At 44.3% G+C, this 1,153,433-nt stretch overlaps 6 protein-coding genes, 3 long non-coding RNA genes, 2 other non-coding genes and 2 pseudogenes across 23 annotated transcripts; 11 read left to right on the top strand and 2 right to left on the bottom strand.

The window, feature by feature from the left end:
- Nucleotides 1-155,683: 155,683 nt before the first annotated feature.
- PODXL (podocalyxin like) lies at nucleotides 155,684-200,394 on the top strand. The gene is made up of 8 exons (XM_070423517.1): nucleotides 155,684-156,296; nucleotides 189,365-189,949; nucleotides 191,332-191,582; nucleotides 191,909-191,980; nucleotides 194,364-194,520; nucleotides 194,792-194,853; nucleotides 195,339-195,506; nucleotides 196,480-200,394. Exons 1-8 carry the CDS (start codon nucleotides 155,684-155,686, stop codon nucleotides 196,675-196,677), a joined length of 2,106 nt encoding a protein of 701 aa, XP_070279618.1. The 3' UTR covers nucleotides 196,678-200,394.
- An 11,534-nt stretch (nucleotides 200,395-211,928) lies between these two features.
- Nucleotides 211,929-535,270, bottom strand: MKLN1 (muskelin 1). 7 transcript variants are annotated; one of them, XM_070423908.1, is made up of 20 exons: nucleotides 535,149-535,270; nucleotides 510,624-510,747; nucleotides 409,844-409,980; nucleotides 341,307-341,376; nucleotides 328,750-328,892; nucleotides 326,226-326,314; nucleotides 319,849-319,958; nucleotides 316,951-317,143; nucleotides 300,441-300,518; nucleotides 295,522-295,587; nucleotides 284,200-284,312; nucleotides 273,042-273,254; nucleotides 266,514-266,735; nucleotides 263,046-263,175; nucleotides 243,878-244,025; nucleotides 242,847-242,961; nucleotides 240,130-240,269; nucleotides 232,877-232,979; nucleotides 225,062-225,116; nucleotides 211,929-216,314 (listed from the first exon to the last, which is right to left on the bottom strand). In XM_070423908.1, the coding sequence occupies exons 3-20, from the start codon at nucleotides 409,849-409,851 to the stop codon at nucleotides 216,193-216,195; spliced, it is 2,118 nt and encodes a 705-aa protein (XP_070280009.1). In that variant the 5' UTR covers nucleotides 409,852-409,980; nucleotides 510,624-510,747; nucleotides 535,149-535,270; the 3' UTR covers nucleotides 211,929-216,192. The 7 variants fall into 7 exon arrangements, with proteins under 7 accessions (XP_070280009.1, XP_070280008.1, XP_070280012.1 ...); XM_070423907.1 differs by lacking the exon at nucleotides 535,149-535,270 and adding an exon at nucleotides 512,694-512,770; XM_070423911.1 differs by lacking the exon at nucleotides 510,624-510,747.
- On the top strand, nucleotides 332,337-332,822 carry LOC139016204 (ATP synthase F(0) complex subunit C1, mitochondrial pseudogene; annotated as a pseudogene).
- Nucleotides 353,474-353,608, top strand: LOC139017092 (small nucleolar RNA SNORA72). Its single transcript, XR_011472772.1, has one exon. It is a non-coding gene; the product is annotated as a small nucleolar RNA SNORA72 (small nucleolar RNA).
- LOC139016206 (uncharacterized) lies at nucleotides 367,894-378,484 on the top strand. Its single transcript, XR_011472650.1, has 2 exons — nucleotides 367,894-368,243; nucleotides 376,403-378,484. It is a non-coding gene; the product is annotated as an uncharacterized lncRNA (long non-coding RNA).
- On the top strand, nucleotides 415,512-416,025 carry LOC139016866 (phospholipase A and acyltransferase 4 pseudogene; annotated as a pseudogene).
- Nucleotides 535,271-537,170: 1,900 nt separating the features above from the next.
- LOC139016202 (uncharacterized) lies at nucleotides 537,171-721,692 on the top strand. Of its 7 annotated transcripts, none has more exons than XR_011472648.1 (10): nucleotides 537,171-537,696; nucleotides 557,033-557,128; nucleotides 579,139-579,266; nucleotides 604,350-604,500; nucleotides 640,585-640,634; nucleotides 644,316-644,407; nucleotides 646,116-646,194; nucleotides 672,743-673,092; nucleotides 716,132-716,258; nucleotides 718,650-721,692. It is a non-coding gene; the product is annotated as an uncharacterized lncRNA (long non-coding RNA). The 7 variants fall into 7 exon arrangements; XR_011472645.1 differs by lacking the exon at nucleotides 644,316-644,407 and having other exon boundaries at nucleotides 640,585-640,652; nucleotides 718,650-719,696; nucleotides 720,564-721,692; XR_011472644.1 differs by lacking the exon at nucleotides 644,316-644,407 and having other exon boundaries at nucleotides 640,585-640,652; nucleotides 718,650-720,744; nucleotides 720,930-721,692.
- Nucleotides 721,693-723,111: 1,419 nt separating this feature from the next.
- On the top strand, nucleotides 723,112-726,976 carry LOC139016864 (uncharacterized). Its single transcript, XR_011472732.1, has 2 exons — nucleotides 723,112-723,547; nucleotides 724,315-726,976. It is a non-coding gene; the product is annotated as an uncharacterized lncRNA (long non-coding RNA).
- Nucleotides 726,977-832,416: 105,440 nt separating this feature from the next.
- KLF14 (KLF transcription factor 14) lies at nucleotides 832,417-833,403 on the top strand. The gene has a single exon (XM_070425049.1). It carries the CDS (start codon nucleotides 832,417-832,419, stop codon nucleotides 833,401-833,403), a length of 987 nt encoding a protein of 328 aa, XP_070281150.1.
- Nucleotides 833,404-875,402: 41,999 nt separating this feature from the next.
- Nucleotides 875,403-890,764, top strand: TSGA13 (testis specific 13). Its single transcript, XM_070425048.1, has 8 exons — nucleotides 875,403-875,425; nucleotides 875,940-876,044; nucleotides 877,104-877,179; nucleotides 881,637-881,708; nucleotides 882,634-882,837; nucleotides 888,596-888,732; nucleotides 889,300-889,427; nucleotides 890,595-890,764. Exons 1-8 carry the CDS (start codon nucleotides 875,403-875,405, stop codon nucleotides 890,762-890,764), a joined length of 915 nt encoding a protein of 304 aa, XP_070281149.1.
- A 376-nt stretch (nucleotides 890,765-891,140) lies between these two features.
- Nucleotides 891,141-1,111,291, top strand: COPG2 (COPI coat complex subunit gamma 2). Its single transcript, XM_070423904.1, has 24 exons — nucleotides 891,141-891,219; nucleotides 892,360-892,412; nucleotides 893,159-893,239; nucleotides 896,037-896,108; nucleotides 909,831-909,910; nucleotides 932,370-932,445; nucleotides 934,362-934,454; nucleotides 935,521-935,607; nucleotides 936,928-937,085; nucleotides 952,455-952,588; nucleotides 953,114-953,181; nucleotides 954,910-955,098; nucleotides 962,994-963,089; nucleotides 963,391-963,634; nucleotides 966,475-966,550; nucleotides 968,412-968,515; nucleotides 969,442-969,567; nucleotides 970,431-970,493; nucleotides 970,981-971,120; nucleotides 971,685-971,856; nucleotides 1,108,913-1,109,010; nucleotides 1,109,733-1,109,871; nucleotides 1,110,148-1,110,246; nucleotides 1,110,728-1,111,291. The coding sequence occupies exons 1-24, from the start codon at nucleotides 891,183-891,185 to the stop codon at nucleotides 1,110,856-1,110,858; spliced, it is 2,616 nt and encodes an 871-aa protein (XP_070280005.1). The 5' UTR covers nucleotides 891,141-891,182; the 3' UTR covers nucleotides 1,110,859-1,111,291.
- MEST (mesoderm specific transcript) lies at nucleotides 1,105,036-1,124,133 on the bottom strand. The gene is made up of 12 exons (XM_070423905.1): nucleotides 1,124,055-1,124,133; nucleotides 1,120,742-1,120,896; nucleotides 1,118,959-1,119,038; nucleotides 1,118,462-1,118,539; nucleotides 1,118,205-1,118,341; nucleotides 1,117,999-1,118,057; nucleotides 1,117,151-1,117,191; nucleotides 1,116,571-1,116,641; nucleotides 1,116,225-1,116,329; nucleotides 1,114,845-1,114,921; nucleotides 1,113,764-1,113,827; nucleotides 1,105,036-1,112,580 (listed from the first exon to the last, which is right to left on the bottom strand). The coding sequence occupies exons 1-12, from the start codon at nucleotides 1,124,078-1,124,080 to the stop codon at nucleotides 1,112,463-1,112,465; spliced, it is 1,011 nt and encodes a 336-aa protein (XP_070280006.1). The 5' UTR covers nucleotides 1,124,081-1,124,133; the 3' UTR covers nucleotides 1,105,036-1,112,462.
- Nucleotides 1,124,134-1,148,042: 23,909 nt separating this feature from the next.
- Nucleotides 1,148,043-1,148,147, top strand: LOC139017070 (U6 spliceosomal RNA). Its single transcript, XR_011472759.1, has one exon. It is a non-coding gene; the product is annotated as a U6 spliceosomal RNA (small nuclear RNA).
- Nucleotides 1,148,148-1,153,433: the final 5,286 nt, after the last annotated feature.

Below are 1,153,433 nucleotides of genomic sequence, written 5' to 3'. Positions count from 1 at the left end.
CATTGTCATCTGAAGTTGAAAGGAACACCAGAATTCACCACATGCAACCATCTACACATCTCAAATATTAGAGCACAGGTTGAAATGTTTGGCTATCATCTTGGGTTCTCTAAAATGAAGTCCTTCATGTTTGCATTTTTTACATCATTGCTGCTGCTGTTAGAACCAACCTCTCCTGTCCAGCTGGCCCCATGGCAGGCGTGGAACTGCTGCGCTAGAACTTGCCCACTGGGCTGGAGGAAACTGGTGCTTTGGACTAACCAGCTCTCCAGAATAGCTCCTTGGGTCAAGTCACCTTTTAAAATTTATTTTGAGGGGAACCTGGGTCTTATGCTTCAAAACAGCATTATTTAGGGGACCATGTATTCCTTATCGATTGCTGTGTAACAAATCACCCCCAAACTGAGTGGCTTAAGACAGTATGCCACAGTTTCGGAGGCTCAGGAATCCAGGTGTGGCTTAGCTGGGTGTTCCTGCCTCAAGCTGTCACCAGGGCTGAAGTCATCTCAAGGGCCAGATGGGGGATACCCCCCACTTCCCAAGTTGACTTACATGGTTGTTGGCTCATTTCCTCAAAGCTGTTGGACCAAAGGACTCCCCCAGTTTCTTGCTATATGGGCCACCCCACAGGACAGCTCACAACATGGCATATTGTCCATCAGAGGGAGCAAAAGAGTAAGAGAGAGCACTGAAGACAGGAGCCACAGATGGAAACCTAACTAGAAGTAGCCTAAATCCAGTCCACACTTAAGGGGGTGAATTACCCAAGGACATGAATCCCAGAAGACGGGGATCATTATGGGGTCACCGTAGAGGCTGCTTACCAACAGACTCTATGTTACTTTCTTCTTTTACTTGTCTCTATCATGACTATTGGCCAAAAAAACACAAAACTTCCAACGACAGCAGAAACCATATGCAGAAGGAGCCAAGAAAGACTTGAAAGAGATTATGTATAGAGAGATACAAGAACAAAAGCACATAAAGTGCGAGACAGAGACAGAAACTGCCTCCAGCCTTGCCTCTTCTTATTTTTTCTGTTTATTCAGTCCTTACAATGTACCTTCCCATCTTCCATTTCAGCTAGCTTAAGTGGGTTTGGTTTCTTTGCCATCAATCTCTGACTCAGCCAAGTCCTCCCCAGTCTATTTCTTCTTGGGAAAGTGGTTAATATCAGTTCAATTTCCCCCCAGAAAGTGACCTTTGAGATGTGAAATAATGTGTGGATTCCAGGCAGAGCACATTTTTGTTCAAAGCACAGATATGATTCAATTCATTTCCACAGGCCTGCATTGAGATGGGGTTAGTGTCGTCTCCATGAATCAAGGGAAAATGTAATTAAAGAAATGGAAATTTGACTTACCCTAAATCAAACTACACATTGGTCATTAAAACAGAACTAGAGGGTCAATTCACTTCGTCCTCTAAACCCACAGTGGCTTGGAATGTAAAAATATATGTTATCTACTCATACACATGGGCATTCCACACTCACATGCATACATGGCCACAATCACTTCACAGTCTGGGAGAACGAGGTCTCAAGCAAACAGCAACCTCTCCTCGCTTCTCTTGATGTGTCACAAAACAATGTGTGCCTCTTGCGTCAACTCCCACACGATCTGCTTCCCAGAGCACATTTTCTGAACATTCAACAGCATATCAACATAGAAGCCAGCTCCTAGAGTGGTTTACAGGACTCCCCCAGGCAGTTCCCATAAATATTGCAAACAGCAAGTTCACACTGCCAGCTCGTTGCAGAAACCCAGAAGAACACGATTTTACAAGTTCTCTTCCCAAAGGAAATCAGACTGAAAACACAGAGTGACAGTCAATGAGATGGTGCTGCCCCCCCTCAATATTGTGGTATGAAAAAATGCCCTTTTTTGTACACAAATAATTTTTTTAATTACAAAGTATGGAGACACTACTTTGGAGAATTTTGAAATTCCAAAAAGCACAGAAGAGAAGATAAAGCTACTTATAAAAGCTACCACTAAGAGACAACAAAGGTTGTGTTTGACATATTTTCTTTTGGTCTTTTTTTCCATATATATATATATATATATATATATATATGATATTATTCCAAATATATATGCAGTGATATATATATATATATATATATATATATATATATACCTTTTGTTTTGCTTTCTTTTTTAACCTAACATTTTATTGCATGGGAGTCATGGGGAGAAATGGCTAATGAATCCAAGATTTCTTTGAGTGTGAAATAAATATTCTAAAATTAGATTATGTTGATGGTTGCACAAATCTCTAAATATACTAAAAATCATCAAATTATATACTTTAAACAGGTGAACTTTATGGCATGTAAATTACATGTCAATAAAGCTGTTTTTAAACTATGTAATGAGATATCATTGCATAGTACTAGAATGACTAAAATTAAAAATAAGTACAAAATATATGATTTTTTAAAATGATTTTAAAAACATAACAATTCTAGCTCGGACTGTGTGGCTCAGTGGTTGAGCACCAACCCATGCAATAAGAGGTTACCGGTTCAATTCCCAGTCAGGGCACATGCCTGGGTTGCAGGCTCATTCCTCAGTAGAGGGCATGCAGGAGGCAGCCAATCAATGTTGATGTTTCTCTCTCTCTCTGCCTCTTCCTCTCCCTTCCTCTCTCTCTAAAATCAATAAAAACATATTAAAAAAGAAAAACCTTAAAATTCTAAATACTAAGAAGGATGTGAAAAAACTGGGATGCGGGTGGGAATGTAAAATGGTGCAGCCACTTTGGAAAAGAGTCCAGCAGTTTCTTACAAAGTTAAACAAACATCCAGCACACAGACCGACAAGCCTGCTCCTAGGTGTTTGCCCAGGAGAAATGAAAGCATATGTCCGCACAAACACCCGGACATGAGTGTTCTTAGCAGCTTCATTTGTGTTAACTCAAAACAAGTAACAACACTAATGTCCATCAACGGGAGAAGGAATAAACAAATTGGGAATATTTATTCAGTGGAATGCTATTGCCACGATATAAAAGAGCTACCAATATGGGCAACAACATAAGTCAGTGATGGCGAACCTATGACACGCGTGTCAGAGGTGACACGCGAACTCATTTTTTGGTTGATTTTTCTTTGTTAAATGGCATTTAAATATATAAAACAAATATAAAAATATAAGTCTTTGTTTTACTATGGTTGCAAATATCAAAAAATTTCTATATGTGACACGGCACCAGAGTTAAGTTAGGGTTTTTCAAAATGCTGACACGCCGAGCTCAAAAGGTTCGCCATCACTGACATAGATGAATCTCAGAACAATTATGCTGAGTAAAAGAAGCTATACAGAAAATACAAAATGCTGTATTGCTCCATCGATATGAAATGCTAGAAAAGAGAATCTAATCTATGGCGGTTGCCCAGCCTGACAGTGGAGAAAAGCCATAGGAAGCAAAGGAGCAGGAGAGCATCTGGGGAGCAACCGAAATCTTAGCTGTGGTGTTGGTTGCGTGATTGTGCACATTTTTCTAAATTCATCAAATTGTGTACTTAAAATTGGCCTGTTTATTGTATATAAATTATGCCTCAATGAAATTTATTAAAATAAAACTCATCAGACTGTACACTAAAGTAGGTGCATTTCTGCATGTAAATTGTACCTCCAAAAAGTAGAGTTTTTTTAATGGAAAAATATAAAATATATGATTGTCTAACCACTGTGCATACACCTGAAACTAATACAAAATAATACTGACTCAATTAAGGTGCTTACTATGGTGTTGTTAATAGAATATTAGATGTATTCAGTCTTGTACCAATTGGCTGTAATTGAAAAATTATTAAAATAAAATGGAAAAAATATATTATATTGTGCTTATTTTCACATTTTAAATAATTGTCAGAAGTACCTTAATTTGAGTATCATGCAGCTATATTAGTCAATGTTATAGATGTGACACAACTTAGCCAGTCTACAATAGCTGAGTACTTATGTTGTTTTCTTTTCTTTTGCCATTGAAATAACATTGCAGTGAACATCTGTGTGCATAAAACTGTCTATGCTTTAGATGCCTAGAGAAGAACAATTGGGCAGGAAAACTTTCAAGGTGCTTAGTAACACCTGACAGTTAGTCGCTTCCCTTTCACTGGGGTGGGAGGTCACAGGGATGGAAAGAGCGTGGTGGCTTCGACAGCCCTTCTGTTAGTGTGTTGAATGCTGCATGGATGCCCAGTGAGAGGAGCCTGGGCTAAGGAGGTCACGGGTCCCTGTCCTGGTCCCAGCACTTGCTGTGTAACCGTCAGTCATTTTCTTTCTTTGGATACTGTTTTTTTAACCTCCAAAATGAGAGTAGTAACTGTGGTAGGCAAATATTCCCTAAACGGGTCAGCAAAAGCACCGACTATAAAGTAAACCATTGATCCTTGAAAATAAAAACTTGTGTTCATCAAAGACATTATTAAAAGAAAAAAAAAAACCACACAAGGAAGAAGCTATTCACAAAACATACATTCAACTAAGGACTTGTATCCAGAATTCCTAAAAACAATGAGAAAAAAGTGGGCAATAGCCTTAGCAGGTTTGGCTTAGTGGATTTACTCCTTAAACGCTACCCAAAAAATGTCTTGGTGGCAAGCAATGCAAATTAGATAGGTTGGCTCTTAGCCGTTTTCCCTGGTGAGTTATCAGTTAATCAATTTTATGGGTTGTTTTAGTTGTATTTTAGAGCTTTTAAAAATGTTCTTGTTTTGAATTCATGGTGTTGTTAATAGAATATTAGATGTATTCAGTCTTGTACCAAAGATCTTTTATGGTGTGGTTTGTCCAGTTTATTGGCTGTAGAAGGAACAAAATTTGTATAAGAGTGTGTCGTTCTTGAGGAAAAATGTCTACATTTAGACACACACACACGCACACACACACACACACACACACACACACACACGAGGTGCCTTTTGATAGCAAGCAGAAGTCTGAAGGTGGAACAAGAGTCGTATATCACTATCTCACTAACCCAATTGCCTCCCCTCCATCATTGTTTTTGTATGGTAGGAGCAAGCAAAAATGGGATAGATTCCAAAGGAAACAACACTTAATTTTATAGTTTCCTATTTCTCATTCTTTTATCATTTCATTTAATTCATTTTTAAATCTTTTCCCTTCTCTGTACATTTGCATTGAATTGAAAAACAAAGTCTTTCATATTTTACAGAGGACAATAAATGTTCTCTAGCACATTAAATTGCCATTGAACCAGAAACCAAAGGAGAGGAAGCCACAGAGCGGCACCATTGTTTTCCTATTGGAATGAAGATACAGCTTTATTTCCATTTCCTCCTTGCAGATATTTCTGTAAGTTAATAAATTAAATGGATGTGTCCTATTAAAAAGTGCTTTATTCATACTTTGGCATAATTATGCAACTCTTGACCTTGAGCGACAGGGATCTGCCTCTGTGTATGCCTGTCTCTCCCAGCAGCCTTGCCTCTTGTGAGCAGAGACCAGACCCTGCTTCCTCCTGCATGGCTCCTGCCCACCACGGACTCTCAGATGGAGTCAATGCTCAACAATTGGGTGTGGACTTGAGCTTTCTGAAGCTGCCATGAGAAAGAAAAAACACAATGCAAATGGCAGAGAAGGAATGTGGGCAGGGCGTGGGCAGACATGGCGACCTGAGTGAAGGAGAGAATAAGAGCAGAGCAAGAAAATCTGAGGGAAATGGCTCTTTCCTCCAGGACAACTATCTCACCCAAAAGGACAAGTGCTGCCCAACTTACCTGGCTCCACCCTGGCGCTGGTACTCCTGGGAGACGAGACAGTGCAGGTGCCACCGCTGAAAACAAGAGCCAGGAAAGACAAAGGGGCCCTTGCGTCCCCACGCCCAGCCCAGCGCAGGAGCACGAGGACCTGTGGCTGGAGGCTTCGCTGCAGCGGCTGCCCGTCCTGAGGGACGGGTTGGCTCTCCTAACCCAGGGGCACACCAACCAGTTCTTTTTAAAAATGGGCAGAATGAAGTAGAAAGACAAATCCTTCCATGGTGTTGCCACCCCTGACAGAGAAATGATGGGGATTAAAGAAGAATGGGATGGTAAAGTCAATCTGAATCTCGATAAAATGCCCACGAGGCCTACGACTTCCAGGTGATGAAGAGTCAGCAAGCCCACACCAATCTCCCAGGGAAAGGAGGTTACAAAGTGAGAGTGAGGAGGGGAGAGCATTGAATGGCTTTTTATAGCCCCTAATATCTCTTCTGACATCAGCCTGCACGGCCTCCATGGGCCAGGGCAAGGGGAAGATGAATGGATTTGTCTTTCCATTAAATACCATTACCCGGAGCACGGGGGAGAATAAAAGATGGGTTGCTGATTCACCTCCCAGCTCCCATCTCTTTTCTCCTAATTAAGGAAAAAGCTACAAAAACAACTCCCACGTGTCCTCCCCAACCCAGCCCTACCATTTACAACATATATAACTCAGGGGAGATAGGTAGCCCAGTGAGCTGCAAAGTTCGCCTCCCAGCAGCAATGCCAGCACACAGCCGGTCCTAAGGAGAAGTTCAAATCCAGTCCACCAGCATGGTCAAGTCCTCACCTGGTCAGTAATATACTTCAAGATCCATTACTCTCCTTGCAGAGCCTGTCATCTTTAAAGCCTATGGCCTGAGAGGTCTCTTTACCACAGGTACAAATAAATGATTCTGCTTCTTCGTGAGATCAGTTGCTTGAATGATCTGAAACATCACATGCATCACAACAAAGAGAGAAAACAAATAAATGCAATTAGTGTGCAACTTCCAGCATGGTTCAAAATCAGAGTCTTCAGGCCAGTGGATCGCAGGCTGAGCTACATCGTTGAATCAACTAAGGTGCTTAAAAAATACGGGTGCCTGAGCAAAAAATAATCCAAAGAGAAACTATCAGTAGTGTTCTCCAACAAAATATGCTGAAGGATATGTTTAAAATGTGTGCAAGATCTGTACATTGAAAACTAAAAACACTTGTATAGATATCTCACGATAAGTAAAAAAAAACCTATATGTGAATTTTGCAAGGTATTAAATGTAAGCTTAGAACACAAAAATCAATTGTATTCTTTTGCATTGGCAGCAATCAATGAGAAAATAAATTTTTGAAATAATTCCGTGTACGATAACACCAAAAACAGAAAATACTAGAAATAAATCTAGTAAAAGTTAGCTAAGACTCCCCCACCCCCATCCCACACTGAAAATTATAAAGCATTGCTGAAACAAGACCCAAATAAGTGGAGATAACCTGTGTTTGGTTTGGAACACTCAATGTTGTTAAGATACCAGTTCTCCCCAATGTAATCTGTAACATCAATACAATCTCAATCACAATCCCAGCAGGTATATTTTGGGGAAATTAACAAGCCGATTCTAACATTCACATAAAAATACAAAGGATCTAAAATAGCTAAAATGATTTTGAAGAAGAAGAAAGAAGTTTTCCGCTGACTGATTTCAAGATTTCCCAAAAGACTACAATAATCAAGACAAGGCTTATTAATGGAGGAATAGATACACAGATCAATGAATAGCAAGTCCAGAAATAGATCCACATATATATGCTCAACCGACTTTTTAAAAGGTAACAACATAATCCAATAGAGAAAAGATAGTCTTTTCACTAATGGTTTGGGTCTTTCCTGGCCATCGTTTTCCCCCTGTCTGCTGCCAGGTCAGGGAGGAGGAAGCTCCAGTGTACATTTCTTAGAAGGCTCTCCTAGTGTCTCCTGGTCAATCTGTGTATTTGGGCAGCAGGGTTAATGTCTACATATACACCTCAGCCAGGCCCTGGAGTGACTCTTGCTTGGGTGCCTTGCTAGACAGATAAGGGATATTGAAGGCAATATCTGGCCTGGATCCATGCCATAGCATGCCCCAGTTCTGCAGAGCACTGTGTTCACTAGCAATTAACCAAAGGGGGCCACAGGTACTCTGGTGGTGGCCAGTGACAGTGGTGGGTGGTCTGTGACTTGCAGTAATGGCTTGTGTTCACATCAAGAGAGACAGTAGCCCGCGGGTGGTGTCCCAGGACACTCGGTCATTCGTTTTTAGTCCCTAGAGTAGTGGTTCTCAACTTTGGCGGTGTATTCGAATCATTGGGGAAAGTTGCAGAAATCTTGATATCAAGGACACTTCTCAGACCAATGAAATAATACGATTATTTTTAAATCTAAGTCATTAGGGTATAATTTACATGTAACCCACCCTTTTAAGTGTATGATTTGGTGAGTATTGATAAATATATACACCCGTGAAACCATCACCACTACACTCAAGTTCGAACATGTCCATCACCTCAAAAGAACTTCCATATTTCCTTGGCAAAGAGAGGTTGTGGGCTCCAGCATCCCCCTCCCTGACTCCCCAGAACCACAGGAGGTGAGGCACTAACGCTGTTGCTGGGATTGGTGCCCACCCTGCCACCACAAAGACCAGCCTTGCTTGTGACTGTGCGCAGAATTCCTACCCTCACCCATGTCCCCAAGGATGAGCTGATACGAAGGCTTTGATAAGCATTTGTTGACTTTCATCACTTGAATTAATTACCCAATAAATAAAAGGACAAAGATAAGACTAAAATCCAGTTGGTGACAAAAATGGTTTTTTTACCCATGTAACAGTGAAAGGACCAAGAAGAGGAGTCAACTGACCACAAGCTCCCAGAGGGGGCAGGAGTTAGCCAGAGGAGCATGCAGGGCTTTCAGCTCCCAGGTCCCTGCAGCCAAGCAAGAGCAACCCAGGTGAGGGTTGCAATGAACAGTGCAGAGAATGGGCAAAGCCCAGGACCAGGTGCAGCTAAAGGTCAGGTTCTCACACTGGTGACAGCAAAACTGAACAAGCCACTTGCTTTTTCCCAGTCTCTGTTCAAAGTCAAAATGAAGTTGAAGTTAAGGAACAGCAGCAGCAATCACATTATCTGGGTACAAACTCCACCTTTGCCATCTGCGAGCTGTGTGATCCTAGGAAAGTCACTCACCCTCTCTGTTGCCCAACTCTCTCATCTGTGAAAGGGGGATAGAATGTTAGCTCATAGGATCACCATGAGGAGTAAATAAGTCCTTACATGCAACGCACTTAGGTCAGTGCTGGCATAAAGGAAGTGCTCAGTAAATCACTCGCCCCTCTTATCTGTGAGATGCTAATAAAATCTCTCCCCACATACCCAGCAGAGTCGTTTCAAAAATACTTTTTAAATAATAATGATGCCATCGTGTATTTTGTTAACTGAAAATATTGTCATATTAATATCTCATTTGAACTTCTCACTAAACATATGAACTTGAGATAGCAGGTATCCCCAGGGAACATGGTGAAACACTGTACACGGTGGGGCAAAAGTTGCCTGACAGCTGTGAGTGCTCCAAACAGTTTACTCTTGTATTGTTATTTATTAATTATTGTGTTATTTTTCGTATGAACAACTGTAAGTCTACATTCGCCCCACACTGTATGTGAAAGTGCTTTGGAATTGTAGGATACTTGTCACTTCTAAGGAAAACTGGCTCAGACTTGCCTGTGGAGGCCTCTGAGTGAATTTCGTACCACCTGACCCCACTTCAATGCGCGAGAGCACAGTTGTCTAACTAAGTGATCCTGAGCTTCAATTTTCAGAGCTTCCCAGGGCAGGAGAGAACACAAGCCAGGGACTATACTTCATTGGAAAAAAAATTGCTCTAATATGAGACAGATTCTCTCTGAGTTCTCTATTCTATTCCATTGAACTGTATGTCTATTTTCACTAAGTCTCAAAATCGGGCACTTAATTCATTCAATTTTTTTTCAAAGTTTTTTGGCTAAGGTCTTTGCATTTCCACATGAATTTTAGAATCAGAAACAGGATAAAGTCAGATTATCAATGACCCAGGAAGATGAGAGCTGGGAATAAAAGGCTGAGTTGCAAAGGGGAGGGAAATGAATGCCGGGGCTATCCACTTAGTTGGTCTTGGTGTCTTCGGCCTGATACACGGGCTCTCGTGCTCTGTCCATATGGCAGAACATGGAGTGGAGAGCTGGCCTGGGAAATCTACGTTATCTCTTGTTTGGGAGGATGGCCCAGCCAGTAGCATGTGCTCAAGGCCGTTTTCCCAGTGAGTTCCCACCGCCCTCCACCTGGCTCTCCCTGAAGCCGTGATCCACATTCTGAATCCCAGAGCTCCAGAGGGGGCCTCACCTGAGAGACCACCCAGCCCGATTCCTCCATCGTGCAGATGGGAATCCGGAGGCTCAGAGCTGGCTGAACGCAAAGCCTGGACTTGAAATCAAGGACTCCAACTGCCTACTTTGAGTACAACACCCTGGAGACTTCTCAAACACAGAAATGTTTCTCCTTCAATTGAGGATCAATAGTCACTTTTCTCCTCTGGGCCAAATGTGTGGGTTTTTATTAAAAAGGAAGAAAATTCCGAGAGTTATAATTCACCTAGGCACGAGCTCCGAGGCTTCAGAACCACGACCTGGAAATAACCATCTCAGTCATCTCCAGACTTGATCGTGGGGCCTGCACAAGCCACTTCCTGAGAGAACTGATGGCACCTGATGGCCTCTGAAGTGTCATATGAATCAACGTGCACCCCACCATCTGGGATTGTTGTCTCCTGAATCAGGGAGCAACCTGGTTGGAGTTTTTAGGAAGGGACACGCAGGCCACTTTTCAAATGAATGACACAGCTTCTCTCCTGAACAACTCAGTTAAGAGGATCAGGACAGGAAAATGGGAAGAACAGTGAGCATGAAACCCTCATTGGTCCTGACCCAGGTCCTGGAAGGTATTGAGAAACCCCCTGCCCTTACCCCATGCACGCATCACCAAAGACCGGTCTGCCAGAAACACCAGAAGCTGAAAGGAGGCAAAAAGATGAGCTTCCAAAAAGAAAAATAATCATCCTCACCTCACATTTTATGGACGTGGAGTTATGCTTGCAAGGAATAATGTATGGAGATGATTATTTTATTTTTAAAAATGCACATGGCAAATAGCTAGCCAGACCGGCATTGACATGCATATGATACATGCTTACATATAGTTGCAAAGCACAGTGTAATGGAAATGGACATCGTACTTTGCATTTATATAGCAACCATTTCTCTAAGGACCTCAAAGGATTCGTACAGCCATTACTGGATTCACCCTTGTTACATGCTTGTAAAATGAAGGAGAGGCAAGGATTACTCAGCCCATTTTATTAAAGAGGAAGCAGACACCCCAAGAGAATATATGGATTGGCCAAGGGCATATTGTGCATCATTTATTTGCTCAAAACCATGTTGGACTGAAATGAGTCCAACATTGTACTTACATTTACTGGTTTTTATAGGGTGTCCCAAAATTCACGCAAGAAGTGATTTTGATAGAAAACACAGGTTTATAATTAAAAATTGTAAATTTTTTATTGATTCATAAAGTATACAGTATAGGGTTATATATGGAATAGCACATTGGGTATGCCAGCACATACACAAAGCTGTGGTCTTCATTGGTCTTCATTGTCCCTGCTCCTGGGCCATAATTGGTACTTGATAATGCTTATCAAATTGAAGGGATTGAAATCAAAGGGCAACAGATATTAGAATCTGATTCAATAAACCAAGTAAAATTAGGCTTTTATTTTTTTGTTGTTGTTGTTAATGCTCACACAAAACTCAAATCTTGCGTGAATTTTGGGACACCCTGTACATACAGATTTCTGAAAAGAAAATGATTCTGTTTTGCAGACTTGTGTCTGTGATTCAGAGTACCAGATGATCAGTGACCAGGATGGGATATGAACTGGGGATGTTGCCCATGTTCTCAAGTACAGACATGGGGTTCTTGACAACTAAAGGGGGAAAACTTTCCTGCCATTGGCACCTGAACCAAAAGACAGGCTCCTGTTAGTAACTGACATTTAATGACTGCCTACAATGCACATTTCCAGTGTGCACTTCAATACCCTTTGTCATTGATCTTACATCTGCTCTATGAGTTAGGTATTATTGCCTCGTAGAGGTAAGAAACAGGCCCAACGAGATTGGATCCTTGTCCCTGGTCACACAACTAACAAGTTTCTGCTCGGGATTTGAGTACATTTTGCTGATTTGAATAGCTGTGCATTTCTACCATATTTTACCAACATGACTTCACTCCCTGTCTAGTGGGGTTCCTAGAGTCATAGTCCAGCAAACTTTAGGAAAACTAGAGCCAATCTGGGGCTCCATGCACACGCCCCCCGCCCCCAAATATTCCAAATGACAGCTCAGGATAAGTGCTCATTCACCCTGGACAGATCCATTGGATAAGACCCTGCCTCAGGCCATTCTGAACCGCAGGCTAGTCTGAGCCTTCCTGGTCCCAGATTAACACCTTGTGTCTGACCCTGACCCGAGCTCATGGCAGAGCCGGCTGAGACCCATGAGCAGGGGAAGGGCAGGAAGACATCCCGGGAAGCTGCCCGAGTGCACCCTTCAACCACCTACACTGAGCAGCACTGGTTGGCCTGATTTCTGACCACCACTGGGAAGCACGTGCCTGTCTGATGGCCCTCACATTCCTCACAGAGAGAGAAAGCACGGCGCAGACTTGGCCCAACTTAGAAGGAATCCGAAAGTGAACAGGCAGCAGGCACTACTTCCCCTGCCATTTCCTCTACTTTAGATTTCAGTGCCTGGAACGTGATCGTGCAAGGGGTAGGAGAGCCATCCTCTGAAAACCAGGCTGAAGCGGGGGACCAATGGCTTCAATGGGACCTTACTCTGCTTGGAGTGCTTTACACACGACATCTCCTTTATCCCTACAGCACAGCTATGTGGGTGTTATTATTCCCTTTCTCCAGAGGAGGAGAGTGAAGCTGAGAGTTGAAGTAGCAGAGCTGATATGTAATAAAACCAGGATTGAGGCGTGGATCTGTGGGTCACCCCCCGTCCTTGAAGCCTCACTAGCCTCCAAAGAGTCTGATGGTGTGCCCTTCTCCTGAGGACAGCATCCCAGCGGTGGCAGGGAGGGCTGCTGGCTCATCACCGGAGGGATGTGTCGCAGACAAGGCCGAGCACAGGTGCAGTGCCCTTCCTGTGAGGCCCTGCAGTCCCTGGGCTGCAACTGACATGCAGGACTGGCACTCCCAAGCTTGGCTTTCCAACTGGTCACCAGTGGCAGGGAGCAAGGCTGTCCACAAATGCAAGTCACATGCATAATGTGAACTATATTGTCAGCCACATAGGTAATCTTAAAGTGCCGGGCAGTGACATGAAATAAGTAAAAACAAGCAGATCGAATTAATTATAATAATGTATTTTATTTAAACCAATACATCCGTTAGATTATCATGTCAACAGGTAATTGATATAAAAACATTAATGAGCCCTCTTACATTCTTTTTTACACTAGGTCCTTGAAACCCAGTGTAGTTTATACTCACAACACATCTCCTTTTAGACAGGCCCCATTTCAAGTGCTCAACATGGCTAGTGGCTACCATGTTCGATGGAGCAGGTCTAGAAGAGGAATGCATGAATGGGCTTGGAAAGCTGGGATGGTGGGGCCTGACTCTAACCAACTCCCAAGGTGACAGCATAGTGGTTGAGAGGTGGGACCCTGGAGCCAGACTTGCCTGCCTTTGAATTGCAGTTTCACTGCATGCCTGCTCGGTTGCCTCAGTTTCCCCATCTATAAAATGGAGATGACAACAACACCTGCCTTATAGAGTGTTGCAAGAATGAAATGAGGCACTGCTTAGAGCAGTAATGGGCACATAGTAAGCAGTAGGAAAACATTTGCTATTATTATTATTATTATTATTCCCACTGGGGCTCAGTTTACTTAATTGCACACTAAAGATGTTGAAAATAGATAATTATTAAGATTCCTTCTTGCCCTGTTATTTACTGGAATCCAATGCTAATGCTACATCTGCTCTCTGAGCATTGGTTCTGAAGTGTGCGTGGGGCAGGGCCTCAGATCCAGCTGTGTTCACAGAGGAGGCTGACGAGGGGTTCCATGGCTGGTGTAGGTGGAGTGTGAGAAACCTGTCCCCTTCATCCTGGGCTCATGTTGACTTGCTCCCTGGACAGCCCCCACATTCTCACGGGTGTCCTCCACAGACACTTACAAAGGCCTCAGAGATTTGAACCTCTGAGCCTTTACCCAGAGCCCACCCTGGAAAGAAATGTGCCAAAGAGTTGGGAATAAGAGGCCCAAAGAAATCCAAGCTGGGCTTGCTGTTTGGAGTAAAACCCATCCTATTCAAGTGCCTCCAGCACCAGCGAACAGAAAGGAATCCCCACAGAGGAGGGTGGCCCTGCAGCCTTGCCCACCAGCTACCCTTGGGGCTGAGAGATGAATGGGAAGCTGGTAATCAAAAGGCCAAACACTCCAAAAGCTATGAGTGAAGGTGTCAGAATTGTAGCAGTAGCAATCCCAGGGGCAGCAGCTCAGGAATCCTAGCTGGCTGGCTTCTTTCCTGTAGAGACCAAACTGGGGAGTTACAGAAATTCAAGGTGGAAACAAAGCATTGGGTTAGGCTCCTCATCTCTAAGGAGGCTGGGGAGGAGCCTCATCCCTAGGGACTCCCGTCTCTCTAGGAATGACTAAAGGCTGGAGCCCCTGCTGCTTCTCTCTGCTTCTCTCGCAGGACAGGAGTCTAACATGCTAGCAGCAGAACCTTCCCTCCCCACGAAACCAAACAGAAGGAGGACCAGGCTGCTCATCTCAGAAAAAGAAGCACAACAAAACCATGGCCCCTCCTACCAAGCAGCGGCTTCCTCCCAGCTGCTCAAGTTCATTCGCCAAGAGCTACCTTTGCCCTCATCAGCAAGCCTTTACCCAGAGCCCACCCTGGAAAGAAATGTGCCAAAGAATTGGGAATAAGAGGCCCAACCATGAGAAGGGACTCAACCAATCACTGGGCAATGTGACCAGGATGAAGCACCATCCTCTCCCCAGAGGTGGCAGGAGTAAACTCAGAGACCCTCCCACTCAGACCCTTTGGTATTGGGAGCAGGTCCTGAGTCCTCTTCTCTCTCCAGGTTGAGCTGATATTTCTGCACCTCCCAGACATACTGACTGAATCTGAAATATTTCAATGTTCTGGCCTGGTTGAGTGCCCTTAACGCCCATCGCTGAGGGGCCACATTCTCCCTTTGTGACCTGCCGAGAGCATCTTAGCAGCTAGGCTGTACCCACAAAGAACTTCAGAATCCCATCATCAAAATCAAAGAGGCTGGCTCTGAGCTAATGGAGTGGAGTTGCCACCATGCCTGTATCATTAATATCCCCATCCTACATCATCAACTTCACCCTGTTTCCAGTGGAAGTGGGCTATCTCGTTTTCCACTGAGTGCTGGGGGTGGTGTCCTTAAGGTATCTTGAGAAAAATAATTTTCTGAGACCCACACAGGAGGATGAGTGATTTTGATTTGCGTGGAATTATATCCCTGGGTTCCCCAAGTCCCATTTCCCTTAATCCAGTCCTGGAAAAGGTGTAGTTGGGGCTTCAGTAGAGCTAGAAACAACGGCAGTGTCCAAAGGGTGTGTTCCATATTACAGCTGGGTCCAGTTCAGCATCAGGCTAGTTGCAGTCCATTGGCCCATTGTGTATGTGGTCCACATAGCCCTGGGCCAGGTGGGCGAATGCAAGGGAGCCAAGAGATCGCTCCACCTGCAACAAGAGTCCCAAGAACACAAGAGGGCCAAGAGCAACCAAGAGAGGGAACTTCTTTGATCAGGAGTTTAAATATCTCAAGTCTTCCTGTGCTTGCAGTGGTCACCCCCATTCTGGCCAATGACCTGCTCCCAGGTGTGACTGACAGAAAGCACCTTCACTAGTCCCCCCCAACTTAACTGGGCATGTGTCTGTTCTCCTCCCTGTCTAGACCCTTCCCCGCTGGGGTCTATGGGGAATGGACTGGTGGCTCCCTGGGGAGTGTAAATAAAGCTTTAGCTTACTGGTGAAGCTATTCAAATAACATGCCAATAGTATTTGGCCTTCCCTGTGCTTCCTTTAAATTATTAATAACTAGGTTAATTATAACAGTATCAATCCCACCCACATATTCCATAGCATCATGAGCCAGAGATGCAGGTCTTCTTAACTACAGCAGCCAAACCATGTTACCCCAACCCAGGCAAGTCCCAACGGGGGTTCCCCGTCTGCCCCACGAAGAGAAATGCAGGTCCTATGGGACCTGGACCCAGGAGAACTGGAATGTGGAGATAGAGAATGGAATTTTTCCTCGATGCAGGAACGCAGAGTTTTCCACTCTGAGGCCACCTGCGGTCCCCAGTTTCAGTGCCTCTCCAGGCCTGTTCCTTCTGCTCATTAGGTAAATGTGCCAACAAAAGGAAAGAAATCAAGATCTGCTTAGCTGTCCCCACTGGCCCTGTCAGTCATTCTGAGGAAGACAGTTCCTGCCACACAGCTCAGGAAATGGCCCCCGTGGGCCAAGGAACAGCTCCATCCCGTAAATGTATTTACACAGCACAGTGCTTGTTCTTCACGTTTCGCCAGCAGCCCACCTCTCCTGAGCACCCTGGGGAGGTTTTATCGCCTGGGAGGGCTCCTGGCTGCTGCTCTCACCAAGTCCCTCCTTGATCATCAGGACAGATTGTGTGGCTGTGCAGAGACGTGGCCGCCCCCAGTGAGCCGTCTTGGTGGCTGACAGAAGGTTCTCCAGCGGCAGGAGCGGGCTGGGGCCGGCAGCCCTGCAGAACACCCTCTGGACACTGGCTGCACTCCCTGGCTGGGGCTGCTTCCTGGGACCATAACGAGATGCTCTTCTCAAGACAAAGGGAGCTGGCAGACGCTCAGATGCAGCATCTTTGACAAAGGCACCACTTGGGAATATGGGGTCAGGGTAGAGGTACAAGAACAAGCTCAGACAGACAAGACTGGAGAAAAAGGATGAGATACATTCCAATGAGGTCCTGGGCTGCAAAGGGAGTGAGCATCCTGCCTACCACCCATTGAACAGATGAGAAAACTGAGGTCCAGAGAAAATAAGACTATTACATAGTAGTTAAGAACAAGGTCTTTGGTTGTAACCCCAGCTCTAGCCACGTGCTTGTTCTATAATCTTACACTTAATCTCCATGAGTCTCTCATTTCTCATCTTGAAAATGCATATAATAAAACCTACCTCAAAAAAAATGGCTTGTGAATGGCTCACATGGGATAATGAAATAAATAAAGCACAGTAATTATATAACTATTACCACTAGTATTAAAATCACCCAGCAAAACCATCTCAGACAAAGGACTCAAATCCAGTGATTTCAGTTTCTACATCAGCGTTCATCTTCAGGTGACCCAACCAGCCTTCACAACTAAGTCACTTTCTGTGACAGTTAAGAATTTCATTCACCTACTAGTAACAGTGGCTTAAAGAAATGAGGGGTGTGTTCTCTCGGATAAGACCAAATGTAAGAAGCAGAGCACTGGTAAAGGGGTTCCATGAGCCAAACTCCCATTTTTCTGCCATCCTGAGATTTTAGTTTTCATCCTCAAGGTCACAAGATAGCTGCTGCAGCTCCAGCCATCAGAGGAAACCGAGTGGAAAAGGACAACGAGGCGCTCCTGCCTGTAAAGGCAGCTCCCTTTCAAAAGATTTCCTGTAAGCTTCATTCCGTGGCTTTTGCAACACCGCTGGCTGCAAGGAAAGTTGGACAACACCTGATAAAGCCAGGATTTTGTGCACAAAAAGGGGAGAGTGGATATTGCCAGGGTAATGAGCAATCTCAACCTTTTGGCCACAGTCTTTGAGACAACAGATTAAGTCATCTCTCCTATCTGCTTTGCATCCAGGACTTCTGAGAGAGTACCCGGATGTTTCCCATCTATGCCTGCAGCTGCCCCCAGGGCCCAGCATGGTCTAGGATGGGAATCTCGCCACCCCTCGGTGCCTGGCCTATGCCTTGATGCTAAGAGCTGACAAAGATTTTGTAGATGGGAAGAGTGAATAAAGGAAGGTCTGCTCTGGGTGGGCCCTGCATTGCCCACAACTCCCCTCAGTACCTGTAGTTTTAGCGGTTGGTTTCCTTTTCCTCGCTCTGAAGAGAGCAGATCTGAGCAACACTGAGATGACACCTTAGTAAGTCAATACAAAGTCAAATTATGTCTCTTCTGCTCCAAACCAGCCAAAGGTGCCCCATTTCTTTCATAGTAAAAAGCCAAAGTCCTTTATACTGAACTGCCAGGCCCTAGACAATCCCCCCCCGCCACCCCCAGGCACCTCTTTGTTTCACTTCCCTCACCCTTCCCCCCCTTATTCATCTCTACTCCTACCACAACAGCCTCCTTGCTGTTCCTCCAGCATGTCAGGTCCATTTCAACTCAGAGCCTTTGCACTTGCTGTTCTCCTGTCTGGAGTGCTCTTTCCCCGAGTATCCAAATGGCTCCTCCCTCACTCCTACAAGGCTTTGTGTAAATATCACCTTCTCTTCTATTCCTCCCTAGCTGCTTGAAGACTGGCCACCACCATGAATGACACAGTAACTGTCCAGACCAGGAAGTTCATGACCAACAGACTACTTCATCAGAAACAAATGGTCATTGACGTCCTTCACCATGAGAAGGCAACAGTACCTAAGACAGAAATTCAGGAAAAGTCTTCAAAATGTATAAGACCATACCAGATGTCATCTTTGTGTTTGGATTCAGAAGTCATTTTGGTGATGGCAAGACAGTTGACTTTGGCATGAATTATGATTCCTGAGGTTATGCAAAGAAAAATTAACCCAAACATAGACTCACAAGACATGGCCTGTATAAGAAGAAGACCTCGAGAGCTCAGAGAAAGGAAGCCAAGAACAGGATGAAGACAGTCAGGGGTCTGCAAAGGCCATCACTGGTGTTGCAGAAAGTGAGCTGGAGACTGGACAACAGGAGGAGTATAGATTCTTTTGACTTTCTCTGTGGTGACTGTGCAGATTTTTCATGAGAGGGTTAATAGACTAAGAACTTCCCAGTGAGGTTCACACTGACCACTCTATTGGAAATTGTAACCACCTTGGCATCCCCAGTCTTTCCATCCTCTTCTACCTTCAGATAGCACTCATCACCTAACTTACCGTTCACTTTATTTATTGATGATCATACTGCCACGCTATTTAGTCACTTCTTTTGTTCACCTATGTATTGTGAGGGCAGGGGTTGGGACCATTTTGTTCCCAGCTGCACCCTCAGCCCCTCGGACAGAGCCTGGCACAGACGCCATAAATATTTGTTGATTAAACGTACGTACTAATGTCGCTCTGTCTTGGGGTAAAGGAGAATTGCCAATTAGGAAAGGCAGTTGACAGGAGAGGAACCGGTAAGAGTCTGAAGGAAACACCAATAAAGGCAGAGCATCCATACAAAGTCAGATCAAGAAAACAGGCATTCTGAGAGAAGACAGGAAAGTAAAGATCTAGATGGGTGCTATACCTTTCCCGGCCAGATGAGGAAACCCACTCTCTGTTCTGTAGACAAGTGTTGCCATACCCATTCACTGGGTGACAAAAACGATTCCAGCACTGGTGAGTCCGGTCTCTCACATAGTCCAACTAAATGACTCAAAACTTAATGATTCAATGCCCTAACCGGTTTGGCTCGGTGGATAGAGCATCGGACTGCGGATTGAAGGGTCCCAGGTTCGATTCTGGTCAAGGGCATGTACCTTGGTTGTGGGCACATCCCCAGTGGGGAGTGTGCAGGAGGCAGCTGATCAATGTTTCTAACTCTCTATCCCTCTCCCTTCCTCTCTGTAAAAAATCAATAAAATATATATTTTTTAAAAAACTTAATGATTCAAAACCTTAGCCCTGGTGCAAGTTCCCACCGCCTAAAGCAGTGGTCGGCAAACTGCGGCTCTCGAGCCACATGCGGCTCTTTGGCCCTTGAATGTGGCCACGAAGTTTCAATCGCATTGTACGTGCACACCCACACGTGGTATTTTGTGGAAGAGCCACACTCAAGGGGCCAGTTTGCCGACCACTGGCCTAAAGGAAAGGAAGCTTGTTCTCCAAACCAGCCGCCACGGGGGTCATTGCTCATTTTCTCCCACCTACTGCTTCCTGTTGACTATGTCCCTCCTGCTGAGCTGCTCTGCGACTCTGTGGCTTTCAAAGCCCCCTTTCGCCTCAGGGTGGGTACTTTACAAAGTCAGACGGCTGTGCTGGTGAAAGCAGGAGAGAGGACTTCCTAGGAAAGTGACCAGTCAGGTCCACACAATGCTGCCTTCCGTTTATCCGCCTCAACACCCACACTCAGGGGATGCCTAGGTGACAAGACCATCAATCGACACTGTCCCTAAATTAGCTGGAGATTTTTTTTTCTTCTCCTGCTAAATAATTTGGAAATGATTTTGAAAATGCAATGCAGAGAAACAGCCTTTTTTTTCTGTCTTCTAGCCATGAAAACACACACTGCTTCCTAGAGCCTGATTAATGTTAAATGTGACCTTTTGCAAAGTTTCCTGGCAGGTTAATTTATGACGCTTCCGGAGTCTAATGTATCAGGCAGGGGCTGTTTATGTGCTTGATGAAGTATTCTTTGTCCGGACTTGATATGTCGTCCCAGATCTTCTGTAGTTCACTCCCCCTTTCAATCTCTCTTTTACTCTAACTTTGTGCTTGGGTATTTCATCAATCTTACCGGGAAGAAAGCATGAATATATTTATGAATTCTCAGTCCCTAAGTTGTCGTGCTCACTGTATTAGCTTATTACTGTATCTCCAAGATAATCCTCCCCTCTCATCTCGTTACATCTGTGCTTTTGAGTTCAGGGAGATCTCAGCTCGACCAAAATGACTTTTAATGTTTGGTTTGCCATGAGAGCTGCTTTGAGGGCCTCTATCTTGAACAGGTGTATCTTCTCCTTGCATTCTTATTGCCTTTGCCTTTGTTCTTCCCATTCCCAGAAAGAGAAATCTAATGAACTAGACTTGAGCCCCAAGAGGTTGTTTCAGCCTCAGAATATAACTAAGCTTAATGAGCATGCAGATATATTCATAGAGCAGAGGCCAACTAATGTGTATCGGGTATGTGGGGGACTTTGGAGGCCCTGCGCCCTGAGAAAGTGCTATGCAGAAGTCAACTATTACTTACATGGAAGTTTCAGGCTATCAAAGGTTTTAGCCTTGCTTCTCAGAGCCTGGCACAGTTTTTGGCCCACAGTGGGTGCCTGATTCTCATTTACAGAAAGAAGAAAGGTGAGATAGCAAGGGAGGCAAGACCGTACTCTCTAAAACAATGACCCTCAAATCCTTTATCAGAGGCATATGGACGAGAGTCTGAGCCCATAGGGTGATTTTTAGATTTTATAATAGAAGCCCAGGCAGCCGCCAGCACCCCCTTGACCACCACGACTTGAGAAACTGTTACAGGTGCTAAGAACACCTTCCCCCAGACCTGCAGCTCCCTCCCTGCTGTCACATAGGCATGTGCATTTGCACCACGCTGACTGTGTCAAGGATGGCTTCACAGCAACAGTGAAGACAGGAAGGAGCTGGTGGCCAGAGCAGAGCAAACCAGGTCACTGAGCTGCATTAAAGGCCCAGCAGAGGCCAGAGAACACAGGTTGTGCGGAGGCCACTCAGGAGAGCTCTGTGGTTTCTCCAGAAATATTCTGTTGCCCAGAGAAAAGGCCAGAGAAAGGGGATAGTTGAGTTTGTCCAATGTCAGCAATAAAGAAAGTGCAGCACGGGCTCATGAGGACAAGGAGTGGGTGGGGCCAAATCTCATGGCGTCCAGGCTAGGGACAGGGACTGTTTTCCACTTGGTCCATGAGTTTTATATTTGGGAATATGTAAATGATGGGTGGGATTTTTTAAAGCCATTTTGGCATCAGTTACATACATCTCAACTGTCTTTGTCCTCCCAAGGAGAAAATGGAATAAGCCAGGCAGCGCTCCCCTTTCATAGTACTCACCTCTAGAGGCTGCTTACGCTGTGAAACATTACATTCCTAGGTGCTTGAGTGGGTGAGCCTCACTAGTGAGAAAAAGAGACAGATGTCATCTGTACAGTGTAATCTGAAGGACAAAGGGAAAGCTGAGTGGCCTTCCTACCCCATGCCTCCTGTCAGCCTGCCAGAGAGCCTGAAACTTCCCTATTATTCACTGCTTGGGTTTACTGTACAGAAATACTAAGAAAGCACAAATTTTACCTGAAGTGAGTCATGCAGCTCAGGTGGCACAAAAAAAACAACACATGAGAATCATACCAAGCTGGGTTTAGATCCCGGCTCTCGTTGTAAGCAATGTGACACCTGGCAAATTACTAGAATCCCGGAGACTCTGATTCCTTATTTATAAACATGTGAATTCTACCAGCCTTGTAGGGTTATTATAAAAATGGACTAACTGACACATAGCACAGAGTTTGACACAGTGGGGACTCAAAAATTTTTCCTTCTTTTTACGTTTATTGCTATGAAGGTATAGTAGGAAAAGCACTGGACAAGAGTCAAGAGCCATGGGTTCTAGTCCCTGCCTCCCATTAATGAGCTATGTGACCTTTAAGGTCACTTTAACTCTCTGGTCTTCAGTTTCCAGAGAGACATGAACCGGATTCATTCATTCAACTGGTGCCATTGAGCTCTAATATGTGCCAGGTGCTATTCAACCACTTACATGATCAATAAATTAATAAGCATGTATGTGACATAGTGGCAAGTAATAAGCAGCTAATTAAAATGTAGTCTTATGATGGAGAGATATTGGATGGCCACTGTAGATTGAGTAGTCAGGGAAGACCTATGTGAGGAGGTGATCTTTATGCCAAAGCCTCCAACAACAGGAAGTACCAGCCATAGGATGAGCAAGGAGAGATGCCGTACAGGCAGAAAAAAAAAAAAAAACCTGAAAATGCAAAGGCTCAAAAAAATAAAATGCAAAGGCTCCGCCAAGGAAGCAGATGCAGATGGCTTCTAAAGTTCTTTCTCAGCTCAACAGTCTTTATCTTACGTTCTCCATGACTTCTGTGTATGACACTGGGGAAAGTCAAATAACAGTTCTCGGATGGGACGGTTGCTGTTATGAATTGGTGGAGAATGCTGTAGTTGGACTACTTCTGGTAGGGCCCAATTGAACAATGGGAAAAATAAGAATGAAAACTTGGAAGAGAACGTATGGCTAAAAGCTAAGAAATAATTGTGTGGTGGCCTCAAAGGGGCCTTGTGAAGACTGAGGCCAGCTTCCTTCCAAAGCAGCCAGCATATCCTTACCATAAGACCTGCAGAAACAATGACAGAAGCTGGTTGCTGGGACAGTTGGGTGTTTTTCTGAAGCCCCTTCACTAAAGCTGAAGAAAGGTAGAACTAAGTCAGGAAGAAACGTCTCGAATGAACATAGAAGAAGGGTCTATACAAATGGCCAACAGATATATGAAAATATGCTCAACATCACTAGCTACTAGGGAAATGTAAACCAAAACTACAATGAGATACCACCTCACACCTGTTAAAATGGCTGTTATGAGGAAGACAAGTAATAACAAGTATTGGAGAGGGTGTGGAGAAAAAGGAACCCTCCATTCACCACTGGTGGGAATGTAAACTGGTACAGCCACTATGGAAAACAGGATGGAGGTTTCTCAGAAACATTCTTTTACACATAGCCTTGCATATACCATTGAGACAGTGCTTTTCAAAGTAGTGCACCCTCATTCTGGGACTTGCTTAACATAAGACTATCCTTTTACTCTAGTTTCTCAGTAGCATTTTGAAGATGAACGTTTTTAGTTTGGACTGGAAATTATTGAGAATTCATGCAGAGAGTACGGTTATTTCTGTGTAAGTGTCATGGAAGTGTTTTTACACCCAAGTTGCATCTAACTCATTTTGACGCCAGCCACTCTCTATCTGCCTGGAGGAAACTGCCTCCAAGGGAGAAGAAGCTGCAACATGCAGACACCCTTAGGGCCCTGCATGGGCTGCCCTTCAAGTTCCCTCTGGCTTGGGGTTTATGCTGTTCCATCCAGGGCCTGGGGAAGCCCCTTGCAGGTTTGTGGCCTTCAGATTGCCTCCTAGCCACCTGGCCAGGGGGAATAACCACCCCAAGGTAAGGGTGGAATGAATGCCTTGCCCATTCTAGACATGTCAAGGGGGTGTTGCCATGGCAGACATTGCCAGTCAAGCACCATGTTCCTTGTAATGGAACTCAGACAATACCTGCCTCACTATCCTCACCCCTGGGCTCCAGGAAACCCCTGATGTTTATTCAGAGTTGGCACATACATAGAACCTGTTTGTCATCCCTGGCCTAAGGACACCTCAGGGTAATGGGGTCAGGGGCATAGCCCCAGCACAGACAGACATGGGTGCAGTCCAAGGGGAGGACCCAGGTTCCAGTGCCAGAGAGCCAGGGTCTTTGAGGGCCTGCATGCCCCCCCCCCCCCCCCCGCCCGGCATGAGGATCAGACTACATATGCCACTGGGAGAAATGGTCCCTGTCAACATAGATCTGAAAAAACAACAATTCAGAAGAGAAAAATCTAAGTGTTGGGTTTGGGGCTGTCATATGTGACCTGCAGAATAAAGCAAATCCAGTAATTTTTTAAAAGCATTACAAGCCAGGAAAATGACAGGCAAATATTACTCATGAGCGTAGATGTAAAAATATATAACAAGTATTAGAAAAGCAAATCTAACAATATATAAAAAGAATCATACACCATGATCAAATAGGATTTATCCCAGATAGGCAAGGCTGACCCAACATTCAAAAGTCAATTAATGTAATCAAATAATGTAAACATCAACAGGCTAAAGAAGAAAAAGTATATGATCATATCGATAGATGCAAAATAAAGCATTTGACAAAATCCAACACTGATTCAGAATAGAAATCCTCAGCAAACTAAGAATAGAGGACAAACTTCTTTAGCTTCATAAAGAACATCTACAAACTCTACAGCTAATATTATACTTTATAGTGAGAACTAGATGCATTTCTCCTATGATCTGGAACAAGAAAGGGATGTCTCCTTCCACCACTCTATTCAGAGTCATAATGGACAGCCTAGCTAACTAAATGAGACAAGAAAAGGACATCAAATTTTTATATAAAAAAAGGAAGAAATAAAACTGTTTTTGTTTGCAGATGACATGATTGTTTATGTAGAAAATCCCAAAGATGTGACCACACACACACACACACACACACACGCACCACACAAAACACAACTCTGGAACTAATAAGCAACTACTAAGGCTTAAGGATAACAGGTTAATATACAAAATTTAATTGCTTTCCTATATATCAGTGATGAACAATTGGAATTTGACATTTAAAACACAATATCATCTACAAAACAATTACGACACTTAGGTATAAATCTAACAAAGTGAGTACAGATATATAAGGAAGACAATAAAATTCTGGTGAAATAAATCAAATATCTAAATAGGTGGAGAAACATTCCATGTTTGTGAATAGAGAGATTCATTATAGCTAAGATGTCGATTTTTCCTAATTTGATCATAGATCTGAAACAATCTTAAAATCCTAGCCAGTTATTTGTAGATATCAACAAAATTCTTATCAACAAGATGATTCTAAAGTTTGTACAGAAAGGCAAAGACACAGAATAACCAACGCAATACTGAAGAAGAAGAACAATGTCAAAAGACTGATGTTACCTGACTTTAAGACTACTCTAAAGCTACAGTACTCAAGGCAGCGTGGTACTGGAGGAAAAATTGACAAATAGACCAATGGAATGTAACAGACTCCAGATATAGACCCACACAAATATAGGCCTCTGATCTTTGACAAAGGAGCAAAAGAAATTCAATAAAGAAATGATAGTCTTTTCAACAAATGGTACTGGAACAATTGGACATCCTTATGAAAATTTAATCTAAAAATTAAATCAAAATGGATCATAGACCAAAATGTAACAGGAAAATCTATAAAGCTTCTATAAGATAATGGAAGAAAATCTAGGTGACCTTGGGTTTGGAGATGAGTTTTCAGATACAACACCAAAAGTGCAATACATGAAAGAAAAAAAATTAAAATTAAGAAATATGATCTGCAAAAGACACTATTAGAAAGAAAAAGACAAGCCATAGTCAGGGAGATTATATTTGCAAAACACCATCTGATGAAGGCCTTGTATACCAAATGGGGGAAAAAAGCTCTTAAAAATCAACAATAAAAAAAATTAGAAAATAGGCCAAAGATCTAAACAGACATCTCACCAAAGAAGATACACAGACAACAAACAAGCATCTGAATAAGTGCTCAACATCATATGCCATTAGGGAATTTCAAGTTAAAACAACAATGAGATACCACTCCCTACCTATTAGAATGGCTAGAATCTGAAGGAGGCTGACAACACCAAATGCTGGAGAGGATGCAGACAACAAGAGCTCTCATTCACTGCTGGTGGGGATGTAAAATGGTACAGCCACTTTGAGTGACAGTTTGGCAGTTTCTTACACAGCTAAACATAGTTTTACTATACCATCCAGCAATTGCACTCCCAAGTATTTACTAAATTGAATTGAAAACGTATGTCCACACAAAACCTGCATAAGAATATATATGGCAGCTTTATCTACAATTGCCAAAAACTGGAAGCAACCAAAATGTCCTTCCATTGGTGAATGAATAAGCAGACTTCACTCCATAAAATGGAATATTAGTCAGTGATAAAAATATGTGAGCTATAGCCGAAACCGGTTTGGCTCAGTGGATAGAGCGTCGGCCTGCGGACTGAAAGGTCCCAGGTTCGATTCCGGTCAAGGGCATGTACCTGGATTGCGGGCACATTCCCAGTGGGAGATGTGCAGGAGGCAGCTGATCGATGTTTCTAACTCTCTATCTCTCTCCCTTCCTCTCTGTAAAAAATCAATAAAATATATTTTTAAAAAAATATGTGAGCTATAAAGTCATGAAGAGGCATAGAGGACACTTAGATGCATATCGCTAAGTGAAAAAAAGCTTGTTTGAAAAGGCTGCATACTGTATCATTCCAACTATATGACATTCTGTAAAAGGAAAAACCACAGAGACATTAAAAATACCATTGATTGCCATGGGTCTGGGGCTAGGGATAAATACTTGAAGCACATGATTTTTAGGGCAATACAACTATTCTGTATGATAGGGGTAATGATGGATGCATAACATGCATTTGTCAAAACCCATAAAACTGTACAATGCAAAGAGTGAATCTTAATGAGAAATTTGGACTTTAGTTAATAATAAGATATCAATATTGGTTCATTAATTGTAACAAATATACCACACTAACACATGATGTTAAGCATAGAGGAAGCTGAGCTGATCGGGGGGTGGTGGTGGTGGTGGTGGTATATGGAACTTTCTCAACTATCTTCTCAATCTCTAAATCTAAAACTGTGCTAAAAAAAAATAAAGTTGGTTGATTTTTTTAATATACCTACTGGCTTAAAACAATGATGGTTTCTTTGTCATTCAGACTCATGTCCATGTCAGGATGGCTGCCTTTTCCTCACTGGGGACAGCCTGCTTGATGGAGCTTCCCCATCTGAAATATCACCAGGCTCCCTGGCAGAAATAATGTAGAAAATCATCCAATGTCTCCAAAAGCTTTTCCCCAGAACGAATGCTTTGCTTCTGCTCACATTTCACTGTAAGCAAGTCATTTACCCACATCTACCTTTAAGGGGCAGGTAATGAACTGTATGTGCCGAGAAAAGAAAAAGCAAAATACCAGTCATTAGTCCTAATGACTACTGCTTCCTAGTTCATTCCCCGGCCCACGACCATCACAAGGACTCAGGGCAAGACAGTTGTGCACAGGGAACTGCGTCAGGAAACACTGCTGCTCGAAGACAGAGTCCCTATGAGCCCCCATATCCCTACGTGGCATTGCTCTACCTCAAGCAAGCTCCACCTGCTCAATTGCTTCATGCTAAACATCTTTCTGGAAAAACCTAGCTCTTTTATTAAGATCTGCCTTGGCTTCCTATCCTCAGTACCAATTTACAAAGAGGAAAGAAGTCCGAAGAAAGACAAAAGAAAGGCTGAGAAGAGTATGCATCCAAAAGCCTTTCTAGGTGAGAAGATCAAGGTGCTTGGCACCAGATTTCACTCCACTGAGCATTGCTCAGCGAGCTGCTTGACCCGTCTCTTCACCTGCTGCCACCAAAGCAGATGGCAGGGTACAAAAGGACACATGGGTTGTAAAGAATTAAAAAGTTTTGTTCTGTTCATGGCGCCCAAGAATGCCTTAATCAGTCTAATGCTGAGATAAGTGGAAGGAAAGGCATCACTAAGGACTACTTGAAGTGTGACAAAAATTTGACTCCAATCAGTTTAAACAAAAACAGAATGAGTTGGTCTGTATACCAGAAAGCCAAAGGGCTGGTCTCATTTCAGAAATGTCTGGATTCAGATATTTATTTAAACAACATCATCAGTTCTCTCTCTCTCTCTCTCTCTCTCTCGCTCTCTCTCTCTCTCTCTCTCTCTCTCTTGTCTTTGCTTTTCTATGTTGATCTCTTCTCAGGTGATTTTCCCCCATGTGCTACAAAACTGGCCACCTGGACCTATAAAGTTAGTAGAAGTTCAATTTCTCTCAGACCATTGTTTCCTGCAAGAAGAGAGACAGAGAATACTTCTGCCACTGGTTCCAACAAAAGTATGAGAAGGAGGCAGCTTGATCCAGCCTCGCTCCCATGGCCATCCTTGAACCAATGGCCATGATCACTGTATTCTGATCTTACTGGTTCTACACAGGACAGGCTTCTTGTTAGAAAGGTTGCTTGTTTCTGTAGGAGAAGAAAAGGGAAAGAGACTAACACTTCAGCCTACCAGAGCCTATCACAATGGGGAGACAGGCTCAAGCAAATACACACACACCAGCCCTTTTGTTCTCAAACTGCCCATCTTGAAAATGGGCTATGACTCCAGAATTGTCTAAGGCTGAAGAAGATAGAATCCCTCCTCCAGAGCTATAGTCCTTCTCCCATCCTCCATGAGGGAGGGACATTCTGTGGACACTTGTTCAGCCTCTTCTGGGTTGAACACCTTTACCTTAGTAATGATATTATTCCCCACCAGAGCCTGTGGGTATCTTAAAGAAAATGCTGGTGTGTGTTTTTCTTTGCCTCCTTCTATTATGAGATCCAGATAGTCACTCAGCCAGTGTTGGAGGGATGCCTGGATCTATGGATCCATGAACAGACAGGCTAGGAGTTTCTAAGAAAGTAAACATGATCCCTGAGTCCAGGATCCTTTTATTTTGTCAAGAAAAAAACAGAATGCCTTTTAACAGAACAGATTTACAAATAAAAGCAGGAACAAATATAAATCAATGCCATCTGATTTGACTCCAATAGTGATTAGAGGATGCCAAGTACCGAGTAAACAAAGTCAGGTTTCCACAGTTATGGAGTTCACTTAGTGACAGCTTTTGCTTCTTGTCATTTGTGCTCAGATCTTAATCACCCTCAGTAATGTGATCCTCAAATGGGAGGGACACATGGTAGATGCAGAGAGCAGCTTGGATTGGAAGGGCCCATGGCACTTTGATTAGTGCAGAGAAACAAGCCCTGGGGCTCTAATTCCTGCCCGGGTCTAGAACAGTCTAAGGCTGCATCCCTTCCAGGCCACTATGCCCCACTCATCTCAACCATCTTCCATCTGCGGGTAGGGGATTTCTCCATTTGCATAGAGCAGAAGTCCCTCCAATCCTTTCTCTCTGACATATGCAGACTGCACATTAGCATGGTAATGTCTCATGCCATTAGTGAGTAACGTGCTGAATAATTAGGCTATGAAAATCTAACGGCAGGGATTTTTGTTTTATTAGCAATTTTCCGTCCTATTGTGTTAATTTCATCTCATGTCAGCCGGCTTTCTAAGTAAACAATGATCACAGGCAGACATTATTTCCCAGTGTATTGTGCTGCCGTGGGTGACTTAGCAGACCAGAAAATGGCTTAAGTTGCCTTTTGTCTTGCAGTCTCTGCCTTCTGTTGATGTCACAATATCTGTAGTCCTTGGTTTCCCTATGTCCCTGGAATATTCATTTCCTGTCTGTTCTCGGTCTATCTCCAGGTTCATCCTGCTTTTCTTCTTCCTCTTTCTGCCATCTCCTCTCCCATACCTCTGTACACCTGCCTGTGATGATACTGTTGTTATCCAGAACCTTCGTCTATTCAAAGAATTTTCATGTCCATATTGCATTCTCTCCCCACCCCTTTCATTTTCCCCACACACTTTCTTTCATTTCTTTCACGTTCCTCCCCAACTTATCTGCTTTTCTTTCCACTCGACTATCTTCTCATCATTCCTTCCTTCTCCCCCTCCTTCCACTCCTCATTCTACCTAGCTCCTGAAATGCTATCTCACATCTCACCCCCCCACAACTCATTTCTCCTTCCTGTTCACTGAGATTTCTGGCTGACAGATGATTAATATTTGGTCCAACCATGTTGGAAAGTTTAATGCTTTTTCTGTGATATCCCCACAGTCATCAAACATCTGCAAGTTTCTCCCAGAGCTGAGAAAAAGTTCTGTTACTTTAGGATGTTGCTGCTGTCCAAGTTACAAAAGCAGCTGCCAAGTCCCTGAGAAAGATGGTGGGGACAGATATTTGGCAGCATTTTCTTGGGTCATCATGTGGGACAGTTCTGGTAGGGGAGGCGTCATGCTGACCAGTGGCCCTTCTTCCATTCTGCTCCTTTCTTTCTGACTCCAGGAGTCTATAAATCTGTATTCTTTCATGACTGGGTAGTGCTTACTCAAATATTCAGGCCAAAGAACTGGAACAATGAGGTAATATCTACTTTTTAAAAGATATGGCCAAATGCCAATAACTCAAGTGTTTTATCTAAGCATCCATAGAAGACCAATAGCCTGGCAGGCTGCCATCTTGGGCAGCAGGTTGAGACAAGCCAAAGCAAGCCATCGTTTTCATAATTAACCCACAAAGCTACTCTGCCTGCTAATGAGCATAAATACTACCCTTTTTATTTTACCCACCCTTGACTTCTCATTATTCAGCCACATTTCTCCACTGCTCCTCTATTATGCCCAATATGTACATGGCTATTTGACTTCTTTAAAATCAACAGCCTTAACAGATGAGATTTTAGTCCTACAAAGCCTGGCATGACTCTTGTGCAAAAGAGATCCAGGAAAGGTACAAGGAGTTTTGAAAAGCACCAAGACACAGAAGGATTTGATATTCTTGTGAATCTATTATGTACCTAAAACTGCACAGTGGTAAGTACAAAAGCATGAAGAATAACTTCTGTAACCTCAAGAAAATGTTGATGAAACAATAGTATAAGAGTAAGTGACTGTTAGATTGTGGGAAATGAGCTACACAGATCATTGTATTTTAAAAGAGAAATTGTCAATGTGGTTTCAGGGAGTCAATGGTGATTTAAGTCAGATTTTTAAACATTCCTGAATGGAGAAACAAACCAATCAAAGCACAAAGGCGGTTTGTGGTCACATGGTCTGGGTCATGGAAAAGGCGGCCTTGCTGATACGAACAGCAATCACTACTGGACAGTAGGAGGCTGCTGAGTGCTCACAGCTGTCATCTGGCACAGCCACCTAGCAAGCATCACCCCAGGATTGGACTACTTAGGCCCTTATGTTTATGGTTCACCATGGACCAGTCTTAGATTCAGAAATGGGCTAGCCAACCCTCGCTCCTGCCACACCTTCTTTATTTCAGCTCTCACTACCTGTCCACATCAATATCCTGCATCAGACACGCAAACACTCCCAACGCTGACTGCTGCACTAGCTAAAATCGCCAGCCACAGCCAACTTCTCCCAGCATTCCCCGCATCAGCATTCAGCACCACGGCCAGCGCCTGAGGCAGCGGGAAAGAACAGCCAGGAAAATATTCTCTCCGTATTCAGCCATGGGGTCCCTGGTTCTTTCTCTTGTTTCTGGTGACTCTTTCCTAGGGTCCACTCAAGGCTACTGTATCTGGGTGTCCATAAAGATAAACTGTGTTAAACTAACATATTCACCGATTCACCAGTAGCTGAAGAGAAAGGAAAGCACCCGATCCCTCTGCTACATATATGCATAGCCCCCTCCCCTCTCTAAGAAGCTGATCGCATTGGACAACAACTACAGACCCCCCACCCTCTGCTGTTTGGTGACTAAGAGAGCTTGGGACTGAAAGACCCGATTTAGTCATTAATATGTGGTGATCCCCTGGCCTCTGTATCCAAATCTGAAAAAAAGGAGCATTGTCAGTGAGGATAAGTGAAAATATGCCTTCTCTACCATCAGAGCCCCCTAAAGAAAGTATGCAAGGTTGTGTTAATTAATGACACATCCAGGTGTTTTCTATAGTTCGTAACTAGTATTAAAGGGTAATTGTTAACTGTTTCATCTCCTCAAGTCTACATCAAGCCTGGCATTAAAGGAGTGATCTGCTCTCATTTCTGTTTGGATTTTCACCATTTTCATTGGCTTCCTGATGGCAGGAGATATGTTAAGTCAGTTCGACCCAAGAATATAAATTTGCTTCCCTGTTTAGTTATACTCACTTGTTCACTTCTCTCTCTCTCTCTCTCTCTCTCTCCACCCTTCTCCTCCCCTCCAACTCTTTGTTGAGTTGATACAGGCAGCACCTCAACAGCTGTTGCCCCAATAGCCTCAGCAGCAGAAGCAAGCAGAGCAGCAGAAGCTTTCCCTTCTCTTCATTTCAGGACGTGAGAGAAGCTATGCCGAGTGACGGGGAGGGGCTGGCTGCTCCAGAATCTCAGCTCTCCTCCAAGAGCCTGGCACTGGGCACAAGAGTTGCCATGAGCACACATACCGACATGGCAGCTTCCCGCTGGCATGAGGAGCTACACTCTCTGCACTGTTGGGAAGAGCTGGGAAGGAAGGGACCAGAGCCAGGTCTAGATAGAGCTGAGATACAGCGTCTACCTAAGTGGGGGATCCCAATGCCATAAGGTGGCACCATGGAGTTGGACACAGTCTCTAGCAAGAAAACCCATCTGTCCTTGAGACTCACGGAGGGAGAATCCTTTCCTGAAGGTCACATGTGATGGAAAGAAAAGGCCAAACTTTTCCAAAGGACTCGGGCTCTGCCTCAGAAAGCTGGAGACAGAGACAGTCAGTAAATAAACACAAGACCCCAAAGTAGACAGATTCTCAGGCCTCTGGCCACTGCCACCCTGAGCCATGCTTCCAGACAAGGCACCCAACTAATAGCACATGTCCTCACAGTACATAATATTTGGATAATTATCAGATTTGGAAAAGCCTTCTAGAAAAGGCTTTGAGTGTTGGTACCTTTGCCCAAGATTGCAGACCCTGCTCCTCACTCAAGCACTTCTTATGCACACAATTCCCACCACTTCGCATCAGGCTGCTCCTCCGTGCCTTTTCCCAGCATCACATCCCTGGACTTTGAGCTCTAGGAGAGGGATCCCAGCCCCTCCCTTAACCTAAATCTGGCCAAGGTGTCCCCTTCACTCTCCCAGCAGGCACCAGAGCAAGGCACAGGAAGGAGAATATGAAAGTGCCTGATAAACAAGCAGGGGGCCAAGTCAGGCAGGGGTGAACAGTGAGCTCAGACCCGGGGTCCAAGAGCTGGCTCCATTCCTACCAGCTATGGGTTCTTGCACACATTATTTGACCTCTGTGCCTCAACTGCCCCGTCCACAAAACAGAGATGTAACCGCAGCACCAATGCCCCAGTAATGTCGAAGGGCTCACCTGAGAGCAGTGCCCAGCAGATGCCCTAGCAAAGATGCAGTAGCAAATAGTACTATCATGGGGGGAGTGCATTTTCACGGGCCCTTTGGAGGCCTGTGGTCAAGGTTGCGGTTTTGAACTGTAGAGGTATAGAGGACAAGCTCCTCTTATATCTCTGGGGAAATCTCCTACAAGGAAACATGCCTGTGGACACACAACCCCAGCTGACTCGGGACTCCGGTTCCCTTACTCTGAATGCCCCTCTTCCTCTGGTCACCTTTTCAAAAGTCTTCAAGTCGAAGGCCCGAGGGGCCCACGGGGTTTCCATAACCTTTGCGCTCCTTGGTGAAATCAGACTCTAAGAAAGCAGGCCCGAGAGGCGGGTGCTTCTCTCCTTGCCTATACTCCCCCGCCCTGTGACTCTGTGCAGAGCTGGCATCTTCCTCCCCCAGGTCCACAACACCTGTTGGGTTGAGCGTCGAGTCTTCTCCCGGGCCCAGCCCTCCCTCCAACCTGGGATCCCCCTCCCGAGCACGTCCCTGCACCTGTATTTGTTAATCAAGCCGAGGAGGACGCAGTAATTGCCCAGCAGAAAACACCGGTGCAGATGTTAGGGAGCGCTGGGGCAAAAGCGCTAAATGAGATTCTTGTTTTCCAAACAGAGCCCGAGACTTAATTACAGCCTTTCCAAGTGCTTATTAAAAACTCTTATTTTTTTCCTTATTGTTTTCCTGCACGGCGCATATTGAATCAGCCACTGCTGTTGTCTTGTGTTCTGAGCGTTCATAAAAAGAACCGATGTGGAAAATTGCAAACACCAATTGTACCCAAACAATATCTTCTCCCTTTGCTTTTCTTCCTGGTCCTTTTTCCTGCTGATAATAACATTGGAGATTGTATTCAGCGCACATCCGGGCTCTTTCCCAATAGCCCAAGGGGGTCTTTTGCCCAGGGAGGAACCTCCCCTCCACCTGCCCAAGAAAACAGTGTGGAGGCGATTAAGCTTCACTCTGAGGCCAGGAGGAGCGGAAAAACACATCCCGAGAGAAGGGGAGTGGACAGGTGATCAGCAGACCTGGAATCATAGAGCATCGGGCCAAGATGTCCCTCAGCAGACATGGCCATGACCTTCCCTGACAGGTGTGGGAACTGCTGGCCCAGGGAGGTGATGTGATGGAGCCTAGACAAAGGCAGTTCTCCTGTCCAACCAGACTGGAGAACGTTCCACTAAATTCACAGCCCCCTTCTGATGCTGGGGGACCCGTATCCAGAAATATCCATGGCTCTTCTTTTAGCCCATAAATTTCCTCATCAAAAAAAGGGGGCTCCCTGGCCAGTGTGGCTCAGTTGGTTGGAGTGTCATCCCACACATCAAATGGTGGTGGGTTTGATTCCCAGTCAGGGCACATGCCCAGGTTTCAGGTTTAATCCCCAGCCAGTCGGGGTGGGTGCACAAGGCAACGGGTCACAGCCAGATATGGTACCACCCAGGAGCTCAGTATTTGAATTGCCCACTTACCTCTGAATGGTGCTCCCTTTGGAAAACTGGCCTGTTTTCCAGGCCTTTCTCTGACAGTTTCTATGGGACACAGTCCTAAGGATGGACCTTGGGAAAGAGATAAGAGCCCTCCATGTACCCCTAGGTCTCCATCAGAGCCACCCTGCCAACCTCTCCTGCTCGCCCACTCACTGCCCCCATAGCCGCTGCTTGGTCTGGACCCAGCTTTTGAAGGAAAGGCAGCTCCTCACGCCTGGGCTCCTTCCTTCCTCCCCTCCCTGCTGCTCTACTGCCAGGAATGAGGAGGAGGCACAACTAGGGCCAGTTTAGAGCAGCGGTGCACACCTGGAGGAAGTTTCTCATTGACCAGTGTGTCAGATTCTACTCCCTTCTGTCGCCTGCCCCTCATAATCCCCCCCTCCCCCCACAACCAGCCTCCCAGCCTCCCAGCCTCCATTCCACTCATGATGCCACGCTGCCTTGTCAGGAAAGCATGGAAGAGCAGGGAATGGAGCTGGTCTCCTCTGTCCCACTCCAGGTCAGAACCCACTGAACTCAGTCCCTGTCCCGCAGGTCCCTTCCAGCTGAGGAGGGACCCTCTGTGCTTAAATAACGGGGCCCAGGCCTTGGCCATGTGACTCCAGAGAACTCTAGATTCCCTCCTAAGTTTCCTCCTGAATTTCTCTGTCTCCAAATCCCAGTTTTCAAGCCCCCATGAGGTTGGAGGGACCAGGAGAGAAAAGGCAATGGCAGATTCCCAGGACCCTCCATCCCCACAGAGTGGGCGACAGAAATAGAAATCGAGGCACATCCCAGCCCACTGCGCCCCTTCGGGGCTCTGGGCCACACAGGAGCCTGGTGAAGTGTGGCAAGACCAACAACTTTGAAAATGTGGTGTTGTCCCTGAAACTCCCCAGGGCTGTCTCCCCAGCAGAATCCTGGAACTTTGGAGAGAAAGACTGTGCCAGATCCTCAGAACGATTCTCCATTTTCATGTCGTCCTCTATCTCCAGCGCTGCAGAGCTAAAAGCCACACTTCCCAGACCACCTTGTGGCTCAGCTCGGGCTCTGCCAATCGGATGCATTTCTGCCAGATGTGGAGAGTGGCGCCGGGGACGCCAAGTCTCTGCAGAGGAACAGGGCCAGGCAGGTGCAAGTAGAGCTGGTGGCTGGGCTCTGGGGTCCATGGTCACATCACCAGCTTCAAGGGTGTGGGGCAGCCATGATGGTGACAGCAGAGGAAACTGTGACAGTAGAGGATGGTGACATGGGGTTTCCTGACCCCGTGGCCTTGGCTTCGTTCTTTGGGCTCTGCCAATGATTTTGTAAAGTCCTAATTCTCTGTATAAAATCCCTTTCTGCTTGAAATGCCTAGAGTGGTTGCTGTTTCCTGCCTCCAATGCTGACTGATACAGGGACTCCAGAGGTCTTTAGACCTATTTTGCAGATGAAGCTCAGAGAAGTGAAGTGACTTCCTCAAGGTCCCACAGCCGCTTAGAGGCAGACCTGGGACCAGACCCAACCTCCCTCACTGCAATCCAGAGCTCATGTCAGTGGCAGGTGATGAGGAAAGTCACTATCCCTTCAAACACCCTTTCCTTTCTCCCCAAGCCCTGCCCTCCCAGTCCCGCCCAGTCGGGGAGGGGGTGCCTGTGAGTGAGTGTGCAGATACGTGGACATAGCCATGTGTGTGCCCTGGCACACATTAGCACAGTACATGCCAATATTGAGGTCTCTTGTCCCTGGTGCCACCAAAAGTCCAAGTGGCCCGGCTGCCACCTTTGTGCTGTGCCTGTTAGAGTTCTTTCAGGGAACAAGCTTTCATTTCATGGACAATTCAGCATCTCCATTCAGAGGAAATGGATGTTTTGCCAAGCATTTTCCCACTTGAGAGATGGTCAGAACTCACAGTAAGAGCAGATAAAGGCAATGGAAGTCAGCGGCTTAGAACAACAAGAAAAACAGCTGAACCAATGAGGGAAATCTCTGAAGGTGACACAGCTAAGGAGGCTGTTAACAGGCTGTCACCCCGGGCCCAGAGGAGAGAGACCCGCCAGCCAAAGACAAACTTAGACACAAGGAATCCAGCGACTGGCTCCCAGGAGCTCTGGACGTGGGTCTCCAAGCTGGGCTCCATTGGCTTGCACAGAGCTTCCTTCCAGGAATGGAAAGCTTGGTCCACCTCAGGGGCGATGACAATGGCCATTGGGACAGCAGACAGTGGAAGGGTACATGGAGGAAGAGGGGGAAGGGAAGTAGGTCCAACCTGGGAGCAGTGTATTTGAACTTCAGGGGGTCCATGAGTGCTCGCCTCCTCCTCCAGTTCTCCTTTTCCGAGTCTAAGTGTATTAAAATCAACCTGGTCCCCCAGTGCCACCAGCCTCTGGGGCTGGGGCAGCCCATCTCGCAGCCCAAGGGGTGCCTTCCAAGTCATTTGTCCCCAAAGCCGATCTACAGCCCAGGCCTACCCCTGGGAACACTCTCATCAGAATGCATCAAAATGAAAAAACAAAAGGATAAAATTTAAAAAATGAAAGGATAATGCAGGACACGTTTAGGGGTGTGTGTGTGAGTGTGTGTGTGTGTGTGTGTGTGTGTGTGTGTGGTTGCCAACTGTCCTTTCTTGGAAAGAGCTATCCTTTATGCTAAGATTATTCCTTTCCTGGGAATAGTCCCTTTTTCATGTTAAAATATTGCTTCTTTTACAACTTGGTAATAATAGGAATGCTGACTACTCTTGTTGTTTTAAGGGGGTGTTTCTTCTTTTCTTTTTTAACTTTCCTACTTGAGGAAAGAAGTCAGCTCCCTGTGTCAGTCCCAGTTGGTTGGCTTGTTTGGTTTTTCACTGGTCTGTGCAGTGTAGAGGCCAACAATTCACCTCCCTCCCTGCCCTTCGCCTCAGCAAGGCTGATGCAGAGACCCAGGGTAGGTTCCACCCTCCTTCCCCCTCAGGGGCCCCCTTCCAATCCCTTTCCCACAACGCAGCAGAGGAACCAGAGCTAGGAGGCTACTGACCCTGCCACCTTCCTGAGAAAATGATGGGAAACTGAGACCCCTATCACACCCGGGGGCGGGGGGTCCCACCTTCTGCCTCCCTATACCATCTCCTTCCAGACATAAACCAACAGCTTTGGCGCAGCCCAGTGAAAGCCATGTTAGCTATTGCCCCAAGCAAGCTTCACATTGCTACAGAGGGCTGCTGGTGAGCGTGTGAGGTCTGAGTTCATCTCAAAACCAAGCTTGTCCTCTTTTTTTTTTTTTTTTTGGTTGTTGTTTTTTTTCAATCCTCACCAGAGAATGTTTTTTCTATTGAGAGAGGGTAGAAGGGAGGGAGGGAGAGAGAGAGGGAGAAACATCAATATGAGAGAGACACATTGATTGGTTGCCTCCTGCACACCCCCTGACTGGGCCAGGGAGCGAACCCACAACCCAGATACATGCCCTTGACCGGGAATGGAACCCAAGACCTTTCGGTCCCCAGGCCGCTGCTCTAACCACTGAGAAACACTGACCAGGGCAAGCTTGTCCTATCTTAAGAAGGTTCTGGCGCCAGACTCCCTTAGATCAGCAGATCAGCAGATACAGAACATGTATGACAGCCCTCATCTTTGCCTCTGCCCAAGCTCCCCACTGCCTGCAGGGTTCTTCTGCTGCTCCCATCTGCTCCAGCTTCCTCCCTGTTTGTAACTCAAATACGGAATCAGCCTAAGAGTGAGCCACTCTGTGAGCTGCTCCCTCCTAAAACCACCGATGCCCAAGACAGGCCCAGTGAGGTGTGAGCCGCAGCCCCAGTCTCCACAGGCTCCTCCCAGATCAGGCTCCTCCATCACCAGGCAACTCAAGGCTACAGGAATGGGCTCTCTAGATGGGTCCCTGCTAATTGAGTGAGATTTTCCCACACTCACTCAGCAACCAACCACACCAGCAGACTGCAGGGTCACCCAAGACATTCTTTTGTGCTACCTCAGGGGGTAAATTAGGTCTTCTGGCCCCAGTGCTTTATTTACTATCTATTATTATTACTATCTATTATTCATTTACTATCTATTATTATTACTCCCATTTTATAGCTAGGACATAGGCACAGAGAGATTAGGTAACTTGTCCAGCGTCACACAGCTGGTACATAGATAAGCCAGGATTTGAACCCTGTAGTCTGGCTCACAGTGCCACCTCTGTCCTTGGCACACAATGGGCCTTCTGGGGCCCAGAGGCTTGGACAAGGGTAGGACTTGAAGAGGCAGAGATCGAGGACGTATTTCATGCCACACTCCGTGCAGGTCCTGCCCAGCGACTTAGACTCTCAGGTCTGTGGAAGTGACTATGAAAATCTATGAAAGCTGTTAACCTGCTCCAGGAAGCAAGTGGGAGGCTCCTATTCATGTAGCAGAGACCAAATGAGGTCACCAAGGGATGAGCACAGGGAGAAGAGAAGGAGCATTGGTTGGGTGTCAGGAAGATGAAGAAGAATCAATGAGAGTCTGAAAAGCAGCTTCCAGCAAAGACGAGGCCCCAAAGGAAAGTCAAGTGTTTCAATGAGGAGGGCGTGGTCTGCGGTGCCAAAGGCTGCTGATCAGTCAAAATGACGAAGTCCAGGCCACGGGGCTCAGGCAACGCTCTGCCACTGCCTCCCGGCTGCTCCTGGATGAGTTCACTGAACGCTCCAGGCGCCATTCTCTCCATTTGTCCAATGGGGATAACAATACCTCTCTCATCAGGTGGCGTGATGAGCTACTGCACTGAGAACAGAAAGTAATTTCAAGTGCCTGGTACCGTGCCTGGTAATAGCAAGCACAATGATAGCAATGAATAAGCAGTGTTAGATACTCAGCTAGTTCCTCTCTTTTATTCTTCTCACGTCAATAGGAGGGGAAGGAGGAAGGAGGCGGTTCCCTGAGGGTAGGGAGTGGGTAGAGATTTGGAGGCCTTTGGGGGGTTCTAGCCAGTCTCAGCTTTTTTCCACATTGGAAGCCTTCTCAGCAGGATGCTACCAACGCCCTGGAGAGCCTGATGACCAGCAGGGGGCGAGGGGAGGATACCCGTGGGGAGGTGCCAGCAATGCCCTGGGCCTCACGAGCACTGGCTGTACTGGAGCAGAATCGTGAGTGAGAGTAAAGGAGACCTGGCGGGTGTGCAGGGAGGGGCAGGGAGGAGAGGTGCTCCTGGACTCTGTCCCGGAAGTTCACCACTGAGGCAGCAGATGGCATGAGGAGACCTCACAGAGCCCAGCTCAGGGTGGTACATGACACTCTCAGTGGGCAGCACTGGGATGTCCCTCATAAACTCTCCGGCCCCTCCCAGAAAACTCTCTCCTGGTCTCTCGTGACGATGGTCATCTGTCTGTCATCTGCCTGCTGCCTGCACCCTCCTGGTCCTTCAGACCCCAGATCGCAGGCCGCCATATATACCCCCCAGGTCTGGCAGGACCCAGGCCCATTCCATGGTGTCACACACTTCCGGTTTCCATGGTTACCACAACCCCTCCCCACAGCTCCCACCCTCCGGACTCAGACCTGACTTCTCCAGGGCTGCCTGGCCTCACTGCCCTGCCTGGTGGCGATGTTGCTAGGCTCACAGGAACAGCTCCCTCAGCTCAGGTTAGGGCAGGCTCCGAGCCAAAACACCTTTGCTCATCACGGCATTCCCCCCCTATCACCTCAAACCTGCCCGGCCAACCCCAACTTGCTCTGGGTTGCCATGGCAACTCTTTCCACAATCACTTACTAGTATGCCTTGACCCTAGAGCTGGAGCTGAGGGACTAGGGTGTGTGCTTTTAAATCCTTGGTGTGGCCTCCAATGAGGCCGTAGATGTGCTGTACACTGAGGCTAGAGCATTTTTCACTACTTCTACAATTTAAAAAATCAGTGTAATCAAACAAGAAACAAGAATTCTCTAGAATCTGCCCACTGTTCTCTGGTCCTGCTGGCACAAGCCCCATCCAGGCCACCAACCTCTCTCCCCTGGACCAGGCTAATGGCAGACAGGACCAGATTTTTCTCCTAACCTGCGTGACTGCAGGACCGGCTCCTACAATCCATTCTCCACCCACAGCCAGAGCTTGTGCTGTAACTGGAAACCGGGTTACATCAGCCCCTGCTGGACACTCTAGGAACTGCCTGTTGCCCTCAGGATAGAGTCCCCTCCTGAGGCCGGACCCTCATGATCAGGCTCTGGTCTCAGCTATGCCTTCATCCCTGAGCCCTCACACCCTGCCCTGCGCTCTATGATCCAGTCCCCCTGAACTTCCTGTGATTCCCAAATACCTTGCTCTGCTCTCTGGACCTTTGCACAAGCTGTTCGCTTTGCCTAGACTGCTCATCCTCTCTGTCTAGTTCATCTCTATTCAGCTTCAGGGCTCAGCTTGGGTATCATTTATTCCAGAAAGCCTTCCTTGATAACCGCCTCCCCCACCACCCAACTAAGCTGGGTGCCCCGCACGCTCTCCCACGCTTTATCCTGCCCCTCTTTGAGGATGCATCACATATATTAGCTGGCCTCCCTCCCATCCAACTCTAAGCTCCTGGGAGGCAAGGGTGACTGTCTTTATTCACATCTGTAATCCTAACACTAAGCCCATGCAGGACACAAGGGCTGGGGATTCAGTGAATGAATGAATGGAAAGAAGGTGGGAGGGAAAACTCCGCATGTGTGAAGGTGAGCATGTCACTTCAATTACAGGAAGTAATTGAAAGAGATTGCTGAATGATACCTCTCCACTTGCCTGGCTGGCAGAATCGCAGCTACGGCCCCCAACCTGAAAACACTGGGCATGAAGCCCTCCCTTCATTCTTACATTCCAGGAACTCATGAGAAGACCCGGTCTCCCCCGCCCCCTGCTGTCACAGCCCCCTCCCCAAACCCAGTACGTAAGCAGGAGACGGGAGAGAAGTCAAGATAATTTTCAGAAATGCAGAGTTGTAGACCCGGGGAGAGTAGTGTGGACTGTCCCTCCTTTCCCCACGGAAAATGCATTCCCAAAGCTGAGTCAAATGGGGGCAGCTCCGACAGAATCAACTGTAGAGACTGGAAGTGCCTGCGCGAAGGAGATGTGTTCTCACTCAGCCTCAGCAGCAGGAGGAGGGTCCAGTCTGGCTCTGATCTGTTTGGAAATCTCTTCCCCCCTCCCCCGCCCCACCACCCCAGGGTGCAGACAGCCTAGCACACACTCCCACTGCACTAAGTGAAAAGCCTCCAACAGTTACAAATAGCGCTTGGCTCTGGGTGGAGATGAATTGTAGGGGCCAGTGTTGGAATAGGGGAGACAATTAGGAGACTGCTCCCATGTTTTCCTGGTCCTGTCTGCCATGAGCCTAGTCCAGGGAGAGAAGTCCGGGCTGGACAGGACCAGAGAAAAGTAGGCAGATTCCAGAGCAGTCTCGTTTCTTATCTATCTGCTTACGTTGCTCCATGCCCAGCACCACCGCAGCCCCGCTCGGAAAGGAAGGCCTGGAGGAGTGCTGACGCGGATGGATGATGAGATATGAATTCCAAATCACACTAGACCAGGCTGCCTTTAATTCCTTAAAGGGGCAGAAAGCCAGGGCTGCCAGAGGCGTAATTAGAGATGGGAGGGACACACCCTGGTTTCTTTGTATCCCTCTCAGGGCAGACTATTCCATAAACCAGACCCATCAGGAGGGAGGACAACCTGAGCATCATTCGGGGCTGGAGAAACAAGGGCATCTGGGAGTATGACCACGAAAAGTTCTTCCCGAAGAGGTCTCCGGAAGAGCATTTCGGCTCCACCTCTTCTTCTCTCTGCCTCATGGTTCCCCCGCCCCATGTTATTTCGATTATAACATATTCAGCGTCTGGATGAAGGCTCAGTATGAAGGTCAGCCATGCAAATGCTGAATCCACACCACATGCTACCTGCAGATAAGCAGAGGAGAAGATGGAAAGGGTGCAACATCTGGCCAGGACGTTTCCCTCCATCATTTACTCAAAGGGTGCTCTGGCATCCTGAACGCACAGCACGCGCTCAAACGCAAAACAAGCCTGGTTAGCCAGCGCTCGGCACCCCCAGCCCTCCTCAGCTTTGGACAGCAACGCAGCTCACAGCCCTGAATTCTGAAATCGTATTCCTGCCCAAGCAGCCTCCACCGCCGGCCCTAATCTAAGAGGAAAATTTCATTCCCTTTTGCTTCCTAAAATGACCTGTTTTTCTCTCCCCTCTTCTCTGCTTCCAGCTCCTTGGGTCTAAGTATTTATGATGTCATGACTCATTAACATTCCTCCTAGGACATCTTTAATAAATATGCAGAGGGGGAAAGCCTCTGTTTGAATATTAAATATTAAATTTATAAGACATATAATCCTCCTAATTAAGTTGAATTTAGCCTTGTGTATTCGATTAAGCGAGAAGCAGTGGAAAAGGAAGCAGTAGCCACTAAAAAGCCCAGGGACCTGGCTGCAGAGCTCAGCCATTTTAAATTCCAGCAGTTTTATCCTCTGTTCCTTGGGACATCAGCCCTCCCAGCATCTCGGGGTCCAAAGCCAGGTAAGCAGGCAGGGCTCAGAAAGGATTCCTTCGTCCACTATCCCGTTCTCTGCACACAGGCCAGACTCCAGTGATTGATGTCCAGCCTGAGAAATGGGGCCTCTAGCATTTGGAGTATCTGGGGGCCTGGCCTTGTAACCCCCAGCCCAAAAGTGAGAGCCCCGGGCCAAGCCATCCTATCCCAGAGCCACCCTCCAAGACACTCGTTCTTGGGGTTCCCTGCCCACAGGCACCAGGTGTCCTTGAGTTTCTGTAGTTCTGGGTTGCAGTGTTTCACAATGGAATTTGCCCCAAGCATTTTCACTGTGGTTAAGGCCTGCTCCTCCCTGGCCTGTTTAATAACTTCTAAAATAGTGATTCTCAACCCTCCTAATGCCACGACCCTTAAAACAGTTCCTCATGTTGTGGTGACCCCCAACCATAAAATTATTTTCGTTGCTACTTCATAACTGTAATTTTGCTACTGTTATGAATCGTAATGTAAATATCTGATATGCAGGATGTATTTAGGCGACCCCTGTGAAAGGGCCGTTCGACCCCCAAGGGGGTCGCAACCCACAGGTTGAGAACCACTGTAAAGGAATGCCCCCACCCCCTCCCGCCCGGGTCCCTCGCCTTCCCACACCTTACAAGCATCTCCTGGGAAAGTAAGTGCCACCTCCTCTGCTTCCTGTATCATCACTGTCTTTTTTATCCAACTTGTATTTCCTGAGGCCCCACTATGTGCCCAGTCGCCTTTCAAATTCTACACGTAACAACACAATAAAATAGTTCCTGCCCGCTGAGAGCCAGCTGTCCACAGGCTTCCTCCAGAGTGGGGAAGAAGGGTGACCAGTAGACCAGGACTAAGGGCCACTGTGCCCTGTAGGAGGAGGAGGGATGAGAGAAGACTTCCGGAGCACAGGCCCAAAGCAGGGGCCCCGGATGTCTGGATGTAAGGGTGGTGCTGATGGAATTCGGAGCCAAGGGTCAGGAGGAGTTAGGAGAGCCGTGTAGGTGCAGGGAGAAGTTGAGCAGAGTGTGTATGGGTGGGTGGGACCTGGAGAGACAAAGGGGGCAGAGACATTCCAGACTGGTCAACCGATGCAAAGGGAGAAAACTTAAGCAGCTCACTCAGGGGTAAGTTCTAGTCCATGCTGGGACATGCATGGGGCCAAGTGGCAGGGTCGAAAGGACAGGAGCAGTCTTCCTTCTCCCATCTTCTCTGCTGGAGAAGGGATACCCTTCTCTGCAAAACAAAAAAATAAAAAAAAGTCCTTCCCACCCCAGCTAGTTTTGCTCAATGGATAGAGCATCAACCTGCAGACTGAAGCATCCTAGGTTAAATTCAGGTCAAGGGCACCTAACTTCAGTTGCAGGCTCAATCCCCGGCCCTGGTCTGGGCACGTGTGGGAGGCAGCCAATCAATGTGTCTTTCTCACGTAGATGTTTTTCTCTGTCTCGCCCCCTCCCTTCCACTCCCTCTGAAAATCAATGGAAGAATATCCTCAGGTGAGGACTAACAAAACAAACAAACAGATAAGTCCTTGCCCACCTATGCCCTTGTGACACTGCTGGTCTGGCAGCTGCTTTCCTGGGAATCGATGGGAAGTGGCTGCTGCACAAATGAGCTTCTACTGAGAACAGGAGAGTAAACAACCTCTGGCCCTTTCTGCAAAGGAGAAAAGCAGAAAAGTGCTCTGAATCCCAAATGGAAAACAGATCAAAAGGAGGGTGGGGCATTCCTGAGACAGAGGAGGGGGCGGTCAGCTGCCTCTGCTCCCTGGGATGTGGGATCCAGGAGGGTCCCTGCTGCTGAAGGCAGGTGGGCAGGCAACGCCACTGCGCCCAGAATCAACCAGGGAACAGAGGGGCTCCTGCTGTCTCAGGGCAGGTGGGTACAGGACAGCTCAGCTTGGATAAAGGCTCAAAGCTGATGAAACCCAAATAAAATACAGATTTGTCAGGGCAGCAGAGTAAGCGGGTCTGGTCTGGGATCACTGGCCTTGGGTAGCTGGACCCAGGCTCCAGGAGCCGAAGCTCCTGTGCCCAAGACTTGCAGAACGATGCTTCTTTCTCATGCATCTGACGCAGACTGGGTGTAGAGCGGAATCAACAGCAGTGCTTTATAAATATGCATGTGGAAAAACTGGAGGAAAAGGCACCTAAGTGTTTACAGTGGCTATCTGTAGGCCAGGGACATGTGGGTGATTTTGAGGTATCTTCCCCATCAACCCTCCCCCCTTAATTATGACTCGTAAGAGTCTGGATACTATAAATCCTTGAGCCTGCAGGCTCTTGCTGCATTTTAAATGACCAGCCTGAAAGCATGTTGTCAATATCGTCTGGGAGAGAGTCAGGAGCAGGCAGACACGGCTGCGACCGCAGGAAGCGGCCCCAGACAGACCCAGGAGAGACAGAGGCTGCTGGCTGGACACAGGGTTAGCTGGTCAATACCCTTGGATCTGGGCCCAGAGCTCTCTGTCTGGAAGATTATGGGGCGGAAATCAGGCCAAGAAAGGAAGACTTTGCAGCAAATGGGGAGGAACCAAGAAAGCAAAACATTGATCTCAAGAAATTCTACACAGGCCCAGCTGGTGTAGCTCAATGGTTGAATGTTGACCTATGAACCAGGAGGTGACTAGTTTTTTTTTGTTTTTTTTAAAATATATTTTATTGATTTTTTACAGAGAAGAAGGGAGAGGGCTAGAGAGTTAGAAACATCGATGAGAGAGAAACATTGATCAGCTGCCTCCTGCACACCTCCTACTGGGGATGTGCCCACAACCAAGATACATGCCCTCGGCTGTACTCAAACCTGGGACCTTTCAGTGCGCAGGTTGAAGCTCTATCCACTGAGCCAAACCGGTTAGGGCAGGAGGTCACCGTTTGATTCCAGGTTGTGGGCCCGATGCCCAGTAGGGGGCATGCAGGAGGCAGCCTTTCAATGATTCTCTTTCATCATTGATGTTTTTATCTCTCTCCCTTCCTCTCAGAAATCAATAAAAATATTTTTTAAAAGAAATTCCACTCTGTCTAGGAAGGGAATCTGACCTATGGGGGGACAAGCAGTAGGGTCCAGAATTAAAAGGGGACATTCAGAAGAATGGGGTACACCCGGACTTCAGGGGGTGGGGGACACAGCAATTAGCCCTGGGAAAGGAGAGCAGAAGAGGGGGTAAGACCGCCTGAGGCAGAGCCAAGCAAGCCTTTCTCGGGTTCATCTGCCAGGGACATGCTCATCTGAGCGGGGCTCCACGGGGAGCTGGCGAAGACACCCAGGCCTTCTGGCATTTCCCCCGACGTCTGCATCCATTATGTTTGCTGATGTTCTCTGGGAATTAGATTTTAGACTCCTGGGTAGGAAGGGACAGGATAACAGGATTACAGCACTTCCTGTGCCACACACACACACACACACACACACACACACACACAGAATCACAGCAGGAAGGGAGAGCCTGAAGGAGCAGTCTCTGAGCTTCTCCCAGTGACACTCCACAGGGTACACATTCCAAAGCTGTGGCCTCTGCAGTCACCCCACAGGGTCCTGACTCCTCTCAGCAGCGCTCCCTCACGTACAGCCCCAAGAAGCAGCAGGGCAGTGGGGGAAATGAGGAGATGATGCCCGAATTCTCCCTCACCACCCACCCCCACCTGTGAGCACAGGGCTGACTTGGCTGGATGAGTGGCACCCAAGTACACGAGCTTATCAACTACCCCTTCATCGTCAGAGATGGCACGGGCGGTGTAAAGCTTCGCATTCGTTCATACTGCAGCTTTTGGTTGAGTAGCTAGTGCTGGGCACGGACAAAAAGGTCACTGTTTTCACTGAGCTTACCTTCTAGTGGGAGACAGGAAAAAAAGAGCCCAAGATAAGCACAGAGGTGAACAAAATCTTACCTCCCCACCTTCTTAATGTTAGAGTGTCCCAGGCTCAGTCCTTGGACCTCTTCTCCGCTCTCCTCTCCTCCCCGCTCCTGTCCTGTCCTCTCTTCTCTTTCATCTACACACTGATGACTCCCACACGTGCATCTCTAGCCTGGGTGTCCCCCTGAACTCAAACTTACAACCAAATGTCTACTTACTCTCTCAACTGGCTGTGTGTGTATGCATGTGTATGTATATATGTAACACTTTAAATTTAACATATGCAAAACTGAACTCTAACCTTCCACTCCCCAACCACAAATTTGCTCCCACCTAAATCCCCCACCCAGTTCAGTACAACACAACCCTTCCAGTTGCCCAGGCCTACAACCTTGAAGTCATCCTTGACTACTCTTTCCAACACCCCATATCTGATTTGCCAAGAAGTCAAATTTGTCACAAAATCCCTACAGGACTTCTGTGGGCACTGCCTACAGAATACAATCAGAACCCAGCCTCTTCTCCCCACTTCACCAGATGAGTCACCACCTTCTCCCCCCTGGATCATTGCAATGACTCCCAAGAGATCTCTCTGCTTCCAACCCCGCTCCTACAGGCAGTTCTGAGCCCAGTAGCCAGAGGGACCTAGAGAGTGCGTGTCACCTCTCAGGAATTGCCCAGAATAAACGGTCACTTGTAAATTGCCAGGCAAACTGGGAGGGCCCAGGGTCTACCACTAAATTCATCTGATGGAGTAGAAGAGGCCCTGGAAAAAGTGCTCCTGCTTTAGAGATCAGCAGAAAGAGTCCTGTCTTCCCAACCCCTTTTCCCACACCCCACTCACTAAGCAAATTAAACAGGAATCCGGGGTGGAGCCACGAGAAAGGAGGCGAGCAGGAAAAGGAAGCTCAGGCTTGGAAACAGGGGGCCTAGACCCACCTGTGGTCTGCCTTGAATTCCTAGGACCTAGAGTTCTACACAGAGGTTTAGGGCCAAACCCCATCATAGTAACCAACAGTGCATATCTGTGAGTTATATAATCGTCACATATCTCCCCACAGCACCAGCAGGACAGGAACACATCATTTGGCATCTGGCTGGCTCCTCTCGGAGTTATGACTAATGCCTGCAATATAAGGCATGCTGGATGTTTGGCCTGCCTGCCTATCTAATTAGGAAAGTAGACGATGGGGAACAATCTGTGGTCTCTTAAGGTCTGACAGTCGTGCCACATCCATTTGCATTGGTTTAAGCTCCCCGCTGAAGCCCCAAATGCAAATATACACACACTGTACACCACAGCTCCCAGGTGTCTTTCTATCTCTGAGTTAGAAGGAGCCCCGCCCCCATGTCCACTCCCAACACCACCACAGAGAGGACTCTCTGTTGCTTTGCTCATAGTCTCAGCTCTAAGGTCACCCCCACCTTCCCACCTCACACCCCCAATCTCTCCATCCTCCAGTTGTTGCCCAGAGCAACGGTGTGTGGTCAATACCATATCATCCAGAAGCAGCCTTAAAATCATCTCCTGAGCATCCTGAAGATGCATGTGGGTAGGGGATTGTGACTGCTGGCTGCTCGCTCTGTTTTCTCTCACATCTCCACTCTAGCTGCCTTGGAAGTCTGAAGCTCCCATATGGTTGGCAATTAGTCAGTGAGGCCTGGCGAGCCTCAGTGCTGGAAGCTCTAGGATGCAGCCTCACTCTGTTTGGTGGGGGTGGGAACTCCTCGGAGGGGGCTGCAGGAGGGAAGGAATTTATTTGAGTGCCACTTCCCAAGGCCTTTGGTGCCCAGCAATGCCTTCCTTTGGAGCAAACATCTAAAGACAGCCATAATGAATTACCCAGAGTGCAGTGCATTGCTAACATGGCCTGTGTATGTGTGTGTTCCTGCATGTTCACAGTTGGGGGGGGGTGTGGAGTGTTGTTTTATGTTGTTGTTTTTTTAATATATTTTATTGATTTTTTATAGAGAGAAGGGAGGGGGACAGAGAGTTAGAAACATCGATGAGAGAGAAGAGAAACATCGATCAGCTGCCTCCTGCACACCCCGACCCTGGGGATGTGCCTGCAACCAAGGTACATGCCCCTGACTGGAATCGAACACAGGACCCTTCAGTCCACAGGCTGATGCTCTATCCACTGAGCCAAACCGGTCAGGGCTGGAGTGTTGTTTTTAATATTGTTTGATGCAATCATGCTGCATTGGGAGGCAATTAGTCCATAAATAATTGTGGAATAAAAATGTTCCCATGTAGCCCTAGCCAGTTTGGCTCAGTAGATAGAGCATCAGCTTACAGACCAAAGGGTCCCAGGTTCGATTCTGGTCAAGGGCATGTCCCAGGTTCAATTTTGGTTGCAGGCTCCTTCCCAGCCTGGGCCCTGGTCAGGGCTTCTGCAGGAGGCAATCAATCGATGTGCTTCTCTCACATCGATATTTCTCTCTGTCTTTCCCTCTCTCTTCCACTCTCTCTAGAATCAATGGAAAAATATCCTTGGATGAAGATTTAAAAAACAAAAATGTTCCCATGTAGCCTAGCCAGTGTGGCTCAGTGATTGAGTGTCGCCCTGTAAACCAAGAGGTCATTGGTTTGATTCCTGGTCAGGGCACATGTCCAGGTTTCAGGCTTGATCTCTGGTGGGGGGCAAGCGGGAGGCAGTCAATCGATGTTTCTCTCTTACTGATGTGTCTATCTCTCTATCCCTCTCCCTTCCCCTCTCTCTAAAGTCAATGAAAACATTTTTTATAAATGTCCCCATGTAGACTTGGCCCAGACAGAAGTCAGCCTTGCTAGCCACCAGGTTTTATCCTATATGCCAACATCAGTCTGAATGCAGAGAAAGGCTTACATAGTCACCACGTCAGGAGAAACTTCTGGACAAACAAAAGCACTCTAATCAGATGTCAGCTTGAGAACAGCTTTTAGATTGGCTGAGACATTTATTTATCGTTGTTTAGGATCGAGTGAAGACTTGAGAATAGAAACAATGTGCTCTAGATAAACTTCTTATTTCCTCGTTTTTTAAAACAATTATTGGTGTTTTATATCTAGGTATGAGAAATATAAAGATAAATGTGGATAGGTCCTTGCCTTCACTATTTTCAATCTTCAAAAACATCACTCAAAACTTTATAAAAATACATCTTCAAATCAGATATGGCAGACATGTAGATGTCTCCCTTAAAAATGAATGAATTGCCATCAATTTCCAGCAATGCAGTAGGTGAGATAGCTAAAAAACCACCTATTAACCAAATGCTTAGAAATGCTAGATAAAATAAAGCAAACATCCTTTAAATGCTTGGCTGATCTCATAAGAAAGCAAGGGAAATATCTAGAGACTAAAAAGTAGAGGAAATGGAAAACCAGGGTGGGAAGTGGTTCTGAGGCTGTGGCTGCACTTGGATCACTTGCTGGCCTTGATTAAAAGAGAACTAAGGAAGTTTGGGGCCCAGCTGGTGTTGCTCAGTGCTTGAGTGTCCAACCACGAACCAAGAGGTCACGGGTTCTATTCTCAGTCAGGGCACATGTCCAGATTTCGGGCTCAATCCCCAATATAAGGTGTGCAGGAGGCAGCCCATCAGTGATTTTTCTCTCTCATCGTAGCCAAAAAAAGTGTCTTAGGAATTTATAACTACAGGTCTGCCCTATACTGTCTGCATAGTCTCAGAGCCTCCTGACTGAGAAAGTAACATAGAAGTGGCCCCTCTGTTAGTGCCCAGAACACATGACAGACCAGTGTAAACATCTCTGAAAGAATACACTCTTAAGCACGTTGAACAGAATACCACTGAGAAAGCTCCAGCAAATAAAAGCCAATCAGCCCAACTTACAAAACACAAGACAAAGCAAGCAGGAGTAATCAGAAACAACAGTCAGCAAAATCTGACCCACAGGAGTTTTAGATCATAGAGGTATTTGATAGAGACTATAAAAACAAAAATTCAATTTCATTTATAATATAAAGGAAAGAGTCAAAACAAGAAAGCAACAAGACACTGAAAATAATCATCTGGAATTTCCATAAATAAATAACAGTAATTAGATTTGAAATTCTATGAAGTTTACTGTTTCTAGAAGAACTTGCAAAATAATTAGATAGATTTTTTTTCTTCTAAAAAAGAAAAAAAGTAAATGCTAGATAATTTTTTCTTTTTTTATTTCAGAGAGGAAGTAAGAGAGAGAGAGAGATAGAAACATCAATGATGAGAGAGAATCATTGATCGGCTGCCTCCTGCACGCCCCACACTGGGATCGAGCCCACAACCTGGGCATGTGCCCTTGACCAGAATTGAACCTAAGACCCTTCAGTCTGCAGGCCGACACTCTATCCACTGAGCCAAACCAGATAGGGCTTTTTTTATTTTCTTTAAAAATCTTGAAGAGCTGAACACTAAGGAATTATCAGGTCAAAATCTACTTTATGGAGAAAATCACGAATCCTGAAGTTACATTTGCCCTGAAGGCATTTGCCAAAATAAGAGAACTTGAACCTTAAGTTTACTTAGCCTCATGAGGCCCGGGAGATAAAAGACAAAGCCCAAGACCTGCCCAACCTGGGGAGTCCAATAGTGGAGCTCTTCCCATAAGGTTTAGAACCCAAAAGGCTGTACCCTCATGATAAGTATTCACAGAATACACTAAGCCCAGCCCATGCTCACACTCCCAGGGACCGTGCAAAACGTTGCTTTGGCACAGAGGAGAACAGGAGGAAAGACAACTCTACTACTGAAATATTGTAACCACAAGTCAGATTTGCAGCTCATTTGGATGGTTCAAATAACCTCAAACAATCAATTCTGCTTAAAGAGGCTAGTACCTGTATGGAAGAAGAAAATAAAACCCCCTCTGTTAAAAAAAAAAAAAAAAAAATGTGGCTTGTAGTAAAAAATAACCAAGCACACAAGGGAACAAAGCACCATGAATAAAAAGAAGCATCGACAACAAGTAGCAGGAACAGACCTGCTAAATAAATAAATAAATAAATAAATAAATAACAAGCTTGCAAAAATCTGCAGGCTAACAGATAACTATTTTCCAAATGACTAAGCAGATCTGAAAAAGACCCAAATTAGAATTCTAGAATTAATGGTAAATTAGGATTAAAAACTCAGTGGATGGATATAATAGCAGTTTGGAGAATCTGAAGAGAGAATTAGTAAAGTAGAAGATATATCAGAAGAAAGCAACTCCGTGGAACAATGAGATAGAGATGAGAACAATTTATAGAAAAAGAAATGGAGGGACTTCAGGCTTCTGCTTAGTATATAGAAAGTTGGAAAGAGCATCATTCTGCACTTACAATAGAAAGTCACCAAGGAACCTGAAAATTGACTATTTTGTTGAGCCCATCAGAGAGTTGACGTCACAGCGTCCTAGAGGCTGGGGTTATGAGGAGAGCCTGATAAAGATACACACTTTCAGTTACAAGATGAATAAAGTCTAAAGATCTATTGCATAACAGGATGACTAAATTGATAATGCTGTGTTGTATAACCAATATTTGCTAAGAGAGTAGAGCTTAAGTGTTCTCACACAAAAAAAGTAATTATGTAAGACAATGAATGTTAATTAACTCAAATGTAGAAATCCTTTCACAATGTACAAGTATATCAAATTGCCACATTATACACTTTACATATATTATACTTTCATTTGTCAACTATATTTCAATAAAGATAAAAAAGAAAATAGTTTTAAATAAAATAATTTTAAAGAAAAACATTTTGACAATGGGTATTCTACAAATCAAGATTGTAGAAACTATGTCAGAGGAACATTTCTAGTCTTTTTTTTTAATATATTTTATTGATTTTTTACAGAGAGGAAGGGAGAGAGATAGTTAGAAACATCGATGAGAGAGAAACATCAATCAGCTGCCTCCTGCACGCCCCCTACTGGGGATGTGCCCGCAACCAAGGTACATGCCCTTGACCGGAATCAAACCTGGGACCCTTCAGTCCACAGGCGGACACTCTATCCACTGAGCCAAACCGGTTTCAGCCATTTCTAGTCTTAAATGCATATATTATATAAGAAGAGGAGATAGAAACTTTATAACCACAAAATTAAAATAAAAAACTTTTTTAAATATGATTTTATTGATTTCAGAGTAAGGAAGGGAGAGGGAGAGAGAGATAGGAATATCTATAATAATAAAATGTAATATGCTAATTAGACCAGACATCCTTCTGGATGACCTTCCAGACGAAGCCAGGGCTGCAAGGGAAGCCGGGGTCCCGGGTGCCAGAGGGAAGCCAGTGCCGGCAGCTGGGGGAAGGAAGGCCTAATCCTGCATAAATTTCATGCATTGGGCCTCTAGTCAATGATAAGAGAGAATCATCAATCAACCACTTCCTGCACACCCTCTACTAGGAATCTAGCCCAAAACCTGGGCATGTGCCCTGACCAGGAGTTGAACCGTGACCTCCTGATTTATAGGTCAACACTCAACCACTGAGCCATACAAGCCAGGCAAAAATATGAACAATCTATATAATAAAAGCCTAAGCGACCATTACAGTGGAATGTCCAGAACAACCAGTCACTATGATGTGCACTGACCACCAGGAGCAGACGTTCAACACAGGAGCTGCCCCCTGGTGATCAGTGCACTCCCACAGCAGAAGTGCTGCTCAGGTGACAAACAGACAGCCAGGCCTCTCCCACAGACACTCTCCCTGCACTCCTCAGTGGTCATGGCAGGTGCCGCAGGGCTGAGATGGGGATGAGCAGGAGCAGTGCAGTGCCCAGCTCGGGTTCGGGCTCCTCCCTGGCTGCCTGCCACTTCGCACACTACTCCTGCTGTGCAGGATGAGCGGACTAGAGCCTGACTAGCTGGTGGGTAAGGCCAGGTTGTGGTGATGAGGAGGTTCACTGATCCCAGCAGGCCAGGCCAAGGGACCTCACCAGTGCACAAATCCATGCATCAGGCCTCTAGTTTTCTAATAAAGCTTATAAAAACTGACCCAATAAAAATGGAATATACACTAATTGTTAAAGTAATTAAATCAGTGCTTATAACTCATTAGAGGAAGTGGGTGAATCCTGGGCCAGATTTTTTATAAGCATATCCTATGAAACCCTCAAGAAAGAAATAATTTCAATCTTACTCAAAGGAATAAAAGTCATCAACTTATGAGGCTTCCAAAACTTTGATTCCAACGTCAAATGGGAATAATGTAAGGAGACTTTTTAGGCTAAACTCATTCATGAACAACAGATATAAAAATGTTAAATAAAATTTTAACAAACTGAATCAAATACTGTTTAAAACCATAATACATCACGACCATGTAAGATTTATCTCACAAAGCCCAGGAAAGTTCAAACTAGAATGCCTACCCTAACATCATAAAGTGCATTCAGAGGAAAAGATAGAAAACTACATAATCAACTCAATAGAGACAGAAAAATCTTTTGATTAAAAAAGCATTAAGGACTTTAAAGATCTTATCAAACTAGAACTAGAAGGGATCTCCTTAACAGCCCTCAAAAACTTTATCAAACATTGTACTTACAGTGAAATAGAAGTATTTCTTTTTAAAACCGGGAACAAGGTAAGAATACCACTTTCATTATCTCTATTGAGCATTTTACTACAAGTATAAATCTGTTATTATTCGCAAATAATATGACTTCCATATAGAAGTCCCAAGACTATTTTAAAATAATAAAAATTAATAAGAGAACTCAGCAAAGTTGTGTGTTATAAAGTATTATACAAAAATTAATCATAATTACATATAGCAACATCAAAAAATTAGAATATTTAATTTTAAAAATATAATTTAAGATAGAAAATAAAACTATAAGGTATTTTAAAATAAATCTAACAATAGCTATATATGATTTTTATAGATAAATTATAAAATACTACTTAATTTTTAGATGACCTAAAAATTCAAAGACGATTCAATGTTAAAGGATAGAAAGACTAAATATCATAAAGATATTGATTTTTCACCTTGGCCAGTATTCTCAGTGGTTAGAGCATCAGCCCATTCACCAAAGGGTCTCAGGTTTGATTCCTGATCAAGGGCATGAACCTGGGTTGCAGGTTTGATTTCCAGCCCTGGTCATGGTGCGTGCATATGTCTCTCTAACATTGATGTTCCTTTCTCTCCCCCACCCACCCCCTTTCCAATCTCTCTAAAAATCAACGGGAAAAATATCTTTGGGTGAGGATTAGCAAAAAAAATAAAATAAAAAATAAAAAAGATATTGATTTTCTCCAAACAAAAATATAATTTAGTGAAATTCCAATCAAAAGTCCATAAGGATTTTTTCATAGAAATTAATAACTCCTGTGGAAAAGTTAATGGCCAGGAATAACCAAGACAATCTGAGAACAAGAAATCAAGTGGGTAGACTTGCCCTCCCTGAAATCAAGACTACTTACTAAGGTTATAGTAATAAAAACGATGTGGTATTAGCATAGGGAGAGACATTAGATTAATCAGGGAGAATCCAGAGTCCAAAAGGGGATTTACACATATAAAAATAACTTGATGTGACAGATCAGGTGAAGTAAGGATGGAAGATTCAATAAATGATGCTGGCACAATTATCCACATGAAAATATAATTGATCTAGCTGCTACCTCACACCATATACAAAAAAATAATAATAATAATTGCAAGTGAATTAGGACCTATATGTGAAAAGCAAAACATTGAAACTTTAGAATATATTTAAACTATAAGAAAACATGTTATAACCCTTAGGCAGAAAAAAATTTTCTTAGCAAGACACTAAAAACACAGACTGTAAAAGAAAAGACTGATAAATTCAACCAGATTAAAATTGAAAATTTTAGGGTATCAAAAATCACAATAAACATGGTGAACATACAAGTCATAGACTTAGAGAAATTAGTTGAAATGCATAGAAACAATACAGAAGTTGTATCTATAATATGTAAGGAACTCCTACAAATAATAGGAAAAGACAAACTACTCAACATACAAATAGACAAAGAATATGAATAGAGATTCATTGAAGAATATACAAAAATGCTCTGAAAGCATATTTTTTAAATGCTCAACAACACCAGGGATAAGGATCACAAGTTTAAACCACAATATAAATCCATTTCATACCCATTAAATTGGCAAAAATTGTGAGACTACTGAATGCTGGCAATGATGGGGCACCACGGGAATTCTCTTTGGTGTCCAGAAAATCATTTTGAAGTGCAGTTGGAGCATACCCAGTAGCCCTGATAAGGCATCTAACCCATGGCCCAGCAACTCCACTCTGAAACAAATCCCATCAAACTCTTCTACACATGGCCAAGGAGTTTATGAAAATGATATTCCAGCATTGTTTAAAATAAGGAAAAATTGGGAATTCCCTAGATGTCCATCAAAGAAATTAATTGTTGTGACACATCAATTCAATGGAATACTACACTATTTAAGATGATTAAACTAAAGCAATGTGTATCAATTTGACAAATCTTCAAACTTAATTTTGAGTGAAAAAAAAGCAAGTTTTAGAAGGGTAAGCACAATTTGTTAGCATGATACCATTTATATAGCTTTAAAATGTGCAATCTACACTAATAAAAGACAAAGATGTTAATGAACTGTACCTTTGCTATGCCCATCAGTCGATCAGAAGAGTATGCAAATTGACCCAACAAAGATGGCCGTTAAATTTGCATACTGCAGGCTGGGCGGCACAGTGCAATCCGCCCGCCCCGCCACCAGCCGCCACATGCCCTGCCGCCCGCCAGGCCTGCCATCCACGTGCGCCGCCCGGTGGCCAGCAGAGGGGGCCTGGTGGATTTCGATCCGCCCGGCCCACGCCCCTCCCTGCCATGCCGCCCGCCAGGCCTGCCGTGTGCAGCGGGCAGCAGGGCGGGGCAGCGCGGCAGAGGGCCTGCCATCTGCAACCCAGCGCGAGATCCAGGCCTGCCATCTGCCACCCGGGGAACGGGCCCAAGCCAAGAGGTGGTTATTTCCCGAGGGGTCCCAGACTGTGAGAGGGCACAGGTCGGGCTGAGGGACACGTCCCCCCCCCTCCAGTGCACAAATTTTTGTGCACTGGGCCTCTAGTACATGATATAAGGATACATATGTTTATATTGGAGGTTTAAATATAAGGGTGATAAACACCAAAATCAGGATAATGGTTACTTGAAAAAAGTGAATGAAGGAGGGGAATGTGACCTGGGAGGTAGAGGGTGTACACAGTGATCTTTGTAATGTTTCTTTTTTTTTTCCTCTCTCTTTTTTTAAAGATTTTTTAAAATTGATTTTTTAGAGGGAGAAGGAGAGATACAAACACCAATGCAAGAGCGAAACATCTACAGCCTGCCTCCTGCACAGCACCCACCGGGAATTGAGCCTACAACCTGGGTATGTGCCCTGATTGGGAATCAAACCAGCAACCTTTCGGTGCATAGGACCATGCCCAACCAACTGAGCCACACCAGGCAGGGTTGTAATATTTGTTTGTTTTTCTCACACTGTGTGATGCTTTCTTGTACAGTATGTTTGTATTATTCTCTATATCTTTTGGTATGGCTAAAACATTTTTTAGTTTTGCTTTTCTTCAATTTTTAATTTTAAAATAATTGCAGATTCACAGGGAGTTGCAAACATGCTACAGAGTGGTCCTCTCTGTTGGACACTCAATGCCCCCAATGGTTACACATTACATAACTATAATACAATATCAAGTTAAGGGTATTGACATTGGTACATGTGTTACGGTTCTGTCAATTCTTCATGTGTAATTCACATAACCACCACTGCAATCAAGATACAGATCTATTTCATAAACACAAAGATCACCCTCACACTATCCCTTTATAATCACACCATCGCTCCCCTGCTAACCTCCACCATTCCTAACCCCTGGCAACCACTAATTTGTTCTCCAACTCTATCCTTCGTCACATTTAAATGTTATATAAATATATGTGACCTTTTGAGATTGGCTTTTTTTCAGTCAGAATAATACCCTTGAGATCCACCTAAGTTGTGTGCCTGAATGGTTCCTTTTCGTTTCTGAGTACTATTCCGTGGTATGTCTATACCACAGTCCATGTAACCACTAGGCTATTGTACTACATTTTGGTTGTTTCCAGTTGGAGACTGTCACAAACAAAGCTTCTATGAGCAATCAAGTAGAGAGTTTATGTGAACAAAAGTTTTTAATTCCTCCAAGATAAATGTCTAGCAGTATAATTGCTGGGTTATATGGTAAATGTGTATATATATATATATATTTTTAAAGAAATTGCCAAGTTATATTCCAGAGCAGTTGTACTGTTTTCCTTTTCCATCAGCAATGTGTAAGAGACCCAGCTTGTCCACGTCCTCACCAGCATTTGGTATTGTCATTATTTTTAAATTTAGCTGTTCTGATGGGTGTGTAGTGATCTCTCATCATGGTATTAATTGCATTTCCCTGACAACTAGGGATGTTGAACATGTTTTCGTGTGTTCGCTTGCCATCTCTATATCCTCATTGGTGACATGTCACTCCTTGTCTTGTGTCCATTTTCTAATTAGATTGTTTGGTTTTCTTAGTGTTGAGTTTTGAGAGTTCTTTATACAGTCTAGATGTAATTTCTTTGTCAGATATGCAGTTTACAAATATTTTCTCCCAGTCTATCACTTGTCCTTTCATTTCTCTTAACAGGGTCTCACACAGAGAAAGATTTTAATTTTGATGAAGTCCAATTGATCGATTTTTTCCCATGTATAGTGCTTTTGGTGTCATGTCTAAGAAGTCTTTGCAAAGTCCTATATTTTCTTATAAACATTTAAAGTTTTATCTTTTACATCTAAATCTATAATTTTAGTTCATATTTATATAAGGTGTAAGGTTAAGTCAAGGTTCTTTTTTGCCTATGGCTATCCAATTACCACTTGTTGGAAAGACTATACTTTCTCCATTTAATTATTTTTGCAACCTTGTCGAAAATCAGTTTGGCATACTTGTGTGGGGCTAGTTCTGAGTTCTCTGTTCTATTCCATTGATCTATGAGTCTATCCCTCTACCAATACTACATTGCCTTGCTATATGGCAAATCTATATAATTCAGTCTCTATATATGAAAGATTGCTTCAATATTTAAAAATCAATCACTATAATCCATATATCAACAGATTAAAGAAGAATCACATAATCATATAAGTTGACTCAGTAAAGGCATTTGACAAATTCAACACTTTTTATGATTTAAAACCTTCTGAAAACTAGGAATTTCCTCAAATTGATTAAAAAATTGACAAAAAAAAAATATATATATAGCTAACATCATACTTAATTGTGAAAGATTGAACGCTTCCCTTCAAAATCAGGAACAAAGCAAGTCTGTCCACTCTCACCACTGCCACGGCACTAAGGCAAGAAAATAAAATAAAAGGCATACAGACCAGAAAGAAAGACATTAAACTGTCCCTATTTGTGATGACATGATTTTCTGGGCAGAAAATTACAGAATCTATAAAAAAAAAAAAATACAAACTCCTAAAACTAATAGGTGAGTTCAGCAAAGTCAGAGAAAACAAGATCAACATATGAAAATCAATAGTGTTTCTATACACCAGCAATAAACGCATGGAAACCTAAATTACAAGGCCATTTCCAATCACTCAAACAGAAATGAAATACTTAGGTATAAATCTTTTTTTAATGTACAGAACTTAGAGCTGAAAACTACAAAGCACCAGTGAAAGGAATCACAGAGATCTAATTAAGTGGAAAGACATATTGTGTTCACGGATTGAGAGACTCAACACAGCAAAGGTTCAGTTCTCCGCAACTGAGAGGCAGGTTTAATAGAATTCCTAGCAAAATCCCAACAAGGCTTTTTGTCAGTGCTTTAGAATTTTACAAAGTTTCTTAGATCAACTAATTTTCATGGATTTCGACGGGAAGAACGACTGCCTGTGTGCATGTCATGTATGTGTATGTGTGTGTAAGATTAGGCCTTCATTTGATTCCATGAAATACAACCCATTGTTGTGCTTAGCTAATCGTGAGGGAGGATGTGAAAGTCTTCTCCCCAGTCCAGTTCAGGTTATATGAAATACAAAGTACAATCCCAGGTGAAACAAAGGAGGATGTGGGTGGCTGTGTGGCATCTTGTGTTCAAAACTGCTTTTACTTGGCCTTTTTTCCCTTCACCCTCACCGGAGGCCAGAATGGAAGATATTTCTTCCCCTCCCAGCCGCCTCTCAGCACAAAACTGAGCACAGAGGAGGTTCGCCATACATTCCAGAATTGACTCTTCATCTAGTTAAAATGACTTGCATCGTTTTCCTCTTGGCCTCTGCCAAACTAAGAGAGACCCAATGTCTACTTGGGTCGTTGTAGAGCCACATAGCACCCTTCCCTGCATCCTGCCCAGCCAGGAAGGCCATTTATTCTTTTATCTTCTTCAAACAGTTGTTCTCTGCCTCTGCACTCCCGCTGGCACACAGGTGTCCTGGTCTCATTATGGAACACTCATTAACATTCACCCTGGGCACCCTCGTGGGTGTCCTCTCTACCCACAGAGATGTCTAGACTTCCATGAGTATCAGCACAATGACAGCTGATTAAAAATCTGTGCTGAGTCAACAGGGAGGACAGAGAGCTCTGAGGTGGGTCCCAGAGCGAAGGGGCTGCGGGGGACATCTGGAATGCTTTGACTAATGCCACTCACAAGTCAGCTTGACAGGGGATCCTATGAGAAAGTCAATTAAACAACTTGTCTAGGTGGTGCTTGGGAATTTGGTTGGTTGACAACCCAAATATAACTCAGCTACCTTCACACTTCACACTTCAATCCAAAGGTCTTGATACTGTGTCTATAGAACCCTGGTTGGGTCCCACTGAGTTCAGCTCGGCTAAGTTCAGGGCCACTCGAAATGCTCTGCAATTGTTCACAGGGTACTCATGACCAAACACTGGCTCTGGCTTCCCTGCCAGTGGGGGATAGGATGAACTGTAATTCGTGCATCAATGAGTATTTACTACCTGAGTGCTCTCTGGGTGCCAGGTGTCACACCAAGCACACTGGTAGGTAAAGTGTCAACCAAGTTATGGGGCCTGCTCTCCAAGATCTTACAATCTGACGCAGAGGAGAGGTGCCCTCACATGAGAAACAATGGGGAACTCTTCACTCATGCACTGATGTCTACATTTGCAGGTCAGTTAAAAGAAGAATGATCAGAATAAATGTAAACGTCAAGACCCACTTCATGGTCACGGCAAGACTGTTGATGGGTCTTGCAGGATGGCTAGGGATCGGGAGGGTGAAGAGGAGAATAGAAGTTGTTGGAAGCAGAAGGAATTCACAAGCTCCACAGAGGGGAACAGTCCAACCAGCAGCTGTTCCCACATCCACGATGGGTTACCCTTCCACCGCGAAGGGAAAGCACACGGAAATGCAAGCCACTGCTGCTGATCCAGAGAGATCCCCACCTCACCAGTTCTCCCTGGCACTTAAGGGGACAAGCCACTGACACTTCAGAAAAGCACAACTTAGTGGGAGAAATGGACTTGGCAGTAAGACTCACTCAAGTTCAATGCATAGGTGACCTCGGGAAAAGCTACTCTTAACTCTCGTCTCAGTTTCCTTGTGTTCCAAATGGGGCTAATAATGGCACCAGATTCATAGGATTGTTGTGAAGAATAAAGAAAACAATGCTTGTACACGGCCTGGAACATCATACACACTGCATGAAGGGTAGCTCTTGCCACTGTTTTATGCAGTCAGTAAGTATTCACGGAGACTTGCTTATCTGCAGTCACCATCAGGTGGCGTTCCTCCCGCATGCTTCTGCTTCCATCTGTGACCCTTGTGCTTCTCCCTGAAGAATTGGATAGATCTGCTAGTGAAGAATCCTGCCATTTGCCCAAAAATGCTTAGGTTCACCTTCGCCATTGGAGGGTGTAGTATGTTAGATCAGCAATTCCTTTCTTAGCACTTCGAAGACACTGTGTTCTGGCCGCCATCATTCTGGTGAGAAGCCAGGAGTTGATCTTACTGCTGTTCGTTTGAAAGTAGTGCACGTTTCCCCCTCTTTGGCTGCCTTTCAGGTTGTTTCTCTTTGTCTTTTGTTTCTGGCCATTTTTCTATGATGGACTTAGATACATGGTTTTCTTTGTATTTATCCTGTTTGAGGTTCATGGGTCTTCTTGAACCCATAGCTTGATGCCGTTCATCACTTTTGTAAAATTCTTGGTTATTATTTCTTCAAAGGTTATTTCTCCCCATCGTCTCTCTCCCCTCTTTCCGGAATCCCTAATGCCTACATGTTAGACCTCTCTGCCTCTGATACTCTTTTCTGAAATTTACATGTTTTATTTAGTCTGGATGTTCCATTCTCACGGTTTTCCAGATCACCATGCTCTTCGGTGTGTCAAATCTACTGTTGAACCCATATCGTGGTGTATTTTTTCAGTTCTAGAAATTTCCTTTTTGTTTCTAGTCCAGTTCTCTGACATCCCTGGTTTCTAGAAGCACCAACCTGCCTGGCTCCCTTCATTGGGGAACTTGGACGATGCTGACACTCAGGCGGGGTGAGTGTTCTGGGAAAGCCCCAGCTGTGTGTGGGCGCCGGGGCTGCTCCAGCCCCAGCGCACGTCTGCTCTCCTGGGAGGGGCCACCCCTGTCCTGCAGCCACTGTGCCCCCTCCTCGCTTGCAGAGAAATTCTACTAATCAGGCAGAGAAATCAAGTCAGGCAAACAGGGACTTCGGCTAGACCCCGGGGCACTGCTCAATAGAAAACGCTACGTAAAACGAATCCGTGGAAATGTAGTGAAATAAATGTGGGGCCCGGGTAAATCAGAGGCTCAGTGTGGGTCAGACGGCCTCCTGGTGTCAGAATGTAAATGTGAACCAGAAATGTCACGCTTCTGCACTCCGCCGACCCTGTCATGTCTGCGATTTCACATTACCTTCTAAGGAGCTCTGAGAGACAATCTCCCGTCTAGAAGGTGGGGACCGGTGCTCCGGGAAGAAAAGATGGGTGCCTTCCAAGCCACGCAGCTCTGTGAGGCTGGAGGACAGCGCCCATGACTCAGCGAGCAGCAGTTTGCCCACCGGGGTGTCGGAAGCACAGGGGTGCGTGGCCGTGTGTCCAAAGGGCCTGAGGCCACAGGTGCGCATGGCATGTTTCCCCAGAGGACTGATTCTATCCCAAGGTTCACGGAAATTAAAGGCATTATTCTTATACTGAACAAATGTGGGTTTTATATCAAGCACAATGCAAATGTTTGCATGAATTATTAACAATGTTTAAATTAGACTTAAAAACAAGTTTCCATATTTACAGAAGTTAGCTTAGAGCTCTGTGGCATCCTCCCCTGACCCCTGCCAGGCTCTTATATGACTAGCTGTGTGATTTTGGGCAAGTTGCCTAACTTCTCTGAGCCTAATTTTTTCTGCCTGAAAAATGGGATAATAATCCCTTCCTCACAGGGTTATTGTCATGAACACTAAATTAAGATACATAGGAGAAGCCCTGAAAACAGCCTGACACAGAAAAAAAAAAATGAAAACATTTATTTCTTATCATTATTATGTTGGAATTTTTCAAACCTAACAGGAACCAAGAAACAATCACCCATTAAAATCCACAAAATCCTAATCTGTCCAGCTTAAGGTTTCACTTGAAAAGCAAGAACTGGAAAAGATTTGGAGAGTAGAAATTACAAACATGATTAAGGATTAAAGAGCAGATGCTTGCAGAAAGGTTAAAGGAGCCAGATTTTCTTGGAATTGAGAAAGTAAGAGCTGGAAGAGAGACTTAGAAACAACATTCACAAAATTTAAAAAAGGGCTTGGCTGGCCCGGCTGATGTGGCTTGGTGGGTTGAGCATCATCCCCTGCACCAGGAAGTCGCAGGCCTGATTCCCTGTCAGGGCACATGCCTGGGAATGTGCCCTGGACTTGATCCCCAGTAGGGAGTGTGCAGGAGGCAGCAATTGATGTTTCCCTCTCACATCAATGTTTCTCTCTCTCTCTTCCTTTCCCTGGAGTCAATAAAAACAAAATTTTTTTTTTAAAGTGCTTGACTGGCCTGACCTGCATGGCTCAGTGGTTGAGTGTTGACCTGTGGGCCAGGAGGTCATGGTTCTATTGCCCGGTCAGGGCACCTGCCTGGCTTTCGGGCTCGATCCCCAGTGTGGAGCATGCAGGAGGCAGCCAATCAATGATTCTGTCTCATCATTGATGTTTCTCTCTCTCTCCCCCCTCTCCCTTCCTCTCTGAAGGCAATAAAAATATTTTTAAATAAATAAAATAAAATAAAAAGTGCTCGGCTCTATGTCTACCTCCTTGGGGCTGGAAGGGGACGCCACCCTGACCTCAGCTGGGGAAGGGCGGACTCAGGAGGCCGGGGGGTGGGGGGCATTAGGACTCAGACCTGAGAGAAGAGTGGACCCGTTTCCCAGGAGATCTCCTGCAAAGCAGGAGACAGGTGCACAGCTCAGGAGGAGCTGGCCTTCGAAGCAGAGCGCTTGGCCATCTACTTGGTGAGGTTGGACGCACCACAAGTCCAGCTTTCCACGGTGTCTTCCCCTGGCCCTGCCAGGCTGCTTCGCCTCTCATGGCGTGGTGCTGAGCTACTTATGCTTTCAGAGGACACCGCTACCTGGAAGGCCTTATCCCTTGAGTCATTAATAGTCTTTAACACTGTAACTCATTAAAGAGTCCCTGTCAACCAGGGGGCTACACCGGAAAGGGACACAGACAAGTATGTTTTCAGGCTTAGACAAGAGGAAGGTGCAGGACACTGCCCAGCTGAGGCCCACTAGGGAGGGGGCTGCTGGGAGCAGGAGTCTGCTTTCGGCGGCCTCTGCCCACTCAGGGGAACTCTGGCGGCCTCTGTCCACTCAGGGGAGCTCCAGGAAGACAGGGACTTTGTCTTGACGACTTCACTCCCAGGGCCCAAAAGAGCTCTTTGTCACCGCCCCTCCCCCCAGCACACAGACCCACCCCTACACGGTCACACCCTAACACATGCTGCCAGCCACTCATGACATTACCTGCCGTGAGTCCCCTGTCCCCTCAAAATCTCCCTCTGGGCAAAACACAACAGAAACACGGAATTCGTGTCATTCCCTATTTCCTCAGGGGCTGTCAGCTTCATCCTGCAACCTCACCCTTCATCTGCCCAGATGTTGGGCGAGGGGGATACTGCTGTGAAGGGAGCCTGGGTCTGCCCAGCGAAGGGGAGATGACTGAGTGCAGGTAGTGGGACTTCCAAGAGCTGGGCCAGGAGGGGGCCAGGTCCATGTCAGGAGTGAAGGTTAAGGGCCGGGGTCTGTGCAAGGGTCAGGGGTCCAGGTGAGGGGACCTGGCTTGAGGCTCGCTGAGGAGGGTGCATCCTGGCTGCTGTCAGCACCAGGGCTCAGCGGGGTGCCCTGGAGGGCCTGGCCAGGGGAGGCCCCCCTGCCTGCTCCCGGATCCCGGTGCGGTGCTCATCTGAGCTGAATGGGGCCCCTCCCTTTGGGCAGGAGGCTCAATGGACATGAGCTACCCTGAGGGCGGCATTGGGGCCTCACCATTAGTCAGCATCATCCAGGACATGGACCCCTCGTCTTCTGCTCCCCAAAGTGAACCAGCACTTGTTGCCAGGCCTGGCTGTCAAGGTGGCCCTGCCACATGGCCCGTGGCTAACCCATTGCACCCAGCACAGGCCATTAAAACCTTCTCCACTTACCTGGGGCCCTACTGGTGTGGTGCAGAAGCACAGGGCCGGGGTCCAGGTGTGAGGTGCTACTGCCCCCTGCTGGCAACGTCCCGAATATTCCAGGCTGATATCAAGGAGAAAGCAGAGCCACTCACCCTCACAGCAGGGAGCATACCAGGTTGGTGGCTCCCACTGGGGCCAGCTTGCAACGAGGGGATGGGCAGCACGAAAGATGAGAGGGGGAAGGGGAGCAGAGGGAAGGGGCTCCCCAGCCTTCCCCCAAAATAACCGTAACAGCCCTTCCATTTACCTGGTCCTTCCCAGGACCAGGGAGTTCTCACATGCACTGAACGATCCCAAAAGACAGGGCAGGGCAGGGACGGGCCCCTTCTGTTTTGCAGATGAGAACGCGGTAGGCCCAGGGGTTTGTGTCCCTCTCCCGCAGTCACACAGCACAAAGTCTGCCCTGCCCTACCCAGGGCTCTGACGCTAAACTAGTGTCTGTGGGCCCCTGGGATGGGCCTCGGGACACCCACAGTCACAAGAACTTGTCCTGACAGAACACACACCTCCCCACCACAAGACCCGGCTTGTCATTTGACGACGGCCAGCATGGTTTGGGAGGGGCTGGATCTGTCTCTGTAAGAGGCTGAAAGCCACACTAAACAGAGAGGAGCAAAGGCCTGAGAAACAGAGCATCTCAGAGCAGGGAGACGCCCCTCCAGTGGGGCTTCCACACTGGGGTAGTCGCTGCAAGGCTGGAGTTCGGGTGGCCTGCTTGCTTGACAACCTTGCATCTCCCACCTCTACCCACCTCCTTCCCCATCCTCCCGGCTTTTGTCTCAACTCCTACAGCCTCTGCCAAGCCACTGCCCGTGCTGTCCTCCTCCTCCTCTTCCTGTCCCCTCCCCTCCCCAAGCAAGATTAAAATGATCGGAGAGAAGCAAGTCGGCACCAGCAATAGCAAAACGCGTCCCCTGCTCTGGACCAGGGAGCAGGTGACAAATGGGCACCTTGTTCTTCCTCTGGGTTTTACTTTACCACTTAGAGAGGAGAAGAGGAATATTTATTAGTACGGAAATGGGACTTGTCAGAGCCTGTGAACGCCCCCATACATGCCTGCTCTCAAGGAAGAAGAAAGACAAGTTAAGGAATCTAAGACCCTTGTGAGCTATGGAACAGTCTCTCCGGAAATAAAATGTGCATCCAAGCAGGGGCTCCAATCAGACACTTCCAGCAGCTGGAGAGGGAGCTGCTGGAGGAGAGATGAGCCCCGCTCCCACCACCCCCTCAGCCCGGCCTCACTGGGCTCCTTTCAAGCCCTAGCCTTGCACACCTGACCAAGCACCGCCAGCCCTGACCTCCCCTGCCCCCCGGGCCCAAGTGGGGTCACGGCAGCTGCAAATGAGCCAAGTCAGCTCCTGGAAGGTTTCCTGCAGGAGGCGCTACCTCAATGGGGACGCTGGGATCTTACACCCCACCCCAAACCCCACCCTCACCCTCAGAGCACCTGCGGTCTCAGGACAGGTCAGGCCTGGGCGGCTGCAGCCCTCGTGGCCTCATCCACCGCCCTGTCCTGCTCTGTCCTTTGCAGGAGCTGATGCCCATCTGGTCGGCACTTACCACCCTCTGACAGGGATCACCCCCCATCTGCCAGGACAGTCCTCGGCCCCATGGAGACAGGAGAAGATGAATAAGACCCTGCCCTGTCCTCACAGGACCTTTCATGCCTGAAGGGGAAGTTCAATGACGAAAACTCACATTTCTGAATCAGTTAACTGGCTGGAAGCGTGCTTATGCAATCATCTCATTTCAGATTCCTCACAGCCCCGGGCAAGTTTTCAAATCTCCACTTCACGGAAGAGGAGACTGAGTGTCATAGAGATACGGGGGTCCCAGCCGGAGCCTGACCCGAAAGCTCCAAGAGCTCAAAGCTCTTGCACTCTACCCCCCACGCTGGATGGCAAGACGGCATCCTCCTGCCGTTTCCAGGATGGGGAGGGGCTTGGTGATCCCTGAGACCCAGCCGTCACCAGTGACCATGGGGTGGGGTCCTCAGATATGAGGAGGCGGGACTTCCTGCCCACAGGAGCTTCTCCCACAACCTGATGTCCTCTCAGAAGACCAGGGAGAGGGAGCAGCACATCCCTGCCTCTGAAAGCTGGGCTAGAAGCAGCGTGGACAGGTGAGGAGGCCTCAACCAGAGTCCAGGGCCGACCGGGTCCTCACTGGTGCTGCCTGGAGTCGTCTGCATGCCCTCTGCAAGGGCAAACCCAGGCCACAGCCCAGGCTGGGAAATGCCCGGCTAGAGAACCTTTCTTGGGAAGAAGAAGAGTACTCAGGCCTAGCTTTTTCTCCTCACCCTCTCTGCTCCTTCCTGACCACCCAGCCCCCCAGCCAAGCAGGGAGTGACCTTCCCCAAGCTCTGCAGCCAGTGCCCTGGGAGCCTCTTGTGTGGGTCTCTCCTGCCCTCTGGTGGACAGCATGCAACAGTGCAACCACATCCTGGTGCCACCCAAGTGCAGAAGTCACCCTTCCTCCCACGGCCTCTCCAACCTTTGTTGTCTTTCCCACGGGATGCTGCACCTGGGCCCCACACCAGGGCCAGACTGACGGGAGTAGGGGGCTTTTCACTCCCGTCCCCCTTACCTCCTCCTGTACAGATGCAGACCCCTCCTTTCCGACCCCAGCACCCAGAGGCTGCCTGGCTTAGTGCCCCAGACGCTGGTAGGCCTTTCCTGCACCACGACCCCTTCTCCCCACGACCCCTTGCCTGGACCGAGTCTCTGCCATCTACCCGCCAATCTGGTCTCCTTGTCCACTGAAGACTCTGACCTCTGACCAGTCAAGGGCTGACGGGGCCCGGACATGCTGTGGCCACGGCTTCAGGGCTCTGCAAGGCGGCCTCTGGGCTCTGCTTCTCTGGGTCAGCTGGACTTGCTTCTTGGCCAGCTCAGCCCACCTCGGTTTCATCAACATGGACCTCTGCTTTGCCAGGCACCGTGCTAGGAGCCGCGGGAACCGCAGGGGTCAGTCCACCACAGGAGGTGGACATGGGTGAAAGCCGTCATGGTAAAGGCACTGGGATCTGGGCCCTAGCGGGAGGCTTCGTGAGGGAGGTGACCAGCGTCACGCCAGGAGGGTGAGCAGTTTCTCCTGAGGGGTTCTTAGTCCTGAAGTTACATTATTATCCAAGGTTTACAGATGACAGAGCCTCGGGGCAGGGGAGCAGCCTGCCCATATCCCACAGCTCAAGAGCTACAGGCACCTGGTCTTGTGTCCCTTGCACCATATCCTCTTGCTTCTCTGTGGGAAGGCAGAGCAGGAGCAGACGTGGAGGCATTGACGTGTGGGCACACTCAGGGGGGCTGCGACAGCTGCGTGGGCGTGGTTTGGGGGGGCCCACACTTTCAGAACTTTGCAGGTGGCAGGTGAAGATGGCAAGACCCCTTGTCACCTACCCCTCAATAACCCCTCTCTCCTTTGTCGGTAAATCCGGGACCCCTAGGTTTTTAACTTGGTTTTGGTCACTCTAAATAAAAACTCCATTTCCCAGCCCTCCTTGCCGAGAGCTATGACCACAGGGCTGGGAAGGGGTGGTGTGAGCGGAGCCTATGGAAGCGACGTGTAGGTGATGCTTCTGAAGGGAGGAGATGCCTTCCCTTCCTCTGCTGCCCTTTCGCACCGGCTGGGCTGCAGGTGAGCTCGTGAGATACCTGGGATCACAAAACAGGGCGACAGCGTAGGAACAGGAGAGCAAGGACACAGACAACACCTGCATCCCAGACCCCACAGATGACACCTGCCTGTCCCAGCAAAACTTGTGGCCAAGCTACTACTGAAGAAAAAGAAATAAAGATCTCTCATGGGTAAGCCATTGCTATTTGTGGTCTCCCTGTTGGAAGGAGGGATGGAGTCTGCGACCATGGCAGTGAGGATGAAGAGGAGGGGTGAGGAAGGTCCCAGAGACACTGGGGAGGTCATTCCAGCAGGACTGGGCATCTGGCTGAACGTGGGGTGTGCGGACGGAGCACCAGCATGGCATTCGGTTAATAGCAGAATGGAGGTGTTTGAGACCGTCCTTTTCTATCTTTGTCATTTCACCTCTACCTCTAACTTCCTCCCCATCCATCTTCTCTTCTCTCCTTTGCCTGCGTCCTAAGTCACTCTGCCAAGACCTCTCCTGTCTCCATCCCTCACATGTGCTTCTCTCGGCTGTAATACCACTTCCAGCCTGCACCACCTTTGCCTGGCTCACTCACAGCAACTCTATATATAAAACCCTAAACGACCAGTCAACCGTTTGGCTGGTCAACCATTTGACAGGTTGCTATGACGCACACTGATCATCAGGGGGCAGACGCTCAACACAGGAGCTGCCCCCTGGTGGTCAGTGCGCTCCCACAGCGGGAGCGCCACTCAGCTGACCAACGGGCACCAGATGCTGAGCTCATGGCTGGCAAGCGCAGCTGCGGCGGCATGAGCCTCTCCCGCTTCCACGGCAGCGTTACCAAGTGGCCACGGCAGGTGCAGCAGGGCCAGGATGAGTGGGAGCAGTGCCCAACCCCGAGCTTGGGCTCCTCCCCGGCCGCCTGTCGCTTCGTGCATTACTACATCCCTTGGGGGATGTCAGACTGCCGGTTTCAGCCTGATCCCTACTGCGGGGATCTGGCTGAATCTGACAGTCCGATATCCCCCAAGGGGTCCTGGATTGCGAGAGGGCACAGGCCAGGCTGAGGGACCCCATCAGTGCACAAATCCATGCACCGGGCCTCTAATCTTTCATAGACTAATGCAAACAGCGCCTCCTCCAGGAAACTTCCCGCCTCCTCCAGGAAACTTCCCGCCTCCTCCAGGAAACTTCCCTGCCGCCCTGCGCCCTGCTTTCACTGAACCCGGCCCTCCCTTCTGTGTCCCGGGACCTCTCGGTGCTGCAAGCATTTGCTTCCTGGTCCATTTCCCTCACTTAGCCAGGAGCTCTGTAGGGACAGAGACCATATTCATCTTTGCATTCTCACTGCCTGGTATAGTGCCTGGCATGAGATGGGTCTCCAAGAAACGCCATTGTACAGGGTTTTCCTTTATCCTTGTTCCCCCAAACCACCCTCTGGCTCCCCACTACCGTTCGCCCTCAGCAGGGTCCACCTTTGAATTGCGTGCCTTGGACGAAACTGAAGCAAACCAAGCCGGCCCAGGGGGCAGCTCCCAGCAGCCCCCCTCACAGGCTCTGACTCAGAACTGCCATTATCGAAAGGTGTCTGGTTTCTATCGCCTTCCTCCCCATCCGGGCAGAAAGCACCTGAAGCCGGTTTTCTCAAAGATGTTTAACTTGAAATCTTCCAGACCTTAAATTTTAGGTCTCCATTTCAGAAATGATTCAGCCTTAGATGAAAGGAGGCAAATGTCGCTATTTTTATGGAGAGGAAGTTATGAAACACCATGGACGTCAAATCTCCATATACCTTTCCTCCTAATGCAGCAAAATGACACCTTTATCACCTTCAATCACAGGCTCACCCAGTGCTGCGGGGAGATGGGGCCGGTCGCGGGATGTTTCTGGCGTCCCCTCACGCCAATCCAGGCTCAGCATCGCTGTTGTGAACACGTAAAGGTTCCTCGGTGTCACTCCCCACCGTCATCAGCCACAAAAGATATTTCCTGCCTGCCTGTTATATGCAGGGTGTTTTGTGAGACGCAGGGAAAGAAAACTTGAAATTTCCCAAAGATTTTGAAAAGGGGCACAGCTATACTTTAGACGTAAGTTACCTGTCTCTGAAATGCGTCTCAGAGTCATTTGTAAAAGGAGACAAATGCCGTAGCTTTTATGAAGAAAAATGGCCCAGACCAACACGCACTGTCAGATTGCTCTGCGTGCAATTTTTGCCGAACGCAGGAAAATGATGCCGTCATAATTATTCAACTGCACGGCAACAGCGTCGGCACAGAAAGTCTAAACCTCGGGCGGTGTGCCTCCCTCCCGCTCCTGCAGCCCTTGCTCCCGCTTCCCCCCGCCCCCCACCACCACTCCCCGCCAAAGCGATGGGCAAAACGTGTCCACAACGCCGTTCTGTGTCTGGGATCCAGAAATGTTTGGAGTCAAGGTCTGCACTTCTGGAAAGGACTCCCTCGCCCCAAAATGGGTCACACGGAGAATTTAAACAAATGCAATGGTTTGGGGGAGAAAAGGGCAGAGCTCTCAGAACACAAAATCGCCGCATGCTTTTTTCAATGAGTTCCAGGGAATGATAGCGACGTCATTGTCCTACAAACGTTCACTGAGTGGCCGGGTGATGGGAGGCCTTCATCGGGCATTTCTGAGCATTTCTTAACATCTCTTTCCACAGTCAAATCATTGAGCATCATTGTCAGCAAAATATTAACATTTACATGATTTTGCTCATTTGTGCAAGAGAACTTAAAGGCACATTCCTCAACGTTTTGAATGTTGGAGTTTTGTATATTTGACATACACCATTTCGGTATCAAATGCCTATGGACCAGTTTTGTTTAATGCAGAGAAAGGAGGCCTCTATTTCTGTCTAGAATGCAGAGCCGGAGACGGGCCGATGGGAGCCATGCTGTGCCGTGCGCAGCACACGGCCCTGGCACACTTGAGGGGACAATGGGAGCAAGGGGGTCTGTGCATTTTCCTTCTGCTGACTCTGCCTTGTAAGTGCCCTTTACCCACCCCTCCCCCAAGAGAAGTCTCCTTCTTAAGTAATGCTATGTGACATTGTGGAATGGGTACTCCCCCTGTTGCATAACAGTGGGCACCCAGTGGGCTCCCTGTGGTGACTCTTATAGGACCACCGTGTGCCATGCAGAGCCAGTAGGCAGCAATCATTGGGGAGAAAACCCAGATGCCCATCTCCCGATCTGCTACATTCTTATAACTTCACAATACTTGCACATAGATGATAGTGCACATGTAACCGTATTAGGGTTCTCCAGAGAAACAGAACCAACAAAGATATATACATGCATATAGATACAGATACAAGTAGATGATATATAGATGATATAGAGATAGAGATGGAGATGGAAAGAGAGAAAGGGGGGGTATCGGTATAGGTATAGGTGTGGGTGTGGGTGTGGGTGTAGGTGTGGGTGTAGGTATAGGTATAGGTATGGGTGTGGGTGTGGGTGTGGGTGTAGGTATAGGTATAGGTATAGGTATAGGTATAGGTGTGGGTGTGGGTGTAGGTGTAGGTGTAGGTATAGGTATAGGTATAGGTATAGGTATAGGTGTGGGTGTGGGTGTAGGTGTAGGTATAGGTATAGGTATAGGTATAGGTATAGGTATAGGTATAGGTATAGGTATGGGTGTGGGTGTGGGTGTAGGTGTAGGTGTAGGTATAGGTATAGGTGTAAAGATGTATTACAAAGATTGATCCATACAATCATGGACACTAAGAAAACCAAGATCTGCAGTCAGCATAGTGCAGACCCAGGAGCTCCACTGGTGTATGTTCCAGTCCAAAAGCCAACAGCTCTAGACCCAGTTCCAGTCTGAAGGCAGAAAAAGACCAATGTCCCAGCTCACAAGGCTGGGCAGAAGTTGCCTCTTACTCAGCCTTTCTGTTCCACTCAGACCTTCAACATAGTGGGTGAGGCCCACCCACCTGAGGGAGGGCAGTCTGCTTTGCGCTGCCTACCCACTCAAATGTAATCTCACCCAGAAACACCTTCCAGCCAGACCCAGAGATAATGTTTAACCAAATATCTGGGCACCCCGGCCTAGTCAAGATGACCCCTAAAATGAACCATCATGATTACAGACGTGGCAGCCATCTGTGGATAGCCTAGGGCAGGTTATTTCACACTACAAGTTCCCCAAGGGGCACACACACATATTGCCAGGGGCTCGTAGTCAGCTTTTAGAATACTCTCTTGAAAACCCCCCCATTCAAGAGACAGCTACCTATAAGCATTCCAACCAACTTAAGTTCTGATCAACACCACCACTTTTGTTAATTAGTATAATGGATGTTAGAAAATATTTTATTGCCGAGATAAATGCTATTCAACATGTACGAATTGGCTGAACACAGACCACAGGCATTCTACCCATGTGTGAATGGAGTGCAAGGATCCACCTGGCCCACTGGCCTGTGCCCTGGGGAATACACCCAGGCTTTATGATTCCTTCGTGTTTATAGAGGTTTGACACCTGGTCCCAGCTGGGAAGTTAGCTGAATCCTCTGCTCAAGCAGCCTCATCTACCCCAGTCAGTGTGCAAAGGGCTTAGAATGCCCACGGGACAGGGAGCAGGGTCACCATGGAGCTGGCAGTAGTGAGTTTTGTCATCCTTTTGTGCCTGTTTGCTAATAAACATGTGTGCGTGTAACGGAATTCGGTCTGAGACTTACTCTCTGATACATATGACCAGGTACGAGGTTTAGCAGGGGGGTGGGGAGAAACATCTCTAAGCAATAGAAGTGGCTGATATGAACCAAAAAGAACCTAAAATAGTGATGACCTAAACTGGCGTGGGCACGTTTGCAACACCATTAACTCAGCGCTCGTTCTCTGAAGCCATCCTACCCGCTTCGCCCATCCTGTTGCACTCTCCTCCTGAAATGAAGAAAATCAGGATTCAGAATCACTTGGACACGCCTAGAATACGGACTGCGGTCCTCGAGGTGAAATCTCACAGAGGTAGGAGTGACGTCCCATACTCAGGTTTACAAACTGCCCACTGCAAAATTGTTGGATGGGTGGGGCGATGAGGATTACTTCATAATCCGGGGATGGTGCCTTAACAGAAGTTTACAGAGTCAACAGTGAGGATGCTGGGGAAACTACAACGTGCTTGTGGGTGACACCAAGGGAAAGAGTGTGCAGCAGCGGTACCGGCTGTGAGATAGGCAGGAGGTATGGTCGCCACCATCATCATCACTCTCACTGTCCCCTTTCCCATTCTACAGTCAAGGCTACTAGAACTGGGAAACAATAGCCAACTAGCCCCACAGCATGTTGCTCATTTAAAAAGCCATTTCCGTCTTGACCGGTTTGGCTCAGTGGATAGAGCGTCAGCCTGCGGACTCAAGGGTCCCAGGTTCGATTCCGGTCAAGGGCATCTACCTTGGTTGTGGGCACATCCCCAGCAGGGAGTGTGCAGGAGGCAGCTGATCGATGTTTCTCTCTCATTGAAGTTTCTAACTCTCTATCCCTCTCTCTTCCTGTCTGTAAAAAATCAATAAAATATATTAAAAATAAATAAATAAATAAAAAGCCATTTCCAACACTACCTTTCTGTTCTTTTCAATGATGCAAGAAGCAACCTCCTTTCTTCCTGCCGGGAGGGGAGGGGAGTCAGGGGTTCACCCTGAGGTCTCTCTTTGTTGCTTGTTTCTTTTAGCAATTTATACCATCATGAGCTTTGATATTGGACCGACTCTTTGGGCCCAAACCCCAGATCTACCGCTCATACAACGTAGGGCCAAGATCAGGTGTGGGCAAACTTTTTGACTCGAGGGCCACAATGGGTTCTTAAACTGGACCGGAGGGCCGGAACAAAAGCATGGATGGAGTGTTTGTGTGAACTAATATAAATTCAAAGTAAACATCATTACATAAAAGGGTACGGTCTTTTTTTTTTTTTTTTTTTAGTTTTATTCATTTAAAACGGGCCGGATCCAGCCCGTGGGCCATAGTTTGCCCACGGCTGGCCAACACCCTGCTAGTCCTTAGCAACTCGCCTGTGAGACCGAGTTCGTGAGCATGAACTTCTCATGAAGTGTATTTGTGGACGGACTGGGCTAAGGCACACACAGCACCACTAAGGTAAACACAGCAAATGTTAGTTGATTGTTTCCACCTTGAACTTGCTGAGCACCCCCCTCCAATCCCCATCAATGTAAGGACAGTGCAAGCTGTGGTCCTTACCCACAGAGCTCATGGCCTAGCTGCCAAGGCTTGTTCTTCCAGGAAGCACCTCAAACAAGTGACTGAAGGTCCAAAAAAGTTTCCGGGAAGTGCTGAGAACTGGCGGTCTCAAAGGAAACCCATTTCCATTCCAAATACTCAACGTCCAAATATGCCCCACCCCTGAAACTGATCTCCCTGAAAACACCTGTCCTAGAGACTTCCCCCATGCGATTTCCCTTCTCCCACTTTGCAAAGGGAAGGCACACCCCCACCCACCCAGAATCGCACCGCGATGCTGTATTCCCAGATGCGTAAACCTCTGGGGGCACCAAACAAAAGGAGCAATTTTGAAACTGGATTGTGTGGTGAGAAAATGAGTGAATCCATTTACTTTTTGCAAGTCATGTAATTTTTCAGTTCTTCGCTTCCTACAAAATAGGACGAGAACCTCATCAACTTGTTAATTGATACAGATTGCTAACAATATTTTTTGATCATAGCTCACAATGCAGTTTTTTGGCTTAAAAACCAGAAGAAAGTTAAAGAATTGAATAATGGGTGGAACAAAACTTCTTCATTTCCATCCTCTCATTTATGTGAACAAAGTTGTTAAGTACTTTTCTCTACAAAAGTAAAAAATTAGTCCAGCCGGTGTGGCTCAGTGGTTGAGCGTCAATTATGAACCAGGAGGTCATGGTTCAATTTCTGGTCAGGGCACATGCCTGGGTTGCAGGCTCGATCCCCAGTGTGGGGTCGATCAATCAATGAGGCAGTCAATCAATGATTCTCTCTCACCATTGACTTTTTCTCTCTCCCTCTCCCTTCCTCTCTGAAATCAATATAAATACAATTAAAAAGAAAATAATAAGAGTGAAATATATTGAGTCCTGGCTCATTCAAGCAATAATGATACTGGCCCATGGATGCTTGACCGAATGTGTCAGTGCCATCCACCTCATAAAATATTTCCATTTTTAAAGTACTTAACTATTTATTTATCAGTTTCTATAATGTATGAATATATGTCATTTTGGTCAACAGCATACTAATAATAATTGCAAAATAACTCGATCCAGAAGAAATGTGTTCAACATTAAGGGACTTAGGATCATGAGAAATAAAATTTAACTTTATAAACATACTCGCATTTCTGAGAAATAGGAGAGGATGCCAACAAAATACTTTCAAAGGGAAAATATTACATCAGAATAAAATTGTTTAGGAGGATGTGGTACAGAAAAATGAGTTCAAAGAAAAATGATGTGAAGCTTCACACTTGTAAACGAGAAGCTGTATGTGCGTTTTTAAGTGAATGATGGTAGGTATCAAATCACTAACATTTTAAAAAGCAATCTAAGTTTTATTTTTAAATGAACATATTTCAAATAGGCTGAAAATTATTTCAACTTATTTGGAAGATGTTCCTAAGTGAACTTAAAAATGTGCTACAAGCCCTGGCCAGGTGGCTCAGTTGGTTGGCGTGTTGTCCTTTGCACCAAAAAGTTGCAGGTTCGATTCCCAGTCAGGGCACATGCCTAGGCAGGTCTGATCCCCGGTGGAGGCACATTCAGGAGGCAACTTACAGATGTTTCTCTTTCACATCGATGTTTCTCTCTCTCTCTCTCTCTCTCTCTCTCTCTCTCTCTCTTTCCCCTCCCCCTTCCTCTTTCCTCACTCTAATTCAATAAACATATCCTCGGTGAGGATTTTTTTAAATGTGCTACAGGACACAACACTTTTCACAATTCTTTTAAGTAAAAGAAGGTGAAGACCACAGAGGTAAGTGATATGCACCTGTTCCCAAGAGGCTATCCACAAGTTAACACAGCCCATTCTGGTCCTGGTCCCTTCTCCCTTCTTAAGCAAGAGGCATCATCCCTATTCAGTTGAAAGGAGGGGCTGAGAGATTCAGATTCTACCAAGATGGGAACTAAAAGAACCTAAATGTTCCTATATATTTTTGGAAAGTATAAAAAGTAGACACATCTTAGTGTAGCTGAGCTCATGAGAGAGTGAGGAGAAATCGGTGCCCGAAACCTGTGGGACCGAAGCCTGTGAGCCTGAACTGCTCAGCTCAGTAACCAGGGGCTGCCTACGTCCAGGAACAGGAAATGAGACGTTGTATACAGGACAAGGTGAGGAGTTGAAACCAAGATCCCAACCTAGAGCCAGAACTCGAAAAGGGATGCAATCTCAATAACGGGTGGACCACAACAATGCCTTCCCGTGCAGGGAGCCTGCAGAGAAACTGTCTGTGCCTTCCTGGTTGGTTTGAGAAGTCCACTGAGAACCCCAGGCATCAGGGTATGACTCACCGGGTCTGGGAGTTGAAATGGCGTCACCCGGGGACCTGGGAAGACCCAAGTAGAAAAATTGACAGTCAGCTGGTTCCCTGGCAAGAGATAACCCAGGAAGTCCAGAAAAAGCAATTGCAAAACTACTCTGAAGACACAGGCACCTAACCCACAGATGAAGCTCACAACGAAAATGACTATTCCCAATTAAATGCTCAGGGAACATCCCTCCTGAGCAGGAGCCAGCAGGCGAAACAAACACAAGAACTAGAAAACCACATTTTCAGACAGAGGGGGAAATGCTAGAAGCAATGAAACCAGAATATTTAAAATCCTGAGACAGCAAAGAACTCATTAAAAGTATAAAGGCGACACGCACCAGGAGAGAAGAATGAGCTGTTTTTGAAAAGACTTTTAAGGAAAGTCAGGCCCGAGTGATGCCCTCTGCTGGCCTCTGCAGGACCCCCAGTCGACGGGACCCCAGAGGGTCTAGGCAATGTCTAGCCAGGCCAGGCCAGCCACTGCGAGCCCGTCTGTGCCACATGGGTGTCGAGGTGCATGGAGGCTGCCCCAGGAGCACGTCCATCACCCTGCACCTTGGAGCGCAGCCCAGTTTCCTCAGATGACCTGCGAGTGTTTCCTCCTGGGTTACCTCTGCTGTTTGCAGAGTTAACAAGAAGAGCCGCTGATTGTTGTTTTGCCTTGTTTTTAAGATCAATTGTGGAGCACAAATTAGTTTTCAGCAGAGAGAGCCACAGTGCTGAGCCAGCAAAACACCGAGACTCAGAAACTTCTGCAGTGTAGAGTCTGGGAAGAAAAACGAACTCATCACACAGCCAGGCAGCAAGGGTTGTGGGGCTCATCTTCAACCTTTGTTTCCCACAAAAGGACACAGAGGCCCAGGGAAACACACAGTTGGCCTTGAAGAATGCAGGTTTAAACAGCGCGGGTTCTCTTATACAGAGATTTTTTTCAATAAACAGTCCGCCCTTCCCACCCCTGGGTTTCCTCCTGCACCTCACACAGCTCCTCAGCTAGCACCACAGCCAGCTGTTCTGTTATGGAACGCCCCACGCAGGTCCTCTATATCAGTCAGGATGGAAAGGTTATGCTGACTTAACAGAATAACCTAAATCATCTCAAGGTTTAGTTCTTCCTTGTGCTCCACATCCATCCACCGTGGGGTCGCTGAGGACTCAGTTCTCACTCCAAGAAGCTGGCTGGCAGAGGCTCGCTATCCAGAGCAATGCTGCTCCCTGAGGCAGCAGGAGAAGCGGGCAAGTCACAGGCCAGCTCTCAAAAGCGTCGCCTGTAAATGACATGCACCACATCTGTTTGTGTCTCATGGGCCAAAGAAGTCCTAGGTCTAACTTCCAGGGACAGGAAGTGCAATTCTGTCCTGTGCCCGCAGGAGAAAATGGAAGCCCTGCTGAGGTAAACAGTGCCGATGGCCACCACTCCATGCAGCCCATGCCCGTGAGAGACCCATCTGTGTGCGCAGGAAGGCTCAGCGACAAGCCTGCTGCTTCATGCATAGTTTGTAAAAACCTCCCCCAGAAAAGAGATGGGGGCACAACCTAAGTGTCCGTTATTGGGAGAATGGATATAAAAATTGTGGTATCCTATATAATAAAAGCCTAATATTCTAAGTGTCCAGTCATCAGGTCATCCATTCAACCAATCAAAGTGTAATATGCTAATGATATGCTAAGGCCACTTGCCTTAGACCAATTCCAGCATGACAGCAGGACTGCATCTGGGAATGGCTTGAAGGCATTTCCCCAAACCTGAATAGGATACATTAAATTGATTGTGGCTGCCAGACAGTTAAAGGGTATCTTAATCTACATGTTATTGCCTCCTACTGACCAAACACCTGAACAGCCATAGGCTGATTCCCCCATTCTGACGATGGACTTTGTACCAAACCCTGACCCTTTGAAGTGTATATCTCTGCCTCGCCTCAGAACAAGTTGTGTTCATAAAAACCATGGGGTCCTGGGGACGGAGAGAACCTAAGGCCTTAGACTTAAGACCTTAGAACTTAGCTCCTTTAGCTAAGCTCCTCTGACCCCCAATGCCTTTCAAAATTATATTTCATCTCCAGACTCTTTATTAGTCTCTGGATTCCTATGTCATCTACACACAGCCCCTTCTCCAGATTCCTGAACCCTTCTTGATGCTTGGACAAGAACACCGGCAGCCACTCAACCACTCGCTATGATGTGCACTGACCACCAGGGGGCAGATGCTCCAACCAGTAGGTTAGCTTGTTGCTGAAGTCTGGCCAATCAGGACTGAGCAAGACAGGCTGGACATGCCCTGGAGCCCTCCCATGGTCCCTCCCCAGCTGGCCAACCTCCCGTGTCCATCCCTGGCCCGATTGTGCACCGGTGGGGTCCCTTGGCCTGGCCTGCACCCTCTTGTAATCAGGTTGAGGGGACACCACCCCCCCCACCCCCCGAGTGCATGAATTTCATGCACCAGGCCTCTAGTATTCATATAATTAAATATTTTTCAACAATTTAAATAAAAAACTCAAACTATAAGCATCAACCTAGATAAAGCTCAAAAAGATAACATTGTCCTGGCTGGTTTGGCTCAGTGGATAGCACGTCAGCCTGCAGACTGAAGGGTCCTGGGTTCAATTCCCGTCAAGGGCACATGCCTGGGTTGTGGGCTTGATCCCCAATAGGGGTCATGCAGGAGGCGGCCAATTGATAATACTCTCTCATTATTGATGTCTTTATCTCTCCCTCTCCCTTCCTCTCTGAATCAATAGAAATATATTTTTTTAAAAAAACATAACATTGATTGAAAAGGGCAAATTGCAGAGTATGAAGTGATGTGATTTGTATAAATGTTTAACCATAGACAGCATTATTATACACTGCTAGTGGAAGTATATGTAACTCGAGTTGAACAAGCAGGGCCCATGGGTGTAATCAGAAAGCAACTGCATTGTTGCCTATTAATGTTCCTTTATTTTCATTTTGTGTGACACGTTTTCCCCCCTCCCCAGCATGAAACATAGGCGGTTCCAATCACTAAATAATGTCCTCTACTCAATAAATAATGTCTATCTTAGTGTAATCATCACAACTTTCCACTCTGTTCAGTCACTCCTTTTATCACTCAGCGATTGCCATTGTTCCCATGACTAATGCCACATAATAACCCACCCAGAGCTCAGTGGCACATGGAAATACAGAAGTACCTATTTCTAGCTCGTGAGTCTGGCGGCTCTGCTGACCTCAGCCGGGCGTGCTCCAGGCCACCAGCTCTGTTCAGGGCTGTTCTGTGTCTTTCCTTCTTTAGGAAACACACCCTCTGCCTGGGTCACGTTCTCCTGGTGACGACAAAAGTGGGAAAGGAAAGTCCTCGATGCGAGCATTTGGATGCTTTATTCACGTGACATCTGCTGACATCCCCCTGGCAAGTCACATGGCCACACCCAACACCAATGAGGAGATAGACTCTACCACCATGGGAGGAGGCAGAGGGAATATTTACAGAATCAAAAACCTCTCTTCTGGCCGAAACCGGTTTGGCTCAGTGGATAGAGCGTCGGCCTGCGGACTGAAGGGTCCCAGGTTCGATTCCGGTCAAGGGCATGTACCTGGGTTGCAGGCACATCCCCAGTGGGAGATGTGCAGGAGGCGGCTGGTCGATGTTTCTCTCTCATCGATGTTTCTAACTCTCTATCTCTCTCTCCCTTCCTCTCTGTAAAAAAAATCAATAAAATATATTTAAAAAAAAAAAAAAAAAAAAAAAAAAAAAAACCTCTCTTCTGCTGTGTAACTCAGGCCAGCTGCAGTGCAGCCATCCAGTGGGGAATGAGGCCAGCCTCTCCCCTCTCTCCCTCCCATCCTCCCTCCTTCCCTGTGCCCCCTCTGCCACCTTGTCAACGCTGGTCTCTGACCTCTCCAGCCCTGAGGGAGGTAAGGAAGAGAAGAAGGGCAGGAGACTCATGCTGGCATCACAGCCTCCGAGCCAGGAGGTGCTTCAAGGCCACTCTCATGAGCACGCCCACGGGTTCTCTTGAGGGACCTTCAGAGTTCTAAGTGGCGGCTTCCGGTTTGGGGGTGGGGGTGGTGCACGAGGCTCAGAGCTCACTAACAGCAGCTGCTGCTTCCATCCTCCTGGAATCTCGAATCTCTGCCTCATTTAGACTCTCATGAGGATGAGGGACCAAGGGTCTGCAGCTGGTTTTCCTTTGCAAATCCTCCTCCATGGCTTCACACCTGGTCGTTGTCTGGGCACCTCGGCTGAAACTGCCACTTTACCTGCCGGATTGTTGCACAAGCCTGTGTCGTAATCGGATGAAAACATGGGTGAGAAGGAAACGCACCAACTTCAGGACAGTTGCTCCACCCCTGGGGAGGGAAGGAGACAGAGGGGGTCTGGGATGGTGACATGTATATGTCACCTTGGCCAGGCCATGAGACCCAGACACTCTGTCAAACATTATTCTAGATCAGTGGTCGGCAAACTCATTAGTCAACAGAGCCAAATACCAACAGTACAACGATTGAGATTTCTTTTGAGAGCCAAATTTTTAAACTTAAACTATATAGGTAGGTACATTGTTATTAACTTAATTAGGGTGCTCCTAAGCTGGCCTTTGCTAAAAATGTCCTGAATCTGATTGAGGTACGTTCGCTGAGGTCAACCCCTTCCAACTCCCCCATCCACACTCGTCTTGTATACTTGTTTCGTCTGTCTCCTTTCCGAAAACCGACTTCTGCGCATGGGCCACGAAGTTTCAATCGCACTGTACGTGCGCCCCGCACGTGGTATTTTGTGGAAGAGCTACACTCAAGGGGCCAAAGAGCCGCATGTAGCTTACGAGTCGAGGTTTGCTGACCACTGTTCTAGATGTTTCTGTAAAGCTCTTTGTAGATGAGATTCGTGTTAAATCAATAGACGTTAAGGAAAAGCAGATTGCCCTCTGCCCTGTGGTGGGCCTCAACCAGTCAGTTGAGGACCTTAATAGAAAAAGACTGACCTCCCCCCAGGGAAGAGGGAATTCTGCAGGAAACAGCCTTTGGGTTGGAACGGCAGCATTGGCCCTCCCGTGGGTCCCCAGCCTGCTGGCTAACGATTCAGGGCTTGCGAAACCGCCACAATGGCAGAAGCCAATGTCTTAAAAGAAATATCAACACACACGTGCCTCCTGTTCTCCCTGTTTCTCCGGAGAAGCCTGACTGCTACGAGGCCTCCTCTGTGGATGGGCAAGGTGGGACGCGATGAGCATCAGAGCCCAGGGAAAGTTTTTGCTTCTGTTTTCTTTTTCTTTGAAAACCTGCCTGGGCAGTTCCTGCCTTTCGCCGCAGTGTGTTTTATCTCTGAGGCAGGTTGTGTTGCTTTTGGCCAAAGGCTGCAAGACAAATGCATTCCTGGAAACTACAGTGTAAATCCAATTGCCGTAGAGCACACTGTGCTTTCCCTGGGAAACAATGTCACACGGGGTAATAACAGGAGGAGTGATGCCCTGCGCTTGTCTGGAGCCCTGAGAGAGGCGGTCAGGGGCACCGCTGCACTGGTCCTGGCAGGTGGGCCGTGTGTTCTCTTGATTGCACAGATGAGGAAATGGAGGCTCAGAGACCACTTTGCTCAGGGTCACAATGATCAATAGTGCCTGAGCAGGGGTTCGATCCTAGTTCAGTGGCCTTGCCAATGTCTCCTTAACCAGGTTAGGTCTCAGCTTCAACGGAGACATACACACAGTGAAAAGCTCATCTAATGCAGAGACGCCAGAGCTCAAGCCTCCACGATTGCTTAAAACTGTAACATTTTGCTCTTAAGTCACATAAAACAGGCAAATGAGAACATTGATCACTTGAGAAACCCCTTAACTGTGAAGGCAGACATATAACACATGAATAATCATCACTACCCACCCTCAAAGCTACTTACCGAAAGCTACTGTGCTTCCGTCCACGTAGGTCCTTCAGGAGCAATCATTCCCTCCACCGAAGGAGACACGAAATTGCACCAGGGACTTCCTGCCTCTGTGTGATTTCCAGTCCCTTTTCATGCTTTGATCTTCTTGAAAACAAATTAAACGCCCGGAGAAGTTCGGGGTGGTCCATGCCAGCTTGTGCTAGGGTAGCCATGACCCTGATGGTCTGCATCTGGCCTCAGTGAGCCCCGGAGGCTGCCCTGGGGATGGTTGTGCAGCAAGAGCCCTTTGGGGGCTCTGAAGGGCTCTGTGCAGGTATGGGTGGCTCCTGATTGGAGAGAGCACATCCTGCCTCGGCCCCGAGCTGGGGAGGCAATAGCAGCTCAGACTTGGCCCTCCAGACCCTTTGTGCTGAGCGGCCTTGGGCTGGGATGAGGCCTCTATGCTGATGTTGTTGCTGTGCTGTAATAAATGGTAGATTTGCAAGCATCATCATTTCGGACCTCTGACCCTCCTTTAGTAACTAAACCTGATTAGCTGCATCCCCACTGTTATGGGTAAAAGTGTGTTCATTCAAAATTCATGAGTTGAAGTCCTAAACCCCCAGCACCACAGATGTGACTTTATTATACATAGGATCCATCAGAGAGGGTGTAATTAGTTAAAATGAGGTCATATCAGAGTAGCCTGGGCCCTAATCCAGGACTGACCTATATATAGATATAAAAACTGAAGTGACCGAACGACCGGTCAACCAGTCACTATGACATGCACTGACCACCAGGGGGCAGATGCTCAACACAGGGAGCTGCCCCCTGGTGGTCAGTGCACTCCCACAGGGGGAGCGCTGCTCAGCCAGAAGCTGGCCTCACTGCTGGCAAGTGCAGCGGCAGTGACAGGAGCCTCTCCCGCCTCTGCTGCAGGCGGGCGGTGAGGGACGAGGGTTCCCGGACTGTGAGAGGCCCGGACTGCGAGAGGGATGTCTGACTGCCAGCTTAGGCCTTATCCCCCGATCCCCGGGGGCGGGGGGTGGGAGGCGGGATCAGGCCTGAGCCAGCAGGCAGACATCCCCCGAGGCATCCCGGACTGAGAGAGGGTGCAAACCAGGCAGTGAGAAACCACCCCCACCCCGCCCAGTGCACAAATCTCCTGCACCGGGCCTCTAGTATCATTATAAAAGGGGAAATGTGAAGACAGCAGAACACTGTGTGGAGACTGGAGCTATGTTGCCCCCAACCATGGAGCTACCAAAAGCTGGGAGAATGGCCAGGAACAGGTCCTTCTCAGAGCCTTCAGAGGGAGGCGGCCCCTCAACTTGACCTCAGACTTCTGGCCTCCAAATAACTGTCTCCTGTTTAAGCCACTGGTTATGGCAGCCACTGCAAACAGGTGCACCCACAGAAGGCTTTACTCTCTCCCTCTCCCATCTGATCTGCGACAAATGCTGGCGTCTACGCGGGCGCCCCTCCATCTTCAGCCTCCATATGGGACCCTATGACTTTACCTGCCTTCTCCCCAGGCAACTGTGATCTCTTTGGCATAAACGTTGCTACCTACTCTCAAGGCACGAGGAATTTGCCCATAGTGTGGGGGAGTGTTTGCACGCAGCCACGCATACTCCGCTCTCCCCACAAGACCTGCGGGCCAGGCTCAGAATCCGTCTCAGACGAGGCAGGGGTGTCCACGCCTTGAAATTTACGGGTAAGTAAGATGAGGACAAGAAAACAGGATAATTTTTTGAGGGCTGCACACCTAGCTCATTAGTATGCCGGGTATGATAACAGCCCAGGAATTCTGCTGCTCCACCCAGTGCTGCTCAACCTCAGGTTTCTCCTCCAGGGTGACTTTTGTCGCCAGCTGCCCTAAAGTGTGTCTGTCTTGCTCATTAGAAGTTAATTGTGTTTAGAAGAGGGACTTTGATTGAGTCATCTCTGTAAACCCTGCAAGTCCTTCAGTGTGTAGGTGTTGAACAAATGTTTTGATAGGATCAACTGGAATGTCTCTTTCTGTTCAAAACCAGCAGATCCCCAAGGGAATAAGATGCCAAGCCAGTGTTTCTCAAAGTGTGCCCAGGGGACCCCTCGCACAGGCAGCACTGCTGACTTACTTTAAAGTGAAGCATCACCAGCTTCCACTGCAGACCACGCACGAGAATCTCTGGGGCTGAGGCCCAGAAAGCAGGCCTCAGATGACGCTTAATCCCCGTGAAAGCTGCAGTTCTCAGCTTTGGCCGCACGGAGGAGTCACCCACCTGGAGAGCTTGAAAAAAATACAGAAGCCTGGGTCCCACCCAAGAGTCTTATTTTTTACTTTTTTTATCCTCACCTGAGGGTATTTTTTTCATTGATTTTCAGAGAGAGTGGAATAGATGGGGGAAGGAGATAAAGAGAGAGAGGAAGAGAGAGAGAAACATCAATGTGGGAGAGACACATTGATTGGTTGCCTTCCACATGCACCCAGACCAGGGTCAGGGATCGAACCTGTAGCCCAGGCACATGCCCTTGACAGAATCGAGCCTGCCACCCTTTGGTGGTCAGGCCAGAACTCTTACCACTGAGCCACGCCAACCAGGGCCCGAGAGTCTAATTTAATCGGTCTGAGTGCAGCCTAGGCCTGGAGCTTTTCAGTAATTCACAGGTGATCCTCTGTGCAGGCAGGATCGTACCCACGGCACTAAAGCTTTGAGAGATTTGAGCATCCTGTGTTCAGAATCAGGTAACCACTTGTCCGTTTGCCTAGGACTTCCCCAGCTTTCAAACTCAAGTTCCTGCCCTGGCCAGTAGGGCTCAGTTGGTTGAGCATCGTCCCTTGCACCAAGAGGTCAACCGTTGGATTACTGGTCAGGGCACATGCCCTTGTTGCGGGCTCAGTCCCCAGTAGGGGGCATGCAGGAGGCAGCCGACTGATGTCTCTCTCTCATCCTCACCCTCATCCTCTCTCTCTCTCTCTAAAAAATCAATAAAAACTTTTTTAAAAAACACCTCAAATTTCATACCCACAGAAATTGGAAATACTGGGACTGTTGGTCACCCCAGTAAAGACTTGTATCTCTTTGCAGTTAAAGATCAAGGGGCACAGATATGCTGTGTTAGGAATGAAGCAAAGGACTGAGCCCAAGGCTTTCCCAGTGAGGAGCCCCCCAACCCTCCCCAGCTCCGGCTTCCTCCAGTTCCTCCATGGAGAAGGCTCAGGAGAATGGCCTTGTCCCTGTGGGGTGGTGGCTGCCCACACAGCCCCAGCCCTGATTTCCTGCTAATTCAGAAAGCGTTTCCACAGTGGCCCAAAGTTTCTGTTTCCTGTCCCCTCCCAGGCTATTTTTAGGTGCAGGGAACATTTCCTGCTCGGTCTGCCCCACCCACCTGGTGCCTCTCCCAGCCTCTGACATTCCACAGGGTGGGCCTGCACCATGAAGCATCTGATCCCTGGGGTCCGGCCCTGCTGTCCCGGGGAGCAGTGTCTCACCCAGCAGCCTCATGGCCAACTCTGGCTTGGCGGGGTCCCTCTAGGCTAGAGGGCTTCATTTTGTTTACCTTACAAGCTTCAGGATAGTATTTTCCCATTTCTATTGTGTTAGGCCTGGCTGTACCAAGATCCATATATCCTAAGGTGGAAAGTCCCACGTGATGGTGTGCTGGCCAGCTCAGCTGCTGACATCTGGGTGGACAGCCAAGTTCCAGGTCTGAAGGCCTGTCCTTTGCCTGTTTTACAAGCACCTCCTGTGTGTTAGGCTCGGTGCTTGTCTCATCAGACCTCACAGCAATCTCATGGGGCGGTGAGAATCTATTTCCAAGGTGAGGCACCTGAAGCTCAGAGAGGGACATGCTCTACCCCAAGGCCACACAGTGGCAGAGCTGTCGTCCAAACCCCACTGACTGGTTGGAAGTCTGTATGTCAGCATTTCTCAATCTTTTTTTTTTTTCATTATTACCCTTCTAAGGAGCTGTATTAGACATTTTCCCCCTAATCGCTCCCTCCCCCAGGAAGTTTTAATACCACAGATATACTATAAAACTGTTTGTGTACCATAGGGGGATATCTGTACATTGTACATAAAAAGAGTGAGATCTTTCTCACTCTTCAAGAGCCAACTTCATCCCCTTGCAGGTGATATCACTCCTGTTAAGAATATCAGCAGGGCCCTGGGCAGCTGACTCAGTGGGTTAGAGCATTGTCCAGTGCACCAAAAGATCACCGGTTCAATTCCTGGTCAGGACACATGCCTAGGTTTTGGATTCGATCCCCAGTTGGGGCATATATGGATAGTAACCAATTGATATTTCTCCCTCATATCTCTCTCTCTCTCTCTCTCACTCTCTCTCTCTCTCTCTCCTCTCTTAAGTCAATAAAAATATATTTTAAAAATAAATAAAATAAAATAAAAAAGAATGCCAACAGTGGCCCTGGCCTGTGTGGCTCAGTTGGTTGGAGCATCGCCCCATGCACTGAAAGGTCTCAGGTTTGATTCACAGTCAGGGTGTATATGAGATGCAACTGATTGATGTCTCTCTCTCCCCCTCTCTTTCTAAAAAATAAAATGAAACACATTTTTTAAGAAGAATGCCAACAGGCTGTGGGGTCTGACTGATTTGTTCTCTTTGCTTTGCATGCAGGTGAAGAGGAAGATGGGTAAAACCACACAGAAGTTTCTTCCAAGCGAATGTTCCCAGGACTTTCGTGTGGAGGGGGAGGCGGCTCCCAAGAAGAGCTCTGTGGCCAACAACAGGCGTGGGAAATGCTGAGCGCGACACCGCTCCACCTCCTGGAACATCTTCTCGGCAAAATCTGAGTAGCTACTTAAAAAAAACACAAAAATCTTTGTTTTTACACCAATATATCTTCGTTTAAGTTGACCACAAATTAATGTCTCTTCTCCCTTGCGCTGTCTTTCTCTCCCTGCATTTGAAACTAGCGTTTATGCATTCATGTTTGTAAATCACTCTGAATTCCTGTTTACAGAACATACTTTTGGAAATGCGGCCACAGGTACAGTGTCGCTTTCTCTCAAGAAGTGAGTCTCTCTGGTGATATTTGGCCAAGAAGGTGAGTAAACAGCTCTGCCATTCAGTCAAGCCGGCCAGCCAGACTGCAGGGTCCTGGCCAGCAGAGCCCACAGCGCAGACTCGGCCTCTGTGCTGTACTCCAGCCGGGCGCAGGCAGCAGGAAGACCTTAAGATCGTTCATTAAACCGTGTCTATTTAACACAAAGGTATGGTCCGCTTACTCGTGTCAGAGAACAGCCACCAGCCGTGCCATGTGCAGGCCGAGCCTCCCCGTCCGGGGCCAGGAGCAGAGGTCTCCTCTGAGAGGCAGGTGCCGGCTGCCCCCACAGCCACTGTCCCGAGGCCACCAGCACAGCCTGAAACCCACTGCCTCCCACACTGTCCAATCCCAGCCGCGCTCTGGAGAGCGGGTTCCGAGCCTGGCTTTGCAGTAGCTTTATAGAGTCTGACTCCTGGGTCCAACCCAACCCACTGAAGTAAAATCTCGGAGCATCAGCATGTGAGATGTTATGCAGATGAGTCTGGTAAGACCATGTTTGTGTATCATTGAGCTATTAAATCTTGAATGTCCCCCCACCCCATGCCAGACCTTTCCAGGACCACAGCTTTGGGACATACACACACACACACACACACACACACACACACACACACACACCTGTTACAGCCTCGTGGGAGCATTTATCCCGAAGTAGCCGCTTGAGGGCAGTGAGTGTTCTATTCAGCTTTTTGTGCCCCGTGCCTAGCTCAACGCAGGGCCTGTGCTGAGCAGCCGGTAAATGCTTGTGGCGCCAGTAACCAAATGCACAAGTGAGCGAAGGTCCCATCGCATGAGCAGGGCAGAGGCACCAAGCCACCTGGAAAGGGAGAGGGGTCAGTGGTTAAAGCCAGACAGCACCCCCAGCACGCTGCCACTAGTCCCGTGTTGCCTTTCATTGTTCAGGAAACCTGCGCTATGTGGTTTGTTCATTCCCTGTTTGTTTTTAAAGCCTTATTAGGAACAATAAGGCAGTTGTGAATTGCATGGAGCAGAAATATCTAAACCCAGTGACACCCCCGCCTCCACCAGTCCCCCCACCTGTCCTGGAGGGATGGGGATGTTCCACAGTCAGCCACCTGATTGGGGGCGGCTGCACACCGTGTCACACTGCTGCTGCATTCATGGAGGCCCGCAATCTACCAAGTCCTTCTACAGCCCCTCTTATCATCCATTTCACCCTCACACTCCCTGGGAGGCAGGCAGCTTTGGCGGTGTCACCCATTTGTGCTTGAAAAGTTGAGGACCCCAAGGAGAAACGGCCGGCCTTGGGTGCAAGGTGGGAGGAGAGCGTGGCAGGAGGTGCAGCAATGAGGCTGAGGGCAACAGAGACAAGAAAAGAAGAGAGGGAGACAGGACACTCTCAAAGAGAATGTGCCCAAACCCAGCCTTGGTGAGACGCCCGGTCACCTGCCCCCCTCGACCACCAGGTGGCAGGCCCTCACCACGGTGCCCAGGAGCAGCACCCAGAGGCGGCCTTGGGCAGAGATGGAGGGGAAGGGATGGGAAGGGGCTGAAGAGAACACACACCCCACACATCACACACATACACAACACACATCACACCACATACGTCATACACACACATCACTCACACACAAACAACACACCATCACAACATGTATATACACAACACACACATCACACACAAAACACCACACACCGCCTTCCACACACACAACACATACACGCATATCACACACCACACACAAAATACACGCCACACACAACACATACACACATATCACACACCACACACATCATACACACACACATCACTCACACACAAACAATACACCATCACAACATGCATCATACACAACACACACAACACACACCACCTTCCACACACACAACACATACACACATATCACACACACCACATACACCACACACACCACACACATACACCACACACATCATACACACATATCATTCACACACAAACAACACACCATCACAACATGCATCGTACACAACACACAGAAAACACCACACACCGCCTTCCACACACACAACACATACACGCATATCACACACCACACACGAAATACACACCACACACACAACATACACACATTACACAACCACACACCTCACACCACAAACACCACACACACACCACACACATGGCATACACACACCACACTCACACACCGTGCCTCACACCACTGTGGTAGCTGCTAGCATTTCCTTTTTCAGCTTTTCTACCCTCTTCCCCTCCCACTCTCTCCTCAGTATCAACAAATTCCAAACTTCTCTTCACCATCCCTTCCCAAACACTCCCTTGCCATGCCTTTCTCTCCCACCATCCTCTCCCCAAATATCAGCATTTTTCTTCGCTCCTCCATCCATTCCTCAGAAGTGAAAATAGAGCCTCCCACCAGCAGGACATTCCTGCTGCGGGAGGGCCTCCTTGCCCGCTTTCTCACTGACCGGCTCCGCAGTCCTGCAGGGCAGATGCCAGTGCTGCCCCTTTATAGAGAGGAAGCGAGACTCCGGAGGTTGCGTTCTTGCCCACGCACAGCACTGGAGGCCAGCTCTTCACACTCCCGGGGTGACTTGCCTGGGCCCCCAGTCCCTCAGCACCTGTCCCTCCCACAGCTGACACCCCCCTTAGTCTCAGCCATTACCCCCTCTCCATCCCCACATGTGATGTCTGCCACTCAGGTCTCCCTGAGAAAGGCAGAGAGGGGCAGGCTGCTTCTCCAGAAGTTTTCGCCTTCGAGAAAAGGGGCTTGTGGACAGAGCTAAGTTCCCCGGGGGTGTCAGGGGCAGAGGAGGCTGAGAACACCACTTGAAACTTAACAAACGGCTTCCTGTCCAAGTGTGTCCGAGTGCTTGTGACTCAGAACAGAGGCCGCAAAGCAGGTTCCAGAGCACCTTGGCCACACAGCGGGGCAGCGGGAGGCCCTGGGCCGAGGCCTCTGCCAGCTGCAACCCGGGGCCACTCCTGCCCAGGAACCCACAGCACCTGCAGGGGCTCCTCTAGGGGACACTGAGGAGCAGTGATCCAAACTGAGCGTGCCCAGCCGGTGTGGCTCCGTGGTTGAATATCGACCTACGAACCAGGAGGTCACAGTTTGATTCTGGTCAGGGCACATACCTGGGTTTCAGACTTGGTCCCCAGTAGGGGGTGTGCAGGAGGCAGCCAATCAATGACGAGAGTGAATCATTGATGTTTCTTTCTCTCCCTCTCCCTTTCTCTCTGAAATCAATAAAAATATTTTTTAAACGATTGAACAGTGGAGACAGAGACAGGCATAAAATGGGGATAACAGGTCAGACAGTGCAGGTCTCGGGGCTCTGCCCTCTTAGCCCAAACCCTGCTTTCCAGGAGCCCAGCCCCCAGGGACCTCACACTTCCAACCCCGAGCCCCTTGCAGGGTGAGCCCACTTCAGGGTGGATCTCAGACCAGCGGATGCAGATGGCTGCTCCTTGGGGAGACCTCTCTCAGGCTCAGCCTCCAGCCCAAGATGTAGGGGGTGCCCCTTCTGAGCGGGCACTCACCCTGGGCACCGCTCATCTCACCCCGGTCTCCTGAGCCCCTGCCCCTCAGCCCCCTTCACCTTCCCAACCTTTTTCCTGCCTTCATCCTCCTACTTCCCCAGAGTCTTAGTGTGTCTATTTCTCCATCTGAAAAACAGGGTCACAAATCGCACACAGTTGGTGCAATGACCATATGAGGTGAAGCTGATGTTTCCAAACCATTTTTTTAGCTACAAAAATCCATTTTTTGTTCTTTTCTAGTCTTTTTCATTTTTGAAATGCTTCTCAAAGCAGCACAGGTTTGCAGCTGAATCCTTGGTGAGACAGCAGGGCTCCCAGGGTCAGGAAGGTGGGCGAGAACAACGACCCTACTGTGTCACCTGCAGGGGGCACTCCTGGGAGTGTAAGAACCTCCACTGAATGATCATCTGAAGATGCTCCAATGGTCCTCCACACCCACTGGGCGATGGCTGGCCAGGCCAGAATCAGAATCCACCAGAGCTGAACACGACCCACAGGTGATGGATAAGCAGGATGTGGTATACGTGGCATAGCCATGCCATGTGCTTCAGCCTAGGAAAGGGTGTCCTGTCATATGCAACCACAAGGGCCAGCCTTGAGGACATTCTGCTTTGTGAAATGAGCCCGTCACTGTAAGACAAATGCTGTGTGCTTCCACACAGAAGAGCGTCAGGTCTGATCAAATAATCTAGTCAACACCCCTCCCCTGGGAACTGACCTTTAGATCACTTCACAACGGACATTCCCTTTCCCTTAGACCACATTCCACTTGCTAAGACCATTATCCTTCCCTTCCAGCCCCACCCAGAGAATGCTCTGCCCAGAAAACGCCCGCCTAGAGCCCTTTAAAACCTCTGACTGCCCATCCCTGGGTGCCGGTGCCATTTGGGGGCTCAGCCCATCTGGTCTCCAGATGACCTCATACATTTATAATCCCTCACCACTCTTGACCTTGAGTGTCTCTAACAAAGAGGTGCCTAGAGCAGTCAGGTTCATAGAGACAGAGTAGAATGGTGGCTCCCAGGGGCTGGGGGAGGCAGAAGGGGGAGTTACTGTTTAGTGGGGACAGGGTTCTGCAAGATGAAAAAGTGCTGGAGGTCTTTGCATGACAATGTGGATATACTTAAGTTAACACCACTAACTGGACCCTGAAAGATGGCTATGATGGTAAATTTGAGGTTGTGTGTTTCTTAAAAATTAAAGAATCTCACCCAGCCAGTGTGGCTCAGCAGTTGAGTGTGGACCCAGGAACCAAGAAGTCATGGGTTCCATTCCCGGTCAGGGCCCAGTAGGGACCGTGCTGGAGGCAGCTGATCGATGATGATTCTCTCTATCTCTCTCCCTTCCTCTCTCTCTCTCTCTCTAAAAATCAATTAAAAAATTTTTTAAAGTAAAGACTCTCTTGGGGGCCCGAGAGGGTTGGGTTTGCAATCTGAGATGTTGCAGCCAGTAGCATCTCCCCCTCCCCCACAGTTTCACCCAGCTGGTTGCAGAAACTAGCTTCAAAGGGGAAAGGAAGTCGGGAAGAGCACCAGGGCGGAGGTGGGAAGGAGTTTGCTCAGTGGTGCTTGGGGAGATGTATAGTTAATGGTCTATTGTGTAAGTTGAAGGCCACTTTAAGCCTGAGCTGAGCTCCTTAGGCACCTCAAACTGCAGGCACCAGCTCATCCCAATTCCCCATCCTGTGCAGGCCAGGGGCACACGGCCAGGGCTCCCCAAAACACAGTTCCAGAGCTCCCCCAGCAGCAGCATCTACTCAGGGAGATCCGGACTGTTGGCAGCCAGAGGTGCCCTTCGGTGACAGCCTGGCTTCTGCCTCTCCCACCGGAAGCTGGTCTCCTAAGGATAAGCATCCTCACCTGTGCTTTGGTGCAAGTGCCCTGGCAGGTGGGAGCAGGGTGGACCTATGGCTAAGGCACGGGGCAAGGGCAGCTCTGAGCCCTTGGGCAAAGGGCCTGTGCATGAACTTGAAGGGCAAGCCCACGAAGGTAGCCAGGGCATTGCCAATGGCTCTGACTCCACCTCTTCAGAAGAAAATGCCTGTGAGCGCGTGCTGTATGGCAGACATGTACACAAGTATCGCCCGTATTCCTCATAACACTCCCACAGGGAGGTCCCGATGCTCCCTCTCACAGAAACCGAGACTAAGTCTCTAAGATGCTGACAGACAGTCAAGGTAAGATGGAGGAGGGACTGAAGTCAAGTCTGCCTCTGAGGTCCCTAGCTGCCCGCCCTCCCTACTTCGCACTTGGGCAACCAGCCATGGAGGCCCAGGGTCAACACAGTGACCTCACCAACCTGGCTTTCCTGGCCAGCATAGGCTCAGCCCAGGAGGGGCATCCTCCACAAGAGGCCAAGTGTGCGCCTGTGAGAGGGCCACGCCCACACTCCCCAACGCCTGCCCCAAGCACCTGCTCCCCAATTCCCAGAGCGATGCCCAGAGGCCTGCAGGTACAAGCCTCCTCTGCCTCTCCAGCCTCAGCTCCGCCCCCTCCCCCCCCCCCCGCCCCCAGGGAAAATGACCCCACGCCTGCACCCCTGTTGGCCTGTCTCTTGTCTCCAGCTGATTCCCTGCACTCTCCCTCTTCCCTTCCTTCCCTGCTTCTCCTGAGCAACCCGGAGATCCATCCTGTCATTCTGCTCAGAATTTTACTACTCAGAACATATGTCTCCTCCTGAATCTCTCATTTTCACAGAAGAAACATGCAAAACAAAACAGCACAGCCGCCACCAACAGAAGCAGAAGCAGATCGTTTCTGAACCTGGGAGCAACCCTCCAGGGGTGGGCAGGGGCAGAGGCAAGCGGACACATTCCTGGGCCGGGACAGGGAGTCTCCTGTTATCTCTGAGCTGATTACATTTAGAAATGGCTGCTTCACTTCAAAGGGGCTTTTAGGGCTGCTGGGGGATCTGGCGAGCAGAGCCTGTCCTTCCGGGGCAGGCGGTAAACCTGTGAGAAGGAACAGAGCCAGAGCCCCTGCACGCACACAGACCCCAGGCTTCCAGGGCAGGTTTCAGAGCTGTTTACACTCATTCCTGTCCTCTCCCCTCTCCCCAGGGTGGCCTCTTTGGTGACAAAGGCAGAACCGCTGCAGAGGGCAGGTGGTGGCTGGTGCTCAGGGAGCAGGGAGAACTCTGGGGCACCCGGCCTACGTACGTCTGCTCTCCCCTCCACCCCACCAAGTGTCTTGCCTCGTTTAGGGGCTCCCACACCTCCCCAAATGCAGGGCACAGAGCTGAGCATCCAACAGGGACACCCAGCATCCGCAGTCCTTCCCACAGCCCCCTGGGGACCTGGCTGGGCCAGTTATCTAGAATAAATTAGACACTACAGTCAGCGAGGCCTCTACTGAGCACTTCCACAAGGATGTGACATACACTTTTCTCCTCCGAGCCTCCTAACCACTGTGAGATGGGTGACATGGGTGTGCTACACCCATTTAAAAATGAGGAACGTGTCTCCACATCACTCATAAGAGAGAAATGCCAGTCGAAGCCGCGAGGAGATACCACCTCACACCCGTTAGCACGGCTACTATCAAAAACAAGCAGAACAAGTATTGGCAAGGATGTGGAGACATTGGAACCCTTGGGCATCATTTGTGGGAATGTGAAATGGTGCGCCTGTCATGGGGGCTCCTCAAAAAACTGAACATAGAATGACCATGTAGTCCAGCAATCCCACTTCCGCGTACATGCCCAGATGAATTGAAAGCAGGGTCCGGAAGAGATATTTGTACACTATGTTCATAGCAGCATTGTTTGCAATAGCCAAAAGGTAGAAGCACCCCCAAGGGCCCACCAACAGATGAGTGGATAAACAAAATGTGGCCCATGCAGATAATCTAATATTATTCCACCATATAAAGGAAACTCAGACACGTGTTACAGCATGGATCAGCTTAGGACATTAGGCCAGTGACACAATCCAGTCACAAAAAGGGATACTGATAATACTGTGTGAGCCCATGTATATGAAGTACCTAGCTACAGGAGTCAAAGTCACAGAAACAGAAAGTAGCTGTGGCTGCCAGAGGCAGGGGAGCGGGTGGGGGGCAGGAAATGGGGAGTGATTGTTTAATAGGTGCAGAGTTTCAGTTTTGCAAGAAGAAAAAGTTCTGGGAGTTGGCTGCACCACCATGTACTATGTACTTAGACGTGTGAATTTACTTAGCATGACTGAACTGTACACGTCAGACGGTTCAAGTGGTGAATGTTATGTTTATTGTATGGCAACATTTTTTAAAGGAGGAAAGGGAAGGATTCAGAATTAAGAAACTCTCCCAAAGTTCAGAACTGAGATCTGAGCTCACATCTACCTGGAGCCAAAGCTTGTGCTTTGAAGCATCCAACCTGTCTCCCTCCGTCCCCCGACCCAAGGCTCTCTGTAGAGTTGGCCACTCTCCCTTGGTAACCACAGCACCCTTGTCCCAGGTGACCACCCAGCTCATGGCACGGTCAGGGTCAGGGCCTGTGCATCGTGTCTGGGCTGAGCGCCTGGGCCCCAGGCCCCGTGCTGGGCAGCAGGGCACAGTGAGGAGAAGAACAGTCCCTGTCCCCAGGCACTTACATTGCAGGGAGGTGAGCGGGTGATAGGCACATAGATAAATGCCTGAGGAAATTACAGGCAGGGAGGACTGGGAGGAAAATAAACCATGGATGTGAAGGAAAATAATGAAGGGCGGGCGGAAAGTACAGGTGGCTTCAGCTAGACTTGTCAGGGAAGGACCCTCAGAGGAGGGGACATCACAGTTGGGTCCCCCAGATTGACCTGGGGGGGGGGCGGTACTCCAACCAGAGGGTACAGTTCATACTTGAGCCAGGAACAAGCTTCTAAGTTGAGTGCCAGCAGAGTGGCTGGCACAGGGTCAGAGAGGTCGAGAGAGGAGAGAGATGGGGATGGGGGAGCGGGGGAGGGCAGGGGCGGCTGCACAGCTTGGATTATCTAAGGGCAGAGGGAAGCCTGGAGGGCTGCAAGAAGGAGGTGACATGATTCGATTTTTGCTTTAGAAAGTGCTCATGGGTGTGCGGGGTTTTCTATGTGAAGCTGACCTTTCCCTGATGTGTCATCAAACTACTCAGACCAGGACCTTTCAGGCCGACACTCTATCCACTGAGCCAAACCGGCTAGGGCCAGACCAGGACCTTTCAGAGGGAGGCCTGTGACGGCCACACTGCACAGGGTCTTCGGCACATCGGCTCACAGGGACGCCCTGACCCTCCACAGGGCCATCCTGGGGAAGAAGAGGGGCTGGGGCACAGCACCACCACCAGAGTCGCTGAGACATGCTCTGAGCCAGCTCCTGGGGCTGGGGTCCTGGTCTGTCTGCTCTGAGCCCCGCCTTCCTCCCACCCTAACGTGGAGTCAGTGCGACGAGCTCCCCAGATGGCTCGTCTCTCACGGCTCTGATTTAGGGAAGGACGCGGGCACTCATTTTCCTGAGTTACAAGCTGTTCTTTCTCTGTACTGGACAGTATTTTTAGCACCGTCAGCTCAGCCTCAGGAGAGGCGAGAGCTGTTTACACAGGAGACAGCTGAGGTGCAGAGATGAAGTCACTCATGACTGACAGAACCACAATGGGAGCCCAGGTGTCACGCTCCCCGGGGGTGCCGGCCTGGCCCCCTGTGCACCCAGGTGAAGACACGTGGTTCTTACACCTGCTGTCACCCAAGGCTGCCTGGGACCTCTGAACTCTATCGGCTCAGCCCTGACACAACAGCTCTCTCCATCGGCCCCAAATATCAGATCTCAATGGGGAGAATCGATGTTTCCCTTGACCACCGTGATGGTTTATATAAAACTGACCCGGTTTCAGTTTGGGAAACATCAGCGTGGACCAAGCTCCCTTTGTGCTCAAACTCCGGGCTAATCAACTGCTCTTCTCTGAGCTCAGTGACTACCTGCCCCCCCTAACTGGGCTTGTTTCTCTCTGAGCCCGAGTTGGGGTACTGAAGGCTCATTTTTCAGGCACTGGCGCTCTCACCCTATATTCCCCTGGGTTGTAACCCTCACTCCTCTGCTGATGGAGCCAGAGCCACACCCCTAGCCTTTATCTCCTACTCAGGGAAGGTCCCACCAACACCCCAAGCATAGTTTGACTGACATGAAGGAATTATTTCCTTCCCCAGACTGGCTCTTCCTCCTGTGTTCCCTATCTTTCTTGAAAGCCACACCAGATGGCAGCCAGGCATCCATCATCTTTGACTTCTCCCATGCTCACTTCCCATGAGAGGTCATAAGATGTTATCTGTTCAACTTTCAACATCTCTCCCCTGTATCCACTCCTCACCATCCCACACCCCCACCTCCCACCCCCGACCACGACCCTCACTCAGGTTTTCCTCATCTGGTGCCTAAATGATCACAGCATTTCTCAAATGGCAACCTAAACTTGCAAGCCCCCCAGCCCCCAATACATACCACCAGAGGTAATTTTCCCGAACATAGATCCGACCATGTTGCTCTCCTACTCCCAAATCTCTCATGGTTGCCCATAGCCCTCAAGGCCTTGCTAACCTGACTTCTACCACCTTGCAGTATCTGCTCTTATGACACCCCAGAACACCCTAGTCTTCAAGCAGGTCCATAGTAGTTGTTCCCGAAACATCCATGCACTTTTCTGTACTCTGTGCCTCTGCCTAGAACATTCTTCCCTCCTTTTCCCAATAGGCAGAATCTAGGCTCAATTCGAGGGCCATCTCCTCTGAGGTGCTTCTCTGACCCTCCCATGTCCATTCCGAGGTGGTTACTCCTTCCTCTGGACTCATCGCACTGTCGCTGCCTTTACGCACACTCAGTGTGGTCACTCTGTGGTGGCCTGCTCCGCCTGCCTGGAGCTTCTTTTTTTAAAATATATTTTTATTAATTTCAGAGAGGAAGAGAGAGGGAGAGAGAGAGATAGAAACATCAATGATGAGAGAGAATCATTGATTGTCTGCCTCCTGAACCAGGGATTGAGCCCACAACCTGGGCATGTGCCCTTGACTGGAATCGAACCCAGGACCCTTCAGTCCACAGGCCAAAGCTCTATCCACTGAGCTAGACTGACCAGGGCCTGCATGAAGCTTCTTAATAAGCTGGTCCCACCTCTGTCCCCTGCAGTTCTCTATATTCCCCTGGGTTGTAACATTGTGGTTCTGTCAGTCATGAGTGACTTCATCTCTGCACCTCAGCTGTCTCCTGTCGAACATCTGATGTTCAAACATTGACAGGATTAGACTCATTCATTCATGAATGCAGTCAATAAATATTCCTTTAAACCTTGCTCTATGCAAAGCATAATTTTAGATAAGGGACAGGGGGTGGAGGGCGCAAGGATGCTTGCGGGAATCTACTAGGGAGCTAGGATGTGTACATTCATACCTGTGCTACCGAACCACGTGTGAGAAGGGCCACGTGTCACAGAGCACAGGGGCTCCCTGGGGGGAAATGACCCAGGACAGTTGCTGCCTTGACCCTAACAATCCAAGTGGCCCACTGGGACCCTGGCCGGGAAGGGGATGACTGCTATGGCTGAATTCCAAGCCTCAGCTTCTGTTCAGTTCTTTGGACACCGCACTAGGAGCCTCGGAGTCATCTCAGTTCCCACCATCCTTCAAGGTCCCAGGTGCCATGACCTTCGTGAAGTCCTCCCTGCCTGCCCAGGCCACAGGGACCTTCAGTCCCTCCCCCAAACTCCTGCGCACTCACTCCTCCGCCTGTGCACAGTCTGCTCCTTTGGTTAGTTTCTATCGACAGGTCCTGCTATTTGTATCCGTCCGTGTCCCAGCAGGAAACAAAGAGCACACTCTCACCAGGATCCCTGTAGGAGAGTTTTTAGCATAAAGGGTCTATTTACAAAGGTGTGGACAGGGTAGAGAGGAACCAGAGGAGGGAGGGCTATAGCTCAGGCTGGTAACAGGACACCTGTCACACCCCTAGGACTGAGGGGTGAGAGGAAGCACACCCCTCTGGATGGGGAGGACTTTCCATCAACAGGCCCCCCAGGGAGGGACCTGCAGGAACAAATCCCCAATGAGTCATCTACTGCTCTCCTACCCCCGCTTCCCCAAAGCCAAACCCAGCTGGTAACCAGAGAGCAAGGGAGTCCTCGGTGTTTCTCTCTGGAGGGCAGAGAGACTGAGTGGGTGGGTCTACAGGGCAAACAGCTGATACCAGCAGGCTCTCCAAACAGAACGCGTGTCTCCCTGGGCCTGGCACTCCTCCTGGCTCGCGTTGTGCCCATGGATCATGGCGTTTTCCCTTAATTGACTAAAGTAACGATGCTGCTTCTCGCGTTTGCTCTAGGCCCCCATTGGGGACAGATCCATTCAAATCAAAGGAGACCTGCAGACAGGGGTGAAAGCCTGGGACTCTGGAGAGAGACAGCCTGAGCCAGGAGCCAGTTTGTGACGTTCGGCAAGTTACACAACTTCTCTGCGCTCCAATTACTTCGCCAGAAAAAAAAAAAAAAAGAAGAAGATTGTGATGAGGACAAAGAGGCAATTTATACAAAGCATTTAAGACAGTGCCAGCCACGTGGTGCTCAGTAAGCATAGTAAATTGTTGGTGGTGCTTAATCAATCTCTCCTGAGCCCTCTGGAGGAGTGGGGTGAGTAGGCCTAGCCCTCACGGGGTCCCACAGGCAGAGCTGGCTCTCCCAGCCAGCACCCCAAGCTCTTTGCCCACCTTCCCCTCATCGTCCCACCTCCATAGCTCCTGCCGGTCCCTCTCCTGCGCCTTTAGGGCCTGGGAGGTGACCAGGAACTAGAACTGCTCCCCGAAAATGCCAAGGCTGACTCAGACCCAGAGCTGATCTACAGGGGCCGAGCACCCGATGCCAAGACCCAGTGCCGGCCGCGCTCATGCACAAGCATTGAGAGCCTCGTCCCCCAACTCACACACACTCTGGGCCTCCCCCAGCTGCCCACCGCCTGCTGTGCACCACGGGGCCTGGCGTTCCCTTCTAGGGGTGCGATGCTTCCCTTTCCGGGAGAGAGAACATCGCCTGCCCTGTATGCGTCTAGAGAGGAGGCTGGGGAAAGGGACCCCAGAATTCCAGGGCTCCCTCCCAACACCCTTTGACATCACTCCCCGAGTTGTACCAGGAACGGGGGAGCCCATCAGTCTGCTTGAATTTTCTTTAAACAGCCGAGTCCTGGACAGGAGGCAGCTCCGGCACAGCCCCCACTCGAGAGCTGAAAAGGGGTGTGGGGCTTTGCCCTCCATCATCATGTCAGCCAGGCGAGAGCCCGACCTCGTCAGCACCATAATCAGGGCCCCGCGAAGGAGGGGGCAGAGGCGAGGGTGATGGACTGCTTTCTCTGCAGCAAGTCAATTAATAAGGAAGCTAAAAGGGCCATTGTGTTATTCCACTTATGAGAGGAATGTGACCTGGGGCCTTGGTTCCAGGTACCTGCTCTCAGCGCTCTGGTGTTGCTGCTGTGATAAGGGAGGCTCTGGGGGAGTAGGATCTGTCTGGTCTCCTGCGAGCGCTTACGCAGAGTGGCCTGCAGGGCCCACAGCGAGGAAACTGTGGTCAGCAGGTTCATCTGAGGCTCTTCCCAAACCCTCTGCTGTTCGCCCACAACCCCGGGCTGCCCTACAGGGCTCAGGCCTCCCTGGCACATCCCCGCCACCCCTCTCCCCGCCCCACTCCCGCCCCGGTCTCTGTTCTGCATCCTGTTCTCTGCCCTCTGAGATGTGGCCAAGCCGATCTGATTCCCAGCCTGTGCAGATGTGACATGTCAGGCATGAGGTTGGCATGGACAAGCTACCTTAAATTGGCATCAGGTCTCCTGCCAACATCATTACAAAAGCCTAGGATTGGGCAGATGCTTGAGGGCACCTAAGAAAGAACATTTTCACAACTGGCTGATGCCCAAAATTTCACCCTTAGACATTCACTCCTTTAACTTAATCTTCAGGAGTTCTCTGCACTAGGAGAGAGGAGTGGCCTTCAGCGGGCCACATGTTCATCCAATGGCATGTTTCCAGAGACGATGGCCTTGCCCTTGCCTGGAGCTCTGGCACAGAGTAGCTCATGGCCCGCTTGAGGAGATGCCGCTGTGGGCTGGCCCTTGGTTCAGACCAAATGGTTCAGTGGAAAGAGCAGTAGCCCGAGGACCAGCCACTGTGGGTCATAGGCAGTGTGAGCTGGAAAAGGTCACTTTCTCTCTCTGGGTCTCCGTTTCCCAACTCTAAAATGAGGCGGGTGAGTGGTCGCCAGGCTTCCTCCCAGTCCCAGTGCTCGGCTGTGCAGGGGCCCGATCCTCCAGGATAAGGAAGAGGCCTGGCCCGCAGGCCCTGTGGCTGGCAGGCTGAGGCAGCTCCCCGGTACATTCCCAGGTGAAAGAATCCCAATCCTGCTTCCAAGCTTCTCCCCTCCTTCTTCCCTCCAGTCCTTAGGCCCCCGCCGCCAGCCCAGCCCCAGGCTTCCATCTCTCCTCTGCACCACGCGGGTTTGGCCCTTGTCCACACCAATGGTCTTCCAGCCTTCTGGGTCATATAGAAGCAAGGTCTGTCCTTTGACTTGAGGTTGGAGCTGACCTTTCCCGGAGCCACCTCTAACCCCCGTGCAGAGCTGGCCCTGAGCCTCGTCCCAGATCTGGGCAACCAGAGCCACGGCTGGTCCTCCCTCAGCTCTACTCTCCTGCCTTTTCTCCAGCGTCTGCTTCTGGGCCCCTGGAACCCCCCTCATGTTCTGTGTGCCTCATCTCCAGCAACTCAGAACCCCATGCCTGGGGGTGTAAGACCATCACCTACGCTGGGCGGGAGCCCCACACCCCGCATGCTCCTTGGTGATCACCAGCTTCCCTTCTGGTGGTTCAAGACCACATTAGTCAGGACAGGGGCCAAGTCCAAACGATATGAAGTTTATTTTCATTCCGTTCAACAGCTGTGACAGCACTGGGTCCCCACCCCAGACTCACATCAGCTCCTGACTGACAGGAGAGACCGAGGCCAACGCGAAGCCATTCTCAACTCCCTGCATGAAAAGTCTCCACGAGAGTCCTGGGCAGGAGATCATCAAAGCACCCCGCCAGGGGCCGCTGCCATCAACCTCACACCCCAGGACACCCCGAGAGGAGCCACGACAGAGAAAACAAGTGAAAGCCAACACTTACCATTTCTCAAGCACACATGGCCCTGACCCTCAACACGCTTATATCTGTAATCACTTTGGCAGAGGAGGGGCCAGAGGGTGCTTTTTCTTAGATTATGCTGAGTTATGCGTCACTGGCAAACACACAAAATCATAACCATTTTCTGTTGGTGACATACCTGCACGCACAGGGATTTGGGGGGGCAGGGGGCACACCTGCACACACCATGTTGGGGGAAACACACCTGCAAAACATGTGCTGGGTTGATGTCCTGACCCTTTACCAAATACTGAGTGATGGGTGGAGGCCTGAGCAAGGCAGCTGACGTCTGTGAGTTTCTCTTCCAAGTTCAAGGACTGGGGGCAGACACTCAGATGACTGTGCAAGGGGGGTTGATGGCAGCGGGAGCGGGGAGGGAATGAAAATTCCCATCCTATCCTCCGCTCCCTCTTCCATGCAGTGGCTCACCCCAGTAATCGATACTCTGGCGGGACAGTTCCAGGAAGCTACAGAAACTGGTACTGAAAGTTTTAGATAAAATCATAGGGTCTGTCCACTGTGGGATATTAAGAGCAAAATGGAATCAGGGGGGCAAAATCCCTGATTGTAAGAGTGACATCAGAGAGAATGATCACCCACAAACCAGGACACGCCTTATCAGGGACACAGCCCTAGGGCACTGTGGCATCTCCTGTGCCCCCTTGGATACCAGAAACCCCCCCCCCCCCCCACACACACACACACCCATGCAGCCAGAAATTCCCTCTTCTGTCCATCTGCCAATAGCCTCTGCCCAGGCCCCATAGGCAGGCACGGGGGGAGGCATTTTTTAATTTTGCTGCTTTTCTGCCTCTTTGTTCTTCCCTGTGCCTCATTATCTTGAGATGTCTTTAATATCTGAGCAGGCTGGAACATTCCTCCTCCCCTTCTCCCACACGGCTCCTGCCATCCCAGCGAGGAGGAGGCTGCGGAGAAGGCGCGGGCTGGCCTGAGCGGCTCCTGCTGGGGCAGCTGGCGCGCAGCCCCGGGCCGGCACTGGGAAGAGGGTCCTGCAGCCTCCATGAAACCCATCATCCACAGGAAGTGGGGCTTTTTAAAAATATGTTTCTATTGATTTTAGAGAGAGAGGAAGGGAGGGGGAGAGAGACAAACACTAATACAAGAGAGAGAACCATTGATCAGCTGCCTCCCACACGCACCCCAACCAGGGATCAAGCCTGCAACCTGGGCAGGTGCCCCGATCAGGAATCGAACCAGCAACCTTCCCGTGCACAGGACACCATCCAACCAACTGAGCCACTTTGGCCAGGGCAGGAAATGAGACTTTAGCAGAAATGAAAGCCATCTGTCCCACCCTGTGTGTACACACACACACACACACACACACACACACTTGGACACCCCTGAGATCAGCAGCCAGCAATGCCGGAGTCATCATGTCCCACAAGCTGTTAGGTGAGGGGAGGGTTGAGGGGGAGGGTGGCATTCTAGGTTGGAACATGCCAAATCAGGTGTTTTCCTACAACTCAATATGATGCCAGGAACACACCCCCACGGACAGGATATTACTTATGCGAACAGTGAGTCCCCAGCTGGTCAACATTCAGTGACAATTATAGAACATTCCAGATCTCCCAAATGATTCCCAAACCATGAGGTTTCCTGTCAGTCCAGGTGGGGGAAAGGGAGGTTGGCATCCTCAGGTCCAGATGGTGCTGGGATGGAGGCACCAGGCGGACGCCGGTCCCCCACCGCAGGGGCTCCCACACTTTCAGCAGAGCCACGGCCATGCACAGCAGCTGCCAGCTGCGCATTAACAAACCAAACTCTGTGAGGGGATCAACTAGGGGCCGGGGCATCCCAGAATGGTGGCACTGAGCCAAGCCTTAAGCTCTGAATGGTGTCTGGGGTACCTTCCACACCAGGCGCCTGGGTGCGAGCCCCTGGTATGGGTGTGAGCCCCCAGTATGGGTGTGAGCCCCAGGTATGGGTGCGAGCCAGGGTGTGACAGATCTGTTTGGAAGCAGCTAGACTAGAGCATAGCTGCTTGGGAGCGGGTGGGGCAAGAGAAGCAAACAGGACCAGGGCATGGAGCACTTGAATGCTGTAATGAGAGCTTGGATCTCATTTGCTGTAGGAAAAGAGTTTCCAGAAAAGGTTTCCTAGTAAGTCCCACACCCCAGAGGCTGGCAGCCTGGGTTCAAGTCCCAGCTCTGCCGCTTTCTAGCTGCGTGGCCTTGAGACAGATGCCTTACCTCTCTGTGCCTCAGTTTAATCATCCGTTGAATGGGATGATGTATTTCATTACTTAGAGCAGTGGTTCTCAATCTTCCTAATGCCGCGACCCTTTAATACAGTTCCTCATGTTGTGGTGACCGCCAACCATAAAATTATTTTCGTTGCTACTTCATAACTGTAATTTTGCTACTGTTATGAATCATAATATAAATATCTGATATGCAGGATGTATTTTCATTGTTACAAATTGACCATAATTAAAGCATAGTGATTAATCACAAAAACAATATGTAATTATATATGTGTTTTCCAATGGTCGTGGGCGACCCCTGTGAAAGGGTCATTCGACCCTCAAAGGGGTCTCAACCCACAGGTTGAGAACTGCTGACTTAGAGGAAGCACGATTTCCCCCCACACATTTTAACATCTACAATCATCTTAGAATCATCAGCGAAGTGGCAACACTAATGCAGTTGTCATCAGCTGTGCACGCGTCGGTCATTCAGAAGAAAACCCAAGCTTCTACGAAACATTACATCACTTTTAATGGCATAGAAAATATAGTGTGTGTGTGTGGGGGGGGGGGGCGATCATACATACAGCTGATAACTCTGAGCTTCATAACAATGCAGAACGGTAGCACTCTGAGGGGAGGACACGGTGAGACGGCCTAAACTGATTTACTTCATGTATAAAATCCTTTCATGTGCACCAGATAAGTATATGATTTTGAAAATCCATTCTAAATAAGGCTAAAGGAGCTCTTTATATTTCGTTAAATATAAAATAAAACCTCTATGTGATAAAAAAAAAAAAAAGCATTGGGTCATAATTTTTCTTCTTAGTGCTACAGAAATCAGGTGCAACTTACAATGGATGACATCTTCAAGTCAATGAGATGTGGTTATAATCCTGCATGCCTCCTGAGATTGTTAGGAGGATAAAATGAGTTAATATTTATAAGGCACTTACGGTGTCTGGCACGTAATGATTGCAATACACACGCTGCCCAATCATCTGCTTTGTGCTTTAGCGACGCTCCTGGCGGGGCTCTGCGTTGAAAGAGGACACTGTGCCGCTGTCTGGGAGAGAGAAGGTGCGAGCCCATGTCCATCACAGCCACGTGGCAGACAGGAGTGACGGGCAGACGGGACAGAGTTGGGAGGTGGGTCCTCACCCGGCCGTCGCTGGACATGTTTATATGGGGAAGAGGCAGGAGCTGGAAACAACACCAGCGTTTCTGGTGGAGCCACAGAGCGAAGCTTTCGCCTGAGGTGGGGAATGCAGAGAAGCAGGTGTGGGAGGGAAAGAATGAGTTTAGTGTGAGACGTTGGTGGGACATCCAGGTGGAAGTATCTGGCAAGAAGCTTCCCAGAGATTAAGGTCCAATGCTCAACAGACACATCCAAACCTGAGGGAAGAATGAAGGCAGGGAGAGAGAGGAGAGGGGGAGGGAGAGAGGAGGGACAGAGGAAGGAAGGTGGGAAGAAGGAAGGGAGATGAGCCAGTTCCTGCCCACCCCACATAGCTCACGTCACTGTTGGAACCCCCACCCCATTCTCTTTAATGCGTCAATCGTTTATGTAGTTGTTAGTCTCTCCCACTAAACGGCGAGCTGAGGGCGGGGACCAGGATTCCTCACACGTGTAACTGGGGGCCGAGCCCAGAACCCAGCACATACGGAGCTATTCCATGAACGTCTGTGGGCCCCACACTCTTCACAGGTAGAAGCTTTGAAGCCTTATTTTCCGGTTCATTTGCTCTTCACTCTGCTCCCTCAGTCTGTGGTTGGTGACTACAAAACAAAACGTTTGGGACCAAATGGGTTAGGTCACAGCGGTTCTCAACCTGTGGGTCTCGACCCCTTGGGGGTCGAACGACCCTTTCACAGGGGTCGCCTAAGACCATCGGAAAACACATATATAATTACATATTGTTTTTGTGATTAATCACTATGGTTTAATTATGTTCAATTTGTAACAATGAAATTGGGGGTCACCACAACATGAGGAACTGTATTAAAGGGTCGCGGCATTAGGAAGGTTGAGAATCACTGGGTTAGGAGGAAAAATACAGGCTCCTGGCTAGCATTGATTCTCAATTGGATTGGAGGGGGGTAGGGGGAGCCATAAGAGAGGACAACACAAGATGAGATAAATGAGCACAGGAGAGAGAAATAAGAGCATCCCAGGGATCCATAGCTGTCCCCTGCTGTGACTTAGTGTCCCCCCGCCAGGAAACCCCACCCCATCAGGCTTCCCAGTTCAAGTTCATCACAGCCCCAGGCAGTGTCTGAAGGGACCAGGGGGGGAGCACAGCCTTGATCCCAGCAGCTTAGCTGCAGGGCCCTTGACCTCTCTCTGGCTGGACGATGGAGAGTCCAGCCCCTCACCTCAATGGGTGGGCCCCAGTTTCCTTATGTGCACTCTGAGGAGGAGGCTGGGGCTGAAAGCCGGCTCCTTCCTGACTAGCCTCTGACTCTCTCTGCCTCTCCTCTACCTCCCGGCAGCCCAGGAAGAGCTGGCTGCCTAACAGGAATGTGACTTCACGGTGCTCGGCCCCTGTTCTTAGGGACTTGCCGTCTCCCCCACCCACTGTGTCTCTATTTCTTTTGTTGCCACCACCCTCCTCCACGCTCTGCTCTGCTCTGCTCTGTCCCACACAGCAGCTCTCCATCATCAGGGTCAAACCTCTGACCTTTCCTGATGATCCTGTGGTCACGTCCGTTGTTGTTCTGGGTGAGTCACTGTCCAGTTGGAAGAGAAAGTCCACAAGGGAAGTTTGGAACCACCCCCCGGGGCACACCCTCTGCCAAAACGGCCTTTCTGAGGAGCCCCTACTCTCAGGGGCCAACCCAGTCCTGCCCTGCCTGCCCCCAGGCTCAGGTTGAGAAAATGGACAGAAAAGGGGCAGCCTCCAGCCAGCCGAGGGGCGGGTACTCAGCCCTGCACCCAGAGAGGCAAAGGAGCACACGCTGGATGAGATGGGGAAACGCCGGCCTGCCCTGCTCCTCGCCACCACACTGGCCATGGATGCCCGGGGAACCCGGCTCTGGCTTGGTCATTACCACCCTCTCCCGCCCCAGGCCCATCACAGAAATGCTGGGTCTCCCAGCCGAGGCCATGGCCTGCCTGGCCTGCGTTTCAGGGGTGCTCCACCCGGCACAGAACTGGGAGACTTCCCCAGACCCCATGGTGTGTTCCTCTGCCCTCTGCTCTTGCTCTGGCCCGGCTGCTGGGAGGGCACAAAGTCACCTTACTTCATCCGAGCTGGAGCGGGGGAGCCGGGACGCTGAGCAGGGGGGCGGGTTCCGGCAGCCAGTGGGAGGCCACAGAAAGTCGGGGTCTGATCAGCACGAGGTTGCACCTGGAAGATGCTGGCCGCCAGGGGCCATGACAGCCCCCAGAGCCTGAGGGGCTTTACAAGGAGACCCTGGAGCAGAATTGGAGCTGGGCCCGGCAGGGGGAGGGGTGTTCACAGGAGGAAGGAGTAGAGAATCCCACAGAGAGCTGCCGGAAGCCCAGTGTGACAGGTGGAGGGCATCTGAGGAGTGGAAACCCCCAAAGGCCCTGGGATGTGTGCAAGAAGGGGGTCCTCGGAGGGCAAAGGCTGGCTAGCGGCCCAGCGCCAGGTATGCGGAGTGAAAACCTTGGGAAGACCCAGCAGCAGCGAGAGAAAAACAGTCCAGACTTTGGGGATGGCCTTGCCTGGGTGAGTAGGGGCTGAGGGGTAGGCCGTGTGGCTTTAGCTCAGGGAGACAAATAGTGGGGCAAGTTGTTTTATCCACTTTCTGCCCTGCGCTTGGTTTACCCACTTGTCAAAGCTCCTGCTTCACCCAGCGCTCTGGACAGTCCACCGAGTGGGGTGTCCAGTGCAGGCTCCTTGCAGGCAGAGAACACCTTCGTCCGCCCTCGTTCCGGCATGTGATGCCCTGACGGTGTAAAGACGCTTCGGAACAGCCGTGAGCCAGCAGCCACCCCCACAGCTCCCAGCTGGGTTTGCACCCACACAGCTGCCCAGTCCAAGCCAATGCTCGTTGCTCTGACATGACTTGAGTGAGCACCAAGTTACTGAAGGGAAAATATCAGTCACTTTAGTCAAACAATGAGTTTGACTTGGGGACTGAGGTGACCTCTTCTCCCCATATCAGGGTCCTAACAAGTGCTCCTGGCTGGGTGAAGGGCACTGCCCGGCTGCCTGCTGTGTTCTGGGCACTGGCCAGCTGGTCCTAAGCCAGGGCTGGCCCGAGGGGAGCAGCTGGGCCCTGCTGTGTTGTCAGAACTCCAGATTGCCTCTGGCATCAGCAAATAGCACCAGAGAGTGGCATCACAAGCCAGGGGCAAAGTAAATAAATACGAGGAAGCCAGCGGCAGCTGCCAGCCAGCACCCTAATTTAAAAAAGTACACAGTCCACCATCGTCAGCTTTCTGCTGCCCCTGATGCCTCTACACACGTGTGAGCGTACACACACACACACACACACGCAAACACACACGCACCAACGGGCCACCTGCAAAGGCAGGCAGGCCACCGCCGGGAGAGAGCTCCTCCGTCCCAGTGTGGCCCCCACTCTGAGCTCCCATCACCTTCTCTCCCTTCCCCCACCTGTGTGCCCTTCATGTCCCTTCTGGAACCTGCCAAGCTGAGTCTACCTCGGGGCTTCCAACATGCTGTTGTCAATGGCTGGACAACTCTCCTGTCAGATCCTCAGCCCGCCCTCCGCCCTCCATCACTCCATCAAACCAGCTCAAAGATCTCCCCCGTCAAGCCCGGCTGGTGTGGCTCAGTGGTTGAGCGTTGACCCAGGAACCAAGAGGTTTTTGGTTCGGTTCTCAGGTCAGGGCCTATGCTGGGGTTGCAAGCTCAGTCCCCAGTGGGCATGCAGGAGGCAGCTGATCAATGATGTTCCTCTCTCACTGATGTTTCTATTCCTCTATACCTCTTCCTTCCTCTCTCTCTCTCTCAAAATCAATAAAAACATATTAAAAAAAACATCACCCCCTTCCAAAGGCCTTCCCCACACACTCTGACACAGCACCCATGCAGCCTGTCTCCATCTTGCCCTTCAACCATTTCCAGTTCCTTCCAAGTACTCATCTCTTTGTGAAGTTATGTTATATTCTTACATTTTGCTGGTGTGTGATGGGTTCTCCCTCCATCCCTTTCCCACGCCCATCCCCACAGCCCCCACCCCGCCCCAGCCATGCACATTCACACGCCCTGAGCACAGGGACTGTCCTTCTCCCTGTGGTCTCCCGAGCTGCTTGAACAGTGCCTGGTACCTAGTAAGCCTTCAATACAGATGTTTACTGAATGGATGAGTGTTATTCCTTTCATGCCGAGATGGCCCACCTGACTTCCCATCAGAACTTGAGTTGCTGTGTCCAGTAAAGGGCGAGGTGGGGACAGTCCCTATTCCCTCTTGTCACAAGGCCGCCTCCAGTTGGCAGCACAGGAATGACCATTCCCCTTGTTTCCTTGTGCCAGGCCCTCTGCTAGACTCTCTGCATGAACTACATCACTTATCCCTTAGGGTAACGGGCTTTCAGCACTCTTATCCCCCTTTAACAGGTAAGAAAGCCAGGGCTCGGAGAAGGAACTTTGTTCACCAACTCACTGAGTTCACCCATAATGGAGCCTGGACTTAAACTCAGACCTGTTTGAGCTTTTTCCTGGGACTACACCAGAGTGATTGCCATATGATCCAGCAACTCCACTTCTGGGTGTTTATCCAAATCAAACAAAAACACCGACTCCAAAAGCTATCTGTATTCCCCGTGTGCACAGCAGCATTACCTACAACAGCCAAGACATGGAAACAACCTAAGTGTCCATCAATGGATGAATGGATAAAGATAACGATGGAGTATTATTCAGCTGAGAGAAAGAGAGAGAGAGAGAGAATGAGTGCGCGAGTGAACACACCTGGTCAGTGTGGCTCAATGGTTGAATGTCAACCTATGAACCAGGAGGTCACATTTTGATTCCTGGTCAGGGCACATCCCCAGGTTGCAGGCTCAACCCCAGTAGGGGACGTGCAGGAGGCAGCCAATAGATGATTCTCTCTCATATTGATGTTTCTATCTTTCCCTCTCCCTTCCCCTCTGAAGTTAAAAAAATATATACTATATTTTTTAAAAAACCAAGCTCACAGATACAAAGACTAGATTAGGGGCTGCCAGGAGTGGGGGAAGGTCAGGGTATGGAAATGGATGAGGGAGATCAAAAGGTAAAATCTTCCCGTTATAAAATATAAGTCATGGGGATGTAATAATATACTGCATGGCAACTATCTATACTAATGAAAGGGTAATATGCTAATTAGATCAGATAGCCATGGTGGCAGGGGCTGAGGCAGAGGCAGTTAGGGGCAATCAGGCAGGCAGGCAAAGAGGTTAGGGCAGTGGTTCTCAACCTTGGCTGCATATTAGAATCACCTGGGAATCTTTTTAAAATCCTGATTTCTGGGCCTCATCCTTCAGAAATTCTGTTTCTTTGTTATGGGGTGGGGCCACAACATTAGTAACAAAGAAACAGAATTTCCGGAGGATGAGGCCCAGAAATCAGGATTTTAAAAAGATTCTCAGGTGATTCTAATGTGCAGCCAAGGTTGAGAACCACTGGGTTAGGTGCAATCAAGCAGGCAGGCAGAGGTGGTTAGGGGCAATCAGGCAAGCAGGCAGAGGCGATTAGGGGCAATCAGGCAAGCAAGGGAACAGTTAGGGGCATCAGGCAGGCAGGCAAAGTGGTTAGAGGCGATCAGGCAGGCAAAGGGGTTAAGGACGATCAGGCAGGAAGGCAGAGTGGTTGGGGGAGATCAGGCAGGCATGTAGGTGAGTGGTTAGGAGCCAGTGGTCCTGGATTGCAAGAGGGATGTCCTGGATTGGAGAAGGTGCAGGCTGGGCTAAGGAACTCCCCCCCACACACACACACAAATTTCATGCACCAGGCCTCTAGTAGTTAATAATGCTGTATTTGCATATTTGAAAGTTGCTAAGAGGGTAAGTCTTAAAAGTTCTCATCACAAGAAAATAGATTTATAACTATGTATGGTGATAGATGTTAACTAGCCTTATTGTGGTGATCATTTTGCAATGTATACAAATATCAAATCGTTATGTTATGCACCTGAAACAAATATAATGTCCTCCGTCTATTATACCCCAATTTGAAAGAAACAAAAACCTAGAGCAATTGCCTCATCCCTCCTGAAACCTCCCCTCCCCTCGTTCTGCATCAGGGGCCAGCCTGCCCAGGAAGGGCCCTTTCCACCTCCCCCACCCACAGCACTGAGAGAGGTGAAGGAGTTAATGAGGCTGCCCAGCCTCACACCCAGCTTCCGAGCTAATCATTCCAGCCTTTGAAGAGGATGGCAGGAGGAAGGGAGAGCATCACAGGGCCGGCAGTGAGGTTAAGGGACCTCCTTTCTAAGTCCTGTGTGCCAGATATGGAGGGGCGGCCAGGGGCTCCCTCAGACCCTCCACCCTTCCCCTGCACCGATAGGCATCTGCCGCAGCTGAAGGCAGCTGGGCCCAGGCCGCCTGGGACAATGGGGTGGGGTTTCCTGCAGGGACTGCCGCAAGGTGGGAGGCAGGGCCAGGCTGGCCAGCGGAAGGCAGGAACCCCGCCACCAGGCACCGGTGGGAGAGGATGGCAGGGACATGGAGGTCCAGGACCCCAGCTGCTGACTCACTGCCTGTCTCAGGGACAAGTCACTTCCGTGGGCACCTTTGTCTCACAAGGAGGGAGCCATGCCACACCCACCCTCAAGGGCTCTGAGGGAGAAGGAAGGGTGGCGCAGAGCGAGGGATCCTTCCAGGAAAAACGTGGTTTCTCAGCCTTAGGAAGTTTCCTGTGCACAGGGCTCTCGGGCCTTCGGAACACCTCGGCTTAACCTTCCCCACACCCTAGAAGTCGGTACTTTTCTTGTTCCCACTTCACAGTTGAGGAAACTAGAGCTCAAGGGGTTAAATAATTCGCCTGGTCACCTCTAGGCAGCATTTCTAATTTTAAAGCAGAATGAGTTCGGCTCTGCCATCGTCAGTCCTTTCCCTTTGCCATCAACACAACCAGAGGCCCAGAGCTCTCTGGGACCTCCCCAGGGGGAGTGAGGGTGTTTGTACTTCGGACCCCTCTGGCCCGGCCAGGAACATGCAGCCTGACACCAACAAACATACGGCAACATGGGAGCTGGGCTGTCCTGATTACACGCGTCCTGCTTTCCCAGTTCAGATCTCTGGGCACCGCCACAGCACTGCCCACACCCACTGCCTGGGGAGGACGGGCGGGGCACCCAGAGACCTGAACTTCAGGCTCAGCGCTGCTGCTCACCAGCACGTGGCCTCTCTCCCCGCTGAGGGGGGCTCAGTCTCGAGACCTCCCTCCCGGCCCGTGCTGAGAAGGTCAGCAGGCAGGTCATCCAGGATGTGAGGGAGGACACTGGCGACGTCAGCACTGGTTCAGGGCGGGCCTGCTGGGGACACTGAGGCAGGGCAAGTTCAGCAAGATGAGCTCACACAGGACGGGGGCCCTGAGATAGACCCAGGGCTCAGAAAGCACCCAGAACCTCCAGGACCGTTAACAGCAGAAGGAACAGGACCACCTCGCAAGACAACACCACCCTCAGGGCACCGCCCCTGCAGCGCCCTGAGCACAGATTCCAGGGAAGTGTTGGTGCTGAAACTTCAAGCTTGGAAGGGGCACTTGGCTGCATCCAGAGCAGAGATCCCGCTGACTTTTCCAGCTATAACCCAGTACCCCTGCAGACCCTCCGAGGTTCCTGTCCGCTCTATTTTTGTCCCTGTGTCTGGGAAAAATGACTAAATTTCCTTTTATTTGGAACCAAGCCCGACTCTGAAGTTGGGTGGATGTAGCCACACTTCCGCACCCAAGTTTCCGTAGGTTTGAAAACAACGCTGGGTGTTGCAGAAACAGCTGTGCTAACAAGCACAGCTCTTATCTGTCCAGGCCGAGTCCTGCCGGGGTGTCCTGGAGGGAGGGCCGTGACTGAAGAGTGGCCAGCCACACCCAGCGGGGCCCACGTCACCAAGAGGCTGATTCATCCGATAAGGAGCCTCATGGAAAACCCTGAGAAAGGGGTGTGAGGGACTCTCCCCCCAAACTGCCTCCAGAGCATCTTCCAGAAAGATGGCCTGCTGAGCCTCATGCCACCTGAATCACCACCTTCCTCAGCCCTTCCAGCACCCGTGTCTGCATTGGCACAGGCTAGACGTGGTGGGCACCACACTGAGGGGTCCCGCCTCGTTGAGCACAGGTGCTAGCTTTCTCATCGACTTTGTAACCAACCACAAGCCGGGTCCGGTGGCACCTGTGTGCTGTCATCTTCGTATCCTCTCCCACGGTGCAGGACGAGCAAATTCCCACCAGCCCCTCTGTCAATGCCGGGGCCGCAGCCTCTGTCCGCTGGAAATGCAGAAAAGGAAACAAAGAAAGCCAAAGTCACCCACCATCCACCTTCCCGAGACAACCACCATGCGCCCCACACAGGGGCCTCTCGCCCCCGCTGCTCAGGACGCCCACCTCATCTTCCTCTGCTGGGGCTGGCAGGCGCCCGCCCGCCTTGGTGAGCAGTCAGAGGAAAAGCCCCTGTGGTCCCGAAGCCTCCCCAGGTGACTTGCCATCACTCATTCGTCCAGAGGGGCTCGGGAGGGGCAGGACATCTTAGCCCCATTTGAAGAGAAAGGGAAAGTGAGTAACCAGTTTGGGACCGGACTTCCCTCAGGCACACTAAGTCAATCAGCAAACATTCCTGGAATGCAAGGAATGTGGGGGTACACACACCTGACACCCCAGGCTCTGCCCTTGAGGACCTCACTATACAGGTAAAGAAACCAGACAGACACTCCACACACACACACACACACACACACACACACACACACACACACAGAGATTAAATGAGTTAATATCTACAAAGTGCTTACAATAGTATGTAGAACATATTAACTGTTCTCTAAATGTTTGCTGATAGCCTTATTTTTATTACCCAAGACATTTGGCATGTATGTTCCAAGACAGTGATAAAGATCAAAGGGCTCTTTGTTTGGAGGGAGGAAAGATTGTGGGGACTTGGGGGAGGGGATGGATTCCCGGATTCTGAGAGTGGACAAAGACCCCAGTTCTGAGCTTTGCAAACAGCCGGGGGCAAAGTCCAGGGTGCACACACACACACACACAAACCCATGGGCAGAAGTTGCAACCAGATCTCTCTCTGCTTCAAAGTCTTCTTCCCTAGGAGAGGCGGGATGAAGCAGGTGGATGCCCCCTGGGCGGGACTCAGGGGCCACGGACAGGCCAGCACAGCTGTTTCAGGGCCCTGGTGGCTGAGCAGCCTCCGCTCTGTTTGCTGAGTGAACCCTGCAGCCTGCAGCTGAAGGGAAATCCTGAGGAGCCTGAGGGGCGGCCCTGGGAAAGGCCCCTTTACCTTGGAGAGCAGAGGGGTTTTTAGAGTCTGAGGGAGGAACCGCCCGAGGCGAGGCTGTCAGCCAGGCCAAGGAACAGGATGCAGAGGGGGCCAGGATGTCTCCAGGGCAGGGAAGTCTGCTCCGGAGTGCTGCTGGGCAATCGGTGAGTGAAGTGCCCCCTTCCTGACCTCCACAAAAACTCCAGGAAAACCCTCACTTCTCCCAGGACTGCGGCCTGGATCAGAGGCGGGAACAAAGTGCTGGCTGACCCCAAGCCTGGCCTGGGCAGCCGGGACCTTCCTGGGGCCTCACTGAGACTCAGGGAAGCTACTCTGATGTTCACACCCAAGATGTTTGTGCAAAGGACCTCACAAGGAAACACGACCCTCCCCCCATGTATGTACATTATCTGTCTTGTCGCCCCAACCACTGGGTGGTGGATCCTGGAAATAGTGGGGTAGGAGGTGGCCCGCAAGCAGTCCGCTGTGATCGGTCCTTATCTACCCATGACGGTGTGAGGCCCAGGGCTCCTGGCTCAGCCCCCGCCCCCGCCCCCCCCCCCCCCACCCACCCAGCGGGGCCAGGCCTATAATTCATAGGCTTCAGAGGGGCTTTGGTGGTGAAACCACAGTACTAGCTGGTACCAGCCGCACCCTCCCCCAGGCCCCAGGGATTAGGATGTGGGGGCTATTGCATTCCTCCTGACCACCTCTCCTCCACCCTCTGCCTCTGGGGCCTCTCGGGCATCTGTGGGCCAGGCCTCAAGGAAGGTCCTGCAGCATTTCAGGCGGAGAAATGAGGAAGTGAGATTGTTTCTCCCCAGGAACCCCAGGCCTTCCTCTGAGACAAGCCCTTTCCCATGGCATCCGCCTCACTGCCCATGAGTCAACCCCAGAGCCTGGAGCCAGGAAGCTCCCCCCTAGCGCCTGGCAGGCCTGGCTCCGCAGCTCCAGGAGAGAAAGAGCCAGACGGCAGCCCTGGGCAGGGGCCCCGCCCACTGCCCCATCCCCCTCCTCCCCCGAGTCCCAGCCCCCCCCCCCCCCCCCCCCGCAAGCCCCAGCCTTCTCTGCTCCCTAAGGAGGCAGGGTCCTCGCCCCCCCCTCCCAATAAGGCAATAAGGGCATCTGCTATACTCGCCACCACCCCCCCCCTCCTTCATCCAACCATCAGCTCTTTGAGGGCAGAGCTGTCTGTGCCTTTAGCTCCTTCATCCCAGGGCTTGGCATGGGTCACAGCTGAGAAGGGACAGGGGCACATCCCGAGGCTTCTCTGTGGTCAGGGCCTATCTCTGTCATTCGTCCTGTCTGCTCTCTGCATAGGCAGCCCCGTGTGGGAACCCCTCAGGTGGGGGGGGTGCAGGTGGAGGAAGGGGGGCCGGGCCCTCAGTTGGCCAACACTCCCCACACCTCCTGGAGGCTCCCTCCACCACTGCCAGGTCAGAAGCCCATGGAGACCTGGCCAACTCCACAGTCAAAGGGCTGTCTCCCTTGAAGCGCTTCCAGTTGTTTCCTCTCCAGAGGAGATAAACAAGCTGGTGACATCAGTGAGGCCACCCGGGGCTTAAAGCCAGGACGATGGTTCACAGAATCCGCTGAATTTGGGTTCATGTTTGAGGGCTATTGTCTCAGTATCTTCAACTCCCCTCCACACCAACCTCAAGAGGTGGGAGGACAGTTATTCCCGTCTCTCTCAGACCCAAGAGAAGACGGAGACAGAAAAGTTACGTGACGTGCCCGAGGTTTTGTAGCCACCACATGGCAGCTGAATTAACCTCCAGCTCCTGGCTCTTCCCTGTGAACTGTGCCCGGGGGAGCGAGGGTGTCCAGCACAGTCCTCTTCTCCGGCTCCCTGGGATGCTGGAGGCAGGAGGGAGAGAACAGCTCCTCAGTGAGAACCTGGAGGATGGGGGATGCACCTCCACACTCCACATCTCCCTGCAACAGCCAGCCATTCGCTCCTCATCAACTCACCTCCGTACCAAGCATCTACTTGGTACCAAGTACGGTGCTGGCAACAGGGATCCAGGACGTGTGAAAGGATTTCCACCTAAAATGGAACCGGGGGTGGGAAACGGAAGCTCTCACACAAGCGCCTGCAGAAGGACAGAACTTGAGGACAAACTGAGCCTGGCTGGGGTGTCTCCGCAGTTGAGTGTTGACCCAGGAACCGAGAGGCCACTGGCTGAATCCCTGGTCAAGGGTCAGGGCACAGGCCCAGGTTGCAGGAGGCAGCCATTGATGATGTTCCGCCCTCGTTGGTGTTCTATCTCTCTATCCCTCTCCCTTCCGCACACACTCTCTCTAAAAATCAATAAAAACATATTTTAAACAAATAAAGAAAGAATGTGCTGGGTTTTTTGTTTTTTTTAAAGAACAAGCTGAGAGGCTGATTTCCTGTAAGTGCCTGGTTTACAATAGACCAAGACTTACTTCCTGACCAAGGAACCTGCGCCAAAAATCTCTCCCCACCCCCCAGCCAAGGAGCTTGCTGCCTGGACACTATTTCCAGGATCTACCACCCATGCGTGTGGATGGTGGCGCTCCTGGCCCATACATACAGCCCGCCCCGAACCGCAACAGACTCACCGGTGGCCTGCTGCCGCATGCTTGGTCCAAATTATGACTCTTCTGCTGTTCTTGAATAAATTCAAGTTCTGGTCATGAGGGCTTCCTCAGTTTACCCCTTTGTTTAGGTTGGCAGTAGACGCCGACATTAAACAGCTGATGGCACTGAAGCCTGGACTGTGGGAGTCTAGTCGAGGAGCCAGGGGAGGGCTCTGGGAAGAAGTCCGTCTCAGGTGAGATCTGAGGGTGAGAGCTGCCTGGCCGAGAGGAAGAGTATAGTCCCCCATCAGCCAGGGGAGATCGCTAGCAGGATGTGAGCAGGGCTTAGGCTGCATGTGGAGACTGAAAATTATGGGTCTAGAGATAGATGTCCCAAATCCAACCACCTCCCCTAAGGAACAGACCCTAAGTAAGAGTAGCATGCAGTTCCTTAACAACTTTCCTATTTCCAGGTATAATCAGCTGACCCTACTTAGCCCTTTTCATATAGAAACTAGAGCCCCGGTGCACTAAATTCATGCACTGAGTAGAAGGGGGGTCCCCCAGCCTGGCCTGTGCCCTGTCACAGTGTCAGAGCCCCACAATTGATCACCCCAAAGAGGTAGACCGGAGCTGGGGTCCCACCTCCATGCCGCGTGGAGCCGGGAGGCAGGACCCCCAGGTCGCCCAGGCAGGCCTCACCATGCCGAGCCTGGGTACCCGCCTTCTCCCGACTCTGCATGTGGAGCTGGGAGGAGGTGGGATTCCCAGGCAGGCTCCATGCCACACACCCAGCTTCAAGCCCAGCCCCGCCCACCTGTGCACGCCCGCTGTGAACGCAGCCGTCTTGTGACGGCATGAAGACATCATGGCGTGATGACCACTTAGGCTTTTATTAGTAAGGATTATAGGCCCAGCGGCCCCTATCTAGAACATTCTGCCCAGAATTCACCTTCTCCCCAGTCGGCCCTTTTTCCCACCCCGACTGGGTTTGCCCTGTCTCCTCCACGCTGCCTGCCTCCTTCACACCAGGGCAAGGTCCTCCCATCAACGAGCATCATTTCCTCCTCCCTGTGGCTCCTTCGAGCAGACCTCTGGTTCTCTCCTTCCTTTTCTAAGCCAGGCACCTGCCGGTTGCTCTCACATCCCTTCCCTGCTCTACTCTGTGATGCAGGGGCACTGACTCCTGCAAGCTCCATCCCCCAGGGTCTGCGGAGACAGGGTTGTCCAGTGAAATTGGAGAACAGGAGAAAAACAAAGAAACCAGGGCATTTCTCCCCGCTCCTCTGTTCTGGGCAGGGTCTGCAGCAGGAGCTGTATCATTGAACTTTTTATCCTCCGTTACAATGAAACACATTGGTCTCTCTTGCATTTTGAATGAAGCTTTTATCTATGCCTGATTTTGCAATCTCATGCACTGGTCTTTTGAAAAATATTGGTTCATTAAATCATAGAAATCTTCCAAGTGTGGGCCCCTTTTATACGCTATCAAAAGCCGCATTCACTACTACCAACGCCAATCTCATCAGAAAAGTCTTTAAATATTAGGCAGCTGTCAAGCTCACAAAGGCAGATACAAGTTTTCCCAAGTTTTGATTTCTGCTTTAAAGCTGAAATTTTGTAATTGGCAACAAATCAGTTGTTTTCATTGAGGTGACAGTCTCACTTTGTTCATTATCCAGAATATCTGCAAAATATCCAAGTCTGATTAACACAGTTTGCCAGTCATCCTTTCTAGTAAAAAAATAATAAATAATAAGGTTCCACAAAGAGAGCCTCTAGTTCAGCTCACAGTGCAGAAAATAAACCAAACACATCCCATGCTTCTTCCTTAAGACAACCCTCATTTCAGCGCATTCTGCATGCTTCCTATATCATCACGCAGAAAAAATAAAAAGACTCAGAGGTTAAGATTTAATAAAATTAATACTTATTACAGCTTCATCAAAAACATTATGTGAAACTCGCTTTTTTTTTTTTTTTTTGCCTTGATTGGTGCTAAAGCACCAGGCTGACACAGGCATATTCTCATTTTTTTCTTTTTTAAGATTTTTTTAAATTGAAAATGTTTTTATTTTTTTGAGAGAGAGGAAGGGAGAGGGAGAGAGAGAGAAACATCAATGTGAGAATAAGACATCAATCAATCAGCTCCTCCCACATGCCCCTACTAGGGATTGGGCCTGCAACCTAGGCATGTGCCCTGACCCAGAACTTGCAACCTTTTGGTGTACTGAACAATGACCAACCCACTGAGCCACACCAGTCAGGTGAATACCCTCATTTGATTATTGCACTTTGCATATATTATGGGTTATTTTTTTTCACACATTGAAGGTTTACGGCAACCTTGTGTAGAACAAATCTATTGGCACCATTTTTCCAACAGCCTCAGATGATGGTTGGCATTTTTTAGCAACATGGTATTTTTTAATTAAGGTGTGTGCATTGTTTTTTAGACATAATGTAATTACACACTTAATAGGCCACACTATAGATGAACATAATTTTTATATGTACGTACTGGAAAAGCAAAGAAATTGTGAGAATCTCTTTATCGCCATATTAGCTTTGTTGCAGTAGTCTCGAATCAAACCCACCCTATTTCTCCAAGCCATGACTGTATAGCATTCTGACATTGTTTAAAATACATGTATTTATTTTTCTCCTTTTATTGAATTTATTGGGGTGACACTGATTAACAAAATTATACAAGTTTCCAGTGCCCAGTTCTACAAGACATCATCTGCTCACTGTATTGTGTGTTCACCACCCCAAGTCAAGTCTCTGTCCATCACCATTTATCCCCCCAAACCCTCCTCCACCTCCCTCCACCCTCCCCTCCCCTAGCAATCCCCACACTGTTGTCTGTGCCCATTGTTTAAAATTTTATTTATTAATTTTTTTTTAGAGAGAGAGAAACATCAATTTGTTGTTCCACTTATATTTTTTTTAAAAATATATTTTATTGATTTTTTACAGAGAGGAAGGGAGAGAGATAGAGAGCTAGAAACATCGATGAGAGAGAAACATCGATCAGCTGCCTCCTGCTCATCTCCTACTGGGGATGTGCCCGCAACCCAGGTACATGCCCTTGACCGGAATCGAACCTGGGACCTTTCAGTCCGCAGGCCGACGCTCTATCCACTGAGCTAAACCGGTTTCGGCTGTTCCACTTATTTATGCATTCATTTTTTGATTACTACATGTGCCCTGACCGGGGATCGACCCTGAAACCTTGGCGTTTCTGGACGGTGCTCTAACCAACTGAGCTACCTGGCCAGAGAAGCATTATGACATTTTGTAAAATGATTTACAAAACTTTCTTCTTCTTCACCGGTGGACTAGGTATTTCCCAGTTGCCCCTCCAGATCCTCTCTCCACCCTGAACCCCACCCGGGAGGCTGACATGTAGGAACTATATGAATACTTTCCCTCTGGCATCTGGGTGGGTTCAGCTATCGGGAAACTCCAAGGGATGGGAACATGGGAAGAGAGTGAGACTAGGATATTTGTTCCTTGGGCTCCCCCTCCCTCAGGTCACCATGGTTTGCCTGTGTGCCTGCCAGGCAGCCCTCTCCATACACCTGTCTCCCAGTTCTCTCTCTTTCCCGCCTCAAGCAGAGGAGTGGTAATGGCTCCCAGCTGTTGCTAACCGGGGTGAGGGTACTGTACCACCTCTGGGTTTCTTTCACCCTGCCCACCTGTTTTAAATAGTCTTTTTATTAACCTCTCTGCAGTGATCGTTGTGCACGGCATCATTTTCCTGCAGAGACCCCGACTGCCCCTCAGCTCCCCAGCTTCGTGGTCCAGGCTGCACTGCCTCTGGCCAGTCCTTCCTCCATCAACGGCTGTTCTTCCCTCACCTACCTGCAGGGACCCTGGATTTATTTATGGTCCATTTCTCCTTCCTTCACACACTCCTTTCCTCAGACACTTCTCCTCCTTCACCACTTCATTGGGTCATATGTATATGAGGAAAGGAATAGATAGAAAGATAGATAGATAGATAGATAGATAGATAGATAGATAGATAGATAGATGATTAGATAGATAGATAGATAGAGCAAATGATAGCATATAAAACACCATCTTGGTTTTTAAAATTTATTACATATTAGTTCTAGACCAATAACATAAAAATAACATTGTAACTACCGCATGCGAATGACCCAGCTTAATAAAGGGAATGTTGCCATGGCATCTGAAGCGCCTTTGTGCCCTCTTAGTCCACCCTTCTGCACCCTCCACCTGCAGCAGAGTAGTCTCCTGAATTATTTTATTCGTTTTAGTCTTGCTTTTCAGTGTACTTTCAATACTATGTACACATCCCTCAAAAACTCTTTTTAGAGAGTATGTTTTTGAAGTTGGTTACTTTTTTCTGTTTGCTAGGGGGTTTTTTTTGTCCACATATGGAGGCTATTCCAAACCATTAATGCCCATCTCAGCCAGTGAGCACCCGGGGGTTCTGCTCGGCACATCCAGGGGATCTCCAACTCGCAGGATGTCATCTTAAATATGTAATCAGAGGGAAAGGAGCATGGACAACACCACGTCACTTCTGCTCACATCCCAGTGGTCAGGACTCCTATCACCCAAAACTAGCTGCAAGGGTATCTGGGAAATGTAGTCTTGCTATGTGCTTAGGAAGAGAAAAATGAAGCTGGATTGGGTGAACACATTGCATTGTCTCTGCCTCTCCAACACAGAAATGTCCCCTGTGATGGAGGCTGTTTGCTCCTTAGAGGTCTGGGTCCTATTTAGTGTGACACTATTTCTCTCTTAGAAAGCTCTAAATGCATTGTAATAGACTCTTGTGGACCCACAGAAGAAATGAGGATTCCCTGTTTCTTCATGCTCCTGGCTGACTAGAGTTTAGGGATCGTCTTTCTTTCCCTGGAGCCTACAGAACTAAAAGAAGTGATTTTAGAACTGCAGGGGGCTCTTCCCAGCCCCGGGTTCAAGGCTGTGCCCCAGGAAACTTCCAAACACAGAGCCTGGGCGCTGCCCAGCAGTAAGCTGCGATAGGTTAGAGTGTATGGGACTGAATATTTGTCCTCATTCATCTACTCACTAATTACCACGTACCAAGCACTGTTCTAAGTGCTGGGGCGTAGTTAGGTGAATAAACTAGTCTCGGCCTTTATTCTAGTCAAGTCCAGGAGAGAAGCACAGCAGCAGGTGATGGAGTTCAGGGTGGCTGAGAGAGATCATTCACCCACCTGACCCTCTCCTGGGCTAAGACGTAGACTGCAGCTGGGGAGGGGAGCGGTGGGGCTAGACAGGGGAGAGTGGGGAGGAAAGAGAGGAAAGGGAGAAAATGGTTTGTCAAAGAGTGGGGGTGGGGGGAGCCATTGGGGCCAGCCCTTGCCTGGGGCTCACCTGGGGTTCATCTCCCCCACCTCTAGGCTTTTCTCCAGGGGGCCTCCTGCCCCAAGCTTGTCAGCTTAAGAGTCTGCTGGCTGCCTCGGAGGCCTGGGCTGGGCCCAAGGAGGCCTCTGAAGAAGAGAGATGGCTGAACGTGAACCCACCAGTGGCCCAAGGTGACCTGGGTTGTATCACTTGTTTCTTTCTGATAGAAGAGTGAAAACAGAACAGCATCTTCCCCGGAAATCAAGTGGCCCCCTGAGGCAGCTGTCACTTTGACAGGGCTGGCCATGCAAGGCCTAGGACTGCTCCCTGGGGCCTGCCTGTCAGTGAGCTCAGGAGAAAAACAAGTCCCAGGGAGCAGTGAGTCACCACTGCTGACAACATCAGCGACAGCCGCCCAGCCTGGGACTGAGAGCAGGCACCAAGGAGGGCTGACAGAGGGCTGCTCCGCAGGCAAGGGGCCGGGACAACAGGTCAGGAGTCACTCCGCCTTGACTCTACCTGGTGTCACACAGCTCATCCCAGAAGGCCACCACTCCATCTCCGCCTTGCCACACCCAACTCAACCTTTCAGGCCCCCTTGTCCATGATGTCTTCATTAATTCTCTCGCCTGAATGGGAAAAATTTGCTCATTCATTCACTTATCAGCAAACTTATATTGAGCCTTCCATGTAGTAATAAATACAGGAAAATAAAACAATTCTTCCTTTATGGGGATCACGTTCCACTGGAGCAGGTAAGGAACTAAGTGTGAAGAGTGTTGGATGTATGTGTCCAAATACAATTATGTACACATGTGTGTAAGCATGTATGTAGGGGTACATGTAAATACACCTCCCACATGAGGTGTGAGCACCTGGGAGGCCACTCACCAAGCCTGGGCTGTTGGGAGGGGTGGGTGGGACCTGCCAGGCAGAGTGGAAGAGCCCTCAAGAGTCCACAAGAGTGAAAATGAAGAAAGTAAGGCCATCGCCTCATCTAATTGCACTAAATAAACCATCAGCCATAACTTGCTTCTCCATTATGTTGTAACCAAGGGCATAGCCACATCCAATATCCCATTAACATGCTGGCCAGGGGCAGACAGAGGCCTACTATCCATCTGTTTTGCTTTCACTATCCATCTGATGATCAATATTTCAGTGAGGAAGGCCTGGGAAATAAGTATAAGGAATTTCAAATGTAGTAAAAGGTATGAAAGTAGGGTTACCCGCTGTCCCAGCTCCAAAAGGTCTGCATCTGGGGAAACCTTTTGTTCCCCAGTAAACCAGGATGGCTGATCACCCTAGAAAATAAGACAGAGGGAGAAGAGAGGAAGGCAGGGATCTGGCTAATGGATCAGTTAACCACCTTGGGAAGCTGAGGGCTGGCTGCAGGTGGGCAGAGAGAGGGGTCTATCTAGGGCAGTGGTTCTCAACCTTGGCTGCACATCAGAATCACCTGGGAATCTTTTTAAAATCCTGATTTCTGGGCCTCATCCTCCGGAAATTCTGTCTCTTTGTTATGGGGTGGGGCCACAACATTAGTAACAAAGAAACAGAATTTCTGAAGGATGAGGCCCAGAAATCAGGATTTTAAAAAGATTCCCAGGTGATTCTAATGTGAAGCCAAGGTTGAGAACCACTGATGTAGGGGAAGGAGGCTCTTCCTTTGGAAGCATTAAACCCACCCCCATTGTCACCCACTCACCCCCCACCCCCTCCTGATTGTCCCAAGCCATTGTCATCTGTCCCTGATTTGTAGCCCCGCCCAGCCCCCAGCCCCCAGCAAGGCTGCGGCTCATCCTCACCGCTCAGTGACCTTGGGGAGGGCACGCTGGGATTCTATCCTCTTCACACAGAGAGAGCACCTGGCATCCTCCCTTGTCTCACAACATAGGCCCCAGTGGAGCTGGGCTTTGGCGATGTTCAATGTTCGATGTTGCCAAGCAGCTGTCTTTAACCCGTTCCTGCCCAGCCCTCCAGCTTACTCCCTGCACACATCAACCCCTTCGTCCACTTTCTGTCCCCCATCTCCGGCCTTGAACACTGACCAAGGGGGTCGGGGCAGCTTAAGCTATGGACAATATGACTCTGCGAGTCTCCCCCTCTGAGAGGGACATCCAAGCCCCCCACCCCCCAGCCCTGCTGGCCAACGCAGGGTCAGGAGGAGTAGCAATGTTGTTCCACCAAGGCCATGCGTCTGCCGGACCCCACGTCGGCCCGCGAGCCACCAGTCACGCTCAATGCCGCCTCTGTGGCGAGGTGGCTTGTGAAAAGCCCCTGTGTTGTGGCTCCCGTCTCCAGTGAGGTCTTCGATACAAGGTCTCCATTCATGTCAGCTGGCCCTCCTCGGCCACACAGGCACCCCTGCTCCCTGAGAAAGCCGCCTGGGGTTCGGGTGGACCTTCCCCTCAGCCTCCACCAAGTGCCTGCTGCCGTGTTCCCTCCTCCACCAGCAGGGCCTTCTGTCTGCCTCCTGGGAGGTGCTGACCGGGGCTCAGAGCGGCAGGCCCTGGCATGCACACTGGCCCGCTGGTCTTTGGGGAGCCTGTACCTCTCTGTCAACCGCCACCCAAGGTCCTGGCTGCCACGAAATGTCAATGAGACAGGCACAATAAAGCACGCAGTAGGCAGTTTTCCTCTTCCGATGAGCTGAGGGGAAGAAAAAGCTGTCTGAAAGGCACCCACCTGGAGGGACCAGATGGACAGTCAATTCTGAGGAATGGGCTGCTGGCAGGGGCCTTATGGGTTAAGAGTCAGTTCGTTGGGTTTTGAAGTGCATGCATCTTGTCGAGTCCTAAACTATTCTGCAGAGCATGCATGCTCCCAGCAGCGGAATAGAGCTGCGGGTCTCAAACTTGACTGTGTACTGGAATCACCTGTGGAGCACAGACTGCGGGGCCCAGCCCCAGAGTCAGTGGTTCATTGGGAGGGCGGTGGGGCCCAGGAGTTTGCATTCCTACTCCATTCCCAGGTGATGCTGGTGCTGTGGTCAGAGGACCTCACTTTGAGAATCATCGAAGTAGGGTCCCCCCTGACCTCAAGGGAGATTACAAGTCACTTAACGCTACCAATACGCACCTGAATTCCCTAAAACACTTTCAAAGCAAAAACTGCCCACAAATGCAATGAATGTAGACTGAATACATCAGAATTGAGGGGATGTGAGGAAATACACAGCGGGAAAACATTTGTTGAGTGCTTACTTTTGATGCTCTCATCATCTCACATGACTGTCATCAAGGCCTGTGAGGTGAGTAATCACTTCCCTGCTTCACAGATGAGAAAAAAGTGGCTCAAAGGTCTGTCACTTCCCCAAGGGAAGTGATTACTTGGGGCCTGCCTGACATCAAAGAGGAGGTGGGGTTTGTCAGAGAAAAGCTTGCTAGAGGAAAAGTAGCTCAAGCTAGATGGTGAACAAGATGAGCATGAAGAGGAGTAGGGAGCTTGCGAAAGGCCATATCGAAATGGGGGAAGAGAAGGAGGAGGGGAGGAAGGGAGGTGTCCTCCGCGGTGGGTGGGATAAGAGTCAGGAAGGTGAGAACAGGGGAGGGGTGAGATAAGTGAGACCTTGGCAGGTGAAGGGCAGTAGAGGCTGGAAAGAGCGGATCCTGGACTGCTGCCCACACCGGGACCCCAGGGCCTGATCGGAGGCCAGAAGGTGCTGCTACAGAGTCTAAAGTTGGCAATGGCCTGACTCTTCTGGCAGCCAGATGGGAACCAGGAGAGCCTGAGGCAGAACTACCGAGTGGTAGGTCAAGGCGGTCCATGAGCAAGGCAATTTCCCTGGTACTGTCCTGTGGTAACTGAGTACTTCCACAGATTGTGTAACCCAACTGTTATCATTGCCAACCACTCCTCCAAAGGTTACTAGGGGTGGTCATCTTTTCTGTTTTTCCCCACTTTCTGAGGAGTCACAGTGATCCCCAAAAATCCAGATGCTTCAAAGAAGGGGGCGAGTGTCAAATAAACGTGACAGTGAGGGCTGACAGGGGTTTGTCCAGACTGCCAAAGGCTCCTTAAAGGTATCTTAAAATGAGCTCTCTCCCAGTCTCTACATGCCTATGCTGTCCTCGAAGCTTCGGCCCGTTTGTTCAGCCTCCAAAGCAGGAAACCTTAAGAATCCTGAGCCCAATGAGGGCTCTTCTTACAGGTCTCTGTCAGAAAGTCAAGATGGACCCACTGCCCTGGAGAAGGTGGGTGCATCCTGCTGCTCCACCCGCCATCAGGGCAGCTGCACTCAGAGAGGGTGGGGAGGGTGAGGGAGGGAGCGCATGGACTGCCCGGTGCAAACCAGCCCACCAAGTCCTGGGGCCCCCTCACCAGGCCCATCCGGGTTCACAGAAGTATCTTCTTACATGAGCACAAGAGCATGAGGCTGAGCAGGGAGATTCCTAACTTCATTTCTCCTTAGATACAAGCTTTTATCAAGTGGGCAGCAGGCCAGGCCCGACCCAGAGACGAAAGCGCCATTCGCATCCGCAGTGCCCTCGGAGTTGAGCCAGAGGGTGGGGGAGATGCCCTTTGAAGGAGCCTCTTTGGAAATTCCTCACATTTTTTGGCCTTTGTCTCTGGGCATTGAGATGGAGATCTCAGTTAAAACTCTGCGGAGAGCTCCCAGTCTCTCCTTTGCATTCAAAAGGAAGATCCCAGCAGAGAGCTGAAAGAATTTGGTGGCTGTTTTCTCATCTCCCTGGCCTACTGAGTCACTTGGGGTGCAGGGCACAGCGGGAAGATCGGGTTTCTTTTGCTTCACCGCATTTCCTTCTCTCACCTCTTGCCCCAGCCCCAGGCCTAAGTCACCAGTGATGTAGCTGCCATGCCCATGTCTAAGACGAGCTAGGGGTTCCCAGGGACCACCCAAGGCACCTGTGTGCTGGAAGGCACGACTGGGAGCCAGGACGCCTGGTCCTAATGGCTCTGGGAGACCTCAGGCAAACCTCAGTGGGCTTGGATGTCTCCTCCTGCCACCTCCCAACATGGAGAAGAGTTTGGCCTTGTTCTCCTACTTCCCATCCCCGGAAAGAGGGCACCAAAGGTGAGAGTCAGAGCATGTTCAGTGTAAGAACCTTCCCAAGGGACAGGGACACCGTGGCCGGAGCCCCCTTTGGCCAGTAATTTCACATTTCCACACACCTCTGTCCAGTAAGGCTTTGCAGTTGTTGTGACCGAGAGTCCCTCTGTCACCAATTTGAGATCCATGTCCCTTTGTTCCCCCTGAACAGGCACCCCTCCCAGCAGATACCACTTTGCATCCAAATCAACAGGTTCCCTAGTGGCTGGGGGAGGAGAGGAAGCGGGCCGCCTCCCTGCTGGGACTGGCGTCACCGCCTGCCCTGACCACCACCGGTTGAGTTTCTCTGCTCACTCCCTTCCTGATTCTGTCCAGATCACGTCTGCGCAGAAGGACTTGAGTCAGCGCATCCTTTTTGTGACCAAAATGAAGTCTTCATCGAGGTACAACTGGCCCAAAGGAGGGAAGACACTACAGACAAAACAAAGCAGAAACTTCTTTGACAGTTAGTCCCACAGTACTTTCCCAGCCATCCCTCTCAGAAACCCTTGTACCTGTTGCCAGGTTTTGGCCACACCAGCCCTGCCCCACAGGCCTGATCTCCCTCCAAGAGGTTAAAAAAAAAACTGACCTAAGCTAAGGCAGCAGCCATGGATAATGCCAGAAGAACCATTAACTCCCTGCATGATCTCAGGTGAATCGCTTAACCTCTGAGCTTCAGTTTTCTCCTCTGAAAAATTAAAGGGTTGTATGAGAAGGCCTCTACGGTCCCTCCTCCCAGATATGACAGCCTTAGGCTCGGGTGTGAGCTCCGCCTCTGACCACAGGAGCAACTCGTCCGTCCCTCCCTTCAGCGGTTCAGGTGCAGGACCTGGCCCACAGGACTGGCTGTGGCTGGAATCCAGCAGCCATTCCTTTATGGTCCCAATCCCCATGTGGGTGGCTGGAGGTCAGAACCACAGGCAGACAGCCACCCTTCTGTGCCACGTGGGCTCCAAAACCAGACTGGCCACTTCTCCAGGCACGGAGAGGTGTCACTGTGTCCCCAGAGCTGGGGACCCATCTGAGTGCTGGAACCACAGGCTACAGAGACACTCAGAACTCACCCGGGTTCTGGCAAGTTCTCCAACAGCAAGTCTACTCCTGTTCTCTTTCTCCTTCCTTTCACTTTTTAACTTCAAGGAGCATATTTCCCTATGAGAAGGGATTGTATTGAATGGGCTAGCCGTAGCATCTCCCCTCTCCTCTCCTGCAGATGAGCACAGCAGCTCCTGTACCAGGACAACCCAAACATCCAGAAAGATCCCCCTTTTCTTCTTCTCACGCCAAGCCCATCTCACCCTCCTGTATGAAGGGGTGGTGCAGTGTTCGTCCTCTTAAGCTGCCAGGTCTCTTCAGATCTCTGCTCCTTTCCTTGCCCGTGTGTGCTGTGTCCTGCTCTGTATGCATTCGTCTGGGTGTGTGTCTGTGGCCTTCTGTGTCTCTGGGAGCGCTCTCTTCTCTGTCTCTCACTGTGTCTGTCTAGGTGTGTGTGTGTGTGTGTGTGTGTGTGTGTGTGTGTGTGAGAGAGAGAGAGAGAGAGAGAAAGTCTGTCTCCCTGATACCTCTGCAAGGGTTTTTTTGGGTTAATGTATATGATTTTATTACTCCAGTAGAATTTTCTTATTTTCTCCTTCCATTCAAGGCCAAACTTCTCAAGGTTTTTCTGCAGATGACTGGTTGTAGCTGGGCCCCAGGGGCAGCCTTTGTTCTAAACCTGTGTCCTCCAGGAGTCAGCACAAGCCGATCTTCCAAAAACACAAGTCTAAGGCCAGAAGTGTTGTGAGCGATGTATATTTTATCACTGTCTCCATGGGATAATGGGGGAACCATTATGTCACACACCACATCACACCACAAAATTCAATCCATCTTCCTTGTTTTGCTCTCTCCTCAGAATTCTTCAGAAAGCATCACATTTTCATGAACTTTGCACTGGACGGATGAACAGGCATCGGAAGACCTGCCATATCTGCAGCCTCCTTTAAAGACTCGGTGCTACAGCAGGTAAGCAGCGGCTCATAGGCCATAGCCGATTGGGCCACAAGTGAGCACCTGACCTGGGGGCTGCCCCTCTATTGGTCAGCCAGCATCCTATGAAGTAGCCCAGCCTAGGAGGTAGTGAAGCTGAACCAATAAAATTAATCTGCTTAGGGAGTTTGGATGCAGCATTGGATGACAACCACATGGTAGTCAGTGAGACAATCAGAATGATGTAGAAAGAAAAGCCAGGGCAGCCCTGGCCTGGTAGCTCAGTTGGTTAGAGCATCCTCCCCATACGCCAAGGATGCGGGTTGGATCCCAGTCAAGGCACATGCCAGAATCAGCCAATGAATGCATAAATAAGTGGAACAACAACGTGATGTTTCTGTCTCGCGCTCTCTCTCCCCCCTTAAGTCAACAAATTTTTTAAAAAGCAAGGACAGGGAAATATTGTCCTGTGACAACAAAGCAAGGTAGGGTGAGAAGCTGCAGATCCAGGGCAGTGTAAGCCCCAGAGGCCCCTGTTAACCCTGCTTCCCAGACAGTCCGCTCGCAGGCCTCAGTGGGTGCTTGTTAAAGCTTGTTAAATGGGCCCGTCTGCACTCCTGAAGCACCTCCTTGCTCTGAGCTGCATCCCACTTGTTTTTGTGGAGGTTAGGTGTGCTGCTCACTGGGGTCTCTGGTACCCTTCCTAGAGTGACTCTGACACGCAGGCCCGGGGTTAAGTGTGGACCCATTCATCGCTTCCTGACCGGAGGCTGGGGGGATCCTCTCCAATCACGTCCTTCCCAGAGCCTCAGTGAGGAGTTATTGTCCAGTGCTCTGCCAGGAGAAATCCCAGATCTCTGTCTTTGGATGGTGAGTTCCATTCGCAAGCGCCCACTGTTTTGCTGGGTCCCATGAGCCCCCTCCGCCCAGTGTACTCCACTCTGGCTGGGCCACACAATGCCAGGGGAGTGAAACCGGAGAATGTGTGGAAGTTTGTGGCTTTCATCTCTTAAACAAATAGCAAATTCCTCAGGGCTGCCGCTGCTGGAATTAAACAATGATGTGTTCAGGGAGGCTCTAAGGCGTTACCTTAGCAACGCCCAGGCTGTTTTCAGGCGAGACCTAGTAAAAGAGGAAAAGAGAACAAAAATAATAAAGGGACGCGCCTGGATGGGGTCCAGGGACGGGGGTCTTTTGGCTGAATGTGTGTGTTGCATGTTCTGATGTGTTTGCAATCCGCCTTTCAGCTAAGCTTCCTCCCGCTCCCCTCGTGTGTTCCACCGCTGGCGCGTTCACCCCCTAGAATACTAATGGGCGGCTGAGAAAAGACAGCACGATGCATGGGGGACAGGTTAGACAGGGAAAGACGTCACAGCTGGGACCTCCTGAGTGGGACGTGACATACGTGACGCCTGCCAGGTGGCTCTTGAAGTCACTAAGGTCATGGGAGGAAGCAGGAGAGACTTTTAAATGTGACCAGGGCTGGGGCCGTAGGCCGGGCAAGGGCCGGTGTGGCTGACCGTGCGTGGGGACAGAAAAGATAAGTTTCCTCCCCCTTTCTAAATTCTCCGGGCGGGACTAATCAACAAGTTGGCACGAGACGTTCGCAGGAGGAAACAACGTTTAAGAACATGAGTACCTCCCGAATACAGTGTGGACGAACACGGGACTAGCTCAGTGGAGACCTGAGAGGCAGCCTTGCAAACTCGGAGACCTAAAGTAACCACAAAGGATGGTCTGAAATGAAAACGTTTCACTAAAAGCGGTTTGTGGCAGGTAGTCACGTCCTCGGCTGGACTGACAAAAGTCAATCTTTACCTTAACTGAGCCGCTCCATTGTCTTTTGCATCTAGGATAACACACCTTTGGAATGTCAGGGCGACTCCCCTTTGTTCCGGACCCCTCAGGGCCCAGCCAGTGCACCAGAGCTGAGACTACAATCCTTTCATCATTTTTATCTTGTTCATTGTTGACTGTTAACTATCCTGTACCCACCTGTGTAAAAGATGTATCATTTTACTTTTTATCCAATCACAAAGGCTCCTCCACTTTGCTCTCTCCCGCCTCCCTAATCTATCACCAATGCATTTCATGTAACCCACTTACACCTTCTCTTTTGATTGAAATGTATAAAATAAAGTGCCAAACTGCCATTCTCTGGAGCATTATCTCAATGCATTGAGATTTTGCTTCCTGGCAATTGTCAACAGTTCAGCTCGTATAAACGCACAACAATTCTTCAATGTTTTTTACATTGACATCAGGGAGAGGCCCAAGAAAGCAAAAGCCATTACCTTAAATACCCCCTTCAGCTAAAGACCAGAGATGTTTGGGGGTGGAGAATGGGTGGACGGAGGTCATCTGGAAAAGTAGAGTAAACAAGAATAAGATTGTTATGGAGATGTAAATCCTGCCTTCTCCCTTGCTGAAAGATTCTAGAGATTTGCATATCCTCTTTGGGGTATGGAGGGACACCTCACAAGTTAAGTGTCCTTTGACACAGGTTAACATCTACTTGGTTTTCAAAGCTTCTTCCTTGCCTGCAATTTCTTAAAATTAACTAAAATAATCAATATCCCACCCTAGCCAGTTTTGCTCAAAAGGTAGAGTGTTGGCCCATGGACTGAAGGGTCTGGGTTTGACTCCGGTCAAAGGCATATACCTCGGTTGCAGACTAGATTCCCGGCCCTTGTTGGGGTGCATGCAGGAGGCAACCAATCGATGTGTTTCTTTCACATGGATGTTTCTCTCTGTGTGTCTCTCCCCCTCCCTTCCAACTCTCTTAAAGATCAAAGGAAAAATATCCTCAGGTGAGGATTAACAGACAAACAAACAAACAAATAAATAATCAATATCCCAAAGAGGCATATTTGGGGGTGGCATACTCCGCTCTCCCTCACTTGCTACTTGATGCGGCCACCTTCTTTGTGTCCAAGTGGACTTAATGTAAGGTGGCGATCCCACACAAAAACAGACATGTCCAGTTTGCTGATGAAGCATTTTGGTGTGTTTGCTGATAAAGCATTTTGGTGTGTTTGCTTATTAGTTATTTTTCTATTTCCTGCCTCTTTTACTAGAATGTGAATTCTGGTCCCCAGAACAGAGCCTTGGCCACGCCAGTTTTGTGGTAAAGGGGAGGGAACCTGTTAAGTTCACAATGGCATGTGCAGAACTGACATGTTCAGCAGCCAGTGGGAAGAATGAGTTGGGTCCCTATGCAGTCCTTGGAAAGATGGCCCTGAGAGCAATTTGCATGGGGATGCACGTTTGCTCCTGGCGTGAATATATTTCACAAATACACACAGCTAATTACTGGCGTTGGCTACGTCTTGGAGGTGGGATTGGTGGGGTGTGTGGTGTGAGCCAGGACCAGGACCAGGCAAAAAGAAGCAGGACCAGTTGTTGCAGAGAGAGAATTTACCAAAGTCAGGAAAGGGACCCATAGGAGGGAGACCCCAGGACACATCCTAACAGATCCTACCTCTGTCCCCAAGGGCCAAGGGCTGACCAGGCCACAGGCCCAGGGACTCTCCGGTCCCTGCTCCCATTCCTGCCTCCAATGAAGTGAGAGAGCCTGGGGGGCTGGTGACTGGAGGGCATCCACAGGAGAGCAGCCCTTCGCCTACTATGTGACATCATGGACTCTTAGGCTCCTCGCTGACAACCAATAACAGCCGTGATGCCAGTGGGTGGAGCAGCCCCCTAGGCTGGGATGGAGGGTAGTCCGGGGGGTTGACATGGGAGGGAGAGTGTAACCAGGGGGACATGCTGGGTTCTGACCTTCAAGGACAGAGTTGCTTTCTGCCGTGGAGGGATGGCAGGGCCTTGCACAGAGAGGGAACCGCATCATCGGGCCCAGCGACAGGAAGATACTGGCCTGTCAGAGGAGACAGGAGGTGCCTGGAGGGCAAGGTGGGCAAGGGGGCCACAAAGGCCTCCGCGATGGCCTGAGGCATCAAGGCCACATTCTGAAGTACATGGGAGCCACAGCCACCCGGGACCACAGAGCAGTGACAGCTCAGCTCTGTTTTCAGGACAGTGGGGTTGGGAACTGGGCCAGGAGCCTGTCCTCCTGGTCATTCTGCTCCTTTCCTACTGTGACCACACCCCCCCCCCACACACACACACTGCATGTAAACATAATGCGCACACACACCACACATGTACACACAGCACTCACATGCACACATACATACACGCACTGCACACAAACACCCACACACACCACACATGCACACACTGCACCCACACATTCACACAGACACACATTTGCACATGCTATACCCACACACCACTTCCATACATCACACACATACACTCAGCGTCCACAATCTCCAGCCCCCACTGCACTGCACCCACACATACACATGCCCAGCACCCCGAACACTGTACACGGGGGTTGTGCCTCCTGTAAATATGAGCAGGTGACTGAGCATGAAACACCTGAGAGAATAAAGGGTAAAAAGCCTTCAGTCTCTGGGGCTGTTGTTGGGCATTCAGACCCCAACTAAGGTTTGGAGCTCCTGGATTTAGGGTGACTCCAGGGAACTCCCGCCTCCATCTCCCATCAGAATCTCCCCTTCCCAGCTGGAGCCATGGCCCTGGTCCTGCCCCTGCCCCTCCTTCTCTCCCTCTGACGCACTCTGGCACCTTCCTGTCTCCTAGGACCCTGCCCCCAGGCCCTTGCTGTGTCTGTGGCGTTCCTGGGATGAGGGCTAAGCACAGGTTATCTGTCCATCTGCTGGCCACTGGCCTGTTTATCTTCTTAGGGCTCTTTCCCGAAATAGCTCGGGGTTAGCTAAGCTGCTGGAGCCGCCTGACAGCTCCCCCTCCCAAGAAGAGTGGCGCTCATCACTGGCAGCTGTAAACGCCTTTAATCCAGGCCTGAATTCCACACATTATTAGGCCAACTGGAGACCTTCCTGGGGATGTGAGCACCTCCGCCCCAGCAGACCCCCAGCTGCTGCCCACGCCCGTGAGAGCACCAGGTAGCTTCTGCCCCCTCCTCCCCCAGCAAGGTGGTCTGTTTAGTGAGCTGGTCATGCTGCTGCCTTATTGTCTCACCCCAGGACCCAGCAGCTGGACACATCTCCTCTAAGTCCAGTCATCCCCTCAAAATCGGCAAACTCGAAGCCAACCTCATCTTCTGCCTTATTCCAAACCTCCTACCTCTCCCACATTTCCACCGTTCAGCCATGTCAAACCTTTCCTAGGCTCCCGGATTGAAATCTCAGTCACATTCCCGTGCCTTCCCATCCCTCAGTGCCCCTCCCTGGGACCATGGCCTGAGCCCGGCCCCTCAGCGTTCAAGCCTCCCACACAGATGCCGAGTACAGACTTAACCAGCGTCCCGAAGCCCCCCACTAGCAGGCTCTTTCGGGCCTCCATGCCTTTGTGCGAGCTGGCCTGCCCACCAGACACGCCCTGCAGTATCTCCTCCCCCTCACCAAGACCTCCTCTCCCTCCAGATCCCACTCTTATTAAGTCCTCATCCATGCTCCTCAGTCATTCATTTTTTCAGCCCATGTTAATTGAGCACTTGCGATGGGCCAGGCTCTCACTGACCAGCCACCCCTCTGAGCTCTCATGCCCGAGTAACTTCTGCCCCACGCTTTTGCATAGGATCCCTGAGGTCTTGTAAGGTGTCACCATCACAGGTGTGTGGGCCTCCACCCGGTCATAAGCTCCTTGAGGAGGACAACCCGCCAGCCTCCTGGCTTCTTCTGAGTGTCCCCTAGGGCTCCTACATCTTCGAACTTCACCTTGGGTGGTAGCGGTTTAGTTTTTGTTTGGCTTGCCAACTTTTTGTTTCATCAAATAAAGGCATTTTTCCATGACCGCGATGTTATAAACCAAAGCACATTTTGATACTGTGAAAGTAACACCAGGCAAGCAGGAAGGATAGAATCTCAGCATAAAGGACCATCCTTGGAGAAAAGTTCACATTTTTCTGTTTCTTCATTTCAGAACATAACCTCAGAATAAAAGGACAGTCCTTTTAATGGAATACATTTAACAAGTTGGAAAATTCTTTGTTCCTTTTCTTGTTCTTCCGTTCACAGGGGACCATCAACATCCCCACCCCCGTACCCCCATACCCCCCCCCCCCCCCCGCCCCGGTGTTTGGAGCCACTGCCTGTGAGTCCCTTGGTGAGCCCAGCTCTCGAGTGCCTGGACAGCTGCTTGGCTGTCTTTAGTTGTCGCCTGAAGAAGTCACCCTGAGCCTCCTTCCACAGGCCCAGCCTGGGTGCGAGGGACATGGCTGGCCGGGCAATGGTGACCCCATGCCCAGACTGCCATCCCTTCAGACTCTGGGACACATGGCCGCGTGTTTGACCCTCCACAGGCACACAGATACTCTTGACACTGATTACACCCTACTTTGGGGGCGTTGAAGTCCTGGAGCCTCTGGGGAGGCAGGTGGGATGGGAGCAGAAGCAGAAAACAATGGGTCCCGGAAACTGACCCCCACCCTATGGCCTCACGGCTCTGAGCCAGGCAGGAGCCGAGCTGGGTGAGACCCCAGAAACTCTGTCCCCACCCTGGATTTTGCCGTCTCCCATCCTTGTCGGCGCTGGCGTCTTCAGGAGAGAAATACACACGAAACTTTCCAGTGCTCAGCCCAGGCCCCCTCCAGCCGCTTCCATAAAAAGCTATGCCACTGGACAGGAGCAAGAGAGAGATTTTTCCAAAGGATGTATGTGTGTATTGTTGGGAGCAGCAAGCATCTCGGTGAACCCCGGGTCACGGCACAGCCTGACAAATGGCAGGAAGTTCAGGACTTGGGCCTGACATTTTTACACAAAGGCTGCACAGCCCAGCCAGGTGAGCTGGGCCTGGGGACTGACACGGCCACCGCCCGGCACTTCCTGCCCTTTGTTGGCCCATGTGCAGCCTTCCCAGCGCTCCAGCCTTTCTTTCGTGCCTGACTCCTGTTCGTTATTTATGGAGAGGAGCTCCTCAATATAGAAGTGGGTGGATCCGGCGTCCGCAGCAGGATGTGGAAAGGCAGACTGGCAGGGTGCCCACCACCCGGGGCGGGATTGACGAATTAAAATAATGTGGCCGTAGACTCCCAATAATAAGCCTGTCTGGTATTTATATACCTGAAGAGATGTTTCCCGTGCTCCCCTGGCCACGGTTCAGGGGCCCATAACCGTCCATCCATCAACCCTCGGCTGGCACCGCCCTCTGGCCCTCCTGGCCTGCTCTGCCCTCGCCTGACTGGGAGTGGACTGAGCGGACCAGCCTGGCTGGACCCTCAGTCAGTGTGGGCTCCTAGAAGCAAGGGGCCCTTAGGAAAACCTTTGTTGTCAGCTTCCTCGGGGTTCTTCTTTGCTTCCCGGGAGCTGGCATGCGGGTTTGTGGTGCACGTAGGACCTCTTTAAGTCCCCAATCTTTCTTCAGTATATCAGTTACAATGGCATAATTCTGTCTGAAAGGAGTCACGCCCATTCCTGATGCCTCCGATAGAAGACGTAGGCCGTATTGGAGGTTTTCTTGGCCACTCAGGATCTTGGTTAGGAGTCTTGTGTGAGCATAGAAAGCCCTGGAACCAGGTAGGACCAGGGGATCTGGATGCCATTCCTCACTCTGCCTGGCTAGCTGTGCAACTCTGAGCAAGTTCCTTCACCTCTCTGCTTCTCAGAAGTTGGCTCAACTTAGTTCTCATGATCTGTGGTTCCATGACTTGTCTTGTACCGAGTGGTCATGCAGTGATGGCAATACAGACGTCACTGTGGGGCCTACGGCCCTTTGCCTCACACCCTTAATCACAGCTGGCTCCGTTCTCATGTGGTTTTTGTTTTGTTTTTTGTTCTTTTCCTCTCTCCTACCTTGTCTTTAGGCTGATTCTAGACACTGGTTAATGCCTCCTTCATAATAGCAACTCTCTCTTTCAAGCATATGACTTCTTAATCTGCTGGAACTATATGTGCATGAAGAGTTAATAAGCCCAGAGTACGAGTGTGTGTGCTTTTATGTATGTGCTCGGTGCATATTTCTGCCTAATCAATGACTTTTCTTTCCTTCCTAGTTCTTGACGGTGTTCTAGCCAGAAGAGTTGTCAGAAAGATGAGATCTGGAACCGTGCGATACGACTGGACCTTTTCCATATATTCCAATGGTGCCTTTCAGAAGAATAGAAGAAATTTAATAAATCATTGTTGAACCAGACAGCCTTCCCTTCTACTTAAAATTCACCTTGACTGAAAGTCAGCCGCATCCAGAGTTTACTTCTGACCTAAGGTGCAGAGTGCAAACTGGCCAGGCCTGCATGCTTGTTTGACAAATCTCTGCCCTTCCTCCAGCTCCCTACAACAGTGTCCCCTCCCTTCCTCCTGGCTTCCTTCCCCCTCACCTGGAGCCGCCCCTTCACTTCCCCCACCCAGAGGGGCAGGAATGAGCACGATTAGATTTCCCCTCCTCAGAGATGTGGGAGCCCCGGACATTCTAGAGGCCACACCAAGGCACTCCAGGGAGGTGGAGCCCAAAAGAATAATTAACATTTGCGTAGACTTCCAGATATCCAGAGCACTTCCACATACTATATCTCACTTAGCCCTCCAGTCCTGAGATAGCACTGCCTGCACATGGCGGATTAACTAAGACCAGGTCCTGCTGAGTTGTTTGCCAGGATTAATTTGGGAGCCCAGGACTTTGCCCAGTGTATCCAACCATCTCAGCCAGAGGGGCTGCAGGGATGGTGAGAGCTGGCCTTGGGGGTCACCTTCTTCCGTGGGGGTAAAGACAGTTACCTTTAATAGGGAATGTGAGGAGGAGGCAGAAGGAGCAAGCACAGGGGCTGAAGTAAGACCAGAGCTTCCTGATGAGAACAAAGTCCTTTCTTGTAGATTCTGCTCACTTCAAGGTTGCTGGGAAGAAGCTGGGATTTGGGGTTAGAAAACCTGGGCTGATGCCCTGGCCGGGTAGCTCAGTTGGTTAGAGCATCATCCCGATATGCTAAGGTTGTGGGTTCGATTCCCAGTCAGGGAATACACAAGAATCCACCAATGAATGCATGAATAAATGGAACAACAAATCAATGATATCTCTCTCTCTTTCTCCCTCCCTTCCTCTCTCTCTCAAATCAATTAAAAAAAAAAAAGAAGAAGAAGAGATGGGCTGAACCTTGCGTTCTTCTGGTTCTGGGGAGAATTACACTCTGAGCTCCCTGTCAAATCCCTCATCTGCAAAAGAAGAATGATAACAATAACAACAGCAGTAATAGTAACCCCAGGGCGGCAGCAAGCACGCCTGCTCTGGTCCCTCCTCACCAGGAAAATGTGAGGACCAGTGAGTTGAGCAGATGCGGCTGTTCTTGTGACATAAACCAGAATACGCTGGCGGGTTGTCTTTGTTTTCATTCATTGCGAACATATTTATTGAACACCTGTCCCTCCACAGTCCTCTGCTTTGGTTCTGCTGGGCTGTGGAGCATTGTGGGTCAATTCTTTTATTTTTTGTTTTGTTTTTTATTGATTTGAGAGAAGAGAGGAGAGGATAGAGAAACATCAATTTTGTTGTTCCACCCAGTCATGCATTCACTGGTTGATTCTTGAGTGTGCCCTGACCAGGGGTATCAGGACGATGCTCTAACCAACTGAGCTACCAGGCCAGGCCAGGCCAGAATAGCAGGGCCAGTTCTCCAGGCATCCACGCCCTTATTTGGATAATTGTTATTGCAGGAATTAGGTGATGTCACTTGTATGGAGCATTTGCATCTAACATGACGCCTGTCACAGAGGGAGGAGCACTCTGCAATCCTTAGCTCTCTCTCCAAAAGCACCTTTAATGTCACACCCTCTCTGAACAGGAAGATTTGGGTCTTTGTGCCCTGAGCTTAGTCACTGGCTGAAAGCCTTCCCGCACCCCACCCCCAAGCCTGTCAATGCAGATGAATGCAGACCTCTGAACTCTGACGCATTCCTTCAGTCTCCGGGGGTGTTGCATGCGTGTGTTCTGGGTGCCTTATCTGTCCATTCACCACAGGCTCCTGGAAGGTAGGGGCCCACTCAGCTGGCCCAATTCCTCTCCGAGGGAGGCCACCAGGAGGGACGGGCAAGCTGTCTAGTCTCCCCAGGCCGGTGAGAAATCCCCAGCTCTAGTACTATCGATTTCCTCTCTGGCTCCGCACTGAAGTGTGAAGTGTTCTGACCTCCCAGCAAGGAGGTGTCAGGAAGTGCCTTTGACACTTCAGGTGAAGGGAGAATAATTTAGTAATCTGAGGAACACTGCTACTCTGTTTTCCCAGACACAGCCGGTCAGGGAATGAAAAGGGGCTACAAAGACTGTAAACTGGCCAGTATTTCCCTGGCTCCGGGCTCCCCAGCTCCACCCTCCTGGAGCCCAGCCTTTCATGGGGAGTGTGCCATGTAACACTGTTCTCCAGTCTGGCCACCAACATCCTGCCCTCCTGCCTGGTTCTGGCCCAGATGGTACCCATGGGCTGATTAGGACAGGCCCCGCCCCCTGACCCCCCCCCCCGCCGGGGCAGGCCACGCCCACTGCAGGGCTTCTCTCTCCATGGGCACAGCAGCCCACCAGGTTCCTGCAGAGATGGCTGCTGCTGCCGGCTGCCTGCAGTGCTGCTCCGCCCTGCACGGAGCTCCTGCCCTGCAGCCTGGCCCGTTGCTCTAACCTACGGATGGTGATGCTCTCGCTCTCCACCAGTGGGTTGCTGGACTCACCACGCCCTCCTGGAGACGCAGTCCAGCTTCATGTCGAGACCTCAGAGTCCTAGGGGTTTCAGTCTAATTCCCTCCCAAGCCTGAGGGGCCCCCTGTAGTGCCTCTCTTGAACCCCTTCCATGATAGGCCCTCCTGGGCCACCCATTTTATTTTTTAAATTGCTTTCACTGCTAGAAAATTCTTGCTATGGTTATTCAACAAATCGTTGTTGTTGTTGTTGACTTCAGAGAAGAAGGGAGAGAGAAATAGACACATCAAGGATGAGAGAGAATTATTGATCAGCAGCCTCCTGCAAGCCCCACACTGGGGATGGAGCCCAAAACCCGGCATGTGCCCTGCCTGGGGATTGAACTGTGACCTCCTGGTTCATAGGTCAATGTTCAACCACTGAGCCATGCTGGCCGGGCATTCAACAAATCTTTTTTTTTTTTTTAATATATTTTATTGATTTTTTACCGAGAGGAAGGGAGAGGGATAGAGAGTTAGAAACATCGATGAGAGAGAAACATCGATCAGCTGCCTCCTGCACACTCCCCACTGGGGATATGCTTACAACCAAGGTACATGCCCTTGACTGGAATCAAACCCCGGACCTTTCCGTCCGCAGGCCGACGCTCTATCCACTGAGCCAAACCGGTCAGGGCAACAAATCGTTTTTTTTAAATAAATATTTTTATTTTTTATTTTATTTTAAATATATTTTTATTGATTGCAGGGAGGAAGGGAGAGAAGGTTAGAAAAATCAATGATGATAGAGAATGATTGATTGGCTGCCTCCTGCATGCCCCCCACTGGGGATCGAGCCCGCAACCCAGGCATATGCCCTTGGCTGGAATTGAATCCGGGACCCTTCAGTCCACAGGTCAACGCTCTATCTATTGAGCCAAACCAGCTAGGGTTCAACAAATCTTTATAGAAACTATTTCTAAGTCCCAGTCCCAGACTTCAATCCTGGGGACAAGATAGACTGAGTCCCTGCTCACATGAAGCTCAAGTTTAGGTGCGGGGACAGATGATAAAGAGTATCTCATGGTAATGTGATGATTTCAACGAATAAAAAACATCAGGAAGAAAACAGTGTGACAATAAGGAAGGCTCTAGGAGGCTAAACGGGGAGCTTCTGGGGCCTCCCTGAGGACCAGAGGGGTTGGTCCTGGGATGGGGAGGCTCTGAGGGCAAAAGTGGGCCTAGGAAGGCTGGCAGGGTGGGACAGTTGCTGGGAATGAACCTTTGCCTCAACTATACCAAGGAGGTAGGAGAGGAGGAAAGAAAAAATTGGGGACTCAATCCTCACCTTACAAGGAAACCTTTTTAGGGCAAAAACTGCCACCACCTCCCCCAGCAACACAACCTTTCTGTATCACCCCATCTCCCTCATGTGCAGCCACTTCTTGCCTCCCACCTGCTGATCCTTTGGCCCCGTGTGTCCTCCCACCCCCACCTCCTCTTTCTTACCTCCCTATTCTCCACTCCCTGGCCCAGCCCAGCCCTAATTACTTGAAATAGGATGCATATCAATCCATCCAGAGTGGGAACTCTTTGCAGTCAGGTTCCCAGTTTTGTTACTTATTTTGTAATTGATTTTTAGCTAGAGAGGAAGGGAGGAGAGAGAAACATTGATGTGAGAGTGAAATGCCCATTGCCTGCCTCCTGCACACCCCACAGGGATCGAGCCTGAAAACCCAGCATGTGCCCTGACTGGGAATCAAACCAGCAACTTTTCAGTGCACGGGACGATGCCCAACCAACACAGCCATACTGGCCAGGACCCAGTTTCCTGTTATATTCATACTAGAGGTCCAGTGCACGAATTTGTGTACCAGTGGGGTCCTTTGGCCTGGCCTGTAGGATCGGGAGGGACACGGGAGGTTGGCCAGTCAGGGACAGACCTCGGGAGGGCTCCAGGGCATGTCCAGCCCATCTCGCTCAGTCCTGATCAGCCAGACCCCAGAGCAAGCTAACCTACCGGTCAGAGCGTCAGCCCCATGGTGGTCAGTACATTTCATAGCGAGCAGTTGAGCAGCCTTAGCATATCATCAGCATATTACACTTTGATTGGTTGAATGGACAACCAGACACTTAGCATATTAGGCCTTTATTATATAGGATTAGGGTCCAGTTTCTAACAAATGTTGAAATTTTAATTGATGACTTGTTATATTATTGCATATTCCTGACAATGCATATGTAACATGTATTACATATATAAACTACACTATATATAGCTAATATATGTACTACATTTTAGCTAAAACATGTTAGTTTTCTGGCATATGCATGAAGTATCTCTGGAAGAATAGCATTGGTTGTCTGCGTGAGGGGAATAAGTGCCTGGGGGACTGGGTGAGGAGAGCAGTCATTATATTCCATTTAGACTTTGGAATCATGTGAATTTCTACCTATTCCAAAATTAAGTTGATCTATGTCCATAACCAATACCTATATATGCATTTTTTTGCCCTTGTGATGTGCTGCTTCGTAAAGCCTTAGGCTCTGTACTGCAAATGTTCACACAAACTTCCCAGTTAGATTGTAAACTTCAAAAAGTCCAAACCACCCCTTTCATTTAGTTTCTATCCTCCAGGATTCCAACTAAGCTTGATGCTTAGTCCCCAGAATTCCTTTGACAGAATCCACTACCTTCATATTCATCTTTTTTTTTTTTTTTTAAATCCTCACCCGAAGATATTTTTCCATTGGTTTTTAAGGGAGAGTGGAAGGGAGAGGGAGAGAAAGAGAAACACCAATGTGAGAGAGACACATCAATTGGTTGCCTTCTGCACGTGGCCCTGGGGCAGGGAATCTGCAACTGAGGTAGGTGCCCTTGACCGGAATCGAACCTGGGACCCTTCAGTCTGTAGACGGACGCTCTATCCACTAAGCCAAACCAGCTAGGGTCTGCAGGCCGGCGCTCTATCCACTGAGCCAAACCAGCTAGGGTCTGCAGGCCGGCGCTCTATCCACTGAGCCAAATCAGCAAACATTGGTGGGGCTTCTTCTAGGACAGTGATGGCGAACCTATGACACGCGAAATCATTTTTTTTGGTTGATTTTTCTTTGTTAAATGGCATTTAAATATATAAAATAAATATCAAAAATATAAGTCTGTGTTTTACTATGGTTGCAAATATAAAAAAATTTCTATATGTGACACGGCACCAGAGTTAAGTTAGGGTTTTTCAAAATGCTGACATGCCGAGCTCAAAAGGTTCACCATCACTGGTCTAGGAGCTGGAGAGCCTGCAATGGATGTAAGGTGAGACCCCCCCTCTAAAGCAAGGGCAGAGGTGGGGGTGGGGGTGGGACAGACTCAGGTGCCACCATTTACCATAGAATGGCAAGAGCTCAAATGGCAATATGAATAAAATGTCACAAGGGAGAAAAACTCAGACTACAGGCTTCACAAAGGGGTGCTTTTGAGCTGATCCTTGAAGAACAGAGGATTCAAGAGGAAAATAGCTTTCACTTGAAGGGTGCATGTCTTCCAAACAGCTATGGCAGGCCGGTGAGGAGCATGCGCAGCTGACCGCCTGGGTTTTGAAACCCAGGTCGCCACTTACTAGCTGGAGGCCTCTAGGCAAGTTATTTAGATTGTTTCCTTGTCTGTGAATCGGAAGACAATAGTTCCTTCCTCACTGGGTGGTGGTGACAATTAAATAAGATAAAGCTTGCAAAGAGCTTCAAAGGGCCTGGCACAAAGTAAGTGCTCAGCAAACCTCAGCAATGATTATTAGAGGCACCTGATCCAGGAAGAAGAAAACGTCTTCAAGGACTGAGTCCCGGGTTAGAAATCTACACAGTTCCAGGCTCACTGACTGACGTTCGTGGCCTAAGGAGTCCCCATGGGTCTACTGCACTGCAGGCCCCAAGTAAAAACACGCTGCCTCGGGTGGATTTTGGGTTTCAAATGTGGAGAAGAAAATGCTGAGTCACTGGAGGACAAGGAGGAGGCTGAGTTTGCGGGTGGTCCTCAGTGTTGAGACCCGGGTTTGGGGATGTGGGGGCATCAGTCAGAAGGAGGGATGCCTAGGAGTCTGTGTCAGTGTAAATGCAACACCCGGCAGCTGCAGAGATGTGTGGTCTTTGGATCCAGTAGGAGGTGGTTGCTGCTAGAAAGGTCCCTTCAGCCATCAGAAGGTGAGGGCAGATGCTCTTTGTGGGGCTGGTCCGCAGGGAGACGTTCTGACCAACCTGGAGTCCAGGCTTCCTTTAAAGAGTCTGACCTATTTTACCCAGTGCGCTCATAGACTGAGTAGAGCACCTTGTTCACAGCAACTGTTAGATCCTCTCAGGAGGTGAAGGGAGCTGTGGATTCTCTCTCCTGGGTCTTGCTATGCAAGGAGGGGTGAGAGCTGCCTGCTGAGGACAGAGGAACCACCTCTGGGCCTGGACCCTCATCCCTCCTACACCTGTCACTCTCTCGGGGTCTTGTGGGTGGTTACAGGGCTCCCCTAAAAACAGCACAAAGGGCCCTGCCCAGTTTGGCTCAGTGGATAGAGCATCGGCCTGTGGACCAAAGGGTCCCAGGTTCGATTCCAGTCAAGGGCATGTGCCTTGGTTGCAGGCTCCTCCCCTGGTCAGGGCTCATGCAGGAGGCAACCAATCGATGTGTTTCTCTCACATCGATGTTTCTCTCTGTCTTTCCCTCCCTCTTCCACTCTATCTAAAAATCAATGGAAAAATATCCTCGGGTGAGGATTAACAAAAAGAAACAAAAACAAAAAAACAGCACAGAGGAAGCATCCATAAATTGTCCCCCAATGGTTTGAAGGCATAAAAAAGCAACAACCTTGAGGTGCTCCAGGATATAACGTAGTGTTCATTCCTGGAGCTGAAATGATTTGCCATGGCCAGTATTAGATACCAACCTGTGTGAAGTCCAGGAAAGTCTGATCAAATAGTAAATAATAATTACTGTAATAGCTACAAAGAGCAGGGTAGTTTTCAAAGCTCTTCAACAAGTTTTGCTTCCAGAGTTCCGAATCATCTTCGAAAAGGGCAGATGTTGCCCTAGCCGGTTTGGCTCAGTAGATAGAGCGTCGGCCTGCTGACTGAAGGGTCCTGGGTTCGATTCTGGTCAAGGGCACATGCGTGGGTTGTGGACTCCATCCCCAATGCGGGGCATGCTGGAGGCAGCCAATCAATGACTCTCTTCATTGGTGTTTCTATCTCTCTATCTCTCTCCCTTCTTCTCTGAAATCAATTTAAAAAAATCATTTTTTTTTTAAAAAAAGAAAAGGGCAGATGTTTTCCTCCATTTTGAACATAAAGAAACTAACACTTTGAGAGCGTCCTGATATCACTCGATGGTTGATGGTAGAACAAAGAATAGAAATATAACTTTTTGCTTTTCAGATTTCCTCTGGAGATCAATTCATTTACTCAACCAGTATTTCCTGAGCATCTACTATGGCCTCCCTGCAAGGTGCTAGGCCCCAGGGATGTAAGAGTGAACACAGAGACATGTCCTGCGGCCTCATGTGAGTGAGGTGGGGAGGCCAGAACTGCGTGCACAGAGAGATAAGCCCAGGGACCAGCCTGCTATGAAGGCAGAGGACTCAGGGGAGAAGCCCTTACCCTATCGGAGTCTCTGAACCTGGAATTTTATCTAAGCCCCTGAGCTACGTGGCTGTCAGGATTCTTTCCAATTTGAGAATTTGTGAATTCCCACGTGGCCTCTTGGAAAACCGCTCTGGTTGTGGGAGGCAAGAGGCTGGGTTTAGTCTCCAGCCCCGGCAGCCACCCTTGCACAGGCAGCCACCCTTACACAGGCAGCCCGCCCCAGCTGTGGGCTCCGCTCCGTCTCTACTGCTGCACAGAGGGAGGCGGATCGCACACCCCGGCTGTGCACTGCGTGTAAATGTTATCGAAAGGCCCTGGTGACGGGGAAGAACAATGCTTCAGAGGTTAATGAAGTCATGGGAACCTCAGTGCCAGATCCCAGCCCCGTCCCGGGGCTGCTGTTTGTGCATATCTGGGCCAGCTTGTTTATCTTCGCAGGTCTGCAGCTCTGCCCCCGTGGTCCCAGCAGGGCTGCAGTAGTTCGATTCACTCTGTAGCAAGGAAGAAGGACACCTGGGCTAGATACCTTTTCTGTAGATCTAAGCTCTCCCCCTGCCCCCGCCCGCCCCAGAGGAGTGTGTCCACCCGGTAGAGTGAATAAAAACCCTTAAAAATGCCAACCAATCAAGGCAGTTGGTTAGACCTTGGGAATGTGAGTGGGAGAGTTGGGAGCAGTGGTGCAGAAGCACGGGGTTGATTCTCATTCCTGATTTTGCAGATGGAGCAAGTGGCCTCGAGATGTGAAGGATCCAGTGGTGAAATGAATAGTCCTGTGTCTTCAACTTGCATGCATCCCATAGTCTACAGCTCCTGTCTATTGTTACGAAGTTTCAGCAACTGAAACAGTAAGGCTAAGCCCATGTCCATTTTTATTTGAATTGGGTGGGTTTTGGGGGGGATACAGGGAAGTGTGGGTTTTGAGAAATGTAGGAGGGGTTGTGTGGGTGAAGCAATCATTTCTTGAATTGAGAAAAACACTCGCAGTCTGCTTCCTCCATACCGTATGTTCTGGATTGCTCTGAGGGGCAGACATTTCATCTTAACCATGTTTATGAGACACTGCAGACAAAATTATAGTACAATGAATATCACTAGTCATTCACGCACCTATTCACCCTCTGAAGAGTGTGGTTTTAGGAATCAGGCTGCTGGGTTCGAATCCTTAACAGTTATGTGAACGTAGGCCAGCGGCCTAATTTCCATTAATGACTCAGTTTCCTTATTAATAAAATGGGATTAATGAACAGATCTCATGGAATTGCTGAAAAGACTAAATGAGACTTTGCATTGAATTACCTAGCTCAGTGCTAGCCCATATGGCATGGCAAGGATCAACAAACTCTAGACATTACTCACCTTATTTTTATTATCAGGTGCCAACTATTCAACCATGCTAAGGACGGGATCGACACACAAATAAAGTGAGGTCCTTTCCTTCAAAGAAAGAACTCGAGGTCTGTATGTGTATATAACTAACAACACACATTCGAAGTCAGACAATGAATTAAGGCACTACCCTAGGCAAGGGGACCCCAGCAGAGGACGTGGGGGCCAGATCGGAACAGGCTGCAGGATACTTGAGCCTTCAAACTCTATGACAGTGGAAAGTAGGTTAACTCCAGGCCCGGGGAGAAGCTCAGGCAAAGACTCAGGGGGAACATGTGTCATAGTTGAATCTGAAGCACCGTCTCTCTCTCAGTGGGACAAGAGACTTTCCTACTTCCTGTTGGGTCAGAATTTGGAGACCTTGAATGCCGTGTTTGAGCCAGTGAGGGATAGGATCACATCTGATTCTGAGAACACACTCTGGTGGCAGGTAGAGGGAAGGAGGGAGAGGAGAGAGGTGAGGGTGCAAGATGCAGAGTGGGTGTGGGCTGTCAACGGTTCAAACCAGATATAGCCCTTTTTCCTCAAGGAGCTCGGAGCTCACTGGGGAAACTGGACACAGGCGTGTCAGCATTCACGTAACAAAGCCATGTCTTCTACCCTCAGGTGGATGCCGGGGAAATGAAGTTTTCATTTTCTCATCTGCAAATTGAGTTAATGGGAATATATAGTATATAGTATTTACCTCTCCGGATCGTATGAGGATCAAACCATGTTAGGAAAGGAAAGTGTTTGGCACCTGCCCACAATATAGGCACAGCTCCATGCACTACCACTCAAGCACACAGCCAGCCCTGGGCAGCCTCCAGGGTGGAAGAAGCTAATTGCAAGCTGTGTTTATTGTCCCAGGCAGAGGAATGCGGGGGATGGTCAGGGGCTAAGTGGGAGATGAGATGGAAAGCAGGTTGAGGCTTAGGTGTCAGGAAGACTGAGCTGAAGCTGATGCCTCAGGCTTGTTTTACTTCAACTTAATTAGGAATTGACTCATATCTCCTTCCCTCACTTCCATCTCCCTGATCTCTTCCTTTGTCCTGCCCTGGGACCTGTAGCTTTTGAGTTGGGAGATGGACAAGTGCATAAGTATAGATAATCCTGATGGGGAGGCGATGGGTTATGTTAGAACAGTGGCTGGGTGAGCGAGACAAGTCAGCTCAACTCTCCTGGCCTCCTTTTCTTATCATGTGATGAGGCAGTGGGCCAACGATTTCTAATATCCACTGAGCCCCAGGCTCTCGCTGAATCTGAGGTGTCTGGAAATTCCAAGAGTAAAGATTAGGTGCTAGGTGGTGTCTTGAGGGCCCTGGTATAAGCAGTTCCATTACATCTGATAGTGAGGGACAAGCTGATTTTCCAAGATGGCTGCATACACCTCTTTATCTGCTGCCCTGGCCCAGCTGCTCTTGTGACCCTCTGACCCAGAATGCAAGGCTATCAGATACGGAAAATGCCTGGTGAAGAGCAGCAATGGTTAAGAGCACAGAGTAATGTCCCTGCTGCTTCTGGCTCATCACAGGAGTGTAAGTACTGGGAGGGTGTGGGCAGTGGCATTCTGCTGACACAAGAATATTACCTTCCAGTTATTCAGCTGGTCAACTAGGCATCATGCACTCCCTCACATGCTCACAGTGATTCTGCAAAATTGACGTTGTGATTTATTGTATAGGAGACTGCAGCTCAGAGAGGTTAAGTAAGAACCTGAGGTCACACAGCTACTAAATCGAAGAGCAAGGACTGAAATGCTGACTGCCTCGCTCCAAGGCCATTTCTCATTGGCCATAACAGATAGTGTCTCAACCTCATACCCTTAGCGATGAAGTTGCTTTTGCCTGAGATCAGTCCTTCTCTCCTCTCTACTTCACATCCTATTTCCGGTAACATCCTTCCTCCCCTTGGCCCTCAATCATGGATGCTTCTCCCACTTTGAAACAAACCAACACGCTCAAACCCTTCCCTCGACCAGATGTTTTCCCTCCTTCCTTTCACACCCACACCTGATGTTTCCATAACCTCGTCTTCATTCACTCCCCAAGTTACTGCACATCGCTAAAGTCACTCTGGGCCACATCCCAATGACCCTCTCAGGGTCGGGCTGTCATTAGAGTTCAGTCCTTGCAGCAGGTGACACTCTTGACCGCCTCCTTCTGATGAAAACTTTCTTCTCCCTCCATTTCCAAGGCTCCCTTCTCTCTTGGTTACCGCCTGTGCAGCTCCTCTCCCCTTCCTCAGCTCATTCTGTGAAGTTTGAAGGGCTCTGCCTCCAGCCTCTTGTCCACGGCAGGGTATTCCAGGCTTGTCACCTCCATTCATGGCTGTAACCCCGCCTGCACCTTGATGGCTCTCCAATTTCTATTTCCAGCCCTGACCTCAGGTCTGAGCTTCAGGGTCACAGATGTAACTTCTAGACGTGGCTCCTGAGTGCCCCAGGGGTCTTCAGAGTCAACATGTTCACAACTGGACTCATCATTTTCTTCTCCCCAACTTGCTTCTCTTCTTATGTCCTCTATCTCAGTTAGTGACATTGAGCCACGGCACTCGGGGAAACTTGGACTCCTAGACACACTGCCATGCCTCCCGCCCGCAACACACCATACACCACGTCCACATCCAATGGCCACTAAGTCCTATCAGTTCTGCCCCCCAGTACCTCTTCTTTCCAGCGTCACTGCTGCTCAGGCCCCTCAGTGCTGTGCTCACCTCCAGTCTTGCATCCTTCCATGCACTACGGCTAGAATGACGCTCATATGGAAAGCCGGTCTTGTCTCTTTCTGCTTGGGACCCTTCAGAGGTTCTCCACTGTCTAAGGATCTCACCCCTATTGGCCTCTCCAGCCTCTTCTTCTTTCACTCCCCACAAACCTTACACTCCTCAGGGCCCCTCTTCACTCCCACATGTTGTTCCACCTGCGTGAATGCCTTTCCTTTTGCTCTTCCCCTGGTGAAGTCTTACTCCTCCTCCAAACTCTGTTCCCGCTCAGGAGCCTTCCCTGACCTCCCCAGGCCCAGCTGAGCCTGTGTTGCTCTGCTTTCCACATGCCTGCTCACGACACTTGTTTCGGCCCCTACGTACGGCACTTTCGCTATGTCTGTGTTCAGGTGGTGCTTCTCCCGAGAGGGCAGGGGCTGTGCTGTCCCTGCCTGCACTCTCAGCACTGTGCACAGGCCTGGCATACTATGTTAGAGTAGATGTTGTTGAATAATAATACGTAAGTGCATGACTTTGGGGAGAGGTGCCCAACCTGAACCCCAGCTGATATTCATAGAATCATACAACCTGGCAGTAAGAGATAAAGCCCAACCGTGGAGATAAAACCCAAACGCGTCTTTATCTTTATCTGTTCAGCCCGTGTGCATTGACAACCTTTTTGGGGCTGGGCACCAATGTACTGGGCACTGAGATTCCAAAATGAAGGAAATGCCGCTCGAGGCGCCCAAGGAACTCCGAGGTCAGGGGTTAGAAAACCAAAGTGAGAGCGTCCCTGGCACCTTAAGCGCAGGTGCTGTGGCTTCAGGAGGAATAGCTGTGTGCTTTTGTCTTCTATCGGGGGTATGGCGGCTGGAGGCTCTGTCCCATCTCTCAGTGTAGATCCTGTGACTGGGGATTAATGTTATTTAGGGTGAGGATAAAGAGGACTTTACCAAACCTGCATACATCTAAGGATGCAGGCAGCAACGTCACGTGGGGTAAAGAATCATGACCCTGACTTTGATAGGGACCACGGGGAAAACCATTTTAAACCTCGTGCCATAGGTTCCTGTGTATTATCTCCCAGTTGGTATTCCTGTTTGCATTCAGTATCTCCATTTATAACTATGATGTGACTTGCTGTTCTGGGTGGTCTGAGGAAATAGAGGATTAATAAGAAAGACCCCACATGCCCTAGTCGGTTTGGCTCAGTGGATAGAGCGTCGGCCTGAGGACTCAAGGGTCCCAGGTTCAATTCCGGTCAAGGGCATGTACCTTGGTTGCGGGCACATCCCCAGTAGGGAGTGTGCAGGAAGCAGCTGATCGAATGTTTCTAACTCTCTATCCCTCTCCCTTCCTCTCTGTAAAAAATCAATGAAATATAATTAAAAAAAAAAAAATAAAGACCGCACATTAAGAAGGTTAAAATCCTCTAGGGGACCTAACTCATGCATTCATGTAAACAAAAGGTAATAAATCTCTAAAGGATTGTGGAATAGCATCTATAAAATGCTTTGAGTTTTGACTAGAAGCTGAGGTGTTCTGGGATATTGAGTTCGCTAGTGTGGGCAAGATGTTAAGTAGGGCCAAGGACATAGGCCGATTACCTGAGGACAGAGCTGCTCCCTGACCACAGGTGAACCCTACGCCCAGCCAGCCTCGGCCTCATTCCTGAAAGCCCATTGTGCACGAAGGGGGATGAGCTGTTGGATACTGGGGAGGGTCCAGAGCTAATTTTGAGTCTTTAGCTACAAAGAGTAGCCTGGTTTCCTAAGCCTGGATGTCTACTCTCATCTTATTTGGCACAATCTTGTAACAGGACCAATTCCAAATCCTGTGAATTTAAAATGCTGCAAGTTTTTTTGTTTTTATATTTTTACTGATTTCAGACAGGAAGGGCAAGGAAGAGAGAGGAAAAAACATCAATGATGAGAGACAATCATTGATCCGCTGCTTCCTGCACACCCCACCATGGGGATCCAGCCCGCAACCTGGGCATGTGCCCTGACAGGGAGTGGAACCGTGACCACCTGGTTCATAGGTCAACACTCAACCACTGAGCCATGCCAGCAGGGCACAAAATGCTCCAAGTTTTCAAATATATATAGTCTCCCTTTACAAAGTTAAAATGTTTTCCCGGGTTTTTCGAGAAATCGATTCGTTGAATGCAAAAACTGTTTAAATCAGACAGCATATCCGTCTTTTAAGAGTGCACTTGGTTTCTGACAAACAAACCTTTTGTTGACATGGATATTAGGGGAACAGTACTAAAAAATATCACAGGTAGTCACACACCCCACGGTTTTATAGGGAACACCCTCTGTCTTTCCCATATGCAGCCTGGAAAAAAGGGCCAGGACGATCCTGCAGAAACTTCCTGATGAAAACAGCCGGGTCAGCCGTTCCCAAGCTGCAGCCCGGCTGTGGCGCAACCGCAGCCCGAGCTCAGCGCTTCCTTGGCGACTCCAGAGATGCTGTGCCTCCGGGCAGCGCCTGCGCGCAGCTGGCCTGAGGGGCTCGAAGGAGGAGTATGGGGTCCTTGGCGCGGGGCTGGGTCCTGGGGACACCCCAGACCTATCTGGCTGAAAGACTCAATTATCTACCCAATAGTCACGTGGCCAAACCCGGGTTAATCACCCCTCCCGCTCCAGGTTCGCTTTCCGCCCCTGCGCGCACCCCCCCTCCCGCCCCCCGCACCTGCACTGCCTTTGCGCTTCCTCTGCAGGGAGCTACAGAATCTGCAGGCACCGCCGCCCTGCTTCCCCTCCACCCCCTTACCCGCCCCTTGCCCCCCACCCCACAACGCCTCGGCAGCTTTTGAAAAGAAAACAAGGAGGGGTGCTCTTTTGTTCTTTCACTGGGTTAACTTGGTTAATGGAATTCAACTCCCATTCCCATCCCAAATTTGCAAATTTCTCGCCAGGATGTCGAGCGCTGGCCACTTCATTGATGGAGATTTTCTGTGTTCCTGGCCCTGTGCTAAGTGCTGTTCCATCTCATCTTAGTCAAGCCTCAGAGCCACCCACCCTCTCAGGGTAGGTGTTGTTCTCGCTCTAACGCAGGTGGAAGAATCTTTGATGGATGGCGCGGCTGGGTTTGGAACCCAAGCCTGTCTTGACCTCAGAGCCCTAAATCTTTATTGCTGTTCTTTATTTAGCAAGATTAAGAATAATAGCTTTAAAAGAGAATAACAGCTAATACTTATTGAGAAACGACTACTCGCCAAATGCTGTGCAAAGTATTTTTCCAAACTGCTACCCTCAGAGGCAGGTCTGCCACTCACCAGTTACGTAATCCCGAGCAAGTTTCTTTTTTTTTTTTTTTTAAATATATTTTATTGATTTTTTTACAGAGAGGAAGGGAGAGAGATAGAGAGTTAGAAACATCGATGAGAGAGAAACATCGACCAGCCGCCTCCTGCACATCTCCTACTGGGGATGTGCCCGCAACCCAGGTACATGCCCTTGACCGGAATCGAACCCGGGACCTCTCAGTCCGCAGGCTGACGCTCTATCCACTGAGCCAAACCGGTTTCGGCCCGAGCAAGTTTCTTAACCTCTTTCTGACTCGATTCCCTGTCCGCAAAATGAGGCTAAAAATATGGATGTTGTGAAGAGCAAACGAGTTAATATATGCAAAGCTCTTTGACTGGCACATATTAATCCCTCAAAAAATGCGTCTTATTTATTTATTTTGACCATCACCTCCATTTCAAAAGTGCGGAGGGTAGGCTTGGAGAAAGTAAGCAACTACTTAGTCCAGATTGCCCAGTGCACGCTCGCTCTGCTGCACAGACCTGCCCTGAAGTCCTGCGAGGTGCGGGCCTGCCCGCAGGTGCGTTGCACCTGGCAGGTGGGAGACACGCTTCCTGGGCGATGCAGAGCGCGCCGCAGCCCGGAGGCCGCGACTGGTCCTGGGTGGACACAGCTGGGGGCTCGCCTAGCCCCGGATATGGGCGTGCGAAGGCCGGGGCGGGGCGGAGGTCCCGTCGGAACCCTCCAGCAGCCGGCCGAGAGCGGTCAGCGCGGAGGCCTGCCCCCCTCCCCCGCCCCGTCCCCCAACCCGCTCCCGCCGCGCTCTCCCTCCCGCCGCTCTCCAGGGCGGAGTTTCCTCCTCTGCTCATTGTTCGCGGCCCAGCGCCCGCCCAGCCCTGCCCCGCCCGGCACCGCCGCCGCCAGCGCGCTCCGGGGGGAGGGGGCGGCGCGGACTGGACGGAGTCGCAGAAGCCGCTACCCGGGCCGCAGCCGCGCAGACACCGCCCGCGACGCAGCCGCCCGCCGCTCCTCTGCCGCTTGGCTCCGAGCCCCAGCCCAGCTCTGCCGCAGCGGCCGCGAGGAGGGGCCGCCCGAGCGCCACTCGGGAGCACGGGTCACCGCCCGGCCGCCGCAGCCACCGCCAGGCCTCCGCGCGCGGCGCCCAAGCTCTCACGACCCCGGCGCTCGGACCCTCCGCCCACCGCGCAGCCACCTGCTCCGGGCCCGGGGCCAGGGCACGATGCGTTCCGCGCTGGCCCTCTCAGCGCTGCTGCTGCTGCTGCCTCCGCTGCCGGTGCTCTCCCAAGATGGTAAGTGGTGGCCCCGGCCCGCCGGGACCCCGGGACCCCGCCGTGCCCGTGCGCCCCGGCTGGGCGGGCCTGCGGTGGAGCCCGCCGAGCCTCCAGGCCGGCCGGTAGCAGCCTGCCGGGCCCCTCCGCCGACCTCCCGCTCGGGCCACACACCGAGTCCTGACCTTGCACCATCCACGCCCCTTCCAGCCCGAGAACGCGGCAGGTGCCGGCCCCAGCGTGGATCGTCTCAGGTCCCGGGTCGGGGGCAGTGGGCGAGGAATTGTGCCGGGGCGGACTGGGGCGTGCGGGCGCTGGACGGGATTTCGGGCAAAGAGAGCAGGAACTTAGGGCACCACGAGGCCCCAGGCTTTGGCGCGACCCTCAGGGTCTGATTACTCCTTTTCTCCGTGTTGGAAGGGGGCGGTGTTGTGTGGTCGTTGATCACTGGCATAGCGGCACTCCGGGCGCTCAGGAGAAAGTCCCCGAAGCCCGTGACAAGCCTCCGCTAATGGCCCACGCGGGCGATGTGTGACTGGTTCGCCAAGAGGTTTTCCCAAGCAGCGTGTGCAGGCTCAGCCCACCGAGCGGTGCTGGGGCAGGTGGAGGGGGAATAAATAGACCTTCCCCAGCCCCAGAACCACCTGAAGTCCCTGCCTCCTTGTCACCAAAGGAGCCCTTCTTAGCGTGTGGCCGGGACCCCTGCTCCACCCCCTTTGTATGAACAGGAGGAACTTTGCTCGTGCACCTTGGGCTGCACCTTAGAAACACACCCATTTTCCTTCTGAAGTAAAATGTTACCCTTTTGGGGGGACAGGCGGTGGCTGCAAACCCAATCAGAACGGTGTCCCACGGCCCCTAGGAACGGCTGGACTCTCAGCCCGAGACAGAGGTGCATCTCTTTTGTACCCACCTGAGCACGAGTCTGCAGTGAGGGCGAGTGATGTTCCCACCTGGGGTCAGGAGGGCCAGGGTGAGAGCCCGGCCAGGGAAGGACGCTGCTGCTCGCAGGTGCTGGCATTTGGGACTAAACTCAGCGGCAGGGTGGGCTGGGATGGCGGTACTGTATACATAGTCTCTGCATCAGCACCACTGGGAAGCTTCGGTGGTGCGGAGGGCCTGCGCTCAGCACACAGGCTCCACCAGCCTGGCCGGAGAGGGAAGGGCACTCCCAGTGAACAAAGGGTGTGCCCCGGAGGAGGGGGCGCAGTGTGAGGAATGGTGGGAGCAACTCTGAGGATGGCAGTCCCTGAAGATTTGTACAACCGCCAGGGCTGAGAAGATGTTAGAGAAAGTGCTCTGGCTACTCTCTCAGCCCTGCTCGCTGGGCAGCCGACTTCACTGTGGTCCTTGACAAGCACCCTTTCTGTGAGGGAGCCTCTTAGCCGCCACCAGAGGGAAATGGGCTCGTTAGTTCCCAGTGCTTCTGAGCTTGCAGAAGCTGAGCTTTGAGGAGTGGGTGAGGGTTTGGGGTCGAAACACCCATCCTCCTGCCCTAAGAGGAGGTGCCCTAGAGCCTCCTATGGGAAAGGCTGCAAGCCCAGCGCTGCTGGCTTCAAGGCTGGACTGTCTTCCCTGGCACCTGGGCACTGCCCTGAAGTGAAGCCCCGTCTCTTCTAGGAGGCCGTCCTCAAGCCTAGCACCGGGCATGGCACATGGCACATGGCAGGAGCTTGATAAGTGGTGAACACATGTAAACGAAAACCGGCCAGGACCTCCCTCCTGCCCCCTCAGCAAGTCACTTGGCTTCTCCGAGCTCCCCCAAGTGCAGTTATGAGAATATGCAGTGATAAAGGGAAATGCTTTACAAAGTGTAAGTCAGCAAGGGGTTATTCTTATTTGCATACATAGAGGCCTGGAAAGGCCAAGGGGGACAGGCTTGGAGGGAGTCGGACTGCTCCATCTCTGCCCTTCTGAAGGTGTGGCCACCTGGGGTTATCAGGGACCGTGTGACCCCAAGCTGCTGGAATCCTGTGATTCAGTGCTAAAAAAAACCCACACAGGCTTATAGTGAGTGAGTCTCCTTAGCAAAGGAATTATCCCTGGCCAAGGTCCCCTGGGAGCTTACCTCCTTAGACAGGCGGATCATGCAGCTTACAGCATAAGCACACTCAACCCAGGGTCCTGACCGTGCAGTACACTCCTCCCCAGTGCGTTTTGGTTTGATACCATGTGGTTGAATCACGAGTCGTATCTCTGAGCCTCAGTTTCCTTATCTATGAAATGATAACAAATCTCTAACGTGCCTGTCGTGCCGGAAAGATAACGAGCTTGACACTGTGCCCAACTCATGGTCAGAGCTCAATAAATCCTAACTGTTACGATGAATACAGCATATGGACTGAGCACGTGGTTGGCTTACGGTGCCCCAGCATCAGGATTCTGCTCGTGTTTGTGGGTGTCCGTCCATATGGACTAATAAAAACTGAGACGTAAAGTGCTACCTGGTGTGGGAAAGGTGGTGACTTGGGCCAAGCTTCCTGAAGAAGGTGGGGGTTTATCTGGGGATTTTAACATAAAAGGGCCGATGTGGGACAGGAGACCTTTTTCTAGGGTGGCTGAGGCTAAATGAATTGCAGGGTGCAGGGGACGCAGACTAGAGGCTGGGGGTCATGATGGGGGGTCCTCGATACGGTGTCAGTGAGCTGCAGGAAGGCTGTGGGAGGGATAGAATAGGGGGACAGCAGGTATTCCCAGCATGGCCCTACTTGGGCCTGGCTTTGAAGCAGGAGTGAACAAGACTTGAGGGGTGGAAGCAGACTAGTCTAAGCAGGTCTGAGGAGAGGAGAGGTAAGGGACAGACTGGGAAGAGATGAGAAATCTGGGGGTCACCAAGGCACCAGGTGGCAACTTGGCCAGAGCTGCCACCTAGGAAAGGGCAGAAGAGGGGAGATTGGCAAGTGTGGGCTGGCTCTCTGGGGCTGGCCCTGGGCCTAGAGAAGGCAAGGCTCAGAGGTGAGGAGAGGGGACAGCACGGAGGCTGCACCCCACCTGCCTTTTCCTCAAGGATCCACGTTTGAAGGCAGAGGAGGGCTCCTGCTGGGTTTGGGGGTGTTGATATCTGCTCTTTGGAAGCTGAAAGAGGAAGGGGACGCCTCCTGGCTTGAATTCCCCTGAGCAGGGAGGGCTGGAGGGATAACGCCTGTCCGTCCTCAGGTATCATCCTGCTGAGAAGCCTGCCCTGCCTTCCTAGGTGGAACCAGTCATGTTCCATGGTTTGTTGGGTGCCTCCCCCACCACAAAGTGACCCCTCAAGGGCGGGGATCTGCAGATACTCTTCTCCACCTCCAGGGACCAGCGCAGCACCAGGCACTGAGCAGCTGCCTGAGGTTTTATCTGGAGTGTTGAACTGAGGGAATGGCCCTAGCCCCCGGTTCTGGCTCTCTGGGAGGGAGCCAGGCCAGCTCGCATCCTGGGCAGTGATGACGGCCAATGGGCTCCTGCTGCAGCAGCCGGGGCTGGCGGGAGCAACTGCTGAGGGTCCAGGCTTCTGGGCTTGGGATCCCGCCCAGACCTGTGGCTGCTGTGAGGACAGCTTAGCGCTGAACTGGAGGCCCTCCACTCCTGAGGCAAGTGGGCAGAGCCCTCGGGGAAGCTCACTGCACCTCATGGGAGGGAGGCTGGGATTCGATGGCCCCTACCCTGCGAGAGGCCTGCTTCTTCACACCCTTCCCACGCCAGGGGCCCTCTGCAGGTCCGCCAGGTGCAAGCTCTCCCACATAACTGGGAAGAGGAGAACCAGCTTCCTCTGCTTGCCCCCTGCTCACCAGCTGGAGCCTGAGCCCGAGCGCCCCTGAGATTTCCTAACCCAGAGGCCTGGGAGCTCTGGGCTCACTTCCTATTTGTGCCCGCGGGGTGTGAAGCAGGGCAGGGAGCTCTGCGGGCGGGGGTGGGGGTGTTCCTGTCACGTCCCATCCCCAGGAACGTGGGTGAAGTTGCACGGGCCTCCCCTGTCACGTGTCCTGTCCACTGTGTGGGGCTGTTAGATCAGATGAGGTGGCAGATCTGAAACTGTGACTCTGGGGACACACAAGCCTCTTAACTGTAGATATTCTCTCAAGGACATCCTTCCAGAGAATCTACACACAAGGTCTTCACATTGGCAGTAGTGTTTACTGTAAGATTCCTTCAAGCAGGCGGTGCAAAGCAGAATTCAATTGGCAACGGTAATTTCAACACCACTAAGTAAACTAGAGAATCCTAGAACACAGAATTCCAGAGCTGGGAACCTTCTGGAAAACATCTACACCTGCTCTCTCTCTCTTTTCTTTTTTTATTTTTTTAATATTTTTATTGATTTTAGAGAGGAAGGGAGAGGGAGAGGGAGAGATAGAAACATGAAAGAGAATCATTGACCGGCTGCCTCCTGCATGCCCCATCCTGGGGATCGAGCCCACAACTCCGCATGTGCCCCTGACTGGGAATTGAACCTGGGACCCTTCTGTCTGCAGGCCAACGCTCTATCCACTGAGCCAAACCAGCTAGGGCTTTTTTAAAAAAAAATATTTTTTATTGGTTTCAGGGAGAGAGGGAGAGAGCGAGGGAGAGAAAGAGAGAGTGAGAGAGGAGAGAGAGAAACATTAATGATGAGAGAGAATCAATCATTGGTTGGCTGCCGCCTGCACGCCCTCTATTGGGGATTGAGCCTATACCTGGGGCATGTGCCCTGACCAGGAATCGAACTGTGACCTCCTGGTTCATAGGTTGACACTCAACCACTGAGCCAAACTGCCTGGGCGTCACCTGCTCATTTTTCTGATGCGGGCATGCAGACCAGGCTGTGAGGTCACTGTCCAAGTTCCCGGCGACTCCCAGGGGCGGCTTCCCGGGAACTGTGTGGACGTGTGTGCAGCCACAGAAACTGTCACTGGACCTTCCTCCTGGGCCCTGGAGGAACTCATTGGGACACTTTTCAGAAAGGAATGCATGATGTTGACAACTCTGTACCGTGCCCAGACTCTCTCCCCACCCCTTCGCCACTGGGGCAAGCTGAGGCTTGGAGCCACTTTGTTACTCAAGAGTTAGACTCTCAGAGGGCTCCCTGAGCACCATGTCCAGGGCTGGCCACCGTGTGTTATGACTGCATGTGTGGGGAAGAGGAGAACCAGCTTCCTCTGCTTGCCCTCTGCTCACCAGCTGGAGCCCGAGCCCGAGCGCCCCTGAGATTTCCTAACCCACAGTCCTGTCTTCCACTGCTGGGAGCCCCTGCCGTGCCCACAACAGCCAGCCAGGACCTGGAACAAACAGATGGTTAGAAGTGCTGGTTAGATGGCCGCTGCACGAAAGCCGAAATCGACTGCAGATTCAGGAGCATCCCCTCCCCACATTCTCCCACCTCAAGCTTTTGTATTGGCTCTGAGCCCTGCCACCTGCACCCCCCACCCCCTGACCACTGTAGCAGCGGCCAGCACAGACCCTCAGCTTAGCTTGGCCTCCTGGCCCATCCTCCGTCCCAACCCCTTTCCACCACCCTTTCTTCCTTTGTAGCCTTATTCCCCTCGGGTCAGCCACCTCCAACTTCCCTAGGGCCAGGGCGCAGGGTGGCACCCCGTCCGCCAATTGTCGTGGCCGGAAGGCTGTGTGCCTCAGCCCAAGGGGAAGAGAATTCTGAGGAGTGGCTGAGTGGGGCTTGCCATGCAGCCCCAGGTTGGGGGTGCAGGGGGCCCTCCTAGAGCCAGATCCCCGGAGATCTGTGGGATGACCAGCCCACAGCTGTCTGATCTCTAACCTTGCAACTCCCAGGTCAACATACAAGGGAGAGTGGGGAGGCAAGTCTTAAACATATCAGCTAGGTTCAGGGAGAGGCCAGCGCCGCTTCCCCTGAAATTCATGAATCTCTGTCCTGGGGTCCCTCCGCCCCCATCCAATCTGACTCCTTTGGGAACCTGCTCTGAACACACCGACTGGAGCTGGAGTCTCCAGCTGGGGTAGCACGAGGTTGGCGTTGGACAGCCGCTACCTCCCAGACCGTTCCAGAGGGGGGCAACTGAGGCCCAGACACCAAGGACTCACAGTAGTTCACACAACCAGCTCCTTCCCAAATACCCACATGCCTCATGGCCTCATTTCCATCAGCACTCTGCTTGAATGCCACCTTCTCAGGGGCCTTCTGGGACGCCTTGTATTACACACCCTTGTCCCCTTCCTCTGTTTGTCTTCTCCATAGCACTTGTCACCTAGTGCACTCACTTCTTTGTCTCTCCCCGGAGTAGACTGTAAGTTCCACGAGAGCAGCACCTAGACCAGTCAGTACCTGGCACATAGTAGATGCTCAATAAATATTTGCTGGATGAGTGAGTAGCAAGCTGGTTTAGAACCCAAAGGCTTGCCTGCCAGAGCTGAGATTTCCAACTGCAGGGCTTCTAACCTGTTTCCAGATGAAAGAGGCAGGTGGCAGGTGGGCTGGCCGTGGGTGTGGGGGGAACAGACAGATGGGGATGAGAGGGAGCAGGGACTCCTGGGAGGAGGAGAGCTGTGGGTGGTGCAGCAGCTAGGGTGTCTGTTTGTTAGAACTTGATTTGGCTGCTCAGAGCAGCTAAAAAGAAATAGTGCATTATACAAGGCAGAAATTCTATCTCTGTATATAATAGTTTCAGAGGGCTGGTGTGGTAGTTCTGTCACCATTAACACTGCTTCGCAGTCCAAGATGGCGACTTGGGCTCCAGATATCAGGAAAAGGGAACTAGAAGCCTGCCGCTCCTCTTCTGGGGATACCTGCCAGAAGCCACACACAGCACTTACCGTTACATTGCATGGGACTTAGTTCTGCGGCCACACCTAGCTGCAAGGGAAGCAGGAAAGAGTCCTTTCCTGAGGGATAGTAATTTTTATTTCAGGCACCCATATGCCTAACTGAAAATCAGTGGTCCCGTTACAAAGACGAAGCACAGAATGGGTATTGAAATGGATGTCCGGCAAATGTTGCCATAGACCTGGTCCCTGAAAACCACGGGTTTCTCCCCAGCTGCCCTCAGTCAGTCCTCGCCTTGCCTGCGTGAACAAAATGTAAGCAGTTGTCCTCAAGGGCCTGAGGCTTTGCTGCCTTCTGGCTGAGTCAGTTCTAGCCTAGCCCTTGTTTTTTTGTGTGGCTCCAGCCTTTTGGTACTGATGGAGCTGTTCTTCGTGATGCACCACAAAACCCAGCTTCCTCCCACTCAGGCCCCTCAGCCTTGAGCTACTCTAATGAGCAGAGGTGGCCTGGGGACACATTGACCAGGGCCTCCACCAGGGCAGGCAGAGGGGGGACCTGCTTTCCCCCACTAGCCTCTGGATGACAAGTATTTCTGCACCCCAACCTCAGTGGGGTGAGTACAGGACAGAGGGGGATACTATACTGTCTTAGGAGTTAGGGCCGGGAATGCAGCAACTGGAGGCCAGTGGCTTTCACTCCTGGTGGAGGTGTTCTGTGAGATGCCTTGGGGGCACCCAGAGCTTAGGGTGCACTCCTGGAGGGGAAAACTAAGAGTAGGCCAATTTGGGGGGTGGAATTTCAATCCCACCCATTCTGTGCAGCTTTGCTTTATCTGTTCTTGTAGGGACCTCCACATAAGAGTTTCTTGGAGAAAAAGTTCTGTCAAAGAGAAGAAAATGGAAATCTCTTGGCATATGCCCCAGGTTTTGGAGTTAGAAGCTTGGATTTTAGTCTGAGCTTTGGCACTTACTAGCCTTGTAACTTCAGACTTGTTCCTTGGACTCTGTTTCCCCAGCCATAAAATGGGTATGATGCCTTCCTCAGCAGTGAGGCTCCAGGGCAACCTCAGGTGGTGTGCCTGACACATTTTCGTTTTATTTCTTTTACTGGCCGCAGCTCTAGCCCAGCGTGAGGTGGATGAAAAAGACCCGGCTCCCGGACCCTGCCGGGCCAGGCTTTCCCTCTGTGGCTCTTGCCCAGGAACCAGCCCTTCCCCATTTAGTCACTGCCCCCCAGCCAGGCCACTCAGGGAGGGGGCCCCAGGTCTGGGGGCTTAGTTGCAGACCACAACCCCGGGTGAGGTGGCCAGGGTGCGCTTAGCTAAGGAGTTCTGATGGCCAGCCCCCTCGCCTTCCTGGTTCCCATGAGGTGCTTCTTACCCCCGCTCTAGGGGGCGCTGCCCATCACTTTGGGCTTCAAGTGAAAACAGCCTGTCCTGAAGCCACCCAGACCCTTGTCCTTACAGGTTCTGCCCCTCATACTGAAATGGGGTCTCACCTCCATAGCTGTTTTCCGCCTGGATAGATGGGATAGATGTACCTCAGCCACCCCTGCTCCACTGCCCCGGTCCAGCCGCCAGATCTGCGTCTCTCCCTCGTTCTTTCTCCTCAACCAACTCTACCCTCTCGCACCAAATTCCCAGTGACACCATCCAGTCCCGGCTGTGAAGCGTGCTGTTGGTCTTTCTACAGCCATCTCCATATTTTCCTTCTCCGAGAGGGGCGGGAAGGGGGAGGAGCATGGGGACCAGGGAGTGGACTGTTTCCTCACGAAGAAGTGGGAGGAAGGTAGGAACTTTCTGCACAATAAACCCATGGGGCGGTGTTCTTTTTCCTTTCATCACATGGATGACTCGGTGTACCCAGATGGTAAGTTGGGGCTAGCGTCATACGGTCTTTTAAGAAAACGTCTACAACTGTGTTAGAACAAGCTGTGTCCCAAACTGTGTCCACAGAGAACACTAGTAGCCCTCAAGATATTGATAGTTACGCTCTCTATGAATGATAAATGAATAAAAATTGTCTTCTGGGAAAAAGAGAACGATGGCCCACAATGTTTGGGAAATGTTCCCCTCCTCAGAAAATGAGTCTTATGATCTTACCTGCACTGAGCTGTCCCTTATTACAGGGGTCCTCAAAGTTTTTAAACAGGGGGCCAGTTCACTGTCCTCAGACCGTTGGAGGGCCGGACTATAGTTTAAAAAAAAACTATGAACAAATTCCTATGCACACTGCACATATCTTATTTTGAAGTAACAAAACAAAACGGGAACAAATACAATATTTGTATTCGCATGTGGCCCTCGGGCCGTAGTTTGAGGACCCCTGCCTTATTACCTCCATTTAATCTCGTTGAATCCAGTGTTCCCCGAACATGGGTTAACTGTGGAGCCTTCCCTTTTCTGCATCCTCTTTAGTGGACCATCTGTTAACATCGTGTGGGAAAATACTGATGTAAAGGTGGAGTTTGTTTGCCCGGGACAGAGGTATCCTGGGATGTGCGATGTTCGGTCCCATGAAAAGCCCTGGACTGGGCTGGGGGAACGTGGGAGGTGAAAGCACATGGGTGCGTGCGTGTCTGGGCTTTGCTAAGCAAGACCTTTGACATGGAGATGTGGCCTCAGCCGGCCCTCCTTCCGTAAGGCTTTCATAGATTCATAGGAAGCGCATGGACGGCTGGATGGGGCCACAATCCCGGGTCCCGTGTGCGGGAATGAGGTACCTTCCAGGCCCCTTCTGGGTGTTTAACGATGGTGCTGCTTCTCAGAAGTCGGAGGCGTTACTAAGAACGGTGGACATGTTGATGTTTGTTCTGCCCAGATGGAGCAAACATCATTGCTTCTGGCTGCTTCCGGTTGGGCCTCTGCCCCTGCTGCTCTGAGTTCCTGGTCCTGACAGCATCGGTGTAAGTGCAGCGCGAGTCCCTCATCCTGTCAGCCTGCCCCCGGGCTTGGAGAAGGGGCTTCCAGAGGACAAGCTGTCAGCCAGCACTGCCTCAGTGGCTCACCCGGGGCAGTGGTGCTGGGGCTTTCTCCCCGCTCTGGTGAAGCAGGGCTTGCTGAGGTGCGAGGATCTCATCCACCTTCAGGCTCTCATTTTTCCTGGGAGTCGGGAGCCACATGGCTGAAAGGGTGGGGAGAGCATCTTGTTTGCTGAGTCACTTGCTTGCATATGTTTTCCATGATGCTGCCAGCACCTAAAGGGCACCTAGCACCTAAGGCGCCCCTAGCACATAAGGCACCCCTCACAGGAAGGTCGCTGAGCTCAGCTCAGTTCAGCAAGCACAAGGAACCCCAGCTCAGGCAGATGCAGCTCTGCACGCCAGCCCTAGGGGGCGCTGCCGAGTAGTGTTGGCTGGGTCTCGGCCTGCTGCTCCCTTCCCCCAGCCCTGTGCTATCAGCCGACTCCCCAACGTATCCCCTCTTCCAGCCAGGCTGCATTCATCTGGAGACCCCAGAGCACCGCCCAGAGTGGCTTCTCACCCTGACAGCCACAGCTGGCCCTGTCACTAGGGGGCTTGTGCTGTGGACACCTGGCTCTCCTCCCCTTGGTATCCTGGGAGCTGGCGCTTGTGTGGAGAAACACTTTGGCTTTTACTCTCAGGCCCAGGGAGATCCTGGAAGTCTGGTCCTGACCACACAGAATCACATCTCTGAATTCCATGTGCTTTTTCAGGCAATCCTGTCACCCCCAACTGTAACTGCCCCGGGGCCTCCTGTTAATTAAGCTTTGTGTATTATGTGTGTGTGTGGTGGGGAGGGGATGGCAGGCATGGAGCAGATACTCAGGAGGGTCCATCTGAGTCGGGTGTCGACTAGAGAGCAGAGAGAAAACGAAAACAGATTTGCAAGAGGAAGATGCTGCAGCACTCGGGGCGAAGCGCCCCCTGCGGACCTCAGTTTCCTCATCAGAGAGGGGCTGGTCCAGGAGTTCTCGGGGACCCTCCTGTTCCCTATTTCTTGGTCATCTGGATGACTTGACCTGCCTGATGATTTTGGCCTCAGAACTGCTGGCATAGCGGGACTGGGTTCAAGTGTGTGGATGCACCTAGTGGGGCTGGGGGAGGGAGGCTGGGGGACCCTTGATTGGACAGCACTGAGGCTTTGTGTCCGTGGAGATGGCTGGAGGCGAGGGAAGCTGTCCCCACTGCAGCTGGCTGCTGGGGACAGCCAGCGAGCGACACCTTGAATTCCTGGATAATGTGAGGGAGGGCGTGCGTACATGTCCCCTGTTGTCCTGAGGTGCCCTTTCTCCTCGCCACCAGCCTCCCCATCCAGTGGCCAGGAGGGGGAGCAGGAGCAGGAGCAGGAGCTGGAGCAGGAGTATAAGGGCCTATGCGTCCTACTGCAGCGATGGGTGGTCACCGCTGTGCCGCAGGAATCTGTGTATATATACGTATGTTTATTTATTTAGAATAAACACCTTTATTACAGGAGCTAAGACAGGAGGGAAGAGGATGTATTTGCCTTTCCGGGCCTTGATTTCGTGCAATTAGAGCTCCAGCCCCTGGCCCTCCAGCACACAGCCACCTGCTCAGCCATGCTGGCCTGGTCTGGAGCGATGCAGGCAAGAAACCCGCCTGCTGGAGCTGCCCCTCGAGAAGACCGCTGATTTTGGCGTTCTTTTTCCTTTCATCAGATTTCTTCTGAATTTTCTTTAATCGTTTTCTGTCAAATTCTCTTCCTCATCAGGAGGAGCGTGGCCGAGGGGTGGTGCCTAGTGGGACTCGCACGACTGTGGGTACCGGGTGCCGTCAGTGAACACAGTGCAGTCCTTTTCGGGGGGCTTGCTGTGGACCAGCTCCTGTGGGGCGCACACAGACATCAATAATCCCTGTTTTGCGTGTACAGCACTTGGAGCCCCAGGAGGAGTTGCCCACCTCCTGGCACTCATTGCCTCCTGCACGTGGACCATGTGTGCAGCGGGAGCTGATCTCAGTGCTGGCAGCAGCACGTCCCAGCTCATGTTTCCACTTCTTGTGCTGGGGCTTTCTCTTGCTCCCTGTCTTGCAAGCGCTTGTACCAGTTGTTCTGAGAGATGCCCATGGCTCGGTGCCGGCTGGAAAGAGCCCGCAAGAACTTTTAAAACATGCAGTGCCTGACTCTTTAGTCAGGGGCACTGACCTCTTTTTCCTTAGATCGTCAGATTTTTAAAAAGGACAGTGGCCAACACAACAGTAGCCATCTGGTGTGAATGAATCAAAATTATACCTTTTTTTTTGTCAGATTGGCAAAATATGTCTTTTGCTGCAGAATTTAGTGCTTAGTTTCTGTGTGCCATGAGATGGAAAGGGTTGAAAATCACTATCACTGCCCACGAGTTCTAGAAGCCAAAGAAGGTGTGACCAGGTGCCCTGTATGTACTCTGCCCCTCTGCCCTTGTCAGCGTGGGAGTAAGTGATGTCCAGGGTCCCTTCAGTTCTGATGTTATGACGCAGGGATACAGAGGGAAGTGATGTCTGCGTGGCTCCCTGTCTCTCTGCCCTGCTTCCCCAGCCTGAGGGGTGAGCACCAGCCCCTCTCTGGCTGCAGCTGCAGGTGGGATGCCATCACTGTAAAAGCAAAGACCAGTGTGTGAGGGGAGATGAGAAAGGCAAATGCCCCTGGGCTCAGCATCTCTGAAATCACGGGCCCTGGGTTGTGCCACCCTCCAGAGCACCCGCTTTCCAGGTGGGACATGTGAGGCCGGAGGACAGTGGTGATTGGCCCAGAGTCATGTCTTGAGGCTCCGTAGCCCCTTCCAGGTTAGGTGCGCCTTCGTGCTCTGTGCGCAGAGGGGGCCAAATGAACTTGGCCTGGACGCCTGGGCTCTGCGCCCACCCGGCAGGGGAGCAAGACCAGAAACGCAGCGAGGAGAGTGGAGAAAGAAGTTGGATGGGGAGCGGGGGAGGCGTGGGGCAAGAGGCGGTGCCTCCCCTGCCACACCCCAGCCTAGCTTCAGTAGCAGTCACGCGTGATCCCAGAAAACCTGACCCCTGGCCTGCCCCAAGAACCTTCCCAGGGAAGCGTTTCTCTCTGCTCCCAGTTTCTTCTGAAAAGAGCGTTGAGCCCTAACCGGTTTGGCTCCTTGGATAGAGCTTCGACCTGCAAACTGAAAGGTCCCAGGTTCGATTCCGGTCAAGTGCATGTACCTTGATTGTGGGCACATCCCCAGTAGGAGGTGTGCAGGAAGCAGCTGATCGATGTGTCTCTCTCATCGATGTTTCTAACTCTCTCTTCCTCTCTGTAAAAAATCGATAAAATATATATTAAAAGAAAAGAAAAAGAAAAGAGCGGTGAGAGCACCCTGCGTGAGCGTGTGTGTTCACCTCGCAGTCTCCCTCTATGCCGTCGCTAAGCCTCGGTGACTTTGGGGGAGACATTTTCAGCTGTTTGGACACCTGGCTCCAACCAGGGCTGGCTCTGGGACCCTTGGTTCCCTTCCTTAGGCGGAGCCATAGGAAACCGCGCTTCCTTGACTGGCTCTGGGGGACAACTTGGCTTTGTTTAAAAGGAACCATGGTGGCTTTTAACTAATCCCCCCCTCCACCCCGCCCTTAGTGGGGTTGGGGGGAGGACTGTTCCTTGACGAAGTTTGTTCTTCTTAGGCAATACCCCTATGGGATCCCACTCACTCCCCTGGGGGAAGCTGAGGGCTCCCACCTTCAAGCACCAGAGAAAGCCAGATGCCCTCTCTGTGGGGAATTGCCTGCTTTCCCTACCTCCGGGGCCAAAGGCAGTCTGGCCTTTATTGAACCCACTGTGCCGAGTAAGGGGGCGCCTAAGGAGCCTGCTAGTTGAGCCTGAGCCCAGCACTGCAGACCTGCCCAGGGGACCGAGTGCTGATGTGGATTGTTGTGCAGAGAGGAGGATGCAGGTGTTATTCCTGGAAGGGGTGCACTCTCTCCAGGGCAGAAAAAGCGTTGGGAATTTGGAGAGCTCCCTGCGGCCTTAACCTTCCACGGGGCGGAAACCCGGCTGCCTGGGAACATCACAGGCCCCATTTCACAGAACCTTCTCACTGGCCCCAGAGGCCACTGTCCCATCTATGCTGGACTTCCCTCTGGCTCCTGGCCCTTGTTTGTTTTCACCGGGACTGGAGCCGGGTCCCTGGCGGAGGTTTCCAGGAGTGGCTCAGAAACCCTGCACATCTGGTTATTTTCATGGCTTCAGGAGGTGGCGTGGGAATGACAACGTGCTCTCTCCGAAAAGTAATTACCGAGGTTGTTTTTGAACTGACTGCTGAGGGAAGAGTCAGGTGCCAAATGCGTGCACTTTGGCTGTGGAAGTACGTGTGCGCCCGAGGACTCAACGCAGCAGGTGCGCCTGGGGCCGGACGGGGCCAGATGAGAAGTTGTGTGAGCCCTGTGCCGAGGTGGCCCCAGCCCTGTGCCATGGTGGCCCCAGCCATGTGCCGTGGTGGCCCTGCCCTGTGCCATGGTGGCCACCCAGCCATGTGCCGTGGTGGCCCCAGCCCTGTGCCGTGGTGGCCCAGCCCTGTGCTGGGTGGCCATGCCTTGTGCCGAGGTGGCTCACCCCTGTGCCGTGGTGGCCCCAGCCCTGTGCCGGGTGGCCGTTATGGGAGGCAGCAGAGTACTGTCCTCCACAGATGGCCTGCTCCCCCACTCTTGCAGGTCCTGTCTCCCCAGCGTCCTCCCCCCCCTCAGAGGGAGATGCAGACGGTATCACAAGTAGAGCTCTCGGCTCGGTGTCTGGCTGATATGATAAGGCCTTCATAAGTGCTAGTTGCATAAGTTGAAGAGTAATGATGATTCCCTGTTTTTGATGGATTTGTAGAAAATTCCGTCACACGAAGAGAGGAGGCATATGTGCACACCGGTGCCCCGCGGCGGCATCAGACCCTACAGGCAGCGCCCTGCCCTCCGGCCCCAGAACTCCAGGCACCGACAGGAAAATGCTTCCTATCCAGCCAGGCCTGCCGCTCTGTGGATTCGGAGTATTTTGACATTCCCCCCCCCAAAGCTTATACATGTTTTTAAAAGTTCATTTTGTTCCAAGACAGCTATTTCTCTCTCCGTTGACAGGCAAGGACCGAGGCCCCCGTGGGCCCAGCTCACACAGGCCCGTCCGTCTCCCACCCCCTCTGTGGAGGCTGCATGTGCAGCACGTCTGTGGTCCTTGACTGGAATATCTTAAAGGCGAGCTGAAGGGCACTCTGCCTCCTCTGGGTCCGGCCTGTGGTACTGACCTTTGTGCAGGGCCCTTCCTGGCAGGGCGGTCAGCTCAGTCAGCCGGACATCACCGGCCGGGGGGTTGGCAGCTCCTGGGCACGCCGCCCGGTCAGACAAATCAGGATTCCCATGGCCTGCAGCCGGCCAGGGGATTAGGAGGCCTTGAAAGGGTGTTGTTTGGAGGAGGTCAGTCTTCTCTCCAGCTCCGAAGCAGCCTGGCCCCTTCCCTGGGCAGGCTGGCCGGCTCTACTGGTACATGAAGCCTGACACACCTGAGCCAGCCTCCAGGGGTCAGCACCTGCACACCCTCCTGTTAGGACAGTGGCTACGGGTGGCAGAGGCAGGCCCAGGAGGGCCCTCCACGTGGGTGGGAGAGGAACCAGAGGGTGGTGGGGGCTCCACCACAGGCAGGGCAGGGCCGCACCCGTGGGTGGACAGCTGATTGGATTCCAAGCTCTTTTCTTACCTCTCTGCCTTCAGACACAGACTTAAAATAATAAGTAATCCCAAGAATGTGTTTAGAAGTTTCCCACTCAGGAGCTCTTTCCTGTTCCGGCTTGGGGGCGGGGCTCTGCCCTCTGACCCTCACCTGGAGAGCTTCTGATGGGGTGGGGTGGGGAGGGGTGGGGTGTGCAGCCAGCTCTGGCCTTTGATTGTCAGTAGGTCACTGAAGCCACCCCTCTGAATCCTGTGGAAGGAAGGCCTCTGAGCTGGCCTGCCAGGGAGGGAGTCGAGAGCAAAACCAGACCTCCCAGCTCCCTCGCTGCACCCACCACTCCAGCTCTCCTGGCCCCTGCACTAAAGCCCACATTTGATGATAACTGGCTCGCTTGGGGGGCAATGGGTGGTGGTGGTGGTGTCTGCATTGACAGAGCTGAGTGGAGCTGCCTGAGATTCTACGTGGGGGTGGCATCTGGGAGCGAGGGAGGAGCTCAGGCCTGGAGCCAGCCTGCCGGCCTGGCTCAGCTCCTGTCCATGCCCTGCTGGACCAGAAGCTCAGCCTCTTGAAGTGCAGACATCTGTCCCCCGGGGGCATGAGCTGTGGAGTTAGTAGCAGCCGAGCATTAGTGGCCGCCCTGCCCACAGTGGCCACGCACGGGAAGCCACACGGTGAGAATGAACAGTGTACAGCTCGGGAAGGATGCAGTGGCTCTCCTGGAGGGTGTGTCGCACAATTAAGATGCCCAGGGAATGCAGCCAGACCCAAGAGTCAGTGCTGTGCGATACCACTGATGTACATTCAAAAGCAGGCAGACCAACCCGAGGTGTTTAAGATAGAAGAGAGGTCGCCCTGGGGGTGGAGCGTGGCTTCAGGGGACACAGGATGGGCCTCTGAGATTCCGTGTCCCATTCTGGGATCTGGGTGCTGGTGACGTGTATTCCTGTGGCGTGTAATTCTCTGAATGTGACTCTTGGATAAAAACACTCTGTGAAGTGAATGAGGAAGGGGATGTTCTCTGAACACAGCAGGCGCTACTGGGAACCCAGGGCAGAGTCACTGAGCAGGTGGGCGGCCCAGGCCTGGGTGTCCTTCTCGGTGAAACCGAAGAGGAGAGAGGCCCTGGACCAGGGGCTGCCAGCCCCAGAGGAGAACAGACAAGGAGCCTAGTTAGGTGCACCAGCTGTCTACCCCAGCTTTATGTGTCGTTGGCCATTCCAGTGAGGGTCAGAGAGAGGGCAGCACCAGGCGGCCCCATCCCCAGGGGACACACTTAGTGTCCCCTGGGGATGGGGTTCTGTGCAGGTGCCAGCGATCCTCAGGGAGTGGCCACAGATCTTCCTCCAGGTGTGCCATTGCTGGTAAGTGGTCACAGCCACACAAGGAGGGGAAGCCGGCACCTATGCTCACCTCTCTGAGGGGTGAGTTATTGGAATGTGGTGCTCTGAGATTTTAAAATTCGAACTTGTTTGTGTGTGAAGAGTTGACAATGTAGGTGCTTCCCTTTGTCTGCGATGGGATTTGCAAATACTTCTTTCAGTTTCTAATAGGGGGCTAGTGCAGGTGGCTTTGGGTTCTTCAGGGAACCACAGGATTGGATCCACAGCGGGGTAAAAGCCTCGGCTCCCAGCCCCCGACAGGAGGGATCGTGTGCCTCAGGGGTGCACAAACTGGGGCTCAGCCACCTGTGTTTGTAAGTAAAATGCATGGGAACGCAGCGTGCTCATTGATGTGCATGCTGCCTGTGGCTGCTTTGGGGGTACAGTGAAGTTGAGTAGTTGCAACAGAGACTGTATAGCCCGCAAGGTCTACAATATTTACTCTCTGGCCCTTTACAGAAAAAGCTTGGCAGACCCTGTGAGACATTACTGTGTCCCAATGCCATTATCTACAAATGGGAGGCAAGGCCCATGAAACCTAAGTGGCTTGCCCGAGTAGTAGCCCCAGGCCGAAAACCAGCCCCCCACTCCTAGCTGATCCTCCTCAGGGCCCCAGGTGTGCGGAGAGAAAGCTGCCCCTCAGTCCCACTGCGCCCCGAGTTCCCACGTGCTGTGGGACTGAACAGGTCAGTTCATCTTTCTGCACTTCCGTGCATCTGTTTTAGCTTCTAGGTGTTGATTGATTTGAGAGAGCGAGAAACATGGATTTGTTGTCCCACCCATCCATGTCTTTACCAGTTGGTTCCCATACGTGCCCTGACCGGGGGTCAAACCAGCAACCCCGGCGAATCGGCCGGCACGGTGCTCCAACCAACTGAGCTACCCAGCCAGGGCATGCACTTCGGTTTCTGAATAGTGGAAACTTTTGGGGGTTTTCACCATTGAGAGGCCACACAAAAGCCGCCCTCCGTGGACGGCTAGTACATTTTAATCCATGAGCTCCCCGCCCTCTTCAGAGCCAGACTTATCAGACTTTCCTCTGCATCCCCACCGCCCAGGGTGGGCTGGGAAGGAGGCCCAGGCTGTAGCTGGCTTCTCGGGGGAGGAAACCCAGACCCGAGCAGGCCACGGGCACGCCCAGCGTACCCCTCCCCGCGGGGCCCCTGACACCAGGCACAGGTCCTTAAATAGCCCCCAAAAAGGAGGCCAGGCCGCAGAGCCTTTCCCTGAGACTGAGGTCTGGGGTCCATGTCAGGGGGCTGGCAGGAAAGCCCTCCCTCCTCACCCTGCTCTGACTCCCCAGGCTTCTCTGAGGAGGTGAGGAAGCTCTTCCTGGATCCAGGCCCCTCCCTGCTCACCCCCTTGTCCGGGAATTCGCTGGGCCATGGCCACCCTGGTGCTTCATCGCCCCCTCACCTCTCCCCTAAGTGGCCGTGCCTCACTGGGGAACCCGGGAAGGGCCCCGATGGGTGAGGAAGCCGTGTTGAGTCACGGCCTGTGCAGGCGTGGGCATCCCGGGAGGAGGAGCAGGCCTGTGACAGGAGGTGTGGGGGGCGTGACTCTGTGGGCCTGGGGTAGCATCACTGCACTTTCTATGTGCAGGCACTGCTGTCAGCACGTAAAGGTCTGACTCAGGCACTGTTCTTACCCTGTTCCCTGGTGACAGGGAAACTGAGGAGCAGAGTTAAGACACTTGCCTGGCACACGGCCTGTGTGTGGTAGAACAGGGACCTGAACCCAGATGGTCTGGCTCGAAGTGTGCTCTTAGCCTCTGTTTCTGGGGGGTGCAGGTGGGGAGAGAGGAGGGGCACACAGTGGGACTGGGCAGGGGTGTGTGCAGATTGGAGTGGATGCCCTTAGGCCAGCGGTTCTCAACCTGTGGGTCGCGACCCCTTTGGCGGTCGAACGACCCTTTCACAGGGGTCGCCTAAGACCATCCTGCATATCAGATATTTACATGACGATTCATAACAGTAACAACATTACAGTTATGAAGTAGCAACGAAAATAATTTTATGGTTGCGTCACAGCATGAACTGTATTTAAAGGGCCAGAAGGTTGAGAACCACTGCCTCAGGCTCTGGGCCACACCGCCAGGTGTAGGGGACAGGGAAGCAGGATGATTTGCTGGCTTGGGGCGGAAGAGGTGGGGTGAGGTCCCTGGCCTTGGAGCCCTCGCCCGCAGGGAAGGGGGTCCCCATTGCTGGGAGACGGCATGCCGGACAGGGGCTGCCCTCTCCCTCTCCTGCCCAGGGAAACTGCCAGACGAGGACCCACCCTGGGAGTAAGTGTCGGGCAGTCCAGCTGGAACAAGCTGATAAGGGCTGAACAATTCCAGATTTGAAGAATGCCCGGAATTATCTCCCCTGATGGGGCAGCTCTGGGCCCGGCGGGGAGAGGCGGTGCTGAGGAGCCAGGCCTGATCCCCCCTAGGGTGCTGTCCTGCTGTCCAGAGGCCCCAAGAGAACGGGGGAAGGGACAGGGCTGTGGGGAGGGGACCAGAACCTGTGGCCACGTTGACTCGGTCTGCCTGGCAGTGATGAAGGCAGGTTGGGACCCTGACCTTCCCCAGACATTGGAGCTGACCTTCCTGCTATTTTTATTCTCATTGTTAACCTCCACCCCAGCCCCTGTCCCTAGACAGCTTGGGCTGCTGCAAAACCCATAGCCTGGGTGGCCTAAACAATAGGAGGTTCCAGGGGCTGGCAATTCCAACGCAGAGTGGCAGCGTGGCAGATCCTGGAGACCCCCACTGGCTTGTAGACCGCCGCCCTCCTGTGTCCTGACATGGCAGAGACAGGAAGCTCTGGGGCCCTTCCTCTAGTCTGAGACACTAACCTTGGGCTTGGGGGGGGGGGCAGGCGGGTGTCTGCTCTCATGACCCCATGTGAACTTCCCAAAGGCCCCACATCCTAGTAGCATCACATTGCCGGGTAGGGCTTCAATGTATGAATTTCCGGGGACACCAAACATTCAGACCACAGCACCTCGTATGCCAGGGAAGTTGACCAGGTGCCTCTTTGGGGTCCTTGGCCCAAGCAAGGGGCTGTTTGGAGGGGTATAGAGAGGAGCCACAGAGCTCATTACCCTATTTTTCAGATGGGGACCTGTGCCAGGATGAAAAGTGTCCCCCTCTCCCAACATGTACATGTCAACCCTGAAGCCTGTGGTTGTCACCTTATGTGGACAAAGGGTCTGCGCAGATGTACTTAAGCTAAGAACATTGGGATGAGGTCACCTGGGTTGCCTGGGTGCTTGTTGACATGTTTCCTTATAAGAGACAGAGAGGAAGAGGTGGCAACGTGATCATGGCGACAGATTGGAATGATGCTGCGAGCCAAGGAATGCCAGCAGCTACCAGAAGAGGCAGGGAAGGTCCCCCCGTGGAGGTTCCGGGGGAGGCAGACCTGTCACTCATTGATTTCAGACTTCTGGCCTCCAGAACTCTGAGAATGAATTTCTGTTGCTTTAAGCCACCCAGTTTGTGGGAATTCGAATGACAGCCACAGGAAACTGATTCAGGACCCCATCTGTACAGAGAGGGTCTGGGCAGAGCTGGGAGATCACCACAGCTGGCTGATGACCACAGCTGGCTAGGAGAGGTGAGGAGAGGCCGCCTCCCTGCTCCCCTCCCTCAGCTCCTGGTCCAGAGCTCAGACCTTTGCCCATAAGCCCCTTCCTGGTGCTGTCCACCCAGGCCGGGCTCCCTCCCCCTCCCCGCCCCCACCAACCTGGTTAGGACTGTGTATGTATGGGCTGGGAGTAGTGGGGTTAGCCTTCTTAATGCCACAGAGGAGGAGTATTTATAAAGGGTGGGTACAAGCTATTGAGGTACCCAAGGCTGAACCCCAGGGCAGACACTAAGGACAGGCCCCGCACAGGGCAGAGAAGGGATGGAGAAGGGCGTCTTGGTGGGAGGCAGTGAGTACTCAGCTCAGCAAGAGGAGGTGGTGGGAAAGGATGGCCAACTCTGCCGAGGTGGGGACTTGTAAGGCCGCTGGAATCGGGGCGCTGCCTTATTTTATAAAACCCCGGAAGCACAGAGGTGGGGACCTCACCTGGGAGGGGGGTTGGATCACTTCTTTCAAAACAAGGGAGGAGAGTGAAGGGCACTGAATGCAGTGTAAAGAGAGGACATCTGACATATGGCGCTGGGGTGGGGTGGGGTGGGGGGTCCTGGCCAGGCCACCAGTGGGCGCCCAGGTCCCTTACTGACCCAGGAGTTTGGGGCCTGCATCCTTTCAAAGCCCCTATCCCACCAACCCCACTGTAATTTCCAGCTGCTACCTAGAAACCTGGCAATAAAGGAGTTGGGGTCTGAGGGGGGGCGAGGGTGTCCTAGAGAGCTGGGAGGGGCTGAGGCTCCAAGCAGATTGAACTGAGGCAGCAGCGCCACCCCCTCCCCTTCACTGGCAGTGCCTGGGGCGGGGGGCGGGGGGGAGAGGGAGAGGTTCACAAAGCAGATGTCAAGTGTTGGAAAAGCAGGTCAGGCAGTTCTCGGAAAGGGACAGCCAGGCCTCGGAAGTGGCTGGTTAGGATGGCTCTTGGTCACAGCAAAAGCAGACTCGTGAATGTGCACCGCGTCCAGCGTGGGGAAGCGCCCTCGCTTCCTCAGGGCCTGCAGAAAGCATCTGGCCCACTTCACAGATGTGTTTCTTACTCAGAGGCCAAGACCTCGCCCAAGGCCCCGGGCACCAGAGGCAGAACCAGGACGAGAAGGTGCAGGTCTCTGATTTCCCAGCCCGAGCGCTTTCCGCTGTCACACGAGACCTCAGCTTATCCTGCCTGGTCTCTGCCCTTTCACGGGGCCCCCTGGGAGCTCTCTGGTTTTATTTCCCTGGAGACAGCAGCCGCTGGGGGAGGTGAGCTGGGGTAACAAAGGAAGGAGAGGTGGACGCCGGTGTCCAGGCCAGGCCAGAGCCTCCCGGCTCTGCCTTCCTGCCCTCCTTCCACACACCCTCTTCCGGGGGTATTCTTTGGAGTTTCCTTTCCCGCTATTAATAGTGGAGAGTCAGTCCCAGGTCTGTCAGTAGCCAGGAGCAGGAGGAAACCGGCCCTCCCGAAGGCTCAGGGCAGCATTCTCCTCTCCCCAGGGGAGAAGACTAGGTCGGCGTCTCCTCCCACTCGCATCCACTCCCCACACGAGATAAGCATGTGGACCAACAGTCACGTCCCCGGTGCTGCCCCCTGCACCACACTCATTTCAACACAGCCTTCAGGACAGCTTCAGTGTCACCTCCGCCCTGCAGATGCCTTACCCCCTGCCCGGCGCTCCCCCTCCCTCCCCGAAGACGCCCTCCCTCCTCTCCATCTCAGTTGGGGAACAGGGACCTCAGCAGTCACCTGCATACGCAATGAAATGCCCCGGCCTCCCGTTTTCCGGAGCTTCCCCATCGCTACTTCACTCGGCCCTTCCGTTTCACACCCCGAATGCTGTCACCAACACAAGCTGCCCACCTCTGAAACGTGAGCATTTCATTCTCATTGCCTATCCACCCGTCTTTCTTTTAAAATATATTTTTATTGATTTCAGAGAGGAAAGGAGAGGGAGAAAGAGAGAGAAATACCAATGATGAGAGAGAATCATTGATTGGCTGCCTCCTGCAAGCCTTCCATGATCCCTCCCGCCCCCCTTACTGGGGATCGAGCCCACAACCTGGGTATGTGCCCTAACTGGGAATCAAACCCCGGACCTTTCAGTCCGCAGGCCGACACTCTATCCACTGAGCCAAACCGGCTAGGGCCCATCTGTCTTTGTCATCCTGTATTTCACAATCCATCGCAAACCACCCCTACCTTACAAATATCAAGTCCCTTGCACCCTCTTCCGCCATCATACTCACCTAGCAAACCCATTCCCACAGGAACCCTGACTCCATTTTTCCGTGCCTGTGCCAAAGTAGCGGGACACTGCTAAGGTAAAATCACACTCTAGCTGATTGGATTTATTTTATTATTTTTTAATATATTTTTTATTTCAGAGAGAAAGGGCGAGGGAAAGAGAGATGGAAACATCAATGATGAGAGAGAATCATTGATTGGCTGCCCCCTGCATGCCTCCCACTGGGGACTTAGCCAGCAACCCAGGCATGTGCCCTTGACCGGAATCGAACCCAGGACCCTTCAGTCCACGGGCCGACGCTCTATTCACTGAGCCAAACCAGCTAGGGCTGGATTCATTTTAAATTCATGATTCTGTGCCTCAATTTGGCACCAATAGTACGAGGCAGTCATGCTTTTTTTCTCTAGCACAGTGATCCTCAAAGCGTGGTCCTCTGCCCATTAGCATCAGAACCACTTGGGAACTTGCTAGAAATGCAAGTTCTCGTGCTCTATCCCAGGCCTGCTGAATCGGGAACTCTGGGGAACTCTGGGGCTGGAGTCTTGGGGCTGGGGTCTCTGGGGCTGGGGTCTCTGGGGTTGGGGTCTCTGGGGCTGGGGTCTCTGGGGCTGGGATCTCTGGGGCTGGGGTCTCTGGGGCTGGGTTGGCAGCTGGTGCTTTAACAAGGCCCCCAGCTGACCGATGCTACCACTGGAGAACCACTCTCCTCATCGGCTTACTTTCCCATTTCCAACATGAGTGTTCATACTTTTCCCTTCCTCATAACTCCTCCTCCTCTCTGATGTCCTTTATGTGAGTACAGCAGATTTCATCTAGCCTTGCTTGAGAAAACGGAAGCTGTCAAATGGAAATTTAGGTCTCACTACCCCAACTGCAAATGCACTTACCTGTCTCTGTGCATCTTCCCTCGGGTTTCAAAGGCGGAAGTGCCTGACCCTGTGATGAAGTCCGGTACTCCCTCCACCGGGGGCTCTGGATCAAACCCATGCCTCCTCTTCTGCATCTTAAAGACTTGATGAGACAATAGAGCTGGGACAAACCAAAAGGAGCATTTTTATCAGCTCTAGTGTCTCCTGCCTCCAAAAAAGCAAAGCTTGCTTTAGACCAGCTTCCTCCAGGGACTGCCACATTTCTCTGCTCCTCTTCATGCCTAACCTCTGATAAGTGATCTACACACACGAGCCCACTGCCCTACCACCCACTCACTGTCAGTCCGCTCCAGGCAGGCTCCCCCTGCACTGATCCCACTGAAAGTGTAAGTGATCCGATCACCAGGGACTTCTGTGTTGCTGATTTCATCAGTCAGCACAGATGTCTCCCTCTTTGCAAAAACAATCAAACCAATAAATCAGAAGGCCCTGTTGTATCTTCCTATTTTCCCCAGAAATAGCTGTTATCCTAAACTTAGTATTAAATTCTGTAAACTTCTAGTAATATTTTCTGTTCCTATCTCAAAAATTGTATGTCGTTTTGCCAATTTTTGAACCCTATAAATGTAACCATATAAGTATTCTTGTTCTTGCTTTTACCGGTCAGTATTATTTTTAGATTTACTCATGATAATATATGTGTTATATAATAAAAATATAATACAATACACATTCACTGATTTTGTTCAGTGTTGTTTAGTATATTCCATTATATGAATATATCATAACTTTTAAATCCATGTTACTGTTAATAAACATTTGCTTGTTACCTAAATGGAGCCAATACAAAAATCCTGTTAGGGGCATTCTTATGAACACATCCTGATGTACACATGTAGGCATTTTCCCAGGGTAAGTGCCTAATGGTACAAATGAAAACTAGATTGAAAGCTATGGGCGTGTTACACTTTACTGGGTAATGTCATACTATTTTCAACGTGCTTGTGCCAATTTACACCACTCTACTTTTGCTACCACTTGACAGTCTGGTGTGTATGAAGTGATAATTCTTATTTGATTTGACATTTCCTGAATTACTAACATTTCCACATGTTTATAGGCTATCAGTTCTGCTTTTTTTCTGTGAAATACCTGTTTGATTCTTTTGTCTATTTTCCTATTGGGTTGTTTTCTTACATATAGAAGTTTTTAAAAAATATTTTTTAGATACTAATCTTTTATGACTACAGATGTTGCAACTATTTTCTCCTGATTTCTTTTTTATTTCCCTTTTGGTCTCTCTCTTTTTTTTTTTCCTGCCCTGTGTTTTTAAATAATTGTAGATTTATAGAAAAATTGAAGTGATGATCCAGAGTTCATATACCTTTCCTTCAGCTTCTCCTAATGTTAACATCTTACATAACCACTGTACATTTATCAATACTAAAAAATTAACACTGGTACAATACTTTTAACTAAATAAACTACAGAGCATTCATATTTTACCAGTATTTTCACTAATGGTCTCTTTTGTTCCAGGATATGACATTGCATTTAATCATGTCTTTCTTTTAATGTGTGGCAGTTTCTTCGTCTGTCCTTAATTATTCCAAACCGTAGTAGTTTTGAAGAGTGCTGATTGGATATTTTGTGGAACGCCTTTTAATTTGGGCGTGTCTGGTGTTCTTTCATGGTTAGATTGGGGTTGTGTCTTTTCAGAAATAAGACCTTATCAGGGACCTGATGACTTATGGCTAGTCATGACTTACCATTGGTGATGTTAGCCTTGATCATTCGGTTAAGATGATGTGTCTTCCAGGTTTCTCCACTAAAATGTCACTAGTTTTCCCTTTCTGTCCTTCTTTAGAAGAGTCTAAGACTGGCCACATCCAGATGGAGGTGGTGAAGAGCGTTTTTCCTGCAGGAGGGAAGAGTATCGAGGTTTTGGAATTTTTCTGTAATGATGATTTATTTCTTCTGTCCCATTTCTTTTATCCAATCATTTATCAGCATGGGCTCATAGATAATTATCTTATTCTTCTGCTTCCAATGTAAATTTTTTTTATTTTGTTACTTAAATTGTTCTGGGTTTGGCCATTGGGAGCTCTTTGTCTTTTGGACTTGCCCACTCCCCCCAACCCCACCCCCAGCACTTACTTCTTGGCATTACAAGATGTCCCAGGCTCATCTGACATTTTCTCTCCATCAGCACTAGGATCAGGTCATTTCTCCAGGGAGCCCTGGCTCCTTTTGTGGGAGAATGACTGGGTTACACTTGATGCTACTGGTTGTCACTACTTTGAGACCCTCTCAGTGGACAGAGCTAGGAGATATATGTTTGTGGACTGATCCATGTACGCACACAGACCTATACATTTATCTACTTGTATGTATGTGTACTTATATAGGAACATGAGTTTGTACTGACTTCTCTGCCTCTAACATCGTATCTTCTCAGGGTTCATTCAGCTTCCTCCCCACCCGCCAGTTTACTTGTAGCTTCTCCTCTGACAGTGAAGAATCTGGCTCATGTTATTCATCATTTATTTACTGATTTGACCAACCCTGGTATACACATAAAGTAGATTTAAAGTTGATAATCCACACCCTTGTAAGAAACAAATTTACCACTTAGAGTGCACTGTTTTTATGTAGTCCTTGTCTTAGCTTTACGGTACCCATTCAGAATACCATTTCCAGTTGCTTTGGTCAACTTTCCCATCTCTCCAGCGAGGTTCTGTCACATGCATTTGTAACCTAACTAAAATTTATTTTCATAGCCTCCACTAAATCCTTGATCATTTGGTTAAGATGATGTGTCTTCCAGGGATTACATCCTGGGATTTCCTGAACATCCCAGGGTTTCCCCCCTCTAAATTTGCACTAACTAGAGTTAATTCTTTAAGGTGTACTGTCTTATGGGTTTCTGCAAATGCAGACTCTTGTATCCATCACCCCAATACCATCTATAACAGTTCCATTGTTCTGAAATTAATCCTCACCCTCCCTCAACCCCTGGTAACGACTGATCTGTTTTCTATCCCTACAGTTTTGCCTTTCCCATAATATCGTAAAAATGGAATAAAACATGTAGCCTTGACTTCTTTCATTTAAAATGTCTTTTTAAGATTCACCCATGTTACATTCATTGCTTTTTATTGCTAAGGAGGCATTGTATGGGTGTATGACGATTTGTTTATTCATTCACTTGTAGGACATCCTGGTTGTTTCCAGTTTTGGGTGTAAATAAATGAGACTGGAATTGCTGGGTCATATGGTAATTACTGGTACATGCTTAACTTTATTTATTTATTTTTTTAAATATATTTTATTGATTTTTTTTTACAGAGAGGAAAGGAGAGAGATAGAGAGTTAGAAACATCGATGAGAGAGAAACATCAATCAGCTGCCTCCTGCACATCTCCCACTGGGGATGTGCCCACAACCCAGGTACATGCCCCTGACCGGAATCGAACCTGGGACCCTTCAGTCCGCAGGCCGACGCTCTATCCACTGAGCCAAACCTGTTTTGGCCATGCTTAACTTTAAAATAGACTGCTAAGCTCTTTTTGCAGAGTGACAATACTATTTTGCATTCCCACTGGCAATGTGTGAGAGTTCTTGATGAATATTTGGTATGGTCAGTTGGTTTTTAGCAGTTCTAATAGGTGTGTAATGGTATTGCATCATAGCTTAATTTGTATTTACCTAATGACTAATGATGTTGAACATTTTTTCATGTTTGTCATCTGTATATCTTTTTTCTTTTTTAAAAAAAACTGATACTTAGAGAGAGGAAGGAAAAGGGGGAGAAACATCAATGAAATTGATCCGCTGCCTCCTGCACGCCCACTGCAGGACAGAGCCCACCGCCTGGCCATGTACCCTGACTGGCAATCAAGCCAGTGACCTCTCGGTGCATGGGACCACGCTCCACCAACTGAGCCACACCTGCCAAGGCTGTATATCTTTGGTGATTTCTTTTCCTTGTAGATTTTTTGCCCTCTTAAAGAATTGGGTTATTGCCCTGGCTGGTGTGGCTCAGTGATAGAGCGTCAGTCCATGTACTGAAGAGTCAGTGTTGATTCTGGTCAAGGGCACGTACCTGTGTTGTAGGTTCATTCCCTGGCCCCTGCAATGGAAAAAAATCAATGGGAAAAATATCCTCAGGTGAGGATTAACAACAACAAAAATTGAGTTATCTTTTTATTGTTGAATGTTGTGTGTGTGTTTTTAATGTGTGGCATTTTTTGTTTTGTTTTGTTTTAGAGAGAAAAGAAGGGAAGGGACAGAGATAGAGAGATAGAAACATCAATGATCAGCTGCCTCCTGCAGGCCCCCTACTGGGGTTTGATCCTGCAACCCAGCATATGCCCTGACTGGTAATCTAACCATGACCTCTTGGTTCCTAGTTGGATGCTCAACCACTGAGCCACACCGGCCAGGCTGTTGTTGAGTTTTAAGAGGTGAGTTTTCTCTTATTGAGCTGGGTAGGACTTCTCTTACAATGCTCAAAGGAGTGATGAGAGAGTGTAGACTTGCCTTGTTCCCAAATTTAAGGGCAAAGCATTCAGTCCCTCCACATTAATTATGATGTTGGCTGAAGGGTTACTTGGAGATATCATTTATCAGATTAGGAAAGTTTCCTTCTATTCCTGGTTTGCTGAGGTTTTTTTTATCATCCATGAATGATGAATTTTGTCAGGAATTTTGTGAATATAATAAGATGATATGATTTTTCTTATTTTATTGTCAATATGATGAATTGCATTGATTGGTTTTTAAATACTGAACTAGCCATGAGATGAACCTCCTTTGATCATGATGTATTAGCCTTTTTATATCTTGCTGGATTTTAGTGGGTCATTAGGGAAAATCAAATTAAAACCACAATGGGTGATACATTATAGTCCATTAAAATGGCTATAACAAAAAAGAAAGATGACAGCAATTGTTGGGGAGGATGTGGAGAAATTGGACCCCTCATATATATTGCTGGTGGGTATGTAATAAATATGGTGCGGCCACTTCGGAAAACAGTTTGGCAATTCCTCAAAATGCTAAATATAGACTTATCTTTTTTTTTTTTTTTTAATATATTTTATTGATTTTTCACAGAGAGGAAGGGAGAGAGAGAGAGAATTAGAAACATTGATCAGCTGCCTCTTGCACATCCCCCACCGGGGATGTGCCCGCAACCCAGGTACATGCCCTTGACCGGAATCAAACCCGGGACCTCTCAGTCTGCAGGCTGACGCTCTATCCACTGAGCCAAACCGGTTTCGGCAATATAGACTTACCTTAAGTAACCCAGAAATTCCACTGCTCGGTATACACCCAAGAGAAATGAAAACCTATGTCCACACATAAACTTGTGCACAAATGTGTAGCAGCATTATTCATAATAGCCGAAAAGTTGAAACAACCCAGATGTTCATCAGCTGATGAATGGATAAACAAATGTAGTATATCCATACAATGGAATAGCATTCAGCAATGAAAAGAAATAAAGAACTGACATGCTCATGGATAAACCAAAAACAAACGTTATACCGAGGGAAAGAAGCTAGTCATTAAATGAGTTGTACTCCCTGTGTGATTCCATCTGTGTGAAATGACTGGCATAGGCAAAGCCATGGAGACAGAGAGATTATCAGTGCCTCGCACATGGCTTTTCTTCTGCTATGTCTTCAGTGTGCAAGTTTGCGCTCCTCTAGGTAAGAAGTTGGGCGGGTTTAAGACTTGTTGCAGCAGAGGCTGCAAGTCCTGTGAATAGTACCGGTTCGTTTCCCTGCTTGGCTGTAGGTCTCCCTTTCTCTTGCTCCCGGGAGAGTCTCTCCCAGCTCCCTCCCGGCTCCACTTTTCACTGCACACTTGCTAGCATTTGCGTTAATGGTGGGGAAGAAGGACATCTGCCGATGCTCTGAGTAACGTCAGTCTTACACAGGCCCTGGAACCCGGGCTCGAGGGTGTGGCCTTCTTGCCTTTTCTAGAAGTGAAGCTGGACTTAGCACGCATTCCTGCCCTCTCCAGGGGTAGAGAGCGCTTTTATTTTCCTGTTCCCTTTCCCAGCTGCAACGGGTTTCCACCACTGCCTCCAGGTTATACTTCTCTGCCTTTCTCCTGCAGTTTAATTCTTTGATTTCCTAGCAGAAATAGAGAACATGAAATTGGGCAGCGTTTCATTGGTGGCTGTCGGTTTCCTCCCACCAGTGCCCTCAGGCTGTGAATTTTGTTGACTTCCACTGAAAAGTAAGGGTTTTTCCCCTCAGAGGAGATATCGGCCTACATGGAGTTTCAGCAGTGGCTCCTATTGACCTGCTCTAGCCAGCCCCCACAGGGGAGCTTTCTCAAGGTTCTTCCCAGTCTTCCTGATGAGCCTGCAGGTTTCCTGGGGGGAAACCCAAAAAGGGTTTGAACCTTTCAATGTCTGCAGCTCCCAGGGCTTCCCGCTTTCACACTAGCTCACATGCAGCCTTGACCAATTCATTAAAAAGGCTTAGTGTTCTTGCCTAACTTTGTCCTGGGTAGCGAATGCTCAGGTCCAATTTCTCCCCGCAGCTGCCTGTCCCCAACGTTCAGCTTTCAGGGTATCTGTTTGCTCATGACCTCAGTTCTCCCACAGGTTCAAGAAGAGTTGTTAGTTGTCTGTCTCTCCAGCTTTTTTCTTGTTGTAAGGGTAGGAGCGATGTTATTTTTTTGTTTGTTCGTTTTGTTGTTGTTGTTTTGTTTGTTTGTTTTTCCCCAGCTATCATTATTAGCTGAAACTGGAAGTCCTGTGGTTTCTTTTGATGAACATGGGTCCCTAATTCTGGTGAAGCCAAATGTGTCTCTTTTCTTGGTTTGTACTGTTAATGTTTTGTTGATTGACAACTGCATATGAATGAATTCTTTTTACAGACACACATATTAAGGCAAAACAAACTCTGCTATAGAAATTTCTTGTAAGGTTAGAATATTTGGCCCTTGCATTGAGGCTTGGAGTTTCTTTGTGAGAGAATTTTAACTACCAATTTAATTTCTTTGTGAATATAGGACAAATTATGATTTCTATTTCTTCTTGAGTTACTCTGGTAAGTTGTATTTTTCTTAGGAACTTGCCCATCTCATCTGCTTCAAATTTATCAGCATTTGCTCATAATGGCCAATACTATAAATAACTGTTATTCTAGTTCATATTTTGTATTTATGCCTTCTGGGTTATTTTCCTTTTGACCAACTTCACCAAAGTCTTTACTATTTTATTAGTTATTTAAAATATCTATTTTTGGCTTTGTTGATATTTGCTATTATTGTCTTTTGGTTTCTATTTCATTGATTTCTGCTTTTCCCTTTATTACTTCATTCCTACTATTTTTCTTTGGGTTTATTTTGCAACTTTCCATGATCAAGTTGGAGAGTCTATAAAGGACCAGACCTGAACCGGTCCTAAAACAGATATGTGTAAATTACAAGGTGGCCACACCCTCAGCCCGTCTGTTCCTGCCACACTGCCACCTTCCCTCAACTCATACCTGAAAGTCTCAAAGAAAAGTAGTTCCCCGTGATCAGTTGTCTGAGAAAGAGAAAGTTTTGTTGATGTATGTAATATGCTAGGACCTGGCAAGAGTGGACAGCTGTGGGATAAAGGCCCAATTTAGGGGAGACTCTGAAGGATAGTGTAAAAAGTTCTTCCAATGGGCAGGACTTTGAATAGTATATTTCATGGTTTGTTTGTTTTTTAATTGAAGGTAAGCTACACTGAGGTGAGGATCTGACCAAATTTATAGGTAATAACTAATGATTTTTTGATAGGTGTTTAGGAACTTAGGATAGTGAATGGAGGATTGGTGCAAGGAGTTTTACGGAAGAGTCATATGGGTGGACTTCTTGGGATAGAACTGGAGGATTTTTTTTTCTCACTCTCGATAATCAGGTGAACAAGATGACCCGTTGTGCCCCTCAGTAAGTTTCTTTCTGCCTCCACCTAATAATGATTGCTCTGTGGGCTCATGAACAAGTGGCCGTGATGTCTCTAAGCAGGAGAGAGTAGGGAGGCAGCTAAAACAGACACGTCTCAATCTGAGTATGTTTTCCCAGATGCCATGTTCTGTCAGCAACACGAGGCATGGACGTATAGAGTGCCTTAGTCACCATGATGATATTCCACAGAGCACACGGCGTCACCCAGGAATTCATTCAGGGCAAATTAGGAGCCTTAAACCTTACAAGGTGTATTCATCTTACTATGAATCCTACATGTGGTGACATAATGTAGCAGTGGGGAGAGTGGATGGAGCCCAGGGACCCCCTGTGGTGCCTCCCAGTATCTTAACACACAGGCATAACAGAAAATGAGGAAGCTCTCACTGATGGCATCCCTGAAGACTGAGCTCTCTCGTCGGTACCTAGCACTAATGGTGTCAGGGCTGCAAACTGAAGCCAGCCATGCTCAGTGCTGGTGGAAGTGGTGTCCTCACCAGCCACGTTCAGGAGAAGAGTTCTGGGTGCAGTTTCTGACTTAAGCCTCATTCTTCAGCCATCTCAAGTGGTTTCGTTAACTAACTCATTATCTTTTTAATAAATTCATTTTCTGCTTAAAGCAGAGTTGACTTCTAAGAACCCTGGTTTTTATAATGGAATAAGTGGGGTTGGGGGAGCAGATCAGAAGGTTCAATTGTGTTTGAGTCCTAATTCCCAATACCTGGTACCTGGGAATGTGACCTTATTTGGAAATAGCCTTTGCAGATGTAGTCAAGGTGGGCCTTCAATCCAATGACTGCCACTGGGTATACTTTCCTCCCATTTCCCCACACAGCCTTCTCCTTGTTATCCTTTGAGTCTCAGCTTAACAGTCACCTCTGAGCTCCTTTCCTTAGCGCTCTGTCTAAACAGCTCCGCCGCGTTCTCTGTATCATTTCCTTGTTCATGCCACAAGAATCCGAGATTCCGAAGTTCTGTCTACTTGTTTAATCGCTGCCTTATTCACTGGGATGGAAGCTTCCTGAGGCTATGGATTATGTTTTATTCATCGTTGCATCCCAGGGCCCAACAGAGAACCCGTCATCGAAGGGCTCCCTCAATAAATAATTTGTTAAACAAACAAGTAGAGGATCTTCATTCCCCGATCCCCTGACAAGGTTAAGCTACCGCGCTAAGCAGTCCACACACACTGCACTGTCCCTCCTTCTGGGTCTCATTGTTACTCTTCAGTAGTCATTTGTCATGTTCGCTTGATTGTCAGTTTCTCCCTCCAGATTGCACGGCCCTGAGAACAGGCATGTCTCTCTCCTGCTTAGAACAGGACCTTTCAACAAGCAGGAGTCTGTTGGGTCTCCTCAGGGTCATGTGCCTGGGAGCTGGGGAAGGAGGCCCAGTGACCCCGCGGCCTGGGTCTGTGGGGGCAGATTGAAAACTTCAAGGGCACGTGCATGGGGCCGATGGGGAGGGCAGGGAGTCCACGGTGGGCTCCACATGCAGCAGGACTAGCTGGCCCCGCCTTTCATTCGGCAGAGTTTCCCTTGACTTTGCTTCACTCTCTGTCTCTCCATGAGAGGCTTCTTGAACCTCAGAAAAATCTGGGCACGTCAAGGGCCAGGCCTTCAGGGAGGCAGATGGCAGAGACAGAGCAAGGCCCCTGGGTCCTGGGGAAGCTGGGGAAAAGGGCAGAGAACACTGCCAGCTAACACCCTAACTCGTTCTGTGTTGTCTTTGTGAACAGGCGCCACGACCACAGCCACACCTACAACCACAGGCAAGACAAGCCTGGTTGCAACCACAGTCACACAAAGCACAGCCAAAGCACCGGATCAGAGCACATCACCCAGTGGCTCAGGGGTGGCTCCAGCCCCAGCCACGCAAAGCGCAACAACAGCATCCAGTGGCGGAGATACGAAAGCAGACTCAGGCGGCACTACCACCCCCGCGGGTTCAGGCCAGACTGCACCTGTCCCAACGGCTGCCCCGACGATGAAGCCCAAGACAGAACCCACAAGCACCCCGAAAGAAATGAAAACTACAGCTCAAGCTGGGACCCCAAGTAGTGTTACTACGAACATCATGACCACGGAGAAAGGACTTCAGGCGACCACTCAACTTGCACATGTGGTTAGCACCACAGGTTCCACTTCTGCTGGTCCTTCCTTGACCACCTCAAGCACTCGACCACTGACCCCGGGCCCTGGGATTCAGTGTCCCCCAGGGAGCTCTCCTGAGGGGCCAAACAAAATGACGACGGCTCCCGGTAGCCCAGGCACCACACCGACGGGGGTTGCAGGCACATCTCAGGGGACACCTACCCCACCAGGTAAGTAATGCCTTTTATTTTCAAGCAAGAAGAAACTTTTATTTATTTTTCATTTTTTTAATTCTCAGCCGAGGATTTTTTTTTTTATTGGTTTTTAGAGAGAGAGGAAGGGGAGGGAGGGAGGCAGAGAAAGAGAGAGAGAGAAGGCCATCGACGAGAGAGAGAGAGAGAAACATAGATCAGTTGTCTCCGGTATGCACCCCAGTTGGGGATCGAACCTGCAACCTTTTGGTGTATGGGATGATGCTCCAACCTACTGAGCCATCCGGGCAGGGCAAGAGACTTAAATACTCAGAATCTATGCAGTTGCTCAGCTGGAAGATGGAGATCCATGCTCAGGGTTAAACATTGTTAAAGACATGCCACCTTCACTCAGCCCGGTGTGTTCTGAGCGTCGATGTTGTGCCCTGCCCGGCTGAGCACAGACACAAGCCAACCGTCTGCTCGTGGGCGAGACTCGTGGCTGGCAGTGGCGAGGTGTTAATAGAAATCCTCCAGAGCAGTCTTTCTCGTGTGTTTGACGGCAGTCTGTAAGGAATACATGTTGGTTTTACACCGCGATGCAGGGCACACACATGTAAAATGCATGTAATGCACACATAACTGATACAAGTTTTCACTAATCAGGGCTTATGCTTACCGGATGCACCACACCCTGATATTTCCTAGTTCATTCCATTTCCTCTTTCTTTTTCAGTGCTGGTCTTAACCCAGTAAATTAATTTTGGAACTCACTGATGGGTCATGAACCTCAAGGTCATGACATGTCAGAGGTATTGCATCAGAACTTCTGAGTGCAAGCCTCAGGATCTGCATTTTCAAGCTTCCCCCAGGTAGCCAGGTGCTTACCGAGGTGACAGACTGCCACGCCAGGAGAGGGTGGTCGAATCCTGCTGTAAGAGCAAGGGCTCTGCATCCGGTGCGGCTGGATTCAAATCCTGGCTCGGCCACTTGTTAGCATAGGACATTAGGCAAACCTCCGAGCTGGTAATCATGGTGCCTGCCTCCTAGCGTCGTTGTGAGGATCCACTAAGAAAGTACCTTTGAGGCACTTAGGACAGTCCCTCCAGGAAGTCAGCGCCTCAGTGCGTGTTAGCTGTTGCTGCTGATGTCACTGTCATTGTTGTTACTCCTTTCCTCTTGTTCTCACGCGGGCTCCTCCCGTCCAACCCACCCTGCACCAGGTTGCAGGAATTGCCCTCTGCTTTTTCTTCCTCCTGGTTTGCTTACTCCTGCTTGCAGTCCAGGTGGGCTGGGGGTGGGGTGGAGGTGGGGGGATAAGACCAAAGGACCCGATGAAACTAAGAACAAGAAAGGCTGGCCTTTTCTCTTAAAGGTACCACTCATCTTTTCTCACGACCTTTGTGTTTTCCCAATTACAGCTCCATTGGCTACCTCACAAGGAAAACAACCCATCTCCAGCAATGTGCCAGCCATCACGGGGACCCTTTCCTCCGTCGCTGGGCCCTCTCCTGGGGCCTCTACGTCTGAGCCCCTGCGGCCGGCAGCAGCTTCATCAGGACCCGCGGCCACGCCTCCTGGGGGACCCACAGGCTCCAGCACTCCGCTGGCTCCAACTGCCCCCCAAGACTCCAGCATCCCTTCTTCCCCCTCCGCTCCTGGGAATGAGAGGGTAAGTCCGGCAGGGATGGGCCGCAGAGAGCCCGGACCCGGGTGGGGAGACGGGGCTCTCTCCGGGAAGAGCATTTCTCCTCTTCCCTTCAGCCCCGGGCCCCTGGCTAGGGCAGCAGGAACAGCCATCCAATGGCCCTGCTCCCTCCTGGCTTTGCTAGGCGCTGGCTTAGACGGGCGGGACACACCTGGTTCTGACACTCTGGCCCAGCCACGCTCCCGGAGCCAGAACTCCTTGGTCTCACCCACCCAGGGGGAGGAGGGGAGGAGTCAAAGACGAGGTCCTGTCTGTCTCAGCCTGAACCTTAATCCAGTGGCTTCTTACAGGTAAAATGTGATCCTCCGGAAAGGCTGAATGAGAAGATGCTCATCCTGAACCTCACGAAAACCAGCCTCTGTGTGAGTGCCTCGCTAACCCGAGCCCACCCCGATTCTCACCCCCAAGTGCAGCTCAGCAGCAGCAGCAGGGTGAAGGGAGGTGGGAACGAAGTTCCTTCGGAAAAGGGGCTGAGACGTGTTCACTTTCCTGGCCTTGTTTTGTCCTGTTAGGAAGTAGCCCCATCCCGTCTTATAGCGGGAGGAAATGGGGTTCAGGTGCCGCTACGTGAAGCCCCACCCCCAGGGCTGCAGCAGGGCCAGGAGCACCAGGTGTCCTGGGCTTTCACTGCGCAGCTGTTCACATGCTCTGAGCATCGGGAAACCCCAGTCCTAGTTCTTGTTTGCCTCTAGCTCGGGTAACGGTTAGTCTATCTCTGTGGGCTTCAGAGGCCTCGAGTAAAAATGAGAAGCTTAGTCTGCTAACTCGCCTTGTTCCTATCGTCTGGTTTTCTGTTTCCTGGTCCATGGCCTCACAAAAACCAGAGAGAATCTTCCTCTAACCTGCGGAGCAGAGCTCCTGAGCATCAGAGAGCCATTGCCCAGTCGTTCTCCCACGCGGAGTGGTGCCTGTGTGCACTGGAGGCGGTGGCATGGAGGCCAGAGTGTAGCCTTGTGTGCCCTCAGGCCGCCAGTCTCTCCAAGGGTTTTACTCAGCACCGACCAGTAAGTGGCTGAGCCCTGCGAGTGCAGGTGATGGGTGGCTCACTGCTGCCCTCTCCTGGTCAGTGCTTGTTTTTGCGAACACCCCTAGGAACTAGGACAGAACATAATTTCTAAAGAACCGAGAACTTGGGTTCGCAGCACTTTAATAGCGCCTGTACTTTCTGCAGTTGTTTCCTTTTGGGCGCCCATTTTGCTGGCGATTTCCAAGTGAACTTTACAAAAGCTTTGTAATCCTTTAAGCAATAAAACAAAATTTAAAAAAATAAAACCAATAAAATAAAAAAAAGCATACATTCAGACGAGAGTTTAGAAAGGGGAGCAGTGTTCCCCTGAGGTTGGGCGTACAGGACCAGGCAGGAATCTCCTTGTTGGCAGGCTGTCTCTGGGTGTGAGAAGCATTTCCCCTCGTTGCTGTCAAAGGCAGGTGGAAAGCCTGGATCCTTACCTGGTGTCAGGCTGGGGAATTAGTAAGCCTAAGAAATTCCAGTCGAAACCCAGCAGTTGGTTTGGGGGTTCCTGAGGTAAGCCAAACCAAGAGTCCTTTCTTCATCTCGGTCCCTTATTCCAAAACCAGGTCAGAGAAACACCAGCTCAGTGCCTCTAGATGGCATGACAGGCCTGTGGGGCGCGGTTGCGGTGTTTGGCCAGGTTCAAGCTTCGGACTAATTAAAGGACAGGGTCCTCTCATTGCCACGTGCAAGTCCCAGCTGGAGGGCAGCGCCCTCCCAGCACAATCATAGCCAACGGCTGTGGTTGTAAGCTTGAATCTATGGTCCGAACACGTAGCCCCACGTGCCTTGTGGTAGAGTTCGGGTGCATGTAGTTGAGTGAGGTTGGAGCTCACGAGAATGCTGTAAACAACATGATCACGCCTTTGCTTTGCCTCGTGGCATCTGCTGTAAAATAAAGACACGGCTTGTGGGCGTTGTCTCCTCATCAGGGAGCAGCGTCCCACCGAGGCCCAGCTTTTATTCTCTTGTCTGTCTTTTCTCAATCCTTTCACCCCCCTACTCAGGGTCACTGAACCAGGCTGGGCTGGTGTGGCACATAGGGCGCCCTGGTGCTGAGTATGCCATGGCCGTGCCGGCTCCCCACACAGGACTGGGCAAAAGCTGCCACACTTTGCTTCTTCACCCTCTGCCCTAAGGCATGTCAGCCGGGCTGTCTCCCTAGGAATATAGAAAGCCCCCTTCCGAGATGTCCCCTTCTGCATCTTCAAGGTACTCCCCAGTTCCCTGTTCAGTGATGGCCCCGCCTTTCATGCTGTCAGCCTGCTGATGGCTCCAGAGGGTCTTAGCCCAGGGAATAGGCACATGTTTCAATTCTGGGGTAGATAACCCTGAACCTCATGAGAGCTATGGCTTCCTCTGCTGAGGTCTCTGAACTGGGCGTCAAGGCTGGAGAGAAGCTCAGAGAGAACTGGTCTTTCCCCCGGGGGGAGGAGTGGCCGTACCTCCTCTAGCCCCTTCTAAGGAGAGAGATGATGAAGGGCATTAGGGTGAAAGGCCTTGTTCCACATGGACAAGATAAACAGGGTGGGGGACTGGCGGCAGAGAGGTGCACGGGGCGTGGAGGGCAGGGTCTGTCCTGCCGAACAGCACAGATCTCCTAACTCCTGGCCGGCCGGGGAATGGCCCCAGTTGAGGCTGGAGAGGGAAACAGGTTTGTGCTTCCGAAGGGCAGCCCCACACCTGGGCTGCTGTAGGCTCCCTACGGACTCACCTGTGGTCTCCCACTCCAGGCGGGGGGCCCCGGGAGCCTTCTGGATGACAAGCTGGTTACACTTCTGTGCCGAGCAGCAAAGGCCACCTTCAACCCTGGTCAAGATCAGTGCCATATACATGTGGTGCCTGCTCTAGAAGTCCAGGCCGTGGCAATCAAAGACATCACTTTCCAGAGTGAGTTGGGGGCAAGGAGGGGCTGAGCCCTTTGTGGGTGGGGGATGGGGCAGGAGGGGTGACAGCTCAGGAGCCCTGGAGATGGGTCAGCGCCGGTGCTCCCTCAGTTCCTTAAGAATCGTCAAGCCGTCCCCCTCCCAGGCCGCCCCAGAGGTCCCCTCCCAGGCCGCTCAGGAGGTGGGGATACGGCATGTCCTCCTGGTGGGGCCCCGTCTGTCCCTCACCAGATCACTGAGCCAGACCACTGAGGCAGCATCTCTCCCCCCCACAGCCACTCTCCTGCCCAAGGACCTCTATGAGCTGCTGAAAGAAAGATGGGATGACCTGAAAGAGGTAAGTGGTCCTCCCACATGCTGGGACCGAGGGCCCAGGAGCCGGTCCCTCACAGCATCTCTCTCATTGTAGAGGCACCTCTAGTTTGCAAGCATCTAGAACAGTGATGGCGAACCTTTTGAGCTCGGCGTGTCAGCATTTTGAAAAACCCTAACTTAACTCTGGTGCCGTGTCACATATAGAAATTTTTTGATCTTTGCAACCATAGTAAAACAAAGACTTATATTTTTGATATTTATTTTATATATTTAAATACCATTTAACAAAGAAAAATCAACCACAAAAAATGAGTTCGCGTGTCACCTCTGACACGTGTGTCATAGGTTCGCCATCACTGATCTAGAAGACAGGAGGACGAGAGAGGGGTCAGCAGGGCGGTGTCTTAGGCCCCACCCTGAGCAGACGACCTCCTGAATGAGTGGGAATTCAGAGAGAGGAGGCCTGGGACCTGTTCTCTGCCACACACCTTCCTCTCTCCTGGCCAGGTGGGCGTCAGTGACATGCAGCTGGGGGGCCAAGGACCCCCGGAAGAGACGGAGGACCGGTTCAGCATGCCCCTCATCATCACCATCGTCTGCATGGCCTCCTTCCTGCTCCTCGTGGCAGCCCTGTACGGCTGCTGCCACCAGCGCCTCTCTCAGAGGAAGGACCAGGTGAGCACCCCTGCCCCTCGCCAGGGACGCTCACCCCACCGTTCCCGTAGCAGAGGTCAGTGAGTGGGCCGGGGACCCTGGCAGACACCAGCCCTTCTAGGAAATGGACACTTTCCTGGACAGTTGAAGCGGCAGCATGGTGGGAGGGAAGAAGGTGGGCTTTGGAGTCAGGAAGACTTGGTTTAAACCCTAGCTCTGTCGCTCTTGTCTGTGTGACCTCGAGCAAGTCATATAGTCTCAGCACCAGGTTTCTCATCTGCACAGTGGGGAGAAGACCCACCGTGCGGAGCCGCTCTGAGGGGTCACTGAAGTCGGGGGGTGTAGCACGCCTTTCGAGCCAGTTCTTCCACTCACCTCACTGGGATTCCCATCATTCCGCTTCCACCCGGACTCTGGTTCTCAGCCCTGGCTACGCACTGGGCGAGCTTTAAAACGATCCCCAAGCCCAGCTCCCCACACGGCATTTGAAACAATCTCTGGATCAGGTGACTCCACTGTGCACCCAGGGTGAATCTCGGGTCAGATGGAATAAGCTCTGGCTCCGGACGGCCACTGTCCGCAGCAGAGGTGGCTGTACGCTCTGCTGGGCCCACCTTGCTCCGCCTAGAGAGGTCCTCAGCCCCCGTCTGAATAAAGTGAGTTCCTTCCCAGTGCAGTGCAGTGCGGTGAGGCAGGCGCCTGGAGAGTAAGGTTTGTGGGGAGGGAACGGAGGAGAGACTTGGAGGACTTTGGAGAACCAAGTCCATTTCCACTCACACAAGTCAGCAGGGCGAAGGTGAGGTGAGCTGGGAACTTGAGGAAGCCCTTGTCCAGCTAGCCCTGAGGCAGGCCAGTCGTCAGGGTGGCCTCCAAGAGCACTTACTGCTCACACTAGCCCAATGGGGGTTCCTGGATTATAGGGGTACCTGTGTTACGTTAAGGGTAATAGCCCCCACAGATTACCTTTCTTCTTCACTCCTCTTCCCCACTCTAGCAACGACTCACAGAGGAGCTGCAGACGGTGGAGAATGGTTACCATGACAACCCAACGCTGGAAGTGATGGAGACCTCATCAGAGATGCAGGAGAAAAAGGTGGTCAACCTGAATGGGGAGCTGGGGGACAGCTGGATCGTCCCCCTGGACAACCTGATCAAGGATGACCTGGATGAGGAGGAGGACACACACCTCTAATCAGGTCTGCTGGCGCCGCCGACAGGGCACAGAGCTCCAGACTGAACCACCTCAAGTGCCAACTGGACAGGGGAGGAGAGTCCTCCCCACGTGAGGGAAAGACTGGGGGTGGGGGGTGAGCAGACTCAGAGGGACCCGCCCTCCAGTCCCCACAGAGCCTTAATATTTCCCTTTTCAAGCTGAACAAATCACATTCTGTCTAGATTCCTCTTGTAAAATAACCCACTAGTGCCTGAGCTCAGTGCTGCTGGAAGATGAGGAAGAGAAATAAAAGAAAAAGCCATCTGAGGGACCTTAGGGATCATCTGGTAGAATCCCTTCGTTTCGCAGACGAGATGACCGAGGCCTACGGAGGGTAAGGTCAAGATCACACAGCCACTTGGTGACAGAGTCAGGATGAAAACAGACTCCTTCAGCCCAGTGCTCATCCCCACCTTGCCACCTGCTCAGATCAGCGCCGCCCTCCCTTCGGAGCTGCTCTGCGCAGGGGTGAGGCTGCAGTCCACGGCTGGGGCAGAGGGGAGAGCAGGGCCAGGTCCTGTCTCAGTGGGATCTGATTACTTGAGAGTCTGTGTCCCCGGTGCAGGGTCCTACCCCAGCCTCGTCTGTCAGTGTTCCCATCCCGTTGCTCCTCCCCCTCCCTTCACTCCGTTTTTATCCCCACTCTGCCTTGGTGCCCGGGGACTCACAAGTCATTCATGACCTTGAACCTCTTGCTCTGAATTCTGGTTTCTTAGCCTTTGCTTAGCAGGTTGGGACGTAACCCACCCAGGACTCCCAGTGTGAGTGAAGTCTGCTAAGGGGTCTGCTACAGTGAGCAGCAGGGGAAGCCCTTCCTCCCGGGGTGGGTCCTGCCCATCACCACAGGCTCTAACTGTGTTCTTTTGGCCTCCCATGTCCACCTAGTTTGTTTACTGCTCATTAGATGGGGTGAGACCCAAGCTAGGGACCCCCTTTCCCTGAGATCCAGTGTGAATGAGCAGCTTCAGGAAGGACCTCCCGGGTCCCCAGCCAGCGGAGAGGTGTCCTCAAGAGACAATCGGGTGAAACAGCCAGGAGGATGGGCTTACTCTCTCTGTCATAGGAAACTCAGGGACTTTGCAAGTTGCTGAGCGTTTTGTTATTTTGATGTGTCTGTCGGTTTGATTTTCAGTCCAGCCCTCTACTGCCCAAGGCCAAAGCTCAATTTATAGGGAGACTCTCAGGCAGGTAATCTCACCGATTGGGAGTCTCCTGAGCCCCAGGGAATGTGCGGTGTGCGTTTTAAGGTGCGCAGGGGGCAGCCTGGGGGACCGGGCGTCTGTCTCTTCCCAGTGGCCTTGCTGTTCTGCCTAGGAACCGTGTCCTCTTCTCGGGTCCTAGGGGGCTGCCCAGTTGTCCTGCAGTTTCTGGCGGCATCTCAGGGAAGCAACATATTTCTCAGTGGAGGGATGTTGGGGGAGCTCAGCAGTTAGTGCCATGGAGACGGCGCCTGAGGACTGGGCAGAGTGAGGCTTAATCTGACTTTCCGAGAAGAGAGAATCCTGTGTGGAGTTTTGAACTTTGCCCAAGGTTTCTTGTTCCTGGGCCTAAATTCCCTGGAACCAGCCAGGAAGATGGGCAGAACTGTTCAGGAGAATGAGAAAAAGCCAGGACTCCAGAACCTAGAGGCAGGCCCTGCCATGGCTCTGCTTTGGGCTAGGTTCTTTGTTTTAAAGGGTAAGAGCTGAGGGGGAAGCTCTACGTCCTTCCCCGGCTGCCCGGTTCCTTCGTCATAGCCTTTAGCCCTTCGGCCTGGGGGTTCAAGTTGGGGCCCCAATGGCTTTCCCAAGAGCTAGAGAAATGCGAGGCCAACAAGGATCCCAGATCATCTGCCCTGATCCTCTAGTGTGTGGAGTTGGCAGGAGGGAGAACGATGCCGGTTTGGGGAAAAGAGGAAATCTTGTCATGCTGGGAAGAGACGTTTGCTTCCTTTCTGCCCCGTGTTTGGTTCTTCCTACCCAGCGGGTCTGTCATGGCCACTGTGGGAGGGGCCAGGATTCTCCTCCTTTGCCGATTCTGGGTCGTGTTTCCCCGGCCCGGCCTTCAGAGACAGCAAATATGTCTGAAAATTGGCCAAAGCCACTCCCCCAGGCCTGGGTGGGGGTGGGGAGCGATGAAGCTTGGCAAAGCTTGGTCCAGAGGAATGACTGGCTCTGCCCAAGAAGCTGAGACGCTTTGGGCTGGTCCAGAGGCTCCTTCGTTTGGTGCATCCAAAGTGTGTTCTCCAGCCTTTGGGGCAAATTCCAAGTCCAATCCCTTGCCTTGGCTTGCTCTTGCCACTAGACATCTATGTCAAGGCCACACGGCCGTGCACCCATAAAGGCCTTCCCGTCTCCTTCCTGGGCTCTGACTGCTGTCGGGAAGCCAGGTCCTGGGCTGAGGAGAGGAGCACGCTTACAGCTGACTGTAAGCAGGTGGTACCCACCGAGAGGTTATACACTCTTTCCTGCTGTGACACACTGGCTCCCCTGAGCCGAGTAAAAGGCCAGAAGCCTCGGATCTGACGATTGGACAAACCCCGTGAAAAGTGTGCTGCCATGAAAGCGAGAGAAGCGGCAAAGCTTTGGAAGGACGAACAGAATATTCTGGAATCGTGAGAGAGAATACGGGTTTAATCTAGACAGATTCCTTTCCCCCCTCTTGCCAGGAAAGCTGGCAGAAAGTTTATTTAAGCTACTTCTGAGCTTTATCCTTTTGGACAATATGCTGGAGAAACTTTGAAAAACGAGTTCAAGCTGATATAGATATTTCGGTAATGTATATAAAACGGCCACGTTAATTCACCCAGCACTGCTGTAAGTGAGTATTCTCTGGAAAAACATTTGTAAGAGCTGGCTTTTTTCTCTGAACAGGAATGTAGACGTCTGTTTTACTAGAAATGATGCCTCTTGAATGAAAAACGAAATAGAAGACAGGCTGATGACACAGTGTTTGTCTGGCTTTGGGCATTTTCATTTGAAACTCGATCCTCACACTCCCCACAGAGTCCAGCCTGTACAGTGAGGGCTACCCTGGCTGGGAAGTGACACACCAGTCACAGGAAGGGGGTTGTAGAGACCTAGTCCAATCTTGTTTTTATCTTAAACAGAAAACCTGGAGCCCAGTGATGTGGCCCAAGTCACATAGTTAGTGACAGAAACAGGATTAAAACCTGCGTTGGAAGCCTGCCCGATGCTGTGTGCCCCAGAGAGAACCCCTAAATTCAGGACTGCTAATCGAGCACAGGCCCTGCCCCCCTCCCCAAAGGACAGAATTCCCTTCTCCATCCTGCCCTGCAGCAAGGCAGCAATAGGAACCTTACTGGTCTTCTACACTTTCTCCTAGTTATTCAGGTCTAAGACTTAAATGAACAATCCTTTTGTCAAGAAAACAGCTTGGAATGAGCTGTTACATATGCACCTGCTACTAGCGGATCAAGGATCAAAGGGAACAAGACGAGGAAAGGCAGATTCACGCAGGCCTGGTGCAACCCCGACACTGAGGGAGAAGAGGGGGTCGCTATTGGATGTGGGTCTTTCTGTTACTAGTGGATGTTAAACCGTTTGCCCAGGAGGCTGTCTTGGTGGACAGGGGTCTGAAGTACACTGGAATTTACTGAGAAACTTCTTTGTAAAGGCTATACTTAATTATTGCCATTTTCTTACAAAAATATATTTTTGAAAACTGTATACTATCCATTAAAGTGCTTTTGTGTAAGCCGGTTTGGTCCCAGTGTTGTGCTCCGATTGGCTCGCCTTCTTCACTTGCGCACCTGCTGCAAGTGCAGAGACCCCGGCTGGGCATCTGGGCCCAGAGAGAGGAGGGGAGCTGACAGGGAGGGAGGGAAGCGAGGGGTCCTGGAGGGGACGGCGTCGCCGGCTGCTCTAGTCTCAGCAGGAAAGGCCTCTGCCCCTCACAGCACTGCTTTCTCACTTTCACCTCTTCCCTCAGCTTCTGCGGCAGACACAATTGTGAACCACCCAGCACCACACCCTGATCAGGTATGAAAACACCGATGGAGACAAAAGTATTTTAAAAAAATAAAATAAAATAAACAGGCCCTAACCGGTTTGGCTCAGTGGGTAGAGCGTTGGCCTGCGGACTGAAGGGTCCCAGGTTCGATTCCGGTCAAGAGCATGTACCTTGGTTGCGAGCACATCCCCAGTGGGAGATGTGCAGGAGGCAGCCGATCGATGTTTCTCTCTCATCGATGTTTCTGACTCTCTGTCCCTCTCCCTTCCTCTCTGTGAGAAATCGATAAAATATATTTAAAAAAAAATAAATAAAAAATAATAAAAAAATAAACAGAAGTTCTGCCCTGGTCCTGTTCCTGCCCACAAAAGGATCTATTGCAGTGGTTCTCAACCTTCCTAATGCCACGACCCTTTAATACAGTTCCTCATGTTGTGGTGACCCCCAATTTCATTGTTACAAATTGAACATAATTAAAGCCTAGTGATTAATCACAAAAACAATATGTAATTATATATGTGTTTTCTGATGGTCTTAGGCGACCCCTGTAAAAGGGTCCTTCAACCCCCAAAGGGGTCGCGACCCACAGGTTGAGAACCGCTGATCTATTGTCATAAGAAGCCTCTACCTGTCCTTCATCACTCGAAGATGCCTCGATTCTCTCCCTGTAGGTGGTGTGACCTACCTGTGTGTCCGTGCGGCAGGGAAGAACTATCAGTCCCAGCTTCCAGAGGGGAACGTGGATCTGGTCCACGTTCATACTTGCTATACAATCGCTCCCATTTGCCTAACATCTTACAGTTTACAACACTTTTACATCTCTTATTTAGGAACTATCACCACTACCAATAGGGAAATTAGGTACAGAGATTACGGATTCTCTCTGCGGTTTCACAGGCAGGTGTTTAAATGGCAGTGCTAGGCCTTGAATCTACAACTTTTCTCTCAGTCCTACATTCCTTTTTCAATACCACATGAATGCTTGAGCCCCAATAACAGAGTACATTTCTAGAATGCAACCGCGGCTACAATATGATTTTATGTGGGGGTTCTGAAAGGCAGTGAACACTCTTACGGGTGGACCAGAGTTGGGCCAGGGGTATTGTGAGGTTAACTTCAAGAGTGTGCCAAGGATACAGAAAGGAATACAAGTACCAGGACCTTGCCAAGCCCCTGGGCCATGCTGGAGGCACACTGTTCTAAGAAGAGGGTGACTCATAGTTTATTGCTGGCTGCAATTTAGACCTAAGACTCCATTCTCTTCCTGAATAGGTCCTTCACCCTCCTCTCTGCCCTGCCAACCCAGAGCCACTCTGTTGTCATTTCTTATTTGTTATGCCTCTTTGTTACTCAGTCTCCCCCATCCTTTCTTCTGGACCCCAAAGTGAAGAGTGAAGAATAGGACTGGCTATTATAGTTAACACTAGTGATGAATACTGACATAGCTTGTTTTTTTCAAGGACCTTGGCATGTTACAGATTAAAGAGTCAATGGGATCCTGGCAAACAAGATCTGCTGCCAACATATACTTAAGAGATGAGAAAGTGAGGCAGAGAAGTTGAGACTATGCCCGATCTGGAAATAAACCTCGGTTGCTGACTCCTGCCCTGGCTACCCATTCCCGTGGCCCACGGTCAGAGGGCAGCTGTACATTCGATGCAATAGACATCACCAGTGTCCTAATCTCCCCTCTTGGGGTTTGCCAACCATCAGAATTTAGCAGCACAGCAGGAGACTGGTCACCTCTTCCTACAGCTTGTCTCTTCCTCGGAAGAATATTTCTAGATAGAACTGATGGCTTTGCTTTTCCCAAGTGAAAGCCGAGGGAGGAAGTCCCTGGGAATATGAGAAGCTTCAGAGCAACGGCGATGGGCTAGTCCAAGCACCATGCTCTCCAGCCCACCTTCCCTAAGCCACAGAAAGCCGACTCTCCTCTTCCTTTTTGCAGGAAGCCACCCATTGTCTTCACTATCACAGAAGTGTAAACAAGGATCCCGGAAGGCTGGTGAACCTTGAGCCCCTGGCAAGGGCCAGAGCTATGCACCAATTGTTTAGTCCAGACAATGGGGGCTCAAGCTATTTCCTGACCAAATAGTCTCAGAGTAAATCTTTCTAATATTTACTGACCTTTAAGATAGCCTGTCTATTACCACAATTACCTAAGAGCTAGATGTGTATCCAAAATTGAATAAAAGGTTGGCTAGGCTTGGACACCAGTGGAAGTCTTTTCTCTTGCACTGGGCTTTCCGCCTGGCCCCCAATATTTCCAAATTACTTCTTGTCTCATCTCTTTCATTTGCATGCGGCCCCTTCTCCAGATCCCGAACCCTGAACCACGCGGTACGTGGGTCCACATATCTTCTCTCCTTCCAAGATATGTAAAAGGAAAGGAGAATGTGCATGCTGTGTGGTGCTGAAGAAAAGCAGGAATGTAACCAACTAGTATTTAAGGCTATGCCAGGACTATCGTGGGCTTCAGGATAGCCATCAGCCTTTCACACAGCACCCTCCAAATCGGAAGGGTTAGTGGTAAAAAAAATACTGCCTTCATCTACAGAAAAAAAAAAAATTCAAATTCCTATGAACTCTGTGGCTGCAGGGCACACACTGGCATTTCCCTAGTAGATGCCTGATCAGCTCCTCAGGTAACGAAGCTCCTGAGGTAGCACTTCCAATCCAGGTAGGTCTCCACCCCAAGGTGGGAGCAGCTGGTATCACACGGAATTCAACACAAAGCCCTCTTTGCTTATTGCTGACTTCCCACCAGAAGACAAATGTATTGAGAGGAGACTGTATCCCACATTTCCATCCTTTTGAGTTAATTTCTTGCCTGATCACCTCAGGTTTCCTGTTTTGAAAACAAATATCACCTACGACCCATGCTCAAAGCACACTCAAGAAATGAAAGTGAACGCTAGCCGGTTTGGCCCAGTGGATAGAGTGTTGGCCTGCAGACTGAAGGGTCCCAGGTTCGATTCCGGTCAAGGGCATGTACCTTGGTTGCGGTCACATCCCCAGTAGGGGGTGTGCGGGAGGCAGCTGATCGATGTTTCTAACTCTCTATCCCTCTCCCTTCCTCTCTTTAAAAAAATCAATAAAATGTATTTTTAAAAAAATGAAAGTGATAAAGCAAGATGGATTTGATGTGTAAATTGAGAAAATAAATTATTTTGAGTAAAATCAGTTGACCAACTAATTCACTGCAAAATGTAGGACTAAGCCAAGAAAATGTAAAACAGATCAGATGTAAAGGGCCAAGTGCATGCTTCCTTGTTCTTGAGATCCATTTCTTCGGCATAATTCTGAGTTTATTTTTTTCAAGGCTCAACCACTTTCACTGTGGACAGGGATCCAGAATTTTTCCAAACTTTGCAACACCTTCAGCTCTGTGGTTCTCTTTTGTTACTACTATCTTTTCTATCATTGATCTTCTATTTCAAGTCAGTTTTTTCTTCCAGTTCCTAACCTATACATGTGTTTCCCTTAAAGAAATATATAAAACATAAAATTGAACTGTTCATTAACAGATTAAAAAACCTCACTTGATGAATTTACAGTTCTTTAAAAATGAAAACCTCCCCAGAAACTTCGTGCCAAAGGCCCTTCTACACTGTGTATCATTATCCTCTTTGGAAGCCCGGATAAAACCTTTTTGAGGAAAAAAAATGTAACTGCAAAGTACATAAACATTTTACAAGTTGACTTCAAAAGTAGTCTTAGCAAACAAGAGACAACTTGTAGTGTCCATATATAACTTTTTATTAAGAAAATGAACAAAATACATTCTTTCTCCATATGTACATTACATACAACAATTCTACAATTGCAATTGTTCAGCAGATCACTATTCACAAAGCAGTGTTGAAAACATTCATCAAACCTGGGATCAGAAGATTACTGTACCAAAGAACGAAGCCTACAATGTCCACACAGACAGAGCGACAGAGGATCATGATGGGAATGGGAGACTGAGAACACTCCACTGGCGCAACAACGACTGGGAACAATGATGATGCTGGAAGAGACCTGGTGCCCCAAGCACTTCTGTTAACAGCCACAACCAGCTCAGGCCGGCTGCTCCTGAGCTCCCTCAGATTCCCATTTCTGGTTTAGGAACCTCAGGATAGAGCCCTAAGCCCCCAGTGCCACCAAAGAGGGTGAAGAAAAGAGCTGAGCCCTGACAGGCAGCAGTTACCGCCTTCACACGTCAAGAAAAGGAGTCTCAAATGAAATACAAAACTTCCGACTCTCAGCTGTGAGCAAAGAAATATACTTTTTGAAGAGACACTTGCTTATGCATGGTTAAGGGCATGCTTGTTTCAAGGACTCCTTATTTACGTTTATGTTCGTCCTGCCTGTTTTCCTTTCGCTTTGCTTTTCTCTGCTTTTCCTTTGGCTTTTGGAAAGTACATCCTTTTTGGGTGTGGGTTTAACTATGGTCATGTTAAAAAATACATGGAAACAGAAAGCTCTTCCTGGGTATGAAGATGCCCCAATGTGCATAGTGGTGCACAACGAGCTGAAGAATTGGAATGAGTCTTAGAAGTTTCCAATGATCTGAACAAGGCAGCTCTCTACAGCTTCTGGGTAACACACCCATCATTTAGGCTTAAAAGATACATATCAACAGAATCATTTCCAGACTGTCTAGGAAAGGACAATGTTTAAAGGAATAGAAGAGTAGGCACAAATGCTCGCATCCCAGTGCTCCACACCTGTGGTAAGACAATGAGAATGACTGTGTCAATTTTTAAAAAATAGTTTTTCAGTCCTCTAACATGTTGGGTTATGGAAGTCAGGAAAAAGAAAATGAGTTAAGTCCCATCAGCTAATATATAGTGGTTTTCCTTCTTTACAATTATGTCCTAAGTTTCGATAATAAACACTTACATAATCACACACATCAACAAATGTTATCATTTAAAAGTCTCATAAAAGATATTTAACAATTTCCAGCTTTCAGATGAGCAGGTTGCGGTGACACCGTGTTGCCGGTGCGGGAGACGCTGCGGCAGAGGGAAGGAGCTACCTATCACAGCGTTACTAAGCAGGCCCAGAAAGAGCAGCTCTGTTGGCCGTGGAAGGAGTCATATCTTCCTTCTCAATCTAACTTCCAGTCCAACTTTGGCTTTGAGGATCCATAAATGGAAGGATCTTAATTTCTGGCCATTGAGTACTTCTAATTTATAAAAGTAGTTAAAGAGTTGACTTAAAATCATGTTTAACACATGCCATTTTGAAAGATGGGATAATGTTTGTTACCAAGACGAAGACCAAGACAAGAAAAGGAGGGCCTCATCTTAGCTTTCCTGTACTCTTCTTCTGAGGCTGTAGACACAGCAGCATATAGATTTTGAAGTGGTAGCAGGGAAGAAATCTCTTTAAAAGAAAAATATACACAGCTGACCCTTGAACAAAATGGGGTGGGGGTTAGGGACCCTCAACACCTGCACTGTCGATATCCATTTCGAAAATCCACATACAACTTTTGACTCCCCCAAAACTTAATTACTTAATTACTAACAGCCTACTATTGACCAGAAGCCTTACCAATAAACACGCAGCCGATTAACTAACACATATTTTGTATGTTATATGTATCAGACACTGTATTCTTATAATAAGCTGAAGAAAATGTTATTAAGAAAATCATAAGGAAGAGAAAATATATTTACAGTATTTATTGAAAAGAATCCACATATAAGTAGACCCACGCAGTTCAAACCTGTGTTGTTCAAGGGCCAACTATTTAATATCCATATATATATATATCCATATACATATATCCATATATATATGTCCATATATATATATATATCTACAACAAAATCTGCTCATAGAAAAACACATTATGTTGCAATTTCTAAATTGAAGACTATAATAAAGGAAATTAATACTATACTATCTAATTTATACATTTCAAAAGACATTTTGCACAAGTCAAAAAAGCAAGCTGGCTTACAGAATAACACAATCACAGCACCTCTTGGCCAGGCTAAATGTAATGTTTAAGAAAGAAAGTCCACTTTTATTTCTCCAATAAAAAGAAATGGGTGGTATACAATTGAGGGAGAACACAGTTTACAACTGGCTAGTTACCAAAATAGTATTTCTGGGAAAGGACAAAAAAGAAAAGAAAACCAACACATGACTTAAATATATATATATATATCTTCCCCATAGACTATTCATACTTAAACTTTCAGACTTTCATATCCTACTATCAAACTTAGGGTTGGATAGACAACTACTTTAGTATATCTTATAATGTTGTATTCAGTGCTTTTACACATATAGCTAATGTGTATGTGTAAAGTTAAACTAAGCCTTTAAAAGATGAAAGTAGCCTAGGACTTCTAAAGTAGGCAATTAAAAAAGTGTAAAGCCCCCTTTTCCCCTTCGTCCCAAGAAAGTAAAGACAGTAATTCCCAAGCAACATGCTAGAACAGGCATCCGCAAACATCTGACAGCATGGCCCTGATGGCATTAAGATCCTCTCCTCTTGTTTTGTTGCAAAATAATCCTAAGACTCTGCCAGCAACAATAGCATTAGCCTTATTCTAGATACGTTCTCTAATTTAATTAACACTTTACTGATGTGGAGGCAACCTAAAGAATAAATCAGTTATTTAATACTTCTAATGCCAAGCCCAGAATTCATGTATGTATTTCTTGGCCAAGTAGAACAAACAGAGACCTTTGGGATTATGTAGAATTAATTTATTTTAAAACATGGAAACTAAATTGATGTCAGTTCAATTTTGTATGGGTTATAAGTTAAGCATGAAAGGACAATATTTTTCCTAAAGAGCTTGAAAAAAACACTAAACAAATGACACTAAACTGAACAAAGGCTTTCTTGAGGTTGGTTAACAAAGGAGAAATATAAAGCTCAAAATTGTCTACTTGAGCAACTCTTTAATCATGCACACAGGCCTGTTTAGTAGATGGTCAGTGTTTCCCTTCCTGCCAATTAACTTGGCATTCATTAAGCCCTGGATGAAACTGAAGAGTGGTGATCTCCTCAGGCCGGTGTACACGGGGCAGACAGCGCAGATACCCAAACTAACTAACCGCTGAATGCTAGCATCCCAGATGGTCAGAGCTGTTTCAGCAAGAGCTTCAACTCCATGCAAAGCAAGTCCCGGGGGAGCCCCAAACTGCCTGTTAAAATGTTTTAGTGCTGGCTTTCCCTCTGGACCCTTATCTAGGTACTAGCTGTACATAATAAACTGCTCACCTAGTTTAAGATCTAGGGCCCATTACATTGTGTTTTAAAAATATATTTTTATTGATTTCAGAGAGGAAGGGAGAGGGAGAGAGAGATAGAAATATCAATGATGAGAGAGAATCATTGATCGGCTGCCTCCTGCACCCCCCCGCCCCCCACCGGGGATCGACCCCACAACCTTGGGCATGTGCCCTGACTGGGAATCGAACCATGACCTCCTGGTTCATGGCCAACTCTCAACTGCTGAGCCACGCTGGCTGGATTACATTGGTTTTTTTCTTTCAAGATCACTAACAGCTATTTGGGAGAAGATGAAAAAAGAAACTAACCAAGAAATGCTGCTTTCCAACGACTATTCAGTATAACTGAGCTTTGATCCCTTTTGATAAGTCTTCTTTCCAGCACTGCATTAATAAAATTAATCTAGGGCTAGAAAGGAAGAGCTTTCTTCTTCGTTTAGATTTGTGGACCTTCAAATCCATAAGGAAAAAAAGAAGTTGCACTGGCTGGCATAGCTCAGTGGTTGAGCAGCATCCCATGAACCAGGAGGTCATGGTTGGATTCCTGGCTAGAGCACATGCCTGGATTGTGGGCTCAAACCCTAGTAGGGGGCATGCAGGAGGCACCCTATTGATGATTTTGATGTTTCTATCTCTCCCTCATCCTTCCTCTCTGAAATTAATATATTTTTTAAAAGTTCCTTTTTTCTTTTCTAACATATCCTCATTCTCTTCTCTAGCTCTGTTCCTAAGACTCAAGTGAAAATGCTACAGACAGGCAAAATAGAACACTGCACACATAAGTTTCATAGTTCATTCAGATGGTGTGAACAACAGACAAAAAGACAAACTGTTTCACAATTATAAATGATATCTTACAAATGGTCTAATTTCCTACTAAACATTTCTCCTTATTTTTGTTGTTGACCCTATAGCTCTTGGATAACATCCACATAACAAGCCAGGCAGTGTTTGAGGACTTGAAAGTATATTTGCAAACTTTATTTCCAAACAATGACTCTAATGTGAAAGAGAAACTAGAACTACCCTTTGGTTCTGGTGTTTTCAAGCTCTGAACTAGTTCAGGTCTATAACGTTAGGGTTCTACCGAACAAATAGACAGTGATATGCTTTCCCACAGGACACCTCTCTCTGCACCGTATTACTATAATCTCTCATGACTCCTCAAGGGCTATAGAATCTATTGTCAGAGGATTTTATCATTGGCTATGACTAGGAATAAGATTTAGTCATTTGGAATGTGAACTAAATTCACATAGTTGAGGGGAAGAGACGTGTCTAAGCCTGCATTACTTTTATTTAAGAAAAAATGAATACCAATCATTTCATGGCAATCAAAGCTATTACCAACGCTCAATTATATTGAAATTAAAAGTCAATTCTTAACACAAATTCCAATTTCAGCAGAAAATCAGTGCTACTCAGAGGAGTTGGAAGTAGGGGGAAAAGGCTAAAAAGTATAAAGAAAGGAAAGACAATAGGCAAATGGAAATGCTGGTGATGTGAATTCCATAAGCTCTGCTATGAAACTTGTACCTTATCAATAACTTTATGAGTAAACTTCCTAATGACAGGAAAAGAAGCCAACACTGGCTCCTCCATTAAAGCTGCCATAACCACATTACTATCCCCCATATGAAAATGATGAGCATTTTTATAGCAATATTTGAACATTAATTCTTTAATAATGTGCAAGTGTTAATTTCACTATTCTGTTGTCATAAACAAGGATAAATGATGTCTCAGAATGATTATGACATTTTTTTCACAAGCAGCACAACACCTGTAAGCAATGCCATATAAAACCTAGAAAGTCTAGGACTAAAAGAGCCAAGAATAGTCAGAAAAATGACAACACAACTCACAGTATTTAGTGGGTAGAAGGAAATCAAGGTTAAAATTATGGGGAGAATCGAAGATGGCGGCATAGGTAAAACACCGGAGACTGCCACCGTGGACAACCACTTCAAAAATACAACTAAAAGTCGGAGCGAACATCAACCAGAACCACGGGAAGGCTGGCTGAGGAGAGTCTCTTCAACCAGAAGCAAAAACAACAGCATTCCGATGCTCAGCGGAGGCGCAGTGTGGAAAATTTAAAGGTACGGCGGTGCGGTGGTGAGGGTGCGCGCGCAAAGCGGGCTGGCGGCTGAGGGTGCGATTGTCGTTTTCAATCAGGAGCGAATCTCAGACTCTGGGCTACAGATCCGGGTGAGTCTCTAGGGACCCAGACTCAAACGGGAGAAGCGGGACTGTCTGGCTACGGCCCCTCCGAGGTTTGCAGCGATTGCTGGGACAGAGAGGCAGAGACCCTGGGGACGGACTGAGAGCGGCCATAGCTGCTCCCTCCCCCCCGCCCTGTTGAGCCCGCCCCGCCCAAACCCTGCGCACAACCATTTGCCGACCGCCTCAGGCAAGGGCTGGACTAGCACCTCCCCTGAGGACTGAAGTTTTCCCACAGCTGATTTCCACCGCCAGTCGGCCTGTTGGTCAAATCCCTCTAGTGTTAACTACAACAATTAAGGCTTCGCTAGAACAAGACTGCGCACAGAGACCACAAGGGGGTGCACCAAGAAAGCATAAAAGATGCGGAGACAAAAAAACATGACAGAAATGGAGGATATGGAGCTAAGAATCGCAATTTTGAGGGCTTGCCATAAATTTGTGCAGAGCCTCACGAAAACTAATGAGACCCTCGATGCTACGATAAAGAAATTAGAAAGTAAGCATACACGGACTGAAATAAAGAATATTATACCCAATAGCAGACCAGAGGAGTGCAAGAATCAAACCAAAGATTCGACAAAAAACACCCAATTGGAAAAGCATAATGAAAAAAGAATCCGAAAATGTGAAGATAGTGTAAGGAGCCTCTGGGACAGCTTTAAGCGGACTAATATCAGAGTCATTGGAGTCCCAGAAGATGAGAGACAGCAAGATATTGAAAACCTATTTCAAGAAATAATGGCAGAAAACTTCCCCCACCTAGTGAAAGAAATGGACTTACAGGTCCAAGAAGCGAAGAGAACCCCAAACAAAAGGAATCCAAAGAGGACCACACCAAGACACATCATCATTAAAATGCCAAGAGCAAAAGACAAAGAGAAAATCTTAAAAGCAGCAAGAGAAAGAGGCTCAATTACCTACAAGGGAATACCCATACGACTGTCAGCTGATTTCTCAACAGAAACTTTGCAGGCCAGAAGGGAATGGCAAGAAATATTCAAAGTGCTGAATACCAAGAACCTACAACCAAGATTACTTTATCCAGCAAAGCTATCATTCAGAATTGAAGGTCAGATAAAGAGCTTCACAGATAAGGAAAAACTAAAGGAGTTCATCACCGCCAAACCAGTATTATATGAAATGCTGAAAGGTATCCTTTAAGAAGAGGAAGAAGAAAAAGGTAAAGATACAAATTATGAACAACAAATATGCATCTATCAACAAATGAATCTAAGAATCAAGTGAATAAATAACCTGATGTACAGAATGAACTGGTGACTATAATGAATCAGGGACATAGAAAGGGAATGGACTGACTATTCTTGGGGGGGAAAGGGGAATGGGAGATTCGGGAAGAGACTGGACAAAAATCATGCACCTATGGATGAACTCAGTGGGTGGGGAGTGAGGGTGGAGGGTGGGGTGGGAGCTGGAAGGAGGGGAGTTATGGGGGGAAAAAAGAGGAACAAATGTAATAATCTGAACAATAAAGATTTAAAAAAAAAAAAAGGTTAAAATTATGTATAAATAAAATCTCTAAGATAGTACTTTTTGAGAAAAATGAAAAGCACTTGAAGAAGAAATCCATAAATTGCAATGAGTCCTTCCTGCCAAAACAAATAATGACAACATCATTCAGCTGATCTAGTAGGCTAGTTACTTCAACAAACTTGGAAACTTCCCCCTTCAACTGACATACCTGCAGACTAGAAGTTTAAGATAGCCAAGTCATTTCAGCATGAATACAAATCACAGGGAGTCAGAGCCCACAGAGGGTGGGCGGGGGGGGGGGGGGGGGGGGGGAGATCACAAAAGAAGGATGCTATTTGACTAATTAGGACTATAAGAATTTTTGAGCCTTGGCTTTGCTCAGTGGATAGAGTGTGGGCCTGCGGACCGAAGGGTCTCAGGTTCTAGTCAGGGGCACATACCTCGGTTGCAGTCAGAGCTCGTGCAGGAGGCAACTAGTCAATGTGTTTATCTCACATCGATATTTCTCTCTCTTTCCCTCTCTCTTCCACTCTCTCTAAAAATCAATGGAAAAATATCCTCGGGTGAGGATTAAAAAAAGAAAATAATCTTTGAGTGAAAGAGCCCAAAAAATCTAATCCTCAAGCATTGCCATGTGCAGACCCTTTATGATACTTCTCCTATAAACCTCTTCTGAGGAAGCCTGCACATCCCAGATCAAGGCTATTTTAAGAGTTTAAAACTTTGTGAAAACGCAGGTCAGAATCTACAAAAGGATGACACTGCAGATGAACAATGATTTCTAAGAAAAGAAGGGTTATGAAGGGTGTATTTTTTATGTCTAGGTGACTGTTTGGAGTACACATTGTAAGGACACCCCAGCCCCCAGAGAATTCACTTGAATCCGTAATTCTCAACTGCTTTGCAACATCCAACCAGCTAAAGAATTAACACATTTACTCAGGAAATAATCAATGACCCACAATTACTCAATGAATTTCATATGGTGGTAGGAATAAGTACAGGGTAACTTCTCATGTAATTCTCATGAAACAGTATAATTCAGAGAATAAATCAGGAACATACTCCTAAGTGCTTTTTCATCCATTAAGCATCATTCTCCATTCCTCACTAAATGATTAAGTGCCTCAAACTAGCTTTTGTTTGCAGGTTAGATTTTAAAACTGTTTTATTGTAAAACTGATCATGTTTCTGTAAATAGCATTTATAAGGCAGATGTGAAAAGACCCACTGGAGGATAAACTGGCAACCACTTATATTCAACATACATATTTCACCCAAGAATAGTTTTACAATCTTAAGTAACTGAGCTCTGAACCCAACAAGCCCGTCTATGATAAACCAAAGAGTTAACTTTCTAATGTTCTCTATCAGTTTTTACTTATTAGACATGCATAGGACAATTTTAATGTAAATGAAAACCAGGTTTAAAAAGATGCTCTTGCTGCCTGGCTGGCGTTGCTCAGTGGTTGAGTGTCGACCTATGAACAGAAGGTCACAGTTCAATTCCCGGTCAGGGCACATGCCCGGATTGCAGGCTCGATCCCCAGTAGGGGGCGTGCAGGAGGCAGCCAATCAATGATTCTCTTTCATCATTGATGTTTCTATCTTTCTCTCCTTCTCCCTTCCTCTCTGAAATCAATAAAAATATATTTAAAAAATTATCTTGCTAAAGGTTAATACTGTCAGCTTTAGCACAAAGTTAGACATTCAAGTCTAAATTTATTTGCTTGAATAAGAGACTGATACATTTGAATTAATCAAGCTGGCCACATGAGGTCTCTGTCATTCCACAAAATGCAGATGAATTTTAGAAGTGCCTTGCAAGTCAGAGAATTTCTCATGAAGTATAAGCACTAAAAATGATGAAGATCTAGTTTACTTCTAGTTTAAATAAACTATTTCTAGTTTATTATTCTGGAACAATATATTTGGCTGGAAGAAAAGGGAAATGGGAATGAAGCTAAAGCTAGGGATAATAAAACTGAACAAACTGTAGTCCACTAACTAGCATAAACCAGGTGTTTCAATATGAGATTTACTAAACTAGAAAGATTTAAAAAATAGTAAAACAGCTACTTGGCTATCTAAATAATGTATCTAAATACCAAATTAGATTATTTAAATTAAATATACTGCTGGAATTCTTGGAAGTAAATGTAGTTACTCATTACATCTATAAGTAAATTTCAAAACAGTGATGTGAAATGTGAGCAATGTGTCACTTTTAGGCATGGATATAATGAAGCCCTACATTCTCCTACAATCATTACCAACAGTGTAAAGCCCCATGATACAAACTCTGATTTACCTAGTCAATAATCTCAACAGTTTCTCACTTAAGCAACATGAAAGTGTTTGCTATCATTCAACCCCATTTAAACATGTTTGCAAAAAAATAAAAAATCAAATCAGAAATAAAGAGGAAAAGTTCCACACCTAAATAAAGTAAAAGATAAAATTAAAATAAGCGGATGTAACAAAACAAAACTACTGGTACTATCAGGGAAAAACAAGAACAAAAAAGTCACTGAGTTCCCTCCAAATATGGAATCTAAATGAATGAAAAAAATGACAAAGCATTATAAAAATAAATCGTGGAGGGCAGCAGCACTTCATTTGGTTAATGTTTTTAAAGTGCCAGAATTCACAGAGAGCAAAATTCAGGTTTTAAATTTAGAAACTCTTATCAAGTTCAAGTTCTTCCCTATCAACTCTTTGATTTGTACTTGTTTTCACAAAATGAGATTCAATTGGCTACCATATTAGTGATATTAATATTTTATATTCTAGACTGTCACTCAGAAAAATCATTTTATGAAACTGTACAAGTATATAAGTAAATTCTATGTGCTCATCTGTAAAGTCAATTGGTTATTCTGAAGCTACACAAATTTTGGTACTTACTAAATTATATATTTTTCAGAAGGTAAGGTACAGATCTAATTGTTTAATAAATCACTATACTGATTGCTTTGGGAAGCTTGGAAAGCTAAGAAGCCCAAGATTCAAGCCTAGAGCTAGGAAAAATAGATTTCTGTCCATCCCCAAAAGAAGTAAAATCATGCAATACAGAGTGAAGATGGATCTCCAAGTCTCATTCCTATATATGAGACTTTTCGAAAGTGCAACTCAATTTCTTCTCTTTCTTTGGTGAGACCTAATCTTGCTACTCAAGTACATACTGAATTCCATAAAGTCATTCACTTTTAAGAGCCATTGGACTGATGAACATTCATTATACTTAGTCTGCTTTAAGCATGGCGGGTATCAGTTGCACACAGCACACTTTTTTTTTTTTAATACAACTTGTTTTTAACACAGCATACTTTTGAGCAAATGTAATAAGCACTGGTCAGGTGTAGGTTTCCTATATTGCATTCCATAGCACCTCATGGAACAATAAATATCTCCACCCCCCACAAAAAATAGACAAACCTATCTGCCTTTTTCTTTTTTAGTTTAATGAAAAAGTATTTGCACCATTTTTCTTTTCCTTCATTTAAAAAAGCCTAGTCTATGTGCTTAGTGAAATGCCTGTCAGTTGTATTCCACTGGACAACTACACTCCATCATTCTTTAAAATATCAGTATGCAGAAGTAGATGTGCGGAGCCAATGTGTCTGGATCAACAAAGCAGAGCTCTGGACACCATCCTCCCAAATGAAAATGCTACGGATTGATAGCACAGGAAGTAATGGAAGCCCTGAGTCTGTTCAGCTCTATCAGAGGGGAAAGCCATTTTCTTCCAAAACTGCCACAAAGATATCAATGAACATATTAATCACTTCTAGAATCCTCCTGCTGGTAACTTTTATAATGGCTCTTAAAGGTTCTGAATGATACTCTTAAGTTTCTGTGACTCAAAGCTTATAATATCCATCATAAAAACACTATAGACCAATCTCAGATAAGTGCCTGGACCAATCTTGGGTTTCATTTTTCAGTTCTATGAAGAGGAACATAAATTTGAGCCCTCTGTTTCTCCTATTGCTTAATGTAATACAAGACTCTAGTCAACAGAGACATATACACATCACTTTAACATACATCAGTTGCCCTATAGAACTATATACTGTTAAGAATGAAGAGGTAAACAAGTGACACCACCTACAAGCAGCTGTGTGATGCAAGGTAAAGTGAAATGGGAAGGGAGGAGAAAGAAGACGGTCACACAACCCAACAACACAATCCCAATTCTTATAGCACTGGGTCTGTTAATAGTGCTTACTTGCCCTAATTTTATAAAAATGAAATAAAAATCAGGAAAGGGTAAACTACCTGATTATTATTTTTTATACTCATTAATTTTTAAAAGTTAAAGTAAAAAATATATATATATTTAAATGGAAAGTATACCAATTTCACTTTATTATTAACTTAACTGAGGAATGGGATGAGGAGAATGGGGCTGAGGTCAGGTATGAAGAAAGAGGGTTAGAACTTGTGATGGTAAAGATCCCTTCGGGATTCTGGTGCAGTCCTCAGTCACTGCGGCCTGTCGGTCAGTAGAGTTGAAATCCAGAATACTGAAAGCAGATTCCTGGTCTCCATTTCTGTCCAGTGACTCTTCAGTTACAGTGTGATGAGGTCCACCAGGTTGCCTTTAGGAGGAGTCATGCTGTCAGGAAAGAAATTTACTAAGGTGTCAAAGAGTTGAGTTCTTTGAGCATAGGTATGATCCACATCTGAAAAGCCTGTGAAGGAGAGATACAAAGAAATTCATCCATTGTGTTTAAAACTCAACACATAACAGAAAAGCCGGCTGAGAAAAGCAGCAATGTATAATGGAAAAACCAAAACCAAAACCGGCTTTAAAACTAGAGCTATGGGTCCTGACCCCTTTCTGACTAGCTGGTAGCATTTTCAATGACTGATGTGAAAAGAACCTAGCCAAATAACCAGCACTTTAGTAACTATAGTGATTTAGTAACAATAGTGACTTCTCTTCCTTATCCTGTAAGCATTTTCCTCTTCTAGTCCACTGAGGATTATTTCACTCCTTTTCTGACTTTTATTTATTTGTATTAGTATGTATTCATGGATTCTTTCCTTGTTCAATGTTATATTCATTGGTATCATTTTAATACTCATGTGGTCCCAGATTTGTCCAGTGAGAACTCTTTCAAGCTCCTGTCTTTCTGAAATATCCCGGTTAATTTCTAGCACTTCCTTACTTTCTGGTAGATATCCAAGCTTATCTTTACACAGCTCTGGAGTTAGCTATTTTTCCATGGAGCTCTAATTCCTTTTAGTGGTGAAGGATATTTAAAAACCAGATCAGTTGTACTAATTACCAAGGGTTTTATTGTTTTCAGGCCTGTACATATATGTACACACATTATGGTGTATACATAGCATATTTTTTCTTTAACAGAATCATGAGTTCATGTTTTTATTGCTAATTCCAATTTTTTAAGAACCTCCACAGGATTCTTCCTTTCCTTATCCCATTCTATATTTATATCTCCTTTCTCCCACTAAGAAAACCAACTCCCAGCAACATCATCATATTTACTCATTTGATCAACCTAATACACACAAAAAATGTTCCAGAATTACTATACCCATACTACTACCAGCAAAAACTCAAACGATTCTTTGCTTTTGTCTTTAGAGTATATCTGCAAGTGTATAGTCTAAACACTGTACTAAAAAGATTTAATTTCCTCCCCTTTGCCCCTACTGCATGGTAATGTTACTAATTTGATAGACGGGCTTGTTTGTTTCTCTTTGAATTCAACATTAGGGTTTTTCCCTTGTTTTCTTTATTTGTGAAATGTTGTGGTATTGATTCTGTGACAGTACTCTAATGAAGTAATACCATTTTCATGAGATCAAATGATTTAGGAGGGAAGAAACACTAAGTTCCTACTGTGTACTAGGTGTTCCTGTATGACTGCATTGCATTGTCATAAAAAACAACGAAGCAGTTATCATAAACTCCACTTTCAAATAGGAAAACTTAGAGAAATTGAGTAATTTAATAAGGTCCCACAGCTGGTAAGGGAAGAGAATGGAATGTGAATCCATGTCTATCTGACTCCAAAGCCCATTTATTTTTATTAACTAACTAGAGGCCCAATGCACGAAAATTTGTGCAAAAGTAGGCCTTCCTTCCCCCGGCTGCCAGCACCAGCTTCCCTCTGGCACCCGGTACCCGGGCTGCTTTCCTCCTCCAGCTGCCCACAGGCACCCGGGACCCGGGCTGGCTTCCCTCGGCCCCAGCTTTGTCAGGAAGGACATCCGGAATGGCGTCCGGTCTAATTAGCATATTACCCTTTTATTATTATAGATTGAGTGCTTAAGTTGTAGGCAATGTGCTAAATTCATTTAATCCTCCGAGAATATCTTTTACTTTTTCACCCTTTACCAATGAGGAAATTGAAATTATTCTTCATTAGATGAATGGTTAAATTATGGTAGACCTTTATTATGGAATACTATGTGTCACTAATAAGAATATAATAGAGCTATTGCAGTTTCATGCAAACATCTCCAAGTTACATCATTAAATTTTAAATTTACAATGCAAAATACATTTTTTATATTATACAATAAAACCAGAACACCAAAACTATGCACCTACGCGTGTACATGAATATATACAGTCAATTGTCATTACTCAGATTCATATTTGTGTGCCTGCCTACAATCCCACAATCAATACTGGTAGCACTTCACAGAGATGCTCAGAGCAGCGAAAACTTGAGTCACCACACGCACACATTCTCAGCTGAGGTCAAACTGGGTGATGCACTGTCTTCTTGTTTCAGCTCTCATAAACAGTCTACTGGTGCCATGTTTTTTGCATTTTGTGCTTTTTTTTTGGGTGACATCACTGCTTACAATGGCCCCCAAGTGTAGTACTGAAGTGGTGTCTTGTGTTCCTAAAAGCAAGAAGGCCATGATATGCCTTATGGAAAAAATTTGTCTGTTAAATAAATAAGCTTTGTTTAAAAATGAGTTATTAATGCTGTTGGCTATGAGTTCAATGTTAATGAATCAACAATATAAACATATAAATAAGGTATCTTTCAACAGAAACACACATAAAGCAAGGTTATGTATTGCTAGGTTGACAAAAATGTTTTGAACAGAGCCTTGCACAAACATGTGTATGTCCCATAGGAGGAATGGTTCAGTATTCACTAACTCAGTGTTCCTGGGGACTTTATAGAATGTAACTTCTGCAAATAATGAGAATCAACTGTATCTTGATGTCTGTGTATACAGTTGTGTGTGTTTGTGTAGAGATCTGTCCAGTATGAGTGGTTACACTTGAGGAGTGGGGACATAGATTGAGGAAAGTTGTTCAAGGAGAATCTTAAGCTTTTATCTGTATTCAATTTTTTTTTTTTTAAATATATCAAAGAGGGGCAGGACACTAAGAAACTCATCAACAGTGACATGACTATTTAAATATCAGAGACAGGACAAAAAAAGGTTGTATTGATTCTAAATCTCATGTCTCATCCCAATCACTTTTTCTCACCACAGAATGAAATGAGGAACTAATTACTCAGAAGAGTGAAAACGGGTAAAGCTCAATGAAAGGTGGTATAGTTATTGGTTTAGGGAATGAGCTATGAACCGAAACCACTAAGGTTTGAATCCTGGTTTTCCCACTCACTAGCACTATTCCTGGACAAGTTACTTTTTGCCTCTCTGTGTCCTAGTTTCACTGAATATAAAAAGGGATCATAAGAGTAGCTACTTCATAAGGTTACTATGGAAATTAAATCAATTTTGTCATGTAAAGTGCTTAGAATAGTATGTGGTCCCATAGTAAGTGCTCAGTAAATACTAGCTATCACTCTATCACTATTACCATGACTGAAGATAATGACTGCTCTAAAAAGAAAGTGACCTATTAGGAATAATTTTTAAGTTAACATCTTACACAGACTAGGTAGTTTTTCCTATTTATGGTGAAGAAGTAGTAGTAGCAAAAATTCTCATTTTTTTCTGGATACAAGTTTCTTTATATACACTTCTTAGTTCTAATAATAAATGTATCCTATCTAATAATAGACAAACATGGTAATTAACCGTACCTCTGACACGCTTCCCATTGGCTAATCAGGGCGATATGCAAATTAACTGCCAACCAAGATGGCGGCCGGCAGCCAGGCAGCTGAAGCGAACAGGAGGCTTGCTTGCTCCAGTGAAGGAGGAAGCCAAGGTTCCCCACCTGCCTAGCCGGCCTCTGAACTGCTCTCTAAGAAACAATGTTGCAATTATAGAAGCTAAAAAAAACCCAGATACCTGCTTTCAGCAGTGAGAGCTGGAGCCAGCAGGACCGAAACAATGTTGCAATTATAGAACCCAAACAAACCCTAGATTCCTGCTTTCAGCAGCCGAGGCCTCAAGCTGGAGCCGGCCTCAGAGCTAAAGCCGGCTCTCTGCTCCAGTGACAGCCATAGAAGGTAAATAAATCCCAGAATAAAAGAAAAAAAGGAGAGGTTGGGAGCTTCAGTCACCCGCCAGCCTGAAAACGGCCCTCAGCCCCTCACCCAGACTGGCCAGGCACCCCAGTGGGGACCCCCACCCTGAAGGGGGTGTGACCAGCTGAAAACAGCCATCATCCCCTCATCCAGGCTGGGTAGGCACCCAAGTGGGGCCCCCACCCTGATCCGGGACATCCTTCAGGGCAAACTAGCCGGCCCCGACCCATGCACCAGGCCTCTATCCTATATAGTAAAAGGGTAATATGCCTCCCAGCACCGGGATCAGCGGAGCCGCGAGGCCTCCCAGCACTGGGATCAGCAGAGCCGCAAGGCCTCCCAGCACTGGGATCAGCAGAGCAGGGAGGCCTCACTGCCCCTGTGTCAAGCGGAGCCACGAGGCCTCCCAGCACTGGGATCAGCGGAGCCGCGAGGCCTCCTGGCCCCTGGAACAGTGTGACAGGGGGCAGAGCCCAAACCCCCTGATCGCCCTGCGGCTCTGTGTGTGACAGGGGGTGGGGCCACAACCTTCCTATCTGCCCTGCTCTGTTTGTGACAGGGGAAGGCGCCCCAACCCCCTGATTGGCCCTGCTCTATGCCTGATGGGGGGAGCTCCCCAACCTCCTGATCGGCCCTGCTCTGTGTGTGACAGGGTGCAGCGCCCCAACCCCCCCATGGGCCCTGCTCTGTGTGTGATGGGGTGGAGCCTCAACCTCCCCATCGGCCCTGCCCTGAGTGTGACGGGGGGAGTGCCCCAACCCCCTGATCCGCCCTGCTCTGTGTGTGACAGGGGGCGGTGCCCCAACTCCCCTATCGGCCCTACTCTGTGCGTGACAGGGGGGAGCTCCCCAACCCCCTGATCGGCCCTGCTCTGTGCGTGACAAGGGGTGGCACCGCAACCTCCCCATCGACCCTGCCTTGAGTGTGACAGGGGGTGGCGCCCCAACCCCCCTATCGGCCCTACCCTGACTGTGACTGGGGGTGGCATCGCAATCTCCCGATCTGCCCTGCTCTGTGCATGACAGGGGGCAGAACCCCAACTCCCCAATCGGCCCTGCTCTGAGCCCGACCAGGGGCTGCACCTAGGGACTGGGCCTGCCCTCTGCCACCCGGGAGCAGGCCTAAGTCAGCAGGTCGTTATCTCCCAAGGGGTCCCAGACTGTGAGAGGGCACAAGTGGGGCTGAGGGACAACCCCCCTGCCAGTGCACAAAGTTTTGTGCACCGGGCCTCTAGTTATTATATAAAAAGCACCTGTAAACATATGAGCTACAGACAAGAGATTGAAGCAAATATCTTGCTGAAATCTAAATTTGGTGGGCTAAAAGGACATAGCAAATTCTGTGAAATTGATAAGGCACCTTACTGACAAATGTCAGTGCCAAAAAGCACTAACTACTTACTGTATAAAATGTTTTAAATATTTATCTGAATTCATACTTGCACATCATATTTGGACTGTAAAACTTATAAAGAGAGGTATGGAGACCAAAAAGGCATTATGTTCTATAGACCAGATTTCTCCTGTCACATACATTGTTGAAAATACACTTAACTGATCCAAAGCATACTTTCTGGAAAGAAGACATTGCTCTTAAAATTAGCAAAATGTCTGAGTTAAAGCTTAAAAGTGCCCACAGCCACCAGAAGCTCTAAACTAACGATCCCTAGAGGTTATTCTTCCCTGAAGTAATTTTTCAAAACTAAGATAATGGAAGATACTTACTTATAAATCATTATCTTTTTAATTCTTTAAATTTTATATAACATTAACAAATATTTTTATTTAATTCTAAGAAATTAAGATAAACTAGATTAATTCTGAAGGGAGCCAGAAAGTTAGGCTGAAGCAAATTTCTTCTTAGAAGATTTAGAAAATGAAATATTTGTTTTATTTATCATTAAAGACACACACACACACACACACACACACACACACACACACTCTAGAGGCCCGGTGCATGAAATTCATGCACTTGGAGGGGGGGAGTCCCTCAGCTGGGCCTGAGCCCTCTTGTAGTCTGGGAACCCTTGGGGGATGTCCCACTGATGGCCTAAGCTGTCAGTTGGACATCCTTAGCGCTGCCGTGGAGGTGGGAGAGGCTCCCGCCACTGCCACTGCACTCGCCAGCTATGAGCGTGGCTGGCTGAGCAGCGCTCCCCCTGTGGATGTGTAATGACCACCAGGGGTCAGCTTCTGCGTTGGGCATCTGTCCCCCTGGTGGTCAGTGTGCATCATAGCGACCAGTTCTTCCATGGTTTGGTCAATTTGCATATTAGCCTTTTATTATATAGGATATATACACACACACACACACACACATCTGAACATGAAATAACCCATTTGATTTCAATTCTATGTGGAGTAAAGGTAAAACAATCGGACAGCAAGTGAATGAGAACAACAATCAGGAACTCTAAGTAGGAATGAAACCTATAAAAGGTACTTTTGTTCATCAATTTTTATGAAAAGTATTTTTCATTTTTAATATATCAGATTTCTCGTTATTAAAATTAGCATGCCATGTGAATTTGCTCCTCATCCAAATTCACCAATGATACAAAGACTATACATATATTTTTAAATTTTTTAAAAAATATATTTTCATTGATATCAGAGAGGAAGGGAGAGAGATAAAAACATCAATGATGAGAGAGAATCATTGATCAGCTTTCTCCTGCATGTTCCCTACTGGGGATTGAGCCCACAACCTGGGCATGTGCCCTTACCAGGAATCGAACTGTTGGACCTTCAACCACACCGCCCGGGCCAAAGATTATATTTTTAAGGGAGTTAATAACAGTACCCTAAAATGAGCACTTACTAAGTGTTTTATTTTGCTGTTTTCTATAATTATTTTACTTCTCTCAACAACATGAGGTAAGTACTCTCATTACCTCCATTTTATAGATGAATAAATTAATGATTAAGGTGACTTGTTCAAGGTCACTTTTAAAATTACCCAGTGACAGAGCTGATATCTAAACCTAGATTCTAACTCTGAACCACTATACTATGTTCTCATCTCTTAACTACTAAATATACTGCCTCCCTTTAGACAAAGTAGGAAACAAAACTCCACAGGAATTTTCTTTTTGTATTTTTTCTATTGTGTTTGTATTGTTCTCAGAGCATTTGAGGTTTATTTGAAAACCAAGTAAAACAAACTGTTTCTGACAAAATATATTAGCTGGCAGTGAACAGGGCAGAGACAGAAGAAAGGAGTTAAGCTAAAATATTTGCTGACAACAGCCTAACATATTTAAATAACTGGCAAGAAATTCTTGTTCTATAAGTCAGCCAGAGACATTTTAGTGCTGCCCATCAATAAAGTAAAAATAACAGCTCTGGACTGTACTATCTACATATAACAAGGCAAATATTCATTCAAACTGAATATCTATGTGCCAGGCTCCCAATTCATTTAGCTCTAAATCTGTTTCAAATGGTAAAATTCCTAAGGGCATGAATTTCTAAAATAATGCTTATACCTAAATTTTCCATCACAAGGTTGAGATTTCTTAACATCCTGAAAACATCTTTTTTAAAAGCCTTTATGTATCCCACCCACTGTATGGAATAGTTGCAAACAACTATCAACATTTTCAGAAGAACCTACTGGAGTCATACTTTACACAGCAGTCTCCCCAGTCTTGGCCTATGGAACCCGACATATTCGGGAACCAGACCTCCACACTGCAGTTGCCTTGATCAGTAGAGAAGCCTTGATTACCCATTGTGGAAAAACAAAAGGCAACACCCCAAGAAACAGTGCTATTTTTTCCCATCCCAGTGAAAAATACCAGAATCACATATGGTCTTTATTTTTTTTCCTTTGAGGTATGGTTCACCTTTAAGAGACAAAAGGACAAACAATAAAGAAAGTAAACTGATATCCCAAAGTGTTATTTTATTCCAGAGATAAAGAATTTATAATACATATACTAGAAAACTTCAATACTGTTGCTCAACTCTAAGGCACACAATAATAGCAGTGGCACCGATGAGATTAATATGCATTTACTGTGTGATTACATCTTATAATGACAAGAGAAAAGCTGGAAATTCCCATATTTCAAAAGGCTACTACCTTGCTGAAAAGTTAAGCTATAAAAATGACTTACAAAAAGATCTTTGAAAATTCACCTGACTTAAAGCTCTGGGTTCTGGAACTGCTACAAATTCCCCACTTTACTACAGTCTACTTTACTTTAATAATTTATTAATATTAAGTGAGAGTACTCTTAAATGAAGATGGATGTTTAAGATTCATCAGTCTTGGTTTCTTTAAGAAATACTGAGTTTTGTCCTGGCTGGTAACTAAGCTGGTTAGAGCATAGTCCCAACACACTAAGGTTGCAGGTTTGATCCCTAGTCAGGGCAAATACAAGAATCAACCAATGAATGTATAAATAAGTGGAACAACAAATCACTGTTTCTCCCTCTCCTTTTCTTTCACTCTAAAATCAATTTTAAAAAAAAGAAACATTTGAGTTTCAAGTAGAATTTGTCTTGAACAATCAAGATGCCAGCATACAAAAATTCCAATTTTCAGGAAAAAGATAATTTATTTTCTCTGCTCCCAAAAGATTTATTTCATTTCCTACCCTATCACCATTCTGTTGACACCACACACCACAAAGAACAAACTGAGAGGAAAAATCATTCAACCAACAAGTGTTATCTCATAGTAAGTACATCAATAATACAATCTGCATTCCAAAACAATGCTATACAAATTAATTTATCTTGATCATGCTTCTATTGTCATCTGTTTGTATAATAAGGAAGCAACTGGTGGAAAAGGAAAAGCAAACTGTTTTATGAACTGGTGACTGATAAATTTGCAGTAAGTTATCAGAAATTCTGCATTCTACCTTGAAGCTTGCTCCATTGCTTAGATGAACATTAGACCCCTGATGTTTCATTTAAAAACAACAACTCCAACCTCCTAGATGCGAGGGCACCAGGCTGAATAAACTACATGGCAATACTTACCTAGAGCTGTAAAATCCGAACCAGATTTGAATAGAGCTGAAGCAAGGAGCTGAAACTATAAAAGAAAAATAGAAGCAAATTAGCTAAGCACATTAGAGAAAAATAACTTCTCTAATTATGACTATTCATTAGCCACTGTATGCCTCTGCATTTAAGTCTATTTATCAAAGAGTGGCAAGAAGAACACCATATTTAGATAAAAGAATATACTGACTTTTCTACTGGATTGCTCATTATTTTCCAAAATACTGAACCAAGTTCTGGAATTATTTTATTTGAAAATTTTATTAAAATATGTATTTATTAACAAATAACTGGTCAACTGAAATAAAATAGAAAATTACTTTCTCCAATGTGAGATAGTCTATCACATATGGATAGACTGGTGTCCTGAACAGATACTAATTCTTAGTACATACACATTCTCATTTCAAAAATAAACACATGCTACTGTAAAACACTCTGCTGTGCAAATCGAACTCTGAGGGAAAAAAGCATGCTTATTTTGCATAGGCCATTCCTAAATTATAAGTTAGACTGTATTCCATGCCCATGTACCATCACAGTGTTATGAATTACAGCTGTAATACAAGTAAATAATCTACACTAATAAAAGAGAAACATGGTAATTGGCGTACGACCGCTACCCTTCCCATTGGCTAATCAGCGTAGCCTTATGCAAATTAACTGTCAGCCAAGATGGCGGCCGGCAGCCATGCACTGAAGCGAGCAGGGAGGCTCGCTTCCTCCAGGAACTGCAGACTCCAATGTTCCCCGCCTCACTTGCCGGACTCTCAACTGCAACTCTAAGCAACTATTACTATGTTGCAAATAAGAAGCTAAACAAAACCAGCTTTCAGTCAGCCCGGGACCACAACATTGTATCCATGTTTTCAGGAGCGAGGCCTCAGAGCTAAAGCTGGCCCAGAATAAAAAAAAAAGAAAACAAGGAGCGGTTGGGAGCTTTTAGTCAACTGCCAGCGGGAAAACAGCCCTCAGCCCCTCAGCCAGCCTGGCTAGGTACCCCAGTGGGGACCCCCACCCTGATCCAGGACACCCTTCAGGGCAAACCAGCCGGCCCCCACCCGTGCACCAGGCCTCTATTCTATATAGTAAAAGGGTAATATGCCTCCCAGCACCGGAATCAGCGGAGCCGTGAGGCCTCCTGGCACCGGATCAGCCTGACAGGGGGCAGCGCCCAAACCCCCTGATCAGCCCTGCTCTGTGCCTGATAGGGGGGGAGCTCCCCAATCCCCCGATTGCCCTGCTCTGTGTGTGACAGGGTGCAGCGCACCAACCCCCTGATCGGCCCTGCTCTGTGTGTGACAGGGTAGAGCCATAACCTCTCCATCGGCCCTGCCCTGAGTGTGACAGTGGCGGCGCCCCAACCCCCTGATTGGCCCTGCTCTGTGGGTGATAGAGGGTGGCACCCCAACCCCCCTCCACGGGCCTTGCTCTGTGTGTGACAGGGTAGAGCCATAACCTCCCCATTGGCCCTGCCCTGAGTGTGACAGGGTGCAGCGCCCCAACCCCCTGATCCGCCCTACTCTATGAGTGACAGGGGGGAGCTCCTCAACCCCCTGATGGGCCCTGCTCTGTGCGTGACAGGGGGGAGCTCCCCAACCCCCTGATCGGCCCTGCTCTGTGAGTGACAGGGGGCAGCGCCCCAACCCCCTGATTGGCCCTGCTCTGTGCGTGACAAGGGGTGGCACCGCAACCTCCCCATAGACCCTGCCTTGAGTGTAACAGGGGGCGGTGCCCCAACCCCCCAATCAGTCTACCCTGAGCGTGACTGAGGGTGGCACTGCAACCTCCCGATCCGCCCTGCTCTGTGCATGACGGGGCGGCACCCCAACTCCCCAATCAGCCCTGCTCTGAGCCTGACCAGGGGCTGCACTTAGGGATTGGGCCTGCCCTCTGCCACCCAGGAGCAGGCCTAAGCCAGTAGGTCGTTATCTCCCGAGGGGTCCCAGACTGTGAGAGGGCACAGGCCGGGCTGGAGGCCCCCTCCCCCCCCCCCCCCCCAGTGCACAAATTTTTGTGCACTGGGCCTCTAGTATAATAATAAATAAGAATAAATTGATTCACATACAACTGTAAACCTATGTTTGCCCACCCTATATATAGTTCTTTATATATGCTGGGTCTCAATCCTCTGTCAGAGATATCTACTGCAAACATTTAGTCTATGGCTTGCCCAGTTTTTTATAATGTCTTTGAGATTTTAATTTTGTTGAAGTCCAATTTATCAAGTTTTTTCTTTTATGATTAGTGGCTTTATGTCATGTCCAAGAAATCTTTGATCTATCTCAAGGTTGTGAAGATAGTCTAATTTCTTCTTGAAGTGTGTGTGTGTGTGTGTGTGTTGTGTGTGTATTGGTTTTTTTTTATTTCAGAGAGGAAGAGAGAGGGAGAGAGATAGAAACATCAATGATGAGAGAGAATCACCGACTGGCTGCCTCCTGTACGCCCCCTACTGGGAATCTAGCTCACAACCCAGGCATGTGCCCTTGATCGGAACCGAACCCGGGACCCTTCAGTCCACAGGTTGATGCTCTATCCACTGAGCCAAACCGGCAAGGGCTCTTCTTGAAGTTTTTATTGTTTTGAGTTTTATATTTAGATCTGTAATCCATCTTAATTTAAATTTTTACATAAAATATGAGATAGGGGTTGAGATATCAGCACATCTGTTAAAAAGACTTTCCTTTCCCCAATATACTTGGCACCCTGGTCAAAAAAATAAAAATAAAAACCAATGGATTCCATTGATGTGGGTCTATTTCTACACTCTATTCTGTTCTACTGATCTATCATAATACAGAGTTCTGAAATCAAGTAGTATGAGATCTCCAACTTTTTGTTTTTTTCAACATTGTTTTGGCTAGTGCAGGGCCTTTTTGAATTTCCAAATGAATTTTAGAATTAGTTTGTCGGTTTTAACGACGATGACAAAACCCAAACTTGCTGGCTTGTTTATAGGGTCCACATTAAATTAAAAACCAATATGGGGAGAATGAGCATCTTAATAATTTTTAGTCTTTCAATCCATAAATGTGATAGGTCTCTCCATTTTAGGTCTTATTTAACTTCTTACAACAGACTTATAACTACATATTTAATTATTTTTGATATTAATATAAACAGGTTTTTACATTTCCTCTTCTAATTGTTCATTGCTAAGAAATATAAGAATAATTCCTTATCCCCCTATACGCCTTGCATTCTGTAACCTAGCTAAATTCACTTAGTTATTATTTTTGCAGACTGCATGGGCTTTTCTATGTACACAAAATGTCATCTACAAGTGCAAACAATTTCACTTCTTCCTTTCCAATCTACATGCTGTTTATTTCTTTTTCTTACATGGCAAATAGAGGATGTCTGTTGACACGTTTTCCATAGATGCCCTTTATGAAACTTAGAAAGCTTCTTTTTATTTCTAGTTTGCTAAGAATTTTTATCATGAATGGGTTATCAATTTTGTCAAGTGCCCCTTTCTTCATTTATTGAGATGATCTATGGTTTTCTTCCTTTATTCTGTCAATGTGGTGAATGACTTATTTTCAAATGTGAAGCTAACCTGTGTCCTAGGATAAGCCCCTACTTGGTCATTGTGCATTAAACTTTTTATATATTGATAGATTCAAATAGCTAACATTTTATTAAGAATTTTGCATCTGTATTCATGAGAGGTATTGGTCTGTGATTTTCTTTGCTTGTAATATCTTTGTTTTTTAATCCTCACTCAATGGATACTTTTTCCATTGATTTTTTAGAGAGTGGAAGGGAGGGAAGGAGAAAGAGAAAGTGAGAGACAGAAAGAGGGAAACATCTATGTGAGAGAGATGCTCTAGCCACTGAACCACACTGGCCAGGGCTCTTTGTTGTGTTTTTATATCAGAGTTAAGCTGCTTCATAAAAGAATTTAGAAAGTATACTGTCTTTCTCTGGTTTCTGAGGGTCTGTGTGTAGAAATGGTGTTTTCTTGTAATTTAAATTGTTGATAGAATTGAATGATACAACAAAAGAGAATTTAGAAAGTATATTGTCTTCCTCTGGTTTCTGAGAGTCTATGTGTAGAAATGGTGTTTTCTTGTAATTTAAATTGTTGATAGAATTGAATGATACAGCCATTGAGGTGTAGTTTTCACTATTAGTCATTTTTCAATTACAAATTCAATCTCTAATTGACATGAAGTTCCTTTTAAGATTTTCTAATTCTTCTTGTATCTGCTTTGATAAATTGTGTTTTTTAAGGAATTTGTCCATTTCATCAATTAGCAACTTGTTGACAAAGTTATTAATAATGTTTCCTTATTACCTTTTAATGTGTGTAGGGTCTGTAATGATTTCCTCTTTTCATTTGTGATGTTGATAATTTATGTTTTCACTTTTTTCCCGTCTTCCCAGGGGTTTACCTATTTTATTCATTCACCTTTTCAAAAAGCCAACCTTTCACTTTAAAAATATTTTCTATTATTTGTTTCTATTTTACTAATTTCCTATCTTCTACTTATTTTGAGGGTTAATTCCCTTTTCTAACATCTAAGGTTTATTGGCTCTACATACAGAAGGATGGAAGGGGCGGGGGAAACCCTGTCGTTTAAATTATTGGTCTAGGATTTTAACAGGTACCAAGTGATATACAATCTGAGTAAATCCAGACCTCTCCTCCAAATTCAGACTTGAATATCTAACTACCATTTCAACATCTCAAGTTGGCTGTTGCATAGACATCTCAAACTGAACATACCCAACATTAAATTCCTGATCCCGGTCAGGAGTCCCCACCCACTACTACAAACCAGATCTACCCAGTGCATTTTCATTTGGTTGATAATAACTCCATTCACTCAGGTAAAAAACTTCGGAGTCATTTATTCCAAATCCTATGTCCAATCCATCATAAAATTCTGTTAGTTCTATTTTTAAATATATTGAGAATCCGATCTACTTCATTTCTCACTAATTCTACGAGTACTACTTGGGTCTGAGCTACAATAATCACTTGCTTAGATTTCTACAAACTCTTGCTTAGATTTCTACAATCTCCCCCATGAGTCTCTCTGCCTAAATCCTCATTCTCCTTCCTTCATCTATCCTCAATACAATAGAGTGATGTAAAATATAGAGCAGATTATATCACTCCTCTGTATAGTACTCTGAACTAGCTTTTTATTCATTCAGAGTAAAACCCAAAGTTCCAGCAATGGCTTACTAAATCATACACAATTTCCAATTCCTGCTCTTACCTCTCTGACCTCATCTCTGATCACTTACCCATCTCACCTCTACTACAGCCACAATGGCCTCCTTGCTGTTCTCCTAAACAAAGTCAGAATGCACTTAGCCTTGGTTCTTTGTTCTAGCCCTCCCTTAGCCAAATTATTGTCTTAGATCACTTCCTCATATCCTTCAAGTCTTTGTGAAAATCTCCTTTCTAAACGAGGTCTATTATAACCATCCTATTTAATACAGCAACTGCCCATTTCTCACCCCTTTGCATTCTGATCTCCCTTTACCTTTTTATTCCTCTTATGCCTAGAAGAATGCCTGGCATACTGAAGGGACTCAACACACATCTGTTAAATTAATGACACCAGTACTCTGGAATTTCAGCAGAAATTTTCTTAATAAATAATGTGCAATAACTAGCTAAAACTTGCTTTTCTTGCTTTTGTTTTTTTCTCTATTTTAGAATCCTCTGAATGATGGAATTAATTTAGGAATCCTTTCCTTGGGTCTTTCCTTGGGGGAGGGGAATGTCATTTTCATAATCTTTACTAGAAGCTCATCACTAATTTAGAACCATGTTCTGGAGACTGGACAAAAGCAACGAACCATTTGGTATATAACCACTATTTCCCCAATAACATGATGATCACCATCATGATGATAAACACCCCCCCAAAAGAAAATTCTAAAAACCACTTTTAGTTGCTGTATAACTTAATATAGTGAAAATTTTATAAAGTGTACATAGAGAACAAAAATAAACCTACTACATACAGAAAGTATTGGATAGCAATAAGGCCTTTCTTGATAAGTGGAATGATTTCTTAAAAGGAAAATGAAGATCTATATAGCTTACTAAAAATATTATAAGTGTATATACTAGAACCATCATCAAGAGATTTCTTTCTCCAAAACAAAATCCATTCACACATTAAAAAAAATAATAATCGCCCTAGCCGGTTTGGTTCAGTGGATAGAACGTCAGCCCGTGGACTGAAGGGTCCTGGGTCCGATTCTGGTCAAGGTCACATGCCTGGGTTGTGGGCTCTATCCCCAGTGGGGGGCATACAGGAGGCAGCCGATCAGTGGTTCTCTCTCATCATTGATGTTTCTATCTCTCCCTCTAACTTCTACTAGGGCTTAACAATTCTTAATAGATAAAACTTTTAAGAAATAGAGTGGAAGTCTGTGGCATACAAAATCGTCATTTGAGACTATTAAAGAAAGAAGACAAAGAGAAATCCACTACCAAAATTTTAAAAATTGCTCTGTTTGAATCTGGGATAACTCCCCGTCCTGGTTTTCCCAATAGCTTAGCATTAAGAACAAACTGTCCGTTTTCTTTGGCCTACTTGCAGCTGAAATTATTTACTTGGCAATATTTTGGTTTGGTTTTTTAAAAAATAGAGAAAAATTAATGTTTCCAGGTTCTAGCCATTTTAGACTATGGAGAAAACAGTATCATGAATTGACTGAAGACTCAAGGAAAAACAACTAGCTATCTTCCCTTGAGAACCCCCTAAAGTATGTCCTGATGATTCTCCATCTAGTGAAGGGTTGTAACCAATACTAAGAGAAATAGAAATTATTTTCACAGTAGGCAACTATGAAAGAGTATTTCTTTGTTTTGTTGCCAAGGACCGGTGGGCTCTACTGCTTGAAAGTACAATGAACCTGGTGCCTGAAAGTGATTCGATATTAAATCTGAAACCTGTGCTGAATAGAGAAAAGCACTGCTTGATGTTGCTTTTACAAAGCCAAAGCAAAGCAACAGCTAACAGAGAAATAGTTTAAGGGATAGAACTACATATAATTAGCACCAATTCTGTGAGTGGAAGATAAAACGGATATGGTTCAGATGTTACTAGATGAACTCTGAATAAGGACAGTCATCAAAAGGAAAATATGACAAAAAGAATCTCAGAAGCTAGTAGTAAAACAGGCTATAAAACCATGAAACTTGTTGCAGGTATATTCACACAAATAATAATATTAGATCTTTTGCTTCCATCCATGTTAGATTACAACAACAACAACCTGAAAAGTAATGATCTGCTATTAATTTCTCAAACTTAGGGACCACTGACAAGTGAAGTTAGTAGCTATAGTCAAGCTATCCTGATACAACATTTGCATAACTAACTATCAAGGCAGCAAGGATTCTACTCCCATCAACCTCTTTTCACCTTCTCCCTACATAAAGGGGAGTTTGTTTTCTTTCTTTCAGAGTATCAACAGAAAAGTCTATAATGAACCATTATGTAATCCCTGAGTAAAAGAAGCATGGGACTATGGGCGTAAAATTTCTATTTTCTTCCCAATGCATAAAACTAATATCTAAATTAAAACTTTGTACCTGTTAATCCTGTTCTAAATGGATCAAGGGTTTTGTGTGTGACTTGAATGTTATATCACATGAAAATAAGCCTATTTAATTTTTATTTCATCTGCTCTGTCACTTTTAATATTAGAACCATCATATTTTTCTTTAAACATCTAAGAGCAAAATCAGCAAATATAAGTTGGGAAAACTTTTTTTTTTTTAACTCAATTTCTGAAGTTTAATAACACCTTTACCTCTTTTGTCTCTTCTGGGTCTGAATGATCCACAGTTATATAAAGATCGTTTTGTAAATATTTCAGAGCACTAAGAGGATCCATTTGGGCCTTTTCTTCAAACCTAGAAAATGTAAAAAAAGAATAATAACTGTCTGGAGTTATAAGAAAACATCAGAAATGTCTTTCAGATCTAGGACACTGTATAGGAGGAGTTATTTGGATATCTAAAAACCCTGCATTTGGGAATCCAGAAATGAGAAGACTGTCACATAGATACTATAAGCTAAGATAAAATCAACGATAAAACAGTAAATATGTCAAATATTTTACATAAACTGGGGGGCGGGGGGAAGCCAAGTATGTTTCATAAAAAACAAATAGAGATAAAATAAAAATATTTTATTAGATTTGTGTAATATCCTTCTCCCCCCTCCCCCCCAATGGAGGTGCTTAACAGATACTTTAGAAATAGAAATGAGTATAGTTTCTTTTAATGAAATATCATTCATACTGATTAGATAATTCTAATAAAATTATTTCCATGCCTTAGTCAGTAATAACAATACCAACAAACTGCAGCAACTTCTCAGGCCTTTGTCATGTGCTAGACACTGTATCAAGCATATATCACCTTGTTTATCCTCACAATAATTTATATATATATATATATATATATATAGAGAGAGAGAGAGAGAGAGAGAGAGAGAGAGAGTCTAAGCAACCGGCCAACCAGCCGACCAGCCAGTAGTTATGATGCGCACTGACCACCAGGGGGCAGACGCTCAATGCAGGAGCTGCCGAGCGACAGCAACTTTGCAAAGTGCCCTCTTGCACTCCAGGACCCATAGGGGGTTGTTGGACTGCTGGTTTTGGCCCAATCCCCACAGGCCAGGCCAAGGGACCTCACCCGCTGGAGGGACCCCGCTCACTCTGCAGATAGATGCCCTTCGAGCCCCGCCGCTGCCCCAGGTGCTTCAGGCCAGGGAGGGACCTTGGGAGGTTGAATCCAGGGCATGTCTGGCCCATTTCACCTAGTCCCGCCCCGCCAACCACCTTCTAATTAATTTCCTTTCAATACGCACGAATCTATGCACCGGGCCTCTAGTAACTCTATGATGACAATAAGTATTATCATCATTTAAAAACAAAACAAAACAAAAAAAACAGATGAGAAACTGAGACCTGAGAATAAATTTGGCCAAGATAAGAGCTAGTAAGTGGCAGAAGCAGAATCTAACACAGGACTATCTGATTCCAAGCCTGAAAAGGAAAGAATGAGATCTCTCTTTCTTAAAAAAAATATATTTTGATTTTTTACAGAGAGGAAGGGAGAGGAATAGAGAGTTAGAAACATCGATGGGAGAGAAACATCGATCAGCTGCCTCCTGCACACCTCCTACTGGGGATGTGCCCACAACCAAGATACACGCCCTTGACTGGAATCGAACCTGGGACCTTTCAGTCCGCAGGCCAACGCTCTATCCACTGAGCCAAACTGGTTAGGGCATGATCTCTTAAAAAAAAAAGTCTGTTTGGGACTATCTATTTAAATAAGATAATGTCCTTTCATTATAGCATAACTATATATGGATTTACTTATAATAAATTTGTATGCTTTTTAAATGTTCAGAGAGAAAGAAAAGAAGACATTTAATTTCATTTGGAAATTGAAAATAATGAGCCATTCACAATGGTGTTCAGGCTGATGGCCTCAATAATTTCCTATCTTTAGAGCTAACCTTAGTGATAGCAGGCAGGGCAAAGACTATCAAAATATTACAGTTCTCTTGTACCAGACAGTACCATGACTGTCAGCTGGCCTTACGAACCTCAGAGGAGAGTTTCTTAGGCAGAGATCATGTAACTCTACCATCTTGTCCACAAGTTAGACCTGAATTTTGGCACCTGAGCCAAAAGCAATCACCTCAAGCTTAAAGAGCAGTTTAAAAGTGGCCTGGCAGAATTATTCCCAATAGGGATACTCTCATAGGGAACTCTCTCTAAGAAGATTCTCTCTCTCAGAGAATCAGAATGTGAGATACACAGGATACTTTATAAAAGGCAGACAAAACACAGAAGGTAGTTAACAGCAGACATGAGATAATAAATTCCTTCCCTCCCTACCTATCTACCTACTTATCAACTGAAGCCAAAGAGGTGAGTAGATAGTTATCTATCATCTATCTATCCGTCCGTCCGTCCGAAACATCCATTCATCCATTCATCCATCCATCCATCCATCCATCCATCCATCCATTTATTGAAGCCAGGAGGTTGAGGGGAAGCAGAGTCAGGAGTAATCAGTAGAACAAGAGAAGCAGGAAGAAAGAAGCAGAAAGAGAGAGGCTCAGTTACAAGAAACACTACTCTACTTAGCTACTAGCTACTAGAATTGGTCCAGTGTCCTAAACAATTCTCTCCATATGTCTTAGTGTTCAAATGCTGAGAAACTGCCTTAATTCTCATAATAAATTCTCTTTCAGTGAGGTCTCCTAAGCATGTCTTTCTCCTTTGCAACCTGAAATAACCTAACCAAAACACACCTACCATCCTATTAAATCCAGTAAAGAGATCAATTTTCCTGGAAGTTATGTTTTCTCTCTTCCTTTTCTAAGCTTTTTTTTGGCTTGCAAAAATTTATCACTGGGCTTGTGTTTGCAGTCTAGAATTATATTTCAGCCAACAATTCTGCCCTGTAAAAGGAACAGGAATTAACCCTATTAAATTTCTTTTCTTTTGCCTCCTTCTATGCCCCAATTCATAAACAATTTTGGAAACTGATGACTCACTAATGTAATAGTAAATAAAGCAGCACTTTATTTACTATATTACATGGTACCATTAAGAACCAGAAGACACTTTCTTGGCATACAATATACTTCTCTCCTTCCAAATTTATATTTTATTGAAATAGAAGAAATAGTTGTTTCCCATTAAGAACAACAAAAATAAATAAGCCAGCACAGCAGCACAGGGTAAGCTTTTATATAATGAAAGACCTGGTATCTAATTTAATATAAGATTTGAATTAAAAGGGTAATTTTCATGTTCAACTCAGAAATCAACTTCTATCTATTCCAATGTAATAATGTCCCTCAAACTCCAAGTCATTTTAAGAGGTGGTAGAAAAAAAGAGTCTATTTTTTTCAAATGTCTAAGATGGGCCTTTTATTTTCAGTTCAATTTAGTAGACAAGATTCTTAAGATGCTCTAGCACCATGGTTGGCAAACTGTGGCTCGAGAGCTACACTCGGCTCTTTGGCCCCTCGAGTGTGGCTCTTCCTAAGCCTTAGGAGTACCCTAATTAAGTTCATAACAATGTACCTATATAGTTTAAGTTTAAAAAATTTGACTCTCAAAAAAATTTCAATCGTTGTACTGTTGATATTTGGCTCTGTTGACTAATGAGTTTGCCGACCACTGCTCTAGCAGTTACCCTTAACTATTCTTTTTCTCATACCCATATCAAATCCATCGAGAAATTCAGTTGTTGCCACCTTCAAAGTTTATCCGGAATCTTACTGTACTTTCTGGATCTCTTTTATGGAGTATCCCTTCCTCTGCCTTCCCTTAAACAGTGGTGGTCCTCAGATAATGCCCTACATCCCTTTACTTTTCTCACTCTTCCTGAGCAAGCTCCTTTTCCTTACTGATGACTCACTAATGTAATACAGCCCATGCCTTTCCCCCAAATGCTAACAGATGATGTCCAGAACCTAAAGTGCATCAAACTGAACTACATAACTTGCTATTTCTGAAGTATTCCCCCGAGTAAAAATAGCCACAACCTTTTACCCAATTCTTCTGGAAGAAAATCCAGAATTCTTTTAAATAAAAGCTAAGTCTGAATGTGTCACTCCTCAACATAAAATCTTTCAATGCTACCCTTTCACTCAGAGTAAAAGCCAAAGGACCTTCACAATCTGACCCCTTTTGTATCTCTTACCTTGTCTCCTACCATAATCACTTCACTTATTCCACTTCTACCACACTGTTCTCAATTTATTTCTCAAATAATCCAGGCATATTTTTAACCTAAGAGCCTTGTCTATTACCTATCTGGAACACTTTCCCCCTCAAATATCTATATGATCCATTCTCTCATGTTCTTTAGGTCTCTACTCAAATATCTTCTTTACAGTGAGGTCTATCCTAATACTCTTATTTAAAAATCACACCCCCAGCTCCCTCACCTGTACAAAAATAGTTCTTAACCTGATTGAGTTTTTCTCATTAAGACTTACTATCTAAAATATAAATTCCTTATTAAGCTTACTGTTACCCTCCCTTCATTAAGAAGGAAACTCGAGGCTAGGAATTTTTGTATTCATCACTGACATATCCACAGAACTTAAGACCATATCTAGCACAGTGAAGGTGCTCAATAAATATTTCTTATATGAATAGTTTTATTGATGTTTATAAAAACCCTTAGATCAGTGGTTCTCAACCTGTGGGTCGCGACCCCTTTGGGGGTAGAACGACCCTTCACAGGGGTCGCCTAAGACCATTGGAAAACACATATATAATTACATATTGTTTTTGTGATTAATCACTATGCTTTAATTATGTTCAATTTGTAACAATGAAATTGGGGGTCACCACAACATGAGGAACTGTATTAAAGGGTCGCGGCATTAGGAAGGTTGAGAACCACTGGTTTAGATGGTTGCTTTGTCCATTTTACACATGAGCAAAGTAATCTCCAGAAAGATTAAGTCAGAAGGCTTGAATATCAATCCAAGGTTCAGGTATAATACTTTTCTAATATAACTATTAGCTACAGAACTAGGGGCAAAGAGTAGTCAAGATCAGAAAAGAAGAGTACTATGGTCCATATTATTATGCTATTATTACTCTACTGAAAATAATATATATAAATGTGTAATCTATATAAAAGGGTCTTTAAACATTCTTATATTCCCCTTCAAGAGCTTTTCTGAAGTTCTGAAATAAGCTAGCACACTTTCTCTCCCATAGTAGAAAATTTCCAATGTTGATTATTTGCCCAACCACACAAACTTACTGCCTTTCAATTTCAGTCATTTTATTTCATGATTTATTCTCATACAACATTTGTAAGACTCTTTCATCATATATTTAAGAGTCTAAATGATTTGTTACTGATTATTCTTTTATTGTTCATCCACTTTGACTCCTCACTCTACACCTTTACTAGAATTAAGTCACTTGCAATGATGACTGTACTTAAAACTTAAAGCATGCCCTAATACATAATATTTCAGATTCCCAAATTGTCATTTCACCTGCCCACTGATATATTTCTAAAGGAGAAAAACAACTTCCAAAGATAAAAAAGAATAACACTTCTGAGGATGACTGGGCTGTGGGAAGAAGGGCAAACGATAATTTCCCAATTCTACCACTATCCTACAGAATTTTTAGATAGAGGTGCATATAGAAATATATAATATTAACAATATTATTTAACTACAGTAATATTAACTATAGCAAATAAATTGAGAGTAAATATTCTATAAAAGATTAGTTAAGTGAATTACACATAAAGTAGAATGCTTGCAGCCATTACAATTATGATTTGTATTTGTATTTATTAACATGATAATGTTTATAATACATCATTCACTGAAAGAAATCAGATTCAAAACAATAGTGTGTACATATAATTAGAAGGATATACACCAAAATATTACTCCTGAATGGAGGGATGATAAGTGATTCAATTCTTTTGGTAGAGAGAGAAGACTTATTTTTTTCTTTATTATTACCCATGCAATACTTTTACAATTAAAAGCCAGAGGGAAGTATTTGTGAGTTCCAATTCTTTATATGAAGCATTAAACAATTTCCTTTCATCTCTAATGGACTTTTGGTCAGGAAACTTTTTTAAAAAGCTCACTCTAACATTCCAATGACCAGTTGTTATATTTAAGGTAGAGAAAGAGCTCTATAATTTCCCCATATTCTTATAAAAACAAAGTTTAATATTAAGTATCTTAAGTACATTAAGTACTAAAGAATAAAATTTAGCAATGTAAACATTAGCAAAGGTACCTCAAACTTAAATCTTGTTAATAAAACAGAATTTATTCTTGCCATCCAGACAATGTGAAGAATCAGACCCTTTCTCCTGTAGATTCTATAGAAAATATACTAATCATTCACAGTAAAGCCAAAGAAACAGAATTAGCTTCTGTTATTAATTTATCTCTCAAGTATAACTTGTGAAAAGCAACAATAAGTAAATATAATATGATAAAGGAATAGTCTAATTTATATCTACACAGACTTTCATGTATTTATATTTTATATAAAACATATTATATAATAAACATATAAGCATACGTGTGTATACATACTAGTATATTAATATGTGCCTCTGTGCGTGTGTGTGTGGTGGTGGTGGTGGAGGTGATGGTGATGAAATGGAGAATTCTGGAATCAGAATACTCAGGATCAAATCCTATCTGTCACTTATGGTTGAGTGACCTTAGATGGGTTATATAACCCATTTCTTCTTTTATAAAAAAGTGATAGCAATAGTTCTTCCTCCATTGGCTTATTGTGAGAATAATATACAAGATCTGGCACACAAAAATTGTTCAATAAATGGTAGCTGTTATCGTCATTAAAGGTTAACTTCTCCTTCCAAACTATAAATATTTATCATCTAACACTATCAGTAACCAAAAGGACAGATACACTTTTCTACATTTTTTTAGTAGCTTATCACCTGCTAGGGGTTTTTAAAAAGCAAACATGACTCAAGAGACATATATGAAAATGTTTAATTACATGATTTTATAATTAATTAGCAAAGTTAATGAAATAAAACTAATTCTATTTAAAGCTGTATTCTGAAACATCAAATTATAAAGATATTATTAATCAACTATATCATCACATTCACAGTTAAAGTTATCAACAGGTCAGGCATATGTCAATAATCTAGAACTGATGTAATTTGTAGTGGTTAGGCCTTAAGTTACTTGATGGTAAGTTAATCACCTTCACAGAAACTTTTTCCATTATTTTAACAGTTGCAAAATTTCCTTGTTCTATATTTTAAAAATTTAGCATCAGTATCTATTTTCACTTTGTGTCTTCCTTTGAAAGAAGAAACCAAAATCAGGAGAATAACAGGGCACCTATAAAAGTCATGACCTTCACAGTGTTTACACTTTCATGTTACTAACTTTCCAAAGACAAAGGCACATCTCCAGAGCTTAGGTAATACTAACAATAGCTGATAAAGTTAAATAAAAGTTTTCCATGAATTGTTTTTATACCTGTGTTTTCTTATGAGGTACTTGCAATGCCTCAGTAAGTAATCTTTTGAAGGCCTACACAACTTCAGTGACCAGAAGTCATCTAATCTCATTTTTGGGGAGCAAGATTTTCCTGGATTCCCACCAAATAAGTAATGAACCTGTAATAAACAAAACAAACCAGACTTTTAAAAACACATGCATACTTAAGAAACTATGTTAAGTCATAGTAAAACTTCTTCATTTTGCTAGTACTGTGTTACAGGTACCTTTCTTAGCCTTAATGATATAAAAAAAAAAATCAAAATATTATTGCTTCTCTTGATTTTTCTCAAGTTTCCACTTTACTTTTTAAATTACTGTGACTACTTCCTAAATTACATTTTATATTAAAATAAGTTCTATTACCACAATTACACTGACAATGGAAACATGAAACAAAAGCAATGATAGTGTAAAAATGAATAAAGAAAACCTCAACTAAAACTGAAGTTGGGATAGACTATAAAAGTCAATTACCTATCACTGGAAGTCAAATACCCCATATTGGAAGACATCAATTACCCCAACAGGAAGAGAGGCCCTGTCATTCCCAAATAGAAAGCACAACTGCTTTACCACCTCAGCAGGAGGAAGGAAGATTTTTTTTTTGGTCCAGCAAGAAGCCCAGCCAATTGAAACTCCACAGCTCACCCAATGAGAAGCCAGCGTTACCTGAACTCTTTACTTTCCTCCATGAACTTTCATTTCTCTCTTATTGATGACTTACTTGCCTCACCCTCTTTTCTATAAAAGACTTCCATCTTAAAAAGTTTTTTTAAACTTATTTTAGAGACAGGAAGGGGGGGGGAGGGGGAGGGAGAGAGGGGGAGGGAGAAATATTGATATGAGAAACATCAATCAGTTGCCTTCCAAACATGCCCTATGTCTTGACCAGGGATTGTACCCGCCATCTTTTGGTGAGCTAGATGCTCCAACCAACTGAGCCACACTGACCAGGGCAAGAATTAATCCCTCAGAGAATTTCTCTGCTTGCTAGATAAGATGCTGCTGAATTCATAAATGACTTAATAAAACCCAGTGTGACCTTCAAATTTGCTGTTATATTTTGTTTATTAACAATAGCAAGTAGCTAATCAAATATATAGTTTGAGGGCAATGAATAATGGGGATTATCAAGTTCATCAAGTGTTGATGATAATAAATTATATCTTTAAAAAGGACAGATGACAACCTGGCCGGCGTGCTTCAGTTGGTTGGACATCATCCCAAGCATCAAGAGATCGCTGGTTGGATTCGAGGTTAGGGCACATGCCCTGGTTTCAGGCTTGATCCCCAGTAGGGGGTGTACAGGAGGCAGTCAATCAATGTTACTCTCTCCCTCTTCTCTCTCTAAAATTAATAAAAAACATATTTTAAAAAACTATTAAAGAAAAGATGTCAAATCACTGAAGGTCAACAGCAATTAGAAACTTTTTAAAATTTTAGCATTTTAATTTAGCTTTAGCCTTAAGGTCAAATATTAAACGGCACATATAATTTGTGAAATAACTTTCAAAAATATTCCATTACTCAATTCGTACCAAAAAATAAATGTGAAAGGAATGCAATAGTAATTTCACTATTATATTATTTAGTTTTAGTGATATTCTGTACTTACACAAAGTGTTAAAAGCATTTTCTGAAATTTTAAAAACATTTATATTTAAGCCCTGGCCAGTGTGTTCAGTGGTTAGTGTTGGCCTTTGCACTGCAGAGTCTTGGGTTTGATTTCTAGTCAAGGGCACATACCTGGGTTGCAGGTTTAATCCCCAGCCCATTGGGGTGCATGCGGGAAGCAACCAATTGATGTGTCTCTCTCACAGTGATGTTTCTTTCTTTCTTTCTCTCTCTCTCTCTCTCTCTTTCTCTCTCTCTCTCCTTCCCTTCTTCCTTCTTTACCCCTTCCTCCCTTCCTCTCTTTCTAAAAATCCATGGAAAAAATATCCTCAAGTGAGGATTCATCAAAAAAATAAATTCATATTCAATAGTGTAATAGAATTCCAATATTATTTCTATCCTAAGGATGGAAATTCATTTACCCTTTAATTTGGGAGACACTAAGAGAAAGGGCTTTTATCCACTCCCATGGTATCTTTAACATGAAGGTCTCAAATGATATAAAGTTTAAATATTCATCTGTGACTTAAATGGAAAGAATACAGGTTAGTCAGTAGCTTACTATATAACCTGAGCCCAATCACTAAACTACATGTAAAGCTTAAGGGAGAAATAGTTAAAGAAACCATTCTGAACACTAACTGACACTTAAACTTCAAAATGCCATATTATTTCACAAAACAGATAGAAAAGATATGTCACTCATAGATAGGAAAAACAAAAAGATTTCTTACACAATGAAATCTAAAATCAGGAAGTCATATATACCTTTTCATATCATGAAACATGGAACCCACATGTGGAAAACTATACAATAGGCCATGCTATGTATCTGATCTATGAGTTAAGAAGCAGCCACTGACCATAATCAAAAGAGGAAAGTGCCAGGAGTCACCATCTATACAAAAATGTTTATTCTCTTAAGGAATTTTAGGGGAAAATAATATTGAACGCCTGCTACATACTATGTATTATAATTTTTTACTCAAATCTACTTAAAAAATAAAAAACATATATTTTTGGGGATTCTTTCAGATTGTAGGTCATGGAAAATTTACAGGTCAATGAAGTTAGGATACCTTGTGCAACTCATCATATACAAGCTGATGGGCAAATCTTGGACAGGGTTCTTCTTCTTGAAGACTTTTACTTGGATTATCCTTTGCAGCTTGATCATTTTTATAGACACAAGACCTGCAAGACATTGCTTTTAAGGCATGCTATCCTAGAAAATTAGCAGTATACATAATTCTATAGCATAAAAGGCTAATATGCAAATCGACCGAACGGTGGAACAACTGGTCACTATGATGTGCACTGACCACCAGGGGAGAGACGCTCAATGCAGGTGGTCAATGTGCTCCCATAGGGGGCACCACTCAGCCAGAAGCCCTGAGCCAGGCTCATGGCTGGAGAGCACAGTGGCTGTGGCGGGAGCCTCTCCCACCTCTGTGGCAGCACTAAGGATGTCTGACTGCCAGGTTAGGCCCGCTCCCCAGCTTAGGGCCTAAGCCATCAGTTGGACAACCCTCAAGGGCTCCTGGACTGCGAGAGGGCACAGGCCGGGCTGAGGGACCCCCCTCCCCCAAGTGCATGAATTTCGTGCACCGGGACTCTAGTGTTAATACAGTTGTAGACAGCAAATTAATTGCATGTCTAATTACCAACAAAACAATTATAAATTTGTTTACATCAAATCTTAAAGTTTTGGTCATTCCCATAAAATAATCTGATTTATTAGAACTGAGTTCTTAAGTTCTTTTAATGTCCATCAAAACCTCACTTAAGAACAACCTACCTCATGATATGAAACACAAATAGCATTTATGAAGGTTCAAAACAAAGGCTGAAAGAGCTAAAAACCCGTTTACTATTCACAATAAAACTATAGTACACTTTCATTTTTACTGTAAATAAATGCCGTATTTAGAAAGTAATAAATTCTTTAGTTGTTGAGCACTACCCTCCATTACTGAATGGAAGAAGTTCTCTTAAGTGCTCCTGTTTTGACATCACATATTAACACAAGTCCTCCAGTTTCCTCCTCTTTTGAATATACAACCCCAAGAAATATTAAATTGGAATTGCAGTACAGACAAGAGCTCCTTACCAACTATTCCTCACTATGTCATAAATCCAGAATGAATTTCTGACATTCTCTTCCCTCTTTTCCTTGTCCTTGCTGAGTCCAGATAAGACATGTATTTCATTCAGTTCTGGATCAATGGTTGCTCTCTGTGTGAATCCTGTCATTGGAACTATAAAATGAAAGAAAACAATAGGATGACAATGTTCACATAGACAGTGTTTCCTTAGATAATAGATTAGTGCTATTCTGTTAAAGATTAATACATCCTTATCGTACTCTGTAGGGTAAGGCCACAACTTATTTTTTTAACACACTACATAACTTTTATATTAAACAATAAACAGCCCTGGCCAGTGGCTCGGTTGATTGGAGCATAGTTTGGACCAAAAGGTTGCGTTTTGATTCCAGGTCAGGGCACATATCCAGGATGGGGGTTCTATCCCATGGGGCATGGTTGGAGCAGGTACCAGAGGCAACCAATGGATATTTCTCTCTCACATTGATGTTTCTCAACCTTCTTCTCTCTTAAAAAAAAAAATTCGAGTAAAGAAAAAAAGGTAAAATAAATATAAACAAACAAACAAACAATGGTTTATTGCTTTCTCTCCACTCCAGAATATAGGCTCTACAAGGGCCAAGATTATCTGGTTCACGATTTTGTTCCTAATGGCTGGCATACAATAGTTATCAACTATTTGTTGACAGACTAAATACATGATAACTACCAGAATGGAGCTAAAAAGAGGTAGAAGGAGGTACGCAATGTAATGATTTTGATTGAGAAAAAGGGCAATACTTTAACTGATTTATTATCTGGGTCAGCTCTAATTTAATAATAGAGATAAAATATTCAAATCTTGATTTGGAAAAAAACAAAATTTGACAAAAACTGAAACAGATTTGTTTAATATGGTCAGAAGCATTTAAAGTATTTGTCATGATGTAATATGAAATGACATAATTTCCAAGAAAAAAAATGTTGGTGTATAATATGCCCCAAATATATTTTCCTGAGTAGATCAAACTCCCCAGAGTTAAGGTTTTATTTTTTTTAAGAAATCCATTAAATAAATGATGGTCATTCTGTATTACCCAGAAATTTGTCAAACATTGATATGGCAAATGTAAATTGTTCTAATCACTGTTATTTGGAAATATTAGTTGAAATATAATTTTATATTAAACATAATTGCCATGTATCTAAAACAATGTATCGTTTCAACATTACATTTCTTTCTTTTTTTGTTTTGTTAATCCTCACCAAAGGACATTTTTCCATTGATTCTCAGAGAGTGAAAGGGGAGGGCAGGGAGAGAGAGAGAAAGAAAGAAAGAGAGGAAGAGAGAGAGAAACATCAATGTGAGAGAGACATATATATTGGTTGCCATCCTCACACACCCCAAGAGGGGCCCAGGATCGAACCTGCAACCCAGGTATATGCCCTTGACCGGAATAAAACCCATGACCCTCTGGTGCCCAGGCTGACAGTCTAACGCCTGAGCCACGCCAGCCAGGGCAACACTACATTTCTTATAGATAAACAATTATCATATGCTCAGAAAGCTAAACAAACATCAAACTAGAGAAAAATATCTCAATCAATTCAGAACAGTATGAGATGCTAGTCATACTGTATTTGTTTTCCCTAGTTTACCTTAAATCCATGTGTCCTCTTACATTGCTATTCAATAAATTTGAGATATTTTAGAGACTATCCAAATGTATTCCACAGTAAGTATATTTAAAGATTATTCACACAAAACACAATTTGTATGCATCCAAACACAAGTACATTTATATTCATTCAAACAGAGACCTAATCTTAACAAAAACCTCGACCCTCGTGCCATACTCCTTAGTGGTTATGTAAAGTCTGATATTTTCTTAATAAGGCTTGGTAAACTTTCAAAAGTGCCAAAATTTTGACTTCTATTCCAAAATAACCTTGGAAAAAAAGATAAAACTGTAAAGAAATGAAATCACTTTATAAAAATATACATATTTTTATTGATTTCAGAGAGGAAGGGAGAGGGGGAGAGAGAGAGAGAAACATCAATGATGAGAGAGAATCACTGACTGGCTGCCTCTTGCACCCCCCCTACTGGGGATGAGCCTGCAACCCGGGCATGTGCCCTCACTGAGAATCAAACTGCAACCTCCTGATTCAACCACTAAGTCACACCAGCCAGGTGAAAATGAAATAACTTTTTATTAGTGGTGGAAGGGGAGGACATAACTGTCTAAATTTATTGCACTTAAATTTCTTTGTTCCATTTTGTCTTAATACTGAGCCTTAAAATTAAGAAATCAATAATATGGATTGGCAAGCTATGGCTTGATCTGATCAGGGTCAAATGAGGCCTCATCAATTCATTTACATGGTGTCTTTGGCTATTTTCACCCTATAGTGTAGCAAGGCTGAGTAGCTGCAACAGAACACTTATGGCTGGCAAAACTCAAAATATAGGTTGGGTGACCCCAAAAATGTATCTATACTTTAACAGCTGATAACTCAATTTTCACTCCTTTCAGTTTAACTGATTTGAAATAATGGGTAAAGCCAGACTAAGCTCTGAACAAAGAAAATTTATCCTAATTATCCACTCGACTTTTCTTTTATGGGGATACATAAAAGAAAAAGTTTATAGTACAAAACTGCAAGAGTCAACGAATTGGGGGCACACAAATACCGAAGGAAATGATTCTTGATGTTTGTGATTCCACTGCTTTGTGTTATCAGCAGTGCCTGGACCAGAACGGTCATCAGTTTGAAAACAGGTATTGACAAAAAAATTTACTCATTTCTATAGATTCTTTTAAAATTTGAAAATGAACTGTATATTGGTAAGTACTGACTTTATAATCATTCAAAGTGAGTACACATTTTTGGAAGGACACCCCATACTTACATCTGGTTCATTATAGAAATAGTTTGTTGACCCTTGTTCTATAATCTTTTAAAATGTAAATATCAGAGATTATGAGTTAGAAACTAATGCAACAAACTGCTTACCTTAAATAAGAACCCACTGAGGAAATGGAAATTTTTGAGTGGAATGGAAATCAGTGGAGAAAGATATTTTGAATTCCATAAGTGGGGGTGGAGTCATCAAAGAGAGGGGATTAAAATAGTATTGGGCTGGGGAAGAAATGTAAGAACGTAGAAGAATGTAAGACCAAATTGTACATGCTTCCTTTTCCACATGGTCACATTTTGCCTAAAAGCACCTTAGTATCAGAAGAGAAAAATGACAAGGGTCGTTTAAGCAGTGGGCAGGTTTACAATACTCAGGGAGGTAAGACTACCATGTTTATAGAGATATATTTCACTATAAAATTCACCCATTTAAAGTGTACAGCTTGGTGTTTTTTATTATATCCACTGGAAGACCATCATCACAATCTAATTTTAGAACATTTTAATTACTCCAAAGGAAACCCTATATCCCTTAACAGTCACTCCCCATTCTCCCTTCCCAACTCCTCATGGAGTAGGCTGCATCATTTGACACCCCACCGGCCGGTGGCCTGGGCCTCTCTCTTTGGGGCGATTGATCACAGAACCCCCCATTGATCGCCCTGCAGAGGGTGGCCTGGGCCTCCCTCTGTGAGGTGATTGTGAAACGATGACGGGGCCTCCCGACCAATCACATCGAACATGCCTTGGCTGGCCTGGCGCCAGTGCATGTCATAGCATGGTTGTCTGGAAGGCCATCTGGACAGTCATTCTGCTGTTTGGTCATTCCGTCCGTCTATTTGCATATTACGGTTTTATTATTATAGATATCTCCTAGCTTTCTCACGGAGTCTTGCTTCCATATGGGTTTCCAATGTGGCAAATTTCCCGAGACAAATGCTCCTGAAAGTTTTTTATTTTACCCATACATTTGAAAGTTAGGAGGATATTACTTTCTTGGTTTGGAGTCATTTCCCTTGAGTACCTTTTAACTTAACTGTTTTCTGCCATTCACTTACTGCTGTTGAGCTGATATCTTTCTTGTTCCCTTGCAAGTCATCTGCTCTTCCTTTCTGAATTCTTTAAAAATTTTCCCTTTGTCTTTGATATTCTTAATTTTCCTTTAATATGTCTAGGAATGTGTTTCCCCTTATTTTTCCTGTTTGGCACGTTACAATCCCTTTCACCAATCTGAGGAATTTCATCTTTCCTGAATTCTAAAAAATTTATCTCCATTATTTCTTCATTCTCAACTTCTTAAATTTCTATTTTTCTCTCCTTTTGGAACTGCTGTTAAGATGTCGGTACCTGTGCAATTCTTCTCCATACCCTTTGGCTTTTCTTTTATATTTCTATCTCTTTACCTTTTCTTTTCTGTTTCCTCCTAGAAGAATATTCATGCTAATCTTTCAACTAATTAATTATTAATTCATATCCATCACATTTATAATATTTGTTGCATTCTTCATTTCAAATATATATTTCCTATCTAATATTTCTATTTGGTTCTGTTTTTATATTATATGTTATTGATATTACAAATGGGATCTCATATCTTTAAATACATTGATCATGCTTGTTTTAAAATTCTTGGTTCTTCTATCATAATAGATCATATATATTGTCTTATTGATTTCTAAACTGTCTAGTTACATTGGTCTGTGAAGTAATGCTTTTCAGGGTACCAGCTATTTTTCTGTTAAAGAAAAATGTATTAGGAGGGACCAAAGGCCAGGCCTTAGCTAGTATCAGCAGCAGTGAGTTTAAGAAAAATGAAGGAAGAGCCACAGGGTAGCAAAGCCTAGGCACAAAGAACAAATTTATCACTTCCATTTACTGTGATCTCCTCCCCTCTCCCCACCTACTCCATACAAGGGTTTCACACCATTTCATACCTTTAAACTCTTGGGGGAAGTAAAAGGCAGTCTCCCTTGACTAGAAGGGCATGGGAAGGGAGAAATGGATTACTGAGAATGGATGGTTATGAGGCAGGATAGTAAGAAGCTAGAAAAATTCCTTGTCAAGCGGAATGGGGAAACTGAGACAGATACTTAAAAGACTAAGCAATTTATAGCCTGATAATAAATCACAAGGTCTTACCTTTCCTAACCAAGGACACTTAGGATCAAATGGCTTATACATTCCAGATCAGTGCAGGGGCAGACCTGCCTTAGTCTGGTCCCACTTCAGTGACATTTTTTAAAGGGGAAACGGACCAGATAATGACCCTATACCCTCTAGCAGTGGTTCTCAAACTTCCTAATGCTGCAACCATTTAATACAGTTCCTCATGTTGTGGTGATCCCCAACCATAAAATTATTTTTGTTGCTACTTCATAACTGTAATTTTGCTCCTGTTATGAATCGTAATGTAAATATCTGATATACTGTATGTGTTTTCTGATGGTCACGAGCCACAGGTTGAGAACTGCTGCTCTACAGGCTCATTTTGACGAATCCGAATTTTAAAGGACACACCTGGAGATTATAAATATTCTATTGAGATCCTCTCCTGAGAACTCCCCTAAGATTCCCACTTCTAGAAAACAGATAAAAATACTTAAGACAAAGGACCCAGTATACACTCTCCCTGGAGCATGCTCACACCTTCACCCTTTTTTTCCTCAGGTATGTATCTTCGCTTTCTTTTTCCAAAGCTCTAATGGTTCTCAGGAAATGTGCAACCAGGGGAGCAGTGGGCAGCGGCAGCTAGGCCAGGGCTAACTAACCCCCTGAACCTATCTCCAAGAGCCCTCCTTTTGCTTTTGCCTCGGCAATTTGTTTCCTGCGTCGACGCAGCCCAACGGGCTCACTTCTTCTGCCGCTGTGACTTTCTTTCTAAAGGGTCAAGGCAGCCTTGCCTAGGCTCAACTCTTACGTTTCCAAAGGGCCAAGGCAGCTCCACCTAGTCTCACTCCTGTTGCTATGATCTTGCCTCTTCCATCTTAATCCCTTCCTTTGTTTCACTGTCCCCAGTTTGTTGTTGTTGTTGTTGTTAACCTCACCAGATATTTTTTCTATTGGTTTTTAGAGAGAATGGAAGGAAGAGAAGGAAGGGGGTGGAGGTGAGAGAAAGAAGAAGGGAGAAGGAGAGAGAGAGACATTAAAATGAGAGAGACACATTGTTTGGTTGCCTCCTGCACACGCCACAACTGGGGCCAGGAATCGAACCTACAACCCAGGTACTTGCCCTTGACCAGGAATCGAACCTCGACACTTCTGTGCACAGACCACTGCTCAAACCACTGACCCACACCAGCCAGGGCACACTGTTCCATTTTAATAAACATACTCTCAAAATCACCTGAACTTACATTGTGAAATCTTTCCTGCACAAAGTCAAGAACCCACACATTCACCCAGGGCCAGTTCAGGTGGAGCTCATCCTATCACCAAAAAGGTTCTGAGTTCGATTCCCAGTCAGGGCACATTGCTAGGTCATGGGTTTGATTGCCAGTGGGGGTGTGTATGGGAGGCAACCTATCAATGTTTCCACATCGATGTTTGCTTTTCTCTCTCCCTCTCTCAAAAAGAAAAAAAAAAAATCAGTAAAAATGTCCTTAGGTAAGGATTAAAAAAAAAAAAAAAAAGAACCCACACATTCCAGACAGTGACAGGGCAAACCCACCTCAGTCCCAGTCCCTTTCCTGTGAGAGTCAGTCCACATCTATTTTCATCAACTCTTAGCTGCCATAGGGTTTGTGCACTATCATAATGTTCTTTTGATTCTGGGACTAGTGGGATGGGTTACTCCTGCTAGTTTCTACAGTGAAGGAACAAGAACTGACTCAAGTTAATTTAGGGGAGAGGAAGTCTTCTATCTCATTTAAAGAATTTCTGAAGGCCAGTTGCCTCTCCTTATTTTTCCAGAGTTGATTTTAGGGAAGAGAATCAAGAGCCTGTGTTAGTTTGCTATTTTGGCAGAAATACTTTTTATTTCGTAGCTCTTTATGTTGTTGGAATTCTATTTAAAAAAATGTTTTATTGATTTTTAGAGCAAGAGGGAGAGGGATAGAGAGAGAGAAACATGGATGAGAGAGGAACATCATCTACTGACTGCCTCCTGCACACTCCCAAGTGCCATCAGTAGATGAGTGAATAAAAAAGCTGTGGTACATTTACACAATAGAATACTACACAGCTGTAAAAAAGAAGGAACTGTTACCCTTTTCAACAGCATGGATGGACCTGAAGAGTATTATGCTAAGTGAAATAATCCAGTCAGAGAGAGACAAATACCATATGATCTCACTTGTATGTGGAATCTAATGAACAAAATAAACTGATGACCAAAATAGAACCAGAGGCATGGAAGCATGCAACAGACTGACAGAGATCAGAGGGGAGGGAGGAGGGAGGTGGCCTGGATAAAAGAAGGTGAAGAGAGTAGCCAAACAACATATATACAAGAAAGAAAAAAAAAAAACACAGGAAAAACACAGGAAAAAATCCTATATAATAAAAGCCTAATATGCAAATCGACTGAATGGCAGAACGACCTGTCGCTATGATGCACACTGACCACCAGGGGGCAGACGGTCAACACAGGAGTGCCCCCAGGCCAGCCAAGGCGGGTGCCAGAGGAACTCCCCCCGACTGCCCTGCCGCGCAGAGGAAGGCGACCAATGGCGGCAGGGGACAGGGCTGGTGAGTGGGCGGCACCACATCAGCCAAGGTGGGTGCCAGCAGGGGTCCCCCAATTGCCCTGCCCGTCGCCCTGCAGAGGGAGGTGACTGGCAGTGGTGGCAGGGTGATTGGGGGGCAGGTCTGGCAGCGGGAAGTGGGGCCGGCAAGTGGGCAGTGCCAGGCCAGGTGCCAGTGGGGGGCCCCAAGATCACTCCACAGATCGGCCCTGATCGCCGGCCAGCCCTAGGGACCCTACCCATGCACAAATTTCATGCCCCGGGCTTCTAGTAAATATCTACACTAATAAAAGAGAAACATGCAAATTGGTGTCACTCTGCTACGCCCACCAGCCAATCAGATGAGTATGCAAATTAACCCAACAAAGATGGTGGTTAATTTGCATACACAGGTGCAGATCTAAGACTGAAGACAAGGTAGAAGGAAGCCAAGTGCTGCAGAAGGGAGCGAAGCTGCGGAGAAGCAAGCGGGGTGGTGGAGGCGGGAGCGAAGCTTCGCTCCAGCCACAGAAAGCTCTATTCTTTTTTTTTTTTTTTAATTTTTTTTTAAAATTTTTTCTAAAAGTATTACAAAGGGTATTACATAAGTGCCCTTTTTATCCCCCCCACCCTTGACAAACCCCTGCCCTCCCTTACCCCCCAGTGTCTTATGTCCATTAGTTATGCTTATATAGATGCATACAAGTCCTTCGGTTGATCTTACTCCCCTCCCTCCTGTCCCCCAACGAAAGCCCTATTCTTGCAGGAATCTTCCTGCAATGGGCCTCTAGTTCATATAATAAAAGGCTAATATGCAAATGGACCGAACGACGGAACGAATTGTCGCTATGATGTGCACTGACCATCAGGGGGCAAACGCTCAAGGGCAGGAGCTGCCCCTGGTGGTCAGTGCGCTCAGCCAGAAGCCGCTAAGGGAGTGGGCCTAAGCTGTCAGTCGGATATCCCCTGAGGGCTCCCGGACTGCAAGAGGGCGCAGGCTGGGCTGAAGGACATCCCCCCCACCCACCCCGCAGTGCATGAATCTTGTGCACTGGGCCTCTAGTATAAAAATAAAAACTAGTTGAACAAAAATGGTATTATCAAAAACCAAAAAGACCTAAAGATTAAAAGAAGCTTTCATTCTAACATGTTATAAGTACTAATACATCTTCTGTATTAATTTTCTTTCCAAGATGAAAATAAGGCTATCTTTTCAAGTTAACAGTTTTTAATGGGTAGTAGCAGGGGTAGGGGGAATGGATAGGAGATTTACAACAGGTAATATTTTAATAGCTTTCAGATTCAACTGCCAAAATGCTTGACTAAATGCCAAGAAACTTAACTAGTCTTTATAAAATGACTCACAAGGAAAAATTATTATAGAAGTAATGCAATGTGCATAATTTAAAAAGTAGAATTCAGCCCAGTCGTGACTCAGCAATTCAACTAAATCATGACGTTAGGTTAACATCCCTGTAATTCTCTGGTCCTTCCTCTCATTTTTGGAATCTTGCAAGTACCACCGCTAAGCATCACTTCCTTAGGGAGGATATTTTTCCCTAATGTCTTCCAGGAGACTTTCCTTATGTATCATTGGCCAGAACTCAGTCACATGGGAGGCATGGAAAGGGAATCTGGCAAAGGAACAACGACTGCTTGAGACTAATCATGATTCATCCCCTGGGGCTGGGCAACTTGCCATTAAACAAATCATGGTTTGGTTAAGAAGAAAGGCCAATGGCGACCAACAGCATCTGCCACCTTCTTATCTTCTAAATTAGGGATATTTTAAATGCTAAATGAGACCAAATTAAGCTCTATCAATGACTCTAGTTTAAAACTTCTATTATTTTACCTGAACCTGGGTTTCTCCCACTCATCATTTACTTTTTGTAAAATCCCAACTAACTTTTGACACTGGGCAATATAGTATTTATTTATCTATCTCAGTTATATTAAGCTACAAAGAATTCAACTCACTGAATACATCAACCATAATTTATTAACTGATTACTGACTGGTGGACAATTACAGTTGTTTCCAGATTTTTTTCACTCTCGCAAACAATACTGTAATAAATATCTCTGTATAAGTTATTTTTATGCATCTATACAAGTATATGACTAGGAAAAATTCCTGGGGAAATATGCTTACCCAAAGAGTATACATATTTTATATTTTAATAAATATCAATATTCAGTGAGCGATCTTTTAATTAAATGTATTGGCTATTTAAATTATTTTTTATTCTTTGAACTATATATTCATGTCATTTGCCATGTTCTACTAGAAACGTATTCCTTTTCATTGGTTTGTAAGAACTTTTTGTTTATAGTAGGATATTAACCTTTGTCTTAGTTGTTAGTTTATCATTCATTATTTGATATAAATATTTTTCCATATATTTTTTAATATGTAAAAAAATAAGTCTTTTTTTATAACTTCTGGGTTTTGTATCATATTTAGAAAGGTATTCTCCCAATCCTAAATTATTAAAAACAACCAGACTTATAATTTTATTTCTTAAGCATAAAATTTACAATAGCTAAGATTTGGAATCAGCCCAAGTGCCCATCAGTAGATGAGTGGATAAAAAAGCTATGGTACATTTACACAATGGGATACTAAAAAAAAAACTCTTACCCTTTGAGACAACATGGAGGAACCTGAAGAGTATTATGCTAAGTGAAATAAGCCAGTCAGAGGAAGACAAATATCATATGATCTCACTTATATGTAAAATCTAATGAACAAAATAAACTGACAAACAAAATAGATCCAGAAAGATGGAAGCTTGCAGCTGACTGATAATTCTCAGGGTGGCAGGTGGGAAGAGATTAACCAAAGAATGAATATGCATATATGCACAACCCATGCACACAGACAATAGTGCAGTGAAGGCTTGGGGAGGGGGTGGGAGTGGCGTGGAGGGTGTCAATTGGGGGGAAAAAGGGGACATCTGTAATACTTTCAACAATAAAGATTTAAAAAATTTTTAAAAAATCTATCTAGCATTTTTGTGATACATACTAATAGACATCAGAGACCCAGATTTTATTTTTAACCAATTCTAAGTGGCACCTAAATGTCATTTATTGCATAATTCATTTTCCTTCTCTGAGTGGAAATACCACTTGATCATATTCTAAATTCTCATATGTATTTGGAGATATCTTTATACGGTCTGGTCTATTCCATTTCATTAATCTGTATAAAGTTGTAGCTTTATAAATATAAATTGTTGTGTTAATACTACTTTATTACCTTTCATTTTCAAAATTGTCTTCAGTGTTCTTGCATGTTTGATGTTTGTTTTGAGGGGAACTTTAATTAACGTTATCTATCAAATGACAAATTTTATATTAAAAATATGAATACTGTACTTTCATGATGAGCTTGTAACTAAGAAAAACACTCCTGGGGAGAACTAAAGGGTGAAATTATGGAAAGTTATTATTTCCAATGATGTTGAAAGAAAAATGTACATAATCCAGTTTTATCAGAATGGCATACCAAATATAAAAGATGCTAAATCGAAAGCAATGAAATCAAGTTACATTGAAAATAAGTACTACCATTTTCTGGCTTGGTTAACTATCGATATTAACGACAGCAAATCACTAGCCTCATAATCTTCTCTGTACTGATGAATTGTCCTTATTTATTTAATTAATAAAAGCAGAAAAGGGTCAAAAACATTAAAAATTTATATGTTTAAAAACATAATGTCAATTAGCACAATAAAAGCATATTCCTAGGGCTGATATGACAGTAAGATTTTGCTTTTAAGGTTCATGAAAATATGTTTATAGATAAATAGGATCTTGCAGACATAACTAACATAGCACTTGTGTTAGTTTCACAGCCTGATTAACAGAAGGGTAGGAAATTTAACTGTCAAAATTTTGGAGTTAGATGAGGCCTTAAGATCAACTGTTTCATCCCCTCATTTTCAGATGAATAATCAGGTTCAGAGAAGTTATATAATTTTGCCAAAGCTGCAGAGGGATGAGTGGCAGACCCAGATGAAGAGACCAAGTTTTCTGATTCTCAGTTCACTATTCCTTCAATTATAACAATCTGCCACTATGGTTAGAAAAAAGAGTGGCAGATGTGGGAAAATAAAGTCAACCAAATTTAAGGAACAAAACAAGTAAACACAAAGCTATTATAGAATAGGAATTAGGTTGTAAGAGCTCTGTATCACCAAAGCTTGACTTAGCATCTGGCAAATGATGAAGACTCAATATGTTTCTTACCTTGCATTTACTAGTAATACAGCCATGAGAAAGTAATCTATATATAAAAGCCAAGTGACCGAAATGCTGGAACGACCAGAACGACTGGTAGCTATGACGCACACTGCTGCCGGCCAACTGGACTGATTGGGGGGTGCCTACTCCCCCCGATCAGGGGCGGGGCCAGCTGGCCAACCTCCCGGGTCCCCTCCCCGCACCGGCTGGGCGGGCCGGCTGGACCTCACCCATGCATGAATTCATGCACCAGGCCTCTAGTTCTATTATAATAGCAAACCATAGAGCTCTGTTGGTATGACAGACTATCTACTAAACATAATATTCAATTGCTGTTAAATAGAGAGTTTACATATGGAGAGTCTGTGAAACCCTTGTGTCCACAGATTTATTGCCAAAAGTTATTCAGAAATAAACCCAAATTTTATATGTGCTGAATTTTGATGTTAATTATGTATGTGTTAGACACAATGCTAATAAATCTCTTTTTTCTAAGCAGCTGCCAATCCACTCATTTAAATTATAATTTTCTCCTGAGGGGAGCATACAATTATTATACTCTGGTGAAAAAATAAGAGTTGAGGTTTCTTCAATCTTGAGATAATTCATTTAATTATAAAGAACAACAATGTAAGATTTTATAGTATCTACAAAATAAAAAATTATAACAAAGAGCAACCATTTTAGAATTAGATATATCATCTCTAATTGGTGACCTCAAAAGTTTAAACAAATTTCTATGATTTCAAACAATCCAATTGAAACTCACATCATAAATGCAGTTTTAATCAAATAACTCACATTACTGAATCATATGTAAACACAGTAATTATATGTTAAGTCCATCTCAAATTACAGTAATTAACTATAGTAAAAAAAAGCTTTCGAATAACAGTTAATAAATAGAATATTTAAATAAGCTACAGAACATCCATGTAATGGAATGAAATTAGTGTTTCTAAGAATATTAAATAATGTGGACATTTAAATAGTACCCTGCCTTATCTTTAAAAGGACTTTTCATGGCTTACAAAATAAGTAAGATAAAATTAAATTTAAATAAACTTTAAATAAGGTAAAAGTAATTCTATGGGAGTACAATACATTATACCAGTACTTTTCAACCAGTGTGGTGCAAGAATTTTTAAAACATGTAATACCTGACTATTTGGTTAGGGACACTGACCTCTTTTCCCTTAGATTGTAAAAAAAAAAAAAAAAAATGACAACAGCCAACACAACACTAGCTGTCTGTTGTGAATGAATCAAAAGTATAGCTTTTTTTGTAAGATCAGCAAAGAGTATAATATATTTGTAGGTGTTTTGCAGAATTTAATAATTAGTTTATGTGTGCCATGAGATGAAAAAGGTTGAAAATCACTGCATTATACCACAGTTCTCTCATGTGAGGTTTTCCAAATGGTCTAACTAAATCCAGTGAAAGATTTTTTTGATCTAGAGTACTAAAAAGACTAAATGCTCCTGAAGAAATCTTAAATAAAGTCTATGTATTTTAGCTGAGCCTTTCATAGGTTTTAAAAAGCACAGTCTACTAGTAGATTATGCTGCCAGGTGAATACCTAGAATTGTGTTAACAACTAAGGTTAGAACTATATGCTTCAATTTCTAACCTGGGCTTGAGGAGTTAGAGAATTTCAGGAGACGATGGTCAATAGGCTAAAATATGAAAGAGGAGCAGAAGTTAACTTTTGGAGGTAGAAGGGAAGAGTGATTCAGGTAGGAAGAACAGAATGAGCAAAAAACCGAAGGCAAGAAAAAGTATTCTATCTATAAAGAATTAATATTCAGTGGTCATGAGACAAAGAACTGGTGGCAAGGTGTGGGTGGATAGCAAGAATGGGGTTGGAACTAAGCTGGAGCATATTATTAAGGAAGCTGTGAGTCAGGCTGAGTTTATACTTAATCCTGAGGACAAAAAGAAACAAAGATTTTAAGCAGGGAAGGAAAACTATCAGGTCTATATTTTTAAAAGAGATTTTCTTACCTTAGTAGCAGTAATCAAAATGTAAGGTTGTCAGTCTACTTTTTTCTCCCTATGAGCAACTATAAGCTCCATAAAAATAGAGTCCTTAATTACAGTTATATCTCTAGTGCTTATCTAGCACCTAGGAGGTGACCAAAAAATATGTTGTATAAATGTTAAAGTGCATCTGGCCAGCATGGCTCAGTGGTTAAGCATTGACCTATGAACTAAGAGATCAGCGTTCAAATCCCCGTCAGGGCACATGCACAGGTTGTGGGCTCAATCCCCAGTAGGGGGCGTGCAGGAGGCAGCTGATCAATGATTCTCTCTCATCCTTGATGTTTCTAACTCTCTCCCTTTTCATTCCTCTCTGAAATCAATAAAAATATTTTTAAAAACGTTAAAGTGCATGGTTATGCACTTAACTGGTAACACAGAACAGCTATGTTCTTATAGTGTGAAGAATGGGTTGGGGAGAAGGACAGGGGACACAGAAAGAGGAATGCTAGAAACAGAGGCCAAATAGGTGGTGATAGCCTAAACCAGTGAGTAGCAATGGGAATACAGATAAGATGGAGGTAAAACTGACATGACTTGATTACTGGATAGTACTGACCTTAGGTAGTACTGACATACTCCTGTGAAAACTGAGGTACCCAAACTAACACCAGTTTAATCTAGAGGGTCAACCCATCTCTACCCTGCCATGAGCAGGGACACTATTTTCCTTGAAATGCAATTTTGGTCACTTACAGACATGCAAGCTAAGGCTGAGACATTAAGTAATTTACTCAAGGTTACTTTGACTAAGGACTGAGATAGGCTCTGAAGACAGTGGTTTTCAATCCTGGCCACATATCAAAAGCTCTTGGGGTGGGAGACAGGGAAACAGAGAGAGAAAGGGGGGAATGGGGAGGAAACTAAACGAGAAGGGAAAAATGAGAAGGAAGAGAGGCAAAGGAGGAGAGAGAGGGACAGGAAGATGGGAAGGAGGAAGAAAGGAAAGTATGGAAGGAGGAAAAGGAGAGAAGGGAGAAAGGAGGGATGGGATGGAGGAAAAGAGATGGGAAAAAATAAAAAGAGAATTTCAGTTTCCTAAATATGCCAACAGAACCATTAAGGTTCCACAATTCCAAGTATAACTGAAAAGTTTTAGTTGGGAAAATTTCCCAAGTACAGAAGTTCTAACTGACCAACTCTGCCATAAAAACATCAGTTAAGGCATCCATCATACATACAGCCTTTGGACAACTCAATTTATCAGCATACTGACAAAATTAACCATTCTGTATGTAGACAAAAGAGTGATATTTTCAAAACCTAAATTAGATCAAGACTCTGTAATTAAGCCTTTCAATAACTTCCTATTTTTAGAAAAAAAAATCTAAAGTTCTTGCATTTGTAAAAGGCCCTGAATAATCAGACTCAACTATTTCTTCAACGTCATTTCAGACCAACTTTTCCCACTCTCAATCTGCACCAGCCCCAACTGTTTCTAGAACATGCTACGTTCTTGCCTGCTTTGGGACCTTTAAACTTGCTTTTCTCTCAGTTCTTAACATGGTTCTTCCTAATTCTCTACTTTTTGTTTTAAATCTTAAAGATTGCTTCCTCAGAGATGATTTTTCAACCCACTCTACCTAAATGGGACTTCCCATGTTACTCATTATCATAACATTCAATTTTTTTACTTCACAGTACGTAGAAGGCAACTGCATGTTTCTCTCCACTACAATGTGAGTTCTTTTTGAGAAGGGATCTTATAACATACAATCCATAAAACACACCTGGCATATAAAGGCACTGAATTATGTTGGGAAGGAGGAATGGAGAGGGTCAAACTTAGATGCTAACAAAGGTTATTAAATTAATGAATTAATTTGTATGGTGGGATAATGCACCATAAATTAAAAATTAACGCATAGCAAAATTGGTGATTCTGATTTCACAAAAGTTGATTATAGTAGTAATTTAGAAAATGAATCTTCTTGTCTTTTCTACTAATATTCTAGTCCAGGATAATAAAATTACAATGATGGAAAAAAGTCAATTCAATGAAAATGTAAAAAGAGAATAAAATTGTACTAAATTTTGTAGAATAAAAAGAGTAGAAGGAACTACATAAAAATGTTAACAGATTACATCTGGATAGTTTGATATATTTTCTTTTTTGCATCTTCCTATATTTTCCAAATTATCTACAATGAGAATGTTACTTTTATAATCAAAACAAAATTAAACTAAAAAACAAAACAATTATTATACTCTGATGGCTCTAAGTTTAGTCATAACTATGAATGAAGCATTATACTATTTTTTTAAATCTTCAAATGACAGTCATTAAAGCCTACTTATGACAGTGAAATTTCTTATTTATTCTTTTACTAATTCTCTACCACTATTACTCTTTGCCACTTTTTTCTTTTAATCCTGGGAAACAGCTTACTTAGAATCAGGGGGAGGAAGGGGAAGAAGGGACGGGGATGATTTTATTTGCACTCAAACTTCAAATCCTCGCTCTTTATAATTTAAAAAATTTTTTAAATGGATTTTAAAGAGAGGAAGGGAGGAGGAGAGAAAAACATCAACCGGTTGCCTCCTGTATATACTCCAACCTGGGTTCAAACCTCTAACCTAGGTGTGTGCCCGGACCAGGTATCGAACTGGTGACCTTGCAGTACACTGGATGATGCTCAATCACTGAGCCACACCAGCCAGGGCAGATCTATCGTATTTTATTCTTGTGTGGCAGACACTTTTGATTGCCTGACCTAACAGCCATTTCCAAACCCTTTCCCCAGTGTACTACATAAATACAGGCTGGAGAAGCCAAATACTTGCTTTCCCAGACTCTCTTGAAGCCAGGTTTCACAGGGAGCTTTCTGGGCAAGTTTTGCTTTCTTTCCTTTTCTCCTATTTAAAATGAGGGCACTGTTTGAGGTGCATCAGTCAACTTACCACCATGAGACTATCATCATGTTAAGGATGGAAAACAGAACAATTTAAAAGAACCTGGGGGCCTTTAAGATATTGCTTGAGTCATTGCATCAGTCCAGATTATCTACCTTTGGACTTGTTATTCTGTGAGAGAAAAAATTCCCTATATGTTCAGGCCATGGTTCCCTAGGTTTTCTATTACTTGAGGCAATCACATTCTATTGATAAACCATACATATTTGAAAACAGTATTTCTTTCCTCTTGCTTCAATGGTGTTTTGGCTATAAAGTAGAAATCTAGATCATAATAATTTTCCCTCAGAATTTTAAGACCTTGTTTCCCCTTATCTTATAGTTTCCAATGTTGTTGAGAATTTCTATATCCACTCTAAGTCCTATTCCTTTGAACGTGACCTCATTTTACCCTAGAAATTTTTAAGATATTCTCCTTACCCTGATATGTGAAATTCCACAGTGAACAATGATGGTTTTTGTTTTGCTAAATTTGACGTACTGACTTCTGTAGGTGTTCATTTATAATCTGGAGCCAATGTTTAGAGAAATTTTCTGCTATTTCTTTATTTTATAATCTAGTCTCCTCCATTTTCCCTGTTCTCTATAGCTTGGGAAACTCTTATTAGTTCGATATTGGAACTCCTGGATTGATTTTCTAAGGTCCTTATTTTCCCTAATTTTCACCTCTGTCTTTTTGTCTATTTTTCAGATTTCTTATAACTTTTCTACTTTTTTATTCTAATAAAACTTATTTTTCAAAAGCTCTTTCTTAGTCTCTGAATTTTCATTGCATCCTATTACAGTTTTACGGATGCAGATCCTTTCTCTAAGAAAACTGGCCTTGATCATTATAATTTTCATTTACTTGTGTTCAGTGCATTACTCCAGATTTCTATTTTCAGGTTTGTTTTGTTTTTCTCTCTCTCTTCCATGGTAAAGGTTCTAATAAGGAAGATACTCAACTGACAGTTTAATAAGAGTGACAAAATAAAAAGTTAATTGAAAGTGTTATGTGTATCATGGGCAACACTATCATGGGACTAGGCTGTGAAAGTGGACCAGGCAGCGAGATTAGCCATTTTATTGGCGTGGGAGGTGCCCAAACAACAGTATCTGGAAATATTTTCTTTGAGGCCATACATTTCCTCCAGAAATGTGATTCCAGTCTTTTGTAAGAGGCATATGTCTGGCATTCTGGGAACAGGGATGTGGTTAGAAGTTCTACTATTCAGTTTATAGGCTTAATTGTCCTGTTTCCTGCTCTGTCCCCTTTGCCTCCACAGAGACTTTATCATTTCATTTCTCCCCAGAAAAAAGAGTGCTAGTAGGAAGTATGGGAGAAGGGTCTTGAGGGCAAACTACTTCATGTGTATTTTTTTTTACAATGATGCGATCTTTTGTTAAAAGAAAAAAAACCTTTTCATCCTAAATATGAACAACTATTACAACTTTAAAAATGTGTTTTTATAAGTAATAGCTAAAAGGAAAAGCAAGCTATTCTAATTCCTTAACCTATTACTCAAATCAGGCATTTTAAACCTCTGGGCCTTAAACAAAAATACCATTCTCCTGTGTATACTAATCACAGGCAAAGTGACTACTATGTAGAGCAGTGATAGTGAACCTTTTGAGCTCAGCATGTCCGAGTTTTGAAAAACCCTAACTTAACTCTGGTGCCGTGTCACATACAGAAATTTTTTGATATTTGCAACCATAGTAAAACAAAGACTTATATTTTTGATATTTATTTTATATATTTAAATGCCATTTAACAAAGAAAAATCAACCAAAAAAATGAGTTCGCGTGTCACCTCTGACACGCGTGTCATAGGTTCGCCATCACTGATGTAGGGTAACTGTGCATCATCTAAAATAGGATACTTTTGAGAGTGAATGGGGCAGTTTCATAAAACTGGGACTATCTTAGGCAAACCAATCACCCTATTACAAGGAGAATAACTTATTGGATGCTGAATTTGTAAACTTAAAAGGCATTACCATTTCATGTCCTCCTTCAGAACAAAGACAGACTCTACTATGCTAGTGCATAATATAAGTTACTGTACTGAAAGTAGAAGGTGGAAAGGATTAGCAAATATAGAATAATATAGATTTTAGGATATCAATTCTTGCCAACCCCCACCTCCCCAATAAGCACACAAAAAATTCCCATAGAGATTCATATACTATCTTTCTGCTCCAAGGAAATAATGATGATTAATATATTTTAAACAGATAGAATTGGATAATTTAGCTGGAAGAGAGAGACAAAAACAAGTTTTCTGACCTCTTAGTCAGATTTACTTCAATTAAAGAAATGGGGAAAGGGTGAGGAATGGATAGAAAGAAAAGAAAATGGGCTATAGTCGTCTACCTTATAAAGTATGTAAGACATGAGAGAAGAATCACTAAATGCCTTTACCCATTCCAGAGTCTTTCTTGGTGCCATCTGATATTATGTCTACATGATCAGAGTCCACATCATAACTAAAGAAATCATTCAAATAGGTCTTCGATCGCTGGCCACCAAATACATATAAGCAACGATTTTTCTGAAAAATAAGAAAAAAAATGGCAAAGAACAGAGAAAGTAGTTACTTTCATGAAAAATTCAGAATGACCTTTAATAAATTTAAACCTCTATAAAAGTAATTTTATGACAGATCCCATGCAGTGGAGTACTATGATGGTACAAAGAGAAATGAAGATGCTTTCTATATACTGCTAAGAGGTGACCTCCAGGATATCCTATTGAAGTAAAAAAGCAAGGTGCAGCCCAGTTGGTGTGACTCAGTTGGTTGAGCAGAGTTCTATGCACCAAGAGATTATTGGTTCGATTCCCGGTCAGGGCACATGCCTGGGTTGAGGAAGCCAATTGATCTCATGGATGTATCTATCTCTCCTTCTCCCTTCCTCTTGTTCTAAAAAAAAAATCAATAAAAACATTAAAAAAAAAAGCAAGGTGCAAAATAATGTATACGAAGTGCTCTTTTGTGCAAGAAAGGAGAAAAAGAAATGTGTTTGTTTCTTTCTCCAAAAAGAAACAAAGAAAGGAAACCAATAAAAGACAGTTACTTCTTGGAGAAGGGACAGAACAGGAAGACAACAAGGATTACACTAGATCTCTCTTAACATACCCAAACTTTTGGTTTTGCCTTTAGAACCAGGGGTATGTTTTAATTTAATTAGAAAACAAATTAACTCAAAAGAAAAAATCTCTGAAATTAGAAAAAAAATAAACATATCAGTACATAAAGATATGACCACAGAGAGAATATTTCTAGTGATTTTAATTCATGTTTTTGAATACCCTTTCTTAGTGGGTTATATACTAAACAGAAAAATAATAAGAAAGTAATTTTAAACAGCATTTGTGATTTTGCTGTTAGTTTTGCTATTCTGTAAACTATAAGACAGAATAATATACTACTGACATTAGAAAGGAGGATTTTAAACTTAAAAGATATACAAAATCAAAGATATTAATAATTACAATCTTTCATTTGAATTAGATATATCAGTATAAACTCATGATTTTTCTCTTACTAAAAAGGTATATATATATTACACACACACATATACACACATATACATGCGCGCGCGCACGCACACACACACACATATACACACACATACTAGGAGGGGGGCATGTCTACTGGCCAAAAATAGAGAAAATTTTGGGGCATCAAAAAAATTAATGGCCCTGGCTGGTGTGGCACTAATGGGTCACAGGTTTGATTCCAGGTAAAGGTCACGCATGTACCCAGGTTTCAGGTTCAATCCCTGGCCCAAGTTGGAACACTTGCAGGAGCAGCCAATGGATGTGTCTCTCACATTGATGTCCCCCACCCCCTTTTTCCCCCTCTGAAAATCAATGGGAAAAATATCCTCAGGTGAGGACAAAAGGAAAAAAAAGAAAGAAAGAAAGAGTAATGACATCATTGGATTAAACACATCAAATATATAAAAATCGATTAGTTCATAATAACACTTAAAAAAATCTATCGGTTAACTTTGGAGCCTCAACTCATTAATATAAAAGAGTGATAAAGGAAGAAAATCAATTTACATTACCTATTCTATGCAGTTTACATATCAGAGTAGCCACACAGTTAATGAGAGTAAGTTTTTAATAATATAATCAGTTAATAAATGCAGAAGAAATGACACAATTAGAAAAATCACCATTTGACAAATCCTAATGAAATCTAGGCAATGACTATCAATGGCTGCTAGAGCCAAGAGGTAAAATGTTGACAGGAAACTTTATAATTAATAATCAGGTTGATAGCACCTGAATTCACTGAACAATTTTAACACCACCAAAAGAATGACAACTACACATTAAATGCCTCTCGATATTTTGCAATCAGACCACCTATGAAGTATTCCTGCACCTTTCCTTTTGCGCTCCCCAAAAGGAGACTGAATCTAAAATCAAGCACTAGATTTATGAAGGTGATCACTTTGTAAGTTATATACATGTCTAATCACTTGGTTGTACATCTGAAACTAATATAATATGTCAATTGTAATTGAAAAGTTATTTTTTTTAAATGACTCTGGATTTAACTACCAGGAAATATGGATAAAAGATCACATTAAATGACATTATGAGAAAATAAAATCAGCTAAATCAAGAATACAAGAAATTCTAAAGCTCACATGATTCAGTTTCTTTAACAGATAAGTGGTATGTGGGGGAATAAAATAAGAGGGGTGAGTACTATTATGGATTAAATAAAATTAAGAGATCTAACAACCAAATATAATACTTGGACTTTTCTGAACCCTGACTTGAATAAACCAATTATGAAAAGGTATTTTATTTTTCGGTATTTTAGAAAAATTCTATGTATTAAATGTTGTTAAGAAATTGCTTTTACTTTGGTTGAATATTATAATAGTATTGTAATTATGTTTTTTTTAAATCTTTAACTGTTAGTGACACACTATAATATTTGTAGGTGTAATGATAAGAGTGTCTGGGATTTGCTTTAAAATACCCCAGCACTTAAAAAAATCAAACATTAAAAACAAAAAGAAATATAAATGGGGTAGATATATGAAAAACAGTGAAATATTGATAATTGTTGAAGCTAATGAGTACACAGGAATTTATCATACTCTTCTCCCCACTTTGGCATATGATTAAAATATTCCATAATACTTTTTTGAAGTTATATTCACAGAAAGAGGCCCAAGTTTCCCTGTAGCATCTGATAAGTTTAATTCAATGTCTGTATGTTGGTTTTGCTGATAAATTTTAATTCTATAATGTCAATTCTTAATTATTTGCACTTAATGAAGAATAGCAGAGGGAAAAATAAGAACAGATAAGAAAATTGATCTTGCAGTAAATAAATAAATAGAAATAAATCTATATAAGCAATGAAGTTAATAAAAAAAAAAACTATATTGCCAAAACCGGTTTGGCTCAGTGGATAGAGCGTCGGCCTGCAGACTGAAAGGTCCCGGGTTCAATTCCTGTCAAGGGCATGTACCTGGGTTGCGGGCACATCCCCCGTGGGAGATGTGCAGGAGGCAGCTGGTCGATGATTCTCTCCCATCGATGTTTCTAACTATCTATCTCTCTCCCTTCCTCTCTGTAAAAAATCAATAAAATAAAAAAATATATATATATATAAAAAAAAAAAACTATATTATTATTCAGGTGATAACTATTTAGTAATTACTAAGTTGATGGGAAAGAGCCTCAATTATAACAGTTCACTGTTAAAAAGTTTTATTTTTGTCTATTATTGCTAACACTAATCATTTATATCTAATGAAAAGTTTTGATCACTTACTGAGGAATTAGATTTCACCACTTTTCTTACTGAGATACACATGACAAAGTAACATAACACAATGTACAGAATATTCTTACTGAGTGAAATAGCATGCAGTGTCCTATCCGAGACTGGATATCCTCAGGCCCGGCATTGCAGGAGTCCTCTCGAAGAAGTTTCCAGGTTTGACATTGACAGTTGAAAGCAAACAACCCACTGAATTGTGGTTCACTGGCTCTGCTGTCGTCTACACTGCCATTACAAGTCAAAATTCTACCCCCAAAGGTGTAGATCATATGTTTTTCTGAGTCCATACACATCTATCAGAATAAAAAAATAGATTGAATAGTTTTAGATTGTTCCTGTCATATGTGTTAAAATGAAACCAATGTGTGTTGTTTTAGATTCTCAAAAAACCCTGAATTTTGTCTTAATAACACTACGTACCGCCCCTGATTATCATATGCACTTATTGTAATAATGCCAACCACCTGGCAGATGGATTTCTAAATACCTTTTCCAGTTTCAATTTTTCCCACTGAGAATAAAATATGTTGGGTTAAAGAGCTTTATGCTTTCTTGAAACTGCATAATTTTTACCACATCAACCAATAAATAATACATGAGGTGCTGATTTGCAAACCTAAGAACGAATACAGGTCATACTCTATGGGTAAAGAGTGATCACACACTCCTTGCAAGCATTCTATTAATCTTGCTACCATTAAATAAGAGAGCAGATATGTGAATGAGTGATGCAACTAAATTCATCTCTCTGCATTTATTTTAGAAAACTCTTCAAATTATGTTAAAAAAACAGTAAAACAAACAGACATTTGCAACAGTTTACAGACTGACTTCTACCGTGTGATGAATCTTGCCTTTTTTTAACACAATACTATAAATTTAATTTTCTTTGAGGTATGTTATGCAATTCAAGTTCAAAAGTCAAACTTAATTCTTTCAACTCAAGATGATAGTTTTTCATAAAAATATCTGATAAAAGTTATTTGTCGAAGATAACAAAAAAGAATTAAATTCTATTTCAAAGAATATATAAGTACAAGTTGGAAATTAAATATTGAACACAAGTGGCACTTATAATTTAAAAAAAATTGTGTACACAAAACATTATTTTGCTAAAGCACAAACACAGGCCATTGTATGTTCAATTCTCCCCTCCCATCAACTACTTCTGCTATTCATTTTTTGCAGTTTTTAATAAAAAGCTTTTATAATAATTATAAAATTTGGTTTTAAAACTAATATTAAAAAGATTCTAACCAATGTCACCCCAATAAATTTTAAAAAATTAAAATAAAAAAGAGACTCTAGCATCTCCTAATCTTTGCCTACCACTAAAAAGATCCACTCACTTGCCATTTCCCAGGTTTATGGCAGATTTTCATAAATTAAGATGAAAATCTACTATACCTCAAAGGTGAAATCTTAATGAATATGATTGCAAAACTGAGATAAAGTTTTCATGTCCCTGGCCTCCCAAAGAAAGTGTTCTCACTCTTTAATCTTCAATAATCCTATCATTAAAAGCAATACATACATTCCTGAAGATAACTAGTATGGCCCCATTCACCTACTACATATCTGACTGTCTAGGGCTGCATTGAAGCTGGGTCACATTACCCTGTCCTAAATACTTAAGGCTTAAGTCTCTCCAAACACCTGGGGATCATGCTGAAAATCCCGAGGGACACACATTACATAAGCCAATTATATTTTCATAAATTCAGAGTTATACTAATTTTGGCCAATCTCTGTTATCAGGTTTCCTATGGTTATCTAGCCCCTAAATTCTACTTCATATGGCTACAAAGGGATTTTCTCTTTCCTTTGGAGGACATTTAATTTTGATGTGCTTGTTCTCAGTTGTCTGCCTACAAAGGTAACCAGTTTTCTCTCTGAGGCTTTTAGAATTTTCTCTTAATCCTTAGTTATGAAATTTCATTAAGGAAGTATCTAGGCAGGGATATTCTTTTTCATTCATCCTGAACTGCACTTGGTGTTCCCTTCATTCTGCAAACTGTCTTTCTTCATCTTTAGGAGTTTTCTTCATTTTTACCTTGAGTTTGTTTTGGCCAGCATTCTCTTCTTCTAGAACTCCTATTAGATAATATTGGAACTTCAGGACCTTCTCTCTGTTTCTTAACTTTTCTCTCATAATTTCAGTTCATTCATTTAGTAACCATTTTGAGGTGAGTGTGTCCATTCTGCTTTTCAAATAATTTGCTGAGATTTAAAAAAACCTTTAATTTGTAACTTTTCTAGATGTCTTTTATGAATGCAATAGTTGCCTGAATTGCTCTAAAAATACCACTTAAACTTGCCCTCGCCGAAACTGGTTTGGCTCAGTGGATAGAGCGTCGGCCTGGGTACTGAGGGGTCCCGGGTTCGATTCCGGTCGGGGGCATGTACCTGGGTTGCAGGCACATTCCGGGTGGGGGATGTGCAGGAGGCAGCTGATCGATGTCATCCATGTTTCTGACTCTATCTCTCTCCCTTCCTCTCTGTAAAAAATCAATAAAATATATTTAAAAAAAAAAAAACTTGCCCTAAAGGCTTCTTTAGTTTATACTATTGTTTTTCTTTGTTAATTCTTAATTTGCTGACTTCAGCACCCATCTTATGGTATTAATTACATTAAAATATATGGATTTTTCTTGGTTGTTCTAGTCCTCTTTATATCTGAGAATCACTAGTCATTTGCCTGCTACATATACACTAGCCGGCCTAAAGGGACTGGGTGGGGAGAAATGAGATGTGATACTGTGAAGGGTTCCACAGCTGCTCTTCAGCTGCCCTTGGGAGTATTGCTCTACCTTTCCAGCTCCAATGCCCACAATCAACACTTGACCTATGGACAATATCACAGTTAAGTGCTACTCAAACTGAAGAATGCTTTGCTGTTCAGTCCCCCACTGATCATCTAATGTTTGCCGCAGCTCTATAAACTTTGTGGCTGCAATCTTACAGGCTCTAGTTTCTTCTGGTTGGATCTGGTCCTATCTGCTTTCTACCTTAAAAGAATTCTCCCCCGCTTCGCGCCCCCCGCCTCCCCCAAATATTTTTAAGTTCCCAAAGGACATTCTTTTTTGTTATCAATGCTATTATTAATGTATTCTATTGTCATTTCATAGGATATGGACAGGAGAACAGTAAAAGTATGTGTTCAGCCTGCCAATGATCCACACTGACCCAAGGAGAATGTCAATGAGCTGAGATCTCCAATCCTTGACTAAAGTTTCTCCTGCCAATTCTTGGCTAGCTCATATTCCTTTTTCTAGTAATTCCTTCAAAAGGTGGTCATACTTGATCGACAGTTTCTCTAGATATAAAATTCTTGACTCACATTGTCTTTTCCTACCTTCTGGATGTTGCTCTAATGTTTCCTGAATGTAGCTGTAGAGAAATCTGATACCAGTCTCATTTTATTCCTCTTATAGGGTGACTTGATCATTTTGCCTAGTTTCCCCCTAAAATGGCTTCTTTATATTTGAAATGCACTGTTACTAACATATGTCTTAGAATTGAATGCATAGGACAACATTTTTCCTTTCTGATTATAACACACCCTTTTGAAATGTGAAATAGTCTTCTTTGTTCAGGAAAGTCTTCTTGAATTTTATTATAAATATTTGTTTTTCCATTATTTTGGTTTCTGTAGTTAACGTCTCCAATTATATGTATGTTGGCTTATTTTGCCTGTCTTCTCTATCTATAATTTTCTGACTAATTCTTTTCTCAATCTTTATTTCTATATTACCTGCTCTTCTTATTTCTATACTATATAACCCTTACCTATTCTTCATTATGCTCTATGTAGATTAGTTTTCATTTCTGAAAATGCTACTATGTTTTCTTCAGTTTCTTTCCTGAATTTTACCAGGTCTCATTTCACCTGCTCCTCTTATTTGGTCATCTCATCTGCACAACTGAATTTATGCTTTGTAGTTTTCTTCAAAGTTTCAAGCTTCATTAAATCATTTATCTGTTCGGATACTGATATATAAATTTCATCTGCTATTGTGTGAAGGAAAGTTTTGCTGGTCTTCTTTTTATTAATTTTCTTTAGAGTACCTCTCTAAAAATTCTGTGTTTTAAACTTTTTAAATGTTCATATTTAAATTTGTTGAATTTCCCTGGGCCAGGTAACAGAAGGTTCCTATGAAAGGGTAATGTTCTTGCTCAAGGACTCCCTCTTCTGTTGCTACTGAATTAAATGGCTTCTTCAAAATGTAGTCCATCTGTGAAGCCTTGTCTTTCTTAAACTCTATGAACCCTCATCTGTATGTGTGTGTGTGTGTGTGTGTGTGTGTGTGTGTGTGTGTGTGGTGGTGGGGGGGAGGGGGGGGAGAGACTGTTTCTATCTCAAGACTTAAGGTCCTCCAGTTCCTTCACTAGATATTGCAAAAGGAGCACTGTTCACACTTGTCACGTTGTTTCCCATACTTTTAGAAGATGGTGCTTTCTGACATCTCCCCTTCTGGGCCATTCTGGGTGCTTTGCACATGTTATCTCACTAACTCCCCCAGAGGCTGCCCTGCTAAGATGTACCTCTGCTAGGCTCCCTCTACATTCCCAGTTCTCCCCTGTTACATTACTGTCAGCTTTAATACAGGTTCTGAATATTTCAGTTATTTTTGGCTAAACTTACAAGAAATTGGGAGCTGTGGGTTTTCTTTGGCTCCTGGTTTTGCTGAATATGTGACTTGTGTTTGTTTTTTTAATCTTTTTTTTTTTTTTTGGTTTGGCTCTCATTGTTCCTGAAAATCACACAAAGCAACAACATCGAAAGCTTCAGAACTAAGCTGCCACTATGTTCTTAATAAATTCAAAGCTTTAAATTTATTAACTGTTAAATTCAAAATTGCAAAGTAACTTTTTAAAGCATTTTCATGCCTCTAGCTTTCTCACATTCTAGAGCGTTAAGTGTCAAATCTTAAAGTGTCATGAACAGCCCTAAGTAATTTTAAAGTTCCAACTTATAGCTTTATTTACATGAAACAAAATAGAAACTAGAGGCTTATACAGATTACAAAAGGTCACAGAGCTCGTTATTAGCCTAATTAGCACTGAAATCCTCGTTTCTTCACACCTAGTGTTCTGTTATAACATCGAATCAGTTGAAAACCAAACATTTAACAGAACCTAGCTTCCAAGGAACATTTTATTTTATCAAAGTCAAGAGAATCAAAGACCATACATAAGGACAATATATTTGTACTTAGACTATCCCTAAGCTATTCTTTTTTCAACTTGTAAAAATAAAGACATAAACATCTTTTGTAAAAGAAATTTGTAACCAGTTGAAAGCAAGAAAATAAATAGTTTCCCTCCAAATGTTATCTGTTGATGTTTTGTTTTTAAAAGATCAGAACCAGCCAAACTTTTTTTGGAGCTCTTATTTTCCACATGAAAACACTGAAGATGTCACAGGGAAGTGCAAAGCTTTGCAAAGCTCAGTTATGTAGAGCCAGCAGAAGTTCCAAATTCAATCTGGGGAATACTTGAGGACTAATGTTTTTGATTTTCCACCCACCACTTACTTGATAGGCATATAACCCACTCCTCTTTTCCTTACCATTCTCCTATAACAACTAATTGTTAATATAAATATAGGATAAGAATACTTTTAAAGTAAGTAATTAACAAAAATATGTAATAAACAATAAATAAAGACTTGGTTTTAACTCATATAAGATAGGAGATAAGCTAGGTTTAAACTAGATTAGATCATAATTATAGCACCATCTCCTATTTCTCACGTACTAGACAATGCTATGTTCATCATTATAGTGTTAAAGATTTTTTGAAAGTTTTCTCTCCCCCACACTCCAAAAAAATCTTTGGACATGGTTTGAATCAAATAAAACTGCCTACAGAATTCAAAGTGGTTACTGTTTTGTTTGAGGTACTGAACTATACTGAACTGACTGACATGGAGTACATATTCAAATATAGAAAAAAATGATAATGACACTGATGGAGATGATGAGACTTACATGCATATTAATATATTAATATTAAAATGGCTTACAATATTGCTATGTGTAGTCTTGTCTACAACATCATTGTATGATTTTTTATTGGTGCTGATTTTAAATTTCATCTAGCTTATGTCAAATTTCTATCTGTTTTATAATGTTTGTGATTATATGAAAAGGTAAATATATTTCACACAAATTGGAAGAAAATATCTAGATTTCAAATTCCTGAATTCATTATAAGTAATTTAAAATTTCTTCCAGGAATGTAGAATAAGAAGTTTTAAAAGGGAAAACTGTTATTGTTATTATTCCTAGATATTTTTTATACAACTAAATTTGTTTTTCCTAATATGTACTGCTCCATCTACTATCTAAAGTTTTTATAAATTAACATTTGTGTTCTGAGATCTTAGTATTTTTCCTGCCCTATATAAGAGAAAAAAATTTTAAAGGATAACTTTACAACTACTGGCACAAGTTATTTTTATTTTCTGTCATAGGTATTTGAAATAGAAATCTAAGAGATAATTTAGATTATTAAGCATAACATGTGACATAAACGCTAACAGAAAGTTACCAAGCACTAATTAATTCTACCATATATTTATCTGTGCACCAAACCTGATGATCAAACACCAATTTCGGCCCTCCATCAGCAGCAGTATCCTCACTGAGTAACATCCATGTGTTAGTGTCAATGTCATAACGATAAAAGTCACTTTTCAGAGATTTGCTGTTCCTCACAGAGGAATCCAAATAACGGCCCAATGTGTAGATTTGCCTTCGTTGAATGTCAATGCACATTTTATGACATGATCTGGCACTGGGACCATTCTATAGAGAGAGAAAAAAAAGGAAGAAATTAAAAGAATAACAAAATAAAATTAAATGCCTCTTTTTGTTGACTTTCATTACAAGCTTTGTTCAGAAACTCATAGCAAGTCAGCTAATATAAGTCCAACACTAGGCTTAAATCTCTCAAGAAAAGCAAAAGAAGTAGTAGGAGATAAAAATCTTTCCTTAGAAATGCTTAATATCCACTAGGAAAGATGAGATGATCTACTCTGTACCCTATGGCATTCTGTTCATAACACTTATATGGCTTCTATTACATACTCCATTGCATTTTAGTCATTTGTGCACAGTTTAATTCTCTATTATATGTTGATCTACTTAAAGACACATTTAGTCCTTTAAAATATTTCTCATCAGAATTTCTCACCAGAATCTAGCATAGATAGGCATTCCAAGAATATCTAGAATCACTGAATTTCATAACTAAAAGGACATTTTATAAAATCTCTAGTTTAATGATCCCCTTTAAAGACAGGAACTAAAAGCCAAAAGATAAGAGGCATCCTCCTGAAAGCTAGTACACTAGTGACTTTTTCATCTACCCTTTATATTATATAAAAGTGACTTTCCTGACTGAATAAATAACACAACTAGGGGGAAAAAGGAAGAACAGTATATTACAAAAAAAAAAATCAATTAGTTGAGATAATTTGTATCACAGGACTGAATAAAAGGTAAAAATTATTATAGTACAAACTAAAAGTAGAGTTCATGAGGCGAAAAAAAAAAAACACCTTCAATTGGGCAGGACTGAATTAGTTAAAAGATGGAAAAGAAACCAGAACTAATATTTATTAAATATCTCCTAAATTCTGTCTATATTATTACTATGTGTGTGTGTATATTTCATTTAATCTACATAACAACTCTATAAAGAAATATCATCATTTCATAGAGTCTAAGTAATTTGTCCACGGTCACAAAACTAGAAAGTAAGATAGAGAATCTAAGCCCCAGGACAACCAAAGTAAAAACTATGTTCTTTCCACTATTCCAGATTTTTTTTTTCCAGAAGAGAAACAAAAGCAAAAATACACTTACTACAATGTGTATGGTTATGACTGAGATGAAGAATTCCTGCTGCAGAAACAAAAGAGTTGAAGTATAAGGCAGAAATAAGAAGCTTGGTGAATGTGACTGACAGAGGAGACTAGATAAAATCTTGTAAGCAATAAATAACTATTGTAAGTTTCTAGAGCAGGAAATAAAATAAATAAGTGGTACTATAGGAAGAGTAATCTAGCATTATTTAGATTACTTGAAGTAATAAAGGTATTCAGCATAAAGAAAAGTTTGACATTAATGTTATTAACCCATATATTAAGTTTATTTAAATCTGCATTTTAGCCTGGCTGGTGTTGGTCAGTGGTTGAATGTCGACCTATGAACCAGGAGCTCACGGTTCAATTCCCAGTCAGGGCACATACCCAGGTTGTAGGCCCGATCCCCAGTGTAGGGCGTGCAGGAGGCAGCCCATCAATGATTCTCTCTCATCTCTCTCTCTCACCCTCTCCCTTCCTCTCTGAAATCAATAAAAATATACTTAAATAAATCAATCTGCATTTTATTATTCATACTAATTATTATCCTAAAACTTATATTTAAAGATTTTTATCGAGAAAAATCTTCAATAGATAAGGTGAAAAGTTTTGAGAAAGAATTTCTTGTATAATGAAATAATCTCAAAAACAAAGATGGGGTAATATATAACGAATAAATCAATGCCATACTTCCTAGAATGTGAAATTTTATTAATAGAGTAACAACTTCTTGCTTCATCTTAATTAGCAAGAATGCTATTAAAATGTTGAGCAATTATAACCTAAGTTTAAAAAAAATAAGATAATAGGAATAAACAGAATAGGAAACAGAAAAAACCAACAAACTTGGTTCTTTGAAAGATTAATAGAATTATAAACCATTTGAAGACTAATTTTTTAAAAAGGAAAATACAAATTGCCAATATTATAAATGAAAACAGAAATATCACTACAAGTTCACTACAAATTAAAAAGAAATAAGGGCCTAATATAAAAAACAAGTAAAATCTGACAAAGTAGATAAAATAGACATAGTCCTTGAAAATTACTTACCAAAATTGACACAGGATAAAAGAAAAAAATCTGAAATCATTATGTCTATTGAAAAACTGCATTTATAATTTAAAGTCTTCCTACAAAGAGCACTAGTCCTATATATTTACACTGGTAAATTTTATCAAACACTTTAAGAAAAAATAATACCAAATTTACACAAAATTTTTCAGAAAAGGAAAAATAACCTCCATTTTAAATCTGTACTGTATTCCATTCCTAATTTACTTTATGAGGACAATATAACACTGAAACCAAGTAACAATATTACAAAGGAGGAGGAGGAGAAATAATATACAGGCAGTTAGTACAGAGACACAAAACTAATTTTTAACAAAATATTATCAAACAGAATGCAGCAAGACATAAAAAAGATATTTTGTAACTAAAGGGTTTATATCAGAAATGCAAAGTTGATTTTATATTTGAAAAGCAATCAAATTAATTCATCACATTAACGGAATTAAAGGGAAAAACATGATTGTATCAATACATATAGAAAAAGCATTTTTTCTCAGCATATTCATGAGGAAAAACTCACAGCAAACTAGGAATAGAAACTTCCTTAATCTAATAAGTAATGTATAAAAATCCAGAATCTAATTTTCACTTAATGGTGAAATACAGATCCTGCTAGGATCTGAAACAAGATAAAGATATCTAGCCTCACCTCTTCTATTGAACATTATACTGGAAATCCAAGTCAGTGCAATAAGCCATTAGTTTAAAAAACAAAATAGAAAGTTATGATAGAAAAAGAGAATGGAAAGAAGGTAAAACGATTCCTATTCATAGATGACATGACTATTTGATGAAAACAGCCAAAGAAATCAACAAAGAAACTTAGAAGTGGATTTAGAAAAGTAAGATATACAAAGGCAAAGTTAAAAAAAAACCAAAAAACTATTTACTTCTCTATATTAGCAGCTTGTTTGCTAATAAAAAATTTTGAAGTTCCATTTAAAATAGCATGAAAAATCAAAATATACTGGGATCAATTTAATAAAAAAAATATCCAAGACCTCTAACATGAAAATTCTAAGAATGCTGAGATATTAGAGAAAATTGAAATAAATGGAGATTTAACTATGTTCATAGATTCCAAGACTATTAATAAGACAGCAATTCTCTCCAAATTGCTTTATAGATTCATTACATTCCCAATAATCCCAACAGTTTTAAAAATGGACACTATTCTAAAATTTATATGCAAATGTAAAGGACCTAGAAGAATCTGAATAATTTTTAAAAAAGAATAAAGAGGTCCTACATTACCTGGCCTTAAGGAGTACCATATTGGTTTATGAACAGACCAAAAGATAATGGAGCAAAATAGAGTGTCCAAAAAGAGACATATACTTATATGGCCAACTGATTTTGACGAAGATCAATGGGGAAGAAGATAGGGAACAACAACAACTCTCAAACATTTTTGGCAAGAATATAAAATGGTACAACTACTTTGGGAAAGCTTCAACAGTTTCATCAATGGATGCTAAAATGAGTAACAGGATATTTTCATAATCTCAAAATTTATTAATTAATTATAGAATGGAAACATCCGGAGGGCACCTTCCTTGACCAACTGATCAAAGCTAATATCAGACAAATCTCTTGATAAAATACACTAAGGAAGACCAAATGTCATCTACACGGTATTCCTGCTAAAGATGTCTAACCTACATGCAATCTTAAGAAAACAGACAAACCCAATTGAGGGTCACTCTACAAAATAACTTCTTTGCATTCCAAAAATGTCAAGGTCAAGAAAAGGTTAAGGAATTATTCCAGACTGAAGGTGACTAAAGAAACATGACACTGAAATGCAATGCATGATTATGAACTGAGTTCTAGGTCAGGGATAGGGGTTGGGCTGACAGTGGGACACCTATAGAGGACATTACTAAAGAAATTATTGGGATGATTGTCTACCTCTGAATAGGGATTGTGGATTAAATTAAAGCAGCTATTCTCAGTGCAGTCTGAAGTCTTAAAAACACTTCAGGGAGTCCACAAAATCAATGTTATTTTCATAATACTAAGATAAAATTTATCTTTTCACTCTTATTCTCTTATGAATGTAGGTGAAGTTTTTCAGAGGCTACATGACTTTTGATATAGCAATATATTGAATGCAGAAGTGGATATGAATCCAGCTGCCTTCTATTAAGCCAAACACTAAAGAGATTTAGAAAACTATAAAACAATGCTTCTCGATGCATAATGGTTATCTCAAGAAAAAGCACCTATGTGATTGAGATGCAAGCTGACTTAGCTGCTTTCCCATGTAACACTGTATTTATTGGAAAGAAAACTAACAACCCAAGTATTGTTATTCAGACATTATGATATGGCTGACATTAAAAATAAATAAATAAAGTATGTCATTTTGAAGGAAAATAACTCACAAAATTAGTTGCCAGTGATAAAATGCACATTTTTAAATTGAGCAAAAATTAAAAATTTTGAAAACTCCTACCCACCAATGTGATCTTAACACTTCCTCACTATTCTAAAGACTTTTCTAATGACTTGATAGTGATATTAACAAATGTATCATTTTTGGATATCCTATATATTAAAAGCCTAATATGCTAAGTGTCTGTTCAACCAATCAAAGTGTAATATGCTAATGATATGCTAAGACCGCTCAACTGCTTGCTATGACGTGCACTGACCACAATGGGACAGTCAACTGATTGACCAGTCACTATGACATGCACTGACCACCAAGGGGCAGACAGTCAACCAGTCGACCAGTCGCTATGATGTGCACTCACCACCAGCGGGTAGACGCTCCAACCGGTAGGTTAGCTTGTTGCTGGGGTCTGGCCGATCTGTACTTAGCGACACAGGCCGGACACACCCTGGAGCCCTCCTGCGTCCCTCCCCAGCCCTGATCGTGCACCGGTGAGGTCCCTCAGCCTGGCCTGAGCCCTCTCACAATCCGCCTCGAGGGATGTCACAGATCTGGTTTTGGCCTGATCCCACAGGTCAGGCTGAGGGACCCCACCGGTGCACGAGTTTGTGCACCGGGCCTCTAGTTGTATAATAAAATGTCAACAATTGGAAGATATGTATAACTCAGGGAACCAATATTTTTCAAACACATGAGTAAAAAGCACCATGGATAAAAGGTCTATTCAAAGAGCAAGATAAATCAATGTAGCAGAAAATGAAATGTTAATTGATATGGCTTCAGAGTCTATAATGCAATTACCTTTAAGAAACAACCACTTGTTAATTTGGGATGAGATAAAAAAGGGTCATGTGCAATTATCTCAAAAGGCTATTAAAATACTACTCTCCTCTCCAAAAACATATCTATGTGAAATCCAATTTTCTTCATATATTCCACACAAAACACTATGTCATAGAGACTAAGTACAGCAGCACATATGAGAATCTGGCTGTCTTACACTAGGTAATACATTAAAGAGATTTATTAATATGCAAAACTAAACAAAAATATCTTGAACCTATAAAAACTTACTTGCATATCAATTTGCACATTTAAAATAATTATTCTTTTTAAAAGCTGGGCCATCCCATTCTTTCAATCTCTTAAATATTATTAGGTACATATTTAAGTAAATTAAATTAATTTTGCTTTTTAATTGTATATCATACTTTGAAAACACATGCCCTGGGGTATCATCAAACAATAACGTTGTACACACTGGTATAGAAAATAAAAATAGGTAATGAAATATTAACTTCAATTTTGGAAGGAATAAGTATTTATGCTAGAGCCATATATTACCATTCAATTCACAGATCAACCAAAGTTGTTTTGGTGTCTACAAGAAAGCAATGAACTATAATAAATCCAAACTCCAGCACTAGGTCACCACTTACTAGTAAATCTATTGACTTCAAAATAACAGAAACAGTAGTCTTGTCAAAATAATCTATTTTTCCAGTGTATGTTTTAAATAATTATAAATTGCATTCTAAATATTATTTGTAACATATAAATGGTATAAAAATAATAACCACGCCCAGCTTCAAAAATAAAAAATATTACCTTTGAAATCCTGTGTAAACCAACTCCTTGTCCTGCCAAACAGTCACTCTCCTGAATTTTGTATTTATCATTTCCTTTCTTTTCACCAGTATTAACTTTTCATTTAATTAATATTACCTAATTACTCACTAAAGAGTAAGTATATGATTTATGCCTTAAGGAATTCAGAGTCTGGGTAGGAACACAGGAATGCAAACAATCATTAAAATAACCCATTCAAAGAATATAAGGCATTAAATGAGCACATAAAGAAGAAAAAAAAAAAGCTGTTAATTCTGCATGGAGAAGACACGAACAATACACAGAGGAAGGTAAAAGCAGGGTGCATGGGAGGACAACCCTCTGTTAATTCCAAACAGAAAAAAAAACTATTGCCAAAGGACACAGATGAGAAAGTCGAATAATTCCAGAAACTATAGGTATGGCTAGCACACTAAGTCAGGAGATGAGGCTAGAAATGGTGACCAAATCCTGGTGAGAAATTTGAAGTTTTTACCCTAAGCAAAAAATACAAACAAAAGCGAGGTAGATAAATTGCTTTATCATTCTGATTATTGTTGTTGTTATTCCAACTTCCCTGTATCTATACCCTTTGATAGTACCCCTCACCTCACAGTGACTCTGGACTTGGTCACATGACTTTCTTTGGCCAATGGGACAACAGTAAATTTGGTGGCATATTCACGTCCACCTCATTCCTCTTGCAGACCTACCCCAGACATGAGAACAAGTCCCCAGCTAGCCAATAGGAAGGTAAGCAATTACTTAGAACAGAGCCAAATAGTCCCAGCTGAAGCTATCCCGCACTAGCTGACAGCCAGCTAAGTCCCAACACATTAGTGAGCCCAGCCAAAACCAAAAGAATGACCCAGCCAATCTTTAAACTTTTGAGTAAAATAATGCTTATTATTATTTGCCACTGAAGTTTTGTAAAGTTCAAAATGAAATAGAATGTAATAGATAACTGAAATGGATTGAAGCTAACCATGGGGTTTGAGCAGTGTCACATAGCCCAATATGTTTTCTAAAGACTGTGCTAATAAATGGAAAATAGATCTGGAGTCAACAATAGAGGTAAAAATTTTAAGAAAGAAAGTATAAAGTTGGAATTAATACCAAGAAGACAGAGAGGAAAAGACATGTGAAATGTAATACTGAGTGATAGAACTACTAGAATTTAGGCATTAATTAGATGCACTCTATGAAAAAGAAGGAGATTTTCTGAATAAATTCCAGATTTATTGCAAGAGTAATGACAAATGCAATCAACCTGCATTTAAAATAGTTGAAGATAAAAATCTTAGAAGAAACCATAGGCAGCAAAATCTCAGACATCTCTCGTAGCAATATGTTTACTGATACATCTCCTACTGCAAGGGAAACTAAGGAGAAAATAAACAAATGGGATTCCACCAAAATAAAAAGCTTCTGCAAAGCAAAAGAAGCCATCAACAAAATGAAAAGGGAGTCCACTGCATGGGAGCACATATTTGCCAATGATACATCTGATATGAGGTTAATTTCCAAAATATATAAGGAACTCATACAACTTAAGGAAGACAAACAACCCAATTGAAAAATGGGCAAAGGACCTAAATAGACACTTCTTTAAAGTAGACATACAGAAGGCCAAGAGACATGGAAAAATGCTCAAAGTCACTAATAATCTGAGAGATATGTATTAAAACAGCAATGAGGTATCTACCTAACACTTGTCAGAATGGCTATCATCAACAAATCAACAAATGACAAGTGCTGGCGAGGATGTGGAGAGAAGGGAACCCTAATATACTGTTTGTGGGAATGCAGACTGGTGCAGCCGCTGTGGAAAAGAGTATGGAGTTTTCTCAAAAAATTAAAAATCGAACTCCCATTTGACCCAGTGATCTCACTTCTGGGAATATATCCTAAGAAACACAAAACACCAATCAGAAAGAATATATGCATCCCTATGTTCATAGCAGCGCAATTTATAATACCTAAGATCTGGAAATAGCCAAAGTGCCTATCAGTAGATGAGTGGATAATAAAGCTGTGGTACATTTCACCATGGAATACTGTGCAGCTGTAAAAAAAAAAAAAAAAGGCTCTCTTACCCATTAAGGCAGCATGGAGTGACCTGGAGAATATTATGCTAAGCGAAATAAGCCAGTCAGAGAAAGATAAGTATCACATGATCTCACTCATATGTGGAATCTAATGAACAAAATAAAGTGATGAACAAAATAGATCCAGAGACATAGAAGCATAGAACAGACTGATGAATCTCAGAAGGAAGTGGGGGTGAGGAGGGGGAAGAGATTAACCAGAGAACTTATATGCATATACTAGAAGCTCGGTGCACGAAATCCGTGCATGGGTAGGATCCCTAGGCCTGGCTGGTGATCAGGACCTATCTGTGGGACGACTGGTTGGGCGATTGGGGGGAGGGGGGGTCGCTGGCACCACCATGGGGCCTGCGGGCAGCTCCTGGGTTGAGCGTCTGCCCCCTGATGGTCAGTGAGCAGCATATCGACCAGTCATTCTGCTGTTCAGTCGATTTGCATATTAGGTTTTATTATATACGATATTCATAGCCCACGATCACAGACAATAGTGTGGTAAAGGCCTGGGAGGGGCAGTTGTGGAATGGAGGGGATTTTGGGGTGGGGTGAGAAGAGGGACATCTTTAATACTTTCAACAATAAAGATAAATTTAAAATAATAAAATAGGGGACTCTTTCCCCCTCCCCACTTGGGAGTCTGTGCTGTGAGATTCTTTCCCTTTCTCCACGTGGGAATCTGTACTTGTACTTCAATAAATTTCCACCTTTGCTGTACCAAAAAAATAAAAATAAATAATAAAATAGTTGATGAGAAGAAAGGTATTTTTTTAGGTGTCTTTATTTTTGTTGAGGATAGAAATATCATTTCAGAAAATGGTACTTTAATATTGAAAACAAAGGCCATTTTTATATACTTTTACAGAGATAATAAATACAAATCGGAATTTTAAAACACCTTTGGAAAGAATGATTAATTAAATTATTAACCCAGGGAACACATGAGTACGCAAGAATCCAGTGTCCTAGGATTAAAGACACAGTATTCGATCTTTTTGAAATGGCCTTCTTACATGAAAATCAGTGGGTTTTAAATTAGGTCTTTTTCTCCCACTTTTCACTTGCAGCTCCTACTGTTTTGTTACAGTTTATTTTTAACCTCATAATCTGAAACATCTTAGACATAGGGTACAATAAAAAGTTCTGTAAAGATTTGAGCCCAGCAAGCCTGGTTCAGTGGTTGAGCATTGATCCCTGATCCAAGAGATCACCAGATAGATTCCTGGTTAGGGCACATGCCAGGGTTGTGGGCTCTATCCCCAGTAGGGGACATGCAGAAGGCAGCAGATAGATGTTTCTCTCTCATCGATGCTCCTATTTCTCTATCCCTCTCTTTTTCCCTCTTTCTAAAATAAATAAAAACATTAAAAAAAAAGATTTGGGGAAAAATGAATTAACTTTTGCTTTATACCAGCATATAATTATGTACTTATTTAATTCAAAGCCATAAATCAAGCCATCTTATTCACTACTGAAATGCTTGGTGGATACATATATCAGCAGGCACAAATATATACATGCAATTTTAGGTAAAAATAAAATGTTTCATTAGTAAAACTGATAGTTGTTAAATAGTAATGGGCCAAAATAGTGAGATAATGAAGCCATCCAAAGCACAATTTTCCAGAACTCAAAATAAGATGAATGCTTGAAATAAGAGTAGAGGTGACAGGAACATGAAAAATCAAGATAGTTACATAGTTACATTCCCAGGAAAGTAGTAAAAACTAAATGATCTATCATATATAATAATCCTATATAATAAAAGCCTAGGTGGTGTCACACTTTTGCACGACGCCCTCACATAATATTGTCACAAGATGGCTGCCACAAGATGGCCACGCGCACAGCGGAGGAGGGCACGGTGGCCGCTCCGCGCCATGAGGCCTGGGAGCCCTGCAGCTCTGCGCGGCACAGAGGAGGCCAGTCCTGGCGGAAGAGGCAGGTTGCGGCAGAGGAGGGCAGTTGTGGGTGATCGGGCCAGCAGGGGAGGGCAGTTGGGGGCGATCAGGCTGGCAGACAGAAGCGGTTAGGGGCAATCAGGCAGGCAGGTAGGCGAGCGGTTAGGAGCCAGCAGTCCTGGATTGTGAGAGGGATGTCCCAGATTGGAGAGAGTGCAGGCCGGGTTGAGGGACAACCCCGCCACCCCCAATCCCTGTGCACGAATTTTGTGCACCAGACCTCTAGTATATATACACAAAAGCCTAAGCGACCAAAGGACCAAATGACTGGTAGCTATGACACACAATGACCACCAGGGGGCACATGTTCAACATAGGAGCTGCCCACTGGTGGTCAGTGTGCTCCCACAGCCAACCTGCCATGGCTGGCCAACCTCCCACGGTCCCTCCCCCCAGCTGGTCAATGTCCTGCAGTCCCTCCCCCCAGACTGGGCGAGACGGCCTCGATTGCCAGCCAGGCCAAGGGACCCCACCCATGCACGAATTCGTGCACCATGCCTCTAGTATCAGATAACCACTGCTTTTTAATTCTGTAAGACAGATTTGTTCATATACAAGTAGTTGAAGAACCATGTATAGAAGCTGGAATGTAAAAGTACTTAAGCCAAACTTGTTCACCACAAATTCTTCTGCTATCACTGCTGACAGATATTAGAAAAGAATACAAATTATCCAGAAAAAAAGAAGTGTACACCCGCACCCCTACTGCAATACCAATGGATGAAAAGTGTGAGAACTTGCCTCTTTCTCAGTGTCTCTAGAGATACATGTCCACTGGTTCTCCTTCACACTGTACGCCCAGAAGTCAGCAAGATCTTGTGTTCCATCCCAGCCACCAAACAAATAAACGGTCTCTATGAAAATTAGAAAAATATGTGTAAAATGATATATTTAAGGACAAAATATAAGTCTAGGCATTCAGACTTACCCAGTTGTCTCTAAAACCATTTAAAAAGGTACATCTACATAAACATAAAATTTTTAAACTGGTAGCATTCCAAAATATTTCTAGACTAGTGTTTCCTAAACATGAGTATGTGGAAAAGCTGCTGCAGAACCACTATTTTGAGAGATTTATAAAAATACAGACAATGAGGAGGAATTCCCTAAGATTCTGCTTCCATAGGTATTTAGTAGGTAAAAAAGAATCTGTATTTTTAAAGTATCCATGGTGAATCTGATATTTAGCCAGTATAGGAGTTTCTGTGTTAGCCCACAAAAAATTTACATTTACCACCTTCTTAATAATGCAGCTTCAGACTGCAAAGAGAAAAAAGAGAAAGAAAGAAAAATACCAAAGAAATATATAATGTAAAATATAACATAAAGACATCTAGTTATTTCTGGAAAAAAAATCCCATTAAAACTGTTTTCTCTCGAATGTTAACACCCAAAACAATAATTAGCCGGAAGTTAAAGTTAGATATCTTAAGAATAAAGTGATGCATATGGCCTTGGTATTCCCATGGAAAATTGGGGAAATTTTTCCATATATACTGTGGTAGCTTTTAACTCCTCATAAGTGCACCTTTCAGTCATTTGTAGGTATCTTGAGAATTTGGTATCTTCTAACTCTAAAATATCTATTATATCCATAGACTTTATCCCTGTGACAAAACTGATTTCTTGCTCAGTGAAAAATGAAAATCTTTATACATAACAATGTGTATTATCCCATTCTTTTTATATAATAAGAGTGCCTTTCCTTTCTTCAAATACTTCCTCCCCTTTGTAAATAAATGTCTTATGTCTAATGGTTATACAAGCCCAGCAATTATTTTTTATAAATTTAATTAGACATCACAGGAAAACTGTAAAGCCATCTACTCTCTCAACTGACATGCCCTAGTCATATATATGAAGAGACTGCCATCTAAGTTATGCCCACCATAAAGGGATATAATTCAAAGTGCACTTGGAAATATTGTAATACCGTTTAAGAAGTGTCTTGCCATTCATAGAGTTGGGCTCTCTTCTAAGAGGTTTTTGCCATATTGTCATATAATTTCAAACTCTAAGTGAATTTTCTAAGTGAAACATCCCATTCTATGCCCTAAGAATCTTGGGAAATCAAAACAATACTTCTGGATAAGAACAGACCACTGGAACAGGACTGAGTTCTAGTGCTAACTCAGTGAAAGGTCACTTAACCTCACTGGTTATTACTTTTTTTATTTACAAAACTCTCAGTGTTGTGAAGTTCTTCAGATACAAGTTCATGAAAACATTCTGAAGGCTGTCAAGTATGAACAGCATTTCTACCTTTAAAACGCACAGAAATAAAAAATACTTGTGCCTGATTCCATGTCTAACTCAGTACCTGGAACACGTAGGCTCTGTACAAATGTGAACTACTATATCAGAACTACAACAATCCATTCCCATTAGTTAAGTAACATTCTGTTTCTGAAATGGCACACAGTAATGCCCAGATACATAGAATTTTACGGGAAAAAAATTAAAGAATTTTGATCTGGCTTAAAAATTATTTCCCAAGGCCTCACTGTAAAGGCAGTTAAAACCCTGTTAAAACTCTGAAGCCTAGAGAGGGCGGGGGTATATAACTAAAATAGCAATAGCAATTGACCTTTTGTTTTATAGTGTTTCTGGCACCCTCTGGATAAGGTTATCCTGGTTCGTTAACTTTAATAACCCTCCCTCTTGGACTCTGGGTTCTCAATGTTCTTTCTGAAAGCAGGTCTCTTTGTACACATAAATTCTCACAGCAAAGAAAACCCACATTTCCACAACAGCCTCATTGATAGCTGAGCAAAATAAAATCTGGCACAGAGCAAGCATCCCAATGGAATTAATCCAAGATGTCATTCTTGTCCATGAATACTTTGTGGTCCCAGTTGAAGTTTAATAGTAAAATTGAATAAATCAGAGAGAAACAGGACCTTTTGACATACCTGAATGACGCATAACAAAAATTTAATTAAATCATCTAATTATTTAATTCAAATCATTCAGAGATGAGATATTATCTAGAAACAAATGGCAGCAAAAGTATTATTTAATGGATAAATAATATAAGAAACTTTTAAAAAGTATAGAAATAATTGGAGAACTGTAGTGAGAAGTTAAGATAGTAGGAAAAAAAAACATTATTTGCAACAGGATAGTTTGGTTTACTGAATGTCCATTCTCAAGCTTAAAAATTATACAACAATTCATGTACATCCCTGGGACAGTACAATCGTCCTTAAGCAGCAGCCCTCTCTTTTTATTTTTTCTTAAAGGAGAACAGGCTATAGAAGTTATCCATTTCTCCCAGCACTCAGAGGCATGTCTGGTCAATATATTTTTTAATACTAATCTGAATTGGCAAGGTACATTAGAGAATAATTAAAAAAAAAAAAAAGACAAGGGAAGGAACTAAGATGGCAGTTTAGGTAAACACCTATACTCACCGCCTCCCAGAACCACATCAAAATTATAACTAAAATACAGAACCATCATTCAGAACCACCTGAAATCTAGCTGAATGGAAGTCCTACAACTAGAGAAGCAAAGAAGAAAGCACATTGAGACTGGTAGGAGGAGCAGAGACGTAGACTGAGCTAGTCCAATACCCACATGCTGCATTTTTTTAATCGGGAGGGATATATCCAAGGAAGTGAGGGTCCCAGCTGCTCACCAGACCCCCAGCCTAGGGTTCCAGAGTCCCTATAACTTCAGACTATAAAAACCAGCAGGGATTGCGGCTGAGTGACATAAAGGCTGCTGGAGACCCAGGTGTTCCTCTTAAAGGGCCCATGCAAGAGTTTACATGATCTTGCTTCCTCTGAGCTCCAGTACAGGACAGCAGCTTTAGGGGAATCCAGGTACATATGGGGAGAAATTGGACTGTATGGCAGAGGAATAGGAACTTGGGTGCAGCTTTCTCCCACAGGGGTGCTCCCAGGGGTCACTGTTCCTGTGGGACCTCCCCCCATCACAGAGCTGACTAGCAGTCATATCTGAGTTTCCATCAGCTTGGCCCACACTGTTCTCTCCACCCTGGTGATTGCCTGAGACCCCACCCAATCCAATTACAGCCCCAACCAAGTTGTTTGCAACTGCTTTTCCATATATGGTCTGTCCTGGCTCAGGCTTCAGACATTGCTAAAAACTCTTAAACAAGCAGCAGCTGGCATCACCATGCCCCAAACCAATTAATAAAAAGTCCAAGACCCGGCACGAACACCAGGACGCCTTGCTTCATAGCTGGGCCTCACCCAGGCACTTCTAAGCCCAATACAAGTAGTAGCCATCTGCAGATGTCACTGTAGTTCCTGCTAGTGGCCTTAGGCAGTGCCTGACTTTGCACCTCCTGGGAGGCCTCAGAGTCAGTGCACCCGATGGACAGCTTCAGACCATACCATATTACAACTCTATGCATCCACAAGCAACAGGGGCAGACTCAGTGAGCACCAAAGCCCAAATGAAGCAAGTCCTGCTCCAAGGCGTGTCTCCTGCACAGCAAGCAGCTCTTTTATTGTAGACACAGCTGGTCCTCACAGCCAATTCCTCCTAGCGACACCAATGGCAATCAAGTCTCAACTACAAGACTGTACACACAGCCCACACAGGGGCACACCTAGAGTGCCCAGCTCAGGTGACTCGGGAGACTGAGCCACTGGGCCTTACAGAACCCCTAATACAAACGCCACTCTACCAATTCCAGGAGACATAACAGCTCTACCTAATACATAGAAATAAACACAGGGAAGGAGCCAAAATGCAGAGACATGTTAAAAATGAAAGAAACGAAAGCAAGCAAAATACTGGATATAGAGTTCAAAACAATGGTTATAAGATTAGTCAAGAATCTTAATGAGAGCTTCAAGGATCTTAATGAGAGCTTCAGGGGACTTAATGAGAGCATCAAGGGTTTTAGTGAGACTTTTGATGATCTTAGTGAGAAAGTTATAAACATGAAAAAGGACCAGTCAGAAATTAAGCATACACTAACTGAAATAAAGAATAATTTACAGGGAATCAACAGTAGAATAGAGGATTCCAAGAATTAAATCAACGATTTGGAATATGAGAAAGCAAAAAACACCCAATCAGAAGAACAAAATGAAATAGGAAATAACCCCAAAACATGAAGATAGTAAGGAGCCTCTGGGACAACTTCAAGGATACCAATATTTACATTATGGGGTTGGAGACGAGAGAAAGCAAGATATTGAAAAGCTATTTAAAGAAATAATGACAGAAAACTTCCCCCACCTGGTGAAAGAAATAGACCAGGAAGCCCAGAGAGTCCCAAACAAGAGGAACCCAAAGAGGCCCAGGCATCATAATTAAAATGCCAAGGGTTAAAGACAAAGAGAGAACCTTAAAAGCAACAAGAGAAAAGCAGTTAGTTACCTACAAGGGAAGAGCCCATACGACTGTCAGCTGATTTCTCAACAGAAACATTGCAGGCCAGAAGGGAGTGGCAAGAAATATTCAAAATAATGAAAAGCAAGGACCTACAACCAAGCTACTCTACTGAGCAAAGCTATCATTTAGAATTGAAGAATACAAGGAATCGACAGTAGAGTAGAGGATTCCAAGAATTAAATCAACAATAAAGTGCTTTCCAAACAAAACAAAAAAAATAAAGGAGTTTATCACCACCAAATCAGTATTATATGAAATGTTAAAGGGTATTCTTTAGAAAGAAAAAAATAAAATATATGAATAAAATAGCAATAAATACGTATCTATCAGCAGTTGAATCTAAGAAACAAAATAAACAAACAAGCACTATAATAGACAAAACAAACTAATGAATCAGAGGCATGGAAACATGGAACAGACTAATGAATCTCAGAGGGAAGGAGATAGGGGTAGGGGAGAGAGGCGAGAAGAGATTAACCAAAGATCTTATATGCATATATGTATTACCTATGGACACAGACAATAGGGTGGTGAAGACCTGAGATGAGGTGGGAACCAGGTGGAAGGGAGCAATGGGGGAAAAAAGAGGGACATCTGTAATACTCTCAACAGTAAAGATTTTTAAAAAAAGAGTCCCTATCCTCCAGGAGCTTACACTCAAATCAACAATATAAAATAAGTATATAGCCCTGGCTGGTGTGGCTCAGTTGACTGAGCGTCATCCAATGCACTGAAAGGTTGCCAGTTCAATTCCTGGTCAGGGCGCATACCCAGGTTGCTTGTTCAATCCCCAATTGAGGCAAGTAGGGGAGGCAACCAATCAATGTTTCCCTCTCATATCAATGTTTATCTTGTTCCCTCTCTCTCTCTCTTTCTCTCGCTGTAAAAAAAAAAAAATCAATAAAAACGTATTTTTAAAACAAGTACATAAATCATCATGATTGCAGGGTAGATAAGTGCCATCAGAAAAGTTTCATGGTAAGACTGGTATTTGCATCACAAGGTGGCTTTGTTGACAGAATGGGGGACAAAAGAGAGGACATTTCAGCAGAGTAAAAAAATAAAGGTACAGAGACAGAAAAACATAAAAAGTGTTTTAAAAGACATGGACTCTTAAGTCAGACAGGTCTTAAACAGATTTGTAGCTGTGTGATCCCCACCAAGTTCCTTAACCACTGGTTTCCTCATCTATAAAGTGGCATCCAGTCCCTATCTCGTAAAGCAACTGTGAGACTTAACTAATGAATGCAAAGTGGTAAAAACTGTGTAATGAATAAGTGCACTGTTCAATTTAAAAGAAGAACACAGAAGGTAATGAGGTTAAAAAGACAGGCAGTGGCCAGAACATGGAAGGGTTTAAATGAAAATATAGAAACAAACTAAGAACTTGACGCCATAGACTTTGGAGTAGCTACAGAAGATTTTAGGCAGATTTAGCATGGTCAGATCACAACTTGCAGCATATGGGACTGACTAAAAATGAGGAGCCAATGAAAGAAAGGAATTGGATTTAAACTGACCAATAATAGCATAAGTTCAAAATTTTAAACCAATTTCATTCTAAGAGACTATAAATGATTCAATCATCAACCAATCAATAAATCTCTTATTACTTAGGCCATAAAACTAAAATTCAACCATATTCTTTGGTACAGGTCTTTTAGGTAGCAGTACTGAATAAACCCTACAGCTACCTAGTGCCAGGAGTACTAGTCTACGTTATCTTTATGTACACTAAAAATACAGTAGAGATGTTAACACGTCAGTGTCTTCACACCATTTTCATAAAGAAGCAGGCTTTTTATTTTAAGAGCCCGAATGCAATTATCTATCTTATTCTGATTTTTAATGGTAAAACAGACTGTGCTGATTGCATTATCCTCCACAAGATGGCACACTATTTTTGTAGTTAAATTCATTTTTCCTGTTTAAAACAGTACAGAATACATACACTATGGCACTAACACAGGATGAGCCCAATATTAGATAAAAATCTTGTGTCAGACAAAAGTAGAAGTGTTAACAGGCTAGTGAAGGAGGTTATCTTAATTCTGAGTTTAATATAGACACTGAGAGGGGGAAAAAATAAAGTGGAAAATGCAGTTTTAAGAAATGCAAATTATATTTAAAATAAAAATGAAACACTGTCAGAATATTTGGTTTAAAAGTTTAATCCTTTTAAAAATGCAATTAGGATGGACATGAGAAAATTTGAAGAGAGCAATAAAAAAGAAGGGGGAAGATGTTTTATAAGCTTCAGCCATTTCCTTGAACTCACAAGACCCAGCAGATTATCAACTGGATTCATCCACCTCCCCTTTTAAAACAAAGTTATGATTTAAGAACTATCTAGATGACACTGATCTTTTTAGCGAATTCAACACAGTTATTTTCCCAGCTAAAAGGTTGTATTTTCTGCCTATGACAGTAAACATTGTATTCTTAATTAGGCTATATTTCAGAACTCCTTTGTGATAACAGTATATATGTAGCTACAGATCTATAGCCTTATGAATATATTTGTAATTCACAACAAAAACCCATGTTCACCTACTTCCTTCAAAGGTTTCTTTAAGGAACATTAGGAAAACCAATTATGTGGCCCTGTGTGTAAAAAAAAGGCACTTGTATAGAATTAATACAGAATAGTCAAAGGTGCAGCTTTCCATAGAAGGGCTCTTCCAAGTGACAAGAATCACCCCCTCAAACTTCTTTTATAGATATCAAATACTGGGGTTTTGCCTGGGTCTTACTATCTATTCTGATTGAGAGAGAGAAAAAGGCAGGCATTATAGGTTCTCAAAATTTAGTGCAAGTTACATAACAAAGAAACTTCCTGGTAGAATGAACATTTAAATTTTCATCTGAACAGACTTGAACCCTGAAACAAAATAGACATGCCTTTTCTCTCTTTTTATTCACCTAATTTCCTCAGAGTTGAAACCCAATTCAGAGTTGAAGCATCTAATAAGTGGAGAGGTACAGGTACAGAGATTATAATAAATGAAACTGACATATACATCCAGTAGTAAAAATACTAGATTCCTTCTCTACCATGGTATAAATGATAGAATTCACTTAGGAAGAAAGGAAGGTTTGAAAATTAAATAGTAACATTTATGTCATTATGTACCTTTTTATTTTTTTTCTTCATCATCATGTACTTTTTAAAATGGTAACTCTAGTCCTAGAGCTGCAGCAAAATGGGAAAAAAAAACTATATACTAAAAAAGAAATAAAATTTAGGTATTATTAAGTATTTAATACTTAAGAAAACAAGATATATGAAATGCTGTGAAGCCACTTTAAAAAGATGTAATGAACTTTACGAAGTTTTACTCTAGTGCAGGTGTTCTTAATTTTTTGAGTCAAAAGTCCCTTTGATGATCAGAATTCATGGATTCTCTTCCCAGAAAAATATACATACAAACAAAATTTGTATATAACTTCAACAGATTAAGAGCCTTCATTCTGGAAACCTTCGGAATGCATACTTAAAATAACAACTGGGCTTCTCTACACTCTATTTTACTCCTTAGGTACCAACTTCATAAAGATGAAACTTCCAGGTTCTTCAAACTCTACTTGGGAAAATCATTCTTCATTACTAACCCTACCTACACATTATCAACAAAATTACTAAATGGGGTTTAATATTTTTTTTCTAAAAATCTTAAAAGTATTATGGCTTCCCTTACTTTCTAAAATTAGACAACATATATAAAAGATGAGACAAATATGCCAAAATAATACTGGGTGAGTTATTCTCACCTCCCCCCCAAAAAAACTGCTTTTCAAGTTATTTTAAATTGTTTTTCAAAATTTTTAGTTATTTAAAAGTATTTCCGCCGAAACCGGTTTGGCTCAGTGGATAGAGCGTCAGCCTGCGGACTGAAAGGTCCCAGGTTCGATTCCGGTCAAGGGCATGTACCTGGGTTGCGGGCACATCCCCCGTAGGAGATGTGCAGGAGGCAGCTGGTCGATGTTCCTCTCTCATCGATGTTTCTAACTCTCTATCTCTCTCCCTTCCTCTCTGTAAAAAAAAAAAATCAATAAAATATATTAAAAAAAAAAAAGTATTTCCACTGTGAGATTCTGTCAAAAACCACAGGACTAATTAGTATATTCTGCATATTAATATGCTGCATACAAATTACATAAATAACACATACTTTACATATAAAGTACATTATTTCTTATAATTCTCAGTATAGCTTAATTTATTATACCTATTTTTATCAAAATTATTATAACTCATTCAAGATCAAACAAAAAGTCAGTGGTAAAGTCAGGAGGATTCAAACCCAGATATGTCTAACACACACACACACACACACACACACACACACACACACGCCTTTCTTACAAACTCAATCCCCAAACACTATATTTGGTTGTTAAACAAGTAAGACTGGAATAGAAAAGGTTCTTTTAAATATTTACAAAAAATACAATCATTTTTAAGATGATTAAGATCAACCTGATTAAGCCCTGGCCGGTTTGGCTCAGTGGATAGAGCATCAGGCTATGGACTGAAGGGTGCCTGGTTGGAGGCAAGAACATGTACCTCGGTTGCAGGCTCGATCCCTGGCCCTGGTGCGGGAGACAACCAACTGATGTGTTCTGTGTGTCTTTCCCCCTCCCTTTCACTCTCCCTAAAAATCAATGGAAAATATCCTTACGTGAGGATTAACAAAAAAGAAAACACTAAAATACTAATAGGATACAGAATGGTGACAGAAAAGAATATAGACAGCAATGGTTAGCTGAAGGAAAAGACTGGGAATGCCAAGATATAAAAGTTAGTGGATTTTTCAAAAGTATTATTATTTTTTACTTTTGTTTTTTCTTGATCATAACCGATTCCTGGATTACCCAGACTCAGAACCAGATACCTGTTTAAACTTAACCTAAACCATAATTGCAGTCTTGTGAAAGTTCAAAAATCTTTCTCTGACCTGTCCTAGGGCATCTTTCCTTACATTTCTCTCTGCTTCCAGACAACTGAATTCTCAGAAACTGCACTCCTGCCCCACCTCACGCTAGACCCCAAACCTAATTGCACCACCAGTTCCTCCTCCTCAATCCACTGAACCACCCCCCACCCACCCACACACACACACACTCCCAACTCAATTTTATTAGAGAAAACTTTTAAGATTTTGGTGACAGAAGACTCATGTTACAAAGTGTGCATTCTGCCATTTGCTAGCTCCACTACCATTTAGCTCTATGTTTTTCCTTGTCCCCTTTCTCTGGTCTTAAAAGTTCTCATTGTACTGCAAAGAATAGTTCCTTCTATAATAGTTCTCCTAGGCATTTTAGGTTGTACCCCATGCACCTTCACAAATAATAATTCCTTTCTAAAAGGAATGCTGGTGAATAAAATTTTCTGCAACTGCATTTTAAAGTAGAAAATTTTAAACCACTAGGTAACTACCACCCAGACATAACAAAGGCATTATAAGTTCCATTATATTTTCAAAAGAGTTTGAAAAAAATCTACTGGAGACAATTTAAACACAAATTTTCATCAAGTATTTAATTGTTCTAGATTAAAAACCATTTGTACATAAATCTGATTCTTTAAGAAATAAGCATATGTATATTTACTGGATTCTCGGGTAGAAAAAAAGATGCCTAGATGCCTAAGATTCTACAACTGAGTCAAACCTATTTCTGTGGGAGGAAGAAGAGGGGCCAAGATCAGGAAAAAAAACTCCCTAGGCCTTGAAATGAACCTTTTCCAAAGAGACCTAATAATACTGCTAAACAAGTTCACAGGTTACTATATGAATTTAGCAGTTAATTTTAAATGAAATATATTTTCTCATCTTGTTATTTACAAAATATTTGTGAATATACATTAATGCCTAGATTATCTGCATTGAAATAATTTTTACTCTTAATTATTTTATGTCAACAAAAATAACTTATTTATTCCTAAAGTACTATGAGTGAATGAATATTGGCACTCTATGTAGTAAAGAGTTCTAAAATCAGATAATAAAGTCAAATTAAACTAAATTTTTGGTATTATTTGCTTTTCAATATGGTAATTTGAAACTTATTATAATTTTAGCATTAACCTCTAAATATGATGGTATTTAAGCGGTCCTAGCCTACAGTAACCTAAGAAAAAATTTCCATACCAAATTATAGAAAATTTAAGAGGAAGCAAAAAAGAATAAAGTAAATGATTCATAGGCTTGTGAACAGTGTTTGGCAATTAATGGATCCAACAATACTTAATTAGTCCAACAAGACTAATTTGATAGTCTCTCCTTCTAAAATATATCTTAAGTGTCTCCTTCATTACTATAATTCCCAGAGTATGACATTAAATTATAAATGCACTGAAAATCCAGAAATACATCAAAGTTTACTATGAAAATCAATACAAATACAAGCGCCCCCCCCCCCCCCCCAACACACACACAGCTATAAAAGGCTACACATTACATTTCTTTTAGGTTATTTAATTTCATTTGTTCAGCAGCCTCTCCTCTCATGGGTTACTACCTAGTTTAGATTATACCTGTGGCTAATGCCTATTTTCTTTGCTCCTTGGTATTGGCATTAACATTTAACCTTTGGAATGAATGGAAAGTAAATTCATGTTTACCTGATATTTAAAAATGCATAAATTTATTTTAAAATTTGCTTTCCACTGCAAGTATCCCTCACCTGTTTGAACATCAATAACCATCTGATGGCCTCCTCTCATTCCTGGTCGGTTATCTTCTCCATCACCTGAAGTAGAAATAATATTTCCTTTTAAAGGAAAAACAAAGAACAACCACAAACGCAAAGTAACTTTATTCATAAGCATGTAATGACTAGTGAAAATAACACACACTTATTCTTTTAACAGTAAGTAAAAAAGATTCAAAAGAAATAATATGACACATAGGTATGTTTATAATAATTATCTTGCTCTTTTTTCCAATTGCTTTCAGGCTATTATTGCAATTGGAAGCTATTTCCAATGTACTTATGGCCAATGTCATAAGTCAGCAATAATATAGGATATTCCACAAAAACCTCAGACAAGAAAACTCTAAACTCTGAAGTGACAAAGTGAAGTTGGAGACAATTACAGAATTACTAGTAGATATCTGGTCTATAATCCAGGCACAGCTTATAAACAGAAAGAGCAGTTTTAAAGTTCACAAAGCTACTGAAAATTAAGATTTTTATCAAGTTTTATACTCTTGATAATTTTCTTATTGTGTTAACTTTGTGCCAGTATTTCAGAAAATAATTCCTACATAAAAGACCACCAATTTTATATGAGCACTGACTGAGAATACTAAGATTTGCTTTTCTTTTATTGTTATTTCCATTACAAAGCTTAATAAGTATGCTTAAATATAATCAGTGAAACTTTTAAACTTTTGTAGGAGAAAACCAGTGCTAAACTTATATCTAATCTTACTTTATGCAAAATTTTATATAAATGAAGATATAACTTCATTGCAATGGTTCAATAGGTTACAGGATTCTAATATCTTACTTGATATATAAACCAGAGAACACAAAGTTTTCTTTATAACTCTCATATTAATGGAAATATATTACTTTGGCTAATAACTTTCCTTGTATTAGCTTCTGCCTATGTAAAATAGGAAACATGCAATTTTTTACTAATTTCACAGGGAGACTATGAAAAAGACTAAAATACCATTTGCAACAGCATGGATGGACCTGGAGAGCATTATGCTAAGCGAAATAAGCCAGTCAGAGAAAGATAAATATCACATGATCTCACTCATTTGTGGAATATAATGAAGAACAAAAACAGATCCAGAGACAGAGAAGCATTGATAAGACTGTCAAACCTCAGAGGGAAGGTAGGGGAGGGTGGGGGTAAGGGCATGAGTGGGAGGATGGGGGGCAAAAAAGGGATAAGGACACATATGTAATACCTTAATCAATAAAGAAAATTTTTAAAAAAAGAATGTTGCCAAAGAAGGAGACATATATGTAATACTTCAAACAATAAAAAATTAAAAAATAATAAAAACAATTAAAGAAGAATTAAGTAAATTTTTAAAAATGCATTTCTCTGTTTTTCTTATAGTTATATCTGAACATATATCTAAGTGGCCAATGCAATGTGATATTAGTGGAAATTAATTACTGGAGAATTCTAAAGAAAGGGGTGCTTCTCTCCCTTCTGCTACTTGTAATGTAGATACAATAGTACAGCTGTGAGAATAAATATTTCACCTTAGTGAAGACAAAGGGGAAATGTGGAAGTAGTTGTATTGTCTTAATTTACCATCTTTTGAGTATTTTTTTTACATGAGACAGAATTAAAACTCTACCTTGTTTAACCTTTTATTTCAGTGAATGGAAGGACAAAATGAATTCTAACTTACACTGACAAAAGAATAAAAATAAATAAAATGTCAGTTCTTATATAAAAAATAAAATGCAAAACTGAAGTTTTTCATTACTATGATACTCAAGAGCTAATCATTCAAAAGTTCTCTGCAAATTCTTTCTCCTTTCTAATAGTTAGGTTTAGATTTTGCAGCTCATTATCATTGAAGTTTTGTCCTTTTCTTTTTCACCCAGTCAGTAATGCCACTTGAAAGAACAGATTAAGAAAACATTGAAATAAATTTATTGTATGTTTGTACTTTATATATTTAATACATTAGTTTTCAAATACGCAATTATGTTTGCTGTAACATCTGCTTCTTTGAATAAAATTACCTCATATACAACTGATAAAAATAGGAGAACTAATACTCCTATAATGCAGAAATTATGGGTGCTCATAGCAATTTTCTCCAGTATATTAATGTTTAACACTATCAGAAGAAAGTTTTCTCATAGTTAAGAGAAGACCTTAGCAATCAATAAATGATGATCATAGGGAAAAGCTGAATATCTATGGAACTGCCTTCCTTCTTTTTTAAAAAATGTATTTTATTGATTTCAGAGAAGGGAGAAGGAGAGATAGAAACATCAAAGATGACAGAGAATCACTGATTGGCTGCCTCCTGCACACCCCCTACTGGGGTTTGAGCCTCCAACCCAGGCATGTGCCCTGTCCAGGAATCAAATCATGACCTCCTGGTTCATAGTTGACACTCAACCATTGAGCCACATCAACCAGACACAACTGCCTTCCTTTAATGCAAGTAGTTGCATTAGAGAATTGCTACACTTTCTACTATATTAACCATCTGGAAGAGTAATGAGTGCAGATGGGGTGACAATAACTTCCTCCACCTGAAAAAATAGGTTAATGAAGAAGACTACACCCTGAATCAGATTTCAAGTTTTGATTAAAACAGTCTTTATTAGAAACAAATGCTCTCTAGGTTCTACAGTTAGAAGGAGAAAGCATGAGCCCTAGGATTTAAGGCTCCAAACTCATTTTGATGCTCAATATAAGTGCCTGCAAAGATTTTACTACACTAATATTATTTATTTTTATTAGGATTACTATTCTCATTTTTATTAGTATCTGGTTATAAAGTTCCATAGATCTAGAATGGTATGACCCATTTCCATTTTTCTCATAAGCCCTATTAGCTTTAGTGAGCAATTTTACAGAACTTAAGGTTTTTCAGAAACATGTTTGGCATTACAACACAATGGTCTATAATTTTAGAGTCTCTATAAAAGTAATTTATGATGGTATTCTATGTAAAAACTGCCCAATCTTCTGTTATAGCAGTAAAACAAAAAGATTTAAAAGAAAAATCTACACTAATAAAAGAGAAACATGGTAATTAGTGTACAACCGCTACGCTTTTCATTGGCTAATCAGTGAGTACATGCAAATTAACTGACAACCAAGATGGCAGCCGGCAGCCATGCACTGAAGGGAACAGGGAGGCTTGCTTGCTCCAGTGACTGGCGGACTCCAACGTTCCCCGCCTGCCGCTGCCGGCCTCTGACCTGGCAGTTTGAAACATTGTAACAAATATAGAAGCTAAACAAAACCCCAGAAACCAGCTTTCAGGCCCTGGGATCTCAGAGCTGGAGTTATACATTGTTTCGATTATAGAACACAAACAAACCAGATACCAGCTTTCAGCAGCGGAAGCCTCAGAGCTAGAGTCAGAGCTAAAGCTGGCCCAGAATAAAAAAAAAAAAAAAAAAAAAAAGGAGTGGTTGGGAGCTTCAGAAAATTGCCAGCCTGAAAGCAGCCCTCAGCCCCTCACCCAGACTGGACAGACACCCCAGTGGGGACCCCCACCCTGAAGGGTGTGTGACCAGCTGCAAACAGCCATCATCCCCTCATCCAGGCTGACCAGGCACCCCAGTGGGTACCCCCACCCTGATCCAGGACACCCTTCAGGGCAAACCAGCCGGCCCCCAGGCCTCTATCCTATATAGTAAAAGGGTAATATGCCTCCCAGCACCGGGATCAGCAGAGCCGTGAGGCCTCCTGGCACCGGATCAGCGTGACAGGGGGCAGCGCCCAAACCCCCTCATCGCCCTGCGACTCTGTGTGTGACAGGGTGTGGCGCCCCAACCCCTCACCCCCCACAGGCCCTGCTCTGTGTGTGACAGGGTAGAGCCATAACCTCCCCATCGGCCCTGCCCTGAGTGTGACAGTGGCGGCGCCCCAACCCCCTGATCGGCCCTGCTCTGTGGGCGATAGAGGGCAGCGCCCCAACCCCGCCCCCCCCCCCCCATGGGCCCTGCTCTGTGTGTGATGGGGTAGAGCCATAACCTCCCCATTGGCCCTGCCCTGAGTGTGACAGTGGCGGCACCCCAACCCCCTGATCCGCCCTGCTCTGTGTGTGACAGGGGGCGGTGCCCTAATTCCCCTATTGGCCCTACTCTGTGAGTGACAGGGGGGAGCTCCTCAACCCCCTAATCGGCCCTGCTCTGTGCGTGACAGGGGGGAGTTCTCCAACCCCCTGATGGGCCCTGCTCTGTGCGTGACAGGGGGCAGCGCCCCAACCCCCTGATCGGCCCTGCTCTGTGCGTGACAGGGGGTGGCGCCGCAACCTCCCCATCAACCCTGCCTTGAGTGTGACAGGGGGCGGTGCCCCAACCACCCAATCGGCTCTACCCTGAGCGTGACTGAGGGTGGCATCGCAACCTCCCAATCCGCCCTGCTCTGTGCATGACAGGGGGCGGCGCCCCAACTCCCCAATCAGCCCTGCTCTGAGCCCAACCAGGGGCTGCACCTAGGGATTGGGCCTGCCCTCTGCCACCCAGGAGCAGGCCTAAGCCAGCAGGTCGTTATCTCCCAAGGGGTCCCAGACTGCGAGAGGGCACAGGCCCGGCTGAGGGACCCCCCTCTTCCCCCGAGTGCACAAATTTTTGTGCACTGGGCCTCTAGTTTAATATAATAAACTAAGTCTGCCACCTACTTAAGGAACCTACATCTTCTTTTATTATTATTTTTTAAATTAATTTCTTTTTTTATTGTTTAAAGTATTACATATATTTCCCCCCCACCCACCAACCCCTCCTTGGCCACTCCCACCCCGCAGGACAAGCCCCCACCGTCTTCTTTTAAACCCTGCTTTTCATTAACAGAGCACTTTGAAACTTGAGCTACCTAGGGAAAAAATGAAATCAAGACATTACAGCAAAAGCACCCACACCTAGAAGATAGGGCTAACCTTTGGTGCTTTTTGGAATGATCTGACTCCATCGTGGCTTATATTCCTGTTGACTGATGTACTGATTGAACAATCCATCTGTAATAACAAAGAATGAGAGAGAATTACAACTTAACCAGCTTACACTTTTTATTACAGCAAAAAAGACAAAAATGTAGAAGCCTAATATATCATTATTAGCACATTTTCATAAAATATATCACTGCAGTTTTCATGCTACCTCAAATATAAAAAGTATTGGTTGAGCCCTAACCGGTTTGGCTCAGTGGATAGAGGGTCAGCCTGTGGACTGAAGGGTCCCAGGTTCGATTCCGGTCAAGGGCATGTACCTTGGTTGCAGGCACATCCCCAGTAGGGAGTGTGCAGGAGACAGCTGATCAATGTTTCTCTCTCACCAATGTTTCTAACTCTCTATCCCTCTCCCTTTCTCTCTGTAAAAAAAATCAATAAAATATATTTTAAAAAAATCAATAAAATATATATTTTTTAAAAAAGTATTGGTTGACAAAATCATGTAAAGAAATTGTCTTGAGGGCAGTTCATATTAAACTTACTATGCTTTCCCATTTTGTCCCTACTATACAAGAAAACTAGAGAAGAAAATGGAAACTCCAACTACTTTGGTTTAGGCCCTATGTCTTCAGGAAAAAAACAAAACAAAACACTATTCCTTTGAAGTGAAAATTCCATTTGTATAGTTTTCTTTGAGTATAAAACTACATAGAGATCAAAGTACCAATAATAGTTATTAATATGTTTATTGAATACTTAATAAAATTAGAATTCATGCTATCTTACATACCTGATTTAATTCTAAAAACAACCTTATGAACAAGGCATTATTATCTCCATTTTACAGATGGGGAAATGGAGAAATTAAGAAATTTAACCAAAAGCACATCTTCTAACCTAGATCACATATGAATAAATTCTTAATTTACTTCTTAAGAGAAATTGTTACACTAGTTACTATAATGGTCATGGAGATTGAACTCCCCACATAAATATATCCTACCCCAAATAATTACCAATCCCTAATCCCATGCCTCTCAACAAAGATTAAGAAAGATAATACTAGCACTGAACCATGAGGATTTTTTGAGGGGACTTCTAGGAAATATTCCCTACATCTAAACAGACATACAGAGAAGAAAAATCTATTTTTTTTCTTCTAAAAATTTTCATATCTGTATGCAATGTACACAATTGCTACAGCCAATCTGTAGAGGTATGAAAATGAAGTCAGTTCTGATGATAATAATAAAGCAGACAGAGATAAAGAAACTGGATCACTGAATCGAACAACCATGAAACTTCCTATGGACTTCTTGTTATGTGATATAATAACAGTTCCTTACTTTTTAAACTACGATTTTCCTTTTCAGGAGCCCAAATAGGTTATAATTTATAAAGTTACCTTTACGATAAATTCTTTCATTTGACTCTGATTTCAATCTGAATAAAGATTTTCCCTTTTGCTTAGTCACTGAGAGTAAATACTTTCCCAAAGAACTTACAAGTAAAACTGTCCGTTCTCCATGATTTGTATACTCACAAGGGCTGTGTAATATACAGAAATCTCCCTAATTTCTTTTTCTGGCTAATCATGAAGCTGAATTGTAACCACACCATTACACTTTCAAGTCTTTCCAGATGGCTTTAATGGAAACTTCCATATATATACACTCAATTTTTTCTTTTTCTTTGCCTTTTGGACTTTTCAAAATTCCTCAAAAAAGAAAGCTCAAATATTCTTTCTTTCTTTTAAAATTAGTACTCATAAATTAGCATTTATATTTTGTCAAAGTAAGAGGAACAAGTAGATTCACAATTTATTTTAGTGAAAAAGTTTCTATAATATAATTTACTCCCCATAGCCTTTTCTGATAATTCTTGCCCCAGTGAGCCTATTTTAACCAATTCTCTTCCCTTATTACCAGAGCTGGATATCCTTTTTTCAGATAAAATGTTGTGGAACTCTTGATAATAGTGAAGATAAGATTATAGTAAAAATATTAATTGTAAATTTAAAATTATATGGAAATAAAACACAGTAATTAATTTTTTTTTCAGTTTTGAGAAAGGCACATAAAAGTTAAATACTCTGTCATCCAGGAAGGGGGACTGGATAAAAGAAGGTGAAGGGGTTAGCCAAAGAACATATATGCATAACCCATGGACATAGACAATAGTACACAGACAATAGCGTGATGATGGCCAGAGGGGGGTTGGGGGAGAAGCTGGGTGGAAGGGGACAAAGTAGGGAAAAATGGGGACATCTATAATAGTGTCAACAATAAAAAAATTTTTAAATACTCCTTTTAAACAGAGAAAATAAAATTATTCAATAAAGACAATGATTTTAAAATATACACTAATTCTATAATAGCTAATGAGGAGAGAGAAAAAGTAAAAGATGGGAATATAAAGAAATGAGTAGAAAAACTGAGGGAGATAAGCAAATTGCACACATGAAAAATACAAAGCAAAAAATAAAGAAAAGTATAAAAGTAATAAATTTCACATTATTTAAAAGTAACCAATTACCATATTATCTCCCATAATAGTTACACAACTTTAAATAAGTCAATTAAGTTCTTTATCTGAAAAAAATGGTGTTTAAGAGTTGGATAGAGCCAGAAGTTCCTTCCAAATGCAAGCATGTTAGAACTTTACCATTGTTAGAACCAATATACACTGAGTGGCTAGATTATTATGAGTGGCCAAATTATTATGACCACCCCATCAGTACTTCATTGGGCCACCTTTTGCCTTCAATACTGCAGCAATTCTTCTTGGCATTGACTCTACGAGATGTTGAAAGGTGATGCGAGGAATCTGACACCATGCCTGATGAACAGGCACTGTCCAGTTCTGTGAGATTTGATGGTTGTGGAACCAGCTGCCTGATGGCTCTTTTAACTTCGTCCCACAAATGCTCAATTGGATTGAGATCTGGTGATTGTGGTGGCCACCTAAGCAAGGTAAAGTCTCCCTCATGTTCTTGAAACCACTCCTGGACAATACGAGCACCGTGGCATGGCGCACTGTCTTGTTGGAAGAAACCATCTCCACTGGAATACGCCATCAACATGATAGGATGAACTTGATCAGCAACGATACTTAGGTATGTTGTGCTATTCAGACATTTATAATGATCTGGCCCTCTAGCAACTTCAGCATGAAATTATAGCTAATTTGCCTACAAATGTCAGGTGGTCATAATAATCTGGCCACTCAGTGTATTTATTGAAACTGTGTGTGTCTGGCTGGTTCTACCTTATGTTCATCTTAGGCAAGTCTCTATCTCCTTTTCCCCCTTATGCCTTCTATGACTACTCTGAGAGAGAAATCACAATCCCACTGAGGAAAATTCTGCAAACTCTCCAGAAGGAGTGACCACAGAAACAGCTCTCATCAGATGAAGGACCCCATCTCCAATCTTAAGTCATTCTGGACACTGCAGGTAAAATTCAATTCTCTAATTGCTTTTTCAAACAATCTTAGCCTCACTCTTAATGACTTGAAAAGCTTACAAATACTCTACCCATCAAGATCTTCATTCTATTTTTCTCCTATCAAAGACAACTGTCCTAAGAAAATATTGTCAGTATTTTCAAAGTAAAAAAAAGCAAACTCTCAAACATTATGTAACTTTTATAAAGTAATTTTTTAAATATACACACAACTCACAGATGGCAAAAATTCAACACTGACATACATCAAAAAGTTAAAAGTGATTTTGTTTGACAAGATTAGGGTGATTTTTGACTTAGGGGTTTCTTCTTTGTACTTTTAAGTTACCCCAATTTTTTTTATCAAACACTATAATTACCAGAAGGAAAGCCACAAAACAACCAGATATATGGAACTATTTTCTGAACCTTAGGAAAACTTTGTAACATAGTTATTACCAATATAAGTTATTTCACATCTTTTGTACCCCTGAAATGCCTATTCTTGCCAGTTCACTAGACACAGCTATGTTTCTACAAGCATTGCTTTGTACACTGACATGAGCTTTTTTGATTGTTTTAATCCTCACCAAAAGATATGTTTTTATTGAGTTTTTAGAGAGGGATGGAGAGGAAGATAGGCAGAGAGAGAGAGAGAGAGAGAGAGAGAGAAACATCAATTGGTTGCTTCTGATACACAGCCCGACAGGGGATTAAACTCACAACCTAGTTACATGTCCTGACAAGGAATGGAACCCGAAACCTTTTGGTACATGGGACGACACTCCAACCAAGCCACAGGGCCAGGGGACATTAGCTTGTTTAAACAAGGATAAAGTATATGCCCAAATATGCCCAAATGATTTACAATCTGGATTGCAGAAGATATTACTTTTAAAATTTATAATATTAAGCACCCCAAACAGAAAACATTAGAAATTATGATCTTACTCTAAGTCAATAAAATTAATGTTCTTCTGAATAATAGTTAATAGTGTATAACCAGAAATGCTCAGTATATTAAATGCTTAGAACAGAAAAAAAGGCAAGGGGTGGGAAAGTTTCCTAGCCACATGGTTGTCATTTCCTCTAAGTCATCTTAATGTTACTAAGTTCCTTACATTTAAACAATCTACTCATAAAAGTCCTCCTTTCAATAAAGCATATTCCTAGTACATAATGGCACCCTGACAAGTCATACCAATCCACACAAAATAGTCACGCAAACATTTAAAAATATTGTTTTGAAAACTTTTTAATTTGCCTCCCTCTTTCCCTAAACAAATCCCTTTTGTCTTCACTAAAGTCACACAATTTTCTTTGCTATCTCTTACTCTTCTGTGCAGATGATTAGAAAACTTGAAGAAAATTATGTAGATACTAAAGGCCCGGTGCATGAAAATTCGTGCACTTGGGGGGAGGGGGCTGGGGGGGTTTCTCAGCCTGCACCCTCTCGCAGTCCGGGGATCGGGCCTAAGCTGGCAGTCAGACATCCCTCTGGCAGCCTGGGAGCCCTCGAGGGATGTCCAACTAACGGCTTAGGCCTGGTCCTCTACACTGGCTTCTGGCTGAGTGGCACTCCCCCTGTGAAAGCACACTGACCACCAGGTGGCAGCTCCTGCATTGAGCGTCTGCCCCCTAGTGGTCAGTGCATGTCATGGCAACTAGTCATTCCCGGTTGTTCCTCCCTTAGGGTCAACTTGCATATTACCCTCTTCTTATATAGGATGGCACTATCAAATCTGGAAATAACTTTTAAAAAGACCTTAAAAGAAGAAATTACTTTTAATGAGTATCTACTGTGTGGAAGACACCACAAAGGTTTACTCATTTACTACTTAAAATAAACCTATTCGCCAAACCGGCTGGTTTGGCTCAGTGGATGGAGCGTTGGCCTGCGGACTGAAAAGTCCCGGGGTCGATTCCGGTCAAGGGCATGTACCTTGGTTGCGGGCACATCCCCAGTGGGGGGTGTGCAGGAGGCAGCTGGTCGATGTTTCTCTCTCATCGATGTTTCTGACTCTGTCCCTCTCCCTTCCTCTCTGTAAAAAATCAATAAAATATATTAAAAAAAAACAAAACCTATGCAATGGCCATTAATTACTACAAAGATTAGAAAATCAAGGTTTAGAGAAGTTAAATAACATGCCCAACAACTCTAAAGAAAACAGTATAAAGCCCCATTCCAAAGTCCAAAACCTTTTCAACTCTTCATAGACAGCATGTGAATATAGATAAACACACATATATAACAGACTAACACACATATAATAGACTAGTTTTTAAATTGAAATCTAACATAAAATACTATAATAATAGACATGGTATAATGAAAACACACACATAAGACTCTGGGGAAAAAAAACTCACCATACTAGATCATTCTATTACGATATTAAACAAATTCAACATAATAAAAGAATAATAAAACTAAAGAAGTTGAAATATATCACTTACAATTTAAAGGAAAAAATGCAATCTCTCTCTTAAGACACTGGCTACTATGGCTAAAGTTTACTTTTTATGTTTTGATTCTTCTCTGGAACATTGGTTTGCCATTACTCCAGAATACTTACTAACTTAACAGAAGCATTCCTGTTAGTTGGAAGTGGTTGTATATCAATGGCCAGTTTGTGAGCTAGCTGTTCTACCAAAAACAACAATAACAACAACAAAAATTATTTCTTCTTTTGGAGAAATCATGGCTTCACATAAGACACAAAAGCAAGAAACAGCCCTGGCCTTGTGTGGCTCAGTTGACTGGAGCATTGTCCTGTGAACTGAGTGGTCACAGGTTTGGTTCCCAGTCAGGGCACATAGCCATATTACGGTTCAATCCCTGGTTGATCAGAAGGAGTGCGAGAGGTAAAAATCACTGTTTCTCTCTCTCTCCTACCCTTCTCTGTTCCTTCCCCTCTCTCTAAAATCAATTGGGAAAAAACCACACACATAAATTACAGCCCTCTCACATCTCTTTACATTACAAATATCCCACTCTATTATTACCTTTCTGACATTTTCATTTTATATTAAATCATTCAACCACTGTGAATAAAAAATAATAGAGATAAAAAAAGAATGCTGACTTTTCAGAGTAACATGATAATGATGACTCTCATTTAAAGACATATTATTGCCCTTTGCCAGGGAAACTGGGTTATCGATAAATAGCCCTGATCAAATCTGGAGCAGCTTACATTTAGTCACTATTTCAATAAAATAACATACTTAAGAATCTTCTTTTACATTTCAAAAAGAGAAGGAGTAATACAAATGTTTATTAAGGCTTTGGTAAATAATAAATCCTGTTTCAAAACCATATGAGACATGCTAAAGAAACTTTATTTTTTAATAGAAAAAATTTAAGTTTTAGAAATCGAAGTCATAAGGTTGAAATTCTTTGAGGCAATCAATAAAAATGCTTCAAACATTAAAGCAGGGTAAAGATTTTTTTCAAAATACATTGCTTTCAGTACCTTGTTTTAATGTTTAAGAACTTCCTTTCAGGATCTAAAAACAAATGAGACGTTCACATGTCTATCCCAAATAATATTCCCTATATTTCTAATTCTTGAAAGGCCTTTTGTTTTGATATTCTATATAATTCAGCAAAAAAATTTAGGCTCTCTACTGAAACAATGACATTCTCATCTATAAAAATAACAAATGAAACAGTGAGGCATTTAAACATGCCTGTGAACTATCTACATTTTAAAAATGCTATTTTTAAAGAGGAAGCCAGGCAGTTGCTAATATTTCTATATATCTATTTTTGATAAAATCTAAAATAGGAAATCAGAAAAATGAAACTATAAAAAACAAATGGAAATATAAATTTGGAGAAAGCACACTATGACCTAGTTGCTAACAATTTTCAAACTATTTAAAGGCTCCAGTCCAAAACTACCTCATTTTCCCGTTATGATTATTATAAACTAGAGGCCCAGTGCACGAATTCATGCACCAGTGGGGTCCCTCGGCCTGGCCTGTGGGATCGGGCTGAAACCAGTTCTCCGACATCCCCCGAGGGGTCCCAGATTGCAAGAGGGCACAGGCCAGAACGAAGGACCCTACTGGTGCGCAATCAGGGCCGGGGAGGGGCTGGAGGAGGGCTCCAGGGCGTGTCCGGCCCCAATCGGCGGGACCCCAGCAGCAAGCTAAACTACTGGTCAGAGCGTCTGCCCCCTGCTGGTCAGTGCACGTCATAACGAGAGGTTGAGCAGCCTTAGCATGTCATTAGCATATTACGCTTTGATTGGTTGAATGGACGACCGGACACTTAACATATTAGGCTTTTATTATATATGATAAACACATTTCATATAGTCCAAACTAGTCACAAGCTGTTCGTGTCTCCAATAGTGTACACTATCTTAAAAAGTACATGCCAAAATATGAAACTTAGGAAGGAAGCTTTTATCAAAATAAAAAAATAATGTTCAAACCTCACCTAAGATCCCCCAATAAAGAGCAGAGATTATAGTACTGCTGCCTGATTTCTCATCAAACACAGATTACATTTTTTAAAAATTAAAAATTCATTTATAGGTAAATAATGTGTAGAGCATAAAAACCTTTTTGATAATTCAAGAGTAATGATGACTAGGTAAAAGATTTTAAAAAAATGTATTTCAGCAGTATGTTCAAATTCTGAAGAAAAATATGAATTAAGGCAGTTATAGTACAATAATAATGGGAAAACTGAACCTGTAAATATTTTCTAGGATAGTAAAGCATAGTATTAAAAAGTATGGATTCAAATCTTAGTTCTGCCACTTGCTAGCTTACACTGTATTAGGCAAATTACTTAATCATTCTCATTTATTAAATGAGGATAACAACAATACTTACCCTAGAACAGCCGTGGGCAAACTACGGCCCACGGGCCGGATCCGGCCCATTTGAAATGAATAAAACTTAAAAAAAAAAAAGACCGTACCCTTTTATGTAATGATGTTTACTTTGAATTTGTATTAGTTCACACAAACACTCCATCCATGCTTTTGTTCCGGCCCTCCGGTCCAGTTTAAGAACCCATTGTGGCCCTCAAGTCAAAAAGTTTGCCCACCCCTGCCCTAGAAAGTAGGTATGAGAATTAAACAAATTAATTCTTATACAGGGTTTCATACATTTAAAAAAAATTTTTTATTGATTGATTTTTAGAGAGAGAGGGAGGAAGGGAGGGAAAGAAGGCGAGAGAGTGAGAGAGAGAAACACTGAGATGTTGTTCCATTTGTTTACGCATTCATTGGTTGTTTCATATATGTGCCTTGACCAGGACTCGAACCATCAACCTTGGTGTATAGGGACATTGCTCTAACCAACTGAGCTACCCAGCCATGACTTTATGTAGAATTCAGAAGAGTAAATGGCACATTAACACCCTCAAGTTCATGTTAGTTATGACAATGATAATTATGTAAAATTTGGAACTATACTTGGCAGAAAACTAACAATCTTTTATGCACAAAATGAGAACTTCAACACAAAGGCTAAAAGGAGTTAAGAGAAGGGGAAGTGACTGGAGTACAGGAATAAGAAAAGAAGCTATCTTAAAAGAGCTGGCCTTGAAGAATGAGTTAAGAGTGAATAATGATATAAAGGAAAGTAATCGGTAAGGGAATACAGCATAAACAAAGGCACAAAGACATGAATGGGCAGGAATATGGAAAAAAGCCATGTTTCCAAAAGCAGCCTGGCAGTCAGGTGGGGGAAAAAAGATTTGGCATTTTGAGTACTGCTGAGAAGAAACAGTATCCTAAGGTGAAAAGCAAAAATCTTGCTATCCTAGAACACAACCCTAGCTACTGACCAATAAGAAACTCATCTCATTTAAAGATTCATAATACTAAATAAATAAATAAATAAATAAATAAATAAATAAATAAATAAATAAAAATAAACTCAAGAGCTATCCTATCTAATAATAGACAAACATGGCAATTAACCGTACCTCCGACACGCTTCCCATTGGCTAATCAGGGCGATATGCAAATTAACTGCCAACCAAGATGGTGGTTAACCACCAACGAAGATGGTGGCTAATTTGCATACTGCAGGCAGGACGGAACAGTGCCATCCTGCCTGCCCCGCTGCCATCCGGGCCTGCTATTTGCGACCGGGGCGGCAGGCGGCCCATATGGGAACAGACCCAGGGCTGGTGGTGGGACCGCAGCCACCGGCCACTGGCCACGCCCACAAACGGCCCTCCCACGGCGATCCCGGGCTGGCGGGTGCTAACGCATTGATTCGCCAGCAGCCACACCCAGAAACGTCCATCCCAAGGGGATCCGAGGCTGGTGGGTGCTAATGCACCCATCTGCCACTGGCCACGCCCACAAACGGCCCTCCAGGGGGATCCCTGGCTGACAGGTGCTAATGCACCCATCTGCCACTGGCCACGCCCACAAACGGCCCTCCAGGGGGATCCCTGGCTGACAGGTGCTAATGCACCGATCTGCCACTGACCACGCCCACAAACGGCCCTCCAGGGGGATCCCTGGCTGACAGGTGCTAATGCACCGATCTGCCACTGGCCACGCCCACAAACGGCCCTCCAGGGGGATCCCTGGCTGACAGGTGCTAATGCACCAATCTGCCACTCGCCACGCCAACAAACGGCCCTCCCGGTGGGATCCCCGACTGATAGGTGCTAATGCACTGATCTGCCAAAACGCACACCCAGGCTGCCTTTGCCCTAAGCGAATTATGCAGCTGGGAGAGGGGAGTGGGGCCACTGGGAGCAGGGCGGGAACTTCCGGGGGTTTGCGTCAGGCAGCCCAGAGCAGAGTGCGAAGTATCCCCGCCGGTAGCTGCTTGCTCATTCACTTACTTGCTCACTCATTCACTCATTCACTCACTCAGCAAACCCTCTCAGGTCCATGGTACCAGGCCAGGCACTGAAGTTGAAGCAGGATAAGACAGAGCTATGTCCTCAAGATGTTAGTAATTCAGTAGGGCGAAGCAGGCACATGAACGAGGCAGTTGTATGCACAGATGCAGTGTACTGGGTTCTGGGAGGGCTGTAACTAACGCCGACTTTGTTCTCTTGATAAAATGGGGCCTCGGGAGCCAGGCTGCCCAAGCCTGTAGGCCTGTGCCTAGACCAGGAGTGGCCGGGGTCCTGGAACATGACAGAGGGTGCAGGTCAGGCTGAGGGGTCTGACCCCACCTCTCACCCTCACCCCAAGTGCACAAATTTTTGTGCACTGGGCTACTAGTACAAAGATATAAAAAGGAAGAGAAAGAAAAAATTATTTTAAGTGGCAAATGAATCTGATTTAACAGAAAAATGCAGGCATGTAATAGATGAAAATGGTTAAATATTTTACCATGAATATAAAAAAGTTAAGTAAGCAACCCTCTCTATAAAATATAAGCACAAATTAAAGGTATAAACAGTTGAAAAGTAGAGATATATGAAAAAGATATGGTAAAGCAATAAGAGGAAATAAAATATGAATTGTTAGAACCGAAAGAAAAGAGAAAGAAAAAAATTAAAATATCACAGAAATGAAGGCCAAGGTGTAAGGAAATGAGATAAAGGATTTAGAGAAGCTTGAAGAATTCAGCATAAATGTGCTGTTAAAAAGAACAAAAGAGAAAATGAAAGAAATAATAGACAAAGGCAACATTAAAAGGAAACAAAATACACAAAGCTAACAGTGCTGCCACACTGGAGTTGCCCTGTTAATATAACTTTAAAATAATCTAAAACTAAAATAAAATACTTAAACAGCCATAGAAAAAAAATTTAAATTCAAAGGAGCAAGAGTTGAAAATTATAGTACACTCTTGATAGCAATAATAAAAACTGGCTAACAGCAGAATAATATCCAAAAAGGTATTTGAAGAAGATAACTGTCAACCTAAAATTCTATATCCAGCAAATATATTCAAGAAAAGAGATAAAATTGTCAAGCAAACAAAAACTGAGTTAATCTGCATTAGGAGAAATTGTAAAGGAAGTGTTTAAGGCAGAAGGAAGATGATCCTACTTATAAGATCAGCAATACAAACAGTAATGAAGAAATAAAACCTGTGTAAAATTAATGAACACTGGCTGTACAAAACAAGAACAGTACTATTTTATAAGGTCTTTGAATCAAATTTCAAATAAAGGACAATAGCATGAGTTGGAAGGCGAGTAGATGAGAGTTGAAAGTCTATACTAATAATATGGTAATGGTTGAAAGGGAAGAGGGAAAAGGAACTGATGAATTTTGTTAAGTATATATACTTGTCATAATCTCTAGACTAATCATAAATAAAACATACACAGAGTGCATTACTTCCAAATGAATAAAAATGAAAAGATTAAAAAGTAAAAACAAGAGACAACAACCAAAAAGAAGAACAGATATGACAAAGAATATAAAGTAAAATGGTAAGTTTAAATGTATATACTTATCAGTAATTCAAACATGTAAACAAATAGTTAAATCAAAAAAGGGCAAATTTGCCCTAGCCAGTCTGGCTCAGTGGACCGAGCATCAGCCTGCAGACCAAAGGGTCCCAGATTCAATTCCGGTCAAGGGCACATACCTTGGTTGCAGGCTCCTCCTCGGCCCAGGCCCTGGTCAGAGATTGTGCAGGAGGCAATCAGTGGATGTGTTTCTCTCACATCAATGTTTCTCTCTGTCTTTCCCACTCTCCCTAAAAAAAATTAATGGAAAAATATCCTTGGGTGAGGATTAACAAAAAATAAAAATAAAAAAGAAGGCAGATTTTAAGGAATCCAACTAAATTTCCAGCAGATACTTCTTTTAAAAAAGGGTACAGAACAAAAATAAAACATAGCATAACAAAATTTGGACTTAGAACTAAGACAATGCTTAAAGGGAAACTCTTGACATCAAATCCTACATTAGAAAAGAAGGATCTCAAGTTAATGGCCTCTGCTTTCATTTTATGAAAATAGAAAAGAGCAAATTAAAACAAAAGCATGTAGAAGGAAGGAAATAAAGACAAAATAAATCAATGAAATAGAAAGAGAGAAACATATATAGAGAGGGAAAAAGACAAAACAAAACCAAGAAACCAAGAAATGTTTTCTTAAAATAAAAGTATTAGATCTCTAGCTAGACTGCTAAGAAAAAAAAGACAAAAATTACCAGTATCAAAAATAAGAGATTATATAAAGGTATGAAGGGGATAACAAAATATTATGAACAACTTTATACCAATAAATTCACCAATTTAGATGAAATGCGCGTATTCCTCAAGTACACAAACCACCAACGCTCACTCAAGAAGAAATACAAAATATAAATAGTCCTAGAGCTATTGATAATACTAAATTTGCAGTTAAGAACCTTACCACAAAGGTAACTCTAACAAGATTTGAGATCTCACTTAAAAAAAAAACCACTGCATAAACCAAGGGGTGAGAAGGGACAGATTACAGAGAGAAAAAAAGAAGAGGAGGGAAAGAGGGAGTAAGAAGGAATAAAGGAGGTAAAAGGAGAGAGAGGAAAGAAGACCAAGACCTCAAGTTGAAACTTTAGGAAATTCAGACTAGTGAGCCTGTTGGGGTGCTATTTATGAAACTTTAATACACCCTTTTTTCACAAAAGTAAACTTTTATTTCAAAAAGAAATAAGATAAATACTGCAAAAAGAGGTTTTCTTTGATAATTTCCTGTTCCTAGGTGATTACTTTTGCCCATCATCACTGGATTCTTCCTTTTTCCCCTGGCATTGTCAGAAAGGAAGTGGCAATGATTGGTTCAGGAATCACCTTTAATGTAAAGATATTTCTAGGCAAATATAAAGCTAATTAGAGACACTTTCTTAAAATATAGACCATACTTGAAGAGTGTAGTAATATACTATATATATATATATATATATGGTAATTTTTGTTTCCCCCATTATAAGATGCTTTGGATTCTCTAGACTTTCCTATTTAGCAAGGAGGAACTTCTTGGCCTTTTCTGCTATGTTTTTAGTGGAACAGAAGCCAAAAAACTCTGCAATGTTTACTTCCTTATTTGTCCAACAAATTATCATCAGTGAAGTCAGAAGCAAACTGAACAACCCTGGAAAGAATGTTTATTAACTAAACACTGTTGCAAGCCAGTTGAGGAATACAAAAAATTTGACTTGGCTCTAAGTCTCAAGAATAGTTACTACCAATTTAACTTGGTTCCTTCCTAGAGCAGGAAAGATAAGTCTACATAGTATATGAGTTGGACATGATTTTAAGAAATTCTCTTAAATGTGTAAATAGCTAATCAGTTTTAAAATGTAACTGCTTTTAGCCTAAGAATTACAGAAAGTTGTCAGTAGTTCTTGTTGCTATTGTTGTTTACTTTACTTTAACAAAATATTACAGGACAAGAATTTGAAATAAAACAAAAACCTCATAAAATTACTTGTGTCTTTCTTATTCTGTAAGTTTAAAAACCATATAATTCATTCTCTGAAATGGCATACATGCATACACATATACTTTCACTAGTGGCAGTTTAATGGTTTGGGGAGGATTATCATATATATTTTATTTGTTTATATTCCAAAGTACATTCTATTTCATACATAATAATCACTTATTTGCAGGCATCATTACCAATTAAATAAGCAGTAACAATGTACAAGGCTGAGAGGCAGGTTTATTGTTGTAACTCAATGGAGCTAGAAGCACCTCAATTTAAGTTAACTTTAAATTTATAAAGAAGGCAGTACTAGTTCTGTTTCCTTCCTTTGTAAAATGCTACCAATATCTGATAAGTGAGTACCTAATAATATGAGATGATAACAGTGATAAGATTAAAATATATAAAAACATTGAGAAAGTCTATGGTTCTTTATTTCTTTCTATAAAAGATTCACCAAATTTTATTCCACAAGTGTTATATTGAGCATTAAGCAGCTTTTACTCACAATGCTTTTGACACCAAATGTATGGGGGTTTTTCTTACAGCAACCATTTCTCTAATTCTGACACCAACCAGGTATCCAACAATCAATTTAATGCTGACATTATCTATCTGGAGTTAAGCATCAGATTCCACAAATTAAACAGCTCAGTCCCACAAGATGATCCCCACTTCAGATGCCAACCACAAGTCCCAGAGGTCACAAATCAAGGCTTCCCACAACTCTCCTCAAAGTTCAATAACTCAGTGTGATCACATAATTCAGGAGAGTGATTTACTTACTATTATTATAAAGGATACAACTCAGGAATAGCCAAATGGAAAAAAGGCATAAGACAAGGTATTGGGAGCAAGTGTGTGTGTATAGCTTCCATGCCCTCCGTAGGCATACCACTCTCCCAGCACTCTGATGTGATCACCAAATTGAAAGCTCTTTGAGCCAAGTTGTTTAGGGCCTTTTTTGTTGAGGTTCCACTGGCTGTTGGTGACTAAACTCAATCTCTGACCCCTCTCCCCTCATTAGAAGTAGTGAGGGAGGTGCTACTGAAATTTCCAGCCTCTAATCACATGTTTTGGTCTTTCTGGAAATCTGAAGCTATCTAGGAACCCAGCCACCAGTCATCTCAGCAAGCAAGACACTCTTATCCCTCCACAGATTCCAAGGGTTATAGAAGCTGTGTGTGCCAGGACCTGTACAAAGACCAAATATATATATATTATTTCAGAAGCACCTATTCTGTTCTTTGTCACCATGGAAGTCATTGTGGGAAACTGTTTTAAAGGATGCCATTGTATAAAGCAGAGATTTTCAACTGGTATGCAATTTCAAAACATACAATACCTATTTTTTTTCATTGATTTCAGAGAGAAGGGAGGAGAGAGAGCTAGAAACACCAACGATGAGAGAGAATCATTCATTGACTAGCTGCCTCCTGCATGCCCCATACTGGGGATCGAGCCCACAACCCTGGCATGTGCCCTACTGGGAATGGAACTGTGACTTCCTAGTTCATAGGTCAACGCTTAACCACTGAGCAACACCACCCGGGCGCAATGCCTGGCTAGTTAGTCTAGGGCACTAACCTCTTTTCTCTTAGATTGTCAAATAAAAAAATGACAGCTGTTAACACAGCAATGGCTGTTCAATGTGAATAAATCAAAATTATATATTTTCTTTTGTCAGACCTGCAAAACATATATTTTGGTGTGCTGCAGAATTTTAGTAATTAGTTTATGTGTGCCATGGGATGAAAAAGATTGAAAACTGCTGCTATAAAACAACAACAGAGATCCTTTGTAAAATAACAAAACATATCAGACCTTAAATATTCAAGTGGGTGTCATCCTACAACAGTTACTTTGCGAGATTACATTATGTTCTAACATCCACATTTCTTTCAAAACCCAAGAATATCATCAATTATATAGCATTCACACCACACAGAAGATGTTTCTATTATAAATTTCCTCATTCATTATAACCGTCTATTAATGACGTTTTTGGCTCATCCAACCATCTCTTTCCTCAAATTACACTATTATTTTTTATTAAATATATTTTATTGATTTTTTTACAGAGAGGAAGGGAGAAAGATAGAGAGTTAGAAACATCAATGAGAGAGAAACATCCATTAGCTGCCTCCTGCACACTCCATACTGGGTATGTGCCTGCAATCAAGGTACATGCCCTTGACCAGAATCAAACCTGGGACCCTTCAGTCTGCAGGCCGACACTCCACTGAGCCAAACCGGTTAGGGCCAAATTACACTTTTAAACAATGACAATTTGCTACCAACAAAAATAACGTAAATAAATAGGCTACTAATACTGAGGATAACATTAAAAGCCTTTTCCAACATGGTTTAGTGCTAGTCAATGTTACCATTCATTTATAAGTGCATGGTTTCCCAAGAAGACAACTTAGATTTAGCTATGTGATTCAATGTGCTTCTTTTTTGTTTTTCAAGTTTCATTACATTGTAGACCTATCTTACTAAAAGAGGTTCCTAACCAAGGATCTAACAATCTTTACAGAGTAAAACACAAACAACAACAACAACAAAAATAAAATAAAGAAAACTAATAACTCACATAAGCGTACATTCTTTTTTAAAGTTTCTTGAATATATTTGAAATCACACTAATAACCAACTAAGTTTAATGTCAATAACATACCATTTACAGCTTTTTCAATCAGCTCTTCACAAGCATCAAAATCACCCTTCAACACCAGTTTATCATGCAGATCTGTTAACATAGGATGTTCCAGGGCAATCTTGGTTTTCTTCTGTAGTGATTCAAAGGCTTCTGTATAATTGTGTTGTCTAAAGTGTTTTAGGCAGAGACGAATGGCTTCCTGTTCACGGTACTACTGGAACACAAGAGAAAATATGAAAAGAAGAGATTTGCTTAGTTATTACTATAGGAATAATAAGTGACAACTAACAAACCTAAAGTGAGCATTTATTATGTGCTAACCCTATTCCTTATATCATTATTTTCACTTTTAAATGGCAAAACTGATGCTTAGTCAAGTATAATAACCTGTCAAAGGTCACAAAGTATGTAACAGAAAGATATGAATGAGATAAAGATATATGATATAGCTTTCATGAACATGAAAGATATGGATGAAACCAGACCTAATTCTAGAGCCTCAACTTTCAAGAAAAGCAGAAAAACTATTTATGAAAGCCCACTTAAGACTGCAAAAATTATAACTTCATGGCTTTTACTAATCAGATTATAATGTTGGTACTGAAAGCATAGAAACCATTAAATAATATACATAAATTATATTATGTTTTTTATTCTTGGTTCTTTAGTATTAAGTTATTATTTGAGTGACAAATATTATCAAATATTTATGTATTTTAAATTCACAAACAGGTTTTATGACTCAAAATCATGAGAAAGAGACTACTTAAATTGTATAATTTTTTCTAATCCTCGATTACTTCATCTATTTAAACAGCAATAAGTAAAAATCTCAATGAACTAGAATTCCAAAACAAGAATGTTTAATTTACTAAATCTTTCCTGAAATAGGATGAATGCCAAAAATACAAGCTCATATAAAGAATTTTTAAAGATAAACAGTAAGTTCAAGATTTCCAAATTTTCTAAATAAGAATGAACAAAACTAATGACACAGAAGCAATACATGATAATCAAACAAAAATATGATTTACTTGTAAGCAATATCTTTTAATAAAACAGGAAAATAAGATGCTACCTTTTAGGAAGCTTCCCAAGAAAAAAAAATCAGTTTGCTGATTTTTTTATTAATAAGAGGTTATCAAAAATACTTCCTTAAGCACTATAAGATTCTCCCTCATCAAATAATAAAAGAATGATTCTATACCCAAACTAATTTTACATTATTAGTTTCTTACTCTTTGCTTGTAAATAAAGATTTATCATAACTATCCAGAACCATATTAAACAGTAATACCTTCTTATTGTGTTGACCATAGGAGTCTGAATCATATCCCTATTTAAATTTTCTATCAGGTGGCATGTTAGATACATAGTAGAGGATTTATGAAATAATAGAATTTTAATGCTTCAAAAAAGGATTGACTCTCAGAGGGTAAAGACTTTAATTTTAATTTCTAGAGGTTCAGAGTAAATATAGAGAACTTGAAAAGTGAATGTGGTTGAACAATTTTAAGTTCTCAAATATAATCTTTCCACAGTGTTGGGGAAAGAGGTAAAATTTGCAACTTCCTGAAATATCAAGAGTTCATGTGAATGTATTAAAGAAAACACATATTCATTTCATAGACTAAAGGGAAAATTCAACTATCAGAAGAGCTAAATCTTTTTTACTTAAAGAAGCACCTTTCCAAAACTTACTATCTATTATGTGAGTTACACTGTAAAGGTGCTTTTTTAACGTTTAAAAATATCGTCTTTACCTTGAAAGAATATACAATATTGAGATCCAAAAATATACAGGAAAGTCAGCATCTATTTTAAATTGAATATAATCAAATGCCAAAAATAAATTAGTCAAAAATTTTTCAATTAAACTGACCAAAAAAGCTGAAATTCCATACAAAAATACTATATTGTTTCCCAATCTCCTATGAGTAAATCAGTTTACTCACAAATAAAAATATCAGGAACTAGTGAGTAGATTGACAAGAAAGAAGCCTTCCCCCAAATTAGCCAAGAGTCAAATAGACATTAAAAACAAAAATGAAGCATGGAAGATATTAAAAAAAAAAGCAGAACACCTAGTTCTCAATAATTTCAACTCACATTTCTCAGCCGAATCTATATAAAATGACTTATGAATAAAATCGTTAAATATGCCCAGCCAGGGTGGCTCAGTGGTTGAGCATCGACCTATGAACCAAGAGGTCACAACTCAAATCCCAGTGGGGGTACACAGGAGGCAGTTAATCAATGATTCTCTCTCATCACTGGTGTTTCTAGCTCTCTCTCCCACTCCCTTCCTCTCTAAAATCAAAAAAATATATATTTTTAAAAACTGTAAATTTTTCTTCTTGCTGTAAACACAAGATCATAATATTTATAGAAACTGTTTCAAATTCTTTAAAAGGAAAAGCAAAACTTCTTATAGAGGATTTCTTCATAGGAATGAAGGCATATATGATAAAAGCAATTTAGAACCAAAACTATCCCACTAAAAACTGTGTTTAAATATTTCAATCAATTTAGGTTAAAAACAAAATTAATGGTCAGATTATAATAATATAATGGCAGATTCTGGAGCCAGAATGCCCGAGTCTATATACTGGCTTAACCACTTTATAACTATGTGATCTTAGGCAAAATACTTAACCTCTCAGTGCTCCATTTCATCATCTATAAAATACAGATAATAACTATACTTGATCTCAGAGTGGTAATGATTTAATAAGTAATAAAGGCTGCTTAGAAGCTGAGAGAATATAAATGCGTAATACAATTAGTTGATTAATCATAATAATTACCATTATTCTCAGTATTGTAAATTATTCTCAATGAAGACAAAAGAGTAACACAATTCTCTCTTTACGTGCATTAGAAACATGATATAAGGATTTTAAAATACGGCCCTACCTTGCTGTACCAGTTGAGACAAGGTTGTACTACATCGGGATCATCAATGCCACTAAGTTCAACATACCAGATGCTAAAGTTAAAGCTGGGTCCCCAGGATAAGAGTGGAACTTTGAGGAGAACAAAAAAAAAAGGAAGAAAGAAAAATAAAAAAATTAACATAGTTTCAATAAAACTTTAGCAAAGTAAAATCACTATTCAAGCCTATTAGGAGTCATTCAACAAATTTTCTCTCAACACTTTCTTTGTGCCTGGCATTGTACTATTAAGTGCTGGGGCTACAAGAGCAAAATGAAACATGACTACCATCATGAGGTTTCTTTAATTATAAAAATACTAGAGGCCCTCTAGTATGCATATAAGATCTTTGGTTAATCTCTTCCCGTCCTTTCCCCCTCCCTCTGAGATTCATCAGTCTGTTCCATGTTTCCATGCCTGTGGTTTCTGCTCCTATGTTGAGTGTCTGCCTCCTGGTGGTCAGTGCACGTCATAGCTCCCGGTCAGCCAGTAGGTTGGCCGTTCGCTTAGGCTTTTATGTATATAGATTAGAGGCCCGGTGCACAAAAATTTGTGCACTGACGGGGGGGTATCCCTCAGCCACACTTGTGCCCTCTCACAGTCTGGGACCCCTCGGGAAATAACGACCTGCTGGCTTAGGCCCACTCCCGGGTGGCAGAGGGCAGGCCCAATTCCTAGGTGCCTGCCCTGGTCGGGCTAAGAACAAGGCCGATTGGGGAGTTGGGGCGCCATCCCCTGTCACACTCCAGGCAGGGTCGATGGGGAGGTTGCGGCACCACCCTGTCACACACAGAGCAGGGCGGATCAGGGGGTTGGGGCGCTGCCCCCAGTCACTCACAGAGCAGGGCCGATCAGGGGGTTGGGGAGCTCACCCCGTCACCCACAGAGCAGGGCCGATCAGGGGGTTGGGGCACTCCCCCCTGTCACACTCAGGGCAGGGCCGATGGGGAGGTTGCGGCTCCACCCCATCACACACAGAGCAGGGCCCATGGGGGGGTTGGGGCGCCGCACCCTGTCACACATAGAGCAGGGCCGATCAGGGGGTTGGGGTGCCTTCCTCTTTCACAAACAGAGCAGGGCGGATAGGGAGGTTGTGGCCCTGCCCCGTCACACACAGAGCCGCAGGGCGATCAGGGGGTTTGGGCGCTGCCCTGTCACGCTGCTCCAGGGGTCAGGAGGCCTCGCGGCTCCGCTGATCCCAGTGCTAGGAGGCCTCACTGCTCTGCAGATCCCGGTGCTGGGAGGCCTCGCGGCTCCGCTTGACACAGGGGCAGTGAGACCTCGCTGCTCCGCTGATCCCGGTGCTGGGAGGTCTCGCGGCTCTGCTTGACACAGGGGCAGTGAGGCCTCGCTGCTCGGCTGATCCCGGTGCTGGGAGGTCTCATGGCTCTGCTTAACACAGGGGCAGTGAGGCCTCGCTGATCCCGGTGCTGGGAGGCCTCGCGCTTCCGCTTGAATCAGGGGCAGTAAGGCTTCACTGCTCAGCTGATCCAGGTGCTAGGAGGCCTCGCGGCTCCGCTGGTCCTGGGTTCGGGAGGCCTTGTGGTTCCACTGATCCCAGGCCAGGAGGCCTCACTGCTCTGCTGATCCTGGTGCTGGGAGCCCTCGCTGCTCCGCTGATCCCGGTACTGGGAGGCATATTACCCTTTTACTATATAGGACAGAGGCCTGGTACACGGGTGGGGGCCGGCTGGTTTGCCCTGAAGGGTGTCCTGGATCAGGGTGGGGGTCCCGCTTGGGTGCCTGGCCAGCCTGGGTGAGGGGATGATGGCTGTTTGCAGCTGGTCACACCCCCTTCAGGGTGGAGGTCCCCACTGGGGTGCCTGGCCAGATTGGATGAGGGAATGATGGCTGTTTGCAGGTGGTCACACCCCCTTCAGGGTGGGGGTCCCCACTGGGGTGCCTGGCCAGATTGGATGAGGGGATAATGGCTGTTTGCAGCTGGTCACACCTCCTTCAGGGTGGGGGTCCCCACTGGGTGCCTGGCCAGTCTGGGTGAGGGGCTGAGGGCCGTTTTCAGGCTGGTGGGTGACTGAAGCTCCTCCCAACCTCTCCTTTTTTTTCTTTTTTTTTTATTCTGGGATTTATTTACCTTCTATGGCTGTCACTAGAGCTGAAAGACGGCTTTAGCTGTGAGACCTTGGCTGCTGAAAGCAGGTTTCTAGGCTTTGTTTACCTTCTGTATTTGAAACTTTGTTGCGACTCCAGCTCTGAGATCCCGGCTGACTGAAAGCAGGTTTCTGGGGTTTTGTTTAGCTTTTATATTTGCAACAATGTTTCTTAGAGAGCAGCTCAGAGCTGTGCTGCGGCAGGCGGGGAATGTTGGCTTCCTCCGTCACTGGAGCAAGCAAGCCTCATGTTCACTTCAGTTGCCTGGCTGCCGACCGCCATCTTGGCTGGCAGTTAATTTGCATATCGCCCTGATTAGCCAAAGGGAAGGGTAGCAAAGTTACAGCTAATTACCATGTTTCTCTTTTATTAGATAGGGTAGACTAGAGGGCCGGTGCATTCGTGCACCCGTGGGATCCCTTGGCCTGGCCTGTGGGGATAGGGCCAAAACTGGCTCTCCGACATCCACTTAGGGGTCTCAGATTGAGAAAGGGCAGTTCTCAGGTGATGCACCCTGGAATCGGGCTCCTTCCGCTCTGGTTCCGGATGTGTCACCCAAAAACCACAGCTGCCAAGTCACTGCAGCTTGGCAGCTCTTGCATTGAGCATCTGTCCCCTAGTGGTCAGTGTGCATCATAGCTACCAGTCGGACAGTCAAACGGTCATCTGGTCAGCCAGTCACTTAGGCTTTTATATATATAGATAGTAAGATATCATCAAAGTGGTGATTTACATATCCCCCAAAAAACAGGGTCAGGGCTAGATGATTTAAGCAAATTCTATCATACCCACAAGAAACAAAAAATTATGATGTAATTTAAAATATATCAGAAAGAGACTGAAAGTTCAATTACTTATCAAAGTGGCACAATCCTGAAAACAAATCTAAAAGAAATAAAATCTATGGCCAATCTCAACTATAAGGACATATTAAATAAAAAAAAATTTAAGTTGCAAAAAGTACTACCAGGTTTTCATTGTAACCATTGTAGAGTTCATTCTATGAATAAAAGAATGGTTAAATAATAGGAGCTATCTATATATATAAAAGCCTAAGTGACTGTTACGACCGAACAACCAGTTGAACAAGTCGCTATGATGCACACTGACCACCAGGGGGGCAGATGTTGCACACAGGAGCTGCCCCTGGTGGTCAGTATGCTCCCACAGCCTTGGGCTCTGCTCAAGGCTATAAAGTTTCAATTATAGAAATAAATCCCAGAAAAAAGGAAAAAAAAAAAAACGAAAAAAGGAGAAGCTGGTAGCTTGGGTCGCCAGGGGGCATGGCCAGCCTGAAAACAGCAACCAGCTCCTCACCCAGGCTGGCCAGGCACCCCAGCAGGACCCCCACCCTGATCTGGGACACCCTTCAGGGCAAACCAGCCAGCCCCCACCTGTGCACCAGGCCTCTATCCTATATAATAAAAGGGTAATATGCAAACTGACCCTAATTGCAGAAGGACTGGGAATGACTGGTCACTATGACACACACCACCAGGGGGCAGACGCTCAATGCAGGAGCTGCCCCCTGGTGGTCAGTATGCTTCCACAGGGTGAGCTCTGCTTAGCCACAAGCCAGGCTGATGGCTGCCAGCACAGCGGTGGTGGTGGGAGCCTCTCCCACCTCCTCAGCAACGCTAAGGATGTCCGACTGCAGCTTAGGCCTGCTCCCCGCTGGCAAGTGGACATCCCCCAAGGGCTCCCGGGCTGCCAGAGGGATGTCTGACTGCCAGCTTAGGCCCGATCCCCCCGGGGAGCAGGTGGACATCCCCCAAGGAGTCCGAGACTGCGAGAGGGCACAGGCCGGGCTGAGGAACCCGCTCCCTGCCCAAGTGCACAAATTTTTGTGCATGGGGCCTCTAGTAATAATAATAAAAACATATCATTGGGTGAGGATTAAAAATATATATACAGTTGACTCTTTAACAATATGAAGGCTGAGGTACTGGCTCATACACAGTTAAAAATCCATGTATAACTTTTGACCCCCAAAAACCCAGTTGTCCCTCAGCATCCACAGGGGAATGATTCTAGGACACCCTGCTAATAGCCACGTTGGCAGATACTCAAGTCCCTTATGTAAAATGGCGTAGAATAATGTATGAGCCAGCCTTCTGCATCTGTGGATTTGCAGCCCTGGATAGAAAATCTGGTTTTTGATCTGAATTTGGGTTAAGTCCGAGGATGTGAAACACAGATGTGAAGGGACAAGTCTATACAGTGTACTGAAAAAGTTCTGCATATAAGTGAACCCACACAGTTCAAACTCATGTTGTTCAAGGGTCAACTGTAGTTAATGTTTAAGACTGAAGAGATATATACAGAATGAACAGAATGAAGTACTCCCACTTCCAATTTTACCAATAATTTTTGGTGGTATTAACAACACTAATAATGCATATTAGACATACTATGTATTATATATCAGAAATCTAAATGTGAACTGGAGCTATAAGCACACATTCTCCAATGAAGCACACATGTTCTCCAATGAATAATGCCTTTGCTCCCACTTCAAATAAAAAGATAGAAACTCCTAACACACATTCCCAAGGCTAAAATTTTGTATCCTAGGATCCAACCACCAGTTTTTTCCCATGAGACAATCAGACAGAGATATAATCAGAATCAGTGCTTCTCATCCTTTTTCATAATAGCATGAGGAGAAAATGATAATATTTTAAAGGCACAATAGCATGAGGAGAAAATGATAATATTTTAAAGGCACAAGTGTAGGTCCTAGGTTGCAGGCTCATCTACTCCAGGAATAGGGGGCAGGGGGCCAACATCTCAACACAATGAAACATATCTGTGGCACAACATACTTTGGTAGTATCACTTGGAAAACTCTTGTCTACTAGGTGTATTGGTTAATAATGCGGATTTTTTTCAATAGATGGAGTTACACATATGTTGATATATAGATGCGATTTGATATGTATGCTATTTTGTTGTACTGACAACAAGCTTCAAAACCTCATATGTCAAATTTGCTGAAGGTATTAACATCATAGATATTTTTACACTTAAAAATGTTGAATTTCGTGTAAAAACTGGGTGGTCTACATGCTGAGAAAAGAATTATCCATTAACAAAAGAAGAGACAACCAAGAGTTAAATTTATTAAAAGAAAAACACAAAAAACTTTGCTTGTTCATAAATTCTCACAGGAAAACAGGACACAGGTTTTTATTTATAATTATTTACTATAACTGAAACTATAATTACAAAAAAAAACACCCCACAATACACTGGACAGCCCAACTATTTAAAAAAGTTTTCCCTCTATAGATAATCTTCATTAAGACCTCAGATATTCTTTTTGCACAACAGTACTATTTGACTTAATGAAATAAACAGGCTAACTTCTGATAGAATAGTAAAGAATGAGTATGAAGTATACTGCTTGTTCCAAAAGAGGAAATTGTCTTCCAAATCAAAACATGGGATTCTGGCTTTCATTATTCTTCTCTGAGGAGTCTGATTCACTTTAATCTCAATTTTACCATATTTCCAAAGGTATACAATATAGATAGAAATTAAAATATTCCAGTCCTTAACTTTTCTACCTTCTAAATAATAAATCTTAAAGAAAAATAAAACAACCCTAAAAGTATTAATTTTGAGGAGGCATTATAAGTATTTTCTCAAGCTAAAACACTTGGTAAATAAATACATGCCTTAAGTAGTACTTTTCAAACAATACTCTGCAATTTATTATGTAAGGTCATGAAATTAGTTTTATGTGTTTGAGCAACATTTCACTAAGTCAATGAAATACAAAAAGAACAGAATAGAGAATATAATAAACTGCCGTAAGAAATTCATCAGTATTTGATTGTAAAATGTTATAGCTTTAGAACTGATAAATCTTCAATAAAACAACCAAGACAATCAAATCACTGCATCTCATAAAATCTTCTAATAAACTTTCAAATGAGAAAATAATTGGAAATGGTTCCACTTCAAATAATTGTCAGTTATAGAGTTACAAAGTAAGGGTCAGAAAACTTTTCTTACAAAGTTTGAAACACTTGGGGCTTTGTGGGCTATGTGGTCTCTTGCAACTACTGAACTTTTACCTTGGTGGTGCAAAAACAGACATAGACATTATGTGAACAACCTGTGTGGCAATGTTTCCATAAAAGTTTAATTAAAAAAAACCAGGGCTCACAGGATTCAGCCAGGCGTAGTTTGCTGACCGATGGTATTATGAATTTATTTATACTTCAGAATGCTAAAAACCTTACCTATTTTGATGAATCGACAAGGAAACATCTGTTCATCAATTTTATGCTTCAAGGTGAATGTTTCTTTGTTATAATCATTTTTTAAGCCACTGTGGGAAAAAAAAAAGATTGTCAAATCTGACTTCATAATTTAGTAACTGCACTAAAACTCAGATTAGTACCACCCCCAGATTTTAAGGTTAAAATAATGCTAAAATATATGACCAAAGAAGTAGTTGAACATGAGAATATAGGTCAAAACTTCTACATTCGTATCATCTGCATTATTACGGTATTCTCTTAATTATGAGGGCTAGTGAAAAATGTTCAATATTAATTTAAAAAATGGAAATCTGTGATGACCTACATCCTTAATGTATAACTGAATATAACAAAATATTCAAGCAGTAAGAAGTAAAATAAAACAAAAACAATTCACCCTCATATCTTATCATTATTTATTTATTTTCTCTTTTTTTACTTATTGTCTATAGTTTTACATATGTCTCCTTTTTCCCCAATTGACCCTCCCACCGAGCCATTCCCACCCCAGGCAAGCCCCCACTGCCCTAGTGTCTGTGTCCATAGGTTATACTAATATGCATGCAAACAAGTCCTTTGGTTGCTCTCTAACCTTATATCTTATTTAAACAGGGCCAAAATTTGTCAAAGAATTCAGATATTTAATTAATGTAATGTAATTAGTATTAATGTAATCAGTACTAATGTAATATTTACTTATATAATCTATTGTGCTAATGGGACATACCATGTCACAAATATATTCTAAAACCTCATGGTTTTATTTGTCCATTCCACTGGCTATTTGATTTTTCATTATCTATGAGGTAAATTAACCCTTTCATTCCTAGAGGTCTATGTTGTTAAAACTCAAATTTACTGAGCTCTTTCCAAGTGGTAGGCACTGTGCCAGGTTCAGTCAGATACTTTTTCTCTTTTTAGTCTCCAATTTAGAGTAAATTCCCAGAATATTACTTTTGGATAGGGCAACCAATATTAATGTTTTGTATAAAACCTATATATTTTTATTTTTTATTACTGACAGTATTACAGATGTCTCCCATTTTCTCCCCTTTTGCCCCCCTCCACCCAACCCCACCCCACCCCAGGTCTTCCCCATGCTATTGTCTACGTCGATGCGCTATGCATATATGCATGTATGTTCTTTGGTTAATCTCTTCCTGTCCCCTCTCACTCCCCATTCCAGCACTGAGATCTGTTATTCTGTTCCATGCATCCATACAAAGAATCTACATTTTTTATAGCAAAGATTATAGCAAAGATTTGATTAAAGTTGAAAATATTTCTAAAGTCATTACAGTCCAAAAATAAGACTAAAAAATAAGTAGAAAGCCCTAGCCGGTTTGGCTCAGTGGATAGAGCGTCAGCCTGCGGACTCATGGGTCCCAGGTTCGATTCCAGTCAAAGGCATGTACCTTGGTTGCAGGCACCTCCCCAATAGGGGGTATGCAGGAGGCAGCTGATCGATGTTTCTCTCTCATGGATGTTTCTAACTCTCTATCTCTTTCCCTTCCTCTCTGTAAAAAATCAATAAAATATATTTTAAAAATAAATAGATAAAAATAAGTAGAAAAAGACAAAATTTTATGCTTTCTTGTTTGGTAACAATATTAACTGATACCGTTATAATTAACCCAGTTATTAATTAATTAACAGAAAAGGAGCAAAGGGAAGTCTAAACAACACAGGAATGCCATTTGTACAGTTTTGCCAGGAAACTGCAGTTGAACACTCTCCAGGTCTGTTCCCCACAGATCACTGGGGGAAGGGACTGGACAACAGACTCATGCCCAGTAAGATCTGGGTGACGTCGAAAGGTGCTTACCTGTCAGCCATATCTGAGAATAGACCATGGGCTAGAATAGGCATACCCACTGCAAGCACCGGAAGATTTAATATTTAAAATCCTGAACAAGGGAGTTCCCTCTTGCACTTCTAACTCCCGTGTTGCAGGGAGCAAGCCATGTGGACCCCACACACAATGGACTGATGGACTAAAATTAGCCTGGTCCTGTGCCCGATTCAACTTCACCATGGAACAGAAACTATGGACACTGGCTTTGCTTCTAGCTCTGCTGAAGCTCCACCTGCAACTTTTCCAGGACTGGTTTAAGGGAAATGGGACTTTGGAAACTGAGGGATGTAATTTCATGTAAATAAGCCTTTCTACCAAATCTCATTTTCCCATAGGAGTCTTAAAAAACTCCTTTTCTCAAGATATCATAAGAATCCCACTCCCACTAACATTGGAGGAATCCACCCATGCAATTCTCCAATAACATTAACTAGAATCTGGTGGGTTTTTATTTATTTATTTATTTTTTTATAAAAAAGCTAACTCAAGCCATAACACTAAAATAAGTCCCTAGAAATAGAATAGTGGAAATATTCTTTCCTCCCTTGAAAGAAAAATCAAACCATGCAGATTTAGATATAAAAAGACTAAACTAAGACTGTACCTTGTTTAGAAGACGACGACTTCCACCCCATAATCATAACTCACCTGGACAATAGCTCTGTCATATTTTCTTCATTCATTCCACCAAAGACTTTAAATTTCTTCAAATTACAGACATGTGTTTTCTCATATTTTCCAAATGTGATATTCTGGACTATAGCAGGCCTTTCAAGCTTCAGAACCAAGTACTAAAAAAAGGAATGACCAAATTATATCCTCCTCTTTTTAAAAGAAAGAGACAACTTTAAAAGTTAAAATTTGGGACAGATAAGGGAAGTACATATAAGGTCTATTCTGTCCATCCTGCACGGGTAGATTTTTATTTTAATGCTAAAGAATTGTATGCAATAGCCTTATATAGGCTACCATAACATACCACTTTTCCCCTGGAAAATACATCTGCAGATGGAGGAAAAAAGGACTAGTAGACAACTTATAATCAAGAAGTACCATTCAAGAAAAGATATAACAGACTATGAATAACCAAATAAAACAATATTAGAATGCAAAAATAACAATTACATTCTGATCGACTATAATAGCAAATTCAGTGTTCAAAATCAGTGATAAAATTTTAAACCTAGCACTACGGTGTCGGGTGAATTTCCCGCCAAAATATAAGATGGCGCGGGCAATTATTTAGGTTTCCCGCGCAAAATCAGGGATTTTTATGATACCTATTACCCCAATGGGTATGAAACGGTTCGCATACGCAGGTAGGTATCTTTGTGAACGGCAAACAAACAAATATTTGGTAATACGCAGTTACAATCGGCCCGAGTTTACACGTTTCCCGCACTCCACCGCAAATCTATATGAACCGAGTTAAGACGGCTCCCGCGGAGTACGCGCAATTCACGCGAGCCGACTTAACTCGTTTCCCGCACTCCAAGTGCTAGAAACAAACAGATTTACTAATCACTCCTGCAAATTTTATAAATTAAAACACCCAGACCTACTATAAATATGTCTAATGTAGCTCACATTTTTCTATTATACACAGAATAAAATGGGATTATTTTATCAGTTAATTAGGAAACACATTTTACATTATGCAGAATACTTTCAAATAACTATATAAAAGCCTAAGCGACCATCCAACTGGTAGCTATGATGCTCAATGACCACAAGGGGGCAGATGCTCAACACAGGAGCTGCAGAGCTGCAGTGACTTGGCAGCTGCGGTCCTCGGGTGACACACCCAGAACCAGAGAGGAGGGAGCCCGATTCCGGGGTGTGTCACTCGAGAATCGCCCTCTCTCAATCAGGGACCCCTCAGGGGATGTCAGAGAGCTGTTTTTAGCCTAAGCCCTGCAGTCCAGGCCGAGGGGCCTCTAGTAAAAATTAAAAAGGAAACTACCACTGACTGAATACATGGGGAAAAAGCTATACAGAAAAACAACTCATCATGCTGTAGTGGCTTCATGGTTCATATCAATGGGTAATATAGGCGATAAAGGTGATCAGAATGAAGTTGGTGGTCCTACTTCATTCCATATAGAAAAATTAACTCAAAATGAGTCAAATTAATCCAAATGGCTCCTCTAAGATCAAAGATCTAAATGTAAGAGCTAAAACCGTAAAGTTCTGAGATGAAAATATGAGTAAATCTCCATGACTTGAAATTTGACAATGAATTCTTAGATATTGACACCAAAAGTTCAAGCAACAAAATATAGAGAGACTTCATCAAAATTAAAGTTTTGTGTATGAAAGGACATTATTAAGAAATCGGAAAGACAACCTACAGAATAGAAATATTTGCAAATAATATATCTTATAAGGGTTTAGTATCTAGAATATATACAGAATCCTTATAGCCCAACAACAAAAAGATAGAAAACTGAATTTAAAAATGGGCAAAGGACCTCAATAACACTTTGACCAAAGAAAACAAATGGCCAATGGACAAGTTAAAAAATGTTCATTAGTCCTCAGGAAAATGCAAATCAAAACCACAATGCAATAAAACTTCACACCCACTAGGATAATCCTATATCATAAAAGCCTAATATGCTAAGTGTCTGGTTGGCCATACAGCCAATCAAAGCATAATATGCTAATGATATGCTAAGGCCATTCAACCGCTCGCTATGAAGTGCTCTGACCACCAGGGGCAGACAGTCAACTGGTTGACCAATCACTCTGACGTGCACTAATCACCGATGCTCTGACTGGTACGTTAGCTTGCTGCTGGGGTCCGGCTGATCGGGACTGAGCAAGATGAACCAGACACGCCCTGGAGCCCTCCCAAGCTGGCCAACTTCCGGCATCCCTCCCCAGCCCCGATCATGCCCAGGTGGGGTCTCTCTGCCTGGCCTGCACCCTCTCACAATCCGGGCTGAGGGACCCCTCCACCCTGAGTGCACGAATTTCGTGTACCCGGCCTCTATTACAAAAATAAAATAGTAAGCATCAGTGTAGTTGAAAAAAACTGTAACTCATACACTGCTGGTGGGAATGTAAAACAGTGAAGACAATGTAGAATATAGTTTGGCAGCTCCTCAAAAAGTTAAATATATAATTAATTACTATATGGCCCAGGAGTTCTACTTTTACATATATATAAAGTGAAAAAGCTATCCAAGCAAACTCTTGTACATAAATGCTAAGAGCAGCACTATTCACAATGGCCAAAAAATGCAAACAACCCAAATGTCCAACAACTGATAAGTGGATGAACAAAAGGGAATATTTCTATTATTCAGCCATAAAAAGGAATAGAGTACTGATATGTGCTACAATGTGGCACACCTCAAAAACATGCTAAGTGAAACAAGTAAAACACAAAGGTCATATACTGTATGGTACCATTTCCATAAAATATTCAGAACAGTTACATCCATTGAGGTAAGAAAGGAGATTAGTGGTTGCCAGGAGCTGGGTTAAGGGGAAAAGAAGAGTGCTTAATTGATACTAGATTTCTTTATGGGATGATGAAAATATTTTGGAACTAGATAGAAGTGATAGTTGTACAACACTGTGACTATACTAAATACTACTGAATTGTACACTTTAAAATGATTAATTTTAGGCTGTGTGAATTTCATCTCTAAAAAATAAAAGAATGAAGCTGGTGATGACATGAAAGATAAGATCAGAGCTAATACTTTGTGAGCAGTAAGTCTCTTGTCTGTCACACTGTTCAGATTTTAACATGCATTATCTCATTTTAGTAGGAGGAGGAACAGGAGTAGTATTGTAATAACAACAATTATCCTCTTCATCCTCATTTCACAGATGAAGAAACTGCGGCTTGGAAAGGCTAAATAACTTGACTATAGTTACACAGCTAATAAATGACAGAGCTGAGATTACACATCAGCCAATCGGACTCTGGTTGACACTGTTGGTTGGCTAACCCAACCTCCATTCTCAAGCCAGTTCTCCCTAGCCACGTTCCAGCCAAGAATAAATGTATGACAAATTCTTGTTCATTTATTTTGACTTTTAGATTCAATTCTTGATGGATATGTATTTATTGCCTTTTTATTGTTCATGTTTTTTATTTTTCCTTCTTTTTTTTTATTTGACCATGAACCATTTTTTTTATTTAATACTTATTAAGAGTACACAACTTGTGGGTAGGGGAGCTGAGCTCTGAAACCTAGAGCTAAAGCTGGGAGACGGGAAAGATGCAGACCACCGGGGCACTGCTCATCTATCTCTCCGGCTCTGATCCGCTGCTGCACCAGGGGTCTAATCAGGCCTGTGTCTGCCTCCTTCCCGAGTAGGCCAGAGATCCCATCGGAACAGCCTTCCTACAGCAGCTCCCCACTCCAGGTGGCCAGACGGGAGTTCCAAACCAGTGTTGTCTCCCGGGACATTGACACAGTGGCCAAGTTTATTGGTGCTGGGGCTGCCACAGTGGGTGTGGCTGGTTCAGGGGCCGGAACTGGAACAGTGTTTGGCAGTTTGATCATTGGCTATGCCAGGAACCCGTCTCTCAAGCAGCAGCTCTTCTCCTATGCCATTCTGGGCTTTGCCCTGAGGACATGGGGCTCTTCTGTTTGATGATCGCCTTCCTCATCCTCTTCGCCATGTGAGGCTCCATGGGGTCACCTACCCGTCCCTGCTGCTTCGATTCCAGGCCCGGTGCTGGAATGTGCCCATTAACCACCAGATTTCTCTTCGAGTCGCGCTGCTGGGGGTGGTCCGCGGGGAGGGCGCCGCTGGTAGTGGCCAAGGCTTTGGGCTCCGGATGGAGCAGGGCGCCCAGGTACACGGTCTGGGTCTCGGAAATATGGATGCTCGCTACGGAGCCCATGCTGGTGGCGGAGCCCATGCTGGCGGTGGCTGCTCTCCGGTCAGCAAACGGGCCCCCCGGCGCCTCGCGGACACCGCCAGCGCCGTGTCATCCCCGCCCTGGCGTGTCATTCCCCCCCCCCCCCCCCCCCCCCCCCCCGCCCGGGCGCGTAGGCGGGCGGGCGGATGGCGGGAACGCAGGTCTCACGTCAGGAAGCGTGGCCGCCGCTTTTATCACGGGTCAGCGGCGGCGCGGAGGGGGCGCTGGGGCGGGGCGCCGCGGACGCCCCCACCGAACATGCCCTCCCCAGGCGCCCGGCGGCCCTCAGCCCAGCAGCCCTCACATCGCCCACTCACCGGCCGCACTTCCGGGAAACTCTGGGGAGGAGATTCGCGCTCTCCCCGCAGGGAGTCCCGGAGTCCCGTGGCGCCCGACACCTCGCGGCTCCAACCACCGGGCCACCGGGCCACCGGCCCCGAAAGAAGCGCCTCTGCGGCCTCGCGGCGCCCACCCTGAGGCCCAGGCCTGAGGGGAGCCCGTCGGGCGGCCGGCGCCGAGAGGCAGGGAGCGCAGATCCAGGTGGCCCGGGCCGTAATGTCCGCAACGTCGCGGGTTTGGAGGCAGCGCCACGCCCAGCGCCAAAGGGCAGCCTCTTTTTCCTTCTTTTTAAAGAAGACACTTCAACATATCATGTAATATTGGTTTGGTGGTGGTGAACTCTTTAGCTTTTTCCTTGTATGCTAAGTTCTTTATCTGACCTTCAATTCTAAATGACAGCTTTGCTGGGTAATCTTGATTGTAGGTCTTTCTTATCACTTCGAATATTTCTTGCCACTCCCTTCTGGCATGCAAAGTTTCTGTTGAGAATTCAGCTGACAATTGAATGGGCGTTCCCTTGAAGGTAACTAACTACTTTTCTCTTGCTATTTTTAAGATTCTTTGTCTTTAACCTTTGCCATTTTAATTATGTGTCTTGGTATGTGCCTCTTCCTCCTGTTTGGGACTCTCTGCACTTGTTAAGTCTATTTCTTTCACCACATAGGGGAAGTTTTCTGTCATTATTTTTTCAAATACGTTTTCAATATCTTGCTCCCTCACCTCTCCTTCTGGAACTCCCATGATGGGAATGTGGGTACATCTGAAGTTGTCCCAGAGGCTCCTTATACTCTCTTCACACTTTGGGATTCTTTTTTCTTTTTGCTCTTCTGATTAGGTATTTTTGCTTCCTCATCTTCCAAATTGCTTGATTTGATTCTTGGTGTCCTCTACTCTACAACTGGTTCTCAGTAAATTATTCTTCATATCAGGTAGTACTAGTATATCCTTCATTTCTGACTGGTCCTTTTTTATTTTATTGATGTTCTCACAAAGTTCCTTGAAGTCCTCACTAAGGTTCTTGAAGTTCTTGTGAAGATCCTTGAGTAACCTGATAATCATGGTTTTGAACTCTGTATCCATTAGTTGGCTTGCTTCCATTTCTTTTTGCTCTTCTGATTGGGTGATTTTTGCTTCCTCATATTTCAAATTATTGATTTGATTCTCAGAATCCTCTACTCTACTGTTGAAACCCTGTAAATTATTCTTTACTTCAGTTAGTGTATGCTTAATTTCCGACTGGTCCTTTTTCATTGAAATTCTCACCAAGATTCTTCAAAGTCTCACAAAGTCCCTTGAAGCTCTCATTAAGATCCTTGAGCAACCTTATAACCACTGTTTTGAATGCTGTATCTAGTAGTTTGCTCCCTTCCATTTCATTTAGTTCTTTTTCTGGAGACTTCTGTTCTTTATGTACTAGGTAGAGCTGCTATGGCTCCTGCAATTGATAAGAGTGGCTTTGTGCAGTAGGTGTCCTGTAGGGCCCAGTGGCTCAGCCTCCCCAGTCACCTGAGCTGGGCACTCTAGGTGCACCCCTGTGTGGGCTGTGTGCACAGTCTTGTTGTAGTCGAGCTTTGATTGCTGTTGGCGTCACTGGGAGGAACGGACCATCTGTGTCTACATTGGAAGAGCTGCTGTGCAGAAGACACCCCTATGGAACAGGACTTGCTTCAGTGGGGCTTTGGTGCTCACTAAGTCTGTCCCCTTGAGTGTGTTGCTTGTGGATATGTAAAGGTGTAATATGGTATAGTCTGAAGCTGCCCACGGGGATACCTGGCTCTGGGGCCTCCAGGGAGGTGCAAGGTCAGCCATTGCCTATGGCAGTGGTCAGCAAACTCAGTCAACAAAGCCAAATATCAGCAGTACAACGATTGAAATTTCTTTTGAGAGCCAAATTTTTTAAACTTAAACTATATAGGTAGGTACATGGTTATTAACTTAATTAGGGTACTCCTAAGGCTTAGGAAGAGCCACACTCAAGGGGCCAAAGAGCCGCATGTGGCTCATGAGCCGCAGTTTGCAGACCACGGGCCTAGGGCCATTCAGCATGAGCTACAGAGCGAGCCATCTACAGATGGCTGCTACTTGAGTTGGATTTGGAAGTACCCAGGCAAGGCCAAGTTGTCCTGGGTCTCTTATTGATAGGCCTGAGGCACACTGACACCAGCTGCTGCTTGTTTGAAAGATATTAGGAAAGCCTAAAGCCTGAGCCAAGACAGGCCACTCAAATGGAAAAAAGCCACTGCAAACAGCTTGGGTGGGTCTGCAAACTGGATGGGAGGGGGTCTCAGGGAATCACCAGAGTGGAGAGAACAGAATGGGCAAAGGTGATAGAAACTCAGATATGGCTGCCAGTCAGCTCTGTGATGGGAGAGGTCTTAGCATAGGAAAATGACCCCTGAAAGCCACCCGTGAATTCTTGCTTTGATGCCAGACAATCCAGTTGCTTCCTGCATGTCCCTGGGTCTGCCCTCCCCCCAGCCATTGCCCCAGCACTGGAGCTCTGAGGAAGCAAGTCCATGTAAATTCATGCACTGGCCCTTTAAGAGAAACTGCCTGAGTCTCCAGCAGCCTCTGTGTTACTTAGCCACAATCTCCGCTGGTTTTTAAAGCCCAAAATTATGGGGACTTCTCTTCCCAGTTCTGGAACCCTGGGCTGGGGGTCTGGTGTGGGGCTGGGATCCCTTACTCCTCATGGCAGGCCTCTGCAGCCACGTTATGTCTCCTGATTAAAAAAACATCACACATGGGTATTGGACCAGCCTGTTCCAAGCCTCCGCCCCTCCTAGCAGTCTCTGAGTGCTTTCTTTTATACTTCTCTGGCTGTAGGCCTTCCATTCAGCCAGCCTTCAGAAAATTCTGAATGATAGTTGTTCTGTATTTTAACTGTAATTTTTTAAAATATGTTTTTATTGATTTTAGAGAGAGAGGAAAGGAGAAGGATAGAGAGACAAACATCATTAACCAGCTGCTTTCTGCACACCCACTAACTGGGCATCAAGCCTGCAATCTGGGCATGTGCCCTGACTGGGAATTGGACCAGCTGAGCTTAGTTGTAATTTTTAAAAAATATATTTTCTTATTGATTTTTTTATAGAGAGGAAGGGAAAGGGATAGAAACATCGATCAGCTGCCTCCTACACTGCAACCAAGGTACATGCCCTCAACCGGAATCGAACCAGGGACCTTTCAGTCCACAGCCCGACGCTCTATCCACAGAGCCAAACCAGTCAGGGCAACTTAATTGTAATTTTGATGTGGTTGTAGGAGGCTACCGGTACAGGCATTTACCTACGCTGTCATCTTGGTTCTTCATCTTAAATTGATGTTGAATTTTGTCAAATGCTTTTTCTGCATCTATTGAGATGCTCGTGTGATTTTTATCTTTGGTTTTGTTGATGTATCATATTAATTGTTTTGTGGATATTTAACCATTAAATGTTCTTATTATAGAAATTGAATTGGAAAATTGAGATAGCTATTCTTTAGTCATTAATCCTTTTTAACCATATAAGATAGCTGTGGTAATATGATCTTTAGTAATTCTAAGTTTACTGTATTTATTAATGGGAGGGAAAAGGAGGACCTATGTAAGACTTCCAACAATAAAGATTAAAAAGAAAAGAAAAAGAATACAACTGTCAGGTAGGCAAGAGAGCCTTCACATCTGTCTTTCTCATTAATGCACATGCCCTCCTCCCATCCTTTTCTCCTCCTTTCACCCTTTATTCATCATTTTAAGTCTTGGTTTAGATAGATGGCAGTTTTCCCTGACAAATGGTTAGCTGGGTACAGTGTTGTAACTACTAAAAAATTGGTGTTTATACAATCTGCTGTACACCATTCATCACTCCACATATGAAACCTCTAAATCCAATAGAAAATATCTTCATATATATATATATATATATATATATATATATATATATATACACACACATACTAGAGGCCCAGTATATATATACTAGAGGCCCAGTGCACAATCGGGGCTGGGGAGGGATGCAGGAGGTTGGCCAGCCAGGGAGGGACTGTGGGAGGGCTCCAGGGCGTGTCCGCACGTCTCACTCAGTCCTGGACCCCAGCAGCAAGCTAATCTACCGGTCAAACCGTCTGCCCCCTGGTGGTCAGCACCCATCATAGTGACTAGTCAACCGGTCAACTGTCTGCCCCCTGGTGGTCAGTGCACTTCACAGTGAGCAGTTGAGCGGCCTTAGCATATTATTAGCATATTACGCTTTGATTGGTTGAAAGGCCAACAGGACGACCGGTTACTTAGCATATTAGACTTTTATTATATAGGATAAAATTTTATTGACAACCAACTTAATAGAATTTCTGTTATTAAAAGGTTAATAGCCCTGCAGTTGTGGCTCTGTGGTTGAGTGTCAACCTATGAATGAGGAGGTCACAGTTTATACATCCTAGCACCAATGCATACATGTAAGTCCTTCCTCATTCTGGGCAAAGAAAGGAGTAACTAAGAGGTGTTGAGTTTGATTTCCACCCTTCTCTAGATAACCTGTACCACCATAAAGTTTCTTATCTACTTAAGGTGTATATACTAACATAATTAACATTTCTTACTGATAGAGTAAAGTACTATCAGAATCAAACAGTACACCCTAATAACAGTAATGCCTTAGATCTGTGAAATCTAATTCGTAGCCAATGGCCACCTGGGGCTATTTAATCTAAACTAATTAAAATTTAATAAAATTAAAAATTGCTTTTGTCAGTTGTACTAGCCTCATTTCACTTGCTCAGTAGCCACATGTAGCTGGCACCTACCATTTATACAGCATAAATTATAGAATATTTTCATCACTGCAGAAAGTTTACTAGATAACACTATCCTAGAGGCCACTAAAACATAGAATATTATTTATCCTTATACTAACAATGCCCTAAACGTTATATTTTTGTTTTTCTATTCATTACTGAGATTTTTCTGTCTTCTCCCTCATAACACTTGGTCAGTTGTGTACCACATGCACAAAGTGCTTCCAGTTGCTGAAACCTGATGAAATAATTAAACAAACAGAACAAAAGCATATCCAAAGTAGATTCTAGAAAAAGTCCTCAAGACCTAAAATTTCATCATGATGATTTTGATTTTTCAGAATCCTCTTTTCCTCTTCCTAATTCTCAAAGCTGTTCAAGTTAAGCTAAATTAACTGTTAGTTAGAGTATCGCCACTCTTCATTATTTATGGATTCCATATTTGTGAATTCACATACTCACTAAAATTTATTTTTATCACCCAACTCAATACCAACAGCACTTTCATAGTCATTCTGGATACACACAGAAGAGCAAAAAATTTCAGTCTCCTGATGCATGTTCTCCAAAATGAGGTCAAACAAGGGACACTGTACCTTCTTATTTTAGGTTTCATAATAAGTGTCCTTTTTCATGATTTATGCAATGCCATATTTTTTATATTTTTGTGCTTTCTGTTAGTGATTTCCCTATCTAAATTGGTCCCCAAGAATAGTGCTGACATGCTATGTAGTGTTTTTAAAAACAAGAAGACTGGGATGGGCCTTACAGAGAAAATGTGTTAAATGAGCTTCATTCAGGCATGAGTATAATGCTGCTGGCTATGAGTTCAATGCTAATGAATAAATAATATGTATAAAATAAAGTGTCTTTAAACAGAAACACACATAAAGTAAGGTTATGTATTGAGTGGCTGATGAAAATGTGACTAGAAGCTCACAGGAACTAACTCTGTGAGTTACTATGAAAAATCCACCAGACTGGCAAAATCTAAAACTCAGCCACAGAAAGATGGGGAGAATACAATGCATAGGTACTTTTATACACTGCCAGTGAGAATATAAATTATATAGCCATTTTGTAAAACAGTTTTACATTGCCTAATAAAAGTTGAACATAGTCCCTGGCCAGGTAGCTCTGTTGGTTTGGACATTGTCCTGATACAGCAAGGTTGCAGATTTGATCCCAGTCAGGGCACAGACAAGAAGCAAACAATGAATGCATAAAAGTGAAACAACAAATCAATGTGTCTCTCTCTCTCTCTCTCTCTCTCTCTCTGTTAAATTAAAAAAAAAAAATGTTGTACAGCCCTGACTGGGTTTGCTCAGTGGATAGAGCGTCTGCCCGCAGACTGAAAGGTCCCAGGTTCGATTCCAGTCAGGGGGTGTGCAGGAGGCAGCCGATCAGTGATTCTCTCTCATCATTGGTGTTTCTATCTATCTCTCTCTCTTCCTCTCCCTTCCTCTCTGAAATCAATAAAAATATATTTTAAAAAAGTTGTACATACATATACCCTATGATCCAGCAATTCTACTTCAAAGAAACTCTTCAAAGCTTAAATCATAGGATATTTATAAACATATACATATATATAATAGTACTGTACGAAAGTGTTTAACAAAATATGAAATAATAGTTATTGGAATGGAATTAGAAGATGGATAATAGATGGGGCTCATAGGAGGCTTCAAAGGGCTGTGGTCAATTTTCATTTCTAAAGACGGTTGATGAGTAAATGGGTATGTGTTTTATTATTTTTTATATTGTACTAGAGGCCCGCAGCACGAAGAGATTCGTGCAATAGGCTTTCCCTTCCCCTGGCTGCCAGCACCAGTTTTCCTCTGGCACCCGGGACCCAGGCCCTGCTCCAGCCGGAGCCTTCAGTCTTTGCTACTCTGGTCAAAGCCTTCAGTCTTCACTCCCCCACTTCGTGCCTGCGTATGCAAACTAATCACCATCTTTGTTGGGTTAATTTGCATACTCTACTGATTGGCTGGTGAGTGTAGCAGAGGGATGGTCAATTTACATGTTTGTCTATTAGGTAAGATATAAAAGCTACGTCTATTCTTTGGACACAAAAGAATGGTGTTTAAATGTTTCTTTGCAATGAAACATTTAAACACCAGGTGATTCAAAAGGTATGCAAATAGTAAAAAAAAATACAAAACATAAAAGAAAAAATAAGTACAGAGATTAGTTAAGAAAAAATAAGTACAGAGATTAGTTTCCAAGAATTACAGAATAAAAAAAGAGTAAGTTTTATTTATTCATGTTTTTCCTATGAGAACATTAATTCTTCCTCAAAGATATGGACATAATGTGTTAACAATGAAAATGTATAACAAAAAGAATACTTACCTTTAAATCCAGATGTCTAGACACCACTTATCAAGGAAAAAATTTAGCTCATGGTCCTGATGTCATCTAAATATGCTACTTCAGTAAAATAACAAACTATATTAAGTGTATTTTCCCCCTAAAGGTAGTCATTGAGTCACTGAGTCAAAGTTCATCTTACTAACATTTCCTTAAACATACACAGAATGACTTGAGATTCATTGCAGAAGTCCCAACCTCTGCTCAGATCAGTACTCCAATCAGTTTTACTGCTCAGAACAGTAACAGCACCTTAATCAGTTCTTTTTATTTATTTTTATTATATATACACATACACACAAATTATTGATTTCAGAAAGGAAGGGAAAGGGAAAGAGAGAGATAAAAACATCAATAATGAGAGGGAATCATTGATCAGCTGCCTCCTGCCTACTGGGGATCGAGCCTACAACCCGGGCATGTGCCCTGACAGGCAATGAACTGTGACCTCCTGGTTCATAGGTCGATGCTCAACAACTGAGCCACATGGGCAGGGCTTAACCAGTTCTTTTTAGTTAATATTTCCCTCAAAAGGATCAAGAAACTTAGTTTTATATCATTAGTAATCCAGAAAAAATATAAATTAGATTTTAAATGTTTCAGTAGACCGAAGTAAAAAGATTATGTTTCATCAAATCCCACACTGCATTTACCTATGAAATAAAAATCTTTCCAAAATTTAAACTAGCAAAAAAAGAGGAAATAAAAATTTACCTCATAAGTTCAAATATTGAATAAACTATTAATGAAATCCATATAAATATCAATCAAATACCTATTTAAATTTTTATTTCTAAATGGTATCTGAAGCTACACATAATCTTACCTGGGGAGGATAGTTGCTCTCTGAAGACCACCTTGAAGATTGGTCATTTGGTTTATCCACTAAAATATTCCTGAAATAAAAAGAATTATAGAAATTAACACTTGGATTGCGGGAAACGAGTTAAGTCGGCTCGCGTGAATTGCGCGTACTCTGCGGGAGCCGTCTTAACTCGGTTCATATAGATTTGCGGTGGAGTGCGGGAAACGTGTAAACTCGGGCCGATTGTAACTGCGTATTACCAAATATTTGTTTGTTTGCCGTTCACAAAGATACCTACCTGCGTATGCGAACCGTTTCATACCCATTGGGTTAATAGGTATCATAAAAATCCCTTGTAAGTAGAGAACACTTTATGGCGCTGGTCGAGTACAATACCGTTAGGGTACCAATGTATTGTTTTCTCATTTTATAACCGATATCCCTGGATATCTCACCATGCAAAGAGAATAGTTATTGAGAAATACTTCTTGTGTCCGGACGTCTTTAGTTTTGAGTTTTGTGAATATTATTACGTGTTTAAATATTTAAATATATTGTGATAAAGACATTCATATAGAATTTTTTAACCAAATAAAATAAAATCGTTCCGCAAAGTGTTCGCATAATAATTATTTTTTTATATCAGATATCTATCGGAGTACCGCTATTTTCAGTTAGTATTATTTTTATTTGCTTTAACCTAGAATGTCGCAGCATTCAGACTATAGTGATGATGAGTTTTGTGCAGACAAGTTGTCCAATTATTCTTGTGATAGCGATCTTGAAAATGCGAGTACAAGTGATGAAGATTCTAGTGATGATGAAGTAATGGTGCGTCCCAGGACACTGAGGCGACGAAGAATTTCGAGCTCCAGCTCTGACTCAGAGTCAGATATAGAAGGCGGGAGAGAAGAACGGTCGCATGTTGATAATCCACCGGTCTTAGAAGATTTTTTAGGGCATCAAGGATTAAACACAGATGCTGTTATAAATAATATAGAAGATGCCGTGAAATTATTTATCGGAGATGATTTTTTTGAATTTCTTGTAGAGGAGTCAAACAGGTATTATAATCAAAATAGGAATAATTTCAAACTTTCAAAAAAAAAGCCTAAAGTGGAAAGATATAACCCCTCAAGAGATGAAGAAGTTTTTAGGGTTAATTGTTCTCATGGGACAGGTGCGCAAAGATAGAAGAGATGACTATTGGACCACGGAGCCATGGACGGAGACGCCATATTTTGGTAAAACGATGACGAGAGACAGGTTCCGACAGATATGGAAAGCTTGGCACTTCAATAATAATGCGGATATCGTAAATGAATCAGATAGACTTTGCAAAGTGAGACCAGTACTAGATTATTTTGTGCCTAAATTTATAAATATTTACAAACCTCATCAGCAATTATCACTAGATGAAGGGATCGTACCTTGGAGGGGAAGATTATTCTTTAGGGTATATAATGCTGGCAAGATCGTTAAATATGGAATATTGGTTCGTTTGTTGTGCGAAAGTGATACAGGATATATCTGTAACATGGAAATTTATTGCGGCGAAGGAAAGCGATTATTGGAAACGATACAAACAGTAGTGTCTCCATACACTGATTCATGGTACCATATATATATGGACAATTATTATAATAGCGTCGCAAATTGTGAAGCACTTATGAAAAACAAATTCAGAATATGTGGAACAATCCGGAAAAATCGAGGTATACCTAAAGATTTTCAAACAATTTCTTTGAAAAAAGGTGAAACAAAATTTATAAGGAAAAATGATATATTGTTACAAGTGTGGCAATCAAAAAAGCCTGTATACCTGATTTCTTCGATTCATTCTGCGGAGATGGAAGAAAGTCAGAATATTGACAGAACATCAAAAAAGAAAATTGTCAAACCGAATGCACTCATTGACTACAATAAACATATGAAAGGTGTTGACCGGGCCGACCAATACCTTTCATATTATTCGATATTGCGGAGGACGGTCAAATGGACAAAAAGGTTGGCAATGTATATGATAAATTGCGCATTATTTAATTCTTATGCAGTTTACAAATCAGTGAGGCAAAGAAAAATGGGTTTTAAAATGTTTTTGAAACAAACAGCTATCCACTGGTTGACGGATGATATTCCAGAGGACATGGACATTGTTCCAGACCTTCAACCAGTACCGTCTACTTCTGGAATGCGGGCTAAACCACCTACATCTGATCCACCATGCAGGCTATCGATGGACATGAGAAAGCATACGTTACAGGCAATTGTCGGAAGTGGAAAAAAGAAAAACATTTTGAGAAGGTGTCGCGTATGTTCCGTTCATAAATTGCGCAGTGAGACACGCTACATGTGCAAATTTTGCAATATACCTCTACATAAAGGGGCGTGTTTTGAAAAATATCATACGCTAAAAAACTATTAATTTCTATTTGTTTTGATTTATTATGAAAATTTTATTTTAAACTTTAAAAATATGTGTCTATTTTTAGGTAATAAGTATTTTTTGGGTTTTTCGTATTTAGTTTATATATATCGAATTATTTATGTACTGAATAGATAAAAAAATGTCTGTGATTGAATAAATTTTCATTTTTTACACAAGAAACCGAAAATTTCATTTCAATCGAACCCATACTTCAAAAGATATAGGCATTTTAAACTAACTCTGATTTTGCGCGGGAAACCTAAATAATTGCCCGCGCCATCTTATATTTTGGCGGGAAATTCACCCGACACCGTAGTGTTAATTAAAAGAATAAGTGAACATAAATATGCAAAGAGATGAATAATCTACTAGATCAGTGATGGCGAACCTATGACATGCGTGTCAGAGGTGACACGCGAACTCTTTTTTGGTTGATTTTTCTTTGTTAAATGGCATTTAAATATATAAAATAAATAGCAAAAATATAAATCTTTGTTTTACTATGGTTGCAAATATCAAAAAATTTCTATATGTGACACGGCACCAGAGTTAAGTTAGGATTTTTCAAAATGCTGACACGCCGAGCTCAAAAGGTTCGCCATCACTGTACTAGATGCTAAAATTATTAGAAAGTTATATAATGTCTGGAACTTGAAAAAGAGGAGAAAATAAAATAGAAACAGAAAACATCTAGTATATATAATATTCTAAAATATGATAAAGATAGCATTTCAAAATTTTGAGAAAACCAAGAAAAACATAGTTCTATTTCATACCAAGTGACAATTAATGTATTTAATGTGTAGATGTATTTAGGAACTTAAGATAAAAACAAAGCAGTAAAATACCTAAAAATAAATAAAATACCACATACATATTATATTAGATACAATTATATTGTATTATTACATATTATATAATTATAATCAATCTATGGATCAAGGAAGTCTTTAGCCCATCATCAAAAGCAGAACTGCAGGTGGAAAAAAAAATTGATATAAACAACTTTGGAAAATGGTGCTTTCACTGGAAACTGTAAACTAAAGATAAATGGAACCATACAGAAAAACTGTACTTTATTTGGTAAACTTGTCTTTCACAGGAACATGGGTTAATTCTGAAACACTTTATATGTATATTTAGGTTGAACAAATAAATAAACAGATCGTAGATGATGGGAGCTAAGCTTCTCACATTGGAGTGGTAAGTGACAGAAAAGCAAGGGGTGGGAGGTTAGAAAGAACCAGTGGTATTGGATTAGAATCAAAGATATCAGTGTGAACTCATGTTTAGTTTAATATAAATAGGTTCACAAGTAATAATAGATATGTGTGTGTACACACACTAATCCTACTTCTGTTCACTAAGAGGGACTAGAAGCAGTGACACTTCAATGGCAATGAGCACACCCAGCACCCCTATCTTGGTTTTTACATACCACAGTCCAATAAAATAAATAGGGATTGTTGGGGAAGTGGTTGATTCTACAGTCAGGACAGGGAATTCAGAAGATTAAAGCCCAGAACATCATGTAATATTACCAACAACAAGAAAATAATTGGGGCATGCAAAAGGCGCAGAGAAATCAACATGAAAGAAGGATAAATGGCCAAAGCTGAAATAACATAAATAACAAAATAAATAATGTAGTATTAAATTATAATCGAAAGCGTAAAATAAATATCCATGGGTCCATACTAATAGTCCCCAGTCTAATGATCAGAAAAGCAACCTCAAATTAAAGAAATTTCCACAAAATACATGACCAGTAGTCTTAAAAACTCTAAATATAATGAAAAGCAAGGAAGACTGAAAAACTGTCACAGACCAGAGAAAAATAAGGAAACATGAAAACTAAAAGTAGTTGACTCTTGATTGTGTCTACTGAGATGAGGATGTTTTTCAATAAGTGTAATACTGTAACAGTATTTTTCTCTTTCTTATGATTTTCTTAACATATTTTCTCTAACTTAGTTTATTGAAAGAACACATTACATAAAACAAAGAATATATAAAATATGTATTAATCAACTGTTTATGTTCTTGGTAACTTGGGGGGAGGGGAGGATCAAAAGTTACATGCAGATTTTTTACAATGAGGGGTCAACACCCCTAACCATGTTGTTCAAGGGTCAATGGTATCTTGGATGGGATCCTAAATCAGAAAGTGGACATTAGTGGGAAACTAGTGAAATGCAAATAAAATGTGGATTTTAGGTAATAGTAATGCATCAATCAATGTTGGTACCTTAGTTGTGACAAATGTACCATCTATATATATAAAAGCCTAAGCAACTGGCTGACCGTACAACCATCCAACCAGTGGATGATACACACTGACCACCAGCGGGCAGATGCTCAACGCAGGAGCGAAAACCACAGGCATAGAAACATGGAACAGACAGATGAATCTCAGAGGGAAGGGGGGGAGGGCGGGAAGAGATTAACCAAAGATCGTATATGCATACTAGAGGCCCGGTGCACGGATTCATGCACCTGTGGGGTCCCTCGGCCTGGCCTACGTCCTCTCACAATCCGGAATCCCTTGGGGATGTCAGAGAGCCAGTTTCAGCCCAATACTCGCAGGCCAGGCCAAGGGACCCCGCACTGGGCCTTTAGTCCTATATAATAAAAGGCTAATATGCAAATCAACAAATGGCAGAGCAACCGGTCGCTATGATGTGCACTGACCACCAGGGTGCAGATGCTTAAAACAGGAGCTGCCCCCTGGTGGTCAGTGCGAAGCACCGCTCAGCCAGAAGCCCTGAGCCAGGCTCACAACTGGCAAGCAGTGGCGGTGGCGGAAGCCTCTCCCACCTCCGAGGCAGCGCTAAGGATGTCTGACTGCCGGCTTAGGCCCGCTCCCCACGGAGAGTGGGCCTAAATCATCAGTCGAACATCCCCCAAGGGCTCCCACACTGCGACAGGGCTCAGGCCAGGCTGAGGGACCCCCCACGAGTGCACATATTTCGTGCACCAGGCCTCTAGTCCTAATATATAAAAAGCCAGGGGCTGTCACAACCGAAACAACTGGACAGACCACTGAACATCAGGCTGCGTGGGGCAACCAGGCCAGCAGGGGGGTTAGTGAGGGACGACCAAACGACTGAACAACAGGCTGCGTGGGGCAACTAGGCTGGCAGGAGGGTTAGTGAGGGACGACCAAACGACTGAACAGCAGGCTGCATGGGGCGACCAGGCCAGCAGGGGGGGCAGGTGGGGGTGACCAGGCCGGCAGGAGGAGCAGTGAGGGGGCAACCAGGCCGACAGAGGGGGGGCAGTAAGGGGCGACCAGGCCGGCAGGGGGGCAGTTAGGGGCAACCAGGTTGGCAGGGGGGGGGGGCAGTTAGGGACAACCAGGCTGGCAGGGGGGGCATAAACCGGCAGTTAGACATCCTCTGAGGGGGTCCCAGATTGAAGAGGGTGCAGGCTGGGCTGAGTGGACCCCCCATGCACGAATTTTGGGCACCGGGCCTCTAATAGTAATATAAGATTTTAGCAAAGGGACAAACTAGGTGAGTGGCATATGGGAATTCTGTACTGCCTTTGCTACTCTTTTGTACTAGTATAGTAAGTCCTCCCTTAACACTGTCAATAGGTTCCGAGACTTCAAGTGAAATAATATATAATGAACCCAATTTTATCATAAGTTTAACCGATATAACAAAAGTTTCCTCAGCATTTCATCAATCTAATAAGGAAACAAGGTTATTTGAGGACCTGCTATAACTGTAAATTCATTCTCAAATAAAAAGTATACTTTCAAAAAGCTAGATCTCTACCTGGCATACAGAGGGTACTTAATAAATATCAAATAGAAGCGTGAATAAAAATCTTTAAAGGCAGAACTATACAGAAAATTACTTTTACATACACATCTCACAAAGGTAAAAATAAATACATAAAATGACCTCAAACAAAATTAAAAGGCAACCAACCAACTAGAAAAATAAAAGCAATGTAAAACACGAAAAGCTAACTTAAAAATTCAGAATCTATATTATAAAAGGCCAGTGGTCATAATGCCATAACGACCAAACAATCGGTCACCAGGAGGTGCATGGAGCACCTCTTAGGCCAGAGATGGCGAACCTATGACACGCGTGTCAGAGGTGACACACGAACTCATTTTTTTGGTTGATTTTTCTTTGTTAAATGGCATTTAAATGTATAAAATAAATATCAAAAATATAAATCTTTGTTTTACTATGGTTGCAAATATCAAAAAATTTCTATATGTGACACGGCACCAGAGTTAAGTTAGGGTTTTTCAAAATGCTGACACGCCGAGCTCAAAAGGTTCGCCATCACTGGATTAGATCCTTCCCCCACCCCCTGGGGCACCAGCAGTGTCGGCAGAGCATCAAGGGGTACCGCCAGCATCCGTGGAGCATGCAAGGCATCACAGGGGTGCGGAAATGGCTCTGATGGCAGGCGAGGCCTAGGGGACCCTACACAGGCATGAATTAATTATGCACTGGGCCTCTAGTCAATAATAACAAAAAATTGGAGATTAAAACAAAGACAGATTATCCCTATAATACTGTGCTCACACACCCCCCAAAAAAGAAAAAGAAAATAAAAAAGCATGCTTTAATTATAATCTCAGTTGTTGGCTAGAGCCAGTAAATAGTATTTCATATTCTGCTAGTAGGAATGCAAATTGACACAACTTTTTAGGAGAGAACTTTAATATAATACATATCAAAAACATTTTAAATGTACATATACTTTAAATAAAAATAATGATGCCAACCATGATGATACTAGCATCTAACATTTGTGAGCTTTTACTATATACCAGACACTGTTCTAAGTATTTTCCATACATAAGCTATTAAGAAACTGAGACAGATAAATTAATTTGCCTAAATATACACACCTACAAAGTAAGGACTGGAACCCAAGGCAATCTGATTCCAAAGTCAATGCTCTTAATCACCACACTATACAGCCTCAGTATTATTCCACTTCTTGGAACTTAACCTAAAAAATAATCTAGGAGATGTAAATCACCCACCTTCATCACAGCACAATTTATAACAGCCAAACTATAAACAACCTAGTTGTCTAACAATAAGGAATTCATTAAATAAATTATGACATACCTACGTTACAGAATACCATGTAATCATGATGTATTCTACAGCCTGACTTTAGTATAGTTGCAAATGTTCACTACATACTAAGTGAAGGGAAAAAGTAGTTTGCAGTACATACATGATTAATCAAGTGTTGTATGTAATAATAACATTCATGGAGAAAAGACAAAGAACATATACTACAATAGCTCTCAATGGTGAGATTAGAACCTTTTTGCCTTCTTTGTGCTTTTGTAGGGTGCCCTCTGCATCCCCACCTGTCACTGGTGGAAAAGGAGTTCTTGGGTGCCACAGGGAAAAGAATTTCCTGAGGCCCTCACAAGAGGATGAGGTATGGTGGAATGCTTTATTGATTAGGTAAAATTAAGGGGGTTCCCTTCCAAGGTCCCATCTCCCTCTGTCTTGCCATGGAAAAAGTTGAATTTTGTCTTCAGAAGGGCTAAGATTAAAGCCACTGACCAGAGTCTCCGCTCTATATTAAAGCACAGTCCAGTCCAGCATCTGGCTAGCTTAGTTTGTTTCCATCTGCAGTCCATTTGTGTAGAGAGTCTGCATGGCCATGAGTTCCCATCTGCAGTCCCTTTTTGTACAGGGTCTGCTTAAAGCCACACGGCGATGCCCAGCCAGTGTTGCTCAGTGGTTGAGTGTCAACCCATGAACCAGGTTTCAGGCTGGATCCTGAGTGGGGGGTGGACAAGAGGCAGCAACAAATGATTCTCTCTCATCATTGATGTTTCTATCTCTCCCTCTTCTTTCCTCTCTGAAATAAATAAAAATAGAAAAGATACTCAGGAATAAACTTAACCAAGGAGGTAAAATACTTGCACTCAGAAAACTACAGGACATTGAAAAAAGAAACAGAGGAAGATATAAACAAGTAAAGAATATACCATGTTCATGGATTAGTAGAATTAACATGGTTAAAATATCCATACTACCCAAAACAATCTATAGATTCAATGCAATCCCCATTAAAATACCAACAGCATATTTCACAATATGAACAAACACTTCAAAAACTTATATGGAACCAAAAAGACGCTGAATAACCACAGCAATCTTCAGAAAGAAGAATAAAGTTGGAGGGAATCCCATTACCAGATATCAAGTTATATTACAAAGCCACTGTAATCAAAACAGCCTGGTACTGGCACAAGACATATAGATCAATGGAACAGAACAGAGACTCCAGAAGTAGACCCAAGCTATTATGCTCAATTAATATTTGACAAAGGAAGCAAGAGCATACAATGGAGTCAAGACAGTCTCATCAATAAATGGTGTTGGGAAAATTGTAAGTAAACAAAGGGCAGAATCTAGGCAACAACTTTCAAGAAATAATCCTGTCAACAATCACATGAGCTTAAAAGCAGATTCTTCCCCACTCAAAACTCCAGATAAAACTCCATCCCTTACCAACACCTTGACTATAGCCCTGTAACAGATCTGAAGCAGAGGATACACCTAAACTATGCCCAAAATCCTGACCGTCATAAACTGTGAAATAATAAATGTGTACTGTTCAAAACTGCTGTTTGTGATAATTTGTTATAGAGCGATCAAAAACTAGCACAATGTCCTCTTCTTGATGCATATGGAAACATTTAAGAATGAAATAATCTTCTTTTTTTTTTTTTTTATAATATATTTTATTGATTTTTTTACAGAGAGGAAGGGAGAGGGATAGAGAGTTAGAAACATCGATGAGAGAGAAACATCGATCAGCCGCCTCCCGCACACCCCCCACTGGGGATGTGCCCGCAACCAAGGTACATGCCCCTGACCAGAATCGAACCTGGGACCCTTCAGTCCGCAGGCTGACGCTCTATCCACTGAGCCAAACCGGTTACGGCAAGAATGAAATAATCTTATATTCTTTTTATATTCATCTTAAACCATACCAGGAGAAAGAAAAGGAGGTGGGTGCAAATAGACTGTTTTATAAAAAGTCAGGCAAAATGCTGATAGTTGTTGAAGGTGGAATTATTAGTATGCATTTTTCTCTACTGGTGAGTATGCTTGGAAAATGTTCATTACAAGTTTCTGAATGAATGAATGAGTGAAGTAATGATGACAGCAAACACACAAGCTCTTAGAAGTTTAGCTGTGTAGGGAAACAGATAAATGGGACATGTGAGATTAAGGCACAGTTTTTTAAAGATTAATCAAAGTTGGTCCAATGGGCATTGAATGGGGGCAGAAGTAGAAAATGAGTGGTGGATAATGTAGGAAAAGAAGAGATAACTGAATGAACAAAATCGGAATAAGATCTAAAGTATAAGTGAAAGAACTAATCTAAAATGATCTCTCCCATTTTAACAGACAAAAAGATGGAGAAAATTAAGCACAGGTAAATTTCATAATGCTTAAGCGTATCCTGGACACACAATGATATCATTTTCATTGACAAAAAAGTTTATATTAATAAAATCTAAAATTTTTTCACACTGATAATATACTCTAGTCATGTACAGAATATGGATGAATTTACAGTATTAAGATGTGGACTCTAAACTCTGCTTCAATGCTTCCTTAATAAATGACCTTGGTTACACTCCTACTGGCCTAAGTTTCTGCATTTCAAAATTAATACCTACATTACACTCCGAAGAGTCACTGTTGAAAATTGCAGGATGTCAATGGCCTAACAAATAGTAGGCATCTGCTTATCAACACCCAGAGCAAAACTCAAGTCACCTTATTACCAAGCACTTGAAAATGTTTGAGCCTGTAGCAATTATCTCTAAGGATTCAAAGCACTCTGGGATCACATACTTTGATCACATACACATTCCACACAAGTAAAATGCAGCAACCACTGGGGAAAAGAGAATGGCAACAAAATAAACAAACATTCCCATACAGAATGGTAAAATAGGAAACTCACACTAGCACAAAATCAGAAAACTAGCTAATGTGGTTTAGGGGTCTCCAAACAACAGAAAAATCTGCTAAGACAGCCATATAAAAAATATTCCTAAGAAAGTTTGAATCATAATCTTTTCTGAAATTAAACTGGCCCTTCAGAATATATTTCAAAAGTTAAAATTGTCCTTTTCTATCTAAAGCAAAGACCATTAAAATTGGGCATGATATGGAAGAGATTTACTGCTTAATATGCACATCTCCAAACCTCAGACAAAATAACAATATATCTACAAAGAAATTAGAAATTTAAGATATCAAACTCTTTCCAAGCACCCTCAAAAGCTGCATTTACATGTAATTAATTACATGAAAATAATCGTAATCACCTTCTTACTAAATCAAGTTCTCAAAATATCTTTGTTGGGCAAATTAGCTTAATTTGAGTTACTAAATGTTTAATGGGGAAGGTACATTTATTTAAAAAACTATTCTGTAATATCAACATTTTGCTATTATCCTGTGCCAAAAAGGCCTTAATCTAATCCTCTCATTTTGTATAAAAATAAATAAAAGGCCAGAGAAACTAAATCAGGGGTCCTCAAACTTTTTAAACAGGGGGCCAGTTCACTGTCCCTCAGACCGTTGGAGGGCCGGACTATAGTTTAAAAAAAAACTATGAACAAATTCCTATGCACACTGCACATACCTTATTTTGAAGTAAAAAAACAAAACGGGAACAAATACAATATTTGTATTTGCATGTGGCCCGGGGGCCGTAGTTTGAGGACCCCTGAACTAAGTGATTGATCTAAAATTACCAATCAATTGGTGGCAGAACTGGAATTAGAGCCCAAGTCTCCTGTCCTTGTTCAGTGTTCTCTCTATGCTACACTGTTTAGATTTTTTCATGTTTTCCTTTGTACCAGATCTAACTCCTCCCCACAGCTTAATGCAATAATTCAAATTGTACTAATGGTGAGAGATTAAACCAATATTAACTAATCCAAATGCATTCATTTTGTGAGACTTATCCCCCTACCCTCTTAATCAAGCATGTCAAACTCTCGGCCCATGGGCCACATGTGGCCCACAATGAACATTTTTGGGGCCCAGCCAATATAACAGTATGTAAGAAACGTTTTAATAAAAATTTTGTAATTTTCACAATGTCCTATTATACATAATTATTAATAACGAACTACAACGTTCGCTAATGACTGATTACTATAATCATGTTGCATTCATTTCCCTTACAGGCACACCTTATCTCTCCACTAATACTAGCAGCGAGTATTTTAGCAGCCGATTACCACATCATTATTCTTGTACTGACTTGTTTGATGTGCGCAACAGGAAATATTTCGCTTTCAGAGAACAAGAAAAATAGGTTTATTTGCATTACGCTTATTAATTTGTGCAGTTGTTCAATGTCTGGTAAGTTAATGTTCAAGAAAAAAAATATTAATTTTTATTAAAATGTTCTATTATTTTATGTTAACAATGACTCATTTATTTCAGCCCTTTGTATTCAGCATGTCTCTATCGAAATAAACCTATGTTTCTATGAAAATTGAAGCTTTTGTTTTTTTGCAGCCCACATAAACTTAAACCTTGTTTATCTGGTCCGTGTTAGCCTTTTGAGTTTGACATGCTTGCTCTTAATAGATCTTTCACCTCTTAAGTCCTATGGCACAGCATTTTAAAAACTCTGTTCCTCAGAAATACTACAAAGGATCTATAAGCATTTGAAAAATACATTTAACTATTCTTAAACCTATTTTAAAAATTCACTGCAAACACTCCCACTGTTCTGATTTGGTAATAATCAGGGCAGGCTAAGCGTTTGCTATATTAAGACTATGCACATGTTGTCCCCAAACCTAGTTCTTTCCCTAGGTCTGATTTCATAAATGATGGTGATAAACTAAGAAAAAAAAATTTCAAAAGTACTTTAGACCAAATATTATCAAAATGGATATCACTCTCTATAAAAAAAACTTGTTTACTTTGCTTTTATGCTAACTTTGGAATAAAATTTCTCCTGAAATCTCTGTATCAATATAAACTTTTCAAAGTGTGTCACTGATTTATATGACTTTAATTGTATGCCAGTCTTTTAAAAATTTAGTTCTACATATGTCTGTTCATGTAAAATTCACACTTCACAACTATAACATAATTACTGGTTGGATAAGGCTCAGGACTGTTTGGTTTTAATGCTCTCCTCAAAGCTTAATAAGATATGTCACATGTTAAGTCACATTATAGATCACTGTAGCCCAGAATATAAATTTGAAGTGTTTTTCTGACTTTTTAAATTATTATATGGAATGTAAGCAGTGTGACGATAAAACTTTGAAAATAAGTTTATTACAGATGATAATCAATTCTCCTTATTCAACTTTCAGACAACATATATGTATCTTATTTGTTTAAAGCTCTCAGCCTTTCCTTTATCAAATTCAGAATGTTCATCAGTTGATAAACTAATAGTTTAAAATACTGTGCCAGTTAAGATCCTACATGCCAACATGCCCAACATGCCAGTCAACGTTTGTTTCCAAAGCACTCCCAGTGTCCATTTTTATAATTTTAAAAATATTTTATTGCAGTTCTATTATTTTATAAGAATGAATGGGAAATGAAAATTTAAAAGCCTACTGGTAATATTAATTCAACTAAAACAATACTGGGCATCATCAAGTGATCCAAAAAGCAAACTTAAGACACTAAATAGACTTAGCCAGCTTGAATATAAATGAAACACTGAGAAAGTTTAAAAGATCACATCAAAAGCTACAGTATAGGTATGCCAATTATGGACCTATTCACTCTCACCTCCAAATTCACCCTTTTTGCCTACTTTTTGAAAATGTATTTGGGCCCTTTAAGTAATTTTCCTTTGCCAGCTGGCAAAAGTTAAGCTTTGTCAGCAGAGGGGGCAGGAGAGTCACCTCAAGAAATGTCACCTCAAGAAATAAGAGTGATTTTGCTCCCTTGTTCGGGTACGCTTACCCAGAATACTCCTGCACTACAGATGTTTCTTCAGCATTCTGCTCCTGCAGCATATGTGGCTTCCTCAAAGTGTTCATGTGAGTAGCTCTTCTAGCACCAGGCTCCTACATCAGAATGTATACTTCTTGAGGGTATTTTTTTCAGTCTCTTGACATTTAGCAGGCCTTTTCAAATTAATGACTTCAATCTTTCTTCAACTCAGAAAAATTTTCCTCTATTTTAAAAATTTCAACCTTCTCCTTTTATTTTTATTTTTTTTCTGGTATCTTTCTAGACCTACTATCAGGTATAAAGTGCAGGGCTGCTATATACTGTTGCACAGGTTGTACTTTTTTGACAAGAAGAACCCACTAAGGAGTAAAAGCTGAAATCCAGCCTGTGTCCCACTTAACCTAGACCTATATCCTGGTCAAAAAGTATCATCTGTTCATTAAACCATGAAAATACAAAAGTGGACCTTCTGGATCAAGGCTAGCTACCATGTCTAAACTTTTCACTAATATTTTTCTTATCTTTTTCTTTTTGTTGTAGATTTCAGATCTTTTTCTATGTGTATGTATGTATGTAACTATAGATGTATATGTTCATAACTATAGAACTATTATTATTTTTGTGACAGCTAATTCACTAATTTGTTAATTTAATAAACATTATGCTGGACTAGAATGATATGAGGGGAGGGGGAAAATTTCCATAGTTCCTATGAAGCCTGTGGTCTAGTTGGAGGGATAGCTATTAATCAAGTAATCACACAAATAAATGCATAATTAAAATTGTATAAAGTGACATAGGAGGAAGGTATACATTTGTAATGAAAGCATTTAACTGTTGGAGCAGAGGAAGGGATGCCAGACACATTGGGGGGAGAGGGTAAAACAGGGTTTCCTGAGAAAGCAACATTTTAGCAACAGCTAAAGAATAAGTAGGAATTAGGTTTTATAGCTCTTCTCCTCAAACTACTTAAATCAGAAGGGAAAGGAAAAAGGGGACAATGAAAGGAAGGGAAAGGGTACATATCTAAGGATGCTGAAAATAATTTACTGTTGCTATTTATATAAAACAACATGCCTTAACAACAAATACATAAATGACGATTATAATAAATATCAGTCATACTAAAGGCATGTAAGGAAAGTTAAATAGTATTAAATGCTGACAATACTTACAAACCAACAACTTTACATTAGACCCAAGTATCTTCCTTCTAAACATTGTTTCACATAAATATAATATTCCCATAAAAATTCTAGTAAAAAGGTAGACCAATATAAAAATTACATTAACAGGAAAGGAAAATATATATTTCTGGCAAAGATTAAATTCTCAATTTCTGGACATCATAAACAAGTAAGTCTCAAGAGATTTACAAATCAACATAACCAAGAATAAAAATCTCATTTTAACTCCTAGTCAATAATAACTACTAGACTTAAAACAATTTTAAACAAATAATGTTATGTTTATTCCATAATTTTTCCCATCAGATATTAGTAATAAGCACGTGAAAGTGTCAAAAGGAAAAATTCAGAAAAACACTGAGCAAAAAAATATGGGGCTCAAGTGTCAGGTTATTACATTAATATTATTATGAGGAATTCATAACCTACAAGGTGTGAGTCTATTCCATAAGAACTAAACAAAGTTTTCTGCTTCTGGAATAGCCTGTGGCAGAAAAACATTCCCTTTTAGAACTAGAAAGGCTGTATAACACATAGGAGGAAAAAAGCTCTTAAGGTATCAGAGACCTTCTGAGGAACTAAGACTGGAATGCCAAAAAAAAACACAAAAAACCTATTGAAATGAGTCCCACCTTCTATAGGTATAGCTTTCCCTCTCTCAGTTCATTCCATCTATTTCTTTAATGGCACAGGGAAAGGGGCTGAGAAACCAGGAAAGGACAGCCACTAAAGGGCAGAAAAGTCAGCCGAGCTTTTAATAATTTCACAGGGCCAAAGGAACAAAACTTGGTAGTTGGATCTTGCCATGACACCCAGGATTCCATAATGAAGGGAGACACAGAAGAACAAAACCAACAATACTATGTACTGATTTTCCTCTTGAGGCATTTGTTGATTCTTACTAGTAAACTATACAGAGTAAGAAGCTAAAAATGACAGCAGAAAGCAACTGAAAAGCAAGGAAAAGCTTTTAGGACTCTCATGCTGCTGGAGAGACAAAAGCAGGAGAGGACCAATAAAAATCCAGTCTCTCAACTAGGTTCCCTGCAGGTTTACCAAAGTTGGGCAAATTAGAGGTTTACAAAACCTAAAACCCAACTTTAAGTCAGCTTAGTTCTTGACTGTTGATGTGATCTGCTTCTATTCTATCTGCCTACCAGAAGATGGGTGGATCCTCTCTAGAAAAATATATTAGGTTTGCAACTGTAATTGCGTTTAAATCTGCATATAATGTCTGGCATTCGATCAAAAGTTATCAATAATAATAAAAATTATAATAACTACTAGACCAACCAAGATACTTAAACAGAAGGGAAAAGATGAGAGAAATAGACCTGCGTGATCCAGATATTGAAGTTTACAGACACAGGTTTAAAGTAGTTTGACTGATATGTTCAAGAAAATATATGACAATATGGAGATTTTCACCAGAGAATTAGAATCTATTGTGAAGAGAGAAGGGGTAGAAGAGGGAATACCAACTGAAAATTCTAGCCAAAAAAACCAAACAAACACAAAACAAAAAAAACACACACTATAGTTGAAATCAAGAATAAAATAGATGGGGTTAAAATCAGACTGAGCATAGCTGAACAGATAATTAGTGAGCTGGAACACAGGCAAGTAAAACCTATCCAAAATGGAATAAGGAGAGAAAAAAATGATAGAAAGTGTAAGGGACAAATGGGACATGACAAAATATATAATATAGATTTAATTGGTGTCATAGAGGGAAGGAAAAAAAGAGTGGGGCAGAAACTACATCTGAAGAATCTTAATTTTTTTTCAGAATTGATGAAAGAGTCATGCTACAGATCCAAGACGTACCAGAAACCCTGGAGTAAATACAAAGAAAATTATTGTATTCTTAGGTACTAATAGCTACATCTCTAAAATTAAAATGATTTTTGAATGATTGAAATACAGCAAATTTACATCACCACAAATAGCTGAAATGTATCTTATCTACATGTAAAACATCACAAAGTACCTGTATTAGGCCCAAGAATCATTTATTAAAAATCCACTACATTTACCTAAAAGTTTATGCAAATAATAGAAGCATTTACCTATGAGCAAAAAAATATTTTAACATATATAAAATCTCCCAGCATTTGGTCAAGATAACAAGTACTGCATAAGGAAACTAAAGATGCTCAGAGAAGAATCATAACTTGCTAAGAGTCACAAAGTTCTACTTCCAGGAGCCAGTTCTGCAGCTTCAATCTCTAGACCTCCAACCACCTCATGATACTTTTTCTTTATCGTGGGAAACTTTATTTTTCTAAAGTTGTAAGATTACCAGACTGAGACTATCAGAACTTTCAGTGGCCAGTGAAGTTCCCAAACAAGGCCAGTACCTAATCTCAGTTTAGGGCAGGGGTCCTCAAACTACGGCCCGCAGGCCACATGCAAATACAAATATTGTATTTGTTCCCATTTTGTTTTTTTACTTCAAAATAAGATATGTGCAGTGTGCATAGGAATTTGTTCATAGTTTTTTTTTTAAACTATAGTCCGGCCCTCCAACGGTCTGAGGGACAGTGAACTAGCCCCCTGTTTAAAAAGTTTGAGGACCCCTGGTTTAGGGAAAGAAAGTCTGACAGTCCCCAACTCAATGGGTTGCAAGAGCCTATGGGATTGTAAGGAATCCTCAAACAATCATAGACCAAATAAATAATAAATCTCACAATACGTTCTATTTTTCAAATGTGATTAATAAAAATTCATTTAAAAGCTAAAATAAAAGGAAAAAATAAATTATTTGGAGCAAACATTTTGAATTATAAAGCATTCCCTATACATTTCTATGGACTTGTCTGATCAAAACCACACTCATAATCCCAACTTAGTAAGGATAATGTCAAACTAAAGCCAGGGTACACCAAACAGAAAGTTTCCTACACAGACAATAAGAAAGTAAACTGATAGCTTTAATCCAGCAATTTAATATCTAGGAACTCATCATAAATAATTTCAAGAATTGTTTCCGTAAAGCACACTGTCTCATTACTCATAACTGTCAAAGAACAACAACAAACAAAAACAAAAGAAGCCCAAAGCCTATATATCCAATAGGGGACCAATTAAATAAAATGCCAACACAGAGGGCTATTTAATAACATGAGGGCATATTTACTATATATTAAAGAGAAAAAAATACAGAACAGCAAAAAAAGCCAAAACAAAATTGAAATATACATATAGACACAACAAAATATTTGGAATAATATGTATCAAAGGGTGATGCGTTATCTTTGGGTGGTAGTACTGAGGGTAATTTATGTTGTTTCAGTGGGTCAATATTTTGCAAATATTCCACAAAAGACTTCTTAGGATGTTTTGCAATTAGAAAAAAATACAAATTCATTTTTAAATGTTAAATTTTAAAATAGTTGAAATAGGTTCACTTCCTATCCTAGTAGTCAAATCATATATATCACTTTTACTCTGAACCATATGTTAACAAAAGAAACAATTTTGATCAATGTTTGATTTTAAGAAATAAAGACTTATAGAAAAAAGGTAAACACACTTAATGATTCATCAAATGTTACTATCTATAAACTTATGTTGTCTTTAAATATGTAAACCCAAATCATTACAAATCAATGAAATTACCTAATATTTAAAAAATGCTTTCAATAGTCCTTCCAATTTTCATATTAATACATTAAAGCCATAAATGTAAAGATAAAATAGATCTAAATATCATTCCCTCTCTGTTCTAGCCTTATAGCATAGCATTTCTTATCTGTATTTCCAACTAGGCACATATTATAGTCAAGTAAAATAGTGAAGGAGCTTTGGTAATAGAAGTCAGAGGCCCAAGATCAGAATCCTATCTCCTACCCTTTCAACTCTTAGACCTGGCAAGTTAACTTACCTCTCAGTTTCCTTAGCTATTAAAAAAAAAAAAAAAAAAAAAAAGATAATATTTATCATAGAGTTTTTGTAAAAGACTAAATAAAAAACTACAAGTGGTAAGCATAGTGCCTGAAGACTAGAAGGTACTCAATAAGTGGTGGTTGTGAGTAGAGGCATGTGCCACAGTTTTTAAGTCACAGAACTTGCCAAGCCTCTTGAAACCTGTATGACCTTGGACAAGTTACTTAACCTTTATGGACCTCAGTTTCCTCATCTGCAAAACAGATATAATACCTATCTTGCAGGTTTGTACAATTAGGTAAAACTAGCCCTTTGCACTCCGCTGTCCCCTCTCAGGGGACATTGCAGTTTATTAGTGATTACGGGGAATTGAGTTATTTCAACGCAACTTTTTGAGACATGCATGTTTCCCTGAAGTTTTATCTTGAAATGGCACAAGAAATTAAATCAAAATATCGTAAAATTACTAAGATATATACAAGAAATGTCAGCGGGTTTTGTGTCGGATTAAACAATAAACTACATATTCCCGATGTGGGACAAAGAAAACGGGACTGCATTGTGTGTTCTAACAGGAAAACACCTGGTGGCAGGCGTCAAACCACTTATTACTGTCAAACATGCACTAATCAGCCTGCAATGCATATTGGGGAGTGTTACAAAACTTATCATACTGTACAAAATTATAAACAATAAAATATTGTTTTTTTTGCAAATATACATTCCTCGATGTCACCCAATTCATATAAGTCCAATATCATTATAATACGTTACTTGGTTCCAAAATTATACTAAATAATACGAGGGTCTGTAAATGCACGTTTCCGCCGCAAAGTAGCGTCGAGTAGCTGGTAGCCAATGTCCAGAATGGTTCGGAGTGCAAAGGGCTAGATATAAAAATCATATTGCATATAGTAGCTACTCAATAAATTGTGGTATCACTATTAGCTACAGCAATAAACATTTGAGTATAGGGATTAGCAGTTTTTAAAATATTCTTATATTTTAAAAGAGTACATGTAATTCTAAGAATTAGACATCATTTAAATAAGTGTATTTCTCTTAATTCCCAATTTAGGTGTAAATTTCAGAACAAAAGTAAAATACAGACCAAGTTTTCTTAAGCACACTAAAAAGATACAGGGCCACTTCACTAGTTTCAAAGTAAAAATATATTATCTATAACTAGATTTGCTTTAAAAAAAAAATTTAAGTCCAAATAAATCTAAAAGGGTCAGAAGGGGAAATGTTTGTTTCTTTCTGCAATTATAAGTCCTTAGGAAGAAAACAGAAACTTGAACTTTTCTATTTTTTTCATAATTTCACATCTACTATGTAAGTGCCTTGAATACAACAACTCTTTCAAATCTCCGATTTCCTGTCTCCACCTTTATGCAGAAGCAGAACAGTGCTACAGTTAAGATTATGGACTGTGGAGGCTGACTGTCTGGGTTCAAATCTTGCCTCCATCTAACAGTGTGACCTTAGTTTTAGGCATGGCTTAACCTCCCCATGCCTGTTTCCTGAAAAAATGTAGATTCCTCATACAATTGTTTTAAGGAGTAAACCTTTAAAGTGTTCATAAGAGAGCCTAGCATATTGAAGGCACGTTATGTTTCCCTTTGTTGTCATTACATTATTACCTCTCAAAATGCCTAGATCTGTGACTTGTAATTAATAAATATTTGCTACTCTGTAGAAAATTTCAACAAATGGATTTACTTAATATTAGACCTGCTTAGGAAGTATCTTAACATGACTGTCAAGGCCAGCAAAGATAGAGCAGTTGCTATTAGGATTTTACGGCAAATGTAAGGAAAGTCGATCCCTTCTTACACTTCCTATCATACAAAGCTGTAGCATTGTTACTTGCTAATAGAAATTCAGTACCAAAACAGTTTTACAATTTAGGTATGGCATACACCAATCCAGCAGACACAAAACTCTCAAACTCAAGCTCCATAATACTCAACTACATTCCTTCAAAGAAAAAAGTTCAGATCACTCTTCTATTATAATAGTTTAATGCTTTAAAATAAAAACTATATTGCTTAAGTCAACAGCCTATTATAGGCATTAAATAAGACACTGTAATTGAAAGTGTTTGAAAGTTAAATATACATTAAATATGAGCTTATGAATATATTTGAGAAAATCATAACAGATTTCTCCAATCAAACAGCTGCCTTCTAACCCCAAAACTAGTGCTCTGGGGCCAGGATAAAGAGACATACGTCAGTTAAGTTGCCATCCCACTAGGTCATTTCCTGATTGAAATGTACTCTTCCCTTATTACTGGTAACTCAGGTGGGATTTGTGACACTTGAGGACCAGGAAAATATCTTCACAGTTATTGGATCAAACAATGCCACCCAATCCCCAATTGTCTGAGATCCTAACCTGGGTGTAGAAAAATGATTATCTTCAGGTTCAAGAACCTGTTAGCCCTGAAAATCAGAAGTCAAGTACCTAGGGCCACATTTCCATTCCAGCTGAGGGCTAAGAATGTTTACCTGGCTCACCCTCAAATTAGAAGGTTCAATCAGCACCCATCAGGTCCCGGCCACACAGCAGCCATCAATAACTCACACAGGCCAGATCAGACCACAGGTCACTTGGCCCCATTCACGGAACCAGGTCCCACCGAAGGCCGGCCTGCCTGCCAACCCTTGGCCTGGCCAACAGGACAATGGCCTGGCAATCAAGAGTTAGATTCTCCTAGCCTTGACCAGTTTGGCTCGGTGGATAGAGCGTCGGCCTGCGGACTAAAGGGTCCTGGGTTCAATTCCGGTCAAGAGCATGTACCCTGGTTGTGGGCACATCCCCAGTAGGGAGTGTGCAGGAGGCAGCTGATCGATGTTTCTCTCTCATCGATGTTTCTAAGTCTCTATCCCTCTCCCTCTCTGTAAAAAAATCAATAAAATATATCTATTTTTAAAAAGAGTTAGATTCTTCTAGCCACCACTCTGTGTCAAGACTCTTGATGGAGTTGACTTGACAAATCAAATTTGATAAGATATGAAGAATTTTTGAAACACAGGTGGAAAACTTCTTGGAATGTGCCTCACAGATCTAGTCCCTTCATTTGTTCAGTAACATAAAAGTGTATGATCTGTAACGCGTTTTGTTTATAAAACCATTCTGGTCTTAAGGAGATGATGGTCCAGGTGGACACAACTGTCACTTTTCTTCAGGGTCTGCACGGGTCTTAAAAACTTTACTAAAATCAGTTCCTCTATCTGCATGTAAAACTGGAATGAGATCCGCTCCTTCTCTCAAAATAAGTTAAAGGTAAGTACATACTGCACGAAAGTACTCTCAGCATTTCAGAAGGAATTTTCTACAGAAAAACGGATGCAGTTAGGTATCACGTATGCAATGGCAGTGATGCAACTCTTTTTAACACCTAAATCGGAGATCCGGACCAAGACAGTGTGTTGGAAGTCCAGCTCATTCAAGTATGTCTTTTCTGTCCACCTTTGAGGTCCTAGGTTGGGAAACTGGTCTGTGTCTCTATAAATCCATGTTCTGGGCCATAATATAAATGCAACTCTTCTGTGAGGTCCCTCCTGCCCACTCCCTCTCTTTTTCAGAACTACGAGCGCGGCGGGGGGGGGGCGGAATGCGCCCTGCAAATCTCCCCACTTGCAAGGACTCGGCTGGGTTGTACAACTTTCCAGTCTCTGTGAGTTTCACCACTGCTTTGCTGTTAACCACTTTTAATGACACCCCCGCGCCTCCCCAAAACCCTCGTCTCAGCTTTACACTTTGCCCCGGCAGCACTCGACTGGACGGACTATATCGGTCCCCCGCCTCCCGCCAGCTCCGACGACCTCAAAAACATCCCCACCCGTGTGCCCGCCGCCCGGACCCCAAAAGCTGCGACTCCGGTCCCACCTGCCCGAGCCGCCCGCCCCGCAAGCCCTCAAGTCCCAAATCCCGGGTGCAGCATCCCCGGCTCCGAGGGGGGGAAAGTCCCAGGCCCGCCGCGGACCTCGCCCCTCCCCCGCAACCTCGCTCTCCCCGCTCTCAGTACCCTCCCGAGTCGGGGGCGGCCAACCTCTCGGCGGCTGGACTGACTCCGAGGCCGCGCGTCCCTTCACCAGGCCCCGACTGGGCCTCACGGCTCGGCGCCCTCGGCTGCCCGCCCGGCCCAGCCGAGCTGACGCCGAAGAGAAGGGTGGCAGCAGCCCAAGGCCCGGCACTTACTCAGGAAGGTAGGTGGAGGAGAAGGAGCTCCACTTGTGCAGCGCATAGGGCAGAAGCCGGCACTCGGGCGCCGCAGCAACAGCCCCGCCAGCCGCCATCTTGTCAGCACCAGAGCGGCCGCCACCGACCGCGGGCCGCACCGAGGAGGGGGGCGTGGCCTGGTCTTAAAGGGGCCGCGGCCCTCCCGGCCCTCCGCAGCCTGAGGCGCGCGCGGGTCCGCGATTCCCTCAGAGTTCCCGACGCCGAACCCTCCCTCTCTAATGACTTACCGCAACCGGGACGGGAGTGTGAGCCCCTGAGGGGCTCTCCTGTGGGGCTTGGAGGGAGTGGCGCAAAGGACTGTCTTACAGGCGGAGGTAAGGAAAAAGCCAAGAATATATGGTGGAAAGAAGGAGATGGGAACTGTGGGCCAGGGAGGGAGCAGGAGAAGACGAGCTAGCTTGGAGACGTCGGAAACCGCTGCCCTCTCCAGTTTGTAAGCCCTGTCTGGACACAGCATTGCAGGGAACTGGAGTCCATAGCAATGCCCTTCCCTCGGGAGCGGTGGTGGTTTTAAAGGCCCTGTGCCCGGTTCCGGAGGCGCACGGGGGTGTCTGCCCTTCAGGGTGGACATTGCTTGTGAGCCTCTCGCACGCACCTGTGGGCTTGGTTTGCTCAGGCAAGACATTCAGCTCCCACCCTCCACCCGCACCCCAGACCAGACCAAACCAGAAAAAACCTTCAAGCAGTTGGGGACGCTGTGTGGCCTTCATTTCCCAGTCGGCACATCTGCCCACTTTTAACTCGGACAGACATTCAGCCTAAAAGTTCAGAAAGAGTGAGAGACAGAGACATGTCAAGAGTCTAAAGAGCCCCGGGGGACTGACAGTCCGTGTGCCCCGAAGGCCCCAGGGGCACCATGCCAGCTGCTTTATCTACAAGGGAGCGCTTGCCCTGGACGCCTGGCGGCCTTGGGCAGGGCTCCCATCCGGCGCCTGGTGGTCAGGGGCCTGCATGTGGGTCCCTTGGCGGAGCCATGGTGGTCACCAGAGGCCAAGTCACTCCTTGTCTCAGAGGCCTTACCCTTGGAAGCCCGGACCGTGTCTCCGACTCCACCTGACGGATGGGAAATCTCATGCCAAGTCAGAACTCCTCGGTATTGGTATTCATCGTTCACCTGCCGCAGCTCCCTCAGATCTTCTCCTGAGTTTTTATTTCCACGGGGGGAAACTGCATAGTGGCCTCCACTAGCTGAACGGGCCACAGTGTGTCAGCCGTCAGGGTCACGTGCTCTGCAGGAGGTCGTAAAAGTGCTTTCCTCCGGGAATGCTGTAACCCCAGGGGCTCCAGCGGGGAGTCCAGAGACAGGGGTAGGACCAGAGGAGCTTGGCCCCAAGGCTGATGAGTGGTTATCTTTGGGGGGAAAATGAAGGTGGTGACCCAGTTCAATTCCTTGGGGGCTCCTCCTTTGCTAAGTATCCCTCTTACCTAATGTCATAGAGTCCTTGTTCTTTTGCAGACACAGAGATGGTTTATGAGTGATTTTTTTTTTTTTAATCTTCACCCAAGGATATGCTTTACTGATTTTAGAGAGAGGGAGGGGAAGGGAAAGAGAGAGAAACATCGATCGGTTACCTCCCTTACACGCCCAACCAGGGATCGAACCCACAACTGAGGTATGTGCCCTGCCTGGGAATCGGAGCGGCAACCTTTGGTGCTTGAGACGGCGTTCCAACCCACTGAGCCACACCGGCCAGGGCTATGAGTAATCTTTTTTTTAAAAAAGCACATGTAAGCCAGTTCTTCCCAAGTGACTTTCTGTGGCTTTCAGTGACTTTCTGTTCCCTTTGGGTAACATCAAAAGGCCTTGGCAGAGACCTTTCACATCCTGCCTTGACTACCTCTCCAGCCTCCTCTCTCTCTCTCTCCTTCCTCCAGCCACACTGGACTAACATAACACACTGGATCGGCGCCTGTAACTGTGTTCTCTCTGGCCTCCCTCAAGAGCTTAGTCTAAGCCAGTGGTCCTCAACCTTGGCTGCACATTAGCATCACCTGGGAATCTTTTTAAAATCCTGATTATGGAGTGAGGCCACAACATTAGTAACAAAGAAACAGAAATTCCGGAGGATGAGGCCCAGAAATCAGGATTTTAAAAAGATTCCCAGGGGATGCTAATGTGCAGCCAAGGTTGAGAACCACTGGTCTAAGCCAAGCCAGGAGTACCTTACCCCATTCTTCCCCTGTCTAACTCCTGCTCCTTTTCAGCCTATTCCATTCTGGAAAATCATTCCTCATCACTTATTTTGGGATTATGTGCCATTTTCTACATTTTCCTTGGCACCCTGAGTTTCCCTCCTTATATTTGCAAGCATTACAATATATTTTAATCTCTTTATTTCTCATTTTCTCTCTCCCTAAACTGTAATTCTCATAAAGGTAGGGATCATGCATATCATGTTCACAATTGTATCCTCAGTCCTGTTAGAGTGTCTAGCACATAATAGATGTTTAACCATATTTCTTGAGGAATGAATGGGTTGTGCTAAAAGCAATCATCTTTACTCATCTTGTAATCTCAGTATGGTCCTCATAGTAAATACTTCCTGGAGAGAGTAACTGATCATATTTGGTTTGTCACCTGCAAAAAAAGATTTATTGAAAGGCTGTGATGTGCCAGGCTCTGTTCTAGATGCTAAGGAGTCAGGATATACAAACAAGCCAGACAAGGACACTGCTTTCATGGAGCTTACATTCTGGTAGGGCAACATATAGTAAGTCACCTAGATAATTTTAGTGTGTGTATTTAGATGCCAAGAAGACACTAACTACACTGGAGTAATATTTAGATTGGACGGTAAAGGAAAGCTTCTCTAAGAAGGTAGTATTTGAGCTAATACCTGTATAATGAGAAAGTGCCAGCCATGCAGAAGCTGGATAGGAAACATTCTAGGCAGAGAGAATAAGCAAGTGCAATGGGCCTACAGCAGGAAAGTGCTTGGTGTGTTCAAAGAAGAGAAAGTGTGGCTGGAGCAAAGTGATGGAGGGGAGAGTGCAGTCAGAACAAATAAGTCTTGGTAAGAAGTCATGACATGGAAATGCAAAGGGGAGACCTGCGTAAGGATTCAAGCCAAGGAGTAGCAAAATTCACTTTACATTTTGTAAAGATCACCCTGAAAAAAAAAATTTTTTTTTAAGTTGGAGAGGCAAGATAGTTTGAAGTAAAGAAGAATTACAGGAGGTTATTATAGTAACCAGGCAAGAAATGACAGTGTCTTGGACTAGCAGAGAAGATAGAAATGGTTGACATATTTTGGAAGTAAAGCCCATTAGACTTGCTAATGAGTAAGGCAGGAAGAAAAGGAAAGAACTAAGGGTAACTCCTGGGTTTGGGGTTTGCACCACTATGTAGATATTGATGCTTTTATTGAGAAGGGAAAATTTGGGGATGAAACAGTTTTAGGTTGAAGGAATAAAGAATTCTAGCTTCAGTGGGATGCCTAATAGATAGCCAAGTGGAATTGCCAAGGATCCATTGTGGATCCAATGACCTGTATCGGTCAGAGTCTTATATCAAACCACCACGTAGGCATTTGGCCTTCTTCATATCTAACCAATCAAGAGTTGCTTTTTTTCTTTTGGCTTTGGCACAAGGTGAGTAAATTTTTCTCTGAGTAGCATGGTTACCATAGTTCCAGGTATAGCAGCTCTAGATAGAAGAAACCATCCGTGGCAGCCTTCTGCAGAAGGGGATGCACAAATACAAGAATAGTCTAGGGAAAGAAACCTAGGGTATATGTTGAAAATCTCAGTTTCAGTCCCAGTTCTGCTACTTTTCTAGCTATGAGACTGTGGAAAAGTCACAATTTCTCTGAGTCTCATTTTCCACCACTATAAAGTGAATTTAATAAAATGTATCTTTTCTATTTCACAAGGAGTTTTGAAGATCAGATGAAGGAAAAGTGCTTGTCTGCTATGATATAAGCTCTCATTTAATTCTCACAGAACCCTGAGAGATAAATATTATTATTCCCCCTTTCAAAAATGAAAAAAAATGAGACTCAGAAATGTCAAATAATTATTTGTCTTCTGTTTTCCACCGCACCAGATGTGCAGGAGGGAAGAAAGTGAGACTGGGTATTTGTTCCCCTGACTCCCTGCCTGTAAGACTCAGAGCTGACTGTCCTTTACAACCAGAAGTAACAAGCCCTCCTCCCAAGTGGCCTCTCCACAGTTCTCTCTGGTTCTGGGTTCCAGTAACGACCTACGTTTTGCTCCCTGTGATTTCCCGGTATGTTCTCACATCTTTATCAATAGTCCCTTTATTAAACTTCTCAAATTGCCCAATTGCAGAATGCCATCTGTTTCTAGCTAGGACCCTAACTGATAAAATAACTCATTCCGAAGAAATATAAGCTAGTCAGTGACAAGTCAGAATCTCTTTGGTTCAAAAACCCATACTTTTTTATTTCATCCGATTCTTCTAAGTGAAAAGAGACTTAGTAAACTGTAAAGTACTATTCAAATACAAGATATCGTCACATAATGAAGATCACCAGAGTTTAAAAGCAAAACATATACAGCTGATTTTATTTGTTTCTAGGCAAAGGAATATACTAATTGACTGAAAGGGAAAAGAAGGTGTTTTTAATTGTTAGTAATGGGTTTCATGGTTGTTATGGGAATTAAAGATTAAAACAAATACTCCAAATAGGCTGGAATAAACCCACAGCTCTGTACATGACTAGTTAAAACAATGCCCATACTTCATAGGCTGGATAGGGGGAGATCTTCACATAGATCCTGTAAGGGTCTTACTTTAACTTACTAGGGTTGTTCAAAGTTCATGGTTTCTTTAACAACTTTAGCTGGTTTGGAGAGTTGAAGCACAATACAGTAGTCAATGTCTTATCTCCTAGGCAAGCTGTGCTGTAAATGGAAGAATTTTTTTTAACAATGTTATTATGTAACAAATGAAGAGACTGATACCAAAATATGTTAGACATTATGCCTAAATTCACTTATACAACTGGTCTGTTTACAGATCTGAATCTAGAACCCAAGTGTCTAATTCGAAATCACTTTTTTTCCTAATTAATGGGAAATGTTTAGCTCTACACCTATGTTATTCTTTAAATCCTCTGTAACTAGCACATAGTAGATTCTCAAGAAATATTTCCTGAATTGAATCTCTTAGTCCCTCCTGAATTCTTTCTCACTAATTGTGTTAGTCAGTTGAGGTTGTTACAACAAAAATATGATAGACTGGATGGCTTAAACAACAAACATTTCTCACACTTCTGAAGGCTGGGAAGTGCAAGATAAGGTGCCAGTTTATTCAGTATCTGGTGAGAGCCTTCTTCCTGATTTGCAAACAGCCACCTTCTTGCTTCTGCCCCTGGCCCCTAAAATGGATGTTCTTACATACAAAATTCCATCCCAGCAACCCCAATAGCATCAACTCTAAAGTCTATAAAGTCTAAAGTCTTACCTGTCATCCAAATCAGATATGGGTGAGACTCACCCTGAAGCAAAATTCCTTTCCAGCTATGAGCCTGTGAAGCCAAACCTACAAAGGATAGACATCCCCATTCCAACAGGTGGAAGGAAGGACAGAAGCATGTTTAGTCCCAAGCATGCCTGAAACCTCTCAAGGCAAACTCCATGAGATCTCAAGGCTTGAGAATAAACCCCTTTCTCTTGATGCTCTGCCTTCTGGACACCTTCTTTCCCCCATCCCTCCCCCACTTTCTGAAGACCTCCCCCAACCCCTGCCCTGCAGCTCTACCAGGCCAGCACTCTACCTGGTGGTGGTCAAGGCTTTGGGTGAGGACTGACTGTTGTGATGCCCTTTTGAAACCATGGAGGCAGCCCAGATCTTTGAATTGTCCTCAGGGTCATCCTTCCCTAGTCTTGAAGAATAGCTTTGCTCTAACCAGGTCCTGTAAAATTCAAGAAGTCCAACAGTCTTTCTTCATTCCATCCCCTTCAGTTCAAACTAGGAATTCCTGCTGGGGAGGTGGTTAGGTCTGTGGTTCACATCCACACTGATCTCCTTATCAAGTGATCAGTTAACCACACACATGGGGTTCTTTTCCAAACACTGCTTTTTCATTTTTTTGTAATATGGACAAGCTGAGAAATTTCTGTATCTTTAAGTTCTGATTCCTTTCTCCTAACAGTTTCATTCTCAATTTATTTCTCTCTTTTTGCATTTTACTATAAGCAGTCAAATAGAACCAAGCTACTTCTTCAACACTTTGCATAGAAATTGCCTCTGCTTGATGTCCAGTTTCATCACTTGTAAGTTCTACCCTCCACAAAACACTAGAACACAAACACAGTTCATCCAAGTTCTTTGCCACTTTATAACAAGGATCACCTTTCCTCCAGTTTCCAATACCATGCTCCTCATCTCTGTGTAAGACAAGAATGTCCACATTTCTATCAACATTCTGTACATAATTATTTATGTATTCTCTAAGAAGATAGAAGCTTTCTCTCCAGCTCACCTCTTCTCTCTCTCTGAGCTTTCTCCAGAATCACCTTTAGGGATTCCTTCACAGCAATATTGACTTTTTCTAGCATGCACCCAGTGTAAGGTCTCTAATGCCATCATTAGGCTCCACCCCCATGACCTCATCTCAACCTAATTACTTCCCAAAGGCTCCATTTCCAAATAACATCACATAGGGGATTGGGGCTTCAGCATATGAAATTTAGGGAAACACAAACATTCAGTCCATAAGCACTAATTTATTATTATGTTTTTTTAAATAAAAGGAATTTGCTTAGGGGTCAAGACTAAAAGAATTATTTTATTCAATCTATTTTTTGGTCAGTAAATGAAGAACATCACCTTGGGAATTACAAGAGTGAATTTTCCCCAGTATAATTCCCATTGGACATTTCTTGCATGCCAGGAATTTACCTGCATTATTTGCATAATCTTCACAACAGTCTTGCAAATAAACTCAGTTTCTTGGAGGTTAAGATTCACCAAACTCATGTGTGCCCTCTTTATTATACAATTTTCAAATGTATGCATTCCTAACATCACCCCAGCATTCAGGATTCAGAAGACCAAGAGAAACAATCTATTGTATTCCTAAAGCTAACTGTTCCTTCTCAATCTTCTGTTCTCTCATGATTTCTATATTAACTCATTTCAACTTTGTTATTGTTGTTTGAAATCATTTCTTTGAGCACAGCACTACCAAAAGGAGCAGATGAAAAGCAAGTGCCAAAGTTTCATTTGAAGGGATATTCCCCTTTATTTTCTAAGACAAAGGAACTTCAGCCCCACCGGGGCCTTTGCACAGGTCTTAGGTGAACATTGAGACTAGCTCAAGTGTGAAGCTTGGGTCCACTTCTCCCAGGAGGTGGCAGCAGCAGCAGCCACAGCCTGCTAGAGAAATCAGACAGAATTCCTTTTGCCTATTGGCATCCAAACCTAGAAATTCCTGGTTCCAGCAACCACTAAATCCCTCCTTTCGTTTGCTGAGGTTGATTGGAGCCGGGGCACAGGAACTGGCAACAATTCCTCTCCTAAGTGCCTAGTTTTTATAAACACTTTGGTCTGAGGCGTGACCTTGAAGCATGTGTGAAGGTGGACCAGACATCTTTGGCCAAGGAAAAGAGCTTCAAAAAGAAACTGTAACTTGAACACTTCCATCCACACGGGCATAAATCCAGAGGACCCCAGCTCCCACTTCGGTGCTGCACCAAGAATACAGATTCTAGACCTAGCCACCCAGCTACCAGACAACTGACCTTGTCATTGAATCTGCAATTTCCTCAACCACCTAGGTGGACTAGGTGATCTTTAAGTGCCTGCTAATTCTTAAATTATGAGTTACTGAACTTTCATTTTTCTGGATTAAGTAAGGTTGGGCCTTCACCCTTTCAGAATTGAAAAAATCCCACACGCAACAAAGAACTACTGGTTCCAAGTTAATCCCAGGTGAGCACATATCCTGGTTTGGTGAACCCTGCCAGCTGCCTAGGAGGTGGGCAGGACTCCCAGGAAATGTCTGAACACCACACGGCTATGGATGAACTGTCTACTGCTGGGAGTTACTTTGCAAGTTACCACATCTAAATGAATCTGACAAAATAATATTCCAAAAAGCAATTAACACTGATTCCTAATGTATTTAGAACTAAAAGGTCTTTTGGGAAAAGTGAAATTGGCTCAGAAAAAAATTATCCAGCCCTCTGGGTAAAGAAATGTTTGAGGTTAAGAGGATTCTTAAGTCAGGATCTGTCAGTGCTTTTTGTCCCATCACCTGGTCTTTTGTGAAGGAGGACACAGAACTAGCTCCTCTCATTCCTCCATCCCATCCCACCCCACTTCATCTTGGCGCTATCACCTTCACTGGACTGCTTAAACGTTTATCTATTCATTCAGTAATCACTTATTGAGCACCTACTATGTGTCAGGTGCTGGGGATACACCTAACTATTAAGGAGCTCACAGTCAAGTAGTCAGATTATTAAATGGGCTAAAATAAAGAACTCAGAAAGGATTAGCATATAAAATATGAAGAAATGATAGCGGTCATAGTGGTGGTAGCATTATTTTCATAAAGACCACAGGCCAAATATATTTCCCAATTAAAGCTATCCCCCTAACATCGATATATTAATGTTAGGCCAAATATATTTCCCAATTAAAGCTATCCCCAGAACATAACGGAATCGTGTAAAGATAATTTCATTGTCCTATTGGCCCCTGTGGGTCTGTCAAGGCAACCCTCTTCCTATTTTCCATGAAAGTCATCATATTAGAATCCCATCCTGGGTCAGGAAGCTTTGGTCACAGAAGGCCACTATAAATGGAAATATGTGTCTGTTACCAGGCATGGGCTGAGAGGGGACAGCTTCCTCCTCTGCCTTTTCCTCCTGAGAATATTAGCACAGGTGTTACAGGTTTCAGTGTTCCTGAAACAGAAGGAACTGAGGGATGACAGAAATAGGAGAGCATGGTGATAGCAAATTTTAGGCTGGCTCCACACTAGAAAAGAGAGCCATATCCAATTTGGAGAGCAGGTCAGAGAATAAAGCAACACAGGGATGTCCAGTGGGACCACAAACAAGCAGAAGAGAAGCAAACCATCTGGTTCCCCCACATCTCAGATCAGTCTGAGGAGGTCAACTGAAGTTTTTCTTCTAAGAGATGCAAGATGCCCTCATATGTTGGAATCAGGTCAAATCATTTCTCAAATGCAAATCTTCATAGAGACCTTTCTTATCATATCGATAATTTTTATTTCCTCCTGTATATTTCCAAATAAGCTCAAAATGATCCCCTCCCCCTACCTTTACAGCCGCTTTTCAGCCATGCCATTTACTAAATATATAGCACAAGGGTTGAGAACCTTTGGCCTTTGACTTAACTTTATCCAGTTTAACGTAAGTCTTTAAATTTGCTCGCATAGCCCCAAACCCAGCATTGCAATGGGATTCTGGTGAGCACATTCAGAGAGAAGCGTCTAAGCCAGCAGTTCTCAACCTGTGGGTCTCGACCCCTTTGGGGGTCAAGACCATCGGAAAACACATATATAATTACATATTGTTTTTGTGATTAATCACTATGCTTTAATTATGTTCAATTTGTAACAATGAAATTACATCCTGCATATCAGATATTTATATTACGATTCATAACAGTAGCAAAATTACAGTTATGAAGTAGCAACGAAAATAATTTTATGGTTGGGGGTCACCACAACATGAGGAACTGTATTCAAGGGTCGCGGCATTAGGAAGGTTGAGAACCACTGGCTAAGCAGTGGCTCTCATGCTTGGCTGCATATTGGAAACACATGGGAAACTTTTTTAAATCCCCATACCACGTCCCAAATCAATTACATATTAGGTGTGGGACCTAGGCATCGATATATTAATGTTAAGTTCATGAAAAGATGTATATGTGCAGCCAAGGTTGAGAACTTTTCCCTTTATGTCTTAGGACAGTGACAGGCCAAAAGCCTGGTAACTGACGGGCAGGAAGGCGGTCAGCTGGTAACTGACACCTGAGCTCTCCTGCTTCCTTTGGAATTTCTCCTGAATATCTGCATGGAGAAACCAGATACGCCGATGGTGCTAGTTTGGACCTCCACTTTGTAAGGTTTCCACTTCAACTTTACCACCTTATTCACTAAGTCTACGTTTACTATTATTCCAGTACTTAAAGAGCTATCAACAGTGGTTAGTTAATCAGTTTGTCAAAGAGAATTGTAAACAAGTGAGGGTGGTATAAATGCCATGCTTTAGAAATCCCACATTCATCTTTAAAACAAACATAAATGTATTTTTTTAAATCCCCACCCTATTCAGTCTTTTCCCTCTCCTCCTTCTTTACCCATTTTTCTCTTCCCCTTCCTCTCTGCCTGTCTCCTTCCCCTGCTCTCCCAGGGGTAAGAGGGTGTCACTGTTACCCCTTGTTTATCTTTTATTACCCTCTGCCTCATAGCTTCTGCATCTGAATCCATTTTTTCACTCTATTCTCTTCCCCTACTCACAACATACATTGTTTCCTTTATATTTCATTATCTTTCACACTTACAGCTCCTCAATTAACTATACTGTAGAACAAAACCATTGTCAGATATTTATCATATTAAATAAGTTATTTTGTTGTTAATTTTAAAAACAGATGAGTTCTGAAAGTGCTATATTTCTCTCTCCAAGGAGAAAAAGTGCTATATTTCTCTCTCTTTGTCATAGTTAGCACTTCTTAAATACTAATTATTTTGATAACTTCCTGTATTGGCCCTAGATTACTTTTTTCCAAGTAGTTCAGTGACCCTCAATAGAAAAAAGTTCCTCTGTTCTTCAATAATCCCAACAACAGCAGCTGATATCAATGTAAAAGAGAAACTAAAAACAGCAATTGAGTGTATGCACCCTGAATTGCATATTCGGTTGCAAAGTCATCATCCTGATTATTATTGTAATTGCAGAGGGGAGGCATTTAAATAATTGTTCGAAGTGTCTTCTTAAGGAAATAACTAAAACAGGGCCAGTTGTCGCAAGCTAACCTACAATAATAATCTTGTATATACATCTTCAGTGTTCATAGCAACTCTACAATAATAAATTTGTGCATTCATCTAATGTCCTTACGCAACCTAGGAAATAACAAACAAACCTTGATCAGAGCCAGTGTCTCACTTGGTAGTTGACCTGTGTGTTTAAGCAGTGTCCCGGAACAACCTCAGAAGCATAAACCACCAAACAAAAATTGCACCATCAATTCAATGACAAACTGGGCTAGGTGACCCAGCACCCATCTGCTTTGTTATGGCAATAAATCTAGGTACAAGTAGCGTGGAAACCAGGTAGATAGGTCAGCACACAAACTAAAACATTTATGAGAATTATCCACAAAGATAGACAGGTTTTATTGACTTTAAATTTGTAAACAAAGAGGTACTGTGCGAAAAGAGGGAAGGCCTTGTTTTGAGTTTACTTGTGAAAGCCTAAAGCATTTGAGATTTTTCTCTTCCCAAGATACAGCTGTGAAATGACTAATAGGAATTAAGTGAGCCTGCATCAGGAACTGAATGTGCCACTTCACTGGGAACAGAAATTGTTCCCCTGATAGAGGCTGTCCTCTCAAGATTAGTACCTTGGGTGTTTTTTTAAAAAAAAGGATCAGCCAGACACGAATATGGTGCATTTATAAAGAGCAAGAATCATCCAAGCACCTTTGCAAATTTTCTTTATGTCTCAGTGCTTCTGAATCATGTTTATATCTTAACTTCGATGTTCCTGAAGAAACTCAGGAGAGAGGGAGGAGGAGGAAGATTTCCTATCACATTGTTTTTTCCTTGCTGGGCTTTCCAATAGGAGTCTTGCTGAGGGCTTGGTCTGAGCAATTTAAAAAGGGTGAATGACTCAAGACTGCTTTAATCATACTGGTCTGATTCAGTCTTCCTAAATTCTAAAAATCATACACCCAGTTGCAGTGGCTCAATATTATTTTCATATTTGCATCCCCAGCTGAAATCAATTTGCGTACACACATCCTTGTCCTGTTTCAGTAATTAAAATATTTTCTACAAAAGTATTAGAAGGGTCACTGATTGACATTTTGAAAATTGTTTCAAGGCACAATCTAGGTACAGCATTTCTTGAATAACATTGTCTTGTTCAAAATCCTTGCATTATAACGTTGATGAAATGCCTTAGCAACTTCACTTTCATTTATATCAATTAGCCTATGGTAAAATTGGTTTCATTTTACATCATTTTGCTCAAAGTTGCAGAACCTATTGATGATATTAAGTAAGGACTTACTATATTTTTTTCACTGTGAAAGTAAGACACCAACATAAAAATGTCAAACATCAAAAATGTTTAAAATGGAAAGGCAAATATCCTTCCCACTTTTATCTGAAAGTAAGCATCATTAACTATTTCTAGTGTATTCTTTCCACATAGCATATATAATATACACTGCGTGGCCAGATTATTATGACCACCCCATCAGTACTTCGTTGGGCCACCTTTTGCCTTCAATACTGCGGCGATTCTTCTTGGCATTGACTCTACGAGATGTTGAAAGGTGATGCGAGGAATCTGACACCATGCCTGATGAACAGCACTGTCCAATTCTGTGAGATTTGATGGTTGTGGAACCAGCTGCCTGATGGCCCTTTTAACTTCATCCCACAAATGCTCAATTGGATTGAGGTCTGGTGATTGTGGGGGCCACCTAAGCAAGGTAAAGTCTCCCTCATGTTCTTGAAACCATTCCTGCACAATACGAGCACCGTGGCATGGCGCATTGTCTTGCTGGAAGAAGCCATCTCCATTGGGATACACCATCAACATGATAGGATGAACTTGATCAGCAACGATACTTAGGTATGTTGTGCTATTCAGACGTTTATAATGATCTGGCCCTCTAGCAACTTTAGCGCAAAATTATAGCTAATTTGCCTACAAATGTCAGGTGGTCATAATAATCTGGCCACTCAGTGTGTATACCATTTTTACACAAAGCAGATTATATCATTTACAGTGTCCTCTTGTGAGATAATAGAAAATACTATATTGGTCTCTGCCTCTCATTGGCACAGAGCTAAAACCCTTGTAAAAATTCCTAAGTGTTAAGAGAACTAGGAGTATATTTTTGTCCTAATATTTAGTCTCCGCTTCCTAACACAGAGTTCCTAAACCCCTTTGAATTTCCTGGGTGATTGGAGTATCTTTTGTTCTAATGAGGTGGGCTCCTAAATGGCTCCTGGATGGGGGCTGGTCCCCAAACAGACCAAGCTATGATGAGAAGCTTGGAATTTCCAGACCCACCCCTCATCTTCCAAGGAGAGGACAAGGACTAGAAATGGAGTTAAAACTGATCACACCGATGTGGTGAAGCCTCCATAAAAATCCCAATAGTGTGGGATCCAGAGAGCTTCCAGAGCGGTGAACATCCACCTAACTGGAGGGTGAGGCAGCCCCGCATCACAGTGACAAAAGCTCCTGCACTAGGGTCCCTCCTAGATCTTGCCCAATGTTTCTCTCCATCTGGCTATTCATCTGTATCCTTTAAGTTGTTATTATGCAATAAACTGGTAAACATAACTCTGTTTCCCAGAGTTCTGTTAGCTGTTCTAGCAAATAATCAAATCCAAGGGGGGAAGGTGGTCACAGGAACCTCCGTTCGTAGCCAAGTCAGAAGTTGTGGGTAACCTGGGGACTTACTATTTGAGATTGGCATCTGAAGTGGAGAAGTTTCATAGGACTGAGCCCTTAACCTGTGGGATCTAACACTATCTCCAGGTAGTTTATATCAAATTTTAATTAAATTATAGGACACCCAGATGGTGTCACAGAGAATTGCTAGATGTCAGAAGTGTTGAAAGTGTGGTGGTAATGTGAGAGTGAAGGAGAGACACACAGGAGGAAGAGTGAGTTTTTCCTGAACACCTATTCCCTGCTTTATTCATTTAATAATATTTCAGAAATATTTCCATGTCAGCACATACAGATCTTACAAGATCTTTTAATCACTGGATGTGCCATAATTTATTTAACCATTGCCCCACTGATGAACATTCCAATCATATCCATTATTATTTTTATAAACAATGTTTCCATGAATATCCTTACACATATGTTATTGGGAACTTGTATGACTCTATCTGTAGGATAAATTCCTTGAAATAAAATTGCCAGGTCAAAATATGTGTACATTTAAGATTGGGTTAGATGTTCCCAAATTGTAACCCCTAAATTGTTCCAATATACCTTTTCATCAACAGTATAAGTTTATTTTTGCCCCTGCCAGACCTGAGTTTTATCAGACTTTCAACTTGTCAATCTGATGGGTAATAATAGTATCACATTACTGTGATTTGCACTTTTCTAAGCACTAATGAAGTTAAATGATTTTCAAGTAAATTTTTGGCTTTTTTATTTTCTTTATGTAGTATTTGTTCATATTCTTGGCCCATTTCTCTGTTCATTTTTTCCTTATAAAACTGTAAGATGATATAATAAAGAAGTATGTACATTTTCTCTTGAGTTGCAAATAATTTTTTCTCCTGTGCTATTTGTCTTTTGCTGTATTTACTGTGTAGCGGTAAAGTGGAAAGAAGTTAACTAGAAGAGGACGCTCTGCCATGAGAAGGCGTGAGCCTGCAAGCAGGCCGCGTCAGAACAAAGTCTTGCACGCGAGACTTATTGTTCCGAGGCAGAACTTTCCTTGACGTGATGAGTAGTCCATGAAGGCATAGAAAGTTCAGGGGAGGGTGCACTGCTGCAGGTGGAAAGAATCTTTATATAATATAGGAAATTAATAGTGTAATGTATAACTTAGCTTTGATGATTTCTTAAAGCATGTTTATTAATCATTGTCACTTGCTGTACCCCATTGTTAATCATTGTCACTTGCTGTACTCCATTGTTATTTGCTGTGCTCACCCCCAATAAAAGTCATGAGGGATCAGAGGATCTTGGCTATTCGCCTGAGCGAGCGGTAGCCCTCTGCTTCTCCATATCCTGTCGTCCGACTCATCTCTGCGCCTCCGTTCACCAAGAACATCAATATTACTGTATTTTCTTGTTGTCACTATATTCACTTTTACCATTTAAAAATTTTAAACGTTTTACATGAAAGCATTTATCAGCGTTTTCCTTTTTGGTTTCTGAGTTTTGTCTGTGTTTTAAATATTAGCTGTCTTGCAAGAAGAGTCTCTGGAGTTGCCACTTTAATGCACCAGTGTTTGATTTGAATTCTGCATCATATGATACAGGTTAAAAAACTAGGCTTTACTGTGGGAAGAGGAAACTTACAATGTCAAGGCCATTGAGAGAAGGGAGGGCACAGAGACCTCATCCTCTTATTGTCCCTGGCTGACCTGCTGGCCTTGCAGAAAGATTTGTATTCCAGGAAAGGGAACTTTGCCCCTCTTTTGGTCTCTGGTATGGAACAAGTATGAGAGGAGCCTTATCAGGGAATGGAAAAATCAGACTGTCTTGGCACCAGGCAGCCCAGATTTTGGTGCCAGCTGTTTACCAGAGTTGTCTGGGAAACACACACAAGCTGCTCTGCACCTAGACTTTCGGTCCTGTAGGATGTTACCCAAGAAAGGAAGCCAGTGGTCCCATGGAAGCTGAGCTTGTATAGAGTTTCTCAGGCTGAGAGCAGCCCTTTTCCTCAGCACCAGTGCCCCATACCTTGTCTGAGCCAGGTTATTGTCCAGGCGACAGAGAGGGAGCACCCAGATTCATTTAAAACAAGCCTGCTCCTTGTATGACATTAAATAAATAATGAATCAGGCAATGAAGATAAGATTCTTTTTAAAGGTACCCCAAACTTTCTATTTTGAAAAACTTCCAACCGCCAAAGGTTAAAAGAATGATACAATGAATACTCCTCACCTAGATTCACCAGTTGTTAACATTTTGTCACCATTGCTTTATCTCTTTCTAATCAATATATATTTCTATGCATTGAAGCATTTGGAAGTAGGTTGAATACTTTATGACAGTTCATTCAAAATAATTCAGTACACATCTCCCAAGAATAAAGGCATTTACTTACATAACGGCAATACAGTTTCTCAGACCTAGGAAAATTAACGCTTCAATATATTTAATTCCACATTCATATTTCTCTAATGTTCCAAATGTCTTTTATTACCATCTTTTTATGTTTGACCCAACATCTTAACAAAGTCCATACATTGCATTTGATTCTTTCTCTCTAATCCAGTATCCCAAAAGGACATTTAGCGTGACTGGAGATACTTTTGATCGTCACAACTGTGGGTGCTAATAGCACCTAGTAGATAGAAACCAAGGGAGGATGTCTGCTAAACATCTTACAGTACACAGGACAACCCCCCACAAAGAATTACTTGGTCCAAAATGTCAATTATTGCTGAGATTGAAAAACCTTGTCTATCTGAAATAGTCTCCTGACTTTTTGTTGCTTTTCATGACATTGACTTGTAGTATCCAGGCCAGCTGTAATGTGTAGAATATTCCACATTCTAGATTTTTCTGATTGTTTTCTCATGATTAGTTTCCATTTAAACATATTTGTCAGGAATATTGTATATATCATGCAACAGTTAGCTATTACTGCATAACAAACCATCCCAATACTCAGTGATATAATATTAACAGCCATTGGCTAAGTCATTCTGTTGACCTGGGCTGGGCTCTGCTGATTTTGGCTAGACTCATTCATGGATCTGCAGTCATTTGACAGATTGATTGCAATCTGGTGCTGGCTGATCTAGGATGACCTCGTGACTAGGTGCTGGCTGATCTAGGATGACCTCGGCTGGGATGACTTGTCTCAGCTCCATTTACCTCTCCCACTTAGCAGGCTATTCTCATGACGAGACAGAGGTCTGAAAGACAGTGGAAGAGTGCAAGATCTTTTGAAGTCTAAGCTTGGAACTGGCACTCTGTCACTTCCACGGCATTATGTTGGCTAAAGAAGGTATCAAAGCCAACCTAGATTCAAGTGGTAGAGAAATAAACTGTACCTCTTAATGGGAGTTGCTGCACAGTCATTGCAAGGGGTGTGGATGAGGGAGGTGCGAATCTGGGCCTATTGCAATCAGTCTATCAAAGTGATATTGCATATCTCTTAGCATCAGATCCGGAGATAAATAATGTCAAATTGGCCCACTATTACTGATGTTAAGTTTGAGGCTTGATTAAGTGGTAACGGACAAAGCTCGCCTTTGGGTCTATCTTTCATGTCTGTGCGTTGATGTTTTGAAACAGGGTGTCTATCCGGTTCACCACTGTGTTACTTTCCGAGGGCTGCTATAGCAAAGTACCCACAAGTTGGGAGGCTTAAATCAACAGAAATTTATTGTCTGGCAGTTCTGTAAACACCGTGTCAGCAGGGCTCCTTCTGAAACCTTCCTTGCCTCTTCCGGTGTCTGGTAGTCCCAGACATTCCTTGGCTTGCCGCTGCAGCACTTCAATCCCCCCTCCAGCTTTATATGACATTCTCCCTGTGTCTGTGTCTTCACAAGAACCTTTTCTTATAAGAACACCAGTCATATTGGATTAGGATCCCATCCTACTGGATTATGACCTCATCTTTACTAATTATGTCTGATACAACCCTATTTCAAAATAAGATCACATTCCAGGGTCCTGGGGGATAGGATTTCAACTTACCTCTTTTGGGGAACATAATTCAACCCATAACACCCATCAACTCTTCACTCAAAGGTTTTATCACTCATTGATAGTCCTTGATTGACTCAACTGTTCCATTGGGGATTGCACAGCAGTGTTTTTCTTAGGCCTCACCATTTCTTCAACATTTATTAGCTGGCATTCTTCTATAAAAAAGGTTTTGTTTTCCTGTTTCTTCCCCATCTCTTCCTTCTTCTCTCCCTCACTTTTTAGATCACTTTGAATTTTTGGCCTTTTCTTTTTATTACTTTCATACAACCATCTCATGATGTTTTATCCAATATCATATCAACCATCATTTTTGTACAATACAGAAAAAATTTTGGTGATCAAATTGTTTCACATTTGGCTAGATAGAGCCCATAAAGTCAACTCTTAATGAAGGAAAGTATAATAAATTTAAAATTTTTCTTTTTAAAATGTGACCACTCCTAATCTAGCCCATAGGATTTACTTATGAAGTCCAAATAAGTCAGAGCTCATAATTTTCTCCCTGGGGAGGCCATCTGATTATTCCCCATGGGGAAAAAAAATCTATCATTCCTACAGTATGACCATAAGAAAAAGCTGTCATTTATTGAGTAGTCTCTGCTTTACATGTTATTTTAATTGTCATAATAACTGCCTATGTAATGTTACTACATATTACAAATGAGAAATCTGAGGTTTAAAAAGTGAGAAACTGAAAGAACATGGATTTTGCAAACTGACAGTTTGAATCCTCTTAGGCATGTGATTTGGGCCTTGGTTTGTTTATCTCTACTATGGCAATGATGACATTTGCCTCATAGGTTTGAGCCCAGCAGCTTACCTAACCTAGAGTAGGTGTTTATTAGTTTTCTTCTTTCCATAGCCTGATGACAGGCCATGACTTCTAGGTCATGTTGGATAAATGACAGTGCCACAGAGTCCACTAGCAATTAATCAGGAGTTGATCTATTCAGAATATGCTCACTGGGAATTAAAGATAGTTTGACCTAAGTCTCAAGTAAAATCTATCTTTAATTATCTTTGGGGGGAAAAACAGTTTGATCATTTTTTAAACAATGTTGTGGGAAGGAGATCATATCTATTCAAATTAAGAGAACAACTTTTGGGGAGATCTTTTTCATTTTACATTCACATTAGGAAGTTCATTTATAAATCAGTCTTCAAAATAGGCTCAGCTTTGTTGCAAACAGTGCATTCATTCTTTCCATAAATTGTATTGAGTACCTACTATGTCGTATACAGTGTTCTAGGCACTTGGGAAGATAGGTGAAAGACAAATACATGTGCAAATTACACAGGATTAGAAGTAGGTAAGTACCAACGAGAAATATAAACTAAGCAGAGGTATAGAGGAGGGGATTGCAATTTCAAGTAGGGCTGTCATCATTTAAAGGTGATATTTGAGCAAAGACTTGAAGGAGGTGAGGAAATTGGTCACGTGGCCATCTGGGAGAACAACAAATACAAGGCCCTTGGGCAGGAGTGTGCTTGGCCTGCTAGAGGCACAACAAGGAGGCTAGTGTGGCTGGAGTGCAGTGAATGAGGGGAAGTGTTTTATTTATCCAACAAACACTTAAATAGCCCTCACTAGTGGTCATGCAGCGCCCCCTCTCTGGAGCACACCCCCACCACCACCTTTCGCCTTCTTTTCCCCTCAAGAGGCATACCTTTGCGCTCTCTCTCTCTCTCTCTCTCTCTCTCTCTCTCTCTCCCCTAAGCTCCAACTGCCCTTTGTAACTTGTTTCCTGAGCCCACGCAGCCCCAGCCCCATTGGCTCACTTTTTCTGCCTCTGTGTCTTTCTAAATAAACTTTCACTTGTACTTTGAAAAAAAAACAATAGCCGTCACAAGTAGCACTTGAAAATGTTAACTCATCTTCCCAATAACTATGGGAAGTGGATCCTGTTTTTCTTTTTTAGATGAGGAAACTGAGGCACAGGAAGATTAAATAACTTCCCCCAAGTCACATAACTATCAAGTTATAGAGCTGGGACTGTCTCAGGTGATCTGTCTCTAGAGACTTTTGGAGCTTTTAAGCACCCATGTTGCTGTACTGCCTCCTAATAGTAAGAGATGAGGTCTGATAACTGGGGACCAGATCCCATAACTCCTTAAAGGCCATTGGTAAGGATTTGAGTTTTTATTCTGAGTGATATTAGTTTTAAACAGAAGAGTGATATGTGTTTGTTTTGTTGTTCCAGAAATTTCCAAAGCAGTTATGTACTTAAGGTATGTATTGCTCTTGGCATTTAATATACTGGTATAAATTCAAAAAGATATCCATTTATGGGAACAAAGAAAATTTGATATGTATTATTTAGAGATGTTATCCTATCAGATATTATTTGTGTAAGGTTAATCTCTTCTATTTTTAAAGTCTTACAAGAACCTCTTTATTGTGAGGATCTAGAAATACTTATGTACTTGGCTATGCATTTTGGGAGGCACCGAGGCAAAGTTATGAGCAAAAAACTTTGTTTTCCTACTTTGAAGGGGGAAAAAGTTATAAGAGCAAATGGACTACTTAAGATATGTCCTAGCTACATACCAAAGGTGATGGGTCAGTGGTGCTGCCTTTTTGGGGCTTAATGTTTCAGCACCTCATGGGCCACACTCCTTCACTGGGGCTCCATGACCTCCAGTGCAGAGTGACCCAGAGGAACCTGCACTTGAGAGTATCGAAAGGACTCTGGCTCAAGCCATCCATCCTGCTCAAGGAGCATTCAGGAGCAGCACAGGCAGAGTCAGTCTGGAGAAGAGAAGGATGACATTAATGATCATCATAATTACCATAATATATTCAGCATTTACTGTAGGCCTAGCATCATGCGAAATGTTTTACAAGCATGAGCTATATAGTAAACTAAGGCTTAAAGAGATTCACTAAATTGTCCAAGAACATATACAGCTGTGACATAAGCACAGCTCTACTTGTCTCCAAAGCCCATATCCCTACGCATTTATTCTATACTGTCTAGGTCAGGAATAGAATTCTCTATGGCTATTTCTTCTGTAACCTTCAAGAACGTTAACAGTGACTCTCTGGAGGTGGTTCCAGTTCTGAGTTTCCAGCTGCCTGTCACACACAGGTGCAAGTTTCAGCCTTCACCTCTTTTGTACTGCTCAGTTTTTCAGACACAACTTACGTGCCTCATCAGATTTCTTATCATTTCCCAAATGCTCAGTTCCTTGTTCTGTCTCAGCCACCACAGCAGCTGACTTGCTTTTGTTTGGGTCCACATAGTCCTGCTACTGTAGTTGCCATTTTCCCAGCCTGCCCCTGCCCCCCTTGACTGCCACTGAAGAACCCGGCTCACCAGCTACATGCCATGAATTCTCTCTCTGCTCCCAATCATGATTAAAGGCGGTGCCCCAGAGCATTGGCCGTGGCTTGCTGAGAGGCTAACGATGGGAAAATATGACATAACCTAGAAGTATGAGGATAGTAACCGAAATAGGAGATGGGAGGGAACCACAAAGGGGGATTCGTTTTCCTGTCTCCCTCCCAAGAACTTACCTGAGCATGTTTTCACCATTTAGCATGTCTGGAGATATTCTGCTTGGACATGAAGGCATACCTCCTGTCTGCAGATTATCCAAGCATCATCTTGTATTACTTTCTCATCTTACCTCTGTTTCTCTTCCTTTTTTGTCTCACTCTTACTGCCCTGGGATTGCATCTCCTAAATAAAACATTAGCATTAATTCTTGGTTGGAGTTCTATTTTTCTAGAAAAAATAGGCTAAGATATCTAGACTCAATTTCGATCAATGATACCTCCACTTCCTAAATTCTCTTGACCCAAAGTCAAGCTTTCGAGAGATAGTAATAGCTAATAATATTGTCATTTTTATCAGTATACATGATAGAACTCATGTATTCCTCCACAAAGAAAATAAAAATAATTGAAAGGATCCTTAGTGGTGAAAAGATTCTGAACCAGTAGCTCAAAACTAGCATCAATCCTAAAACCACTCATACCCTCAGTATCTCACAACTAGCTTTTCCTCTCCTTTCCAACCAGGCTGTGGTTTGAATCCCCAGTATTCTTACTTGGACTGGACTATTGAACACCTTCCCAATTTGTCTTTCTATTCCCATATTCTCCTACTTCTGATCTAATCTGAATACCATTGCCATCAGATAAATAGTCCTAAAAGCTGATTTCATCTTGCTCCCCTATGTTGAAAAATGTTCAGTAACTTCTCACTACCCCTAGAATAATGTCTAAAGTTCCTTCTGAAACTAATCTTCACTCAAGGCCCTTTACAAACCGTGTGACCTACATTTCCAGCTTTACTACCAACTATAGTGTTTCTCTATGTGAATTACACCACCAGCTGTTCTGGGCTGCTTGCTTTTCCCAAACATGTTGCATTTTTTCTAAGACCACTATGCCTCCGCAATGGAACTGGACAACAGAAGTATTTGTAGGTTTGGGTACCGTCCCCCTCCACCCCCTCACTCCCTGCCCGCCCCTCCAGGGAAGTATCAGAATGCCTCCAACATCCATAACTACCTCCTAGGGGTTTTTAATAGGACACCAAATTATGTGTCCATTTATTCTGCCATTCCAAACAAAACCATTTAGTCTGGGAGCCAGAGCCTAACCTAGGGCCAATAAACCTATCTATGTGGATGTGATGGCTTATCAAAGAAGCTCCACCTAACAGCCTGCACTGGATGGTGAGCAGCCAACCTAGCCCGGCCCTTTGAGGAAGTTAATATGAAGTACAGGGACAGAGTCAGCAGTTACCAGTAGGGAGAAGCTAGAAGATACACAGAGGGAAAGAACAATGCAATCATGTGGCAGCAGAAACCAGGAAGCAATAGAAGCTGTGAGATAAAGAACTAGAAAGTACTTAGTAGCAAGGGCAGAGGAGCAGAGTCATAATAATAGCAGATAGAGAACAAAGCAACAGATATTACTGCTGAAGAACCCACAAGATAACCAGCTGTATTGTGTGCTGACTCATCTTCCAGTTCCCACTGGTCATTACTTAAACTTAGATTGAGGCAACCATGAGTCTCTCTCTGTTCTGGAAATTAAATTTTCGCCTCCGGTATCTCTATCAGTCAAGATTATAGCAGGAAACTAAAGGCAACTCAGCTGGGGTTTTGAAAATAATTGAAGACACTATTTACAAGGATGTAGGCAGGTTTGCGGGAAGGTAGGAGGAAAATTGAGGCGCCCAAAGGACTAGCAAGAGTGAAAATCCAGGGCAGAAGAGACAAGGGAAGGAAACTGTGGCAGTGTGATGGGAGTCTAGAAAGAGCTAGAGCCTGAAGGGGCATAACTGCTGCCAGAATCATGGTGCTAAAGCTGGGAGAAAAGCATATTAGTCTCTTTTTCCTCGTACCCTCTGATACTTGCTGATGCCTCTCACTGGCCAAACCCTACAGTAAGAAAGAAGGCAGTAGAGCCTGCTGGCGTAGCTCAGTGGTGGAGCTTTTACCTACAACCCAGGAGGTCACGGTTGGATTCCCAGACAGGATTGCGGGCTCGATCCCCAATGTGGGGTGTGCAGGAGGCAGCCGATTGATGATTCTCTGTTATCATTGACCAGAGGCCCAGCGCATGAAATCATGCGCAGGTAGGGTCCCTAGTCTTAGCCTGTGATCAGGGCCATCTTCTGGCCGCTTGCCATTCCGGAGTCCCACCCCGCCGCCACCACCCACGCTGCCAGTTCCCCATCTGGGGATCCATCGGAGCCTGCGGGCCAGGGGGAAGGACCAAGAGGTCTGCCTTCCACCTGCTCACCAGTCCCAGTCCCCCCCCTGCCACCACCCACCCAAGTTCCTTGGAGCCTGCGACCCAGGGGAGGGACCAAGAGGCCGGCCGTTCGGCCTGCTCCCCAGGCCCCAGTCCCACCCCAGTTCCCCGTGGTTCCCTGTTCACCATCTGGTGATAGGAGCCTGCGGGCCGGGATGGAGGGACCAAGAGGTGGTCAATGCACCTCATAGTAACTGTCTAGCAGTCATTCTGGTCGTTACACCATTATGGTTGCTGGGCTTTTATTATATAGGATGTTTCTATCTCTCCCTCTCCATTTCTCTCTGAAATCAATAAAAATATATTTAAAAGAAAGAAAGAAGGCAGTAGAGCCCAGGTGATGTCATTTGTGGATAACAACCTCATGAGGCACAGAACAGAGAGGGATGGGGGTGAGGGGGAGCTGTCATGGGCTGACTAGTGGCCTCACCAAGGGAAAAAAATAAATAAGTATGTCCATGCCCTAACATCCAGAACCTGAGAACACTACCTTACATAGCCAAAGATTTGCTTAAGTTCCTGAGTAGAGGAATTTATCCGAGTTTATTTTGGTGGGCACTAAATGCAATCATATGTCTCCTAATGAAAGAAAAGCAGGGGTAGTTTTGAAAAAGGAAAAGGCAATGTGACCTCAGAATCAGACATTGGAGTGAAGTGGCCACAAGCCAAGGAAAGCCTGGAGCCATCAGAAGAGGGAAGAGGCGAGGAGCAGACTCTCCCCAGAGCCTTCAAAGGGAGCATGGCCCTGCCACCATCTTGATTTGGGGTTTCTCGCCTCCAGAACTGTGAAAAGATAAAATTCTGGGCTTTTTGTTTGGTTTTTGTTTGTTTGTTTTTTGGCTTAAACAACAGAAATTTATTTTCTCACAGTTCTGGAGGGTAGAAGTCTGAGATCAAGGTGTCAGTAGGGTTGGTTTCTTCTGAGGCCTCTCTAAAATTCTGGTTTTTTTTAAGCCACCCAGTTTGTGGTAATTTGTTACAGCAGTCACAGGAAAGTCATACAGGGACCAGCCAAATGGAGAATTACCAGCATAAACTCTATTCAACTCTGAATGCCACATTGACCACAATAATGCCCTGATCACCTTTGCTGGGAATTCGTTTGCCTACCTTCTTCATTCATGTTGGTACTTCTTTTTGGACAACTCATATGACTCAAGTTAAATGCTCCCAAGTTACAGTTACTTTTGCATACAAATATCTTTTCATCCTAACCCGATGACCACATTCTTCTTGAGAACAAGAACCTTGTCTTGTACATCTTTGTAGGCCATGAAAATCCCAGCCCAGTACTTTGAGCAGAGTGGATATTCTGTAATTGGTAAATGAGAGAGAAAGCTTCCATTTGTCCATCTGTAAATGGAAAAATAACAATTTCCACTGACTTGCCTTTCAGAGATAATAGTGGCAGTGTTTCCCAGAAACAATTTCTGTACCTGTAACAAAATGATAGATCTGAAACACCCACTCCTGCTGGAGCAGTTCCTCAGAAAAGAATTACATTTTGTTGCAGCATGTCTTCCATTTCATGTGGAGCTGAAACTGCTTGTAGTCACCCCAAGGAAAGGGCAGGGCGTCCTTAAGAAAATGTAAGAGCTCAATATTGGTGTTCTCTCAGGAATTTTGATTCACCCCATAAATATTTATCAAAGGACTATTATGTTAAAGTGAATCCATAAATGCTGGAAAAACACAAACACACAGAATAAGGCATGGTCCCAAGTAATTGTGACACAATATGATGAATGCTTTTTAAAAGAACAAGATACTATGGAACCAGATTAAGTCTATGGATGAGAATTTCACCCTTCCCCTCCTCCCCAAAAAAAGTCACGTTCAAGCTAGTTTTTTAGGACTTTATCAGGCACAGGCGAAGTCAGAAGCACTGGGAACCAAGAGAAATAACTTTGCCAAGCAAACTACACCCTTAGCTCAGCCCTATTGTATCTGACCTTATTTTAATTCGTCGTCCTCATAGCTAGATAGTGAGAAAGGAAGGGAATGCAGACTGCTTCCCTACTTTGCATCTAGATTTGCATCAAAGAAAGGAGGGCATCAGGAGGAAAAGTAGAGGTTGCCCTCTTACAAGCTCAATAATGACAAGTCCAGATAGCAATAATGGGTTAATAAACACTCTTACCTTTCCTGCGCTTCTACCTCAATTCTGAAAACTGAGGTGGGCTATCCTGTGAGCCTGTGGGGTAGCAGGGCATGAATAACTCGGAGGAAAGCAGGCAAGGAATGAGGGCACCCCTTCGTCTCATTATCCCAAGCAGGGAGGCATTGCTTTGTGGCAAAGCCTCCTGGAAAGGGAATAATGGCTGAGGCCCTTTTTCCTGCCATAGACTGACCTTCAGATCACTCCTTGGGGAACTGCTGTGTCAGGGGCACCGCCCAACATCTCTCCCCAGTCAGCCCTCCTAGGCCTCTGAGACCAGAGTGGGAGGAGAAAACTCCTGGGAAAGCAGCCAGGAGAGAGGGAACGACTGACCTAACCCACCAAGGGCCAGAGGGTCCCCCCATCCTCACCCTGTAGCTTCCATTGGAAAACGAGGAAGCTGAGAAACCAGATTCCAGCCTCAAAGTACAGATCACTTGTCTTTGTTTTCTTAAGAAGCCTCTACCTCCCAGACCTTGCCAGGAAGCCGGCGGCATTTTCATGAAGCAGTAATAACAAGGACAGAGCGTTCTAGCCTGCCGGAGCCTGCTGGCTGGTCACTCTTTCCACTGCCTTTTGTTTTCATGCATCATTCCCTCACTTGCTTCTCAGATTCCTCAGGGCTTTGAAAAAGCCACAAATGCTCCACACAGTGACACCACCCAGAGGGCTGGCAGACATCACTGTCACGCACCCTGCCCTAAGCGATGGCACGTATGCAAGCCCTGACAACGGACACCCAGCCTTACACCTAGTAAGAGTCAAAATAGTGTCCAGAAAGGCAACCACCTTCCCCATCAGCTTTGCTGGTAAAGGTGGGACTTTAGATTAAGTATCACCCAGTGCACTAGTAAATCACAGACCCCTGTTTGAAGCATAATGCATCTGCAAGGTATGTTGGACCGTGGGACTTCTCTACCCTTTCTTCAAGGATCTAAATGAAGCCAACACAGCCCAGCTGGCATGCCTCAGTGGTTGAGCTTTGAACTAGGAGGTCACAGTTTGATTCCCCACCAGGGCCCATGTCCGGTTGTGGGCTTGATCCCCAGTGAGGGGCATGCAGGAGGCAGCCGATCAATGATTCTCTCTCATCATTGATGTTTCTCTCTCTCTCGCTCTCCCTTCCTCTCTGAAATAAATAAAAATATATTTATAAATAAATAAATGCAACCTGACCGGTTTGGCTCAGCGGATAGAGCATCGGCCTGCAGACCGAAGGGTCCCAGGTTCGATTCCGGTCAAGGACATGAACCTTGGTTGCGGCCACATCCCCAGTGGGGGGTGTGCAGGAGGCAGCTGATCGATGTTTCTCTCTCATCGATGTTTCTAACTCTCTATCCCTCTCTCTTCCTCTCTGTAAAAAATCAATAAAATATATATAAAAAAATAAAAACGAATAAATGCAGCGAAGACAGATGTTACCAACAAAGCAACAGAATGCTATCACTGTGCCAATTCACATATCAATATATTAGACTGTGTATATATACATACAGGGAGAAGAAGCTCTCAATGATATTTGTGTTCCTATGTCACCTGTGGCCTGTTTTAAACCACACTCCAGAGCTACCCTACCAAAATCTGAAAACAGGGCCTAGATATGTACATTTTTAAAAAAACTTGACAGTATTGGTTAGAATGTGGGAAAGAGAATTTCTCAGATATCATTGATGAGAGTAAAAATGAGTTCAGCTACTGTGGAGAGCAATCTTGTGAAGTTGAGAATGTGTCCCTAGAAAGTTCCTTTCCAGATATATTCTAGAAGAATTCTCACACCTGTGTCCAATGAAGTATACATAAGGACAGTAATTACATCATGATTTGAATTAGCTAAAAACTATCATAAATATCCATCCACAGAATAATTATTCTAGAACATTTATAGTATGGGACTATATTGCAGTATGATTTAGTATAATATTACTATATTATAAAGAAAGAACTAGCTTTACAGGTATCACATGGATAAATCTAAAAAACATGATGTTGAAAAACACAAGATCCAGAAGAATATGTACAATATTTATATACATCTTTAAACACCCAAAACATATATAGTATAGTAAAAACATAAAAACATGTGAGAAGGATTCCCACCATTTTTAAGAGATTAGTTACCTCTAGGTAGAGATGGGATGGAAGACCCTCTTTTGTAACTAAAACATTTTATTTGTTTTTTTGTTTGTTTATTTATTTATTTTTAATCTTAAGCAAATATGGCAAGCTGTTAAAATTTATAAAATCTCATTACTGGATATATGTCCCACAAGTGACTCTGAAGATCTTCCATAGCAGCAGGATCTTTCAAGATTTTTAGGATTCACAAATACTGAAAATAAAAGTTTGTTTACCGGGATAAGCCATTCCCATAAACACAGATGACACTACTCATCCCTCTTAGTAATGTAGGTATTTTGAGATGTTTTCATTAATGGTGGCGTTATTACACAGATTCACACACACTCTCCTACTCAGGTGTGCTTCTGACCTCCTGGATTTGTGAGCATTCTTAATAGAGTCAGAGGTGCAATGGAATGAAGCTACGGATCTATCCACATTTGGAGACCATTATTATAATGATCAGAGATTCTCAAATCTAGCTGAAAGTCATAATCACCAGATAAAAATTTTAATGCCATCGTCGACGCCCCAGCTTATGGAATATGATGTAGTAGTTCTGAGGTGAAACCAGGAATCTATACTGTCAAGAGATTCTGATAATCAGCCAGGTTTGAAAATGAGGATAAATAATCATGAGGCAGGATAGTAAGAAGTTAGGAAAATCCTTGGCAAGTGGAACGGGGAAACTGAGACAAATAGTTGATTCAAACTGACCCCATCCAGCACCCTGACTCACCTGCCTCCTTCTCCCTTGCATAACCATTCCCTTAAGCACTAAGTCCTCAGGACAAAGAGGTTCTGACCCACATCAAATAATTTTGGGAACAAAGCTTTGGGTCTGTTGACCACAGAGATAGAGTTTTGGTCAAACTAGAGATAATATCTAGGCCTCAAATGTCTCTAGTTTGAGATAAATGAGGATGGAAAAGCAGCAAAACCAGATGAAGCAACCTAATGACTGATATCAGGACCAGATGAAATGAATGATGATCCCCTACGCTAGCACCAACCAATCACTAGAAAACACAACCGTGAAAGAACACACTGTGGAAAGCTGATGAATATTATATTGAGATCCTCCCCCCCGCCAAATCCCCGCCTTTGGAAAACAGATAAAAACCCTTAAGATGAAGGACCCAGTGCATGCTTTCTTTCTTGGGCAGGGGTGGGAAGCGTCTGGCCCTCAGGCCGTATAAGACCTGAGAAATCATTTGGTCTAGCCCTGGCAAGACATTAGGGGTGAGTTAATTAAATGTTTGAGCAAATGTAGCAGGCTAATTTTTAAGTTGATAATTTTGTACGGCCCACGGATGATGCTATAAATATCCAAATGGCCCTTAGCAGAATAAAAGTTCCCCACCCCTGCTCTACAGCATGCCCATGACTCTCCACCTCCCTTTCTTTAAGGCGAGTATCTTTTCTTTCTTTCCCCTAAGCTCCAAGGAACCTCCTTTTGCCTCTGTAACTTGTTTCCTGAGTCCATGCAGCCTAGCTGGCTCACTTCTACCTCTGTGACTTTCTAAAAAAAACTTTCTCTTTGAGTAGAGTTCTTGGCTCTGAATTCTAGCCAAACTCAAAGATCGAGGTCTAACAGCACCACTAACAGCCATGATTATGTTTTATTAATGTTTTCAAAGAAGTTGGGATGGGAGAAAAAGAAGCAAGAAAATTAAAGGGGGGAAGAAGGAAGAAAGGGAGGGACAGTAAGCTTTCAAATCCTTCCTAATCTATTTTCACCCACTCTCCAACCTTGAATGTCTCTCCATCCTCTGAACTTTACTAGAGCTGTAATCATCTGTAAGTTCATTTTGTATATTGTAAGATCAATATACAAAAAACTATTGTATTTCTATACATTAGCAATGAGCAATTTGAAAATTAAATTCAATTCAGTCCGTACCCAGATCCCAGGTGTGTGTGTGTTTCAGAAATTGGCAAGCTGATCTGTAATTCATATGGAATTGTAACCCAGCATAGCCAAAGCACTCTTGAAGAGGAAAGACAAAGCTGGAAGATCCACATTTCCTGATTTCTAAACCTACAGCAAAACTACAATTATGAAGACAATTATACTTATTGGCATAAGTATACACATAGAGATCAATGGCATAGAATTGAGTGTCCACAAATAAACCCTCACATTTAAGGTCAATTGTTTTTTTGACAAAGGTGCCAAGACAAGTCAATAGTGAAATAATAATTTTTTTCCAATAAATGATGCTGGAACAACTGGATATCCACATGCAAAAGAGTATGTTGGGCTATACCTCACACCATACAAATAAATGAATTCAAAATAGATCATAGACCTAAATGTAAGAATTAAAACTATAAAACTCCTAGGAGAAAACACAGGAGTAAATCTTTATGACCTAAACTTGTCAGTGGTTTCTTAGATATGTCACCAAAAGCAGAGGCAACAAAAGAAAATAATAGATGAATTGGACTTCAAAATTAAAGACTTTTGTGCTCACAGAACACCATCCAAAAAGTAAGAGACAACCCACAGAATGAGAGAAAATCTTTGCTGAAAGTATATTTGACAAGAAATTTATATTCAGAATATATAAAAATCTATTACAACTCAATAGTGAAAAGCAAACCCCGTTAAAATATGGGCAAGCCCACAGCTACCAAGCTGTGGTATTTTGTTATGGCAGCTGTAGCAAACTAACACAGTGGTTCTTTTGAACATGTAACAATGACACCATGTATAAGAAAGGCCTATGTTTTGAATGATTGCATTTTGCAGGGTAGCATCTTTTGGTCACTTACGTCATCAATTGTTAGAAATGTGAGAACTCTCCAGAAGATCAAGTACTGTGCAGTAATTATCATGCACAGGCCCCAGAGAGCCCTGGCCTTTGAGAATGCCCTCTTCATCAACCCAAAAGAAGGTAAATACTTGGATCTCTCCAGGCCTTTGAGCTTTTCATAAATTGGTAGAGATTGATCCAAATGTGCTTGACACCTGGGAAAATGTCATTTAAAATGATGTTTAATTACTGAGAACTTTTAATAATATGGGGAAATGATTCTAATACTCTAATATTAAATAAAAAGTCAGCATGAAAATTTCATATGTATAGGTAGACTCATTTTATCTGTGTGGTGCTATGCATAGAAGAAAGACTGAATAGAAATATAGTCAAAGTTAACATTTTTTCTCTACAGTGAGACTATGTGTTAGTTTGGTTTTTTTCTTTATACTTCTCTATATTTCTGAATTTTCCAAAGTGAGCATGTATTATTTTTATAATCACAAAATATGCTTATATTTTAAAGATTAAAAACTGGGCAGAGCAAGCCCAGCCCGCTTGGCTCAGTGGTTGAACGTCGACCTATGAACCAAGAGGTCATGGTTTGATTCCTGGTCAGGGCATATGCCTGGGTTGCAGCTGAGCCCAGTATGGGGCGTGCAGGAGGCAGCCGATCAATGATTCTCTCTCATTGATGTTTCTATCTCTCCCTCTGCTTTCCTCTCTGAAATCAATAAAAAATATATATATTTTTAAAAACTGGGCAGAGCATATAGAACTAGTATTGAGAGTCATCTCCAGAAGACAAAGTTCTGGGACTCATAGGTCAGATGCAAGTGCTGCTAGAACCCTGCTGCCCACCTGTGCTCTTGGGATTGAGCCATTGGATGTTGCCCCATGCCTGGAAATTCTGATTATGCTCCTGCAGAGTCTTCCTGTCTAGAACAGGTCTCTGAACACTGATCCTCCTTTCAGACTGCTAACCCCTAATTCTGAAGTTAGGAACAACTCAACCCAACCTCTCCCTCCCTGTCCCACACTTCTCTTCCAACCATTTTGTACTCAAGGCTACCCACAGTGGCACATGGTTACCTGTGTCCCTCATAAGCGGAGCGGCTGAGAAGTAACAGGCACAAGATGATAGTATGAGGGCAAGAGAAGGGAAATATTGGGAGAAATGCTTCTGAGGTTTCCTTCCCTGTGGAGGTCTGTCCCTCTGTCTAGCTTCTTGTCTGTCCTCCTTAGAGGAGGGGCTTAATCTGATTGGGGAATTGTGAAGCCTACATAGGGCATGTTCAGTTTAGTTCCTCCTTTCTTCCTCTTAGGTACCTGCCTCCTACAGTGAGGATGCTCTGCTTCTCTGGGGCAAGATCCCCTTCCTACCCCAACTCTCATCCCCAGAATAAGAAGGCCTGTCATGCTCAAGTGTTACTTGTGACTGGGTGAATAAGTCTGCCTAAAGCTGAAACTCATTTAGTATTTAGTATCCCATTCTATCTCACAGAAAAAAGATATCAAGGTAATATTTTGGTCTCCATCTGCCCACTCTTTTGTCTCATTTCTCATCTTGATCTGAATCCTAAAATTTGGATTGGAGAAAAAGAATGCTACTTATGGTAACTTCTCAGGGGCCTGAAAGGTGTTTGTTAAGAGCCAACCACTTGCCCAGCATGAAGCTTTAGATATGTTCATTTATTTAATTCCACAACAACCCCCAGGAGTTCACAATATTTTCCTGTTTCCCATAAGAGGAAACTGGTGCTCAGAGAGGTTAGATACTTGCCAGAGGTCTCACAATGAATGAGTGACAGATGTCACTCTGACTTCAATGTCCAAGTACTATACACTGCATCAGACATTGTCCTTGGGTGCCACCAAGACACTCCTTAGGGACTGAGGTAGCAATCTCATCTGCATTTAATACTTCATCCTAATCAACTGAGCTATCAATTGAGCAACATGCAAGAGAGGCAAAGATGATACAACCAAAGGACAAGGAATGGGTGATTATATAACTCTAGAGTAGACCAAAGACATCAAGAACTATATTTTCCCCAGATTTCTTGGGAGCTTTTAGACAAATGACCTCCCCTGCTTCCCAATTAGTGCTCTGGCTTCCTGGTTGTAAAATAATTCTTAATATCCTGTCCTTCTTAAATCAGACCACATGCCATGCTTCCCTGAGACTGGCCTCAGCATAGTTGCCCTTTGCCCATTTAAAAATTGGGTGTCATACGGCCTTGGGTAGCACATGGAGTAAAATAATAACTATAATGAACAATGAATCAGCTTAACAATATATGAAAACAAGAAGTAGTGAAATGATGAGCAGAAAGTGCCAGCTATAGGGGCTGACCCTTTAAGTAGACAAGCTGAAGAAGATGTTTTGATCTCACCCCTGAAGGACAATCAGCTGGAGGGCTGAACCACAGTCGCTGAGAGAGCCAACCATGCTGCCAAGGTACCAGGCAGCATTTCCAGGGGCTCAAACCACGGCTAGTTTCTTCTCATCTTCCCAACAAATGCTCAGAAAGTGCAAGGGCACCCCGCAGGTCACTAAGCACATTCCCAATGGCCCTCCAGGGAAATTTGATGCTGAGAAATGGACCTTTTCCAAAGTAGTGGTTCAAGACAGATGAGGAATTACAGAGAAGACAGCCTTCCATGGAAAATACCCTGCCTCCAAATCCCCAACGCCTTCATTAGAGAACTGAAAGCACAGGCACACCAGCTGGTCTCCACGGCTTCGAAGCACTGCGGTGCAGTGGAAAGAGCAATGCTATAGGGCTCGTAAACAAGAGACTAGCCTTCTATCCCCATCTCTGCCAGATTTTAGCTGGGTGACCTTGGCATAGGTACTTGGCTTCTCTGGGCCTCACTTTCCTCGTTTGTTAAATGAGGTTTGACCAGACCATGATGTGTTCTGATTCTGAAATCCTCTATTTCAACTTTGAATTACCATTTTACATTTAAAGAAAATTAAAGTGAGCTCCTGAGTGTTGTTTCTCAGGGATCCTGTTATTCCAGGGATCATGCCTCAACCTTTTCAGCATTCTTCATTGGCTCCCCTCCTTCCACAAATCAAACCTAAATTCTTCAACATGGCATTCAAGGTTCTTTGTGATCCACCGTGCCTCTCCAGCCACCCTCCCTTTATACTCACCAATCATGTATTTTATACTCTGGCAATACTGGACTATTTGTATTTTCCTTTAATACTCTTACTGCAATATCAAATATTTATGAGTATGCACTCTGTGCTAGACACACCAGGAAGCTTTTGAACATACTGTTCACTTTGCTTGGACTGCCCTGTATTAACTAAACTAAAGCTTGCTGCTGTAACAAATAAGCTATATAGATTAACACAATAGAAAGTTATTTCTTAGTCATATAACAGTTCACTGTGACAAGCAGCCTTCCATCCAGAATCCTTCTATTTTGCAGCTTTGCCATCCTCCAAGCTTCAGTGTTTTACTTCCAGAGCTAACAGCTGGGAAGAAGAAGAAAGAAAAGGCACACCTGCTTCTTAACCCAGCCCAGAAATGATGCAATCACTTCTGCTCATGTCCCATTAATTAGAACTTGTCACTTGTCACTTGTAGATGGAATTGGAAATTAGTAGGGCCACTTTCCAGAACATTTTCATACTATGGAATGAGAAAGCACAAGTCTTTGATGATCAACCCGCCATCACATGCTCTTCCTTGACTTCTCTAATTAGCAAAGGCTTATTCACCCTTCAAATCCAAGTGCTACCTCCTTTGCGAAGTCTTCCCTGATCTATGCAGGCAGATTTAGGTCCTCCTTTCCTATCCCTCACTACACATTTTACATTTCTCCATTAGGACTATTATCATAATACTAGAGGCCTGGTGCATGAAATTGGTGCACAGGTAGGGTCCCTAGGCCTGGCTGGCAATCAGGGCCGATTTGTGGGGCGACCGGCAGGGCAATTGAGGGGCCCCCACTAGCACTCGCCTTAGCTGGCCTGGTGCCGGCCCTGCCCCCCACTGCTGCCACCGGTCGCCTCCCTCTGCAGGGTGACTGGCAGGGCGATCAGGGGGCCCCCACTGGCACCCACCTTGGCTGGCCTGGGGCCTGTGGGCTAGGAGCAGCTCCTGCATTGAGCGTCTGCTCCCTGGTGGTCAGTGCGCATCATAGCGACCGATCACTCCACCAGTCATTCTGCTGTTCAGTCAATTTGCATATTTGGCTTTTATTATATAAGATACTGTGTAGTTTGCATGCCAGTCTACTTAACTGAACTATGACACTTGAGGCAGGAATCTTGTCTTTTTGTTTTTGTATTTGGAAACCTTAGCATCATGCCCAGTAAATAGTAGTTTTATAATGATATTTAATGAATTAATGAATATTATCATTAAATCAAAGAATGAATGATTACCTTAAAGAAAAGAAGCTGGTTTTTACAGAGGAACAAAGAGCTCAGTGTAAAAAAACAAAACAGAACTTGTGGTGATTTGAGGTCATCTAAAATGCTAAAAAGAAAATAAGCTTCCCATGTAAATGCTACAATTGTAATTAATATTTTGCATTATCACTTATTTAGAATATGTCTCTCTCATAAACTCCACAAGGGTAGGGACCTTATATGTATTGTTCTTTGCTCTGATTCTAGCATCTAGCATACTGTCTGGCACATAGTAGATACTCAACAAATATTTCGGAAGGAATGAATGGATAAAGAAATGAATAAATACATGAATGAAGACTGCATCCTTAATTGCATGAGCCATATAATAAATGCTTAGCTTGGCTTATACAAGGAAAGTGTGGACAGGGCAGTAAAAACCTACCCCAACTAGAAAGACAGCCCAGAGTGCACACGAGGACTTTAACATCATTACCTTGCATAGCCCATGGCATCATCCCCTTTATGTAAGAGGATGAACAAACATTATTGGAGGAAGCTAAAATCTCAACGGGGATAGTAGCCGATGAGTAAATGAGGACAAATGGATGTCTCTAAAATGGTTGCACTATCAGATAACCTTTGTAAATTGGTTAATGAAAGAAGCAGGAAGCAAGAGTGCAGACAATTACAGAAGCATGACAACTGTGAAAAATACAGTGATCGAGAAAAGACAAAAATATGTTTTCATAGTTTTTGAAGAGGTATTGAGACAGTTCTTTAAATGTTTGTAACACATTTATTGTTCTCATAGCTCCCATGTGACAAAATTTGGTTTAGATATTAGATATGACTTTGTCAGGCAACTTCTAAACGGAACCTCTTCCCAGGCCTCGGTCCTGGTTATCTTGAACCTCTGGAAAGTCCTAAATATAATGGAGTAAATTTGCAGTGTGGACTCATTTGAGGTGGTAATGAGGTTGATGTTGATGTTGACAGATGGGCTTTTGCCAGGAGCTGACCAAGACATTAGTGGCAGGGCTAGGCATTAAGTGACCTGTAAATAGGACAGTACAGTTTTTTGCACACATTTGATAATATATAAGAACAGAAGAATGAATGGCATGCTTCAAAGAGCTCTGTCTTTCCTGTGAGTTGGGCACACAGCTGGACTATACTTCCTTGCTCTCTTCATGGAAGTTAGGCAGAGCCATGTGACTGAGTTAAGGCCACTAGAATGTGGATGGAAGTGGTGGGTGCCAATTCCAGGTCTGGCCCATAACAAGCCTCCTGTGCAGTGCTCAGTATACTCTTTCTCTACCCATTGGCTGGGTGGAGAGGATTCTGACCTAGAGGAACATAGAGTATAAGTTGGAAGAAGCCTAGGTCCCTGAATTACTGAATAGGAGATTGACCACCACATTCCAAGCACTTCTACCCCTACCAATCCATTTTGGACTGTGACAAGAGAATGGACAAAAAGAATACATTTTGTTGGGTCAAACCATTGAGATTTTAAAGTCACTTGTTATAACAATTAGCCTATTTTGAATAAAACAGCCCTTAAATTTCTGGACTCTCAAAGGATTGAGATAAAAGAAGGTAACAGAGAACATACCCAATATCAGTGGATATTGTATTTAATGGGATTCTGGAGTTCATTTTAAAGCTGTAGAAATTCCTACATAAGGGACGACCCCGGTGAGGTTGAAACGGCCCCGGTGAGGTAGGGACGACCCTGGTGAGGTTGAAACGGCCCCGGTGAGGTAGGGACAGCCCCGGTGAGGTTGAAACGGCCCCGGTGTGGTAGGGACGACCCCGGTGAGGTTGAAACGGCCCCGGTGAGGTCGGGACAGCCCCGGTGAGGTTGAAACGGCCCCGGTGAGGTAGGGACGGCCCCGGTGAGGCTGTAACGGCCATGGTGAGGCTCAGACGGCCCTGGTGAGGTTGAGACTACTCCAGTGAGTTTGGGACAAATAAAGGGGACCAGTATAGACTGATGAACAGGGGTAGATACAGAGGCAGAGCGACATTGAACAGAATGTCAAACTACAGTGGGAAGCCTGGGGAGGGTTTGGGGGGGATTAAGAAATCAACTGAAGGACTTATATGCATGCATATAAGATTAACCAATGGACACAGGACACGGGGCGGGGGGGGGGGGGGTGGGTAGGGGCCGGGGGAATGTCAAGGGGGGGAAAAAAAGGAGACATTATGTAATACTCTTTGTAATACTTTAAGAAATAAAAATTATTATTTAAAACAAAAACAAACAAACAAAAAAAAAAGAAATTCCTACATAGCCGAAGCCATGCCTGCTGGCCTCTGCTTATCTAATCAGTGCCTTCTGGACATTTTCATTCTCTCAGGAAAACAGTGAATAACCATCTCCCAACTACGTATCATATGTATCCCCCACACGGCCTATTTGATTTAATATATTTAGGGTCTAGTCAGATAATACCACATTTAAAACATGTCTTGCTTTTGCTTTTGTTTTTTGTTAAACATGGTGGTTAAAAAGAAGAAAAATAAATTAGTAAGTAACTTTGTGTTTGGAGGTATAGTTTTTAAATGATTGTACAAGGTTTGTTGAGCACAGTTCTAATGAATTATTATGGGAGAGCCAAGAAAGTTCTGTGGCAAAAATGAGGTCTTTCAGTGCTTGCCTGAAGATGTTATTGGAAAACTTTTGTTTACTTACTGGACTTTGAAAATTAAATCCTTCTTCAAGTAGCCTCCGGGTGTTAAGGACAGTAAATAAAGATGTGCTGATTGGAAACATTTTAAAAACAACTTGTTACAGCCATTAAAATAACAAGGGATAAATTCAACCCAAAACAGAATATTCCAAATTCATTTGGCCTGTCCAACAGAAAAAAACAAACTTAAAAGTTGGATTCCACAAGTCATCTCTCTAAAGATGCTCCACCAAATGAAATTTAGCAGAGACCTGGGACAGGCGCTCTCAAAAGTGCTAGCTTGCTTTTGGCTCTTACTTGTAAACCTAAGCCCATTAATGGAAAGGGGGCAGTTGATCTCCCTATCTTGGGAGTGCCTAGAGAAAGGGATGAACTGGGAAACAGTTAGGGCCTATGGGGAGGAAGAGGTAAGAAATTTAGGAGAAAGTTTCATTTTTTAGTAGAATCCCTGTGGGGCTGAGATGGAAGAAATGGATTTGGGACAGTACTTATCTCTTCAAGAAATAAATTCTGTTGCCCCGTTTTCAAGGGGTGCAAACTAAGCCATGATGATCCTTTAACTTTCTTCATCTCTTCCACAGACTTCATCTTCTATCCCCTTTCCCATGGCACTCCATTCCTTTTATGTCCCACTTAATATCCCAAGCTTCTATAAACAGGCAGCTAGGAGCAGACCTAGTACTTCTTAAAGCTCCTCACCAGAGCTATGTCAAAATACAGCACAGGAGCAGGTGGTTGTTAAGGATATGTTGTTACAATGATTAGTGAACTGACTGCCCCCCTCAAGTTAGGATTCATTCATCAATACAAAGGATGTGCAACCTCCTTATACATTCCCTAGTCAGAGCCCTCAGTACTTGGCAGGAGTTCTTAAGGGGATACTGGTGTTGCTATGTAGAGCTGTTATGTTAACGCTTCTCAGTCTCTTCTCTCAATAATCAGATTCTTTCTTTTCCCCAAGAGCTTTATTCTTTGAAAGATTTTAATCTCAAAGTCATTATATTTAGTAATGTATTACTAAATAAATCACATTTCTAAAGAAAACATCTACACTAATAAAAGAGAAAAATGGGAATTGGCGTACGACCGCTACCCTTCCCATTGGCTAATCAGCGTATCCTTATGCAAATTAACTGTCAGCCAAGATGGCGGCCGGCAGCCAGGCAGCTGGAAGCGAACATGAGGCTTGCTTGCTCCAGGGACTGCAGACTCCAGCGTTCCCCGCCTGACTTGCCCGACTCTGAGCTGGCAGTTTGAAACTTTGTAACAAATATAGCCGGCTGGGATCTCAGAGCTGAAGTTATACATTGTTTCGATTATAGAACGGCAAACAAACCAGCAGCGGAAGCCTCAGAGCTAGAGCCAGAGCTAAAGCTGGCCCAGAAGAAAAAAAAAAAAGAAAAAAAGGAGTGGTTGGGAGCTTCCCACCAGCCTGAAAGCAGTCAAAACCGCCAGCCTGAAAGCAGTCCTCAGCCCCTCACCCAGACTGGCCAGGCACCCCAGTGGGGACCCCCACCCTGATCCAGGACACCCTTCAGGGCAAACCAGCCGGCCCCCAGGCCTCTATCCTATATAGTAAAAGGGTAATATGCCTCCCAGCACCGGGATCAGTGGAGCCGCGAGGCCTCCTGGCACCAGATCAGCGTGACAGGGTGCAGCGCCCAAACCCCCTGATCGCTCTGTGGCTCTGTGTATGACAGGGTGTAGTGTCCCAACCCCCTGATCAGCCCTGCTCTGTGTGTGACAGGGGGTGGCGCCCCAACCCCCCCCCCCCCCCACGGGCCCTGCTCTGTGTGTGACGGGGTAGAGCCATAACCTCCCCATCGGCCCTGCCCTGAGTGTGACAGTGGCATCGCCCCAACCCCCTGATCGGCCCTGCTCTGTGGGCGATAGAGGGCGGCGCCCCAACCCCCTGATCCGCCCTGCTGTGTGTGTGACAGGGGGCGGTGCCCTAACTCCCCTATCGGCCCTACTCTGTGAGTGACAGGGGGGAGCTCCCCAACCCCCTGATGGGCCCTGCTCTGTACGTGACAGGGGGGGGGGCACTGCCCCAACCCCCTGATTGGCCCTGCTCTGTGTGTGACAGGGGGCAGCGCCCCAACCCCCTGATTGGCCCTGCTCTGTGCATCACAGGGGGTGGCGCCGCAACCTCCCCATTGACCCTGCCTTGAGTGTGATAGGGGGTGGTGCCCCAACCCCCCAATCAGCCCTATCCTGAGCATGACTGAGGGTGGCATTGCAACCTCCCAATCCGCCCTGCTGTGTGCATGACAGGGGGTGGCGCCCCAACTCCCCAATCAGCCCTGCTCTGAGCCCCACCAGGGGCTGCACCTAGGGATTGGGCCTGCCCTCTGCCACCCAGGAGCAGGCCTAAGCCAGCAGGTCGTTATCTCCTGAGGGGTCCCAGACTGCGAGAGGGCACAGGCCGGGCTGAGGGACCCCCCCCCCCCCCCCGAGTGCACAAATTTTTGTGCACCGGGCCTCTAGTCCTAAATAATAAAAGGCTAGTATGCAAATTGACCCAACAGCGGAACAACTGGTTGCTATGACATGAACTGAACACCAAGGGGCAGACGCTCAATGCAGGAGCTGCCCCCTGGTGGTCAGTGTGCTCCCACAGGGGGAGTGCCACTCAGCCAGAAGCCAGGCTCATGGCTGGCAAGCACAGTGTTGGTGGAGGGAGCCTCTCCCGCCTCCGTGGCAGTACTTTGATGTCCGACTCCCAGTGGGGAGTGGGCCTAAGATGGCAGTCATACATCCCCCAAGGGATCCTGGACTGCGAGAGGGTGCAGGCCAGGCTGAGGGCCCTCCCCCCCCCCGCCCCCCCCCCCCCCCCCCCGCCTCAAGTGCATGATTTTCCGTGCACTGCCCTCTAGTCCTATATAATAAAAGCATATGCAAATTGTCCCCTCGACCGGAGTTCTTCCAGGAGTTCGACCAAGGAGTGGGCCAGCCGGAGGAAGGGAGGGAGGTCCTGGCACTGGCAGGTGGCTGGGGGAAGAGAGGGAGGCCCTGGCCAGTGGCGGCAGCAGTGGCAGTGTTGGCAGGCAGCAGCAGGTGGCCAGGGGAAGGGAGGGAGTACCTGGCTGGCAGCTGGCAGCTGGCAGCCAGCAGCCACTAGGAACCCTACCAGTGCACGAGTTTTGTACATTGGGCCTAGTATTAAATATTTATTAGGTATTGTATTAATGAGTGCTTTATATACATTGTCTAAAAACTCTCAAGTAGTCTGAAAAAAATGGAAATTATTAGTCCCATTTTACAGATGAGTAAACTGAGGTTTGGAGATGTTAAATAAATAGTCTAAGTCTTATTGCTAGAAACTAAATTCTGATTGGCCTCACCTCTACACCCATATTCTTTCCACTATACTCTCTCTATCATATAGAAAACACATGGCCAAAGAGAACTCCTTCTTAGTAGGAACATACAGCCTTTGCAGGGAGTTAGTGTGGCTTAATATCCCCATCTCCCAGTTGCCCACTCCTCCAAAAATGAAAGAAGTTCTTCATTATTTAGTCAACCTGGTCCAGTTTGTTGTGACTACATATACAGTCTTTTAGGCTTTTTTGAAGTACTGGGCATGGTTCAAGTAATTCCATTATCCTATATAATAAAAGCCTAATATGCTAAGTCCCCGGTCGTCTGGTCAGCTGTTCAACTAATCAAAGCTGAATATGCTAATGATATACTAAGGCAGCTCAACCGCTCACTATGATGTGCACTGACTACCAGGGGGCAGACGCTCTGACCAGTAGGTTAGCTTGTTGCTGGGGTCCAGCCAACGGGACTGCGTGAGACAGGCTTGACATCCCCTGGAGCCCTCACACGGTCCCTCCCTGGCTGGCCAACCTCCCACCTCTCTCCCTGACACCGATGGGGTCCCTTAGCCAGGCCTGCACCCTCTCGAAATTCAGGACCCCTTGGGGGATTTCAGAGAGCCGGTTTTGGCTCGATCCGCCATAGGTTATCCTTGTAAAACACCAAGAGCCTAGAGAATCCAGACAGGAAACTAGAGCTGGCAGTTCAAAACAAATGGAAGTTGGGCAGAGGGAGTTCAGAATACAGGTTTAGGCACAGACCTCCTCCGCTGGATTCATTTTCTTCCTCCTTCAATTCTATTGAGTATTCAGTGATGTACCATGGACTGATGTGGGGAGGGGAATCCTTAGGGAATACAACATTTGATGGGAATAAGAGGAGTCATTGAAGAATGACAGCCTAGGATGAGTGACAATGAAGAGAAGAGAAAATACAGACTGGTCAGAGTGAGAGACAAACATTTGATGATTCGGGAGGCTCTGAGAGAAGCCAAGCCAGCTTTGTTGTGATTTGATTAAAAAAGAAAAGGGAAAGGATGGCTGACCCTTTCCACTGATTGGTTTTGTAATCTACTGGTGGGGTCTTCACCAAATGAAGTAAACCCCAATGGAAGGTGATGGGGAAGTGTTGCTAGGCCTTCTGGTAGTACTTTTGTTGCAGAACTCATTTATCAAAGGGACCTACACAACCTCCCCTACCCAGCTGGTAACTTTGAAGCCAGAATCTTTAAAAATTACAGAATAAATTATGAAAAAGGATATTACTAATTCCAGTAGTAAAATGAAAATTGTTCGTCCAGTATCCTATGGTTAAATTCTGTGCTGCTATGCAGAAAATTCACAACTCCCCTATCTTTGTGTTAGCTGAAAGACAAAATAATAAAAACAAACAAACACACTCAAAACAATAATAACCCAAAATCCCCTCTGGGTATCCAGAAATACTGGGCAACCTTGAGCAGAGCTTAACTGATTTAGATATTTAATTGCTGTAAAATAAAAGTGTTTACATGGAGATTAAAAATAACTAATTTTCCTTAGAAACCCAAATTTTTAGTTCAAATAATGAGATCTGTTAACCTACTTGCTTATATTTTCAATGGATCAGTTATTTAGTTTATAGTAGCTAAAAGACAAAAGGTAAACATCAAAGAAAGAGAGCAGATACATATTTTTCCTTACTTTAAAATTTAAACAGTACTCAAGAAACATCTAAAGATCTGTCTATTCTGCATTCAAAGAAAATGCCCTTCCTAAATATTTTATTCTAGAGTCTAAAGCAGCCGTGGGCAAACTATGGCCCGCGGGCCGGATCCAGCCCGTTTGAAATGAATAAAACTAAAAAAAAAAAAAGACCGTACCCTTTTATGTAATGATGTTTACTTTGAATTTATATTAGTTCACACAAACACTCCATCCATGCTTTTGTTCCGGCCCTCCGGTCCAGTTTAAGAACCCATTGTGGCCCTCGAGTCAAAAAGTTTGCCCACCCCTGGTCTAAAGTGTTATTGTTGTTGTTGTTTTTGTTTTGTTTTGTTTTGTTTGGCAGGGGTGGGGGAGTTGAAGGTGGATAGGGAATTATTGTAAAATGCCATAAAAAATTCTTCTGTATCTGAATTCCCAAAGTGATTTCACTGTCTTTAATAAGTGTTAGCAAAGAGATCTACTTATCCATGGTTAAATTCTGGCTAAAAATGAATTTCAGAGTATTTTCTTTTGAGCTCAGAGAAAAAGTAGTCTCTCCTGGACTTCATATTCCAAAAATTTCTGCCTTGATTGACCACCCTTAGCAATAAATTTGAAGACTTGTGTATCCTATATAATAAAACTCTAATATGCAAATCGACCAAACTGCAGAATGACCAGTGGAACACTGGTCACTATGATGCACATTGACCATCAGGGGGCAGATGGTCAATGCAAGAGAAGCCCCCTGGTGGTCATGCTCTACCACAGGGGGAGCACCACTCAGCCAGAAGCCAGGCTCACAGCTGGTGAGCGCAGTGGCGGTGGTGGGAGCCTCTCCCACCAGGGGGAGCACTGCTCAGCCAGAAGCTGGGCTCATGACTGGCGAGTGCAGCAGCAGTGGCAGGAGCCTCTACTGCCTCTGCTGCTGGAGGGTAGTAAGGAACGAGGGGTCCCAGACTATGGGAGCCCCAGACTGCAAGAAGGATCTCTGACTGCCAGCTTACAAACATCCCCCGAGGGCTCCCAGACTGCAAGAGGGCACAGGCCAGGCTGAGGGACACACCCTACCCAGTGCACGAATTTTATGCACCGGACCTCTAGTACTCCATAAAGAGCATAAAGCCTCAGTCTTAATCCTTTTATCCTTTATACTGATAAAGGCTGTCTCTTAGGTGCCAGGCAACATCTCAGAGTCCCTTTATCTGAACATTCAAAGTAGAGATAATCATTTGAAAACTATGCAAGTAGTTAAGAACCCATTTTTAAAAACCCATTTTTAAGAGGCTGCCATCCCCTTAACTCAGTGACCAATATTAGCCTCATCAATAAGGGGACAACCAGACATTATGTACAGCCTAATACGATGCAGAAGGAAGAATTCTTATCAAAAATTTTAACCTGATTCTTACCAAGCCTTTCTCCGAGCTTAAAAGAAATACAGAAGACAGAAGAACATGTTTAACAACACCATGAAAAAAAAAATCAGACAACTCCAGAAGGTGGGACATTCTACAGAACAATTGGCCAGAATTGTCAACAAGTCAATGTCATGAAAATAAAATGTATGTGAGTGTGGCAAGAGGAGGCAGTTCCGGATTAGAAATCTTAAGAAATACAACCACCAAATACGTGGAGCTTATTGAATTAACTATCTTTAAAAGATTGTTTGGAGTAACTGGGGAGTTATTCTTAAAGGGCATAGGATTCATTTGGGATAATGAAAATGTTCTGGAAATAGTGGTAGTGGTTGTATAACATTGTAAAGGTGTTTAGTGCTTCTGAATTGGACACTTTGTGGGCTCTATCCCCAGTAGGGGGCATGCAGGAGGAAGCCCATCAATGTTTCACTCTCATGTAAATGTTTCTCTCCTTCTCCCTTCCTCTCTCACTCTCTCTCAAAAAAAGTAAATTTTACAATAGGAAATATATGAATGTATTGAAAAATTATGTGAATCTTGTTAAATGTGACAACAGATTTTTGTTTACCTAACAAAGATATGTTAATTATTTATGGATGAATTTTGAAGTATTTAGGGGTGAAATATATATACCTATAACTTGCTTTAAATTACTGCAGCAAAAAAAAAGAAGAAGAAAAAGGAAAAATAAGGATTATATGGCAAATTTTTGCAATTGTTTGATCTAGGTGATAAATATTGGATGATCATCATAATATTCTGATTCTTTTTCTGTATGTACTAGAATTTTGAAAAGGAGAGGGGAACCCTGGACAAATTACCTCTCTGTACAACACCACAAACTTGTGATTGGAGTTCTGAAATAGAAACATGAGCTACCCTGAAGAGATGCTCTCTGGAAGGCCACACTTCCCAGGGGTAAGAAGACTTGGTGGTCATAGTCATGTGCATATCAAAAAGCCAGTCCTGGCCAGTGATTCAGTTGGTTGGAGCATCATCCCATTCACCAATAAGTTGAGGGTTTGATTCCTGGTCAGGGCACATGCCTCAGTTGCCAGTTCCATCCCCAATCGGGGCACGGACAGGAGGCAACCAATTTATGTTTCTCTCTCAGATCAATGTTTCTTTTTTTTTTTCTCCTTCCTCTCTCCTCCCCCCACCCCCCCACCCCTCTCTCTCAAAAAAAAAAAAAAAATCAATAGAACATATCCTTGGGTGAGAATTAAAATAATAAATAAATAAATAAATAAATAAATAAGTAGCCCAAAAGAAAGTTCAAAAGGGTGAAGACAACGTGTCACTCCAAAGCCAGAGCGCAGGAAGTCTGCACAAAGAGTCATTGCTATCAATGATAACTGGTTCCCCAGCTACCCCCACATCCTCCTTTGGGGTTTAGTATTTAATAGCACTGAAAGGTCAGACTGTTGCCGTTCTGGAAGTTAAACAGAGAGAACGAACTGTTTTCACCAAAGGCACCCTGTAGGTCACTTCTCTTTTACAAATCAATGCTCCAGAAAGCAAGTCACTAGGTTGTGTCTCTTCTAGATCATCATGAAGAAAAAAAATGATTCTTCTTCTTCATAAGTAGAACTTTAGCATGCCCCTACTAGAAGTGCACTCAGAAGAGAAGGGAAGAAGACTTTGAAAAAATAACCACTCAAGGCCCTTAATAAAGTAAAGCTCTGGGAACATAAATGGATGGCTTCCCCTGCCCACAATATCTTATAACATCTGCAAAGCACTTCATTTATACCAACAGTTGTGTCCTTGCAATAAAGCATAAATCACTTTAATAATTCTTCAATTTCCTTCCGGGTTAAAATCTTACAAATCTCAAAATAAGCAGCTTTCTCTTAAGGGTTTTTGATTTGCAAGGAACTGTTAGGTATTCTTTACTCACCAAGGCATTCTGCTCAGGTTTGGTTTGATCCTGTCTTCTCTGCTGCTTGCATCTCTACATCTCTGCCAGGAATCTTCCTCCAATTAAAGAGCATCTAGGAGAGGGAAACCGACCTTCTCCGCCCTCTCCTTCCTATTCTGCAAGAGGAGACAGTACTCTGATTGCAGATGTCAGATGTAGGGTCATATTTACAGTGAGTAGGGTAGCTCCCTTCCTCTCCTCAACCTTCTTCTCCCTCCCATCCCCTCCCCCGACTCCCCTTCTGCCCTTTGCCCTTTCCTAGCCTTTCTTCTGTATTTTTTTTTTCCCTTCTAGGTGGTCTCAGGAGGGCATTTCTCCCTCATGCAATGAAATTCAACCATTTGTTTCTCCTCTGTTCTTATAATATTCTTAAAAAAAATTTTTTTTTTTTACTTTTCAATTACAGTTAACATACAGTATTATATTAGTTTTAGGTGCACAACATTTATCTAACTTAAGACTTATCACCCTGATACGTCTAATACCCATTTGACACCATACGCTATTACTATGTTCTCCATGCTGTATTTTGCATCCCCGTGACTGTTTTTATTGCTGGTAATTTGTATGCCTTAATCCCGTCACCTTTTTTTTTACGACCCCAAATTCCCTCCCATCAGATAAGCATCAATTTATTTTCTGTATCTATGAGTTTATTTCTGTTTTGTTTATTTTGTTTTTTTAGATTCCACATTAAATGAAACCATATAGTATTTGTCTTTGGCTAAGTGACCTTCCAGTCATATATGTACCACATCTTCTTTATCCATTCATCTGTGGATGGGCACTTGGGTTGTTGCTTCTATATTTTGGCTATTGTAAATAGTATATGAACAGAACAGATGTTTTTTTTTCCAGCATCTGTTGAGATGTTCATGTGGTTTTTGACCTTTATTCTATTGATATGGTATATTGTATTAATTGATTTTTGACTGTAAAACCAACCTTGCCTTCCTGGGATAATTCTCACTTGGTCATTTCAGCTGTGGGCAAACTACGGCGTGAGGGCCGGATCCGGCCCGTTTGAAATGAATAAAACTAAAAAAAAAAAAAAAGACCGTTCCCTTTTATGTAATGATGTTTACTTTGAATTTATATTAGTTCACACAAACACTCCATCCATGCTTTTGTTCCGGCCCTCCGGTCCAGTTTAAGAACCCATTGTGGCCAAAGTTTGCCCACCCCTGTATAGTCTCCCTCTCCCCCCCACATTTTAAAAACTGTTTTAAAATACACATAACATAAAATTTACCACCTTAAACATTTTGAAGTATACAGTTCAGCAGTGTTAAATACATTCATAATGTTGTGCAACACCACCATCCATCTTTATAACTCTTTTCATATTATAATATTGAAAGTTTATTCTCATTAAACAATAAAATCCCATTTCTCCCTTCCCCCACCCCCTGGAAACCACCATTCTGTCTCTATGATGTTGACTACTCTAGCGACTTCATATTAGTGGAATCATATTGTATTTGCCATTTTGTTACTGGTTTATTTCACTTAGCATAATATTTTCAGGTTCCATGTTGTAGCATATAGCATATGTCAGAATTTCCTTACTTTTAAAGGCTGAATAACATTCCATTGTATGTATATACCACATTTTGCTTATCCATTCATCTGTCAATGGATATTTGGGTCGCTTCCATATTTTAACTATTGTGAAAATGCTGTGAATATAGGCATACAAATATCTCTTCAAGACCCTGCTTTCAATTATTTTGGGTATATATCTAGAAGAGAATTTGCTGCATCATATGGTAATTCCATTTTATTTTTATTTTATTTTATTTTTAAAATATATTTTATTGATTTTTTACAGAGAGGAAGGGAGAGAGATAGATAGTTAGAAACATCGATGGGAGAGAAACATCAATCAGCTGCCTCCTGCACACCTCCCACCGGGGATGTGCCCGCAACCCAGGTACATGCCCTTGACCGGAATCGAACCTGGGACCTTTCAGTCTGCAGGCCGACGCTCTATCCACTGAGCCAAACCGGTTTTGGCCCATTTTATTTTTTTAAAGAACTACCTTACTGTTTCCTCAGCTTCTGTACCATTTTACATTCTCACCAACAAGGCGCAAGAGTTCTAATTTCTCTACATTCTTACCACACTTGTTTTCTGTTTTTTAGGTTTTTTTTTTTTGGTTTTTTTTTACAGCAACCATTCTACTGGGTATGAGGTAGTCTAATTATAGTTTGACTTGCAGACCCCTAATGGTTAGGAATGTTGAGCATCTTTTCTTGTCCTTATTAGTCATTTGCATATCTTTGGAGAAATGTCTATTCAAGTCCTTTGCTCATTTTGAATTGGTTTGTTTGTGTTTTTGTTGAGTTTTAGGAGTTCTTTATATATTCTGGATATTAATCCTTTACCAAACATATGATTTGAAAATATTTTCTCCCATTCTATGTGTTGCCTTTTTACTCTGTGGATAGTGTCTTGATATACAAAAATGTTTAATTTTCATGAAGTTTAATGTTTATTTTTCCTTTTGTTACCTATGCCTTTGGTGTCATATCCAAGAAAGCATTGCCAAATTCAGTGTAATGAAGTTTTTGTCCCATGTTTTTTCCCCTAAGAGTGTATAGTCATATTTATATGTTGCTTTTTTCAAGTTCTAGCATAAATTCTTTGGATCTGCATTCATAAAGCAATATTATTCTGTACTTTTCTTGTGATGTCTGGTTTTGGTATAAGGATCATACTAACCTCAAAGAATGAGTTAGGAAGTGTTCCTTCCTCTTCTATTTTTTGGAAGAGTTTGTGAAGAATTTCTATTAATTCTTTATATTGTGGTAAAATTAAACAGTGAAGTCATATTAGACCTGGGCTTTGAACCAACTTCATTTTAAGTAACCAAAAATGAGAGTGCTTGGGTAAGATGAGACATAATTCTGGCTTAGAATTAGATCATGATCAGAAAATTCCAAGTGTTCCACTCCCCCTTTCTTTCACAAATTAAAACATTTAGTGAGGGAAGAGATAAACTTTTGTGACTTTATTTCCTCATCCAATAAGTTCAAAGTATTTAGAAAATGGTGATTATAGACCAAGGCTCAGCCTGGATTCACAGATCGAAAACAGCAATAACTTTTAATGTACAGACAGATACTTCCCAGATGCATGATGTCAGTCACAAGAGACAGCAGAGGGAAAAGGACCAGGGAAGATTTAGTGAAATCATTCCATCATAAACACAATCTACATTACATTCCCTATTCTGGGGACCAGTAGTGAGACAAATACTTTAACACAATATACTATTCCTGGGAACTAGAGCTCAGAGTATGCTGCCTGGGTTACTCATGGAAAACCAGCAAGAGAACTAAGAATTAGTACCTTTGTCACCTAATTCCTGGTTTAGTGCTTTATTTTGATCAATATCTTTGAGTGTTCTGTGCTTGGAATGCACAAGGGAGATGGTTCTCAGAGCCTCTCCATAAAGTTTTTATTTGGTCAGGAGTAATCTATCAGTACCTTTATCTCCAATTCACCTCCAATTTAGTCTTCATATTGCACTTATTTTCAATCAGAAACCAAATTCTGGGTAGAAGTTCATAAAATACTGTTAGCAGTTAAGAAAAGGTTTACTGCTATTAGGGGACAATTTCCAGAATGGTAGATAAGGAGCTCCAAAGACCCACGCTTCAACAAAATAACTATACTGGTGAAAATTACTTTTAAAACAACCATTTGAAGTTCTTGTCCCACAAAGGGAGATAAAAGCCAAGAAGACCAAAGGCTACTTGCTGCCACTCAGTGACCTGCTTAGAAAGCAGAGTTATCACTCCTAGAGAAGTGGTTGTTTTCCCTGTCCCCAGTTTGAGAGTAGAATCTCGGAGATATTGCCCAGGGGAAGAGGCAGGTGACAAGAACAGAGTGTTCTGAAGCTCTTGCCACAAGAGAACAGACTTTATTTGGAACAGAGTTTGGGGAAGTCAAGCTGAAGAGAGCTCTGGAAAACAATGGATATTTTGGCGATAAGCAATTAAGAGGAAGCTGGTTGCAACAGGCTAGACTGTAGGCTATCTAGTGTACCAGAAAGAACCAGAATAAAGGACATCTAAGAAGAGCCCTCCCTGGGTCAGAATAAATCTCAAAGTCTGGCCTCAAAAACTACCTCTGGATCAGATTGTGGAGCAATTTATGCTCCAGAGCATTGATGAAAACAATAGAGTGATTAGTTATCAACTAATGAAGCCTAACAGCTGGTGATCATACCAATAGAGACAGACAACTTAACAGAGAAATCAAGGATAGAGACAGTCCAAGAGAGTTGTGCTAAAATCACTGTCATCCCAGGATGATTGTGCACACGACCAAGCATGCATATTCAAAGGAGCAACATCAGAGGTTTCACACTGCAGGGAAATTGACTTTATTAAAATAATCTAGCTAAGTCACTAAACAAGCAAAAAAACAAACTATAACAATAAGTTCATAAGCTCAAAAATAAGCAATAAGGTTGAGGGAATCAATATCCAGAGTTGCTACACTACATTACCTAAAATTAGAGGCCCGGTGCACGGATTCATGCACCAGTGGGGTCCCTCAGCCTGGCCTGTGGGGATCAGGCCAAAACTGGCTCTCTGACATCCTCTGAGGGATCCTGGATTGGGAGAGGGAGGTTCTCAGGTGACACACCCCAGAAATGGGCTCCCTCCTCTCTGGTTCTGGGTGCATCACCCAAGAACCACAGCTGCCAAGTCACCGTAGCTCGGCAGCTTCTGCATTGAGCGTCTACCTCCTGGTGGTCAGTGCACGTCATAGCTACCAGTCGGATGGTCAAATGGTCGGCCAGTTGGCTGGTTGCTTAGGCTTTTATATATATATAGATGTCCAGTACATAACAAAAAAAAATTATTATATCTGCAAAGAAACAGAAAAGTGTTTTCTGACTTATACATGGGTGGAAAAAAGCAATCAACAGAAATTCCCTGTAAGAGGACCCAGGCCCTCAACTTAGCAAAAACTTCAAAGCAGCTATTATAAATATCTTCAATGAACTAAAGAAAACCATGCATAAAGAAGCCAAAGAAGCTCTGGCTGGATGGGTCAGTTTGTTGGAGCATCATCCCATACACCAAAAGGTTTCAGATTCAATTCCCAATCAGGGCACATACCTAGATTGCGGATTCAATCCCCAGTCAGGGTGTGCGTGGGAGGCATCTGATCTCTCTCTCTCTCTCTCTCTCTTTCTCTTTCTCTCGCTCTCTCTTCTTTTCTCTTTAGAATCGGTGGAAACATATCCTCAGGTGAGGATTTAAAAGGCACACAAAAGAAACCCAAGATGGTTTGGCTCAGTGGATGGAGCATCAGCCAGTGGACTGAAGGGTTCCAGGTTCCATTCTGGTCAAGGGCACATACCTCAGTTGCAGGCTTAATCCTTGGCCCTGGGCAGGGTGTATGTGGGAGGCAACCAATTGATGTGTCTTGCTTACATCGATGTTTCTCTCTCCCCTTTCCTTACATTCTCTCTAAAAATCAATGGAAAAATGTCCTCAGGTGTGGATTAACAAGGAAAAAAAAGAAGCAAAAGAAGGCATAATGACAATGTCTCATAAGGTAATTACTAAAGAGATATAATTTTTTTTAAAAAAAGAACCCAATGAGACCCTGCCCTGATGAACAATGGCTTCGTTTCCTGAAGAGCCCAAGCCTGGAGACCTGATTGAGATTTACCGAATTGGCTACTCGCACTGGGCCCTCTATGTGGGCGATGGTTATGTGATCCACCTGGCTTCCCCAAATGAGTACCCTGGGGCTGGCTCCTCCAGCCTCTTCTCTGTGCTGAGCAGCAGAGGGATGGTGAAAAGGGAGCTCCTGAGTGACGTGGTGGGGGGCTGCCGCTATCGGGTCAACAACCACTTGGACCACGAGTTCTCACCACTGCCCGTGAACAAGATTATCAGTTCTGCGGAGGAGATGGTCGGTAAGGAGTTGGCGTACAGTGTTCTGAGCAGGAACTGTGAGCACTTTGTCACCGATCTGAGATACGGCAAGGCCCGCAGCCCGCAGGCAGAAAAGTTTGTGACTGGAGCAAGTGTGACCCTTGGAGCTGCAGTTGTGGCTGCTCTCGCCTGTTCTGTCATGAAGAAGCGATCCCAACACCAGTGACAGCCTGAAGGGGCAGGAAACCCCGCATTAGAAGCCGCTGTAGAGACGACCTCTCACAGTCCTGTCCTCTTACCCGAGCTCTCGGGGAACCTGTTATTCTGTCTCTCACTGTCCCTCTCTCACTGGCTGAAGGATGGACTGATTGTGACCAGACTGAGGAATTCATACGTGAACCTACCTAACCTCCAGAGAGGGGTTCCGCTGCTTCTGTGGCGCCTAAAGCAGAACGGAAGCACCTGGGCACCTGGTGGGGACCCAGCGTTTTCTGTCCGTGTGACCTGGGGAAAGCTCTGGACTCTCAGAGCCTCAGTCCCTTCCTCTCCGAGCCGGGGAAGTGACCCGCTCGAAGGTCATCGTGAGGATCAGATAAGGTGGTGGGTGGAGGACCGCAGGCCCTGTCCGGCCTGTAGCAGGTGCTCCATGGATTGTCTCCTTGTTCTCTGTAGACTGACCACTGTGCTCAGCAGCCGTCATTCATTTACTCTCATGGTGCAAAAAGAAACACACGGTTACCTCCCGTGCAGTCCCACCCTCTGTCCTTGAATCGCCTGATGAGGCATAAACATCTCCCAGCATCTTTCCAGTGCCTCCTACTCCTTCAGCCAGCCCTCCTTTTTAGAAGTTTTGTTTTACTTTCATACTTTTTTTCAGAGAGGAAGGGAGAAGGAGAGAGAGAAACATCAGTAACGAGAGAAGATCATTGATCGGCTGCCTCCTGCACATCCCACACCAGGGATTGAGCTGCAACCTGGGCATATGCCCTGATGAGGAATTGAACTGTGACCTCCTGATTCATAGATCAACGCTCAACCACTGAGCCATGGGGCTTATTTTTCTTTTCTAACTCAAAGGTCAACTCCTCACCCATCTGTGACGACCACATAGAATTAAATCATCTTCCCGGGCCCAACTTGCCATGGCTCATGCTGCCCCTGGTTGAATATTGAAATGAGTCACCTCCACTTTGAGGGCAGTGAAACTCCTGTGTGACCCTGTAAGGATGGATACGTGTCATTATAATGTGTCCACATTTATAGAATGCACCACACCCAGAGCGAATCTTGGGCTAAACTAAGGTCGGTGGGTTGTTATGATGTGCTGATGTAGGTTCATCCGTTATAACAAAAATACACGCTCTGGACAGGGATGCGGATAATGGGGAGGCTCTGCGTGAGTGGGGGGTGGGGCATATGGGAAATCTCTGTACCTTCCTCTCAATGTCTCTATAAACCTAAAATTTCTCTAAAAATTAAATTAAGTCTTTAAAAAAAAAAAAAAAAAAAAGAACCCAATGAATACTGTGAACTTGAAAAATACAATGACAGAAAAAAAAATCCCTAGAAGGCTCAATAATATATCTGACCTGGCAGAAGAAAGAAGTGGCCAACTTGAAGACAGATAGATGGATGGATAGATAGATAGATAGATAGATGATAGATAGATAGATATTATTTGACCTTGAGAGCAGAGAGAAAGAATAATAATATGAACAGAACCTCAGAAAAATATGAGATACCATTAAGCACATTAACATATGCATAATGGAGTACCAGAAAAGGAAGAGAGAAGCCAAAACAATATCTGAAGAAATACTGGCTGAAAACTCGGTGAAATTTGGTGAAAAACATTAATCTACACATTCAAAAAGTTCAACTAACCTCAATAGATAAAATATAAAGCGATCCACATTTAGACACATCCTAGTAAAAATGTTAAATAAGAAGGTTGATATAACAAACTCTAAATGTAATTTACTTTTCTTTTTTTCTCAACTTCTTTAAGAGGTATAAAATTGTATTTTATAACAATGTATTATATAGTTTGTAACAAAACTATAAACCAACTAGACCTAACAGACATCTATCTATAAAATGCTCCAACCATCAACAGCAGAATATACATTCATCTCAGGTGAATATGGACTATTTTCCAGGTTAGGCAATATCCTAGGTTATAAAACAAATCCTAATAAATTTAAAAGATATGAAATTATGCAAAATATGACTTTTGACCACAATGGAAAGAAATTAGAATCAATAAGAGAAGGAAATTTGATAATTTCACAAATATGTGAATATTCATCTATAAACTCCTAAATAACCAATAGGTCAAAAAATTATAAGGGAAATTAGAAAATACTTTAAGATTAAAATGGAAGCAAAACACTAAAACTTGTGGAATGTATCAAAGCAGTTCTTAGAGGGGAAATTTATAGCTGTAGATAATTTTATTTTTAAAAAGAGAGAGATTTCAAATCAATAACTTATCATTTTACTTTAAGAAACTAGGAAAAGAAGAGCAAACTAAGCCTGAGTAAAGGAAATAGTAGATAATAGAGGAAATTGATAAAACAAAGAATGAGAAAAACAATAGAGAAAATGAAGAAACCCAAAAGTTGGTTCTTTAAAAAGATCAATAAAATATAGTAGGGCTTTAGCTAGACTGACCAAGAAAAAAAAAGAGAGAAGACTTAAAATACTAAAATCAGAAAGAAAAAAAAAGAAAGGAACATTACTACTGACTCCACAAAAATAAAAAAGATTAGACTTAAAAAGGGGGGATACTTAAAAAGAGTGTGTGTGGGGGGGGGAATACTATGAACAACTCTATGCCAATAAATTACATAACTTAGATAATATGGACCAATTATTTGAAAGACAAAGCCACCCAATATAATCATAATAAACCTATAACAAATAAAATTATTGAGTTATGAATATAAAACTTCCTACAAAGAAAAGCCTAGTCCCAAGGTGACTTCACTGTTGAATTTTACCAAAAAGTTTGAATTTTGGAACAAAGCTTGCCTCCAGTAGGATTTTTATGAGGACCTGTATCCCTCACGTAATTTTTACAGACTTCTTAATAAAGCACTGTCACAAGCCATTTGGATACCTTGGAGATCAAGGTTAATAAGTCTCATCAGTCATTAAAATCCCTCCAGAGATTAGGTTTAACAAATCCACCCACAGCACAAGGATTCTTTGGCCAAAAAACTCCAGGTTTGAATCAGAGCAACTGACCAAACAAAGATCAACACAGTTTGCTTATTTGCAGGAGCCAAACCATCGTCCTGCCTGGTAGGCAGAGTTATCACAGCATAATAAAGTTGTTTAAAACATTTTGGGCCCACCCTAATGGAAATTATTGCCTAATGGTTATAGAGTTTTTGTTTTGAATGATAAGTAAAGTTTTAGATATAGTTATGATAGTTGCATAATATTATGAAGAGACTCTAATGCCACTGAATTACACATTTAAAAATGGTCAAAACAGTAAAATTTATTATATATACTAGAGGCCTGATGCACAAAATTCCTGCAAGGGGCTCGGCCCTCGCAGCTGTGGCTTTGTCCGGAAGGTTGTCCAGAAGGACATCTGGAAGGTTGTTTGGCTGTCCAGTCTAATTAGTATATTATGCTTTCATTATTATAGATATTTTTTTGCTTTCTTAATCCTTGCCAAGGATATTTTCCCATTGATTTTTTTTTTTTTTTACAGAGAGTGGAAGGGAGGGGTGGAGGAATGGAGGGAGGGAAGAAGAGAGGGAGAGAGAGAGAAAGAGAGATCTGTGAGAGAGACACATCGATTGGTTGCCTCCTGCAGGTATGCTGCCCAGGGCCAGGGATGGAACCTGCAACCCAGGTACCTGCCCTTGTTTGGGAATCGATCCCATGACCTTTTGGTGTGCTGGATGATGCTCTAACCACTGAACCACCAGCCAGTGCTGTTATGTATATTTTAACACACACACACACACACACACACACACACACACGGGGCCCCACTGCTGCTTACTCTCTGTCCAGAATATTCCTCAAAATGTTTAACAATACCATCTAATCTAGGACTTTGCCAGCACCTGAGTTTCTTCAAAGAGCTCCCAAGGTTTCCTGAGTATTACTGCCATCAGCATGGCAAATAAAAAATATCTATAATAATAAAAGCGTAATATGCTAATTAGACCAGTCGTCCTTCCTTCTGGACAAAGCCATGGTGGGCAGGGGCCGAGGCAGAGGCGGCAGAGGTCCCCGGCCACCGCGGCAGAGGCCAAGGCCTTTGCACGCATTTCGTGCATTAGGCTTCTAGTATATATATATCCTATATAATAAAAGGCTAATATGCAAATCAACTGAATGGTAAAACAACCAGTTACTATGACGTGCACTGACCACCAGGGGGCAGATGCTTAATGCAGGAGCTGCCCCCTGGTGGTCAGTGTGCTCCCACAGGAGGAGTGCTGCTCAGCCAGAAGCCCTGAGCTGGGCTCATGGCTGGTGAGTGCAGCGGTGATGGTGGAAGCCTCTCCCGCCTCTGTGTCAGTTGGACATCCCCTGAGGGCACAGGCCGGGCTGAGGGGGACCCTCCCCCCCGCAGTGCATGAATTTGGTGCACTGAGCCTCTAATATATATATATAACTTCCTATGTCTCTGCCTGTTTCTCCAGAAACTTGACAATGATATGTAGCTACTTAGAGTTCAGGGATGCAGAAAGGCTTAAGATGGGTGTATAACATTTGGAGTTAGCCTGAGTTGGTATCCACTTCCCTGTGCCCTCATTAAGTGGTACCTAAAATAACCAGCAAGATCATTAAGTGGCTTACTCTAATCCTTCTAGATTGTTAGACTTAATCGAGAATTAGGACGATATAACCCCAATTAACTGCTGCTAGTTTGGAATATCCTTTTCTGATGAACTATGTCTTTTTCCTGTTTATCTGTTAGCCCGCCACAGCCTTCTGACCCCAGGCTCCAGAATGGATCAGCCCTCCTACTCACTCCCTCTTGCATACACCATGTCTCCATGGAAACTGCTTGTCAGACCCTGCTTGGCTGCAGGTTCTGAAGCCCTCTCATCTGCAGCCTCAGTCCTGCACAGATTCAGTCTTAATCAGCCAGGCTTCTTAGTAGGGGCCTGTGTTAGGAGCTCCATCCTCTCAGCTGGTGGGGTCTGGAATTGTTTTTCGGGCTCCTTTGGGGTACACCTGGAGAGTCCCCAGTGCCACTGAGCTGCCCTGAGCTTCCACCACTGATATTCAAGCCAATGGCAGGGTCACTGGCTCCGTTATAGTTCAGGCCCATGTTATTTCCTTCTTCAGTAATTGCAAGGTCCTCTTACTTCAACGCTCGCTTTCCTTGTATCCAATCTCCCCATTACAACCAGTGAGAAAATTTCCTTGAAAAGCAGGTCTGACATGTCCTTCCCCAACAGGGAGTCAGTTAGTGATTCCCATGGCCCTAAGACCCTCTTGCATGACACATAAGATTGTACCCGTATTATCTGACCCCTGCTCATCTCTTCAGGACTATCTCTTGCCCCTTCTGCTGCATAGTCTGATCTCAGCCACACCAAACCTCATTCCTTCTCCAATGAGCCACCTGTTCTCTCTTCTCTCTGACTTTGTACTGCTTCCTCCTCTACCTGAAGTGTCCTGCCTCCTCCCCCTCTATGTAAGTCTTTCACAAATTCTTGGGGAAACGTCCCTGCCTCTTGAATCTTAAGTCCCTCTTCTAAGTCCTCCTGCAGCTCCTTTGTTTACTCCCTTTCTGCTGAACTGTCAACTCCCAGAGGGCAGTGTGCCCACCTCTAGCTCAGTGCCTAGCATATTCACTCAAATGTCTGCTATACAAGTGAAAGGATGAAGAATAAGCTTCTGAAATAAAAAATGTCACCGCATGCTGATTATAAGCATATCCTTTCTCAGAGTCTTTCATTGTTGGGCACCATTCATCCCCAGATTGGATCATCTCTGAGTTTGCTACGCTGCCAGGACATTGTGACATGGACTGCTGGCCACTGTCCTTGGGGACACCTTTACAAACGGGACAGTTACCACAGCTCAGCTCTGCTAGTCCTGGTTGCTTCCTTTTTGTTAGTTACTGGGGAGGTCCCTGCTGGCCTCATGGCTAAACCCATGGGGCTGCGGTCAGCAGCTGGAGAGCCATACCTAACAGCTGAGACAGTGGGTCAGCCCTCCTCTCATTGTCCAGGGAAGATTCCTTTCTCACTGGTTATGCAACTTCACTCAGGCTGTTTTTCTTAGTGGAGTCCAAGATTTGGAACCATGGTAAGAGGAGAACATGGCAGATAATCTCAAGAGTAGATAAGGTCTATCATGTTCCTTCAGGAGGGTTTTGGGTTTTTTTTGCAGGGGTCAGGAACATGTGTTCATAGATAATGAACTAAATCAAAGGGGAAGTAGGATGTATAAGGACCCTTTCCCCAGAGATTTCAATGGAGTACCTGGGACAGAAGCCAGAAGAAGAAAGACCTCTCACAGAGGTAGGTGCTCACCCCTGTGGGTACTTAGAATGATGTACCTTCAGCTTTCGAACTTCAGCCCTGTTCCAGTCACTTTTTCCTAAACCAACACAGCTCTCATCCTCCAGAAATGAGAAACCAACCAACTTTTTGCATGAACCTGGATAAGATGAAAAAAGAATAAATTTTGCCTCAAACTCAGTTCCCTTGCTACCAGAGTAAGACTTATACAGACATGGAGGAGAAAGGACTCTAGTAGAGAAGGCAGCAAAGCAAGGGCACATCTAACTTTCTCCCCTGCAGTGAGAAAGCAAAAGATCCATTAGATGAGAAAATGTATATGAAAGCACTTAGCACTATGCTTGGCAAATGAATGGGATTCAATAGAATTGACTTTTTATTTTTTTAAATCTATGCTCAGTGTAGGAAATCATAGGGAAGTTTTGTGTATAGGAAGAATAGTGGAGGAATAGTATCTACCTGAATGAGAGTTAAAATTTTGCTACTAGAGTTTCTTTCCTTTGACTCCATTAAAAAACAATGAGAGGCAAAACACATTATTTTCATAACTTTCTATTTTACTATTAATGGTTGAATATACTATATAATAAAAGGCTGATATGCAAATTGTCCCCTCAACTGGGAGTTTGATAAGGAGTTCGACCGGGGGTGGGGGGGGGTGGCTGGCCAGCCAACTGCCCTTGGCCCCTCCCCCTTCCCAGTTCCACCCCCAATCAGCCTCTCCCCGACCCTGATTGGGGCAGGCTGGCTGGACCCCACCTATGCACGAATTCGTGCACCAGGCCTCTAGTAACATACAATTTTTAACAGGCAATGGAGAGAACTTAAAGGCATTAAACATATAGCTAGGGAAGAAAGTATAAATTTTCTATTTCTCAAAACTAGACAAACCTATCAGCCTAAATTGGAATACTATTATTCATAACATCTACCACATAAATAAATAATTTTAATAAGTATAAAATTCTAGTAGACATGAGAGAGCAAATATAGAAACCACCCAGCTGGTGTGGCTCAGGAGATCATGGTTCAATTCCCAGTCAGGGCACAAGCATTGTGGGCTTGAAACCCAGTAGGGAGCATGTAGGAGGCAGCCAATCAATCTTTCTCATCATTGATGTTTTTATCTCTCTCTCCCTATCCCTTCCTCTCTGAAATCAATAAAAAAAATATATATATTTTAAAAATGTAGAAACCAAGGAACAACCAGGTCATTTGCCTCAGTGTTGAGGAGGTTATTTATTTATTTATTTTGTTAATCCTCATCCAAGGATATTTTTTCCATTGACTTTTAGAGAGACTGAAAGGGAGAGAGAGAGAGAAACAGAGAAAGAGGAACATTGATGTGAGAGATACACATCAATTGGTTGCCTCCCACATGGGCCCCATCTAAGGCTGGGGATTGAACTTGCAACCCAGGTAGGTATGTGCCCTTGATTGGGAATCGAACCTGTGACCCTTTGGTACACTGGCCGACGCTCTAACCACTGAGTAACATCGTCCAGGGCATGAGGAGGTTTTTTACGTGGACATGTTAGGAGTGATAGGCGATTCATCTGGTGAAAGGGTAGTTGAGGAGGCAAAAGGAATATAGAAATCATAAGCACTTTTATGCATATAACTCTACTTTATATATGTTAATACTACCAAAACCTAGACCAGCATTCAAAGTTCTTAAAACAAAATGGGTACTTGTTTACACCAGTGAGCGGTGTCCCACTGTAGAGTCAATAACACTATCAGGTTAATATAAGCTCTGAAAACAAAGTACTCATGTCCTATATTTGCTGAGCACCGTCCCACATGTACTTTCTTTTTATGCTCAACAGTTCTCTGAGATATGTAGTCTTTACCGCCTCCATTTACAGGAAAGGAACCATATCTCAACAAGTAAGGGGCTTACTCAGATTAGCAAGAAAATTAATCTTAGACTAGAGTCTAAGGTTCCTAAGTCCAAAATTCACAGACAAAAGTAAAAGACTAAGAAGAATCTTTATTGGGGAAAAATATTTCCCTTAGTATTTAATAAAGCATTATTATAACTCAGTAAGTAAAATACAAAGACCTCCAACAGGAAAATTGGTGAAGGATATGAACTAACAACAAAAGGAGATCTCTGTAGCAATCAAAGAAAGGCTCTGTCTAAAATGTGAGTTCAGCGCTCCCTGGTAAAATGGCCTAGATTGGACTTCACAGCCAGGTTGAAGATAAATGAGCCTTTTTCCTTGACCTAATCCCAAACCTAAATCTTGCAATTTTACCACCCTCCACAGGGAGTGAAGATGTGAGAAAGCCAAGAGCATTGGGAAGAATAGGTCAGCATTGTCTGAGCTTCGTGGATAAAATATCAGCAGCTGAGGCAGAGGAATGCACAGGGCAGTATCACAGAGCCTGTAGGTCCCCTGATGTTCCCCTGGGACAGAGTCAAGCTTTGTCTGGCTCTGTACAGAGCCCCTGAAGTCTTGCTACTCAAAGGGTGGTTCGTGGCAGCACTGAGGACATCCCCAGGGAGCTTAGAGAAATGTAGATAGAACTCAAGCTCCCACCCCAGGCCTCTTGAACCAGAATCTGCATTTGAGCAAGCGCCCAGGTGATACGCATGCAGTGAAGCTTGGGGAACACTGCCCTAGGGGCCTGGCTCTGGGTGTGCTCATTGTAAGTGCTGGGTGAATGGTTGCTGATTGAAAGACAGGATGATCTCCGAGGTCCCTTTCAAAGACACTCATCTGACTTTCTGAAAACTAGTCACTATCCAGCCGAGATGAATGCATTAATAACAGTGCTTTGGTATTGATATTTTCCACAGTGAATTTAGTTTCTTATTAGTATCATTTCACCAGGCTTTCTAAATGCCCAGGAGGCACCAACGAGGCATAAATCCTTTTGTTTGTCCTTTCTGGTCCACCTCTCACAAAAGGGCAAGCATTGGGAATGTACAATAAAATGAGCAGAAATGAGAATAGCAAATCTGAAAAGGCTGGAGAAAGGAGTGCTCACCAGCGGAAGCACACTGCTCTTCACCAGCCTTTCCACAGAGAGCGGGTCTGTGAGCTTTCACCGTGGACCATGCAGGTGTGCGGTGTGGAGGGGGGACGGAGCGGGGTGGGGGGAAGAAGAGACAAGGAAGAGAAAGAAGGGCCCGAGAATTAAGGACCCCTTTGATGTCCTATAAGCTGACACAGGCAGACACACCAAATTGGGCCATTAAAATGCTTCTGAAGCAACTGTGTGCACCACCATCATCATTGTCATTATCGTCATCATCATTTTAATTCTATTTGCTGTCTGCCAACCTCTTTACTGACCAGATCATCTTAGTAAGGACCCAGCCCCAGCTTCAAGGTTGGCCTCAGACCTCAGGCTGCCAGGAAACTAGTTACAAGAAGGGAGACAAAAGGGACCCAGAGGACGGAGAGGCATTCTGAGTTCTGCTAATGAGTGAGGTGACTCACGGCTGACTCAGACAAAGGAAGAGAAGCCTGGGAGAGGGGAGGCGGTGGGGGGCAGACCTCAAAGGAGCCCTGCCGAAATGTACCAATGCGAGCTAGGAGTCCAGGGATGCGGTGTTATTTAGAGAACTGCCTGCAGCTCTGGCGTTGGAGGGAGGGCGGGGGGGATCCTGAAAACACAGGGAGAAAATTGTATTTGAGGCCAGAAACTGAGTTGTGAATCTGTAACCTTCTGTGCTTTCTGTGTAACATTCTCTGGTGACATTGCCCTGATCGTTGGCAAATCTCCAAATGCGAACTCAATGGGAATCCATTGTCATCAGGCCCGCCGAGAGGAGAGGTAGGAAAATCAGGCACCACCCTCTATTTTTTCTAAAGATCTCAATTAGAAAAATGAGCCTCTTTTGACTTTAGTATTTTACATTTGGAGAGCAGTGTGGTCCAACTTGTGCTTATAGATAGACCATTAAAATGTTTGAGTATATGACTGAGGCATCTTCTCTCAGACTAATGGCTAATTGAAGTTTTGAGTTTGAAGATTGCAGGGTCACACGTTCTTACGAAGGTTGGTAACGGCATTGTCCTACAGGGACTGCATCGAAATGATGAGACTGCTCCGTCACACACTGTACCTGGGCCCCCTGAAGAGCATGCGTTTGTGAGATGGCTAGGTGTCCGTATAGACTGCCTGTGTGAAACAGCTTTTCTCTGTGTGCTAAATAACCTACACGGAGATGAAACCCAGGACGTCAGCCTCGTTAAGACAATGCGAACCAACTGAGCTATCTAAAAATAATTTTGGTTGATTACATATTTATATGTGATTTGATGACTATCGTTACAAATTACTCACTGGGATGGCAGGCACCGGGCCGTGGAAAGACAGGGGCTCTTTCGTAGCTTATCCACCTGTGAACTTTCATTGAGATGAAAAATAATTTGCTCCCAAAGCAAAAGTGTTTCAACTTTGCCTGCCCCCAACAGACAGCAATAGCAGCTGGACAGTATTTTTTAGCCTTGGCCAACTGGTTTTATATTACTCGCAGGTTTGCTGTATTTAAGTTAGGGTGTTTCGCAGCATTATTAACCCGGGTGTGTCTGATCATTGCAAAAGCAATGAGAATGTTGAATGTGCTATTGAGAAGAGGCTTATGATTATGATGCGAATAAAAGAGATTCACAAGTTGAATGTGGTAAAAAAAAAAAAAAAAATCACCAGTGCTTCATGTGGGTAAGAGATGGGTGATTAGTCAAGAAGGTGATCCTGTAAGACAAAGTGAGATTCAAAACACGTGAAAAAATGCTGGCTATGCAATGGACGGCAATCAGCAAGAAATAAGGAAAAGTAATCCAAGAAATGGAAATAATTTGGAGTGTGTGATTAGAAAAATGGCATCGGCTTTGAATGCCTATAATCCAAACATTAATTGAGGGAAGGGCTAAAAAATACGTTCGAGCATTTAAAAGCCAGGTGTCGTAAAAGCTCTCATTCTGAAACCTTTGCTGAGCCACACTGATAGTTCCATAGATTCAAAGTCTGTCGGATCTATGCAACATTAAATTGCCTATGGGAGCTGCTGAGGGTTCTCTATGGGACCTGGCAAAGCCCACCAAGGGCTGCCCTGACCGATGTTCTATTTTTGATCAAGCAGCCCAGTAGAATGGATATCAGCAAGGAGGTGAGAATGCTATCTAGTTTTAAGGCTTTCTAGGACCATCAAACCCTTTTTTTGGTGGGAAATGTGTCTTTCTAAACTTAAGTCACTCTTAGCCAGCTTTGTCTAAGTTTTCAGACTGTAAGATGTATAAATGTACATATACATTTGTCTATATTTTCTTTGAGTCATGCTTTTTTATTTAACATTGGGTAGTGGAATTTTCCTTTAGCTTTTAGCTAATTCTTTTGCATGGTATTTTAATGGCAGCTTGGTATTCCACTTCCTTACTATGTTGTGCGATCCACCTTTAGCTGAATTCTTAAGAATGTTAATATTCACATTATTTAACATAAATTGTTATGTTTTTCTGGATATTTCATTTGGATAAATTGGAATGAAGTTGCTAGAACATGTTTAAAGTTTTAATATATTTCCAAACTTTCCTTCAGAAAGGTATTGCCAACTGAAATCCCTTCCCTTCCAGAAAAAAAATCAATGTTCCTATTTTCACGTACCTTTGTCAGTACTAGATACCATGATTTTTTTTTTAATCTCTGTTCATTTTTAGGAGAAAAAATATTTTTAATGCTTATTTGGTTATTATTGAGATCTCTTTCTGTGATTTTTTTTTTTGAGAGAGAGAGAGAAAAGAGAAGAGAAAGAGAAACAGCAATTTGTTGTTCCACTTATTTATGCATTTATTGGTTGATTCTTATATGTGCCCTGACAGGGGATAGAACCCTTGGCGTATTGAGATGATGCTCTTAACCAACTGAGCTACCTAGCCAGGGCCATTTCTATGATTTTTTAAATCTATAACTTTTGCCAATTTTTGTGTTGGAATATTTGCCTTTTACTAGTATTTATTTATTTGTAATGGCTCTTTATATATTAAGGACAGTCCTCCTTCCCCCAATTTTACATTAGCCTTTTAACTTTATTTATAGTGGCCATTTTTGTTTTTCATCTCTAAAGATAATACCAGCCCCAATGAATTCACATGGCTGATGAGAAACCTAAATAAGAAAATATTTATGAAAATGCTATAAAACATAAAGGATTTTTATCACATGCTTCCAATGTTGATACTACCCAGAAATGAAGAGGGTTGGTCCACAAGTCTAACATGAATTGTTGACAATTAAACTCCTATTCTTTTTTTTTTTTAAATATATTTTATTGATTTTTTACAGAGAGGAAGGGAGAGGGATAGAGAGTTAGAAACATCGATGAGAGAGAAACATCGACCAACTGCCTCCTGCACATCTCCCACTGGGGATGTGCCCGCAACCAACGTACATGCCCTTGACCGGAATCGAACCCGGGACCCTTCAGTCTGCAGGCCGACGCTCTATCCACTGAGCCAAACCGGTTTCGGCTAAACTCCTATTCTTGACTCTGACAGTATCTTACAAAACAAGAAATTAATTTAAACCTTTTGTATCATAGTTATTAAAACTATTATGAAAATAAACAAAAATGTAGGATATAAAAGCACTCTGAGACATTCAGATGTTTCTACATAAAACCAAGCATTATTATTCTTTTACTTTCTTTTGAAAAAACGAATGAATTCAGTACAGGCACATTAGAACAAGAAAAGCATCATATTTATCACTACTGTTACCTCAGGCTCATAAGTTATGCCCTGCTCACCTTCTCAAATAGTCCTTTTCTCAAGCGTCCCATTACTTGAAAACAAAAAGAGATCAGTCCATGAAAAAGTCTTCTTCAATAGAAATATTTTTTAAAACTACAGAGTTTTATATAATTAATTAAATAAACAATATTTGGAGGCAGACATGGAGAAGTCTTGCTCCCAGTGATGTCCCCATCCTCCCTCTCACCCCCACCCTAGTCCCTATGGTTTCTTGTGCATTCTTTTAGTGTTTTTTTATACATATGCAAGCAAATACAAATTATCGTTATTTTTACTCTTTTCACTCACAAAAGTGGCACACATTGTTCTCTATCTTGCTTTTTTTAAAAAAAAAAACACTAACAATATATATTGACTAGGAGACCTTCAACAGAAAGACATTTAATGAAAACCTAAGACATGATGACATTGGCATTAAACAAGAAAAATTTTAAATTTCTATCTTCGTTTTGTCACCATAATTGTAGAAGCTCAGAGTTGGGCACTGTGGTAAAAGACTCACCAGTCAGTCATCAAACCCGTTTCCTCTTTTTCCTGGACACAGGACTGCATTTTAAAGTCTCTCTTGCAGTTAGCTGTGGCCATGTGACTGAATTCCACTGGACAGAATGTGAGCAGAGTTTATGTGCGTCACTTCTAAGTCCATCCCATAAAAATCTCCCCACACAATCTCCGCATTCTTTCCCTGTCTGTCAGCAGGATGTCAGTGCCTAGAGCAACCTCATAAGCCACATGTTGAAGATGGCAGCATTACAAGATGGAAGAGCCTGGTTCCTTCAACTACCATGAGAGCCACCCACAACCAGGGACACCCATTTTAGATATTATCTGAGTGAGAAATAAATTTCCCATCATCTGAGCCACAACACAGTTTTAGGTTTGACATACAGATTTAACACAGCAGCTAGTATTGGCTTCATTAACACAGACGATAACCTTAAAGTCCCTCTAGTCCAAGAGTGGTATATGGCGGGTATTTGGATAAATGAATTGATGTGTTTGGATAAATTAATACTTGAACACCTTTGAAGATAAATAATTAATTCACTACCCCATTGGTAGTTTAATACATTTCAATCAGCTTGAATTATTGAAAAATTATGTATATGAAGCTAAAACCCATCACTCTTAACTTGTACCAACATGGCTGCCCTTCTCAGTCACACAAAATAAGTCTGATCCTTCTTCAAGATAGACTTTCATTTATTTGACAATACCTCATCCCATTCCTCCAAGACAAATCCCTTGGTCTCCAAGCTAAATAGCCTAATGTTTTTCATTGTTCTTTTTAGGTTATAGTTACTAAAACTCTTATCATCATCTTTACCCTCCTGTGGGCCATTTGAGTTTGTCATTGCTCCCTGTTCAATGGGTACTCAAGATAGAAGGGCATACTCTTGGTAACACTGACCAGCCATGAGGGTACCATTGCCCCTCTTAGTCAGGATTCCATACTTCAATTAACACAGCTTAGTATTTTAACAGTCTCTGAAGTGGTCATGTCACCTGGTAACTTGTTTCAAGCTTGTGGTCAACCTTCCTACCTCTTTTCTCTCCTCTCTCCCGCCCCCACCAGACACACTAATGGGTTATACTGTATGACCTTTACAAATGTCTTCTCGGAGACTCATTTCTCATGTGAAAAATGAGGTGGTTGGACCAGGTGATCTCTGAGTCCCCCGCTCCCCCTTCTAATATTCTTTGAGTCTAAAACAGGAAGTTCTGGGAGAGCTCACGTTGTACTTTTACGTAGAACCTTTCACCCATCACAGTTGGAGGGTGTAATTCTGCCTGGAAACATTAAGCTCACCGGACAACTTGAAAGTACTGCGAAGGTAATGTTTCTCAGCTGTATTAAGCTTCTATTCACAGATCTCTGGATAGATGACAGCTGAACGATAGTGGTCAGGAAGGAAAGAATAAGGCCCAGGCAGAAAACAAAACAAGACAGTGGGAGCATGAGAATCAGGGTGTGGTTTTCTCTGAAGGAATGCCCCATCGCTTTTTTAACCCAAGGGAGAGTGACCATGAAAAAAGGAGTTTGACCATAAAGCCTGGTTTGATGTCTCATCAATTTTTTCATTTCACTCCATATATTAAAAATCCCTCAGCCAATGGGCAAATAAATGCATTTGGTGTAGTGGCGAATTAACCCGTGTCTCCATACCCCTTGTCGTTGGTAAATTTCTTAAAACAGACATCTTACATGATTTTAGCTGAATTTCTCCTGGTATTTCTGCCTGACGGTTCTCCATCCCTGCCTACGAGCCCGGATCTACTTCCCACCCTAGACTGAGATTCTACGCATTATTATTTGACCTCTTTTGAAAAACTCATTGCCAGCTTCATAACCTGATCTGGGCACACTCCCCATTGGGGCCTGCATTTCCTGTGGATGATGCATTGGTTTCCTAGGTGACAGAATAGACCTGTTAGCTTGTGGTTTCCGACTCATTCACTGCAATGGACGTCACAAAAATCACGGCTGAACAAGTGGATACTGATAAAAAGCATGTGCTTAAGGGAGCAGCAGGGCACTAATGGTTAAAACCATCTCATTGTACCAGCTCTCCCTCCCACTAAGCAAGCCAACAGACTGACACAAATACCAGATGAGAAATAACAAGCACAGATTTGAAACCTCTCTGAATTACTAGTCATATAGAAGTGCACAGTGGAGTCCTATTTACAGCCCCAATATTTCGTTTCTTTCCCTGTTTAGAATTTCCTTTTCCCCCTGGAACGTGGAAGTACCAGGATTGTCTAATGAAATGTCAGAGGGAGACTGAAAAGGGAGGTGGAGACAAACCATAACCTCACCACGAGCTTGTTTGCTAAGGTGACACCTCCTTTTGATCTTTCGCATTTGTTCCCTGAGAGGGTACTGGCCAATGATCAGAGCCCAGGTGAAAAATACAGTCTGCCCAGCACTTAATCTTCAGAAAAGCTGGATTTCATGAAGCCTAGAGATAAAGACCCCCTCCTTCCCCCCTACCCCCTGCCTCCCCCCCCCCCCCACACACACAGGGAGGGAGGGAGGGAGGGAGGAAGGAAGGGAGAGAGAGAGAGAGAGAGAGAGAGAGAGAGACTTGCTAACTACTTCTTTTGCTATAACTGATCCCAGCTATGTACTGTAATAAAAACCACGAAGAGTTCCTTTGTCCTTCACATCTGGACAACTAAAGACTGAATGGATTCTTTAAATTCTTGAATTCTTTACATGACCAGCAAACCTAAAGGTTCCCTCCTGGAGATAATGCATCTTGTTTTCTACGGAGCCCTGAGGGATGCTTTAAATAGCATGAGCAAGCATCCCAACAAATTAGACAGCAAATGTAGGTTAGCTTTATTTAGACAGATAAAGACAAGCAGAGAAAGTTGTCTGGTTCAAGGGCAGTGCAGCCTGACACGAGAGCATTTCCCAGAGGAGGGGAAATTGCTTTGGGAGAGAGGGGTATTTCGGGCTAAGAAAGTTCCTTGGATCACAAGGGGAGGTGATGCTAAGTTCTTCAGTGCAGAGGAGCAGGAATTAAGAAGGGCCTGCCACTTGTTGAAGGAAAGGTCTATAGATTTAATGTAAAGGAGGACTTACCATCCCCCCGCGCGTGCACACACACACACACACACACACACACACACACACCTGTTTCCCATTCTTTGAGAAGCATCAGAAAGGACAGGCTTCCCAGAACAGAGGCTGGGGAGGGAGTTCATGAGGCTCCCCTGGAGTGGGGCTCGAGGTCCTCAGCAAGTTCTGAGTCAGGAAATATGTCCAGATGGAGAAGCCCATGAAGATGTGGAAGCTCAGAAAGCAGGGAAACTAGCCAATTCAGGAGCATTCACTCTTTAAACAAAAATGTGGATCCTTGGGAAAAAGTTACAGTCAATTATTTTGGTTTATTTTTTTCTCTCTCTTCCTCCAACCCTTAGATTATTTTCTGAAAACAAATGCCGAAGGGAAGGCAGTTGGTCTAGAAAACATTTTAACTTTCTGGTTTTGTTTGTTTGTTTTTACTGTAATGTTTATGGTTTCTTCCCTTTCTAATTTTTGTTGGTTTCTCCTCAATTGGCAAAAGCCAAATATTTGATGTCAGTTCATAGCCCCATTAGTAACTAGTTTTCAAAAGAAAAAAAACAATTTAATTAGTAAATTTATAATATTTGAATAAATTATATTTAAAATATGTAATGGCTTTGAGAAAACCAATTTATACCTAATACATTTTTATGTTCCAAAAGTGACACTGAATTTAGGCTTGTAAAAAAAAGAAATCTTCAGGTAATCTAAAAAATTTGCATAGATTTCTATTTCTCCCAAGACTAGATGTTTTCTGGTTAAGGGTCTCACAACTTCTAAAAAATTATATATCTTTATGTATTATCAAGGCAGCTATTATGGGCAAAATATTATAAACCTGTCATGAAGCAAAATTTAGTACCTACTGTATGCAAATAGAGTGAGCTTACTTGCTTGCTCCCACTCTCATTACTGGGTGCTTTTCTCTTCCTTGTCAAATTCTCTCCCCTCTGTCCACCCCAAGCCCATTCACTAGTTACCTGGCAAACTAGCATGTGGACTAATAATTTATTCAAATGAGAAGTGCTGTTTTGTACTTTAACTAAAATACACTGAACTTTCCTAGTTCACTGCCCAAAACTCAATATGCTTTTAACTATTTGTGAGTCTGGCAAGCCATTACATTTCCAACAAGGGATGGAAAGCCAATTCCTATGACTATATTTATAAAGCAATAGATTCAAAAGACTCATACGAGACCCTAATGCCAAGCTTATCCCAGTGTTTTATTAACTTTTTATAAAACCCCCTCACTTAAAGCTACTCCTATAAATGTTTTATTTGTGCAGTCACAAGAATCTAATCAAAAGGAAAACCACTCTTTTACTTCTTTTTGGTAAAGAGACTAACATTTCTACATAAATGGAAATGGAAAATCTTAATAACATCTTGGGATCTATATTTCTTGCTCTGACATTTCAATTGCTTCACTATTATTAGAGTATCTTTATTAAAAAGTTCAATTTGTGCTAATAATAAGGAGACCTTTAAAATGTTCTTCAGTAAGTCCATCTCAGAACGTGTTTTTAATATTTTTAAGTGCTGGAGAAAAACACTTTTATTTGGAGTTGAAAGCAAGTTATAATTAATCACTCATCCAAATAAATAAGATATGATGTATGTAAATTAAAAAATTATAGCAATTTTTTTGTTTGTGTTTGTCTGTGTTCTCCATGTTTGCTGCACTAAATATTATCTCAGTAATATTTACATGCTGCAAAGAAGAAAATACTGTAATAGTATTTGACTAGGTACAATAAGAGTCATACATTTTATTTTTATTTTGTAACATTTGTGGCTCTTCAGTATGACCTTGGCATTCTTCCTCTTCTGAGGCAACTTCCTTCTCTGCCTCATTCTGTTTTGGTTGAGGTTGTGTGAACCTCCCCCTTCTCTGAGCAGTCCTTCAGCTTGTCTGTGAGATCCTGGGCTGTCTCTTTGTTTTCTGAATATCCACTTCTATTTTCTGTGGCAACACCTGCAGATAAACATCTAGCCAGCCATTCACATGGACACACCCCCACAGCCTTCAGACTCACACCCATACACACAAAGGTGTGCATGCCCACGCATGCTCAACTCCTCCCCCTCCCCCAGGGAGCTCAAACCACGCCAGCTGTTTTCTGGCCTGGGCCACAAAAGCGGCCTCAGAGCTTCTTCCGTCAGTTCTCTGATCGAAACCAGCACTAATAATGTTGCCGCTGCCAAGGAAGGATTTAAGTCGCCTGAACCGAGGAGAAGACGGCTGCACAGCGTAAAGATGGCAGAGCCAGACGCTTCAGGCTGTGCGTGGCAATCAGACGGGAAGAAACAAGAGTGGGGTCCCTTTACCTGAAGTGCTTTGCCCCCCTTGTCTGTTGACAGCCATGTACTGATATTTCAAGACTCAGCTCAAGCATCACGTCTTTCCGAAGCTCTTCCTGACACATGGACTGTCCCCTTCTCTGTACCCCTATGATACTTGCTTAATTAGATGCTTATATTTCCCCCCAAACCCGTGAGATTCAAACTTTTAAAGGCACAGACCTTGGTTGCTTCATCTTTTATCTTAGTACCTGGAACATGGCAGGCATTTGATGTGTTAGATGGATGAGTGGAGTCCACCGCTTCCTCCCAGGGGTGAGAGTAGCACCTGACTTTTGTGGAGGGGGAAAGAGAAGAGTGTCATCTTTAAAGTGAACGGTGGGCGTGAAGAGGTCAGCGTGATGGTGTGAGGCTGACCCTCCACATGAGAGAATAGCTCAGCAACAAACAGAGCAGCTGCCTGGTCATCATGCCCATCACTGGGATTTCTTCAGGGATCAATAGATAAGTCCACTTACAAGATAATAAGCCTTTGCAAAAGTTGCAAGTGTGAATAAGAAGAGATTGTTGTTGCATCGAGGAAGGTTGCATTAGCCAACAGCAAATGTGGCACGTCTCTATTAAATCAATACAATTCATGTTCCAGGGGAAAATGCTTCAACATTTGAAATGTTTTAACATCAAGGGAGGGTAGGGGTAAGGCAGAACTGTGGTTGTTTCACTTGCAAGATCTCATTTTAATTCTCACAAAAACCTATCAAAGACATGTTATTGCCTTCATTGTACAAGTGAAGACGGCGAGGCTAGGAAATGATAAGAATTAGGAAGCCATCTTAGTGCTAATACTGACCCCAAATCTGACTCCAAAATACCATTTTCACTCCTCTGATTCCTCACAGGAGCCATTTTTAAATATTGACATCGAGTTTTCCGGGAGGTTGAAAAATAAAGATTGAATCTTTATTGAGTACTGACGATGGGCCACACAGAGGCAGGGCAATGTGGGCAGATATAATGAACCATCTTCCACTCAGGGAGCTAAGCAGCTAGTGCAGAAAGCTGACAGAGAAGCATCGATGATGAAATAAGGGCTGCCGTGAAGGGGGCCATCATGGGCTGCTTGAGAACTGAGGAAGGAGGGGTGGTTCCGGCTGCACCGAGAGAGCAGGAAAGTCTCACTGAGCGCAGGAAGATGGGATTTTGAGAAGGCTCTGAGGAGGCCAGGGGAGGGGTCCGCAGGCACGGGATCCTGCAGAGTAAGGAAGGGAACATGTTACAGGAGCTGGTGGAAAGTTTGGTGAGGTCAGTGTACGGTTGGAATAGTGGAGGTGAGGGTAGGGTAGAGCCAGACCACAGAAGGCTGTGAATAGGAGTCTGAGCTTGAAATGGGGAATTATTGAAGGTTTTTGAGTAGGGAAGGCAAGGACCCAATCAACTCGTTGACTAAAACATCTGAAATTATTGCTGAATCTATCCTGACACCAGATCACAAGTACATAAAGTACACAAAGCAGAAAAATATAGACAATCAATATTCTTAATCAAGACTCAAAAAAAAAAATGTGCTGCTTACTTCTGAGGAAACACAGCAAATGGAGGAACATATGCCTAATCACCAGCTCAAACCCCACCTGTCCTCTTCCTCCTTCACTGGCTGAGAGTGGTCCCACTCTCGTGATCCTAAGACAGCCTCACCAACCAGTAAAACCAATAAAACTCCTCCCCCAAGGAAAAAATTCCAGCAGGGAAATGACAACTCCTTTCACTTCCTTCCTCTCAGAAGCCAGCCCACAAAGATTGCTTAACTGTTTTCTCACCTCAGTACAGCAGACGGACATCCTAGAATAGGAACTGGATCCTGGCAGCTTAATTGAGTTAAAAGGAAAAGTGTGGATCCTCTAAAAGCCTCTCAATGGTTTGTGAGCAGCTTCCATGTCTCTGAGAGCCCAGTGGCGTTCTCAGTTGCTTGGTTAGGGAGGAGCTGAATGAATTTCCTAGCACACAATTCAAAAGCACTGGAAGTCAGCAGTTCTGAAAGACTGCAGAAATGGCTTGTTTACATTTTTCTCTTGGGCTGAAACCCATCTATTTAAACTTTAACCAGAGGCAATTATGCAACCATGGTGAGCCAGAGATGGCAGCCTGCGCAAGACAGGGAGACACATGCCAACAGTCTGGCATTGGAGGAGGAACGAGAGGGAATATTTTGAGAAAGGGGTCAAGGAAGAACGACAAAGGTTTTAGAAGCAAAAGGTGTCACCTAGGCAGCTGGTCTTCAAGAGAATATGGAGGGAAGTGGTGAGGGAGGGAAGAGGAGGGGAGGCTGGTGGGGTGGGCAGGAAAGACAGCAGCCTCTGATGGAGTGGGTGGGGCTGGGGCTGTCACCATCCCACCGGTTCAAAAGTCCCACCCAGTCACAGCGAACTGCTCTGTAGCTCTGCTGCTTGTATTGTACCTTTCTCCCTCCCTCCCCACCTCCTCCTCCTTGGATCAAAAGTACATTTACCCAGAGAATCAGTGGTTCTGGGTGGCCTGTCTGGAGCAGACACACCCAGCCAGGACACAGGCCTCTTCCCCGAAGGCCAAGCCTCCTCTTTAATTCAGGTTTTCCTGGCAAAGACCCACCTTGGAGCTGATGAGCAGTCCAGTGACGTCAGAGGAAATACCCCACTTGACAAAGGACTCCGCTCCAGTTGCAAACAAACTGAGCTCATTAGCATGCCCTGATCCGGGTCCCAGGATCTGGTGAGTCCTAACAGCAACTAAGAGAGAGAGAGAGAGAGCTGTTGCTCCCAAGTGAATGTTTTATTTTGGATTTGAGGGCGTTGTGGTCCTGACATTGATGCTAGGGCCAGGTTTAGATGCATATACACATCTACAGGAGACCAGACCCCCACATCTCTCTGTGTAAAGGCATAAAGGCACCTGACAGTAGCCCTAGATAATCATTCCTTTGAGTTTTTTAACTTCTTGCTTTTGAGTATTCATTCCTATTAAGAGGCACATGCAGTATATAGAGGATTGCCCTGCCTTGGACTTTATCGGGTAACTTCTTAGCAGGAAATCACTTTTTACCAGTTCCAGCCAGATCAGAACCAGGGCCCTGCAGGAGGAAGCAATTTGGTAATGGAGAATGGGCAGAGACCTTGAGGATTAGGAGTGGGAAGCTGGCAGGAGCCATGGAAGAGGCCTGTACAACAATGAAGCTCAGTCCCTCGTGTAGGCAGCAGAAAGCCAAGCTCCTCCTAACTTCCTGTGAAGCCTTCTTCTCTGCTAACCCAGCTCTAACCAGGGAAAGCCAACTGGGGCCCAGCCAGAAGGCATTGGGGAAGGTCAGAGGATCTGCATATATTCAGGGCCATGGCCATGGTCTTCCAGGGCAGAGGCCAAGGTCATGGGCTTCTCTCCAGACCAGCTTGCTGCTCTCACCGGAAGGTCTGTTTACAGCGTTGAACTGCACTCCCGAGTCCTGCCAGCCATCTAAAAAATTCATGATGCTGTTCACAAGGCCTGGGTGGAGAATGTGGGGTGGCTGCCTGCAAGCTCACCCTGCCTGGGGACGGATCCCGGCGTCATGCTGGGGACGGAGTGGGGCACACTGCATACGAGCAACAGAACAGAGTGTGACACTTTATTTTTATTTAAACATATGCTCCAATTCTATTTCTTAACGTTTGTATAAGTATACGTTGCTTTCTTGTGCCCTGATCCGGGAGTGAGAGAAGGTCTGACTCTGAGGGCTTCTGCAGGATAGAGCTGTGAACACAAAGCTGCTAGCAGATATCCTAAGAGCGGCATAGACCTTTCAGAGGGATACACACATTGCCCAGCACCCACCAGATTTTTCACAAACATCTTCTCGAAGATGACAAGCATGGATTCAGGAGCCAGGCTGTCTGGGTCCAGATCCTGGTGCTATCACCTATCAGCTATGTGACCTTGAGCAAGTTTAACTTCTCGGGGCCTCAGTTTCCTCATCCAGATCATTTAGACAAGAGTAGGTCCCAGTCCATAGGGTTGTTTGTAAGGGATACATGAGTTAATATTTAAAGGGTTAAATGAGTTAATATTTAAAAGCGTGTAGAACAGTGCCTGTAACAGCAAGAACTATATTTAAAAAGTGACATCATCAAGGAAACTCGGGTTGGTTCTACGATTGACCCTGCCTCTGAGAAGGCTTTCTCTGGTTCTGCTCTGCACTTCGCTTCCCACTTGCCCCGCATGAGAAGACAGGAGAGAGGCACCCCGACACTTTCTCCCCAGGCTGCCCTTGGAGCACTAGCAAGGCACTTCTGTTCTACTTCGAAGCCTAGCAACATGCAGGCCCAGGGCCAAGCCCAAGCCAGAACCAACAGCCAAGCCCAAGCCAGAACCAACAGCGGGAGCACTGGCCCAGGAGCGGAATTCCTCAGCAGCTCCCTCAGGCCCCGGGCAGCTCCATGCTTGCCCTTTCACCGAATGCTCACGTACTTGTCCTTCATGGATCCTGGGTACCAACCCAGGGTTAGAGAACACAAGGAAAAGCCCAAATCAAGAAAGGCAGGAGAAGCAGAGAAGCAATCCGGTGGCAGGAGAAAGGATCATGGCAAGAGGAAATCGAACACGTAAGAAAAAAGCAGAAGAGCTGAAATAAGTACAAGGGAACTTTTTTTTGTCTCTCTATTTTTGGCCGGGTGAAAAACACAAACACAAGAGAACAAACCAGGCAACTAGAAGGAGATGGCGCCGGGGAAGGCACGGAACAGGCTGCAGCCGGCAAACACGGGCCAGTCACCTCATCTTCCTCCTGTGCCCTGCAAGCCTGGCCCCAGAGCCGTTTGTACCCAGGCCTAATAATGATTTCATTTCAGACTTCCTTCCACATTTCTTTTTTCTTAACAAAGCCCATCACAACTCTGTTTTGGGAAGTGGAAGCAGTATCTATCTTTAGGAGATCTAAATGCCAAAGAAGCTCAGAGAGGCATAATTGAGAAGTAAAAGAATAGCTGGTGTGATCGGGACAAACATCAAATCGCAAATATTTGAAATTCTTCCCCTTCCGGGCCCTGAGGAGAGAAGTGCCTTTGTTTGCTGAATTGGCTCACAGGCGACTTGGCCTTGTTGTGTTGTGTAGGATGTTGGATGGGAAGGAGAAGCCAGAGGAAGGTCAAATATTTGTCAAGTACCTGCTATGTATCAGACGTCCTGCTTGACACTAGAAATGTAAGAGTGAACAAGAGAGGACCCTACTGTCGTGAAGCTAACACTTTCTGACTTATAAAAACATTGTGGAAAATTACACATAATGTAAAATGTAGCATTTTAACCATTTTAAGTGTAAAGTTTAATAGTGTTAGTATGTTTACACTGCTGTACAACCAATTTCTAGAACTTTTTCATCTTGTTCAACTGAAACCCTGTGACCATTAAACAACTACCATTTCCTCCTCCCTTCCCCCAGGCCCTGACAACCTCAGTTCTACTTTCTGTTTCAATACACTTGATTACTTTACATTCCTCATGTAAGTAGCCTTGGTCTTTTTGTGACTGATTTATTTCACTTGTATCCTTAGTAGTATTATCAGAATACCCTTTCTTTTTAAGTCAGAATAATATTCCATTGTATGTACATGCCGCATTTTGTTTATCCATTCATCTGATATACACTTGGAGTGCTTCCATCTCTTTGCTATTATGAATAATGCTGCTATGAACATGATGGTACAAATATATCTTTGAACTAACATTCTTTAAGAAGCTTATCCCATCATATTTCGATTATTTGTTTGCCCAATTAGATGGTTAGCTGCACAAGGACCTGTGTTATGTATCTTTGTATCCCACTTTCCTATACAGTCCTGGCACATAGTAGGAACTCAGTAAATATTTATTGAATAAAATAATTTATTTTTATACTTCTCAGTCACCACTGCTGCAGCTGACTGTTTTACATATTTTAACAAATAAGTTTTGCAATTTTAATGAATTCTATTTTGATTATATTTACATGCTAAGCTGTTTTACATAAGGGAACTCGTGTAAAAAATTCTAAATCTCAATAAAAATTCACTTCCTTGATGAAATGCCATTGACAATTCCTTCCCGCTCACTTTGCTTAAAATCAACTCTTGCAGCTCTTATCCCTCTCCTTCCTTCCCTTTCTTTTCCTCAAGTCATAGTCTTGCAGAGATCTTGACCTGATTACGGGTCTCCTCAACTCATGGGACATCCTGTTGAGTAAAGCTAGGCATGGGCTCAAACACCTTCACTGAGGGTCATTTGTACCAGGCACAGGACGAGCAAGGCCACCCAGCTCTACCTCTGGAGGAACGCTCAATCTGGTGGTTCTGCCTGATTATTCTTGGCCACAACTAAACAAGTGGATTCAGTTTCCTTGGGTATAGAAAATAGTATTTACTTCCATTCCCCATGACTCAAGATGCCAAACACAGATGTGACAGCATTTACAAAGCACGAGGAGCTGAAAGGCATTGGGAAGATTTTGAGTGGCATTGTATTTGACGATAATTGCTACGTGTAGTATCTGCAGTGGCAGAAGCTGGTTCTGTAACCGCTCACAAAACACACATTTGGAATTAGGATTTCTGGTCAATGTAACATTGTTGTACATAAAATTTTGAGGCACTCGCTCAGCTCCAAACACAAAGCAATGTGTTGTTGTTTTGTTGTTTTAAATATAAAAGAGAAATATTAAAGGACAGAGTTGGCCTCCAAAATAAACTTTTTTATGGAACAAATGGGCCCGTTGGGCTGCAGGTCTGAAAGGAGGCAGAAGACGCTGGATTGAGGCTTCTGCAGGGTAAGGGAGACTAACAGTGATCTGCAGGGGGTGAGGGAAGTAGGTGGGAACCCTAGCAGGTTCAGGACTTGAATCCATGGGCTGGACTGGGAACTCCCATCCTCATGGCTCCATGGTTGAGCATTGACATATGAAACTGATTCCTGGTCAGGGTATATGCCTGGGTTTCAAGCTTAATCCCCAGTGTGGGGCTTGCAGGAGACAATCAGTAACCCTCTCTAATCGTTGATGTTTCTATCTTTCTCTCCTTTCCTCTCTGAAATCAATTATATATACTGGGTTTTAAGTATAAAAGGGTTTTTTATGGAAAAGTTAACTAAGATTTGAAAAAAATGAAGACATATACCATATTCATGAATTGGACTATTCATTTCTCTGAAGATATCAGTTCTCCTAAAGTTAACATTTAATTTTGAGGCAAACCCAATTTTAATCTTTTTTAAAATATATTCTTTTTTTTTTTTTTTTTTCCACAGCAAACACTTAGTTTATTAAATGGTTGGAACATTTTAATCAAAATTGTGCCCGATTTAAATTACCATTATTCTCTTAGCTGGACACAGCTTTAGTTTTCTTTTTTTTATTTATTTATTTATTTATTTTTTTTTAATTTATTTTTTATTTTTTTTATTTTTCGCTAAAAGTATTACAAAGTGTATTACATAAGTGTCCTTTTTTCCCCCCCGCCCTTGACAGACCCCTGCCCTCCCTTACCCCCCAGTGTCTTATGTCCATTAGTTATGGTTATATGGATGCATACCAGTCCTTCGGTTGATCTCTTAATCCCCTCCCTCCTCCCCCCCAACCCTCCCTGGCCTTCCCACTGCAGTTTGACAATCAGTTTGAGGCAGCTCTGCCTCTGTATCTATTATTGTTCAAAAGTTTGTAATGGTCTTTATTATCCATGAATGAGTGAGATCATGTGGTATTTTTCCTTCATTGACTGGCTTATTTCACTTAGCATAATGCTCTCCAGTTCCATCCATGCTGTTGCAAATGGTAAGAATTCCTTCTTTTTTACAGCAGCATAGTATTCCATCGTGTAGATGTACCACAGCTTTCTAATCCATTCATCTACTGATGGGCACTTAGGCTGTTTCCAGATCTTAGCTATGGTGAATTGTGCTGCTATGAACATCGGGGTGCATATATCCTTTCTGATTGGTGTTTCTGGTTTCTTGGGATATATTCCTAGAAGTGGGATCACAGGGTCAAATGGGAGTTCCATTTCCAATTTTTTGAGGAACCTCCATACTGCCTTCCATAGTGGCTGCACCAGTCTGCATTCCCACCAGCAGTGCACAAGTGTTCCTTTTTCTCCACATCCTCTCCAGCACTTGTCGTTTGTTGATTTGTTGATGATGGCCATTCTGACAGGTGTGAGATGGTACCTCATTGTTGTTTTGATTTGCATCTCTCGGATGATTAGTGACTTTGAGCATGTTTTCATATGTCTCTTGGCTTTCTGAATGTCCTCTTTTGAAAGGTGTCTATTTAGATCCTTGGCCCATTTTTTGATTGGATTGTTTATCTTCTTTTTGTTAAGTTGTATGAGTTCCCTATAAATTTTGGAGATTAAGCCCTTATCAGATATGACGTTGGCAAATATGTTTTCCCACGAGGTGGGTTTTCTTGTTGTTTTGTTGATGGTTTCTTTTGCTGTGCATAAGCTTTTTATTTTGATGTAGTCCCATTTGTTCAGTTTCTCTTTAGTTTCAACTGCCCTAGGAGCTGTGTCAGTGAAGAAATTGTTTTGGCATAAGTCTGAGATTTTGTTGCCTTTGTATTCTTCTAGAATTTTTATGGTTTCCTGTCGTACATTTAAGTCCTTTATCCATTTTGAGTTTATTCTTGTGTATGGTGTAAGTTGGTGGTCTAGTTTCATTTTCTTGCATATATCTGTCCAATTTTCCCAACACCATTTATTGAAGAGACTATCTTGGCTCCATTGTATGTTCATGCCTCCTTTGTCAAAAATTAATTGAGCATATTGGTTCGGGCTAATTTCTGGACTCTCTATTCTATTCCACTGGTCTATATGTCTGTTCTTGTGCCAGTACCAGGCAGTTTTGAGAACAGTGGCTTTGTAATACAGCTTGATATCTGGCATTGAGATCCCACCTACTTTGTTTTTTCTCAGGATCGCTGCAGCTATTCGGGGTCTTTTTTTATTCCAGATGAATTTTTGGAGAGTTCGTTCTAGATCCTTGAAGAAGGCCATTGGTATTTTAATGGGAAGTGCGTTGAATTTATAGATTGCTTTGGGTAGTATGGACATTTTAATGATGTTGATTCTACCAATCCAAGAACATGGTATGTTCTTCCATCTGTTTATGTCTTCCTCTATCTCTTTTTTCAACGTCCTATAGTTTTCTGAGTAGAGGTCTTTTACCTCTTTAGTTAAGTTTATTCCTAGGTATCTTAATTTTTGGGGTGCGATGGTAAATGGGATTGTTTTTATAATCTCTCTTTCTGAAAGTTCACTATTGGTATATAGAAATGCCTCGGATTTCTTGGGGTTAATTTTGTATCCTGCTACATTGCCAAATTCATGTATTAAGTCTAGTAGTTTTTTGATGGAGTCTCTAGGGTTCTGTATGTATAATATCATGTCATCTGCAAATAAGGACAGTTTTACTTCCTCTTTTCCAATTTGGATGCCTTTTATTTCTTCTTCTTGTCTAATTGCAATGGCTAATACTTCCAGGACTATGTTGAACAGGAGTGGAGAGAGTGGACATCCCTGTCTTGTTCCTGTTCTTAGGGGAAATGGTGTTAGTTTTTGTCCATTGAGTATGATGTTGGCTGTGGGCCTGCCATATATGGCTTTTATTATGTTGAGGTATGATCCTTCTATTCCCACCTTGCTGAGAGTTTTTATCAAAAATGGGTGTTGGATTTTGTCAAATGCTTTTTCTGCATCAATTGATATGACCATGTGGTTTTTTTCTTTCAATTTGTTTATGTGATGTATCACGTTTATTGATTTACGGATGTTGTACCATCCTTGCATCCCTGGGATAAATCCTACTTGGTCATGGTGTATGATCCTTCTGATGTACTGCTGGATCCGATTTGCTAAGATTTTGTTGAGGATTTTGGCATCTATGTTCATGAGGGATATTGGCCTGTAATTCTCTTTCATTGTGTTGTCTTTACCTGGTTTTGGTATTAGGGTGATGCTAGCTTCATAAAATGTGTTTGGAAGTGTTCCATCCTCTTGGACTTTATGTAGTAATCTGAGGAGGATAGGTTTCAGTTCTTCCTTAAAACTCCCCTGAGAAGCCGTCTGGTCCTGGGCTTTTGTTTGCTGGAAGCTTTTTGATGACTGCTTCAATTTCTTCCATCGTTATTGGCCTATTGAGATTTTTAGATTCTTCCTGATTGAGTTTTGGAATGTTGTATTTTTCTAGGAATTTGTCCATTTCCTCCAGGTTGTCTAGTTTGTTGGAGTAGAGTTGTCCGTAGTATTGTTTAACAATCATTTGTATTTCTTTGGGGTCTGTTGTTATTTCGCCTCTATCATTTCTGATTTGGTTTATTTGGGACCTCTCTCTTTGCTTCTTGGTGAGCCTGGCTAGGGGTTTGTCAATCTTGTTTATCCTTTCAAAGAACCAGCTCTTGGTTTCATTGATTTTCTGTATTGTTTTTTTGGTCTCTATTTCATTGATTTCTGCTCTAATCTTTATTATCTCCTTCCTTCTGCTCACTCTGGGCTTTTCTTGTTGCTCTCTTTCTAATTCTTTGAGTTGTAGAGTTAGATGATTAACTACCATTTTTTCTTGTTTTTTGAGGTAGGCCTGTAGAGCTATAAACTTCCCTCTCAGGACTGCTTTCATTGTGTCCCAGAGGTTTTGGATTGTTGTGTTTTCATTGTCATTAGTGTCCAGGATGTTTTTAATTTCTTCTTTGATGTCATCGGTAACCCAATCAATATTTAATAACATGCTATTCAGCTTCCAAGTGTTTGAGTATTTTGGGTTGTTTTTATTGTGGTTTATTTCTAACATTATGCCATCGTGGTCTGAGAAGATGCTTTTTATGATTTCAATCTTCTTGAATTTGTGGAGACTTTGCTTGTGACCCAATATGTGGTCTATTTTTGAATATGTCCCATGAGCACCTGAGAGGAATGTATATTCCGCAGCTGTGGGGTGAAGTGTTCTGAAGATGTCAATTAAGTCCATCTGATCTAGTGAGTCATTTAGGATTGCTGTTTCTTTGCTGAGTTTTTGTCTAGCGGATTTATCCAGTGATGTTAGTGGTGTATTAAAGTCCCCTACTATAATTGTATTGTTGTCGATCTCTCCCCTGATACCTTCCAGGAGTTTTCTTATGTATGTGGGTGCTCCTGCATTGGGTGCATATATGTTTATCAGGGTTATATCCTCTTGTTGTATTGATCCCTTTAGTATTATGAAGTGGCCTTCCTTATCTCTGGTTATGGCCTTCACTTTGAGGTCTATTTTGTCGGATATAAGTATTGCTACCCCAGCTTTTTTTTCATTTCCATTTGCCTGAAAGATATTTTTCCATCCCTTCACTTTCAGTCTGTGTGAGTCCCTTCTAATGAGGTGGGTCTCTTGTAGACAGCAAATGTATGGGTCATGTTTTTTTATCCATTCAGCCACTCGATATCTTTTGATTGGACCATTTAGTCCATTTACATTTAAAGTTATTATTGAAAGGTACTTGTTTGTAGCCATTTCTATTTTTTTGTGGCTGCTTTCTTTCTGGGCTTTTTATTTCTTCTTTTTACACCAGTCCCTTTAGCATTTCTTGCATTGCTGGCTTGGTGGTGATGAACTCCCTTAGCCTTTTTTTGTCTGTGAAGCTTCTTATTTCCCCTTCAATTTTGAATGATAGCCTTGCTGGATAGAGTATTCTTGGATTCAGTCCTTTGCTTTGCATCACTTTGTAGATTTCCGTCCATTCTTTTCTGGCCTGATGTGTTTCTGTTGAGAAATCGTTTGATAATCTGATGGGGGACCCTTTGTAGGTAACTCTCTGTTTCTCTCTTGCAGCCTTTAAGATTCTCTCTTTGTCTTGTACATTTGCCATCGTTATTATGACGTGTCTTGGTGTCGGTCTTTTGGGGTTCATCTTGCCTGGGACTCTCTGTATTTGTGTAACTTTTTTCTTCCCCATATCTGGGAAGTTTTCTGTCATTATTTCTTCAAATAGATTTTCTAATCCTTGCTGCTCTTCTTGTCCTTCTTGCAGCCCTATTATGCGTATGTTACTTCGTTTCATGTTGTCCTGAAGCTCCCTTAGGCTCTCCTCCTGTTTTTTAATTCTTTTCTCCAGTTGCTGTTCAGATTGAGCTTGTTTCTCTGCCTTATCTTCTAACTCACTAATTCGGTCTTCTGCTTCTTCTAGTCTGCTGTTGAAACTTTCCATGGTGTTTTTGATTGTAGCTATATCACTTTTCATTTCTTCCTGATTCTTGCATAGGTTGTTGATTTTCTCATCCATCCGGTGAATGAATTGTACAACCATCATTCTGAATTCTTTTTCTGTCATGTTGCACGCTTCAGCTTCATTAATTTCCTTTCTTGGTGATTCTTCATTGTCTTTCCTCTGGGTATTGTGTCGTCTCTTCATTCTGATTATCTCCTGATGGTTCAAAGGTTGAGTTGCGTGGGCCTGGGCCGTGCGCAGTGGGAGGCTCCCACCACCCTAGTGTCACTGAAGAGCTCTGACACTAAGATGTGTGGTTGTTGTTGGTTGGTGGGAACCAGGCTCGCTCTGTGTCAGTGTTGCCAACACTCAATGTGGCCTCGCGCGTGCCCTTAGAATTAGGGACCCTGCCTGCACTGTGCTGAAATAGAGGCCCCCCTGACGCGTGTTTAGCACCAGAGCAGAGCCCCCTAGCTTGCGCCAGGAGTCAGAGTTCCCCAAGAGTTCAGTATCAGAGTCTCTGTTGCTTCGCGCAACCTCACCTTGAGAATCAGGGTCCCTGTGTGCCCTTGCACCAGGAATTGGATTCACTGGCTCTTAGTATGAATGCACAGGAAATCAGGATCTCAGGCGCAGGTGATAAGAAACACAGTCAAGTCACTGGTGCTTGGTGCTGCCTCCTGCCCTGAGAAACGGGGTTTCTGGGCCTGTGCTAGGCGGACAAACTCCCGTTCGCGCGATTGCTCCCAGCCCAGGGCTCTGATGCCAGCAGTGCGCACAGGATTAGTTCCTGGTGCTGTGCGCGTTTTTGCTCCCAGCCCAGGGCTCTGATGCCAGCAGTGCGCACAGGATTAGTTCCTGGTGCTGTGCGCGTTTTTGCTCCCAGCCCAGGGCTCTGATGCCAGCAGTGCGCACAGGATTAGTTCCTGGTGCTGTGCGCGTTTTTGCTCCCAGCCCAGGGCTCTGAAGCCCGAAGTGCGCATAGGATCAGTTCTAAGGTGCTCGCGCACTTTCAGGCCAAAGTTTCTGCAGCGCTGAGGCCCCGGCAAGGGGTAGGTCTATCAGTTAGTTACTCTGGCACTGCCCGCGATCCTGGGGGAAGGGGGGATGGGCTCTGCTACTCACGGATCTGCAGCAGGGATCTCTGAACTTTCCGTGTCTGCAGGTCTGTAGCTGTGGTCACAGGTCTCTGTCCCCAGTGGCTGCAGGGTCCTGGTATGCGTCTGAGATCAGACTGGGTGGTGCTGAGGCCAGGATCCTAGTCTCAAGCAGCTCTGTTTCCCAAGATGGTGTGGTCGCTGTGCCTCTGCTGGCCGCCCAGGAGTGTCCGCCCCTCCGTGGAGGGGCGCAGGCCTCCTCTGGGCTCCCGCAGTCGCGCTGCCCGCAAGTCGCCGCCTCCGGGTTAGTAGCCGCTGGGTTAGTAGCCGATCTCTGGATGCCGGTAGGTAACCGCTTCCCAAGATGGCGTGGTCTCGCCGCTGCGCTGGCGCCCAGGGGGAAGTTTCAGACTCAATCTCTAACCATCCGCATTTTTCAGGAGTTCTCTGTCTTTCCTGGCTGCAGACTGTCTCTCAGCTGAACCTCCCCAGCTTGATCGGGCTGGTTGTTACCCGTTTCAGCTGCTCGCCCCTATCTGCTCCGGGACGAAGGACCAACACGTCCGTCTAAGCCTCCGCCATTTTTTTCTCTCCCCTTAAAATATATTCTTTATTGATTTCAGAGAGGAAGGGAGAGGAGAGAGATAGAAACATCAGTGCTAAGAGAGAATCATTGATCGGCTGCCTCCTGCATGCCCCATGCTGTGGATTGAGCTCACAACCCGGGCATGTGCCCTGACAGGGAATTGAACCATGACCTCCTGGTTCATGGGTTGATGCTCAACCACTGAGCCACACCGGTCAGCTTTGAGGCAAACCCAATTTTTAAAATACCAACCTGATTATGTAACATGGAACAATGATCACAAATTCATGTTGAAAAGTAAAGGGTAAAAACATCCTATATAATAAAAGGCTAACATGCAAATTGTCGCCTCGACTGGGAGTTCGACTGGGAGTTCAACCAGGAGGCGGAGCCAGCCGGCCAACTGCCCGTGGCCCCTCCCCCATCCTATCAGCCCTGATCCGGACGGGCCGGCTGGACCCCACCTGTTCACAAATTTGTGCACCAGGCCTCTAGTATAATAGTAACTGGGGATGCCTTTGGTTGCAAATAAAAAAAGATATATAATTAAATTGGCTTAAACAATAACAGGTGTATTATTTCACATCACAGGATGTCCCGTGGAAGATGGTTTAGCATTGGTTAGTTCCACAGCATGATGACATCATGGGGACCTGGGCCCTTTTTATCTATCTGCTTAGCCATTCTCAGAGTGCTGGTCTCCAGCTTTTCTCCTCAGGGTGGCAAGATGGCTGCCACCGTTTCAGGCAATACATTTTCTCCAACTCTACAATTACAGGGAAGGCAAACCTTTTTCTTATGTACCTTCTCAAGTGATAAGGAGACTTACCTATCCTATCCCACCTTCACTCTGGCATAATTCCACATATCTCTCATTGGCAAGAGATGCAACACATGCCCATGGCCAAACCAATCCCCATGGAATAGGATGATTGTAGTGAGCTTAGACCAAGCACTGTAGACTCGGCTTCATGGACACCTGAAAACAATTTAGATTCAGTTGAAAGGAAAAGGAGATAATATCCCTTGGGCAGATAACCAACCACAACCCAAGGCAATTTTGAAAAAGAATAAAGTCAGGGGGTTTGCCCTATCAAATAACTAATATTTAAGACCAGAGGTGGCATAACAAACCAGGAGTGAAAGGATAACTTACTTAATAAATATGTGCTGGAATAATTATATATGTATTTCACATCACAAGTTTTGGTAAAGACCGAAATGTAAATAATCAAACTTTCTACTTCTAGGAAAAAATATGAGATTATCTTTACATCCTTAGGATAGGAAGAATTCAGTAAATAAGGCACAAAAGAATAAAACACAAAAGCAAAAACTGATTCACTTTACTGCTTTAAAATAAAAAGATATCATCAACAAAATGCGAAGACAGGCTTAGACTGACAGAAGATGTTTTCCCAGACATAAAACCATCAAGGTGTAAATGTTCAAAATTTATAAAGACTACTACAGGACAATAAGAGAAAGAAACAACCTCAAAAAATTGGTAAAGGATCTGAATAGGCAATTCACAGCAGAGAAACTCTAATGCCAATAAACATACAAGAAGATGCTCAATCTCACTAGAAATTAAGGGAAAACAAAATAATAAAAACTTACCATTTTGTACTCAGAGATAGGCAAACTTTTTAAATTCAGAAAATACCCAAAGTTGCAAGATATGGGGAAATAGGACTCTTAGAAAGCAAAACGACAATATATATTAATATAAACCCTAAGACCTGACAGTTCCTCTCTTAGGTATATTGCCTAGGCCAGTGGTTGGCAAACTCATTAGTCAACAGAGCCAAATATCAACAGTACAATGATTGAAATTTCTTTTGAGAACCAAATTTTTTTAACTTAAACTATATTGGTAGGTACATTGTTATTAACTTAATTAGGGTATTCCCAAGGCTTAGGAAGAGCCACACTCAAGGGGCCAAAGAGCCGCATGTGGCTTGCGAGCCACAGTTTGCTGACCACTGGCTAGGCTAATGGTTCTCAATAAGGGGTGATTTTGCCGCCCAGGCAACATCTGGAGACGTTTGATGCCCTTTCTGGTTGTCACGCCTGTGTGTGGGAGGGTGCTACTGGTTACTAGTAGAAGTGAGGGATACTGCTAAAACCCTATCCCACAACAAAAAGTTATCCAGGCCAAAACTTCAATAATGTCAACGTTGAGAAAGTCTGGCCCAGAAAAACTTTTATATGATGTGCACCAGGAGATGGGTTTTTAAATGTTAACTGCAGCACTGTTTCTTATAGCAAACAAAAGCAAACTGAAAAAAAAAACACTACTTGCCATAATGCAGCTGAAAGAATAAATAACTTGGCGTATATTCAAACAAGGGAATAATATGCAACAGTTATAATTAATGAATTAGTTCTTCAGGTTGCAACAGGAAATGAGTCTAAAAAGTAATGGTAACCAAAAAAAAGTATTGCAGAATGTTATGTACAGTATGTTACATGTTACAAACACAATGTAGATTTACATGTAACAAACACAAAGCAATACTATATATTGTTTCTGACTATATACATAAAATAAAAAGTATAAAAACATGCATGGGGATGATTTATAGGCACTTCAAGATAGTGATTCCTTTTGGGAAAAGAGGAAAGGAGAAAAATAGAGAAATAAATGGGTCAGGGATAAGCAATGGGTTTCAACTGTATTTGTAAGACATTTTACAACAAACACAAAATCCTAAAGCAGGTAAGTCAAATATTAAGCCTTTTTTAAGTGTTTTATACATAGATGTTTATTGAACTATTTTCTATATATTTCAGTTTCGTTGAAAAATTTATTTATAATGAAAGTATTTCAAAATATTTTAAGAGCTGCATTTGTAAGATTTTTTTAATGTGAATTGGGAGCATAGAGTTGGTGGAGGAAGCCCGTGTTTCCAGAAGAAACTGTTCTGTTCCAAAAGGAAATTAGAGAAGAGGAAAGTGACCCCTGAATAAAGAGAAGCCTATTCATTTAAAGACCCTCTCCCAGGGATTCTTGGCAGGAAGAGTTGGCTTTCCTGCAGCGCCAGCGATTGGTAGGCGATTCCTCTGTCCATGGTCCTATTCCTCTGCCTCAAACAACCTCACAAGAGCTCAAAGGGAGGTTCAAATTTTGCCTTGTAGTGTTCAGATGGAGCTGAGAAGCAGAGAGAAGAGGAAATATTGTGCACAGCAGGTCTTGAGTGTTTGGAAGAAGTTGTGTCTGCAGTAGATGCCACCAGCAGAAGGGGGACCATGCTGGACCACCGTTCTTTGTAGCAACATGAGCAGCATCTCTTGGTCAAGTGAGCCCCGGCTGCACTGAGACCTGCGTGGTAAGAACGATACCATCATCTCCCTAACATTTCATAGTTTTAATGAAAGGCGTTCTCATCCCTAATGCTTTTCATCATTTCTTTCCAACACTCCTATAACAGCAGTCGATATTCGCCTCCGCTTCCACAGAGATGAGAAGAGAGTAACAAAGATTCTCCAAAGACATCGGTTCTGTGAACCAATATTTTTACCTAAGCCACTGGGGATAAATAAACAGTGAGAGGAACTCAACTGAGAAAGACATTTTATGGGCATCCCAGAGTAATCACCTATCTTTTTTAAAAGAAACAACATTTCTTGAGATCCCAGGAGGAGTCTGGCACTACATAAAGTGATATGAGAATGAGAGTGCAGAACATAATGTTTGGGATCATCATGTTCCTCCAGGGACTTGAAAATTAATGTAGATCCAAAACTGTTTAAAAAAAATACAAGGGCTGTTGTAATAAATTATGGGAAAACAAAGTGAAAGGTGTAGGGGCAAAAAATCCCAAGCAGGGTGATAAACTATGGAACACAAAGGCAGAATGTGATGAGCCAATTAACCTCAGAGAACACAGACTCGTGGAATACAGTCAATTTTGCAGACTCAGTTACTTGCCTAGCCACATAAAATCAATAGCTGTTTCTGATGAGCCACTGGGAAAAACGTATTTACTGTTGTTTCCTATAGATGGAGTTGAAACCATTCAGCATACAATAAAGTAATTAGTGGGGAAATAAAATATGTGGGTTGGCAAACTTTTAGTCTACAAAATTGGAGATCTAGTCCTGGATGATAGCGCTAATGGTGTAATTGGATTTGTAGATGCTGATTTTTATCAGCAACCAGAAACTATGCTAAAAGCTCAATTTGGCTTACTTTAGGTTCCCTGGGTAAGGTGGTGGGGAAATTTTCATCAGGCAATTTGTTATATGTCAGAAGAGGAAATAAAGCAGTACATGAACACTGTGATATACGATAAGTAAGAAAGTATCTTAATAGAAAAATGTACTCTAGTCTAGGATGACACTTCCCCATCAACATGATGAAAAGTGCTTAGAAAGGTAGGGACCTAACCGGTCCTCAGACTGAGCTTTGGCCAGCGCCCCAGATTTTGTGTTTTAACAACTGCAACGTTGCCAACACACCAATGCTAGGAAAGTGGCTTTTACATCTTCTGTCTTGGGCTCCCTCATGGTCACTGCAACTTTGTTCACTTTTATATATACCTTTTCCTGTTTTCTAGTATTATAGTAATAAGGAAAGATAGAAATGTCGAGAAATCTTTATTCCACTGTGGAAGGGAATAAATGAGACAGTCAGTCCCATGTGGATATCCAATAGGGATGTCAAACTGAACATGGCCAAAGAACTCTCGATTCTCTCCCTTAACCTCTTGTATTAAATAACAAGAGGCTTAAGCAAATAGCTTTACTTTTCTCATAAACAAGATGCCTGGCAGTAAGCAGCTGCTGATGTTGGTCCAGCTGCGATTTCTAAATCATCAAGGACCCAGGCAATTTTTTTTCTACTTCACTATCTTTAACATGTTGGCCTTTAATCATCATGCCTTTAGTTTCGTAGTCACAGGATGGCTGCCATGACTCCAGGCACTGTGATCGTATTCCAGATAGCCACATCTATCACCAGAAGATTTTCACTTAGGTCTCATTAGCCATAAATGAAGCACCCTTAACTGCAAAGGAGATGGGGAAATTGGTTATCTAGCAAGAGAGAATGGGATTATTATGATTGAATAATACCAATCATGATTCATCATTTGGGGCTGGATATACTGTCATCCTCAACAAAGTCAAGACTCTGATAACAAGGAGGAAGAGAGTAATGGCTGTTGGGGAGGAAATGAACACAGTCTGTCACAATTCTCATTCCCAGCCTACCTGTCTCACTAAATAGCACCACCATCCGCCCAGTGTCCCAGCCAATAACAGAGGAGAGAGCTGTGATTCCTTTTTTCTCTAATGTCCTACATGCGAACCACCAGAAAGTTTTCTTGACTCCACCTCCCACATATATCCCAATCCACTCTATTCTCCCCATTTTCACTGCTACTCTCCTTGTTCATGTCACTATTGTTCACCTGAATGATTGCAATTGCCCCCTAAAGATCTCTGTACTTTCATTCTTGCTCTCTATAATTCATTGCCCAAACAGAAAATCACTTCTTTGCTTAAAACATCCTACTGGCTTCCCATCTCATCTAAAATTCCTTCCTATGATCTTCCATGCCTAAAAGATCTAGGCTTTGTCCTGTCCAACTTCATTTTGTACCATGTTTCCAATTGCCACTGAGCACTAGCCATCTAGGCCTTCTTTCTCTTCCTCAAACTCAAATTTGTTACCCTCACGGGGACCTCTGAACCATCTGTTCTCTCCATCTAGAATGCTCTTCATTCTGATCTTTTCTCGACCAGCTCCTCCTTGTCATTTAGATCACTGTTCAAACACCATCTCTTCAGAGAGGTATTACCTGCCACCCAACCCAAAGTAGCCACCTGGTCATCCTTCCATTTCACTCTATTTTATTTCTCTGTAGTGCACCTATCACTAAAATGATCTTGTTTACCCCTTTATGTATCATGTAATAAGTACAACTATTCCCATATTTTCCTCCACACTAGAATATAGGCCTCACTAGAGCAGAAACCTTGTCTGTTGTGTTCACTGCTGTATTCCTAGGACCTAGATCAAGGCATATGTCAGGCTCCCATCAAATATTTCTGAGTGAATGAATAAAGGAGAGGAAAGATTTTTAAGTAGGAACTTTAGCCATAAAAATAACATCTGTAACATATTATCAGCATCCTTAGAGTTATCCTTTATAGAGCAAAATCACTTGGTTAGTTAAAGAATGGAAATGTGTTATGCTTTAAAGACTTCACAATGAACACGCAACACTAATTTCTTCCACCCAGCCTCTTTCCACCTGTATCTTCCTTTCCAAAGCGAAACATCCCACAGACACTCTGAATCCTAGTTCTTTATTAGTGCAGTTATCGAATGCCTTCCCCACAGACTTCTTTCCTTTTGCTTAATAATATGATTACACCATTGCCCCCTGAAGATTGCACCATTTTCTAAAGGTCTGGGACAATTTAAAAGAAACATCTGGGAAACATCCTCTTTTTCATTATTTTCAGCCAGGATTTCAAGAAGGGGAAAACCCAGATGCTCTTGGAAGAAGAGAGAAAGACTTTGCATCTGAGATTTTCTGCCTTTCTCTAAGGCTTCCACATATCTATATGTGTTCTGCCCAAGACTAAAACTATTTCCACCAGAAATCCAGATTTTTCAACAGGCTGTCCTCCAGGTAAAAGGTTACAATCAGAGAGATCAAGCTGCAATCTTCCTTCACCTCTCTTTCCAGGATCCTCTCAGGCCTTCCTATACCTTCTCAATCCCAAGGTGACGTCCTGCAGCCCCAGGCTCTGGGTCAGTGGCCAGTGCAGGGCTGAGCCTGCACTCGAGCCTCCCGTGCATCTGGAAGGCCATGGCACCTTGAAATTGGGCAACAGGAACTTTGGGAAGTGCACATCCATGCTAGGGGCACAGAATCCTGGTGATGCTGACCCAGCATTACCCAGAATGCCCCTATGTGTAAGAATGTCCTCAAATACTGCTCATAAATTGCACACAAAGAAGCCCTGGTGTTTTGAACTTTGGGACTTGCCAACAGAAAATAACAAAAGATCATATCAAAGGTCTTCAGGGATTATGTTAAAAACAGAAATGAACTGTTTCTCTGTACTCACTACAATCTCAGCCCCTTCCCCTTCCTCATATGTCAGTACCACCTCCCCACCCCATGCACATACACAAACACATACATCCATGTTTAGCTTCACGCCTACACATTCCCTCTTGGACATTCACAGGGCCCTGAAACAGGGCATACAACAGCCTTGACAGTTTTGCTAATGCATCAGTAACACAGATGAAGTGTGCACCCCCAAAATATGCAGGTTTAATTTTTAAATGAAAAGGTAAAATGGATTTTCTGTAGGGAGCCTATTTCCAGAGCATATCATCATATCTCAGGTTAACTGGGTAATTCTATTCCCGTATGGTTATCAGAATTCTAAAGATAGCTCCCCAAGATTCCCATCTCCAGGTCATTCGGCCAAACACTAATCTAGGTACTGCTGTGAAGGGATTTTGCAAATGTAATTAAAGTCCCAACGTTAACTTGAAGATTTGGAGATTTTTCCAGCTGGGCCTGACCCAATCAGGTGAGCCCTTTATAAGAACAGTTTTCCTCAGTTGGTAGCAGAAGAGGAAGTATAAGAGATTCTAAACGTGAGAAAGACTGGACAGTGATTGCTGGCTTTGAAGATAGAGAAGATCAGCCCTGGCCAGCATAGTTCAGTGTTGAGCATTGGCCTGCCCACCGGAGGGTCTCTCAGGTTTGGTTCCCTATTAAGGGCACATACCTGGGTTGCAGGTCTGATCCCTGCCCCCAATCAGGGCTCATGTGGGAGACAACCTATCGATGTGTCTCTGCCATATCGATGTTTCTCTCTCTCTCTCTCTCTCTCTCTCCTTTTCCCCCCTCCATTCCACTATCTCTAGAATCAATAGAGAAAATATCCTCACTCCTCAAGTGAGGATTAAAGAAAAAAAAGGTAGAGAAGATCACGTGAGAAGGACTGTGTGTGGCTCCAGAAGCGATGGCTCTGGGCTGACAGCCAGAAAGAAAACGGGGACCTCAGTGCTGTAGACCGGGGAACTGGGTTCCACAGCGATGTGACTGAGCCTGACTGATCCGATAAGAGTCTGACTGATCCAGGTAAGAGCCTGACTGATCTGATACCTTGAGTTCTGCCTGTGGAACACCAAGCAGAGAACCCAGCCCAACCCACCCAGACTTCTCACCCACAGGACTGTGAGCTAATTAGTGAGACGTTGTCTTAATCCCCTACGTTTGTAGTAATTAGTTACACAGCAGCACAAAACTATTATACCCCTTTGATTTTTTCATCTCTAAATAAAGGTAATAATGTCTGGCTATGTCTAAGAAGCATTCTGAAAACAAATATTAACAAGATTTAATTAACTTGTTGTAAGTTCAACAGAGAAGAAATATATTAACTTATTTACAGGATGCTATGGTTTTTTAATTATATTACCCACTGAAGTTCAATCCAGGGCCATGAGACTCTTTAATCTCAGTTAGGTTTGTTTTCTCATATTTATGGCAGTTGCAGGTCAGGGCTAATGTTAGAAGCCACAACATATGGGTTTAGAGCATGAAATTCTTGCTTCAGCAGGGACATGACTTAACCTGCAACTTTTTCATTTCACAAAACAGTATTCTGCATTTTGTAGGTTCTCTACTGGATGCCACATCTGCATGTCAAATATAGGCGTTTTTTTCCCCTTAGCTATATTTCCTTCTCTGAAAAACTTGACCTATTCCTTCGAAAATATGTTGAAATTCAACAAACTATATTCTGATCTTGAGAAAATCATGAGAGAAGAGGCAAAAGATGACCATACCTGTTAAAATAAAATTGATCACTGAGATAAAAGAAAACCCAAAAGTGGGGCAAGATCATTCCGACTACATAATCATTCCCTTAGTAAACAGAGACATAAATGGTGCTAAGCTGCTAACCCAGATTTCTCCTCTTGAGAATGCTAGGTAACCATGGAGCTCTCGGATGAGCACAACCCCAAGACCAGACCTAGTTTAAACACAGACCTGGGGAAGAGGAAGAGGAAGGGAGTAGTTAAGTAAGCGAGAGGTTGTATGCAGGGTGAGCACATTCCAATTTAGGGAGGAGACTTTATACACAGATGCAAGAAGGATAGCTTAGTACTAAAAGCTACAGGACTCTAGGTAAGTTACTTAAATTCCCTGAGCCATGTGTCAGTCAGGATAATTTTTCAACCATCTTTGCACAGGGCCTAGGACTTGGAGTCCTCAATAAATGATGGTTGCATTAGGATCATGCAATCTCATCTCATCCTTCCGCCCTTTTCCAAGAATCCTGGATAATCATCTCTATTCTAATGGATGCTAATAGCCCTGCTGGCTAGTCTGAAGTATCATGTTCAAAGCAAAAGACTACAGGCCAGTGTCCGGGCCAGAAGTCTCACGCAAATACTCCCTTAGGGTAGGGAGGGACAGAGAGAGTAGGGCGGCAAGGGAAGCTGATTCCCCGGGCAAGAACAGGATATTTATTAGATCTACAGAAGGAAGGACCTGTAGTCAAAAGTCCACAATAAAAATCTCTTTCTAAAGCTATTCAATTTTCTGGCCCAATCAGTTGACGATGACATGGCCATTGAAGATCCTATTTTTCCAACATGGCCCATTTTCTTGGCTTTCCTCAGTCATTAATGATGACCATGTTTTCCCAAATGTGGAAATTCCCCTCGCACAGATGCTGCTGCTGGCCAGCCTTCCTTTCCTGAGAAGTCTCTACAGCACAAAAATATTTTTGTTTTCCCCAACTGCCCACAGGGAAAATTTCCTCATTCTTTTTTCCCCTCCTCCCTTAAAGCCCTTTGACAATTTCCAGGAATCTAAGTAAAACAGAATCACTTAGATCACTGGAGAGCCTTTTAGATGTTCCATTTCTAACAGAGCAAAAAAGAACCCTGCACTTTAAATTTAACACTTTTAAATCAATATTAAGGGTTCCTTTTAATAACCAAAGGCAATGCCACTAATATCAGCCATATTCTGCCCGAGACTTGGGAGCTTCAATTATACACAGAAGTGGCCAAAGTGATTCTCCCTGTGTCTGGAGCAAACGTCATTATGTGAAATGTGCTTCATCCATATTCAAGCCCGATACAAATGTAGGCATCTGGCACCAAATGGGTATACTGTGTCTAACTATGACATCTCACATCAAAGAAGTGAGGTGGCCACTTGATGAATTTAGGGAAGGATGAAGAAGTGTTTTGAAGTGTGGCCTTAACTCCTTTACATAGAATGTGGCTCCTGCTCTTTGTAGATGATAAAAGTAAAAAGAAGTAGCAGAGACATAAACTTGGTGCCCATTGCTTGATATGTATAAGTATAACTAGTAAAAGAATGGTTAAGAGTCACTCTCAATTAAGGACCAATTAAATTACAGCATATCAGTGGAAAAATATTAATTTACTAAAATTATTTATGCTTTTTTTCCCCCAGAAAAATGATCAGGTGGTCTGATGTTCTAGTGTTTATGAGATAAACACTATTATTGCACGAAATATCAGTACTTTTGATGAAGCAATTATGATATGCGGGTTACCAAGGAAACATTGGCTTTCTTCTCCCACCTACTTGACCTGCATTTCCTCAATGTAAGTTGGTGAGTAAGTCAGGAAATGGCATCTAACTTTGTATTAGCATTAGTCAAATGTAAGTAAATTCTATTTACAAATTTTAAATAGAAATACCTGGGATGATCTGCCAGTTGACTAGTCAGTATCAATCCATGCGTCCCGAATTTAACACAGATAATGGAGGCAATGATGTCCCTGATTTTTGCAACATAAGCGAGCAAAATTTCCTTTGAGTTTGAAAATTTCCAGTTAAGTCTTTGTACTACTGTGATTTTAATGAGGTATACTCAGGAGTGGGGGGGGGGGGGGTGTTACTCTTTTCTTTTCATAAAGAAACAAATAAATAAAAATCATTTCACTTCTGCAAGAGAAATGAATGGGGTTAAAATGACATACTTTAAAAAAATAAAAAATTATAAAATTAAGAGCATAAACCTTGCTCAGGGAAATATTTAGTATGCTCGGAGAAAGAGGACTAACCAGTAGAAATGGACCTTGATGAACCATATAATAAGCACTGGCACTGGCCAACCAAAATAGATGTCCAATAAAGCAGATTGGACACTTGAACATAAGCAACTGGAATGGCCAAACAAATATGTACCAGCTAGATAGCAACTCTGATGATTTTATATGGTCCCGAGAGTCAGTGTAAAGTTGATTTGTAAACCAAAAAGCATTATGAAAACATATTTTATTGTAATATGGTTTAGATGCAGCTGAATAGAGGGTATGATATGGATATGTAAACAAAAATAAAAATATCTGCTAATTTCTATTGAACTCCCATTCTTATAGTAGCTTATGAACTGAGAATTCTTCTTTTTACTTCCTTTCATCACTTTTCAGGTAAAATAGACATTTTAAAAAGTTGAGTTTTGGATCTCTGTAGACCAGAAGTGGGGAACCCTTTTTTCTGCCAAGGGCCATTTGGATATTCATAACATCATTTGTGGGCCATACAAAATTATCAACTTAAAAATTAGCCTGCTATATTTGATCAAGCATTTAATTAACTCACCCCTAATGCTGTGGCAGGGCCAAACCAAATGATTTCCTGGGCCTTATCAGGCCCTTGGGCTGGACATTCCACACCTCTAGATCAGGATCAAATAAGACCATGTTTAGATACCTGAATGCAAGTTGTTTTTTTAACAACTTATTTCCATGTCTGGAATGATATTCCATAAAAATCTATGAAGGTTATTTTTAGATGGTGGGATATGGAGTATTTTTGTTTGTTTTCTTCCTTATGTTCTTTTGTGCTGTTTGAATTTTTTCAATAGTTTTTTTTTTAACAATTCATTAAAATAATTAGTTTTTTAAAAAACCTCTCCCATTTCCTTAGCTGTATTATAGTTCCGTCTTCTATCCTCTCTATTAGATAATTAGTTTTCTGAATTTGCATCCCCCAAATTCAACACCACTTGCATTTTGAATTCATTTTAAAGAAGCTCCCATCTAGCCAAATTGGAAAGGCAGGATACTAACTGTTTCCACAGGGCACACCCTTTGAAGGATTTTCTTTTGTTATTTTTGTCCTTTGCGCAGTCATACCTCGTTGTTTCAGAATATTGCTGAACTGTCCAATTTCCTTTGAAAAGAATACCATCTGATGTACAATTTAAGTAACTTGGGAACACATTGCTCAGCCTAGGTAGTATTTGTAAATGTTGGAAAGATCCCTGGGTAAGATTCTCACAGAGATTTCTGTTTATTGTACAGATGTCACAGTGACAAAAGGAGATGAATTAGGAAGAGACTTAGAAAATACCGAGGTCTTGAGGTTTATACACAATTTCCCTTTTCAGGATCTGTTTCTCGGGGTGTGATGAACACCCCGAACCAGTGCGATTTCCAAAGTCTTTAAGCCAAATGGTTCAGCCTCTTAACATTCCCCATGGGCTCTAAAGCAGTGGTTCTCAACCTTCCTAATGCCGAGACCCTTTAATACAGTTCCTCATGTTGTGGTGACCCCCAACCATAAATTATTTTCGTTGCTACTTCATAACTGTAATTTTGCTACTGTTATGAATCATAATGTAAATATCTGATATGCAGGATGTATTTAGGCGACCCCTGTGAAAGATTCGTTCGACCCCCAAGGGGGTTGCGACCTACAGGTTGAGAAACGCTGCTCTAAAGGGGTTTATTTATTTATTTATTTATTAGGGGAGAGTAGAATTGAGAGGGAAAGACAGAAACATCAATGTGAGAGAAACACATTGATTGGCTGCCTTCTGCATGAGCCCAGACCAGGGCCAGGGCCACAGAGGAGCCTACAACCAAGGTACATGCCCTTGACCGGAATCGAACCCGGGACCCTTTGGTCTGCAGGTTGACGCTCTATCCACTGAGACAAACCGGTCAGGGCAGGGTTATATTTATTTAATACTGAGGGGGTCCTAGGTCAGTAACAGAAATTCAGAAATAGTTGATTTTGTGAAGGGTGGCAGGATTAAGAATAATCCATCTTTTTCTCTTTGGTATTGTCCACTTGATTGTGGTTTTAGTGCTGTTTGTTCTCTTTTTGTCTACCCAGCTGTCAGTATAAATGTGGAAAAGAGTAGGACTGTTTCCATCACTGAAAAATGTCAAGGTCAGGATGGATGACTGTCAGGTATATTCTAGAAGAGATACATACATTTAAAGAGAACTTGACTACAATGACCTTTCAAGTTTCTTTCATCTTTAGATTCTGTGCTCTGAAGTCTACCCTCTGCCGATGGTGGTGATGCACCATATTGAAGTGATAGGAGCCTCCTCTGGCCACCTTCTTCACTTGTCTTGAACCTGCATCTCTGCAGGGGTGGCAGTTCTGAGATTCAACAGATGGAGCGGGTGGGAAAGTATTCCTAGGTGACATGGAGCTGCCCAGCAGTCCAGGGAACTGCACACACTCTATTTAAATCCCAAGTAATGAGGCTTATGGCAGTTTGGAGCAGGGATTCAGCTATGTATACATGTATTCAGTATATGTACATGTATGTAGAAGTATAGGCTTACCCAACCCCAACCCAAGGAGATTTTTTCCTGTTTTCTTTATTGCTTTTCATTTAAAATGGGTCAATGGTCTTTTAAAATTGTGTAGGAAAACAGAAGGTAATAGTGTAAGGGCAAGATAGAAGAGTCACAGAGGAGGAAAGGCAAAAATAGTACAGGCTATTTACCCGGTATAAGCAACCTTTCAGCTTAATTTCAAGCTATTTAGGCAAACACACACGCACGCGCGCGCGCGTTCTATAAGTAGATGAGCTCATCTATAGCAGCTTCGTTATTTATATTTTGCAATCAGTAATATAGTCATCAGAAGACACAATTAAAACTGCATTTTTCAAATATTAGCTTACAAAGTCTTCCCAGAATATATATACCTAAAAAATTAAAATTTAAGTTAATTTGCCTTAAAAGGTTGCTCAGTCTTTTTCCCTCTGCAAGTGGCAGATGAATTCACTTTGAAGAATACCCACTTGATTGAAGTGCTGAAGAATAACATACAAATCTTTAAGCATGTTTATAATATTTTTATAAGTGAATGGATACCTAGCCCTCTTTTTCTTATATTTTCTTCTGAAAGGAGGAATCAATGTTTCCATAGACATCCTAGATTTGAAAAGAAAAGATTTTGGGGAAACATCTCAACCAGCTCCCAGGTGCTAGGCAATTATATAGTAACCAGTTTCATAGGTAAAACAACTAAATGTGGAGAGGCTAATTGCTCCATAGTAATTTTTAATGATTGTAAAATTTACAGAGTAATATATTCATTATAGAAAATTTGAGAAATACAAAAATATCCTAAAAAAAATCAAAATCAGAGGAGAAAACCAAGATGGCGGCATAGGTAAACACTGGAGTTTGCTGCCTCGCACAACCACTTCAAAAATACAACTAAAAGACGGAAAGGACATCACCCAGAACCACAGGAAGGCTGGCTGAGTGGAAATTCTACAACTAGAAGGAAAGAGAAAAGCATACCGAAACTCGGACCAGGTGCGGTGCGGAAGTAAAATACTAAGGTACAGAAGCGCACGCGGAGCGAGCTGGCGGCTGAGGGCACAGTTGTCTTTTTCAATTGGAAGGGAGTCTCAGGCTCTGAGCTCCAGTACCGGGTGAGTCTCTGGGGACCCAGACTCATACGGGAGAAACTGGACTGTCTGGCATCTGTCGGAACTCGAGGGCAGCTTTCTCTCTGGAGGTACTTGCAGCAATTGCCGGGACACTGAGAAGCTGGGCCTCTGAGGGCAGGACTGAGAGCAGCCCGCCCTGTTGATCCCCTGGGACCCGCCCCACCCAAGCCTTGCATGGAGGTGTTTGCTGGATAGCCTCAGGCAGAGGCTAGATTAGCACCTCCCTAGAGATCCAGGACAGAAGTTCTCCCACTGCAGACACAGCTGATTCTCACAGCCAATTGGCCTTGAGGTCAATCCCTCCCAGTGATACCTACAACAATCAAGGCTTAACTACAACAAGACTGTGCACAAAGACCACAAGGGGGTGCACCAAGAGTGTCCTCCTCAGGTAATTGGGGAGGCTGAACCACTGGGCCCTAGAGGACACTTAGCACAGAAAACCACTTTAGCAACACAGGGAAGCATAAAAATGCGGAGACAAAGAAACAGGACACAAATGACAGAAACGGAGGAAAGCAAACTACTGGATATAGAGTTCAAAACCACACTTTTAAGGTTTTTCAAGAACTTTCTAGAAGCTGCCGATAAATTTAGTAAGACCCTCAAAAAGACTGGTGAGACCGCCAATAAATGTAGTGAGATCCTCAAGAAATCTAGTCAGACCCTCGATGTTGTGATAAAGAACCAACTGGAAATTAAGCATACACTGACTGAAATGGAGGATATTATACAGACTCCCAACAGCAGACTAGAGGATCGCAAGAATCAAGTCAAAGATTTGAAATACGAAGAAGCAAAAAGCACCCAACCGGAAAAGCAAAATGAAAAAAGAATCCAAAAATACGAAGATAGTGTAAGGAGCCTCTGGGACAGCTTCAAGTGTACCAACATCCGAATTATAGGGATGCCAGAAGAAGAGAGAGAGAGCAAGATATTGAAAACCTATTTGAAGAAATAATGACAGAAAACTTCCCCTACCTGGTGAAAGAAATAGACTTACAAGTCCAGGAAGCGCAGAGAACCCCAAACAAAAGGAATCCAAAGAGGACCACACCAAGACACATCATCATTAAAATGCCAAGAGCAAAAGACAAAGAGAGGATCTTAAAAGCAGCAAGAGAAAGAAAATCAGTTACCTACAAGGGAATACCCATACGACTGTCAGCTGATTTCTCAACAGAAACTTTGCAGGCCAGAAGAGAGTGGCAAGAAATATTCAAAGTGATGAATGCCAAGAACCTACAACCAAGATTATCCAGCAAAGCTATCATTTAGAATTAAAGGTCAGATAAAGAGCTTCACAGATAAGGAAAAGCTAAAGGAGTTCATCACCACTAAACCAGTATTATATGAAATGCTGAAAGGTATCCTTTAAGAAGAGGAAGAAGAAGAAAAAGGTAAAGATACAAATTATGAACAACAAATACGCATCTATCAACAAGTGAATCTAAAAATCGAGTGAATAAATAATCTGATGAACAGAATGAACTGGTGATTACAATAGAATCAGGGGCATAGAAAGGGAATGGACTGACTATTCTTGGGGGGGAAAGGGGTGTGGGGGATGCGGGAAGAGACTGGACAAAAATCGTGCACCTATGGATGAACACAGTGGGTGGGGAGTGAGGGCGGAGGGAGGGGTGGGAGCTGGAAGGAGGGGAGTTATGGGGGGAAAAAAGAGGAACAAATGTAATAATCTGAACAATAAAGATTTAATTTAAAAAAATCAAAATTATCCTGGCCTAACTCTTATTCTGATGTTTACCTTCCTAAGTACACGTACGTGGTCACATACAAATTTCATGCTCAATATTTCTTCAAGACGATAAAAAAAGGGCCAAAATGAAACAGCTGTTGCTCTGTCTTATCCTAACCTGGAATCACTGCCCAAAAACTTTAACCATCTTCTTTAACTGTTTCCTCTACCCTTAGGCCCAATCTGACAATAAATTGCAAATGAGGTGCCAGATCTCCTATTTAGAAAACAACACTAGTGTTGTAGGCAATTCCTTACCTTTCTCTTCCTAATAGAGACCCAATAATTGATAAAGGAGATATGACAGTGCAAAAACGACTTTATTTTTGGGAGTTAACATTGGAGGTCCCCATGCTGACAGCTGCACAGGCAGTCAGTCATGTGCTTACAGAGCAACGAGCCCTACAAAAAAAGTTCACTTTAACTTTGAGAATCCTTTTATCCTCCATGATTTTGATGGCGTAAATTTGTCACCTGAATTTGATATTAACATAATCATCTACGTTCCAGCTAATGGATGCACCTGCTTCTAAGACTTTATTTTACCAGTTTTAATGAGCTCTTCAAAAGAGTTTTCCTGGACTTACTGCACTGCTAGAGAAATAGCAGCTGTAAGCAACTAACAACGCATTCAGTATTTGAATCGAGCTTTGTGAAGTCGTTAAACATGAGCAGGAGCATCTATCCATCTGTCTGGGAAATGAAGCTGAGGTGTAGCTGTGGCGTTTGGAAAGAGCGCCTGGGTAAGTGGGCTGGCCAGAGAAGGTTATTGCCTGCTTGGTCGAAATGTATGGAACCCAGGCAGTTCACTTACGCTCTCTAAATCCCAATTTCTCATCTATATAATAATAGTACTGGTAGGGGGTACTAATAATCTGATAGATAGACCACCTGAATTAATCTGAAAAATAATCATATTAGCTTAAGTCAGTGGTTCTCAACCTTGGCTGCTCATTAGAATCACCTGGGAACCTTTTTAAAATCCTGATTTCTGGGCCTCATACTCTGGAAATTCTGTTTCTTTGTTACTAATGTTGTGGCCCCACCCCATAACAAAGAAACAGAATTTCCAGAGGATGAGGCCCAGAAATCAGGATTTTAAAAAGATTCCCAGGTGATTCTAATGTGCAGCCAAGGTTGAGAACCACTGGCTTAAGTCTTAGAACACATAGACTTATGTGACTAGCGGGTTAAATTTCTTATATATGAATAGGGGGTTAAGTCTCCTTTTCAAGGCCTGTGTAAAATGATTGAGCAGGTGACTCAGCTGTGAGTCCGGCAAGCAGAACTGATAAGCAGGGTCAGGCTGCCCCAGCAGGAGTCAAAACATCATCTCATCAACATCATCTCATCACCTGATAACTGATGACAATAGCTGACATCTGCAGACCTCCAGGCCTGCATGTAGCTGCATTCTGTTTCCTAGCCCACTCCTCTTTATAATCCTGTCCCCTGGACCTTGCTGTTAGGACAGGATCTGAATGCTTGTAAGCACCTTTGGTTGGCTAGCCTGCCGATAAACGCCTAATATGCTTCAACCCTGCCTTCCTTATTGGACACAGCGACAGGCAGCCCGAGCCCAAGCGGAGGTTTCCCGGTAACAGTACCCATCTTATACACTTGTAAGGATTAAGCACCTCACCTGTTGTAAGTACCCTACAATGTTAAATCTTATAATTATTATGTTTATTATTAAAAAGGTGTGACTTTAGATGAATCAAGCAAATTCTATTTCATTGGTTGTAGGTTGTAAGATGGTTCTTAAATGAATAATTGCTCATTGAGATCTTTAGTAAGAAAAAGATCAAATTGATGTTTTTTAGTTAAATAATCAGGAAGTCTGTTTCAATGCTCAATCAGACTTTAAACCCACAGTGAAGATTTTTTGAAAAAGAAGGCATTAACCAATCTCCAGAAGTCCAAATCCTTAATCCTGTAAGCCATTTAGAATTGTTAAATATTATGTACATGTTAGAACATTAAGATAGTTATTTACTTTTAATATACTTTAATACTTTTTATATTATCAAATTTACTTTATGCTGTTACACTCTGATTTCAATATATTTTCATGCTGGTAATCTCTTTCCTCCTTTTACCCCATATGCTCCTCTGTATACTTTAATTTGAAAAGTACATTGCAATAACCCATCTAAAACTCAAACGAATGGAAAATGAAAAATAGGACACATGTTGCTTTAAAGATACACACAGCAGATACATTACAGATCAATTGGAGGTAACACCATGGAATAAAGACACTGCAGATTTTGACCTCTCTCTCTCTCTCTCTTCCTCTCTCTCTCAGTAAAATAGATAGCACAAAGGTTAAGAAAATGGAAAATTCTCCTATTCCCTTTTTATCTCAATGAAAGTGAGACAACTATCTTGGCTGAGATGGAAGAAATTTATTTTCCTTTTCTCCTTTACACTGTCCTGGCCAACAGTCTTCCCTCAATAATTGGAGCGATTTCATTGGTGCTTCACCCCACATGTCACAATACGAGACAGTTGCTCAGATTGAGAGAGGCCCAGCTTGGGGATCTCCATCAACTTGTTATACTAGGGGTTCCTCTGCAAAGCCATTGTGCTTTGGAAACCCAGCAATTTGACTCTGCCGCCATAGGCAGGCGTCTAGAAACCGCCTCCCCACATTTCAAAGGTTCCACTTTATCCAGAAGTGCATGGAGCATCTTTCCAGAAGACATTCAGTTCTACTCAGAGACCTCAGCTTTGTAACCTGGGAAAACAACCCCAAGGGAGCTCTCCTCCGGCTGCTCCCTGACTGTGTTTTACTATTGAAGGCACCTGGCCCCCTCATGAGGGGGACCTGTTGTTTATGGCCTGGCTGCTCACAGTGTGGGCCTCAGAGGGGCAGCACCAGCATCGGCGCCACCTGGGAGCCAGCTAGAAACAGAGTCTCAGGCTCCACCCCAGACCCACTGAATTAGAATCTACAGCTTAAGATTCCCAGGTGATTCGAGTGCACATTTAGGTTTAAGAAGTAGAGGTGGCCCTGGCCAGGTGGCTCAGTTGGTTGGAACATCATTCATACACCAAAAGGTTGCAGGTTCGATTCCCAGTCAGAGCACATATCCTGGCCGCGGGTTCCATCCCCAGTTGGGGCATGTATGGGAGGCAACTGGTTGATGTTTCTCTCTCAGATCAATGTTTCTCTCTCTGCTCCCTAAAGTAAATCAATAAAAAATATCCTTGGGTGAGGATTAAAAAAAAAAAGGCAGTGGTGTAAGGAATCTGCCCAAGATTGCTTTTCCCAGCAGCAGACCTCACCATCTCCTGTTCCTAAGCTGTATCCATCCACTTTCCACTTCTCTCTACATAGGTTTCCCTGCAGTGCTCCTGGGCAAACTCTCTCTCTTTTGGATGAGCTCCCAGCCCGTGGGTCTTGTTGTGATCTGCATTTCTATGGTTCAGGTGGTCAAACATATATATGGCATAGGCTCCAACTAGCTAAACCATATTCATTCCCTTCCAAGTCATCTTGCCCTCCCTATTCCCACAGCTGTAGTGTTACCATCTTCATAAATTATTGTGAAAGAAGAAAATTACCAAAAGAAAAAAAATAGTCTCAATAAACCTGCATAGTTTGGAGCTAAAGAATATGTTAAAATTTTCCATTGTGGAAATTTCCCAGCTCCTGGGCTCTTCAGATTTTTTTTTTTTTTTCAGAGCTGCAAGCAAAGAATGGAAATTTCCAATTGCAGCATCAAGGGCTGCTGTTCTGCTGACTGTCTTGCTCAGCTGGGGTCATCTGCTTCTCTAAAACATCAAGGAATGCCAAGGTAGATCTGAGGGAACACACACTTCCTCTGCAGGAAGGAGAGAATGTCTTTGTGCTGCCTCCACGCTGTGATGAGGAGAGGGGATGGAGAGGTGGTATGCCCTGCTCCACCCACCTGAGTGGGAATTTTGTTGACAGTTACCACATCAGCAGCTTATCCTAGCTGACATCTCTCCAATGGCAGCTGGCTGGCAGGTCGTGTGTGTGTGTGTGTGTGTGTGTGTGTGTGTGTGTGTGTGTGTGTTTAAGAAATCCCTGGGGTGGGGGAGCTAGAAGAAGGTAAAGGGGAGATAAATGGTGATGGAAGGAGACTTGACTTGGGGTGTTAAACACACAATACAATATACAGATGATGTATTGTAGAAGTGTATACCTGAAACCTGTATAATTTTATTAACCAATGTCATCCCAGTAAACTCAATTAAAAAATACACAGATGAAAAAGAAAAAAGAAAGAAAAGAAATCCCTAAGGTGAGTGGGAGATGAAGAGAGAGGAGAGGAACCAACATTTGTTAAAGTCTATCCTTCCGAGTTCTCTGGCAGGAATTTGATGTATATTATTTGACCTTTATGCGACCTGCCCAAAGGTCAACTCCTGATTTTCTACACCCAAAATCTGGAAGCTTCATTTGTTCTTCCTGACACAGCCCTATCTCCCCTGACCCTCCCAGAACCATGTCATCTGCACACCTCCTAAAGCTTTGTCTCTGCCTCTTCAGTGATATCAACAGCTCAGTTCCTTTTCACTGTATCTAAGTTGCAGTATGTTTTCATTCACAGCTGGTCATGATGTCTGAGGCAACAGGCGTCTAATAGTTCCCTAAACCCTGTCCTGTTCATCCCCATGCACTACCGCTGTCCCTGCAGAAGTCTGACGGTGGCACCTGACTGGCTCTAGGCCAGAGGGAATGTTCTCAAACTGAGGCTGTGTGGCTTGTCTGAGTGGTTTGGGAGTTTTGTTTTCATTTTTAGTGTTTTGCTTTTTTTTTTTTTTTTTTAATTTGGGGGATTCTGAATGACTTTAAGGCTCAAGGGTTACCTCTGTTTATTCTCTTCCTACTGACAGCCCACAGTACCAGGAAGACAATAGTTCAGGGAGATTTCTGAAATCACTGTTGCTATTTATTCTTAACATTATTTATTGAGGCAAGTTTGGTAATAAGGAAGGTACTCCAGCAATAAATTTAAAAAATATCATCACATGGCAAGTGATTTTTAATTTTTTATTTACTGATTTTGTGAGAGGAAGTGAGGAGAGAGATAGAGGGGAGGGAGGGAGAGAGAGAGAGAGAGAGAGAGAGAAACATTGATTTGTTGTTCTACTTATTTATGCTTTTATTGATTGGTTCTTGTATGCCTGACCCAGGATCAAACCCACAACCTTGGCATATTGGGATGATGCTCTAACCAATGAACTACCTGGCTAGGGCTGCAAGTGAATTTTAAAGAGTATTTATTCTTTGCCTTTTCAATCACATCCATCCATATCCATAGATAACAGTGTCATATTTGAATACAGTGAACAATTTTAATGCCACCTGATAATGAAACTAGAGAAAGTGGGAATGGTCAGCAAGAATGTTGTAGGCCCTGGCCGGTGATTCAGTTGCTTAGAGCATCATCCTGTACACCAAAGGGTTGTAGGTATGATTCCCAGTCAGGGCACATACCTGTGTTGTGGGTTCGATCCCTGGTCTGGGGTCCTATAGGGGGTAACTGATCGATGTTTCTATCAAATTGATCTCTCTCTCTCTCTCTCTCCCTCTCTTTCTCTCCCTCTCTCTCTTTTTCTCTCTCCCTTCCTGCCTTCCTTCCTCTCTCTCTCTAAAAATCAATAAACATATCCTTGGGTGAAGATAAAATAATAAAGAATGCTGTAGGTCTGTTTAGGCTTTAGTCTCAAAGGCTAACATGTATTTAGTCATTGGTAACTCCTGTGATAATGATTTCCTTATCCCTTCAATCCATTAAAACTGAGTCTAGTTCCATGAGGAATTCATCAAGATGGCATTTTAATAGGGTCTGCATCTCATATGATAGGCACCACATTTCTGACAGGCTTCTTTCCATTAATCTTCTGCATCTGTCATTAGCTAGAGGATATTGGTCCTCTTAGTTAAAGACAATGATGATTCATATCTGTGGGTGGGGCTGAATAGATGTATGATGACTGTTCCTTTGCACTTTAGACCACAGTGATGACTTTTAAAGAAAAATTTATGGTTGGAATACATGCTGTTTTAGATGCTGATTGATTTCAGCCATGGCCTCACTTCTCTCCCTCCTGTTTCCCTGCCCCTTGCAACGTGACTTTGCTGCTTCTCCCAGAGTTAGAGTCCATTTCCTCACCTAGGCCACTGAATCTAGGCTGGCCTTTTGACTTGTTCTGGCCACTAGATTGCAACAGAAGTAACAGTGGGCCAGTTCCAAGCCCTAGCCTCAAGTGTACACTTCCACTTGCTTTCTTGGAACCTGCCTTCCGGAAGGGGGGGGCGGGGGGGAGAGAGTGTGTGGAGTAGAAATGAGCTGAGATCATCGCAGCCTAGCCAGCACAGGGCTAACACACCAGCTGACCACAAATGCCTGAGCAAGCCCACCAAGATCAGCTGGGCCCAGCCCATGAGAAAGAGTAAATGGTAGCTGATGTAAGCCACTGACTTTTAAGGTGGTTTGTTATAAAGCAATAGGTAACTAATACGGATGACCAGTTCCTCCCCTTCCCTGCCTTTTTTTTTCTGACTGACAGGAAGCTCAGAGTCAAATCTGAAGGCCAGTCACAGAATCTGTGTTCATTCATTATTCATGTTTATTGCACCCTTTATGGCTAACATATTTGCAATCTTCTCTCTCCTTGGTAGTGAATTTTTAAAAATTTAATAACCTACTGTTTTCCACATTGGTTCTAAACCAAATCTATCCCTGGCCTTAAATATTTAGGTGGTTTTTACTTCTCATCAGATTAGAAGAGATGACTCTATAGCAGGATTGGCAAATGTTTTCTGTAAAGAGCCAGCTAGTAAATATTAGGCTTCGCAAGGCATACAGTCTCTGTCCTAACAGCTCAACTCTGCCATTGTTGGGAGAAAGCAGTGCTAGACCACATATTAACAAATGGGCATGGCTGTGTTCTAAGAAAACTTAATTATAAAATAGGCGGTGGACAGGATTTTGCCCTCAGGCCATAGTTTGCTAACTCTTGATCTAGAGAAATCTATGTTACTATGTCAAACACCTTCATCGATTGTCTGAGCCCATGAACTTTATTGTAATTCATCTCAATTACTTTGAAAAAACAGGTAAGTTAAGTGAATTTACTTCCTCTATCAGAAGACCAGAAGGGGCTGACCTCAGAGCAACAGCATTTGTACAGGGCAAGCAACATACCGAACAAGTTAAAATTCCCTAGTGACTTAGTCCATGGTTGGTTATTTAGTTAATGCTAAAAGCCAGGGGGACAACAGCGATGTCTCGTTTGTCTTGTTTCATTTCACAGCCTCTCATCTCAAACACGCTGTATGTCACAGTGAGGACGGAGCTCCCGTCTACTTGCCTACCCAGAGCTCCCTGAATGTATTGTGCTATTTCACGCCTCTCTAGCTCTGCACACAATGTTCCTTCTTCCTGGAACACACTTAGCCCTCTTCTCTTACTGGCTAACGCCCACTCGCTGATCAAAACGGAGCTGAATGATACTGCCTCTTGGAAGACTTTCCTGAGTGCACCTCCACCTCCTCACCCTGGACTTCCAGTCTGCACACTCCGTCCCCGCAATTATTCTACTAAATTAATAATTAACATAGATAATGCTTGTATGGTGCCAGGCACCTAATATGTGCCAGGCATTCTTAAATATATCATTTTAAATATATCAACTGAAATTATCAGTATATTTGTCTGTTTGCTTAGTGCAATCATGCATTCAAAACCACTTATTGAGTACATCCCAACTTGTGTTAGGTAAAAAAGATACATAAAACACAAGCCTAGAATATAGAGTGTAAGCCTACTAAGGACACATAGTATGTCTTACTTGTCTTTATTTCTCAATACCTAGCAGTCCAGACCAGAGATTTTAAAATTAACATTAGATGAATGAATGAATGAATGAATGAAAATATCTAACACTTGTACAATACATATGTGCCAGGCAATGTCCTAAGCTCTTTACATGTGTTAAGAAGAAACGATAGGCCCTGGCTGAGTAGCTCAGTTGGTTGCAGTGACGTTTCAATATGCCAAGGTTGAGGGTTTGATACCCCATCAGGGCACATGCAAGAAGCAACCAATGGATTGATTCTCTCTCATTTCCTCTCTCTCTGAAATCTATCGATCAATAAAAAGACAAACAAACAAAAAACAAACAAAAAAAACCAAAAAAACCCCCAACCAGATCCAAAATAGAGTTACTTGTGGTAACTCCACCAATACGTAATACCTAAATTAATTCAGTTATGACCTCTCCCAGGAGTAGACTTTTACAACAATCAGTCCAGAATTTCCCAGTCAGCACTAGTGAAGTAATCTGCTTGATAAGACCCCCTGCCTTTCCCTAAAATAACATGTCCTTGTCCTGGACAAGGACAAGTTAGTTGGAGCATTGTCCTGTACACCGAAAGGTTGCGGGTTCAGTCCCCAGTCAGGGCCTGTATGGGAGGCAACCAATGTTTCTCTCTCACATCGATGTTTCTCTCTCAAAACCAATAAATAAACAAACAAGACATATCCTTGGGTGAAGAATTTAAAAAGATTTCCTTGCCTGAGATAATTCACTCTTTTAATTTGTTTGTCCGAACCCATTTCAGCCTATAAAAGCCTTTCATTTTGTATAGTTCCTTGGAACATCTTTCTATTTACTGGATGGGATGCCACCTGATTCGTAAATCATTCAATAAAGCCAACGAGATCTTTACATTTACTTGGTTGAATTTTTGTTCTATAACACATGGCTAAACTCATTTACTCCTCATAAGAGTTTTATGGGGTAGCTGGTAGAATTATCACCACTTGACATTCGGGGAATCAGATTTGGAGAATTTTTTTTTTTTTAATATATTTTATTGATTTTTTACAGAGAGGAAGGGAGAGAGATAGAGAGTTAGAAACATCGATGAGAGAGAAACATCGATCAGCTGCCTCCTGCACATCTCCTACTGGGGATGTGCCCGCAACCCAGGTACATGCCCCTGACCGGAATCGAACCCGGGACCCCTCAGTCTGCAGGCTGACGCTCTATCCACCAAGCCAAACCGGTTTCGGCTGATTTGGAGAATTTTTAAGTAATGAACGTGCCCACAGCCACACAGATAGTACGTGCCAGAGCTGGTTCCAGAGTCCAAGCTCATAATCAATGGCTGAAATGAAAGCTGAGTGACTCAGCAGAAATCCATTGCCTCTCCTGGAAAAGCAATTCAAAGGATGTATCTACGCAGGCATGGGTAGCGATTATGTGCTTGGTTTTAGGAGTCAGAATTGTGTTTCTATTTGCACTCCAGTGCTCAGGGTAAGTGATTAATGGGGGTGGTGCTTCCAAAGGGCACCCCCACATTTACTCACAGCACGGTGTGCACAGTGTGGTTGCATTCTGAGCTCCACCCTGATTTCCCCCACTGCCCTCTCCTGCTCTCCGGTGGGCATGCACTGATGCTTGAGGAGCGCCTCCAGCACAGCTGCCAGCATGGGACTGCTGTTTTGACTCTTCCCTGGTAGCAAGCAGGATTCTACAGTAGATCCACCCATGCTGGCCTATTCCAATGGACACTTCAGCAAAGTAGCATTCGTTTATTTATTTATTTTTAATCTTCACATTCCATTGATTTCCAAAGAGAGTGGGAAGGAGGGAGTGGGGGGAAGATAGAGGGAGAAAGACCAGCATGAGAGAGACAAATTGATTGGTTGCCTCTCCCACATGCCTGGACCAACCGGGGCTGGGGTCCCTGCAACCGAGGTACATGCCCTTGATGGGGAATCAAACCCGCAACGCTCTGGTCTGCAGGCCGATGCTCTAACCACTGAGCAAACAGGTCAGAGCTTAAGAAGACTACATAGGAATGTCCATAATGCTGGTGAACCTGGTCAGCCTTGTGCTTTTTTTTTTTTTTTTTTTTTTTTTTTAGGATTGTTGCCAGTCACTCACTGATGGCTTTGGAAGTCCCTATGGGGCCTCTCAGGCAATATGCCACTCAGTGGGGAGGACACAGACAGGAAGAGACAGTGAGTGGCCTTCAGCTGTCACTGAGGACAGGCCTGCTCTGCTGAAAAAGAAAGAACAGATATTTCCAATAGAATTTCACCTGTGAAACAAACAGGGGTTTGAAACATTTTAGGTTTGAGCATTAGGACATCAGAAAATAAAAGTGATCACAGAGTCCCTGCAGACCTTTGAAGTCACAGTTCCTCTGAGTGTAGAACAAATGTGCACATTCTCCTGCCTCCAGGCAGTTTTCTTCAAAAAATTGGGCCAGCCCGGCTAGAGTGGCTCAGTGGTTGAGTGTCCACCTACTAACCAGGAGGTCGCGGTTCGATTCCTGGTGAAGGCACATGCCCAGGTTGTGGGCCTGATCCCCAGTAGGGCAAGTGCAGGAGGCAACCGATCAATGATTTTTCTCTCATCATTGATGTTTCTATTTCTCTCTCCCTCTCCCTTGCTCTCTGAAATCAATAAAAATATATTTACAAAACAATTGGACCAGACTTTTCATGGGGACATAAAGTACAGCATAGGGGAGATAGTCAATATATTATAATAACTACATATGATGTCAGATGGGTACAAGACTTTGTAGGTTTTATAAATGTCCCATCACTATGTTGTACACCTGAAACTAATATAATATTGTATGTCAACTGTAATTGAAAAATAAAATCCATTTTAATTGGAACTTTCCCCTTTACTCCTTTTGCGGTTAGGTGAATAGGAGGCTACAAAGAGGCAATTCGCTTGGTGGCCTCCACTGACGACTGAGAGGACCTAACAGGGACGGGCCAGGGTTAGGATGAGCTCCCACAAGCTTCCTGTTCTCGGCCTGAGGCACAACCGAGTCCAATTAGAGTTCGACGATTCAAGACTCAGCTCTTGCAAGCAATCATGTGTCCCTGCAGAGCTAGGCAAGATTATACCTGCAGGTACATGATAAGGCATGAGAAGTTACTCTTTCCCGTTCACCTCCGCAGGCTTTCCTCCTGGTCAGTTATTCATCACAGAACTTCTCAGGAGCACACCCGTTGCCTGGCTGGAAGACTTGAGGAACATTCAGTTGATCAGCGTTCTTGGGTACCTACAAACCTTTCTCAGGATTTGGACAGAATGTATAGCCCCTTATTTTCCAAGTAATGCAGATGTTATTGTATGTATAGCCCACTTCATACAGTTTAACACTTAATAATTCTCTGTTTGTTTCATTATGTAACATTTTTAAAATCTGGATCATAAACTCACTGGGCAGGGATCATGGCTTTACTTCATTTGAATCCTCCACAGACTAAACAGAAGGAAGGATCTCTATCCTGGGTGGTCAAGGGAACGTGACCACAGGCCAGTGTCTGGAGACCTGGGTGGTGTCTGAGCCCCCTGCCTGCTGCCGCTGGGAATAAGGCCTTCAGGAAGCACGTAAGTGTCAGATGCAATTTCCTCATCTTAAATTTGCCCCACGTACCTCACCAGTTTGTCAGGAAGATCAAAAAGAAAACATGTGAAAGTATTTTGTAAACCAGTATTTGCTAACTATTTGAATGTGAGAAGTCTTCGGAAGAGGCACATCGCAAATATCTGATTGATTTTTACTGATAAGTTATTGTGTTCCCCTTTCTGTACATTCAGTTCCTTTAGGGGTCTTACTTATCAGGATTTAATTTTATCTGAGTGGCACAGCCACTCCCCATCTTCTTAATACTGTGTGACATGTCCCCTGGTGCATTTCACCCTGCAGTACCTTAAAATTGGATCGAAATCTAAGCAAACCAACCAAAAAGTCACAAAGCATGCCATGGTTACATCTATCATACAAGGACTCCTCGGGATCAATGCTTTTGTCACCTACCAGAGTTTCAGAGCCTTGCTTGTGCTGCACCAACCCACTCGAATTGTACCCTAGGCAAGGAGTATGCATATTTCTAAATTCTAGCGCCTGTTTAATATGTGAGAGTGGTAGATCGTTGCTCTACATCCAGGCCAGCTGAGAAGATAATGAAAAACGTGGCCCTTTATATGGGAAATTTTATAAAGAGATGCCACTATGAAACACTTTTGGAATGATTCATATATTTATTGTCCTTATTTTCTATTTGTTCTTAGCAAAGAGACTGTCTCTCTGTAGAAACAGAATTCTATACTATCAATGGAAAAATCTCTCAAACATGGTTTTTCCTCAAAATGCTTCTGGAAGACATAGAGTTTAGTCTCAGGTGTTTTTTAATTCCTCATTTAACTGGAGAGAAAACATGGAGACACTAAGAGATAAAATACGTTGATATTCTAGGGATTGGCTTATATAGATTTCCCATCTAGTACTCTGAGTCCAACTAACATGGAAGTAAAATAACTAGAGAACTGATCACTTGTTTCTGGTAAGCATTATAATCTCTTACTGAAAATTTCCAATTTTAGTATTTTCAATTAATTCATGAAATCTATGTGATTCTATTTTTTTCCAAGTTCAATCATAGAATGTCAACTGTAGGGTTCAAACACTTTGTCAACATAGTGAATCCAGGCCAGATCTGAGCTCCATTGATAACTATTAATGATGCTGTTTTTATAGGACATAAAAAGAGGCACCTCTTTTTCAGCATTAACCAATCCAGAACTATCTTTGAAACCTCATTTATTTTCTTTTTCAAACTTTGCTTTATGGTAAGTTTCAAACATATACCCAGAGATAGAAAGAATAGTAAAAATGGACCCAACTTCCACCTTCATCATCTAGCTTCAGCATGTGGCCAGTCTTGTGAAGCCTCATTTTTAATAGGTATTAGTAGCCAGCAAAATTAAACTCATACTATATGCCAATACATTTTAATGTTCAAATCAGATAACATGCTTATTCATATATATTTTCTTTTCTTTTTTTTTTAATATATTTTATTGATTTTTTACAGAGAGGAAGGGAGAGGGATAGAGAGTTAGAAACATCGATGAGAGAGAAACATCGATCAGCTGCCTCCTGCACATCTCCTACTGGGGATGTGCCCGCAACCAACGTACATGCCCTTGACCGGAATCGAACCCGGGACCTTTCAGTCCGCAGGCCGACGCTCTATCCGCTGAGCCAAACCAGTTTTGGCCATATATATTTTCTTAAAATAACTTATTTTCATTAGTTTTCTTTCTCACTCTCAAATCTCCTCCACTTCTCCTGAGACTGAGAAGGAGCCAGCTCCTTTAATAATCAATGCCAGAGGAAAAATACCTAAGAAGAGGAGGAAGAGTAGATTTACAATATATTAATTATTCTCTTCCTATGACACCAAGCCTTTTTCTCTCTGCCTAACCATTGCAAGAAAATAGTGGTGATGGAAAGGGAGGCACTTCCAACAAAAGAACTAAACCCCCATAATATATGACAAGTGGTAGATATTGTTAGGAGATCACTCCATATTGATGCTAAAGGGAGAGAGAGCCCCAGGGACAAATATTACAACCTAAATGTTTCAGGGTATAGAATTTCTTATATATAATAGGTTCTTTATTTATTTGATTGATTTACATACATCAATAAAGAAGTTTGCAGAGTACAAACAGTTGGCACTTTAGAATTACTCTAAGATTTATCAAAATACCAGTATATATAAATTTGTAGCCAAATCATATTCATAGGGAATTTAAGATAATATTTTTTAAAAAGAAGTAAATTAGAATGATGGAGTTGGTAGAAGTTATATGACTTTAACATAACTTTGGGGGTTTTCTTTTATACTAGAGGCCCGGTGCACAAATTCATGCACGGGTGGGGTTCCTCTGGGTGGCCTGCAGGGATCAGGCCGAAACCTGCAGTCCAATGCCGCTGCAGCTCCTACCTGCTGCTCCTGCTCATCCCAGCCCCACTGTGCCTGCTGCGGGCTCGCACCCAATCAGTCCCGATCATGAGAGGCTCGTGCTGCCATAGTAGCACTCGCCAGCCATGAGCCCTATGTCTGACGCCCTCCCAAGGGGAGTGGCCTGCAGGATCAGGCTGAAACTGGCTCTCTGACATCCCCCGAGGGGTCCCAGATTGTGAGAGGGTGCAGGCCAGGCTGAGGGACCCCACCATTGCACAATCGGGCCAGGGAGGGACCGTGGGAGGGCTCCAGGACGTGTCCAGCTCATCTCGCTCAGTCCCAATCAGCTGGACCCCAGCAGCAAGCTAACCTACTAGTCGAAGCATCTACCTCCTGGTGGTCAGTGCGCATCATAGTGACTGGTCAACCAGTTGACTGTCTGTCCCCTGGTGGTCAGTGCATGTCATAGTGAGTGGTTGAGCAGCCTTAGCATATCATTAGCATATTATGCTTTGATTGGTTGTTCAATTGTTCTGCCATTTGGTCTATTTGATTATTACCCTTTTATTATATAGGATTGTTCCCCAATGGAAAAAACAGCAGAATTCCTACCTAGCTGGTAACACTTGTACCATTCACTTAATTGTAGGAGTCTTGATTGCTCTTTGGGAATGAGTATACTGCTGTGGCATGAAGTACGAGGTAAAATTTAAAGCCAGACAAGAGAAAAGGCTTCTTTCAGAAGTAATATAATCATGTCAATGTAAAAGTATTAAAAAAGGGCTTAATAATTTCACCAAGGAAGCTAAAGCTACATTTCCTATGCAAGTTCCTTACTGAACTACACTGAACTTTGTAGAACTCAAGCCTCCCATGGAAAACAGCTTTGAAACCAAACACAATGGGGATAGCAAGCCACAGGATGGGCTGCTGTGTTATTCAGGATTGTCATCTGCTTTATCCCCTGTAGTAACCTGCTTAGCACTCAGTAAAGACTTAGAGAATGAGCGCTTCTCAGACTCCACTCCTGTGTGACTTTTAGAATCGAGGGGAATAGCTCTCCTTTTTTCTTCATTAGTTACACTCAGAAGGGAACTGGAAGGTGCTGCTCAGAGGAGGGGTGCTCAGCCAACACTGGCTCCTTTCCTGCTCTGCTCAGGGGTGTGCTGCTGCCTGTGTGTGATGTTGAAGGATGTGAGGAACACAAGCTTCCTTCACTATTACATGGTGCCAATGACCTTCAATCCCAAAGAAACAAATTGCACTTCTTCCTCAGCACATTCACAATGAATCTCTGCGATACGGGCTACTCAGTCAGGAAGAAAAGCATTAATTTATTTAAGAGAAGTCAGAACTTCAAAGGAAAACTTTCAACTTAACAGAGGGAAAATAACTTTTTAAGAAGGATCAAGCTGCCAGGCTGGCTTGGCTCAGTGGTTGAGCATGGACCCATGAACCAGGAGGTTACAGTTTGATTTCTGGTCAGGGCACATGCCAGGGTTGTGGACTTGATCCCTGGCCAGGGCTATCTTTTATAACTATTACTAGAGGCTCAGTGCACAAAATTCATGCACTGGGGGAAGGGTGTGTGTGTGTGTGTGTGTGTGTGTGTGTGTCTCAGCCTGGCCTGCACCCTCTCCAATCCAGGACTCCTCAGGGGATGTCAGACTGCCTCTCGCAATCTGGGACCACTGGCTCCTAACCGCTCGCCTGCCTGCCTGCCTGCCTGATTGCCCCTAACTACCTCTGCCTGCCTGATCGCCTCTAACTGCTCCCCTACCAGCCTAATCACCCCTAACTGCTCCCCTGCTGGCCTGAGCACCCCTAACCACCTCTGCCTCGCCCCACACCCTGGACCCAAGACCCACGATTCCCTCCTCCGGCCAGTTGCAAGCACCCAGGACCTGGGCTTCTCTCCCTCTGGCCAGCCACAGACACCCAGGATCCAAGCCGGCTTTGCCTGGGCTGGCCGCAGCCGCAGGGGACCATGGATAGGCAGCTTGTCCCTCTCCCAGGCCACACCCCAAGCCGCTGGCACCCGGGACCGTGGAGACCGTGGGGTGTGTGGATTGTCCCTCTCCCAGGCCACAGGCGCAGGCACAGGAGCAGCCACTGGCACCCAGGATGCAGGGCAGGTGGCTTGTTCCTCTCCTAGGCCTCAACCTGGCTGGTCCCCATTCCTCTCTCGCAAGCTCATTTGTGCCTGGCTGGTCTCCTTTCCTTTCTCACAAGCTCATTTGTGCCTGGCTGGTCCCCATTTCTCTCTCCCCAGTGTTGAGTGTCTGAGCCGTTACAGCGTGATGGCATGAGGGCGTGATGACCATTTGCATAATAGCTCTGTATTATATAGGATTACCTCTCTCAGCCTAAAATTTTTCAGCTTGATGTCCATTTACCTACATAAAGCTGCTGATGCCACGTGTAACCAACTCCAGGTAGAGGTGCCAGGCCATCAGATGGCTGTCACTGTTTCACACTGGGAGGGTCAGCAGCAGGAGAGAAGGTGAACATTTCTCCAATTGGCCTCATCTGAACAGTCCACACAACACTGTCTAGCACAGGATTCAAGTGCACCGAAAGAATGTTAAATGGATGAATTGTTACTTGCAGGAAAAGAAACAGGCACCATGTTTCCAATTATTCTTCATTTCAGACAACAACTAGCTGTTTCCGCTGGCTGGCACAGCAGCTGAATGGGGAGCACTATTGAGTAAACTCCGCTGAAGAAGGATGAATGTGGACCAGTGAATTTTTTGACACAGTCCCAGCTTTATTTTTTCCTATTGCTGGCAAGCTACTACAGGGACATGAGGAAACAACAGACAAAACTTTGTAAATAAGGCTTAAAGGACAAGAAGTCCCTATAGCCCCCCCCGAATATAAGCATTTTATGCCAATAAGAGTCATCTGTGACATAAGACAGAAACTCTAAATTTAGCTGTTGATTAGAAAAAGAAAAAACACATAAATCTTTTTTAAAAACCCACAAAATAAATCATTTTTAATATCACTAAAGCAAAATATTAAAGTAATTAAACTATTTTAAAATAAAGAAAAGAGTATTTTCATGATAAAGTACCTTAATATACATAAATATGTGACTATTAAGAGTATTTATCATATAAGTAGATTATAAACATATAGACTATGTTATAAATTATACATATTCTAATATGTTTATATTTAGTAACATTAAATTTAAGACAAATGTTAGGTATATAAACAACTTAAAAGTTTTATCCCTGAACTTAGAGGGAAAGCAGAAATGAATGGATGATACTAACTTCCCCAACTCATTTTATGTCACAATTGATAAACTATCTGATGCCAACTGGGAATGAATGCGGTATTTGTTCCTTTGTTTTGGGGGATCTATAATAGGAGTAGAGTGATATTTGTGTGTTTCATCTCAAATATGTTGATGTATAAATAGATAAACTGAGGGTGGTTATTACTATTTTTTTGTCCAAAATATTTCCTAACTCACTAGGTGTTCCTACTTTCTCTTAGCATTATCTTTCCATATTAGTTCTTTCCCAATCCCTACTCCTTCCTCTCTTTAAAAAGTTTTGTGCAATTGCAAAACCAACTCTCATCTTTCTGCTTAAAATGACTTTCTCATTAACTTCTGTTCTCATGACTATCCTTTCTCAGCCTTTGCTCACTAGTAAGTTGTTGGCATTTATAGAAGCTCTATCTTTTTTCTATGTGCAGGAGAACATCAAACTCAAAAAGATTTCCCGCCTATGAGGTTTCAGACTTACTCAGATACAGTTAGATAATGTGTTGCTTCCCATATGAAGAGACATATAGGGTGCCCATTTATCAGAGAGGAAGGCAGGCCGGGGAGGAAAGACAGAGAGAATGAAGAGAGGGAAGAGGCAGAGAACAGACTTCCCCTGTCTGGCCTGTACTAAAAGCTGGGGCTGTACTTTTGTAACCCTGTTGATTGGCACAAAGCTATCAGGACTACATGATTTTTAAAAAAATCCAACTTGGCAGATAGTCCATATTTACTGAATTCAATTGATAAGACCACTGTGAAGAACTAAATTAAAATGATTCCAAGGTTTTTTTGTTCTGGTCCAGAAGATTTTTTTAAAGGTTCCTTTTTTGTTTCTTAATTCCAAAATTGTCTTGTTAAAGTTTGTGAGTCTGTCTAATGACTGAGGCCCAGAACCATCTTGCATTCCTGCCTTTTCCCAACACACAGAGGTCAGATGCCTCATGCTGTCTTTGTCCTCGTGATGGGAGGAGGTGCTGGAGAGTAATTTTAAAGGATAGAGAAGGATTAAGAGGAACAGAGAAGGCATTCTGAGGCAAATGCAAGATATGGAATTGGGAACCTCTTTCTCTGTAAAGCTTTTTTGGAATCTTTCTTGTCCCCTGTTACTTGTTCTCCCTTCACCAGGCAGGGAAACTCAGTTCTGCCTGTTAAGAATTTCATCTGCCTCTCTGAAAAAGGGAAGAAAGAGTAGGGTGGGGATGGTGAGGGGAGAAAGGGGGTTAAAGTCTTTAATGCTTGAAGAAGAAAGTTACAAGTGAAAACTAAATTTAATTGTCAGTTTCTTCTTCAAACATCACTGCTGTTTACAAGATAATTTGCAGTAGAGGAAGATCGTGTTTTTTTAAACCTAACTCACATCACCATCCTGGGACTCTGATGTGTCCTTCTTCCACTTTTTGATCAATAAAGAAATTCATCTTACCCAGCATCCAGTCATTTAAAATGAGTCACATGCATGACTCAAGATTCAACTAGCTACAGTATTTTTCCTCAGATTAGAGTGTTCCTTCAAGATTGGCTTGTAGGAGTATTACTTCCCCACTCCCGGTAGCTATAGGTTTTTGCCACACTGTGTTTATTGTATGAATATGTGTGTGGGTATGAATAAAATATAATTGTGCATAATCAATATTAAAAAAAATATTGATTCATCAATTCATCCAAGAAAGGGACAAATTAACTAAAACAAATACCATATTACGCAATGCATCTGATTTTCGTTTTTAAAATCAAGTAGTTTTTACTCAAATTTTACAAATTTGACTTAGTCATTTCTCTTATGCTAGGGATCGTAATCTCCCTCATACACGTGAATTATTTATCATAGATGTCAAACATTACATAAAGATTTATGGTGAAATTAATACCGTGGATCAAGTGTCAATGGCTGCTCCCCATTTGCATTTGACAGCATTTCTGTCTTTCTGTGGTTCCTGAAAAGTCTAACAACAGATTTGCGTAAGTTGGAGCCTTTCTTGCTGCAGTTACTATAGGAGACATTTCCATGGGTTTTCAATGTGGGCAAGATAGGCAGACTTCAATTCATATTATCTAACTTTGCTGGGTCTTTATGTATGCTCACCAATAAATTAATCCTTGTGCAGCTACAGCAATCAACCCTGAACCCAATCCTTCGGAGGCTCTTCAATGCTTCTGGTCAAAGGTGAAAGACCCACACTCCTCGGTCTTGCATTCACAGCCTTTCTCCACCTGGCCCCAGTCTACATTCCTACTGCATCCCTCCAGTGCTGGTCAGCATGTCAGTCCGCTCACTCCCTGTACCTTTCCATCTTTGGGCATTGACTCAAGCTCTTCTTCTCACCTGTAATATCTTCTTCATTTTGCTCTACAAACCCAAACTACTCATTCTTTTTGTAAAATTTGTATTTCTTAATTATACAAAATAATGCATGACTACATAATGTTTAGAAAAATATTTGAACAATATAGATTATAGAAGTATATGGATAGTAACAGCTGAGAGCCTCTCTGCATTCTAGCCCTTCCCTGGCCGCCTTCATCCCCCCACTGCACTCCCCTCCTCCGAATTCGCTAGGTATCCTTCCAATTCTTTCTCCCTGCATTTAATATACATATACATTTTTTAAATTTCATTTTTAGGTAAGTGGGGTTACTAGTAACTATATACTCTGTTCTGTGACTAGCTTCCTCCTGTTCAAGACCTATATTAAATTTCCTCTTTCCCCAAAGCCCCCCTCATTGCTTTAGAATTTAATGCTTCCTCCTCCATTACCGGTTGTGCCTTGAACATCTAACTTGTTATTCATGATACTCTATTGGCTTCAGAGCCATATTTTTACGACATTGGGTTGTTTAACATTGTTATATGTTCGCGTCTTATCAGTGGAATGTGAAGTCTTTGAGGGCAGAAACTTATCTTTATCTTTTGTGATGGTTAGAACTGTATTATGAACAAAGCAGGCATTCAAAAATATTGTTTTGAGTTCAGTGAACTTCAGGTTCCCCATTTCCCAACCTAAGGGGTTAAAGCACCACTTAAATGGAGAGAAAAATAAAAGTGTATCAGCCTGAAGTGCTTTGGAGTGTTCATGGCCTCTCCGAAGAATCCTCCCAATTTGTTCTACATGATGGGTGGGCAGACTCCTACACATCCACTGAGAAGCTCAGCAATGTTGTGAGAAGTCACAGGCCCCAGACAAAACTTATCTTTTCTGAACTCTCAGACCAAGGACAGCTCCACCAGTTAAAGAACCCTCAGAGATGAAAACATTCTTATATAGTGAAGGGAAATTTACAGTGCAGGGGGATGGAAAAAAGGGCTGTGAGGAAATTACAGTCCATTCACTCTTCACACTTTTTAGATCTAAAATTTCAACTTTCACTGACCTACTTCTCCAGTGGAATTAATCACTGGCCTCACAGCTACAGCAATTCAAAAAGCCTTTCACTTTTCCTTTTAACATAAAAGCTGTATAGTTGAACTGGACTTTACTTTTTAAAAAATGTTATTTTCTCAGATCACAGAGAAGGTGAAACAACCAATTCAACAAGTCATATCAAACAAGTTACTTAATCACTTCCTTGCCTCAGTTTCTTTATCCATAAAAAGGGGTATAACAATAGTGCCTACTTTATTGGATTCTGATCAATAAATGAGATCATCAAGGGTAGCATATAGCAAAGTCTGGCTCACAGTAAGTTCTCAAAAATGTTAGCTATGATGAGGATAATGGTGTTATGGCTTTTCATGTCTGTGTCAGGATCTGAAAGTGTTGTCTACATGGGAGTTTAGTCAAAGAAGGCACACAAGAAAGAACACTGTGCAGCTGTTCTAATGCTGAACATTATGAGTGATGTTTCTTAGAAAATTCTATCTAATGCCTTCAATCTTATTACAACACATTTGCTTAGAATTTTCCCTAAACTGACTATTGCTTGAAATAGATGGGTTATTAAATGGAAAATCTCTTTTCATTAGAAATTTGCTCTGAAATAGTATTAGTCATAACTGGATTTTCTATTTCTTTTGATATCCTACATATCTTCTATTAATAGTCTCAATTCTTAAGTCCAAATAACCCATTAAAAGACTCTAATTTAATATTTAATAACTAAGGATTTTATTTTACCAAAAAAGTTGCTGTTGGTCCCAAAAGAGCTAAATCCTTCAACCTGGGCCATTAATAAAAAAAAAAACAAAATTATTTTAGTTAAGGGCTAAATACTTAGAATGCTGCAGATAACCAAAATAGTTAAAATACTTCAAATTGATAATTTTAGGATCTCAAATAGTTGTTAAGATGCTGTGGACGTACACAGAAAACCTGAAGCAACTAACCGGTGAATCCAGACACAAAGACACTCGGCATCACCTGGTGGAGAGTTTCAGGTTGAGTTATTCAGTTATTCAGTTGTTTACTTTGCCTGGGTGATGTCTATGGAATAAATTAACATAGGCTACCTTGATAATTAATGTGTGTTCATTAATGTACAGGCCAAGAGCATAGGATTTGAGGTCAGAAAGATGAGAATTTAAATTCCAATTTGGTCATCTCCTAGGTCAGTCAGTGAACTTGAGCAAATTGTTTGACCTCTCTAAGACTCAGTTTCCTCATCTCTTAAATGGGAGAATCATGTATTTTGCTGGCTTGTAAGGATACAATGAGGTAACATCCTATATAATAAAAAAGTAATATGCAAATTGACCCTAATGGCAGAACCACAGGGAATGACCGGTTGCTATGATGCGCACTGACCACCAGCGGGGAGATGCTCAACACAGGAGTTTCCCCCTGGTGGTCAGTGCGCTGACAGGGGGAGCTCCACTCAGCCAAAAGCCAGGCTGACAGCTGCGAGTGCAGCGGGAGCCTCTTCCACCTCCTTGGCAGCACTAAGGATGTCTGACTGATGGCTTAGTCCCACACCCCACGGGGAGTGGGACTAAGCCATCAGTCAGACATCCCCTGAGGGCTCCCAGGCTGCCAGAGGGATGTCTGACTGCCAGCTTAGGCCTGATCCCCTGGCGAGCGGGGCTAAACCAGCAGGTGGACATCCCCTGAGGGGTCCCAGGCTATGAGAGGGCACAGGCTGGGCTGAGGGAACCCCCCGCAAGTGCATGTATTTTCATGCACAAGGCCTCTAGTACATATATAAAGAGCTTAACTGACAGTTAGTAGGTAGATGTTGGATTATTTCTTTTGTCTTTTTTTAACCACTTCAATATTTAACCCTTGATAATAAGCCATCAAATACAAAAATATATCAGATGATGATAAGCACTGTGAAGAGCAAAGTGGGAACCCTAAATGTCTACCAGTGTGGGGAGGGGTAGCTAAAGTAAGAAAAACCAGAAGGACAGACATGGATAAGGTGGCTTAGCCTCAGTTCAGACATAGACATTGTCAAGATGCACAAGGCCAGCTGTGCTCTTTCATGATCGTGACCATCGTGATCAGGCGGACACAGCCTAAGTTATGGCAGCAAGGGTAGAAGAAGTTGGGAATGAGGAGGTGGGGGAGCTGAGACTCGGGGGACTAATGACCTGTAGGGCCAGCCACTGGGATCAGTGGCCCTTAGTCCTAAATGCAGGTTCCATTGTCCTGGAAACTCATACTTCCCATAGATACCCGACATTTCAGTCCAGAGGGTGAGGTGAGTTGTAGTAGCAGCTTCTTTTGATTATTTAAAAATCTATATTATTTTAAAAATAAAATGCCCTGGCTGGTGTGGCTCAGTTGGTTGGGTGTCATCCCATGTACCTAGGGTTTACCAGTTCCACTCCAAGTCAGGCACGTGCCACGGTTGCCAACTCGATCCCTGGTAGGGGGCATGCAGGAGGCAGCCGATTGATGCTTCGTTCTTGCGTCGGTGTTTCTCTCTCTCTCCCTCTACAATCCAATAAAATATTTAAAAAAAATAAAATAACCACATTACAGCAAGAATATAACCTAAATATGGAAAATCTAAAAGATTTAGAAAAAATAAGCCACCTATGATCCCATTAGCCTAATGTATTTTATATGGGCATTTGGGTTAATTTCTTCTAGTCTTTTTTCATATGCATATTTAAAGATAAAACTCATACTGTAAAAATTGTGGGTTCTGTGCTGTTACATGTAACATTGTCTCACAAGCATTTTCCCTGTTGCTAACCAGCTTTAACAGCGAATAACATATCATTAAGTAAATGAACAGTAATTTACTTAATTTAACTATCTCCTTATATTGTTAGATGTTTAGAGTCTTTCTTATTTGTTAATATTAAAAATGTTATATCAGTATACATTTTCCTGCAGTTTTCTTTTCCATATTTTAGATTATCTTCTCAGAATTGATTTTCAGAATTTTCAAAACATTAAATGTTCCAGGACATCAACATTTTATGACTCTTCGTATTTACTGCCAAATTGCTTTTCAAAGGCATTATATCAACGTACAGTCCCAGTAATGGCGTGCGAGAGTAACAAACCTCATTGCATCCTTGAAAACATTGGGTTATTACATTATTAATTGTTTTGTTTTTTACAGCTTCAGTTTCCGGGCCATGATAATAAACAAGTAAATACATAGTATGTCAGACAATGATAAGCACAATGGTGAACAGCAAGTGGGGAGGGGGAAGTGGCAGGTGGGGCTGGTGCTGCTGTTTTGTATAGGATGATCAGGAAAGGCCTTTTTAAAGAGGTAGCTTTTGAGTAAGAGCTGAAGGAAGTAAGGGAGTAAGTTGTGAGAATTATCTGAAAAAAAAGAGGGCTTCAGGCAGAGAAAACACCAAGAAAGGGACCAAGCAGACTCCTGTTGGGCAGTCTGGAGGGACAGCAAGAGGGCCAGGGTGGCTCCTGTCCATTAAGAGGGGATGAGATACAAGGGAAAGAGGTGGCCAGACATGCCAGGCTTTATCGGCCACGGTAAGGCTTTTTCTTCTATTTTGAGTAGGATGGGAAGGCACTAACGGGTTTTAGAAAGAGGGGAGTCAGGAGTTGACTTGTATTTCAAATGACTGGCTGATGTGTTCAGAATAGGCTAATATGCCCCAAACCAAACTCAACATCTTTCTGAGTAAACCTTCTATGTTCCCAGCATCTCCTTTCTCTGACTCATCAATGCTCAAAACCTCAGTCATCCTTTGCATCTCAAAACCAGTCGTCACAAGCCCTGTCAATTCTCCTTCCAAAATGTCCCTCGTGTCTGCCTTTTCGATCCATTCCCATGGCCAGACCTACCGTAACAGTTTTCTAACTGATCTTCCGACCTCTGTGTTTCTGCTCACCCCATACCACTCAGCGCTGTGGCCACCATCCTAGCAAAGCGGATCATTCTCGGGTCTGTTCTTTAACTGTGCTGCCCTCCTTCCAGCGGTGAGGTCCAAATTCCTCAGAATGAAATTCAAGCTCTACCACAGTCTGATTCCAATCTCGGGGTCAAAACTTATCTCCTGTTATTATTCAGAATTAACTGTGCCTTCCTGTCTAACAAGTTTCCTGAACCAGCTCTGCACTTTCTTACCGTACACCTTTGCTTACATTGTCTTCCCCTCCCCTTCCCTTTCCTTCTAGCTCCACCCGGAAATCCTACCCATACTTCTGGGACCACCCCAAACATCACCTTCTTCACAAAGTCATCCCCAATCTCCATGGCTGGAATTAATCTTATTTCCTTCTGTGCCCCCATAAATTCTATTCCACTCCTGATACTTTCTACGCCATGTTATACCATAGTTTTGTGAATATGCTTTCTTTCCTTCTAAGTGATATGTTCCTGGAGGATCCATATCTTATTCTATAGCACTTATTACAATGCCTTAAACATAATAGGTGCCCAATAAATGTTTGTGGAATGTAAATTCCCCAAGGCCGTGTTGTTAATTTGTTGTTGAAACACAATTAGAGTTCAGGTTATCTGAATCCGAACTCCATCTACCTTTCCCAATACCATTCTATCTTTCTGACTTCTTTTTTTTAAAAATATATTTTATTGATTTTTTTACAGAGAGGAAGAGAGAGGGATAGAGAGTTAGAAATATCAATGAGAGAGAAACATCGATCAGCTGCCTCCTGCACACCCCCTACTGGGGATGTGCCGGCAACCAAGGTACATGCCCTTGACCAGAATCGAACCTGGGATTCCTCAGTCCGCAGGCCCACGCTCTATACACTGAGCCAAACCGGTTAGGGCTCTTTCTGACTTCTTTCTATGGTTCCCTGTCAGCTCATCTGAAGTGCATTTGAAACCGCTAAGGAATTTTAAGGAAGGATGACTAGACAAAAAGCAAATGCTGCAATTTATTGTCCATGTCGCTGTTTAAACCAAAGTGAAACTAATTTAGGGGCACTAAAATTTTGACTCTGAGTTTAAAAATAAAAAACATAGCACATGCACATCTAGAAATCTTTTCCCTTCCCAGAGTTTGACTTTTGAGCTGCACTTAAACTTTTCAAGGTCAGGTTGCCATGCTGCTTGGTAGTCTGTAAATTTGTAGTCTTGGGGGGGGGGGGGGGGGCGGGTGGAAGAATAATTGTGTGTGTGTGTGTGATTTTGCTTAACAACTGTCAGCAACATTTCTAGCCTCTAAGAATATTAGAGCATTTAAACATTTGGGATGAGAGCATAATTCCCAATTATCCCAATTCTCCCCATTTTGAAAAATAGCTCAAGGAACTAGTGTTCTAAACTGGGCCTCTGCTTTGGTATTTGAAATTAAATCATACTCATGATACATGTTATACGTAAGAATGTGTAAAAGGATAGTAGAATTGTTATAGTATTTAAAATATAGTAATAGCATTAATATGCACATATGAGAATTCTTGGTAATGACGCTGATGCCTTAGGAAAAGGAAGATGTGACTGAATTAGGACATGTATTTTAAAGAATGCTTTGAGGTAGCAGGGAAGAAAGGAAATGGGAAGACTCTTTCTCTCCTATCCAGTTCTGCCTTCTCTCCATTACAATGCAGATGAGGGCAGCATTGCTATGAAGAAGGTCCCATTGAGGTTTTCACACATTCAAATGAAATGGGATGAAATTAAAGCCTTACATTTTGTTGCTGCTAATCCTTACCTGAGGTTATTTTTTCCATTGATTTTCAGAGAGAGTGGAAAGGGGGAGTGGGGGAGAGAGAGAGAGAGAGAGAGAGAGAGAGAGAGAACAGAGAGAAACATCAATGTGAGAAAGACATTGACTGGTTGTATCCTGCACATGCCCTGACCAGGGCCGGGGATTGAACCTGCAACCCAGGTACCAGCTCTTGACTGGGAATTGAATCCGAGACCATTCAGTGTGTGAGCCAATGCTCTGACCACTGAACCATGACGGCCAGGGCAAAGCCTTACATTTTACATGGAAAAAAGGACGAAACTGAAGCACTAATTCATCTCACTCTACTCTGTCTCACTCTGAGTGTTACAGCAGCGACTGACCTGTGAATCTGACATGAATTGCAATACAGGATCATAGAAATGAAAGCAACCTTTGAAGTAGTTTCATCAGACTTCTATCCTTGGCAAGTAAGCCTAAAACCATTACAAAGGATTAGTATTTAAGAAACTTTCCCACAGGCAATTTTCCCCACTACAACCTAAATTCCACCTTACAGAACATGACACTTTCTCTTGTTCTCTACAATGGAGATATGGAAATAGCTTTGAGCCATAGCTAATGATCATAACCATTTCCCTATCACATGGGTTGTATTTCTGAGCTATGGGGAGACAGCATAGAGTAACGGGAAAGAATTCGGGTTTGGAGCAGACAGATTTGTTCTTAAGCCAGCGATGTATGATCACAGGCAATTTACTTAAGCTCTCTAAGCCTCAGTTTCCTCACCCATAATGTGAGAATGATAATACCGTCAAAGGATAATACTGATTAAATTACTGTGAAGAATAGTCTAGAGATGGTGAACCTTTTGAGCTCGGCGTGTCAGCATTTTGAAAAACCCTAACTTAACTCTGGTGCTGTGTCACATATAGAAATTTTTTGATATTTGCAACCATAGTAAAACAAAGACATATTTTTGATATTTATTTTATATATTTAAATGCCATTTAACAAAGAAAAATCAACCAAAAAAATGAGTTCGCGTGTCATAGGTTTGCCATCACTGGTCTAGAACAAGGGCTGTCCAATAGAAATATATAATGCAAGCTGCAAATGTGAGTCACATATGTAATTCAAAATTTTCTAGTAACCCCACTAAAGGTAAAAAGAAACAGAGGAAATTAATCTTAGTAATATATTTTATGTAACTCAACATATCCAAAATATCATTGCAACATCTATAATAATAAAAGTGTAATATGCTAATTAGACTGGACAGCCAAACGACCTTTCAGACGTCCTTCCAGATGACCTTCCGGACAAAGCCGGGGCTGCGAGGGCCGAGCCCCTTGCACGAATTTCATACATTGGGCCTCTTGTGTAAAAATATTAGTGAGATAGTTTGCATTCTTTTTTTTGCACTAAGTCTTTGATATCCAATGTGTATTTTACATACATGGTTTATCTCACAGCACACTAACCACACTGCAAGCACAAGGCCAGTGGCTACCGCATTGTCAAGGGCGGGTCTAGATAAAGGCTGTAAAGCTTTTGCCCATTATACTAGGCATACAGTGAATCCTGAAACACTAGGTATTCCATTGTTATCATTAATATTCTTCTTAGAGAACTGCGAAATTTTCTCAAAGCCTCCGCTTCTCCGACTGGCCCTGCCCATGGTGCTCTCAGGGGTACCCGAGAAACTGGGTTGCTCAAACCTGCGCCCTCCAGTTCCTTCAGGGGCAACTTCTCCTGATCACTCTCCATGTGTCTTACGCAGGGGGCTACAAAAAGTGGGATCTGCATGGAGACTATATCCCTGGAGTCCCAATGACCCATTAAACCCCAAGAAGCAGGCACCACCACTAATCTGCCACCTTCTCCTATAAATAGGACAGGATAGGGCATTTGCTCCAGCAACTGCTTGCTCCTATGTTTTTCCCCTTACAAGCAGCAAGATGCTGTGCAATACACTGTGCTCAAAAATTGATTTGATAAGTTAAACATAGTTACCAATGACCCAGCAATTCCACTAAGTATACTCAAGAGAATTGTTAAAACATAGGTTCACACAGAAACCTATACACAAATGTACAGAACAGCATTATCCATAATAGCCAAGAAATGGGAGCAACCTAAATGTCCATCAACTGACGAATGGATAAACACAATGTGGTCTATCCACTCAGGCACATAAAGGATTGGAGCTGGCACAAGTACAACCATGGATAAACCTGGAAAACGTTATGCAGTAAAAGAAGTCAGTCACCAAAGGCCACATGTTGCATGATTCCATTTGTATATGTCATGCAGTGAGCAAATGTCTACAGTGAGCAAATCCACAGGGACAAGAAATCGATTGGTGTTTCCGGGGTCTGGGTGGAGAGCGTTGAGAATAATTGCTGACAAGAACAGAGTTTCGTTCTGGGATTAGAGAATGGCAATGAGTCTACAATACTGTACATATACTAAAAACCTCCAAGTTGTTTCTTAAAAAGTTGATTTGTTGTTCCAGGAAAGCATAGTCAGATACACAAGTACTGCCAGAGCCCCCAGAATAGGGATTATTTATAAGGCTTTAAAAATAGATCACCCATGCCCAAAGTATTATTTGATAGGATATCATCTTTAACTAAAGCATATATAAATCCAGTCTTTCCTTCCCATAAATTAAGGTTGTTTTACACTTTAATAGTAAACATATTAACTACTAAGAAGGCACAAACCTCAAGGACACACATGCATATAGATGTACCCATAAACATCAATGCACGTAAATGTGCCAGAATTTCCTGAAAGAACGGACCTCTCATTCCTCGATACCTGTCTCCCAACGTGCCCGTCTCACCCTCAGGGTGGCCCCTCACCTCTCCAGGGCCACCTGCCTTCTGTGTTAAGCCTGGGCCAGCCAGCCAGCCCGGGTCAATCCGGGCCTCGCTGCTCACTTGTTTTATTATTGTAAACAATTCCCTAACTCTTTGTGCCTCGGTTTCCCTTTACAACAGGGATGACAAGGGTACCTGGGCTTATTGCAAGGATTAAGTTAACACACATGAAGAGAAACCAAGATGGCGGCATAGGTTAACACCGGAGTTTGCTGCCTCGAACGACCACTTCAAAAATACAACTAAAAGACGGAACGGACATCATCCAGAACCACAGGAAGGCTGGCTGAATGGAAGTTCTACAACTAGGAGGAACCAAGAATCAGAGGAGGCGCAGTGCTGAAGTAAAATACTAAGGTGCGGAGTGCGCGCGGCTCGGGCTGGTGGCTGAGGGCGTGGTTGTCTGTTTCAACCCGGAGGGAGCCTCAGACTCAGAGCTCCAGATCCGGGCGAGTCTCTAGGGACCCAGACTCAAACGGGAGAAGCAGGACTGTCTGGCTACGGTCCCTCTGAGGTTTGCAGCTGTTGCTGGGACAGAGAGGCAGAGCCCCTGGGGACGGACTGAGAGCAGCCATAACTGCTCCCTCCTTCGCCCTGTTGATCCCGTGGGACCCGCCCCGCCCAAGCCCTGCACAGAGGAATTTGCCGGATAGCCTCAGGCAAAGGCTAGATTAGCACCTCCCTAGAGGACACAAGTTCTTCCACTGCAGACACAGCTGATTATCACAGCCAGTCGGCCTGGAGGTCAAATCCCTCTAGTATTTACTATAACAATCAAGGCTTAACTACAACAAGACTGCGCACAAAGACCACCAGGGGGTGTACCAAGAAAGCATAAAAAATGCGGAGACAAAGAAACAGGACAAAACTATCAAGGGAGGATATTGAGTTCAGAACCACACTTTTGAGGTCTCTCAAGAGGCTTCTAGAGTCTGTCGATAAACTTGATGAGATGTACAGGAAATCTAATGAGACCCTCGATGGTGTGATAAAGGACCATCTAGAAAGTAAGCATACACTGACTGAAATAAAGAATATTATACAGACTCCCAACAGCAGACCAGAGGAGCGCAAGAATCAAGTCAAAGATTTGAAATGTGAAGAAGCGAGAAACACCCAACCAGAAAAGCAAAATGAAAAAAGAACCCAAAAATACGAAGATAGTGTAAGGAGCCTCTGGGACAGCTTCAAACGTACCAACATCAGAATTATAGGGGTACCAGAAGAAGAGAGAGGGCAAGATATTGAAAACCTATTTGAAGAAATAATGACAGAAAACTTCCCCCACCTGGTGAAAGAAATAGACTTACAGGTCCAGGAAGCGCAGAGAACCCCAAACAAAAGGAATCCAAAGAGGACCACACCAAGACACATCATAATTAAAATGCCAAGAGCAAAAGACAAAGAGAGAATCTTAAAAGCAGCAAGAGAAAGAAAATCAGTTACCTACAAGGGAATACCCACACGACTGTCAGCTGATTTCTCAACAGAAACTTTGCAGGCCAGAAGGGAGTGGCAAGAAATATTCAAAGTGATGAATAGCAAGAACCTACAACCAAGATTACTTTATCCAGCAAAGCTATCATTTAGAATTGAAGGTCAGATAAACAGCTTCACAGATAAGGAAAAGCTAAAGGAGTTCATCACCACCAAACCAGTATTATATGAAATGCTGAAAGGTATCCTTTAAGAAGAGGAAGAAGAAGAAAAAGGTAAAGATACAAATTATGAACAACAAATATGCATCTATCAACAAATGCATCTAAGAATCAAGTGAATAAATAACCTGATGTACAGAATGGACTGGTGATTATAATAGAATCAGGGACATAGAAAGGGAATGGACTGACTATTCTTGGGGGGAAAAGGGGTGTGGGAGATGCGGGAAGAGACTGGACAAAAACCGTGCACCTATGGATGAACACAGTGGGTGGGGAGTAAGGGTGAAGGGTGGGGTGGGAGCTGGAAGGAGGGGATTTATGGGGGGGAAAAAGAGGAACAAATGTAATAATCTGAACAATAAAGATTTAATTAAAAAAATAAATAAATAAATTGGTTAATTTGGGAAAAAAAAAAAAAAAAGCACACATGAAGTGCTTAGAGAATGCTTGGCCTGTAGTAGATACTATGTGTTTTCTAAATACAAACAGTCATTGAAACCCTGTCTCCCCAGCCTGCCAACCTTACTTGTACACGCTTTCCTTCTTCCCGGCACATCCTTTCTCCGTGTCAGCTCCTCTCCTCTCTTCCCTCGGCACTTTGTTCAGCTGCCACCTCAGCAGCCCTGATTATTCTACCCCACGCCTTTGTCGCTCGCTTCTGTTTGTAGCATGTATCACCTAGGTCAGTGGTTCCCAACGTGGGCACATGCCCCACAGGGAGGCAATCTGATTTTGAAGGGGGGCGATTTGAGAAAGAGTTATTCACAGTGAACTTTTTGCATTTCTTATGGTTCTAGGGGCCTCATATACAGTATATAAATATCTATTGTGACATATTTATGCATTTCAGTTCTGTTATATGTTTTAAAACTTTATTTGCTATTTTTTCATATCACTTCATATTATTATTTTTTAACAATTTCTGGGTTATTTCTTCCTCAGTACTTCAACTGTCCTTTCGTTCTTTTATTTTTCTCCTTCATGCACGGCATGTTCTTCGGAAGCTTGTTTAGACCAAGTTAATGGCCTTTTAGGCTTCCTCCACATGAATCGGAGTTCACTTTTTTGAATAATAAGAACTGTGTGTCACAGGGTGGGGGGGGCATCAGGATTTTAGGGATGCTTAAGCAGGGCACGGCCAAAAAAAGGTTGGGACCCACTGACCTATAATCATGTGCTTATGTATCTTGTTTGTGACCCATCAGTTCCAACTGGAAGGCAGGGATCTTCCCTGTCTGTCTGCTACTCAGCCCTAAGCACTGGGCCGTGGCTGTGGCAGAGAAGGCAGCCCCTTGTGGTTCCTGAATGAACAGACAGGGGCTACTTCTGGGCCCAGGGGCACTGGAGGTCAGGGTGGGAGTGAGATGGATCTTTCACTGACTACCCTTCTGCACCACTTTCTATTTTACCACACACGTAAGTTCTTTTCACAGCAAGGTGAAGTGAGAAATAAAATAGTGGAAATAAAATTGGACGTGGACCTGAGATTGAAGCAGGCAGCATAACACAGGAAGACTTCGGGCACTCGTGACCAGAGAAGGGGCTAGGAGAAAGGCCACCTTTAGACAACACCCCTGAGAAAAAGTGGCATGAGTGCTCAGAAATGGCACCCGGCCCTGGTGTTGAAGCACAGCGTGTACACAGGTCAGCGAGGAGTCTTAAGGAGACTCCTTTCGTGTTGTGCAATTTGTGTCCTGTGCCTATGGGCACAATGAGAAATTTTTCCATGGCAAAACGCCTATTTCCAGGCATAGTAAACAGAAGTGTTTGCGCAGGGCGGTTTGCCCACTTCCACCACTGCAGCGTGGACAGGCGGGTGGCCTCGGGGCCTGGGCGTCCTTGGGCAGACACAGATGATCTGTGTCCAAGCCGCCTGCACACAGCAGCCTTCCTCATTCCCTAACGGGCCCTCTGGAACCCTGATAAAGACGACAGGATCCCACATAAGAGAACTGGACTTCAAATGGATTGTTCTGTAAACTTATCCCAACTAGTTTGGAGTAAAACTCTGCTCTAAGTTTCTTTGGGCAGCCCCCCCCCCCCCCCCTTGCCCCTGCCCAACTTCTCTTTTCAGTATCTCCCTTTCCTTCCTCATGCTTTACTACCTCTTTGCTCTCTCCTGTTAGAACAACTGATGATGAGTCACTAGCCCCTTAGGACAGCGGTTCTCAACCTGTGGGTCGCGACCACTTTGGGGGTCGAACGACCCTTTCACAGGGGTCACCTAAGACCATCGGAAAACACATATATAATTACATATTGTTTTTGTGATTAATCACTGTGCTTTAATTATGTTCAATTTGTAACAATGAAAATACATCCTGCATATCAGATATTTACATTATGATTCATAACAGTAGCAAAATTACAGTTATGAAGTAGCAACAAAAATAATGTTATGGTTGGGGGTCACCACAACATGAGGAACTGTATTAGAGGGTCGCTGCATTAGGAAGGTTGAGAACCACTGCCCTAGGATAATGTATTACCTCTTCTACATGTTTTTACCTTTAAAAAATGGCTAATAGGAAAGAATTGATGATGATGTTGATAATGATAATGATGATGATGATGACCATCACAGCTGAGGGTAGCAGTTATTGTTTATTGAATTTTCTCTGTGTCAGGTATTCTACTAAACAGGGATGCAATTTATCTTATTTGATCTGCCAATAATCTAATGAGATAGATATTATCATACCCATGTTATAGGTGAGGAATGAAAAGACACATAGCAAATGGCAGGTGAGGGGTTCTGAAGAACTGTCTCTAAGATTTTTTACTCTAAGAAATAGTATCAAATTATTTAAATAAATGAACTTATAAGGTGGAAACTTTTTTTTTTACTTTTTAAACTGTTACATTTATCCCCCCCCCCCCCCCCGCAAAAAGAAAGGAAGAAAGAAAGAAAGAAAGAAAGAAAGAAAGAAAGAAAGAAAGAAAGAAAGAAAGAAAATGTATTCTCTAAAGGCATGTTTTCCTTCAAATCTGTACTTATTATCTTTTCCTTCTACTAGGTTATAAGTTTCCTTGAGTGCATGTTATTTTGTCATAAGGTGGAAACTTCAACCTTGTAGAGAGAGAGTTGGGGAGAGTCAGTCACAGCAACCTTCAGTAGCAATGAAATGGACCATCGAAGCTTGAAACTTCAAAACAAACCACTGTGTCTAATGACTGTCTAGGTTCAATCCTGACTGACATGCATGAGATTACCTGGGGCAAGTCACATGACCTCTCCTGCTTGAGATTATTGTTAAATGTAATGAGATCATGCCAAGAAAGTGCTTGCAATGGTGTGTGTGCAGATGCTGTACACTTTGGTTGCTATAAATCCCTATTATTAGAACAATTTATTTCTAGCTTCTACATAACAGAAGTGCTCTTTCACCAGATTTTATAATGTAGCTATTGATCCATTTTCTATAGGTTTTCATTGAAAAGGTAACATAACAATAACATTTCCAAGGGAAACACCCCAAGTCCAATTTCCCTAACAACATTTATTTTTATTTTTGTATATAGCCTTTAAGTCTTGTTAATAACTGAGAAGTTACACGAAGAGGACACTGTATTGAGTCATTTGGGATTTCGATCCCACTCATCACAAATCAGCTGTAGGGCCTCAGGGAAGTCACAGTTTGACTTCGTTTCCCGGAGGATAAAGTGAAGAGGAAGAAGCAGATGATCTCAAAGATCTCTCTAGCTCAGTGGTTCTCAACCTTGGCTGCGCATTAGAATCACCTGGGAATCCTGTTAAAATCCTGATTTCTGGGCCTCATCCTCCGGGAATTCTGTTTCTTTGTTATGGGGTGGGGCCACAACATTAGTAACAAAGAAACAGAATTTCCGGAGGATGAGGCCCAGAAATCAGGATTTTAAAAAGATTCCCAGGTGATTCTAATGTGCAGCCAAGGTTGAGAACCACTGCTCTAGTTTAAGATCTCTCTAGTTTTGACAGTCCATGATTTCTATCTATAATCTACTTTCTTTGTTGCTTTCATGATATTTAAGATACATGTAAGAAATGTTTACAAAATTAGTGACCATTTATGTCCAGGAAATAAAGTTTCATATAATGAGGTCTGCAACTGCAAGGTTATAATGAAAACCCCCAAGAGTTTCAAAAGTAGCTGCCAAATTACCGAAAAGCTATAAAAGTTAATGTGATACATTCATGATGTATATGTTTGCAACTGAAGTATTGGCAATTCCATTAATTATAAGTAATGCATTTAGTTTGAGAGGCCATTCTAATCTTTGTTGATATGCAGTTATTTATTCAGAACGTAAACACAAAAATGTTCCTTCAATGTAGTTTTTCCATGTGGTATTTTCAATCTTTAAAGTTTCTCTACAAGAATATCAGGAAGGGAAAACACAGAGAAGGAGGAAAGGAGGGACTTTACCTGACGTAGTTCATATTGGCACAAACGTGTTAAGCTAAATGTCCAAAATGTCTGTAACGATGAACGGGATGAAGCAGTCACTCTCCTGCACGGCCGCTTGGCGTGTAACCTGTCATTACCTTTCTAGAGGCGATTGGGCGATACTAATCAAGAGCTTAAACATGTTCCTACCCTCTGACCAGGTGATCTCACTTATAGGAATGTATACTCAAAAAATAATAAGTGCACAATGCTTTGTTGCAGTATTACATATAACTGTAAAGATTTGGAAATAATCTAAGTACCCAGAAATAGAAGAATGGCTAAGCAACTGATGTTGCACAGAGTATATTAAATATGTATATATATGAATATATACACATTTATCATATATGTGTATATGTGTGTGGCATCTTTCCTGACTCAGTCAGATCATTGCATAGGGTGTTTATTGCTACTGGCTTAGTCACTGTTTCTAGGTCTTTTTAGTGAACAGAAGAGATAGGAAATATATCTATACATACACATATGCATCATAAGTTTATGTCACTAACTTCTAATTCAAATGCAGAACATCAGGGTTTTTAACCTCTTCTCTTTTTCATCTATATTTTCTTCCTCCCATGCTGAGGATCCCGATTCTCCAGGACACGGAGCATGATAGAATTAGAATATCTCATAATTGATATTTGCTTCTCCCATATTCCCCAGAATAGCAATAGCAACACTACCACCAACAATATGATGACCAAAAACTGTTAAAAAGTGTTTTGCAGTTCTTTTTGTTTTTAGGGTATATCCCACTACATGTGGGATGATCTTGAAATGATTTAAAATAATTCTCTGTATGCCACCATGTGGATACACAATTAGGCTTTTAAAAAATATTAGAAGTTGCATTTTAAAATTAGTATTTTTATAATTATGTAATATATTTATATGATTCCAAAGTCAGATCTATAAAACAAGGTAAATTCAAAGAAGTCTAATTTCTATCACTATCCCTTCCACTTCTTTTCTTTCTACCTCTTATAGGTAACTATTATTTTGTGATGTATATCCTTCCATTGTTTGTTCTTTAACATAAGCATATATATATGTGTGTGTGTGTATATATATATATATATACTCATATATGTGCAGATATAAATGTATGTAAATATATATTTATATCCATTCTTACATAAATTATAGTATCCTGGACTACTTTTCTCTCCATTGTGGTTTTACTTGCAATATAACCTAGAGATCAACCCATATAAGTATATCTGAAGATTCTTAATCCTATCTAATAAAAGGGTAATATGCAAATTAACCATCACTCCATCACAAAGATGGCAGTGCCCATAGCCACAAGATGGCGGCACCCAGTCCTCTCAGCCCCGCCAGAGTCCCGGGGGGGGGTTGGGGGGGGAGGGGGTGATAGGGGATGCTTGTGTCATCACCCGGCAATGAGGCAAGCATTCTGTGCCTGGCTGCGGATGGGCCTCTGGGCCCCCGAGAGCCTGTGGGCAGTGGGCACAGAGCGGCCAGGCCCCACAGAGAGCCACTGGTGCACGAATTCATGCACAGGGCTACTAGTTCATATATAACTGCACAGAACTCTACTGTGTAGCTGTACCATACTTTGTTCAATCAGTCCTCTGTTAATAGATATGTGGTTGTTTCCAGTCTGTGGCTGATATAGTTTCTATCCTATGGTTTTGTATTATATTTATATGTACTTAATTCTTAAATATAAATAGACATTTTACTGTGTGTGACTATTTAAGATGAGCCTGGACCATCTTATCATATCAAATAGCAGGGGAGCTATCAAAGACTACTAGGGTCATGTCAAAAGAATTCAGGAGCTAATTTGAAGAGGCTACCATGGGCCTATTACAGATAATTTCAGCATTAATAAGAATAATAAATAAGACCTATTGCATTAAAATATTTCAATTAATGAGCTGAAAGGATAATTAAGAAAACAAAAGCAAAGAAACAAAACACCTTTTGGGCACCTTTGGCACATGCCAGAAAATCAACTCAAGGAATAATAGGATTAACATATCACTATTTTACAATCCTTAATAGACTAATAAACCTAGATAACATCATAAAAGAAGATATTATTACACATTATGCACTTCCCAATGACAAAACACACTGTGAAGCAGTCTTGCAAAAAAAAGAGAAATCTGAATCTGATAAAGCTAATAGATAGGTTTAAGAAACACAGAAGACAAAAAAACATGTTAAACTATATATATATATATATATATATATATATATAGTTTATATATATATATATAGTTTATATATACACATGTAGCTTATATACAGTATATATAAACTATATACAGTATATTAGAGTAGAAACCCATATGTGTTTAAAAAGATTTAACAGATATATCTACCAAGCTCATTACTGTATGTGAATCTTATTTGGATCCTTTTTCAAACAAACCATAATATAATTTATAGCATTTATGTGATGAGTGAAATTTGAAAGAGGCTGAATATTTCATCTTATTGAAGTATTACTATTAATTAGTTCAGATGTAATAAAAGTTATGTTTTTAAGAGTTCTTATCTTTTACAGAACCATATTGAAATATTTATGGTGAGATGACACAATTTCTGGAATTTGCTTTAAAATAAATTGAGTGAGGAAGAGGAAGGTAGTATTGATGGGTTTGCCATCATAGGTTGATGGCTACATGGATTCATCATGCTCCCTGTCTACTTTTGTCTGTGTCTTAAATTTTCTATAATAAAATATTAATATTTATATATAACGAGCATGTGTGTGTGTGTGTGTGTGTGTGTGTGTGTGTATGTGTAAACACCCAGTATAAGAAAATACAACAAAATGTTAATGGTGATTATCTCTGGGTGATAGATAGAATTATGAATGATTTGGTGATTTTTATCTTCTTGTCTTTACTCTACTGTATTTCTATATCTTTCGGACTACACATATATTCCTTTTTTTTATGAGCCTTTTCTGAACTAGAGAGTCCTCTAAAGATTCCAGGGTGGCCTGAGATTCCACATTTCTTTTTTTTAATTTAAAAACAATTTTTATTCCCCTTCCCTCACCCCCTCCCCTTTGGCGACCATTTAGCTTGTTCTCTATATCTATGGGTCTGTTTCTGTTTTGTTTTGTTTATTCATTTACTTTGGGGTTTTTTAGATCCCTCATTTAAGTGGAATCATATCCTTTTTAAAAACATTTTAAAAATATATATATATTTGTATTGAATTCAGAGAGGAAGGGAGAGAGAGAGAGAGAGAGAGAGAAACATCAATGATGAGAGAGAATCATTGATTGACTGTCTTCTGCCCCACACTGGAGATCAAGCCCACAACCGGGACATGTGCCTGACTCGGAATTGAACTGTGACCTTCAGGTTCAGAGGTTGATGCTCAACCATTGAGCCACGCCAGCTGGGCTGGAATCATATTCTTTATAATCAGGAAAAATTATTTAAAAAGAAAAATATTTTAGCTGTTTAACAATACCATTTTCACAATTCAACTAGAATTCACTTCTGACACAGTGAACAAAATTACTTTGTATGCTTTAAATATAATTGGGCAAGGTAAATTATTTAATATTTAATTATATTTAGTTTTGCTTAGGTACAGATACTAGTTCATGAAACTGTAACTCTAAAGCAAAGTTTGAGGCTTGGAAATTCTGTCATTCAGTGTAATAGAATAATCTTAAAATTAGAGCTTAGGAGTAAACAGTTAATTTTTTTCTCCTCCTTACATAACACAAAAACAACTGATCCAGTTTGGCACAAACTTTCTCCTCCAAAGTCACCTTTGTACTAAAATTCAGCACCTCAGGTTTCAGTCAAATAACTTGTAGAAGAGGCAAGGTTTCTTAACACAATTTTCTTGTAATTTTACTACAGTGTTAGTTCCTGGCAACTTGGGAGAGTCCTTTTTTTCAGTTAACTGGGTCGGGTGAACGCTTCTGTCTCTCTAATATGCAGAGAGAACACAGAGTTTAAACAACTCTCTTTGTATCGCTGAAATAAATGCAAGGCCATGACAGTAGATGCAATTAAAGAAAAAATATTTAATGGGTATTTTTAACATATTAATAGTTAATACTGGTACTGCAGGGTTTGCCATTCAATTATGAGAAAAGTAGTCCTTTAAGGTCAGTAAAAACTTAAAACCAAGTTATAAAAACATGTCTTCCCCCCCGCCCCCATTGATTTTTAGAGAGAGTGGAAGAAAGAGGGGGGGAGAAAGAGAGAGAGAAACATCAATGTGAGGGAGACACATTGATTGGTTGCCTCCTGAATATGCCTGATGGGGTCAGGGAATTGAACCAACAACCCTCTGGTGTACAGGCTGATGCTCTAACCATTGAGCACCACCAGCCAGGCAAAAACAAGTACTGTATGTTTTATAATTACATATGGTATATAATTATGCCATCATGGGAATTATCTTTAATCAGATAACCATCCCTTCTTCATTTATTTTGAAATAAAGACATTTCATTTATCCAATTTTCCTTCTGTATTCACATGCAATTTTCTCCTAAAGAAACCGTAGTCAGCTGTTGTTGTGAAATATGTTAGCAGATTATCATAAAAGTAACATTTTGTTCTGAATGTAGACTTTAAAACAAAGTTATTGATATATGTAGTTATTTGTTTGGAAGTGACATTTTTTAATTTAGAAAAATGGCTGAAGGCAGATAATGATTTGGGTCCATTTGAGATTCCATGGATTGTTATACACTTCCCATAAATTCAATCCCCACTTGCAACGATATGCCAGGCTTTTCCTAAGTATTTTCATCTACAGTCTCAATTATTGATTACAAACAATAACCCTGAGAAATAGTTATTTTGGAGAGAGGTTAAGGTGCTTGTTCAAGGTCACACAATGAGCTAGTTGATTGCAAATCTTGTGTCCCCACTTCGGTATATGAGCATTGATGATTGAGAGCGTGTGTAGAAGTTCTTGGTGCCTAACAAGCTTTGCACCAGAAAGTACGTGAAGTCAGTTCAAAGGCAGACAGTCATCCGTCTAATTGTAAAGTCTCCGCCTCCCCTACACTCTGGATGTACTCGAGTGCAATGTGCTTCCTATCGCAGCCACAATGGCTCAGCTGGGAGGGAGCCTCTCTCATCAAGGAGAAGGGACAGTCAATCTGCTCTTCACAGCAGCGAAGCAGAGCTAGCTTTCTGCCTTGATCTTATAACAAAGTGTAGAAGGTCCAGACATCTGTAAGCCCGGGCATAAACAGTGTTTCGATTTGGTGACCAGCAAACAAAAAGTCAACCTGAGAAAGTTGATTCTTGACATATTTCCACCAAGGGTCACTTGTTTCATCCCGACGGACTCAAAGCTAAGAATTAAAAACCCCAACTTTAGTAAATTATATGTTTGAAATACGGAGAGTTCTAATTAGACGTACATCCCAAATGCCAGTAGGGCCCACTCTATTCATTTACTCATAACTTCATGAAAAACTGTTTGTTTGGGATGTGGTTTCTAAAAAGCAATTTACCTTCAGGCTGAGTTAAAGACTGGAACATGTGAGAAAAGAGTTTTCCAGCTTTTGTTGACTCAGTGATGGAAAGGAAAAATATGTTTATAAGAATTTGGCTGCTTGGTAACTCAAAAATAATTGATCTAAAGAAACTTGAAACTTCACATGTTAAATGCTAAGTCCAGTTATAAATCCCAAACATAATTTTCCAATGCATACCCTTGTTCTTGCTTCTCATGCTACAGACTCGTTCTGATGGGCATCAACTAGGCATCAAATCATTAACTATTCCTATAAAGTTGTGCTAGAAGTGACTACTGGAATATTTTACTTGTGGAGATGTAAATACAGTTACACAATACTTTGGAAGTAGACTTGAACTAAAGGATCTCAAAAATAAATAGGAACAACAAAAATAAAACATGACTAACTCTCCTGCCACCTTCAAAACAAATGTTTCCGAGGACCTGAAGCCAAGAAAACAGAAACCCATAAACACAAAGGCCACGGTAATCAGTTGAAGCTACCAGGTCTCTATACATGGACAAAACTCTAAAAACCAAACAAAACCAAAACACCCCACGTGCTCTGAAGGAAAGAAGGCCAAAGAACATTGACCTTTTCTGCCTCTCCACCTAACACAGAAACCCCAGCTTGCAGTTGATTTTTAAATGCCCGGATCTCCAACATTTATGGGAGGTGGATGTCTTAAAAAAGCAGTAGGTTTGATCGCATAGGTCATGTCCACATTAGCTGAAGTTGTAACTGCTGAGGGAAGGGTAATCCAGTTCATTCATTTGAATAGCAATTCTTTCTGAGATCTGCCACAGAGCCAACGCAGCTTAATTATTAAGACACAGTAATATTAGATTGAGTATTTTTCAATCCAAGAATTTTTATTACGGAGAGAAAGCTGGGACAATTTAAGCAATTATGTGCCTCGTTTCTCCTTTTCTGTATCTCTGTTCTTGCTTATATATAAGGTATTGAATTTAACTTGTTTCATTCTTAATGTTTTACATCTTGTTTTCTTCTTTTAGAAAAATTTAAACTAGATTTTAAAAGGCCTCGGGGCAAGTGTTGGTGGCTTGTTCCCATGAGTAACAAATCATAGTCCCTGGAGCCCAGACCGCCGATCTGGAGAACAACAGGCCACGTTCTGGCTGCCCTGAGAAACCCTGCATACACAACTGATGTGTCATCCCGATTTTACCCGTGCCCCTCCCGGTCACTTCCAGGGATGCCTCACCTACGCACTCTCTGCTTGTATCCACACACACACACCCCATTTCTTTTCATCTGGATGCAATATTGCTAAAGAGCAAGGTCACTGGAAAGGAAGCTGAACTTGGAGTCAGAATCTAAGTGTGAGTTCCACCTCTTCAGGGCACAAGTTAAAGGCAATGTAATGCAGTGGGTAAATGTGTGCCTGTCAAAGCCACTTTCTAGCTATGGGACTCTAGGCAAGTTACTTAAATCTCGTGCCTCGGTTCTCTCATTTGTAAAATGGTGATGATATCAATAACACCTCACTGAATTGTTGTGAAGATTAAATGTCTTAACAGGGCTTAGCACAGACCTCAGGTATCCTAAGCACTCAGTTAATGTCTGCAATTATTGCCACTAGCTGCATGACCTCGGGGAATTCACCTCACCTCTTCTTCTGTACAAAAAGGGGTCACAACTTCCCATGGTCATAAACTCATATAATGCATGTGGCAGTCATTCAAAAAACATAATCAAGTATGAAACAACTCTTTCAACTTAGTAGAATTAGTTAGTTCCTTTCTGCTCTATGCTTCTATAATACTTAAATCATGCCCATACAGATCTCTCTCTCTCTCTCTCTCTCTCTCTCTCTCTCTCTCTCTCTCTCACACACACACACACACACACACACACACACCTGCTATAGCACTCGTCACATTGTATCATAAGAATTTGCTTACTCGTCCATCTCCCCCACTAACGCTGCATCTTCTGATTCACCTCTTCACCCTCAGCACATTGCACATACCTGGTACAGGACAGGTACTCAATAAATGTTTGCTTAAATGAATGTTGTCCAAACGCCTGAGCAGGAATTCTCACGGCTTTGCCAAGAATGATGGATTATCATTTTCTGCCAAGTGTCCTCAGTAGATCACCCCAAAAGGTACTTGTTTTTCTTCAGCCACAACATAATTGAGATTCTGTCATTTCGAATGCAGCTTGTGTGGTTGCATCCACTCCTTCTTTCTACTTAATACATAATCACTGAGCACGTATTGTGTGCCAGGTCCTATGCTGGGCTCCACATAGTGTACCACAAGTGGCAAATGCCCCGTCTAATTTAATTCCCACATACTGTATTGGAGGGACCTACTTACTTATAGAATTATTTACAACTAGAGATTATAAGCTCCTTGGTTTGATTACTACAAACAGAACCTCAGGGTGGGAACAAATGGTGTTTTAGAAGTGGGAGCCCCTTACAGAATAATAAAGGTCAGGGATCTAACTGCCTAAATTCAAATTCTTGCTCTGTTTTTACAAAGTGTAAGAACTTGGACAAGTTACCTAACCTCTTTAAACCTCACTTTTCTCATACATAAGATGGAGCTAGTAGGATTGACGTGAGCATTAAAAATAGCAACCCACATTAATTACTTTTTATAGTACCTGCCAAGTAATAAGCACTCATGTGCTTGCTATTGTGGTGAACACAATCCAAACACCCCAGTGTTTGAACTTCCATCACAAGTGTATTCAGTGAGTGGGGTGTGAATGAATGCCCAGCTTCTGCTTGAATACCACCACGGTCAGGGAACTTACAACCTCTAGAAATTGTCCACTTGAATGCTGGGAAAATATAATTGTTGAATATTCTAGTGGGTTATGATATACATGCTTACACCTTTCACTCATGGGTCTCGATCTGTCATTTGGGATTACCCGGAAGAAATCTAGTCTCTCCTGTGCAGGATGGCCCTGGCTATCACCCTCCTCCTCACACACCCACACACAAACTTAGCTCTTTTAATCGTCCCCAATATGACACTGATTACCAGGTGCCTTGTTATCCCTTTTTAATCTTCTTGAAAAACCTTTCACTTATCAATGTCTCCTTTAAAGGCTGAAGATCAGAATTCATAAAACAGAACAAATGTGGCCTGATCACCAGTGAGCACTAGAGAGCCTTTCCTACTTGAACACTATATTTCTATTAACACAAAAAAAGATTGATTTTTTTGGTAAGTTCCATCACACTGTGTTGATTCATCCTTTACTCATAATCAATAGGAGATTAAACCTTCCTATGTGAGCAATTGTAGGTCATCTCACCCTTTATCTGTACTTGTATAATTAAATTTTGGGATCTTTGAGTACTTTATATTTGTCCCCATTGACTTTATAGTGAAATTAGATACCTGGTGCATGAAATTCATGCATGGATAGGGTCCCTAGGCCTGGCCGGCGATTAGGGCCAATTGGGGCTTTCTGGCTGCCAGCCAAGGCCTCCCTTCCCTGGCTGCTGGCTGCTGGCCTGGGACTTCCTTCGTTCCATGCTGCCCCTGGTGGTCAGCGCACGTATAGTGAGCAATCGAACTCCGGTCTCTCAGTCGAACTCCCGGGGGGACACTTTGCATATTAGCCTTTTATATGTATAGATGTGATTCATTGACACTTTGCAGGGGAGGGGAATCCAGATTGTATCATCCATCTTATTTGTTATTCTTTCTAGTTGTGTGTCATCTCTAGGCTTGTTCAGCATGACATCAATGTTATCATCTTCATCATCAATAAAACATTAAGGGCGACGAGGCTGCAAACCAGACTTGCACAGATCCCTGGAGATCTAGATGTGCATCAGCCACTTCAAAATTATAAAAAGACATCATTTATTTAATCAACAAATATTTATTGAGTGCCTACTATGTACCAAATGCTAAGCACATAGTGGTAAACACACATACAATCCCTGACCTCATGAAGCTTACATTCTAGTAGAATAGATAAAGAATAAACAAATAAGCCCTAGCTGGTTTGGCTAAGTGGATAGAGCGTCGGCCTGTGGACCAGAAGGTCCAGGGTTCGATTCCGGTCAAGGACACATGCATGGGTTGCGGGCTCGATCCCCAGCAGTGGGCGTGCAGGAGGCAGTCCATTAATGATTCTCTCTCATCATTGATGTTTCTATCTAACTTTCCCTCTCCATTCCTCTCTGAAGTCAATAAAAATTTTTTTTTAAATAAATAAAGAAGAAGATCAATACATAATGCTAAGGTTGTTTTGTTTTTTTTTTTAAATGAAAAACTAAAGCAGGTAAGGGGCTAGAGAAGGTTAATTGTGGGGGTGGATTGTGGGGCTGTCCATAGACAGTACGGATAATGCAGAGCTGTTTTGAAGTTTGATTGCCCTGCTCATGTCTTGCATTCTGAGCGTGCATCTAGCCCAGAAGGTGTCCCAGAGTGGGCAGCAAGTCTTTCTGATTCCTCAAAACTCACTTTTCTCTATGTGTAGTTATACTGGGGAAAAATCGAGATTAATGATGAAGAATTTAAATAGTCATGAAATACAAAAATTCAAAAGGACATAATTCCTCAAGAGACTTCACAACATTTCTTCACGTGCATAGGATATTCAAACCTTGTGAGACCAGCGAGGCTAGCAGGGAAGGAGTCACACCTCCTGATGAGGACTCGAGAGAGAGAATTTTAGAATTATTGTTATACAAGTATACTATATGGTTGGAGACTAAAATAATAGGGAGGGAAATAATAGAAAAACTAACTCTTACCTTATTCCAAGCCCCATGTTCTCAAGTATGGACTGTGTTATGAGTCCAATCGTTTATGGAGAGTCAAGAGGATGGAGTGCTTGGGTGGCCCCAGACACGGCTCCCAGGGCCTGGACTCTGACTTCTGGAAAAGAAGCCCATAAGGGACCGATTTGAAATCTACCTCTATCAGCTACTCTCTGCTCATGATTCTAACATTAATAAATCCTTCTAAAGAGCTTTAATCTTCTAGTCCTTTTCATGTTAGAGAGACTTGTTAAATCTTTGTTTAGTAAAATCCTAATTGCACCCTATGATTGGAAATTGATTTTGTATTCTCACAGTAAGATTTTTTCCAATTACAGTTGACATTCAATATTATTTTACATTAGTTTCAGGTGTAGAGCATAGTGGTTAAACATTTATATAATTTACAAAGTGATCCCCCCGATAAGTCTAGTACCCACTGGGAATCATATAGTTATTACAATATTATTGACTACATTCCCTTTGCTGTAGTTTATATCCCCGTGACTATTTTGTGACTACCAATTTTTACTTCTGAATCCTTCAGCTTTTTCATCCAGCTTCCCCAATCCATCCCCCATCCGGCAACCATTAGTTTGTTCTTTGCACCTATGAGTCTGTTTCTGTTTTGTTTGTTCATTTATTTTGTTTTTTAGATTCCACATATAAGTGAAATTATATGGTATTTGTCTTTCTCTGACTAACTTATTTCACTTAGCATAACACTCTCTAGGTCCATGTTGTCACAAATGGTAAGATTTCATTCATTTTTATGGTTGAGTAATATTCCATTGTATAACATGTACCACATCTTCTTTATCCAGTCATCTACTGATGGGCACTTAGGTTGCTTCCATATAGTGACAGTTTTAACATTTATATTCATTCATCTCTGCTGAGCATCTATTTTGTACCAAATGCTTTGTTGGTGTTAGGAATGCAAAGGTGAATGGGGACAGTATGGTCCCTGCTTACAGGGACCTTACAGTAGCCAGAAAAGGCAGCTCTGAGAAAGCAGTGTGTTATGAAGAGAAAAGCACCCAGAGCTATAACTTTGGGGGAATTGGAAGTGAGTGCTTTCTACACAAAGATTTACAAGGTGTGAAGGAGTCTGTCCAGTAGCGAGGGGAGGCAGGTCTCTTTCTGAGGATGCAAGTTCTGAAGGGGACAGATGCATGCTGTGCATGCTGAGCATCTGAGCACTGAAAATTGCCCGGCACAGCTGAGGCAGAGCAGTCAGACATGAGCCAGGAAAGTCTGTGGGACCAAATTACTCATAACCTTACAAGCCACGTCACAGAGGAGGAAGATTCTTCTGAAACTGTGATTGCTAGAATGTTTGAGTTTTAAAGGGAAGAAAGACAAGACTGCAGCTCAGATTTTTGACTTGAACAGCTGTGTGGACAATGCTATCACTGAGACAGCGAAAATACAAATACAAAACAGAGGAGATTTGGGGGAGAACGGGACAAGTTCAGCCTTGGTCATGTTTGGTTCCTGGGGAATATTTTCAGGGTAGCAGTAGGCAGTTTGATCTAAAAGTCTGAGGATACAGGTTTAGGAATCACCAGTACGTAACAGGCAACAATAGAATCCAAAGGGATGAAGGAGATGCCCTGGGTGAATGTTGGGGGAGAGGATGGGGCTCAGGGGAGAACCCAGAGGAACACCAAAGCTTAAAGGTGGGCAGAGAAGGATCCCTGGAAGAGAGAGTGAGAGGGGCAGCCGGAGGGTTAGGAGGGAAACCAGGAATGTGAAGTATCACAGAGGACAAGAGAAAGCACGTTTCCAACAGATTGTGGTCAACAAAGGCAGGTGCTGTCAAGAAATCAGATGAGAAAAAGGCGGAGAAGTGCCATGGGTGAGCACCTGCTGGCCAGAAGCAGGGCCAGTGGAGGCAGGAGCCAGGTCATAGTGAGTTGAACAAATGGAACCAATGAATGGTGACAACTGTTTTTAAAAGTTTGCCTTAAATGTGGAAGACACCATCCCTGGGTTTTCTTCTCAAGGATAGGGAAATGGGGCCACCGTGAAGGCTCCCTCACCACCTTTCCATTAACTCACCGGACCACATGGAGATGTTCTTGGGAGGCGTGGCCTGGGTGATGGACAGGCATCTCACAACCAGTGCGGGATGCGGCTAAAACTGTGGAGTAAACCAGGTCTGCCTTTCATGCTCTCTTCCTAAGTCTTCTTCCACACGCATCCCTTCACTAGATCCCTCAGGTCCACGCAGGCTTCCAGGACCTAAGGCCCATGTGGTGCATGAATGGGCACCTGAGCAGCCCACGGATGAAATGATCGTCACAGGTGAAACCTGGTCAGAAGCACTTGTTGCGTTGTCACCGTCGCTCACCTATTGCCGTAGCTCATGCACTGGGCCAGTTACAGGGAGGGAGGAGGAGTTTGGTCACCTTGGAGACGGGAGCAGGCAGCTGGCCCCACAGCTGGCCAGACAACTATCCAGTCAGGCAGGGGTTCTCTGTGAGCAAAATCCAGAAGCCAAAATAAATGGGTCAGGTGGAAAACAGATGACCACAAGTGCAAGTAATGCTGAAGGTTAGTCCTCAGGACTGAAGGTGAGCCAAGACATAACGGATGAACACTGTAAGGGGTCTGGCCGAGGGGGAGGAGCTGGGACAGTCAAGTGCAGGGACCAAGAACTAGAAATGGGCTGACGCTATTACGCACACAGAGGCCAGGTGCAATTATGCTGGCCAGGGGTGTATACCCCACCAGCTCTGTAATCCTGAATCCTTCCATGGTACTGTTTTCATTCTCATGCCTTCATCACACAAAGTAAAGTTTCTGGCATTCACAACATTTCCCCAAACCTTATTTTCACAAGCCCTCTCCTGCCTTCATAACAGAAGATAGCACGGAAGCGTCAGCAGCAACTCATTGAAAGGGTTCCCAAGCTTAAGAACCAGGAGTTGAAGTAAAGGCCTGACAGTGTTCATTTAGGCCCTGAGTCAATCACACAACTAGCTGCATGGCTTGATTAGTTGAAACATTATTTCTAACTTGTAATCATTTCAGGATATTTATGTTCTCTAAAATGCACACTATGACTGAACTGACAGGCTTAACCGTCTTCAGTTTGTGATTAGAGCACAAAGAGGAGATAGAGGATAGTGGTAAACATCATAGATAAATACAATAATTTTGCCTTGTGCGTGGACTAGCTAAGCTGCACCAACTGAGTTTACAGCTGAAGTGTTTTGTGTTGTGTTTGTTTTTTTTTCATTTCACTCAAGTCAATAATCATTTACCCACTGGATAGTGCTTGAAGGGGAGTTTCCATCTAATTCTCATTTAATGAGATCAAAAAGGAAAAACTAAATAATAATACCTCATTTGTGTATAGTGCTTAGCTTTCAAAGAAGACATCATAACCCATTTTATACGATCTAATTTACAGTAACAACACTTTTATCATGTGAATACTAGTAAGGGCTGTCATCATTTTACAAATTTGCATGAAAGAAACTGAGGCATGTGGGAATAAAATAACAGGTTCAATGTAACTTCCATTTTAGAAGCGTAATAGCTGTCTTCTTTCTTTCTTTCTTTCTTTCTTTCTTTCTTTCTTTCTTTCTTTCTTTCTTTCCAATGAAGCCATGCTTTAGATAAACATGTCTATTAAGGTGTATCTTACCCTTAAATTTTAAAATGAAATAACTTTGCTTAAGAGAAATAACTAAAACCAAAATGTTCATGTGCTCAACAAATCTAGATCAAAAGCAATTAATTCCTATCCTCGAACTCTGATTTTAATCAGCACCATTCTCATCATCTTGTGCCACACATATTATCAGCCGATGTGTGTATCACTCTCCTCTTCTTATGCATTATGTATGCTGCCAAGGTCTCACCATCTCAATAGGATTTGGAAAGTACCATTAGATGCATAAATTCTGCATACATGTAAAGTCATTGACACTTTTATGCTTGTATTAGCTTCCATTTGGGGGTTAACATTTTTCTGATCTTTTCATATACCCATTCATTCCATTCATTCATTCACTCACTTACTCATTCATTCATTCATTCATTCACACTCTTAAGCATTCATGCATCTACTCAACAAACATTGCTTGTGTGCCCAAAATGCACAACACTATTCTTGAAGCTAAAGATAAAAATAGGAAGAAGACAAAATCACTGACTTCAGGAAACTCACAGTTGAATGAGGGAGCCAGAAGAGTAAACAACTGTAGCTCAGTGTGGGTAGGTGTGGAGATGGAGCCGCACAGGGAAATGGTTTGGGGAGCAAGGAGAGGGGATTGGCCTCTGTCGGAGAGTGCGAGGAAGACCTAGAGAAGGTGTTCCCAGAGCTGAGCATGCTAGGAAGAAGGGCAGTTGTGTATTTCAGGCATCAATGTGCCTTCTGAAACTGTATTTGAGGAATGTCACAGCACACAATCAAACAGCACACAATCAAAGGCAGGGTCTGGTCTACCCAAGGTCTGTATTCTTTATATTTCATAGCTGTTCTACTCTAGGGGATGACAGGTAAGAACAGCCTACCTACTTATCAAATGAAGGTGATCACTTAGCCCATCTCTGTTATTATTTCAGTATAAAAATTTTATATAGAAATCCTTCCAAATACAACATTTTCAAATGCAGTGTGTTGGATGGATCCGATTTATCCTGTTCACCTCTTTCTAACCATTCATACTTGGTGCTGCACAGACTCAAAATAATGAGAACCAGCCTTATAGGCTTCTTAGCACCCCCACAAACTAGCAAGAGATGTTCTGAAATAGGCTCTGAAAATCCTCCACCAAGTCCCTGAAGGGACAGCTCTTCCCTGAAGCCTCTGAGAAGTTCTGCATGAAGGCCTTTAGGAAGTGGGTCCCAGGATAAAATGCAACCGCTAGAGAACTCATACAGAACTTTCTCCCAGACTAACCCTACTGCCTCGAAATTCTTTTAATTTCCTTGTCTCTTAAGAAAAGCTTTGCGCCCTGGCCAGGTAGCTCAGTTGGTTAGTGAGTCATCCAGATATGCCAAGGTTGCATGTTTGATCCCTGGTCAGGGAACATGCAAGAAGTAACCAATGAACGCATAAACAGGTGGGACAACAAATCAATGTTTCTCTCTCCCTTCCTCTCTCTCTTTCTAAAGTCAATTAAAAAAAAAAGTTTGCATCACTAAATCCCAATTTCTATCTGGAAAAATTTCAGAGTTCAAAATTCTAATATTTCAAAATAGCTCACCTGTTTTGGTGCCTAATTATGAAATCCTAAGACATCATATCTTTTCTTTTTTTATGCTCTCATTTAATTAATTAATTTTTAAAATCTTTATTGTTGAAAGTATTACATAGGTCCTCCTTTTCCCCCCATTCACCTCTTCCAGCCTGCTCCCGTCCTCCCCAGCCCCTGCCACTCCCAGGCCCTCACCACCCCATTGTCTATGTCCACAGGATATGCATATATGCATACAAATTCATTGTTTGATCTCTTCCCACCCACCCTGCCCTGTCTTCCCTCTGAGGTTAAGACATCATTTCTTCAATTATCCAATACTTCACCCATTCAAGAAACATCAACATTCTCATTACTGACTCTCCTGAAGCCAACCCAATCAGCTTTGTGCTCCACCCCCTGACTTCACTGAAAACATGCCTGTGAAGGTTGCAATGACCTCTATGTTGTCAAATCCAGTGATCAATTATCCATCCTCATCTTATTGCCCTTTCAGCAGCTTTGTGGCACCAATGGTCACTCCCTTCTTATTGAAACATTTTCCTCATTTGGCTACTTCATACCACCCGGCTTCTCTCCTACCTCATTGTCTGTTCCTTTTATGTCTCTTTTGCTGGGTCCTTCCTGATTTCTGAATGTTGGGGGCCCCCTTGGGCATGGTCATCTACGATTGCCCACCCAGTCCATTGCTTTAAATATCATATCTCTTGCCCGAAGTCTGACTTGGAAGCTGAAGAAGATTCTTTTCCTAAAGTGCTGAAATTTGGATTGGGCACTGTAGGAGGAGATGAGTTGGTCAAGGGGAGAAGATTCTTAGGGGAATAAGATGAGAAAAAGCACAAAGGTATGAAAAGGCCAACTGTGTTCAAGAAAAGAGGGAAAATGTGGTGCAGGCTAAAAATGACAGACAAGGTAAGTTATAACCATATTGAAGGGAACCTTGATTTACAGCTAAGGTAGTAAGTAATTATAAGATAGTAAGTAATTATAAGAGACTAGAGGCCCGGCGAAACCAACTCGGTGCACGGATTTGTCCCGGGATGTCCGACTCCATCTCGCCCAGTCCCAATTGGAGCCAATCAGGGCCAGGGAGGGACCGTGGGAGGGCTCCACGGCATGTCCAGCCCAACTCACCCAGTCTCGATCAGCTAGGCCCCAGCAGCAAGCTAAACTAACAGTCAGAGCGTCTGCCCCCTGTGGTCATTGTGCATCATAGTGACTGGTCAAATGGTCACACTGTTGGACACTTAGCATGTCAGGCTTTTATTATATAAGATTCTTACATAGGAGGGAGTTGTGATGATTCATATTAAAAAAAATAAAACTTTTGCAGCAGGCTGAACTGGACTAAGGGGAGACTCCAGCGAGGAAACCCACTTAGAAGGCCACTGTAACAGACTGAGGAAGAGATTAAGGTCTGAATCACCATAGCAGTAGTGGGATGAAAAGTAGTCCAAGGGAGATTTAGAAGTAGCACTGATGACATCTTCTATATATATAAAAGCCTAAGCGACCGTTGGACTGTTTGACCTTTGGAACAGTAGCTATGATGTGCACTGACCACCAGGGGGCAGATGCTCAATGCACAGGCATGGAAACATGGAACAGACTGATGAATCTCAGAGGGAAGGGCAGAGGGGAGAGGACGGGAAGAGATTAACCAAAGATCTTATATGCATACTAGAGGTCCACTGCAGGAATCGGGCCTGCAAGGATCAGACCGAAACCGGCAGCCGGTTTGCAAGAGTCCTGGATTTGCAAGATTCCTGGACTGCAAGAGTCCCAAGGATCCTGGATTGCAAGAGAGCACAGGCCAGCCTAAGGGACCCCACTGGTGCACGAATTTGTGCACCAGGCTTCTAGTATTTATTGATTAGACAGGGGTCTGGCAGTAAGGGAAAGAGATAAGATTGAAGTGTAATGACATTAACTAAGATCAACAGGGAAGATGAGTAGCCAGTCTATTATGGTTATAGGAGATCTAGGTGTGAATGAAAGACAGGGCTGCAGATCAGGAGAGACGTTTGGACTGAATACAGAGGTTCAGAAGTCAGTGCCCAGTGGTAGCTAAGTGCTCAGAATGGGTGGGATATCCCGAGGAGGGCAAACAGTGAGAGGAATGCCAAGAACAAGACCCTGGAAAAAAGCACGCAGGTGGCTCTCAGAGGAGGAAGAGTCAGGGGAGGAGACTGGGCAAGAGCAGTCAGAGAGGTAGCAGGAGACAGGGGCAGAGTGAGGTCTGAAAGTAAAAGGAGATGAGACCTTCAAAGAAGACATGGCCAGCACTTCTCCCTGGAGTAGGATGAGTGATAAGATTGGGTTTGGTCATTAAGTCTGAAGAGCACTGTTTCTAGAGTTGGAAATCAGGCAGGAATGGATTGAGTGAAGACTCCTCTTTGAAGTTTGGCTGTGGGAAATGCAGGTAATAGCTTGGAAGAAGGTAGGGTTGGGCAACGTGTCAGCATTGTTTTTAATGAGATGGGGGTCTTTAAGACAACACCTAGCTTTTGCTCAAACATCTCTTGGGAGCTTACTACCCCACAAGACAATGGTGTTGCATTTTTGAATAACAACTGAACATCTTATTCAGTTCAACATATATTTGTTGAGTACCTGCTATGTCTGAAGCATTGGGCTTGGCTTTTCAGTGCCTAAAATGATATGCAAGACACATTTATATTTTGGTTTTTCATTTATTGGCCAAAAATCTGCTTCCCTCTAACCACAGTTCTCTATCCTCTATCCTACAGTTCTTATACAATATAAGAATCTCTTCCATCTAGCAGCCCTTCAGCTAACTGAAGATGTTTTTCAGCTACTTCTTGGGTTTTCTCACTTGTTTAACTTTTGTGAAATAATCCAATCTTTATGTACTAGTATGTATACCTGCATGTATGTATGTATATATTTTGTTATTAGCTGGCTGCTCTCCTCTGGAGATCCATAGCCTAGTCTGTCCCTTTTACAATGAGGCCCTCAGAATTAATCACAATTCTCATCTGGTACAAGCAGTACACACACCAGTAGGAGCATTCTCACCCTTTTCCGGGACACAGTTCTTCTGTTTATGCCATCTGAGACTGTATGAGTGTTCTGACAGTAATACCACTGACTCATGGTGCTTCACAATCAACCCAGATCTTCAGACCTTTTGCACTTGAAATGTTGACTAGATCTCCCACTTCTTATATTTATAACATTGACTTTTTAAAGCCAATTGCAGGATTTTGCATTTTCTCCCACTAAATACTATATGTTTACATTTGATTTTTATTGGCCAATAGTCTTGGGAGTCAGACAGATGTAAATGAAACAGTATTTGATTTTGTTATGTAGCCCAGTGACCTTGGACACGTCAGGATCTCTTCCCAGCTCAACTTGCTTATCAGTGAAAAGAGAGATAATCATATTTACATTACAAAGTGTAAGGACATGAAAGGAGGCTGAAAGGAGGGCAGCACAGTACGTACTAGTAATGCGTTAGGAGAGCTCACTAAATGTTGCTTAACTTGCCTTCCTTTTCTTCTGCTCTCTCTGCTTTGTATTCTTAGCAGAAATATGGGTTTTACATCATTACTAAGGATCAATACACTTTCCTTTTAATAAAAGAGGAAAAAAAAAACCAAGTTGAGCAGAACAGGAGCCAAGGGCCACGTTAGTATAATAGTTAAACATATCGGCTCTTTAAATAACAGACTTTCTATAACAAATCTCACCTTTCCTCCTTACGAGCTGTTTAATCAGAAGCAAGTTCATTAGCCATCCCGAGCCTTGGTTTTCTTGTCTATAAATGGGGACGGTAACAGTGCCTGTTTCTGTTGGGGAAGATTAACTGAAGTGACAGAAAGTACTTTTGCAGAGAACTTTGCATATCACGAGTACTCAATAGGTGAGAAGGTATTATCACCACTAGAAACCTCCAGGTAAACAACGCTCTTTTAATCCACACTTTTGGGTATAATCATTTCATCTACTAAAAATTCTGTATAATATCCTGTTCCATGTTCCATGATGTCACATACAAGGATCCCATGAAAACCTCTGTCCAGTGTCAGGATTGAGCAATATGTCTGTAATCTTTCAAACAGGACCTTGGGCAAGTCACAGCTCTGGCCTCAGCTCAGCTTCAGTATAAAGGGACTAATAATAGTCAGAGTCTGGGGTGAGGATCACATGCTGTAGGGCATATGGGGGACATGGAGGATGAGTGTAGTTTGGAAGGATTTACGTGAACCCATGCTGCCTCCTGTTGATACCAACTCTGTTTTCCTAAGTAAATTAAGCTTGTCAGTGTGGGTTCTGGAACCCTTTTCCTTTTCTAATAATAGGTATATTCATCTAATTCCAGCCATATGATACTTCTCCTCCTCATAGCATGTCTCTGATAATATCTGGAAACTCTTTTTCTACCACAGGATGTAGTTTATATGGATCAGAAGGTTTGAAACTCGTTTAAAAATAAGAAGTTCTCTCTTCTCCCTCCTCATTCACCTTGGGCTTCCTTTTTGGCTTAAATTTCTTTTTTATCCTGACTTAAAGAGCAACATTTGTTTATTGAGTGGGTTTAAAATATTCAAAACTCACCAAGAAGAACATGAATTGTAATGCCACTACCAAGATATCATCATTATTAATGTGTCTCTGTGTAACTGTCCAGTCTTCTTTCTGAGCAAATATATTTAATAATAAATGACCAACATTTTCTGCTGTAAGGACACTTTCCCATAATCTGCTTTTTACTGGATGAATAAATTTCATCATCGGAATTCATTATAATTTATGCAATACTCCCCTTTGGACACTTATAGTAGGTTATCTCCGAGTGTTCAATATTGTAAAGAATAGTATACTAAGTATTCTTTTACATTACATTTTGTGAGTGATTCTGGTTTGTTTCCTTAAGATAAAGCCTTAAAATGAAGTTACCGTGTTAAATAGTTTGCACATGTTAAGGTTTTTTATATACAATGCCAATTGCTCTCCAGAATGCATGACCAATTTAAATGACCAAGATTATATGAGGGTGCTTATTCCCAGCATCTTTACCCATGCAAGGTATCATTTTAAATTTCCTGACATTTTACTAGGCACAAAGACTTTTGGTTTTATTTTAATTTGCATTTATTCAATTACTAGTAAGACTGGACCTTTTTCATTTTAATCGAATCCCTTTTTCTCTTTTTGCCTTTTCAAGTTTTTACCCATTCTTCTTTTGAGATGTCTTTTTCTTAGAAGCCTTTAAGCTCTCTTTATATATTAAGGACACTATTACATATATATTTTTATGATCTAGAATATCTCCTTTAGCTTTTTATTTTGTTTGTGGTACAGATTCACTGGTTGGCTTAGCCTGGACCTCATGCCCTACCTCCTGAGATAAAGGAGGAGTCTGCTTTCCCAGAGCTACACGACGAGCTGGGAAAGGAGATGCATATGAGAAGACAACTAAGGTAAGGACTATATCTTTAAATATCAAGATAATTGTTTTTAATAGAAAATGACAAATACTCAGCCATTTGAAAACTCATTTATTTTACCACTATTAACATGGTAGAAACTAGAGTTAAAATCATGAAAAGACATAGTCCCTCCTTAGGTACTAATCTCTTTATATTAAAGCTACATAGGGGCCACCTGAGTGTACCAGTTTCTAAAGGTCTAATCAAATGTGGTTGGAACATTTTTCTCATGGCCTACTGATCTTTAGGTTCTCTAAATTCCTTTTTTCTTTTTAATCCTCCCCTGAGAATACATTTTCATTGATTTTAGAGAGGAAGGGAGACAGAGAAACAATGATGTGAGAGAGAAACATCCATCAGGTTGCCTACCGTATGTGCCCTGATCAGGGATCAAACCCGCAACTTTTTGGTGTATGGAACGACACTCCAACCATCTGAGCCACCCTGCCAGGGCTAAATTCCTTCTTTAACATAGGTTTCAGAGATCCAGTAGGCTTAGACCACACTTCTACTCTCCCCTGAGTTTATTCTGGTAAAGTCTCTATCTTTTGGCTACTTTGTTCTCTGGTTACTTATTTGGACTTTTTTTTTTTTTTTTTAAACTCAGGATCTTACCACTTTGTCATTTGGTAATGTTTTTTCCTGGTTTGTGACCCCAGACCCATATCCTGATTTAAACATATTCTCAGAGGAGCCCTCCCTGGGTCAACTGGAGCTAACCAAGGTGGACCCTGGAGCCCTGGGGCTTTAAGTCAATCACCACAGTGATTCAGAAGAGGCAAGGCCCAGTCCTATCCACATACCACATGTTAGTCAAGTTCAAAATGTTCTGCCTCGCCCACGCCATTATCCACTGACCCCCTCTTCCATATTGTTCCTGAGTATCTTCGTAGCAGTTATTTTATCCTTCCCTGCATCTTGACCATGCCTGGTTTTTTCAACACACATCCCCTCTCTCTATCTGCTATTCATGGAACATTTGTGTGCCCTCTCCCCCCGCCCCCACCCCTTCATATGTTGAACTCTAATCCCAATACGATGATATTTGGAGGTGGGGCTTTGGGGAGTTAATTAGGTGGAGCCCCCATGAATGGGATTAGTATCCTTATAAGAAGACACACCAGAGACACGATCTCTGTCTTCATGTATGGAGGCAGCAAGAAGGTCCTTTTCTGCAAACCTGGAAGTGGGCTCCCAGCAGACACTGAATCTGCTGGCACCGTGGTGGTGAACTTCCCAGCCTCCGGAACTACGAGAAGTAAACATTTTGGTTTAAGTCACCCAGTCTATGGTATTTGTTACAGCAACTCAAACTGACTAAGACACCTTCCCCATGCCTTCTGTGACAGTGACTTGGCTTCTGCAAGTCAGCCATGGTCTCTTTGTTACCCTTTCTTAGAGGTTTGACCACAGTATTCCTTTCCTGTTTCAGTCCTGTCTCTAGCATCTGCAACTCTTCCATTCTTCAGTAGTGCTCATCCACCCTTTCCTGCTCCCTCCACGGGCATCACACTTCTGACTGTGGCCTCCAAATTCCTTTCTGACTCTTTCTTACCTTTGGTGGCCCCTGACAGCACTGCCACTTTTAGGACACAAAGTGGGATTAATACTAGAAGAGCCGAGTGAAAAGAATTCCATATACCCTCTATTCTAAAGATGCTATATAATAAAAGGGTAATATGCAAATTGTCCCCTCGACCCAGTTCCACCAGAGTTCGACCAGGGGGCAGGGTCAGCCCGCCAACTGCTTGGGTACCCTCCCCCCAGCCGGCCCAGGCAGCAGGACCTCACCTGTGCACAAATTTGTGCACTGGGCCTCTAGTTATTATATAATGCATCACCATTTAATTACTATTTTTAGAGCCCTCCTCTCCACAAGTACTGCCACATAACTCTCAAGCATATCTATTGAAGATATTCTCTGGCCCAGGCCAGTTTGGCTCAGTGGATAGAGCATCAGCCTGTGGACTGAAGGGTCTCTGGTTCAATTCCAGTCAAGAGCACATGCCCAGGTTGTGGGCTCAATCCCCAATAGAGGGAGTGCAGGAGGTAGCCGATCAATGATTCTCTCTCATCATTGATGCTTCTATTTCTCTCTCCCTCTCCCTTCCTCTCTGAAATCAATAAAACTATATTTTAAAAAAAGATATTTTTTTATTTTAAAACTATAAAAAATATGAGGAAAAAAGCTTGATTCTTAGAATCTAGAAAATGCTATAATGGAATGGTTCTGGTTTTCAGTTAATGATTAACATTGAATAGCACTACCTCATCTTCATAATATTCTTACTATACTCATAAGCAAAAACAAACACACAAAAAACCATGAATTGTCTTCAGTACTTTCCATAGATCCTAGCTCAACCTCCTTTTGAGGTTGGCGTGCCAGCATTTTGAAAAACCCTAACTTAACTCTGGTGCCGTGTCACATACAGAAATTTTTTGATATTTGCAACCATAGTAAAACAAAGACTTATATTTTTGATATTTATTTTATATATTTAAATGCCATTTAACAAAGAAAAATCAACCAAAAAAATGAGTTCGCGTGTCATAGGTTCGCCATCACTGTCCTAGCTGTCTCTTGATGTTAGCCCTCTGGCATTCTTTTCACAGATTTGAGCCCTTCTTTCGAGGTTTGTTTTATACCCTAACTGCTACCTTTTGTACATATCCTTTAAAAATTCAAGCTTGGCCCTGGTCATGTGACTCTATTAGAGCACTGTCCTATACAAAAAGGTGGCATGTTCAATTCCCAGTCAGGGCACATACCTAGGTTGCCGGATCAATCCCCAGTTGGGGCACTTATGGAGGCAACCGATACACATTTCTCTCCCACACTGATGTCTCTCTCTCTCTCTCTCTCTCTCTCTCTCTCTCTCTCAAATAATTGTAAACATATCCTCGGGTGAGGATAAAATAAATAAATAAAAATACGAACTTATCAGAACACTTCTTGAGCAGTCACATTGATCTTTACCAGATGCTCCCTATTCTTCATGAAAATTACTGGCTTTATAAGAATTTAAGTTTTAAGTCATTTTACTCCTTTTGAGAGCACTTTCCTAGTTTCTGGCCAGACAGAGCCCCATGTCCATATTTTGTCTCAACTTATTCAAGTCTTCCTTGGGTCATATTGGAATGTACAGAATTGCCTCTCTGGCTATAACCAATTCAAGGATGCCGTGGTCATTTAAGTTAAGTTGTTTGTCACTTGTACCTCACCAACACATTCTTCTTAGCTGGCTAGAATTAAGCACAGAAGAGTTGTACCTATTCAAAGAGCAATTAGTTTATTTTTATTTATTTTTAATATATTTTTATTGCTTTTTAGAGAGGGTTCCTAGGAAGGGAGAGGGAGAAAGAGAAAAACATCAATGTGAGAGTGAAACATCAATCAGCAGCCTCCTGCACATCCCCTACCAGGAATTGAGCCCGCAACCCAAGCACGCATCTCGACCAGGAACCCAACTGCCAACCCTGTGGTGTACAGGGCAAGGCCCAACCAACAGAGACACATCACCCAGAGCTAAGCAATTAGTTTAAATTGAAGTCATGCTAACTTTATTTGATGCTCATTTTCCACAGAATGATTTTGTCCGTAGATGTTAAAAGTTCTCCATTACCTCTAAATTGTGGCCCTGTGCCAGTAATTTTGTCATTTGAATTGGGAAAGCATTCCTGACGTTGCCATAACAGGATCACAAGTCTTGCTAGGACTAGTTGACAACACATGGCCAGTGGTTGAGAGCATGAGCCAGGACTGGTGTGGGGAGTACTCCCAGGGCAGGGGTCGTGAATACAGAAGCTGGCTTGGATTAAGGCAGTCGAGCTGTGCAAGACTTGATATCTCATACCAAGATCAAGTTCAGGAAGTCTTTAATACTGAACAGTCCAGTATGAAGGGTAAGCCACCTGTGTACCATAGTTTAAGGGGATTACAACAGGGGTGTGGGCAGTAGCACACAACCCTCTGGGGAAGAGGACTGGTTAGAGATAAGCTAAATAAGATGTCAGAGTCATGGTGAAGTAGGCCAGGGTTCAGGACAGGGTCCCAAATCTACCGGGAGGGACTGTCATACAAGGCAGAATGACCAGAGACTGAAGTGTGGAGGTCAAGGTGGAAACCCAGAATTGGATAAACATAGTAGCGGGAGGCATAGTAGCAGGGAGCTACAGGTGTCTGAGGCTCACAGCTACCTAACTGGAAGGAAGCAAGATGCTGGGGTTTGTACTGATACACTTTCTCCCCATTAGAACTGGAAGTTAAGTATTGGGGAGGTTGGAGAGCCAGACCTACAAGTGTAGCTCCTGAGACAATCCAGCAGCTGGTTACTAGGGAAGCAAAGGCAAGACAACTGTCTGGGCTGCCTGATGTATGTTCCTGTGATCATGTCACTTCTGCTTTCACTTTCACCCCAACCTTCTCTACCAGGCATCAATCCTCAGGTTTGTGTTCATAAGTTCTTGACTCACAAGGTCACTGTGCTTTGCTTTTGATCGTGGATGTTTCTTTTGAACAAATTATGTACCTCCGTGTTGGTTAACACAACAACAACTCCCGTTTACTGATGACTTACCATATACTGGGTACCACGCTACCTAGTAGGCACGGTCTCATTTAATCCCTACAACCTCGTTGAGAAATAGGTTTTTTATCCCCATTCTAAAAATCAGAAACTGAAGCTTATGTGGTCACACATCTGGGACACAAAAGAGCTCAGATTTAAACATAGTTTTGTATAACAGCCTATCTGTTGCTTAAGTGACTACATTTATATTATGCTACATCCAAACAATTCTCACTGACACCTATCAGCCTCTAGATTTCTATCTATCTATCTATCTATCTATCTATCTATCTATCTATCTATCTTTTATCTATCTATCAATCTACCTATCATCCTCTGTCCTCTTTTAGCTCTAACTCTGTAACACTCAGTACTGCACTATTAAAGAGGTAGCATTAATGAGTACTTATTGAAGGAATTTAATGCAGTTTTTAAATGTTATTAAAACTCCTAAGTCCTCTCTTGGTGTGGGTATTTATAAAGTCAAGTAGTAAGAATTTTTCAGTTTGCTCTGTAAAAATACTACATTCCTGCACATTCATTCATCACAAGGAGAGAAGGAGCAAAGTGTTATATAATACTGAACTGAGGAGATATACTTTATTTCCAGATAAGTCAGATGTGGGAAAATGTGTTTATATGTTCAAATAAACTTGAGAAGTTAAAATAAAGAGGTTTATAGGGGTGGGCAGTTGTTCGTATGGAAAAAGACATGCAGGTTATGATTATTATAATGACTTTATTAACGCTGTGTTTCGCATACTCACAACTGTAAACCTACTTTTGCCAATCCCTGTATATGAACAGGTTATTTTCTTCACAAGTTATGATTCTGAACATCTTTCTCATGACATGATCTTTATGTTTGCTAAATCACTACGTCCACTGGCCAAATTCAACCCACCCCATATTTCTGTATGGCCTAAGAGCTAAGAATGATTTTCAAATTTTTAAGTAGCTAAAAAAGATCAAAAGAAGACTAACATTTCAGACATGTGAGAGATACATGAAATGCAAGTCTCGGTGCCCATAAATAAAGTTTTAATTGGAACACAGCCATGCTCATTCATTTACTCATTGTCTGTGACTGCTTTCTCACTACAGTGGCAAGTTAAGTAGCTGGCCCACAAAGCCTAAAAAATTTCCCATCTGGCCCTTTCCATAACACTTCTGCTAACCCTTGCTCTAACTACATAATACAGGATGTCATAACATTTTCAATATTGTTTAAACGACATCTATTATTTTAGTTTCAAATTCAAGGACACTGCACCAAAAGGTCATGACATCTCTGTGGCTATGCAGGTTTCCATGTGCTCAGGACAGGGTAGGAACCTTTTCTCCTTTGGAATCCTGTCCATTCTCTCCTAATAGCTCCTCTCTGCAGAAACAGTAACAGATTGAGAAGCTGGAGGTTTCTCTAAGAGGCGATACCTCTCTCCCTGCCAAGAGCCATCTTTCCCTTTGATGGGAAGCTAGGGCTGGGCATCCTGGTGAGGGGTTACAGTTATTACAGAACTGTAGTGGCACCAGAATGGATCCTCCAGGCTCCATCAACTCATTCAAGGTGGTAGGATAGAGTCAGATAGACGAGAAAAAGCCAATTGCCCTTTTGTCATCACTCAGAAGCTAAATAAAGACAAAAATGACTCAGAATGACCAGACCCAGGTGAAAGCGACTCATCAAGATGTTTTCGGGGGGCATTTAACATCGCAACGATATGGCACTGTGAGAGCTCAATCAATGTGTCGTCACAGAGTAAAATCGGGGAGCAGAACCTCCCTGCTTTTCTAAGATCAGGTTTGATTTGCAGCAAAGTTCAAGGGAATATGTCTTATTTATTTTTTGAGGCCCAAAGGTGCATTCTGCTATCTTTCAGTATCTCTGCCTGTCTGTCTCTCGGTGTCATTGTCTCTCTTTTCAATTTAATGAAATTTTAGTGATTATTTATTATGTGTGAGACACAGGGCAAGCCCCGAGGATACAAAAATAAATAAAATAATCCCAACTCTCGGGAAGCTTAGGGTTTATGAGAGAAACAAGTTATAATGACCTTCTTGGACATTTTGGCAACATTTAACATGATCCTCGTTAACGTATTGTTCTCTTGGTTTCTTTGGCCCCGTAATTTCCTGGTTTTATTTTTCTGGTTTCTGATTCTCAGTCTCCATTGCCAGCTCTTTCCTTTTATCCAATCCCTAAATGAGCAGAGCTTAGTCCCGAGCCTATTATTCTTTTGATTCTATCTTCCCTCTTTAAGCAATCTTCTCCCAAATTTATACACCCAGTTCCAGCAGCTCTTCTGACTTAAGGCCTGTATCCTAAGTCTGCAGTAGACATCACCACTTTCTGTTTGCCAGGCTGGGAAGAGGGTGAACATTGTCAATAGGAGTGAAAGTTGGTACAACCTCTGTGGAGGGCAATCCGGCAGTATGTATCACATTTTTAAATGTACAAAGCCTTTGACCTAGCAATTCTACTTTTATATATTTATCCAATGGGTACATTCACACATGTATTGAAGGATGATTCTTTTAGCCTCTTCACTGACAGATGTTAGAAGAGCCATCCTGGGAACTCTGTTATTATCTCAGGATTCTCCATCTTGGTGATTGACACTGTACTCATGCCTCTGATCTCGGAGGAATTCTCAAGTCAACCATGACACGACCTCCCTCTCCATTTAAATGGACACGTTTTAAAAAATAACTCTTAACACTCATCAGTTCTCTTCCTGTACATGCCACCACCCGAGTCCGGGAAACCAGCATCTCTGACTTGAGTTGCTGAAATACCTTCTCAGCTGGTCTCCCCACATCTGCTCTTACCCGGCTCTATTTTCCCTTCTCACAGATGTTTCTCAGACCAAGAAAAAAAAAAGTTAATAGTCTTTAAAAAGAAATACAATACTAGCAAAATACATGTTGTTCTTCATCTTTTTTTTAAATGTAGCAATGTATCGTGAAGATCTTTTCAGATCAGTACACTAAACCACTTCACAATTTTTAAACAGCTGCCTACCTTCACTTATATAACTGTACCCTAATTTATTTAACCACATCTCTACTGATAGACATGTAGGTTGTTTTCCATCTTTAGCATAAATAGTCAGTGAAGACCCTAGAAGAGTCATCCTTTAATAGATGTGTGAATGTATCTATTGGATAAATATATAAAAGTGGAATGGCTAGGTCAAAGGCTTGTACATTTAAAATTTTCATAAATACTGCTAGGTTGCCCTCCACAGAGGTTTCACTCCTACTGACAATGTTCACCCTCTTCCCAGCCTGGCAAACAAAGTATGCTATTAAACTTTTGTTGTTGTTGTTAATCCTCACCTGAAGATATTTTTTTTTCTATTGCTTTTTAGAGAGAGTAGAAGGAAAGGAGGGAGGGAGAGAAACATCGATGTGAGAGAGAAACATCAACTGGTTGCCTCCTGCACGTGCCCAGAGCCTCTAACAGGGTCAAGAAGCAAACCTACAACTCAGGTATGTGCCCTTCACTAGGATTCGAACCCACGACTCTTCAAGTGTGCAGACCGACTGTCTAACCACTGAGCAACACTGGCCAGGGAGCTACTAAACATTTTTATTTGTGCCAACCTGATATGTAAAATCCACATCTTATTGCATTGTAATTTGTATATCTGTTGTTATGAGAAAGGGTGAGCTTTTTTTTACATATTTAACAGATCCATTTGTATTTCTTTAACTATAATCTGTCAAACTCTTTGCCCAATCTCCCAGGGTTTTCGCTGCTTTTCTTATTAATTTGTAGGAGTGCTTTGGTTTCGTCTTAAGTAATCTAATATCCAGGTTCTTTTAGGTATCCTGATTTTTTTTTAAGTCACAACTTAGCCATTTTTCCCTAATAAAAAAAAATCATCAAATGTTAACTCCTGCCGAACCGGTTTGGCTCAGTGGATAGAGCGTCGGCCTGCGGACTCAGGGGTTCCAGGTTCGATTCCGGTCAAGGGCATGTACCTTGGTTGCGGGCACATCCCCAGTAGGGGGCGTGCAGGAGGCAGCTGATCGACCTCTCTCATTGATGTTTCTAACTCTCTGTCCCTCTTCCTTCTTCTCTGTAAAAAATCAATAAAATATATTAAAAAAAAATGTTAACTCCATTACAGGGGAGCTCACATGAAGTGTTCACGTGCAGAGGTTATAAATTGCTTTGCAGAAGTCCTGATTTCCTGATAATAGCTTGACAAGACTGCTTTATACCTATCGCTATACTATTTAATTTTTCTAATAGCCCTGTGATGTACATGTTATTATTAATCACAATGTGAACCTCAGAGAATATGAATGCCCAATGTCACACAGCTAGTAACTCTCCCACTCCTGGAATCTTAAAAGCCTAGTAATCCATCATCACTGGCCATCCCTCAACCACACCAGGCTCTGATCCTTCATGCCTCTCATTTCTAATAATCAATGTCTCCTCTCTTTTTCCTTCTATAAACATCCAATGAACATTTTTAAGTGCCTAATATGTGCCAGAAATCCTCTTAGGGTTTAAACAATAAAAACAAATAGTAATAAAGTTTTACTACTCTGAAAAAAGTACATGGGATGGTTGGGAAGGTAGACAGAGAAGGATACGTTAGTAAGGCAGCCAGGACCGGCCTCTTTGAGGAGGTGACATTTAAACAGAGATTAGAATGATCAAAAGACTATTCCAGGAAAAAGGAAATATCTGGGGTGAGTCCTTTAAAATAAGAGCAAATCCAATGTGATTGAGGAATATCCAAAGGGCCAGTGTGATTGGAGTTGGGTGGGGGGGGGGGGGGGAGAGAGACAGCGGTGGGAGAGGAGACTGAAGAGGAGTCTGGGATGCCACAGGGTTTTGTAGGCCAGCAAAGGAGTCCGGACTTTATTCCAAGTGCAATCAGAAGACATGGAGGGATTGTAAAAGGAGGAGAAATAAGATCTGATTTATGTTTTATGCTTTATGTCACTCTGGCTGTGCTGGGGAGTGTAGGAGCAAGAGTGGAAGTAAGAAGACCAATTAAAACGCTATTACAGCAGCCCAGAAGATGGTTCTTATATTAGTGTGGTAGCAGTAGAGATAGAAATAGATTGTGAAAGTGTTTTGGAGGGAGGGTTGAGCTGAATTCCTCATGGATTGGATGTGAGGACTGAGGAAAAGAGAAGAATCATGTACATGTGTTTTTCAACTTGAGCAATTGGTGGATGGTGAAGCCATTTAATTTGAAGGAGAGGGCTTCACAGAATAAAAAGTTTGGTATTGCTGTATTATTTCCTTCTTTTCCTATGCAGCCTTAACAGACCATGCTTTTATTCTCTTCCCAATACCTTTATTTCTCCCTTCTACTTGCCCTTTAGTCCTTCTTACCCAGAAGAACTTCCTCTATCTACCTCCTCTACTCCTCAATCCACTGCAATCTGGTTACTACCCCAATAAACTCCTTCTTGCCAAACACAACAATGACCTCCTTGTTACTAAGTCCGAGGACTTTCAGTCCTCATTTTTCTTGACCTTTCTCTAGCATTTAATACTGTTGCCAATTCCTCCCTTGGCTTCTCTGAAACTACTTGTTCCTGGTTCTGCTACCTCTCTGGATGTTCTTCCTTCGTATGCTTGTTTTCTCACCTTTTAAATGTTGTAATTTCCATAAGTTCCCAGAGTAGTTCCTCTTCTCTTTTCATGCTATCCCTTTTCTGTTGGGTATGTCATCTACTTTCATAAACCATCACATTATCACATTCTGATGATTCCTGCATAGATCTCTCTCCTGAGTTCTAGACTTCCCTGTTCAATTACATAATAGAAAGCTTCACTTTGATATCCCACGGACACTTCAAACTCAACATGTTTCAAATTAAACTCATTACCTTCCCTCCTAAACCTATGTTTCCTCCTGAAGTCTCCATCTCGGCAAAAGGTACCACTATCCTGCCATTTACCTAAGTCATAAATCTACTTCTATTCCTAATCCTGCAGATAAAATCAATAATAAAATTCAGTTGGTTCTATTATCTTAAATATGTCTTGAATCCTTCTGCTCTCTCCATTTCCATTCTTGCTGCCTTAGTTTAGATGTCCATCATTTGCTGCTTATAATGCTAATGTCCTAACTAGTCTGTTTGTTTTACAGTGTTAATCACACTAATAAATTCTTCAAATTGTAATGATCTTTCTAAAATGAACATACTCCTTAAAATTTATCAGTGGTTCTCCATCAGCCTTAGGATAAACTGAAACTTCTCAGGAAGACATACAAGACCTTACTGATCTTTCTAGGCGTATCCTTCACAACTGACGTGCATCCACACAATGTATTAACTGAGCATCTACTGCTTTCCTGGGCACTGTCCTTCCCTCCCAACTCTCTGGGTAACCTTTTCACCTCCAGGACTTCACACATAGTACTTTTTTTTTTTTTAACTTGAAATACATTTCTCTTTAACTTGCCCACTTGTCTGTATTACTTCTACTTATCTTTCAGAACTCGTCTTCATCTTCTATGGTTAGGGACCTTGGCTATGGCCAGCCATGGTTGGGTACCCCTCTGAGCTCTCTTGTTGGTATCATCTCACTGTTGTGTGATCAACTGTGTACTTATCTGTCTCCTCATTATACTATAAGTTCCTTTGAAGCAGACTATCTTATTTGTCTTTGTATTCCCAGTGTCTAGCATAGTACCTGACACAGAGCAGGCACTCAATAATGAATAAATCAACTGGCAGAGTGGGGTTTCAAAGTTGGGTTTTTTCTCTCTGGCACAAGTCTCACATTTCTTCATGCTGCTTCTTAATATCTTGAATCTGAAAATTTCAAAAATCTGTGCTAGGTATATTTTTGCCTATCAGTATTTAAAATACTGGTAAATAGGTATTAGCTCCATGAGGATTCAGTTGATTATTTATTTCTTGTGTAGCTCTTTTTCATCATTCCACTGTTTTGCTCATCCAAGTATTTTGGGTTAACTAAATCTAACATGACTTAAAGCCCTTCCCATACAATTTTATATCCTTTCTGTTGCTGCTACAACATCACTACACAAGCAGAGTAAGTACATTGAGAGTAAGATCAATTTCATTTGATTGTCTGAAAACTGACAATGATGTATCAACAGCAACTCATTTCCCATTACAATTTCCTCCAAGGTCACTATGGATAGGTATTACAGTTTCAGTGTCAAAATGTAACATGGCAAAATCCAGCTAAAATTGAAATTCAATATAATCACAGAATTTTGTAAATGGAAGGAAACTTAGACATCTTTGAGTCCAGCACTGTTGTTAAGCTTCCATGAGGAAATTGACAGGAGAAGAAAGACCTGGACTGGCTCGCCCAAGGTCATCTGGTCTATAGAAATGGGAGCCAATTTCCTAACTTTCAGTCAGCTGACCTTTCCTCAATGCCAAATACATCTTATATTTTCCATCTAAACAAATTATCTACATCAGGACCCACCAAACTGTTTACATAGTGCTTATCTTTATGATATTGCTTTTGTGATATCCTTGTTATAAAGAGGAAGGAACTGGGGGAAAAAGCAAGGGACACAGGGGATTGGTAAGAGACAAATAGTCCTCAGAGTGATGGGCTCCTATTTGTCGTGTAGCCTTTTGATCACACTGTGTTCTCTGAGTCCCAGTGCTAACCCTGTGCTCCCGGGGCCTGGATTCCACTCAATTCTGTGCCTTATTTGGCCTAAATGAGTTCCCCAGCTTCAATGTGTATTTTTTTGGGCTTCATTTTAGAAATATCATCCTAAATCTACTCTCTACTCGAGTTTGTTTTACTTCTAATGCTGAGGAATGAAGATTCTGGGTAAAAGAAAATAAAGATGATGGGTTTTCCTAGGACCTAGGCTTTCCATTTCAAGAATGGGTTCCTCATGGCAAACGGGCAGTCTACTTTATTCCTCAAATGATGACATGTTCCACGCAAATTAGTATTTAATTGGACTAATTTGTTTTCACAGAAAGCACGAATTTCTTTTTAAGAGGATCAGTTTGATAATGTTTTACCAGCTAGTGCTAGGAGACCAAATATAGACCAGTTCTGAGAAACAGGAAGTGAACCTGACTGGTCTAGTCTGCTGTCCCTGGCAGTGACGCAAATACAGAAATCAAATTAGGAAAACAAGATACGTGGGTGTGAGGCCATTGACGATCCTGCAGGATGCTACAACACAGGCAGGAACGCTTCTAACCGAACGCCATTCATTGTAATAACACCCTGAGAAATGTGACTGGCACAGAACACGCTGGTGATTGGAAAGCAGGAGCCCGAGTTCCCTTAGCAACAGCATGTGCTTCGGAGACAGTCATTAGCCTTTCCGTGAATCCCACCAACCCCTTACTTTTCTAAACATATGACTGGCATTAAAATAAAAAAAAAAGATGTTTCAGAAAACACTTTTAAAATTTCCAGGAGTGAATGGAAAGGAATAAAATAATAATAATAATAATAATAATAATAATAAAAGGTTTTCCTGAGAACTGCACTCAGGTAAAAGCAATAATGTCCATATGTGCCCAGCCTGTCCCTACACCCACTGGCTCTCAGTTCTGTGTTTCTGAAGCCCCTCTGGTAAAGGGCAGTGGAGATGAAATTGTTCAGAGGTGAAGGCCGTCCCCTCATCATGGTCAGAGAGCACGTAAGTAGTGGGGTCGGCAGCTTGTGTGGGGCGGAGGCCGATGGGGATGGAGACGAGGGACCACAAGCGCACAGTCTTGTTCTCCTTTCAGCAGGACAAATGACTCTGGTGGAGGGAGGGTGGTGCAGGGAACGAAGCTGTTCCTCCTATCGATTGTTTAATTGCTCCAGTGGCTGTTTGTCTGAGGCCACTGGCCAAGAGCATTATTATTTTCGTGGCTAAAGTGAGGTTGGGCAGGTTTCCATACCGTTCCCTACTTTTAAACAGGTCAGCTCCTCGCGCTCAGCCAGGCTGTGGGAATAGGGTGCATGTTGACTTTGACTACTCAGCTCTCCCCTGAAGAACCAGTGCTGGTGGGATGATGGGTCTCAAACCCCGAATGATCGCCTCTAGCTCTCTCCTGGGTTGGGGACGCGCAACTCCTCTGGAGCCTGAGTCAACTGCGGGCCGTTATTCGAATGGTAATTATGGCTGCGTTTTCCTGGTCACCCTTATTCTGGCCTAGGTCCCTCTCAGCTGGCCACTGGGCTCCTTCGGTTTGGCCCGGGTGACTCCTAGTTCTCCCCACCTCCCCGCCTAACCCCCCTGCGCGCTCCCTTCCCAAGGCGACCACCTGCGCCGCCCCACTTACCATCTGCCCGCGGGGAGGGCCCCCCGAGGTAGCGGAGCCCTCCCTGCTCCAGGGAGGCTCGGGGGAGCTCGGTGTTAGCCTCCAGCCCTTCGCTACCGGAGAGATCAGGTTCCTCCCCTCCTCCCCCTCCAGCGCCGGCCGCCCTCTTCTTGCATGACACAGCAGAACCGCAGCTGCTGCAGCGAGTCCCAACCATCCGCCCAGGAAGCGCCGCAACCCGGGCTCCAGAGAGGCGGAGGGGGGCGAGGCGGGGAGCCACCGCCGAGGGGGTTCTTGCCCCCACTTTCACTCTTTTCCCAGCCCAGGGGCACGGACCCCAAATGAGGCTAAAGCCGACCAGGCCGAGCTGTTGAGGAATGCAGGGGTTTGGCGGCAGAAAGGATGGGACCAGAGAAGCGGGGGTGTGAAGGAGACCCCAGGAGGGGCAGGGCTTTGCAGGCAGAAGGGGAAGAAGAGGCCAAGAAGTCAAAGGCCAGGCTGTGAAGGAGAATAAAGGAGGTCAAAGAGAGGTAAGGAGGTAGAGTTGCTGAGAAAGGAGACCGAGCTGGAAGAGGGGGGAGGGGTTGGGGGAGGTTGGGGGTGGGGGGGTGGGGGGGGGCTGGGATGGGAGGGAGCTGCAGGGGAAGGAGGACTGGGAGGGAGTATTTGGGGAGGCCTGAGCCAAGTACCCTGGCAGCATGGGGGCTGAATTGGGAGGCAAGGGAAGGAAAGAGGAGAGGGAAGGAAGAATTACGCATTGGATAAGAAGGTAAAAATTGGGGGACATACTATGGAATTATTAGAAGGGATGTCTGGGAGCTCATTCATCATGGCTGATGAGGTAAACTGATGAGGTGGAAAGAGATAGTTAATTGAGGCAAAACCAAAAGAAAGGGTGATCTACACCCCACTCTTAGTTGTATGCCAAGTTTTTAATAATTCTGCCAATCCAAACAGGGACTTTTCCTTATACATGGAAAAGCATGAACTGAAACATAGAAATACCTATTTAGCTTAGATTTACGGGATAAAATCTCCATGGTCCACACAAACTTTAAGGCAGGTATTTGGGATTTAAGTCATCAGTCCATAAAGGGGTTGTGATTCAATAATATCAAAGGCACTCAAAACTGATGTTACAGTATCCACAGATAGCTGGACTTTTAAGTATTTCATAGTGGTTATTAAATGTTAGCAAGGATGACAAAATTACCGGTTCAAAATATTAAAATGTTCACCTCTCTCTCTCTCTCTCTCTCTCACACACACACACACACACCTATAATTTCTAGTGTCTAGCATGTAAAGTATGATGAAAGGAAGAGCGTGTTTCCCTGATAATTTTATTTCCCACCAGCACTCTATGCATTTTACAGCAGACCAGCTGCTCCTCACCATTTCAAAGAATGTGGTCAGAAAGTAATACAGATACTGCCACTCTGGTTTTGTCTGTACCTTCCAGGTCATATCTTCGTGCCTCACTTCCTGACACAAACAAGTTTTCACTGTTGTCAGCAACAAAGCCCTGATACAGCTGCGGGAAGAAAACGGCATCGCATTTTGTCTCCTGCAAGCATCATCCACAGTTACGGGAGGAATGTAATTCCAGAAAGCTTTAAAGCTGGTGGTGATGGTAATTATGTATCAAATGCCCGATTCTATTTCTGTTATTATTGTTCTGTCATTTCTGTTCTACCCAAGAGCTGGCTGAACTCGCAGAGGTACAAATCCGGTTTTTCTTTTTTTGATCTGGTAACATGTCATCAGACCTGATGGAGAACTCACTGCTCTTGGGGGAAAATAAAGTGGGAGCCACGAAATGTCATTTTCACAGAGCGTGGGTTTGGTGACTGTAGGGAAGGATTTAAGGACGCTCCTTCTGTTCGCTTTTCTCTGTGATGAGCCAAGGCTGCTCGCGCACACAGACGCCGCGGCTCCCGGATGCTGCGGCTCCCTTATCTGGGCTCGGGCAGCGCCAGGAGCCCCTCCAGGACGCTGCGAGGGGCTCGCGGTGGGTGGTGGCGCGAGTGCCGCGGCCGCCAGTCCTGCTGCTGTTGTTGCTGCTGCTGCTGCAGTCACGTGGGAGCCCCTTTAAGTTTCCATAGAGAAGCCTCTCCGGTGTCACATGATGGACATGATATAATGAAACAACACCGTGGAGAGGAAAGCATTAGGGGAGCCCACGGCTACGAAAACAAGTGAGTGAGAAGAGGTGGGAGGAAGAGAAACTACGCCACCTCCCCTGCAACCGAGCCGCCCGCAGCAGCAGCGGGCGAGGAGAAGGGGGCGACGCCGGGGGAAGGCGGGAGGCTGGGAGACCGGGTCCTCCGCCCCGGCCCGGCGACCCCGCCGCCCACCGCCCACCGCGGAGAGAACAACTTTGAGCCGGCAGCCTCGGCCCGCCTGCACCTGTCTCGGGAGCCTCCCTCGCTCCCCGGCATGATCAGAGGGAAATGCGAGGAGAATCTGCTCTACAAATATTACATGCGCATCGTTTTCCCCTGTGCGCCTCGCTCCGGAGGAAGGAGAGAGAAAGGGATTGAAGCGGCCGCTGGTGTTCAGCCCCAAGGTAAGCGCTGGAGGGTGGGGAGAGCCGGCCCCACCGGCAGGACCGCGGGCTGGGGATTTTGTTCTCCGTTTAGACCCCTCGGGAGGGGGACGAGGCGGCCCCCGGCTGCTGGCGACGCGGATGGGTCCGATGGTCCAGCAGAAACATTGCCACTGTGGACTCTGCCGTTTCCTCTTTCGCACGCCCCGAGCTCCCACCCTCCGAGTCCCCGGGGGTCCCCTGCCCGCCCCCGGGAGGGGGCCGCAGGTCGCGGCCGGGGCGTTGGGAGCCGGGTGCGGGAAGGTAGGGGTCCTGGCAATGCCGGGGCCATTTCGCCATGTTTGTGTTGCTAAGATCACTTTTCCCCCCTTTGAGGTGGCTAGATGCCACTTGCTCCTCCGGAGCTGCTGCCGGGTGGAGAGTTTTTTTTTTTTTTTTTTTCAATGTCCGCATTCCAACTAATGTTGCGCAGATAAAATTCAAACTTGAGGTAAACAGAGGAGGAGGGGGAGGAGGGGGAGGAGAAGGAGGAGAGGGAAGGAGGGAGGGAGGGAGGCTGTTTCCATTTCGAGATCCCACCTCTTCACTCTGCGTAGACCGACATCCCGAACCTCCCGAGCGCTCGCTCGTGCCCCCCGCCCACCCCGCCTTTGATGTCAGTGTCCACCAGAAATAAGGCGGCGGAGCAAAAGGGGGGGGGGGCGTTGCTTGTAGAAGACGCGGCGCCTGGGTTCCCGAAGGGAGAAGCACTCCTGTCCCTCGGGCCCCTGGCTACTCCCTCCTTTCGCCGGGAGGGACGTTGGGTGCCCGGGTTTGCTTGGGAGCTGGGGGGCCGGAGGACGCGCTCCCGGGCTGGGCGGGGCGGGGGGATGCCTGCCCCTCTCCCTGACTTGAGGGAAGGGACGGGATTGCGCCCGCCCCGCCTCGGCCCGGCCCGGGAGGCGGGCTGGGTGGGTCCCAGGTGTCCAGCGGGCAGGTGGCGTGGCAGGTGTGCGGTGGGCACGGCTGTTTGTAAGTTGCCCCGGGTGGGACGGCGAGGGAAGTCTGAAGGCGAGTGGATGGGCAGAGCTGCGTCTTGTTTTCTGGTGGATTAAGGAGAAAACTCAGTACGTTCCCACCCTACCCCTACCCCTACCCCTACCCCTACCCCCATCCCCACCTTAAATGTCGGATTCGGCTGGAAGCTAGGCTGAAGGGGAGAGGGGATGGCTAAGGGCGAGAGTGAGCTTCGTCATGCGGGGAGCTGGGTTCTGACAGCTGGGAGGCATGCCCCCCCCGCCCCCGGGCTGGAGGGGCGGGCTGGGTGGTCCGCTAGGGGCGACGCCCCGGGGGTGGGAGTTGGCGGGGGGGTCCCTAGGGCTCGGGGTCCGCAGCCCGGGTGGCGGGGAGCGCGGTGGCAGGAGGAGCGGCCACGTGAGGGGTCTGCGGAAGCGCTGCGCGGAGGGAGGCGGGCGAAGTGCGCAGCGGAGTCGTGACGGCGCTGACACGGGGCCGCCGCGGGCGGGGGGCCGCCTCGCGCGGGCCCGACCCCAGGCCCGTGGCGACGGTTTTACCCCGAACGGTGGGTGCGCACGCCGGGGCTCTCCCCGGGGAGGCCGTTTCCTGGCGGGGTCCCCGCCCCGAGCGAGGCTGTAAACAGGGTGGCGCCCTCTGCCCTCCGGCCCCGGGGCTGCCGGGGCTGCCGGGGCGCGCGGCCGGCGGCGCCCGGGGTGACGGAGGCGCGGCCACGGCGCCGGGCAGTGGCGGCGGGGACGCGCCCGCTCCCCGCTCCCCGCCGCCCCCGCCGCCGCCCGGCCGCCTCTGTTTTTGTTTTGATGGAGCCCGCGTGCAGCTGGCGCGTGTCGAGTCACGTGCCGTGGGCGGGAGGGGCCGGGGCGCGGGAGCGGAGGGCGCCGTGACGCACCGGTCCCGGGGCCGGGCGGCCGCGGGGGGGCGGCGGGGGAAGGGGCGAGGGGGCGTGTGCCCTGGCAGGTCCGGATCGTGCCCGGGGTCGGTCGGGTCGTGGAAGTTGGTCCTCCGTGGGCCGCCTTCGGACGTGGGTGTCAATGCCGAGTTCGTCGCCACAGCAACCACCCGGGGTGCGGGGCCGGCCTGCGCGCTGATTCGGTCAGGTCAGAAATCAACAGATTTTACCGGCGCGTGGATTCCTGGGCACGTAGATACCGACCTGTAATTTGTCCTTCATCCTGCTGCACATTATAAGCATCTAGAGAGCTTTAGTGAACATTGCGATGCTCTACCCAATTCAGGACCAATGGAACCCAAATTCAAGTAGGGCGTGGACAGCATGTATTTAACCCCCCCCCCTCCCCCAGCGCTTTTGATGTAGAGTGAGGGGTGACAGTTTTTAGAGAGAACCAGCTTGAGGAAATAGTTGTGAAACTATTCATCTTTAGGAATGAAATGATAAAAATAGCTAAAGTAGCTAACATTTATTCATCAGTCACTACGTGGAGGGTCACAGTGTGCTGGCCTGGTGCCTACGCAGACATGGATGTACTTACTTGATGAAACATTGTTTACCCATTTCACGGTTGGGGAAACTGAAGCTCCGGAGGTTAAAATTGGTCAGTGATGATCCTCGCATGGTACCCAGGTAGGCTGACTTCAGAGCCCATCCTCAGCCATTCCATATGCTGCATTGGGAAATACACCTTCACTGACGGGCCACATGTCTGTGTGACGAGGACTGGTTATATGTTTGCCTAGGGGCCAGCGAGTTGATATACATGCGTTTATATAATTAGGTATTTTTATCTGGAAAGTTTTGCTTGTTATTAAAGAGAGGAGACTCACTCGTGAGTCAAGAAAGGCCTATGGGCTACCAGTATTTCCAAGAGTTTCTTCTGAAGAGAAGAGTGAGGGTATCCCAGTAATTCGAAGAAAACCCACTCCGTGGGAGTTTTTTGTTTTGAGAATGGAACACACGTGTAAAGTGAAGGGAAGAGTCCAGAAGATGCAGATATTTTCCAGGGATTTACATGAGCAGCCACGGAAGCCCTTTAGGTTGCTGGGCATGATGTAGTTTTGGTGGTCACATGCTGGCGGTAGCCCAAAGCACAAGGCAGTGTACTGAGTGGCATAAGTTCTGCCATGAAAATTTTGGAGGAAAACGACTACTTTGGTCTGGAGTACAGTAGCATAACTTCTATAGCCCCGTTCTCCCTTGGATTTCTTTCACTTGTCTCCTGGTCAGATAAACTCAGTGGGAATATTTAGCTGTGGAGGTAACCCATTTGTTTTGAAAATGTGTTCATTGATATATTTTCCAAGGGTATTCCAAATAAACCTACAAGAAACACAGATTTCCTGAAAACAGGGTTGCAGTTAAGATGTTTTTGTATTAAATATGTATTACTAAATGGTACTGTGTCACCAAAAAAAAAAAAAGTCTTGGTGTTCCTACTAACAATTGCCATCTAATATTGTTAGCTGTGTGGTAGGCATACCAGTGGGCATAGTACTTGTCAAGTTGTAGGGCTTGGTTTTCATGTTGCCTGCAAGTTTTGCTGAGGAGAGTTTACAGACACCTACCAAGGCAAGCTTGACATCATCCTCAGTGGTGTCATGTTGAGGTCCGGCATGGAAATAGCTCCCCAGCCCCACGACCTTCTCTCATTCTCATCCCCTTCCCTGTTAACCACCAAGGACACTTTCCTCCAGCATTGCCAAACCACTGTGGCTCCTTTGCACAGCCCTGCCCAGGTTTCTCTTCTGCAGCGCACCCCCTTCAGGAAATGTCCCCCGGTTTCGTCTCAGAAAACGCTCTATAAATGCCCTCTGTGTCACCTCTATGTCTGGTACACACGTGCCTCACTGCGTGTGTCACAATGTATCCTATTGTTTTTGTTTACAAGTTTGGCACCCCCACTAAATTGAGCTCATGAAAGGTGGGAATGGTGATTATTTACCTCCGTGTGTCACCGACACATAGTAGGCACTTCTTAAGTTGATTGCATCGGCCCGGATTGACTTTGAGTTGCATTATTAGTGTCACCCATCTTCATTCTTAACTGCCCTCACCAGCTCTGCTGCTGTGTACTGGGCTAAAGCACATCCATGTACAGAGAATACTAGTACAAAATACTACCAACACGTTCTTATGAAAGGAATAGGAGGGACGGGGCAAAATGTAATCAATTTTTCACTTGTTTCTTAATTTTCACTCTCAGTTGACCAGCTGGCCAGCACGACTTTCCTTGGTTACATGTGTACACTGGGAGAGATGCTCAACATGCTCACTTTTCAGTTTATTTAGGAAGAAATGGTACTCCATTGCTGAAGGACATACTTTTATGTGCCATAGCTGAGTACAGGTGCTTCATCCCATCTTATTATGCTGTAACTTTCAGGTTTAGTATTATCAGAGGTATTTGCAGAGCAGCACTGTCCCCTAGAGCTTTCTGAGATGATAGAAGAATGATTATAATGATATATTTTTAATGACTTAGAAGTGATAGTCACTAGCCACTTGAGGTGATTGAGCACTTTTAAGTTTGGGTAGTGTTACATAGGAACTGAATTTCTAATCGACTTAAATATAACTAGTCACAAGTGCCTAGTAGCTACTCGATTGAACGGTGCAATTATAGAGTATTTGACAGGTAAACATTTAGGCTAAGGTATTAAAATCTTGAATCATTTTTCAGGGCTTCACACTATGCTTCCCGTTACAAGCTGTTACTGGATGATGTTTTTGAGGCCTTCCTATTATAGAACATTTGTCTGTGTGTTCTGTGAGCCTTTCATGTAGTTCACGGTCTCCCTTTTTTTTAGGAGCAGAGTGAAGTGATGATGAGTAATTATTTACAAATACAATGGATTTGAGCCCTTGGTGTATAAAACTAAGTGGAAGTCCCGTGAGCTAATCAATATTTCTCTAAGAGGAATTGTTAAGAGCAGGCAGTTTATTAGTCCTGCTGGCCATTGTATCCCCCAGTGCCTGGTACAGTACCTGACACATTGTGAGTGCTCATAAATATTTGTTGAAGGAGTGAATGATCAGATAATTTAACCCCTCTAAGTTAGCTTTCCAGGGGTAGATTGTGGAGCTGAAGAGGAGGTCGAGGACCAGTAACTACACTGAATTTACAGTTCTTCCAAGGAATGCCATCTCCCCAGAGGAATTACTGTTAACTCAGTGACTGATTTCTTTCTTGTACGATAAGTAGCAGGCATTGTTACCTTTCTTTGACGACGGATTGAAAAACAAAGTCACAAGAAGATGTGGTGCTCAGGTTGTAGAGAGTTGGAAGTGTAAATCGAGTCGAGTAGTTAGTTTGTTTCTGTTGCCTTGTTCACTCAACCATGAATATTCTTCAGAGAAATAAAATCAGGCACCGAACTATGTTAGTTAGAAAGTTTGGTTTGTAAAAATCAAAGGTAGTAATATATGCTAATGGAGTCTGAAAAGAGGACTGAAATACCTCTTGGATGGCATGCCATTGAGTAAACAGCTTTATATGAGAAACAGGACTGGAAACATTTCTTAAACCTCTAAATCCCAGCCTGTGGTAATCCTAACACCCAAGTTTTAAACTCAAAGAGAATATTTGAAACGCAAATGGAAACAGATGTTTAGTTGTGCAGATAACCAACGCTAGGCTTTGAAATACTTATATAAAAAGGTATGAGAGACATCAAACATGTTTAGAACGAGAGCCTTAAGGCTGGAAATTGTAGATTTCATTTCATGTGGTCGATGCAGTATGTGGTGTAGAGCATGTGGAAGGTGCTGTGCAGCCAACTCCCCGTGCTGTGCATCAGGCTTACATACTCGTGGTGCTGTGTGGCTGGCTTACAGGCCTGTCCTTGTTCCTAGTTCACAGGCTACCTTCTCATCATTCTGCCACTAAGTGCCCCAAATGAAAACTGATTTTATACTAGAGTAAATAAAACATAAAATACAGATCGGTTTTTAAAAAAAATCATACTGTGTATTCCAAGATAAAACGTGAAGTTTTCTTTTTTGGGGGTGTGTGTGTGTGTGTTACTTTCTCTTTTAGCAATTTCTGGCCTCTTAGTCCTTAATGATTGATTACTCTTTTACTTTCTCTTTTAGCAATTTCTATCCTCTTAGTCTGTTATGATTGCTCTTCTGACACCTTTGGTGTGAACTCTTTTGGTTGGGGGTAGAAGCCCACAAACCAAAAACAAACCATCAACCATATGCTCCGTAAATGACTGCTGTTGCCCTCAAAACTGAACCAAAACACAACCATAAAAAGACAAAACCCACCACTGCTATCAGCAACACAGTTAACCCAGGCAACCAAACAAGTAAGGCCTATGAGATTTGAGTTGTTGCTTTGGTGGCAAGGTCAGTAATATGAAGTCTCTTTGTAGGTATGAAATGTAAATTACATATGACAAACTATTGTATATTTTGCCTGTCTAACTATGTAGCAGTGATAAAAGAATCCACACTGCACTGTAGATCTCTATCTGTTTGGCCTAGAAGACCCTATTGGGCAACTTGGGTTCAGGTGTATAATTTAAGAATCATTTTGAAAGTTTATTGAGAACTGTCTCTCATGATTTGGTCACTAACTTGATATAAGAATTGAAGGAAGTAACTGGCTTCCTATCTTTCTCTTCAGTGGAGTGGTTGGGTTGGATCAATGGTTCTCAGACTCAAGTGCGCATTTGAATCACTGAGGGCTTGTTAACGCCCAGCTGGGCCCCACCCCCGAGTTTCTGACTCAGTCGGAGTAGGGTGGGCCTAGTAATCTGCCTTGCTCACAGGGTCCCAGGGGATGCTGCTGCATTTTGAGGGCCAGTGGATTAAATAATCTAAAGTTTGTGATTCTATGCCTGTCCCCCCCCACCCCCCATTTCAAGTTGCAGCACCTGTTCTTTGATTTCTGCAACGTTACGGCATTTAAAGAATGCTGTCTGGCAAACTGAGTTTTTAAACGTTTGAAATGGGTTAAATTTTATTTTGAGAGTTTTTGAGAATTCTCGAAAACTTTGCAGAAACTTTGGGTCTCGGATTAGGTATACTTGCCCAATAGTAGGTAGATTCTCCAGTTAAAATATATTGAGATATTTCTGATGTTATTCAATGACAAAACTATTTGCTGCTCCTTAAACCTAAATGTAGTATCAAATCTAATCACGTACCTTTTAATACACAGCGCCAGGGCACGATGGGGGCACAATTCATAATTGTGGGCTCACTAAGTACAGTGGCTTTTGCAGGACAGTTCTTGTCCTCGTTCTCTTGGTTTGGGCCCACGGTTGACTCTGGTAGCATTAACCTGGGTGTCCTCTGAAGATCACTGCCTCGTAGATGGGTCATGGCTGCAGGAGGGAGATGCCCGTCAGGGGGATGAAGAGTAAGCCAGGGCACAGCCATCCCCTATTTTGAGGACTTTGGGGAACAGTGGAGGCTCTGCAGTCTCTAAATGAAGGAGGCAGAGATATCAGGAGGCATAGTAAAGCTGCACTGTTCTTACTTATCCAGAGTGTATGGGGGGAGGGCACGAAGGAGAGGTTCATGGAGATTCCAAGACCTCACAGGTGGTGCCCTGGAAGCGGTCCCGATTTCAGTAGCCCCCAGGTAATCTGGAGTCAGGTGGGCTTGAGGTTTGAGGTGAGTTGAAGTGAAGCTTGACATCTTATCTGAGAAAAGGAAAATAAAAAATAAGAAATGGGTGAGGAGTAGGCAATGGGAAGGTAAAAATGAAAGGTTTGTAAGTTTTTAAATGTTCTAAAACTTTGGTAAGACTAGGCTAGTTAATAGCATAGGTTTCTTTGTTAGAAAATAAATTAATGAGTTTTTCTTTTCATTTCTGCTGAATACTTGAGAATATCACCAGATGCTGTTATTTGACTTGAATCAGATGCCTTTCAAAGTCATGAGTAGGATTCAACCAGTGCTTACCTTTTAAGACTGTTTTAGGATCGTTAACTAGTTTTAAATCAAATTCCTGGAAGGTACGTGCGATCCCTATTACTGGGTGTGTTTTATGGATTAGGAAACAAATCATTTGTGTAGCACAGGCCACAACGCTGTGCTACAGCCAGGAGATCTCACTGCTTTTTATATCTACTAGTTTTAATTTTATCTTAAAATTCTGTTTTCTATCTGCTTTTATAAAATGGCTGAACCTTAAATCTTAGAGTTGATCTAGCATCCATATTATTGATTTTAAATTATATTTCATGGATACAGCCTTGGATTTTGAGCTACTATTTATTTTTTTGAGAAGAATGACGTGTGTTATGCAGTCATTTCTTGACTGAAATATCTGTGACATAATCTGTGAAACTGTTGTGACTTGGTTAGACTTCACAGTTTGACGGTAGGGTTGGCAGTCTACATGACGAGTGCTGGGCATGGCCCATGGCATCAGAGGGAGGGAGGTTTTTGTGTGATGCTCTCTCTCTCTCTCTCTCTCTCTCTCTATATATATATATATATTTAGTATTTTTTTATTGATTTCAGAGAGGAAGGGAGAGGGAGAGAGATAATAGAAATATTGTGATGAGAGAGAGAGAGCCATTGATTGCTGCCTCCTGCCCACCCCCTACTGGGGATGGAGCCTGCAACCCAGGCATGTGCCCTGACTGGGAATCGAACCGTGACCTCCTGGTTCATTGGTTGATGCTCAACCACTGAGCCACTCCAGCCGGGCTCCCCCCATCTTTTTTAAAGCTTCTCCCCCACCTCTTCCTCTCAGGACCTTTTAAAAGCCTCCCGTGTCTTGGAGAGTTAAGACCCTTTTCTTCAATGTAATCACACTAGCACTAGGCAACATCTGCCGTCGGCGGCGTCCACATCTCCTGAGGGTTCTCTCTTCCGACTCCTGACATTTCTGTTTGTCTCGCACCAGCCTTCTGGCCTCCGGCGAGCCGGACCTCCCTGTGCATTTCCTTCACGGTCCTGCCTCTGCATCTTCTTCTTCCTTTCTCTGCCAGAAGTTCTCTTTCTGTGCTGTGGCTGGTCTTCCTTGGGCTGGTGGAAAGAGGACCGAAGTAGAACAGTATTTGTACTGATGATTCGTGGGTACCTGCCACTGGGTACTGTGCTAGCGCTTTACATTCTTTCCACTGATTGCAGCTCCCACCAGCTCCTGGGTCGTGGAAGAGTGTCGCAGTCTCTGCCAGAGGCTCCTGGTCTGTAGAATGAGGGGTTAGTGAGTTTCTGGCCCTAAAGGGTTGTGATTGAGTTTATTCACATCTCATTGTGAACCCTTATAAGAGTACTTTCGCTTTTTGAAAGATACCTGTTAAAAAGACCGGGCTCAGTGTAGAGTGATGCTTGAGCACAGGACCAGGAGATCCAGGATTCCTTAGCTAGACTGTCCGCAGTGTGGCTGGCTGCTTTTTCCTTCAGGAGTTAGGGATGGGCCTCAGGCCTCTCTCTTCTCTACCCTTGTACTATCTGCATCGAAGATCTGAAAGTTGAACCTGAGCGCTCCACTTGGGGAAGGCTTGTTGACCTGATACTTGGGAGATTCTGCTGCTTCTCATCTCCATGGTGAAAGAGCTGGGCTTCTGAAGCATCCTTCTGCCGATGGTATTTACACAATGGGGGGAGTTTCTGGGAACCTGCTGAATACTTCTATTTATTCTTACGCAACTCATAAAAAATGCTACCTCAGATCTTTCTCTCGCAGACTTGTACATGGCCTGTGACCTTGAGTGCGTGTGTCCTATTTCTAGGGGGATTGTTGTTAGTACGGAGTCTTCCTGTAACGCTCACATGGACACCAAGCTACTTATCTGTTCATTGCCAAGGTCACTGACAGTTGTTTTGTTTTCTGCGATTATACTGGAGTAACGTGTTCAGTGCACATACTGTCCATTTTCTAAAAATCTATAATTATATTTTTTGTTTATGTTCCAGAGAGAGTAATTATTTCTTGATCTTTTCCTATTTTTTTTAGCATTTCAAAATCGTATAATACCTATACTTATTGACTCTATCCCAAAAGATTTTGTGATGACTTTTCAGTTTTTAGCAATTATTGTCTGAAATGCAAGTCCTTGATAACAAGTGAACAGTATTTTTAAATAAAATGCCATTCATAGCTTTTCTTTGGATTTTAACTTTGAAATCTGTTTTCCATTTCATGCCTTTTAGTTCATTTGTGTAAGGTTACTGTGCTTGCTATGTTTGTAGGCTTCTATTTTCATGGCAAAAGACATAAAAATCCTCCTTTTCTTCCACTTTTAAAGGCTTTGGAATTAAGATTCCTTCTGCTACTAATCTAATTATTTTGAAAAGGCACATAGGAGTTTGCTCTTTGCCATGTATATGTCTGTATATATATGTGTGTGTGTGTGTGTGTGTATATATATATATATATATATATTTTTTTTTTTGTCATACGAGGACTTTATATTATAGACTTAATGAATCAACACCTTATTTAGTCAATTTATATTATCTGTAGAATGAAGATCATTTGAGATTCTGAGCAATAGAAATATCCCAACAATAGATTTGCCTTTTTTTAAAAAATGTATTTTTGTTTTTTGTTAATCCTTACCTGAGGATATTTTTCCTTTGATTTTTAGAGAGTGTGGGAGGTGGAGAGACACAGAGAGAGAAACATCAATGTGAGAGAGGCACATTAATTGGTTGCCTCCTACACATGCCCCAACCAGGGCCGGGGATTGAGCCTGCAACCAAAGTACATGCCCTTGACTAGAATCGAACCTGGGACCTCAGTCGTCGGGCCGACACTCTATCCACTGAGCTAAACCGTCTAGGGCAGCAGGTTTGCTTTTAAAAGATTAAAAAAATTATTATCCATGTAATAGCTGAAGAGCCTTATAATAATTGAAGAGCATTTGCTCTCATGTGAGGTACTTGAGGGTAGCAAGATGTCCTGGGCTCATTCTGGGCCAGTGGTCCCCACCCCTTGATGGAGGAGGGGCCCGCGTTGAAGCAGCGATGCCCTGGGAATATGAGTGGAAATGCCCGCTTCTGATTGTGTTTTGTTGTTGGTTTTGGAGAGTACCAGTTGTTTGAAAGCACTGAATTGCAGTTTTACGAATACACATATTACTTGCTAAAACATCTTTTTGGATCACTGTGCTCTTCTGGAGTTCAGAGTTCCAAGTTCTGGGAAGATTACTCATCAGGAACATGTCAGGTCCTGGACATGCCAGGTAAACAGCCCAGTGTGCTCGGATTGCACACTGTGTTACTTTTCACACATTGGAATCCTCGTAATTCTCCACAGGGAGTCTAAGAACAGGAACAAGTAAACATGTCCTATCTGGGCAGACTTTCTGTCCAAAACTAAACAAAAGAAAACAAACAAAAGCGCTTAAACGGCTGGTGGGATGCTGGCGCACCCTGGCCCGGGGTACTGGCACACCATTTCTGGCCATTCCTCTCCTGCTTGTTTATTCTCTTTTCTTTCCATGTTCTTTACTCTCTTGATGTCCCCCCCGCCCCTTTTTTTTCTTTTTGGGTCTTTTCTGTTACCTCTGTTCTTCATCTTTACTCTTTTGCTTTTTTCCCATTCCTGGTATGGACAGCCTCGTAACATCCTGACTAATGGCAGACCAGAGCTTAAGAGAAGTTTTACTCTGACATGTTACTCTGACTGTAGTCTGTAAAATTCCATGCCAGTGCAAACTATTTCTAAAGAGTTTAATGCATTTATATAGCACTAGAGGCCTGGTGGACGAATTCGTGCACCAGTGGGGTCCCTCGGCCTGGCCTGCAGGATTGGGTCGAAACCAGTTCTCCAACATCCCCGGAGGGTTCCCAGATTGTGAGAGGGCACAGGCCAGGCTGAGGGACCCCACCCATGCACGATCGGAGCCGGGGAGGGATGCGGGAAGTTGGCCAGACAGGGAGGGACCACAAGAGGGCTCTAGGGCGTGTCTGGCCCTTTTTGCTCAGTTCTGACCAGCCAGACCCCAGTAGCAAGCTAATCTACCAGTCGGAGCATCTGCCCCCTGGTGGTCAGTGCACGTCATAGCGAGCGGTTGAGTGGCCTTAGCATATCATTAGCATATTACGCTTTGATTAGTTGAATGGACGACCGGATGACCGGGCACTTAGCATATCAGGCTTTTATTATATAGAATTTTTCATGTTAAATGGAAAAGATATGTGAAATGTAAAACTTACCAAACTCTTTGGGATATATAAATAGGCATTCAGTGGGTTTCAGATTGAAGTTAAATTTTGTGCAAAAGGACATTCTAAAATTTAGGTAATAGTAATCAGGATTGTTTTTCAGGATTCTTTTTACTTATGAAATTTTTGATAAACAGATATTGTTTGGGTTAAAATAATGTGTTTAAATGGCCTAATCTATAACAAAGTTTTGTATAAAAAATGTGACAGCATCAAGTGTGTTTTAAATACCCTACTATTACTTATGCCACTATCAAGGATTGGAGTATATTAGAGCTCTAAGAGGCTTTGAAGCTAGTTTAATTCAATCTAAATTTATAGATGAGACAATTTACTGAATTTACACACGTGGTTAGTGGCATAGTTGACCACAGGTAGGTCTTTTACTTCCCTGTCCACTCTGCTTTTTTGGACAGAAAATTAAATTTATGAAATTTTAGAGGTAAAATGGGCAGGGAAGCCTGAGAAAAGTATCTGAGTTCTAAACCTAGCTTGACTTCATTAGTTCTGAGGTGTTGGACTAGGTGTTCAACCTCTCTCATCTCAGTCTTGGGAGGGTTGGACTTTAAGGCCCCTTGCAGGCCTGTGACTGTACTCAGGGGAGGAAATTGACATAGATATAGATTCTTCCTATTGTACATTTGTGTAGTTTCAATATGAGTCTTATTTCAAGTAAATATTGTTCCTATTTTTTAGTAGGTGTCACTGGTATTTTTTGTTTGTGAATCAACTTTTCCGAAGCGTACTGTTGTGAATCACAGGTTTTTGTCAGCATCATGGTTGCCTCTGTGTTCAGGTGCCTCTAGCATTACCTTGACTAACTGACGTAAACACATTCAGAGGCAGGTGTCCCCTAGCTTCAAACTGGTGAAAGGGTACCGCAAAGCAATGCCCCATAGACAGGTAATTGAGAAGTGCTTCTTTCATGATGTTTCTCACAGTATTTCTCTCTCTGTGTCTCTCTCTGTCTGTCTCCCTCTCAAAAAAGAATAGCTAAAGAACTGATTTTAATTTTATTTTGGGAGAGTGCAAGGGATGTGGTTGGGCTGTGTTAGGACATCGGCTTGGGAGTTGGGAAATGACCATTGTATGTTTTAAGGTGGCAAATAAGGTACTACCTTATGGTAGTAGAGCCTTTTTTATACGGAAAATTTTAAATCTGTAGAAAAATTGTACTCTGAACACATACGCTGTTCTTCTGGATTAATTGTTAACTTTATAGCCGTACTTGCCCCCATGCTCCATGTATGTATGTATGTTTTGAGTCAAATGTGGTATGTATATTTGTATTACTTTCTTAACCACTTGAATATAAGTTGCAGAAACCATGACATTTCACTTTTAAGTACCTGCTGAAGAGGACTTTCCTTAGTATAAACACAATACATTATCATACCCACGAAGTTTAGGATTGATATAATAACATGGTCAAATACATAGAAAACATTTAAATTTGGGGGTAGAAAGTGTATTTATTTGTTTTTTTAAATCAAGTAGATTTGTCTGGCACAATGCGTGTTGAGTGAATTGGTGGAACAAGAAACTAGAGCACATATTTAACAAGTCAGATACAGCCATCAAAATAGAAAGAGAAAGCTTATTAATATTCTGATATGCTGTATTCTTAAAGCTACAATCTTAAATAAAGACAAGGCATAGAAGAGTGTAGAAGAGTGTAAAAAATTTGTAAACTGTGTGTGTGTGTGTCTGGAAGGATAAAAAATGAATGAACATTTTATGCCTTTCAGAGAAGGAGGCAGGGAGCTGGAAGACAGGGAGACTTTTCCCTGAATACCCTCTTTTACCTTTAAACTATTTGAATATATTACTTATTCAAAAGTAAATAGTAAATAAGCAAGCATAGACTTATGTTGATACTATTATTAGCTTTGTAGCAGGTAGGATAATACTTCTCTTTATGTCCTAACGAAATTTGGAGAATGGGACCTGAAACAAAAGGTGGAGGAAAATACTCTTATTTAATTTTGAAGGAAGATTTGCTTTTTTTGTGCCACTTATTGAAAAAGAATGTTCATGATGTAAGAAGATATTTTTTCAGGAGCGCTGATGTGGAGAGGAGGGACTTGATGGGGGCCTGATATTCAGGAAGGCTGGGAATTTCACTGAGAAAAGCAGAAAGGAAGATGGTGTAGGACAGTGTTTGGCAAACTGTGGCTCGCGAGCCACATGCGGCTCTTTGGCTCCTTGAGTGTGGCTCTTCCACAAAATACCACGTGTGGGCGCGCACGTACAGTGCGATTGAAACTTCGTGGCCCATGCACAGAAGTCGGTATTTTGTAGAAGAGCCACACTCAAGGGGCCAAAGAGCCGCATGTGGCTCGCGAGCCGCAGTTTGCTGACCACTGGTGTAGGAGATTATATATTCCTCTTGGAGTAGAGCAGCGACTTTCAATCTTTTTCATCTCATGGCATACATAAGCTAATCACTAAAATTCTGTGGCACACCAAAATATTTGTTGCCAATCTGACAAAAAATTGGCATAATTTTGATTGACTTACCAAAAAATAGTAATTACTCTTTCTACTCCAAAGTGACTTAAAAAAAAAATCAGGTACTTATACTTGTATATAAGAATTTCTGGTACCAAGAATTAACCAATCAGATGCAACCTTATTATGTGATGTGACCAATAAGATGCAACTCTTATCATGTGACCTATATATTTATGGTTCAAGATGGCATTCGCACTGGATGGCTATTGTTGTGTTGGCTGTTGTCATCTTTTTATTGACTAAACTAGAGTCCTGGTGCATGAAATTTTGTGCACTGGGAGGGGCTCTCAGCCTGGCCTGCACCCTCTTACAGTCCAGGAGCCCTTGAGGGATGTCCGCCTGCCATGAAGGCAGGAGAAGCTCCCGCCACCACCACTGCACTTGCCAGCAGTGAGCCCAGCTTCTGGCTGAGTGGTGCTCCCCCTGTGGGAACGCATTGACCACCAGGGGGCAGCTCCTGCATTGAGTGTCTTCCCCCTGGTGGTCAGTGCACGTAATAGCGACCAATCTTTCTGCCAATAGGTCGATTAGCCTTTTACTATATAGGATTATATAGGATAGTCAGGTATTGCAAGTTTTAAAAATTGTGCAATACTAGTTGAAAATCATGGAATAAAGGATAATATTTTTCTCCTCTAAGACAGAAACAAGAATAGAATTTTGTAGTTTCAGTAGAAAAGTACAGAAGATGGCAAATGGGACTCAGAATTTACACTTCATATATATTTATAATACCTTTGATGATAAAAGATAAGAATGTTTAAAAAGCTGCTAAAAGAAAATTAATAGTTAGGAGTAATGACTGGCTATTTTCTTTATTTTTAAAAAGACAGATTCTTGGGTTTTATATGAAAGATTATATGGAAGTTAAAAGAAAACCTCAAGTAAATATTAGTAAATTATTTCCATTTGATAGCTATTTGATTATTTTGTATGGTGGTTCTTATATAATTATATGGTGAACTTATGATACTTATCCTTAAAAATTGATATTTTGCAGTGTTTCGAAATATGTTGCATTAATTTCGGAGTTAAGTCAGACACAGTTTATTTTCTGTTTTCATAAGATTAACACAAAGTTATTGATTAGTACTTAGTGCCTTTTCTCTTGAAAGCCAAAGTTTATTAATCAGTGAGTGTTGAATTGCTCCCAGTGTCTGTTAGGCATCCTTGGGTTAATGGAGACAGATGATCTGCCCTTGACAGATGCTTCTGGAAACGTAACATTTCAACAGTGGAGTTAAATTCCTGTCAGGGAGGGAAGCCACTGACTGCTCAGGCAGGTAGGCAGGCAGGCCTTTAGGAGACAGAGGAATTCTGCACTGTTTGATCAGGTGTCCAGGATGGGACTTTGCAGGTGAAGAAATTTGATTTTATCAGTTCATTCAGAGTTGATGGGGATTGTGAAACTAAATGAAGCTAACCAAGCTAAGCAAGCTTACAGTCAGAGAAAGACAAATATCACATGATCTCACTTATATGTGGAATCTAGTGAACAAAATAGATCTAGAGACATGAAAGCATACAACAGACTGAAGATTCGTAAAGGGAAGGGGAGGGGGTGGGAAGAGATTAACCAAAGAACTTATATGCATATCTCCATGACCCATGGGAACGGACAGTAGTGTGGTGAAGGCCTGGGGAGGAGGTGGGAGTCAGGGATAGGTGGTCAGTGGGGAAAGAAAAGGCGACTTCTGTAATACAACAATAAAGATAAATTTAAAAAATTAAAAAGTTGCAAAAAACTATGAGGATAATGCAAAGAACAACTATTTTTACTTAGATTCACTTATTAACATTTTCCCCATTTACTTTATCATTTATGCATATTTTCTTGCTCTATATTTATGTATGTATATGTATATATATTTTTTGAATCATTGAATATATGTGTGTGTGTGTGTGTGTGTTTGTGTGTATCATGGTCCTTTACCCCTAAATATTTCAGTGTGTATTTCCTAAGAATAAGAATATTTGTATTTATATTCTTAAAATATTTTCATCTAATCTACTATCTGTATCACAGCTTTGTCGGTTGAGGTAAAAAAGTCCTTTATTCTTTGTCTTTTATCAGATTGATATTTTGGAAGACGAGTCTTTTTTTTTATATTAGAAAGTTTCTCAATTTGTGTTTGTCTGATGTTTCCTCATTGTTAGATTCACAGTATGAATTCTTGGCCAGAACTTACTCCCCCCCTAATTTTTTAAGTTTATTCTTTTTCTAAATTAGGAAGTTAACACGGATGCAATAATATTATCTAAATACAGAGTCCATCTATTATTTCAAAATGGTTTTTTTTTAAATATCTTTTTATTGATTTCAGAGAGGAAGGGAGAGGGAGAGAGAGATAGAAACATCAATGATGCGAGAGAATCACCGATGGGCTGCTTCCTGCACATCCCTCACTGGGGACTGAGCCCACAACCCGGGTATGTGCCCTTGACCAGAATAGAATCCAGGACCCTTCAGTCTGCAGGCTTATACATCAATGATGAGGAAGAATCATTGGTTGGCTGCCTCTTGCACATCCCACACTGGGGATCTAGCCCACAACTGGGCATTTGCTATATATTTTTTGATGTCTTATTCTGTACCCAAATAAGAAATGTCTATTTGCTAAAATCTTCATTTGTGCCTTTTTAAGAATGTTTTAAAAGTTTTTCTCAGATGGGTTTTACATAGTTGTTGTTAAATATTTTATTTTCTTTGTGAAACTTGCTTTTATCATTTATTATATCATGGAGATCTGGCCTGTACATGCAGGTCAGTACATGCAAACCTATTTAGTTCTTAAAATGGATCCATGGTCAACCAATGAACTTGTATGCATATATGTATAACCTGTGGACACAGACAACGGGGTGGTGAGGGCCTGAGGGAGCGGGAGGACAGGAGCAGGCTGTAAGAGACTTATGGGGAGAAAGGAGGACCTATGTAATATTTTCAACAATAAAGATTTAAAAAAAAATAAATAAAATGGATCCATAATAATCCATTGTGCCCTAATTTAATTTTCTCCGCAGATGTATTTTATGTTGCTTCTGATTTATCCCTGTTATGCCCAGTACTGAGGAAAATACCCTTGTACCTATATTCTTGCTTGTGTTACTGTATCTGTAAAATAGATTCCTGGAAATGGAATTGCTTAGTCATAGACCATGTATATATATCTTTGGTGACATATTCTACCAAGTTATCCTCTCAAAACTATTTGACGCTTTTAAAATCAAGTAAACTTTATTGTATATGTTCGTTGTTAAAAGACATTCAAAATTTTGTTTGAAAGAAGCCTCATGAAAGTTAATTCTAAACAAAAAGTGTATATCTATTTGTCCATTGATATGGGGAATCTAACGAGAGCAAAAGCATGATTTACACCTTACCTAACTTCAATACAGTTTTGGAAATCAGATATATATTTACTTATATGTATTCAACAACAGAAAAACTTCACTGGTCAGTAGACTTTGAATTTAGACTAAAAGTATTGAGTGTAGGTTAGGGGAGAGAGTCAAGAAGGACATTTCCTGGGAGATCGGCGTGGGCTGACGTCGAGGCAGAGTTTCACCGTGTCATGTGGGCCCTCAGACTGAAGCAGTGTGCCTGTACTCAGAGATAAAGTACGGACAGTTAGTGGCAGACCTGGAGTTCCGTAAACGTGTGGATTTGGTCCCCTCGGCGGCAGAGGGCTCTTCTGATTTAGTACTCCATTGCTGGGTAGCAATTGACCCCCACATTCAGTGCTTAGAACACCCATACACATGTATGATCTCTTAGCAGTTTCTATGGGGCAGGGACTTGGGCGCAGGCAGCACTATTGACACCTTCTGTTCCTTAGAAGCAAGCCAGTGCGTTCAGCCCACATTCAAGGGGAGGGCACCGGGTTCCTCCTTTCAAGGAGGGGGTGTCGGGGTCTGGGAACACATTTTAAAACGACCACACTGGGTTCTGAAGGAGAGGCTTGATGGTACGATTTTGAAAAGGGAAAAAGCATGGTGTCCAGCAGAAGATTAATCTGATAGCAGTGTCAAAGATGACCTGAAGAAAGGGGGACATGGGAGGGAGGGCTGGTGAGGCAATCCAGCAGTGAGGTAGTGATGGAGTCGTCCAGGGAGATGCGAGAGGGACAAGGCAGGGCACATGAGGGATGCAGCGGAATGGGAGAGAGGGAATGAGAGGCGGAAATCGTCTCAAGGCTTCCAGGTCTGAAGAACGAACGACCAGGCATGTAATGACTGGAAAGAGAAACCAGTTTTTGGTTTTAGACATTTAAGGGGGAAATTCCCAAGCAGTTGAAACTATAGAACCAAGGGCTCCAGTTGAAATGTCGAGCCAAAGAGAGAAAGTTCACATTTGTCATCCAAAAATTTTTGTGGGATGAGTCCGCAGAGAGGCCGGAGCACGGAGGCCCCGGCCTTTGGGGGAAGCCGTGGTCTGGAGCATGATGAGCAGGAGCTAGATCTGTGTTCCTGGCAGGAAGGAGGAGGTGGACCGATGCCGAGCGTCACGTGTTACAGAATCTGAAGAGAATGATGTTTGAAATGCATGCATTTGCCTGTCAGATTATTAGAGGTGACAGCGCTTTAAGTGGAGTAGAACAATTTTGGAAATTGGATTATAACATTTAATGTGATGATTCACTTTCTAAAAAGTGCTCGAGGTGGGAGGATGAGTGGCTGGCACGCCTTCCATCACAGCTTTTGAGATCTTACACCCATCTCGCTTCCTTTTAGCACCACCAAGCCTCCCTGGAATGGCACTGCTACTCCGTTCTCAGCTGGAGGGAAGAAGTAGGATTTTGCCTCTTGTTTTCAGGGAGTCATTTAACAGTAAGTGAAATTAACTGGATAATTTTTTTTAACTTCACCTGTTGCTATTAATTACTCTTACCTGTACTCTCCCCCTAACTCTGTTATATGACTGTTCCAGATCAGATATCAGATGAGGGATCACCTATTTTTTTCTCTCCCTTACCTCCCAATTTCAAGCATACTTCGATTATTTATATGCTTTGTTAATTGAACTTGTAGGGATGCAATTAGTATTTAGTAAATATTGAAGTTAGCAACTGGCAAATCTAAAATAGTAACTGACAGATGGATTTTATCTTTTGTATCTATACATGTATTTAATCAGTTTTCAATGAGTAAAATAATTGTCAGGAAGATGTAGCAAAAACAAGAAAATAGTTTAAAAAATCACTTTATATGGCCTAGTATATTTCAAACTTTCTATAAGAATTTGAGATTAAATGGGCCAAAGGATTATGTAGTGAAACACTGACAAAACCAGAAATTAAATCTTGAGTGTCCTCTGCTACATGGTTAGATGGTGGTGTTTTTTTCTGACAGGTTATTTTCCTTTAAGAAAAAAAACTTTAGGTCCACCAAAGACTTAAAGAAATGAAATCAGCGTAACAACAGTAACTGTGGTTTCAAATTAAAGGGTAAAACTCTATGCTGGAAAAAAAGAGCTGCTGTTATCAGTTCTTTTTAGCACAAAAAGATATGCTTGTTCTTGGCAACCTCATCTTTGAATAAATAGGGGCCTTGCTTGCTGTCGCTTAGTTCTGCAGTGTGCCTGGGGGAGCTCTGGCCCAGGTGAAAGGGGTCAGAGGGCGGTGGGAAGGGAGAAGGGGCGTGAGGAAAGGCTGAGAGGTTCGGCTCGGATAGCACAGAGGTAAGTGAAGGTGGCATGACCAAGAGCGTCGCTGACTCTACACATGTCGGTACAGCCATGGAGGCTCTCACGTGCGGTTTTCATTACACATGTTAAGCCTTTTCTTTCTGTCAGTAGGTGTGAGAGGGAGGAACAGAAAAAAGAGTGAGAAAGGGTGTCTCGGGAGATCACTGATTGTGGTGTTTGTTTTCACAACTCAGGAGCTGGATGTATTTGCAAAAATTACAGCATGACTTTTACTTGTCTGTGGGCATCTGACAAAAACTTAATGTGGTTAATTGGCGTTTTTTCCTTTTCCTGTTTCCCACCCATCCGGTCCTGTCCTCTTTCCCTTACATTCTCTGGAACTCACTTCAGGCACCGTCAGTCCCAGAAGCTCCCTCCAGTGGCCTCTTCTGTTCCCAGTGCCCGACACTGGCTGGATTAATTGTCCTCCTCCCCGCCTCTCTGTCTCCAGAATGGCCTGGAATCACTATCACTGGGCTTCCACAACTTGTCATGTGAACGTGTTTATGAGCTTGTTTGCCCTACTACACTGTGAGTTCCTCAGTAGGTGGGGCCAAGTCTTACTCATCTGGGCATCCCACATCTAATAAATGTTGAATAAACAGACGAGTGCTTTCCCTGTGCCTTGTGGTAGACACACCACGGTCCGTCAGTGTGGCAGTGAAGTCACCGAGCTTTGATGGCTAGGAGATCTGTGACTAGAGAGAGATACCATACGAGCCTTGAAGAATGGGGGGTGGACTGCAATGAGGAAGGCACAGATTCTGGTCTCCAGGTGCTCCACTGAGTAGGTCCGTGAGGGCTGGGCTGCAAGAAGCCAGTCAGCGGTGCAGTGTGGTGAGTGTTGCCGCAGAGGCCTCTCGTACAAGCGCCCGGGAAGCATGGGATGCATTTGACCTGGGGGGGCCTGGGAAGGCCTGGGAAGACTGGCCTTTGAGTTGAGTCTTCAACTACTTACGTAGTTGCTCACCTTTCGGAGAAAAAGGAGGAGCATCTGGCAAGCTGTAGAGGTATGAGGATCCTTTTTTGAAAAGCTGAGAAGGAACATTTGAAGTTCATGAGTGTTGAGGAGTGAGGAAATGAGATGGGAAGGAGCCGCTCGCGCTCGTGTGCGCGCGCGCGCGTGTGTGTGTGTGTGTGTGTGTGTGTGTGTAAAGCTGGCAGCTGGTCTTTGCCCCGGTGGCTGTGAGGAACCATTGGCAGTTTTAAAATCGGAGGAATGGCACAGATTCACATTTTAGTAAAATGTCTCGGAACAGTGTAAAAATTGGACTGGAAGGGAATAAACTAAAGAGAATAGACTGGTTAGGAGACCAGTGCAACAACAGTCCAGATGAGTGCGGTGAAGGGCCTGGATTGAGGGAATGGAGATGTGGAAGAGAAGAGAAAGTGTAGAGTATGATTTTTGTGGGTAGAATTTGTGAGACTCAGTGACTGGAGCTACGTAGAGCAGTTGTGAGAGAAACAGGAGGACAGAAAATGTTTGTAGATTCTTCTATCCTCTAACCACTGGATGGGAGAGTAGAAAGGAAGCCTTGGGTTTGGTTTGGACATTTGAAAATGGAGCCTCCCTCTGCAGGAGGCGACCAGGCAGATCAGGGGAAGACGCCACCCCAATCACCCTGCTGCTGCTGCCACTGCTGGTCGCCGTGGCTGCCTGCCCTCGGCCCTCGCAGCCTCTGCGGCTTTGTCTGGAAGGACGTCGGAAGATGTCCGATCTATCTGGTCTAATTAGCATATTACCCTTTTATTAGTATAGATGTGTCTGGGAATTTGACTATTCTGGGAACCTGATATAAGAGGAATCATACAATATATATTTTTTAATATATTTTATTGATTTTTTACAGAGAGGAGGGGAGAGGGATAGAGAGTTAGAAACATCGATGAGAGAGAAACATCGGTCAGCTGCCTCTTGCACGCTCCCTACTGGGGATGTGCCCGCAACCAAGGTACATGCTCCTGACAGGAATCGAACCTGGGACCCTTGAGTCTGCAGGCTGATGCTCTATCCGCTGAGCCAAACCGGTTAGGGCGAATCATACAATATTTGTTTGCCCTTTTGTGATTGGCATATTTCACTTAGCATAGTGTCTTCGAGCTTCATCCATGTTGTAGGATGTGTCACAATTTCCTTCAGTGTTCTTAGAGTGCGATTTAAACACACTTCTTTTTGTTAAGAATACAGCTATTCCACAACCATTGTTAAGTTCTCAAGTTCTGCCACATTAGTTCTACACAGGGAAAGGGGAGATAGAAGACAGGAATTCACTGTTAGTACCTATATCCCATTTACCACAGGTCAGGCGCTGAGTTAGTTGCAAATGCTGCAGTTGACTCAGTCTTCACAACAGCTCTGTGAGGTGGAGATTACGGTTTTCCTCATTCTAGAACTGTAAGGAGAGTTAAGTAGCTTGTACAAGGTCACACCACTTGCAACTTAACTGAGCCAGGATTCCAGTCCTGATCATCCCGATACCAAGGCTCCCCGTGCTTTTCATGACCCTTCGGTTCTCTAATTCTGTTACTCTAAAGGAGTCAAATCTCTTTTCTAGTCATTTATAGAGCGGTTATTTCTAGAACTCAGGACCTGCATGGAAGTCAGCCAGTGGGCCTTGGAGGCGTTAGAAGGCTGTGCTTATCTCTGCATCTTTGTTCCGTGTTGTGCTTTGAAAGCTTTGAGAGCACTACTGAGTTTTTTAGTTTCATCTCCATTCTGTGACCAATTGTTGGAGAGACCCAAAGTCTGAAGTTTGTGTTGACTTTAGATAATCATCCTCTGAGGCTCATTTCTGGAATGAGTTTAAAGAAGAAGAGTACCAGCAGCCAGGTTCAGTCTTAGAGTGGGTGCTTGGAAAAGGATAAGTGGTTTTCTGGGGTCATTAGAGTGGATCAGATTACCTTCTAAAGTAATGATGGAAACAAAGAATAAATCAGAGAAACTGTGAAACACCCTGCATTCTTCCTTCAGGCAAGTAATACCATATCTTCGATGACAGATAATTATTTTCTCTCGAATACTGACAGAATTAGAAAATTTCCAGTGGTACATTTAAGCCAGTGGTTCTCAACCTTCCTAATGCCGCGACCCTTTAATACAGTTCCTCAAGTTGTGGTGACCCCCAACCATAAAATTATTTTTGTTGCTACTTCATAACTGTAATTTTGTTACTGTTATGAATCGTAATGTAAATATCTGATATGCAGAATGTATTTTCATTGTTACAAATTGAACATAATTAAAGCATAGTGATTAATCACAAAAAAATATGTGATTATATATGTGTTTTTCGATGGTCTTAGGCAACCCCTGTGAAAGGGTCATTTGACCCCCAGATTGAGAACCGCTGATTTAAGTGGTTTAGTGTCTGGGTGATTAGGAAGTATAGAATCTCTTCTGCTTTATTTCAGGGCTCTTCTCTTGTTCTCACTGCATCCATTTAAGAGCAACTAATTAATGGTCAGTGAAAAATTCCTCATTGTAAAGGTCATGGACAAAGCACATGCCCGGTTGCATTTGCCTACTTAGAGTCGGGGACTTAAACTGTAATCAGATGTTCAGCTTTATTGTTTTCTTCAAGTGTAAAGGAAAGAACAATGCTCAAGACACAGCTAAGGTATTTTTAAAGCATGCAATTTGTGTGACTCTTGCTGAGTCAGGTGAGTGGGTGATGCTGGCAGAGTTGTAGAAAAAGAACTGACTTCTAGCAAGGAATGAGAACCCACGCTCAACAGAACAGGAGTAGGGCTGAGAATATGCTGAAGGAGAAGGAAGACTGAGTGGTTCGATGTGGGTCAGGTGCCTGAAGAGTGACTCAAAGTGACTAGCTCTGGGGCTCAAAGGGAAATGGACTTGCTCTCTTTACCCGTGGCCTTGAGAGAAGAGCCCAGCCGCGTCTGGGAGTGGAGATAGGGTGGCTTGACAGAACGGACTGACTCCAAAGAATTGCCAGTCGGGGGAAAATAATATTGTGGACGACCTAGGAGAGTCCTCTTGATGTTCTAGACCTACCATGAAATTGCGTACGGCGAGATGATTGTGCTTAAAAACATAGTCTAAATGGATAGCATTTCTATTCCCAAGGTGCACAGTGGTAAAGTCTCGGTGTGTTTGAACAAACTCTCAGTCTGTTATTCGTTAGAAGTGCCCAGTAGGGGGTTCTTGCTGGCAGACAAGAGAGTCAGGATATGATGTCTTCACAGGACAAAACTCTGATGCATTTAATTCAACGACAAAACTCAAGTGCCAAATCTCAGGGTGGGACAGGGAGCACTGGCAGAAAAGTACCCTTTTTTTTAACACAACATTTGATCCTTAAAGTTATTCTCTAATTGTCATCACTCAGTTTATAAGTGCAGAAAATGGCTCCTTTAACCGCAATTGGTTCAGGAGGGGCAGAGACCTGGAGTTTATTTATTCATTTGAGAAGAAAGCCCAGGAGAGGCAAAAGAATGTAGTGTCTGAAGATACGGTAATGTTATGTGATTGTCCTGTAATGTAGTTGGAATCCTAAAGACTAGGATAGATTTGAGGTATAGAGGTTACATGACTCTAGTTTAATTGTCCTCTGGTTTTTGTCTTTATTATCTTCACTGTTAAGTTGTATGAAACTTAGTACCGTGTTCTCTAGTTTAAATTGAAGCTGGAATTATTCCTTGATATGAGGCAATATCTCAGCAGCTTTCTCACTCTGATGACTGATATATAGTCATCAGATAACTGTTGACACCTACTAAATACAAGTGCATTGCATGCTTTAAGCAGATACTAAAATGAATCAGAGATAGACATTTATTTTTCAAGTTGTCTGTCTGTTGAATGATGGTTGGGAACTTGCATTCTGCAGTCAGATCCAACCCAAGTTCAGATCCTGGTTTTGACATGAACTATATATAAAACCTTGGAAAAGCTACTCAATCTCTCTAAACCTTATTAGGCTATATATCTAGTACAAGTCAACACCTTGATCTCCATAATAGCACCTATCTCATAGGAGTGCAGAAGGCCTCAGGAGATAATGGTTGTAAAGGACTTGGAATGTAGGAATTCCTCCATAAAATTAAGCAACACACACAGATGAAGAGAATTGCCCTGTGGGCCCACGGCATTATGCCTTTGCTGGAAGTTCAGTGTTATAGAGATACGACTTGGGGTGTTACCTGTATGGAAGGAATCACCTGGACTGTATGACACTGAATGACATTCCCAAAGGCAAACACAAGAAATAACAGGACAGAACCAAAAAATATTTTCTTAATCCACAAAAGTGGTCTAGTAATTATATTTCTTATTTTCTTTGATGTTTTGTTTGTATTAATTCCTGGTAACTCAGATATTAAAGGAGTTGAATCAGACTAATACCAATATGAAGATAATGCATCAATTCTTTTGATACATGATTAGGGAGCCTGTTATGTTCACCTCCCATGAGTTCTAGCACTAGATCTAGTTTATCAGTGCTGAAAACGTAGGAGGTTAAGGAGCCATTCTGATGTCTGGCTCTCAAACTCAGGCATTTGGCTGATTATTAAAGATAGGTGGCTATAAATGTTTGAGGATTTTCAGGCAAAATGGATGGAACTACTAAATAATCCTATATAATAAAAGGTTAATATGCAAATTGTCCCCTCAACCAGGAGTTTGACCAGGGGGTGGGGCGGGGCCGGTGGGCCCCTCCCCCAGGCTGGCCCAGCCCAATTGCCCTGATCAGAGCTGGCCAGGGCACCGGGCCTCTAGTTTGGTAAATAATAAAGTGGCAAAGTTGGATTTCTTAGCTCACTATTTCCTCAGACATCTCAACTTAAATTCCAAATATTTAATATCACTGATTACCCTGTAAAGTGATTTATTCTTTAAAAAGTTATATAATATTTGATATGTGCAAAAGGTTACATAATTCTGTAAATTAATAGTACATTACCAGTATATTAAAGCTACTGTGTGACGAGGAGCTTAAATTGTTTACTGTGTTGTTATAGCTTAGTATGCATTGCTTAGTCATTAAATATTTCTTGAATGCCAAATGTCTGGTGATGGGCCTGGGGTCCTTGTGGCTCAGTAGGTCCAGTATTTGAGGAAAAGAGCTGAACACAGACCAAAGGGGTGTGAGGATGAGCTGGCCCCAGCAGAGTCCGTGTCTGTCACCACGTCTAACTTGAAGCGAGGGATGAATTCAGAGGGCAGCAACTGCTGCTGTAGTTCCTCCTTTCAAATCTCAAGTAAATTCCTCTTTTGGCCAACTCTGACCCAGAAACACTTATAGAAGGGAATTCTGGGAAATAGTTCCAACGTACCCAAGTTACTACAGTTCAAACCACATGTGCTCTTATACTTATTTGTTGTTTTGTAAACAAGAGAGACATTCAGAATTCTTTCTTCTTAGAATATATCAGGATATTTGAGATATCAGAATAGTTAAAAAAATAAAATTTAACCTGATTATACAATTATTTTCTTTTCCATTAAACCATATGTTTATTTTTAAAGCCATGAAATAACTTAAAAAAGAGTAATATAATCTTCCTTCTTCTGTTGCAAGAAAGCATTCTTTTAATTTGCTAAGTTGGATCTTGTGCTAAAAGTTTTTTTTTTTTTTTTAAATTGTCTAGTACAGTGCCATCTAGCGATAAATAATTTATTTTCTGGTTTTGGATAAATAGTTCACTGTCACATTTTACTTCTTGATAAATCAAGAACTTTATTTTTAATCATTCCTAACTCATAAGACATAGGGAGCTATTTTTATTTTTATTTTTTAATATATTTTTATTGAGTCCAGAGAGGAAGGGAGAGAGAGAGGGAGAGGGAGAGAGCGAAACATCAATAATGAGAGAGAATCCTGTACGCCCCACACTGGCGATCAGGCCTGCAACCCAGGCATGTGTCCTCACCAGGAATTGAACAGCAACCTCCTGGTCGATAGGTCTACGCTCGACCACTGAGCCACGCTGGCTGGGCAGGAGCTATTTTTAAGTAAATCAAATATTTATAAATAATGAGAAAAATAAAAAGCTGGAAAAGATTTTTTTTTTATCCTTACTAGTAGGTTCTATTTACTTTCTCACCTATAATCCATAATGAATCACTATTTGTCCGTTTACTGGATTCCATTTGTATCCAGGAATAAAATAATTGTTTTGTTTATGAAAAGAATAGGATTATTTTAGAAATGTGATGTAGCGGAATGAGTATGGGCTTTAAAATCAGGCAGGCACGGGTTTGTCTTTTGGCCTTATTTTTCTTTGATTTTGGCAAGCACTCTTCCAAGAACTTTATATGAGCGGAATCATTAAATATTCACAAAAACCTAATGAGGCATGTTGTAGCAAATGAGGAAACCAAGGCTGGCCGAACAGTTGTGTTAGGGTGCTTACCTCATTGCTTTTTGGTTACTTGTGTGTTACCTGTTTTTCTAATACAGAGTGACCCTCTGCAAGGAAGGTCTTGTTCATGTTTTCCCAGCACCTAGTGCAGATTCTAACATCCCCAATCCAGTTGATGACTATTTGTGGGGTTTTTTTCTTCCATGAAGAGCCACAAGAACAATAGAAAAGTAAACTATTAGGTAAAATATCAGTGTTTTCTCTATATTTTATTTGAGTGAAAAATAGATAATTAAAAAAGGGTGTGTGTTATACAGTCAGAAACTCTAGGTTCTATTCTCTGATTGGCCACTTAATGTATTTTAATCTCAGTTACACAAGCACAGAACGCCAGGAATCCAGGAGTTGTACGAGGCTGGTTGTAAAACTCAGCAGTCTCCCAACTCTCCCCCACCCCCCAGGCCCTACCCTTGGGAGTTCAGCTCTAAGACCTGGTTCTTATTATTTACTTCCAAATCTCTAGATAGCCTGCTGCTCTTTCCAATTTTTAATGTTTCAGTCTTGGGCAATACCTTTGCCTTCTCATGATAGATGAAGAGATTTATCTTTCTTATGCGCCCTTACCCTATGTGAAGAGCCCTCATTCATGCTCATTAGAATTAAATTTTGAATAACAATCAGTGGTTACATTAGCAAAAGTATAAAAACTTTCACAGCTGAGGCATATAATCCATGGTTACTTATTCTTTCCAACACAATTATTTTTGTTTCCCTTGGTATTAATTGCCTTTTTGGAAAAGAGTTTGCTTAGATTTTATGTATTTATCACTTATTCATTCCTAAGCTATTCCCCAGATGTCTAAATATAGTTAGGATATGTGACCAGTTTAGCTCTTCTAATAAAATATTTTGTCATTTATAGAATGAAGGGTCCAGATGACATGAAGACTTAGGCTACTTGTATCTCAAACTTTATGGTTCCATGGAACAGAAACCTGGATGTTTTGTGCTGTCATGTCATTAGTGGACAACATTGCCAGCTCATACACAGCCTTCCTCTCGGACCTACTGGTCTTAGTTTAGTTGGAGCCTCTCTGCTGCCTCCCAGAGGGGCTGGGGGACTCAGGGTCTGGCTGGAAGTGGAGCCACATTTGTGTGTGATCAAGACTGCTTGTCTGCAAGAGTTCTGCCAAGTACAAATAATGAGCTAGAAATACCCCAGGTCCGGCCAGAAGACCAGAGATTCTTTGGTTAGGGAGAGTTACTTGAGTCTTTTGACAGGTATAGAGTACTCACCTTTTATAGTGAATAATCACGGAGAAGCAGAGTGGATAAATAAAGTTGCCAGGGATGAAATAAAGACTAAATGGCATATGATATATGAGTAAACAATGATTAAAATCTTGTTTAAAACAATAAAAACAAAACAGAAAGATCCCTAGCAGGAGCTTCTCACAGATAGTTGTAGGAAATAATGCTGGAGGCGTTAAGTGTGAATGACCTAGTGACGCTTAGCTTTGCAGGTATTTTGTTTACTTTTATCATAGGTTAGTGTGCTTGTGAATACTGTCTGAGATGTTATTTTGGGGGATGTCATTACTTTAAGTAAATATAGAAGAAACACTAGAGGACAGAATGAATCTGTATAGGCATACCGGTTCCAGACAACCACAGAAAGCGAATATTGTAATACAGTGAGCCACATGCATTTTTTGGTTCCCCAGTGCATATAAAAGTTACGTTGATACTATACTGTGGTCTATTAAGTCTGCGATAGCATTATGTCTAAAAAACAATGTACATATCTTAATTAAAAAACTCCTTATTGCTAAAAAAGTACTAACCATTATCTGAGCCTAAATTTATACATTTTTTTTTGCTGGTGGGGAGGGTCTTACCTTCAATTTGTAGAAAGTACAGTATCTGCAAAGCGCAATAAAAGCAAAATGTGATAAAATGAGGTATGCCCGTGCAATTTTTTAAAAAAATATATATTTTATTGATTTTTCACAGAGAGGAAGGGAGAGGGATAGAGAGTCAGAAACATAGATGAGAGAGAGACATCGATCAGCCGCCTCCTGCACACCCCCCACTGGGATGTGCCCGCGACCAAGGTACATGCCCTTGACCGGAATCGAACCCGGGACCTTTCAGTCCGAAGGCCGACGCTCTATCCACTGAGCCAAACCGGTCAGGGCATGCCCGTACAATTTTAATATTTGCTACAGAAGCTGTCATTCTGGATGGCTAGCACTAGGAGGCCACAGAGACCACGATTCTAATGGACTTGGGTTTAGTCATGCATCTTTCCTGTTGGTGTTGAAAAGGAAACCTCGGGTAGAAAGCCCAGACGAAGTGCAGTAAAAACTTCTTCAAATGCAGGATCACTTAAAATAATGAAAGATTAGTCATCCTATTTGTCATAATGCAGTAAAAAATGAATCTAAAATAGGCAACACTACTTCTTTCTATGTTTGTGACCTTGTAAATAAGTGACGTCTGAATAATCACCTCTTTTTGAAATTGTCATTCTGGTGTTTAGTTCTTGAATCCCTGGATCCAGGCCCTGATTGCTTTATGCCTGGATGATTTCAGTAGCTTCCCAATAGATTACACTTTGGCCTCGTTTTCTTCCAGTCGATTCTTGTTCAAAACAATAGTTTTCCATCAGAAATAGTTTTGATCATATGTGTCCTCTGATTAGAAACTTTTGGTAGTTTCCAGTCAAATAGTGTTCAAATCCAAACCTATCCATTCACTCACTCATTCATCACATAGGTATGAGTTCCTTTATGCAACAAGACAGTCACTTGTGGGTGTTATATTTGCCCATGCATTTTCTCAGTATTCTCCACAGAGTCTCTGTTACAGCTAAATAAATATATCTGTTCATCCCTAAATTTGTACCTTTCTGCTTTTAACATAAACCAGCCTCTTGGTCATTTCATAATTCTCTTCTTTCAGAGCTGCTGGTTATTCAAACCTGATCTCCCTCAGTGACTGTGCAATCTCTCAGCCTTTGTGGTACTTAGTTTATACCAGGGGTGGGCAAACTTTTTGACTCGAGGGCCACAATGGGTTCTTAAACTGGACCGGAGGGCCGGAACAAAAGCATGGATGGAGTGTTTGTGTGAACTAATATAAATTCAAAGTAAACATCATTACATAAAAGGGTACGGTCTTTTTTTTTTTTTTTTAGTTTTATTCATTTCAGATGGGCCAGATCCGGCCCGCGGGCCGTAGTTTGCCCACGGCTGGTTTATACTCAGTTAGATTCATTTATTTTTAGCTTTTCTCTGTTAAAATTTAAATTTGTATGTGTGGTTGCTTAAGAATAAGGTGGTCTTTTTTTCTTTTTATTTCCTCTTAGTGCCAAATATAATAAAAGGGGAACACATACTTCCGGTAGCTTTCCCTGCAGCCTTTGTCCACTCTCTTCTTTTCTAACAGAAACTTGGTTTTGTTCAAGAATCCTCTCTTCTCTGTATGTCCATGTACTTTGAGGAAGGTGGGCTGGGGCCTCAGACTCCACATCATGAAGGTTCCATTCTTGCCATTCGTGGGACAGGAAGTTGGCTGGGGCAGGGGTGGGGACTTTGCTGGTACGATGGAGGGGAAAGTGCATCAGAATCATGTGGGGGAGTTTTTTTAAATGAAAAATATACTTTCCACCCCCCAGATTCTGACCTGCTCTTATTACTCTCATATTCCTTCATGATTTGTGATTTGTTTGTTTTGTGGCCCAAAAGGAGGTGAGCACCCTACCCTGGCAGCCTGCCCTGTGTGGATCCCCTCTGTAGCCTTTCCTATTAAAGTTAGTGATGGGACCATTCGTCCTGACACCTGATCCAAGGCTGCCGCGTCAGTGTTTAGTTCCTCTCCAACTGATTCTTCTACCATTGCTTATGGTAACTACACATGAACTATAAATTCTTGTGTTTACTGACATGGATTTAGTGGGATTTGTTAAAGAATTGTTTTTTAAGTTATTAATAGCTTGTCTTTTTTTTCAGAGAAGGTTTGAGGGAATTCTACAGCAAAGATATGTAAAATGAAATAACATGTAAACAGAAAATCAGAACTAAGGGAAAGTTTACAAATATATTGATTGATTTTGATTCAGATTTGGTTCTGGTGTTTTGTTTTTATTGAAATATAATTTATATACAGCATTATATTAGTTTCAGGTGTACAACATAAATGATCTCCACAATAAGCTTAGTTAACATCTGTCACCATATACAGTTACAGATTTTTTTTTGTGATGAGAACTTTTAAGATTCACTCTCCTAGCTAATTTCAAGTATGTAATGCAGTATTATTAACTACTAGAGGCCTGGTGCACCAATACATGCACAGGTGAGATCCCTTGGCCTGGCTGATCAGGGTGTCTCACCCAGTCCCGATCGGGGTTGGCTGATGGGGAGGGGCCACCGGAGGTTCTGATCGGGGCTGGCCAGCTGGGGGGAGGGCCCGCAGTGGGTTGGCCGGCTGGTGGGGGTGGGGAAGGAGCTGCATGAGATTGGCTGTGGGAGCATTGAGCATCTGCCTCCTGGTGGTCAGTGCATATCATAGCGACTGGTTGACAGTCATAAGGGTTGCTTAGGCTTTTATATATATAGATAATCACCACACTGTATATTATATCCCCATAACTTCCTCATTTTATAACTGGAAATTTGTACATTTTGACCCCATTTACCCATTTTGTCCACCCTCCCACTTTCTCCGTGCGCTCAGGGTTCTTTTTGTTTAGTTTTTGTCTTGCTTTTTTAAGTTGCTATTTTAAGTAGAAGCTTTTTCTATTAAAATTATTAAAAGTGTTTTTGGCTTTTAGATATTATACTATTCTCTGCATGTTAACCTTAAATATATCAACATTGATGAACTTATTGTTATTAGTTTTAATAGCTTTCCTTTATAATTCTCTATAGAAATAAAGTGTTTTCTACAGTTGTCACTTGTAGATACAGACAATTTTGTCACTTCATTAAAATTTTTATATCTCAGATCATTTCTTTTATTACATTACTAGGATCTCTACCTTTTTGAATAGAAGTGATGGTTGTAGTCACCATGGTCTCATTTCCTGGTTTTTAAAGGAAATCCTTTTATTAATTAGTCATTAAGCATGATTTTGTTTTAGGATTTTATTAAGGAAGTTCTTTTCTATTCTTGATATGCTAGAATTACTTTTCAAAATCATGAGTGGTGGTAAAAGAATTAACGAAACCATTTCTCATCCTCTAAGGACAAATCTGACCTTGGATGAACTTTTTATTCATTTCCTCTAAATCCTGATAAAAGTGGAAAGTCAACCATGTTACTAGGCAACATTGCTTATGGTAAAAGGGATCTTTATTTGGTAGATGTATTAGCATTGGGAGGAACTACACATGAACCCTAAATTCTTGGTTAGAAACAATAGCTTTGAGCATCCCTGGGAGCACATTTCAGAGATGGGTGTAAACTTGGGCCACTGAGGTGTATTGGGTCCTGTTTGGGACAAAAGGCTTCTAAGCTAGCATGACTCTGCACCCACCCTGTGATTCTCATTTCCTTGCACCTGAGCTCTCATCTGAATGCCAAAGAGAGGCCCTGTGGACTCCTGGAAAATCTCTTCCCATGAAGAGAAACACTTGAGACTGCCCTGCCAGGATGCTGTGTTTTCTTACGCTGAGTTGATGGCTGCTGTGTGTGGCCTTTGGTAATTGGCTAGCTCAGAATGTGCAGTGAGAAGTCCCATGTGGGCATTGCACCGTGCATTCAATCAAAATACAGAAATCAAGTGTTTACTGGGGCTGATCAAAGTTTATAACTCTCCCTTATAACCTTTAATTTCTAATTTTTATTTATTGGAAAATTCATATTCTCTAACTATAAATTAATATTATAAATTCAAACTTATAAAAATAAATATACACAATATACCTTTCTTTTTTGTTAGAATCTGTATATGTTTGCCAACCCAAAAATACGTTTGCTACTAAAAAGTGTTTGATAGCTAATGTTTTAGACCTGTGTGGTCCAATGGGTAGATATTTGTTCTCCTAATATAGCTATTAAATGAAATGTGATTAAAAATTCAATTTCATGGTTGCACTACTAGCCTCATTTCAAGTGCTCAATAGCCACAGGCAACTAGTGGCTACCATATTGGACAGGATAGATGTAGAACATTGTCATCATTGCAGAAAGTTCTGTTGGACACTTTCTAGGTTTTATTGTTTATTCATCCAGATTACCAGAGAGCTTTATATTTTTTACTATATATGTTACATACTATAAGAAACTGCTGGATGAACCAATTATGATCTCTCTCAGGGACAGTATTGAAGACCCTAGTGTATTATTTACAAAATAATTTGCTAGATTTGCATACCAGAACAAATTCTGTTTCTCCTGAGATTCACCAATCCATCATGGCCAGTGTGAATTTGCAATTGTTTTTCTCTTTCTGCTTTATCAACTAGACAGTGTAGGGCCAAATTTATGGCTAAATTTAAGAAACCTCTGGCTTACATAATTGCATGCTTATTTTTTCTTCCTCTGAAGTTTTATATTTATAAAATAGGACTTTAATGTCTGAATTTTTATAGGCTGTCTCAAATGCTTTGTTGAAAGGAGGCAAAGTATCTACAATAATAAAAGTGTAATATGCTTATTAGACCGGACAGCCGAACGACCTTCTGGACGTCATTCCAGATGTCCTTCTGGACAAAGCCACGGTGGTGGGGGCTGAGGCAGAGGCGGTTAGGGGCGATCAGGCAGGCAGGCGAGCGGTTAGGGGAGATCAGGCAGGCAGGTGAGTGGTTAGGGACAATCAGGCAGAATGGTTAGGGGCAATCAGGCAGGCAGGCAGGCAAGTGGTTAGGAGCCAGTGGTCCCGGATTGCAAGAGGGTGCAGGCCAGGCTGAAGGGACCCACCCCCTGTGCACAAATTTTGTGCACTGGGCCCTCTGGTATAGTAATAAATAAATAGCTTCAAGATTTTGATGGATACTTTTGTTACTTATTACTTTAGTCACTTATTAGGAGCCACTTACTGCTGAACATCAGTCCTGAGAAGGGGGTGAAGGAGCTAAAAACAGTTCTTGGCTGATGAGGATTACAAGCCCCACACATGGAATCCGACTGCTTTCCAAGTGAAGTGACTCACTGTGTTCACCTGCCATGTTCAGTTTTATTCAGTTTTCTAAAATGTTTAGAATTTTCCAAAATAACGTTTGAAGAACTCTCTTATTTAAAGTAGTTTGTAAAGTTTTCAGGCATTTTTTGTATTGGGAGGAAAATTCAACTAAGAGCGTTGAGTATTTGAGCTGGTGAACCAGGAGTTTAAATAAATTAAATAAGCCGGGGAGAATGCTGTTTTGTTTCTCTACGGAAACTTACTTCTTTGGGATAGCAGAAAATTTAATTCTGGGCATTTATACCTGTTCTCAGTATAAAAACACCACAGTGCTTATCTCCTTTTTTCCATTTTATTCTGGAACTTATAAGCAGGTCAACATGATATATGTCTTTTACATTTTTATAGCTTTTCTTGGTTCTGAAAACAGTTAAAGCAATATATATATATTGCTTAGGAGGTTTAGAAGTCTAGCAATATATATATATATATATAGCCAAAAGGTAAAACAATTTTATAAAAGAATAAAACCAACCTCATCAAAAAGAAGCTGAAAGATTAAATACTCCCATTTGTCAGTGCTCAGGAGGTTTGGATCATATTTTTGATTTGACTTTTTCTGCTTGCTCAAGTGAGAAAAAGCAGCACAGAATCATATCGTTTTCATGTACTGACAACCGGAAGCTTATAAACATCTGCAGAAACCAAACATTTCCTGGAACTAAGCTCGAGCAGAAATTTATCACGTGAATCTTTGTTTAAAGAACCCAGTGAAAAATATCTTCAACCACAGTTATGTAAAAGACCCAGGGGTGCCGTCCACGTGGATTCGTTCTCCAGAGGCAGAGTCGAGGAGTCTGCAGAACATGCTTGAGGTGCGTGTGCTGGCTGCACGGGGCCGGGTGCAGGGCCTGGCGCGCAGGGCCGGTGCGGAGGGCTCGGGGCCCAGCACCCGCAGCCTCTGCTGGTTTGAAGCCATACTCAGGAAAGGGGCTTAGAAAGTCACGATTATTCATAGGATTTATCGATTGTTTTCTTCTCTAAAATGGTAGGCGTTGTCAGTGTGTTTTTGGTGTGGGTGCCGATTTTATTCTGTTCATCTCAAGGCAAACACCTGCAGTTGGAGATACTTTATTTTGGAGATTCATGTGAAGCTTTTAAGCTTCGAAGGAAGCAAGCCACCTTTTTCCTGGAATTTTAAGGGTTGGGCTTCTAGTTTTGCCCTTTCAGAAGTCTAGTTCACTTCCGAGTGAAGAACAGTGGAATCTATTTTTTCAAGGAGCTTGTGCTCAATTTAAGTTTCCCTAACAGAAAGTAATGTGAGACTTCACAACTTAGGTGACGTGGAAGAAACAACTTTCACCTGAAATATTTGAGGGACAGATAACAACAAACTATCTATCTTTTGAAAACCTGAACTGAAAAACTTGAGTTTGGTCATCATAGTGCAGTTTCTTTGAAGAATGTTTGTATCCCTTGAGCCTGCTGGGCTGAGTTAACCGAAGCACTGTAAAACACTAGCCTGTCAATAGGTTTAAAATAGATCTTTCCATGTTTACTATATACCAGTACAACAGTTCTGTTATAGGTGTTAAATATTAGCTCCTTATTCTGGTGAAAACTGACCAGTTTTTGCTTCTTAAGACTGAGTCACACCGAGCCAATATGTAAAAGGGTGCACTGGTGGGATTTAGGAAGGTGTCTTAGGAGGTTTAGAAGTCTAGTGCTGTCTATCTACCATACAAGGCTATTACAGGATTACATATATGTGGATAAAATACCTGGCACATAGTAGGTACTCAGTTAATGTTGCTTTTTCATTCTCTCATGTCATTGATGATGGCCATAGACACAGTTCTAGAATTTTTATTCTAGGTCATACACATTTAGGCATGTTGGGATTGATCCTGATTTTAGCAGAGTTCTTTTATATTGACACTTAAGAGCACTAATAGCATGTGTTGAAAGTGTGGTTTCTATTCGATAAATTATAGGCTGATAATAACTCAGGAAATAATGCAAATGGTTTGGAATTTCTTGATGGAACGAGACAAGATTTAACAGTGTTCAAGAGTCAAATAATTGTATCAGAATTCAACTTTTCCCCAGCTTTATCCGTTCCGCACATAAAGACATGTTGCACCAATAAAGCACTCCTATGTGGAATCCACTGAGAACCAGGTGGAGCCCTGGAGTCGGAGGATTAGAAGTGTGCAGACTGGTGCAGCCAGTGAGAGTCGTGGAAGACAGGCTTACTCATGAAAAGGACCTTGAAATCATTGGCTATCGGCGGAGAAATGCCTTTGGGAGCAGGAAGGCAGTTATGATACACCCGAGAAGTTTAAAGAAGAACTTGGTGAAAAGAGAGCAGCCACAACCAGGCTCTCGGGCACTGTTCTTCCAACCACCCAGGTTAAGCCTGTGCATGGCTACAAGGTCTCCCTACAGGCCGTGCAGCAAATAATATAATGCTGAGAGCTCCAGAGGGACCCTGTGAGGACAGCGCTAATGAGTAAACATACATCTCCCCAAAGGAGGAAGCGATCGAGTGGTTGCAGTGTGATTTGAGGGAGCTGGTATTGATACTTGCGACCCACATGTCATATTTTAAAATATTCTACTTAACTCTTAAAGTTAGCAGCATTTGTGTGACATAGGGAAACTAAAATGTCAAATCAGAAATGTTATGAATGATAAAATTATATGAAGACTGCAAATTAATGTGCAAAATTTGATTCCAACTATATGGCCCCTGCTCTCCAAGAGTATGCTATTAAGAACAGTGGTGCCTGGAGATTTAGTTAAATTACCTACGTACTATATTTTCAACCATTCGTTCGATTCATTAAATATATATATAGAAGACGTGTTACCCCCAGGCATTTTCTCGCCATTGGAGGAATATGAAACAATAACTTCTTCCCTTCTGAAGCTTATATAGAGGGAAGATAGAAAAAGGTGGAGGTACCAAGTGGGGGTGATACGGATGAATGAGTGGATGACTGAATGAATATAAACAAAAGTAAGTCAGGGGAAATGGATAGAAAGTGTAATGGTGGTGATGAGCTGACGGTTTGGCACTTGAGTAAAGGCCTGAAGTCAGTGGGGAGCGTGCCATGCAGGTGTCTGTGAAGAGGGAACAGCAAGTGCAAAACCCCTGGCAGGAGTGTGTTCACATCCTGGAGGAGCATCCGAGAGAGCAGTGGGGTAAGAGTGGGATGAGCAAGGGAGAGAATGGTAGCTGATGAAGGAGAGATGGTACCTGGGGCCAGATAGGACCTTGTAAAAGGCCTTTGTGATGCTTTTTACTCTGAATGAGAGGGAAACAATTGGTGGGTCTTATGCAGAGGAGGGGCACTGCTGTCATTTTATTAATATGACTCTGGCCTTTTGTTTTGAAAACAGTGTGCATTAGGCAAGGGAAGAAGCAGCTGGCAGGCTATTCAGTCATCCAGATGGAGTGATGGAGGCTCAGATGGTGGAGTAGGGAGAAGAAGTTAGAATTTAGATATGTATATGCAGTATTTTAAGGTAGAGCCAACAGGATTTGCTGATGGATTGGAGCCTGGGTGTGAGGAAAAGAGAAAAGTCAGGGATGACTTGGAGGATGGAATTATCATTTAAAGAGATGGGGAATCCTAGAGAAGTATCAGTCTTAGAGGGGAAACATCTTAGAGGGGAGTTTGGCCTGGGGCACGTGAAGTGTGAAATGTCTATTACACATTGAAGGGACGATGTCAAGTAGGCAGCTGAAAATATGAGTCTTGAGTTCAGGGGAGCTCTTATCGTTGGTATTTTAAATGATAAGACCCATTGAGATGGCCAAAGGGGAGGGAGTTTAGATAAAAAATAAGTTTGAGAACTGAGACCTTGGGTCACTCTAGCATTAAGAGGGTGGGATAATGAGAAACCTAAGAAGAGATGGCCAGTGAAGCAGTGGGAGAGCCAGGAGAGTGTGATGTCCTGGAAACCCAGCAAAGAAAACATGTTTAAAGAAAGGGTTGTAATCAGTTCTGTCAGATACCACTGACAAGTCCAGGATGATGAAAACTGATCATTACATGTAGTAAAAATTGTCTCTGATGCTTTTTACCCAAATGGCCTTGAATGAATTACCTGCCTCGTAGGGTGGTGGTGGTGAACTGTTTAAGAAGCGTCTGCCTCACTCCCTGTCTGTTGGATAGTTTAAGGTGCATGTCATCGGCGACTTTAACAAGAGTAGTTTTCAGGGGATCCATGGGCACAAAAGCCTGATGGGAATGGTGGGTTCGAGTGAGAATGGGAAGGAAGAATGGGAGACAGCAGGTAGAGAAATGGGATGTTTATCCATGGGAATGTGGGGTCAAGAGAAAGTTGTTTTTTTTCTCTTTCTCTGTCTATGGTTAGGAGAAAGTACACAGTTTACTTGCTGATGAGAACCATCCAGTATAGAGGCTAAATCAGAGGTCCTCAAACTTTTTAAACAGGGGGCCAGTTCACTGTCCCTCAGACCGTTGGAGGGCCGGACTATAGTTTAAAAAAACACTATGAACAAATTCCTATGCACACTGCACATATCTTATTTTGAAGTAAAAAAACAAAACGGGAACAAATACAATATTTGTATTTGCATGTGGCCCACGGGCCGTAGTTTGAGGACCCCTGGGCTAAATTGATGATGTAGTTGGATAAGGATTGTGAGGTATTGTGAGATAACAAGTTGACTGAAATAACGAGATTTGTCCTTTGTTTTCTGCCCTCTCCTTCTCAGTCTTTCATTCATTTGTTTATCAAATAGTTATTAATGGTTCACAAGGTGCCAAGGTCTGAAGTAAGTTCTGGGTAGAGAATGATGATTAAGGGACGAATTAAATAGGAATGATCTCTACACTCTCATGAAGCTTTTAAATATATTTTTATTGATTTCAGAGAGAAAGGGAGAGGGAGAGAGAAAGAGAAACATCAGTGATGAGAGAGAATCATTGATCGACTGCCTCCTGTGCACCCCACACTGGGGATCGAGCCCACAACCTGGACATGTGGCCTTGACCGGAATTGAACCGTGACTTCCTGGTTCAAAGGTTGATGCTCAACCACTGAACCATGCCTGCCGGGCTCTCATGAAGCTTTTATTGTCTGATGGTGTTACGCTTTCTAAAAATACCAATAAGTAAATAAAGACTGTGATTAAAGCTTAGCAGGAAAAGTACAGAGTATTTTTCAGAGAAAGAATACCATGGTGTGATTTAGACTGGAAGCATTAGGAGGCCTCCGAGCTATAAACGGTGGCCATGATTGAGAGGAAGGGTGTTCCATGTAGAGGGAATAGAATATGCAGAAGCTCTGGGGCAGGGGACAACTGGTGCTTTTGAGGATTTTAGAGGTGGCCAGTGTGGCCTAAGGGGTAGGCAGGAGCCAGGTCTAGCAGAGCTTTTTCTTGGCCATGAAGATTTTAGATTATATCCTAGGAGCAATGGGAAACCATTGAAACGTTTTAATGTAGGAAATGACATGATTCGATTTGCATTGGGGAAAAAAACTATCTGTGTTGCTGTGTCATGGTCAATGGATCAGTGGGGGCAACAGTGGAGAAAAAAGAATACCAACTTAGGCAAATTATAGTATCTGTGGAAACATGTAGATTGAAATAGTTTTTCTATGAAAAAAATAGAATTGAGAATATCCTTCTTTTAGCAGAATTGGCTTTGAGTTTACCAGGTTTCTCAGCAGCTGTGAAGAGTATTTTCTTGTTAAAAATAATACCAATACAGAAGAGTCAGATGAAAATATCAGTGATTTCAGATTATTTAACAAAAAGATGAAAAGATTATTTACCAAAAATTGTTGTAACTTTGTGAAAAATTAAAAATAGTAAGACCATATTAATCTTTTTGTCCAGAAAAACTACTAGTGACACAATATTAGAGATAGAACCTAATAAGAAAACAGTAGAGTACATGAATATGTACCAAGAATAATTAATCTGTTTATATTTTAGATGTTCATACACTATTAAGAAACCTTAAAATTTTTGCACTGATGTAGTGGATGTACATTATTTTCACTTTTAAAAAATATATATTTTATTGATTTTTTACAGAGAGAAAGAGAGAAGGATAGAGAGTTAGAAACATCGATGAGAGAGAAACATCGATTAGCTGCCTCCTGCACACTCCCCACTGGGGATGTGCCCGCAACCAAGGTACATGCCCTTGACCGGAATCGAACCTGGGACCCTTGAGTCCGCAGGCCGATGCTCTATCCACTGAGCCAAACCGGTTAGGGCTATTTTCATTTTTTAAAATAAAGTAAATGTAATAATAGTTTATTGGTTAATAAATATTTCAAAAGTTCCCTTTTCCACTTTCAAAAGTGTCTTAGTTTGCATGATAAATTATATGGTTAGAGATGGAGGATCTTTACCAGTTGAGGGTCAGACTGGTAAAAAAGTGGTCGTTTTAGAACCGGATGCATAATTTATTGTGCTCATTTAGGCTTTTCCCCGAAGAGATTTCTTAAAGCAGAAGAGCAGTTTTAATACCAAGTACTGCTATCTCAGGTCACCCACAACTCCAGGGTCATGAATTAACTTGTTCTGAGAACTCAAAAAAAAAGAAGAAGAAGAAAGAAAAAAATAGAAGAAACAGAAGTTATTCCCTGTCTAGACAGTCTACTCGGGAGCATTCTGTCTTGGTTGTAATCCCAGTTTTCTTTCTCACACAGGCATTTATTAATGCTCTTCAGAGTCGGAAGAGGCAGGCCATCTTACCATCTGGAGTGTCTGCGCCTGGCTGACCTAAACTTAACCTGCCAGTTTACGGGAGATGATAGACAATACCCAGAACGGCTGAGTAAGTAGATGCTGCTGTGCTTTGCTTTACAGCTTTAATAAAAAAAGTAAAATTTTTATAACTTAAAAGTTTAAAATATTATGCATTTTAATTCGGTTCTTTAAATTTTTGTTGCTGAATAATGATGGCAAGTATTATAATTCCAATAAGTAAATATTTATATGTAATGGGATCCTGGAAGAAATCCCCTAATGAATAAAAAATTAATGAAAACATTTCCATACATAATACTTCAGCTATCAAGAGACATAGTGAGAATTTAAATGCATATATGAAAATCTAAAAGCATTCTCCTTAGTGCTTTATTTTACTTTTATGTAATGAAATGCAAAATTATTGGTAAGGCAACTGTTCTGAATTTTGTAAATGCAACTCTCTATACAAAAAAATAATTTTTTAACACAGAATGTATTTTGGTTAACTTTAAGTAAATACTGTGGGGTTTTTTTAGTAGAGATTGAATTTTAATAGTTCTATTTGGAAATAATGATTCCCCCCCACCCCTAATGTAGATAAGATCACAGACTCTCTGATTTAGCTTTATTTCTGAATTGAAGACACTAGGGAAGAAGGACATTCATTCTTTCTAATCAAAACATCTCTCTGAAATCTAAAGAATTGAACCAGTTGTCTTGATATAAATTGTTTCTCAGAATGGAAGTGATTATTACTCTTGTTATACCCATCAAAACTGTTTGGACGAAACTAGGAAACCATGAGGCTGTACCAGGATCTTGTTTTGGAATGCTAAGTTTAAAAACAATAAATACAGAAGATGTTTCCCACAACAGGGCTATTTGATTTTGGCTTGTATCTGTGCTGTCCAGTAGGGCAGTCGCTGGCCACATGTAGCTGTTGACATTTGATATGTGGCTAGTCCCAAGTGAGATGTGCTGTGCATAAAATACGACATTTCAGAGACTTTGTAGAAAAGGACTAATACTTTATTCATAATTTTTATGTGAATCACATATTAAAGGAATAATATTTTGGATATATGGGATTAAATAAAACATTAAAATTAATTTTACTTTTTTATATGACTAGCAGAAAGTTTAAAAATACTTGAGGCTTACATTATATTTCTAATGGACAGAACTGGTCTGTATCATCATAGATAATCAACATTCGTAGTCCTTCATTACTCAGCATTCTGTAGGCCTTAAACCTTCTCGTCTGCGTATGGGTCAATTACTATAAATCTGCATTGTTTTAAGAAAGGATTCTTTGATTCATCAAATATTTACTGAGTACCTACGATGTGCCAGACAGTATTTTAGGCACTGCGATTCAGTAGTGAACAAAGTAAACAAAACTCTCTGCTTTTATGGAGTTGACATTCTATTGGAGAGACTAAAAATAAGTAAATAAGTGAGATATATAATCTATTAGAAGGCAATAAGTTTTTTTGCAGAAAATAAAAGAGAGAAGTTTAATTATATATAGGATACTCAGGGAAGGCCTCACTGAAAAGGTAATATTTGAGTAAAGACTTGAAAAAGGTGAGAGAAAGAGCCTTATAGCTATTTAGGGAAGAGTATTCTAGGCAGAGGAAATAGCAAACGCAAAGATCTTGAGGCAGGCTTGTGTCTGTCTTGTTGGGATGGTAGAAGGAGGCTTGCCGTGAGTGATGGGTAGAGAAGAAGAAAGGAAATGAGAGCCGTGGTTATTGTAAGGATTTGGGCTTTGAGTGAGATGAAAGGAAATTGGTGGGGTTTGAGAAAAGAAGTGAGATGGTTTTCTGTTGGTGCTGCTGTGATTCTAATGCTCTGAGGTAAGGGTGGGAGATTGCAAGAATGCAGCAGAGAGGCCCAGCTCAGGGCTGCTGCAGTGACCCAGTTGAGAGGTGGTGGTTCCTGAGGCCATAACCAAAGGAAGTGATGGAATTCTAGGTAGAGGCTGTTGTGAAATTACATATGGGATGAGAGAGAAAGAGTTGTGTCACTGTTGACTCTGCTTTTGGCCTGAACAACTGAAGAATGGAGTGCCTTTTATTGAATTGGGGAGGATTGTGGGAGCAATAGATTTGAAGTAGCACCAGGAGCTCAGTTTGGGGCACATTAAATTTGAGATGACTCCTCAGACATCTTAAGTGGGGAGGTCAAGGAATTCAGTGAGATAGAAGTCAAAGTCATTAGCATTTAAAACTCTGATAAGATTTGAGATCACCAACGGAGTGAGAGTAGATAGAAAAAAGGAGAGCCAGGGACCACTGCAACATTCGGAGATGGGGAGATTCGACAAAGGTGACTGAGGAACGGGCCATAGGGTGAGAACTGGGATGTTGTAGTCACCAAGGAAACAGTGTTTCAGGGAAGCAGGAATACTCAGCCTTGTCAAATGCTGCTGGTAGGTTAGGTAAGATGGGAGTTGAAAACTGATCATTGGATTTAGCAACGAGGAGGTTACTAGTGACCTGGACAAGTGTTTCAGTGAAGTGGCGGAGACAGAAGCCTGAGTAGAATAGATTCAAGGGAGAATGGAAGGAAATGAACAGAAGAGGGTGAATATAGAGACTCTCTTTTCAGGAACTGTGGAGTCACGAGGGGTCAAGGAAATTTTTGGTTTTAGTTTTTTCAACGAGAGAAATTAACCCATATTTTCTCAATGGCATGTATTAGAAAGATTTGAAGATCTTCTGAAATGACCCACCAGATTTGTGACACTTAAGACCTATGTGGGAAGGGTTAGTGTTTCCCTCCTAAGAGGATTTCATAGAATTGAGTTTTGTAAAGAATCTGTGTGTGTATGTGTGGGTAGGTTGGCATTGATTGTGTTAAAAGTTGCTTTTGTAATTGTTATGAAATTTGGCTTCATTTCTTCTTGCTCAGGGTCTGTATTCACATTCTGATAAAAACTTTAAGGAAGCAAATGTTAAACTATTTCACCTCAACTGGAAGAGTTGAGAAAACTAGTGTATGGGGGTAATTTATTTTCCTTTCCTTAAAGGAAGTTGCCAGAAGCATTGGGAGAAATTGAGGCAGAGACATGACCAAGGTCACAAGACAAAACATAGCCAGAATAACTGGGTCTTAGAGCTGATTCCCTAGCTGTGTGGAACACTTAATCTCTGCATTTCAGTTCCAATTGGTAAAAAAGGAGGATAATATGTGTTCTACCTACTACACGAGGTTTTTATGAGGATCAAATGGGATAGTTGGTGAAAGAGCTTCCTCAGCTATAAAGCATTCTATACATATTAAGTGTTAAAAGCAAGTTAGGCTTAAGGATATTGTGACAGTTTTTGTAATAACTAGAGATAAATGGAATGTAACGAAATCTGGGTTGAGAATAACTACAATACATAATACTAGTAGAGTCTTCCAAGAATTTGCCTTTTATGTATGTCAAGCTTTGTTAACAACACCACAGAGTCGATCATATTTGGGTCATCATAGAGTTTTGTGGTTAAGAGCCATGGAGGAGAGCCAAACAATCAATCAGTTTATCCCCTAGGAGCCTCAGAATTACTGAACATCTGATTATTTTGGCACATTAATGTTAGTTTGCTGAAACTCTGTGGAATAGCCGCTCTCTTAATGGAAAATACTCAAGTTATGATGATAAATTTTATGTCAAACTTGAGAGCATTTCTATATTTGATACTTGAAGTGAAACTATAGTCATACTTTATTTTCATAAGAGATTGTTATGGGAAATTGAGAAATTTAAAATAGGTAGCCAAGGTCACTCCCATTAAAGATGATGTGAAGATGATGAGTGATATAAAACAAGTATAAAACTGGACAAAATTGACAAAAATAATCATTTTTGGGCACCGGGAAGGCAGATAATAATTATGCTGGTGCTTGGGTAGAAGAGTGTTCCCCCAAAACTGTTCCCCCAATCCCAACTCAATTGGTAGGAGCTGCAGTTTTGTCAGCTTACACTTTTTACCAGAAGTGAGGAACTTTGTAGTGGAGGCTGGAGTTGTGGGTGAATACCCCACAGCTTTGCTGGCTAAAACTGGCATACTCAGTTTACAATGGATAAGAAAAACCTCCAGCTTTGCTATATCACGTTTGCAGTCCTGTTTTGGGGCCACCAGGCAGAAATTGAACGGAGAGAGCCTGGAAATGAGAGAACCGTAGAAGCATTGTGATGAGCTCTCCACACATCTGTGGCAACTGCTAAATGTTGCATATCCAGGGGGGACAATCACACAACAAGTGAAAGCCAAGGGAGGCCCCTCAAAAGCTTGGGTGCGCCCTAGCCGGTTTGGCTCAGTGGATAGAGTGTTGGCCTCTGGACTGAAGGGTCCTGGGTTCGATTCCAGTCCAGGGCACGTATCTCGGTTGCAGGCTCCTGGCCTTGGTCAGGGGCATGGGCCCTGGTTGGGGGCATGTGGGAGGCAACCAATCGATGTGTCTCTCTGTCTTTCCCTCTCCCTTTCATTCTCTCTAAAAGTCAATGGAAAAAATATCCTTGGGTGAGGATTAAAAAAAAAAAAAGCTTGGGTGCAACTTTCAAAAAATCCATAAACAACTCCATCAGTGAAGCGGGGAACCCTTACAAGTACAAAGTGTTTGGGCACAACCCCTGCTCACATCTCTGGCTGACCATGAAACTAGGCAGACAGAGGTAACATGTAGGGAACTGGGTCAGAAACTATAAATCTGACTTTTAAAAACTCAGCAAAGTCATCAGGGACTATATGTCATGAAAGAGACAGATTCTATACTTTAAGTTCAAACAAATTATTAAAATGACCATCAACCCTTAGAATATTGAGATTTATCAACTGATGAGTGGATGGATAAAATGTGGTATATCCATGCAATGGAATACTATTTGTGAATGAAAAGGAATGAAGTGCTGATACGTGCTACCACATGGATGGACTTTGAAAACATTATGCTCAGTAAAAGAAGACCATCACAGAAGTCTGATTATATGATTTCATTGATATGAAATGTCAAGAATATATATCCATTCATATTAACATAAAAAAGACCAGAATACTTAGGAATAAATTTAACAAGAGAACTATAAGTCCTCCACCCTGAAAACTACAACATTTTTTCTGCAATTAAAGTATATCTAAATAAGGGGGAATATAATATGTACTGTGTTTATTGGTTGAAAGACTCAATATTGTTAATGTGGCAGCTTTCCCCAAATTGACCTATAGATTCAATGAAGTCATTGTCAAAATTTCAGAAAGGATTTTTGTAGAAGAATATTTATAAAATTGGCAAACAGATTGTAAAAATTAAGTGGAAATGCAGAATATCTAGAATAGTCAAAATAACTTTGAAAAAGAAGAATAAAGTTAGAGGACTTAAACTACCTGATTTCAAAACTTACCATAGAGCTGCAGTAGTAAAAACAGCATGGTATCTTCCATGCGGATAGACAACCAGATCCATGGAACAGAATATCCAGAAATAGATATGTACCAGTAAGGGGTCATTCACTAAAGTAATTCAATAGGAAAAGCTCTTTGTAACAAATAGGGCTGCAACAGTGAAAATCCGTGTGAGGTAAAATGGACCTCTACTTTTACCCTACAGCACACACACAAATGAACTTAAAATGGGTCATAGACCAAAGTGTGAAGAAAGCAGGAAGTCTTTGTCTCTTTGGCTAGGTAAAGATTTAGTAATAGGATGTAGAAAGTGTGAAGTATCAAAGAAAAAAATGATAAATTGGACTTAATAAAAATTAAAGTTTTGGTTTTCAAAAGACGACACCTGTTAAGAAAGTGAAAAGCCGCCCTGGCCAGTGTGGATCAGTTGAGCTTCACCCGTGAACAGAAACAGGATCTCTAGTCAGGGTGCATACAGGAGGCAACTGGTTGATGTTTTACTCTCTCCCCCTTGCCCTTCCTCTCTCTCTCTCTCAAATCAGTTTTTTTAAAAAGAGAAAAGTCAAGCCAGGTACTAGGAGATAATATGTATACAATATATGTTTGATACAGGATTTTTATCTAGAAAAACTCAATCATAAGAGAGCAACCCCATTTAAATATGTGCAAAAGATTTGGATAGATATTTTACTGAAGAAGGTACATGAATGGCAGATAAGCACAGGAAGAGTTTCAACATGTCATTTGGGAAATGCAAATTAAAGCCAATAATAAGATACTACTTTACACTCACTCTAATGGATATGATTAAAAAGACTATAATCCATATGTTTGTTGGCAAGAATGTGGAAACACCAGAATCCTCACACATTGCTGGTAGGAATATAATATGATGTAGCCATGTTGGAAAACAGTTTTGCAATTTCTTTAAAAGTTCAACATATATTTAAGCAATTCCATTCCTAGATATGCTGTAATAAAAGATAACAGAATATGCCCAGAAAAAGAATGTTCATAGCAGCTTTATTTGCGACTAGAGGCCCGGTGCACGAAATTCATGCACAGGTAGGGTCCCTAGGCCTGGCCGGCGATCAGGGCTGATCTGGCTGCAGGCTGGGGCCTTCCTTTGTTTTGTGTCGCCCCCTGGTGGTTCAGCACACATCATAGCGAGGGATCGAACTCCTGGTCTCCTGAACTCCCAGGGGGACACTTTGCGTATTAGCCTTTTATATATATAGATAGATTGCTCAGCAATGAAAAGGAGTGGACTATTGATATATATATCAATATGTTGAGATTTACAACAACATGGGTAAATCTCAAAATAATTATGTTGCATGAAAAACTCAGACTTCCCACCCCATCCCCACCTCCTGCCTTTCCAGGGACCATACTGTCTGGTTCCATTTAGGTGAGATTCTAGAAAATGCCAACTAATATATGGTGAGAGAGAGCACATCAGTGGTTGATAGCTTAGGAGAGGAGGAAGAAGAGGATTCCAAGGAGGGCACATGAAACACGGGATGATATATATATTCATTTTCTTGGTTATGCATGATAGTTTCATGGGTATATATACATGTCTAATTGTATATTTTAAATATGTGCAATTTACTGTAAAACAATTACACCTTAATGAAGTTATTTTAAAGATTGTTCCCATTCAAAAACCAGCAAACAAAAAAGTTCACAGCAGCATTATTCACAATAGATAAAAACTAGAAGCAATCCAACTTCATCAACTGGTGAATGAATAAAACACACAATGGAATAATATTCAGCCACGGAAAAGATGAAGTCCTAATTCATCCTACTCATACATATGACAACATGGATGAACCTCAAAAACATTATACCATATGAGAGAAGCAGAAACAAAAGACTGTATATTGCATGATACTGTTTTATATGAAATTTTAGAAAAGGCAAAACCAAAGATCAGGTCAGTGGTCCCTGGGGCCAGAGGTGGGAGCAGAGATTGGCTGTAAATAGGTACAAGGAAACTGTTGGAGTGGTAGAAGTGTTCTTGGTCATAGTTGTGCAGTTGTGTAAATTTACTAAAAGTCACCTAAATAGTTGACTTTCATGGCATATAAATTATATTTCAATAAAGCTGTTAAAAATGGACGGCCACTAAAAAATTTAAATTATCTTTAACATAACATAACTTGCTGAACATATTGCTTTGGAATACTTTGATGAGACCTGTTGAATTAATGTTCTCTGGATTTTTTAAAAGTTGAATTTATTGGGGTGACATTGGTTAATAAAATTATGTAGGTTTCAAGTGTACAATTCTATAATATATCATCTGTATATTGTATGGTGTGATCACCACCCTAAGTCACATCTCCTTCTGTCACCATATATTTGACCCCCTTTACCCTTCACTACCTTCCCTCCACCCTGCTTCCCTCTGGCAACCACCATACTGTTGTCTCTATCTATGAGATTTTTGTCTGTCTTGTTTGCTCATTTGTTGCTTTCAGGTTTATGCTCCTACTAATAGTAAAATGGGAATATTTATTAGTCATCTTTCCCAGAATTTTGTATCTCCCTTGCACATGCATATTGGTTTAGAATGATGGTTTTATGTTTAATAGCTATTAACACTCCCTTCTGGAAGAAATGGTAGTTTCTTATATTAATATTCTGTCCGTGTAAAGTAGTTCAGATGTGTAGTGGTAGGTTGCCTTCACCTTTCAGTTCTTCAGGGAGGAAATTGAGGAGAGCTTAACAGCTTTGTATCTTTTAGGGACAAAAAAGACACATCCTTCTAGGCCTGGGGGGTCCACTCACCTGTCCCAACCCCATATATGTGAAGGCATCAGGGAATCTGGGCATAGAGTGCAACCAAGAGAAAGTAACCCTTCTGGGGCACTTTCCAACTGGCGCCGGCTGTGTTCCACACTCGACCAGGAGTCAGGCTCTCTGGGGTTAGTGACTTCGTGCCTTTGCTCCGGCGTGTCCTCATATATAAAATAGGAGATTGAATTTAACTTCCTTAGGTAAAAACAAGTATCTTCAGGTCGAAAATTAACAGTACTGAATTTTAATGGAAAAAAAAATTAACCACCTAGAACATTTTGCTCACAATTCTACCCAAGTTCATGCAAATACATACACAAATTTATTTCAGAAACCAATTTCTTGACTGAAATTCATCAAGCCATTTTTCCCAAATAAGGTACCAGCTATTTAACCAAATTCTACTTTTTCTTCTTTCCCCTTTTCCCAGTGCAAATTTTTTATTCAACAAAGACTTATGGAACAATCATATATATCAGTCATTCTGCAAAGAAGACATACATACCTGCAAGAATAAATGAAGTATGGGCTATGACATAAGCATGACATATGCTTGGGGATAAATGAAGGCGACAATTTACTATTTTGGAAATTCTAATTATTTCTGCCTTGTCTTTTTGAAAGAAGTACTTCAGTAACAAGTGATCCATGGTGCACAAAATAATAACCTGTTTTTTTGGTACTTTTTGAGAATATTGAAAAATAATTTGGACAATAACTCCTCTTTCTTATGGAAAGTTTTGCCCACTATTCACTTTCCTGTTTTGTTTTTAATGATCATGAATATGTAAACCAAAATCACTACCTAAACTGTTGCTTTGAAACTACATCAAAACAATAGGAGTTAAAAAATAGGTTCTACCTACTGCTTCAGACTTATCCTTTAGTCCAGCCGTTTGAAATGAATAAAACTAAAAAAAAAAAAAAAAGACCGTACCCTTTTATGTAATGATGTTTACTTTGAATTTATATTAGTTCACACAGACACTCCATCCATGCTTTTGTTCCGGCCCTCCGGTCCAGTTTAAGAACCCATTGTGGCCCTCGAGTCAAAAAGTTTGCCCACCCCTGCTTTCGTCACTAAAGGATAGTTAGATACGGGGTCTGATCCTGCTTTAAATGTATTCTTGGTTGAGCTACCCTGAGGGAGTAAGTTGCTGAAGACAAGGAAGTACCTACCCACTCCAGTGCTGTGAAACTCAGAAATAACTTCTTGGGCTTGTGTGCCAGCAACGGCAGTTTCCTTTTGTGCCACAAGAGGGAGTGCCTACGTTGTCGCTAATCTGAATTGAGGTCTGAATTTCCTTCTAAAATGCGCCTGAAAAGTTAGGATCCAGTGGGTTGCTGGGAAAATGTGAAAGAAAAAGGTTGTTGTTGTTTTTTTGACTGTGTCAAGGAAAAGAGGCACTTGAAACATAAAGGGATGAAAAGGAAGAGCTTGTGACTGAAATTCCTTTAAGATAGGAAAGCTTTTGCTGAACATAGATCACTGCAGATTTTATTCCAGGTAAAACAACCTTGTTTTTGGCCTGTATTTGAGAACTTTGATTTTTTAATTTTGTTTTTCCCCTTCTTTACAACTGTCTGTAAATCTTTTATAGAACACAAAATTTAATGGTTTTTTAATTCTCACCTAAGGATATGTTTATTGGTTTTAGAAAGAGAGAAAGAGAGAGAGAAACATCAACATCAATTGGTTGTCTCCCATATGTGCCTGACTAGGGTTCAAGCCCACAACCCGAAACCTAGGTATGTCCCCTGACAGGGAATCGAACCCACAACCTTTGGTGTACAGGATGGCACTCCAGACAACTGAGCCACCTGGCCAGGGACAAAGTTTAGTTCCTTAGTACTAGTCCTGAATGATTAATATTGGTTAAAGAAAAATTGGATTGTTTGTGCTCTTGATGCCTGGGATCTGTACAAAACCTTTTTACCTTAAATTAGTAAGTTAGGAAATCTTTGAGTTTTTTCTTCCTGGCCCCTCCCTACACTTTTTTCCCCTTTGTTTCAGCTTCTGAATTCTTTTATCTGATGTTTTATTGTCATGCACTACGCAGAAGGTTGGGTGAGAACATGGAAAGACATTGTTTCTGTCAAGTAGGGACATGGAATAATTTTAATATACTTTGAAATTTGAGATGATGATCAGAGCTAAACAGAGTGAAGTTGGCACTAGTGGAATTATTCTAATTTAGGGAAATAGTTTTAAGTCAGCTATGTGAATGATTCATGTCAATGTGTTGTTTTATTTAAATTATCTAGGACATCTTTTTATTTTGCTAGCATTTGTATACAAAAATCATGAGCACATTGTGTTTTACCTAATTAAAATTATTCTTTAGCATATTTTTGTGTTGGAAAACGTTGGAATTTAGAAAGAACAATCCTAGGCATCCTTGTTTACTCTGAATCCTACTTTCAGAAATTTTCTCTGAGGCGTGTTCCTGGTTCACAATCAGATTGCCTTAATTCAAATTATGGCGCCACTATGTTTGAAACTTGACAAAAGCGAAGTTATCCATGTAATCTTACTCTTGTTCCTTTAAAATCTGGTAATTTCTTAAGCAGGAGAAAGTGAACTAGAATTGCTATAGAAATGACACAGGATTTTATCTATGTAGTAGCCAATTTAAAATGATCATTGCTGGTACGCTGTAAGGAGTTACCAGCCTGTAAATACTTTTGAGATCACAACATTAAAAAAAGGAAGAATATAAAAGAGAAAGGAACTCCGTAGCTCTATTTTCTTTTTTTGCTTCTACCACGAAATTTGTTCTTATTTCAAAATGTGATGACATCATGATAATCTGTTGTCCATATGAATGCCTCCCATCCTGCTTATTGTGATAAAAAGAAGGTAGAGAGTAGATGATATAGGGGCAAGTTGTTCCTTTCTTTAAAGTTCCTTTTTAAAATTATGGATTACTCCAGGCATATGAAGAAAGCATAAGGAAGATTATGGAATTAAGATGTTATGTGGTTATTAAAACATTATGTGTATTCTTCCACCAGCCTGTCCCTTTCCTACTGTACAGAGGTAACTATCCTGTGTTTGGTGTCTTTACACTTTTACTAAGTACATACAGATGTATTCCTAAACATAAACAGAACGGCAATACATTTTTTTTTTTACCTTCTTAAATTTCTAAGTGTACAGTACATTATTGTTAAGTCTAAGCACAGTGTTGTACAGCAGATCTAGAACTCTTTCATCTTGCATGACTGAAACTATACACTCATTCCCCCTGACAGCGATCATTCCACTTTGAGCTTCTATGGGTTTGACTATTGTAGCTACCTCATGTAAATGGAAATCATGCAATATTTGTTCTTCTGTGATAGGCTGGCTTATTTCACTTAGCATAATGTCCTCAAGGTCCATTCGGGTTGTCAAATATAACAGGATTTCCTTCTTTTTAAAGGCTGATTAATATTCATTGTATTCATGTGCCACATTTTCTTTATCCGTTCATTCATGGATAGACATCTAGGTTGTTTCCACGTCTTGGCTAATACGAATAATGCTGCAATGAACATGGGGTGCAAATATCTCTGAGACCCTGCTTTCAATTCTTTTGGATTGAATATACCCAAAAGTAGAATTGCTGGATTATAATAGTTCTATTTTTAATATTTTAAGGAACACCCATATTGTTTCCACTAGTAGCTGTACCATTTTACCTTTCCTCCAACAATGCATAAGGATTCTGATTTCTTCACAACCTTGCCAACACTTGTTATTTGTTTACTCATTTATTTTGAATAATAGCCATTCTAACAGGTGAAACGATATCTCATTGTGGTTTTGATTTGCATTTCCCTGATGATTCTGAGCATCTTTTTATATACTTTTGGCCATATGTATATTTTGGTCTATTCAAGTCCTTTGCCCATTTTTAAATCATTTTGTTTACTTACTATTGAATTGAATTGTAGGGGTCTTTATGTATTATTGTTGTTAACATGGCCATAATTATATAGTCATATGTAGTTTGCATATATTTTCTCCCATTCTGTGGATTTTCTTTTCAGTCTGTGTTGACTGTTTCCTTTGCCATGCAAAAGTTTTTTAGTTGTATGTAGTCCCTCTTGTTTAGTTTAGTGTTTTTTTTTTAATGTCTCAGAATTTTTTTTAAATTTATTGTCTCAAGTTTTACATATGTCTCCTTTTTCCCTGCTACACCTCCTTCCCCCCGGCCATTCCCACCCCGGGCAAGCCCCCACCGCCCCAGTGTCTGTGTCCATTGGTTATGCTAATATGCACGCATACAAGTCCTTTGGTTGATCTCTAACCGCCCCCTCCCCTGCCATTTGTTTCTGGATCTATTCTTGTTCATCAAATTACGTTGATCATTATATCCCACATATGAGTGAGATCATGTGATATTTATCTTCCTCCGACTGGCTTATTTCACTTAGCATAATGCTCTCCAGGTCCATCCATGCTGTTGTAAATGGTAAAAATTCCTTCTTTTTTATAGTGGAGTAGTATTCCATTGTGTAGATGTACCACCGTTTTTTAATCCACTCATCTGATGATGGGCACTTAGGCTGTTTCCAAATCTTAGCTATCGTAAATTGTGCTGCTATGAACATAGGGGTGCATATATCCTTTCCAATTGGTGTTTCAAGCTATATTACCAAGCCACGGTTCTCAAAACTGCCTGGTACTGGCTCAAGAACAGACATATAGACCAGTAGAACAGAACAGAGAACCCGGAAATTGAGCCAAGCCATTATGCTCAATTAATATTTGACAAAGGAGGCAAGAGCATACAATGGAGTCAAGACAGTCTCTTCAATAAATGGTGTTGGGAAATTTGGTAAGATACATGCAAAAAAAATGAAACTAGATCACCAACTTACACCATACACAAAAACAAACTCAAAATGGCTAAAGGACTTAAATGTAAAATGGGAAACCATAAAAATCCTACAAGACTTTATAGGCAGCAAAATAGCAGACATATGTTGTAGCAATATCTTTACGGACACAGCTCCTAGGGTAATGGAGACTAAGGAGAAAATAAACAAATGGGACTACATCAAAATATCAACAAAACAACAAGAATGCCCACTGCATAGGAGAACATATTTGCCAATGATATTTCAAATAAGGGTTTAAATCTCCAAAATTTACAGAGAACTCATACAACTTAACAAAAGGAAAATAAATGATCCAATCAAAAAATGGGCAAAGGACCTAAATAGACACTTTTCGAAAGAGGACATGCAGAAGGCCGAGAGACACATGAAAACATGCTCAAAGTCACTAATCATCCGAGAGATGCAAATCAAAATGACAATGAGGTACCATCTCACACCAGTCAGAATGGCTATTGTCAACAAATCAACAAACGACAAGTGCTGGAGAGGATGTGGAGAAAAAGGAACCCTCCTGCACTGCTGATGAGAATGCAGACTGGGGCAGCCACTGTGGATGGCAGTATGGAGTTTCCTCCAAAAATAGTTTTTGTTGCAAGATCAATCCCCATAAAACTTTCCCGTTATGTTTTCTGCTAGGAGTCTTATACTAGTTTCAAGTCTTAACGTTTAAATCTTGGACCCATTTTGGGTTGACGGTTGTGTATGTTATACAAGAAGAGTCCAATTTCATTCTTACGCATGTATGTGAATATCCAGTTTTTCTTATTGAAGTTGGATGTCCGTTCCCCTTTGTGTATTCTTGGTGCCCTTATTCAAGATGAGTTGACTGCATAGGCGTGGGTTTATTTCTGGGCTCTCTGTTCTTTCCGTTGGTCTCCATGTCTCCCCTCTGCCTGTACCGATTTCAGAAGAGTAGCTTTAATACTACTTGGAGTATTTGCGGGAATTCACCAGCGAAGTCATTGGCTCTGGGCTTTTCTTTGTTGGGAAGTTTTACTGATTCATCCTACTTATTAGTTGTAGATTTGTTCTCATTTTCTATTTCTTCGTGATTCTGTCTTGGTTAGTTGTATGTTTGTAGGAATTTATTTCTTCTAGGTTACCCAATTTGTTGGTATGTATCTATTTATTATCTTTTTTTTTTTATTTCTGCGGCATTAGTTATTATATCTGCTCTTTCATTTCTGACTTTATTGAGTCCTCTCTTTTTACGTAGTCATTGTCAAAGTTTGTCAATTTTGTTGATCTTTTCAAGAAAACAACTTAGTTTTGTTGATTTTTTCCTGTTGTCTTCCTACTCTACTTCATTTATTTCTCCTCTGATGTTTATTATTTCCTTCCTTTTGCTAACTTCAGGCTTAGTTTATTCTTCCTTTTCTAGTTCATTGCATAAAGTTAGCTTGTTTATTTGGGGTCTTTCTTTTTTTTTATTGTAGGTATTTACTACTATAAACTTCTCTCTCAGTATTGCTTTGTTGCATACCATAAACTTTGGTATGTTGTGTTTGTTTTCGTTTCTCCAAAACTATTTTCTGATTTCCCTTTTGATTTCATCTGTGACCTATTGGTAGTTCAAGAGTGTGTTGTTTATTTCCCAAATGTTGTGAATTTTCCAGTTTTTCTTCTGCTACTCATTTCCAGTTTCATTCCATTGTGGTTGGAAAAGATACTTGGTATGCTTTTAATCTTCTTAAATTTGTGCAGTATATGTTTTCAAACAAGATATAAATCACATTTGTTGAAAGTTTATAAGTTCTGGAACTTTTGAGTAAAATAAGACAAATGCCAAGATTCCTTTTTTTTAAATTAAAATTCAAGGCAATTAAACAGAAATATACTACACGTGTATTCTATGAAGACAATGTTTTCTTTGTCGAGCAGCACTTCATAGTCAACATGGCTAGCATGGTACCTGACTGAGCAGATTCTTGAAAATAGTCATTATCTGTACCCCTACTTTTTCTCTGATTTACCTTTTTTATGGTAAAAAAAAAAAAGTACACAAAGCTTGTCGGGTATGAAGGAAAGTCTGCATGGCTCTTTCACGTCTGGGTGGATTCTGGCAGTGGTATTTGCTAAGTGAAGAATGAAGGCTGGCTTGTCATGTGCTTTCACAGAACACCCAGGGCTCCAGGCCAAACCATTTAGCCTTTGTCTTTTTTCTTGCATAAGACTGCCTATTTTTCACTTCAAATGGAAGTGTTAGGCACTTCAGAGATGTTTGTTTTGTCACATGCATGCCATCTGTGGTCTCTTGGCATCTTCCGACAGGTTCCCAAATGGACCAGAGTGTCTGTTGGTCAGCGTCCAGAACGGCCAGGATCCTAGCCTGTGTGTGTGGGGTAACCAGTGCTGCAGCACACACTTAAAAGTCCCCTACGTGGTGCCGTGGGCTCAGTTTTTAAAAGTTTAAATAAACCCTTTATTTAAAATAATTTTTGAATTGAAGAAAAGTTGCCAAGGTGGTAGAGGATTCTCATATGTTCCTCACCCAGTTACTCCAACCGCTGACTCTTACATTGTTATATTTGTCAAAATTAAGGAACAAACATTGGTACATTGCTATGAACTAAAATCTAGACTTCACGCAGGTTTCACTGATTTTTTCCCTAATGTCCTTTTTCTGTTCCAGGATCTACCTGGCATATCACATTACATTTTGTCATCGTGTCGCCTTAATTTCCTCTGGCCTGTGACAGTTTCTCAGACTTGCTTTGTTTTTGATGACCTTGCTGGTGTTGAGCAATGCTGGTAGAATGCCCCTCAGTTTGGAGTTTTCTTACGTTTTTCTGATTATTAGGTTGGGGTTTTTGAGAGGAAGGTCACCGAGGTGAAGTGACATTCTCATCCCACTGTGTGAAGGGAACTTGAGATCGACATGACTTACCTCTGATGATGTGACCTTGGTCACCTGGCCAAGGGAGTGTTTGCCAGGTTCCTCCACCGTCACTGTATCCCTACCCCCTTTCCCTACTCTACTCTTTGGAAGTAAGTCACTGAGCACAGTGTAGACTCAATTTAAGACTTTTTTTGAAAGTATATTTTAAAAATTGATTTCCGAGAGGAAGGGAGAGAGAGATAGAAACATCAATGATGAGATAGAGTAATTGATAGGCTGCCTCCTGCATGCCCCACACTGGGGCGGGGTGGGTGTCTAGCCCACAACCTGGTCCTGGGCCTTGGCTGGGAATCAAACTGTGACCTCCTGGTGCTCAACCACTGAGCCACGCCCATCAGGCATCAATTTAAGAATTTCGTTCATTGTTCGTTCTATCTGTATCCTGTTGTATTTGAACCATGGCTATAATTTATTTCTGTACTCTGTATAAATTTTGTATTTAAAGCCTTAGGAATTGATAAAAATTGCCTAGGGCCCAAGAAGGATTTGACATAGTTAGCTGTGTTGAATCTTTCCTCCAGTCCTTATATATTTGGTTTATTGGCTTTACTTTAGAATCTCCACACCCTGCACACTGCATCCTTGTGCCTCTGGCTCACTCTGTCCTGCTCAGGTGGCTGCAGCTGGTGCATTATTCTTCTAGCATAAGGAAGCCTCATCTTTCTTTACTGTTGGGGAAGGAAGTTTAGCATAAGAACATTCTATCCATACTGAAGCTTATCTAATCAATATACCAAAATAGGTTTATTCTAATGAATTTCATGGAAGTTTTTCTCTGTATGAAATGACCTTAAAGATTTATGAGTTTTTTAATGCTTTCTGACACATATCCTGACATCATAGCAGGTGGTTTGGCCCTCCACACACCTCTGCTACCTATAAAGTAGCTGAACCTTAGAAGTTCAGATTACAGATTGCTCATTGTTTTTGTATTTTTAATGAGGTGACATTCTCAATGAATTTTATTATTTTTGGCTGATTACTCTTTTGTGCTAACTCAAATGACATGATTTGCATTTTCACTTCTAGTCCATTGCTAAATAAGAAAGAAAGAATAAATTACTGTTTTAGCATATAATAAGAATGTTCTTGAAATTATAAATATAGCTAGAGGTCTGGTGCACGGATTTGTGCACTGGTGGGGTACCTCGGCCTGGCCTATAGGGATCGGGCTGAAACCGGCTCTCTGACATCCCCCGATGAGTCCTGGATTGCGAGAGGGTGGTTTGCGGGTGACACACCCTGAAATCGGGCTCCCTCTTCTCTGGTTCTGGGTGAGTCACCTGAGAACCGCTGCTGCCAAGTCACCATAGCTCAGCAGCTCCTGCGTTGAGCGTCTGCCCCCTGGTGGTCATTGCGCGTCATAGCTACCGGCCAGTCGGCCGGTCATGTAGGCTTTTAAATATATAGATGTTGAATCATCATCTTATGTGCTCTAAGGTAACTTACTGTTTCAAAAAAAAAAACCTAATAAAGTTTATGATGCCAAAAATGACCAATTTTGCAAAGCCACATTTGCAGACATTTAATTTCATCCGTAGTTGCCAACATTTCATTAAGGTGGACCAGTTAAGGTATATTTCCAAAACGTTAGAACATCATGTTCCTTCTCATTATTGTGAACTTATTTAAGAAATTATTTTGCATGAGACAGAGTATTTTGTCTTTGTCAGTGTTAGAATCCAGTACTGGGGGAAAAGTCCCCCCCCCCCCCCCAAAAGAAAAATACATTCAGAGGGCTCATTTCATGGTTTCTTGGTATGACGACTCAAAAACAGAATAGTGCTTTTAATCAGCCACAGGGGAAATCCTTCCCCTGGCCCCTCATTTCTGCTTTCAGTCACTCAACAGATTCTTAAACTCATCTTGGGGATTCCCACATGTGCTAAAAGAAGCCGCCTGTAAAGTTTTCATATATGTGAAGAAAGTCGCGTGGTGTTAGTGCTGCACACGTCCAATAACCCCGTTGTAAGGGCCGTCCAGTGTCCTGTTAGTTTTGACATTACTCATTCTTTTTTCTAAGTGTGCACGTGCGAGATTGGGAGAGGCCGAGCATGGTGAAACGAAGTATAAAAAATCTATTTGTTCTCAGGTAGGTTAAAGGCCTGTGAAGCATCAGCCCTCTGGCTGTTTCCTGGCTCTTTTTTCTGCAGCGAGCAAAGAAAACGACGGGGCTTCTGAGGCAGGAGGCCTGTACCTGCCCTTTCTGCATCGGGGTGCCCTCCCGGGGAGCTGCAGGCCCCGTGCCGCACGCGCGGAGTCGGCATGTTTTCACTGCTGGGACCTGGCAGGGGTGCTTCCCCGCAGCCACTGTTCATTCGGTTTCTTGAAGTGATCTTTAACAAGGCGATAAAGGTTGAGCCGTGTTGGAGGAAATATCCTGGGGTGAAGAGCCATGGCCTGTCGTGTGGAAGTACCAGTAGAATCCTCGGAGAAAGTCCGTCAAAAACCATCTGTGTGGACCACCTGTGCCGGGCCTGGACCTTCCTGAGCTGCTGGGAGAGGATTCGTGGCTTCTGTGGGGACAAGGTTACATGGACACGCCTGTTGGCTCAGGCTCCCTGTCCCCCCAGGAACATGGGGGAACCCCAGCAGCAAACCCCTGCCACCCACTCACTGTACGGCCCTGCAAGCCCACTTGCAAAGTTTAGTACCAAATGGAAGTCTTCTTAAGTGACAGGAAGGCTGGTAACTGGTAGAGAGAAAGCAGAGTCCCTGGGTGTCTGCCTGGCCTCCTTGCAGCGTGATGCCGGGCGTCAGTGGGGGTGCTCCTTAGGACAGTGCAACAGAGATAGGACCGATGGCGGGAAAGGGCAGGAGCGAGGCTGTGTTTCCCTCCAGGCATCGAGAAGTCCTCCAACCCCCATCCACAGCCAACACACAAACAGAAGATAGTTTCTCTTGAATTTGCCTGGTTCTCGCAGGCCTTTACATCTAAAAAAGCACTTAATGTATCTTCATGAAAAAACTGATTTTTTATGTTCTTATGCCAAGAAGATTCAGCGATGTAAGGATGCTTTAAAATTGTTGTCCTGCTTTTATTTCCCCCCTTTGAATTTTGCTTCTTCTCTAAAATCCCCTGTATTTTTCCTCTGGTTGTAAAATTTCCAGAAATTTTACATTGAAACCACTGCCTGTTTGCCTGTCTGTGCTTTTCAGTGGACTCGAGCCAGTCCTCGCGTCCCTGCTCTGTGCTGGTTGCAGGAGCGCCCCATGGGCTGCCTCATGGATCCCAGTCCACCCTGTCCTGAGGGAGGCTGTCTGCAGAACCAGACTGCGTCTTAGGGATGGTTTCTGGGCTGCACAGGGATTATCTGTTCCAGTACTGTTTTTGTTTTTTTCCAGCTTTGTCTCTCTTTCTAACACTATGATCCAGAAATCACAATCTTAATATCAAGCTATCTTATCTGTTTAGTCCAAACTCAGAGCATCTAGAAGTGGGGTTGACTCCTACCCTAAGTTAACATTAATTCTTTAAACAAACATTTGTTACATGCACATTTCTTAAAAATGTGTTTTCATTGACGAGAGAGAGAAGGGAGAAAGAGAGAGAGAAACATTGATGTGAGAAAGGCATTGATTGGTTGCCTCCTGTACACACCTCAATCGCGGATGGAATTCACAACCTGGCTGGGAATCGAACCCACAACCTTTTGTTGTAGGGGACAGTGCTTCAGCCAACTGAGCCACCCAGCCAGGACTATTACGTGCTCACTTTGAGCCAGGTTCTGTGATGAGATGGGGGTACAGAGATAAAAAGGCCAGTGCCGTCTTCAGTAAGCTTCCAGTCTCCTGAGATACAGGGCGTGCAGTGGGGGTGCCGCTCGCATCTCGAAGCAGCTGGGAGGGCCTGCAGCCCTGACACTCAAGGCCAATCGTTCCAGAGGAACTGACAGGACCAACTTGAGGTTACGGTTTGTTAAAGAAAATTTCTCTAACAGTTTAGTTATGAATATGTGTCAACGTTTTAGTACAGTTTTTGCAGTGCAAGGAAGAGGCCCCTGGTGGATCACTCTGGGTAGGGACATATTATAGGAGAAAAGAATGATGAAATCATCATTAAAAGTCTTTAGACTCTAACTTAGAGTTGACAGCCAGCTGGGTGGATGGTAATGAGTTCTCCGGAACAAGTCTTAATCTTCTTAAAGTTCATTAGAAAACTGCCTTAGAAAAAAACAACACACATTTCATCTGGGATGCTGTCGATTTCTTCCCACTAGGGTAGCATGAATTAGAGAGCAGGCAACTGGCTTCTCTGCTCCAGACCAGGATCCGGCCAGTTTTCCTCTTACAGGTTCAAGATCACAGTGGAGTGCAGTGAAGTTTCCGGGGGTCCATGGCGGGAGGTCTTCGTAACCTCAGCCGAGAGAGTTTGGAGATTTTATCCTGAGGGCACTGGGACCCGCCGAGGCGGGGTTTTAAAGCTCATCCCTCAGCATGGGTCGTGCACTAGCGGCAGTGAGGTTGGAGCCGCAGGGAAAGAGGGTGGCAGAGTAGTGTCCTTGTCCCCAGAAAAGGGATGCGGGCTCTGAGTGCAGCCTGTCTCTTCCTCTGCCTCCTGTCTTCCCTCCCCCTCCCTGGTGGGAGCTGGAGTGGAGTGTTATAATTTAGATGACGACTATTCTTACCACAGTAAAAGAGAGATTAAGTTCTTAAGAGGATGATGAAAAGAAGGTAGAGGAAGCAGCCACACTGAGAGAGCTCAGAGAAAGGAGTCAGGGCCCTTGGTGGGGGGAGAGGGAGGCGGGCTCTGCCTCCGCCCTGGGCCCAGGTGCCCCGCCCCCTCCATCTCCAGCTGGTTCCATCTGCGTCCTGAGGTCCCAGAGGCAGTTTCAGAAAGCAGGTGCTGCAGGGTCCCTTCCTGTCGGCTCAGAACCTGCTCCAAGCCACCTTCTCCCCATTTTGTTCCTCTAAGCAGGCCCAGGACCAGCCCAGGTTCGAAGGAGTGGAGCAACAGATTTCACCTTGTGATGGGAGGGGACAGTCCCTGTCTCATTGCAAAGGAGTGTGGACAAAGGGAGGCATTTAAAAAACACACAAGCAGTTTAAGAACCGTGGAATCACCTGACCCCAGCTTTGGCCTTGAGGCTGTTGTCCGTCATTCCTGCTCTAATTTACTGCTAATTACGTACGATTCTGCCCTTCTTCAGAAATCTGCCCGGCTGAATCCACTGCAGCCTTGGTCAGTGCATGAGCGGTGGTTAAAACAGACCCTTCCGGGGGGCCCTTGCCCCAGGTTGCACACCTGTTGGCATGTGGTGACCTGTGCTGCTTTCCCTGTCCCGGTTACGGGTTCGGGGGCAGAGGTGTAACCAGGTTGCAAGAAACGTGAGGAAGCCTGACCTCAGGGTGGGTCTGCAGAGGCTGGGGAGGTACGTCCTTCAGTTTGCCTTCCGTGTCCCTGGGGTCTCAGCGTTCCGACGTCTCCTCTGTCCTCCTTTATTGTAACGTTTAGTCACTGTCACGTCAACATACTGCCCTAAAAGCAACACTCCACCATGATCTGACATAGATTATACGGGCATATTGGAGAATATGCATTTCTCTCCTGCGCTCAGTGTGAATAGATCATTGTCTTCAACTTTTATTCCAGTTAGAAACCTACATTCCAAATGAATAATTACTCTCGTTTTGCTTTTCTAATATCGTGTAGGTTGCAAAAATATCTGCCTCTAAGAACTCAGGAGGACTTGCTTGTGGGAGCAAAGGTAGTGAGTCATATCTGCAGGCTGGGAAATGAGAGTTCATTTGAGCCTCCTCATCCAGTCAGGAGGTTTCCTAGGCAACCATTTATGCAGTATTAAAAGATGAGGAACTGAGAGGTATGTACGTGGATGTTTTAATCCTCAGATGCAATCCCCCTTGTCAGATTGAGATCTCAGTGTTCTTTTTTCATTTAAAATAAGTAAATAAAAAGCTTAACACTTAATTGTAGAAAAACGCTATTAATTACGGCGTGTGTGTTGTGCTTTATCCTTACCTTCTGAATACTCTTTCTCTGATGGGAATGTTCCTGTACATTAATGCTGGTTCATTTGGGAAAGCAGGAAAGAAATTCCTGCTCCAAGTGATTTCGTTTGGCTGCGAAGTTATTTGGAAAAGCAGATCATCTTTTTGGGAGCCTGCATGAGTTTGTCCTCATCAGTGGACATTCCAGGATGTGGAGAAGTTTATTAACCGTTCGTTTGTTCTCTCAGTGCTCAAGTTTATACTTACCTGCCCCAGTGCTTTAGTCATTTTCTTCCATCTTAGATGGCTGACATTGCCTTGTAGGCTGGCCGGCCATGAGTTTGCTGAAGGTTTTCGTCGAACTCTTCCCTCCCGTCCTTTTTATATGGGCTTCTGCTTGGATGTCAGCAAGGACATGACATCCATTTCTATCCTGTGAAACACTAACACTCCCAGACTTTGTGTAACATGGACTTGCCTGAAATTCTACTTTAATGAGGAAGGTGGCTTTTTTTTCATGCACCAGGGAAAGAGGAGAGTCCTACTAGTTCTCTGACAGAATCGTTGTCAGTGGTGCTAGAAATAATCTGAAAGAACCGGAATATTAAAATATTAGCAGTGCTACTGTTACAGAGAGTTACCTAACGACCCTAGGTCAGGTGATGGGAAGAAATGTGAAACACAAGATGAAATATGGAAAACAGCCAGCTCCCTGCCCTGAGCCCCTGGGGGCTTTAGGAGCATTTGGGGCTTGTAGCCCCAATTATTGGAATTTTCTTTTGAGCGCCCCCATTGACCCCTTCTACCGCCAACAACTTTGAGACTCTCCTGCGGACATGTGGCAGACTAAGTGGGTGACTTTGCCTTTCAGTTTTGTCCCCCTCCGCGCGCCCGCCCTCCCCCGCCACTCGCTGATCTGAGGAAGAAATGATGGGAGCAAATCCTGTTCTGGAGCCAAGGCTCTGGATGCTGTTTTCTGTAGAAAAGTGAAAAGTGTTTGATTCTTAGACTTGATGTATGTAAGTGCACTTAATTCTAAAGGAGGCCATTTTGACACCGACAGTTTAGTGATATTGATGGTGCAGTTCTACCCTTAATTCTAACTTGTTTCATTTAATTACATATTTGAAATGCCAGGCTATAATTTATGAACGGTCATAAGTTATTTTTAAACAAGGTGGATTATAAACAGGGTAATACTTTGGTTTTATCATTTTATTTTTGCTAATCCTCAATCCAGGATATCCACCGCCCCCCCCCCCACATTGATATTTAGAGAGAGTGGAAGAGAGGGGGGAGAGGGAGAGAGAGAGAGAAAAAAACAACAACAACATCGATATGAGAGAGGGACATTGATTGGTTGCCTCCTGCACAGGTCCCCATCAGGGCAGGGATCCATCCTGCAACCCAGGTACATTTCCTTGACCCAGAATTGAACCTGAGACCCTTTGTGAGGGCCAATGCTCTAACCACTGAGATCAGTGGCCAGGGTGACATCATTTTTAATACCTACACTTTTGTGAGATAAAAAATGATTTGTTAATGGACTTGTGATGTGCTCATTCACTGAGTTTCTCCCATTTGCCAGTCACTGTACGAGGCATTGGGGATACAGAGATTAAGATCTTGTCTGTTTTAAAGATGCTGACAAGTCCAAAAGGAGAGACAGTCAAATAAATATTGTCATGAGAATAGAAAAAACATGTGTAATACTTACCATACATGCCAGGCACTGTTCTAAGTGCCTTCTAGACATTAATTTTAACTTGTGAATGGATACAAAAGCCCTGTAGGTTGCTACTATTATTTTCTCTATTTTCCATATGAATAACTTTAGGCCCAGGGAAGCTAAGTGCTTGTCTAAGGTCATAAAGCTTGTTTGGTTGACAAGCAAATGTATTAAGTGCATTAACAGCTGTTCAGGGAGTACTCCGGCAGAATAGGGAGCATCCATCTGGGAAAATGGGGACTAGAAGGGTGGCTATCAATGCCGTTTTCCCAAAGGAGACAATACCTGAGCGAGTCTATTCAGAAGAGTAGAAGAGCCATAAAGTACTTATTTAGCAACACAAAATGCTGCGTCGTAAGGGGATTCATTGGTTGAATCGGTGACAAAATACTGGGCGACGGGGAGAGTAAAAAATATACCAGATCCCTGAGTTTTTAATATAAAAGACAAGGAAAATAGATTCCCATTTAAAGTCAAACCTTTGGTTCCAGTTGGTGTAAAGTATGATAGAAACTTGGCACTTAAAGATTCTAACAGAAATGATTAAGTTACTTATAATCTGGAAGCATGTGGGTAAACCGTGACCCATTTGAAAGGTATTAAGGTGAGTTTCCCAATCACTGAAGATTTTATCTTTGGAAACCTGTCGCAATCTATAGAAATAATCTACTAGTATTTATTTTGTTTAAATGGAGGGGAAAGATTTATTTACATCATTCAGATTAAAAATTGGCAGGAACCTATCAGGTAGGTTAGCTTTATCATTACAGAGAAACAAAATTACTCAGAAGTTAGAATTGGTGGTGCCCAACTTCCACAACCCTGTAACAAGGAAGGTGCTCTTTCCAGCATCAGCCATGCCCATAACCATCCTTTGCCCCTGCCGGCTTTCTCATTACTCCCACTGCCCACTGACACCTGTTCTCCACCTGACCCACTTCATTGGATGAGCCACTTATTTCCCTGACTGCGTGAGTTTTGGGCTTCTCATCACCTATGACCTTCTCCGTAGCTCCCCACTCCCTAGACATTGTCTACTCACGGCTCAGATCAGTCAGGCAGAAATTGCCTGTTAGATCTCACCCACCTGTCCCTCCTCCTCATCCCTCAGAGTTATACCCCACCTCTCCTTTGATTTCACCAAGACTGCTTGGTCTGCTGACTCCTTTGCGCTGTACCTACCCATCAGTTCTTTCCTGTCTTCATATCCCTCCAACTTAGACTCCATGGGCCAGATTTTAAATCACTCTTTTGCCAAAATCGTACACATCCTGACCAGATTGTTTCTTTTCTTGCACCTGGGCTGCTGAGCAGAGTTGGAGAAAATCATACAACTGAGCAAGCTGGTACCTGTTTGCATAAGTACGGGGATTGCCAGCACTGGGCAGTCGTTGCACCATGTTACTTGGATTGCTGTCATTCCGATTGTTCATAGTGACCGTTGCTAAGCTAATTCACTCCTCAAATGTATGATGCTCTCCTCCCCCTTACTCTTGTCAGATGGATTCCTGCAGCAGGGCTCCATCCCACCTGCCACTGAGCCTCCTCTGTCCCCTGGCAACCACCCGATGACCTCCTGGTTTTTCTTCCTTCGCACTGCCTGAGTCATCTTTGCTGGTTTCACCTCTGTCAAACTGACTTTCGTCAAAAGGCAAGTACTGATGTCTGTTTTCTCTTTAAGTGCAGTGAAACGTTTTTTTGCTTCTGTCCTTTACCCGCTGCTGGAGGAAAGCTGGGATTTATTACAGGGTGCCAGGGCCCCCGGCTCTCCCGTGCTGTGCGCGAGCGTGCACGGGCCTCCCTCTGCATCTTAGCTGGATGCTATGCCAACCCGTGCCCAGCAACCATGTTCCTTGCTGCTGAGTCGTTTTGCACTCTGCAGAAATAGTCCCTAGAGGGAAAGGTTTGATTGGCATCTTTCAGATTAGAAGTGGGCAGGAATTTCCCAGATAGATCAGTTTTATTATTACTGTGTTCTAAAGTGGTGCCTTTGCGGATTCTGGGTTCCCTCCTGCCAAGTCAGCCTCAGATGTGCTCAGTTCCCTGCCTCCGTGTTCTCACTCTGCGATGCTGGTGGCGGCTTGCTGCCCACTGTCCTGTTGTCCTTGTAAATGCCGCCCCCCCCCCCCCCCCCCCGACCTGCTGCCGTGCGAGGCTCTATATTCCTTTCAGGTTTTTTCCATCTTCTCTCCTTTTGCCACATCTCTTTGGTTGGCTTTCACATAAAAAGATGGATATTTAGTAGACATTATTCACTGACTTATTAACTCTTCTGATCCAGAGCTGGACACTTGGGGATGCCGATTGTGAGAATGACACTCTTCTGGTGAGCATAAGAAACATCAAATGGTTATAGTAATTCCAACACATTATCATACGTACTATTCAAGTCCATACCGAGCATTTCATATATGTAATTTTATATAATCTTTTAAAAACCCTGTAAGATTGTTGATTGTATCCAATACAACAGAGGAGGAAACGGAGGCTCTGAGATGGGAAGGCATTTGCTCGGTCTCTTAAACAGCAGGCACACAGTGGGACCACAGTTACCGTGTGGGCTGCAGAGCTCATGCGCTTCACTGCGGTGAACAGTTTTTCTGCTCCCCCACGTCTTTCAGAGGGCGGGCCACAAATAACAGAATTCAAGACATAGAATGGACTGTCACATGGACTATTAGCCTCAGTGAGGCGTTGGAGAATTAACTCGGTAATAGTTACGTGATGGGGTGTTTTTATTCCTCCATTGGTGTCAGTGTGATTGCTGGAAGGCGGTATCTTTCTTCTGCCTGAAAATTATGCTGCCTTTATTCAGTTTATAGTGCGTTTGTTTGCACCGTGAGTCTCCTGTGTGACATATTCTCACCAAGTGACTGTATTTGCCCCTCTGTTACCTTCTTAAGAGCCAACTTCAAGTTTACACCTTAAAATACTTCACCGTGGGTTTCACATTTTAAGTGCCTTGTATCTGAAAGAGGACGATGGGAACTACTTTCTAGATCACTGGGAATAGTAGTTTAACTTTAATGGCCCGGTTAGGTTATACCTGTCACCGTTAGCTGGGACCCGCACCTCCGCTTTCCCCCGAGGAACAGGCGCTGCTCAGGCCCGCTGGCCTGGCCCTGCCTTGTGGCCCGGCTTCCGTTCTGTTTGGAGAGCTCAGTTTCCCGTGCTCTGCTCATAAGGGTTCCTACCCTCTCCCACTTCGGCTCCTTTTGTTTTTATTGTTTTATTCTAGACAGAAAATTCACAGATTATTTTGAGAGACTATTTTGAGAACTATTTATTTATTCAGTAAATATTTATTAAGCTTTCCTCCCAGCCAGGCACCATTCTGCCGGCTGAGGATAGGGCAGGGCACAACACCGCCTCTCTGCCATGTCGAGCATTTGTTCGGAGCGGGAGGCACCCAGTCAACGTGACCCGGTGCCAGATGATAGGAAACGCTGTGAAGAAAAGTGCAGCCGAGGAAAGGGATAGGGAGAGATGGGAAGGGAAGGGCTTGTGGCTGTTTCGGCTAAGTCATCAGGGCTTTCTGAGCAGGTGAACTTGTGCTGCCAGGACAGAAATACCGTAGGCTGGGAGGCCTAACAACAGACATTTGTTTCTCACAGTCCTGGAGGCTGGAGGTTGGGCGGGTCCTTGGTGAGCGCCTCTTCCAGGTCTCAGGTGGCTGCCCTCTTGTGTCCATCTGTCTCCTGTCTCTTCATAAGGGCACTAATCCCAGTAACGAGGGCTCCATGCTCATGACCTAATCGCCCCCAGAGGCTCCACCTCCAAATTCATCACCTTGGGTGTTTGTGCTTTCATATATAATCCTGGGAGAACACAACATGCAGTCCGCAGCACCGAGTGCAGTGCAGAGATTCCCGGCACAGGGAATTGCAACTCGGAGGCCCTGAGCTGAGCCTGCGCTTGGCACGTCCGAGGAACAGCTCTGTGGCCCCCGCGTTGTTGCCGGAGCAGATGGGCAATGGAGGAGAGAGCATTTGGAAGTGAAGTTGGAGGAGGAGTTCAGAGTCCCTGTAAGGCCCTAAACTGGTGGCCAGTTTAGATTTGATTCCCCGGGCATGGGGAGCCTTTCTGAGCAGGGGAAAGTTGTGTCAGGAGTTTTAATTTTAGATAGACACTTTGGATGCTGGGGGAGGGGGCCGAGGTGGAAGCGTGGTGTGGTCTAGCTGAGGGGAGGGGTTGGTGGCTGAGACCTGGTTGGTTGGTAGCAGTAGGGGTTGGAAGAGGTGGTTAGATTGGGACTTTGACAGTGGAGTTGGTACAGTTTGCTAATAGATCATTTGTGGAGTATGAAAGAAAGAAGAGCCAAGCATAATTCCGTGATTTTTAGACTGAGCAACCAGGTGAAGGAAGGTGCCATTTCCTGAGATGGGGGAAGAGCAGGATGAGTGGCGTCAGTAGGGGAAGATGTTCGTAGGTGTTTCATGAAATGGATTTTATAGTCAAACTAGTGATCCAGTGCACGGATTCGTGCACATTGAACGGAAATTAATTAGAAGGTGGCCTGAGGGGCGGACTGGGTGAGATGGGCTGGACACCCCCTGGAGCCAAACTCCCGTGGTCCCTCCCCACCCTCTGGCAGGTGGGGTCCCTTAGCCTGGCCTGCGGAGATCCGGCAGAAACCGGCTCTCTGACATCCCCCCGGGGTCCCAGAGTGCGAGAGGGCACTCTGCAAAGTTGCTGTCGTACAGGGTGTGGAACGCAAATGCAAGTGTGCAGTAAACCAGATTCTGGGCTGACAATGCCCCAGCAACAACATAACCCACGGCCGAAGGTGGAATCATGAGGGCTCCCTCCTCTCTGGTTTTGGGGTATGTCACCCAAGAACCACTGCTGCCAAGTCACTGCATCTAGGCAGCTCTTGTGTTGAGTGTCTGTCCCCTAGTGGTCAGTGAATGTCATAGAGACTGGTTGGATGGTCAGACACTTAGCATATTTAGCCTTTTATATAGAGAGATCATATATATATAGATATGTTTTGGAGACATGGTTCTAGAGCAGGGGTGGGCAAACTTTTTGACTCAAGGGCCACAGTGGGTTCTTAAACTGGACCGGAGGGCCGGAACAAAAAGCATGGATGGAGTGTTTGTGTGAACTAATATAAATTCAAAGTAAACATCATTACATAAAAGGGTACGGTCTTTTTTTTTAGTTTTATTCATTTCAAACGGGCCCGATCTGGCCCGAGGGCCGTAGTTTGCCCACGGCTGTTCTAGAGCATGATCTGGACTGCTGGAGTAGACGTGACCGGATATGGGGAGAGGGTTAAAGAAAACCATTTTCCTTCATCCCTCTGTTTTTATCATCTATAAAGAAAACTCTGCATCCAGTAAGTAGTCACTTTCAGTTTCGCCCTTCTCCCAACCTGGCAAGCACCTTAACCTTTTTATGGGGTACAAGAAAGCAGCTTTGATTGTGGGTGAATTTTCACCTTAAGAGGTAAAAATACTATCAGTATTCCCATCAAGGGCTCCTGTATGATGGTGTAATACATTAGCAATGTCAGCTAATTAATTTAGTCCAACCAGTTGTCAGTTTAGTCAAACAATTGGTCTATCATTTCACTTGATCGGACTGGTTGTTCAAATAGAGTCAACCACAGTGGCTGGGTGAAGCCAGAGCCATCAAGGGTGCATTCAGTTTCCTGAGGAATTTTCTCGCCGCTGTGGACAAGGAACGTGGCAGTTCCCCACAGTGCTGAAGGCCAGTAGAATGTCCAGAGAGAGCTCCTTAGGGACTAGGGTAGGAAACCGCAGAACAAGATGACAAAATATTGACAGAGAACAACTGAAGAGCAACAGGTTTTACGGTGTCAGTCAGCACGGGCAAAGATGACTTTGTTAGGGAAAGGGAGCTCGGTGGGTTGAGAACAGGAAGATGGGGTGAGGGTGCCGGGCCATTGTACTGTGTTTGAGTATTAGAATGTTGCCCCCCCACCTTTTTCAAAAATATTTTTGGGGGACTTTTTAAAAATAGATGTTTATTGATTTTAGGGAGAGGGATAGAGAGATAGAAACATTGATGAGAGAGAGACATCATTGATCAGCTGCCTCCTGCACGCCTCCCACTTGGGATCAAGCCCACAACCCGGGTATGGCTCTGATTGGAAATCAAACCGTGACCTCCTGGTTCATGGGCCAATGCTCAATCATTTGGCCACACCGGCTGGGCTTGGTCTTTTTTTTTTTTTAGGCAAAATTCATATAACATAAAATTAGCCATTTTCAAGGGAACAATTCAATGGCATTTAATACGTTAACCATGTGCAACTACACCTCTGTCTAGTTCCAAACATTTTTATCACCCGAACAGAAAACTCCGCATCTATTAAGCAGTCACTCCCTATTCCCCCTCCTCCTGGCCCTGGCAAGCACCTTAACCTTTTTATGGGGTACAAGAAAGCAACTTTGATTGTGAGTGAATGTGCAGGCTGCCTAGCACCAAGGAGGCCTGTTTTGGGGATGCTAGCTTACAGGCACTGTGGAGCCTTTGGGAGATAATCAGGTTTAGATGAGGTCGTGAGGGTGGGGTACTCATGATGGGATTAGTTCCTTGTAAGAAGAGAAAGAGGGATGGAACTCGCCCCCCTCCCCCATATAAGGACCCATGGAGAAGACAGCTGTCTGCAAGCCAGGAAGGGAGCCCTCACCAGAATTGGACATGCTGGCACCTTGATCTTGGGTGTACAGCTCCAGAACTGTAAGAAATGCATTTCTGTTGTTTAAGTCACCTATGTCTATGGTAATTTGTTAAAGCAGTCTGGTTGACTATAACAGCTTTTTAAAAAAATATTTTTTTTATTGATTTCAGAGAGGAAGGGAGAGGGAGAGAGAGACAGAAACATCAATGATGAGAGAGAATCATTGATCGGCTGCCTCCTGCACACCCTCTACTGGGAACTGAGCCTGCCATCTGGGCATGTGCCCTTAACTGGAATCAAACCCGGGACCCTTCAGTCTGTAGGCCGACGCTCTATCCACTGAGCCAAACCATCCAGGGCACAACTTTCCTTCTTATTTATTTGTTTTATGAGTGATCCATGCCCATTATACAAAACTAAATGATGAAATCGAAGCAATATAGTGGTGCATACAATTTAAGTAAAAATTTATCTTCTTCCCTCTAATTGTAATCCCTCTGAGGTAGCTGTTTTAACAATTTGAGATTTGTTCTTCTAGACCTGTCCCATCTAATAAGGTAGCCATTTGCTGCTTCTGGTGATTTAACTTTAAACTAATTGAAATTACACTGGAATACGTATTCAGTGCCTCAGTCAGATGAGCCCTTTCAAGGTGCAGTAGCCGTGTGTGACTAGTTGCTATCCTGCTGGACAGTATAGACGCAGAGCATGTCCATCACTGCAGCACGTGCTGTTGCACAGCACTGTTTTAGATGAATCCTGTTCATATCCAAACATACATATGCATGTGCACACATGTATGCGCAGCTGCCATAATACTGTATATACTCTCCCAAAGTTTGTTTTTTCATCTAACAGAGTCACTGCTAATTTAGTGTGATCCACAGGCAACATCATGCCAGGAAATATTTTAAACAGAGTGCCTAATCAAACAGAGTTTTAGTAAATTAAAACTATTTTAATTTCAGATTGTAGAGGTAATGGCAACATATCTTTAATGCTTGTTCCAACTTTAAACACATTATTTTTGGAAATAGTCCACTCAGCCTTGGGTATGTTAAGAAAGAAGATTCAGAGATCTTGAGCTTAATTTACTATGCTTACCATACATATTCAGACACACATATTTTTATTGTTTTTGTATTTTATAACAGGGCTTTTAATTTTTTTTTTTATCTACCCATTATTCAGTAGACCAGCACTAGTAGTCACCAGCACATGTGGTTATTTAAATGATGATTAAGTTAAATTAAAAACTCAGTTCCTCAGTTGTACTGGCCAGTTTCAGGTGCTCATTAGCCACAGGTGGGGGGCGGGTGTGCTGTGGGGCAGCGTGGCTGTGAGCGTTGCCATTTGAAGAGGGTTCTCTCGCACAGCACTGCTCTGAGAGCTGTCTCCACACACATTCTCACTAAACGCAGGGCGCTTTCCACAGGTGAGGTGAGGGTGGGGGCTCAGCGGAGGAGCACGTGCCAGAATCCCTGGGAGTGGGTGGAGAGCTGCTCCTTCATGCCCTCCCCACTCCAGGTTCTGATCCTTCCCTTGGAAGATGCATGTCGTATGTTGAGGATTAATGTTCCACAGGAAGTTAATCACGGGAAAGAAAAATGGCTCCGGTAGCTTTTCAAGGATAGAATGTTACTTGAAGTGATAATTGGTGATGCGCACGTACCTGTCTATAACGGCAGATGTTACTGCTCAATGTGGAATAGGAAGTGTTCAGTAACTTAAGTTACAATGAGTGCTGACAAAAAATTAAAATGACAAAATAATAGAACATTGGAAATGCATCTTTTTGTGCAAAACAGGATGTTATTTATGTTAGTACATAATCTGCACGAATTTACGAGAAACAGTAGGAGTCGTTCTGTGTGGAAGGGAATAGTGTGAGAGGGAGATATGGGTAGAACAGAGAATGATTTTTTCACTGAACAGCCTTTTCTTTATGTACCTTGTAACTATGTGTTTGTATTACTTAGTAAAAAAAAAATCAATCAATAAAATAATGAAGGGAAAAATAAAACACATCCTTAAAATGTGTGCAGGATGCAGAATAGCTTGTTTAGAAGGTAAAGGTCCCTTGGGACAGAAATAATTATCCAGTTGAATAAGAGCCCAGGGCTGGCCGAGGTGTCATGTGACCACCAGATGACTCCTCAGCAGGCCACCTGGTACGCCAGGATGGAGGTAAGCACACCATTTCTTAGGGGCTTGTTATTTTGCAGCCATTAAAGCTATTTAAAACCGTTTTATACGTATAATACATTTAGAAGAAAAATATTCCTAGTACGTATTTTTTTTCTTTTTACTTTTTTTTTATTGGTTTTCGGATTCTTTTTTTTCCATGCAAACTTATCACAGCTCAGGAAATGCCGATTTAAACTCTAGGACAGGGGTGGGGAATGTCTGGCCCATGGGCCATATAAGGCCCACAGAATCATGTGGTCTGGCCCCGCCAAGGCATGAGGGGTGAGTTAATTATATGTATGAGCAAATGCTAGCAGGTTAATTTTTAAGTTGATCATTTTGTATGGCCTGCAAATGATGTTATAAATAGCCCTTGGCAGATAAAATGTTCCCCACTCCTGCTCTAGGAGATAATTAGCCCAGAAAGATGAGGTTGGAAAGAAATTGTTGTAGGTCTGGGGCACCCTGCTTCAGTTCGTCTTTCGAAAAGATGAATACTGGTATTAATTGAGCGTAATTTGAGTGGCGACGCACCACAGCTCACTCAGCACAGACTGCCCACATGTGAGTCTCATGGGCACTGAGTATGGGCTTCATAGTCCACACTGTCCCTTCTCCTCCCCATCCTTGCCTCACAGTGACCGAGAGGTGGGGAGGCCCAGCAGTGTGGGCGCTGGGCTGTGGGGACAGAGCTGCTTTCTCCCACCATCAAGGCTTTGTATTTCAGCTTCGGAGACCACAACCTCAGAAATGGAGTGCCTGTGCAGGAAGAGTGAAGTCTTCCTTAGTTTTTGAAAACAGAACCCGTGATTCCACAAAATTGGTTTTTTCCTATGAAAGCAAGTTGCTAGGATCTGTACTTTTTCAGGAAAGAAAACTAAGGGGAGAAACTATGTCCTAAACCAGTGATGGTGAACCTGTGACACGCGTGTCAGAGGTGACACGCGAACTCATTTTTTTGGTTGATTTTTCTTTGTTTAAATGGCAATGAAATATATAAAATAAATATCAAAAATATAAGTCTGTTTCACTATGGTTGCAAATATCAAAAAATTTCTATATGTGACACGGCACCAGAGTACACGCCGAGCTCAAAAGGTTCACCATCACTGTCCTAAACTGTGTATATTACAAAGGAAATCTTTTTTGTTGTGGACATTTAAGGCAGCACTTTGCAAAGGCAAGGGTAATTTTTAAAAAAATGTTTTTATTGAGAGAGAGGAAGGGAAGAATCATCGATTGGCTGCCTTCTGCTGCATGCCCCCTACTGGGGATCAAACCCACAACCAGGCATGGCCCTGACTGGGAATCGAACCCTGACCTCCTGGTTCATAGGTCGGTGCTCAACCACTGAGCCATACTGGCCAGGCAAGGGTAATTTTGAAAATATTTAACCCGTGCAACAGAGGAACCCAGACCTTGGGAATGGATGACAGCCTTAAATACTGCTGTGGCTGCCCCTTCCCCATTTTGCTTTCTGGAATGTGGGTGCCACCCTCTTGGACCATGAAGTTGAGGTCCCTCGTGGTAGAGCAACAAAACAGATGGAAGTGACACTCACCTCCCTGGGCTTTTTCCTGAGAAAGAAAGGAACTTCTCTTGTTGAAGCCACTGGTACTTGGGGCTTCCTGTCACTCTCAGCCAAACCTAGCTCTCACTAATAGGTCCCTAATCTGCTAGGCAAATTCAGTTTCATCTTATTTCCAACTCTCAGCATCCTGTGAGCCAGGTATTCCTGTTCCAATTTAATGGATTAGGAGACTGAGGTTAAATACAAGTTAAGTGCTAACTCGCCCAAATACACCCAGTAGAGCCAGCGTTGGAACCCATGTCTGATCTTTCTGACTGCACATGGCCCAAAGCTCAGTGCTCGCGTTAGCCAGTCACACGGAGCATAAAGAAGGCATGTGCCACATGGTTTTGTAACATTCATGCTTTGGCAGAGTCCCAATTTTGTGGATTTTTAAAAAAGACGTTGGGTTTTTCAGAGAAATTCATTTGTGGCTTTTTGAAAGTGACAAACATGTTAACTGCTTTTCAGTCAATAATATTTATCAGAAAACCCTTTTTTTTTAATTCAAAGAAACCTGTGTTGTTCCTCTAATTTCCAGTATTTGCGTGTCATTTCCTAATTGGGACATTCTGTGAAGAAAAGAATAGTTCAAGGAGAGGTTTTGTCGTTCTTTTTCTTCAGTTACATCTACATTAGAGAAAATTTGGGATTTTCTTTTTTTTTTTTTTTAGAATTCTTCTTACTGTGCAACAAATTCAGAATATTTCCCATATTCATTATTTAATACTATAGGAATTAGGATGGTGGTGGAATGAGGGTCATAAGTTACTTGGATTGTCACTGGAGGGCAGCCTCTGCAGCCAGCATTTCTGCAAAATTTAGACATGGAACCTGAGGTGGCTGCTGCATGCCCTGCTGCTCTGGGCCTGGGGGGCGGGCAGGCTGGCAGCTGCTGCCTGGGGGCAGGTGGGGCCCCGCAGGGCTGGGGAGGCTGGCAAACTGGGTCCAGTGCGAACCACTACTTGGCAGCAGAACCTGCAGTAGACACGGGATCCTGACCTGCGGCCGGGGTTCCTGTTGGTGCCCTGGGTGATGCTTTTCCAATTCATTCCTTTTTGTCATCTTAGACATTTTATTGTCTGAGCATCTCCCTGGGGACACTGGGTCTGTAGGATTTTGCTGTATAAAAAAGGATTCTATGGCAAATAAGTTTGGGAAAGTGCTGGGTTCTAATTTTTTTCTGGAAACCTACAGTGCACACTTAGCCTTTTAAGTCTCAGGTATTAAGAAACTTGTTTAACCTCATTTAGCACAGGTCCTGAAACTTAACTTGAAGATGGAAATTCTGTCTTTTAAAATTTAACCTTCTGTGGAACTACTGCATGATTCTTTGTACAAGCAGTTAATGATGAAATGGTCTTGGAAGTTACTCTCTGTGTAGGTTGAATTCCTAAGAGAATTCAGGCTTTGAATCTCATTGTAAACGTGGGGCTTTCTTGGTGTCCTGTGTGCTCTTATTTGCCGGGCCACCTTCTCTAAAGGTCAGTGCCTCTCTGCTCGTGTACGTCTCAGAGAAGCAACATGTCAGTGCTGGAAAGGCCCTGTGAGGTCAGCTCATCCTGCCTCCTCATTTGCTGGTTGGAGAAATGGAGATTGAGAAAGGTCAAGTCACTTGCCAAAGCCAAACAGCTAAGAAGCCCAGATGCCAGGGCCACAGTCTCTTAGTCAGTGTGCGTCTGGTCGGGTCTTAGTAGGAGTTAACTGAGTTTGTTCCTTACGTTTAAGATTTTTTGTGATCTCTTCAGATGGGGCTGGGACAGGAGCAAAACTGTTGATAATTGATTTTCTGCAAAGGGTTGGGGGAGGCAAAATGAGCCCAAACAGGAGTACCTGAGGGGACAGCCATGGTGCCCAATACAGGGAGTGCTGCCCAGGAAGCCAAGAGCCCAGGTCAGGAATGTTCTGGAAAGTCATGTTATTTGTGTATCTAACAATGACTTAAAATAAGCTCTTCGTAAGAGAATGCAGAAAGCGAGTTACTTCCAGGTGGCTCCTAAGCAGTGAATAAATTAACAAGTCAATAGACTGTATTGTAGGCCTTGCCTTACTCTATGGGGTGGCACCTGCCTTGGGCCCACCCGGAAGTGCTCATGTGCTCTCAGAAGTAACCTTTGTCTGTTTTTTTTTAATGGAGTTAAGGATTAGGAAAGTGGTTCTGCGCATGTATTACAAGACCCAAGGGGTTGACACCATTAAAGTCCAGATTATTTTAATTTAGATTTTCTCTCTTTGGTGGTGAAGTAAGACCGCCAGTCAACTTCCTTGTTCATTGATGCTGTATGAGACTGGGTCCTCTTACTGTGTGAGGTTCTTTTTCTGTTTCATTTATTAAGTGGCAGAATATCACCTGTCATAAATGTTTGTGAAGTTAATACCTTGAGTATTTTTTCTTATGTTTTTATAAAACACTGTTTTTATAAAATAATATACCCTTATAATGGAGCAACACTACGTATGTGTTATAACCAAAGCCTTCTCTTGGTGTCCCTGTTGGTGGTGCTGCATTCAAGTTAAAGCTGTACATTTGACCTAAGAATGTCAGGTTACTACGTTTTCTTCTGACAGCCAGGAAGAAGAAGGGCAAATACAAGGTTGTAGTATTGCCCTGTTTCTATTGAATACGTCAGGAAAATTTCTAGAATGCCAAACTGTGGCAACTTTCCAAAGTCTCTAGTCTCTGTAGCAGCCTATGTAAAGAGTTAAAAAAAAAAAAAAAAAAAAGATTTGTCTCAGGGAGCTAGGGATAGTAGCAATCAATGTCTATTGAAATTCTGAGAATAAGTTTAAATTAAACGAAACGTGCAGAAGATGACAGAGTAAGTCTTAATTTTAAGAGAAGGGAGTGTTTTCCACTTACTATAGTAAGTAGTAATGAACATTTATGATTATAAAATATATATATATGAATTTATGGTTTAGAGCAGTTAGGTTCACAGCCAAATTGAGAGACAGGTACAGAGATTTCTTACATACCCTTGCCCCCCACCCCCACCTCAGGTCTGGCCTCCCCCACTATCAGCATCCCCTACCAGGGTGGTCCATTCGCTACAGTTGGTGAATCTGCATTGGCACATGATAATCACTCAAAGTCTTGGTGTTGTACATCCTTAGGGTTTGGACAAATGAAAAAATGCTGTGTACGTGTCCGTATAGTATCATATAGAGTATTTAACTGCCCTACAAATCCTCTGGGCTCTACCTGTTCATCACCCCTCCCCCCAAGTCCCCTCACAACCTTGGCAACCACTGATCTGTTAACTGAATCCGTAGTTTTCCAGAAGATCCATAGCTGGAATCATAGGACATATAGCCTCGAAACTGTATTTCGAGTCAGATCATTTTCCTCTTATTTATGCTATAAGGGTATTGCATGAGAGCCCAGCATTTTGGAGGCTTTTTCTGAGGCAGAAAACTTCTCTAATTTTTATAAAGTACATAGTTCTTGTGAGGATGCTACAGTTGGGAGAGAAGGTAATTTTTTGCATACCACTATTACTTCTGTTGAACCAGAGCCAGGGAGAGCTGAAGGTACAGCTGCTTTTCCTGTGTCTGGGATGCTCCTCCTCCTGGAATGCTCACCAGCTCCTTTAGGCAATTTCAAAACCTGGTTTACACAGCACCTGTTTGGTGAAACCTCACATGATTCTTTTCCGTACAGTCAGCCCTCGGCAGAGACGCAGCGAAGGGCCAGCCGTGAGGCCCAGGGATGTGGGTGGGGGCAGGGGGCATCCACTGCAGGCCCAGCGGTGGGGTTGCTTGTCTGACGGGTTAGTTTTTGTCCTACGAATCATGAACGACCCAGAGAGATTTTTTTTGAACAGATTTCAAATTTAAGGAAAAGTAAGCACAGCACAGTATTTTCTTCTATTTGAACTAGGACGATTCTTCCGATGGAAGGGAGAAAGTTTATAAAAGATCATTTGGATTGAGTAGGCTTTACGACCCCCTACTTCATCGTTGGTCCCTAACTGCTCCTTTTGCCTTTGAATTGCTATAATTATCACAAAGTTATTTCTTAAACAGAGTGGACATCTGCCTTATGGTGACTTTGGCCTCTGTTCCTGGTTTTATCCTCTTAATCCCTGTTGAGGGAGCAAGGCACAAAACTCCCCATTATGCATTCATGTTTTGTACATTCGCAGTTTTCCTAACAAGCCTGGCAGGTTGGTGTCTGTCTCTGTCTGTCTGTCTGTCTGTCTGTCTCTCTCTCTCGCTTTTTTTTTTTGGGGGGGGGGGGGTTTAATCCTCATCTGAGGATACTTTTTTCCATTGATTCTGAGCGAGAGAGAGAAATATTGATGTGAGAGAGACCCATCGATTGGTTACCTCCTGTATACACCCCGACCAGGGTGGGGAATCTGAAATGCAGGTATATGCTGTTGACCTGGGATTGAACCCGTGACTCTTTGGTGCATGGGCCAATGTTCTAAACCACTGAGCTGCACCAGCCAGGGCCAGTTCAGACTCCTTTACTTCCCTTTTACGATAAGGTGACTGAGATCCAGAGACTAAAGATTCTAAGTGTTTTTAGAAACGAAATGTTTTGCCAAAGGTCACGATGTAAGTAATGGCTGACTCTGTCTACAGTGGCCCTTCAGCGTGAAAAGGGAACAGAATGACACTCCATAGAACAAAATCTAGGATCCTCACTGCTACTCAGAAAAACCTCTTTAGCTCCCTACATCCAGCCTCTGCCTTGAAATCAGGTGGGTGGTAGGGCAGGACGTTGCCTACTTGTCTTGTGCACACCTGCTCCCTTCCTCCACTCACCTGGAGATGTCACCAGACTCATGGCAACTGGTTGATTGTAACCTGTCCCTTGGAGGCCTCTTGCTGAGTCTGTGTATGGAACTCATTAAGTCTATATAGGGAAAGCAAATGATATTTAGACTCTACAGATACATGCTCTGTGCATTGCACTGTAAAGACTCAATAAATATTGGTTGACTTTTTAAAAATACATATTTTATTGATTTTTTACAGAGAGGAAGGGAGAGGGACTTAGAAACATCGATCAGCTGCCTCCTGCACACTCCCTACTGGGTAGGTGCCCACAACCAAGGTACATGCCCTTGGCCGGAATCGAACCTGGGACCTTTGAGTCCTCAGGCCGATGCTCCATCCACTGAGCCAAACCAGTTAGGGCTATTTGTTGACTCTTGAAGCATCAAGTTGTGGCCTTTGAATTGGGAGCTGGAGGTGCCATCCACACACCATGCACAAATGGGCCCTGAGGCTGGGCTGGTTGAGGCAGCACAGCTAAAGTGGTACCTAAGTGAGGGAGACACAAGACTTGGTTGGAAAGTCTGTAAGGAGGAATCTCTGAAAGGTCAAGGGCCACTGGGGGACCTTGCTGAAGGCGGCAGCCCCTGCCTTGACTTTTCCAAACAAGTCTGAGCCCCCGGGTGTTTTGCTGGAATCTTTATGTTTAGCCTTCAAAACATCCTTGCTTAAAGGACATATGTTTTCTCAAGGCTGCTTACCCGGCTGATAGTATCTAATAGTTAATTTTAGTTTAAGATGTTGTTACAGTAAAAGCCTAAGGAGGCAGGCAAACGAGGCTACTTGGTGGCTATAGTCAAGTAGTCCCTTAGCCCTCTCTTTCACAGAAATATGTGTCAGAGTAATCATTCATCCTGTTCAGGGTCTGCCGGTCAGTCCCCTCACCTAAGGAACTTTCATCACAGGGGGAGGCAAAGCCGTGCGGTAAAAGCTGGGCTGAGTGTCAAGGGCAAAACTATAAGTGGATTAGAAACCAACAGGAATTGGGATTAAGAGTAGATTCCAACTCAAGAAGCTGTTCTGGGTGAGTGATGTAGGAGTGAGGTTGTATAGTAAAGTTTAATCTGAGCAAACCCTACATCCAACCTCTCCACTCCCAGGTATATGGTCTAGAGAAACTTTGGAACATGAGCATAAACAGACAAGTTCAGGAAGACACCACCATTTAACTTTTATGGTTGCAGAAGTAAGTATAAAAATTTAGAAACATCACGGGATTGATGAACATTAAATTCAGAATAGTGGTTTGAGCTGAGACCATTTTTTTTCTTTTTGAAGCATATAATCCTAAATTGTCCTTAGAGATGACACTGTCTAAATTTTATTCTCGGTTAATAAACGTTGTGTGTGCATGTGCATGTGTGTATTTAATGGCAAATGGAGTTGATAGAAAGTCAGGACTTTGGGAGAACATCAGGCTTCTCCCTTTGTAGAGGATGAGCTGAGAGGCAGGGGTGAAAATCCAGGTTGCCAGTGTTAGGACTGGGACTAAGAATCAGGTTTTTCTGATGGCTAGTTCAGTGCGCTACGTCACACGTGTGTCTGCTCATAAAGAAGGATCTTTGCCGAAACCGGTTTGGCTCAGTGGATAGAGCGTCAGCCTGCGGACTGAAGGGTCCCAGGTTCGATTCTGGTCAAGGGCATGTACCTGGGTTGCGGGCACGTCCCCAGTGGGAGGTGTGCAGGAGGCAGCTGATCGATGTTTCTCTCTCATCGATGTTTCTGGCTCTCTATCTCTCTCCCTTCCTCTCTGTAAAAATTCAATAAAATATATATATATATATATATAAAAGAAGGATCTTTTCTGTAAATGTTTGTGACTGGAACCATGCCCTTCAACCTTTGAGACACCCTCCATTAGAACAATTTAAATGGCTCGGTGCATGAAGGCCTACTTTTCTGCAGCGTGGCAGTTGCATAGATCACCAAGCCCCGAGTGTATTTTTCTTCTGTGAAGATATGCTAGGTTCTATCCACATTTGAAAAAATTCCCGAGATGTTTTATAAGTGGGCCCCAGCATTACATGGATCATTTATTCCTGAAAAAGCTTTGTAGGACAGGTTCTTAAAAGTCATCAGTAATTAAATAATTCCAATGGGAAAAATTTTAATGATCCTGAGCCTTCAACCTGACATCTATTTGTACTAACACAGCACCACATTCACTTAGAAATGTGACATAATTGCTTCAAGGAGTGGCATAGTCACCGTAGCATGACCTAAGAAGACATTATGTTCTCTAGAGCACGGCTCTTCGTCCACTTTTTTATTTTTTTAATTTTTTTTTAGCTCTTTTGCAGCTATCCCACACCAAGAGTTTTAAGACCATAATTATAAACAAAACATCATAATTAGGTAACAAAATACAAACCTTAAATCTATTTAAAACAATCAAATAGTGTATAGACAGAATAAAGCAAGGAAAACAATGTCTTTTTGTAGGTTAAATGCCCGAGAGTATGAGTGTGGTAAACCAGCAAGCCTCGGGTAGTGTGAAGTAAGAACTTCCGGGCACCCTCTCCAGCTCTGAAACACGTGGCGTGCACTGGAGGCTGTACCCTTTAGGTGCTCCACATACAAACAGTATAAGCTCATAATAAGATTTCATGCCTTTTCTGTAATACAGAATGAGTGATAGTGAAGCTTGGCTAGCTTGCAATCAGTAGTAATGGCCAATATCCTATTTGTGGATAATAAAGATCAAACTAATTAGGGGCACAGTTTTTTTGAAGATCAAAAAAAAAAAAAAAGCAACATTTGGATTATAAAGGATCATCATCCTTTAAAGTATTCTGTCATCTTCTCCTGTCCCAGGTTTGTTCAAACCTTAGATGACTGCTTCTAGCCAAAGAAATCAGCCCTTAGTGGGCTCTGCCTGGCTCCGCTGAAAGATATTACTGGGATATTTCAGTTTCATTCAGTGTAATACTACTCTAATGCCTAAAATAGTCTGCACTTGGAGAATGGTGGTCTCTAATTCTTGATTTAGTAGTAATATTAGTTTTCAGGACATGAAATATACAAAAGTTAAAAACTTATTCCACATATTTCCATAGTAAAACTATTTCATGAGGATTAATGAAAAGCTGATTTATAGCGTTTCTGCAAACACATAGGAAGTGGTGCTCACCTCAGATTTTTTCCTTCTCCCTTTTGTCAGCAGGTGGCGTCTGCTTCTCTTTTCTGCTTTCTTTGCCTTTTTATTCCTTCTGCCCCCACCAGTGGCAAACATTTGTCACGAGAATGGATGCTGTTATTTAAAAAGTCTCACTGTGACAGGTTGTCTTTTCAAAAGAACAACCAGGAAAGGAGGAAAACGGTTTCGTCGCTCAAGGTTTCTACAGCTGGCTCATTTTGTCTGCTAACACATTTATCAGAGGAGCACTGTTTTCCTGTAGAAGTGGATCCGATGCATTGTCACACAAAGCTATTTTCCAAAGAAAACTCACTTGGTGTGCAGATAAATAGATTAAAATACATTTGTACTTAGTTTTGGGAAGCAAACTGGTATGACAGTGATGTGGGAGTGATGTGGGCTGGTATGATAGTACTTTGGGCTGGTAGAGAGCACAAACCACCTCATGAATGCTTGTTCATGACCGTTATAAAACCAGCCTGGGGAACAGTATGCTTGAGTGAAGTGTTCTGAGGAATACTACAAACCCCACACCCCTTTTCCTGTTCTTTCTTCATCATTAAATATTTATTGAATGCTTCCAGAATTAATATTAAAGCATAAAAAAACAAGTATATGAATCTGTCAAGGATACAATGTTATCGAATGTAATTCGTTAGTTTGCTTTTCTGCTTTAGGGAGACTGTTAGGGTGAGTCCAGTTTAACCTTTAACATTATTAACTCGTTTTCATGATTATTTTAATTCTACTCTCAATCTCTCCACTCACCCACCCATCTCCAAAAAAAAAAGGTGATGTCATACTTCTCTGAACATCCTTAGCATTTATACAAACTCTTGTCTTGGACTTGTCACTACTTTGTATTATAGTTGTTGAATTTAAAGCATTCTCTTTCCCAGTAGCTCCTCAGTACAGTCCTTGCATAGAATTGCTGTTCACTAAATGATTTATTGAATATTAAATGATATTGGCTTTTAGACTCAGACCTGGCTTTATAATTTAAAATTCAGTTCTGCGATTTACTAGCTTTGTAAGTTTGGCCAAGCCATAACCCCTCTAAATTTCAGTTTTCTAATCTGAAAAATGGGGGTGGTACTTGATAGAGATGTTGTAAAGATAAAAAGCAGTAGTGTAGGTAAAACACAGTGCCTAGTGCATAATAACTGCTCCGTAAATCTTGGTACGTATCCATATGCCCTCCCAGGACACACATACGTGTTGTATGTGCAAGATGCTAGGCTAAAGGAAAGACAAAACCACACAGTTCCTGTACTCATGGTGCTTAAAGAAGAAATACAACCATACAAGGTAGAAAAGGACGGTGCTGGCGGGGCAATCGAGATAGAGTGCCATGGGAGTGCACTTCTTTCTCCCAGAGAAAGAATTAATTTGTTTGTTTGTTTTTTTTTGGAAATTTTGATGCAAAAGGTGGCAGTTGTGCAGAAAGTAGAATAATGGGTAGGGCTTGACTGGGTGGAGCTGGAGGCTAGAGAGGCAGATAAATATTTTTAAAGATTTGTTGGTCTTTTTAAAAAATGACCTTATTGTACAATAGAAGTTTCTGATCAAAGATTGAGATTGGAGATGGGTAATCCTCTGATCTGCCACTAGTTACTTTAGAGACTTGCCAAGTGCCTGTGTATGTTCTCAGGTGGCCTAGTCTTTGTGGTCCAAGTGTGGTAGTTGCCACCAGGGATGTTGGAAATGATAGAATAATTTGGCAACAACCTCAGCAGCTCTCCATTTGCAGAGATGGTCTGTAGCACTGGGTTGGGTGTGTCTCCGTGGATGTGGAGAAAGGGGAAAATCAACCTGGTAACCATCCCTAAAGATATGTCAGCTAGAAGATTTTCAACCGAATGGTGAAACAATCAAACACAGAAACAACCTTTCTGTATACAGATTTTGCTAAGTGCTTTGAAGTACATAGGGAATAAGAGAAAGCAAATAACATTAGACCGTCCCCAAAAACTGTTGTATGCGTGTTGGGCATTATACCATCCAAATTCGAGTGTGGACTTAATCTCCAGTCTGCACCCTGTAAAATTCACATTAGTGATGCCAATTGGAACTAAGACCTAGGCTCAGGCTGCCGGATTAATAATGGAATAAGGTGTATACTCCACTCAGAGGTTGGAAACCTTCACTGTGAGGAGAGCCACTGAGCCAACACTCAGGAATATTCTAAAGTCCTTCAGAGAAGTGCTGAGGGTGGTTGGAGCACAGTTGAGTTGTCCATCCCTCTCCTTGCCTGAGCCACGGTTAGCTCTGCTGCTCCCGGGAGGACCTGTGGAAGCTGGGTAGGGGCACAAGAGAGGACGCTACGCCGGTCTACACTAGAGCCGTGAAATAGATGATAAATTCTGTATAGAAGCAGAGTTAACAGAAATTGCATTCCAAGTTAGGAACTTTGGAATTGGTGGGTATCTGGTATATCTTACATGAATGAGGTTCCAGTAGCCACATTACTGATGCTGTGGGCAGGGAGGGGCTGGTCTTCTCTGGCCATTCATCTTTCTTTCCTCCACCTTCATATGCCTCCCCATTTCTTGCCCTGTTTAAACAGGAAACTGGGAAGAAATTGTTTCCCTCTGGCTCCGCAGTCCTATTTTGGTTATAAAGAGAGTCATAGACAGAGTTGAGTGCTGTGACCTCTGAAGTTCTGTTGGTGGACCTGTCAGTCACTAATTTGTAATCTTAGGTCACTCAGTGTCTGATTTTACTAGAGAACATATATTCCTAACATGTAATTCATAGATGGTCTTCCCTAAAACTATATGTGTAGTTCTGTGTTTCTGGGGCCCTTACTTTTTTTGTTTTGTTGTTATTCTTAAAGTGGTCTGTGAACTTCCTCCTCTCAAATTAAGCACCTCTGCCTTAGCCCTGGCCGGTATGGCTCAGTTGATTGAGCCGTGTCCTGAGTGCTCCGGAAGGTCACCGGTTCAATTCCTGGTCAGGACACCTGCGCAGGTTGTGGGTTCAGTCCAGGTCTGGGTATGAACGTTAGAAAGTTAGGTAACCAATCAATGTTTCTCTCACATTGATGTTTCTCTGTCTGTCTCTCTTAATAAAAAAAGATCTCTGCCTTAAAAGTTACTGTGAGTTTGATAAAAGATAATAAATACAAAATTATTCAATAATGTGAAAGACAGCATTGTTTCAGGTAGATTATAATCATTCCCTCTATTTAATTCATATTTCAACTCTTTTGGAACTCCCAGATGAACACATTTTCTGGTTTTGCAGGACCTCCTTCCCTCCCTCCATCCTCTCATCTCTTCCTTCTTTCCAGTTGCAGAAGATCTGGAATAGAAACCTGAGTATAATTTTCTGGGCTCAAGTAGATATCAAGCCTTTAGCACAATTCTAGGTTTACTTTACCTGATTGTGGAATGTTTCTAACTTCTATGCTTTAAATGCTTTTAGCATTTAAAACTGACTTTGATTTCAATGATATTCTTGTTGCTTTTGCCTTAGTGGTATTTCATTCCCACTTCTATATTTATAGAGAAAAGACTAAGTTTTTTTTATCAGTAAGACCATTTATTCAATCATTTGACACTTTCTACCTGAATTTACTAAATGTTCTTTTAAATATGAGCTTATCTTTTGTAACTCTGTGACAGAAAGCAGAAAATAAATAGGTCTCTTGCATTCTAAACCAGCTATAGTTCTTAGTAGTTTTTTTTTTTTTTAGTTAACCTATTACTATGTAACAAACCATCTGACAACTTATTGGATTAACACAACTCTCCTTTTATTTGCTCATGAGTCTGTGAGTTGGCTGGGGCTCAGCTGGGTGGCTCTCCTGCTGTTCTCTCTGCTTATCTAGAGTGGTTGCAGCAAGATGGTGGCTGGGGCTGGGATATCCAAGATAGCTTCACTCTTACGCCCATCACCTTGATGAGGTCAGCTGACAGTTTTGATCTCTCTTTCTACCTGGCTTGCTCGGTCCTCCATATATGGCAGCTGAATATCAATAGATGTTCGGAAAGTCCAATATGCAAGTGCTTATCAGGCTTCTGCTAGCATCATGCCTGCTAACATCCCATGGGTCCAGCCCAGAATTGGTGTGGGAGGGCATGACACAGGTTGTGACTACCAGAGGCACATTCACCGGGACCACGCTGGCATATAGGAATACACAAATATTTTCATTGAATGAGTGATTTAAGTATTTAATGCAGAACAGTTCACAATGCTTCACTGATGTAACTACTTTTTAAGGTTAATTTGCATTCAAATGATTCCCTTACTGTTTTTGTAATCTTCATTTACTTATTTACATTTTTATTTATTTTGATAATTCACTTGGTCTCCCCAATCTGTACACACTCAAACATGATTGAAAATTAGTTTTAAACTTGGAAGAAAAGAAATTCCTGTAATTCAGGCCTTCTTAACTTTTGTTTTGATAACGTATATTGATTATTTTTGCAGGTATCTATATAAGTATTACCTAAATTATGAACCATAGGTATTCTTCCCTTCCCTTGTAGCCTCCCTGAGTGAGTGACACTGGAGAAAATAAAATTCATCCTTTGCCCTAAGGAAGATCAGGCTCAGAAATAGAAATTAAACCACAGATGAATTGAAAGAAACTTGAGACAATTTAAGAGGATGTGATTTTGTTTTGCAAATTGTAGTCTACAACTCCCCATTAATAAATTTAAGAATTAGCACACTATTAATGAATTGCTACAGAGGAGAAAGGACGGTAAGAGGTAAAAAGGAATTTTTAAAATTGTCCTTTTTTCCAGTTTAGATTTTATAAAGTCCTAGGAGTTGCTGTCATTTGAGGACAATTAGAAACAAAAATGAAAACAAAGCGTCATCAAGAAAAACATTGGACGTGGCACACGCATGTGGAGGTCAGGCCTTTACAGATGGGTGAATATCATCATTTCCAAGGCGTGGAATAGCCTTTCTCTTGACATATTTAAGGAACATTTTAATTTGTGGGAAAGATCTGATAGATGATTACAGTTACAGAACCGATAATTGCACTTAGGTGTAGCCTTCTGATTGTACTTAGGTGCGGCACTTCCCAGACTTGAACGTGCAGGCAGATCCTGGGGGTCTTATTAACCTGCAGGTTCTGATTCAGTGGCTCTGGGATGGTGCCTAGGGCTCTTCTTTTGTGACAAGCTCCCGGTGATGGGTGATGCCTGATGCTGGTCTCCAACCAGCTCTAGGAAACTTAACCCTTCTGTGGTCTCCATCCTCACTAAGCCTCTGAGGTAAACCTGCTTAATTCCCACACAGCCTGGTACGTGGATTTTCACTTCTGCCATTGACCATCAGCAGGACAAATAGAAATACTTTTGGCATCTTTTCACATATGCTCAAGCCATGTATTTCACAACTAGGAAATACGTTAATTTAAACTGTTTCCTTTGGTATATGGCATAAAGTCATTTGTGTAAATCTGGTCTCTGCTAGTGGTTCTGTGAGAGGGGACAAGGGTCTCAAGGTCTGGGCCATTCTTATGAACGCCATTCTTGATAAATGTTAACCTGGAGCACAGTAGCACAATATTTTGGAGACCAGCTGCAAACAGGCTGAGATCGACAGGAACCCAGCCTGGTAAGTGTAGCCAGCTGTGAAGAAGAAATCCGCATGTAATGAACCAAAGGGTGTGCACCAGCAATAGCTGAGCCTCCCTGCTGGGAGAAAGAGCTTAGAGAGGAGTCCTCGTCTCCTTCACTTGCTGCAAGACTACCTCGAGGCAACCATGTCTCATTTTTCAGTAGAACATCTTGAATTCACTAACAGTATAACTTGAAAACCAAAGAGTTATTTGGGTTACATCAAATTCATTAATCTATCAGAGATGTCTTATCCTTATCAAACCCCTCATATCTGGCTATCGACCAGGACTTCTGCTTATATCAGATCCTCCTTCAAAGTCCAGGTATATGGAGGGCCAGACGCTCTGTTCTTCCAGCTGTTTGCCACGTTGTTGGGAACAGTGTGTCTCTACCAACATAACTGACTGGCTGCCCGCGCCACCCCCAGGACTGGATCGGAACCAGGGAAACTTTCTTAACTTTACTCTGGTGCATTCATTTCTCTAGGCCTCTGTTTCTCATTCTGGGTTTAAACATACCTCTAGAAACCCGACGTGCATTGCTTTTTATGCAGGTTTTTCACAGTATATTCTTTCTTCCAATCTCCCTTTGCAGAGGGAAGCATAGTAAGTGCAGCCCCGTAGATCCAGGCCATTTGGGCAGCCCTACCAAAAAAAATTGTTTTTCTGTTAGACAGTATATTTGATTGGGAAATTAGGTGCTAATCTCCACCTAAGAAGACAGAGTCTGTGGAACCCCGTGGAACTCAGGTTTTGAACGGGCAGTGTGGGTAACAGGAGTGAGGGCTTTGGGATCAGACACAGCAACTTGGATTTGAATCCAAGCTGTGTAACCTGAGGCTGAACCTGATGGAAATCATTTTTCTAAATCAGATGAAATCTGGTGAGGATTCCTCCTTCTCGGGGGGTGGGAAATTTATTCTTTGTCATTGTTGGCACTCCTCGCCTCCCGGGAGGAAAGTGTGCTCCTGAGGGAGGCTCGGTCAGCGGCTCTGCCCCACTATGGCCAGCTCACCCAGGGGTCTTAGCAGAATTCCCCGAGACCAGGTGTCCACCAGCATCCCCAGGAGAAGCTGCCAGCCACCTGCAGCGGGTCCCAACCCCGGCAGCTGTGAGGGTCAGGGCTTTGCCCTTCATGGGCCAGCAGCCCTTCCCCTCTCAGTGTTGGGGAAATCAGCCCCAGGGGTTGAGTAACTCCCATTTTCAAGGCCACAACCTTCACACCCATAGCTCTGAGGGCTCCCAGCACCTTCACTCCTTTGGTCTCCACCATGAACACTCAGAGGTCTGCAGGTTGGTCCACCCCAGACCCAGTGAATTCTCTTCTGTTCTAAAACACCAGCAAGAAACAAAGCTATATGTAACTACTGCTGACGTGTGTTGCGTGCTTACTTGGAGTCAGATACCATTCTGGAAGACCATTAAGTATCTTCATTTTAATTTGCATAACCATTCACATAACATAGTCCATTTTTACTTATAAGGACGTGGTGGTTCATGGGGTCTGGCCCAGAGCCTGCAGTGAGGGAGTGGAAGAATCTGCATGTGAACTCAGATTAGCTGGCTCTTTGTAACCAAACCCTGGAAATGTGGTTGCTGAGCTCTCACATGGCCAACGACGGTTCCACCTTGACGATGTTTCTTCCATGTGTTTCCCTTACCTGAAAAAATCAGCGTGGAGTAGTTGTATTCCACCTTCCATGTCAAAAATCCGTGCTTCTGCTCAACTGCTGTTCTACTTCCAGTCTTTTTAAGCAAGAAAAAAACCATTTTTTTTTTTTTTATTGAAAAGAGTGCAGACCTGCAGCCACCCCCCTGGAAGTGTAGCTGAGTGTGGGGAGATACCCAGTGACTGCTGGTCGAAAGGAATGGTTCTCAAACCCTCCAGTTTGCTGAAGGAGCTTGCAAATTACTCTCTCCAAAGACCCCCAATGCCGACTCCCTTTGAAAAATCACGTAGAACTTAAAAGGGGTGCAATACAGGAGAAAAACAACCTTTGTCCAAATTTTAAATAAAGCAAGAGATTCTGGGAGCCAAGTGCTCTCTGGAGAGAAATGTTCAGTAGGTTGTTTCTGAACTATTAGAAAAGTATATGGGATAGGCCCAACGAGAGTTCACTAGAGGACAAAATGCAAAACTAATGTTTCCTTTTGTGAAGAGTTCACACATGAAGGGTATGTTGTCGGCAGGTTTTGTCTTGATTTTATCAAAAGCATTTGACCAAGAATTCTCTGAAGATGGTGATGTTGATTAGATCAGTGGTTTCCTTTACTTTGTTTAGTTGTTGTTTTTTAATCCTAAAGCCAGATTCTAAACCTCCATCCCATGTCTATCGGAAAGGAATTACTGAGAAAGGGGCCCAGGAATCCATGTTACTAAAGCTCACCTGGGGCCAGTGCAGCTGGTCCATACACTGGTATTCATAAACCAGAGACTGGTTTCAGACTTTTGGGGGACAGGAAATCCTTTCATCAAGTGAAATCTTGGATGAAATCTACCATATAAAACAGATACAGTAACATTTTACTTGTATAAAATGTTTGAAGTTTACATTTATAATGCTTACTGAAGAATAAGAACAATGAGACAGTTACAAAGACACTAAAATCTTAAATCAGGTGTTGATAGTAACTCTAATAGCTATATTCATATTACTTGCTTCTGTGTTTAATAAAATTATATACTTTGCCTTAAATACATCATATTTTAAAGCCCAATGTAGGTAATTACTTGGAAATGGTAACAAGAGTTTTAGTTTTAGTTTTGTTTTTAAGAAAGTTGCCTTAGAATCCCAGGATATTTCTCAGTGCAGCCAGTCTAAGGGAGGGAATATTTGTTTCAAAACGGTAACCCTGTAACTAACCTTATGGAAACAATTGCTCACATTCCTTATCATAAATCTAGACTCATACAGGAAATATCTAATTCTTAGAATAAATATTTACCCTCTCTCAAGTAGGATATTATCACAAAGGACTTTCTACTGTGATGAAAGCAAGGCCATCCAGATGCCCCCGAGCCTCGCCTAGCACTCAGTGGGAGCCCTCTCAGGAGCGGCCTGGTATCCGTGTGCTTGCTTGACCGACCTCACGAGAGCAGACCGTGCACACCAGTATTTTTCACAGGCTGAGGCGGGGCTGCCGCTTCCCTTCAGTATCGCACTTATAAGAAGTCCAAGAGGTGCAGAATGAGTCCACCGTGGGGACTGCCTAGATCTCCCAGACTGAGTCGTTGGCACCGGGTACACAGTATCTGCAACAGGTGGGAAGTTTGCACATATGCCATTTCGGTGTCATTTATAAAATAATTACAGTTTATAAAAATATCTCAAATACATTTAAACATTAGAAACAGATGGTGGTGGTATCCTTGGAGTACTTCCAATACGAGTCTTTTTAAAAACAGTAGTCTAATATTGACTGGATGCTTGATTTGTGTTAGGAAAAATGTTTGGTTTCCTGGGGAATACAGAGATACATTTGGGGACAACTCGGTAGTGTAGATGAGGAAAAAATGATAACTCAGAAAGTGAGTTCATGTGCACAAAGAAAGGACAGGCTACCTTTGAGTACAGATGGAGGAGTGACCTCTTCTGGACAGAAAATCCGGGAGGACTTCCTGGAAGAGGAGACTTACCTGGGGCGGTCCTGCAGACATAGAGGGCTTGGATATGAGACTCTTAGGGAGAAGAAGTGATGTTCTAGGCCACTTTAGCTTTTGAGAGCGTATACTTTTAGGGAAAAATAATGTAGCTGACACTATTCTCTTAAGCAGATTACCTTCTTCATTAATAAATGAGCTCTATATGCATTTTAAAAAGTACTTCATTAATCTCTAAAAGGGACAATTCTCAAATATTTAAACATGCCTGAGGTTTTTTTTTTTTTTTTTCAGACTTACTTCCAGCAGACAGCGATTTAACTTGCTCAGATTTAGGCCTTTCCAGCGATATTTTGCCTAACTTGGCTGCCCCTTTAATACCTACGTGCATCATAAATTTACCCTAAGCCTGGGCTCTGTAAGAATGATAGCCACTCATTTCTCAGGTGTCCACCCACGCGGGCATACTGAGCACCTGGTTGCCAGCCAGGTCCTGGAGAGTTCGAGGCACCCAGCAGGGGAGCAAGTCAGAACTGGACAGGTGAATCGAGTACCTGGAAACCCCCTACAGGTCTTATCATTAAACTGTATTTTAAAAAGATAACAGTGTAACTTTCCCTACAAACTGATAACAGCATTCAGTGTGCACCTCCCAGAGCTCGTACGTTTCAACAGGGATCAAAGCTTTTCCTAGAACTGCCTCTCTAATCACCGTGTGTGAGGGGAATTGTGGTTTGAGCCTTGGGAATTTTCCAGCTTATATGGCCTTTTAAGCAGCAGGGTTGGTACTGTCCTATCTGTACTTTGTGGTGGGGACTGGCTCTGATAATACTCTCCCCAGGAAAGTGGCTTAAAGAAAACTCTACTGTACAGGGAAAATCAATTAGATATCCTGTAACAGAAAAGAGCTCTTGTTGCAATTTTGCTTTTCTAAGCCCAGAGAGGGGGTGCTGCATAGTGCAGATACAGGCTGCTGGGTGCTGTTGGTCAGTGGGCAAGTCACTTAACCTCTCTGCGTATCTGTAAATAGAGATGATTTCATGTAATAATAGTACCCACCTCAAAGGATTACTGAGGGGTCAAACAAGTTAATATGTAATATAGAGTATTTAGAATGGTGCCTGCCACAGAGTAAGCATTAGATTACAAGTAGCTATTAGTGTTTTTCCAGTTTGTCAGTTTTTCTGAGAATATGTAGTAGATATAAAGTAAGAGTGGGTAAGAAGCTAGATTTTTTTTAAAAAAGGATGCCTAATTCCTCTCCCCCCTCCTCACACTCCCCACCCTCCTGCCCCACAGACCCCAGAGTTATTTATTTTGTAAGGCTAGAACACCATATTTGAATGTCTGACCTTGAACATTTCTGATTAAGTAGTTCTGGGCAACGCTTTAATAGTTGGAAAATAAATCAGGCCTCCCACACATACCTGCTCAGCCAAGAATTTGTTTGCCCCAGGATCTGTGGGTGGGCGGGAGTGGAGGCAAGCACACGCCCAGGCCCATGTGCACTCTCCGTGCTTGCAGGAAGGAGGCTGTGCTGGCCAGTGTCTCCCCGTCGTTTCTTTCCTTTCTCCTTCTAGAGAAACAATATTTTCACTTTAAAAAAATGCTTATTCTCTCTCCTTTTCCCGACCCCAGGGGGATACCCCCCCCCCCCTTCCCACTTGTTCCTTTGTTTTCTAAAGTTTGGCCCTTTATTTGTCCCTTGGCATTGCACTGGGCAGGCTTCTCCCAGGCCCAGCGTGGCAGCACACGGGATGCGATGATGAGCCACAGGCTGCCTGCATGGATCACAAGTTCCAAAGTCTGTGGCAAGGCCTCGGGAAATGTCCTGGGGTTGCTGTGGTTCTTGTAGTGGGGACTCGAGGAGACCCCTGCCCCTTGGCCCCCGCCTTTGTACGGGGTGTGCTACAGGTGTGCGTCCTGAGGAGGTGTGTGAGGGTGGCTCAGTATACCCTGCAGAGAGGCCTAGTGTCCTGTACACGCCAGCCGCGTCAGGACACGTGGTCATTGTGGCTTTCGGTTCCTGGTTCCTGGCTTGTTTCATGTTTTTCTTTTCAGCCTATTGAACATTTAATCCCACTGTCCTGGTTAAGTCCTCTCGTGAGAGCAGGTGTGTTCTGAGTGTGAGAACAGGCGTGTGTCGGGTCCATCCTGTGGGAAGCGGCCTGGGGTGGGTGGAGAGAGGGCTTCGCAGCCCAGGGACACATCCTCGGCCAGAGGTAAGCTTAAAGGTCACTTGACTCCCTTCAGTTTCCACCGGCCCCTCGGGGTGCCCTGCAGGCGAGCTCTCGGGGACACGCCTTTCCCTCTGCTTCCTTCTCCGATTAGGGAAAGACTGGGGACGCCAGGCTGGTGGGTGTTGGGTGCGTTCTTTGTAGGAAGTGGCCTGGCTTCCAGGTGGGAGGCTGGTATTTGGGGGCCTTTGCTCTGGAGTTAGAATCTGGATGGGGCTTTCCCAAGAAGCCGCCTTCGCCCTCCTGGCCGACGGGAACTTTGGAGGCAGCAGAACTCACTGCTCAAATACATGGAAGAACTGGCAAGATTAAAAGGAAAGAAGATTTTGTTTTGAAAATTATACAAACAGCCTCTGATCGAGGGTAACCACCAGACATCCTGTTCTCAGCATGTTTGCTGCTTGTCCTGTGCAGCTCCGTGTGGCTGTGCTCAGGGCCTCGTGATGTGAAATACAGACCTCCCTTAACTCCCAGGCTCTACCCGTTTCGTCATGGAGGAGAGCCACTGTGCTCCCCTCTGTAATAGGGAAGGGGGTGGCAGGTTTATATGCAAAAGGCCCCACCACCCTCTGCCCCGAGGCTGTGGCCTCTTGGTCAGGCCTCCCCCACAGCCACCTGGGTGGGCAGTGCCACCTGCAGGGCCCAGAAAGCACCTTGTCACCACCAGGGCTGCAGTTCGGAGAGACAGTGGGACCGCAGGAAGCAGGCTATGGGAGGTGTCTGTAGGGTGGGAATGTGTTCACAGTCATCCGTGAGGGGCAGGGGGAGGACGCTCAAACTTATTTGGGGAAATTACTTTTATTATTAAACAACATGTGCATATATGTGTATTTATATACATAAAACGAAATATTTTGGGACTATTTTCAAAGCAGTTAGCTGTTAACAATAGATTGTTACATACATAAAATGATCCCTAAAACACACATAAGATGATAAACCCTAATGAAGGCCACAGTAATTCTTACCTTTCTGCATAGAGTACATTCATTCAAACTAACTTCTTCCCAGTATTGGAATTCCTTCTACCGTATACACAGGCGATAATCCAGGCATCATCTCTCCCTTCACTTCCCTCCTCCCCTCTGCCTGCACTTACAAGTACCCCCTGACCCTGCCCTCACACAGGCCTCGCAGTCAGAGCATGTGCAGCAGAGGAAGGCGGCACGGGCAGCGGGGTGTGAAGTGACCCGGAAGAGGAGCAGGCTCTAACCTGCCCCGAAGGAGGGAGACGGGTCACAGAGGACCCTCCAGGCCCAGTGCTCAGGAGCGGAGCGCCATGGGACCCTCCTCGGGGAATGGCACGCGGCTAGTGTGGGTGCGAGGTACAGAGGCTGGCGAGGGCAGGGTAGGAGGCGGCAATCTCAGCAGGGATGGTGCTCACTGCTTGGTTAAAAAAAGTACTTCTGTGGCTAAGAAGTATATTTTGTTAGAAAGTGATTACTTGCATTATGGCAAATCCTTCTCCTTTTCTACGTGACCTCTGGGTTCAAGTCAGAAGAGCAGCACAGAACGTGCCTGTCTGCTCCCTGCCATGTGCCTTCATAGGTAGCTCGTCTGTCAATTCCTGACACCTTGCCCCAGGCGGTGTATACCTTTATCCTTCTCAGTAGATTTACTCTAGTCTGCCAACAGGGGAGTGTGGTCTCCTAGACTGAGCTCGTACATCTCCTCTCCAAAGCAGTTATTGCCACTGCACCCTCGTCTCTTCTTTTCTGCTGGGTCCTCCCTCTGGTTTTACAGGATCCCGAGGGAAGCAGTCTGGGAATTAGTCCAGCTGCCTTCCCACCATACCATCTCTTTCCGGTCATCTTAGGGTCCTGGAGAAAGGAGAAGTAGGCCTTTCTCACACATGCCCTGGGATCCTTGTTCTAGAGAAATAGTGTTTTGTTTGTTTGTTTGTTTTTAACAATCTCACCACTTTGCTTCTTACACTTTGGAAGCAAACTAAGAAAGAAGTACATACCTGTTATAAAAATGAATTGGGATGAACTAAAATCGCTCAGAAGTTAAGGGTCGAGAGGGGAATTTTATAACGCAAGTTCCATTTTCATGTGAATTATCTGTAGTTAGAGAATGTCAGTTATATATTCTGCAGGAGCGATTCGGTCGTATGTGTAATGTGAGAGCCCTCTGCCTGAGAGTGGAGGGATTGGGCCCTGGAGAGGAATTCCCAGGGGCTGCTTGTTACAGAAGCCGGCACCGCGAGTAATCCCTGATAAAATATCCTTACTTTCCTGGCCAAGCCAGGGTTGCCTGTGGATTAGCCTCTTTACAAAAAGAAAAAAGAAAAAAGGTTGCGATGGAAAATGTTCAGTAATTTTGGAATTACTCACCTCATGTAGAAGCCAGAAGCTTTCCTGTTAGCAGTGGTCCTTTGCAGGGACTTCTGCCTACGTGGGAGTGGATCAGTGAAGGAAAGGGAGGATAAAAGGAGGAGAACATTACGCGGTTGTTCAAGTAGAAGTTTCCGATCTGATCAGCTAGCTGAGGACACCCAGAGAAGACTCTCTGCTGATGGCTGGGGTTTAATTATCTGACAATGGAGGGCAAAGTCTTGTTTTCCGTAAAAAGAGTGTCTTGGATTCTGTTGTTTCGGCCTCTGTCAGTGGGCCTTGCAAGGGAACCCAAGGGAGAGGGGAAGGAGAGAGTAAGTGTTTACCACTGTGTACTCAGCCTGCAGTCCGTGGACAGCACGCCAGTGTCGCTGACGAGCCTCCTAGAAACGCAGTCAGGCTCAGACCAGAACCCCTGGACCAGAACCTGCATTTGCACAGGACCCACGGGCAATTCCTGTGCACATTGACGGTTCAAAGCACCGCCCTAGCGGGTGACGACAGAGCCTGATTCACACGGTGATCTGCCTGCCTGGACACAGTGAGAAAAGCTGAACAAGAAAGGCATATCGGCCCTGAGTGTGGCATGTCAGGAACCAGCGCAGCTTTGTTTCCAGCTGGAGCCCAGGCCTCCGATGGTGTTTGCTTCAACAGCAGAGTTCTGTTCAGGGAGGACGGGTGTTTGCCGCACAGAGGACTTGCTCCGTGGCCTGATGTCTCAGGAGGAGCTGCCTCCCTGCCCCGGAGCTTTCCAACGGTTGCCGTGATGGCAGTTACAGGCAGTGGTCTCCCCTAGTGAAAGCTTTCTTTCCTTTCCATTTTTATCTGTGCTTTACTTTGTTATACTTTTAAAAAATACATGTTTTTATTGATGTTTTAGAAAGAGAGGAAGGGAGAGAGAGAGAGAGAAACATCGATCAGCTGCCTCCTGCACACCCCCTGCTGGGGATCAAGCCCACAGCCCCGGCATGTGCCCTGACCCGGATCGAACTGGTGACCTCTTGGTTCATAGGTCGATGCTCCTGAGCCACACCAGCCGGGCTGTTTTGTTTCTAAAGTACGGTTGACAGTCAGTATTACTTCGTTTTCATTTCAGGTGTACACATAGTGGTTAGACAGTCACACACTTCCTCCCCCCGGCAGTTCCAGTACCCACCAGGCACCTCACAGAGTTACTACAGTATTGTTGTCTGTATTCCCTGTGCTGCACTTTACAGCCCTGGACTGTTTTCATGGCTCAGTATTTGTACCCCTAAATCCCTTTACCTTTCTCTGTCCTCTCAACCCCCTCCTGTCTGATGAGCAACAATTTGTTCTCTATATAAATTTATTTCTGTGTGTGTTTGTTTTGTTTTTTAGATTCCACATATAAATGAAATCATATAGCATTTGTCTTTCTCTGTCTGACTTCCTTCTCTTAGCATAATACCTCTAGGTCCATCCATACTCCCCCCCCCATTAACCATAGAGCAGAGAATAAAAAGGGAACTTTAATTTCCTCTTTAGACTTCAATCATGGCCCTTCTTCACTTGACATCGTGTTACCCTCATGGGTTTTTTCAAGGAAAAGGGTCTGTGCAGGAAAGTGTTGCTTCCTCCGTGATGTGCCAGGAAGGAACCTTCTGGGCTCAGCCCCGACGGGCACTGCGGACAGAGGCGAGGACTAGACCGGACTGGCCGGGGCCTGTTGGAATAGCAACACCTGTGGGTTTATCCTGTTGTACATCAGTAGACCGTCAAGTGGGAAACCTTTTGTTAAATAAGCCGTTAACTATCACAGTCACACGTATAGGATGATGTTTCTCCTTACTTAGGGGAGCCTTTTATTTTCAGAGTAAACAAAAAATGCTGATATAATATATCATAACAAATACTTAACCATTAGCACAAATTCTCACGTGTTCAGTTCTTTGATAATGTGATGCAAAGATTTTTGGGTCTGTTTGACCTTTTCCACTACCTGTGGTGATCAGCTATTACTCTGTAGTAGATAAAAATCCACTAGGTTTTCTTCTTTAAAAGTAACAATTAAAAAACAACAACAACATCTTTTAGTGGTAAAAGGGATTAAGACTATAAGGGCATTTCCTTCAAGTTCCATGAAGACTCCATTAGCTTTTTAGAGGCTCTGCTACATTCTAGTTGGAGCCACTGCGATCTCATTGCCTGGATTGTTCAGTCAGTAGCCCAATACCTGGACTTGCTGTTGCTCCCTTGCCTTCTGTTTAGTCTTGTCTCAACATAGCAGCCAGATCATACTTGCGTCTGCCCACATCATCTCAGTTGTGTTCGATGGCTCTCGGAATAAAAGCCAAAGGCCCATAGTGCCTAGAATCCCACTACATGTCCCAGTCAGACAGGCCACACTTCTGCCTCAGGGCCTTGGCACTTCCTGATGTCAGCCTGGAACCATCTGAAGATGTCTACGCGACTCGTCCCCAAACTTCCTTCAGGTCTGTGCTCATGTGCCAGTTTCTCAGGGAGGCTTTCCTTGACCATCCTGTTTAAAATGTAACGCCCTCCTCCACACACACACACACACACACACACACCCCTGACATATCTTACATTTTACTTAATAAATGTTATTGTCTGTCTTCTCTAAGAATGTTACCTCTTTGAGAAGAAGAGGTTTTGTCTTGTTGAGTGTGTGCCTCCTGCCCTTGGAACAAGCCTGGCTTAGTCAAGGTGCATACTGTTTGTTGAATGAATGAGTGTAGCTGGCCCTCTTCAACCTCATGACTAGATATGAATTTAGAGCTGAAAGCACTGTGGGTCTTCTTCCTACCAGTTTTGTCCTCACCCTCATTGCACAAAAGGACTGAAATATCAGGAAAACATCTTTAAAATATTAACCGCAGCTGTGAGCCATTTAAATCATTCTACATGGTAAGTTAGGGAATGCCAATTGTTGATTTGTAAGGCAAATAGGAGGACACAGTTGGTACACAGCAGGTCTCCTGTGTGCCAAGCATGCAGAGTCGGGCCTGGGGACAGGAGGAGGTGCCTCCTTCAGCGATCTTCACACTTGCCCGCTGTCAGCCCCTTGGTTGTGGCAGCATCCCACAGCAACTCGGTCCCCATGCCCCCTCCTCCGAGGACTACTGCTTTGGGCGCGCCTGCCTGCATGTGTATTTGTTTGCCAGTGTTGTCTCACCAAGGACTTCCTTTGGCTGCAACTTATGTTTTCCTTTTTGTTTATAGTGTTTCTTAGTAACCCCCTGCCACAAGTCTCTCTGCAGAGTTGCTCTCCAAATGTATCTTGAACTTTGTGCTCTGTTTCTCGTTTAGCATGGCAAGATTTACGTTGGCCATGGAAGTCTAGAAAACAAAGGTTACAGAAGTGAATGTGGCTGGTGCTCATCTAGTTTCTGGCACCCCAGACGTGGGAGTGTCCATTGCGGAGGATGGAGCCCACCCATGGGAGCCATGTGGTCTGCCTGGTGGAATTATCCCTGTCGTGGCGATAGATGCAACAGATTCTAATAGCCCAGAGCCATCACTCATTCACTACACTATCTCTTGAATCTCCACTCTTCTGCAGCGTGCTAACAGAATAGCAGTGTCCTCCCGCATGGAGCCTCTGATGGTCTAGTGAGAGAGAGAAATGTAGATTAAATAACCACAGAAATGTGGGATTATAAACGGTGGCAGGTGCTATGAAGGAGAAGGTGAAGGTGCTGTAGGAGCTTTGTCTTAGTCTTGAGGTCATGTGGCCTTTGAGCTTGGACCTGCAGGTTACTAGGCATATGTGCAAGTTGGAGGGAGGGGGCAGAGTGTGTGCATTCACTTCAGGCAGAGGAAACGGAGGTGTGCACCATCTCCAGGGTGTTGAGGGGTCTTGTGCATTCCAGGGAGTAGAAGGAGACCAGAGTGGCTGAAGTGTGAGATGGCGGGAGAGTGGTGCATGGAGGGGCCAGAGAGGAGAGCAGGGCCAGAGCGAGGCCTGACGTCCACTGCTGGGTGTTAATCACAAGACCGACGCAGAGCATTACAGGGGTTTTGGTAGGGCAGAGGTGTGGTCTGTTTTCTATTTTTAAAGGATTGCTCTGGGCGCGTTGTGGGAGGTAGGGAGAGCGGGAGCTGGGAAACCACTAGAGTTGTTTTGTGTTCGTCCAGAAGGATGGTGGCAGCTGGTCTGGAGAGAATGTCGGAGGACGTTGGCATCCAGCTTGTGATGGCTCCAGTGGGCTCACTGAACAGCCTTCTCTAGTTTGGCTTGATCTTTGACCTGCCAGTGAGGTGCCTAGACCTGGGATTTTAGGAGTATTTGTTGACTAGAGAAATGTGATACATTAGTCAAACTGGGGGGAGCTAATGTCCAGGCTGTCTGACAATTATGTTTCCTTGTAAATGAGTACATAGGCATTATGGCTTTCTGTGTGGGTCGGTCTGTTGTGAGCTCTGTTGGCATGAGGCAGTATTGATAAGCATGATCATTTCTGGAAACAGTGAGTTTTGGAACCAGCAGAGTTGAGGCACAGAATGTAGACATCATGAATTCTCCGATGTCACCTGGTGGAGACTTTCTGAAAAACTATCTTTCCTAGGCAATATTTTCCCTTTAATGATGCTTTTCCATGATCATTTACAAAAAGTTTAAGTAACTCTATAATAGCTACATCCACCAAATGTTTCTATCTTTAGAACATCAATTACTTCACCAGTGGGGAAAGGTGCTGCCCACCTAAAGAAGATCTTCAGAGGGCATGTAGTTTGAAAAGGCAAATTAAATGCAGAAGGATTCAGAGTCAAGGAGGATCTTATTATAAACTAGAGGCCTGATGCATGAAATTCATGCAAGAGTAGGCCTTCCTTCCCCTGGCTGCCGGCACCGGCTTCCCTCTGGCACACCCGGCTGACGCCTTCCTCCAGAAGGTCATTCAGTCTAATTAGCATATTACACTTCTATTGTTACAGACTAGAGGCCCAGTGCATAAAATTCGTGCACGGGGGGTGGGGGGTTGAGTCCCTCAGCCCGGCCTGTGCCGCCTTGCAGTCTGGGACCCCTCGGGGAATGTCCTCCTGCCTGCTTAGACCTGCTCCCTACAGGAAGCAGGTCTAAGCTGGCAGTCAGACATCCCTCTCACAGTCCAGGAATCCTCGCTCCTTACCGCCCGCCTGCTTGCTGCTCCTTAGTGCTCCCACCACTGCAGCTCCCACCACCGAAACTCCCACCACCACTGCTGCACTCGCCAGCTGTGAGCCTGGCTTCTAGCTCAGCAGCGCTCCCCCGTGGGAGTGCACTGACCACCAGGGGGCAGCTCCTGCATTTAGCATCTGCCCCCTAGTGGTCAGTGAGCATCACAGCGACCGGTGGTTCTGGTCGTTCCGCTGTAATGGTTGTTCAGCTTTTATTATATGGCTTGGTTCTCTGTGCATCTAACTTTTTATTATGTGTGTTGATTTCTTTAGAGACTATGAGGTATTTTTTTGTCAAATATCCTGTTATCTCTACATATAATGATACTGTCTTAATGTTCTGTTTAGGAACTGAGTCAAGGTAGGCAGCTGGACTAATTGGCTGAAGTTTAATGAAGCCCTTTTGGTACTCTCAAGTTCAGAAGATATAAAACAGTGATATGAAATGCATTATGCATTTGTGAATACTCACCAACAGTGTTTTCCTCATCTTTTGCAGGAGAAAAATGGAAGAAACATACTTTTAATGGAATGGGATCAACCGAACAGGTAACCGAAGTTAGCAGGGTATGTATATGCATTAGTCAAATTTTTGCGAGTTAGTATTTGTGAAGTCCTCAGAGAGTACCTGGCACATAGTAAATACTGTCTGTATAAATGTTTGCTGTTACTAAGTTCTTAAATGTACCTGAGCCCAAAAGAAATCAGTCGTATAACCAAAAACTATCCAACAAAAACGAACCCTTTGCACCTAAAGAAGTTGTGAGCATCGTTGGTACGTTCTGGCCTGCTTTCTGTGTGACCCGTTATAGGGCCTGAGAAGCGGGATTTCTTAATCCTGGAGCACCGTGAGCACATGAACTCCCATTTGTCTTGCTTCTGAGCACTCATTCAAAATGACCTTGTAAGTGTTAGATCCATTTCAATTTTGAAACAAAACACGTTTCTTTAACATTCTTGAAGTGATAGTTCTTTATCATCGGGGGAAATGGCTCAGTTTGCAGACAGTCGCTGCAGTGGCTTCTGGAGAGCAAGAGAGGACGACATTCAGGACAACCTCACCTTCTCTGGTGGTAGCAGTGATAACTTGGAATAGGAAGGTTCAAACTCTTGACCCTGCCTGGCACTGACTCATGTCATAAAACTATTGGTGCTGCTGAGACCTGCTAGCACGTTCACCGGACAGTGACAAGGGCCGTATGATGTGCCAGGCTCTGGGCTTGGTGTTGAGATTGCAGAGTCAAACCTGTCACCTCTCTCCTCACTGTCCCCATCTGTCTGCATCTGCACCAGCACCAGTTCCTGCCTTTTTTACCTCACTGCGGGGAGACGTGGGTCTGCAGGCCGGAGTGATGCTGGCCGTCCCACCTTCCCTCTCCTCTTTGACTCTTCCGTCTCCCAGGCTCTTTCTCATCACATGAGCACGCTGTACTCCAGTTGGGAGAAGACGCCAGATAGGGGATGGGGCCCAAGGTCCGATTTCATAGAGTTGGACATTACCCTACTTGGCATTCAGATTGTATCTCCCTTCCCCCGACTCCTGTTTCACAGTATACCGAGTTCATTTTAAACGCTCTGTCGTCTTCTGTTTTGCCATGTTTTTCTTCTGGGATTTTGGAAGTCACCTTTCTTTCTGGTGGCATTACAGATGACATTATTAACTTGAGAGAGGTGGGCACTGGTGGTGCCGCAGGGTGTCAGTGGCCTTCAAACCTGTTTGTTGGTGCCCACGGGAAGAATCCGTGTTACATCGGGACCCAGTAAACATGTTCGTACATGTGGATGTATGGTTTCCCCTAATAATACCTCTACTATATTCGAGTTGGGATAGAATTTTCTAGTCTATTGTGTTCTGTCACTTTTTCTTTTTTGTCTTTTTTCTCTCTTCTTTTTTAAAATATTTTTTTATTTTTTAATCACAGTTGATATACATTATATTAGTTTCAGGTGTACAGCATAATGATTAGATATTTATATAACTTATGAAGTGATCACCCCGAAAAGTCTAGTACCTATCTGACACCATACATAGTTGTTATAATATCATTGACTGTATTCCTTATGCTGTACTTTATACCACCATGACTATCCTCTCTTCTTTTTAATGCAACTCAAAATAGGTTTCAGAACCTACTAGACGGTTGTACTTCGACAATCTTGCAATATTTTCATGCTGTGGTATGGAGAGGAATATGCCTTCCTCTCCATATTCAGTAGTAATGTGTGCAAGTCTCTTTTATGCCTAAAATCCCCTCAGACTTGCCTTAACTTAATTCTTATGCTCAGGCTTTCCCCTTTTCTAACTGAGCTGCTGTTTCTATTTTATCACATACCATTCACTCCTCAACACTTTTTCTGTTTGACATTTGACATATCTCTCCTGACTATTGGCCAGGACTCATTTTATTTACCATTTTGAATGAAATAGATTTCTCTGTACTATTATATCTTGCATATTAAATAATATTAAACAAAGTAGCACACTTATTTTTCACTAATTCCTTTACTTATTTGGATCCTGCATATTCAATTTCTCAGAAACATAACTAATCTTATAGTCCGATCTCACAACTCATGCCCTTACTGGTCCAGGGGTCACAGACTCTCAGTAATGGGAGGGTATCTTCCATACCTTGTGTTTTGGTTGGTGTCATGAGCTTCAGAGAGACATCTGCTGGCCCAAATGTAGTGTTGCATCATTTTTCTATCTTGAAGTCAATCATATTGTCCATTTTAGGACCTTAAACTTTCATAGGGTGCAGGTAAGCTTGTGTATTGGAATGCACTGAAGTCACTCACCTCATCTCCTCAAGCATTTTTAGGATTTCCAGCTCAACATTCGAGGACTGAAATGTAGTCATACCATATCACCCTGTAAGCAGCTGATGTCTAATGGGGGAAAGGGTTTCATAGTGAAACTGGATTTCTTATCTTTGTGTGTACTTTTTTTGGTTAATCCTCACCCAAGGATAGTTTTTCCATTGATTTTTAGAGGGAGGTGGGAGGGGGAGAGAGAGAGACATCAGTTGGTTGCCTGACAAAGACCAGGTAGGGATGAAACCTGTAAACAGGTCAGAAAGCTGATATGTTGTCTCATTTACTGTCTATAAAACCTTAGAAATACTCTTCAAGGACAGGTGGGTATTAGTTTAGTTTTGTTTAAAAGAACCATTTAGCCCTAGCCAGTGTGGTTCAGTGGATAGAGCGTCAGCCATGGACTGAAAGGTTCGGGTTCTATTCTGATCGAGGGCACAGTAACCCAGTGCAGGATGACACTGTAACCACTGAGCCATGCCAGCCAGGGCCCTTGATGTGTTCTTAATGGGGCTACAAAATGATAATTTAGTAAGGCATCTAACAAACCAGGATCCACTGAACACTTCTGAAAATGATAATAATTCATTCTTCCAAGATACTAGTAAGTTAAGAACTTAGGTTTTAAACGGCATAGACTTGCAGCCTGGTTTGTTATATGAGTTACATTTGGTTCTAGTTACAAGTCTAGTGCTGAAGAAAACAAGAATCTAAAATTTATTGCTTATTTATTTTGAAGCCCTAATTAACATATCATCGTGACTTTTATACAATGTTTATTTTAGCAAAATCTTCGTTGATTTCAGAGGCAAGTTTATCTATCAAGGAAACATAATTATATACACTTAAGATTACTCAGTGCATACAACAAAACTTAAGATTATAATGTGCAAAATGGTTCTATTTATTTATTTAGGTTAATCCTCATCCAAGATATTTTCCCATTGATTTTTAGAGGTGGGGGCGGGGAGAGAAACATGGATGTGAGAGAGACACATTGACTGGTTGCCTCCCGCACATGCCCCTACCAGGGCCAGGGATCAAGCCTGCAATTGAGGTATGTGCCCTTGATCAGAATAGAACCCGAACCTTTCAGTCCATGGCTGACGCTCTATCCACTGAACCACACTGGCTAGGGCTAAATGGTTCTTTTAAACAAAACTAAACTAATACCCACCTGTCCTTGAAGAGTATTTCTAAGGTTTTATAGACAGTAAATGAGACAACATATCAGCTTTCTGACTTGTTTACTCCTAGGCCACGGTGCCTGCCTGAAAGCCAGTAGAAAAACATTAGAATGTGTGTGACAGTCCCTCTAAGCACGGCTTTGGGAGTATACGGGAGAGGGAGCTAATCCCAGCCCCTGCCATGGTCCACTCCATCCGCATTTGTCTCTTCCTCCCTTCATTTCAAAAGATGAACGAAGTGTCATAGGACAAGACTGGACCAAACCAGAGGAGGACAGAACTGAAAAGGATATTGTTAATGGTTCAAGGGGACAAATGAAAGTAAAAACCTAAACAGTATTTGGAAACATAAAATACTGTTTTTGAGTTTAATAACCCCAAATAAGAAGAACAACTTGTTCAAAGTATTTCATACATGTCCAATTTTTCTGGCCATTTTCCGAGAGGGGAAACTGAAGTGAAAATAGAAACTATTATTCCTTTCATCAAGGCACTTGGATTGATAATGAAAGGTGTGAGAAGTCACAGCAGGCAGCCAGGCACTTCTTTTAAAAGTGTGAGTAAAAGGGTAGGACAGTAAGAAAGATTGGAGACAGCAAGTGTGTTGTGGGTTGCCGGTTCTGAGCTTCAGTGCGGAACAGTCCTAAAGTCTCAGCGTTTGTGTTGTCGTGAAATAAGGTAAACAGAATGCTCGGTTCATTGAAGCACTCAGTCCGTGGCAGCTGCTGCTGTTGGCGTGAACAAAAAACACTCCAGGTCACTCTCAGTGCATCGTTTTAGTTGTGTTTCTTACAGTTAGGGGTGGATTTGTTTGGATCTGTCTCCGTTTTTGTAATAATTTGGGTGGCAGAAAAAACGATGGCGTGAACAGCATTTATTGTGTCCTGAGTGCTGAGCATTGGGTGCATAGCGTGAGGGAAGAGGGGAGAAAGCTGAGCTCACTTCGTGTGCAAAGAGCTCGGTATCTAACTCCTGGTGGGAATCAGCGATTGCCATAGTCTCCACAGAACCACGCGCTAGTTGGTTCTGAATTATGTTGTCACAACATTTAAAGCTTAAAGAAAAATCTTTCGGTTTTACCTTGTTGATTACCTATGATTGCCACACAAGGAAAATACTGCTTATTCAAAGAGCAGGTTGTGATAGAATATAAAAATAACTAAGATTTCCCTAAGTTTGGATCATTACTTTAATAATCTTGATGTTTAAGATTTTTAAGTAAATATTTTCAGTTTACAGTCTATTGGTCAGTCCTCAGGGACAGAATAGTGTAATTTTTTTTAAAAAAAAACAACACATTGAAAGTAGCATTCCCTTTTAAAATCTGTGTACCCCAACATGACTGTCTGAATTTATTTCCTGAATATCTGGCATTTCCAGTTGCACACAATATATCTTGCGATTGCAGTAGGCAACAGACCATTTAGGCAGATAGATTCCAAAGGGTCTCAGTATTTTGGGTATGTCTACATCGGTAATGGGAAGAAAATGAATCCAGCACTTCCGACTGAAGGGGCAAAGAACTGTATTTGTGCCCTCGGTTTTCAGTTTGCCCCCGCAGTGGGAAGGAACAGCATGGGCGACTGAAGGTCTCCCTCACAGTGACTGACTTCCTGTGGACTCTTGGCTTTGGGTTGTGTTCAGGGCTGCACAGCTACGTGCAACGAATGGGTTGGGGAGTGGCCTGATACATATTTGTGAAAGGGGAATATTTCTGTAATTTAAACTGTGTTGCCAATATTGCCAAAAGTTAGAATTAATACATAGGGAGTTGACTACATTTGCCCATTCTTAAAAAATGAATGTCCAGGGCTAAGCAGACAGTTGATGCTTGAATCTGTCTTGACAAGCTCTCCTGTCTCCCCCACTCTCCATGCCCCCCCTCCTTTATGGTGAAATTAAGTGTAGGATTCGGATCAAAGATATTTGAAGGGGAAAATAAGTCACAGAATAATTTAAATTTCAGCATTTGAATTTGGAATTCAAAGGAAGGTTAGCGGAGATTTACCTTAACCTTTTCAATTTACAGATAAGGAGACCGGGTTTCTGAAAGCGGCTGGAACTGGCAGAAGGTCAGAGCCTTCAAGAGGCACAACCGATAGCAACAGGTAAAGAGTAACTTACTCAACTGGAAGTTTTCATGACTTTTTCAGCGTCATTGAAGTATAATTGACAGATAATATTGCAAAATATTTAAAGTGTACAACATGACAATTTGATATACATATGCATTATGAAAGGGCTCCCCTCACTTTTCGTTATTTTCAGAAATGAATATTAAACTTCAGGTTTTTAGTCTTTTTTTATTATTATTATTTTGTTTATTTTTAACACACTACTTGGAAAGTGTGTGTCTTAGCAAAATGCAGTGGAAGGCGGGCCTGCTCCTACCCGGCATTGTTTTCTCCGCCCCACTATGTGGGGGGCAGCCTGCCACGTGCACAGACAGGAAAAAAAACCTGCCTCGATGACAATGAAGGTTTTATGGGATATTTTTTAAACCCGAACCACTTCCTTTTCTAACAGTAGTTGCTCCCTGAGAAGTTCCATGTCTTTCTCAGCTGTGGGTACCCCTGTTCAACCCAGCGAAGAGCACCCCTAGTTCCTATATTTGAGAGGCCTCTGACAGATTGCCTCCATAACTAAAATTCTCCTGTTGAGAAGGTTATTATATGCATGTTTGTTTTTTGTTGGTAGAGAAGCAGTTTTAGTGTTGGCCATTAACTTACAATGTTAGTGCCTGGGCCTGCTGAGGCTACAGTTTCACATTTGACTCCCTTGCCCCTGCCCCATAAGTCACGTAGCGCCCAATTTTAAAAAACCTCCTTCCCACAACCAGCTACAACTCTCATATGAACGTCTGTTTTGAAAATGAGTGCTCTTGGTTGCAAATGTAGTTAATGAAACGGGGCAAATGGGGCAGGAAAACAAGCATCATCACCAAAAAAGTCCCAGCATGTACCAGTAATACCACTAGTCAAGAGTGTCATATTTGTAAAGTGCAGACATTACTGTTCTTTCATCCAAAAGCCGTCTGTTTCTTAGAAGCTGACCAACTAGGTTGGTGCATATGTGAAGCACCGTTTTTTTGTTTTTAACTGCCAAAAATGTACCCCCTGACCTATGGGAAAAGTATTGGTGCAGACACAATGAATACCTGGTAGAAATAGAAATAAGTAGTTTCATCTGACCTGGAAAAGAAGTAGCCTAAATATACCTAGAAAAAAACAACAACAAACCCCTAAAAGTTATGATAGTGATAAATGGTAGAATTGTTTTCTGGCTTCTGGTGTGACATTGACACTGGCATGTACACAGTGATTATTCAGTTAAAAATGTTTTGACAGCACTCTACCTTATATGTATTTTTTAAAAATATATTTCTTTATTGATTTCAGAGAGTAAGGGAGAAGGAGAGGTAGAAACATCAATGATGAGAGAGAATCATTGATTGGATGCCTCCTGCACGCCCCCTTCTGGGGATTGAGCCCACAACCCGGGCATGTGCCCTTGGCTGGAATCGAACCCAGGACCCTTCAGTCCGCAGGCCGATGCTCTATCCACTGAGCCAAACCAGCTAGGGCTTATATGTATTTTTTAAAAGGTGTGTTGAACCATTGCCTTACTTTTAGCAGATGACTTGGAGAATGTATATACAAGCCAAGTATGGTCAAGTATTTGTCACAAATATACTTCTCAGATTTTGTCTGTTATCTGAGTCTTTCATTGTACTTTGAAAGAATCCTGAAGTATTCTAATAATTTAATTTTCCAAAACAAAATGTACAATTCATCATTATACATTAATTTTTTAACATTAGAAAGATAGTATGTTTGTTGGGCCAGAGGTGATTTCATGCGAAAAGTTTCAAATTATGTGGCCCAGTTGTGGTGGTCAGATGAAGACATAAAATACTATTTCCCTTTTGTTCCAGGATTCATTCGCACTGGTTGTTTTAATTCAGATATCATATATGTAAGAAGGGGAATAGCACGCCCTTCTCATTTCAATATGTAGAAGCACACCGTGGCGACTCAGTGTTTAAATAGCTAGGTTCTCACTCACAGGCCTGGGAGCTGGGAAAGGTGACCATGCTACCAACAATAGTGTTATTTTTATTTGAATAGGCCCTGTCTGGGGGGCTTACTATAGAACCTGAGGACAAGGGTGGGCAGATTATCTTTGGCATATAAATCTTTCAGGTTTTTCTAAAACATGACAGGACACTTGTCACAGTGTATATTGACCTGTGATTTCTTTGGATCCTGTTTATAACCAGTGAGGAGAGTAACACAAGTGGGTGCAAAGAAAGAGGTCCCCCTACAAGCTCTGTGCCACCCAGGCTGGCAGGATTCGCTGTGGCTGCCGGAGTCACTGGTTTGTGGAGATAAGACATGGGAGATGTGTCCGACGTGATTGGCTCATGGGAAAGTTGAAGTACCAGCACCTGAGAATGAATTATTTTAACGTTTGTTTGTTTGCTTGCTTATTTTTAAATTTCACCCATCGACCTCCCCTTTGGCAACCATCAGCTCGTTCTCTATATTTATGGGTGTGTTTCTATATTTTATTTCACAGATAAGTGAAATCATTCGGTATTTGTCTTGGACCTATTTCACTTAGCATATACTCTCCAGGTCCATCAAAGTTGTCACAAAGGGCAGAATTTCTCTCTTTTTTATTGCTGAGTAATATTCCATTGTGTTTATATTGCCACATCTTCTTTATCCATTCATCTATCGATGGACAGAATAAATGAATAATAAATGATATAATAAATAAACAAATAGAGGAGTCATATTCATTACAGAAAATTAGGGGCCCACTCAACCACATTCTTACACGTTTTCTAGGGAGAGAAGAAAGAGATGGCATTTGAACTGATTTGCTGGGAAGCTTGTTCAGAATGCATCCAGGGTATCGAAGTGTCACAGGAGCTAGCTGTCTCTGGGCAGACTGCACTTTGCCCCCAGGAAGAATTAGGGGAGACAGCAAGCCTGGTGGTGTTAATAGCATCAGTTTGCCTTTGGGGTTCCAGTCTCCCTTATGTGTCTGTTCCCCCCTTTCTCCTTCCCAGTGTCGTGTCTGACTCTCAGTGATGAGTGATTGTGGTACTAACTGATACATTAGGAGTGAAGGCTCTGGATTCAGACTTAATACATCAGATACTGTCTCTGCCTCTTAGGCAACTGACTTGATTTCTTAGATGCTTCATCTGTAAAACAGGGATAATATTAGTATTTACCTTTATGGGGTTATTGAGAGGATCAGATGACTTACTGACCCGTATAAAGGGCTTGGAATTCCATCAGACACACTCAGTATGTGTTAGCTATTATTATACTACCTGACCCTATTTAATTAAAAAATTTTAATCTCTCCGTAACTTCTATGTAGAGGGAATAGACACTGCACTGGTTGAATGAGTGAATAATGATGTGCATGTTATCTTTAGAATTGTTGATTAGTAATGTTAAATGCATCTTTGTGATTCGTTTACAAGATAAGGCCAATGAAATTAAATCCACACAAGATCCTCCCACCTCATTTCAAACATTCTCTTTAATCTTCTTTCCTAATAAGCCGTTTTCTTTCCTGGGTTTCAGGGAAAGGATTATGCTCTACACCACGAAAAACTACATGCAACACACACACTTAAATGAAGCAACCATTTTATGAAACAATAGTTACACTAAGTGTGATGAACTCTTGCTTTCTATCTATTCTATTTTCTTCATTTTTGTAAAAATGCTGCTTGCAATGCATGGAATTCATTTTACAGCTCGTTAATGGATCATCCTGAGGTTTGAAAAACACTGCATTAGTTCACTTTGACTTGTCCAGAGCAAAAGGTGGGTAGGGGGATACTTTTGATTATAACCAATATTCCTCCCCTTTATTTTCAGTCTCTTTCTTAACTTCTCCTGATAGTAGGGCTGGAATTCACTAGCTTTACACACACACACACACACACACACACACTTTTTGCCACCAATCTGTTTAGTGAAGCCAAAGTTTGTGTTGTCATTTTAAAGGCCTTTCCATGTCACTGTAACTTGAGGTTCACTTTTAGCACATTGGGAACATTAAAAATGCAAAAAATGCCTATCACTGTAAGATTGGGTCCAATAGTCATTTTCAGATTAGGTATGATAATAGTAACAGATTTTTCAGATTGTGATACCTAATTTCTACTGTACCCGCCCCTCCCCAGTTACATAAGGAACTAAGTATCATGCAGGAAAATGATGTACTGTTAGGACGGGCCTCTGGAGAACCGGGGCTTTGGCCTGAGCCGTCAGTGGGCTTTGGTCCGCCCCTCCTTGGCCGCACCCTGTGTTTGGGAGCTGACTGCTCGGAGCTGTTCGTGCTCTGTGACTGTGACCCTCATTGAACACACACCACTGTCCCGTGCTGACTCCTGACTGTTCTCACCAACTGAGTCACCAGCCAGACGAATAACTGCTCCTTAGAAAGATCACCAGCCAGATTCTTACCAAGTTCACCCCACAAGGCCTTCCCAGGTTATAAACCCCTGCTTTGCACTCATTCGTCACGCAGGTGACCGACCAGCCACACATCGCCTGGGTCAGCCGCCCACCCCCAGCTCCACACAGCGTGCAGCCTGCCCTGGCTCGGTGGATGTCTAATCCAACACCTTTCCCTCTCACTTGGAATGCTGAATATTGCATTCTCTCCTTTTCCTCTTTCCTTTCCAGGTCATAGTCTGTCAATTCCATGCATATGTTTATGTCGTATTCTTCTATATTTCATGTAAATCTCTTTCTTAGCTTTTTTCTTTCTTCTCTCTGTTTAATTTTGGAGAGCCCCCAATGATACTAGTCAGAGCTCATAAACTCATCATCAAGAGAAAAGAACACTATATGTGGAGGTAAAATAAAGATTATAACTAGTGTCATCAGCTTTCAAATTTCTCAAGTGTCCTAGTCTGGTTCGTGCTCTTCTGTTTAAGCCTTCTTACACATTGCATGCAGAAAAATAAAAACTCTTCTTAGTCTGTTTATTTTCTTCCTGATGTAATTACTAGTGCAACACAGTGATGATAGACATTTGGTTTCAGATATAGAATTACAGACATATTGTGAGTGAAATACGTTTTTGAGGAATGACCAGGCTTCTAGCTGTCATAACAGCACCATTTTTGAACAGAAGTAGTTCCAGTCCTCAATCGGCAACAGACACACATTTGGGGAGCATACCAGTTACTGGAGGACTACTTAACGTCATCATTTCTCTTCACCATGCTTTGTGCCTGGAGAGAAGATGACTGTTTAAAATCATCTAAGTGCCACTCGTGCGCTTCCATAGTTATATTCACTAATAAATTAAAATAGAAATTCTGAGAATTCTGAGAATAAGAATATGGTTAAGCATGGCTTTTGAAATGACAGCTCACTCTTTTCCTTCTATGTGTGAGGGTGTTTATGACACTCACTTGGACATAAAGTTTGCTACTTTTGAGCACGTTGTTTATTCTGAGGGACAGTTGACTAGAGAACATTGGAGCCTTTCCCTGACCACGTGGTGCTTCTGGGTGACCCAGGACAGCCTGTCCTCGGCCACTTTCTCACATGTGCACTTGAAATGCCATGCCTCTGCCTGATGAGACATTCCCTTTTTTAAAACTGGGGTGGGAGGGAGTCATACAACTGTTTTAATAGTAAAAGAAAGGCTATTACATTTTCTTTTAACAGAATTTTAAGTGTTCACTCTTCAAGAGGGCATTTCAGTTTTTGTTCTCTGTGCTGACCTGGTATTAACCTTGTTTTGATAATGATTAATAGTAACACTTTAAATTTGTTTAGCATTTTAAATCTCAGGGCATATCTTTTTTTTTTTTTTTTTTTTGGCTTGAGTTTAGTATATAATCTGAAACTTATTGTACCATAAGTAGCAACCTAATGGCCATGGATGAAGGTGAAATCACGGCAGGAAGTCTTATGTATTGAGATGATTATCAATACAGTCATTTATAATGTACTAGAGGCCCAATGCACAAAATTCGTGCAAAGGGCTCAGCCCTTGCAGCCCCAGGCCCCCCCACCCACCCACTGGTTGTTCCAGAAGGTTGTTCCAGAAGGTCGTTCTGCCATCCAGTCTAATTAGCATAGTAGCTCTTTATTATATAGGATTATCTTGACAAAATTTTGTTTTTATAAAGTGAGCTTGACTTGCAAATATGCTAAGGGTTTTGTTGCCAAAGGATCCAAATAGAGATTATAATTTTTATGTTAGGGTCCATACAAGCCAAATATGTAACAGAACTCCTAAGCTTAATGTAGTAGGCAGCATTTGAAATATGACTTGACACAACTTAAAACAAATTTAATGTCTAAGTTTAGACACAAAGACGTACATATCATAAAATGAAAAAGTAGGAATTTTTAAGAATCATCGAGGTGTGTGACAAGGTAAAATAGAGCCTTCGGGTTTCGGCAGTGTTGCCTCAGTACCCACCCTGGGGATGAGGTGGGTAAGCCGCCCAGATGAGGAGCGACTTTGTGCCCGCGGGCCCAGCACATCACTAAGGGTGCCCTGCCTTCATCTGGGGTATTGTGTTGGGCTCTCACCTGAGATTTCATTTAGGGAATAATACAGCGTTTGAGAACTATTGCCCTGGCAGATGCAAGTTTTATCTGTTAGGCCAGATGCCTGGAACACCACATGCACTAGGTCGACTCACAGTGAAAGGTGGAAGGTACACAGTCCCGCCTGCGTTCGGATGTCACAGAGCGTCATCTGCTCCATCCTGCTACACGGAGGGAGCAGTTGGAGGAGCTTGTTTTCTCAGTTTCCTTAGAAACTTCGTGCACATCGGAGGAAAATATAAATTCCTTTTTATTAAAGTAAAACATACATTACATACTTGGTGATGTTCAAATAACGTCCTATTTGTAATATAATGGGGTCACTCCACCCCCAGCACTTGGGACTGAAGTTCACACAATCTCAGGTTGGAAAAAGAGTGAGAACTGTGGAAAGATGGTATTGCACATACATTTCTGACGGTGTTTCTCCATTTCCGTTTCCTTAATCCCGGGTGTTTAGGAGAGTGGGTGGGAGGTGGGCACAGTAAGGAAGTAGAGCAGGCACTGCTGGCGGCCCCTGCTGTTAGGTGTAGACTCCAGCGTTTGCGTGGTCACACGCTCCTGAAGAAGCAATTTCTTGGTGAGACTTTTTCTGGCAAAGAAAAGTGTCTCAAGTCCTTGCGGTGGCGCCTGGAATGTGGTGAGCAGTCAGCCAACAGCAGTGCCCTCCTGCCCGCGTGTCTTCCTCTTGCCTTTTCCCTCTTGCCCGCGTGTCTTCCTCTTGCCTTTTCCCTCCTGCCCGCATGTCTTCCTCTTGCCTTTTCCCTCCCGCCCGCATGTCTTCCTCTTGCCTTTTCCCTCCTGCCCGCGTGTCTTCCTCTTGCCTTTTAGCAGCGTGGTTTGGGTTTTCCAGGGGTAGCATCTTTCAATGTAATGTTCACACTCACCCTCACGCATTGCACTTTTCAGGTTTTGAGCTGAGCTTTTCTCTGTCAGTGGAGCGATAGAGATGGGGGAGGGAGGTCAGGCAGACCCAGCCTGGCTCTTTTCCTGGAGGGGAAGCCGCTCCTGGCCCCGAGGAGGTGGCAGCTGCTTACTGCTCCTGACCTGAGCAGGAACCAGGGACAAGCGGATAATAAAGGAAGGTGGCAGTAGTCGTCAGCTGTTACGTTCCATTGACAGGAAGAGTGGCCCTCAGACTTTCTAAAGGGGCCGGAATAACCCGGGGCATGCCAGTCAGCTCGCCGATGCCTGGGTTCCACCCCAGGGATTCCAAGTCCAGTCTCCGGTTGCCCCGATGCAGCCGGTCCAAGGACTGCATGTTGAAAACCTCTAATTCTAGGAAGGTCAGTCACACCCTTGCACCAGTGTTCTTGCTTTTAATTTCTTGGTTGATCATCACAACCAAGCAACAAAGATTAAATTTAAGAATTTTTACCGCTTGGTAATTCTGAGCCCCCAAACCATGGCTCAGACTTCTTGGCTGAAAACTGTGCGGACCGTGCCTATACCAGTGTGTAACGTTTAGGCGGTCATAACACACAAGAACTTGGGCAGTGGTGTGAGAGTCATTTGTAAATTTCCAGTGGCAACCTCATAGTTCTTTTTGCATTGACTGCCTGGTGAAGGAGTCAGATCTCACTGTGGTTTGCTCTCGTGGTTTCCGTCGTGTTGGGGAGAATGCTGCAGAAACACTAACCCTGTTTGTAGTTTTGAGTCACTCGGGAGCGGGGTACCGTTTGTCTCTCGGAGATGGGATATAAGAGGCATCTGACCTCCGGGGCAGATCACGCTTCCACACGCTTCGCCTTCATGTAGCCAATGGCTGGCTCAGGACGTGCGTGTCAGGATGTGCGGTTCCAGTCCTCAGGGACCTCAGCCTCCACAGCAGAGAGCTTTGGGCTTTGCGCCGGCTCCTCCGTGGAAACGGGAGGTGCCCTCGCCTTGAGGAGAACCAAGGGTAACCGGGTAAGGACGTATTGAAGAGATCACTCCTTTTTCCTTTGGGGTGGACTTGGGATTTTAGGAAAACTAGTCCTCTCTTTGAGAGGGACTCAGAACTACAGATCTTCGGTTTTTCCCTCTGAATTGTTTCATGGGGTTACCCAGTACATCATCCTTTTGATGGGAAATTCACCCCCTTCAAAACGTAGTTTCATTTTCAAATATTAAAAAAATTCAGGAGTCCATTTTTCTTTCTGTGCATGAAAATTTTAAAATGCAATATCTGTAGTTGCTAAGATACTAATTATGCGTAAGTTCCTGGTTTAGAACTGAAATCTTGTATTTTTAGGAAGTATGCTTTAAAAGTTGGGCAGAGGTGAAATTGATGTTTGAGCTTGGTTTATGAAATGATGTTACGTATATGCCAGACTTTTCTCTGTATTAAAGACCAGATTTTTGAGAGGTGCTGCTTAATCATGGGCTCCCTCCTCCCTTCTCCCCCCTCCCCACCCCCGCCACTCCTCTCTCCATCTGTTGCCTCGTGGTGGGATCAGCTCCGCTTCTCCTCAGGCATGTGGTCCAGTCTGTGTACATTCAGTGCAGTGGCATTTCTCTCGAAGAAGTGACTCAGGCTTCTTGGATGAATCCTCTCTTTGAAAGAGGAGGTAGAATTGCATCAGAAAGACATTGACAGTAAATGGCTCCCCCTCCTTCCTGTAATGACCACATGTGAAAGAATGCATTAATTCTTATTTTGAGGAAATGAGAGTTGTAGCATTCTATAAAAAAATTCCTTTCTTATCATTAATTAGCCAGACTTGAATGCCAAAAATCAGAATCACTTTTTGCGATCTAGACAAGTGTTACAAAGACACAGCTTTTCACTCCATGTTCTATCTGGAGTAACCAATTATCTTGAATTAAAAAAGAGGAAATAGTGCTGAATATGGATACAGTTAATGGTGTTAGCCTAAACCAGTGATGGCGAACCTATGACACGTGTGTCAGAGCTGACACGCGAACTCGTTTTTTTGGTTGATTTTTCCTTGTTAAATGGCATTTAAATATATAAAATAAATATCAAAAATATAAATCTTCGTTTTACTATGGTTGCAAATATCAAAAAAATTCTATATGTGACACGGCACCAGAGTTAAGTTAGGGTTTTTCAAAATGCTGACACGCCGAGCTCAAAAGGTTTGCCATCACTGGCCTAAACTGATTTCTTCATAGTACTGTCCATATTAAATTAATATACTTCTTAGCTAGGCTGCTGATGAATCCTTCAGGGTGTGGTTCTTAGTGGGACAGACTATGAAGGCTGGAAGGGAAACCTCATCGGCCATCCAGCCAGGGTCCCCCTGGAACCGTACCACAGAGTAGACATTGGGAGGCTATTTGTCTCGACAGTGAAGGGCATTTAATGTGCCAGCGTCAGAGGGTTTGGATGTCCCACAGTGGGAAGGACAGAAGGGGGACAGCCCTGTACCCCACATGACTTCCAGCCGCCCCTGTTGCCTGTTCACGCCGTGAAAAATGTGTTTATAACTACCGGAGCCTGCATCTAATTCCATTCACATAAAAGCCCACGGTCACTTTTGCATACTTTTAATCTGTACACATTATACTCCTTCTTATCCTGTTGTCCACCTGTTCCTCCCCTCTTACTTCCTGTACTTTTAAATACGGAAGGCTTCTGATTTGACCTCTTATAGTCCAAACTTACTCTTTATCGGTAAGTTATAAGCACTTATTTTATTATATAGTTCACTGGACCTGAAACATTTTTGCATACTGAAATACGTAGTTTTATAATACATTTCTTTTCTTTTAGTTTCTCTTTAATATTACACTTAGGATATTGATATTTAAAAATTATATGTATACTTAGTTAATACACATCCATGAATTTTCTCTCAGAGTAGTAAAGAGGGCGTTAGGAATTTTGGGTTATAGAAAGGGCTTTGGGAGTAGTATGGTTTTGAACCAATGATGCAGCCGCTCTCTCTACTGTCCGGAAGGACAGCAGGCCAATCACCCAGGGGGAGGGATGTTTATCTTCTCTGTGACGTTCTCAGGGATTTCACACGTACCTTATTAATAGGTTGTAATGTCTTGAAGTCTTCACATTCAGCTAGTTCTTCCTTATTAGCCCTTTCCAGGAGTGTGTGTTACGTCACTGTAAAAACCGAGCTCCGGCTTCTCCCTGGCTGTCGGGAAGGGCAGGCCGGTAGGAGAGCAGCTTACGGGCCACCCTGAAAGCTAGCGGAGCAGTTCAGACCAGACTCAGGCTTCGGTGAACAATGGGGCGTTGTGTCCTGGTCTCCATGCCGTGAACATGTTCTACACGTGCCATTCAAAGCTATGACTGTGCTGTTAATAGAGCACGTTGTCGGTCAGGTACTGTCTGTGTCAGAGAATTAAGTCACCAGAGTCGCAGCTGCGCGGGGAGGGTGCCCGGCACACGTGCCTGGCGCTCCGGGTGGATACCTGTGGTTTGCGGCTCACCTTTTTACGTTCATAAACCTTTTTCTCGGGTTGTTACTTCTCGTGGGGGTTGTTTGCTTTGTGGATGTAATGATTGCTTCTCATTCAGGTATTTGTAGGGACACTGTTAAAAGTTGTTTTTTGGGTTCCTTATAGAATATCTTCGCTCATTTCAATTTTCTGTTCCTTCTAGGATCTTTTGTTGTTTATCTTGGTTTTCCACTCTCATGTTGCAGGTTTCCTTTACATGTATATTTCTCCTTGACGGGTCACTCACATGAAGGTGAGGTGGCGTTAAGGTGACGGGCTCTGCGTGTGTGGGTGCGTCTGGCAGGTTCCGCTCGAGGTGCAGAGCCAGCACTCGTGTGGGGGAGCCGCTAAGTGCGGGAGTCAGGAGGGCTTGGCTCTGGGGTGCTCAGAGCCACACTAGCCATTTAGTCCTCCCCAGACATTGTGTTTAATTTCTTTAGAGAATCATCTTCCTTTTAATATTTTTAGTTTTTGCCTGAGGGCCTATAGCGTTTGTTGCTTTTTATAAAGACAGGAATTAGGCCTGGAAGGGACCATTGTTGGTACTTGGACTTTTCTACTGCTCTCCCCTCGGCCCTCCTACTCACTTCCGCCCCACAGTGTACTTGGCGTTTTCCGAGTCTGGGGCCTCTCTGGGGGGGTCCCTGGGTCAGTCGGTTGTCTCCTTCCTGAGCAGCAACCCTCTCAGAGAATCTCCTGGGCTGTGAGCGGCCCTGCTCAACTTCGTCAGTCAGCACTTCATCATTTTCTGGCTTCCAGACCTTTGTTGAAATCTCTCAGGCCCTTGATAGTCTTTTTATTGTGGTGGGTGTACATACTTCTTTATAACTGTAATGGGATCTTGAGTGCTCTGACCACTGTTTTGAAATCATGTCTTAGTCATTTTAGGCCACATAACAAAGTGCGGTAGACCCGAGGCTTATGAACAACAGGAATTTATCCTCCCGTTCTGGAACCTGGCTCTTAGACGGCCATCTTCCTGCTGTGTCCTCACACGGCGGGAGGGACAAGGGGTCCTCTGGGGCCCCTTTTCTCAGGGCACTAATCTCACTCATGAGGGCCCCACCCTCATGACCTCATCACCCCAAAGGCCTCACCTCCTAAGACCATCACCTTGGGGGTCAGGATTTCAACATGCACAACTGGGGAGGACACACACTTCCAGTCCAAGGCAAATAGAAGCCCTTCCGTTTCCTGATTTGTTGGAAGTGCACCAGGAGAATGAAATCTGAAATGCCTTGAGCCAGGCATTTAGCAGGGTCAGGATTAGATGGGGTCACAGTAACTGCAGTGGGTCACTGGGGTTTGGGAAAACGAACCCTCAGAATAACTTGGCTGGGCTGAAGCAATGAGCTGACATAATTGTACAGATGCACGCTTTCCAGCCATGGAGGCTGCAGTCGTTAATCTCAGAGCCCCACTAGGACGCGATAGTTCTGGCGTTGTTGCTAGAAGAAAAGACGCTGCTTGTAAAACATCCAGCTTGGTCATTAAAAAAATCAGTGGAGCTGGTGGTAGTTGCTCCTGATTTTTAATACGAGTATAAATGTGGATGCGCTTACTTTTTAATTTCTTCTCCGCCCTTGGGCGTAGGAGTCTGTGAAAGAACCACCTGTTCCTTCATTTAAATAACTTCAAGTCCTTGGGAAATAAACCCGCATATTTCTCCCCTTTCTTTTAAGATGCATCTCATAGTCTCCCTTCCCATTTTGTTAAAAAAAAAACAAACCCACACACAGTGCCCCAAATTCTTATTGATCATCCCTTTTCTCGTATTTGTTGTGTAGTTCCTGAAAATGTGTAGAAGACACTGTGAAGATGGGAAAAAGTGGACCTTAACAAATTAGTCCTTTAACTTCCCCGACACAAGTGGCATCCATTTGTGTCTCAGAAGAAACTCTGAATTGATGTTTGCAATTTTGGTGTTGCCTCATTTTACTTAGAAAACATAGCTGTTTCCCTGAGGGAAAAACATCACTGGCGACCTTTCCCAGAGGTCGGCCCAGTTAAAGCCCGTTGCCCAGCGCGATCGAGCCCAGGCAGAATCTCCCTGGGCCTGTCCTGATCTCTAGGCTAATGCTGGGAGCCCAGGTCTGTCTAGAATTTGCAGAATCGTACTGTTGATATGAATTATCCTTCCTGTGACAGCTTAGAGGCAACTGAAGAAAGAGAAGATCCTGTGGTGTCTGACCTCTGTATCCTGTAAGTTTTTTACCAGCTTAGAGCCATCAGGACACTTCTAGATCAAAGGCTCTTTGAGGCCATGCCCCCGGGAGCAGAGTGGGAGAGCAATGAAATGTCCTGAGCTCGGAGGATGTGAGCTTCCGGGCAAGCAGAACATGCTAGAAATTTTATTTCTGGCCAGAACAAACATCATCAGCCCTCTTCCCAAACCCACTTTTCTCCCGTAACCTGCTAGGGGTGAGGAATGTGTGGAGTAGAGGGTGCCCGTTGTCTATTGAAAAACAATGGGCCTGAGAAGGATACTCTGACTGCAAGAATTGAGAATATCCTCCACTGGTTCCAGCACCTGGAATATTGCTTGACTATCACTGTTAGATGAGAAAACCAGCAAGTCCCTTTTTACTTCTGGGAGAAATACCTTGTGGTGATGATTACAAAGAAATGAGACAGCCGTGATCGTCATCAAACTGAAAGCAATTCAAGTAGAGTCCCCATTTGATGGGGTCGACAAATGCAAATCCAGTCACATTCTTAAGGAGGACCTGAGGATGTCAAGGCAGGAAACTGTCTTGGTAACTGATGTTATAGTTACTGCTAAGATGTTAAATATACTTACAACGAAACCCCAGGTAGCATGTAGGACATTTCTGTCACCCAGGTTTTCTCACGCCCCCATCCAATCAATACAATCAATCTCCACCCCCAATGGCAAGCCCTTCCTTCCTTCCTTCCTTCCTTCCTTCCTTCCTTCCTTCCTTCCTTCCTTCCTTATCTTCATTGTTGAAACTATTACATATTGTTCCCTTTTCCCCCAGTGACCTCTTCTAGCTCACCCCTATCTCCCATCCCAGGCAAACACTTTCTGATTTCTCTCACTATAGAATGTTTTTTTTCCTGTTCTTGAACTTGATCTAAATGAAATCATAGAGCAAGTACTCTTGCATATCTGGACTTCTTTCATGCACAGTTGTATGTTGTGTGTATCACCGGTTCATTCTTCTTTGATTGCCCAGTAGTATTCTGTTACACTGATTCATTTATTTTTTTTTATTGATGAACATTTGGATTGTTTTCACCTTTGTGGCTATTACTAATATTAAGCTGCTGTGAACAAGTCTTGTCGTACTCTCATTTCTGTTTTAGATTGAGGCCTAATTGCTGGGGCATACAATAGCTCTATGTTTATCTTTATAAGAAACATCCAAGGAGTTTTCCCAGGCGATTGTACCATTTTAAGCTCCAGCCAGCAGTGGGTGAGTCCCAGGTGCTCCAGTCCTTCTCACATTGTATATTGCTGGTTTTTCTAATTTTAGCCATTCTAGCAGATATGAAGTGGTCTCTCAATGTGGTTTTTAATTTGCATTTCCTTGATGACTAACATGTTCCTATTTGCCATTTGTATATCTCCCTTTTTGAAGTATCTGTTTAATCTTTTGCCCATTTTTAATTTTCTTCAGACATTTTTAAATTGGATTGTTTATCTTATTATTATTGATTGGTAGACTGTATGTATGTGTGTGTGTGTGTGTGTGTAAGCCAAGGCCCCACTGTACTTTTTGTTTTCTGAGTAACCTGCCTCTCCAAGGCTGTGAAGATATTCTTCTGTGTTTTCTTTCAGGAGCCTATAGTTTTAGATTTTATGCTTTGGCCTGTGATCCATCTCCAATTACTTTTTGTGTAGAGTTCAAGGTTCAGGTTTTGCCTGTTTTCCCCATGGTTCTAGCATGGTTTGTTGAAAAGACTTGTCTTTCCTCATTGAGTTGCTTTGGTGCCTTTGTTGAAAACCAGTTGTCCGCGTTTATGTGGGTCTGTTCCACAGGAAGCTGAGGAATGTGTGTGCAGGCCACGTGCGGCATGCCCTCGCGTCTAGGAGATGACAGTTCACACTGGTCAGTCTTCATAAGCCTCACGGGCCTGGTGGTCTTGAACTTCTATATCGTGGAACATTTGCGCCAAAGATCACGACAGAGCTGTGTGGGGCCATTTTTCGCTTGTTTTATAAAGCTAACAGCAGCCGAGGCCGCCAGAAGTTCCAGCATTCCCACATGAAGTGTAATATTTTTCTCTGCACCGAAATATACTATCAAAGCTGTGAGAGCCAGCTCAAGCCTGCAGGCAACTTCGAAGAGAACTAAGGATGTGAACTCAGTTTTCTTGTTTGAAAGGGTGGACGTGTGTGGATTCGAAGTATCTGCTTTGGAACTTAATTAAGTGAAGGTCAGACAGAAACATTCCTCTGAAGAAGGACAATCTTCATAACGTGAAGAAGCTCGTGAATACAAGTTGTTTTAATAACTTCTGCATAGTGCGCACAAAAACAGGTCTGCTGGCTCTTAACCCTCTGTGAGGAGACTCTCTACCGAGAAGGTTTTTGTAAATAGTTTCACTTGAATTTAGTAAGAAACTATTTTCTCTTAAAGGATGTTTTAAATTTGAAAAGTGAAGGATGAATAGAGTAGGAAACACACCAGAATTATTCTCGTAGAAGGGTAGGATGGACGGTGATTATCCTTGACACCATCGATTTTGGAATTCGTGTTTTCGTGGCGGTGCAGCGAAGTGTCCAGCGCAGGACCGAGGCCGGGCTGCCATCTCGGCTGGTCCACACGGCGAAGGACTGAGCCCCCGCCCCCCCCTTGTCCCCCACTCCGTGCTTCTCTAAAACCAGGAGAATGAGCGTGCCTGCCACAGGTTTAGAGGAGGCGAAAGATTAGAGCTGTGCCTGGGTCCCGGTGAGCACCATCCAGCTGTAGTGATTATTATAACAAAAGCATACAGAAAAGGGAAATTTTTCTTGAAAAAGAAGAACCTAAAAAGCAAAAGTATATTACCCTGTCCTATGATTCAGCTCTTTCCCTCTTCACAGCAGACACCCCAGTTGGTTGACTTGGTCGGCTGTTACTGTTCACTCCCATTCTCTCCCCCAGAGGATGTAGCATTAGAGGTTTTCCTTTTGAGTTCCCTGGAGACATGTGCCCTGAAAATAGATATTATTCATATTATTTACTAGAACTGCATTGTCTCTACCAAAAGGTTCAGCGCCATCTGTTCTAACTCCACGGTGTGAGAGCTGTGTGACCCTTCGGTGCCTCAGTTTCCTCACCTTTAAAACCCCCAAAGAAGACACCACAGCCGCTCACCGGAAACGCCGCCTGTGTTTGGACTGGTACGGTTGTGCTCAGCTCCTGGCCCCGTTTTGCTTTCTCTGGTTTCCTGGCCAGAGCGGGAACGAGAGCCGAGTCTGACCGTGACGGCCTCTTTCCCACTGGTGCCCTGGTGCCACTCTGGAAGGAGGGGCGTGCCTGCCCCTCCCTGTACGCCTGTGTGCACAGTTAGCAGGGTTAGCGATAAGACGAAAGCACAATCCAGCTCAGAGCAAACGCAAAGCCTGTCCCTGCGCTATTAGTGGTGTCGTTCCAGGGGAAATGTGGTGTTTTGGTTACACAGACCAACCAGGTTGCACAACAGGCTGAAGTGTGAGCTTTTCTGCCCATTGTCGCAAGATGGTCATTGTGTTCCCCCTGAAGCGTTTGTCTTTGTTGTGCACATGCGGTTACGTGTTCTTCGGTAAATGCTGCAGATGCACAGAGTAGTGGCATACGGCTCTCACGATTTGACATGAGGGAGAAACATTCCACAAGGTCACTTTCTCCTGTGTGGTGGCTGCTCCCTGCCATCCCCAGCAGCTCCCGCTCACACTGCTCATTCTCTGCCTCACTTCTTACTCTCTGTAGCTGGCCACCCCTCCCATGTCGCAGACCTTACACATTGCCAGGGCCAACCTCCCTGGAGGAATTGTGTGTATTTGCTGCCTCCATTTCCTCCCTCCTGCTCCCTCCTCAGCCTACTCCAGTCTGGCTTCGCCCCTGTGACCTGGCTGATACAGCTCTGGCCACGGCTGGCACTTGCCTTCCTATCCTTCCTACCACCTCCAGTAGGTGTACTGGATTCTTACCTCCCTTGACCCCTCAGCGGTGACAGTGTTTGCTCGCCCTCCTCTGGGCCTCCAGACGCGCCCTGCACTCTGGCTTTTTCTCCTCGTTGCCCTGTGCGGGTTCCTTCCCTCCATCTCTAAGCTCCAGGCTTCGTGTCCAGATGCCAACCGGACATTTCCACTTTGATATCTTGCTGGAACCTCATATCCAACAGATTCAAACTTACCAAATTGCACAAGCTCGAAACCTGTTCTCACTGACCCTTCTATCTCCTTATCTTCCAAATCCACAAAGAAACCAGGTCTGGTCAAAATTCTGCATATCGGCTGTTCTCAAGGCCATCTGTGCTGTCTCCAGTATGTCCTTCTCTCACCTAAATTCCTGCATTAGCAACCCTCTCCTGCTCCTAGTATTTTCCCCAGTTTATTCTCCTGATTTCATTCAGGGTGATGCTTCTAAAAGCATCCTCTTAATGTCACTTCTCCACTTAACCCTTTGAGTGCCAACCAATATCCTAGGAACTATGCTAAAATTGCCAAGGCAGTTTAGGAAAAAAATTATGAATCGCAAGTAAATGAAGTTACATATTCAAAAACTTAAGGAAACCTTTACTACATAAGTAATCTGCACTTAGGTGCCATCTGTCAATAAAGAGTGAACTACTAGCATCTAATAGTGACACTGCAGGAGCGCGATCGCGCTCCCCAGCACTCTAGGGGTTAAACTCCTCCCCATTTCTGTAATATCCTGTACCCAGCCTGCTGGGGGCCTCTTCAGAGCAGGTGTTCTCACCTGCATACACAGGTACGAAAGCACCAGTGTTCATGGGGAGATGGAGAAGGGAGTCATTCCCTCTCCGCACAGCAGGACTTAATGACTGTCCCACCTGCACATCACTCACTCCTGCCCTCCAAAGTTCCTGATCCTGGCTCCTGTCCCTCCCGGCGCTTCCGTCCTTCCCCACTCACACCTCTTGACCTGTTCCCGCGCCCCAGCCCCTGCCTCTCGCATCTGTTGAACTTCTATTTACCCCCCCCCCCCTCACCACCACCCTTCTTATTCAGAGTAACTCGATGCTTTGCTAAATGTTATAATCCCTAAATTTCATCCCTGTCTTGTCTTAGTTTGGGTTCCCCTTGAAGCAGATTCTGAATAAGGATGCTCTCGGTTCTGACTCGACTGTGTGAGAGCTGTGTGACCTTCTGTGCCTCAGTTTTCTCATCTTTAAAGCTCCGCTTTATAAGATTGTAGTGGAAATTAAGTTTCGTGGCATGGAAAGTACTTAAAACTCTGCCTGACCTGTAGTAGTAGTCAATCAAGCTTGCTATGATGGCAGTAATATCTATTATTAAAAATGTAACTTCTCACAGGTTTCCGTCCTCGGCCTGTGTGGAACAGGTTAGAGCCCCTTATTTCTGTGCCCCAGCAGCACCCTGTGTCTCCTTTAAATGGTAATTGCTGGTTCGATGAGGGGGGAGGATGACATCATCCTGCTCACCATTCAGTGCCTAGCCCAGTGCCTGGAACATGGTATATAGTGTGTACTATGTACTCAATAAATACTTCTTGAACAGAATTAGTCAAATGACTTGTATAAAGAACATTTCAATTATGCCATGTTTCTTACCCATTTAAAAAATAAAACATAGCAAACAAAGAATGACTGTGTTCCAGGGGGTTGTCTTTAAGCCCCACATTGCCGAGGGAGCCTGGGCAAGCTCTCCCTGGTTACGGGCCTTTGTCCAGCCCCCAGATTCTTGCATGATGTGCTAATAGTGTGTAATGAGGATAGGGGACAGTTTTAGGACGCTCAGGGCTTCCCTCGTCATTGTGTGTTTTTCCTGTTAGCTGATGAGAAAATGTCATCATTTGCTTGGGCTTGCAGGTTCTTTCCTAGTTATGGGGAATTTTTCAAGCTGACTATAATGAGAAGGTCTCAAAAACCACAGAGAGGTCTGGTATGTTCTCTTCAAGTTAAACATAATGTCCCTTCTTATTTTCACTTTTGATCATCTGTGTTTGTGAGATGACTTCTCTAAGTATATTGATAGAACCTAGCATCAGAAATAGGGTCTGTTTTATTTTGATGTTTGCCCCTTGACATTCTTTAAACTCTCATGTCAAATCAGAAGCCTTCTTCAGGACTTCTAATTTCCCTTTCCTTTTTCCTTCCTTCCTTCTTTCTTCTCTTTCCTCCTTCCTTTTTTCCTTCTTTCCCTCCTTCCTTCCTTCATTTATTTCAGTATATTCAATACACACACACACACACACACACACACACAATCCTATATAATAAAAGCGTAATATGCAAATGGACCGAACGGCCAAACAGTGGAATGGCCATCCGTGATCACACTATGACACCCACTGGCAGCAGGCCAGCCAAGGAGGTGCAGTGCAATTGGTTAGGTCCCAGCCATCACCCCAGGATCACCCCACCGAGTGAGGCCCAGGCCACCAGCCGGGGGGGGCGATCATTTGGGGGGCTCCACAATCGCCCCAAAGAGGGAGGCCCAGGCCACCGACTGGCAGGCTGTGGCGGGTGAGCGGGGCCTCCCTCTGTGAGTGAAGCCCGGCTCCCAGGTGCCAGCAGCCAGAGGGAAGCCCAGGTCCCAGGTGCCAGCAGCCGGTGGGAAGGAAGGCCTACTTCTGCACTAATTTTGTGCATTGGGCCTCTAGTATATATATATAATATATATAACCCTATATAATAAAAGGCTAACATGCAAATCAACCGAACAGCGGAACAACTGGTTGCTATGACGTGCACTGACCACCAGGGGAACACTCTCAACGCAGGAGCTGCCCCCTGATGGTCAGTGCCCTCCCACAGGGGGAGCACTGCTCAGCCAGAAGCCCTGAACTGGGCTGGCGAGTGCAGCGGCGGTGGCCGGAGCCTCTCCTACCTCTGCAGCAACGCTAAGGATGTCTGATTGCTAGCTTAGGCCCGCTCCCTGCTGTCAGTCAGATGTCCCCTGAGGGCTCCTGGACACTGAGAGGGTGCAGGCCAGACTGAGGGACCCCCCTCCCCCGAGTGAATGATTTTCATGCACCAGACCTCTAATAATATATATATATATATATATATATATATATATATATATATAACATGTATAATTATTAATTATGGTAAAATACATACAGAATAAAATGTACTATCTTAACTATTTTTAAGTGTATGGTTCGGTGGCAGTAAGTATGTCCACATTATTGAACTGCCAGCCATCACCACCATTCATCTCAGAGCTCTTTCTTCTTGCAAAACTGAAACTCCATACCCATTGAACACTAATTCCCCGTTCCCCATCTCCCCAGCCTCTGGCAACCACAATTCTGCTTTCTGTCTCTATGAATCTGACTACTCTAGGGACCTCATATCAGTGGCAGACTCGTAGCATTTGTCTTTTTCTTTCTGCCTTACTTCACTTCGCATCATGTCCTCTAGGTTCATCCATGTTGTAGCTTGTGTCAGAATTTTCCTTCTTTTTAAGGCTGAATAGCATGGCATTATATATTTTGTTCAGCATCTTTCCCTTTTAATAGTAACTTTTAACAGGTTATAATCTTAGAAGTTTATAAAAATGGGGGGGGGATTCAAGTGTTTAACTACCCTTCCAATGAGGCATTAAAAAAATAGTGACCTTTGAACAAGTTTGGGACAGTGCACATGAGAGGGAAAACGTTTCTGAGACATTTATTTCGAATTTTTTTAATCCACCCGTGCTCAAAATCCAATATTCAGAGTGGTAAGCGTCAAAATGTTTCGCCTTCCGTAGGGTTGATCAGGGCTTTGTATTCACATTTGTTTATCCATCACCCATGGTGGGCATTCTGTTGCTTCCAGTTTTTAGCTATTGTGAATAACGCTACTATGAACACATGTACACAAATGTCTCTGATCCCCAGTAGGGGGCGTACAGGAGGCAGCCAATCAATGATTCTCATCATTGATGTTTCTCGCTCTCTCTCCCTCTCCCTTCCTCTCTGAAGTCAATAAAAATATATTTTTAAAAAATCAGGCAGATTTTTGTGGCTATAGATATTCTGTATTTTGAAATTTAACTGTTAATAATAGCATCATCTTTTGAAACATATTTTTATTGATTTGCCCACTACTGGGGATCAAGCCCGTAATCTGGGCATGTGCCCTGATTGAGAATCATACCGTGACCTCCTGGTTCATAGGTCAACCACTGAGCCACATCGGCTGGGCAATAATAGCATCTTCTTGATGTATGAGTCCTATTATTGTGATACTAGTATTTATTCTTTCTCATCAAAACAACATATGACAATCATAGAAAATTTGTAAGGAATAGCAAAAATACTACAGACAATCACACTACCTAATGGAAACCATTATTAACATCTTGCTGCATATCCTTCTGGTGTTTATAATGTGAGCTTTTATATATTTAAGGTCATATTGTTTTATACTTCTTTCTTGTACTTAATAAAGTATAAGCATTCTCTTTTTTAAATGGGCTTTGTAAACATTTTAATTATTTTGTATGACCAAGAAATAGTTATTGGATATACATTAGCCTCAATAACATTTTTCCAACTCAATGTTTCTCATAGAGGTCAAATAATATTATAAAGAATTAATGAAAAATCTTAATTCTCTACCCCTTCTTAAGCTTTTTTTAAAAAAATATGTCTTTACTGATTTTTTAGAGACAAAAGGGAAGGGAGAGGGAGGGAGAGAGAGAGAGAAACATCAATGAGAGAGAAACATCAATTGGCCACCTCCTCCTGCACACCCCCTACCTGGGCATGTGCCCTGACCTGGAATCAAACCGGCGACCTCTAGGTTCATGGGATGACGCTCAACCAACTGGGCCACAATGGCCAGGGCAAACTTTTTAAATATATTCTTTTCTGTTTTCCTTTTGAGATCAGCTTCTCTTACCCCCACCATTTGCTTGTCCCCCCTCCCCCCTCTTTCTAACTTCCTATATCTGGCAACATTTCACCTAACATCATATTTCATAATTTGCAGTGTCATTAAGTATTCTCCAAAAACCATTATTTAAACATATGAGTTTATTATAATTTATTTAGTCACATGCTCCACTCCACTTTAGGATGTTTACATTGTTCTCAACATTATGTTATTGTAAGGATGTCCTTGTACAACTATCTTCCTGTGTATCCGTGATTGTTTCTTTCGGAGATATTTATAGACATGTTATGAGTCAAAACAGTTTGTTGGCTTATAGAAAGGTATTGCAGATTTCCTGAAATGATTGTCTCACCTCACTTCACTAGCTTTATTCTCTTCTTTTAAATCCTCACCCAAGAATATGTTTATTGATTTTGAGAGGAGAAGGGGAGAAGGAGAAGCATCGATGCAGTTGCCTTCCATATGCACCCTGACAGGGCACTGAACCAACAATTTAACTTTACTCTTATTGTTGTCCACCTTTGTGAATTTGATTGGTGAAAACTTGGTGTTTGCTAGTGAAATTCAACACTTTTTCATGTTACTTGGCCTTTTATATTTTGGGGTGAAGAGTCTATTAGTATTATTTACCTTTTACAATGATCTATAATAATAAAAGCATAATATGCTAATTAGACCAGACGTCCTTCCAGATGAAGCCAGGGCTGCGAGGGAAGCCCGGGTCCCAGCTGCCTGCTGGTGGCCGGAGGGAAGCCCAGGTCCTGGGTGCCAGAGGGAGGCCAGTGCCGGCAGCTGGGGGAAGGAAGGCCTACTCTTGCACAAAATTCATGCATCGGGCCTCTAGTAATCATATAAAGTCTATTACCATGTTGCAAGTATCTTATTTTTTGTTTACCTTTCAGTTTTGTCTGCTGCTCTTGGACATACAGGAATTTTACATGTTAATGTAGGGAAGATGGATTCAGTTATGCTTTTTGTTACTTTCCTCATTGCTTTTATAAAGCTAAGACTTCCTATCTCAAATTCATAAATATTTTCCTAATTTTTTTCTTTTTTCCCCTCTTATATTTAACTTTTGACTCTCTACACTATTAAATTTGGTGAAGATTATAAAGTAGGAGATACATTATTTTTCCTAGAATATCATCAGGTTCTCATGTTTGTCCAAAATCCCAGGAAAGCTGTGATATGAACCAAAACAAGTGCTTTTTCTTATTTCGGTGCCTTGATTGTCCCACTGTAGAAAATGAGGAGGCTGTGGTAGCCCTGTGGAGGGCAGGAGCCGGGAAGACGGAAGGGGACCCCCTCGGAAGCTTTCCCCCTCAGCCCAGAACTTCCCTGGTATTTCTGGGTAACTGGTTCATCTTTCCTTAAGTTAGTCAACCAGTGTGACAGCAAGTTGAGTAAGAGGATTACAGTGCCATTTAATACTCTGTACCTTGGACAATTTGTGCTTCTTACCTTTGCTAACTGTTCTTAACCTACCTCAGGCTTCCCTTCTGAAAGGCTTCTGTCTTTTCCTAATAATTTCTCCCTTTGCCCAGCTACCTCTTGTGTTTCAGAATTAAAGAAGGATGAGCTAGTTCAAGAAATACCCAGAAATGGTTGCTGGCCCTGACCTGGCCCTGCCCCTTGCCCAGAGCTGTGACATAAATTTGTTGTAAAGGTTGACATAAAAATAGGGAAAGCATTTTGAAAAATGGGAGACACTGAAGTGATAAAAGTAATAGCTTGAGATATAAATACCTGCTCTCAACCTTGTGTATTATCAGGATTAACAAATTATTATCAACATATTAGTAACAGAAATGGCATTGAGAAACAAAACAGCCACAGGCCACACCTTTTGAGTTTCAAATACGTTCATGTTAACATCTTCCGTAGCACAGAGAATATGTCTTCAGGCATTTTTGTACAATAAAGTCACCTATCAGTCGACCCATGATTCTTATTAAAGCGTTTTAACATTCATCCTCACTTTCTGATTTTGACTGAGTGAGCGTGGTCTGCGGCGTAACTTACATCACACACAAGGAGGATTCAGGTACTATGTGATGGTGACCCTATTACCAGCTTTCATGCCTCAGATGAAAACTGTGTGGATCTGACATTTCCTTCTTGAGAACGTATTTGCTGTAATAAATACAGTGATTGCTTGTAATCTGTAGAACTTGCGTGGAGTCTGGCTAAACCGAAACCATTTTCTTCTCTGCTCCGGGAACACACAGCCCTACATATCAAATAAAGCATAAGTACTTGTACACAGCTGCAGCCGATGTTTTGTTTGCTCACACTTATGGATGGCCTGATCTTTAAATAACATTGAAAAATCGCCTCTACGTAGTCTTTGAGTGGGTACGATTGTCAGAGAAACAGTTCCTTTATTAATTAAACTTTCATTTCTCACTGCACTGCTTTGATCTCGTAACATTTTTTTAAATGCCCTGAAGGATTACTCTCAAAGCTTCCAAATAAATTATGATTTCTCAAAAGCCACAGTATGCTCATGGCTCGATGAGTCCCACAGACAGTATTCGTAAACCCCTGTTGAGTTTTTCTTCGTGTGCTTGTCTGCTGCATAATTTCCTCTGCTGTTGGGTCACATGATTCCTCCCCTCCATGATACACGCACTTAAAATTTTTACTTCCTGATTGAGCCATCGAGATTATGTAAAATGTAAATCCATCTAAATACCTAACAACAGGAATTTTAAGAGAAAAATGCTGTCTTCTTTTTCTGTTTCATTATTGACGCCTGAAAAAATCCGAGTGCTTCCCTGTTTGTATTTGGAAACACGAGACTGTTAGGGATTGTTTTTGTCCCTTCCCTTTCAGATTGAGTCAGAGTTTGCTTTCATTATAAAAATAATGTACCGGGGAGAGAGACCGTGGGAGTGGTATGGTGGCAGGACTGAAACCATCAAAATGGTTCCGATCACACACAGAGCCGTTCGCTTACCTGTTAGTCTTTCCGGTCGGCATGAAGAGTGCAGCATCTCTCAGAAGGTAACCATTTGATATTTCAGAATCGTAAATGGCCACTCAGCCCTTCTGTCGCCTCCTATAAATTGCAGTAATTCCTAGCAGGCTGGGTGACACTTGTTCTATCATGGATCTTAAAATCCCTCACATTTTCTCAAAGCAGTTCTGAAGTTGTCATAGTAACAGCATGGTGTTTGGAGGGGTTTTTTAGTAGTTCTTTAGCTAGAGTAAATTAATTTTATGAACTCTGGATGTTTTTGTTTTCACTCCTCTGACAAACAAGGGCCATCGTTGCTCACATATGTATTTCGTGTTCGTTATTTCTTGGTGACTAGTTAAAGGACTTGGTGTGTGTGTGTGTTTTTAAGTTTCAGGAAAGGAACAAGAATGTTATCGGTTGATTTCACATAGGTTAAACTTGGATTTTTAGTTACTTCTCTATAAAATCGTACTACCATTGTAGGACCAGAATTCAGTTTTATTATGGGTTATGAGAGATGTTCCCCCAAATTTAATGACTTATGTCCAGGTGTTTCAACTACCCTTTGCTTTGATTCTGATCTATTTGGAATAAGAACTGAGGGACACGGGAGGGAAATCTGTCAGACTTACAGGAGAAAATTACTTCTTTAAAAATGCAGGACTCATCCAACAGCACAAGCATGTTCCACCAAAGGGAGTGGGGGTGGTGGGGGGGGGCGGGGAGGATACGTCTGGCTTTGTCAAAATTAAAACTTCAATACTCCTTGCAACTAAAAAAATACAGTGAAGTAAATTATCCTCTAGGAAAGTCTGCAGGAATATTTTATGGGGAGAAAGTAGGTCAGGATCTCCTATTAGCAAGCCTCTGTGGCAGAAATTCTTGCCAATATGGCCATCGGGGAGCGAGGGAGCCTCCCTCTTGGGCAGGGAGAGGGTCAGAAGAAAGAATGGTCTGTGCTAGGTCTGGACGCTGAGACTTTAAAAAGTGTCACATGTTTGATGCTTTTGTGTTCTTGTGAAAGTGATCAGAGATGGGACACTTACAGCGGCTGTCATGTGAGTTCCGTGGGTTTAATGCTCACGCCAGTATCCTCTCGGCTCTGGGGCGTGTTGGTCCAGCCGGGGCGGCAGGAAGGTGCAGCCAGCAGCGATGAAGGTGCTAATGCCGGGCCGGTGATGTCAGGAGGGACCAGACAGCGCTTTCAAAACACAGCAGTAAACAAGGTGAAAGTGTCCCTCTTTGCTGGAAGGAGGTTTGTTTTTGTGAGCTGGACAGGACTCGGATGAAGTATTTTCAAAACAAACATCCAATCTGTATGCTTTGTTTGTTTGTTTATTTTTTGGATTTTAAAAAATGAACCCGATGAGATTTAGTGAGGGCTGCATTTTTAAGCAGACTTATCCTGTTTTCCTGTTCTTTTTAAAATTGATTCTTTCAAAAATCTTGAGTTTTCACAGAGAAATGAAAATACTCCTGATCTTAAATGCAGGTTTAGTGAGCAAGATGGGACCCAGTACAGGGCCAATGCCGATCACAGTCACCAGTAAAATATGCCTTCTAATTTTGTACCTTTTGCTCCTTTTTAAATGTGCGTTGAGTGTGAGAAAGTGAGTGGTGCAGAATACTGCTGACGGCGTGGTTCTCGTCTTCATACAGTTTCCAACCTTGAACCTGAGAATGTCAGAGGCTGGCGTCTCTGGACACTCATCTGAGCAGTTATCTGCCGGTGCCCGGCTCCTGAGCGAACGCGTGGGTGTCCCGGGCGTGTGTGGTAACAGCAGTGGTGACACGGAGCGCCCAGAGGTCGCCTCGCTCTCTCCTGGGGATCCCTGGTCCTTGCTGCCTCTGATGAACTGTGAACTTGGGGCGTCCTGGCAAGCGCAGGCGTTTGGGAGTCCACGGCAAACCTGGACGTCGCATAAGCCCGGCTTTTAAAGTGAAAGCAGGGCCTTGGGGAAGGACCGCCTCGCCTCCTTCCCGACTCGCCTACTGCGCTGGAAAACAAAGTAAGTGCTGTTTGTTTCTTCCTGAGTCACTCCTCTGCGTGTGTTCTCTTGCTCGCACTGTTAGACAGCCAGTATCTGACAAACGCCGGGTGTAACCCTTCACTGGGAAGGAGGGTATGAAGTCTGTTCAGTCGTTCATTGCTGCTTTGATCTTTTCTGTCCTCCTGTATCTAGCCTGCTGCCTTGCTTGTTAGAGATAGCCAGAGACGGAAAGGTCTTCTTATTCATGAGAAAACAAGTTGTTGTTGGGTTTTAATGGTTCAAGAACTGTGCCATTAATTAAATGACAGTGACACAGACGAGGCTTTTTACGTGCCAGGAGCACATCGAGCAAAACAGCCCCAGTTCACTGCCCCTGTTCTCGCTGGGAAGCAGGAAGAGGTATGTGTACAAGACAAATACAGCGTCCCCGTATGGGGACTGCAGAAATTAGGTAGGAATGGCCTCCGGACAAGGGGCTGCAATTTAAAAACCAGATGGGTAGTTACAGAATAGTCACTGGGTGTAAAGTACAGCACGGAATATAATCAATAATATTGTAACAACTATGTATGGTGTCAGGCGGGTACTAGAATGATCAGGGGAACACTTTATAAAGTACATGATTGTGTAACCACTATGCTGCACAACTGAAACTAATACACAGTAACGCTCAATGTAAACGTAATGGAAAAATAACAACAAAAGAGAAAGAGAGAGAGAGAGAGAGAGAGAGAGAGAGAGAAAGAAAAGAAAAGAAAAGAAAAAAAGAAAAGACAAGACAAGACAAGAGAAAAGAAAAGAAAAGAGAAAAGAAAGAAAGTCAGTCGGACAGGGAATGGAAAGGAACTGAGAAATAGAAACTGTTTAATGATGTTGGGAAAAAAAACAGATTTAATATAAAAATGGGGTAAAGTGTATAAAGAACTTAACCTTGTCAACAGAAACTGAACTTGTCCTTCATGTTAGAAAGTTTCATAGGAAATGGGTTTAATGCCTTTTAGAAAATAATTAAGAATCTTCATCACCTAGACCCCAGGGGTGGGGAATCTTTTTTCTGCTAACGGCCACTTGGATATTTATAACATCATTTGAAGTCTGTACAAAATTATCAACTAAAAAATCAGCCCACTGTATTTGGTCAGACATTTAATTAACTCACCCTTAATGCCAGACCCGATGAGTTCTCCGGCCTTATATGGCCTGTGGGCGAGACGTTCCCCACCCCCTACCTGTACAGAAGATTCTGTGACTCCAGCCGAATTCTAACGCTTGGCCCTGCCTTCCATTTGTGCTTGTTTCTTATGCTGGTCCTGCCGCCACAGATGTTGCAAGGCTTGATACATTTTTAATACCAAGTTCTGTGGTTTTGGAAGTACAAAACAAATGTAATTGCAGAGTGTTTTATGATCTATAGTGAAATTCGCCTTCCTTATAGAACGGACTGTTTTTATTGTAGAATTTTCTTGACTTAAACGGTAACACTTTGAAGGTAGAAGGAGCCAGGAACGCAGAGAGGCAATGGAAGCAGAATCGGGGTCTAGTACCGAGTCTAAATCTCGCTCCAAATGCTGTGTGAATCTGGTAGGGCCTCGGGGCCAGGAGAATTCACATTTTGTCTCGAAGTGGTGATCATAGGACTTGGGGTGTCAGTATTTCATCTGAAACACTTTAAGCTCCTTCTCTGAATGGATGTCTGTGAATTAATCCAGCAAACATCTTTAGGTGCCTCTGTCATATATAGCATTGGTCTCAGAGCTTTAGTTTTTCACAGTTTCAACTTTACAGAGATTTGGTTTATAAGTTAAAGATCGAGAGCAGTTTGAAACGAGGGTGAATGAGCCGAGCATTGCCATCGAAGCGATTGGGTAAGGTTGGTGCCAAGTGAGCAGGGCTGTCCCCGTCTGAGCTGCCCTCCTAATTAAAGGGAAGGTGGCTGCCATCTGTCTTCTTTCACTCGAGGCTGCAGGGGACCGGGTGTGGAGGGAAGCACCCCCTCCCCTTTACTCCCCGCCCCCCCACTCTTTTTTATAGGCCGCTTTCTCCCCAGTCAGTGACCCAGAAGGTCATTGATGATCTGTCTCTCTCAGGATGAATAGTATTGTAAGCATGCAAGGCACTTGCAAAGAAAGTTTACAACACCCACTGATGCGTTCAGAATGCTGCTTGAATTACGTCTGAGAGTATTGTAATCTCTGCTCTGGTGTCTTTGACCCTTCGTTATGGAGGGCATTTCTGGCAGGAAAAGTGGGGAGTTTTACTTTTATTGATTCTGCTTTTACATGAAAAAAAATTTTACACTCCACTGGGCATAATCAGAAGATGGCAGCACATAGCTCTCCAGTGGGGATGTAGGAATATTATTCTTATCCAAGTCAAGGGCACGTGTAAGTTGTGATGTACACGTGCCATCTCAAGGGAAATGGTGGACGAGGATGTTGACAGATGTCTAAGTTGGTCTGCGGCTGCTTCTTGGACCAATTATTGAAATAATTCACACTGTTTATTCTTCAGTGGAGCAATAATAAGCCTTCTGGGAGAATTAAGTTAGTTTGAGCTCATGGCTTAATCTGAAAGTCCTCTTAACAAAATGACAGCGCTTTCTTGCCTCAGTTTCCAACTCTTTAAGTGGATGAGATGTGTGCTGGTTTTAGATGTATTTAAGAAAATAAGAAATAATAGTTTCTGTTTTCGATAAAAAACATTTATTACAAATGGAACATTCTGAAGTATTTGGTTATTTTAGTTTTTATATACTCAAGCAGAGTGTCCGTGTCATCTAAAAAGATCTGGCCCTTACGCACACTATCTGCGCCCCCCCCTCCCACCCCCAGGAAGTAGATATGGACTTCCCAGAATATGCTGGTTTTTACAATTCTTTATGACATGGAAATGTGGTGTTTCTGAAACCCACACAGTAGGTTTGGAAAGCCCACATGTGAGAGTCATGTCTGCAATTTTATTTAGAGTTCTTTCAGTTTTGTCATCAACTTGTGATGAGCTTTGTTGGAAACGCAGATGTGCTGCTGTTGTTGAGTCTGGGGCAAGCGGAGTGCAGGTTCTGGAGACGCTGACATCACTTTCTGTGATTGGGTAACACCAGGAGAGTGGATCGCTTCCCAACCACTGAAGGGTACACAGTGACATTGTTGAGTTAATTCAGCAATTAATTAACAGGCAGGTGTTTTTGGCTTTTTCATGCACTAATTTTAGATAGTCTACTGCAGGGATCCTCAAACTTTTTAAACAGGGGGCCAGTTCACTGTCCCTCAGACCGTTGGAGGGCCGGACTATAGTTTAAAAAAACACTATGAACAAATTCCTATGCACACTGCACATATCTTATTTTGAAGTAAAAAAACAAAACGGGAACAAATACAATATTTGTATTTGCATGTGGCCCTCGGGCCGTAGTTTGAGGACCCCTGGTGTACTGGGTGCTTCCATAACAACCCTTTTAAGGTGATTTAAACTAATTCGGTTTTACCCACCAGTATTTACTAAGTAAGCGAATTAAATGAAGCACATCTCAAAAGTGTGACTGCAGTGTTGACACAGCCAGGTGGTTTCGTTGGTTGGAGCGTTGTCCCTACACCAAAAGGTTTCGGGTTTGATTCCAGGGAAGGGCACCTACCTAGCTTGTGGGTTCATTCCCCAGTTGGGGCACATGTGGGAGGCAACCAATTGATATCTCTCTCTCTCTCTCTCTCCAATCAATAAAAACATATCCTTGTTTGAGGATTTTTTAAAAAGTGGGGCTCTGATGTAATATGATCAGTTTTAGCTCACACAGCAGAAGACACACAGACATGCAAGTGAAGGTGGCCTCCTTGAAGTGCCCTGTGAGCTGGGAAGGTCTGCATTTCCCGCTGCAGTGACGCTGTTGTTTGCCAAGGACACTTTAGAACTTCCAGTTTGCTGTCGCCCTCGGAGCCTCCCATCCTGTTTATATTGTCCGCAGGAGCAGAAATTCTCTAATCTGTGAAGGTGGGGAGGAGTCCGTAGTGAGGTCTGATGAATAGGATTATGATCAAATAACTGATTTGAGTCACTGATTCCCGTAAACATTTACTGAGCCACGCATTGCATTCTAGTGTAAGTACCGCAGATTCGAAAATGAGCTCATCATGGACCTGGCCCTTCAGGAAGACACAGTGGGGCGGGACCAGCGACATATGAAGAGGTGACATTACAGACTGACAAGTGCAGTAACAAGTACACGTGGTGCTCCTAGAGCCCAGAGGGGAGTTAAAATAAAATTTAATGGAAAACGAGCATTGTTACATACATGATTTATAAAGTGGCTTACGTAATAGAATTTGGGAAATGAAAGCCCTGAGAAATCTCTTCTATTTTAAGAATGAGGAGATTGGAATTTATTTCTGAAATTCTTTCATTCTCAGCCAGTTTAAAGCCTTATGAGAAAAAGCATTCATTCTAATGGACGTCTTTTTTTTTTTTTTTTAAGCCAAAAGAAGTTGTGGCTATATAAAAGGTGAGGTCTAAGAAAGGTTTGGGACTTTATTAGAAAACTGTTCTCTCCAAAGGATATTTTTGAAGAGCGATTCTTATTTCTGTGTTAAAATTGAGTACTTTGCCCGTCCTAAATACACCAAAGTGTCCTGTTTATTGCTGAGAACAGCAGTGTAGCTCATAGGAGACAGCGGACTTGAAGCTGGCCTGCGTCTGCACGTTGACGGTGGGCGAGAAAAGGCTCCTCCACATCCCCTTCCCGGTTTTATTTCACAGGGACAGCATTTCTGTCCCGGAGCCGTGGAGGATCTCCCTTGTGGATGAGTTCATTGAACGTGATCTGTGAAATGGCCCTCGGTGCCGGCCACTGCTCTCAGAGCCGCCCAGAAGCCAGGCTGAGTGGCTGCAGAGCCTGGGCACTGCGCTCCTCAGTAGGACCCTGTCGTTATGCACAGTCACAGCACCATTTCCTGGTGCTTTCCCCGAGCACGGCAGGGAAGGCCTGGCCAGGAGGCTGCCCTCAGGGAGCGTGGAGCTAAGGGTCTGTGCACAGATGAAACAGGATAAACGTCGAGACAGAAAATGTATTAACACGGCGAGAAATACAACAAACACACTGCATGTTTGTAGAAAAGAAAGGATTTCCGTGGCGGGGGCGGTGAAGAGTGTTTTGTAGATTAAGGAGCATCTGAGCCAGACATTGCAAGAAAGGTCGTGTTGACCATGAGGACGTGGAGGGAGTGTCCCAGGCCAAGGAAAGTGAGCAGAGGCCGAGGTAGGGATGGGAAATATCGGTGTACAGAGTGGGCAGGAACCGATTTGCTGTTGCCGGGCAACAGTGTGTATCAACGTGACGGCTGAGAAGATAAGGGTAGCAGAGGTCTGTTGAGGCCAGATCCGGGAGGGCCTTGAATGTCATGTGACTAAACATTGAAACTCAACCCTGAGTCCCTGGGCGCAGTGGAGGAATTTGGTCAGGAGAGTGACAGTGGGTCTTCCCTGCAGAAGCCGGGTGACTTGGGCAGTGAGAAAGCTGGAGCCGGGAGCCCTTCAGGGCCGTCACGATTGTCCAGGCAGGAGGGCCTGAATGAGGGGCGACAGAAAACTAGACAGATTCAAGAAGGGGAGTTTAGGGGCTGCCTGGATAATGGGGGCTGGCTCGGGGCGGCAGGGAGTGGGAGGGGAGATGGAAGCAAAAATAATTCATAGATTTTTGAACCCAGTACCATTTACTACTTCTCTGCCATTTACCAGCATTTCACACACATTATCTCACTCAGTCTTACCCTCATCCTGTAAGGTTGGTATGTTTGTCTTTATTTCAGAGATGAGAAAGCTAAGGCTCAGAGAAAGATGTGTCTAAAGTTGTAGAGCTAACAGGCTGACGAACGGGGCTTGCGGGCATCCGGTTTCCCCGCCTGTGCTCTTCCTGCTGTACTAGGTTTGGAAGAGAGAGAAGATGACCTCTGTCCATTCGGTACACATTCCGTTTAGGTGCCGGAAGCTGTCCGTCTGGACTGGAGACGTGGAACCCAAATCTCAAGGGCAAACTTAGGATTGGAGACAGGGGCTTAAGAATCAACTGCTTGTTCATTTATTCAGCCAATCCTTGCCGAGTGTCCTTAAGGCCCGCACGGCTGTGGCAGCACAGTGTGAAGGAGAGGGCTGCAGTCTGGCGTCACAGACCTACCCCTGGGGAGGGCGCTCCGTGCTGTTGGTGAGTGTGACGCAGGGGGAGGTGCCGGTTTGCTATAGAAACACCTGCCTGGGGCACCCAGCCAAGTCTGGGGACAGGGACATCTCCGAAGGAAGCTGTAGGACCTCACAAGGCACTCAGATGATGAGACGGGGGAGATGTAGTAAGACGCAGAGGCAGGAGAGCAGCCGGGTAGATCTGGGCACTCGTAATGCTGTGGCCGGGGTGGAGGGACCGTCGCTAAGCAGGGAGACGAGGCTAAGCAGCGATTTTCAGCCGGTGGGCCGCAAGCATTGTTAGAACATGCAAACCTGACTGTTTAGTTAGGGGTGCTGACCTCTTTGCCCTTAGACTGCCAAATTAAAAATGACAACGGCCAGCACAATAGCCATCCAATGTGAATGAATCGAAATCATACCTAGTTTTTTGTCAGGTTAGCAAAAAATATAACATGTTGTTTGGTGTGCCGCAGAATGTTGGTAATTAGTTTGTGTGCCATGGAATGGAAAAGGTCGAAGATGGCTGGGCTGGAGAGGTAGGCGGCAGCTACCCGGGGCAGGCCCCAGGAGCCGTGTTGGGGCATCTGGCCATTTCCTTCAGGACATGGGGAGGCTTTAGTGAACTGTAACCGTTGGGCCGCATGATTAGACTTGCTTTTGGAAAGGATGTAGATGTGTTGGCATTTGGGGATTTGTTGGATGTGGAAGATGAGGGGGAGAGAGGAGTAAAAGGTAACGTGAATGTTTCTGACTGGGTTGCTGCTGCTCCTTCACTAGGGGACACAGTGGAAGTTGGAGTTTGGGGTTTATTGGGGTTATTGGTTTGGGCTGCCCTGAATAACTGGTATCCTAAGTAATTGGTAAAGGGAGCTGAGGGGTAGGGTTGCAGTCAGAGGGAGGAGGTGCCAAGTTCATGGCTGCGGAAGTGCCGTGGTCACACGGCCAAGAGAGGACCAGGCACTGGGAGTGGCGAGAGAGGAGGAGGGGACAGGCTGGCCATGGGGCTTTCCAGCCCAGTGACTCTGGTGGCCGTCTCATTTGCCAAAAGTCATGTAGCAGCGTGACCAAGTAGTGTTGTGTGTCAGTTCCTTGTCCAATAGTTCGGGGTGTGTTCTGGGGAAGAAGGGAGCGAACCTCTTTGTGTACGTCCCTTTGTTCTCCGAGGGAATAACCAGAAAAGCTGCCATTTCCCGGGCCTCACATGTGCCTGGGACTTTGGTTTAAGTGCTTTACAAACATAATCTCATGGGGCCTTCTCAGCGTTATCATCCCATGTCACGTGTAAGGAAAGCAGTGATTGGAGAGTTAGATAATGTTGCCAAGGTAAGTGGCAGAGCAGGGTTTAAACCTCATCTTAATGACGCCCGCAGGTGCTCTCAGTCACTCTGCTGTGCCTGTGCGGTGCCTCCCTGGGCCCCCCACTCTTCCCAGCGAGACTACAAGCTCTGGGAGGACAGGAACTTTTCCCCTTCATCAACATATTTCAGGACCTACTAAGGGCAGGACCTGACACATAGTAGGTGCTTAATGCATATGTGTTGAGTGACTGACAGGTTCAGTGAGCTCTTTGTGATCGCTATCAGGTAGCAGGGGGGCCAGCGAGAGAGGGCGCCAACCTGCGAGGGTACGTTGGACTCCGGTGGCTTAGCCTGCAGGCATCTGCCTTTCTTTGCCATACTCCAGGACAAGCATATCGGCCTGGCTTCAGGCAGGTGCTGTGTGGCTCCGTCAGTAAATTCCATCCCCAGAAACACCCAGGGGTGTGCATCCCTGTGATTAGTGCCCAGGGCTGGTCTGTTATAGCTTGGACTCCACACTGGTCTAGGACAGCATCTAAACCAGTGGTTCTCAACCTTCCTAATGCCGCGACCCTTTAATACAGTTCCTCATGTTGTGGTGACCCCCAATTTCATTGTTACAAATTGAATATAATTAAAGCATATTGATTAATCACAAAAACAATATGTAATTATATATTTGTTTTCCAATGGTCTTAGGCGACCCCTGTGAAAGGGTCGTTCCACCCCCAAAGGGGTTGCGACCCACAGGTTGAGAACCGCTAATCTAAAAAATACTGGATGTTTTTAAGGAAACATCCAGTGATGTATTGTAAAAACATTCCTAAAGTTTTCTGTTTCTTCCATTATTCCATCTCCTCTTTGTTCCTCTCTGTGTGTCTTTCTCTCTAATTTTCTCTCTCTCTCCATACGCATGTGCACACCCCCCCCTTTAGTTTGTCACCTGTCTTATAAATATTATCTCATTTCTTTCTTAATGAAATACATGGTGGTACATGAAAAGCCAGTTTGTAAACTGAAACTGTTTTATTTATATTTATACTAGAGGCCCTTGGTGTGGCCTGCAGGGATTGGGCTGCAGCCGCAGTCCAATGCCACCTGCTGCTCCAGCCTGCCGCTCCTGCTCAATCTGGCCCCACTGCACCTGCTGTGAGCTCACGCCCAGTGAGTCCTGATCGATGGAGAGCCCTGCGTCTAGCGCCCTTAGTTGAGCTGAGCAGCATTCCAGCTGTGGAAGCGCACTGACCACCAGGGGGCAGCTCCTGTGTTGAGCATCTGCCCCCTGGTGGTCAGTGTGCATCATAGCAACTGGCCATCCAGTCATTTGGTTGCCTAGGCTTTCAGATAGATAGATAGATAGATAGATAGATAGATAGATAGATAGATGGATGATAGATTAGATAGATATAGATATAGATATAGGTATAGATTTTGCCTCATTTTTGTCAAAGTTTAATTCATTTCATTTGATTCTCATAATTGGAAACAAGATATTCAGCACCATTATATAAACTTATTTTTCCTGTTGGAAATAGTAAATTATGATGACTTGGACCAAAAAACAGAAATCGGAGCTCTTCGGTGTTCAGTGCCTAGCCTTATAGTCTTGCCTTTAATTGTGAAGATATATGATGATCTCTGAAGACCTAAAGTAAATAGCATGTGCTTTCTTTTCTTTCTTTGTAAAATAGATGGTATGTTCTAGAAGAGTCACCTCTGGGCTTGTAGTGTTTCATAAAATACACAGGTCTGTGTACATACTTATTCTGTGAGCCAAAGTCTATGCCTTTTCTAATATTTTTCACCTACGAAAATCTTGAATAGCTAGAAGCTCCGTTATTGTTGGTGTGTAATAAGCCCTAGAATTTATATCCAAATTCAGGCCATGCAGGAGCTCAGAGCCACTCAGTAAAACTCATTAACAACCTGCTTTGTGGCAGACAGCATCCTCTTCGTTTTGGAAAACCTCAGGGTAGGGCGGTTTATGTTTGGGAACGACCAGTCAAAATAGCAAGACAGATAGAGGCAAGAATGTCATTTTTCAAAATGTAAACGGGGAGGAATGGCGCATACGTCAAAACAGAGCACAGGTGGAGGTGGATGGGGATCGGTGATAGTATCAAAGACAAAACAAAACAGCACAATCTTACCTTTGTGGAGCTACAAAATTAATAAATACCTTTGGAAAATGTCCTCACCGTCTTAAACTCAGGATTTTTGCTCTTGCAGATGACACTGGAATGTGTCATGGCACTCCTTTTTTTGACTATTTTGAACTGTTTGTTCATTTTTCTAGTAAGAAGGAAGAAAAAGTTCTCCTTGAAGAGTTCATTGGAAATTAAGAAAATTTATTTTTAGGATGTGGTGGAGACTGATCTGAAAGCGCAGTGGTTAGTGTGATTGGCCATGGTGCGGCCAGGTGGCAGCCTTGGGCAGTAGTCCTGGCCAGCACGTCTTCACCATGATGGAGAAACGGTGTTGCGTTCATTGTAATTCTTTCATTCCCTTCCTTGCCAAACCCCATGGCTTCTGTTGTAACATGTGGCGACTTCTCCCCTGGAGACTAACTCAGTCCAAGTTACCATAATATTTAGGACCAACTACAAAGGCATTTCTTTCCCTAAGCCCATGCCAAATCTCAACCCAACTAGCTTCTCCTCCCTGGCCACTCCAATAGAACCAGCTCTTCTTTGAAAAGGACAAGGAGTGCCCAGGCCTCTTTGTTTTATGCCTGTTCAAGCAGATTAATACACAAGGCACCTCATGCCTACGGTTGCTTTGAGCTCTTCACTTGCTTCCAGAGTAGTCTGTGATAGTCTGTTAATTTTAGGAGTGGCATCTTAGATGTTCTAGAAAGAGGAAAGGAGATTCTGAGTCTACCTACAACAGACTGTCTGCTGTCAGTGCTGATGGAGAAAGGAAGAGTGACGCTAAGACCACAGGCCTTCCCGCTGCGGCTCTGAGCTTCCGGGCAAGCCTGGGCTCTCTAGCGGCCTTGGATCTTCTACCTGCTAAAGACATCACATAAAACAAGTAACATCAATCCTTAAGAAAGAACGCCTAGCAAAATAGGAAAAGGGTTCCTAATAAATTTGTTCTGACCTGTAAATCTGGCCACTTTCCGCTTGGCATTTGATCCATGTACCACATACCTGTTTCATTCATCCTTGTTATATAATTACTTGTTAAAGTAATTATATCCCGTGACCAGCTTTGTTAGTATGCATTAATTTGTTCATATTTTTTTAGCAAGATTTACTTCCCTTCACTGCTTAGTTTATTGGTTTGAAGTCTGACTTTCAACACAATTCATTTTTATGGGTTGTATTTCTGTCTTTTTAATTTGTTGATTATGTGCTACATACAGAAGGGTATATCTAACATATAAGTAAGCACTAAAGCACAATCAAAACAAACCGTGCTCTAGTGAGCCACCACCCAGTTGAACAGTTAGGCCATTACCATACTTGTGGATTTCTCTGTAGGACTTCGTTCCCGTCGTTCTCCGGCTTCCTCACAATTCTGAAATTGTGTTTATAATTCTCTTGATTTTTCAAACAAATATATTTTATCACATAAATGTGCATTGTTAAAGGTATTTTTGTTTATTTTATTTTTAATACTCACTGGAGGATATTTTTTTCCATTGATTTCTAGAGAGAGTGGAAGGGAGGGAGGGAGGAGGGGGAGAGAAAGAGAAAGACACATCAATGGGTTGCCTCCTGCACGTGCCCCTACCAGGGCTGGGGGACCTGCAACCGAGGTCAGTGCCCTTGACTGGGATTCGAACCTGAGACTCTCTCGTCTTCAGGCTGATGCTCCAACCACTGAGCCAAACCGGCCAGGGTGTTAAAAGTATTTTTAGACAGATAAAATTTGTGTCACACTTTATGTGGCTTTCTGCAGCTTACGTTTTTCCTTCATGTTATGATTGTAAATTGCACCCACGTGTTTGGGGGTATAACTGCACTTCCTTTGCATATGTTGCTATAATACTCCAGTCGTGTGTGAATATATCACAGTTCCCCGTTATCTTGTTTATGGGGCAGGGAGGAAGCCGTTCTGCCTTAGACATGCGATGCTGAGACGTCTGTTAGGGCTCAGTGCAGGCATTGAGCCGACAGGTGGCCATGCAAGCCTGCTGTTCAGGAGAGAGGTCCGGGATGGAGATGGCGGCATGTGGACCACATCTAAAGCATCGTTTCTCCAGCCGCTTCTAGAATGCTATTTCACCCAGCCACTGAGATACTTATTTTAAAAATACATTTTAGCCAAAACCAGTTTGGCTCAGTGGATAGAGCGTCGGCCTGGGGACTGAAAGGTCGCAGGTTCGATTCCGGTCAAGGGCATGTACCTTGGTTGCGGGCACATCCCCAGTAGGAGGTGTGCAGGAGGCGGCTGATGGACGTTTCTCTCTCATTGATGTTTCTAACTCTCTATCTCTCTCCCTTTCTCTCTGTAAAAAATCAATAAAATATATTTTTTAAAAAAATAAAAATACATTTTATTTCTTAAAGTTCTGTCTTTGTTTTTCCAACTCACCTGGTCACTTGCTGAAGTGTGACTTGTAAAAGAATAAGTGACAAGAATATGAGCTTCCTAGAAAATAAGGGAAGGTATTTTGTAAACCCTTAAAGGCTGTAAAAAGGTTAAGTGGTATTATGTTAGTAACTCTCTCTGGGATTTTCATGAGGTCCAAATAAAACTGTATATATAAATTAAAAATAAAAACAGGTACACTCAATTATCATATTGGGTTTTAATACCTGGTTAACTTTTAGCTCATAGCTAATGTTCACCTGGTGCTTACTTTACATGTATTCACGCTTCTAATCTTCACAACAGCCTGTGACTGGTAGCTACTACTTACTCATATTTTACAGACAAGAAAACTAAAAGGCATACGCGGTAGACCCAGGACTTCAATCCACCGAGTTGGCTTCTATAAAAGCTGTGCTCTTAGCTGCTCTGTGGATCTTCCCCTCTTAACTGACGGGTCTCGCCCAGTGCCTGCCACTTCAAGATTCCAAAAATGTGAGGGCCACCTTGAACCCACTCACAAAACAGCACTCCAGGCACTGGGCCCTGGCAAAGGGCCTTGTCTCTACTGACTTAGTTTCACCACTGAACCCGTCCTCAGACCTCACAGGGCACTGACCTCCCACCCAGTGCCCACTCTGTACTCGTTGAGAATGTCGTCTCCTTGATGTAAGTATTTGCCTGAAGCCACCCAATGAGTCAGTAGCGGGCCAGGGACTGGAATCTGGGTCTCTTGCCTTTCAAACACCACATGTGTTTGGTGTGAATAAAACCGTATTTCTCCAGGGGATCTGGCAAAAATTTGAAAGTGCTTAACTTTACTGCAGTATTAAAGCAAAGAAGCCAAGCCCCAGCCCGGGAAAACACAATTTGTCCTGAGGGCCTTCGACAAGCTCACTTTGGCACCAGGATCCGATCCTAGATGGGTCCGCCTCGCTTGGTTCCAACTCCTGCTGGGGCTGCTGGAAGCCTCAGCGAGACCTGGAAATACTCCTGCGGATGACACTGGAATGTGTCGCTCCTACCCACAGTCAGCAGGTCCCAGCTGATTGTCCTCACATTCCCGGGACACTGGTGACACAGGTCAGGACCCAGGTGAACGAGCCAGGCTGTCAGAATCGACACCTCTCTGCCTGCTTGGCTGTGTGACGTGCCGTGCAGTTAGCCTCCTGTGTTTGTGAATGTGCCTTATTTCCCGAGCCACGCCAGCCGAGGGGAAGATGCAGGCGTGCAGGAGAAGGGGGGAGAAAATAGAGTCATGGACGGCTTGCGTGCAGGGAGTGGCTTATTACTTTGTCATCAGAATAAATCTGGGCATGTTGTGGACCCTCGGCTAACAACGTGATTAGGAAACAGATTCATTGAGCAAAATGTTTTGGAAAGCCGCGTTTCCGAGGTCGATCTGATTGTGCTCAGGCCGGAGCTGGGTTTGAATGTCTTTTACAGGAGGCAGGTTGTCACGGGAGACCCGTATTAAGGCGCACAAGGGCACGCTTTGTTCCTTTTAATTCTCACAGTTCCCAGGGCAGCCACGGACGATGGAAGTTCATGTCCAGCTCTACCTTGACAGACGGGCTTCAGGCAAAAGCCAGTTGTGACAAACACGGACCACCTGGGGGCTGCACTCAGCTCAGCAGGTTAAGCTTCATGTCAGGAACCGTCCCTAGACAAGATGCTTCAAAACCACAAGGGTCTCTCTGGTCTCTTCGTCCCATAGAAGGAGTCTGTGTTCCCACTTTCTCTGCGGTGCGCAAGACAGCTGCAGAGACGGAGGCCCAGGGCCAGGGCCAGGGCCAGGCCAGGCGGCCACCAGCCCGTGAGCGCTGGTCTGCGGTGCAGCTCTGTCAGCCATGGGCTGCGTGAGCAGGGCAAGTCCTCCTCTGCCCTGTGTGGGTGGCGATGCCCATCGTAGGATATGTTGCGCGAGGAAGAGCACCTTGATGCTCCCCCTACAGCCAGGCAATCACGGACCCTCTTAGTGACACGCCTTCCTTCGTAGTCGTCAGCTCTGAGGTCATCCTCCGCCCCCAGTGACTTCGTCATCAGGAAGCTGCATGCCGACCTGGGTGGTCATGAGAAGAATTGCCTGAGTGAGAACTAGCTCTTCTTTCCCACATGTATACCCACGGTTAAAATCGAGGCTCTGTGTCTCTAGGACACGAAGAAATAGAAATACCAGACCTTTATCACAGTTCTTAAACTTAGAGAGACGTAGCCCTGTTCTTCCACACAGATAAGGTGGAAGGTCAGTGTCAGGAGTGCCTGCTTGCGTGGCAGGCGTATAGATAAAACTGAAAGATCAAGGAACAATTATCCTCGTTGCCCTGCCTCTGTGTCATAAATAATCATTTTAATTTAATGTTAAAAGATTGCTGGGGGTTATCTTGAGATCTATGAGATCATGGTTACAAAGAATTTTCAGTTCTGTGCATGAGTATTCTGATGAAACTCTGAAAGTACTCTTTCCATTCACTAAAACTAGTGTAGGTGTTGCTGCAACACTTTTTCCTTCCCTTCCTCCTCTTACTACTTGTCTCTTCCCTCCACTCCCCTCTCCTGCCCTCCTTCCAACCATCCATCCATCCCACAGTGTTTACACAGGGATAACCCAGACATCAGTCCTTCCTCTGTGGCACCGGCAGACGAGTGGGAGAACAGGGCAGCGTGCAAAGGCTAGGATGTGCTACAGGGAAAAGAACGTGTACAGCAAAGAATCCGAATCAAACCCGGTGTTAACTCCGTGTGTACATATTCAGAAACGAAGGGTAACGACAGAGGGTGGATTCTTGAGCATACAGACTTTGGTTTTGATAAAGCTGTCTAGTACAGAATCACTCTTGGAGACGAGTGTGATGAGCTTGTTTTCACATAGGTAAAGGGTAGGTCGGTCGGAGGGAGGGAGGGGTTTTCCTAACAGGCTGAAATGCCGATCTGTAAAAGCTAATTTCTCACATGTGTATTTTAGGGTTGGTGGTGACTGTTGGCTGAGATGTGATAAACCAGAGGAGAAAACTCTTTATGTTATTTTTCATAAAGAAGGTGAGAACTAGGATATACATATTCTCTTAGAAGAAGTTTGTGTTTCCATTTTCAGAAGAACTAGAAAAGGGAGAGCTCATTTCTGTGTTGACAGTAGCTCTCTGTTCCTAAAGGAAATGTACGGAAAAGTCCCCTCACTGTCCTCACACCGAAAACAGGAATCAGGCCGTCTGTTTGTGCAACACTCGGCGGACCGGAGAGCGCGGATGTAAGGAGGGCCACCGTCCCTGCTGAGGATGGCCCCTGGCTGGCCGGTCTGCCCGCGCAGGCATGGCTGCAACCCCGGGTGCCCCTGCACGGCTGGGAGCCGCTGGGCCCGGCGTGTCCCCGGTTTCCTGTCCCCTGGAAAGAGGGCTGTGGATCTCGGCTCTCTGGTCCTCACCACCAAATCAGGCAAACACAATGCCTTCTGTTCAGGGAACGTGGCTGGTGTCTCAGGTCCCAGGATCTGTCTCGAGTCCCTGGGGGACAAATCTTGTCTCTTGTTTTTTGGCCCTTCTGACTAAAAGCAGCCAGGGACTTTAAACAGAGGAGAAAATTCAAGCAGAAATCTGCCACAGCTGGAAATTATCTTTAAAATGACCTTTCCTTATTAGAACACTAGTTCATTGAAAGTTTGTTCACATTTGCGCCTGATCCAATGTTTAAGTGATTTAAAAATAAAGAACTCACTTTAATGTTAACAGTTCACTCCACTGTCATATCCATGGAGTTCTAGGTCTTTGTGAACAAATTAAGTACGGTGCCTTCTTTATGACATAATTAAATCTAGATCCCAGTAATGTTTGGCACCTACTAAATACCCAGATGGGCACAGCGTCCGCCTTGAAGTGAAGACGTGCATAGAGTTTTAATCACATCATGATTTATTTTTGCTCTTTTAAATACCACCTTTTCATTAGTTGCTTCTGAATGAATGACTGATTATTTACTGTGGTTTATAACTAGGAATTTGAACATTAAAAAATTCTAATCAAGATCCAAATGGGAAAAAATTCTCTCTTCTTCTCTCATCCCTTACATTAGAATAAAAACAAATTGTCTTCTTTTGAAAACTTAACAGTTTGAAAAGTCCCATCATTCTCATCTTGAAAAGTTTAAGAAATCAGTTCAGAGGAAACTTAATTATAGTTCTTAAAACTATAAAAAAGCTCCTATAAAATAAAAACAAGGGTAGGGCTAGAATACGTTTCACCTCTTGAGTATAACCCCCCTTTTTTTTGGGGGGGGGATGTAGTTACGAAGTAATTTTTGCTGTATCCTCTCCATTGTATAATCAGTAAACATACTTGGGTTCTTTTAAAAGCACAAAGGAGACACAGTGCTTGTTCCCTTCCCAGGGAAGGTCATGTGAGAGCAAAGGCCAGATCCCACCACAGGCCTTGGACGGAGCACAGCCTGAAGGCAGGAGGGCCGTGCTCCACTGTCGGGTCTTGTGTGAGAGTTCTGGATCCGAATTTTATCCTCCTTAATCTTTGGAAGTGAGTACGTCTTCATAGCGGCTCTGGCCAGACACCACACACACACACGCACGCACGCACGCACGCATGCACCCCTCAGAGATGACCCTCAGCCCCTGGTTTTCCAGCGTCAGCTGTCCCAATGGGCCATGAGGACTGTGGCTGAGGCTGGGGTTTGGTGAAAGCTGTTGGTGCTCCCGACAGAGGACTGAACTCGGGGCAGACATGGGGCAACAGGAAGCTGTCCGGGGTCCGTGCAGCGGGTGGCCCCAGGCTGTCAGATCCTGCCCGCAGACTGCCCGGTGTGTCTGTAGTGAGCACGGCATGTGCGTTGGATGTATGTGTTCTGACACTCGCATAGCTAAATATAATCTATAATTTTGAAGTGAGGTTGAAGCATGAAAGATCATGCTTTTCCAACTGCTCTGTGACTTCCACCCTTTTTTGATGATGGTGACTGAAGCCTGCCGGCATTTGAACATTTTCCACCCATTTGTTCAAACACCTGCAGTTGGGTGCCAGTACTGATATTTAATTGTTTGAAGGTAAAGTATAAAACGCTGCAGAGGCTGTTTTCACCCTGGAAAATAAGATGGGTCTCTTACAAACACTGGCTGCCTGCTCCTCGCCTGTCCTAGGACTTAGGTGCCGGCCCCCCTTGGGGGAGATAGCCACCAGCTCCCGGCACTCCCTGGGGAGTCCGTCTGTCAGGAGCAGAGTTACTTCAGGAGCTACAGCTCATCCTGGATTCTGAAGACAATGACTGGCTGAGTCAAAGGTCGGTTTTATCAGCCCGAAGACTTCCTTTATTTTTAAGTTTGCTCACTCACCTCTGCTCCTGTGGACACTCTGCAGCCACAGAAGATACCAGAACGAGATTAAAACAGCCCTGCAGTGGAGCCAGGGCGCTCTTGGCTCGTGCCTTGTTATTTGTCCCTCCAGCGGTTCCTCGCAGTTGTGACGTCAAGGCTGCCATTCAAAGCTGAGAAAACGGAAACCCTGGCCTCTCTCCGCATCAGTGGCCCGGACAAGCTGTTGTTTCTCAGGCATCCAACACGCCCTGTGTCTGGCAGAGCTGTGCATTCCAGGCCTGGGTGACCTGGTTAAACGGAGGAAACCAAATGCCGTCCGTCCGCTGCACGCTCTCCAGCGCGAGCGCCCCAAGCTCCCGAAGCCGGGCCCCACCGCTGAGGCCTGGACGGGGGGCTGTAGCACGCCCCACGCTATCCGCACACACACGGCTTCTGTGTAGAGTCTTAGAATGTCATTATCAGTGGCCCTCATTAATATGCAAAGCAGCCACATCGTTATGCTGTCCTTGGGGTCAGTGCCACAAACTCCTCTTTGGAAAACCAGTGCTGTGTTAAACATCTTCTGGAATCGTAGTTCAAAACCACTGAACTGCCACCTCTCCCTTCCATCCCACCTCTGCTCACCTCATTCCCCAGGTCAGACTCTGGATCTCGAAAAGCCCCTGTGTGCACTTCCATGTTAATTTTGCACTGAGCGTTATTGAGTGTGGATATCCTTTGCATGTGTCCGAAGAAAGCCTGGACTCGAATGTGTAGGTCGCAGGCTCTGGATGGTTCTGAATGAAGAGCGCCTTTCGTTTTCAGAGGCAAGGAGCTGTTTGAGAGTATCGCAGCACTGTTGTCGCTTTAGGAACAGGCCAAGATCCCCACAGCAAACAACAGTCTTGCAAGGCCAAAGCTCACTTGGTGTTCTGATGGCTTACAGCACTTCCCAGCTTAGACGCAGTCCTCTTTCTGGCGTAGGTGACATTATTTTCTTAGATACCGGGAGGTGGACATAACAGTAGGAAAAGTGCAACAACCACACTTTGTATTCCAGGGTCATGTTGGTTACTAGTAAGTCCATACGCATTTGAGGTTTTATGTTACAAATCCCACTAAATCTTTCTCAAAATAGCCCTTCTCTGAACCTTTGATTGAAGGATATGCAGACACAAAAACCATTTAGTTTTATACACAAGTGTATTTACAGATTTTATATCAGGAAGAATCTTGACACGGTTGGGCCTTTTTAAAGTAAATTATTATAAGACAAGATTCTTCCAGAGTATAAACTCCTGTCTTTGGGGAAGGAAGTCAAAACCTTGAGGAAGCTTGGTAAAGATGGAATGGATGGAGTGTATCTTGTAAAGTTAGGATTTACACTGAGAGTCGCCTAGACTGCAGTCGAGTTTTGCCTGGACAACAGACCTGCCCAGGGGCCAGCTCAGCACCACATGGCTAAATGCCCCGTCGCTGCCACCATAGATGCAGCAGTGGGCATGGATGTGGAGCTCAGGAGCATGCGTGCTTTGGACTAGGTGAGCCTGAGACTCTTGAAATGGGTGGAACGCTAGGACATTACTTTCCATTTGTGGACTGGAGGATTGGTCCCTTTTTGCTGACTGCTGTTTGCATTTCGGTCATCCTTTTATTCTTCCTTTTTCCGTCACGATCATTTCTAGAAGTCCTTATCTGAAGATAATGGTCTAGAAAACTGTGACTTTTTAAGAGAATCAACTTAAAACTGAGTCATGCATTTAAAACACACAGTAACATTATTTTTAATCCTCACCCAAGGATATGTTTATTGATTTTAGAGAGAAGAAGGAAAAGAGAAAGAGAAACATTTTTTTAAGTATTTTATTGGGACTAACTTATTGGGAAAAGTTTTAAAAATGGAATCTAAGTTTGTTTTACATTATATATCAGAAATTTGGTATATGGAGCAACAGTATATTATTTCTTAGAGCAAAGATTGAATGTTGACGTCTGTGATAGAATCATAACCTAAAGAGGGTGCCTACGCATTCAAATGTTCCCAAGGGCCGCTCTTAGTCTTTTGCTATACAGACCATTCTCTCAAAGAGTCTACCTCTCATGTAATCATTTCTGTTGACTTTTTCTTACTCAGTTAGCAACTGTTCAAACTCTCTTTGACCCTTATTTGTCCACGACCATGTGTGACAAAAGCGCGGGCAGTTCTCTAGGGTCATTCTTGTCAACCTCATGTGAAACGTGCAGTTTCACATTACAAGTGAACTGTATTGTGTTTGCATTTTTACTCTGTGATGCTAACCAGCCAAGAAAGTGAGCAGGAATAGATGCTGATGTTAATGCGGTCTACACATTGAGTGATAACTTTGTCAATATTTTTATATTATGACCTGTGCTTCCTTATGCAGCCCGGTAACCACAGGGAGTCAGCGAATGATTACTCAAGTTATTAATGACACCCCCCCCCCCCCCCTGCCGTATCATGTTATAGGTAAAGCACTCTGTTTGGCTTAGTGGGCTTTATAATCAACCACATAGATTTGTATGCCATTCTTGGCATTTAACTAGGTTGTAAAACTTTGGGTGAGTTATTCACAGAACCTCAAATTCTTGATCTGTAATGTAGAGTAATAAAACCCACTCATAGCGTGGTATAGGGACTGGAGCCCACATATATAAAACTCCTGGGTAGTACATAGTGCATGCAGCTCAAGAAATGATTCCTAGCCCAGCCAGCATGGCTCAGTGGTTGAGCATCAACCTACGAACCAGGAGGTCACACAGTTCAATTCCTGGTCAGGGCACGTGCGTGGGTTGCGGGGTCGATCCCCCGTGTGGGGCGTGCAGGAGGCAGTTGACCAATGGTTCTCTCTCATCATTGATGTTTCTCTCTCTCTCTCTCCCTTCCTCTCTGAAATCAATAAAAAATATTGTTTAAAAAAATGATTTCTATTAGAGTTGCTATTGTATTTCTGTGGTGCCTTTCATTTCATATGAGACGTTCCCATTAAATTCAGGCTGAAGAACTTAAATTTTAGCCAAGTCACTGAAGCTTTTTAAGGTGTGCAGTGACCCAAGGAAACTAAATTTCAGAAGATTATGTTTGGTGATTATGTACTCCATGGATTAGATCACACAATTTGATAGCTGTTCTCTTCATGCTATAGATGAGAACACTGAGACCCAAGAAAATTACATAACTGCCTCTGGATCACGTGGTTTGTGTCTGGCAGAGCCGAGTCCCTGTGTTTTTCCACACACAGTTGCTCACTGGCAAGTAGACCAATTAAAAAGGCCATCATACTCGTCTGGGAACAGTGATAAAGGCCCACCGTGTTTACTGGAGGCAGGAGTGGGAGGGAGAGGACAGAGGCGGCTGTCACTGAACAAGGTGCTGATCAGATTGGTGATGACTGACTCAGCTCTGTTCAGTGAGGAAGGGAGTCAGGGGTCCCAACTCTCAATCCTGGTCAGGTGGCCATACAATTAATTAAACTAAAATAAGTAGACTGTGTTGATGTTTTTTGTCTCCTAATGAGTTTAAATGACCTCACTGTCCATTTGGAAATACTACTATGAAGGATTAACAGTAGAAGATGCCAGTGCTGAATAAATAAATTTGACATTCTAATGCAGAGGAGGGGTGTTGAAGCCACTGTACTATACGTGTGTGTGTGTGTGTGTGTGTGTGTGTATGAGAGAGAGAGAGAGAGAGAGAGAGAGAGAGAGAGACTGGACTTCGCAGCATACTCCAAATTCAAGACTGAGTTGGGTTTATACATTGTACCTTCTGCCCAGATATAATCACAGCCCCTTATACCTTGTCAGAAAGAAGCGCTACTTCCATAGATTCTGTGTTTGCGTGTTTGTTTTGTTGGATGGGTCCTGCTGTGCACTGGGAGACAGACTTTGCTAGGCTCTGCTTTGCAAACAAATCTGTTCACGCACACTTTCCTCTCACTGTATGTTACCCTGGCTCAGCTTTCCCAGCAGACACACGGAAGCCTGGGAGTGTAGAGGCTTGTTTTCTTCCAGACGTGTGCAGGCACCAGAGGCAAACGCCCACATGCATTTACAATGAGCCCCTCTACCCTGTGTCAGTTTCTGAATCTTCACAATTTCATCCCTGGGCCGTGAACTCTGTAGATACATTGCAGCTCAGTTACATACACAGGCCCCCAGGGAGGCACCCTGGAAGCTGCCACCAAACCACGGATCGTGCTCAGTAAACGCAGAAAGCTCTTGTTGCCCTTCAGCGCATTCTGTAGGCCATAAGTGGAGTTAGTCACCCGAGTTGATAAAGCATAATACTGGTTTCTCCAAAAAGGGATGGTTTGTCCCTTTCTCAGATTGGAATATGAACTTAAAACAATGCATATCCATACAGTCACTTCCTCCCTAGAGCTTTTTGCAACTTATCTTTAATATTCCAGCCAAGTTCAGGTTTTTATGACAGGAAGTATGAATGGTCATGACAAGAGTAAATAACTTTTGCTTTTATGATTATGGTACAGGAAGTAACTTCTCACGCCAAATAAATCTTTGGGGAGGAAAAAAGAGCCGGCTTATAAATTTAACGTACATCAGTTTCCTAGAATCTTTGCTCTCTTAAGTGGAAATAAAACCAGAATGTGGTCCTATTTCTTTCTCTGCTTAACTGTTGTTGTCAACAAATGTCTTTGTTTGGGGAAGAGATATTTTCAGGTATGTTGGTGTGACCCAATGTTATATAGAACCATTAAAAAAAACCTCAAGTGAAACTAGTAAGGCCAGACTTTATAGAATGAATAGCATGAAAAGCTTGAAGACCCTACAGAGGAAATTACTTCTTCCTTGAAGACTCAGTTGGCCAGCTCTAGCTGGTGCGGCTCAGTTTGTTGTAGTGTCATTCTGTACACCAAAAGGTTGCCTGTTCGATTCCTGACCAGGGCACATGCCTGGGTTGGGGGTATGCAGGAAGAAGCTGATATCTCTCTCTCTCTCTCTCTCTCTCCCTCTCTCTCTCTCAAAATGCACATCATCATTCAGCCTCAAAACTGAGGAGTGCCCAGCCAGCATGGCTCAGTGGTTGAGTGTCAACGTATGAACCAGGAGGTCGTGGTTCATAAGCATGTCAGGGCACGTGCTTAGGTTGTGGGCTCCCTGCCCGGTGTTGGGGCGTGCAGGAGGCAGCCAGTCAATGATTCTCTCTCATCATTGATGTTTCCATCTCTCTCTCCCTCTCCCTTCCTCTCTGATACCAATAAAAATATATTTTAAAAAAACCTGAGGAGTCCCCCAACTTCCAGTTACTCTGATAGCCACGTTCAATAAGCAAGTGGTGTCAGCTACACCTTAATAAAAATGAATGGATGAATGACTAATAAGCACACAGGAAAGACAGTTTGTTTAACGTCACAGAGTTTGCATATCAGCAAGTTTAAAGAAAAAGGAAAGAATTGGGTAGAACTTGAGTTATGTTCATCATAACCAGAACTTTAGAATCTTTGTTTTTCCCTAATTTAAAAAAGAAAAAAAATGGGAAGAAAGGTTTTCCCCTCATCTGTCTTCTTAAAGCCAGAGGAACTTGAAGTGAGAGGAGGGTGTGTAAGAGACCATCATTTTGAGGACTAATGTTTCACACGCATGCAATACATGAATGGCTGGAGGCCTGACAGTCACATTAGATCGCCTGAGGAACGTCCCGCAGTTCCAGGTGCACTCGCAGCCACTGTGAGGATGTGAGGCTGTGGGCTCAGCATTTCCCTGGGAGCTACAGGTTAAAGGTTCAAATGTAACTCTGACCTTGAGCCTCACTTAACCACACTGCCTGTAAACAAGATCCCCCCTACCTCTAAAACTCAGTATCAGGTTTTGCAAAGAAGCAGTTTGCAAATTATGGGAAGCTGTTTTCAGAAAACAAACTAATGTGTTAGCATTATACGTGCTTAGTTATCATTAACTTTCTCTAAATTCTGCAGAGAATGTATTTGTGTCTGGCATGATTAAAATCCTGCCTCGTGTGTGTGTTTTTTAAAATATGTTTTTACTTATTTCAGAGAGGGAGGGAGGGGGGGGAGAGAGGGAGAGAGAGAGAGAGAGAGAGAGATCAAAGATGAGGGAGAATCGTTGATCAGCTGCCTCCTACATGCCCCCCACTGGGGATTGAGTCCCTCAACCTGGGCATGTGCCCTGACCAGGAATCAAACTGTCACCTCCTGGTTCATAGGTTGACTGTCAGCCACTGAGCCACACCAGCTGGGCTCATGTGTGGTTTTCAAGGCAGTTTCCTATGTGCTGTTTAACTTACTAGGCACCCCAGCCGGGTGAGACGGGCGCACCTGCTCGTGGAAGGCTGTGGGAAGGATGTTCAAGGTCAAGGTCTCTGGCTTTGTGTGCTGGCTCCACCACCTACTGATTGTGTGTCCCTGGTCAAGTCCTTAAACTCCCAGGGGCTCAGTTTCCTTGTCTGTGGGATGGGGAGAAGAGTAGAATTGAGCCGGTAGGGCTGCTGAGAGGGTCAAATAGGTAGATAGGTGTATGGCTCTTGTCAGGGCCTGAGCCAGCCCTGAATGTCAGTCTGTTTATCACTGATGGTTGGAGCGGCTCAGCCAACGGAGGGCCTCCCTCCAGCTTCCCGCTTCCGTGTGAGGCCACTCCCCTTCCTGTCTGTAAAAGTGCCACTGAGCAGCGCACCCCTTTTCACAGTTTAAAAGAAAACTGAGTAAACATTAAACATGGAGAACATTTGTCACAGGGTTTTACTTTGTTGGGGGCGCGAGGAGAGTGTGTGGAGCCGGTGGGCCCTGGGTCTGGAAAGCAAACACCGATTCGGTAAACTTGGCCTTGGGTGGTGTCCCCAGCACACCAGGCTCCCGCAGGACCTGGGTAGTCTCCCTTGCTTAGTCCTATTCTAAACACCCAGCCTCCGAAATTACCTCTCTTAGCCCCAAATCGGCAGGAATTCCCAGAGGGCAGTAGCTTCTAGCCGTGGCCACTCCTGTTGGGTTTCCCCCCAGGCCTGTCTGCCATGACCTTTATTATCTTGCTCGACTTTGCCTTTCTCTTCTGAAATCCTCTGCACTGGCCGTCCAGGCCCTGAAAGGAACTTTCCTGTGAAGCAGCGTCTGAAATGGGAACCAGTTGCATTGAGTCTTGGAACGCTCTGAGCACATGTGTGGTATGTGTGTGTGTGGTGTGTGTGTGTGTGTGTGATGGTGACCCAGCCGAGACGGAGCCCTCGTGCGCAGCAAGTGAGGAAAGCAGATACTCTAACAGTGGGGTAGTTGTCGGGCCTCTAATCGCTGCTTTTTAAAAAATTTTTTCTTACCAAGCTCCGTATCCATATGATTGTTTAAAAGTGTAGATACTTACCGTCGATCTCCCAGTAAAGGGCCCTGGTCTTAACGTTGGACAGGAAGTTCCTCTTCCCGTCGAGGAGGGTCGTAGGTCTCGGGAGTGAGGGCGAGGGTGACAGTGTGCAGTGCAGCTGCTGTAACTGAAATTCCTGCTGCCAGTTCTGGGTGCTATTTTACTGCTCAGTGTGAAGATTATTTTCATGCCACCCTCGTGGCTTCCATGCTCTCCTTTTTAAAATACCATTTGGTAAATATTACAAGAACAAAGCGCATTAGTGAAAGTTTCCTTCCAGAGGATGAAGCCGGATGGTGGTGGTACATTCCTCATGTTTGTCCTGAGTACTCGCAAGGAGAGGAATCAGGGCACAGCTGGCAGCGCGTCCCGTGACAGACCTGAGGGACCAGTGGTGGGTGTAAGTGGTGGGAGCTGGAGTGTCCCTCCTCACTTTGTGAGGGGCGCCCTCCCACCATCCCACCCGGGTGGAGGCACAGCCCCAAGCCCAAATGAAGGACAGGCTTTTTTTAAAGCTCCTTTTTTTTTTTTTTTTTTTTTAGCAAAATGTCTCTCAGTCCCTTCAGAAAATGAGCTCTGGCACCTTCCATACCCTTTCAGGTGGGATAAAAGCAGTTTTTCTTACTCATTTTGCCCAGCTGTCAAGAAATTCTACTCTTCTCTCATGTAAATGATCAGGTGCGGCTAACGCCGAGAGAAATCCGAAAGGTCACCTTTTAGTTCTTCACGGCCAGTTTTCAAAGCGTGCTTCGGTGTGAAAGCCACATGGCCACTCTGTTAATGTGACAGGGTCTTAGCAGTAGTGTTATTTTGTGCCCGCCCACCACAGGGAGATCTGGACCAGGTCTTCTCACAGCCTGCACCCCCCCCCCCAACACACACCCCCCCCCACACCCTTGGGCGGCGCTCAGCACCTGTGTCTTGCGTGTCTCGGTGCCCAGCAGGGAAGGTGATTTCCATCTTTGAAATTTGGGGACAAACAAGAGTCACTCTTTTTCTCTCCTTGAAGGGTTAACCCTCGAACCAGCTTCAGATTGGTTCACTTGAATCTTAAAATTACTTTTCTGGTCACGCGCTCTGAAGGTCTAAGCATTTGTGAAATGTCTTTTTTCCCCCTTTCTCCTGGTGCTGTCTCCTTTGGCTGTCTTAATTACACGGGGCTGAGAAACCAAATTAAAATCAGGCGTGGCCGGTGAGCAGTGAGCACGTTGCATGCTTTTAGCTTTGCTTGTTTGGGAGTTACTTTCCTCGCTGTGTTGCTTTCCCTCCCCACTCCCCCCGCCCCCTCCCAAGAGGAAATATCATAAGCTCTTTTAGAAATACTCACAGGAAGTGAGTATCCATATGCTGGTTACTCGCCAGTAACCGAGCGTTGACAGGTGGAGAACAGGGCTGCAGCTCCCCGCCCCCCCCCCCCCCGATTTATCTGAACATTCCCCCCAGAGGATTTAATCAAGGATGAAGGGACCAAGGGTTTTTGTACCGAGGGAGTCAGAGGAAATGGGTCACTGTGTGTCATCTTGAGACTGGGTGATTCAGGAGCCCTGATGGGGTCCGAAGGCACGTGGCTGCCACCGTGGAGGGTTTTGCTCACTTCTCAGAGGCCAGGCTGCCTTCTAAAAATTAATGCTCGCCCCGCCGCCAACAACGATTCTTTTGCAATGAATCACTTCCAGAAATGAATAGCCACAGTTTTTTGGAATGACTGTTGTGAAATCCCTCGTTTATAATGGCAGGTTTTCAGTTGGTGGTTTTATCAGAGAGAATTTCTCAAGATCAAAACGAAACCTCCTCTTTAAAAAGAAAGAAAGTGCTGGCTATACAGAAAGCAAAAGTGCTTGCAGCCTCCTGCCGAGGAGCTGTCACGGAGGATCTCTGGACCTTTATTGAGAGATACGTGCCCACGTATTTGCCGGAATGTGTGCGTTCTTGGAATGATGGATTCATTGCTGGTAGCCGGTCATTTCCTGTGCAGAAGGTCACTCACTACAAGAAACGCTCCACGCGGTGAGTGGGAGGTAGAGTCCGAAGATGATTGCTAACCTGGCAGGTTCATCGTCTTGAGCTGTGGATTCCAAGGACTGCTGGCAAGCTCCTGAGTATTCTGCTTTGCATGATTCGATGATGGAACTGCAGGACTCACAGAAGCCCGGGAAGGGATTTTCAGAAGGTGGATTAATTGAATAGTCCTGGAATCTTTTGGATATATACTAGTCCTTTTGAGGAGGGAAGGATCTTTTACGGAAGGAAGCCCTTGGGGGGCGGGGGCAGGGCTTTTACAAGTACAGTTGCTGCTCTTCTATGCTTCAGTATCATTCTCTCCCCTTGTGTGAAAGAAAGAAGTGACTGCATGGTCTCAACAAAAAAAAGTTATGCCAACTCTTTAGATGAAGAAACTTCCATCTGGATGATTCCCCCTTCTGCACCTTCACGAGGAAGTCTCCTGAAGAAGACTGACCTGGTGGGACCTGCCCTGGGTCTCATGCAGACCCCAGGGGGCTGGGTTGTGGGCAGCACGTCCTCCAGGGGCCCAAGGAAGGAGCAGTTACTGGAAACAGTGAGTGCAGCTTCGGGATTGTTCTCTCCAGAGTGGAGAAGCTGCTTGACCTCCTGACTCATTTCATAGGAATTGAGAAAACAACCTAGTGTGGTTTTCATTGTTAGTCCTGGAGGATTCCGAAATCTGTGTGTCTGCAGATAGGATGAGCTGGAGACCGGCGGTGTGGCCACTCGCTGTCTCTACTTGCCTGTTCTCCGAATGAACCCACTCCTTCCTCCCAGGGCCAGTCCGGCCTGCGCCTGGGCACCCTTTGTGTGGCTCTCGGTGGTGAGTATGGATGGCAGCAATTTCTGATTTTCACTGGTTCTTGCTTCTGAATGTCTGTAAATGGCATTTCATCAAAAGAAAGCTTTAAAGGACATTTTCTATTTAACTGTGTAAAATAAAATACTCTGGGCGTGGTGATAATTATAAAAGACAACATAACACATAGACAGCCATGGAAGTGAAGGGTTAAGATATGTTTTGCTATTTTTTGGCAGCGTGTTGACGCGAAGGCAGCTTTGATTTTGACGTTTATAGTAAGTGATTTTGTATAATGTTATTTAAAACACAAGTATGGAAGGTAACAGTATATTCTAACAAAAATAATATGATTACTAGTAGTTAAATGAAAGGCATATGTGTGGGGCTCATAATATTTATGTATAGAGGGACTGTGGATTCATAATGTTTTGGTTTTAAATCACTGTTATCAAATAAGCTACAGGTATGGAAAGAGGTCAAAGAAAAATACATTGAATCTGGCTAAAAGTAGACACTAAGATATTTGAAGTGATTGATTGCTATTTGAAGTGTTACATTATTGCCCCCGGTATAATTTTATATTTGCTGGATCCCCCAGACCGCCCCTCAAGTTACATTCTTCGTTAATGCAAAAGGTGTTTCGTGTGTAATGATCACAGGGCTGCCCATGCTCTGGGAGATGACTGAGTAGAAAGGGTCAGGCCCCTGTGAGATTGTGCGAAGCCACCCTCAGACACAGACATTCGCCTGTGCGTTAGGCATTTGCAGCCCTGGGTTAGGGACTCCAGCCTAAACCGAGACTGTACCCTGATTGTGCTTTCCTTTAGGGTCCCAGGAAACACTGATCTGAAAGGGAGGGGAGGAGTCCAAGTCAGAAAGAAGTATTCTCTGCGGTTGCTAGGTTGGGAGTACAGAGCCGGAGACAAGGAGGAAGGGTGAAGACACGTGACTAACCTGAAATAGAGATAGTAGCTGATATCACCAGAACCTCCAAACGGACCCCAGGATCCCTAAACATGCAGCCATGTGTACTGGTCAAGTACCTTGTGAAGTCCCCCGAGGCCTACGGACCCGGTGTTCAGCAGCTGGGAGTTCTCCTCTGTGCATAATGAACCCGCTTCTCTGCCTTGTTTCTTTTCCATTGTGTATGTTACCAGATTAGGTAGGACAGCAAGTCATCTGAACTCCAGAAATATAATGTATAAAAACTGGGAAAACGATTCTCCATTAGCAGAAGAAATTGGGTGGGAGTAGATACATCTATTGAGTATTAAAAACAAGAACAACCCACACTGTTTTTAAAAACGGTTGCTCTTAATGCCCTTCAACTAGTTTAAGTCAATACTGTAATGCTGTTGTGGAAAAAATATATACATGATTTTGGGTGTATTGAAAGGAATATGACATAAAAGGGTAAGAAAATCAGACTTGCATTAGTCAGGCTCATTATTGTGTCCGCTTTGAGTCACATTTGAAAAAAGATGTGGGGCCCTTGGAGGCTGACAGGCAAGCACAGAAGTCGCACAAGAGGGCTGTTGGCTGCAGAACGCTAACAGGTTCCTTCCTGCTGGCCTTTCGGTCGTCACAGTCTGAGTTGTCCTTCTATTCCTGGGCCCACCACAGGGCCTGCCTTCACCCAGTGGGTTGTGATACTTTATTTTTTCCTTTTTATTGGCTTTATTGGGGGTGACACTGGTTAACAATATTATAAAAGTTTCAGGTACACAATTCTACACACACCATCTGCCCGCTGTACTGTGTGTTTACCGCCCCAAGTCAAGTCTCCATCCATCGCCATTTATCTCCCCTATTACCTCCCCTCACCCCCCCGTTGTCTGCAACAACACACTGTTGTCTGTTGCAATACTGTAAATGCCCAACGCGTGTGGGGACCTTAGTGACACTTCTGTGATGGGCTCAGCAGGAGTAAATAGATTCAGGTAGAACTGGAGGACATAAGGGACACAATAAATAAGTTTATTGGCTGAGTAATAGATAGGAAAGACCATCTCAATTACCAAGGCGATAAAATAGATGAGTGGCTGCTGGCTGAGGGAAGTGATGAAATCTTTGGTTGGGGTCTCTTTCAGGACAAGACCAGGTAGTTCTGTTTGGGATGGCAGAAACGTTTGTTGATTCGTTCAGCAGACACGGAGGAGGCCCGCTTTGCTAGGCGCTCACAATATGGTAGAGGAGGCAGGATGCACCACAAGGTCACACGTATGATCAGTGCCACGGGCGCGTAGGAACAGCACGCCGGGGGACCTCGGCACTCCGAGCGGCCATCCAAGAGGCTTCCTGATGGAGGTGATGTCCGCACTGACGCCCAAAGGCCAGCGCTCGCTCAAGGAGTCAGCGAGACAGGGGAGGCAAGCACTGTGCTGAGGGGCCAGGCAAAGGAACAGCGTATGCAGAGGCTCAGAGTGTGAGGGTGGACGAGGGTGTGGGGAAAGGGATGACGGGACACGAGGAAGCGGAGGGGTCATTGATAACGGAGGCCTAACGCCCCAGCTTGTTTGCCTGGAGATGTCTCCCTGGGAAGCCAAGGTGGTAGGATGTACACTTAGAAAGATCAGTGCAGTGAGGAGAATAAATGGGGGTAGGGGTGGATGAGGGGACAGGTCAGGCCAGATAAGGAGACCAGATAAAGAAAGCGGCTCCAGTCACACACAGTGGAGAAATGATGGGGACACCTTTGGAAGTGGACTCGAGAGGTTAGCACCCTGGCCAGGTAGCTCAGCTGGTTAGGGCGTCAACCAGATACCCCAAGGTTTCAGGTTTGATCCCAGGGCACATCCAGTGGTCAGTCAGTGAATGCATGGATGGCTGGAACAGCAGGTCGATCTCTCTCCCTCCGCCTCCGCCCCTCCCTCCCTCCTTCCTTCCTTCCCTCCCTCTCCATGACCCTCTTTCTCTAAAATCAATGAATAAAAAACTAAAAAAAATAATTTTAAAAAGATATTAGTGGGGTAGAAGGGGAAAGGTGAAGTAAGGATGGTGGCCTAGGTTATTAAACAGTATCATTAGCCATGAAATGCAAGAGGAAAACCAGGTTTGGGTGGAGGTGAGGCGGCATCTGGACCCGTTAGCGAGTGTATAGACGGAGTAAGCAGAGATGTGAGAGGCCGGGTGAGTGGAAAGGCGGGTTATGTGGATTTGGACTTTAATTTAGATTAGCAACAACAGTTCAGAGTCGTTACCTTTGGTGGTACCTGCTTGTGTGGAACCTATGTCTAAAGCAGTAGATCACTCTTCCAAGTTTTTTATATGGTATTTTTAATTTTTTTTTCTAACTCATTTGTAGGAACACTACTTTTAAAATATAGAATAATAGAAAGAAGAAATAAAAATTATATCTGATCCCATCACTCAAAGCCCTGTTAATGTTTATGTATATTTCCTTCCAATATTTTCCTGCCCACATGCACACACACACACACACACACACACAAGCACACAAACGTGTGCGTGTGTGCGCGCGCATGCGCAGAATCAGCATCATTCTATATAGGCACCTTTGTATCCTGCTTTTTTTTTTTAAATATATTTTATTGATTTTTTACAGAGAGGAAGGGAGAGAGATAGTTAGAAACATCAATGAGAGAGAAACATCAATTAGCTGCCTCCTGCACATCTCCCACTGGGGATGTGCCCGCAACCCAGGTACGTGCCCTTGACCGGAATCGAACCCGGGACCTTTCAGTCCGCAGGCCAACGCTCTATCCACTGAGCCAAACCGGTTTCGGCATGTATCCTGCTTTTTAAATGTGCATTTTCTCCACCTGCTTACAAATGCTTCAAAAACATTTTTAATATTCTCTAATTTGGGAATGTTTAGTTTGCTTCCTTTTTAAATAACTTCCTGAGGATAGATTATTTTCAGTGACTTCGTTAAGTCAAAAGAGCTTAACTTTTTAAAGATTCTTGATACTCTTTGCCACATTGCTTTCTGCAAAATTTATACCAAATTATCCACATTCTATAGCAATGTATGAAATGCCCATCTCACCATATCTTCATCAGTATTGAATATTATCTTTTAAAAAAATCTTCAGACAAAAATGTTACATTCTTTTTGGTTCATTTATTTTAAAACTATTTAATTAATACCCACTCTGTGCCAGGCATGTGGCTTTTTTTAAAAATCCTCACCTGAGAATATTTTTCCATTGGTTTTTAGAGAGAGTGGAAGAGAGACAGACAGGCAGGCAGACAGAGGAATATCAGTGTGAGAGAAGCACATTGATTGGTTGCCTCCTGCACAAGCCCTCTTCAGGGCCCAGGCCAGGGAAGAGCCTGCAACCGAGGTACATGCCCTTGATCGGAATCGAACCTGGGATGCATGGTCTGCAGGCTAATGCTCTGTCCACTGAGCCAAATTGGCTAGGGCCAGGCATGTGGCGTTTTATAATTGTTACTAGTAAAGTTTAGCTTTCTAATATGTTTATTACCCATTGTTTCCTTTTGAAAATGTTCGGTTCATGTCCATTATATGCTCTTCTATTGGGGTGTGTCTATTTCTATAATTTATTTGAGGTGTGTGAGTATGCATGTTTGTGAGTGAGATATTTTTCTCAATGTCTAATTTTTGCTTATGGTTTTTTGAAATCTAGAATCTTTACATTTTATTTAGTTGGATAAATGACCTTTGTCTTTTTTTCCTTTGGGACTTACTGTGTTACCTTGGGCTTAGGAATTCCTTCCCACCCAGAAGTTAGGAAATACTCTTCTAATTTTAGAAAAAGGTGTGTGTGTGTGTATGTATGTATGTACGTATACACACATACATATATATACATATGTGTATATGTATATATCCACTCACCAAATTAAAAGTAAGGTGTGAGGGAAAAAATCCAGTGGGCTTTTTAGTAAATCCCCCAACGTTGTGCATTGAGTCATGTCTCTCCCCACTTAATTTTGGTGCTTTTTATATTTCAAGACCTCTTGCTGCTGTATCTTGCTCATTCCATGAATTTTGGGGACTATTAGTACCAAATGAAGGATGTCATCATGCTTTCTTCCAACATTGTATTATGAAAAGTCTCAAGAAAACAGTAAAGTTGAAATTTTTTTTAGTGATTCTACAATTAATATTTCACCACTTTCTTTTATCTGCTCGTGTGATAATTTTCAAACCTCCCTAATCATTATTTGAACTCAGAAGTAGAATATCAAAGACATTTTTCCTAGTTCCCTTTTTCTCTAATTTGCAGGTTTGATCTCCAGGAAACTTTTAGCAATTTATGTTAGTATAGTAAGATAGTGAACACCATCACAAATACCAAGAGAAACTGCTCCCAGAATGTGTTTCTGTCTTTGAATTGTATGAATAGGATTTGATTTTTAAGGGTTATGAGGGCTATTCACATAGGATGAGTTTATTTTTCAAAAATAAATCCCTGTTAAGGTCCCTGTGTCCTCCAGTACAGTTCAGTTGCTTTCTGTTCTCTGGCTGGAACTTGGAAGAAAAGGATAGCGAGGCCGCACGGTAGGCACTGGGTGCCGTGGAGTTGGGGGCGGTGCGCCTTGTCTGAGCAGGGGCTGCCTGCAGGGCCACAGTGGGCTTGGAAAGGAGACCTGCCACTCAGGCGGCTTTCCCGGGTGGCCGCCATCACGCTGCCCCGGAGCCCTGAGCATAAAGGCTGCTTTGCGTGGGGCGGCCTGTCACCCCGACCAGCCTGCGACGTTTGTCGTTGAGGGGCCCTGGTTCACGGTGAGTGATTCGGTCGAATGAACCTGAGGTACGGAGTTCAGTTACCTTTTTCCAGCCTAAGTGACGAGCACCTGGGAGTCCCATGGCCTCCCAGCTCAGAGGTGGGTTTGCAGCTGTCTTAACAGACCAGCTGCTGGTGCCCGGAGCCGCCACAGCCAGCCCCGGGGAACAGCACGACGCACCTTCCACTCGCCTTGGGCTGCCACCAGGAGTTAACGGTGGTTCGGTGTCCTGCACCGCGCCCCTCTCCGAGCCTCCGTTCCCGTCTGTAAAGCCAGCTGGTCGTAGTAGATCATGTGGAAGGTTTTTCCTTACCCCAGGTCTGTGATTGTGATCTAGAGCACAGCGTGTAGGTCAGTGCCCACCCCTCCTCGGAAGCTGGGCAGGCAGTGTTTTCCCGCTCCTCTGAACAGGCTTCCCAGGAAGTGGCAACCACTGAAGTTCGCGGGACTCTGGGCCTGGGGCTGGCATTGCAAAGCCATTAGCGCCCGCGAGGGCATCCCGAGGCCTTCGGCAGGAAGCCTTACTCACAGGACGCTTAGCTGACCAGCTGCTGACGGGGCACATTCCCGCCTGGACCTCTGGGACTCACGCTGCGGTCCCGTGTCACCTTTGGCTGCGACAGTGAGGGGTGCTGTGGATGTTAGAGGTCTGGCCAGCAAGCGCTTTGAAATTTGAGAGTAGCTACACTAAAGAAATAATAATAATAATAATAATAATGATAATAACGCAGCCTAAACTGATGTTCTAGTAACATCAATAATCAGAAGAGGCATCCTATTTGAATGAATGATTTTCAGGTAAAAAATTAAATAGCCAGAGTTTTCCTCTTGCCACTGTCCCTCTCACTTTTATGCCCCAGCAAGAGGCAGCAGCGTGTTGCTCCCCAAATCCGCTGTGCTGTTTGCTGTTCCTCTGCCTCTGAAAACAGCACCCCATCCTCACCCGCCGTCCACCTCCCAGCACCAGCCAGTGGGCAGGGAGCTCAGAGGTGCCCACGCTCACCTCTCCCAGACACGAAAGCACCACAGGATGGAGTTTATTTGGCTTTCAGTGATTTACCAGGAGCCGGGGTGGAGGGGGGTGGGGGTTTAGAAAGCACGGCTCTAACCCCCTAAGCTCCTGTCTTCCCTGCTGTTAAAGCGTCAAGAGGACCCAGGTAGGAGCCCACCCTTCCCACCAGCCGTCGCCATGCTGGGCCTCGGGTTCGTGAATCATCCCCTAAACCCACAGCTGTTTAAATAAGGAAAATGCGATTGCGAGGTCATAAACGCTGTGCAGGGTGTGAGGTTCTTTTCCAAACCCCGTGATGTTGGCGCTGGGAATCCTGAGGAAGGTGTCATTAGGAATGTGAGTCACCTGCGTGGAGCCTGGTCTCTCCAGAGGTGACTCAGGCCAGGAACAGAAATAGCTTTCAAACGAGTTTGAATTCAAACATAACACAGCCTTTGGGTATAGTCACAGGCAGAGGGATTATGTAACAGGTTCGCAAGGAAAGGAAGAGATCCTTGAGGTACATCTTTAACTTTTAAGATCGGTATCGTGAAGAGAAAGCCCTAGGGAAATACTCAGTGGTGTTACTCAGGGATTAAAAACCAACAGAAGGCACTGAAAACCAGGGTTTAATGTCCGTCATGGAGATTTCCAGTTGCTCATATGAGACTGAGATGTCACCGCTGTGAGGACAGTGCCCTGAGCTGCGACCCGCCGCGTGCCGGTCAAGACTGACACCCGGAGCTCCAGCTCACCGCGGCCGCCTTTCCTGCAGCCCCCGTGCTCAGGGTCTGGGTCAACAAGGGTAATCCCTTCTGTGTTCATTCACGCACACCGAGGCGAGAAGGGACCTGGCCCAGCCCAGGGGCAGGAGGGAGGTAGTAATGATCGCAGCAGTAGCTGCCGCCTTAGCCGAGCACCGTGTGCCAGGCGCTGCGCCAAGTTCTTCACCTGGTTACCTGTTGTAATAAACAGCCCCGTGTGGCAGGTGCTATTGTTAAACCCATTTTACAGGGAGAGCGAAGGATCAGAGAGGCCGGTCATTTTCCCCAACATCAGACAGCTGGCTCCTCAGCCCAAGGCTTCCGCTTGTATCCTGTTCTGTTTTCATAAATGACTCCTATTTTGGGGGGGGATATTGTTACCCTTTGCGGCCACTCAGTTTCTTTTGGTAAGTTACCTTTTTTTTTAATTTTAAAGAATCATTTATTGATTTTTAGAGAGGAGGGAAAAACATCGATGTGAGAGTGCACCATCAGTTGGCTGCCCCCTGCACGCCCCCTACCGGGGATCCAGCCCGCCACCTGGGCGTGTGCCCAACTGGGAATCGAACTGGCAACCTCCTGGTGCACATGATGATGCCCAAGCAACTGAGCCACACCAGCCAGGGCTGGTAAATTACCTTTTTTTTTTTTGCGATGGTTTTCACGTCTTAGGGAAGAACGGATTCAGCCCCCAAAGCTGGGCATTTTTGTGCCATGCCTTGATCACCTGGTTGTAGCTTGTTATTAATGGTGCATATCATCATGACCCGCCCATGACTCCAGCCAATGCACTGTTGGTTATAAGAGAGGATCCCCAAAAAAAGGTAATTAACAAAGAAAGCAACAAAAACACAACGGGGCCCGTGATGGAATTCCTTTCTCTTGTTATTGGACATGAATAGGAACTCGTTACTGGTGTGCCTTCCAGTCAGTGTGGGCCCATAACTGAGGTGTGCTGTCCGGCTCCGGAATCCGTCCCGCGGCAGTAGTGTTGCTGCTCGGCTGGCTACAGAAGGCCTCCGTCCGGGGAAGCTGGTTCCACTGAGCGCAGTGGGAGGGGCCTCCGTGCCCTGGTCTCATTGGCATTCCCCCATCCTGACCGCCATTTGATGGTCTCTGTTCCCGCCGAATGCAGCTGGCCATGCTTCTCTCTGCATGGAAGCTCTTTCCTCTCTTCCTTTCCTAGCCAGCCACCACTGTCCCCTCATCTGACACCTCCTCCAGGCAGCCTTCCCTGACTGCTCAGGGTCCCTCATGCTCCGCTTACCCTACTGTGTGCATGCATCATACGAGGTCCTCACTTCCCGTTTCTTACATGTCTTCCCTGACGCGCATTGGCCTGGGAAGAGCCAGGATTGGCATCGTTGGCGTTTGGATAAACACCCTGACACACGTTTGGGAGAGAGACAGTGGTAGAAACGACGTGGAAACTGGCAATACAGTGTCTGGTGTCGGCCGTTTAGGAGGCACTTTCATGTGCAGCACCTTAGAGTCCTCACAGCAGCTCTGGGAGATGGAGTCTGGATTCCAGGGCACCGACATGCCAACAGCAGCTCGCCCGGTGCACGTACGGTTAAGGGGTAAAGCCAGGACTTGAGCGTAGGTCTTCTGACCCAGTCCTGTGCTCTCAGAGCCTGAGAACAGGCCAAGGCCAGTCTGTAAAAGGCCATCACAAAAGCGTGTCATTCTTGTCCTGACCAACTAGAGCCAGCGGAAGAACGGGCAGATCTTCATTTCTCGCCCCTTCCTCCCCAACACTCCCCTCCCCCACGTTTCCAGGGAAAGCCTCACGCTGGCACGCAGTGGGCCCTCTCCACGTTCCAGATTGTTGACAGGGTGAACCTTTTATACCCACCCAGGCTGCCTGCTGCCCTTCCTGTTTGGGGGGTAGAGCTTTTGGGAAAGTGGAGAACCGGGCAGTTCAGGTAAAGTCCCTGAGAAGATTGAATAAGGAAGATCTTGGTGCGTTAGGGGAGTTGGAGGTGGGAGGTGTGTGTGTCGCGCGTGAGGGTGTGAGTGGGGGGCCGTCCGGGTTGGCCAGTCAGAGGCTGTGGAGAGGGTGTTGGCCGGGAAGGCGGAAAGGGCCGTGCAATTAAGCAGTTGAACAGATGTTGATAACAGAGTGGGGTGTTCTCCCCAGCCCTGGGTGGGGGGTGGGAGGAAGTGAGCCAGCAGCACACTCAGAGCTGCATATGAACAACTGCCTGTATGGGGGGCCCGCATCCTTTCCACAAGCCGCTGACCCAAGGAATATAGTGTCATTAGAGGACGGAGAGCGAGATTTGGGGCAGCATTTCCTAAACTTTAAAAATTCAGAGTTTAATACTCAGCCCTGCTCTGTTCTAGGTACTCCTGGCAACGTTGTCAAAGGGAGGAATTTTAGATAGATAAATTGATTGATTGATTTCAGAGAGGAATAGAGAGGGAGAGGGAGAGAGAGAGAGAGAGAAACATCAGTGATGAGAGAGAATCATTGACCGGCTGCCTCCTTCACGCCTCCTACTGGGGATCAAGCCCACAACCTGGGCATGCCGTTGGCCGGAGTCAAACCCAGGACCCTTTAGTCCGAAGGCTGACGCTCTGTCCGTGAGCCAAACCGGCTAGGGCTCGAAGGGAGGAATTTTTAATTTCAGAAAGAAGTTAATTATGCTACCACAATAGAATCTTAGACTGGGTTCTCAGATCCCTCCAGTGAATCAAGTGTCAGTTATCTGCACCTGGTTGTTTGCAGTAAGACGATATACCAGCATTTATTATGGTTTTATTGGCTGGGGTCAAGGTCAGGAAGAGATGCAGATGTGATTAGAGGTGCCTCCCACAGGACATTCAGAGGTCAGATCAACTCAGGGAGGTCCACCTAGGCCAGTGGTCGGCAAACCGAGGCTCACGAGCCACACGCGGCTCTCTGGCCCCGTGGCATGGGCCACGAAGTTTCAATCGCCCTGTACGTGCGCGCCTGCGCGTGGTATTTTGTGGAAGAGCCACACTCAAGGGGCCAGTTTGCCGACCACTGACCTAAGCTAATGTCATTGTTCATTCATTCACTCAGCATACATTTCTTGAGCACCTACTGTGTGCCACGCACTGGTTAGCACTGAGATGATGATGATACTGATGAAAAAACAGACATGACCTCTGTCATCACGGAACAGCTGGTGAGAAGTTGGGGTATGAACGGTGAGGGAGGAGGTGCCCTGGGGTAAGCGGCCTTCCTCCCGAGAGGTTCGCTGAGGGGTGATTCCCAGGGTGAGAGCTGCAGGATGAGGAGAAACTGTCGGAGGAGGAGTTGGGGGTGAGGGTTCTCTACATAGACAGCAGCACATTAAAAGGCTCTGGGCTGGGCCAGTGTGGCTCAGCAGTTGAGCGTCGACTCATGAATCTGGAGATTCCCGGTCAGGGCACATGCCAGGGTTGTGGGCTCGATCCCCAGCAGGGGGCGTGCAGGAGGCAAGCGATCTATTGGTGATTCTCTCTCATCATTGATGTTTCCATCTCCCTCTCCCTCTCCCTCCCTCTCTCTGGAATCAGTAGAAACATTGTAAAGAATGGCTCTGGATGGGGGATGAGGTCGGCTTTGAGGATGGAGGAGGCCGGTGTGGCCCAGGATGTGGGAGCAGCAAGCAGGTGTGGCCCTCCCAGGCCGTCAGTTGGTCCTGTGAGCATCCCCAGCTGAGGGCGTCCCAGAGGCCGCCTGCCCCTTCCCTCTTCCTGTTGTCACCTGTGGAGGGAACAAACAAGGAGAGAGGATGAAAGCAAGCCTCAGTGAACCTGTAGCCAGTCGTCATTTCAGGTACCAGAAAGCTTGCAGACACGCCCCAGGGGCTGTACAGTGGCTCTGGTTCGAGTGGCTTTAAAGCAGACGCCTGCTCGCTCTGCGTGGGCCACTCAGACCGCCCTGGAGCCAAAGGATGGCGGTGAGCACAGGGCGTCGGATTGAAAAACAAAAATCTCGGTTGATGCTGAAAAGTGAACCTGGGTTGTTGGGCCCGGGAGGTTCTGGAAGGTCCTCCACTGCGTGAAGTGGACCTGCCCCCAGGGGGCGTCCTCAGCTCTTTCTGATGTCAGGACCCCTCAAGGTTGGGAAGGCAAAGGAGCCGGCAAGGTGGCCGCAGGCTGTGTCCCGCTGGGACCGGACATGGCGGGGGCAAGCTGTGGAGCCAGCATGTCCCCCCTCTTTCCCTGCACTCCCCGGGCACCACCTCTCCCCTCGTTTTAGAAATGAACTTCGAACGTAGAAGGAAGAGAGCTCTTGATGTTGTGTACACAGCGTGGTCAGAAGGATCGCCTTCTAATCTTTTACTGCCCTGGGGGGCAGGTGGTGCGGGAAGTGCTGGCAGGAGGGGTTGTTTTTTCAGGGCTGGTTGTGCAATGAGACTATGTTTGAAGCTGCAGGAGGCCCGAGCGGCTTGCCCACAGGCATGTTACGCAGAAGTCTCCCTCCATGCCATCTTGCTGGGTGTCATTGGAGTGTTGTGCCCACAGTTCGCTGGAGCTCTGGGCTGCACAGTTATGCCCATTCTGTAGTTAAAGTATCGCTTTTTCTAAAAAGGACTCTACTGCCCTGGCCGGGTGGCCCAGCTGGTTGGAGCGTCGTCCCGGACACCAAAAGGCTGTGGGCTTGATTCCCGCTCAGGGAGCCTTTGGGAGACAACCAGTTGATGTTTCTCTCTCACCTTGATCTCTCTCTCTCTCTCTCCTCTTTCTCTCTCTCTTTCTCTCTCTTTCCCTCTCCCTCCCTTCCTCTCTCTAAAATCAATAAAAAAAAATATCCTCGGTGAGGATTAAACATTTTTTTAATACAAAAAGGACTCTACTGTCAAAGTTCTCCTGAGATGCCATCTGAAGTAGTTCCTTTCAGCAGCTGTTTGTGAATAGGTTGCTGTTGTAGCCTAACGGTGACTCGTGTCTGTGGAGAAGAGACAAGGGGATGCTCTGTCTCTCTCCAGTGGTGACGTGGAGGTACACAGCGACTGAACAGGTGCTGGGGACCGGGCTGTGCTGAGCTTGCGTCTGGGGCCGTGACCAGACGTGACCAGACGGTGAAAGGAGAAGTGAGGGTATTTTTAGCCGTCAGGACTGCTCGGAAACGTTGGTTTTCCCCGACCCAGCGGCTCCCAGGGAGAGGCAGCTGTACGCTCATTTGCTCCAAGTCAGTGTCGACACATTTTGCTTCTGAATGATACTTCAGCATACTCGCGGGGACTGGTGAGCAGCTGATTTGATGGAGTAGCTCTGAAACCCACATAGTTCAGCTCACATGCGTGGGGTTCCCATGAGGGCCTCCGAGAGGGCCCCTTGGCCCTGGGACCACCCTTCCCCTCGGCTCGTTTCCCTGGAAAGGGGGTTGAGGACACCCTTCACTGCGTCCTTTCCTGTATTCGGGGATCCAGGCGTGCACAGAAGCTCTGCTGTTGAGAACCACGTGACCTCTGCAGTTAGGGTCTCACCATTCTGGGTGCACCAGTTTAAACCACTACCCATGTTAAGTCAGCTGAGGACTTGGGTACAATTTTAGAGACGTGGTAAAGGGAAGGGAGTCGGCCTGGGCTGGGTCAGCTGTCTCTAGACCTGCCTTTGCAGGCCGAGGGAGAGCACTAAGTCACTGGTACACAAGGGCTTTACCCCCTCTGGCCACTTCTGGTTTCCTGGTCATGGTTGTGTTTGAAGTGCCGGCAGGCCGTCCAAGCCAGTGTTGCCAACCCCGGGGTTGGGAGGCCAGCCTCTTGGCTCTGAGTCCCAGCTGGGCCGCTCACTGGCTGTGAGCCTCTGGGCACATTAAAGTCACTTCCCGCCTTTGTGCTTCAGTTTCCTCATCCGTGGGATGGGAATGATGGCGGTACCCTCAGGGCTGCGCCCGGCCCGAATGGGTTAATCCCTGTGAAACGCCCGCCAGGGGATTGGCCTTTCCTGGGATGAATCACAACCTGCATTCCAGGTGACAGTCTGTTACCCTTTCTCCTACCTCGCGGGCGGCTTTGCCTCCGAGTGGCAAACACGAAACGGCCAACGTGTGCACAGTCAGTCAGAGTGCGTGGAAGGACCAGGGGAGCTGAGGGGTCGGGATGGGTTTGCGAGGCCCTTCCGACTGGGCAGCGGGGCTCCGGGGCCCCTCCCGATGCTTGCACGGCAGTCCTGGCCTCCCCAGAGAAAGCGGCCGCCCTGGGCCCCGCGTGGAACCCGTGCCCAGCATCTCCCCGGGATGGCTGCGTGGTGGACACGCCTCAGGTAGGCAGCTCGCTGGCCCGGAGTCGGCCTCCCAGGCAGCACCGGCCAGTTCTCCTGCACTTTCGGGGGCCTGTCAGACTCTCCCTGACAAACACTCTCATTGGGACTTCCACTCAACCTGCACTGGCTCAAGCTCTCCCCACTCGTGTGGAAATAGCCTGGAGAGGTAGGGACACTGGTGTCGCGCTGTGTCCCCCTCCCCCCCAACACACACACACACACACACACACACACACACACACACACACACGGGCTGGTATCTCATGCCTTCCGTGGAGAAACGCGCGTTTGTCGGGGAGAGCTGTCTCCTCCTCAGAATCTGCTCGGCGGTTCTGACCTGCTGGCGGAGAGCTCCCTTCTCTGAGGTTGGTGTGGTTCCCGCCAGTCTCCTACAGAGAATCGCACCTTTAAAGCAGCGTTTCTCAACCTGTGGGTCGCCAGCCTGTGGGTCTCGACCCCTTTGGGGGTCGAACGACCCTTTCACAGGGGTCGCCTAAGACCATCGAAAAACACATATATAATTACATATTGTTTTTGTGATTAATCACGATGCTTTAATTATGTTCAATTTGTAACAATGAAAATACATCCTGCATATCAGATGTTTACATGACGATTCATAACAGTAGCAAAATTACAGTGATGACGTAGCAACGAAATAATTTTATGGTTGGGGGTCACCACAACATGAGGAACTGTACTAAAGGGTTGCGGCATTAGGAAGGTTGAGAACCACTGCCTTTAAAGGCTGCCAGCCACCTGGGGAGTGGGCAGGTAAGGGGCATCTACAGCTCTGGGGCTAAACTGGTGAGCAGTCTGGGAGTAGGAAGCCAGGGTGAGGGCAGGCCAAGTGGTGCTCATTATCTTGCAAGTCACAAACCCGAACTTGTGAGAGAGTTCTGTGAGTTAAAAGGGGGAACCACCTTGAATAGATAAAATGTCTTACATCAATTTTACAATGAACTAGACTGTGAGAATGGTAAATGTCCTTTATCACTCAGCATTGTTAGTTCAGAAAACTAGAAAAGGCCAGCAGCCCCTTCTGTGGTCAAAACCAAGGGTTCCCAGTGTTTTTCAAACAAACCTGGAAATTCTTTCCCTGACCTGGTAGGGCTGGGCCGCTGGAATGGCTGTGTGAGGCTGCCACCTTGTGGCCAGTGCCAGGCAGTGCATGTGTGACCTGTTGCTGGATCCTCTCTGTGAACTATATATATATTGTTTTTAAATATATTTTTATTTATTTTACAGAGGAAGGGACAGGGGGAGAGAGATGGAAACATCAGTGATGAAGGAATCATTGATTGGCTGCCTCCTCCACGCCCCCTACAGGGGATCGAGCCCACAACCCGGGCATGTGCCCTGACTGGAACGAACCCGGGACCCTTCAGTCCGCAGGTCGACGCTCTATCCACTGAGCAAAACTGGCTAGGGCTGAACTATGTTTTTAAAGGTCTTTTACAAAGACTTTCCTCAGCCGCTCTCACCACACATGTAATTCCATCTCCGGGGCTTTGGTTCTGTCTAAGCCAGTGATGGCGAACCTATGACACGCGTATCAGAGGTGACACTCGAACTCATTTTTTTTGGTTGATTTTTTTTTGTTAAATGGCATTTAAATATATAAAATAAATATCAAATAAAAATATAAGTCTTTGTTTTACTATGGTTGCAAATATCAAAAAATTTCTATATGTGACACGGTACCAGAGTTACGTTAGGGTTTTTCAAAATGCTGACACGCCGAGCTCAAAAGGTTCGCCATCACTGGTCTAATCTGTACTCTGCCCTCTTTGGACTTGAGTGACCGCCTCCCAACAAGCTTCCCTGGCGGCCTCTGGACTGACTTTCTAGCATGTAGATCAGATCTGATCGTCTTCCTTACGTGCAGCCGTCTAATGGCCCTTCCTTTTCCAGGTTCCAGCGCCACCCCGGGAAGACCCCGAGGCCAGTCCCCTGCCCGGACGGCATCTCCACAGACACGCATCTCTCTCTTCCTCGCCTGCCCCCTGCCGACACCTGCTGGCTCTCCGCCTCATCTCAGGTATCGCCCCCAGGAAGCCCTCTGGGTTGAATGAGATCGTGTGATGTCATAACATAATGTGACAGGAAAGAGGAAATGTGAGGGGACGTGACACACTGTGTCGTAACCAGCCTCTCCTTCCTCTCCCACAAGACTGGTGACCTGAGAGAGGGGACTTTTACCTCCGGGCGCAGCGTCTGGCACGGAACGGCCGCTCACTGACTGTGAGGAGGAGTGGGGGGGGGGGGAGAAAAAAGCCAGGCAAAGGCCGGTATCTCCAGGTTTCCCCCTAGGGATGCGCGGCCCTCGGACGTAGGAGCTGTCACTCGGCGAGCAACGCTCAGTCACTCTCCTTTGCACTGTTGTCTCCGCTCAGCCATCCCACTGGCAAGTGAATCTTTTTAAAAACGCGCTTCAGTGGTACCACCTCCTCACTCCGAACTCCGTTACAAGAGAGTCAGGTCCTCCAGCCTGCAGGCCGGGGCCTCCTCACACCACCCAGCCACCGGCTCACACGGCTTTCTAGATCAGCGGTTCTCAACCTGTGGGTCGCGACCCCTTTGGCGGTCGAACGACTCTTTCACAGGAGTCACCTAAGACCATCCTGCATGTCAGATATTTACATGACGATTCATAACAGTAGCAACATTACAGTTATGAAGTAGCAACGAAAATAATGTTATGGTTGGGTCACAACATGAGGAACTGTATTTAAAGGGCCAGGAAGTTGAGAACCACTGCCCTAGATGCCCTGAGTACCATTTGTGTTCTAGAACGCAGGGATTATCTTGCTGGTGAATGGAGTTATTTAAGAGGCCGCGTGGCAGCTAAGACCTGTGACACCTGTGGGTCCCCGTGAAGCCGTCCAAGAAGAGGGCCTTGCCTTGTGCCTGCTGGGAGCTGACGGTCCGGCTGGGTGCAGCATGGGAGGTCACGAGAGAGCAGGAATGAGCCCGTCTCCAGGCAGCGTGTGATCGTGACCACAAAAGGGCCCGAGAACGGGATGGGGATTAAACAGGAGGATGCGTGTGAACGTGCCTCGCGCCTCCACACCTCCTGGCCCAGGCGGACCTGCTGTCGGCTCTCACACAGGACTGAGCTCCACTTCCTGCTCCCCAGGGGCTCGCCCCTTGAGAGAAGGCCTGGCCACCCCCCAGCCTCACGTGCCCACCCCACTGGGGAGCCCAGCTGCTGAGAGAGTGAGGGGGACGCGCCGTGAGGTTTAGTTAGCACCCAGGGTCCCCGAAACACTCCCCGTCTCCCTCCCAGGTCTCACCTGTTCCTCCTTTAAGCCTCTTCTCTTCCTTCACAATTCAGCCCAGGCTGGCTTGCCGCTCCCTCGTTAAAGGGTTTGTACATGTGAAATGGGCAGAGAGAGTCCCCGGTGGAGCAGCCGGGAGCCGGTGACTGCTGGCACCTGGGCCCTTCTCTCCAGCAGAGCAGGGCAGTGAGGGGTGCACGGTGGCTGGAGCTACGGGCGTGTTGCAGGGTGGAGGGAAGGCCCTCAGAGCTCGGAGCTCCCTGCAGGGGAGGCCTCACAGGCACTCATGTGTCTTGTGGGCAGTGGGCTCCTTTCCTTACTTTTGAAAACTATGGTGACGTGATCAAGAGGTGTCGAAAGGGGGAGCTGCCCTCCGGCCCCTGCTGTCCCTGTACCCCACGGCCCGGGGCTCCCAGGGTGACCCAGGCGCGCGGAGCCCGTGCCAGCGAGGCCCTTCCTACACCTCCTGCCTGCCCCGCCTGTGAGCAAGGCCCTTTCTTCGGGCTGCCCTGGCCCTGGCCCTGAGCTGTGAGTCCTTCGGGTCCGTGCAGTTCTGTTCTGTTCTGTTCTGTGCCTCTGCCCTCGCGACTGGTGGTGACCCGGGAGGTGGCAGCACCCGCGCAGCAGGTGGCCGCCAGAGCTGAGTCACTGCCCTGGGAACCGTGCCCTGGTGAGGCTGACTCGGGAGCCCTCGGTGCCCGCCCGCGGCGAGAGCAAAGGGCTGGGGCTCTTCCTGCACCGAGGGGGCCACCGGGCTGATGAGGAAGGGAAGTGAAGCCACTTGAGGAGCCGAGAAGGAAGGTGCCCCAGCGGCAGGCTCCGGCTGATGGCGGTGGCCAAGCACAGAGCGTCTGCTCTCGCAATTATAGTGATGGCCGTGGCTGTTGTATTTAAACCCTCCAAAACCACCCATTTAGGGATAGCTTTAAAAATGGGGCGAAGAGGCTCTCAATGCTTCAAGGTTCTCTCTGGCCTGTGAATTAAGGGAGTGTAAGCAATAAAATGATAGAGAGATGTCTAAACTGTTGATACTCTAGGAAAATGAGCAACTGAGGTTGAGGGTTTTAAAAAACGTAAAAGTTTTTTACTATTCATAGGTGCTCTGATGGGTGCTGTGTTTAAAAATAATGCTGCTTGTATTTCATTTCCAGAAGACAGACATGTGGTGTTGCTTTTGAAAGGAGGTTTTTAAAAGGAAAAGGAGAGCCTGGTTTGTTGACTACACCGGGGAACAAGAGGTGACCTCAGTCTGGAAAACCAGCTGGCCCCCACCTCGCCGTGCCCCTCAAAACAAGCCCTTTGTCAAGCAGCAAAAGGCGGGCCAGTCTGAGCAGCAAGTCATCGTTTCAGCTGACCAGGATTCTTCAAGAAAACAAAGCAAGAGGCGCCCTGCATTTTCACAGCTGAACAGAGCTCTTAGGAAACGCCGCCAGCTCACTCAGCGCCCACGAGGCCATGAGAGCGTCTGGTGACCATTAGTCAGGGGCCTGAACGCAGAGGCTGGGGGTGGGTTAGCCGTGCCGCCACCGCGGCCAGCTTGCAGGACTGGAGAGAATAGAATCACGGCTCTTGCTTTTTGAGCACGGAATTTTTTAACTTAAAAAAAGTTTAGCCCTAGCTGGTTTGGCTCAGTGGATAGGGCATCAGCCCTCTGGCTGAAGGGTCCCGGGTTCGATTCCAGTAAAGGGCACGCACCTCGGTTGCAGGCTCAATGGGGCCCATGCAGGAGACAGCCAGTCAATGTGTGTGTCTCACATGGTTGTCTCTCCCCCTCCCTGCCACTCCCTCTAAAATCCCCTGTGAGGATTAACAACATCAACAAAAGGGTTTTTTTACACATTATGTGCCCAGTTAATTCTGTGGAGCTGAGGAATCCCCGGAGGCAGAGGTAACCGCCCGCGCTCTGGGTGTGTGCCCTGTGACCACCCGGGGCCGGGGAGGTTGCCTTAGGTCGGGGGAACTGTGAGTTGTCAGATACGCTGTGACCTTTCTCCTTCCGCTTCCTGTTTGCTTCTCAGGAGCACTGTAGGGATGAAAAGTCAGCCACACAGAAATACGGACGGTCAAAACGTGTCCTGGTGTTTCTGGGGCATAAGAACGGAGGCAGATTCTACCAGAAACCAGACCATTTCGGGGCCCTGCATCTATGTGATTCCAGATCAGTGAGGCCTGAATCGAGATGCATTTGGCAGTCTGAGGTCAGTTGGTTCTAGAAGCCATGCCAGCCCAGAGACTCACTGGGATTTGGGAGGGCAGTTTGGAGAGAGGATCTTAAGAAGAGGGAAGCTTTCGTCTTTGTTTTTTGACTGGTGTGGGGTAGGAGAGCTGACCTGCTTTTGGATAGAATTGGCAAATAAGTCAATCCCGGTGACCCTCCGGAGAGGTCACAGCCGGTTGAATACGCCCGGCCTTTAGGGAAGTGCACGAACAGTACCGTGGTGCCGGCACCAAACACCGGGCAGCAGGCGGCGGCGAGAGCTCCGCCCTCCGCCCGGGCGCGGTGTTTATCCTGCCCTCTGAAGTCGGAGCCAACATTCTCGCTGGTCTTGAATGATTGAGAATGTTTCCCTCTCGGCCGGTCGCCGTCCGCACACGGGCTGGTGACTAGAACCCCTCAGGTGAGGTCCGAGCAGAAAGCAGCCCGACGCCCCAGTCGTGTTTGTTTTAGATCAAAGGCGCAGCCGTGAAACACAGCTCGCTCGTTCCAGGGGTGAAGAGCCGGACCTGGGGGCCCGGGGCTGCCAGACACCCGGGTGGGAGGGGAGGCCTGTCGCCCAGGCCCCTCTGGCCGCCCGGCCCCTTGTCCAAACCTCGGGAGGGGGTTCCGAGGGGCCCTCGGCCTCCAGGCTGCGAGGCCACCTGCCCTTTGAGGAATGTTAATGACGTGGGTCAGAGGGAGACCGTCACTTACCCAGAAGGAAACCAGCCAGTTAGGTACTTGTCGCAGTGGCTTCTTCCACACGCCTGGGTCGGTGCGGTGACCTAGCTCCGGGCACCAACAGGAGCAATAGCATTTCTGTGTTTGCCCGGTCTCAGGGTTTGGTGCCCTCCCTCTCTCTCTCCAGATGGGAGCCACACCGGTTCTTAAACAAGCTGAACCCTTCCCGCAGGAGGGAGAGTTGAGCAATGTTCTGAGAACACGCTGTTCTGGGCCTGAGGAAATGCTGTCTCTAGAAGATGCTCTAGACGTGAAGGGGGCAGGGAAAGCCCGGGACAGGGAAGCGGGCAGAGCCTTCGGGACAGTAGGTGCCCGCCCTCTTCCTGCCCGGCTGCGGCCTGGAGGGGGCTGGGCCCCCCTCCCCCTCCCCCTCCCCCTCCCCCCTCTCCCCCCTCTCCCCCCTCCCCCTATCCCCCTCCCCTCTCCCCCCCTCCACACACATACAGTCCTGATGGTTCTTCTCTGGACCCCACGCCATCTCCACTGTCCACAGGGGCCAGACAGAGGGGCACGCAGGGCGCCACAGCCCCAGCCAGCGCCCGCCCAGCCGCTTCCCAGGCCTCTAGGGAGACGGTGTTGCCTCAATGGCACCAGGAGATGACGTCGTTCACCTGAGGAGGGGAAGCCCATCCAGGAAAGAGGCTTTGCCCAGATCCTGCCCGGGGAGCGGGCCTGCGTTCTCCTGCCCAGGTGCCCAGGTGCCCGGGCAGCCGGCCTGAGCTTCATTACGGTGGCGACACAGTGGTCACACAGCGTTTCCCCCAAGAGCGTAAGTATCCAGGGAAGTATCTCCGGGGATCTCCTGGGAGGACTGTCCCTCGTCCTGGGAGAAGCAGCGGCACGGCCCCCGCTCCCGCCCCCGTGGAGGCAGAATCACCTGTGTTTACCAGCGACGCGGGTTTGGAGATAAGGAGCCGCGTGTCCGCCCGTCACCGTCACCGGCCGCCTCCTCCAAGGCAAGCATGGGTTCTAGGAAGAGCTGAGGAGGAGGACTGCCGGCCGCCCCCAGGCCCCTCTTCCCGGGCAGGGGCCGCAGGCCGTGGTTCCCACGCATCACAAGAGCGAACACCCCGGCTCTGCCTGGTGAGATGGGGGCCTCGGTGTTGGGGGGGGGATCATTTAAACCCGCCTCTGCTTGGAAAGATTCTGCTTTGTTCCGTGTGTGTGCTTACTGTTCTAATCTAGCAAATGTTTCCCATTTAAGTCTCGGGTAAAAGTTTACTAACAGAAAATTACACAGAAAGCTGGAAAGTGAACTAGAAAGCGTGTGTTGTTTTCTTCTTCAGCACGGCCCTCCCCCTCGGCGGCTCCTTTCCCGGCCTTCCCGTGGGGGGGGGGGGGGGGGGGGGCGTGGGAGCCCCGCGTTCTCCTGCTCAGGCTGGGCCTGCTGTGCACTCGCCGTCGCGTGGGAACATCTTCGTGCTGTGCACGTGACAGTCGTGTCAGTCCCCGGGGGCCTGCCAGCCCCTGTGGCCTCAGAGGCGTTGGGGTTTGGGAAGGGGCTCTTGTTGGGCACTTTTCTCTGTCCCAGTCCAATGGGCACCTGTGCACACTAGTCCCCAAGGCACCTGAGAAAGGGCTCCCAGCCCCTCGGGACCAGAAGGAACTGCCCACCCCGCTTGGTCTGCTTGCCCACCCGCTGTGGGTGGTGGGGAGGAGGCCCTTGCCCACCCCCATTGGTCGACTTGCCCACCCGCTGTGGGTGGAGGGAGGAGCCCTTGGGAAAGCTGTTCCTGACCCCAGAGGTGCCTCACAGGTGGGCCCCGTGGCCTCTAGAGTTTCCCCTCCTAGGGTCTGCCCCGTTGTCATAGTAACATCTGTTTACTTGTCTTTCCCCCGATGCCCTGCCCTGCCCGCTCCGTGTGGACTGGTGCCCTGTCTTGCTCACCTTAGTGACCCCAGCACATGGCTTCCCACGTACGAGGTCTTGGCAGATGTTTCTCATCTCCTGCCGTCCTGGTCTCAGCTTTCCCTGGGTGTGTGTGTGTGTGGCGGGGTATACGTGCGTGAGCTCTGTTACACACACACACTCCTTCTGCAGTCTTGTTATTCAACCTCCCAAAAGTCCCATTTGCCAAATTCAGTGGCTTTCCCCCCATTCTTACTGAGCTGCACCTGCCTGCTACATTCCACACGATGTCACTGTCCCCTCCCTGCCCTCCTCCCCTTTTGCCACCTGCCCAGGCCACCCCTGTGGAGCCCAGCTCAGGCCCCATCCTCTGCAAAGCTCCCCCCCGCACCACCACCTAGTCAGCCTGCCCCACGCTCACCTGGCCATGAATGGCCGTCATCTTTCGGTCAGAGTGAGGCCCTCCACCCACAGTGGGTGGACTTGCTCCTGTGTACTAGACGCCACCCCACCGTTAGATTGTACGGCCACACGCAGGTGTGTCCACACCCTCTACGCACGCGTTTCCGGCAGCTCCCAGCTCAGCGCTGGCTCCAGGGGCAGTCGGTGGATGTGAGTGTGAGTGTGAGCCGACTCATTGAGAGGACGTCGTCAGTAGCGTGGAGACGTGGCTGTGCGGACGCACAAGGCCGGGCTGCGTGCTGTCTACCCGCGGAGCCTGGGTCCGCTCTGTGTGTGTGTCACTCCCGCCTTGCTTGCTCTGTGCCCTCCGAGCCCTGTCTGCCCGCCTCGTCGTGAACTCTGCTTCAGGGGTGGGGAAGCAAAGAGAAACGGTTGGGACCTCCTCACCCGTTTCAGAGCCCGTTTGTCCCTCTGCAGACGCTTGTCTCTGTGTTGGAACGCCTGTGGCTTATGTGCCACCCGCACCCTCCAGAGCAGCCCAGACCCAGCCTCTGGGCACCGACGCCCAGCGTTCGTCTCTCACACCAACTTTAACATCTTGGTTGTACATGCTCTCAACACTGCTGTCCCGAGAGGGGGAGGTGGGCGGGGCCGACAGTGACTGCAGTCACCTTTGCACCGCGTGTTGTGAGGGAGTTCGGTGCCATGTCACAGCCTGAGGATCCTTATTCCCACATGGTCAACAAGGAAACTGCGAGGCTGCGTGACAAGTGACGGGGGACCTTGGGATCCAGGTCTCTCTGATCCCAATGCGTATCCGTGCTGCTGTCTCTCTGTTCCGTCTGCACGTGCCACTGACGGTAGGTCACTGCATAGCCCTTGGCGTTAACAAGGCAGCACCCAGTAAGCACAGGAGCCCAGACATGCGGGCGCTCAGGGGAAAGGCGAAGGGAAGGGGGAGCTGTGATCGGTAGGTTTGATCCCCAGCAGCGGTTGACGGGCAGCTTCCGTGGCCTTGGTGGCTCTGGAGGCTGGTGGGCGCCTGAGCCTCCTTCGGCGGGAGGGGCGCTGCTCTGTGACGGGCTCTCCTGCTGAGGGTTGGCCTGGACGCCTCCAAAGCAGAGGCTCCCCAGGGCAGCGGGCCCACTGGCTGCCGCGCTCTGCCCGGGAGATGGGTCGGGCACAGGCCACGTCCTGCGCTTGGACGGCAGGAGGCTCGGCTCCAGGGCGAGGCAGGGATGTTCACGGGAAGCTGAACGTGTACTCCTCAAACTCACACCCACCCAGTGGAGAAACCTGACCACGAGCTCGCTGTTTTCTGGACCGAACCCTTCGCAGCAGCCTGAGTGACCCGCTCCGAGTACTTGTCCAAATGCTGCAAAGCCCCCAGGAGACGGCGCCCTCTCCGACTCCCAGGCCCTCTCCTCGTCCTCGGGGTCAGACAGTCTTGGAAACGAGCTATTGTTTTATAACAGTCTCTAAGTATTCCAGAATCGTGGCTTGAATGTTACGTTTACCCTGATAGGTCTCCCTTCCCGTTGTACGTCTCAGCTAGACCACGATAGATGTGTTTTTCTGTTGTAAGACACGATGGACTCTAACCATGGCTTTTCTCTTCCTGCTCAAGATCCTGCTGAATTTCAACCTTGACCCTCCAGACTCTTCCCAACAAGGTACGTCCCTGCTCTGGTGGAGCCCTGACGTGTGTGAGCGTCGCCACGGCAGCACACGCTGGGTCGCGCTGGGCTGAAAGGTCACACCTGTGAGCACAGTTTGTTCTGGGTCACATATCGGCATGGCCAGCCCGTGTGCTGATAACGTGGCCTTTCAGTCCCTCCGCGGCGCTATAATCATTAACTGAGAAATCGCAGTCGGCGGTAACTTGCCAGGACAGACTTACCTTCATGGCACAGTTGAGTTGCTCAGCCTCCTTGAGCTCTAAGCCCCTCGGCACTGTAGCGCAGGGACTCCGTGGCTGTGGCAGGTCACCTGTGCGGGAGACGACAGCGTTCCCTGGAACCATCAGTTTTGAAACAAAGACCTGACAGGCCCGTCTTATGCGCGGTGGTGGAAGGTGGATCGCAGCTCCACGTGAGCCCGTGCAGGGAACCGCGCCTGTGGTTGCAGCTTCAACTGCCCTCCGCCTGGTTCCCAGGGCGGAAGAGGAGCTGTGCTTGCGGGCCAGGGCTGCCCTCTGCTGGCCCTCCGGCGCCAGTGCTGCGGCAGCAGGAGGCTGCAAAACCCATTTTGAAAACAGGAACTCCCTCCTACCTTCTGCGCAGGCTGCTTTCATGCCCGTCTTCTGCGGTTGGAGCTGTAGGTGATGCCATGTTTCATTTCACCGTCCTCTTGCCGATCAAATCTTTGATGCCTGTGAAATGCACAGCCTCGTCCTCTTGCCGATCAAATCTTTGATGCCTGTGAAATGCACAGCCTCGTCTGGGCCTAGGTCTTCCTCAGCCACGGCCTCCCCAGCGCAGAGCACGCCAGCACCTGAGGCCTGAGCCGCGCACACACAGGGACTTCCCCAACTCGTGTCTTAAGCAGGGAAGAGAAGGTGCTTCTTGTTTGTCATTTTTTTTTTAAATCCCTGTCTTTATGACGCCGGTACAGCAACCGGAGGAAAAGATGACTTTTATTTCCTCTGTTGCTCGGCTGGTTTCCTAAGGGGCTCACCTGTCATTTCCGTTCCCGGTGCCGGTCTCTTAGCAAAGGCCCCCGAGGTCCCTGTGCTGGAGATGCCTGCCAGCGGGTTGCCTGCCTTCACACCCCTGCCTGGTAGAGGCTTGTGCTCCTAAGTCAACCTCAAGGGAGCTGGGTTTTATTTTGTCCCAGGAAATGTTTTTTCAAATGGCCATCATGTTTGGTCTCTGTTCCTTTTCTCTTAAGCGCTCAACTCCCAACTCAACATCCGAAGAAGGCACAGCACGGACTGCCGCCTGGCGCGGTGAGGGGGACAGGCAGGACTCTGGCCGCCGTAGCCACCACTTACCGACTGTTTACGTTGTGCCGTTTCTAGTTCAAGCTGCTGCCGTTAATTTTCACACCGACTCTGTGTGATAGGTACTGTCATTACCTGATATTACAGATGAGGAGACTGAGACGCCGAGAGCTAGAGGAACGTGCCCAAGGTTGTACAGGGTTGACCAGGAGTCTGCCCTGGACCGCCTTGCCACCTGGCGGCGTAGAAACGGGAAGCAGCAGGCCAGCCCGCTGGGCTGTCTTGGAGACAGTATTGCAGCCTTGTCCTAGTCTGTGTTCTTGAGCTCTGGATATGCTCTTGATTGGAGCCTCCTTAAGATGAGTAGGGAAACGAGGCCTTGGAGAAGGGGTGACTTGCTCAAGGTCACCCTGCAGGTCAGACGTGTAACTGAGGGTCCCCTCAGGGCCAGCAACACCCTCCTCGCTTCCCAGTTTCTCCTTCCTCCTGTCTGTGCTGACCAGGACCAGCGCTGGAGTGATGGTTTGCTCGTGTGCTAACAGCGAGACCCTGAAACTCGAGCCAGGGTGGGCTCGGAGTTCCACGTGGCCACGGGCAGGTTGCTTGTTAGTCTCTTTAAAGCACCGAGCGGCAGGTACGACGGCTCCGGGCCCGGGCTCGGAGTCAGGCCAGCGGGGGTTTGCATGCTGGCCATGCCTTTCACGACTTTTGTGACCAACGGCAAGAACAGTGATTTCCCTTCCGTGTTAACTTGGCAGCCAGTTTCCTCGTGCAGATCGGCCTCTTGCTTTAGGAGCTGATGTGGAAACGGGCCCAGGCTCAGGATCTCTGTTCAGCGTCTTCTGTTTATTTCACTTCACGGTCACGTACCAACTGGGCACCTCAGTTTCCCCCCAAGAGCTTAAAAGCCGCAGGGAAGTGTAGGCAGTGGTCCCTCTGTCATGCCTGTCGGACGGGGCTCACAGGAAGGGACACTGATGCAAAAGGATGCTCCCACCTTCGCTCCTCCCTCTATGGATCGTTCAGAGCATGTTTGCAGGATGAGACGGGCAATGTGCCGTGTCCGCTTGTGTCTGAGGGAGCGCAGCAGTGTGGTTGTGTGTATAGGTGGGTGTGCGTGTGCGTGTGTGTGTGTGCGCGCGTGTGTGTGCGTGTGTGTGTGTGCGCGTGCACATATGGGCGTGACATACATTCAATGTATGAGATATGAAGGATCTTACCAGATAAAAGTAAAAGAAATCCATCCTTTTGGAAATTTTTTTCCTCATAACTGAAGTGTCTGTCATTTGGGAAAAAACTTCTAAGTGGCAAAAAGCTGTGACTCGTCACTTATAAAAAATAAGCAGACCTTTTCGTTGTGGATTTTAGATTTCTTAACGGATGCGAACACTCTGGCTCCATCTTGCAGACGTGGTCACTGGTATGACGATACAGTAGCCCACGCTGTGGACTGCGAAATTAACCACGGAATCAGTGACCTAGTTACGTGAGAGTTCCAGTGTCCCTCTGGCCTGGCCCTGTTTCCGGTTTAAATGCTTCCATTTACTGTGAAAGGGTAACCACTGTCACGTCACACGTGTGTGCGCTTCGGTGCGGCCGCTGGCCGCTGCGTCTCCGAGGACGTGACTGGCACACCGCTCTGCGGCCACGAGTCCCGTCCCCTCGTTCCAGCGATGAAAAGCTGGCCGGGCAGCGGCAGGCCTGCGCAGGGGGCGCTGTTCCATCATGAAGGGCGAGTTTGTGCTGCCCCCCACACCGCCCCCCTCCCCGTCCCTCTCCCTCCCGGCTTACCAGCATCCTCTGAACCCACCTGAAATCAGCCACAGGCACCGGTAATGGGATGTTCTTCCCACACTCAGATCCGGAGTGCAAGTGAGGGTGAGGTGTGAGGAAAGGCGAAAGGAGGAACTAAGTTTGGTTAATTTATTTAAACCTGGAGCCCACTTTCACGGGTGACGCTGTCACGATAGACACTGGGCAGGGGAGTGTTTCGGCTGAAAGAGACCAAAGAGTCTGCGTGCGTCAGCCTTGATGGGATCTCGGTTTGCAAACAAACAAAAAACTCTAAAGTATATGTTTTTGAGAAATGGGCTCGCTTTTCAGGACGGCCTCATTTTGTAGACATGCTCGAGAAGGTAGGAGTCTCCAAGGGTCAGGGTGGTTGTCAATTTTGTTTCAAATGATTCAGCAAAACACAAACTTACCTTACGTATAGATGGCACAGCTAAAGCAAAGCTGGCAGACATGAACCACGGTTGAACTTGGGTGGTATGAGTGTAAGATTTCATTTCATCATCACTCAAATGTGATGTATACCTAAGACGGTTCATAGTTTAAAAAGAAAGGCACATGCCTTTAGCAGGGTGTCCCAGATGCATTCAGTAACTTCTTGGATCCCTAGAACATTAAAGGGAATGGCAGTAGGCTGCCTAATAAGATGCTGTTGAGAACTGCAGTGGGAAGGGGGGAAATTGTAGCAAGACTGATTGTCAAGGAGAATGAGAGTAGGAAGCCTTACCTTTGCGGGGGGCGGGGTGGGGGGGCGGGGAGGGAGGGAAGGGGGGAGGACAATAACAAAACCCTTGACGCAGGATGCAGTGGAAGGAGTTCCTCCTGGAAAAACACCGGGATCTCGTTAGCATCAACACGTTACCTTGCCTCCGAACTCGCCCACTGTCCTCCTCTGCCCTGAAATCACAGTTTTCCTTTGAACCAAAGTTACCTCCAAGTGAAAGTGGGAGTTCAGGAAAGGGTTTTCTTCTACTCCTGCCAGAGCGTCTGCTCACTGTGCGCACCTCTGTGAGCGTGAGGCTCTTCAGCGCCACCTCTGGCTGTCCTGTGCCCAGGTGTTCTGACCCCAGGATGGCCTCTGGCCGTCCTGCCCCCAGGTGTTCTGACCCCAGGATGGCCTCTGGCCGTCCTGCCCCCAGGTGTTCTGACCCCAGGATGGCCTCTGGCTGTCCTGAGCCCAGGTGTTCTGACCCCAGCATGACCTCTGGCTGTCCTGTGCCCAGGTGTTCTGACCCCAGGATGGCCTCTGGCTGTCTTGTGCCCAGGTGTTCTGACCCCAGGATGGCCTCTGGCTGTCCTGTGCCCAGGTGTTCTGACCCCACGGTGACCTCTGGCTGTTCTGACCCCACGGTGACCTCTGGCTGTCCTGTGCCCAGGTGTTCTGACCCCAGCATGACCTCTGGCTGTCCTGCGCCCAGGTGTTCTGACCCCAGCATGACCTCTGGCTGTCCTGTGCCCAGGTGTTCTGACCCCAGGATGACCTCTGGCTGTCTTGTGCCCAGGTGTTCTGTCCCCACGGTGACCTCTGGCCATCCTGTGCCCAGGTGTTCTGACCCCACGGTGACCTCTGGCTGTCCTGTGCCCAGGTGTTCTGACCCCAGCATGACCTCTGGCTCCTTTACCAGGTGGAGGGTTTCCCTTGGCTCCCCAGGAGCGAAGAGGCTGGTGCGGGTGGTAACCCGGCCTTTGCTGGGCACCCCGCCCCCAGTTGGGGGATGTCAGCGTCTGCAGGGATGAGATCTGCTGAAGCTCTGTTTAGAGCACACACGGTAACAGCTCACAGCCAGGCTCTCGTTTTCCTTTCTAGGTTCTCGTACGTGCACCACATTCCAAAGGCCACAGAACGATCACAAAGCTTCCTCAGGAAGCTGGTTTCATATGGTGGTTTAGATTTAAATAGTGATTGTCTAGCACCATTTGAAATCAGTGTTCTTGGGGAAGACCATCCGCCGGGCCAGCAGCAGAGGAATGACCGGCAGCCCGGAGGCAGGGACGAGCCGCGTGAGAGCCCGCCCCACGCAGCCCACCCGACGGTTACAGGGGACTAGTTAGTGACGCAGGACGTCTCATGGTGAGGCCCTCATACCCACCTGTGTAATGAACCTCCCTTAGTGCTTTTCCTGTAATACAAGCTCCGTGCACGCGGGTTGAAGGGCTGAATTACGGGAGATTGACTCATCTTCGTCCTGCCACCCCGCGTCCTCCTGTGACCCCTTAGAGGATGACTGATTTCTTTTGGTGTTCAGAGTCAATAGAATTTTCTAGCACCATCTGAAATCGGTTATAATGACTGGGGAAGAGCACCGAGCAGCCGATCCGCCAGAGAATATGCCTGGGTGACCTCTGTGACTTCTGGGGTCATGAATTAGAAGCAAGAAAGCCGACCTACCAGGGTGATTTTTCTTTTTTGTCAGCTTTTAAGTTGTTTCATTGCCCCGAATCACGTGTAATGACGCTAATAAATGGTTAACTATGAACAATGGTTATTGGTTATGTTCCACAGAATTTGTGGGGATGTTGGTTTTAACGACAGATACCTAGAAAAAACTGGGTAAACTCAGTGACTGCCTCGGATCCTTGGGAAGGATGGTGGGGATGGTTCTGCTCGGTTGCATGGCCTCACCCTCAAACACTCCCCCGTGCCCGGCTGGGCTCACCCGTGTGGACCATCGTTGTCTGTGAGGCTGTGCGGCTCAGGGGCTGGGTGCAGTCTGTCACAGCCCATGAGGAAAAGCTGACCCAGAAACTAGGCTCTGTGTCCAGGACAGAACCACGTTGACACGGGTCAGTCCAGTTTAGAAAGCGAGGTGAGAAAAACGGGAGGTTATACTCAACTGTCATCCTGAGTTACTGCAGAGGGGGCGTCGTTCTGTTGAAAACAACCCTGAGTTTCCTAGGGCCAAACGGGGGCTGAAAGCTTCAGAGAGAATTGTCTCGGCCTCCCCACCTCCCAGGTCCCGGTGCTGGGTCTGCCCACAGGTACTGCCTTCGCCCAAGGCCAGCCTGCTGCCACCGCCCACCGTCTCCCGTCCCCTGGCGACATCCTGGAGAACAGAAGGGGCACTCGAGGAATTCAGGCTTGTCCTTCCCTTTCCTCTCTGACCGGGAGAAGTGACGGCCTAAAGTCGGTGATACCACCTGCTTGACCACGCACAGGCCTCACCCCTCCCCTGCCCCCGCCCCTGCCCTCCGACCCTCCTGCTCAGTGCCCGGAAAAGCCCTTTGCACCTCACGGCTCTGACTCGAAATTTGTCACCAACAATTCTGTCTCCCCCGCCCACCAGGTGAGAGTTAGGGTTATTCCCCCCCCACCCCCCTCCCCCGACTCTGCCTTCTGCTGTCACAGCTGCTGCTCCCCAGTAACCTTACCCCTGGTTCCGAGCACTCTGCCATGTGCTCACGCCCCCCAAACTAGAGCTCTGCCCGCAGCATAGGCAGCAGGCCCTTTATTTCTGTGTTGGCAGCGGCTCCTCGGTAGTGTCCCCGGCTGTTCTAAACCTGTCTCCATATACTAGGCCCAAACCGTGCCTGCTGCCTTTCCACAAAGCCAGTTCTCCCTGCTCTGCCCCTGGTTAAAGCTGAACCCCTTCAATGGTGACTCTTCCTCCTCCCGAGCCCTCTGCCACGTCCACACTCACCACGCCTTGTTGCTGCTCTTTAACTGCCTCCCTCGGGTCCATCCTGCCTCTGCGCCCTCATCGCAGTCTCCTTGACTTTCTGGCCCCGCCTCTCACTTCCAGGCCAGCTTTTGTGTTGCCACCAATTCTTCCTAAAACACACGCACGTGGGACTCTTCCTTCTCCGTCCTGCCCGATTCCCCAGCCACACCCCTCAGGCCTGTTTTCTGAGCTCACACAGCTGCCTGCTGCTGCCCACAGTCCGGAAACCTGCGTGGGAACAGCTTCCTCTGCCCAGGCCTCCCCTCTGCCCCTGGCCTGGCGCTGCAGCCAGCTCTTCACCCGGCCCGCTGTGTGCTTCCTGTCTGGGCCCTTCCCGCTGCTGCCCCCCTACCCCCCCCCCCCCCCCCCCCCCCCCCGCCAAGCACTGGTGGTTGCTCTCTGCACTGCCCCCTCAGGACCTAGGACACTCACGTTGTCCTGTGGGTGCTCACTTTCCGCTCTTCTCTGCTGGGACGTAAGATCCTGGGGCTCAGAGGGACAGGAGGTCACAACAGCACCTGCTACGCACCTTCGGTTCCTGCCAGGCCCCCCGGAGGTGTCCTCCGTGCAGTGTCGGTGGCAGGGTTCGCCCAGGCCGCTGCGTCCACGTTCCAGCCAATCGGCTTCTCTCTGTTTTCACTGGGGAAGGGAAACGACTTCCGACGGTGACCTGAATTAGATACGAGAAAGTGAATCTGCTCAGAGCCCCTGCCCCGTTCTAACGTTCGCGTGTGCTTTCTGTGTGCCTCCCACTGGGGAGGATCCCAGGTCTTCTCTTCTTCCGTGGGCACAGCTAGGAAGTGGCATGCCTGGTGAGTTAGAAAGCCGTAATTGTCACCGAGGGATTGTCCCCATTTAGAAAAGAGTAAACAAAGGCACAACAGAGACGCCCTAATGCAAAACGCAGCGAATTTATGCTCAGCAGAGCGAACCCATTAAAAATAGTCACTGTCAGCCACTGAGGTGGGTGGTAGTTTCCCACGTTACCGTGAGAAAATGGAAGCACAGAGAAAACACGTTACCTTGCCTGGGATCGCACAGCTTGTCGGCACTGGAGTCTGCGTTCCAATCAGGTAATGAACAGACGTGATGGTGATGACAGTGGTTGGTAGCTGGCACCGAGCTTCACTCTGTGCCAGGCACTTAACGTGCGTTACCGCCTGTCATCTGACTTTCAAAGTTGTCCTACGACGTAGGTGTTCTTACTGGCATTCCCATTTTGCAGATGAGAAAACAAACTGGGAGGAATGACATAATTTGTGGCTACAAGGTTTCCGTGCAGGAGTCTGAACCCGGACCTCCTGATGGCAGGGCCTACGCGCTCAGGACTGTTCTTTCTGTTGTGGAGGACGTACAAGTGGCCCTGCTCGCCTGGTGGGCAGCCTCCCAACGGCCCCTTTGATCCCACCTACTGTGCGCAGGCCTGTGTGAGCCTCTCCCTCTGCGTGTGGGCCGGTCCTGGCGACTGACCTCTCACGACAGAACTCATCAGAGATGACAGGATGTCACTTCTGAGACTAGGTTACAGATTGGGGTCCTGGCGTGCTCTTGCATGTGTGCGTGCACTCCCGTGCTGTCTGTCTGTCTGTTTCTCTCTCTCTGTATCTATCACTAGTTTTCCCACAATGTCCTTTTTCTCTTCCAGGATTGGTGTCATATTTTTATAGCCTAATAGGTACCACACCTCATAACTTGTGTGTGTATGTGTGTGTGTGTACAGAAAGAGAAAAAAATATATGCATATATATATTTGCTAAAATTTGGGATATCTACCCATAGATAATAAAGGAACATTAGCAAAGTGTTTAATTAGGGGTCTTGTTTATAATTATTTGGAAAAATAACAATTACATTAATTTAACCGAAAACTTCTATTATGTGAAATTACTTAAGGAGGTAGGAGTGGATCCAGATTAAAAAATGGTAATACCTTAACAAGTCACAAATACTTATAAAAAGTCAGGTGACTTTTTAATGTTTTAATAAACTAAAACATTATTTTCATAGCCTAAGGTGTTTTTTATTTTCATTTATTAATGAGTATCAAATATAGGCAGATTTGCAAATGGTTATTTGATGTTATGATATTAATTTTATATAATATAGAAATATTTAATTTTCTTTTTAAAAAATTTTTATTGATTTTTTAAGAGGGGGGGGAAAGAGAGAGAGAGAAGCATAGATTTGTCATTCCACTTATTTATGCGTTCATTGGTTGATTCTTGTATGTGCCCTGACTGGGGATTGAATCCACAACCTTGGCGTATCAGGACAACGTTCTAACCAACTGAGTTACCCAGCCAAGGCTAATACTTAATTTTCTTGTAATTATTTAAGTGGAAACTGAAAGTACTAATTTCCTTTTTTCATAATTCCTGTGCAGTGCGATTCTGGCCAAGTCACTTAGACTTTCCGGGTTTGCTTTCTTTAGTATCAATTTATGCTACTAAATTTTACAGGGAATTAACCATGTACCGCAATCACTACAAAAGTCTGTGTAACGGCTGATAGAACTTCATATTCCCTGATTGCTTAAATATTTAGCTGTATGATTTTGCAGCATTTCCAAGTGATCCTTAGAATCCATATAAAAGTGAACAGAGTTTTTTTAAATAGCATATATTAATGAGAAAATGCAGTGACTTAGGAGAAAATGACAGTAGCTAAGCTTTGGATAAATCCTAAAAAGCTGTTACATGAGACAAGACTTAAAAAAATCTTGGTGACCTAACAAAATACAAACAAACAAGGAAACAAACCACACACACACACCAACAACAACAACAACAACAACAGAAACAAATTTGGACCCTAAAAATAATGTACCCAGGAGAGCCTGCGTCTTGGTGACCCAGGTGTGCTTCTTGGCTTGACTGAGGGGGTCTTCTTTGAAGCCAGCATGACTCGCCTCATGTTCCATAATTGACTGCTGAGAAATATAGACAGACAATAGGAGATATTGAAGAAGGAGAGGGTGCCAAAGGAGAGAGAGATGGAATATAATGAGGGGAAAAAGCAGAACACAATAACCTCATTCTCAGCACATTCCTTCCAAGAACTCTGCATTCATTACATCTTCTGCACGTCTCTACTTTGAAATGAAAGTGTCAGATGATGAGAAAGCAAGCTGCTAAGTTTACTGAAGAACCGCATGCATACAGATTTCTAATATTATATGTTGAGGTTAGTACATAATTCATTTCTGTCTGGTGTGCCTAAAATATAACCCTATCTATTCAGAGTGACAACTGATCCTCAGATGCTGTGGAAAACATAAATCATTGGAGGCTTTAATTTTATTCATCACCCTGTACTTATTAAAGCCAGAAGAATGTAGAAATGCGTTGCAGAGACTTTGTAAACAACTCTCCGCCAAAAATAAAATAAAATCTGAACACTATGTAGACAGAACCCATTATATAGTGTTCTTGAATTTGTTTTATTATTGAGGTGAAATGTACGTAGCATAACATTCACCATTTTAAAGTTTACAGTTCAGTAGCTTTTAGTACATTGACGATGTGCAACCATCAACATTATCTAATTCCAGATAATTGGATCATCCCCAAAAGAAACTGCATCGCCATTAAATAGACCTGCCTTATCCCCTGCCCCTTGAGCTCTTGACAACCACTAATCCACTTTGGATGTCCCTGTTCTGGACATCCTATATAATAAAAGGGTAATATGCAAATTGACCCTAACAGCAGAACAACTGGGAATGACTGGTCACTATGACACACACTGACAACCAGGGGGCAGATGCTCAATGCAGGAGCTGCCCCCTGGTGGTCAGTGTGCTCCCACAGGGGGAGTTCTGATCAGCCACAAGCCAGGCTTCGGCTGCCTGCACAGGGGTGGTGGCGGGAGCCTCTCCCGCCTCCTCAGCAGTGCTAAGGATGTCCGACTGCAGCTTAGGCCTGCTCCCCGCTGGCAAGTGGACATCCCCCAAGGGCTCCCGGGCTGCCAGAGGGATTTCTGACTGCCAGCTTAGGCCTGATCCCCCGGGGAGTGGGCCTAAGCCAGCAGGTGGACATCCCCCGAGGGGTCCCAGACTGCGAGAGGGCACAGGCCAGGCTGAGGGACCCCCCCTCCCCCACGAGTGCACAAATTTTTGTGCACTGGGCCTCTAGTTTCATATAAATGGAGTCACAGGATATGTGGCCTTTTGTGTCTGTCAGTCTGTCACTTAGCATCATGTTTTCAAGGCTCATCCATGTTGTAGCATGCATCTAGACTTCATGCTTTTTTATGACTGAGTCATAGTCCACTCTATGGGCTTCACCATTCATCAGTTTGATGGGCATTTGGGTGGTGGGTCTTTGCATTTACATGTTTATTCCTATCACTGTCATACCTGTCCATGGACCAACGGGTCAGACAGCACTGAGTCCTACAACCACTTTCATCCCATTTATCTGTTTCTTCTGATTCTTTTCTTCCATTTAAAATGCTTGTTGCTATTTCTTCGTTTTGATTTTATTTTTTACTTTTTCTATGGGAAAAAGTAAACCACCTCTCACACACATCCTACTCCGTTTGCCTTCACACTTCAGTTGTAGCACAGTTCCTGGTCAAATCAAGAATTGGTGTTGAAGGGGGAAAACGAGGGACATCTGTAATACTTTCAACAGTAAAGATAAACTTTAAAAAAGGAATTAGTGTTAAGCACTGGCTGGTGTGGCTCAGTGGTTGGAGTGTCAGCCCACCCACATAAGGGTTGTGGATTCAATCCCCACCCTGGTTGGGGTGCATGCGGAAGGCAACCAATCACTGTGTCTCTCTTACGTAGATGTTTCTCCTCTTTCTCTCCCCCACCCCTCTCCCCTGCCACTCTCTCTAAAATTCAATGGAAAAAAATATTCTCAGGTGAGGATCAACAAAAAAAAAGTGTTGATAATATAGAAAGACTGTTGACAGCATAGCCACATAGCTACATTAGCTTACAAAGGCTTTTAAATTCTAAAAATAATCTTACCATTTTTATTTGCTTACTTTTCCATGTACTTGATTCGCAGCCTTTACCCCATAGCTGCACCGCCATCTCAGCACCAGGGGCGTCTTTTCCTGAGCCAGCATCCAGCGGTGACCCGGGCGGGGCGCTGGGCCGGGCTCTGGGAGGCTGCTCTCTGCACCTGGTTCCCAGGCATCCGGGGGCTTCACCTCACTGTGGTCCTGGAAGTTCCTCTACTCTCTCCCGTTGGATTCCCCACCCTGGGTCCCAGGACCTTGCTTGCTTGACGTTTAACTCTCATCCTGTCCCCTTACTGTTGTGTGCACATCCTTCAGTAGTTTCCTGAGGATGACAGGAGGTCACTGTTTGGGCCTTTTCATTTCAATCCTATATTGTATTGATGATCTGGCTGCTTGCGGCATTCCTGCTTGGAAAAACGTTCCCCTTGGACGTTTATTTTCTAGCTCCCAGTGTTGCTGAGAAGTCTGATATGATGCTGATTTCTGCCCCCTTTTCTCTGGAAGTTTTTAAGAGACTCTGTTTATTCCCAATGCTGCATAAACTCCATAATTAGGCACCGTGGTAGAGGCCTTTATACGTTTGTCTGGCCAGGCCTTTAATGTCCCTTTCGTTCTGGAGGTCTGTCTGTCGACTACCGAAAATGCTCCTCTGCTATTTCTTAGGTAATTTCCTCTCCCCTTCACATTCTTTCTTCCCAGAGCTATCATTTTTCAGACGTGGGACCTCCTGGACTAACCCTTGATTTTTCTTATTTTTTTCCTTTCCAGTGCCCATATTTTTGGACTTGTTCTACTTTATGTGAAAATTCCCACCTGTAGTCCCAATACTTAATAATGAATTCTTTCTTAAATATGTTTTTACTGATTTTTTTTTTTTAGAGAGGGGAAGGGAAAAGAAGGGAGGGAGGGAAGGAAAGTGGGAGGGAGGAAGAAGAGAGAGAGAGAGAGAGAGAGAGAGAGAGATTGCTTCCCATACCCACTGGACCAGGGACTGAACCCGCAACCTGGGCAGGTGCTCTGACCGGGAATTGAACTGGCGACCTTTTGGTGCACAGGATGTTGCTCAACCAACTGAGCCACATCTGCCAGGGCTAGTACTGAATTCTTATTTCTGCTAACATATTTTTAATATCTGAGCGTTTTTGGCTTTATTTTTTGTGGTTTTTTTTTCTGTTTTGTGGACTCACAAATGTTGCTGAGGATGTTAAATGGGGTTTGTTTTTCTTTTCCTTTTTAAAATTCTCTGCCCCTGAATCGTCTCATTGGGTTTCCATTTTGGGTTTTGTCTTTGGAGAAAAATGCTCAACTGTCTGGCATTCAGTGATTCTTAACCATCCGTTTCTGTTTAAGGACAGAGCCTTACAACTGCTGACGGTCTTGCTTTGTTGGCAGGACTTACGCAGCTGGTGGGTCCCTCTTAGGGCATGTGGTTGGCAGAATAATGACACACACACACCCAAAGATGACCATGTCCTAACCCCCAGGTTCTGTGAAAATGTTACCTCCGTGGCAAAAGGGACTTGGCACATGTGATCCGGGTTAAGGCCCAAGGTGGGGGGCGTGGCCTGAGTGAGCCAGGTGGGATCAGCCTCCACGTGAGTCCGCACAGGCCAGAACCTTCCCCAGCTGTGTCCCAGGGAGACGTGCCTGGGGCAGAAAGGTCAGGGAGATGCAGCGTTGCTGGCTGGGAAGAGGGAGGAAGAGGCCGAGCCGAGGGATTCCGGTAGTTCCTAGAAGCTGGAAAAGGCAAGAAAACAGCCTCCAGAGGGAACGCAGCCCTGCGGACACTGGTTGTCCCCCCGCGGGCCTGCGGCAGACAGCTGGCCTCCAGGCGGCAGGAGGATATACGTGTGTGGGTGAAACCACGAGTCTGCAATGCTTGGTAACAGCAGCAGTAGGAAACCAGTTCAGGTGATTGCAAGGGCCTGGGCTGCTTCACCCAGAGACCAGTGTCTTTATCTGTAAGGTTGGGGCGGGGGGTGTGGAGGTTCGCTCTTGGTCTGGCTGGTTTCCTCAGAGATGAACCCTTCGGTCTGCTGCTGGGGGTTGTACCAGGGAGGCTCACTCGGAGTCCCTACACGTTTCACCAGAATCAAACAGTTGCATGTCGGCCTTAGGGGCTCCACAAATGCGGGTGGAGGGAGTGACGGTCTGAAAAGTTGCAGCCAGAGAACGCACTCAGTTGTCCCTAAAGATGACCTGCAGCCCCAGAGCCCAAGCCAGTGTCTACCCCCCGGCGGGGCCAGGGGCCGCGAGCCCACCTCACTGAGCGCTGGGACATGGCGCTCACCCCACTGGGCATCCCGCTTCTTACACAGGCTCCTCTCTCTGGCAAACTGGAACCTGGAGCCGCACAGGGAAAGGGTCCCAGTCTTCGCCGGGCGGGGTGGCAGCGGCACTGACAGTGCACAGCCCGGCCCAGAGGGCAGCCCGGATGCCAGGCTCCGAAAGCTGAACTGAGGAAGGGGCCGGAGTCTCCTCAGGGTGTGGTTGAGATGGAACCCTCTTTAGCAAGTCACTTAATCCTCCCTCGGCTGCTGCGCGAATATGCCTCAGTCCAGAGCTTCTCCGGGTCAGGTTCTTAGAGACCGGAGACCTGAGTGACTCACGGCTCCCCGCCTTCAGAGGTGCCTGCACCCCGACTCCTGGCCTTTCCACCACGCCGCCCGGGGCCGACTGCTGCCATGGGCTCTGTCCTCTGGCATCTTGGTTTCGGCCTTTGTGCTGTGCTGAGTTTGTTACCACATTTCTGTCCTCTAAGACCTGCTGGCTGCTCTCACCGCTGCTGGCCACTCACATTCTCTGTGTCCTTATTGGCACTTCAGTCCCGGGTCTCCTGTTAGTGGGATTCAAGAGGACACTGGCAAGCCCATGTGTTCACCCTGTTCAACTGAACGTCTATAAGGTTTTTAAGCTCAATCGGCCCTGGCTGGTTGGGCTCAGTGGCTAGAGCGTCAGCCTGCGGACTGAAGAGTCCCAGGTTCAATTCCAGTCAAGGGCGCATGCCCGGGTTTGCCAGCTCAATACTCAGTGGGGGTCATGCAGGAGGCAGCCGATCAATTTTTCTCTCTCAGCATTGATGTTTCTATCTCTTTTCCTCTCCCTTTCTCTCTGAAATCAATAAAAAGTATATTTTATAAGATTTCTAAGCTCAGTCGTATGATACAGTGCAAAGAGCTCGAAGTCAGGTGACCTGGGTCTGGTTCCGGCATCTACCACTTCGCTTGCAAGGAACCCCGTGTTCTCATCTCAGAAACAAGCTGGTCCCATCAAAGTCCTTTCTTAAGACTCTAATGAAAGCTGGGGCCCCTCCCTTAAAAAAGGATGCAATGCGCGCACACACACACACACACAAAACCGAGTGTAACATTTTAGAGGCCAAAGGCGCCCAAGGCCTCCCACGAACGCCCCAGAAGCATTCACCCCAAGGTCAGAACCCCGGGCTTACTGGCAGAGCATCTCTGAGGTCACATTTAGACCTGACGCTCTGTAAGACTCTAATATGACAGAGTTCAAAGATGACGTTTTACGCTGACCTTCTTGAGAGTTAATGAAATGGTGTCCAATGTACTATTTATCAGGACACCAAAGAGCTGGAGTGCAAGAAGTAGTCTGAGTTCAGTTCAGAGAGGCCAAGGGCCTGAGAGATGGCAGTGGCTTGGATGGCTAATCAGCATGGCTGGCGAGGAATGACCAGAGATCAGAGAAAATCTCATTTGCTCACCATGAAAAATGCAGCGGAATTGTGGCCAAAAATCTCAACGGAGGCCTGGCCAACAGGCGCTGAGTATCATCCAGGGGACATTAGAGCAGCCTCCACGGCAGTGCTCTCTCACAGCGGGTGCTTTTCAATAACAATGTCAGGAAAACAGGCTGCACCAAACTACAAGTGAGGTAACAGCATCCCTGTGTACCCAGGATCCTGAATTATTTGGTCTCTATTTCCAGCTTCAGGGCCTGAGGGCAGCACAGCGCCTGGGACCCGTGCGTGTCTCAGTGTCTGCATAAGGAGCAAGAGGACTTGTTTGGGGCTGCAGGTGAGTGGCTGTGGCTGAGGAAGGTGAGTGGAGCGAGGAGCACAGGTTTTTGCCTTGGTCAGGAGGCACTCAACTAACCTAGGGGAAGACTCGCTACTAACCTGCCTCCAAGAAACTGGAGCAGCATTCCAGTTGCAGTGTTTTTTCCCTGGGCCTGGCGTGAACGAAGGCCAGCCCTCGGATGCTAATTGCCTTCATCTGGCATCTGGCTGTGGCGCCTTGGCCCCCAGGTGCCCTGCAGGATGGGATTATTAGTGGTTTTGGCCACGCCCGGTAACCTGGGCACCATCTCCCTTTGCCTTAGGAACTAGGTTCACACTCTTCTTTCTGTTGTATGCTTTGTCTCTTTCGAGAGTTGAGTCTGCCGAGTGAAAGTAATGCTTGATTATTTGATTATTTCATATTGGATGTAGTGAGAGAAGTAGTTCCACCAGCCAATCATTCCTTTGAACACACATACACACACACACACACTCACACTCTTTGGGTTTTTATGGCCTCTGCCCCCATTCTGCAGCCGGTAAAGTGGAGGCATCAGAAGGGAGAACTGCTGTCTCGCTTGCTACCTACATCGTGGGTCAGGAGGGCTGGGGAGAGGCTCCAGTGTCTTTTCGGTTCTTCCCCATCCGGGCATCATGGCCACCCTGCCACGGGTTTTGCTTTTTCTGAGAATGGAGTGTAAAACCCTGTAGAAATTGTGCTTTGTTAGTAAGTTCACTGAAGGATTTGTTCACCTCGATTTTTAATTCCCATGATCTGCTTCTAGAGAAGTTCTGGGCTCCACACCCCTCCTTGACTCTGTCCCTAGGGCCAGGGGACAGCCTTTAGCTGCCTGCGTGGAGCCACCCTGCTCTGAAAAGGCTTGTCCCACCCAGGTGGCCTTCGTGCCCAGTGGCCAATCCTGCCCGCTGCGTGGAAACAATAGAGAGCTGCCTGAGCGGGCACCGCCCTGGTATGTGGGTGCGGCCAGGGAGCTTTGGGCCAAACTATGCAGACTTGCTGCTGCAGGATTCGCACTTTCTAAAAGCCAGAGAGGAGCTGGGGGCAGTAGGCACATTACTCTTCCTCCTGGGAGGTGAGAGGGGTCCTTGGAACAGGGTGCTTATCCATCAAAAGCCAAAGAGGAAGAGGGAGGGAGGATGCTTCTGCTGCTTCTACAAATCCTGTCTCCGTGGAAACGAGAAGTTCTCCACGAGATTATGGCCCAGGACCAATCTGCATGAGCCCCGAACATGTTGGCCACCACCCGCTGTGGGCTGGGCAGGAATGGGACAAGCCTGGCAAAGGTTCAGTAGCCATCCTGTGCCAAAGGCTTGATGTGGCAGGAGGTGACAGGACAAAGTATTGGCATGTGCCAGTTGGGCGCCAGCCCTCTTAGCTGTCAGAACTGGTCTTGGAAAAAAACCACAGCCCTTGGGTATACTTTGGTAGGAGGCATTTTTACTGTGAAAACAGCTGCCTCTCCCTTCAGGCTTCCTTCCTCTGACTGAACACGCCAGAGGGGAAGGTCAAGGGCAGGCAGGAGAACAAGGACAAAGGAATAAGGTGTGGATGGTACATAGAGCCATGTTCTAATCCTAGCTCACTTACTAACTTCCTGCATAGACAAAACAAACAACATAACAAGAGGAGAGGGAAAAAAGCTGGAAGAAATGCAAGTGAACGGAGCTTCAATAACAAAACAATGAACAGACATAAGATTCTTGGGGGGACCTTGCCTGTGAATGGATATATATATATATATATAATCTTCACCCAAGGATATGTTTTTATGGAGTTTCAGAGAGAGAGGGAGAGAGAGACTTTGATCGGTTGCCTCCTGCACACACCCCAATAGGGTATTGTACCCACAACCTAGGTATGTGCTCTGACCAGGGGTCAAACCTGCAACTTCTGGGGGGATGGGTTGATGTTCCAACCAACTGAGCCACCAGGCCAGGGCCTGTGAATGACTTTGGAAAGGGTCCTGATTCACACTGTGTATGAAAAAACACTAGGCTCCTTTTTCCCACCTAAAAGCTAGGGTCAGCAGCAACATCACATTGAGATGTCCGGAAAGTGAAAGTGACTGTTCATAAAGAGAAAAAGGGGGATGTGGACATGTATGTTGGCATTTTTTTAACTGAAGATGATGTGGCCGGTGGAGATGGGCTAGACACTGGGTCTCTGGGTGACCTTTCCTGAGCTCATGCCTCCCCTCCCAGAGTAGGAGTCCCTCGTGCTGTAGAGTGTGAGGCTCCTGGCCTGCTGAGGTGTAGAAGTGTAAACATACCCCTACCAGAACACACGGCCAGTTCCTCTTTGCCTTCTGAAGTACAACATAGGCCCTAGGCAGCTGTCCCCTATTCCTTTGATACCTTAGCAATGATTTGGCTAAACAGTTGAGCACCTACTATGTTCCAGGCACTATCTAGGTACTGAGAGGGGGCTTCCCTGTAACATGCCCATGACTGTGCTCCTCAGGCCATTTCCACCTGAAGTATTGGTACACTGATTGCAGGTGCCATCTTTTCATGCTATAAAACACCCATGTTCTCCTGGACCAGGGGTGGGGAATCTTCCTTCTGCCAAGGGTCATTTGGATTCATAATGTTACTCACAGGCCATACAAGATTTCCAACTTAAAAACTAGCCTGCTCTATTTGGTCAAACATTTAATTAACTCACCCCTCATGCCTTGACAGGACCAGACCAAATGATTTCCCCGATGGCCAGGTGTTCCCCATCCCTCTCCTAGATAAAGTTGACATCCCAACACACCACAGCTTTCTCTCGGAAGCACTTTTTAAGTTCCGAGAAAGGGAACCCAGGAGGGAAACCCCGATGTTTAGATGAAGGACACTCTGGCCCTGGTGCTGATGAATGTCCTTCCAACACATTCCTGTGGATCCTTTGTTGGCACCACCTCCGCGCACTAATCTCTGCCTTGTCCAGGCGCGAGAGCTGGTGGTGGAGCTACAGTTTATGTTGAGGGAACAGATTAATACCATTTGCCCCAACCTGCCTGTGACTGCCCCTCTGGTTGGCAGTACTCAGAGGAAAAATCTCAATCTACCCAAGCTCCCCAGTAAGCAGGAGTCCCAAGAATCATGCCAGGATCTCATACCAAAGTGGAACCCATCTATTACAGCCCCCTGGACTTCCTCAGTTCAGCCCCTGACTTGAAATGGAAGGTGAGTGGGATGTCAAGATCAGAGCTCAGGACTCTGGAGGCCTCTCTCTGGCTAGGTTCCAGATCAGAATGAATCACTGTCCCATCACAGTTCTTCTAACACAGCGGTTCTCAACCTGTGGGTCGCGACCCCTTTGGCGGTGGAACGACCCTTTCACAGGGGTCACCTAAGACCATCCTGCATATCAGATATTTACATTACGATTCATAACAGTAGCAACATTACAGTTATGAAGTAGCAACGAAAATAATTTTATGGTTGGGTCACAACATGAGGAACTGTATTTAAAGGGCCAGAAGGTTGAGAACCACTGTTCTAACATGTGGCATCTCCATTAAAGCACACAGTCCATTCATTCTGCCTCGCACGGGAGTCTAGTAGACTGGGCGCTGTGTGATGTCAGGGTCCACGTCTCCAGCACACGGCCCTCTGTGTTGAGTTGGCATGAAAAGTGCTATTTCCCATATACAAGTTTGTCCTGTCTTTAGAGGATTAACCCATGATAAAGCTTTATGTGAACACAAATTTGCTGGATGTCAGCAAGGCAGTACCACACTGAGGTCGGGAACCCCCACTCTGAGATGGATAAGCCTCCTTGTGGTCATTGCCTTGGGAACTATGGCATAGCTATTATCATTTCTTAGACATTGAGGGGGTAAAATATCGGGCTCGACCTGCATTCATTTACTTTGGTGCCAGTTGATTTTTCTGACTATCTAAAAACCTACTCACATTCAGATGGGATTTGGGAACTGGGAGCATCCTAATCTGTAAATTTTAGCCAAAAAAAATTTTCTCCCCAACTCTTATTCCTCAGAAGGAGCTCAAGGGAGCAGATAAATTCTGTAGCTTAAATACATGGTTAGTAGAATTTATAGAAAGAAGGACAGGCAAACATTCTTCTCTGTGTCACTTTTAACACATCTCGCAACTGTGAGAGTTTGTTTTATTTTTTTATTATTTTCTTATTTTATCCTCACCCCAAGGATATATTTCATTGATGAGAGAGAAAGATCGATAGAGAGAGAGAGAGAGAGAGAGAGAGAGAGAGAGAGAGAGATCAATTGGTTGCCTCCCATATACATCCCGATTGGGGACCGAATCCAGAACCCAGGTATGTGCCCTGATCAGGAATTGATCCCACAGCCTTTTGGTGTACAGGACAACACTCCAACCAACTGAGTCACTCTGTTAGGGCCCCACACTGTGAGTATGAATCTATTGCCATTGTAAGGGTTGAATTTTCAAGATCAGAGGCTTCAGCACCATGGTCAGAGCCAGAGATAACAAATTTGGGCCTGAAGTAAATGCTCTCTGTAGGAGCAAAATAAGGGGAATCTTTACCTGAAGAATTCTCCTTCTAAACAACAACAAGATACCACTATGCGCCTATTAGAATGGCCAAAATTCAGGACACTGACAACACCAAATGCTGATGAAAATGTAGAGCAACAGTATCTCTCATTTATTGCTGGTAGAAATGCAAAATAGTACCAACACAGTTTGGCAGTTTCTTACAAAACTAAACATACCCCTACCATATGGTCCACCAATTACACTTCTTGGTATTTATACAAAGGAGTTGAAAAGTTACCTCCACACAGAAACCTGCACATGATGCTTATAGCAGCTTTATGTATAACTAGAGGCCTGGTGCATGACATTCGTGCACTGGACGGGGGGGATTCTTCAGCCCGGACTGCACCCTCTCACAGTCCAGGACCCCTCGGGGGATTTCCACCTGCCAGCATTCGGACATCCCCCCGAGGGGTCCTTAGCATAGCCGCAGAGGCGGGAGAGGCTCCCACCACCACTGCTGGGCTCACCAGCTGTAAGCCTGGCTTCTGGCTGAGTGGTGCTCCCCCTGTGGGAGCACACTCACCACCAGGGGGCAGCTTCTGTGTTGAGCGTCTGCCCCCTGGTGGTCAATGCGTGCCATAGCAACCGGTTGTTCTGCTGTTTGGTCCATTTGCATATTAGCCTTTTATTATATAAGATTGCCAAAATTTGGAGGCAGCCAAGATGTCTTTCAGTAGATGAGTGAATAAATAATCTGTCGTATGTCCAGACAATGGAATACTATTCGGCACCAAAGACATGAGGTACCAAGTCATGAAAAGATATGGAGGAAACTTAAATACATATTAGTTAGTGAAAGAAACCAATCTGAAAAGGCTACATACTGTGTGATTCCAACTATAGGACATTCTGGAAAAGGCAAAACTATGGAGACACTAAAAAGATGAGTGGTTGCCAAAAGCTAGTGGGGAGGAAGGGAAGAATAGGCAGAGCACAAAGGATTTGTAGGGCAGTGAAATTACTCTGCATGATATTGCAGTGATGGATACATGTCATTATACACTTGTCCAAACTGATGGAATGTCCAACACCAAGAGCAAACACCGATGTAAATGGTGGACTCTGTAGGTCCATTAATTGTAACAAATATACCACTCTGGGGGTGGCTATTGATAACAAGAGAAGCTATGGATGTGTGAGGTCAGGGGGTTATGGGACACCTCTGAACCCCCCCCCCCCTCACTTTTGCTGTAAATCTAAAACTGCTCTAAAGAAATAGTCTCAGGTCAGCCAGAGAAAGGACCCTAGAACCCCCAACTCCAGTCTATGATAGGTACCCCTCTGTCTTCAGCTGATGCTTTACCTAGGACCCAGATCCACAACCCTGTGTCTCAATATGAACTTATGCCATCAAGTGTCTTTTTTACTTTGGAGGTAAGCGCTTTCCTGCTATTGATTCTTGGTTTCTGCTACTCTGTGAAATGAAAAGAGTCCTGGTGTCCCTTAGCTGTGTCAACCGAAATGTCTGAGAGCTCCTACAAGACGAAGGTAGGGGACTGGCCTCAAGGGCCCTGAAGGAAGATCTCCTGGTCCCAGAATCACTCCTGTGCCCCTCCCAGTGGCTCTTCTAAAATGAAAAGCTAAACCTATGCAAGTATGGACAAACAGGATGCAGGTGGTCCTGGAGGGCAAGTGGGGAAAAGAACTAACATCTCCTGAGCATCCCTTATGTGCCAAGTGTGAACTGCCTCGTGCCATCCCCACAGCAGCCTGAATGCAGATAAGAATTGCTCTCTGGCTCCCTTTCACAAGAACATGTGCACAGACATGGATGCGCCGCTCAGGCATGGTGAAGGAAACCTTTGTTGCTAATGCTCTGCGTGCCTCACGTCCCATAATTCACCCATTTCCCAAGAGGTGCGTGCATCAAGTTTCACATATACACGGTGTTGTCTCGGATCAGAGAGCACATCACTCAAGGTTTTGTTTTTCTTATTTCAAAAAGTTTAGAATCCAGCCCTAGCCGGTTTGGCTCAGTGGATGGAGCGTTGGCCTGCAGACTGAAGGGTCCTGGGTTCGGTTCCAGTCAAGGGCACACGCCTAGGTTGTGGGCTCGATCCCCAGTGGGGGGCGTGCGGGAGGTAGCTGATCAATGGTTCTCTCTCATCATTGATGTTTCTATCTCTCTCTCCCTCTCCTTTCCTCTCTGAAATCAATAAAAATATATATTTTAAAAAAGTTTAGAATCCAGCAAAGTGAGAAGTAAAAGGATCACTTGGTCATCGATGACTAACTGCTTCTCTGATGTGTACCTGAAGCATGTATGAAATTGAAACTGCAGTAAATATTACAAAGTGACAGGAACACACATATGCACACCCACCCTCTTTATGCCCCAGTGGGGATACACGGCAGGTGCAGTCTCTGGAACAGGGTGTCCCTGGGGACAGATCAATTATTACATTCTACAGCTCAGGACTATTAGCTAATTCCTGATAGCTGAGTGCCTAGGTACTTTCTTCAAGATACCTTTCAAATCCCTCCTTTTAATTTCTCTTGAAAGTTCCAAAACTAGATGCTTCTTTTATGGAGCAGTCTCATTGCTGTGGAATCCAATGTATGTGCTACTTTCAGGTCCAAATATCCTCCTTCCTGTTTAATTTGCAACATTCCCATGACTCATCTTTCGGTTAGGACACCACACCTTTTTTGGTCCCACCCACACATAGTGCTAAGTGTCTTCAACTTTGGGAAAAAAAGGATTCATGAGTTATATTAATAATATGAGGCACTAACAGCTATTTGTCCTACAAACACAAAGCAATAAATGAAACGTTAGTTTGTTTAAGCCCCGAGTGCTTCTCTCCCATTCCTTGCAGCCTATACTTAAAATTTTTTTCTGCACTTTTATGGCATGAGGCATGCTGGAAAACTCATCATAAAATAGCATGTGCCTAGTTAAATATTTGTTGGTTCTCCCATTTTCAATTCTTTTTGAATTAGTAAAAAGGGACAAAGAGAAGTGAAACCTAGATAGTGAGTACTGTAAAATGAACGAAACAGTGATAAAGCAATGAAATAAGGAAACTCTGTATCCATGTTTTTCTGCATGTGCTGTGTGTTTTTCAGGTTTTTTTTCTTGTCATCCTATATAATAAAAGCCTAATATGCTAAGTGTCCAGTCATCCATTCAACCAATCAAAGAGTAATATGCTAATGATATGCTAAGGCCACTCAACTGCTCGCTATGACATGCACTGACCACCAGAGGGCAGATGCTCTGACCTGTAGGTTAGCTTGCTGCTGGGGTCTGGCCAATCGGAATTGAGCGAGACAGGCCGAACACGCCATGGAGCCCTCCCATGGTCCCTCCCTGGCTGGTCAACCTCCTGCGTCCCTCCCTGGCCCGATCATGCACGGTGGGGTCCCTCGGCCTGGCTTGCGCCCTCTTGCAATCCAGGACCCCTTGGGGGATGTCGGAGAGCTGGTTTCAGCCCAATCCCGCAGGCCTGGACCAGGGACCCCACTGGTGCACAAATTCATTCACCAGGCCTCTAGTTGGTTTATAATTTCATACCATGGTGGTTGGAAAGATGCTTGATATGATTTCAGTCTTCTTAAATTTATTGAGGTTTGTTTTGTAGCCTAGCATGGGGTCTATCCTGGAAAAATGTTCCATGTGCACTTGAAAAGAACATATATTCTGCTGCTTTGGGCTGAAATGCTCTGAAAACATCAATTAAATCCATCTGGTCTAGTGTGTCATTTAAGGCTGTTGTTTCCTTATTAACTTTCTATCTGGAAGATCATTCCATTGATGTCAATGGGATGTTAAAGTCCTCTACTATATTACTGTCAACCTCTCCCTTTATGTCTATCAATATTTGCTTTACATATTTAGGTGATCCTATGTTGGGTGCATAAATGTTTACAGGGGTTATATCCTCTTGTTGGGTTGATCCCTTTATGTAATGTCTTTCTTCGTCTCTTATTATAGCCTTTGTTTTAAAGTCTATTTTGTCTGGTTTAAGGTATTGCTACTTCTGCTTATTTTCATGTCCATTTGCATGAAATATCTTGTTCATCCCTTTACGTTCAGTCTGTGCGTGTCTTTCTATCTGAAGTGGGTCTCTTGTATATGGTATATATATATATATATATATATATATATATATATATATATATGTCTTGTTTTCTTATCCATTCAGGTACCCCATCTTTTGATTGGAACATTTAATCCATTTACATTAAAGTGATTATTGATAAGTATGTATTTATTGCCATTTCACTATACACATTTAGGTACCTCTATTTTTCTTCTTTCTTCTTCTTAAAGAAGTCCCTTTAACATATCTTGTAATACTGTTTTGGTGGTGGTGAACTTCTTTAGCTTTTGCTTGTGTGGAAAGCTTTTGATTTTTTCAATTTTAAACAACAGCTTTGCTGGGTAGAGTAGTCTTGATTGTAGGTCCTTGCTTTTCATCACTTAGAATATTTTGTACCAGTACCTTCTGGCCTGAAGTGTTTCTGTTGAGAAAACAGCTGACAATCTTATGGTGCTTGCTGTAGGTAACTGTCTTTCTCTTGCTGCTTCTAAGGTTCTTTCTTTGTCTTTAATCTTTGCCATTTTATTTTATTTTATTATTTTCTTAATTCTCACCCAACGATATTTTTCCATTGATTTTTAGAGAGAGTGGAAGAGAGGGTAAGACAGAGAGAAATATTGATGTGAGAGAAATGCATTGATTGGTTGTCTCCTGTATGAGCCCCAACCAGAGCCCAGGCTGGGGAGGAGCCTGCTCTTGACCAGAATCAAACCTGGGACCCTTCGGTCTGCAAGCCAATGCTCTATCCACTGTGCCAAACCAGCTAGGGCGTAACCTTTGCAATTTTAATTATGATGTGTCTTAGTGTAGTTTTTGGGGGGTTCATCTTGCTTAGGACTCTGCCTTTCCTGGACTTGCGTGTCCTTTTCCTTCACAAAGTTAGGGAAGTTTTCAGCCATTATTTCTTCAAATAGGTTCTCATCCCCTGTCGTCGTCGTCGTCGTCTCCTCCTCCTCCTCCTCCTCCTCCTCCTCCTCCTCCTCCTCCTTCTTCTCCTCCTCCTTCTCCTTCTCCTTCTCCTTCTCCTTCTCCTTCTCCTTCTCCTTCTCCTTCTCCTTCTCCTTCTCCTTCTTCTTCTTCTTCCTCCTCCTCCTCCTCCTCCTCCTCCTCCTCCCATGATGTGAATGTTATTATGCTTCATGTTGTCCAAGAGGCCCCTTTTTTCTTTTCCTCCTCTGATTGGTTGTTTTCTGCTACCTTGTCTTCCAAACCACTGATTCAATCCTCTGCTTCATCTAGTCTACTGTTGGTTCCTTCTAGTGTACTCTCCATTCCAGATATTGTATTCTTCATTTTTGTTTTTTTGTTTGTTTTGTTAATCCTCACCTGAGGATATTTTTCCATTGATTTTTAGGGAGAGTGGAAGAGAGAGGGAAAGACAGAAAAAAACATTGATGTGAGAGAGACACATCGATTGGTTGCCTCCTGCATATGCCCTGTCCAGGGCCTGGTCAGGGAGAAGCCTGCAACTGAGGTAAATGACCTTGACCGGAATCAAACCCAGGACCCTTTGGTCTGCAGTCCGAAGCTCTATCCACTGAGAAAAACTGGCTAGGGCTCTGACTGTTTTTTAATGGTTTCTCTGTACTTCTTTATGCTTACTATCTCTTTAAGTTCTCACTGAGTTTATCCATTCTTCTCTGAAGTTCCTTGAACATTCTTATAACCATTGTTTTAAATTCTATCTCATAGATTGCTTGCCTCTATTTCATTTAGTTCTTTTTCTGGAAATTTCTCCTGTTCTTTCATTTGGGGCATGTTTCTTTATCTCCCCATTTTGATTGTCTCTCTGTATTTGTCTCTGTGTTTTAGGTAGATCTGCTCCATCTTCCAGTCTTGGTATGGTGGCCTTGTGTAGTAGGTGGCCTGCAGGGCTCAGTAACACAGTCTTATGTTTTTCTGGATAGTAGAAGTTTCTGAAATAGTTCCCAGCATTCACCCAAATTGATGCTACTATAAAAAATAATGTACATAAAATCCACATGAAAATAATTCTTGTGGCAAATATCTCCCTCTTTTCCCAGCCTCACAGAGTAGCAATTTCATTGAGAGGATAAGAAAAAATATGTCCCCACTAAAAATATTTATCTAACACATGAGATGACCCTTGACAGTTCTGGTCAATGATCCTAACAAAAGTCTTCTGGATATTTATGTGGAAAGCTCTTGTGTTCCTGAAATAGGCACTGTTTCTTCTTTCTGCCTTGAGTGTTGATGCAAAGCCTGGCACTACAGCAGTCATCTTGCAACCATGAGGGGATGAGCATGAGAATAACAGCCTACAGGCTAAAGATAACAGAGAAATGTGGTGGAAATCTGGATCTAGGGCAGCATATGCCTCCTTCACCAGCCCTGGACTTCTTATTGCTTGAAATAAACATCTACCACACTTGTTTAAGGCACTGTTTATGTGATTCTTGGGTGCTTGCAGCCAAATGCAATAATAATCAATACAACCTTGTACACATCTTAGCTTCTGTTTCTAAATCCCCAAATTAAAGGATACATTTCTCTTAAATTCAGAGAGAAGCTAAGTAGCCACATTTCCTAATTTTGGGTTTAGACTTTGAAGCTCTACAATAAACTGTTGTACTCATTGCAATCAACTAGAGATAAATGCCAGAGTTCATGTAAAAAAATGAAACAAATATGTAAGTAGTTACATATAAATGGTTGCTGGGTCTCATAAGGAAAGATAATTATGTTTAAAAATCAATGGGCCCTAGCCAGTTTGGCTCAGTAGATAGAGTGTCAGCCCGAAAACTGAAGGGTCCCGGATTTGATTCCATTCAAGGGCACATACTGCTGTTGCAGGCTCGATCCCTGGTCCTGGTTGGGGTGCATGTGGGAGGCAATCAATTAATGTGTCTCTCTCACATTGATGTTTCTCTCTCTGTGTCTCTCCCTCTCCTTTCTACTCTCTGTAAAAATCAATGGAAAAATATCCCCACGTGAGGAATAACAACAATAACAACAAAAATCAACGGACTTATGCCCTTTACATTGGCAAAAAATCATTGTTTGACAACACCAGTGTCAGCGAGGTTGTGGGGAAATGGGATCGCGCACATACCACTGCTGAGTGGGTGACCCAGTGCAACTACTTACTTTGGAAAGCAGTTGTCCACATCTAGTCATGACCCAGAAAGTCTTACACATGTGCCCGAGATATATGCAGACGAATGTTTGCCGTGGCACTGTTTCATGACAATGAAAACTTGGAAATAATGTAGATAAATGGATAAAACATGGTGATTCTATCTTATGATATTAAAATGAAAAAACAAAAGCAAAACCCAGATCTACACATCAAAATGCATAGATTTAGTGCTATGCTACATCCAATCAAAAGTTGATTGTTAACATTTCAGAAATTTTCAAGCTGACTGATGGTGCATCAGTAGCTTGAGATCAGCCATGTGAGAAGTGTTTACAATGTGGAAATGAGTAAGAGCCACATATCACTTCCCTCTTCCCATCCCCCAACAAGAGCTGGTAGGTCAATATTTGCCAGCTCATGCCTGGATAGATTTCAAAAAGAGTGTTTATTTAAAGAGGCCAGTTCTAGAATAATAACCATATAGTAGCATATATTTAAAGCTGAAAATGTAAAGAAATGTATACATTTATAATATTTATCAATAATAATAAAATATAGTCTAGAAGGACAAATGCCAAATTTTTTATAATAGGTGTGGTAAAGGGGTAAGAGGGCTTGAACTTTTTATCTGTTATGCTCTATTTTTATTTTAAAGTATTGAAAGCCACAAAAGAAAAATGTTAATTTTTGTCAATTATGGGTAGTAAGTATAAAAATATTTATTCTCTGTTGATTGCTATTGGATGGGTAGAAACAAAAGATGGATAGGAAGTGTTGGTGAGAATATGGAGGACTCAGAACCCCAGTGCATTGCTGGTGGGGATGCAAATGGTACAGCCACTCTGGAAAATAGTTTGGTAGTTCCTCCAAAAGTTAAACATAAAGTGACCGTATGACCCAGAAATTCCACCTGGCAGTCTATAGACAAGAGAAATGAGAGCACATATCCTCAGAAAAGATTGTACGTGAATATTCATAGCAGCATATTCATATAGCCAAAAAGCAACAATAAACCATGAACCATCTGATGAAAGGATACCAAACTGTGCTATGTCCAAACAATGGGGTATTATTCAGCCACAAAAAGAAATGAAGAACTGTTGTATACTATAACATGGACAAACTTTGACAACATTGTACTACGAAAATAAAGCAAACACAAAAGGCCACATGTTGTATGCTTCCAGTTACACAGACTGAATACTTGCTTCCAGATCCACCCCAGGGCACTTGCGAATGATAAAACTGAACTCAGCATTCCTCCCTCCACGCAGTGCAGAGCCACGCCCACCCCTGAGCTGTCTCATGTTTTCCACTGCTATGGGCTCAATTGTGCCCCACCCCACCCCTCACACACACAAATATGTTGGAATCCCAAATCCCAATACCCCAAATTGTGACTGGAGATAGAGCATTTAAAGAGGAAATTAAGATGAGGTCATTAGGGTGGTCCTAATCTAATATGACTGGTGTCCTTGTGAGGAGAGGAGATTAGGAGGACTCAGCCAGGAACAGAGGGAAGACAGTCATCTACAAGCCAAGGAGCGTGGCCTCAGAAGAAACCAACCCAACTGACACCTGACAACTTGATCTCAGACTTGTAGCCTCCAGAATTGTGGGAAGATAAATTTCTGTTGTTTAAGTGCCTCAGTTTGTAGTACTTATGGTAGCCCTAGATGTTGGGTGATTCTGTTTGTTAATTTTTTTAAAAAATGTGTTTTTATTGATTTTAGAGAGGAAGGGAGAGGGAAAGGGAGAGAAACATAGATGTGAGAAACATTGATCGGCTGCCTCCTGCATGCCCCCTATTGGGGACTGAACCTGGAAACCTGGGCATGTGCCTGACAGGGAATCAAACCAGTGACCTTTTGGTGCTTGAGATGATGCCCAGCCAACTAAGCCACATCCGCCAGGGCTCTGCTCATTAATTTTATGTGGTCACTGGGCTAGGCTATGATGCCTCGTTGTTGGATCAAACATAAGGCTGGATGTGCTGTGAAGGTATTTTTTATATGTGATTGACATTTAAATCAATAGACTTTGAGTAAAGCAGATTACCCTCTCTTATGTGGCTGGGTCTCATCCTACCTGTTCACAACCTTAAAAGATAAAGAAGAAAGTCTGACTCTAGACTGTCTTTGAACTCAAGACTGCACCAGAATTTCCAGCCTGCCTTCCCTGCAGACACCAGACTTGCCCACAATCACATGAGCCGATTCCTTAAACTAAATCCACACACACACCCTCATACACCTATGCACATCCTATTGGTGCTGATTCTCTGGAGAACTGACTAACACAGTAACTAAGGACTGATATTCCTGTACTTAACTCCTTATTCTTACACTTGTTCTGTGCAAACTATGTATTTACTTATTGCTAAATTTGTGAATGGGAAAGTTAGTCAAATACTTGCCAATCAGTCCATCAGTGTTCTGTTCATTCGTGCTTTAATGATGACATTGAGCTTTGCTAGATGTCAGTAGAGAGCAGGGAGGAATGAAGAGACATCACTCATCCAGATGCCTCACAATTCACACCCACGGTGCATTGACAGCCAGTAAATCCCAATAGAATGACAAATTACGGTTATAAGTTTAAAGCTCTCGTTGTTATGAGCATCCTGCTTTTGCCTTTTGATCCTGCCTAATCTTGTTCTACCCTGTCACTTACTGCCTCACTTCTTTCCTCAGAAATGGCAAGTTTTCTTTCTGCTCTGTTAAGTATATACCCTGAGCTGCTAATCCAGCGAGCGGTCCACTACAGATGTGGAGGATTTGGCCAGGACGAGAAACAAAGACGAGAGACAGGAAAGCGTCAGGGAAGTCTGGGGAATGTCGGGAGCAGGAGTGCCTGGAGGGTGGGCAGGTGGCAGGGAATGACCCCCTGCTCACCCATAACCAGGAGCACTTACCTGTAAGTCCAGCTGACAGAAGGTAGCTGGGTGACCTGACGGATCAAGAATTAAAGCCAACGGAGCTACACAGGTTGCGCTTGAGATTGGCTTTCTGGTCGCCTCACCAGAAAAGCAGTTGCCCACACGTTTTCCTTCCCTAAAACCCCTGTGAATTTCTCCATTTGAAGAGGCTTCCTGTGGAGGTGGCCTGAATGTGGAGACAAACAAGAGGTGTCCCAGCCCTGACGAAGAGTGTCCTGCGTGGTGGGGCAGAACCAACGAGGGGCTGGAGGCAGCCCACAAGGTGGACTCCAGAGCACTGTTCCCCACAGCACGGAGAAGCAGCACTGTCCAATAGGACTTCTGCAGTGGGGGAAGTATTTCACATCTACCCCATCCAGCATGGTAGCAACGAGTCACCTGTGGCCACTCGGCACTTGAAATGTTGCCAGTGAGATAAGCAACTGAATTTTGAATTTAATGTGATTAAAATGTCCAACCTCACATGTGGCTAGTGGCTCCCACATTGGACCACGCGGCCACGTGATCTTCCTGACACAAAGCTTGATGTGTCTCCCAACATTTGGGAACTCACCGGTCCTCTTGCTACTGACTGCTCCATATTTAAATTATTAGCAATCTGAAGAGTTGGGTGAGAATGATGGCACCTCCTAAAGACCTAGTGGGGAGCTCACCTGCTGAGCAAGAGCTAATCTGGTAAACGGTGGATTAGAATGCGTTTTTCAGGAAACACTATTTTTTATCTTCGCCAAGTGTGCATAACTCAAGAAACAGAGTTAAGACTTAAAAAAAAATTTACTTGAATTTTTGGTAGATTTGGAAGAAAAAGACATCCCCCCCCCCCCCAGCAACGCCCCCCCCCCCCAAGCTGTTAGGGAGCTTTCTACATAGGAGAAAAATAACATTTATTGAGCTTGTCTTAGAAGAATTTCTGTTCAAGTGATTAGAAATGAGATGAACTTGGAGTGCAGAAATATCCCATATTTGACATGATGGCAGGAGAATTTTGAGCAAGTAAATCATTTGTCATTTGGTCCCCAGCCTGCGTGTGCACATGCAACCCCATCAACTCATATTAGAAGGGGTATGTTCTTTGCTGGGAAATGTCCTGGGCTAAACCATAAACTCAGGTTCTGGGGCAGGAACTCTGCTGCCCTCCTGAATGACTAGGCACCACTCAGCCTTGGTCGGTCTATTCTCTTTCATCTATGTGGCTGGCGGGGGGTGGGTGGGGGGTGGGAATGCTTTCTTGGGGTTTCTTTGAGGAAAAAGACTATAACCATTCTAAACATTATAAATTATTTCAACAAATGCAAAGTATCCATCAATGTAAATGAGAACAAAGATGTTGCTTATCGATTTCCATTTTGAGGGTGGAATTAAGCATTATTTGAGTATGGAGGTGGTTCAATAGTGCCATTATAACTGGGTCTTTAAAAGAGTAAAGGAGAGAGCAGGTGAACTGCTGCTCCCATTCTGCTGCCATTATTGGAATATCCTCTCCTATATGAGTTTTAAAAAAGAGTAAGGGAATTCACAAAATGATATCAAGGCAAGAAAGTACTGTTCAGTTTCACTTACCAGCTTTTAAGAGCATTATTACAGACTGAGAGGGAAGTGAGTGGCTGCAGTATACACTGTGACCAGCTTTCAGGTAATACTTGTGACCTGAGTCATTTCTGAGAAATAAGTAAACAAATTCTTTTACTTTGACTGTTGGATTCTATTGATCAAGTCCATCTGCTTTTACCCACTGGAAGAGATGGTCACCCTGAGTCAGCCTGAGTAATCAGAGTTAATGTGTTTGATGTCCTTCCCATTTGTTTTCACTTCATCCTCTGTATCTACCCCAATTTTTTCTCCTTCCCTCAGAGCTGCTTGAGCCCATGAGTACCAGCCTTAATCCTAAAAGCAAGAAGGAAATTTCCATGTTAGGAGAGAAACTTCACTAAGAATAAGGAGCAATAATTTATTGCTCAAATTGAGATGTTAGAGAGTGAAAGGGGATCCTTTTTTGTTGTTGTGAATCCTTACCCAAATATACATTTTCCATTGATTGTTTTTTTCTAGAGAGAGTGGAAGGGACAGGGTAAAGGGAGAGACAGAGAGAGAAACATCAGTCTGAGAGAGACACATTGATTTGTTGCCTCCCACACGTCCCAACTGGGACTGGGAATCAAACCTGCGGACCTTCGGTGTATGGGCTGATGTACTAACCACTGAGAAACACAAGCTAGGGCTAAAGGGGACCCTTTTAATAATGGTGCTGGGGAAACAAGTATGTACTGATCACCCTAACGAAATAAACAAAAAATGTAAAGGCAGTCAACCTCATTAGTTATCAATGCAAAAACAAAATGAGACCATCATACATCCACCAGATAGGCAGACACAAAAAAGAACAATGATACCACATGTTGGTAGAGACATGGAACAACTGGGACTCTTACTGTTGGGAGTACAATTTACAATCACTTTAGAAACCATTTGAGGGAGGAACCAAGATGGCAGCATTGGTAAACGTGGTACTCGAATCCTCCTACAACTATAGCAACATTACAACTAAAATACAGAATAAGCATCATTCAGACCACCTGAAACCTGGCTGAATGGAAGAGCTACTGATAGGAGGCGAGGAACAGGCGGATCCAACACCCACATGTGGCATGTTTTTAATTTGGAGGGATATTCTGGCTGAGGAGGCCTCCCATGAGGAGCAAGGGGTCCCAGCCCCACACCAGAACTGTCAGCCCAGTGTTTCAGTGCCGGGAAGAGAAGCCCCTATAACTTTAGGCTATAAAAACCAATGAAGATTTTTGGCTAGGTGACACAGAGGCAGTCAGAGACCTAGGCAATTCCTCTTAAAAAACCCATGCACGGACTTACTCAGACTCACTCCCTCTGAGCTCCCACACTGGGACATACAGGGAGGAACTAAATTGTCTGGTATCAGGGCAAAGACTGGGAGGCAGCTTTCTCCCAGACAAACGTGCTGGCAGAGGTCATTATTTCTCTGCTGAGATCTCCTCCCCACGTCACACACCTCACAGAGCTGACTAACAGGCACCATATCAGAGTCTCCATCAACCTTGCCCACACTGTATGCCATGTCCTGTTGATTCTCTGAGATCCTGCCCCAGCCCTGCCTGCACCAATTTGCAGTCCCACCCAAGCTATTTGTAGTGGCTATTCCATATGAATGGCCTATCCTGATTCAGGATTCCTAAAATCTCTCAAACAAGTAGCAGCTGGCCTCAACATACCCCATACTTCTTGATAAGTGGCCCCAGGCCCGGCACAAGCAGCAGCTTGCCAATGTTCACAGCTTGGCCTCTCCTAGGCACCTTCAAGCTCAACACAAATAGCAGCCATCTGCAGATTGCTCTGTAGCTTGTGCCAGGTGGCCCCAGGCAGTGGATGACTTGTACTTCCTGAGATGCCCCAGAGCCTGTACACCTGGTGGACAGATTCAGACCATGACAGATTACAACTCTACCACATCTATGAGTGACACACTCAAGGGGTGGACTAAGTGAGCCCCAAGTCTCACTGAAGCAAGTGCTGCTTCATAGCAATGTCTCCTGCACAGCAGCTCTTCTGCTGTAGTCACAACTGGTCCTCAAAGCAAATTGACCTGGGGGTCAATTCCTCCCAGTGACGCCAGCAGCAATTAAGGCTCAACTACAAAAGGATAGTGCACACAACCCACACAGGGATGCACCTAGAGTGCCAAGCTCAGGTAACTGGGGAGGCTGAACCACTGGGCCCTACAGGACACTTACTATACATAGGCCACTCCACCAATTCAGGAGAAATATCAGCTCTACTTAATACATAGGAACAAACATGGGGAAGCTGCCAAAATGCAGAGACAAAGAAACATGTCACAAAAGAAAGAATAGATGAAAACTCCAGAAAAGGAACTAAATGAAATGGAAGCAAGCAAACTACCAGATACAGAGTTCAAAACAATGGTGATAAGGATGCTCAGAGAGCTTAATGAGAGCTTCAAAAAACTTAATGAGAATGTCAAGGAACTTAGTGAGAATTTCAAGGAACTTAGTGCAAATATCAACGACATGAAAAAGGACCAGTCAGAAATGAAGGATACACTAACTGAAATGAAGAATAATTTACAGGGATTAAACAGTAGAGTAGAGGATGCTGAGAATCAAATTGGCAATTTGGAATATGAGGAAGCAAAAAACACCCAATCAGAAGAGAGAAAAAAGAATCCAAAAATATGAAAATTGTGTAAGAAGTATCTGGGGAAACTTCAAGTGTACAAACATTTACATCATGTGGGTACCAGAAGGAGAAAAAAAGGAGCAAAAAAATTGAAAACCTATTTGAAGAAATAATGTCATAAAACTTCCCCTACCTAGTGAAAGAAATAGACTTACAAGTCCTGGAAGCACAGAGAGTTCCAAACAAGATGAACCCAAAGAGGCCCATTCCAAGATACATCATAATTAAAATGCCAAAGGTTAAAGACAGAGAATGATAAAAGCAGCAAGAGCAAAGCAGTTAATTACCTACAAGGGAATGCTCATACAACAGTCAGCTGATTTCTCAACAGAAACTTTGTAGGCCAGAATTGAGTGGCAAGAAATATTCAAGTGATGAAAAGCAAGGACCTACAACCAAGATTACCCAGCAAAGCTTTCATTTACAATTGAAGGTCAAATAAAGAGCGTCCCAGGCAAGAAAAAGCTAAAGGAGTTCATCACCACCAAACCAGTATTACATGAAATGTTGAAGGGTCTTCTTTAAAAAGAAGAAGAAAATAAACAAGATAAAAAATATGAACAGTAAAATGGCAAAGTGTACATATCTATCAATAATGGAACCTAAAAATCAAAATAAACAAACAAGGAATCTAATGAACAAAATAAACTGATGAATAAAATAGAACCAGAGGCAAGGAAACATGGAACAGACTGATGAATCTCAGAGGGATGAGAGGGGTGTGGGGGAGATTAACCAAAGATCTTATATGCATATATGCATTACTTATAGACACAGACAATAGGATGGTGAAGGCTGGGATGGGGTGGGATCTGGGTAAAAGAGGGCAATTTGCTAGTTGCTTTCAGATGTGGTGTTCTATTTTATGGTGGTGTTATCTGGGATTTTATCTGTCTTAGTATTGGAAAAGAGGGGACATCTGCAATACTTTCAACAATAAAGATTTAAAAATAGAAACCATTTGACATTATCTAATGAAGGTGAATACACAGGTATCCTACAATTCAGCAATTTCACACCCACAAGATATGTACTAGAAGATTCATAGAAACATTGCTTTTAAAAGCCTAAACCTGGAAACAACACAAATATATCTCAACAAATATACCTTCTTTATCCATTCATCCATTGGTGGACACTTAAGTTGTCTCCATATCTTGGCTACTGTGAATAAGGCTGCAATGAACATGGAGGCGCATATCTCTTTTCAGATTAGTGTTTTGGTCAGATTAAATACAGTCATGCATGACAGCATTTTGGTCAACAATTAACTATGTCATACACCAAAGTGGTCTCGAGATGATAACTTTCTGCTCCCTTCTCTCTCTCTTCTCCTTCTGGAAACCCAGTTATTCTAATATTTGTCTTTTTGATGGAATCCCATAGATTATGTAGGCTTTCTTTGTTCTTTTTTTCTTTATTTGCCTCTACCTGGGTTATTTCAAAATTCCTAGCCTCTAACTCACTCGGTCTATCTTCTATTTGCTCTACTCTTGTATTCTCTCTTGCATTTTTCGGTTCATTCTCTGAGTTTTTCAGCTCCAGAATCTCACTTTGGTGTACACACACACACACACACACACACACTAGGGGCCCAGTGCACGAATTCGTGCACCTTGAAAGGAACTGTGGCCCACGAAGCTGTGGTGGACACAGGGGCCCATCCTCCATGCCCCTGCCTGGCTCCTCCCACCACAGCCACCGGTCTCCTGTCTGCTGGCAGCCCTGATCCTGCCTCCACCACTCACACCCATTGATGATGCGGAGCGATTGGGGCTGGTGCTGTCAGTGGGTGTGAGCAGCGGCTGCTGCCCCAATCGCCCATCAGGAGCAGGGGGAGGTGGAGAAGCCCTGAGGGGTGATTGGGGTTGGCACTGGGCGCCAGCTGCGGGTGTGAGTGGGGCCAGCACCAGCAGCAGGTGTGACCACCAAGCGGGACCATGGCACATGGGAGCAAAGAATTTTCAGTAACCACCAGATGCTCGCCCCGATGACAGCGACTGACACCCCGCCTTGATCTGGCTCCCCTGCTCACCTGCTCCACTTATTAAAGCCTTTTATTATATAGGATATATATTTTGTATTGATTTCAGAGAGGAAAGGAGAGGGAGAGAGAGAAACATCAATGATGAGAGAGAACCATCAATGGGCTGCCTCCTACATGCCCCCTACTGGGGATTGAGCCCGCAACCTGGGCATGTGCCCCTGACTGGAACCAAACCCAGGACTCCTCAGTCTGCAGGCCAATGCTCTATCCACTGAGCCAAACCAGCTAGGGCTTTGGTTCTTTTTTTTTTTAATGATTTCTATCTTTTGTGGGAAATTTTCATTTTGATCTTTTTTTTTTCCTTTAAATTTTGACGTCTTGGTTTTATGAGGGTTCGTGTGGCTTGTTGAGTTTCTTTAAAACTTTCATTTTGAATCCCACTAGATCACAAAACCCCATGCCCGTGAGCTTGGTTACTGAAGAATTGTTATTTTGTGAAGGCAGGCATGTTTCCTTGTTGGTCATGTTCCTGGTAGTTTTGCATTGTTGCTTTTGCATTTGAAGAAGCAGATGCCTCAAGTCTTTGCTAGTTCCTTTCAGATGTGGTGTTCTGTTTGATGGGGTTGTAATCTGGGCTTTTTTCTGTCTTAGTACTGGTACACCTGTTTCACTCTTCTTGCTTCCTCGTGTGGCAGGATTCTTTAGCTTGTATGTCTCCTCTAGTTCTTACTGGCTACTAGAAACCTTTCCAGCAGGTGGTGCTGGCTCGAGTTTGTGGTTTCTCCCTTGCAGACACCGTGGCTGCTTTCTGAGTGTCAGAGGCTTGCTTTCATCACTGCGTCTGGAGTGCACACAGAGGTCTCAGTGGAGTTGGGGAGGTGTGGGTTTAGCACTTGAGGCACTGCGGGAGCCTACGAATCTGGTGGTGAGGTCCCCGAGTGTGGTACTCTCAGAGGCTCCTGGGGGGACTTGCTGTGAGTGCAATCAGCAAGAAAGGTGTCCCTTACCTGCCTCTTTCCTGATTTCCCACAGTCGTGGAGGTCCCACCTCAGTACTCTGGATACTGTTGGAGAGAAATGGGTTTGTCCCACACACCTGGCATAACCGGATACTCCCTGCTACCCTTTTCCCTTGAAGGAGATGTTGCCATCACTGGGTAGATCAGCCCGGTGCAGTATTTCTTTGCAGGGAGGGTGGTGGAGCTGGGAAAGTTTCTCTTACTGCCTCCTTCTGTTGCTACCAAACTTTTTCTTTTAATTTCCTAGAACGGCATGCTGCTACCTCCGCAGGAAGGCTGGACTTCTGCAAGGCCTCTCTCATGCATGGGTATCAGCACTGTCCAGTTTTTTCCCTCCAACCCCAGCAAGTTGGTTCCTGCCTCCCCTGGTTCTACAGTCCAAGCCGAGGTCTGTCTGCCTGTTACTGATGCACAGGTAGGTGCGATTCCCCCTGGGTCCTCTGGTGTGTAATGCTGGAGCCCACAGCTCCCACAATGGCATTTTTGTTCATGGATGGATATCTATTGTGTTCTTACAAAGGGGATAAAAGCGAGGGATGTCTTATGCCACCATGATTCAGGCATCACTGCCCCATTCTTTATGTTTCATAACTAAGAACACATGGTGTAAACAAAATAGTGTGAGGATAGCTGTTACAGCTGCTCCCCTCCTGGGCACATAGTAGGACTGTACTTCCTGGCTTTTTGTGGGTTGGGTGGGGGCCAGAGCATGTCCAAGTTGTAGAACGAATGTGGCACAGAACTTAGAGTTTGTTAAGAGGCAGCCATGGGTGGGTTTAGGACAATGACATGATATGGGTCACCTTTTAAAGGGATAATTTTTGGTGCTGTGTGGAGGATGTATTGTTGAGGGCAAGCGTGGAACCTCAGAGTCCAATTAGAGAGCTAGTCATGGTGAGTGATGATGGTGACATGAACTTCAGTGGTAACAGGCAAAATAGATACAAGTGGGAGTTTCTGGAGTGCGTTTTGTAGGCGCATCCGAAAGGACGTTCAGAAGGGTGGAAAATGGGTTGAAGGAGAGAGGGATGGCAGATGACCCTGACAGTTTTGGTTGAACAACTGAATATATGGTGTCGCTATTTACTGATATTGGGCAAATGAAGAAGTAACAAGTTTGAAAAGAGGGAATGGAGCTAATTTTTTCTATATTAGCTTTAGGTATCCATGCACATGTTAAATAAGCCACTAGATAGACAACCCCATCGGGAATACCCAAAGCTGGAGATGTATATTTTGGGGAGTCACTAGCATATAAATGATATTTAATTCAGAGGACTAGATTAGATCTTCTAGAGCAGTGGTTCTCAACCTTCTGGCCCTTTAAATTACAGTTCCTCATGTTGTGACCCAACCATAAAATCATTTTCGTTGCTACTTCATAACTGTAATGTTGCTATTGTTATGAATCATAATGTAAATATCTGAAATGCAGGATGGTCTTAGACGACCCCTGTGAAAGGGTCGTTCAACCGCCAAAGGGGTCGCGACCCACAGGTTGAGAACCGCTGATCTAGAGAAAACACAGATAGAAAAAAGATGTGGAGATAGGAGATAAACCAGGCAAGTATGTGATCATTGAAGTCAAAAGAAGAAAGTGTGTTTTGAATGCTGTTGAGGGATTGAATGAAATATTGATAATTCAAAAGAATCAATAAACTGTTATAATTAACTAGAGGCCCGGTGTATGAAATTCATGCACTTGTGGGAGGGGAGTCCCTCAGCCCAGCCTGTGCCCTCTTGCAGTCCGGGAGCCCTCAGGGGATGTCTGCCTGCCGGCTTAGGCCCACTCCCCTAAGCTGGCAGTCAGACACCTTTAACGCTGCTGCAGAGGCGGGAGAGGCTTCTGCCACTGCCTCTGCACTCGCCAGCCGTGAGCCCGGCTTCTGGCTGAGCGGCGCTCCTCCTGTGGGAGCACACAGACCACCAGGGGGCAGTTGCTGTGTTGAGTGGGATCAGGCCAAACTGGCTCTCTGTTATCCCCTGAGGGGTTGCAGATTGCTAGAGGATGCAGGCCAGGTGAGGGACTCCACCAGTGCATGATCAGGGCCGGGGAGGGACACAGGAGGTTGGCAAGCCAGGGAGGGACCCCGGGAGGGCTCCAAGGCATGTGTGGCCCATCCCGCTCAGTCCCGATCAGCTGGACCCCAGCAGCAAGCTAACCTACCAGTCAGAGCATCTGCCCCCTGGTGGTCAGTGCATGTCATAGCGAGCAGTTGAGCAGCCTTAGTGTATCTTTAGCATATTAGTCTTTGATTGGTTGAACAAATGACCGGACAAGCGGACACTTAGCATATTAGGCTTTTTCAATATAGGATAAGTGCATTAGCAAGGTCACTCAATGCAAGATCAATATGAAAAAATCAATTGCACTTTTCCACACCATCAACAAAAATTTAGACAATGGAGTTTTTGTTGTTGTTATTAAACCTCACCCAAGGATATTTTTTCCACTGATTTTTAGAGAGAGTGGAAGGGAGGGGCAGAGACGATGAGAACATCGATGTGAGAGAGACACATCGATTGATTGCCTCCTGCATGCATGGGGCCAGGGATCAAGCCTGCAACCAAGGCTGGACTTGAACCTGGAACTCTTCAGTTTATGGGCTCTATCCACTGAGCCAAACTGGCTAGGGCTAGACAATGGAATTTTAAAAATCCAGGCTGGCTTCCTATTCTGCCACAATATGAGATATCAGAAAATCAGGGAACATTGTCTAACTAGTTTTGAGGGATATGTTCGTGATCTGGCAAATTTTCTTCGTCTTTGAAGCAACAGAGAGACATTCTTAGACATGCAAGGCTGTGCTAGTTTTAATGGTGAAACTAAGCAGAGTGCTCCTTCATTGTGGCTCTTTTCCACTAGAAATTATTTGGTGTTGGGCTTCAGCTGCCTGCCAGATGAGTCAAGATGAAGAATTCACAAATGATAAAGGCATAGTTTGAAAAAACTGGCAGTGAGCATCAAGCGATTTGCGAACAAGTAGCTGTAAGATACTATTAAGTGTATTTATAAAATACACTTTTTTAGGCATATGTACAAAGTATAATTTTAGAATAATAAGTGGATAAAAATAGTAGGTAGGTCATTCTCAAATGTAACATCACTTCATTCTTGAGGTTAGTCATTAGAGAATACTAGGCTTAAGTATATTTTCATGTTTTATTGAAGTACTAGAGGCCCAGCGCGCACAAAATCATGCACAAGTAGCTTGCTTCCGCTTGCCTCAGCTGGCCGCCCTGCCCATCGCCGCTTGGAGCTCATGCCCCACCCTTCGCCGATCATAGCTCTCCACCGCTAGTAGATCGCCCCCGCCCCGTCCCGCCCGCTGGGAGAGCCGCTGCTCATTTGGTCGTGACGGCGTTACGGCATCACGACCACGGGCCTTTTATTAATATAGATAATATCTATAATAATAAAAGCATAATATGCAAATCAGCCAAACAGCGGAATGACCCTCTGGACGACCTTCCGGACGAAGCCGGGGCTGTGAGGGCCAAGGCAGCAGCCAGGGCAGTGGCTGTGAGGGCCAAGGCAGCAGCCGGGGTGGCGGCTGCAAGGGCTGAGGCAGCTGGGGCTGTGAGGGCCTACCCTTGCACGGATTTCAATTTCGTGCATTGGGCCTCTAGTGCATATAAACACACACATATCGTAAGTGTACAGCTTACTGAATCGTCTCTAAGTCAACACACCTTTGAAACCATCACAGACATCAAGAAATAAGAAACAAAACATGATTAGCACCCCAGGAAGTTAAGCATATTTTTTAAAATTAAAAGCAATAATTAGAATAAAATCAAAGATACTAACCTATCCCCCTACCAATATTATTAAATAAACTACAGTTTTCCAAATCAACAGAAGAGGGCGCTCATGAACTGTGAAATATAGTAAGCTTTCTAAATTCCTATTATTGCTAGTCCAAGAAAAAACAGGACATTTCTAAATGAATGGGAAATTGCAGGTAGCATCCAAACAAAGCCAGTATATAAAAGGAACATAAAGATAAAAGCACTTCAGCCGATAAAAATTTCCTCCCAAAAATGAAGCAGAAGGAAATGGATGCACAATAACCAATCTGAATTAAACATAAACTTTTGCAGATATGAAAAACACCAATGTCACAAATTCAAAACTCATAACATAAATATACGCCCCCCCCCCCCAAAAAAAAAGAAACAAAGAAAGAAAACCAAGGTGATCTGAAATGAGACTCTCACAGTAATGGAGCAAGAGCTTCTGTGGACCAACCCTCCTGCGTATAACCACCATCAAGTCTCATCCAAATATAAAAACAACAACAACAGGAAGCAGACATTGGAGGGGATTGGCAGTTACGAGAAGAGACCAGTACTGAGTACATTTTCTATGCTGATGGCTTTTAGCCTGAGGGCAGCCCGCAGCCCTTTTCCCTGGGTGACAAAAACTTGGATAGGAGCCCACAATCTTACCATCGTGGGTTTCTATTCAAGAATCAAAGGGCAGAATCTGAGGCAGACATAAAGATGGGACTTGTTATGTGTGGAGTTGTGTCTCCCCGAGTCTTTATGTTGAAGTCCTCACCCCCCAAGTACCTCAAAATGTCCCCTTATTTGGAAACAGGGGTGTTCAGATAGACCGAGTGAAGACAAAGTCATAACTGGAGTGGAGGGGAGTCCCCATCCAACAGGACCAGCATCCTATTGAAGGGGAAACATGGACACAGACATGCACACAAGGACAGCATCATGTGAAGATTGGAAGTTAGTTAACAGAACAAATTTTCAAACATTTCCAGGAAGAAAAGAACATTTTAAATGAGTGAGGAATGCACACCACACAGAGAAAGAAATATATTAGAAAACAAAATGCACAGTAAAAATAACATTAAAATAGATATTAAATCAAGCCTGTCCCTCATTTCAGTACATGCAAGTGGAAACTCGCTTATGAAAAGAGATTTTCAGGTTGATGCACACAGCTGTGCTGTATCCAGGAGGTACACCCACATCAAAGTGGTTCAGGAGGAACAAAATCGAGAGATTAGAAAAGATAGCCAGCAAATGAAGTAATAGGAAAGCAGAGATTGTGATATGATTCAGAACACGGAGTGTGGACAAAAGGCCTTCAGTGAGACAGCAGGATACTTGATAATGCCAGGAGCCACAATGCACAGCGATAATCCATCAGTTGTGAATGTGGAGTGTGTGATACACATAACAAAGAAGCCACCTTTATAAATCAGAAGCGTAAGGATAAACACGAAGGAATAAACAAAACTAAACAAAAGCCACAAGACATCACTTTTAGTCCAACACAGGACACATCAAAAGGACAAAAAATAGGAAAGATTATAGAAAAGCTAACCAGCATAATCAATACATAGAAAGAATATTTATATATTCATACTAACAGAGTCTGCCTGAAAGGCATGCTTCTGCTTTCCATCTGAGGGTCAGAATGCCACTGAGCCTGCTGTCATAAGCTAAATGTTGGTGTGTCGTCCCCGCCCCCTCCCCGCCCCCAAATTCATAGGTTAAAGCCCAAACCTCCTTGCGATGGTATTCAGAGAGGAAGCCTTCAGAGGCGATTAGGTTGAGATGAGATGATGGAATTAGGGTCCTTCTTCTAAGGGGTGTTCAGATCTCTCTCTCTCTCTCTCTCTCTCTCTCTCTCTCTCTCTCAAGACAGGAAGAGGGAGCTCATCAGAATCACAGCACCAACCCTGCCGGCACTCTGATCTCCGACTCTGGACCTCAGGACTGTGAGAGAATAAATGTGTTGAAGCCGCTGGCCTGTCGTGCTTTGTTACGGCAGCCTCAGCTAACCAGTGACAGACTCTGGTACCAGAAGCCGGTGCTTCTGCAACAAATACCTACAAATGTGGAAGTGGCTTTGGAACTGGGAGGTGGGTAGAGGCTGGGAGAGTTTTGAGGTGCCCGCTAGAAATACGGGTGTTAGGGACACTTCTGGTGAGGACTCAGGTGCAAATGAGAAACACGTTATGGGAAAGTGGCAGAGAACTCGGCTGAACCGTGTCCCAGCGTTTTGTGGAAGGCAGAACGGCGAGCAATGAAGTTGGCTATTTAGCTGAGAAAAGAACATTTTAAATGGTTGAGTGTTGAAGGAGCAGCTTGCTCCCTCCTGACTGCTTGCCACATCGATTTTCACCTGTTTCATCTGATGGCACACAAACCAATTACTAAAATTCTGCGGCACGCCAAAAATATAGTTTTTTGCCCATCTGACAAAGCAAAAGGTATCATTTCGATTCATTCATACCAGACGGCTCTTCTTGTGATGGCGGTTGTCATTTTTTAATTTGACAATTTTAAGGGTGAAGAGGTCAGTGCCCCCGACTAAATGGCCAGGTATTGCATGTTTTAGAAGTTCTCGCAGCACCCCGGTTGAAATAGCTGGCTTAGAGTCAAATGAGAGGAGAGACAAATTGAAGAAATTGTTAAACATAAAGGAGCCATGCTGGAGATCTGGAGAATTCTCAGTCTGTCTATATTGCAAAAAAAAAAAAATGAGAACGCTTGTTTTGAAAAGAATACTAAGCTGAACAACTGCTTAGTAAAGAGACCCTGGGTGCAGCTCATCGCCATCTCCATGGAAGTCAGAAACAGAGATGGTTACACCTGCAGAGATATTGTCAGGTTAAACTAAAGGGGAAGAGAAAGCCAAACAGGGTGAAGGAAGGTGGTTGGATTTCTTAGATTCTGTAAGACAGGTTCATAGAGCCATTTGGCTGCAAACCTCCATGTTTGTGGACAAGATAAGATATAACTTTAGAGGAAGCCAGGTGAAGGCTTTCAGGAACCCTACTGTTGTTACAATGCCTTTGTAACTCTAAAAGTATTAAAAAATAAAAAGTTTTTAAAAAGTCAATGAAGACAGGCCACAGAGTAGGAGAAAATGTCATATATGTAAAGGGCTTGTATCCAGCATTTATGAAGAACTCCTACAATCCTATATAATAACGAGGTAATATGCAAATTGACCATTGCACCCTTGCACAAGATGTCCACCCCCATGTGGGCACAAAATGGCCACCACGAGATGGCCAGCAAGGAGGGCAGTTGGGGGCGACCAGGCCTGCAGGGGAGGGAAGTTAGGGGCAACCAGGCTGGCAGGAGAGGGCAGTTGGGGGCAACTGGGCCGGCAGGGGAGGGCAGCTGGGGGTGATCGAGCAGGCAGGGGAGGGCAGTTGGGGGCAATCAGGCCAGTAGGAGAGCAGTTAGGCATCGATCAGGCTGGCAGGGGAGTGGTTAGGGGGTGATCAGGCTGGCAGGCAGAAGCAGTTAGGGGCAATCAGGCAAGCAGGTAGGTGAGTGGTTGGGAGCCAGCAGTCCCGGGTTGTGGGAGCCAGCAGTCCCACAGGGATCGGGCCTAAACTGGCAGTCAGACATCCCCCTAGGGGTCCCAGATTGGAGAGGGTGCAGGCTGGGCTGAGAGACCACCCCCTCATGCACGAATTTCATGCACTGGACCTCTAGTTCCATAATAAAAGACCAAGACTCCAAATAAAAAGGATACATTATTTGGAAGCACCTTCAGAAAGGAAGAGAGAAATGGCTAGGAAACACATGAAAGGGTACTCAGCATCATCACTCACCAGGAAATGTAAGTGGAAGCCACAGCAAGACACCACTTGACACCAATTAGAACCCTGGTGAGCATCCAAAACAAGGGGTACTCTCATTAATCGCCCATGGATGTGCCAAACCATACAACCTCTCGGGGAAACGTGTGGCGGTTTCTTATAAAGTTCAATATCTGCCTCGTATAGGACCCCGCAGTCCCATACCTAAATCCATCCCCAAGATAAATGAGAATCTATCCTCACAAAATGACTTAGACACAAATACCTACAGCAGCTTTAGTCACAATTCCCCAAATCTGAAACGAACCCAAACGCCTAGCAGGAGAATGGATAAACTGTGATGTGGCCGCACAGGGGACTACTACTCAGCAATAAAAAGGAAGAGGCTACTGATGCCACAAGAGCATGGGTGAGTCTCAGACACGTGCTAAATACATACTTAATGAAACTCGAAAGCAGCCATCTAATCTCTGGTAATCCTATATAATAAAAGGGTAATATGCAAATTGACCCTAACGGCAGAACAACCGGTCGCTATGACTCGCACTGACCACCAGGGGGCAGACGCTCAATGCAGGAGCTGCCCCCTGGTGGTCAGTGTGCTCCCACAGGGGGAGCACCGCTCAGCCACAGCCAGGCTGACGGCTGCGAGTGCAGCAGCGGAGCCTCTCTCACCTCCGTGGCAGTCGGACATTCCCTAAGGGCTCCTGGACTGCAAGAGGGCGCAGGCTGGGCTGAGGGACCTCCCCCAACCCCAGAGCATGAATTTTCGTGCACCAGGCCTCTAGTAAAATCATAACAGCAGCTGCCTCTGGCAGGGAAGGGTGTGCTGGGAAGTGGGAATTTGGGGGATGATGAAAATGTTTTCCATCTCCATTTGGGTGTTTGTTTCCTAGGTTTGGACTGAGTAGGGAAGAGGCCAGCCTCGGGCTCCTGGCTTCCTCCTGTGTGTCTTTCTGCTCTCACACTCTTCCCACATTCACACAGAACACTTGACTCCTGACACTTCTGGGAACAAAAGTGGGGGAGAATTCCCCACACCAGGCAATTCTCTGGGACACCAGCTGGGGCTTTACAGTTTAACTCCATTCTGACACTACCAGATCCCACTGGTTCTGCGAGGCTGTTCCCACCCCATTGCCCGTGCCAGTCGCAAGGAGTGGGTCCCCAGGTCGTCCACACTCTGTCGGGCGTGGCTGCACACGGGAGGTTCCCCCAGCCCCTTCTCTGGATTGGTTAATTGGCTAGAGCGGCTCAGAGCACTCTGGGAACACGTACTTGCGTTTACCAGTGCATTAGGATAAGGTAAAGGATACAGGTGGACAGGCAGGTAGGAGATGCATTGGGTGTGGTCTGGGAGAGTCCTGAGCACAGGAATTCTGTCCCCGTGGAGTTGGTCTGTGTCACCCTTCCCGGTGTGGATGTGTTTACCAAGCTGGAATGTCTCCGAACCCCATGCAATTGGGGTTTTTACGGAGGCTTCCTCATGCAGCATAATCAATAACTCCCTTCATTCCCAGGCCCTGCCCCTTCTCTGGAGGATGGGATGGGTGGGGCTGAATATTCCAAGCTTCTAATCATGGCTTGGTCTCTCTGATGACCAGCCCCCATCTACTGAGAGTCACCTCAATAGGGCAAAAGATGCTCCTAGTGCTCTTATCACTTAGGAAATTACAAGGTTTTCAGGAGCCCTGTGTTAGGAACTGGGAGCAGAAACCAATATATATGCATATATATGCATTCTGTTATCTCATATATACTTTTGGCAGAAGTTATTGAAAGATATCACTAATATCTCTGCATATGACTCTATATAAACTATATCTCAGTAAAAATGAGTAAAAAGCCATGGTGGTTTTGGCTCAGTGGTTAGAGTGTTGGCCCATGGACTGAAGGGTCTTGGATTCGATTCCTGCCTCAGTTGCAGTCTCGATCCCTGGCCCAGGACAGGGTGTGCGTGGGAGGGAACCAATCAATGTTTCTCTCTCTCACATTGATGTTTCTCTCTCTCTTTCTCTCTCTCTCTTTCTCTCTCTCTCTTCCCTCTCTTTTTTCCCTCCTTCCTTCCTCACTTCCACTCTCTCTAAAAATCAATGGAAAAATATCCTCAGGTGAGGATTTTTAAACAATGAGTAAAAAAAGCAAATTCATAGAACTGAAACTTAAATGCCAAAATAATTTCTCTGATTATTAAATAAGCCCAAGTTTTAAATATGTTTTCTCTCGGCTGCCCTTCTGCTCTGGTTATCAGAGAGAGCATCTCCAATCAGCCACCTATCTGGGTCCTTGGGGCCTGAAATGTATGTCAATTTGGAGTTCTATTGTGACCCAGAGAACATAAATTCACCAATGTAAAATTAGATGGGAGTGAGAATATTTATTTTAAATGTTAAAATATGTAGGGTGCGGCTATAGGGTTAAGCCTTGGACTGACCTGTTGGCAAAGCCACAAACAAGTCCCAGCTTAAAGGGCATAGTCCTCTTAGCATAATTAGGCTTGACCTTATGACACTCCCTAGATCTTTCCTGGGTAGCTAATGGGCTGTGGGAGATGAAGCAAGTGCTGCCAAAACAAGTGAAACTCACAAGAACATTGTAACTATGGTGACCACTACCTTGTTTACCTCTGGCTATAAAATAAAGGCTCAGCTTGCCTCTGGATCTCTCTCTGTGGCCTCAGCCAGGCACAGGAAGATCCACCTAGACTAGACCCAGCTCATTCTCTGTCATTTCTTCATCCTTTCACCGCCCTCACTCAGGCTTTCAAACCCTTGGCTGAGCTGGCTCGGCACAAAAATACCCAGAGCAAATTTTTAAATTTTAAAAAGCTGACAAATACCACAAGCACTGCAAATCTAATCTAATATTTTAATTAATTTATTGCCTGGCAAGCCTCTATGATAATTTTCCATTCATATGTTTTCCATTCATCTGCATACTCTTTGATTGCCTGTTTATATGACAGTTATTTTGTAATATCATGTTCTATATAAAGAAAAGAAAGATATTTCACTGTTGTAGCATGTTTTTATATGTTCATTATATGTATTGTGTTTATTATATACTAGAAGCCTGGTGCACGAAATTCATGGATGGGTAGGGTCCCTAGGCCTGGCCGGTGATCAGGGCTGATTGGGGCCTTCCTTCATTCCACACTGCCCCCTGGTGGTCAGCACACATCATAGTGAGAGATCGAACTCCTGGTCTCCTGGTCAAACTCCCATGGGGACAATTTACACATTAGACTTTTATATATATAGATGTATATTTTATTACTGTTTTTAGGGATGCAGAAAGGTGCAACTTTGTCCACAGAAGTTTGGAGTTGTAGGTTCATGCTCTGGAAATATTCTTTTGTGTGATTCCCATATAAATGTACAATATGTTTATAGTTAGGTACACTGCATTATCAAATATATTTCTGATTAAAGAGCAGTTCTGTTTTGACTAGGCATCTTGGAAAACCAAATCCTGCACTATAGTGCCCCACAGTGCAAAAATCCCCTGTGGCCCAGCCTCTGCTTCCATACATCCCAGACCTTGTTCTTCCACCACAACCGACATAGTTGGGTGCCGGGTGTGCATTGCTATTGCAGTAGGATCACTGGCCCCACCTTCCTGTTCAGTTGGGTGAGTGGGCTCCTCAGGTGACAGTGTTCTCGGAAGTGAGTCCAGGAGTCCAGTAATAACTTAACCCACAGGAATGACTGTGAATCACATAGAGAGGTTCTATTAACCCCAAACTAAACGTATCCCCAGCTCCACCTTTCCTTAGCCAGATCCAAGTCATGCTAGGGCCACCCAGCAGGGCTGGATCTGAGGAGGCAGATGACCAAGGGAACGTTGACTGTGGTTAAAATCATGCATTTTGCCAATTTTACAGAAACATATGACCATTTGGACACAGTGCTGGGCCTCTTCCTGGGAACTGGGGAAGGGCTATGCGAGTGGGTGGTCCTAAAGCTTAGTTTTCATTAACTTTGTTCATGTAAATCAGTTTCCACTTATAATTCTTTGCTAGTTGGACACATCTTGAGAACCCTGTCTCATTCTAATTATGCAGAAACCTCAGCTGTTTACTTTTCCTCCAAAAAAAGTCATATTTTTGTGTTTGATTTCTGTTTGATGAGCAAGTTGTCCAGTTTCTACACAAGATGATCCTAAATTTAAACAGCAATTCATCAATCAGAGGATATCAAAGGAAGAAAGCCCAACTGGAACTCTGGCGAATGCACTAACTTGAACCACAGCGCCCCCTGGGGGAACTGGGAATCTAACCATTTTGATGGCATTGTTTTGTTCACTATCTCCCATTATGGTGAGACTCAAAAAGGTGAAATAACTAGACAGAAACTTCAGAAGGTATATTGAGAAGGATACAGGGACAGAAGCTGGAAAAATTCACCCAGACTTTCTGTGAAAAATCCAGATGAAAGACTGGAGTCAGCTACTTTCTCCAAGAGAAAGATAACTTAGTTGTATCCTCATGGGTAGAGAATTTAGACCCTCTGGCCCATTCAAATCCTTTTCTGGAACAAAGATATAATAGATATGTACACAAATTAATGAATAATACATAAATAAAAATCTGAAACCCTCCCTCAGTTCTACTCAGCTCTATTCTACTCTGAGAGGTGGCATGTTATAATGAAAAGTATACGAGGTGTCGAACCTGGGGACTAGTCTCTGCTCTGTCGCTCACTATCTTTGTGACTTTGGGTTAGCCAGTTAACTTCTCCGAGTCTCAGTGTCTCATTTGTAAAATATTAGTTATAGGTCTACCCCATCAGGTTGTGATAATTAAGTGAGATAATCCATGGGGAGCTGTGGAATAATGCCTGATACATAAATGTTCAATATATGTTAACTGTTATGGTGGTTGCTGTTAGATGGTTTAAAATCCTTGTTCTGTCACTTACTAGCTGTGAAACCGTGAGCAGTTATGTAACTTTTCCAAGACTCGGTGTCCTCATGAATTATATGCAATGCTATAGGATTTCTACTAAAATTGGAGATAATGTATCTGTGTTTAATATAGTTGAGATTCTTAAAAGTGGAAACTGTTATACTTGTGAGCAGACAGCTCAGTAAGAAATAATGGTGTATTAGAAAAGGATTTCCAAACCACATCACTCTTGTTCAAATAGAACATCATTTAGAATGGAAAAGGAGCTGTGCAATGTAGCCTGCAGGGGCCAGTGAAAGGAGGTACGTGCACAGATGTTAGCAGCTGCATCTACTTAAAGGTATTTGACATGGGAGAAGATGGAGAGAGTAATAGGACACACGTTTTTGAAGTCATATGTGATAGCCAGCCTCCAAGAGAGCCCCCGAATGCTCTGTCTCCTGGTATTCACACCCTTGTGTCCCTTCCCACACGTTGGTCTCTGTAACCAATAGAATATGGCAGAAGTATGTCACTTTTTATATTGAGATATAATGCACATTTATAAAAGTCATCCATTTAAAGTGTGTGATCAATGGGCAGAGAAGGGAGTTACTATGCTGGCCGGGGTGGTCGATTCTGACTATTGGGAAATTGGACTACTATTACCCAGTGAAGGTGAGGAAGAGAATGTCTAAAACACAGGAACTCTCCTAGGGCATATCTTAGTATCACCATGCCCTGTGGTTAAGGTCAATGGAAACTAAACAGCCCATTCCAAGCAGGACTACTAATGGTCCAGACCTTCAGGAATGAAGGTTTGAGTCATCCCTCCAAGGAAGGAACCATGGGTAGCTGAGGTGCTTGCAGGAGCAGAGGGCATACAGAAGGGCAGATAGAAATACTAGCTATGAACACATAGCAGTTACAGAAATGAGTATTTCGTTCTTGTTTTGTTGTGAATATGTTTGTGTGCTTGTGTATCATGTAACATAAGAAGGATATGATGGATATATTGATTTTATGTCATAGTATTTAAGCATTTTTTTCTGAAAAAAATCCCAGCTTTATTGACATACTAGTGAGAATGACCTAGAACACTGTGTGAGTCAAGCATTGTTAACTTCACATCACAGTATTTAAGTTAGGGGTATCAAGGAGGAGAGAAACATCATCCAAGGAGTCTCTGTCCTCTGGGAGAAAGTGAGTGTGTTTTCAGTTGTACACAGGATAATTGTACCATTTTAGGCAGAAATATGACCTTGTTGTTCTATTTATTGGCGACTAAGTGTGTTTTAAGGAGGTGAAGGGTGGATTTGTGATGGTTAATTTCATATGTCTCTTAGTCTGGGTCATGGTGACCCGAGATTTGGCCAAACATTATTCTGAATGTTGCTGTGAGGGTGTTTTGGGGTGAGATTAACAGTTAAATCAGTAGACTTTGAAGAAAGCAGCTTAATCTCCATAATGTGAGTGCCTTTATCCAATCAGTTGAATACCTTCTTAGGACAAAGTCTGACCTCCCCTCCGCGAGAAGAAATTCTGCCAGCAGGAGGACTTTGGGCTTGAACTACAATATTGGCTCTTCCCTGGGTCTCCAGCCTGCTGGCCCACCCTACGAATTTTGGACTTATCAGCCCCCATAGCTTTGTGAGCCAATTCCTTAAAATCAGTCTCTCTCTCTCTCTTATGCAACTATCACCACTACATAATTCCAGAACACCCGCTCCCCCGCAAGAAGCCCTGTACCCATTAACAATCTCTTCCCATTTGCTGGTCTCCCCAGCCCCCCGGCACCACTAATTTACTTTCTAGCCATTAGAGGGATGTACCACATTTTGTGTATCCACTCATCAGCTGGTAGACACATGGGTCATTCCTACCTTTCAGCTAATATACATAGGGCTGCTATGAACTTAATTTGTTTTTATTCTTTGTTGTTCATCTACTACTAGCCAGCAGTATTCTGCTACAATTGGAAGCTGTAGGATTGCTATTTTCACTGGGGATTGAGGTTTCCTTTGTGGCCGGCTATGCGATTCATTTTAGAAAACTGTTACTAGCCCCTGAAAACAAGGTCCATGCTTGGCGTGCAGTTTTATATGTCTCAATTAGGCACGCCTAATTAGTTCTCTTACTGACTTTCTTTAATGATCCGAGCTGTATTTGACTGAAAGCAGAGGTTAGGTAAGTCTCAAGTTGGCAGTTTCAGGGTCAAGAATGGGAATACCCAGGAGCGTGGGTATTGGTTTGTTTTTGTAAATATATAATTAAATGGCATTTTTATTATCGTACCGACTTATGCAAATTCGGCTGTCTAATTTTAGCATATACCCATCAGCCCAAAAAGTTCCCTTGCGCCTCCTTGCAGTAAATCCTCACTTCTACTAAACCGTGTTCAGTCTCCACAGAATTGCCTTTTCTCGACACTTCATTTAAATGGAATCATAAACACGTTATCCATTGTGTCAGTGTTTTTTCACTTTGCAGAATGTTTTTGAGATTTTTAGATTAACCATGTTGTGGCATTTATCCGTAGTTCGTTCCCTTCCTGAAGAATGTAAGAATATACTACATTTGGTGCATCTATTCACCAGTGGATTGATGTTTGGATTGTTCCCAGATTTTGTCTACTGTGAATCATGCTGCTGTGAGCGTTCACTTAAAAATCTTTGTGTGGACATATATTTCCATTGATTGTGAATAGATAGCTAGGAGTAGAGCTGCTCCACTGTATGTTAAGTTTATACCTAACTTTTTAAGAAACTGTTTTCCAAAGTGGCTATACCATTTTACATTCCCTCTGGCTAGCAAGGTGTGAGTATGTCACCCACATCCCCACTGACACTTGGTATTGTTTTATTTGTCAATGATGGTATTCTAGGTGTGTCGTAGTAGTCTTACTGTGTTGTTTTTTTTTTTAATATATTTTATTGATTTTTTACAGAGAGGAAGGGAGAGGGATAGAGAGTTAGAAACATCGATCAGCTGCCTCCTGCACATCTCCCACTGGGGATGTGCCCACAACCCAGGTACATGCCCTTGACCGGAATCGAACCCGGGACCCTTCAGTCCCCAGGCCGACGCTCTATCCACTGAGCCAAACCGGTTTCGGCCTTACTGTGGTTTTAATTTCCACTTCCCTAAGGTTCTGGGCATGTCTTCATGGGCTTATTAGCCAGTCATATGTCTTCTTTGGTGATATATGAATACAAATCTAATGCCTAGTATTTAATTTTACTGTTTGTCTTATTACTGAGCCATAGGAGTTCTTTATCTATTCTGGATACAGGCCCTTTGTCAGATGTGCAAATGTATTTCCCAGTTTATGTTTTGATTTTTCATTTTATTAATGCTATCTGTTGAAGAGCAAGAGTTTTAAGTTTTGATAAATCAGTTTGATTAATTTGTTATGTTACAGGTCATGGTTGGGTATCATGTTTAAGAAATCCTTGCTTAATCCAGGTCACAAAGATTTTCTTCAATATGTTCTTCCAGAATTTTATAATTTTAACTCTTACATTTAAGTTTATGATCTATTTCAAGCTGACTTTTGTGTGCTGTGGGTTAAGGATATGCACCTCCCCCACCCAGGACCGTTTGTTGTTGAAAAGACTTCTTCCCCACGTTGAACTGCCAGGACCGCTTGTTGAAAACGAATTGGCCTAAATATAAGGATTTAGTTCTTAATTCCAACTCTCAATTCGGCCGCATTGATATCTATATACTTACACTATGACATCTATGTACTTACACTATGACATCTATGTACTTACCCTATGACATCTATGTACTTACACTATGACATCTATGTACTTACCCTATGACATCTATGTACTTACCCTATGACATCTATGTACTTACCCTAAAATGACCCAAGCTGCACCTCTATAGTCAGTTTTAAAATCAGGTACACAAAATCCTGCACTGTCCTTACTTCTCAAAATTGTTTTGGTTACTTCAGATCCTTCACATTCCAAGTATATTTTGGGAACAACTTGTCAATTTCTGTTAGAATGCATGCTGGGATTTAAATATGGATTACATTGAACCTATAGATTATTTGGGGGATAATCGCCACCTGTTAATATTAAGTCTTCCAATCACGAGCATGGAATGTCTTCCCACTTACTTCGCTCTGCCTTAACAATGCTTTCTAATGTTTGGTGTACTTGTCCTTTTTGTTTGTTTGCTTTTTGTTAATCCTCACCCAAGGATATTTTTCCCATTGATTTTTAGAGAGTAGGAGGGAAGAGAGAGAGAGAGAAAGAGAGAGAGAGAGAGAGAGAGAGAGAGAGAGAGAGAGATGAGAGAGACACATCGATTGGTTGCCTCCCCCATGAGCCAGATGGAACCTGCAACCCAGGCACATGCTTTTGACTGAGTGGAAATTGAACCCAAGACCCTTTGGTGCCTGGGCAGATGCTCTAACCACTTAACACACTGGCCAGGGCCGTGTACTTGTCTTATTAATTACATTTGCTTCTAAGCATTTTGTTCACTTTAATGCTATGATGAAAAGAATTATTTTCTTGATTTCATTTTTGGATTGTTTGTTGCTGATATATAGAAAGAAATACAATTGATTTTTATCTTTATCTTCTATCCTGCAAACATGCTAAACTCATTTATTAATTCTAGTAGTTTTTCTGTTGACTCTTCAGAACTTCTCCACACACCATCCTGTATCCCAGCTTGTACCATCTGGGGGAAAGACTAACTTCTTCCTCGGCCTGTCTGCCTTTATTTTGCTGGCCTTCCTGCATCTCTCCAGTGCAGTGTTGAATGGGGGTGGTGAGAGCAGTTATCCTCGTCTTCTTGTTATTCGAGGGAAACAGGCTTTCATCATTACGAATAACGTTGGCTGTGGGTTTTTGTAGATGCCTGTTTCACAAAGTTGAGGAAGTTCCCTTCTATTTCTACTTTGTTGAGAGTTTTTACCACGAACAGTTTTGGGCTGTTGTCAAATGCTTTTTCTGTTTCTATTAAGAGGATTATGTGGGCTTTATCCTTTATTCTATTAGTATGGTGTATTACATTAATTGGTTTTTGAATGTTAAATCAACCGTGCATACTTGGGATAAATCACACCTGGTCGTGGTGTATAATCCTTTTTACAGGTGGTTGGATTTGATGTGCTAATATTTTGTTAAGGATTTTTGTGTTTGTGTTCATTAGGGATATGACCTATAGTTTTCTTTCCTTCACATGTTTGGTGCTTGTTTTTAGCTTTGTTATTGAAGTAATACCAGACTAAGAGTGAGTTGGAAAGTGCTCCTTCTCCTCTCTTTGCGGAAAGTGTTTATGTGGGATTGACATTATTTTTTCTTTAGACAGTTGATAAAATACCCACTGAAGCTATCTACGCCTGAGCTTTTCTCTGTAGAATTTTAACTACAGATTATTATCTTTATTATAGAGCTCTTTAGACCATTTATTTTTTAGTCAATTTTGGTAATTTGTGTCTTTCTAGGAATTTATCCATTTCATCTAAGTTCTAGTTGTTGGTACAAAGTTGTCCATAGCATTCCCTTATATTCCTTATTATTTTTGTAGGGTGTGTACTGATGCTCTCTTTTTTATTTATGATATTGGTAATTTTTGTCTTTTTTCCTTTTTTCTTGGTCAATCTAGCTAAAGTTTATCAATTTTATTGAGCTTTTCAAAGAACTTTGTATCTACTGATTTTTTCTATTATTTTTCTGTTTTCTATTTCACTGAGATCTTTATTGTATTCTTCCTTATGCTTGCTTTAGGTTTGCTTTCTTCTTTTTTTACTTATTAAAATGGAAACATAGATTATTGATTTGAGGTTTTCCTTTTTAATATAAGTGCCTAGAGCTAAAGATTTTTCTCTAAGCACTGCTTTACATATGTCCCATCTATATATATAAAACCTAAGCGACCAGTCGACTGGTTGACCATTTGACCTGTCGCTATGATGCGCACTGACCACCAGGGGGCAGACGCTCAACACAGGAGCTGCCTCCTGGTGGTCAGTGTGCTCCCACAGTGGGAGCGCCGCTCAGCTGCCCAATGGGCTCCAGATGCCAGGCTCATGGCTGGCTGCCTTTGAGGCAGTGCTGTGAGCTGTGGCAGCAGGCACAGTGGGGCTAGGATGAGCGGGAGCTGTGTGGTGTACGCCCGGGCTCGGGCTCCTCCCAGGCTGCCTGCCACTTTGCACACTACTACATCCCCTGATGGGTCCTGGATTGCGAGAGGGTGCAGGCAAGGCTAAGGGACCCCACCAGTGCATGAATCCATGCACTGGGCCTCTAGTGTTAATATGCTTTCATGTTCATCAAGTTCAAAATATTTTTGAATTCCAATCGTGAGTTCTTCTTTGACCCATGGGTTATTTAGAAGTGTTTTGCTTACATTCCAATGATTTTGGTACTTCCCCAATTTTTTTCTCTTGATTTCTAATTTAGCTCCATTGTAATCAGGTATACTTTGAATGATTGAAATCTTTTTAAATCTATTGAGATTATTTTAGGACTAGTATAATAGCTAGGCTGAAGAATATCCCATGTGTCTTGAAAGAATGTGTTTTCTGTTCTTGCAGGGTGGAGTGTTACATAAAATGTTAGAGTAAGTTGGTTAATAGTGTTGTTAAAGTCTTCTATATGCTGGCTAATTTTCTGTTTAGTTGTTCTATCAATTAATTGAGAGGTGAGTAATGAAGTTCAATTTATAATTGTTAAACTATCCATTGCTCCTTTTAATTCTGTCAACTTTTGCCTCAATATTTTGGGGCTCTGTCTTATATACATATATTTTTATAATTGTTATATCTTCCTAATGGTTGGGTCTTTTTACCATTATAAAATTTCCCTTTTGGTTTCTAGCAATATTTGGAGTCTTATCATCCATGTTCTGTGATGTTAATATGCTATTCCAGTTTTCTTGTGATGACTATTTGCATACTACAGTGGTCCCCCCGTATCTACAGGGGTGCGTTCCAAGGCCCTGCAGTGGATGGCCAAAACTGCGGATAGCACCAAACCCTATATATACTATGTTTTTTTTTATACATACATACCTATGATAAAGTTCAATTTATAAATTAGGTGCAGTAAGAAATTAACAACAATAACTAATAATAAAATAGAACAATTATAATAGTATACTAGAATAAAAGGTATGTGATCATGGTCTCTCTCACTTGCTCTCATTCTCTCTCAGAATATCTTATTGTGCTGTGCTCACCCTTGTGTAATGATGTGAGGTGATAAAAATCCTCTGTGGTGCGTTGGTGTGAGGGGAATGAGACACGGTGAAGTAAAAGAAGGGTGACGAACGCTAGCACTTTGATTCCGCGACAGTCCATCTGATAAAGAGCAGGCTAGTAAGTGACTAACAGGAGGGAGCATCTACTGTGCAGAGACGCTGGACAAAGGGATGAGTCAAAGCAGGGCAAGGCAGGATGCATGAGATTTCATCACGCTACTTAGAACGGCACGCAATTTAAAACGTATTGTTCATTTCTGAAACTGCATTTAATAGTTTCAGACGACAGCTGATCTCAGGTAGTGGAAACTGTGGAAAGTAAAACTGCGGGTGATGGGAGACTACTGTATATCGTTTTCCATTACTTTCCTTTAAACACATGTGTGTCTTTGAATCTTGAAATGTGGTTTTGTAGTCAGAGCACGATTGGATCTTGTTTTTTTATCCATTCTGACAATATCTACCTTTTTAATGTATTTTAAAATTTTTTTTCACCTGAGGGTATTTTTCTCCATTGATATTTGAAGAGAATGGAAGGAAGGGGCAGAGAAAGAGAAACATCCATGTGCGATACACACATTGATTGATTGCCTCCCCAACGTGCCCCTGTGAACCTGCAACCCAAGTATGTGCTCTTGACCAAATCAAACCCGTGATACCCTTAGGTACTCCGGCCAGCACACTAACTGCTGAGCCAAACCGGCCAGGCAATATCTGCCTTTTGGTTGAAATGTTTAGTTCATTCACACTCAGTATAATTATTGATATGGTTGGATTCACACCTGATATTTTTGTATCTGTTTTCTGTCTAAATTATTTTGTTACTCCGTTCCTTATTGTCTTCTTAAATGTTAAACAAAAATTTTAGTCACCATTTAAATTGCTCTGTTGATTGCTTTAACTAATACATTTTGAATTGTCTTCTTAGTGTTTTTTTCTAGGGTTGGCAATATTCATCTGAATTGATCACTGCTTACTTCAGATTAATCCTCATGAAATTCTGGAAAAACACAGAAACTTTATTACACTATAGCTCCATTTCCCATTCCCTCCTCCCAACTGTACATCCATAGTTGCCATTTATATATTTATATTTAATATGTTTATATAGCTTATATAGAGAGATAGCATATAAATGTGCTATTACATCTATGTATGTGATAAACCCAACAATGCAGTATTAATTTTTGCTTTAACCAATGTTATATCTTTTAAATAAGGGAAGAAAGAAAAAATTATTTATAGTCATCCACAGATTAATCACTTTTTGTGGTCTTCATTCCCTTCTTTGGGTTTGAACTTCTGCCTAATATCATTTCTTTTTAGCATGAAGGACTTCTTTTAATATTAGTGTAAGGTGGGTCTAAGATAAATTCTCTTAACCTCTGTATATCTGGGAATCTCACTATATTTCATTTTCATTTTTTGGACAGTGTGATGGTTAATTTTGAGTCAGCTTGACAGTGACATTGTGTGCCCAGAATAAATATTACTTCTGGGTCTGTTTGTGAGGGTGTTTCCAGATGAAATTAGCCCTTGAATCCACAGAATCAGTAAGATAGATTGCCCTCCCAGTGTGGGTGGGCCTCATCCAATCCGCTGAGAGCCGGAATGGAGCGAAAGGCAGAGGAAGGAAGAGCTCACCCCTCAGTTTTCCTGTCTGCCTGCTGAGCTGGGACATGGATTTTCTCCTGCCCGGGGCAGAGCCTTACACCATCAGCTCCCCTGGTTCTGAGGCCTTTGGATTCAGACCGGAATTATCCCACTGGCTCTCCTGGGCCTCTGTCTTGCAGAGGGTAGATTGTAGGACTTCTCAGCCTCCATAATTGAGTGAGCTAGTTTCTCATAATAAATCTCTTGCTAGATAGATAGATACTCTCCCTTCTTTTCCCCTACACACACACACACACACACACACACGCACACCCCATGTACAATGTACCATTTCAATAAGTTCCTTTCATATCTAGTACCCAAATGGAATGATTGTGCTTACCAGAAACTAACAGGACTATCAGAATCCACCAATACAACTTAAACATAAAACAAGCACAGAGTGGTATTTTTTTTTTTTAAAAGGATCGTATAGTACAAGTGGCTATCGCAGTAGCTAAGTTCTTTTCACTAGACAGACCCATTTAGACCTTTTCAAAACAGCACCTCTTTTTCTTGGTATTGCCAGCTGAGATGTGTAGTGGGGAAAATTTCTTGACTAGAGAACTGGCTGGCCTGGCTCAGTGGTGAGAGCATTGGCCAGCGCACCAAAGGGTCAGGGGTTCAATTTCTGGTCAAGGACACGTACCTGGGTTTTGGGTTTAGTCCCAGCCCCAGTCATCCAGTCAGGGTGCCTGCGGGAGGCAACCAGTTGTTGTGTATCTCTCACATCAGTGTTTCTCTCTCTCTCTCTCTCTTGTCCCCTTACCCCTCCCTTCCACTCTCTCTAAAAATAATGGCATATAAAAACAATTCAAATCCATGGACATAGACAACTGTGTGGTGAAGGCCTGGGGTGGGGCAGAAACCAGGTGGAGGGGGACAATGGGGGTAATCTGTTATACCCTCAACAATAGGGATAAATAATGGTTTTTTAAAAATATATATTTTATTGATTTTTTACAGAGAGGAAGGGAGAGGGCTAGAGAGTTAGAAACATCAATGTGAGAGAAACATCCATCGATCAGCTGCCTCCTGCACACCCCCTACTGGGGGTGTGCCTGCAACCAAGGTATATGCCCTTGACCAGAATCAAACCTGGGACCCTTCAGTCCACAGGCCGACGCTCTATCCAATGAGCCAAACAGGTTAAGGCAAGATAAATAATGTTGTTTTTTAAAAAAATCAATGGAAAAATAGCCTCAGGCGAGGGAATTAACAGCATAGAAAAATAATTGAAGAGTTGGTCTGGTACTGATGTAACAGAAACCATACTGCCCTCCGATTTACAGATATATTATTAAAAATTTACTTAAAAGACCTGGGAAATACTTTCTTTTAGGGCAAAGATTCCAAATATATGTTTCATGCATAATCCTATGTTTTCTGAATGTTGACATCAGTGTACTTTAAGGTTCAAAACTTCATGTAAACATTGCCAGATAGCAAAGCTGGGTGATGTCGACTTGACTTTTAGACACCAGCAAAGTGCCTGCATTCAGATCGTACCAATTCAAACGCAACCTTGAGTCCACGTATTTCATAAACTCGCTCTGCCTGATATAAATAGAATGCCAGGCAGCAGTGAAATTTCTCTATTATTTTTCCTCTTTTTGTTTCATTTACAGAGAGAGACTTTTTTTTTTTCTGTAGGCACATGCTTTTAAGTGTTTTGCTCAGCAAGGGAAGCTCACGCTGCCAGCGTGAGTGTATTTCAAATCTGCAGGCAGATGCTTTTATATGTGTAGGAAGGAATTAGCTAATAATCACATCAAGGAAGAGAATCTGGGTAGATGTGTCCGGACTGACTGTGAGCACAGTTGCAGCCTGAAAAGCACCAGGGCTCTTCATAGGTAAGGAAGAAATCTCATTATCTCAAGTCAAATTGTAGCGGAAGCAATTTGGAGGAGTATTGTTTCCAGTAAAAAGTGCCTTAGCTGCCTGGCTGGTGTGGCTCAGTGGCTTATACTACCTGGTTTCAACTTTAGGACTCCCTCTCCACCTGCCAATGGCCACCATGATGGCGATTTAAAGCAATATTTTTTTTAAAATATATTTTTATTGATGTCAGAGAGGAAGGGAGAGGGAGAGAGAGAAAGAGAGAGAGAGAAAAACATCAATGATGAGAGAGAATCATTGATTGGCTGCCTCCTGCATGCCCCACACCAGGGATGAAGCCAGCAACCCATGCAAGACCTCCTGGTTCCCAGGTCAATGCTCAACCACTGAGCCACACCGGCGGCAAATGCCGTATTTTTTCATTAGCTCAAATAAATCTAATTCCAAGCAGTCTGACTAGAACACCTCTGAGACACATGTCCTAATTCATCTAGGTTGGTCCATGGGCCAGGCTGTGGAAATTTAACCCATTTCTAAGGTGGAATAATCTGAGTCAGGTTGAGAACCTGGTTCCCTTCCTAGTCTCCTCTGACTGTGAGCTGACTTCAAATGTAAACACCCCTTAAGGGTTTGTGATTTGTTAAAATGTATGAGTTATTTCTTTGCTTCGGTTTTTTTTTCTTCTTAATTTTCTAATATGTTCAAGAATAACTACAATGTGGTGTTAAACCCAGTTATATTAGAATAGTAAAGTATTTTCCCAATGAAAATAAGTGAGGAGATAGAAAGAGAGGGCTAGGCAGTCGGTCAGGGACTGGCCCACGGGGTAGGGCAAAGGAAGGGAAGTAGAGCTTTGCAGACAGGGAGACAAACAAAAGGACTTAGAACTAGACTCAGGCAGGCAGCAACCGGCTGGGCGGGGAACCCTAGATGCGGCTAGGTGGGAACAGTGATGTCACCTTGGACCTGGGGCCTGATGTGGCAGTTCTCAATCAGGTCCTCCCGCGGGCGGGAACTGGAACTTTGAAATAATTGGATATTGCCAGAATTCCTTGAAGGGACCAATCAGAAGCTAGCAAGGTATGTGAATACCCCTAGACAAAGAGCTTCAGTGGTAACCGCTTTGGGCTCCCTTCCTGCTGCCCCCTTGTGGCAGGAAGTCTTCTTATCTCTCAAAACACTTTGTTTCCACCAACCATTTTTGTCCGTGAATCCATTTTTCAGTTTTGTGAGGCAAAGAACTCGGACCCTATCATTAAATTTTGGTTTCAGAAGCCTCCAGATTTTTTTAATTTTCTGTTTTTGTGGGGTTTGTGTTTTTTTGAAGCCTCCAGATTGATGGGTATCTTGCTTTGATATAAGTCCATCTACTGTTGTAACAGCATAGCCAGTTTTATTTGAAATATGTCTTTTCTTAGTTCCTCCTGCACTTTGAGAGTGGTAAGGAAGTATGAAAGCTGCTAAACACTAAAACTTATTTATTTGATTTACTGCCTCATCCATTCTCTCTGACAATGGAAATAGACCATCTCCAGTAGGGAACTGGGTTGCTGAGATTTGTTTTTGTACATACAAACCAATTAGCTCTTTATAAGAATTTGCATCTATATATCTGGAAAGTATATGTAATCACTACTTTGTGAAATTGAATAAAACCCATTTTAAAGGTTTAGGAAAGGGCCTAAGAGTCCCACAACTGGCTTCCCAGGATTCTTTACATTGTGAACACAAAATAAGGCATGCAAGACACAAGTTTTTAGAAAGGTGCTTAATATTGAAGGCAAACAAATGTTTTTGGCTGAATTATTATCTCTCCTTTTCTCACCACCAGCAAAGAGCACCCATATAAGATGTAAAATAGAGAAGGATAATCTGAAAGGCCACCAGACCTCCGTCTGTCCTCTGATCAGACCATTTACTATTCTGGTTCTCAAAGCGTGGTCCCTGGACCAGCAGCATCAACATCACCCGGGAACTTGTTAGAAATGCAAACACCTCGTACCTACTTCTGGTGTGTTTTCCAACACTGACAAACAATTCTCCAATTCTCAGTGGACACTGACTGTGTGTCCTATACATTTTAACTGAATTCTAACACCATCTACTGAGGTTAAGAGCGAAATCCCATGCAACTGCCCCCATTTCAGATACCAATCACAAGTCTAGGTTGTTAACTGTGCTTCTGACCAATCAGGGTTCCCAGAACCCCCTCCTTAGGTTTGATAATTCACTAGAATGGCTCACGGAGCTGAGGGAAACATTTACTTACAGTTACTAATTTATTATGAAGGATGTTATGAAGGGTAGAGACGAAGAGCCAGATGAAGAGGTACAGAGGCAGAGCCATGTGGAAGCTTCTGTCCCCATAGAGTTGGGGTGCACCCCCCCCCCCCAGCATATGGATGAGTTCACCTACCCAGAAGCTCCTCAAATTTTGTTGAACAGTTTGTTTTAAGCCTAGTCTCCACCTGCCCCATTTCCCATGGCTTGGTGGGTGGATATGAACATTCCAACCATCTAATCTCTTGGTCTTCCTGATGACCAGCCCCATTCTGAGGTCATATAGAGGCCCCATCTTGTCGCCTCATTAGCAAACCTCTGGTGTGCGTAAAGGGGGCTCCTTTTGAATAATAAAAGATGCTACTATCACTCAGGAAATTTCAAGGTTTGGGGAAGCTCTGCACTAGGAACCGGGGACAAAGACAAAAGTATTTCTTATTATACTACATACTGAATCAGAAACTCTGGGGACAGGACCCAGCAGTGCCTGTCCTAACACGTTCCCTAGGGCAACCATGATATACATTAAGGTTCAAGTACCACCGCTTTATGATACTTTTTTGCTGATTCTGGGACCTGGTATTTGCCACATCTCAAAGAGAGAGCAGTGGGAAAAGCAGGTTCAATAAGAAAACCATTTAAAGAGAGGAAATAACAAAAGAAATAAAGAATTGAAGGCCATTGCCTTGGCTACAGAATCAGCTAATGCGTTTTATTTTCAGATCTCATCAGTTATTTTTTTATTTATTTCTTTTTAATCCCAATATCATGGGATTAGATGTTGTGCAGAAAAGGGCTAATACCCATAATGCAATAGAACAGCACACCAGCAGGCATCTGGGCTGACGGGCTGGTGCCCATGTTGTGCAAGGCTTTAAATCCATCTCGCCCAAGGGGTGTGGTAGAGAACACAACATACAGAGCAACTGCTGCCTTCGTTTCACTCACAGTTAATGAAAAATCCGGATGAAAGATACAATATGAAAGTATCAGGGCAGGATCCCAGTAGAACGAAGGATGTACTCCAAATGGTTCCAATGAAGAGACCCGAGTGAGGGGGCAATTTCAGAAGTTTGGGCAGAGTTGAGGAAACAAAGGAAGCAGGGCCAGCGACTCAGAGACCAGCAAGTGCACAGAGCCACTAAAATCCCTGGGCTAGAAGAGACAAGGAGAGAAAATAGTGTCGCTGGGGAAGAAGTTCACCAATAAGAATTATTTCTATGGAAGGATCCAGGTGTGCTGTTAAAGAACAAAATTCAACATAATAAATTTGAAGATCTAATGGCTTTATTTGTTAATATATATTTTTAATTGATTTCAGAGAGAGGAAGGGAGAGGGAGAGGGAGAGGGAGATAGAAACATCAACGATGAGAAAGAACCATTGAGCAGCTACCTCCTGCACGCCCACCACTGGGGATGGAGCCCACAACTCAGACATGTGCCCTGACCAGGAATCAAACTGGGACTGTCTGGTTTGTGGGTTGACATTCAACCACTGTGCCACATCGGCAGGGCTCTAAAGGCATTATTAAGTGATTCACAAGTCCAGTGGCATCCCATCTGGCAACTAGAAGGGCCTCCAAAGGGTTGTACAAAATGGAGGAATTTTTATAGGCAGAAGGTTGTGGCAGGTAAGTTTTTAGCAAAAGAAAAGAAAGGATTATTTCTAGGCCAGGCCATATTTCAGGGGGAAAGGGATGGCAGGAGTTATATCATGCAGATTACTAGGTACCTCACTAGTATTGATCAGCAAATTCCAGGCTGAGTGGTTTAAAATTCCACTCCTGGAAGAGGCTGAGACTGTTACCATCATAATTAGCTAGTTATTAATTTTAATAGTAGGAACGAAGCAAAGAGGAAGCCAGACATTATAAGCATGGTCAGCTGGGCAGCTTCATCGGGAAGCTGCAATTTCCCACTCCCCAGGGAATCACCGGTCCATTCCGTGCAGATCACTGAGGCCAGGGGTCCAACAAAGGGAGAAATGGATGCATGTACAGTGAAGCTGGGATGACGTAGGGGAAGTGCTGGCCTGTCAGTCTAGCCTGGGGAGCCGTGGATTGCCTAGAGGGGTGGAGCCACTGCAAGTGTGAGAAATCCTGAAGGATTCATTGTTAAGCTCCTAGTTAAAATCCCCAAACACAGAATTCTCTCTCTCTTGTTCCTCTTGCTTCACTCCTGCTTCCTACCACTCACCCATACTTCCTCCATAGTCATGAGGCCCTAGAAGCTGCATGGCCCACAGCCATGCAGACTCCACACACAATAGGCTGCAACTGGGACCACCAGCGAAGCTAGCCAGATGCTGGGCAGGACTGTGCAAATAGGGAAGAGGGGCTCTGGGCAGTGGCTTTAATCCCAGCTCTGCTGAAGGCAACATGGGACCTTTTCCTTGGAGGGACGGAGAGAGATTGGACCTCAGAAACCCAGGGGTTTAATTCCACAGAAAGAAGGTTTCCTCACCCTCCCATGGGGGCCTCAGGAAATTCTTTTCCCCGTGCACCCTAAGAAGCCCACTTCCACCAGCAACAGGTGGGATGGGGAGAGTACCCCATCAATAACAAAATGACAGTTAGGTTAGTTATTCAGTTTTGGTTTGGTGATGTGGCTTAGCAAAAGTGACTCTGTTCGACCTCTTGTTTTTTTAATTCCAAAGCATGGAAGGATTTATCTCTCCTGTTCGCCAATCTCCTGCCTCTTATATGCTAAACTCAGCCAGAAGCCAATAGCAAGAGAGCTTGTTGATGAAAACCACAGAGTCCAGCTCAGCTCATGGCAAAACAGAGGACAGTGGGAATGAGTGGGTGGGGTGAGGTAATAGAGAATAATGAGGGTAACAGACAAATTGGGACTTTGAAGCTTTGACTCTCATTTGACTCTATTTTTATTCTCTTTAAAAGAATTTCTTTTTCACATATATTTTTATTGATTTCAGAGAGCAAGGGAGAGGGAGAGGGAGATAGAAATATCAATGATGAGAGAGAATCATTGATCAGCTGCCTTCTGCATGCCCCACACTGGGGATAGAGCCCGCAACCTGGGCATGTGCCCTGACTGGGAATTGAACCGTGACCTCCCGGTTCATAGGTCAATGATCAACCACTGAGCCATGCTGGCTGGGTCATTATTTCTTTTTTATGATAGTTAATGTCATTATTGAGCTCCATTTTTATAAGACCTTTACATAAATATTTATTGCTCCTTTCCTATTATTAAAATTATTACATATTTATTTATTGTGTTGTATTAACTGTAAAGATATCAGGAACTATGACCAAATTAATAACAGTAAATTTCAGAGATTTTTATAATTTTGATCCAGTAATGTCATTGGAACAATTTATGTAGGTAAATAGTTTTAAAACATTGTTTATAGTCTACAAGAACATTCAAAAAACATTAGCATATTTTAATTAACACATTTTAGTAGCATAATTATCTTTAAATTATATTTTGTTATCCTACTAATAGCTTTACAAGTAATTTTCAGACACATTTGAAATTCTGCCCAGAGGATTTGATTAGATATGCAACAACCAAAGAATTTAGCAACATCTATAGAACGTTTTGTGTAAATATCCAAATTTCTAAAGCACATTAAGCTCCAGTTTTGGATTCTGTGGGTGAATGCGTAATCAGTGGAGAAGGAGGAACACAAAGTCACCTTATGATAGTTACCTGGGCTTTATGGATAAGAACTAGTGGTGTGCAGGGGCTGGCTTACAGTGAACCATGGCAGCCATTCTGTGCACCTCCCACCTCCACATGCCGTGATTTCACACTGATAATTGGGAATCTGCCATGATGGGCGTATTTTATAATGAGACACAATTTATCACTCTGACTCTGGTCTTGCCCTCCCTCTGTGGAATTGTCTCCATCCCTCACAGAAATCAATGGAGGTACAAATAAGGCCGGCCTTCCTTCCTTCCTTCCTTCCTTCCTTCCTTCCTTCCTTCCTTCCTGCCTGCCTGCCTCTCTCCCCCATCCACCCTCCTTCCCATGCTTTCCTCCTTTCTCATTTACTTATTTATTTGAGGAGTCACTGAGGTCTATCAGGCATTCAGCTTCTCTCTTGGACCTGGTTGAGGCCTATAATTTAGGTTTTGCTGTCTGTGATCTGCTGGTGATAGCACTTGCCCATATGGTTCTCAGGATGTAACTATTACAAATTGACTTTTTATTTAGGGCTCATAATGCTGGAAGTTTTCATCTTGGCTATACAGTTAGCATCTGCATGGTGGTGGGGGAGAGACCGCCTTCTGGGGCCCGCAGGGTGCTCTACTCCAGGCCTTTACACTGCCCGCCTCAGGGACAAGAGGCCTCTTTGAGGACTCCTCCTCCTCTCGCTTTCAGCACAGCTGTTTCACCCACCTTCTCCCTGTCCCTTACAGCTTGCCTAGGCCTCTCCGGGGTCCTGGTGCCCACTGTCCTGATTTTTCTCATTGTAATAGTATGAACTTTTCCTTTGATTATTGTGATACCTTTACCTTCTCCTTATGTGTCCCACATGCCATTGAGTTGGCTCCAATTCCTATGAATGAGTGAGGCCCACAATGCCCTGTCCTCAACAGCCCTGCTCAGCTCCTGCAGACTCAGGTCTAGGGTTCTTTTATGGAGTCGGTCTATCTGGTATTCGGTCCTCCTCTCTCCCTGCTGCCTCCTCCTCCCCCAGCATCAGTGTCTTTTCCAAAGACCCCTGCCTTCTCGTGATGTGCCCGACGTAGGACAGCTTCTGTCTTGTCATTTTGCTTCAGGTTTAATTTACTCTGGGACCCACTTGTTTGTCTTTCTGGCGGTTCAGGGTGTCCACAGAGGTCTCCTCCAAGACTATAGTTTAAATGAGTCCATTTTTTTTTCTGTCAGTTGTCTTCACTACTCAACTCACATCTGTACATAGTCGTTGGGACCACGAGGGCGGGGATGATCTTAGCCTTGGTCTCCAGCGACACCTCTTTGCTCTTCCCCTTACATAGTCCTTGTGTTAACAGAAGGAGGTGGAACAATCCCCCTCCCCCTCCCTCTCCCCCTCCCCGTCCCCTCAATCGCTCAGTTCAGAAGCTATATAAATGGGTGGCAACCAGCCAAGATCACAAGTTAACCTAAACCATAATTTTTCTCCTAATACTTGAAGCCTTGGCAAGTTCTGGGCATCACGCCAGATGCTTTTCATCCCAGGCTATGAAGGCCATCTCCAAGTAAATACAAGTGTGCCTGAAATAGAAAAGTCTGCTCTTTAAATCTTTAATGACATTTTCTTTATGCCATTATAATTTACCAACCCTGGTAGCTATAGAGCACCTTGACAATGATGATGTTTGTATTCAACACTTTTTAATTCACATTTAACCCAAATATTATGCTGTTTTACCAGACTCAGCAGGCACACAGGAGTTTCAAGAATAAATCACTCTCTGTACACCTAGCCCAGAGGAGGTCTGTGTCAATCTGAGCAAGCCCCCTTCTCTGCAGGTTAGTTTCCCTGTTTGCAAAATGGGAACCACAGTGGCGCTCACCAGCAAGGCTCAGATTAGACCCAAAATAAAGGTTTTACAGAACAAGCATCCACACATATCAATCATCAGCCTCATTATTATTGTCAGTGTGGAAGTCCTTAGTCTCCTTTCATCTCAATTGTTTTTAATCCTCATCCAAGGATATGTTTTTATTAATTTTTAGAGAGAAAGTGAGAGAGATTGAGAGAGAGAGAGAAACATAGATGTGAGAAAGAAACATCTATCAGTTTCCTCCTGTAGTGCCCCAACCAGGAATCAAATCCAAAACCTAGGTATGTGCCCTGATCAGGAATCAAACCTGAAACTTTTTGGTGTTTGGGATGATGCTCCAACCAACTGAACCACCGGGCCAGGGCTCATCTCAACGTTAACTTCCTTTGAGTAATAGGATCTTTCTGAGAGTTCAAACTAGAACTCAATTATTAATCTCATTTTAAAAATTTTCTGCCTTTCCTAGTCTAGATTTTTGTTTTGTTTTGCCTTTGTCAAGAAAAAGAACATAAAGGGACAAGACAAGTTATTAAAGGTACCATTCTTTTCGTATGACTGTGCAGTGCAGGGCTAGCATGAATGTGAAAAGTTGCTTTGGGGCACTGTCCATTCTGCTTTTTCTAGGTAGAATTCCAAACATATTGAAGAAATTTCCATCTGAGAGGACCGGGGGAGACCTGTGGGACCAAGGTGGGATTGAGAGAAACAGAGCCACGGAAAGGATTGCATAATGAGACACAATTTATCACTCTGGCTTTGGTCTCGCCCTCCCTCTGCGGAACTGTCTCCATTCCTTACAGCAAAATAATGTAAAAGGTCTGGTGTAATCAGAACTTTCAAAGCAGAATGTACAGGGACGGGGGAGGGAGGGCGTTGCTCTAACAGGGGAATGCAGGTTATTAGTGATACTTCATCCAATATCCATTTTGTTATCCTGCAAAATGTAGCAGATTATGTTATAAATATTTAAAATTCCTCTAAGGGTTCATTTACTTAACAACAAATAAGAAAAACAAATTAATATGAAGAGTTTCCCCAGGCATTTAAGCATTGATTGCAACTTAAATTTTTCAGATGTAATAGATTGGATTCTTGTAAATGCTTTAAAGCCTCGTGAGAGTAGACACGGAGCAACACAATCATTTAAAACAGATGGGTACAGGTACGCTGCCACTGGTTAGAAACGTGTTAATGCCACGACTTAGAATTTCCTTGATCTTTTTTATTCCAACTGGGAGATTTGTATCATTAAGGCCTGGAGTGTTTCTCACCTAAACGCTCATCCTCTCAGATCTAAAACTTTGGCATTCATCCAATTTCACTTGCCAGGTTAGGGTTCTTAATCACTTTAGGCCTTTTTCTGCTTTACGCTGAGATGAGGATTACTAGTTCATCTATATTTTTGTTGTAAGTAATGCATGTGGTTACAGAGTAATGGAAGGTCTGGGCTTCCTAAGCCTTTCAGATAGAAGGAGATTTGCCTGAATCTAATAATCCAGGTAAGGAGAGTTATAATTTAGAATGATCCCGGATAAAGAAATACCAATTAGCCAAGTCTAAATTGCAGCGTGATTGTGCCGGTGTCTCATACTTAAGGCCCTTATTCTGCTTCTTTCCTTAATCTTTCCCCCTCCCCAAATCAAACTCTATTAAGTATGTAATTCCTGACCCTGAGCGTGATTAGACTATAAAGGTGTTGGAGCGTGCTATGGAACAACTTCCTCACGTCACCACAAAGACTGGGCTGCAAAGTCACCATGTTACCGTTCTTGTTCCTGGAAAGGACCGACACTCTTGGGAAATTTGGGCATTCATGTACCTGTCTTGAGCCTATAGAGATTACCTTGCCGGACTCAAATGCAATGGCCTATTTGAAGCAGAGGGGATTCTCCAGAATGCAAATGAGCCAGGTATGCCTCTCAGAAACTATCAAAACAACCAGAGACTAAAAATGACCGGGATTGCAGGGTCTGGATGGACGCTGGTGCCGGACACGTCCCTCTGTCTGTCTGACCCAGACAGAGCCAACTGCTGACCATGAGTGTGTGGTGAACTTCTCAGCACCAGCTGCTGGAGTTCAGACTGCACTCAATCTGGGGTTTTTACAAGGAGCAGTTGATTGATGTGTTATTCTTACATGGAGGTTTCTCTCTCTCTGCCTCTCCCCTCCTCTCTAAAATCAATAACAAATTTAAAAAAAACAAAAAGTCAATGATATGGAACATGTGAACAGAAAACCAGTAACAGGTGTTGAATGTGTTAGGGAGGCCCAAAGTATCTGAACAGTATTCTAAAGACAGAGACCAGAGAAGATGGAGGAAGGAAATTCTTAAAAACCACCAAACAAACACAACAGGAAATAACTTCCCAGGACAGAGGCTGTCAGGCTTCATATTGGAAGGGCTCACCAGGTGCCCACGTGCTTACCACGAAAATAGGACCCAGTCCGAACAGGGAATTAATCTAACCTGGCATCCCCTTAGGGAATATAGTCAATCATATTGAAATAACTATGTACGGCACCAGGTGGGTCCTAGACTTGCCAAGTACCTATATATTTATATAACTTAACAAGTTATATAAATGTCTAACCACTATGCTGTATACTTGATGCTAATATCATATTAAATGTCAACTGTAATAAAAAAAATAAAAATAAATAAACTGGCATCCCTTACTCTGTCCTTCCTCTCCAGACTCTATGGCCTCTCTGGGTTTTCAAAATAATCTCCCAGCACACACAGGAAGTCAAACAATAAAGACAATATTTTCAAATTATCCCAAAACTCTACTGCTGCCCCATTGAAAGATGCCTTTGAAACACTGATAGACTAGTTCAGTTTCCTTTGAAAAACAGCAAATTCATAATGAAATGAGATGTTAGGTAGATAGATGGATAGACAGACGGAAGCCTTGAAAATATACGCAGAAGATGGTGGGAACAGAACTGAGGGCATATGTGGCTGAAATCCAGATACACTTTTGTTGACTTAGCCATGCAGAGGGAAGCACCAGAGAAAACCAATCACCAACATACCAACTACTGGAACAGAGGCTGGAGAACTGGGCATTTCTGAAATAAAGCCTGTGGCTACTTTAAACTTTTCCACCACAAGTATACTCTCATCACGGCTCCAAGATGTTCTCAGAAGTCGCTATTACTGAAACCTATCACACTGGCTTAATATTTGCATCATAGTTATTACTGTCTGGCATTTCCTGTTTATTGCTTGTTTCCTTGGGTGGTGTTGTGGGGTCCACACAAGCTGAGACTTGGTGTGTTCTGTCCATCTCTCAACTCTTACTGCCTAAAACTATGCCTGGCACGTGATAGGTGCACTGCTAATGTTGAATGAATCAATCAATGAATGAGTCAAGGAATCAATGAACAAATGAGCGAAACTTCCTTCAGTGCAGTTTGTGCCTGTCGCAGTTGATGTTGATAATCAGGCCTCTCCAGGATGCCGATCCTCAGCCCAGATTCACGGTGAACTTCTAAAGCAGGGGTTCTCAACCTTCCTAATGCCGCGACCCTTTAATACAGTTCCTCATGTTGTGGTGACCCCCAACCATAAAATTATTTTCGTTGCTACTTCATAACTGTAATTCTGCTACTGTTATGAATCGAAATGTAAATATCTGATATGCAGGATGTATTTAGGCTACCCCTGTGAAAGGGTCGTTCAACCCCCAAAGGGGTCGTGACCCACAGGTTGAGAACCGCTGTAAAGAGAGGTTCAACAGAGTGCGGAACCTCAGGGGGGAGGCGGGGGAGGGCGGGAACTGATCAACGGAAGACCTTGCATGCAAACCCATGGACACAATCAATAGGGTGATGAAGGTGAGGAGCGGGGAGGGAGCGCTTGGTGGGCTAAAAGGGGTCAATGGGGAAACAAAAGGGATATATGTAATACTTTCAAAAATAAAGATTAAAAATAAAAAGAAACAGATAATTTTATCAAAGAAAAATAAATAAAGAGGGCTTCTTTCCAACGAAGTTGTTCCTATTGTTGGCAACTGCATTAGCACAGGTGTAGAAAGTGAATGTGGGCAGCCCGGCCAGAGTGGCTCAGTTGGTTGAGCATCGTCCTGTGCACTGAAAGGTTGCCAATTCCCAGTTAGGGGACATACCTGGGTTGCAGGTTTGATCCCCAGTTGGCCAATGTTTCTTTCACTCACTCTCCCTTCCTCTCTCTAAGCATGTCCTTGGGTGAAGATTAAAAAAAGAAAAGAGCCTGGCTGGTTTGGCTCACTGGATAGAGCGTCGGCCTGGGGACTGAAGGGTCCCAGGTTCGATTCCGGTCAAGGGCATGTACCTTGGTTGCTGGCGCACCCCCAGTGGGGGATGTGCAGGAGGCAGCTGATCGACGCTTCTCTCTCATCGATGTTTCTGACTCTCTATCCCTCTCCCTTCCTCTCTGTAGAAAATCAATAAAATATATTAAAAAAAAAAAAAAAGAAAAGAAAGAGGAAAAGAGGGCAAATTGTTTGCTGTGATAAAACAGAAATGTCCTTCAGTGGAGAATGGAAAAATGCGAGGACTTGAGGAGGCGAAAAATGATCCTGTTCTCTTTCCCTCTGGAGAGGGAATTTTTTTTCTTTTTAAGGAAAAATCACAATTTAAAGTCCATATCGAGCTTCACTAGAGAATGCGACTGAAATGTGAGGCCACAGGTGGGCTTTCTCCTTCTGCCCTCTGCTCTCCAAGTGGCCCACCTGGGGCTTCCGCCTCCCTCTGGCAGCAGCAGAGGCCCCTGGGGGTTACTGCTGGCAGCCGGCCAAATGCTGGCATCCCCAGGGCCAGCCACGCTGACCAGAGGGGTGTGGCCATTTGTGTCCAGCTTCTTCTCCTCTCATCAGTCAGTTAAATGGCTCCTACCCAGGGGATGAAACCATTCATCCTGTCACACTCTGGGAGTGGAAATTCCCTTCTGAAACATGAGGGAGGGGAATTCGATTTCTCACCAGATAAATCCTTTGCGGAACACCCAATGTAATAGCACGCATCCACTTACAAGAACAGCGTCTGACCTACTCATACCGACACAAATGCTCCAAAGGATATTAAAAGTGGAGGGAGAATTGCAATGTTACTTTATTTTTGTAAAAATATATGATTAATTCTAGTACATGTTAGCACAAGAGTAAACAGGGCAAAAAGAAGGACTATGCATCAAACTCAGTGATGGTTATCTTTTGGGGAGAACCACAGGGGATGTTTATTTGTATATTATGGTTGTGATAATATCTGAGGTTTATATAATGGGAAGGCATTTCTTCTATAATCAAAATAGTAATAATAATGAGTAGCAAAAGGGAATTAAATTGAAAAGAAGATTTTTCTTTTTTTTTCTCCCTAAAATTGCCTTAGAGACAAAGAGTAAGAGTCAAACCACATAGGAACCAGCACACAGGGCAGTGATGGCGAACCCATGACACGCATGTCAGAGGTGACACGCGAACTCATTTTTTTGGTTGATTTTTCTTTGTTAAATGGCATTTAAATATATAAAATAAATATCAAAAATATACATCTTTGTTTTACTATGGTTGCAAATATCAAAAAATTTCTATATGTGACACGGCACCAGAGTTAAGTTAGGGTTTTTCAAAATGCTGACACGCCGAGCTCAAAAGGTTCGCCATCACTGACACAGGGTGAGAGTGGGGGGTCCTGGCCACCTTGGGCTTTGGCACCAGGAGGACCAAGGCCCAAATACCAGTGCTGCCTTGTCCTCAGTGTCTGAATTTGGGCAAATTACTCAATCACTGAACTTTGTCAAAACTCATAAACTGCACAGTCAAAATGAGTGCCTTTTATTATATACTGGAGGCCTGGTGCACGAAATTCATGCGGGTGGGGGTTGGGGGCTTCCCTCAGCCTGGCCTGCACACTCTCCAATCCAGGACCCCTTGGGGGATGTCCAACTGCTGGTTTAGGCCCAATCCTGCAGGCAGTCTGACAGCCCTCTTACAATCCGGGACCACTGGTTCCTAACCTCTCACCTGTCTGCCTGCCTGCCTGCCTGATCACCCCTAACCCCTCTGCCTGCCCACCTGATCACCTCTAATGGCCTCTGCCTGCCTGCCTGCTGGATCACCCCTAACCGCTCTCCCCTGCTGGGCTGATTGCCCCTAACCACCTCTGCCTTAGCCCTGCCACTGTGGCTTTGTCCAAATGGATGTCCAGAAGATGTCCGGTCTTTCCAGTCTAATTAGCATATTACCCTTTTTATTAGTATAGATAAATTCCGTCTCTATAAAGTTGATTTTATTTAAAAAAACAAAAAAAAACAAAGGAAGTCAAATCACATCACTCTTCCACTCAAAACCTTGCCATGATCTTCATTTCACTCAGAGTAAAAGCCTGCAAGGCCCTTCACAGCCTGCACCTTCCTTGTTACCGTCTGACCTCATTTCCCATCACAACCATCAGCGCTTCAACCATGGTAGCCTCCTCAGTGTTCCCCAAACAAACCAGCATGCCACCTCAGAGGCTTTGCACTGGCTGTTCCTTCTGCCTGGAATGCTGTCCCCCAGGAGCCACATATACCCTATTCTCCTTATTTCTGTGAGCAAATTCCACCTTCTCAGTGAGATCCATCCTGATACTCCTATTTAAAATTGCAGCCCTTTCCATCCTGGACATCTTTTATTCATTTTCATCAATGTGCTGATCATTGCCTAACTGCTGGTGGGATTACAAATTGATTTAGCCACTTGGAGGGACAATTTGGCATTGGGCTTGTCCTACAACTCAGTCACTACACTCCTCTGTTTTGTCCTGGAGAAACACCTGCACATGTGCACGAGGAGGTATGTATTAGGATGTTCATTGCAGTGGAGTCTAAAATAGTGAAAAGTGGAAATAATTTAAAAGTCCATCAGTGAGAAGCTGGATAAATATATCAAGATGTATTTGTACTATGACCCTAGCCAGTTTTTCTCAGTGGTTAAAGCACCAGCCCTCTGACTAAAGGCTCTCAGGTTCAATTCCCATCAAAGGCACATGCCTCGGTTGCAGGCTGTCCTGGTAGGGGTGCATGCGGGAGGCAACCATTCGATGTGTCTCTCTCACATCGATGTTTCTCTCTCTGCTTCTCCCCCCACCTCCTTCCCCTCTCTCTAAAAATCACTGGGAAAAGTATCCTTGGGTGAGGATTAACAAAAAAAATGATGTATTTGTACCATGAAGTACTGTACTGTTCAGCATTTAAGTAGAATTAAGTATATGTACTAACAGAGCTGGATCTCAAAGACATACTGTTGAGTGGAGGAAATTAAAAATTTTATCTAAAAAACAAAGAAGAATGGGTATGCCTATAAAGTGTAACACCAGGGAGCTCTGTGGTGATGGAACAGTTCTGTATCTGGATTGTAATGGTGATTAGAAGATTACACATGTGATACAATTACCTGAACTACACACACATGCGCACCTGAGTGCATGTAAAACTGATGAAATCTGAGTAAATTCTGTGGATTCTACCAATGTAAGGTGCTGGAGGTTTTTTAAATATATATATATTTTTATTGATTTCAGAAGGGAAGGGAGAGGGAGAGAGAGATAAAAAACATCAGTGATGAGAGAGAATCATCAATTGGCTGCCTCCCACACACCCCTTACTAGGGATCAAGCCTGCAACCTGGGCAAGTGCCCTGACTGGGAGTCAAATTGTGACCTTCTGGTTCATAGGTAAATCCCTGAGCCACACTGGCCAGGCAGTGTCCTGGTTTTGATAGTGTACTAAAGTTATATGAGATACTACCTCTGAGAGATGCTGGGCAAAGGGTATTCAAGGTCTCTTGTATTATTTGTGCGACTTCCTGTGAATCTATAATTACTTTAAAACAAAAAATGTTATAAGATATAAAACATAAATGTTGATGTATTGGAAGACTCAATTCGATGATATCAATTGTCCCTAAATTGGCTAGTTAATGCAATCTCAAAAATTTTTTAAAAAGTAACTTGACAGCCCTAGCCTGTTTAGCTCAGTAGATAGAGCATCGGCCTGCAGATTAAAGGGTCCCAGGTTCGACTCCAGCCAAGGGCACATGCCCAGATTGCGGGCTTGATCCCCTCCAGTAGGGGGCGTGCAGGAGGCAGCCAATCAATGATCTGTCTATCTATCTCTCTCCCTTCCTCTCTGAAATCAATAATATATATATATAAAGTAACTTGACAAACTGGTTTCACAATTTACATGGAAATTCATAAAAACAAGAATCACAAAAACATTCTTGAAGAAGAACAAAGGAGGAGAACTTGCTCTACCAGACATTAAGATTTATTACGACTATGGTAAAAAGAAAGTATGGTATTGCCACAAGAATAAGAAAAGTGACCAATGGAACAGAAAGAGCTTCCAGGGGTAGGGGTAGGGACCCATGAAGGGAAGCACACTTGACTAATGACTATGCTCTGTAAAATAGAGGGAAAAGGTGGGCTTTTCAATAAAAGGTGCTGGAAAACCTGGGTATTTGTATATAATAAAACTGGATCTTTATCACACACCTAACACAAAGATCAACAGAACCATCATAAAATGTTTCAGTGAGCAATTAGGGACACATTGAAAGCAAATGAAAAAAAAACAGGCTCAGAAAAATATATAAAGAAGAATTAAATGCCAATTTTATGACAGAAAAATACAATAACCTAAAATTTAAAATTCAGTGGATGGGCTTAATAGCAGAATGGAAAAAAAATGAAGGGAAAAATCAGTGAAATTGAAACAGAGAATTCAACCAAATGTTTAAAAAAGAATTAGCACTAATTCTACAAGTATCCTCCAGGAAATAGAAGAGGAGGATGTTTTTCTCAACTCAAATTATGAGGCCACTATTACCTGATATCAAACCTTCACAGACAGCATGCACACATAAATGTACTAGTACACAGAAAGCTACAAACTAATATCACCCATAAAAATAGGTGCAATTTATTAAACAATATATTAGCAAATAGAATTATATGCCATGACCAATTGGGGCTTATTCCAAGGGGCTGGTTTAATAATTGAAAATCAATCAATGTATCCCACCATATTAATAGGCTAAAGAAAATTCACATAATCATATCAATTGACACAGAAAAATATTTGATAAAATTCAATACCCACCCATGGTAAAAACTCTCAGAAAGCTAGAAATGGAGGAAAATTTCCTTGACTTGATAAAGGTCATATACAAAAAAATACCTATAGATGACATTATACTTAACTAGAGGCCCCGTGCACAAAATTCATGCACTCAGAGGCAGGGGGCCCTCAGCTGGGCCTGCGCCCTCTCATAGTCTGGGAGCCCTTGGGGGATGTCTGACTGACGGCCTAAGCTGTCAGTTGGACATCCTTACCGATGCCGTGGAGGCAGGAGAGGCTCTTGCCACCACTGCTGCACTCGCTAGCCATGAGTGCAGCTTCTGGCTGAGCAGCGCTCCCCCTATGGGTGCATACTGACCACCAGGGGTCAGCTTCTGCATTGAGATCTGCCCACTGGTGGTCAGTGTGTGTCATAGCGAACAGTCGTTCCACTGTTTGGTCGATTTGCATATTAGCCTTTTATTATATAGGACGGTAAAAGACTGAATGTTTTTTCACTAAGGTCAGAACAAGGCAAGGAAGCCCACTCTCACTACTATCCCTCAGCATAACACTGGAAGTCCTGGCCAGAGCAATGAAGTCAGACAAGGAAATAAAAGGAATATGGATTGGAAAAGAGAAAATAAAACTGTTCCTATTGCAGATGACATAATTATCTACATAGAAAATTCCAAGGACCCTACAGAAAAACCCTCCAAGAACTAATAAGTGAGTTCAGCAAGGTTGCAGGACACAAGATTGACATACAAAGATCAATTGTACTTCTACATTCTAGCAATGACCACATAGAAACCAAAAAGGATACAATATGAAGATGTCAATTCTCCTCAGATTGATAGACAGATCTAATGCAATTCCTATTAAAATCCCAGAAATATTTTTTTGTAAGATAGACAAAAATATCCCAAAATTTATATGGAAAGTCAAAGGAACTAGAATAGCTAAAACAATTTGGAAAAGAAGAATAAGGTGAGGAGAATTAATATACTCCATTTTAAGACACTGTTGGGAAAGGCAATCTTGTGATCCAGTCTTTCAGGCCCTAGGGTGCCTGGCCAGCCTGGATGAGGGGATGATGGCTGTTTGCAGCTGGTCATACCCCCTTCAGGGTGGGAGTCCCCACTGGGGTACCTGGCTAGGCTGGGTGAGGAGATGATGGCTGTTTGCAGTTGGTCACACCCCTTTCAGGGTGGGGGTCCCCACTGGGGTGCCTGGCCAGGCTGGATGAGGGGCTGAGGGCCGTTTTCAGGCTGGCGGGTTACTGAAGCTCCCAACCTCTCCTTTTTTCTTTTTTCTTTTTTTTTATTCTGGGGTTTATTTACCTTCTATGGCTGTCACTGGAACTGAGAGCCGGCTTTAGGTCTGAGGCTCGGCTCCAGCTCTGAGACCTCGGCTACTGAAAGCAGGTATCTGGGTTTGTTTGGGTTCTATAATTGAAACACTGTTGCAACTCCAGCTCGGCCAGCTGGCTGAAAGCATGGGGTTTGTTTAGCTTCTATATTTGAAACATAGTTGCTTAGAGTGCAGCTCAGAGGTTGGCAGCGGCAGGCGGGGAACCTTGGCTTCCTCCATCACTGGAGCAAGCAAGCCTCCTGTTTGCTTCAGCTGCCTGGCTGCCAGCCGCCATCTTGATTGGCAGTTAATTTGCATATCTCACTGATTAGCCAATGGGAAGGGAGGCAAAGTTACGGTTAATTACCATGTTTCTCTATTATTAGATAGGATGATCTAACAGGCAAAATAGTGTCAGCCTCATAGATAGCAAGCAGGCTGACAGCTGCTGGGGGTGAGGACTGGGGTTGGGGGGTTGGGAGGATCGAGCAAAAGAAGAAGAAACTTGATAAAAGAACTAAAATAAATACATTGCCCTAACCGGTTTGGCTCAGTGGATAGAGCATTGGCCTGAGGACTGAAGGGTCCCAGGTTCGATTCCGGTCAAGGGTATCTACCTTGATTGCGGACACATCCCCAGTAGGGGGTGTGCAGGAGGCAGCTAGTCAATGTTTCTCTCTCATCGATGTTGCTAGCTCTCTATTCCTCTCCCTTCCTCTCTCTAAAAAATCAATAAAATATATTTTAAAAAATAAAATAAATACATTAATTAAATAAAGTAAACTGAATGGCCCTAGCTGGGTAGCTCAGTTGGTTAGAGCATCATCCCAATACGCCAAAGTTGTGGGTGGAAGCAACCAATGAATGCATAAATAAGTGGAATAGCAAATCGATGTTTCTCTCTCTTCCCCACCCCTTCCTCCTCTCTCAAATCAATAAACACAAACGTTTTAAAAAGTAAACTGATTATGGACTTACAAAGGGAAATAATACCCAGAATATATAAAGAAATTCTAAAACTCAAAAACAAAAATAAAAATAGGCAAAGGACTTGGATAAATTTCCTCCAAAGAAGAAATACAAATGGCCAATAAATGCACAAAGAATGCTCAACATCGTTAATCATTGGGGAAACACAAATAAAGCTACAATGAGATACCACCTCACACTCATCAGGATGATTGTTATCAAAAACACACACTCAGCAGAAAAGAAGTGTTGGCAACAGTGTGGAGAAATCAGGGCCCTTGCGCACTGTTGGTGGGAATGTGAAATGGTACAACTGCTATGGAAAACACTATGGTGGTTCCTCAAAAAAATAAAATTAGAATTACCATCTGATTCAGTCATTCTACTTCTGGGTGAATACCCCAAAAACCTGAAAGCAGGGTCTCACAGAGATATTTGTACATCCATGTTCGCTGCAGAATGCATTATTCACAATAGCTAAAATGTGGAAACAACGCAAGTGTCCATCAGTGAATGAATGGACAAACAAATGTGGTATATACATACAACGGAATATTATTGTCTTAAAAAGGAAGGGAATTCTGCAATATGCTACAACATAGATGAACCTTGAGGATATTATGCTAAATAAGCCAGTCACAAAATGATAAACGCTGTATGATTCCACTTATAAGAAATACTTACACTTTTTAATTTAGAGTAGTCAAAATCATAGAGACAGAAAGTAGAATTGTGGTTGCCGGGGTCTTTAGGGTGGGGGGAAATGGGCAGTTGTTGTTTAATGGGTATAGAGTTTGATGAACAAAGAGTTATGGAGATGGATAGTGGTGATGGTTTTACATTATGAATGTATTTGATACCACTGAAGTGTACACGAAAAAATAGTTAATATGATAAATTTTAGGTTATGTGCATTGTACCACAATGAAAAAATTGAAAACAGAAAACCAAATCATTCAATTAGCAAAAGGCTCACAGTTTAGAGTGGTCTAATTAAAGTGGTTCAGAGAAATAAAGGGCACCATCAGATACTTTCAAAAACAACAACAGCAACAATGCTACACTTAAAGGTGAAAAAAGTAAAGAACAAGACAAGGATCCCGATATTACTGAATATAGCTATGGATGTTCCTCCCAATACAATCAGAAAATTAAAAGAGAATTATTTATTGGGAAGGTGGTAGTAAAATAATCATGATTTCAGATGCGATTGCCCATATAAAAACCCAAAGGAACCAGCTAAAATAAAAGATTAAAATGCAGACATCAATAAGATTGCAAAATATTTAAAAATCAGTTGCTTTTCTATGCCCACGCCCATAATAATTCATTAGAAAAATAATGAGTTGAGAAAGACCCAATTGCTAATTCAATAAAACTATAAAATACCTAGAAATAAACCTTTAAATTGAAGTGCTGGACACAAAGGAAAATTATAACATTCGATTGAAGATTATAACATTTAAAAGAAGATCCAAACAAATGGAGAGACCTACAATATTTCTAGATGGACTTTTAACTTTATATTATAAATCTATAAACTCTCCCCAAATAAATCTCTATGTTTCCCACAATTTAAATACCAATTAGTTTTTTAAACTGAACAAAATTATTCTAGAGTTCTTCTGGGGAAAAAAAGTAAGTGGGAAAATAGTCAATACTATTTTGAAAAAAGAGTAATGTTGCATTAGTAAAAATAACTTCAAAATACATTAACTTCTTTAGTGGCAGATTACAAATGGCAATTACATTTGCACTGTGGCAGATTACAATCGCTGTTAAAAAATAAATTATGCATTAAAAGGGGCTTGGAGTAGCTCTAGTAAATATTGTCCCTGGCTGATGGCATAATGGGTAATTCTTTTTAGCTCATTTGCATCTTATAAATTTATTATAATAAACATATATTAATAGTGCAAAGAGGAGAAAAAGCAATGTTTATTTTATGAAAACTAAATCACATCTTTACTTTTAACCCCATCCTTCCTGATTGAGGCTAGATGACTACACTTGGTTACTTCTATTATTGCAGATATAGCATATCATAATTTTTTGATTTTCTCTTCCAGCCTTGTGAGCTTTTTGTAAATGAGGCTGTGTCTTTTATCTCCACATTTCTAATAAAAATCCTCAATACACCTTTGTTGACAATGAATACTGTATATAAATAAGAAAGTTTGCAACTCTGTCTATCACCACTAGAGGGTACTACATCCCCACCAAGATAATGCTGGGATTTATGGATTTTTTTTTTTTTTTAACAAGGCAGTTCAAAGCTGAGGAACCTTCCAAAAGGCATTATCCAATTTAAAGCATTACTAACAGTGAGGTATTTATTCTGTAATATCCCAGCTTATCCAAACTCATTGTACTTAATATCCGCTCCATTCAGTCTGACACTGATCAGAAGTGGTTTTATTGCTTATCAGGTTTTAGCCTGTGCCTGCGTCTTGCCTCCACAAGAGCGTAAGCTCGTGTTTAAGCTAATTTCTCTCTCATTAGGCAGCTCAGTTCTAATCAGTCAAGGTGTACAAAAATATTTATTTAATTGAATTAAACGCTTCACGTTCTCCCATGAATCAGGTGCCGCTCGAAGAAAATCTAATAAGCACAATTTCAAACGTACAGAACACAAAAATCATGTGATGGTTATAAGAACAGTCTCAGATGTGCAGGTTTCAACACAAAGTTACAATAGAAAGCCTCTCCGACTGCACTGGAAATACGGTCTTGCTTTTAGAATTAAGATGGTAGCCCCTTTTACAAGGGACAGTGATGATGTAAGTAACGACAGGCTGTTAGATGAGACTTGAGGGGTGTTCAGAGAGGGGTGTGGCTGGAATGTGTTTGATGTTTAAAAAGGGGGGAGCGCTGGGGGAATCTACCTCGTTGCTGAGCCGCTGTGTTACAGGGGCTGTCCCACGGCCGGGGCGTAGAAAGAAAGGCAGGAACGGGCAGGAGCTTCTCAGTGGGTCTCCAGCAGAGTCCATGAGAGACATGACGGCTGCTAGAGCTCAAACCCCAGCTCCCCACTTGCTCATTGTGTGACCTTGCATATGTGACTCAGCCTCTCAATGCCTCTGTTGCTCCGTATGCAAAATGGCGATGATAATTAGAACCTATTGCATAGGAGTCTTATGAGGATTAAATGAGATATCAAAGGAAAAGTGCTTGGAATAGTGCCTGGTACACAGTAAGTGAGCAAAACATTCGCTAGACCTCATAAGCTCATTCAACAAATTGCACGGAAAAACTTCAACAAATTGTGGGCGGCAGAGAGTAGTTACTCTGTAAGTGCATGCTATTCCTGTTATGTGAGAGAAGAGACCCAGACAGTGTGTGTGTGTGTGTGTGTGTGTATGTATATATATGTGTGTATATATATATATATATATACACACACACACACACATATATATATATGTGTATATATATATATATATAAATCCCCATGGAAGGTATGTTCCCAGCCCATGTGTGTGGTCAGGAGACTGCCTAGAGCTTGATAACACCAGCTATGCTGATGACCCTGGGTCCTTTATTCTGATTCACTTCAATATGTCACCTTTGAGAGTAAACATTTTGCTAAAGAGAAAATGTACTGGTGAGTTGGTGCTGTTATGACTAACAGGCTACACTTTATTAATTTAAGATACAGAATAAGGTCACATTTCCTTTAGTGTTCAATTTGGAGAGCCTTTAAGCCCTTCCTGAACAGATTAATAGAAATTAAGACTTTCCTGGGGTCTCTCATAAATATTCTTAAGGAAACAGCGTTCACCCAATTCAATCCACAGGCACTTATGAAGCCCCCGCTATGTGCTGGGCACTGTTCAAGGCATTATAGTTAAAGCAGGTAAGGGGGAGGGGGTGTAATTTTACTGATATGTTATTGTGTTTTAGTTCCCCTTCCCTCACCCCCTCCCCTTTGGCAACCATCAGCACTAAATCTTTGGTTCTGTTTCTGTTTTGTATTGTTTATTTATTTATTTAGGGTTTTTTTAGATCCCACATATGAGTGAGATCATATATTTGTCTTCCTCTGTCTGATATATTTCACTTAGCATAATACTCTCTAGGTCCGTGGTTGGCAAACTGAGGCTCGCGAGCCACATGTGGCTCTTTGGCCCCTTGAGTGTGGCTCTTCCACAAAATACCACGTGCAGGCGTGCATGTACAGTGCGATTGAAACTTCATGGCCCATGTGCAGAAGTCGGTATTTTGTGGAAGAGCCACACTCAAGGGGCCAAAGAGCCGCACGTGGCTCACGAGCCGCAGTTTGCTGACCACTGCTCTAGGTCCAACCATGTTGTCACAAATGGCAAGAGTTCATTCTTTCTTTTTTTATTGCTAAAAAATATTTCAGTGTGTGTATGTGTGTATAACATCTTTGCTATCCATTCATCTGTTGATAGACATCTAGGTTGCTTCTATATCTCAGCTTTTATTAGCAATGTTGCAGTGAACATAGGGTGCATACATCTTTCTGAATTAGTGCTTTTGTTTTCTTCAGATAAATACCCAGAAGTGGAATTGCTGGATCATGGGGAAGCCCTAGTTTTAATTTTTTGACAAGTCTATACTGTTTTCTACAGTGGTTGAAGGTGATGTGAGTTTAAATAGAGACCAGGAAACCCCAGTCCTGAAGGAGATGGGAGTGGCATCTGTTGGTCTAAGAGCCAATTAAATATTAATATAACCTGTGACTCATCCACTGTGACTTTTAGGGATTCAAATGTTCCCCGATCGATTGGGTCAATCTCCACAGCTGCTGACCCCAGGCCATCTCCCCTGATGAACTCACGGGCATCAGGAATACACCTCCGCTGGCTGCCTGGACCACCTCTTTCACGGGCAGGTGCACCCTCCTAACCTGGGAGTCCAGGAACGCCCCCATCCCTGCTGCTGTTGCCTCTGACAAAGACCATGGAGGCCAGCGGCTCTCTGGCCTCCCCACACCTCTGAGTGGGCCCACAATCACAGACGAGGCCTCCCTCTCTTGTTCACAACCACAGAAATAGCTGCATCCTAAAATGACAGGCAGAAAGGTCTTCATGGCCCTTATTGACAAGCTCCAGATAAAACAGTCCAACGCCAGTCCAGTTCCTGGGTCTGCAGTATTCCCTCCCAGCCACAGCACCTGCTCGCCAGGGCGTTCGGATCCAGAGGTCAGCCAGCTTTTTCTCTAAAGGGCCAGTTACTGAACCTTTTAGGTTTGTCAGCCACATAGGTTTCTGTCCCATAGTCTTCTTTTGTTTTACAACCCGTTAAAAGACCTTTTTTTTAAAAGTTCCTTGCCCGTGGGCTGTACAAAACAGGCCACAGTTCATAGTTTGGTGACTCCCGTTCCATTCCATTTGTCAGTTACCACATTAAAATGAATGTCTGTTGGCTCATTTAGCATTAATAGGATACAGTTAGCTACTGCATCAGATATCGTATCATTTGCAAGACCTGATGCATAGTGGGCACTCAATTTGCTGCAGGGTGAAAAAAAATGTTATTTGAACAGCAGGCGCCCAGTTCCTCTTCTGGAGGGAACTGTCCGCCCTGAAGAGACCGTGACAGACCCTCTGGGATGCGGAGGTGACTCCGCCGGGGGCATGGCTGGGAGGGAGACGGTGACGCAGGGGGTGACCGTGCTCGGCAGGAGCCGTTCATGAACAGATGGACGCTGGGAAAAGAGTAGAAGGGAGGAAGAGCGGAGGGTGACACCATGCTGGTGACTGAAGCCATAGGAATTGTGGGCAGAGACACAGTCCTGTGGCAGAGTGACCAAAGCCTTAAAAAAAAAAAAAAACCAGCACGGCTCTCTAATATTCCATTTCTAGGCATTTGTCTTGCTGTAACATAAACACCTTCTAAAACCCAAACCTCCTGTTTGTGGCTTCTTTTTTCTTCACAAGGAAGAGTGTGGCTAGCTTCAAGCAGCAGGAATTATTGGGAGATGGGGACCAGATCAACGAAGTGAAGGAAATGTCACAGAGCCAGGCTGGGAGACCAGCACTGCTGACCTAGCTAGTCTGTCCCTCCCGCGTGCAGAGCGGCCCCTCCACTCCAGAGGACCGGCTGGCTTGGCCAGGTGCCCACTGCATCTGCTTCCATGAGGGGAGGGGGAGCTCCCCAAAGCAGATCAGGGTGCTGTGACCAGGACAAGGGTCAGTTGGACAGGCAAAACAACACATGTCTGCTACCTCAGCTGCACACAGCATTTCCTGTGAGTGGTATTTGGGGAATGGGGAGCGGGGGCAGGGCCCCGCATTCTGGTCTGTGCAGTAGACAGAAGAAAACAGCTGCGGAAGGTGAGAGCTCGGCGGAGACGGGAGCTCAGAACCAAAGGTGACCCTGCGAAGGGAGCCCCCAGAAACCCACATGTATCTCAGGGAGGTCATTGGAATTTCCCCAGGATGCTGGAAGGGGCTTGAAGCAACTTGATGAAAAATCTAGATTATTTCCACTGTTTCCCTCGCTCCATCCCATAACCTGTGGCTCTACTGAACTTGCATGATTTAAGGATCAGACCTGACGTATGGGGCAGGGGGACAGGGACAACACCTCCGAGCTAACTGCCTGAGCAGAGCAGCCAGCCAACTTCTTCCCTTTAAAACAAAAAGGGCCCCATTATCTAACAACCCTTGCATCGGAAAGTCCTTCAATATATGGAGCCTAGGGTTTTGGAATAAAGTGTCTTTTGAGAGTCACCTTTCACTGACTCATCTCCCTGCCCATAGGGGTTCTACGCCAGAGGCTCTCAAGGTGTGGTCCCAGACCAGCAGCAGCATCAACCTGGGAACTTGTTAAAAATGCTAATTATTTAAGGCCACACTCCCAACCTACTGGGAAAGAAATTGGGGTGGGAGGTGGGAGGTGGCAGGGAAGGAGCCCTCTAGGTAATTCTAGTGCAAGTTCACCTTTGAGATCTATGGGATTTACCTAAAGTTACTGATAGCGGAAGAACTAAGAGATTTCCAGCCCAGGTGTCTTCATGTCTCATTCGAATCTCTCTACTGGAACTTGGTCATTCCCTTCCTGTGTGCACGAAGTAACCCTGCATCTGTGCCCCAGAGGTGTATATTCCTACACTCTGGCCCCAGAGCTACGCCACTGTTGCAAAGACTTACTTTTCCTGTTTCCACAAAGTCAACCCTGACTCTAGTTTAGTCTTTCCCAGTTACTTCCTCTGAAGGTCTGAGGGCATCATCAGCCAGTGTCCAATTTCTTCCTCAACCATTCTCTTGCCAATAACTTCAATTCCCCTGTCCTTACTGGTACCCGTTCTAGGACATCTCTTAAATGCCGGTGCTTCAAGGTCATTCAGAGAAGGACGTAAGGACATTTTCTGACCACGTGACGCTGTCCAGAATTGTGGAAGCAGCAAGGATCCACCTCAAGCTCAGTCCAAAAGAGCACATGTTGACCACAGATTATATAAATGGAGCCACTTCTTCCCCTGCAACATTTTCTCAATTTCCTCCTAGTTTATTCCCTTCCCAGCACCGTAACAAACCAATCCCCACGAGAATCTGTGAAGGTGTGATAGGAGAGACAGAAAGAGTAAGCCTTCCCATGGGGCCTCCAAGACCAGAGGAATCCATGGCCTTATTCTTCTCATTGGATTTGGCCACCTTGTGACCTTCAGGACTTCCCCATGATCACCTACATGCTTCTAGGTCAGTGATGGCGAACCTTTTGAGCTCGGCGTGTCAGCATTTTGAAAAACCCGAACTTAACTCTGGTGCCATGTCACATATAGAAATTTTTTGATATTTGCAACCATAGTAAAACAAAAATTTATATTTTTGATATTTATTTTATACTAGAGGCCTGGTGCACAAAAAATTTGTGCACTCAGGGGGATTCCTCAGCCCAGCCTGTGCACTCTCACAGTCTGGGACCCCTCAGGGATGTCCACCTGCTGGCTTAGGCCCGCTCCCTGGGGGATTGGGCCTAAGCTGGCAGTCAGACATCCCTCTGGCAGCCTGGGAGCCCTTGGGGGATGTCCACTTGCCAGCAGGGAGCAGGCCTAAGCTGCAGTTGGACATCCTTAGCGTTGCTGAGGAGGCGGGAGAGGCTCCTGCCACCACCACTGTGCTGGCAGCTGGCAGCCTGGCTTGTGGCTGAGCAGAGCTCCCCCTGTGGGAGCGCACTGACATTGAGCTCCTGCATTGAGCGTCTGCCCTCTGTGGTCAGTGTGTGTCATAGTGACCAGTCATTCCCAGTTGTTCTGTTGTTAGGGTCAATTTGCATATTACCCTTTTATTATATAAGATATTTAAATGCCATTTAACAAGGAAAAATCAACCAAAAAAAATGAGTTCACGTGTCAGAGGTTCGCCATCACTGCTCTAGGCCAATCGGGGGCCCTCCTAATATCTTGGAACTCCTCATGGGCTATCCCACAACATCAATAATAGGGCCAAATACTAAAATCACATCAACCATAAGAGAAGAGTGCAGGCTCACTATGGTAGATGCCTGTCTCAGGAGAAATGATTATGAGCTATCACCAAGCAGCCCTGCTAAGGGAATCTTGAAATCGAGGCTGTTAGAGGCTGAGGAACCGGGGGGGGGGGGGGGGGGGGGGGGAGGGCAGCCAAAGCTGGTTTAAAGGTAGAGCTGTCCAGCGCTCAGGCTGAGTGCCCAATGCCGTGTCCTTGCATGTGGTCAGGGTCCTGTTGTAGGACAGCTTCTGTATGTTTGTCCTTCCTCCACCACACACTCACAGGGACAGCCCTGATACTGTGATCCTCCCAGCCATTTTTATATGTAAAAATTTAAAACAAAATTAAGATCATATCATATATGTAATATATAATGATTTTCCTTTCAGAATTTATCTGTTAACATATTTTCATCTCATTGTATATTTTTCTACATTTGGCAATTTATTGCCCACATGGGGTTGCATAGGAAAGAAGTAGGTATCATAATAGAACCAGCTAGTTCTCTATTTGGAGGCAGTTATGTTCTCGACTATAGGGCCTTCATTGTGCATTCTGTCTTTGAGCAATATAAAATAATTCTGTGTGGTCCGTTTAATATTCTGGTCCTGGATTCTATTTGCATAATGTTAATATTAGCACATAGGATGGGTTCCCTTGGCTTGTATTTGTCTCTGAGACTTCTGCCCCTCCCATTGCTTTTCAACCTTCTCTGTCATCTTCATTTCATGTTTTACACACACACACACACACACACACACACTCATTTTATAAACAGCTTGTGGCTAATTTTTTTACACTTAATCGGAGATTCTTTTGTCTTTTGATAGTGATGTTAAAGCCACTCATTTCTGTGTTACAAAAATTATACCTAGTTTTTGTTTTGTCCATTTGTTCTATTTTTAATGCTTCTACTTTTTTTTCCTTACTATAGTAATCAAGTTTACTCTTTCTTTTTCCCACTTATGATTTGGAAATTACATACCTTTTTTTCTATCTGGGTTTACTTAATCTAAAATGTATAGCTATATTTCAACTATACTTCTTATTTCTTTCTCTTTTTTTCAATTTGAAACGTGCTGGCTTTTTATAATTAAACTGATGCTGCATCCTTCTCACTGGATACATTAGGAGATATAGAATGGCAATATGCCTTTTTCTTTATCCTCACCTGAGGATATTTTTTATTAATTTTAGAAAGAGAGGAAAGGAGAGAGAGAGAGAGAGAGAGAGAGAGAGAGAGAGAGAGAGAGAGAGAGAGACTGGGATTAGAATCGGCACCCTAGGTATGTGCCCTGACCAGAATGGAACCTGCTACCTATTTTGTGTAGGGAAGGATGCTCAACCAACCAACTGAGCCACCTGGTGGGCTGTATTATGTCTTTATTCCCTGCGATATTAACTTTGCTTACAGAAAAGATGATGTTATTTCTTTAATTTTAAAAAATTATACAAGTAAAACATAAATATGACTACATTTTAAAAGTTTAAATAAGACCAAAGGATGCAAAATGATGAAAAGTGACAGTTTCCCCAATCTCATTGCTCACCCCATGGAGAACTATCGCCATAACATTGATGTGTATTTATCCAGACCTACGCACGTATGTGTGTTTGTGTGTGTAGATTTGCAGGTTTTAAAAGGCACAAATAGGATCAATATGCATTACTACATGCTCTTTTCATTTAATAATGTGTTTCTTTGTATAAATAGATGCAGTATTTAATCACTACTTACCCCTGTGTCATTTGTCATAATAGCCCATGATGTGAATTTGCCTAATTTATTTAACCAACCCTCTGCTCACAGATGTTCCAATTGGTTCCCATTTTTCACAACTAGAAGCAATGCTCTAATAAAAAGTTCTTTTATGTACATATCCGTGCACCTGCGCAAGTACTGATATAGTATTAATACCAAGGAGTGAAATTACTGAGTCAAAAAAAGATACACATTTACATTTTTATAGCTATGGCCAAATTATCCTTCAAACCTTGTATCATTAGACACTCCCAAAACTCAGTGGGAGTACCTGTAGTCTCACGTTTTTACTAATGCCGGGCTTTAACAATCTTTACAATTTTGCCTATCTGATGGCTGAAAATGATAGTATAGTATTAGTATTGCTTTAATTCATAGCTCACCGAATGACAAGAGGCTGTGAATTTTTTCATGTTCATTGATCATTTGGGTCTTTCTGTGAATCCCCTGTATTTTACCCTGCACTTCATATACTTTGCCCATTTGTCTGTTATATTATTTATCTCTCTTCATATTAATCTGCAGGCACTTTGTATTATGGGTCTTAATCTTTGGTCTGTTATATATGCTGAAAATATATATTCACCTAGTCTGTGGCCTGATTTTTAAATTTGTTTAAGGTAATGTTTGTCCTACAAAAGTTAATATTTTGTAATGATCACTTCTTTTCCTTCATAGTTCTGGGTGTCATGTCTTTCTTCCCTACTGCACCATTATCTTTACAGTTATTTTTAATTCACATTTTAATATTTATATACAGTAAAATTCTCTCCTTGTAGTGTACCACTCTGAGTTTTAGCAAATTCACGTGGCCATGTAACTACCACTACAAACAAGATATGAAACAGTTCGATAAACTCCCAAATCCATTCATGCTCTTCTTCCCACACAAACCCATAGCAAAATTTTCAAAATTTTCTCATATAAATTGAATCATAAAGTGTGCAGCATTTTATCGGAGGCCTTTCACTTAGCACAGTGGTCGGCAAACTGCGGCTCGCGAGCCACATGCGGCTCTTTGGCCCCTTGAGTGTGGCTCTTCCACAAAATACCACGTGCGGGCACGCATGTACAGTGCGATTGAAACTTCGTGGCCCATGCGCAGAAGTCGGTATTTTGTGGAAGAGCCACACTCAAGGGGCCAAAGAGCCGCATGTGGCTCGCGAGCCGCAGTTTGCCGACCACTGACTTAGCATAATGCATACGGCCCTCATCCATGCTGTGCATATCAGCAGTTCTTTTTACTGCTGGGTAGTATTCCAGTGCAGGGAAGTAACAGTTTATTGATCTATTCATCAGCCGAAGGCACTTGGGTTGTTTCTAATTTTTGGCTATAACGAATAAAAACCTTATGAACATTCACATAAAAATGAATATAAGTTCTCCTCGCTCTTGGCTAAATACCTAGGAGAGGGAATGCTGAATCATATAGTGTGTGTGTGTTTAACTTTATAAGCTATCAATCTGTCTTTCAAAGTGACTGTACTATTTTGTTTTCCTACTCGCAATGTATTAGAGTTCCAGCTGTTCTGCACTTAATGTTGTCAGGTTTTTAAAAAACATTCTAATCAGTGTATAGTGGTACCACATTGTAGTTTTAATTTGCATTTCCCTAGCAACTAATGATGTTGAGCACCTTTTGGCGCACTTATTTGCCATTGTTTGTCTTCTTTGGTGAAGTGTCTGTTCACATCTTTTGTCTGTTTTTTTTAAATTGAGTTCTTTATTTTTTAGTATTGAATTTGAAAAGTGCTTTTATTTCTTCGATAGAAATCCTTTGTCAGATATGTAATATGCAAATATACCTCCTGGTCTGTGGCTTAGTTACTCACTCTTGAATTTTTTTATTTTTCAATTGCATTTTACATTCAATATTATATTTGTTTCAGGTGTACAGCGTAGTGGTTAGACATTTATATAACTTGTGAAGTGATTCCTTGATAAGTCTAGTACCTGACACCACAATTTCTCATTTTTTAACAGTGTCATTTGCAGAGAAATTTTCAATTTTGATGTTCAACTCACAATTTTTTTCTGTTTTAGATCATGCTGTTGATATCATATCTAAGAAATCTTTGCCTCACCTACCCAACTTCACAAAGTTTTTTTTTTCTAGAAGTTTTATAGTTTTAGGTTTTACATTTAGGTCTATGGTTCATTTTGAGTTAATTTACATAAGATGAAAGGTATAAATTGAGGTTCAATTTTTTACATATGGGCATCCAATTGTTTGAGCACCATCCATTGAAAATACTATCCTTTGTCCATTGAATTGTGTTTGCAACTTTGTCAAAAGCTAATTTGCTATTTTGATCTATTTCTTGAATCTCTCTTCTATTGCATTAATCCTGTGTCTATCTTTTATCAGTACCACACTGTTCTTATCACTAGTTTTTAACTTTTGAAATAAGATAGTATGACTTCCCCAACTTTGTTCTTCTTTCCCAAAATTGTTTTAGTTACTTTAGTTCCTTGGTCTTCTATCTATTTTAGATATGCTACCTAATAAAAAAATAACAATCCCAAAAAAATAAAATTACAATCCTACCGAGATTTTTTATTAAGATTGCATTGAATCTATATATCAGTTTTGGGAGAACTGACACCTTCCCAATATTGAATCTTTCAACCCATGGAGACCTTTTGTCTCTGCATTTATTTAGGTATTTGCTGCCTTTCATCAGGGATTTATAGTTTTAAGTACAAAGAAAATGCATATTTTGTTAAACTTATACTAAATATTTCATTTTGGGGTACTGTTTTTTATGGTAATACTGTTTTTGATGGTAATACTGTTCTTAAATTTTGATTCCTATTTGTTCATTGTTAGTGTGTAGAAATTCTATTGATTACTGTATCCTGCAACCTTATTAAAATTACTCTTTCGTTCTGGTAACATTTTGGTATTTGTTAAAATTTTCTAAATAGATAATCTTGTTTGAGAAGAATCTTGTTTTTTCCTTTCTAAGTTGCATGCCCTTTTTTGCCTTATTGCCCTCGCTAAAAACCTTCAGGACAGCATAATACTGAATAGATGTGGGAGCGTGAACATCCTTGGCTTGCTTACAGTCTTAGGAAAATAATTTGGCCCTTTCATCATTGAGTATAATAAAGGCTTTTTTTTTTTTTGTAGATGTCCATTCTCAAATTAAGGACATTCCTTTCTATTGCTAGTTTACTAGGTGTTTTTAATCATGAGTAATCTTGAATTTTGTCAAATATGTATTCTATATTTATTGAGATGATTATCCCAGTACTTTAAATTTTACTTTTGTAATAATTCACCAAAAATTTACTTTTTACATTGTATGTGGAAATGATGGAACTTTATTCCCCCCAATGATTAATTGTTGAAACCTTTTAATAAATTGTCTACCATTTCCCCACTGATTTGAGATGTCACTTTTGTAATATATTGAACTCCCACAAATATGTCTGTTTCTGTACCGGGTTTTTTGTTCCATCACTTTATTGATCTATTCTTATGCCAGAGTACACTGAATCAATTAGTAAGGCTTAATAATATGTTTTAATTTGCTAAAAAATATTATTCCTGCTATTTTTCTCTCCCAGATGAATTTGAGTCAGCTTAACAAATTCTATACAGAAATTTGTTGATATATTGTTTGGGGTAGCATTAAATTTATAAATTTGGGGGAATAATTGTCATTTGACAGCACTGAGCTTTTCTGTTAGAAAACAGTATATATTTTTCCATGCATTCAGGCCTTTATTTGTGAATTTCAATTCCATTGCATACTTTCCTTCATGACGATCTTTATACAGGGTGGACAAAAGTAGGTTTACAGTTATAATACAAATAAATAGTACAATAATTAATAGATAATAATGCAAGAATAAACCGTTTCATGCACTCATGACTATAAACCTACTTTTGCCCACCCCTGTATAGTCACCTTATCAATATCTTACTAGTTCTAAAGTTTCTCAGACACTTTTCCTGAATTTTTTTCCAGGTAGATGGAACTATCACCTGCCCAAAGTGACAGTTTTGTATCTTTTTCTCTAATATTTATATATCTTATTTATTGCCACCCTTTTTTTTCATTATTTGCATTGAATGGGGTATCTATTTCAATGCTAAATGGTAGTGGCAGAGTGTACCATGGTATTGTTCCTAATTCTAATGGGAATGCTTCAAATCTTTCATGACTAAGTATTTGTGTTTATAGTAGATTTTTGATGGGGACATCTTTTCAAATGTAGGACACTTTCTTCTATGACCTGTTTACTAAGATTTTCTTTCTAAATTTGTTCTTTGCATTTCATTAACTATCTTGGGGGGCACATATTGAGATCAGCATCATTTTTCTCTTCAGAGAACACAATGAATCTATCAATGGTATTTTTCTACTTTCCAACTACTCTTCCTTTCCTGGGATAGCTCATTCTGGGCATGATGCAGTATTTTTTTTAATACCCTGCTAGATTTGATAGATTAACAATTTATTTGGAAATTTTGTATTTATATTCATAAGAGAGATTAATTCTTCTTTTGAGTCCTATGTTAGTTTAATTTCAGAACTAGGGTCATTGTTACTGCTTAGATAAACTGGAAAGCTTTCAATCTGCTCTATAGACTAGAAACCACTTATATAACATGGGAAATATCTGCTCCTTAGTTTTGGTAGATCCAGATTGCAAAAGTACTTAGGTCTGGTGCTTTGTTTTTTTAGATTTTAAATTATTTTTCCATTTATTTTTAGATAATGGTCCATAGTATTTCTCCTTCTTATTGAATCAACTTTGGTGATTTGTACTTTTATGGATCAGACATTTCATCCTAAATTTTAATTGCATTTATTTGAAGTTAAACATAGAAATCATTCAGCTTTTCCCACTATTCTTGTTCCTTACATTGTTTTTTTTTATTGATTTGAGGGATGGAGGGAAGGAAGGAGGGAGGGAAGAAGAGAGAGAAAGAGCGAGAGCGAGAGAGCCAGAGAGAGAGACATCAGTATGTTGTTCCACTTATATATGCATTCATTGGTTGATTCTTTTGTGTGCCCTAACTGGAGATTGAATCCACACCTTGGCATACTGGGACCATGCTCTACCCGCTTAGCTACCTGGTGAGGGCCATTCCTTACATTACTTATAACTCCTTTGTTTCTTAATCTGATTCACCAAGAATTCATCCATTTTATTCTTCTTGACAAAGAAGTAGTTCAGTAATTGGTTTTAGTAATGAAGCCCAACTTTTTTTTTTTATCTCATTGATTTCTACTTTTATTCTTATTCTCCTCCTTTTATTTTTGGGGGGGTTTATTTTTCTGGTTCTTTTTCTAGTTCTAAGTCAAATGCTTGTTTATTTTCACAATTTCTGTTTTCTACAAGCACTTAAAGCTATAAATCTTTCCATTTGTACCACTTTGGCAGCACTCACAGATCTTAAAATGTAGGGTGCTCATTTGTTCATTTCTAAGGAGTTTGTAATTTCAATTTTAATTCCTCTTGAATCCAAGTTAATTAGAAGTGTGCTTTCTCGTTTTCAAGAGGATCAAGAGGTTTTTTTGTCTGTAATTTTTCTATTTTTTGTTGTTAAATAATAATTTTATGTACGTGGTCAGTGAATGGAAGTTGTATAATTTCTACTTTATAGGATCTGTTGAATTCTCCTTTGTAAATATCCCATGTAGATTTAAAATATGTAAACATATACGTATATATACTATCCATTGTTTCTTGAGAATAAACCTTACCAATGTTAATTAATTCTTCTATATCCTTATATTTTTGTACTTGAAATGTTCATTTGGTTTTCTTTGTTACATCTGTTTCTATTACTTAATTTTAAATTCCTGGGTCATTTTGTTTTAAATGTTTTAGGTAAACAGCATAGAGCTCTTATGGTTTGGGGTCTTTCTTTTTCAAGGCGCTCGGGCTGTCATTTCACTGGGTTAGTAAATCCATTCACATTGTGATTACTGACACTTTGCACTCATTCTTGCATCATATTTTGTGTATTCCGTTTACTGTGTTACCGTTTCTCCTTTCCCATTGTGTTGAATTAATGACAGTTTCCTATTTAACTTTTTTTCTTGGAATGGTTAGTTAGTTACACATTCTATTTCCATGTTTCCAGTGGTTCCTCTAACTTCAAGTGCGTGCTTAGCCTTGTCTTACAGAATCAATATCTCCCACTACTGACCATAACCGGCTTCTCTCTGAACAAGTCAAGAACCTTCACATGCTTTTGCTTTTTTCCTTTAGCCCTGCTACTTCCCAAGTAATGATCTCTGGGGATTTTACCTCTCTCTCTCTCTCTCTCTCTCTCGCTCTCTCGCTCTCCTTTCTCTCTCTCCCCACTCTCCTCAGTCAATAACAATTTTAAATTTCACCATGAGTTTTGCTGCTTTGTCACCAGATTTTGTGTCCCTCATGCCTTCCTCCTGGATTCGTTTTCCATTTTCCTGAAATACGTTGTTTAGTTATTCCTCCTGAGAGGGTGCTTGAATGGCATCTTTTCTGAACCCTCACATTTCTGAGAGCATTTTTATTTTGCTCTCACACTTGAATGATACGTTCGCCTGGGTACAGAACTCTAAGTTGAAAATAATTTTCGCTCAGAACCTTGAAAGCCATTGTCTCCCTGATTCCACTGCTGCTGAAGAGGACCTTCCCCTCCTACCGCTGCACACCCCACTGCTCTCCTGGTCGGGCCCAGGAGCAGAACAGACAGGAAGCCCACCTGCACATTCCTACGGCTGTGTCCTCATTCCATGCCACTTCTTCATCACGCGTTCATTTAAGAAATATTTTTTTGTGCATGTACTGTTCCAGGCTCTGTACTGAGATTTTTTTTTAAGAAAGAACAAATTTCATACACAAAGAAAAGTGTAGAGAATGACAGAGCACACAGGAGTGCAGTCACCACCCGTATTGACAAATCTTATCTTTTGCCTTATTTGCTTCAGGATTTTAAAAAAGAAGTAAAACACCAAAGAATCTGTTGAAATCCCATCCTTTTTCCTCCCACACCAGAGATAACTGCTGAACAAAATGTGGTGCTTATCACACTCCTGAACGGAGTAGACTTTCAATATATAGATATGCTAGGCTATATGTGGATGAATACTATCTGGACAAACAATACAGAACAACGAATACAGTGCTCACTACATGCCAAACGCGCTCTCATCGCATCGCATATGTTAACGGTTCTCACTGAACCCACTATGATTGTTCCCTTTTTCTACGTGAGGAGACGTGACGTAATCAAGGTCGCGTAGCCGGGGACTCACCCATTGATGGCACCCGAACTGGGCACCTGGCTGCTTAGTTTGCGCTGTTAACAACGATAATGTGCTAACCTAGTACTAATCCCCGTGTATCTAAACTTCATGTAAATGGTATCGTGTTTGACACATTTTTCTAAAATCTTGGACTTCTTTTTTCTGCTCTATTTTATTGAGCAGAAAACATCCATGCCTCGTCCTTTATTTTTACTCCTGTATAGTAATGCCTTGTGTTTTTATGAATATTTAGATTGCTTTAAAAATTTGCAGCAAATATTGCACTGAACACATTTGTAGCTGTCTCCTCCTGGGGCCAAGGACAAGAATTTCTCAAAGATATACACTAAGGCGTGAAATTTCTGAATCACAGGGTACGTACATCATCATCTTTGCAAATTATTCAAATGGCTGCATCAATTTATATTCCCTTCACGTGAAACGTGAGGGGCTTATGTCTCGTGCTGGGATTTGGATCTGGCTGGTTGGACTCCACACATATTGCTGAACTACTGGGCCATGATACCGCAGAAGTTTCTGTCACCCACGCTTTCTGTCTTCATACAGACACCTCAGTGAAGCCTTTGCTCTCCGTCTCATTATGTAAAAATATATGTTTACTGATTATATACTATGTGCTCATTCTTCCTGTCAATGGTTATTTTTTAAAGCCACAACACTGCACACACTGAAAGGTATTTTAAATTAGTCAAGTAAAGGCTTGCCTGCTTTTCATAAGGTCCGTTTACTTAGCCTTGGAAATTAACATGAGACTGAGTGTAACGTGGAAGAAGTTCAGCTGGATCTAAAAAAACCTGACCACTAAGAACACAGGAGTTTTTATCAAGAATTGAATCTAAAGCATTAGATTTAAGTTATTAGATTAGTTTTAAAAATACTTAGATACTACCTTATTATCATTATACTAAAAATTATTAAATGATTATATATAACATTTTGAGGAACTCTACCAAGAGTTAGAATTCCTGTCCTCCAGGAACATACATGTAAAAACATATAGTTCTGTCAGGGATGTAGGTCAACTTCAAACTGTAAAAGCTTCAGACTCATAGATCCCACGGCCTATACAGCATCTCCACCTAGGTGTCTGAAATACACCTTAAAGCAGTGGTTCTGAACCTTCCTAATGCCGCGACCCTTTAATACAGTTCCTCATGTTGTGGTGACCCCCAACCATAAAATTATCTTCGTTGCTACTTCATAACTGTAATTTTGCTACTGTTATGAATTGTAATGTAAATATCTGATGTACAGGCTGTATTTTCATTGTTACAAATTGAACATAATTAAAGCATAGTGATTAATCACAAAAACAATATGTAATTATATATGTGTTTTCCGATGGTCTTAGGCAACCTCTGTGAAAGGGTTGTTCGACCCCCAAAGGGGTCGCAACCCACGGGTTGAAACCGCTGCCTTAAAGTGTCTAAAACCAAACTCCCACTTTCCACCACCTATATCTTGCTTCTTCTAAAGTCTTTCTTATCTTGCCCTAGCCAGTTTGGCTCAGTGGATCGAGCATTGGCCTGTAGACTGAATGGTCACAGGTTCGATTCCGGTCAAGGGCACATACAGTGGTTGCAGACTCAATCCCCAGCCCAGATAGGGGTGCGTGCAGGAGACAACCAATTGATGTTTCTCTCTCTGTGTCTCTCCCTCTCCCTTCTACTCTCTCTAAAAATCAACAGAGAAGTATCCTCAGGTAAGGATTAACAGAAAACAAAACAAAACAAACAAAATAATAAAGTCTTTCTTATCTCGAAGTAAAAAGTATATTCTTCCAGTGGTTGGGTTGAACTTCTTGGAGAAATTCATGACTCCTCACCTTCTCTTCTGCCTCACGTGCAACACATCAGCAAGCAGATACCTCACTTCACTGCATAGGAAACCCAGACCTGACCACTTCACACCGCCTTCGTTGCTACCACAATCATCTGTCACTGCACCATCACCTTTTGTTTGGACTCCGCAGTGGCTAACTAACTGGTCTGCTTCTGCTCTTGCCCATGCTCCAGTCCATTTGCCACACAGCAATCGGGTGAACCTCTAAAAAGTAATTCAGATCATGCCACAGCTCAAATCCTCCCTAACACTTCCCATTTCACTCTGTACATTGGTTTACAAAACCCTACATGACCTGCCTCCCACTGGCTCAGATCCCCGAATCCATTCATCTGTTTCCATTCATTTACTCTGTGTTAGCCTGTGTTGGCCGGAAAATGGCTCGCCAAAGATGTCCACATCATAATACCCAGAATTCATGAAGATGTTACATTATTACAGTAGTTTTGATGAAGAGATGGTGGTGGTTTGGGTTAGGGCATTAGCAGGGAAAATGAGAAAAGTGAGTGGTCAAGATATAACTTAAAGGTAGAATTAACCAACCAGGAAGATGAATTAAGTCTGGGGGCTGATGGAGAGGGAGCTGTCAAGAATGATACCCCGTTTGCTGGCTTGAGCAGCAGGATGAGTGAAAAGTGTTATTTACCGAGACAGAAAGAATGTAGATTTGGGGTTAACAACCAAGAATTTGGCTTTTGAATATATTAAGTTTGAGATATCTATGAGACATCCCAGGAAGAGTGGGGTGTTACCAGCTAGTCAGATGGATAAGACTACCTGGCCTCTCTGGAAAATAGATCTAGAGGGAAAAATTATCATTTCATAAGCTGTTAGTATAGAGGTGTACTGAAGCCATGGAAATGTTAAAAATTACCTAGAGAGACTGGGTAGAATTGAGAGAAGAGGCATTGTGTAGAATTCCATAGAACTTTACATTTGAAAGGTCAAAGAAGGAAAAATGAGCAATTAAAACTGAGAAGGAACAATGAAAAAGATGAAAGAAAGCCCCCAAAGAATGCAGTATTACAGAAGCCAAATAAAGAGAATGTTTCAAGGATTACTGGACTGCTTTGAGAGTGCTAGTAATTGGAGGACTGGATTAGGCAATATGATCAATGTGATCTTTCTTTTCTTTTGAAGAAATTGTTTTATTGTGGTAAAAATACCTACCATAAAACTTACAATTTTAACCATTTTGGGGTGTGTAGTTCAGTGGCATTAAGTACATTCACAGTGTTGTGCATCAATGTTGATCTTAACAAGAAGAATCTCTGTAGCAAAGTGAGAGCTAAATATTGGAACAATTTTATTAATTCATGGGAGTAAGGAAGTGGCACTGGAGGATACAGAACATATTCAGCCTTTGAGAAATTTGGCTTGAAGGGGGAATATGGCTATATATCAGTAGCTAGAGGAAAATGTACGATAGAGAGGTTTTTTAAAAAAAATATTGGTGATATTAGTCCATTATTAAATGTTGATTTAAATTATTCTAGAGGGGAGGAGAGAAAGGAGAGCCTGGAGAGAGCGGAGATATGTTGTGGATTGTGTACCCTGAGAAAGCAGGAAGTAATGGGGCTAGAACTCATGAGAATGGACTGGTCTTTGCCAAAAGCTGGGAGGGAGATTGGCAGAGGTGCAAACAGGTTTGCAGTATTTCTGGGAATGCTGAATGTCTATTTGAGAGTAATCATGAGTAAACACTGATCCTAATCTGTCCGTTTACATATTCCTGTCCATTTATTCTATATACATTAATGGAATGCCTACTGCATGACTCATTCGAATCACTTTTGACCAAAGGGGATGGACAGGTCAGCCTCTCCAGGCCTCCAGGAACATCTCTTCGATGCCGCTCCGTAAGCTTCCGAATGAGCTTGGGAGAAATGTTATTTCTGTAACATTTACTTCAAGGCCACTGTACGCACTGCATTGAGAAATCACCCTTATTCTTTCCATTATGCCTCCAGAGCTGATTCCTGAGCGATTACACAATGTGCACTGGTTACAGAATAGCTCAGGTGATAGAACACCAGCTGTACAGAGACCCCAAAGCCTCCTCACCAACTTGAACAACTGACGCCCAGTCCGTTATCCAGTGAAGTCCTCGATCTCCCCCCAAACAATAAACAATAAGAAAACCCCCTCCCTTTCCAGAGAAACTACCGACAGATGAGGTGTCTCCTCTGCCATGTCCTCCAATTCTGCTTCTCAGCCAGGGGGCCTCTCAGGAGGCCCTCTCAGCAGTGGGACGGGGTGTCTTCCACGGGCACAGGAACCGCTCCTTCAACAACCTGCAAACCAGCATTTGTGTTCCAGCCTCAGGCCCCTCCTTTGCACAGCTTTTCCAAAATTCAAGAGAACCATCGGATGGTGGTCTTAGACTATTTGCAACATCAGCACCACATCCACAAATTAAGAAAAACGTAAAGTAATTCCTACACTATGGTCTAAACTCCATGAGAACAGGAAGTTGTTTTCTTTTTTGTTCACTAATGTCATCCCTGCTGCCTGGAAGAGTGCTTGGTATACGGAAGGCCATCGGTGTGAATTGGCGGAATGAATGAAATATTTAGAACCATATGCCAACTCTATGGCAGAACATTAGCAACATAAAGTTTCCAGATCCTCCTAACATGGCTTGGAAATTGCTTGTTTCTTGGTAGCATGTACCTTAAACCTCCTTTACTTCAGAAAGAGCTTCCCGTAGGTAATTATCTACACAAAGGTAAATATTATCTTTTCTGCACTGTTGATAGGAAGGATCCCGTCATCCAGAGAAAAGACCCTTCTGAAAATTCCGTGTTTAAGAAATCACGGTGGAATTATGAAGTATTTAGAACTGAATGACAACAAAAGCACTATTTTGAAAACTTGATACAGATAAAGAAGGGAAATTTCTCTTCAAAATAAATGTATAGCCCTATATTATCTTTTAAAAAAATAAGAAAGATTGGGAAGGATTTAACTTGAAAAGCTTTTTTTAAAAAACACACACGAATAAATGCTCAACTCAGTATAAGTGTGAGAGATTAATGAAAATAAATACAGAAATTAAACATACATATTTAAAAAGAAACAAAGATGCTCTACAAAAGCTGGCTATTTGAAAAGACTATAGACAAACCTCTGTTAAAACAAAAAAGACAAAATAGAGAATTTACATGTAAAATACAAAGAATGAGAAGTAGGATATAATTATAGATGCCGTAGATAATTTCTAAATAATAAGAGAATGCTATGAACTATATACCAAAATTTTAAAGGCTTAAATATAATATTTAATTTGTAACGAAAAATGTAAATTATCAAAATTTACCCCAAAAGAAATACAAAACACAAGTAAATGAATAACCATGAGAGAAACTGAATTGAATTTTCAAAATATGATCATTTCACAGATGAGATTTACCAACATTAAGAAACAAATCATACAAACTTTTATAGAATATAGAAAAAGGGAACTTTCCAAGTGTATTTTATGAGGGTAACATATACAAAAATCTGGGCTAGCCTCAGAGAAACGAGGGGTAAAACTTGGTGGAAGAAATATCAATAACTTAATATATGCAGATGACACTATCTTACTGGCAGAAAATAGCAACGATTTGAAACAATTTTTGATGAAACTAAAAGAAGAAAGTGCCAAAGCAGAACTGCATTTGAATATCAAGAAGACAAGAATCATGAAACAAAGACACTGAAATTGTTAGAGATTTTGCTTGCCCTGGTTCAGTCATCATTTCCAATGGTGACTGCAACCAAGAAAACAAGAGAAGGCGGAGGCCCAGAAGGGCAGCAATGCAATAATTTGGAAAGATCAAAGAGGTATCATTCGCGACGAAGGGCTAAGATCATCCACACCCTCAGAGTTCCAATTACTATGCGCGGATGAGAAAGTTAGACAGCAAAGAAGGCTGGTAAGGAAAAAAAATGGATTCAGTTCAAATGTGGTCTTGGAGGAGAGCTCTAAGAGACTCTGGACTGCTAGAAAGATGAACAAGTGGGTCCTACACCTGGAACATCACTGGACGCAAAACGACAAAACGGAAGCTGTCCTACTTCGGGCACATGGCGAGAAGGCAGGGTTCTTTGGAAAAGACACCAATGCTGGCGAAAATAAAAGGCAGCAGGAAAAGAGGAGGACCCCATAGGAAATGGACTGACTCCATAAAAGAAGCCACAGGCATGAGTGTACAGGAGCTGAGCAGGGCTGTTGAGGACAGGACAGTGTGGGCACCACTTCTTCACAGTGTCGACGTCGACTCAATGGCACTTAACAACAACAATAACCTTGATACTAAACATGCACAAAAGCAGTGCAAGAAAAGAATATTATAGGCCAATATCATTTATGAAATAGACGCTAAAAATAGGAAGCATTCACAAACTGCCTGAAGCCTTGTATTAAAAATAAACATACAAACAGCAAACAAGATTTATCTCAGAATCCGAGGATATAGCCACATTGGAAAAAAAAATCTATCAAAGTGACCCATTACATTAACACATCAAAGACAAAACCTATAATCATCTCAATACTTTTAGAAAAAGCTCTTAATTAAATTCCTTATTCATTTCATGATTTTTTAAAAAAAATATTTTATTGATTTTTTTACAGAGAGGAATAAAGAGTTAGAAACATCGATCAGCTGCCTCCTGCACACCCCCTACTGGGGATGTGCCTGCAACCAAGGTACATGCCCTTGACTGGAATTGAACCTGGGACCCTTCAGTCCGCAGGCCGACGCTCTATCCACTGAGCCAAACAGGTTAGGGCCATTTCATGATTTTAAAATACTCCTACTTTAAACTCAACTGGGATAGAAGGGAATTCCTTAACCTGATAAAGGGTTTCTACCAAAACTTTACAACAATAATCATAAATAATGATACCACATTAGAAGCATTCTCAATGAGCTAGAAATAGGAAAACAATGCTTGGTCTCACCCTTAATATTGAATGTTATATTGGAGGTCCCAGCCCATCCATTGAGATAAGAAAGGGGAAAAGTATCAAGAGTGTCATTTACAGATGGTATGATTATCCACATGAAAATACAAAGGAATCTGCAAATAAATTATTTAGCATGTTTGCTAAAGCAAGATTATTCCAAAATCAATAAATTTCCAAATAACAAAAATAATCATTTAAAAACTTTAAAAAGAATCCAACTTATAGCAACAAAAGCTATAAGGGAACTAGGAATAAATCTAACAAAGAAGCACAAGAGTTTCATTAACAAATCATAAAATGTTACTGAAGGACATGAAGAAATCTATTAATGTATTGAATGATAATTCTATAAAGATGTCACATCTCCCCAAATTTAACCCTATAAGTGTAACTCAATAAAATACCAAAGACGTTTTTCAGTGGGAGTTGAAAAATTGATGCTAAAGTTAGTATGGAAGAGTAGAAGTCCAAATATAGCCAATACAATTTTTTTAAATGAACAAAAGAGGAAAATGACCTCCCAGACATGAAGACCTGTTATAAAGCCATAATAATTCAAACAGTGTGGTATTGGTTCAGAATTGATTTGCTTGGTGGAGAAGGATAAAGTAGAAACATGTCCACAAATATGTAGAAATTTAATTTTTAGTCGTGGTGGCATTACACATTAATGTGGGAGTGAAAGGCTGTTCAGTAAATTGAGGCAGAACAATAGGTTTTCCATGTGGGGGAGAGAAGCAGTAAAAGTAATTCCTATTTTACACCACTGGAAAAAAAAAAAAGTCCCAGATGGATCAACTTTACAAGTGTAGAAAGCAAAACTTTACAGTACTAAGGGGGGAAAAAAATAGGAGGCTCTCTTCATGGCATCAGGTACAGAAGAGAGTTCTTTAATAAGACACACAAGTGACACAAACTATAAAGAAAGAGATCAGTGACTATGACTACATTTTAAATTTTCTATAGTGCAAAACACATCAAAAGCAGTTAAAAGAGGAGTCACAGACTGAGGCAATATAATGTTTATATGCATGAACCCCTACAACTCAAGAGAAAAAAAGATGAAAATATTCACAGCCCATTGGAAAAATGGGTGACTGTGAGAAAGCAAATCACAGACTCGGAAACCTTAATAGCCAATAAAATGCTCAAGTCACTAGCAGTGAGGGAAATTCAAATAAAACAATGAAATACTGAGTCTTTAAAAAATCAAATTGTCAGAAATAAGAAAACTTTGAATCTAGAAAGTATTGAAGGTCAGGTGAGGGAAACAGTTCACATACACTGCTGATGGGTGTATAGATTCAAAAAAACATTTGGCAGTCTCTAATAAAACTGAAAATGTGTGAGCAGGCTAGCAATTCCCCATCTAGACTCCCCACAGAGAAACCTTCACATATGTGTATGGGACACATGCACACATATGTTCATACTAGCATTGCCCATGATACCAAAATATTGGCAGCAGCTTAAATATTCATCAATAGGGGAATGAATGAACAGGGCACATTCATATGCATGGACTTATAATATAGCAATTAAAATGAATGGATTGGATGTGCATTTATCACCATGGAGAGAAAAAACAGAAACATACCATGAAGGGGAAAAAAAGTCACAGAATAGGTACAGTCTAACACCACACACGTGCATTTTAAAAAATCAAACAAAGCAATGTTCTGTGTTTTCATGGGTTAATTTGTTGTAAAAATGTAAAAGCTAGATTGTAAAGTTATATACCAAATTCAGGATAGTGTTCACCTTTGGAGTAAAGGGTGGAGAATGATTTTGGAGAGGAGTACTGAGAGATTTCAATTTTATCAGAAATGTTAAATAGCTCCATTTAAAAAATAGACCTGAAACAGATATGGCAAAATGTTAACGATTACCAATTTTATGAGATAGGTAAATGGGTGCTTGTAATATTCTCTCTGCATTTTAAAATACCTTTACATTTTTCTAAATAATAAAATTAAAAGAAAAGCAGCTAGTAAAGAATTCTGTCTCTGATAGAATTTTTCTATGTGTAGATTAAGAGTTAACTGTCCACAATTTTAAGACAAGCAACTTTACAATAATCTGTTTCAGAGGGGAATATCCACAAAAAATAATAAAGCTGACAATAATATAAAACTACTGAAATGAATAGATTCTATAGGTATCAATATGGATAGTTCTCAAAATCATGCTGAGGGGGAAAAAGTAAGTTGCAAAATAATATGTACACTCCTGTAGCATTTATAAAGAAAATTTAAAATGCATAAGCATAGATATAGATTTACATATAAATATATATAGGTAATTAGGTAATAAAGTATAATAACAAATGCTGGAAGAATACACACATTATAATACTGATTACCTAGGGAAGGAGGGAGAATGGTGAATGGGACTGAGGAGGGAAATAAAGTGACATTCAACCCTGTCTTCTTTAATATAAATAAAAAACCTGAAGCAAATATGACAATTACTTCACATTTGATTATTCTAGGAAGTAAATACATAAAGCTATATTATTCTTGATGTATATGTATTTTAATTGTCAAAGGAAAAAGCACGGAAGAATTGCAAACAAAATGCACATAATTCAATGTATCAGTAAAGCTTGTGTACGTTTAAATCCCTGCTATGACCATTTTTAGAAATCATCCTGTTTGCCTTTCTATGTTTTTTCAATTTTTAAATATCAGAGAAGGAAAATAAATGAAAGCAGTGAATAAATATAAGAATATCTATAACCTGTGTCTGATTATATTAAAAAGAAAAGCCTCCACGATCACAAAACACCATATGAGCAATTCTATACCATTTGCTGCATTTTCTTATTTTTAATTTTTGCCAAAAAGAAAAATAAAAGATGTTGTCTAATTAGAAACGTGTCTTTCTATTACTAAAATTGTGGGAGTCCATTTTAATGTGTTTATCTCGTTCCTAGTCTGTAATTTATATTTCAGCGTGGAAATCTGTTCCTATGCCTGTGACAGGTTAATGCAGTTTAAACATGCATTTTTCTTTCGTTGGCTGAATAGTTAAATCGTTACTCAAAGGATTCTAAGTTTCAATTTCAACCATGAGAGGCTTCTTTGCTTTTTCAAGGTTAAAAATGTTTCTGATTCAAAACGCTATCAATTAATGGCTACGCGGTGGATCTATTTGGGGATTTGGTACCGACCCGGGATTAACAGCGGGACTGTTAAATGAGAAAACTTTTTTGATGCAGACTTCGGGAGATTTTAAATCTGGTCTGACAGCGGTGGACGGAACTGAAATGCAATTCCAGCCCGCTTCGCTAACGATCGTCATTATGCATCGAAAGACAGGTCAGGTATTAGCATTTTTTCCCTTAAAAAAATAAAAAAAAAAAAACTTTCGCGGACTCCGCCGGACACCCAGCTGGCGGAGGACCAGCGGGCGCGGGGGGGCGAAGCCGGCAGGCTGCCCAGAAGTTACGATCGGAGAGTTTTCTCTTTATGAAAATTACCTGGCTCGCCAGCAGAGGCAAGAACGCGAAGACAAGATAATTTCCTAGGCTGTTAAAAAGGACTCGGGCCGGTGGGCCGCGCGCTCCGAGGGGGTGTCCTGCGGACCGGGGCGGGTCCCGCCGCCCCCGCGGGCTCCGGTGCGTCAGGGGCGCGTCAAGCGGGGCGGGCTCCGCGCGGGCGGCAGCGGCGGCGGCGGGCGGCGGGCGGCGGGCGGCGCGCACCGGGCCTCCTGCTTCTCGCTCCGAGGCTGCGGGACGGACGCTTCGGAGAACTCGCTCGCTCGCAGCCGGCTGCGCTCAGACCGCGCTCGCCGGCGGCCCGGCGGTGCCAGCATGTCAGCAGCCGTGGCGTGTCTGGACTACTTCGCTGCCGAATGCTTGGTGTCCATGTCCGCGGGCGCCGTGGTCCACCGCCGCCCGCAGGACCCCGAGGGCGCGGGAGAAGCCGCCGGCTCGGAGGTGGGTGCGGCGGCGCCGCCGGAGTCCTCTCTGCCGGGTGCGGGACCACCGGGACCCGCGTCGGTCCCCCTGCTTCCCCAGGTCCCCGCCCCCAGCCCCGGCGCGTGCGGCGCCGCGCCCCACCTGCTGGCTGCCAGCGTCTTGGCTGACTTGAGCGGCGGCGCCGGGGAGGGCTTCGGGGAGAGCTCGGGGGAAGCTCTGCGCGCCTCGTCGGGCTCCTGCGGCCCCACCCCGTGCTCGGGGCCCCCCCTGTGCCTCGAGCCGGATCTGGCCGCCGACCCGGCCGAAGTTTCCTGGCCCGAGCACTTCTCCGGCGCGCTCGAGGTCCCCGAAGCACCTGACGGCTCCGGAGCGCCTGCCGGCCTGGATGCCGGCTCCGGCGCGACCCCTGGCGTGGGACCGGCCCCTGCCACGGGTCCAGGGCCCCGTCGGAGGCCAGTCACACCTGCTGCCAAGCGCCACCGCTGCCCGTTCCCGGGCTGCAACAAAGCCTATTACAAGTCGTCACACCTGAAGTCCCACCAGCGCACCCACACGGGGGAGCGCCCCTTCTCCTGCGACTGGCTCGACTGCGACAAGAAGTTCACGCGCTCCGACGAGCTTGCCCGCCACTACCGGACACACACGGGCGAGAAGCGCTTCTCCTGCCCGCTCTGCCCCAAGCAGTTCTCCCGGAGCGACCACTTGACCAAGCACGCCCGCCGCCACCCGGCCTATCATCCCGACATGATCGAGTACCGGGGGCGCCGTCGCACACCCCGCGTCCACGCGCAACCTGCCAGCCTGGTGGACAGCTCCGGCTCCGTCCCCGACCAGGCGTCCAGCCTTACCGCCAGCCTGTCTGACAGTCATTGCTGCTAGTCGTCCCCCGCCAGGACGACCCCCCAGCCATACTACCCCTGCCTTCTTTCTGCCCAACCTTCTTCCCCCCCGTGTCGTGCTACCAAGGCACAGACTGGTTCCTCCGCTCTGAGGGTGGGTCCAGACTGGCATGCTGGACCCTGGGGAGGGACTGGGGGCCTGAAAAGAGCAGGAATTTCTACACCACGTAGATCATCCTGAAAGGGGGAGGGTTGCCTGCAGGCAACCCCTGGGAACTGATGAGAAGGGATGAACCCCCCAGTACTCTCCAGAGTCCTGAAGATTCTCCCTTCCCTGGAAGCAGAGATGTGAAACTGGAATTCTCAGGTGCCTGAGGAGCTCCCGGTCTGGAAGGACTCTGGTGTCTTACCCACCCACCAGGGCGGACCTTGAAGCGTGTATCAGGGGTGGCAGTCTTGGCAGTGTCCAGGACTGGGATGGTGAGAGGCCTTTGGAAACAGAAATGATTTCTATTTCTGTAAACAGCAATGTTTACTAATTTATTTTTAGTATCTTTTACACAGGGATCCCAGGTTGATGGGAGGTTGAAGTCCTCCACTCCCCAGTTGCCCCAGCGACCTCTGCTAGGAGAGGCCATGCTAGAGTCCATGTGGATGTGTGGCTGGGGGATGCTTCTTGGTGTCTGGGGAATGGCGCGCGCCCGCTTTGCAGGTCCTGTTGCTTGGTTTAGAACCCTGCACTTTCGTGGTAGCCTTTCTTCCCATTTGGATTCCTCGGTGGGGAGGGTAACTTCTTGGCTCACGCTCATGTGAGATTGGTTTAAAATTTGGGGAAGCGACCAGAAAAGCACCAGAAATCAAGGGGTGGTCCAGGCTAGTGCCCCCTTCTCCCAGAGGGTGAACCCAAATGACTTTGGGTGATATAGATCCACAACAACGTTCAGGGAAATAGGGCATGTGGTTCTGGCTGCCCACTCCAAGTAATCTCAGGTGTTGTGGTAGATTCCGTTTATTTCTTAATGGCTAACTAGGGGGTTCTTTCTTTTGAGATCTGTACATGTTTGTTTCAGCAACAGGTGAGTTGGTAGTTTGAGGAGGGGAAGGTGAGAGTGGCTTCTTCCAAAGAGCTGGCTGCCCTGGATTTGGGGAAGGAAAAGCCAGGTGAAAGCTATTATCAAATAAAAGGACCCTTTCCCCCCACCCCCCAACCCTTGGAATCCCTCCAAGTTACACCCTCAGGACCCCTCTTTCCTAGTGCAGACGTGAGCATCAACAGTATTTATTTTTTCTATGTGTATCTCTGCTGCTATGATGAAATTGTCTGCCACTTTGCTTCTGTGTGTGTGTGTGAATGTGTATACGTGTGACCCTTTCGTTAGAGATGGGGCTGGAAGGCATTTCCTGCTCTGGTAAGGTTCTCCTCGGCCCCCTCCTGAAAGTCTTGTAATAGTCTGTCAGTCACGCTTGTGGAGGATGCCATAATCTCAAAGAGCTATAACAGGCATCTAGTTAAACTGCTTTCCGCTGTTTTGCAGATGAAGACACTGAAACCTAGATAAGCTCAAAGTCACGTGCTAAATTGCTGGCAAAAGCCATGGCTAGACGTTAGGTACCTGCTTTCTAAGTGATTCCCTCACGCTTGGTTATCCTACCTGCTTTCTCTCTGGGCCCTCAGTCAAAGGACCCCTCTCTCCTTTCCTGCCACCAGATCCCCACCCTCCCTATTCTCTATCACTTCTGTGTTCCTTCAAATGTTTGGTCCCTGCTGAATCCTTTGCTTGTTGTGTTTAACCTGAAAGCCCTTTTCTTAGCAGGTTGAGTTCATTTCCTCCTTCCACATCATGTGGACTTAAAGTGGGAATGACTCTGGCATCTTGGGAGATATTTTGTCTGTTGACTTGGCAGGTTAATTTTCAATGCCAATTCTATTCTCTTTCTGGTTCTGGGTGTTCCCGCTCCCTTGAGAGAGTGAGTGATATGAACCTGACATGGGGACTCTCCTAAGTGCTCCTGTACTAAATGAGGGGGAAGTCCTTAAGAAGGACCCAAAGGCTGTGGCCTGTGACTCTGAAGATGTTTATTGTTTCCTGATGTGGACTAAGCAGGAAAGGTGGCTCTCTCCTTGGGTTACGAATGGGAAAAGGAGGCTCCCAACTGCGGAGGTGGGTTTTGGTGGTGGGAAGAGTCCTTGCTTTGCTCTGTTTGTCTCCTCAGCTGGAACTGGATAGGAAGGGCACTCCAGACCCCCTGGAGGACTGTGATGTTCCCTTTCAGTAGAAGATCTGCTGTTGGGTAGGTGGACCGATGAAGCTAACAGGAGAGACTCCCGCTGACTGTTCTGGAATCTGGCTCAAAAAGTTTGGCTTTTCCAACTACCCTTTGATAAATAACTTTTCATTCTCAAGCTCCCAAGTAGTGTCCTTTTTTGGGGGTTTCTTTCTTGGGGGCTTTTGTCTGGGGATGGCTTCTCACAATCTAAACGCGGCATGTCTGTCTTTGGTCATATCATCCTGGACGCACCCAATCTCGTCTAAATGTGGCATGTCTTTCAGAGACTTCTCCTAGGACTTGCAGTGGCAGAGAAGAAAATACCCAGAACACTACAGTAGCCACACAATGGAGGCAAGATTCATAGGCTGGTCTTTCTTAGTTTGGGGTATTGCTGTAACCCTTTTCACACCAGTGGCCAAACAGTTCTTGAGGAGCAGTTATTAGTAAAATGACCTGGAATGGGTTTCCTAGTTTTAGTGGTGTTTCTATTGCTTCTTTTTGTTAATCAGATGGAGTTTAGCGAGTGAATGTATCTGGGGATTGGTTGGGGTCAGCCTGAACCTCTGGGCCCTTATTCTACCTCTGCCATCCTAAGTTCTAATGTAGGGATGACCTAGTAGCAGAATGTATTAATAACACTCTTCTTGATATCTAGGTTGGGAACTGGGAATGAATTCCAGGTCATACCGAGGGTGTGAAAGAATTGGATCCCCTATCGTTGTTGGGAGGGGGTGAAAGGTACAGGCCTTCTCCCACCCATGGAGACAAGAATCTGTCATTTGCCCCCATTTCCCCTTTTTTCTCCAAGTAGGGAACCATATTGGAATATCACTCATGGCCTCTGTCTCTACCTCTTATTCATTTCTCCCAAAGGAATATTGTGTTCTCTGGCGGAGACATAGGAAAGAGAGTCATTGTACACACACACACACACACACACACACACACACACACACAACACACACACATACTCTTGGCTCTCTTCTCTCTTTTGCACCCTTTTGCCTGTAATGTGTATGCATTCCACTCAGATCCAGCTTTTATATGCACCTGCTGAGGCCCAGGCCTACCTTCCAGAGGCAGGTGTGAAGAGCACCTCTCTCTGTCTCCACTTTTGGAGCAACCACACCCCTTTGCAGCTCTCCAGGTAAGTGTTTCCTTCGTTTATTCTCCTTGGGGTGGGTAATCCCAATACCAGGAATGGGGAAGGGTGGGAGAGGCATTGGTGGGATGGTATTAGAAAGCCCAATTTTGTTTATAGATACAGATTCATCCGCAAAATACTGATATGTTAATACTTGTTTGTCTGATTCCTCTATTTATTATTCAGTTGGTTGAGAACCTAGAGGGGGATGGAATATGATTAACTTTCTCTCGTAAGCCCCAACACATGCAAATATGCATTGGCTATGAATTCCTGAGGAAATAGGCACTCTGGCTGGAATTAGGAGACCAAGATGAGATGGATGAGGATGGGATATACTAGATGTCCCAGCTTTAGTGATCTTGAGCCTTTTAGTTCTTTGGCCTTTCCAAGTTATAGCAGCTTACAGTAGCTAGTGTACACAAGTCACTATTTGTAGAGGTACTGGACATAGGACTTTGCAAAAGTAGGCTACATAGGCTACTCTGGCTGATCTTGGTTCATATGATTTAGTTGAGACAGGTTTGCTACAGAAGGGAAAGGTGCTAGTGAATGGGAAATTTGTGCTGCCTTTATTCTCAGGCAGAATGATAGACAAGGACTTTTAAGGTGCAATGGCACAAGTTTCACGTGTACTTTGCAAGTTTGTGAGCCTCTAGCCCTTCTACTGTGCTGGGGATGAGCAGGTGGCATTAGATCAGTCATACCCAATTGGTTCCCTTTTGTCTTCATTTGAATTGCTTCCTTTTATAAGGCCAATGAGAGACCTATGGGAGGGGCTAAGTTCCTTAATTCACATGGGTTATCAGAGTCACCTTCTATTTACACTGAGTGGCCAGATTATTATGACCACCCCATCAGTATAATGAAGTGAATTAGTTATGCAAATAATAATAATAATAATAATAATAATAAAACCTTGAGAGTATTTGCTTAGGAAGTTTTCAATATCCAGTATTTTTGGAAGTGTCAATGAAGCACTGATGGGGTGGTCATAATAATCTGGCCACTCAGTGTATATGCCACATTGGTGCCAGATGTGTTGACTATATAAGACTCCCAGTGGAATTTCAGGGACTCGGGCTGTGTGTTTAATTTCAGAGGAGTGGTTGATTTTAATCCTAACTAGAATATGAGAGATGCAAATATTTGTTATATTGGAGTTTGAGGTAGAGAGAAGCAACACTATTAAAATCCCCAAAGCTAAGAAGAGTATTTAAAAGGGTTGTGTCTGGATTCTTCTTTCCCTACAAATCAGGTCTATTCAGGAAATCAAGTAGCAGCCATATTTGTTCCAAATATACATTTAGATTTTGAAGTCAAAATGGAAGCAGTGGGAAGGTGAAAAATGAGTAAAGGAAGACAGGCTGATTAAGCTGAAGAAAGAGAAGGATTTCTTTAGAAGAACGGTTGTATTCTTAAATGACAGAATTGATAATACAAATGGGAAAATAAGAAAGACCAGGAGCCAACCAATCCTAAAGATGAGCTTATAATAGAGAGTGGTGGTTTAGTCATTACATAGTTAGAGGAGGTGATTGAAACCCAAAGAGATATAACAGGAGAATGGGAGCAAACTCTCATATAGAAAACAAATGCCCACCTTCACCAGGGACCTCAGATCCAAGGAAATATAGAGAGGTACCTACCTGAATCTGCATAGAACACAGCGGAAAATCATCCCTTTATCGTTGAGCTAGGTAAACTAGAAGGTTACAGAAAATGTAGAGGCACTTGCAACATTTTAGCTTAGTCTCACTGATATGACCATTGTAAATGGGAATATCAATATGGCTTGGAGAATGTACAGTTAGGTCGCTACGGGAAAGCACAGGTAGATGAGACATGTAAAATATATCAGAGTAATTAATCAAATTAATAGAAATTAGGAAGAAAGCATGGTCAACTCAACTGGTTCCAAAATATGTACAGATGCTCCTCTACTTACGATGGGGTTACATCCCAATAAACCCATTATAACTTGAAAATATTGTCAGTCGAAAATGCATTAATACACCCAAACTACCAAATATCATAGCTTAGCCCAGCCTAACTTAAATTTTCTAGGAACAGTTAAATTAGCCTACAGTTGGGCAAAATCATCTAACACAAAGCCTATTTTATAATAAAGTGTTGAATATCTGATATAATTTATGTATTTAGGGCTTGCCATCTTCATGCTGGGTAATTATGCTGTTTCATTTCAAGAGTAATTGTCTTCCTCTCCTTTTTCTCACCAGAAGCAGGAGACACAGATGGTCATTTTATAGGCATGGATATAAAAACATAAAACAATACCCAAAAAATGCTGGCAACACAGTCTATGTAGAGTATTGGTTGTTTACCCTCATGATCAAGTGGCTGACAGGGAGCTGTGGCTCATTGCCACTGCCCAGCATCACGAGAAAGTATTGTACTGCATATCGCTAGTCCTGAAAAAGATCAAAATTCAAAGTACAGTTGCTATTTAATGTGTGTCACTTTTGTACCAACATAAAATCATAAGTAGAATCACTGTAAGTTGGGGACCATCTGTATTTGTTAAAACTCAGCACCAATTTGTGATTTAATTTAAAAACACTTTAGCAAACTAATAACAGTCTCAACAAACTCCAGGCAGGAAGTTACATAAAAATACAACAAAAACAGAACCCAAAATCCATGCATTGGGTAATGTAAAAGCAAATCTCTACATCATCAAATTAAAGGGACAATGACAAAAATTTAGAACTGAATGAAAACCAAAAGCACTACATAACAAAACGTTTGTGATGCAAGCAAATGGGACTGGGTAAGGAAGTGGAGTTTATAGCCTTAAAATTTTTATTTTTTTTAAAAATGGAAGTGAATGAACTAAGTTTCAACTCCAGAAGAAAAGGAAGATGAAAGAAAGCAGGAAGAAGTATTACCATAGACCGTGCATTTTCTTAGGGAAGATCTTGCCAAGGGAGTAAAAATTGGTTCTTAATGATTTTTTTAAAATGTTAGATATCACAACGGCTGTGGCCCTCCAAAAGGGCCTGCTTATACTACATAAACAGATAGACACTTATATGTGTGGTTTAAGATTCTGGAAGGGGTGGGGCGAGAGGGGTAGTGATTAGCTGGAAAAAAAAGTTGAAAAAGGCACCTAAAGGGGAGATAATAAAAAAGGTTAAAAAACACTGCCATGGAAAAAAAGAGAAATTAGAGAAAGAGGAAAATAAAATAGAGTTAGTCAAAACTTTTAAAAAGCCTAATAAAAATAGATTGTTTTAGCAAATATGATTAAGAAGAACAAGAGAAGGCACAAAAAAAGTTATCAGAAATAAAAAAGGACATAAACTCTTAACACTTGATCAGTTCTTTAAATTATAAAAGAATAATACAAACTACTTTATATCAGTAGAATTGAAAAAGATATGGATAATTTTATAGGAAAATATAAAATTTCAAAATGCTCTAAGAAGATGTAGAAAATCTGAATGGACATTGTAGTCAAAGAACTATCCCCGCAAAAGGCACTAGGCAGTTATATAGGCAAGTTCTCTAAACTTTCAAGAAAGAGGTAACATTCATCTTTTATAAGTTGTATCAAATCATATAAAAGATAAAAAATTAACCAATTTATATTATATAGTTAAGTTAACCTTAATACCAAAACAAAAGGAAAAAAATATAGCACTTTTATCTATAAAGATGCGTGTAAAAAATCCCAAGTAAAATATTAGAAATTTTAATTCCGCAGTGAATAAGAAGAATAATTAATCATGATCATGTGAAGTTTATCTCAGGAATGCAAGATTAATTCAATAATAGAGATCTGTCTATATAACTCATTGTATTAACCAAAGAAAGAAGAAAATCAATTACTTTCTTATCTACCATCAATCAGAAATTGTAATAGACTGATTCCATATAGAGTAGCAATAAAAAGTAAAGGAGCTTTATAGATGAAACTATAAAACTTCTATTAAATGACCAAAAAAGAAAATGTGACTAAGTGGCGATAAATAATATGTCTGTGGATGATAAAGCTCAATACTATAAAGATATCCATCCTTTTCTCAAATTTATATATTTAATGAAATGAAAACTGAAAACCTCCACAATTTTCCAATGCAACCCCCCCCCCAAAAAAATATTTCTAATGAAACTTTAGAAAATATTACAGAAGGTCAAGGGCAGGGTGGGGGTGAACAGGAGGGAAGAAGGGGGGATGACTTTACCAGAGAGCAAATATTACAAAGCTATTGTCATTAAAATGGTGTGGCAGAGTGCAGAGATAAACAAATAGGTATATGGAATTGAATAAAGACCTGATAAATAGACCTATGAATACAGAAGAATTTGGCATATAAGAGAGATGGCACTTTACATCATTGGGGGGGAGTCAGACTAGAAAAGATATACTATTGAGACAATTGGCTTTCATGAGAAAACAAAGCAACAAAATAAAACAGCATTTCTATGTCAATTCTTTCAGAAAAAAATAAATTCCATATAGTAAATACTAAAACATTTTTAAGCTATAAAAAGTATTAGTAAAAAGAAATCTGGAAAATCTATTATCATTGGATAAGAAAGACATTCTTGTTTAGGATACAAACATTTTTAAAATAAAATTTTAAAGATGAAAAAAACAGATTTGACTGCACCAAAATTATAAAATGCTTTACATCTGAAAACGTAAACAAAATTAAATATCAAGCTACACTCTGAAAAAAATATCTAACAGACATAAAGTTAATATCCAGAATATATAGAGAACCAAAAATTAAAGAGGTAAGGAACAATGAAAGTGGTCGAATGATAGTAACAGGCAATTTAAAGAAAGAATTGAGAGATAGTGGATCTTTATACATATATAAAGCCTTCATGTATATATTCATACATTGATGGTGTGAGTTTAAAAATATTTTAAAATATTTTAAAGGATGGGTAAATAATATTGATTAAAAAACAAAAGCAGGTGGTAGGGTAGGACATGATATACCAGGCAAAAGTTAATTAAAGCAAGCAGGTGTGACAAAGTTCATATCAGAGTCAAAATAAAATTCAAAGTAAAAACACATTAGTGGGACAAACATTGATTATTGTATATGGAGAAAATGTATAGAACACAAAGAATCTAAAATGATCAAGAACCCAATTTTTGCCCATATACAGGGTGGGCAAAAGTAGGTTTACAGTTATGAGTATGAGAAAGTTCATTTTTGCATTATTATTTATTAATTATCATGTTATTTTTCCATATGAACAACTGTAAGCCCACTTTTGCCCCATCCTGTATTTGGGATGTGCTCAGGAGCTCTAGTGCCTATTTCTGGACTTGGGCTGGTGTTCCTTCCCCTATCCCTTACTAGAAACTCAGAGACTGATTCCGATTTTCTAAGCTCATTGTAGGAGGTAGGGGTGGGTGTGCAAACAAACGTTAAACCACACAGGAACCTAGCTCATTGAAATTCCCTCTGGATAATCTCCCCCACCCCCACCTCCCCAAGCCCTTCCTTCTCTCTCCTCCTTCAACTTACTCTTTTTTTCCAAGTAGCTCTTGATGATCAAGAGCTTGACTCAGAATGCTAGTTCCCTTTCAAAATAGTTTACTGAAGGAGAAGAAAAGAAAAATAGTCAAAAATGTATGAACACTTACAGGATGGTAGCATCCTGTACCACCTGTTGCTAATTGCATCTTATTAACAAGCTCCCACTCCTGTTAATGGCAGAGGAAAAATTTAAATGTGTCCACTCTCTCCCAGGGCTTCCTTCTCCCAAGGGTCTCCTATTCCTTCCCACTCGGCTTCCAAACGCCAAGAGCTTACATATCCTCGTGATGGCAGCCAGGGAAGCCATCTCAGGGCTGTGTGCTGTGCTGTCCTCTGGGTCTTCACTCATTTTCCACGCGGTGCAGCTGTTTTGGGGATCTCTGGGCACATAGTGTTCGCACCCAGTGAGATGCAGCAGGTCCTGTCTGGTTCTTTTGCCTGCCTTTCTCATGCTCAACGCTGGAGCCTGTGGTCCTCCCATAGCCTCTCGTTATGCGTTCTCTGCTGAATGTGACTTTCTCACCCCAAACGCAGACCTATTCTGGACCTTGGGTTCCCTCAGCACAGCTCTATCCTCTTACCAAGGGATGAAAACTATTCTGTTTCCCTCCATACCACACCAAGGCCACGGGGATCTGGGTGCAGACACAGGTCCATCTACCGAGGCACCTCAACTGTCTCAGAATTACTTTTTGAATGGCACCGGCTGAGCACGGAGTGGAAGTGGAGGACCAGCCCAGAAGTTCCAGGTTCTACCTCAACTTATCTGGGGTTCCTGATGTCCGGTCCATCTTACCCTTCTGAGTCAGTCCCAACGAATGAGGGTCTTGACGTGTTCCTTCTCGGGGATCTAAGCACCAGGTAGGTCTAGTGTCTAACCCCTCTGGCCATACCCCTATCCTTGGCTTTTCCAACTGGAAGAACACTTCCCTTCCTCCCTCAGTAGGTGGCAACTTCCACCATTGTCTCCAAGTTTGTTCTGCCTGTTAATGATAGTAAAACTTTGTGTCCAGGCTACATGCCTTGCTCTTAATATTTTAGCGGGCTTGGAAATGAGAGCTTTCTTTACTTTCCCAACGAAGCTTTCGAGACTGTTATTTAGTTCAAGGTTTCAGAGCTGCACTAGAGTCATTATTTACCTTTGCACTCCTGCTGCAACAGTGATGGTGTTCTCTGAGGCAAATGGGTGCCTCTGGTTAAAAAGGGAATAGTCACATGGAGGAAAATAGGAAAAAATCACATTAATGTTTTTCAAAATATATCTCTCTCACACCAATTTTTAGTCTGGTTAAAAATTAAGTTGTTAGTTTGAAGGTAGAACTAAGAGCAGGTTCCTCCCCCCCCCCCCCCCCCCCCCCAATTAATTGGGTCCTTACAAGAGAACACTCTTATCAGATGAAACTAAAACAAAAGGGAACTTTTGCAGACCTCTAGAAACAGGAAAAGACCAAGGAAAAGGAAAGATTACAGCTACTACTGCTCCAAGAAGATGGCAGAGAGGGTATCAGCAGCACTGTCACCCTGCTAAGTCCCCAAGGAGTTCTAGGTCCACTAATTCCGTCAAGGGAGGGACGACGACTCAGCCAATGGGTTCCAGCAGGGTTCAGCAATGGGTTGGACTGAAGTGCATCTACCAGCACAGAGGCGGTGCTAGAGGCTTTCCTCCCAGGGCCATGTGTCCTCATGGCTTTTACCTGTAAGAACCAGGTTTCATGGGCCAGGACATAGATTTCAGCAAATATTTATTGAGCGCTTACAATGTGTCAGGCACTGTTACTGGTACTTGGGATACATAAGTGAATAAAACAGAGATCCCTGCCCTTCTGATTTTATATACCAACAGAAGGGACCTAGAAAATAATAAGTAAATTATATAGTATGTTAGGTAATAAAAGATGGAATTAATAGAAAGTAGAGCAGGTTAAGTGGGATCAGGAGTGCTAGGTGGAGGTATGGGTTAGATTGAGGTAACAAATAGGGTGATCTGGATAGGTTTCATTGTGCAAATAAGGTCTGAAGAAAGACTGGAAGGAGGTGAAGAAATTAGCCAGGAGATACCTGGGGGAAAGTGTTTAGGCAGAGGGAACAACTAAAGAAACAACCCTATCAGATGAGATCAAGATACAAAAAGGAGACCACCATGGCTGGAGCAGAATTATGAAGGAAGTGGGGATGCCAGATCAGATGGACCTTATATGCCATTGTAATGATGTTGGCTCTTTATCTGGGTAAAATGGAGAGTGACTTAGGATTTTGAGCAGAAGTATATGATCTACCTTATGTTTAAGTTCTGACTGCTATGTTTGAGGGGTTTAAACAAGGAGCTATGTTAGGAGGTAATTTTATTAATCTAGTAAGAGATGATGGTGGCTTATACCAGATGGATGGTGACGGGGTTGGCTATGGTGAGTGAGAGAATAAGAGTCAACGTGACTTAGAATTCTTTGGCCTGAGCAGCTGGGAGGATGGAGTTGCCATTGACTGGGATAAGGAAGGCTATAAGTGGGGGCAGGTTTGTAGGGGAAGATCAAGTGTCCAATTTTGGACATGTTGAATTTTAGTTATATGTTAGACATCCCAGTGAAAAATTTTAGTAGACAGTGAGATAGGTCTGGAATTTGGGAGAGACATCTGGGCTAGAGATAAAAATGTGGGAATATATTTAAAGCTCAAAGTCTGAATCAGACCAACAAGAAAGAGAATGAAGAAGAAGAAGGAGAAGAAAAGCTAGTGATTCTTTGGGCACTCCTACATGAAGAACGAGGGGTCTGAAGAGGAACCAGAAAAGGAGACTGAGAAGGTGTGACTAAGGAAGGAAGAAAGTGAAGAATGATGTCTTAGCTATAGCCGGTTTGACTCAGTGGATAGAGCATTGGCCTGCAGACTAAAGAGTCCCAGATTCGATTCCAGTCAAGGGCACGTACCTTGATTGCAGGCTCCTCCCCAGCCCGGGCCCTGGTCAGAGCTCATGCAGGAGGCAACCAATTGATGTGTTTCTCTCACATCGATGTTTCTCTCTGTCTTTCCCTCTCTCTTCCACTCTCTAAAAATCAATGGAAAAATATCCTCGGGTGAGGATTAAAAAAAAAAAAAAGAGCATTATGTTTTAGCAGCCTAGTAAGGAAAGAATTCAAAAAGAGAATGGTCCACTTTGTCAGACTCTCATGTTGAGTCAAATAAGGATGAAGGCTGGGGAGCTGGCCATTGACTCTAGCCACTCAGCAATCATTGGTGACTTTGATAAGAGCAATCGTAGTGGAGTGATAGGAGTAAATCGCAATGGATTTAGGAAAGAACAGTTAGAAAGAACCCAGAGACTATGAGTATAGGGCACATTTTTATTTATTTATTTATTTTAAGAAAGAGAGAGTGAGAGAGAAACATCAATTTGTAGTTCCACTTATTTTTGAATTTATTGGTTGATTCTTGTATATGCCCTGACTGGGGATTGAATAGAGTACATTTTGAGACATTCTTCTGCAAGTGGGAGCCAAAAAAAATTAAAAATGGAATGGAAATTGATATGGGAAAAAAATGGGGTCCGGAAAAAGTGATTGCTTTTTATTTTAAGATAGGAAAAAACAGCCTGTTTTATATGCTAGTGAAAATTATCCAAGAGGGAGTAACAATCTGCTAATTCAAGACAGAGATGGGGGAGAATTGCAGGTGTGAGATCCTTGAGGGGGCAAGGGCAGTAGGATCTAGTGCAGAAGTAGAGGGATTGATTTTTAGCTAGGGGCATGGCTATTTCGTCTGTGGAGCAGTTGGAGTCTCAGATCTCTTCCCCTGTAAGATCTGCTCCACATTGTAATGGCCCCTTAGTTACTGAATTACTAGTACAAAATCTATGATGGGGTACTTGCTTCCCTGATAAATTTCTAGGTTGGGAAGTTAAAGGGAAACATTTACCGAGAGATTTGAGGTATTCAATTCTGAGTTTCAAATCATATCTATTTACCTTTTTCCTTGGATTGCTAATATCTCAGAATTTTCCAGCACCATTTTTAAGGCTGAATGGGGCATTTTTATCTCCTTTATAACTGGAATGACTGAGACAAACAGGGTCTTCTGGTCCATTTGGGCAACACGTTGACCATCAGCTATATACTCATGTCCTTTCATCAGGCAACCTTGCCTTATTGCCCAGGAGGCCCTGCCCATGAATGCAGTCCTAGGCGGAGTCTGCGATCAGGGTCTGGCCCATCCTGAGGTAGTTGCTCTGTTAGACAGGTAGTGTTGTCCTGGAGTCCTAGGAAATAGACCTCCTTCCCATCTCCCCAAGTGTGTCTACAGCTCACACAGGATGCTTTTCTCAGACAGCCATCAGCCTAATGGGTTTTGGGTCATAGACGATGTCACAGTGATATTCCCTGGAGTATTTATGTGATTCCTTCTTCTTCACTGTAGCTGTTTTAGCGATAGCATTTAAAGGGTCTCAGCATCTGCTCTATATTTTGATGCAGACATAAAGCACTTCATTGCCGAAGGAGTAGTAGGTCAGCCTTCCTGATATTGCCCAGAATACCAAATGTAGTTAAACAAGAGCTGAAAGTTGCTTTTTGCCAGGGCTGTAATTAGGCTGACGGTGCCAATATGCATATCCAGAGGTTCGGAGACCATTTCTCCCATTTCTCTCTCTCTCTCTCTCTCTCTCTCTCTCTCTCTCTCTCTCTCTCTCTCTCACACACACACACACACACACACACACACACACACACCCTCCACATTCTGTGAGAGCTCTAGGAGGCACGTCACCTAACCAGGAAGCCTTCAGGGACAGAGGCCAGTCAGGGTAATGGAGACCTCAAGCCCAGAATGATAGTACCTTTCCTGTGTACTGACGTTAGTGCTTCTGCTTCTCGGATTTCCCACTTGAGAATGCCCCAAGGTAGAAGTCTGATGGGTGACTAAGTTGATAAACTGAAATGAGATGCTGGTAACTAGATAAAGCACTGATTCTCCTTCTTGGAAAAAAGGCACCTTCAGGGGAAAATCCATCTGACCAAAGACATTTAATGCTCAGGAGTCAGAAAGGGCACCGAGACCCTGGAGCTGGATTGCGCAAATACCTCTAAATGGGCTCCCGATAGAAACGTCATTGATACAATTCTGCAAGAAATTCTGAGGGCGAAGGAAACACCAAGGGCAAGGTCTTGCCACCCCACAAAGTGTTACAAGTCAGGAGAGTTCAGGCAACCGTAGTTAAGTATGCTGCGAGTGTGCTGCTTAGCATCACGAGGGGAGAGGGTGCTGCTGGTTGGTGGACAGAGATCTAAAGGAAAGCACTGGCCGCAGCAGTGGCAGCAAATAACGGTGGTGGATGCTATATCTGAGCCAAGTTCAAGAACCACACAACATCTCTGAGAGTCATCTGTGGCCAATCACTTTTTAAGAGAACATATGGGAGAATTAAAGTGATACGTGGTAGGAAAATGACCTCTCCTGAAGGCTCTGAGGCATAGTTGATGGATTTTCCTTTAGAGCCACACAGCAGCAGACATTGCCATGTCATTTAGGGTCCCAGCAAGAAACAGGTGGCATTCAAATTGGGTAAATAGAGGAGAGTTTCATAAAGGCACTACCTTCTACAGTGTGAGTAGAGATTAAGCAAGGGATAGTTCACTATCCTGCAGCTAGTAACTTGGGGTGCCATTACCATTCCTAGACTTGAAGGGCAAGGAGAGGGGCTTAGCAACAGGTTACCAGAGCCTGAAGGGAGAGCCACGTGGAGAGGATGACAGGTGCAATGTTCTAGTTAAGGGATAAAGCCAGCTTGTAGAAAACCTTCTTGAGGGAGTCAAGAAAAAATTACCTGGGTCTCATTCTCCTCCTTCCCACATTTTTTTCTTCTTTGCTCATCATTGTCCAAAAGTGCGCTCAATGGTTAGAGTGTCAGCCCAGGAACCGAAGGGTTGAAGGTTTAATGCCTGGTCCAGGGAATGTACCTGGGTGTGTTTTGCTCCCCGTCCTGGGTCAGGGTGCATGCGGGAGGCAACCAGTCAATGTGTTTCTCTCACATTGATGTCTCTGTCTCTCTGTCTCTCTCTGTCTCTGTCTCTATCTCCCCTTACTCCCTTCCACTCTCTCTGAAAAGCAATGGGAAAAATATCCTCATGTGAAGATTAACAGCACAAAAACAGAGTATCTTGACTGTGTCCGTCTTCTGAGGATGAAAAGGAGGAGAGAAAGGTAGAGAGTGGATATTGAGGGATAGCAGAAGATATCCAGGAAAACATCAATAGTTTTGGAGGACTGGAGGAATGCCAATTGTCCTTTTTCATATAAAAATATAATTTCAAACTTTTTCAGATTACAGAACAAAATATCTGCTATTCGCTCAAAACAAGAGACTACATGTGATGTCTATATCTAAGTTACATTCCCCAAGAAGAGCAATAAGTGTTGTGGGGTTAGCCTGGCCAATAAGATCAATTTAAGATTTTAATGCTCTTTTAATCTTATGATAGAGCAAGAGCAATAAACGTCCACTGTAGAACATTTAGAAACAGATAAACCAAAAGGAGAGAATAAAACTGTCTTGTAATCCCACATTCTAGTGCTAATCACTGCTAATATCATGGGATGTATTTTGTTAAATTCCTTAGTCATATATTTCATACACATTTGTATATATTTAACTTTTTATTTTGTCATAATTTTAGGCTATACACGAAATTGCCACATGCCCTTCCCAGTGATCCTCCAAATGTTAACTTTTCACCACATTTTCTTTATTCATATCCCTCTGTATATATGTGTGTGTATACACACACACATAAATATTACATGCACAAATATAATTTTTATCTTTTTCCTAAATCATTTGATAGTACTCAACTTTAAATTTTAACAGAGATAGTTATATAAACCATGAATATTCCCAAGTATAATAGGAAATCCTCAAAGTTAATAAGAGCGTAATAACGATAACAGAACCTTTATCAAGGGATTTCTGTCAGAGCAGAACAGAGTTAGCTAGCAACTGATCATCCTCAGACCTTTGTAAGAACCTTGGGGGCTTATTGCAATCCCGAGACCTTCTGTGAAGGGTCCTGGGTGACAGAAGCCTACCCATGATCCTGAGGCCCTTTCAACTGGGCTAGCCTAGGAGATCAGGTGGCCATTAAAAAACTCAGAAAGGCATATCAGAAAGTCACCAATAAGGGGATGTCTTGAGACACTGAGCCAGATAATGGGCAGCCAAGCAACTAAGGCTCCATTCCAAAGGCATTGTGGCTTGGCTTCCCGTCTCATTTAGAGTGCAGATTACCAGTATTATTGTGGAGAAGTCAATTCCAAGTGTCCAGTGGAGATGCTTAGAATACAAGGCATAGAATTAGTCATCCCAGCCAGCGTATAAACAATCTCTCCCACAGTGGAATCACTAGGGAGTGAAGAGAAATTAAGGCCTTCTGTTACCTGTCAGGTGTTGATTTTAGCAGAATAATGTGTTGGGCTGGATTTAATCGTTTTTGCAGCGTAACACATCACCTTAAGTCTTGGCATAAAATAAAGCCAGATGCTAAAATGCCTTCCTAGATTGTTTTCCAAGTTGAGTTGGTTCCCCTGAGGTGTGCAGTGGAAAATATCAGATTGTCCATGCTTCTAAAAGCTAAACAGCAAGAGGCTTAGCCACAGGGCCAAGCCCTGCCGAGCGGCATTGAGCTGGATGTCAGTAGACAGGAGCCAAGAAAGTCCAATTCAGGCTGATCAAGGCGCAGGGCACCCCTCTCCAGACTCGGCCTTGTTTTAAAAGCGCAATTGCATGATTTTCCTTAGAAACGGAGACTTACGGGTTTCAATTAATTTAGAGACTGTCTCCTGACCAAAAAGAGAAAGAGCCATTTTAACACGGCACTTCCCGGCAGAGTGATTTTCTTGAGGATTCCTACAATATCCTGTGAGGGAGGCTGGCAGTTGTCACGCCAGGTGAATGTCTTTGTAACCAACGCACCAGCAAGGGATGTGCCCTGTGCTTTGAGATCAGAGGAGAAAATGGAGGAGAGATGGCATGGTGAGGGCTTCCAAGGAAGAGAGGAGGCCAGGACTCCTCCCTCACCCAGTCCCCAGTTCCTAAAAGGAACAGCAAGTGGGTCCTCCAAATGCCTTGGGGCCCAAGAATTAGCTGAGGGGGCCGAAACCGGTTTGGCTCAGTGGATACAGCGTCGGCCTGCGGACTGAAAGGTCCCAGGTTCGATTCCGGTCAAGGGCATGTACCTGGGTTGCGGGCACATCCCCAGTAGGAGATGTGCAGGAGGCAGCTGGTCGTTGTTCCTCTCTCATCGATGTTTCTAACTCTCTATCTCTCTCCCTTCCTCTCTGTAAAAAATCAATAAAATATATTAAAAAAAAAAAAAGAATTAGCTGAGGGGGGTGGATGAGACTGGGGACGTCAGTCTTGCCAGGACAGCACCTGCTTCCCACTGTGCCATGGACAGTGAGCCAAAGAGAGACATAGACAACCTCTTCGTGGGCAACCCAGAAGGTTTCTACCTTTGCTATTCCTCCTCCCTCTCCATCAGCAGGGAGAGAGACTGACTCCCTCCACATTAAAACACAATAAACTAGGGGTGAATAAGGGGTTTAAGGAAGACTTTAAAACCAAATATAGCATTTAAAATTTGGGATGAGCATTAAGGACTTCATAATGAACTGAAAATGACTGTTCAAGTAGATGAATCACTAGACATCTCTATGAAGGAAGTTTGAAAAGAGAACAGATAATGGCAGTCATTAAAGAAAAATTTTCATTTCATACCTAACAGTTAAGATTCTTCTCTAAGATAATTACATTACACTCATCTCCTCCCTTTCCTAAGACCTCTGGGTTCTAGCCATACTACTCTGATTTTGCCCCCTTAGTAGAGTAACAAACTTATCAAGGATTAAATGCACACCAGCCAGTATTATAACCTTTTAAATCTACAGGGTGTCCCAAAAGATGTATACACACTTTAACAGCTGATAGCTCAATTTTGAAAATGAAATGTATTTTAACAAATGCTGCCATTATAATTATTCAACATATGTATATACATTTGGGGGAGGGGACACCCTATATTTTCCCAGTGGCATGAGGAGCCCCAAATGGCCAGGAGGTGGTCTCAGACTCTAATTCAGTGGGACCACTATGGATCTCTTGGTGGAAACACTCCTCCCGTTGGTATTGGGAGCTTTTATAAGCAAAGCACAACCTGGCCAGTGTGGCTCAGTGGTTGAGCGTCAACCTATGAATCAGGAGGTCATGGTTCAATTCCCGGTCAGGGCACATGCCTGGGTTGCAAGCTCTATCCCCAGAGAGTGGTGTGCAGGGGGCAGCCAATCAATGATTCTCTCTCATCATTGATGTTTCTGTCTCTCCCTCCCTCTCCCTTCTTCTCTGAAGTCAATAAAAATATGTTTTTAAAAATAAGCAAAGCACAAAGCAGTAGAGAGGGACATAAAAACTTCGCAAGTGATAGACGAATCCCACGTCAACATTTACTCTGACCCACACATTCTGGCTTTGGAAGAAATGGACCATGTATAGTCCTGGTTGCCCTAGTAAGCATCCCATCTTGCAAGTGTTGTCTCTCAGCTGATACCGAAGTTGAGTCTTCGAAAGCCTTTCTTTCAAGTGACTTCTGAGTGATGCAGTATAAGGTAAAACCAGCGGGTCCCATGGACATACAGTAATCAACTTTTGCTCTGTTTCTTTTATGAAAGAGAGAATTTCTTGGTCAAAAACAATGTTTTATGATATATTGTGTTTGTGAAACAACACTAAATCCCAAAATGATGCTTATGGTAGAGAAAGGACAGGGAGAAAAACAAACTTTTATCCGAGTGTTTATTCCAAGTGGGGAAAAAGCAGTCCCATCCATGATTGAAGGGACTTGGTATCACTCATCCACCACCATTCACCTGACTCTGAGGGTTCAGGGGTCCTTACTGCTCACAGGTTGATAACCTGAGAAAGAAAGAAAAAATCCATGTTATTGAACCTGTGCATAAACTCCAAATCTTCCACTATTTCACTTTGTTCATGGGCCAGTGAAACAAGCAGTGCTGGGAAAGAGACCAGTTCACATCTATAGGATAGATCATGTTATCGGCCTGGTAACTCAGCCTTCTCAGCAATAGGAGCCTTTTGGTGAGCAGCCACAGGGCACACATTCTTACACTGGGTTTACTCTGAGCAGGTCATTCATTCATTCTCCTTCACTCAGGGTCCCAGCAGAAAGATATGGTACACACAAATTAAGATGGTTCATGAAGGAAAAGAGGGCTGTTTACAAAGGTGTAGGCAGCACGTAGGGAAACCACAAAGGACACTTCTAAGACCCTAGTGCTGTTACCACACCTGGACCCAAAAAACAGGACCCCTTGAGGAAAGCTGTAACATTCATTTGAGATAACCCAATCAGGAGTCAGGGGAATACATAATTTTACTTCAGTCTCCTCCTTCCTTCTCATCTCCTGCTGGGGTTCCTTTACCAAACCCAGCCAGAAGCCAGAAGACAAAGGATGCAGACAAGCAGCTCAGCCTCCCAGGGCTGAGAACAGGAAATGGACACCAGTGAAGAATGGGCCCAGAGAGGCACACAACAGTTACCCAGCACACATTTCTTTAAAAATAGTGCTCCTACTATGTGACAAACGCTATTCCAGATTTTGGGGACAGAGCAATACACCCCCCCCCCCAAAAAAAATGCTTAACTTCATGGAGCTCATAAAATACATACATAGTATACATAGTATATATATATGTCTAGTATAAATATGTAGTATATTACATATTTACAAATAATAATGAGAAGTTAAAGCAGGGAAGGAATATAGAAAATATTGGCTGACAAGGACTAATCACATTCTTAAATAAGATGACAGAGGAGGCTTCAGAGAAAACCTGAGGGAGGTCAGGAAGTGAGACTGTAGATATCTGGGAAAAGCAAACCATGCACAGGGAATCGCAAGTGGAGAGGCTCTGAGATGTGAGTATACAGCGTATTTGAGGAACAGAGAGAAGGCTATTGGGTGAAGTAGAATGAACAAGAGGGATGGTATTAAGAGATAATATCGCCCTGACCGGTTTGGCTCAGTGGATAGAGCATCGGCCTGCGGACTGAAAGGTCCCAGGTTCAATTCCGGTCAAGGGCATGTACCTTGGTTGCGGGCACATCCCCAGTAGCAGGTGTGCAGGAGGCAGCTGATCGATGTTTCTCTCTCATCGAAGTTTCTAACTCTCTATCCCTCTCCCTTCCTCTCTGTAAAAAATCAATAAAGTATATTAAAAAAAGAGAGAGAGGTAATATCAGAGAGGTGAAAGAGGGAGGCAGGGTGGAGGCCACACCACCCTATAAGACTTTGGAGGGCATTTCTGAAATTTGGCTTTTACTCTGAGTGAGATGGGAACCCTTTGGAGGATTTGAACAGAGGAGCAGCATGACCTGACATGTTGTTGCCCCATTATTCTGGCTTTTGTGTTGAGATAGACTGACATGGAAAGGAGGATCCAGGTTAAGAGAATGGGACCAGTTAGGACGATATGGCAATAATCCAGGCAAGGGACAATGATGCCTTAGACCAGCGGTTCTCAATCTGTGGGTCGCAACCTCTTTGGGGGTCGAATGACCCATTCACAGGGGTCGCCTAAGACCATCGGAAAACACGTATATAATTACATATTGTTTTTGTGATTAATCACTATGCTTTAATTATGTTCAATTTGTAACAATGAAAATACATCCTGCACATCAGATATTTACATGACGATTCATAACAGTAGCAAAATTACAGTTATGAAGTAGCAACGAAAATAATTTTATGGTTGGGGGTCACCACAACATGAGGAACTGTACTAAAGGGTTGCGGCATTAGGAAGGTTGAGAACCACTGCCTTAGACCATGATGGTAGCAGGGATAGTGGATGGAAAAGGTGGCAGGGTTTGCTGAAGGATTGGATGTGGATGTGAGACAAAGGGAGAAGGCTGATGCCACGTTTTTTGGCTATTGGGAAGAAAGTAATTGCTATTTACTGAGATAGGACAGACTGCAAGAAGTCTACATTTGCTGGATGGAGGAGCTCAGTTTTGGACATGTTGTTTGACATCCAAGTACAGATGTGAAGGTAATAGGTAGAAATGAGTCAGGATTTGAGGAGAGAGGGGGAGATTTAAATATGCATTGGGCAGTGTAGTGACATGGGAACCAAGGAGATGTGATCAGCCATGACAAGTGCTACTGATAGTGTAAATAAGATTTGACCTAAAATTACCGTTGAAGCCCTAGCTGGTTTGGCTCAGTGGATAGAGCATCGGCCTGTGGACTGAAGGGTTCCGGGTTCAATTCTGGTCAAGGGCACATGCCTCAGTTGCAGGCTTGATCACCAGCCATGGTTGGAGCACATGTGGAAGGCAGCCAAATGATGTGTCACTCTCACATCAATGTTTCTCTCTCTCTCTCTCCCTCTCTCTTCCACTCTCTCTAAAAATCAATAGAAAAAATATCCTCGGGTGAGGATTAACAAAATAATAGTAATAAAATTACCATCGGAAGAAGCAATGCAGAAATTTTGGAGATGGTAAGTATAGACAAACCTTTCCAGTAATTTTGCTATAAAGATAAGGAGAGAGAAGTGGGGTCATAATAAGGTTTTAAAGACAGAAGATACTAAAAATCTTATTCCCAAGCCTCATTGTCCCTAATACTTCAATCTTGAACAATTAAAATGTATCTCAGAAATTGAAGTCTGAGCCTATATTAAAAAATCTATCAACAAAATTCAGAACTAAAATCAAAGAAAATCCAAATAAACAGAATTTTATCCTCTTAAGTGGTACACCATGAAAGTATACTTATTTTGGGAAAAATCTAATAAAAGATATAAAGAGGATCTAAATAGATAAAATTGTCAGGCTTTGTATAGTACAACTTTATAGTACAATAATGTTTTCCTAAATTGAACTATAATTTTAAGTAATCCAATTGAAAATTCCAGTTGGACATTTTGAGGAAGATGATAACTTAACTCTTAAATATGAATAAAAGTCACTTTAAAAACATTAAACCTTAAAAAAAAAGAATGTATAGAGGTGGACTCTGCCCTAATTGATATTAACAGAATATTGGCTCTTTATACCTGATATTAACAAGTTTTTGCTCAAGAACAAACAAATAGGCAGTGGAATAGAGAAGTTAGAGACAACATTTATGTATCAGAACTTTAAAAAAAAATTTATTTATTGTTAATTCTCACCAGAGGATATTTTTTCCATTACTTTTTCGAGAGAGTGGAAAGGAGGAAGAAGTGGGAGAGGAGAGAGAGAGACATTGATGTGAGAGAGACACATCAACTGGTTGCCTCCCACATGACCGGTTCAGGGATCGACTGAACCTGCAACCCTTTGGGGCATGGACCAGCACTAACCACTGAGCACATTGGCCAGGCCATGTATCAGAATTTAACACATACTAAAGCAGGCACCAAAAATTCATTGAAAAGTAAAGATTGAATGATTGATTAGTAGATGATGTTGAGGAAACTGGCTCACTATGTGGATTATTATCTAATCCTATCTAATAATAGAAAAACATGGTAATTAACCATACCTCCAACACGCTTCCCATTGGCTAATCAGGGCGATATGCAAATTAACTGCCAACCAAGATGGCGGCTGGCAGCCAGGCAGCTGAAGTGAACAGGAGGCTTGCTTGCTCCAGTGACGGAGGAAGCCAAGGTTCCCCGCCTGCGCTGCTGGGCTCTGAGCTGCTCTCTAAGAAACAATGTTGCAATTATAGAAGCTAAAAAAAACCCAGATACCTGCTTTCAGCCATCAGAGCTGGAGCGAGCAGGACCGAAACAATGTTGCAATTATAGAACCCAAACAAACCCTAGATTTCTGCTTTCAGCAGCTGAGGCCTCAAGCTGGAGCCGGCCTCAGAGCTAAAGCCGGCTCTCAGCTCCAGTGACAGCCATAGAAGGTAAATAAATCCCAGAATAAAAGAAATAAAGAAAAAAAGGAGAGGTTGGGAGCTTCAGTCGCCCGCCAGCCTGAAAATGGCCCTTAGCCCCTCACTCAGACTGGCCAGGCACCCCAGTGGGGACCCCCAGCCTGAAGGGGGTGTGACCAGCTGCAAACAGCCATCATCCCCTCATCCAGGCTGGCCAGGCACCCAAGCGGGACTCCCACCCTGATCTGGGACACCCTTCAGGGCAAACCAGCCGGCCCCCACCCGTGCACCAGGCCTCTATCCTATATAGTAAAAGGTTAATATGCCTCCCAGCACCGGGATCAGCGAAGCCGCGAGGCCTCCCGAACCCGGGATCAGTGGAGTCTCGAGGCCTCATGCCCCAGGATCAGCGCAGCCACAAGGCCTCCCAGCACCGGGATCAGCGGAGCCACGAGGCCTGCTGGCCCCTGGAGCAGCGTGACAGGGCAGCGCCCAAACCTCCTGATCGCCCTGCGGCTCTGTGTGTGACAGGGGGCGGGGCCACAACCTCCCTCTCCGCCCTGCTCTGTTCCTGACAGGGGAAGGCGCACCAACCCCCTGATCGGCCCTGCTCTGTGCGTGACGGGGGGAGCTCCCCAACCCCCCTGATTGGCCTTGCTCTGTGCATGACAGGGGGTGGCGCCACAACCTCCCCATCGACCCTGCCTTGAGTGTGACGGGGTGGCGCCCCAACCCCCCAATCGGCCCTACCCTGAGCGTGACAGGGGGTGGCATCGCAACCTCCTGATCCACCCTGCTCTGTGCATGACAGGGGGTGGAGCCCCATCTCCCCAATCGGCCCTGCTCTGAGCCCAACCAGGGGCTGCACCTAGGGATTGGGCCTGCCCTCTGCCACCCGGGAGTGGGCCTAAGCCAGCAGGTCGTTATCTCCCAAGGGGTCCCAGACTGTGAGAGGGCACAAGCGGGGCTGAGGGACACCCCCCCCCCCCCCGCCAGTGCACAAATTTTTGTGCACCAGGCCTCTAGTCCTATATAATAAAACCCTAATATGCAAATTGACTGAACAGCTGAACAACTGGTCGCTGTGACATGCACTGACCACCAGGGGGCAGATGCTCAATGCAGGAGCTGCCCCCTGGTAGTCAGTGTGCTCTCACAGGGGGAGCGCCGCTCAGCCAGAAGCCAGGCTCACGGCTGGTGAGCACAGCGGCAGTGGCGGGAGCCTTTCTGCCTCCTCTGCAGGTGGGCATTAAGGAATGAGGGGTCCAGGACTGGGAGAGCCCAGAACTGCAAGAGGGATGTCTGACTTCTGGCTTAGGTGGACATCCCCCAAGGGGTCTCATACTGCAAGAGGGCGCAGGCTGGGCTGAGGGGAACCCCCCACCCCCCATGCATGAATTTCATGCATCGGGCCTCTAATAATACAATAATACAATATAACATCATCACTATATTGAGAAATACAAATCCTTACCTAACATCAAATACAGAGGGAGATTCTAGATGGATTAAAGATTTAAATTTGGTGGGGGGAGACTTACAGAAGAAAAATTAAGAGAATATTTTTGTCTGAGGAGTAGGAATGGCATTTAAAAACAAACAACTTAGGAAGCATACACTATAATGCAAAATGTTGATGAATTTGATTATATCAAAATTAAATCTTTTCAAAACCATAATGAGGTACTACTTCACACCCACTGGAATGGCTCCAATTTTTTTTAAAAAGGAAAAGAACAAGTTTTGGCAAGGATGTGGAGAACATTAAAACCCTGGAGAACATTGAAACCCTTGTACATTGCTGTTGGTTCAGCTACTATGGAAAACAGTTTGGTGGTTCTTTAAAAAGTTGAACATGCCTGGCCGGTGTTGAGCATCAACCTATAAACCAGGAGGTCATGGTTCGATTCCCAATCAGGGCACATATCCAGGTTGAGGGCTCAATCCCCAGTGGGGGAGTGGGGGAGGTGCAGGAAACAGCCGATCAATGATTCTCATTATTGAGGTTTCTATCTCTCTCTCTCCCTCTACCTTCCTCTCTGAAATTAATAAAAATATTTTTTTAAAGTTAAACATAGAATTAACATATGATCCCACAATTCCACTCCTATGTACATACCCCAAATATTTAAAAATAGTTTCTCAAACAAGTACATGTACACACATGTTTATAGCAACACTATTCATAATAGCCAAAGGTGGAAACAGCACAAATGTCCATTGATGGAAGAATGGATAAACAAATTGTGGTATACCCATACAGTGGAATATTATTCAGCCATAAAAATGGAATAATGGTACATGCTATAACAGGGATGGACCTCCAAAACATTATGCTAAGTGAAAGAAGCCAGATACATATTTTATGATTCCATTTATATAAAACTAGAGGCCCGGTGCATGAAATTCATGCATGGGTGGGGGGTTCCCTCAGCCCAGCCTGCACCCTCTCCAATCCGGGACCCCTTGGGAGATGTCTGACTGCGATCGGGCCTAAACTGGCAGTCGGACATCCTTCTCACAATCTGGAACCACTGGCTCCTAACTGCTCACACCTGCCTGCCTGCCTGGTCGTCCCTAACTTCCCCTGAGCCAGCCTGGTCACTCCTAACTGCCTCCCCCGCCAGCCTGGTGGCCTCTTACTGCCCCCTTCCCCGCCAGCCCAGTCACCCCAACTGCCCCCCACCAGCCTGGTCGCCCCTCACTGCCCCCCCTCTGCCAGCCTGGTTGTCCCTCACTGCCCCTCCTGCTGGCCTGGTCACCCCCAACTGCCCCCCCTGCCAGCATGGTCGTCCCACGCAGCCTGCTGCTCAGTCATTTGGTTGGCCCTCACTAACCCCCCTGCTGGCCTGGTTGCCTCACGCAGCCTGTTGGGTCATCCATTTGGTTGTTTCATTTTCGACGGTTGCTTAGGCTTTTATATATATAGATATCCAGAATAGAAAAATACATAGAGGTGGAATAGATTGATGGTTGCCAAGGGCTGGCGGGTAGAGAGGTTGGGGAGAAACTGCTTTATGTGGAAGGGGTTTTATTTTGGAATGATGGAAATGTTTTGGAACTAGACAGGGTGGTAATAGTACAATACTGAGAATGAACTACATGTCACTGAATTGCTCACTTTTAAATGATTAATGAAAAAGTACTAAAAAAAGAAAAAGAAAAAAAAAAGCTTTCAATCCCGGGGAAAAAATTAATAGACATATAATAGAATTAAAGAAAATTACTTGTACAATTTAAAATTGAGGATTGATATTTGGAATATACAAAAGATATTTGCAAATTTACAAGAAAAAGACAGCATCAAAGCAATACCCAATAAAACAGTGGGCAAAAGATATAAACCAGCATTTGTAGAAGAAACCAAAAGTTGAAATAGATATGAAGAAATGCTCACCCTCGTTAATAATCAGAGAAACTCAAATTAAAACAATAGCAAGATATTAATTTACATCCATTAGATAGGAAATAACTAAAAGTTAAGTGATACTAAGTGTGGTGGCAGGGATGGGGGGATGTATCTAAAATCATGTTCTCCTGAGATGTGGATTCATTTGCAAGTTATTTATTAAGGAAGTCATCCCAGAATAGGGTGGTAAGAGAGTGGGGGACATAGGACAGAAAACCAGAGGAAACCAAACAAAGATGTATTTCAGGCAGAGTCCTAGCATCAACTGGCTCCTGTGGGGGGAAATTACACCTCAGTCTGAACCATTTTAAGGTGTCAACATAAGAAACATCCAAACCTGTAGGGAAATTTTGAGTTTATTTGAGCCAAACTGATAATTGCCAGGAAGCAAAATCTCAATGGATTGAGAAAATGCTCCAGAATGGCAATTTTTGCAATTTATACATTACAATTAAAAGGAGAGTTCCATGAAATTCATTGGTGTTAGATTAGGGAGGTGGGAGAAAGCAAAGGGGCGGGGGGAGAAATTGGATATAGGGAAAAATGGAGAGAAATATTTATTTTACATTGGTGGGTACAGGATAATTAATGATGAACGTTTATAGCACATAGAGATGGTATGCAGGAAGGAGAGAACAATGAGGGGTTGTGTGGTCTCAGGCTCTGGTGGGAGACTGTGCCCCAAGGGGTCTAGAAAAGGAGATTGCTGTCATTCCAAAGGTCTGTTTCATTGATGCAAAAAGACAATAGACAGGCTGAGTTAAGATGAAGACTGACCTTGGTCAGGGAAGATACTGGCTTAGGACATGACTGCCTGCCATGACTGGCTTTTAGTTAGGAAGTTTTCATTTCAGACTATCCTCTGCGTTACTTTAGGTCACCCATTGCCTGCAGGATGCCCTGGAGGAGCCTAAACCCCCAGGCACTTCCTATTCGCTGGGCTAAGTTGTTCCAACAGCCCAAGGGCAATCCTCTAAAGAAGATTTTAGGGCTGGCCAGAAGCAAATCCTACAGAAACTGGGAGATGAGTCCACAGGGGCAGAAAAAGAGATCTGTGAAATGGGCAGAGCAAGAATAGGGTCTGCAACTTGGCGTGAGCGCACAGGAACCTCCGGGAACTACTGGTGGGAAGAGGGACTGAGGACGCCATTGTGGAGGTCAACGTTTCTTAGACAGATGTTATTAGACAGACATATGCATATCATATGACTCAGTATTTTTGGAAATATTCACAAAGAAATTGTAACATGGGTTCATAAGAAGAATAGTTACTTGCATATGTCCACAAAGACATGGCTTTTTTTTTTTTTTCAAAACCAGAGGAGTCACTAATGTGATCCTATTAACAAGATGTCACTCAGGCTCCTTCCATCATCCTTACCTTTGAGCATCATTGTCTCTCCTGAATCCTAAGAACCAAGTGACAGAACTGCTTGTTTGCAGCATAAAGAAACATTTTGCTTTGGGATCCACTCACATTTGGCAGTTTTTCAAGAGTTACCTGTTGAATTTGTCAAGACACCACACTCATATGGGTGATTTGTCGCCTCCAGGTATTGTGCCTTTTTCTTGGTATAAGGCAGATCAGTCCTTTACTTAGGAGGAGATGTCCTCATATACTCTCACATTGGATCCCTTAGACCAGCGGTTCTCAACCTGTGAGTCGGGACCCCTTTGGCAGTCGAACGACCCTTTCACAGGGGTCGCCTAAGACCATCCTGCATATCAGATATTTACATTATGATTCATAACAGTCGCAACATTACAGTTATGAAGTAGCAACGAAAATAATTTTATGGTTGGGTCACAACATGAGGAACTGTATTTAAAGGGCCAGAAGGTTGAGAACCACTGCCTTAGAAGATATATTGATGTAAAATCCCTCAGATTTCCCACTTCCTGGCACCCATGTATTTTACCAAGGCTTTTAGGCTACTTCCTGGATAAGCATAATTTTCTTTGGTGAGAGGGTCAGGATCCTTTTATGAGGCAGGGTTCCATCTGAAATGTGGGAACCATGCTTGGTGTTTCAAACAAAGGGTATTTGATAAAGGTAGTTGGTTACTTAATTGTTGAAACACTAAATAAGCTAATGATGAGAGGTTGAGGTAACTCAGAGATTAATATCTTTAGGAAGAAGCTACCACCCCTAGAGGTAGGGGAACAAAATAGAAGACATGATGTTACCAGAACCTAGAGAAGAGGACACTTTGCCACTAGTGTGTAGAAAGCTGAGGGAGTGTATATAGCCAGATCACTTGAGCAGTGGTTCTCAACCTTCCTAATGCCGCGACCCTTTAATACAGTTCCTCATGTTGTGGTGACCCCAACCATAAAATTGTTTTCCTTGCTACTTCATAACTGTAATTTTGCTACTCTAAACAATATGTAATTATATATGTGTTTTCCAATGGTCTTAGGCGACCCCTGTGAAAGGGTCATTCGACCCCCAAAGGGGTCGCGACCCACAGGTTGAGAACCACTGACTTAGAGTATGGTGGGCTTGGCTGCTCCTTGTATCTTGATGCGGCGTGGTGAAGCTATTACAGGGAATTCTCTCCTTTCTTTCTTTCTTTCTTTCTTTCTTTCTTTCTTTCTTTCTTTCTTTCTTTTTCTTTCTTTCTCTCTCTCTCTCTCTCTCTCTCTCTCTCTCAGCTATTGCAGGGAATTCTCTCTTTCTTTCTTTCTTTCTCTCTCTCTCTCTCTCTCTCTCTCTCTCTCTCTCTCTCTCTTTCTTTCTTTCTTTCTCTCCTTCTTTTGTTAATCCTCACCTGAGGAAATTTTTTCCATTGATTTTTAGAGAGTGGAAGGGGCAGAGGGGGTGAGGGGGAGGAGGGAGAGAAACAGAGATAGAGAAAGAGAAATAGAGAGAGATAAACATCCATGTGAGATACATTGCCTCCCACAGGTGCCCTGACGGGGGCCTGAGATCAAACCTGCAACCCAGGCACATGCCTTCGACTGGGAATAAAACCTGAGACCCTTCCTTGCCAGGCCTACGCTCTAACCACTGGAGAAACACTGGCCAGGGCATTGCTGGGAATTCTTGAAGAAGCTGGAGGTTGTAGCTGGCGGATATGCAAACTCAAACTGGAAAGTGAAAGAGACTTCCCTTCTCCTCCTGAAAGTGCCTCTAATTGGCAGAGCCTAACCAGAAGCTATTTAGCAAAGGAACCTGGAAAATCAAGTTTGTAGAGTCCAGTCCCAGCATCATAGGTAAATGCCTGACACACTTGCAGCAGGATGTTGAGGGCGCATGGCTGGCCCTGCCAGATGAAAGCAAACAGGTTCTAGTATTTTGTATCCTTGCCAAGGTAACCCAGTACCTGCCTCCATCCACCTGGGCAGCTCTAAGCTGCTGTTATTGGCTCTACTTTACAGGCAGACTCTTGGCCATCACCTATAACAGAGAGATATGATGGCATAGGAGGCAAAGTACATAGAGGTGGAGGAGATTTAAAAAGAGAAAAAAGAAAGTGAGCAGGACACTCTCTTCTTTCTCCTGCACCCCTGTGTTTACAGCCATTATGTGCTTTTACATTTTAGGTCTAGATCAGCCGTGGGCAAACTACGGCCCGCGGGCTGGCCGGATCCGGACCGTTTGAAATGAATAAAACTAAAAAAAAAAAGACCGTACCCTTTTATGTAATGATGTTTACTTTGAATTTATATTAGTTCACACAAACACTCCATGCATGCTTTTGTTCCGGCCCTCCGGTCCAGTTTAAGAACCCATTGTGGCCCTCGAGTCAAAAAGTTTGCCCACCCCTGGTCTAGATGAACAGTACATGGCTGGATTTTAAAAATCCAACCCGAGATTGTCTCATAAGTGAGCTTTCTCTATTTATATTTATTCCGAATATTGTTTTATTTTCCCTTATTTCTACTATTTTATTTTGTATTTTCAATTTACTATGTTTTTGTTTTCACTTTTACTCTTCTTCCCGTATTGACTTATATTGCCTCAATTTTTCTCTATTCCCTTCTTTTTATTTGAAAATTTTAAATTTATTTTAGGGCATCTTCCACTTAAATCAATAATCCTTTCCTGAAAACCAGATGTTCTGTAGAAAAAAGTTAAGCAGGAGTATTTCCTATCATTTTAAATGGAAATATTATAATAGGTTATATGTCAACAAAATTCTCCCAATCAAGTTCTTAAAACATAACTAAAACACCTATCATTAACAAATCATTATGATAGAAAGAAAAATGCTTAGAAATTGCTTTCTGATCAGAAGTAATCAATATAATTGTTAACAGTTGGTTTGATGCAATAATGTGGTCTCTGAGCACCAGCAACATCTGTAATGCATATTATTTTGCCAATACTTGTGCTTTATAAAATGGCTACATATGATTTCAGCATTCTGCTAATTGTATTTGGAATGTAAATCAAGCTATTACTTGCATACCTTTAAAATACATATTTTTAAGTTGTATTGGGTTTTGTGGGCATGAATATATAAATTTTTCTTAGATAAATAATGGGTGGAAAACATTTGTATTGAGGTATATACTGCTATAAAACTGTTATTTAAAAGCAAAGAAACATTCACATTATTAATAAGCAAGATATTGTGTAGGATAGATCTACATATCCTTCTAGAAATTACCCTTAAATTTTTAACATGGAATTTTTATAAAATTAAAAAATCTATTATACTTTTGAACAGATGGAGTTAAAAAGGAAGACTATTTATCTCTAAATTCTCCTCTACCATTTTCCCTACTATTGACCAGTATTTTGGTTCCATCTTGTTTTCTTGGTAACTATTCATTTTGATAGAATTTAAAGCTTAGGGAAAAGTTGCAAGAATAGTATTTACCCTTAACCCAGACTAAACAATTGTGTACATTTTGCCCCATTTGCTTTACCACTGGTTTTCAGAAATTTGAGCATAATATGTATGCCTCAGTGCTGGTTTTTGTTGTTGTTGTTTGTTTATCCTACTTTGGGTTTGTTGAGCCTCTTGAATCTGTTGATTGATCATTTTTTTCAAATTTGGAAACTTTGGGGCCATTGTCTCTTCAACTATCCACCCCTGTTCCCTTAACCACAGCCTCCAATTACACATAGGTTAGATCATTTGATATTGTCCTACAAACCACTGTGGCTTTATTCATTTTTCATAGCCATTTTTCTCTTTATGCTTTAGTTTGGATAGTTTCTTTTATTATGTCAAAATATTACTTACATTTTCGTCCTCAGTGTCTATTCTGCTATTAAGCCCTTCAGTGAAATTAGATATTGTATTTTTTTCTATAAAACATGTTAGACTCACTAATGAGGTCATAAAAAGGCATACAAGGGTTTCCAAATATTAAAACAGTAATGTCACTGAATGTTTGAATTGTGTGAATTGAAGTATCTAACTAAAGAGTTTTTAAAGAGGATGATGTATTTCTCTTCCATGTTCGGATATTCCCCCATATTTATTGAGGTTTTGATTTGGTTAAGGTTTTAATCTGATATAGTGCACGTCTATATTTTTTTCTTTTTATATGTTGAGTTATGAAACTTCCTAGGAGAATTTCCAAAGTGTTTATTGACCAACATAAACTCTCTTAGATCTCCTGAATAGTATTTGTAGACCAAGTCTAGGAACTTGTCAAATGGACTCTCTCCCCAGAGGATAAAGTCTCAGGTGAAGATTAAAGTCTGTCTGTGTTGAGGAGCTGCCTAAGGCTATGTAGTAAGAAAGAAGGAGGAGGACTACTCTCTATCCCAACCTCCAGCATATTACTAACACTCAGAGATGTCTGGACATATACAGGATAAAGAGGGCAACTGTTAGCGAAATGACTGGACTCCTTGTAGATTCAATTATATAAAGCTCAAATGTTGAGTTAGTCACTATTTAGAGGTTATTTTTTTATATTCTAAATTATGAATTTGAACATCCAAAATATGTGCAATAATGTAATAACTATTAATTTGGCCAGCTTTCCAATACCTATTTAGCTATACTGCTTCCCTCAAATCCAAATCAATATACTTTTCCTTTTAGCTCATGTTTAAACTGGCCTTAAAACTCAAAATTTTTCTGTATCTGCTTATGGATTCCTGAGTTATCCTTTCCCAAAGCTTTTACTCTTATAATCATGGAAGATGGTATTGTTTCATTCTTATACGCAGAGAAGTCCCTCAATTGTTCTTATTAAGGACTTTCTATCAGTTACCATCAGAGGGCGACTTTCAGTAATTTCCTGGGTCAAGGCTCCCTCTTGGGGTGTAATTACAAATTGCTCCCTAATTTTATTCCTTTCCTCTTCCATTAAATCTCTCTGGGACCCAGTCATTTTCCCAGACCTACTGTCATTAACACATCTCCCCATCCCTTTCCTAGCCTCGTTTCCAAATGTAAAAGCGGTTAGGCCCAGATATAAAAGCAGAGGAACATTCTTCTTTTCTTCAATAGAAGACTAGTTTTGACATTTCGGATCTCGTATCTTCCCCTGAGTATCAATCTCTCGTCATTCATCTGTGATACATCCCTAGTTTGCCTTGTCATTTTTAAAGCTAACATTCTCAAGTCCTAGTTGTCTCTTCATTTGAAATACCCAGTAGGTTGGCCTTACCTGCTGATCAGGGCCCTCCCACTGTTTCTGGGACAGACTGACTTCCTCAGTAGGGGCACACCAGATGCAGGTTCTCTATAGCGAATTTTCACCTTTTGAGATGGTATTGTTTCATTCTTCTTATAAGCAGAGGCTTCTTTCTCTTTGCACAGTCATTGCTACAATGCTATGGCATTCACAAACGTGATTGGGTCCTAACTAATGGACATATTGGGGCCAAACTGAGAGCACAGAGCAGAAGGTGGGTAGGTAGGAAATTGCCTCAGAGAGGCTGTGGATAAGCCATATAAGTCCCTTGAGAATGGTTCCACACTGATTTTCCCTTGCACTTAGTATTTCCCCTTTAAGAATATTATCAAAAAGGAAGAAAACTTGGGATGGCTATCTAGCATCAGCAACAATGCCTAGCACTAATAAATTAAACCTAAAAACCGCACATAGTCTACATGGACCTCTTCAGTTATTCATTCAATCAACAAACATTTGCTGGGTGTCTACCAAGTACTGCTGTTCCAGGCACTGGGGATATATAGCGGTGAACAAAGCATGAAAAATCCTTGCCATGTTGGAACATATATTCTCATGAAGGAGATGGATAATAAATAAATAAATTCAGGTCAATCTAAGGGCTTTGAAGAATAATCGAGCATAAAAAGAGGTAGAATGTGACTGAGAGAGAGTACTTATTTGAGGTGGCTCTGGAAGTTCTTTCTTATACGGTGACAGTTGCCCAGAGAAATGAAAGAAGTGAGGAAGGAAGCTGTAGGAATTCTTGGTGAAGTATATTCAGGACAATGGATTTAACAAAAGCCCTGAAAGGACTTCTTGCTATTCCCTGAACCTTAGCATGTTAAGGAATAGCAAGAGTCTCTGATGTGATGGAGAGACTGGCAGGCAATAAAGTTAGGGAGGGGCAGGGAGAACCACACGGGCCCTCGTATAGTAAGAAAGGAGTTTGAATTTTATTCTAAATGACATAGGAAGGTATTGACAGGTTTTGAGCAGGAAAATTCTGTGACTTCTTTTTTTATACTAAAAATATTTATCTACAGAATACATTTGCCTCTTTCTCTCCCTTCCTGTGTGACATTTTCACTGTCTCTGGGCCTAATTAGGTGTTCACGAAAAGCAGGCCCAGCTTGCAAACTCGGGGAGATGGCGTACTTAGGCTATAATTCACAGACTCTTCTGAAGGACCAGCGAAAGATCATTTAGTATTCTTTCTGATAAAAATGCCTATCATTTCGTAGGGGAAATAGAGCTGATAAGAACTGCCAACGTGCAGTCTAATCTCTGCCTGACATATTATTGTTCCTTCCTTAATATTATTTCCCGTTTTCCCCTCACCCACAAAGATGAGTTCGCTCAAAGAAAGCTACAGTTGTGTTTAGGCAGCCCCAAGTGGAAGCAAGTTTGGCTTGGGCCAGGGTGGTTGAGAAGCAGTCACATTTGAAATAAATTTGGAAGATGGAATCTATAGGACTTGACGATGGACAAGTTGGATGTGTAGTTGAGGGGACGAGAGAAATCAAGGATAATGCCAAAGTTTTTTGTCTGAAAAACAATATTAACAGCAATGCCACTTACTGATGATAGGAAAGACTGAAGGAGGAATGGACTTGAAGGGGAGGGAGAATCAAGAATTATTTTTTACTTGTCAAGTCTGAGATGCCTGTTGGACATCCGGAAGCAGATACAGACCACAGTTGTATATCCTCCAACCCAAATGTAAGCTGCAAGAGGACAGGGCTTTCTGTCTGTTTTATTTATATCTGTATCCTGGAACCTGGAAGAAGCCCCAGCAGGTGTTGAATAAACATTTGCTGAATGAATGAACAAATACGTGAATAAATACAAGCCCGAGGCTTTTGTTGTTTGAAATCCTGGCCTGTAGCCCTTGTTGAGGAGGATGATAAAAAGCAAACTGTGGCAAAAACAAACAACACACACAAAAAAACACCACACCATTTGTAAATGCCTAAAACACTGAGAGAAGCAGGGTTCGAAGAGATCTTCCCTCTGTCAGGACTCAAACCCAAATTTCTAGATTGACCTGCCACATGGAAGAAAGAAGAACAAAGATACTAGAAGGCCAGAGCCTGAACAGAGGAGTGAGCCAAACCCATTTATGGGGCCCTTTCATTTATAGGATCTCCCCAAGGATCAAAGAAACCCAAAAAGGGATATAAATTTCCTTCCTGAGGGGAAGCAAAGTGGGAAGGAAGAAAGGAAGAGGCTACCTCAAGAGCATCCTCCCCACCCCCAATCCCCATTCCCCTAAACCTACGAATATTGATGTTTGTAAAGCTCCGACTGGCATTGAAATTCAGTATGTGGTTTGGTATGATAAGGTAAAGCATAAAAAGATAAGTATAGTTTGGTACGAGTATGCATTACCCTATGTCGCTGTTGCTGGCTTTCACAACAGGCAAAGACTGGTGATCTGTAGAAATGGAAGGACCAAGAAATTTTACAAAGTGAGAGAGTGAGGGAAGCTTCTTGGTTTCAGCCTCTCCGAGATGCTAGTTGCCCGTAGTCTACCTTTCGTGGGTGGACTAAATTGTGACACTCGATGTCTCCATTGTGACACTATGTGTCCCACATCAGGTGGAATTCTATAATATTACAAATCTTCTTTCTTGGAGAGAGGCATCCAGAATTGATCTATTTCCTAAACCATTTTCTTACAGTAGGGTCTTTGATGCTTGGACTTAAAAACTAAGAATCTGTGACCTTGTTCTCTGGTTTCATTAAGCGAGATCAGGGGCAAGGCTCTCTAGGGAGACGAGAGAATGAAACCTGTCACCGGGGGCTGAGGAGGTGCCGTGAACGGAAAGCACATCTTTTCTCCTTCATGTCTCCTCCCATCATATTTATATATTTAAACCAAGCATGTCAAACTCAAAGGCTAACACGGGCCATATAAACAAGGTTTAAGTTTATGCGGGCCGCAAAAAAACCCAAAAGCTTCACTTTTCATAGAAAGATAGTTTTATTTTGATAGAGACATGCTGAATACAAAGGGCTGGAATAAATGAGTAATCATTAACATAAAATAATAGAACAGAACATTTCAATAAAAATTAATATTTTTTCTTGGACATTAACTTACCAGACACTGAATAACTGCACAAATTCATAAGCGTAACGCAAATAAACCTATTTTTCTTGTTCTCCGAAAGCAAAATATTTCCAGTTGCGCACACCAAACAAGTCAGTCCAAGACTAATGGCGTGGCCATCGGCTGCTAAAATGTTTGCTGCTGGTATTAGTGGAGAGAAACGGTGCACCTGCACGTAAGGCACATAAGGGAAATGAATGCAACATGTTTATAGTAATCAGTCATTAGCGAATGTTGTAGTTCCTTATTAATAATTATGTACAACAGGATATTGTAAAAAGTAAGTTATGAAATTTTTATTAAAACGTTTCTTCCATACCATTATATTCACTGGGCTGCAAAAATATCCATTGTTGGCCGCTTGCGGCCCGTGGGCCAAGAGTTTGACATGCTTGATTTCAACATTTGCTGTGGTGGGCATCTCCAGTCCCCTGGTTTTTCCTGAGGCTGCTTTCCATCCCTTCCTGTCCATTTTGTGTGTTTAAAAACCTTAATCTATTTTCCTTTTTGTTTCTCCTTTAGTCCCCATATTCCTGACCCTTCCAGTGCTAAACCTGCTAAGTTCGGCATTGAGAGACAGCTTCCATTCTTTCTTGTGAACAGATATCTCCATGTTTTTAACAGACAGATTGACAAACAAATTTTGTGGCCTTGAATTTCCCAGCTTTCCAATCTCCTGCTCTTTCTTATATTTATCTATTTCTGGCAGTCTTTCTAAGCTCTCTATTTATGCCAGAGTGGCTATTACTTATGCTACATTCATTAGCTCTGAAAATCAATTTCTATTCATTCATTGCTGAATAATGCTAGTTCTGTTCAGATTTGGTGTTGTCAACAGATGAGATAAATGAATCTATAAATCCTGGCCCCACTCTGCCCACGGATGGCAGGCAGGTTACTAGCAAAGCTCTCTTCTCAGTCTCCAGTTTCTAGCAAGCTTTCATTTTTGCTCTGCTAAGGGAATAACTTTCTTAACCCCCCCTTTCCTGGTCTCTGGTGTCTGAACCAATATAGAACATTAGCTATAGCTGCAGCTAGGACGTTGAAGGATTTGAGGTACCAAACATATCTCCTCCCCCTACAGGTTCTGAAGCAAATAATAAAACCATTCAAGAATCAGATAAGTTCAAAATATCAAGGGTTGTTTGTTTTTTGTTGTTGTTAGAAGTTGGTTTGGAGACTGTGGCTGGGGCCTGAATATAAATGTGGCTTCCTAATACATCCCCCCAGTCACTGATAAACAATAGGCCGCCTCCCCCCCCCCCCCCCCCCCAAAGGAAGAGCCTCCCCAGATAACTTACCACATGCTGCTGACAGGCGGTTTGAGAAAGGAAGAGCCCAAATGGGATAAGTTGCCTTGCCCAGCACTCTATGCCACCACTTTTTCATTGCAGAAGGAAAGAAGGGAGCACACCAATGCTGCCAATAGGGCAGAAGTTTCTATTTCATATAGAAGTTTCTACTTCCAAAGTCAGCGATAAAGGGAGAAAGTGACTCCACACAGAGTTCTTCCTGCTTTGTGCCCTCACTTACTGCTCTTGCTTCTAAGGTCACATTTCCCAGAATGCACTGTGCCACCACTAGCACCGCATCCTTCCCACCCAGCTGTTACCTGGGGTATAAGGTCTCCATCTGGACATGGAAAGTTGTGGAAGTGAAGGGATGAGGGAAAACCATTCACAAGTCCTATCGTAGATCAGAATCCAAAAGGGAGTAGAAAGTGATGATCAATCTAGTTTTGGCTGATGTAGCGTCCACCCGCCACCCCCACGTCAAAAATGAAGACAGTCAGTGAGTGAGTGATGCATTCATATTGCCTTACCAGATGGTCTATGTTCAAGCAAATCTTGGCTCTGCCATGAACTTAAGCCTAGTTGGTTTTTTCATTCTAGTTGCATTTGCCTTAGAGTTGGTTGCGCTGGATTGTTTAAGAAGCTTTGGTAACTTGTGTGAGTTTATAAAAATCTTTTTCTATGCTTTCAAAAGTTGCAGTTTAGATGCTTTAAGGCAGAGGCTCTCCCCCCTTTTCCATGCTACTGTCCTGTGATTTCTGTGGCTGCTTTCTCCTGGTTCTCCTTTACCCTCTGGCCACTCCTTTCCAGTGTTCTTCATACCATCCACTCACGACGCTCTTCCTTTGGCGTCTGCAACCTCTGGGGACCTATGCTATGCCTTGGCCCCTGTTCAGCTCACTCTTTCTCCTGCTTGATCTCATCTACATCAATGGCTTCAACTAGCATATATTCCTGAGGTGGACTTCCAATACATAATTCTATCCCAAACCTCTCTCTTGAGCATATTTTAAACCATTTACTAGACAGTGTTCCCATCTGCACCTCACACTCAACCAACCAAAACAAAAATCTTTTATCCCCCAAACTTGGTCCATCTCCTTTATTCTCTCATTTGGTAAATTACACCTCCATTCTCTCAGGTAACCAAACTTTAAAAAAAGTGGCTATAGCCCTGACTGGTTTGGCTCAGTGGACAGAGCATCGGCCTGCGGACGCAAGGGTCCCAGGTTTGATTCAGGCCAAGGGCATGTACCTTGGTTGCAGGCACATCCCTAATAGGGGGTGTGCAGGAGGCAGCTGATCGATGTTTCTCTCTCATCGATGTTTCTAACTCTCTATCCCTCTCCCTTCCTCTCTGTAAAAAATCAATAAACTATTTTAAAAAGTGGTTATAATCATTAGTCCATGGATCTAATTGATTACCAAGTCTTATTCATTATGACAACTTTCAAACATCCCTTTTTAAACCTCTCCTTACTGCCAACACCTTGTGTTGGAGCCTATATCAGTTTAAAATTTTTTGTTGTTGCAAACAATAGAAATGAACTCTGACTAATTTAAAGCGGAAAAAATGGAGGTGGATTTATTTGAAAGGATATTGGGAAAGCTCACAGAATTGAAGGGAAAACTGAATGACCATGCTTCAGGGTAGATGAGATCTGGGGCAACTCTGGGGACCTCAGTGGGTTGAGCTCAGTCTTTATGCCTGAGATACTACATGTGGTAACTTGGCTACAATCATCTTTCATCTCTGTGTGTCTTTGTCAAACTTCCAAATTCTTAGTAGAGAGAATTTGCTTGACCATCTTTGAATAAGCCATCCAGGACTAGGTGACTGGGACGAGTGGCACAAGTGTATAAGCATTGGAGGTCCTTATAGTTTCTCAATCCTTTCTCAGTTTTGCCATAGCCTTCTCAAAGGCCTCTGCACCTTTCCAATCTATACTTCTTGCATCTTCCCAATCTATATATTTCTAAAATATTTAGTGTTCACTGTATCTCCTTAGTTAAAATTCCTTGATAGCTTTTCATTCCTCATAGAATAACTTATAAGCTTCTATCAGGAATTTCACTCTTAGATTTGAACCCTAGCTATCTCTCCAGCCTCATCTCTTGCTACCGTTCTGTTAAATCTTATGTTCCAAGCATACTGCAGTTATTTGCAATTCCCCTAAACAAGCCATGCTTTATTCTAGTCTCATGTTTTTGCTCCCTCTTTCTTAAATACCCACTTTCTCTTCTCTTTACCTGGTTAACTCACACTCATCTTTCAAGGCTCAGTTTAGGCATTAGTTCCAAATCTCTTCTAGTCTCTTCTCATCTGGGCTAAGTGCTCTTCCTCTGTGCTCTGATAGCATCCTGAATTTATCTCTAACACTGGAGGCCTGATGCACGAAATTCGTGCAAGGAGCTCAGCCCTCGCAGCCCCAGCTGCCTCAGCTGGCCCTCGCAGCCCCTCACAGCCTTGGCTGGCCCTCACAGGCCTGGCTTCATCCGGAAGGTCATCCAGATGGTCGTCTGGAAGGTCATCTGGGTGGTCATTCTGCTGTTTGGTCTAATTAGCATATTAGCTCTTTATTATATAGGATAGGCATTGCAATCTGTTCCATTCTATTCTTCCCTTGTCCCTCTTCCTGGCTAAACTGTGAGATCTTGGAGGTCAGTGACCATATCCAATTTATGTTTGGTTTCTATTAGCTAGGGTGGACTTTAATGCATCATAAATGTTCTGTTCAATATATTGAAATAAGCAAATACTGGTTTTTGAATGCCTAGTACACAAATATATATATTTGACATTTCTACTTTTAAGGAGCTTACTCCTAGGAGGTAAACAGTACCTATACATAAGAAAAGTATAGGTAGAACTACAAGATACTGTATCATTTCATGCACACACACAAAAAAAATGACTGTAAGCTAGAATTTTGTATTTAATTGATCTGGAAAGTCTTCTCTAAAGAGGAAAGACCTGAGTAGTAACATAAGAAAGAAGAAAGAAAGAAAGAAAGAAAGAAAGAAAGAAAGAAAGAAAGAAAGAGAAGATTCAAATTCTTTGAAGAGGGTGGGAGAGTGTTTTAAGTATGGGGAGGAAGAGAAAAAGGCTCACTATGTTTAAGGAACAGGGTGAAAACATTGTCCTAGGTAGAGGTTGATTAAGATATGGTGAAAAGAGCCCTGGCCAGTTGAGGAATGCTTAGAGCATCGGGGTGGGGCTGAAGAGTTGAGGTTCGATTCCCAGTCAAGGGCATGTACCTCAATTGCAGGTTACCCAGAGGGCTGGAGAGATGGGGGAGGCAACCAATTGATGTGTCTCTCTTACAGTGATGTCTCTCTCTCTCTCTCTCTCTCTCTCTCTCTTCTCTCTCTCTCTCCTCCACTCCTTCCTTTCCACTCTCTAGAAATCAATGAGAAAAATATATCCTCAGGTGAGGATTAAAAAAAGAAGAAGATATGGTGAAAAGGTCAGTGTGTGTGTGTGCGTGTGTGTGTGTGTGTGTTTGTGAAAGTCAGAGGTTAGGAGAAAAAAATTGGAGCAGATTTTGTTTGTCTTTGTGCTTTTCATCTTCTGATTCCAACATAGAACACCTCAGCATTCTAGATTGCCTGTTCATCAGAAATTCCCAGTGTCTCCTCCAGAATCAAGAAAAGAATAATTCAGATATTTTCAAAATAGAAAGTTTCCATATCAAGGCTTTCCCCCCCTCCTCCCTGAAGTAAGATTTCCTGGTGTCATTTGAGGTATTGTACACCACATCTTCCCATTCTTATTTTTGACATAGTTTCTGTGATTTTTTCCTCATACCCTGAGTTGCAGACAAGCAGCACAAGATTTGTGCCCTCCAATTTGATGGCTCCTATTTATTTTCATTTTAATGTAAACGTGAACTGGAAAAACTAAATGTGAGTAAAGGGTGAAAAGCTCATTAGCCTATTTCCCTCGAAGTTTCACAGTTTAGCTCAGTCTAGTCATAAACTTTAGCCAATCATTTTTAGGGTTTCTGTCTAGATGATCAAACTAGATATAACCCCAGATAATCACCTTTGACACTATCAACACTAACATAGATCTTTCCTCCAAACCCATAGACTTTCTAGGAGCTTCAGTTGATAGTTCTACTTAATTGTCAAGGCCCCCAAATTTGATCCCATCCTACCTAAAACAAGAAAAACAAGTAATTTCCCAGTTAGGCTACTTCACAAACCATCCTGCAAGGCCCAGCTCAATCTCCATATCCTTTCAGAAACATCTTCCCCCTAGGCACCCTCTCTTTTCTCTAAATGGTGGGTTCTAAATCCTCAACTCTTTCCTTCCATTTGTAATTATCAAAATGTGGCAACTCCCTGGACAAACATGGTTGTATTGAAAGGGGATGTCTGCTCCTCCAACTCTCCCCCATTACTGACACATGAATTAATTTTATTTCAGGTCTTTATGTAGATAAATCTCACCAACATCATAGAATTGGAATGTCACCTTGACAGCATTTGGTTAACTCTCTCCACTTTTATAGCTGGGGAAGTTGAAGCCCCGAGAGATTTTTCATTCCTGTTTCAGATTTAACCATCACTTCCTCCTCCCATCAGTCTTCTCTTGTTTCCCATACAGGATCAAGAATGGGGCTGGCACACAGTGTGTGCTAAGGAAACAGTGTTTGTGTTGAATTGAACCCCTACAGAACGTGGACCATTCAGAGGCACAGAGTTTGGCGTCTGGGTGATTAATTACTTTGGGTTGGCCCATTCAGCAGTGAACAGCAATGAACCAAAGAAGACTTACCAAGTGTGTGGTCTTGTTTGCCCAACTAAGTTATAAATACCATCTTATAGGAACTTATTTTGTAGCTGATAGCACTGCGAACAGTTCTAGCCACACAGTAAACCTTCATTAAAAATGCTTCAATTGACTGACTGTCCTCAAATAGGAAAACCAGATCTTGGTCTGGGTTTCATGCAGCAACTGGAGTAGCTTTGCCAAAAGAAAAGCACCAGGCTGTCCCAGATAGACACGGCTGGGCCAAGGAAGCATTTTTCATGCAGCTCTATGCCTTAAATTGTCCTTGAAGAAAAGTATCTGGAATTCAGTGCTACCTTTTAGACACCAAAGATTTATTTTTAAAGTGGTACAATAAAAATTGTAATATATTATTAGGTAACTTAGGGAAATAGGACACATCAAAAGGGCACAAACTTTAAGATATTAAGTGTGGATGAATGTATTTTGGTCCGACCACAAGGTATCATCTGCTCTCCTTAAGACTATTTTTTTAAAATATATGTATTTTTCTTGATTTCAGAGAAGAAGGGAGAAGGAGAGAGAAAGAGAGAAGCATCGATAAGAAGGAATCATTGTTTGGCAGTTTCCCGCACACCCCACGCCTGGGATGCAGCCTGAAACCCAGGTATGTGCCCTGATCTGGAACCAAACCATGACTTCCTGGTTCATGGATCACGCTCAGCCATTGAGCCACATTGGCTTGAGGTGGAAGGAAGCCATCCTGAATGGGATTGATCCTGGATTTGGGTTTATTTGTACCATGCTATAGTCAGTTGACCCACCAACAACATAGCTTGACTATTTCTACTTTTCTTATTTGGCCCTTACTCTACTACCTTCATTTTTAAAGGAGAGAGGTCTAGTTGAAGTAGTTGTAGGATCCTACTTAATTTGAACTAGATAACCCCCCAAATGGAACTGTCTCCAAGAAGGGAACCATCTACTTATTTTGGTTATTAACCCAATCTTACTGCTGAGCATCTTTTACTATGTTCAGGAAGTAATGGGTTTAATAGGAATCAGTCAAGGAATAAAGGCGGGTGGTATCTGTGTACGTGAAAGAGCAGAGTATGAGAATGTTTACTATTGATTATTATTTTTACTACCCCACTCCTAGGAAGAGAAACTTAGATATGGTTAGGAACATAAGGGAGCCCATAATCTAAGCTTGATCATTAAAAATTGGAAATTTATTTGTGAAGTTCCACTAACTAGATTCCTTCTTATGGAATCATTGGCTAATCATTGGTGCAGGCAGAACCATTTCCATGGAGAGAGGCAAGTAGGCCTTCAAAATTGAAGTAGGTCATCTTCAAGGGTATGCTGAGGGTCCAGCCACCTAAAAGAAGTTCCTTAACCAGTCTACTAGAGCACTTCCTTTAGTGATCTAAAACTCCTATTTTAGAAGAAATTAACTCATCAGATGTCTCCAAGAGGTCCCACCTGCTTAACTCTTCAATCTGAGATTCTGTTTCTTCTCCTCCAACCCATCCACCCCACCCCCACCTCCTCCCTTTGGGACACAAGCTGGATAATGAATCCTATTCTTTACTATCCATAGGTTTTTCAGTTAGTGATCACCTAAATTGGGCTCTTCTAAGTCAGGCTCCCAACTTTGTTAAGGAGATTGAAAACATGCAGAGACCAGGCCTCTGAGCAACTGGATGTTCTGCTTCTTTTTCAGCTCCTCATATGAAAAATCAAAGGCTCCAGGAACTAATGCAGTTAAATCTGAGAAAGGAAATGCGGATGGTGATGAGGTAAGGAAGAGAATTCGCAAATGTTCATTTGTAATCTTTCTTTAGAGTAGCTTAGAATATTTTATAAGCTGTGTCTTACAAAATTCCTGTTGAAAAGCAAAAAAAAAAAAGGGTCAAGAGTCATATAGCAAGGTTAATTGATCCAATTTTATGCGAGGTAAACAGAGACATAGAAAAGAGAAGAGATAGGACACAACAGCAATAAATCAGGGCACCAAACCAGGGATCTTAGGGCGTGAGTGTTAAACCCCAATTTACCTAGAATTCATGGCCACTTCCTTTTTTTTTAAATACAGTGGGGCCTTGACTTACAAGCTCCCGACTAACGAGTTTTTTGAGATACCAGCTGTCTCTCCGCAGATTTTTTGCATTGAGTTGATAGAGTAATTTGAGTTAATGAACTCCTTAACGAGCTCGGTCTCAGAACGAATTAAACTCGTAAGTCAAGGCGCCACTGTATATACACTGAGTGGCCAGATTATTATGACCACCTGACGTTTGTAGGCAAACTAGCTATAATTTCACGTTGAAGTTGCTAGAGGGCCAGACCATTATAAATAGGAAAGCAGGTTGTTTACCACGACAGTAGAAGTGATTTTTTTTCCTGAAGATATGAGTAAACACTGCGATTTAACAGCCTTTGAACGTGGGAGATAAACACACACATACATACACACACACACACACACACACACACATACACTGAGTGGCCAGATTATTATGACCACCTGACGTTTGTAGGCAAATTAGCCATACACTGCATCGTATGGAAGCCAAAGGCCTGTTCAAACACCTTTGTTGTCTGCAGTTACCAAGATAAAACGTCTCCAATTCGCATCGGAACTCAAGGATTGGACAGTTGAGCATTGGAAAAAAGTCATGTGGTCCGATGAATCACGTTTCCAGTTGCATCATGCAGATGGCTGAGTGAGAATTTGGGGAAACAGCATGAAAGCATGCACCCCACATGCATGAGTACAACCCTTCAAGCTGGTGGGGGCAGTGTTATGGTTTGGGGCATGTTTTCCTGGCATGATTTGGGTCCTTTAATTCATGTGGAACAAGGTCTGAATAGCACAACATACCTAAGTATCGTTGCTGATCAGGTTCATCCTATCATGTTGATGGCATATCCCAATGGAGATGGCTTCTTCCAACAAGACAATGTGCCATGCCACGGTGCTCGTATTGTGCAGGAGTGGTTTCAAGAACATGAGGGAGACTTTACCTTGCTTAGGTGGCCCCCACAATCACCAGATCTCAATCCAACTGAGCATTTGTGGGACGAAGTTAAAAGAGCCATCAGGCAGCTGGTTCCACAACCATCAAATCTCACAGAACTGGACAGTGCTATTCATCAGGCATGGTGTCAGATTCCTTGCATCACCTTTCAACATCTCATGGAGTCAATGCCAAGAAGAATCGCCACAGTATTGAAGGCAAAAGGGGGCCCAACGAAGTACTGATGGGGTGGTCATAATAATCTGGCCACTCAGTGTGTGTGTGTGTGTGTGTGTATATATATATATATATATCCCATGTTCAAAGGCTGTTAAATCGCATTGTTCACCCATATCTTCAGGAAAAAAATCACTTCTACTGTTGTGGTAAACAACCTGCTTCCCTATTTATACTGGTCTGGCCCTCTAGCAACTTCAGTGCGAAATTATAGCTAATTTGCCTACAAACGTCAGGTGGTCATAATAATCTGGCCACTCAGTATGTATGTGTGTGTGTGTGTATATATATATATTTTATTGATTTCAGAGAAGAAAGGAGAGGGAGAGATAGAAACATCAATGATGAGAGGGAATCATTGACTGACTGCCCTCTGCATCTCCTACAATGGGGATCGAGTCTGCAACCCAGGCATGTGCCCTGACCAGAAATTGAACCATGACCTCCTGGTTCATAGGTTGGTGCTCAACCACTGAGCCATGCTGGCTGGGTACATGACCACCTCTTGCAGCAAAAGTTTGGTTGCATCCCCAGGTTTATTCTATTTAAGTGATTTTTTCAGGGCAACTTTATTTTATTGGCCAGAGATACTGTTATTCAACATAAAACTAAAACATATTCCAATTTGGACACGCTTGTGGGTTTTGTGAACTGGAGACTAATTTGGAACAGAGATGCACTATCTCAGAAAAATTCAGGAGTGAAAACATATTTTTAAAAATTTATTTATTTGAGAGAAAGAGAGAGAGAAAGGGAGAGAGAGAGAGAGAGAGAGAGAGAGACTTCAATTTGTTGTCCCAGTTATTAATTCATTCATTGGTTGATTGTTGTATATACCCTGACTGGGGATTGAACCCACGACTTTGGTGTATCCAGACAATGCTTTAACCAACTGAGATACTCAGCCAGGGCTAAACCATCTTGCCCAGAGACCTTCCCCACTATAATTCATTTTCCCCCCCATTTATTTATTTATTTATTTAGAGAGGGAGTGGAAGGGAGGGAGAGAGGGAGGAGGAGAGAGAGAAAAACATCGATGTGAAAGAGACATTGGTTGGTTGCCTGCAGCCCAGGTATGTGCCCTTGACTGGGAATCAAGCCCATGTCCCTTCAGAGCGTGGGTTGATGCTCTAAACCAGGGGTCCTCAAACTTTTTAAACAGGGGGCCAGTTCACTGTCCCTCAGACCGTTGGAGGGCCGGACTATAGTTTAAAAAAAAAACTATGAACAAATTCCTATGCACACTGCACATATCTTATTTTGAAGTAAAAAAACAAAACGGGAACAAATACAATATTTGTATTTGCATGTGGCCCACGGGCCGTAGTTTGAGGACCCCTGCTAAACACTGAGCAACATCAGCCAGGACTATAACTCATTTTTTAAAAAAACCTTTACATCTTCCCCCGAAAACAAGCCTTTACATCTTCTCCCGAAATACATTTTTCTGAGACTTCTATTTGATTCTAAGTATGTATTTTATATAGCATATCTGTGAAGCAGGTTTTTCACAATATGCTTTTGTTTCGAACCAAGGGACTTCAGTTTTCCAAAAGGTAATAAATTAAATTATTGCATCTTTGTATTTGTCCCATGTTTCACCCCACCCTCCCAAAGCGATGTGTGGAGTGACTCTGCGAGAACTCCGCCCTGTCCTTCCCAACTCCCTGCAATTGCCAGCTCCTGACATTTTCTTTCTGGCGCATAGTAATGGCCTGTCCTCATCCCACATCGGCCCCATTCTTACTACTTTCCTCTTCTCTGTTCACCTGATTGCTTTATTCGCCCTTTCAAGTGCGTGTTCCCTTTCTTCTGTACCCCATCTTACCACATCACCTTCTTGGGGACGTGGCAATCTTTAGGGCCCAAATACAGGATTATGTTCTCTCCCTCTTGTTCTGATTTCTGATTTTGCTAAGCCTGAAGGAGGGAACTCAGCTTTTTTCGCTTTGGATTCTCATCCTGTTGATTTACTCATCCTTAGGTAACTTAAGGCTCAGCTTGAGGCTGGGCAACCACCAGGCAGGACACGCAATCTGCCCATCACCAGCACTACCACCAGCCGAAAAATACTAAGTGGTAGACAGAAGTCTTACCGAACGTTCAGTTATTTTTGGTAACATTTTGGGAAGAATTACATGCCACAGAAACATTCAGAAATGCAAAATGTTTCTCCCTTCCTCTGTGAGCCTGTCGGCTCCCAGCTCAGTTGGCAGCAATCCCCAGGGCTCCTTTCATTCACAACCTGTAAGCCAGCGGTTCTCAACCTGTGGGTCGAGACCCCTTTGGGGGTCGAACGACCCTTTCACAGGGGTCGCCTAAGACCATCGGAAAACATATATAATCGGAAAACACATATTGTTTTTGTGATTAATCACTATGTTTTAATTATGTTCAATTTGTAACAATGAAAATACAGCCTGCATATCAGATATTTACATTACGATTCATAACAGTAGCAAAATTACAGTTATGAAGTAGCAACGAAAATAATTTTATGGTTGGGGGTCACCACAACATGAGGAACTGTATTAAAGGGTCGCGGCATTAGGAAGGTTGAGAACCACGGCCTTAAGCTATCGCCCTTTTGTGACTTCCTTTTCTCCTTAAAGAGGTGGAAAGCAAGTTACATGTTGATTTTCACCTGATTTCACTCCCATAGAAATGAAAAGGCAGAAGAAGGAGGTGTGATCCCGTGGAGTGACTGGTCCCGGTCTTCCCTTTAATGCTGCCTTTGTCGACTTCACCTCCTAACAGCTTGACCTGCCATTTCATAAATCTGGTCCCCATGTCCATGGACAAGCTTCCCGGTCAGGCTGTCTCAGAACGCAGCTCTCCACGCTGTGGCTCTCATTCCAGAAACCCAGGGTGCAAACCACGAAGCACAGTGTTCCCTTTCGTTCATCTGAAGCAGCGGCCACATTTTAGTGAGAGTCAGGAATGGAATATTGTTTAGGATCCTGCCACTAGAAACCACTAATTTCGATTACTGTCTCTAGGTTTCCTATGCAACCGGGCAATCAAAATTTGTTCCAGAGAACCTTAAGTATTACACAGTCCATCCACAATTGGTAGGTGGAAAAGCTTTCCCCTGTGCCTATCCCCTCTTCCCTCCCCCGCCCCCCCCGCCCACCCCCGAGATCCCTAAGAGCAAGTCTCAGCAGTGGGGTGCAAGCTGGAGACAGAATATCCATAGGCCTTTAAGTGCTGCCACCTCTGTGACTGCACAGGCTGTGGGGTCAGGGAGGCAGAGCTGCCCTGGGACACTGGCTAGAGCAGTGCAGAGAAAGGCCACGGCGAGGGAGGGGGAAGGTACTGGGAAGAAGGTGGTCCCTGTAGCTGAAATAGACTTTTTAAGTTATTAATAATCAGAAGGTGTTTCATTCTTTCCTTCTCCCTTCCTCCCTGTCCCCCTGTTGATGGAAAAGCAAATTTAGTGGAACTGCCTCTGCCCCCACCCACATCTTAAGTGACATGCTGTCTTTTGTGACTGCTTTTCCTTTTAAAACGTTGTGCTTATTATGCACGGTAATGCGGTTGCGCCCGTGGGAAAACGTTAGTGAGTGAGAACGTTGGTGTTGCCCCCAGCCTCCAAACGCCTCGACAAGGAGATTTGGTCCCTGGTTTCTAGCCTCTGCCTCTCAGAGAGCTAGAGAAGACCAGCGAGATCTAACGGAGAAACCTCTCTGCCCCACTGTATTGAACAGATTCTGTTACACCTTTTCAGAAGAATTGAGTCGTCTTTCTTGACTGTGGAAAGCTTTTCATGTCATTTCCCCAGCCCCTCGGGCAATGTGTGGGGAATACTCTGAGGGCAGAAAGGGCCAGTGAGCGCCAGACGTTTTCTGATAAACTTATTTCAGAGCAGATTTGTCCAGCCCCTGTCCAGCCTCTGTCCCTACCCCACAGAGGCAGAAGATTAGCCAATGGATTTATTAACCTTCTCTTGATCTAATCCCTTTGTCTCTCTGGAAACCTTTCTGTCTGTCTGCTCAGAGCCGGTACTATGAGCCTTTGAAGCCCACCACACTGCAGAAATTTGTGACTCGAAACAGGAAAATGTTAAGCTTCATGCTCAAAGTCACAGAGTATGATCAAGATAAGACCATACTTATAATGACCAACAACCCACTTCCCTCAATAGAGCAACAAGGAAAGGACACCGAACCACATTACTTTTCCAAGGAGGTACTGCTCAAGGTAATGGCACCTGCAGAAGTTTCCTGGCACCCTAAGTAAGGGCCCTGGAGAATGAGGCATTAGCTTGAAGAAGGAAGCTAACGTCACATGGTATTCAGGAGCCAACCTCTTCCCTCTATTTCTTTGTCATGTGCTTCACCAAACAGAATCTGTAGCGCCTGGAAATACTGAGAGAAAGATCTGGACTAGTTTGGGTCATGAAACTTCATTGCCCAGAGAAAGGAGAATCTTAATTTGAGATTGTTTCTCCTTAGCCAAAGATATTTAGTTTGTCGTTCACAAAGTGTAAATTAGCCATTGGCTTTCAAGTTGAATATAAAATAGCAAAGGATAAACTGAACAGTGAAGACTAAGGAACAGGAATGAATACCTAAATGGGAAAGGAGCCAAGGGTTATACTTTCTACCTGTTGCTTGTGGGTGTCAGGAGAAGGGAAGAGGAACAGAGCAGGGAATTCACTATCACAGTATCCAGACATTTGGGACTCTCTTATATACCAAAAAAGTTCAAATCCAATCTGGTAACCAATCAGTGAACATACACTAATCTAAGAACTAAAATATAAAGATGATTACTGTATAGGGCAGTTTCTATTTTGAAGGAACTTGGAGTCTAACAGGAGAGACAGATCAGTAAATGAGTAATTATAATATACCAAGATATATGAATCATAAGAGAATATACAAGCTACAGAACTCACAGTAGTTCTGTTGAGAGAAAAGGAGTAATCAGAGAGGCTTTACAGAAGAGATGACCCCTGACAAAGAACAGGAGAATACTCCAATCAGAGGGAAGGGCAAAGCCATGGAGACATGAGCAAGCGAGGCACATTTAGGGAGTTGTAAGAGAGTAAATGGCAGAAGATAAAAGGATATAATCAAATATCCTTTTTTTTTGAGGTTGGGAGAAAGAGACAAAAATCAGAAAAATTAGTTATGATGTTACTACAATCACCAAGGTAAGAGATGCTGAGGAATTGAACTAAATCAACAGCAGAAGAAGTGAAGAAAATCAGTTTAAGGAATCAGGATCTAAAAAAGATCATGATAGCCCTGGCTAGGTAGCTCAGTTGGTTAGAGTGTCCCGATATACCAAGGTTGTGGGTTCGGTCCCATGTCAGGGCACATACAAGAAGCAACCAATGAATGCATAAATAAGTGTAACAACAAATCATTGTCTTTCTTTCTCTAAAATAAATTAATAAAAACAAATCTTGATAGTCTTGAGAGAGGGCCTAATAGAACAAGAAGAAATTAAATGAAATAAATGAAAGTACAAACAAAAGAATATAGTTAAATTTGAAGCTGGGGGTGGAATTACCCAAGACAGATTCTTATAATAGAGTGTAGTGAATGTGGAATTAGTATTTCCTTAGTTGCTACATGAATGGCAGTGAGAGATTTCTTTTCAAATAGAAGATAAAATACTAGTATCCAAAGTTATATGCTGACAAAGGAGTTAATTAACTAATATCTTGCCTATGGTGTCTCTTGCTCTTTTTAAAAATTTTATTTATTTGTTTATTTATTTTTAAATTACCAGGAATCAAACCCACCACCTTTGTTGTGGCCCCACCCCATAACAAAGAAACAGAATTTCCGGAGGATTAGGCCCAGAAATCAGGAATTTAAAAAGATTCCCAGGTGATTCTAATGTGCAGCCAAGGTTGAGAACCACTGCCCTAAGAGGTCTTATTTTGTGTAACTAGACTTGGTCCTCTACTCCTAGCTAGGACCAGAAAAGCACACCAGACGCAGGAAATTAAAATTCATAATAGTGACCTGTGGTGGTCACTACCAAAAAAAAAATCAACCAAAAATGAAACCAACCAACTTACCAATAACCCAAATCCCTCAGTTATTCAGATTTTTGTTTGCAGGCATCTGAACTAGAAAAGGAAAATATTGAGGCAGTGGGAATGGAAGCTGAAAGGACACAGAGAAGCCATAAAGAAGATAGTCTAGCCCAGCCAGCATGGCTCAGTGATTGAGTGTTGACCTATGAACCAGGAGATCATAGTTCGATTCCATTCCCAGTCAGGGCACATGCCCAAGTTGTGGGCTGAATCCTCAGTGGGGAACATGCAGGAGGCAACCAGTCAATGATACTCTGTCATCATTGATGTTTCTCTCTCTCTCTCTCACCCTCTCCCTTCCTCTCTGAAATCAATTTAAAAAAATTAAAGCCCTAGCTGGTTTGGCTCAGTGGATAGAGTGCCGGCCTGTGAACTGAAGGGTCCCAGGTTTGATTCTAGTCAAGGGCACATGCCTGGGTTTCAGGCTCGATCCCCAGTAGGGATTGTGCAGGAGGCAGCCAATCAATGATTCTCTTTCATTATTGATGTTTCTATTTCTCTTTTCCTCTCCCTTCCTCTCTGAAATCAATAAAAAAAAAAACATTTTAAACAATTAAGAAATAAAGAAGATAGTATAGAGACAATAAGAATAGAAAAGGGGCAGGTTGAAATCATAGGGGAATATAAATGAACTAGAGGCCTGGTGCACAAAATATGTGCATGGGAAGGGTCCCTAGTCCTGGTCATAGATCAGGGCTGATTGGGGCCTTCCAGCTGCTGGCTGGGGCCTTCCTTCCCTGGCTGCCAGCTGGGGCCTTCCTTCATTCTGTGCCGACCCCTGGTGGTCAGTGCATGTCATAGCGAGTGATCGAACTCCCGGTCATCCGGTTGAACTCCCAAGGGGACAATTTGCATATTAGACTTATATAATATATATTAGGGGCCCGGTGCACGAAATTCATGCATGGTGGGGGAGGGGGGTTCCTCAGCCTGGCCTGCACCATCTCCAATCCAGGACCCCTCGAGGGATGTCCGACCAGCAGTTGGACATCCCTCTCGCAATCTGGGACTGCTGGCTCCTAACCATTCACCTGCCTGCCTGCCTGATCGCTCCTAACTGCTCTGCCTGCTGGCCTGCTCTCTCCTAACTACTCTTGCCTGCCAGCCTGATTGCCCCTAACTGTTCTCCCCTGCCAGCCTGATCACCCCTAACTGCTTTCCCCTGCCAACCTGATCACCCCTAACTGCTCTCCCTTGCTGGCCTGATCGCCCCTAACTGCTTTTCCCTGCCAGCCTGATTGTACCTAACTACTCTCCCCTGCCTGCCTGATCGCCCCTAACCACCTCTGCCTTGGCCCCACCACCGTGGCTTTGTCCGGAAGGATGTCCGGTCTATCCAGTCTAATTAGCATATTACCCTTTTATTAGAATAGATATGCAGAAGCTATAGATAGAAAAAAGGTATACAGGGTAAGGAGTGAACAGAGAGGAGGAAGCAGGCAGGAAGAAGTAGGAAAGACATTAATAATATGATGTAGAATCAAGATACATCAACTCAATGTAGTGGTGTTACTTAACTAGTGCTATCTGGGATTCAAAATAACTTCTTCATTCTTGTTTTTCTGCTATGAGATCTAACTCTGTTCGGGTTCTGCTCTTTTTGTGGCCAAATTGTTAGCTATGTCTTACTTCCTAGGCACATGTGCTCTTACAATAAAACTCCTATTAGGCGAGGTAACTTGAATGGATGGATGCCTGTTCCTCAAAACTAGAGATGGTATTTGAGAACTAGAGGCCTGGTGCATGAAATTTGTGCATGGATGTGGTCCCTAGACCTGGCCGGCAATCAAAGCACGAGTGTCTGTCGTGGAAGGGCAGGTCCCAGCTAACCTCTGGGCCCTGGACAGCATCTCGGCCCCTGGGTGCTCCCCTCTGCCTGAGTCATCAGGCCCCTGCCTGGCTCTCTCAGTGCCTGGGAGCTAGGTGGCAGCCCCGCCCCCTGCTGCCACTGATCGCTGTCTGTGAGGTGATCAGTGGGGCGATCAGGCCCCTGCCCAGCTCCCTCAGTGCCTGGAAGCCAGGTGGTGGCCCAGCCCCCGCCCCACCACCACTGTTCGCTGTCTGCAGGGCGACTGGCAGGGCGATCAGGCCCTGCTCACACCCACCTTGGCCTGGCGCTGCCTGATCACCTGCTCCACCATCCTGCCACAGTCCCGCTGTCATCAGGGCCCATCAGGGCCCGTAGCACCTCCACTTTTGCCTGCTGCCAGCACCACATTGCCAACACCCTCTATGTTTCTCGCTGCCCCCTGGTGGTCAGCACATGTCATAGCAAGCGATTGAACTCCCCATCGAACACCTGGTAGAGAGGACAATTTGTGTATTAGGCTTTTATTATATAGAATGAGTACAGAATTAAAAGGACATGTTCAGCACCAAGTATTAAAAAAAAGAGGTTTTAAAATTCTGAAAGAAAAAGTTCAATATATATCAGTTAAGTAGTTTGGTCATTCATTCATTTTTTTCATTCATTCAACAAATATTTGTTGAGCACCTACTATGTGCCAAGCACTGTTATGGGTAATAAGGATATATCAGTGACTAAAGTAAAGTTCACCCAAATGAAGTTTAATTCTAGTGAGGTAGACACACAGATCATAAGCAATCATACAGTTAATGTAAACATGTGATAAATGCCAAGACAAAGCAGGATAAAGGAACTGAGCAGAATGGGTGTGAGTGGTGATTTTAGATAGTGTAGTTTAGATAGTAATTTGAATAGTAGGCTCTTAGAAGAGTTGATGACATCTGACACTTTATTGGGGTGATGGGATGTGTCCTGCAATTGTGACATCTCACATATTGTTTTCATTTCAGATTACTGCACATTGGGAAGAATATTAATTGTAACTTTCCCAAATGAGTTATAGTGAGATAAATCAGGAGAATAGGAACCCCAAGCCATGTCATATAAAGAAAATTTCAAAATATTGGCAATGTTGAGCCTAGATGAGACAGAGAGACAGCTTAGGAGAAACTTGATGGATTTTTTCAAATTCTTTAAGAACTCTGTGGAAGAGACACTGCATTTGTTCTATTAGGACTATAAGTTAGAAGTTACAGCTATCAGCTAATCAAAGATGAAATAGGTTGGGTTTTTAAAAAATATACTTTTATTGATTTCAGAGAGGAAGGAAGAGGGGGAGATAGAAACATCAATGATTAGAAAGAATCATTGATTGGCTGTCTCCTGCATGCCCCTACTGGGGATCAAGCCCATAATCCAGGCATGTGCCCTGACCAGGAATCAAACCATGACCTCCTGGTTCCTAGGTTGATGCTCAACCATTGAGCCATAACTGGCAGGCTAGGTTGGTGTTTTAGGTATAGAAAGATTGACCACTTGATAGAGATAGTGTGTAGGTGAAATGAGTGTCAGATAAATTGTTAGACTAGGTGACTTTTACTATCCTTTCTGAAAGTCTTTGACTCTGACCTTTAAGAATGATGACATTATTACATCACAAAACATTGCATTTTGTGGCCTCTTCACTTCAGAGAATAGAATGTGAATGAGGTAGCCATTTCTGAGAAAGGAAGGTAGAGTCCTATGAATTTTTTTTCCCAACTTATTGTCAAATGTTTGATTTACTAAGCAATTCACTAATTGAATCCTTCTCAAAACCGGGTAAATTCTTCCACCACTTTCTTCTAAGGACCAGGGGGCAAGTTCAATCAAGTACTAAGGAAACTGGCAAAGCGTTGAACAAGTCATCTGGCAAGGAAACAGACATGCGTTAGCCCACTGGGAACTGCTTCCTCTTTTTTTGGTTTCTGAGTGCCTGCTTCCTTCTCTCACAGGTTTGGTCAGATCATGTTGGGGGACTGGAACTTAGTCCCAGAACTTTAAGTGCCAAGGTCCTTGGTTGACTCCCTTACTCTCTCTTCTTTCCTCTGCTGCAGGAAAGTTATCAGCACAAACCCACTGAGACCTACGTACCCCCGTTGCCTCAGAAAAAAAGGTTAAGACCTAAGCTGACACCAGTCTTCCCTGTGACGCTGTTGAAGGATGCGAAATCCAAACAAGAACAACTGTTTAGGTGAACTCCTGGCCGCTCTTGTTCTCTTTTTCTTTCCCATCACTTCCTTATTATGTTACCATGTCTTTTCAATATGATTTAATACTTTTTTTGCTTGTTAGGGTATAGAAAGGTACAACAGTATGTTAATAACACCCAATCCCCAGTATCTTTTACACCCTAAGAGAAACTCCTTCAGAGCTAAGGTTTTTCACTAAGAAGGATTTTCAAGAGTGAAGAAAAAAATAGCCAAAGGTCTATGATTTGAGGAAACAGGAAAAAATCTGCCCCCGCCCCCCTCAGCGCATGGTAAGGGCTATAGCATAGGAACACTGTGCTATGAGATTTTATTTGAAACTAGTTCTATGAGCAGCCTATATCCCATTTGGAGAGGAGAGAAGAGATTGAGCTTCCTTAGCAGGTTTACAGGCTAGGTTCTAGAAGCCTCCCTTTCATGAACAATAGTCCCACCCTGTACCAAGGAACACCTGTCGTCACCTGCTCTCCTCCCCTGGAATCTGAGAGCGTAGTGACTGGTTCCACTAACACCCAACCCTGGGATTTACTAAATGAACTTTCTTTGTTAAGGTTTTCCACCAAGAATGATTTCAAGAGTGAAGGGAAGTATTCAACCGTCTGCACTTTGAGGGAGCAGAAAAATATGTTCCCTCAGCTCGCCTTTGCTAAAGTCTATGGAAGAGATAAGAAGGAAGATGGTAAGCACCTCTTTTTCAAAGCAGTGGCCTACAGGATTGAGATGTGGGCAGGAGGGGCAACCCATGGAGATGAGATTTAAGGGCAAATCGCCATCTCTCATGGAGGTTCTGGAGACTATTTTTCCTTGTAGCACAGAAGCTAAGAACTGATAGAGGCTCAAGGGTGCTAGGCTTTGAATTCTGCTTACATCTTCAAATTTCAAGACGCCATAGCACAGTGCTTCCCAAACTGCCTCACCTACCGCTTTAAAAGTTCTGGTATATAAGTTATTTGCCCTATTATTTATTGAATGATTTTTTTTCTTGTCCTAATTAATACCATATCATTAACATGGGTTTGATATACTAATTACATGGGTTTTTTCTCTGACATTTAATCAAATTCATAATAATTAAAATTTTAAATGTTTATGTATCACCTAAAACTACCCAAGAGTATGCATATCATACGTGAGAAAAACTGTTCTAGAAGGGCCAAAGGATAAGTCAGTCTGTCAGTCTGTCAGTCTGAGAGGTCCAGGAGTGTCTTCCTGAATGAGGCAGGACATTGGGGGGGGGGGGGGGGGCGGGATTGGAGGGGATGGGGGGAGGTTGAGATAAGGTTGCATGGAATGGAGGAAGGTATAAGGAGAATGCTCCTTACAAATGATCATTCATTTAAGAACGTTTATGGGACCGCTAGTAAGTGTTAAACACTTAATCAAGCACCAATAATAGCACTCAATGTCTGAGATAGATGGGCCAAGTCATGAAGGGCCTGGGTTATATGAAGGGCTTGGGTTTTCTCCACTAGGCAGCTGGGACCCATTGAAGAATTTCAGAGCACTCAATAATAGACAGTTGAGACTCAAAACCAACACACTTCGGGAAAAGGCTAAGAGGTATAAGAATATACAAGTGACTGTACCTTATAAGAATTACATGAATATCAATGTGGTTGTGGATGGAATCATTTGAGAGGGGCGAGGCTAAACGGGGAAGACCCTAAACGGGGCAGTGCTTTAAACTAGGTTTTGAGGGAGGTAAGGAATGGTAGTCCGTGCTCTTACTAAGAGTAAAGACCACTTGACTCTCCCTCCCAGTGGGTCGATGTCATGCCTCATGTCCAGTGTCCTTCTGGACCCTCGGGAGAGCCACACTCACAAGGTACCCTGTGTTTTGTTGCAGTCTCCAAGAAGTCGGAAAGGGCCATGCGGACCGGGAAGGAGGACTGGGAGCCGCTAACCCTTGCATCGCTCCTGGACATGAAGCCCACCAAAACCGCGCCCGGGCAGAGTGCCTTCCGCAACGGAAGGGTCAAGCAGTGGTTTCTAAACCAGACCTTTGTCATTAAGTAAAAATAAATCCTTCGGGCCGCTCGCCTCGGTCTCCGGGGACCGAGAGGCCAAAGAAGACGCTGTCCAGGGCATGTCAACCCAATAAAACCACATGCTGCCCACTGCGGGCATGGGCTGCCTGGTCGCTGAAAGGTGGGCCGGGGGTTCCAACCCGTCCGGGCAGCAGCGCCCACCACGCGGCCGGGACCCGGCGCCTGGCCCCGCCCCCGCCGGCGGGGGGAAGACGAGAGGGCGTGGCCACGGCCCCAGGGGACCCGAGCGGTCGCGGCAGCCGGGGAGGGCGGGCCTTCTCCCCGAGTGACGCGTCGGCGGCCCAACCCGCGCCAGAGCGCGGGGCCCGCCTTCCTGCAGCCTCTTCCGCTCGGCTGCGGCGCCTGGGAAGGTTGCGGTGGGTCTGGGCGCTGGGAAGTCGTCCAAGATGCTTAAAAAATTCGACAAGAAGGACGAGGAGTCTGGTACGCGCTGGGCTTCTGACGCCCACCCCCCGCCGCGGGGGGTCCCTTCCCCCGCCCGTCCGCCGCACCTGCTCGGGGGACTGCAGACCGGGGGCGTGGGCGCCGGTGCGCCGGGGGCCGTTCCAGCGGGGCCGGCCCCTAGCCCCTCCCCCGGCGCCGGACCCTCCCCCAGCCCGGCCGCGCAGGCGCCCCCGCGCCGCACCAGCCGGCTCGGCGGCCCCGCCCACGCCCCCTCCCCTCCGCCCCGCCCCCGCCCCCTCCCCTCCTCCGGGCGCCGCTCCTCGCAGCCGGCTCCGCCCCGCCCGCCTCGGGTGGGCTGCTCGCTGCGGCGGCGGGAGCCGGGGAGGTGGCGGAGGGAGGGGATGTGTGTGCAAGAGTAAGAGGCGAGGGGTGCTGGGCGTGCGAGGCCCAGAGCGAGTCTCGGGTCCCCCGGAGCGTGTGTGTGTGTGTGTGTGTGTGTGTACGTGAACTTGGAGGTGCCTTGAGCCTCACAGTCTTCCCGGGGGTCTTTACACGGTCTGCTTCCCAGAGGTCCTACCTGGCGCATGGTACATAGACCTTTTCATGCGTCCCAAAGTGAGTTGGCCCTGATACCGTGGCCCAGAGCAGAAGAGGAAGGTCCTTAAGCCACCTTACAAACAAAACAAAACAAAACTCGGTGTTTGATAGCTGCTCTCATAGAGGGTTGGGTTAGTGAAACCTCCGTGGCCCCTTCCACCTTTCAGTGTATATGATTAGCTGCTAGACTCTTCTGCCTCACAATGAATGTTAGAAACACATACAGTCGTGCTTGCCTTTAGGGCACTCCAAAGGGCCCTACCATGATCTCATTAACCTTGGTCGTGTGGACCTGACAGATACTTGTATAATATTCATATAAGAAGAGGGCAGGGCAAAGAAGACACTCATTTTGGGCAGGGTTCCTGCAGAAGTACAAGATCTTACAAGAAAGCAGTGACAGGCATCGTTTCCGAATAAAAATGATTATATTTAGTTTATATGCATAGTAGTGATGATGATCACTGTGATATAGCCAAGTGGTCACTTCACTTAGGTGAGAGATCCCAAACATTCAGTATCTGGCAGAAAGTAAGTTTGTGCAGGGCAGCTATTAAAGATATGTTTTGTTTTATACTATAGGTAGTGGCTCCAACCCTTTTCGGCATCTGGAGAAGAGTACTGTCTTACAGGAGGTATGGCTCGGAAATATATGGTGTTTCTTCTTTTCCATTCCATTTTAGAATGGTGGGCAGAGAGCCCCTGGAATGTTGAGATCCAAAATAAGAATTAAGGACTATAACTGAGTTCAGAGAATATAGACTTGAGGGAAAAGGAAAAGGGTTTGCTTGTCAGAGGAGAGAGAAATGTAAAAAACATTCAGACTGTGCTACATGTTGAGAATTATGTATTTAATCTTCATGGAGGATGTGTTCATTGATTTTTAGAGAGAGAAAGAAAGAGAGAAACATTGATGTGAGAAACATCGTTCGGTTGCCTCCTGTACAGGCCCCACTGGGAATCGGAAACCACAACCTTTTGGTGTACAGGATGACACGCCAACCAACGTAGCCACCTGGCTAGGGCCACATGTTGAGAATTTTAAATAAAATGCCAGAAGAGGTATTTAGTGCAAGGTTATTGAAGGAAGTTATAGATATTAAACTCATTATATTCAGGTGATGTCAGTAAATATTGTGATTCTTAACAGTGCTTACAAAGTTGAAGCAGAATATCTAAGGGAAAGACAGTATAAAATGGAAAATCAAGGTCACATTTAATAAGTTATATATCATTATAAGTGGAAAACTATTGTTAGTTAACATTATTTGTATATTGTTATTAATATACATAATAGTCTTTATTTTATTAAGGTTGATTTTCTGTAATCTGAGATAGAAAAGTAGAAAATATATATAACTGATTTTTTTTTTGTTTCCAGGCTCGTCTATTCAATGAAACACCCATTAATCCAAGAAGATGTTTGCATATTCTTACAAAGATTATCTACTTACTGAACCAGGTAAATTATTTTAATTTTCTTCAGAGTTGTGGCCTAGAATAGAAATACATAACATATAGTAAAGTACTTTCTGGTAAGTATAATTGTTTTTTAAAAATTCACTTATTTAAAAAATGAACAATGTTTGATTAATAAAATAATATGTAAAACTTCTTGAGGACAGGGTCTGTGACATATACTTTTATGCATGAAGTACTAAGTCAGCTAAGCACATAGTAGATTCTCAACATTGATTTGAATGTATCAAGTGTTAGTTAATGTTAAAACATGTTGTTTAGAATGGTCCAGAGGTCTTTATGTTCCTCTAAAAACATAGCGCAGAACCTTAGACATATTCTAAATAGATATTGTACCCTTTTGGGGGTCTGGGTGGGTATATTGTGATGTTTTAAAGCTTTGCTTTTAATATTCAAATTTTATATTTATTATCCCTACTCCACCATTACAATAATATGATTCTTCCTTAATGTCCTTTTCTATAAATGGGGATTATGATAATATCTGTTTTATGAAGTTGTAGTGATTCACTGAGATAATAAATATAAAGCATTGAGAATAGTCCTGGATACATAGTAAGCATTCAGGAATAGTTTTCATTCAGTCATTCAGCAAATGCTTATTACTAATCTGCTGTCCTGTGCACTGTTTTAGACACTGGGATATAACCGACAAAACCAACAAAAATATTTGCCCTAAATGAAATAGCTTCTATTTGCCATTATTATTACTAATTTAAGTTTTTAAATGTATTTATTTTTTTGTTCTTGTTGACTTAAAACATTTCATAAAATTTCTGGGGCCTTAGAAAATGTGATTTTGTTTCTTACACACACACACACACACACACACACACATACACATACACACACCCTCACACTCTCAGATGGTTTACGTATAGTGCTAAGAAGACTGTGGTTTCCAATTTCAATTCCATGAGAATATTTTATCTTTGCTTCATGACTGAAGACTTCATCTAGAGACATAATAAAGTTTTGTAGTATGCAAATGGAAATTGAGCAAGGAGTACATACTTTTTTTGTTGTTGTTAATCCTCACCTGAAGATATTTTTTCCATTGATTGTAGAGAGAGTGGAAGTGAATATATTATTTTTCATTGATTTTTTTTTTTTTAAAGAGAGTGGAAGGAAAGGGAAAGAAAGGGGGGAGAGAGAGAGAAAGAGAGAGAGACATTGATGTGAGAGAGACACATTGATTGGTTGCCCCCTGCACACGCCCCAGCTGGGGCTGGGGATGTAACCCGCAACCCAGGTACCTGCTCTTGACTGAGAATCAAACCCAGGACCCTTTGGTGCGCGGGCTGATCCTCTAACCACTGAGTCAAACCAGCCAGGGCCAAGTACATACTTTTAAATAAAGTTCAAAAAGCCATATCCCACTGTGGTATCATACTGGGAACATTTAAGGCACAGTTAGTTTGATTTAACTTTTCAAAGCACACGTTGTGTTCAAGTTACCTAAATCCATTATATAAGCAGAGCTTTGAGTGGTTGGTGTTGGTTCAGAGTAGCATACACTTTTGTATTGGGCAATAGCTCTTTGATGGGCAACTCATGTTGAAACACTTAATTATCTTGATAAGGAACTTATCAAGCACAGGCTGATACATAAACAGGTTTGGGAATCTTAGTTTTTTCTTTTGCCTAGATCTTGGGGGAGCTTGGTGGAAAAATACTTTTAAATTTCTACCAGAGTTAACATATTTATATGTTTTCTGAGTTTTAAGTCAAGTAGGCACTCAAGTTTTACCAATATGACTGAAGAGTACCTGGCCTTCTAGGTATTCAGGAAGCAGTTATGAAAGTAAGAGGGAAAATCTCTTGCTGATGAGAAGAAGTTGGATATTTTGATTAAAGCGATTGCAAACTATTACACTTTGTCTTTCATCCTAAGCTTTCAAAGTGTTTCATCAAAATTGGCTTATTCTTAGACTCATGACAAATAGAGTGAAGATTACTTACATTCTGTGTAAAATTTAAAGTTCTGAAAGTGATTGGGCCTGACATTTTATTGGATTGCTTTAATGAAGATATTACATTGAAATGGTAATGTTTCAGGTAGCCTGTGATCTGCAGTGTTTTGACTATAAGTGAAATAGGTTATTTAATACCTTGTTACACACAAAAAATGTGGTTCTCTTTTATTTTTTTAAATATGTTTTGATTGATTTCAGAGAGGACAAGAGAGGGAGAGAGAGAGATAGAAACATCAATGATGAGAGAGAACCATTGATTGGCTGCCTCCTGCACTCCCCCCACTGGGGATCGAGCCCGCAACTTGGGCATATGCCCTGGAGCGGAGTCGAACCTGGGACCCTTCAGTCTGCAGTCCGATCCTCTATCCGTTGAGCCAAACTAGCTAGGGCCGTAATAGTTTTTTACAGTCCAATATTTATTATGTTCCAATGAGAATGACAGGCTTTGTGATGGGCATTGGATTATAGAAAGGTATTGGGTATGATCTCTGCTTGTAGGAAGTGTAATAATAACATTGCAATCTGATTAGGGACTCAATTTGCCATCATCTCTACCTCCTTGTAAATCACAGTTCTTCAGGGGTATTAAAACAGTTCCTGCTGTAAAGTTAGAGACCACTATTCTAGAACTTTTATAGCACGCTGTGTGATACTGAGTTATTTTAACTAAGGAGCAGATAAATGGCTAAGTCAGGAAAAGCAAAAAGGCCATTGTTTACAAACAGATTTTTTTTCCTGCATTCTAAAAGAATTTTGCAGAAATAAAGAGAAAAACCTTTAATTATTGTTTTCGATTTTACTTAGGGGGAACACTTTGGAACTATAGAAGCCACAGAAGCCTTCTTTGCCATGACTCGATTGTTTCAATCTAACGATGTAAGTCCTTTTATTTTATCCTTTTAGGCTGAAAAGCTGCTTTTATTTGTTTTCCTTAGGGAACTCAGAGTGCTACAAATTAGGGAGGTTGCTTGAAATGTTTAAAATTACTTTAAAATTGTTTATTTTCCTAAAATGTTCACGAAAGGACCTATAAAAATGAAAGAATGAAGCCTATAGTATAAAGCTGCTCACCCACGGGTCTACCATGCAGTCATAAAGGCTGTCACTACCCAGCTTCTGGCATGACACTGCCGAAGTGGACTGACTGGCATGGGAGTCAGAGACAGAGCTTCCACAGCTGTGCGTTCTCAGTCAAGTTTCTGGTGGGCCTGGGGTTGCCGTTGGTTAGCAAGGCTGGCAGTTGAGAAGAGCTGGGTGCAGAGTGGGAAAGAGGACATGGAGTGGGCGGAAAGAAGAGTGAGGACAAACGAGAGCTGCCAGAGCCTCCGCATCTGTCTCTCATTACCCTAGACCACCCCGACTTTCAGAGCACAGGGGCTGCTGCTCTTCTCCTGTCTTCTGTGGCACATATTTCTCTTTGCCCAGCTCTAGCTCAGAACCCTACAGGGAACGGGATTTTGGAATATGTTTCTGCCACCTTTCTGTTGACATAAATTGTCCAAATCTTGGCAGTCCATTTGGGAGGTATTGCATATCATCACTGGCCACGTTTTTTGTCTGACCCCCAGGACCTTCTGGGATGTGAGGCTGGTTGTATGTCTAGATGATGAGAAGTTTTGGGGTGGGTCCTCAGGAACATCAGCAGTCCCTTTAAGGCAGCTGTCTCAGGGGAGGCCACTACACATTCTTCAGGCAAAGGGAGATGATTTTCCTGAGACAGAGGATGGAGAACTACTTGGACTTGCAAAGGAGGCTTGGTGGAATTTAGGGGTTCAGGGTATTTAACTGCATCAGAGTCTGCCCATATGTCTCCATTCTAATTTTCAGGGCCCCAACTCCTTCCCAGTCACGGTCCTGACTTTAACATAAGATGCCCCACAAGGGTGTGAATTGAATTTGCATTGTAACTCAGCCTGCAGAGTATGCCTTTCGGCAATCTCAACCCTGTGTGCACATGACATAGGCTTCTTATTAAAGCAACATAGAACATTTCTAGTCACTTACCCAGACCTTGAGCTGTGAATTTAAAACTCGGAGCTCATTTTCTTTTACCAAGTTCTCCAGTGTACTTAGAAGCAACTAACCCATTATACAACTCATTTTTACAAAAATGTTCTATGGCAACAACTACTGGGTCAAAGCCTTGTCTTTTATAGGTTCTTTGTTATGCTTGTCTGAGGTGGTAATTTAAGTATTTTGCCACTGCATGCCATAGACTGCTAGTGTCCCCTTTACCACTGGAAACAGGGTCATTAATGGCTTTTATCAACTCAGAGAAGCAATTTAAGGTTCATATCCTTAAGGTCCTATTTCCCTTTAACCACTCCCTGTACCAAAAATTCAGTGTTTAATCAGGAAAGCAGAACTACCATGACTATTATAGAACTAGTGGCCTGGTGCATGGGGTCGGGGGGAGGGTGTCCCTCAACCCGGTCTGCACCCTCTCCAGTCTGGGACCCCTCGGGAGATGTCTGACTGCCGGTTTAGGACATCCCTCTCGCAATCCAGGACCGCTGGCTCCTAACCGCTCACCTGCCTGCCGGCCTGCTTGCCCCCAACTGCCCCCCCACCAGTCTGCTCACCCCCAACTGCCCTCCCCCTGCCAGACTGATTGCCCCCAACTGCCCCCCCCCCTTGCTGGCCTGCTTGGCCCCAACTGCCCCCCCACCAGCCTGCTCACCCCCAACTGCCCCCCCCCCCCCGCCGTCCTGATCGTCCCCAGCTGTCCCCCTGCCAGCCTACTTGCCCCCAACTGCCCCTCCACCAGCCTGCTAGCCCCCAACTGCCCCTCCACCAGCCTGCTAGCCCCCAACTGCCCCTCCACCAGCCTGCTAGCCCCCTCGCCAGTTTGATTGCCTCCAACTGCCCTCCCCCGCCAGCCTGCTCACCCCCAACTGCCCCCCCCACACCAGCCTGCTTGCCCCCAACTGCCCTCCCCTCCTGGCCTGATTGCCCCTAACCGGCCTGCTTGCCCCCAACTGCCCTCCCCTCCTGGCCTGATTGCCCCTAACCGCCTCTGCCTCAGCCCTGCCACCATGGCTTTGTCTAGAAGGACATCCGGAAGGTCTCCTGGAAGCTCTCCCAGTCTAATTAGCATATTACCCTTTTATTAGTATAGATTATTATTAGAGGAATTATATTAGAATGCTAGGCATTTCAAGCTATTGGAGTAGAGCCAAGGAGAAGGTCTATTATAAAAGTTACGGAAAAAGAACCCACTGAATGGATGAACATATTTGCCATTGATACCTCTGATAAGGGGTAAATACCCAAATTTATAAAGAACTTATAAAGCTCAACACCAAAAAACCCAAACAATCCAATTTAAAAATGGGCAAAAGACGTGAATAAACACTTCTCCAATGAGGACATACAGATGGCCAGTAGGCATATGAAAAGATGTTCAACATCACTAATCATCAGAGAGATGCAAATTAAAACTGCAATGAGATATCACCTCACACCTGTTAGAATGGCTATCATTAATAAATCAACAAACAACAAATGTTGACCAGGATGTGAGGATGTGGAGAAAAGGGAACCCTTGTGCACTGTTAGTGGGAATGCAAATTGGTGCTGTGAACAGTATGAGTTTCCTTAAAAAATTAAAAATGGAACTGCCTTTTGACTCAGTGTTCCCACTGCTGGGAATATATCCTAAGAATCCTGCAACAACAATGAGAAAAAATATATGCACCCCTATGTTCATTGCAGCATTATTTACAATAGCCAAGATTTGGAAGCAGCCCAACTGTCCTTGAGTAGATGAGTGGATAAAAAAGCTGTGGTACATTTACACAATGGAATACTACTCTGCAGTAAAAAGGAAGAAAATTTTAATCTTTGCAACAGCATGGATGGATCTGGACAACTTTATGCTAAGTGAAATAAGGCAGTCAGAGAAAGACAAGTACTGTATGATTTCACTCATTTGTGGAATCTAATGAACAAACTGGACTACCAAGCAAAATAGAGACAAACTCACAGATAGAGAGCAGACAGACAGCTCTGGTGTGTGAGGAGGTGCTGGGCGGGGGTCGGGGGGGGCGGGGGGCGGGGAATGTGGAGAGGGAGGTGGAGCGATTGAACAAAAAAGAAAGAGAGAGAACTCATGGACATGGACTACAGTGTAGTGAATGGGGTGGAGGGAGTGGAGGTGGAAGAGGGCAGAGAGGGAATAAAAGGTGGTGAAAAAATAAAATAAAAATAAACAATTATAAATAACCCCCCCAAAAAGGTATGGAGGACCGTTGCTTCTTTGTGGCTGTGAATGTGTAGGGCAAGTATCTGGTGGTGGGCCTGTGGTTGCTGTTGCTCAGAAGATGGGCAGTTGGGAGGAGGAGCTGGATATGGAACAGGGAAGAGGATGCAGAGCAGGGAAGAAACAGAGTGAGGACAAACTTGAAGCCTCTAGCACAGAGGTTGTATTAAAAAAGAAGGCATGACATAGTGTTCTAGGAAATGAATTGCGGAAATGTAGGATTGTTTGACAGGACAGATGGCCCTTGAAGTTAGTGGTCATGAGTTTAAAGTATTACCAGGTAGCATGGTGAATTTTTTCTCCAGTTAGAGGCTTCAGGTTAAGGCATGGAATGGTTAGGGTTGGGATTTTGCCAAGTTAGTAAAGAGAGAGAGGTGCAAAAAAGTTGAGTAATTGAAGTATTGACTATGGAATCTGTGTTTTGTTAGGAGGCAAGTAAGAACTGGGGCTGATTGAAATAGTAAAACGTTGATAGGATCAGGATGTAGGTCCTGATGGAATGAAAAGAGTTGTTGAAGTCAGGAGTGGTGATTGGAGAGTGAAATACTTGGAAATGAAATTATGAAAGGGATAACCTTATTGATAAAGTCTATGACAATAGAAGTGGGTGATGGCAATAGGAAGAAGGACAGGATATTGGAGAAGAGGAGATCAATTCCAAAGAGTGAGCAGAGTTTTAATATTGTCTGTATTGGTATTAAATTCACCAATAATTATTAGTGGGGTAATATTGGAGATAGTGATAGTGAACAAGGTAATAATATTTTTTCAATGTAAGGGAAGTAACCAGCATCTATATATGCAACCAGGAATGGTGGGAGGTGATAAAGTCCAATAGCATAAGCTTTGAAGCCAGAGCTTTTAAGGGGAAGGATTTACAGTGAAAGAAGGCAATACAGTAATTTTGAAAAGGCAGTGAGGATCGACCTGGACAGCTTCCCCACCCCTAGGTGTGGTGGGTGAGGGTTATAGGAGAGAAAACTACCGTTTGAGAGGGCTGCAGGGGAATCTCAGGGGAGAGCCAGGTTTTAGAGAAAAGATGGGACGCTTCAGAGAAGAGTTAGGATGGAAGGAATTTTGCTGGAGAACATGGTGGAGGGGTTTGGGATTTGTGGAAGAGTAGAAGCTGGACTCAGATCAGGTGCTGTACCCAAATGCATGGTGGTGAGTAATGACCAGGATATTTTAGGGTTTTTTTTGGGTAGTGCCTGAGGTAAATAATCATTGATTTAGAAGAATGTGAGCCCTAGCCCCGTGGTCGGCAAACTGTGGCTCGTGCGCCACATGCGGCTCTTTGGCCCCTTGAGTGTGGCTCTTCCTAAGTCTTAGGAGTCCCCTAATTAAGTTAATAACAATATACCTACCTATATAGTTTAAGTTAAAAAAATTTGGCTCTCAAAAGAAATTTCAATCGTTGTCCTGTTGGCTCTGTTGACTAATGAGTTTGCCGACCACTGCCCTAGCCAGTTTGGCTAGGTGGTTAGAGCATCAGCCCATGGACTGAAGGGTCACTGTTTCCAGTCCATTCAAGGTCACATACCTCAGTTGTAGGCTCCATCCCCGCTTGGGGGAGGAAGCAGTCGAGACACACTGATGTTTCTCTCTCTCAATCTCTCTAAAGATCAGTGGGGAAAAAGTTCTCGGGTGAGGGTTAACAAAAAACAAACAACAAAAAACAAAAAAGAAGAAAAATAGAAGAATGTGAAATGGCATCTCTTTGTGGTTTTAATTTACATTTTCATGATGACTATTAAATTTGAAACTCTTTTCATATGTTTAGTGACTATTTTATTTTCCTTCTCTGTGAATTATCTGTTCATATTCTTTGCTTATTTATAATCCTTCTATTGTTTTGTAAGTTTAAAATTTATTTTTATATTAAAAAATCAGTTTATTGAGTATAACTTGTATACAATTTTAAGTGTACAATTCAGTGAGTTTGGACCAATGTATAGAGTCATGGGACCATCACCACAGTCATGATATAGAAACGTTTCATCACCCCAGAGTGTGGCCCCAGATCCCTTAGTTGTCTCTCTTCTCCCTCACTCAACCCCTAGCACCTGGCAATCACTGATTGACTTTCTGACAACATAGTTTTGCATTTTCTAGACTTTTGTTTAATTTAATCATATAGTGTATAGTCTTTTATGTCTTGGTTATTGTTTTTGCTTAGCTTATGAATTTTGAGATTAATTCAAGTTTTTGTGTGTTTCAGTAGTTTGTTCATTTTTATTGCTGAGTAGTATTCCATTGTATGGAGGTACTCTAATTTATCCATTCACGAGTTAATGGGTTGTTTCAGTTTATGGATATTACAAACAAAGCTGCTAAAACATTCAAGTACAAGTCTTTGTGTGGATGGGCCTGTGCTTTTATTTTGTTTGGTTAATATCTAGAAGTGGCATTGTTGGATTGGCATTAATTATGAAAGTAGTAAGCATGTATATGTTTAGTGGCCATTTTACTTTCCTTCTCTGTGAATTGTGTTCATATTCTTTTCTTATTTATATTCCTCCTATTGATTTGTAAGTTTAAAATTTATTAAGCATGTATTAAGCAAATGCATGTTTTTCGCCACCTTTATATCTTCTTGGGTGAAGTGTCTGTTCAAATCTTTTAATCAGGTTGTTTGTTTTCTTATTGGGTTGTACAGTTCTTTATACTCTGGATAAAAGGCCTTTATCAGGTGTTTTGTAAGTATTTTCTTCCTGTGTGTGGCTTGCCTTTTGACTCACTTATCACTGTAGTTTTATTTTTTTAAAGTATAATTTATATATAGTAAAATTCACCCTTTTTAGGATGAAGTTTTATGAGTTTTTACAAATGCATACAATAGCATTTCCACCACCACAATCAAGATTTAGAACATTTTCATCACTCTAACAAGTTCCCTCCTGCCTCTTTGTATATCTGTTATTCCTCTTATCCTCAGCCCTGGGCAACCAGTAATATCTCTTCTTTACTTAAAGTTTTTTCCCTTTCTAGGAAGTCATGAGAATGATGTCATACTGTGTGATGCTTTTTGAGTCTTCTTTTCAGTCACTTAGCATTAATGAATTTGAGATTGATCCATTATTTGTATCAGTAGTTTACTCCTTTTTATTTCATTGTAGTATTTTGTACCTAAGTTTATCTGTTTACCAATTGAAGGATCTTTGGTTTGTTACCAGTTTTTGTTACCAGGTTATGAATAAAGTTGCTATAAACATTCATATACAAGTTTTTGAACATAAGTTTTTATTTCTCTTGGGTAATACATAGGAGTAGGATTGCTGGGTCAGATAATAGGTATAAGTATATTTAACTTTGTAAGAAAGTACTAACCCATTTTCCAAAGTGATTGCCATTCCCACCATGACTGTATAGTAAGTTCTAGTTGCTCTGCATTCTGGCCAGCACTTGGTATTATCTTTTTTTGTTTTGTTTTTAATCTCAGCCATTCTCAGAGTTGTGTAGTGGTACCTCATTGTAGTTTTATTTTGAATTTTCCTAATGACCCCCAAGCATATTTTCATGTGCTTTATTTGTCTTCATATATATTCCATCGTGAAGGATCTGTGCATATCTTTTGCCCATTTTTAATAATCTGGTTGTATATTTTCTTATTATTGAATTTTGAGAGGTCAGATTTCATTGTATGGATGTACCTAAGTTTATCTGTTTATCAGTTGAAGAATCTTTGGTTTGTTACCAGTTTTTGTTACTAGGTTATGAATAGAACTTGAGGCCCAGTGCATGAAATTTGTGCACGGGTATGGTCCCTAGGCTCTGCTAGTTTGTATCTTGGAATTTTTTCATTTCATCTAAATTGCTGAACTTTTTTGGCATAAAATTGTTCAAAATATGTATTCCCGTACTCTTTTGATGTTTGTATGATTTATAGTGATATCTCTTCTTTCATTCTGATATTGGTAAATTGTATCTACTCTCTTTTACTTTTGGAAAATTTGTCTATAGGTTTATAAACTTATTGGTTTCTTAACAGAACCAGCTTTTGTTTCATTGATTTGTCTCTGTTGTTTTTCTCTTCCAAGCTAAGTGTGCAAAAAACTAGAATGCTAAAAAATCAAACCAGAGGAAGGGGAAAAAAAAGAAAAGTACAAATCATGTAATAGATGGTAGATAGATCATCATTATCTATATTAAATGTAAATGAAGAACACAAAAATATTTTTAAAAATCTATATTGAGTCATAAAGCAAGATAACACATTTCAAAGGAATGAAATTATATAGACTGTGTTCTATAATTACTTTGGATTAGTGTTGGACATCATAAAGGAGTAACGAGGTAATTCACCATATTTGGTATGGTTTTTTTTTTCGTTGTTTTTTTTTTTTTTACCATATGTTTTGATATTAGGAACACATTTCTGTTCTGTTTCCAGCCGTGATGAAGTAGAGGGTCTAGATTTACCCTGCTATCATTAATACCTAGAAAATCAAACAAAATATATTAACCGGTAGTTTTCAGGCATTGAATTAATAGGTATCCCAGGACTGCAATTAAAGAAAAAGGAAAATAAGGTGAGCCCTTGGAGTACAGTAGCTCACTGCCCAGGGGCAGGTTACGGGCCTCAAGTCAGGAAGAGCATACCCAGTTGAGAAGACGTGGAGTTGGAGAGGCTAAGAAAGCTCAAATTTGAAGGGCAGAGTAAGAGAGAAGAGGGAGGGAGGGAAGAAAGAAAGGCAGGAGATAGTTTCAGCAATTTACTGAGGGCCCTCCTTTATTTTTTGGATAAGAACTGATCTGTGCATATGTAAAAGGAAACTACTCAAGGCCAAAGGAAGAATCACCAGAATACCAGGCTAAGAATAGTTCATATTCCCCCCCAGTGAAAGTGGAAAGACCTTGTCATCTGGTATAGTTCTCAGGAAGATATCACCTCCGTAATCTATCTATATATATAAAAGGCTAATATGCAAAGTGTCCCTACGGGAGTTCGACCAGGAGACCGGGAGTTTGATCGCTCGCTATGACGTGCACTGATGACCAGGGGGTGGCGTGGAACGAAGCAAGTCCCCGGCCAGCAGCTGGCAACCAGGGAAGGGAGGCCCTGGCGGCAGCTGGAAGGCCCTGATCAGCCCTGATCACTGGCCAGGCCTCGGGACCCTACCAGTGCATGAATTTCATGCACCAGGACTCTAGTGGGAATATATTAGCCTCAGACTAAAGCTTTAAACCTCTTACAAGCCTGAAACGTGAAAAACTGATCTCAGGTAACTTAATTTCATGATAGAGTAAACAATATATACAATATTATGTAAAATATACAGCAAAATTCAGCGCCTAACAACATAAACTTCACAATGTATAGCATGCAATAAAAAATTATTCATAATCTGGAGAAAAATGCATTAACACACACGAACCCAGAAATAATAAAGACGATGGATGTGCAGGTAATGACGTTAAAATAGCTATTCTAGATATGGTCTAGATCAGCGGTTGCCAACCTTTCGGACCTCACGGACCACCAGTGGTCCACGGACCACCGGTTAGTGACTGCTGGTCTAGATGCTTAAGAATGTTTAGAAAGACATAACAAGAATGAGAAGCAAAATAAGACATCTAGAGACACTCAGAAATTTTTAAAAAGCTATCTACCTATTTATCATTGGGTTAAATACACTGCATTGGGTTAATAGCAGATTAAAGACTACAGGAGGAAAAATCAGTGAATTTGAAGATAGAAACTATCCAAAATGAAACAGAAAAGAGACTGAATAAAAATAAACAGAACAGCAGCAACAACATGTGGAATAATAGTTTCGAAGTTCTATTTAGTGTTTAGCCTAGAAATTGCAACATGGACTTTTGACTTATCAAAAGTCTAATATTCATCTTTACCTTTTACCTGTTCGTGGACATTTGAGAACCTTAGGATGCTTCGTACTTAATATATGTGTGAGTATATAAACGGTGTGTGTCATAACCTCGGTTTCTATTCATGCACATTTACTCATGTCTTTACCACTTTTCAATAAAGGATTTTATTTTATTTTTTAGCAGTTATAGGTTCACAGCAAAATTAAGAGGAAGGTACAGAGATTTTCCATATACTCCCTGTCCCCTCACATGCACAGCCTCCCCATTATCAACATTTCCCAAAGTGGTACATTTGTTACAATTGACTAACCTACGTTGATACAGTAATACCTCTATCTAACAGACTAATTTGGGAGAGGGGGGTGTCCATTAAAGCCGAAAGTCTGATATATAATAAAGTAGGTTTTCTGAATGCATATGTTAAAAAATTAACAAATTAGTTTACCTGTTTTTTACTTATGTAGATATGTTCGTGTAATTAAAATTATGAATGAAAAGTTTAATTTCACAGAAGTTTTCTGTATGTATTACTGTAATACATATATGAGTTTTCCATATGTATTACTGTTTAACTTTATACTGAATAGGTCTAGCAAATGCATGCATTCACCAGTCACCGAGAGTAAACAAGTGCACACGCCTGGGCATGGCTTAGCGCATGTGGGAACATCAGCCCACACGTGTTAATAAAACTGCTGCAGAAAGTCCCACCAGGGAACAACAGGACCAGTTACTGAGTGCAGTGCGGTGTGGTCACATGCTTATCACTCACCTGAACATTGTTTATGAGCAATGACACTTGAATTTAAATATGTATGTAGACTAGAGTTGTCAATACGTAATACTTATTTATGTTGGTGAAATTACCACAGTGTTTTTTCCAACATATGGCCTATTCACTAAAATTTGTTAAAAGTAACAGTGAATTAATAATAAAAAATAACCTGTTAATTTAGTTATAAGCAAATCTTGGTTAAAAGCATTTAAAAATTGACAGGGTGTTCATTTTTACATAGGACATACAGACTAGAAATTTTATCCATTAAATCTGAAGTCCGTTAAATTGAGGTCTGCAAAATTAAGGGTTTACTGTACCTCATAGTGACCCAGAGTCCATAGTTTATGTTGATGTTCAGTCCTGGTGTATGTATATTCTATGGGTTTTGACATCCACAGAATGTATAATGATATCCATTCATTATGAAAATATCACACAGTATTTTCACTACCCTAAAAATCCTTTGTACTCCACTTAACTTCCCCCTAACTTCATTCCCTCCCCATTAATACCCAGCAATTATGGATCTTTTTACTGTCTTCCATAAGTTTGCCTTTTTTAGAATACCATATAGTTGGACTTATACAACATACAGTATAGCCTTTTCAGATTGGCTTCTTTCACTTGTTAATTAATATGCATTTAAGTTTCCTCCATATCTTTTCATGGCTTGATAGCTCATTTATTTTTAATGCTGAATCATATTCTATTGTCAGGATCAGGGGTCCTCAAACTTTTTAAACAGAGGGCCAGTTCACTGTCCCTCAGACCGTTGGAGGGCCGGACTATGGTTTAAAAAAAAACTATGAACAAATTCCTATGCACACAGCGGCGGCAAAAACACCCGGTGGGCCGGATAAGTGTTTTCAGCGGGCTGCATGTGGCCCGCGGGCCGTAGTTTGAGGACCCCTGGTCTGGATGTACCACAGTTTATCCATTCATCTACTAAAGGACATTGGTTCCTTTCAACTTCTGGCAGGTATGAATGTAAAGTCGCTGTAAACATCCTGGTGCAGATTTTTATGTGGACATAAGTTTTCAACTCTTTTGGGTAAATATCAAGGGGCACTATTGCTGGATCATATGGTAATAGTATACTTAGTTTGTAAGAAACCACCAAAACATCTTCTAAAGTGACTGTACTATTTTTGTGTCCACCCTCAGTGAACGAGAGTTCTTGTTGTCATTTGCTGTTGTCAGTGCTCTGGATTCTGGCCATTCTATTAGGAGTATTAGTGGTATCTCATTTTAATTTGCCTTTCCCTGATGACATATGTGGAGCATCTTTTTATATATTTACTTACCACCCATATATCTTCCTAAGTGAGGTGTCTGTTAAGATCTTTGGTCCATTTTTAAATCAGGTTGCTTTCTTATTTTTGACTTGTAAGATTTTTAAAAATATATATTTTTATTGATTTCAGAGAGGAAAGAAGAGAAAGAGAGAGAAAAACATCAATGATGAGAGAGAATAATTGATTGGCTGCCTCTTGCACATCCCCCACTGGGGATCTAGCCTGCAAGCCGGGCATGTGCCCTGACTGGGAATTGAACTGTTGTGACTTCTGGTTCATAGGTCAATGCTCAAGCACTGAGCTATGCCGGGGCAGGCTAAGATTTTTTTTAAATATGTTTTGGATAACAGTCCCTTCTCTGATATGTGTTCTGAAAGTATTTTCTTCCAGTCTGTGGCTTGTTCGTACTCTTGAATACTGTCTTTTGCACAAAAGTTTTTAATTTTAATAAAGGCCAGCTTATCAATTATTTCTATTATGATCATTCCTTGAGTATTATACTGGTATTTAAAAAGTCATCTCCATACCCAGAGTTATCTAGGTTTTCTTCTAAGTTTTACAGTTTTGCATTTTATATTTAGGTCTGTGATCCATTTGAAGTTAATTTTTGTGAATGGTGTAAGGTTAGTCTAGATTTAATTTTTTGCATGTGGATGTCCAGTTATTTCAGTACCATTTGTTGAAGAGTTTGTCTTTGTGCCAATGTATGGCCTTTTCTCTTAAGCCAAAGATCTGTTGACTATATTTATGTGGGTGTATCTCTGGGTGGTCTATTCTATTCCATTGATCAATTTGTCTATTCTTTTGCCAATACCACACTGTCTTGTTACTATTTACCACTTTTTCTTTCTACTCTTCATTTCTTGCTATATTTCTGAATTATTATCTAGAATAATTTTCCCTGTGCCTGAAGAATATACCTTCTTAGACTTTATTCTATGCCAGTAGGACCCTGGCCTTGTATTTCTGTAGCTAGGAGTTGTTTGTTTTTCCATTTTTGGCACCTATAAATTGCCCTTTATTTTGTCCTTGGCTACATATTTAAAATTTTTGTTCCTCTTTTATTTAGCATCTCTGTATATTTGTTTAGGCAATATGTTTTAGTAGGTATGAGCCCAACTTTGTCAATATTTTATATTGTCACTTAAAAAATTTTAGTCATTTTGTTGGGTATTTGAAATGTGGTTTTAATTTTTTTGTATCTTCAGTTTTATTCTCCTTCATGGATTTTTATTTTTATATTCAGCTCTGAAGTTTTTATTCTTATTTTCTGTTTTCTTCTCCTAGTAGTTTCACATGGAGATATCTGCCTTGTACTGGCTTTCTCTTTTTAGGAGGTTTTATTTGTGTGTGTGTTTAATCACCGTGAGAACCCTCACACTCTTGTTCCTTTTTCTTATTGGGCTCAGTAGTCTCCACTAGATTCTTTCTATAGCTTAGACTCTGAGGCTGGGTCTGATGTATTTGAGTTTCACTACTTATAGACATTTGAAGTTACTTGGTAGAGAATGAGACTAGTCAGGCCAGAGGAACCAGTGCTCATAGTGTATGGATAAACCAGAGATCTAAGTGAGGAGAAAGGGTAGACAAAACTTTATTATTGGTAGCTTAACATGTATTTTAGATCCAGGTATCTAGAAATGTTAATCGTTGAAAATGAGAGTTAGTTATACAACCACGGATACTTTAAGGAAAACATCTGTATATGATGAACTAAGGAAAATGCAGAGTCTGCCCATCCCTTTATATTTTTATTTTTAAAGAATTTTAAAAATACACTTTCCGGGACAAGTCTTTAACAGGTGAAATAAGCCACTCAGAGAAAGACAAGTACCACATAATCTCACTTATATGAGGAATCTAAAGAACAGAATAAACTGATGAACAAAATAGGACCAGAGGCATGGATACATGGAACAGACTGACAGATCTCAGAGGGGAAGAGGTTGAGGAGGACGGGAATTGATCAACCAAAGAATTTATCTGTGTATATGTATAACCATGGACACAGACAATAGTGTGGTGAAGACCCAGGGGGTTGGGGGGCGGGGGCAGGATGGAGGAAGGCAAAAGGGGGGAGGATGGGGACACATGCAATAGAGTCAACGATAAAAAGAAAATCTTAAGTCTTTGGACTCACACTGCCCAAGTCCAACTTTGGGTCTCTTTACATAAAAATCCAGATAATTAACTGAAATTTTGAGTTTTCATCTAGGTGTTTTCCAGTGTCAGTGCAGCAATTACTTGTGTTTAGGAAATAGTTGTATTCTGAGTATTTTCTTATCCAGATATTTTTGAAAGGACTTTTTTGGGTGGATGAGAATCTTTTTGAGAAAAACTTTCTAAATATATCTACTTGGTGTTCTCATTTCAAACATTTTAGAAAGCTATTTTCTTAGGAATAACCTGTTGCCTTTTATAAATAATTTCAGCAAATATTGAGAAGAATGTGCTACCTTACCATCAAAGAAATGGCTAACATCTCTGAGGATGTCATCATTGTCACAAGCAGGTAGGTGAATGGTCAAAACCTACGGTGGAATACTTATTTATTTAGTGGGAATGCTTGTTGTTCTCTTGATATTAGTTTTACTTGTTTGACTATAAGAAAGTCAATAGGAATTTAGAAGAATATAATATCTCAAAGCATTCTTTTCTGAAATGTGTTGTCATGTAAAAACCATCCCTATCTGATAACATGATAGATATGATTAAATTTTAAATGTTTTAAAATATATGTAAACAAAACTAGAGTTGTGTTACACTGAAATAAAATATTTACATCAGAATATTTACAATAGAAAGAACTCCTCTACTTGAAAAAATTCCAAGTGATAATTCATAAAATAACCAATATAAAGGTTCAAAATATCTTTAGTCGTTTTCAGAAAATGTAACCAGAAAATGTAAATTAACTCGAGAATGAGTTATGATATTTTTACTCCTCAAATTGGCAAAAGAAAAAAAGACAGTCATTACTTGTAAGGGAGACTATTTTGTATATAGAAAGAAGGTAGAAAAATAAATTGATTCAGTTTCTCTAAAAAGCAGTTTGGCAGCTTTTGTTGAATGTTTGAGAGGGTTTATCCCTTTGACCCATTAATTGCCACATCTATGCAACAATGTTCAGGAAATAATCAGAGAGAGCACCGAAAGACTTGTATACAGTGATGTTCACTGCAACACTGTTTACATTGGCAAAAAGGATAAAACAACTTAAGTGCCTACCATTGTTAATGATTACTTAATCATATTTCATAATCTGATTTTTAATTTTTTGAAAATATTTTGAAACATCCTTTTTTTTTTTATTTCAGAGAGGAAGGGAGAGAGAGAGATAGATTGAAACATCAATGATGAGAAAGAATCATTGATCGGCCTCCTCCTGCACGCCCCACACTGGGCATCGAGCCCACAACTCGGGCATGTGCCTTTACTGGGAATCGAACCATGGCCTCCTGGTCCATTGGTTGATGCTCAACCACTGAGCCACGCCAGCTGGGCTGAAATATCTTTAGTGATGTGGAAAAGTCCTCAATATAGGGCTGGATGAGAGTTGGATTCAAGTCTACGTATTCCATATAGTCTCACTTTAAAAAATATATTTTATGTATGTACATAAAACATGTGGATGGAAATGCACTGATATATTATCAGGAGGTTATTTCTGGATATTTGGGGTTGTGGCTAGTTATTTTCTTTAAACTTTTGATCATTTCCAAATGTCCTAGAATGAGTATGTATAATTTAGAGTTCTAAAATATGTAACAGATGCTATTTAAAAAATAATTGCCTTCTTAATTATAACTCACTGAAGTGAATATGGCTTTGGTAAAACAAAATAAATTTTGGAGGAGGGTGCTTATGTTTAACCAGCAGTTGTGTTGAATGTAGTTTCAATTTCCAGAGCTTTCAGCTGGAAGCTGAAAGGCAGTGTAAATAGTCACTGAAACAAAATAGGCTAGAGTAGCTGGTGTTGGTTCAGTAGTTCGACAGTGGCAGGGCTGGTGTCTCTTGAATTCTCGTGGATATTCTCACATTATTGCAAAATAGATACCTGAATTACTGGAAGTGCACCATTCAAGATGGGTGGGGTACTGGGAAGGGGGCCAGGGAGGGCAGCACCATCTGGATGCCTCTTTTATCAGTTTTATGCAATAGCTTTTCCCAAGGCAATTTTTAGATTTCATTTGGCACAGCTGTATTATATGACCATCCTTAGGCGTTCGGGAAAGTGAGTATTTAGTTTTTATAGCCCAAGTATTAGGGGCAGGCAAGGAAGAACGGGTTGGAAATAGGTATTGGGTTAGCCAATGAACAGTGTCTGCCACAAGAAAGACATAGAAAATCTTCACTAGATCAGCTAGCTTCACTAAATATTGGAAAAATTGAAAATAGATTAGTCAACTATTGATTGAGAGTTTTTTGTTTGTTTAATTGCTAATATTCCCTCTGAATCTTATTAGGCTGCCTTAAATTATGGTTGGTTTTTTGTTCATTTTAAGTGATTAGTAAATGTGGTAGGTAGAATAATAATGCCCCTCCCTGCCTCAAAGATATCCCCGTCCTGATTCCCAAAACCTGTGACTATGTTACATCACGTGGCCGAAGGGAGAGAAAGCTGCTGATCAGCAGGTAGGGAGAGTATCTTGGATTATCCAGATGGGCCCAATATCAGGCTAAGGGTCCTTAAAAGGGGAAGAGGGAGGCAGGAGGAAGGGTCCTAGGGAGATGTGTTGACGGAAGCCACGCCAGAGAGATGCAATCTTGCTGGATTTGGAGATGGAGGAAGGGGGCTGTGAGCCAAGGACTTTTGTTTGGGATGGAAAAGGTAAGGAAATGGACTCACCCCTACAGCCTTCAGAGAGGAATGCAGCCCTGCTGACACCTTGATTTTAGCCCAGTGCGACCTGTTTTGGACTTCTAACTTACAGAGCTGAAAGATAAAGAAATGAATGTCTTAAGCCCTTAAGTTTGTGGTAATTTGTTACAGCAGCAATAGAAAACCAGTAGGGTCTTGCAGTATAGAAGTGTATCAAGTGAATATGTTGTGTACCTTAAACTTACATAATGTTATATGTCAATTATATCTCAAAGCTAGAAAAATAAGAACAGAAAACGAATAGAGATTTTGGTACCTGGAAGTGCTGCTTATTAGATAATAAATATCTAAAAATGTAGAAGTGGCTTTGGAATTGAGCAGTGAGCAGCTGCTGGAGATATTTTGAAGAGCATGATAGAAAAAGCCTGTATTGACTTGAACAGACCGTTACTAGAAATGTGAATGTCAAAGACTCTGCTACAGAGAAGTGACTGTCCATGTAAATATGGGCCTTGCCCTGGCTGGTGAACAGTGGTTAGAGCATTGGCCCACATACCCAAGGGTTTTGGGTTTGGTTCTGGCAAGGGCATGTACCTGGGTTGCCGTTCATTCCTTGCCCCAGTGGGGTGCATGTGGGAGGCAACCAATCGATGTGTCTCTTTCACATCGATGTTTTTTCTCTCTCTTCCACCTCCCCTTCCCCTCTCTTCCACTCTAAAAGGAATGGAAAAATATCCTCTTGTGAGGATTAAAAAATAATAAAATAAAATATGGGCCTTAAAGGTGCTGCTAGTGAAAACTCAGAAGAAAATGGGGAAGATGATAGAAACTGGAGGAAAGGGGATCTTTGTTATGTAGTGACAGAAAGTTGGTGGAATTGTGTCCTGCAGTTATGTGGCAAGCAGGACTTCTAATCAATGAAACTGAGATTTCTAAACAGTGTTGAGGTGCGGCCTGGTTTTTTTTGTGACAGTAAATTTGGGAGTAGAGAAATAAATTTAAGAGAGACCTGTTAAACAAGAACCAGGAGTTCTTTACAAAAATAAAATAATTGTATTATACAGTAAACCCTCAATTTTGTGGACCTTGATTTAATGGACTTTGAATTTAACGGTCAAAATTTCTGGTCCGTGTGTCATATGTGAAAAGTAACACCCTTTTAATTTTTTGTTGCTGTTGTTAATCCTCACCCAAGGATATTTTTTTCATTGATTTTTAGAGAGGGGAAGGGAGGCGAGGAGGAGGGAGGAAGGAAACAGGGAGGAAGTAGGCCGGGATCAAACCTACAACCCAGGTACATGCCCTTGACTTGGAATCGAACCCGAGACCCTTTGTGTGTGGACTGACACTGTAACCATGGAGCAACACCGGCCAGGGCCACCCTGTTAATTATAAAATGCTGTTAACCAAGATTTGCTTATAATTAGGTTAACAGGTTAGTTTGTTATTAATTCACTGTTACATTTTTAAAATTCACTGTTATTTTTAACAAATTTTAGCGAATAGGCCATATGCTGGAAAAAAAAAACTAGTAATTTTGCTGACAAAAATAAATATTACATATCTCCCCCTCTAATCTACAAATTGAAATCCAAGAGTCACTGCTCACAAACAATGTTTGGCGAACGATTAGCACGAGATCACTGCATCGGGGGCGGTGATTGGGCCTGTTGTTCCCTGGGGTGACTTTCTGCAGCATTTTTAACACGTGTGAGCCGATGTTCCACGTGCGCTAAGCCACGCCCCAGCCGTGTGCACCTGTTGACTCTCGATGTGAATGCATGCATTTGCTAGACCTACTCAGTATAAAGTTAAAATGACTGTAATATAGCAAACCTTTCTGTGAAATTAAACTTTTCATACATACTTAAATTTTAATTACACAGTCATGTCATGTCTAGATAAGTGAAAACAGGTAAATGAACTAATTGGTCAATTTTTTAACATACACATTTGGAAAACCTACTTTTTTATATAACGGACTTTCGGCTTTAACGGACACCTCCTTGCCTGAGTCTGTTATATCGAGGTTTTGTACACCTGAAACTAACACAATGTTATATGTCAATTATACCTTTTAAGAAAAAGGAACTAGGAGTTCTTAATTTTGGAAATTCTTAGCCTAGCAAAATGGCAAAGGATATTAAAATAAAGATCCAGTAGGAAAACATGCTGTAGAGGAAAAGTCGAAGGGGTTACTCTATAGTCTTTTGCTAAAACCTCAGAAAGATTGAAAGGTCAGAGTACTCACTTACACAAAACACTCTGAAGAGATCAAGGGTGGGACTCAGATTCCTTCAGCTTCTAAGGAGAAGCCAAAAATAGAGGCGGGAATATCCAGACAAGATCTCTGGAGGGGCCTCTTGTCTAATGGAGGGCGCATATGGTAGTCCCACAGGCTCTTGAGAGTCTTCGAGCAGCAACACTGCCAGTTTGAACTAAAGGGAACAGAGGGCAAAGTGAAAGAAGGCTGTCAGAGCCCCAAACTCTGCAAGCAAGAAACATGCTGCCCGCTGTAAACAGGAAGGGTGACTCTGAGGGCAGAAGCGCAGGCCCATTGGTGGAGCTGGGAAGTATAGAGAATTCTGCCTAGGACTTGAGCCCTTTTCCAGTTTGCCTGTCTGGATTTCAGATTTGCATGAGACCAGTGACTCTTCTTCCTCCATTTCTCTCTTTTTGAACAGGAATGATTATATCTGTTACCTATGGCAGTTCTACTCTTGTATTGGGAGCCAAGAACATTATAGGTTCACAGGTGGAGAGGAATTTTGCCTCAGGATAGATGGATTATATCCAGAGTCTCACCCATACCTCATTTGGTTGATTTTGATGATATGATTGGGACTTTTGAGTGAAATTTAGGTGAGATTTGGACTTTGCATTGATGCTGTTGTCAACCTAAGAAACGTCCAAACTTGTAAGAATTTTTATGAGTTTATTTGAGCCAAACTGATGACAATTGCCGGGAAGCAAAACCTCAACGGATTGAGAAAATGCTCTGGAAAATGGCAGTTTTGCACCTTATTTTATACATTACAGTAAAAGGAGGAGGTATAAGTGGGTTACATGAAATCCACTGGTAATAGATTAGGGAGGTGGGAGAAAGCTCGGGGGTGAGGTGGGTGGGCAAACCTCAGTAATTGGATAAAAAGTAAAATAATAGACATATATTTCTCTTATATAGGTGGGTACAGGGTAGTTAACAATCAACACGATAACAATAACAATGAGGGGATGTGTGGTCCCTGCTCTGGTGTGGTAGTTGTGCTTTGGAATGGGGGGGTGGGGGGAAGGGCATTATTTTGTAATTCCAAATGCATGGTATCAGCTATGTTATCCTAGATGCAAAAAGACAACAGACAGGCTCAGTTAAGGTGAAGATTGACATTTGTTAGGGAAAAATATTGCCCTAGGACATGACTACCCACCTTGAACTGCTTTTAGTCAGAAAGTTTTAATTTCAGACCATCCTGTGTAGTTACTTTAGGTCTCTGAGTTTGTAAGGCGGCCACGCAGGCCTCCTTTGAGTCTGTCAGGTTTAGTGTGTGGCCCTTTTTGGTCCACATGTCCCTCTTTTGATTATAAACCCAAAGGATGCATTGATGACCAACCTTGTGTTTGGATAATGAGGTCCCAGGGTGCTAGGAAGGCTTATTCCTAGGAAGTCTCAGAATCAGCATCTGTCTTGCTGAATGATGGACCATTGGGGATGGGGCAAGACAGGAACCTTGGATGGAAGTCAAGGCCAAATTTTCTCAAAAGTGAAAAGTAGATAAATGGGAAGCATTCAGGTGTTAAGGGCCTTTATTAAGAAAAATACTCTGGGTCATTTCTAACCTATAAGCTATCATGATCCAAGTTTTGTTGCCTAATTTTCCTATGTATTTTGCATCTAGTATAGCATTCACTTATAGTTTGAGGACATACCTTACATCTTTCCAGTTTTCATAATCTGACCATGAGATGGATTCCTATTTACTGTGACCCATCTACTTCCATTGGAAGCACTGGTGTGCTGTTGTTGATCTGACTTCCACTAGTTCTGCAATTGAAAGCTGTAACCTTAAGTTTTAATCAGAACCAAGGCTGTAAGAACACAATGCTATAAATTACAATTAGCATTTAAAATTTCAGAGGCCAAGAGGACAGTAAGAGTTTCAAGATTTCCTGTGCCTCAGTAGTAGTTATATAGGGCCATGTTTTTATGCCATTTCAGCTTCTACCTGAATTAATATAGTAGTCTTTGTTGGGTTAAGGGGTAAGTATATTCCCATAATTAGATTCTGGAATTTATATGTAAAATTCCTTCCTTATATTGTTTTTCACTAACTTTCTACAACTGCCCTCCGCTTAGTTTGTCTCTTTTTATTCCTTCAAAAATATCCAGCTTATTAGGACAAACTATTTTAACTTCTCTTAAAAATATACACATCTTTTTCCTTCTTTTTGCAATAGCATTGCAATAGCATTGCAATTTTTTCTAAATTTCAAAAGAGAAGCTTATAAAAAAAAGAGTATTATAACACCTTCAGCAATTATTAACAGTTGGGCTATATACACAAGGTTTGAGAAAAGCCTAAAGAACAAATATAATAATTATTATTAATATTAGCAGACAGGTAAATACATTCAAACAAATAAAATTCAACATCAATTTGTAGGTATACCTTGCCTTGTCCATGTCTTGGGATAGCTGTCTATTTTTTTTTTAATATATTTTATTGATTTCTTACAGAGAGGAAGGGAGAGGGATAGAGAGTTAGAAACAGTGATGAGAGAGAAACATCGATCAGCTGCCTCCTGCACATCTCCCACTGGGGATGTGTCCGCAACCCAGGTACATGCCCTTGACCGGAATCGAACCTGGGACCTTTCAGTCGGCAGGCCGACACTCTATCCACTGAGCCAAACCGGTTTCGGCAGCTGTCTATTTTTGATGTTGTCAATTTCTCATCCTGGAGAAATCTTTAAATCTCCACTGTAGGAAGAGGCAAGTGTCAGAGACAGGGGCAGATGTCCATTTGTGGTTAAGCACCTGATAAGGTCCCTTCCAATAATGTTGGAGAGAGTTTTTGATTAATGTCTCTTCCAATGGACAAAAAGCTCCTGGTTGTAAGTTGTGGTCTTTGAAGTCCTTCCAGGAGTGCACTGTGGAATGAATGTTACTAATTTATCAGTTTCTATAAGCTGGTTAATGAGCCCTTGATAATACAGAATGTCTTCTTTTAGTAAAGTTGATTCATATGTCCCTTCATCTTGATTCATAGGGCAGCTGGTGGACTATTTCATAAAGAGAAAGACTATGTTTATCAAAAGAAGTAGATTTCAGGTTGAGGATCAGTATAGGGAGAGCTTTTGGCCACGGGAGATTAAAAGTTTCTGAAAATTTATCTAGTTGAGTTTTAATTGTACCATTTGTATGTAGTAGTTATAGAGGGCCATGTTGAGGGAGAATTGAGGGTGATAGGTACAATGAAAATATTATAGAATAGGCCACGTGTTACAAATTGATTGCATTTTTTGACCAGTATAATGAGTCCCTCAGTCACTGTAACTCAGAGGGAATTCCCCAATTGGGAATTAATTTTTTTTTCTAATAATTTACCTACCATTAAGGGTGTGGCTCTCTTGCCAGGGAATGTCTCAATGCACACAAATAATAGCTAACACATATTTCTGTTCTTTAGATGGTGGCATTTGGATAAAATTCAGTTACCATACTTAAAATGGATCTAAAGGAAGTGGGAAATGTCCTTGGAACCTGTGGAATGATTTCTTGGGGTTATATTTGGATAAATAGAATATGTGCTGTACAGTTTTTGAGTTACAGTAGCAGTAATATTTTTTACTTCGTGAAATTATTTTTTTCAAGACCCAATGTTTTAGCTTATGTACATATTAAAGTATAGGTAATTAAACCACTCTATGTGAGATTGGTTTCTGACAAGTTGTATCTGTTTGCCTGAGACAAAGGTTCTCCCTTTTAGTTGTCATATTCTCTTTTCTTCAGCAGCTGTCCATTGGAACTATAAGATTTTTCTTTTTTTAAATTAATTTAATAGGAAGTAAGGTGAGTCTCAGGTCTGGATAATTTGGCTGTTTAATGCTGCCGATCTAGCTGTAGCATTAGCTAGTAATTTCCTTTTGTTTCCATGGTGGCAGCTATTTAGAGTGTTCTGGAATTTGGATAACTGCTAATTGTTTCAAATTCTGTATGACATCTAATAATTTTACAACCTATTTTCCATTCTTTATGGGCTGCCCTGAGGAAATTAAGAAACCTTGGTACTTTAACAATATTCTAAAGTTGTGAGCGACACCAAAGGCATAGCTACTGTAGGTGTAAATATTGGCTATTTGATCTTTGGCCAATTGACAAGTTCAAGTTGTAACAATTCAGCTTGCTGGGCAGATTTTTTTTAGGTAGTTATTTCATGTCTAGCTTGGTAACATACCTGTTTATCTTTCAGAGATCCATTTGTAAGCCAGATTAAGTCAGCACTATCAAGGAGTTTCCTATAAACCATTCCTATGAATAAGAAGGTGACCAGTAAGCAAAACACTTTCATGGATGTCTTCATTCTGTAAAGAAAGTAGCATAGTTGCTGGTTGATTGTAACATCAAGTTCAAGTAAAATAGGTGCAGGTGGCAAGAGTCAGTCGGCTGACAGAATATTGAGTATGATAAGAATTTAGTGGAGTTCAACACAATCCAATATAATAAAAAGCTAATATGCAAATTGACCAAAAAGCGGAATGACGAGTCGCTATGACACACACTGACCACCAGGGGGTAGATGCTCAACACAGGAGATGCCACCTGGTGGTCAGAGCGCTCCCACAGAGGGAACACCGCTTGGCAAGAAGCCCTGAGCAGGGCTCATGGCTGGCAAGAGCAGCAGTGGTGGCTGGAGCCTCTCCCATCTCTGCTGAGCTAAGGAACAGGGAGTGGGCCTAAGCTGGCAATCGGAGATTCCCTGAGGGCTCCTGGACTGCAAGAGGGTGCAGGCCAGGCTGAGATACCTCCCCACTCCCGAGTGCATGAATCTCGTGCACCGGGCCTCTAGTGAGAAATATAAACAAAAGAGAGCCCATAACTATCTTTTCTGTTTGCTTAACAACATGTCTATAGAAGAGATGGCTGTTATGCAGGGAGGGAGCCCTTTGGCTACTGAGTCTAATTGCTGACTATAATAGCCTGTAGTTCTATGATAATCTGTATATTTTTAATTTTTTTAAAAAGTATTTGCTTTATTTTTAATGTGTGTTTTTTTAAATTGATTTCAAAGAGATAGAAACATCTAATGATGAGAGAGGGAACTGTTCAGCTGCCTCCTGCATGCCCCCTACTGGGGATCGAGCCTGCAACCCAGGCATGTGCCCCGATTGGAAATCAAACCATGATCTTCTGGTTCACTGGTCAACACTCAACCACTGAGCCACACCGACTGGGCCTGTATATTTTTTAGTTAAAACTCCTTTATTTTCATGTATAAAAAGTTGGAAAGTTTATAATTAAGGTGTCCCAGAGTGGAAGCTTTAGATGATTCTTTAGAGATTTTATAGCTTGTTTCCCTTCTGGGTTCCACTGAATTGGGTCAGGTCAATTTGACTTTAATAGACATATAGAGGCTGGGCAATTAATGAAAAATTTGGAACCCAATTGTGACAATATCCAGTCTAACCCAGGAATTCTCTAAGCTGCTTTCTTGGTTTTGGAAGAGGAAAAAATAGAATTCCTCTGAATCTTTCAGGGTTAATTAGTAGCCCATTTTTAGAGATGAGATGGCCAAGGTATTTTACTTGAGGTAAGCAGAATTGAAGCTTATCCTTTGAGACCTTATGTCCTTTTATAGCTAGCTATTGTTATAGACAAATTGTGTCCTTTTTCCAGTCTAGTAATGTCCTAGAGCATACAAGTAAATTATTCACATACTAGAGGCCCCATGCAAGAATTTGTGCACAGGTGGGATCCTTCGGCCTGGCCGTCGATCGGGGCTGATTGGGGCTGGCCGGCTGGCGGGGGGAAGGGACCGTGGGAGGTTGGCTGTGGGAGCGCACTGACCACCAGGGAGCAGCTTCTGCATTGAGCATCTTCCCCCTGGTGGTCAGTGCACGTCATAGCTACCAGCCAGTCGTCCGGTCGTAATGGTCGCTTAGGCTTTTATATATATAGATTGGATTAGAGTGAAATCTTGTAAAATCTCTAGAAAAAAATTTAACATCATTTAAGTAAGCTTTTAGTATCTAAGAGAAATAGGTGGGACTTTGTATATCTCTAAGGCATTACTGTTTAAGTAAACTTGTAATCTTCCCAGGTGAAAGCAAAGACGTATTGACTATCTTTTTCTGCTGGAATGCTGAAAACGCCACCACACAAATCTATTACTGAAAGCTATTGGCAGTCCACAGGAATAGCTGATAATAGGTTATTGAATTTGGAACCACAGGATGTTTGGGAATAATTGTTTTATTTATAGCTATGAGATTTTGTACTAATCTCCCTTCTTTGAGTTTCCTTATTGGAAGGAAAGGAAAATTACAGGCGCTCTTGCATGGAATTGTAAGCCCCTTTAAAAAAGTAATCTTGTATATTGGGCTGACTTCCAGCTTGTGCATAAAGAATATTGGTGATTGAAAAAGGCCTGTAGTTGCATTGGAATGTCTTGTAACAAGCATTCAGTTCCTCTTGTGAGGGAGGTTTCTTTAAAATCATTTTTTCACCAATTGGTTCAGTACCTGATTTATTGACTTCTAAATACATTTCACCCTTCTGGAAAAAGGGTAGTGGGCATCATTAGTTTCAAGAAAATCTTGCCCTCTCAGGTGAATTGAGGCAAATTTGATCAGCAATATATGTATATTCCTGTAACATTTACTAGTTAGAAGAGGACAGGTTCTCCCTTCCTCTCTGAAATCAATAAAAAAAACAGACATTGGTAATTAGATATCCCTACCATTTGCACAGAAGCTTTACTCCACCGTAGGTGTGGTTAAGAACAGATAAAGTAGTCCCAGTATTTGAATGACCTTAGTAATTTTCCCCCTTTTTATGGTAGATTTTAATTTTTCTTAAACTATCAGTAAAGGGGAAAACATCCTCAGAGCAAATCTATGCTTGTTTTTCTCTCTTTTAAAATTTTCTCTTTATAAATCCTATTTCAGCTTCCTATAGTCCTTTTTAAGGTGGCCTGGCTTTCTACAGATTCCTCTATAGTTTCCCAGCAGACTGTATTTAGCAATTCTGTTGCCAGAAACCAGTAGGTATATTAATTGGAATAGGTCAGAATAGCCAGGATTACATGTTCTAAACAAGGGGAACAGTTGCTGGTTCCTCTCTGCCTGAGACCAGATTTTCTGCAAAGGGAGCTGCTAGAATCCCTGGATTATCCTTATCTGAATTCCTATTCTCATTTTCCCTTAGGTCAGTGGAGATTGATAGTGCAGGAGATACCGAGGCGATAGAAGGGAAGGAGGAAGGGAGGGGCAGGGTAAGTCAGGACAAGGAAGCTCAGAGAGCAAATATAGTGGAGCCGTGGAAGGTGGAAGAATGAGAAGTTGGCATTTATTAGCTTCAGAAGCCTTCTTTAGTTCAGAGCCAGTCTCTAAAATTTCTTATTTTTTTAAAAAACAATTTATGCTCTTCCTAGAAGTTTTCAATTTCCTAATCAAGATATGTTTTCCATTCATTCAGTTTAATTTGAGCCAGCATTTTCTAATTTTGCACGCAAAAATTAAGTGCCGAAAGAAAACTTGCATTTTTGGCCATTTTAAGTTGATATCATTTCTAGTTAAATATTCCGATTTCTGTTAAGTATTTGCAAGGAAAGGCTTCCTACGAGGTGTATTAATGGAGTCTGGGGTTTGAGAGTTTCTGGCCTTTTGGTTTTTTGTTTGTTTAATCCTCACATGAGGATATGTTTTTATTTATTTTAGAGAGGTATGAGAGAGAAATATTGGTTGGTTGCCTGAACAACTGGGGATCGAAAACACAACCTGGGTATGGGCCCTAACCAGGAATTGAACCCATGATCTTTTGGTGTATGGAATGATGCTCCAACCAACTGAGCCACATTGGCCAAGGCATTATTTTGGGATCTGTAGAGTCTAAACAAATCTCTAAGGATAGTGTGTAGTGCAAGCATGTCAAACTCGGGGCCCACAAAGAATATTTTTGCGGCCCAGCCAATATAACAGTATGTAAAAAAAAGTTTTAATAAAAATTCGTAACTTAATTTTTATAATATCCTGTTATATATAATTATTAATAATGAACTACAACATTCGCTAATATCTGATTACTATAATTGTGTTGCATTCATTTCCTTTACCCACCTTACGTGCAGGCACACCATTTCTCTCCACTAATACTAGCAGCGAATATTTTAGCAGCCGATTGCCATGTCATTAGTCTTGTACTAACTTGTTTGGTGTGTGCAACAGGAAATATTTCGCTTTTAGAGAACAAGAAAAATAGGTTTATTTGCATTACACTTATGAATTTGTACAGTTATTCAGTGTCTGGTAAGTTAATGTTCAATAAGAAATACTATTTTTTATTAAAATGTTCGATTTTATGTTAACGATGACTCATTTATTTCAGCCCTTTGTATTCAGCATGTCTCTATCGAAATAAACCTATGTTTCTGTGAAAATTGAAGCTTTTGTTTATTTGCGGCCTACAGAAACTTAAGCCTTGTTTATTTGGTCCGTGTTAGCCTTTGAGTTTGACATGCTTGGTGTAGTGGGTCTAAGTGTGCCGCTTGTTGGTTGAGTTCCCCAGGGCTCTGACCTTTTGAGTTACATCAAACCTCTTATGTGCTTTTGTTTCTCTCCCCAGCTGTCTGATACAGCTGTGAGGACTCAGTGCTAGGTGACCAACCTGGACAAGCGCAACCCTGGACAAGGCAATTGTTTAATTACAGTTGAGTTGGAATTCCCTATGGGGCTTCTGCATGTCATGGGTAATGCCCTCTGACACCTCTACAAAGATTCTTAGTCAACTAAGAATATCCGAGATTCAGGCTGGAGTGAGTATGTGCCCCTTATCTTCAGAGCAGAACAAGTTCAGGCTCTCATTTGTCAGCAAAAGGTTTTTGTTCAGACTTTCAGAAAGCAATTCCAATGGAAAAACCAAAGTTAAAAATCAGCCACCTATTTTTCCTTCAGACCTGCCTTTGCCTAGGTCCTCTCAACCCTTAACTTTTTAGTTCCACCTTGAGGATTAAAAAGAAAGAAAAATAAAAGGCAGCTCAAGTAAAATCTGGGCCTCTTACTTTAAGACAGGGAGGTCTGGAATTCCAAGCAAAACTCACCCAAGTCCACCCGATGCAAAACTAGGAGCTGGTAGGTCACAAGGTGGTCCTGGGTGGGCTTCTTCGGAATCCTGCTACACCAAGTGAATGTCAACATAAGAAAAATCCAAACCTGTAATAATTTTTGTGAGTTTATTTGAGCCAAACTGACAGTTATTGCCAGGGAGAAACACCTCAACAGATTGAGAAAATACTCCAGAAAATGCCAGTTTTGCACCTTACTTTATACATGACAATCATAAAAGGAGGCGTAAGTGGGTTATATGAAATCCATTGGTGATGGATTAGGGAGGTGGGAGAAAGGAAAGTGGTGGAGGAGGTACCTCTGGAATTGGATAAAAAGTAAAATGAGAGACATTTCTTTTCCATAGGTGGGTACAGGATAGTCAATAATCAACAACACCATAATGGTAACAATGAGGGGATGTGTGGTCTCTGCCCTGGTATGGTGGTTATGCTTTGAGGAATATGGAGGGGGAAGGAAATTACTTTGTAATTCCAAAGGCATGTTATCCAATGTTATCCTAGATGCAAAAAGAGACAGGCTCAGTTAAGGTGAATACTGCCCTAGCCGGTTTTGCTCAATAGTTAGAGCATCAGCCCCAGGACTGAAGGGTCGTGGGATCAGTTCTGATCAAGGGCACATTCCTTGGTTGCAGGCTGGATCCTGAGCTGGGTTGGAGTGTTTGTGAGAGGCAATCAATCGATGTGTTCTCTCACAAAGATGTTTCTCTCTGTCTTTCCCCTTCCCTTCCACTCTAAAAAAAAAGAAAAAAGAAGTGAAGATTGATCTTTGTTAGGGTAAAATACTGCCCTAGGACATGACTACCCATCATGAATTGCTTTTAGTTAGAAAGTTTTAATTTCAGACCATCCTATGTAGTTACTTTAGATCTTTGTAAGGCTACCACTGAAGTCTCTCCTGAGCTTGTCAGGTTTAGTATGTGACCCCTTTTCATCCACACTGTAATATGTTGAGATTTGGGAGATTCTGGGGATGGGTTGAATATGTATGTACGGGTTAATTTTGCCTATGAGAGGGGTGTAGCCCTGCTGATACAATGATTTTATTTTGGCCCTGTGAGACCTATGTTGGACTTCTAGCCCATAGAACTATAAAACATTTTTGTTGTTTTTAGACACTGATCGTAGTCATTTGTTACAGCAGAAGTAGAAAACTAATATAGTTGATGGCCATTAATTGCGTTAGTTTGGTAAGAAACCAAGGAAATTAAGAAAGCCTGAAGGCATGCCCTTCACAACGGAATATATATGGATGGCCAATAAGCACATGGAAATGTACTTAATATAAATAATTACGAGGGAAATGCAAATTAAAACCTCAGTGAGATATTATTCTATACCCACTAAAATGATTAAAATAACAAAGCCTGGCAATACCAAAATCAAAAAGCCTGCTTCACTATCAGGTATATGGAACAGTTGAAATGCTCATACATTGTAGATGGGAATGTAGTGTTGACGTAAGAACATTCAAACTGTGTAGAGAATTTTTGTAAGTTTATTTAAGCCAAACTGATGACATATGCGGGGAAGCGTGATTGTAAACACTCCAGAGCCGTGATTTTCAACCTTTTCCATCTCATGGCACACATAAATGACTAAAATTCTGTGCCACACCAAAAAATATACTTTTGTCCACCTGACAATAAAAATAGGTGTAATTTAAAGAAAAAGGGTATAATTTTGATTCATTGACACTGGACAGCTATTGTGTTGGCTGTTGTCATTTTTTTGAGGGTCTAAAGGCAAAGAGGTCAGTGCCCCTGACTAAATAATCAAGAATTGCATGTTTTAAAAATTCTTGTGCCATACCAGTTGAAAAATCACTGCTGCAGAGAATAAGTCTTGCAGTTTCTTTTATGCATTTGGAATTAAGGTGGGAAGGTAAGGAAGATTACATCAGGACCGTATAAGGTCCCTGAAATCATTTGGTCTGGCCCTGCCAAGGCAACCACAAGTGGGACTCGAAATTCAATAAATCTAGGAGCTTTTTTCATAGCAACATAAATTTATATTAAGTGAATTATATTAAGCCAATGATGTTATAAATACCCAAATGGTCCTTGGCAGAAAAAAGGTTCCCCACCGCTAGAGTACAGGAAGGTGGGAGAGAGCAAGGTGGAGATTGGATTACAGGACAGTTTTCGAGATTATGTGCTCTCTTGAGGGTGGTTAGGCTTATTTTAAAGATGTGTTAACCTAGATGCACAATGGCCAGGCTTGCTTAAAGCAAAAATAAATCTTTTTTTTTTTTCCCCCCAGAGAGAGGAAGGGAGAGGGAGAGAAAAACATCAATGTTGAGAGAAAAATCATTGATCAGCTGCCTCCTACATGTCCTCCACTGGGGATCTAGCCTGACACCTGGGCCTGTGCCCTGACTGGGAATCAAACCGTGATCTCCTGGTTCATGAGTCAATGCTCAACCACTGAGCCACAGGCAAGAAAAACCTTTTATTAGAAAGTTATATGCCTGGGGCATGACTACTCACCATGACCTGCCCAGTTAGGAATTTACAATCAGATCATCCTATGAGGTTAATTTTCATAGAACCCCCTTTTTTGTCCACAGTAGAATGGTACAATTGTCTTAGAAAAACTTTACCCATTTCTTAAAGTTAAACATATACCTGCTCTGTGACCAGCAATCCCATTGCTAGATTTTACACAATAAAAATAAAAATATATGGTCACAGAAAAGACTATAAGCTGATTATTTAGCATCTTTATTTGTGATTGCCTTAAATGGGAAACAACCCAAAAGTTCATCAACAGGTTAATGGGTAAACAAATTGTGGTATATTAATACAGCGGACTACTCCTTGGCAATAAAAAGGAACAAATTGCTTATTTGGGCAACAACACAAATACATTTCTAAACATTATGTTGGAACAAAAGAAAACCAGTGATTCTATTTATGTGATTCTAAGACCAGCCAAAACTCAGCTGTGGTGATAGAAACCAGAAGTCTAGTGCGTTGGGGGGGATTGACTGGACGTAGGCCTGAGAGAGTTCTCTGAGATGCTGGAACTGCTCAGTGTTTTATTTTGAGTGGAGGTTACGTGAGTGATCCCAATTGCTAAAAACATCTAACTGAGCACGTAAGCTGTGCATTTTTAATTATGTATAAAGTATAACATTTAAAAACAAACTAACACATGAGCTTTGGTTAGTTAAAGATGGTCATCTGTATTGACAGTCTGGTCATCCCACTTCACCCCGCTCTGATGAGCCAACCCAGGAAAGATGTACCTGAAGATTGCTTAGCATTCCAGAATTGAGTCCTGAGGAAGGATCTCACATTAGGGAGTAGCAGTGGCCTGTGGGCTGGGGCTTGGGTATCAGTATGTGATAGGTTCCATCCCTAGTCTCAGAAAATCAAATGACCAGTTCATAAGCCATAACTTAGGAGGAAACATATTGGTTGTAGAAACTGTTGTCTGGCAGGCAGTTTTGAAATCAATTGTTGGGATATGTGAGGATTTGGGTAGGGGGAGGGCAATATTCTGAGGTTCCTGAGGGAATAAGAAGCTAAGTTCATCCACTTACTTGGAAAGAGAAATTCCAGCCTGAAACAGCTTTTCTACTTGAATGGTGGCCAGTTTTCTGGGCTTCCCTTAGGGCAGTCAAGTTAAGACATAAAATTAACCATCACAGTGCGTTTAATGGGTGTTGAGAACCTTTCTGTATGCTGCTTCCCTTCCCTCTCATGCCCAGTTGACAAGGAGACTGCCCTGATTTATTTGGGTTAATACCTATTCTCTTTTAAAACGAAATTGTGGAAGATTTTTGAGAAATGATGATGAATATGATGCCAAGTCTTAAAACTTCCTTCTCAAAGCCTAATAGAATGAGTAACAATGAATAAAAGGGAAAGCCGGGGGACTTATAATTCTAGCTGAGATGGAGTAAGGACACTGCAGGCTAACTCTCCCATGATTACAACAAATCGTCTAGATCAAAGTACAAAAAGCAGATAGCTAAGGCCCCTGAAAAGTGAATACAGTAATAACAGGTGAATTTGGGGAGAGAAAACAGTAATTAATGAATAACTAATATGGTAACAGTGAGTTTCATGGTTATTTTTCCTCTTCATACTCTGGGTTTGACCCAAGGGCAGGCTAAACAGGGGAACTGTCTATTGACAGGGTCAACAAAGACAGACAGTAGCCCATCTCTGTGGCCTGAGCACCAGCTCAAAGAAAGGCCCCTATAAGCTGAAGAGCATGGGGGAGAATCCTTGTTTGTTTTAGTTTTTCTGTTTACTTTCGGGTCCTGCCCTGAGGCCAGCCCCAATTGTGAAACAACTTTACTGTGGTCTGAGCAGTGTTGCAGACACCTAAAAACTGTGAGATAAAATCTGTCCCTGAGGAAAGGGAACCTTTGTGTGAAGAGTGGGGGGAAATTTTTTGGTCTTCTACTTCTATGTCTTGAGGACCTACTTGCACAGAATTATGCAGATGCACAGGGAGCTAAAACTGAGAGAATCCCATATTCCTGACTAGAAGAACTGGGAAAAGGAGTCCTTGAGAGACAGAGTGTGGGAGCAGTGACGTGCACGAAAGATCAGGCAGAACTTGTCGTCTGAAGCTAACTGGATGGATTGCTTGCTGAAACAAAAGGCAACATTCCTCAGAGACTTTTAACAGGACCCAGTCTCCTGACAATATTAAAAATGTCCAGCTATAATCCAGTATTAGTCAACCAGGAAAGACTGACCAATTCTCAAGAGAAAAGGTAATCAGTAGATGCCAACCCCCAAATTACCTAGATTTGGGGGTAAAAACTTGAAAGCAGCTAGTGCAGCCATGCTCCATAAAGGTGAACACTCTTGAGATGAATATAAAGTAATTCTTAGAAGAGTTATATGTAAAAAGAACTAAATGAAAATTTTAGAAATGACAAAGTAGAATATGTGAAATAAAATTCATTGACTGGCCTCAATAACAGAATGGCTTTGTCAGAGGAAAGGGTCCATGAGCTTGAAGATAATTCAGTGAAATAGTCCCAACTGAGAACAGAGAGGAAAAAGTAAAATAAGCCTCCTATTTGCTTTTTGTTTTTTAAACATTTTATTGATTTCAGAGAGAAAGGAAGAGGGAGAGAGAGATAGAAACATCAGTGATGAGAGAGAATCATTGATTGGTTGCCTCCTGTACGCCCCTCACTGGGGATGGAGCCTGCAACCCAGGTACATGCCCTTTACCAGGATTGAACCTGGGACCCTTCAGTCCGCAGGCCAACGCTCTATCCACTGAGTCAAACCAGCTAGGACAGCCTCCTGTTTTTAAAAGCTCTTTTGCTGGGCATAGCATTCTGGATTGACAGGTTTGTTTGCTTCCTTTCACTCCTGTAAAGTTGTATTGATTGTTCTAGGGATCATTCTAGTATCATTTCTCTTCAGCCTGAAACACTTAATTTAATATTTCCTTAGAAATATTTCATTTAATAATTGTGACGGATACTCTTCGTTTACCTTCATCTGAGGAAGTCTTTATTTCACTTTCACTCCTAAAAAATATTTTTAGTAGCTATGGAATTCTCGGTTGTCAGTTTCTTTTGTTTTAGCATTAAAAAGATGGTGGTCCCATTCATTGTCTTCTGACATCTCTGTTTCCTGATGAAAAATCTACAGTATTTTCAGATAAGTTCCCCTATCTGTAATGTGTCATTTTTTCCTACTGCTTTCAAGAGTTTTATTTTTGGTTTTCAGAAGTTTTGTTAGGTACTTGGGTATGGAATTCTTTGAGTTTGTTTTGTATATGATTCACTAAGTTGCTTGAAACCAGAAAGTTATGTCTTTCTCCAAATTTAGAAGTTTTCAAACATTATTTCTTCAAAAAATTTATTTTTGGCACCAATCTCTTTTCTCCTCTTCTTAAGGTATTCCAATGACATTGATGTATTCCCATAGGACATAAAATTAACATACAAAAATCAGTAGCCTTCATGTAAACAAACAACACACAGAACCCCACTACAACAACACATAAGATTAAACACTTAGGAATAATTTTGACAATAAATGCACAAAACTTATATGAAGTAAAAAAAATTTAAGCCCTGAAAGACTCAAAGTATACTTGAACAAATGTAAAGATACCTGCTGTTTTTGAATAGGTCAACATTATAAAAATTTCAATCCTCCCTAAATTAATTTATAAATTCAGTGTAATCCCAGTAAAAAAAAAAAGACTCTATTATGGAGTTAGAAAATTTGATACTAAAGTTCATGTGGAAAAGCAAGCAGGTTGGAGATAACTGGAAAAGGAAAACCATGAGGGAGGATTAATCCTCCCAGCCTGTAAATATTAAGGCCTGTAAAGTTAAAACAGTGTGGTGGTACTGAAACATGAATAGACAAATACACCAATGGAATAAAACGTGTGATGACTTTGTAATGTTTCACCTCTGCCATGCTGATCTGCATTTTCCAGAATTCTCTGATACAAATGGAAAGTACAGAATTAAACCCAAATATACATGGAAATTTAGTATATGACAAAGGTGGCCTCTCTCTCTGTACTCACTGGGGTAAACTTGTATTTTTCAATACATGATGCTGGGACAACTGAATAGCCGCTTGGAAAAGTTAAAATCAGATCCATATTTTACATCATACACATGAATAAGCTCTAAATGGATAAGGAATATAAATTAAAAAGTAAAACCATGCAAGTACTAGAAGAAAACATGAGTGTGTTCCTCTTTAATGATGGTGTAGGGCAGTGGTCGGCAAACTGCGGCTCGCGAGCCACATGCGGCTCTTTAGCCCCTTGAGTGTGGCTCTTCCACAAAATACCGACTTCTGCGCATGGGCCACGAAGTTTCAGTCGCACTGTACGTGTGCGCCTGCACGTGGTATTTTGTGGAAGAGCCACACTCAAGGGGCCAAAGAGCTGCATGTGGCTCGTGAGCCTCAGTTTGCCGACCACTGGTGTAGGGAAAGGCTTTGTTAATTATGACTAAAATTCCAGGGACAATGAAAGAAAAGATTGATAAATTTGATTATATAATTTTTAAAAAATTACATGGGAAAACCACTGTAAAATATAGGACGAATAAGGGGCTTGCATTGGTCCAAGTTGTGGTACCCAGTTATTCTTAATGTATTGCCATGGTGTTCTATTCGACATTGCCATGTATTTCATGGCAAAAGTGGCATGACAGTGGCTCAAGACTAGGAGATCCAATAGTTTTACCATGTTCTGCTTCTAGGAGCAAACACCCCAGTGCAGTGATGGGATAGCCTACTGAATACTCACTGAGGTAGTAGGCTGCAGATAGGACCCTGTTAGGTTGGGGAATTCTCTTCCAGGATGCAGACCAGGCTATGGTACTGTCACCAATAGATACATTTGGTTACTTAAAAATATATAGATATCTAAAATTGAAAAATAATCTGCCAATCAGAAAGATTCTCAAGTTATGTTATTAAGTAAAAAAGGAAGGTACCAGAAGAGTGGGGACCCCATTAGCATGCATTTTAATAAGTCTCTGTGGTTTTCCATATATTTTTAAAACTGTGGTACTATAGGCTAGGGTGCATGAGTGGAGTCTTAGACTTGATATTTTTTACCTTTATGAATATTTTGAAAGTGTATCTGTTACATAAATGAAATACTTTTATAATTGAAAAAAGAATGAAATTGAAGGACTAACAGTTATTCACAACTTTCTCTTCTTGGTGTCCTAATGGAGTATGTTGGAGGTGTGGCCATGAGGGGAGCTGAGCAAGGGAGATGGGTAGTCATGTTAGGGGTAGTGTCAGTGCACGAGGATGAGTGAAGGAAGGGTAATAGGGTGAATAACATAAAGGCCAAACACCTCTTTAAAGTATAAACATAGAATTTAGTAGCTCAGTCCACACTACTCTGGCCTGTTTTTAAAATGAGGCAGAAAAGTCTGAAGTCATTGACAATTGTTATTTTAGAAAGCCATGGCTGGAGAGAGTGACCTCATCATTTCAGTCAGTTTCTTTAATTATTTTTTTAAGTTTTTCATTTATTTGAGAGAGAGAAATAAAAGAAACATTGATTTCTTGTTCCACTTGTTTGTACATTCATTGGTCAATTCTTGTATGTGCCCTGACCAGGTATTAAACCTGCATCCTTCATGTATCAGGACGATGCTCTAACCAACTGAGCTACCCACTGTGTCAGTGTCACCTCTGCCATGTCAGGGCCAGTGTCTTTTAAAGAGTTACGTCTGATAATGGTGGGTTTTTAGGATTTGGGGAGATTTCAGCCCAGGGCTCTCAATACTATCTCATCTTTATTTTTTATTTAAAAAATATTGATTTCAGAGAGGAAGGGAGAGGGAGAGAGAGACAGAAACATCAATCCCAACGATGAGAGAGAATCATTGGTTGGCTGCCTGCTGCATGCCCCACACTGGGGATCGAGCCTGCAATCTGGGCATATGCCCTGATCAGGAATCAAACCGTGATGTCCTGGTTCATAGGTCAGTGCTGAACCACTGAGCCACGCCAGCTGAGCATCTTTATTTTTTTATGCCAATTGTCAGTATCTAAAATATGGTTCATGTAGTTATTATCTCTCTGTTACTGCTAGAATATAAGCTCCATGAAGGCAAAGACTTTGTTTAGCTCGCTGCTGTATTAAGATTTAGAACAGTCTTCTACCCAATAATTTTAATGTTTATCCAAAGAAGACACTCAATAGATATTTGTTGAATCAATAGCTCTGTTGAGATAGTTATGGGGATAAGTGGAATTAGCTAAGGCTGGACTCCACAAGAGGGAAGACTTGACTCTAATTGATTTCACAGTAACTAATTTGATTTTTCTTAGTCTCACCAAGGACATGACAGGAAAGGAAGATGTGTACCGAGGCCCGGCCATCAGGGCTCTCTGCAGAATCACTGACGTAAGTTCTCCTTGTTTTGCTGGGGTGTTGAGCGGGAGGGTGGGGGAGGGGGGCGATGTGTGGTGGTGGTGTCACTCTGTTTATCTGCAGGAGGCCATGTAATTGAGTAGGATTCCCTAGTCTGACTCTGTGAATCTTTAGTACAGGCATACCACCTCGTTTTACTGTGCTTCACAGATACTGCATTTTTTTTTTTTTAGACATAATGCTATTCTTACACACTTAATGACTACAGTATAGTGTAAACATAACTTTTATATACTCTGGGAAACCAAAAGAATTCATGTGACTTGCTTTATTGTGTTACTTGCATTATTGCATGGCCTGGAACCTGCAGTATCTCTGAGATATGTCTGTGTAAGAGAAACAGGACCACCAGAAAGGCTTTTGTGGTTCCAGCTTCTTTTCTTTCAAATGGTTTTTTCCTTTTGTTTATTTAGATTAGTCTATTTCTTTCTCTGTTTGCCCTCATGGACTTTTGTTATAGCCAGGGCACATTGCTTACAGGAAATAAAAAAACATTTGAATTTAGCTTTAAAAAGAAGTGTTCTTACAAAATATAGAGCGCTCAGAATTTGAGGTAAAACTTAGAACCAGAAGCCAGCGCAAGAAAGGAACCCAGCGGCAAGATTTCTTAGATACTCACTGTTATGATCCATCGTTTGCCAGACTCAAGCCTCGTCATTCAAATAATTCAGGAAGACAACCTGGTTAGTCATCAGCCAGCCCACTAGCTTGTATACACCTGTATCTGACTCAGTCTGTTACATCTGGAGAGATGAGGGTACATAGTGTGCTAGGATGTCCATTTCTTGGAACTGTGAGTAGGAAAGATTAAAATGGAGGGCAGGCTGGGCATTGATAAACAAATTAAATAATATTTCAGGTATACTAATGCATGGGTATATGTTTGTAATCCTCTCAAGTTTTAAAACTTGAGCAGGATCAAATGGTAAATCTGGATTCTAGAAGGAATAATAGAAATGCTTTAATATTTTAATAAAACAGTTACTCAGCTATTTTATTGTGGTTATTTTTGTTTTTAGCATTAAGTTGGTGACATAAGACTTGATGATACCAGTGCTAGCAAAAGGACTCTCTTCTAAAAAACTTTCAGTCTGTTTACGTATCTTCATGGGCCAGCACCTTTCCAGTGCTAAGCTTTCTTCCAGTTAAATTAAAAAGAACTTTATTTTCAGAGGATTTTGTATTGAGAGCTCACTATAGTAGTATATCAAACATTTAATTATGTATATAAAATAATCAGATTACACTTGACTTGTAAGACTCTCTGGGATCCATAAAAAATAGATCCCCTTCACATAGAGCAGTGGTTCTCAACCTTCTGGCCCTTTAAATACAGTTCCTCATGTTGTGACCCAACCATAAAATTGTTTTTGTGGCTACTTCATAACTGTAATGTTGCTACTGTTATGAATCGTAATGTAAATATCTGATGTGCAGGATGGTCTTAGGCGACCCCTGTGAAAGGGTCGTTCGACCCCCAAAGGGGTCGCGACCCACAGGTTGAGAACCGCTGACATAGAGGAATTTTCAGGACTTCAAAAGCACCTTTCCTCCTCATCTAGGAGTTTCCTTTACAACATCCTTGGTAGGTTGAACCCTGCTTATGTGTTTCCTCAAATTGGAGCTCTCCACTTTGAGACAGTTTATTTCATTGTTGAATAGTTATTTGTCTTCCTTACATATAGATGTCCCTCCTTGAAGCTCCCACTGGGTTGTCTGGGTTCTGCTGGATGGGCTATGATTACTCTATTATATGCTAATCCTTTTTAATGCAGTCTAAGTATTTACACAGAAACTAATATATGACTGGTTTTCGTAAATTATTTTGAAGTGGTAATATAGTGTGAAAATGTTTTGCTTCAACAACTTTTCTCTCTGAATTTTATTAGGGAACATTGCTGCAGGCCATTGAAAGATACATGAAGCAGGCCATTGTGGATAGAGTCCCCAGTGTATCCAGCTCAGCATTGGTGTCTTCCTTAGTAAGTGAACAAGACAGTGGCTGCCTAGTTCTTATGCATGGTACAGTTTCTAGTTGCAAAAGCAAAGTGATTCTCTCACAAGTGAAACATTTAAAAAATATGTGTATATCTCTATTACGTTATCCAAGAATGTTTTGTCTGCCAAGGGAGCATTGAGCAATTAAAATGGGCAGTTAAAAACATGAAATTGTCATGGGCTTGTAAGGTTTTGGTAATCAGAAAGTTATGTTTTACACATAATAAAGATGGGAGGTATGGGTCAGGGAAAGACAGGGAAGAAACTGAGGGTTGATCTCTCATTTTTTAAAAAAAATTATTTATTTTAGGTGGGGAGGGAGGGGGGGAGAGAGAGAGAGAGAGAGAGAGAGAGAAAGAAATTAATTTGAACCTGCAACCTTGGCCTAGAAGATGATGCTCTAACTCACTGAGCTACCCAGCAAAGGCTCTCAATCTCTTTTTTTTTTAATCTTCTGTTACGGCCTGCACTTCTCTACTTTCCTTGCTGCTCACAGTGTCCTTCAATCCAAAGTCTCCTGTCCCACTTCAAAAATTTTCTCCCAGGAAGTAGCCTATTCTTTCTCTTTTTTATCAAAACAAAATTTATTACTTACAATCTATCACACTGCATTTAATTAACATTGATTACTAATGTGTAAATGGATTTAATCATCTGAACCACAGGAGTTACCTGGTTCTGGAATATAATTGACCAAGAGAATATAGTGGTTCTCTGATTTTTTCTTCTAGGTGAGTTTCCTAGAAGTAGAACTTACAATGTTAACATTATTTAAGTACTATCCATTCTTTCCTGTCCCTCCCCTCTCCTTACTTCCTTTTACACATCTCTCTGGGCCTACAGACATATGTTACTCGCCTTTCTAGGGAATCTTGGAGAAAGTACTTTTGGTTTTATTACTTGCCTCAAGAGTAGAGATTTGAAATAGACTTATTAAAGCTACAAAGTTGTTTCTTTTCTTTTTTTAAAAATGTCTTTTGGAAAAGGAACTCATGCTTCTAAACTTCCAGTGACCATGCCTTATCTATTCTCATTTTTTTCTGCCCTTAGCACCTGATGAAGATAAGCTATGATGTAGTTAAGCGCTGGGTCAATGAAGCCCAAGAAGCTGCTACAAGTGACAATATTATGGTCCAGGTATGGATATTGAATTATTTTAGCTTCTGTCTCAAGATCAGCTTTCTTTTCTTTTTTTTTTTTTTAAATATATTTTATTGATTTTTTACAGAGAGGAAGGGAGAGGGATAGAGAGTTAGAAACATCGATGAGAGAGAAACATCGATCAGCTGCCTCCTGCACACCCCCCACCGGGGATGTGCCCGCAACCCAGGTACATGCCCTTGACCGGAATCGAACCTGGGACCTTTTAGTCCACAGGCCAATGCTCTATCCACTGAGCCAAACCGGTTTCGGCAAGATCAGCTTTCTTTAACCCTACATTGCAAGGGCAATTTATTGATTCCAAAAAATGAGTGTTAGCTAAAGGCTAATATTAAGCAGCCTGTGAGAGCATATTCTCAAGTAGGTATCCCACTAATTATGATTACTACCATACGCCCTGCTAGTGTTCAACTGAAGCTGTAAGAAGGTTAGAGAAAGCTTCTTATATTCAGTAGCAGTTTGAGAGGCTCATTCCAAAGGTCCTTCACAGTGCATTTCAATCCTTTATTTGAAAAATAAATTGTGAAGAAGGATGTTCAATTCCGGGCTTTTCAGGCCTTGATTATAGTAAACATTATAACAACAGTAAAGAGTAATTTTTACATTGTGAAACTTTAGTACCATTTTGTTGGAAATATCTCCTTTTGATATTCATTAGGCTGTTCCTAATTAAAAGGAACAAGGTTAAATCCTTAACTGGCCATTTTATGTAAAGTACCCCATTTGTGTTTGAGAGGGTACTTATTTATCCCCTTTCTGTGTTTATAACTTCTCATGTTAGCATACTCAGTTATGAGGAAACACAGTAGTTATTTTTCTCATGGGAAATATTCTCACTCTCCTAATTCCATTATTGTGCCTTTACACAAAGCGCCGTGATAATATTCGTGCACTCCTAAAGCCTTCTTCAGGAGATGTGATCCCTTAACTTCTGACACGGTCACAGGTGTTTAAAGCCACTCGAAGGCCTGCCACACTGGTCAAGCCATGGACCTGAGACCTTTGTACTAAGGATGAGTGGGGCAAGGCTGATCTGCCAGATGTACCCTCAGATTGTATGTTACCTTCTTAAGACTTCTCCAATCTAAATTTACACCTTCTGGGGATAAATTCGAAACTCGTATCCTTTCAGTCTTGCTTGTGTTTGATTCAAAGTGAAAAAGCTATACTATCTGTATACTTTGACCTAAGAATCTTTTTATTAAAAATTTAGTTCCATATGATTCTACTTTCATGTAATTTTGTCTTCTTTCTACTCAGTTTTATGTATGTTACGTTCTTTTTCTTTTTCTTTAGTATCATGCATTGGGAGTCCTGTATCACCTTAAAAAGAATGATCGCCTTGCTGTTTCTAAGATGTTAAATAAGTTTACAAAATCCGGTCTCAAATCACAATTTGCTTATTGCATGCTGATCCGAATTGCCAGTCGCTTACTAAAAGAAAGTGAAGAGGGGTAAGTGTCTTCATCTAAACTTAAGTAATTTTTCCTTTGCTGGTAAATATGCCTCAGAATTTATTTCCTTAATGAATATTTTTTGGACATTGCTGATTTTACAGATTATATATTTTCTGAATTAAAAAAAAATCATGGAATTCCAAGTAACACAACTTCTAAAAAAATTTAATATATGCTCTGGTATATGTATTTAATAGATTATGATTGTTAATAGTATAATAACAAATTGACCCTAAACAAAAAATCCTTAAATGTGGAAACTGGAAGTAACATTAAGAATCTTTTTTATCCCTTTTATTTTTATAAAAGAAACTATTAAAGTATTGTATTTCATTATTTATTTATTTAAATTATTTAAAGGGCAGGAGGGAGAAAAATAGGATTTTTTCTACAGCTTCCTACAGTGGCGGAGTAGCTTGGTCATACTAGCCCTCTTGCAAATAATGATTATATGATCAGTATAAAACTATTCCCCCCCCCAAAACAAACAAACAAACAAACAAACAAACACAAAAAAACCAGAAACCCCACAACTATTTGGAAGTTGGCCTGGTGATTCATGAAAAGGAGGCAAAAACTGGAGGGAAGTTGATGCCTGGACAACCGAAGCTATACTGGGTGAGATTTGGGTATTTCTGGGTAGTCTCCTAGGGCAGTTCCCAATTCTCAGGTGGGATCACAGGAAGGTATAGTATTTACTGGACAGAGGGGTCAGAACACAGTTTGAGATTAGAAGAGTGATGAAAACCTAGGGTGGAAAACCTGGAAAGGAGGGAACCACAAATGGGTGAGCCTCAAAATCAATTTTAATCTACAAAAATCCTTGGTTGGCCCATGAACTGTGCACATACAGGGGAAGACTCTAGGAAACCTGGCAAACTGTAGTAGCTCTGAGCTGAAAGAACTCAGTGGAGAATTCAGTTGCAGCTCACCATGGAGGAAATAAAGTTTGGAGTTTGAGCCAGGTTGACTGCCTGGTAGAGAAACATCATGCATTCTGGAGTCTTTACCTCGTGTCATTCACAGTGTCTGTAGTCATGTACCACATAATGCTGTTTTGGTCAATGATGGACCAGATATGATGGATTATAATAAAGCTGAAAATTTCCTATTGCCTAGTGATGTCGTAGCTGTCATAATGTGATAGCACCACACATTACTGGCATGCTTGTGGTGATGCTGATGTAAACAAACCTACTATATTGCCAGTCATGTAAAAGTATAGCACATACAATTATGTACAATGCCTATTATTTGACAATGATATTAAACAACTATGTTACTGGTTCATGTATTTACTATACTTTTTATTGTTAGTTTTGGAGGCACTCTTTCTACTTATAAAATAAGTTTGCAGTAAAACAGTATGTTATGTTATGCAGCAGCAGCTCATTTTTATGGGTCTCTTGATTGTATCATTTTCTCTTGTGCTTGATTTAATTTGATCTTATTTTGTTTATCATGGCCGCTAAGCATACAGAATCCACTACTATTGTTGCCAGTAAGAGGTTATGTTGAGTGGTTGACCTAGAAATGACATTGGAAGTGATTGAGGATGTGGAGGTGGGAAGTCAGTGATCGTTATTGCTCACCCGTCAGGCATGTCCCATCTATATAATAAAAGCCCAGCAACCATTAAGGCGGAATGACCAGAATGACCGGTCGACCAGTTGCTATGATGTGCATTGACCACCAGGGGTCAGACGCTCAATGCAGGAGGAGGGGGGGGAGGTGCAACGAGGCCTGGAGGTGCACGCTATGGCCCAGGGATCCCAGGCACTGCAAGCCCAGAGCTTGCTTTCCAATAAAAAATAAACTGAAAAAACAAACAAAAAACGGCCCAATGCCGCCACCCTGGAAAGAACGGCTCCAGGAGGGAAAAGCTTCCCCAGACCCCACCTAGCCTAGCTGGTGCGTCGCGGGCTCGCAAGGACTCACCTGTGACATGCAGGAAGAGCAGCCCCTCTGACTCTAAAGCTGGTCGCACCAACAGGTGCTCCCCATCCAGCTCCATGGTGAACTCGGCGCTGCTGGGCTGCCTCGTCTCTGACTTCCAGCTTCTGGCTTCCTGCCTGCCCCTTTGTATACTACATGTGTTTGGAGGCGTGGCTTCAGCCTCTCCGGCCAGTAGCACCACAGCATAGCCAGAGAGTGGCAGGTCATGGCCAGCAGGGCTGGCTGGGCATTGGTTTGGCCTCTGACTGACATCCATGTGCAGTTACACTGTGTTTATATTTGTAGGGAAGCAGGGCAGCCCACTTCTGCCACTCGCCTCACCTTCTAGGTTAAGAAAGGCTGGCTGATCTCTGTGTTTCTCCTCCTGTCCAGAATCAAAACCTCTTGGGGATGAATGATCCCAGCAATGGCCCCACCACACACTTGGTGTGACTGTCACAGACATTCCCAGTCATTACAGCCCATTCCTCAGCCCCCAGTGCCCTGCTCCACCCACTGCCACTCCTCACCTGTCACTTCCTGAAGACCACCTTATGTTATCCTATTTGAAATGTGAGCAAGATCTCAAATGCCCTCCTGTCAGTAGCTCCCTTGCCTTACCTTTCTTCCTCTAAAAACCTTGCATTTTAAAAATATATATTTGGTTGATTTCAGAGAGGGAAATAGAGATAGAAACATCAATGATGATAGAGAATCATTGATTGCCTGCCTCCTGCACATTCCAAAGTGGGGATCGAAACCTCCCCCGGTCCCTCCTCCCATCCCTCCCCTGGCCAGCAGGCCCCCTGTGGTGCTGCGGCACCAAGGGAAGGAGGAGGGGGGAGGCTGGGAACCGCAGGGTGGCGGGGTGCCGAGGGCAGTGTCGGAGTCTGGTGTCTGTTTCTTCTGCGCCCTGCCCAGTAGTAGTCACCTCCTCTCCCGACCCCGCCGGGGCCTTTGGGCCCCGATCAGCCTGGCCCTGATCGCCTGCCAGGTCTAGGTACCCCACGTGTGCATGAATTTCATGCACCAGGCCTCTAGTCCTATATAATAAAAGCCTAATATGCAAATCGACCCAACTGCGGAATGACCAGTGGTTGCTATGATGCACACTGACCACCAGGAGGCAGACACTCAATGCAGGAGCTGCCCCCAGCCTGCAGGCCTGAGGCCAGCCAAGGTGGTTGCCAATGGGGGCCCCCCAACTGCCCCACCAGTTGCCCCAAAGAGGGAGGCAACCGGCAGTGGGGGAGGGGCCGGCGAGTGGCCGGCTCCAGGCTGGCTAAGGCCAGTGCCAGTGGGGGCTCCACAGATCAGCCTTCATTGCCAGCCAGGTTTAGGGACCCTACCCATGCATGAATTTTGTACATTGGGCCTCTAGTTCCACTATAAGAAGAACAAGAACAGTGTCCTGGCTGGTTTGGCTCAGTGGATAGAGTGTCGGCATGCAGACTGAAGGGTCATGGGTTCAATTCAGGTCAAGAGCACATACCTCAGTTGCAGGCTCAATCCCTGGCCCCAGTCAGGGCACGTGTGGAAAGCAACCAATTGATGTGTCTCACATCGATGTTTATCTCCCTGTCTTTCCCTCTCCCTTCTACTCTCTGTAAAAATCAATGGAAAAGTATCCTTGGGTGAGGATTAACAAAAAAAACAAAAAACAAGAACAGTGACAGACGCTGTTAAATGATTTGCTTTATTGAAGGCAATGAGAATAACAAAAAATGTCAGATGTGGAGAAACTTCTAATGACCTGGATTAAAAGCTAGACATAGAAGTGTACTCCTCTCAGCACCATGATAATCATGGCCAAAGCTAAAAAAATCTGTGATGTTGAAAGAAAAGGCTGGACGTGACTATCGCGTTGAATTTACCACTAGCTCTGGGTGGTTTAAACCAGTGGTTGCCAACCTTTCAGACCTCACGGACCAGCAGTGGTCACAGACCACTGGTTGGTGACTGCTGGTTTAAATGATTAAGAATGGTTATTCATTCCATAATATGAAAGTGAGTGGTGAGTCTGCGAGTGCTGATGTGAAGGCAGCTGAAGAATTTTTGGAAATTCTAGATAAGCTGGTTGTGGAGGAAAGTGACTTTCCAGAGCAAATATTTAATATGGATGAACCCTCTCTGTTCTGGAAACGGATGCCTGAAAGGACTTCCATCCATAGGAGACCAAGTCAGTGCCAGGTTTCAAGGCTTTTAAGGACAGGATAACAGTCTTGCTCGGGGCAGTGTTGCAGGCTGCAAAGGGAAACCCTGGATGATCTGGCACAGTGAGAACCCCAGTGCCCTCAAGCATATCAGTAAGCACACACTGCCAGCATACTACAGGGGCACTAAGAAGTCATAGATGACCCAGCTCTTCTTACAAGACATCCTCCTGAATTGCTGTGCCAGTGAAATGGAGAGGTACTGTTTAGAGAATAACATACCTTTCAAGATTTTGCTTATTGGACCTGGGATCCAAACCTTTTGGCTGTATTACATAGCATGCCAGCAGCAGGACTCTCCATGTGAGCTCCCATGGGTGGGGAGTACCAGTCCCTCTGCTGGCATGATGGGAAGGAGCTGAGTCCAAGCTTTGTGGTTGACTAGAATTGATTGCCTTATACCAAGCATGTCAAACTCAAAGGTAACACAGGCCAAATAACCAAGTTTTAAGTCTATGTGGGCCGCAAAAAAACACACAAAAGCTTCAATTTTCATAGAAACATAGGTTTATTTCGATAGAGACATGCTGAATACAAAGGGCTGAAATAAATGAGTCATCATGAACATAAAATAATAGAACATTTTAATAAAAATATTTTTTCTTGAACATTAACTTACCAGATACTGAATAACTGCACAAATTCATAAGCATAATACAAATAAACTACTTTTCTTGTTCTCCAAAAGCAAAATATTTTCTGTTGCACATACCAAACAAGTCAGTACAAGACTAATGACATGGCAATCAGCTGCTAAAATATGCGCTGCTAGTATTAGTGGAGAGAAATGGTGTGCCTGCACGTAAGGCATGTAAGGGAAATGAATGCAACACGATTATAGTAATCAGTCATTAGCGAATGTTGTAGTTTGTTATTAATAATCCTATATAATAAAAGCCTAATATGCAAATCAACTGAACAGTAGAATGACCGGTTGCTATGATGCGCACTGACCACCAGGGGGCAGACGCTCACGCAGGAGCTGCCCCCAGCCTGTAGGCCCCGACTGGTGGTGGCAGCAGGGGGCAGGGCCAGCGAGTGGGCAGCGCCAGGCCAGCCAAGGCAGGTGCCAGCAGGGGCCCCCCAATCACCCTGCCGATCACCCCACAGATCAGCCCTGATCGCTGGCCAGGCCTAGGGACTCTACCCGTGCATGAATTTCGTGCACCAGGCCTCTAGTTATGTGTAACAGGATATTGTAAAAATTAAGTTACGAAATTTTTATTAAAATGTTTCTTACATGCTATTGTATTGGCTGGGGCCGCAAAAATATTTGTTGTGGGCTGCATGTGGCCTGTGAGTTTGACATGCTTGCTTTACATATTTGGTTGAGTCCAGTTGTTTTGAGGTTCATAGGAATCCAACTTCTTTTTTTGGTAGCCAGCTGATCAGTTTTGGATAAAATTATCCTTATCCCTCACTTGTTAAACTCACTTGTTAATTCTCAGAATTTCTCTGGCAATTCTTTTTGGTTTTGTATGTATGTTATCATAGATGGCATTTCAAAAAATTATATTTTTTATTATAAACTTCTCTTTTAGTATTGTATTGCCTTTACCACAGCCCATAACTTTTGGTATGCCATGTTTTTGTTTGTCTCATGGTATTTTTTAATTTCCCTTTTGATTTCTTCTTTGACCCATTGGTGGTTCAACAATGTGCTGTTGTTTAATTTCCACATATTTGTAATTTTTCTAGTTTTCCTCCTGTTAATTGGTTTCTAGTTTCATTCCATTGTGGTTGAAAAAGGTACTTGGTATGATTTAAATCTTAAATGTATTAAGACTTGTTTTGTGTGGCCTAATGTGATTTTTATCCTGGAAAATGTTCTGTGTGCACTTAAGAATGGAATGTTCTGTGAGTAGGTCCATTTGATCGTAGTGTTTCAGTTCATGAACAGAGACGGTTTCTTCATTTATTTAGACTTCACAGCAGGGTTTTGTAGTTTTCACTGTAAAAGTCCTGAATTATTTTTATTAAATTTATTTCTAAGTATTTTATTCGTTCTGATGCTATAAAGAATAGAATTGCATTAATTTTGTTTTGGATTTATTGTTGCCAATAAATAGAAATACAGTTGAGTCTTGCATGTTGGTTTTGTATCCTGTAACCTTTGTATGGTCGTTTACTTCTGTGTATGTGTGTTTCTTGGGATTTTCTGTGTACAGAATCATATCATTCGTGAAAAAGAGTTTTCTTCCTTTCCAACCTGGATATCTTTAATTAATTTCTTCCTCTCCTTCTTTTCCCCTCCCTTCCCCTCCCTAACATGAATTGATTTTTTGTTAAACCAATTTTGCGTTCCAGGGATAAATACCACTTAATTATAGTACATAATTCTTTTTACATATTGCTGGATTCAGTTTGTTGATATTTTGTTACGAGTTTTGTGTCTGTGTCAGGAGGGATATTGATTTGCAGTTTTTACATGAAAATTTGTTTTTGTTTGGGTAATACTGGCATCACAACATTAGTTAGGAAGTAGTGTGCCCACCTCATTTATTTTCTAAAAGAGTTTGTGGGGGATTGGTATTATTTCTTTACATATTTGATAGAATTAACCAATGAAGTCATTGGGACCTATGCTTTTCTTTGAAGGAAGATTTTAAATAACTAACTCACAGGTCTATTTAGATTTTGTATTTCTTCGTGAATCAGTTTTGGTAGTTTGGTATTTCTGGGGACTTGTCCATTTCATCTATGTTATTTAATTTGTTGGCATATAGTTTATTATATGCCTTTATAATCATTTCAATTCCTTTAAGGTCAGTAATTTGTGTTGTTTTCTTGGTTGGTCTAGTTCAGTGGTCGGCAAACTCATTAGTCAACAGAGCCAAATATCAACAGGACAACGATTGAAATTTCTTTTGAGAGCCAAATTTTTTAAACTTAAACTATATAGGTAGGTACACTGTTATTAACTTAATTAGGGTACTCCTAAGCTGGCCTTTGCTAAAAACGTCCTCAATCTGATTGAGGTATGTTCGCTGAGGTTGACCCCTTCCAACTCTCCCATCTACACTCGTCTTGTATACTTGTTTCGGCTGTCTCCTTTCATTCATCCTCTCTATATGTCCACACCATCTCAACATACCTTTCTCAATCCTCGACACTACATCTTCTTTCACTCCACAACGTTCCCTAAAATTAACTTAATAAACTTAAAGTTTTAAGTCAACTTCTCACTGTATGTGCGTGCCCGCTGGTGGTATTTTGTGGAAGAACCACACTCAAGGGGCCGAAGAGCCGCATGTGGCTTGCAAGCTGCAGTTTGCCAACCACTGGTCTAGTTGAACATTTGTCAATTTTGTTGATCTTTTCAAAGAACTAACTTTGGGTTTTATTGATTTTTAAAAATTATATTTCTTCATTCTAGTCCACTAATCTCTGCACTGATCTTTTAAAATGAAATTTATTGGAGTGACATTGGTTACTAACATTTAAGTTTAAAGTGTACAATTCTGTAACATGTCATCTGTATATTGCATTGTATGCTCACCACCTACAGCCTAGTCTCCCTCCATCACCGTGTATTTGGCCCCCTTTACCCTCTTTATTCTCCTCAAGCCCTGCTTTTTTTCTGGTAACCTTCTGTTGACTGTGTCTATGAGTCGGTTTGCTTTATTTTGTTCATTTGTAGCTTTCTGTTTTGTATTCCACACATGAATGAAATTATATAAAATCCATATTACTTCCATATGACTTACTTTGCTTGGCATGATACTCTGAAGATTCATCTATGTTGTCCCAAATAGCAGTATTTCATCGTTTCTTATGGCTGAGTAGTATTCCATTGCATATATGTACCACATCTTTATTCTATCATCCATCAAAAAACACTTAGGCCCAGCTGGTGTGGCTCAGTGGTTGAGCGTCGACCCATGCACCAAGATGTTGGTTCTGGTCAGAGCACATCCCCGGGTTGTGGGTTGTTCCCCAGTGTGGGGCGTGCACGAGGCAGCTGATCAATTTTTCTCTCTCTTTCCCTCTTCCTTCCTCTCTCAAATCAATAAAAACATGTTAAAAAAAAGAAAAAGAAAAATGGGGAAGGAACACTTCTCAACACATTAAAAAAACAACCACCCCATTTAAGTTGCTTCCATGTCTTGGCTACTGTGTATAATTCTGCAATGAACATATGGGTGCATATATCTTTATGAATAAATGTTTTCAAAATTTTCAGGTAGATACCCAGAAGAGGGATGCTGGGTCATATTGTATCTCTATTCTTAATTTTTTGAGGAACCTCCATACTGTTTTACATAGAGGCTGACCTAATTTACATTCCCAATAGCAGTGTAGGAGGGTTCCTTTTTTGCCTCATCTTCTCCAACACTTTTTATTTCTTGCCTTATTGATAATAGCCATTCTAACAGGTGTGAAGTGGTATTTCACTGTGGTTTTAATTTCCCTGTAGCTAGTGAGGTTGAGCATCTTTTCAGTTATGTTAGCCATTTGTATATCTTTTTGGGAAAAGTGTCTGTTCAGGTCCTCTGCCCATTTTAAAAATAAGATTGTTGGGCTTTTGTTTTTTAGTTCTTTATGTATTTTGAATAAAACCCCTTATAGGAGGTATTGTTTTTAAATATCTTGTCCTATTCAGTTGGTTCCCTTTTTTTTTTTTTCTTAGATTTTTATTTTTACACATTCTTGTGACATTTCTCTTTGTAGGGAACAGGAGGTTAGCAAGGTACGCCTTTTAGATGAGTCCATTCTCAATGTACATTTTAAACAAACAAATATTGAGACAGCCAGTGGGAAGGTGAGAAACATTCCACAAATATGGTTATGTCTAAACAACAATAAATAAGAAAAGACAGTGTCCTCACCCCATCCAACCACAAAGTTGGTTTCCCTCATCTCCAGGGTTTTGAAGGACACAGAGCTGTGGGACGACCTGTCACAGCTGCTCCTGGGTGACCCAGAGACTTGATAACCACCCACAGCTCATGATTCTGTATAGGTAAATACTCTCTCGGGATATTTCTCAAAGATGTGTATTCCAACAGGGAGATAAGAATGAAGATCTAAGATATTTATTTTCCAAAAGAGAAGTGGATCCGCCTTTTTGTTTTATTGTTTCTTCTGTGGTGCAGAACCTTTTTAGTTTGATATAGTCCTATTCACTTATTTTTGCTTTTATTTCCCTTGCCTCTGGGATCAAGTTCAAACCTCTGAGACCAAGGTCCATAAGTTGAATACCCATGTTTTTGTCAATGTATTTTATTGACTCAGATCTTATATTAATGTCTTTAGTCATTTTTGAGTTATCTTTTGTGTATAATGTCATATAGCAGTCTTGATGTGGCGTTCCAATTTTCCCATCACCACTTTTTGAAGAGGCTTTCTTTTCACTATTGTATGTTTTTGGCTCGTTTGTTGAAAATTAGTTGCCCATATACATGCGAATTTATTTCTGAACTTTCAGTTCTGTTCTATTGGTCTGGGTGTCTGTTTTTGTGCCAATACTATAGTGTTTTGATTATTGTAGCTTTGTAGTATAATTGAAGTCAGGAGTGTAATACCTCCGGCTTTGTTCTTTTTTTCTCAGGATTGCTTTGGCTATTTGGGATCTTTTGTGGTTTCATACAAATGAGATAATTTTTTGTTCTATTTCTTTGAAAAATGTCATTTTGCTCTGATCTTTATTATTTATTCTTTTTGCTGTGGGCTTAGTTTACTCTTTTTTTTCTAATTTCTGAATTGTGGAAGCCTACGTTATTGATTTTGAGACCTTTTGTCTTTTTTTGGTATAGGTGTTCAAAGTTATAAATTCCTCTCCAAGCATTGCTTTAGCTACATGTCATGAATTTTGACTTGTGCTTCATTTTCATTTAGTTTCAAATATTTGGTCACTTTCCATTTGATTTATTATTATTATTATTATTACTAGAGGCCCCGATGCATGAAATTCATACAAGGGGCTCAGCCCTCGCAGCCACGGTGGCTGCCGTGGCTCTTGCAGCCCTGGCTTCATCCAGAAGGTCACCTGGAAGAATGTCCGGAAGGTCATTTGGCTGTCTGGTCTAATTAACATATTACACTTTTATTATTATTATTTATTATTATAGACTAGAGGCCCGATGCACAAAATTCATGCAAGATTAGGCCTTCTTTCCCCTGCTGCTGGCACTGGCTTCCCTCTGGCACCGGCTTCATCTGGAAGGTTGTCCATAAGGATGTCCGGTCTAATTAGCATATTATGCTCTTATTATTATAGATTTTAATCAAAGGCATCTTTATTTTTGTTTAAACAATTAAACAGTAAAGTAGAAATGAAAATTACTTAGCAATTCCAGGGAGATGATCATAACAGCTTGATGGATTAGAGATCTGAACTTTTAAATGGGATCGATTGTGACTTTTTTTCTTTACCAGATTAAGGAAGTTTTCTGCCATTATTTCTTCATACACCTTCTCTATGCCTTTCTCCCTTTCTGCCTCTTCTGGCATACCTACTATTTTGATATTGTTACATTTCACATTGTCCCACAGCTCTCTTAAGCTGCCCTCCTATTTTTTAATTGTTTTTTCTTTTTGGTTCTCTGATTGAGTGTTTTTTTCAACTCTGTCTTTTAATTCACTGATTCAATTCTCAGCTTCCCCTAATCTGCTGTGTATTCCTTCCAATGTATCCTTTATTTGTGTTATGTCATTCTTTATCTCAGACTGTTCTTTTTTCATAGTTACTATATCTTTTTTCATGCTGTTGAGCATGTTTACCATCATTACTTTGACCTCTGTTTCAGATAAATTTCTTATCTCTGCTTCATTTATCTCTTCTTCTGTAGAATTCTCTAGTTCTTTCATTTGGGGATTGTTTCTTTGTCTCCTCATTCTGGCTTTCTGTTTGGGTTTGTGACTTCGTATTAGGTAGATCCTCTCCAAGCATGTCAAACTTGCGGCCGGTGGACTGCATGCCTCACCAGCTGCAAGTTTGACGTGCTTGCTCTACACCTCTCAATCTCTAGTGCAGGACAGTGTTAAAGGCTGTTTCTGACTAATTAGATCAGGCATAGACTCACAGCCTCCAGGCCTCTGCCTACAGACTGATAGGATTCTGACTTGAATTGCCCCCCAGGCAATGGTCCTCTGGTGTGGGGAGAGTTGTTTTCAACAGGGTAGAGCAGTTGCTTCTGCCTGGAGGCTAATTGTTATTTTTAATCTCTTAAGTAGCTTCAGGGCGAGGTGTTTTCCAGTAGGGTGTGTCAAATGTCTTCCCTCCCAGACAAGGCAAATGTCTATGTGGGAAAGATGTCCTCCGCTGGGTGAGGGAATGACTCAGCCCTGGAAACTTGGGGTGTCTGCCTTCTGAGTTCTATCCCCCGAGTCCCCATTCCTGGCTTCTGCCCTCACAGCTCCAGTCCACCTCACCCTCCCTCTGCCAGAACACAAGGTGAGTAGCTCCACAGGGAGTTTAGTGCACTTGCCCTTTAAGAGGGTGCCCGAAGTTTTAGCTGTTACTCCCTGGCAGACAGCACCCTGCTGTTTTCATAGCCAGATGTTATGTGAGTACTCTCCTCAGTTTTGGTGCTCTCTGCTGGGGGGTCCAGCTTGGGGATTAGATCCCAGAGTTCTCAGTGGCAACCCCAACAGCTGAGATATATCTCTGGGACTTCAGTTGCTGTCTGTAGGTGCCTGGCCAGCCCTTTCCTGATTTATTTTTGATCCATGGGTTACTTAGACATACATTGCTTAATATCCAAATATTTTGGAATTTCCCCAATTTATTTCTTGTTGTTGACCTATAATTTATTCTTTTTGTTGACTTATATTTTAATTCCATTATGGTTGGGGAACATACTTTGATGATTTCTGTCCTAAATGTATTGAAATGTGTTTTATGGTTGGCATTTGATCTATCCTTGAGAACTGTCCATATGCACTTGAAAATTGTATATTTATGGTACAGTCATTGGGTTGAATGTTCTAGGTTGAGTTGGCTGATTATGTTTTTCAAATCTTCTATATCCTCAATGATTTTCTGTCCGGTTGTTCTATGTGTATAGATATCTCCAATTGTTACTGTTAAATGATCTATAATCTCCTTTCATTTTGTCAAGTTTTGATTCATGTATTTTGATGCTCTGATGTTAAATGTGTGTATGTATTTATCATTGTTATATCATACTGATACATTGACCTCTTTCTCATTATGAAATGTCTTTTTATCTCTTGTAATATTTTTGTCTTAAATTCTATTTTGTCTGATGTTAATATAGCCACTCCTGATCTCTTATGGTTACTGTTTGCATGATATCTTTTCCTTTCACCCTATTTGTATCTTTGATTCTAATGTGAGTTACTTCTAGATAGTATGTAATTGGATTTTACTTTGATTGGGATGTTTAGTTGTATTTATCTTTGCCATTTTTTGTTTGTTCTATGTAAGTCTCCTGTCTTTTTTGTTTCTCTCTTCCTCTTTGCCTACTTTCTTTTGTGTTAAGTAAACATTTTCAGCATATCATTTTAATTTCTCTGTGAATATTTTTACTTTTTCGCCATTTTTTCTTAGTCATTACTCTAGGGATTAGAATATACATTTTAATTTGCTACTTCAGATTAATACTAACTTAATTCTAGTAAAATAGAATCTTCGCTTTAATATAGTTGCATTTTCTCCCTGCTCTTGTTTGCTATTATTGTCATGTATATTACATGTGTATGTGTAATAAATTCAACAATGTAGTATTATAATTATTGCTTCATACAATTTTATGTCTTTTTAAAACAGTTAAGAGAAATGAAAATAATGTATCTATATTATCTTTTATATCACTTTATGTATTTATCATTTCTAGTCTATTTCTCCTTGATTATTCATATCACTGTTTAGAGTCAATAGTTCAGTCTATATCAGATCTATTAGCAGTGCATTCTCATTCATTGCTTATCTGGGGATGTCCTTTTTCAGCCTTCATTTTTGTAGGATAGTTTTGCTGGATATAGAATTCTTGAATTTTTATTTCAGCACTTTGAATTTGACATTCTACTACCCTCTCGTCCATCGTTTTAGGTGAAATGTCAGCCATTAATTGTATTGATGCTCCTCTATTCAAGGTGATCAGTAGCTTTTATCTTGCTGCTGTCAAAATTTTCTTTGTTGTATGTTTTTACCAGTTTGTGTCTATCTGTGTGGGATCCTTTTGTATTTATGCTGCTTAGGATTTGTTGAGCTTCTTAAGTTCATAGATTAATGGTTTTCATCAAGTTTAGGAAGTTTTTAGCCACTATTTCTTCAGATATTCCTTTTGCCCCTTTGCCTCTCTCCTTTCCTTCTGAGACTCCTATTGTGCAAATGTTGCCACACATGGTCATATTCCACAGGTCTCTAAACCTTTGTTCTTTTTCTTCATTCTTTTAAAAAAAAAATTTTCCTCAGCTGGGTTATCTCAGGTTACCCATCTTCAAGTTTATGGTTCTTTCTACTGCCAGTGCAAATCAACCATTAAACTGCAGATTTGAATTTCTGACTCCAGTTATTATACTTTCCAAATCCAGAATTTCTATTTGGTTCCTTTTAAGAACTCATTTCTGTCTCTATATTAATATTCTCTTTGGTGAGGCATGATTGTCATGCCTTTAATTCCCTTTTATTCTGTAGACATGGTTTCCTTTACTTCTTTCAACATATTTATATTAGTTGACCTGAAATCTTTGCATAGTAAATCCAGCATATAGGCTTCCTCAGGAATAATGTTCATTGACCATTTAAACCCCCCCCCCCTCCCCGCTCCGCCTCCAATACATGGGCTATATTTTGCTATTTCTGTGTATCATAAATTTTTGTCAAATATTGGATATTTTAAATTATTTGATGTGAAAATTCGGGTGTTCAGATTTCCCCTTTCCCTATGCTCAGAGTTTGTTATTGTTGCTGTTTGTCGTTGTTGTTTGTTTACTGACTTTCCTGGGCTAATTCTGCAGCTTTTATTCTTGATCATGTGCAGTCATTGAAGTCTTTGCTTGGTTAGCTGAATCGTCAGATAATGATTTGACATATTTTCTTAAATGCTTTAAACCAGCAGGTCTTTCACCCTTTTCCAGTGGGCATTTTGTGTGTTGGGGCATGCCTTCCATGCTCTTGCAGTTTATAACTCTGCTTTAGGCTTCACCTCCTGCTTGCTCAGAACCTCAAAATCAAGCATAGGTGAGAAATTAGGGCTCTGTCAATCTTTCCTGGGCATCTGCACAGCCTTCCACATGCAAATGGCCTTTTAGATCCCCAGGAATATGTCAGAAATTATCAAAGCCCACTATGGACATCTTATGCCTCAGACTTTCCTTTAAGTTTTTTGTGTGCAGATTTTTGTCCCAACTGGAATCACTGCCTCTGGCAAATACAATTGCCACTGGTTTTGCAGGACAAACTCCCTGGGGATATAGGGCTTTTTTCACTAAATGAGCTATGAGTCAGATTGTCAAGGGGGGGAGGGAGGGGAAGGAGACATATGTAATACTCTTTGTAATACTTTAAGCAATAAAAAAAAGAGAGAGAGAAAAAAAAGGAGTAATCTTAGCTGATGTTTAAAGAGTAACCTTTAGGGTTAAAATGGAGTTTAGTCTCTGACATTATATTGGAAAAGTTGTTAAGCCTTATCTGTTTGGCCCTAATACTAAAACAGAATTTTGCTAGTTTAACCTCTCAACATGCATAAGTAGTCATAAAATAATATATGTACAGCGCTGGGAAGGAAGAGATTAAAGAACATATGCATACTAATATATGAATAACCTATAGACAGAGACAGTAGTGTGGTAAAGACCTGGGGGCGGAAGGAGGGTCATGGGGGAAAAGGAAAAAATCTGAAATACTTTCAACAATAAAGATAAATTTAAAATAAACATAAAAATAAAGATTAGCTCCATGAATGGGACTTTTCTAGGGAACACTCGTCTGATCAAATAGTGACAGTTCTTGGGGGCAGGGCTTTTGAGGGAGCTCCAAAGACATTTGCCTCCTCCAGTGGCTGCTGGGCTTCTGGCTTTTTTAGCTATGAGGATTGTTGCAAGCTTTTGCTAATTTCTAGAGTGCTGAAAAAGTTGATTTTGAAAATTTATGCCAGCGTTCTTATTGTTTTTATGGAGGGATGGATTTTCAGAGGTACTTCATCCATAATTCTAAAAGTGCTTTTCAATCTGTCTGTTTTCAACTACTGTGCATGTTGCCTCTGATGTTTTTGATATCTAATGATGGTCTATTTATATTTACTGACAGCCATGAAAGTCCATTCTTTGATTTCATTGAGAGCTGCTTGCGAAATAAACATGAAATGGTTATTTATGAAGCTGCTTCAGCTATCATTCATCTTCCTAACTGTACTGCAAGGGAGCTGGCACCTGCTGTTTCAGGTTGGTTATATATTTGATAGCTGGTTTTTGTTTCTATTCTTATGTTTGTTTTAAGCACCAAAGGTCTTCAGGATAGGTATTAGGAATGATTTTTGAATCTTAGCTCTGTATATATAGATGCCCTTGCATTCTGATATGTAGATGATTATTTTAGTTGCTTTACTTCTTTTTGTGAAGTTTCCCCATATAAAACATTTAAAAATAACTTTAATGCCTTCAGTTCTTTGTAATGTTTAAAAAACCCACTTGCTCTTATAACTATAAATATTCCTACCACCCATATACTGATGGGTATATTGATCCTTTTAGAAAAAAGAATAAACTTTGTATTCTCTATTTAAAGTTTTTATACCTCAACAAAATGTGCTTTTTCTATTTTTGATGACACATTTTTCATGTGAAATTTTGATGCTGTAATCTAATTTCCTTATGCATATTTTGAATATGATTTTTCATGCACTATATTTTCAAATATATGCTCTATGACGAAATGAACTATAGTTAGTGATCTTTTTTCTTTTCTAGTTCTTCAGTTGTTCTGTAGCTCTCCGAAGCCAGCTTTGAGATATGCAGCTGTGAGGACCTTGAACAAGGTAGGTCATTTATATCAATGTTTTATTGAGAAACATTAATTGTGAAGTGTTTGGTTTTCCCTCCAGGGTTAGTAAATATGATTTATTAGCTTTAGTACTGTAGTATCTCACTTGTAATGTGGCCTTAGATATGGCCATTTTCACTATCATTCAACTAAAGATTATAATTCATTTCTGACTTTTAAGCACTTTATAGTGCCATATTGTCCAATATGATGACCTTTAGCCATAAGTGGCTGTTTCCATTTAAATTAAAACTAAATTAAAAATTCAGTTCCTTAGTTACTAGTCACACCTCAAGTGCTCAGGAGCCATATGTGGTTAGTGACTATCCCATTGGATGGTATGGATATAGAACATTTCTATCATTGCAGAAAGTTATCTTGGATATGCTGGTCTATAGTAGCAACATCCAATAGAAACAAAATGGAGTCACATACAAAAATTTAAATTTTATAATAAACACATGAAAAAATTTTTTAAAGATGAGATTAATTTTAATAATACATTTTATTTAACCTAATATATATTTAAAATGTCATATTAACATGTAATCAGTATAGCATTTGAAAAGACATATTTTGCCTTTTAGTTTTTTCGTTCTAAATCTTATACATCTAGTGTTTTTTCTTAAATATTTACAGTATATCTCAATTTGAACTAGCCACATTTCAAATGCTTAGTAGTCACATGTGGCTATTGACTACCATGTAGCATGGTTCTAGAGGCTGCATTACAGAATAAGTTAAATAACCATAAAAATTTTAAATGAAAGTTTAATATAGTAAACGACTTGTCATAAGGTGGTGAGTGATTGGTTATGGGTTAATTATGTGAATAATTGGAGGACAGAGCAGTTTAGAGCAGCCAAGGGATAGCAATGTGAATTGTATTCGAAGAGTTGGTATAGGTCCACATTCCTTCATCTGTGACCTTGGAGCCAGATGTGTCTCGGAATTCTGTATTTTGTGAAATTTAGAAAGGTTCTATAATGTTATATCTTATATACTAACCCCATTGAGCCTGGAGCTGTAACCACCATTAGACACATTAAAATTTCTGTATGATAATATGATTATCCTTGGTAAGTGGAATAAATTAAGACTTAGTTTTACAGTAGTTTGGGTCATATTTTGCGGTTAAGTGAATTTTGAGGCAATACTTTGCTGTTTTCAAATTTTTTTATTGCTATAGGCAGAGAGGTAAATGGCACCTACAAAAAGAAACTGAAGAATGGCAGACATGTTTTAGTGACCATGAGCAATCCAGTTTGGATGGAATTTGTTTGCTTAAATACAGAAGTGTTTTCTAAGTGATAAGATATTAACAGTCTTTGAGCAGTATTTACCACGTGAGGTCCTATTTTCAGAGAACCTAACATCCAGTCGAATGGGTATCAATGTGCACAGGTACTATAAGGAAAAACAGGCCAACTGTAATAAAAGACAGACTGTAATATTGTTAGAAAGATTATACAAACCTGGGAAGAAAAAGTGCTATCCTGTTCTTTGACTATGATTGTTAATCATTCATCAAATGATATATCATACCTTTTTAATTGGAAACATTCTTTTTGAAACAATTTTAACCTATATTGTCCCATTCAGTTTTTAAAAAGCCACTTACCTTAAATTACAATTTCTATTTTTCTCTTCTTTTTTTTTTTTTATTAAATTCTGGTTTTTATCAATAGGAATTTGCTTAATATTTTTCTTGCCCTTCCACAAGGTGGCAATGAAGCACCCCTCTGCTGTGACTGCCTGCAATCTGGACTTAGAAAACTTGATCACAGACTCAAATAGAAGCATTGCTACCCTGGCCATTACAACACTTCTCAAAACAGGAAGTGAGAGCAGTGTGGACAGACTAATGAAGCAGATATCTTCTTTTGTATCTGAAATTTCAGATGAGTTCAAGGTAAGAATACGATCATCTTTTCTTCCAATCTCTATGGCTTGCCTATTTTTTTTTTTCTTTTTATTTTTTATTTTATTGATTTTTTTACAGAGAAGGGAGAGGGATAGAGAGTTAGAAACATCGATGAGAGAGATCGACCAGCTGCCTCCTGCACACCCCTCAGTGGGGATGTGCCCGCAACCAAGGTACATGCCCTTGACCAGAATCGAACCCGGGACCCTTCAGTCCGCAGGCCGAGGCTCTATCCACTGAGCCAAACCGGTTCGGCAAGGCTTGCCTATTTCTTAACAATATCTTTTGATGAGCAAAAGTTTTAAATGTTTATGAAGTCTAATTTATTAATATTTTTTTTGTTTCATAGTTATTGCTTTCTGTGTCCTGAGAAGCCTTTGGCTACTTACTTCTACATCTTAACGATATTTTCTTATGTTTTATTCTTAATATTTTGTGGTTTTAGCTTTTATATTTTGATCTGTGATCTAACTTGAATTGATATTTGTGTATTATGTGTGATAAGTTCAGTATTTTCCCATACCAATATCTAGTCATTCCAGCATCATTTGTTGAAAAGACCCATTGGCATGCTTGGACATCTTTGTCTGAAAAGCAGATAACCATAGACTTGTAGGTATATTTCTGGGCTCCTTTATCATATTCCATTGATCTACTTATCAGTACTATGCCAATACCCACTGTATTTTATTATAGTTTTATGGGTACCTCTTCAATGTCAAGTAGTGAAGTAATGTGGTCTTTAAACTTTGTCCTTCTTTTTAATAATCTGTTTCTTTGCATTTCCATATAAAATTTAGAACCATTTTATAATTTCTGTAAAACAAAGCCTGTTAGGATTATGATTGGGGTTGTGTTGAATCTATAAATTAATTTGAGAAGAACTGACATTTTAACAGTATTAATTCTTCTAGTTCATGAATATAGTATACCTTCCTCTTTATTTAGGTTTTTATTCTGAGCAGTGTTTTGTAGCATTAATTCTAGAGGTCTTGCACATCTTTTGTTGAATTTATATCTGAATATTTTATGCTTATGACTCTATCTTATTAAAATTTCTATTTCATTGTTTGCTACCAGTATGTTAAAAAATCTCCCCCCCCCCCCCCCCCACTTTCCCATAACTTGGTATCCTTGTAAAGTATCCTTATCAGTTCTACTAGTTGCTGTATACATTCCTTAGGATTGTCTATATAAATAATCATGTCATCTGTTAATAGAGACAGTTTTACATTTTCATTTCCAATCCAAAAGCTTTTCTTTTCTTTTTCTTGCCTTATTGAAATGGCTAGGAGTTCCAGTGCAGCGTTGAATAGAACTTGTGAAAATGTGCTAGAGATAATCAGAAGAATAATAAATTTCAGCTAGAAGAACTAAAATAGAAAGACCTTATTCTTTTGTCTTATTTCTCAGAGTATAATTGACCCTATTTACTCTGTTATAGGATATATCTAGTCTTTTAAACGACAAGCCTAGCCTGTATGTTTAAGCAGACATTTTGAATCTTTGGGAAACCTATGAAGGTCATTTTGTACTATAGCTTATTGAATGAATCTCCTGTGCTTGAGCATTTAGAGTTTGCAGTATTTTGCAATTACAAAGAACGCTGCAGTGGATAACCTTGTGCATTTGTTTCCTTGAAATGTTAGCGGTGTATCTTTAGGGTAAATCCCTAGAAGTCCATATGCTAGGTTGAAGGGTAAATAAATATGTAGTTTTGTAGAGAAAGGTAAGTTCTACCAGCACTGTATGAGTGTCAGTTTCCCCTTAGTCTCACCAATGGAATGTGTTACATTTTGACGTTTGGCCAACCTGATGGATATAGTTTTAATTTGGATTTATTTTGTTATGAGGGAAGTTAAACATCTTTTCTTATATTTTAGGATCATTTAATATTTCTTTTTAAGTGTTGTCTGCTCATATATTTTCCCCATTTTTATAGGTGTCTTGGTTTTTTGTTTCCTTACTTATTTAAAGGTTTTTTTGTATATGTATATTAGGGATATAGGTTCTTTATCTATGAAATGTGTTATTTTTTCTGAGTTTGCTATTTGTCTTTTGACTTTTTTATGACATCTTTTGTCATGCAAAAGTTTATTTTGCTGTAGTCAAATTTGTCAATCTTATCTTTTATTGCTTTGACTTTTGAATAATAGCCTTTCCCTTCAGATTATAGAATCTTAATGTTTCTTCTGGTATGTTTACAGTTTCACTAGACGCCCCATGCATGAATTTGTGCACCAGTGGGGTCCCTTGGCCTGGCCTGCGAGATTGGGAAGAAACCAACTCTCTGACATCCCCCAAGGGGTTCCGGATGGCGAGAGGGTGCAGGCCAGGCCGAGGAATCCCACCAGTGCACAATCGGGGCCAGGGAGGGACGTGGGAAGGCTCCAGGATGTGTCTGGCCCAACTCACTCAGTCCCAATTGGCCAGACCCCAGCAGCAAGCTAACCTACCGGTTGGAGCATCTGCCCCCTGGTGGTCAGTGCACATCATAGCAAGCAGTTGAGTGGCCTTAGCCTATCATTAGCATATTACGCTTTGATTGGTTGAATGGCTGACTGGACGACCAGACACTTAGCATATTAGGCTTTTATTTTATAGGACCAGAGGCCCGGTGCATGAAATTTGTGCATGGCGACGGGGGGGAGGGGGGGGGTTCCTCAGACCCGCCTGCACCCTCTCCAATCTGGGACCCTTTGGGGGATGTCTGACTGCTGGTTTAGGCCTGGCCTGCGGGATTGGGCCTAAACTGGCAGTCGGACATCCTTCTCACAATCTGGGACCACTGGCTCCTAACTGCTTGCCTGCCTGCCTGCCTGCCTGATCACCCCTAACCCCTCTGCCTGACTCCCTGATTGCCCCTAACCCCTCTGCCTGCCTGCCTGATCGCCCCTAACTGCCTCTGCTTGCCAGCCACATCGCCCTTACCTTGCCCCCCTGCCGGGCTGATCTCCCCTAATTTGCCCCCCGCCGGCCTGATCACCCCTAACCACCTCTGCCTCAGTCCCTGGCCTAAGCCGCAGTCTGGCCTCCCTCTGTGGGAGGCGACCTGGCAGATCAGGGGAAGGCGCCACCCTCATTACCCCGCTGCTGTTGCCACTGCTGGCCTGAGCCTGGGCCCTTTGCAGCCGCTGCAGCTTTGTCCAAAAGGATGTCCACCCTAATTAGCATGTTATGCTTTTATTAGTATAGATAGATGGTTTACATTTAGATCTCTGATCTATTGGATTATATTATATATGAAATGAGAAATGGATCTAATCTCATTTTTTTCAATAACCTGTTGCTCCCAACCCCCCATTTTTATTCAATAAACTTTTTGCTTGTTATTTAAAACTAATAGCCCAGTGCATGAAATTCGTGCACATTAAAAGGGAATTAATTGCCCTAACCGGTTTGGCTCAGTGAATAGAGCATCGGCCTGCAGACTCAAGGGTCCCAGGTTCGATTCTGGTCAAGGGCATGTACCTTGGTTGTGGGCACATCCTCAGTGGGGAGTGTGCAGGAGGCAGCTGATTGATGTTTTTCTCTCATCGATGTTTCTAACTCTCTATCCCTCTTCCTTCCTCTCTGTAAAAAATCAGTAAAATATATTTTTTAAAAAGGGAATTAATTAGCAGAGATATTTTAATATTGCTATTTGCCCTTTCTCTATAATAGAAGTGTGAGAGATGAAAGGAAATTAGTAAAATGTATATGAAAATAATATATAAATTTATTAATAAATAAACAGTAACAAAAGGATATAACAACAACAGAGGCATGATATAAAAACGACAAAAACTTGATATGAAATCAACAAAAACATGATATAAAAACAATAGTGATGCAAACAACGACTAATAAAGTGATTAAACTTATTCTAATATCTCCCTGTACACCATTAAGAGTGAAAACACTTTCAGAGTGCTTGACTAATTTCCCTTGTAATGAAGTACTTAGAACTTTAACTGTAACATCAGATGCTCTTCAAACTCGAGAGAAAGCAACATATAACTGACCATGTGCAAAAACGGGTTCAGGTAGGAATATGCCTACTTTGTCTAGAGTTTGTCCTTGTGATTTATTAATAGTCATCACAAATGCTGGCATCATGGGAAACCGTCGTTGAATAAATTTAAATGGGAGGCCAGTGTCAGATGGGGACAAATTAATTCTTGGAATCAGAACAGCCTCTCCCTCTGCAGATCCTGTTAATACTTCAGCTTCGATAATGTTAGTTAATAATCTTTTGATAATAAATCTGGTACCATTACAAAGACCCCATTTACTATTGAGCTTTCTCAATAGCATGATGATTGCACCCACTTTCAATTTTAATTTATGACACGGCATTCCCGAAGGAGTAATACTATTAAGAAATTCGATGGGAAAATTTTCCTTTTCAGCATCATCTGTGGAGTCAATGGAATCATCACTCAAATATGTGTGAAAATTTCCATCGAGTATATCCAAATTTTCTTCATTTAATTTTTGAACATGCTCATTTTTTGGACAAAGAATTGCATGTTTAGATATATGTTTAATATTATCTATAGCAGTGGTTCTCAATCTTGGCTGCGCATTAGGATCACCTGGGAATCTTTTTAAAATCCTGATTCCTGGGCCTCATCCTCTGGAAATTGTTTCTTTGTTATGGGGTAGGGCCACAACATTAGTAACAAAGAAGCAGAATTAAAACTTTATTGTGGGGAGCCGCTACAGTGTTTTGGACAGGTTCAAGCCTTGGACTAATGAGAGGGCACAGTCCTCTTATTGCCACATGCAAGTCCCAGCTTGGAGGGCAGGGCCCTCCTAGCAAAATTATAGCCAACAGCTATAGTTGTAAGCTTGAACCTATGGTCCGAACACGTGGCCCCACGTGCCTGAGTGATGTAGGCTTCATAGAGTTCAGGTGCATGTAGTTGAGTAGGATTGAAACCTAGGAGAATGTTGTAAACATCTTGGTCACGCCCTTACTTTGCCTCGTGGCATCTGCTATAAAATAAAGACACAGCTGTGGTCGTGGTCGCTGTCTCTCAGAGAAGCAGCGTCCCACCGAGACCCAGCTTTCATTATCTTGTCTGTCTTTTCTAAGCCTTTTCTGCTGCCCCCACTCAGAGTCACCCTTGGCCGTGCTGGCGTAGCACACTTTATAAAGATATGCCTTCATGCTCCGAGGGCAGGTTCCTGCCCCAAACCCTGCCCTCACCGGAAACAGCTCCGGGAAACAGCTCGGGGGAGGGCGCAGCCGTTGCCAAGACAACCCCTGCAGGACTGACTTCCTTCTGCTTGGCCACGGCGGTTGTGGTCATGATGAACACCACCCATGGTTTTTATATAAGTAGATACCACCTTTAACATATACTAAAGTATATGTACTTGGGTCTATTTCGGGGCTTTCTATTCTATTATGTTGTTTTCTTTATTCATAAATCACGATCACACACTATTTTAAATATAGAAGCTTTGCAGAATGTATTAATATTTATTAGCTGCCTCTCATAACTCTTTATTTTCATTGTTTCCCTAGCTAGTCTTATGTGTATATTTTTCCTTATGACTAGTGTTAACTTGTCTAGCTTCATAAAAATATCTCCTTGGTGTTTTTATTGGGATCACATTAATTTATAAGTTAACTTAATGTTAAGACATTTTAACCAAGAATAGTGATGTTTTATAATTTGTTCAAGTTACTTTTGTGCCTTTCAAAATATTTAATAGTATTTTTATTAGTTTTGAATGTCTTAAATGCTTTTCCTAACTATATTATCTTTTGTTATTATATGTTTTAACCCATTATAACTTTTAACTAGTTATTTTTCATGCAATGATTAGTATTATTTTTGCATTTTAATTTTATATCCTACTACCTTGTTGAATTATTTTATTTAGTTTTATTATTGCTTTTGTAGGATTTCCAGGTATATTGTCATATCATCTGTAAATAAAGATAGTTAAGTCTTTTATTTTTCAATTCTTATTCCTCTAATTGTTTTCTCTTGTCTAATTGCATTAGCTAATAACTCCATAGTAATGTTGAATAATAGTCGATAGTGGCATCCTTATATTATTTCTGACCTTAATGGGAATGCCTCTTGGTGTTCTCTATGTAGTAATATGCTGACATTAGGATTGAGGTGTGAGTGTGTAAAATGGAACTATCTACCCATTTCTATTTTTTTTTTCAAGAATTTTTATTAGTAATGGGTGTTGGATATTTATCAAAGTCTTTTCAGCATCTATGGATATAATCATATGATTTTTCTTTACTGACTCATTAATATATGCATTATATTAACTAATTTTCTAAAGTTGAACCGTTGTTGCATTCTTGGTATAAATCCCATTTCATGATGAAATATTATTTTCTTACTGTAGTGTTGGAGTTGTTAGCTAATATATCACTTAGAATTTTTGCATCAATATTTATAAATGAATTCCATCTAAAATTTTCCTTTTTGCATGTATCACATCTTTATTATGTTTTGGTATGATTGCTTCATAAAAAAACTGGATGTTTGCTGTGCCCAGGTGGCTCAGTTGATTGGAGCATCATCCCGTACACCAAAAGGTTGTGGTTTCAATTCCTGGTTAAGGCACATACCTAGGTTGTGGGTTTGATCCCTGGCTGGGTGCATACAGGAGGCAACTGATTGATTGTTTTCCTTCATTTTCTATGTTCTGAAATGATGTGTATAGATTGGGACTATCTGGTTGTTGAGAAACAATTCCCAATTCTCCAAGAGTTTCTTGTATTTCTGCACATCTTGCAAGTTAGGCACTAACTGCCCTTTGTTTCCTACCGTCCTAGCTTTGTTCCCTTTGTGTAGTGCAAGGTATCTTCCAACCTTAGAAAATATAGTGTCTCCCTGTACAGGGCATATTTCAATACAGCTCTAGAAGACAAAGCTACTGTTCCCTGTAGAGCAGCGGTTCTCAACCTGTGGGTCGCGACCCCTTTGGCAGTCGAACGACCCTTTCACAGGGGTCGCCTAAGACCATCCTGCATATCAGATATTTACATTATGATTCATAACAGTAGCAACATTACAGTTATGAAGTAGCAACGAAAATAATTTTATGGTTGGGTCACAACATGAGGAACTGTATTTAAAGGGCCAGAAGGTTGAGAACCACTGGTGTAGAGCAAAAAGCAAACATGCTCACTGTCCAGTATAAGAAAAATAATGTTTCCCTTCAGAACACAAGACCGGCATGCTTATTGCCCATTGTAAAATACTCAAGTGCCATACCTCAGGGTTCTTCTCCTGTAATGCAATGGACTCAGTGTTATCTGCCCCTTTTTGCATTGCCCTGTGGGGATTGGGGCTCAGGAAACTGGTTCCAAATACTGGTATGGTAGCTACTGCTATTACAATGAGTAATTTACTGTCTTTCATCTCTGATCCTGGAGTCTTATGTTTTCTACTAGCATTAATGAAATTGTGGCAGGCTCGCTTGTTAGCTTGCAAGTAAGGTAACATCTCACACCCTTCTCACTTGACACTGGTCTTTAAAGTTGTGGTAAAATTATTCTAGAAACCATTTTGTAAAGTAGTTTTATGGTAACTTTCTATTTCTTCTATGGAAATCAGTCTGTTTAATCTTTTAATCTTTACTGTTCACTTTAAAATTTTTATGTGCTTATTTATTTGGAGCAAAGGAATGGGGTCTCTTGAGTTAACTTTTTATTTTCCCTTGAGGTCTCTTGGCTTATCTTTCATGAAGAACCATTGCAATTTTGAATAACTACAGCACCTTCTTAGCTTACAGTAAATAAAGTATGCTTAGTAGCTAAAGTTATAAAGATGAATGTCCTTTCTGTGTTGGTCTTTTTATGGGTGGTAGTAGTACAGTCATTATAAAGGTGAATGGCCTTTCTGTTTGTTTTTCTGCAGGTGGTGGTTGTACAGGCAATTAGTGCTCTCTGTCAGAAATACCCACGAAAGCATGGCGTCATGATGACTTTCCTCTCCAACATGCTCCGAGACGATGTAGGTGGACTAGTTTGTAAATCATAGGAAGTTGCTCTCTTAAATTCTTACGATTCCCATTAAATGTCATAGTATTTAAAGCAGCATGTGTCTCTCAAATAGTGTGCTTACTTCTGGTTGCTGACTTATCATTACTAAACATGCTATGGCTCTAGCTTTCCCTGCAGAAAAAAAAACACACTTCTGTTTCTTTCATGAAGGAAGGGAAGGGAAATTTTAATATTATAAGCATAAGCCTTGGAGTATAAGCATTTCTCCAAAAAGCATCCTCAGAACGAATGGGAGTTTTCTCTTTTGCCAGGGAGGCTTTGAATATAAACGGGCCATTGTGGACTGCATCATCAGCATTGTGGAAGAGAACCCTGAGGCTAAAGAAGCAGGTCTAGCCCACCTCTGTGAATTCATTGAGGACTGTGAGCACACTGTTCTGGCTACAAAGATTCTACACTTGCTGGGCAAAGAGGGCCCCAGAACGCCTGCTCCCTCCAAGTATATCCGCTTTATTTTCAATAGAGTCGTACTGGAAAATGAGGCTGTTAGAGCTGGTAAGTCATTGGAACACTGATAATGGCGTAACTGCTGATCTTTTTAAATGTGTAACTCAAGGGGGTGGTGATGAAATTGGAAAATTTCTACTTGATGGTGGGATCCTTCCTATACTTCCCATGTTTGATAAACTTGAAATAGCCACTCATGAACTTATTTCCCACTTTCTCTTCAACTCACTATAATCTAGCTCTCTTCCTTAAAAATCCTCTGAAGCTATTTAAAAAATATATCACTTATAAGCGAGTTGGAAAATCAAGTTAAATACTCTAATGTTTTTATCTTTGTTCACCTCTCAGTCAGTTTAATGTGCTATTGACTAAACTCTCCCTTGGCTTCCACAATAGCCTGCATCTTTCCATCACTCCTCAGTCTTATTTATAGAGCTTCTCTTCCATTCCCTAAAATAATAGTTTTCTTAGGGGTTTGTCTTCTTACCATACACACTTATTCTGGTGATCATTTTCAGAGCTCTATTCATAGGCGGTGACATTGCAGTCATGTCTCTTTCCTGAACTTTTATGTCCAGCTATCTAAGGCACTTCTAATTCAACTTAAAACTAAACTCACCCAAACCTTTATCATCCATTCCTTTGGAAAGGCAGAAACTTATTCTCCTGTTTTATAATCTCCACCTGTTCTTTGGCAAAATTCCATCAATTCTGACTCTTTAATATTTCTTCGTTCTCTTTTTCCTTTATTTTCATGGGTGCTGCTTTAGGCTCTCCTTCATTTCCAGTGCCAACTAGTGTGACTGCTGCCATTCTCATACAGATCTAGTCTGTACTCCACACTGTGCTACAAAAATGGACTTTGCATTTAAAATCTGCTTATAAGTTTAGTGTAGCGTACTCTGCTGCAAATACACAAATTCATCCTGTGTTTAACATCCTATGTAATAAAAGGGTAATATGCAAATTGTCCCCTTGACTGGGAGTTCGACTGGAGTTCGACCAGGAGGCAGGACCAGCCTGCCAACTGCCACGGCCCCTCCCCCTGGCCTGTCCCGCCCCCTTTCACTCCCCACCCTCCCCAATCGGGGGCTGGGACGGCCAACCTCCCACATCCCCTCCCCCCAGCCGTGCACCAGGCCTCTAGTCTATACTAATAATCTATACTAATAAAAGGGTAATATGCTAATTAGACCAGACATCTTCCAGACATCCTTCCAGAAAAAGCCTTGGTGGCGGGTCTGAGGCAGAGGCAGTTGGGGGTGATCAGGCCAGCAGGGGAGAGCAGTTAGGGAGATCAGGTCAGCAGGGGAGAGCAGTTAGGGCGATCAGGCAGGCAGGGGAGCAGTTAGGGGCATCAGGCAAGCAGGAAGAGTGGTTATGGGCAAGCAGGCAGAGTGGTTAGGGGCGATCAGGCAGGCAGGCAGGTGAGCAGTTAGGAGCCAGAGTCCCGGATTGTGAGAGGGATATCCGACTGTGTCCCCTCCCCGAGGCCGTGCACAAATTTGTGCACCAGGCCTCTAGTCTATACTAATAATCTATACTAATAAAAGGGTAATATGCTAATTAGACCAGACATCTTCCAGACAAAGCCATGGTGATGAGGCAGAGGTAGTTAGGAGCAATCAGGCCAGCAAGAGAGAGCAGTTAGGTTAGGGGCAATCAGGCCAGGAGGGGAGAGCAGTTAGGGCAGTGGTTCTCAACCTGTGGGTTGTGATCCCTTAGGCAGTCGAATGACCCTTTCATAGGGGTCACCTAAGACCATCCTGCATATCAGATATTTACATTACGATTCATAACAGTAGCAACATTACAGTTATGAAGTAGCAACGAAAATAATTTTATGGTTGGGTCACAACATGAGGAACTGTATTTAAAGGGCCAGAAGGTTGAGAACCACTGAGTTAGGGGGATCCCTGAGGGATCGGGCCTAAACCGTCAGTCGGACATCCCCTGAGGGGTCCTGGATTGGAGAGGGTGCAGGCCGGGCTGAGGAACCCCCCCCCCCCCCCACCCATCCCCATGCATGAATTTTGTGCACTGGGGCTCTTGTCCTTTAATAATAGAGGCTAAACCACAACCTATTTTTGTTTTATTTCTAGTCTCTCTTGTCTGCTCCTGCTTTCAAACATGGGATCCTATTCTTCAGCCTTCCTCACCTGTGTCTAGTTCCAATCTGACATTATGCTTTCTTCTCTGGACTGAGGGTCTTTGCACTTGTCATTCTCTCTGCTTTAATACTATTTTCCTTCCATTTCCCTTTGGCTAATGTTACTTGTTCTTAAATATTTAGCTCTACTTTTCTTCACCAATTCTGACTTAAGTTTCTTTCTCTGTATTCACTTATCTTCCTGGATATGGTTCTATCATGGACTTATTGTGCTGTGTTGTAATCATCTTTTTACTTACCTGTCATTCCCACTAGACTACAACTCCTTCATGTCAGGGGCTATTTCTTCTATCTTTCTTTCCCCAGCACCTATCACAGTTCCTTGCAAAAGTTATGTGAGCAATAAATCTTTATTGAATTAAGTGAATTTTAATAATAGAGCATCTTTTTATGCTTGGAGCTTGTTGTTTGAGATTATAGCTTAATTATATCAGTATGATATATAAGAGGTAGTAGTGGGATTGGAGGAGTGCTCATAAAAAGAAATTGATATGATTTTTCCTACAATGCATGGAGGATTTTCCTATTCATAGCTCTCTTGGGCCTACAGATTTCTGTTAATGCTTAAATGGATCAAAGAAATAAGATCAAGACACAATAAAACAATAAGAGAGTTTATTCCCTCTCAACATGGGTAAACTTTTCTAATTTTTTGAATGATTATTACTTAATGCAAGAAACCAATATTTACGTTGCTTCATTTTATGCTTCATTATAGCTGCTGTGAGTGCTTTGGCTAAATTTGGGGCTCAGAATGAGAATCTCCTCCCAAGCATCCTTGTACTCTTACAAAGGTAAGTAAAAGAATGTTATTTTTTGGAGTCTTTTTTTTTTTTTAAATAAGAACTGCCATATGGCTGAATAGAGTTCCTCATTGTACCATATCAAATGCATTACAGGACCTAAGAATAGAGCTGATGGAGTAAGTGAGGGGCAAATGGCATTTTTGTTCTCTTCTAGTAATTTTGTGTATGCTAAGTACATATAAAATTTGATTTTGAATTTCTCATTTCTCTTTGTGTGAGTTTGAGAAAGTGACTTAAAGGTGTATGCCTCAATTTGTATATTAGGAGCTAACTTCAAAGTGATTCACTAAGTAGAGTTGCAAATTTCAGCTTCTCATGGTCTCTCTGACTCCCTATTTGATGAGGAAAAGACTTGATGTGAGCAAAAACTGTGGTTATATCTTATTAAAAGAGAGAAATTACAAACCAAAGGCTGGTTGGTTTAAATGAACAATGCTTGGATTTTGAGTGCTTTTTAATATCCTTAGAAAGTCTAACATTCCCATTTTTTAATTATAAAGAAGCCTAAGTCTTTATCAGGATCATGTGGTTGCAGATCCAAGAAAAGACTCCAAACTGCTATCTTATGTTATTGAGTTCTTCTTAATTATTTTTTTAATTCTTTATTATTATTATTTTTTAAAATATATTTTATTGATTTTTTAGAGAGGAAGAGAGAGTGGTAGAGAGTGAGAAACATCGATGAGAGAGAAACATCGATCAGCTGCCTCCTGCACACCCCCTACTGGGGATGTGCCCGCAACCAAGGTATATGCCCTTGACCGGAATCGAACCTGGGACCTTTCAGTCCACAGGCCAACGCTCTATCCACTGAGCCAAACCGGTCAGGGCAATTCTTTATTATTGAAAGTATTTCATATGTCTCTTCCCCCTCCCCCCATTGTCTTCTCCCAGCCTGCCCCTGCCCCCCAGTCCCAGCCTTCACCCCCTCCCCCCCCATTGTCTTTATCCATTGGTTATGCTTATATGCATACAACTTCTTTGGTTGATCTCTTCCCCCCAAGTTCTCCCCCCACCCGCCACCCTCCCCTACTTTCCCTCTGAGGTTTGAGGGTCTGTTCGATGCTTCTATGTCTGGATCTATTTTTGTTTGTCAGTTTATGTTGTTCATTATATTCCACAAATGAGTGAGATCATGTGATACTTATCCTTCTCTTCCTAATTATTTTAATGCCTATTTATATAGTGCTTATTTACCAATTGGGAGCAGTACTCAAGATTTATGGTGATTTTAGGATACACTGTTGGCTGTTGTTGAGTTCTTTTATAATAAAGGTAGTGTCGCCAAAACCGGTTTGGCTCAGTGGATGGAGCGTTGGCCTGCGGACTGAAGGGTCCCGGGTTCGATTCCGGTCAAGGGCATGTACCTGGGTTGCCGGCACATCCCCAGTGGGAGATGTGCAGGAGGCAACTGATCGATGTTTCTCTCTCATCGATGTTTCTAACTCTCTATCTCTCTCCCTTCCTCTCTGTAAAAAATCAATAAAATATATTTTTTTTAAAAAATAAATAAATAAAGGTAGTGTCAGCCCTAACCGGTTTGGCTCAGTATGTAGAGCATCGGCCTGCGGACTGAAGGGTCCCAGGTTTGATTCCGGTCAAGGGCATGTACCTTGGTTGTGAGCACATCCCCAGTAGGAGGTGTGCAGGAGGCAGCTGATTGATGTTTCTCTCTCATCGATGTTTCTAACTCGCTATCTCTCTTCCTTCCTCTCTGTAGAAATCAATAAAATATATTTTTTTAAAAAGGTAGTATCACATGCCCTGGTTGTGTTCTTTAGATGTGGTGGTAAAGCTCTTGGGAATCTTTAGGGTGCTGTGTGACATGCCTATTGTATCCCCTGGACAGGTGTATGATGGATACTGATGATGAGGTCCGAGACAGAGCTACTTTCTATCTGAATGTGCTGCAGCAGAAACAGATGGCATTGAATGCTACATATATCTTCAATGGTTAGTGAGAGCCACGGATGTAGACAAATATACTTTTGGTATCTTGGAAGCATGTCTTAAGATGATATGCATATGAGCTGACTTTACTAGGCAAAATGCTTCTTTTATGTTTTTGACTGCACTTCCATTTCTAGGGAAATCTAAAGTATGTAAAAGCCCAAAGAATATTGCTTGCTCCTGATCCTTTTTGAGCTCATTCTTGAATGGGTTTACCTTTTCTCCCTTTTCTTACGCTACTAGAGGCTTGGTGCATGAAATTTGTGCACTGGGGTTGGGAGGTGTCCCTTAGCCCCACCTGCATCCTCTTGCAGTCTGGGAGCCCTCAGGGGATGTCCAACTACTGGCTTAGGCCATTCCCTGGGGTTGGGCCTAAGCTGGCAGTCAGACATCCCTCTTGCAGTCTGGGAGTCCTTGCTCCTTACTGCCTGCTCACTGCTCCTTAGTGCTGCCATGGAGGCGGAAGAGGCTCCTGCCACTGCGCTCACCAGCCATGAGCCCGACTTCTGGTTTAGCGGCACTCTGTCTGTGTGAGTGCACTGACCACCAGGGGGCAGCTCCTGCATTAAGCGTCTGCCCCCTGATGGTCAGTCCACATCATAGTAACCCGTAGTTCTGGTCATTCTGCCATAATGGTCACTTAGGCTTTTATTATATAGATCATTGTTCCCACATGGCTAAGTTGCTCTCTTTTATGGAAGGTACTTATATTTTGTTGAAAATGTTTATGCTCTGCTCCCATGCTTCCTTGAATGAAATTATAAGAAAGTTTTATATAATAGCCTTTACTTTTAATTTCTTATGTTATAAAGTCTGTGGTTATATTTTCCCCTCCTTCAGAAAGAGTAGATTACACAGTATAAATCTGGGCCCATCTGGATCCTAGTATTGGCAAGAAGTTATAATGCTGAGATTTCTCTGTTTCATAGGTCTGACAGTGTCTATACCAGGGATGGAAAAAGCTTTACATCAGTATACATTAGAGCCTTCAGAAAAGCCCTTCGACATGAAATCTATTCCTCTTGCTATGGCTCCTGCCTTTGAACAGAAAGCAGGTAATGGGACCACTTCATTCTTTAGTGTTTCTATGTTTAAGTAGTGTTATTAGCATATTTTCTCTAATACATCCTTTGTTTGCTTAATTGTCACTCTGTATTTCTAAATCTTTTTAGAAGTATGGTGGATGATGTTTTTAATTAGGTTTTAAATTATTTTCCTGGTTTTCACATAAAAGCTCAAATATGAAGTGTGACCAGATTGAAAGTTTTTCTTTTTCCATGTTTAATATTGCAGAATCTGAAGTTAGCTGTCACTGTGTGTCTCAGAGCTGCAATTGTGCTGTCACCTCCTGTTTTTATTTTCTGAAGTTGGTAATTTCTTAATTTTACTATTGGAGGTTTGTCTTGAAAGAATTTATGGGACAAGATCATAAAAGAAAATGTTCCCAAGGGATAGCTAACTATAAAATTAAGGAAGGAAGAAAGGAAGGAAGGAAGGAAGGAAGGAAGGAAGGAAGGAAGGAAGATGTTTAATGGTCAGACTGAGAAAGAATGATCTTAACTTTGAACCTTTTCAGTTTTTCTGTTGATACCATACAAGTAATTTTTCCTATTTGAATCATGAGAAGACTTGTTTTATAAATAGTTCCTTCTTTTGAGAATATTTTTTTGTACATTCTCGTCCATTTAAAGCAAATACTATATTTTAGGGCTTACTTTATTATATCACAAAATATGTTCACTAAGTAAATTTTAATTTGAACATCTCTCTAAAAAAATGTGACAGAAGCCTACTGGTGTTTTTAGCAGTGGCTTATTTTATGTGTGTTAGAAGCTTCTGTCCTGATGTCTTTCTGTCTGCATTTTCAGCTTGATAATGGGAGGAAAGCTCACTTGATTGCTCATATCTGTCTTTTTAGAAATCACACTTGTGGCTACTAAGTCAGAGAAGTTGGCTCCTTCCAGGCAAGACATTTTCCAAGGTATGGTAAATTGATGGGTAGAAGTAATAGTCTGCACCCTAGGCATTATAAATATAATGAAGTGCACTACTTTCATTCAGTTTGATGAATTCCCAGTGCAGGAAATCTTTGTGTGGCTGATATTTGTTGTTATAGGTTATAGTTGCTGTACAGGTTATAGTTGCTGGGGCTACCTGAAGTCCATGGAACATTACAATTGCCGAAGCTAATGTGCTAACTGGGAATGTTGTTCTTCATATCCTAGGTAACAGGGAACTCAAATTCTAAGAAATTAGGAATATAAGGTTTTTTTGCTTTTAGTAATTGAGTATATAAACTCTTAAAATATTAATTTATGAAAGCTTGGGGATATATCAGAGTTTAATTATTAGCTAGGTGATGGAAACTAAAACATCATGAGCATCTAGAATAATGTCCTCCTAGATTATTCTCATTTTGGGTCATCTTCTCATTTTGTTTTCTTCCTTATTTTTTTTTTTCTTGATAGAACAATTGGCTGCTATTCCTGAGTTCATGAATCTGGGACCCTTGTTCAAGTCTTCTGAGCCTGTTCAGCTTACAGAAGCAGAGACCGAATACTTTGTTCGTTGTGTGAAGCACATGTTTACCAATCACATTGTGTTCCAGGTGAGATAAGTTCCCTACCCAGCCCCTATGGGAGCTTACTAGGCTTGGAGACCAGTATTAACTCCCCTGTAATTTGTAATTCTAGTAGTTCTTCTTATAGAGAAGGAAAGGAACTTAGCAGCATTTCTGGTTTTCCTTCCTATGGCTACAGAGATGCCTTCGTATGATGGGTTAAAAACTAAAAGGACTTAAAAATAAAATATCTGGAAAAGTTTCACAACATAAAGTATAAGCTGCTAAAAAATAATCGTCATTTAACATAAGGGTAAAAGCTTAGCTTCTAAGAATCAATTGAAATCCATTAAACATCTGCTATCTTGTTTGGTAGAACTAAGTCGCAGGAAAGAGGAAAAAAACGAGTGAATAATATAAACCCCAAAGCCTCAAGGATAAGGCCATCCCGTTACCTAAAGAAAAACCTTAGGAGGAGACCTACAGTACTGTTTGGGGAGGAAAGGTATAGTGAATTCCAGAACTGAGTTATGGGCTATGGGTGGGAAGGAACAACTTGCTTGCAAACCGTTCTTATCCTTCATAATGTTTTTCTGTTTGCTGACTTTTCAGTTTGATTGTACCAACACTCTCAATGACCAGCTACTGGAGAAAGTGACAGTGCAGGTGGAACCATCAGATTCCTATGAAGTGCTGTGTTGTATCCCAGTCCCCAGCCTCACTTATAATCAGCCAGGAATATGTTACACTCTTGTCCGTTTGCCTGATGATGACTCTTCAGCAGGTACTAACCCACAGAGGGGAAGAGACACATGATTAAGAATGCATTACCACTTGAGCTCTTAAATGTCTGGACACATGTTTGGGGGTCAAGAATATGGTTCTTTTCTAGAATTAAATGTAATGATAGTGATGATGTATTTATGGTTATATAATTAGTGCTGCAGAAATATTATTTATAACTAAATCTCTAAGTAGAATTTGCTGGACATTTAATCTGAAAAAAGAAACTGAATGTGTATAGGGGTAGCCCCAGAAGGAATTCAGGCTTTCTGGTAGAACAGTGTAACCACTGATGAGGGTTCATCTGTCTGATGTCTCCTGTAAGGAGCACGACCCACTTCTCCCTGGCGTTTCTTTCCAGGACATCGTAAGGGCTTTTTATTAGTAGATCCATGGCATTTTAAAATATATTGTCTTTGAGGGTCTGCCAGCGGTTGCCAACCTTTTGGACCACTGATTGGCGACCGCTGCTATACCATAGTGCTGGCATCTGAGAGTATGTCTCAGCCCAGTAAATGCCTTATCAACATTTGTGTATCCACATGGGAGAAAGGCTTTGTAATTCTTTCCTTGATTCATGTGGAGTCTGGGTAGGAGTGGGGAGGGTAGCTTCTAGTGCCTATAATAGTATTTACAGGTTCAGGGACTTGAGGTCTTCTGACCTACCTCTTGTGAATGTCTAGTGTGTGTTGTACTTGATATATTTTCCCACCTGAGTGCTTCTTCTCTTTCCATATTCACTAAAGAGTATTCACAGTGGTTACCTGGTTTTCACAGAAATAAGCACACACATTGCATTTATGTTTTGAAAAACTTTTATTAGTAGTACTGGAAAAAACATTTATTACTTCTAGTACAGGAAAATACAATTTTTACTACTAGTACAGGAAAAACAATTTTTACTACTGATACAGGGAAAAAATTTTACTACTAGTACAGGAATAAAACAGATAATAGTTAACAAATATTGAGGAAGGTACAGAGTTACAAGAAATCGTAAAAGTACTAGTGAATTGTTATCTCTGGTCATCATTCAGTTACATTAGGGGTTTAACCTGCCTCCTTTTAGCCCCTTTCCAAGCTCCCTTTTTAGATGTTGTTTCTGGGAACCCATGCCCAATCATATCTGTGTTGGATGATAGACCAGGCTACTCACTCTAGCACGAGGTAGATTCAAATTGGCACTGTTGCGGGGTCTGAATCCCAGGTTGTTCCCTCTGACCCCTGGGTGCAGCCACCCTGGATCCATAACCCGCTGGGTTAGGAAGGCACTTTCCTATCTGGCCTCTAGGATTTCTCCTTCAAGCTTGAGGCCGTCCAACTTTAACCTTTCATTACCTCCCTTATCCCTTAATGAGGTTTCTCTTGTTCCATTCCCTTTTAGCTTCACTTTCTCTCCTGGTCTATTCTCCTCTAGTTAGACTTTTCTAAAGTATGTCCACCAGCCAGAAACATAGCTGACTGTATCTTATGTAAAGGTAGTTTTATTTACTCTTGTTCCAAACCAGTATCTGGGCCCAGTCTTAAAGTAGCCCCGTGGCTTCTGCCACCATCCTGGGATAATCTGCACTTTTATCAGTTTTCTCAAGTGGCCTCCTCTACTTGTTTTATAATTCTTCCTCCTGTAGTGCTTCTCACCAAGTTTCTGCTTTTTTAAGAAAAGCCATTACTTCGCCACTTAATTTTAAAGGGAAGCAAAATGCTTGAACCCATTGAATAATCAAGCTTTTCCCAAGTGAGAACACTAGCTCTTCCCTTTCCAGGTTCACTTGGATAACTGATAAACTTAGGTGCCTCACAGACCCCAGTGAATGTATTAACAGAAGACAGTAAATACAGTTTTACAATATCAAAATACATAAGACAACAGTATTGAAATTACAGCAATCACATATAGTTCAGGAGGAAATAACAACAACAACACCAACAACAACAACAATAGAAACTTTTATACTAAGAGAGTAGGTACAGGGGAGGTTTTCTGACCCCTCTGTAGTGAGGGGTTAATTTCTTTTTAAAAAAGTATATCTTACAAATTAGCCCAGAGGTTTCAACCTTTGATCTGCTGGCTTCAGGCTCTTTTGCTTAATGCTTTGTTCATATTTTATTAATAAAAATTTGGCATTTGGAGAAATTTTTTTTCCTATTAAATTCAAAGGGTTTGCTGTTTGGTGCTAAAAGTCAGTTATAAACATTTGTCATCTCATCTTGGAGAAAAGTCTCAGCACTTGGACTTTTCAAACTGCTTTATATTTGACCCATCATCTACCTGCTTCAAAGCAAATTCCTTTCTATTCCTTTGTTTTTGTCAGAAATTCTAAAATTTTTAATCTATGGCCAATCCAAAGTCTTTGCTGTACAATGAATAGAAGTAAAATACCAGGACATAGATGGTAATAAAAGTCTTTTACCCATTCCTTCTTTTTCCCATTGCAAATATTCCAAATCACCTCTACTTTGTCTCATCTCAGAAAATATATTTTCCTTATAATCACAAGGGGAAAACATAAATTATATAGATCATGATTTCCTTCAACTTGAAAATTATATAGCATAGTAGAAAGGAATATAGGTTTTAGAGCTACACAAATTGGGATTTGAATTCTGACTCTGATCCACATAGACTGTGTAACCATGGACAAGCTATTTGATCTCTGTAAGCCTTTCAGGATTGTTGAAAGGATGAAATATCAATAAAGAAGGTCGTTACCATAGTGCCAGGCAGAAGCTATTTTTGTTTCAATTCTGGAACTATCTACTTTCTTCCTTTATCCTCTTTAAAAAGTAAGTCTTCCACAGTTGAAGAGACACACACCCTCTAACCTCCTTCAAAATATTATTCAATTATTCTTGTCTTTGCTGTATCTTTAAACTTTCCCATTCTCCCTTAATTTATAACTGTACAAAAAAATCTACACCGTCTGAAAAATGTGCTTTAACCCAACATCAAGATAACACCATAACTCCTTCCCTCAATTTATGGGCAATTTGTGAAAAGATTAAGTCTCAATTCAATTAGTCCTACTTTTATATTCTAGCCTCTAACAATTACTGTTTTAATCAAAAATTTTAAGAAAAGCCTTTTAGGCAGCATTCTTTCTTGGCAACCTTTCTCATTCAGAAACTTTCTTTCTTCTGAATAGCTATTGCATCAGTAACAGCAAATTTAAATAACTCATTTAAAAAGTCTTCAATAGAGAATATACATACTAACAACAAATTTCATAGTATATCAATATGAGTTGCTTTTCTATGTTTTTCATTAGGGATGCTGCCTCCCAATTAAAAATTCATAACTCTTTCTTATATACTTCAGTTCTCGACTTTCTGCCTACACTTCTTTAAACCTCCACCTTAATTTGAGCTACCATAGGAATGTGATGGACGCTGAATTCTTTTCTGAATCTATAGTCTCTCTTCATTATTAGTTGTTCAGGTTTAACCATATTAACTCCTGACACTCGGTATTAAATCTACAACTTCAATAAAGTAATTGAACTCAGAATATTTTTTTTCCTTAGACTCATATCCATCTTCTCACTGGGATCCATATTAATGAACCTTGATAAAATTTACATTCTTTATAGCTAAAGCTCATAATTTGAATTTTTACTTAGATGATAAAAAGGATAGAACGTTACATTTATCACCACTTCCGCTGCCTTTATAACTAGAATTTGTATCAGTCTACCCTTATCTAAGTATTCCTCCAATATGACCCATTATGAGACTGAACAAGATTCCTAGATTTAAAGCTCATTATTCACCTTTCCATTCATCTTGTAACCAATCATCCGTCATCAAACACAATGGAATTTCTAAAATTCCCTCTATACATTCAACCTGTCACCATCTGGCCTTATTATTGACCCTGTACCTGTTACCTCCTAGCTTTAGACAATGTCACTCAGACTTCAACTGAACAGGTGGGTATTGCATCCCACCTCTTTCTCACACAGCAGTCATATCTCTACAAGATGCAAATTCTTCAGTGTAGTCTGCCAACACAGCCGGGCATTCTTACTGCCATTACAGCCCAAAAGTACTCCCTTCTCACATCAGCCCACACATCAAGAGTCCATAGCTACGGGACCGAACCTTGGTGCTTTGCTCCCTACTCACTCAAGGTGAATCCCAGGGTGCCACCCTCTATCCTTCCAGGTGATTTCTCAGCCACATCCCTTTGCTTGCTTTGCTGTCTGCCTGGTCCAGGGTCCCTTAACCCCATTCTGACCTTCTTGAGTCTCATGCGTCCACCTGCTCATCTGCTCATGCTTCGCCTCTCTGCCCAGCTCTCCTCTCTGCCCCTTCCACCCAGTGATTCTCACCCGAGGGTGCATGACCCCCCAAGGAGGCCTATCAGCAACATCTTTGCGGTGTGTGTTTGTGTTTTCTTTTGATTTTTTTTGGTTTTGTTGTTTCAAGCAGTGTACTGCTCCCCCTTCAGATGGTGTGATAGACCTGCCTTGGGAGTCATGCCCACCCCCCCCCCCTCGGGTGAAACTCACCCCCCCCCCACCCCCGGGAAGAATCACTGCTGTGGAAGCCCAACCTGACTCCTGGGCTGCACTCACCCTTGGGCCTCTAGCCTTCTACTGGTTGCCATTGACACATTTTCCTGAAAGATCCCAGCGTTCGCACCATTCTCTCACTGTCCTGACACTGTCCTCCTGCAACTACCCGACTCCCTTCCATCCCCAATCTGCAAAACACCATTATTTATCTGACGCCACCACCACAATTCGAAAACACACACACACACACACACACACACACACATACACACACACACACACACATTCACATATACACTCACCCACGCGTAAGCTACTCCTTCCTCCATACCTTTATGACTCTGGTGCCTTGTGGAAGTACCTTTGTCCCAGGACCAGGACGTTCTCAGCTCTTGCTATTCTTCCTGCTCTTGATGCTATCCCTCTTCTCACTCCCCTGGCATGATCCTTCCCCAGAGCCCCTGTGGTCCTCTCAAGTGCTGGTGTGTTTTCCGCCCACCAGACTTTTGCCTTCCCCCCTGTCCTGCGGCTACTCTCCAGTGGGCTCTCTGGGTGGATTCCCTGGTCTTGCCCTCCTGCTCTTGAACCCGTCCTCATCATGCCCACCACTTGACAAGGAATCAGCCCACAATCTCCATTAAAGGAGTTGGGTATTCCCGTGCATGGAGCTTGGCTCCCTTCACCCAACCCCATCCGAAATCCCATGGATCTTAAGCCTGTCCTGCTCTCCAACCCTGGCACACCGGAAACGCCTCCAGACTCGACCCCAGATCCCACCTCGCCCTGCGTCCATGCTCCACCCTCTGCTTGACCCTCAGTGTCCCATCCTGCTTCCCCTATGACTTGCTAGTCAGATGAAGGATTGATTGGTCCTTCCATGACCTGTACTCGTCCCTTCACTCACTATCCTCCTTCCCCCATTGCCTGCTCTCTCATCCCCAAGAGGGGTCTACTGACTCCATCTGCTGTCCCGTGTTCCTTACCTTTGTGGGTCCACCATTATAGATGGTGGTGGCTTACCTGGCCTTCTCTGTAACCTCACCTCCTCTCGCCTAGCCCTGCGCTGACAGGGTTGTCCCCAGGCTTTTCCATGGGCCACTTCTCCACACCTCATCCTCCTCTGACCTCAGCCCACCAGGCCGGCATTCTCTTTGGCCTTAGCCACTCTGTGATCTTCACCCTGCGTGGGCTCCTTCCCGCCCTTGAGTCACCCATGGTGGGAAAGTACCTGCCTTCTCCTAGTCGCCACCCAGGTTTCGTTCTTTACCATTCTTTGGGTGCAGTTCGATCGTCCCCTGTCCTTTCTCACTCTTCTGTGCCCCTGGCATTTGGCCCCCCTACTACACTCTCCACATTCCGAATGTGCTCACCTGATGTCCTACCTCTTGGGCCTGGGTTCATCATCTTTCCTGCTTTGCTTCTCTACTGCATACGTAGCAAGAAAACTGTCCTTCCTGAGCCAGGTGACATTTCTGCAGCCACAGACTGTACACCTCCTGGCTGATGCCCATGGTGCTCTGTGTGCTCCTTACCTCATTCCTCACCTTCTTCACACCCCACTGCCGTCTCCTTGGCCTTCATGTACTCTCCTGCATCTGCCCGCTTGCCTACGCCCTCTACTCACAGCCTGTGAACCTGCACTGTGATTTCCTCCAGGGACACGCAAACCTCGTTACTGGTAGCCTTTCCTGTTTCCTTTGGGACCCCTCTGTTGCACATTCTTGGGGCACAGCCCTTGGGGAGCCTCTTCCTCTGATTCCCCTGCCTCTTCCTCATCAGTCTGGGTCAGTGGTTCCCACCGTTCACAGTGGGGCAATTTGGATTTAACGGGGGCGATTTCAAACGAGGTGATAAGAGTGAATTTCTTGTATTTCTTAAGCTTCTAGGAGCTTCATATACTAGTACAGTAGAGAGAGATCTTTTGTGACATATGTATGCACTTCAGTTCTCTGTTATACGTTTCGTTTTTATTTTTTTTTGTTTTTTTATCGTTTTAAGTCTTACAAATACTAGTACATCTGTGTCCTTTTTCCCCCCAATTGACCTTCCCCCAGCCTCCCCTACCCCCCAGCATCTGTTTATATGTTTAAAAGTTTGTTTGATATTTTTTGATATCACTTCAATTGTTATTTTTGGGCAATTTCTGGGTTATTTCTTCCTCAGTATTTCAACTGTCCTGTTGTTCTTTTATTTTTCTCTTTCATGGATGCCATCTTCTTTGGAAGCTTGTTTAGACCAAGTTAGTGGCCTTTTAGGTGTCCTCCACAAGAATGGGAGTTCACTTTTTGAATAATGGGAATTATATGCCAGGGGCCGGGGGAAGCATCAGGATTTTAGAGATGCTTAGGTGGGGCATGGGCAAAAAAAGGTTGGGAGCCACTGCTCTGGGTCTTTGGCCTTCAGCCCTCCCTCTTGCCCCGGTGCCTGCTAAGCCATGCCTGACACCTTGGTGCTCAGTCTCGCTCTGCACAGAGCCCTGGGTCTAGCTGTCCGCCCCTCTTCTCTCCTTCCTCTGCCAGCCATCGTCTGTCTGCCACATCATCTCCAGTCCCAGCTGGGCCTTGCTTCTGCTCTACCGCCCTTCAGGTGCTCTCTGATCACATCAGTCCACCCTAAATTTCCCCGTTGGTCACTCCTGTCTCCCTCAGCCCTCCTCCTCAAGAGGCCTCAGTTCCAGGACCAAACCTTGGTGCTCTGCTCCTACACACTCAAGGTGAATCCCAGGGTGCCACCCTCTATCCTTCCAGGTGATTTCTCAGCCACATCCCTTTGCTTGCTTTGCTGTCTGCCTGGTCCAGGGTCCCTTAACCCCATTCTGACCTTCTTGAGTCTCATGCGTCCACCTGCTCATCTGCTCATGCTTCGCCTCTCTGCCCAGGTCTCCTCTCTGCCCCTTCCACCCAGTGATTCTCACCCGAGGGTGCATGACCCCCCAAGGAGGCCTATCAGCAACATCTTTGGGGTGTGTTTTTGTGTTTTCTTTTGATTTTTTTTGGTTTTGTTGTTTCAAGCAGTGTACTGCTCCCCCTTCAGATGGTGTGATAGGCCTCCCTTGGGGGTCATGCCCACCCCCCCCCCCTCGGGTGAAACTCACCCCCCCCACCCCCGGGAAGAATCACTGCTGTGGAAGCCCAACCTGACTCCTGGGCTGCACTCACCCTTGGGCCTCTAGCCTTCTACTGGTTGCCATTGACACATTTTCCTGAAAGATCCCAGCGTTCGCACCATTCTCTCACTGTCCTGACACTGTCCTCCTGCAACTACCCGACTCCCTTCCAACCCCAATCTGCAAAACACCATTATTTATCTGACACCACCACCACAATTTCAAAACACACACACACACACACACACACACACACACACTCACATATACACTCACCCACGCGTAAGCTACTCCTTCCTCCATACCTTTATGACTCTGGTGCCTTGTGGAAGTACCTTTGTCCCAGGACCAGGACGTTCTCAGCTCTTGCTATTCTTCCTGCTCTTGATGCTATCCCTCTTCTCACTCCCCTGGCATGATCCTTCCCCAGAGCCCCTGTGGTCCTCTCAAGTGCTGGTGTGTTTTCCGCCCACCAGACTTTTGCCTTCCCCCCTGTCCTGCGGCTACTCTCCAGTGGGCTCTCTGGGTGGATTCCCTGGTCTTGCCCTCCTGCTCTTGAACCCGTCCTCATCATGCCCACCACTTGACAAGGAATCAGCCCACAATCTCCATTAAAGGAGTTGGGTATTCCCGTGCATGGAGCTTGGCTCCCTTCACCCAACCCCATCCGAAATCCCATGGATCTTAAGCCTGTCCTGCTCTCCAACCCTGGCACACCGGAAACGCCTCCAGACTCGACCCCAGATCCCACCTCGCCCTGCGTCCATGCTCCACCCTCTGCTTGACCCTCAGTGTCCCATCCTGCTTCCCCTATGACTTGCTAGTCAGATGAAGGATTGATTGGTCCTTCCATGACCTGTACTCGTCCCTTCACTCACTATCCTCCTTCCCCCATTGCCTGCTCTCTCATCCCCAAGAGGGGTCTACTGACTCCATCTGCTGTCCCGTGTTCCTTACCTTTGTGGGTCCACCATTATAGATGGTGGTGGCTTACCTGGCCTTCTCTGTAACCTCACCTCCTCTCGCCTAGCCCTGCGCTGACAGGGTTGTCCCCAGGCTTTTCCATGGGCCACTTCTCCACACCTCATCCTCCTCTGACCTCAGCCCACCAGGCCGGCATTCTCTTTGGCCTTAGCCACTCTGTGATCTTCACCCTGCGTGGGCTCCTTCCCGCCCTTGAGTCACCCATGGTGGGAAAGTACCTGCCTTCTCCTAGTCGCCACCCAGGTTTCGTTCTTTACCATTCTTTGGGTGCAGTTCGATCGTCCCCTGTCCTTTCTCACTCTTCTGTGCCCTTGGAATTTGGCCCCCCTACTACACTCTCCACATTCCGAATGTGCTCACCTGATGTCCTACCTCTTGGGCCTGGGTTCATCATCTTTCCTGCTTTGCTTCTCTACTGCATACGTAGCAAGAAAACTGTCCTTCCTGAGCCAGGTGACATTTCTGCAGCCACAGACTGTACACCTCCTGGCTGATGCCCATGGTGCTCTGTGTGCTCCTTACCTCATTCCTCACCTTCTTCACACCCCACTGCCGTCTCCTTGGCCTTCATGTACTCTCCTGCATCTGCCCGCTTGCCTACGCCCTCTACTCACAGCCTGTGAACCTGCACTGTGATTTCCTCCAGGGACACGCAAACCTCGTTACTGGTAGCCTTTCCTGTTTCCTTTGGGACCCCTCTGTTGCACATTCTTGGGGCACAGCCCTTGGGGAGCCTCTTCCTCTGATTCCCCTGCCTCTTCCTCATCAGTCTGGGTCAGTGGTTCCCACCGTTCACAGTGGGGCAATTTGGATTTAACGGGGGCGATTTCAAACGAGTTGATAAGAGTGAATTTCTTGTATTTCTTAAGCTTCTAGGAGCTTCATATACTAGTACAGTAGAGAGAGATCTTTTGTGACATATGTATGCACTTCAGTTCTCTGTTATACGTTTCGTTTTTATTTTTTTTTGTTTTTTTATCGTTTTAAGTCTTACAAATACTAGTACATCTGTGTCCTTTTTCCCCCCAATTGACCTTCCCCCAGCCTCCCCTACGCCCCAGCATCTGTTTATATGTTTAAAAGTTTGTTTGCTATTTTTTGATATCACTTCAATTGTTATTTTTGGGCAATTTCTGGGTTATTTCTTCCTCAGTATTTCAACTGTCCTGTTGTTCTTTTATTTTTCTCTTTCATGGATGCCATCTTCTTTGGAAGCTTGTTTAGACCAAGTTAGTGGCCTTTTAGGTGTCCTCCACAAGAATGGGAGTTCACTTTTTGAATAATGGGAATTATATGCCAGGGGCCGGGGGAAGCATCAGGATTTGAGAGATGCTTAGGTGGGGCATGGGCAAAAAAAGGTTGGGAGCCACTGCTCTGGCTCTTTGGCCTTCAGCCCTCCCTCTTGCCCCGGTGCCTGCTAAGCCATGCCTGACACCTTGGTGCTCAGTCTCGCTGTGCACAGAGCCCTGGGTCTAGCTGTCCGCCCCTCTTCTCTCCTTCCTCTGCCAGCCATCGTCTGTCTGCCACATCATCTCCAGTCCCAGCTGGGCCTTGCTTCTGCTCTACCGCCCTTCAGGTGCTCTCTGATCACATCAGTCCACCCTAAATTTCCCCGTTGGTCACTCCTGTCTCCCTCAGCCCTCCTCCTCAAGAGGCCTCAGTTCCAGGACCAAACCTTGGTGCTCTGCTCCTACACACTCAAGGTGAATCCCAGGGTGCCACCCTCTATCCTTCCAGGTGATTTCTCAGCCACATCCCTTTGCTTGCTTTGCTGTCTGCCTGGTCCCGGGTCCCTTAACCCCATTCTGACCTTCTTGAGTCTCATGCGTCCACCTGCTCATCTGCTCATGCTTCGCCTCTCTGCCCAGGTCTCCTCTCTGCCCCTTCCACCCAGTGATTCTCACCCGAGGGTGCATGACCCCCCAAGGAGGCCTATCACCAACATCTTTGGGGTGTGTTTTTGTGTTTTCTTTTAATTTTTTTTGGTTTTGTTGTTTCAAGCAGTGTACTGCTCCCCCTTCAGATGGTGTGATAGGCCTCCCTTGGGGGTCATGCCCACCCCCCCCCTCGGGTGAAACTCACCCCCCCCCACCCCCGGGAAGAATCACTGCTGTGGAAGCCCAACCTGACTCCTGGGCTGCACTCACCCTTGGGCCTCTAGCCTTCTACTGGTTGCCATTGACACATTTTCCTGAAAGATCCCAGCGTTCGCACCATTCTCTCACTGTCCTGACACTGTCCTCCTGCAACTACCCGACTCCCTTCCAACCCCAATCTGCAAAACACCATTATTTATCTGACACCACCACCACAATTTCAAAACACACACACACACACACCCACACACACACACACATACACACACACACACACTCATATATACACTCACCCACGCGTAAGCTACTCCTTCCTCCATACCTTTATGACTCTGGTGCCTTGTGGAAGTACCTTTGTCCCAGGACCAGGACGTTCTCAGCTCTTGCTATTCTTCCTGCTCTTGATGCTATCCCTCTTCTCACTCCCCTGGCATGATCCTTCCCCAGAGCCCCTGTGGTCCTCTCAAGTGCTGGTGTGTTTTCCGCCCACCAGACTTTTGTCTTCCCCCCTGTCCTGCGGCTACTCTCCAGTGGGCTCTCTGGGTGGATTCCCTGGTCTTGCCCTCCTGCTCTTGAACCCGTCCTCATCATGCCCACCACTTGACAAGAAATCAGCCCACAATCTCCATTAAAGGAGTTGGGTATTCCCGTGCATGGAGCTTGGCTCCCTTCACCCAACCCCATCCGAAATCCCATGGATCTTAAGCCTGTCCTGCTCTCCAACCCTGGCACACCGGAAACGCCTCCAGACTCGACCCCAGATCCCACCTCGCCCTGCGTCAATGCTCCTCCCTCTGCTTGACCCTCAGTGTCCCATCCTGCTTCCCCTATGACTTGCTAGTCAGATGAAGGATTGATTGGTCCTTCCATGACCTGTACTCGTCCCTTCACTCACTATCCTCCTTCCCCCATTGCCTGCTCTCTCATCCCCAAGAGGGGTCTACTGACTCCATCCGGTGTCCCGTGTTCCTTACCTTTGTGGGTCCATCATTATAGATGGTGGTGGCTTACCTGGCCTTCTCTGTAACCTCACCTCCTCTCGCCTAGCCCTGCGCTGACAGGGTTGTCCCCAGGCTTTTCCATGGGCCACTTCTCCACACCTCATCCTCCTCTGACCTCAGCCCACCAGGCCGGCATTCTCTTTGGCCTTAGCCACTCTGTGATCTTCACCCTGCGTGGGCTCCTTCCCGCCCTTGAGTCACCCATGGTGGGAAAGTACCTGCCTTCTCCTAGTCGCCACCCAGGTTTCGTTCTTTACCATTCTTTGGGTGCAGTTCGATCGTCCCCTGTCCTTTCTCACTCTTCTGTGCCCTTGGAATTTGGCCCCCCTACTACACTCTCCACATTCCGAATGTGCTCACCTGATGTCCTACCTCTTGGGCCTGGGTTCATCATCTTTCCTGCTTTGCTTCTCTACTGCATACGTAGCAAGAAAACTGTCCTTCCTGAGCCAGGTGACATTTCTGCAGCCACAGACTGTACACCTCCTGGCTGATGCCCATGGTGCTCTGTGTGCTCCTTACCTCATTCCTCACCTTCTTCACACCCCACTGCCGTCTCCTTGGCCTTCATGTACTCTCCTGCATCTGCCCGCTTGCCTACGCCCTCTACTCACAGCCTGTGAACCTGCACTGTGATTTCCTCCAGGGACACGCAAACCTCGTTACTGGTAGCCTTTCCTGTTTCCTTTGGGACCCCTCTGTTGCACATTCTTGAGGCACAGGCCTTGGGGAGCCTCTTCCTCTGATTCCCCTGCCTCTTCCTCATCAGTCTGGGTCAGTGGTTCCCACCGTTCACAGTGGGGCAATTTGGATTTAACGGGGGCGATTTCAAACGAGTTGATAAGAGTGAATTTCTTGTATTTCTTAAGCTTCTAGGAGCTTCATATACTAGTACAGTAGAGAGAGATCTTTTGTGACATATGTATGCACTTCAGTTCTCTGTTATACGTTTCGTTTTTATTTTTTTTTGTTTTTTTATCGTTTTAAGTCTTACAAATACTAGTACATCTGTGTCCTTTTTCCCCCCAATTGACCTTCCCCCAGCCTCCCCTACCCCCCGGCATCTGTTTATATGTTTAAAAGTTTGTTTGCTATTTTTTGATATCAATTCAATTGTTATTTTTGGGCAATTTCTGGGTTATTTCTTCCTCAGTATTTCAACTGTCCTGTTGTTCTTTTATTTTTCTCTTTCATGGATGCCTTCTTCTTGGGAAGCTTGTTTAGACCAAGTTAGTGGCCTTTTAGGTGTCCTCCACAAGAATGGGAGTTCACTTTTTGAATAATGGGATTATATGCCAGGGGCCGGGGGAAGCATCAGGATTTTAGAGATGCTTAGGTGGGGCATGGGCAAAAAAAGGTTGGGAGCCACTGCTCTGGGTCTTTGGCCTTCAGCCCTCCCTCTTGCCCCGGTGCCTGCTAAGCCATGCCTGACACCTTGGTGCTCAGTCTCGCTCTGCACAGAGCCCTGGGTCTAGCTGTCCGCCCCTCTTCTCTCCTTCCTCTGCCAGCCATCGTCTGTCTGCCACATCATCTCCAGTCCCAGCTGGGCCTTGTTTCTGCTCTACCGCCCTTCAGGTGCTCTCTGATCACATCAGTCCACCCTAAATTTCCCCGTTGGTCACTCCTGTCTCCCTCAGCCCTCCTCCTCAAGAGGCCTCAGTTCCAGGACCAAACCTTGGTGCTCTGCTCCTACACACTCAAGGTGAATCCCAGGGTGCCACCCTCTATCCTTCCAGGTGATTTCTCAGCCACATCCCTTTGCTTGCTTTGCTGTCTGCCTGGTCCAGGGTCCCTTAACCCCATTCTGACCTTCTTGAGTCTCATGCGTCCACCTGCTCATCTGCTCATGCTTCGCCTCTCTGCCCAGCTCTCCTCTCTGCCCCTTCCACCCAGTGATTCTCACCGGAGGGTGCATGACCCACCAAGGAGGCCTATCAGCAACATCTTTGCGGTGTGTGTTTGTGTTTTCTTTTGATTTTTTTTGGTTTTGTTGTTTCAAGCAGTGTACTGCTCCCCCTTCAGATGGTGTGATAGGCCTCCCTTGGGGGTCATGCCCACCCCCGCCCCCCTCGGGTGAAACTCACCCCCCCCCCACCCCCGGGAAAAATCACTGCTGTGGAAGCCCAACCTGACTCCTGGGCTGCACTCACCCTTGGGCCTCTAGCCTTCTACTGGTTGCCATTGACACATTTTCCTGAAAGATCCCAGCGTTCGCACCATTCTCTCACAGTCCTGACACTGTCCTCCTGCAACTACCCGACTCCCTTCCAACCCCAATCTGCAAAACACCATTATTTATCTGACACCACCACCACAATTTCAAAACACACACACACACACACACACACACACACACACACTCACATATACACTCACCCACGCGTAAGCTACTCCTTCCTCCATACCTTTATGACTCTGGTGCCTTGTGGAAGTACCTTTGTCCCAGGACCAGGACGTTCTCAGCTCTTGCTATTCTTCCTGCTCTTGATGCTATCCCTCTTCTCACTCCCCTGGCATGATCCTTCCCCAGAGCCCCTGTGGTCCTCTCAAGTGCTGGTGTGTTTTCCGCCCACCAGACTTTTGTCTTCCCCCCTGTCCGGCGGCTACTCTCCAGTGGGCTCTCTGGGTGGATTCCCTGGTCTTGCCCTCCTGCTCTTGAACCCGTCCTCATCATGCCCACCACTTGACAAGAAATCAGCCCACAATCTCCATTAAAGGAGTTGGGTATTCCCGTGCATGGAGCTTGGCTCCCTTCACCCAACCCCATCCGAAATCCCATGGATCTTAAGCCTGTCCTCCTCTCCAACCCTGGCACACCGGAAACGCCTCCAGACTCGACCCCAGATCCCACCTCGCCCTGCGTCCATGCTCCACCCTCTGCTTGACCCTCAGTGTCCCATCCTGCTTCCCCTATGACTTGCTAGTCAGTTGAAAGATTGATTGGTCCTTACATGACCTGTACTCGTCCCTTCACTCACTATCCTCCTTCCCCCATTGCCTGCTCTCTCATCCCCAAGAGGGGTCTACTGACTCCATCCGGTGTCCCGTGTTCCTTACCTTTGTGGGTCCACCATTATAGATGGTGGTGGCTTACCTGGCCTTCTCTGTAACCTCACCTCCTCTCGCCTAGCCCTGCGCTGACAGGGTTGTCCCCAGGCTTTTCCATGGGCCACTTCTCCACACCTCATCCTCCTCTGACCTCAGCCCACCAGGCCGGCATTCTCTTTGGCCTTAGCCACTCTGTGATCTTCACCCTGCGTGGGCTCCTTCCCGCCCTTGAGTCACCCATGGTGGGAAAGTACCTGCCTTCTCCTAGTCGCCACCCAGGTTTCGTTCTTTACCATTCTTTGGGTGCAGTTCGATCGTCCCCTGTCCTTTCTCACTCTTCTGTGCCCCTGGCATTTGGCCCCCCTACTACACTCTCCACATTCCGAATGTGCTTACCTGATGTCCTACCTCTTGGGCCTGGGTTCATCATCTTTCCTGCTTTGCTTCTCTACTGCATACGTAGCAAGGAAACTGTCCTTCCTGAGCCAGGTGACATTTCTGCAGCCACAGACTGTACACCTCCTGGCTGATGCCCATGGTGCTCTGTGTGCTCCTTACCTCATTCCTCACCTTCTTCACACCCCACTGCCGTCTCCTTGGCCTTCATGTACTCTCCTGCATCTGCCCGCTTGCCTACGCCCTCTACTCACAGCCTGTGAACCTGCACTGTGATTTCCTCCAGGGACACGCAAACCTCGTTACTGGTAGCCTTTCCTGTTTCCTTTGGGACCCCTCTGTTGCACATTCTTGGGGCACAGCCCTTGGGGAGCCTCTTCCTCTGATTCCCCTGCCTCTTCCTCATCAGTCTGGGTCAGTGGTTCCCACCGTTCACAGTGGGGCAATTTGGATTTAACGGGGGCGATTTCAAATGAGTTGATAAGAGTGAATTTCTTGTATTTCTTAAGCTTCTAGGAGCTTCATATACTAGTACAGTAGAGAGAGATCTTTTGTGACATATGTATGCACTTCAGTTCTCTGTTATACGTTTCGTTTTTATTTTTTTTTTGTTTTTTTATCGTTTTAAGTCTTACAAATACTAGTACATCTGTGTCCTTTTTCCCCCCAATTGACCTTCCCCCAGCCTCCCCTACCCCCTGGCATCCGTTTATATGTTTAAAAGTTTGTTTGCTATTTTTTGATATCACTTCAATTGTTATTTTTGGGCAATTTCTGGGTTATTTCTTCCTCAGTATTTCAACTGTCCTGTTGTTCTTTTATTTTTCTCTTTCATGGATGCCATCTTCTTGGGAAGCTTGTTTAGACCAAGTTAGTGGCCTTTTAGGTGTCCTCCACAAGAATGGGAGTTCACTTTTTGAATAATGGGAATTATATGCCAGGGGCCGGGGGAAGCATCAGGATTTTAGAGATGCTTAGGTGGGGCATGGGCAAAAAAAGGTTGGGAGCCACTGCTCTGGGTCTTTGGCCTTCAGCCCTCCCTCTTGCCCCGGTGCCTGCTAAGCCATGCCTGACACCTTGGTGCTCAGTCTCGCTGTGCACAGAGCCCTGGGTCTAGCTGTCCGCCCCTCCTCTCTCCTTCCTCTGCCAGCCATCGTCTGTCTGCCACATCATCTCTAGTCCCAGCTGGGCCTTGCTTCTGCTCTACCGCCCTTCAGGTGCTCTCTGATCACATCAGTCCACCCTAAATTTCCCCGTTGGTCACTCCTGTCTCCCTCAGCCCTCCTCCTCAAGAGGCCTCAGTTCCAGGACCAAACCTTGGTGCTCTGCTCCTACACACTCAAGGTGAATCCCAGGGTGCCACCCTCTATCCTTCCAGGTGATTTCTCAGCCACATCCCTTTGCTTCCTTTGCTGTCTGCCTGGTCCAGGGTCCCTTATCCCCATTCTGACCTTCTTGAGTCTCATGCGTCCACCTGCTCATCTGCTCATGCTTCGCCTCTCTGCCCAGCTCTTCTCTCTGCCCCTTCCACCCAGTGATTCTCACCCGAGGGTGCATGACCCCCCAAGGAGGCCTATCAGCAACATCTTTGGGGTGTGTTTTTGTGTTTTCTTTTGATTTTTTTTGGTTTTGTTGTTTCAAGTAGTGTACTGCTCCCCCTTCAGATGGTGTGATAGGCCTCCCTTGGGGGTCATGCCCACCCCCCCCCCCCTCGGGTGAAACTCACCCCCCCCACCCCCGGGAAGAATCACTGCTGTGGAAGCCCAACCTGACTCCTGGGCTGCACTCACCCTTGGGCCTCTAGCCTTCTACTGGTTGCCATTGACACATTTTCCTGAAAGATCCCAGCGTTCGCACCATTCTCTCACTGTCCTGACACTGTCCTCCTGCAACTACCCGACTCCCTTCCAACCCCAATCTGCAAAACACCATTATTTATCTGACACCACCACCACAATTTCAAAACACACACACACACACACCCACACACACACACACATACACACACACACACACTCATATATACACTCACCCACGCGTAAGCTACTCCTTCCTCCATACCTTTATGACTCTGGTGCCTTGTGGAAGTACCTTTGTCCCAGGACCAGGACGTTCTCAGCTCTTGCTATTCTTCCTGCTCTTGATGCTATCCCTCTTCTCACTCCCCTGGCATGATCCTTCCCCAGAGCCCCTGTGGTCCTCTCAAGTGCTGGTGTGTTTTCCGCCCACCAGACTTTTGCCTTCCCCCCTGTCCTGCGGCTACTCTCCAGTGGGCTCTCTGGGTGGATTCCCTGGTCTTGCCCTCCTGCTCTTGAACCCGTCCTCATCATGCCCACCACTTGACAAGGAATCAGCCCACAATCTCCATTAAAGGAGTTGGGTATTCCCGTGCATGGAGCTTGGCTCCCTTCACCCAACCCCATCCGAAATCCCATGGATCTTAAGCCTGTCCTGCTCTCCAACCCTGGCACACCGGAAACGCCTCCAGACTCGACCCCAGATCCCACCTCGCCCTGCGTCCATGCTCCACCCTCTGCTTGACCCTCAGTGTCCCATCCTGCTTCCCCTATGACTTGCTAGTCAGATGAAGGATTGATTGGTCCTTCCATGACCTGTACTCGTCCCTTCACTCACTATCCTCCTTCCCCCATTGCCTGCTCTCTCATCCCCAAGAGGGGTCTACTGACTCCATCTGCTGTCCCGTGTTCCTTACCTTTCTGGGTCCACCGTTATAGATGGTGGTGGCTTACCTGGCCTTCTCTGTAACCTCACCTCCTCTCGCCTAGCCCTGCGCTGACAGGGTTGTCCCCAGGCTTTTCCATGGGCCTCTTCTCCACACCTCATCCTCCTCTGACCTCAGCCCACCAGGCCGGCATTCTCTTTGGCCTTAGCCACTCTGTGATCTTCACCCTGCGTGGGCTCCTTCCCACCCTTGAGTCACCCATGGTGGGAAAGTACCTGCCTTCTCCTAGTCGCCACCCAGGTTTCGTTCTTTACCATTCTTTGGGTGCAGTTCGATCGTCCCCTGTCCTTTCTCACTCTTCTGTGCCCCTGGCATTTGGCCCCCCTACTACACTCTCCACATTCCGAATGTGCTCACCTGATGTCCTACCTCTTGGGCCTGGGTTCATCATCTTTCCTGCTTTGCTTCTCCACTGCATACGTAGCAAGAAAACTGTCCTTCCTGAGCCAGGTGACATTTCTGCAGCCACAGACTGTACACCTCCTGGCTGATGCCCATGGTGCTCTGTGTGCTCCTTACCTCATTCCTCACCTTCTTCACACCCCACTGCCGTCTCCTTGGCCTTCATGTACTCTCCTGCATCTGCCCGCTTGCCTACGCCCTCTACTCACAGCCTGTGAACCTGCACTGTGATTTCCTCCAGGGACACGCAAACCTTGTTACTGGTAGCCTTTCCTGTTTCCTTTGGGACCCCTCTGTTGCACATTCTTGAGGCACAGCCCTTGGGGAGCCTCTTCCTCTGATTCCCCTGCCTCTTCCTCATCAGTCTGGGTCAGTGGTTCCCACCGTTCACAGTGGGGCAATTTGGATTTAACGGGGGCGATTTCAAACGAGTTGATAAGAGTGAATTTCTTGTATTTCTTAAGCTTCTAGGAGCTTCATATACTAGTACAGTAGAGAGAGATCTTTTGTGACATATGTATGCACTTCAGTTCTCTGTTATACGTTTCGTTTTTATTTTTTTTTTTGTTTTTTTATCGTTTTAAGTCTTACAAATACTAGTACATCTGTGTCCTTTTTCCCCCCAATTGACCTTCCCCCAGCCTCCCCTACCCCCCGGCATCTGTTTATATGTTTAAAAGTTTGTTTGCTATTTTTTGATATCACTTCAATTGTTATTTTTGGGCAATTTCTGGGTTATTTCTTCCTCAGTATTTCAACTGTCCTGTTGTTCTTTTATTTTTCTCTTTCATGGATGCCATCTTCTTTGGAAGCTTGTTTAGACCAAGTTAGTGGCCTTTTAGGTGTCCTCCACAAGAATGGGAGTTCAATTTTTGAATAATGGGAATTATATGCCAGGGGCCGGGGGAAGCATCAGGATTTTAGAGATGCTTAGGTGGGGCATGGGCAAAAAAAGGTTGGGAGCCACTGCTCTGGGTCTTTGGCCTTCAGCCCTCCCTCTTGCCCCGGTGCCTGCTAAGCCATGCCTGACACCTTGGTGCTCAGTCTCGCTCTGCACAGAGCCCTGGGTCTAGCTGTCCGCCCCTCTTCTCTCCTTCCTCTGCCAGCCATCGTCTGTCTGCCACATCATCTCCAGTCCCAGCTGGGCCTTGCTTCTGCTCTACCGCCCTTCAGGTGCTCTCTGATCACATCAGTCCACCCTAAATTTCCCCGTTGGTCACTCCTGTCTCCCTCAGCCCTCCTCCTCAAGAGGCCTCAGTTCCAGGACCAAACCTTGGTGCTCTGCTCCTACACACTCAAGGTGAATCCCAGGGTGCCACCCTCTATCCTTCCAGGTGATTTCTCAGCCACATCCCTTTGCTTGCTTTGCTGTCTGGCTGGTCCAGGGTCCCTTAACCCCATTCTGACCTTCTTGAGTCTCATGCGTCACCCTGCTCATCTGCTCATGCTTCGCCTCTCTGCCCAGCTCTCCTCTCTGCCCCTTCCACCCAGTGATTCTCACCCGAGGGTGCATGACCCCCCAAGGAGGCCTATCAGCAACATCTTTGGGGTGTGTTTTTGTGTTTTCTTTTGATTTTTTTTGGTTTTGTTGTTTCAAGCAGTGTACTGCTCCCCCTTCAGATGGTGTGATAGGCCTCCCTTGGGGGTCATGCCCACCCCCCCCCCCCTCGGGTGAAACTCACCCCCCCCACCCCCGGGAAGAATCACTGCTGTGGAAGCCCAACCTGACTCCTGGGCTGCACTCACCCTTGGGCCTCTAGCCTTCTACTGGTTGCCATTGACACATTTTCCTGAAAGATCCCAGCGTTCGCACCATTCTCTCACTGTCCTGACACTGTCCTCCTGCAACTACCCGACTCCCTTCCAACCCATACTGCAAAACACCATTATTTATCTGACACCACCACCACAATTTCAAAACACACACACACACACACACACACACACACACACACTCACATATACACTCACCCACGCCTAAGCTACTCCTTCCTCCGTACCTTTTTGACTCTGGTGCCTTGTGGAAGTACCTTTGTCCCAGGACCAGGACGTTCTCAGCTCTTGCTATTCTTCCTGCTCTTGATGCTATCCCTCTTCTCACTCCCCTGGCATGATGCTTCCCCAGAGCCCCTGTGGTCCTCTCAAGTGCTGGTGTGTTTTCCGCCCACCAGACTTTTGCCTTCCCCCCTGTCCTGCGGCTACTCTCCAGTGGGCTCTCTGGGTGGATTCCCTGGTCTTGCCCTCCTGCTCTTGAACCCGTCCTCATCATGCCCACCACTTGACAAGGAATCAGCCCACAATCTCCATTAAAGGAGTTGGGTATTCCCGTGCATGGAGCTTGGCTCCCTTCACCCAACCCCATCCGAAATCCCATGGATCTTAAGCCTGTCCTGCTCTCCAACCCTGGCACACCGGAAACGCCTCCAGACTCGACCCCAGATCCCACCTCGCCCTGCGTCAATGCTCCACCCTCTGCTTGATCCTCAGTGTCCCATCCTGCTTCCCCTATGACTTGCTAGTCAGATGAAGGATTGATTGGTCCTTCCATGACCTGTACTCGTCCCTTCACTCACTATCCTCCTTCCCCCATTGCCTGCTCTCTCATCCCCAAGAGGGGTCTACTGACTCCATCCGGTGTCCCGTGTTCCTTACCTTTGTGGGTCCATCATTATAGATGGTGGTGGCTTACCTGGCCTTCTCTGTAACCTCACCTCCTCTCGCCTAGCCCTGCGCTGACAGGGTTGTCCCCAGGCTTTTCCATGGGCCACTTCTCCACACCTCATCCTCCTCTGACCTCAGCCCACCAGGCCGGCATTCTCTTTGGCCTTAGCCACTCTGTGATCTTCACCCTGCGTGGGCTCCTTCCCGCCCTTGAGTCACCCATGGTGGGAAAGTACCTGCCTTCTCCTAGTCGCCACCCAGGTTTCGTTCTTTACCATTCTTTGGGTGCAGTTCGATCGTCCCCTGTCCTTTCTCACTCTTCTGTGCCCCTGGCATTTGGCCCCCCTACTACACTCTCCACATTCCGAATGTGCTCACCTGATGTCCTACCTCTTGGGCCTGGGTTCATCATCTTTCCTGCTTTGCTTCTCTACTGCATACGTAGCAAGAAAACTGTCCTTCCTGAGCCAGGTGACATTTCTGCAGCCACAGACTGTACACCTCCTGGCTGATGCCCATGGTGCTCTGTGTGCTCCTTACCTCATTCCTCACCTTGTTCACACCCCACTGCCGTCTCCTTGGCCTTCATGTACTCTCCTGCATCTGCCCGCTTGCCTACGCCCTCTACTCACAGCCTGTGAACCTGCACTGTGATTTCCTCCAGGGACACGCAAACCTCGTTACTGGTAACCTTTCCTGTTTCCTTTGGGACCCCTCTGTTGCACATTCTTGGGGCACAGCCCTTGGGGAGCCTCTTCCTCTGATTCCCCTGCCTCTTCCTCATCAGTCTGGGTCAGTGGTTCCCACCGTTCACAGTGGGGCAATTTGGATTTAACGGGGGCGATTTCAAACGAGTTGATAAGAGTGAATTTCTTGTATTTCTTAAGCTTCTAGGAGCTTCATATACTAGTACAGTAGAGAGAGATCTTTTGTGACATATGTATGCACTTCAGTTCTCTGTTATACGTTTCGTTTTTATTTTTTTTTGTTTTTTTATCGTTTTAAGTCTTACAAATACTAGTACATCTGTGTCCTTTTTCCCCCCAATTGACCTTCCCCCAGCCTCCCCTACCCCCCGGCATCTGTTTATATGTTTAAAAGTTTGTTTGCTATTTTTTGATATCACTTCAATTGTTATTTTTGGCAATTTCTGGGTTATTTCTTCCTCAGTATTTCAACTGTCCTGTTGTTCTTTTATTTTTCTCTTTCATGGATGCCATCTTCTTGGGAAGCTTGTTTAGACCAAGTTAGTGGCCTTTTAGGTGTCCTCCACAAGAATGGGAGTTCACTTTTTGAATAATGGGAATTATATGCCAGGGGCCGGGGGAAGCATCAGGATTTTAGAGATGCTTAGGTGGGGCATGGGCAAAAAAAGGTTGGGAGCCACTGCTCTGGGTCTTTGGCCTTCAGCCCTCCCTCTTGCCCCGGTGCCTGCTAAGCCATGCCTGACACCTTGGTGCTCAGTCTCGCTCTGCACAGAGCCCTGGGTCTAGCTGTCCGCCCCTCTTCTCTCCTTCCTCTGCCAGCCATCGTCTGTCTGCCACATCATCTCCAGTCCCAGCTGGGCCTTGCTTCTGCTCTACCGCCCTTCAGGTGCTCTCTGATCACATCAGTCCACCCTAAATTTCCCCGTTGGTCACTCCTGTCTCCCTCAGCCCTCCTCCTCAAGAGGCCTCAGTTCCAGGACCAAACCTTGGTGCTCTGCTCCTACACACTCAAGGTGAATCCCAGGGTGCCACCCTCTATCCTTCCAGGTGATTTCTCAGCCACATCCCTTTGCTTGCTTTGCTGTCTGCCTGGTCCAGGGTCCCTTAACCCCATTCTGACCTTCTTGAGTCTCATGCGTCCACCTGCTCATCTGCTCATGCTTCGCCTCTCTGCCCAGCTCTCCTCTCTGCCCCTTCCACCCAGTGATTCTCACCCGAGGGTGCATGACCCCCCAAGGAGGCCTATCACCAACATCTTTGGGGTGTGTTTTTGTGTTTTCTTTTAATTTTTTTTGGTTTTGTTGTTTCAAGCAGTGTACTGCTCCCCCTTCAGATGGTGTGATAGGCCTCCCTTGGGTGTCATGCCCACCCCCCCCCCCCCCCCTCGGGTGAAACTCACCCCCCCCACCCCCGGGAAGAATCACTGCTGTGGAAGCCCAACCTGACTCCTGGGCTGCACTCACCCTTGGGCCTCTAGCCTTCTACTGGTTGCCATTGACACATTTTCCTGAAAGATCCCAGCGTTCGCACCATTCTCTCACTGTCCTGACACTGTCCTCCTGCAACTACCCGACTCCCTTCCAACCCCAATCTGCAAAACACCATTATTTATCTGACACCACCACCACAATTTCAAAACACACACACACACACACACATATACACACACACACACACACTCACATATACACTCACCCACGCCTAAGCTACTCCTTCCTCCATACCTTTATGTCTCTGGTGCCTTGTGGAAGTACCTTTGTCCCAGGACCAGGACGTTCTCAGCTCTTGCTATTCTTCCTGCTCTTGATGCTATCCCTCTTCTCACTCCCCTGGCATGATCCTTCCCCAGAGCCCCTGTGGTCCTCTCAAGTGCTGGTGTGTTTTCCGCCCACCAGACTTTTGCCTTCCCCCCTGTCCTGCGGCTACTCTCCAGTGGGCTCTCTGGGTGGATTCCCTGGTCTTGCCCTCCTGCTCTTGAACCCGTCCTCATCATGCCCACCACTTGACAAGGAATCAGCCCACAATCTCCATTAAAGGAGTTGGGTATTCCCGTGCATGGAGCTTGGCTCCCTTCACCCAACCCCATCCGAAATCCCATGGATCTTAAGCCTGTCCTGCTCTCCAACCCTGGCACACCGGAAACGCCTCCAGACTCGACCCCAGATCCCACCTCGCCCTGCGTCAATGCTCCACCCTCTGCTTGACCCTCAGTGTCCCATCCTGCTTCCCCTATGACTTGCTAGTCAGATGAAGGATTGATTGGTCCTTCCATGACCTGTACTCGTCCCTTCACTCACTATCCTCCTTCCCCCATTGCCTGCTCTCTCATCCCCAAGAGGGGTCTACTGACTCCATCCGGTGTCCCGTGTTCCTTACCTTTGTGGGTCCACCATTATAGATGGTGGTGGCTTACCTGGCCTTCTCTGTAACCTCACCTCCTCTCGCCTAGCCCTGCGCTGACAGGGTTGTCCCCAGGCTTTTCCATGGGCCACTTCTCCACACCTCATCCTCCTCTGACCTCAGCCCACCAGGCCGGCATTCTCTTTGGCCTTAGCCACTCTGTGATCTTCACCCTGCGTGGGCTCCTTCCCGCCCTTGAGTCACCCATGGTGGGAAAGTACCTGCCTTCTCCTAGTCGCCACCCAGGTTTCGTTCTTTACCATTCTTTGGGTGCAGTTCGATCGTCCCCTGTCCTTTCTCACTCTTCTGTGCCCCTGGCATTTGGCCCCCCTACTACACTCTCCACATTCCGAATGTGCTCACCTGATGTCCTACCTCTTGGGCCTGGGTTCATCATCTTTCCTGCTTTGCTTCTCTACTGCATACGTAGCAAGAAAACTGTCCTTCCTGAGCCAGGTGACATTTCTGCAGCCACAGACTGTACACCTCCTGGCTGATGCCCATGGTGCTCTGTGTGCTCCTTACCTCATTCCTCACCTTCTTCACACCCCACTGCCTTCTCCTTGGCCTTCATGTACTCTCCTGCATCTGCCCGCTTGCCTACGCCCTCTACTCACAGCCTGTGAACCTGCACTGTGATTTCCTCCAGGGACACGCAAACCTCGTTACTGGTAACCTTTCCTGTTTCCTTTGGGACCCCTCTGTTGCACATTCTTGGGGCACAGCCCTTGGGGAGCCTCTTCCTCTGATTCCCCTGCCTCTTCCTCATCAGTCTGGGTCAGTGGTTCCCACCGTTCACAGTGGGGCAATTTGGATTTAACGGGGGCGATTTCAAACGAGTTGATAAGAGTGAATTTCTTGTATTTCTTAAGCTTCTAGGAGTTTCATATACTAGTACAGTAGAGAGAGATCTTTTGTGACATATGTATGCACTTCAGTTCTCTGTTATACGTTTCGTTTTTTTTTGTTTGTTTGTTTTTTTATCGTTTTAAGTCTTACAAATACTAGTACATCTGTGTCCTTTTTCCCCCCAATTGACCTTCCCCCAGCCTCCCCTACCCCCCGGCATCTGTTTATATGTTTAAAAGTTTGTTTGCTATTTTTTGATATCACTTCAATTGTTATTTTTGGGCAATTTCTGGGTTATTTCTTCCTCAGTATTTCAACTGTCCTGTTGTTCTTTTATTTTTCTCTTTCATGGATGCCATCTTCTTTGGAAGCTTGTTTAGCCCAAGTTAGTGGCCTTTTAGGTGTCCTCCACAAGAATGGGAGTTCACTTTTTGAATAATGGGAATTATATGCCAGGGGCCGGGGGAAGCATCAGGATTTTAGAGATGCTTAGGTGGGGCATGGGCAAAAAAAGGTTGGGAGCCACTGCTCTGGGTCTTTGGCCTTCAGCCCTCCCTCTTGCCCCGGTGCCTGCTAAGCCATGCCTGACACCTTGGTGCTCAGTCTCGCTGTGCACAGAGCCCTGGGTCTAGACGTCCGCCCCTCTTCTCTCCTTCCTCTGCCAGCCATCGTCTGTCTGCCACATCATCTCCAGTCCCAGCTGGGCCTTGCTTCTGCTCTACCGCCCTTCAGGTGCTCTCTGATCACATCATCCACCCTAAATTTCCCCGTTGGTCACTCCTGTCTCCCTCAGCCCTCCTCCTCAAGAGGCCTCAGTTCCAGGACCAAACCTTGGTGCTCTGCTCCTACACACTCAAGGTGAATCCCAGGGTGCCACCCTCTATCCTTCCAGGTGATTTCTCAGCCACATCCCTTTGCTTGCTTTGCTGTCTGCCTGGTCCAGGGTCCCTTAACCCCATTCTGACCTTCTTGAGTCTCATGCGTCACCCTGCTCATCTGCTCATGCTTCGCCTCTCTGCCCAGCTCTCCTCTCTGCCCCTTCCACCCAGTGATTCTCACCCGAGGGTGCATGACCCCCCAAGGAGGCCTATCAGCAACATCTTTGGGGTGTGTTTTTGTGTTTTCTTTTGATTTTTTTTGGTTTTGTTGTTTCAAGCAGTGTACTGCTCCCCCTTCAGATGGTGTGATAGGCCTCCCTTGGGGGTCATGCCCACCCCCCCCCCCCCTCGGGTGAAACTCACCCCCCCCACCCCCGGGAAGAATCACTGCTGTGGAAGCCCAACCTGACTCCTGGGCTGCACTCACCCTTGGGCCTCTAGCCTTCTACTGGTTGCCATTGACACATTTTCCTGAAAGATCCCAGCATTCGCACCATTCTCTCACTGTCCTGACACTGTCCTCCTGCAACTACCCGACTCCCTTCCAACCCCAATCTGCAAAACACCATTATTTATCTGACACCACCACCACAATTTCAAAACACACACACACACACACACACACACACACACACACACACACACTCACATATACACTCACCCACGCCTAAGCTACTCCTTCCTCCGTACCTTTTTGACTCTGGTGCCTTGTGGAAGTACCTTTGTCCCAGGACCAGGACGTTCTCAGCTCTTGCTATTCTTCCTGCTCTTGATGCTATCCCTCTTCTCACTCCCCTGGCATGATGCTTCCCCAGAGCCCCTGTGGTCCTCTCAAGTGCTGGTGTGTTTTCCGCCCACCAGACTTTTGCCTTCCCCCCTGTCCTGCGGCTACTCTCCAGTGGGCTCTCTGGGTGGATTCCCTGGTCTTGCCCTCCTGCTCTTGAACCCGTCCTCATCATGCCCACCACTTGACAAGGAATCAGCCCACAATCTCCATTAAAGGAGTTGGGTATTCCCGTGCATGGAGCTTGGCTCCCTTCACCCAACCCCATCCGAAATCCCATGGATCTTAAGCCTGTCCTGCTCTCCAACCCTGGCACACCGGAAACGCCTCCAGACTCGACCCCAGATCCCACCTCGCCCTGCGTCAATGCTCCACCCTCTGCTTGATCCTCAGTGTCCCATCCTGCTTCCCCTATGACTTGCTAGTCAGATGAAGGATTGATTGGTCCTTCCATGACCTGTACTCGTCCCTTCACTCACTATCCTCCTTCCCCCATTGCCTGCTCTCTCATCCCCAAGAGGGGTCTACTGACTCCATCCGGTGTCCCGTGTTCCTTACCTTTGTGGGTCCATCATTATAGATGGTGGTGGCTTACCTGGCCTTCTCTGTAACCTCACCTCCTCTCGCCTAGCCCTGCGCTGACAGGGTTGTCCCCAGGCTTTTCCATGGGCCACTTCTCCACACCTCATCCTCCTCTGACCTCAGCCCACCAGGCCGGCATTATCTTTGGCCTTAGCCACTCTGTGATCTTCACCCTGCGTGGGCTCCTTCCCGCCCTTGAGTCACCCATGGTGGGAAAGTACCTGCCTTCTCCTAGTCGCCACCCAGGTTTCGTTCTTTACCATTCTTTGGGTGCAGTTCGATCGTCCCCTGTCCTTTCTCACTCTTCTGTGCCCCTGGCATTTGGCCCCCCAATACACTCTCCACATTCCGAATGTGCTCACCTGATGTCCTACCTCTTGGGCCTGGGTTCATCATCTTTCCTGCTTTGCTTCTCTACTGCATACGTAGCAAGAAAACTGTCCTTCCTGAGCCAGGTGACATTTCTGCAGCCACAGACTGTACACCTCCTGGCTGATGCCCATGGTGCTCTGTGTGCTCCTTACCTCATTCCTCACCTTCTTCACACCCCACTGCCGTCTCCTTGGCCTTCATGTACTCTCCTGCATCTGCCCGCTTGCCTACGCCCTCTACTCACAGCCTGTGAACCTGCACTGTGATTTCCTCCAGGGACACGCAAACCTCGTTACTGGTAACCTTTCCTGTTTCCTTTGGGACCCCTCTGTTGCACATTCTTGGGGCACAGCCCTTGGGGAGCCTCTTCCTCTGATTCCCCTGCCTCTTCCTCATCAGTCTGGGTCAGTGGTTCCCACCGTTCACAGTGGGGCAATTTGGATTTAACGGGGGCGATTTCAAACGAGTTGATAAGAGTGAATTTCTTGTATTTCTTAAGCTTCTAGGAGCTTCATATACTAGTACAGTAGAGAGAGATCTTTTGTGACATATGTATGCACTTCAGTTCTCTGTTATACGTTTCGTTTTTTTTTTTGTTTGTTTTTTTATCGTTTTAAGTCTTACAAATACTAGTACATCTGTGTCCTTTTTCCCCCCAATTGACCTTCCCCCAGCCTCCCCTACCCCCCGGCATCTGTTTATATGTTTAAAAGTTTGTTTGCTATTTTTTGATATCACTTCAATTGTTATTTTTGGGCAATTTCTGGGTTATTTCTTCCTCAGTATTTCAACTGTCCTGTTGTTCTTTTATTTTTCTCTTTCATGGATGCCATCTTCTTGGGAAGCTTGTTTAGACCAAGTTAGTGGCCTTTTAGGTGTCCTCCACAAGAATGGGAGTTCACTTTTTGAATAATGGGAATTATATGCCAGGGGCCGGGGGAAGCATCAGGATTTTAGAGATGCTTAGGTGGGGCATGGGCAAAAAAAGGTTGGGAGCCACTGCTCTGGGTCTTTGGCCTTCAGCCCTCCCTCTTGCCCCGGTGCCTGCTAAGCCATGCCTGACACCTTGGTGCTCAGTCTCGCTCTGCACAGAGCCCTGGGTCTAGCTGTCCGCCCCTCTTCTCTCCTTCCTCTGCCAGCCATCGTCTGTCTGCCACATCATCTCCAGTCCCAGCTGGGCCTTGCTTCTGCTCTACCGCCCTTCAGGTGCTCTCTGATCACATCAGTCCACCCTAAATTTCCCCGTTGGTCACTCCTGTCTCCCTCAGCCCTCCTCCTCAAGAGGCCTCAGTTCCAGGACCAAACCTTGGTGCTCTGCTCCTACACACTCAAGGTGAATCCCAGGGTGCCACCCTCTATCCTTCCAGGTGATTTCTCAGCCACATCCCTTTGCTTGCTTTGCTGTCTGCTTGGTCCAGGGTCCCTTAACCCCATTCTGACCTTCTTGAGTCTCATGCGTCACCCTGCTCATCTGCTCATGCTTCGCCTCTCTGCCCAGCTCTCCTCTCTGCCCCTTCCACCCAGTGATTCTCACCCGAGGGTGCATGAACCCCCAAGGAGGCCTATCAGCAACATCTTTGGGGTGTGTTTTTGTGTTTTCTTTTGATTTTTTTTGGTTTTGTTGTTTCAAGCAGTGTACTGCTCCCCCTTCAGATGGTGTGATAGGCCTCCCTTGGGGGTCATGCCCACCCCCCCCCCCCTCGGGTGAAACTCACCCCCCCCACCCCCGGGAAGAATCACTGCTGTGGAAGCCCAACCTGACTCCTGGGCTGCACTCACCCTTGGGCCTCTAGCCTTCTACTGGTTGCCATTGACACATTTTCCTGAAAGATCCCAGCGTTCGCACCATTCTCTCACTGTCCTGACACTGTCCTCCTGCAACTACCCGACTCCCTTCCAACCCCAATCTGCAAAACACCATTATTTATCTGACACCACCACCACAATTTCAAAACACACACACACACACACACATATACACACACACACACACACTCACATATACACTCACCCACGCCTAAGCTACTCCTTCCTCCATACCTTTATGTCTCTGGTGCCTTGTGGAAGTACCTTTGTCCCAGGACCAGGACGTTCTCAGCTCTTGCTATTCTTCCTGCTCTTGATGCTATCCCTCTTCTCACTCCCCTGGCATGATCCTTCCCCAGAGCCCCTGTGGTCCTCTCAATTGCTGGTGTGTTTTCCGCCCACCAGACTTTTGCCTTCCCCCCTGTCCTGCGGCTACTCTCCAGTGGGCTCTCTGGGTGGATTCCCTGGTCTTGCCCTCCTGCTCTTGAACCCGTCCTCATCATGCCCACCACTTGACAAGGAATCAGCCCACAATCTCCATTAAAGGAGTTGGGTATTCCCGTGCATGGAGCTTGGCTCCCTTCACCCAACCCCATCCGAAATCCCATGGATCTTAAGCCTGTCCTGCTCTCCAACCCTGGCACACCGGAAACGCCTCCAGACTCGACCCCAGATCCCACCTCGCCCTGCGTCAATGCTCCACCCTCTGCTTGACCCTCAGTGTCCCATCCTGCTTCCCCTATGACTTGCTAGTCAGATGAAGGATTGATTGGTCCTTCCATGACCTGTACTCGTCCCTTCACTCACTATCCTCCTTCCCCCATTGCCTGCTCTCTCATCCGCAAGAGGGGTCTACTGACTCCATCCGGTGTCCCGTGTTCCTTACCTTTGTGGGTCCACCATTATAGATGGTGGTGGCTTACCTGGCCTTCTCTGTAACCTCACCTCCTCTCGCCTAGCCCTGCGCTGACAGGGTTGTCCCCAGGCTTTTCCATGGGCCACTTCTCCACACCTCATCCTCCTCTGACCTCAGCCCACCAGGCCGGCATTCTCTTTGGCCTTAGCCACTCTGTGATCTTCACCCTGTGTGGGCTCCTTCCCGCCCTTGAGTCACCCATGGTGGGAAAGTACCTGCCTTCTCCTAGTCGCCACCCAGGTTTCGTTCTTTACCATTCTTTGGGTGCAGTTCGATCGTCCCCTGTCCTTTCTCACTCTTCTGTGCCCCTGGCATTTGGCCCCCCTACTACACTCTCCACATTCCGAATGTGCTCACCTGATGTCCTACCTCTTGGGCCTGGGTTCATCATCTTTCCTGCTTTGCTTCTCTACTGCATACGTAGCAAGAAAACTGTCCTTCCTGAGCCAGGTGACATTTCTGCAGCCACAGACTGTACACCTCCTGGCTGATGCCCATGGTGCTCTGTGTGCTCCTTACCTCATTCCTCACCTTCTTCACACCCCACTGCCGTCTCCTTGGCCTTCATGTACTCTCCTGCATCTGCCCGCTTGCCTACGCCCTCTACTCACAGCCTGTGAACCTGCACTGTGATTTCCTCCAGGGACACGCAAACCTCGTTACTGGTAACCTTTCCTGTTTCCTTTGGGACCCCTCTGTTGCACATTCTTGGGGCACAGCCCTTGGGGAGCCTCTTCCTCTGATTCCCCTGCCTCTTCCTCATCAGTCTGGGTCAGTGGTTCCCACCGTTCACAGTGGGGCAATTTGGATTTAACGGGGGCGATTTCAAACGAGTTGATAAGAGTGAATTTCTTGTATTTCTTAAGCTTCTAGGAGTTTCATATACTAGTACAGTAGAGAGAGATCTTTTGTGACATATGTATGCACTTCAGTTCTCTGTTATACGTTTCGTTTTTTTTTGTTTGTTTGTTTTTTTATCGTTTTAAGTCTTACAAATACTAGTACATCTGTGTCCTTTTTCCCCCCAATTGACCTTCCCCCAGCCTCCCCTACCCCCCGGCATCTGTTTATATGTTTAAAAGTTTGTTTGCTATTTTTTGATATCACTTCAATTGTTATTTTTGGCAATTTCTGGGTTATTTCTTCCTCAGTATTTCAACTGTCCTGTTGTTCTTTTATTTTTCTCTTTCATGGATGCCATCTTCTTGGGAAGCTTGTTTAGACCAAGTTAGTGGCCTTTTAGGTGTCCTCCACAAGAATGGGAGTTCACTTTTTGAATAATGGGAATTATATGCCAGGGGCCGGGGGAAGCATCAGGATTTTAGAGATGCTTAGGTGGGGCATGGGCAAAAAAAGGTTGGGAGCCACTGCTCTGGGTCTTTGGCCTTCAGCCCTCCCTCTTGCCCCGGTGCCTGCTAAGCCATGCCTGACACCTTGGTGCTCAGTCTCGCTCTGCACAGAGCCCTGGGTCTAGCTGTCCGCCCCTCTTCTCTCCTTCCTCTGCCAGCCATCGTCTGTCTGCCACATCATCTCCAGTCCCAGCTGGGCCTTGCTTCTGCTCTACCGCCCTTCAGGTGCTCTCTGATCACATCAGTCCACCCTAAATTTCCCCGTTGGTCACTCCTGTCTCCCTCAGCCCTCCTCCTCAAGAGGCCTCAGTTCCAGGACCAAACCTTGGTGCTCTGCTCCTACACACTCAAGGTGAATCCCAGGGTGCCACCCTCTATCCTTCCAGGTGATTTCTCAGCCACATCCCTTTGCTTGCTTTGCTGTCTGCCTGGTCCAGGGTCCCTTAACCCCATTCTGACCTTCTTGAGTCTCATGCGTCCACCTGCTCATCTGCTCATGCTTCGCCTCTCTGCCCAGCTCTCCTCTCTGCCCCTTCCACCCAGTGATTCTCACCCGAGGGTGCATGACCCCCCAAGGAGGCCTATCACCAACATCTTTGGGGTGTGTTTTTGTGTTTTCTTTTAATTTTTTTTGGTTTTGTTGTTTCAAGCAGTGTACTGCTCCCCCTTCAGATGGTGTGATAGGCCTCCCTTGGGGGTCATGCCCACCCCCCGCCCCCTCGGGTGAAACTCACCCCCCCCACCCCCGGGAAGAATCACTGCTGTGGAAGCCCAACCTGACTCCTGGGCTGCACTCACCCTTGGGCCTCTAGCCTTCTACTGGTTGCCATTGACACATTTTCCTGAAAGATCCCAGCGTTCGCACCATTCTCTCACTGTCCTGACACTGTCCTCCTGCAACTACCCGACTCCCTTCCAACCCCAATCTGCAAAACACCATTATTTATCTGACACCACCACCACAATTTCAAAACACACACACACACACACACATATACACACACACACACACACTCACATATACACTCACCCACGCCTAAGCTACTCCTTCCTCCATACCTTTATGTCTCTGGTGCCTTGTGGAAGTACCTTTGTCCCAGGACCAGGACGTTCTCAGCTCTTGCTATTCTTCCTGCTCTTGATGCTATCCCTCTTCTCACTCCCCTGGCATGATCCTTCCCCAGAGCCCCTGTGGTCCTCTCAAGTGCTGGTGTGTTTTCCGCCCACCAGACTTTTGCCTTCCCCCCTGTCCTGCGGCTACTCTCCAGTGGGCTCTCTGGGTGGATTCCCTGGTCTTGCCCTCCTGCTCTTGAACCCGTCCTCATCATGCCCACCACTTGACAAGGAATCAGCCCACAATCTCCATTAAAGGAGTTGGGTATTCCCGTGCATGGAGCTTGGCTCCCTTCCCCCAACCCCATCCGAAATCCCATGGATCTTAAGCCTGTCCTGCTCTCCAACCCTGGCACACCGGAAACGCCTCCAGACTCGACCCCAGATCCCACCTCGCCCTGCGTCAATGCTCCACCCTCTGCTTGACCCTCAGTGTCCCATCCTGCTTCCCCTATGACTTGCTAGTCAGATGAAGGATTGATTGGTCCTTCCATGACCTGTACTCGTCCCTTCACTCACTATCCTCCTTCCCCCATTGCCTGCTCTCTCATCCCCAAGAGGGGTCTACTGACTCCATCCGGTGTCCCGTGTTCCTTACCTTTGTGGGTCCACCATTATAGATGGTGGTGGCTTACCTGGCCTTCTCTGTAACCTCACCTCCTCTCGCCTAGCCCTGCGCTGACAGGGTTGTCCCCAGGCTTTTCCATGGGCCACTTCTCCACACCTCATCCTCCTCTGACCTCAGCCCACCAGGCCGGCATTCTCTTTGGCCTTAGCCACTCTGTGATCTTCACCCTGCGTGGGCTCCTTCCCGCCCTTGAGTCACCCATGGTGGGAAAGTACCTGCCTTCTCCTAGTCGCCACCCAGGTTTCGTTCTTTACCATTCTTTGGGTGCAGTTCGATCGTCCCCTGTCCTTTCTCACTCTTCTGTGCCCCTGGCATTTGGCCCCCCAATACACTCTCCACATTCCGAATGTGCTCACCTGATGTCCTACCTCTTGGGCCTGGGTTCATCATCTTTCCTGCTTTGCTTCTCTACTGCATACGTAGCAAGAAAACTGTCCTTCCTGAGCCAGGTGACATTTCTGCAGCCACAGACTGTACACCTCCTGGCTGATGCCCATGGTGCTCTGTGTGCTCCTTACCTCATTCCTCACCTTCTTCACACCCCACTGCCGTCTCCTTGGCCTTCATGTACTCTCCTGCATCTGCCCGCTTGCCTACGCCCTCTACTCACAGCCTGTGAACCTGCACTGTGATTTCCTCCAGGGACACGCAAACCTCGTTACTGGTAACCTTTCCTGTTTCCTTTGGGACCCCTCTGTTGCACATTCTTGGGGCACAGCCCTTGGGGAGCCTCTTCCTCTGATTCCCCTGCCTCTTCCTCATCAGTCTGGGTCAGTGGTTCCCACCGTTCACAGTGGGGCAATTTGGATTTAACGGGGGCGATTTCAAACGAGTTGATAAGAGTGAATTTCTTGTATTTCTTAAGCTTCTAGGAGTTTCATATACTAGTACAGTAGAGAGAGATCTTTTGTGACATATGTATGCACTTCAGTTCTCTGTTATACGTTTCGTTTTTTTTTGTTTGTTTGTTTTTTTATCGTTTTAAGTCTTACAAATACTAGTACATCTGTGTCCTTTTTCCCCCCAATTGACCTTCCCCCAGCCTCCCCTACCCCCCGGCATCTGTTTATATGTTTAAAAGTTTGTTTGCTATTTTTTGATATCACTTCAATTGTTATTTTTGGCAATTTCTGGGTTATTTCTTCCTCAGTATTTCAACTGTCCTGTTGTTCTTTTATTTTTCTCTTTCATGGATGCCATCTTCTTGGGAAGCTTGTTTAGACCAAGTTAGTGGCCTTTTAGGTGTCCTCCACAAGAATGGGAGTTCACTTTTTGAATAATGGGAATTATATGCCAGGGGCCGGGGGAAGCATCAGGATTTTAGAGATGCTTAGGTGGGGCATGGGCAAAAAAAGGTTGGGAGCCACTGCTCTGGGTCTTTGGCCTTCAGCCCTCCCTCTTGCCCCGGTGCCTGCTAAGCCATGCCTGACACCTTGGTGCTCAGTCTCGCTCTGCACAGAGCCCTGGGTCTAGCTGTCCGCCCCTCTTCTCTCCTTCCTCTGCCAGCCATCGTCTGTCTGCCACATCATCTCCAGTCCCAGCTGGGCCTTGCTTCTGCTCTACCGCCCTTCAGGTGCTCTCTGATCACATCAGTCCACCCTAAATTTCCCCGTTGGTCACTCCTGTCTCCCTCAGCCCTCCTCCTCAAGAGGCCTCAGTTCCAGGACCAAACCTTGGTGCTCTGCTCCTACACACTCAAGGTGAATCCCAGGGTGCCACCCTCTATCCTTCCAGGTGATTTCTCAGCCACATCCCTTTGCTTGCTTTGCTGTCTGCCTGGTCCAGGGTCCCTTAACCCCATTCTGACCTTCTTGAGTCTCATGCGTCCACCTGCTCATCTGCTCATGCTTCGCCTCTCTGCCCAGCTCTCCTCTCTGCCCCTTCCACCCAGTGATTCTCACCCGAGGGTGCATGACCCCCCAAGGAGGCCTATCACCAACATCTTTGGGGTGTGTTTTTGTGTTTTCTTTTAATTTTTTTTGGTTTTGTTGTTTCAAGCAGTGTACTGCTCCCCCTTCAGATGGTGTGATAGGCCTCCCTTGGGGGTCATGCCCACCACCCCCCCCCCTCGGGTGAAACTCACCCCCCCCCACCCCCGGGAAGAATCACTGCTGTGGAAGCCCAACCTGACTCCTGGGCTGCACTCACCCTTGGGCCTCTAGCCTTCTACTGGTTGCCATTGACACATTTTCCTGAAAGATCCCAGCGTTCGCACCATTCTCTCACTGTCCTGACACTGTCCTCCTGCAACTACCCGACTCCCTTCCAACCCCAATCTGCAAAACACCATTATTTATCTGACACCACCACCACAATTTCAAAACACACACACACACACACACATATACACACACACACACACACTCACATATACACTCACCCACGCCTAAGCTACTCCTTCCTCCATACCTTTATGTCTCTGGTGCCTTGTGGAAGTACCTTTGTCCCAGGACCAGGACGTTCTCAGCTCTTGCTATTCTTCCTGCTCTTGATGCTATCCCTCTTCTCACTCCCCTGGCATGATCCTTCCCCAGAGCCCCTGTGGTCCTCTCAAGTGCTGGTGTGTTTTCCGCCCACCAGACTTTTGCCTTCCCCCCTGTCCTGCGGCTACTCTCCAGTGGGCTCTCTGGGTGGATTCCCTGGTCTTGCCCTCCTGCTCTTGAACCCGTCCTCATCATGCCCACCACTTGACAAGGAATCAGCCCACAATCTCCATTAAAGGAGTTGGGTATTCCCGTGCATGGAGCTTGGCTCCCTTCCCCCAACCCCATCCGAAATCCCATGGATCTTAAGCCTGTCCTGCTCTCCAACCCTGGCACACCGGAAACGCCTCCAGACTCGACCCCAGATCCCACCTCGCCCTGCGTCAATGCTCCACCCTCTGCTTGACCCTCAGTGTCCCATCCTGCTTCCCCTATGACTTGCTAGTCAGATGAAGGATTGATTGGTCCTTCCATGACCTGTACTCGTCCCTTCACTCACTATCCTCCTTCCCCCATTGCCTGCTCTCTCATCCCCAAGAGGGGTCTACTGACTCCATCCGGTGTCCCGTGTTCCTTACCTTTGTGGGTCCACCATTATAGATGGTGGTGGCTTACATGGCCTTCTCTGTAACCTCACCTCCTCTCGCCTAGCCCTGCGCTGACAGGGTTGTCCCCAGGCTTTTCCATGGGCCACTTCTCCACACCTCATCCTCCTCTGACCTCAGCCCACCAGGCCGGCATTCTCTTTGGCCTTAGCCACTCTGTGATCTTCACCCTGCGTGGGCTCCTTCCCGCCCTTGAGTCACCCATGGTGGGAAAGTACCTGCCTTCTCCTAGTCGCCACCCAGGTTTCGTTCTTTACCATTCTTTGGGTGCAGTTCGATCGTCCCCTGTCCTTTCTCACTCTTCTGTGCCCCTGGCATTTGGCCCCCCAATACACTCTCCACATTCCGAATGTGCTCACCTGATGTCCTACCTCTTGGGCCTGGGTTCATCATCTTTCCTGCTTTGCTTCTCTACTGCATACGTAGCAAGAAAACTGTCCTTCCTGAGCCAGGTGACATTTCTGCAGCCACAGACTGTACACCTCCTGGCTGATGCCCATGGTGCTCTGTGTGCTCCTTACCTCATTCCTCACCTTCTTCACACCCCACTGCCGTCTCCTTGGCCTTCATGTACTCTCCTGCATCTGCCCGCTTGCCTACGCCCTCTACTCACAGCCTGTGAACCTGCACTGTGATTTCCTCCAGGGACACGCAAACCTCGTTACTGGTAACCTTTCCTGTTTCCTTTGGGACCCCTCTGTTGCACATTCTTGGGGCACAGCCCTTGGGGAGCCTCTTCCTCTGATTCCCCTGCCTCTTCCTCATCAGTCTGGGTCAGTGGTTCCCACCGTTCACAGTGGGGCAATTTGGATTTAACGGGGGCGATTTCAAACGAGTTGATAAGAGTGAATTTCTTGTATTTCTTAAGCTTCTAGGAGCTTCAGATACTAGTACAGTAGAGAGAGATCTTTTGTGACATATGTATGCACTTCAGTTCTCTGTTATACGTTTCGTTTTTATTTTTTTTTGTTTTTTTATCGTTTTAAGTCTTACAAATACTAGTACATCTGTGTCCTTTTTCCCCCCAATTGACCTTCCCCCAGCCTCCCCTACCCCCCGGCATCTGTTTATATGTTTAAAAGTTTGTTTGCTATTTTTTGATATCACTTCAATTGTTATTTTTGGGCAATTTCTGGGTTATTTCTTCCTCAGTATTTCAACTGTCCTGTTGTTCTTTTATTTTTCTCTTTCATGGATGCCATCTTCTTGGGAAGCTTGTTTAGACCAAGTTAGTGGCCTTTTAGGTGTCCTCCACAAGAATGGGAGTTCACTTTTTGAATAATGGGAATTATATGCCAGGGGCCGGGGGAAGCATCAGGATTTTAGAGATGCTTAGGTGGGGCATGGGCAAAAAAAGGTTGGGAGCCACTGCTCTGGGTCTTTGGCCTTCAGCCCTCCCTCTTGCCCCGGTGCCTGCTAAGCCATGCCTGACACCTTGGTGCTCAGTCTCGCTCTGCACAGAGCCCTGGGTCTAGCTGTCCGCCCCTCTTCTCTCCTTCCTCTGCCAGCCATCGTCTGTCTGCCACATCATCTCCAGTCCCAGCTGGGCCTTGCTTCTGCTCTACCGCCCTTCAGGTGCTCTCTGATCACATCAGTCCACCCTAAATTTCCCCGTTGGTCACTCCTGTCTCCCTCAGCCCTCCTCCTCAAGAGGCCTCAGTTCCAGGACCAAACCTTGGTGCTCTGCTCCTACACACTCAAGGTGAATCCCAGGGCGCCACCCTCTATCCTTCCAGGTGATTTCTCAGCCACATCCCTTTGCTTGCTTTGCTGTCTGCCTGGTCCAGGGTCCCTTAACCCCATTCTGACCTTCTTGAGTCTCATGCGTCCACCTGCTCATCTGCTCATGCTTCGCCTCTCTGCCCAGCTCTCCTCTCTGCCCCTTCCACCCAGTGATTCTCACCCGAGGGTGCATGACCCCCCAAGGAGGCCTATCAGCAACATCTTTGAGGTGTGTTTTTGTGTTTTCTTTTGATTTTTTTTGGTTTTGTTGTTTCAAGCAGTGTACTGCTCCCCCTTCAGATGGTGTGATAGGCCTCCCTTGGGGGTCATGCCCACCCCCCCCCCCCTCGGGTGAAACTCACCCCCCCCACCCCCGGGAAGAATCACTGCTGTGGAAGCCCAACCTGACTCCTGGGCTGCACTCACCCTTGGGCCTCTAGCCTTCTACTGGTTGCCATTGACACATTTTCCTGAAAGATCCCAGCGTTCGCACCATTCTCTCACTGTCCTGACACTGTCCTCCTGCAACTACCCGACTCCCTTCCAACCCCAATCTGCAAAACACCATTATTTATCTGACACCACCACCACAATTTCAAAACACACACACACACACACCCACACACACACACACATACACACACACACACACTCATATATACACTCACCCACGCGTAAGCTACTCCTTCCTCCATACCTTTATGACTCTGGTGCCTTGTGGAAGTACCTTTGTCCCAGGACCAGGACGTTCTCAGCTCTTGCTATTCTTCCTGCTCTTGATGCTATCCCTCTTCTCACTCCCCTGGCATGATCCTTCCCCAGAGCCCCTGTGGTCCTCTCAAGTGCTGGTGTGTTTTCCGCCCACCAGACTTTTGCCTTCCCCCCTGTCCTGCGGCTACTCTCCAGTGGGCTCTCTGGGTGGATTCCCTGGTCTTGCCCTCCTGCTCTTGAACCCGTCCTCATCATGCCCACCACTTGACAAGGAATCAGCCCACAATCTCCATTAAAGGAGTTGGGTATTCCCGTGCATGGAGCTTGGCTCCCTTCACCCAACCCCATCCGAAATCCCATGGATCTTAAGCCTGTCCTGCTCTCCAACCCTGGCACACCGGAAACGCCTCCAGACTCGACCCCAGATCCCACCTCGCCCTGCGTCAATGCTCCTCCCTCTGCTTGACCCTCAGTGTCCCATCCTGCTTCCCCTATGACTTGCTAGTCAGATGAAGGATTGATTGGTCCTTCCATGACCTGTACTCGTCCCTTCACTCACTATCCTCCTTCCCCCATTGCCTGCTCTCTCATCCCCAAGAGGGGTCTACTGACTCCATCCGGTGTCCCGTGTTCCTTACCTTTGTGGGTCCATCATTATAGATGGTGGTGGCTTACCTGGCCTTCTCTGTAACCTCACCTCCTCTCGCCTAGCCCTGCGCTGACAGGGTTGTCCCCAGGCTTTTCCATGGGCCACTTCTCCACACCTCATCCTCCTCTGACCTCAGCCCACCAGGCCGGCATTCTCTTTGGCCTTAGCCACTCTGTGATCTTCACCCTGCGTGGGCTCCTTCCCGCCCTTGAGTCACCCATGGTGGGAAAGTACCTGCCTTCTCCTAGTCGCCACCCAGGTTTCGTTCTTTACCATTCTTTGGGTGCAGTTCGATCGTCCCCTGTCCTTTCTCACTCTTCTGTGCCCCTGGCATTTGGCCCCCCAATACACTCTCCACATTCCGAATGTGCTCACCTGATGTCCTACCTCTTGGGCCTGGGTTCATCATCTTTCCTGCTTTGCTTCTCTACTGCATACGTAGCAAGAAAACTGTCCTTCCTGAGCCAGGTGACATTTCTGCAGCCACAGACTGTACACCTCCTGGCTGATGCCCATGGTGCTCTGTGTGCTCCTTACCTCATTCCTCACCTTCTTCACACCCCACTGCCGTCTCCTTGGCCTTCATGTACTCTCCTGCATCTGCCCGCTTGCCTACGCCCTCTACTCACAGCCTGTTAACCTGCACTGTGATTTCCTCCAGGGACACGCAAACCTCGTTACTGGTAACCTTTCCTGTTTCCTTTGGGACCCCTCTGTTGCACATTCTTGGGGCACAGCCCTTGGGGAGCCTCTTCCTCTGATTCCCCTGCCTCTTCCTCATCAGTCTGGGTCAGTGGTTCCCACCGTTCACAGTGGGGCAATTTGGATTTAACGGGGGCGATTTCAAACGAGTTGATAAGAGTGAATTTCTTGTATTTCTTAAGCTTCTAGGAGCTTCATATACTAGTACAGTAGAGAGAGATCTTTTGTGACATATGTATGCACTTCAGTTCTCTGTTATACGTTTCGTTTTTTTTTTTGTTTGTTTTTTTATCGTTTTAAGTCTTACAAATACTAGTACATCTGTGTCCTTTTTCCCCCCAATTGACCTTCCCCCAGCCTCCCCTACCCCCCGGCATCTGTTTATATGTTTAAAAGTTTGTTTGCTATTTTTTGATATCACTTCAATTGTTATTTTTGGGCAATTTCTGGGTTATTTCTTCCTCAGTATTTCAACTGTCCTGTTGTTCTTTTATTTTTCTCTTTCATGGATGCCATCTTCTTGGGAAGCTTGTTTAGACCAAGTTAGTGGCCTTTTAGGTGTCCTCCACAAGAATGGGAGTTCACTTTTTGAATAATGGGAATTATATGCCAGGGGCCGGGGGAAGCATCAGGATTTTAGAGATGCTTAGGTGGGGCATGGGCAAAAAAAGGTTGGGAGCCACTGCTCTGGGTCTTTGGCCTTCAGCCCTCCCTCTTGCCCCGGTGCCTGCTAAGCCATGCCTGACACCTTGGTGCTCAGTCTCGCTGTGCACAGAGCCCTGGGTCTAGCTGTCCGCCCCTCTTCTCTCCTTCCTCTGCCAGCCATCGTCTGTCTGCCACATCATCTCCAGTCCCAGCTGGGCCTTGCTTCTGCTCTACCGCCCTTCAGGTGCTCTCTGATCACATCAGTCCACCCTAAATTTCCCCGTTGGTCACTCCTGTCTCCCTCAGCCCTCCTCCTCAAGAGGCCTCAGTTCCAGGACCAAACCTTGGTGCTCTGCTCCTACACACTCAAGGTGAATCCCAGGGCGCCACCCTCTATCCTTCCAGGTGATTTCTCAGCCACATCCCTTTGCTTGCTTTGCTGTCTGCCTGGTCCAGGGTCCCTTAACCCCATTCTGACCTTCTTGAGTCTCATGCGTCCACCTGCTCATCTGCTCATGCTTCGCCTCTCTGCCCAGCTCTCCTCTCTGCCCCTTCCACCCAGTGATTCTCACCCGAGGGTGCATGACCCCCCAAGGAGGCCTATCAGCAACATCTTTGGGGTGTGTTTTTGTGTTTTCTTTTGATTTTTTTTGGTTTTGTTGTTTCAAGCAGTGTACTGCTCCCCCTTCAGATGGTGTGATAGGCCTCCCTTGGGGGTCATGCCCACCCCCCCCCCTCGGGTGAAACTCACCCCCCCCCACCCCCGGGAAGAATCACTGCTGTGGAAGCCCAACCTGACTCCTGGGCTGCACTCACCCTTGGGCCTCTAGCCTTCTACTGGTTGCCATTGACACATTTTCCTGAAAGATCCCAGCGTTCGCACCATTCTCTCACTGTCCTGACACTGTCCTCCTGCAACTACCCGACTCCCTTCCAACCCCAATCTGCAAAACACCATTATTTATCTGACACCACCACCACAATTTCAAAACACACACACACACACACCCACACACACACACACATACACACACACACACACTCATATATACACTCACCCACGCGTAAGCTACTCCTTCCTCCATACCTTTATGACTCTGGTGCCTTGTGGAAGTACCTTTGTCCCAGGACCAGGACGTTCTCAGCTCTTGCTATTCTTCCTGCTCTTGATGCTATCCCTCTTCTCACTCCCCTGGCATGATCCTTCCCCAGAGCCCCTGTGGTCCTCTCAAGTGCTGGTGTGTTTTCCGCCCACCAGACTTTTGCCTTCCCCCCTGTCCTGCGGCTACTCTCCAGTGGGCTCTCTGGGTGGATTCCCTGGTCTTGCCCTCCTGCTCTTGAACCCGTCCTCATCATGCCCACCACTTGACAAGGAATCAGCCCACAATCTCCATTAAAGGAGTTGGGTATTCCCGTGCATGGAGCTTGGCTCCCTTCACCCAACCCCATCCGAAATCCCATGGATCTTAAGCCTGTCCTGCTCTCCAACCCTGGCACACCGGAAACGCCTCCAGACTCGACCCCAGATCCCACCTCGCCCTGCGTCAATGCTCCTCCCTCTGCTTGACCCTCAGTGTCCCATCCTGCTTCCCCTATGACTTGCTAGTCAGATGAAGGATTGATTGGTCCTTCCATGACCTGTACTCGTCCCTTCACTCACTATCCTCCTTCCCCCATTGCCTGCTCTCTCATCCCCAAGAGGGGTCTACTGACTCCATCCGGTGTCCCGTGTTCCTTACCTTTGTGGGTCCATCATTATAGATGGTGGTGGCTTACCTGGCCTTCTCTGTAACCTCACCTCCTCTCGCCTAGCCCTGCGCTGACAGGGTTGTCCCCAGGCTTTTCCATGGGCCACTTCTCCACACCTCATCCTCCTCTGACCTCAGCCCACCAGGCCGGCATTCTCTTTGGCCTTAGCCACTCTGTGATCTTCACCCTGCGTGGGCTCCTTCCCGCCCTTGAGTCACCCATGGTGGGAAAGTACCTGCCTTCTCCTAGTCGCCACCCAGGTTTCGTTCTTTACCATTCTTTGGGTGCAGTTCGATCGTCCCCTGTCCTTTCTCACTCTTCTGTGCCCCTGGCATTTGGCCCCCCAATACACTCTCCACATTCCGAATGTGCTCACCTGATGTCCTACCTCTTGGGCCTGGGTTCATCATCTTTCCTGCTTTGCTTCTCTACTGCATACGTAGCAAGAAAACTGTCCTTCCTGAGCCAGGTGACATTTCTGCAGCCACAGACTGTACACCTCCTGGCTGATTCCCATGGTGCTCTGTGTGCTCCTTACCTCATTCCTCACCTTCTTCACACCCCACTGCCGTCTCCTTGGCCTTCATGTACTCTCCTGCATCTGCCCGCTTGCCTACGCCCTCTACTCACAGCCTGTGAACCTGCACTGTGATTTCCTCCAGGGACACGCAAACCTCGTTACTGGTAACCTTTCCTGTTTCCTTTGGGACCCCTCTGTTGCACATTCTTGGGGCACAGCCCTTGGGGAGCCTCTTCCTCTGATTCCCCTGCCTCTTCCTCATCAGTCTGGGTCAGTGGTTCCCACCGTTCACAGTGGGGCAATTTGGATTTAACGGGGGCGATTTCAAACGAGTTGATAAGAGTGAATTTCTTGTATTTCTTAAGCTTCTAGGAGCTTCATATACTAGTACAGTAGAGAGAGATCTTTTGTGACATATGTATGCACTTCAGTTCTCTGTTATACGTTTCGTTTTTATTTTTTTTTGTTTTTTTATCGTTTTAAGTCTTACAAATACTAGTACATCTGTGTCCTTTTTCCCCCCAATTGACCTTCCCCCAGCCTCCCCTACCCCCCGGCATCTGTTTATATGTTTAAAAGTTTGTTTGCTATTTTTTGATATCACTTCAATTGTTATTTTTGGGCAATTTCTGGGTTATTTCTTCCTCAGTATTTCAACTGTCCTGTTGTTCTTTTATTTTTCTCTTTCATGGATGCCATCTTCTTGGGAAGCTTGTTTAGACCAAGTTAGTGGCCTTTTAGGTGTCCTCCACAAGAATGGGAGTTCACTTTTTGAATAATGGGAATTATATGCCAGGGGCCGGGGGAAGCATCAGGATTTTAGAGATGCTTAGGTGGGGCATGGGCAAAAAAAGGTTGGGAGCCACTGCTCTGGGTCTTTGGCCTTCAGCCCTCCCTCTTGCCCCGGTGCCTGCTAAGCCATGCCTGACACCTTGGTGCTCAGTCTCGCTCTGCACAGAGCCCTGGGTCTAGCTGTCCGCCCCTCTTCTCTCCTTCCTCTGCCAGCCATCGTCTGTCTGCCACATCATCTCCAGTCCCAGCTGGGCCTTGCTTCTGCTCTACCGCCCTTTAGGTGCTCTCTGATCACATCAGTCCACCCTAAATTTCCCCGTTGGTCACTCCTGTCTCCCTCAGCCCTCCTCCTCAAGAGGCCTCAGTTCCAGGACCAAACCTTGGTGCTCTGCTCCTACACACTCAAGGTGAATCCCAGGGCGCCACCCTCTATCCTTCCAGGTGATTTCTCAGCCACATCCCTTTGCTTGCTTTGCTGTCTGCCTGGTCCAGGGTCCCTTAACCCCATTCTGACCTTCTTGAGTCTCATGCGTCCACCTGCTCATCTGCTCATGCTTCGCCTCTCTGCCCAGCTCTCCTCTCTGCCCCTTCCACCCAGTGATTCTCACCCGAGGGTGCATGACCCCCCAAGGAGGCCTATCAGCAACATCTTTGGGGTGTGTTTTTGTGTTTTCTTTTGATTTTTTTTGGTTTTGTTGTTTCAAGCAGTGTACTGCTCCCCCTTCAGATGGTGTGATAGGCCTCCCTTGGGGGTCATGCCCACCCCCCCCCCCCTCGGGTGAAACTCACCCCCCCCACCCCCGGGAAGAATCACTGCTGTGGAAGCCCAACCTGACTCCTGGGCTGCACTCACCCTTGGGCCTCTAGCCTTCTACTGGTTGCCATTGACACATTTTCCTGAAAGATCCCAGCGTTCGCACCATTCTCTCACTGTCCTGACACTGTCCTCCTGCAACTACCCGACTCCCTTCCAACCCCAATCTGCAAAACACCATTATTTATCTGACACCACCACCACAATTTCAAAACACACACACACACACACCCACACACACACACACATACACACACACACACACTCATATATACACTCACCCACGCGTAAGCTACTCCTTCCTCCATACCTTTATGACTCTGGTGCCTTGTGGAAGTACCTTTGTCCCAGGACCAGGACGTTCTCAGCTCTTGCTATTCTTCCTGCTCTTGATGCTATCCCTCTTCTCACTCCCCTGGCATGATCCTTCCCCAGAGCCCCTGTGGTCCTCTCAAGTGCTGGTGTGTTTTCCGCCCACCAGACTTTTGCCTTCCCCCCTGTCCTGCGGCTACTCTCCAGTGGGCTCTCTGGGTGGATTCCCTGGTCTTGCCCTCCTGCTCTTGAACCCGTCCTCATCATGCCCACCACTTGACAAGGAATCAGCCCACAATCTCCATTAAAGGAGTTGGGTATTCCCGTGCATGGAGCTTGGCTCCCTTCACCCAACCCCATCCGAAATCCCATGGATCTTAAGCCTGTCCTGCTCTCCAACCCTGGCACACCGGAAACGCCTCCAGACTCGACCCCAGATCCCACCTCGCCCTGCGTCAATGCTCCTCCCTCTGCTTGACCCTCAGTGTCCCATCCTGCTTCCCCTATGACTTGCTAGTCAGATGAAGGATTGATTGGTCCTTCCATGACCTGTACTCGTCCCTTCACTCACTATCCTCCTTCCCCCATTGCCTGCTCTCTCATCCCCAAGAGGGGTCTACTGACTCCATCCGGTGTCCCGTGTTCCTTACCTTTGTGGGTCCACCATTATAGATGGTGGTGGCTTACCTGGCCTTCTCTGTAACCTCACCTCCTCTCGCCTAGCCCTGCGCTGACAGGGTTGTCCCCAGGCTTTTCCATGGGCCACTTCTCCACACCTCATCCTCCTCTGACCTCAGCCCACCAGGCCGGCATTCTCTTTGGCCTTAGCCACTCTGTGATCTTCACCCTGCGTGGGCTCCTTCCCGCCCTTGAGTCACCCATGGTGGGAAAGTACCTGCCTTCTCCTAGTCGCCACCCAGGTTTCGTTCTTTACCATTCTTTGGGTGCAGTTCGATCGTCCCCTGTCCTTTCTCACTCTTCTGTGCCCCTGGCATTTGGCCCCCCTACTACACTCTCCACATTCCGAATGTGCTCACCTGATGTCCTACCTCTTGGGCCTGGGTTCATCATCTTTCCTGCTTTGCTTCTCTACTGCATACGTAGCAAGAAAACTGTCCTTCCTGAGCCAGGTGACATTTCTGCAGCCACAGACTGTACACCTCCTGGCTGATGCCCATGGTGCTCTGTGTGCTCCTTACCTCATTCCTCACCTTCTTCACACCCCACTGCCGTCTCCTTGGCCTTCATGTACTCTCCTGCATCTGCCCGCTTGCCTACGCCCTCTACTCACAGCCTGTGAACCTGCACTGTGATTTCCTCCAGGGACACGCAAACCTCGTTACTGGTAACCTTTCCTGTTTCCTTTGGGACCCCTCTGTTGCACATTCTTGGGGCACAGCCCTTGGGGAGCCTCTTCCTCTGATTCCCCTGCCTCTTCCTCATCAGTCTGGGTCAGTGGTTCCCACCGTTCACAGTGGGGCAATTTGGATTTAACGGGGGCGATTTCAAACGAGTTGATAAGAGTGAATTTCTTGTATTTCTTAAGCTTCTAGGAGCTTCATATACTAGTACAGTAGAGAGAGATCTTTTGTGACATATGTATGCACTTCAGTTCTCTGTTATACGTTTCGTTTTTATTTTTTTTTGTTTTTTTATCGTTTTAAGTCTTACAAATACTAGTACATCTGTGTCCTTTTTCCCCCCAATTGACCTTCCCCCAGCCTCCCCTACCCCCCGGCATCTGTTTATATGTTTAAAAGTTTGTTTGCTATTTTTTGATATCACTTCAATTGTTATTTTTGGGCAATTTCTGGGTTATTTCTTCCTCAGTATTTCAACTGTCCTGTTGTTCTTTTATTTTTCTCTTTCATGGATGCCATCTTCTTGGGAAGCTTGTTTAGACCAAGTTAGTGGCCTTTTAGGTGTCCTCCACAAGAATGGGAGTTCACTTTTTGAATAATGGGAATTATATGCCAGGGGCCGGGGGAAGCATCAGGATTTTAGAGATGCTTAGGTGGGGCATGGGCAAAAAAAGGTTGGGAGCCACTGCTCTGGGTCTTTGGCCTTCAGCCCTCCCTCTTGCCCCGGTGCCTGCTAAGCCATGCCTGACACCTTGGTGCTCAGTCTCGCTCTGCACAGAGCCCTGGGTCTAGCTGTCCGCCCCTCTTCTCTCCTTCCTCTGCCAGCCATCGTCTGTCTGCCACATCATCTCCAGTCCCAGCTGGGCCTTGCTTCTGCTCTACCGCCCTTCAGGTGCTCTCTGATCACATCAGTCCGCCCTAAATTTCCCCGTTGGTCACTCCTGTCTCCCTCAGCCCTCCTCCTCAAGAGGCCTCAGTTCCAGGACCAAACCTTGGTGCTCTGCTCCTACACACTCAAGGTGAATCCCAGGGTGCCACCCTCTATCCTTCCAGGTGATTTCTCAGCCACATCCCTTTGCTTGCTTTGCTGTCTGCCTGGTCCAGCGTCCCTTAACCCCATTCTGACCTTCTTGAGTCTCATGCGTCCACCTGCTCATCTGCTCAGCTTCGCCTCTCTGCCCAGCTCTCCTCTCTGCCCCTTCCACCCAGTGATTCTCACCCGAGGGTGCATGACCCCCCAATGAGGCCTATCAGCAACATCTTTGGGGTGTGTTTTTGTGTTTTCTTTTGATTTTTTTTGGTTTTGTTGTTTCAAGCAGTGTACTGCTCCCCCTTCAGATGGTGTGATAGGCCTCCCTTGGGGGTCATGCCCACCCCCCCCCCCCTCGGGTGAAACTCACCCCCCCCACCCCCGGGAAGAATCACTGCTGTGGAAGCCCAACCTGACTCCTGGGCTGCACTCACCCTTGGGCCTCTAGCCTTCTACTGGTTGCCATTGACACATTTTCCTGAAAGATCCCAGCGTTCGCACCATTCTCTCACTGTCCTGACACTGTCCTCCTGCAACTACCCGACTCCCTTCCAACCCCAATCTGCAAAACACCATTATTTATCTGACACCACCACCACAATTTCAAAACACACACACACACACACCCACACACACACACACATACACACACACACACACTCATATATACACTCACCCACGCGTAAGCTACTCCTTCCTCCATACCTTTATGACTCTGGTGCCTTGTGGAAGTACCTTTGTCCCAGGACCAGGACGTTCTCAGCTCTTGCTATTCTTCCTGCTCTTGATGCTATCCCTCTTCTCACTCCCCTGGCATGATCCTTCCCCAGAGCCCCTGTGGTCCTCTCAAGTGCTGGTGTGTTTTCCGCCCACCAGACTTTTGCCTTCCCCCCTGTCCTGCGGCTACTCTCCAGTGGGCTCTCTGGGTGGATTCCCTGGTCTTGCCCTCCTGCTCTTGAACCCGTCCTCATCATGCCCACCACTTGACAAGGAATCAGCCCACAATCTCCATTAAAGGAGTTGGGTATTCCCGTGCATGGAGCTTGGCTCCCTTCACCCAACCCCATCCGAAATCCCATGGATCTTAAGCCTGTCCTGCTCTCCAACCCTGGCACACCGGAAACGCCTCCAGACTCGACCCCAGATCCCACCTCGCCCTGCGTCAATGCTCCTCCCTCTGCTTGACCCTCAGTGTCCCATCCTGCTTCCCCTATGACTTGCTAGTCAGATGAAGGATTGATTGGTCCTTCCATGACCTGTACTCGTCCCTTCACTCACTATCCTCCTTCCCCCATTGCCTGCTCTCTCATCCCCAAGAGGGGTCTACTGACTCCATCCGGTGTCCCGTGTTCCTTACCTTTGTGGGTCCACCATTATAGATGGTGGTGGCTTACCTGGCCTTCTCTGTAACCTCACCTCCTCTCGCCTAGCCCTGCGCTGACAGGGTTGTCCCCAGGCTTTTCCATGGGCCACTTCTCCACACCTCATCCTCCTCTGACCTCAGCCCACCAGGCCGGCATTCTCTTTGGCCTTAGCCACTCTGTGATCTTCACCCTGCGTGGGCTCCTTCCCGCCCTTGAGTCACCCATGGTGGGAAAGTACCTGCCTTCTCCTAGTCGCCACCCAGGTTTCGTTCTTTACCATTCTTTGGGTGCAGTTCGATCGTCCCCTGTCCTTTCTCACTCTTCTGTGCCCCTGGCATTTGGCCCCCCTACTACACTCTCCACATTCCGAATGTGCTCACCTGATGTCCTACCTCTTGGGCCTGGGTTCATCATCTTTCCTGCTTTGCTTCTCTACTGCATACGTAGCAAGAAAACTGTCCTTCCTGAGCCAGGTGACATTTCTGCAGCCACAGACTGTACACCTCCTGGCTGATGCCCATGGTGCTCTGTGTGCTCCTTACCTCATTCCTCACCTTCTTCACACCCCACTGCCGTCTCCTTGGCCTTCATGTACTCTCCTGCATCTGCCCGCTTGCCTACGCCCTCTACTCACAGCCTGTGAACCTGCACTGTGATTTCCTCCAGGGACACGCAAACCTCGTTACTGGTAACCTTTCCTGTTTCCTTTGGGACCCCTCTGTTGCACATTCTTGGGGCACAGCCCTTGGGGAGCCTCTTCCTCTGATTCCCCTGCCTCTTCCTCATCAGTCTGGGTCAGTGGTTCCCACCGTTCACAGTGGGGCAATTTGGATTTAACGGGGGCGATTTCAAACGAGTTGATAAGAGTGAATTTCTTGTATTTCTTAAGCTTCTAGGAGCTTCATATACTAGTACAGTAGAGAGAGATCTTTTGTGACATATGTATGCACTTCAGTTCTCTGTTATACGTTTCGTTTTTATTTTTTTTTGTTTTTTTATCGTTTTAAGTCTTACAAATACTAGTACATCTGTGTCCTTTTTCCCCCCAATTGACCTTCCCCCAGCCTCCCCTACCCCCCGGCATCTGTTTATATGTTTAAAAGTTTGTTTGCTATTTTTTGATATCACTTCAATTGTTATTTTTGGGCAATTTCTGGGTTATTTCTTCCTCAGTATTTCAACTGTCCTGTTGTTCTTTTATTTTTCTCTTTCATGGATGCCATCTTCTTGGGAAGCTTGTTTAGACCAAGTTAGTGGCCTTTTAGGTGTCCTCCACAAGAATGGGAGTTCACTTTTTGAATAATGGGAATTATATGCCAGGGGCCGGGGGAAGCATCAGGATTTTAGAGATGCTTAGGTGGGGCATGGGCAAAAAAAGGTTGGGAGCCACTGCTCTGGGTCTTTGGCCTTCAGCCCTCCCTCTTGCCCCGGTGCCTGCTAAGCCATGCCTGACACCTTGGTGCTCAGTCTCGCTCTGCACAGAGCCCTGGGTCTAGCTGTCCGCCCCTCTTCTCTCCTTCCTCTGCCAGCCATCGTCTGTCTGCCACATCATCTCCAGTCCCAGCTGGGCCTTGCTTCTGCTCTACCGCCCTTCAGGTGCTCTCTGATCACATCAGTCCGCCCTAAATTTCCCCGTTGGTCACTCCTGTCTCCCTCAGCCCTCCTCCTCAAGAGGCCTCAGTTCCAGGACCAAACCTTGGTGCTCTGCTCCTACACACTCAAGGTGAATCCCAGGGTGCCACCCTCTATCCTTCCAGGTGATTTCTCAGCCACATCCCTTTGCTTGCTTTGCTGTCTGCCTGGTCCAGCGTCCCTTAACCCCATTCTGACCTTCTTGAGTCTCATGCGTCCACCTGCTCATCTGCTCAGCTTCGCCTCTCTGCCCAGCTCTCCTCTCTGCCCCTTCCACCCAGTGATTCTCACCCGAGGGTGCATGACCCCCCAATGAGGCCTATCAGCAACATCTTTGGGGTGTGTTTTTGTGTTTTCTTTTGATTTTTTTTGGTTTTGTTGTTTCAAGCAGTGTACTGCTCCCCCTTCAGATGGTGTGATAGGCCTCCCTTGGGGGTCATGCCCACCCCCCCCCCCCTCGAGTGAAACTCACCCCCCCCCCACCCCCGGGAAGAATCACTGCTGTGGAAGCCCAACCTGACTCCTGGGCTGCACTCACCCTTGGGCCTCTAGCCTTCTACTGGTTGCCATTGACACATTTTCCTGAAAGATCCCAGCGTTCGCACCATTCTCTCACTGTCCTGACACTGTCCTCCTGCAACTACCCGACTCCCTTCCAACCCCAATCTGCAAAACACCATTATTTATCTGACACCACCACCACAATTTCAAAACACACACACACACACACACATATACACACACACACACACACTCACATATACACTCACCCACGCCTAAGCTACTCCTTCCTCCATACCTTTATGTCTCTGGTGCCTTGTGGAAGTACCTTTGTCCCAGGACCAGGACGTTCTCAGCTCTTGCTATTCTTCCTGCTCTTGATGCTATCCCTCTTCTCACTCCCCTGGCATGATCCTTCCCCAGAGCCCCTGTGGTCCTCTCAAGTGCTGGTGTGTTTTCCGCCCACCAGACTTTTGCCTTCCCCCCTGTCCTGCGGCTACTCTCCAGTGGGCTCTCTGGGTGGATTCCCTGGTCTTGCCCTCCTGCTCTTGAACCCGTCCTCATCATGCCCACCACTTGACAAGGAATCAGCCCACAATCTCCATTAAAGGAGTTGGGTATTCCCGTGCATGGAGCTTGGCTCCCTTCACCCAACCCCATCCGAAATCCCATGGATCTTAAGCCTGTCCTGCTCTCCAACCCTGGCACACCGGAAACGCCTCCAGACTCGACCCCAGATCCCACCTCGCCCTGCGTCAATGCTCCACCCTCTGCTTGACCCTCAGTGTCCCATCCTGCTTCCCCTATGACTTGCTAGTCAGATGAAGGATTGATTGGTCCTTCCATGACCTGTACTCGTCCCTTCACTCACTATCCTCCTTCCCCCATTGCCTGCTCTCTCATCCCCAAGAGGGGTCTACTGACTCCATCCGGTGTCCCGTGTTCCTTACCTTTGTGGGTCCACCATTATAGATGGTGGTGGCTTACCTGGCCTTCTCTGTAACCTCACCTCCTCTCGCCTAGCCCTGCGCTGACAGGGTTGTCCCCAGGCTTTTCCATGGGCCACTTCTCCACACCTCATCCTCCTCTGACCTCAGCCCACCAGGCCGGCATTCTCTTTGGCCTTAGCCACTCTGTGATCTTCACCCTGCGTGGGCTCCTTCCCGCCCTTGAGTCACCCATGGTGGGAAAGTACCTGCCTTCTCCTAGTCGCCACCCAGGTTTCGTTCTTTACCATTCTTTGGGTGCAGTTCGATCGTCCCCTGTCCTTTCTCACTCTTCTGTGCCCCTGGCATTTGGCCCCCCTACTACACTCTCCACATTCCGAATGTGCTCACCTGATGTCCTACCTCTTGGGCCTGGGTTCATCATCTTTCCTGCTTTGCTTCTCTACTGCATACGTAGCAAGAAAACTGTCCTTCCTGAGCCAGGTGACATTTCTGCAGCCACAGACTGTACACCTCCTGGCTGATGCCCATGGTGCTCTGTGTGCTCCTTACCTCATTCCTCACCTTCTTCACACCCCACTGCCGTCTCCTTGGCCTTCATGTACTCTCCTGCATCTGCCCGCTTGCCTACGCCCTCTACTCACAGCCTGTGAACCTGCACTGTGATTTCCTCCAGGGACACGCAAACCTCGTTACTGGTAACCTTTCCTGTTTCCTTTGGGACCCCTCTGTTGCACATTCTTGGGGCACAGCCCTTGGGGAGCCTCTTCCTCTGATTCCCCTGCCTCTTCCTCATCAGTCTGGGTCAGTGGTTCCCACCGTTCACAGTGGGGCAATTTGGATTTAACGGGGGCGATTTCAAACGAGTTGATAAGAGTGAATTTCTTGTATTTCTTAAGCTTCTAGGAGCTTCATATACTAGTACAGTAGAGAGAGATCTTTTGTGACATATGTATGCACTTCAGTTCTCTGTTATACGTTTCGTTTTTTTTTTTTGTTTGTTTTTTTATCGTTTTAAGTCTTACAAATACTAGTACATCTGTGTCCTTTTTCCCCCCAATTGACCTTCCCCCAGCCTCCCCTACCCCCCGGCATCTGTTTATATGTTTAAAAGTTTGTTTGCTATTTTTTGATATCACTTCAATTGTTATTTTGGGGCAATTTCTGGGTTATTTCTTCCTCAGTATTTCAACTGTCCTGTTGTTCTTTTATTTTTCTCCTTCATGGATGCCATCTTCTTGGGAAGCTTGTTTAGACCAAGTTAGTGGCCTTTTAGGTGTCCTCCACAAGAATGGGAGTTCACTTTTTGAATAATGGGAATTATATGCCAGGGGCCGGGGGAAGCATCAGGATTTTAGAGATGCTTAGGTGGGGCATGGGCAAAAAAAGGTTGGGAGCCACTGCTCTGGGTCTTTGGCCTTCAGCCCTCCCTCTTGGCCCGGTGCCTGCTAAGCCATGCCTGACACCTTGGTGCTCAGTCTCGCTGTGCACAGAGCCCTGGGTCTAGCTGTCCGCCCCTCTTCTCTCCTTCCTCTGCCAGCCATCGTCTGTCTGCCACATCATCTCCAGTCCCAGCTGGGCCTTGCTTCTGCTCTACCGCCCTTCAGGTGCTCTCTGATCACATCAGTCCACCCTAAATTTCCCCGTTGGTCACTCCTGTCTCCCTCAGCCCTCCTCCTCAAGAGGCCTCAGTTCCAGGACCAAACCTTGGTGCTCTGCTCCTACACACTCAAGGTGAATCCCAGGGCGCCACCCTCTATCCTTCCAGGTGATTTCTCAGCCACATCCCTTTGCTTGCTTTGCTGTCTGCCTGGTCCAGGGTCCCTTAACCCCATTCTGACCTTCTTGAGTCTCATGCGTCCACCTGCTCATCTGCTCATGCTTCGCCTCTCTGCCCAGCTCTCCTCTCTGCCCCTTCCACCCAGTGATTCTCACCCGAGGGTGCATGACCCCCCAAGGAGGCCTATCAGCAACATCTTTGGGGTGTGTTTTTGTGTTTTCTTTTGATTTTTTTTGGTTTTGTTGTTTCAAGCAGTGTACTGCTCCCCCTTCAGATGGTGTGATAGGCCTCCCTTGGGGGTCATGCCCACCCCCCCCCCTCGGGTGAAACTCACCCCCCCCCACCCCCGGGAAGAATCACTGCTGTGGAAGCCCAACCTGACTCCTGGGCTGCACTCACCCTTGGGCCTCTAGCCTTCTACTGGTTGCCATTGACACATTTTCCTGAAAGATCCCAGCGTTCGCACCATTCTCTCACTGTCCTGACACTGTCCTCCTGCAACTACCCGACTCCCTTCCAACCCCAATCTGCAAAACACCATTATTTATCTGACACCACCACCACAATTTCAAAACACACACACACACACACCCACACACACACACACATACACACACACACACACTCATATATACACTCACCCACGCGTAAGCTACTCCTTCCTCCATACCTTTATGACTCTGGTGCCTTGTGGAAGTACCTTTGTCCCAGGACCAGGACGTTCTCAGCTCTTGCTATTCTTCCTGCTCTTGATGCTATCCCTCTTCTCACTCCCCTGGCATGATGCTTCCCCAGAGCCCCTGTGGTCCTCTCAAGTGCTGGTGTGTTTTCCGCCCACCAGACTTTTGCCTTCCCCCCTGTCCTGCGGCTACTCTCCAGTGGGCTCTCTGGGTGGATTCCCTGGTCTTGCCCTCCTGCTCTTGAACCCGTCCTCATCATGCCCACCACTTGACAAGGAATCAGCCCACAATCTCCATTAAAGGAGTTGGGTATTCCCGTGCATGGAGCTTGGCTCCCTTCACCCAACCCCATCCGAAATCCCATGGATCTTAAGCCTGTCCTGCTCTCCAACCCTGGCACACCGGAAACGCCTCCAGACTCGACCCCAGATCCCACCTCGCCCTGCGTCAATGCTCCACCCTCTGCTTGACCCTCAGTGTCCCATCCTGCTTCCCCTATGACTTGCTAGTCAGATGAAGGATTGATTGGTCCTTCCATGACCTGTACTCGTCCCTTCACTCACTATCCTCCTTCCCCCATTGCCTGCTCTCTCATCCCCAAGAGGGGTCTACTGACTCCATCCGGTGTCCCGTGTTCCTTACCTTTGTGGGTCCACCATTATAGATGGTGGTGGCTTACCTGGCCTTCTCTGTAACCTCACCTCCTCTCGCCTAGCCCTGCGCTGACAGGGTTGTCCCCAGGCTTTTCCATGGGCCACTTCTCCACACCTCATCCTCCTCTGACCTCAGCCCACCAGGCCGGCATTCTCTTTGGCCTTAGCCACTCTGTGATCTTCACCCTGCGTGGGCTCCTTCCCGCCCTTGAGTCACCCATGGTGGGAAAGTACCTGCCTTCTCCTAGTCGCCACCCAGGTTTCGTTCTTTACCATTCTTTGGGTGCAGTTCGATCGTCCCCTGTCCTTTCTCACTCTTCTGTGCCCCTGGCATTTGGCCCCCCTACTACACTCTCCACATTCCGAATGTGCTCACCTGATGTCCTACCTCTTGGGCCTGGGTTCATCATCTTTCCTGCTTTGCTTCTCTACTGCATACGTAGCAAGAAAACTGTCCTTCCTGAGCCAGGTGACATTTCTGCAGCCACAGACTGTACACCTCCTGGCTGATGCCCATGGTGCTCTGTGTGCTCCTTACCTCATTCCTCACCTTCTTCACACCCCACTGCCGTCTCCTTGGCCTTCATGTACTCTCCTGCATCTGCCCGCTTGCCTACGCCCTCTACTCACAGCCTGTGAACCTGCACTGTGATTTCCTCCAGGGACACGCAAACCTCGTTACTGGTAACCTTTCCTGTTTCCTTTGGGACCCCTCTGTTGCACATTCTTGGGGCACAGCCCTTGGGGAGCCTCTTCCTCTGATTCCCCTGCCTCTTCCTCATCAGTCTGGGTCAGTGGTTCCCACCGTTCACAGTGGGGCAATTTGGATTTAACGGGGGCGATTTCAAACGAGTTGATAAGAGTGAATTTCTTATATTTCTTAAGCTTCTAGGAGCTTCAGATACTAGTACAGTAGAGAGAGATCTTTTGTGACATATGTATGCACTTCAGTTCTCTGTTATACGTTTCGTTTTTATTTTTTTTTGTTTTTTTATCGTTTTAAGTCTTACAAATACTAGTACATCTGTGTCCTTTTTCCCCCCAATTGACCTTCCCCCAGCCTCCCCTACCCCCCGGCATCTGTTTATATGTTTAAAAGTTTGTTTGCTATTTTTTGATATCACTTCAATTGTTATTTTTGGGCAATTTCTGGGTTATTTCTTCCTCAGTATTTCAACTGTCCTGTTCTTTTATTTTTCTCTTTCATGGATGCCATCTTCTTGGGAAGCTTGTTTAGACCAAGTTAGTGGCCTTTTAGGTGTCCTCCACAAGAATGGGAGTTCACTTTTTGAATAATGGGAATTATATGCCAGGGGCCGGGGGAAGCATCAGGATTTTAGAGATGCTTAGGTGGGGCATGGGCAAAAAAAGGTTGGGAGCCACTGCTCTGGGTCTTTGGCCTTCAGCCCTCCCTCTTGCCCCGGTGCCTGCTAAGCCATGCCTGACACCTTGGTGCTCAGTCTCGCTGTGCACAGAGCCCTGGGTCTAGCTGTCCGCCCCTCTTCTCTCCTTCCTCTGCCAGCCATCGTCTGTCTGCCACATCATCTCCAGTCCCAGCTGGGCCTTGCTTCTGCTCTACCGCCCTTCAGGTGCTCTCTGATCACATCAGTCCACCCTAAATTTCCCCGTTGGTCACTCCTGTCTCCCTCAGCCCTCCTCCTCAAGAGGCCTCAGTTCCAGGACCAAACCTTGGTGCTCTGCTCCTACACACTCAAGGTGAATCCCAGGGCGCCACCCTCTATCCTTCCAGGTGATTTCTCAGCCACATCCCTTTGCTTGCTTTGCTGTCTGCCTGGTCCAGGGTCCCTTAACCCCATTCTGACCTTCTTGAGTCTCATGCGTCCACCTGCTCATCTGCTCATGCTTCGCCTCTCTGCCCAGCTCTCCTCTCTGCCCCTTCCACCCAGTGATTCTCACCCGAGGGTGCATGACCCCCCAAGGAGGCCTATCAGCAACATCTTTGGGGTGTGTTTTTGTGTTTTCTTTTGATTTTTTTTGGTTTTGTTGTTTCAAGCAGTGTACTGCTCCCCCTTCAGATGGTGTGATAGGCCTCCCTTGGGGGTCATGCCCACCCCCCCCCCCCTCGGGTGAAACTCACCCCCCCCCACCCCCGGGAAGAATCACTGCTGTGGAAGCCCAACCTGACTCCTGGGCTGCACTCACCCTTGGGCCTCTAGCCTTCTACTGGTTGCCATTGACACATTTTCCTGAAAGATCCCAGCGTTCGCACCATTCTCTCACTGTCCTGACACTGTCCTCCTGCAACTACCCGACTCCCTTCCAACCCCAATCTGCAAAACACCATTATTTATCTGACACCACCACCACAATTTCAAAACACACACACACACACACCCACACACACACACACATACACACACACACACACTCATATATACACTCACCCACGCGTAAGCTACTCCTTCCTCCATACCTTTATGACTCTGGTGCCTTGTGGAAGTACCTTTGTCCCAGGACCAGGACGTTCTCAGCTCTTGCTATTCTTCCTGCTCTTGATGCTATCCCTCTTCTCACTCCCCTGGCATGATGCTTCCCCAGAGCCCCTGTGGTCCTCTCAAGTGCTGGTGTGTTTTCCGCCCACCAGACTTTTGCCTTCCCCCCTGTCCTGCGGCTACTCTCCAGTGGGCTCTCTGGGTGGATTCCCTGGTCTTGCCCTCCTGCTCTTGAACCCGTCCTCATCATGCCCACCACTTGACAAGGAATCAGCCCACAATCTCCATTAAAGGAGTTGGGTATTCCCGTGCATGGAGCTTGGCTCCCTTCACCCAACCCCATCCGAAATCCCATGGATCTTAAGCCTGTCCTGCTCTCCAACCCTGGCACACCGGAAACGCCTCCAGACTCGACCCCAGATCCCACCTCGCCCTGCGTCAATGCTCCACCCTCTGCTTGACCCTCAGTGTCCCATCCTGCTTCCCCTATGACTTGCTAGTCAGATGAAGGATTGATTGGTCCTTCCATGACCTGTACTCGTCCCTTCACTCACTATCCTCCTTCCCCCATTGCCTGCTCTCTCATCCCCAAGAGGGGTCTACTGACTCCATCCGGTGTCCCGTGTTCCTTACCTTTGTGGGTCCACCATTATAGATGGTGGTGGCTTACCTGGCCTTCTCTGTAACCTCACCTCCTCTCGCCTAGCCCTGCGCTGACAGGGTTGTCCCCAGGCTTTTCCATGGGCCACTTCTCCACACCTCATCCTCCTCTGACCTCAGCCCACCAAGCCGGCATTCTCTTTGGCCTTAGCCACTCTGTGATCTTCACCCTGCGTGGGCTCCTTCCCGCCCTTGAGTCACCCATGGTGGGAAAGTACCTGCCTTCTCCTAGTCGCCACCCAGGTTTCGTTCTTTACCATTCTTTGGGTGCAGTTCGATCGTCCCCTGTCCTTTCTCACTCTTCTGTGCCCCTGGCATTTGGCCCCCCTACTACACTCTCCACATTCCGAATGTGCTCACCTGATGTCCTACCTCTTGGGCCTGGGTTCATCATCTTTCCTGCTTTGCTTCTCTACTGCATACGTAGCAAGAAAACTGTCCTTCCTGAGCCAGGTGACATTTCTGCAGCCACAGACTGTACACCTCCTGGCTGATGCCCATGGTGCTCTGTGTGCTCCTTACCTCATTCCTCACCTTCTTCACACCCCACTGCCGTCTCCTTGGCCTTCATGTACTCTCCTGCATCTGCCCGCTTGCCTACGCCCTCTACTCACAGCCTGTGAACCTGCACTGTGATTTCCTCCAGGGACACGCAAACCTCGTTACTGGTAACCTTTCCTGTTTCCTTTGGGACCCCTCTGTTGCACATTCTTGGGGCACAGCCCTTGGGGAGCCTCTTCCTCTGATTCCCCTGCCTCTTCCTCATCAGTCTGGGTCAGTGGTTCCCACCGTTCACAGTGGGGCAATTTGGATTTAACGGGGGCGATTTCAAACGAGTTGATAAGAGTGAATTTCTTGTATTTCTTAAGCTTCTAGGAGCTTCATATACTAGTACAGTAGAGAGAGATCTTTTGTGACATATGTATGCACTTCAGTTCTCTGTTATACGTTTCGTTTTTATTTTTTTTTGTTTTTTTATCGTTTTAAGTCTTACAAATACTAGTACATCTGTGTCCTTTTTCCCCCCAATTGACCTTCCCCCAGCCTCCCCTACCCCCCGGCATCTGTTTATATGTTTAAAAGTTTGTTTGCTATTTTTTGATATCACTTCAATTGTTATTTTTGGGCAATTTCTGGGTTATTTCTTCCTCAGTATTTCAACTGTCCTGTTGTTCTTTTATTTTTCTCTTTCATGGATGCCATCTTCTTGGGAAGCTTGTTTAGACCAAGTTAGTGGCCTTTTAGGTGTCCTCCACAAGAATGGGAGTTCACTTTTTGAATAATGGGAATTATATGCCAGGGGCCGGGGGAAGCATCAGGATTTTAGAGATGCTTAGGTGGGGCATGGGCAAAAAAAGGTTGGGAGCCACTGCTCTGGGTCTTTGGCCTTCAGCCCTCCCTCTTGCCCCGGTGCCTGCTAAGCCATGCCTGACACCTTGGTGCTCAGTCTCGCTGTGCACAGAGCCCTGGGTCTAGCTGTCCGCCCCTCTTCTCTCCTTCCTCTGCCAGCCATCGTCTGTCTGCCACATCATCTCCAGTCCCAGCTGGGCCTTGCTTCTGCTCTACCGCCCTTCAGGTGCTCTCTGATCACATCAGTCCACCCTAAATTTCCCCGTTGGTCACTCCTGTCTCCCTCAGCCCTCCTCCTCAAGAGGCCTCAGTTCCAGGACCAAACCTTGGTGCTCTGCTCCTACACACTCAAGGTGAATCCCAGGGCGCCACCCTCTATCCTTCCAGGTGATTTCTCAGCCACATCCCTTTGCTTGCTTTGCTGTCTGCCTGGTCCAGGGTCCCTTAACCCCATTCTGACCTTCTTGAGTCTCATGCGTCCACCTGCTCATCTGCTCATGCTTCGCCTCTCTGCCCAGCTCTCCTCTCTGCCCCTTCCACCCAGTGATTCTCACCCGAGGGTGCATGACCCCCCAAGGAGGCCTATCAGCAACATCTTTGGGGTGTGTTTTTGTGTTTACTTTTGATTTTTTTTGGTTTTGTTGTTTCAAGCAGTGTACTGCTCCCCCTTCAGATGGTGTGATAGGCCTCCCTTGGGGGTCATGCCCACCCCCCCCCCCTCGGGTGAAACTCATCCCCCCCCCACCCCCGGGAAGAATCACTGCTGTGGAAGCCCAACCTGACTCCTGGGCTGCACTCACCCTTGGGCCTCTAGCCTTCTACTGGTTGCCATTGACACATTTTCCTGAAAGATCCCAGCGTTCGCACCATTCTCTCACTGTCCTGACACTGTCCTCCTGCAACTACCCGACTCCCTTCCAACCCCAATCTGCAAAACACCATTATTTATCTGACACCACCACCACAATTTCAAAACACACACACACACACACCCACACACACACACACATACACACACACACACACTCATATATACACTCACCCACGCGTAAGCTACTCCTTCCTCCATACCTTTATGACTCTGGTGCCTTGTGGAAGTACCTTTGTCCCAGGACCAGGACGTTCTCAGCTCTTGCTATTCTTCCTGCTCTTGATGCTATCCCTCTTCTCACTCCCCTGGCATGATCCTTCCCCAGAGCCCCTGTGGTCCTCTCAAGTGCTGGTGTGTTTTCCGCCCACCAGACTTTTGCCTTCCCCCCTGTCCTGCGGCTACTCTCCAGTGGGCTCTCTGGGTGGATTCCCTGGTCTTGCCCTCCTGCTCTTGAACCCGTCCTCATCATGCCCACCACTTGACAAGGAATCAGCCCACAATCTCCATTAAAGGAGTTGGGTATTCCCGTGCATGGAGCTTGGCTCCCTTCACCCAACCCCATCCGAAATCCCATGGATCTTAAGCCTGTCCTGCTCTCCAACCCTGGCACACCGGAAACGCCTCCAGACTCGACCCCAGATCCCACCTCGCCCTGCGTCAATGCTCCACCCTCTGCTTGACCCTCAGTGTCCCATCCTGCTTCCCCTATGACTTGCTAGTCAGATGAAGGATTGATTGGTCCTTCCATGACCTGTACTCGTCCCTTCACTCACTATCCTCCTTCCCCCATTGCCTGCTCTCTCATCCGCAAGAGGGGTCTACTGACTCCATCCGGTGTCCCGTGTTCCTTACCTTTGTGGGTCCACCATTATAGATGGTGGTGGCTTACCTGGCCTTCTCTGTAACCTCACCTCCTCTCGCCTAGCCCTGCGCTGACAGGGTTGTCCCCAGGCTTTTCCATGGGCCACTTCTCCACACCTCATCCTCCTCTGACCTCAGCCCACCAGGCCGGCATTCTCTTTGGCCTTAGCCACTCTGTGATCTTCACCCTGCGTGGGCTCCTTCCCGCCCTTGAGTCACCCATGGTGGGAAAGTACCTGCCTTCTCCTAGTCGCCACCCAGGTTTCGTTCTTTACCATTCTTTGGGTGCAGTTCGATCGTCCCCTGTCCTTTCTCACTCTTCTGTGCCCCTGGCATTTGGCCCCCCTACTACACTCTCCACATTCCGAATGTGCTCACCTGATGTCCTACCTCTTGGGCCTGGGTTCATCATCTTTCCTGCTTTGCTTCTCTACTGCATACGTAGCAAGAAAACTGTCCTTCCTGAGCCAGGTGACATTTCTGCAGCCACAGACTGTACACCTCCTGGCTGATGCCCATGGTGCTCTGTGTGCTCCTTACCTCATTCCTCACCTTCTTCACACCCCACTGCCGTCTCCTTGGCCTTCATGTACTCTCCTGCATCTGCCCGCTTGCCTACGCCCTCTACTCACAGCCTGTGAACCTGCACTGTGATTTCCTCCAGGGACACGCAAACCTCGTTACTGGTAACCTTTCCTGTTTCCTTTGGGACCCCTCTGTTGCACATTCTTGGGGCACAGCCCTTGGGGAGCCTCTTCCTCTGATTCCCCTGCCTCTTCCTCATCAGTCTGGGTCAGTGGTTCCCACCGTTCACAGTGGGGCAATTTGGATTTAACGGGGGCGATTTCAAACGAGTTGATAAGAGTGAATTTCTTGTATTTCTTAAGCTTCTAGGAGCTTCATATACTAGTACAGTAGAGAGAGATCTTTTGTGACATATGTATGCACTTCAGTTCTCTGTTATACGTTTCGTTTTTATTTTTTTTTGTTTTTTTATCGTTTTAAGTCTTACAAATACTAGTACATCTGTGTCCTTTTTCCCCCCAATTGACCTTCCCCCAGCCTCCCCTACCCCCCGGCATCTGTTTATATGTTTAAAAGTTTGTTTGCTATTTTTTGATATCACTTCAATTGTTATTTTTGGGCAATTTCTGGGTTATTTCTTCCTCAGTATTTCAACTGTCCTGTTGTTCTTTTATTTTTCTCTTTCATGGATGCCATCTTCTTGGGAAGCTTGTTTAGACCAAGTTAGTGGCCTTTTAGGTGTCCTCCACAAGAATGGGAGTTCACTTTTTGAATAATGGGAATTATATGCCAGGGGCCGGGGGAAGCATCAGGATTTTAGGGATGCTTAGGTGGGGCATGGGCAAAAAAAGGTTGGGAGCCACTGCTCTGGGTCTTTGGCCTTCAGCCCTCCCTCTTGGCCCGGTGCCTGCTAAGCCATGCCTGACACCTTGGTGCTCAGTCTCGCTGTGCACAGAGCCCTGGGTCTAGCTGTCCGCCCCTCTTCTCTCCTTCCTCTGCCAGCCATCGTCTGTCTGCCACATCATCTCCAGTCCCAGCTGGGCCTTGCTTCTGCTCTACCGCCCTTCAGGTGCTCTCTGATCACATCAGTCCACCCTAAATTTCCCCGTTGGTCACTCCTGTCTCCCTCAGCCCTCCTCCTCAAGAGGCCTCAGTTCCAGGACCAAACCTTGGTGCTCTGCTCCTACACACTCAAGGTGAATCCCAGGGCGCCACCCTCTATCCTTCCAGGTGATTTCTCAGCCACATCCCTTTGCTTCCTTTGCTGTCTGGCTGGTCCAGGGTCCCTTAACCCCATTCTGACCTTCTTGAGTCTCATGCGTCCACCTGCTCATCTGCTCATGCTTCGCCTCTCTGCCCAGCTCTCCTCTCTGCCCCTTCCACCCAGTGATTCTCACCCGAGGGTGCATGACCCCCCAAGGAGGCCTATCAGCAACATCTTTGGGGTGTGTTTTTGTGTTTTCTTTTGATTTTTTTTGGTTTTGTTGTTTCAAGCAGTGTACTGCTCCCCCTTCAGATGGTGTGATAGGCCTCCCTTGGGGGTCATGCCCACCCCCCCCCCCCTCGGGTGAAACTCACCCCCCCCCCCACCCCCGGGAAGAATCACTGCTGTGGAAGCCCAACCTGACTCCTGGGCTGCACTCACCCTTGGGCCTCTAGCCTTCTACTGGTTGCCATTGACACATTTTCCTGAAAGATCCCAGCGTTCGCACCATTCTCTCACTGTCCTGACACTGTCCTCCTGCAACTACCCGACTCCCTTCCAACCCCAATCTGCAAAACACCATTATTTATCTGACACCACCACCACAATTTCAAAACACACACACACACACACCCACACACACACACACATACACACACACACACACTCATATATACACTCAACCACGCGTAAGCTACTCCTTCCTCCATACCTTTATGACTCTGGTGCCTTGTGGAAGTACCTTTGTCCCAGGACCAGGACGTTCTCAGCTCTTGCTATTCTTCCTGCTCTTGATGCTATCCCTCTTCTCACTCCCCTGGCATGATGCTTCCCCAGAGCCCCTGTGGTCCTCTCAAGTGCTGGTGTGTTTTCCGCCCACCAGACTTTTGCCTTCCCCCCTGTCCTGCGGCTACTCTCCAGTGGGCTCTCTGGGTGGATTCCCTGGTCTTGCCCTCCTGCTCTTGAACCCGTCCTCATCATGCCCACCACTTGACAAGGAATCAGCCCACAATCTCCATTAAAGGAGTTGGGTATTCCCGTGCATGGAGCTTGGCTCCCTTCACCCAACCCCATCCGAAATCCCATGGATCTTAAGCCTGTCCTGCTCTCCAACCCTGGCACACCGGAAACGCCTCCAGACTCGACCCCAGATCCCACCTCGCCCTGCGTCAATGCTCCACCCTCTGCTTGACCCTCAGTGTCCCATCCTGCTTCCCCTATGACTTGCTAGTCAGATGAAGGATTGATTGGACCTTCCATGACCTGTACTCGTCCCTTCACTCACTATCCTCCTTCCCCCATTGCCTGCTCTCTCATCCCCAAGAGGGGTCTACTGACTCCATCCGGTGTCCCGTGTTCCTTACCTTTGTGGGTCCACCATTATAGATGGTGGTGGCTTACCTGGCCTTCTCTGTAACCTCACCTCCTCTCGCCTAGCCCTGCGCTGACAGGGTTGTCCCCAGGCTTTTCCATGGGCCACTTCTCCACACCTCATCCTCCTCTGACCTCAGCCCACCAGGCCGGCATTCTCTTTGGCCTTAGCCACTCTGTGATCTTCACCCTGCGTGGGCTCCTTCCCGCCCTTGAGTCACCCATGGTGGGAAAGTACCTGCCTTCTCCTAGTCGCCACCCAGGTTTTGTTCTTTACCATTCTTTGGGTGCAGTTCGATCATCCCCTGTCCTTTCTCACTCTTCTGTGCCCCTGGCATTTGGCCCCCCTACTACACTCTCCACATTCCGAATGTGCTCACCTGATGTCCTACCTCTTGGGCCTGGGTTCATCATCTTTCCTGCTTTGCTTCTCTACTGCATACGTAGCAAGAAAACTGTCCTTCCTGAGCCAGGTGACATTTCTGCAGCCACAGACTGTACACCTCCTGGCTGATGCCCATGGTGCTCTGTGTGCTCCTTACCTCATTCCTCACCTTCTTCACACCCCACTGCCGTCTCCTTGGCCTTCATGTACTCTCCTGCATCTGCCCGCTTGCCTACGCCCTCTACTCACAGCCTGTGAACCTGCACTGTGATTTCCTCCAGGGACACGCAAACCTCGTTACTGGTAACCTTTCCTGTTTCCTTTGGGACCCCTCTGTTGCACATTCTTGGGGCACAGCCCTTGGGGAGCCTCTTCCTCTGATTCCCCTGCCTCTTCCTCATCAGTCTGGGTCAGTGGTTCCCACCGTTCACAGTGGGGCAATTTGGATTTAACGGGGGCGATTTCAAACGAGTTGATAAGAGTGAATTTCTTGTATTTCTTAAGCTTCTAGGAGCTTCATATACTAGTACAGTAGAGAGAGATCTTTTGTGACATATGTATGCACTTCAGTTCTCTGTTATACGTTTCGTTTTTATTTTTTTTTGTTTTTTTATCGTTTTAAGTCTTACAAATACTAGTACATCTGTGTCCTTTTTCCCCCCAATTGACCTTCCCCCAGCCTCCCCTACCCCCCGGCATCTGTTTATATGTTTAAAAGTTTGTTTGCTATTTTTTGATATCACTTCAATTGTTATTTTTGGGCAATTTCTGGGTTATTTCTTCCTCAGTATTTCAACTGTCCTGTTGTTCTTTTATTTTTCTCTTTCATGGATGCCATCTTCTTGGGAAGCTTGTTTAGACCAAGGTAGTGGCCTTTTAGGTGTCCTCCACAAGAATGGGAGTTCACTTTTTGAATAATGGGAATTATATGCCAGGGGCCGGGGGAAGCATCAGGATTTTAGAGATGCTTAGGTGGGGCATGGGCAAAAAAAGGTTGGGAGCCACTGCTCTGGGTCTTTGGCCTTCAGCCCTCCCTCTTGCCCCGGTGCCTGCTAAGCCATGCCTGACACCTTGGTGCTCAGTCTCGCTGTGCACAGAGCCCTGGGTCTAGCTGTCCGCCCCTCTTCTCTCCTTCCTCTGCCAGCCATCGTCTGTCTGCCACATCATCTCCAGTCCCAGCTGGGCCTTGCTTCTGCTCTACCGCCCTTCAGGTGCTCTCTGATCACATCAGTCCACCCTAAATTTCCCCGTTGGTCACTCCTGTCTCCCTCAGCCCTCCTCCTCAAGAGGCCTCAGTTCCAGGACCAAACCTTGGTGCTCTGCTCCTACACACTCAAGGTGAATCCCAGGGTGCCACCCTCTATCCTTCCAGGTGATTTCTCAGCCACATCCCTTTGCTTGCTTTGCTGTCTGGCTGGTCCAGGGTCCCTTAACCCCATTCTGACCTTCTTGAGTCTCATGCGTCCACCTGCTCATCTGCTCATGCTTCGCCTCTCTGCCCAGGTCTCCTCTCTGCCCCTTCCACCCAGTGATTCTCACCCGAGGGTGCATGACCCCCCAAGGAGGCCTATCAGCAACATCTTTGGGGTGTGTTTTTGTGTTTTCTTTTGATTTTTTTTGGTTTTGTTGTTTCAAGCAGTGTACTGCTCCCCCTTCAGATGGTGTGATAGGCCTCCCTTGGGGGTCATGCCCACCCCCCACCCCTCGGGTGAAACTCACCCCCCCCCACCCCCGGGAAGAATCACTGCTGTGGAAGCCCAACCTGACTCCTGGGCTGCACTCACCCTTGGGCCTCTAGCCTTCTACTGGTTGCCATTGACACATTTTCCTCAAAGATCCCAGCGTTCGCACCATTCTCTCACTGTCCTGACACTGTCCTCCTGCAACTACCCGACTCCCTTCCAACCCCAATCTGCAAAACACCATTATTTATCTGACACCACCACCACAATTTCAAAACACACACACACACACACACACACACACACACACACACACACACACACACTCACATATACACTCACCCACGCGTAAGCTACTCCTTCCTCCATACCTTTATGACTCTGGTGCCTTGTGGAAGTACCTTTGTCCCAGGACCAGGACGTTCTCAGCTCTTGCTATTCTTCCTGCTCTTGATGCTATCCCTCTTCTCACTCCCCTGGCATGATCCTTCCCCAGAGCCCCTGTGGTCCTCTCAAGTGCTGGTGTGTTTTCCGCCCACCAGACTTTTGCCTTCCCCCCTGTCCTGCGGCTACTCTCCAGTGGGCTCTCTGGGTGGATTCCCTGGTCTTGCCCTCCTGCTCTTGAACCCGTCCTCATCATGCCCACCACTTGACAAGGAATCAGCCCACAATCTCCATTAAAGGAGTTGGGTATTCCCGTGCATGGAGCTTGGCTCCCTTCACCCAACCCCATCCGAAATCCCATGGATCTTAAGCCTGTCCTCCTCTCCAACCCTGGCACACCGGAAACGCCTCCAGACTCGACCCCAGATCCCACCTCGCCCTGCGTCAATGCTCCACCCTCTCCTTGACCCTCAGTGTCCCATCCTGCTTCCCCTATGACTTGCTAGTCAGATGAAGGATTGATTGGTCCTTCCATGACCTGTACTCGTCCCTTCACTCACTATCCTCCTTCCCCCATTGCCTGCTCTCTCATCCCCAAGAGGGGTCTACTGACTCCATCCGGTGTCCCGTGTTCCTTACCTTTGTGGGTCCACCATTATAGATGGTGGTGGCTTACCTGGCCTTCTCTGTAACCTCACCTCCTCTCGCCTAGCCCTGCGCTGACAGGGTTGTCCCCAGGCTTTTCCATGGGCCACTTCTCCACACCTCATCCTCCTCTGACCTCAGCCCACCAGGCCGGCATTCTCTTTGGCCTTAGCCACTCTGTGATCTTCACCCTGCGTGGGCTCCTTCCCGCCCTTGAGTCACCCATGGTGGGAAAGTACCTGCCTTCTCCTAGTCGCCACCCAGGTTTCGTTCTTTACCATTCTTTGGGTGCAGTTCGATCGTCCCCTGTCCTTTCTCACTCTTCTGTGCCCCTGGCATTTGGCCCCCCTACTACACTCTCCACATTCCGAATGTGCTCACCTGATGTCCTACCTCTTGGGCCTGGGTTCATCATCTTTCCTGCTTTGCTACTCCACTGCATACGTAGCAAGAAAACTGTCCTTCCTGAGCCAGGTGACATTTCTGCAGCCACAGACTGTACACCTCCTGGCTGATGCCCATGGTGCTCTGTGTACTCCTTACCTCATTCCTCACCTTCTTCACACCCCACTGCCGTCTCCTTGGCCTTCATGTACTCTCCTGCATCTGCCCGCTTGCCTACGCCCTCTACTCACAGCCTGTGAACCTGCACTGTGATTTCCTCCAGGGACACGCAAACCTCGTTACTGGTAACCTTTCCTGTTTCCTTTGGGACCCCTCTGTTGCACATTCTTGGGGCACAGCCCTTGGGGAGCCTCTTCCTCTGATTCCCCTGCCTCTTCCTCATCAGTCTGGGTCAGTGGTTCCCACCGTTCACAGTGGGGCAATTTGGATTTAACGGGGGCGATTTCAAACGAGTTGATAAGAGTGAATTTCTTGTATTTCTTAAGCTTCTAGGAGCTTCATATACTAGTACAGTAGAGAGAGATCTTTTGTGACATATGTATGCACTTCAGTTCTCTGTTATACGTTTCGTTTTTATTTTTTTTTGTTTTTTTATCGTTTTAAGTCTTACAAATACTAGTACATCTGTGTCCTTTTTCCCCCCAATTGACCTTCCCCCAGCCTCCCCTACCCTCCGGCATCTGTTTATATGTTTAAAAGTTTGTTTGCTATTTTTTGATATCACTTCAATTGTTATTTTTGGGCAATTTCTGGGTTATTTCTTCCTCAGTATTTCAACTGTCCTGTTGTTCTTTTATTTTTCTCTTTCATGGATGCCATCTTCTTGGGAAGCTTGTTTAGACCAAGTTAGTGGCCTTTTAGGTGTCCTCCACAAGAATGGGAGTTCACTTTTTGAATAATGGGAATTATATGCCAGGGGCCGGGGGAAGCATCAGGATTTTAGAGATGCTTAGGTGGGGCATGGGCAAAAAAAGGTTGGGAGCCACTGCTCTGGGTCTTTGGCCTTCAGCCCTCCCTCTTGCCCCGGTGCCTGCTAAGCCATGCCTGACACCTTGGTGCTCAGTCTCGCTGTGCACAGAGCCCTGGGTCTAGCTGTCCGCCCCTCTTCTCTCCTTCCTCTGCCAGCCATCGTCTGTCTGCCACATCATCTCCAGTCCCAGCTGGGCCTTGCTTCTGCTCTACTGCCCTTCAGGTGCTCTCTGATCACATCAGTCCACCCTAAATTTCCCCGTTGGTCACTCCTGTCTCCCTCAGCCCTCCTCCTCAAGAGGCCTCAGTTCCAGGACCAAACCTTGGTGCTCTGCTCCTACACACTCAAGGTGAATCCCAGGGTGCCACCCTCTATCCTTCCAGGTGATTTCTCAGCCACATCCCTTTGCTTGCTTTGCTGTCTGCCTGGTCCAGGGTCCCTTAACCCCATTCTGACCTTCTTGAGTCTCATGCGTCCACCTGCTCATCTGCTCATGCTTCGCCTCTCTGCCCAGCTCTCCTCTCTGCCCCTTCCACCCAGTGATTCTCACCCGAGGGTGCATGACCCCCCAAGGAGGCCTATCAGCAACATCTTTGGGGTGTGTTTTTGTGTTTTCTTTTGATTTTTTTTGGTTTTGTTGTTTCAAGCAGTGTACTGCTCCCCCTTCAGATGGTGTGATAGGCCTCCCTTGGGGGTCATGCCCACCCCCCACCCCTCGGGTGAAACTCACCCCCCCCACCCCCGGGAAGAATCACTGCTGTGGAAGCCCAACCTGACTCCTGGGCTGCACTCACCCTTGGGCCTCTAGCCTTCTACTGGTTGCCATTGACACATTTTCCTGAAAGATCCCAGCGTTCGCACCATTCTCTCACTGTCCTGACACTGTCCTCCTGCAACTACCCGACTCCCTTCCAACCCCAATCTGCAAAACACCATTATTTATCTGACACCACCACCACAATTTCAAAACACACACACACACACACACACACACATATACACACACACACACACTCACATATACACTCACCCACGCGTAAGCTACTCCTTCCTCCATACCTTTATGACTCTGGTGCCTTGTGGAAGTACCTTTGTCCCAGGACCAGGACGTTCTCAGCTCTTGCTATTCTTCCTGCTCTTGATGCTATCCCTCTTCTCACTCCCCTGGCATGATCCTTCCCCAGAGCCCCTGTGGTCCTCTCAAGTGCTGGTGTGTTTTCCGCCCACCAGACTTTTGCCTTCCCCCCTGTCCTGCGGCTACTCTCCAGTGGGCTCTCTGGGTGGATTCCCTGGTCTTGCCCTCCTGCTCTTGAACCCGTCCTCATCATGCCCACCACTTGACAAGGAAGCAGCCCACAATCTCCATTAAAGGAGTTGGGTATTCCCGTGCATGGAGCTTGGCTCCCTTCACCCAACCCCATCCGAAATCCCATGGATCTTAAGCCTGTCCTGCTCTCCAACCCTGGCACACCGGAAACGCCTCCAGACTCGACCCCAGATCCCACCTCGCCCTGGGTCCATGCTCCACCCTCTGCTTGACCCTCAGTGTCCCATCCTGCTTCCCCTATGACTTGCTAGTCAGATGAAGGATTGATTGGTCCTTCCATGACCTGTACTCGTCCCTTCACTCACTATCCTCCTTCCCCCATTGCCTGCTCTCTCATCCCCAAGAGGGGTCTACTGACTCCATCCGGTGTCCCGTGTTCCTTACCTTTGTGGGTCCACCATTATAGATGGTGGTGGCTTACCTGGCCTTCTCTGTAACCTCACCTCCTCTCGCCTAGCCCTGCGCTGACAGGGTTGTCCCCAGGCTTTTCCATGGGCCACTTCTCCACACCTCATCCTCCTCTGACCTCAGCCCACCAGGCCGGCATTCTCTTTGGCCTTAGCCACTCTGTGATCTTCACCCTGCGTGGGCTCCTTCCCGCCCTTGAGTCACCCATGGTGGGAAAGTACCTGCCTTCTCCTAGTCGCCACCCAGGTTTCGTTCTTTACCATTCTTTGGGTGCAGTTCGATCGTCCCCTGTCCTTTCTCACTCTTCTGTGCCCCTGGCATTTGGCCCCCCTACTACACTCTCCACATTCCGAATGTGCTCACCTGATGTCCTACCTCTTGGGCCTGGGTTCATCATCTTTCCTGCTTTGCTTCTCTACTGCATACGTAGCAAGAAAACTGTCCTTCCTGAGCCAGGTGACATTTCTGCAGCCACAGACTGTACACCTCCTGGCTGATGCCCATGGTGCTCTGTGTGCTCCTTACCTCATTCCTCACCTTCTTCACACCCCACTGCCGTCTCCTTGGCCTTCATGTACTCTCCTGCATCTGCCCGCTTGCCTACGCCCTCTACTCACAGCCTGTGAACCTGCACTGTGATTTCCTCCAGGGACACGCAAACCTCGTTACTGGTAACCTTTCCTGTTTCCTTTGGGACCCCTCTGTTGCACATTCTTGGGGCACAGCCCTTGGGGAGCCTCTTCCTCTGATTCCCCTGCCTCTTCCTCATCAGTCTGGGTCAGTGGTTCCCACCGTTCACAGTGGGGCAATTTGGATTTAACGGGGGCGATTTCAAACGAGTTGATAAGAGTGAATTTCTTATATTTCTTAAGCTTCTAGGAGCTTCAGATACTAGTACAGTAGAGAGAGATCTTTTGTGACATATGTATGCACTTCAGTTCTCTGTTATACGTTTCGTTTTTATTTTTTTTTGTTTTTTTATCGTTTTAAGTCTTACAAATACTAGTACATCTGTGTCCTTTTTCCCCCCAATTGACCTTCCCCCAGCCTCCCCTACCCCCCGGCATCTGTTTATATGTTTAAAAGTTTGTTTGCTATTTTTTGATATCACTTCAATTGTTATTTTTGGGCAATTTCTGGGTTATTTCTTCCTCAGTATTTCAACTGTCCTGTTGTTCTTTTATTTTTCTCTTTCATGGATGCCATCTTCTTGGGAAGCTTGTTTAGACCAAGTTAGTGGCCTTTTAGGTGTCCTCCACAAGAATGGGAGTTCACTTTTTGAATAATGGGAATTATATGCCAGGGGCCGGGGGAAGCATCAGGATTTTAGAGATGCTTAGGTGGGGCATGGGCAAAAAAAGGTTGGGAGCCACTGCTCTGGGTCTTTGGCCTTCAGCCCTCCCTCTTGCCCCGGTGCCTGCTAAGCCATGCCTGACACCTTGGTGCTCAGTCTCGCTGTGCACAGAGCCCTGGGTCTAGCTGTCCGCCCCTCTTCTCTCCTTCCTCTGCCAGCCATCGTCTGTCTGCCACATCATCTCCAGTCCCAGCTGGGCCTTGCTTCTGCTCTACCGCCCTTCAGGTGCTCTCTGATCACATCAGTCCACCCTAAATTTCCCCGTTGGTCACTCCTGTCTCCCTCAGCCCTCCTCCTCAAGAGGCCTCAGTTCCAGGACCAAACCTTGGTGCTCTGCTCCTACACACTCAAGGTGAATCCCAGGGTGCCACCCACTATACTTCCAGGTGATTTCTCAGCCACATCCCTTTGCTTGCTTTGCTGTCTGGCTGGTCCAGGGTCCCTTAACCCCATTCTGACCTTCTTGAGTCTCATGCGTCCACCTGCTCATCTGCTCATGCTTCGCCTCTCTGCCCAGCTCTCCTCTCTGCCCCTTCCACCCAGTGATTCTCACCCGAGGGTGCATGACCCCCCAAGGAGGCCTATCAGCAACATCTTTGGGGTGTGTTTTTGTGTTTTCTTTTGATTTTTTTTGGTTTTGTTGTTTCAAGCAGTGTACTGCTCCCCCTTCAGATGGTGTGATAGGCCTCCCTTGGGGGTCATGCCCACCCCCCACCCCTCGGGTGAAACTCACCCCCCCCACCCCCGGGAAGAATCACTGCTGTGGAAGCCCAACCTGACTCCTGGGCTGCACTCACCCTTGGGCCTCTAGCCTTCTACTGGTTGCCATTGACACATTTTCCTGAAAGATCCCAGCGTTCGCACCATTCTCTCACTGTACTGACACTGTCCTCCTGCAACTACCCGACTCCCTTCCAACCCCAATCTGCAAAACACCATTATTTATCTGACACCACCACCACAATTTCAAAACACACACACACACACACACACACACACACACACACACACACACACTCACATATACACTCACCCACGCGTAAGCTACTCCTTCCTCCATACCTTTATGACTCTGGTGCCTTGTGGAAGTACCTTTGTCCCAGGACCAGGACGTTCTCAGCTCTTGCTATTCTTCCTACTCTTGATGCTATCCCTCTTCTCACTCCCCTGGCATGATCCTTCCCCAGATCCCCTGTGGTCCTCTCAAGTGCTGGTGTGTTTTCCGCCCACCAGACTTTTGCCTTCCCCCCTGTCCTGCGGCTACTCTCCTGTGGGCTCTCTGGGTGGATTCCCTGGTCTTGCCCTCCTGCTCTTGAACCCGTCCTCATCATGCCCACCACTTGAGAAGGAATCAGCCCACAATCTCCATTGAAGGAGTTGGGTATTCCCGTGCATGGAGCTTGGCTCCCTTCACCCAACCCCATCCGAAATCCCATGGATCTTAAGCCTGTCCTCCTCTCCAACCCTGGCACACCGGAAACGCCTCCAGACTCGACCCCAGATCCCACCTCGCCCTGCGTCCTTGCTCCACCCTCTGCTTGACCCTCAGTGTCCCATCCTGCTTCCCCTATGACTTGCTAGTCAGATGAAGAATTGATTGGTCCTTCCATGACCTGTACTCGTCCCTTCACTCACTATCCTCCTTCCCCCATTGCCTGCTCTCTCATCCCCAAGAGGGGTCTACTGACTCCATCCGGTGTCCCGTGTTCCTTACCTTTGTGGGTCCACCATTATAGATGGTGGTGGCTTACCTGGCCTTCTCTGTAACCTCACCTCCTCTCGCCTAGCCCTGCGCTGACAGGGTTGTCCCCAGGCTTTTCCATGGGCCACTTCTCCACACCTCATCCTCCTCTGACCTCAGCCCACCAGGCCGGCATTCTCTTTGGCCTTAGCCACTCTGTGATCTTCACCCTGCGTGGGCTCCTTCCCGCCCTTGAGTCACCCATGGTGGGAAAGTACCTGCCTTCTCCTAGTCGCCACCCAGGTTTCGTTCTTTACCATTCTTTGGGTGCAGTTCGATCGTCCCCTGTCCTTTCTCACTCTTCTGTGCCCCTGGCATTTGGCCCCCCTACTACACACTCCACATTCCGAATGTGCTCACCTGATGTCCTACCTCTTGGGCCTGGGTTCATCATCTTTCCTGCTTTGCTTCTCTACTGCATACGTAGCAAGAAAACTGTCCTTCCTGAGCCAGGTGACATTTCTGCAGCCACAGACTGTACACCTCCTGGCTGATGCCCATGGTGCTCTGTGTGCTCCTTACCTCATTCCTCACCTTCTTCACACCCCACTGCCGTCTCCTTGGCCTTCATGTACTCTCCTGCATCTGCCCGCTTGCCTACGCCCTCTACTCACAGCCTGTGAACCTGCACTGTGATTTCCTCCAGGGACACGCAAACCTCGTTACTGGTAACCTTTCCTGTTTCCTTTGGGACCCCTCTGTTGCACATTCTTGGGGCACAGCCCTTGGGGAGCCTCTTCCTCTGATTCCCCTGCCTCTTCCTCATCAGTCTGGGTCAGTGGTTCCCACCGTTCACAGTGGGGCAATTTGGATTTAACGGGGGCGATTTCAAACGAGTTGATAAGAGTGAATTTCTTGTATTTCTTAAGCTTCTAGGAGCTTCATATACTAGTACAGTAGAGAGAGATCTTTTGTGACATATGTATGCACTTCAGTTCTCTGTTATACGTTTCGTTTTTATTTTTTTTTGTGTTTTTATCGTTTTAAGTCTTACAAATACTAGTACATCTGTGTCATTTTTCCCCCCAATTGACCTTCCCCCAGCCTCCCCTACCCTCCGGCATCTGTTTATATGTTTAAAAGTTTGTTTGCTATTTTTTGATATTACTTCAATTGTTATTTTTGGGCAATTTCTGGGTTATTTCTTCCTCAGTATTTCAACTGTCCTGTTGTTCTTTTATTTTTCTCTTTCATGGATGCCATCTTCTTTGGAAGCTTGTTTAGACCAAGTTAGTGGCCTTTTAGGTGTCCTCCACAAGAATGGGAGTTCACTTTTTGAATAATGGGAATTATATGCCAGGGGCCGGGGGAAGCATCAGGATTTTAGAGATGCTTAGGTGGGGCATGGGCAAAAAAAGGTTGGGAGCCACTGCTCTGGCTCTTTGGCCTTCAGCCCTCCCTCTTGCCCCGGTGCCTGCTAAGCCATGCCTGACACCTTGGTGCTCAGTCTCGCTGTGCACAGAGCCCTGGGTCTAGCTGTCCGCCCCTCTTCTGTCCTTCCTCTGCCAGCCATCGTCTGTCTGCCACATCATCTCCAGTCCCAGCTCGGCCTTGCTTCTGCTCTACCGCCCTTCAGGTGCTCTCTGATCACATCAGTCCACCCTAAATTTCCCCGTTGGTCACTCCTGTCTCCCTCAGCCCTCCTCCTCAAGAGGCCTCAGTTCCAGGACCAAACCTTGGTGCTCTGCTCCTACACACTCAAGGTGAATCCCAGGGTGCCACCCTCTATCCTTCCAGGTGATTTCTCAGCCACATCCCTTTGCTTGCTTTGCTGTCTGCCTGGTCCAGGGTCCCTTAACCCCATTCTGACCTTCTTGAGTCTCATGCGTCCACCTGCTCATCTGCTCATGCTTCGCCTCTCTGCCCAGCTCTCCTCTCTGCCCCTTCCACCCAGTGATTCTCACCCGAGGGTGCATGACCCCCCAAGGAGGCCTATCAGCAACATCTTTGGGGTGTGTTTTTGTGTTTTCTTTTGTTTTTCTTTGGTTTTGTTGTTTCAAGCAGTGTACTGCTCCCCCTTCAGATGGTGTGATAGGCCTCCCTTGGGGGTCATGCCCACCCCCCACCCCTCGGGTGAAACTCACCCCCCCCACCCCCGGGAAGAATCACTGCTGTGGAAGCCCAACCTGACTCCTGGGCTGCACTCACCCTTGGGCCTCTAGCCTTCTACTGGTTGCCATTGACACATTTTCCTCAAAGATCCCAGCGTTCGCACCATTCTCTCACTGTCCTGACACTGTCCTCCTGCAACTACCCGACTCCCTTCCAACCCCAATCTGCAAAACACCATTATTTATCTGACACCACCACCACAATTTCAAAACACACACACACACACACACACACACACATATACACACACACACAAACTCACATATACACTCACCCACGCGTAAGCTACTCCTTCCTCCATACCTTTATGACTCTGGTGCCTTGTGGAAGTACCTTTGTCCCAGGACCAGGAAGTTCTCAGCTCTTGCTATTCTTCCTGCTCTTGATGCTATCCCTCTTCTCACTCCCCTGGCATGATCCTTCCCCAGAGCCCCTGTGGTCCTCTCAAGTGCTGGTGTGTTTTCCGCCCACCAGACTTTTGCCTTCCCCCCTGTCCTGCGGCTACTCTCCAGTGGGCTCTCTGGGTGGATTCCCTGGTCTTGCCCTCCTGCTCTTGAACCCGTCCTCATCATGCCCACCACTTGACAAGGAATCAGCCCACAATCTCCATTAAAGGAGTTGGGTATTCCCGTGCATGGAGCTTGGCTCCCTTCACCCAACCCCATCCGAAATCCCATGGATCTTAAGCCTGTCCTGCTCTCCAACCCTGGCACACCGGAAACGCCTCCAGACTCGACCCCAGATCCCACCTCGCCCTGCGTCAATGCTCCACCCTCTGCTTGACCCTCAGTGTCCCATCCTGCTTCCCCTATGACTTGTTAGTCAGATGAAGGATTGATTGGTCCTTCCATGACCTGTACTCGTCCCTTCACTCACTATCCTCCTTCCCCCATTGCCTGCTCTCTCATCCCCAAGAGGGGTCTACTGACTCCATCCGGTGTCCCGTGTTCCTTACCTTTGTGGGTCCACCATTATAGATGGTGGTGGCTTACCTGGCCTTCTCTGTAACCTCACCTCCTCTCGCCTAGCCCTGCGCTGACAGGGTTGTCCCCAGGCTTTTCCATGGGCCACTTCTCCACACCTCATCCTCCTCTGACCTCAGCCCACCAGGCCGGCATTCTCTTTGGCCTTAGCCACTCTGTGATCTTCACCCTGCGTGGGCTCCTTCCCGCCCTTGAGTCACCCATGGTGGGAAAGTACCTGCCTTCTCCTAGTCGCCACCCAGGTTTCGTTCTTTACCATTCTTTGGGTGCAGTTCGATCGTCCCCTGTCCTTTCTCACTCTTCTGTGCCCCTGGCATTTGGCCCCCCTACTACACTCTCCACATTCCGAATGTGCTCACCTGATGTCCTACCTCTTGGGCCTGGGTTCATCATCTTTCCTGCTTTGCTTCTCTACTGCATACGTAGCAAGAAAACTGTCCTTCCTGAGCCAGGTGACATTTCTGCAGCCACAGACTGTACACCTCCTGGCTGATGCCCATGGTGCTCTGTGTGCTCCTTACCTCATTCCTCACCTTCTTCACACCCCACTGCCGTCTCCTTGGCCTTCATGTACTCTCCTGCATCTGCCCGCTTGCCTACGCCCTCTACTCACAGCCTGTGAACCTGCACTGTGATTTCCTCCAGGGACACGCAAACCTCGTTACTGGTAACCTTTCCTGTTTCCTTTGGGACCCCTCTGTTGCACATTCTTGGGGCACAGCCCTTGGGGAGCCTCTTCCTCTGATTCCCCTGCCTCTTCCTCATCAGTCTGGGTCAGTGGTTCCCACCGTTCACAGTGGGGCAATTTGGATTTAACGGGGGCGATTTCAAACGAGTTGATAAGAGTGAATTTCTTGTATTTCTTAAGCTTCTAGGAGCTTCAGATACTAGTACAGTAGAGAGAGATCTTTTGTGACATATGTATGCACTTCAGTTCTCTGTTATACGTTTCGTTTTTATTTTTTTTTGTTTTTTTATCGTTTTAAGTCTTACAAATACTAGTACATCTGTGTCCTTTTTCCCCCCAATTGACCTTCCCCCAGCCTCCTCTACCCCCCGGCATCTGTTTATATGTTTAAAAGTTTGTTTGCTATTTTTTGATATCACTTCAATTGTTATTTTTGGGCAATTTCTGGGTTATTTCTTCCTCAGTATTTCAACTGTCCTGTTGTTCTTTTATTTTTCTCTTTCATGGATGCCATCTTCTTGGGAAGCTTGTTTAGACCAAGTTAGTGGCCTTTTAGGTGTCCTCCACAAGAATGGGAGTTCACTTTTTGAATAATGGGAATTATATGCCAGGGGCCGGGGGAAGCATCAGGATTTTAGAGATGCTTAGGTGGGGCATGGGCAAAAAAAGGTTGGGAGCCACTGCTCTGGCTCTTTGGCCTTCAGCCCTCCCTTTTGCCCCGGTTCCTGCTAAGCCATGCCTGACACCTTGGTGCTCAGTCTCGCTGTGCACAGAGCCCTGGGTCTAGCTGTCCGCCCCTCTTCTCTCCTTCCTCTGCCAGCCATCGTCTGTCTGCCACATCATCTCCAGTCCCAGCTGGGCCTTGCTTCTGCTCTACCGCCCTTCAGGTGCTCTCTGATCACATCAGTCCACCCTAAATTTCCCCGTTGGTCACTCCTGTCTCCCTCAGCCCTCCTCCTCAAGAGGCCTCAGTTCCAGGACCAAACCTTGGTGCTCTGCTCCTACACACTCAAGGTGAATCCCAGGGTGCCACCCTCTATCCTTCCAGGTGATTTCTCAGCCACATCCCTTTGCTTGCTTTGCTGTCTGCCTGGTCCAGGGTCCCTTAACCCCATTCTGACCTTCTTGAGTCTCATGCGTCCACCTGCTCATCTGCTCATGCTTCGCCTCTCTGCCCAGCTCTCCTCTCTGCCCCTTCCACCCAGTGATTCTCACCCGAGGGTGCATGACCCCCCAAGGAGGCCTATCAGCAACATCTTTGGGGTGTGTTTTTGTGTTTTCTTTTGATTTTTTTTGGTTTTGTTGTTTCAAGCAGTGTACTGCTCCCCCTTCAGATGGTGTGATAGGCCTCCCTTGGGGGTCATGCCCACCCCCCACCCCTCGGGTGAAACTCACCCCCCCCACACCCGGGAAGAATCACTGCTGTGGAAGCCCAACCTGACTCCTGGGCTGCACTCACCCTTGGGCCTCTAGCCTTCTACTGGTTGCCATTGACACATTTTCCTGAAAGATCCCAGCGTTCGCACCATTCTCTCACTGTCCTGACACTGTCCTCCTGCAACTACCCGACTCCCTTCCAACCCCAATCTGCAAAACACCATTATTTATCTGACACCACCACCACAATTTCAAAACACACACACACACACACACACACACACACACATATACACACACACACACACACACACTCACATATACACTCACCCACGCGTAAGCTACTCCTTCCTCCATACCTTTATGACTCTGGTGCCTTGTGGAAGTACCTTTGTCCCAGGACCTGGACGTTCTCAGCTCTTGCTATTCTTCCTGCTCTTGATGCTATCCCTCTTCTCACTCCCCTGGCATGATCCTTCCCCAGATCCCCTGTGGTCCTCTCAAGTGCTGGTGTGTTTTCCGCCCACCAGACTTTTGCCTTCCCCCCTGTCCTGCGGCTACTCTCCAGTGGGCTCTCTGGGTGGATTCCCTGGTCTTGCCCTCCTGCTCTTGAACCCGTCCTCATCATGCCCACCACTTGAGAAGGAATCAGCCCACAATCTCCATTGAAGGAGTTGGGTATTCCCGTGCATGGAGCTTGGCTCCCTTCACCCAACCCCATCCGAAATCCCATGGATCTTAAGCCTGTCCTCCTCTCCAACCCTGGCACACCGGAAACGCCTCCAGACTCGACCCCAGATCCCACCTCGCCCTGCATCCATGCTCCACCCTCTGCTTGACCCTCAGTGTCCCATCCTGCTTCCCCTATGACTTGCTAGTCAGATGAAGAATTGATTGGTCCTTCCATGACCTGTACTCGTCCCTTCACTCACTATCCTCCTTCCCCCATTGCCTGCTCTCTCATCCCCAAGAGGGGTCTACTGACTCCATCCGGTGTCCCGTGTTCCTTACCTTTGTGGGTCCACCATTATAGATGGTGGTGGCTTACCTGGCCTTCTCTGTAACCTCACCTCCTCTCGCCTAGCCCTGCGCTGACAGGGTTGTCCCCAGGCTTTTCCATGGGCCACTTCTCCACACCTCATCCTCCTCTGACCTCAGCCCACCAGGCCGGCATTCTCTTTGGCCTTAGCCACTCTGTGATCTTCACCCTGCGTGGGCTCCTTCCCGCCCTTGAGTCACCCATGGTGGGAAAGTACCTGCCTTCTCCTAGTCGCCACCCAGGTTTCGTTCTTTACCATTCTTTGGGTGCAGTTCGATCGTCCCCTGTCCTTTCTCACTCTTCTGTGCCCCTGGCATTTGGCCCCCCTACTACACTCTCCACATTCCGAATGTGCTCACCTGATGTCCTACCTCTTGGGCCTGGGTTCATCATCTTTCCTGCTTTGCTTCTCTACTGCATACGTAGCAAGAAAACTGTCCTTCCTGAGCCAGGTGACATTTCTGCAGCCACAGACTGTACACCTCCTGGCTGATGCCCATGGTGCTTTGTGTGCTCCTTACCTCATTCCTCACCTTCTTCACACCCCACTGCCGTCTCCTTGGCCTTCATGTACTCTCCTGCATCTGCCCGCTTGCCTACGCCCTCTACTCACAGCCTGTGAACCTGCACTGTGATTTCCTCCAGGGACACGCAAACCTCGTTACTGGTAACCTTTCCTGTTTCCTTTGGGACCCCTCTGTTGCACATTCTTGGGGCACAGCCCTTGGGGAGCCTCTTCCTCTGATTCCCCTGCCTCTTCCTCATCAGTCTGGGTCAGTGGTTCCCACCGTTCACAGTGGGGCAATTTGGATTTAACGGGGGCGATTTCAAACGAGTTGATAAGAGTGAATTTCTTGTATTTCTTAAGCTTCTAGGAGCTTCAGATACTAGTACAGTAGAGAGAGATCTTTTGTGACATATGTATGCACTTCAGTTCTCTGTTATACGTTTCGTTTTTATTTTTTTTTGTTTTTTTATCGTTTTAAGTCTTACAAATACTAGTACATCTGTGTCCTTTTTCCCCCCAATTGACCTTCCCCCAGCCTCCTCTACCCCCCGGCATCTGTTTATATGTTTAAAAGTTTGTTTGCTATTTTTTGATATCACTTCAATTGTTATTTTTGGGCAATTTCTGGGTTATTTCTTCCTCAGTATTTCAACTGTCCTGTTGTTCTTTTATTTTTCTCTTTCATGGATGCCATCTTCTTGGGAAGCTTGTTTAGACCAAGTTAGTGGCCTTTTAGGTGTCCTCCACAAGAATGGGAGTTCACTTTTTGAATAATGGGAATTATATGCCAGGGGCCGGGGGAAGCATCAGGATTTTAGAGATGCTTAGGTGGGGCATGGGCAAAAAAAGGTTGGGAGCCACTGCTCTGGCTCTTTGGCCTTCAGCCCTCCCTCTTGCCCCGGTGCCTGCTAAGCCATGCCTGACACCTTGGTGCTCAGTCTCGCTGTGCACAGAGCCCTGGGTCTAGCTGTCCGCCCCTCTTCTCTCCTTCCTCTGCCAGCCATCGTCTGTCTGCCACATCATCTCCAGTCCCAGCTGGGCCTTGCTTCTGCTCTACCGCCCTTCAGGTGCTCTCTGATCACATCAGTCCACCCTAAATTTCCCCGTTGGTCACTCCTGTCTCCCTCAGCCCTCCTCCTCAAGAGGCCTCAGTTCCAGGACCAAACCTTGGTGCTCTGCTCCTACACACTCAAGGTGAATCCCAGGGTGCCACCCTCTATCCTTCCAGGTGATTTCTCAGCCACATCCCTTTGCTTGCTTTGCTGTCTGCCTGGTCCAGGGTCCCTTAACCCCATTCTGACCTTCTTGAGTCTCATGCGTCCACCTGCTCATCTGCTCATGCTTCGCCTCTCTGCCCAGCTCTCCTCTCTGCCCCTTCCACCCAGTGATTCTCACCCGAGGGTGCATGACCCCCCAAGGAGGCCTATCAGCAACATCTTTGGGGTGTGTTTTTGTGTTTTCTTTTGATTTTTTTTGGTTTTGTTGTTTCAAGCAGTGTACTGCTCCCCCTTCAGATGGTGTGATAGGCCTCCCTTGGGGGTCATGCCCACCCCCCACCCCTCGGGTGAAACTCACCCCCCCCACACCCGGGAAGAATCACTGCTGTGGAAGCCCAACCTGACTCCTGGGCTGCACTCACCCTTGGGCCTCTAGCCTTCTACTGGTTGCCATTGACACATTTTCCTGAAAGATCCCAGCGTTCGCACCATTCTCTCACTGTACTGACACTGTCCTCCTGCAACTACCCGACTCCCTTCCAACCCCAATCTGCAAAACACCATTATTTATCTGACACCACCACCACAATTTCAAAACACACACACACACACACACACACACACACACACATATACACACACACACACACACACACTCACATATACACTCACCCACGCGTAAGCTACTCCTTCCTCCATACCTTTATGACTCTGGTGCCTTGTGGAAGTACCTTTGTCCCAGGACCTGGACGTTCTCAGCTCTTGCTATTCTTCCTGCTCTTGATGCTATCCCTCTTCTCACTCCCCTGGCATGATCCTTCCCCAGATCCCCTGTGGTCCTCTCAAGTGCTGGTGTGTTTTACGCCCACCAGACTTTTGCCTTCCCCCCTGTCCTGCGGCTACTCTCCAGTGGGCTCTCCTGGTGGATTCCCTGGTCTTGCCCCCTGCTCTTGAACCCGTCCTCATCATGCCCACCACTTGAGAAGGAATCAGCCCACAATCTCCATTGAAGGAGTTGGGTATTCCCGTGCATGGAGCTTGGCTCCCTTCACCCAACCCCATCCGAAATCCCATGGATCTTAAGCCTGTCCTCCTCTCCAACCCTGGCACACCGGAAACGCCTCCAGACTCGACCCCAGATCCCACCTCGCCCTGCATCCATGCTCCACCCTCTGCTTGACCCTCAGTGTCCCATCCTGCTTCCCCTATGACTTGCTAGTCAGATGAAGAATTGATTGGTCCTTCCATGACCTGTACTCGTCCCTTCACTCACTATCCTCCTTCCCCCATTGCCTGCTCTCTCATCCCCAAGAGGGGTCTACTGACTCCATCCGGTGTCCCGTGTTCCTTACCTTTGTGGGTCCACCATTATAGATGGTGGTGGCTTACCTGGCCTTCTCTGTAACCTCACCTCCTCTCGCCTAGCCCTGCGCTGACAGGGTTGTCCCCAGGCTTTTCCATGGGCCACTTCTCCACACCTCATCCTCCTCTGACCTCAGCCCACCAGGCCGGCATTCTCTTTGGCCTTAGCCACTCTGTGATCTTCACCCTGCGTGGGCTCCTTCCCGCCCTTGAGTCACCCATGGTGGGAAAGTACCTGCCTTCTCCTAGTCGCCACCCAGGTTTCGTTCTTTACCATTCTTTGGGTGCAGTTCGATCGTCCCCTGTCCTTTCTCACTCTTCTGTGCCCCTGGCATTTGGCCCCCCTACTACACTCTCCACATTCCGAATGTGCTCACCTGATGTCCTACCTCTTGGGCCTGGGTTCATCATCTTTCCTGCTTTGCTTCTCTACTGCATACGTAGCAAGAAAACTGTCCTTCCTGAGCCAGGTGACATTTCTGCAGCCACAGACTGTACACCTCCTGGCTGATGCCCATGGTGCTCTGTGTGCTCCTTACCTCATTCCTCACCTTCTTCACACCCCACTGCCGTCTCCTTGGCCTTCATGTACTCTCCTGCATCTGCCCGCTTGCCTACGCCCTCTACTCACAGCCTGTGAACCTGCACTGTGATTTCCTCCAGGGACACGCAAACCTCGTTACTGGTAACCTTTCCTGTTTCCTTTGGGACCCCTCTGTTGCACATTCTTGGGGCACATCCCTTGGGGAGCCTCTTCCTCTGATTCCCCTCCCTCTTCCTCATCAGTCTGGGTCAGTGGTTCCCACCGTTCACAGTGGGGCAATTTGGATTTAACGGGGGCGATTTCAAACGAGTTGATAAGAGTGAATTTCTTGTATTTCTTAAGCTTCTAGGAGCTTCATATACTAGTACAGTAGAGAGAGATCTTTTGTGACATATGTATGCACTTCAGTTCTCTGTTATACGTTTCGTTTTTTTTTGTTGTTTGTTTTTTTATCGTTTTAAGTCTTACAAATACTAGTACATCTGTGTCCTTTTTCCCCCCAATTGACCTTCCCCCAGCCTCCCCTACCCCCCGGCATCTGTTTATATGTTTAAAAGTTTGTTTGCTATTTTTTGATATCACTTCAATTGTTATTTTTGGGCAATTTCTGGGTTATTTCTTCCTCAGTATTTCAACTGTCCTGTTGTTCTTTTATTTTTCTCTTTCATGGATGCCATCTTCTTGGGAAGCTTGTTTAGACCAAGTTAGTGGCCTTTTAGGTGTCCTCCACAAGAATGGGAGTTCACTTTTTGAATAATGGGAATTATATGCCAGGGGCCGGGGGAAGCATCAGGATTTTAGAGATGCTTAGGTGGGGCATGGGCAAAAAAAGGTTGGGAGCCACTGCTCTGGGTCTTTGGCCTTCAGCCCTCCCTCTTGGCCCGGTGCCTGCTAAGCCATGCCTGACACCTTGGTGCTCAGTCTCGCTGTGCACAGAGCCCTGGGTCTAGCTGTCCACCCCTCTTCTCTCCTTCCTCTGCCAGCCATCGTCTGTCTGCCACATCATCTCCAGTCCCAGCTGGTCCTTGCTTCTGCTCTACCGCCCTTCAGGTGCTCTCTGATCACATCAGTCCACCCTAAATTTCCCCGTTGGTCACTCCTGTCTCCCTCAGCCCTCCTCCTCAAGAGGCCTCAGTTCCAGGAACAAACCTTGGTGCTCTGCTCCTACACACTCAAGGTGAATCCCAGGGTGCCACCCTCTATCCTTCCAGGTGATTTCTCAGCCACATCCCTTTGCTTCCTTTGCTGTCTGCCTGGTCCAGGGTCCCTTAACCCCATTCTGACCTTCTTGAGTCTCATGCGTCCACCTGCTCATCTGCTCATGCTTCGCCTCTCTGCCCAGTTCTCCTCTCTGCCCCTTCCACCCAGTGATTCTCACCCGAGGGTGCATGACCCCCCAAGGAGGCCTATCAGCAACATCTTTGGGGTGTGTTTTTGTGTTTTCTTTTGATTTTTTTTGGTTTTGTTGTTTCAAGCAGTGTACTGCTCCCCCTTCAGATGGTGTGATAGGCCTCCCTTGGGGGTCATGCCCACCCCCCACCCCTCGGGTGAAACTCACCCCCCCCACCCCCGGGAAGAATCACTGCTGTGGAAGCCCAACCTGACTCCTGGGCTGCACTCACCCTTGGGCCTCTAGCCTTCTACTGGTTGCCATTGACACATTTTCCTGAAAGATCCCAGCGTTCGCACCATTCTCTCACTGTACTGACACTGTCCTCCTGCAACTACCCGACTCCCTTCCAACCCCAATCTGCAAAACACCATTATTTATCTGACACCACCACCACAATTTCAAACACACACACACACACACACACACACACACATACACACACACACACACACACACTCACATATACACTCACCCACGCGTAAGCTACTCCTTCCTCCATACCTTTATGACTCTGGTGCCTTGTGGAAGTACCTTTGTCCCAGGACCAGGACGTTCTCAGCTCTTCCTATTCTTCCTGCTCTTGATGCTATCCCTCTTCTCACTCCCCTGGCATGATCCTTCCCCAGAGCCCCTGTGGTCCTCTCAAGTGCTGGTGTGTTTTCCGCCCACCAGTCTTTTGCCTTCCCCCCTGTCCTGCGGCTACTCTCCAGTGGGCTCTCTGGGTGGATTCCCTGGTCTTGCCCTCCTGCTCTTGAACCCGTCCTCATCATGCCCACCACTTGACAAGGAATCAGCCCACAATCTCCATTAAAGGAGTTGGGTATTCCCGTGCATGGAGCTTGGCTCCCTTCACCCAACCCCATCCGAAATCCCATGGATCTTAAGCCTGTCCTGCTCTCCAACCCTGGCACACCGGAAACGCCTCCAGACTCGACCCCAGATCCCACCTCGCCCTGCGTCTAAGCTCCACCCTCTGCTTGACCCTCAGTGTCCCATCCTGCTTCCCCTATGACTTGCTAGTCAGATGAAGGATTGATTGGTCCTTCCATGACCTGTACTCGTCCCTTCACTCACTATCCTCCTTCCCCCATTGCCTGCTCTCTCATCCCCAAGAGCGGTCTACTGACTCCATCCGGTGTCCCGTGTTCCTTACCTTTGTGGGTCCACCATTATAGATGGTGGTGGCTTACCTGGCCTTCTCTGTAACCTCACCTCCTCTCGCCTAGCCCTGCGCTGACAGGGTTGTCCCCAGGCTTTTCCATGGGCCACTTCTCCACACCTCATCCTCCTCTGACCTCAGCCCACCAGGCCGGCATTCTCTTTGGCCTTAGCCACTCTGTGATCTTCACCCGGCGTGGGCTCCTTCCCGCCCTTGAGTCACCCATGGTGGAAAAGTACCTGCCTTCTCCTAGTCGCCACCCAGGTTTCGTTCTTTACCATTCTTTGGGTGCAGTTCAATCGTCCCCTGTCCTTTCTCACTCTTCTGTGCCCCTGGCATTTGGCCCCCCTACTACACTCTCCACATTCCGAATGTGCTCACCTGATGTCCTACCTCTTGGGCCTGGGTTCATCATCTTTCCTGCTTTGCTTCTCTACTGCATATGTAGCAAGAAAACTGTCCTTCCTGAGCCAGGTGAAATTTCTGCAGCCACAGACTGTACACCTCCTGGCTGATGCCCATGGTGCTCTGTGTGCTCCTTACCTCATTCCTCACCTTCTTCACACCCCACTGCCGTCTCCTTGGCCTTCATGTACTCTCCTGCATCTGCCCGCTTGCCTACGCCCTCTACTCACAGCCTGTGGACCTGCACTGTGATTTCCTCCAGGGACACGCAAACCTCGTTACTGGTAGCCTTTCCTGTTTCCTTTGGGACCCCTTTGTTGCACATTCTTGGGGCACAGCCCTTGGGGAGCCTCTTCCTCTGATTCCTCTGCCTCTTCCTCATCAGTCTGGGTCAGTGGTTCCCACCGTTCACAGTGGGGCAATTTGGATTTAACGGGGGCGATTTCAAACGAGTTGATAAGAGTGAATTTCTTGTATTTCTTAAGCTTCTAGGAGCTTCATATACTAGTACAGTAGAGAGAGATCTTTTGTGACATATGTATGCACTTCAGTTCTCTGTTATACGTTTCGTTTTTTTTTGTTGTTTGTTTTTTTATCGTTTTAAGTCTTACAAATACTAGTACATCTGTGTCCTTTTTCCCCCCAATTGACCTTCCCCCAGCCTCCCCTACCCCCCGGCATCTGTTTATATGTTTAAAAGTTTGTTTGCTATTTTTTGATATCACTTCAATTGTTATTTTTGGGCAATTTCTGGGTTATTTCTTCCTCAGTATTTCAACTGTCCTGTTGTTCTTTTATTTTTCTCTTTCATGGATGCCATCTTCTTTGGAAGCTTGTTTAGACCAAGTTAGTGGCCTTTTAGGTGTCCTCCACAAGAATGGGAGTTCACTTTTTGAATAATGGGAATTATATGCCAGGGGCCGGGGGAAGCATCAGGATTTTAGAGATGCTTAGGTGGGGCATGGGCAAAAAAAGGTTGGGAGCCACTGCTCTGGGTCTTTGGCCTTCAGCCCTCCCTCTTGGCCCGGTGCCTGCTAAGCCATGCCTGACACCTTGGTGCTCAGTCTCGCTGTGCACAGAGCCCTGGGTCTAGCTGTCCGCCCCTCTTCTCTCCTTCCTCTGCCAGCCATCGTCTGTCTGCCACATCATCTCCAGTCTCAGCTGGGCCTTGCTTCTGCTCTACCGCCCTTCAGGTGCTCTCTGATCACATCAGTCCACCCTAAATTTCCCCGTTGGTCACTCCTGTCTCCCTCAGCCCTCCTCCTCAAGAGGCCTCAGTTCCAGGACCAAACCTTCGTGCTCTGCTCCTACACACTCAAGGTGAATCCCAGGGTGCCACCCTCTATCCTTCCAGGTGATTTCTCAGCCACATCCCTTTGCTTGCTTTGCTGTCTGCCTGGTCCAGGGTCCCTTAACCCCATTCTGACCTTCTTGAGTCTCATGCGTCCACCTGCTCATCTGCTCATGCTTCGCCTCTCTGCCCAGCTCTCCTCTCTGCCCCTTCCACCCAGTGATTCTCACCCGAGGGTGCATGACCCCCCAAGGAGGCCTATCAGCAACATCTTTGGGGTGTGTTTTTGTGTTTTCTTTTGATTTTTTTTGGTTTTGTTGTTTCAAGCAGTGTACTGCTCCCCCTTCAGATGGTGTGATAGGCCTCCCTTGGGGGTCATGCCCACCCCCCACCCCTCGGGTGAAACTCACCCCCCCCACCCCCGGGAAGAATCACTGCTGTGGAAGCCCAACCTGACTCCTGGGCTGCACTCACCCTTGGGCCTCTAGCCTTCTACTGGTTGCCATTGACACATTTTCCTGAAAGATCCCAGCGTTCGCACCATTCTCTCACTGTACTGACACTGTCCTCCTGCAACTACCCGACTCCCTTCCAACCCCAATCTGCAAAACACCATTATTTATCTGACAGCACCACCACAATTTCAAATACACACACACACACACACACACACACACACACACTCACATATACACTCACCCACGCGTAAGCTACTCCTTCCTCCATACCTTTATGACTCTGGTGCCTTGTGGAAGTACCTTTGTCCCAGGACCAGGACGTTCTCAGCTCTTGCTATTCTTCCTGCTCTTGATGCTATCCCTCTTCTCACTCCCCTGGCATGATCCTTCCCCAGAGCCCCTGTGGTCCTCTCAAGTGCTGGTGTGTTTTCCGCCAACCAGACTTTTGCCTTCCCCCCTGTCCTGCGGCTACTCTCCAGTGGGCTCTCTGGGTGGATTCCCTGGTCTTGCCCCCTGCTCTTGAACCCGTCCTCATCATGCCCACCACTTGACAAGGAATCAGCCCACAATCTCCATTAAAGGAGTTGGGTATTCCCGTGCATGGAGCTTGCCTCCCTTCACCCAACCCCATCTGAAATCCCATGGATCTTAAGCCTGTCCTCCTCTCCAACCCTGGCACACCGGAAACGCCTCCAGACTCGACCCCAGATCCCACCTCGCCCTGCGTCCATGCTCCACCCTCTGCTTGACCCTCAGTGTCCCATCCTGCTTCCCCTATGACTTGCTAGTCAGATGAAGGATTGATTGGTCCTTCCATGACCTGTACTCGTCCCTTCACTCACTATCCTCCTTCCCCCATTGCCTGCTCTCTCATCCCCAAGAGGGGTCTACTGACTCCATCCGGTGTCCCGTGTTCCTTACCTTTGTGGGTCCACCATTATAGATGGTGGTGGCTTACCTGGCCTTCTCTGTAACCTCACCTCCTCTCGCCTAGCCCTGCGCTGACAGGGTTGTCCCCAGGCTTTTCCATGGGCCACTTCTCCACACCTCATCCTCCTCTGACCTCAGCCCACCAGGCCGGCATTCTCTTTGGCCTTAGCCACTCTGTGAACTTCACCCTGTGTGGGCTCCTTCCCGCCCTTGAGTCACCCATGGTGGGAAAGTACCTGCCTTCTCCTAGTCGCCACCCAGGTTTCGTTCTTTACCATTCTTTGGGTGCAGTTCGATCGTCCCCTGTCCTTTCTCACTCTTCTGTGCCCTTGGAATTTGGCCCCCCTACTACACTCTCCACATTCCGAATGTGCTCACCTGATGTCCTACCTCTTGGGCCTGGGTTCATCATCTTTCCTGCTTTGCTTCTCTACTGCATATGTAGCAAGAAAACTGTCCTTCCTGAGCCAGGTGACATTTCTGCAGCCACAGACTGTACACCTCCTGGCTGATGCCCATGGTGCTCTGTGTGCTCCTTACCTCATTCCTCACCTTCTTCACACCCCACTGCCGTCTCCTTGGCCTTCATGTACTCTCCTGCATCTGCCCGCTTGCCTACGCCCTCTACTCACAGCCTGTGGACCTGCACTGTGATTTCCTCCAGGGACACGCAAACCTCGTTACTGGTAGCCTTTCCTGTTTCCTTTGGGACCCCTTTGTTGCACATTCTTGGGGCACAGCCCTTGGGGAGCCTCTTCCTCTGATTCCTCTGCCTCTTCCTCATCAGTCTGGGTCAGTGGTTCCCACCGTTCACAGTGGGGCAATTTGGATTTAACGGGGGCGATTTCAAACGAGTTGATAAGAGTGAATTTCTTGTATTTCTTAAGCTTCTAGGAGCTTCATATACTAGTACAGTAGAGAGAGATCTTTTGTGACATATGTATGCACTTCAGTTCTCTGTTATACGTTTCGTTTTTATTTTTTTTTTGTTTTTTTATCGTTTTAAGTCTTACAAATACTAGTACATCTGTGTCCTTTTTCCCCCCAATTGACCTTCCCCCAGCCTCCCCTACCCCCCGGCATCTGTTTATATGTTTAAAAGTTTGTTTGCTATTTTTTGATATCACTTCAATTGTTATTTTTGGGCAATTTCTGGGTTATTTCTTCCTCAGTATTTCAACTGTCCTGTTGTTCTTTTATTTTTCTCTTTCATGGATGCCATCTTCTTTGGAAGCTTGTTTAGACCAAGTTAGTGGCCTTTTAGGTGTCCTCCACAAGAATGGGAGTTCACTTTTTGAATAATGGGAATTATATGCCAGGGGCCGGGGGAAGCATCAGGATTTTAGAGATGCTTAGGTGGGGCATGGGCAAAAAAAGGTTGGGAGCCACTGCTCTGGGTCTTTGGCCTTCAGCCCTCCCTCTTGGCCCGGTGCCTGCTAAGCCATGCCTGACACCTTGGTGCTCAGTCTCGCTGTGCACAGAGCCCTGGGTCTAGCTGTCCGCCCCTCTTCTCTCCTTCCTCTGCCAGCCATCGTCTGTCTGCCACATCATCTCCAGTCTCAGCTGGGCCTTGCTTCTGCTCTACCGCCCTTCAGGTGCTCTCTGATCACATCAGTCCACCCTAAATTTCCCCGTTGGTCACTCCTGTCTCCCTCAGCCCTCCTCCTCAAGAGGCCTCAGTTCCAGGACCAAACCTTGGTGCTCTGCTCCTACACACTCAAGGTGAATCCCAGGGTGCCACCCTCTATCCTTCCAGGTGATTTCTCAGCCACATCCCTTTGCTTGCTTTGCTGTCTGCCTGGTCCAGGGTCCCTTAACCCCATTCTGACCTTCTTGAGTCTCATGCGTCCACCTGCTCATCTGCTCATGCTTCGCCTCTCTGCCCAGCTCTCCTCTCTGCCCCTTCCACCCAGTGATTCTCACCCGAGGGTGCATGACCCCCCAAGGAGGCCTATCAGCAACATCTTTGGGGTGTGTTTTTGTGTTTTCTTTTGATTTTTTTTGGTTTTGTTGTTTCAAGCAGTGTACTGCTCCCCCTTCAGATGGTGTGATAGGCCTCCCTTGGGGGTCATGCCCACCCCCCACCCCTCGGGTGAAACTCACCCCCCCCACCCCCGGGAAGAATCACTGCTGTGGAAGCCCAACCTGACTCCTGGGCTGCACTCACCCTTGGGCCTCTAGCCTTCTACTGGTTGCCATTGACACATTTTCCTGAAAGATCCCAGCGTTCGCACCATTCTCTCACTGTACTGACACTGTCCTCCTGCAACTACCCGACTCCCTTCCAACCCCAATCTGCAAAACACCATTATTTATCTGACAGCACCACCACAATTTCAAATACACACACACACACACACACACACACACACACACACTCACATATACACTCACCCACGCGTAAGCTACTCCTTCCTCCATACCTTTATGACTCTGGTGCCTTGTGGAAGTACCTTTGTCCCAGGACCAGGACGTTCTCAGCTCTTGCTATTCTTCCTGCTCTTGATGCTATCCCTCTTCTCACTCCCCTGGCATGATCCTTCCCCAGAGCCCCTGTGGTCCTCTCAAGTGCTGGTGTGTTTTCCGCCAACCAGACTTTTGCCTTCCCCCCTGTCCTGCGGCTACTCTCCAGTGGGCTCTCTGGGTGGATTCCCTGGTCTTGCCCCCTGCTCTTGAACCCGTCCTCATCATGCCCACCACTTGACAAGGAATCAGCCCACAATCTCCATTAAAGGAGTTGGGTATTCCCGTGCATGGAGCTTGCCTCCCTTCACCCAACCCCATCTGAAATCCCATGGATCTTAAGCCTGTCCTCCTCTCCAACCCTGGCACACCGGAAACGCCTCCAGACTCGACCCCAGATCCCACCTCGCCCTGCGTCCATGCTCCACCCTCTGCTTGACCCTCAGTGTCCCATCCTGCTTCCCCTATGACTTGCTAGTCAGATGAAGGATTGATTGGTCCTTCCATGACCTGTACTCGTCCCTTCACTCACTATCCTCCTTCCCCCATTGCCTGCTCTCTCATCCCCAAGAGGGGTCTACTGACTCCATCCGGTGTCCCGTGTTCCTTACCTTTGTGGGTCCACCATTATAGATGGTGGTGGCTTACCTGGCCTTCTCTGTAACCTCACCTCCTCTCGCCTAGCCCTGCGCTGACAGGGTTGTCCCCAGGCTTTTCCATGGGCCACTTCTCCACACCTCATCCTCCTCTGACCTCAGCCCACCAGGCCGGCATTCTCTTTGGCCTTAGCCACTCTGTGAACTTCACCCTGTGTGGGCTCCTTCCCGCCCTTGAGTCACCCATGGTGGGAAAGTACCTGCCTTCTCCTAGTCGCCACCCAGGTTTCGTTCTTTACCATTCTTTGGGTGCAGTTCGATCGTCCCCTGTCCTTTCTCACTCTTCTGTGCCCTTGGAATTTGGCCCCCCTACTACACTCTCCACATTCCGAATGTGCTCACCTGATGTCCTACCTCTTGGGCCTGGGTTCATCATCTTTCCTGCTTTGCTTCTCTACTGCATATGTAGCAAGAAAACTGTCCTTCCTGAGCCAGGTGACATTTCTGCAGCCACAGACTGTACACCTCCTGGCTGATGCCCATGGTGCTCTGTGTGCTCCTTACCTCATTCCTCACCTTCTTCACACCCCACTGCCGTCTCCTTGGCCTTCATGTACTCTCCTGCATCTGCCCGCTTGCCTACGCCCTCTACTCACAGCCTGTGGACCTGCACTGTGATTTCCTCCAGGGACACGCAAACCTCGTTACTGGTAGCCTTTCCTGTTTCCTTTGGGACCCCTTTGTTGCACATTCTTGGGGCACAGCCCTTGGGGAGCCTCTTCCTCTGATTCCTCTGCCTCTTCCTCATCAGTCTGGGTCAGTGGTTCCCACCGTTCACAGTGGGGCAATTTGGATTTAACGGGGGCGATTTCAAACGAGTTGATAAGAGTGAATTTCTTGTATTTCTTAAGCTTCTAGGAGCTTCATATACTAGTACAGTAGAGAGAGATCTTTTGTGACATATGTATGCACTTCAGTTCTCTGTTATACGTTTCGTTTTTATTTTTTTTTGTTTTTTTATCGTTTTAAGTCTTACAAATACTAGTACATCTGTGTCCTTTTTCCCCCCAATTGACCTTCCCCCAGCCTCCCCTACCCCCCGGCATCTGTTTATATGTTTAAAAGTTTGTTTGCTATTTTTTGATATCACTTCAATTGTTATTTTTGGGCAATTTCTGGGTTATTTCTTCCTCAGTATTTCAACTGTCCTGTTGTTCTTTTATTTTTCTCTTTCATGGATGCCATCTTCTTTGGAAGCTTGTTTAGACCAAGTTAGTGGCCTTTTAGGTGTCCTCCACAAGAATGGGAGTTCACTTTTTGAATAATGGGAATTATATGCCAGGGGCCGGGGGAAGCATCAGGATTTTAGAGATGCTTAGGTGGGGCATGGGCAAAAAAAGGTTGGGAGCCACTGCTCTGGGTCTTTGGCCTTCAGCCCTCCCTCTTGGCCCGGTGCCTGCTAAGCCATGCCTGACACCTTGGTGCTCAGTCTCGCTGTGCACAGAGCCCTGGGTCTAGCTGTCCGCCCCTCTTCTCTCCTTCCTCTGCCAGCCATCGTCTGTCTGCCACATCATCTCCAGTCTCAGCTGGGCCTTGCTTCTGCTCTACCGCCCTTCAGGTGCTCTCTGATCACATCAGTCCACCCTAAATTTCCCCGTTGGTCACTCCTGTCTCCCTCAGCCCTCCTCCTCAAGAGGCCTCAGTTCCAGGACCAAACCTTGGTGCTCTGCTCCTACACACTCAAGGTGAATCCCAGGGTGCCACCCTCTATCCTTCCAGGTGATTTCTCAGCCACATCCCTTTGCTTGCTTTGCTGTCTGCCTGGTCCAGGGTCCCTTAACCCCATTCTGACCTTCTTGAGTCTCATGCGTCCACCTGCTCATCTGCTCATGCTTCGCCTCTCTGCCCAGCTCTCCTCTCTGCCCCTTCCACCCAGTGATTCTCACCCGAGGGTGCATGACCCCCCAAGGAGGCCTATCAGCAACATCTTTGGGGTGTGTTTTTGTGTTTTCTTTTGATTTTTTTTGGTTTTGTTGTTTCAAGCAGTGTACTGCTCCCCCTTCAGATGGTGTGATAGGCCTCCCTTGGGGGTCATGCCCACCCCACACCCCTCGGGTGAAACTCACCCCCCCCACCCCCGGGAAGAATCACTGCTGTGGAAGCCCAACCTGACTCCTGGGCTGCACTCACCCTTGGGCCTCTAGCCTTCTACTGGTTGCCATTGACACATTTTCCTGAAAGATCCCAGCGTTCGCACCATTCTCTCACTGTACTGACACTGTCCTCCTGCAACTACCCGACTCCCTTCCAACCCCAATCTGCAAAACACCATTATTTATCTGACAGCACCACCACAATTTCAAATACACACACACACACACACACACACACACACACATATACACACACACACACACACTCACATATACACTCACCCACGCGTAAGCTACTCCTTCCTCCATACCTTTATGACTCTGGTGCCTTGTGGAAGTACCTTTGTCCCAGGACCAGGACGTTCTCAGCTCTTGCTATTCTTCCTGCTCTTGATGCTATCCCTCTTCTCACTCCCCTGGCATGATCCTTCCCCAGAGCCCCTGTGGTCCTCTCAAGTGCTGGTGTGTTTTCCGCCAACCAGACTTTTGCCTTCCCCCCTGTCCTGCGGCTACTCTCCAGTGGGCTCTCTGGGTGGATTCCCTGGTCTTCCCCCTGCTCTTGAACCCGTCCTCATCATGCCCACCACTTGACAAGGAATCAGCCCACAATCTCCATTAAAGGAGTTGGGTATTCCCGTGCATGGAGCTTGCCTCCCTTCACCCAACCCCATCTGAAATCCCATGGATCTTAAGCCTGTCCTCCTCTCCAACCCTGGCACACCGGAAACGCCTCCAGACTCGACCCCAGATCCCACCTCGCCCTGCGTCCATGCTCCACCCTCTGCTTGACCCTCAGTGTCCCATCCTGCTTCCCCTATGACTTGCTAGTCAGATGAAGGATTGATTGGTCCTTCCATGACCTGTACTCGTCCCTTCACTCACTATCCTCCTTCCCCCATTGCCTGCTCTCTCATCCCCAAGAGGGGTCTACTGACTCCATCCGGTGTCCCGTGTTCCTTACCTTTGTGGGTCCATCATTATAGATGGTGGTGGCTTACCTGGCCTTCTCTGTAACCTCACCTCCTCTCGCCTAGCCCTGCGCTGACAGGGTTGTCCCCAGGCTTTTCCATGGGCCACTTCTCCACACCTCATCCTCCTCTGACCTCAGCCCACCAGGCCGGCATTCTCTTTGGCCTTAGCCACTCTGTGAACTTCACCCTGTGTGGGCTCCTTCCCGCCCTTGAGTCACCCATGGTGGGAAAGTACCTGCCTTCTCCTAGTCGCCACCCAGGTTTCGTTCTTTACCATTCTTTGGGTGCAGTTCGATCGTCCCCTGTCCTTTCTCACTCTTCTGTGCCCTTGGAATTTGGCCCCCCTACTACACTCTCCACATTCCGAATGTGCTCACCTGATGTCCTACCTCTTGGGCCTGGGTTCATCATCTTTCCTGCTTTGCTTCTCTACTGCATATGTAGCAAGAAAACTGTCCTTCCTGAGCCAGGTGACATTTCTGCAGCCACAGACTGTACACCTCCTGGCTGATGCCCATGGTGCTCTGTGTGCTCCTTACCTCATTCCTCACCTTCTTCACACCCCACTGCCGTCTCCTTGGCCTTCATGTACTCTCCTGCATCTGCCCGCTTGCCTACGCCCTCTACTCACAGCCTGTGGACCTGCACTGTGATTTCCTCCAGGGACACGCAAACCTCGTTACTGGTAGCCTTTCCTGTTTCCTTTGGGACCCCTTTGTTGCACATTCTTGGGGCACAGCCCTTGGGGAGCCTCTTCCTCTGATTCCCCTGCCTCTTCCTCATCAGTCTGGGTCAGTGGTTCCCACCGTTCACAGTGGGGCAATTTGGATTTAACGGGGGCGATTTCAAACGAGTTGATAAGAGTGAATTTCTTGTATTTCTTAAGCTTCTAGGAGCTTCATATACTAGTACAGTAGAGAGAGATCTTTTGTGACATATGTATGCACTTCAGTTCTCTGTTATACGTTTCGTTTTTTTTTGTTGTTTGTTTTTTTATCGTTTTAAGTCTTACAAATACTAGTACATCTGTGTCCTTTTTCCCCCCAATTGACCTTCCCCCAGCCTCCCCTACCCCCCGGCATCTGTTTATATGTTTAAAAGTTTGTTTGCTATTTTTTGATATCACTTCAATTGTTATTTTTGGGCAATTTCTGGGTTATTTCTTCCTCAGTATTTCAACTGTCCTGTTGTTCTTTTATTTTTCTCTTTCATGGATGCCATCTTCTTTGGAAGCTTGTTTAGACCAAGTTAGTGGCCTTTTAGGTGTCCTCCACAAGAATGGGAGTTCACTTTTTGAATAATGGGAATTATATGCCAGGGGCCGGGGGAAGCATCAGGATTTTAGAGATGCTTAGGTGGGGCATGGGCAAAAAAAGGTTGGGAGCCACTGCTCTGGGTCTTTGGCCTTCAGCCCTCCCTCTTGGCCCGGTGCCTGCTAAGCCATGCCTGACACCTTGGTGCTCAGTCTCGCTGTGCACAGAGCCCTGGGTCTAGCTGTCCGCCCCTCTTCTCTCCTTCCTCTGCCAGCCATCGTCTGTCTGCCACATCATCTCCAGTCTCAGCTGGGCCTTGCTTCTGCTCTACCGCCCTTCAGGTGCTCTCTGATCACATCAGTCCACCCTAAATTTCCCCGTTGGTCACTCCTGTCTCCCTCAGCCCTCCTCCTCAAGAGGCCTCAGTTCCAGGACCAAACCTTGGTGCTCTGCTCCTACACACTCAAGGTGAATCCCAGGGTGCCACCCTCTATCCTTCCAGGTGATTTCTCAGCCACATCCCTTTGCTTGCTTTGCTGTCTGCCTGGTCCAGGGTCCCTTAACCCCATTCTGACCTTCTTGAGTCTCATGCGTCCACCTGCTCATCTGCTCATGCTTCGCCTCTCTGCCCAGCTCTCCTCTCTGCCCCTTCCACCCAGTGATTCTCACCCGAGGGTTCATGACCCCCCAAGGAGGCCTATCAGCAACATCTTTGGGGTGTGTTTTTGTGTTTTCTTTTGATTTTTTTTGGTTTTGTTGTTTCCAGCAGTGTACTGCTCCCCCTTCAGATGGTGTGATAGGCCTCCCTTGGGGGTCATGCCCACCCCCCACCCCTCGGGTGAAACTCACCCCCCCCACCCCCGGGAAGAATCACTGCTGTGGAAGCCCAACCTGACTCCTGGGCTGCACTCACCCTTGGGCCTCTAGCCTTCTACTGGTTGCCATTGACACATTTTCCTGAAAGATCCCAGCGTTCGCACCATTCTCTCACTGTACTGACACTGTCCTCCTGCAACTACCCGACTCCCTTCCAACCCCAATCTGCAAAACACCATTATTTATCTGACAGCACCACCACAATTTCAAATACACACACACACACACACACACACACACACATATACACACACACACACACACTCACATATACACTCACCCACGCGTAAGCTACTCCTTCCTCCATACCTTTATGACTCTGGTGCCTTGTGGAAGTACCTTTGTCCCAGGACCAGGACGTTCTCAGCTCTTGCTATTCTTCCTGCTCTTGATGCTATCCCTCTTCTCACTCCCCTGGCATGATCCTTCCCCAGAGCCCCTGTGGTCCTCTCAAGTGCTGGTGTGTTTTCCGCCAACCAGACTTTTGCCTTCCCCCCTGTCCTGCGGCTACTCTCCAGTGGGCTCTCTGGGTGGATTCCCTGGTCTTGCCCCCTGCTCTTGAACCCGTCCTCATCATGCCCACCACTTGACAAGGAATCAGCCCACAATCTCCATTAAAGGAGTTGGGTATTCCCGTGCATGGAGCTTGCCTCCCTTCACCCAACCCCATCTGAAATCCCATGGATCTTAAGCCTGTCCTCCTCTCCAACCCTGGCACACCGGAAACGCCTCCAGACTCGACCCCAGATCCCACCTCGCCCTGCGTCCATGCTCCACCCTCTGCTTGACCCTCAGTGTCCCATCCTGCTTCCCCTATGACTTGCTAGTCAGATGAAGGATTGATTGGTCCTTCCATGACCTGTACTCGTCCCTTCACTCACTATCCTCCTTCCCCCATTGCCTGCTCTCTCATCCCCAAGAGGGGTCTACTGACTCCATCCGGTGTCCCGTGTTCCTTACCTTTGTGGGTCCACCATTATAGATGGTGGTGGCTTACCTGGCCTTCTCTGTAACCTCACCTCCTCTCGCCTAGCCCTGCGCTGACAGGGTTGTCCCCAGGCTTTTCCATGGGCCACTTCTCCACACCTCATCCTCCTCTGACCTCAGCCCACCAGGCCGGCATTCTCTTTGGCCTTAGCCACTCTGTGAACTTCACCCTGTGTGGGCTCCTTCCCGCCCTTGAGTCACCCATGGTGGGAAAGTACCTGCCTTCTCCTAGTCGCCACCCAGGTTTCGTTCTTTACCATTCTTTGGGTGCAGTTCGATCGTCCCCTGTCCTTTCTCACTCTTCTGTGCCCTTGGAATTTGGCCCCCCTACTACACTCTCCACATTCCGAATGTGCTCACCTGATGTCCTACCTCTTGGGCCTGGGTTCATCATCTTTCCTGCTTTGCTTCTCTACTGCATATGTAGCAAGAAAACTGTCCTTCCTGAGCCAGGTGACATTTCTGCAGCCACAGACTGTACACCTCCTGGCTGATGCCCATGGTGCTCTGTGTGCTCCTTACCTCATTCCTCACCTTCTTCACACCCCACTGCCGTCTCCTTGGCCTTCATGTACTCTCCTGCATCTGCCCGCTTGCCTACGCCCTCTACTCACAGCCTGTGGACCTGCACTGTGATTTCCTCCAGGGACACGCAAACCTCGTTACTGGTAGCCTTTCCTGTTTCCTTTGGGACCCCTTTGTTGCACATTCTTGGGGCACAGCCCTTGGGGAGCCTCTTCCTCTGATTCCTCTGCCTCTTCCTCATCAGTCTGGGTCAGTGGTTCCCACCGTTCACAGTGGGGCAATTTGGATTTAACGGGGGCGATTTCAAACGAGTTGATAAGAGTGAATTTCTTGTATTTCTTAAGCTTCTAGGAGCTTCATATACTAGTACAGTAGAGAGAGATCTTTTGTGACATATGTATGCACTTCAGTTCTCTGTTATACGTTTCGTTTTTTTTTTGTTGTTTGTTTTTTTATCGTTTTAAGTCTTACAAATACTAGTACATCTGTGTCCTTTTTCCCCCCAATTGACCTTCCCCCAGCCTCCCCTACCCCCCGGCATCTGTTTATATGTTTAAAAGTTTGTTTGCTATTTTTTGATATCACTTCAATTGTTATTTTTGGGCAATTTCTGGGTTATTTCTTCCTCAGTATTTCAACTGTCCTGTTGTTCTTTTATTTTTCTCTTTCATGGATGCCATCTTCTTTGGAAGCTTGTTTAGACCAAGTTAGTGGCCTTTTAGGTGTCCTCCACAAGAATGGGAGTTCACTTTTTGAATAATGGGAATTATATGCCAGGGGCCGGGGGAAGCATCAGGATTTTAGAGATGCTTAGGTGGGGCATGGGCAAAAAAAGGTTGGGAGCCACTGCTCTGGGTCTTTGGCCTTCAGCCCTCCCTCTTGGCCCGGTGCCTGCTAAGCCATGCCTGACACCTTGGTGCTCAGTCTCGCTGTGCACAGAGCCCTGGGTCTAGCTGTCCGCCCCTCTTCTCTCCTTCCTCTGCCAGCCATCGTCTGTCTGCCACATCATCTCCAGTCTCAGCTGGGCCTTGCTTCTGCTCTACCGCCCTTCAGGTGCTCTCTGATCACATCAGTCCACCCTAAATTTCCCCGTTGGTCACTCCTGTCTCCCTCAGCCCTCCTCCTCAAGAGGCCTCAGTTCCAGGACCAAACCTTGGTGCTCTGCTCCTACACACTCAAGGTGAATCCCAGGGTGCCACCCTCTATCCTTCCAGGTGATTTCTCAGCCACATCCCTTTGCTTGCTTTGCTGTCTGCCTGGTCCAGGGTCCCTTAACCCCATTCTGACCTTCTTGAGTCTCATGCGTCCACCTGCTCATCTGCTCATGCTTCGCCTCTCTGCCCAGCTCTCCTCTCTGCCCCTTCCACCCAGTGATTCTCACCCGAGGGTGCATGACCCCCCAAGGAGGCCTATCAGCAACATCTTTGGGGTGTGTTTTTGTGTTTTCTTTTGATTTTTTTTGGTTTTGTTGTTTCAAGCAGTGTACTGCTCCCCCTTCAGATGGTGTGATAGGCCTCCCTTGGGGGTCATGCCCACCCCACACCCCTCGGGTGAAACTCACCCCCCCCACCCCCGGGAAGAATCACTGCTGTGGAAGCCCAACCTGACTCCTGGGCTGCACTCACCCTTGGGCCTCTAGCCTTCTACTGGTTGCCATTGACACATTTTCCTGAAAGATCCCAGCGTTCGCACCATTCTCTCACTGTACTGACACTGTCCTCCTGCAACTACCCGACTCCCTTCCAACCCCAATCTGCAAAACACCATTATTTATCTGACACCACCACCACAATTTCAAAACACACACACACACACACACACACACACATACACTCACACACACACACTCACATATACACTCACCCACGCGTAAGCTACTCCTTCCTCCATACCTTTATGACTCTGGTGCCTTGTGGAAGTACCTTTGTCCCAGGACCAGGACGTTCTCAGCTCTTGCTATTCTTCCTGCTCTTGATGCTATCCCTCTTCTCACTCCCCTGGCATGATCCTTCCCCAGAGCCCCTGTGGTCCTCTCAAGTGCTGGTGTGTTTTCCGCCCACCAGACTTTTGCCTTCCCCCCTGTCCTGCGGCTACTCTCCAGTGGGCTCTCTGGGTGGATTCCCTGGTCGTGCCCTCCTGCTCCTGAACCCGTCCTCATCATGCCCACCACTTGACAAGGAATCAGCCCACAATCTCCATTAAAGGAGTTGGGTATTCCCGTGCATGGAGCTTGGCTCCCTTCACCCAACCCCATCTGAAATCCCGTGGATCTTAAGCCTGTCCTCCTCTCCAACCCTGGCACACCGGAAACGCCTCCAGACTCGACCCCAGATCCCACCTCGCCCTGCGTCCATGCTCCACCCTCTGCTTGACCCTCAGTGTCCCATCCTGCTTCCCCTATGACTTGCTAGTCAGATGAAGGATTGATTGGTCCTTCCATGACCTGTACTCGTCCCTTCACTCACTATCCTCCTTCCCCCATTGCCTGCTCTCTCATCCCCAAGAGGGGTCTACTGACTCCATCCGGTGTCCCGTGTTCCTTACCTTTGTGGGTCCACCATTATAGATGGTGGTGGCTTACCTGGCCTTCTCTGTAACCTCACCTCCTCTCGCCTAGCCCTGCGCTGACAGGGTTGTCCCCAGGCTTTTCCATGGGCCACTTCTCCACACCTCATCCTCCTCTGACCTCAGCCCACCAGGCCGGCATTCTCTTTGGCCTTAGCCACTCTGTGATCTTCACCCTGCGTGGGCTCCTTCCCGCCCTTGAGTCACCCATGGTGGGAAAGTACCTGCCTTCTCCTAGTCGCCACCCAGGTTTCGTTCTTTACCATTCTTTGGGTGCAGTTCGATCGTCCCCTGTCCTTTCTCACTCTTCTGTGCCCCTGGCATTTGGCCCCCCTACTACACTCTCCACATTCCGAATGTGCTCACCTGATGTCCTACCTCTTGGGCCTGGGTTCATCATCTTTCCTGCTTTGCTTCTCTACTGCATATGTAGCAAGAAAACTGTCCTTCCTGAGCCAGGTGAAATTTCTGCAGCCACAGACTGTACACCTCCTGGCTGATGCCCATGGTGCTCTGTGTGCTCCTTACCTCATTCCTCACCTTCTTCACACCCCACTGCCGTCTCCTTGGCCTTCATGTACTCTCCTGCATCTGCCCGCTTGCCTACGCCCTCTACTCACAGCCTGTGGACCTGCACTGTGATTTCCTCCAGGGACACGCAAACCTCGTTACTGGTAGCCTTTCCTGTTTCCTTTGGGACCCCTTTGTTGCACATTCTTGGGGCACAGCCCTTGGGGAGCCTCTTCCTCTGATTCCTCTGCCTCTTCCTCATCAGTCTGGGTCAGTGGTTCCCACCGTTCACAGTGGGGCAATTTGGATTTAACGGGGGCGATTTCAAACGAGTTGATAAGAGTGAATTTCTTGTATTTCTTAAGCTTCTAGGAGCTTCATATACTAGTACAGTAGAGAGAGATCTTTTGTGACATATGTATGCACTTCAGTTCTCTGTTATACGTTTCGTTTTTTTTTGTTGTTTGTTTTTTTATCGTTTTAAGTCTTACAAATACTAGTACATCTGTGTCCTTTTTCCCCCCAATTGACCTTCCCCCAGCCTCCCCTACCCCCCGGCATCTGTTTATATGTTTAAAAGTTTGTTTGCTATTTTTTGATATCACTTCAATTGTTATTTTTGGGCAATTTCTGGGTTATTTCTTCCTCAGTATTTCAACTGTCCTGTTGTTCTTTTATTTTTCTCTTTCATGGATGCCATCTTCTTTGGAAGCTTGTTTAGACCAAGTTAGTGGCCTTTTAGGTGTCCTCCACAAGAATGGGAGTTCACTTTTTGAATAATGGGAATTATATGCCAGGGGCCGGGGGAAGCATCAGGATTTTAGAGATGCTTAGGTGGGGCATGGGCAAAAAAAGGTTGGGAGCCACTGCTCTGGGTCTTTGGCCTTCAGCCCTCCCTCTTGGCCCGGTGCCTGCTAAGCCATGCCTGACACCTTGGTGCTCAGTCTCGCTGTGCACAGAGCCCTGGGTCTAGCTGTCCGCCCCTCTTCTCTCCTTCCTCTGCCAGCCATCGTCTGTCTGCCACATCATCTCCAGTCTCAGCTGGGCCTTGCTTCTGCTCTACCGCCCTTCAGGTGCTCTCTGATCACATCAGTCCACCCTAAATTTCCCCGTTGGTCACTCCTGTCTCCCTCAGCCCTCCTCCTCAAGAGGCCTCAGTTCCAGGACCAAACCTTGGTGCTCTGCTCCTACACACTCAAGGTGAATCCCAGGGTGCCACCCTCTATCCTTCCAGGTGATTTCTCAGCCACATCCCTTTGCTTGCTTTGCTGTCTGCCTGGTCCAGGGTCCCTTAACCCCATTCTGACCTTCTTGAGTCTCATGCGTCCACCTGCTCATCTGCTCATGCTTCGCCTCTCTGCCCAGCTCTCCTCTCTGCCCCTTCCACCCAGTGATTCTCACCCGAGGGTGCATGACCCCCCAAGGAGGCCTATCAGCAACATCTTTGGGGTGTGTTTTTGTGTTTTCTTTTGATTTTTTTTGGTTTTGTTGTTTCAAGCAGTGTACTGCTCCCCCTTCAGATGGTGTGATAGGCCTCCCTTGGGGGTCATGCCCACCCCACACCCCTCGGGTGAAACTCACCCCCCCCCACCCCCGGGAAGAATCACTGCTGTGGAAGCCCAACCTGACTCCTGGGCTGCACTCACCCTTGGGCCTCTAGCCTTCTACTGGTTGCCATTGACACATTTTCCTGAAAGATCCCAGCGTTCGCACCATTCTCTCACTGTACTGACACTGTCCTCCTGCAACTACCCGACTCCCTTCCAACCCCAATCTGCAAAACACCATTATTTATCTGACACCACCACCACAATTTCAAAACACACACACACACACACACACACACACATACACTCACACACACACACTCACATATACACTCACCCACGCGTAAGCTACTCCTTCCTCCATACCTTTATGACTCTGGTGCCTTGTGGAAGTACCTTTGTCCCAGGACCAGGACGTTCTCAGCTCTTGCTATTCTTCCTGCTCTTGATGCTATCCCTCTTCTCACTCCCCTGGCATGATCCTTCCCCAGAGCCCCTGTGGTCCTCTCAAGTGCTGGTGTGTTTTCCGCCCACCAGACTTTTGCCTTCCCCCCTGTCCTGCGGCTACTCTCCAGTGGGCTCTCTGGGTGGATTCCCTGGTCGTGCCCTCCTGCTCCTGAACCCGTCCTCATCATGCCCACCACTTGACAAGGAATCAGCCCACAATCTCCATTAAAGGAGTTGGGTATTCCCGTGCATGGAGCTTGGCTCCCTTCACCCAACCCCATCTGAAATCCCGTGGATCTTAAGCCTGTCCTCCTCTCCAACCCTGGCACACCGGAAACGCCTCCAGACTCGACCCCAGATCCCACCTCGCCCTGCGTCCATGCTCCACCCTCTGCTTGACCCTCAGTGTCCCATCCTGCTTCCCCTATGACTTGCTAGTCAGATGAAGGATTGATTGGTCCTTCCATGACCTGTACTCGTCCCTTCACTCACTATCCTCCTTCCCCCATTGCCTGCTCTCTCATCCCCAAGAGGGGTCTACTGACTCCATCCGGTGTCCCGTGTTCCTTACCTTTGTGGGTCCACCATTATAGATGGTGGTGGCTTACCTGGCCTTCTCTGTAACCTCACCTCCTCTCGCCTAGCCCTGCGCTGACAGGGTTGTCCCCAGGCTTTTCCATGGGCCACTTCTCCACACCTCATCCTCCTCTGACCTCAGCCCACCAGGCCGGCATTCTCTTTGGCCTTAGCCACTCTGTGATCTTCACCCTGCGTGGGCTCCTTCCCGCCCTTGAGTCACCCATGGTGGGAAAGTACCTGCCTTCTCCTAGTCGCCACCCAGGTTTCGTTCTTTACCATTCTTTGGGTGCAGTTCGATCGTCCCCTGTCCTTTCTCACTCTTCTGTGCCCCTGGCATTTGGCCCCCCTACTACACTCTCCACATTCCGAATGTGCTCACCTGATGTCCTACCTCTTGGGCCTGGGTTCATCATCTTTCCTGCTTTGCTTCTCTACTGCATACGTAGCAAGAAAACTGTCCTTCCTGAGCCAGGTGACATTTCTGCAGCCACAGACTGTACACCTCCTGGCTGATGCCCATGGTGCTCTGTGTGCTCCTTACCTCATTCCTCACCTTCTTCACACCCCACTGCCGTCTCCTTGGCCTTCATGTACTCTCCTGCATCTGCCCGCTTGCCTACGCCCTCTACTCACAGCCTGTGGACCTGCACTGTGATTTCCTCCAGGGACACGCAAACCTCGTTACTGGTAGCCTTTCCTGTTTCCTTTGGGACCCCTTTGTTGCACATTCTTGGGGCACAGCCCTTGGGGAGCCTCTTCCTCTGATTCCTCTGCCTCTTCCTCATCAGTCTGGGTCAGTGGTTCCCACCGTTCACAGTGGGGCAATTTGGATTTAACGGGGGCGATTTCAAACGAGTTGATAAGAGTGAATTTCTTGTATTTCTTAAGCTTCTAGGAGCTTCATATACTAGTACAGTAGAGAGAGATCTTTTGTGACATATGTATGCACTTCAGTTCTCTGTTATACGTTTCGTTTTTTTTTGTTGTTTGTTTTTTTATCGTTTTAAGTCTTACAAATACTAGTACATCTGTGTCCTTTTTCCCCCCAATTGACCTTCCCCCAGCCTCCCCTACCCCCCGGCATCTGTTTATATGTTTAAAAGTTTGTTTGCTATTTTTTGATATCACTTCAATTGTTATTTTTGGGCAATTTCTGGGTTATTTCTTCCTCAGTATTTCAACTGTCCTGTTGTTCTTTTATTTTTCTCTTTCATGGATGCCATCTTCTTTGGAAGCTTGTTTAGACCAAGTTAGTGGCCTTTTAGGTATCCTCCACAAGAATGGGAGTTCACTTTTTGAATAATGGGAATTATATGCCAGGGGCCGGGGGAAGCATCAGGATTTTAGAGATGCTTAGGTGGGGCATGGGCAAAAAAAGGTTGGGAGCCACTGCTCTGGCTCTTTGGCCTTCAGCCCTCCCTCTTGCCCCGGTGCCTGCTAAGCCATGCCTGACACCTTGGTGCTCAGTCTCGCTCTGCACAGAGCCCTGGGTCTAGCTGTCTGCCCCTCTTCTCTACTTCCTCTGCCAGCCATCGTCTGTCTGCCACATCATCTCCAGTCCCAGCTGGGCCTTGCTTCTGCTCTACCGCCCTTCAGGTGCTCTCTGATCACATCAGTCCACCCTAAATTTCCCCGTTGGTCACTCCTGTCTCCCTCAGCCCTCCTCCTCAAGAGGCCTCAGTTCCAGGACCAAACCTTGGTGCTCTGCTCCTACACACTCAAGGTGAATCCCAGGGTGCCACCCTCTATCCTTCCAGGTGATTTCTCAGCCACATCCCTTTGCTTGCTTTGCTGTCTGCCTGGTCCAGGGTCCCTTAACCCCATTCTGACCTTCTTGAGTCTCATGCGTCCACCTGCTCATCTGCTCATGCTTCGCCTCTCTGCCCAGCTCTCCTCTCTGCCCCTTCCACCCAGTGATTCTCACCCGAGGGTGCATGACCCCCCAAGGAGGCCTATCAGCAACATCTTTGGGGTGTGTTTTTGTGTTTTCTTTTGATTTTTTTTGGTTTTGTTGTTTCAAGCAGTGTACTGCTCCCCCTTCAGATGGTGTGATAGGCCTCCCTTGGGGGTCATGCCCACCCCCCCCCCTCGGGTGAAACTCACCACCCCCCCCCACCCCCGGGAAGAATCACTGCTGTGGAAGCCCAACCTGACTCCTGGGCTGCACTCACCCTTGGGCCTCTAGCCTTCTACTGGTTGCCATTGACACATTTTCCTGAAAGATCCCAGCGTTCGCACCATTCTCTCACTGTACTGACACTGTCCTCCTGCAACTACCCGACTCCCTTCCAACCCCAATCTGCAAAACACCATTATTTATCTGACACCACCACCACAATTTCAAAATACACACACACACACAAACACACACACACACACTCACACTCACATATACACTCACCCACGCGTAAGCTACTCCTTCCTCCATACCTTTATGACTCTGGTGCCTTGTGGAAGTACCTTTGTCCCAGGACCAGGACGTTCTCAGCTCTTGCTATTCTTCCTGCTCTTGATGCTATCCCTCTTCTCACTCCCCTGGCATGATCCTTCCCCAGAGCCCCTGTGGTCCTCTCAAGTGCTGGTGTTTTTTCCGCCCACCAGACTTTTGTCTTCCCCCTATCCTGCGGCTACTCTCCAGTGGGCTCTCTGGGTGGATTCCCTGGTCTTGCCCTCCTGCTCTTGAACCCATGCTCATCATGCCCACCACTTGACAAGGAATCAGCCCACAATCTCCATTAAAGGAGTTGGGTATTCCCGTGCATGGAGCTTGGCTCCCTTCACCCAACCCCATCCGAAATCCCATGGATCTTAAGCCTGTCCTGCTCTCCAACCCTGGCACACCGGAAACGCCTCCAGACTCGACCCCAGATCCCACCTCGCCCTGCGTCCATGCTCCACCCTCTGCTTGACCCTCAGTGTCCCATCCTGCTTCCCCTATGACTTGCTAGTCAGATGAAGGATTCATTGGTCCTTCCATGACCTGTACTCGTCCCTTCACTCACTATCCTCCTTCCCCCATTGCCTGCTCTCTCATCCCCAAGAGGGGTCTACTGACTCCATCTGCTGTCCCGTGTTCCTTACCTTTGTGCGTCCACCATTATAGATGGTGGTGGCTTACCTGGCCTTCTCTGTAACCTCACCTCCTCTCGCCTAGGCCTGCGCTGACAGGGTTGTCCCCAGGCTTTTCCATGGGCCACTTCTCCACACCTCATCCTCCTCTGACCTCAGCCCACCAGGCCGGCATTCTCTTTGGCCTTAGCCACTCTGTGATCTTCACCCTGCGTGGGCTCCTTCCCGCCCTTGAGTCACCCATGGTGGGAAAGTACCTGCCTTCTCCTAGTCGCCACCCAGGTTTCGTTCTTTACCATTCTTTGGGTGCAGTTCGATCGTCCCCTGTCCTTTCTCACTCTTCTGTGCCCTTGGAATTTGGCCCCCCTACTACACTCTCCACATTCCGAATGTGCTCACCTGATGTCCTACCTCTTGGGCCTGGGTTCATCATCTTTCCTGCTTTGCTTCTCTACTGCATATGTAGCAAGAAAACTGTCCTTCCTGAGCCAGGTGACATTTCTGCAGCCACAGACTGTACACCTCCTGGCTGATGCCCATGGTGCTCTGTGTGCTCCTTACCTCATTCCTCACCTTCTTCACACCCCACTGCAGTCTCCTTGGCCTTCATGTACTCTCCTGCATCTGCCCGCTTGCCTACGCCCTCTACTCACAGCCTGTGAACCTGCACTGTGATTTCCTCCAGGGACACGCAAACCTCGTTACTGGTAACCTTTCCTGTTTCCTTTGGGACCCCTCTGTTGCACATTCTTGGGGCACAGCCCTTGGGGAGCCTCTTCCTCTGATTCCCCTGCCTCTTCCTCATCAGTCTGGGTCAGTGGTTCCCACCGTTCACAGTGGGGCAATTTGGATTTAACGGGGGCGATTTCAAACGAGTTGATAAGAGTGAATTTCTTGTATTTCTTAAGCTTCTAGGAGCTTCAGATACTAGTACAGTAGAGAGAGATCTTTTGTGACATATGTATGCACTTCAGTTCTCTGTTATACGTTTCGTTTTTATTTTTTTTTGTTTTTTTATCGTTTTAAGTCTTACAAATACTAGTACATCTGTGTCCTTTTTCCCCCCAATTGACCTTCCCCCAGCCTCCCCTACCCCCCGGCATCTGTTTATATGTTTAAAAGTTTGTTTGCTATTTTTTGATATCACTTCAATTGTTATTTTTGGGCAATTTCTGGGTTATTTCTTCCTCAGTATTTCAACTGTCCTGTTGTTCTTTTATTATTCTCTTTCATGGATGCCGTCTTCTTGGGAAACTTGTTTAGACCAAGTTAGTGGTCTTTTAGGTGTCCTCCACAAGAATCGGAGTTCACTTTTTGAATAATGGGAATTATATGCCAGGGGCCGGGGGAAGCATCAGGATTTTAGAGATGCTTAGGTGGGGCATGGGCAAAAAAAGGTTGGGAGCCACTGCTCTGGGTCTTTGGCCTTCAGCCCTCCCTCTTGCCCCGGTGCCTGCTAAGCCATGCCTGACACCTTGGTGCTCAGTCTCGCTGTGCACAGAGCCCTGGGTCTAGCTGTCCGCCCCTCCTCTCTCCTTCCTCTGCCAGCCATCGTCTGTCTGCCACATCATCTCCAGTCCCAGCTGGGCCTTGCTTTTGCTCTACCGCCCTTCAGGTGCTCTCTGATCACACCAGTCCACCCTAAATTTCCCCGTTGGTCACTCCTGTCTCCCTCAGCCCTCCTCCTCAAGAGGCCTCAGTTCCAGGACCAAACCTTGGTGCTCTGCTCCTACACACTCAAGGTGAATCCCAGGGTGCCACCCTCTATCCTTCCAGGTGATTTCTCAGCCACATCCCTTTGCTTGCTTTGCTGTCTGCCTGGTCCCGGGTCCCTTAACCCCATTCTGACCTTCTTGAGTCTGATGCGTCCACCTGCTCATCTGCTCATGCTTCGCCTCTCTGCCCAGCTCTCCTCTCTGCCCCTTCCACCCAGTGATTCTCACCCGAGGGTGCATGCCCCCCCAAGGAGGCCTATCAGCAACATCTTTGGGGTGTGTTTTTGTGTTTTCTTTTGATTTTTTTTGGTTTTGTTGTTTCAAGCAGTGTACTGCTCCCCCTTCAGATGGTGTGATAGGCCTCCCTTGGGGGTCATGCCCACCCCCCACCCCTCGGGTGAAACTCACCCCCCCCCACCCCCGGGAAGAATCACTGCTGTGGAAGCCCAACCTGACTCCTGGGCTGCACTCACCCTTGGGCCTCTAGCCTTCTACTGGTTGCCATTGACACATTTTCCTGAAAGATCGCAGCGTTCGCACCATTCTCTCACTGTCCTGACACTGTCCTCCTGCAACTACCCGACTCCCTTCCAACCCCAATCTGCAAAACACCATTATTTATCTGACGCCACCACCACAATTCCAAAACTCACACACACACACACACACACACACACACACACTCACACACACACACACACACTCACATATACACTCACCCACGCGTAAGCTACTCCTTCCTCCATACCTTTATGACTCTGGTGCCTTGTGGAAGTACCTTTGTCCCAGGACCAGGACTTTCTCAGCTCTTGCTATTCTTCCTGCTCTTGATGCTATCCCTCTTCTCACTCCCCTGGCATGATCCTTCCCCAGAGCCCCTGTGGTCCTCTCAAGTGCTGGTGTGTTTTCCGCCCACCAGACTTTTGCCTTCCCCCCTGTCCTGCGGCTACTCTCCAGTGGGCTCTCTGGGTGGATTCCCTGGTCTTGCCCTCCTGCTCTTGAACCCGTCCTCATCATGCCCACCACTTGACAAGGAATCAGCCCACAATCTCCATTAAAGGAGTTGGGTATTCCCGTGCATGGAGCTTGGCTCCCTTCACCCAACCCCATCTGAAATCCCATGGATCTTAAGCCTGTCCTGCTCTCCAACCCTGGCACACCGGAAACGCCTCCAGACTCGACCCCAGATCCCACCTCGCCCTGCGTCCATGCTCCACCCTCTGCTTGACCCTCAGTGTCCCATCCTGCTTCCCCTATGACTTGTTAGTCAGATGAAGGATTGATTGGTCCTTCCATGACCTGTACTCGTCCCTTCACTCACTATCCTCCTTCCCCCATTGCCTGCTCTCTCATCCCCAAGAGGGGTCTACTGACTCCATCCGGTGTCCCGTGTTCCTTACCTTTGTGGGTCCACCATTATAGATGGTGGTGGCTTACCTGGCCTTCTCTGTAACCTCACCTCCTCTCGCCTAGCCCTGCGCTGACAGGGTTGTCCCCAGGCTTTTCCATGGGCCACTTCTCCACACCTCATCCTCCTCTGACCTCAGCCCACCAGGCCGGCATTCTCTTTGGCCTTAGCCACTCTGTGATCTTCACCCTGCGTGGGCTCATTCCCGCCCTTGAGTCACCCATGGTGGGAAAGTACCTGCCTTCTCCTAGTCGCCACCCAGGTTTCGTTCTTTACCATTCTTTGGGTGCAGTTCGATCGTCCCCTGTCCTTTCTCACTCTTCTGGGTCCTTGGAATCTGGCGCCCCTACTACACTCTCCACATTCCGAATGTGCTCACCTGATGTCCTACCTCTTTGCCTGGGTTCATCATCTTTCCTGCTTTGCTTCTCTACTGCATATGTAGCAAGAAAACTGTCCTTCCTGAGCCAGGTGACATTTCTGCAGCCACAGACTGTACACCTCCTGGCTGATGCCCATGGTGCTCTGTGTGCTCCTTACCTCATTCCTCACCTTCTTCACACCCCACTGCAGTCTCCTTGGCCTTCATGTACTCTCCTGCATCTGCCCGCTTGCCTACGCCCTCTACTCACAGCCTGTGAACCTGCACTGTGATTTCCTCCAGGGACACGCAAACCTCGTTACTGGTAACCTTTCCTGTTTCCTTTGGGACCCCTTTGTTGCACATTCTTGGGGCACAGCCCTTGGGGAGCCTCTTCCTCTGATTCCCCTGCCTCTTCCTCATCAGTCTGGGTCAGTGGTTCCCACCGTTCACAGTGGGGCAATTTGGATTTAACGAGGGCGATTTCAAACGAGTTGATAAGAGTGAATTTCTTGTATTTCTTAAGCTTCTAGGAGCTTCATATACTAGTATAGTAGAGAGAGGTCTTTTGTGACATATGTATGCACTTCAGTTCTCTGTTATACGTTTCGTTTTTATTTTTTTTTGTTTTTTTTATCGTTTAAAGTCTTACAAATACTAGTACATCTGTGTCCTTTTCCCCCCCAATTGACCTTCCCCCACCCTCCCCTACCCCCCGGCATCTGTTTATATGTTTAAAAGTTTGTTTGCTATTTTTTGATATCACTTCAATTGTTATTTTTGGGCAATTTCTGGGTTATTTCTTCCTCAGTATTTCAACTGTCCTGTTGTTCTTTTATTTTTCTCTTTCATGGATGCCATCTTCTTTGGAAGCTTGTTTAGACCAAGTTAGTGGCCTTTTAGGTGTCCTCCACAAGAATGGGAGTTCACTTTTTGAATAATGGGAATTATATGCCAGGGGCCGGGGGAAGCATCAGGATTTTAGAGATGCTTAGGTGGGGCATGGGCAAAAAAAGGTTGGGAGCCACTGCTCTGGGTCTTTGTTCTTCAGCCCTCCCTCTTACCCGTGTGCCTGCTAACCCATGCCTGACACATGGCACTCACTCTTTTCCTCCAGATATACTTGGGTCTTGCTGTCAGCCTCTGTTCTCTCATTCCTCTGCCAGCCATCGTCTGTCTGTCAGATCATCTCCAGTCCCAGCTGGGCCTTGCTTCTGCTCTACCACCCTTCAGGTGTTCTCTGATCACATCAGTTCACCCTATATTTTCCTATTGGTCACTCCTGTCTCCCTCAGCTCTCCTCAAGAGGCCTCAGTTCCACGACCAAACCTTGGTGCTCTGCCCCCTACTCACTCAAGTGAATCCCATGGTGCCACCCTCTACCCTTCCAGGTGATATCTCGGCTACACCCATTTGCTCGCTGTCTTCCTGGTTCTGGATCCTTTAACCCCATTCTGACATTCTTGACTCTCATGCAGCCACCCCACTCCCTTCCATACCGTCGTGTGCAAAACACCATCATTTAGCTCATGCCACCACCACAATCCCAACACACACACGTAAGTTACTCCTTCCTCCCTCCCATTATGGCTCTTATTTCTGTGGAAATATCTTTGGCCCAAATCTGGTCTTTCTCAGCACTTGATATTGTCCCTTTCTCTATCCATCCTCCCAGACCACGGGCATATTTCTCCCCAGAGCCGTTTGTGTGATTTCTTCCAACCAGACCTTTCCCTTTCCTTCTTCTTGCAATTTCTCTCCTTGGTTTTCTCTGCTTGGTTTCCCTGGTCTTTCCCTCAACTGAACCACTCTTGCAATAATCCTGGCATGATCCTTCTGCGCATCTTCTGTGGTCCTTTTGAGTCCTCTCTTTTTTCCCCCTCAACCCGACCTTTCCCTCCCCTCTTTCCTACAGATCCTCTTCTTGGTTCCCCTCTCTTTTTGCCTTCCTCCTCCTCAACCTGTTATCATCACTCCAAACACTTGATGTGGAATCAGTCCACAATCTCCATTAACGGAGATTGGCTCCTGTTTCCCAACCTCTTCTGCAATCCCAAGGTCAGTCTGACTGCTGGGGTGCACTCAACCTTGCCCACCTCCTGTTTTCCAGTGGTTTCCTCTGACAGTTTTTCCTTGAAAATTCCAATCTTGCCCCCCCACACACACACTATCTATCCCAGCACTGTTTTCTTGTAAGCACCACACTCCCTTCCATATATTCTGCCACCTCACATTTCAAAACTCCCAGTCTGCTTTAGAGCATTGTTTTTTATTTGCACACTCTCATACTTTTCCTGCCATCCCCTTTTTTTGACTCTCAGGTATTGTATCAATATCTTCATTCTGAGTTTTGTTTTTCTTGGCCATAATGGTCCTCACTTCCCTATTCTCCTATCAACCAGACCTTTTCCTTCTCCCCTTTCCTGGAGGTACTCTCCTGTGTCCTCTTTGGGTGGATTCACTGGTCTTTCCTACCCCCTCATCCTGTTGCCATCACTCCCAGTAGTTGAGATGGAATCAGTCCATAAGCTCAGATAAAGAAGTTGGTTTTCTTGGTCCCTAAAGTTTGGCTCATATAGTCCCATCCCCACCCTAGTGCCCATTGATCCCTACCCCTCCCTCCTGTCCAACCCCATCTTACCCAATGCCTACCCTATCCCAATCCCCACCCTAAAGCCTGGTTATTCCCCTCCCTATCTCCCTCCCCTTCCCCACCACCCACCCCATCCCCTGCTCCCACCCCATCCCCTGCTCCCATCCCATCCCCTCCTCCCACCCCAATCCCGCCGGATCCGGATTAAGTAGTATAGAGCCTGGCCAAAAAGTTTACCTTTTTCCCAACTTACAAGGCTTTATGAGCTTCCACTGTTCCCTGCCCCTGCTATCCTTGTTACTATGTCACCGCTCACAATGTTTGGCCCAGGAGTTTGAACTTTCCTCTGGTTCTCTCCTCTGAGATCTGCCAGATGCCTACTCTGCCACATTTCTCTTCTCCTTGGTCCCCCATTTGGAGTCTAGCCTATCTTCAGTCCACTGTGGTCCACGCTCCATCCTCCCTGAATGCCTCGCATCACCTCATCTGTCTCTGAGCGGTGACCCTTCACTGGCAGGGCATCAAAGCCCCAAATGGACATCATTCCCATGACCTTTCCTCAAGCTGTGCATATTTTCCTTTCATCCCAGGAAGTCACCCTGTCTCTTCTCTTTGGCTCATGCATCTCAAAGCTTCCTAATGTCTGCCAGTTCCCCGTTTTTTATCATCAGTTCTCCTTAGGAATGTGCTTCCACCTGTGACCTGCTGTCACCATTTATACTCTTTCCACCCCTTAGCCATTGCCACCTTCTCTCCTGCTGTCTCTCATCTAGTCCTTCCACTGCCTCCAGCCACTGCCTTCCCTTTATGCTACCTTTAGATTGGCCTTGTCCTGTCTTACTTTTCTTCCTCTTTCTCTCCCTTTAATCAAGATATTGCCCGCAGGACTAGCCCCACACTTCCTCCTCTTCTTCCTTCCCTCACCTCCACTGCTTCCATCTTGCCTCCATCGGGCCTGATTGTACCTATGCCCATCACCCTTGCTCACCCCCTACCCTCGGACAAGGTTTGGACCCTCCCTTGGCCCTCTTACCCTCTAGGTCACATTCTCCTTACAACACCCATGTGCAGATTTTAAACCTTACTCTCACTCTCCATCTCATACTGCATTTCCCCCTCTGTTGTCCCTCAACCTCTTTAACAAGAGCCCCATCCCAAGCCCCCATCCCACCCCTTGCTCTCTCCTGCTATGCCTCATTGCTACCTATATTCTTGGATTAGACCTCTGACACCCCACTGATTTGAAAGTCCCCCATCCCTCTCTACTTCCCTATGTGGAATCTCTCCAACACATGCTAGAATTCTCCTTTCCAGCCTCCCTAGAAGAGGACAGCATGGATTCCATGATGGTTGTGAAATGTCACCTCCTTCTTGATTCCTGTCTGCTCCTCCTCCATTTCTAAGCATATTTGCTACACACACACTGGACTCCATCAATGTGAGTCTATCCAGACGTCCTTGAGATTAACTGCCAATGGTTTGTGCAGTGTGCCCCATTTCCTCACCACTGCCATTGTAGCCCTCTCCCCACTTGCTCCTGATGACCCTCGATCTTCAAATGCCCAAGTTATGTGGTCTTAGTCTGCTGTGCTCTGGTCCTATATCAGGTCTCAATTCCACACATGCCGCTGTTCTTTCCCCTGGAGTTCTGAAGATGTCCCCAGATTGGCAGTTCTTCAGTCTGCCTTCCCATTTCCTGCCTCCCATTAATGACCCTGAGTGCCTTACATATTCATAAGATTCTCTCCCCTCTTCTGATATGCCCTCCCCTTTCTCTTCCCTAAGATAACTCACTCTGCTCATCTCCTTATCATGGCTCCCAAGACTCCACTGTGTCTCTGTTCCTAGGTGTGGACTGAATCTTGCTTTACACATCCTCTGCTTTATCTCTCACTATCATCTTCAATAAACTCCTCAGCTTTGTCTTCAATTTTCCATCCTACTTTCCCCACAACCTGCTTAATCTGGGATGGATTCATGTTTTTTCCTTGATATTGGCTCCCTCTGACCTGCCCTAATATTATTCCTGTTGCAAAGTGCTATACAGAATCCATCTTCTATCTCAATTCACCCCAAGCATTCTACCTTTTCCAGTCCACCATTTTGGATAAGGTCCTTACCTATCTAAACTCCTATCTTAGCGTCTACATTTCACCATCCCCTCACTTACAGGGTGGTCCCTAATGGTTTCAGTGGGCCACTACCTATACACCTCATCCACTCTCCTGTTTCTCATTAACCTCTTCACAATGTCCTCTTTCTCCTGCATGGGCTTCTTCATACCCTTGGTCCACTCATGGGAGCAGAGTTTCTGGGTTCCCCACTTTCTCTCCCTCCTTCAGGCACTTTATAATCCCTCTCTTAGTACAGTGTGCCCCATTTCCTGAGAAGTCAAGCCTATTCTGCCCTAGCTGCAAGGTGCCATGTCCTGCCCTTTCTCACTGTTTTGTCTCCTTTGAACACGGCCCCTTCTACTACACTCTCCCACAGTCGGAATGTGCTCACCTGATGTCCTACCTCTTGGGCCTGGGTTCATCATCTTTCCTGCTTTGCTTCTCTACTGCATACGTAGCAAGAAAACTGTCCTTCCTGAGCCAGGTGACATTTCTGCAGCCTCAGACTGTACACCTCCTGGCTGATGCCCATGGTGCTCTGTGTGCTCCTTACCTCATTCCTCACCTTCTTCACACCCCACTGCCGTCTCCTTGGCCTTCATATGCTCTCCTGCATCTGCCCGCTTGCCTACGCCCTCTACTCACAGCCTGTGAACCTGCACTGTGATTTCCTCCAGGGACACGCAAACCTCTTTCCCCGTAACCTTTCCTGTTTCCATTGAGACACTTTGTTGTATACTCTTGGGACACACAGCCCTTGGGGAGCTTCATCCTCTGATTCCCTTATCTCTTCCTTATCACTCTAGGACTTTTACCTTCAGCCCTCCCTCTGGCCCTCACCCCCACCCCCACCTGCTAACCCACACTGGACACCATGACCCTCAGTCTCGACCTGCACAGAGGCCTAAGTGCTGCTGTCCACCACTCCTTCTCTCCTTCCTCTGGCAGCCTTCATCTCTCTCCCCTAAATGATCTTCAGTGTGGTCTCCAGTCCCAGCTGGGCCTTCTTTGTGCTCTACAGCCTATCAGGTGCTCTCTGCTCATTATCAGCCCAACTCAACTTTCCCTGTTCACCACTCCCTCTCCCTCAGCCCTCCTCCTCAAGAGGCCTCAGTTCCAAGACCAAACCTTGGTGCTCCACTCCCTACTCACTCAAGGTGAATACCAACACCCTCCCTGTATCCTTCCAGGTGATTTCTCGGCTACATCCATTTGCTCATTGTCTGCCTTGTCCAGGGTCCTTTAACCCCATTCTGACATTCTTAACTCTGATGCCTCCACCTCCCCCACTCAGGCGCTCATCTACTCATGCTTTGCCTCTCTGCCCAGCTCTCCTCTCTGCCCCTTCCACCCAGTGATTCTCACCTGAGGGTGTATGACCCCCAAGGCGGCCTATCAGCAACATCTTTGGGGTGTGTTTTTGTGTTTTCTGTTGGGACTTTTTGTTTTGTTTTGGTTTTTTGTTGTTTTGAGCAGAGCATTGCTCCCCCTTCAGATGGTTTGATAGGCCTACCTTGGGGGTCATGCCCCCCCTCGAGTGAAACTCACCCCCTTTTCCCCGGGAAGAATCACTGCTGTGGAAACCCAACCTGACTCCTGGGCTGCACTCACCCTTGGGCCTCTCACGTTTCATACTTGACTGTTGATATTTGCTCCTAAAGGATCCCAGCGTTCAATCCCACTCTTGCATTCTTCTGACACTATCCTATTGGTAACACCACATTCCCTCCCATATTTATTCTGTCATACCCTGCATACCCCAAACCCCAGTCTGCATCACAGCATTTTTTTCACCCCTCTTTTCTAATAGCCCTCATGCCCTATACTCTTGATAACTTTTAGGAATTGTGACAATATCTTGGGTCCAAATCTTGTCATTCTTGGCCCCAGTGGTCCTCAAACCCCTCTGTGTTTCCTGCCAACCAGACCTTCCCTCCCCAATTTGGAGTAACTCTCCTGTGCGCCCCCCCGCCCCCCCGTGTGGATTCTCTGGTCTTCTCCACCCTTTCCTCAACCCATAGTAATCACCCCCACCACTTGACATGGAATCAGTCCACAAACTCATTAAAGACGGTTTCCTCAGAGCCTGTAGTTTGGCTCATATTTCCCACCTACCCCAATCCCCACTGATCCCTACTCTGCCCTCCCATTTAACCCCATTAAACCCAACCCAACCCTGTCCTGCTCCTCAATGTAGCTCCCACCCCACCTCTCCCACACCCCCCCATCCCTGCCTCCCACCCTAACCCAGAGTCCCACCCCAACCCAGCCTCCCACCCCCACCCCACCCTACCCCTGCGGATCCGTATTATTAAAGAGCCTGGCGGAAAAGTTCTCCCCTTGCCACAACATCAAGGTCACAAGAGCAGCTGCTTTTGTGCACTCATTGCTAGCCACCCCTTTTCCACTCCTCCTCTTCCCCATACTGGTGTTCATGCTGGCTCACACCGAAATTCTGAACTTCCTTCTGGTTGGCTCATCTGAGATCTTCCAGGGTGCCTATTCTGCCACTTCCCTTTTCTCCTTGATCCCCCTGTTGGTGTCCAAACTGTCTCCCTTCAACTTGGTTTCACTCTCCATCTCTCCTGGACGCCTCCTATCACTTTGTCTGTATCTGGGAGGTGACCCTTCACTAGTGCAGCATGAAGGCCCCATTGGACATTCCTTCCTGCTACTGTTCCTCACACAACATAGTTCCCTTTTCCTACTGGGTCTATGGAAAACGCCTTCTTTTCTCTAGGGCCTATGCATCTCCAAGGCCTGTAGTACTTATCATTTAGTCATATTGTGTCTTCCCTTCACAGGGGTGTGCTCCCTCCTCTGACTAGTTCTCACCACTCACTCTCTTTCCATCCCCCACAGGCCACGCTCTCTTCTGAAACCATCTGCTGTCACCCATTAGGTCCTTTCACTGGTCCAGGCACTGTCTTCCCTTTAGGCTCCCTTTTCTCTAGCCTTACCCTGTCTCACTTTTCTTCCTCTTCCCTCTTCCCTTGCCCAGAGAACTTTACAGTCAGTACTGCCACACCCTCCTCCTCTTCCTTCCCTCGCCTCCATTGCTTCCATTTCTCCCCCCTTAAGCCCCTTATGCATCCCTCGCCATCACCCTTGACCTCCATTCTCTGTGGACACTTACCGAAACCCCGCGCCGCCCCCCCTTGCCCTCTTGGCCACGATCCCCTCACAAGATCACAGTTTAGACCCTTCCCTTGTTCTCCATCACATTCCTACTTGCCCCCTTTGTTGTCCACTGGATTCAGCTTCCAACAAGAGCCTGTCCCCAACCCCTGCTGTCCCATCCCTTGCTCTGTCCCTCTGTGCCTCTTTACTGTCCACATTATCTTCTCAGACTGGACCTATAACATCCCACAGCTTTTAAAGTTCCCACATTCTTCCCTACTTCTATGTGGATTCTTTCAACTGCAAGTAGACCTCCACACATTATTGCCCCTGGTACAGTAGATGCATGCATCAGGTGCTCATTGCGAAATGCCACCCCTGCCTTCGTTTCCATTAGCTCCGCCACCATTTTTATGCATATCTGCTAAACAGCAGTATTGTCCATCCACAGGAGTCTCGCTTAAAGTCCCTGAGGCAAAGTATCTGCTTTCTCCACATCCACTCCCTCCTTCCTGTACTTAGCCATCCCTTCCAGCACAGGATCCTCTCACCAAGCCTCTCCTGCGCTGAGAGGCAGCACCACCTGCCCATTCTCACTGTTCTGGCCCATTGGACCACATACCCCTTAACACACTCTCCTAGTGTTCAAAGAGAACACCTGGGTTCAGAGCCTCTCCTACTTTGCTTCTGTGCTGCATACATGGCCAAGGCCCTATCTTACCCGGGCCATGTGACATTCTTTCAGCTACTGTCTGTGAGTCTTCTGGCTGGATTCAGTAGTCTGCTCTGCTGTGTGCTCCCTTCTTGATCCCCCACCCACTACTCATTCCAATTTAGTCGTCATTGCTTCAGACATACTGTACTGAATCCCCACGCTCCATGCACCAACCCCAGCTCATACCCTGTGGAACAGTTGTGGTTTCCTCCTGGGACCCACAAATGTCACTCCCCATTAACATTTCATGTTTCCATTCAGACCACTTTGTTGCACACTCTTTGGACACAGCTCTTGGAAGCCTCCTCTGACTCTCCTACCTTTTTCTTGTCACCACAAGACTTTTGCCTTTAATCCTCCCTCTTGTTTCAGCACCTACCAACCCCACACCTGACACCAAGGCACTCGGTCTCGAATTGCATAGAGCCCTTTGTACTGCTCTTCTTTCTCTCCTTCCTTTCCCAGAAGTCATCTCTCTCCTAGATGCTCTCCTTCAGTATCTCCTGTCCTGCCTCACCTTGCCTTTAGGTGGACATCCCTGTACTCTGCTCACATCCACACATCCACACATCCCCAATTCCATTCACTAGCCACTACCAAGTGACTCAGCCCTGCTCCTCAAGTATCCTTGGAACATCATGTTGGTGCTCCAATCCCTAATCCCAACCCACCCCCCAGCTGCCTTCACGGCTACATCCATTTGGGCTACATCCATTTGTTCGCTGTCTGCTTGGTCCAGGGTCCTTTGTCCCCATTCTGACATTCTTAACTCTGATACCGCCCCCTCCCCCACTCAGGCGCTCATCTGCTCATGCTTCACCTCTCTGCCCAGCTCCCCTCTCTTCCCCTTCCACCCAGTAATTCTCACCGGAGGGTGCATGACCCCCAAGGCGGCCTATCAGCAACATCTCTAGGGTGTGTTTTTGTGTTTTCTTTTTGAATTTTGTTGGTTTTGTAGTATTGAGCAGAGCACTGCTCCCTCCTCAGATGGTGTGATAGGCCTCCCTTGGGGGCCATGCCCACTGCCCCCCTCAGGTGAAATTCACCCCCTTTTCCCCCAGGAAGAATCACTGCTGTGGAAGCCCAACCTGACCCCCTGAATGAGCATTCTCTCTTCGTGCCTCTTACCCTTCCATCAGTTGCCACTGACATTTTTTCCTCAAATTCGCTGCATTGACCCCCACTCTCACATTGTCCTGGCACTGTCCTCATAGAACCATCACATTCCCTTTCGTATTTACTCTTTGATACCCAACATGCCCCAAACCTAGGGTCTGCATTAGAACATTGCTCTTTACACACACACACACACACACACACACACACACACATACACATCCTGATACTCCTCCTGCCCTACTCCTTTATGACTTAAATTGTGACAATATCTTTGATCCAAATCTGGTCCTTCTCAGTACTTTCACTAAGTTACCCCTCCTTTTTTTCAGGTCCATGACTCTGTCCTCCTGCAGAGTTTTCTCCCTGTGGTCCTCACATCCCTTTGTTTCCCTCCCCGGCTCCCTGCAACCACTTTCCTGTGTCCTCTCTGGTGGACTCCCCCACACTCTCTGTAACCTTTAGTCATCACCCCCAACACAACTTGGAATCAGTCTACAAGCTCAGTAAAAGAAGGTCGTTTCTCTGAGCCTGGAGTTTGGCTCATGTTTCCCACCCCCACCCCAAAACTTATCAATCCCAACCCTGCCCTCCCATCACACCAGACCTATATCCAAATCTGGATGGACCCTTTCCTCACCCATCACCTCCTCCCACCCCATCCCCACCAGATCCATAGTAAAGAGCCTGGCCAGAAGGTTCTGTCCTTGCTACAGCATTCAGAGCTGCAGGTCCATCCACTGTTCACTGCCCTTGCTAGCCACCCTTTTTCTGCTCCTCCTTCCCTATGCCACCGCTTGCACTGGCTGGCCTCAAAGTTCTGTACTTCCTTCTGGTTGGCATCTCTGAATCTCAGGATGCCTCCTTTGCCATATCCCTCTTCTCTTCGCTCCCCTTGTTGTTGTCCAGCCTGTCTCCCTTCCACTACAATCTACTCTCCATCTTTTCTTGGGTACCTCCCATCACCTTGTCTTTCTCTGGAATTGACCCTCCCATGTTGCTACATCAAAGCCATTTGGACATTCCTTCATGTGACTATACCATCCATTTCTTCGCTTTCCCACATTGGCCCAAGGAAGGCACCTGCCTCTTTTCTAGGGCTTACAGATCTCAAACCTCCCTAATGCCTGTCATTTATCTACACAGGGTTGTGCTCCCTCCTGTGACTTGCTGTCACTGCTCACACTCTTTCCATCCCCTCATCATACTGTGTTCTTTCTGAAACCATCTGTGTTCTTTCTGAAGCCACTCATTAGGTCCTTTCACTGCTCTAGCCATCACCTTCCTTTTATGATCATTATTCCTTAGCCTTGTCCCATCCTACTTTTCTCTTACCTTTTAATCAAGCCCTTGCCCACAGAACAACACAGCCAATCCCATCACTTCCTACTCTTCTTTCTTCCCTCACCTCCACTGCTCCCATTTCTCCTCCCTCGGGACCCAGAATGCACCCCTGCCATTTGCCCTTGACTTCCCACCCTCCATAGACACTGTCCAAATCCACTCTTTGCTCTCTTTCTCTCGGCTACACTCCCCTCACAAAACGCATGTGCAGGTTTTAAGACCCTCCTCTCATTCTCCATCCCATTTTGCCTTGCCCCTCTGCTTTTCACCCAGTCTAGCCTCCTGAACATGAAACCCCACCATCCAACCCCTGACATCCTCCCTTTGCTCTATCCCTCTGTGCCCCTTTGCTACCTGCATTCTTTTCTCTGACTAAACCTATGACACTGCACTGCTTTTGAAAGTTCCCATCCTTCCGTACTTCCCTTGCAGAGTCTCTCTACCACATCCTAGACCACCATCCTGCCCAGCCTCCCTGGAATAGCGAATTGTGGATTTGGTGATCATTGTGAAATGTCACCTCCCCTCCTCCCCATCTTCTCCCCTCCCCTCCCATTTTCTTGTGTATTTGTTACCTACACACTGGAGTCCATCTCAATCCCTGAGGTTACCTGCCATGGTTTCTGTGCAAGGTCAGTCTTAATGTGCAACGCAGCCTGTTTCTCCTCTTTCACATCAGTCATTGTGGCCCCTTTCCCCATGTGCTCTTGAAGGCCTCTAGTCTTCAAATGCCCAGGCTATTACTCCTCAGCTCTGCTCCTTAGTCTGGTCTCAATACCTCACATGCCACCACTGTTGCCCTGAGTTTCTCTGATGTCCCCAGATTGAGAGCTTTTAAGGCCACCTTCCCATTTTCCGTGGTGCCCCCTTTACTGACACCAAGACCCTCCCATGTTTATGAAGTTCTCTCCCTTTGTCCCTGCTGTTTGTCGATTTCCTTCCCTTCCACTCTTCTGACCATCTCCCTCACCACCTGCCAATCATCCCATGAATTCACTTGTCTTTTCCTTAACATCTGCTTCCCTCTTCACTTGTGCTCATGCTGCCCCAGTTGCCAGCTTCTTCGCCCCCAGCAAACTGTACTGAATCCATCTACCATCTGAAGTAACTCCTAAGCACTCTACCTTATCAAGTCTACCATTCTGGAGACAGTTGCTTCTCTGGGCTTCACTCTTACCTTTCATCTTCTCACCCTGCCATTCCCTGACAGAGTTATCCCCACGTCTTCCACAGGCCACTATCTCTACACCTCATCCTCTGGCTCCTCCCACCTTCCCCAAGTGCCTTGATTGCTTTACCAGCACTGTGTTCTTCCTCCTACATGGGCTTCCTCATGCCCTTGTTCCACTTTTGTGAGAAAAAATACCTAGATTCTCCATGTCTATTCCCTCTTTTGGGCTCTTCGCTATCCTTCTCTTGACTCATTGGTCCCCTGAACCTCTCAATAAACCTCTCCTGCCCTAGATGCAAGTAGCCATCACCTGCCCTTTCTCACTGCCTTGTCCTGTTGGAACATGGCCCTAGCACACTCTCCTAGAGTTTGAATCTGCTTACCTGATCTTGACCTCCTGGGCCTGGGTTCATCCTCTCTCCTGCTTTGATGCTCTACTGCATACAGAGCAAAGGAACTGTCCTACCTGAGCCATGTGACAATCTTTCAGCTACTACCCATGAATTCACAAGCTGCTCCCACTCCTCATCCCAATTCAGCAGCCATTGCCTCAGATATACTGAGTCCCCATGCTCCACCCACCAACCCCTGCTCACACCCCGTGGTTTACTACTGGGACCTGCAGACTTCACTCCCTGTAACCATCCATGTTGCCATTCAGACCACTTTGTTGTATACTTTCTGACACAGCTCCCGGGGAGGTTCTGGCTTTGACTCTCCTACCTTATTCCTCTTACCACAGAACTTTTGCCTTCAGCTCTCCCTCTTGCGCCTCTACCTGCCAACCCTACACCTGATACCAAGGCACTCAGTCTCAACTTGCACAGAGCCCTGGGTACTGCCATCCACCCCTTCTCTCCTCCTCCCTACAGGCTTTCATTCTCTTCCAGATGATTTCCTTCAGTATTGTCTTCCGTCCCATCTGCCCCTTCCATCTGTCCTGCATGGAGCTCTCTGCTCATATCCACGCAAACCAACTCCCTTCATCACTCCCATCTCTCCCAGCCTTATATCTCAGGCATACACTTTTTCAAGACCACTGTGTTGGCTCTTCACTCCCTATGAATTAATAGTGAATCCCAGCCCACCCACCACATTTCTCCTCTGCTACATCCATTTGCTCACTACCTGCCTGGTCCAGGGTCCTTTGTCCCCATTCTGACATTCTTGACTCTCATGCCTCCACCTCTACCACTCAGGTGTTCATCTGCTCATGCTTCACCTCTCTGCCCAGCTCTCCTCTCTGCCCCTTCCACCCAGTGATTCTCACCCGAGGGTGCATGACCCCAAGGAAGCCTATCAGCAACATCTTTGGGGTGTGTTTTTGTGTTTTCTTTTGATTTTTTTTGGTTTTGTTGTTGTTTGGAGCAGTGTGCTGCTCCCCCTTCAGATGGTGTGATAGGCCTCCCTTGGGGGTCATGCCCAACCCCCCCCCCCCCCCACCTCAGGTGAAACTCACCTCCCCCACCCCCGGGAAGAATCACTGCTGTGGAAGCCCAACCTGACTCCTGGGCTGCACTCACCCTTGGGCCTCTAGCCTTCTACTGGTTGCCATTGACACATTTTCCTGAAAGATCCCAGCGTTCGCACCATTCTCTCACTGTCCCGACACTGTCCTCTTGGACCCACCATATTCCCTTCCCTTTTTACTCTTTCCTACCTGAAATGCCCCAAACCCCAGTCCAGATGAGGACATTCCATCTCATTCTTGTTTTTTCCCTCAGGGACTCCTTTAGTCCTATGTGTAACTCTAATTTCACATATCCATTCTTTCTCTTCTCTGCCATATTTAACTCCCTGGTCATCTCACCCCATTCCATAACTGGTTCTGCACCATCTTTCTGAAAAAGTTAGAAGTCCTTTCTAGTTATGGGTGTGCACTTTTCAGTTCCATCCCACGGTACCCTTTTCCTCATGTCAAATCTTCTTGATCTTTCCTTAAACGTTTTTGCCTCCTTTGTTTGGAATTGGATTAAATATACAGGTCAACCTACCTTTCCCACTTTGCCTTTTTCTCCACCCCAGGGCATATAGCTGCCTTCTGTCTTATTTCCATCCTGCCTTCACTTTCCTCAATACCTTTGGCTCATCTTCAGTCCTCTGTCCATTTCCTTGCTTTATTCACTACTTGTATTGCCCTCAAATTCCTAGGTCTCCTTTTTGTGAAGCTGATTTACCCTGTATTTACTCTAGTTACTCTGAGATAAGTAACTAGAACTGCCTTACCATACAGTGCTCTTTTTACTTAGTTTCTCTCATTTGTATTCTTTCTTGTTCCATTGGATACAGTTATAGTGCTAAACCTTGTTTTTCAGTATGTTGTTCCTCACATGACCTTTCCTATCATTTTTTGTCCCCTCTCCTCTTTTTTATTAACCATTTAAATAGTATGCATCATTCTCATAAGCTAACTAATACCTTCTTCTTTGGGTCCTCTTTTTGTTCTACATCCATTGCTCAATGTATTTCTTCTTTCCTACATATTTTGCTGAATTGCTTTTGCCTTCTATTTATTCCTTGGTAGGATCCCTGAAGCTTGCCTTGTTTTACGTCCACTTTACTGACCCTGTCTAACCTTTCTTTCTATCGATTGCTCTCACCCATGCGAATGGACTTTTCTGGATACTGGCCCTCTTAAGTCTCATATTTAGTTATCTTTTTATCTGCCCCTTTTTTTCCTTTAAGAACTGCCTTACCACACAGTTCTCTTATTGACTCAACTGTTGTATAAGCAATTTCCATTATCCTTTGTTTACAATATGCCAAATAACAATTTTTGTTAATAAACACTTATATGGCAATATCTTGAATTTTAAAAAGCCCTCAACCATCCCTCTTTTAAAAAAAACACCAACATATTTTCAACCATCACAAACATACTATTATAAAAACTTTTTAAGTATTTCTTATAATAGAAACCATTTTAAAGGACTACATAATTTAACATATAATTCATTCATTAGTGTTCATGTTTATATATGTTACAAAATAATCCCATACTATAAGACTGTGATTTCATTCTCCTTTTACAAGGCAAGAAATAATGATAGGTTTTTCAAGATATATTAATGCATATACATTTTTAAAATGAAATCTAGAAATAAGAAAGGTTTGAGAAATATTTACTTACCGATTGGCGAATTGCTTGCGTTGTCCCATGCGTGTTGTGGGGAAGATGACAGATATAATGCACAATACATTTAAAAACCTTGAGTATATGAAGTAAGCCTACCAGTAGAAGAGCAATGACCGCAGCAAACATATACCATCCCAAACAGTCTTGTGTACAAACTTAAAGCTTTTGCTAGCCCAAGAATGCTAACTCTCTATAAAAGTTTCCCAAGCACATGGTGATATATGGATACAAACTTTTCATGTCAATAAGCCTTTTTATAATGTGAGTAAGAGCTGGGGATACCTGCATTCCTCATTCTGGTCTCAATAATATTTGCTATTTGACACCTTGCAGATTGCAAACCTGGCCTAATTCATACATCCCCTCTCCAGCCATCATCTCCTCTCCCTTTCCCTTTCCTATGTGGTTTTTTTAAAAAATATAAACCTTTTCAGTTATTTCTCTCACTTTCAGCCAGTTCTAACATGATTCCTTAAACTCTCAGCAAGTTTAATGCCTTTCCTTGTTGAACATCTTGCACAAATGTACACCCTGCACCATACTCCTTCTCCTTCCTTAGATTTCAGTCTTAATGTTTTTCTCCTTTTCCTTCTCTTTTTAAAGTGCATGTCTCAATAGTTTCTCTCACATGATATTTTCATTTTGAGCAAACTTAACATCATTTTTCAAAAAGTTCTTGTTAATTTCCTTTGATTATCTGCTCTGTCATATATATTGGCATCTGTAATATTTTCAGCTTCCCTCTTTGATCATAGTGAGAGATACATTATTCTTCTCTTGGGTGTGCTCTGCAGTGGTTCTCAACCTTCCTAATGCCGCGACCCTTTAATACAGTTCCTCATGTTGTGGTGACCCCCAATTTCATTGTTACAAATTGAACATAATTAAAGCATAGTGATTAATCACATAAACAATATGTAATTATATTTGTGTTTTCTGATGGTCTTAGGCGACCTCTGTGAAAGGGTCGTTCGACCCCCAAAGGGGTCACGACCCACAGGTTGAGAACCGCTGCTCTAGAGGTACACTCCCTTAATGATAGCCACCACTTCTTACCAAATACAGCTCTTCCTCTCATCAGATAAATTACCCACCCACGCTCTCTAGATGTTCAAACCAATGTCCTTCAGGTTGCTATCAATGGCTTTTCATCAAGATTTATTCTTGCCCTGGCCAGGTGGCTCATTGGTTGGAGCATAGTCCTGTATACCAAAAGGTGTCGGGTTCAATTCCTGGTCAGGGCACATACCAAGATTGTCAGTTTGATCCCCAGTCAGGATATGTACAGGAGGCAACTGATGGATCTCTCTCTCTCTCTCTCACCTCTCTCTCTCTCTCTCTCCATCTTTCCCTCTATCCCTTCATTTCTCTCTCAAAAAAATCAATAAAAACATCTTTAGGTGAGGAGTAAAAAAAAAAAATTTATCCTCATCTTCCCCCTTTAACTGTTCTTATCAACCAAGCCCTTTAATTAAATTTTTCCATCCCACAAAATTCATAGTCACTACCCTACTTCTTTATATCTTAACTTTATGCTGTATTTGATTGCGGATTTTTTAAAGAAATAAAATACTGCACATATAATTGGACTTCCTCTGTACCATTTCAGAATCATTTACCTCTCCCTTCCAAAAGAAAATAACACTATATAATTTGATAATTATCCTCATACATAGTTTTATAATTTTAGTAAATATTTCTATATGCATAAGTAATATGTATATAAATTCTTTAAAAAATGTTTCCTCATCCAGACTTCCAGAGCTCATCTACTTTCTAAATTCAGTCATACTGTTATATGCACCACGCACTGCAGTCTTTAACACCAAGCATGTAACCCTAACCCCTTCAGAGATCTGACAGATTTCTCCATTTCAGTTGTTTTTAACCCACATCTTAATTGCCTTTTTGCCACTCTGACAACTGAGAACCCTGCTCTAATCCATGCAGTGCTCCATTACTTAGATTAAAATCCCTCTTCTTTCTTACTCTGTTGTCTCTGCCACATCTTATCTATCTCAGCTACTATCATTTTATCATTGCAGTGGATACAGTATTTTTCTCCTTAGGTTTACTTCTCTGATGATTCCCAGCCATTCCTCCAGAAACAGATGATCTTTTCTATAGACAGACTGCTTGCCCATGCTCCTGATGTACTTCAAGTTTGCTAATAAAGTCTTTTTAGTAGAATTCATCTTAATAAAACTCCCTTAAACTTTCCTATTAACCAAGTTTTAATTAAAAATTGTTATCCATTGCAATGCCTATTCCTATCTAGGTCCTTGAAACTCTGTCAGATACACCACTCATTGCCACTGGGCTTCCCCATCCAATCTGACCCACGTAAAGGTCACCCTTCTGGGTTTCTTTATTATACACCTGAGCTGCATTGTTGCCAATCCATTTACTCTTAAGTCTTCTCTAATTCATACAGTGGTCCTTTGCTCAGCTAACAAATGCTCTTCCTCATTCCACTGTAACCTTGGTCTAAGTGTGATGCCATAACCCACCAGTTAATATCTGCCATTCTTAAAATCATTCCTTCCTATCTGTAGGAATCTGCACTTTGCTTTTCCACTCCTTTCCTCCTTGTCCTTCCTTTCCCCCTGGAGAAACTTACTACCTTCTCTTCGGTGTCCCTCCTGTCAGCCACCCCCTACATACATATCATTATTACTGTTGTCTCTCCTCGTTAGATACTCCCCTCATGTTGGGCACTCACTGCTCAACCCTCGCCATCTCCTTGCTTCCAACACCCTTTACTGCATTTGTGCGCACTCTCAGTTCAGCCTAAACTTCCATAGGATCCTGCCACTGGCCTGCCTTTTATGTCCATCCCACTCAGCCTATTTCTGACCTTCCACTCTATTGACCACACCCATGACTTCCAGTATTTTTCCAACAAGGTGTCCTGGACAGCAAAACCTCATACTCCAATTCTTACTTTGCTACATTTTTACCTCACTCACTCTCCTCGTTACTGCATAACTCTGACAAATTTCCAACTCCTTTTCCTAATGTTCCCATTTAGCCCTCCGCACTTGTTACTTTACTACATGGCATGACCTGCACCCACCCTAAGTCACACATCCCCTTCCCTTCAGTAGTTTCCATCTTTTGCTCTCTCTTTCTTTGCTATTGCTATTTTTTATACAAGTTCCTGAGTTGCTTCTCTCATTTTCCACAAACACTAATGTTACCTTAATTTTTTAGTGCATCTTTAATGTCCCTCTTATAGAACATTGTTCTTTCCAGTTTTCCTTTGGAGATGTCCCCCATATGTCTTAACCTTTCATAGTGATGAAAGCTTCCTGTTGTTGAGGTTCCCTCCCCTTCTGATCCTCACTCTCTCCCTCATTCAAAACCAATTTTCTACTCTCAGTGGTTCTCAACCTTCCTAATGCCGTGACCCTTTAATACAGTTCCTCATGTTGTGGTAACCCCCAACCATAAAATTATTTTTGTTACTACTTCATAACTGTAATTTTGCTACTGTTATGAATCATAATGTAAATATCTGATATGCAGGATGTATTTTCATTGTTCGCGACCCACAGGTTGAGAACCACTGCTTAGACAAGCCTTTCCCTTAGTAAGTCCTTTTCCATCATGATCTTTGGCCAAAGTATGGTGCCATATATCTCCAGTTAGTGACATCTTCTCTGTCAATATTAAATGATACCTCCTCAACTGGCAGCAGCTTTACTTTTGCTCTTTTACTCCTCTTCCTTTGTTTTGCCTTATAAATACTGTACCTTATTTTCAGCATCCCTCCTTCATTCAGAGACTATGAATGTACATATCATTCCCATAAACTGAGTCGTCTCTACTGGACATTGCCACCCTGTATTCAGCGCTGACTGTTCAGACTGTGTGGACTGGAGTCCAGGGCCATCTCTGTAGCTTCTCTGTCCTTCCTCCTCCACAGCCTCCTGAACAGTTCTCCTTCATAACCTCGGTTCTTATGTACCCACAGTCCCTCCCTCCTCTTGATAATCTGAACTCATCCTCCTAAAGCTCCTATTCCCCTATGTCCCAGTATTCCTCATTCTAGCACTATTTAATGCCCTTCCCATTGGCCATGTTACTCTCCTGCAAGTTCCCCACCCTAACTTACCTAAGCCTGCATTTTGTCCTTTTCTACTAGCCTTCCTTTTTAAAATTTAGTTGAGCTGGTATACAGCATGATATTAATTATATCCTTTCCTACATGTCTCCTTGGTGACTTTTCTAATTCTCAGCTAATCTTAATGTTAGCTGCAAAGCTAATATTAATGCTCCTCTGAGCTTTAACCTCTCCTCTTCCATCTTTTGGCCCAAGTGTGGGCCTTCCCCTTCAAGGCAATACCTGCCCTTCTTCAAATGACCTTCTAATCTGGGGGCAGCTGTCATGTTGCTCTCCCATTCCCTTCTCCTTGTTAACTCTCTTGCCCTAAAGAAATACGCTACCTTATCCGAAGCCTCCTTTCTGTTAGCTGCCACGTAGATTTCATTCCAGGGGACTCAGTCACCTCCTGAACATATAATATTAGCTAGCAAAGATTGTATCAGAACTACTCTTAGCCTGCCTTCCTCTAAAGCAGTGCTGCTCAAACTGCAGCTGATGAAAACAGACTTTGTGCCCCACTCCAAGTTTCTGATTCATTAGGTCTGATGGGGCTGAAGTATTTCTATTTCTAACAAATTCCTAGGTGATGCTGATAGAACATGTTTCAAGAAGCTCTGCTCTAAACTTTCCCTTCAACCAAGACCTTGAATTAAAAATTGCCCACGAAGGCATCAAGAGTGAGACTACTGCTAACTCTCATTCCATTTCAGTCTTTTATTCTCTCCTGTATACACACTAGTCACTACATTCTGGCCTTACCTATATATATAAAAGGCTAATATGCAAAGTGTCCCCTCGGGAGTTCGACCGGGAGTTCTATCACTCACTATGATGTGCACTGACCACCAGGGGGGCAGTGCGGAACATAGCTGGCGACTAGCAGCGGCAGCGGGGTGCTGAGGGAGCAAAGGAAGGAGGAGGAAGGAAGGCGGGGAACCTGATCAGCCCTGATCACTGCCCAGGCCTAGGGACCCTACCTGTGCACGAATTTTGTACACCAGGCCTCTAGTGCCTACATATTTGACCAGTTAGGCCCATCCTCATATCTGACAGGATTCCCCATTCTGGGAACCTTTATGGGCATGTGGTTTTTCTTATTGCCATGCCACCTACTCAGAATTGTTCTCCAGTCCACACAGTGCCCCTCTGAGCTTTTAACCTCTCCTCTTCCATGTCTTTTGGCCCAAGAGTGGGGCCTTCCCCCACCAATCAGTACCTGCCCTTCTTCAAATGACCTTCTAATCTGGTGGCAGCTCTCCATTCCCTTCCCCTTGTTACCTCTCTTGCCCTAAAGAAATACGCTGCCTTATCTGAAGCCTCCTTTCTGTTAGCTACCATGTACATTTCATTCCAGTGACTCAGTCTCCTCCTGGACAGCACTCCCTAGCCAGGTTCTCTGCCCAGTGACTGTCTCTCATTTCAGAAAATCTTCACAGGACAGAGTAAATTCTAAGGATACTTTTAATGTGGTCTTTGCATGATGAACATTGTATCGCCCTTTGGTGGTTTGCCCTCCAACATCTTAATTACATATAGTATAATTTCATCTGTCATCTGAACAAGAGATGAAGTTCCAACAGAAAGGAGGCAGCTAACTAAAAGGAGGCTTCAGTTGGTTCATCAGTGCTATAGACACACCACTCAGTTATCCTGGTGTCTTTAAAGTCACTACCCTAGCTTTATATCACGGTTCATTTTAATCCATCTCCTTCTAATCCTCCTAATTAAAACTTCCTTTTACTTTTCAGGCTTCGATTTTTCCCCATTGTATATATATTGCTTTTCCAAGTGTGGCATTAAGACCCAACATTTGACCAAATAGACTCATTATAAAACCTTACAAGATTGCCCATTCTGGGAAACTCTATTCCTCATCTTATCTGCCCATGCCATTCCACCTACTCTCAACACTTTTCATGTAGTACTCACTTTACTTAGGCCCCAGGCTCTCTCTCATTTAATCATGATCTTTGGTATAAGTATGGTGCCTTATCCTTCCTGCCAGTACTGCCAATCTTCAAAATAAGCTCTCTTCCTCAGGCTCTTCCACTCTTCTCCTTGATTGACCCTACAGAAGCACCTGTTACCTACACAGCTGCTTATTTTTTCAGCTACCCTCTTTGTCATTTCTCGTGGATTCAGTAGTCTTCCCTTTCATGTTTCCTCCACATGAAATACATTTGCCCTCCCAATTCAATCCAGGATTCCTGCCACTGGCCATCACTGAAACCCATCCCATTTAGACTCTTCAGCCTTTCGCTGTATTGGTCACACTTATTACTTGAAATAAGATTCCCACATGGCACTCCTTCAAACACTAGTTCTTCAGTCACTTCCTTTTCACATTCTCTCCCCTTTGGTTTTAATCTAGCTTAGCTCACATCTCTCTAACAGCCAACTCTACCATTTTCCAGTGTTCCTCATTTTGGCCCTCTGTTACGCCCTTCCCTACTCACACCTTATATTCTGCACCCCAGCTTAAATCCTCTGTCTTCTCTCCATTCTTAGATTCTAGCCTCCGTCATCTTCTCTCTCCATGATATTTTCATACAAGTCTCTCTAGGAAATGTCTTTGACTTTTAGCCAATCCTCACATGGCAGGACAACTTCTAAGAGCAACCAGCTTTAATGACACACTATGCAGTAAACTAGGATAACTTAACTACCCGTCATCCCTTCACTTACCAGCTCTCTACAGGAGGAATGGATGCTTTCCCTCCCTCAGAGTCCTCACCCACTCCCCATCTAATACTGTCATCTACTTGGACATACTGTCACCCACTTGGACATACTGTCACCCACACCCTCTAAGTCAAGCCTCCTCTCTCTAAAGCAGCGGTTCTCAACCTTTGGGTCGCGACCCCTTTGGAGATCGAACCACCCTTTCACAGGGGTTGCCTAAGACCATCGGAAAACACATATATAATTACATATTGTTTTTGTGATTAATCACTATGCTTTATGTTCAATTTGTAACAATGAAAATACATCCTGTATATCGGATATTTATATTACGATTCATTACAGTAGCAAAATTACAGTTATGAAGTAGCAACGAAAGTAATTTTATGGTTGGGGGTCACCACAACATGAGGAACTGTATTAAAGGGTCGCGGCATTAGGAAGGTTGAGAACCACTGCTCTAAAGCTTCCAGCAACCACTCTATCAACATTCATCTTAGTCAGCTTCCTTATAAACTTTCCTGTCACCCAAGTCCTTTAATTAACAATTTCCTTCCAGATTGGTGCTTCAAGAGCTAGTCTATGACTGCCTCCTACTCATGTTCTTGATCCTATCCTTACTCTTTCTTTATATTTCTCATTACAATATGATCTTTACACCCAAAAGGTGACCAATTAGACCTGTTTTGACTCTGACAGAGTTCCCCATTCTAGATCTCTACTCCACACCTGCCTTGTGGGCCCTCCACTATATAGTATTTCCTTTTCTTTGCTTCATCTCTTTTCTTTCTTACTGCCGCATGACTTGTGGCCCAGGAATGCTGTCCTCTTCCAGTTGATGTCTGTCATTCCTTAGTGACCACGTTTCGTCTGAGGGAAACTTTAATGTTACTCTCCTACCCCTCTCCTTGTCCCCTATATTTGTGCTAGAGAAACACCTTATCTTCAGCATCCCTCCTGCCATGTGTGTAGCATCCCCTGGATTCAGCACTCCTTCCTGGTAGGTATAGATAGACTCCTCACTTTTGGCACAAATTGCTCCATCGCTTTCATCTCCCTTGATTCCCTACGCACTAACTAGATCAGGGGTGGACAAACTTTTTGACTTGAGGGCCACAATGGGTTCTTAAACTGGACCGGAGGGCCGGAACAAAAGCATGGATGGAGTGTTTGTATGAACTAATATAAATTCAAAGTAAGCATCATTACATAAAAGGGTACAGTCTTTTTTTTTTTTTTTTTAGTTTTATTCATTTCAAACGGGCCAGATCCGGCCCACGGGCCGTAGTTTGCCCACGGCTGCACTAGATACGTGCATTTCCTTCCTAGTTTAGCCCCGACCTGCATGGACTGGTGCAGATCTATCCCTTTTACACGCTTTCTGATTTCTGCCCCATGGACCACATCCTGTTCTTTAATTATTATTCCAACAAAGCTTTCTGGAACCTCCTTTTCTTATTTAGCAATAGTCTCCCATCCAGTGGTTGAGACCTGGCAACTCCCCGCCATTTGCCACATTGCGGGTTCTGTACACCTGCCCAATTCACACGCCTCTCCCCTTACTTAGCTTCCAGCACCCACCTCTTCTACACTTCAGTGCTCTTTCCATACCAGTCTCCTCAGTAGTCCTCTCATTTCAGCCAGTTCTCACAAGAAAAGCCTCATCTCTGAGGACAATTTTAATGTAGATCTTCAGGGCATCCTTCTCTTACTCCCATCATCTGCCTGGCTTTGTTTGTGTGGCAAAGGATTCGAGTTGTTCTCTTGCCACGGAAAGGTTCCTTCCCACCCCCTTCTCCTCATCACCCAGTGTCAGTCATCCTTTCTAGCAATATTGATAGATTTCTACCAATGGTTTTTACTGGATTTCACCTTAGATTCCCTGTGACCTCTCATTGTATCAACAAAATCATTTCATTAAAAATTTGCCACTCAAGTTTCAGGAACATCTCTACTGATAGCATTCCTATTTGCTTCCTTATTCAGTGCCTCCTTATCACTTACTTACACATAGCATCTTCTGTCTTTACTAGCACATAAAATTCAACCAGTTTTCCAAAGCTGTGATCTATCATTGTTCCTGCTTATCTCCTTATTCCTCCTTCCTCATTTGTCTGTATCCTCCCTGCTTAATTGAAACCAACCAGGGGTTCATATGATCTTGTATTACTAATGTCTATCCTGCTTCTCCATTCTTTTTTTTTTTTAAACATATTTTTATTGATTTCAGAGAGAGAGGGAAAAGGAGAGATAGAAATAACACTGATGAGAGAGAATCATTGATCAGGGCATGTGCCCTAAGAATCGAACTATGACCTCCTGGTTCATAGGTCGGTGCTCAATCACTGAGCCACAACAGGTTGGGCCTGCCTCTCCATTCTTATTTGATCTTTACCTTTGTCCCTACCATAATCCCCTCTCTCTCCTTTCATTGTTTTAAATACCTCAACTGACCCATTCCAGGTCTGTGTTAACTTCCACCTTTTTCTTTCTTCTTCCTGCTTCCTTGGCAGTAAATTCTAGCTTAATATAACCACAATCATTCTTCCATCAACCTCCTATTGTATTAAAATAGATTCTGTAGCCCTAGCCTGTTTGGCTCAGTGGATAAGAGTGTCAACCTATAGACCGAAGGGTCCTGGGTTCGACTCAGGTCAAGGGCATGTACCTTGGTTACAGGCTCCTCCCTGGCCTGAGTTCTGGTCAGGGTTCATGCAAGAGGCAACCAATCAATGTGTTTCTCTCACATTGATGTTTCTCTCTGTCTTGCCCTGTCTCTTCCACTCTCCCTAAAATCAATGGGGAAAAATATTCTCGGGTAAGGATTAACAACAACAAAAAATTGATTCTGTAGTCTTGAAAGGTAAACTCTTTCTATATGGGTCAACTCACTACCATCATTTTCAATGTATTCTAAATTCCTTTGTTCTCTGAATTCAGACCTATTCTTCATAGGACTGCCTCAGCTCACCAGAGCCTATTGGAAAATATCTAGTCTCCTAGGTATTTCAAATATATTCCTAAACAGTCTCTCTTCTCAGCACCTGTTCATTAGCATATCTCTTACTGTTTCCATCTACCCTTGGCCTTTCTGGCCTCTTTCCTTTAGCGCATGTACCTTGCTCTGCTCACTGAAGCTCTTCCACATCTCTTGAGATCCAATTAATTCACCCATACTTAATCCCCTCCTTCAGGCAGTTCAGAAGGGCCACTTTTCATGAAGTTCACTTTCCAAAAATGTGCCCCTACCTCCATTTCTTATTACTTCCACCAGTTATCTCAAAACATATTAATCACCCACTTGCTTTTGCATTTAAGACACTGACTTTACCAATACTAGCATCTCCTTGCTGACCTATTCACTGCAGGTTGAAAGTTGAAATAAAGCAAGTTCATTCTGGTGATCTGTGGACCCACAATCTAAAAATAGTATTATCTGTTGATATTTAGACTATTGTGCTTTGTGTTAATGATCAGTGTGCTTTTTACTATCCATATTTTTTTGGCTTTGTCAGCTGCTAAAGCCATGGTTCTCACATTTTCCACGTGTAGTCCCCTTTGACAGGCATGGCAGAAACCTCCCAAAGTAGCTCCCCTGCTGCTTTCTTTATACCAATACAAAAGTAGAGTTTTGCCAATGTCGTCATTTTTGTACTATTCTAACCCACAGTGGGGAATGGATTTTAAAATTATACTTTGTGAGGCTGCCTTTTGACCAGCATACAGGCTGCTTTCGAGAACTACTTCCCTGGAAACAGTGGTGTGTGCTTCACTTGATGATACAGAACACAGTGCCAAGTGCAGATGGTGCTCCCTCAGCTACTAGGGGAACTTTGTGCTTGCGCTGCCCACTGACACTGGCCTGCCTGCTCTTTCTCTTTCAGTTGCCGGCACGTTTAGCTGTACCATGAAGTTTACTGTCCGGGACTGTGACCCTGACACTGGGGTTCCAGCTGAGGAGGGGTATGACGATGAGTACGTGGTGAGTGTCCCCTGCCCAGAGACACCTGGACACCCTTGCACACTGACTTCTGCCTGAAGAGAACATTTTCCTAGGAACATCTGACATGAACCTAAGGGGTTTTATTTTCTCACATTACAACTGTGTAGGCCAGGACTAACCCTCCTCTGCGGTGGGAGTGTGTTGTGCCTAAGGGAAGCGAGACTGACCACTTCCTGATTAAAACAACTCACCCTTTTCTATGTCTTTATATTAGGGGTAATTACAAGATGAAAATAAGTACATGATTTTCTTTGAGATCAATGAGCTTTATTTAAAGTGTTGGGGTTGTTTTGTTGAGCAGCTTTTAATTTGCTTATAATTTAGCTACGTCATGGACTGAATAACTTCATAGAATGCAGGCAAAACGTGAAGAAATATCAACCTGTTAGTGAATGCGAAGTTCAGAAGGCCCTGGATGGCTTGAACTTGATGGTTAGGTGTGGCCACATGACTGCTTTGTACCTCAAGGGTGTAGATGTCGATCTGAATATAGCTTTAGCCATATTTTCTTGCTTTTCTTTGCTAAGGCCTACATCGTTAGACTTATCCAGACTACAGGACTGAACTAGTTTGGTGATGGTTTTTCCTAGGCTCCTGCATAGGATGTATCTCAGAATGATAAAACCCTTTTCATTAGCCCCTCCCACTTTGTCCTGTACTGAAAGAACTGTCGCTTACTGACCCCTGCATGTGCCCACTAGCTGGAAGATCTTGAAGTGAGTGTGTCTGACCACATTCAGAAAGTTCTGAAGCCCAACTTTGCTGCTGCCTGGGAAGAAGTGGGAGATACTTTTGAGAAACAGGAGACCTTTGCCCTCAGTTCTACCAAAACTCTTCAAGGTGAGAACAATTTTGCTATCAATGTGTTGTCTGACAGCAGTGTAAAACCTAACAGGAATATGTATCATTCCAGAAGAACACTTTGGTTTAATGCTGCCTAAACTAAGTCACTTGAAAGGCCAGGACCCTGTCATCTAATTGAGTCAACCAGTTCCTAGTCCAGTGGCCTCTACCCACACACCACCCTTCTAGTCCCAGCTCCCACTGCGTAGTGGTGCAGAGGCAGCCCCTGTGCTGACCTTTCCTGATACTGTTGCATCCATCTTGTCAACACAGAAGCTGTCAACAACATCATTACATTTCTGGGCATGCAGCCATGTGAAAGGTCAGAGAAGGTCCCCGAGAACAAGAATTCCCATGCCCTCTACCTGGCAGGTAAGGAACTTGATCGGATTTCCCCTTTATTTTGTTGCAGACTTTAATAGGAAGGGCTATGTATGGGCATTTCATGCCCTGCCACTGTCCCATCGTATGCGTTACCATGTGAAGCCCTGTCACAGTGAGCAGTTTGTCTTAGCTGTTTAACTTGCATGCTGTGCTTCGTTTGTTCTTTAAAGATGTATATTTGGCCTAAAACACTTACTTAAATCTCTCCCATGGATACTAGTGCCACTACCTCCCCCATTTGAGTACTCCAAACCAGTATTCTTGAATACCTTCTATGTACCTGGTATCATGGGAATATAAAAGGTTATTTCAAATTTGTATGTAGGAAGCAGTTCCTACCATAAACACAAATCTCTAGAAAAGCTAAACTAAAGTAATAGAAAGGAAATGCAAGCAGAGCATGATGAATTTCACTCGTCAGAGTTTGTTTTGAGTTCTCAATATGGTTTTCCTCACTTTGTTCTCTCAGGTGTATACAGAGGTGGCTATGATTTATTGGTGAGGGCCAAGCTGGCCTTAGCGGATGGAGTGACCATGCAGGTGACTGTCAGAAGCAAAGAGGAAACACCTGTGGATGTTATCTTGGCTTCTGTTGGATAAGTTTTTACTGGGCAAGATGAAGTTGATGTACTTCACTGTCAGTGGGCTTTTAGGCAAGTGGCATGATTTTCCCAGAATCCCGCTTTTAAAGATTAATGATTCTGGAGAAGCAAATTAAATGTTTGGCCCTGAGCCAGCAGATCAAGCAAACGTCTGTCTTTGTGCATGTCTTTTTTTTTTTTTGTCTTTTTTCCTTTTTGTTCCATTGGTCGACTTTGGTGTGATAGTACAGCTTTGGGTGAACATGTAAAGCAAATACTATCCTATACCCCAGCTGCTCAACTTCATTATATTCTTTAATGTAATGTGTCTGAAAGCTCCTGGCAATGTTGGAAAACTTTATCCCGGAGGGGTGGTGGGGAGGGGAAGGCAGAGTCCACTTTTGTCAAAATTCATTTTATTAATAGAAAATAAACACTTATTCCACTTTCAATTGTTATACTTGAGGTTGCTAATTTTTAAAAAAAGAATTTAAAATAATCACCTAATCCTACTTTGACTAAAACAATGAAACTGTGACTTTAAAAAAAGTATTCAGCACCTTTTGCTCACAGGCCTTTCAGAATTTGATCTTAAAGTTTCTGGAACTTTCCTGTCTGTAAAGTACAGGAATGGCAGAGCTACATGAGGAAGCTTCTCTGGCACAACCAGTGAGAAGTAAGCACTCGTAACAAAAGGAATCCGTGTGCACTCAGCGTGGGCACTGGGACTGCACAACGCTCCCCTCCCCTCCCCGTTAGCTCAGGAGGGATGTGCTTCGAAGCAATGAGGTATGAAGAAGCAGACTGTTATTCGCTGTTAGAATTGGGTCTTTCCAGCCAATAACAGTAAATCTCTGGCACAGATGCGGTTGGTCTTTGATGTCCTATGACTTTTAGGAAATTTTTTAAAGTTTGGATTTAGTTCAATTTATACAGAAGTCAAATATGTTTAATAAGGTTCACTACTCTGCCAGAGTGAGTGTCTGCTGGTGTAGTACCCTTCTAAAATAGATATAACACATGTCAGTAAATCATAGTCTTAAAGTACACTTAGAATACTGCATTATGTAAAGCTGCATTATTTAAAGCAAAATCTATTTTAACAAAAAGTCTATAATTAGATGCAGCTGACGAAACTAAGCCAAAGTTATGACAGGGGAGACTTACTCTCTCCTGAAGCTGCTTAGAAAACAAAAAAAGCACGTGCCCTTAAAGCCACTCAAGGAGAGGGAAGCAGCCATCCTCTCCTCATTCTTTACTACAAGGTTCCAATGGGGCTGAGCCAAAAATTACACTTCTAAGTATTTCAGAAAAGTCTTATGCAAAAGAATGTGTGTCTCTGCATCCGTGAGCAGCAGTGCTCATCAGACTTTCCTAGTAACACAAAGGCAAGTCCGTACACTTGATGAGATGTCAAAGGAATGGGAGGTGGACTATCAGGTCACCCTTAGTCAGAGCCTCTCCTGGCTTTGTCCTATATGCTGTTCACCAATGTGAGTCAGGTGGGCCTTTGTGAGAGAAGTGTTTGGTGGCCAGGACCTCTTTGGGGCATTGCTTTCTAAATGGAATACACAACAGATAAGGGAGTAGGGGGAGTAATACAGGGAAGCTACTCTTTCCAGCTCAGAAGGAGTTGATGAAGCCCATATATGCATTCAAGAAGCCCATGGGATCCTCTAGCTGTGGGTAGTGGCTAATGTGGTCATCCAGAATCGACACTGTGGACCGCGGCAGCGTTTTCCTAGTGGAAGAGAACAGCACGTAGGTGAACTTGAGGCTGGAGGGAGGGGGAGGGAGGTAAGCCAGTGGGCAGCCCTAGTAAATGTCCCTGCGGACATACCACACTGGAAGGAACCAACAAAGAGCTTATTCAGCTTCTATTTTGCAATTGTGTCTTAGGCAGGTAAGCTTGCCAATTCCATTTATGACACATACAGACTAGGTTTTACATGTTCATAATCCAACAGACAACAACTTAAAAATAAAACACTTTTGCAATACATGTCAAAGCAGGGTGACTTCGAGCTCCTTAGAGAAGCATGAGGCATCAAATAAGTGGACCACTGTCCAGGTAAGGATAACAAAAGACCTTCCTTAACCGCAAGAGGAGATGAGAGAGGGTATTTTGTTGAAAATTAAATGCAAGCTATTTACTACTGGATTATTTCTACTAGGCCATATGAAGGATGGAACATTCTTATGAAACAAAATCAGTCAAGATTTCATATTCCAACCTTCTGAGTAAGTACCTAGAGCAGTGATGGCGAACCCATGACACGCATGTCAGAGGTGACACGCGATCTCATTTTTTTTGTTGATTTTTCTGTTAAATGGCATTTAAATATATAAACTAAATATCAAAAATATAAGTTTTTGTTTTACTATGGTTGCAGATATCAAAAAATTTCTATATGTGCCACGGCACCAGAGTTAAGTTAGGGTTTTTCAAAATGCTGACACGCCGAGCTCAAAAGGTTCACCATCACTGGCCTAGAGAAAATGACAACCAGTGACGAGGCACTTTTCCTGTGAGCTCCTCTCCATCTCTCCCTGCAGATGTCCAGCTGAAGCTTTGCAATGAGACTACAGCAGACATTTTTTATCAACTTTACGCACTTCCATTCCTTAGTTCACATGATAGCGTTTTCTTACCTGTCCACCTAGGAATATGTAGCATATATATATACAGTAAAAACAGGTGTATAACTCAAGAGAATGTATAACAACTATACATACATACATATATGTATAACTCAAGAGAATGTATAACCATTTCCTGACTTTACATTTATGTGAGAATAAGATTCCTCAGCTCATCCTTTATCATACGTTTCCTGGATGAACAGCCACTGAGGCCAGAGACAGTGGCCAGAGCACTGTCGGGAGGAGGAACTAACAATACGAAGCCCCTGAGGGAGGCTCACCTGTACAGCTCCAAAAACTCCGGATAGGGATGCACCGGATCAAAAGGCCCGTAGATAAAATGAACTGGGGAAGAGAAAAGGAACTAATTACTAACAGCTTGCACATCTGTTCTCCCCCAGACTAAAATTACCCCTCCAGAACAAATTTTCGTTAAAAAAATGATGATAAAAATCTAGCTTCTTTCAATAAGTAGGTTATAAGAAACTTCTGGGAATAAGCTGACAACTGAGTCCATCTGGGACATTTTCTCTGTACACACCAAGCCATTCAGCCCCGAGCAGCATTCTCTCTCCCTGACTCCAGGATATTGTCATTCTTCAAGTCTCTCTCTTAGCAATAAATGACCCTTGACATTTGAAACCCACCGGTTTTTGAACACTATTTTTGTATGTGAGACACAGCACTGATTTTTTTTTCTTTTTAAATGTGTAAGTATTAAGAGGTAAATGAGCAGAACCACCTGTAGGCTCTTGATTAGTAATTCAGACAGCCTTCTGTCCCAGAATTCAGCATTTAATGTGATAGTCACTGGCAATGCACAGCAGGAAACCAATCTAACTCCCACTCCAGGCCATGCTGTGGTAGTTACCTTAGCAGTATCTCAGTGCTTTATATACTTCACTCTACAGCATGGCACCGATGTTCCAGATGTGGAGAGGGTCACCAGATTAAATAAAGCATGACCAGCTGCATTTCAGATAATGATTTTTTAAAATATATTTTTGTTGACTTCAGAGAGGAAGAGAGCAACATCAATGATGAGAATCATTGATTGGCTGCCTTCTGTACGCCCCCTACTGGGGACTGAGCCTGCAACCCAGGCATGTGCCCTGAAAGGTCAACACTCAACCACTGACCCATACTGGCTGGGCTGATTTTTTTTTTTTCCATATCAGTATGTCCCACGTATTGCACAGCACATACTTTTCCTTAAAAAAAAAAAAAAAAAAAAAGGACCTGTTTATCTGCAATTCAAATTTAGTTTTGTGTCTTTATTTTATTTTTATTTGCTAAATCAGGCAATTATTTTAACCCTAGTCCCTCAGTTTTCCTATCAAGATGTAATACAGAAATACTCACTGGGAATAGTTACAGAGGCCAGAGCTCCCACCCAGCGTCTTCTAAACTTCTTCCTCTGATTAATGTACTGTAAGAGACTATAGGACAGGTAAATTAGCAGGAGAACAAGAAACGCTTATGGTTAGAGGGGTGCAAAGGCCTGACATGAGCCTCAAGGAACCCAGTATGTGTTTTAATCCAGGAGCAACTTGGCACGCCTGGGACTAGCCAGCTGAATTTACTCATTTCTGTTAACCTCTACGGTTAACCTCCATGTAGCTGCAGCAGTCATCATGCCTACAACCAGTGTAAGAATTAATGTTTCTTAGTGTTCGTCAAACAGGAAATGGGATGTAGGAAGGCTGGGCGTTAGCTTGGGTTATGTGTAATGAAAGCCCAGGTTCAGATTGTGCCTCTACCACTAATTAGTTCTGTAACTCAAAGGTCTAACACACATCTTTTGACCCATTTCCTCCTCTTTAAAAATAAGAGAACTGAACTACACGATCGCTAAATTGACATCTACTTCTAATGTTCTAAGTGTAGAAGTTCCTAAGCACAAAGTTTCATTCTCTGCATTTCATCTGACCACAGATAAAATGGAGAATTTCTCCTACAATGACAAGCTGCCATAGCCACATTTTAGAACTCAAACTCATATATTTTCGTTATTCTGCCTGGAAACTCCAGGAATTATTTCTAATAGGTGATAGTTGAGTTTCGTAAGTGCTTTTTACATTTTGGAGAAGTATGTGGGAATTTTAAATGAGGGTTTTGTTTTGCAATTTTTTATAGTAAAACAAATCTTTGGGATCCCATTGGGGTGGGAGGGAAGAATGGTTCTCTCCCCCTCACAATTCCCAGCAAAGCCATCAGTTAAAGCCGTGGAAGCTACACTGACCTAGCTGGTCAAAGGATGGCCTTATCTCGAGTAGTTATGGACATCACCACCTCTAGCCCCTCCGTAAAAGCAGTATCTGAACCAAGGCGTGGGAAGTCTTGGTACAAGACAACGAAATCTCCCTCCAGTCCCTGTTGCTACAGAAAAGATACGAAAAAGGAAGAGACTGGTACTCTGAGGAAGGCACTAAATGCCTTTCATAACTGTGATTACACATGGTGGAGCACTTAATATTAACAAAAAGTCCGAAGAAGGATTTGCCAAAGCCAATCAGCAATTACAACTGAATTAGTGTGGCACCTTGCTTCGCCTCAGGGCTCACTCTATGCTGGATTTCTTTCCTCAGAAAGTACAGAGCATGACTGTTTTGGGTGTACCTCATAAGTCATAACCAACCATCTTCTGAGACGGTAGAGCCAGCCAAGAACAGAACAAGCAATCCCACATATTCCCAAAAAAAAAGCCTCTTGGGAAGCCAGAGCAAAAGGGTTATTTCTTACCTGTCGACAATTAAGTTCCCATCATTGTGGCGTATCGTTGCCCACATGTCCCACAGCTCATTCTCTGAGGGTCGGGTGTATGGCCCAAAGACAGGGGGGACAAGACTGAAAGAGTCAAAAAAAAAACCAAAAGATAAGTGTAAGAATTCAGAATGTCAAATATGATTGGAACCCCAAAATCATGTAGTCTGACCCTTAACTGATTTATGAATTCCTTCTACTCCTTCCCTGGCAAGTGACCAACACCTTTGCTTTAAAATACCAAACCCTAGGATTTGGCCCAGAATTGTAATGGCAGCAGCTTTGTTCCCAGGCTGCAGTAAATCAGTCTTTGACAATGACTTACCCTCGAGAGAATACAAAGAAGTTCAGCATTCGTGTGAGGATGGGTGACAGCAGGCCTCCATCTTTGAGAATCTGTAGGTAAATAAGTAAAAATCAAGAATCCAGAGAGAGAGAACACAATCAGGACAAAGGGTTTTATACTAAGAACTTAAAAAAAAAAAAAAAAAAGACTTTAGCCAAATCTCCTACTGAAAGGCTTGGCCATTGGCTTTTAGTTTTTTGTTTTGCCAACCCACATTCTCTCATGGAAAGCAAACTGTTTCTAATTCCCGTTAAGATTCCATTTCTGCACGTCACTAAATCCCTAAGATGTTTGATATCTTCAACTTCAGACTGAGGTCCCAATTTGTCCACCATCATGCTGATGACACAAATCTTGGAGATACTGTATTTCTCCAAGTACTATTGCCCTCTAATGCTCATATTTTCATAAGAAGGGAAAAACTAACTTCTAATGTAAATTGATGAGAAGGATTTTATCTGCGGCCTTTTACAACAGAAATGGCCCTTAAGAAGGTCCCAGCATTGTTTATGTTAGTATCAATCTAAAGAGCTACGATCTAGTCAGTGGAGGAGCCAACCTTATGGAGCAGGAGCGGGTGGTGAGTCTCGGGAAATATACCTGTAGGAAAAGAAGAGACTTCCGTTAGTCATTTTCCAGCAACTTTAAGGCAAACATAGGTCCCTTACTGGAGACTATCTACCCTACTCACTGTCACCTTTGGGGCCTTCACTGCTAAAAAACTAATTATAAATAGATTAGTACTGTCATCCTAATTCCTTCCCCATGGAATTCTAGGTTTAACAGGTCAAAGAAAGCATATCCCACTGGGATTACTTTCAGGTTGTAAAGGTAGAGAAACGGGGAAAATGATGTACACAGTCGTCCATACTGCTGACGACTAGGTTCTGACTCCCCTCGTGTTTCTCCCCATGCCTCAGAACACAGTGTCGTTAATGACTGGGGCAGGAAAAGAAACCAGGGATTCTTCAGGAAGTGTGGGTCCTTAAAAAACACACACACACATCTAGGCCCTGGCGGAGGAGCTCAGTTGGTTAGAACGTCATCTCCGTACGCCATCGGGTCACGTACAAGAATCAACCAAGGAATGCATAAATGAGTGAAACAGCAAATTGATATTTCTGATAAATCAATTTTTTTTAAAAGCACATATTACAACACAGCTTTTTATTAACTGAATATCACTATCATTAATTTCCTTTGTAATCCTAACATATAATTTTAAACATTATTTTGAGAAAGGGTCATTAAATCTCATCAGACCACCAAAGTGATTTATGGCGTAAAAAAGGTAAAGACCCCCTCGTTAAACTGTCTGTTTGCAATAATACCATCCGAGTGCCATTTAGTGTCACCGATATCGAAATGTGGCCCTCGCCCCCTTCCACCCACTGCCCAGGCAATTACCTCCATTTGACAGACAGAGACTCTTTATGGTCAGCCGACCAGAGCGATTCTGCTTAAACCTAGAAACGGGAGGCAGATGCATCTGAGTGAGTGGGCATGCACCAACGCAGCGGCTGAAGACAAGCTTCCAAAAGGCAAAAGGGCTGAAAGACCCCAGGAACAATGGACTGCCCCAGCATCTTAAATGAGTGAACGGCCTCACTGACCTATAGAGAAGCTCCTGGGCCACGATGTCTCCGTAATCATGAGACAGAAGGTTGACCCTGCGGTTCTGAAGCCCCAGATGCTGCAAAAGCGCCTCCACGATGCTGGCCTGCTCGAAGATGGAGTAGTGGTGCGGTCTCTAGGGGAAGGAAGCCCAGACACACAGGATGAAGTCATGAGTGCCGATCTGTCTGCCGGCCTGACCCCTCCATCGCACCCACCCGTCCCTCAACCCTGGTCCCATCCAGAAGCTGCGTACCGGTTTGTCGCTGAAGCCAAAGCCTAAGAAATCCAGGGCAATCACTCGATGAAACCTATGTGTGAGACCTTCCCAGATCTACGAGAAAGAAAGGGATGATTTGGTCTCTCTGATCCTGCCCCTCCCCTCCAACCTACAGCAGCATAAGGGTTTCATCCCTTTCTCAGCTTAACAAACAGACTTCAATAAAGGGAAACCCCACATGAAACCACCATAGGCCCGCAGATGATCCACTTACAAAGTGCTTTATTCCTAATAATCAATCTCTATTGAGGGAGGCACTCCAGCGTTTTTAACTTGGCGATGAGCCTTCCCAGATTGCCAAACGGTTTTTTACTCCCTTTTCATTTACTGGGAGTAAATGAAAAGTAGTTCTACATTTAATCCTATTTTATTAAGCAATTCAAATATGCAAGAGCCTTTCAGTGCTGATAACAAAATTCTTGATTTTGGACTTTTAAAGACGTAGTAGGACCTAGAAAGTCTGATTCCCTTACCTTGTACCAATCATAGCTGGATGTTGGAAAGCCATGTAAAAGCACGACTATCTCAGGACTTCCGACCACGCCGAAGGAGTCTGGGGAGAAAGAGAGAGACGGGTCAGGCCAACTCCCTGTAAAGATAACCTTGAAGATAATAAATTTATGCAATGTGATATAAAGGACAAAAAAATCCTGTCCAAGTTAATTAATTTTAAAAATAGATTTCTTTTTAAAATGCAAGCTTATCGCTTTAGGTAGAAATAGGCATTTGATTTTTCGAAATCTTAAATATTTAAAAAATATAAATATTATTAAGATATTTTTATATGAAAAAATATTTAAAAAACATAAATAGGACACTTTATATGAAAATACTTAAAGGGAGTCTGCTTAATTTCACCAATATTTTTTAAGTATTTCTCCCATTATTGTGTTTTATGTAAATTGCTTTTCACATTAAAAAGAAAACTTTCACAGTTAAGCATATATAATCACAATATATTAACTACAGATTCTTTGTACCCTATCATTAATGACCTCACAAAATTCTCTAAAATATAGCAACTCTTCCTCAACCTTGTGAGAACCTTAGTTTACACTGTTTGTCCCACACTTTTATTTCCCAGAGAGGAGATAAATATCAAAATCCAGTATCAAAAGCATCATGCTCAAACTATTGCAAAATTCAAACTATAAAAAAGGATTAACCAATATAAATAGGAACAGTTCTTAATAAACATCTTTTAAATTAGCCAAACATTTAAATAGTAGAACACCTTGCTGATAATACTAGATTAAAACTGATATATTCATATACTGCCAATGGCATGAGAATTTGAAAATAAGGTTTGCAAAATAATTTAGTTAGAAGCAATTTAAAATTTTATATATTTTATCCTATACGTCTTATTCTTTAAATCCATGTAAATAAAATCATTCTATTTACAAGTAGAATAGTTTGAAAATATAAGGAAAAAATAAACACATATATAAAAATTTCCCTTTGACATTAACTAAAACATTGAAAAATTGGAAACAACCTAAATGACCAAAATAAAGAAAATTACATACTTACTTAACTGATGATAGCAAATGAGAGGAGGTCAGGAGCAATAATGAAAAACGGTTTATGACAAACATTTTTCGTTATTGCTCTTGACCCCCGCCCAAAAGAAATCTTTTCCAATCTTGTTTTTCAGGTTATTTACCTATAAAATGAGGTTAATGGCACCTATCTCCAATTACTGTTATAGAGATTAAATGAATTAATATTGAAAATATAATTCAATGCCTAGCATATGGTAATTACTTGATAAGTCGCAGTCATAACAATAATTATCATTAGCATATTAATTTATACAAAGGTGTAAGACTTAAATCATAGTTAGTTATGCATATAACAATCTTGATAGTAAACAAAATGAAATCAGGAATTGGCAGGGGGAGACAACTAATGGTAGCTTTATCTATGAATACTGTTTCTATTACCCGACACTAGGGGCGCTCCAAAGACAAAAACCTATCAATACACATAGGCTACAAAAAAATTATAGTAAAAGGTCAGTTCTTCAGATTGGAATCTCCATTTTACCACCCGCACCCTCCCAGCAGTTTTCTTTGCATTTCCCGTTTCCCCGCTATCAAGGGGTTTCGTCCACTCCTTCAAGCACATTTCCTGGAAAAATGGGGTTTCCCTCTCCATCACTGAGGGCCAATAGAGACCAATTGACACAAAATAAGTACCTAAGTGGGACCTCGGGGGCCTGTATGCACAGCGGGTCCACAGTCCTGTTCTTACCTTGGTAGAAGATGCGCAGTCCCTTGTAGGTGAAATATTTGCCTGACAACTTCCATGAGTGAAGAGCAGGGGACAACTTGGGGGGCGGGATGTATAGATAGGCCGCAAGCAGGGGTATTGCCAGAAGCCCCACATGCACCCACCACTCCCTCATCCTGTGGGAAAATCAGAGACCAGGCGTAAGCAGTCAGGTGACATTGTACACACGTCTACAAGCCCACACTGGTAAGGCAGGGTGAGATTGCTGTACCAGGCGGTGACTTTCTTGCCCTCATATGAACCATGGCGGAAATTTTTCCAAGAGCGTAAGTGCACCTCTGCCTGCTATGGCAATCACCATATTTGCTCACCATTCTAATTTCCAGGAGGAAAAATACATTATTTTTAATATGTAATCGTCCTCCTCTTCTCCCCATTTTAATCACTCAGCCCCTCCCTTGTGCTGTTCTCAAGACCAACTGGAGAGGTTTTTATGTAAAATAAAAGGGAGAGTTCTAATTGCTGTGGTGCACCTTTTCATTGGCTTTTCCTGGGGGCGGGGGGAGGGGGAAATTTCCCTCACATGTAGTCAAAAGCTCTACCACCACCATATATATTTTGAACTAATGTTTTAAAATATATATGTATAGTAATAGTACATGTCCTTAGCAGGAAGTTGCTCTTGATTTGTTAGTATTTGTTAGTATTTGACCCCAGTGCAACCCTGTTGAATACTACTATCTGGGTTCCTGTGGAGAAACTGCTTGGGGTAAAGAGGCAGTGAAATAAGAAGATAGGTGCTCTGCATATTCCAACATAAGCAGTTTTGCGTGACCCTAAATATCTAATCTCTTGAGAGGTGAGGGCAGCAGATTATATTTCTGCTTTTCTTGAGGAAGCTCCCATTTATTGAATTTCTTAGGATTCCCCTTTCCCATCCTCTCCTTCCTTCCCCCCCCCCCTACACCCCACCAAAAAAAAAAGGCAGAACTCATACCCAACATCTGGGAATTGATTTTGTCATTGGAAGGAGAGCATGGTTTGCCCACCCAACCTTCCCAAGCCCTGGACTTCAAAGGTCAACTTGTCCATAATAACAATGAGAGCTGAACAGGAATTAGAAACAGTTTCCCCTGTTTCTATCTTATCAGGGAAAGAATTATCAGTAGAATGGAAGTGTTCTCAAAATAGCCAGAATCGAAATACCTTCTAAAACTAAAAAAAATACTAAGAAGAAAATCCAGAGCTATAAATAAGAGAAATTAATTGATGAAGCTCTCGTGGAAATGGCTGTGTGTCTGTACACACGCCCTTTCACCATATTACAGGTAATCTGGCCACAATCCCTACCCATCACAAAATATATTTTTACTCTAAAATAAATAAGCCTGTGGTTCCAACAGGTAAAAACAAAAACAAAAAAACAAAAAATCTTTTAGGTATCATTATGGCAATCCCCGCCAAACCAAAGTACCTGTCCCTAAAAAAAAAAAAAAAAAAAAAAAAAAAAAATCCAGTCAATGACTTGGTTCTACCTTCCTTTCAAGGTAATACTAGAAACAATTTTTTTAAATGCCTGGAACGTGATGATTGCATCTCAGTTTTCACCACACAACAGGAGTAGGGTGCATCCCCGCATCTCTTTGAAAGATGAGATGACAAAAAGCATTAGGTTTAGACTGTCCATTCCTCAGAGCTATTATCTGTGCCACACTCCAGCTCATACGTTTTTCAGGGTCGCGTTTCGTCACGCCTCCTCCCCCGCTTCTCTCCTTCATTCAGGTCCCAGCAGCCGGGTATCTGCAATGACTCAGCAGCGAGCCAGGGAGGGGCTACCCGAGGAGCAGGCAGGAGGAGCACCCCCACCCGGCGGGGGGTGGGGGACGGCTACGCACGCTGCTCCCGAACACCCCCCCCCCCCTCCACGCATTGCCTCCTCCTCGACGCCAAGAAAACCAAGAAGCTGCCTGTCGTTTTCCGTCGTCATCACCTCAGTAAAAATGCCCCTAATGACGTCGTAGGATTTTTTTAGTAGGGAAGCAGCCTCGCAGTCAGTAAGCAAAATGAATTAAACGTTTTTAACCAGCATCTCCATTATTTTATGAGCCATAAGGCAAGAGAATAAATTTGGCAAACCATAGTACAAACCTTCTGGGAATTCATCCACCTTTCCCAGCCTTGATTTCTTCATCTTGTAAATAGAAAAAATTACGTTTAACACCACCAAACCCACCGTAGGGCATCGCGCGAGGCTAGGAGCGCCTTTGCAACCCCGTGCAAACAATCCATGTGTAACACGACGATCTGGTCACATCGCCGTTCTCACTTAGCTTTTTGTTACTGAAAAATCTCAAAAATACTTACGCTCGGGGATCACAAACTCGAGCAAATCCCAGTCACCCCTATGTGGTACCTAACACCTCGGCGACCCCGCGCACTGGAAATCGTCAACTGCGCCACGGCCATCCCGGAGCCTGGCAATTACGAACCGCGCCAGGGTGCTTGCTACCTGCTGCTGAAACCCTAACCGCGCCAAGGGAAAGCCCGCGCCTGGAAATCCTATTGCGCCACAACAATACCTGGGGTTTGCACGCCTGATACCAACACGGCAACGGCAGCGTCTCGAAATTCTGAATCACGCCAAGGAGATGTGGGGGTCTAAAAACCCTCAACTGCGTCAGGGTGCTGTCGAGTGTTAAAATCTTAAATCGCACCAGGATGAAACCGGGTCTAGAATTCCGAAATCACGGGGTCTAGAAATCCTAAATCGCGCCAGGGGGACGGCGGGGTCTAACAATCCAAAAATGCGCCAGGATGACGCCGAGTCTAGAAATCCTAAATCGCGCCAAGGCGACGGCGGGGTCTAGAAATTTTAAATCGCGCCAGGGCGACGGCGGGGTCTAAAAATCCTAAATCGCGCCAAGGCGACGGCGGGGTCTAGAAATCCTAAATCGCGTAAGGGCGATGCCCGGATCTAAAAATCCTAAAATGCACCGGGGCGACGCCGTGTCTAGAAATCCTAAATCGCGCCAATGCAACGTGGGTGTGTAAAAATCCTAAATCGCGCCAGGGCGATGCCGAGGTCTAAAAATCTTAAATCGCGCCGGGGTTCTAGAAATCCTAAATCAGAGAGATCCCAAGTTCTACATGCGTAAGAGACATCCCCTCCCAAGTAGATGGAGCAGGAGGGTCCCCCACCCAGCCTCCCGTGGGGTTTTCCCTCCGCCGCGCGAGTAGCGGACCCGCCGCCCCAGCTCGGGGACAGAGTCCCTACCCGTTAGCCAGCACCCCGGGGCCGATCCCAACCACACCCCCTCGCCGGGCGCGCACCCACCTGGGGAGGCGATCTCGGCGCACCATGGCTGTGTCTTATCCCATGCCGCACGGCACACCGAGCCGGAGCACGGGTGCCGGAGCCGGACAGACCCTGCCCGCGAGGGCGGCGCGGACCGCGGCAAGCAGCGAAGAATGGCCACCCGGCCGCGGCAAGCGGCGCACGGCCACCCGGGCGCGCTGCGGCAATGCGCGAGGTGCGACTGCCGCAGAGGAGGCGCCAGGATGTGCTGGTTGCCGCGGCAGCGCGGAGCCAGTGGGCGCCGGCTTTTAGAGCCCACCCACGCCCCGCCCCTCGCCGCCCACCGCGCCGCAGTGCCCCGCCCACCGCAGCCGCTGCAGACAGCGCGCGTCACTCTCCCAGAGGCTCCTCTAGGGGGCACCTTCAGTGTGCGGGCCCCCACTGCTGGCACACAGCCCCCGCAACACTGGGCTCCAGGTTCTGCCACAGAAGTCCTCCTCTGGCGAGTGAATGCTGCAGGAAAAGCCAACAGAGCCCTGAAATCCTCACCTTCCCCTTTGACCACCCGGTGGGCCCCCCAACCCCAGAGATGGCTGATCAACCTCAGGTGTGGCATCCGCTCGGTCTGGCGCCATGCCCGGGGCGTGGGCTCTGAACTACACGAGTGTCCGATTCGAAGCAGCGGTCCACAGGTGCTCGACACCTCCCAGGTCCCTAAGAATGGGCAACCACTCAGGCATAAACAAGTGGCTAGGTAGGGAATGACAAGCTCTACGCAGCGACCACCAGGAAAACCGCCTGATTCACGGGACGGCCGCTGCGGAGCAAAAAGGTCACAACCAGCGAACATCTGCATCTCTCGCTCCGCCATTGGGCACAACACAGGCCTCATGCTAGAGCCGGGCCGCAGCCCGCCCGCGGCACCCACCCCAGCAAAGGATCCGTTCTGCGCCAGAATGAATGACCATCACGGTTATGAGACGAAAGCGCCCCTTTATGTAAGACTGGATTCACAACGCAAGGGCCCCGGTGTTACAGAAAAGTAGGAAGGATTTTTTTTGTCCCCAACCATAATCCTTTCAAAAGTCTTTACTGCGCCTCTGACAAGGAAAGGGTAGAGAATCACAGTGTCTGTGTTCATTTTCTGGTTGTAAATTGGAATTCGGAGGAACGCACGAGGGCTGCAAGCGAGACAGGCAGCCCGAGCAGTGCCGGCTCCCTCCAGCGGGGGCGGTGCAGGCCTCTCCTCACTCGCGCCTGCCCGCCGCTGCGCAGGCAAGTGCGGATGGCAAAGGCAGGTCCAATGGAGCCCACCCAGTCCCAACTGCACCAGGGGGCCGAGGGCCACCAACCACACCTGGGAGAAACCGCCAACCATGAGCATGCCATCAAAAGGTGTGGCCCAATCCAGGGTACGCTTCCGCTGGTGCCCGATGAGGAGGGTCATGCAACGAATGCTCGTTTAGCACCTAGTGCGCTGAGAGGCAGAGCTACATGCAAATAGGAACGAGAACGGTCCCTGCCCCGGAGCAAGAGGCCGACCATCCGTGGGGAAGCTAGACAAGAACCGATGCTGCTACATTTTCCCTTTAATGTCTTGGCCACCACATTTTGTGACAGGTTGGCCCCCTCCCCCTAACATATAAGGCCCTCAAAGGCCGAGTCCGAGTATTATTCACCTTTTGTATCCCCCGAGCCCGCCACAGTGCCGGTCACAAAGCAGGCCCCTAATAAATACTGCATGAGTAAGTACAAGAATTTGAGGGCGCACAGAGGAGGAAGTAATTAAGGGGAGCGGGAGGGGGAGGGTTGTCTTGAATGATGAATAGACATTTAGCAGACAGACAAAGGACATTCCAGCCGGAGGAGACGGCATTCGCAAAGCACCGGAGGCGCCGGACCGCACGACCTTTGGGGGAGCGCTGCCAGTCCTTTGGGCTGGGGCGCTGACCGGCAAAAAATTAGGCTAGAAAGAGTATTTCATCCTAAGGCGTTTGGAATTTGTCCTAAAGAAAATGAAAAGCCACCGATGGATTTAAACCCTTTATGGCCTTAATTGGTTACTTAACAAAATTTAAATGAGTCCCTTTACAAATGGAGGATTGCCTATTTTAACTAACCACCACCTTTAAAGGACTGAATTACTTTGTAAAAATTTAAATAGGCCCTTTCAACGGAGCAAAGGCTTTCCTATTTTAACTAGGACGACAATAGCAACGACCTTTGCATTATATTTTTTTTCATATTTCTTGTCAATGGAATCTGTGAATCCTACAAACAATTCTGCGCTTTCATTCGCAACACACCAGCAGCACCCGCATCCAAGATGAAGGCAATTTTGTAGCTAATGGACCGAGTGCTCACAAAAGATCTGATTCTGAACGTAAGTGAACTTTTCCACCCACACAGAACAAATGGCAAGACTGGAGGAGAGATCCGGGAAGGAAGGGCGGGAGAGGGGACCGAGGGAAGCGCTTGAAGACCACAGGAACTCTCAGTCTAACGCGCAAGAAAAACCCTCGTGGACAGAGTAGCTCGGAAAAAACTTCCTTGGGAAAGACTTCTAACTGGGACTTGAGGGGGAAAGCAGTCCTGTTGGGAAGAACCGCCAGTGCAGAAGCGGGAAAGGCAGAGGGTACTATAGGAGATCAGCTCAGCTAAAGCTGGGAATTTGCTTTGAAAAACATCGATAGAGAAAAAATTAGCGGTAAGGCTTCAGGAGCCAAGGAGTTAATGGTTTCTGTAAAAGTGCCTGACATTTCCAGGGAGAAGCTTCCTCCAACCGGGGGAGGATCTGGCCCCAGGTATGAAACCCTTGGCGCGCCTGAGAAAACACACAGCCATACATCAATCCGAAGTCGGCCTCGGGCTGGTTCTCCCTGCACCCTTTTGGTTGTTGGCTCCCGGGGCCACACTTGACCAGTAGCTTATCATACATTCCTGTCACATTCCAATGCTGACAGTCCCACAAAATAAGACCTCGAATTTGTGCAAAATTTAGTGTAGAGAGCTGAGCGTTTATCAGCTTGCTGATGTACCACAGCGGTATGAGGTCAGTGGGACTGATACCAGGAGTTCAATAATCATATTTTTCTCGCCCCAGTTTGAGATGCAAAATACGGTAAACACAAGGATATTTATGGAGACAGCGGGACAGAACTGGGACTGCCACTTTCAAGAGCCACTATTACCAATTCAAATAAACTAAAGAAATTCAAAATGGGGAAAACTTGGTTGAACAGCAGCACGTGCTAAAGAGACAGGGTTTTAGTTGACCGTGAGTCTGTGATATGGTTCCCAAAAAAACCATTGTAGACTGTAGATTATAATTAGAGAGGTACCTGGCATAAGCTAGTCCTACTCTATTCTGCTAGTTAGATCTCACAGAAAGTATTTATTCTGCTCTACAGAACAAACACGGAGACACATAAACACACAGGAATTTGTTCAGAGAAGATAAATTAAAATGCATTGCAAATTATGTCACAGAAGGTGTAAAAGTCCTCATATTTTAAGCTCCTACAATAAAGCATGGGTCTTTACCCAATTTATCCCTAATCCTCACAATAACTCGCCTAGATGAGCATTTCATTCACATTTTCCAGGGAAAGATACAGCAGCTCACAGCACTAAGTGTTAGTATGTGAAGGGACTGGGAACTGAGCGCAGATGTGTCTGGCTTCAAAGCTGGCATTCTTTCCACTACCCCACACTGTCTCCCTGTTTAAAATAACTGTACATGTTTCGTTGGAAGAAAAGAAGCCTTGTGGAGTAAGTGGAAGAAGGAAATGTGTTAGCAGTCCTCAAATATTTGTGGAAGCAGCATTAGACATTTTACTCTGTATGGCTCCAATGAGTGCAAATTGTACAGAAACAGATGTCGATTCAACATAAAGAATTTTCCAAGTCAGGGCTGTCTAGATCAGTGATGGCGAACCTTTTGAGCTCGGCGTGTCAGCATTTTGAAAAACCCTAACTTAACTCTGGTGCCATGTCACATATAGAAATTTTTTGATATTTGCAACCATAGTAAAACAAAGATTTATATTTTTGATATTTATTTTATATATTTAAATGCCATTTAACAAAGAAAAATCAATTAAAAAAATGAGTTCGCGTGTCACCTCTGACACGCGTGTCATAGGTTCGCCATCACTGGTCTAGAGAGACTGGCTGGGTCAGCCATTTTGGGACATGACAAGTTCCCTGTCACTAAGGCAGCAGTTCTCAACCGGTGGGTTGCGACCCCTTTGGGGGTCGAATGACCCTTTCACAGGGGTCGCCTAAATACATCCTGCATATCAGATATTTACATTACGATTCATAACAGTAGCAAAATTACAGTTATGAAGTAGCAACGAAAATAATGTTATGGTTGGGGGTCACCACCACATGAGGAACTGTATTAAAGGGCCACGGCATTAGGAAGGTTGAGAACCACTGCACTAAGGGCTGGGTAACCCTGCGGCAGGTATGCGTGCTCTAGATGAGTGCATGCCTGACCTTTACGGTATCTGCTCATCTGATAGAAACTAAGGCTCAGAGAGGAACTGGGACTTGGCCAGGGTCAAATCCACAACTAGATCTTCTCTGGTTGTGCCTCAGCTCAGAGCTCTTTAGGCAACATACCGTTTCATGCTGAAAGCAAGACAAATTGAAAACAAGTATTACTACAATCACATCAACCTCCCTCTCAACCAAATTTAACCGATACGTCCCAACACTGACTGGCGTCTTCGCTCCTCTTCAGGTTCATTTTACGGTTAAAAGTCTTTGGCTGCCCTGGCCGGTGTGCACACTGGTTAGAGCATCATCCATGAACTGAAGGATCGTGGGTTTGATTCCCAGTCAAGGGCACATACCTAGGTTTCAGGTTCAATCCCCAGCCCTGGTCAGAGTGCGTGCAGGAAGCAACCAACCTCTCTCTCTTTCTCTCCCTCTCCGTCCCCCTTCCCTTCCACTATGTCTAAAAAAATCAATGGGAAAAATATCCTCGGGTGAGGATTAACAAAACATAAAAAAAGTCTTTGGCTGCAAAAAGAGCAAAAGATGAGAGAAGCAACAGTCCATTAACCAGCTAAAATGAACCCCGGTGACAGACAGCCATGTCCCTAGATTACAGTATAAATGGGGCACCACTAAGATATCTTTACACTCTGCATTCCTAGCACATCCCAGAAGCCCACACCTGGTGCTATGCCACTACTCCACACCTAGAGGACATGTCATACACTCATACACAGAAATGAGTTGAAGGATTAGAAATAAAATCACATCTTGTATTTGTATAGCTCTTTATTTTTCACATATATTATCTCATCTGATGCTCACCACAGTCCTCTAAGGAAAACAGCTACTTTCTTTAAAACAGACAAGCAATTTCCTAGCTGCCTGGGGCACACAACTCACTTAAAAAAATAAATAAAACTTTCCAAATTAGATTATTCTCCCAGCCTGGATGAGTCAACCCAGAAGCAGGTGTTTCGATTTTCCTGGATGGCTGTCAGCATCACCTCACGCGTTCTGCAGCTGTGCTCCGCCCCCATGCCCTCCGGGGACTCCCACCCACGCTATGGTGCGCGCTGCTTCCTCCCGGATCTCATCACTACCACTCCCCGCACTTGCTGCCCCAACTCCCAGAAAAAACACCCCCACCCCCACCCCCCACCCCCAGGTAAGAAGGCTCAGCCTCCCAGGACCTCAGTCCCGGGAGGGGTGACAAGCCCACTAACAGGATGACCCCACGCTGTAGGGGAGTCGAGCCCAGAGAAGGTCAGAGGACTTCCGTGATCTCCTGAGCCTGAGGTTCTGTCAGATGAGGACCAGGGCCTCGCCCACGTGGCCCTCACACCTCATGCACCACCCACGAACCCAGCGTGGTCCTCACGCCCAGCACACCCGCAGGCCCTCCTGGGCCATCAGCGCGCCAAGCGTGGCCCCAAGATCGGGGTGGTGCATGCAGACTATCCACACCGCCCAAGTGCGGCCAGACCCACGCTTCTGGCGGCCGGGAGGGTGCCGCGCTCCCAGCCAGTCTCTTACCTGACTCAGGTGAGACCTGCCTTACAAGACTCCAGGGCTGGGGGAACCAGTCGCGCTTGCGCAGTGTAGAGCCAGAGGTGGCAGGCCTCGCCCCAGTGCCCTGCGCTGACCCTGCCAGGCCACTGCACACCGGCCCTGGGCTAGAGCGCCGCCACCTGGCTCTCAGGCCCATCGTCCCGAGTCCCACGGGTGCAGCTGCCTGCTCCTCGCCAGGCGTCGGCGCCACCTATTGCAAAGGGCATGAAATGGCATGGCAGGCAGTGCCTTGGTGAAGAATCTGGATAAGGGAGAATACACTGTTAGGCAGCCCGATCCGAGTGCTTTGAAGTGACGGAGGGCCAGAGAAGTGTCATTTTGAGCGTTAACTACGTAGAGAACTTTGGTGAGCCTTTCCTATCTCAGCCATTCCCCTAACTTCATAGTTACCCTAAAGATGCCAAACCCACATCTTTAGCCCTACCCTCCACCCTAAACCTAAAATCTCTATTTACAGGGGGGCCTTGACTTACGAGTTTAATTCGTTCCGAGACCGAGCTCGTTAAGGAGCTCGTTAACTCAAATTACTCTATCAACTCAATGCAAAAAATCGGCCAAGAGACAGCTGGTATCTCAAAAAACTAAAAAAACTCGTTAGTCGGGACACTCGTAAGTCAAGGCCCCACTGTACTTTCCTTCTCTTCATCTTCGCGTGAATGGGCCACACACATTTCACATTCAACTAGGGCTACCCTGTCTCTAACTACCTCCATTCCTGGACTGACTGACACCCCTGCCCCAGAACCTGTGCTTCCTTCTACATTCTCTATCTTTGTTCATGGCATTACCATCCTCCCCGCTGTCCTGCACACGATCACCAATACCTGGGGCATAATGGGATGAGGCTAAAAAGCCAAGCAGCCATGGACACAAGTCCCAGCAAGTTCCCTCCTTCCCTCGCCTTCTCATCTTACCTCCCAGTATCTCCTACATTATCTTAGTCCCCTCCGTACCCACTACTTTTGCCCTATCCAGGCCTCGCTCTCTCTCACCTAATTGGTTCCACCATCACACCTTCCTAATCCATCATCCACACACCTGCCAAAGAGAGTTCTCTAAAGTGCACGTGGCTCACATCTTTCTTCTTAACACTCTTTACTGACTCCCCATGGCCAAGGCTAACTTTCAGCTCTTTAGCTCGGCATGCACAACATTTCAAAATCAGATCCTTGCCATCCCCTAGAATTTTCTTTCTTACCACCGGACCTTGCCCACCCCCCAAAAAACTTCATAATCCAACCAAAAGTTACTAATTGTAGTTCTTCCTCAAACACCATGTGCTTTCCTTTCCCCCTGCCTTTACACATATTCTTTTCCCCTAGCAATTACCTCCTTCCCCGCTTTGGCTACCTAAAAAAAAATTCATTTCTTAAAACTCAACTTAGTTATCACATCCTCTTGCAAGCCTTTTCGGAAGCCCCCTCCTCGGTGCTATCTGTCCCTTGCACGCAATGCAACAGTGGCACTCACCGCCCTGGACGGTGCTGATGTTTGCATATCTGCCATGTCTCTCCCACCATATTGCTGAGCTCCTTGAGGACAGGGGCAACATCTTATTCATTTCGGAGTCCCTTGTGCCAATCCAGCCTGTCATAATAACGATAAGAATGAATAAAGCACACATTTGTTGATCATTATGTGCCAGACTCGGCGCTAATATGTACATTACATTATTTAATTCTCGTTAACTCTATAAAAAAAAGGAACTATTATTATTATTCCGATTTTACCAATGAGAAAACCGAGGCATCGAAAGGTGAAGGATTTTGCCCAAGGTTGCCGAGCTGGTAAATTGTGGAGCCAGGCTCTGAACCCAGGTATGTCTGTTCATGTTTATTCATCCAAAAGGCTGGTAAAATTAAGATATTTGAAAAATCACAGCTCGCTTGTTTAAAAGTATTAATGCTTACAGAGTTCATTTAATTTTTAAAGGGAAAATGCACAACTGTTCTGCTCGAGTGGATGGAAACAGAGTTCTAATTTAAACTTACGGTTTAGCAGGCGAAATAAGAAAATTATATTCTCTTGTTTATGTTCTTATTATATGAATGTTAGGAATATTTTTGCTGAGAGACTGATATATTGTAAAGCAATAACAAATAGATTTTTTCAAAACCCCTTCTGGATAAGTGGGGGAAGAGAGAGAGATAGTGAAAGAGTCACCATAGAATGTTCAAGAAGTTACCAGAGGTTGGGATACCAAGATATCATGAAGGCTGTGTGTGAGGTCTAGATGAGTCTATACGAATAAACCTCTTAGAAGAGTGCCTGGCCCATAGGAATCACTACATTAATCCAGTTGCTGCTGCTGTTGTTAAGAACTTCAATAGCTCACAATCCAGCTGTAGAGATAAACAAACAAGCTGATAACAAGCAATGTGACCAATGAATAACAACAGCTTAACAAGAGTGTATGGAAGTTCCCCTTGCAGGTGGGTATCTGTCACAGAATAAGGGGGTGCAGGGAACCAGATAGCACCCAGAGGTCACATGCCTGAGGAATGAGCGCATTGTTAGAACCAGAGAAACATCACCTCACTTCTGCAGAAACAAATCTTATATTTGGGCTCTATTCCTTAGGCCCCCTATGTTTAAAGCTCCTCACTATCCCACGCATTCGGTTGCCTCTGGCATAGCCATGGGGCCTTGGCCACTGGGCAAAGGAGCAAGACTTGCACCGAGATGACATGAGAGGGGGAATGGGTGGGGGCAGAGGTGATTGAACTTCAGGATGGTGAGGGCCAGCACTCAAAGGACGTTCCAGCCCCACCCAGAAGTCCAACTGGGATCACCCATGAGATTCTCAGAAGGGAAAACACATTCCCAGCCCCCAGGCTGCAGAGGAGAAACAGTTGGGCACAGACTGGGTGATGCCTGCACTGAGCGAGAGGGGAGGGCTCGGCAGCAGAGGCCCCGGTCCAACTTGGCAGGCGCTTCCCAAGAACGCCCACCTTTTTCCTCCAAACCCGTGCCAGGTGTCTAGCACACTAACCCAGTGTTTCCCAAGCCAAACGGCACGGAAGGCTGCTTAAAAGTCTGCATTCTTTACCACAGGCCATTAACTTCACATGTAGGCAAAACATATTTATGGTCCTCCCGTGCTTCAGTAAACACAGCGAAGAAACTTTCCGTGGATAGTTCACCCTGGACCAGTGAAATGAGAGCGGCCATTCTGATAGGAATAATTAATGAGACACATGGGGGGGAGGGGGGTGAACATTAAACAGATGAACGCTGTTGGTAGAAAAAAATAGATATATTTTTTGGAGGGTACTCTGGTATGAGCTATCAGAATTGACCAGACAATTCTACTTTGCCAAATTCACCCTATATGCATATTCCCTGATACATGTCCAAAGAGGAACAATGCTGCATTATTTGGGGACAATTTTTAACTGAAAATAAGCTGAATGTCCAGTTACAGGGTGCTAGTTATGAGGCAAAGCTTCTTGAGGTACATGAAAAGCAAGATTCAAAAACAGTATGTATATTCTAATTCTACTTGTGTAAAAACACAGCCAGTTACCTAAATACCTCTGTTTATCTTTACAGTATTGATATATTTGTATATATGTTAGAAATGCATGGAAAGATCCAGATACGGCAAATTGGCTGGGAACAAATTTGGCCTTCAGGGAAATTTGTTGATTGTTTTTGTTTGTTTTAAATTTAAATCTGAATGCCTTTTAGGAAGGGCCCTCATACCATTATCTTTATTCCCACTTACACCCTGCCCTCCCCTCAATTGTTACTGGCCTGGCCCCTAAATGCAAGTGGGAAGAGAAATGGGCATGGGTAGGGGTAGCTGGAGGGGTGTTTTTAGTGCTTACATCCACTTCTATACTATAAGCAAACATGACTTTGATGACTTAAGGGAGGGCGGGGTGGGGTCTGACGTCTTTCTGTGTGGGAAAGAAGAGCGACTGGATAAATAAGAATCTTGAAAGCAGCAGCACTGATTTGGAAGCTATTGCGATAGTCCAGATAAGGAGCAAGGCGAGTCCGAGCTAGCCAGGATCAGCAGGGATGAACTGTGAAACCCAGATGGGAAACTTCATCTCAAACCCCTTATCGTACACTGAAGTCAAAGGAATGCAGGGCCTCTTCTTTCTTCTTGCCCATCACGACTAATGGCAGCCGCTGGAAATCGCAGGGCGCCTCACTGGGCAGGGCTGGGCTATGCCTTGTGCAATCCGACTCTGCTCACAGCCCTCCTGGAAAGTCTCATTCTCCAGTGCGCGCAAGCTCGTGTCTTTCTCTTCACTGAGTTGGCGCCAGCTGTATAGAAAACAGGGTCGTCCGCACTAGAGGTAGAGCAGAAACTGGGAGGTCCCCGGACAAAGTCCATCAGACAGTACTGTCCTGGCTCTTGTCTACCTGGTAGGATCAGTGGTTTCCACAGTTCCCTTTGAGATATTAGAAACCTTACAGTCTGCAAATAAGAGTAAAGCTTTACCTTAAAATAAGAACAAGGAAAACTTCCAAATGAAACATTCCCTTGTTTTTGGCAGCAGCTGAAAGACAGCCTGGTGTGAGCCCTGGATGCCATACTATGCTCTTTCATCTCCTGGAAATCCTTCAGTTGAATGAAATTATTTATTTGAAAAGGTTTCATTTAATTTAGGCTGGTATTTCAGAGGCTTTCTCTTCTGTGATCTGAACAGTGGGGAATAGAGCATGGTACTAAATTGGGAAAATTAGGTCATGAATAAAGTCAAACCCATGATTTACTCACCTTTTTGGCAGGTTTAATCCAGAGAGACAGAAAGAGAGAGAGATGGGGAAATAAAATGTGGTATATGCATATAATAAAATATTATTTGGCAATAAAAAAGATTGAGGTTCTAATATGTGATACAACATGGATGAGCCTCGAAAATATTATACTAAGTGAATGAAGCCAGACATAAAAGTCCACATATTGTATGATTTCATTTCTGCAGAATGTTCAGTATAGGCAAAGCTATAGAGACTGAAAGTAGCTTAGTGGTTGCCTAGGGGTAAGGAAGGAATAGGGGGAGGGGAGTGATTATTTAATGGGTATAGAGTTTTGGGGGGAAGTGGTGAACATATTTTAAAATTGATGATGATTGCCCTGTTTAGTTTTGCTCAGTGGATAGAGTGTTGGCCTGTGGACTGAAGGGTCAGAGGTTCGATTCCAGTCAAGGGCACATGCCCAGGTTTCAGGCTTGACCCCAGTGGAGGGCATGCGGGAGGCAGCTGATCAATGATTCTCTCTCATTATTGATGTTTCTATCTCTCTCTCCCTCTCCCTTCATCTCTGAAATCAATAAAAAAAAATGTATATTTTTAAAAATTGATGGTGATGGTTACCTAACTGTAAATAAACTAAAAATCATTTATGTATAATTTAAACAGGTAAATCATATGGTATACTAATTATATTTCAATAAAGTTATTAAAAAATAAAAGGAAGAAAAGATGTGTACTAAGAAAACATTAATTTAAAAAGCTGATGTGGCTTAAAACATTTTTAAAAAGATTTTGGAATAAGGAATATTACTATGGATAAAGAAGAATTTTGCAATGAAAAGGGGATCAATTCATTTTTTTAATCCTAAATCATATGCATATGGTAATAGAACTTCAAAATAACTGAAGCAAAAACTGATGGAACTGAGAGAAGTAGACAAATCCACAATTATAACTGGGGATTTTAATACTCCTCTCTCAATAATTTATAGAGGAAATAAACAGAAAATGAGAAAATAGAACACTTGAACAACACAATCAACTTGAACTAATTGCCATTTAAAGAAAACTCCACACAACGAAAGTAGACCACACAGTCTTCTACATGGAATATTCACCAAGGTAGATCATATTCTGGACCATTAAACAGGTTTCTCTCAATAAATTTAAAAGGATTGAACTCATATGACATTTGTCCTTAAATGAAATGAAATTTTAAATCAATAACAGAAAAAATATATGAAAATCCTCAAATATTTGGAAATTAAACAATAAACTTCTAAATAATCTATGGGTCAACTAATAAACCACAAGAGAAATTATTAAACATTGGAATAGAATAGAAATAAAAACACAACATATCAACATTTGTGTGGTACAGCTAAAGCTATGCTAAGAAGGAAATTTATAGCAATGAATGCTTATATTCAACAAGAAGAAAGGTCTCAAATAAAAAATCTAATCTTCCACCTTAAGAAACTATTTTTAAAAAGAGCAAAGAAAACCCAAGTAAATAGAAGGAATAATAAAGGGCAGAATCAGTAAAATGGAAAACGGAAAAGCTATAGAGAAAATTGATGAGAATAAAAGCTAATTCTTTGAAAAGATCAATAAAATGAGTGAAACGCTAGGCAGACTAATTGGGGGGAAAAGACAAAACTTACAATGTCAGGAATAAAAGAAAAGAGAACACAGGTCCTCAGACATTAAAAAGATGAAAAGGGAATATATATTATGTGCAACTTTATGCCAATACTAAATCCAACAACTTCAATGAAATAGACAAATGCCTCAAAAAATTGAAATTATCAAAAATAATTTAAGAAGAAAAAGATAAACCGAATATCCCTACATCTACCAAGTAAATTGGACTCATGATTAAACACTTTTCCCAAAGAAAACTCCAAGCCTGGATCACTTCACTGGTGAATGACACCAAATATTTCAGGAAGAAATAATCCCAATTTTACAAAGTCTTCTGGAAATAGAAGGGGAGGGGATGCCAGCATTACTCTGGCCAAAACCAAACAACGGTATTACAGGAAGAGAAAACTACACACTAGTATTTTCATGAACATGGATGCAGAAATTATTAACTAATTTTTGGCAAAGTGAATCTAACAATATGTAAAATGGATACATCATGACTAAATGAAATTTATCCCAGAAATATAAAATTGTTTAAACATCAAAAATCAAATCAGTGTAATTCATCACATTAACAGACTAAAAAAGAAAAACCATCTCAATGAATGAAGAAAGCTTTTGACAAAATTCAAATCCCACACTTTGTAATAACTCTTAGCAAACTAGGAATAAAAGAGAACTTCCTCAACCCCCACCTCCCACCCCCCAAAAAAAGTCATTGATGAGAATGATACAGCTAACATTATCCTAATGCCTTCCCTCTGAGTATTGGGGATAAAGCAAGGGTATCTGCTCTCCACATTTCTGTTCAGTCTTATACTGGAGGCCCTAGTCAGTGAAATAATGCAAGAAAAAGAAGTAAAAGTTATACATATTGGGAGGAAAAGAAAAACAGCCTCTATTTTTATACATGACCGTGTACGTTGAAAATCCTAAAAAAAAAAAAAAATCTACCAAAAAACTACCAGAACAAGAAGTGAGTTTAGTAAGATTGGAGAATACAAGATTAATATACAAAATCAATCTTATGTCTATTTACTATCCATGAACAATTAGAAATTGATTTTGAAACAATATCATTTACTGTAACATCCAAAATTATGAACTATTTGGGAATAAATTAAATAAAGTATTACAAGATCTGTACCCTGAAAACATTACTGAGGAAAATTAAGGAAAATCTAAATAAGTGAAGACTTATGTCATGTTTATGGATTAGAAGACCCAATATTGTTAAAAAATCAGTTCTCCCCAAATTGATCTACAGATTTGACACAATCACCATGAAAAGCCAAACAGGATTTTTTTTTCTTTTCTTTCTTTAGAAAATAACAAGCTGATTTTACAGTTTGTATAGAAATGCAAAGGGCCTAAGATTGCCAAAAAATTCTTTTTACATAAAGAACACAGTTAGAGAACTTACACTATCTTATTTCAAGACCTATTATAAAGCTGTAGTAATCAAGGCAAGGTGATGTAAATGTAAAAATATACATGTACAGCAACATAAGAAAATAGAGAGTCTAGAAATAGACCCACATATGTCTGGTCATAATTTTTACTTTCAATAAAGTTGCCAGAGCAATTCAGTAGTGAAATGATATTTTCAGAAAATAGTATTGGAACAAGTGGATATCCATATGACACACACACACACACACACACACACACACACGGAAAATACCCTGGATTCTCACCTCACATCATTTACAAAATTTAATTCAAAATGAACCATAGCCCACATGAAAAACATATTTAAAATGGATTACAGATACAAACATTATGGGAACTGTAACTGTAATAGCTCTGGAAGAAACTGTAAGAGAAACTCCTAGTGGGCTTTTGTTCAGCAAAGATTTCCTAACTAGGACATAAGAATATAAAATATAAACAGGAAAAATGATCATTTGGACTTTATCAAAATCACTGTGATAAAAATGAAAAGGTAAGCCAAAGACTGAAAGTACTCATAATATATATAACTTATAAAAGACTTCATCAAACATATGTAAAGAATCCTGCAAGTCAATAAAAAGACAACCCAACTTTAAAATGAGCAACAGATTTAAACGGACACTTCACCAAAGAAGAGGATATGAAAGGCACATACGCACAATAAAAGATGCCTATCATCATTCGTCATTAGGAAATTGCAAACTTCAGTCACTTTAGACATGCTAAGTGACTGAAAATAAAAATACTGACAACACCAAGTTTCGACAAAGACAGTTTCTAAGGAGAAGACACCAGGAAAAACCCTGAGCCAACTTTTAATGATCCAACTGGGGATACATGTCCTTCCCAGAGCACAGGGACTCTGATGGCCAGGCCTAGGTCACAGGACCATGTCCAGAGCTGAGCAGGGGCAAGGTGGTCTCATCCCCACCCTGAAGAGTGGTCCCCAAGAGGAGATAAAAGGAAAAGGAACTGATCTCAGAATAAAGGCAGGTTGGTGGGTGAGGGCAGCAGATAACTACTACCATGTGCTGCTTTGGGAACTAGGGAGAAAAATGTTTGTGTTTAATCTTCAGGATAACTGAGCCCAAGAGTGTAAAGGGAGAGAGTGGCATTTCCTTCCTACTGTTATGAACAGAATGTCTGCCCCCCCCCCCCCGACCCCCTCCCCCAAGTTCATGTGTTGAAACCCTAACTCCTAATGTGAAGATATTAGGAGGTAGGGCCTTTAGGAGGTGATTAGAGTAGATGAGGCCATGAGAGTGGAGTCTTCTTGTTGGGATGAGTTTCCTTATAAGAAGAAAAGACTAGAGCAGGGGTGGGCAACCCCTGGCACGTGTGCCAAACATGGCACGCCAGTAACTTTTGCTGGCACTCCAAACCCTCTCTTATAATCTTCCGTTTACAATTGTGAATCTTTGTTCTCAGTGATGAATTTTGTTAAGTCTCATGATAGGAGTAGCCTGACGGATGAAAGTAGTAGCTCGTGCATATCTCTGAAGGTCATGAAATATAAACCTGATGTAAAATCTCTGTCACCAGTGATGCAGCAGCAAAAGTCCCACTGATAATATCAAACAGAGTCACAAAGTTTTCTGTCGGACTATCAGTGTACATGTATACATTAAAAAATAAATGTATTTTTCATCATCATATACTGTGTTTTTGTTGCTCAAATGAATTTTATTATTTCTTCAAGGTTCTTCACATAAGTACACCTTAAGAGATATCAAGTAGGCATAACATGTTCTCAAAAAATTAGCGTTGGCACGCAGAAGAATTTTGAGTCAGAGATTTTGCTGGTTTTGGCACACACTCACAAAAAGGTTGCCCACCCCTGGACTAGAGCTTTCTCTCTCTCCACCGTATGTGGAAACAGTGAGAAGGAGGCCACCTACAAGCCAAGAAACAGGCCCTCACCAGAAACTGAATCTGCTGTCACCTTGGTCTTGGGCTTCCCAGCCTCCAGACCTGTAAATAAATAAATAAATAAATGCTTGTTGTTTAAGCCACTCAGTCTATAGTATTTGTTATAGCAGCCAGAGTTGACTAAGACACCCACATAGCATTCTCTTGTTACTGGCGATGTGGGTTCTCGGTTCTTGAGTTCGGCAAGGAAAGAATTCAGACTCGAGGATCTAGCACAAGAGGAAGTTTATTTAGCATGCAGAGTGCAAGTACACTCAAAGAGAAGATTTGACCAGGCTGCTCAGACAGCTGCCTTGGCCTTATAGAAAGAAAGGCAGAAGTGAGCCAGTGGCCTACATGGACTCTGAAAACAGGTTTAGGGTGTTAGCCCAGGACCTGCACTGCCTGCTGCTCTGCTGGTTGCAAATCTCATGAGAACCCTTAGAGCTTAGAAGAAAGGAAGCAAAGATACACGCCTGAAGAAAGAAGGTGCAGGCATGCTCTAGAGCAGTGGTTCTCAACCTTCCTAATGCCGCGACCCATTAATACAGTTCCTCGTGTTGTGGTGACCCCCAACCATAAAATTATTTTCCTTGCTACTTCATAACTGTAATTTTGCTACTGTTATGAATCATAATGTAAATATCTGAAATGCAGGATGTATTTTCATTGTTACAAATTGAACATAATTAAAGCATAGTGATTAACCACAAAAACAATATGTAATTATATATGTGTTTTCCGATGGTCTTAGGCGACCCCTGTGAAAGGGTCGTTCGACCCCCAAAGGGGTTGCGACCCACAGGTTGGTGACCCACAGGTTGAGAACCGCTGCTTTAGAGAGAGGGTGTGCACTGGGTCCTTTGTCTTAAGGATTTGTATTTTTTTTTTCTAAAAGCAGGAATTTTACAGGAGGTCTCAGGGGAAGGATATCAGTAGAATATTCATCAGCGTCCCAGGTGTGTCCTTTCAGGGTTGTAGCCTCTACTGATTGGTCAGCACTAGGGTGGGGGGGGGGGGGGGTCATTAGTCCTTGCTGCTGGTACTGATATCAGCCATGGCATCACTTTGCTGCTTTTCGGGGCCTGGAGCTGAAGCACACCTGAGGCCTAGATGTGACCTCTAGTTTGACCAGAACTCTGTCTCTGTGGCCAACAGACCCAAGGTTTTATTTCTAAGATGATTTGACGTGGATCAAAACATCATTGTCCCGAGGGAGGCCTTAATGCTTAAGGGAGTGGTCATGCAAGGGAGGAAGAGGTGGGCGAGTCAGGGGGTCGCATGAGGCCAGTTGGAATCCGTGTTGGTCTGTTTCCCCATTCCTCTTGCCGAGAAATTTTCCTGGCTTCTTACGATCCTGCCTCACTCGGAGATAGATGGGAGAGGAGCTAAGGAAGATGCCATCCAGGGAACCCTATCCTGGCCAAAACAGAAGTAAGGTATAGAAAGGAGTGGAGGTAAGATTGGCCTTGGTAGGGATCGGTGTAGTCCAGTGATGGCGAACCTTTGAGCTCGGCGTGTCAGCATTTTGAAAAACCCTAACTTAACTCTGGTGCCGTGTCACATATAGAAATTTTTTGATATTTACAACCATAGTAAAACAAATATTTATATTTTTGAGATTTATTTTATATATTTAAATGCCATTTAACAAAGAAAAATCAATTAAAAAAATGAGTTCGCGTGTCACCTCTGACACGCGTGTCATAGGCTCGCCATCACTGGTGTAGTCCCTTGACGGAAATGGCATAGGAAGTTAACTAAGGATTCAAAAAAGGATTGCAAAGTCAAGCTGAGTGGGTTCCATTGCACCATGTGACCGTCTGGAGTATGGGGGTGACTGAGCCCCCAGGGCCACTTCCATGCGCCACTTGCACTCGATCTGCAGGATAAAGACACTGCATGTCTGAAGTGTCGGACCGATTTTGCTCGATGGTAAATAATTTCAAGCACTTTTATATTAATACAAATAGGAATGCATTATGAAGTAGAATGCAAGAATGACATGAATTCAAAGATAAAATACCAATTTCTTGTTTGTCACTACCCCTCCAGGCTGCCTCTCTCTCTCTCCTTCATGTGAACTCGTCTCCTCTGCCATTAGAAACGCCTTGGTGGAAATTTGAGAAATATTTCTTTAAGGAATAAGGCCTGGGGATAAGGGATGTTCTTGGGATTTTTACAATGCCCAGATACTTTGCCAGAAGAGGAAACTAGGCGAGGATTTATAATGGAAAGAGATGGGATGTTGAGGACAGTGCTAACATCTGGAGAATTTGGCAGAACTGATGTAAGGATATGCATTAGGGACTGAAGTTCAGGGCTGCTCACGCAAACCCTACGAGCAGCTGCATTCCTGGGCAACATCTCATGTGGGAAGTATGGGGTCCTGCGCTGGCTTGGGGTCTGGATTAGTGTCTCTTGGTAGGAGTAGGAATCCAGTGTTCTTGGAGAGGCAGATTCATTTCTGGGGTCAGAGGAAGTTCATCTCAAAACAACAAGTTCTAGTGAGCCAGCTTTTAGCTTCGGAATTGGTGGAGGAGAGGGATGGAGCCCAGAGGTTTTGAGTTCCCAGGTTTTATAAAATATGGGAAATCAACAAAGGGTCATAAAAATCAGAAGACATTTTAACACAGAAAAAGGAAGAAGGACATAATGGAAATGACAGCCCTTCCCCCAGAGAAGGACCAATAGTTGGCACCTGCCCACTCCCCCCACCCCACCGTTACCCCCCACCCCCACCCTTCATCACAAAGCAGAAAACAACTTTATCACAGATCTCATCATTCTGAGGAACTGGGCACCAGTGAGGGACAGGATGGGTCCTACCTTTCATGCATTTTGGATGCTATGCAAATGACCTCCAGGAGGACTTAATTAAAAGACAGAGAGATCAGCTAACGCGACTGTGGTAATCATATTGCAATACAGGGTGTCCCCCGAAAGGGTATACACGCTATGTCTGCAGATTCTATTACATTTTTGAAAAGGGAATGTATTTTAATGAACGCTGTCTTTATAGTTACTCAAAGTCTGTATACATTTTGGGGGGACACCCTGCCTATAAATGCATCAAACCTACACATTATACACCTTAAACTTACACAACGTTAACTGTCAGTCCCATCTCTTTTTTAAAAAAGAAGAAGAAGACAGAAGAAAGAGCAGCTCCTGGCAATCAGCTGGACTTCTACGGCCTGACTGCAGGACAGCAGACGCTGCTGCTCCTGGCTGTCCTGGGCGGGGGTCGCTGAAACCCTAATCAGCACATCTCAGCTCTCAAGGTAGATTTTAGAGGAAGGGGAGCGAGGAGGGGTGGGTGGATGGGAGAATTAAATTGGCAATATAGATTCTTGGACTGAGGAGGATGAAGAAATTAAATGATTACAAACCCAAAGACCAACCAAAAGAAAAAAGAGGCGGGGGAGGGGACAATCAGCCTAAACCTGGAGCATATGTTCTGGAAATCCAATTTGCACATGGAGAGTGGAGGGGCCCTTGCAGAGGGGAGCAGGGGCTGAGGACTTGCTGGTGAACAGAGGGCCGTTGCCCTGGAGACCGTCTTAGCAAATAGGAAAATAACAGGGGCTTAAGGGAGAAAGGGAAATGGGGCCCTACTTAGGACGGTTGAAATCTTAGAAACCAGACCAGGACATGGAAGGAATGCATTTAAAGAGACAAGTACAGATTTCACTGCTTTGAAAAATGAAGATAGGAAGAAGGAAGCTACCTTGGTTGTTTCTGGGTTAGTTTGGGTCATCAGACACAGAGGTTTAATAGAGGGGGAGAGGGAACTTTTTTGGGAGCAGAAATTGGGGTACACTTGCCTATCTCCTAGCCTCTGTCCCAGAGGGCGCTATAAAATGGGCTGTCAGAGAGCCCCTGACAGAGAAATAACAGTAAAGCTAAATCCAGGGACCTGCCTCCCCCGTGCCCACGATAATAACGTGAGGTGGCAGATTTAAGAGAGGGACATCCAGAGCTATTAGCATGAAACCCGCAGACCGACAGGCTGGTTTCAAGGGAAGGCAATGGTTCGGGGAAAGTGGCTCGAGCAACTGTGGCCGGGAGTTTCGGCGTTAGCGCTCGATAAAAGTTGGTCTGGACCAGCCGTGGGCAAACTACGGCCCGTTTGAAATGAATAAAACTAAAAAAAAAAAGACCGTACCCTTTTATGTAATGATGTTTACTTTGAATTTGTATTAGTTCACACAGACACTCCATCCATGCTTTTGTTCCGGCCCTCCGGTCCAGTTTAAGAGCCCATTGTGGCCCTCGAGTCAAAAAGTTTGCCCACCCCTGGTCTGGACAGTCCTCTGCACGATGTCTATGTGTTTGGTACTAACTTTGAAGCTCTGAAGGGCGGGACTAGGGGAGGGGCTCCCACCGGAGGACCTGGAGAGGAGGAGCCCAGAGGGATAGGCCAAAGGGCTTAGCCTAAGGGGACAACTGGGAGAACCAGGGGAGCACAGAGCACAGATGTGGCGCTAAAAACAGTGACCATTAGCAAAGGAAGGAGGAATGGGGCAGTTGGCTATTTGGGCAATTGCTGAGAAGGGACTCAAACGGTGGTTCTCAAAGTGTGTTCCCCTGAACAGCAGCATCAGCACCACCTGGGATTTGGATAAAATGCTAAAGCTCAGTCCTCCTGAATCCGCAGTTTTTGCAATGGGGCCTGGCCACCTGCATTGCAACAAACAAAGTGAGAGCGATGCACACCACCGTTTGAGAACAATCCTACTAAGACATCCCTAACTTGCCTTTAATGGCTGCTGAGTGCAAACTTGCTAGGGAGCCGGGCTCCCCTAAAACCTCCGGGTCAGCTTAGACAGGGGGGTACACGGTGGGACACACCGAAGGGAAGTCACGAGAAGCCACATCTGGTGTTGACATCGGTGTTAGACCGACGGTGGGAGAGATTTTACGCAAAATTACCCCGCTCACAGAAGAGAGACACACAAGACGAGTTTCAGTAACAGGACTTTGGAAAGAATCAGAATTCGCTAATAATCTCTCCCCATCAGAGAACTAAGTCTGGATAACTACAGGTTTGTAATAGAAAAATTAGTGAACCCGGTAAGAGAAAACAAACACAGATGACCCTGTGATCTTAATATTGAACAGATCTACAGATGAGAAGGCCCTTGGAGTTGGGAAAGGAACATTTCCAGCTTGGAGAGATCAGGTAGTAAAGCAACAAGAAGCTTTAGGCATCAGGAACAAAAAACATGCAGAAATAATTAGATGGGGTCAGGGCACTAATGGAGAAGACGGTGAATGACTGTAATTTTCAGAGCTGTGAAGCCATAAATTGCACTGGGAGGACTGCCTGCTATTAGTGTAGCACTCTCTGCTCTCAAGATGAAGCAGCTGAAGGCTGTCGAATTGGTGAAAATTATTCCTGGAAAAAAGAAAGAAAATTGAATATGAAAGATAAGACGTCTTCTGGTACCTCTCAAAAGAGATGGGGGCCCACAGCCCTCGATATGGGGGCCTGGGCCATCTTCAGAGGTAAGACTATTTTCATGTTTTTGTAATCCAAGGATGGAGCTTTGAAGCTGAAAACTCAAGGGCACTGAATAAATAAGCAGGCTCCCAATTCTTGCTACCATTAAGATTCTGTGTTTTGTTTTGTTAATTCTCACCCAAGGATATTTTTTCCATTGATTTTTTTTAAGAGAGTGGAAGGGACTTGTGTGTGTGTGTGTGTGTGTGTGTGTGTAGAGAGAGACAGACAGAGACAGAGAGAGACAGGGAGAGAGACAGGGAGAGGGAGAGAGAATGTCATTGACGTGAAAAGATACATTGATTGGTTGCCTCCCACATGTGCTCCAACCAGGGCTGGCGATCCCAGGTATGTGCCCCTGACCGGGAATCAAACTCGAGACCCTTCGGCATGCACTAACCACTGAGTACCGGCTAGGACTAAACTTTTGGTTTTACAGAGAGGCAAGGGAAGGGCCGAGCCTGTGAGGCAGCGATTCTATAACTCCATACAAAGTGTACAGAGGGAACAGAAGCTGTTGCTCTGGAAAGTGTCTTAGTTTTGGGAAAGACAGATGGCAAACGAGGAAATAACAGCGACTTAAGGAAAGAATCATAAGACCTAGTTCCCTCTCCAAGTTCTAACTCCATAAGCTGCTGGTGCAGCAATAAGAAATAAAAGATAAGATATAGAGTCCAAATGAGGGAGGATCAAGCCACTAGGAAATCCAAGAATGAGAACTAGGCAAGTGGGTAAGCCAGAAGTGGACGACGGCCAGAGACCAAGTCCATTTCAAAGCTTTCCTCTGGCCCCTCTCCTATTTTTTTCTTTGCTCAGTTTTTAACAGCTGTATTGAAATATAACTGGTGGACCAGAAGCCACAAACATTTAAAGCATATCATTGCATACATTTTGACATAGGTACACACCCCTGAAATCATCACCATAAGCAAGGTAAGGATTATCAATATTTCATTACCCCCAACATTTCCTCTGCCCCTCTGCAATCCATTTCTCTTTCCCTTCCCGACCTCCTCTCGGCCATTGCCATCCCAAGCAATCACTGATCTGATTTTTGTCAATTTCTGTTAGACTTTTCTAGAATTTCATATACATGGAACTGTGCAGCATGTATTCCCTTTTGGATGACTTCTCTCACTCAACATAATGATTTTGAGATCCATCCAAGTTGCTATGTACATCGACACTTTGTTTTGTTCTTTAATTGTTAAGCCGTATTCCCTTATGTGGAATCAATTATATAGCCATCAATGATCAATTCATTTATTAATTTATCTAGTCATCTGTAGATGGTCATTTGGGTTGTTCCCATTTGGGAATATGATAAATTAAGCTATTATGAACATTCATGTGCAAGGCTTTGTATGGCTATGTTTCTCAAGTAAACGCTGATGATATATTATTTGATTTGGGTTTAATTTGCTTAAATTATTAAGAATTTTTGTGACTGTGTTCATGAAAGATATTAGCATCTCATTTGCTTTTCTTACAATGCCTTTGTCCAGTCCTGGTATTAAGGTAAGCCTGGCCTAATAAGATGAGTTGAGAAATGTTTCTTCCTCTCTGTTTTCTGGAAATTTTTGTATAGAATTGGTACTTTTCTCCCTTAAACTGTTGGTGGAATTTTTAACTAAAGCTATCTTGGCCTGGAGGGGTTTTTGTTGGTTAGTAAGTTTCTTGGGGAAGGGAGGTTTTTACAAATTCAATTTCTTTCATAGACATAGGATTATTCAGGTTGCCTCTTTCTTTCTGAGAAAGCTTTGGTAGTTTGTGTCATTGTCAAATTTATTGGTATACATTTTTACACAAATCTTATCCTTTTAATGTCTGTTGGAGCCATAGTGATATCCCCTCATTTATTCCTGATATGGATAACTTGTGTCTTTTCTTTTTTTTTCCGGATCAGTGTGGCTACAGAGTTATTTATTTTATAAATGTTCCCAGAGAACCGGCTTTTAACTATCTCAAAGAATGAGCTCTTAAGCAGTTTCTAGGACCTTGAAACATTAATTAATACCTTATCACAAGAGGGTTGCAGAACCATGTCTAAGGTATTCACTTAGTGAAACTAAAGTAACTCAGGTTATCAAGGAATTGTGCTTGAATGTAAATTTATCATCCATCCCTGTACAGAGGTCCCGGCAGGATCAACAGAGCTAGCTTTCCCGATACCAAGAAACTCAATCCTTCACTGGGAGTCAAAAATCTACAGGTGTTCTTAACCCAGTGTGAGAGTTCTGCGGGCCATGATTTTCTAGGTGCTTTGTGAGTCCTCTGCCCCTCAGAGCCAAAGATGAGCATGGCCAACACGGAAAAAGAAAGAAAATGAAAATGACTGATACTAGGAATACAAGACAGACCTCACCAATATAAAGAACGATGAAGCAATGTTAACACTTGGAGTGGGGGAAACGAGTTAAGTCGGCTCGCGTGAATTGCGCGTACTCCGCGGGAGCCGTCTTAACTCGGTTCATATAGATTTGCGGTGGAGTGCGGGAAACGTGTAAACTCGGGCCGATTGTAACTGCGTATTATCAAATATTTGTTTGTTTGCCGTTCACAAAGATACCTACCTGCGTATGCGAACCGTTTCATACCCATTGGGGTAATAGGTATCATAAAAATCCCTGATTTTGCGCGGGAAACCTAAATAATTGCCCGCGCCATCTTATATTTTGGCGGGAAATTCACCCCACACCGGAGTGTTAACAACAACTCCAGTGCTCGCTTCGGCAGCACATATACTAAAATTGGAACGATGGAGAGATGATTAGCATGGCCCCTGCACAGGGATGACACAAATTCGTGAAGTGTTCCATATTTTAAAAAAAAAAAAAACACACAACAACACACAAAAAAAACTCTAGCCCTAGCTGGTTTGGCTCAGTGGATAGAGCATCGGCCCGTGAACTGAAGGGCCCTGAGTTTGATTCCAGTCAAGGTTGCAGGCTCCTTCGGGAGGCAACCAATCTATGTGTCTCTCTCACATCGATGTTTTTTTTCTCTCTCCCTTTCCCCCTCCCTTCCACTCTAAAAATCAATGGAAAAGTATCCTCAGGTGATGATTAACAATAACAAAAAAATCCCTCTATGCCTCAACATTCAAAAGCTTTGATAAAAAGACCAATTCCATGAAAAACACAAATTATCAAAACTCACTACAGAAGGAAGAGATAAAAATATTTTGGTGCCCTAACCGGTTTGGCTCAGTGGATGGAGCGTCGGCCTGCGGACAAAAGGTCCGAGGTTCGATTCCAGTGAAGGGCATGTACCTTGGTTGCGGGCACATCCCCAGTAGGAGGTGTGCAGGGGACAGCTGATCGATGTTTCTCTCTCATCGATGTTTCTAGCTCTCTATCCCTCTCCCTTCCTCTCTGTAAAAAACCAGTAAAATATATTTTAAAAATATTTTGGATAGCCTTGTATCTATTAAAGGAATTAAATTTGTGGTTAAACACTCCCCTCACCTTCCCACCCCCCACCCCCCAAAAAAACCTTCATGGCAAGGTGGTTTCTCTGTTAATTCTATTAAATATTTAAGGGAGAAATAACACTAACTCCTTACATTCTCTTACACAAAATATAAAAGGAAGGAACACTTCCCAACTTACTTTGTGAGACCAGCATCCCTAAATACAAAAATCAGACAACGACATTTAAGAAAAGAAAACTCTAGCCCAGCCAGTATGGCTCAGTGGTTGAGCATCAGGCTATGAACCAGTAGGTCAGGGTTCAATTCCCGGTCAGGGCATATGCCTGAGTTGCAGGCTCAATCCCCAGAGTGGGGCATGCAGGAGGCAGCCAATCAATAATTCTCTCTCATCATTGATGTTTCTATCTCTCTTTCCCTCTCCCTTCCTCTCTCTGAAATCAACAAAAAATATATTTAAAAAATAACAATTGTAGACTAATATCTCCCATGAATTAGAAACATAAATCCTTTTTAAAATATTAGCAAATTGAATCCAACATTATATAAAAATAAAAATACATATGACTACATGGGGTTCATATTAGGGATGCAAGGCTGGACCAACATTCAATAGTCAATCAATATAATGGTCATTATAATTATTAATACTGTATTTTATATTTGAAAGTTTTTAAGTAAGCAGAAACTTTTTAAGTAAGTAGGCCTTAGATGTTATCATCACACAATTATAATTTTTTGAAGGGATGAAGACACTAACTAACCTTATTGTGGTAATCATCTTGCAATATATACATATTTCTAATCATCATACTGTATACCTTAAATTTAAATATGTCAATATTATCTCAATAAAGTTGGGAAGAAAAATTGATCATATAATTCATTGATTAAATGAGAAAAATCATGACAATACCAGTAGATACAGAAAAAGCTTTTGACAAAATTCAGTATCAATTCATGACTTTAAAAAAAAACCCTCTCATGAAACTAGGAATAGAAGGAAAGTTCTTTAACCTACAGCTAATGTTATACTTAATGCTGAGAGATTGAACACTTTCTAAGATCTGGGCCAGGCAAGATGTCCTCTTTACCACTCCTATTCAACATTGTACTTGAACTCCTAGCTAGTACTATAAAGTAAGAAAAAGAAATTTAAAAGCATAAAAAAGAAATAAACTATCTTTAGTCATAGGCAACATGTAGAAAAATCCCACAAAATCTACAAAGAAAGGTCTCCTAGAACTAAATAGTGAGTTTAGTAAGACACAAGATTAACATACAGAAGTTAATTATGTTCCTATAAACAAGCAATGAACAATTGAAAACTGAAATTAACACAAAACAAAACAATACCATTCACAATAGTACCACTTTACAAGGGACTTATATATGAATCTAACAAAATATATACAATGTCTATATGTGGAAAACTGAAAAAACATTGATAAAAGAAATTAAAGCAGCTCTCAGTAAATGGAAAGATATAGCATATTCATGGACTGGAAGACTCAATATTGTTAAGGCATTAAATCTACCAAACATGGTTTATAGAGTCAATGCAATCCCAATCAAAACCCCAGCCAATTTTTTTGTATATTTTTATAAGTTTATTCTAAAATTCATATGGAAAGGCAAAGGAATTAGAATAGCCAAACAATTTTTGAAAAAGAACACATTACCATATTTCAAGACTTACTATTACTCTCACACTACAGCAATCATGTCCGCTGTAGATTAGCCAGAATCTTGGAGAAATCCCAGGATGCAGTGTGACAAATAAATCTAACAGTATTGCAAATATGTGACATAACCACACTTAAGTGTGTGTGGAGAAAGGAGCTGACCTAAGTAACTTCAAAAACTGCATTTGACTGGAAGTTTTAAGGATAAGGATGAAAGAAACCATACAAAAAAACTGTATTCCATTGTAAATTTGTTTCTTATTGGAGTCCAGGTTCACAATTCTTTTACACGGATATAGGGGATGAATAATTAAGTAAGTGGATGATGGATGATGGTAGCCTGGTTTCTCATTACTGGAGAGGGAAGTGACAGGAAAAAAAGGAATGCTATAATGACCCTTGTGGTACTGGTTTGGAGTTCAAGGCATCAATATGAACTTGTGTATGTGTTATGTATATGAACTCATGTCTCTGAGATATATATGTATATGTAGATGCAGAAACAATGATAGATGTATGTATGAGTTAGTATACATACATATAATACCTAGCTCTGCCTGCTGGGAGGGCCTAAAAGCGGTGACATCCAATAGCAATGAACAAACTCAGTGCCCACATTTTCATTTCTATAACCCATTTTTAAATTAAATTAAAATGAAACCGGCATCTTGGAGAAAAGGCTGATTCTTAGACTGTGGTGAGGAAAATACAAGGAAGAAGCATCTTGTAGTACCAGAAAGAAAGTGCTCAAAAACAAAGCAATGGCACATGTCATGGGTCATAGGAACCAACCTGAAAGATTTTGCAATTCAAGCAACAAAATAAGTACCAGTGCTGGATTATAACCCAAAATACAAAGTAAATATACATGAGTCCACTTATATAAATAAATGATTCATTGAATTCTTAATGAGTGAAATTAAAGTGAAGAAACGAATCTTCTCTAGATAAGAATTCCTAATAATATAGAGAGATACAGATACACAGATACTCTCCACTCCACCAGGCGAAATTTAATTCCTTCCTCCCTTGACTTAGTCTACTTCCCAAAGCATAAAGTATGGAAAGGGAAAAATATTACCTATACCGTGGAGAATCCTTACAAATACCACCTGAACCAAATGACCAAGGCAACATCACCAGTGATATTACGTGCGTATCATGAACCTCTTAATAGGATGTAGTGAGAAGGGTACCTCACCTCTGTGGCCTTCCTTCCAAAAACCCAGGACTATGAGAAAAACAAACAAATTGAAGAACAATGTATAAAATATCTGACTAGTACTCTTCAAAACTGCCGAGGTCATGGGACACAAGGAAAGACTGAGAAACTGTCACTAGCCAGAGGAGACGAAGGACGCATGGTTGCCAGTTGCGGCGTGGTGCCCTGAAGAGGGTCCTAGAATAGAAGGAGGACACTGATGGAAAGTTCTGGAGTTGAGTTAGTGAAAACAAACCAATGTTGCTTCTTAGTTTTGACAAATGTACAATAATAGAGGAAATGCTAAGAGACTTAGGAGAATTCTCCGTTATCTTTGTAACTATTCTGTAAATCGAAACTTATTCCAAACTAAAAAGGTTATTGTTTTAAATGAAGGTAAAATAGAGTCATTTTCAGACAAACACAAAGCTGAAATAATGTGCCTCTGGCATTACTGAACTGCAAGAAATGTTCATGAAATGTTTCACTCTGAAGAAAAATGTTACCTGAAGGAAAATTATTCCTTCTTGAAAGATCCTCAGATACACACATACACACACACACACACACACACACACACACACAGAGGCATCAGAAATGGCAAGTACATGGTTAACATAAATAAATTTTCTCACTTTTATAATTTCTTTAAAGTATAATTGACTTGTTAAATTAAAATACAAAGAATGTATGGTGATATTTATAGAGAGAGAGCATACAATTATGACAACAAGAACACAAATGACCAACAGCTTCTATAGAAGTATACAGTTGCAAACTTAATATTAAATACAATATTATTTGAAGTTGCAATGTAATAGCTTAAAGATAGATGTTATAAGACACAGGAAAACCAAAGAAAAATAAAACAAAGAGCCATAACTAGTAATGCAATAAAGGAAATAAAATGAAATGCTAAAAAATACACAATTAAAGCAAAAGACAGCAGAAAAGGAGGGAAAAAAGAACAAAAATCAGTTGAAACAAATAGAAAAGTCATAGCAAGATGGTAGCCCTAAGCCAGACCATATACTAGTATGTAACTAATAAAATGAAAATACTCAATTACAAGGCAGAGATTGTCAGAGTGAATTACAAAAGAAGGCCCAACTATACATTGACTATAAGAAACATGCTTGCTATATAAAGAAACAGACTAAAATAAGAATATGGGAAGAGACATAGCATGCAAACCCTAATCATAAGAAATCTGGAGTGAATGGATAATGTAAGAGAAAGTAGACTTCAGAATAAGGAATATTGGCAGCGAAAAAGAAGTACTGTATCAGTTTTCTATAGCTGCATAACAAATTACCACAAGCCTGACAGCTTAAAGCAGCACCATGGACCGGTTCGAATTCCATGCATGAGAAGTCTGGCGTGGCGTGACTGGGTAGCACAAGACTGAAATCAGTCAGGTTGAGTTTCCATCTCGAAGCTCTGGGAAAATAATCTGCTTTCAAGCCCACTCTTGTTGGAAGAATTCAATTCCTTGTGATTGAATAATTGAGTTCCCCTTTCTTTGCTGGCTGTCAGCACACTGAATCCTCATGCTTCAAATTTGTGACTCCCCTTCCGTGACCAGCTGTAGAAAACTCCGTTTTCATGTGATTAGGTCAGGCTGACCCAGATAATGCCCCCAGTGTAAGGTTAATAGTGCCAATACAGCATAACCTAATCCTGGGAGTAAAATCCATCATATTAACCGTCCTAGAGATTATCCAGGTAATGTATACAAGAGGGGAAGGGAATTTTGTGGGTTGTCTTGGAATTCTTCCTGCCATAAGGAGATTAC

Source organism: Myotis yumanensis, unplaced genomic scaffold (assembly GCF_028538775.1).
Source record: "Myotis yumanensis isolate MYYU_CA2020_CCGP unplaced genomic scaffold, mMyoYum1.0.hap1 SCAF_9, whole genome shotgun sequence".
In the NCBI taxonomy this organism is placed as follows: Eukaryota; Metazoa; Chordata; class Mammalia; order Chiroptera; family Vespertilionidae; genus Myotis; species Myotis yumanensis.
This window is presented reverse-complemented; position numbering and strand designations above follow the sequence as displayed.

What these genes read in the sequence shown, in the direction of transcription:
- KLF14 (XM_070425049.1), top strand. Translation starts at nt 832,417, where the DNA reads ATGTCAGCAGCCGTGGCGTGTCTGGACTACTTCGCTGCCGAATGCTTG.
- COPG2 (XM_070423904.1), top strand. Translation starts at nt 891,183, where the DNA reads ATGCTTAAAAAATTCGACAAGAAGGACGAGGAGTCTG. An exon ending in GTGACAATATTATGGTCCAG is followed by an intron (nt 935,608 to 936,927) that starts GTATGGATATTG and finishes CTTTTTCTTTAG; the next exon opens with TATCATGCATTGGGAGTCCT. An exon ending in TTCTACCAAAACTCTTCAAG is followed by an intron (nt 1,109,872 to 1,110,147) that starts GTGAGAACAATT and finishes TTGTCAACACAG; the next exon opens with AAGCTGTCAACAACATCATT.
- MEST (XM_070423905.1), bottom strand. Translation starts at nt 1,124,080, where the DNA reads ATGGTGCGCCGAGATCGCCTCCCCAG. An exon ending in ACTGCGCATCTTCTACCAAG is followed by an intron (nt 1,119,039 to 1,120,741) that starts GTAAGAACAGGA and finishes CTTTCTCCCCAG; the next exon opens with ACTCCTTCGGCGTGGTCGGA. An exon ending in GAGTTTTTGGAGCTGTACAG is followed by an intron (nt 1,112,581 to 1,113,763) that starts GTGAGCCTCCCT and finishes CTCTTCCACTAG; the next exon opens with GAAAACGCTGCCGCGGTCCA.
- TSGA13 (XM_070425048.1), top strand. Translation starts at nt 875,403, where the DNA reads ATGAACCAAAGAAGACTTACCAA. An exon ending in GGATGCAGCCTGAAACCCAG is followed by an intron (nt 876,045 to 877,103) that starts GTATGTGCCCTG and finishes CTTCTTTTTCAG; the next exon opens with CTCCTCATATGAAAAATCAA. An exon ending in GAAATGCGGATGGTGATGAG is followed by an intron (nt 877,180 to 881,636) that starts GTAAGGAAGAGA and finishes TACTGTCTCTAG; the next exon opens with GTTTCCTATGCAACCGGGCA.
- PODXL (XM_070423517.1), top strand. Translation starts at nt 155,684, where the DNA reads ATGGGCGTGCGAAGGCCGGGGCGGGGCGGAGGTCCCGTCGGAACCCTC. An exon ending in GGGGACACCTACCCCACCAG is followed by an intron (nt 189,950 to 191,331) that starts GTAAGTAATGCC and finishes TCCCAATTACAG; the next exon opens with CTCCATTGGCTACCTCACAA. An exon ending in TCTCTCAGAGGAAGGACCAG is followed by an intron (nt 195,507 to 196,479) that starts GTGAGCACCCCT and finishes TCCCCACTCTAG; the next exon opens with CAACGACTCACAGAGGAGCT.
- MKLN1 (XM_070423906.1), bottom strand. Translation starts at nt 364,071, where the DNA reads ATGGCGGCTGGCGGGGCTGTTGCTGCGGCGCCCGAGTGCCGGCTTCTG. An exon ending in CAAGAAAGACTCTGGAATGG is followed by an intron (nt 244,026 to 263,045) that starts GTAAAGGCATTT and finishes TTCATTTTATAG; the next exon opens with TTCCAATGACAGGATTCACA. An exon ending in TTCGGATTTTACAGCTCTAG is followed by an intron (nt 216,315 to 225,061) that starts GTAAGTATTGCC and finishes TCTCCTTCACAG; the next exon opens with GCTTTTCAGATGTGGATCAT.